The 1,153,433-nt window shown below is 39.8% G+C and overlaps 3 protein-coding genes, 2 long non-coding RNA genes and 1 other non-coding gene across 12 annotated transcripts; 3 read left to right on the forward strand and 3 right to left on the reverse strand.

The window, feature by feature from the left end:
* Positions 1-7,855: 7,855 nt before the first annotated feature.
* E2F3 (E2F transcription factor 3) lies at positions 7,856-98,891 on the forward strand. Of its 3 annotated transcripts, none has more exons than XM_031666955.1 (7): positions 7,856-8,800; positions 85,163-85,274; positions 86,523-86,742; positions 88,058-88,216; positions 91,910-92,024; positions 93,331-93,466; positions 95,332-98,891. In XM_031666955.1, the coding sequence occupies exons 1-7, from the start codon at positions 8,408-8,410 to the stop codon at positions 95,592-95,594; spliced, it is 1,398 nt and encodes a 465-aa protein (XP_031522815.1). In that variant the 5' UTR covers positions 7,856-8,407; the 3' UTR covers positions 95,595-98,891. The 3 variants fall into 3 exon arrangements, with proteins under 3 accessions (XP_031522815.1, XP_031522816.1, XP_017813112.1); XM_031666956.1 differs by having other exon boundaries at positions 86,541-86,742; XM_017957623.3 differs by lacking the exon at positions 7,856-8,800 and adding an exon at positions 9,859-10,007 and having other exon boundaries at positions 86,541-86,742.
* On the reverse strand, positions 57,853-57,958 carry LOC116275502. Its single transcript, XR_004184633.1, has one exon. It is a non-coding gene; the product is annotated as a U6 spliceosomal RNA (small nuclear RNA).
* A 40,890-nt stretch (positions 98,892-139,781) lies between the features above and the next one.
* Positions 139,782-841,733, forward strand: CDKAL1 (CDK5 regulatory subunit associated protein 1 like 1). 3 transcript variants are annotated; one of them, XM_031667632.1, is made up of 16 exons: positions 139,782-139,914; positions 140,682-140,725; positions 151,367-151,544; positions 153,625-153,737; positions 253,842-253,926; positions 346,089-346,185; positions 368,949-368,997; positions 392,321-392,441; positions 454,987-455,090; positions 563,845-564,011; positions 608,468-608,613; positions 675,105-675,285; positions 716,093-716,155; positions 807,947-808,030; positions 811,023-811,187; positions 840,209-841,733. In XM_031667632.1, exons 3-16 carry the CDS (start codon positions 151,372-151,374, stop codon positions 840,389-840,391), a joined length of 1,731 nt encoding a protein of 576 aa, XP_031523492.1. In that variant the 5' UTR covers positions 139,782-139,914; positions 140,682-140,725; positions 151,367-151,371; the 3' UTR covers positions 840,392-841,733. The 3 variants fall into 3 exon arrangements, with proteins under 3 accessions (XP_031523492.1, XP_031523493.1, XP_021792316.2); XM_031667633.1 differs by lacking the exon at positions 840,209-841,733 and adding an exon at positions 819,133-821,174; XM_021936624.2 differs by having other exon boundaries at positions 139,906-139,970.
* LOC116275437 lies at positions 299,314-307,603 on the forward strand. Its single transcript, XR_004184524.1, has 3 exons — positions 299,314-300,024; positions 302,871-302,962; positions 303,051-307,603. It is a non-coding gene; the product is annotated as an uncharacterized LOC116275437 (long non-coding RNA).
* Positions 841,734-1,076,143: 234,410 nt separating the features above from the next.
* Positions 1,076,144-1,076,823, reverse strand: LOC116275254 (60S ribosomal protein L12). Its single transcript, XM_031666957.1, has one exon. The coding sequence runs from the start codon at positions 1,076,714-1,076,716 to the stop codon at positions 1,076,219-1,076,221; it is 498 nt and encodes a 165-aa protein (XP_031522817.1). The 5' UTR covers positions 1,076,717-1,076,823; the 3' UTR covers positions 1,076,144-1,076,218.
* A 12,830-nt stretch (positions 1,076,824-1,089,653) lies between these two features.
* LOC103883517 lies at positions 1,089,654-1,112,957 on the reverse strand. Of its 3 annotated transcripts, none has more exons than XR_002521444.2 (4): positions 1,109,382-1,110,062; positions 1,097,200-1,097,290; positions 1,093,424-1,093,517; positions 1,089,654-1,090,823 (listed from the first exon to the last, which is right to left on the reverse strand). It is a non-coding gene; the product is annotated as an uncharacterized LOC103883517 (long non-coding RNA). The 3 variants fall into 3 exon arrangements; XR_004184208.1 differs by lacking the exon at positions 1,089,654-1,090,823 and adding an exon at positions 1,112,902-1,112,957 and having other exon boundaries at positions 1,093,312-1,093,517; positions 1,109,382-1,109,451; XR_002521445.2 differs by lacking the exon at positions 1,089,654-1,090,823 and having other exon boundaries at positions 1,093,312-1,093,517.
* Positions 1,112,958-1,153,433: the final 40,476 nt, after the last annotated feature.

Here is a 1,153,433-nt window from a genome sequence, read left to right on the forward strand (position 1 = left end):
CGCTGTGCGCCGGCACTCCTCAGGCCTTGGGCGGTTGATGGGGCCCGGTGCCGCAGAGCAGGGGCCGGTGCTCATGGAGGAGGCTCAGGCCGCAGGAGCCCACAGCAGGGGGGAGGCTCGGGCTTGGCGGGCTGCGGGTCCCAAGCTGTACCCCGCAGGGAGGCAGCTGAGGCCCGGTGAGAATTCAAGCGCAGTGCCGGCGGGCCGGCACTGCTAGGGGACCCGGCGCACCCTCCGCAGCTGCTGGCCGGAGTGCTAGGCCCCTCACTGTCCAGGGCGGCAGCGCCAGCCGGCCACTCCAAGTGCATGGCCCACCTAGCCTATGCCTACCCGGAACCCACGCTGGTCCGTGAGTGCCTTGCGCAGCCTGGGTTCTCGCCCATGCTGCTCCCTCCACACCTCCCCTCAAGCAGAGGGAGCCAACTCCGGCCTCCGCCAGCCCAGAGAGGGGCTCCCACAGTGCCGTGGCAGGCTGAAGGGCTCCTCAAGCACCGCCAGAGCGGATGCCGAGGCCGAGGAGGCACCGAGACCGAGGGCTGCTAGTATGTTGTCACCTCACACCAGGATTTAGTGAACATACATTGTGGGGGAATCATCATTCAACCTCCTGCCTTCATCAAGACAGATTGTAAGGTAAATATGAAAGAAATGGATGAGGAGTCATAGAGTAAAAGAGACTTAAAAGACATCAACTTTTTTTTTGCACTTTATTATTTATAATTAATTAATTTTTTTTGAGAGAGAGTCTTGCTCTGTTGCCCAGGCTGGAGTGTAGTGGCACGATCTTGGCTTACTGCAATCTCTGTCTCCTGGATTCAAGCAATTCTTCTGCCTCAGCCTCCCTAGTAGGTGGGATTACAAGCGTGTGCACCACCATGGCCCGCTAATATTTGTATTTTTACCAGAGACGGGGTTTCACCATGTTGGCCAGGCTGGTCTCAAACTCCTGACCTCAAGTGATCCACCTGCTTTGGCCTCCCAAAGTGCTGGGATTACAGGTGTGAGCCACCATGCCCAGCCTAATTTTTTTATTTTTAGAAGATATGGGGTTTCACCATATTGGCTAGGCTGGTCTCGAACTCCTGACCTCAAGTGATCCACTTGCTTTGGCCTCCCAAAGTGCTGGGATTACAGGCGTGAGCCACCGTGCCTGGCCTATTTTTAAATTTTAGACTCGGGGGTCCGCCTGCAGGTTTATTACATAGATATATTGCATCATGCTGAGGTTTGGGCTTCAGTTGCACCCGTCACAGAAACAGTGAACACAGTACCCAAGGAGCAGCTTTTCAACCCCGCCCCTCTCTCTTTCCCACCTTATGGAGTACCTAGTGTCTATTGTTCCCATCTTTAAGACTTAAATGGGCAACACTAAACTCTTATTTCCTAGAGATGCATATTTGGGTGATGACACTACAGAAACACAAGGTAGTGAAAACTAAAAATGTCAGGCTAAGGCCAGGCACAGTGGCTCATGCCTGTAATCCCAGCACTTTGGGAGGCTGAGGCAGGTGGATTGCCTGAGGTCAAGAGTTCAAGACCAGCCAGACTAAGACAGTGAAACCCCGTCTCTACTAAAAATACAAAAACCAGCCAGGCGTTGGTGGCACATGTCTATAGTCCCAGCTACTCCAGACTGAGGCAGGAGAATCGCTTGAACCCAGGAGGCAGAGGTTGCAGTGAGCTGAGATCGCACGACTGCACTCCAGCCTAGGCAACAGAGTGAAACTCCATCTCAAAAAAAAGAAAAAAAAGGCTAGTAGTTATTTTTGGTGTGGGGGTGGGGGGTTGTGCTCAGGATGGGGCATGAGAAAGGGTCCTTAGGGGTGCAGGCAAAGTTCCATTTTCAGACCTGGTTGGTGGTTATAAAGGTGTTCGACTTAATAAATCATTAAGCCAAGCATCTGTTTTGTTTGGTTATCTTTATATTTTATGTTACAATAAAAATCTGTTTCACAAAGGCAGGGAAACACAAACCTTTGAGATAATACCTTTTCCATCCTGTGTATTTTGTCTGAATCACAATACTTGTTAACTGAGCAAGAAGAGCTTTAGTAAAAGAGGCTATTTGCAACCACAGAGTACCGTCTAAATAAATGATTCTGCTAACAATGATAATCTCAGTTGCTCAAAAGATCCTATGTACAGGCCAGGCACAGTGGCTCACGCCTGTAATCCCGGCACTTTGGGAGGCCGAGGCGGGTGGATCACGAAGTCAGGAGATCGAGACCATGCTGGCTAACACGGTGAAACCCCATCTCTACTAAAAATACAAAAAATTAGCCGGGCATGGTGGCGGGCGCCTGTAGTCCCAGTTACTCGGGAGGCTGAGGCAGGAGACTGGCGTGAACCCGGGAGGCGGAGCTTGCAGTGAGCCAAGATCGTGCCACTGCACTCCAACCTGGGCGACAGAGCGAGACTCCGTATCAAAAAAAAAGATATTATGTACAAGGGAGTTTTCTATGCCATAGCTGCCAGAGAAGTCAATGGATAGGGCAGAGACTGCTAGGTCGCAGATGGCAGTATTTCTCTTAGTGTGTTCTGTGGACCACCTGCATCAAAAATATCCTGCCTATTATGCAGATTCCTGGATCCCTACTAGAGGTTCAGATTCAGAAGACATACTTGGGAACAGTGCTCTACGCCAGAAGTTCATTGTAGATTTATATTAAAACACAAGCTGTATCTAAACAGTACCTTCCTGATCAAAGAACTGAAGAGAAGACACTCTATACTAGTATCTACACTACTATCTGTAATAACTATAATGGTCAATTTTCTAGGATAAGCACTTAGAAATTCTGTTATGAGTGTTTCATGTGGTAATGGCTTAAGGACATACTCCTCCTCCTTTTAAACCAGGAAGGTAAAACAGAATGTTATTTCTTTGTGGACAACTAACTGGATTGCAATTAAAAAGCTTTAAACTCTGAAACTAGTCTTCCTCAGATCCTACAATTTAAAACTGTAGGCTCTAAATCTGATGTGGCAACCAGATTTGGCTGGACTAAATTAAAGGCCCAATTTAAACTTTGGATGTTCCAAAGACCTTTTTTGCTTATGAACAGTTTCCTTAATCTCCTTAAACAATAATTTTTCCATTCTGAATTCTCATACAACTGTTGAATAGCATTGTTTCTTGGAAGTTGTTTATGTAGATTTTATGGATGTTGGCCAAATTGTATTTCTAGATGAAAATGAAGACTTTCAGAGAAGATTGTAATGTCAAACTCTAGCTATAGATAGTTTGTATTTACATATATATGTACATGTATATATATAAACATTTGTGTGTGAATGTGTGTATGCAAAGGAATCCACAGCTCATGTTAACAGGAAGGATAAGGAGCGAGAGGGATATCAGAAATATACATCAAGGCATTTAGGCGTGAGGGGAGGGGGCATGGGTCGGAGCAATTCTAGCTGTAGCAATGGGAAGTCATAGAAGTCCAAAGGTATACACATGACTCTGGCTCTTAGTCTCCAGTGCTCAAAGGAATTTTCTGGAGGGGCTTGTGAAAAGCAAATTTTTGGGGACTGCCTTAAAGGATTCTGATTCATTCAGTTGAAGGAATCTGCATTATTATAAGCTCCTTTGGTGAGTTTGTGTCTGCTGGTCAGCAAGTCATATGTTGGAAACTCTTTGGTAGGGTCTATAGCTCAGGCTAGCAGTTAGTATCATTGATGTCCAGCAAGGAATGATACCTTGGCAGGAATAAAAACAAGATGGGGGCTGGGTGCAGTGGCTCACACCCATAATCCCAACACTTTGGGAGGCCGAGGTGGGTGGATGGCTCGAGTCCAGTAGTTCAAGACCAGCCTAGGCAACATGGCAAAACCCCATTTCTACAAAAAATACACACACACAAAAATTAGCCAGGCTTGGTGGGGTGCACCTGCAGTTGCAGCTCCTTGGGAGGTTGATGTGGGAGGATCACTTAGCCCAGGAGGTAGAGGTTGCAGTGAGCCCTGATCTCATTGCCATTGTACTCCAGCCTGGGTGACAGAGTGAGAACCTGTTTCAAGAAAACCAAGATGAGTAGGAGTTGAGAGGTTTGAAGGTTCAGGTAGGCAGGAAGACAGGCTGTGTTCATTTCGTAGGCTGCCATAAAAATTACCACAGACTAGGTGGCTTAAAACCGTAGAAATTTATTCCACTACCGTTCTGGAGGCCAGAAGTCCAAAATCAAGGTGTTGGCAGGAATCTGCTCCCTCCAGAGGCTCTAGGAGAGATTCTGTTCCTTGCCTCTCCCAGCTTCTGGTGGCTGTTGGCATTCCTTGGCTTGTAGCCACTCACTCCAGTCTCTGCCTCCACCTTCACATGGCTTTTTCCTCCTCTGTGTGTGCCTCCTCTGGGTGTCCCCTCTAAGGACCTTTGTCATTGGATGTAGGGGCCACCCTAGATAATCCAAAATGGTCTTATTCTGAGATCGTTACCTTAGTTACATCTACAAAGACCCTTTCCCCACAAATATCACAATCACAGATTCTAGAGATTAGGATATAGATACATCTTTTGGGGTGCCACCAGTCAGTCAACCACACAGGTCTATTCTGGGAAAACTAGAAGCCTTGGGGCAGTCAGAGCAAGGGAAAGAGGGGTGATAGTTGGCAAGAACATCTGGTTCTAGTTCTAGAAAAATTCATCTTCAAGGGAAGGTGAGGAGGGCTCAGACTGAGGAACCAGTCAGATGCTGGTCACCAACAGATCAGCAGGTTGGAGTGGGATAGACAGTAGAGCTGACTTTATGTTATTATCCTGAGTTTCTGAGTCAGGATTCTATAATTGCAACTAACCAGGACATGACTGCACTCCTAGTATGGGAAAAAGCTAAGCTGCCCTAGCAAGTGGACATCCGGGGGCTCTAGGAAGATTAGACGCTGAGAGTCAGGTTGGACAAAGAGATGCAAAGCAGGATCACACAAGTAAGTAGATTCATAAATAGCTGCCACTTATTGGGCATTTCCTATATGCCTGGCACTTTACATGTATTATTGCCTCTTTCCATCATACCCTAGCAATATGGGTGTCGAAACATGGGTCTCCATTTGACATATAAGAAAACAGATTTTTTTATTTTTATTTTTTGAGACAGAGTCTTGCACTGTCGCCCAGGCTGGAATGAAGTGGCAAGATCATGGCTCACTGCAACCTCCGCCTCCTGGGTCCAAGCGATTCTCCTGCCTCAGCCTCCCAAGTAGCTGGGATTACAGGCGTATGCCACCATGCCTAATTTTTGTATTTTTAGTAGAGATGGAGTTTCACTATGTTGGCCAGGCTGGTCTTGAACTCCTGACCTCAGGTGATCCGCCCGCCTCGGCTTCCTAAAGTGCTGGAATTACAAGCTTGAGCCACTATGCCTGGCCTAATTTTTGTATTTTTAGTAGAGATGGGGTTTCACCATGTTTGCCAGGCTGGTCTCAAACTCCCGACCTCAGGTGATCTGCCCTCCTTGTCCTCCCAAAGTGCCGGGATTATAGGTGTGAGTCACCACCCCTAGCTATATAACTGGTAAATGGCTGAGCCAGAATTTAAACCCAGATCACTCTGACTCCAAAGCTCATTCTTTCTGCTAAAACATTCTACCTCTTCCACAAATTAATAGCCTACCTTGGATTTTAGCATCTTATCTTCCACTATCTTCTCTCTTTGAACTCTTCTCTCCACCTACTCATCCTAGAGTTCACTAGACATAAAATGTCAAAACATCTGTTTCTCTACCAAATACCCTATATTAAAAAAACTTGGGTAAGATAGATTGATAAATATCTCAAAGCTTTCTAAAGCAGAATTGCAGGTGTGGGTCTAGAGCGTGAACACTTGCTTTCTTGTGGCTGTGTCATATTTATCTTACTGCAATCACTTGTGGGGAGCTCAAGCCAGAATTCTATGCACAGTCCCAGTCCCAGGCTGGTCTCTAATCATAAGGCGCAGGTCTATAATTACTGTGTATGTTGCACCACTCTTCCCTCACAACCCCCACTACTGCCACCAAATGCATGCTGCCAGTGATGTTCTGCAGATGGTAATATCCAAGTAGTGACAGTACTAGTTTCCTCCACAGGTATATCCATAGAGGAAAGCAACACTGATGGAACAAGAGCAGGGAAGCTGCTGGTATATTACTCATGCCCTGAGTACCACTTAATCTGCCCTAAAGATAGTATCACTTCTGGCCAGGCACAGTGGCTCACACCTGTAATCCCAGCACTTTGGGAGACCAAGGCAGGGTCAGGAGTTCAAGACCAGCCTGGCCAACATGATGGAACCCTGTCTCTACTAAAAATACAAAAATTAGCTGGGCGTGGTGGCACGCACCTGTAGTCCCAGCTACTCAGGAAGCTGAGGCAGAAGAATCACTTGAACCCGGGAGGCAGAGGTTGCAGTGAGCTGAGATCACGCCATGGCACTCCAGCCTGGGCAACAAGAGTGAGACTCTGTCTCAAAAAAAAAAAAAATAAGAAGATAGTGTCACTTCTACCAGTGTCAACAAATGTATGTTTAGGGCTATGGATCCTCAACTAGCCTGAATGTAAGACTAAAATATTCCTGAGCCTGGTGCAAGGTTTAATGGAACTTTTAACTCATCTGTTTCAGAAAAGGTAATAAGGCTAAATTATTAAGGAGTCCTAGCCTGAGCTGACACATCTTGTCAGGTGTTTCATAGCACTCTGAGTAGGAGTTTTGGGAAATTAATAATAATGAAAATCTTGTGAAAGGGCTCAAGGTGTTGCAATCCTCATCACCTATGAGCACCAATTTGCAGCTGTTTTGCACATAACTATAAATTATGACCTAGTCTCTACATATATACCTTTCCCCACATTCCTGCAGGGGTCTCTCTTCCTGCTCAGTCTCAGGAGCAAGCTTTAATTTTAAGACACTTGAATACTTGAACAAATTCAGGAGTGAGTTTGACAATCATTTTATATTTTTCTAGTTTACTTAAAACTAGATAATTTCTAGTTTACTTAAAAACAACAACAACACTATTTTAAAAATACTTTGGGATAGGTTTGAGTCGTGTTTGCTTCCAGAACTTCTTACAAAACTAAAGATACAAAGTGCTGATGCCCGGGCGTGCCAGCGTTCGTTGGGGGCACGACGTCATCGTGGGAAGCGTGTACTTTTTCGGATTACTGCTTGGCGGATTAGAAACCCGCAGATCAGTTCTAGGTTAGCCCTGATTAACTGCCCTGGGTGTTTCTGGGCCAGAGGGAATATCTGCCGGACTCAAACCAATACTCGTCGTAAGACAAAAGAGTTAATTTGTACTTTACCCCTATCCAGGCTAATAATGAAGGTACCGGGAATGATCTGGAATGTTAACTGGTGCCCGCAATCGCGTCTGCTGAACCTTCTGCCCCCACGATTCTGTCTGCCCACATGCTTCTGTCTATCAGCCCCGGCCTCGGGATCAGCTCTCGCCGCGTCATTGGTTGGATTTCAGAAAGGGAGAAGCCCACGATTTAAAGGGCTCCTTTTCCACCTGCCAGGCATCGTCCGCATGGTCCAACTTGCCTTTGGCACATATTTGGAAGAATCTCCTGCTGCTGTTCGTATATTGCACCGACTGGTCAAAGGAAAGAGAGTGTTCCCTTAGTCACCTTGACAATTTCCAAAAGCGAAACTTGCGCTCTAGACTAGATCTACACTGAGTCTGCGGGGCGCGGAGTCCCTGCCCAGGTCAGTAGCGCCGGCCCGGCGGGGGGGCGGGGACAGGGGCGGAGCCTAGGCCAGGCGTGGTCTTCCGTGGGAGAGAAGGAAAGTCTTTGCCCCACCCCCTAAAAACTGCTCTTCTCCCAGCCAATCAAGGAGACCTATGCAAATAGGGTCCCTGTCGCCCCGGTAACCATGATGCACGGCAGCCAATGGAAACCTGCAAATCGCGGCCCTGCTCCACGATTGGAACTAAAGTAAGGAGATAGAGGCCCAATGGGCTGTGGGAACGGTCCTCGGCGGGTTGAGGGGCGGGGATATGCAAATATGGTTTGAAAAGCCGGCGGGAAATCCGAGTTTCGCGGGAGGACCTTGGCGCGTAAACCGTATCCCTTCATTCATTGTCAGCAGCAGCTTCCTGGAGCCATTTTTCAGCTGCCGGCCGCAGCACCCGGGCTGCCGCCGCCGCCTCGCAATCCGTTGCATCGGCCGCCCCCGACGCCTCCATCCCCGCTTGGGGCCCGATATCCGTGCGGCCGGGACCCTCCTCTCTCCAGAGCCCCGATTATTTTTGGCCCCCGGGGCCTGTGCGGTGCGGAAAAATAAAAAGAAAAGAGAGAGAGGGGGCTCGGAAGCGCCGGGCGGGGAGGAGAGAAGGAGGAGAGACTTGGAAACTCCGACTGCAAATAATAAAGAAATTGAAAACAATACATTAATATACCATAACACTAAAAAGAGCAGGAGCGAGAGATGAGAAAGGGGATCCAGCCCGCTCTGGAGCAGTACCTGGTGACCGCCGGGGGTGGGGAGGGGGCGGCTGTCGTCGCCGCCGCCGCTGCAGCCTCCATGGACAAAAGGGCACTGCTAGCCAGCCCCGGCTTCGCCGCCGCCGCCGCCGCTGCCGCCGCCCCGGGCGCGTACATCCAGATCCTCACCACGAACACTTCCACCACCTCCTGTTCCTCCTCCCTCCAAAGCGGCGCCGTAGCCGCCGGCCCCCTCCTCCCCAGTGCCCCCGGCGCGGAGCAGACCGCCGGCAGCCTCCTCTACACCACGCCGCACGGACCCTCCAGCAGAGCCGGGCTGCTGCAGCAGCCACCAGCCCTGGGACGCGGCGGCAGCGGCGGCGGCGGCGGCCCTCCGGTAATACCCTCCCTCCCCACCGTCCCCAGCCCCGGCGGGAGGTGGGCTCGCACCGCGCGGGGTCGTGGGCGCGCTGCGGACCGCTCAGGGAGAGCAGTGGGCCGAGCATCGTGGGCCTTGGGGGCTGCCCCTCCAACGAGGGTTCATTGTTAGACCTGAGTGCTCTCCCCGGCGCCAGGAGGGTCGGGGGGCTCGGCCAGGCGCGCGGGGCGGCGGGGATTGCCTTGGCGCGAACCACATCAAACACTCCAAAACTTTTCGCGGCCCCCCCTTCTTTTCCTGCACTTTTCCCTACCCCCACTCTCCCTTCCCCTCCAACCCGAAGCTTCCTCTTTCTCGGGCGTAGGAAGGGGTCACGCCCCGGATGGAGAAGGGGGTGGGGGAGGGAGCAGTGAACTGGGGTGTGGGGGGCTCTGAAGGGTGGAAACCGGGGGACTGTTGGGGTGCTCGCCCCCAGTCTGCCTTGAAGGCTCGTTGGCGGCCGGGGGTCCCTGCGGCGTGCTCGGAGCGCAGGGGATCGGCGGGGCTGCGCTTGACACATTTTAGGATCAGTAACTCCCAGCAACAAAGGGGCTGGGGGAGGTGGAGGGGAGTCGGGCGTGGGGGAGGTGGGGCTGGAAGCCGGGTGCGGACTGGGGCGTGGGCTGTCTGGGGTGAGGGGCTTGCCGGCTGGCGCTCCGGCCTGGGCGCATCCTGGTGGTGGCAGCGGCGGCGCCCGCGTGGCCCGAGCGCCCAGGCCTTCCTCGCCGGGCCCCGGGCCTGCCCTTGACCCGCCTCTCCCCTTGCCCCTTCCTTCCCCGCCCTGTCCCCCTCTCCGCCCCCCGGCGACGGAGGGCGGGGGCAGCCGGGTTCCCGTCCCGCCGCCTGGGTCTGTCCCTCTCTCCGGGACCCGCCGGTGACGTTTCGCACACGTGCGCGCAGGACGCGCCTGTGACTGGGGAGGAGGCGGCGGCGGGAGGGGGCGCTGGAGGGGGAGAGGGGGGCACCCACTTCCTCCTGCTCGCCGGCTCCCTGGCCTGGGACGGTCCCGGCGCCCTCGCACCCGCCCCCGGCACCGCCACCCTCCCTCTCCTCTCCCCACCCCCCCACCGGCGCCCGCCCTCGCCCTGCGCCGCCGGTCTGTTCGGCCCTCCGGGCCCCCTCTCCAGCCGGCCCCCCACCTCCCCCCGGAGCCAGGCTGGTTTCGGAAATGCCCTTACAGCAGCAGGTTAGTGACCGGGACGGCTCGGGGGCCGCCGACGCCGCGGGGGCACCGGATTCTGTTGGGGGCTGAAGCGGTGAGGGTAGGCGGTTGAGCGGGGTTTTGGAGTGGGAACGGGGGGTTGGGTGCTCGAGGGAAATGAGTAAGCAAGAAAAATCTAACTAAGTAAATGCCCCGGCCTCCGGTTCTAGGAACCTCGGGGCGGGAGTGTCTGCCCCAGGGGGTGGGTATGGTGTTTACGTGGATTTTTTTTCTAGGGGGCGGATGGATGGGCGATAGAAAACCGGAGGGGGCTTCTCGCCAATGGCCGAGTTGAGCTCTGTTTTCTGTCTTCCTTCCCTTGTGCTGGAGGGGGAGGGGGGCGGGTCAGAGGGTAGGGTGTCTGTAGGATTCCCAGGCCACCCGCCACCCCCTCCCTTTGTCCCTGTAATTTATAAAGCGCCTTTGAGAGATGATTTAGGTCAGTATGCGGCTTCTCTTTTTGTTGGTACTAGAAAGAAGTGTGGCCCGGAGGTCTCCCCTTTCTCCTTTTCTCTCCTTCATTCCCTTCCTCCATGCCTCCGGGTCCTCACCTCGTGGTGAGGCTTGGCCTCCACGGGGCTAGAACCAAACCAGACTCAGATCCATGGTAGTCTGATCATACCAGGCGTGGACCTCACCTTGTCTCAGCTCCAAATGGGTTTAATTTTTGGAGAATCAAGATTTTGCGGGAGTCTTGAAGAAAGTCAGCACATAGGCAGCACTTTGGGAAATGGGATGGGTTTGGGAATAATGAGGCGTTTTTTATTTCTTTCGTGTTCCCAATTTCTCCCCGGGTTCGGTCTTAACTGCTTTCCAGCCCCAGAGATACTTGCTGGGCATGTGTGATGTAGTCTTAGTCAAAGAAGCTCATCGTTTTTTTAGTGACTAGGGTCTGCCAGCAGGGGGGAAACGGAGCACAGGACCTGCTTACACATAACAGTATCCAGTGTGTTGGGTTTTCAGTCACAAGAATATTGCATGCTTTTATTAGCTTCAGATACTCTTACTGACTTGACCTAAGCATGTTTGGACATATTTTAAGCATATTTGACCCCTGCAAAGTTCTGTTACTATTTCATAAACCTAACCTTAAACAACCAGCTAATTGACATACTTCTTGGATTAGATTCACAGATTTATGGGGGGTAGTTTTGATAATGGGAAATTTGAGACCTTCAAGTTGCTTTTTAAAAAATTTTAACAGTGCTTATTGGGCCAGGTCCCTAAGACTATTTTTCAAGCCAAGTTTATTATATATAGTTCATTGTGTTTAAGTATTTAAAATATACTAAATTACCCTCACCATCTTCCAAGTTATTTCAAAACTTTATTCTCCTTGACATGAAATTATTATTCCAGGAATAGTAATATCCTTTTGAGTTTATGTGTACACAAAAGGTTTTTCATTACAGGAATATAAATGTTACTCATATACATATTCAGAAGCTTTTTTTATATAAGATTACAATGTATGCTGAATCATTGGTTATCTACACTTTTTTTTTTTGAGACGGAGTCTTATTCTGTCGCCCAGGCTGGAGTGCAATGGCGCGATGTCGGCTCACTGCAACCTCCGCCTCCCGAGTTCAAGCATTCTCCCGCCTCAGCCTCCTGAGTAGCTGGGATTACAGGCGTGAGCCACCACGCCTGGCCAGTTATCTAAACTTTTAAGAGCTATTTCTTCTGGCCGGGCGCGGTGGCTCATGCCTGTAATCCCAGTACTTTGGGAAGCCAACGCGGGCGGACTACGAGGTCAAGAGATCCAGACCATCCTGGCCAACATGGTGAAACCCCGTCTCTACTAAAAATACAAAAATTAGCTGGGCGTGGCGGTGCGTGCCTGTAATCCCAGCTACTCAGGAGGCTGAGGCAGGAAAATCACTTGACCCTGGGAGGCGGAGGTTGCTGTGAGCTGAGATCCCGACAGTGCACTCCAGCCTGGCGGCAGAGCGAGACTCTGTCTCAAAAAAAAGAGCTATTTCTTCCGGAAGGGTGTAGGAAATTTATCTAGTCAATGCATATAGAGTTCTAAGCACTGAATATAAAGTTTGATTTATTGTTTTTCTTATCGAAATTATATTAGACTTCCATGCAAGTCTTCGAATTTTGAATTTTGTTGATACTCTTTCCCTAAGCAGGAACGACAGGATGGGGAAGGCTAAGTGACTGACTGAACAAAGACCACCTAAACACTCTGTGTCCAAGAAGAGGTTGAAAAGTCTTCAGGTGGCCAGAGTTGCAGATCTATATCTGGTTCTGATCCCCAGTTCTGTCTCAAGAATATCTAAGGACTTAACCAGAAGCAACTTCTACACCTTTTTTTCAATGGGGGGAAAAATATGAGTACTACCTTACCAGCTGTAAAGCATCCATTATTTACAAAATGTGTGTTCATTGGCAAATAACTTAATCTCAACTCAGTTTCTTCCTCTGTAACATAGGGACAATAACAGTGTCACCTTTAAGGTTCTTTTGAAGAGTTAAATGTGATAATGGATGTGAAATACTTAGCACAGTGCCTGGCAAAAAGTAGACACCCAGTACAATTCATATTTATTACACAAATGTTAATTTTTTTTCTGACTTAGTGAAATAGTGTAAGGCCAGTTGCACATTGTCCCTTTGTTTACATATATGAACACAACTGTTAAAAGTCTTTAAGTGGTAGGTAATTAATTATACCCAATTAATTTGGGCTTTTAAATATATAAAACATGGCCATCCTAGGGGTAAAACTGGGACATTTCAGTAAGACACGCCTATACAGAGATAGTGGCATTGAACTGCCAAGCATATGCCTTGAATTGTGAAAAGGCCACGTCATCCTCACTTTTTTGCCTGAGTTCCACTCCGTCCATGATTCCACAGACCTGCCAACTTTTGGATGCAGTTTATGCTTAGCGGCTTTTGTTAGACCTGAACTCTCAATCTTCACCATGTCAGAGACATGCATTAGATAAATTCCATCTTAGTTGGTGAACTGTTGGAAATGTAAGAACTACAGAGAAACCGTAGTCAGAAGTGCTACTCAATGGAGCAGACAAGGCTCCATCATTTTCTGCTGCTGCTTCTAAAAAGCAGCTGAAATTATTTTATTCTAGAAAATTTGGGATTTAATAATGCAAGAGACTATGTCCTGTCACAGTCATAGCAACCTACTGATTATACTTTGGGAAAGAGCCCTCAATGCTTGAAATTTTCATCTAAGAATGGAGGAACCATAGGTGCTATTTCAGCAGGGTCTCTTTTCCTGTTCTATTATAAAAAGAAAAGTGCCGGGTTCCTGTGGTTCTATACTCAATAATCTTGCTTCTGCTGAGATATATGGTTGATGCCAAGTTTAAGCTGGGAGACAATTTTTAGTCACTACATACCCCAAAATGGAAGTTTTAATATAATGCAGTGCCCAGACTTGGGCAGTGCAAGTAGCTCCACTGTAATCAGTACCAAGGGCGCCACTCTAATCATCCTCTGAAACAAAGCACCCTTAAATATGGCACTGGGAGCTGAAGAACTCCACCTTGTGAACAGGAAAGGATTTTTTGTTTTTCTATAAATCACCACCTTGTGTATTACTTGGAAGAGCAGATTCTGAGATTAATGTTGTACCGTGTAACGCTAACTTGAAAACAGAAAATAATACTCTAAGCCTAGACGTGCATAAATAACAATACCTGGAGATTGAAAGACAGGGTGAAAGCTTTTATTGTGGTTTCTCAGAAATATATAAAGCAGTAGTTTTCCTTTAACTCTTCTGTCTTTAGTGCTATCTGCAAAGATATATCATCCATACCTTTAAAAGTACTCATAGTTAATTTTCTGACTGGTTTTCCTAATTTAACCTGATTTTACAAATACTCCATTTGTAGGACCAGTTTACATCCACTTTCCCAAGCTAGCCAACTTCGATTCCCTTTTTAACCATTTACTTCCTGCTAACAGCTTTAACTAGGATGAGTGAAAATCAGTTGCCTATGCTCACCAGGTCGCTGATAGATTCCCATGCTGAAATGATGCAAGGTAAAGAAGGTAGATTTCAGAATTTTGTTTTTTAAAGAGGGGGATCTTCCCTGAATTCTTTGAGGTACTAAGTCTGTGGTTTAATGCGTATTTTCATTCTTGTTAGCAGTTTAAAAATATTTCAGGGACTGTATTTGCAATTGCTAAAAAGCATTTTTTCTACTAATCATTTTTCATGGGACTTACAATGGAAGATAACTGGGAAAGCAGTAAATATAGGAAACCACTAATAGTGTCTGCTTCCTACCCTGACCCTCTCTTCGGCTTCAAAAAGTGATGAGGAAAATGTATCTTTCACAAAGAAAAGTTATACCACAGAAGGTACCGAAAAGCAACAACTGCCTTTGGGGACAGGAAACTTGCAGAGTGAGGATTATTATAGAGGGATAACATATCGAGTTTTTATTTCAGTAAGAGGGAAATTGGTTTATATTCTGTTCACACTTGTTTCAAACCCTCTCCTCTAAAAACAATGTGTTTTTGGAATTCAAGGAATGTACATTACAAGAATACATTCTTTCCCCAACCTTAACTGGGGGTCAGTCTTATGGCCACCATATTTGTCTACAATATAACTTTTAAAAAATATAATTTTGCCCTCAAATACTCTCATATCCAATGCAATATAACTGAAGGAGAAGTGATAAAGGCCACTGGTTGCCAGATTGTATCACAAAGCCAGATGCGCTTTGCTTTGATGAAGAATCTGAGTGATGCAGGCCCCCACTTAGCTTTGTAAACTATGGCAGGGGTTTATGTCAGCTCGAGATAGAAAGCAGTGAGAATTGGCAGCTGATGGAATAGGAAGGGGTGAGAAGAATAAAAAATAATTGACTTCAGTCTGCTTTCCATTACTGTAGCCCAGCTCTCTGGGGCCATTTGTATGGTCTAGACAACATTCTTAGAACTTGACAGCCCATGAGAATGATAGTTTAGGTTGGCATGGGCAATAGTTGGTACTTACACTGGTCTTGGAATCATAATGTTTGAGAGGTGTAAGGCAAAAGAGTCCTCATCTGTCCAATCCCCTTCATGTTGCAGGTGAGGAAATTCAGGCCCAGCACTGTTAAATTACTTGCCCAAGGTCACAGGTCTTTGCTAGTGGCAAAGCCAAAACCGAAACTGGAGACTTTTGAATTCTTAGAAACCTCGTTCACCAAGAGGTTAACTGTGTCTCATGAACCCTATATGAGAAAATTGGGGTGTGTAGAACACATTTTAGATTTCCTTCAGGAGTGGTTACCTTTTTTAAAAACGTGCACATAAAGAGGTATCCTTTAAACAGTTGGCTGTGGGGATAATGACTTATTCCCAAAGATACAAAATAAGCAAGGCTACTTTGGATGTTAAATGAAAGGGAATTCTTTAAAAAAGGAAAGAATGACTCTTCAAAACATGATAGTATTTTTTAAAGATTTATTTAATATTCGCTAATTTGTCTTCTATGGTTATATCCTGTTGCTCAAAAAGTGACACATGCTCCATAGAGAATAGAATCTAAAAGGATTTTTGAGACTGTCTTGGGGAGAAGGACACACAGTGCCCCTCTGGTAGTAACGGGGTTTTGTCCTGGGCCACCCACATCCTGAGTGATTGTTACACTTTCAGAGGTCCCCAGCCCTTGCCCAGTAACATTGAACAAGGTGTTCTTCCTCTGTGGTTAGCTCCAAGATTTCTGGTTTAGCAAAGTGGCTAATCAGTTAACTCTTTAAGAGGAAACTGTCATTCCTTTAGCCAAAGCTAATTGCCTTAAAATGCCTTCTTTTCCTTTTTAGAACTGAGAAAGCTTAAAAATAGAATTGCTTCAAGCCCTGAGGCCTGAAAGTGAAACATAATCTAACGTGGCTGTAGTGCACTGACTCGTTAGGGGCAGCAATCTATGGCTTATCTGTAATCCACAAACCAGAAAGGTGCCCAGTGTAGATACGGTCTAACAGCCAGTGAGCATTAAGTACCAACTGATGAGAGTAGCGATCAGTGAAGCTGATTTCCTCTGGAAAGTTTTTTGGCAAGTAGAGTTTGTCTTAGAGAGTGGAGGATTTGAATGCCTCTTGACTTTGTGCTGAGGAGAGCTTCTGTCTGCTCTAGTTCTTATGATCCTGAAGGGTGGTAGCTCTGGACTCTGAGAATAATGGGCAGTGAACTCAGGGTCTATATATTTCGTTCCACTCTGCTCTTCCCCATGTCTGAAGCTTTGGGGGCTCCACTTCTGATACGTAACCAGAGCAGCATCCCTGAGGCCCACACTATCTCCTGTGTGCCTTTCTGCATCTGGCAATCCCTTGGAGAGAAGGAGGCTCATGGGTTTATAACCTGCACCCTGTCCTAAACGGCATAGTGAGGGGCAGCTCAGTATAAGGTCAGGCCACTTAGCCTGGAGCCAGAGTGCCTGTGTTGTTCTGACTCTGCTTACTGGCCCTGTGACTTTGGGCAAGAAACTTGGCCTCTATGTTTTCATTTCCTCATCCGTAAATTGGGAACAATGATATTACCTACCTTATGGGGTTAGGAAGTTGCAATGAGTTCTTATTTGTAAAGTGCTTAGACCAGTGTCTGGCACGTAAGACGGATTATGTGTTAAGTAGAAGCATGGTAGAATTGCCCTTCCTTTCCACAGCCATCTCCTGGGTGGTCCTTTTGTGATCTTTTTTCTTGGTTGGTTTTTGTTTTGAGACCAAGTCTCATTCTGTTGCCCAGGCTGGAATGTGATGGTGCATTCTTGGCTCACCGCAACCTCTGCCTCCTGGGTTCAAGCAATTCTCCTGCCTCAGCCTCCCCTGTAACTGGGATTACAGGTGCATGCCACCACACCTGGCTAATTTTTTTGTATTTTTAATAGACACAGGGTTTCACCGTGTTGGTCAGGCTGGTCTCGAACTACTGACCTCAGGAGAGCCGCCCGCCTCAGCCTCACAAAATGCTGGGATTACAGGCATGAGCCACTGTTACTGGCCTGATCTGTTTTCTTAACTAGCCCTTAGTGTTCATTTCACCCTATTGCACCTCTCTAAAAATGGTGATGATGGGAAGGAGAAGTAAACCGTGGAATGGCTCTCGCCTAATGTAGTCTTTAGGGTCTAGGGTGTTTGTATTTCTTTATAAGCTGCCCATTGACTTGAGAGAAAGAACAGAAGAATAAGCTTCTTGTAGTAGTACTATCAGTAGTGATAGTTTCATGAATAAAACCTTTATTTCTGTGATTAAATGTTTTTATAAAGTGGCACTATTAGCATGAATGACACGATTAACATAATTTCACTCCTGTGCAGTAAACCATGGCTTAAGACTGAATGGCAAGAATCAAGGTGTCTGAGCTCCTGGGCCCTGCCAGACTCGGAGCCCCTGCCAGTGTGTGTATATCGAGGCAAGATGGGGGGTTGTCTTGCTCTCCAGAGACAATGGAACCTGCCTCTGAGCCTCCCTTTTCCCTTCTCATCTCCTCACCCCTCCTTTTTTATGTTACATCTGTTCCTTCCCCTTCGCCTTGCCCTTTGACTGGCTCTTAGAAGGAAGCGGACTTGCCGCCTTCAGTGGCTGCTTCCCGGACTCACCAAATTACTTACCACCTTTTCCTGGCATCAAGGGATGGTGAAATCTTGCCTTTGCTGTCTTGCTTCCCATTCCTCTGCACCCGGCTGCTGCGACGGTGTGGTGCTGCAGGCCCTGCAGGTTTCCCTCTGGTGTGTTTGCTTGTGGCTTCTCCCTCCCACCTTACTCCTTTTGTTGCCCTCCTCCCACTGGCCCATCGAGGCCCACATCAAGGGAAGGCATAGGCACAGCCTCCCCCAGTTTCCCAGGGGCTTGGGCCTCTCCCTTCCCTTGGGTTACTGCTTCTTTCCTGTAGCACCTCGTATCCTAATCTTGCATGTTCATGACTTACTCCCCTTCTAAACCTGTAAGCTCCAAGAAATCGGTCTGGCTTGCTTTTTCGTCATGTGGTCCCTGCCGTGCTGGCTACACTATAGACTCAGCTACCTGAGAAGAGGCATTTTCATTAGATACCTTCCATGTGCTTGGCACCCCATTAGTCCTGTTGGGGATACAAAAGAAGTATGAGGTGTGATCCACCCACTCTTGAGTTTACAGTCTGTTGAGGAGACAAGCTTTAAACACAAGTTGATCTGCAAGCAAGACTAAACAGGCGGTAGGGAGAAAACAAGACTCATCTAGTCCTCAGTTGTATGGTGTTGACAGGAAGTGCCAGAGGAACAGGTGAGAGTCACCAGACTCCAGCTGGGCCGTGAGATAGGGAGGCCACGGCTGCCATGGTTGTTAATCTTGGAGCACATTAGGGCGCACATTTGAATCTCCCAGGGTGCTTTTTAAAAATACTGATACCTAGGCCCCACCCAGACTAATCAGAATATCTGGGGGTGAGATTAAGACATGGATTTTTTTTTTTTTTTTTTTTTTTTTTTTAAATGTGCTCAGTTAGAACCTCCGGGCTCAGTGGAAAGGGAAGATTGGGGAGGTCCTTCCTGGCAGGGAGACGTAAGTCAAAGGCAGGCAGGCAGAAAGATTGGCGTCAGGAGGTAGCATTTGGACTAGAGTTGTCAGTATGGGGAGATAACAGGACCGAAGGTTGGATGTGTTGGCAAAACTGATCTAGAATTGGAGTTGCCTTCCTATACAGACTGGGCAGGGAGTAAATTGGAGGTGGGAAGTTTGAGTGGCATGGGGATTGTTCACAAACAAAGAAGGAACATACTATCAAAAGGAGGCCTTGGGACCTGGTCACAGGCAGTGGCTGCCAGAGGGGATGGCAGGCCCTGTGTTTCACCAGGTCTTCAGCCTTCTCAAAATGCCAAAAATCTACCAGTTTTAAAATGTTGGCTCAATTTAAAAGGAAATTGCGCAGGCCAAACAAAATAGGTCTCTAGGCCAGATTTGGCTTAAGGGCTACCACTCAGCAGTCTCTGGTCTGTGGGATAATAATAGCTAATGTTTATCGAGTGCCCGCATGTATCGAGGGCACGAAACTAAGTGCTTTACTCGCATTAGCACATTATCCACATAACAACCTATGAAGTGGGTATTATTATCATCCTTGTTCTACACAGGGAAACAGACAGCCAGGGGTTAATGGCCTGGCTCAGGGCCCCACTAATAAGTGGGGCAACTGAAATTAAACCCAAGGAGCCTGGCTCCACAGTCTCAGCTTATTCCTAGTATTTATCCTCTGTGGTCTCTGGCATTGTATTAAGTAGTAAAAACCCAAGATACCTGTCAAAAAGAAATAATCCAGTGTTTTCCGAGTTTACCTGATTGCCTGTAGCACTTCTTTCAGATTCAGATTCCCAGGCTCCATCCCTATCCTCAGTCAGAGAAGCACTAAGATCTTCTGATGAAACATTCTGGAAGCGCTGCTAGTTGAGCACCGGGAAAAGTTATTGAATCTAGATTGGCCAGGTGAAGGCAGGAGCCTTCTGCCACATCCATTCACATTATGCTCATCTCAGCTTTTCCTCGGTGGGAAAGACCCCAGGGTCCCAAGCTTCATGCCTGTTCTTGTGGTTCCAAAACTTGTGGACTCCCAGGTTGTAACCCATGCAAAACATACAAAGATGAGTCACCCAAAACTTAAAAGATGTGAAACAAGAAGTGGCTTCTTGGATTCTCAAGCGGTTGAGAATCCAAGCTCAGGAGGTCAAAGTGGGCTCGGTGGCTACACGCCAGGCACCAGCACCAGCTGGGTACCCTTGAGTGGTTTTTCTGCCTTTACAGTAGGAAGACTTTTCATTCTGTCTTGTCTGGACCTGCCTGGAACACAAGTAACCAAGTGGACAGAGCCAGAAATGTGAATAAGAGGACCAGAGCACACCATCTAGAGTACGGCGCTATTGAGTTGATGAGTCTGGAAGCAGGATGGCAGCAATGATGGTGTGAAAAGGCGGGTGGAAGTGAAGGGCAGGTTAAGGGAAAAAAGAAATACAAGACCTTTGACTCCCAAATGTTTAACTCCAGGGGCTGGAATAATGGGTGAGGCCAAGCTTCTCCTCCGTCTGGGGTGTGCACTGTGTGGAAGGCATGATTAGTTAGAATGGATGGGGTGGTTGTGAGTGACTCCGTGGGCCATCCTGTTTTCTAAGGGGCTGAGTCTGAGCACTGGAAATGGGACTTTGGCATAGAGGTTATAGTGGAAGTGTTGATGAACAATAGCAGGCCAAGACCTGGTCTCCCTAGCTTACAAGTAAAAGAAATTTAACATGGTGCCACAAAAACCTTTCATCATTTTCACTTCTTCCTCTGTAATACGAAGACGAGACAAATTCATCAGGTTGATTTTTGGGGATCGATACCGTCAGGGCTCGCAGAGACGAGCCATCAGATGTTATTTATTACATGCTTTACCCCGTCTCCTAGCTGCTGTGAGAAAGCCCACAGTTCGCAGCCTCACAAAGCAAAGAGCCAGCTGGAAAGTACTGTGCATCCAGAAAGGTCACATAGTCATGTCCTGAACCAAGATAGCTCTTTTTGCCATGATGTCCTACACTGTCTGATTTTTCTGATTTAAAAAAAAAAATTTTTTTTTTGAATTTATTTTCTTAAGCTCTAGCATCCTAAAGTTTAAACATATGAACCTTTACTCCTGTGAAGGAAAGAGCCATGTAAATTCTAAGTATCTCTATAATTGACTTTTAATATGTTACTTGTGTTTAAACCCAATTTGCAACACCCCTTTCGTTGACTACTGTGGTCACTGTGTTGGGTAGCAGAACTTGTGACCATCACACTGATAACATAAAGTTTCCTACCTTTCATGTTGCTGTTTTCCTTGTTAGCATCTCAGACATCCCAATTCTGGGAATAGTCTCTAGGAGGCAAGGTTTTCAGCTTCGGAAACCCGTGCGTCACACAGTGGTGTGGTATGGAAGGCGTGTGGACTTGAAGATCTGGCTCCAGAAACAGGCTCTGCTAATTACCAGTGGGTGACCTTTTATAAATTACATCCATGAGCTGTAGTTACCTAAAATAGTGATCCTCTCTCCTTCCCTGGCTGGAAGGATTAAATGAGATAGTGTTTATAGGAAATGTACTTTGTGTTCCTTAGTTCCCTCCCCCCCGCCACTCCCCATGGTAGGAACTCTTGAGTACTCGTTGAATCTGAACTCTCGGCATTTTTACCTCCTTCAGGGAAAACAGACTATTGGACAGTCTCTTACTGAACACCCACTTTTGTGCAGAATGCACTTCCTGATACTCTGGGAGTTTCAGAGGCTACTACGATATCCTTCTGGCCTTCAAGGAGTTCATCTGCAGATGAGAGATGACACATTTTCTTCAATAACTAAGAAAAGAAAGGGCAGTGAAGACCATAAGGAAACAGCAGTGAAGTTTCTTAGACATCCAAACTTGATGGAGGGGACAAAGGAGGCTTTAGGAAGTTTTAAACTAGAACAGGACTTCAGCACTTTTAACATTTTGGTCAGATACTTCTTTGTGGTGATACTCTGGGCAGTTCAACAGTGGTGGAGGGCTGTCCTGTGCATTGTAGCAAGTTTAGCAGGATCCCTGGCCTCCACCCACTTAGATGCCAGTAGTACCCCCCAGTTAACAATAATCGAAATTGTCTTCACACTCTCAAATGTCCCCTGAAAGCAAAATCACCCCTAGTTGAGAACCACTGAATTAGACCTTGAAGAAAGGGTAACAGGATATCACATTTGCCTCTTCTATATATAGTACATATTTAAATTTTAAAATATGATATATATTTTAAAAGCAAATGATTTCTCATAGCTGGATTAACTTTGGCATGCCTAACTGTTCCATGGCACCCCAGAACTGGGATCCACTGCCCCCACTCTTGGTAGTGCTCTGTGCAGGCCACCTAAGCCCTGTTTTTTGTTTGTTTGTTTGTTTTTGAGATGGAGTCTCGCTCTGTCGCCCAGGCTAGAGCGCAGTGGTGCGATCTCGGCTCACTGCAAGCTTCACCTCCTGGGTTCACACCATTCTCCTGCCTCAGCCTCCCAGGTAGCTGGGACTACAGGTTCCCGCCACCACACCTGGCTAATTTTTTGTATTTTTTAGTAGAGACGGGGTTTCACCCTGTTAGCCAGGATGGTCTCTATCTCCTGACCTCATGATCCACCCACCTCAGCCTCCCAAAGTGCTGGGATTACAGACGTGAGCCACCGCACCCGGCCGCCCCGTCTTTTTTATGATCAGGCATGATATTAATTGGCTGCTAGAAGCCTCTCTAACTTGCAGAAGAAAGGATCAAAGTCTGCAATTCAGGGACGGAAGTTTTGCATTTATCACTGACTCAACTGGGTAATTAAGAGTGACTTTGTGCTCAGGATCAACTTCTCAGCATGGTTTTTAATCCCACTTCATAGTTAGATGATTTGGTCACATCACTTTCCCTCCAAACCCTGTTTCCTCGTCTGTTAAATGAGGAAAATCATGGTTCTTACTTCACAGAGTTACTCTAAGGATTGAATGCAATAATGCGTGTAAAGTGCTGGCTCCATCCCTGGCCATGTGCTAAACACTCTGACATTTGTTGTCTTCATCATGTATATTGTTACTGTGGTTGTCATCAAGTTGGGCTTCCGTTTTAGGACAGCTTAACAGTGGGCAGCCATTCCCTTGGTTGCTGGTGCTTCTGCAGCTATTTTCCTTGCTCACCTATACCCACGCTGGCCCCGGTTTCAGCCACAGGGCCAGCTGACTCATTTATTTAACAGATACGTGTTGAGCACCTAGCATATGCCAGCCACCATTCTAGGCACCAGGAATAGGAATACAGCAGTGTCAGAACAGACAAAATTCCCTGCCTCTGTGTGGCTTGTGTCATAGTTGATGAAGATTTTGCCACATCATAAGTACCCTGGTCTTGTCTGGGAGGGATTCTTTTTTTTTTTTTTTTTTTTTTTAATGGTTCTTAAGTATGTGGTGCTGGACCAGCAGCATTACTTGGGAGCTTGTTAGAAATGAAAGTTTTGTCAGAAACTCAGGAAGTGGAAGTAGGGGTGAACAGCGCTGGTGTATGGCTTAACAAGTCCCCCAGGTCATTCCAATGCACCAAGTTTGTGTGTGAGTCAGTGTTCGGGAAAAGAAAGGAGTAGGGGGAAACCCAGGCCCTAACTGGGTTGCAGTGTTATATGGTGCCATCAAGTAAGGTGTTGCTCATATGAGATTCTAATAACGTCAGAGTTTACAAAGGATAGTCTTAGGTACACTGAGACAGTTAAAACTAGCAGTACCCTTTGATCTCTTCCCTGGGCCTGGCCTCCCCTCCTTTAAATGGGAGGGCTTCGGGAGGCCTCCTGAGTCGCCACAGCACACAGGGCTCAGTACCAGAAATTCTTAGCCTTCCCTGGGCTTTTCCTTGCCTGATATACAAGGAAGTTGCTTTCCCTACTTTTCTCCAGACTTTTGGCATGTTTGACAATTATTTTTTCTTCTTTTAATTCCTTCAGTTTTTATTGTCTTCTTACCTAGCATCATTAAAAAGTTTTATAGCTGCAATCAAATTGCCAACTGGATGGACAAGGCTTATCTGAAAATGAAATGGTAGCTCTCCTTTGTATGTCTGGTAATTTGGGTATTTAAAGATACAGTGAAGAGTAAATGAAATGAGAGACCATGGGAAAGTGTCCAGTGTGGAGCTGGGCACAGGGTGACCATTTGATAAATGCTGGTACAGTTTTCTCCCCATCCTAACTCTTTACAAAAACCAATAAAGGCATTACATAGACACCACGGTTCTTTGTGTGAAAAGCTTTGGATTACATGCAGTCTGAATGACTGAATACCATAATGTAAATTGTAACCAAAATAATAGAATCCAAAATCTATAAGTAATAACTTTTAATAAAAATAAGTGTTTTAAAAGTTCATAACTTTTTAAAAAAATAAGTGTAATTAAATAAACTTTTAAACTTAAAAAGATGTTACTTGATTTTTATTTCCTGATAATGGATTTAAAAAAAAAAAAAAAAGCCCAGATCAGACTGGCAGAAATACTTTTATTTCTGCACTAGCCCAAAGCCTGGGTATGCTTATAAGTAACCTGTCCATTTAACAGCCGTCATTTAATTCACAAGCACTAATTAATTACAGCCATGTTAAAAGGAGTGTTTGGGATGGTTTGGTAGCTCCTTTTGAAGAAAACCTGTGTCTTGAAAATGCATATGAAAGATGAGCAGGTTCTGTTATATATAGTCCAGGTGGTTCTATTCTAAAAATATCTCTCTGACCATTGGTGGGCATTTCCTCTCTTTCTTTCTATCTACAGCCAAAACAAGTTCCGGTTACAGTGACAGTTTTAAGTTTGCCATTTGTGGTTGGTTCTATTATAGAGGCTGGGAGAGGAAGGCAAGCAGTCCTCACTTCTTGCTTCCTACTTCGCTCTAGAGTATAAGGATCAGCTTCTCTAATCCCTTGACTTTCAGTTCACTGCCCTATGTAGTCAGGGTAGACAAGGGGTGACCCTCAAACACCAGCCACCTCTGGAGGTCTAGCGTGACTAAACCACTGTCATCTTTTCCAAACCCAGCACTGGGGACCGAGGTGTGGGCCTCCCATCTGACTTGTGGAGTGAAAGAAATGGGAACAGAGCAGCGCTGTCCATATAGTCGAGTTTTCGTAAATATTTGTCAGATGGAACTAGAGATGCATTATCACATTTGACAGTAACAAGTGGCAAGTGTCAAGCTCTTTTGAGTCTTGATTTTCATTTCTTATAATATGCAAATAACTGTTAAAATGGCCAGCCATTTGGCTGTCTGTTTTAGCTAAGGTAGGTCTCTTGCAATTTTTGCACCCTAGGGAGATCTCAATAGGAGTAGGTCTAGCCCTACACTGCAGGATTAGGAATTCCAATTTATTGCTCTGGAGGATGACTTTGTGTTAATCAGAGTTCTAAAGGCTGACAGACTAGAGAGTGAACTTAATACTTACCCTGAGAAGTGTAACTGCCACGTGGACAGTTGCAGAAATTGGTATTGCCTGTGTTCCCGATCAGAAGGTTATTAACTGTGTCAGAGTAAAGGCATTGAATGATCCCATTAGTATCTTCCAGCTGGGGTCTCCTCTCTAGAGTGAACTTGAACGGGAGGGAGTACTGCTTTCCGCTTATGGAGCATATGGACACTGTCGTTCACTCAGGTGTCCAGTTCCATGACTCTGGTGTGAAACACTGGATTTGTTACCCTTTTTTTTTTTTTTTTTTTTTTTTTTGGTAAGAAAATACTTGTTTTTAGTACCTGCTTATTATTTTTTAAAAACCAAAAATACATAAGGAAGTGGAGTGAAAATGAAAATACTTTCTTCATTCCCTCTTAATCTTGCTTCCTTCCCAGAGATAACCACAATCACAGCTTGGCCTTTCCTTTATATAATCATTTGCAAATCTATATTTTATTTATATAAAAGTAAAAATGATTCAAAAATACAAAAGTGCACATCGTGGCTTGCACTTTTGCTTAGTACGTCTTACGTTCCAGAGACGTAATTCCCTATCTGTATATATTGATGCTCATTATTCTTTGTAATAGCTGCGCTGCCACTCATTATATAGATACGCCAGAATGTGTTTAGTTATTCCCGTTTGATGGTCATTTCTGTCATTTTTCATTTTAACTGTTGCTGTTATGAACAGTGCTACATTGGATATCTGTGTACATATGTTTTTGTGCTTGTGTGTATTTCTGTAGACTACATTTCTAAGTTGAATTTTTATATCACAGGGCATGTATATTAAAGTGCTGATAAACTAGATAGATCCAAATTACCCTCCAAAAGGCTGAACGAATTTTCCCAGCACAAGTGTAGAGAGTTGCCTGTTTTCTCATACTGTTTCCAACATTAGGTAACGTTAGTCTTTTTGCAGTTGCTGCTCATGCTAGATAGTACCGCCTTTTATTTATTTATTTAGAGACGGAGCCTTGCTCTGTCGCCTAGGCTGGAGTGCAGTGGTGTGATCTGGGCTCACTGCAACCTCTGCCTCCCGGGTGTTCAAGCAATTCTCCTGCCTCAGCCTCCCCAGTACCTGGACTACAGGCGCCCACCACCACGGCTGGCTAATTTTTTTTGTATTTTAGTAGAGATGGGGTTTCACCGTATTGCCCAGGCTGGTCTCGAACTCCTGAGCTCAGTCAGTCTGCCCACCTCGGCCTCCCAAAGTGCTGGGATTACAGGCGTAAGCTACCACACCCAGCCAATTTTTATTTATTTATTTGTCGAGACAGTCTCATTCTATTGTCCAGGCTGGAGTGCAGTGGTGCAATCTTGACTGTCTGCAACCTCTGCCTCCTGGGCTCAAGCGATCCTCCCTTCTCAGCCTCCTGAGTAGCTGGGACTACCAGCGCATGCCACCACACCTGGCTACTTTTTGTATTTTTTTTTTTTTTTTTTGAGACTGAGTCTGGCTCTGTCGCCCAGGCTGGAGTGCAGTGGCCTGATCTCAGCTCACTGCAAGCTCCGCCTCCCGGGTTTACGCCATTCTCCTGCCTCAGCCTCCGGAGTAGCTGGGACCACAGGCGCCCGCCACCTTGCCCGGCTAGTTTTTTGTATTTTTTTAGTAGAGACGGGGTTTCACCGTGTTAGCCAGGATGGTCTCGATCTCCTGACCTTGTGATCCGCCCGTCTCAGCCTCCCAAAGGGCTGGGATTACAGGCTTGAGCCACCGCGCCCGGCTTGTATTTTTTGTAGAGATGAGGTTTCACCATGTTTCCCAGGCTGCCTCCTTATTTTACTTGTATGTTTTTTAAATTATTGCTGCTGCTACCACTACCACCGCTACTATTACTGCTACTGACTGTTTATTGAGTGTTTTTATGTGTCAGGGATAGTTTTAAGCACGTTACATGAAATTACTCATTTAAACCTTAACGTCTCTATAAAGTGGGTGTGATTATTGTCCACATTTTACAGATGATGAAAAAGACAAATTAGTAAATTTAAGTATCTCTGCCCTAATTTGCATTTCTGTGAGTAACCTCTTTGAATTCTTTATCATTTTTGTGTCCAAGGCTATTTATAGTTTTCTTACTGAATTATTGGAACTTTTAATGAATTATATATAATGGGCTTTCTCTGGTGTGTGTGTGTGTGTGTGTGTGTGTGTGTAGTAAATACAGGCATACCTCAGAGATATTGCAGGTCTGATTCCAGAGCACAGCAATAAAGCAAATGTCACAATAAAGCAAGTTACATGGAGTTTTTGGTTTCCCAGTGCATATAAAGTTTACATTGTACTGTAGTCTATTCAGTGGGCAACAGCATTATATCAAAAACTAACATACATATCTTAACTTAAAAATACTATATTGCTACAAAATGCCAACGATCCTCTGAGCCTTCAGCGAGTCATCTTTTTGCTGGTAGAGGGTTTTGCCTTCACATTGAAGACTGTTGCTGTTTAGGGAAGAAGTCATAGAATGCTGGGGTGGCTGTGGCAATTTCTTCACATAAGAAAAAAATCAAGTTTTACACATTTATTGACTCTTCCTTTCATAAAAGATTTCTCTGTAGTATGTGATGCTATTTGATAGCATTTTTCCCACATTAGACCTTCTTTCAAAATTGGAGTAATCCTTCCCAAACTCTCCTGCTGCTTTCTCAACTAAATTTATGCAATATCCCAAATCCTTTGTTGTCATTTCAACATTGTTCACAGTTATCTTCCATCTCAAGAAATCGCTTTATTTGCTTATCCATAAGAATCAACTCCTCATCTATTCAAGTTTGAACATGAGATTGTAGCAATTCAATCACCTATTAATGCTCTATTTTCATTCTAGTTCTCTTGCTACTTCCACCACATTGGCAGTTTCTCCACTAAGTCTTGAGCCCCTGTCATCCATGAGGGTTGGGATCAACTTCTTCCAAACTCCTGTTAATATTGATATTTTGGCTTCCTCCCATTAATCATGAGTGTTGATATTGGCATCTAGAATGGAGAATCCTTTCCAGAAAGTTTGTAACTTACTTTATCCAGATCCTTCAGAGGAATCACTATTTATGGCAGCCATAACCTTACAAAATGTACTTCTTAAATAATAAGACCAGAAATTCAAAATTACTCCTTGATTTATGGGCTGCAGAATGGATGTTGTGTTACCAGCCTTGAAAACATTAATCTCCTTATACATCTCCATCACTTCTTGCGTGACCAGGTCCATTGTCAATGAGTAGTAATATTGTGAAAGGAATCTTTTTTTCTGAGCAGTAGTTATCAACAATGGCCTTAAAATAGTCAGTAAACCATGCTGTAAACAGATGTGCTGTCATTCAGGCTTTATTACTTCACTGATAGATCGCAGAGTAGATTTAGCATAGTTCTTTTTTTCGGACCTGGGCTGGTTCACCCCTCCTTAGGCAACCTGGTGGTCGCCGCTCCCGGGAGGTCACCATATTGATGCCGAACTTAGTGCGGACACCCAATCGGCATAGCACCCTACAGCCCAGAACTCCTGGGCTCAAGCGATCCTCCCACCTCAGCCTCCCGAGTAGCTGGGACTACAGGCACGTGTTACTGCGCCTGGCAATTTAGCATAGTTGTTAAGGGCCCTAGGGTTTTTGAAATGGTAAATCAGCATTGGCTTCAACTTAATGTCACCAGTTGCATTAGTCCGCAACAAAAGAGTCCGCCTGTCTTTTGATGCTTAGAAGCCAGATATTGACTTCTCTCTAGCTATGCAAGTACTAGATGATATGCAAGTACTAGATGGTATCATCTTCCAATAGAAAGCTGTTGCATCTACATTGAAGATCTGTTGTTTAGGGTAGCCACTTTCATGAGTGATCTTAGCTAGATCTTCTGAATAACTTGCTGCTGCTTCTATATCAGCACTTGCTGCCTCACTTTGCACTTCTTTTTTTTTTTTTTGAGACAGAGTCTCTCTGTGTCCCAGCTGGAGTGCAGTGGCACGATCTCAGCTTACTGCAAGCTCTGCCTCCCGGGTTCATGCCATCCTCCTGCCTCAGCCTCCCCAGTAGCTGGGACTACAGGCGCCCGCCACCATGCCCAGCTAATTTTTTATATTTTTAGTAGAGACGGGGTTTCACCATGTTAGCCAGGATGGTCTCGATCTGCTGACCTCATGATCTGCCCGCCTCGGCCTCCCAAAGTGCTGGGATTACAGATGTGAGCCACTGTGCCTGGCCTCACCTTGCACTTTTATGATATGGAGAAGGCTTCTTTGCTTAAAGGTCATGAACCATCCTCTGCTACCTTCCAATTTCTGCAGCTTCCTCACCTGTCAGCCTTCAAAGAGCTGATGAGATTTAGGGCCTTGCTCTGGATTAGGCTTTGGCCTAAGGGAGTGTTGTGGCTGGTTTGATCTTCTATCCAGATCACTCAGACTTTCTCCATATCGATAAGAAGACTGTTTTGCTCTCGTGTCATTTGTGTGTTCATGGAGTAGCACGTTTAATGTCCTTCAAGACCGTTCCCTTTGCATTCACAACTTGGCTAACTATTTGGCACAAGCAGCCTAGCTTTTCGCCTATTTCAGGTTTTGACATATATTCTTCACCAAGCTTAATTTCTAGCTTTTGATTTAGAGGGAGGGATGTGTGAGTCTTCCTTTCACCTGAACACTTAAGAAACCATTGTGGGATTACTAATTAGCCTAATTTCAGTATTCTTGTTTCTTAAGGAATAGGGAGTCCTGAGAAGAGGATAAGAGACAGGGAACAGCTGAAAGGTGGAGCATTCAGAACACACACAATGGCTATCGATTAAATGTTTGCCATTGTATATTGTTTAGTGACATTAGTAATTGCAATAGTGACATCAAAGATCACTGATCACAGATCACTATAACAGATATAATAGTAACGAAAAAATTTGAAATATTACGAGAATTACCAAAATTTGACAGAGATACGTAATGAGCACTGTTGGAAAAATGGTGCTGATAGACTAGCTTGATGCAGGGTTATCACACACCTTCAATTTGTAAAACACTGCAGTATCTGTGGAGCACAGTGACATGTGGTATACCTGTATTGTTTTGCCCAAGCCTATTATGTTTCTTTTGATTTTTCTATGATGTATTTCTTTCTACATATGTTTATTTAGTTTTTATAAAGTCATGTGTCACTTAACGATGGGGATATAGTCTGAGAACGTGTCATTAGGAAATTTCATCATTGTGCAGACATCATAGAGTACTTACACAAACCTCATGGTATAGCCTATTATACACCAAGGTTCTGTGGTCTAGCCTATTTCTCCTAGGCTACAAACCTGGACTGTATGTTACTGTGCTGAATACTGTAGGCAACTTAAACACAGTGGTTTGTATCCAAACATAGCAACGGTACAGTAAAAATACAGTTTTATAATCTTATGAGACCACTGGAATATATACAGTCTGCTGTTGACTGAAAGCATCATTGTTTGGCGATGACTACATGTGAAATTACAGTGCTTTCTTTTTCTGAGACACGAAGTCTTGCTCTTGTCGCCCAGGCTGGAGTGCAATGGCGCGATCTCGGCTCACAGCAACCTGTGCCTCCCGGGTTCAAGTGATTCTGCTGCCTCAGCCTCCCGAGTAGCTGGGATTACAGGCGCCCGCCACCACACCTGGCTAATTTTTGTATTTTTAGTAGAGACAGGGTTTTGTCATGTTGGCCAGGCTGGTCTCGAACTCCTCACATCGTGATCTGCCTGCCTTGACCTCCCAGAGTGCTGGGATTACAGGTGTGGGCCACCGTGCCCGGCCATTACAGCGCTTTTTTTGAGGCAGAGTTTCGCTGTTGTTGCCCAGGCTGGAGTGCAATGGCCTGATCTTGGCTCACTGCAACCTCCGCCTCCCGGGTTCAACCAATTCGCTTGCCTCGGCCTCCCGAGTAGCTGGGATTACAGGCGCCTGCCACCATGCCCGGCTAATTTTTTGTATTGTTAGTAGAGATGGGGTTTCACCATGTTGGTCAGGCTGGTCTCGAACTCCTGACCTCAGGTGAAACACCCGCCTTGGCCTCCCAAAGTGCTGGGATTACAGGTGTGAGCCACTGCGCCCAGCCGAAATTACAGCTTTGACAGTGTGAGTTTGGTGGCTTGCTTTGGGAAGGCCTTTCCTAATCTGCAAACCATAACAATATGCTATATATTTTTTCTCCTGGCTTCATAATTTTATTATTTTGGTCTTTAACCTCAGTAGAAGGGTGTGTGTGTGTGTGTGTGTGTGTGTGTGTGTGTGTGTTTGTGTTTTAAAGGTGTGACTTTATTTTTCCTAAATGGATAGCCGGTTAAACTAGTGCCATTTATTGGACAATTCAGCTTTCCCCACTTGAAATGCCCTTTTCTCATATTAAAGAGAGAGTGAGTGTGTGTGTGTGTGTGTGTGTGTGTGTGTGTACATGCGTACATGCATGTATGTGCTGTGTGCACATGTGTCTTTGTTGTTCTGTCTCTGAACTTTCTACTCTGCTCCATTGATATCTTTATCCCTTTGTAAAGAAGCAGCACACTGTTTTGAATACAGTAGCTTTGTGATATGATTTGCTAAAGATAAGGAGAATCTGCTTCCTGTTATATACTTTCTTTTTTCATTAAAATTAGTTTTTATATTCATGCTTACTTGCATTTTTACAAATTGGGCTTCTTGTCCCCCATCCATTGTGAGTTTAGGGTTAGAAGAAAGATAAAAGCTTTCTGCACTTAGTAGATAGTCTACTGCACTGGAAATAGCAGTAAGCTGTTTACATTTTTTATTTCATCTGATACAACAAACTTTAGGGGTTGGTGCCAATATCCTCATCTGTAGATGAGGAAAGTGAGGCTCAGTGATGAAGCAGTTTGTCCAGGGCTGCATTTCTGGACATTGGCAGGACCAGGGTTCCAGACCAAGTCCAGGAGATTTCAAAACCTCTCTTAACCATTATGCAACCCAGACACGTGGGGTTTTCTCACAGGATGAGGACAGGCCATTGTCTAAGGCAGGTTATCAAGTGTTTCTGCATGCCCTGCAGGGCGGTCAGTGGCATTTACAGAGTAGAGTGTTTATTGCATGAAGGGAAAACCTAGCAAGGTCTCTCTAAAGGATTTACCCATTGGGGCAACAAGAGTTGAAAATTTTGGCTTTCCTAAGGGTATTTGTTCAGACTTAGGATACAAGTCAAGGTGGGACCACAGGCTAAAGTTTAAGTGAATGGGGAGAGAAGTTATTTACCCAATGCTTTTTTTAAAAAAAATGCCAGACACTGTGTAAACCCTTCCGTGGCTCTTTTCTAGAGGTGGGTCTGTGGTTTGGAATACAAAGGTGAGGAACACATAGCCCTGGGCATTAAGGATGGGGCAGTAGGCTGGGAGGAGCTGTGAGCACAACCCTGGGAACCTTCTACCCTTTTTTTTTTTTTTTTTGAGACAAAGTCTCACTCTGTTGCCCAGGCTGGAGTGCAGTGGGGCGATCTTGGCTCACTGCAAACTCTGCCTCCCGGATTCAACCGATTCTCCTGCCTCAGCCTCCTCAGTAGCTGGGACTACAGGTGCACGCCACCATGCCCAGCTACTTTTTGTATTTCTAGTAGAGACGAGGTTTCACCATGTTGGCCAGGCTGTTCTTGAACTCCTCACCCTAGGTGATCTGTCCGCCCGCCTCAGCCTCCCAAAGTGCTGGGATTACAGGGGTGAGCCACCGCGCCCAGCCTCTTCTACCTTTTAGAAGAAAATGCAACAACGTGTCTTAGCTCTCTAGTGGCGAAACGGGTCTCAGGTGGATCCAGAAATGCTTTGCTGTAGAGGGGCGTTTAAACTGGGACATTCATGTGTCTAAATTACCTAACAGTGTGAGCCCTCCCTTCCCCTCAGGTGGTTGCCTCTTCATTTGGATTCTCTCAGGTGCCTTCTGTTGGTTCTTAGAGGTGAACATCAGGAAAGTAATTTTCTTTGGAGAAGTTTGAAGCAGCCTCCCAAACAGAAGTCCCGCCGAGCTGCCACTGGGAGTTCTGGAAAAGTAATCCTAGGTATTAGGAATAGCGTATAGATTTTGTGTGTAAAATGGACTAAGACGCTTGTGACAATGAGTCCATTTGCAATTGCAAATTTAAATATCTAATACAATAGCTGTGCGGAAATACGACGCCAGAATATAAATGATTAGCTGCTTAGTGAATTTCTCATGTGCATGTAATTAATTGGCAGTGGTGGTGGGGATCAAGTTTGTTTTCATATCCTGAGTCCTTTAATTTACCTTTTCTTCAACCATTACTGGTGTAAGTATAGGGAAATTAAATCTTAGTGGCTTTTATAAAAATATATAGTTTTGCTTTGTCATTATTTGGTTTTTGGTCTACATTATCCGATTTTGTATTACACAGTGGAAGGCACCTAATCAAAGACTTCTCGTTTTTACTGCATGACTGCACTCTTAATTTTGCGAAAGCATAGGTTTACTTCCAGACTGAAAGGTAAATGAATAATTATTTTGTGATTTATTTAGCACTTGCCGCCCCCATCTTGTTTTTCACCTCTACAGTTATGGCTGAAATATCTATTCCATTCCCAGCCTCTCTGTTGGTGGTATCTGCCTGATGTCCACCTAGTGTCATTTTGGGATCATGGCCACACATGGGCCTTCCAGGGCTGTGCTGTTGGTGACCAGTGGTGCTTGTAACCTTGAAGTGTTGGCATGGCCTCGGCTGACTGGGCTTTCCCTCATGCCCAGGGCTTAAACTTGAACTCTGCCTGCTCCGTTAGCAGTTTTTCTCTACATTTCCTTTAAAATAGACTTTCACTTCTTCCTTCCCATCCCCCCCCAATACAACTGCCCTGGCATCCTGGCTTTTTCCATTCTTGACAAATGATCTGTCCACTGTAACTGTAGCTCCGCTGTGCTGATATCTGTTGAAATTAGACCTAGAATCTAAATGTGGCTTCATGAAACTATGGGTGAGACCTTTTTTTCCTTCAAATAGTCTATGGTTTATTGGCACCCCAAACCACCTGTCCATACCTTCTCCACTGTGATGTTGGGGGAAGAAAATGGGGTAATATGTGTGTAAAAGTGACTTAGAATGAAAAGTTCTGCATATGGTACAATGTTAGCTGGGGTTTTTGCATATATAATAAAGAAGACAAATGTTCACTACCTCTCCTGCCTGCCTCCCCTGGGCATGTCGAACTGACTGCAGCCTAATAGCATTTCTTATCATGTAATGGGAATCACAAACCCTCCCTACGTCCACTCCTACAGTGCCTTCTTACCCTAATGAGGCTTTGTAACTCAAAGATTTAAACATCTCATTTATGCTCCATTGACTGAGTTAACCAAACACTTTGTATTTGGCCCTTTCCTCTTAGAAGTTCAAAACAATAATTTCGTCCTGAAACTACTCCTGCAAAATCTGCTTAGGCAAGAAGGGTAGGCCAGGGCAGGGATTACATTGGGGTTTGCGGTGTAGTCAGGCACCAGGGACCTGGCAGGTTTGGTGGGATCAATTCTTTTCACCTCTGGGCTCCAGTTTCTCATTTGTCAAATAAAAGTGATTTCTAAGGCCCCCTTCTGCTCAGACCTGTGACTGTCCACTAAGCCACAGAGACTCACTATGGCCATTGAGTTCTTGGGGACTTCAGGGAGGTTTTGCTGCGGAAGTGACTGCCCACCTTTGGACTACCATTTGAGGTGACTTGGAGAGAATGTCACTGTGGAAGTTGGCCTTCCTGACATCTGCCACACACCTTCCATGCCACGCATCTCCTCTTTTCGAAGTCCTAGGAGCTCCTTAATGATATTTACTATTTACGTTTGCATCCCTGAGAGTGCTCTTTCCAAGTGAGTTGGCAGCCGTTCATTTAAATTCTAAAGCAGATCTCTGAGTTAGGGTGTGGTTTTTCTGGCCTTTGAGATGGGTGCTGCCCAGCACAGCAGGCCTCGGTGAACAGTGGTGTTCGCCAAGGGACTTTGGTCCCTCTCCTGCAATGATTCAGTGAACTGCCTTGAAGCTCTTGCAGGGACTCTGAAGTACTGAAATGTTTATTTCTAAGTTAGAGGCGAGGAAATGAAACTAAGGTCACAGACATTTAGTGATTTTGTTTTCTCCCAAGGTGAGGGAGGTGGTTAAGGGCTTGGACTTTGGAGTTTAAAATCTCACCAACTGCGGGAACTCAGGCAGTCATTTCTGTTTTCTAGACCCAAGCTTCCTCCTTTATTTTTTATTTATTTATTTATATATATTTTTTGAGATGGAGTCTCGCTGCAGCAGCTAGGCTGGAGTGCAATGGTGTGCACTCCAACCTCCGCTTCTCGGGTTCAAGTGATTCTCCTGCCTCAGCCTCCCAAGTACCTGGGATTATAGGCACATGCCACCATGCCTGGCTAACTTTTGTATTTTTAGTAGAGATGGGATTTCACCATACTGCCCAGGCTGGTCTTGAACTCTTGACCTCAAGTGATCCACCTGCCTTGGCCTGCTAATGTGCTGGAATTACAGATGTGAGCCACCATGCCCGGCCCCCAAGCTTCCTCATCTAATATGGGATGGTTAATGACCTACTTCTCAGGGTTGACTGGGGAAGGGGCAGCTGAATGAGAACCAGTGTTGGGAATATAGACAGGGTCAGAAAGGTTAGTGCTCTGATATGTGGTGAGCAAAGAGTAGAGTTGGTGCTGAAAACAGGTCTCCTGCCTAAATCTTGGATTAGCACACAACTTCCGCATATGAAGTGTTAGAGGCATCTTTAGGTAGATAAATCTATTTTAATTTTTCTGTGAATATATTTAGAACAATTTTGGTCAGCATGGATTTGGTGCAAATTTCATTGCAGCTTTTTTTTCCCCCCTTTTGTTATTCCAAGCTGCCCTACAGTGATATTTTTAGAAATTTCTGGGAACTCAAGACTGTCATTGCCAGGGCAGAGCCAAAACACCAGTAGACCAGTGGTTCTCAACTGGGGAATGTTCTGCCCCTCAGGTGACCTTTGGCAATGTCTGGAGACATTTTTGATTTTCATAACTGGGGGTGGGAGATGCTACTGGCTTCTAGTGCGTAGAGGCCAGGGATACTGTTAAACATCCTGCAATATATTGACAGCCTCCCCACAATAAAGGATTATCCAACCCAAAATGTCACTAGTGCCAAGGTTAACAAGTCTTGCTCTCAGATAATTCTGTGCCTGTCACAGGCATTCTTTGTCCCCAGCTACAGTGTCATATAAGCCATCTCAAACAAGGGTATATTTGTTGTCCCCCTCATCCACGGTGTTGCTTTTCGTACTTTCAGTTACCTAAGGTCCAAAACTATTACATGAGAAATTACAGAAATAATTCATACATTTTAAATTGCACACTGTTCTAAGTAGCATCATTAAATCCCACCTGGGACTTGAGTCATCCCCTTTGTCCATTGTATTCACACCATATTACACTATTCCCCAACCCTCACTCCTTACTGTATAGGAAAAAACATGGCATATATAGGGTTTGATATGATCTGAGGTTTCAGGCATGCAGTAGGGGTCTAGGAATGTATCCTCTGAGGATGAGGAGAGACTACTGTATTTTTTCTGGAGTGTCTAGGACCATTTCTCAAACTAAGAGAAGGACAAGGTTGGAGAGGAAACTGTTTCTGTTCTGCATAGTTTGAGATATGTACAATTTTGAGATCCAATCAAATTTTTTTCCAACTGCTCTATTTTTTAGTTTCTTTTTTTTTTTTCAGTATCTTAACCCACATTGATGTTTTAGCTTCTGTAAGCACTAAACAGTGGCAAGTTACACAAATAAAATGTGTGTTTACTACATTTTAATTGCCTTTTTTATGCAAATAATAATACATGGTTTTTTTGTTCTTACACATTGATTCCCAGGGGAATTTTAATATTTTATTAAATATTAAATAAAATGCCCTATTTTTTGCCTTTCAAATTGAACCACCCTAGTTGTTACAATGAGCCATCAGTTCTAAAATGAATCCTCTCTGTTAAAATAGCAGCTTGTTCTACCTAATCATGCTTTGAGTATTCTGCTGTAGTTAATCAAAGTTAAAATAGGAGGTTATATTTTAAATATAAATTCTACTTTTAAATTCTAATTTTGCTATTTTTCCATTCTGGAATATTAAGATAGGGTTACCAGATAAAATACACGATGCCAAGTTCAATTTGAATTGCAGATAAACAACACATAACTTTTTTAGTATAAGTAGGTCCCATGCAATATTGGGGATATAGATATTTTTAAAATTTGTTGTTTTTTTGAAATTCTAATTTAAGTTACCTAATGATCTGTATTTTTATTTGCTCAGTCTGATAACTCTAAAGATAGGACTCAAGGTAATTGGAAAATACCAGGAAATACCATTCACGTCTGACATCTCCCCGCATAACTTTATCTTGGATGTTTTACTTTACAAAGTATTAAGTAATAAATCTCAGTTATTTGCCAAAGAAAGGGAAATAAATTCCTGAAGATAATTTAGAAAATTTGTCCCATAAGCACATTTATTGGTCTTAAAGGGTAGCTTGAATAAACTGGAGTTAGTTGTTCATGTGACATTCAGAAGTACCACATTTGACATAACACCTCAATTCCAGAGGGGAAACCTGGATGGGAGAGAAAAATCCCTTTTATGGGTTGACTTCTAGAGATTACCTAGAACTTAAGTAAGGTGATTTTATTCTCTTTTCATAAGCAGTAGGTTTCACTTCAGCGTTGAGGGCCAGTTGCAATAGAAGGACATGTTGATTAGAAAGGAATTAGGTTACCTTTGGCTAAAGCAGGCAGATCACCTGAGGTCAGGAATTCGAGACCAGCCTGGTCAACATGGCAAAACCCCATCTGTAATAAAAATACAAAAATTAGCTGGTCATGGTGGCGCGCACCTGTCATTCCAGCTACTTGGGAGGCTGAGGCAGGAGAATCACTTGAACCCAGGAGGTGGAGGGTTGCAATGGGCCAAGATTGCACCACTGCACTCCACCCTGGGCAACAAAGAGAGACTCTGTCTCAAAGAAAAGAAAAAAAAAGAATTAGATTATCTTTGGAAAACAGCAGAAAGGCCCAACCAAAATTCTCACTTAAAACACAGAATTCACAAGAGCATGCTGAAAATGAGCATACCTGAGACACGATATTCCTCAACACTTCTCACCATCTGCTGACACCTGAATCTACCTTGTGGGAGGAATGCAACTGTCCCTGGACGCCAGTATCATTACATCTCTGTGGCCTCAAAATGGGTCCATTGCAGAATCTTGCTGTCTTCAGTGACCTTAAAGATGTTTTTGCGTCTGGAGAAGGAACCAGCTGCGTCATCGATGATCTGCTGACTTCATACAGTACTCCGTCTGCGCCCACCTCACGTCCCGTGGCCCAGTGTCCCGTGAGCTGAGATTTGCCTTCTGCTGACGGTGTCCTGCCTCAGATGCCAGGAGCACTGCTTTTTGCATTTTTGTCTGTCTAGGAGCAGACTGCACATATTGCAACCTGTGAATCGGAGGGGGGTTAACGCCCCTGGGCCACCCTCTACCAGTGGGAATGGAAGCCAGTGGATAAATGGCCCTACTTCCTAGAACAGTTCCAGGGGGCATTCTGGATGCTTCTTGGCAGGCCTCAGCAGAATGAAGCCCCTGCTACCTGTGGCCATGACCTTCTAGACACACTCCTCAGTAATACAACCACCTCACTCTCCCTCCTGCTAGGATCACCTCCCAGTAAACTACCTGCGCACAAGTCCTTGTCTCAGCCTCTGCTTTTGGAAATATCTAAATTTAGACACCTATTACATTAGTCTGATAGGGCTGCCATAAGAAAGTACCACAGACTGGGTGGCTTCAACAGCAAAAATCTGGAATTTTTTGCTTCAACAGCAAAAAAAAAAAAAAAAAAAACACTGGAAGTCCAAGATGTCGTCAGGGAGGTTTCCTCTGAGGCCCCTCTCGGCTCGCATGTGGCTTCCTCTTCACCTGGGCGTCCCTCTGTCATAAGCGCACCGGGAGTCTTTTCCTTCAGATTGGATTTGGACTCACCCCAATGGCCTCCTTTTAACTTAATCCCCTCTTTAAAGGTTCATTCTCCAAATAGAGCCACATTCTGAGGCACTGGGGGCTGTGACTTCAACATAGGAATTTAACGGGGATGTGGGGGCAGGCATTTAGCCCAAGGCACCTGTGAAGGAGAAAAATCTGATTTAGAATACAAGCTACCCCAACATAATTATTTGGCCTCAAGATTGTGGCTGTTTTCAAAAAACTCTTCCATCTTGTCTAGAACTTACCTACTCTGGGGCCTTGGAGAGGGAGGTCTGTGAACACGGAAGCCATGGTGTTCACTGGGCACCTTCTTTTAGATTAACTGCGCAGCCTCTGTTCACGTATGGTACAGTACAAACCACAGACCTTTAGTTTAGGGAAAGCGTACTGCTTCAGTGGTCTGAGTTTCTTGTAACAGAAGGTGAGGTCGGATGATTACAGCTGGGGTTGAATTACATGATTTTTGGAAGAGCTTCTGCCCTGAAATTCTCTGATTGAGAGATGGATGTGGTCTGGAGTATGTGAAAATGGGATAGATGGAGGGAAGTTTACAGCAGAGGTGAACAGGACCTCTTCCAGGGTCTTGTGGAAGACCTTGTTCGACGTTTCCTCACATAGACTCTGATGAGGCTCTTCCAGGGTGTGGTATGGCCAGGTGTGTTAGATGTAGAGAGCACAAGGTAAGAAAGGCCTGCACCAAGCTTCTTGCTGCCTCAGGGCCTTTGCACTTGCTGTCCCATCTGCCAGGAATAGCCTTGCCTCACGTCTTTATGTGACTTTGGCTCCTTGTCATCTATTGACTCACCTGTCACTTCAGAAAAGCCCTTGCTACCATCTGGTCTACCAGTCACTCTTTATCCTATTTTCATGTTTTATTAAAGTTCATCACCATCTGCAGTTAGACTCTTGTGTTTGCCTGGTGCCTACAATGTTGCCCGACGCTCACTAGGTGCTCTGTGAATATTTGCTTAATGAATGAAGAACTTGAAGGAAGCTGGCAGTGGGTGGACTTGCTGAGATGAAGGGGCTTGGAAGGTTACTCAAGGCAGCCTCAGCCCGTTTCTAATGTTTTGTTTTGTTTTTAAATTCAGACTCTATTGACTCAGTTCAATTCATGCAATTGCCAAGTGCCTATCTGTGTTGTGCATTATTCTAGTTAGATACCAAGAATCTAATGAATTAGACCTGAAGGAGATCACAGACCAGTTCTGTGATTCAGATTGTTAATGTGGGCCCCTGGATAGAATTCTAAATATTGCTGAATTTTTTTGTGACTACCCTCTAACTGAAATTTAGCATTTTCTTCTAGTATGAACGTAGGCACTAAACCCCAGTAGAACTGGCAGTGTGTTTGACTGTCACCCCATAGAAATAGATATTTTCATATCACATTACACTTGTTGCAGCTGTCTTGAAATATTGTTTATGCTCATCATGACTTCAAAATTACAGTAATTTTTGACCTGCTGCTGAATCTTTTTATTTAATGCACTAACACAGAAGAACATAGATTACTGTATGATAAATTGCTTTTTAATATTTTGAATAGCTTTGTTTCAATACAAAGCATTTCCTTTGTAATTATATATATAAAACGGCATAAAAAAGCACTAGTCTGAGAAAAGGGGTCCAATAGACTTCATCAGGAGACCAAAGGAGGCATCTATGGCACGAAAACATTATGAGTTCTGGTGGAATTACGTGAAAAGAGAAGTCCTGTCACTCCTTAAAATCATGTTAATGAAGATTCCTATCAAATGTGGTCCCCAGCCCGTGCTCCAGCTTTACTGCTTCCCTGTGAACCTTCTCCCCACTTTCGTTAATTTTGGGATGGAAATTTGAGAGAGAGAGTTTTTTCATAGATCGGTTGGAAGTGGTGCTCACCTTATCAGGACTGTAAGAGGATATTGCAAGCTTTGATGATTGAGCAGAAAAATCTTTGAACAGCTGGTCAGAACAAGCTTGTCCTGCCTTGTGGGAGGGACAGAGTTTTCCAGATGATCTTTTGGTTAAGACCTTAATTAAAAACAGCCTAAATTCACTTGTGGCAAGAATTTATTAAAGGAAAATAACCATGAGCAAATCCATGTTGTGGTATAAAAAAAGGGAGTACCATCGTGGAAGTCAGAGGCTTGAATTCTGGTGAACTTAACACAAAGGAGCAAGAAAACTTTAGTTTTCTTAAGTTTGCTATCTCTATAACTGGGGGTGAATTGATCTCGAAGACCTAAGCATCTGTGGACTTAAAGACACTGATTTCTGGCATAATTCAAGGTAGTTTAGACTGGAATATCAAAGTGTCAGAAGAAAAATGTACAAGTAATACATCTCAGTTTCTTTTCTCCTACGCCACTTAAATCTTAGACCCACCGAAAGCTCTAAATGTATCAGTGGATTTTTCATTATTTCCAAAAATATTCTGCTTGCTCTTTATAAACTATAGAGAGAAACACAGGTTTCTCCTCAAATGCCTTATTAAGTTTAACTGTTATATAGTACAGCTTTGCTTCTTTGTTTAATTTAGGACCAGAAGGGGTCCAGGTAGCTGAATATCCTTTCCCTGTCCTGACACCCCCATTCACTGCAGCAAGCTTTATAATGCCTGTGGTCATCCTTGGTATGAATGAGCAGTGGAGACCCCACCATGGGCAACACTAAGCAGAATCAGGCTTCTGTTCATCAGAATGAACAAAGGCACACACACATAAAATGAGAGCATGGCAGATGGAGAGGGGTGGGGAGCCTAGAGGGTGACTGGCTGCAGGCCTCAGCAGTGAAGAGGAGGGCACAGGAGCATGGTGCCAGGGCCAACAGACTTGGCACCAGCCCTGGATGCTCTGCATAGCACCCATTTGTAAATGGGTGTGGCCCTGGACAAATGAGGTCCTACTGCCATTATTTAAGAATATTTTATGGTGAGTTGTATTTGTTCTTCCCAGCAATAGCTCTTTGAAGTAGTTTAGTGGTATATCCATTTTACAGTCAGCACTTCAGACTCAGGTTGGTGATCACATGCCCCAAGTCTCCAACTCCTGGGCTCAAGCAGTCCTCCCTCCTCAGCCTCCCAAAGTGCTGGGATTGTAGGCATGAGCCACTGCATCTGGCCCATATGCCCCAAATTATGTACAAAATTAATAGACAACACAGAATATATGGGAGGCCGACGTATTGCTGGACCTTTTTGATTTGCTAGTGAGACCAGAACACTTCACCATACTAAAAGTTATAGCTGGTTATCAAGCCAAAAGTTATAGCTGGTTATCAAGCCAACTTTTTAACTTCAAAAGAGAGGGGAAGAAAACAAGCATTATTAAAACTCATTGACTTGACCGGGTGCAGTGGCTCACGCCTGTAATCTCAGCACTTTGGGAGGCCAAGGTAGGCGGATCACAAGGTCAAGAGATCGAGACCATCCTATGCGATCTCAGCTCACTGCAACTTCTACCTCCCGGATTCAAGTGATTCTCCTGCCTCAGCCTCCTGAGTAGCTAGAATTACAGGCATGTGTCACCACGCCCAGCTAATTTTTGTATTTTTAGTAGAGACGAGGTTTCACCAGGTTGGCCAGGTTGGTCTCAAACTCCTGACCTCAAGTGATTCACCCGCCTCGGCCTCCCAAAGTGCTGGGACTACAGGCGTGAGCCACCATGCCTGGTCTAAAGAATTGTCTTTATGATAGAGGAATGTTTGACTTTAGCACATGTATGGTAAAATCAAGATTCTAGATCGGGGTGTCCAATCTTTTGGCTTCCCTGGGCCACACTGGAAGAAGACTTGTCTTGGGCCACACATAAAATACACTAACACTAACAATAGCTGATGAGCTAAAGAAACAACAACAAAAAACACACACACACGGAAAAATTTTGTAATGTTTCAAGAAAGTTCGTGTATTTCTGTTGGGCTGCATTCAAAGCTATCCTGGGCCACATGCGGCCCGTGGGCCAGGGATTGGACAAGCTTGTTCTAGACGTTCTTCCTCTGTCTCTGTATGTTAGATGCTTTCCCACATTAGCAGTCCTTTCCCCCTCCTCTCTTAAATGACCAAGCAGGACTAGGAAAGCATAAAGGCAATGAAAACACACTGCCTGGGATTTAAGCCCTTGAATTCCAATAAGGTTCTAATACGGACTTCTACTAAAGCATAATGGTTAATTCCATTTAGGGAGCGGGAACATCTTTCGTACTTTTTTAAAACATCAGGCCAGGTGCAGAGGCTCATACCTATAATCCCAGTGCTGTGGGAGGCTGAGGTGGGAGGATCATCTGAAGCCAGGAGTTTGAAACCAGCCTGGGCAGCAGAGTGAGACCCCATCTCCACGAGAATATTAAAAATTAGCCAGGTGTCATGGCATGTACCTGTAATCCCAGCTATTTGGGAGTCTGAAGCAGGGGGATCCCTTGAGCCCAGGAGTTCAAAGCTGCAGTGGTTGCAGTAAACTGTGGTTGTGCTGCTGCACTCCAGCTTGGGCGCAGAGTGAGACCCAGTCTCTTAAAAATTTAAAGTCATTATTCCCAGGTGGAATGTACTACTGAGAAATAGAAGTCCCTCAGTTGGACCTAGCTTATGTGAAACTTTAAAACAGTCATTGCCAGCTACAGGTGATGACTGGTAATTTGAGCCAAATTTGATAGCTTTTAAAAGGGCATCAATGTAAAAGAAGTAGTTTTTGTTTCTTGGTCCAGGGCAAGGCAATTATTCTGGTTTCCAATACCCTTTATCCATCTGAAGAGCATCAGAATTGGCAGGTGCCAATCAAGTTTGGAAATGGAACTGAGCAGCATAGTAACCTATATTATAATGATTCTAAAAATGTAGTGTTATATTAAAATGTAGTGAATATTATAATAATTTTAAAATGTCATGTTTATATTGTTTTCCTGCTTAAATTAGGCAGAAGTTAGTAAAAATGCATTTTAGAACCCTATTTTTGTTAAGGAGAGCAGGGAGCCACTGGTTTGGAGAAGCTTGTAATATCCAGAGGATGAAGAAAACGGACACCTGTCATTCTGAGTTCGCGGGAACAGGAGAAACTGAACCCTCTTAGGCTGATCATCAGCTTGATGTGAAGGGACTTGAGACATTCTCTAATCTATTATTTCCCTTAGCTGGTTAGGAAGCCAAGTCCAAGAGAAATCCCCTGCCCAGGGTCTGGCAGAACCGATGGAGAGCAGCCTTCGTTGCTACCACCTTCCCATAAAGTCTGTGCTCTCCAGCTGCGCTTGGCGATAAGATTTATTTAATGACACGTGTGACCCTAAGACTATTTGTGATGGCGAATACCACAGATTTGACTGGGTAATGTGATATCTGTTATTTGCTTTAAGTTAACTTTAGCCTTTAGCACAGTGCGATGGAAAGGGCACCAAACTTGTGATCCAGAAGACTTGGGTTCAAGTTTCAGATTTGACATTAGCTTTGCTTCTGCAAATCTGAGGACGCTATTTTCTTAATCCATGAAATGGGAATAATAATACCCAATTTACCTTACACAGTTGTGAGGATTCATTGTAATGGGCTTTGTAAAAATATAAAGTGCTATATAAACATAAAGGTGTTAATCTCCTGTCTTTGGTGATAGGCTAAAAAGACATACTTGTTTCAAATTTTGGAAGCTCTAATTTGCATAATCTTACACATTCTCTTTCTCTATTTTTAACTCTATTTTTTTCCCCTTCAGATTTTTTTTCTGTTAGGAGTTACAATATCTGTCTTCATCTGGACTTTGCCTCAAGGTGTATAAACTGAAAGCATTATCACCAGTGCAGTTTGTCAGTGTCTTGGCATATTTGAAATTTTTAGTACTGCATTCAGTATATGAAAGCTGCATCCTATGTAAGACCATAGAATATTTAAACAGATGTTCAAATTTCAATCATGAAAATCCTAGCACATTCCTTGCTAGAGATGAAGCACTGAGGACAGTACAATCACCACCTTAAAACAAACCACCCAAGCACAGCTTTGGCTGCACAGATTGGAAGGGAATTTGGTAATTACACTCTTTAGTTCTTCTGTGAATATAACCAATCTGGGCAATTTGGGCACCAGAGTGGATTTTTAGGCATGAATTATCTGGTTAAGTTAGCCAGATAATTGCCAGCTGTCTCCCATGCTTTCTGCTCTGGAGACCCCAGCCTGAGTAATTGTCTTTCTGTTTACTCATGCAAGCAAGTTGCTGGTTTCCATTTTCAAACAAAAACTAACTGCATGTTAGAATGGTATTTTAATTGAGCTATTTTTGTTGCTGATTCAGAGATTCCCCCACCCTTTGCCAAAGGAGTTGCCCAGATCAGAACCCATTAATTTAGTTGATTTGAGGGGGGGTTCCCTTGTTGACTTTGGGGAAGACATAAATATTATAAAAGAGATTTAGAAGTTGATGGTATGAGGTTTTCTGAAACATTCGAAACTTATCTCAAATTCTGACCAAACATTTTTCTACTGATTTTCCTAACTAAATGGAAACTCCAGCTGTATAAATAGTGATTTTTGTTTGAAAATATTTTTTCTCTTGATTTTAGGACCATCGAGGGAATTAAATTATAAATAAGTAGCAGGAAAGAACAACTTTGTCAATGTGAAACAGAATGCAAAATTACTCACATTTTGAACTGAGTTCCAGAACGTAAAGCAACACTTTAGCATGGATTGCTGAAGCGAGCTGCTCTTTAGGGAGGAGGAAGAGGCTTACTGAGACGTTTTATTTGTTTCTTTATTTTATTGATTATGTATTTGCCATTTCTCTGTTAGATCTGATTTTAATACTGCAAGTCTTTCCACTGATTACAAGTGCAGTGACATGTCCCTCTGCAACCATCATTTTCCGCCCATTTTTTCTTTCGTCTTTTTTAAAGAGACAAGGTCTCCCTCTGTCACCCAGGCTTGCATACAGCGGTGTGATCAGAGCTCACTGCCGTCTCAGTGTTGCCCAGTCTCACTGTGTTGCCCAGACTGGTGTCAGACTCCTGTGCTCAATCCTCCTGCCTCGGCCTCCCAGAGCATTGAGATTACAAGCATGAACCACTGTGCCTGGCCCTCCTCCAATTTTTTCTTAAGAAAAAAGAGAATCCATACTTCATTTACCTGACAGTCCTCATCCCATTGAAGTGTGTATAATGGAAATACGTACATTTATGACCAATATTGGTCCCTTTCTTCCGGTAGGTTTGAGTTTTGATTATAGACTTTGATAGAGAAAGCAATGGCGCCACAACCCAGCCAAGGTGCACTGCCCGTACTTCCTCATCTCTTGCAGTGAAACCCCCTTATCAAACATTACATGCTATCTCTGGCCCCCTTTGTCATACTTTCTTGCACTCCACTTATTACATATCAAGGATTTGCCATGTTGTGGCAAAATTGGTTTCATCACATGTTTTGAACTCTTATTTAACGGAGTTGTTTTTCTTATATTCTTCATTCCACAAATACTTAACCAAGGCATATTTTGCCACAGGTACATGACTTCCAAAGAAATCATAATGATAGTTATCCAAAAAAATTAAAATAATTTAGTAATGTCCACATCGTCTTACTTTAAACACTCACTCTTCCAGAATGTTCCAAAGGAACAAATGGCTGCGGTGACTTTTAACTTTAGCCCCAGCCTACTTCCAGCTAAGGCAGTTCTCACTGCAGATCTATGTATTCATTGGTCCAAAGAAAGAGAGACGAAAACTTGGCTCCTGAGTATTTCGAGTGAATGATTCACGATTCTGTACATGGGAGGCTTGGCTCCTTCTCTGTCTCTCAGGCTTCTTGGTAGGAAGTCAATGATACCAGTAGAAAAAGGCTGTTTTTTCTGACTTAGGATTTGGTCTGCTCTCTGCAACCCACTAGAAAAACTGAAGTTTTCTTTCCATAATGATCTGAAGTGTTGATAGTTACCATCTCTGTGAAAGCTCATTAAAAATGACTTATTTTCCTTTGGAAGGAGAGGTCACATGCTGGAGCTAGCAGTGGAATATCAGGACCAAGGATCATAAGCCTCCTGCTGTAACTCTGGTTTCCAGATTTATTTGAGCCTACTTCTGCCAGAAGTAAATTTAGTGGGCATCTTGAATGGGGAAATGAAGAGATGGTCAAGGAGAGGGAAAAGAGTCAGGGGTAGGGGTGGGAAGACCCCAAAATCCAGTGTGGCAGATAAGAGGAGGCCCAAAATCCAGTGTGGCAGATAAGGGGTGAGGGCATTCGAAACACACAGTTTACTATTTTAACCATTTTTAGGTGTATGATTCAGTCGCATTAGCTACATTTACAATGTTATGCAACCATCATCCATGTCTAGATTTTTTTCACCATCTCTAACAGAAAATCTACCATTGAACAATAACTCCCCTCCCATCCCTCTAGTTGCTGGTAAGTTCTATTCTACTTTCTGTCTGTGTGAACTTGACTACTCTAGATACCTCATATTAGTGGAATCATAAAATATTTATCCTTCTGTATCTGCCTTATTTCACTTAGCACAATGTCTTCAAGTTTCATTCATATTGTAGCATGTATCAGAATCTCATTCTTTTTATCTCTGAATAATACATTCCATGGTATGTATGAGGCCCCATTTTGTTTATCTTTTCATTCATCAATGGACATTTGAGTTGTTTTCGTCTCTTGGCTATAGTGAATAATGATGCAATGAAAATGGATGTATGAGAGTATCTTCTGTTTGAGTTCCCTTTAAAAATTCCTTTGGGTATATATCCAGAAGTGGAATTGCTGGTCATATGGTAATTCTGTGTTTAACTTGTGTTTTTGTTTTTGTTTTTTTGAGACAGAATCTTGCTCTGTTGCCCAGGCTGGAATGTAGTGGCATGACCTCGGCTCACTACAACCTCCACCTCCTGGGTTCAAGCGATTCTCCTGCCTCAACCTCCCAAGTAGCTGAGATCATGCCTGGGTAAATTTTTTTGTATTTTTAGTAGAGACAGAGTTTCACCATGTTGGCCAGGCTGGTCTCAAACTCCTGACCTCAAGTCATCCACCCACCTTGGCCTCCCAAAGTGCTGGGATTATAGGCGTGAGCCACCATACCCGGCCATATGTTTAACTTTTTGAGGAACTGTCAAACTGTTTTCCACAGCGGGTGTCCCATCTTACAATCCTACTAGCCATGCACAAAGGAGTTGAGGCGGATCCTTGCTTTGACCCATCTGCATGTCACCCAACTTTTTTTTTTTTTTTTGCTAACCAGCAGTTTGCTCACCAGGCCTCACCCTCATTCATCACTGGGTCTCCTTTTGCTGTTTGCTGAGTCTGCCTGCCCCTTGGTGTTGGCTTTGGCTAGGCAAAGAAGCCTATTTGTTTTGCTACTGACTTGGTTGGACATGCATGCCAGCCTGTTTATGAGGTGCTTTCTCTGGCTGAGGGAGTCAGGGGGCTGTTCGACTGTATTCTTTAGTATAAAGGTGAGCCAGCACAGCGAAGTGTGCTCGCCCTGCCTCCTCCAGAAACAATCTGCCTTTGAGTCTTTTCATTCTCTTGGTAACTGTCTTCTTAATAGCTGTGGCTTCATCTGAATGAAAAATTTATCTTGTGCTGCTTACCCAAAGGAGAGGCTCCTCACATGTCAGATATTATTTCACCGATTATCTCAGTAACTTCTGTACTTTTTATTTCTGAAAGTAAAGTTGAGAATGATGCAGGTTTCCACAACATGCAGTGTTTCATGCATTTTTATCCTTACATAGTTATAAGAAACAAAGTAAAATTTAGAATTATTTGAAGTACTTTAACACCTTCAATTTGATATGTTGTGTGTGTATTTATATCTGGACACAATTCTTTTCATTAATCAGTATAGACAAAGCATTTAGAGGACAGTTAAGTTTCTCCAATAATCATGTTTAAAGATATCTCAGGCCCAGTGAGGTGGCTCATGCCTGTAATCCCAGCACTTTGGGAGGCCGAGGTTGGTGGATCACCTAAGGTCAGGAGTTAGAGACCAGCCTGGGAAACATGGTGAAACCTCGTCTCTACTAAGAATACAAAAATTAGCCGGGCATGGTGGCAGATGCCTGTAAATCCCAGCTATGCGGGAGACTGAGGCAGGAGAATCACTTGCACCCAGGAGGCGGAGGTTGCAGTGAGCTGAGATCACGCCACTGCACTCCAGCCTGGCCGACAAGAGCAAACTGTCTCAAAGAACAAAGAAAAAAAAAAAACCTCAAATCTATTTTTTAAATTTAACCTTTGAAACATTTGTGTGACGCAGGTGGCTCATGGGCACCACCATCTTCTTTCGACAGATAAGGAAACAAGCCTGCCTGTCAACACAGAAAGTTGGGTCTGCTCCAGAATTGCTGTGGGGTGCAATGGCAGTTGCGGGGACAAGAGGGATGCAGGGGTCTTCTCAAAGTCCATGACTGCCCCTCTTGGCTCCATTCTTTGTCTCTTCGTAGAATTATTCTGTGGGGTCTGCGTGTAGTGATTCTGCACTCCAACATCTAACTTCCCTGTGCCTTCCTATTTACAAAAGACAGTTTCTTGACCTGACATCCCCAGTTTGGGATTATTAGTAACTTTTTTTGTAGCCTGTAGTGCTTCAGATACTGTCTCAGCCTGTGTGAATTCTGGTAGCATTATTGCCTTATAGAAATTATTTGACAGGCCGGATGCAGTGGCTCATACCCATAATCCCGGTGCTTTGGGAGGCTGAGGTAGGCTGATTGGTTGAGCCTAGGAGTTCGAGATCAGCCTGGGCAACACAGCCAGACCCCCATCTCTTCAAAAATATTTAACAGGGCATGGTGGCGCACGCCTGCAGTCTTGGTTACTCGGGAGAACAAGAACCCATCTCTAAAAAGAGCAATGCTAGGGGCAAGAATGTCTATCTTTTTTTTTTTTTTAAGCTGGTATTCCCATTCTGCCCCCCAATTTATCTTCACCCCTTTTGAGGTGAGTGCTTTGTGATGACCCTCACATTTATTTAGTCTAAACAAAAGAAAAATTATTAGAGAGTTAATTGTGTGTGTCTGTATTGCATATCTTCCATCAAATTAAAAGTTATTGCATTTTATTTATTTTACCTTAATTTCATATCAAGTACTCTACCTAATTTTTAGCTTTTAAAATGACAGAGGCTGGGCTCAGTGTCTCACTCCTGTAATGCTAGCACATTGAGAGTCTGAGGTGGGAGGATTACTAAAGCCCAGGAGTTCAAGACCAGTCTGGGCAACGTAGTGAAACCAGGTCTCTAAAAAAGAAATTAGCCAGGCATGGTGGTGTGCACCCACGTTCCCAGCTACTTGGAAGGCTGAGGTGGGAAGAGCAGTTGAGCCGAGGAGGCAGAGGCTGCAGTGAGCTATGTTCGTGCCTCTACACTCTAGCCTGGACAACAGAGTGAGACCTTGTCTTGAAAAATAAAAATAAAATAAAATAAAATAATAGAATGCTCTTCCCAGCAACGGTGTAAGGTTTTTATATGTTAGTGTCCCCGTGGTATATTGTATGTTGTAGGAACACACCCATATTTATTATATGTTATGGTGTTTTTAGGCAATGAGATTTTTAATATTAACTACTCATGATTCGTAACAAGTTCAGTCTTTATGAAATAAACTTCATTTAAATCCTTGAATTCCATTTTTAAGTGCAGCTACAGTTGATACCTTAGACAAATGAAAGATTTGTCTACTTCTTAGTTCATTCCTACAGAAAACAAGAACATCTAGTATCTAATATGATCCCCGTGGGCCCTCAAGAAATACTAGTCTTTTTTAGAAAGTCGAGTTGTGAGTCTGTTTGTCTTTATTGCATTGTGTCTGCCTGCCTTGTTATTGCTGTGTCTAGAAGAAAATGAAGACAATTAGCATAGCTCCTTTCCTTGCTGTTTTGTACAACTTTTGTGTCCTCACCCAGAAGTAAGATCCTTGGAAATGAAATGCTATGTCAGAAACCAGACCAAAAAAAACACAACAACAACAGAAAACACGTTTTCATAACTATTCGATTCAAGCCTTTGTTGCTAGGTCTTGGAAAATGTTGTATGTCAACCCAAAGGTCTTGGGAAGTCCCCCTGAGTCATGAATGGGTGTGGTAGGACTGGGATGTGGACCTCTGGGCTTTGCTTCTGATGATAACTTCCCCTAGGGCAGCAGTCATGCTGGGGACAGCCGTTTTGTCTATTTATCCCTATGCCTTGCACTGTCCCTGTCATATAATGGATGCTCAATACATGTCTTTTGAACTGAATTGCATTGGCCTGGCCATGGCTTGAGAGCTTGGACCAATAATACCCTGAGTGTCAAGTTCGTCCTCAGTCGGGCTGGAGAGTCGAGAGCAGGTCATGGTGAGTTGGTCTTTTTGTGTAAGAATCCCTAGTGGCAGCAGCGCCTTGTACTTAAAAATAGAATACTCCCAACGTCATCTTCCTTCCCAGGATGACAAGGCATTGAGAAAATTAGAATGTGTATATTTTCTCCCTTTTTTTTTGTTTGAGACGGAGTCTCGCTCTGTCCCCCAGGCTGGAGTGCAATGGTGCGATCTCAGCTCACTGCAACCTCTGCCTCCCGGGTTCTAGCGATTCTCCTGCCTCAGCCTCCCGAGTAGCTGGTATTACAGGCCCGTGCCACCAAGCCTAGCTAATTTTTGTATTTTTAGTAGAGATGGGGTTTCACCATGTTGGCCGGGCTGGGCTGGTCTCGAACTCCTGACCTCGTGAGCCACCACGCCCGGCCTCTCCATTTTCTAAGACATGCATTTTTTCATTTGTACATATGTATCTGAGCGTTGATCCCCCTTCTACATTTGTTTATATAAAACAATGGTACATCTTATAATCAGTAGCTTCTTAGAACTGAGGAATTCATTTTCTCATCACTCTGAAAGGCAGTTTAGCACAGTACAGTAAGTCTTCACTCCATAAGTTCTTGAAAGTTGCAATTTTAAATGAATGAGGCATAATGAAACCAATTTGACCATAGGCTAATTGATATAAATAAGACTTAAGTTCCTTCCAAAATACGTACAATATTAAACATTGAAATAAAGGTAAGCTATACATACATTTAAGAAAGATTAATTTTAAACAAGTAAGATGATGATTTAACCATATTAAGAAAATGGAAAATGAATTGTGCAATTCACCCCCTGTGTTATTTATTTATTTAGAGACAGAGTCTTGCTGTGTCACCCAGGCTGGAGCTGGAGTACAGTGGTGCAATCTTGGCTCCCTACAACCTCTGCCTTCTAGGTTCAAGCGATTCTCCTGCCTCAGCCTCCCTAGTAGCTGGGACTACCTGGCTAATTTTTGTATTTTTAGTAGAGACAGGGTTTCACCATGTTGGCCAGGCTGGTCTCAACTCCTGGGCTCCAGTGATCCACCTGCGTCGGCCTCTCAAAGTGCCAGGATTACAGGCGTGAGCCACCACACCTGGCCCTCTGTATTTTTGATGGGACGGGTGGTTCAACATTTAGAGAGAACCTAAAAAGTTAAAAGTAAAAGCAAAGAAGTCTTAATAACAAAAAGCAACTTCTTGCAATGTCACTGTTTTACTGCAACTTAATAAAGAAATGTGGCCAATTGTCTTTCTTGGATAGTATCAGGGTAGAGTGTAATAAGTTAGGTTAACATATTAGCTTGCGTCTTGTCAGGGAAAATAGGTAGATCCTCAGAACACAGAAGAAGGAGGGACCTCCACGTTATCCTGTTTAGTGTTACACTGAAGAAGAGTATGACCAGCCAGTGCTTGGCGTTCTGCGGCTTGGGACACATGTTGGGGGGAAGGGCACTGCCTTTCTTGTGAGCTTTCTTGCCCAAGGGACAAATGAGCTAAGCAGTACTACATTATTAGTGGGGTGTGTGTGTGTGAGAGAGAAAGAGAAAAGAGAACAGAGCCTGTAAGTCTTGCCATTTTGCTTTATCAGACAACCCACCCGCACCCCTCAGCCTAGGAATGCAGTCTTAACCCCAAGCCACTGCTTTTTCTGCTTGCACCTCTAAACTTGAGCGGGTCTTGGGGGCAGTTCACCAGTGCACCAGACTACACTACTCACAGCAATGTTTTTTTTTTTTTAAACAGTGATTTGCACTGATCTAGCCTCCAAGGGGTAAGGGCCGAGATGAAACAGAGAATTTATTTTTATATTGTGTCGTCTGGTGCAGAGACTGCTACATAATCAGGAGTCAGAAATCTAAAGGAATAGGCTGTGAAGTCATTTTGTCCATGAGTTGTGTTACAACACATTCATTCACTGTAAACAATCACCAACAGTCATTGCCATAATTTATTCTGGGCAGTAAACTGGGTTTTCAAGTGACAGAGTAAGCCATCAGAATTAAGCAACCAGGAGCCCCAGTTCATGTGTGCTGGAAAAGATGTTTGCGAGACTTCAGGTACCGCTACCTCATTAGAGGTGAGCAAGTGGAGGCCCAGAGAGGGCAGGTGACTTCCCCAAGGTCACACAGTGGGTTAGGGCCATATCAGGGATTAGAACATTGGTAATCCATCACATTCTGTCCTTAAGCCTTTCTGCTCCACTTCCTGTTGACACAATGGGCAGGATTTTAAACTCCAGTTTCATTCCTGGGGATTGATATGAAAGGTTTTTCACTGGTCCAATCCCATTTTCCTTGTCCAGGCAGATGACAGGTAGTAATTTCAGAAACTGAGCAAGGGATGGTGAAAGCTAGATTGTAGTGGGCTCTTTTTGGTTTGGTTGTTATGAGTGCTCTCAATGCGAAGCTTAGAAACCTCTCCAGAGAAATAATAAACAGCTCTCCAAGGAGCACTCTCGCAGACTAGCATGTTGCCTTGCTTGCTGGTGTATATCTTCCTGTAAATTCCTGGTATCCAGTGCCCATACAGGAGAAATTGGCTGACTTGCTTTCTTGCTCTTTTGTATGGCAGACAATCAGAAATGTAACTCTGGTGCCTTGTCATGTGCCCAGAGTAAGTTAAATGTGTTTGCCTTTAATATGTGTATGTATACACACACACACGCACACACACACACACCAGTTAGAACATAGATGTTTCTAAAATACGATTTTTTTAGGGAATATGTAAAAGCTGGCATCTCTTCAGATAGACATAGAGGTACTAAAAAACCTTGGTTCATATGACTTGTTTGTATACTCCATGTAGTGTATTTTACACAGTATCTAAAGGTGTTGCCTGATTTTGAATTAGTTAAAAGACAGGTTTGAGAGGTGGGAGAAGAGTAGGTTGTATTTCTTGTCTCATCTGAGGAACTCTATATTCCTAAAGTCTATAATTAGGTGCTTGTGTTGATTGTTTACTGAAACAAAGCTGAAGGTGGGGTTGAGGGGAGTGCCACATGGTGGGAAACACTATGGCAAACATCTGAGCTTTACTTAAAAGCACGGGCTGCAAAGAAATGTAAATTCATTGGCTTAATTGGAATAGAGTATTTATAGAAATTGAATGATCCAGTAAAACTAAAAGCCTGGCTTCTTTCATCTTCAGAGACCTGCCTTAGTAAATGCTGTTCTCGAAATCCCTTGCCTGCAAAGTGGACTTTGCCATCCAATTTCTGGCCTCCTGGCAGTCAGTCACTTTGACCTAACCCTATTGCTTGACTCGTATTTACTACGTACTTTTCTTTTTTGGCTTAGGGTTGTACTGAAAACATACATGGAAAGAAAAAAATGTCCATGTACGCTGAAGTTTTCTGATTTTTTTTTCTATAGCTGCATAATTTAATTTCAATATACAATTTGAAAATCTTGTTGTCCAGCCTGTTCCCATCTACCCTGCCCACCTACGCCTTTTATAGTTCACCATATCCATTAGGTTCTCGAAAATTCTTCTACTGTTTATGCAAATCTTTGAATTTTTAAATACTTTTTTATTTTCCCTCTTAGAAAAGGTGACAACTAGATACTATTCTGCACCTTGTTTTTACATGGGATCATATACCTTAATGAGCTTTTCAGGTCAGTACCTATAGAGCTGCCTCATACTTTTTGGAGCTGTGCAGTATCCCACCATATGGAGTGAATACACTCTGATTCTTTCAATCTTCTGCTATTATGAAGTTGCAGTCAATAACCTTGAATATCACTTCATACATGTGCAGGTGTATCTGTAGGGTAGTTTCCTATAAGGGGATTGGGATTTGGGCCAGCAGATATGTGCATATGTATTTGTGATCATGTGGCTAGCCCCCCTTTTTTAACTTTTATTTTAAGTTTGGGGGTACATCTACAGGTTTGTTATATAGGGAAACTCGTGTCATGAAGGTTTGTTGTTCAGATTATTTCGTCACACAGGTATTAAGCCTAGTACCCATCAGTTATTTTTCCTGGTCCTCTCCTTCCTCCCACCCTCCACCTTCTCTGGTAGACCCCAGTGTCTGTTCCTCTCTATGTGTCCATATGTTCTCATAATTTAGCTCCCACTTATAAGTGAGAACATGCAGTATATGGTTTTCTGTTCCTATGTCAATTTGCTAAGGATAATGGCCTCCAGCTGCATCCATGTCCCTGCAAAGGACACAATCTCCTTCTTTTTATGGCTGCATAGTATTCCAAGGTGTATATGTACCACATTTTCTTTACCCAGTCTATCATTGATGGGCATTTAGGTTGATTCCATGTCTTTGCTATTGTGAATAGTGCTGCAGTGAACCAACGTGTGCATGAGTCTTCATGATAGAACAAATTATGTTCCTTTGAATATATGCTCAGAAATGGGATTGCTGGGTCGAATGGTAGTTCTGGTAGTTTTTTTGGTCCTTGAGAAATCACCACACTACTTTCCTTAATGGTTGAACTAATTTATACTTCCACCAACACTGTATAAGCCTTTTTCTTGGCAACCTCACCAGCATCTATTGTTTTTTGATTGTTTAATAATAGACATTCTGTCTGGTGTGAGATGGTATCTCATTGTGGTTTTGATTTGTATTTTTCTAATGATCAGTGACATTGAGCTTTTTTTCATATGCTTATTGGCCACATACATGTATGTCTTTTGAAAAGTGTCTGCTCATGTCCTATGCCCACGTTTTAATAGGGCTGTTTGTTTTTTTCTTGTAAATTTGTTTAAGTTTCTTATTGATGCTGGATATTAGACCTTTGTCAGATGCATAGTTTGCAAAAATTTTCTCCCATTCTATATGTTGTCTGTTTACTCTGGTGAGAGTTTCTTTTGCTGTGCAGAAGCTCTTTAGTTTAATTAGATCCCATTTGTCAATTTTCGCTTTTGTTCCAATTGCTTTTGGTGTCTTCGTCATGAAATCTTTGCCCATTCCTATTTTCAGAATGGTATTGCCTCACTTGTCTTCCCAGGTTTTTATAAAAGTTTTGGATTTTACACTTAAGGCTTAAATCCATCTTCGGTTGATTTTTGTATATGGTATAAGGAAGGAGTCCACTTTCAATCTTCTGCGTATGGCTAGCCAGTTATCCCAGCACCATTTATTGAATGGATTCTTTCCCTATTGTTTAATTTTTGTCAGGTTCGTCGAAGATCATACGGCTGTAGGTGTGCGGCCTTACTTCTGGGCTCTCATTATGTTCCACTGGTCTATGTGTCTCTTTTTGTACCAGTACCATTCTGTTTTAGTTACTGTGGCCCTATAGTATAGTTTGAAGTCAGGTAGCGTAATGCCTCCAGCTTTGTTCTATTTGCTTAGGATTGCCTTGGCTATTCAGGCTCTTTTTTGGTTCCATATGAATTTTAAAATAGTTTTTTCTAGTTCTGTGGAGAAAGTTGTTGGTAGTTTGATAGGAATAACATTGAATGTGTAAATTGCTTATGTTTTCCCATTTGTTTGTGTCATCTCTGATTTCTTTGAGCAGTGTTTTTAATTCTTGCTGTAGAGATCTTTCTAGTGTATTCCTAGGTGTTTTATTCTTTTTGTGGCAATTGTGAATGGGATTATGTTCCTGATTTGGCTCTTGACTTAACTGTTGGCATATGGGAATGCTAGTGATTTTTGTATGTTGCTTTTGTATCCTGAGACTTCACTGAATTTGTGTATCAGCTTAAGGAGCTTTTGGACTGAGACTATGGGGTTTTCTAGATATAGAATCATGTTGTCTGCAAACAGGGATAGTTTGACTTCCTCTCTTTTTATCTGGATGCACTTTATTTCTTTCTCTTGACTGATTGCTCTGGCCAGGGATTCCAATACTATGTTGAATAGCAGTGGTGAGAGAAGGCATCCTTGTCTTTTGCCAGTTTTCAAGGGGAATGCTTCCAGCTTTTGCCCATTCAGTATTATGTTGCCTGTGGGTTTGTCACAGATGGCTATTATTATTTTGAGGTATGTTCCTTCGATATCTAGTTTATTGATAGTTTTTAACATGAAGCAGTGCTGAACTTTATTGAAAGCCTTTTCTGCATCTATTGAGATAATATGTGGTTTTTGTTTTTAGTAATTTATGTGATGAATAACATTTATTGCTTTGCATGTGTTGAACCAACCTTGCATCCCAGGAATAAAGCCTATTTGATCATGACGGATAAGCTTTTTGATGTGCTAGAGGATTTGGTTTGCCAGTATTTTATTGAGGATTTTTGCATAGATGTTCATCAAGGATATTGGCCTTGTTTTTTCACTGTGTCTCTGCCAGGTTTCGGTATCAGGATGATGCTTGCCTCATAGAATGAGTTAGGGAGGAATCCCTCCTCCTCAATATTTTTGGACTAGTTACAGTGGGAATGGTACCAGCTCTTTGTACGTCTGGTAGAATTTGGATTTGGCTGTAAATCTGTCTGGTCTTGGGCTTCTCTTGGTTGGTAGATTATTTATTGCTGATTCAATTTCGGAGTTCGTTATTGGTCTGTTCCGGGGTTCTGTTTTTTTCTGGTCCACTCTTGGGAGGTTGTATGTGTCCAGGAATTTATCCATTTCTTCTAGATTTTATAGTTCGTGTTGCTTGCCCTTTCAGTGGACTATTTTTGTTTTTTTAAATGGAATGCTTCACAGATTTGCCTGTCATCCTTGCACAGGGGCCATACTAATTTTCTCTGTATTTTTCCAATCTTCATGTATGTGCTGCTGAAGTGACACCCTAAGTACTGTTTGATTTCTGCACTCCTGCTAACGTAATGAGGGCTGCACCAATAGAGTGAGTTATCAAACTTTCAGATTTTTGTCAATCTCATTTGTAAAATATACTATATCGATACGGTTTAGAGTTGCATACCTTTTTAAAGAAGGAAGAGGCTAGACATCTTTTCAAGATATTTAAAGGCCATTTGTTGGCCGGGCACGGTGGATCACGCCTGTAATCCCAACACTATGGGAGGCCAAGGAGGGTGGATCACGAGGTCAGGAGATCCAGACCATCCTGGCCAACATGGTGAAACCCCGTCTCTACTAAAAATACAAAAAAAATTAGCTGGGAATGGTGGCGCACACCTGTAGCCCCAGCTACTTGCAAGGCTGAGGCAGGGAATCGCTTGAACCCAGGAGGCAGAGGTTGCAGTGAACCGAGATCGCACCACTGCACTCCAGCCCAGTGACAGAGCGAGATTCCATCTTAAAAAAAAAAAAAAAAAAAAAAAAAAAGAAGCCATTTGTTTTTCTCGTTTCCTTTTTTTTTTTTTCCTTTTTGCAAACTGTACTTACTTAATTCCTGTACGTGATTTACTCTTCTGTTGGATTCTTGCTCTTTTTCTTGTTGATTTGTGAGGGCTCTTTGTATAACAGGGAGATTAGCTCTAAGTCTGTGATATCATCTTCAAATTTTTCTTGGTTTATCATTTCCTTTAGTATTTGTGGCGTTTTTTGGTCTTAAACAGAAGTCAATTTTCCATTCTTTCTTTTATGGCTTCTGGATTTCAAGTAACAGAAAGAAAGCATTTTCCACCAATCCCTTCCACACATACATGTACAAGAATTGACCCATATTTTCTTGCAGAATTTCTATGCTATTACTTTTTTTTACATTTAAATATTTGCTTCATTTGAGGTTTATCCTGATATTCTGTTAAGTATGGATTCAAGTTTTTTTCTTTTGCTCTGTTTTTGGAAATGGGCTCTCCCTCTGTTGCCCAGACTGGAGTGCAGTGACGCAGTGATGGCTCACTGCAGCCTTGACCTCCCGTGCTCAGGCGATTCTCTTGCCTCAGCCTCCTGAGTAGCTGGGACCACAGGTGCACACCACCATGCCTGGCAAGTTTTATTATTTGTGGAGACGAGGTGTTGCTATGTTGCCCAGGCTGATCTCAAACTCTTGGGCTCAGGCGATCCTACCTCAGCCTCCCAAAGTGCTGAGATTATAGACAGGAGCAATCATGCCTGACTCAACTTTATTTTTTATAGATGGCTACCCAATTTCCCTAACCACTTAGTCAAAATGCCCACCTTTCCTCCCACTGAAGTGCCACCATTATAAAGTAAATATTTTGTGAATGAAAAATGCCCACTATTCCCTTGTAAAACAAGAAACCATGGGTCACCATTTTTTGGAAAGAATGTTTCAGTTCTCTTTTTAACTCAAGACAGCTCTTCCACTTTGTCCTCCAAGGATAATATTTACTCAAGAGTGAATGAATGAGGTTAACAACCCACCTGCTTGCTTCTCCCTAGGGGAATGTTAACATTTTGCCTCTTGGTACAATTCTCAAGATTTATCTTAAGACACTGTCTCCTTTCACTCAAAGTATTTGTCTCTTTATCACAAAGCCTGAAGAAACATTTCTTGTTACTCAAGGACCACGCCTTTTATGAGCCCTAAGAACAGGAGTTCTCAAAGCGTGGTCTTCCTCAGAGCAGCAGTCTTAGCATCAGCTGAGAACTGTCAGAAATGCAAACTGCCATCGTTGACCTACAGAATCAGAGACCCTGTGTGGACAAGCCCACAATCTGAATTTAACAAGCCTCTGGGGTGATTCTGAGCATGCTCAAGATTGAGACCCATGACCTAGAGGTAATATTTAATTTCATAATGGCAGTTTACAACCCTATAGCACTGTCTTGTGGGCAGATGGGTTTGGTCCTTATATTCTTGGCATGTAAAAATGTAGACTCACAGCAGGAAGTGACCATATCTGTTCTTTAAAGGTGATATTCTTAGAGAAGGAAACTTCTCTGAGTTTTTTCCAGGAGTCACAGAGATATCTCACTAGGACTGCTAGTGCTTTGGACGGGTACACCTTCCATCCAGAATCTTGCCACTGGGTCAGTGCTTCCCTTTGTCATATAATAAAAAACCAGCAAAACTGGTTTCTATAATATGCTAGGGAGTTTTGTAGCGTTGAAGACTTGTCTTACCCCCACAAAAGCATCCATTGTTCCTTCTCATCCCTTGCCCCTCTGCCTTTAAAATTAATTTGATACCAGAATAGAATACTTCTGATGACTATTAGCCACACCGTAATGGTACTTGTATTTGGCAAGTTAAGGCAGAGTTCCCGTACCTCTGAGCCTAATTGCCAGCCAGGGTTCAGCTCAGAGCAGTAGTTCTAAAGCTATTCTGGACATTAGATTCCACTGGATAGCTTTGTAAAATCCAGCTATCCAGGCCAAATCCATGTAACTAATTCTATATCTCAGGGGTGGAACTGAGGGATCGGGATTTTTTTTTTTATTACCCAGTTGATGACAATGTGTATCAAAGTTAGTTTAAGAACCAAGGACGTGCACATTTGTTTTAAAGTAGTTTTGGTTATGATAATAAGAATTATAAGAGGGACCAAATATCAAATGCAAGAAAATGGTCCTGAGTGCCAATATAATCAGAATAAGAAATGCATACATAGCAACTTGCTTGAAGCTGAAATCAACTCCTTTTGATTTGGATGGCTTTCTTGTCTGTTGAAGAACACATGTTGTAGTATGTGTTTCTCTCCATATCCTGTGTGCTTCATTGTAATAGTCTTGCTGATTGATTTTGTTGGCTGCAAGCAAAGTGATAAAATGCCAGTGGATGCCTGTGCCAAGGGAGGTCAGGACTGGACTTTCCCACTTGGCTCCGTTTTGATGCATTTAGCAGATTGATTCCAACCCTCTTTGGAGACTCTGACCTACAAAAGCGTCTGTTATCTTTGAGAGCTCCAGGGAAAGCTATGGACCTTTCTAGATCTTTTCCCACCTTTTGGCCCATCAGATATTGCCTTGTCCACAACAGCACTTGACAATTCGTCATAGAAGTCTATGGTTTTATTTATTGACCCTGCTGTACAATTTTCCCTGTAGCGAGTCATAGTTGGCTGAAGAGAGAGTCGAAGATTAAGTACAAAACTTTCTAAACATCCTGTTTTCCCTCAAGACAGGGCACTGTTCTTAATAAAGTGAACATTCTTTTGCACTGGCCCTGGGGCAAGGGTGTCCCGAAAGCTTTGACAGGGGTGCCATTTGGTCATAAACAGTGTGGTAATAGGGTGGAGACAGAAAGAAATTCTCTCATCCCTTTTACAACTCCAGACGATTCTAGAACCACCCCTTGGGAACCCAAGGACAGAACTCTGAAATGATACACTGGCTGAGGCTTGCCGTTGCCACACCTCAGGGTTAAGCATTGAAGGAGCTAGGCAAAGAGCATGTGTGTGTGTAGCTACAAACTAAGTCACAGATCAAGAAGCTTTTGGTATTCTTCTATTTTTGCTTAGAATTCTATGATGGTTTTTGAAATATATTGTCCTTACTTTATGTTCTTACCTGTAATCTCGTAAGTTTCTGGTGAATTTAGCTTTTGCCAGGTTCTGGTGGGTCTTACCCAAAGATGGTCAGAGTAAATGAACGAAAGAAGTAATTGATTAGAATGTGAAACTTCGGAGATGCTCATAGGCCTTCAAGCCCTAGAAAGTGGTATGCCAGTGAATTTTCTAGTCCTCTCTACACTTTGTACAGATGAAGAAACCGAGACCCAGGGAACTCAGCCAAGGTTTCTTGCCATTCCTCCAGTCTCCCAGTTAAAAAAAAAAAAAAAAAAAAATTAAGTTCTATTTTGCAAACTGACAAGGAGAATTATACAATGGAAATAACACTCATTTTAATGTATCTGTTCTTGTAGTTTCTTATTTTATTCACCTTTATAAACCATTCTGAGAACATTGTCATAAAGAGCATTCTCCTAAATTGGAATGTGATTCAAATAGTCCTGTCTCCTTTCCTCCTTGCTTTTTATGAAATGACTGCCTACACGCACTCGCGCACATATTTTAGTGAGCAATGCAATGTGCGAATACAAATAGAAATAGATTTTGTTTAAAAAAAAATTAATGTCAGTCCACTGGTTAAAAAAGTACCAGAGTCATTACAAGATTCATTAACTATGTTTAAGAAAAGTATTGAGGGCTTTTTGGGGGATTAAGTAATTTTGATTTATAAATAATGGTCTCAGATTCATAAACCTTAACTGTAGAGATTATGGAGGTTTGTATCTCATACAATTAAGTATTTGTTGCTTTTTAAATAACCAGGTACTTACTTTGCATTCGTAATGATTAATTGCAAAAAGTTGGTTATAAGAATCCCCAGATGAATTCGCAGGTAAGATCTCATGCAGAGTTCTTGGAAGTTCATCTAGGGTCATTCATCAAGAAAAGCAATGCATTTCGGGTTTATGAACTCACTTTGCCCACAGGTGAGGTTTCCAGGCTTCGAACCAGCAGGAGGAGAGGCAGTGGGAGGATCTGACGTAGGTATGGCTTCAGAGATGAAGAGAGCGTTTCTCCTCCGCACCCCCTTTGCCTACATCTGGAAATAATCTAGGGAAAAAATGTTCCCTGACTTGTCAGGTTCAGCTAGTGTAAGCTTTGAGATCCTTCGTTCTCTCTCTTTTTTTTTTTTTTTTTTTTTTTTTGAGATGAAGTCTTGCTGTGTTGCCCAGGCTGGAGTAGAGTGGCCCCATCTTGGCTCACTGCACCCTCCACACCCCAGGTTCAAGCGATTCTCCCGTCTCAGCCTCCCAAGTAGCTGGGATTACAGAAGTGCACCATCATCCCCATCTAATTTTTTTTTTGTATTTTTAGTAGAGATGGAGTTTCACCATGTTGGCCAGACTGGGCTCGAACTCCTGGCCTCAGGTGATCCGACTGCCTCAGCCTCCCAAAGTGGTGGGATTACAGGCGTCAGCCACTGCGCCTGGCCCGTTCTCTCTTTAGTCTCCCAATTAACAAACATCTATTGCAGCAGCGTCCATTACCTAGAATTATAGGAAGGTATATAGGATAGATGTAGTAAAGAGGTAAGTGGGTTAGAAAATAACACTGATGAAAAGGAGACAAACTGTCAGAGTGGTCCCCTAGCTACACCTGCCACAATTGCCTCCTGAGAAATCCTCGTTCTGCATGAGCTAAATGCTTGTTCAAATAAATTGTTGCTCTTCCTGTAATCATGGAGCTGCTGAATAGAGCCAGGGTCCTTGATAGACATCATAGTTTGTTATTGACTTTATCACTAGTAAAAGTTAATATGTCATCCCTTGCCTGCAGCAACACACTGCCATTTTTTTTTCCCAACATTAATTTAGGTAGAGAACATTTTTCTTGGTATAATTTTCATTGAATTCAGTATTATCAAGTTTGTGTATTTTTAGAGTTTTTGGATCACTATTCCAGCCCACATTTTTCATAGCAATTTGTCTAGTATTTCTTCAAGATCTTTTTATGTTCATTTGAGAAATGAACATGACTTCATATGTATTCATTAGCAATCACTGCCGTAGGCCTTTCCGTTTGATTTTTCTTCTGAACCTCAGAGATAGTATCTCATTATGAAGTAGAAAAAGGCTAACTAAGACCTTGTTCTGAACTTACAGTGGGTAAGCAGGAGGCTTCAGATCCATAATCTCTATCAAAATGTTTGCCCACATCACTGTAACAGGGAGTCGTTCAGAATGGGAGTGGAGGAATTTGACTCCTTTTAAAGAACCGTGTGTGCTTTTTCTACTTTCATGGTTGTGCTGTTTTGCTGGGGAGATTTTGAAAGAGAAGACTTGTATCTTGTCTTGCCCATACCGAGGGGTCTTTAACCCCTAATTTATAAATTAAATAGGTAGGTCAAGGAATACCTACCAGAGTTGGTTGCTCTGCCCACTGGCTCCTCTCTGCACCTCCCTCCCAGACCATTTCTCCACTTCCTCAGCCTTAGAAAAAACAGCTCACTCATAGTGGTGCTTGCTGGTGGACCTTGGAGATAAGCTTGTATTCTTGGTTGTTTTTAAGAAAATTGAATTCTCTTCTTAGAGCCAACCCATGTCTTATCAGTGTAACTTTACTCACTCTCCAAGGATTCCATTCTGTCCTTTAAACGCTAGGAGATTTCCCAAAAATAGACTTGTCAGTAAAACTCTGTTGTGACAAAGGGGCAAAAGTATTGCTTTTTTGTGTGGAGATTGCATTTTTAATATTCTGTTCCCCAGAAGTGGTTCAAGGATGCTTCGCTAGAAGTTTTGGGAAGAACAATTAGGGTAAGAGAGGTTCTTCCATTATCTGCCCCAGGCTGGGTGTCTTTGGATGACTCTGTCGCCTCGCAAGTTGTTTAATCCTCTATTTAGCTTGTCAGGGATCATATGAAATGGGGTCTACATCAGATTTGCCACAGTTGGTTTTTTCTTTAGTGATATAGCCTGGAAGGGCTGGGGGCGGTAGCTCACGCCTGTAATCCCAGCACTTTAGGAGGCCAAGGCAGGTGGATCACCTGAGGTCAGGATCACCTGAGACCAGCCTGGCCAACATGGTGAAACCTCGTCTCTACTAAAAATACAAAAGTTAGTCTGGCATGGTGGCCGACACCTGTAATCCCAGCTACTCAGGAGGCTGAGGAAGGAGAATCACTTGAACCCCAGAGACGGAGGTTGCAGTGAGCCAAGATCATGCCACTGCACTCCAGCCTGGGCGACAGAGTGAGACTCCGTCTCAAAAAAAAAAAAAATAACTACCACCTATACCATTAGATGAAGAGCCTGTTCTGAAATCTGTTACCACTATATTATGTTTAAAAAGCATATGTCTGAACAGTCAGTGTAGCTGAGAATTGATGTCACTGTTTACATCGATTTTTTTTAATACATAGAATTTTTTTTATCTTAACAAATTAAAGGTTTATTAGAGGATCCACTTTCCTTTAATTAAAATAATCAACATGGAAGTATACAGTAGGCATTGGATACATTTTTGTTTCCTTTTGAAAGTTTATGAGTTACAGCCAGGCTCTTCCTCCCAGCACTGTAGGAGGCCTAGGTGGGAAGATCACTTGAGTCCAGGAGTTCAAGACCAGCCTGGGCAATGTGGCAAAACCCTGTCTCTCCAAAAATACAAAAATTAGCCAGGCATGGTGGCGTGCACTTGTAGTCCCAGCTACTTGGGGGGGTCGAGGTGAAAGGATTGCTTGAGCTCGTGAGGTTGAAGCTACAGTGAACCGTGATTGTACCACTGCACTCCAGCCTGAGCAACAGAGCAAGACCCTGTCTCAAAAGAAAAAGAAAACTTGTGAGTTACCGACCTTTGGGGAAGTGGAGAACTGATGTTATAGAAATGGACAATAATCCTAGAATCTGGGGGCTCCCATTGCTCCCCTCTTTCCTCTCATACGCTCATTTGTTCTTTCACTAAATGCTATTCTTTGTCAGCGCTCATGGAGGCTTCCCACGCCTTATCTCCCAGAAGCCCAGCCATCTCAGAACTTCTCATGGGCTGACTGGTTCCTCCAATTTCCCTAGACTTTTTTGTTTGTTTGTTTTTAACATGTGTTTCCTCTGTTTTTATTCTGTTTTCACCAATTTTACAAATAAATTACACAGATTATGTATTCCCACACACATTCTATCAGAAGTATATAGGATGTATTCGCGTCTTCAGCCCTTCCCCTTCTCCTCACTTATGGACTTCCTTCCAGGCCTTTTTCTATGTATTTTCAACAGTGGTTGTTTTTGCTTTACATTGGAAACCGTGCCTTATCTACAGTTCTGACTTGGTTTTTTTCCTTACTTGTTAAAGGAAAGATGTACCTTGGCCATAGAATACTACAGGTACATAATGTTTTATAATATGGGTATATAAATAAAATGGTTTATTTAACCATTCCCTTATTAATGAACAGTAGTCATTTAGATGTTTAACTTACCCCTGTTGATTATAGTGCTATAATAAACATCCTTATACATGCCTTTCTGTCCGTGTTTTTTAGTATTTCTCTAAGATAAATTGGTTCCCAGAAGTATACTTGTAGAGTCAAAAAGTCATGCATGTTTTGGCCAGGCATGGTGGCACGCTCCTGTAATCCCAGCACTTTGGGAGGCCGAGGTGGGCAGATCATCTGAGGTCAGGCGTTCGAGACCAGCCTGGCCAACATAGTGAAACCCCGTCTCTACTAAAAATACAAAAATTAGCTGGGTGTGGTGGTGCATACCTGTAATCCCAGCTACATGGGAGGCTGAGGCAGGAGAATCACTTGAACCCAGGAGGTGGAAATTGCAGTGAGCCGAGATCGTGCTACTGAACTCTAGCCTGGGAGACAGAGTGAGACTCTATCTCAAAAAAAAAAAAAAAAAAAAAAAAAAGCCATGCATGTTTAAAATATTAATACTGCCAGATAATCCTCCAAAATAGCTGTACTGTCTCATGCCCATTCTTCTGCCTCACTAATTGACGCTTGTTTTTAATTTTTTTAATTTACTATAAAATATTTCAGATACAAAAGATAGAAAGAATAGCACCCATGGAATGACATTAACAATACATTTGAAGGCCGGGCGCAGTGGCTCACGCCTGTAATCCCAGCACTTTTGGGAAGCTGAGGCAAGTGGATCATAAGGTCAGGAGATCGAGACCATCCTGGCTAACATGGTGAAACCCCGTCTCTACTAAAAATACAAAAAAAATTAGCCGGGCATGGTGGTGAGCACTTGAGTCCCCGCTACTTGGGAGGCTGAGGCAGGAGAACAGTGTGAACCTGGGAGGCAGAGCTTGCAGTGAGCCGAGATTGCGCCACTGCACTCCAGCCTGGGCAACAGAGCAAGACAATTACATTTGAACAGTCTTGTTTCTCTCCACAAATGCATTGTTTTTTCCACTACATTTCCCTTCATTTCTCATACATTGCCTGTGTTGTGTATGTCTACTTTTACTATGTATTTATTAACCTAATCCTATTTAGTAATGTTTTCAATGTTTTTAAAATTTTATAAAAAGATACTGTATACATTCTGGGGGTTTTTTTATTTGTTTTCTACTCAGTGTTCTGTTTGTGTGATTGGCCTGTGTTGATGACTATAGCCTGGTGCTAATGCTGCTCTACAAATTCTCGCATGCACATCCTTTTGCATATGTGCAAGAGTTTATGGTGCATATTGAGGAGTTGGTGGTTTTCACTAAATACTGATAAAACTCTTCTCCCAAGGGGCCTCCCCGTCAACCTCTGACTTCAAGCATGGTATCTGTTTCTTGTATTTTCAGCACTTGGTATTTTTAGACTTTGTCATTTTTGCCAACCTCATAAGTGTGAGAAGGCTATTTCATTGTAATTTATATTTCCCTGACTTCATATTTTAATATTTTCAACCATTTAGTAGTCTCTTCTAGGAATCCCCTATTCCTGTCCTTTATCTAATTTTCTCTTGGGTTATATGTTCTTTTCTTACTGGCTCCTCCTAATTCTTTACCTATTCTGGATAATAATGCTGAGGTAGCTTACCTTTCCATTGTTTTACTGTGGCCTTTTGTTGACAGACAGCACGTGTCATTTGTGCTGCCCTCCTGTGCAGTCTCTTGCTTACCTCAGTAGGTCTGGAGTTGAGTTTTGTATGTAGTTTGAGGGATCCAATTTTATTTTTCCGATACACAGTTTATTAAATAGTCCATTCTTTGCAGTATCTGCAGTGTCTCATTTGCAATATATGACATCTTCATGTATGCATGGAGCTGTTTCTTGGTTTTTTATTCTATTCTTTTGGTCTATTTACCTATCGGTATGCCTGTACATATTTCACTAATTCTTTTTTTTTTTTTTTTCTGAGACAGAGTCTCACTCTTTCGCCCAGGCTGGAGTGCAGTGGCGTGATCTTGGCTCACTGCAACCTCCACCTCCCGGGTTCAAGCGATTCTCCCGCCTCAGCCTCTCAAGTAGCTGGGATTACAGGTGCCCGCCATCATATCTTGCTAATTTTTGTATTTTTAGTAGAGACAGGGTTTCACCAGGTTGGCCAGGCTGGTCTTGAACTCCTGACCTCAGGTGATCCGCCCACCTCGGCCTCCCAGAGTGCTGGGATTACAGGCGTGAGCCACCATGCCCAGGCTATTTTACTAATTCCTGTAGTTACACAATAAAAACCTGGGTATCAGGCAGGGCAGGTCTCTCTCTTGTTCTTTTTGTTTTGTCTCTTTCTTTCTCTCTCTCTCTTTTTTTTTGAGACAGGGTCTCACTGTGTCACCCAGGCTGGACTCAAACTTCTGAGCTCAAGCAATCCTTCCACCTCAGCCCCCATTCACTCTTTAGCGCAGTCATAGCTCACCGCAGCCTCAAACTCCTGGGCTCAAGTGATCCTCTCACTTTAACCTCCAAGTAGGTGGGACTACAGGTGTGCACCACCAGACTTGGCTAATTTTTTTATTTTTGTAGAGACCGAGTCTCACGGTTGCCCACACTGCTCTTGAACTCCTGGTCTCAAGTAAATCTCCTGCCTCTGCCTCTCAAAGTGCTGGGATTACATGCATGAGCCCCACTGCACCAGGCCAAATCTCTTTAAAAGATAATCAATTTTAAAAATTAGTAAATTATGGCCGAGTGCAGTGGCACACACTTATAATCCCAGTGCTTTGGGAGGCCAAGGTAGGAGGATAGCTTGAAGCCAGGAGTTCAAGACCAGCCTGGGCAACATAGTGAAGTCCCGTATCTGTAAAAACAAAGAGAGAGATTTAAATGTGGAGGAGTTTACATTTACCCACATAGTTACCATATCTGATGCTCTTATTTCCTTGGCGTAGATCTGTTTTCCATTTGGCATTGTTTTTTTCTGTTTGAGGCCCTTCCTTTAATATTTTCTCTATTCTACTGGTGAAGAATTCTTTCAGCTTCCGTATCTCTGGGAAAAAGTCTATATTTTGCCTTTGAATTTTAAAAGGTTTTCGCTGGGTATGTCTGAGAATAAAGAGGAATTTAAAAATTCAGTTTCTCCTACTGTAGTTTCACATCATGCTTCTGACACCAGATGTGCCCGGTGAGGGAGTAGTTTCCTTAGACATCAAGGAAGCAATTCATTCTGCAGTGGACACCAGCTGGGTGTCCACCAATTCAGTTCCGACACCGTCTACCCAGAGATAGCATCAGATCCCACAGGTTGAAGGCTGAGCCCCGCAAGACTGCCCCCCACTTCCAGTGCCAGTCACAAGCCCCAGATTGTTTTACCTGCTTTTCTGACTGAATAGCTATAAATTGGGGTTCCCACAACCCCCTTCTTGGGTTTGATTAATTTGCCAGAGCAGATCACAGAAATCAGGGAAACAGCATTTACTGGTTTATTATAATGGATATTACAAAGGGTACAGATAAAGGGATACATGGGGCGAGGTACGGGGGCGGGAGTGTGGAGCTTGCATGTCCTCCCCAGGTACGTCACCCTCTAGGAAGCTCCATGTGTTCAGTTACTCAGAAGCTCTCCAAACCCAGTCCTTTGGGGGCTTTTATGGAAGCTGCATTACATAGGCATGGTTGATTGCATCATTGGCCATTGGTGATCAAATGGGCTGTTATCTGTTCACCTTGAAACTGCCTTGAAGTGCATCATAAACACAGCGGCTCTTTGTCAGTTAATCAGAGAGCTGTTTATCGGGCACCAAAGAATCCATCAGCTCCTCACACAGTTCCAGAGTCAGGCCTAGGGGAGAGGTTATCTCCTCCTTGCATTCCTCAGGTAGGTAGTCTGATCCCTTATAAACCATTTCCATTTTCTGATAGGACTCTCCTGGGTACCGCCATCCGCATTACAGTGTTCCTCTGACATCACCCCCAGACAGCATGGTTATTTCAGGTGTCGGGGTCAGTCTAGGCTCCACACAGGGCTATGCTTCCAGGATGTGTCTCCAGCGTCAGTCAGCTTCTACTCTGTGCCCTGTGGGCTCGGGCAATCTTACTAGCTCCCATTTAGCACATCCAATCAGTGTTGCTCAAAGGGTGGATTTACATGCCTTCTATTTTAGAGGACTGTGTAGGGGGAGCATTTTCCACTCAGATGTAATGTCCATTGCATGATAAAGAGACACAGCTATTTCTCATGAAGTGTGTTCAAATACGCCACCTCTCTCTAAACTTTTACTTTAATTCCATCAACCCTTACTTTCCTAACCGTAGCCTTCATTAGACCTTTATCAACAGGTTTCGTTAGTACAGTTCAGTACTAGCTAGGGGAAATGTTCCCCGGACAGACATGATATCCATTCCTAAAATCATTTAGGTAAAAAGACCCAACTTCCTTATATAAAGCCTACTTAAACATCCCAGCTTTGATCATCCTAGCAATCCTTACATTTTTATGTTCTCGCAATCTAACTGTAGCCCAAGTCGGGGCTTGCCCAGAGGGTTTTGGCAGCACAGTGCCTAAGGCTCCCATATCAAGGAGTCCCGGGAATTACTCTTCACCACCCAGACGATTTTCCCACTTGCGTCCATAAGGCTGTGGTTCCCCAGCAGGGGACTGGGCCAAGACACCCTTACTTGCTGTCTGTCAGTCTTTATCTTGATTAATCTGCCTGACTATTGCCCCAGGCAATTTCAGATCAGATCCTTCATTGTAATCTCTGCCTCTGACTTTTTAAATTTCTCCACACTAGGGTAAATGTAGCAAACATTTTTGGAACCCCTTAATTTTGGGAGACCAGCAGGACTTCCCTTTGATCCAACCAGCCTTTCACAATGTTGCATTACATTTTATTTCAGTTTCTGTTTTATTCATCCTATTTTTTTTTTTTTTTTAATTTCCATAGGTTATCGGGGAACAGGTGGTATTTGGTTACCTAAGTAAGTTATTCAGTGGTGATTTGTGAGATTTTGGTGCACTCATCACTCCAGCAGTATACACTGCACCCAATTTGTAGTCTTTTATCCCTCACTCCCCTGAGTCCCCAAAGTCCATTGTGTCATTCTTATGCCTTTGCATCCTCATAGCTTAACTCCCACCTATGAATGAGAACATCCAATGTTTGGTTTTCCATCCCTGAGTTACTTCACTTAGAATAACAGTGTTCAGTCTCATCCAGGTAGCTGTGAATGCCATTAATTCATTTTTTTATGACTGAGTAGTATTCCATCGTATATACATACCACAGTTTCTTTATCCACTTGTTGATTGATGGGCATTTGGGTTGGTTCCACATTTTTGCAGTTGTGAATTGTGCTGCTATAAACATGTGTGTGCAAATATTTTTTTCGAATAAGACTTCTTTTCCTCTGGGTAGGTACCCAGTAGTGGGATTGCTGGATCAAATGGTAATTTCTACTTTTAGTTCTTTAAGGAATCCCCACACTGTTTTCCATAGTGGTTGTGCTAGTTTACATTCCCACCAGCAATGCAGAAGTGCTCCCTGTTCACATCCACGCCAACATCTTTTTTTTGGGGGGGGGAGGGGGCGGCGGGGTGCAGAGTCTTGCTCTGTCACCTAGGCTGGAGTGCAATGGCGTGATCTCGGCTCACTTCAATCTCCGCCTACCAGGTTCAAGCGATTCTCTTGCTTCAGCCTCTTAAGTAGCTGGGACTACTGGTGCACACCACCACTCCCGGCTACTTTTTGTATTTTTGGTAGAGATGGGGTTTCACCATGTTGACCAGGCTGATCTTGAACTCTTGACCTCAAGTGATCTGCCCACCTCAGCCTCCCAAAGTGCTGGCATTACAGGCGTGAGCCACCACAGCCAGCAATTATTTTTTGATGTTTTGATTATGGCCATTCTTGCAGGAGTAAGGTAGTATCGCATGGTGGTTTTGATTTGCATTTCCCTGATCATTAGTGACGTTGAGCACTTTTTCATATGTCTGTGGGCCATTTGTATACCTTCGTTTGAGAATTGTCTATTCATGTTCTTAGCCCACTTTTTGATGGGATTTTTTTGATTTTTTCTTGCTAATTTGTTTTATTCATCTCATTTCTTAATAACCACCTAAAGATTTCCACCCTACTGGGACAAGTCCCATGACTCTTCTCTTTCTTTTTCCTCTGTTTCACCCCATCAGTGTGTTCTTTTTTTTTTTTTTTTTTTTGAGACGGAGTCTCGCTCTGTCGCCCAGGCTGGAGTGCAGTGGCGTGATCTCTCACTGCAACCTCTGCCTCCTGGGTTCAAGCAGTTCTCTGCCTCAGCCTCCCAAGTAGCTGGGATTTCAGGTGCCTGCCACCACGCCCAGCTAATTTTTGTATCTTTAGTAGATATGGGGTTTCACCATCTTGTCCAGGCTGGTCTTGAACTCCTGACCTCGTGATCCACCTGCCTCAGCCTCCCAAAGTGCTGGGATTACAGGTGTGAGCAACCACACCCGGCCCAGTGTGTTCTTATTCACCTTATTTCTTAATAACCATAAAAAAATGTCCACCTTCCTGTGAGGAGTCCTGTGACTCTCCCCCCCAACCCACCCTTCATCATTCTCTTAATTAACCTAATGTTTGTATTAGCATCTGTAAGACTCATGAGGGGAAGCTGAGCCAGTACATCTCATAAGGTTTCTTGAACTATCTCTCGATTTGTGGCAACAAGGTTAAATGAGGCATCCACATTAAAGGGGTGCCCCTAATCGCATCATTTACCATGACTTGGGTAGCAAGGCATATTCAGTGGTTGAATAATTCAGTGGTCATGAACCCAGGCCCCACATGGCATGAATACAAAGCGTATCAGCTGTTTCAGCTTGACATTTATAGGTGGAATCAAGCAGTCCCCCTTCTTCCAACATTCAAAACCAAAGACACTGCTCCCGAATTAGTTACTCTCATAGTGCATTTTAGTAAAGGCTCCTCAGGAAACTGATGACACCAGTCTAAAAATTGAAACAACTCCTTCACACTATACCTTCTGCTTTCAATGGTCTCTTGATTTTGCCCTTTCCCCACACTGCCTTCTTGGTGCCCAAAGTCCTTAGGGGTGCTTTCTGATGTCGCTGCATAATTTTTCCCTTGCGGGAGCGGGGTTCTTTGAGGCTGCTGGCTGAAGCATAGACCGGCTGAAATCTGAACTTGGTCTGGCATCAAGGTTTGGCCCAGCACTCTCTTTTTACTTTCATTCTAGCTATTACAGGTAACAATAACCAAGGAGTTGCATATTTTGCTTTTTTCTTATTAGTTTGCATTTCTTCATGCATTCAGCAAACCACCTTCCAGGGAGTTAGATTGATCCACCTCTAGATTCCATTGGTAGCTTTTACCTTTAGTGACTGATGTCGGCCCAGCTGCCACTCCATACCATGGGTGACCATGTGGGCACCCAGGAATCCATGTTTTCTCACCCCCCAACCCCTTTATCCATTTTCTTCCCAAACATGAGCTACAGATGTTCTAGCAATCCCGATTCTGACACCAATTCTGAAAATGCTGAGGAATGAACAAACTCGGTTTCTCCCACTATTTTCGCATATTACAGTTGTGGTTGGGGGGTTTCCCCAGGCATCAAGAAAGCAATTCATTCTGCAGCGGACACCAGCTGGGCGTCCTCCAATTCAATTCTGACACCGTCTACCCAGAGAAGTGTCACATCACACAGATTTCAGGGTTCAGTCCCACAAGACCACCCCTAACTTTTGATGCCAGTTGCAAGCCCCAGGTTGTTTTAACTGTGCCTCTGGCCAACCTGCTGTCAGTCGGGGTTCCCACGCCCCACTCCTCATATTCGGTTAATTTGCTAGAGCAGCTTACAGAACTCAGGAAACATTGATATTTACTGGTTTATTATAAAAGATATCACAGAGGATGCAGATGAAGAGGTGCACAGGGCAAGGCACGTGGGAAGGAGCACGCAGCTTCCATGACCTCCTTGCATGCGTCACCCTCCAGGAACCTCCTTGTGTTCAGCTACCTGGAAGCTCTCCATACCCTGTCCTCTTGAGTTTTTTGGAAGCTTCATTATGTTGGCATGATTGATTAAATCACTGGCCATTGGGGATCAACTTAACCTTCAGCCCCTCTCCTCTCCCTGGGGGTTTAGAGATGGGTCTGAAAGTTCTCACTCTCTGATCCTACCTTGGTTTTTCCAGTGACCATTGTCCATCCTGGAGCTACCTAAGGGCCTTCACTCAAATCATCAGCACACAAAAAGATACTTCATCTTCTATAGTAAGCGGGCCTACCCTCCACCGAGACTGATAAAGTGAGGGGTTTTCTAAACATAGGAGAGAAAGTTCAGGTGCTGGACACTCAAATAAAATGACAGATGTTCCCCTCGGGCATCGACACAGTGTATGCAGTGAAGGAAAATTGCAGAATGACAGCCATGCAGCAGACTTGGAGAACCCCTAGCTAGTCTCAGGTCTGGATATCAGGAGGCCAGAGAGCTTCAGGCAGGAGGAAAAGTGGAGATTTGGTAGAATATCTGATGTGATGGAGAGTTGGAAAAAATTTGAGGATTTGTTGAAGGCAAATGGTACCAATGAGCTAGAAAGACAATTAGAAACTCCAAAGAAAACAAACAAGCTTTACAAGAAAGGATATATAGTCTCAGTATATTATTTGATACTGCAGTGAACACTGTTTATATAGTCATGATGTACAGCACTGGTTTTTTATTTAACCAAAACTAATGAGGTAACTATTGGGGGGAAATGCAAGAAGTGAGATGGGTATCGTATCATTGAAGGATGTCAGTACATTAGAACTAAAATGGCTAAACCAAAAATAGCTGTGTGAGCACATCACTTACAGATACAGAGGTGACCACCAGGAGAAATAGTAGAGGTGGTTCCCCCAGCAAGGTAGCCATTATAGGCTCTCTGAGCTAGTGGGTTTTGAAAAACCATGTGCATCTATTTGTTTTTTAATTGTCTTAAATTATTCTTAAGAACAAAATAAGTGTATGTAGAAAGGACCGCAGTCACCAGTTCACAAGTTAAATGGCTTTTATTCCAAAAGTTCTAAGTCAATGAGATGGCTTTTCCTTTAGAAACATTCATATATATGTGGTTAGATTCCCAAAGTAGTCCACAGATACAGGTTATAGTGAAATTAAAATATCCTAGTTTAGAAATCAAAAGAAGAGAAATGACCAGTTTTGGAGTCCATTCTGGTAATCCAAGTGAGCAAGGATGGGGATACGGTTGGAGTTTTCTGCACACCTGTTCAGTTCACCAGTTATTCTTCTCTGAGATAGTCTGGTTTGTGATTAGGCTTCTCACCGAATGACTCACAGAGGATGCTACTCTCGTTAGATCCTGCACTTACCTCTCGCTGTAAAAAGCTGGAGAAGACTTTGGAGCGCTTCATCTTAGGTAACCTCCCCAATGACAGGTTGACACTAGGAGTGCATTTAGCTTAGCACGAAAGGGACTATAAGCTGTCCCCCTTCCTCATCATTCTGTACCCAAAGCCCCTCCCTACTGACAAGCACCTCCAAACCAGGACTTTTCAAAAGATCTGCTTCTGTTATTTGGACAGCCCATTCAACTCCCCTGACTTCACTCCCTTATCTGCATCACACGGCTCAAGAGTTGTCACCTCTTAACAATCTCTCCAGACCTCTACCCACTTCTCCATGCACCCCTCTTCATGCCCTCCTGGACCCCACCCTGGGCTCACTGCAGTATTCATTCATAATACATTTCCCATTGTTTGCTTGCCTGTACACTTGTTGATAGCAGGGACTACCATGTTGCCTTTAGAATCATATGCCCATGCAGGGCTTGGTACATAGCAGGCACTCAATAAATATTTGAATGGATTCAAAAATGATCAGCGAGATAGAGTTAATACATAGTTACAGCTGAAAACTAACTTTTCTTAAAATCCTCATGCCCTGACCTACTAACCTAATGGCCGGAGTCCAAGTGAGATTCAGCTGTGGTCTGCTCTGAAGCTGGAAATTCCCTCCTTTGGGTTATTTCACTGATGTACTTAACTTGGTCTTCATTCTTTTTACTTCCATTTTATTTCACTTTCCTTCTTCCTTTGTTCAAAAGACCTGTCTCATCTTTGGCTTTGAGGCAAAAGGTATCATCTATCAAGTTCTGTCCCTTTCCTGATCTCCTATTAACTAGGGAGAAGGGAGTTTATTTTAGCATTCACAGTTTGTTAACATACAGCAGGCCATGCCTTGTGCTTGATTTAATTTTTCCTGTGGCTCAGCTGCATGGTGGATAAGAACATCCCTTCCCTCCCCACCACAGAGCTGGATGCCCTTTCTGGTGGCATATCCTATTTCTGTTTTGAACCCGTACATATTGAATGGTACATAAGACGTTCAACAGTCTAGAAAATAAACCACCAGACTTCTGTTTAACCCCAAATGGAAATGATATTGCTTTTCTTGTTATGCAAGTAACCCACGCTCACTTTAAAATGATTTTCAAATATAAAAAGCTAAAAAGAAGAAAGTAAAATCACCATAAGCCTACTATCCAAAGATTAATGCTTTTCAGCTATTTGGTGTGTGGTATGTATCCTTAGCTACTTGCTTTCTATGCATATAATTTTCTTACAAAAATAGTTTTACTATTCACACCTGCTTTTTTTAAAAAGTTACATATGTCGCTGTACATCATTATTAATTGCATAACATTTCAAGATATAAATGTACAATAACTTACTGAATTTTTCTTCTGAGGTTGGGCATTTATGTTGAATATATAGGCTGGGCACAGTGGCTCACACCTGTAATCCCAGCACTTTGGGAGGCCGAGGCAGGCGAATCACCTGAGGTCAGGAGTTGGAGACCAGCCTGGCCAACATGGTGAAACCCTGTCTCCTATTAAAAATACAAAATTAGCCGGGCGTGGTGCTGCACACCTGTAATCCTAGCTACTTGGGAGGCTGAGGCAGGAGAATCGCTTGAACCCAGGAGGCGGAGGTTGCAGTGAGCCGAGATTGCACCATTGCACTCCAGCCTGGGCAAAAAGAGCGAAACTCCACTCAAAAAAGTAAAATAAAATAAAATAAAAATATGTTGGACATATGTGGAAAAATCAAATATTCAAGAAACAGGCTGTGCTGTTTTTAATAGACAAACCCTAGAAACAACCTAAATGTTGAGGATGTACTCCAAGAAGTAGAAATGCCAGTTAGTATGGTATAATGTATATGTAGACAGATCGCTTTTTCAAATAAGATCAAAAATTGCAGAAATATAAACATGAAGTCATTGCTCGTTTAATTTGACTTCCCAGAGATAACCATCATTAACATTTGGTGTGGATCTATTTTCAGGCCTTTTCCTCTATGGATTTAGGAAAAATTTTAGTGAAGTCTGTGGTTTCATGGTTTTTTATATTACACATATCTCTGCAACTTTAATTTTTCTTCTTTATATTTCTTGAAAGTCTTTTGAAGTCATCTATAGAGATTAAACTCCAGCCTGCCCCCCTCCAACACACACACACACACACACACACATATACACACACACACACACTCACTCACATCTATCCCTTCTGCAGGTTGGTAACATTGGAGCTTTGTAATTTACCTGCTAAGGGACTTTGGGAATTTATTCCTTGGTTCATTCAAAATAAATAAGTCAATTTGACTGAGTGCATGCCATATGCAAGGCTCTGGGGAAACTAAGCTGCTTATGACCTGAGCTTAGAGTCCAGTGAGGAAACCTGGAGTGTGCATTTGTCATCATAGTAAAATCGTGCAGTGGCAGCACAGATGTTGCTATGGAAGCAGAGGAAGGACATCTCAATAAGGCCAAGGGTGTCGTGGTCACTGACAAAGTATTTGAATAGATGGAGGTTCAAATCCTGGTATCTGTGCCAAACGTGGAGGCTCACATCTGTAATCTCAACACTTTGGGAGGCTGAGGTAGGAGGGTCATTTGAGCACAGGAGTTCAAGATCGGCTTGAACAAAATAGCAAGACCTCATCTCTACCACAAAAAAAAATTAGCCACTCGTGGTGGCGCTACTCAGGAGGCTGAGGTGGGAGGCTTGCTTGAGCCGGGAGTTTGAGGCTTCAGTGAGCTGTGATCACACCATTGCCTTCCAGCTTGAGTGACAAAGGTAGACCCTGTCTCTAAAAAAATGAAAAATGAAAATTCTAGTATCTGTCCCTTGTTAACTGAGACCTCGGGTAAATCCTTAACTTCTGTCTCAGTGCAAGCTGGGTGTAGTAATTCCTACCCCACAATGCCAGCATGAATATTCATTGGGAAAATCATTATAGGAGAGGAGTATTGAATGTCCATTAGTAGATGTCTGGTTAAGTAAATAAATCATGGCATATTAATTAGTACAATATTATGCAGCTATGAGAAATGAGATCATTCCATGTGTTCTGATAGGGTCTAACTCAGACGTGTTATTAATAGAAAAGTGTGTGTTTTGCTACGATTTACGGGAAAGACGTTTTAAAGATGGGATGGTAGATAGTCTAGGTAAATACAAGTATGTATATGGCTTTCTGAAAGGATAGCCAAGTAACTTCATAGTGCTTGCCTTTGAGGAAGGGAACTGGGATCAGGAGTAGGGAGAAAGTTGGCTTTCCATTTATACTCATTTATGCTGCTTAAATTACCATACACATTTATTGTATGTAAAGAAGAGTGTGTCATTAAGGCAATGTCAATTTAATATATAGCTATTCAAATGGTTTTATATGGGACTTTTCACAATCTTTTCATTAAGTAGTTATAAGCATGGACTTGTAGGTGTGCTTACTGTCTGTAGAATCTTGGAAAAGTTAGTTAATCACGCTAAACCTCCCTTTTCTTCTATAAAATAGGAATTAATAATCACCTTATTAAGGTTGTTGTGAAAATAAGATAACAAAATTGAGTGGAAAACAGTTAACATGGTGCATAGCATATTATAAGCACTCAAATGTTCGTTGTGTAATAATTAATACTAAAAGTCTATATCAGTGGTATTAATAATAATCTAACTCAGCTGCCTTATACCAAAAAGGAATATTTGTGGGCTCACACACATGAAAGTCTGTGGCATGTGTGCCTTTGGGTATGGCTGTAGCACCTCCCTTGAAGGGATTGGGACTCAGCCTCTCTCCAGCTCTTCTGTGTTGGCTCACGTTCCAAGTAGCTCCAGGCTTGCAGCCTACTGGCCTAATAATGCCCAGTGAAAAGAACCCAGTACTTTCCCAGTGGTTCCCAAGAAAAATCCCAGGATTGACTGACTCATCCTGCATTGGTCATGGTCTCATCCTTACCCCAGACACTTGAACCTCGGGATTGAGGCCAGGATTCAGTACTCACCTCTGCAACCTTGATGGAAAGAGTCGTCCTAAAATGTTCAGCAGTCTCAAGTCTTTTCTTTTCATGCTTGGAGACTAATAGAAACTAAGAACATCCATAAAGCTCCTTCCCCAGTGGAAAAAAAATAGAGGCAACAAATATCAGGCAGGCAGACTATAGATGTTCCCCACTGACACCAGTGGTATTTCTTTTGGGGTTTTATTTGTTTTTGTTTAGAGAGAGAGATATGGGAGTCTTGCTGGGCTGCCCAGGTTGGTCTCAAACTCCTGGGCCCAAGTGATCCTCTTGCCTCAGTCTCCCAAATACCGGGGACCACAGGCGCATTAGCATTGCACCCAGCTCTAACTACATACATTTTCCTACATAGATTTTCAGAAATGCTTACCAGTACAACTGTTTCATTGCAGAGGCATGTTACTGTCCATTGGGCTAAGGTTTTAATGTTAGCACATACCTTGTCTATAGTACAAGTTACCCTTGGAAGTCCTGCCGGAAGGTGCCGTATGGAGTTCTACACAGAATCTCACAGAGCCAGGCTTTCCCACCGCTTGGGACCAAATGGCTCATCCTTCTGTTGAGCACTGGATTAGTTGGTTGTGTTACTGGTAGGGGCCATGTAATGTAAAGATCTGTGCATGAACAATGAATACCTCTCCAACCAGCGCGATGCTCCCACTGTGAACTGACAAAAATTGAGATGACCCAGAGAAGAGATTTCTGTCCACCCTGGTGCTCAGCCCAGGGCAGGGTGGTGGAGACAGAGCTCACCCTCACGATTTAAATCCTGCCATATAGTTTTTTGTCTTACCAGGCGTGTGTGCTTGAAGTTGCTAAGTTAAGCATTAAAATAATGCTGCTCCATCAAATATCAAAACTCTTAGCCCTTTTTCAAGAGATTCGAATGATTGCACCCATGTTCAGATCTGAGACCAAACAGGTAATATGTGGTCCCCACAAATCCAGTTCCGCCCTCCCTGTTCACTAAACAGGGGAGGAAAAACAACAGGATAACCCAGCAGGAACCTCCATTCTGAAAAGGGGAAATGACATAAAGTGCTCACCTCCTGCTTCTTGTCATGTCCTCAACAGGGACAGCAGTTTGTAGAGCCTGTAAGTCCACCCTGAGTTCCACCTCCTGGGAGGAATTCTGAGGCTGCCCCTTCTTCACACCTCACTTGTTTCTGGTGTGGCTTTTGGACCTAGTGATTGACTTCCTTAGAGGTTCAACATCATGGGCCTTCACTTTCTAGACTGAGAGATTCTCCAGCAATAAAAGTGCCTTTAAATTTTAGTAGCTTGTCCATCTAGCATTTAGATTTGGTCAATTTATGATTTGGTGCTTAGTAACCAGAGTTACACGTGAAGACTAGTCCTGGTCTTTCCAAGTTAGGTCTCAGTCACTTAGCAGTAGACCTCTGGAAATTTCCCTGACCTACAGTTTAATGCTTCCATAGGCCTTTGCCTCATGGCAGTCTGAAACAGTAGCCTGGGAGAGAGAGACAAAACAAATATGCCCCCAGCCTACTGGCCAGTGGTTGGTTCTTTACTGCTGAGGCACAGCCCTACGTCCCTAAGAGTTCTGGGTCCCAGACTCTTTTCCGAGTTTGTCTTCCTTCTGTTCACTTTATTTTTATTTTTTGAGACAGAGTCTTTCTCTGTCACCCAGGCTGGATTGCAGGGGCACCAACCTCCACCTCCCAGGTTCAAGCAATTCTCATGCCTCAGCCTCCCAAGTAGCTGGAACTACAGGTGCGTGCCACCACGCCAGGCTAATTTTTGTATTTTTAGTAGAGTCAGGGTTTCACCAGGCTGGTCTCAAACTCCTGACCTCAGGTATCTGCCTACCTCGGCCTCTCAAAGTGCTGGAATTACAGGCGTGAGCCACTGTGCCCAACCCATCTCTTGACTTTAATTTGGGCAGAGAATACAGCTCTATGTCTCCTTAGATTGCTTTCTGTAGAGAAGGCCTCCATAGCAAAGCTGTTTTCTTTGAGGCGGGCCAGCCTCAGATGTAGTTTCTCTCTATCTGTAGTATCTTCCTGGCGGTCACAAGAAGTGACCAGCACACTCTGCCACTCTAACAAGGCCTGCCAGCTCCCTGTCACGCCATAGCCATCTTGACTCAGCCAGTTCCACAAGCTGTCACTGGCAACAGCACAATTCTAGGTTCCCAACTCAAAACACTTTAAGCAGCCAAGTGCAGTGGCTAACGCCCATCATCCCAGCACTTTGGGAGGCCGAGGAGGGCGGATCACGAGGTCAGGAGATTGAGACCATCCTGGTTAACATGGTGAAACCCCGTCTCTACTAAAAATACAAAAAATTAGCCAGGCGTGGTGGCAGGCGCCTGTAGTCCCAGCTACTCGGGAGGCTGAGGCAGGAGAGTGGTGTGAACCCGGGAGGCAGAGCTTGCAACGAGGCAAGATCGTGCCACTGAACTACAGCCTGGGCAACAGAGTGAGATTTTGGGTCTCAAAAAAAAAAAAAAAATGCTTTAAGCAAAAAGAGTTTGTTGGCTAATGTAACTGGAAAGTCTGGGAAAGATCAACAGTTGCCCCCAGGGCATGACCAGAGCCAGAGTTTTGAGTGGTGGTCTCAGACCCCTCTCTCTCCTTCTCTCCACTGTGCTTTCCTCTGGGGAGGCCCCATTCTCAGGCAGCTTTAGGCTCCTCACTTACCAACCTTACTGGAAAGACATACCTGCTTCTCGCCAGACAGTTCCAGAAACATTCCTGGGGTTAGCCTTTGCTCCTCCAGCCTTGGTCATGAGCCATTCAACCTGTTCGCAGTGGGGGCAGAGAGGGCAGGATGGGACACAATGATTAGCCAGGCCTGGATCACCTGTGTGCACAGATGCGCTTAGACCGGGAAAGGGATGGCTCCCCAAGGAACAAACAGGGAGCTTCTGCCTGATAAAGAGGGAATGTTTGCTGGACCAACCACAGCAGGCCCACACACGGACTTGACAGAATGGCTGGGAGGGGAAGATGAAGTCCAGCAAGCAGATTGTCCTTCCGGGGCCATTAGAGTAATGTTTAACTCAGCACTGCAGTAGAACAATAAGGTGTGCCACTGAGGCAAGCCACACCGTAAAAAAATATATATAAAGAAACGTGAAATAATTTTAATGCTACATCTGACCCATTAACAACATTGGGGTTAGAGGTGCCCTGACACAGTCAAAACTTTAGATATATCTTTTGATTCCTCTAAACTTAACTAATAGCCTGCTGTTTGGGGTTTTCATTATTATTTCAGTGATGGGGGTCTTGCTATGTTGATCAGGCTGGTCTTGAACTCTTGGCCCCAAGTCATCCTCCTGAGTAGTTGGGATTAGCGGTGTGAGCCACACATCCAGCCCTAATAGCCTCCTGTTGACTGGAAGCCTTACCAATAACATAAATAGTCAATTAACACCTTTTGTATGTTATGTGTATTATATACTGTATTCTTACAATTAAGCTAGAGGGAAACTGTTATTAATAAAAGAAGGTTTGGAGTGAATGAAAGTGGAATCCACAGGCTAGATTTCCCTCATCGGCCAAGCAGACCTAGAGGTGAGGGTGTGTGAAATAGGCCGTGCTGGCCAGAGCGGGGCTTTGCCTGAGGGTCTTACTCTTTTCCCCTAAGATCTAAAGCTGGGTTTCTCCAACTTCAAGGTGTATCAGAATCACCTGGAAGACCTGTTAGATTGCTCAGCCCCTTTCCCAGAGTTTCTGATCCAATGCATCTTAGGTGTGCTCTAGAATTTGCATTTCCTAGCAGCAGAACTTGGTCCAGGGTTCAAAGTGTAGAAGACATATGGGCATATAGAACAGCTGGATGAAAAAAATAAAATAAAGAAGAGAAAATAGATTTACTGTTAATTACTGGAAGTGGATTATCATAAAATTCATCCTCGTCATCTTCACATTGAGGAAGCTGTGGTGAAAGAAAAAGAGGAGGGGTTGGTCTTTTTGTCTCAGGGATGGCAGAGGAGGAAGAAAACCCACATATAAGTGGACACACTCATGGCCGGGTGCAGTGGCTCATGCCTATAATCCCAGCACTTTGGGAGGATGAGGTGAGAGGATCGCTTGAGCCCAAGAGCTCATCACCAGCCTGGGCAACATAGGGAGGTCCCATCTCTACCAAAAAAAAATTTTTAATTAGCCAGACATCATGGTGTTCACTTGTGGTCCCATCTACTCGGTAGGCTGAGATGGGAGGATTCCTTGAGCCTGGGAGGTCAAGGTTGCAATGAACTGAGATCACACCACTGCACTCCAGCCAGGGCGACAGAGTAAGACCCTGTCTCTAAAAAAATAAAATCAGTGGACACGGACAATCCAAACCCATGTTGTTCAAGGGTCAGTTGTATTTTATTTATTTCATTTAATGTGATCACTACTAAAATTGTTGAGATAATTTTACCCTGTTTTGTACTAAGTCTTCGAAATTCAGCGTGTATTTTACACTTATACCACGTGTCAGTTTGGATGAGCTAGCAGCCAGTGGCTATTGTAGTAGACGGTGCAGGGTTAGCTGGTAACTTTCCATAGAGGGGCTGAATATCCAGCTTCCGCTGATAAGTTATTACATACATTTTCACATCATGGGGAGTTATTTTGAAATTGCAAATCTCGGCTGGGTGTGGTGGCTCACGCCTCTAATCCCAGCACTTTGGGAGACCAAGGTGGGTGGATCACCTAAGATCAGGAGTTCGAGACCAGCCTGGCCAACATGGCGAAACCCCGTCTCTACCAAAAATACAAAAATTAGCTGGGAGTGGTGGCGTGCACCTGCAGTCCCAGCTACTTGGGGAGGCTGAGGCAGGAGAATCACTTGAACTTGGAGGTGGAGGTTGCTGAGCCGAGATCACGCCACTCCACTCCAGTCTGGGCAACTGAGCAAGACTCCGTCTAAAAAAAAAAAAAAAAATGCAAATCTCATTAGAAGAATCTGCCTGAAAATGAGCCTAAATACATATTTTTGTGCTGCGTGTCTGGTTGGTGCCACTTATTTCCTAAAACACCTGTCATACCCATACAGTTGGTACTTAACAACTGCTTAACCATCTATCTTTTCTCTTGGACTTGAAGCCTCTTATCTATCTTGCTTACTAAGCCCAATGTCTAGGTACCTAGAAGACACTTTGTGGATATTTTAAAATTGAATTGGAGTTAAATTAAACACTTAGACGAGGACTTCTCATTTGCCAGGCTTGGTGAGAAAATGGAGAAAGTAATATTGGTTGAAGCCCAAAATTGCATGTTTGCAGTATTTGTTTTCCCGATGAAGGACCATTTGTAGTCTGTGACTAGTTGTGTTACTATTCAATCACCCTTTCTCTCATTGAATATACAGTATATAGAGAGAGTGATTGAAAATCTACAGAAACCCAGGCTCTGTGCCAAGCGCTGGGTATACAAAGATAAATGGGAAACAGTCCCTGCCTTAAAGGAAATGAGAAACAGATAAGTCTTGCAGTAATACCGAATAAGTGTCATGATACAAATAAACACTGAGTGTTTGGGGAGCACAAGGAAGGGGGTCCAACCCAGGTCAGAGAATAGAAGATGGGCAGGAAAGACTCACTGTGGAAAGTGAATTTAAGTCCCACGGCGCCTGTGATATTCTTAGCATCCAGCCCCATGCCAGGCACGTGATGTGTTGAATCAATGAACAAAGTGACTCCTGAACCTAATGCTGAAGGATCACTGTGTTTGTCCATCTGGGTGTGGACGGATGATCACGGCAGGTGAAGAGAGTGTGCATGACAACCCGGCCTCCAAAGCTAGAATCCTGGCTCTAGGGAATGACAAGATGCTGAGTGGGGTGGAGCAGAGGGGTGAGAGCTGGCATGAGCCTGCAGCATTTGGCAGGCCAGCCCACAAACTGCCTCCCTTCTTGTTCTTGTCCATATGACCGGTGACGAGAGATCGCACTTTCTTATTACAGGCAAAGCGAAGGCTGGAGCTAGGAGAAAGTGGTCATCAGTACCTCTCAGATGGTTTAAAAACCCCCAAGGGCAAAGGAAGAGCTGCACTACGAAGTCCAGATAGTCCAAAAAGTAAGGATCCTTTCATCTCTTTCCTTATTCTTCGTGGTGTGGAATTTCCAACTTTCAAAGCTTATGGCCGGAAGGATGCCGAGGTGTGAATAATTCTGGCGTGTTTTGTTCTTTTTCATTTCTTTCTGTGCTTATCCAAAAAAATAAATACAATGTCAGCAGACAACCGGTGAAAGGCTACAGAGTCACGCTGGTACCATAAGGGAAGGCTTCTTTTAACTGTATGCAGTTTCATTTTCCAACTCGGAATACGAGCTTTTGGCATCATTCTACATCAAATTTAATTTTAACTTCCCTTAATGGACATTGCTTCAGAGTCTGAGGCAAACTGGATGTCCACGAACTATGCCAGAGTCACTAGTGTCTGTGCCGACCTCAATCTCCAGCTCAGCATATGGTAGCGTAAGAATTGATTGAGCCCAATACATTGCAGGCTGTTTCTCTTTCTGTCAAATACTTTTACCGTTTCTTGTGGGAGAGAGAGAAACGTAGGTTAGAAATAGCCAAATAGTCCCTTTATGTATGTGTTTGCATTTAACATAAGGGCTAAATTAGACTTTGTTCTCTCTCTTCCTGTAGTTCATGCATTAGGCAATCCACAAATGGTGTGTGGCACTAAATTAAAACCTTGACTTGTGCACCTATGGGGGAACAAGTACAATATTAAATAAGGAAATTTCCTTTAAGAGAGATGGGGAGATTTGGCAGAAGACTTTTCCAGGTAATTATTTATCAAAATGAAGCATTATTTGGAAAATTGGTGAACAGGTGATACATGCACACACAGATACCAGAGCCTGAAAGGCCATTTGAGACGGGTCTGTTTAAGACCTTGTCCTGCAGTGCTAGTGAGATTCATAGCCTGGCTCCATCACCGTAGACCTCATGTGTGCTGGTCCCCTGAGGTCACAGCACTCTTTCATTCATTTGAAAGATATTTTTTAGCTCCTGCTATGTGTAAATTCTTCATTAGAGACAGGGAATCGTGTAAGCCAAGGTAGAAACTTGAGAAATTCAAGGTGAAATGCTTTCATCAAACCCTGGAATTTTTACTGTCCCTTCCTGTTCTAATAAAAAACTTTCATAGCTTTCTATGACTTGCCAACAACAACAGCAATGACAGCCTTGCTTCAGATACTAATACTTTGGCTGCAGTGGGAAAGAGAGCTTGCTTGACTGCAAAGACACCCTTCATTTCTTTACCTTTCCCCCTATCCCCCACCCGCTCGGTTTTTGTTTTTCTTTAAGCTCCAAAATCTCCCTCAGAAAAAACGCGGTATGATACGTCTCTTGGTCTGCTCACCAAGAAGTTCATTCAGCTCCTGAGCCAGTCACCCGATGGGGTCTTGGATTTGAACAAGGCAGCAGAAGTGCTAAAAGTGCAAAAGAGAAGGATTTATGATATCACCAACGTTCTGGAAGGCATCCACCTCATTAAGAAGAAGTCTAAAAACAACGTCCAATGGATGTGAGTAGGAGTCCTCCCCATGCCCTGGCTCTGAGGGGGTCGTTTCAAACTGCCTGGTTTCTTAGTTCGCGCTTTCACATCCATGCCCACAAATTCTTTTCTTTTCTCTCCTACTGTTTTCTTCTCTCTCGTTCTCTCTTCCTTCCTCGGCTTCTAAGCCAGAAGTTCAAAGTCTCTTTACAAAGAGACTTTGTTTAGATACTGTCAGAGATAAAAGGATTTATATTTGATCAGCATCAAGCAAGGGGATCCTTAAAGAGGTCCCTACAACTGGCAAATGGACTGCTATTCATCTGTTACATTGATGTCTGTGTGCACCCACATGTGTATCTGACAGATGTGTACACGTCTTCAGCTTGTTTCTAATAAGAATCTGGAGATGATGGCTTGTGGGTTATCTATGTGTATATGTACAACTGCATAGTTACAGAGTATCTTTATCCATGGTTCTAATAGCAGATTAACTCACTTTCTGAGTAAATTAAGGCAAGACTTAAATGCCTCCATTTCGTCTGTAGAGCAGGGATGGTAGCATGATACTTATACACCCACCTGTATGATTACATATGTAATATATTTTGTGATTTTTAGAGCATCTAAATAGCCACTATAAGCACAGTATTGAATTATTAAAGCATTTTAGAAGAATAATTCCGTTATAGGAGGGCTTTGAAAAAATACTAATTCAGATAGAAGATGAATAGGTACCTTTTTTGCACTTTTTGGAATTTTGTTTAAAGTTTGGTAACCCATTTTGGCCTCTGGTTTAGAGAAATATATTGGGTGCTGGTCTCGGTTCTTGCATACATCACATACATCTGTTTCCTTTACTTTCTTTTCTTTTTAGTTGTTGGTATAAGACCCTCAGTAATTACCTGGGTTTTTCATGCTTTTTTGGATGGGTTGTTTTCTTTTTTTTTTTTTTTTTTAATTTTGAACCATTCCATCTTCTCTGTCTGTCTCTTTTTATCCTTTTTCCCCTTTCTTCCCCCTATCACCTGGGAGCCATGGGGCAGGGGAGGAAGGTGGTTGCCTTCTTTTGCCCTCTGAATTTGAACCTTCTGAAGAAACAGACCTCCCCTGGGGGAAAGAATCCTGAAAATAGCAGTGCTCTTTCACTAAATTTCTATGCTGTGAAAAGTGCAGAACTGTATTTATGAAAAAAATATATATATGTATAAATGTTCTAATTTTAACACTTGGCTAACAAGCAATGTGACCTCCTGTGTCAAGAGGAGACTTTTACCCAAAGGATCATTTCTCCTTCCCCTCCCTCCCATGAGTAGCCATGAAGAGTCTGTGTTTGGGTTTCTAGGGGCTGCAGTCTGTCTGAGGATGGGGGCATGCTGGCCCAGTGTCAAGGCCTGTCAAAAGAAGTGACCGAGCTCAGTCAGGAAGAGAAGAAATTAGATGAACTGATCCAAAGCTGCACCCTGGACCTCAAACTGTTAACCGAGGATTCAGAGAATCAAAGATATCCTTTGTGCCGCCAGTTCACTGGGGGTTAGTGCTTCGTAGACTATTTCCAGAGTTGACAATCTGACTTATGCACAAGGTAGATTATTATTCTGATGTCATGCAAATGAGTACCTGTGTGCCTGCATGTGTGTGTGTGTGTGTATGCACATGTGTGTGCAAACCCAGTTAGCTTTGCCTAAAAAGTCAGTATTTATGGTAAGATGGTCACCAACTCGATCCTATTATCTATTTTGATACCAGGTGGGAACTGTTTTTTAAAGCATTTTTTCATGTGTGGTTGAGACATATGGGTACACTTCAGCGTAAGGCCACACTATTAAAAGATACATAAGGTGTCGGTATTAATATTAATGACAACACTAAGCAGATTCGTCTTTGGCTTCCCAGATTTTTGGTGGGTGTTAGCTGTCACTGTTGGGGTTCTCACATTCTATTTTCTTTTCACCAGATATTGTAGCGATTGAAATTGGTTAAATCTATCTGACTGGGCTGTAGTTGAAGGGTTTGAAAGAGTAGAGAAAAATCATACTATAACTCTTAAAGTACATTCTACTGATTCCCAATACAAAAACTGATTTCGAAAGCACCCCAAGACCTGAGAAACCCCTCTTAATTCATCTGTTCCGCTACAAACATTAGTCCTTGGAAATAAAAATACGAAAGGTCAGTTCTTGTTCTCAACTTCCTGACAATCTATTGACGATCTCAGGAAAACTTGCTCTTCATCGTCTCACCACAGACAAAATAAGAGAGCGATTGCCACATTATGTCAAACAAGACTTGCCAATATTCTCAGTTATTAGAAGAAGACATAAAACAATACTGTAAGTTATCCCATCTCTAGTTTTAGTTCCATACTTCTGAGGATGCCACATCTACCATTATTTGACAGAAAATAAAATGTGTTCTGCCCAGATTCTTCTAGTGTCTCATCTTTAATAGGCCTCCCCTTGGAGGATATGGAGATATTTATTTTCTTCCAATGTTGGCAGTTTTTCAAACCTGCAGTTGTTCATTTCCTGTTGATAGAGAATTAACCTTGTCAGCTGATAGTTAGTGAGATGGAAGAGAGAGAAGTATAGTGATTTGGGCCCCCAGTGGTGGGCAGAGTGGGTTTACAGGGGAAGAAACCAACAGTTGGGCTGTTGCAGTCATTGTTTGGTTGGCAGCCCTATTGTGGAAGATACGGTGGTTACATGTGATTGGCAGCCTTCCGGGACATGTGGGCTTATGGCATTGTCACCTATATTAGCTTTCTCTGGGGCCTTTGTTGCCAAAAATGAAAGCTTCCTTGCAGGGAACTTCGAACCCAAGGAGTAAATTCAGGAGGGAGCCACAAAGGAAGCACTTTTAAGTTTGTAAGATTAGAAAATATATTTGCACAATTTATTTCTGTTCACCATTCAGTTCCCAAATTGGTACAGCTTGTTCACAAATGTGTTGAAATTTTCCTTCCTGCAGCATGTTGAGTAATTGTAGACGAGTTTTTCTTTTACGCTTGATCTTAGCCAAAAGGCCAAGAAGCTATGAGTTTTTATTTTAATAAGTTCTTGTCATACAGCTTTCTGACAGTGGGCTGTAGTATAAGTACCTGGTTGTCAGTTTTTTCCAGTGTTCTCAGTAAAAACTCAGAACTGCCTGGCCTTCTATAAAGGCATCCATTGGCTTCTTTGATGGGTTATGTAGTGATCTAAAACCCAGAATCCTGCAAGAGCAGCCGCTGTAAGCTCAACACTGAATTAGCCATCATCTCAACTGTAAAGATTTGAAGGAGATAGTCTGTGATAGATCCCCTACATATGTTTGCAGTTTTGTGTGAATATGCTTTTTTTCTGGATTAGTAGTTCCATAGCTGCCTTCAGTTTCTAATAGGAAGCTACCACAGCCAGGAACGGTGACTCACGCCTGTAACCCCCGCACTTTTGGGAGGCTGAGGCGGGCAGATCACTCAAGGTCAGGAGTTCAAGACCAGCCTCGCCAACATGGTGAAACCTTATCTCTACTAAAAATACAAAAAAGTAGCCAGCTATGGTGGCGTGTGCCTGTGATCCCAGCTACTGGGGAGGCTGAGGCAGGAGAATCACTTGAACCTGAGAGACGGAGGTGGCAGTGAGCTGAGATCGTGGCACTGCACTCCAGCCTTGGTGACAGAGTAGAACTCCATCTCAAAAAAAAAAAAAGAAAAGAAAAGAAAGACAGAAGCTACTATTGTAAGGGACAAGACTTCGTCTAGGCTCTCTAAGCCCCCCCCTTTTTTATATTAAACATATTAGATCACAGACTCTTAGCTATTAAATACATTATACTACCTGCTGAAATGCCTTCATTGGTTTGTTACTTGGTGTTTTGTCCTAGGAATTTTTTGTGGGTTCATGTAAAAAATAATAATTGGCTAAAGACATTGTACATTAATTGTTTACTCCATGTCCCTTATATAAGAAAGCCATGCAGACTTCTCTCTTTTAGTGCCAAGTGTCAAGCTCACTTGAATAATTTTGTCCTATCGTAAGTACCGTATTCTTTCATGATAGCCTTTTAGGCTTGGCTGCCAGGACATTGAAAAGAATTGTTCGGTGCTTAGAAAAAACTGCCAAGGCCGGGCGCCGTGACTCACACCTGCAATCCCAGCACTTCTGGAGGCCGAAGGCAGGCAGATCACTTGAGTCCAGGAGTTCAAGACTAGCCTGGGCAACATGGTGAAACCCCATCTCTACTAAAAATTTTAAAAATTACCCGGGCGTGGGGGTGCACGCCTGTAGTCCCATCTGTTTGGGAGGCTGAGGCACAAGAATCATTTATCCTGGGAGACGGAGGTTGCAGTGAGCTGAGATTGCACCTCTGCACTCCAGCCTCGGTGACAGAGCAAGACTGTCCCAAAAAGAAAAAAGAAATAACTACCAAGAGTACTGAGATATTATTCTTTTCTCTTTTCCTAAATCAGTGTTTCTCAAATTCATTCAGGTCGCAGAGCACCTGGAAACTGCTTTCTTCCTCATGAACACGGAAATATTGATAGAGTTAATATAGTACCATGCAAAGGATAATTTTTCTAACAGAAGTAATGGCACTCTTTTCTGTAGGCAACACATAATCACAGCCAGCCCAGGTGCACTTAAGAAAACAAGCTGTCTGCCTGAGCAGTATTCTGAGTTCTCCCACTAATGTATTTGTTACTTATTTATTTATTCGGTGGCTGCTGACACTTGCTTATAGATAGAAGTAACTGGAGTTTCAAAAAAATTATGGCTAATAGAGATTACAGTTTTTTTTCCTGCAAATTGGAATCTGCCATCATTCAGTTTAAGTGACAGAACACTTTATTGGAGTTCATGGAATGCCTGTGCTGCAAAGGGCCCTGGCTTCAAGATGAAATGTCTGACCACTTAGTTTTTGATTTTCATATGATCATTTATTTTAACTATTCTGTTTCTATGTTTCATATTTTACATAGCCATAGTCTTTTAGAAATGGGTGGGATAAAGCTATTCATTTCTTTAGTTGTTTAGAGTGTCAACCAGAAATGCAGATTCATGGGAGACCCTAAACATTTGCAGGTCCAGAAAGGGGAGACATGTGCATACTTCTCTAAGTCATAAAATACTTTAAAATTTTCCATGCACCTATTTTGTCATTTTCGTCATACTTATATCTGAGGTAATTAGATGGAAGATTCCTTGACACTCTTTACGTTAGCTTATGTTACATATCAAGATATTCGAAAAATTAGTGGCCTTAAAGACCAAACTGTTATAGTTGTGAAAGCCCCTCCAGAAACAAGACTTGAAGTGCCTGACTCAATAGAGGTAAGGAGACAGCGTCTTTGTTCATCTGCAAAGATCTTTTTGGAATGCCTGAAATTGAAGAGTCATTGACTCATAGTTAAAGTCTGTCCCCCTCCTATGAACTTGATGGTTCTTTCCCATTTATTTTACTTAACCATACATTTTAAAACATTTCGACGGTTTGATGTTCATTGAGTATTCAAACAGCCTAACTTTGACCTCGCAGGATGTTCACTTCAAAGTGGTATATGATACCCTGTCCCTCTTGTACTTTCTCTTTTTCATAATTTGTCATCAGACGGTTTTGATCCATTGGAATCGCTTTGGAAAGCTTATATTGATTATCCTGTGTATGGTCCCCACCACAAACAGATATATAAATGTTTTAAAGTTTCTCCCTAGTTTATAACATTTTGAGAGATCAAATGGGGCTTTGGGTTAGCTGACAGACTAGAATATTGTAAGAAAGTAGGGGGCATATTTTTATGATTTTCAGATATACTTGGATAATAGAGGCCTAGACTACAACTATAACATAAAGAGCTGTAGTAAAAAGAAAACCCATAGGAGATAAAAAGAGAATAAAAGTTACACGCTTCCATCTATGGTAGACTTCTTACCCTAAAAGATAATAATAGCTCTTTGACCTAGATGAAAAAGATTTTTAACTGTTAGTACGCTGCATTCTCTTAATAGATGCAGTTCCTAGCACTTAAGAATACTATTCATCAGTATACAGTTCCACATGAAAAAGTCCTACCATAAAGAAACAATAACATGGAAATACTGTATTTGGAACACTTAAAGGACCTTGTAATAATTTGCAGAAAAAGAATATATCCAAAGAACACAATTCACCTCACCCATTGTGCTATTTTCAGACTGACTCTCCCCTCCCCCAAACCCCCCAAAAAAGTTTTCTTTCTCTAGGGCAGGACTCAGCAAACATTTTCATTGACTGTCAGGTAGGTGGTAAATATTTTTGTCTTTGCAAGCCTTACAACCTGTGTCTGGACTGTTCAACTGTGTACCTCTGCCACTGAATATGAAAACAGCCAGAGGCAATAATAAACAATGGGAATGAGTGTGACTCTCTTCCAATAAAACTGTATTTACAAAGCCACTTGGTGAACTGGATTTGGCCCTTAGGCTGTGGTTTGCTGACCCCTGCTCAAGAGGGTAACCGTCTTTGACAGAGTTGGACTAGTAGGGAAAAAGCAAGTGAACAGTGAACATTGTTCTTACTTTCCATTTTTAGATAAAAATTACTATGGCTTTTATTTCTAAAAGAACTTATGATTCGAACTTTTCCCATTTCTGTTCATAGAGCCTACAAATACATTTGGCAAGTACCCAAGGGCCCATTGAGGTTTATTTATGTCCAGAAGAGACTGAAACACACAGTCCAATGAAAACAAACAACCAAGACCACAATGGGAATATCCCTAAACCCACTTCCAAAGGTAAAAATTCCACTTTTGTCTTTTGGAAACTATGTTATAAATGAGGGTGACTAGAACCATCTGTATTGGAACCACAAGCTCTAGGCAAGAGACAAAAACTTCTGTTGTTATTAGGTAACATGTTCTAAAAGACATTCTGACTGGTTTGCAGAAGAAAATAATGATTTTGGAAAAATGGCTCCTTCACCCACTTATGGAGTCACTTCAGACTTTTGCTATTGGCAGAGAATATTTCCTCGCAGTGTTTTTGAAAACCAGCTAAAGTGAGGAGCAAAGCTGTGAACTGTCTTGGTGGATCATCAGAGACACTTGACCACACACCTTTGAATGACACTGCAGAGCTCATCAGAGAGGGAAATGAAAAAGGTTTGCCGAGAAAAGCCTTTGTTGGAGAATTTTTGTCTTATTTTCCCCCCAATGAGATGGGGAAAGGATATGGGAGGAGAACCTTAGGAAAATAAGTCTTGCCGGGCGCGGTGGCCTGTAATCCCAGCACTTTGGGAGGCCGAGGCGGGTGGACCACGAGGTCGGGAGATCAAGAGCATCCTGGCCAACATGGTGAAACCCTGTCTCTACTAAAAATACAAAAATTAGCTGGGCGTGGTGGCGTGTGCCTGTAATCCCAGCTACTCGGGAGGCTGAGGCAGGAGAATCACTTGAACCAGGGAGTCAGAGGTTGCAGTGAGCCGAGATCCACCACTGCACTCCAGCCTGGCAACAGAGCGAGACTCCGTCTCAGAAACATGAAAAGAAAAGAAGTCTAACTTCTTCCGCTTTTTTTCCATTTCCTAGCTTGAGGATATACATGCATTTTTTTTTTCTTATTGTCTCCTTACATAGCAGCAAGAATAAGGGTGATTTAAGTGAATAAGTCTGATTTAATACTGAGCAAAAGTACAGCACCTGAAATGGTAAAACAAAAGGCCATCTTTTTTCACCACAGAAATCCAAAGTGGATATATCTTAAATGTATTTTTAGAGATCTTTTTAATAAGCTAGTTGTTCAAAAAAGACTGAGTTAAAATCGGTGAATTCTGCATGTAGTCCCAGCTACAGGGAGGCTGGGGCAACAGGATCACTTGAGCCCTGGAGTTCGAGGTTAGAGTGAGCTATGCTTGCCTGTGAATAGCCACTGCACTCCAGCATAGACAACATAGCAAGATGCCTTCTCTTAAGAAAAAGTGCTTTTTTCAGTTGGTGAGTTTCTACCAGGAAGTCAACTTTTCAGTATGTATATATTGTTTTGTTTTGATTTTCTTTAAACAATGACCTAGATAGCAGAGAGAAGTTTTTGAACTTGTTATCCTCTCATCGTTGAAGCTATATGCATTCTTGTTTATTGACTAGTTATTTGAAAAATGAGTGAGTAGACTAGGGCCAAAGAAAGATGGCCAGGCGTGGTGGCTCACACCTGTAATTTCTGCACTTTCGGAGGCCAAGGAAGGCAGATCACTTGAGCCCAGGAGTTCGAGACCAGACTGGGCAACGTGGCAAAACCCTGTCTCTAAAAAAAAAAGATTAACCAGGCATGGTGGCTCACACCTGGAGTCCCAGCTACTTGGGAGGCTGAAGTGGGAGGGTCCCTTGAACCCCGGAGTTCAAGACTGCAGTGAGTCATGATCACACCACTGAACTCCAGCCAATAGAATAAGACCCCGTCTCAAAAATTAAAAGGGGAAGAGGGGTGGCAAGGAACTTTTTTGTACCTGTTAGCATAAAAGGTGATCTGCATCATAAAGTCGTCTCATTGTCATTATTAGCAGAAGGCGCATGCTTTTTTCTAGCAGCAACATACACATTCTTCCAGAAAAATTCATTTGATTTTTCTAACTTATTTTTTGTTTCCGCCCATGTTTTCCTTTCAGACTTGGCTTCAACCAACTCAGGACATAGCGATTGCTCAATTTCTATGGGAAACCTTTCTCCTCTGGCCTCCCCAGCCAACCTCTTACAGCAGACTGAGGACCAAATTCCTTCCAACCTAGAAGGACCGTTTGTGAACTTACTGCCTCCCCTGCTGCAAGAGGACTATCTCCTGAGCCTCGGGGAGGAGGAAGGCATCAGCGATCTCTTTGATGCTTACGATTTGGAAAAGCTCCCACTGGTGGAAGACTTCATGTGTAGTTGATTATGCTTCGTGTGAACTCTCCTTAAAAACCGATATTTTTTTATCATGGAACCAGAACATCTGTCATGCAGTGTTGTCCCTTCCTACCTTCTTCCTCCAAGAGAGTATCATGAAGTAAACTACAAACTTCAGAAGAAAGCTGACATTTTAATGAATTTTTTAAAAAAATTAATAAACAAATTGTCTAAACGCACAGTTGCAGGCTCCCTTGGGAAAGCCCTGCTTTGCTCCAGGCTCCAAGATCTCCTGGCTAAGTCAGCAAGTGAGAAAATGTGCAATCAGGTGTCTCTCACCCCGACTTTTCCTTCCTCCTTCCTCCCCGGATTGGCTTGCTGTGCCTGACGGATGGGCTGTAGAATGGGGTCTGGCCACCTGGCCCGCTGGGAAACAGCAATCTTCCTTAATAGCATTTCAAGCCGTGCCTTCTCTGCAGAATGCATGTCTTTGGGGTCTGCTAATATGGAATGGAACTGCAGCAAATGCAAACTTGAAGTCATGCAAAAGTATGAAATGGATTTCTTCAGCTCTTCTTAGGAATATTTAAATTACTGTCGTAATTCAGTTTAAGCTATGAACTGTGTGTCCCAGTAGGAGGTCAAGAAAACCTCCACAGCCTTCTGATTGAAGAACCTGTTTTCAAATATACTTGTTGCAGATACAGAAGACTAGCAGAGTTCTGCCACTCTAAGCTGTTGTGGATTTTCCTGTCTCCATGAACCACTCCCATTCCCCTGTCCCCAATGTGTTTGTGAGTTTCCAGTTGATTTGTAGCAAATGCCTACTTAGTTCTTTGTGGATTGTTTTAGACTTTTTATTGTTTTAGCTGCCATTTAAGCATTCCTGTGGCACCCATCACCATTTCAATTTAATTGTTTACTTTGAAGCGGTTTTTGCAAATTCACATTACTTAAGCAGAGGGAGAGAACCTCTACTGATCGAGCATCTAAACCTGTGTGATCTAAGGTTTATCAGCCTCTGCAAGGAGCTTTGTCCCATCGTGCTTCCATTCCCAGGAGGGGGAGCTTGGAGCGAGTCAGTCCTGGGGCTTGCTGACATGGGTGGCCCGTTGGAAAGGAGAACCAGGTCAGATGACGTAACAGCCCCAAGGAGCAGCAAGCATGGGTCCCTCCATCCTTGGGCTTCCCGGGCCCCTGTGACGGGGGAAAGGGCTCTCTTACACCGCACTCAGGGAGACCACTTCTCAGGATGGGGTCAGATGGAGAGACCTCTAGGGAGAAAGACATCCCCATTGTGTGAGTGGCATTTCCTTAAGCTGGCAGGAACAGGGAGCAGCCCTGTGTCGGGGGCTGGAATAGTTCTGGCCAGACCCCGTTCCCCTTCCTCTTTGAAGGAATCAGTTGGACCAAGGGAAGTCGGGGACGTAGAAAATGAAGCAAAACAATGCCAGGGCGTCTCCCGCTTTACTCTTCAGGAATGGTGTCCCAAGTTGGAGGCTTTGTGTCAGCTGCAAATCCTACCAGTTGTGTCCAAGAATGGCCTTCCCTCGGGCAGGTGGCAGTGGCCATCTCCCCCTGGGAATATGGCGTAGTATCTCCGGTCCATTCCTTGGATGCTAAGGACTGCGGGAATGAGGGAGTCAGATCAAGAACAAACCTCAAAACGAACAGTTAAATTGAAATGCTATGTGCCTGACCCAATGGTAGGCACATAGTAGGCACTCAACTCATATGTTTAATTGAATTGAAAATATCCCTTAGGAAAAAATAAAAAAAACACAAACAAAAAACCACAAGAGCCCCAGCCAGTTTACTCCAGGTAGATTTCCACAATATGCAAAGTGGTGGTGGGGTCAAGACAGATGACACCAGCACTTTAAACTCTTTGTGTGGGTATGCGTGGGTGTATGTTTGGGAAGAAAAACAAAGGTGCAGACTATCTTCCTTTTTTCTTCTTCAGCCTCCATCCCTGGCCTCCTCCCCTCACACACACTGGACTTGGTACAAAATGTCGGTGTGGTCCTAGATGAAGCATTGGGGTGGGGGAGGGAGAGGGAGCTTTGTGTCAAGTGCCTACTGGAAATGCACTGTGGGGTTTTTTCCTGTATGGGAAACCATTTATGCCAAGCTTTTCCCCATTTCCCATATTTATCTCATCTGGTTAGCTGCCTCTGCTTCCAGCTTTGTGTAATTCTCTTTGCCAGCTGCACAAAGCTGATTTTTTCCAAAGTCTAAAGACTGAGCTCACCTGGCTAGATTGTTGTGTGTTTTGTTGAAATTTTTCATAATGTAATGCCGTATTTATTGTTTTAAAAATGAAAGGAATACTAATAAGTCTTAAAAGTTCCTTCATGCATAAGATTTTTTTTCCAGTTACTGGGCTTAACTGGTGTACATTAATTAGATGTCCATACTGTATTTTGTTTGCATTAAGTACTTTTCTTTTTGACTTAGTATCCGGCACACAAAGTGGGTTAGTACTACAGTATTTGCGTTACTTTAAGTACTAAGTATGCAGGTTTCCTGGTACCATTGAGTTGCTGCTATTAAAGCTCACACACGAAATGGCTAAAAGTTACAAGTGTGCGAATTATGACTGCGTGAGCCTTAGAAAATAAAATGTATAAAGGGCAACACATGAGCTGTCAAACAGTGTTAGGTATGTGTTTATATGTACAGAGTTGTGCATAGCAATCGTTTTATTTAAGTGGATATGTAGTCTACTCACATTTTCATTATTTAGCAATTTTGTACAAAAATAGCAATTAATTTGTAAACACTGCCAGAATACTTTCTAGCTGGTTTGTGATTTTTTAAGAGTGTTACTTCATTTTGTTGTTTTTTCTGTTCTTTGTTGTGGTTCTTGTTTTCTTTTTTGTTGTATGTGTAGATCTGTAAATAAAATTGCAGTATTTAAAGCTTAAGCTTTCAGGAAAAAGAAAATAAGAATTCAGTGTGTGCATGACAACTCGTGTGTATGAGAAGGAGGGATTTGAAGGAAGATGGCTTGCAGAGTAAGTCGGGTGGCAATTGTCAGGGTGTGGGAATTTCTCTTCCTACGGGGTACGTGATTTTGTAAAAAGGAAGTATTTCTCCCAAAATTGGGAGTAGGCAAACTACGAATCAGTTTAGCTTTGTGTTGTATGCTAGTTTAAAAAAGAAAATATGTAATATAATGTAAAAAACAACCACAAAAAAAAAGCTTTTATGATGGATTTTGTAAATAGATTTGTTACAGGGTGACCTGTTCTCTAGCTGTGATCTTACCACTTCAAATGGGTGTAATTTGAATAAATTTTGTATGGTAAAGGATCAATAAAATGATTTTTTTTTAAGAGTTCAGGCTTGTGGATGGGTTTTCTTTAATATTATCTTATGCTCCTCTATTAATTTAATTTTTTTTCCTTTTTCTTTCTTTCTCTCTCTCTTTTTTTTTTTTTTTTTTTTTTTTTGTGAGGCAGAGTTGATCACTCATGCAGGCTGGAGTGGAGGGGCGCAATCTCGGTTCACTGCAACCTCCACCTCCCGGGATCAAGCAATTCACCTGCCTCATTCTCCTGAGTAGCTGGGACTACAGACACCTCCCACCACGACTGGCTAATTTTCGTATTTTGAGTAGAGACAGAGTTTCACCATGTTGGCCAGGCTGGTCTCGAACTCCTGACCTCAAGTGATCGCCTGCCTCAGCCTCCCAAAGTGCTGGGATTACAGGCATAAGCCACCGCGCCCAGCCTATTAATTGAATTTGTTTAAAACATTCTTAAACAAGTTAACAAGAAAGGCTGAACAAAAGCTTAAAACGTCGTTTGCCTTACATGGTATTTGGGACTCTGAGAACACTGAGCAAATATTTGGTGACCACTTCTGGTACGCTCTACCCTCTGTGCAGCAGAACTTACCTTGTCCCTGTGACCATGTGCAGAAACCACTCTCAGACACTGAAGAATTTTTACACTGAGAAAGTGACAAGTTTGACGCCTCATAAGAGTTATAAAGCCAGTACACTTTAATTCTGAAATCTGGTCATTACCTCCCATGTTCTAGATTGTTTATTTCTAGTAACGCCATCTAGGAGCAGATTTGAATTTTTTGACTGCCATGTGACACTGTTAACTCTGAACTTACATTTAAAAACCCCAAAGTGCTATATATTGTACACACACAAAATCAATATAGAAGGGTATGAAATTTAAAAAAAGCAGGGGGGTCATTACCTGCCCCTCTGTGCTATTCATGCCAGAGATAACCACTGTTCTCAGTTTTCTTGTATTATCCTTCCAGTCATTTTCTAGGCACATATCTGTGCATGAACGTGTGTATTTTATTTTATTTTATTTGTATTTATTTATTTATTTGAGACAGAACCTGGCTCTGTCGCCCAGGCTATAGTGCAGTGGCACAATCTCAGCTCACTGCAACCTCCACCTCCTGGTTTCAAGCGATTCTCCTGCCTCAGCCTCCCGAGTAGCTGGGATTACAGGCATGCACCATCACGCCTGGCTAATTTTGTATTTTTAGTAGAGATGGGGTTTCACCATGTTGGCCAGGCTGGCTGGTCTCAAACTCTGGACCTCAGGTGATCCACCCGCCTTGGCCTCCCAAAGTGCTGGGATTATAGGGGTGAACCACCACGCCCGACCTATTTTATTTTGTTTTTGTTTTTGTTTAGAGACAGGATCTCACTCCGTTGCCCAGGCTTGAGTACAGTGGCACCATCGTGGCTCACTGCAGCCTCAGACTCCTGGGCTCCAGTGATCCTCCCGCCTCAGTCTTCTGAGTAGGTGGGACTAGTAGGCGTGCACCATCAAGCCTGGCTAATTTTTTTTTTATTTTTCTGGAGATGGAGTCGTGTAATGTTGCCCATTCTGGCCTCAAACTCCTGTCCTTAAGCAATCCTCCCCCCTCAGCCCCCAAAAGTACTGGGATTATAGGTGAGCATGTGTGTTATAACATGACTTAACGTAAGTCATACCATATACGCTGATCTGAAGCTTTTTATCGCTGTCACATTTTTCCATGTAAGTACTTGTAGATCATGTTCATGCTCTTCAAAGGCTGCATAACATTCAGTGATTTAAAAAATAAATAAATAATTTTTTTTTTGAGATGAGTCTTGCTCTGTTGCCCAGGCTGGAGTGCAGTGGTGTGATCTCGGCTCACTGCAACCTCTGCCTCTCAGGTTCAGGCAATTCTCATGCCTCAGCCTCCCAAGTAGCTGGGATTACAGGTGCCTGCCACCAGGCCCGGCTAATTTTTGTATTTTTAGTAGAGATGGGATTTCACTGTCTTGGCCAGGTTGGTCTTGAACTCCTGACCTCAAGTGATCCACCCTCCTTGGCCTCCGAAAGTGCTGGGATTACAGACGTGAGACACCGCACCCGGCCTAAAAATGTATTTAATAATATACTTAGGTGATTGCCTGTTTGAGAGACAGTTTTGTTCATTTTGCTATAAAAAAATATGTAAAGTTTATAGAATGCTTATATGTAAGGTACTATATATTTTATGTGGTATAATTTTCGTAACAAAATTTACCATTAGTAACATTTGATAGCATTCACACTGTTGTATAGCCATGACTTTTGTCTAGTTCCAGAAGACATTTTCATCACTCCAAAAGGAAACCTGTGTCCATAAAGCAGTTTACTCCCTATCCCCGACACCTTGCAGTGCCTGCTTTCTGCTTTTTTGTCCCTATGGACTCACCTGTTCCATATGTTTCCTACAAATGGAATCATGCAACATGTGGCTTTCTGTATTTAACTTCTTTTTTTTTTTTTTTTTTTTTTGAGAGATGGAGTCTCACTCTGTCGCCCAGGCTGGAGTGCAGTGGCCTGATCTTGGCTCACTGCAACCTCCACCTCCTGGGTTCAAGCGATTCTCCTGCCTCAGCCTCCCGAGTAGCTGGGACCACAGGCGCGTGCTACCACATCCAGCTAATTTTGTATTTTTGGTGGAGATAGGATTTCGCCATGTTGGCTGGGCTGGTCTCGAACTCCTGACCCCAGGTAATGTAGACAAGATGAATTTGCATCAACCTGGTAGTGCTATATTCTTTAAAAAGTTGATACAGGCCGGGCGTGGTGGCTCACATCTTTAATCCCAGCAAATGGGAGGCCGAGGCAGATGGATCGCCTGAGGTCAGGAGACCAGCCTGGCAAACATGGCGAAACCCCGTCTCTACTAAAAATACAAAAAAAAAAAAAAAATTAGCCGAGCATGGTGGAAGCACAAGGTCAAGAGATCGAGACCATCCTAGCCAACACGCTGAAACCCCGTCTCTACTAAAAATACAAAAATTAGCTGGATGTGGTGGCGCACGCCTGTAGTCCTAGCCACTCAGGAGGCTGAGGCAGGAGAATTGCTTGAACCCAGGAGGTGGAGGTTGCAGTGATCCAAGATCATGCCACTGCACTCCAGTCTGGCGACAGAACAAGAATCTGTCTCAAAAATAAAAATAAAGTTGATATAGGACTGGGATGTGTGAATATTTTATAATTTAGAACCTTACTCAAAGTACTGTTTCAGAAATGGGTTTCGCTCTGGGGAAAATTTATAAATCAGTTTCAGCAGGGAGATCCCAAAGAAGGGAGGAAGGGAAAGGAGGGAGGGAGGGAGAGAAGAAGAAATCAAATCAGTCGTAGTAATATTGTGAGATAGAATATACAACTAATACAGAACAGTGAACTGTATTCAGTGATTCAGTGGCCATTAAGGGAAACAGGGTCAGTTACTCTTTGAATGAATATAAAGTGATTGCTGGATGCCAGGAACTGTTCTAGGTGCTGGAGCCCAAATTTAAAAAGGCCTAGGTCCTGTCAGGAAGAGAAGTTTGCAGTCGTGTTAGGGGAGAAACAAGTTTTAGCTAGGAAAAGCAAACCGGAAGGCCAGATCTCAAATGAGCTATTTTTCTGACTGAAGCCATTTTTGGAAGAATTGGAAGGACAGATGGTTACAGGCAGGAATGGAAATGGAAGACAGATGTAGCCTTGCCACTGGAAAGCTCTACAAAGCCACAGAGGTCCTGATCTAGGGTGGTTTGGAGCAATTCCCAGCCCAAGCCTGTGCATCTGAATGCAAGAGTGCTTGGAGATGACTCTCCAAGTAGGCATGATTCAAAATACACCAATGGATTCCCTTTCTAGGATCAAGGAGCTGGGGAGCCCCAATCTAGATCTAATCTATAACCATGATATGAAAGAAAATGACAAAATTAAATTGTAGGTCATACACCGGGATACTGAGAAGAATTTCTGCACTGATTACATAGACTTCATTAGCCTGGAGTCAATCAGACGTTAAGGAAGTGACGTTCATAGCAGGAAGTTACAGTGTTCCGTAGAATACAAACGGCAAGTCTTTCTCGTTGTGCCCCTAAATCTGGGACTTGAAGACTGAAAGACAAACAGAATTTATTAAATGTATTCTGAAATGTTTAGAAAAGCAGGCATTACTCTTACGCTTTTTGTGTGTGAAGAGCACTGTGAAAAAGTTCTGGAGCTCCTGATGCTGAAGTGTTTGGCAAGTGCTGTGGAAAAGAGAGAAGGGACAAAGTTGCATGTAATCAGGGACTTGCCTCAGAAGCAACATTGGAAAATCCAGTCTTGCTTCCATTATGCTGTTTTAGGACTTCGGTGTTTCTCGTACCACGAATAGAGTTAGTGCCTTGGTGAAGGACAAGCTGGCCTACATCAACTACAGTGGTTGACTTCACGCAAATACAGAGACACAGATATTAAAGCCCAGGGAATTGAGATAAACCAATAAACCAAAAACATTAACCAAGGGCTGACTTTTCAACTCTGACAAAACCATGTCAACTGGTAATGATCAGAGAATCATAGCGTCTGAGTTGGAAGGCCACCTCGCAGCCAGAAAGGAGCTGTTTTCATCAAGGGACAATTCTGTGATCCATTTTTCTTTTGTCAAGAACAGTCTTCAGATTCTTAGTCCAATGTTCTTTCTGCTGTGTCTATAAGGTCTCTTAGTTCTCTACATAGATATGCACATCGGAAACCTGCCTCTTCCCAGTCTTTTCCCTGGAACCACAGGCTGGCTATCATGATGAATTAATTATTTTGAATTAACATGAACTTCTGGGAGATCCCTGTTTGTATTCTCCACCAGCCCTGTAATTCCTTCTACTCTTCCAAACCATGCTTCATGGGTGCATGGCGGTCATTATACTCTTAGCCTATGGCACAACAGCAAATTGGGAGAGATGGAAACAACTAAGAAACAGAAGTTTGGAAGACTTCTCAGTGTTTCTTTTCTCTTTAGTAGTGGATTAAAATGGATTTGCTTATTCAAATGTAGGAAGAATCAAATTGGCAGCAGCTTCTAAACTGGGTGCTCTATTTCCCCCTGAAAGACTTCTCTTTTTGTATAGACCACTTTTCAGCTTCAGAAGCCTTTAAGATATTTTTTTCTACACAATCAAAGTCAGGGGCATTTGCCTCTGCTGAAGCCTAAATTATAGTGTATATCTTATGCCTGAATGGCCCTTAGCATTGTAGAAGGCTTTACAATTTGCAAAGTATTTTCATATGCCTATCTCTTCATCTAAAGCCATTTGTAACTGATGGCAACAGCTGCAGAAGTAACTAATCAATCTGCAAATGACGGAACAGTATGTGGGCAGCGCTGTAAATGGAGGAAGAAAAGAATTTAGCTCTGAGCCATACCCTGGAATCCCAAGGAACAAAAAAGAGTATTGCAATTCCATAGGAGAGAGAGCTGAAATAGTGATGTCAGTGAATAAAAATTTAAACATGCCAATAAAAAGAACATGTTTAAATGGGTAGGAAGAAGACTGTGTGTGTGTGTGTGTGTGTGTGTGTATGTGTGTGTGTGTGTGTTCAGAAATGGGAGGAAGCAGAAGGAGACCCAAGATGTTTAAAAAGAGACACAAGCTAAATTCTGTCCTTGGCAAGAAACCAAAGAATGAGTGTTCCTTTAGTCAAAAAGGAACTACCATCACCATTGACTGAGAGTTGGGGTATCTTTTAAGGGATAGAGTGAGTGCTATAGAACAGAGCAAGCATAGGAGTATACCAAAGGACAGGGGAAGGTACAAAGTGTAGAAGCAATTCCCACACCTGGTTCTGGGAAGGAGAAAAATCCAGCAAGTAGAGAACAAACTTAGTTGTAAGTACAGAAAAAATAATTGGATGGACTTTTGCTTCTATCAGTATGGCAGATTAGATAGCTAGGATTCAGAATGAACCATTAAAAACAAAGAAAAAAAGAAAAGAAAAGAAGGGGATAACCAAGAAATCACCTGTTACAAAACATCTAGATTCAACCGAAAACATAAGTTAGAGATTTTGGCTCACTTCAACCTCCACCTCCTGGGTTCAAGCGATTCTCCTGCCTCAGCCTCCCAAGTAGCTGGGATTACAGGCATGCGCCACCATGCCTGGCTATTTTTTGTATTTTTAGTAGAGACAGGGTTTCACTGTGTTGGCCAGGCTGGTCTTGAACTCCTGTCCTCAACTGATCCTCCTACCTCGGCCTCCTAAAGTGCTGGGATTATAGGCGTGCATACAGTGAAATATTATTCAGCCTTAAAAAAAAGAAGGAAATCTAAGCTGGTCCAAGTGCAGTGATGTTTCCACTAATTGGTCACAACCAGTTACAGATTTCTTTGTTCCTTCTCCCCTCCCAGTGCTTCACTTGACTAGCCTTAAAAAACATTTTTTAAAATCCTGCCGTATGTGACAACATAGATGAACCTTGGGGACGTAATTCTAAGTGAAATAAGCCAGTCACAGAAAGACAAGTACTGCGTAATTCTGTTTACATGAGTGTCTAAAACAATGAAACACATAGTATCTAGGTAGAGAGTAGAGTAGTGGTTTCCAAGAGCTAGGGAAGGAAGAAATGGGAAGTAACTAGGCAATAGGTCTAAAGTTTCAGTTATACAAGATTACTAAGTTCTGCATACAACACTGTGCCTATAGTTCACAACATGGTGTTGTACACTTATAAATTTGTTAAGAGGGTAGACCTCATGTTAAGTGTTCTTACCACAATAAAATTTTTAAAAAATGTAAGGGGATGGAGAAAGCTGTACTATGTGAACACCGCTAATCAAAAGAAAGCTGAAGGATCTGTATTAATTTCAGACAAAGCATACTACAGAGTAAGTAAAATTATCAGGGACAAGGAGGGGCATTACATAATGATAAAGGGGTCAATTCTCCAAGAAGACATAACAATCCTTAGTGTGTATGCACCTAAAAACAGAGTGTCAAGAGTCTGGGCGTGGTGGCTCATGCCTGTAATCCCAGCATTTTGGGAGGCCGAGGCAGGCGGATCACAAGGTCAGGAGATCAAGACCATCCTAGCTAACACAGTGAAACCCTGTCTCTACTAAAAATACAGAAAAAAATTAGCTGGGCGTGGTGGCGAGCATCTGTAGTCCCAGCTGCTTGGGAGGCTGAGGCAGGAGAATGTCATGAACCCAGGAGGCGGGGCTCGCAGTGAGCAGAGTTCCTGCCACTGCACTCCAGCCTGGGCGACAGAGCAAGACTCTGTCTCAAAAACAAAAATAAAAACATAGTGTCAAAATACATGAGGCAAAAATTTATAGAACTATAAGGAGAAACAGACAAATCCACTATTATAGTTGAAGACTTTCACACACCTCAAGTAGTAATTAACAGCAGGGCCGGGCGTGGCGGCTCATGCCTGTAATCCCAGCACTTTGGGAGGCAGAGACAGGTGGATGCATTGAGGTAAGGAGTTTGAGACCAGCCTGGTCAACATGGTGAAACCCCATCTCTATCAAAAATACAAAAAATTAGCCAGGCGTCGTGGCACGTGCCTGTGGTCCCAGCTACTTGGGAGGCTGAGGCAGGAGAATTGCTTGAACCCAGGAGGTGGAGGTTGCAGTGAGCCAAGATCATGCCACTGCACTCCAGCCTGGGTGACAGAGCAAAACTCTGTCTCCAAAAAAAAAAAAAAAGAAAGAAAGAAAGAAAGAAAGAAAGAAAGTATTAACAGGCCCATTAAGCAGAAAATCAGCGAGGACATAGTTGAACTGAATCGATCAACTAAGTCTAATTGACATCTATAGAATACTTCATACAACAGAGGAATACACATTCTTCTCAAACTAACATGGAACATTCACAAGACAAATCACTTTCTGAATCACAAAACACACCTTTAAAAATTTGAAAGAATAGAAGTCAAAAGAAGTGTGTTCTTGGGCCACAATAAAAGTAAACTAGAAAACAATGACAGAAAGATACCTGGAAAACTCCCAAAACACACTTCCAAATAATACATGGATCAGAGAATTCTCAAGAGAAATTTAAAGATATTTTGAACTAAATGAAAATGAAAATACAACTTGCCAATATTTGTGGGATGCAGTGAAAGCATTGCTTAGAGCATTGTATGCATATGTTAGAAAAGAAAAAAGATCTAAAAATCAATCATCTAAGCTTCCACCTTATGAGACTAGAAAAACAGCAAATTAAATCAAAAGTAAGCAGAAGAAAATAATGAAAATTAGAACAGAAATCAATGAAGTTGGAAACAGGAACTCAATAGAGAAAAATCAATAAAACCAAAAACTGGTTTATTGAAAAGACCAATAAAATTAATAAAACCAATAAGCAATAGACCAATGAAACTCTTAGCCAGGTTACCTAAAAAGGGGGAGAAAAAAAAATTGCTAACAGAAATGAAAGAGTGGCCATCACTACAGATCTCATGGACGTTAAAAACCTAATAAAGGCAGATTATTAACAACTCAATGGCCACAAATTTAGTAACCTAGATGAAATGGAGCAATTTCTTGATAACACAATCAACCAGATTTATACAAGGAGAAATAGATTATGTGCATAAACCTGTATCTATTAAAGATATTGAATCATTCTTTAGTAATCACCCAAAACGGAAAGCACACCATCACAAATGGATTGACTATAAAATTCTGCCAAACATTTAAGGGAGAAATTATACCAATTGTCTGTAATATTTTCCAGAAAATGAAGCAGAGTGAAAACTTTCAAATTTATTCTATGAAGCCAGCATTATCCTAACATCAAAATCAGACAAAGAAACTACAAGAATGGAAAACTACAGGCAAATATCTTTTGTGAATATAGACGCCAATATCCTCAACAAAATATTAGCTAATAAAATGCAACAATCTATAAAAAGAAGAGACACCATGACCAAGTGGAATTTAGTCCAGTTATGCAAGGCTGGTTCAACACTCAAAAACCAATTAATGTAACTGATCATATCAACAGGCCAAAGAAGGAAAATCATATAATCCTATCAATAGATGCAGAAAGAACATTTCATACAATCTAACCCTCATCCATGATAAAAACTTTCACAAACTAGAAATAGAAAGGAACTTCCTCAACTTAATAAAGAACATCTACAGAAACCCGATAGCTAACATTAGACTTAATGGTGAAAAACTAGATGCTTTCCCTTTAAAATTGGGAACATGATAACGATACTCCCTCTCACCCACTTTATTCAACAACATACTGGAAGTTCTAACTAATGCAATAGACAAGAAAGTAAATAAAATGTATATTGATTGGGAAAGAAGAAATAAAACTGTGTTTGCAGATTGATATGACTATCTATGTAGAAAATTCCAAATAATCAACAAAAAGTCTCCTGTAATTTAAGTGATTATAGCAATGATGCAGGATACAAGGTTAATAGACAACATCAATTGTATTTCTATATACCAGAAATGAACAGTTGAAATTTGAAATTTAAAACACAACACCATTTACATTACCATCAAAAAAGAGAAATACTTAGTTATAAACCTAACAAAATATGTACAAGCTCTACATGAGGAAAACTACAAACCTCTCATGAAAGAAATCCAAGATCCAGATAAATGGAGAGATAGTCCATGTTCATGGATAGAAAGATTTAATATTTTGAAGATGTCAGTTTTCCTCAAATTGATCTCTAGATTCAACTCAATCCCAATAAAAATTCCAGCAAGCTATTTTTTGCGTATCAACATGCTCTTTCTAAAATTTATGTAGAGAGACAGAGGACCCAGAATAGCTAACACATATATTGAAAGAGAAGAACAAAGTTAGAGGACTCACACTTGAAGACTTATTCTAATGCTACAGTGACTAAAACAACATGACACCAGTGAAAGAATAGACAGATACATCTGTGGACTAGACCCACAAATGTATAGTCAACTGATCTTTGATAAGGGAGCAAACACAATTCAATGGAGAGAGGATCATTTTTTGAATGAATGGTGCTGGAATAACTAGATATTCACATGCAACAAAATAAATCTAGATACAGTCTCTACATCTTTCACAAAAATTAACTCAAAATGGATCATAAGCCCAAACATAAAATGCAAATCTATAAAACTTCTAGAAGATGACATAGAAGAAAATCTAGATGACCTTGAGTTTGCTGATAACTTCTGAGATACATTACCAAAAGAATTAGCTATGAAAAAAAATTGGTTAGTTGGAAATAGTTTGACACAATGGTATTGTTGCCTTGTTCTTAAATTAAGCAGTGAATTCACAGGTATTCATTTTATTACTAAGCATCACAATTAACATTTGTTACATATACAGTTTTTGTATGTGAAATTATTACAAAACTAAAAATAATTTTTTAATGGTTGGGTCCCAAAATTTCAGAAGGATAAAGGTAGGTGACTGACAAGTTCTTTAACAACCAACTAGCCTTTAGATGGCCAAATGTGATGTTTCACTATGCAATGTATAGCTAATCTAATTATAGTTAATCTTCTAAATTAGTTATAACAGAATAACACACCATGGATTGAGTCTTTGTCTTGCTGTGCACCGCAATAAAGGGTTCTGATAAAAAGAGATAAAAATAGGCTGGGTGCCTATTTATATTATAGCCTGGGTGCCTATTAATATTATAGCCTGGGTGCCTATTAATATTATAGGTTCACGCCTATAATCCCAACACTTTGGGAGACCAAGGTGGGCGGATCACTGCATGTCAGGAGTTTGAGATCAGCCCGACCAAAATGGTGAAACCCTGTCTCTACTAAAAATACAAAAATTAGCTGGGCACAGTGGCTCACACCTGTAATCCCAACACTTTGGGAGGCCGAGGTGGGTGGATCACTGGAGGTCAAGAGCTCTAGAACAGCCTGGCCAATATGGTGAAAACCCGTCTCTACTAAAAATACAAAAATTAGCCAGCCGCAGTGGCTCACACCTGTAATCCCAGCTTTTTGGGCAGCTGAGGCAAGAGGCTTACTCAAGGTCAGGAGTTCAAGACCAGCCTGGCCAACACAGTGAAACATCATCTCTACTGAAATTACAAAACTTAGCCAGACATGATGGCACACATCTATAATCCCAGCTGCTCGGGAGGCTGAGGAAGGAGAATCGCTTGAACCCAGGAGGCAGAGATTGCAGTGAGCTGAGATCACGCCATTGCACTCCAACCTGGGCAACAGAGCAAGCCTCCATCTCAAAAAAAAAAAAAAAGAAAGAAAGAAAAAAAGAGATAAATATAGAGAATTGAGTTGAATTAAAAGAAAGGCAAAACTTTAAATTTCTTTTTAAAATCAAGAATTAAATTAAAACCTTGAAGAGAAGCAAGGAGACAGAAAAAGTTAGAGTCTTATTGTACCAGGACTATTGAGCACTTTGCTTAGCCCTTCTTTGAAGGGCTGATATGTGCAGATGGCGTCAGGAACTGCCCTTGATAAAAACTACTTTTCCTCCAGGCCCCTTGTCCAGCTGTTTTCAGTTACCTTCTCTTCAAAAGCCCCAGGCATGGCTGGCTCATAGACAGGTTCCAACAGGGAAGGCTAGTAAGAGCAGGAGGAACTGAGAAGCAAGAGATGCTACTGAGACTGTGCTATGTGTCCTGCCCCTTTCCTGATAACTTCATGAAAATAGTAGGGAAAAAACCTGGTGTTAGAAAGGCCTTCCTGAGCCATTCTTCTTGCCTCTGTCTCACCTTCAAATTTCACGATGTATTTCATATCTTCTTTGCTTTCCCTCACTTTGTTACTCTCTCAGGTTCATTTGGATATACCTGCCCAGCACCAATACTTTTACCTCCCCTGTTCCCCTGCAAGCCTAAATGCGCTCTTGCCGCCCTGTGTTCGGATTTGACATCTTAGACTTTATTATTTCAGCTCTGTCTTTCACAGCGCGCAGCTAACGGAAGAGCAGAGCAAGACAGTAATACTCTCATCGAGTATTTTCTCAAAATAGCCTCTCACCTCAGCTTAGGATCTTCTTGAGACCTCTGCCAGTTTTCCCCATTTTTTGTCCTTTGGGGGAAGATGTCACGTAATCCATACACTATTTTCATCTTTTACTTATTTCGCTCTTTCAAGAATAATTACAAAAGTATTCGTTTCATGGTGAAATTACCAATTTTTTCCCTCTCATATTTCTTCAGGTGACTATTTGTTATATCTGAAATACACAGTGCTAACCTTTTAATGAAATTATGTATCATGTTTAGAAACTTCTGTTTAGGACTACTTTTTTTTTTCTTTTTTTGAGACAGTCTCACTCTGCCGCCCAAGCTGGAGTGCAGAGGTGCGATCCTGGCTCACCGCAGCCTCCACCTCCCAGGTCCAAGAGATTCTCCTGCCTCAGCATCCGGAGTAGCTGGGACTTACAGGGTTGAGCCACTACACTGGCTAATTTTTGTATTTTTAGTAGAGATGGGGTTTCACCATGTTGGTCAGGCTGGTCTCAAACTCCTGACCTAAAGTGACCCACCTGCCTCAGCCTCCCAAAGTACTGGGATTATGGGCATGAGCTACTACACCTGGCCAGGACTACCCTTTTTTTTATTTTTTCATTTTTATTTTTATTTTTTAATCAGGGCAAGGGAGTAACATGATAACAGAAGTAAAAATGGAGATGATGCTCTGGCCTCTTCCTTTTTGGCATGTACTTTGTAAAGCTACTGTACTCAAGGACTGCTTCGGGGACACCAAATGGACAGCATGGAAAACCTCAACTCATAGTCAATATCCTATTGCTGCATTTGCCAAAAATATAGTGGTTGCAACGTAATCTCTTATATAGAGCTATTATTATTATTATTTTAAGACAGAGTTTCGCTCTTGTCACCCAGGCTGGAGTACAGTGTTATGATCTTGGCTCACTGAAACCTCCACTCCCGGGTTCAACTGATTCTCCTGCCTCAGCCTCCCAAGTAGCTAGGATCACAGGCACGTGCCACCGCACCTGGCTAATTTTTGTATTTTCAGTAGAGACGGGGTTTCACTATGTTGGCCATGCAAATCTCGAACTCCTGACCTCAGGTGATCCACCCCCTCGGCCTCCCAAAGTGTTGGGATTATGGGAGTGAGCCACTGCACCCGGCTATGCCAGTCACGTTTATTGAACAGATTCAGATGTCATCTCAAAGACCCCCTTCTCTTGGTTCTGTTTTTGCTCTCAGCTCTTTTATTTTTGCCTCGCTTTTCAGCTCTACCACCCCAGAACAAAGGCCCACTTTTAGAAGTCAACATTTTTGAAGATCTGAGGAAAAGAGCATATGTTTTAAGATGGTAAAAGAAGAGCAATTTAAGCTGGTGAAAAAAAAATGTCTGGAGGTGTTTAACAGCTCAATGTTTTGCAGCATTGAGCACTTGACTTTCACTATGCTTCGAATGGTAAGAGATTGATGATACATGCTGGGTTTCTTTTAAACCTGTAAACAGGACTGCTGAAATGGAAGGGATGTGGGAATCGTGTCATATGAGGACTTTTGAAAGACTACAAACTGCTCATTTTAGAATCATTAAAAATGAAAGACATTGGTCTTGGCTCTAGGAAAAGGAGATCAAGAATTTTGACACGCGCATTCTTTATTAACTCACACTCTTCCCATAAAGTCCTGTTAAATAAACTTAAAAACAAATTTGTAAGGCAATTAAGAAATGAAAAATGAGAATTGTTTTGAAGGTAATATGTACACAGGAATGAGGTTAGTGTACAAAATGCATCTGTAAGGTATTGCACATTTGCTAGAAAACAAACACTAATTAAAGTCCAACCTCTCTAGAACCGAAAGAGAGAAATATGATACATGATTCAGAGTTCATGGGATAAAAAACCAAGACTCAGAAGAGGCCTAACTATCCTTGGTTCTGAGATTCTGAGATCACAATTTATCTGAGGTTCTTCACAGAGCAACACTGTCTAAATGTAGTAGGCAACAAAAGTAGTTCAATTCCACAAATGTTTGAGTATCTGGATGTTTCAATGAGGGTGTTTTTGGTTGCGATTAACATTTAAATCAGTGGATTTTGAGTAAAGCAGACTTTCCTCCCTGATGTGAGGGGGTCTCACACAATCAGATGAAGGCGAGTAGAACAAAAGACTGACCTTGGAACAGAAGAGGATTCTGCCAGCAGACAGCTTTTGAACTTGAACTGCAATATCCAGTCTCCCCTGGGTCTCCAGTCTGCCAGCCCACCCTAAATATTTGCACTTGCCAGCCTCTATAATCTCAATCTCTCAATCTCTCTCTCTCTCTCTCTCTCTCTCTCTCTCTCTCTCACGCGCACATACACACATACAAACATACACATACACGCACACACGTATGCTATGGGTTCTGTTGTCTGGAGAACCCTGACTAATACAGCATCTATGCAGTAGAAACCTTCTCAGTGTCTGTTCTTCCTCTGCTATCAAACCACAGGGTGAGGCCAGGGCACAGTGGCTCATGCCTGTAATCCCAGTGCTTTAGGAGGCCAAGGCTGGAAGATTGCTTGAGGCCAGGAGTTTGAGACCAGCCTGGGCAACATAGCAAGACCCCATCTGTAAATTTTTTTAAAAAATTAGCCTGGCATGGTGGTGTGCACCTGTAGTCCCAGCAACTTGGGAGGCTGAGGCAGGAAGAGCCCTTGGGCCCAGGAGTTTGAGGATACAGTGAGCTATAAGGACACCACTGCATTCCAGCCTGGGTGACAGAGCAAGATCTTGTCTCCCCAAAAAACATTAAAAACCAAAAAAATACTCTACACGGTTATAGGTGAGACCCTGTTATTACATGACCCTCCCTTCCTAGACTCAACTGACTGAACCCAGTACCCTCCCCAGAGATTGGAATTGGGGTTAAGAGATATTAGTGTCTCTCTGAAGACACGAGATGTAACCATCAGGAGGGCTGCTCAGCTATCTTCCAAGTGAATTGAGTAGCAGAGAAAGGCCTGGCAATTAGAGAAGAAGGGAGCTCAGGAGTTGAGAGAAACAGATGAGAGAAGAGACAGCAATGGGTTCCTGGGCTTCCTGAAGCCAGCTGCATTCTGGCTCTGGAATTCTCATTACCATAAATCCTTCACTGCTTAATTGGACTTGAGTTTGTTTCTACTACTTGCAACCAGAAGATTCTAACTAATGTATCTGGGTGTGTCAGATAATTTAAAAAAATAAATAAATGTTTCCCATCCTGCCATCCTCTCAACTGCCCATTAAAAAAAAGACATGGTTCTTTCCTGTAAGAGATTTCCACTAAGTCCCTTTCTTGCAAGTCCTTCCAAGGGAGGGGTATATACGTAAGAGATAAAATTTATGCAATATGTAATAGAAAGTGAGGAGACTGTGTTGCCAGATTCAGTAAACAAAAACAGGATGCTTAGTTGAATTTGAATTTCAGATAAACAACGAGTAGTTTTTTGGTATAATAATGTCCTGAATATTTTACCTGGACCTCAGATACATATTGTATGTTAAAGAAAGGAGGCTTAACCCAAACTGAGGCATCTGAGAAATCTTTTTCATTTATTTAGTTATTTGGTTAGTTCTTTCCTGGAGAAAAGAATGCTTGGGTCAAATTTTGAAGCATAAGTAAGAATCCACAGCTGGCTGGGCACGGTGGCTCACGCCTGTAATCCTAGCACTTTGGGAGGCCGAGGCGGGCAGATCACCTGAGGTCAGGAGTTTGAGACCAGCCTGGCTAACATGGTGAAACTCCATCTCTACTAAAAATACAAAAATTAGCCAGGTGTGGTGGCGCATGCCTGTAATCCCAGCTACCCGGGAGGCTGAAGCAGGAGAATCACTGGAACCTGGGAGGCGAGTGAGCAGTGAGCAACTGCCTTCTGCAGTTGTCAGAGGACCAGGGAAAGGTTTTCACCAGGGGAATGGTTTTATTATATTTGTATTGTAGCTAGATCACTGGCTGCAGTGTGAAAAACAATTTGGGGGAACAAGATTAGAGGCAGGAAACTATTTAGGAATCTGTTTAATAGTCCAGATAGGAGTTGATAGGGACCTGAGCTAAGGCAGTGGGAGTAGGAATAAAGGAAATACTCTGAAAGTCTTTAGGAGATATAGTCATTGGAACATAATGATTGATCGGATGTGAAGAGTGAAAAGTAAAATCAGTCAAGGATAATGCCCAGGTTTCTGATGTGTTTGACTGTTGTTTTAACTGTGTGGTTGTTGTGTTAGTAATGGATTTTGAAAAACAGGAGAAGCAGATTTGGTTAAAATTAACATTAAAATATATTAAAAAAATAGTAATAAGAATAACAGCAGGCTGGGCATGGTGACTCATGCCTGTAATCTCACACTTTGGGAGGCTGAGCTAGGAGGATCACTTGTGGCCAGGAGTTTGAGACCAGATTGGGCAACATAGTGAGAACCTGTTTCAAAAAAAAAAAAAAAAAAGGCTGGATGCCGTGATGCGTGCCTATAGCCCCAGGAGGCTACTCAGGAGGCTGAGGTTGGGGGATTCCTTGAGCCCAGGATTTCAAGGCTGCAGTGAGCTGTGTGGTCAGGCCACTGCATTCCAGCCTGGGCAACAGAGTGAGACCTTATTTCAAAAACATTTTTTTTAATTAAAAAAAGAACAGCAGCTGGGCGTGGTGGCTCACGCCTATAATTCTAGCAATTTGGGAGGCTGAGGTGGGTGGATCACGAGGTCAGGAGTTTGAGACCAGCCTGGCCAACATGGTAAAACCTCATCTATATTAAAAATACAAAAATTAGCTGGATGTGGTGGCGTACACCTGTAATCCTAGCTACTCAGGAGGCTGAGGGAGGAGAATTGCTTGAACCCGGGAGGCGGAGCTTGCAGTGAGCTGAGATCACACCACTGTACTCCAGTCTGGGCAACAGAGTGAGACTCCGTCTCAGGAAAAAAAAAAGAAGAAGAAGAACAGCAAATAATAATGGATGACATTTATTGAGTTTCTATTATATGCTATCTATGATTCTATTTTATTCTTTAAAATTTCTATATCTATTATATAATTTAATGTTATAAACATTCTGAGACATGGATTCTTTTTGAGACAGAGTCTCACTTTTGTCACCTAGGTTGGAATGCAATGACTCGATCACAGCTCACTGCACCCTCGACTTCCCAAGCTCAGGTGATGCTCCCACCTCAGCCTCCTGAGTAGCTGGGACTACAGGCACATGCCAACAACACCAGGCTAGTTTTTTGTGTTTTTAGTAGAGATGGGGTTTTGCTATGTTGCTTAGGTTGGGCTTAAGAGATCCTCTGATCTTGGCTTCCCAAAGTGTTGGGATTACAGACATGAGCCACCTGACCAGGCCTTGTTAGTCCCTTTTGACAGATGAGAAAACTGAAGTATAGCGATGTTAAGTCACTTGCCCAAACTGACAGACAACACCCTTAATGAACAGTGTTATTGTTATTATAGCAAATTAGGATTCTTTTAATATCTGCTTTAATCTAGTGCTGCATAACTACATACCTCAAAACTTACTGTCTTAAAACAGAAGTAAATATTTATTTTTCCATATAGTTTCTGTAGTCAGCAATTCAGGAGCGACTTACCTGGGGTGGTTCTGGCTTGAGTATTTCATGAGGTGGCAGTCAGGGTGGCAGCCAGGGTGGTAGTTATTTGAAGGCTTGTCTAGGGACGGAGGATTTACTACAAGCTGGCTCATTCTGAAAGTTGGCAGGTTGTGCTGGTTGTTGGCAGGAGACTCAGCTCCACCCCATAGGGCTACTTGAGTGAGTGTCCTCATGACATAGCCACTGACTTCCCAGAGCAAATGATCCAAGAGAGAAAAAGGCATATGCGACAACGTCTTTTATGATGTAGCCTCAGAAATCACACAGTGTCATTTCATCAATATCCTGTTGGTGATACTAGTCTGCCATATGCAATGTGGGATGGGAATCTATAAATACAAAGGTAGGCCGAGCGCGGTGGCTCACGCCTGTAATCCCAGCACTTTGGGAGGCCGAGGCGGGTGGATCACAAGGTCAGGAGATGGAGTCATCCTGGCTAACACGGTGAAAACCCATCTCTACTAAAAATTAAAAAAAATTAGCTGGGTGTGGTGGTGGGCGCCTGTAGTCCCAGCTGCTCGGGAGGCTGAAACAGGAGAATCACTTCAACTCAGGAGGCAGAGGTTGCAGTGAGCCGAGATCGTGCCACTGCACTCCAGCATGGGTGACAGAGTGAGACTCCATCTCAAAAAAAAAAAAAAAAAGAACTATGCCATACATACAAAGGTAAGGACCATTGGGGTCATCTTGGACACAAGCATGCACTCCATACCCTTAAGGCAATCCTCTATTAATATTGTATCTGTCAACCAAGCTTTAGTCAATGTTGAGCATCAGGACAATTGACATTATAATTCCTGACAAACTCCTTGAGGGTAATAAATATCTCTTGCTGACTAAGGGTATAGCAGATCCAGTGTAGCTGATCTCTGCCTACTTCTAAACCTCATCTCATGCCGCTCTTAACTCCTTCATACATTCCGGTCTCACTGGCCTTTTGCCCCTCACAGAGCCTTTGAATTTACAGTTCCCTTTGCCTGGAATGCTTTCCCTTGCTTCCTCACACTCTTCCTCCCCTTGGCTGCTTCTTATTCAACCCTTTTGCTTAAACATCACCTCCTCAGAGAGAATGTCCCAGCTGACTTGGGACTGAAAGAGGGCAATGGCTTCTCATAATTGGGGACCCTGAGCTACATCCAGTCAAGAAGCAGGTGAAGAAGAATGTGTTCTGGCCGAGGAAAGCAACCCCAATAGCAGCCTTATGGGGAAGAAAAGGCACCATTTGTTATTTTTAAGCGAATAATACTAATAAAGACAATTATTGCTACCATTTGTGAGTACTTAGATAGCAGTTGCACCCTTGTCCTCATCTCTTTCAAGAATTCACCTGCAGGCTGGGCACTGTGGCTCACCCCTATAATCCCAGCACTTTGGGAAGTCAAGGGGGGCAGATCACTCGAAATCAGGTGTTCGAGACCAGCCTGGCCAACATGATGAAACTTTGTCTCTACCAAAAAATACAAAAATTAGCAGGGTGTGGTGGTGCAGGCCTGTAATCCCAGCTACTCAGGAGGCTGAGGCTGGAGAATCCCTTGAACCCGGGAGGCAGAGGTTGCAGTGAGCTGAGATCCTGCCACTGCACTCCAGCCTGGGCAACGGCGACAGAGCAAGACTCCATCTCAAAAAAAAAAATTTTTTAAAAAATCACCTTCATAAAAAATTCGTGAATAAGAGGGAATTTCTGAAGACATCAAGGGAGGAATGAGAAAAAAAAAATCTGGAAAAGAACCCAAAAAACCCACTTCTTCAGATAGCCCTATTTTCCAAAGCAACTTTTTTCACTGCTCAGACATAGAGGTATTTTATCTAGTGTTGTGCTGGTAAATATTTACTAGTTAGCTCTTTGGGGGTGGGAAGAGCTGATGTGCAGACTTGCCAATTTCTGTAGTATAAATAATCCTACCATAACTGATTTCACACTGCCAGCATGATGCCTCTGAACATGAAGTTGGGAAGAAATGCCAAAAACCAGCCCTTGAAAGCGCATAGCTGCCAGCTCCAGCACACCTGAGTACCCGTTCAGCACCAACGTCATTTATTCCTTTTTTTCCCCTCACAGGTTTACCCAGCTTCCAGCCCTCCCAGTGGAACTTTGCATATGCAAACCCTATTCAACTCTCAGAAAAACAAAAATACTTCAGTTAACAGGATTCATCCTCCCTAGAAGGTATTTTAATACCAGAACTTGACTCTTAAGGCCTTAGCTCCAAGAAGTACATTCAAGTATTTCTTCTAAACTCATTTCTTAGATCGTAAGAGGAGTTCAAGGAAATGTTATTTCCTCTCTTTCCTTATACATGTGTCTTCTAATTTATAATCCCCATGACTGTCATTTGGGATATAATTTTAGTTTCAGTTTTCTGATTAAGGAGCCAGAGTTCAAGCTGGACACAGTAGTGCACACCTGTAGTCCTAGCTACCCAGGATGCTGAGGTAGGAGAATTACGTGAGCCCAGATGTTTGAGACCATACTGTGCTATAATCATGCCTTGGAATAGCCACTGTACTCCAGCCTGGGCAACACAGTGACATCCCCTCTCTTAAAAAAAAAAATTAAAATATATATATATATACACAAACCGAAGTTCAGGAAGTTCAAGTGACTTGCCCAAATTTGCTGATTTTTTTTTTTTTTTTTTTTTTGAGATGGAGTTCCACTCTGTTGTCCATGCTGGAATGCAATGGTGTGATCTCTGCTCACTGCAACCTGCAACCTCTGCCTCCTGGGTTCAAGCGATTCTCCTGCCTCAGCCTCCTAAGTAGCTGAGACAACAGGCATGCACCACCACGCCTAGCTGATTTTTTTGTATTTTTAGTAGAGACAGGGTTTTACCATGTTGGCTAAGCTGGTCTCGAACTCTTGAACTCAGGTGATCCACCCACCTCAGCCTCCCAAAGTGCTGGGATTATAGGCATGAGCCACCATGCCTGGCCTAATTTACTGAATTATTATTGTTATTTATTTCACTTATTTTGTTTTTATTTTTTTGAGACGGAGTCTTGCTCTGTCGCCCAGGCTGGAGTGCAGTGGCACGATCTGGGCTCACTGCAAGCTCTGCCTCCCGGGTTCATGCGATTCTCCTGCCTCAACCTCCTGAATAGCTGGGACTACGGGCGCCCGCCACCATGCCTGGCTAATTTTTTGTATTTTTTAGTACAGACAGGGTTTCACAGTGTTAGCCCATATGGTCTCGATCTCCCAACCTCGTGATCCGCCTGCCTCGGCCTTCCAAAGTGTTGGGATTAGAGGTGTGAGCCACTGCACCTGGCCTAATTTACTGAATTATTAAGTGGTATCCGATTCCATCTGATGACCAGTCTGGGCTCTTAACCTTTACCCTACATTAAGTGAGCCTGTGAACCATGCTATGGCATAGAGATTTCATTGGGAAGCCCTAATAGAGGTATTTCTCAATCAACCATACAGCCTTCCCAGGCTATTGCTGGAGAATTAACACTACGATTGAACAAAGAAAGTGAGTTTTAAATAAGAAAATTCAGAAAACTTTTATTTTACTATACACAAACACAGAGCCAGGTACAGAAGTGAATGTAAGTCTGGGAACTAAGACTTTTTCTATTTTTGGAGACAGGCTCTCCCTCTGTTGCCCAGGCTGGAGTGCAGTGGCCTGATAATAGCTCACTGCAGCCTCAAACTCCTGGGCTCAAGCAATCCTCCTGAGTAGCCGGGATATAGGTGTGTGCCACTATGCCTGGCTAATTGTTAAATTTTTTTTTAGAGACAGAGTGTTGCCATGCTTCCCAGGCTGGTCTCAAACTCCTGGCCTCAAGTGATCCTCCCAGCTCGGTCTCCCAAAGTGATAGGATTACAGGTATGAGACACTGTGCCTGGCTGAACTAAGACTTTGCAACATTTGTAGGAAAAAAAAAATGAACATGGAGGATAACAAAATAAGAAAAGCAAAGCAATGAGTAATGTGTTTTAAACTGCACCTCACAGGGAGGCAACACAGGGAGTAATTGCTAAACTCTACAAATCCACAGTATACAGTTCCTTTCAGGTAAGACCCTTAGAAACTCAGTTTTGGAGGCCAGTATCCATTCACCCTTTCTTTCATAATATTGGTGCCCATTTTGCTCTGGGAAACCTCGCCTCCTCAACTTTCAGTCCAAGTGCTTATTTATTTATTTTTTCTGTTGAGATGGAATCTCACTCTGTCTCCCAGTCTGGAGTGCAGTGGCGCCATCTTAGCTCACTGCAACCTCTGCTCCCCAGGTTCAAGCTATTCTCCTGCCTCAGCCTCCCTAATAGCTGGGATTACAGGCATGCACTATCATACCTGACTAATTTTTGTATTTTTAGTAGAGATGGGTTTTCACTGTGTTGGCCAAGCTGGTCTCGAGCTCCTGACCTCAGGTGACGCCTCAGATTACAGGCGTGAGCCACCGCGCCCGGCCAGTCCAAGTGCTTTAGATGGTGTCACTCCAAATCCTACTTTCAAAGAGTTCATATGGGGTAGATTTTACGATATGTGAATTACATCTCAATAAAACTGTCATTTAAAGAAAAAAAAATAGTTCCTGTGACTTAGTCCAGCTAATTGGAATGTTACACTCTCCTGGCCACATGAATTTGTTCAGGAACAATTATGTAACCCAATCAAACGAATAAAAAAAATTAGACTTTTGCTGGGATTGTTGAAAGGCACACTTTCAAACTGTTTTTATTGAGTTGAATCTGGGAAGATGCTGCTGCAGGCAACCATCTTGTTTCCCTGTGGAGCCAGAGAATAACTCCGATCTTCCCGAAACAAGGAATAGAGATATTTCCTGACGATATTTTTGTTAACCTTCTTCCCAATTCAGTGAAGGGGAGAAAATGTAATTTCTTTTCTCAACCTTTATAAGTTCATAGCTGGAACATCTCTGTAGCAAAAGATAGATCAACAGGAGAAAAACAAGCATTTAAAAAAATGTTTAATGCCTGCTGTGCCCACCGTGCAGGAGAAATTCCAGTTTAAAAGTATCTCTCAAAATAGTGACTAAGAGTCCTGGCTTAGATAGCATACCTAACAAAGAGCAATACATTTAGAAGTGACAAGACAAAGGAATAAGCAGCTTCAGGCTCCCAAAAGGTGGGGAAATTATGGGAAGGTAATAAAGTCTGTTCCAAGATTCCTCTGACCGGCTGGCCCCAGTCTCCGAATTAAGTGGATGATAATCTGCATGTCTGTCTTTATGTAGAAAGGGCAGGCAGGATCCCTTCTGCATCTTTTTCACAGGAATTTTTATGGCCAACCACAGGTAAGAAGGAGCAGCTCAAACAGACCTTTTCTATAAACTCTTGCTTCCCAATTGTCTCTAGCATAAAAATATTTATGCCAGGACGGCTGTGGTGGCTCATGCCTGTAATCCCAGCACTTCGGGAGACTGAGGCAGGAGTATAGCTTGAGCCCCAGAGTTTGAAACCAGCCTCGGCAATAAAGCAAGACCTTGTCTTTACAAAAAATTCTACTGAAGCAGCCTGGATTTCTTGAGCCCAGGAGGTTGAGGCTGCAGTGAGCCATGATCATGCTACTGCATTCTAGCCTGGGTGACACAGCAAGACCCTGTCCCAAAAAATAAAATAAAATAACAACAGCAACAAATATGTATGCCAAAAGGCATATCTTGGGGATGATATATTCCGGTTTCCTTCACAGCCTTGATTGAAGCAAAATCTAGACCAAGATCATAAGATCAAGCTACATAAGCTAATAACATACATATTTTTAAATATAAGCCAATTTGGTAGTGTTTTCTGTTATTTGTAACTAAAAAGAAGTTTGAGGCTGGGCACAGTGGCGCACGCCTGTAATTCCACACTTTGCGAGGTGGAGGTGAGTGGATCACTTGAGGTCAAGAGTTTGAGACCAGCCTAGCCAACACAGTGAAACCCTGTCTTTACTAAAAAATACCAAAATTAGGCCTGGTGTTGTGGCACATACCTGTAGTTCCAGCTACTTGGGAGGCTGAGGCGGGAGGATCAGTTGAACCCAGGAAGCCGAGGTTGCAGTGAGCTGAGATTGCACTCCAGCCTGGGTGACAGAGTGAGACTCCATCTCAAAAAAAAAAAAAAAAAAGAAATGATGAGAAATTCATATCAGAATTGGGTATAAAAGACACTAAATTGTAGAATCATCTAAGTGAAAGGTAGTTTTAAGAAAAGTAGGCTGGGCACAGTAGCTCGTGCCTGTAATCTCAGCACTTTGGGAGACCAAGGCAGGCGGATCACTTGAGGTCAGGAGTTTGAGACCAGCCTGGCCAACATGGTCAAACCCCATCTCTATCAAAAATATAAAAAGTTAGCTGGGCATGGTGGTGCGTGCCTATAATCCCAGCTACTCGGGAGGCTGAGGCAGGAGAATCGGTTGAACCTGGGAGGTGAAGATTGCAGTGAGCCGAGATCGTGCCACTGCACTCCAGCCTGGGTGACAGAGTGAGACTCTGTCTCAAAAAAATAAAAGAAAAGAAAAGTAAACACCCCTCAGGACTAGGCTGAACGTTGGTAATCTTACTAACCCTTCATGTGAAGTGGAAACACTTGGTCAAATGACTATGACTATCATATATTTTATCTTGGGACATGGATCATTTCTTGACAAAGGATGGACTGTTAGAGAACATAGTACAACAATGCCAGAATTTTAGAGTGTGTTGGCTGTTTCCTATGGCATATGTCATGGTCCCCCACAAAGGAGGGTTACGTTGAAAGTAGCTCATCAGAAATCTAAGTAGCATTGACTTTTTTTTTTTTTTTTTTTGAGATGAGTTTCCTCTGCTGCCTACAGGCTGAGTGCAGTGGCGCGATCTCGTTCACCCCAACCTCCTCCTCCCAGATTCAAGTGATTCTCCTGCCTCAGCTCCTTCCCCAAATAGCTGGGATTACAGGCCACCACTTCCCAGCTAATTTTTGTAGGCTTTAGTGAGACAGCTGCCCATGTTGGTCAGGCTGGTCTCAACTCCCAACCTCAGGTGATCCACCACCTTGGTCTCCCAAAGTGCTGGGATTACAGGCTGAGCCATCATACCGGTAAAATATTTTTAAATTATTCCTGATCCCATAAGTCCCATTCCCAACTACCTCCCAGCACTTATATTGCACAAAGCAGTACCTCACAGAAATGTGGCTGGACTGCAGGCCTGGAGCCACTAGCCTCACCTAAACACCTACCCTAGAACATCTAAATTGCCTCAAGACAGACGCAGATGAATGTCATCATTAGCTAACTGTTCTAAAAAGAAGGGTGGAGCTTTAGAGTCTGCTGCTAAGAAACGGAGGCCCAGAGGTCCAGTTCTAGACTCCAACCGTTATCTGTCTTTTTGATTATTAGCTCAGAGAATTTCTATGGAAGCAAGAACTTACCAAAGTCCATCTGGCAAAAAAAAAAAGACTGGTGGATTGCTTCTACCTCAACTCCTAATGCACTCTAAGCTACACTCTTGGTGTTCAAGAGGCGAACTCCTCAGGAAAAGAAATCCTCACAAAATGTCTACCTTAAATCTACCCATTGGAAAAAAAAAAAGGGACCATTTTAGCTGATTACATGCTCACTTCAGCCGGGTGTAGCTCACTCCTCTTTTAGTCCCAGCACTTTGGGAAGCCAGGTGGATCACCTGAGGTCAGGAGTTCGAGGCTGGCCTGGCTAACATGGTGAAACCCCATCTCTACTAAAGATACAAAAAATTAGCTGGGTGTGGTGGGCATCGCCCATAATTTCAGCTACTCGGAGGCTGGAGGCAGGAGAATTGCTTGGAACCTGGGAGTACGGTGTGGCCGCAGCGAGCTTGAGATCACGCCCACTGCACTCCAGCCTGGCGACAGAGCTGAGACTCAGTCAATCAATCAATCAATGAATTAAAAAAAAAAAAATCAGCCAGCGCCGTGGCTCGCCTGACTTTGGGAGGTCCGGAGACGACGAGGTCAGGAGATCGAGACCATCCTGGCCACCACTAACACGGTGAAACCCTCGGCCTCTACTAAAGCAAAAATCTTAGCCGGGCGAGGTGGCAGGCACCTGTAGTCCCAGCTACTCGGGAGGCTGAGGCAGGAGAATGGCGTGAACCTGGGAGGCTGAGCTGCAGTGAGCTGAGATCCCACTGCACCTGTAGCCTGTGACAGGAGCTTGGCATTCCTGGCCTCAAAAAAAAAAAAAAAAAAAAAAAATCCTCACTCTCTGGCCAGCAAGGCCTGGTCACAGCTAGTCCTGGGCTGCTGGGGAGACTGGGGCAGAAGACTTGAGCCCAGGAGGTTGAGGCGGCAGTGAGCCGTGTTTGCACCCCAACCTGGGTGACAGAGTGAGATGCTGTCTCAAAAAAAAAAAAAAAAAAAAAAAGAAAAGATAAAAGAAATTCACTCTATTGGTAGTAAGTTGCAAGACTGTGTATACAGTACTACATATAGTAATTGGAGTAATTATATGTATTAGCTCTGGTAGGATGTAAAAATAACGGGTAACAGGGTTGTCTCTGGGAACTGGGTAGATCAAGGGGAGATTTACTCTTTCCTAGGTATTGTTTAGTACCATATAAATCTATTATTTATTCAAAAATAGATACATTGTATAAAATTCAATAGCATTTGATAATTTATAATTTCTCTGTTACATTGTTGTAACAATGTTAGTTGTTCAAGGATTAAACTAAACTCATTTAACTTTATATTAATATTAAATCTTTTTTTGTTTTGGTAAGATAGGCATAACTTAAATTTTACCATTTTAACTATTTTTAACTGTACAGTTCAGTGGCATTAAGTACGTTTTTTTTTTTCTTTTCTTTTGAGACAGAGTCTCACTCTGTTGCCGAGGCTGGAGTGTAGTGGCGCTGTCTCAGCTCACTGCAAGCTCTGCCTCCTGGGTTCAAGCCATTCTCCTGCCTCAGCCTCCCGAGTAGCTGGGACTACAGGTGCCCGCCACCTCGTCCGGCTAATTTTTTGTATTTTTAGTAGAGACGGGGTTTCGCCATATTGGTCAGGCTGGTCATGAACTTCTAACCTTAGGTGATCTGCCCACCTCGGCATCCCAAAGTGCTGGGATTACAGGCGTGAGCCACCATGTCCAGCCAGATAAGTCTATTTTTTAGAAGAATTAACTTTTCTTGTAAGTAGTTTTTATTTTTAAAATTAATTTATGTTTTTATCACAGCTGAGTGATTTAAATTTAAAATATAAATTTAAAATCGATACATAATATTTGTACAGGTTTTTGGGGTACATGTGATATTTTGATACCTGTTTACCTTGTGTAATGATACACAGGGTAATTGGGATATCACCGTAAACATTTATCTTTTCTTCATGTTGGAAATGTTATAATTTTTTTCTTCTAGCTATTTTGAAATATACAATGAATTATTTTAAACTATAGTTTCCCAACTGTGTTATTGAATAACATAACTGTTCCTTCTATCTAACTGTATTTTTTTTTTTTTTTGAGACAGGTCTCACTCTTTCACCCAGGCTGGAGTGCAGTGGCACAATCTCGGGTCACTGCAGCCTCTGCCTCCCAGGCTCAGGCGATTCTCCTGCCTCAGCCTCCAGAGTAGCTGGGATTACAGGTGTGCACCACTACCATCCAGCTGGCTAATTTTAGTATTTTTAGTAGAGACAGGGGTCTCACCATGCTAGCCAGGCTGGTTTCAAACTCCTGACCTCAAATGATCCACCTGCCTCGGCCTCCCAAAGTGCTGGGTTTGCAGGCGTGAGCCACTGTGCCTAACCCTAACCGTATTTTTGTGCTACCCATGGACCAGCTTCTCGTCATACCCTGCAACCTCCTTCCCTTCCCAGCCTCTGGTAATAATCATTCTACTCTCTACCTCCAAAAGATCCACTTTTTAAGCTCTCATGTATGAGTGAGAACGTTTGTCTTTCTGTACCGAGCTTATTTCACTTACCATGATGACTACCAGTTCCATCTATGTTGCTGCAAATAACAGGATTTCATTCTTTTTTTTACTGGCTAAATATTCCATTTTATATATGTACCACATTTTCTTTTATCTATCCATCCTCCGATAGAAACTTAGATTGATTTCATACCTTGGATATTGCAAAGAGTGGTACAATAAACATGGGAGTGTCAATAAATGTCAATTTGATATACTGATTTCCTTTCTTTTGGATATATACCCAACAGTGGGATTGCTGGATTATATGGTAGTTCTATATTTAGTTTTCTGAGGAATCTCCATACTGTATTCCATAATGTCTATACTACTTTATATAGCACATTTTGTATGCATTATAAATACAATACGAATCTACCTCATTTAATTTATTCTAAATATCAATTAAGTCTATATTTGAATGTCAGGATCTTTTACACAATACTTTATCCACTCAGATTCTCATTATTTACATCGAAGAATTAAAATCTCCAATATAATTTTGATTGTGTCAATAGCCTCTATTTCTAACAAACACATACCTACTGAGGTTTTGACATCTGATTCACACTCTTCTCTGCCTAACTTCTACCACTTTCCTAGGAAAATTATACATTCCATTTCTTAGCCTGAGAGTTCCCTAACCTGCATTCCAATTATTACTTTATTCCACTTTCCCAGCCACATCCTGGACCTTGTTATAATTCAGGACTCCTCCACTTTCGACACTTTACTCCCAGAACACAGCCTCCTTTCCTTCCCCTCATTCTGACTCACAAGGCAGCAGATTAATCTAACCTTCTCCTCCAGCCTCAGCCCTGTCCCTTCTTCTAGGGTTTATTCCATTTTGGGTTCTCCTTTTTTTCTTTTTTCTTTCTTTTTTTTTTTTTTGAGACAGGGTCTTGCTCTGTGTCACCCAAGCTGGAGTGCAGCGGTGCAATCATGGCTCACACTAACCTGAATGTCCCAGGCCCAAGTGATCCTCCTGCCTCAGCCTCCCAAGTAGCTGGGACTACAGGCATGTGCCACTACACTTAGCTAATTTAATTTTTAAAATTTTTTTGTAGAGTCAGGGTCCCCTGTGTTGCCCAGGTTTGTCTTTAACTCCTGGGTTCAAGTAAATCACTTGAGCCTCAGCCTCCCAAAGTGCTGGGATTACAGGCATGAGTGAGTTACCATGCCTGATTTTCTTTCTTCTCAATCCAACTTGGCCTTCATTTCTAGCCACTTCAACTGTGTTCCCACCCGTACCTTTAGTTGCCTTCCCCTCCTCTCTTTCTACTCTATCTGCCCTACAAATTTCTACCCCTGGATTAATACATTCATCTGCCTTCCCTGCTACTATCTCCAGGGAATGCAGAATTAGTAAAGACTCTTGATTGACAACGAGAATCCATCTGGAGCTAGCTTCAAAAATTAATATGAAAATTCAAATTTGTACCCTTAGGGAACCAAGGATCAAGAATGTAAGCTGGCCTTTAAAGGATCAGAATCAGTACTTCTCTCTTCAGTTTTCATCAATATTTCTCTCTGTCTGACTGCTTCTTCTCTTTTTCTCCCTCTCTAGAAAAACTTTCAGTTCTCGCACAGTGACGTGGAAGCTTCCTAACGCAACTCCTGTTAAAGCAAAGTCAAGCCGGGCGCGGTGGCTCACGCCTGTAATCTCAGCACTGGGAGGCCGAGACGGGGATTCACGAGGCCAGAGATCGACCATCCTGGCTAAAACGGTGAACCTCTGTCTCTACTAAAAAAAATAATACAAAAACTAGCCGGCTAGGTGGCGGGCTTCGTAGTCCCAGCTACTAGGGAGGCTGAGGCAGGAGAATGGCGCGGAACCTGGGAGGCATGGAGCTTGCAGTGAGCTGAGATCCGCCACTGACCTCCAGCCTGGGCGACAGAGCTGCATCACACAAAAAAAAAGCAGAAAGTCAAAAAGTGATACTCGGGAATCTCTAGCCTTAGTTTCTAACGCGGGAGAAAGAGCTATGATTTTAGTCTGATTTGGTGTGGGGATCTACTCTAGATAAATCAACTAGGGCCAGAAAGACAAGACCATATTTTATAAAAGGATAGCTGGAGACTCACAGCTGTTACCATGTACTCTTCCATGAAACCATTGCCAGGGAAGATACAATACGCTGTCCATGAGTAAATGCACAAGGTTACAGGTACTCATGAAATCTACAACTGTAGCCAGAAGAATAGCAGGCTCTGATTGAGCTAGTCTTAGTCACATGCCCAGGAGCAGAGGCTGAGATAGTCTGTGCCCATTAGCATAGGTAAGAAGAGGGTCTTCTGAATGAGAAGAAATGACTGGCACAGTTGCTAGAAGATAGATAAGGAAGCTGGGAAACTCCCTGGCGATTAATTGCCGTGTATTTATTGCCAGTTTAATATGTGCAGGGCCAGGCTATAAGCTGAATATATTTTTACTCAGTATGTTTTCATTGCTTTATTTGAAGATTTAAAAAATCTTAGAATGTTAAAAATACCCAATTCGTTGCTAAATGTAAAGCAATTTTTTTTTTCAAAATCAAATCTAAATGACTTTAGATTATTTTGGACTAACCACACCATTGTTTCCCTCCATTAGCTAAGATAATCAGCAATCAATTAAATATACTTCCATATGTCATTTATCTAATAATACATCATAATTATATGAAAACAAATCGACTTCAGGGAGTCGTTTTGCTCCAAGCAAATTCATTTTGGATATGAATTCTGCCCGTATTTATACCTAACATAATTAAATATATGCTTTGAAAAGGAATGCTGTAACAATTCTCTGAGTGCCTTTTTACTAAACTAAACATTTTTTCTGTCTCCCTACCAGTCATCACTGAGAAATTATAGAGGGCAAATATAAGAACACAACAAAGGATAAGACAAAAAGCCTTGCTTCCTTTATTCTGTTCTGGCTTGCTTTTACTTTTGATCTCTGCTTTTACTTTCCTGTTGAATAGACAACAACCCCCAAGGAGGCCTTCGAGAAATTTAGAATAATTAAACAAACCAAATGGAATACTTCCTTCGCCTTCCTCCCCTCCCAGCTGTTGCAATTTAAATCTGCCTTTTCTGTAGGTTCAGGGAAGACATTCTCATGAAACTGGCTGCTGCAGGAGTTCTGTTCTGTTCTTTGACAGTTTCTCACTAGTAAAACCCTCCTTGGCCTTTGGTATTCTCACCACTCACTCTCGTTCTCTCTCTTTTTTTTTTTTTTTTTTCAGGCAGAGTCTCACTCTGTCACCCAGGCTGGAGTGCAGTGGCACAATCTCAGCTTATGGCAACCTCTGCTACCTGGGTTTACATGATTCTCCTGCCTCAGCCTCCTGAGTAGCTGGGATTACAGGCGCCCGCCACCACGCCCAGCTAATTTTTGTATTTTTAGTAGAGACGGGGTTTCACCATGTTGGCCAGGCTGGTCTTGAACTCCCGACCTCAGGTGATCCGCCTGCCTTGGCCTCCCAAAGTGCTGGGATTACAGGCATGAGCCACTGTGCCGAGCCTCACCACTCACTCTCAAAGGGAGTTGCTCTTCGTGGAATTGCCAGTCCCTGAATTTCTTCTACAGATTTATCACTTGTAAGAAAATATTTGGAAAAAATCCAGGGAGAGATGTAGCTAACAGACAGCATGAAAGACAAAGCCCAAGTAGTATCATGTCAATGTTAATTTCTTGGTGTTGATAATTGTAATTTGGTTCTATAAAGTGTTAGCACCTGGGTCCTGGAGAGGATGTGGAGAAATAGGAATGCTTTTACACTGTTGGTGGGAGCGTAAACTAGTTCAACCATTGTGGACAGTGTGGCGATTCCTCAAGGATCTAGAACTATAAATACCATTTGACCCAGCGATCCCATTACTGGGTGTATGCCCAAAGGGTTATAAATCATGCTACTATAAAGACACATGCACACATATGTTTATTGCAGCTCTATTCACAATAGCAAAGACTTGGAACCAACCCAAATGCCCATCAAAGATAGGCTGGATTAAGAAAATGTGGCACATACACACCATGAAATACTATGCAGCCATAAAAAAGGATAAGTTCATGTCCTTTGTAGGGACAAGGATGAAGCTGGAAACCATCGTTCTGAGCAAACTATTGCAAAGACGGAAAACCAAGCACTGCATGTTCTCACTCATAGGTGGGAATTGAATAATGACAACACTTGGACACAGGGAGGGGAACACCACACACTGGGGCCTGTCGTGGGGTGGGGGGAGGGGAGAGGGATAGCATTAGGAGAAATACCTAATGTAAATGACAAGTTGATGGGTGCAGCACACCTACATGGCACATGTATACGTATGTAACAGACCTGCAGGGTGTGCACATGTACCCTAGAACTTAAATTATAATAATAATAAAAAAATTAGCACCTGGGGAAGGTGGGTGAAGGCTATACATGAATTAATTGGAATACTTTTGCCACTTAAAATCTGAAATTATTTCAAAATGAAAGGTTAAAGAAAATTTAAAAATTAAAAACACAGAACTCCTGATCGCTTCCATTTCTACTCCCAAACCGGCTCCATCTGCAATCTTTTCCATCTCCATGGATGGCAATTTCATTCTTCTTGTCCAGGCCAAAACCTTTAAAGTCATTTTTCAGTTCTTGTTTGCCCTCCTACCTCATTTCCAATCTACAAGACATTTTATGGGCTTTGTCCTTCCATACTTCCAGTATCAAACCACTTCTCATCACCTCTCTTGCTGCCTCCCAGTCTAGGACATTGTCAGTGCTTGCCTGGATTATTGCAACAGCTTTCTAATCAGCCTCCTTGATCTACTTCTCTTCTCCTAATGCTCTAGTGGTTCTCATTTTATTCAGAGTAAAAGTCAAAGCTCTGGCTATGGCCTATGAGACCCTACATGTTTCCTTCACTTTCTACATGATCTAGCTTTGATCTCCTCTCTTACTACTCACTCACTCACTTAATTCAAACCACTCTGATCTACGTTTTTAGAGACACAGTCTTGCTCTGTCACCCAGGCTGGAGTGCAGTCGTGCGATCATAGCTCACTGCAGCCTTGATTTCCCCGGGCTCAAGGGATCCTTCTGTCTCAGCCTCCTGACTAGCTGGGAATACAGGCATGTACCGCCATGCCCAGCTAATTTTTAAATTGTTTGTAGAGGTGGGGTCTTGCTGTGTTGCCCAGGCTGGTCATGTACCCTGCTATTTCTCAAATAGGTCAGGTATGCTCCTACCTGAAGGCTTTTCCACTAGCTGACCCCTTTTCCTTGAATGCTCTTCCCCCACACATTCTTTGGCTGACCCTGTCAAATTTTTTGAGCCTTTACTTAAAGGTCTTTTTCTCAATAAGCCTACTCTCACCACCATCTTCAAAAATGGCAAGCCCTGATTCTGGTTTTTCTTAATCTGCTATAATTTTGTGGCCATCTTTATCACCTTTCAGCACACAATACAATCTTCATATGATATTTCTTGTGTTTTGTCTATCTCTACCTATTAGTATATAAACTTTTTTTTTTTTTTTTTTGAGAGACAGAGTCTCACTCTGATGTCCAGGCTGGAGTGTGGTGGCACGATCTCTGCTCACTGCAACCTCTGCCTCCTGGGTTCAAGCAATTCTCTGCCTCAGCCTCCCAAGCAGCTAGGATTACACGCATGCACCACCACGCCTGGCTAATTTTTGTATTTTTAGTAGAGACGGGATTTCACCATGTTGGCCAGGCTGGTCTTGAACTCCTGACCTCGTGATCGACCTGCCTCAGCCTCCCAAAGTGCTGGAATTACAGGCATGAGCCACCATGCCTGGCCTCATATAAATTCTTAAAAGGGGAGTGATCTTGTCTGTTCTATTTTTCGAGCATTCAGAACAGTACTTGGTATACTGTATATACACAACAAATACATTATTATGTAACTCAGTAAGTTTGCAATGTATGAGTCATATATTACTGAAGGACAGAGAAAATATCACATCTCTCCTACCCACAGATACTTATAAGCAATCAGGGAGTTAGACAACAGATGCAAATTATTATTTTTAATCATTAAGAGAATATGTAACAGCAAGAAGTTTAGCCAGCGCTCTTCTGGTTGCAAGTCATAGAAATTCACTCAAATTAGTTTAAGGAAAGAAGAGAAAAGATTTACTTGTTAACATAACTGAATAGCACAAAAAGAAAGCTAGCTCCAGGCGTGCTAGGTATAGGGGCCTTACGATTGTCCTCGGAACTTACTGATTTCTCCCTTCATCTCTCAAATCTGCTTTCCTCTGAAAGAGCTTTGGTTGGCCGGGCATGGTGGCTCACGCTTGTAATCATGCCCGCACTTTGGGAGGCCGAGGCAGGTGGATCACGAGGTCAGGAGATCGAGACCATCCTGCCTAACATGGTAAAACCCTGTCTCTACTAAAAATACAATAAATTAGCCGGGCGTGCTGGTGTGTGCCTGTAGTCTCAGCTACTCGGGAGGCTGAGGCAGGAGAATTGCTTGAACCTGTGAGGCAGAGCTTGCAGTGAGCCGAGATCGCGCCACTGCACTCCAGCCTGGGCGACAGAGCAAGAGTCTGTCTCAAAAAAAAAAAAAAAAAAAAGCTTCAATCTGAGGTTGGTGCTCTCCACATGGCAGTCCTGGAAGCTTCAGCCTCAGAATTTCACAGTTGAGCGACAGCCCCGAATTCACGCTGGCCTGGTGTTGGTTACATGCCCTGTGATGTTCTCATTTCTCTGGCCTGGGCTGCAGGGCACTTGTACAACCCCCAAAACACTTGTACTGATAGTAGGAGAATGAACAGATAAAATTAATTATAGAATTGAACCAAACCTATATGTGTAAGTTGATAGAATAGAATAGAATAGATGACAGTAAGGCTGAAAGAGGTGGTTCAAGCCTGTAATCCCAAGATTTTGGGAGGCTGAGGAAGGAGAATCACTTGAGCTAGGAGTTCGAGACCAGCCTAGTAACAGCAAGACTTTGTCTCTAGCAAAAATTTTAAAAATTAGCTAGGAGTGGTGGTGTGCACACCTATAGTCCCAGCTAGTCGACAGGCTGAGGTGGGCAGACCGCTGGAGCCCGGGAGGTCGAGGCTGCAGCAAACCGTGACAGCACGCCAGCCTGGGTGACAGAGCCAGACCTTGTCTCAAAAAAAAAAAAAAAAAAAAAAAAAAAAAAGGTATTAGTAGAAGTATAGCACTCTGACCCCTAGTGGTTAAATTATGCAGAGAAAAATTCAGAACTTGCCCAAATACAACAGGAGGTTGATTTATTTCACATCGTGTTCCTATATGATCGTTTGATCAGTTTATTTCAGAGCATCAGCGTTCTTCCCTTTTATTCTCTACATTGAAGTGTCTATCCATTTGGGGCAATTTTTCCTTTCACATATATCTAGTATTTCTCTTTCCCCCTCTCTATTCTTCTGCTGTTACCATCTTTCTTCTCGGGTTCATCCAACACCTGAAAAATCTTCCTAAAAAACTGTTTAGTTGGCCAGGCACAGTGGCTCAGGCCTGTAATCCCACCACTTTGTGAGGCCGAGGCGGGTGGACTACCTGAGGTCAGCAGTTGGAGACCAGCCTGGCCAACGTGGCAAAACCTTGTCTCTACTAAAAATACAAAAATGGGCCAGGCGCAGTGGCTCAGGCCTGTAATCCCAGCACTTTGGGAGGACGAGGCCAGCGGATACCTGAGATCAGGAGTTCGAGATCAGCCTGGCCAATGTGGGGAAACCGCGTCTCTACTTAAAAAAACAAAAAACAAAACAAGCTGGGTGTAGTGGTGGGCGCCTCAGGAGGCTGAGTCAGGAGAATCGCTTGAACCTGGGAGGTGGAGGTTGTAGTGAGTCGCGATCACACCACTGCACTCCAACCTGGGTGATAGAGCAAGACTCCATCTCAAAGAAAAAAAAAATGTTGATAGTAGAAGTATAGCACTCTGACCCCTAGTGGTTAAATTATGCAGAGAAATTCAGCATTTGTCCAAAGACAATAGGTTATTTCATATCATGTTCCTATATGATCTTTTTATCAGTTTATTTAAGAACATCAGCGGCCGGGCGCGGTGGCTCAAGCTTGTAATCCCAGCACTTTGGGAGGCCGAGGCGGGTGGATCACGAGGTCAGGAGATCGAGACCATCCTGGCTAACACGGTGAAACCCCGTCTCTACTAAAAATACAAAAAATTAGCCGGGCGAGGTGGTGGGCGCCTGTAGTCCCAGCTACTCGGAGGCTGAGGCGGGAGAATGGCGTGAACCCGGGAGGCGGAGCTTGCAGTGAGCCGAGATCGCGCCACTGCACTCCAGCCTGGGCGACAGAGCGAGACTCCGTCTCAAAAAAAAAAAAAAAAAGAACATCAGCGTTCTTCCCTTTTATTCTCTACACTGAAGCATCCATCCATCTGGGGCAAATTTTCGTTTCTCATAGATCTAGTATTTCTCTTTTTGCCCCCCTCTATTCCTCTGCTGTTACAATCTTTCTTCTTGGGTTCATCCAACACCTGAAAAACCTTCCTAAAAAACTGTTTAGTTGGCCAGGCACAGTGGCTCAGGCCTGTAATCCCAGCACTTTGGGAGGCCAACGCGGGCGGATCACCTGAGGTCAGGAGTTTGAGACCAGCCTGGCCAACATGGCAAAACCCTGTCCCTACTGAAATTACAAAAATGGGCTGGGCGTGGTGGCGTGCGCCTGTAAAAAAAAAATTAAGAGCACTTAATAGTCATAGTTTTCACTTTGCTTATATACAGTGTGTGTGTGTGTATATATATATATCTTTTAACTCCCATTCTACTAAATTTACCTAATGTTCTACATAGAAAATTTCATGTATATTGTTTATCATCTTTCAAGAGTGAATTAAACACATGAATAGTTTCTCATGAAAAGGAATATTGATTGGTACAGATGTATAAGTATAATGGCTAGTTGCTCAGATCATCAACTAAACCTAAAACATGTGTTCCAGCCGGCCTGGTAGCTCATGCATGTAATCCCAGCACTTTGGGAGACTGAGGTGGAGGACTGCTTGAGGCCAGGAATTCAAGACCAGTCTGGGCAACATAGTGAAACTCTGTTGCTGCAAAAAAAATTTAAAATTAGTCGAGCATGGTGGCATGCACCTGTAATCCCAGCTACTTGGGAGGCAGAGGTGGGAAGACTGCTTGACTCAGGAGTTCAAGGTTCCAGTGAACTCTGATGGTGCCACTGTTCTCCAGCCTGGGTGGCAGAGCCAGACCCTGTCACCAAAAACATAATATTAAAAAACAGTTCTCAAATTTTAATTTTAATTTTATTTATTTATTTTTGAGAGAGGGTCTCATTCTGTTGCCTGTGCTGGAGTGCAGTGGTGTGATTTCGGCTCACTGCAAACTCGACCTTGTGAGCTCAAGTGATTCTCCCACCTCAGCCTCCTGAGTAGCTGGAACCACCATGTCTGGCTAATTTTTTGTTTGTTTTGTAGAGACAGGTGTCTGGCCATCTCTACAAGACAGACAGGTGTCTGATCTCAAACTCTTGGACTCAAGTGATACAACTGCCTCTGTCTCCCAAAGTGCTAGGATTACAGCCATGAGCCACCGTGCCTGGCCCCAGATTTCTATAATTTTCATATTTTATTCTTTATTTATTGATTAATCACTGAGAGGGTAAGAATTGTGTAACTTCTTTGTTGTCCATATTTTCTCTTCAATTTTTACTGTGAAGGCCAACATAACATATTGAAGGTGGACAGATTTTTTTTTTTTCTGAGATGGAGCCTCACTTTGTCGCCCAGGCTGGAGTGCAGTGACACGATCTTGGCTTACTGCAACCTCTGACCCTCAGGTTCAAGCGATTCTCCTGCCTCAGCCTCCTGAGTACCTGGGACTACAGATGGCTGCCACCACGCCCAGCTAATTTTTGTATTTTTAGTAGAGATGGGGTTTCACCATCTTGGCCAGGCTGGTCTTGAACTTGTGACCTCGTGATCCATCCGTCTCAGTCCCCTAAAGTTCTGGGATTACAGGCATGAGCCACTGTGCCCAGCCCAGGCAAACAGATTTTATTCCACGTTTCCTTGATCACTCTTTTGTTTTTCTCTCCTGTGTTTTTTCTCTATTTGAAATTTTGCATTATTGTTGCTTTCTTCTAAAGTTTTCACATAGAGTTGTTAAAACAACTGAAGTCAGACTGCCTAAGCTTTAGGTTTCTTCTCTGTTAAAAGAGATAACAAGATAATAATAGCATTCCTCATTTGTAGGGTTACTTATGCATAGTTGTTGGCACACATTTATAAGTGCTTGGAAAAAATCTTAGCTTTACTATTATTTTATAGATTTACCTGCATTTTCAATGTTCTTGGTATACACCAACTGGTTTGTTTACTTACTATCGAATATTTATAAAGCATTTAGTGTTATATTGTTGGCTGAAAAAACAGTAACAAAATAGGGTGGTGTATATTTATGAAGCTTAACTCTAATTTAAGAAGCAAAGCATACATTTTTTTTTTCCTTTGAGACAGAGTCTCACTCTGTTGTCCAGACTGGAGTGCAGTGGCGTGATCTCGGCTCGCTACAATCTCCACGCAGTGAGCCAGTTATGGTCTTGATCTCCTGACCTCGTGATCTGCCCGTCTCAGCCTCCCAAAGTGCTGGGATTACAGGTGTGAGCCACCGTGCCTGGCCTTTTTATTTTCTTTTTGAGATGGAGTTTCGCTCTTGTTGCCCAGGCTGGAGTGCAATGGTGCAATCTCTGCTCACTGCAACCTCCACCCCCTGGGTTCAAGCGATTTTCCTGCCTCAGCCTCCTGAGTAGCTGGGATAACAGGCATGTGCCACCATACCCGGCTAATTTTGTATTTTTAGTAGAGACAGGGTTTCACCATGTTGGTCAGGCTGGCCTTGAACTCCTGGCCTCAGGCGATCCACCCGCCTTGGCCTCCCAAAGTGTTAGGATTACAGGCGTGATACACTGTGCCCGGCCTTACCTGGTTGTTTTTCAAAAGCTGTACAGATACTATAAATATATTTAACCAATCTTCTATTGAGGAGCTGGAGAGGGTTTCCAGTCTTTTGCTGTTATAAGCAATGCTTCAAAAAATACTGAGGAACATAGGTCATTATAAGCAATGCTTCAAAAAATATTTTGGAACATAGGTCATTATGTGTATTTCTGTAAGATAAATTCCTAGAGGTAGGGTTACTGACTTCAAAGGATTTAGACTAAAGGTGCTTAAAGAGAGAGGTTTCACCTGTTTGTTAGTTGCTATAGCCAAAACTTGGAAACATTCTTTCTTCCTCTTTTTTCATACCTATCAGTCACCAAGTCTTGCTGATGTTACCTCCTCAATTTGTTACAATCTGTCTTTCCTTCCCATTCCTCACAGCCAACAACTCAATTTAGGCTTTTACTATTTCTTCATGTCTGAAACCTATTGTCCTGAGAGAATAATCTGCTCGAACACATTCATGTTGCCTACTACATACATTCAGGATTAAGTCTAATGCCTTTGAGCACAGGAGGTTCACCTTGATCTAGTCCCTGTGCTTCCCTTTCTCTGGCAGACTTCTCCCATCACCAGCTTCCCTTTCTCTGCTTTTACACTGCAGAATAATTCATCATTTCAGGCCTCCTTGCGTTTGCTCTGGCTGACTCTCCAGCCTGGAATGCCTTCATCCATTTCCCTTACTTCACCTTTGTGTTCCTGTGCATTCATCTTTCATAGTGATTGCTATTCTCTATTGAAATGAATTTCCTCAAAATAGCCTGCAATTGCAATAGGGAGTACTTTTTTTCTTTCTTTCTAGCTCTAGCATCTATCACAGTGCTTGTGGTCATGGGGTGCATACTCAGTAACATTTCCTTTACTGAACTCAACTAGATCTTCGGGTAAAAGAGGTGGAGTTATTCATTCATTCATTCATTCAACATATGTTTATTGAGAAGCTATAAACGTAAGCACAGGTTATGTGTTAGTGCGATTGCAACCAAGAAGACAATCCAGGTCCTACTTTTGGTCTAGTGAAAGAGATGGAATTAAATGGGTTTGGTGGTGTGCCCGTGTAGTCCCACAGCTACTTGGGAGGCTAAGGCATGAGAATCTCTTGAGGCTAGGAGGCGGAGGTTGCAGTGAGCTGTCATTGTAACACTGCACTCCAGTCTGGGTGACAGAAGAAGACCGTATCTAAAAAAAAAAAAAAAAAAAAAAGTAGGGCAACATAAACACACAATTTTAATTCAGGTGGGTAAAGACAATAGCGGATCCCAGGGCACTGTTTAGATTATGTTATGGATATGAATAAACAGAGAAAAGGGTGGCTTTTTTTCTTAAAAATATATTTTAGAGACAGGGTCTCACTGTGTTGCCCAGGCTGTTTTCAAACTTCTGAGCTCAAGTGATCCTCCCACATCAGCCTCTTGAGTAGATGGATGGCATTTTAATTAGATGAAATTGTACTAGCAGAAGCATTTGCAACACAAAGTAATTGCCCCAAATCACTGTGAAACCCTAAGTCAGGCATTAAACTCACGATTTCTGACCCTTGTTCACGAACTACTGCCTCCTATTGCCTTTACTTTTTTAAGTAAAGATATTCTTCTGGTAAACGCATGGTCAAATACAGTGTCTTGGGTAATGAATACTAAAGTGAGATAACATATGTGGAGCAAGCGGGTGAGAATTCGTATTCCATGAAAGTATTTTCTTTTTTTTTTTTGAGACGGAGTCTTGCTCTGTCGCCCAGGCTGGAATGCAGTGGCCGGATCTCAGCTAACTGCAAGCTCCGCCTTCCGGGTTTACGCCATTCTCCTGCCTCAGCCTCCCAAGTAGCTGGGACTACAGGCGCCCGCCACCTCGTCCGGCTAGTTTTTTTTGTATTTTTTAGTAGAGACGGGGTTTCACCGTGTTAGCCAGGATGGTCTCGATCTCCTGACCTCGTGATCCGCCCGTCTCGGCCTCCCAAAGTGCTGGGATTACAGGCTTGAGCCACCGCGCCCGGCCGAAAGTATTTTCTTTCCATAGGTGTCTGCTAAACTACCATCTAAGTTTTCCAAAACAAAAAACAAAAAAGCTTGCGTGGTGGTAAATAATGTATATTAAGCGAAACCTACCAACTGACCTTTATCTTTTCCTTCCTGTTTTTTAATATTAAAGAAGAGACCTCTTCACAAACGATTGAGGAGGCTAGTAAAATGCAGTGAAAAGAGCAAGTTCTTTGGGAGTCAGACAGCATCGGATCCAGCCCACGGGGCAGCACGACTAGTAGAGTAACTTAGATTAAGTCCTTAAACTTCCAGTGTCCGCTTTTGTAAAATGGGAATAATAACAATAAATAAATAGTGAAATAATGTTTATGCAAAGTACTTAGCACAGTGTCTAACACATAAGAGCTTAGGAGAAGTTGGCTATTAAGCGTTTCTAGGAACCCGAGGACTTGGGGTTGTTATTTTAGTTCTTGGAATCAAAGGAACTTGAAGCGTAATCATTCCTAAACTAAGTTAAACCAGAACCAGCCCTTCCAGCAATGATGTACTTTGATCTCTTCGGGCCACCGTCGCTGAGCATGCGTAAATAAACGTGGCGGGACGTATGTGTCATGGCGCTCTCCATCTAAAGTCTGTGCAGCTTCCGGAGAGTGGCGGGTTGATTCTCTCACTTTGGACTGGTTTTTACTTCCCGACTTCTGGGTAAGGGTGGCGGTTGGGTCCATGTGGGGCAGAGTGTGGCGACGGCTCCTTTTATGGCAAGCCTTATTTCTCCAGTTTCAGTCTGTCTTGGGCTGTTTGAAAAATTGTTTCGCAGTTAAAAGGGGATTTGCCAGCTGGGATGGGGGAATTGGGAGGCAGATGGGGCTTCCAGGAGCGAGGGTAGGGTCGTTGGCCTCAGGTGCCGCTCTCCAGTTAGTAATATTTTGGGCACCTCGTTCCTTATTGTCAAATTTAACTTCATTTGTTCTCCCACTTTATACCTTAGTGAATTTGTAGATGTGACAGGGCTTTCGCAGTTACATAGCTTTCCCAGATCAGTATCTTAAGAATTTAAGCAGAAGTTATTGAGAAAAGCAGATATCTTGCTTTTTCACTTTTCGTTCTTCTTTGCTCATAAAACCTTTTTCTGAATCTCGGGACGACAGTTATCTTTCGAATGGAACGTGATCTGGATGTCTGCCTATCTTACTGACTTATTCCTGTTTTGTAGTGGTTGGTTACTCGCACTATGCAGACGTGTTGTAGTGCTGAATACAACATTACTGCAGACACTGGATCACAGTCACGGCAGATGTCAGCACACCTGTTGTAATCAGTAAGAAGTTACAAGTAGTATGGAGCATCATTAATCCTGCTGTATAAAGCAGTCTTTTTTGGAGTCTGATTCCTTTTAAGTAAAGAATCCTTACAGTGGTTTTGTGAACTTCTTTGGTGCTTGCTTTTCCTAATCAATTTTTATTTTCCAGACTCATCTTTCAAGAGGACTTTAGACTAATTGCAGATAATTAAGGTACTGATTTATTTTAAATCTTTTATGTTTGAGTGCTGTACATATTTCTGCATGTTAGAAAATGCAGAGAGGTAGCTTAATTTCTTAGCTATTTGCCACTATCGTGTTATGGAACCATTGTCCTTTACATACCACTAAATTGAAGAGATATTTTCATTTATTTTACTTAACCTTTCGTTTTCATTCACCAGCATTGACCATGTCCACTTTTTTTGACATGCCCTCTTCCTTTGCCTTCCATGGCCCATGGATTTTTTTCCTTCTCTGGTGGCTGCTTCTTGGAATCCAGTATAAGCTGATTTTCCTTTATCTGAGAGTTAAATTTGGAGTCTCTCAAGTCGTGGTCTTGTACTTTCTCCTACCTCTGTTCTCTTTTTCTTTCCCTCTGGGTGATGTAATCCACATGCCTGTCAACAATTATTTGTCTTTTTGATTCTACCCATCCTAATGGGTATGAAATTGTATATTATTGTGGTTTGGATTTCCATTTCCCTGATGGCTCATTATGTTGACATCTTTTCACGTGCTTATCAGCCATTTGTATGTGTGTGTTTTTGAGACAGGGCTTCCCTGTGTCACCCAGGCCACAGTGCAATGGCTCGATTACAACTCACTGCAGCCTTGACCACCTGGTCTCAAGTGATGCCACTTCAGCCTCCCAAGTAGCTGGGACTATAGGTGCATGCCACCATGCCCGGCTAATTTTTACTGTTTTTTTTTTTTTTTTTGTAGAGATAGGGTCTGTGTTGCCTAGGCTCTGGCCCTGTACTCCTGGTCTGAAGTGATCCTCCCACCTTGACTTCCCAGTGTTGGGATTATAGGCATGAGCCACTGCACCTGGCCCATTTCTATATCTTCTTCATCTAATCTGTTTTTCCTTTTGTTGCTTGGGCTTTTGGTTTCTTAGCTAAGAAAGGAGGGCCTACTCTAACATCATAAAGATTTGTGCTTATGTTTTTTTCTAAAAGTTTCATAATGTTAGCTCCTAAATTTAGGTATTTGATCCATTTTCAGTTAATTTTTTGTATATGATGTGAAATAGAGCTCCAACTTTATTTTTTACATGTTGCTATCCAGTTGTCCCAGCATCATTTGTTGAAAAAAAACTATTCTTTCTCTGTTGAATTGTCTTGGCATCTTTGTTGAAAATCAGTTGACTAGGTTATGTATATTTGACATGCATTCTAGGTGGTTTTTATGAAAGAATAATTCTGGGACAGTGATTGTCAAACTTTAATTCAGATCAAAATCACCTAGAGGGCCTGTTAAATATTGCTAGGTTTTACTCAAAACATCTGATTCAGTATGTCTGGAGTGGGGTTCAAGAATTTTCATTTCTGGCTGGGCATGGTGGCTCATACCTGTAATCCCATACTTTGGGAGACCAAGATGGGGGGAGTTTGAGAGCAGCCTGGACAACAAAGTGAGACCTTGTTTTTACAAAAAAATTGAGAAAGAAAGAAAAAATGTTCATTTCTGACAAGTTCCCCATGATGCTACTCCAGCTGATGTGGAAATTACACTTTGAAAACTTCTGGACATTGCTTTGCAACTGTGGCTGTACACATGAGAATGACTGGAAAGTTTTAAAAAGATATTGAGGCCCAGGCTCCATTCTCAGAGATTCATTCCGCTATCTTGGGGCTTAGTGGGAATTTTCTTTTTTTTTTTTTTTTTGTTTTGAGACAGAGTCTTGCTCTTTTGCCCAGGCTGGAGTGCAGTGGCGTGATCTCGGCTCACTGCAAGCTTAGTTGGGAATTTTCAAAAGCTCTTCAGGTGAATAGAATGAGTGTTCAAGATTGAGAACCATTACTGTAGAATAGTGGTTCTTAATTAGGAATCTATAGTGGAATTACCTGGACAGTTTCTAGGTTCACGTGCTTCAGTTCTACTCTTGGAGATTCTAATTCAGAATGGAACCTGGAGATTTGCTAGGATAAAAAACTTCCCGCCGGGCGCAGTGGCTCACGCCTGTAATCCCAGCACTTTGGAAGTCGGGCGGATCACCTGAGGTCGGGAGTTCAAGACCAGCCTGACCAACATGGTGAAACCCCCATCTCTACTAAAAATACAAAATTAGATGGGCATGGTGGCAGGTGCTTGTAATCCCAGCTACTCGGGAGGCTGAGGCAGGAGAATTGCTTGAACCCAGGAGGCACAGGTTGCAGTGAGCCGAGATTGTGCCATTGCACTCCAGCCTGGGCCACAAGAGTAAAACTCTCCCATAATTAAAAAAAAAAGAAAAAGCCTCCCTAATAACTCACCTGTGTAAGTAACTGCTGCTCTAGGATATTGCATCCTCTTTCTTACCATTTTCGGTATTTTCCTTTTCACTGACTCTGTTTTTATTCCCTTTATTAAATTTGATTTCCTCTACCTTTGAGAAAAAGTTTTAGTGATCCTTTTTCTCCATTTAGCTATTACGCTGCTTTCCTTTTATTCTCAAACTTTCATTTCCATATGATTTAATTAAAAATTTCTGAAGGCTAAACAATTCCCTCTGTCAGTTTGTTCAAAGTAAAACCTTTAGCTTATTAATAGTGATGAGGGAGATTATTTAGGTACTTATGATATATAGCCAGGTTTATGCTGCATAATGCTGATATGTAGTGTTACATTTATCTTTTTTGAGTGAGTATCTCCAAGTGAAATTGCTGGCTCAAAGGATATACATATGTTTGATATATATTGTCAGGTTGCCCTCCAGAAGGGGTGTACCAGTTTTTCTATGCTTTCAGCTAACAGAGTTTTTGTCAGCTTTTTATCAGTGAGGCAGCTGAAAAATAACTTATTGTTTCAGTACTTGTTAGTGTGGTTGAGCATTCTTTCCTTTTTTTTTTTTTGGCTATCTGTATCTCTTAAGTGAACTGCCTGTTTTTACTTTGCCCATTGTTTTCCAGAATGTGGTTACTTATTAGTGTCACATTAGGTTCTTGCATTGTTTGTACTTTGCCAGTGAGGCAGAGCCATAGTGGGAGGAGCATGGTGTTGAGAGGAAGCCTAGGTTCTAATTTCTAGCTCTATCAATGTACAAATCCTTTTGCTTCAGTGGACTCCAGTTCTGTAAGATAAGAAGCTTAGCAACTTCTACTTCTCTAATGATACGGGATGTCTATTGCAGTGGATTTCTTTCATTTGTCTTTTTCCTTTCTATTTCTCTTCAGTGGATCCATGCACACTTGTATATGGGATGGCAAAATTGTGTAATTAAAAAATATGGCTTTTAATTAATGTTATTTAATTATTCATGATCTGTCAGTAGTTCTTCAGCATTCCGAAGGCACTACCTGGTCCTAGCCCCTCTCATTTAATTATTTCATAGAATAGTGGTGATAGAAGAAATCCAAGGGTTGGCATTGACTTCAGCTTCCCACCCAGTGTAGAATTTCCTGCTATGTCATAGAAAGACTAGCTAAATTCAACTTAAGCATTGTATTCATTCAGTCAGTAACTGTTGTGCACCTGCTGTGTGTTAGGCATTGTTAGAGGCGTTGCAGAGACAGTACTGAAAAAGAGATGATGCCTCTGTGCTTAAGAAGCTTACATTGTAATGAGGAAGATACAATTATATATGTGGTGTCAGGTAGGTAAGTGCAATGAAGAAACATGAAACAGAAGCAGGGTTAGAAGCAATGGAAGTGTGGGCATGCTTGGGCAGCTCGGTTATTTTAGATAAGGTAGTAGGAAAGGCCTCTCTGAGGAGGTGTTGTTTGAGTGAAGAAGTGGCTAGGAAGACATATTTATCTGGGGGCTGATATTCTGGCAGAGGAATAGCAAGTATGAAGGCTCTTGAGTCAGAAACTAATTTGGCATACTCAGAATATCTATATCCATATATTGCCTGACTGTGTAGTCTACAGTAAAAGGCTTTATTGAGAACCTGCAATGTGCTAGACATAGTTCTAGGCACCTGGGGTAAAACAGTGAATACCTCACCCAAAAACCTTTACCCTCACGGAGTATGCATTCTAGTAAGATAAACAGTTAAAACAATTATTAAAATGCTGGAAGCAGATGATTAAGTGCTGCAGTTTTAAAAAAGGCAAGAAAGGGGCATAGGAAGAGGGTATGTGGTGAGGTAGGGGTGTTGCTTGGAAAGTCCTCTCTTGTTACAGTTGAGCAAAGTCCTTAAGGGCTTGAGTGAATGAGCCATTCAGGTGTCTTGAGTAAGAGCATTCCAGGCAAGAATAAGACTATGAAATGAATGTATATCTAGTGGGTATGAAATAACAAAGCCTGCATGACTGAGGGGAGTGTGATAGGAAATGGGGCCAGAGATGCAGCAGGAGGCTGATTATATATGTCATTGCAGATCTTTGTAGTGATTTTGGCTTTTTACTCTGATATGGAATACTGCTGGAAGGATTTGATTGAGAAGCTTGAGATGAACTTAGGTTTTAAAGGGATCCCTGACTTTTGTGCTGAAAATGTTCTTGGAGAATTAAGGATAGAAGCAAGGATACTAGGGATTGCAATAATCCAGACAAGAGTTGATGTTGGTTTGGACCAAGAGTGTAACAGTGAGTATGGTCACAAATAGAGTCTGAATATATTTTGAAGGTATAGCCAACAGGATGTTATTGATAGGTTGGATTTGGGGTGTAAGAAGGGAGTGCAGGATTTTTGGCCTGAGCAGTAGAAGATTGGGATTCCTTTTTTTTTTTTTTTTTTGAGACAGAGTCTCACTCTGTTGCCTAGGCTGGAGTGCAGTGGTGAGATCTAGGCTCATTGCAACCTCCGCCTCCTGGGCTCAAGCAATACTCCTGCCTCAGCCTCCCGAGTAGCTGGGTTTACAGGCGCCCGCCACTACGCCCAGCTAATTTTTTGTATTTTTAGTAGAGATGGGGTTTCACCATGTTGGACAGGCTGGTCCCGAACTCCTGACCTCGTGATTCGCCTACCTCGGCCTCCCAAAGTGCTGGGGTTACAGGCGTGACCCACTGCGCCCAGCTAGGATTGCCTTTAAATGAAATGGGAGAAGTTGTAAGAGGATCTAGTAAGGTAGGGAGAAGATCAGGAATTCTGTTTTGACTTTGACTTTTGTTTTTTGAGATGGAGCTTTGCTCTTTGTTGCCCAGGCTGGAGTGCAGTGGTACGATCTCAGCTCACTGCAACCTCTGCCTCTCGGGTTCAAGTGATTCTCCTGTCTCAGCCTTCTGAGTAGGTGGAATTACAGGCACCCACCACCACGCCTGGCTAATTTTTGTATTTTTAGTAGAGACGGGGTGTCACCATGTTGTTCAGGCTGGCCTCGAACTCCTGACCTCAGGTTATCCACCCGCCTCAGCCTCCCAAAGTGCTGGGATTACAGGCTTGAGCCACCGCGCCCAGCCCTGTTTTAACTTTTTAAGTTTGAAGTAATTATTAGACATTCGAGCAGTGGTGTGGAATAGGCAATTGAGTGTCTGAGTCTGAAGCTCAGGGGAAGAATGGGGCTGGTTATATAAGCATATACGTAGTTGATATTTCAAGGCCATGGGACTGGATGAGGTCACCTAGGGAGTGCCTGAAACTAGAGAAGAGTTCCTGTAACAGAGCCATGGGGGCATTCTAATGGTGAGAAGTTGGAGAGATGAGCAGAGGAGACTGGAGATAGGAGACTGTGGCATCCTGGAAACTAGTGCAGTTTCTTACTGCAGTTCTTCAGTCTTTAATAACACACAGTGTGAATCGGTAAGAAAGCAGAATTTCCTAAATTTATTTGACCACAGAACCATTTTTTTTTTCCCAGATAGGTAGTAAATAATTAGAACCAATATGGGAAAGATTAACCTGGTTCATTTCACCTTACCTAGATGGCTGAGTTGGCCAGGGCTCTTTTTTGCAAGGACAGAATACCCAACTCAAACTGATTTAAGCCACAGGCTCGCATGACTGGGCAGCGCAAGGCTGCATTTGGCTTCAGGCATTTGTTGGATTCAGATGCTCAAATAATGTCAGTATGGTTCTTTATCTTTCTGGCTCTTATTAGGCTTCATTCCTTAAGTAGGCTTCCTCCCTGTGGCAGACAAGATGGCTCTGGTAGCCCCAAGTTGACATCCTCCCAACTTAGCCACTTCGGTGACAAGAGAAGCTGTCTTCTGTTAACACTAGCATGGAATCCTCGCAGTGATTCTTACTGGCTAGGCTTCTCATGACCTACCCTGAACTGGTCATTGTGGCCAGGAGGATGGGTTACCCTGGCAAGCTTGGGTCACGTGCCCCATTCCAGTGTCTATGGAAAGGGAAATCTGTGATTGACTGTCTTTTTTTTTTTTTTTTTTTTTGAGACAGAGTTTCGCTTTTGTTGCCCAGGCTGGAGTACAATGGCATGATCTCGGCTAACCACAACCTCTGTCTCCGGGGTTCAAGCAAATCTCCTGTCTCAGCCTCCTGAGTAGCTGGGATTAGAGGCATGCGCCACCACGCCTGGCTAATTTTGTATTTTCAGTAGAGACAGGGTTTCTCTATGTTGCTCAGGCTGGTCGTGAACTCTCAACCTCAGGTGATCTGCCCGCCTTGGCCTCCCAAAGTGTTGAGATTACAGGCGTGAGTCACCGTGCCCGGCGATTGACAGTCTTACCATGACCATGTGATATGTATGTTAACTCTAACCCAACCAGTCCTTGATAGGTTGATGTTTGGTTTATTTCTAATCTTTTGTTCTTACTAACAATATAAAGCTATCCGAGATTTGAACACAGATTTTTCAGATTCCCAGTGCATAATTTGTCATAGCTGAAATGAGTACATTACAGAGGAAAGGAGCCTGGCTGGCAGCCACTTTATTAATTGAATGATATGAATGGAAGGATGGGAATCCAGCAAATGAGGAGAATGAAAGTTCGTCAGAAACTTTGAGGACAACTGAAAGAATGTAAGATCCTTAACACTGCAACTCAGATAAAGGAACAGTGGTCATTCAGAACACACATACTAAGTAGGTAGTAGAGTAGTACCACACAGTGTATGGGCTTGCACTCATCTGTCATGACATCCTTGTTTAGCTTCTTTGGGCAAGTTAATTTCTCTGTGTTTCAGTTTGCTCATCTTTAAAGCAAGGATAGTAATACTATCTACCTATTACGAGTTTTTGTGAATTGTTGATGAGATGACCCTATAAAGGACTTGCCTTGTGTCTGGATATAGTATTAGTAGTAGTACTATCAGTAAGTATATACGAGTGTATTCCTCCCCTCCTCATTTTTTTCTTAATTATTTTATTCTAACATAATTACAGCTTTACCTGCAGTTATAAAACTTATGCAGAGATCCTTGTACGCTTTGCCCAGATCTCCCATTGGTAACATCTTACAAAACTACAATACAGTATCACAACCAGGATACTGACATTGATACAGTCAGGATACAAAACATTTCCATCACCACAAGGATCCCTCATGTTGCTCTTTTACAGTCATACCCATTCTCCTCTCACCTTATTCTTTCTTTAATCCCTGGCAACTACTATTCCGTTTTCCATTTCCATAATTTTCTCATTTCAAACATGTTATATAAAAGTGATCATACAGAATGTAACCTTTTGGGACTGACTTTCTTCATTCAGCATAATTCTCTGGAGAGTCATCCAGGTTAATGCATATATCATTAGTACATTTCTTTTTATTGCTGAATAGTGTTCCATGGTATGGATGTACCATACTTTGTTTAACCATTCACTTCTGAATGGCATCCAGGTGATTTCCAGATTTGGGCTATTACAAGGAAAGCTGGTGTAAACATTCATGTACAGGTTTTTGTCTGAATACAAGTCTTCATTTCTCTTGGATAATTGCCCAGGAGTACAATTGCTGGGTTGCATCATAGTTGCATGATTTGTTTAAGAAAATACCAAACTGTTTACTGGAGTGGCTATACCATTTTTCATTCCTTCCAGGACTGTATGAATGATGCAGTGTCTTTGCATCCTTGCCAGTGTTTGGTGGTTTCACTGTTGTCTGTTTTATCCATTCTGAAAGGTGTATACTGATACCTCATTGTGGTTTTAGTTTCTATTTCTGTGGTGGTTAATATTGAATCTCTTTTCATGTGCTTATTTGCCCTCTGTATATTCTCTTGAAATGTCTTTTGTCTATTTTCTTTTTACGGTTGTGTTTTGACACTAGCCCTTTGTCAGATACGTGGTTTGCAAATATTTTCTTCCACTCTGTAGTTTGACTTCTCAGCCTCTTAAAAGGGTCTTTCTTAAAGCAAAAGTTTAAAATTTTAATGACATTCAATTTTTTAATTTTTCTTTTTATGGATTGTGCTTTTGGTGTCACATCTGGGAACTTTTTACCTATCCCTAAGTCCAAAAGATTTTCTCCTGTGATTTTTTTCTAAAAGTTTTATAATTTTATGTTTTACTTTTACTTTTTTTTTTTTTTGAGACAGAGTCTCACTCTGTCACCCAGGCTGGAGTGCAGTGGTGCGATCTTGGCTCACTGCAACCTCTGCCTTGTGGGTTCAAGCAATTCTCCTGGTTCAGCCTCCCAAGTAGCTGGGATTACGGGCATACACCAACACACTCAGCTAATTTTTTGTATTTTTAGTAGATATGTGGTTTCACCATGTTGGCCAGGCTGCTCTTGAACTCCTGACCTCAAGTGATCCACCCGTCTCAGCCTCCCAGAGTGCTGGGATTACAGGTGTGAGCCACTGCGCCTGGCGTATGTTTTACATTTAAGTCTATGATCCATTTTGAATTAATTTTTGTATAAGGTGCAAGACTTAGGTCAAAGTTCAGTTTTTGCCTATAAAAGTGCACTTGCTCCAGTACGAATTGTTTAAAAAGCAATCTTCCCTTCATTTAATTGGTTTTGTGAAATATTTGTGTAGGTCTGTTTCTGGGTTTATTGTTGTGTTCCATTGATCTATATTTCTATCCCTCTGCCGATACTACTATCTCAATTATAGCTATCTAATAAGTCTTAAAATTGGGTAGACCAATTCTTCTTACTTTACTCTTTTCAAAATCGTTTTAAATATATTAGTTTCTGTACATTTCCATATAAAATTTAGGACAGTCTTGTCTATACCTACAAAAAAATCTTTCCGAGATTTTGATAGGGATTATTTTAAACTTGTGTGTCAATTTGGTCTCCACTGACACTGCAGAACTTCATCACTGGTTGGGTGGTTGGTTTGAACGTCCAGGATCCCTCCGGGGCCTTCTCGGATTCTATACTAGTGGAGTGTGTTAGGGTGCTTGATTGTAGGTGGAAGTCAGAGCTCCCCGCTTGTCCTTTGTAGTGTGCCTGGGGGTGGGATTACAGTTTTTTTGGGCTGTGTGTGTGTGTTTGTGTTTGGCTGGAGTAGAATGATCATTATCTAAAACTTTTCTGTCTTCCTAGGCTGCCCTTTGTATAGTTCTTTAATGAGAAAGCAGGCTTTTATTGGGGGGTTTTATCGTTGGCATCTCTTGCCATTTCTGATTGCTGGGATCTTCAGTTCCATGTGTGAGCTGTAGGAGGCCAAAGAAAACCCAAGGAACTCATCATCATATTCTTTGGGTCCTGAGGTTCGTAGCCAGTCTGCCTTCTTCTGTCTACCTTTCAGAGTCTTCTTATGCTTGTTTTATATATAATGTCCTGAGTTTTATTTGTATTTTGCTGGCGGGGCAGGGAAAAATGTGCTTTTCTTCTTGCAAGCTGTGTCCACATTTTCTTTTTTTAATTACAAAAATTTTGATGATTTAGAAAAATCGTATGGGATAATGAACATGAACCTACCTATTTTCTAGTTTTAAGAGTTGTAAATTCTTTTTAGTATGTCTTAATCTATTTTTTCTTTTTTTTTTTTTTTTGAGATGGAGTTTCACTCTGTTGCCCAGGCTGGAGTGCAAGGGTGCACTCTTAACTCACTGCATCCTCTGCCTCCTGGGTTCTAGCAATTCTCCTTCCTCAGCCTCCTGAGTAGCTGAAACTACAGGTGTACACCACCATGCCCACCTAAATTTTGTACTTTTAAAAGAGATGGGGTTTCACCGTGTTGGCCAGGCTGGTCTCAAACTCCTGACCTCAGGTGATACACCGGCCTTGGCCTCCCAAAGTGCTGGGATTACAGGCATAAGCCACCATGCCCAGCCAGTCTATTTTTTTCTGAGGTCCTTTTAAAGTAAATTATAGACATAATGACATTTCACTTTTAAATATTCAGTATGCATCTCTAAAAAATAAAATTTTTGAATATAAGGACAATACTTTATATCGAATGATTTATAGTAACATCTTCATATTATCTAATATCCAGCTCATATTCTGATGTCCTTAGTTTTTCCCAAAATTTCTTAGAGCTTGACAGACAAAGAAAGATACAATCAAGAACATGAATTGCCTTTAGTTGTTAGGCTTTTACGCTTCGTGTAATCTGAAACAGTTCCTCTCCTACATGACATTGATTTGTTGAAGAAATAGTTCCTGTTGAACCTTGGAATGTCCCATTGTCATTAGGGTTTTATCTGATTGTTTCCTTGTGTTTCTTTTTTCAATGTACCCAAGATAGTACTTCATCCTTGTGTTTCTTTATCTCTTGTATTTTCTATAAATTTGAAGTTAGATCCAAAGGCTTGATTGATTCAAATTTGGTGAGAATATTTCATAAATGATGCTACGCTAAGCAGATTTTCGTAAGTTGATTTTATTTATAACTTTTATGTGGTAGAGAATATGCCTTCTGCATCCTGTGATACACTACTGGGTGACATAGAAGATATTGTGTCTCATGAAGATTCAAAACCACAAGATAGGCATTTTGTAAGAAAGGATGTTGTCCCGAAGGTACGAAGGCGAAATACCCAAAAATATTTGCAAGAGGAAGAAAACAGTCCACCAAGTGACAGGTAAGCTTTTTTCCTTGAAATTATATTCATTTTCTTTTTTTTCTTTTTTGAGACAGAGTCTTGCTCTGTCGCCCAGGCTGGAGTGCAGTGGTGTAATCTCGGTTCACTGCAACCTCTGCCTCCCGGGTTCAAGCGATTCTCCTGTCTCTGCCTCCCTAGTGGCTGGGATTACAGGCACACACCACCATGCCCAGCTATTTTTTGTATTTTTAGTAGAGACAGGGTTTCACCATGTTGGCCAGGCTGGTCTTAAACTCCTGACCTCAGATGATCCGCCCATCTTGGCCTCCCAAAGTGCTGGGATTACTGGCGTGAGCCACTGAGCATGGCCGAAATTATATTCATTTTCATTTCAGGAAGAAGCTGACACTACTGGTCTGTGTGATTATATATAATGTCTCTTCATTAGACTTTTTGAACTTTTGATAGGAAATACAAGTTGAGTATCACTTATCTGAAATGCTTGAGACCAGAAGTGTTTCAGATATCACATTTTTTTTGGACTTCGGAATATTTGTATTACATACTTTCCAGTTGAGTATTCCTAATCCAAACATCTGAAATGCTCCAGTGAGCATCCTTTGAGTATCATTTTGGTGCTCAAAAAGTTTCAGATTTTAGAGCATTGTGGATTTTGAATTTTTGAATTAAAGAAACTCAACCTATATGTTGATTTTTTTTTGTTTGAATGATTTTAAATCTGGCAAGGTAATTAGTTAAAAAGAAATGCGATGTCAAATTGGATGTTCCTAGAAGATAGCTTGGGGCAATAGGAATCTCTTTGATATTACTGTAGTTGATATGTAAGTCTGTGTTACTTCCAAATAAAATTTTTACTGGAGTTTGTGATTCTTATGAGACAGTAGTATTTTGGACATTTGAATTTTCTTAGCTGATTTTCAAATACCTATGGATCAGGTAAAGGCAGTGGGCACAAATAAATTATTGCCCTATTTACACTATTATAGTAGATCTCTAGTCCGTGAAATTTTGATACAACCTAACCAGAAAGGATAATCTAATTATATGGTTTTAATAAGCCTGTATTTGTTTGTCTAGTAAACTGCTGAAATTTATAATATACTTATTTTGTTGGGAAACTAAGCTTTTAAGTTCTTTGAATTTAACATTTGCTTATATTTTAATGACTGAAGTTTATAAAATTTGTCCTAAATGTATCCTTAAGGTAATTTCTATTTGCTTATAAATTATTAGAGTAATCCAAGTTGAAAGCCCCCCCTTTTTTTTCCCTAAAAATACTACCTTTTTTTTAGAATTCTGATTTTATAGAGTGCTTTTAATAATGCCTTAGGATGACAGTTTTTAACTTTGATTAAGTTATTTATATCTATAAGTTTTAAGGAAGCTAAAGATTGCAACTAGTATATAGCAGTTTGTAAACAGACATACTTTTCTTTATTCGCCGTTGCTGCTAGAACCACTTTCTTTCCTATTGTTATTATGTACCTTTCTAGGAGTTGAACTTAGTGTTAGTAAGTTAGTGTATGAATTTAAAATACAATTCAGAGAAAAAGGAGATATTTTTTATGTAGAGTCTTCTTAGAATTCTGTGGTTATTTTATCTTGATTTTAGACTTTTGATATAACAGCAGATTTTGAGTTAAGTTAGCGCATTTAATGAATATCTCTTGAATGGATTGTAGTGAGTTTGTTTTTTGTGTAATATATCTTAAAATCATCTAGTGGTTTTTATTTTAAAAATTACTCAGTGAGGCTGGGCGTAGTGGTGGCTCACACCTGTAATTCCAGCACTTTGGGAAACAAGGTGGGAAGATCACTTGAGCCCAGGAGTTCAAGATCAGCCTGGACAGCATAGTGGGACACTGTCTCTACAAAAAATAAAAAAATTAACAGGTGTGTTGGTGCATGCCTATAGTCCCAGCTACTTAGGAGGCTGAGATGGGAGGATCCCTTAAGCCTGGGAGGTTGAGGTTGCAGTGAGCTGTGGTCACACAGCTGCACTGCAGCCTGGGCAACAGAGCAAGACCCTGGATCAAAAAAAAAAAAAAATCACTCAATGAAACTTACTTTTTTTTTTTTTTTATTGATTCCTTAACAGCACTATTCCAGGCATACAGAAAATTTGGATACGAACATGGGGTTGTTCTCATAATAATTCAGATGGAGAATATATGGCTGGACAGCTAGCTGCTTATGGCTATAAAATTACAGGTAATGAGATCTATAATATATTTTATTGATTAAATTTTTCAGAATTAAGTTTTTTAGAGATAAATATTTTAGCTTAGCAGTTAAAGGGTATTTTAGCATGACAGTGATTTTTAAGGTGAAACACTGATAGCTATTACACATTGTGTAGATAACCATGGATGTCATATTTAAAAAAACTTTTTAATTTGAAGTAAGTTTAGACTTCCAGAAAAGTAGTAAAATTACAGAGTTCACATATGCCCATCACCAAGCTTCCCCTGATACTAGCATCTTACATAGTTGTAATATCATTAATAAACCAGGAAATTAACCTTAGTGCATTTCTGTGATCTAAACTGTAGATCGCATTTGAATTTTACCAGTTTTCCCATTAACTTCCTTTTTCTGTCCCAAGATCTAATCTTGGGTCCGCCTTACATTTAGTTTCATGTCCCCTTAGTTTCCTCCAATCTGTGACAGTTTCTTAATTTTTTTCTTGTCTTCTGTGACCTTGACACTTCTGAAGAAAACATTGCCTTGATATTTCTGATGAAAATGATTATTATGTAGAATGTCCTTCAACTCGAATTTATCTTTTTCTCATGATTAGAATGAGGTTCTGGATTTTTGGCAAGGAGAGCACAGAAACAATACTATATTTTTCTCAGTGCGTCATATCAGGGTCATGATGTCAGTGTGTCTTATACTGGTACACTAACCCATGTCTGCTAGGTTTCTCTCCAATACAGTAACTGTTTTTCTCATTACAGCCAATAAATATCCTATTTCTCCTCAACCTTTGGCCTGTTAATTTTAGTACCTACTGGTGGATCTTGTCTGCAACAGTTATTACTGTGTTGTTTACTTAATGGTGATTTTCTGCTATCTTATTTTCTTTACATTTTAATTAATTAATTTATTTATTTTGAGATGAGGTCTCTCTTTTCTCCAGTCTGGAGAGCAGTGGCACAATCTCAGCTCACTGCATCCTCTGCCTCCCGGGTTCAAGCAATTCTTCTGCCTCAGCCTCCCGAGTAGCTGGAATTACAGGCATACGCCACCACGCCTGGCTAACTTTTGTATTTTTAGTAGAGACGGGGTTTCACCATGTTGGCCAGGCTGGTCTCGAACTCCTGGGCTCAAGTGATCCACTCGCCTCGGCCTCCCAAAGTGTTGGGATTACAGGCGTGAGCCACTACGCCCAGCCTCCTCTTTACATTTATTAATTGGAGTTTTTCTCTAAGGAAGAGCTGTCCATTCTTCTCCATCTTAATTAATTAATTAATTATTATTATTATTATTTTTTGAGACAGAGTCTTGCATTGTTGCCCAGGCTGGAGTGCAGTGTGGTGATCTCGGCTCACTGTAACCTCTGCCTCCCGGGTTCAAGGGATTCTCCTGACTCAGCCTCCCAAGTAGCTGGGATTATAGGCATGTGCCACCACACCAGGCTAATTTTTTGTGTTTTTTTGGAGATGGAATTTCACCATGGTAGCCAGGCTGGTCTCGACCTCCTGATCTCAGGTGATTTACCCGCCTCGGCCTCCCAAAGTCCTGGGATTACAGGCATGAGCCACCGTGCCCGCCCATCTTAGTTATTTCTATCAGTACAGACTCATGGATATTTATTTTATCCTGTGGATACAGTCTGATACTATCATTATTATGCTGCCTGTTGTTCCAATGTTGGCCATTAGGACCTTGTTCCGGCTGGCTCCTGTGTCTTTTCAGCATGCCCCCACCTTTTTTTTTGAGCACTTCTTTATTTTCTGGAACCACAAAATGTTCTAATCTCTCCTTATATTTTCCCTTCCCCAGCCTTGGAAGCAACCAGTTTTCCAAGGAGTCCTGATTTTTTTCATGAAGAGAATGGCATTTAGAAAAGGGGATCTGGGCAGTCAATATGCTTGCTCATTGCCACCGTGAGATGTCGCTGCTGTGAGGTCCTCTTGGGGGATAGAGTAGGAATTATGTATGTATAGTAACCCACACATAAGTGCACATCTGTAGCTGTTTCTGTATCTGTCTGTTATGTGTACTAAATGAGACTATAATTAGAATGCTTTGTGACTGGCACTGACCCGGTGCTTTATGTATGTTATGTTGCTTCGTCCCGGGGTAGGAGGAAATATTGGCACCCCTACTTTACAGTTGAGAAAGGAGAGGTTGTGTCTTTTTTTTTTTGAGACAAAATCTTGCTCTGTCGCCCAGGCTGGAGTGCAGTGGCGCAATCTCGGCTCACTGCAAGCTCCGCCTCACGGGTTTAAGGGATTCTCCTGGCTCAGCCTTCAGGGTAGCTGGGACTACAGGTGCCCGCCACTACGTGCGGCTAATTTTTTGTATTTTTAGTAGAGATGGGGTTTCACCGTGTTAGCCAGGATGGTCTCAATCTCCTGACCTGGTGATCCGCCTGCCTTGGCCTCCCAAAGTGCTAGGATTACAGGCGTGAGCCACTGCGTCCGGCCTAAAATATCTTATGTTACTGATTTTGTATTTTTTTATAATGTATTCTTTAGTTGGCAAAATGAGTCTTAGTATTTCTGTCCTTTAAGTTAAAAATACTCAAAATATGCTTTCAGAATTACTTCACTATATTCATTAGTAATTTTTAGTATAATTTAGCCTGGGTTTGCCTTATTGCATTTGATGGTGTAGTTTGAGTGTTGAGAAAATAGAATTTATTTATTGATTTATATTTATTTATTTTTGAGATGGTTCTCACTATGTTTGCCCAGGCTGGCCCCAAGCTCCTGGGCTCAAGTGGTCCTTCTACCTCAGCCTTCCCAGTAGCTGGGACTATAGTCGTGTGCCTGGCTAAGAAAATACCCTCAGAAAAAAAAAGTAACATAAAATTTGAAAAAGGCTGTGTGTGTTGGCTCATGCCTGCTGCAACCCCAGCACTTTGGAGGCCAAGGTGAGAGGGTGGGAGGGTCACTTGAACCCAGGAGTTTAAGACTAGTGTTGGCAACATAGTGAGACCCTGGCCCTGCAAAAATACTTAAAAAGTAGCCAGGCATGTTGGTCTTCACCTCGTAGTCCCAGCTAGTTGAGAGGATGACGTGGTAGCATCGCGTGAGCCTGAGAGGTAGAGGCTGCAGTGAGGTGTGATCGTGCACGGCACTTCAGCCTGGGCAACAGAGCATGATCCTATCTCAAAAAAAAAAAAAAAGTCCCTGAGATAATTTCCTAAAACATTCAGGAAAATCAGATATTAACTTTTTCTATGTCATATTAAATATTTAATACATTTTAATTAAATTTTAATCCATTAGCAGTTTGTGTTTGGTGTTGTAACAGTACTCGTCTATATAAAATAACAGTCCTGGTATGTTTATACAAGAATATTAGGTTTTGTTATATACACCTAATTTTGTTTCTTATTTGGGAATAGTTAAAAAGAGAAAATAAGGAAGTAATTACTTGAATGTGAAAATTCTTTTGCTAATGTAGCATAGTCTGTTACTTTTATATATTGTATTATATATATTTGTATTAATTTTATAAACTATTGATTGTTCCTACTTTAGAAATTCATAGTTGTTGATTCCAGCCTGGCTTGCATGCAGCAGACTGTGGGGAATACGTTCTTCATTAGTCTAGGTGCTATAAGCCCGGGAAATATAAACAGAATTAGCTTTGATAAGACATTTGAGAAGGAAATCTCTACAGATTTTATATTTAAAGATTTGATATGAATGACTTCTGGATTACCTATGCCAGTAGTCACTTTCATTACTGTGGAATAATGAGAATTTATAAAGTTTATTATGGCTTACTAATTGATAATGTTTTTGTTAGTCAAATGGAAACCTAAAATATTAAATGTATAATATAAAATAGGTATAAAATATAGATTATGTATAATATATGTGGAGATTATTGAAAACAGAATGCAGATACATTATATCAAAATTAGTTCTCAGTAGTCATAGATATTTTTACTATTTGGGGAAGAAAGATTATGTGGGTATATATTTGAAATTGCCGCTTTTAAATATGCAAATTCAGGATATAATTATTCTGTATTAAAACTCCATAAGGCCAGGTGTGGTGGCTCATGCCCATAATCCCAGCACTTGGGGGGGCTGAAGGGGGGCAGATAACCTGAGATCAGGAGTTTGAGATCATCCTGGCTAACGTGGCAAAACCCCATCTCTACTAAAAATACAAAAATTAGCCAGGTGTGGTGGCACATGCCTGTAATCCCAGCTACTTGGGAGGCTGAGGCAGGAGAATTGCTTGAACCCGGGAGGCAGAGGTTGCCGTGAGCTGAGATTGCCCCACTGCATTCCAGCCTGGGTGACAGAGTGAGACTCTGTCTCAAAAAACAAACAAAACAACAACTTCATACAGCGAACTGTCAGAGCAGTTCGCTGTTGTTCATTGCCTCTTTTCAAACCCTTTTTTATTTTGAAGAAAAAGGTGGCTCATAACTTTTTTGTGACGTAGTCTCACTCTGCCGCCCAGGCCGGAGGGCAGTAGCATCATCTTGGCTTACTGCAACCTCTGCCTTCTGGGTTCAAGTGATTCGCCTGCTTCAGCCTCCTGAGTAGCTGGGATCACAGCTGTGATCCCAGTGTGCGGTACCACGACTGACTAATTTTTGTATTTTTAGTATCGATGGGGTTTTGCCATGTTGGCCAGACTGGTCTCTAACTCCTGGCCTCAAGTGATCTGCCTGTTTTGGCCTCCCAAAGTGCTGGGATTACAGGCATGAGCCACTGTGTTCAGCCAGCTTTTAGATAAACTATTACAAAATTGTGCCTGCTTGTCTCTCATTCAAGGAATAAAACCTACTGAGGAGAAATGATGTTAGCCCCTAAAACTCAGAACAATTACTTGTATTGTGGGTACATGGATGTGTGATATCATTAGATTAGCATCTTGGGAAGCAATTAAACTTTCCTGTGAGCACCATGGCTTTTTAAAGAAATGAATGTGTTCTCCAAGTAGGCAGTTTTTATAGATGAAACTTTTTTTTTTCCAGTAATAATTATTGTTTTTGTATTATTTCCTTGGGAGATGTTGGTAAATTGTTTTCAGTGTCCTCATTGGTGGCAAATCTTCATATCTTGAGAATACATTTAGTATTAGAAAATGGCCACATCTAGTATTAGAAATTGGCCAAATCTGGTGAATAAGATATGTGCTATGATGTTGAACAATGCTGTTTTAGTTGAAAATAAATTTTGTTTAAGTGATTCTAAAGACAGTTCTAAAAGAGTTCTGAAAGAGTAGCTGTGATTCTTACACTTTTTGGATCTCTTCAGCACCTCACAATTCTTACACAATCTTGTTAAGGAATTCGTAACCACTCCCTAGCCCAATAGTGGAATAAAGGTATATAGGCTTCCAAGGTGACTGCTTTGGGAACAGTCCTCATTTAGATACAGCTGTGTTAGATACAGCTGTGTTATGTTTAGTTTGCAGCCACGCCTGGTGTGAATGAATATTGTATGTGCTTTTTGGTTAGCTGGAGAAAAAAGTCCATCCAAAGACCATTGACTGAGGCTGTAGCTCATAAACACTCAAGAATAATGGTGTTATGTGTATGAAATATTTGTGGACATGCTTACCTAAGTCAGAATAGAGTGTTTAGCCTGGATGCCCACATTTTCAGAACAGTTATTTAAAAATTGCTGAGCTGTTAACATTCTTGATAGTTTCTTTGTATATTTGTATATAGTTTATTCATTTGGCAAACATTCTGTGAACATGATATGTGTTACAGAGTAGAGTGTTAAAGAGGTGTGAAGATATGAAAATGAACTAGCCATGGATTCCAGCAGACAAGAAATTTATTCTTTTTTGGCAAAGGAAAGGCCTTCATATTCTATGTTAAATCATAGAAGTTGTTTTAGGAAATGCTTAGTCTCATAATGTATTCTTTCGCTTTTTGTAGTATCGAAGGTAGGACCTGCTTTATTTTTTTATTTTTATTTATTTTATTTTTGTTATTAATTAATTAATTAATTAATTAATTTTTATTATTTTCCTAGATGGAGTCTCGTTCTATTGCCCAGGCTGGAGTGCAGTGGTGCGATCTCGGCTCACTGCAACCTCCGGCTCCTGAGTTCAAGCAATTCTCCTGCCTCAACCTCCTGAGTAGCTGGGATTACAGGCATGCACTACCATGCCCAGCTAATTTTTGAATTTTTAGTAGAGACGGAGTTTCACCATGTTGGTCAGGCTGGTCTCAAACTCCTTACCTCATGATCTACCCACCTTGGCCTCCCAAAGTGCTGGGATTACAGGCATGAGCCACCATGCCCAGCCAGAGTTTTAAAATATGTAACCCTTATTAGAAGACTTTCTCCTTTTTTTCTGGAGGGAAGAAGTGGGTATATATCCCACTGCAGTCTCTACCACAGGAACATGCTCCATTTGTTAATTTCAGCGCTCAGTTGGGATTTGAAAGTAAGCTGTTTCTTGGCTGGGCGTGGTGGCTCACGCCTATAATCTCTGCACTTTAGGCGGCCTAGGCAGGTGGATCTCCTGAGGTCAGGAGTTCGAGACAGCCTGGCCAACATGGTGAAACCCTGTCTCTACTAAAAATACAAAAATTAGCCTGGTGTGATAGAGCATGCTTGTAATCCCAGCTACTAGGGAGGCTGAGGTAGAAGAAGAACCTGGGGGACAGAGGCTGCACTCCAGCTTGGGCAACAAGACCAAAACTTTATCTCAAAAAAAAAAAAAAAAAAAAGAAAGTAAGCTGTTTCTTCAGTTGTAGATAGCAGTGTCAGCAGAGTGCTACCCGGTCCATTCCTACCTCCTTAATCATGAGTATAAAGTCATTGACCCAGTGGAACCTCAATAGGATATTTTTGGAACTTCTAGTGGAATTCAATGACAGAATCATCAACTATCTTAATATAGGGCTGTTATCTTATACTTTCTACACATAAATCTTTAATCTAGCTTTCTTGCTCCTTTACCATCACCATGATTATTCACATTTATATAGTGTCTTACAGTTTGTAACATATGTTTAGATCTGCTAATTTTATATAACTTGTACCTAAAGATAAAGGAAGAACAAAATGTTAACTTAGGCCTTACAAAAATTATTTAAAAAAATCCTGACATAGGCCAGGCATGGTGGCTCACACCTGTAATCCCAGCACTTTGGGAGGCTGAGTGGGCAGATCATGAGATCAGGAGATCAAGACCATCCCGGCTAACACGGTGAAACCCCGTCTCTACTAAAACTACAAAAAAAATTAGCCGGGCCTGGTGGCGGGTGCCTGTAGTCCCAGCTACTCAGGAGGCTGAGGCAGGAGAATGGCGTGAACCAGGGAGGCAGAGCTTGCAGTGGGCCTGGTGGCAGGTGCCTGTAGTCCCAGCTACTCAGGAGGCTGAGGCAGGATAATGGCATGAACCAGGGAGGCGGAGCTTGCAGTGAGCTGAGATCGCGCCACTGTACTCCAGCCTGGGCAACAGAACAAGTCTCCATCTCAAAAAAAAAAAAAAAAAAAAAAAAAAAAATCCTGACATCAAGGTTTCTGACTTAAAATTATATGTATAAGTAATAAGTATTTACAGTGAAGTGAAGTGAAGTATATATTGAATAGAACTTTTAAAAAATGTAACCCAGGGTTTTCTTGTCAAAATTCTTTATTCTCTAGCCAAAGATGATGTCTGTTGTTAATATCTTAAGGTTCTGAAGTCCATCTGAATTGCGTTACCCCAGCGTCTGGATCATGTGCAGTATCTGTAATGCAAGGTGTGACCATCAGCTTATAGATATAGTTGAATCTTAGCATTATTCTAAGGCTTGGAAGTTAAACATAGAATTATATACAAAGAAACAAAACCTTTCGTACATTAAAATATAAACTATTTCTGCTGATCTGTAAAATGTCCTTGTGGATATTTTCAGATAATTTTCCAAGCTTTTAATATATATATATAATGTTTTATGTACTGCAGAACTGTAGTCTTAAGATCGTTATTTAAAAGTACATCCTTAACATGTCTGGGCGCGGTGGCTCATGCCTCTAATCTGAGCCCTTTGGGAGGCTGAGGTGAGAGGATCGCCTGAGGTCAGGAGTTTGAGACCAGCCTGGCCAACATGGTGAAAACCCATCTCTACTAAAAATACAAAAATTAGCCAGGTGTGGTGGTGCATGCCGGTAATTCCAGCTACTCAGGAGGCTGAGGCATGAGAATTGCTTGAACTTGGAAAGTGAGGTTGCAGTGAGCTGTGATTGCACCACTGCACTCCAGCTTGGGTAACAGAGTAAGTGAGACTCTGTCCCAAAAAAAAAAAAAAAGTACATCCTTAACTTGCCAGTAATTCACTCTCACCTTTTCTTCCTGTGGAAATGTGCTTATGTTAGGTTATTTGCATGAACTGAGATTATTAATTTCTAATATTTTTCTACTCATTTTGGCCACTATTATTTCATGTAGAAAGTTGAGAGAATTTTATTCAAAGCTGCCTTTGTGTGAGGATCTGATAGCATGTACGCAGTAGAAGTAGACATTTTTTAAGGGGTAACTCCCAACAAAATAAAAGTGAAGTACCAATTGTTGCAGGGATGACAGTGGTTATTGGATCACCGAGCTGTATTCTTTCTATCAGTTCTCTCCAAGGGACTCACCTTTCAAGGAGGGGGAGATAGAAATCTTAAACAGGTTTGGTAGCTTCCCTACCTGTTATCTGCCCAGACAACAAAAATAAAACAGTTCACAATGTTAGGATTTGGGGTGATAAATTAATTTGGAGATATCTAAATGTAAAATGGGATTTCTGGGCACATGGCAGTGTGGTCTGCATAATAAACAATTGGGGTCAAAACAGTAAATGCATGAACTAGACAGACTTTTTTTGATCTGACCTGTGTTATAGGTGAATGAAATTTGGGAGTCCTATACTTGGAATTCTGGAATGGCTAGCCTGGGCCAGGAAAAATCCCTTTGTAATCTAAGAAGGAATTGAGTTAAGATTTGTTCATCACACCACATTTCCATATTGTTGAGGGAAATAGATTGGTAATGGTGACAAGGTCAAGGATGTGTTGGTCAAAGTTGTGGAAGATGAGCAGCAATTTAAGGGTGTTAAAATACATTTTTAAGAGAGGAAATTGCATTGAAGAGTGGAAGAAAAGTCGACCTAAGAGAATTAGGGCATGTTGTTTGCTCCGTGTGTGCAAAGTATGTGTATTAATTAATGAGTGCATCCTTTGGAAGGATGTGGACAAATCGAATTGAAAAACCATTTATATACTAGGGTCTTAAAAATGCTACCATTGGAAAGGCCATTGATACATATGATTCATTGCCATATGTTGTGCGTAACTTTCTGGAAAACTATCACTGTTGCTTATGTGGCCCAGGGATAAATATATCTTTTAGAAGTGTTATGATATTATGTCACTGAAAATGGAGCCAAATATATACATTTCTTAAGTATAGCACTGTAGTGAGGATATTGTATAGATTAATTGGCATTTGTGACCAATGTTTTTTCTATACATTTTGCTTTAAAAATTTGAAACGCTTTAAGTATGCATTAGATTTACTGAGAATAACTTACCTATACCCCTAAAATTTTATAAGGAGGTTGTCTTTATTTTAAAATGAGTCCAAGGTGACTGAGAAATGGAAGAAAATGGCTTTTCATAACATATGGAATTATATTATGTTTTATATTATAAAAACTGAATAGGATTCTCTGTTCAAATTCCTACAGCTTAAGTTGTGTATGTTGAGAATTTTGTGTAAGTTTTACAGTGCTTTAGTGGAATATAACATTACAGAATGGTGTTTTATTATATTTTAAAAATACAATTTTTTGTATTTGTGGTAGAGGCAGGGTTTCACCATGTTTCCCAGACTGGTCTTGAACTCCTGAGCTCAACCAATCCACCTGCCTCGGCCTCCCAAAGTGCTGGGATTTCAGGCGAGAGCCACCGTGCCCGGCCCTTAATATATTTTAAAAGGAGGTTTAATACTCTTCATTACTGTGTTACACAATAGTTGCATGATGATTTTTCTGATCTCTACATTCTATTTCTTTTCTTTTTAAAATGAAGCACAGAAGTACTTAGTTTCTGATATTTTTCCATCTTGGCCCAGTGATTTCTTTTGTATTGTTATTTTATGAAGCACAAAACTAAATATTTTTGAACCAACAGACTACTATGTGGTATTAATTTTGATTTTGTGCTAAATTTATGTTATTTACACAAATCAAATAGTGTCAACCTTAAAAATTTTTTTAAGCAATATTTTTCTTATGTTTGAGAGTGAACTTGTATGGTTGATTAGAATCTTCACCTTCTAAAGGGATTAAGGAAAAATCTCGTTCACTGTTGTGAATTCTATAATGTTTTGGTTCCAAGTCCTAGTTTTTCTTACCCTGGTATTGTGTCCAAAATAAATTGTCCAGTAAAAGTTAGTAACTCTCATGGCAATTATTTTGATAACATTTATAAGTTCTTGTTCTCAATTTTGCTGCTGGTAAAGATGTGGGAAAAGTTAATCTTTTTGTTGTCTTTCTTGTGAACTTAAAGATCATTTTTCATCCTGTTCAACCTTTGGCCTGACCTTTTCAGGTCACTAAATGTCTGGTTTGCACTTCTTGTAGCATGTAAGAAATAATACTTCAAAATTCAAGTGTAATTGTATTAATTTTTGTGAATAAATTGCTATGGAGTGCTGAAGTGTGTTAAGATGCCTAGTCTTTTCAGAATTACTGGCATTATGGTATTGAACTTAAAATATTTTATATTTATAATATTTTAGAATTTTCATGAGACAGATAAACATATACCCAGATTTTCAGAAACTTGACATTTGCTTAATTGCTTAATAATTCCCATCACCCTTAGAGATTTGTGAAATATTTTTGGGATAATTCATTTAGAAATAGCCTGTGTTTAAATATTAATTTTCTTTTTTAAGAAAATGGGCAGATGATAAATCACCATGAAAGCTTCATTTAAAAATCTGTTTTTAGTATTGTCTTCTTTAATTTTGGGGAGAAAAAACTTCCGAGATGTTAACAATTGAACATGTAATGTTGACTCTTTTTGGCCTGCAATTTAAAATTGTCATGTGTTTTGATTAAAGACATGATGTATTTTTAGCTATTGGACAAGAGATGGCAATATTGCATTACATGATCACTGCAGTTACACTATTACATATGAAAAGTGAATTTCATGTTACAAATGTTCTTCTATTACAATTATTAGATGTCATTAAATTAGTTTACACTTTCTTTTTTCTAACTGATTTGTTAGAAAACTTTTTAGCATTATTTATGTAAAAATTGGACAAATTGACCCTTTCAGAGGCAGTATGATCTTGTGCAGATATCCGTCTACAATATGTTTGCTGGAGAACAGATGTGACATTATTTAGTCATTGGCTTACTGCTTGACACCTTCATTGCTCTGTGGCCCTGACTGTGCTTGTCCTAGAATCTGGTTGTTGTCCTCTTTGTCCATAGGAGCATATGAAGGTGGGAGTTTTTGAATTTGAGAACAAACATTTGTTACCTTTAATACTACGTTGCTTTCATACTTACTAAAAACTAACCTTTGCATAGTATGCAACTTGTATAGCTTATTAATCTTCAAGTCTATTAACATATAATATAGTTAAAGAGGCTTAATAATAAAACAGAATGTAGTAAACTACTGCATTTAAAAATTTCCCACCAATTCCTACTTTACCAACATGTGTTTGATGGTTAAGGGGGAAATGGTTTGAATGTCTCAGGATTTTCAGACACTTTGCTTTTACCTCTCTTCATTGTAGCTTGGTCATTTTCAAATTTGAGTTTCTAAGAACTTTTAAAGTGTTATGTACGCTAATCCATGTGTATATTATTTTTATGATTGATTAAGGACTTTTTTGGCAAGAGTTGTGGCTATACATGGTTTTTACCTAATGTGATCATTTTAGATTCAAACTCCTTGCATAAAATGCAGCTCTGCTTAGCACTGCTGCCATTAGCTTATTTCTGCTGGCTTAGAGTGACATCTCAGCTAGTTCCTGTGTTAAGATAATTTAACTGGTTTACATTTTCTTTTTTATGATATGTGAGTTCTTCCTGTCTTACTCATCTTTACCTTTGACATGTCAGAGACACTGTTGCTTAGTAATTGAGAACAGACTGTCGGCCGGGTGCAGTGGCTCATGCTTATAATCCCAGCACTTTGGGAGGCCGAGGTGGGCGGATCACCGGAGGTCAGGAGTTTGAGACCAGCCTGGCCAACATGGCGAAACCCAATCTCTACTAAAAATACAAAAATTAGCCGGGCTTGGTGATGCATCCCTGTAATTCCAGCTACTCGGGAGGCTGAGGCATGAGAATCGCTTGAACCTGGGAGGTGGAGGTTGCAGTGAGCTGAGATCACACCACTGCACTCCAGCCTGGGTGACAGAGCAAGACTCCATCTCAAAAAGAAAGAAAGAAAGAAAGAGAGAGAGAGAGAGAACAGACTATAGCCAGCTATTAATATTAAGGCAGACTGTAAAACCAACTACCACCATTTATTAGCTATATAACTTTGATAATATCTCTGTGTCTTAGTGTCCTTATTAAATGAGGATGACAATGGTAGTCCTTTCTGAGGATTAAATGAGTCAGTATATGTAAAGTAGTCAACTTTGTGTTTTATTATTATAATAATTATTAGATATGATACCTGGCACAAAGTAGTAATTCAGGTGTTTTTTTTTTTGGTGTGTGCATTAGTGAACAAGTAAAAACAAGTATATTTCTTGAATGTAATGTATAGAAGTAATTTTATTCTTTTTATCTTTAAGTTAGAATAAAAATCAAATTATATTCCAAAGGTTAGATAAATGTAGTGTGTGTGGGAATCCCTTGAGTTTTTCAGTAGAATTCTATTTAGGTGGCTGTCAAGTCCAGGCTGCATGGTCTTGACATGTCTTGGATAAGATCCTCATACTATCACTTTTCCTGTCATGGACACTACAAATTATATTGAATCAGAAATCTAATTTAATCCATTCTTATTCAATTGGAAGCAGTAATTGCTTTCAATTTAATGGGATTGGATTCAGTATTAGAAATTTTGATGTTCCTTCAAACTTAATAAAATATGGTTATATATATTTCCATTTATTTGTGTGTGTTCCTGTGCCCTCGCAGAGAGAAATGATCTTGGAGTATTACTTGTATTCACTTGAGTTATTTGCAACGGTTGGTAAAGAGGCATATTGTAAGGGTGGGAATGAAAGTGGCATTCTCTTTTTTTCCTTTCTACTCATGGAATAATGAAGAGAGAAATAAAAATAAGGGCCTTCAAAATGGGATTTCCATCCACTCAGAAATAAGGGAAGGAAATTTAGAGTTTCTAGAGAAGATCTGGAATGCTATTTACTCTTGAGGGTAAACAGCATCCAGCTCTACTAAAGATGAGAAAAGGAGAGCCTGGGGGTGAAATTAAATCCATCAAAAAATTCACTGTTGGTCAGGCTTGGTGGCTCATGCCTGTAATCCCAGGCTGAGGTGGGCGGATCACTTGAGGTCAGGAGTTCCAGACCAGCCTGGCCAACATGGTGAAACCTTGTCCCTACTAAAATACAAAATAATGAATTGGCTATGGTGGTGGGCGCCTGTAATCCCAGCTACTCAGGAGGCTGAGGCAGGAGAATCACTTGAACCTGGAAGGTGGAGGTTGCAGTGAGCCGAGATCACGCCACTACACTCCAGCCTGGGCAATAGAGTGAGACTCCATTTAAAAAAAAAAAAAAATTCATTGTTAGCATGTTATTTCAATCTTTCCCAGCAAATCATACTTAGAGATAGCTAAGTTTATCAATTCTCATGTCCTATAGAGTGCTTTTTCTTGAATATACGGTAGACAGGAGGCCTAATGGGTGAACCAACTACATTTCTGAGTTAGTGTCTAATTGTTTTCGGTCACCTAGTTCCATTTCACAGCAGATGTACTGCTTATGGCTCATCCCGTTGGCTCTTTCTCTGCTTTCACTCCTTCAGCAGTGTTTTCAGTAGCCTTTTTGGTGATCTTATTGACTCGTCTTTTTTCTGATGTTCTTTTTAATTGAATTGCTGTATGATTTAAGATGGAATGATTGTGTTTTAACCATGATCTTCAAGTCTGCTCTATAAAGAACTATTTAATGATTGCAGTTCGAGTAAAATTCCTAGTAGCAAGTGAATCAAAGATAAGGATAGATCATTGAGAATATTTTTTTCTCTCCATGAGAAAGTTCATTGTTAGCTAGCTTACAAAAATGAAGGAACTGTGAGAGTGTTCTGGAATAAATGTTATGGTTTAATAAAACTATTCAGAAAATCATTGAACGATACAAAAGTGGAAGACATTGAAAATGGTATATGGACACATCTAATATCAAAATTAAGCCAGAGAAGCTTTAGGGAGAGTATTTGAAGCTTATCATTTCCATTTCATTTGTAATGGCTTTTTATATTGTGGTGTAAAATCATGTGCAAGCCATAAACAAGAGCTTTTAAAAATATTTTTGTTAATTTTTTTTTAGTTTTGTAGAGATGATGTCTCACTGTGTTGCCCAGTCTGGTCTTGAACTCCTGACCTCAACTGATCATCCCATCTCGAATTCCCTAGTCATTGGGATTACAGGCATGAGCCACCACACCTAGCCAGCGATGGCTTTTTTTTTTCATTAATGTAGAGATATGAAGAATACTATATTGGATTAAAAGTTTTTGCATTTGTGAAGTGTAAGCAGCTGTGTGAATGTAGTCAATGTGCATTCTTCATTTAATAAACATAAGTATCTTTTCCTTGCCAAATATATACAAAAAATACTAAAAACAATAAAATGATTTTTACAGAATCGTACTTAATATAAAAATTTGTTCATTACTTGTAAGACAGAATAATTATATAACTTGGTTCATTATCTAAGCTTAATGAATTAATGTTGGAATTTAAAAACGAGCAATTTTAAGCCAGTGATGGCTCAATCATTTTTAACTGAGGGATTTTGGGATCAGTTATTAAAATATTCTGAGCCTCAGTGTCTTTAAAATGTAATGATGCTCTGTTAATCTCATGAAATTGAAGTGAAAACAAATGTGAGGTAATATGTTTTTGGAAATACTTAGTTTAAAAATATCCTGCTTGGCACTTGTGCCTGTAATGCTAGCTACTCGGGAGGCTGAGACAGGTGAATTACCTGAGGCCAGGAATTTGAGTCTGTCCTGTGCAACACAGCAAGACCCCATCTCCAGAAAAGCTAATATATTTATAAAGCTTAAATATTATAAAATGATAAACTGATGGTTTTTGAATTCTTTGCTCTACTCACCTTTGATCTGTTAAAGATATTTTTGTACAATTTAGCTCAGTTCCTAAATTTACCAAAAGATGGCACTGTTTACCTATGTTTAATATTTTAATTTGCTTTTTTTTGATGAAAAAGTGTGTTGAATGTTTTATCTACAAATGTTTTAAATTGAGGTTATATTTTTTACATTTAATTTTCTGTTTTGTAAATGGATCTTTAATTCACGTAAAGTTTACTAGAACCAGGTTTCATTTTTATTTTGAAATGGTTTGAAAATTCAGGTATTTAACAATCATTTTGTAGATATAAACTCCTGTGTAATCCATTGTAATTAATGATAAAACCTTGTATTAATGTGACAGCTAATGTTTTATGGAAAACCTAGTTGCTTTTGTATAACAAAAACCATTAAATTTTTTAAGCCTCTAAAAACAGTCCAGTGATTAAAACATAACAGCCATAAGTAAATTATTTATGTGACTTTTAGGTCACACTGCCCAGGTTTATTCATTTTGGAAAGTTATTTTATCTTAAAAGTACCTTTGAAAATGTAGCGAAACCTTTCATTGCTTGAATTTCCTACTTGCAGTTGTGTGATGAGAGGAGAATCTAGGTCCAGGTCCTATGAAGAGCCTCTCTAGGTGAGAAATGCAAAAATTAGATAATATGAATTTGACTTGAAGTGAGGATTATTTATATAACAGGATGTGGTGGATACACTTCCCATACAGTTAGATGGAAACCTCCTGATTGTTCATTTATAGAGTCTATTACATCCAATGTTGTTTATGACCTAGAAAGGGAATCCAAGTAGGATATTTTTTTTATCCTATCAAAGCTATCTATAGTTTTTTTTTTTTTTTTTTTAACAGCATTTGTCAATGATTTTTACAGGGGTGAAAAAGCACAAGACAGTTCCATTGCTATTATAAAATGTTTTACTTTTGTTGTGGGGGTAAGTTCAGAAGTCTAAGATACAATAATTTCAGATGTGTTTCTACTGTTTGTGCTTCTACTGTTTCCTTTACTTAAAAGTAGGGACTATTTTGAACCAATATAATGTGTATGTTTCAGTTTTTATTTCTCTCTGAAAATCACTTTTTAGGGTACCATGCCTTGGAAAGAAAGAGTTTACATTTTTTTTTTCCGTTAAAAACCCATCCTCCTAACTCTGAAATGACTGTCTCAGTTACTAAATGTATATAGCTTGGGGGAAGTGAAGACACAGTTGGCAGTTAGAGGTTTGTTTTTATGTTCATGGAGTATATGTGCTTATATTTAAATGTTCACTCTTCTAGCAGGGTTTGTTGATGTTAGTAATATGATACATATGCGATTTGTCTGAATTGTTTAAAAATGCATAATTACAGGAGGATTTGATTATTCAGCAACAGTTCCAGTAGCTAAAGACTATCATGTAGATATTTTCTTCCAGTATGTGACAGTGGTTCTGTGAGCTATGAGTAGTATAAAAAATAAAAAGAAGATACTGTGATGCTTTAATACCCCAGAGGCCGTAGTCTTAGGATATTCTTATTGTAGAGATGAAAAAATAGGGCTTTATTAACAAACTGAACTGCTATTTCACCTCTTTTAGTAGATGTATAATTCTGTGGGTTTGGTAAATAACAAAGGCTTTTTTCTGAAATGATTTAATGCCTTCAGATTTTTGTGGGAAAATCAGAAAAAGCAAAAATGCACTCAGTGATTTTTTTATTTTTAAAAAACCCCTTTGTTTCTGGACAAATGGACGAAGATAGCTAAGTGTCCCCAAAATGGTTTTAACACACTTCCCCCTCCAACCCCATACATACCTAGGCTGTCCATAATTTCAGTTTTGAGTAGGTAGTAAAATGTGATATTAGACTACGAGTATTTTCCCTCCAAATAATACTTGTGATTAAAAGAAAGGCAACCAAATAGCATTATATATTTGTTATGAAAGAAAGATCTATCATGCAGATTTTCTCTGGTTCCTTTAGATGCCTTGTAATAAGTGCTAATTTATGCTGATGATCTTACCTCATGACCCTTCTGTGTGGCCTAGATATGTTAATATGTTATAGCTTTTTAATTTCAATCATCCATGTTGGTTGAATATGCTTGTTAGTCCATAGTGCCACTCACTAGTCTGTGTCAAGAACTGAAAAAGGACAAGAAAAATATATCTCAGAATCAGTTTCTTTAAGCATGTATCAGTAATGGAGGAAATTATAAAATATACATAATTTTAATAAGACTTTATGTCTGAACATTCATTGAAAATAGTAAGTACTCCAAGTACTGTGGACTTTTAATTAGGAAAGAGAGGGGGTCATTGGTTTTATTAAGCAAGGGCTTATTAACATCTTTTGATTTTTTTTCTTGATTTTTGTTTAATATGAGTGAGAAAATATTACAAGAGTGAAAACTAGACATCATTGGCAGTTTTTACTTTATTGCATCCATTTTTCTATTCCCTAAACTTTGAGGGTTATGCATCTAAAAATTCCCATGGCAGGAAAATACTATATGTGGTTCATAAATTCAAGGCCTTAAGGTAGCAGAGACCAAGGCCTAAAACAGATGGGAGAACTCAAATGTTTAAAAAAAATTTGCCAGGCGCGGTGGCTCACGCCTGTAATCCCAGCGCTTTGGGAGGCCGAGGCGGGTGTATCACGAGGTCAGGAGATCGAGAACATCCTGGCTAACACGGTGAAACCCCGTCTCTACTAAAAATACAAAAAAAAATTAGCCGGGCGTGGTGGCAGGCGCCTGTAGTCCCAGCTACACGGGAGGCTGAGGCAGGAGAATGGCGTGAAGCCGGGGGGCGGAGCTTGCAGTGAGCGGAGATCGCGGCACTGCCCTGCAGCCTGGGGGACAGAGCGAGAGTTCATCTCAAAAAAAAAAAAAAAAAAAAGAAAAAAAAAATTAAAATTCCGTAGAAGGAAAACAATTTATGTACCTTAAATATAATTCATCTTGATTATCTTTCCTCATCTACAGAAGCTTCTCCTTATAAATTATTTGTGTTCTTTCTACAGAGAATATACTAGGAAGGGTATTTTACCTTATTTTTTAGCTCTTAATCTGAAAGTGTGATGTTCTTTTAGCTTTGTCTTGACATTATTGCCTCCCTCATCTGGATCTGAAAGACAATGACCAACTCAAATATCTGAAAAACTTGGTAACTTTCAAATTGGTATACTTGGCATAACTAAGTGTAGGTTGGTGCAAAAGTAATCGTGGTCTTTGCCATTGAAAGTAATGGAGATGAATTATTTGACCCACTGCTCTTCCGGTAGTAATGGATTTGCACTGATTTGAGCATTGAAAGTAATGGCAAAGACCATGATTACTTTTGCACCAACCTATATTTCGCAAACGTCTCTGTGCCTGTGATTACTTGTCTCTAAAATGGTTTATAGAGTTGTTGTTATGATTAATAAATGGTTGATAAGTACTAGCTATTATGGTATTAAGCATTAATAAGGAAAATTCACTATTACATGTAAATGTTTTAAGTTTGAGTCTCTGAAATTAACTGGCAACTTAATGAAATTTGATTTAAACACACATTTAGTCCATTTCAATCTATTTAAATGTGTTTCTCTCTTGCACATCTTTTTCCAATGGAGAGCGTGAGTTAGGAAACGAGCCAAAATAGGATATATAATGGATAGCCTCTTTTGGTAGCCAGTCAGACAGAATAGGGTGATGTCTTCATAGAAGGAATATGGAATTAGGAGTTGGAAGGTTTGGGGTCTTGCTCCAAAGATCACTTTGATTGTTGGTGAACTTATTTAGTCTCAGCTTTATAATTAATTAATTAATAATTTTAATTTAGAGACGAGGTTTTACTTTGTTGCTCAGGCTGGAGTGCAGTGGCATGATCATAGCTCACTGCTACCTTGAATTCCTGGGCTTAGGAGATCCTCGTGCCTCAGCCTCCTGAGTAGCTTGGACTACAGATGTGTACCACCATGCCCAGCAGTTTTTTTTTTTGAGACGGAGTCTTGCTCTGTGGCCCAGGCTGGAGCGCAGTGGCACGATCTTGGCTCACTGCAAGCTCCACCTCCCGGGTTCACACAATTCTCCCACCTCAGCCTCCCAAGTAGCTGGGACTACAGGTGCCTGCCACCACACCCAGCTAATTTTTTTTGTTTTTTTTAGTAGAGACGGGGTTTCACCGTGTTAACCAGGATGGTCTCCATCTCCTGACCTCGTGATCCGCTATTCTCGGCCTCCCAAAGTGCTGAGATCACAGGCGTGAGCCACCGCACCTGGCACCCAGCTAATTTTTAAATTTTTTTATAGAGATAGAGTCTTGCCATCTTGCACTGTCTGTTCTTCAACTCCTGGCCTCAAGGGATCCTCCCACTTCAGCCTCCTAAAGTGTTGGGATTGCATGCGTAAGCCACTGTGCCTGGCCTATTCTTAGCTTTTAAATTCTTGTCTTTGAAAGAACCCATTTGACTGTTCCAAAAGTGTGGGGGACAGGTCATCTTCTTTCACACGCATTGTATTGCTTTGTAAGGTAAATAAAGTACTATATTAAGAAACGTGAGGTGTAAAATCCTTCTTGAACATTTTTAACTTCACTCTTCCCTATGCTGGCCACTCTGCCCCCTCATCAGGCTCTTCCTTACCACACTGCTGTGACCCAGATTGTCTTTATTTCTTCTTGTAGCACTTGTTAGACTCTATTGCAATTATTTGTTTATGTATTTGTCTCTTGTTAGACTGATCTTGAGTATAGAGATGGCTCTTTCTTCTTGTATTCAAAGTAACTACCACCATATTTGTCTTATAATAAGCCTCAGTGTTTGTTGAATGAATTTATATCAATATCCATGCCATTCATGAGAAACAAGTAAAACTTATTATATAGAGCACAGAGGTGGTTTCTAATTTGTGTTGCTCTTATTTTTACTGTTAGATGTAAAACATTGAATGATTTGTTACCACTTGGCATAATTAAATTTAGCATTTTTCTTGTTTAAGTAGTTCAGTTTTTGAGACACTTTTATGAGCCTCACTATATTAATGGCCTTATTGGTGCTTTACAGATTTTGTGATTCATGGGCACTGTAAGTATAGATTTCATGCTTACAGCAATTGAGTAAAATAGGCACATTGTTCTTTGTTAGTTTCTTCAATTGGTTCTTTTAATTTTCCTGTTCTTACTGGTGATTCCTTGAGGCATCTGGCCAGTGTTGAGTATTTCTTCCTGACTCATCATCCCTTCTGCCACCTGCCAAAGGAATGCTTTTACTTTGGTCAAGAGCATTTGGAGTGAGTTAGATTTCATTATTGGTATAGGCTATGGACCACCTGATAAGTCTAATCATGTCATTACTAATTAGTATTGACTGCCAGCCACCAGAATGCTTAATTCAGGTGCTATGCTGTTTTAATTCTAAGGGTGTTGTGAAGTATGGAAAAATCCTTTACCTGAATATGAAACTAGCTACTCCATTTGGTGTTCTCTCGCTACCCCTGCACCATTTTCCTTTGTGTGAAATTTCAGTTGATTATATTAAATTTACTTTTATATAGTCTTTCAGAATCAGTAGAATTTTTTTCCTTAGATATATCTAAGTCACTCCTTTTTGAGATGATTCAGAAAAGAGGAAACTGAGGATTGGGAGTTAGAAAGGGAGAAAAATGACTGGTAGGTAACGTAGCAGTTTTAACCTTTTTCTCAGGAGAGTGATTCTTCTGGGCTTTAATACTTGTATCTGAGAGCTGGGAGGAAGCTGCGTTGGAGGGTATCTGGGACCTCGTGAGACCCTAGAAAATGAGAATCCATCATGAAGTAAGAAAGGCATTGATAGGACTTAAAAATGTTTGGCTACAGTGAAAGCTTTTTATTTATTTATTTTTATTTTTAATTAATTATTATTATTATTATTTGTTGTTGTTGTTGAGGCACAGTCTCGCTCTGTCGCCCAGGCTGGAGTGCAGTGGTGTGATCTTGGCTCACTGCAACCTCTGCCTCCTGGATTCAGGCAATTCTCCTGCCTCAGCCTCCCGAGTAGCTGGGACTACGGGCGCCCACTACCATGCCCAGCTAATTTTTGTATTTTTAGTAGAGATGGGGTTTCACCATGTTGGCCAGGATGGCCTCGATCTCTTGACCTCCTGATCGGCCCACCTTGGCCTCCCAAAGTGCCGGGATTACAGGGGTGAGCCACTGTGCCCTGCCAATTAATTTATTTTTTTGAGATGAAGTCTCACTCTGTTGCCTAAGCTGGAGTGCAGTGGTGTGATCTCAGCTCACTGCAACCTCTGCCTCCTGGGTTCAAGTGATTCTCCTGCCTTGGCCTCCCAAGTAGTAGGAACTGCAGGCTATCTGCCACCACTGCCAGCTAATTTTTGAATTTTTAGTAGAGACGGGGTTTCACTATGTTGGCCAGGCTGGTCTCGAATTCCTGATCTGAGGTGATCCAACTGCCTTGGCTTCCCAAAGTGCTGGGATTACAGGTGTGAGTCACTGCACTCGGCCAACTTTTTAGAATGCATTGTATCTGCGGCTAGTTAAAAGAAATTTACTCACCTTTGAATGAAACTGTAGAAGGAAAATCCTGAATTTTCTAGATCTCACGGGATGATTAGAGAATCCCAAAAAGTGAAGTATTGATCATTACAAACAAAAAGGGTAAAATGTCACCTTATAGTCTTTTCATTTAGTGCAATATCTTTATTGTGGCAAGTTATAAATTATTGATAGAGGCTTCTATAGTTTATTTTTCTACTTTTGGTCTCTTTATCCTAGCTTCCCACTAGATTAAAAAATTCTCCCCAAATATATTCTGCTGTGGGATTTTTCAGAAATATTAGCACCCTCATTGGAGAGGAATTACCTTCTACCTGTATTTCTGGAAGGGGAAGCTTATGTGAATCTCTAAAAAGAGAACTATACTGATGTTACGAAGTAAGTATTACAGGTGAAAGAGAGAATAAGAAAAAACTCAATGTTTAAAGGAGCACCTATTGAGTTACTCTGTGCAAGGCCGACCAACTCACCTTGTGATCTTAGTTAAGCCATGTAATCTCCCTGAGCCTCAGTTTATTCATATATAAAATAAGCAAGTTGAACTCTTCTGTTCCCCAGTTCTTTATAAAGTCATTTATTCTTAGATATTCATCATACGCCTGTTGTGCTATGTATTCAGCAGTTGAACAAGACAGATACAGTCTCATCCTTGTAAGAAGATTTCTCTTTCCTCTATCTCTGCTGACCTGTCCTTCTGTCTGTTCTCTTATCTAGTAATTGGGTGGATAATAAGGAAATGAAGCAATGTGAAATGATTAATTACAAATTTGGGGACTCTGTCTGCTTTTATGGACGAAGTGGATTGACATTTTGGGGGGGAAAAGTACCTTGTAAAAACATAGTTCATATATATTAAAAATGTTATTAAAATGAAAAAGTGATTTATCAGTTAGTGGTAAATTAATTGGGTGACTGGGGAGTGAAAACTATTTGACTTGGGAGACAAAATTACTCTCTAGCTCAGTCTAGATTTAGGTATAGCAGATATTTAGGTATAGCAGATATAAAATGGAAAGGATTTATCTTTGGTGTTGAGTAATTTAAAAAAAGGCATTTGAGCTTCTTGGGAATAGTTACCCATCTTGATGTATTTGCTGAAGATCAGGTGTAATTTTTAAAAAAAATTTTTGATAGAAAAATGTCTTTGGTATAAATCAGGCCTAATATCTTGAGCTTTATGCCTTTATTCTGGAAAATTGAATTTTTTTTATCTCATAAAAGAGGAAAATAATTTGAATGGAGTTAATAAAAATGAAAGGAGTAAAATTTCACTTAACTTAGAAACACAGTGAGGCATCCAAAATGAAGAAAAATCCCCTATTTGGCTTCTAGATCTAAAATGATATTCTAGTCTGTGTAGGTTGGTTCAAGAGCACTTCACCCCTGTTCGAGGCAGCCAGGTTAGCTTTATTGAATGTAAACCTCTGACTTCTCCCAAGATACTGATGAAAGCAACTAAATTCATTGGTTATTAGGCAGCAAGAGTAAGTTCAATTTTCTCTAGACTTGTGACAATTAGAGGTTGGTTCTAGCCTATCTAATGCTTAAGTTTCAAGGCTACCTCTATTTGAGAGCTGTTTTGGGGAGATAACCTTGTAACACATACATTTTAATGAGTACATTACTTTTACCACCTGCTGAAGTTGACTTGGAGTGACTACTGACCTGAAGTGAATGCCTATGTTCAATATTAATATGGCACGTCTGGATCTAGACAGCAATCTTTCATTTTGACGTGCACATAGTCAAAGTAAATTAATGTTTAAAACCCAAACACTCTAAGTTCAGCCAGTGTGTGCATTCCATAATAATCCTTCAGAAGCAGTTTACATAGAAATGCTGAGTGCTTTCTTATACTTTATTCATCATATGTATTGGGTCCACATTGCAGTATTTGCAACAAGATTTATCCAGTGCTGTTTTTGTTCCTTGTTTTGTGGTGGCTAAAGAAGTTAATTTATTTCAGGATTTAGTCTCTGCATGTTTTAAGCAAAATTATACTTAAAAATCTTCATGTGCCTGGCAAGATAGTAGTCTAATTTCAGTTATATTATTTTTAGATGAAAAAAAAAATCAAGCTAATTCCATACTTTATTTCTGCTCAAATGAACACCAATTTTTGAAAGTATAGTAGTAGTTAAAAAAAAGAAAAAAAACTAGGCTCAGATGTAATGTGTGTTTGTGACTACATGTAAAAGGATATTGCTGATTTTCCTTTTCTCTCATACATACCATTTTCTAGTCTTGCTTTTATTGGTTAGAAAACATTCGTGGCAGATGTAGTAATGGGGAAATTATATTAACATTTAAGTATTAAATTAGCTTGTAGCCAGAGTCTCCTTCTAATATGATGACATTTAGCAAGTTCAGGATTTTAAGGACCATGTTGCGCAACTCATTGTTACACATTTCCTGTTTGCCTTTTTTGAAAAAGTATCTGAGATCTGTTTTTTCAGATTGGAAATTTCCATTGTGGATTTCAATGTTGTTGTTGTTTTACCTTGCTGGTCAGTGTTTGTTATTTATGTATTAAGAATATGTAGTATACTGACCATAATGAGAATAGTAGGTGATTGGAGTTGTACGCAGATGACAGTTTTCATAACATTTTTGCAGTTTAATTTCAATGAAAAACCTCAAGTTATATTTATCAGCAAACATATTTCAGCTGAGGAGTTTTTTATGCTCCAAAAAGATGGCAGATGGAAATGAACCTAATATGTGTTCAAAGAAAGTATGCTGCATTTATTTTAAATTATATCTATTACATCAGCATGATGATTTATATGTTGTCTTAGAATTGAAATAGATGCCATACTTTTACTGTAAAACTCAAAATTAGATTTCTTCTATGTTTGACAGAATTTGTTTTCTGTTCGTAAATAAAGACAGTATTTGGTTTAGGATGTAGAACATCAAATAACAACTGTTAGATTATGTTTAATATATTTATCATTTTCTGAATTTTAGATGTTCTTAACATCAGAAAAATGTGTCCTTTACATATTTTTATGTACGGTGACTTTAGATTGGATTTGGAAGCGTTGTACAGAGAAGACCTATTGTTCCTATTGAATAAGGATGCCCTACAGAGATGAGCTTTTTGACCCACTGCTCTTCTGGTAGTAATGGATTTGCACTGATTTGAGCAGAGTATCCCACTTGGTCCTGTTTTTCAGTTGTCCTGTGTGATGGCCAGCTAGCAAAATCAAACATCTGCTTTTTGGCTGTGGAAGGCAGTCAAACTAGCTGGCTCATACTGGTTCCAATTTGCAACACTGATATGGTTAGTATTATGCTGTCACTACCTGAATTAACTAGTTGTGGCTAAATTGTTTATATTATATGAACATATTCGTTATTATTCTGCATGGAGAATTTTTGTCCTCATGGATTGTTTCATAAAGTGTTTTATTAGCTTGGATTAATTGGAATATAAGCTTTTTAATATGGACCTCTCCCCTAGTCAGAGACTTTGTGAATGATTTCTACAAAAATAAACTATAAAATAGATGATATAATGGGGCCTATTATTCCTGATTTGATTTTAATTTGCTTCCTTTCATAATTTTTCCATGATAAAACAGAGCCTCTCAGAAAGTAAGAGGACGTAATCCTAGCTCAGGTGGTATGGGGTCCTTACATCTTGAGCTATTATGATGGAAGGCACCCCTGTACCTCCATTGATGGAAATATGGTGGGCAGACATTTTCTTTGGTGAAAAGTAGTTCATAGTTGACTGTAATATCCACTTCTTGGATTTACTTTAGAGGACTGTTTACTGAGGGCAAAATATGTGCATGATTACATATAATCAAGGTTAATTTTTATCAAGGGTCACCATGTTTTTGCTATGGTCTGACAATCATGACCTACATTAAAAGAGCCCTGTGGGTCTGTCTGGTGTGTTTTTGCTTGATGTCTGGGTAGTTTATTTCAGATCCTTGTCAGTTTCATTATATATTTTTGTTTGGGGCTCTTGCTGGATTTTCAGGTACACCATAAAAACAGTTGTCTTTGCAGTTAGATTGTCATGAAATAGCTTCTGTTTTATGGTATGAAAACACTTTTAAATCTTGAAGGGTGAGTAATTTTGGGGACATTTTCCATTTGGTGTTGTGTTATGTTCAAATGGTAGATTATTTTGAAATAGGAGAGACTTTGCAGCTAAGATTCCAGATTTAGTTCAGTTAATTCATTCTTTAGTGAGTTTTTCTTGGGAAAATATTTTGGAATTTTCAGTTCAAATGCATCCTCCTCATTTAAGAAAAATCCAGATGAGTAGTTTATTTCACAACATAATAACTAAATAGGATTTATAAAGCAGAAATTTACAAATATTTTCTTTTGCTGGGACAAAGGCAATGGTGAAAATTAGAAAAAACAAAGTTAGGACATTTAGGTAACTCAAAGACAGAACTTAATGGCTGCTAAGATTGGAGTATTTGGTTTTGTAGTTTTTAAAACATATTTAATTTTGGCCATATCTATCTTATTTAGTAGTTTAAAGGATAAACAGTTCAAACAGCAAGAAAAAAGCAGTTTGTGTTTTGTCAGTTTTCAACTTTCGATATCAGTAAATCATTGCTGTAGCTTTCTTTATCTTTTGTTTGCACAAAAAACCTGTTAGAATTATGTCTGGGGGGACCATCTGCTGTGGTTCCCAGTCTTGTCAGTGTGATAAGGGATAAGCTGTATAAACAGGGGCACCACAAAAAAAAAAAAAAAAAAAAAAAAAAAAAAAAAAGGCAAACTGCTTTTAGAAGGGAAAAAGTATGAATTTAATTTTATAACATAGCCACAGAAATTCATATGATTTTGCTCATAATCTATCAGAATTGAAGTTGTAATATATTTTTTCAGGAACCACAGGTCCAAGTTAGTTCTATGGTTTATCTTCACATTAATATTATATCTTTTTGATTATAGGGTTTCTATTTTGGAGGTCATAGCTTTTAAAAGTTCTTTGAAAATATTTCAGTATAGCACTTGACATTGCAATATTTTTCACATTGTCTGCTTAGTTTCTGGATCTTTTTTTCCCTAGCCATTAATTTTTCTTTCAGTTGAATCCTCAGAAATCATCCTTTTCCTGTTTCATTTGCAATGAGGTCATGATGCTTCATAAGGAACAAGGCAGTCATTTCCATGGCAACACACTCTATCAAAACATCACAAATCTGTCGTGCCCCTTACCTTTAAACTCTCGAATGCTAAGAGGAGGAGGTGTGTAAGGAGCAGCATTGTTCTTACAGCATAACTATAGGATCACAAGGAGAGGGAAGTCAATTAATTAACTCAAAAGTACCTTAAGTTGACTTAGCTATAGACATATATATGTAAGGAATTTATTTTTTATGTTGTATTTAACAGTGTTTTGAGGATGGAAAAATGAACATTCCAAAACACTGATTTAAAGATCATTATTTAGTGTCTGAGAACTGTAAAAGAAGAATAAATAGCTGAGTTATGTTACACATGTAAACATGTTACACAGTTACTCCAGTCGTGAGAAGTCTACCTTTGTCTGGAGGCCCCAGCACATGTCTCTATCAGTCATTTTGGCTTAAGCTAGGATATTTGCAGCATGATAGTGACACCTGTCTTTTAAACAAGTTCCAGAATTTTGTCAATTTTCTTTTTCTTTTTAACCATTAAGAGGAGGTGTTAGCAAGATGGCGTGACTCCTGGGTATGGAATAGGAGAACAATTGGTGTTTCATCATTGCTGAAAATTTTATGCTCTTTGAAATTGGGTATGAAGTATAATAAAATTCAACAGTTTTGTGAGATTTGTGGTAAAGCAATTCTTATTTTATTAACTTCACGTCTTCTGCATTTTCAGATTTTATTCTGTAGCATTTTTACTCCCGGGTAACGCATTTATTTGTGTGACCTGTGAAGATGGTAAATGTTGCAATGCTTAGCACCTTCTGTTTCTCCGTGTTCCTCGTAGCAAACTCTATGCTAGTCCTTGTCATAGAACCTACCCATTGTACTTTAGGAGTCAGCTCACAGGACTGACACCTCCCACTTGACTGCTGCCACCTTGGAGGCAGGAGCTTGCTTTTCTCTCTGTGTGGTGTGGAGCAGGTGTTCAGTAATGTTTGTTGAGAGAACAGTGGTCAGAATGAATGGGATTAGTTGTTTGTGATAACTTTTTTTCTCTATATGGCACAGTATATATATATATTTTATTTTTTTACTGTGTATGTATAAAATGAGGTTGGAATATGTTCTCCATACCCATTTTGTATTTAAAAAAGTTTTTTGTAGTGTATTTTGAAATCTTGGTAGGCTATTTCCATTTGCCTTTTCAGGCCTCCATATACACTGCTATTACAAGGGACTTCTGTCTGTGTTCCCCATTTCCCTTCTTTGTTGGCGACCTAACCTTGGTGACCGTAAGCGATTGGTTGTGAAAGAAAGAGCTGTAAGTGGGGAAGGCTTTCAGAGTCTATAGGTACTACCTGGTGGCAGTATTAACACATTCTATTATGAAAGATTTGACAGAGAAAAGGATTAACAGAATAAGGACCAGTTATATATCACCTACCCAGATTTAGAAGTGAAACATTAATGATATAGCTGCAGCCCTCCATGTATGGGGTGGAGGTTAGGTGGGAGTATATTTTTCATTTTCACTTTGTACCTTTTTCCTCTAGAAAAGCTTCAGACTTCAGAAGAGATCTTTCCCTGCTCTGTGCTTTCATAGTACTACCCCAGGCCTAAGTGTATTATTAAACCTGCCAATGTATTATAACCATCTGTTCAGATGTCTGTCACCTCTACCAGGCTGTACTTCATCTTTGTGTTTTCAGCATCGTACATAATAGCTGGAATGGAATAGGTGCTCAGTAAGTGCTTGTTGTGTGAATGACTGAATGAATGAATAGGTACAATTCTTTTCTCAAAATACCATGTTCATATAGGATTCTGTTTAGCAAAACTATTTCCTTGTCTAGCCCACAGTTACAGGGCCTTGGTGCTCTGATTTGAACAAATTGAATTAAACATAAAATCCTGTAGAACAGATGCATTTACAAGTCTGTGCTCACACAGCTGCTGGTCTATTTAATAAAAACATTGCTGTTTTGATTGGGTATTCATAGTCTTTCTTTTTGTTAACTCTATTAGTATCATGGTGTAAGCAGACTGCAGTCTAGGGAAGATGAGTGGAAGAATGAGCCAATGATCAGAACTCAGAGAGACAATAGGAGATGGATGTCAAGAAGATGGATGGGGAAAATGTTTTAGTCTTAGGTGTAGTTACAATAAAAAGAACAAATACATGTATTTGTCTTCCCTCGACCATATCTCATAAATCTCTGACTCCATATTTCTTATGCAATTATTGTAACCTTCCTTCCCCTAAATCACCTAAGTGTGTATAACATTCCTACTCTAAGTTACAAAAAATAGATACTGATGCATTTGCCTTTTAAATTTTTAAAAATTCAGGTATAATTTACATCCAATAAAATGTATATATATTTTTTTTTTTTTTTTTTTTTTTTTGAGACGGAGTCTCGCTCTGTCGCCCAGACTGGAGTGCAGCGGCCGGATCTCAGCTCACTGCAAGCTCCGCCTCCCGGGTTTACGCTATTCTCCTGCCTCAGCCTCCCGAGTAGCTGGGACTACAGGCGCCAGCCACCTCGCCCGGCTAGTTTTTTGTACTTTTTTTTAGTAGAGACGGGGTTTCACCGTGTTAGCCAGGATGGTCTCGATCTCCTGACCTCGTGATCCGCCCGTCTCGGCCTCCCAAAGTGCTAGGATTACAGGCTTGAGCCACCGCGCCCGGCCAAAATGTATATATCTTAAGCGTTCAGTTCAGTGATTTTTTTTCCCATTTATGCACCTATGTAAACACTACCCCAAACAAGGTAGGGGATATTTCCATCACCCCAGAAAATTTTTTCCTACCTCTCTCCAGTCAACCCTCCTTTTCCTTTCCCCTCCCCTCTGCAGCAGCCACTTTCTGATTCTGATCCCACTCGTTCTTGGGAGTCATATGAATGGAATCATAGTATGTACTTTTATGTCTGGCTTCTTTTATTCAAGACACTGTTTTTGGATTTATCCATGTTGTTGCATGTATAAATTCAGTTTGCTTCTAGCAACAGAAATGTGTATACTAGAAATCAAATACAAATTTATTTTTACCTTAAAGTTGAGAGACTGAGTAGTGCCTTTTTAGGAGAATTGTTAGTAGATTTCCACAGCAGCTCACATTTATAGAGTGCCAGTCCCTGTGCTCTGTGCTTTACACACATTATCTTATTTAATTGTGTTTTGGGATTGTTTTAGTTGTTTACTTAGTTCTCTATGGCAGACATGTTTGGTGAAAGCATTGACATCCGATGAAGAAGCTGACTTGATGTTTGACAAAAGAAACTGTCTTGTCATATAAAATTCTGATTGTTTTCTCAGGACTAAGTACCAAGCACTGTTTATGGCAGACATTGATGAGCTTAAATCATGAACCAGGAGGAAAAGTATAAAAGGACAATGGAAGAGAGTTACTGGGTGGGAAAGAAAGAAGTGCAGTAGCTAGTTTAGATTCCTCATATACTATCTATGATGAAATTTTTGAGACAGAGTCTCGCTCTGTTGCCCAGGCTGGAGTGTAGCGGCGCAATATCAGCTCACTGCAACCTCCACCTCCTGGGTTCAAGCGATTCTCCTGGCTCAGCCTTCCGAGTAGCTGGGATTACGGGCCTGCACCACCATACTTGGCTACTTTTTGTATTTTTTTGTAGAGACAGGGTTTCAACATGTTGCCCAGGCTGGTCTCGAATTCCTGACCTGAAGTGATCCACCTGCTTTGGCCTCCTAAAGCACTGAGATTACAGGTGTGAGCCACTGTGCCTGGCAAAATTGCCTTTCTTCATAGAAGAAAGTTGCAAAATATACAGGAATGAAAGTATGTTGCATACAATGTGGATGCCTGAAAAAAAGCATGTATAAATTGTGCTTAGCCTCTCAAAGATGCTTGTAATCAGTGCCCTTATTTTTGTTCAGAATTATATCAGCCCAGTTTTGAGTTTTTACATATAGCTTTTGTTTTACTAGCACATATGTAATACCTGTTATAGTGCCAGTTCATTGTCCTGATTGCTTTACGTATATTAATTATCAAAACTCTGCGAAGTGGAAATTTTTTCGGTTTTTTAGTCCGTGTTTTCCACATGAGGATACTGATGCAATGCAAGGTTAAAGAACTAGGCCTGAGTCACATAGGCAGTGCAGGTGGAGCTGGCATTCTAACCTGGTCTGATTTTGGAGCCCGTGCTCTTAGTCACTACACCGTGTGCCTCAGCCTCCCCTCTCCCTACCATGCTTCTCATTCATTCTTGATCCTAGGGATGATGCTGGTTGAGTATTTCAAGGTTTGTAAAGATTGACCGTATCAAAACAGATGTAGCAATTGGGACTTTGGTAATTTCTATAATTCACAAAATAGATCTTAAAATTGCATAGTTCCGGTTTTTGCAGGGGAGGGAAGGATATGGAGGAAGGGATGATTTATAATTTGAAATCTGTGGTAGTAGTAGAGCAAGTACCTTAAGCCTCAGCAGAGCTAATTACATACCCAATTTTGTGCTTATTCAAGTCTGTATTTATAGTAGATTGGTGTTTCTTGGCTAGTTGGCTGTAGGCCCTGGGAGTGAGACCACAGGGATGGTCTGTGAATGTATGTACATTTGAATTAGGCAATGGCAATTGGAAGTATTTTATTACCACATGAGGTCCTTGTACTCAGATTGGGCACACCTGCAGTAGGTCATTGACATTTATAATCTAACATTTGGGGTTTTGATTATTTTCAAGCCCCCAGAAAGTCCATGACATTTAGTAGTTTGTTATGAAAATAATATCAGTTTCATAGAGTTGTGGGGTTCTGAGAATTAAACAAAAATAATATATGTAGGCGTTAGCTGCTGGAAGGCTGGAATACAGATCCTAGTCATTTGGTGAGTGAGTGAACCTAGCAGAGGTCCTCCCGTGTCTGCTTGTGACATTCTGCATTTGGGAGTCTTAGAGTGCATCAGAGACTGTGCTGTGGGTGCACTATTATGGCCACTTCTCGTCCTTGCTGGACTGTGAGTCTTCTCTAGACTCAGGGCTTCAGAGTTACTTCTGCCCCTTTGTCCTTCATGGAACACTTACTTTCTACTTCTGTTTAGTCTTTCAATATAAAGTTCCTTTATTTTTAATTACCAAACTTCCCTCTCCAGGTTATAAGTAAGGTTGTTTTTGGCCATCACCTTTCTTAGCTATGGGTTAAAGCATTCTGGGTACTATTTTCTCCTTTTTATCATTGTGCGATAGCCCTTGTGTCTCTCCTTTCAACTCATGGTTAGGCTAGTTTCATTGGCACTTAACTTTTTACTTTTTTTTTTTTTTTTTGAGACGGAGTTTCGCTTTTGTTGCCCAGGCTGGAGTGCGATGGCGTGATCTTGGCTCACCGCAACCTCCGCCTCCCGGGTTCAAGCGATTCTCCTGCCTCAGCCTCCTGAGTAACTGGGATTACAGGCATGCGCCCCCACGCCTGGCTAATTTTGTATTTTCAGTAGAGATGGGGTTTCTCCATGTTGGTCAGGCTGGTTTCGAACTCCCGACCTCAAGTGATCCAACAGCCTTGGCCTCCCAAAATGCTGGGATTACAGGCGTGATACTTTTTACTTTTTAAACCTTAAAATGCATTATTAATTTTTCCAAGAGAAGCCCCGATATTTTTGTAGCTTGGCCTCCAGAACTTCAGTTGTCCCTGATGTAGTAGGTCATCTCCTTGCTTCCTACTAAAGTAGAGCACTGGATGTTGTTTGTTAAGGAGTGATTTTCCCATTTACTAACTCATAAAATTTGCTGACTCTGTTTTTTGGTGAGAAGCCTTATAAGGTTTTGAATTTTACAAGAGTCATTTGCATAGAGTCCATGCAGTATACATTTACGGTGTTAAAGATACTGAGTTAGATGCTGTAGAGGTCCCAGAAATGAAGCCCTTTCATTCTTACAAAGTGTTCATCCTTTTAAGTTCCTTGTTTATGTTTGGGGCAAATTAAATATAATTTTTTTGTTAGACTTTAGGTAAATATTTGAAGAAAAATTTTATATGCTATATTAAATTTTTATTTTATCACAAGTTTCATTAACCTTCATTTTTAATGTCATTCTTTATGAAATGTCAGTGTTAAAGTGACCCCAGTAGTGTGATAGGCAAAAGGGTCAGTAATGATGGCTTCTTAAGTAGCCTTCAGAACTGAGCAGTTTGAGATTAACAGCCAGTATGAACTGCCTGCAGTAATCATTAAAATATAATCTCCAGTTTTGGTATGATTTTACATATCAATAATTTATAATAAATGTCTTGAAGTTGCATTTTTTTTCCTTTGCAATGAATCAATAAATTATCTCACAACCCTTAACCCCAAGTTTTTGCTTTAGCAATTCAGGATAATGCCAAAAACTTACTTAGCTTTTACTCTGTGCCAGGCACTGTTCTGAACACTGTACATACAATACTGTCTTGTAGACCCTGGATTTGGAAAGCCCCCAGTCCCTTTATGAAGCATATGTATAAGTTATATAGATAAGTGTATTTTCAGAAGTAAACATATAACAAATTCATAATTGATTTTTGAGGATCAAGTGTTTTCCTCATTTATGTATCTAACCCACAAATTTAATTTTTTTTACAAGACATTTTACGGAGACCTTTACATTTATATGAAGTAAAAGTGAATGTGTTCCTTAACTATTCAATATATTTGAGTATCTGTGAGATATGCTATGTGCTGAGGGATACAATTAACAAATGGAAAAGATTTGATCCTTGTCTTTATTTTTTCATTTATTTCAGGTGGCAAACACAGATGGTCACAATATAATGTGACACCTCCATTTTCCCAATGAGAATATTAAATAAATTATTTTTTCTAACTTGAATATATAAACTTTAGAGATGAAGATGAATATCCCTATATTTATTTAAGTTATACATACATATTTAAAATAGCATTATATGAGATAATTTTCAAATGTAACTCTTCTCTCCTGGCTTTTCATGAAGCAATTTTATCTAAACTTTTCAAATGCATCTTCGACATGTGAGGGTTTTTTAACTCTCTAGAACCTCTTTTTGAGTTGTCTGACACAGTTTTCTACGGTTCCATTTGACTTGTCTGAAATGCAACCTATTTTGAATCTATTTATGTTGTGGTCACTGGAAATTTTCTCTCAGGAGCCCCTCCATTCTCTTTATTAAGGATAAGTTGGTTTTCTTTTTCCTCCTGTAGAAGCATGTATGTTGATCTTTGTAGTGTAACCACTTATTGTAATACTTAAAGGCCGGGCGCAATGGCTCACGCCTGTGATCCCAGCACTTTGGGAGGCCAAGGCGGGCGGATCACGAGGTCCGGAGATCGAGACCATCCTGGCTAACACGGTGAAACCCCGTCTGTACTTAAAAAAAATGCAAAAAATTAGCCGGGCATGGTGGCAGGCACCTGTAGTCCCAGCTACTTGGGAGGCTGAGGCAGGAGAATGGTGTGAACCCGGGAGGCGGAGCTTGCAGTGAGCCGAGATCACGCCACTCACTCCAGCCTGGGAGACAGCAAGACTCCCATCTCAAAAAAAAAAAAAAAACAACAAAAAATACTTTTAAAAAGTCATTTTTGCAAGGCTTGTTTACAATGACATCCAATATTTGCCAGTGTGAGGCAATATCCCTAGGAGTTAAATCAGCATTAAATCTCATTGCAGCTTTTACTGCAATTTTTACTGATTCAGATGATTGTTTCTGGGGGACTTCTCTAAGCTTCCAGAGATCCTGTTACTTAGGGTAATGTCTTCTCCAAGTGATACTCTGTTATTCAAAGTAGGACTGGAGAGAGTAAACAGAGCTTCTGGTAATAAGAAAGACTTTCTATGGACTTTATTAATAGAAATAGAAAACAATTTCCTATTTTCTGAGGGGTTTTTTTTGGGAAAAGTAAACTTTGCCTTACACTTGGGCATTTGTTGAGTTGCCAGCTAACATCTCTTAGCGAGGAGTTGGTAGATAGGTTCTGTTTAACCCAGTTTTTTTCATGCTGTTCTATTTGCTACTGCATACTGCTTTGCCTTGCCATGAAATGTACTCTTTTTACCAGATTTGTCATTTTCATATTTCTGTTTTCATAGTATCTTGTTAGACTTTTACTTCTCGAGTCAGATGAAGAAAACTTAATCAGTATTGATGTCTTCAGTATCATAAATATCTGTAACTCTTATTTTGAATGTAAGAGTAATGTTCGGATGTACTGCTAAGATTCTACCAAATTGACTTTCAGTACATATTGATGTATTTCTGGAATGAAGGTTCCTGTGATCCTAGCTTGCAGATTAAAACGTTAATATTTGAATCAGACTGGTGCAATGTGGAAAGACAAAATACACACTTGAAATATTTGCATGATAATCTACGGAACGAAAACATTTAGTGGGAGTGGTGGTAGAATGTTTCCAGGATCAACACTTGAATGCTGTGAGAGAACTTTTTTTTTTTTTAAATGGATGGCAGGTGGCAGAGTTGAAAAACAGGTTTTTATAATGGAAATGCTAAGAGTCTTAGCTATAGGAGTATGAATGGTATTGTTACAATAGATATAATAGATGTATTGCATTATCTTATCTCATCAGACACTTTTGTTAGTAAAAGTCCCCCCCACTAGTTTCAGTCTGCTCTTGCAGAGAATCACTCCTCTCAACAATTTTTGCTACTTACAAAATTTTTGAGATTAAAGATATTTTTAATCTGTCGAGTTTCAGCAGATTTAATAAGCATAAATTTATTTTATTAAAAATATTTTAAGTCAGGAAAGTACGTTTAGGAAACAAACCAGATGTAATTCAGATTACAGGATCTAGATTTGCCCCTTTAATGAACGTCAACTACGCTGGCAACATTCTGCTGCTTTCTTTTTCTTTTCTTTTCTTTTTTTTTTTTTTTTTTAACATAACTACTCATATTTTACATTTGATTTGTTTTCAATATCCTTACTCTTAGGAAGGGGCTCAGGAAATTGAATTACATTTTATATGTTTAGTTCCTAATCTCATTCTTATTTTAATATCTGTACAAATTCTTAAGGCTTTTTGTAAATAGAGGTCTGTGGTGTCTGTAAGTCTGGGGGCCTAGCAGGGAGTCTCACACAGGAGTCCAGTTTGATCGCAGTGGACTGGACTCCTGACTTGGTTTTTGAGATCTGACTTAGGTTTTTGAAGAATCTCTGATCACTGTATGGAAAGGCTGAGGTGGGGGGATCTGATAGGTACTCTACAGTGTGCTTAAAGGCAAGGGTGCTCTAAGAAAGAGCAGCCCTGGTCAGTCTGTTCTGAGAAAGCAGGGCAGTGTCTGAGAGGTGAGTTAAAATAGGAGGGGGTAGTCACCATTTTGGGATATTAGACAGGAAGTGCTTTCTGTACATGCAGGCTGGAAATGCACACAACCCTCCTGCCCCATCCGTGAGCAGTCCAGTGTGGCGAGAGGAAGGAAGGTGGGATGTGGTTGGTGATAACTGTGATCCCTTTTCTTCTCTATAATGCTGAGTGTTCACAATTGAGAACTGACTGGTGAGTGCTTGGTGAGTTAAGGCTTAAGCTGAGGTCCCTGGGTAGTTGGGTAGTTCTAAGAATGTATTTGTTCAATAGAACATTTGAATAACTTAACTTAGCTAGCTCGTTAGTGCTGGGAACCCAAAGATGACAAACAGCCCATTCCTCTGAAAAACTGTGACTCTAGTGAGGTGCATAGCTGTTTAGACCTGCCAGATGAGAATACCACTTTTCCCCACACCAAGTCTACCTGCTGGAGTGAATTTGTTTCGTGTAGACTCTGAGGTCCCCCTATTGCTGTTGATAACGTGCTCTCATCTGAGGCCTGCTCCATTACTTGTGTACTCATCCTCTCTCCCCCACCAAGGTCATTGCTCCTACAGTTTTCTGCTTTCTTTGTTGGATCATTTTCTTTCTTTGCTGGATCATTCCTATCATAAACATTCTGTGATATATCCTACCTTAAGCTAATCTTGTTTTTTTTTTTTTTTTTTTTGAGACAGAGTCCGCTCTGTCGCCCAGGCTGGAGTGTACTGGCGTGATCTCAGCTCACTGCAAGCTCCGCCTCCCGGGTTCACACCGTTCTCCTGCCTCAGCCTCCCGAGTAGCTGGGACTACAGGCGCCTGCCACCACGTCCGGCTAATTTTTTGTATTTTTAGTAGACATGGGGTTAGCCAGGATGGTCTTGATCTCCTGACTTCATCCATCTGCCTTGGCCTCCCAAAGTGCTGGGATTACAGGCGTGAGCCATCATGCCTGGCCGATAATCTTGTTTCTTGACACTACATTCTTCCTCTCCAACTTCTTGACACCACATTCTTCCTCTCCAACTATTCCATTTTTTTTCTTTCTTTGTATAAGCAAAATTCCTTGGAAGGACTTGCTGCTTCTCTTTCAGTTTCTAGTTCACTCCACGGAGGCGCTTTTACTTGAAAGCTCTCTCATCAAGTTCACCAATGACCTCTGCTTGGCCAAATGCAAATGTCACTTCTCAGTCCTTATCTTATATAGTCTTTGTCTGTTAGCATTTGCTACAGCTTTTCACTCTTCTGGAAATACTGTGGACTCCTGGATACTACTCCCCCTTGCTTACTGGTTCTCTTCCTATTTCACTGGCTGCCCCTTCAGTCATCTTTGCTGGTTCCTTCTGGTTTTATCAGACCTAAATGTTGGAGCGTCCCCAAGGCACTTTATTTTACTTTTCTAGTTATACTCACTTATTTGGATTTTTATGGAGTCCCACAGCTTTTAGGTACTTTCTCTATGCTGATGCTTTTTTTTTTTTTTTTTTTTTTTTGGAACCCTGGGCTCTCTGCTTACATATCATCTGAATTTGGATCTTTAAAAGCCATCTCTATTTACCATGTCCAAAACTCCTAATCTCCCCCATAAATCTGCTGCTCCATGTTCTTCGTATTTCAGTTAAAGGAATCTGTGTCTTTTCAGTTGCTTGAGCCAAAGACTCTGGAGTCAAGGATAACTGCTCATTTCCACATCACACACTGAGTCTATCAGAAAATCCTGCTGGCTCTACCTTTAAGCACATCCATAATCCTATCATTTTTATCACCTCCACTTGGGCTACCACTGTGGTGTAAGCCAGCGTCATCTTGCCTGGATTATAATAGTTACCTGTTTTATCTCCTAACTTTTCCCTTAACCATCTGTTTTCCATACAGTGATCAGAAATTCTTCAAAAACCAAAGTCAGATTATTTTACTCTTCTGCTCAAAATTCACAGTGCTGCCTAGTACAACTTTCTGCAAAAATGGAAGTACTTGGCTAGGCTTGGGGTGGCTCACTCGTGTAATCCCAGCACTTTGGGAAGCCAAGGTGGGTGGATCACCTGGAGGTCAGGGAGTTCGAGAACAGCCTGGCCAATATAGTGAAACGCTATCTCTACTAAAAATACAAATATTAGCCAGGCGTGGTGGGCAACGCCTGTAATCCCAGCTACTTGAGAGGCTGAGGCAGGAGAGTCACTTGAACCCGGGAGGCAGAGGTTGCAGTGAGCCCAGATCACGCCACTGTACTCCAGCCTGGGCGACAAGAGTGAAACTGTCTCAAAACAAAAAACAAACAAAAAAGGAAGTGCTCTAATCTATGCTAATATGGTAGCCGCTGGCTATGTGTCTATTAAGTACTTCAGATCTGGCTAGTGCAACTGAGGCACTGAATTTTAAATTTTATTTTAATTGATTTAAATGTAAATATCCACATGAGTGGAAGCCAAAATTTTTATCATGTTCTGAGGTTTACAAAGGCCAGATGAACTGAACCCCTTTTCTACTTCTCTTGACTTCATCTTCTGCTACCACTGTCACCCTCATTTTCTTGCTCTTCTTTGAATATACCAAGCATGTACTTGCACTTGCTGTTCCCTCATGCCTGGAATGTTCTTCCTCCACGTGTCTTTTTTTTTTTTTGAGACGGAGTTTTGTTCTTTTTGCCCAGGCTGGAGGGCAATGTCAAGATCTTGACTCACTGCAACCTCCACCTCCTGGGTTCAAATGATTCTCTTGCCTCAGCCTCCTGAGTAGCTGAGATTACAGACGCATGCCACCATGCCCGGCCAATTTTTGTATCTTTAGTAGAGACATGGTTTTGCCATGTTGGTCAAGCTGGTCTCGAACTCCTGACCTCAGGTGATCCACCTGCCTTGGCCTCCCAAAGTGCTGGGATTATAGGCGTGAGCTACCACGCCAGCCTCCTTTTCATTTTAGGGGATGAGAGTTCCAAGCTAACTGAGATAACAAAACTCATCAATTATCTACAAACCAAGAATCTGAATTGTTGAGGTTTTCATTTTAAAAGAGAAGATCTAGTTAGATTTATATGATAATCTTGGATTGCTACAAAACAGAAGCTATGGGCTGAGCATGGTGGCTCATGCTTGTAATCCCAGCACTTTGAGAGGCTGAGGTGGGGGGATTGCTTTAGCCCAGGAGTTTGCCACCAGCCTGGACAACATAGTGAGACCCTGTCCTTACAAAAAATTAAAAAATTAGCTGGGTGTGGTGGTGACCACCTGTAGTCCCAGCTACTCTGGAGGCTGAGGTGGCAGGATTGCTTGAGCCCCAGATTTTGAGGCTGCAGTGAGCCATGATCATGCCACTGCACTCCAGCCTGGGCAACAGAGTGAGACCCTGTCTGAAAACAAAAAACAAAAAAACCTCCCAAAAAACCAACTCAAAACACCAGAACCAAAAACCAAAAAAACAAAAACAAACAAAAAAGCCCAAAAGTTGGGTAATGTGGCTCATGCTTGTAATCCCAGCACTTTGGGAGGTTAAGGTGGGCATATTGCTTGAGCTCAGGAGTTCGAGACCAGCCTGGGCAACATAGCGAAACCCTGTTTCTATGAAAAACACAAAAAATTAGCCACGCATGGTGGCATGCACCTATGGTCCCAGCTGCTCAGGAGGATGAGTGGGAGGATGACTTGAAGCCTGGGAGGTGGAAGTTGCTGTGAGGCAAGATCATGCCACTGCACTCCAGCCTGGGTGACAGAGCAAGACGCTGCCTTAAAACAAAATAAAACAAAAACACCACAAAAACCAACCAAACAAAAAATTGTGGCTGTGGGTATATTTGATGAGTTTAATACTTGTTAATATCTAGTAGAGATAATTAAGGTTGATCCTTGATTCCCTCTTCCTAGCATTTTATTGTGGTTCATTTAGGTGTTCTCGATGTTGAGTGAACTTTTCGAAAATACTCTTCCTTCTCTATAACCCAAAGAGTATATTCTTCAAAGCTACCTTCTACATGGCTCCCTCACCCAAAAATTCATCTTTGCTTCTAGCAGCCTATGCTACTTATTTCTTTGAGCCCACCTTTGAATTTAGGACTTGTGAAATTATAAACATTTATAATGTTTGATCTCTATGTCCATGGAACAGCTTTAAAAATCTTCTTTAATCTCTGAGATGAGGCAGTCAAGAATAAGGGATCTTCGATTACAGAATCTCTTTGAAGTTTTCTTTCTATTTCAGTTTTTCCCTCTAGCACTCCTACGTTTGGTAGCTCTGAATTTTTTTAATTCATTTTTTTACCTTTTGCTTAGGTATCCTTGGCAGTCTTTCAAAAGTTAAGAGGCAACATTAGTAAAATCATACTTTCGAACTCTGTTTCTCTAGTAAGTTCATGAGATACAGAGAGACCTCCTTTTAAAATAATCTCATCTATTTTACATTTTAATGCCGTTTCTGTTGCAGATATTACAGCCCTAAGAATGTGTTATTTTCTTTGAGTAGACTAGAAAGCTCAAATTAATCAATATGTCTCCAGTCTAGCTACCACCCATTTTTGTTTTATAGGATTATATACTTGTTTATTTTATAAAATGAAAAGTTTGAAATCTTACAAGATTTTCATTTGTGGTTTTATGTGAATCGAACAGTCTTGGTTCAGGTGATTTAAAAATATCACTACAAAAAGAAGATATCTTGTTTATTTTTCATTCATATAGTCCTGTGTGAAATTATTGGTGGTCTTTTTGTCTCCATGAATATCTACAGCCACACTGATAAATTTTCTTTGCCTTTTGTTATCTGATTCACGTATTATGAATGTTCAGGCTAGATAGCATTAATTAGAACCATTAAAATACTAAAGATACTAGTAAAGAAAAAGATACTAATCACCAAAAAAATACTAATCTTGCATATTAATCTTACATTTTTACTTCAGTGTTAGTAAAAACACTAGTAAAAAGAAATTAGTTACTTCCTTTTTCTTTTAGACTTGACATCACACACACATGTTCTGCACGTTCTGAGAAGAAATTCAGATTGCTTCCTATTTGAGTTTAGATGCAATCGCTACTCTTGCTGAAAGCCAATGAAATTGAAAGGCTTAGCTTTGTAAGTAGAGTTTCTGTTTCTTTGACTCTGTAGTTGATAATATTGTTTCTTAAGTTTTCTTTGGCAGGTATTCTCAGGGAACGTTCCAGGATCTTATAACACTTCTTGTTTGATTAGAAAATGATTCATTACTTGCCTTTCAGCTCTTTAGGAAAGTGGATGGCCTTCACATCAGTGGGATTGAATTCAGAAAAAGAACATACTAGTAAAAGTACTTTCCTAATTATTTTATTAGGCAGTTTTTCTCATATTTCAGTGACATGCTAAAAATGATGTCCAAATTTATGTTTAAAGTTTCACAGAGTTATACACTGACTTTAAAATTGCATTGCTTTATTTTAAGAATTAGAAAAATAGTAGTGCACGGGTTAAGAATTTGGGTGATGGCCCCAGGCTGTGTACGTCCAAGAGCCAGTTAGCTTGCTGTGAGACTTTGAGAAAGTTGTTCCATCTCTTTGTCCCCAGTTTTCTCATCTATAAAATGAGGATAATAGTGCTTATTCCATATGACAGTTATGAGTAGTAAATGAATTTAAATTAAAATATTTAAGGTACTTAAAAGTGCTTATAAAAGTAGTAGACTGCTTATTGTATTGTACTAATACTAATGAAGTATTAACAGTTGTTAATACTGTGTTTTCATTCTTGCTTTTTCATTTGATGGTCATATGACTGTCCCTAGGTTACTTTACTTTGAGCCTCGTTTTTCATCTTTAAAAACAAGATTATATTATGTTTTATCTAATAAGGTCATCATGATGATTCTAGACTAGATATGCAAATTACCTACTATGCGCAGAGTAAGGGCACCATAATTTTATTTTTTCATTTTTATTTTATTATACTTTAAGTTCTGGGATACATGTGCAGAACCTGCAGGTTTGTTACATAGGTATACCCGTACCATGGTGGTTTGCTGTACCCATCAATCCGTCATCTGCATTAGGTATTTCTCCTAATGCTATCCCTCTCCTAGTCCCCCAGCGCCCAACAGCCCCCGGTGTGTGATGTTCCCCTCCCTGTGTCCATGTGTTCTCATTGTTCAGCTCCCACTTATGAGTGAGAACATGCAGTGTTTGGTTTTCTGTTCCTGTGTTAGTTTGCTGAGAATGATGGTTTCCAGCTTCATCCATGTCCCTGAAAAGGACAGGAGCTCATCCTTTTTTATGGCTGTATAGTATTCCATAGTATGTATGCACCACATTTTCTTTATCCAGTCTATCATTGATGGGCATTTGGGTTGGTTCCTAGTTTTTGCTATTGTGAAAAGTGCTGCAGTAAACATACGTGTGCATGTGTCTTTATAGTAGAATGATTTATAATCCTTTGGGTTTATACCCAGTAATGGGGTTGCTGGGTCAAATGGTATTTCTGTTTCTAGATCCTTGAGGAATCGCCACACTGTCTTCCACAATGGTTGAACTCCCACCAACAGTGTAAAAGCATTCCTGTTTCTCCACATCCTCTCTAGCATCTGTTGTTTCCTGACTTTTTAATGATCACCATTCTAACTGGCGTGAGATGGCATCTCATTGTGGTTTTGATTTGTATTTCTCTAATGACCAGTGATGATGAGCTTTTTTTCATAAGTTTGTTGACCACATAAATATCTTCTTTTGAGAAGTGTCTGTTCATATCCTTTGCCCACTTTTTGATGGGGTTGTTTATTTTTCTCTTGTATATTTGTTTAAGTTATTTGTAGATTCTGGATATTAGCCCTTTGTCAGATGGATAGATTGCAGAAATTTTCTCCCATTCTGTAGGTTGCGTGTTCACTCTGATGATAGTTTCTTTTGCTGTGCAGAAGCTCTTCAGTTTAATTAGATCCCATTTGTTAATTTTGGCTTTTGTTGCCGTTGCTTTTGGTGTTTTAGTTATGAAGTCTTTGTCCATGCCTGTGTCCTGAATGGTATTGCCTAGGTTTTCTTCTAGGGTTTTTATGGTTTTAGGTCTAACATTTAAGTCTTTAATCCATCTTGAGTTAATTTTTGTATAAGGTGTAAGGAAGGGGTCCAGTTTCAGTTAGGGGTCCAGTTTCAGTTTTCTGCATATGACTAGTTTTCCCAACACCATTTATTAAATAGGGAATCCTTTCCCCATTGCTTGCTTTTGTAAGGTTTGTCAAAGATCAGTTGGTTGTAGATGTGTGGCATTATCTCTGAGGCCTCTGTTCCGTTCCATTGGTCTATATATCTGTTTTGGTACCAGTACCATGCTGTTTTGGTTACTGTAGCCTCGTAGTATAGTTTGAAGTCAGGTAGCGTGATGCCTCCAGCTTTGTTCTTTTTGCTTAGGATTGTCTTGGCTACATGGGCTCTTTTTTTGGTTCCATATGAAATTTAAAGTAGTTTTTTCTAGTCTGTGAAGAAAGTCAATGGTAGCTTGATGGAGATGGCATTGAATCTATAAATTATTTTGGACAGTATGGCCATTTTCATGATATTGATTCTTCCTATTCATGAACATGGAATGTTTTTGCATTTGTTTGTGTCCTCTCTTACTTCCTTGAGCAGTGGTTTGTAGTTCTCCTTGAAGAGGTTCTTCACTTCCCTTGTAAGTTGTATTCCTAGGTATTTTATTCTCCTTGTAGCAATTGTGAATGGGAGTTCACTCCTGATTTGGCTTTCTGTTTGTCTGTTATCGGTGTATAGGAATGCTTGTGGTTTTTGGGCGTTGATTTTGTATCCTGAGACTTTGCTGAAGTTTCTTATCGGCTTAAGAAGTTTTTGGGCTGAGATGATGGGATTTTCTAAATATACAATCATGTCATCTGTAAACAGAGACAATTTGACTTCCTCTCTTCCTATTCGAATATGCTTTATTTCTTTCTCTTGGCTGATTGCCCTGGCCAGAACTTCTAATACTATGTTGAATAGGAGTGGTGAGACAGGGCATCCTTGTCTTGCATTGGTTTTCAAAGGGAATGCTTCCACCTTTTTTTTTTTTTTTTGAGACAGAGTCTCGCCCTGTCGCCCAGGCTTGAGTGCAATGGTACAATCTTGGCCCACTGCAACCTCCACCTCCTGGGTTCAAGGGATTCTCCTGCCTCAGCCTTCCGAATGGCTGGGATTACAGGCATGTGCCACCATGCCTGGCTAATTTTTTGTGTCTTTAGTAGAGACTGGGGTTCACCACATTGGACGGGCTGTCTAGAACTCCTGACCTTGCGATCTGCCCGCCTTGGCCTCCCAAAGTACTGGGATCACAGGTATGAGCCACTGTGTCCGGCCTCAGCTTTTGCCCATTCAGTATGATATTGGCTATGGATTTGTCATAAATAGCTTTTATTATTTTGAGATAGATTCCATCAATACCTGGTTTATTGAGAGTTTTTAGCATGAAGGGGTGTTGAATTTTATCAAAGACCTTTTCTGCATCTATTTCTATTGAGAAAATCATGTGGTTTTTGTCACTGGTTCTGTTTATATGATGGATTACATTTATTGATTTGCATATGTTGAACCAGACTTGCGTCCCAGGGGTGAAGCCGACTTGATCCTGGTGGGTAAGGTTTTCGATATGTTGCTGATTTTGGATTGCCAGTATTTTATTGAGGATTTTTGTATCGATGTTCATCAGGGATATTGCCCTGAAATTTTCTTCTTTTGTTGTGTCTCTGCCAGGTTTAGGTATCAGGATGATGCTGGCCTCATAAAATGAGTTAGGGAGGAGTCTTTCATTTTCTGTTGTTTGGAACAGTTTCAGAAGGAATGGTAGCATCTCCTCTTTGTACCTCTAGTAGAATTTGGCTGTGAATCCATATCGTCCTGGACGTTTTTTGGTTGGTTGGCTATTAATTACTGCCTCAATTTCAGAACTTGTTATTGGATTATTCAGGGATTTGACTTCTTCCTGGTTTACTCTTGGGATGGTGTATGTGTCCCAGCATTTATCCATTTCTTCTAGAGTTTCTAGTTTATTTGCATAGAGGTATTTATAGTGTTCTCTGATGATAGTTCGTATTTCTGTGGGATCAGTGGTGATCTCCCCTTTATCATTTTTTATTGTGTCTATTTGATTCTTTTCTCTTTTCTTCTTTATTAGTCTGGCTGGTGGCCTATCTATTTTGTTAATCTTTAAAAAAAATCCAGCTCCTGGATTCATTGCTTTTTTGAAAGGTTATTTGTCTATCTCCTTCACTTCTGCTCTGATCTTAGTTATTTCTTGTCTTCTGCTAGCTTTTGAATTTGTTTGCTGTTGCTTCTCTAGTTCTTTTAATTGTGATGTTAGAGTGTTGATTTTAGATCTTTCCCACTTTCTCCTGTGGGCATCCTTTAGTGCTATTAATTTCTCTCTAAACATTGCTTTAGCTGTGTCTCAGAGATTCTGGTATGTTGTGTCTTTGTTCTTACTGGTTTCAAAGAACTTATTTATTTCTGCCTTAATTTTGTGATTTACCCACAGTCATTCAGGAGCAGGTTGTTCAGTTTCCATGTAGTTGTGTAGTTTTGAGTGAGTTTCTTAATCCTGAGTTCTAATTTGAGAGACTGTTTGTTATTATTTCCATTCTTTTGCATTTGCTGAGGAGTTTTTTACTTCCAATTATGTGGTCAATTTTAGAATAAGTGCAATGTGGTGCTGAGAAGAATGTATATTCTGTTGATTTGGGGTGGAGAGTTCTGTAGATGTCTATTAGGTCCACTTGGTCTAGAGCTGAGTTCAAGTCCTGAATATCCTTGTTGATTTTTTGTCTTGTTGATCTGTCTAATGTCCACAGTGGGGTGTTAACACACTATTATTGTGTGAGAGTCTAAGACTCTTTATAGGTCTCTAAGAACTAGTTCTGTGAATCTGGGCTCTCCGGTATTGGGTGCGTATACATTTTGGATAGTTAGCTCTTCTTGTTGTATTGATCCCTTTACCATTATGTAATGCCCTTCTTTGTCTGTTTTGATCTTTGTTGGTTTAAAGTCTGGTTCATCAGAGACTAGGATTGCAACCTCTGCTTTCTATTTGCTTGGTAAATATTCCTCCATCCCTTTATTTTGAGCCTATGTGTGTCTTTGCACGTGAGATGGGTCTCCTGAATATTGCACGCTGATGGGTCTTGACTCTTTATCCAATTTGCCAGTCCATGTCTTTTAATTGGGGCATTTAGCCCATTTACATTTAAGGTTAATATTGTTATGTGTGAATTTGATCCTGTCATTATGATGCTAGCTGATTATTTTGCCTGTTAGTTGATGCAGTTTCTTCATAGCGTTGATGGTCTTTACAATTTGGTATGTTTTTGCAGTTACTGGTACCAGTTTTTCCATTCCATATTTAGTGCTTCCTTCAGGAGCTCTTGTAAGGCAGGCCTGGTGGTGACAGAATCTCTCAGCATTTGCTTGTTTGTAAAGGACTTTATTTCTCCTTTGAGTATGAAGCTTAGTTTGGCTGGATATGAAATTCTGGGTTGAAAATTCTTTTCTTTAAGAATGTTGAATATTGGTCCCCACTCTCTGCTGACTTGTATGGTTTCTGCAAGGAGATCCATTGTTAGTCTGATGGGCTTCTCTTTGTGGGTAACCTGACCTTTCTCTCTGGCTACCCTTAACATATTTTTCTTCATTTCAACCTTGGTAAATCTGACGATTATGTGTCTTGGGGTTGCTCTTCGCAAGGAGTATCTTTATGGTGGTCTCTGTATTTCCTGAATTTGAATCTTTGCCTCTTTTGCTGGGTTGGGGAAGTTCTCCTGGATAATATCCTGAAGAATGTTTTCCAACTTGGTTCTGTTCTCCCGTCACTTTCAGGTACACCAATCAAATGTAGGTTTGGTTCTTTTCACAGAGTCCCATAGTTCTTGGAGGCCTTGATTGTTCCTTTTCATTCTTTTTTCTCTAATTTTGTCTTCATGCTTTATTTCATTAAGCTGATCTTTAGTGTCTGATATCCTCTCTTCCACTTGATCGATTCGGCCATTGATGCTTGTTTATGCTTCACGAAGTTCTTGTGCTGTGTTTTTCAGCTCCATCAGGTCATTTATGTTCTTCTCTAAACTGCTTATTCTAGTTAGCAATTCCTCTAACCTTTTTTCAGGGTTCTTAGCTTCCTTGCATTGGGTTAGAACATGCTCCTTTAGCTCAGAGGAATTTGTTATTACCCACCTTATTTTGAGCCTATGTGTGTCTTTGCACATGAGATGCAAAGTGAGAACCTACTTCTGTCAGTTCATCAAACTCATTCTCTGTCCAGTTTTGTTCCCTTGCTGGCAAGGAATTGTGAACCTTTGGAGAAGAGACGTTCTGGTTTTTTTAATTTTCAGCCTTTTTGCGCTTGTTTTTCCTCATCTTCATGAATTTATCTACCTTTGGTCTTTGATGTTGTTCACCTTCAGATGGGGTCTCTGAGTGGATGTCCTTTTTGTTGATGTTGATGCTATTCCTTTCTGTTTGTTAATTTTCCTTCTAACAGTCAGGCCCCTCTGCTGCAGGTCTGCTGGAGTTTGCTTGAGGTCCACTGCAGACCCTGTTGGCCTGGGTATCACCAGCAGAGGCTGCAGAACAGCAAAGACTGCTGCCTGTTACTTCCTCTGGAAACTTCGTCTGCCAGATGCCAGCTGGAGCTCTCCTGTATGAAGTGTCTGTCGACCCCTGCTGGGAGGTCAGATAGGAATATGTGTCTCCAAGCCAGTAGGCATGAGGATCAGGGACCCACTTGAGGAGGCATTCTGTCCCTTAGCAGAACTTAAGCACTGTGCTGGGAGATCTGCTGCTGTCTTCAGAGCTGGCAGGCAGGAACGTTTAAGTCTGCTGAAGCTGCACCCACAGCCGCCCCTTCCCCCAGCTGCTCTGTCCCAGGGAGATGGGAGTTTTACCTATAAGCCCCTGACTGGGGCTGTTGCCTTTCTTTCAGAGATGCCCTGCCCAGCAAGGAGGAATCTAGAGAGGCAGTCTGGCTACAGCGGCTTTGCTGAGCTGTGGTGGGCTCCTCCCAGTTCGAACTTCCTGGCAGCTTTGTTTACACTGTGAGGGGAAGACCGCCTACTCAAGCCTCAGTAATGGTGGACATCCCTCCCTCCACCAAGCTCGAATGTTCCCGGTCAACTTCAGACTGCTGTGCTGGCAGCAAGAATTTCAAGCAGTGAATCTTAGCTTGCTGGGTTCTGTGGGGGTGGGATCCGCTGAGCTGGACCACTTGGCTCCTTGGCTTCAGCCCCCTTTCCAGGAGAGTGAATGGTTCTGTCTTGCTTGCATTTCAGGCGTCACTAGGGTATGCAGAAAAACTCCTGCAGCTAGCTCGGTGTCTGTCCAAATGGCTGCCCTGTTTTGTGGGTGAAACCTGGGGCCCTGGTGGTATAGGCACCCGAGGGACTCTCCTGGTCTGCGGGTTGTGAAGACCACAGGAAAAGCATAGTATCTGAGCCGAAGTGCACTGTTCCTCAAGGCACAGCCCCTCACCGCTTCCCTGGGCTAGGGGAGGGAGTTCCCCAAACGCCTTGTGCTTCCCAGGTGAGGCGACGCCCCGCCCTGCTTCGGCTCACCCCTCAGTGGGCTGCCCCCGCTGTCTAACCAGTCCCAATGAGATAAGCCAGGTACCTCAGTTGGAAATGCAGAAATCACCTGCTTTCTGCATTGATCTCACTGGGAGCTGCAGACCAGAGCTGTTCCTATTTGGCCACCTTGCCAGCCACCCCTTTATTTTTATTTTTTTTTATTTTTTTGAGGCAGAGTCTCACTCTTTCACCCAGGCTGGTCTGGGTGAAAGACCAGATCATGCAGTGGCATGATTTTGGCTCGCTGCAACCTCTGCCTCATGGGTTCAAGTGATTCTTATGCCTCAGCCTCCCAAGTAGCTGAGATTATAGGTGTGCACCACCATGCCTGGCCAATTTTCGTATTTTTAGTAGAGACAGGGTTTCACTATGTTGGCCAGCCTGGTCTTGAACTCCTGGCCTCAAGCAATCCACCTGCCTCGGCTTCCTAAAGTGCTGACTTTACAGGTGTGAGCCATCACACCCAGCCCCATAATTTTATTAATAGTAGTTGTAGTTACAGTTTTTATAATTTTTTCTCCTGAAAACCCTGCCTGATAGCCATTTCCTTTTTCTTTAATCTACTGTAATATTTGACTGTATCCTGCTAAATTGATATCTAGAGAGTTTCTAAAAGGAGGAACTCTTGGGATTCAGGGCTTTAGACACTATTGAAATAAATGTCTTTCTTAATTGCAGACTGTGAGAGAAACGTGGTAATGATCATTAAGTTTCCACTGCTGAGTGTTAAAAAAGGATGTGGGTGCTGAGCCAACATTTCCTCTCTCTTTTATCTCCTATTCCCTCCTCTCTGTCCATTAGTATCTGTTGTGAGGTGGTTATGGCATCTGGAGTTATAGTGCAGACATAGTAGTGCTGTAATAGGAACTGCAGTCCTTTCATTTTAGTGTGATGGCATGGGGGCCACGGAAAGCTGTAAAGCATTGGAGAGTTACAAGAGTTCTGGAAGTACTTAAGAAACATGAAGTTGCATTTCCTTACATTCTTATATTTGTGATGGTTATAGTAACAAAAATCACTAGAATAATTTGGAGTATAGGGAAAGCTGTGGTGTGGGCTAGTTTTGTATGCATATTTGCTTTTGTTAATATTACGTACCAATTTTTGTTTTCCCTAGAAGACAAAATTGTTTCTAAATGGAAACCTTAGCTTCCTGGGCTTCACATTGATTTTGAGGACTGTGTAGTGGTGACTGAAAAATAGGTTTCAGCCATTTTGGAAGAGAGAATACACTGGACTTTTACATGAAGCATGGCTTATGACACATGTCTGACACGTCTTGCTAAAAAGCAAGTTCTTAATGATATGACCTACCTTCATGAGCATAGACACATGTTTTCAATTCATAAATGATGGCCTATTGAGAGATGTCTATTGTGTTCATTAAAATATACATATGAAACTAGGATCAAATTAAACATTTCAAGTAGCTAATTTTGTCAGCTCTTAATAATTAATTAGTTTTTAGCATTTAGAATGAAGGTAATTAAAATAGATTTACTACATGCTATAAGATTTCTGCCTCTGGAAGATGAAAGGGGACATTTATTTTTCATATGCTTAAACATTGGCATTTTTGCTTTTGTTCTGTGGGGATTTTGTATATAACAAAAGAACTTACTGAGTTGTTTTATTATGAAATTTTATTTATAAAATATCTTTAATGCTTTTTAGTCAGCCTAAATTTAATTGTAGTTTGTTGGAATGTTATAATTTCATTTTACATTTCTACAGTTAATAAAAAAGTCTTTTCTGCTACTGTGGTGTGTTGTTATATCATTTTATTTATATTTTTATAATTTGATTTTTAAAGTGGGTCATATTTTTACATAGTTTAATATGCCCAAAATATAAAGGCAAAAGTTTTGTTCCTGTCTGAATTCCTGATTTGCTTGGTTCTCTTTTAATCTCCAGGTAAAAACATTAGTTTCTTATATATCCTTCCAGAGTCTGTACAAATGCAATTAGGCATACATACATATTATAATTTTTTTCCTTTATCACATTTTAAAAAGTATAAATCCAGAGATATTAAGTAATAGATAATAAGTGTTAGATGTCAGATAGTAACTTGTAAAGAATAAAGTTACATTATTGTTATACTTGGAAATAAAGTAATTTAATTACATGTCTCTCTCCAGTTATTTCAGGTTGAGTGTACATGTTGGCTTCCTCTTCAAAGTAGACAGTTCCTGGAGAAGACCTACTGTTTCTGGAACTGTTTTTGTTTGACCCATGCTATGCAAACTTACTCATTCATGCAAACACTGGGTGCTTTATACAAAGATTACCACCTGTATTTTTTATTTGTGTTTCTCAAAGGAGTTTTGGCAAAATTTGCATAATAACTTGGCTCATTTCGCTTTGTATGTTGTTAAGAGTTCAAATGCTGTGGATATGAAAGATTACAGTGTATACCAAATAAAAAGGTGGTGTGGTAGACAATGTTCTCAGGATAAACCTGTGTTAGGTATTCAAATCTAATTTGCATGTTGGATCTAGACCTATGATTATTAACTCCATTTACAGTTGGTAAGCATTTGCATAAAATTGGTCATCTTGATAGCTTAAGTATACTGAGCAAAATGTTAACTCCCTGGGTAGCATGTGTGACTGTATGATTGTCAAGATGAAAGCTAATCTAAGCACATTTGGTATACTGATAATCATTTCTAGAAATGGGCGGTAGTATCATGTCAAAATGTCGGAAACATGTCTGACAATTTACCTTTTCATACTAGAAATGGTGGATGACATGTTTGAAGTCCTGGCAGCTGTATCAAATCCTCCCTATGTAAATATCATGCTTGGTACTGAGATACTTAGAAGCACTACTGTGGCGTGTGATTTGTTGTATAATTCTGAAAGAAAATATGCTAATTTTGTGCACTTTATATTGGCTCTTGCTTTATTGTAGCCTTTATCCATTAATCTGCTATTAATGGATAATTTCCCAATCATTTGGTCCTTTTTGTAATGGTTATGTGGAGATGGTGATTCTTTTTATTAAATATTGCATGACTGTATATGTGTTAATAATTTATTGGGGCAGTGAGCTGATATAAATCTCTTTTTTAGATGAAGTTTTTGGCTATTTACAAAGGTTGATTACTTTTTAGAACAGTGATTGCCTCAGATTTGCAAAGGCTGAGGAAAATCACACCTCTTATTTTACCTTTTTCCATTTGTGGTTAAACCTATTGTAAATATATTGGTAAGGGTTTTAGGCCCTTGAAGAGGCCTCTGTATTTGAACAGTTTGATTCTGTCAATTTCATTTAAATCATTACTGTTTGTAAGACCTCAGGATAAATACCACTTTTGAGGTAGTGACTGAACAAACATGAGTTCTTGAATAGTTTCTACTAAAATGTTTCTTTTTTTATCCTATGAGTGGTCTCTGTGCCTTTTAAAATAAGTTTTTAAATAAGATGATAATTAACTAATACTGAAGATGTGATCCTAACTTTTTTAGTAATGATTTGGTTGCCTCGATCATATTTTATGATGATTTAAAAAACCTGGATGGAGATATATATATATATACATGAATGATAGATTATTCTGTAATATTGTTTATACATTCATTGTTTCTAGCTTGCAAGCACCCTTAGTGTATTTAATGTATTTGATTTATATAATTAACTTTATGTACAATATTAGATTAGGATGGGAATTATATAAAATGAGGCATGCCACTATCAAGTCTGGCATGTTTTTGTTACCAAATTCTGAGTGCCGAATGCTGAATGAGAAGCAGTCATGTATTTACTCAGATTGATCCCGGATCCCCTGAGGGAATTGGCAGTTTCCTCTGGATGGCATTGCTAAATCTTCAGTTTTCTTTCTTCCTTGCTCCCCCTGTGGCTCATACTTAGGTCAGATTACTGAGAAAATCAGTGTTATTGACGAATGCCTTGTACATGATTATAAAAGTCTCAATACCTACCTCTGAAAAAGATCAGAAACACATAATTAAATGCAAATAGGGTAACTTGTTTAATTTTGAGTTAATTATAGCTTCATCCAATATCATTGATTACTGGGGTAGCACAACTTGGTGTCCATCTAATACAGATCATAGTGATTCTTATTTTTTCTTTTAGATAAATTAATGTTTGACTTTGAGGATAACACATTTTTAATTCAGAACTAGTGTTTAAGTTTTTTGTTGTTAAGTTTTAACAAAAGTTTTTCTTGTAGGCATGGGAATCGTAAGTGGTGATTAAAGTTTTGAGTTTAATGGATATAAGGAAGAAAAATAAACTGAGAATTGACTTAAATATCTTCTTGGAGAAGAGGGGATTCAGCACTCTCAGAGCCTCTCCTCTGTTAGTGTGCTGGTAGTTGATGAGGATGAAGATGATGAGATGAACAAGAGTCTGGAAGGACCAAGCATAGGTATACTAATTACACACAACTTTAAAAATCCGTGTGATTATTTCATTGTGTTGTAGCATTGCAGATAAGAAAAGAATCTGCAATATTTAACTCAAATTTGTTTTATAGCTAAAATAACCGAGGCCCATAGAGATTGGAAGATGTGTGCAAAGCCATTGAATGAGTTACTGGCAGCCTAGAATCCAGATTATATTTATTCAACCTAATGCCTTCTTCTGCACTATTCTCTTTCCATGTTTATTGGTTATACATACAGTAGTTATTACTGGCTTGCTAGATGGTTATGTATGATTGAGAAAGGAGGTAGGAAGATCTAATGAAAAGTTTATTTCACAATTCTGCTGAAGACCAGGGCTGCTGACAGTTAATAATAGTAGCTAGTATAATGTTGACAACTTGCTATGTAAGAGGCACTGTGCAAAGAGCTTCATGTGTACTTACATGTAATCTCGAAAGAGTTCTCTGAGGTAGATTGCAGTATTATAATGCTATTTTGTAGATGCAAAGACCAAGTCTTAAACAGATGAAGTAATTTGCTAAAGATACTTATCTACTCAGTATGGGGGCACATATTTGAACTCCTACCATATTCCATTCTGCTTCCCTTTATCAGTCAGCATATAAGGGAAGGTCTTTGAACAGATCCAAAGCCCTTGTCAGCTCTCATGTCCAGTGACTACTGGAATTTAAGTTTTTTCCCTCTTTTTCTAAGAAAATTTTTCTTTTCCCTATAATATGAAAGTCAGTTAATTGAATCTCACCCCAGATTTCAAGGGATTGTCATGTCAAGTTTATTCTGGATGGTCTCCCAGCCCTTAGACAGGGAGGAGTGGGGTTAGCTTGCTATTTTATTTGGTCCTCAGGATTTTAGGCTTTTACTTCCTGCTTAGTGGTTTATCAACCATCTTGAAAATGGCATAATTATAGTCTTTTGAGGATTGATGGTAGATGAGCAGTTTACCTGATTTACCTTTGCGTGGGAAGTTGGAACATTTGCCTACCTCTTGCCTTTCCATATTTTCTTCTTTCTCTGCGATTCTTCAGAGGTTACTTATTTACTGATTCAGCAGCCTCACTTGGTTATTCTTTCATTCCCTGGGATATCAATTTTCTGGACTAGGTTTAAAGCAGTGAGGCATACTTTATTCTTCTTACCCATTGTGGCCTCTAATTCCTTTTAACCGTATTCATTGTATGCTTTTCTCATGTGAAGAAGATGGTCACATCTGGTTTCTCAGTGTGAGGATGAAAAACTTACTGGTAATTTTTGTTTTGGGTCTCCTTATTGATTAGGACTATAGTCCTGTCATACTGATTAAATCTCAGAAGGGTATAGATGTAGGGAGTGGAATCTGCTTGTTCCCTCTGAGTTTGGAAACAAGGAGGATACTGTGAGCAAAGGTTTATTCAGTGATTTTTCTTCCTCTTCTACCTTTTTCTTTTTCTGTGTATTATTTGCTTCTGGCAAGCGCCAATAAAAGAATCACAGTGCAGACCTCTAGGATTTTAGAGCAAATCTGTGCCCTGTCTGCAGATAATGATTTTTCTTTTGAGAAACAGTTCCCGGCTTTTGACTTTGCTAGAGGCTGAACACCTAATCATGAGATGCCAGGTGACCATGTGGCTGAGTTTCCCATCATGAATTGGCTGTTGTCTGACCTATTTAGCTATAGGTTGGGAACAAGCAGCAGCTATCTGTTGTCAAGTGATAATGGTATATAAGAGAGCAAGGTTGGGCAGGTCCAGATAATATAAGTAAGTTAAGCAAGCTGGTGGCTCAGACTCCTTTGATACCAACTTCTGTTTCATTGCCTCCTCTCCTTCATTCCATGTGTATGGTCTCCTGGAATGTTCCTTATGACCATTTGAGTGAGGAAGAAAACTTGAGCTAGTTTATAGATAGATCTGGATGATACGCAAGTGTTACTCAAAAGCAGACACTGAAACACTAAAGCCCCACAGAAGACTCACCATGAAGGACAATGGTGAAGGAAGATCTTCCCAGTGGACAGAACTTCTATGCATTATATTTTGTTGCCTACTATGTCTGCAGTAGGAGATGGCCAGAGATAAAGATCTACATTGATTAATGTTTTATCTTGGTGGTCAGAGACCTGGAACAAATAGGATGTGAAGACTGGTGACAAGGAAGTCTAGGGAAGAGGTGTGTGAATAGACCTCTCTGAATGTCCACAAACTGTGAAAATTGAGCGCCATGTGAATACCTCTTAAAGGGCATCTACTGCAAAGAATACTTGCTAGTGAGCTGGACAGAACAACATGCTCTGTGCATGTCAGTCAGCCTTTTATTCAGCCACGTTAGGGCTTGCTCAGTGGACATGTGAAATGGTGGCTATATTGGCAGGGTTGGGAGCTCTTCATTGGTTCAGCAATAAGGTCTTTCCCTTTACAAGACTGACCTGGCTACTGTTATTGCTGAGTGCCTAATCAGCCAACTGCAGAGTCCAACATTGAGTCCCTGATATGGCACCATTCACTGAGGGAACCAGCCAGCCATCTGCTAGTTGTTGATTATATTGGACCTCTTCCATTATGGAGAGGGCAAAGATATATTCTCACAGGGCTAGTATCATATTCTGCATATGGATTTGCTTTCTCTACCTATAATGCTTCTGCCAGCACCACCATCTGTGGACTCACATAAAACTTTATTCACTGTTAGAGCATTCTGCATTGTATTGCTTCTGATCAAGGAATTCCTTCTCTAGCAAAGAAGGTGCAGCTGTGGGCTCATGCCCTTGGAATTAACTGGTCTTGCCCCATACCCTATGATCTGAAAGTGGCTGGCCTAATTGAAAGGTAGAATGGCTTACTGAATGCTCCTAATGCCAACTGAAAGGCAGTACCATGAAAGGATGGGGTTCTGTTTTACAAGATGTAGTATACACTTTGAATCTGTGACCATTACATGTGCTGTCTCTTCAATAGCCAGGATTCATTACTCTAGGATTCAAGGGGTAAGTGAGAGTAGCTTTGCTCATTGTTACACCTAATAACTCACTTGCAGATCTTTTATTTCCTTTCTTGGAAATACTGAGCTTTGCTGAGCTCTGGTTTGGAGACCTTGGACTTCAAGGGGATAGTGTTTCCACTAGAGGACACAAGAGTGGTTCTATGAGATTGGAAGATGGGGCTGCTTCTTGGCCATTTTGCAGTCCTTATGCTACTGAACAAATGCTCAGAAAGAGGAGCTAATTTATTCACTGGAGTAACTGATACTGATAACCAAGGGAAAATTGAGGTTTTGATACACGGAGTCAAAGAGACAATATCTGAAATTCAGGGAATTCTCTGGGCACTCCTTAATACTTCTATCCCCAACAGTAAAGGTTAATAGAAAATAATATCAGCCAAAAAAGGGCAGGATGATTAATGGCTCAGATATTTCAAGAAGGAAGGTTTGGGTCACTCCACCACGTAAAGAACTCAGAGAAGCTGAGGTTGTTTTATCTCTGGAGCTTTGATCTGGGTCTTCTCTTTACTATCCTCCAGGTCTATGCTTAACTTTTGGGTACATTAATGTGGTTATAATAACTTTTTAATGATTTATCTGTTCTAACATCTGTGCCAATTCTGAGTCAGCTCTGATTCTCCAATTTTTCTTCTCATTATGGTATTACTGTTTCTTATTTTTTACGTGCCTGGTAATTTTTGATAAGATGCTGAACATCGTAAATTTTACCATTTTGGTTGCTGGATGTTTTTGAGCTTTGTTCTGGGATACAGTTAAATTACTTGGAAACAGGTTGGTTCTGTTCAGCATGACTGGAGCCATGCTCAGTCAAGGGCTAAATATTCCTTGCTACTGAGGCAAGATCCTTCTGTGGGCTTTACTCAGTGCCCCACCAGTCATGGAAACTTCAGCGACCTAAGTCAACTACCTAAACCCTATAAACCTGAAAATCTTCTCATGACTGGCTGGTAAGAACAGGCATTATTCCCAGTCCTGAGTCAGCTCTGGGCACCGTTACTCCGTTCTTTTGAGGTCATTCTTTCCCCAGCTTTGGTTAGTTTCCTCACATACATGCACTGGTCAATGCTCAACTGGGTACCGTAATTACTCCTCTCAGGTACTCTGTCTGACAAAGTCTAGCAAGCCTTGATTTCCTCAAATTCTTAACTCTGTCTTAGTGCAGAGTCTTCTGGACTGACTGCCTTGCTCAACTGCCGCTAAGTCTGGAAACTGACAAAGCAGTAAGCTGGGACAATTGTAGGGCCCACTTCATTTGTTTCCCATCTCTCAGGGTTCACTGTTCTGCATTGTGTTATGTTCAATGTCTTGAAAAATTATTGTTTTACATATTGTGTCTGTTTTTTGGTTGTTTCATGTAGAAGCTTTTAATGTTATTTCTGAATCCCATATATTTGTATAACAGTGAATAGGATAAGATTAAACAGAAGAAACATTATTTAGAAAGTTAACGAATTTTTTCTGCATAATGAAAGCCTGTTGTTAGTTATTTAGAATCACTTCTTAATCACAGCAAGATACTTTGTTTTATTGAAGATTTATTTCCCTCTAGATTTTCTCCTTATTAAATAGTAGAACATAGAGAAGAGAGAACAGTTAAGATTGGCCGGATTGCTTCTGCAAGGTTATGTCTGTAGAGAAGCTGAATGTGTAGAATTTCAAGAAGGTAATTGAGAAGTCGGGGAGTAGAGTTTATCTCAGCACCAAAAGAATCATTTGTAAATAAATACAGGATGAGAAAAGTGAAGAATCAAAAGAGAAGCTTTTGAAGCACAATATTGCTAAGGTCTTGTTTTAAGGGTATGTTTCTGTGTTTGTTTTTTATTGATTTGAGATCGTCTTAATGTGTGTTACAAAATTTATCAGGCTGAAAGAGTTGATCCTAAAATACTGCAGAAAAGTTGGATGTGAAATGGGAAAGAAAACTAACTTTCATGAGATGCTTCATAAAATCTATTTCAGTTCAGGGTGAAAATTGCAAAACTGTCTGCCAATGCATTTTTGATGGACATTCTGGCTATTTGTGTGTGTCTCCTGCATTGAGGTTTTATTTATTTGGCTTCTTTTTGCTTGACTCTAGACCAGGTGGTTTACATATGTTATCTCATCTTGTCCTTCTGACAAATCCTGTGAGGTATGTGGTGTTAATCTCATTTTAAAGATGAAGATTTTCAGGCTTACAGGGTTTAGGTAGTTGACTTAAGGTCGCTGGTAGTAAGCAAGGATTATGGCTGGGTCTTTGACTGCTAGGCAAGTATTAACACCTCATCACACACATGGGCTGCTTTTTCTGAAGGTAGTAGATGGAGATTTCTTTACTTGAGTAAAAGGGCAAAAAAGAAAGAATGTAAAGTAGTTTTTAGAAGTAGTTTTTTCTGGTCACCAAATTAACAGGAAAAGGGAAATCTGTCTAACGTAGGTATTGTGTTTTCCCTGTTATTCTGACTACAGTAATTTCTGTTGAAATAACCACAGTGATTTTGCTGAAAGGCCATACGTGTTTCTAAATAAAATAGTTACATAATTTTAAGAGCATATGTTAATTAGTTAATTATACATTCTTTTGAATTATTCATAGACTATCATAGATTTTTATATCAGTTGGCACCTGGAGTCACAATGTTAATATTAGAAAAAAGATTCAGAGGACCCTTTTCCCAAAAAAAACATGTGACTCTAAAGAACAATTTAAATAACACAATAAAAACAGATTTATCAGGAGAGGGAGTGGTGGCTATAGATATTTACCATTTTTTCTTGGTGGGGGTTTGTAGGAATAGAATACAGTCAGTTCTTTTATTTGTTTATTTTTGTTTGTTTGTTTAAACCTGTTGCCGTTGTGTCATTAAGAATGTAAAATAGAGATAGCTTTTTTCTTTTTTTTGACCGAGTCTCACTCTTTTGCCTAGGCTGGAGTGCAGTGGTGCGATCTCAGCTCACTGCAACTTCTGCCTCCCAGGTTCAAGCGATTCTCCTGCCTCAGCCTCCTGAGTAGCTGGGACTACAGGCACATGCCACAACTCCCGACTAATTTTTGTATTTTTAGTAGAGATGGGATTTCACCGTGTTGGCCAGGCTGGTCTTGAACTCCTGACTTCAAGTGATCCACCTGCCTTGGCCTCCCAGAGTGCTGGGATTACAGGCATGAGCCACCGCACCCAGCCCAAGATAGCTCTTAATAAATACAGCAATAGCTCAGGATACTTATATCTGAGTATGTTCTGTTGTTCCTGAAATAAATTAACATATACGTAGTAAACTCTTAAGTTATCACCATTTGGATACATAGAAGTTTACTGAGGAAAGAAGTTTAGTGTGTCATATGAACAGTATTATTGTGCTTAGTAATGTCAAAAGTATACAGCCAAAGTTGAGAAAGTGTTTGAACTAATGAAAATATATTTTCATTGAATATGAGAGTGAAATTGCTACTATGTGTAATTTATATGTATATAAAGTACACAAGTTATCTATATATAGTTTGTATACTTTAGGAAATTGAAAATGTAAGAAATTGAAAATCTGCTACTACTTTTTAGTACTTTTTAGGTTTCTTTCCAGTTCTAAGTGAGTGTCACTTTGTATAACTGCATTGTAGTATGTTCTCCTCTATACAAAAATAAACAAGTAAATAAATTCCAGTGTTATATCCTTGACGAGAACACTATTTTGTTGTTGACATATGGTTAGTCATTAGTTGTATTCAGTACCATACCTTCCTCATTTAGCAGCACCATCTGTTAAAACTATGGCTGATACCAGTAGAGAGGAAGCCAATTATTTTTGAGTTTGTGAGCATGGGATAAATGAGAATATGTCTGAAGTTGCCCGCAGTCAAATCCTTTACAACTGGTGTAGTCAAACAATTGGAGGTAGCGCTACCTTGGGGAACCAGGTCAGGAAAGAACATGATAATGCTTGTTCAGCATCTTTCTGTACTCTTAGCAAGGGTGATGTGTTATAAAATTAAATAACACATAATTAAGTTATTCAAAAAGATTTGCATGATATGCTTTGTTTTTAAGGCTCTCACACTATTGGTGTTTGTGGTTTGTGACTGCAGCTGGCATAATAAGAGTTGGTAAAGGTCTTTTCACAGTGAGGCAAAACTTTTACAGGAATGATTTTCTTCATAGGCTTTTTATGGATTTGGGAGAGTATTGTATTAATAAAGTTAAGCATAAAATTAGTAGACATTTATCATTGATTTCTTTTCATGTCTGTGTCTTTATCTGTGTTATAAATGCTTTGGACTGCACATATGTGATTATAGCAGAATAACTGGCCTTGGAGGGACATTGGGTTTTTCGTAACAGACCTCTGTCTGTGTGTGTGCTGGCAACAAGTACGTGTTTTTCTATTTCCACCTGGACTCTTGAAACATCTTTTTATTTTCTTCTTCTTTCTTCCTTCTCCCTTCCTTCTTCCTCCTTCCTCCTCTTTCTCCTTCTTGTTCTCCTCCGTCTCCTCCTCCCTCCTCTCTCCCTTCTCCCTTCTTCCTCCATCCTCCCTCCTCTTCCTCTTCCTCTTCGTCTTCTTCCTCTTCCTCTTCTTCTTCTCCTCCTCCCCCTCCTCCTCCTCTTTTTTTTTTTTTTTTTTTTTTTTTTTGAGACAGAGTCTCACTCTGTCGCCCAGGCTGGCATGCGGTGACACAATCTCGACTCACTGCAACCTCTGTCTCCCAGGTTCAAGTGATTCTCCTGCCTCAGCCTCCCGAGTACCTAGGATTACAGGTGTGCACCACCACGCCCAGCTAATTTTTCTGTTTTTAGTACAGATGGGGTTTCACCATGTTGACCAGGCTGGTCTCAAATTCCTGACTTCAAGTGATCTGCCCTTTATTATTCATCTTAATGTTCTCCTTAATATTGGAACCATATTCTGCTAAATGAAGCATGATATATATGATTTTTCCTTTTTCTAGAGGTTTGTCTTTGGAAAATTTTATTTTTTTTTAACTTTTATTTTTAGTTCAGGGATACAAGTGCCGGTTTGTTACATAGGTAAACTTGTGTCATGAGGGTTTGTTGTACAGATTACTTCATCACAGGTATTAAGCGTAGTATCCATTAGTTCTTTTTCCTGATCCTCTCTCTACTCCCACCCTCTGTCCTCTCATAAGCCCCAGTGTGTGGTGTTCCCCTCTGTGTGTTCATGTGTTCTCATCATTTAGCTCCCACTTATAAGACAACATGTGGGATTTGGTTTTCTGTTCCTGTGTCAAGTTTGCTAAGGATAATGGCCTCCAGCTCCATCCATGTCCCTGCAAAGGACATGATCTCATTCTTTTTTAGGGCTGCATAATATTCCATGGTGTGTATATACCACATTTTCTTTATTCAGTCTACCATTGGTAGACATTTAGGTTGATTCCATGTCTTTGCTATTGTGAATAGTACTACGAAGAATATACACTTGCATGTGTCTTTATGATAAAACAGTTTCTATTCCTATGGATATCTACCCAGTAATGGGATTGCTGGGTTGAGTGGTATTTCTGTCTTTAGGTCTTTGAGGAATCACCATACTGTATTCCACAATGGCTCAACTAATTTACACTCCCACCAACATTGTATAAGCTTTTCCTTTTTCTCTCAAACCTTGCCAGCATCTGTTATTTTTTGACTTTTTAATAATAGTTGTTCTGACTGATGTGGAACACGTTTTTTGTTTTTTAGGTTTTTTTTTTTTTTGAAGTAGTAACAACTTTGAAATTATGTGTGGCTCTGTTTTTGCCCAGTCTTCCCTCTCCTCTTCCCTCCTGTGCAAACTTATAGGACCAGTAACCCCTATCAGTCCATACTTTCCCTTCCCTCGCTTTCCCTCCTTTTCTCTTCTTTTCCTTTCTGTAAGTAAATCTTATCCAAGTGAGGAAACAAACATTAATAAAATATAAAAGGTAGGGAGAGAATGGCAACAAAATTCTACTTTAGGCTAGAATCTAATTCTTGAGTAATTCTTTCAGAAAAGGTCTGGGTGGTAAATTCTCTGTGCTTTTGCAAAACTGAAACTGTTTCATATTGTTGGAATGAGTCTAGTTTTTGAAATTTAAAAATTTTTTTGGAGACAGGATCTTGAACTTGGGCTCATGTGATCCTCCTGTTTTAGCCTCCCAAATAGCTTTCACTACAGGTACACACCACCACGCCGGACTAGAATGGGTGTAAATGTTTAGATTCAAAGTCATTTTCCCTCACAGCTTTGAGGCATTCCTTCCTTTAGAAGTTAAGAAGTCTGGTGGCCATCTGTTTTCTTTCTCTGTAGGCATCTTTTGTTTTTCATTTCTCAAAAACTTTTAGGCCTTTATTTTTAGCCTTAGTCATCTAAATATCAGAAGGACTTTCCTGGTGTGAATGTCTGTTTAGCTACTTCATGCTTAGGGCTCTAGGGATTCCGTCAATCTGAGGTTTCGTGTCTTAGCCCTGGAAAAGTTTTAATTTTGTCCTTAATTTCCATACCTTCATTTTCTTTATGTTCTCCATTTCTGGCAATCCTGTTATATATGGCAGCTTTTGTGGACTGGTCCTTTGTGCAGTGATCCACGCGCCTCAGCCTCAAAAAGTACTGGGATTACAGATGATTTTAAAGTGATGGTGTTATTTTTCAGGAGGCTAACTCTATTATTGGTATATGATAAGATGGGAAAGATTTTACCTGTGACCCAGAATGAACATGTTTGTTATGTATTCCAGTTTAAAATTAATAATATGTGTAACAAAGACACTGGTGTTTACTATTACTATTATGCTCTTGGATAAAGCTAAGAATATTAAAACTTGAAAAAATTGATACATAATATTTTACATATTTGTGGGTACATGTAATATTTTGTTATGTGCATACAATGTGTAATGAATGAGTCAATATTTGGGGGTGTTCATTGCCATTAATATTTATCATTTCTGTTTATTGGGAACATGTCAGGTCCTCTCTTCTAGTTGTATATTTGAAATATACAATATATTGTTGCTATCTATAGTCACCCTACTCTGCTATCAAACATTAGAACCTATTCCTTCTATCTAACTGTATGTTTGTACCTATTAACCAGCCTCTCGTTATCCCTCCTAGTCCTTCACACATCCCCTTCCCACCTGAGATGTCTATTATTCTACTCTCTACCTCCATGAGGTCAATGTTTTTAGCCCCCACATGAGTGGCAACATGCAAAATTTGTCTTTCTTTGCGTGCTATATTTTACTTAACATAATGATTTCCAGTTCCATTCATGTTGTTGCAAATGATATGATTTTGTTCTTTATTTATGGCCAAATAGCGTTCTATTGTATATATGTGCCACATTTTCTTTATCCATTTTTCTGTGATAGACACTTAGGTTGATTCCATGCCTTTGTTATTGTGAATAGTGCTGCAGTGTACATGGAAGTGCAGGTATCCTTTTGATAAACTGATTTTTTTTTTCCCTTTGGATAAATACTCAGAATTGAGATTTCTGGATCGTATGGTAGTTCCATTTTTAGTTTTTTGAGAAATCTCAATACTGTTTTCCGTAATGATTGTACTAATTTACATTACCACCAACAGTGAACAAGACTTCCCTTTTCTCTGCATCCTTACTAGCATCTGTTATTTTTTGTCTTTTTTAAAACAGCCATTCTAACTGGGGTGAGATGATATCTCATTGTGGTTTTGATTTACACTTCCCTGATGATTAGTGATGTTGAGCATTTTTCCATATACCTGTTGTCCATTTGTATGTCTTGTTTTGGGAAATGTCTATTCACATCCTTTGCCTGTTTCTTAATTAGATTTTTTTTGCTGTTGAGTTGAGTCCTTATATATTCTGTTTATTAATTCTTTGTCAGAGGAATAGCTTGCTAATATTTTCTTCTTTTTTGTAGGTTGTCTTTGTTCATGGTTTTCTTGCTGTGCAGAAGCTTTTTAGCTTGATGTAAACCCATTTGTCTACTTTTGGTTTTGTTGTCTGTGCTTTTGAGGTCTTAGTGATAAAATCTTTGCCTAGAACAATGTCCTGGAATGTTTTCCCTATGTAAAATCACTTTTTTGAATGGATAATATATTCATATGGCACAAAATTCAAAGGGAACCAAAACACATACAGTAAGTAATAAGACTCCATCCATCTGCCATCTGCTCCAGCTAAGTATTTGGGAAGAAACTCATTGTTACAGTTTCTACACACACACACACACACACACACGGTATGGATTTATAAGAATAAATGTACACACACACATATATATACATACATAATGTTTTTTGCTTTCTCCTTTTGTATAAAAGTTAGCATATAATACACATGATTTTCATTTAACTATTTAGGTTGGTGCAAAAGTAATTGCGGCTAATATATGGTTTAGTTACCTTGTTTTATCAGTTCATCACAAAATTTCTTTCTTTTTCTTTTTTGAGATGGAGTCTTTCTCTGTCACCCAGGTTAGAGTGCAGTGGTGTGATCTCAGCTCACTGCAACCTCTGCCCTCCAGGTTCAAGAGATTCTTACGCCTTGGCCTCCGAAGTAGCTAGGATTACAGGCGTGCACCACCACACCTGGCTGATTTTTTGTATTTTTAGTAGAGACAGGGTTTCACCATGTTGGCCAGGCTGGTCTCAAATTCCTAGTCTCAAGTGACCTGCCCCCCTCGGCCTTCCGAAGTGCTGGGATTACGTGTGTGAGCCACCATGCCTGGCTGCGACAAAATTTCTTTTTTTATTTTTTGAAGTAGTAGTATATTCCATTTTGAAGATATAGGATATTTATATATAGTAAATATTTATATATGTATATATAATATATATATTATTTAACCATTCCCTTTATTCTAGACATTTTTGTTGTTTCTTTTCTTGGCTTTTGCTAATAACGAAACTGTTACTGTGATGTCCATGTCTTTGTATTTATGTATCATTTTGCATATGCATAAATATATTTTTAGACTGTCTGGAAGTGTAATTACTGGGTTAAAAGTTGTGTACATTTCTAATTTTGATAGATATCACCTAATTGCCTTGCATAGAGATTATATTAATTTATGCTCCCATCAACAACGTATGTGCTTGCTAGTTTCCCCAGAGCCTTGCCAGCATAGTTCTGTGTATCATGAGTTTTTTTCATCCTTGCCCATCTGATTAATGAAAAATGGTATCTCAGTGTCTTTTAGTTTGCATTTCTTACAAGAGTGATTTTTGTTTCCTTTTCTGTGACCTATCTGTATCCTTTTATCATTTTTCTGTTGGGTGACGCTTACTGATTTGTAGGCACTCTCTACTTGGGAAATTAACCTTTCATGATATAATTTCCAGACTTTCTCCCCCTTTGCTATATTTTTATGTCGTTTATGGTTGCTCTTGCCATGAATAAAAAATTATTTTTTACATAGTTCACTTTATCAGTGTTTTCTTTTACTCCAAGATGACGATGGTAATTCTCTGATTGTTTCTACTGTTACTTTAATGGTTTCCTTTTCTTACATTTAAATCTTTGAGTTACATGAAATTTATTTTGATTTATGCATCATTGATGGTTCCAGCTCTCCTTCCCGTGGATGACTAGCCATTTCTCCTGATACCATTTATTAATTTATCTTTTCTCCTCTAATTCGAATGCACCTGTCAAAAGCTAACTTACTAAATGTATTTGTATTCTTTCTCTCATATTTAAGAGTTATGTTTGTTTAGTATGAAAAAAGTTCAAACATACCTGCAAGTAGAGGGAATAGTTCAGCAAGACCCCCATACTTGTCACAGATTCAGTACTTAACATTTATCTTTTTTCTTTTATTTATGTTTTTGATGAAGAATTTTAAAGCAATCCCAGATAACATGCCATTTGCCTCTTAATAGTTCTGCGTGTAGCTTTAAAAATATGAACTTTTAAACGATAATCAAATATTTGACATTTTATGGCCAGAAGCAGTGGCTCATGCCTATAATCCCAACACTTTGGGAGGCTGAGGTGGGCAGATCACTTAGCCCAGGAGTTCGAGACCAGCCTGGGCAAATGGCAAAACCCCGTCTCTAGCCCCCCACCCTCCCAACCCCCCCACAAAATACAAAAATTGGCTGGGCATGATGGTGTGCACCTGTCGTTTTAGTTACTTTAGAGGCTTAGGCCGGAGAATCACCTGAGTGCACGAAGTTGAGGCTGCAGTGAGCTGTGATTGCACCACTGAGCTCCATCCTGGGTGAGTGAAACCCTGTCTCAAAAAAAAAAAGGCCGGGCGCGGTGGCTCAAGCCTGTAATCCCAGCACTTTGGGAGGCCGAGACGGGCGGATCACGAGATCAGGAGATCGAGACTATCGTGGCTAACACGGTGAAACCCCGTTTCTACTAAAAAATACAAAAAAAAAAAAAAAAAAACCTAGCCAGGCCAGGTGGCGGGCGCCTGTAGTCCCAGCTACTCGGGAGACTGAGGCAGGAGAATGGCGTAAACCCGGGAGGCGGAGCTTGCAGTGAGCCGAGATCCGGCCCCTGCACTCCAGCCTATGCGACAGAGCGAGACTCCGTCTTAAAAAAAAAAAAAAAAAAAAAAAAAAGACTTTTTGTTCTACATTGAAGAGAAAAACCACTGGGGGCTTAACAGTTGATGTCTGTGCTTTTACTGGTACTCAGTTGCTGAAGGTGGTATCATATTAGTCCTTTAATTGCTTAATGTTTTATTAGCGTAGAAGTGTCTAGATGATTTTCCTAGGGGGCCACTTAATGAGCAGTCTGTGTGTAAGCAGTATGAATAATAAAATTGTGAGCAGTGGTTAAGTATAGCCAAATGTATGGATGAGACCTAGGGAATAATAAAGAAGCGCTTCAAATGTAGCTTAATCTATTTTTTAAAAAAATTTTACTTTAAGTTCTAGGGTACATGTGCACAACGTGCAGGTTTGTTACATAGATATGCATGTGCCATGTTGGTTTGCTGCACCCATTAACTCGTCATTTACATTAGGTATTTCTCCTAATGTTATCCCTTCCCCTGCCCCCAACCCCAGGACAGGCCCCAGTGTGTGATGTTCCCCGCCCTGTGTCCATGTGTTCTCATTGTTCAATTTCCACCTATGAGTGAGAACGTGCGGTGTTTGGTTTTCTGTCCTTGTGGTGGTTTGCTCAGAATGATGGTTTCCAGCTTCATCCATGTCCCTGCAAAGGACATGAACCCATCCTTTTTTATGGCTGCATAGTATTCCATGGTGTATACGTGCCACATCTTCTTAATCCAGTCTATCACTGATGGACATTTGGGTTGGTTCCAAGTCTTTGCTATTGTGTCTTTATAGTTGCATGATTAATAATCCTTTGGGTATATACCCAGTAATGGGATCACTGGGTCAAACAGTATTTCTAGTTCTAGATCCTTGAGGAATCACCACACTGTCTCTCACAATGGTTGAACTAGTTTACACTCCCACCAACAGTGTAAAAGCCTTCCTATTTCTCCACATCTTCTCCAGCACCTGTTGTTTCCCGACTTTTTAATGATCACCATTCTAACTGGTGTGAGATGGTATCTCATTGTGGTTTCGATTTGCATTTCTCTGATGACCAGTGATGATGAGCATTTTTTCATGTGTCTGTTGGCTGCATAAATGTCTTCTTTTGAGAAGTGTCTGTTCATATCCTTTGCCCACTTTTTGATGGGGTTGTTTGATTTTTTTCTTGTAAATGTGTTTAAGTTATTTGTAGATTCTGGATATTAGCCCTTTGACACTTGGGTAGATTGCAAAAATTTTCTCCCATTCTGTAGGTTGCCTGTTCACTCTGATGATAGTTTCTTTTGCTGTGCAGAAGCTCTTTAATTTAATTAGATCCCATTTGTCAGTTTTGTCTTTTGTTGCCATTGCTTTTGGTGTTTTAGTCATGAAGTCTTTGCCCATGCCTATGTCCTGTGTTATTGCCTAATCTATTTTTGAAAGTGTGCCTAAGGCTTAATGCTAGAAATTGATAACATTTTGATCAAATTCATAACTACATTCTTGCATGTCCAGGCATATATGCCCTATTTGATTCTAGAATTATACACTAAAATTTGTGCTCAGTTTTCATTTTATCAGTTCCTCTTTTTTTTTTGGATACAGGGTCTTGCTCTGTCACCCAGGCTGGAGTGTAGTGGCGCAGTCTTGGCTCACTCTAGCCTCGACTTCCCAGGCTCAAGTGATCCTCCTGCCTCAGCCTCCTGAGTAGCTGGGACCACAGGCACATGCCACCACGCCCACCTAGTTTTTGTATTTTTTGTAGAGACGAGGTTTTGTCATGTTGCCTGGGCTGGTCTTGAACTCCTGAGCTCAAGCAATCCACCCTCCTCGGCCTCCCAAAGTGCTGGGATAACAGGTGTGAGCCGTTGCGCTTGGTGATTTTTTTCAGTTTCATATGAGAAAATCTACTTCTATGATATTGATAGGTACAACTATTTTACATAGCTATACATTTCAGTTTAGATTACGTTTGTCAGTTGGATTCCATGGATAGTATTTTTCCTTTCAGTTTAAACTATTTAAAGCTCAGCTACCCTCATATCACTTGTTATTGATAATTCAGATGTATCCTCAGATTTGTACTCCAAAGGCAACTTCAGAAACTTAAAACATGGTTCATATTCTTCTACATCTATAAAATTCTTTTGAAAAATAGCCAAAGGTTGCAAGGCTTTAGCTAGGAACAAATTCAGGAGATCCATTGTACAACATGGTGACAATAGTTAACAGTATTATCGTATTCTTGAAAAATGCTAAGAGAGTGGATGTAAAAGTGTTCTTATCACAAAAATTACTATGTGAGGTAATGCATACATCAATTAGCTAGATTTAGTCATTCTACAATGTATATAGGCTTCTAAACATTATGTTGTATATGATAATTACAATTTTATCTTCTAGTTAAAAAAATGAGAAATTATTTTTGCCAAATAGCCCTAATAATCACCAGGTAGTCACCAAATACCTGGCAACAATATAAAATAAATACAGATTTCGGTTATCACTTGTACCATTCATATATCCAATTTGACTGGCAATTCTTCCTTTTCTGAACAAATTGCAACCCCTTAATTTTCTCCAGTTTCATGGTGTGTCTATGCCTTGTTCCAACGTGGTGAATCTCATACGTATTTGACTGGTTAGGTCTTCCAGAGCCCTGCAGTTCCAAAAAAGATTTAATGAGGTACTTGTTTATGAATTCACTAGCCAGTCATTTGATTGAATTAAAATGAAATTTCTATGTTTTGCTTGTATATTTTAAATATTCCCCTAATTTCTATATGTATTCAACTGACTTGGAAAGGTTATAGCACCATCTCTTAATGAAGGGAAAGCTAACTCACACCTCTCTTCTTTGACTTGAATAAACTGTTGGAATCGACTTCTGTCTGTTTTGTTCAATACAGGCAAATTATCTGTGCACGTGGACTCAGGGTTAGAGAGAATTTCTCAGTTTTCTTCCTGTAGGTTCTCAGTCTTAATATTAGTTCATATGTGTTGGTTAAATGGGTAAAAGAAGGCTTGGGTTGAAAGCCTTATTTTCCACATGTACAGAGCCATAGCTTATACTGGAGAAAAAAAAAGTCACCTTAATCTTTTGGAGGGAAATGATGAAATCTGGAATAGTCATAACCAAACAATATATATTTAACAACATAGCTAAAAGACTTTCTATTTTTATAAATTTAACGGTCTTTTAGGATGATAGAACTTAGAATTATTGAAAATATTATAAATGCTTAAATAATTTAAATGTTTGTGCCATTTGTTAAGCTTCTGCAATATGCTGGATCTGCTCTTGTAGTGACTTTGCATATATCATCTTTAATCTTCACAACGAATCTACAAAATAAATATTATCCACATCAGATAGATGAAATAGGTGACGCTCCAGGGGTTAAGTATCTTGGCTAATGCCACACAGCTAATATGTGATGGAGTGAGGATTTGAAGCTGCGTTTCTGAATATAATGCTCTTTCTTACTTCTTGACATTTGATAGTATCTGTTGAATTTTTGAAAGATGAGAAGACTGGCACACTTATTTACTGGGTCTATATTTCCTGCCTGTCTAACACCTAATTTTTTTTTTTCTGGAAGAAAACTTCAGACTTCCTAATAGGTGCATTTTTTTCTATTAGTAGTTTTATTTTTTCAACACTTTTAAAGAAAAATTGAATAGGTAGTATGGAGTACTCCTATAGGTGCCTCTCTTTCCCTGCTATAGCTTCTCCTATTATTAAATTGGTATGTTTGTTACAATTAACAAACCAATATTAATACAGTATTAGTGAAGTCCATAGTTTATTCAGATTTTCTTTGTTTTTATCTAATGCCCCTTTTCTGTTCCAGGATGCAGGACACCGTATTACATTTGCTTGTCTTGTCTCCTTAGGGTCCTCTTGCTGTGACAGTTTCTCAGACTTTATTTTTTTTCTCCTAAAGCCTTTCCACTCTACCTTACTGCTGCGTCAAATTTACCATTTGCATTTAAGTACAATTGTAATTTGTTATTGATTACCTTGAGATATTTTGGTGGTTGTTTTTCAAAGAGCTTTGCTACTACATACCTTGACATTTTTAAGGAGTCCAGGTTATTATGTATTCTGGAATGCTCCTCTGTTAGAATATGTGTAGTGTTTTTCTCATGATTAGCCTGGGATATGGGTTACTGGGAGGAAGACCACGCAAGTCTGCTGCCATTTTCACCACATCCTATCCTGAGTATCTGTTGTCAAGATGATTTATGACTGTTGGCGTTAACCTGAAACCTGGCAGAATTAGTGTTTGTCAGGTTTCTCCACTGTGAAGTTACTCTTTTCTTCCCTCCCTTCTATACTGGAAGTCGTTACATGAGCTTGCACTGAAGGGGTGGGGGGTTTTGCTCCCTGTGGTGTATCTACATAATTTATTTGGAATTCTTCTACACAGGAGATTTGTCTCTTCTCCTGCATTTATTAATTTATTAAATCATTTATATCACTGTGGAGACATGGATATTTATTTTATACTTTGGGTTATAATTCAATACTACTTTATTTATTTTGTTACTTAAATTGATCTAACTTTGGCGATTAGGAGATGACCCTGTCAGTCAGTCCTGTGTCAGTTGCTCCTGTGTCCCTTTGCATACCTTAGTTTTTTTTTTTTTTTTTTTTAAACCACTTTTTGGCACTGCAAGATGCTCTCGGTTCATCTTGCATATTTCCTGCCTCAGTCCTAGAATCAGCCATTTCCCTAGAAGCCTTGATTCATTTTTTGAAGAGTAGTGTTCGAAACCAACATCTGGCTGCTGGGTGTGCTTATTACGGGGGTGTCATTTCTTTTAAACTCTCCTAGTGTCAGGGAAAAATGTGTATACTAATCTGTAGATATATACATATGTAAGAGTACTTGTATGTGTCTCTGTGAAGTTAAACATTAGTTCTTACTGATGTTTCCAATGATAATTTATTACAACTCCTCATATTTAAGTGATTTAAAAAAGACTTTTAAAGTTTATGGCAGCTTTATTCTTTACCTTTTTCTTTTGTTTAGCCTTGCTTCTATATTTAGGTGGACTCTTCACTCTCAGTTGTGTCCTATAAGGACTTCTCAATTCCTGAATTATTTTAATTCTTCCTTGGGTTGCCTAATTTTTTATACACAAGTTTCCCCTACCCCAAGGAAAAAATTCTTCGTGGTTGCTATATTTTCTAACTTCTTACTTGTATGTTTGAAAATTATATTAAAAAACCTAAGGATTGGATCCTATCAGTGAGATCTTTGAGAATGATATCTGTTCACCTTTTAATTTTCACAGTATTGCTTTCTGATTTGGGATGGATATATTAGACAAAGGGGATGGAGAGTAATGTTGGATTGGTACTGAAATGTTTTTAGTTTTGTCTACTCTGCTTCTTGATGACAGTTTTCAAAAGCTTATAGTTTAAGTTTGGGTCCCTTCGCAAGTTAACAACACTGTTGATGTTTTTCTTTGCTAATTTTATTTCTTGTGTTTAGTTCATTGCGTTCAGAGAAATACAGGCTCAGTGATTCTGGATTATTCTGCCATATTTACACTTGATCTTAGCCAAAAGGCCGAGAAGTGATATTCTGCTATCTTTTACTTTTACTTTGACCAATGTTTTCTTTCCCCCAAAGCCTTTCCAGTGTACCTTACTGCCTCCTCAAATTTACCATTTACACTTACATTTAAGTACAGTTATAGTATCTAGTTGTTATATTTGCTGTTATCTGGTACAACTCTCTCATTTTATAGATAAAGGAGCTTAATTGACTGTCATTTGCATTAGAAACTGACACACTAATTTTTTTCCCTCTAATTGTCTCAAACAAAAGGGAAACTACTTTTCTTTGCCAGGCTTTTTTCAATAAAATGTTTTTATGTCTAAGCATATTTGTGGTGACTAATTATGTTGTTTTTGTATGGATTTTTTTGGAGAAGAAAAATGTATATTAAAAGTCTTCTGTTAGTAAGGTAATGAAAGATAAATCTTTGTATTTCCAAGGCAAAGCAAGCATAACTTCTCTTCAAACAGATTGTTCTAGTCAAATTTGGTTGTTGCAGAAAGCCCATTCATTTTTTTAGTAACAACAGATAAAGAGCTTAACTAAAGTTTTGATGAAAATACATATATTTATTTGAGAAGAATGGTAATTTTTGAAAAGTCTTAAGATAATCTGTATGAAAGCTAACTTTTTAAGCAAAGAAAGTAAACTATTAAGTTTATGCAATGATTCATTTGGGATATTTGGAATAGGATGTGACATCATTATATAGCATAGTTTGTCAGCTTAGACTTATTTTTTAGCACTTAAGTGATTCAGTGTTTTAAGGGTTTTAAAATGTGATCCTTTACAATACACTTTACCAAACTCAGTGAGGAAAGGAAATTGCTATGTTATGTTCAAATCTTGTTAAAATCTTATTGCTATAGTTTACAGAAGAGGTATAGTGATTTTAAAAATATTTATGCAGTGCAAATGTTTGCTGTATATGTTTTACAAATACATGGAGGGTAGTTATTTAATAGGAGAAGATTTGTTGGTTCCTAAGTCATGGTTTCTGAAATAAAGAAAAATAGCAGTATGCAGTAGTCCTTTATTTTATTATCAATCTATTTTGATGTGCTTTTAATAGCATTGGTGATTAAGGTTGCAGAGTCTGGAGCCAGACTGCTAAGTTCAAATCAGTGTTCCACTATTTGTAATGTTTGGCCTTGGCTTACTTAAGCTCAGGTTCTTCATCTGTAAAGTGGGGCTAATCATATACTTGCCTTGTAGAATCTTACAAAGATTGAGTGAATTTATCCATGTGAATCTCTTTGATCTTGGCACAAAGAATATGCTCAATAAATGATAGCTATGGTTATATATTTTTAAAAGGAATATTGGTGTATTATTTATGTGTTTTCTTTGAATAACCTTTGACATGCAGCATGTTGTAGAGTTCTTTTCTTGGTATTAGATCTTGTGCAATTTGGGAGAGTTTACTCCTTAATTCAAGCGGTTTGTTTTCAAAAGTGATGAGTAGACATTTGGTGGTTTGGGGTGACTACAAGGATAGGAAGTATGAAAAGTGATAGGTAGTCAGCTCTTGGTGGATACCTTTTTCTTTTTTTAAAAACAGTTGGGAAATACTATTTAGAACTGACACCCATGTAGACAGCCACCACCATAGTGTTCATCATTAGCCATACCATTCCTCGTCATTAGTTAAGGAAATGCATTCGATTTTTAAGTTTTTTCCCCCCTCTTTTTGCTAAGTCTTTTTTTCTCTCCTGAGGCTGCTTCTTGTATCTTTGCTTCTGACTTGGGGGCAGGCCAGGCAGATAATAGGTGGATGGCTGCCGCACCATTTTATATACATGTGAAGGTCCCGCTTTTGATGTACTTGGGTCTCTGCTTCTCTTCACCTTAATGTTCTTAACAACTTGCTACCACCACGACCCCCACAAACTCATATGACTCAGTGTGATCTCACTCATTAGATCTGATGGTAGAATTAATTTAAAACCACCCATTTTTACAATTGATGAGAATAGTGGGAAAAAAAACCAGACACGAACACTGAGAAGCATTTCAAATTCCATGAAGATGGCATGCTACTCAATTTTTTACATAAGCTTCTGTATTTAATTTTGTATAGCAACAAATGCCTGCAGAGTATATAGAGGCCAAATTTCTGTTTGTTTGAGTTTACTGTATTCACATCAACAACTGGAATTAGGGTAGGCTATAGAATGGAAATATCCTCTTGGTAATAATGCAACATAATTCTGTCTCTAAGTCTTTTATGCTTTTTGGCACAGGTCATATGATTGTGGTTTAGGAAATATACTCACCTCCTCTCTTAATCTGTTTTCTGAGTCATAATGTGATTTCCCAGAATACCTAGCACGTGTAATTCAAAAAGACAATATTTGTCTTTGCTCTGGTTGCAGTAAGATAAAACTCTGAAGCATTCTGGATTAAGATATTACAGAAAGTTAATTTCCAGGAAAAATTACTCTACTGGAGAAGGTATAGCTCTCTCTAAGAGTATTCCATAGATGAGACTGGTATCTGTTTTTGTAACTCTATTCTTACATATTCTATTCCACTTCAGCAAACTTCTTTTGAGTATATTATGAAACTCTTAAATTTTTTTTACCTGGGTGCTCTTATCTATCAAATATAAAAAAGCTGCTAGAGAAAAATGTATTGGTGAAGTCAAATAGTTTAGTTAATATGCATCCGTTTTGCATTTTTGGCGTTGGTTAGTCGAAGAGGAATTTTAATGGTGTATGTTAGTCTTGCGCAGCTCTCATAGTTATCGCCTGGGTAGTATGTGGAATTCACTGAATTAATTGAAAAGTTCTGAATATCTCTTGAACTTATGACAAATCTCTGAAAATCAGTGCTTTCTGATGAGTCAAGCTATATAGGTAGTATATAAAAAGCCAACATATGTTATACAGGATAGTTTAATAAGCATTAAGAGTATTTGGCTCAAATGCGTTTTGTGTACTTTAATCCTCTTCCGTGATTTGTAACATTTAGATCTATTTTTCCTGTTGGGTTAGGTGGAGTTAAGGCATTGACAGTCAATGAATTGCTTCTGGGTAGAGCTCAACATAAAACAGATTTTGCTGTAGTAAAGATTATAGAATATCATCTTAGAAGAAAATATAGACTGTTATGTAAAAAAAAAGGTCAGATTCTATGAAATTGTAACTGGGAAACTCTGCACCCCTTTGACCAATTTTAACTTATTACTCTTTCTTACTGGCTTAGGCTTAAAACAATAATGATGTCTGCAAGATCGGCCTTTCTTGTGATCTCCCCATCCCCAGCCATTAAATTCTAACTAGGATCTATGTTTTCTTCTCTCGAGTTACTTTGGGTGGGTAGTGGAGGGGCCCACAAATATGAATACGTTTACTTTCCCCTACTTCTTTTGTAATTATTTTACTTCTAACTTCACTTTTGTTACTTTTTTTTCTTCCTTGATTCACTGAGTTAGAGTTAGTCTCATTGTTCAGAAGCCCTCTTCCTTTATAGCTTCTTTTTTTCCAATGCCTCTGTTGTATGCAGAACTTACCTTCATTGACTCATAAATACTGGTGTTAAGAGACATCATCCCTCATCTGTCTCATTTTGCAAATAAACTTCCTGTTGGAAAGTTGGCTAGATGGAAGCAGAGACCTTCACTAAAACTTTGATCCTCCTCTGTTTTCCCAGCACATAGTAGGCGCTCAAAAATACATCTTCAATGAGAGAAAGGAAATGAGATCCAGAGAGGCTAAGTGAAGTAATACGTGGGAATATATAACATGCAATATCATGAATATATGTTATGAAAGTACTAAAAGGCTCTAGAAATGTTAATTATTTGTTGTTAGTAGTATTAGTGTAATAGTAAGTCACCATTAGTAATATTTTAAAACTTATTACTAGATGATATACAGATACTTTTCGTTGTATGTAACAGAACACCCAATCAATAGTGACTTAAACTAATGAGGATTTATTTTTACATTTTGAGGGTAGATATCTGCCAACATTGACTTAGCCGCTCTGTAATGGCAGGGCTATTGTTCTGTAGTTTTCTTGGCCTTTCCTTCCTTGTTGCAAGAATGGCTGCTCCTGCTATAGGCATCACCTTTCTGTTTGAAGCACCAGGAAAGGGCATGGATCAACAACAGCATCTCTGTTTTACCAGGAAACCAAAAGCCTTCCTGGAAGCTGTGAAGTACAACAGACATCCCCTTAAGCTTTATGGCCAGACTGTTTCACATGGCCACCTCCATCTGGAAGGAGGGCTGTGAAAGGGAGTTAGCTTTTCTAGCCTCTAATGTTGATGGGGAAGGGAGAAGGAGTTTGGAAATACATTCTGGGTTTGCTGCAAAATTTACCTCTTTGGCTAGCCAATATCCGAATTTATCCTTCTTATGAATACATTTTATAGAGAATTCAATCACCATCTCTCTCAGGGAGATGTTATTATACATAACTGCATCTACTTCAAAGTCCAGAATGTCTGCTTGATACATAGTTTTCTCCATCAGGTCTGGTTGTAGCTTGTCATCTGGTGACCTAGAGCTAAGAAGACAAATATATACTTCTAGCACATCAAAAACTATTAGATAAAGGAATGAGATAACTCAAATCTTTTCCCTTAGAAAACAGGAGAATTAGAAACTCAAAATAGTCATTGGTCCACAAACATACCGTACTCTGTAGAATGTGAATATTGAAGATTTCCTATTCTGGCAGTGGGCAAAATTCTGTAAACAATCTGCTGTACTTATTTATGATCTCTGGGAGGATCTCCCTTGGTTACATCTGACCACACAGTATTGATTGGTATAGCTATATAAGTCAGGTAGACCAGTTCCTTCCATATAATTCTTTTCTGAATTGTTTTGGCTATTTTAAGGACTTCCCCTTTACATATAAATTTTAGAATAAGTTTGTTGATGCCTACCAAGAACCTTGCTAGGATTTTTGATAGGAATTACGCTAAAGGTACAGATCAGTTTGAGAAAAGTTGGTATCTTTACTATGCTGAGTCTTCCAATCCATGAATTTGGTAAGTTCCTCTGATAATCTGGAGAGACTTTAATTTTTTTTAACACAATTTTATAATTTTCAGCATGTAGATCCTGTGTATATTTTGTTAGCTGTATACCTAAATATTTCATTTTCTTTGGAGCAAAGAAGTATAATTGGAATGGCATTTGCCTTTTAAATTTTGTTTCATTTGTTGTTAGTATACAAAGGTCATGGTTTTTGTTTGTCAGTCTTATATTCTGTGGCCTTGCAGAAGTCACTTTATTCTAGTTTTTTATTTTTTTTTGTAAATTCCTTGGGATTTTCTAGACAGACACGCGTATTATGTGTGAAAAGAGACAGTTTTATTTCTTCGTTTTTAATTTATATGCATTTTATTTCCTTTTCTTGCTTCATTTTCCTGGCTATAATTTCTTGTACTGTGTTGAGTATGAGTGGTGAGGGTGGACATCCCTACCTTGTTCCTAATCTTAGGGAGAAAGAATTTGTCTTTCAATGAGTAAGTGTGATGTTACCTCTAGGACTTTTTGGTAGATGCTCTTTATGTGTTTGAGGTAAATCTTGTCTAATTCTAGTTTTTTTGAGTGTTTTTATCATGAATGGGTGTTGGAGACTTTGTAGATATTAAAGATACTATGAAGGGAGACTGCATTATTCTGTTTTAGCTGGAAATAGAGTAATATGTGAACTAGAATGATAACATCTGAATGTTATCTCGGACATACAATACTTAAGGCACCAAAGACATTACTTGGCCCTGAATCAGCTTCATACATTTCTCTATTTAGGGAAAGATTTATTAACATAATTACATGTGACTGTTCTTTCTTATTTTGGCTTTTAAAATAAATGCTCCTTTAACATAAACATTTTTAAAAAGCATACTTTGTCAGTGTCTTTGTTGGTCCTGCTACTGATATTGTTCCCATAAAACTGACCCTTATTTTACTATCAGGGAAAAAAAGTACTTCATGTGGTTAAAGAGTCATGTTGTATGTTTTATAGTACCTTCCATGCTCTTGCAATTTTCCAGTGACAGCTATATATTCTTATATTTCAGAGCAGCCTGCCTCTTTAGTCTTTATTTCAAAATAAAACTCAAAAGAAGAAAAAAATTACGGAAATGTTGTAAGAATAGTACAAAACCCTTTTTTTGTTTTTTGCCTTCTGAGCCATTTGATAGTGAGCTGTTTACTTGATGCCCCATCATCCCCAAATACTTTTTTGTGTGTTTCCTATAAAGTTATTCTCCTACACAACTACGACAAAGCCATCAGAAACAGGGAATTAACATTTAGGCATTACGACCACCTAATCCTCAGACTTCATTCATCTTATTCCCTTAATGTCCTTTATGGCAAAAGAAAGGATTCCCTTTGAAATGTCTCTTTAAGATTTCTTTAATCTGGACTAGTTTCTCTCTCTTTACTTGCCTTTATATCTTTGACATTTTTGAAGAGTACAGGCCAGTTACTTGAGTGATTGTCCCTTGATTTGGCTTTCTCTGATGTTTTCTCATGAGTAGGTTCAAGTTATACATCTTTGGCAGGAAGATCTTCAGAAGTGATGCTTTGTTTCTCTCTCAGTGCATCTTATCAAATGACACCTGACTTTGATATGTCCTATCATTGGTGATGTTAACTTTGATCAGTTGATTAAGGTGGTGTCTGCCAGGTTTCTCCAGTGTAAGGTTATTTTCTTCCTCTTTGCAGTTAAATGTATTTTGTGAGGAGGTTCTTTGAGGCTATGTAAATATCTTCTTCCTCTTCAAACTTTTACCCCTCTTGAATTCCTGTGCTCTGCACCTTGCTGTCCCTCTATAGGAATTTCCTTTTCACCGTTTCTGGTTCTAACACCCAGTGGAGAGGCTCTTCTGAACCTGCATAGGCCATCCTCCTGCCTGGACAGGATACCTCCCTCACTCCATTTCTGCTCTCCTGCCCAATATGGATGCCCTTTTCACTTCCTGGTCTTTGACACCCCAGGCCAGGCTGCCTTCTCATACAGACGCCCATCCCATTGTGCCCCAGCTCTGACACGCTGTGCTGGTTGCCCCCTGCAGAGATGCCCCATGTTCTTCTTGGGTTCTGAGACCCTGTGCTGGGCTGCCTGTCTTGGTGGGTGCTCTCATCCTGCTTATACTTTTTTTTTTTTTTTGAGATGGAGTCTTGCCCTGTTGCCAGGCTGGAGTGCAGTGGCATGATCTTGGCTCACTGCAGCCTCTGACTCCTGGGTTCAAGCGATTCTCTTCTCTCAGTCAGTCTCCTTAGTAGCTGGGACTATAGGTGCCCACTACCACACCTGGCTAATTTTTGTATTTTTAGGTAGAGATTTGTATTTTTAAGTAGAGTTTCACCATGTTGGCCATGCTGGTCTCACCAGCATGATGAGTGATTCACCCACCTCAGCCTCCCAAAGTGCTGGAATTACAGGCGTGAGCCGCTGTGCTGGGTCCCTGCTCAGACTTTGATACCTCATGCCAAACTGCCCCTCTTTGTGGTCAGCCCAGCCCACCTAGTGTCTCTGGCATTGATAGGCCATATTGAGTCACCCTCCCATACAGAGGCCTTCCTCATCCTGTGTGTGCCCTGACACCCTCTTCCCCTTGGATGGACTCTGATCGTGTTTCCTAAGGGTGCTCTCTGCCTTCCCCCAGCTCAACCGTCTGCGTTTATCAGTCCCACTTATTGTCTTTATGCTGAATTTGTCTAGAAGGTTAGGGAGGTAAAAGGAACTGCAGTCCCTCTTGATATTCTTAATCAACCCCTTGTTGTTTGCTTTTTCACCTCTTTTTTTTCTACCTTTGCATGAAGAGTAGTTAGAGATAATTTATAACATTTGAAATGTAAAATTTATTTTTCTTAGAAAAAACCAGATGACTATAAACTGTTGAATAAATGTGCAAAACCTGATTGTTTTGGATATTTTGAAAGAAATAATCCCTGAATATGGGAGTGAAAACATCCCATATCACAGTACCTAATGGCAGATGGCAAACGCTAGTATAGACTCAACTTGCTTCAGTTCAGCCTGTAGAGCCAAAGATCCATCCTGGCTCTGCCTCCTGGTTTCCAGCTTAAGACACCTCTTTGCAAGTCACAACATCTCTTTCTATTTCTGTTTCCTCATCCATAAGATGAGGGTTATAAATACTTACGTCATGGGGTTGTTGGAGAGCTCAGATGAGATAATGCATTTGAAAATGCTTTGCAAGTGGGAAAATGCTATGCAAATGTGGTTATTTAGTTCTAATTTATTACCTAGTCAAAATTGAAATGTATAGGAAATTAAGTCAAGCATTTTAATTGCACTTGTGATTTGTAGGCAAATTCCCTCTGATTCATAAGGCAGATAAGAGGTTGGCATAGTTTTGTTTTTTGCTGCTACTTTAAGTCCATTGTGCTGTCGCTATTACTCAACCAGGCAAACACTCCTCTTCTGAAGTTCTGCCCACCTGTTATGCCTCTGTGACATACTGCCACCTTCTAGATGATTTTTACCTCTGGTTTACAACTGTCCTCCCCACCCCAGTGCCTGTTGTCTGTCATCTTTGGTGACATCAGCATCATTGGCCTTAACATGAATTCTTTCATGCGTCTACAATTGCTTGTTGCACAGTTCTGCTTGCATATATCACTGGATGGGGATCTCAAAGTGAACATGTCTAATGCTGAAGTTATACTCTTCTCCCCTGACCTGCTCCTCCCTAGGGCTTCCATTTATGTTACTGGTGTCACTCTTTGTATTGTCCTTGTAGGTTGGAAACATTTAACCCTTCCCTCTGCCATCTCCCACGTCTAGTCAGTCAGTAAGTTCTTTTATTTTTGCAACCGTCTCTTCCCCACTTGAGCCTCTATTTCCCCATAATTAATGGTGTATTTCTGGCCCTTTAAATCGAATCTCGGAACTCTTAAAATAGCCTTCTTCAAGGCAAATGTTAGAACCTCAGCTTGCCAGGTCCCAGACTGGTCCTCTGCTGAATAATTGGATGAAAAAGACCATGGAGCCTAAGTCAGTTCTCTGAGTCAGCCTTTCCAGATGAGGCAGTCAATTGTTACAGAACATGTCTCCAGAGACCTGTAAAAACCTCTAGATGGTAGTGTTCAGGCTTGGGGAAGAGGACCTACCATGTTAGGCCCAGACTCATGCCTGGAAGCATCTAGAAACTGAAAAGACCTGTTCTGTATAGCATGAATTCCAGTATCTAAATATAGTAACTGTTAACGTTTTGGTGTATTTTTTTTTGTTTTTTCTTTTGCATGTCTATAATTATCCTATATGTATTCATTCATCACATCTGCTAAATAACATTTTAATGATATTTTAGTAAGTGCATTTTAAAAATTGGTGCATAACACGGATGCCCCTTGACTCCGGATGGGGTTACATCCTGGCAAAGTGAAAATACGTATGTTGGATTAAAGTATAATAATAATAAATAAATTAAAAAAAAAAAAAAAAAAGAAAATACGTATGTTGGAAATGTGCGTAATACACCCAACCTACTGAACATCATAGCTTAGCCGAGCCTCTCTTAAATGTGCTTGGACACTTAAATTAGCATACAATTGGGCAAAATCATCTGGCAAAACAGTCCGCTCTAGATTATTAGTTGTTTGCCTTCTTGATCGCGTGGCTGACTGGGAGCAGTGGTTCATAGCCCAGCAGCTCCAGAGAGCATTGTAGTGCATATCACCAGCCCGAGAAAAGATCAAAATTAAAAATTTGACACATGGACTCTACTGAATGTATATCACTTTTGCACCCTTGTAAGGTTGAAAAATTGTAAATCGGCCGGGCGCAGTGGCTCAAGCCTGTAATCCCAGCACTTTGGGAGGCCGAGATGGGCGGATCACGAGGTCAGGAGATCGAGACCATCCTGGCTAACACGGTGAAACCCCGTCTCTACTAAGAAATACAAAAAATAGCCGGGCTAGGTGGCAGCGCCTGTAGTCCCAGCTACTCGGGAGGCTGAGGCCGGAGAATGGCGTGAACCCGGGAGGCGGAGCTTGCAGTGAGCTGAGATCCGGCCACTGCACTCCAGCCTGGGCGACAGCGCAAGACTCCGTCTCAAAAAAAAAAAAAAAAAAAGAAAAATTGTAAATCAAACCATTGTAAGTTGGAGACCATCTTTGCTTCATAGAATGAAAGGTTGCTATCCTTGTTTCTGTTAGAACAAGAAGGTCCCCTCCAAGAAATACCAGACTCTCTGTCAGAGCTTAACCCCAGCTTCTGCTGAGAGTGTTTGTTTAGTGTTCAGTTTTGATTGCTGACAACTAGTCTGTTTTCCTCCTACCTTGGTCATGATGCCTGCTCATTAAGTTACCTTTCTACTTTCTTGGTCTCGCTTGTTTGTTCATTCATGTACGTATTCTTTTATTATTCAGTCTCCAATAATAATAGCATAGCCTCTTCTATCTCCTGAGTTTGGCTCTGAAGACTTAAAGATTGCTTAGTTCATCGAGGGACTATTCATTTTTGTATTGTTGCCAGGATATACCACGAGCTCATCTGTGGGCACATGGGAAGCCGTGCCTTCCTTTCTGAAGAGAGTAGAGAAAGCTTCCTGGGGGAGGTGGTGTGTAAACTGCTCTGTGAAAGATGAGTAGGAGGAGTTGGTTAGGGCAGACAAGTAGAAGAGACATTTAGGCAGTGGGCATAGAAATGAGAACAGTGGTGACAATGTGGCTCCAGCTTGCCTTTAGGTTTTTTTTTTTTTTAAGACGGAGTCTTGCTCTGTCGCCCAGGCTGGAGTGCAGTGGCGCAATCTCGGCTCACTGCAAGCTCCGGCTCCCGGGTTCATGCCATTCTCCTGTCTCAGTCTCCTGAGTAGCTGGGACTACAGGTGCCCACCACCACACCCAGCTAATTTTTTGTATTTTTAGTAGAGACGGGGTTTCACCGTGTTAGCCAGGACGGTCTCGAACTCCTGACCTCGTGATCCACCTGCCTCGGCCTCCCAAAGTGCTGGGACTACAGGCGTGAGCCACCGTGCCCGGCCTTGTTTTTGTTTTTTAACAGCTTTATTGAGATAATAATTCCTATGTTATGAAATTCACTCATTTGAAATATACAGTTTTCACAGAGTGAATTTAAAACATTTTCAATACCACACAAAGACACTCCACATCCTTTAGCTGAGCCTCCTCAGTCCTCCTGTCCCTCCCAGCCCTAGGCAATCTCCAGTCTACTTTCTGTGCTATGGATTTGTCTCTTCTGGACATATCACTGAGGTAGAATCAGACAACATATGTTCTTTTGTGCCTGACCTCTTTCACTTACATAATGTTTTCAAGATTCACTTACGTCATGTGTATCAGCACTTCATTTCTTTTTATTGCTGAATAATATTACATTGCATAAATATACCACATTTTATTTATCCATTTATCACTTGATGAGCATTGGGTTGTTTCTGCTTTTTGGCTATTAGGAATAATGCTGCTATAAACATTGATGTACAAGTTTTCATGTGAACACATTTTCATTTTTCTGGTGTATATACTTAGGAGAGGAATTGCTAGATTATACGTTAACTCTCTGTTTAGTAATTTGAGGAACTGCCAGATTATTTTTCAAAGCAGCCAAACCATTTTACATTTTGATTGGGAGTGTATGAGGGTTCCAGTTCACATTCTTGCCAACACTTAATACCTTTAAAAAAAAGTATAGCCATCCTAGTAGATGTGAAGTGGTATCTCATCGTGGTTTTAATTTGTATTTCCCCGATGGCTAGTGATATTGAGCCTCTTTTCATGTGATTATTGGCTATTTATATGTCTTTGGAGAGATGTCTATTCAGATCTCTTGCCCATTTTCAAATTGGATTATTTGTCTTTTTATTATTGAGTTGTGATAGTATTTTCTTTTTAATTGTGAAATTGGTAGTTGTTTTGACCAAGTAAGTTTGCTAGGTCAAAATCTAAAAGTGGTTCTTATATTGGAGATAATATTCTGCAGATAATCTAAAGATCTCTTTTAAGATGTCTCTTTAAAATCCTATACTCTAGGCCGGGTGTGGTGGCTCACGCCTGTAATCCCAGCACTTTGGGAGGCTGAGGCGGGTGGATCACGAGGTCAGGAGATCGAGTCCATCCTGGCTGACATGGTGAAACCCCATCTCTACTAAAAATACAAAAAAACTAGCCGGGCATGGTAGCGGGTGCCTGTAGTCCCAGCTACTCAGGAGGATGAGGCAGAAAATTGGCGTGAACCCGGGAGGCGGAGCTTGCAGTGAGCCAAGATCGCACCACTGCACTCCAGCCTAGGCGACAGAGCTAGACTCTGTCTCAAACAAAACAACAACAACAACAACAACAACAACAACAAATCCTATACTCTAGAATTGGTGCCGATCCTGGAAATGTACCCATTCAGAGCAGATGACTTGTGTTACTGATTTGTGCCAAACAGCTAAGGGTTGTGTATAATCTGAATGGAAACCAGATGTTTTGGCAGTTTGCTAGTGAGTGGTTGTCTCTTGGTTAGGGCCTGCTCCTTTACTAAATAGGACTATTTTCAGTGTATCACTTTTCAAATATTTGAATAAGGAAAATTTTTTGGGGACATACAAATTTATGAATACAATTGTATTTTTTGAACAACTTTATTTTTTTATGTGTAGTAAATTCTCAATAACGACTTATTTTCTCTTTCATCAAAATAAGTGTTCAACTCACTGCAAATAGTGTGTATCTTATTGACCCAGTTTTCAATTATGCATATGTACAGATTATCCATGACTATTAAAACAAACTCTTGCTTTCCTTTAGTTTGTTGCTAGTTCCCTGAGTTGCCTTAGTGAAAACTATAGGGAGAAAAGAGATTATAGCAATGGTCTAGGTGTGACATGATGGCTTATACAAGAGTGATGGTGGTAGTGATAAGTAGCAGATGTATTTCACATTATTTTGGAGATAAAATACATTGGGAATTGTTGGATTTGCCATGGAAGATGGTGAGGGGAAAGGAATGATTAAAGATGATTCCAGCCATATGTGGTGACTCACGCCTGTAATCCCAGCACTTTGGGAGGCTGAGGCAGGAGGATCAGCTGAGGTCAGGACTGAGTTCGAGACCAGCCTGACCAACATCGTGAAACCCCGTCTCTACTAAAAATACAAAATTAGCCAGGTGTGGTGACTCCTGCCTGTAATCCCAGCTACTTCGGAGGCTGAGGCAGGAGAATTGCTTAAATCTGGGAGGCGGCGGTTGCAGTGAGCTGAGATTGCACCGTTGTACTCCAGCCTGGGAAACAAGAGCAAAACTTCCATTAAAAAAAAAAAAAAAAAAGATGATTCCTAGGGTTCTGGTTTCACCATTTGTGAGATGTGCCATTTATGGAACTGTAGAACACTGGAAGAAGTGAGGTTTAGTCATTTGCCTATTGGGCTTCAAATCCAATTCTCTGACCCTCCCAGACCCTCTCAGTCCTGTTTGGTATTGCATTTCATAGGTGCCTTACCATTCGGCTTTTGTAAATAGATCAGGACGATTGGAGGCACTGATGGAAGACTGGAGGGTAGGAGTAGGGAGAGGGTAGGGTATTTTTCTCCCTCACTTTGATTGATTGATTGATTGATTGAGATGGAGTCTCGCTCTGTCACCCAGGCTGGAGTGCAGTGGCGTGATCTTGGCTCACTGCAAGCTCTGCCTCCTGGGTTCAGGCGGCTCAGCCTCTCGAGTAACTGGGACTACAGGCGCCTGCCACCAGGCCCGGCTAATTTTCTGGTTTTTTTTTTTTTTTTTTTTTTTTTTTTTTGCTAGAGATGGGGTTTCACTGTGTTAGCCAGGATGGTCTTGATTTCCTGACCTCGTGATCCACCTGCCTCGGCCTCCCAAAGTGCTGGGATTACAGGCGTGAGCCACCGCGCCTGGCTTCTTTTCTCCTCCACTTTTTACTCCTGGTGGTATCCCAGGAAGTGGCAGTTTCATTCCTGTGGCTTTAGCTATCAGGGAGTTCCTTCCTTCCGTTGTAGTCCCTGGTCCCAAAGGGCAACTCCTGCTATTCTAGCTCCTGTCAAATAATATCAACTATTCGACTCTTGTAATACAAGTTGAGTATTTTTTATTCAAATGCTTAGGACCAGAAGTGTTTTTGATTTTGGATTTTCTTTCCAGATTTTGGAATATTTCCATTATACACTTACTTGTTGAGCATCCCTAATCCGAAGATCCAAAATGTTGAATTTCCTTTGAGCATCCTGTGGTTACTCAAAAAGTTTCAGATTTTGGAGCATTTTAGATTCAGAGTTTTGGGTTAGGGATACTCAACCTGTACCACCTCTTCTAGTGGGTCTCCCCAGCCCTTAGACTGGTAGTAGCTTCCTGCTGGGAAAAGGGAGGAAAGATTTTCCTCCATCCTCTTAGGGTCTCTGGCTGGGTCTGAAAATCAAATTGCCAAAGACAGATTAACAGAAGAAAAACACTCAAATTTATTTCAGTTTTATGTGACATGGGAACTGTCACAAGTAAATGAAGACCCAAAGAAACAGTTAAACTTTAGTATTTTTTATAGTAGGTTTGAAGAAGAGTAGAGAGCCATGGAGAAATACGGTAGGGTAAAAGAGTGTGATCTAATGATAATAAACTGGGGGAAATGTAGTAGGGCCTGATTTTGCCAGATTCTTCTGTGTCCCCTCATCTTCAGAGATAAGGATGTTCCTTTCCTCTGGGTATAGGGAGGGCATGCCTCAAATGAGGGTCTTATAACCTGTTTCAGGGGAAGGTCAGAAATTTTCTTCTAGGTGTTATGGCTTGTTTCAGGGGGGACAAGAGGGACAAGGACAGAGAGACTTTCCTGCTTCTGCTATTTTTCAGATCTCTGTAGTTTAAAATACTCACTGTGTCGAGGTGGTATATTTTGGGGTCGTGTGCTCTGAGCCCCATCACTGCTGTTGTTCATTTTGGGGTTCCTTCTCATTCCCTGTTTGGGGTCTTGGATCTTCTATTGCCCATGTAACCACATTTCTCTGTTAATTTTTATCTGTTTTAATGCTTAGAGTGGTTTCTTTTTTCCTAACTAGAACCTGATGAATACAGGGTGAAAATTTGAGAGTTCAATTTTGGAAATTATTTGTGTCAAGTTTAGTATTTCTGTGATGCATTCTAGTGGAGATGTTCTTAGGTGAGTTGAATAGTGAGCTCAGATTTGTATGTGAACTAGAAGTATAAATTTGACTATCATCTCAGCCAAATGGTAGTATTTCAAACTCTGGGAGGGATAGATGGGATCATCTAGTAAATAGAAGAGAAGGGAATCCAAATTTAGGTTCACTGAAATTGTAACACTGCTTGCAAGATGGGCTTGGTGAGCAGTGGTTTTGGATTGAGTCCTGAGAGGTGGGATGGGGGAGGGAGATGGATAAAGTAGAAAGGCCAGGGAGAGCGATGCTGTTGATAACAAAGAAAATCCGGATTGTTGGCAGGGCACGGTGGCTCATGCCTGTAATCCCAGCACTTTGGGAGGCCGAGGTGGGTGGGTCATCTGAGGTCAGGAGTTCGAGACCAGCCTGGCCAACATGGTGAAACCCCGTCTCTACTAAAAATACAAAAATCAGCCAGGTATGGTGGTGCATGCCTGTAATCCCAGCTACTCGGGAGGCTGAGACTGGGGAATTGCTTGAACCCAGGAAGTGAATGTTGCAGTGAGCGGAGATCATACCACTGCACTCCAGCCTGGGTGACAGAGTGAGACTCTGTCTCAAAAATACAAAAACAAAAGCAAAATAACAAAAAAGAAGAAAGGACCATTTCACTGCTTTGTGCATTCTGCCAAATGTTTGTGGTGTCAGTTACCTTGATAAAAGCAGTTTTAGGGACATGGTGGGTAGTTGAGGGTCTTCACCAAAATTGAGTGGTAGAAGACTGAATGTGAGGTGACAGAGTATAGCTGGTGCATAGAGAGGGTTCCTTCGAGATGTTTGATAATGAAGGGGGCGTAAACAAATGAGGAAGGCCGGGCACAGTGGCTCATGCCTATAATCTGAGCACTCTAGGAAGCCGAGGCGGGAGGATCACTTGAGCTCAGGAGTTCAAGACTAGCATGGCCAACATGGTGAAACCCCATCTCAACTAAAAATACAAAAATTAGCAGGGCATGGTGGCGGGTGCCTGTAGTACCAGCTACTTGGGAGGCTGAGGCAGGAGAATCGCTTGAACCCGGGAAGCAGAGGTTGCAGTGAGCCAAGATTGTGTCACTGCACTCAAGCCTGGGCAACAGAGCGAAACTCTGTCTCAACAACAACAAAAAAGAAATGAGGAGATAGCAGAAAGATGTATTAAGAAAAGCTACAGAGCCGGGCCCGGTGGCTCACGCCTGTAATCCCAGCACTTTGGGAGGCCGAGGTGGGCGGATCACAAGGTCAGGAGATCGAGACCACGGTGAAACCCCGTCTCTACTAAAAATACAAAAAATTAGCCGGGCGCGGTGGCAGGTGCCTGTGGTCCCAGCTACTTGGGAGGCTGAGGCAGGAGAATGGCAGGAACCCGGGAGGTGGAGCTTGCAGTGAGCCGAGATCGCGCCACTGCACTCCAGCCAGGGGGACAGAGCGAGACTCCGTCTCAAAAAAAAAAAAAAAAAAAAGAAAAGCTACAGTTTTTATGATTGCCTTTTACTTTAAAAATATTTAATTTTTAGAATAGTTTCTAAATGAAAATAGAAGTCATACAAGGAAAAGTTTTCCTCGTTTCCCGTCGACTCTTTTTTACTCCCTTCTCCCAGCCCCAGCATATAGCCACTGCTATGTGTTTCTGGTATACATCCAAAAAAATTTTATGCAAATACTAGCAAATGTGTTTATGTATTCTAGATTCTCTCCTTGTTATCCCTAGGGGTGGCCTACTTTATTAATTTTTATTGTCTTATTTTTTTCTCTGCATAATATGACCTGGAGATCTTTTTACACTGGAACTTAGAGGTTATTCATTTGTTTATTGGCGTCTTTGTTCTGAAGGTACTAAAATATTTGTAACCAGTCATTTTTTACTATTACAAATAATACCTTTATGTTTACAGTAGGCTAACTTCTTAAAAGGGGATCTGCTAGGTCTGAGAATGTGTACCTGCCATTTCAGTAGATACTGTCATATTACCTCCTTTAGTGGAGATCTGGTTTCTATGCCCACCAGCAAAGCTTGAAGAGTACCTATTTTCTCACAGTTACATCGATATAGTGTGCTATCAAACTTTTGGATTTTTGACAGTCTAGTAAGTGAAAAATAGTATTTAAAAAAAAAACTTAGTGCAGTTTTAGTTTTCATTTATTAAGAATGAAGTTGAACATCTCTTTGTTCAAGAACCATATGTGTTTCATTTTTTCATGAACTCTCAGTTCATGTTTGTTGCTCTTTTTTTCTATTAGCTTTGGTCTTTTAAGTTTTTGAGTTTTGTATGTTAGGCCTAAGGGCCTAACAGCACACTGTTGCTGTAACATTGCTTGCAAGATGGGCCTGGTGAGCAGTGGTTTTGGATTGAGGCATGGTGGCTGGATCCTGAAGGGCCCTGTAAAGTCCATTTAGTGTTTATATAGGCTCTTGGTTTATAAAACTTTTTTTTAACATACAGAAATATATATCTTATTAGAGATCTTTTTTTTTTCCTTTTTTTTTTGAGACAGAGTCTCGTTCTGTCACCAAGCTGGAGTGCAGTGGCACCATCCCAGCTCACTGCAAGCTCCGACTCCCTGGTTCAAGCAATTCTTCTCCCAAGTAGCTGAGATTACAAGCACGCGCCACCACGCCCAGCTGATTTTTGTATTTTTAGTAGAGACGGGGTTTCACCATGTTGGTCATGATGGTCTCGATCTCCTGATGTCATGATCCGCCTGCCTTGGCCTCCCAAAGTGCTAGATTATAGGCGTGAGCCACCCACCGCGCTTAGCCTAGGGATTCTCTAGATGCAGTAACTTCTGAAATAATTATATGTTAAAATCAATAGAGCCATTTAATTTGGAATGAGGATGGGGAATATTAATAATGTTGTTTTCTACATGGTAACTACAACGTCTGTCTTGTACCTGATTTCGACTATGACTAGGCCTACTTAGTTATGGAGTAATAGCTATAATTAATTTTCAATAGTTAGTGGTAGAGCTTTGCCAGCTATAATTTTTCATTTAAAAGAAAAAAATCGTCTTTCATATAACGAACAGACTTCAAGCTGACTCTTGGTTTCCTCATCTTATTTTTATGAAGCACTCAGTGGGACTATGTTAAGAGAACAAACTCATTATATAAGTAATCTCTGAGAATACCTGCTTCTTCCTAGTAGCTTCTATTTCCTTTAGTCGGAGACTCACTCTACAGACACCAGACACCACCACTATATAAAGGACCAGTTCATACTCTTGAGAATTTCAGAATGGGAGCATAGGTACTCTTTGTCAGTGTCTTCCTTTCATTTCTCCTCTACTCTTTCCTCCTTTTCCCCACTTTTTCTCCCTTTTTCTGCTCGTTCTCCCAGTGCTCCAACCCTAGCTGGCTAAAGGAGAATACTTTATCATGAATCACTTTCATGGCTTTTAGAAAACAGATTTTGAAAACATGGTTACTCCATGCTGAGCATTGTGTAAGTCCAAATAAAGAAAAAGAAATGAACTGTAAAGAAAAAAATTAATCTATTGACCAGAATTTTTATTTTGTTTTCTTTTTCTTTTTTTCTTTTTTTTTTTTGAGTTGGAGTCTTGCTCTGCCGCTCAGGCTAGAGTGCCGTGGCATGATCTCGGCTCACTGCAACCTCTGCCTCCTGTGTTCAAGTGATTATTGTGCCTTAGCCTCCTGAGTAGCTGGGATTACAGGTGTGCACCACCACGCCCAGCTAATTTTTGTATTTTTAGTAGAGACGGGGTTTCATCCTGTTGGTCAGGCTGGTCTTGAACTCCAGACCTTGTGATCCGCCCGCCTCGGCCTCCCAGAGTGCTGGGATTACAGGCATGAGCCACCGTGCCCGACAATTTTCATTGGTTTTAAGAAGTTATTTTTCAAGTTGTACCTTAAGGGTGCTTTCGAATTCTGTTATTAAAGCATACTCTATTCTCAGTTTTTAGTAGGCACTCAATGGTTTGTATTATGTAAATAAACCCTCTGGGTATGGGTAAACGTACTGCACACTTTAAATATTTGGACTTGACTTGTCTTCCAGAGTTCTGTGGTAAAGAAACTCTCAAAACTTGCTTTTGGGTTCAAGACAATCAAACTCTTTTCTCTCTTTGTTTTGTTCTTACTGAATTTTTATTTGTATCAACCTCCATACCCTCCTTACTTAAATCCATGAATAGACTCCTTTTGTTGTTTTGTGTTATTTCTTGGGTTGATTTTCAAATGGAACAGTTGTGTAAGATAAATGTTTGTTGTCATGAGTAATGTTGATGTGAACCATGCTGTCTCTTCTATAATGCCACCATTATGCAGAGGCCTGCAAGAGGAAGGGTAGATTGGTGGTTCTGAGAGTCCGCCTGTGCTTTAGGTAATAATCCTGCATTCATTATTAATCTCCCTTTGCTTCCATGTCTCCCGCTCATTACCAAAGGCCAAGATATGACATGTTCAAGATCTTAGACATTTTGAAAATAGCAGAAGGGCTGCTTTTGAAGCCCGATTATTAGTCTTAGAAATATCATGAGACAACTGCAAGGCCATGTAATATTACTTATTTTAGTTTTTAGATATTGTCTACATTGTTTTTTGATCAATAGGCGAAGAGCTACTAATGAGCCATTATAATTTCCTTAAATTCACAGTCTCTGGAGTCAGTTTGTCTGGGTTGGTAATCCCTGCCCACTCTCACTGTATGATTCTAGGCAAGTTACTTTTCTTTTCTAGACCTTAGATTCCTCCTCTATAAAATTGGAATAAAAATGAAGGTCAACATGGGAGGATTACATAAAAAAATGAATGTGATAGGCCAAGTTTATTGCTGGATATATAATATGTACTCAATAATGTTAGCTGTTATCGTTATTACTAATCAGATTTTTATTACCCTGGATTTAAAAATAATTTTTCTGTATATAAAGAAACAGTTGGGAAAGTAAAACTGTTTCGATTAAAACAATAGTTTATTTCTCTTGTTGGTAACTATTATTTTCTTGGTTCAGTGAGTCCAAAAGCTTTTAGCAGGCAAGGGAAAAGTCCTTTGGAAAATGTGTATCAGGTCACTGTTTTTCTAATGGATCACAGCAGGAAAATAGTTTATGTTCTCACCTTAAAATAAAAGGAAGCTATTGATTCCAAGCTGTATGGAAAGGGAAACTTAAAAACATTTAAAAAGGCTTGATAAGTTTTTTAAGGGAAAAAAGGGCAATGCATGCTTTTAACAATTCAAACAGTACAGATAGATATAAATTAAATATTCATGTGTCCCTTCTCAGGATTAAGCATTAAAAAATTATAAAAGTAGTATTCATGCAAGTTTAAAAAAAAAGAGAAAGAATATAAAAGATGCACATGAATACAATATTGGAGCCCACTGAACAAAGCTTTATCTTATTTTCAAGGCCAAACCAGTTTTCATATATTCTCCTATACATTTTCTTCGCTTAGAACAGAATTTTCCTTTTTTCTTTTTCCTTTGTAAAACACAAGGTAGATTCTAGCCATATTCTTCTATTCCTTGCTTTGTTTCACCTGATAATATCACAGAGATTATTACAAATTGGCACTTAGAGATGTATGTTACTTTCTAAACAGGCATGATATTTCAGCTGCAGTCCCATAATTTATTTAACCAGTCTCCTTATAATGGATAAGTAGGCTTTTTATGTTTTTTGCCTTGTCTATAATCTTCAATGAGAATTACTTATTTATATATGTGTGTGTGTGTGTGTGTGTACATATGCGTATGGGTTTGTGATGTAAGTATCCTACAAGCATATGTAGGAGAAATTCTGACATGCACATATACGTTTGATAGTTTTTTCTACCTTGCATTCCAAAGAGTTTCATCAGCATAGCCTGCCATCAGAAGAGGGAGAGGTTGCCAGTTTTCCCATTCTTTTGCTTGCACTGGGTAGTATTGCACTTCTTAATATTTTCTATTTTGATATGAGAATATAGGATCTCATTTCATTTTGCATTTTAAAATTATGCGAGATCAATGTATATCAGGATAAATTCCTAACAGATCTGAGATATAAATGCAAAACCATATGTGTATTAGAAGAAAACATGGGTGAATTACTTGGTAATTTGAGAATAGAGAAAATGTTCTAATAATGACTCAAAATCCATCAGCAATAACAGAAAAAGGTGACACATTTGATATTTTAGAAATAAAAAAGTTTGAAGAAACTGTAAAAAAGTAAAATGACAAAATAGAAAATGTTGTGAACTTCTATTATAGATATGGATAGAATTGATATCCTAGAAAAAATACTGTGACTTCTATTATAGATATAGATAGAATTGATATCCTCTGTGGTGTATGTGTATGAGTAAATTAAAATATGAGATGAAAATGACTATTAGCCTGATAGAAAAATGGGCAAAAAATATTTGCAGATGGAAAGATGAAAAACAGAAAGAAGAAGAAGAAAAAAAAAAAAAACTGCGAGGGGCCCTTATACGTGAAAAGATGCCCAGCTCACTCATAATAAGAAAAATGCATGTTACACCCTCACTGTTGTTTTTCACCAGACTGGCAGAAGTCCACAGGTTTGCTAGTCGACTCCAGGGTCAAGGCTGCAGGTAAAGGGCACTCACATGCCTTGCCCATGGGAGTGCAAAGTGGTACACCTTTGTGGAGAAGAATTTTACAGTACGTAATGGAATTTCATGAGAATTTATCCTCTGACCCCACATTCCCACCTTTTTGGACTTGATTCCAAAAGTAATCTGGGAAACATAAAAATGACGTGCGTACAGTGCTACTCATTGCAGTACTGTTTGTAATAAAGAAAGACTGTATGCCACTGCCCTCTAGCCTGGGCGACACAGTGAGACTTTGTCTCAAACAACAACAACAACAACGACAGCAACAGACTGTAAATAATAACATATTGAAATCTAGATTCCATCTGGCTAACCTGAAGTTTGCAGCCTTCCAAAGTAGATCTGATATCCCAACTTTGGCATTGGCAGTATTTGGCTCTTGTGCAGATGGTTTTCAGCTGCACGTCAGAGGTTACGAGCACTCTGAGGGGTTCTAACACTCAAATCTCAAAGTAGGTGGAGTTCTTTTTTGGGCACTCTCTTAAGTTGGTGCCTTCTTCCTACCTTTCCCTTCCCTGGTCCATTCTTGCCTATCTGCCTGGCCCTTTCTTCCCTCAGTGCTCTTCTCTAGTCTTGCTTCTCCTTCTAAGGCACTGGAGGACCTGGCACGAATGTTCTAAGGCAAGATCAGAAGGTGTTAACCTCTTAGCAGATATTTGCTTTGATAACCAAATCGTCTAAAAGTGGTAGTGTGTTTGTACATTTATTTTATTATTTATTCCACCTCCACTTGTCCAAATTAATGTATGATATTGAGATGTATCTTAAAATTGATAAGAACTTGCATATAACTTCTGCCCCTCTGGAAGAGTTTTTACAAAGTTGATGGTGTTTCTTATAGTTGGTGGCATCTTAGAAGCCCAGAAATGTGTTCATAATGGGGTAAGCCACGTGGAATCATCATTATTTGTTGGCAAATAGCCATAGATGGTTTTCCTTCTCACTTTTCATTTTTAGTGAGTTTGTTTTCTCTGTTACTTCATAAATAAGGCCTCTGCTGGGTGATCGTGGGTTGGCTCAGAGCTAGCAAATACTCTCAATTGGGAAAGGAAAAGTATAGAGCATTATCTTTTTGTTAACATTATTAACATTTATACAGATATCTGTCTTGAATTCTTAGCATTTGACATAATTAATTATTCCCTCTTTTTTTCCCTTCTTTTTTTGAGATAGATTCTTGCTGTGTTGCCCAGGTTGGAGTGCAGTGGTGCGATCTCCGTTCACTGCAACCTCTGCCTCCTGGGATCAAGCAATTCTCCTGCCTCAGCCTCTTGAGTAGCTGGGACTATAGGCGCCTGCCACCATGACCGGCTAATTTTTGTATTTTTAGAAAATACAAAAGGATTTTGCCATGTTGGCCAGGCTGGTCTCGAACTCTCGACCTCAAGTGATTTGCCCACCTCCGCCTCCTAGAGTGCTAGAATTACAGGTATGAGCCACCGTGCCCTGCCTACTTTTTTTTTTTTTTTTTTTTTTAAATTTTAAAAATCAGATCGACTCTTTAAGACTGTGAACTCCCTGAGGGTAGAGGTTCTATTCACAGTCGTATCCCCAGTACCCAGAGTAGAGCCTGGCACATAGTGAATTCTGATTGCCTGTTGGTTGTTGATTGACAGATTTATGCTTCTAAGTAGAATTATCTTTTGATAATATTAAATAAGATGTGCTAACGCAAAACTGATAGAGTTTAGAAATAATTAAGAATCTCCTGGCTGGGTGCGGTGGCTCAAGCCTGTAATCCCAACACTTTAGGAGGCTGAGGTGGGTGGATCACGAGGTCAGGAGATCGAGACCATCCTGGCTAATAGGGTGAAATCCCATCTCTACTAAAAATACAAAAAGTTAGCCAGGCATGGTGGCGGGCGCCTGTAGTCCCAGCTACTCGGGAGGCTGAGGCAGGAGAATGGTGGGAACCCGGGAGGCAGAGCTTGCAGTGAACTGAGATTGTGCCACTGCATTCCAGCCTGGGCGACAGAGTGAGACTCATCTCAAAAACAAAACAAAACAAAACAAAACCAAAAACGAAAAAAGAATCTCCTGTGTTCATTGGGAAAGGAATATTTGTTGGATGGGGAGTTTCCTAAAAGATTATGTAATTTTTTGGCATTTTGACATATTCACAGAATTCCTGCTGATTGAGGTTACTGCATCAAGAATAGTACAGTCACGTGTTGCTTCAGGATGGGAATTTGTTCTGAGAAATATGTCAGGCTATTTCGTTATCATGTGAAATCATCAGATGTACCCACACAAACCTAGATTGTACAGCCTATGACATATATAGGCCATTATATGGTATAGCTTATTGCTCCCAGGCTACACACCTGTACAGCATATTGCTGTATTGAATACTGTAGTCACTACAGAGCATCTAAACATAGAAAAGGTACAGTAAAAATATGGTATGAAAACTTTAAAATGGTGCACCTAAGACACTTACTGTGAATGGAGCTTGCAAGACTGGAAGTTGCTCTGGGTGAGTCAGTGAGTGGGTGGTGAGTGAATGTGAAGGCCTAGGACATACCCTGCACCCTACTGTAGACTTCATAAACACTGTACACTTAGGCTACACTAAATTTATGCAAAATATTTTTCTTTCATAATAATAAATTAACCTTAGCTTACTGTAATGTTTTTACTTTATAAACCTTTTAATTTTTGAAAACGTTTTCACACTCTTATAATAACACTTAAAACACAAGCATTTTGTACAGCTGAACAGGAATATTTCCTTATTGTTTAAGCTTTTAGAATTAAATTTTATTTACTTATGACCAGGCGTGGTGGCTCACGCCTGTAATCCCAGCACTTTGGGAGGCTGAAGCGGGTGGATCACAAGGTCAAGAGATTGAGACCATCCTGGCCAACATGGTGAAACCCCATCTGTACTAAAAATACAAAAAATTAGCAGGGCGTGGTGGCAGGTGCCTGTGGTCCCAGCTACTTGAGAGGCTGAGGCAGGAGAATTACTTGGGTCCGAGTGGCGGAGGTTGCAGTGAGCCGAGACTGCGCCACTGTACTCTAGCCTGGCGACAGAGCGAGACTCCATCTCAGATAAATAAATAAATAAAAATACATTTTACTAATTTATTTATTTATTTTTACTGTTTCAGTGTTTTTTGTTAAAAGCTAAGACACAAACACACACATGAGCCTAGGCCTGCAAAGGGTTGGGATCATCAATATCACTGTCTTCCATCAGCACATCTTGTCCCACTGGAAGATCTTCAGGGGCAATAACATGCATGGAGCTGTCATCTCCTATGATAACAATGCCTTTCCTTCTTCTGGAATACCTGCCTCCGGGAGGACCTTCCTGAGGTTATTTTACAGTTAATTTTTTTTTTTTTTTTTTTTTTTTTTGTGTGAGACAGAGTCTCACTGTGTCACCCAGTCTGGAGTGCAGTGGTGCAGTCTTGGATCACTGCAACCTCTGTGCCCCGGGTTCAAGTGATGCTTCTGCCTCAGCCTCCTGAGTAGCTGGGTTTACAGGCACCTGCCACCGCGCCCGGCTAATTTTTGTATTTTTAGTAGAGATGGGATTTCACCATCTTGGTCAGGCTGGTCTCAAACTCCTGACCTCGTGATCCACCCACCTCGGCCTCCCAAAGTGCTGGGATTACAAGTGTGAGCCACTGCGCCCAGCCAACTTTTTTTTTTTTTTAAATAAGTTGAAGGAGTACATTAAAATCGTGATGAAAAGTGTTCTATAGTAAATACCAAGTGATAGGAATTTTTAAGCTTCACTATAATCTTGTGTATCAACTGTCATATATGTGGTCCATTGTTGACTGAAATGTCATTATGCAGCACATGTTTTCCCTTTATTTTGAAAGCCAACATTGGCAAAATTCCAAAGTACAATAATTTGCATTATTTATTCATTGCCATACTTCTCCTTGAGAGGTCCTATGGTAAGAGTTGTGTAATGACTTGAAAATGACTGGGTAAAAGAATGTGCCGGGATACAAAGCTGGCATCTGGTACAGATAATTCTGTCATTGGGATTATTTATTTATTTTGAGACAGAGTTTTGCTCTCGTTGCCCAGGCTGGAGTGCAGTGGCATGATCTCGGCTCACTGCAACTTCCACCTCCTGAGTTCAAGAGATTCTCGCCTTAGCCTCCTGAGTAGCTGGGATTACAGGTGCCCGCCCCCATGCCAGACTAATTTTTTGTATTTTTAGTAGAGACAGGGTTTCATCATGTTGGCCAGGCTGGTCTCGAACGCCTGACCTCAGGTGATCCACCTGCCTCGGCCTCCCAAAGTGCCGGGATTACAGGCGTGAGCACCCGCACCCAGCCCTTATGTATTTGTTTTGAAATAAACTAACAATTGCTAGATTTTTTTTATCGTTAGCTCCAGACATCTGTGACATTTTCTTATCTGCATAATACGGTTCTTAGAGTATTGCTTTGTCATTTGAAATTCAACATTCATTCAGTTAATATTTAAGGAGTATCTCCCATGTAGCAGGCACTGTAATAAGTGCTGGGGATATAGTTACGAGTAAGGTGTGAGTCTCAGTCCTAAATCTTCGTTAAATACAACAGTGAAGCTTATTTCTTGAAGCTTATTTCTAAAGATCAATATGGCCTTCCAAGCTTTAGGAGATTGGAGAAGCGCCATATGCATGTGGTTCCACACATTGCCCCTCTGTCATCCTCCCCTCACCCTTTACCTACCTGCATATTGTTTAGTGCTCTATGACAGTCTGAATGTCTACTCTGTGCCCATCACTCTGTTGGGATTTGAACGTTCAAGGAGCAGCAGATAAAAATGTTGTATTCAGTATCTCTTAAATAGTAATAAAGACAGACCAAAAAAATGAATGATTTTCAGTGTACAAGAATTGTCTACACACTCTCTGTTATGAGAGTTCAGAGAAGAAAGAGTACTAGGATCAGATTGATAGTAGAGGAATATCACTCAGGTGGCACTGGGAATAATTTGGAGGTTACTAACAGGAGGTAGGTGAATAATCATTTCTGAGTTGAGTAGGGAAGTGACATAATTGATTTGTGTTTTATATACTGCACTCTGGTTGCTGGGTGGGAAATTAGACTATGGTCTGGAGGTAGAAGAAATGAATGCAAGAAATGAGTCAAGTTAGCAAGGATCATAGTATTCAGCTGATAAATAATATAAGGAGTTTCCATGCCTTTCATTGTTTCAATATATTTTTTTTTTAGGTGGGCATGGTGGCGGGCGCCTGTAATCCCCGCTACTCAGGAGGCTGAGGCAGAGAATTGCTTGAACCCAGGAGGCAGAAGTTGCAGTGAGCAGAGATCATGCCACTGCACTCCAGCCTGGGTGACAGAGCAAGACTCTGTCTCAAAAAAAAAAAAAAATTTTTTTTTTTTTTGCAATGTTTATAATAAATACTGGGATAATTTTTTGTGTGTGTGTGCCAAGTTACCAGAAACTCTGATGTGCTTACCAGTCCTCCTACCTAGTGCTGTTATTTGAATCTTCCTTCCTAGGTGGAGAATCTACACTTAGACATCTGTATGTTCTCTTAGTTCTTCATGTCATTTGATCTTAGCTTCTGTTCTTATATAGATACTGTTGAAGGTGCTGCAGGTTTCAATTTTGGTTTTCCTTTCTTTATGGTAATCCTATTTTAATGTATAAGATCCTTTCAGGCAACTGAAGTATGCAAGAGGCAGGTGGAATAGTAGCAACTTTAGGTATTTAAAAATTCATGTAATAAATATGATGGTTTTGGATTATTTGTTGCATTGCCAGTGAGTTTATTATAGTATATAACAATATTTAATCAAAATGGTCATAGGACTAAAAGGTCCACTTTGAGGTAAATCATTAATTTTTAAGGCAGACAAGTTATGTTTTTAAGAATTTCTCAAGCCTGAAGAATATTCAGTGTGTGCTCTGTGCCTGAAAAAGCTTAACACAGAATCCACAAAGGTGAAATTAATTTGATACTCAGAGGTAAAATTAGGGCAAATTCTACTTCAGTTTATGTAAATTATTAAATAGTACTGTCAAGCATTGAAAATAAAGGAAGAGAATGCTTATCATCATTACATTTTAAGTGAAAAGATATATATTATACATTTTTATATTTATTGTTCACAAATATTTCCATGTTGTAGCAATTTTCTACTATGTTGTAATTGCCTGTTCATTTAACCTCACTGTTTTTTTTCTCCCCTACCACAGCAATCCCAGTGCCATTGGATATTTTTGAATGATTAAATGTGCTACTTACTTCGTTTTTGTGTTCATTTTTTTAAATAGAAAATGCATCTGATGCAGATTTATGGCTCCTGAACAGTTGCACTGTAAAAAACCCAGCTGAAGACCACTTTAGAAACTCAATTAAGTAAGTCAAAATTGATTTTTTTCCTATTTTGTATAATCAAAGTAAGAATTGATACCAAAAGTTTAGCTTTTTAAAAATGTCAAAATAGATATTTAGTTTATATTAAAAAAGTATGAGTTGGAGTGTTTTGAATTTGTCTGATAAAGAATGATACTTTTTTTTTTTTTTAAATTAAATTAAATTTAAGTTCTGGTTACATGTACAGGATGTGCAAGTGTGTTACATAGGCAAACATGTGCCATGGTGGTTTGCTGTACCTATCAACCCATCGCCTAGGTATTAAGCGCTATATGCATTAGCTATTTATCCTGATGCTTTCCCTCCCCCCGCCCTCTACCAAGCCCGACTGTGTGTTGTTCCCCTCCCTGTGTCCGTGTGTTCTCATTGTTCAACTCCCACTTACAAGTGAGAACTTGCAGGATTTGGTTTTCTGTTCCTGTGTTAGTTTGATGAGGCTGACGGCTTCCAGCTCCATCTGTGTCCTTACAAAGGACATGATCTCATTTCTTTTTTATTTTATTTATTTATTTATTTATTTATTTATTTATTTGAGATGGAGTCTCGCTCTGTTGCCCAGGCTGGAGTGCAGTGGCACGATCTCCGCTCACTGCAAGCTCCGCCTCCCAGGTTCACGCCATTCTCCTGCCTCAGCCTCCGGAGTAGCTGGAAGTACAGGCACCCACCACCATGCCCGGCTAATTTTTTGTATTTTTAGTAGAGTCGAGGTTTCACCATGTTAGCCAGGATGGTCTCGATCTCCTGACCTGGTGATCCACCCGCCTCGGCCTCCCAAAGTGCTGGGATTACGGGCGTGAGCCACCCCACCCAGTCGATCTCATTTCTTTTTATGGCTGCATAGTATTCCATGTGTATATGCACCACAATTTTTTTACCAGTCTGTCCTTGATGGGCATTTGTGTTGATTCCATGTCTTTGCTATTGTGAATAGTGCTGCAGTGAGCGTATGTGTGCATGTATCTTTTTAATAGAATGATTTATATTCCTTTGGGGGTATACCCAGTAATGGGATTGCTGCATCAAATGGCATTTCTCGTTCTAGGTCTTTGAGAAATCGCCACACTGTCTTACACAATGGTTTAATTAATTTACATTCCCACCAACAGTGGAAAAGTGTTCTTATTTCTCCACAGCCCCTCCAGCGTCTGTTGTTTGTTGACTTTTAATAATCGCCATTCCAACTGGTGTGAGATGGTTTTGGCTTGCATTTCTCTAATGATCAGTGATGTTGAATTTTTTTTCATATGTTTTTTGGCGGCATAAATGTCTTTTGAAAAGGGTCCATGTGCTTTGCCCACTTTTTGATGGGGTTGTTTGTTTTTTTTCTTATAAATCTGTTTAAATTCTTTATAGATTCTGGATATTACACCTTTGTCATGTGGATAGATTGTAACAAATTTCTCCCACTCTATAGGTTGTCTGTTCACTCTGATGATAGTTTCTTTTGCTGTGCAGAAGCTCTTTAGTTTAATTAGATTCCATTTGTCAAATTTTGCTTTTGTTGAAATTGCTTTTGATGTTTTCATCATGAAATCTTTGCCTGTGCCTATGTCCTGAATGGTATTGCCTAGGTTTTCTTCTAGGGTTTTTGAAGTTTTGGGCTTTACATTTAAGTCTTTAATCCATCTTGAGTTAATTTTTGTATAAGGGGTAAGGAAGGTGCCCAATTTCAATTTTCTGCATATGGCTAGCCAGTTTTCCCAGCACCATTTATCATGTAGGGAATCCTCTACCCATCGCTTGTTTTTGTCAGGTTTGTTGAAGATCAGATGGTTGTAGATGTGCCATCTTATTTCTGAGTTCTCTATTCTGTTTCCTTGGTCTATGTGTCTGTCTTTACACCAGTCCTACGAAGCTTTGGTTACTGTAACCTTGTAGTATAGTTTGAAGTTGGGTAGCGTGATGCCTACAGTTTTGTTCTTTTTGCTTAGGATTGTCTTGGCTATACGGGCTCTTTTTGGTTCCATATGAATTTTAAAGGAGTTTTTTTTTTTTTTTTTTTCCTAATTCTATAAAGAATGTCAATGGTAGTTTAATGGGAATAGTATTGGATCTGTAAATTACTTTGGACAGTATGGCCATTTTCATGATATTGATTCTTCCTATCCATGAGCATGGAATGTTTTACCATTTGTTTGTTTCCGCTCTTATTTCCTTGAGCAATGGTTTGTAGTTCTCTTCAAAGAGGTCCTTCACTTCCCTTGTTAGCTGTTTTCCTAGGTATTTTATTCTTTTTGTGGCAATTGTAAATGGGAGTTCATTCATGATTTGGCTGGCAGTTTGTCTATTCTTGGTGTATAGGAATGCTTGTGATTTTTGCACATTGATTTTGTATCCTGAGAGTTTGCTGAAGTTGCTTATTCGGTTAAGGAGTTTTTGGGCTGAGACGATGGGGTTTTCTAGAAATAGGATCATGTCATGTGCAAACAGAGACAGTTTGACTTCCTCTCTTTCTATTTAAATATGCTTTATTTTTTTCTTTTGCCTGATTGCCCTGGCCAGAACTTCCAATACTATGTTGAATAGGAGTGGTGAGAGAGGGCATCCTTGTCTTGTGCCCGTTTTTAAGGGGAATGCTTCCAGCTTTTGCCCATTCAGTATGATATTGGCTGTGGGTTTGTCATAAATGGCCCTTATTATTTTGAGGTCTGTTCCATCAATACTTATTGAGAGTTTTTAACATGAAGGGATGTTGAATTTTATTGAAGACCTTTTCTGCATGTATTGAGAAAATCATGTGGTTTTTATCTTTAGTTCTGTTTGTGTGATGAATCATATTTATGGATTTGCATATACTGAACCAGCCTTGCATCCGGGGATGAAGCCCACTTGATCATGGTGGATGAGCTTTTTGATGTGCTGCTGGATTTGGTTTGCTAGTATTTTATTGAGGAGTTTTGCATTGATATTCATCATGGATATTGACCTGAAATTTTCTTTTTTTGTTGTATCTCTGCCAGGTTTGGGTATCAGGATGATGCTGGCCTCATAAAATGAATCAGGAAGAAGTCGCTTCTTTTCAGTTGTTTGAAATAGTTTCAGAAGAATGGCTTTTTGAAGGTTTTTGTGTGTGTCTATCTCCTTAAGAATGACACTTTAATGGGAACTTTTCTAATAAGTGATTTCAGTGTTTGTGAAGTTATCTAATAGGTGATTTTTGAGGATTTGTTAAGTATTAACTATGTGTTCTTCTCAGAGAATCGGTGCATACTTTGTGAAGTTGCCTGACACAGTCCTTGCCTCTTTTCCCTGTCCATTAGCACTGTTCTAAGTGCTACAGTACCTGGTTTTCAATAGAATTGCAGTTTGTTGAAGGGAGGTGGGTATATTAAGTCCTTGCTTCTTGCTTTGTTCCTTCAAGCTAACGTGGAAGAAGTATCCTTTTTTCACATTTTCTCTGAATCTTATCCCCATGCGTCTTCTTAGAAACCTTATTCTAGAAATTATTTCCTCATTCCATATTTCCAATCTCTCCAACTACCCTGGAACCTTTTCACTGGTATTTAAACATAGCTGGGTCTAATCAGCCCCCTGTACCCCTGTTAGCTATTGTCCTACATTTTTTCTTGCCTTCCCAGCCAGACTTTCAAAAGTTCTTCTCTTCTTAATTTCATTCTTATACTCATTCATTTTCCCCTTTATTGGTTTTGTTGTGAAATACATTAAACATATAATAGCATTTATAAAACACATACAGTTTAAGTAATAATAAACACTTAAACATCTGCTACCCAGTGTAAGAAATATAACAGTGTCAAGACCATAGAAACTGCCGTGTTTTCAATCATAACTCCCAAGAAGTAACCTTTATCTTGACTTTTGTGAGTCATTTTCTTGCTTTTATTAATGTATCATCTATTAAGTATGTCTCTAAACAGTGTGTTGTCTTGTTTAGCTCTATTTTGAACTTTTATCTGTTGAACTTATACCGTTTGTGTTCTTCTGAGATTTACATCTTTTTCTCAGCATTACGCTTTGAGATTTATTCATGCTAATGGGTGTAAATAACTCTGGTCATTCATAGAATTTGCTTCAGTTTATTCATTTTATTACTAATTGAGTTTTGAATTTTTCCCAATGTTTTTGCTTTCATGAACATTCCTGCTGTGAATATCTTAAACATGTTTTCTGGTGCACATGTGTAAGAATTATTCTATAATATGAACCTGGGAGTTGAATTACTGGGTAACATATCTGTGTACATTCAGACTTTATTAGGTAACGCCATTTTCTTTTCACAAATGGATGTAGTAGTGTGCATTCTCACCAGTAATGGATGTGTGTATTTGTTGGTTTCCATTCTTGCCAGTACTTGATATGGCCAGACTTAAGTTTTTGCAAGTCTGTTGGTGATGATGGTATTTTGTTTTGGTTTTAATATGCATTTCTTTTTTTTTTTTTTTTTCTTGAGACAGGCTCTCACTCTGTCGCCCAGGCTAGAGTGCAGTGGCAGGATCTCGGCTCACTGCAACCTCTGCATCTCGTGTTCAAAGGATTCTCCTGTCTCAGCCTCCTGGGTACCTGGGATCATAGACATGTGCCACCACGCCCGGCTAATTTTTTTTTTTTTTTTTGAGAGAGAGAGTCTCACTCTGTCATCAGGCTTAAGTGCAGTGGCGCAATCTTGGCTCACTACAACCTCCGACTCCTGGGTTCAAGTGATTCTCCTGCCTCAGCCTCTTGAGTAGCTGGTATTACTACTAGCTGGCACCACCACGCCTGGCTAATTTTTCTATTTTTATTGGAGATGGAGTTTCAACATGTTGACCAGGATGATCTCAATCTCCTGACCTTGTGATCTGCCTGCCTCGGCCTCCCAAAGTGCTGGGATTATAGGCATGAGCCACCACATCTAGGCAATTTTTTGTATTTGTAGTTGAGATGTGGTTTCACCGTGTTGGCCAGACTGGTCTCGAACTTCTGACCTCAAGTGATCCACCCGCCTCGGCCTCCGAAAGTGCTGGGATTACAGGCGTGAGCCACTGTGCCCGGCCTTAGTTGCATTTCTATGATCATGAATGAGGTTGAGCTTTTTAAAATAGATCTATTGGCTATTTAGATTTTACTTTTTTTGTAAAATGGCTTCTCAGGTCATTTGTCTATTTTTTTTTTTTCATTTTAATCATTTATTTGTGGCCATATATTATGTGTCTTACAGATCCTAATCCTTAGATATTATACATGTTGCAATATCTTCTCCCAATTGTGGCTTATCTTTTCATTTTCTTTTGTGGTATCCTTTGGTGAAGATAAATTCTGGTTTAAAATTTATTAATCCATTCTTTTTGGTCTGTGTTCTTATTGTTTAAGAAGTCTTTTCTTACTCTGAAGCTTTTAAGATATTCTCCTATATTTTCGTTTAAAAGTTTCATGGTTTTTACCTTTTACATTTAGGTCTATAATTCATCTGGAGTTGATTGTTATTATTTTTTGTTATGGTACCAGAAGGGGTCCAATTTTATTTTATGTTTTTCTCTGTAGATAAACAATTGTTTTCAGTATCATTTATTTATTTATTTTAAGTTCTGTTCTTTCTCCTTTTATCTGTGCATTACCCACCCTCTCATATGTTGAGCGTCCATAGATGTTTGAGTCTGTTCTTGGTCCTCTGTTACATTCCTTTGATATATTTCTTTATTCTGGTTCTTGTTCTGTACAGTCAGAAGTAGTATAGAGTTATATCAAGGCTACCTATCTGATAGTGCTAGTACCTTTCTGTTCTTCTTTAAGAGTGTATCCGTTTTTAAGTTCAACAAAGAATACTGTTGTGCGTTTGTGATTACATATTTTTAATCTTTAGATGATTTTGGGGAGAAATGAATCTTCACAATTTTGAGTTATCCAACTCAGTTCTATCCTGATTTTTAAGGATTGATTCTTTTCTTTCTGTAGCTCTTGTGCATCTTTTAGACTTTTTTCTCCCAATGCAGATATTCAATTATTCCAGTGCCATTAACAAAATAAACTTACTCTTTCTTCTTTTGCCTGCACAGTATGTACTTTATATTTTTATACTACTGTAAATGGTAAACTTAAAAAATTTTTCATGTTCTGTGTTTGCTGCCTTGGTCAGGGAGTTAATTGTAGTAGCAGTGTGAAGGATGGTTGTGTGTAAGGAAGAGTATAGATCAGGAGTCCAGTGAGGTTGTAGTTGTAGTGGTTGTAGAGTGATTGTAGTCCAGGTACAGAGGATCTCATCTAAAGTGGAGGTGTTCAGAATTGGAAGGATGCATTGCCTTGAGAAGGCAGAATTCTTTATATCAGGGGTCTCCAACCCCTGGGCTGTGGACCTGTACTCGTCTGTGGCCTGTTAGGAACCGGCTGCAGAGCAGGAAGTGAGTGGTAGGCGAGCAAGCGTTACTGCCTGAGCTCTGTCTCCTATTAGATCAGCAGCAGCGTTAGATTCTTACAGGGGCACAAACCCTATTGTGAACTGTGCATGTGAGGGATCTAAGTTGCACTCCTTATGAGAATCTAATGCTTGATGACCCGAGGTGGAACAGTTTCACCCCAAAACCATACCTCCCACCCCTGGTCTGTGGAAAAATTGTCTTCCATGAAGCCAGTTCCTGGTGCCAAAAAGGTTGAGGGGACCGTTGCTTTACACATTCCATATTGTCCGAGATGGCTCTGAGGACTCTGGCTAGAAAGAAGTGAGGAATTCTAGGAAGGGAGTTATTAAGAGATGACATGTTTTGGTTTTGAACATGCTGTATTTGAAGTTACAGATAAATATTTTAATAAGATGATGAATATACTTGAACTTTATTGAGTGTCTTCTATGTGACAGGCAGTGTTCTAAGTGCTTTAGATGAATTAGATATTATCTAGCTTAATTCTTGCAACCTATCAATGAGTTGTAGATTACATTTATATTCCTGTTTTATAGGGGAAGCAGCATCTGTTTTACAGATGAAGGTCTCTAAGGCTGTTCGGTTCATAAATGGTAGAGGAGGGATTTTAACCGAGGCAGTCTGACTAGAGTCTGTGCATTTAGCCATTTTATTACTGTGCTTCCTAGATAAAGATGTCAAGTAAGCGGTTGCAGAATTGAGGCAGATATCAAAGAGGTCAACACTAGAAATAGATTTAATATTGTTTGCATAGAGTTGATAGTTGAATGTGATGGCATCTTTAATTCAAAATGGTGGAGGGAGCAGAGGAGTTCTTACCTGAGTGATGGCAAGAGGTAAGGGAAGGGAGGATGGAAGAGGGGAATTAGGGTCACATTTAGGAGCAGAAGAAGGATGAATTAAACTAAGGCAGAGAATGTTATTCACCAGATGCTGTTCATTTTCAGAGAATGCTTTTTTTTTTTTTTTTTTAAATGAGAAGCCTGTGATTATCCCAAATTACCTATTTTTTCTCTATAGAAAAGTAAACAAGATACAAAGATACTTTAGTGCTACTGATACCCCGTATGTACTGAACCCAGAGAATATAGTTTCTGTGATTATCAACTTTATAATGTAATTAATGGACATAGTTCTAGAGTGTTTCTAAAAGTTTAAAAACTCAACTATAACTTGTGTCAGTGGGTTTTGTTATATATGTGTTATGAATATGGTTCAAAGTAATGATATGCTGTTTGAATTATTAAGTAGAAATGACACAAGAAAAGTTTACCATTTAAACACTACAAAGCTAGTGGTAGCAAGCACTGGTTACTTTAATATACTATTCTGCTTGATTGAAAGAAAATTTAAAAAGATATTATATATGATTAAGTATTTTTAATGGCCCTGAAGACTTTTGATCATCACAACTAATTCTTATTAAGATAACACTTAAACTAACATTTGATTTCCTTCCATAATAAATACAATCCTGTAAGAGGTACAATAACAATTAACATTGGGAAAACATCAGATTGAGGTGACATTTATACATATGAAATCTTTCCGTGATGGATTACTCTTGTCAAGCATTTTGCTTTATTTAGAGATTTTCCCAGTTGTGGTCACCATTGCCTAACAGAAAACAACAAAGATGAGTAGTGTAACATTGTTAAATGTTAAGCTGTGCTACACATGTGCCTTTTCTCATCCTCCAGCTCCATCCTTTCCCTTTGCTATCTCTTGCATGCATTTTAGTTTTCCATGAGAGTAAGGTAAAGCTTAGATTCAAAGACTGCCTGATAAGATATTGCTTCTCCTTCTGTTGCTCCCAATCCTTTATACCCAAATGTAAAGATTTACAGCAGTGGGGTGGGACCTGTCTTTTTCTAACCTGGGCGCTTTACCCATGATTGCTTCACTTTGCTACTCATTCCTGTGTGTCATCATCTCTCCACCATCTGCTTTGGTTTTCCTTCAGTACTTCTTGGTGTTAAATAGTTGTTTTAAATTATGCATCACATCATTTTGTTTCTCTTGAACCACCACACAAAAGATCACCTTGTTTTGACAGGAATAAAGAAAGATGACTCTAAGGGATTTACTGTCTTTCATGTGATTAATACAGTCTCATTGATTAAGATCCAGAAATTGTGAATTTGTGACATGACAGTTATGGACTGAATTATTTTGTTGTTTGTTTTGGGGCTTTACTTTTTTCAAGGTTTTACAGTGTTTGTATTATTGATATTCAGATTGATAAAAGAGTAAGAATTTTAAGTAGCAAAAATAGAGATAAGAGTGACTTATTGGTTGCCTTTTCACCTTAGAAATCTGAAATGTTATTGCCCTTTGTAATTTAGAAAGAATCACTAGTAAGCCCCCTGTGTTATGATGGCAGTCTACTGGATGCACACTATTTCCTCTTGAGCATTTGTCAGTTACCCTGGCTTTGTTTTATCCATTAGACCATTTTGATTTAGACAATATAGCCTTTAACTTGGGGGGTTCTTGAGTAAATGAAAAAGATCAAAAGTTTCAAAAAATAAAATTTGCTCTTAATGATAATAGCACATCAGAAAACTCCTTTGGTTAATGCTTTATAAAAGTGTGGGATCTTTTCCATGCCACCTACAGGAGGTCATTCAGAGGCTGGTGAAAATAAACACATCTTGTGTGTCCTATATAAATGATGGAAAGAATAGCCAGCTTGCTTTGATCATGGACTGTCAACCTCTATTTGACCTTGTGCATTATTAACCCAAATGGGCACTGTGGTTTAGCCATACTGATAGTGGATAGACAGGAGACACTTGTTTTTAACTGCCTTTGCCTGTAGAAATAAATGGTAATGTTGAAGGGATGGCTTAGGTATCTGAGTGTAATTACTTGAAACAATAATTGAAAATAAAGGCAGAACTGGATAAAGACAAAAAATGTGTGTTTGAGACAGAGGATACTTACTTTGTATAACATCTTTTCACTATAGGAAAGCGCCTTACATGCTATTCTGTTGAGCACAACATAAATTATTGGATTGTCATTCCTATTATGAAAATATTCTTTGTTTTACGTAGATTTATTTTTTGAGTTCTTTTTCTTCAAAAATTGAAGTTGCGGGAGGTACCAGAATATTATTTCAACTTGAACTTGTAAAGTAAATTGCTTTCAAGAAAGCTGACTTCATAAGAACAGAGAAGTGGTTGCCCTTTCAGTTAGTAATTATCCAGTTTAAAGGAATTAAAGAAAAACCCCTTTCCAGTTCTCTTGTTAACCACATTCACTAGTAATTTTTTTTTTTTTTTTTGTTAACTAAACTTCTAAAAGTTACTTTTATTTATTTTTTGAGACCGGGTCTTGTTCTGTTGCCCAGGCTGGAGTGCAGTAGCATGATCATGGCTTACTGTAGCCTCATCCTCCCAGGCCAAAGCAATTCTACCACCTCAGCCTCCTGAGTAGCTGGGACTACAGGCACACGCCACCACACCTAGCCAATCTGTTATTATTATTATTATTGTTTTTAGTAGAGATGAGGTCTTGCTATGTTGCTCAGGCTGCTCTTGAACTCCTGACCTCAATCAAGTGATCCTCCTGTCTTGGCCTCCCAAAGTGTTGGGGATTACAGGCATGAGCCACCTTGCCTGACTTCCAAAATTAATTTTTAATTAAAAAAATTTGGCATTAGAAGGTAAAAATCACAGGGTTTTGGTTTGGCCTTTTGTGAGAAATAAGTTAGATAATGCAAGTTATTTGAGTTATACTTTAAATAATACTATAGTTTGTTGATTTTTTGTTAAACTTAGATATTTTAATTTTAACTCTTCTAATTATATGAAATGGCTATAGTTCAAAATCAGTTTCATCGTCTAATTTAAAATGTCAGTGCCAGATTCAGTGAATCATTGTGTGCTTTTCCCGGTCAGAATCTCATTTTTTTCAGCTATCCTTGCCCTCCAAAAAGTATCCTTTTACATGGAAAGTTAGTTCAAAATATTAGACTGTTTGAATTAATTAGTATTATTGGTTAGGTATTATCTACTAAGATTTTTTTTTCTCCCAACAGTGCTATGCTTAATATGGATTTACATTTTCCTACCATTTCTCATCTGCTTCCACTGTTAGATATTGTCTGTATGCTGATTTCTCCCAGATCTTTGTCTTTGATCTTTATGTCTCCTTACAGGCTCCAGCCTTGTGTGTCCCACTGCTTCCTTAACTTCGCCATTTGGATGACCTTGACCGTGGATGCCTCAAATCATCATGTCAGGGCCTCCTCCTTATCTACCTCACCTTTTCTCCAGCTGGCATTTCCATTAGTAGTGCCCTTCTTCTTTGATTGTGGTCATCAGGAATTGCACATCATTTCTTAGTGTAACAAGGGGTTTTAAAAAGATGTGTTCAATGCCTCCCTCTCCTACCTCGTTTCTTGCCACTGGGTTATAGAATTTTACTTCCTCCCCGACATTAGACAATTTCCCAAGCACATAATGTATTTGCATATGTTCTTCCCTTCCTTGGACTATCCTTTCCCTTTTCTCCAAATGCATGCCCTCAACCTCCACCCGTTCCACATTAATCCCACCTTGCTAAATAGTTGATCTTTGGAACTCATGTCAGAGATAACACCTGTGGGGTCATCTCCCTTCTAAGCCTCACCTCACCTCTTAGCTCCAAGGTCTGTTCCATGCTAGTTCTTTATCTCATATTAACATCTATTGTTGCACAGTATATTTTATTATTTGTTTACATATTTGGCTTGCTACTAGATTGTGAGTTTTGAGGTTAGGATATTGACCTCAGAAAAATTCTTTTTATAAAGCCTTTGACCTTCTGACTCTACTATGTAATGATTTTCCTTGTCCTGGGAAACAGATACCATTAATAGACAAAGACCATTTGTCAACGGTTGTAAGAATGTTCTCCCAAGGTTGTAGTGAGTCCCTTGACAGATGCAGGCTGTGTATTTGTAAAAAGGGGAAAGAACATTCTAACTTCCTAATTTCTAATTTCTAATATTGTATTTCTGAGGCAAGTAGTAGAAGGAGTAAGAATACTCCCTACTTGGAGTAGTCACCTGGTCATGCTGGCGGGATTTGTGCTCCTCACTATCCTGAATGAGCTCCGGGCCAGCTTTAGGACTGTGGCCATTAGATTAGTTAAAGCATCCCGTCTTGAGTGAGAGAGTAGGAAAGGTGGATAAAAACCTGGTTAGTGTTTGGCCTTGAGTTTGGCACACAATTATAATTACTCAATACATGTTTATATAATTAGGTTGAACTGATTTTTCCTCTTTTTGGGAAAAGGTTTAGTATCATTCTGCTGTCATTGCATCAAGTCATCGTTAATATATTTAAGTGCGTTATAAGTTGTATAAGTAATGTAACTGCATTAATATCAGAACACTTGTCTTACATTTGAGTATCAAATTGTCCAGATTTGAGAGTGAACAGGATACACCAGATATACCACTAAAATTGAAAAAAAAAAAAAAAAAATCAACCGGTTGTTGTTGGGGAAGAAGTAGTAGTGTTGGAAAGGTTAGCTTGATAGAGGATTTTGTAAGATGAGTGAAAAAGATCTAAAAGGACAGTGATGTTGTCTCTGTTATTGACTGAGGTATCCTTGGTCTCTAGAACAGTGCCTGATGACCAGCATTGAGTTATTTATTCATTGAATTGAATTGAAAGATTTGATGAAGGCCAAGTTTCTCTAAATAAATTCTTGTTCATGGATTAGGCCTTATTATCTATCATATGTGAATTCATTTTATTCAAGTCTTATGTCACGGTTTTGTTTAGTCTGTTTCCTGTTGTTGCTAGGATGTTGTAATTTTTTCCCCCGTGAGCTTGTTTGGAGCTGACAATAGTATTTGAGGAGCAAGCTTTCTAGAAACAGGTGAAGAGTTTTTTGTAAAGTAGGGGGTGAGAGTTATGTATGTTCAGAGCAGCTTCTGACCATTTCCTGTTAGAGGCTTCAAGTTGTCTTCTAACTCTGGAAAAACATGGAGATGAGTGAGAGGAAAGGCAGGATATTATCATGTGATGTATGCCAGTGAGCAATTTTATTGGAAATACAAAAGAAAGTCTATTTTAGTGTTTAATTCCTGGTTTATGTTAAAAAAAAAACACCAACAAAATGAAACTGTAAACTTACAGTTAAAAGATTAGTAACTTAATTTGCAAATCAGCAACAGAAAAAGCAGTTCAGAGGTGGTAGGCCGTTTTAAAATGCAAAACTGAGTTTCGAGATATCCAAAATCTTTTTGAAGAATAGTATTTTGCATATTTTATGATTAATGTTACATCAACAGTTGCTTTGTTTTTGCCATTTTAAGCAAGAGAGTGAGTGAAAGAGGGCAGTGTATTATGTGCTGGCAACAGCTGGCTGATAGCATTGAAATACTTACGTAATTAATATATGTGTTGGCTGTTGTCCTAACAACTCTGTAGGTGGAGGCTCCAGAAAGCATGCAGAAACTTGCTTTAGCAGGATTAAAGAAGAAATCAACATGATCTAAGTCTGTTCTTTCAGCCAAGAGTGATTTCCTATTGTTTTGGTTTGAAAGACATTCTACTTATTCTTGGTGTGTGTGTTTATACAACAGCAGAGAAAAAAAGACTCTTGTTTTTTTCTTCCCTTATTGTTTGCTCTAAGAGTGACAAATGTAATCTTTCGTAATTTTTAGTTAGTAGTATTGTTTAATAACTGATAATAAGTGAAATAAAAAACACATTTTCTTTAAACCCATAGGACTACCAAAGTATTAAATATTAACCCTTTTTATTTCTTACTTATGATTACACTTAGGTGTTGTTCTCTGGGCCACATTAATGAAGTTATGTAGATTGTGGACTATATTAAGGGATAGATTGCTATGATCCTGGAAAACTGGATAGGAGTGGCAGGTAATATGCAACTTACTTTTACCTAACAGCTGTGGATCTAAATCTTACTCAAAGTACCCTGTGTTTACATATTTTACTGTTTTTGTAGCTCTAAGGCTGAGGCTGGTCCCTACTGTACCTTTGAAGAAAGGATGGCACTTTTGTGGGTGTCAGAAAGAGTGCATAGACACAGTGCAGCACCACTGTGTGGCTGTCCCATATTAATAACACTGTCTTTTCTTTATCTGTCTGCACGCATTTTCAGAGTTCCTTAGGGGCAGCCACTGTATCTTTTATCTGTATCCCAGCATCTTATACAGTGATTGACAGTAATAGTTGAACAAATGAATGAACCAACTCATATGTATGCTTCCTTTGTATGTTTATCTTTCCCATCCCGTCCACCTTCTGCATCTGTCAGATCTCATGTCTTCCTCTGGATTTTCATGGAACTTCTTCTGTGTCTCTTTCTTATTAGATTTGAGGACTTTGAACTTGAGGTCATCTGCATGTCATGGAAAACCTAAAAAGCAGAGGCTTCCATGACTTAGGGGATTTGTTTTTTGTACATATTGCAAAGTCCACAGTTAGGAAATTGCTGGCTTTGGTTTACCAATTTAAGGGTGTGAGGAGTGAAGTCGGTTGTTTTAAAGGTCTTTCCCTGTTGGTGTCAAATGGTTATTGCTCTCTGGCCATCACATGCCCTTTCCCCCACAAAAAAGGTGGAAGTACCAAACTGGATGTGCCAACTGAGTCTGTCCCTTCTTTAAAGGAGCTTTATAGGAAGTCCCACTCAAAACCTATGCTTGCATCTCATTGTGTGGAGTCATATCACAGGACTACCTCTGTTTATAAGAGAGACTGGGAAATGTAGTGTTTTTTCTTTCTTTTGTTTTTATACTTCTCACATTGTTGCTCCCAACAGAATTGGGGTTCTGTTAGTAAGGAAGATGGGGAGACGGGGATAATGTTCCTTGGCTTGATATCTGTGCTTTAGGGTATAAACTTTGGGACAAGATATACATTTTATTTATCTTTCTATCATTTATCAGGGCCATTGTATTGGAGGAGGTCCTCAACATACTTGTTAACAAATTATACTTCTTTCTCCTGTAATGTGTATTCAGAACATTTAAGAAATAACATAGGTGACATTTAAGAACTTTTGCTCTTTTTGCTTACTCCGAGTGGTCTCTGATGAAGGAATAACAGAATACACAGGAGCAGTTCATGGCTTAGTTGTTGGACACATATATTTTTTTTAAAATGGGACTTGCATATATTTTCTGCTCTTAAGACCTGCAATGACCATATTTGAAATGGAATCTATAAGGAAAATATATTTTTCATTGTTCTGAGATTCATTTCTGTGATATAATAATAATAAGCCTGGTTTAAAACCTAGATACTTTAATTTAGACATGAAACAAAAGTGGAGTTTATAATGATTACCATAGAGGGTCTTAACCAGTTGGAACACAGGTTGAATGACAGTTAAATTCATTTTATAATTAGATGTTTAGAAAATAATATTTTGTTTAATTCTAAAAAACTTTAGGTACAGCTGAAAAATACCACCTCTCACTAAGATGGAAATTTAATGTTTTAGATTTCACTTGAAAAAAAAAATGGAGAATTTGATGTAACAAGTGAAAATCTAGCCAATGGAAAGAGTCTTACAAAACTTGCTGGAGATTTTTTGTAGGTTGGTGCCATTGGATATTATCAGAGGGAAGTTAAGCCTGTCAAATTCTCATTTCAGGATACAACCTACACATTCTGCAGTAGTGTCTTTTTTATGTTTCTGTACACAGAAACTGTCGGAACTACCCAGATATAACTAGGTTCTGCTGACCCATTCTTTACTTTTTCTTTGTGTGTGTGTGTGTGCTTGCATGCTCAATGTAGATGCATTAAGAAAGAAACTGACAGAATCACGTGATAGAAACTGTTTTGGGAAAAATACAAATTAAAATGGATGTCAAGGATCGCTTTAACAGTATGTTTTAGAAGTCAACAGCTCATCCTTTGTGCCAACCAACAATTTGCTTTCCAGCTCATAAATTTTCTTTCCATTACAAGAGGAATCAGATAAGCAAGTTTATGGCAAAACTAAAAAGTTTAATTTGGTGCTTTCCTTAAGTACCTGTCAATATTTTATGATAGTTACTGAAGGAAAAGACTTGTTTTACTTCAAATGAGAAAATGGTTTGAGTCAACGTATTTTGTAGTACTTCAGTCATCCATGGTTGAAACATTGGTGAACTGTTTTGATGTTTTTACCATTTTAATTTAATAACAAAGGATTTGATGTCATTGGTCAAGTAAATTTTTTAAAAGGTAATTTTAAAAAGTAGAGAATAGAACTGGAATGTATTAATTGAGCAAATTTAAGAAATTTAAAAAAATTATCTTTTATCTAGGCTGCAAGCTTTTTCTTATTTGTCATTTCAGATACCTGTATATCAAGAAATTTGTAATATACCAACTTGGTAATCAGTAATGGGTGGCTTGAGGGGTATACAGCATAATTAGAACTTAAAACTCAGAGTGATCCAGGGCAAATAGTGGCCTGAGTATGTATTTTCGATCCCCTCATTGTCACACTGCCTAAATAACTTTGAACAACTGTGAGAGCCTTTGTACCTGGTGTTAGAGGGGAGCACGTATGCAACTGAGATGCTAGGTCTTGGGCAGAAGTTGTGATGTATAGATGGAGTTGGGGGAGTGATCTTATCTATGTTCCTTATGGTGATGGAGAGCAGAGTCCAGTACCTAGAATCTGGAGAGTCTTAGCTCTCCCATAGACCTGAGGGCAGTGTCTTTAAAACTTATCAGACCCAGTAATCCTCTTATATAAAAAGTGTTTTGCAACATATCCTTTATTATACTGAAGTGAAAATGTTGAATAATATAATCTATGCACACACATAATTAACAAATCAATTAGCATAGTGGTCTGAATATAATTAATATAAGGAAAAAAAGAAAAAATTGTTAATGTGATATGTATTTCAAAATACAAATGCTTAGGCACAGATATACTAGAAGACCTAAGGAAATGGCCTGTATACAGAATTACAGTGACAGTGAGAGTAATGAATGCAGCTGATATGTGTGTAGCCTTAACAGCTTAAATGCCAGGAACAGCATTGGTGATCTAGTGATGCACATCTTTCCGGAATGGATGGTGACTCTTGCAAAGGACTTAATAAAACAAAGTGTGTTCTTCCTTCCATTTTCACAGCAGTTGGATTCCTGAAACTGTACAAGAAATACAATAAGTCCTCACTTAATGTCAATGATAAGTTCTTGGAAACTATAACTTTAATTGAAATGATGTGTAGAGAGATGAGGTTTTTTTTTTTTTTTTTCCTTACCAATGTTATAAAGAAACGGTTGAATGAAACAAGGTTTTTCCAGGAGCTACTGTATGTAAAATGGAGATAGGTTCTAAGGAGATATTATAAATATATTTTTTACATATATGCATGTTAAGTGGGGCTTTCAGAACACACGCAGGTCATATGGAATTCTCTATACAGCATAGATCTGTGTAGCGGAAGACTTCTAGCAACTCTGACTTCTGCCCACTTAATGGCAGTTGTACCCTCCAGGTAGTATTATATCCAAAAAGATTTGGATTTAACCACTTACTGATTAAAATTTCTGTATGGCCTGAAGCACACAAAACAAGATGAAAGAAAAACAGGAGAATATGGATGTGAAGGTATATATGACATTATGTTTATAAGTTTAAATAAATACTATTAAAGAGCTCCTTACATTAGACAACATAATTAGAAAATATCCAGAGGGCATAAACAGGCAATTTATGGAAGAGGATGTGCAAATAAAAAGGGAAAGATTTTCATTCTTACCAGTGCCCAGGGAAATACAGACTAAGTGAGATATTGGTTTTTGCCCACTAGATTTATTTATTTTTTTCCCCAATAGGCCCAGTGCTCCTGAGAATATGGGGAACTGTTGTTTACTCTGGTACATTTCTGGTAGAAGTTTGAATTGCTATAATCTTCTGTGGAAGTTGTTTTTTGATAGGTATAAAAATTAAAAATTTAGCATTGATTTAGCAATCCTGTGTTTTATGACCCTCTCCTACAGACATTAAATATCTGTTTGCTAGGTTGGGAACATACAGTTATTTATTGCATGATTATTTATGATACAAAAAGTGTTATAACAAATCTTATGCCATCTTAGGTATTCTTCTTTGTGGGCACGTATTAATACATTTTACGGCAGCTGATCCTGGAATCTGCTTACATAGATTTGCCCAGCTGAGAAGCAACTTGAGGGCTGGTCTACCCCTGCATTCCAAAGAATACTTTTTTTTTTTTGACTTATTAGTGATTATGATGACATTACCTTTTATTGAACTGTTTCAAACTACATGAAAGCATGCTCTGATGACATTTTTGAAGTGTCTGGATTCTGTTTGCCACTGTTTAAAGATTTAACTAGTTCTTTCTTTAATTAATACTCAGCTCTTCGAGTATCATCTTACCACTGGAATAGCATGTACCATTTGCCTCATCTTTCCATTTCAGGGCTGGTCAAAAGAGACACATTTCAGACATTAACTAACTGAACATTCTTTACTATAATAGATTTGGAACTTTCATCTAAAACAAATGTTTATGTTCTCTGGCCACTGTGTTAAATATGTATGGTATGTCTCTTCCATTTGGCAGCAAATATCCATTGCATTTGATTCAGTTTTCACTGCCCTTGAAATAAATATACTTGTCCTGAATGGCAGTCTTAAGGCTTTTCCAAAGTAAATGATGTTTGCACCACATCTGGCCTGCCATTTTTATGTGATATATTAAAGAGAGTCAGTGTTCATTAATTTGACAAATATTTCTTGAACGCCTACTACGTGTTACAGGCTTTGGCAATTCAAAGATTAATGACGCAGTCACTGCTCTTAGGAGATGACAGGTTAGCAAAAAGGGCAGAGTCTTAGCCAGATAATTATAATACAGTGAGGGAAGTGTGGTAATGCTTCTTTGTTGACAGTGATACCTGAATGGGTACGAATGTACTTCAGTTTTTAAAATCCTGGGTCTTTTTCCAGTCTCTACCCATCTTATTTTACATCCCCTTCCCTCAACAATAAGCAAACTTTGCTATCTGAGGTAACAAGAAATCTTGAGGAAGGGCAGCTCCGACTTTATTAATTCAGTTGCACAAAGATATTATCAAAGACCCTAGGCACTAAGTACTTTGTATTTTTTCCTCATTTGTTCTCTTCTGCCATGTTCCATGTGATGGCTTGGTCTTCAGTGAAGTTAAAAAGTTACTTTCATAAGGTGGCTGCCTGGGTTTTGGACGCCCCGTGTAGAGGAACAATTTCTTTCCTCTATGTAGTTTTTGGGATAAATTTTTAATCATTTTAGACTAATAGCAAAATTGTAAACATAGTACACTGAGTTTTTGTATACTCATTACCTAGATTCGACAAATGCTAATATTTTACCATATTATTTTACTTTTTTGGTGTATGTGATTTTCATGGCTAAAATTTTAAAACAAAAGGGCGTGCAATGGAAACTTCATTACAGCTCTGATGTATTAGCCACCTATGCCCTTTACCATAGTATGTACAAGTGACTATGTAAATATCTTTCCTCCCTTTCTCCTTTGTCTCTCTTTCACTTCTTTTCTCTCCTCCCTTTGTATTTTTCCCTCCCTCTCTCTGTCTTCCCTCCCTGCCTCCCTTCCTTCCTCCAATTGTGTATCCTAGAATAATTCCATATGGATATATAAAAAGGTTCTTCATTCTTTGTAGATTCATAAAATATTTGTTTGTTCTCTTATTTATGGATTTTTAGTGTTCCAGTTTATGTGCATGAAATTTTATTAACCAGTCACCTCTTGATTTTTTTGGTAGTAACTGACATTATAAATACTGCTTAGAAGAATTTTTAAAGTGTTTATTTATATTTTTGAAGATAGAGTCTCGCTACGTTGTCCAGGCTGGAGTGCAGTGTTTATTTACAGGTTCAGCCATAGCATACTGCAGCCTTGAAATCCTGGGCTAAAGCCATCTTCCTGCCTCAGCCTCCTGAGTAGCTGGGATTACAGGCATGTGCTGCTGCGCCAGCTTATAAACATGTTTTGACTGGAAACTTTAGTTGTTGACTATGTAGAGTATGTAAACAGTTTTTAACTTGCATCTTGAAATAATAACATAATTACTGAAAAGTTACAAAAATGGTGCAAAGACTTCCCATGGACCTTTCACCCAGCTTCCTTTAATGTTTAAATATTTTACATAGCCATAAAGCAGTGATCAAACTGGAGAATTAATATTGATACAGACTTAATTCACATTTTGTCTTTTTTCTGGTTCAGGATCCTATTTAGGATTCTCCATTGCATTTAGTTGTCATTCACTGTCACCTCCAATCTGGGACAGATCCTCATTTTTTCTTCTTCTTTTATGACCTTGACACTGTTTAAGAATAGTTGTCAGTTGTGTTATAGAACACTGCTCAGTTTGCATTTGCCTGATATTTCCTCATGGTTAGATTCAGATGCTATGCATTTTATCAAGAATATAGGAATGGTGGATATTGCACTTGAGATTGATAAATACCAGTGTGTCATACCAAGAAGATTCAGGATGTTGATATACCTCTGTACCTTAACATCTAGTAACCAGGTGTAAACTTTATTTAAGGTGGTAGCTGTCAGTTTTCTCCACTGTAAAGTTACTGTCTTCTCCTTTGGAATTAATAGATATTTTGGGATTCTTTGGTACTGTGCACATATCCTATTTCTCATCATGCTCTCACCATTATAATTTTGGCATCCCTTGGTTATTCTTATCTGTAACAATCAATACAATTGTATTATTAAGTGGTGATTTTTCTGTTTCCATCATGTCTTCTCCACTTATTAATTTGAATTTTTGAGTGTAAAGAAGAGCTACAGAATGAGTCTCTTTTCTCTATTTATGTATTCAATTATTTATTATTATTATTTTTTTGAGACGGAGTCTCGCTCTTTCACCCAGGCTGGAGTGCAGTGGCGCCATCTCAGCTCACTGCAAGCTCCGCTTCCTGGGTTCACGCCATTCTCCTGCCTCAGCCTCCTGAGCAGCTGGGACTACAGGCACCCACCACCACGCCCGGCTAAGTTTTTGTATTTTTAGTAGAGATGGGATTTCACCTTGTTAGTCAGGATGGTCTCGATCTCCTGACCTCATGATCCGCCCGTCTCGGCCTCCCAAAGTGCTGGGATTACAGGCATGAGCCATCATGCCCGGCCATATTCAATTATTTATATCAGTGTAGCCTCATGGTTCTTTATTTTTTGAGACATAATCCATAACTATCATTATCACCCATATTGTTCTGGACTTGGCAAATGGAAGTGTCTTCAGGTTGGCTCCTTTATCTTTGTTGTTGTTGTTGTTGTTGTTTGTTTTCGTATTGAGTGAGGATTTCAATGACAAGCTATGGAACTCAGCTCACACTAATGAGAATGCTACAAGGCTTGACTTTCCCTCCGCCCATCTTAACCATTTTTAAGTGCAGAGTTCAACAGTATTAACTCCATTCACACTGTTACCCAATGCTCCTGTATCCTTTTAATATGCTTCTGTTTTGAGCACTTCCTTATTTCCTGGCACCATAAGATAGTTCAGGCTCATCTTGTACTTTCCTTGCCTCAAGTCCTGGTTTGAGTCATTTCTTCTAGAAGCCCTGGTTCCTTTCATTGGTGAATGGTGTGAAGAAACCACAATCTGGGCACTAGATATGCTCATTGCTACTAGGATGTCATTGCTTCCAGGCACTCTTAGTAGACTTATGTCTACTAAGACTTAGGGAATGTATATATTTACACAAACATCTATAACTATTTCTACTCATCTGTATATGTATTAAAAAAACACAAGGCCATACTATTCCCTTTGATTCTACTTCAACTGCATAGGATTTCATTCTAGCATCTCCCTTTTCTTATACGTTAACTCTGCTCTTTAACAGGAAAAAACAGAAAGTCTCATAGTCTACAACATATTTACATTATTTGTTCAATCCTATTAATCATATACAGTGGTTTCAAAATTACTAACCCCATCTCTGTGAAAAAGAAATTTTGCTAACACAAATATAATATTTATGTTTAGTCCTTTTTATCAAGTTTACTTGGGTTAATTCTTTACTTTGCCACTCAAATCAAATTCTGTTATTGATTTGTAATACAAGTAGATTAATTTGTTACCACTTGTATTCCATTGTGGATTCTCCCCACTTCCTGGATGGTTTTAATTTTTTGAGTTTGTGAAATATGAGCATGGCCCTCAAAGTAAGAACGATATTAAATCGTTTACTCAGAGAATGATTACTGCCCACTCGTCCTTTTTGCCATTCCCATTACTTCATTCTTTCCATCTTGAGCCCACCTGTCTCCCATTAGCTTCTGACTTCTCCTTCCATTTGTTTATTTTTTGTATAAACAGGCAGAAATCAGTGGTGAGTTTTGTATTTTGATAATGCCTTCTACATTTGTTAATTGGAATTTCACTGTAAGGAAGAGTGGTCTCTTATTCCCCATTTATTTATTCAATTATTTATGTCAGTGTAGACTCATGGTTATTTATTCTGTAGGTCATAATGTCATAGAATAAATATACAGAATTCTCTGTATGAAATCCATGGAAATTTTTAAATTTCCTCTTGATTTTTACTTAAATGATAGCATACTATAGATATTATTTTACTTTTTGTAATGTAACCTGGGAACTCTGCATCGGTTGATAGAAATCTTCGTCATTTATGGCTGCATAGTATTCCATGGAGTGAGTGTATAGTGGTTTATTCAACTACTTTACCACGTGTGGGTGTTGAGGTTGTCTGATATTTCGCAGTTCCAAACTGTGTGGCAGTGAGTGAACTTTTGCTTATGGATTTTTATATTATTGGAGGTATATCTTTATGATGAATTTCTAGAGTTCAGACTGCTGGATTGAAAGGTAGGTACAATTACAACATTGCCTAGTTACCCTCCAAAAGGGTTGTAACACTTTATATCCTTACCACCAAGTGTGAAAATTGCATGTTTCCCTGCAGCCCCTCAAATGGAATTTTATTGTTGTCATTCTTTATAATTTTCACCATTCAATAGGGAAGAAATGGTATTTCAGGGTTTTCATTTTTCATTTCTGTAATTGTGAGTGGGTTTGACCATCTTTTATAGTTTGGCCATTTAGATATACTTTTGTCAATTATTCATGTCTCTTATTGTTTATCTATTGTCTTTCAATTTGTGTCAGTTTTTATATTGGTCTGTGACATATGTCACAGGCATATTTTCCCCTTTTGTCAGCTGTCATTTTACTTTGTTATACAGAATATTTTATTCTTTTGCCATTAAATTTATGAATCTTTTTCAAGTTCTTTTGGATTTTGAGTCATGGCTAAGTTATCACCTTTCTGTAAAATGAGGCTAACGAGACGTTTACTTTTTTTCTGGTACTTGTCACTTACATAGTGACATTTATGTCTCCAATCCTTTTGTAGTTTATTCTTATCTATGGTGTGAAGTATGAGTCTACTTTTTCCTTTGTGTAACCTAATTGTTCTAGAGCTCTTTTTATCTCTAGAAATGTTCTAGTGCTTTTTTTTTTTTTTTTTTTTTAATCTCTAAACATTTTTTTAGTGATGAGGTCTTGTTATATTGCTCAAGCTGGATTGCAGTGGCTGTTCACAGGTGCAATAATGGCTTACTACAGCCTTGAGATCATGGACCAACGTGATTCTCCTGCCTTTGCCTCCCTAGTAGCTGGGACTCTAGGCACACACCACCACACCTGGTGCTTGTACTAGCACTCTTAACTAAAAATTTAGTCTTTACACCAGTGTTTTTGGATGCCATTTTTGTCATATCGAATTTCCAAATTTACATAGGTCTATTTTGGGCTTTCTGTTCTGCTCCACAGTTCTGTTTATTTATATTCCATCTACCCTGTTTGTAAAGGAAGTTTTATTTATATTATAATTTGACATCTGCTAGGGCTAGTCCGTCCGTCCTTTCTTCCTTCCTTCCTCCTTTCCTTTCCTTTCCCTTTCCCTTTCCCTTTCCCTTTCCTTTCCTTTCCCTCCCTTCTCTTTTCTTTTCTTTTCTTTTCTTTTCCTTTCTTTTCCTTTCTTCCTTTCTTTCTTTCTTCCTTTCTTCCTTCCTTCCTTCCTTTCTTTCTTTCTCTTTCTTTCTTTCTTTCTTTCTTTCTTTCTTTCTTTCTTTCTTTCTTTCTTTCTTTCTTTCTTTCTTTTTCTTTCTTTCTCTCTCTCTCTTTCTCTCTTTCTCTCTCTCTCTCTCTCTTTCTTTCTTTCTTTCTTTCTTTCTTTCTTTCTTTCTTTCTTTCTTTCTTTCTTTCTTTCTTTCTTTCTTTCTTTCTTTCTTATTCTTTCTCTCTTTCTCTCTTTCTTACTTTTTTTTGTTTCTTTCGGAATCTTACTCTGTCACCCAGGCTGTAGTGCAGTGGTGCGATCTTGACTCACTGCAACCTCCACCTCCTAGGTTCAAGTGATTCATGTGCCTCAGCCTCTCGAGTAGCTGGGATTACTATTAGCCACCATGCCTGGCTAATTTTTGTATTTTTAGTAGAGACAGGATTTCACCATATTGGCCGGGCTGCTCTCGAACTCATGGCCTCAAGTGATCTGCCCGCCTGGGCCTCCCACAGTGCTGGGATTACAGGCGTGAGCTACCGTGTCTGGCCTAGTTTTTCTTTCTAAAGTGTTTTTCTGGCTATTCTTTTGTGCGAATTTTTTCAAATGAACTTTAATATCATCTGTGTAACTCCATGAAAAATCAGCTTAGTATTTGTATTGGTAAATTAGAAATGAATTTTTTTTTTTTGAGACAGAGTTTCACTCTGTTACCCAGGCTGGACTGCAGTGGCACAATCTTGGCTCACTGCGGCCTCTGCCCCCCGCGTTCAAGTGATTCTCCTGCCTCAGCCTCCTGAGTAGCTGGGATTACAGGCACGTGCTACCATGCCAGCTAATTTTTGTGTTTTTAGTGGAGATGGGGTTTCACCATGTTGGCCAGGCTGGTCTTGAACTCCTGACCTCAAGTGATCCACCTGCCTTGGCCTCCCAGAGTGCTGGAATTACAGGCACCTGGCTGGAAATTAATTTTTTAATAAATTAATTTAGGGAGAACTGAGAGTTTTATGGGGTCAAGTCCTTCTGTGTAAGAATAGATGAGGGCTTTACATTTATTCAGCTCTACTTTTGTGTCTTTTAGCAGTGTCTTAATGTTTTCCCAGTATAGACTTTGGATATACAGATGTCATTCCAGATCTGTGGGGGATTGGTTCCAGGATTCCCCGAAGATACCAAAATCTGACGTTGCTCAAGTGCCTGGTATTAAATGGTGTAGTACTTGCATGTAACCTATGCATATTCTCCTGTATACTTTAAATAATCTCTGGATTACTTGTAATCCCTAATAGTATAAACGCTAGACAATACTTGTTTTAGTGTATTATTTAGGGAATAATGAAAATTAAAAAAAAATCTGTACATGTTTAGTACGGACACAGTTTTTTTCCCCTGAGTATTTTTGATCTACGGTTGGTTGAATCCATGGATACAGAACACATGTGATATGGTCTGGCTCTGTGTCCCCACCCACATCTGATTGTGTAACTCCCATAATTCCCATGTGTTGCGGGAGGAACCCAATGGGAGATGATTGAGTCATGGGGGTGGGTCTTTCCCCTGCTGTTCTCATGCTAGTGCATGGGTCTCTTGAGATCTGACGGTTTTAAAAAACGGAAGTTGCCCTACACAAGCTCTCTTTTTTCCTGCTGCCATCCATTTAAGGTGTGACTTACTCCTTACCTTCCACCATGATTGTGAGGTCTCCCCAGCCACATGGAACTGTAAGTCCAATAAACTTCTTTCTTTTGTAAATTGCCCAGTCTTGGGTATGTCTTTATCAGCAGCGTGAAAACAGACTAATACACAATGGATACAGATGTCTTCTTATAATCATTCCTTTATGTTTTATGTTCTTTGTTGCCTTTGTAAATGTTTTTTTTCCTGCCTTTCATAGAGGTTTTGTCTCTCATTTTGATCTCTAACTGGTTATTGCTTGTTTATTTAAAGGTTATTATTTCTATATGTTCATTTTATATTGTCTTACTGAACTTTTTTATAGTTTGAGTTAATTTTTATCATTCTTTTTTTCTAGAATTTTCTATGGTACTCTCATTTCATCTGGAAATAAGAGTTTTCTTCATTTTCAAATTCTTATTCTGTTATTTCTTTTGTCTAATAGCAGTTTCTTTTGTCCAGTTTGTCTTTTGTCTAATTACAGTGTTAGGCAGTAGTGGAGATAGTGGATAATCTTGCCTTGTTCCTTGTCTTAGTGGAATTGACTTTAGTACATCTCCCATTAAGTAAGATACCGACTTTTGCACTACATCTATTTTGTCATGTTAAGAAACTATCCATGCGTTTCTGTTTTCTTAGAGGTTTTTCTTTTTTAAAAATGGATACACAATATCCATACATATTTATGGAGTACATATAGATATTTTAGTACATGCATACAATATGTAATGATCAAATCAGGGTAATTAGTATATTCATCACCTCAAACATTTATCATTTCTTTGTGTTGGAAATATTAAAAATCCTCTCTACTAGCTATTTTTAAATATACAATAGATTAGTGTTAGCTATGGTCACCCTACTGTGCTGTAGAACACTAGAACTTATTCCTCCTGTCTAACTCTACAGCCCCTTTCTATCTTCTTTTCCCCTGCTCCTTCCTAGCCTCTGGTAACCATGATTCTACTCTTCTTCCATTAGATAACTTATTTAGCTCTCACACATGAGTGAGAAGATGCAGCATTTGTCTTTCTGTGCCTGGATTATTTCACTTAACATGATGTTCTCCAGACTCATCCATGTTGCCACAAATGACAGGATTTCATTTTTTAAGTGACTGAATAAGTTTCCTTTGTGAATATATACCACAGTTTAAAAATCCATTTATTTGTTGATGAATACTTCAGTTAATTCCATATCTTGGTTATAGAAAACAATGCTGAAGTGAACATGGGAGTACAGATAATACTTCAACATCTGATTTCCTTTCCTTGGAATATGGACCCCAGAGTGGAATTGCTGTACCATATCATATTTCTATTTTTAGCCTTTTTTTTTAAATCTTCTATACTGTCTGTACTATTTTACGTTCCACCAACAGTGTGGAAGAATTTCCCTTTCTCTGCATCTGCACTGACATCTTTTTTTTAAATCTTTTTTTATGATAGCTATTTTAACTGGGATGCGATGATATCTCATTGTGGCTTTGATTTATAGTTCCCTGATAACTGGTGATGCTGAACTTTTTTTATATATCTGTTGGCCACTTGTATTCTTTTCAGGAGTGTCTATTCATTTGCCCATATTTTAATCAGATTTTTCTTTTTTTTTTTTTTTTTTTGCTGTTGAATTGTTTGAGCGTCCCCCACCCTAACACCCGGTTGTTTTTTTGAGACGGAGTCTCACTCTGTTGCCCAGGCGGGAGTGCAGTGGCACAGTCTTGGCTCACTGGAACCTCTGACTCCCGAGTTCAAGTGATTCTCCTGCCTCAGCTTCGCGAGTAGCTGGGATTACAGGTGTGCGCCACTATGCCCAGTTTATTTTTGTATTTTTAGTAGAGACAGGGTTTCATCATGTTGGCCATGCTGGTCTCAAACTCCTGACCTCAAGTGATCTGCCCACCTCGGCCTCCCAAACTGCTGGGATTATAGGCGTGAGCCACTGTGCCTGACCAATTTGTTTCAGTTCCTTATATATTTTGAATTTTAATTTCTTGTTGAATTCTGTAGGTTGTCGCTTTACTCTGTTGATTGTTTCCTTTTCTGTGCAGAAGCCTTCTAGTTTGGTGTAATCTCATTTGTCTGTTCTTGCTTTTGTTGCCAGTCCTTTTGAGATCTTACCCAAGAAATCTTTGCCCAGACTAATGTCTGAGACATTTCCCCTGTGTTTTCTTCTAGTATTTTCATAGTTTCTGTTGTTACATCTAAATTTTTAACCCATTTTTGAATTGATTTTTATATGATGAAAGATGGGACTCTAGTTATTCTTCTGAATATAGATACCTTGTTTTCCCAGCACCATTTATTGAAGAAACTCCCCTTTCTCCAATATATGTTCTTGGCAGCTTTGTTGAAATCAGTTGGCTATAACTGAATGGATTTATTTCTGGGTTCTGTATTCTGTTTCATTGGTTTACGTCTGTTTTTGTTACTATAGCTTTGTAGTATATTTTGAAGTCAGGTAGCATGATGCCCTTAGCTTTATTCTTTTTGCTGAGGATTACTTTGGCTACTTGGGCCTTTTGTGGTTCCATACAAATTTTACGTTTTTTTTTTTTTTTTTATTTCTGTGAGGAATGTCATTGGTATTTTGATAGGGATTGCCTTGAATCTGTAGATCATTTCAGGTAGTAATGACATTTAAAGAACATTAATTATTCCAATCCATGAGCATGCAGTATTTTTCCTGTGTGTGTGTGTGTGTGTGTGTGTGTGTGTGTGTGTCCTCTTCAATTTCTTTCATTAGAGTTTTATAGCTTTCATTGTAGAGATCTTTCATCTCTTTGGTTAAGTTTATTCCTGGGTATTTTATATTTTTTTAGCTATTATAAATGTTACTGCTTTCTTGATTTTTTTTTATTAGATTATTTTCAATTGGTTTATAGAAAAGCACCGATTTTTATATGTTGATTTTGTCTCCTACAACTTTACTTAATTTGTTTATCAGTTCTAACAGTTTATTGGTGGGGTCTTTAGGTTTTTCTAAATGTAAGATCATGTCATCTGCAAACACGGACAGGACAGTTCGACTTCCTCCTTTCCAATCTGGTTTCTCTTTATTTCTTACTATTGCCTAATTGCTCTGATTAGGACTTCCTCTTAGAGTTTTATCAGGTGTGGGTGGGGAGTTTTGTTGAAAGCATTTCAGAAGATTGATGGAATGATTATTTTTCCTCTTAGATCTATTAATATGACATATAGTGTTAGTAGATTTGCTGATATTGAATTTACCTTGTGTTTCTGGAGTAAATTTCATATGGTATGTTTTTTAAAAAATGTATTCTTGGCAAAAAATACTCAATAAAATATTATCATTGAGGTCCATTTCTGATATTTGTCTGTAGTTATATTTTTTGAACTGTCTTTTTCTACTTTGGGCATCAGTGTTATACTTGCTTCATATAAAGAATTAGAATATTTTTATTCATTTTCAGCACTCTGGAACAATTTACAGATAATTGGAACTATCTGGTTTTTGAAGACTTAGAATTTCCCTGAGAACACATCTGGTCCGTTTGCTTTTTTTGTGCAATGGTTCCTATATAAATTTCTGTATATGTTCTTTAGAAATTGGTCTGTTTAAGCTTTCTATCTCTAATTGGGGCAATTTTGGTAATCTGTATTTCTGTATGAAATTATCCATATCATCTTGGTTTTAAATTTACAGTCATGCGTTGCATTTTCAGTCCGTGATGGACTGCATATGTGATGGTGGTTTCATAAGATTATAATGGAGCCGAAAAATTTTTATCACCTGGTTATATCATATCAATTGTAATGTTGTCACACAATGCATTACTCAAGTGTTTCTGGTGATGCTGGTGTAAACAAACCTACTGTGCTGCCAGTTGTATAAAAGTATAGCACGTACAATCGTGACATACCAATGACATTGGTATAGCACGTGATAATAAATGACTATTTTACTGGTTTATGCACTTAATATGCTAAACTTTTATTATTTAGAGTGAACTGTTTCTACTGATTTAAAAAAAAAGAAAGTTCACTGTAAAACAGCCTCAGGCAGGTCCTTCAGGAGGGATTCCAGAGGAAGTCATTGTTATCACAGGAAATCACAGCTCCAAGTGTGTTATTGCCCCTGAAGGTCTTCTAGTAGAGCAAGATGTGGAGGTGGAAGACAGGGATAGTGATGATCCCCACCCTCTGCAGACTGAGGCTAATGTGTGTGTTTGTGTCTTCATTCTTAAGAAAAATGTTCAAAAGGTAAATTAAACGTTTTTTAAATAAAAAAAGGTTATGGAGTAAAGATATAATGAAAACATTTTTGTCAGCTGAACAATTTGTGTTTTAAGGTAATTGCTATTATAAGAGTCAAAACATTAAAACGAAAAAGTTTATAAAGTAAAAAAGTTATAGTAAGCTAAGGTTAGTTTATTATTGAAATATAAAATTTTTAATAATTTTAGTGTAGTCTAAAATGTACAGTGTTTATTAAGTCTACAGTCTTGTCAGTCATGTCCTAGGCCTTCACATTCCCTCACCACCACTCACCCACTGACGTACGCAGAGCAACTTTCAGTCCTGCAAACTCCATTCATGGTAAGTGCCCTAGACAGGTGTACCATTTTTAAAAAGTCGGTCGGTCACGGTGGCTCACGCCTGTAATCCCAGCACTTTGGGAGGCCGAGGTGGGTGGATCACGAGGTCAGGAGATCGAGACCATCCTGGCTAACACATTGAAACCCTGTTTCTACTAAAAATATAAAAAATTAGCCGGGTGTGCTGGCGGGCGCCTGCGGTCCCAGCTGCTCGGGAGGCTGAGGCAGGAGAATGGCGCGAACCCAGGAAGCGGAGCTTGCAGTGAGTGGAGATTGTGCCACTGCACTCTAGCCTGGGGAACAGAGCGAAACTCCGTCTCAAAATAAAATAAAATAAAATAAAATATAAAATAAAATAAAATAGTCTTTTATGCTGTATTTTTATCGCACCTTTTTTATGTTTGGATACACAAATACTATTGTGTTACAATTATCCACAGCATCTAGTGTAGTAACATGCTGTCTGGGTTTGTAGCCTAGGAGCAATTGTCTGCAATATATAAGGGCCTAGGTATATAGTAGGTTATACCATCTAGGTTTGTGTAAGTACACTTGAGGAATGATGAAATTGCCTAATGACGTATTTCTTGGAAGGTATCTCCATCATTAAGTGACACATGACTATATTTGCATAGAAGTCTGCAAAGGTGACCTCTTATGACTTTAAAACAATTTCTTCTGTTTTTATGATTATTTATGCCTTGTTTTTTATTGATAATTTTGTGTGTGAGATAGAGTCTTGCTCTGTCGCCCAAGCTGGAGTGTAGTGGCATGATTTCGGCTCACTGCAACCTCTGCCTCCCAGGTTCAAGCAATTGTCCTGCCTCAGCCTCCCTAGTAGCTGGGATTACAGGCATCTGCCGCCATGCCTGGGTAATTTTTGTATTTTTGGTAGAGATGGGGTTTCACCATGTTGACGTGGGTGGTCTTGAACTCCCAGCCTCAGGTGATCCACCTGCCTCAGCCTCCCAAAGTGCTGGGATTACAGGCGTGAGCCATCGTGCCTGGCTAAATTTGTTTTGTTTTGTTTGTTTACTTTGCTTATTTCATTTTCCAACGAAGTCTTTATTTTTTTTGAGATAGAGTTTTATTCTTGTCACCCAGGCTGGAGTGCAATGGCGAAATCTTGCCTCACTGCTACCTCCACCTCCCAGATTCAAGCGATTCTCCTGCCTCAGCCTCCCTGGTAGCTGGGATTACAGGCACATGCCACACCTGGGTAATTTTTGTATTTTTAGTAGAGACGGAGTTTCCCCATGTTGGCCAGGCTGGTCTCAAACTCCTGACATCAGGTGATCCGCCCACCTTGGCCTCCCAAAGTGCTGGGATTACAGGTGCGAGCCCCTGTGCATGGCCAGAGCTAAGGGTTAATTTATCTTTTATTCTTGCACTTTTGCTGCTAAGTTTTTAGTAATATGAATTTTTCTCTCTTTACTGTTTTAAATCCTAGAGATTTGTGATTTATCATTTTGCGAATGTTCAATGGGTGCTTGAAAAGAAGGTGTATTCTCTTCTGTTATTAGGAAGTAACACTGAATCTAGATACATAAGATCTGTTTTTTTTTTTTTTTTGACTCTATTTAAATCTTCTTTCTACTGTAATTACTTGAGTCTTGTGTGGAGAATGTATAGGTCTGTTATTGTTAGTGCATTTCTTCTTGCAGCCTCAACTTGGTTTTGTGTTATTCCGTGCATAGGTATCTATAGATGTTATAATTTTTTTGTCAATTGTGTCTCTACAGTGTTCTTGGGCTGGGCATGGAAAAAACCAAACTGCTTTTCTTTTCACGTTTAATCAATTTTGGCTTGAATTATTCTTTGTATGTTACTCTTTTGTCTCTTTTTAATTTTAATCATGCTGAGTTATTTAGCTTTAGGCATGTTTCTGGTATATGGAATAGAATTGGGTCTTGCTTTGTGAACCACATTTAAAATCTTTTTCTTTTAATAGGTGAGTTAAGCTTCTTTACAGTAAGTCTTCACTTAATGTCCTGAATAGATTCTTGGAAACACAGTTTTAACTGAAATGAATTACTGTATGTATGTTGTAGGAACTTAACTCTTGCTCATATCAATTAACCTATGGTAAAATTGTTTCTTTATATTACAGTTGTTTCACTTAAACTTGTGGTTTCCAAGAACCTATTGATGGCATTAAGTGAGGACTTACTGTTTGATGTGACTACATTGTTTGGTCTCTGCTCTGTTGTGATGTTTTAAAATTGTATATATTATTTTTTATTTACTATGTTTCTCTGTGACGTGTGTTTTTTTCTTTAAATTAATAAAGTGTTATTTAGGAAGTTGCATATTTTGAGTGGTTAACTTTTATTTATGACTTCTAAATGCCTATAGTTTCATTGCCTATGTTTTTGTTTTTGTTTTTGAGACAGGGTCTTCCTCATACCCAGTCTGTAGTGCAGTGTCATGAGGCATGGTTGTAGTTCATTGTAACCTGTAACTCCTGGGCTCATGGGATCTTCCCACCTCAGCCTCCCTAGTATCTATGACTACGGGAGTGTGTCACCACACATGGCTAGATTGATTGATTGATTGATTGTAAAGACAGGGTCTCACTATGTTGCCAAGGCCAGTCTCAAACTCCTGGCCTCAAGCAACCCTTCTCCTGCCCTGGCCTCCCAAAGTGTTGAGATTATAGGCATGAGCCACTGTACCCAGTTTCCATTGCCTGTTTAAGCATTTACCATCTGCTTTGTCAGTGTTCAAGAGTATCCTTTTATTCCTGACTTTTGCAAATCAAAGAATCTATTTTACTTTTCATTTTCTCACCCTACACATTTTTCTGCATTATTTCTATTTATTATAACATTTGTACATTGACCTACTTTTTTCCTACTTTTGTTTTGTGCATTGCTACAATGCATAGCATTTGTACATTAATTCCCCCCTTTATTTTAGTTTTGGATCTACGGTTATGTAGGAATGAGCTCATTATCAGTCCTTTTGCTGAAATTTCCCCAGACCCCTCTTGGTTGCATGAAGCTCATCCTGTTTATTTAGATTTTTCAAGAAGGGATTATGGATTCTTGTGTGTTAAAAACTTTTTACATAGCCTTGAAACTTGAAGGATACCTTGGTTGTTTTTAAAGTTCATTATTCGTACTTTCTTATTGAATTTCTAAAAAAATGCTTTTCCATTGTTGCATTATATTTTACTTTAGACAGCTCTGAGACCAGTTGAATTTATTTGCCTTCATTCATTATTTTATCTTTTATGCCTAGTGGCCTTGGACACTTTTTCTTTGTTTTTGAAGTCTAAGAATTTACTAGGATGTGTCTTGCAGTTGACTTCTAGGTAAATTCTCCCAGGTATTGGTTGACCCTTTTAATATGCAGATGCAAGTTTTGTTAAATATTGTTTCTATTTCTTTTTATTTCTTTTTAAAATTTTTTTGCTGGGACTCTAGTTTTATCAGTGTTATTTTTTCTTTTTCGCTTTCTAATTCCATCACTTTCTCTTTGACTTTTAATTTTTTTAATTTTTATTTTTTTCTGAGACAGGCTCTTGCTCTGTTGCCCAGGTTGGAGTGTAGTGGCGTAATCTTGGCTTACTACAACCTCCACCTCCCAGGACAAGTGTTTCTTGTGCCTCAGCCTCCTGAGTAGCTGGGATTACAGGTGCCCACCACCATGCCTGGCTAATTTTTGTGCTTTTAGTGGAGATGGGATTTCGCCATGTTGGCCAGGCTGGTCTCGAACTCCTGGCCTCACGTGATCTGCATGCTTCAGCCTCCGAAAGTGCTCGGATTACAGGCATGAGCCACCATGCCCAGCCTAATTTTGTTGAGTTTTAAAATAATTTTTATTTGGAATTTTATATAGGTGTTTTTAAACATATGACATTATATTTGAAATTTCTTACACATAGTTAGTAAAGGAAGGAAAACTAAAGAAGAATTTCCTGACAATAGAGCACTGTTAGCAATGTTTGATTCCTTACATTTGGTTCTCAAACCATTGCTATTCTAGGACTGATCCTTTTTAAGGATGGTTGAAACTAGGACAGATTGTCACTTGTCTGGAATTGTTCTTTCTATAAGCAAGACTTTATTAATTCTGAATGTTATCTCCCTCTGTCTCTATCTGTGATTCTCTTGAAAGTGCTTCATTCTGACTGAAGGAAAACTTTTGCTTTCTGCATGTAGCTTTATATAGAAACCTGGCACGACAGGGCACTTTCGGGTCATACTTTGAGTCTTAAGAAGTATTGAAAAATATAATCTAACAATGATGCTTCTGTTCAGCAAGGCAAGGAATTTGTAACAGGGCAAAACTTAAACCTGTTTCTTGTTTGCTAGCCCATAAGGAGGCAGCTTGTTTTTATCATCAAAGTTTCCTGACATCAGGATGTGACTTCAAGAAGAGGAAAATAACACTTATTGGCACCAAAGATACTAAGGTATTTAATGCCTTAAATGAATAATCAGTATATGTGAACAATGAAAAAACAGATGGGGAAGGATACCCAGTTTCAGTTTCATCTGTTGTATCATGTTACTTGGAGGTATTTAGCTTAAGCCTCTTCCCTGTTGGCCCACTTTATCCTAGTTGTTTCACTGTTGCGAATGCATTTACAATTATTTTAAAAGATGGCCTCATTCTGTAGGTGATTCCCTATAAAGAACGTTGTAGAAGGTTATTATAACAACTCCTAAGCATAAACTGGAGTCTAAAATGTTTCTAGGCAGCAAGAGTCATATGTGTGCTTGACCTTTGGGAAATCTGGTTCTTTCCTGTTGCTTGTTTTTATCCTGGCACTGTCACCCACTTGTGCCCAGGCTAGCTTCAACCACTGTCTTGCCTGAGTCTACATTTTGTGTTTTTTCCATTTTAGCGTGTTTCACAAATTTATTGAATTATTACTTTGTACCAGGCATTGTGTTAGGGGGCAGGTATAAAAGCAGAGTTCTCATCTGTTATTTGATAGGAAAGACAGTGTGACAGTTATCAGTTTACTTATTCTTAGCCCCCAATCCAGCCTTGTTTGCCTTGCCTTGGGTGACATAACTAGACTCTGTAATAGCTGTCCTTTATCAGCTGCTATAATGTTAGTAGATGGTCTTGGAGGGGAATTGCAAAGTGATGGCAGCAGGAAAGCGCTTGTCTTCTGGGTTCCAGTTTTCCTCCATTTTCAGTTCACTCCAGGAGGGAGAGATGGGCGCATGGAAAGCCTGGTGGAGCTCATGATAGTATCGATCCTGCCTCCTTTCTCATGACATTACAGACTGTCTTAGTTTGCTCAGCTGCTGGTACAAAATACCATAGAGCGGGTGGATTATAAACAACAGAAATTTATTTCTTACAGTGCTGGAGGCTGGGAATTCCAAGAATAAGACACCAGCAGATTTGATGTCTAGTGAGAACTCACTTGATGGTTCATAGATGGCACGTTTTAGCTGTATCCTCACACAGTGGAAGGGGCAAGGCAGTTAGCTTTATGTGGTCTCATTTATAAGGCCACTATCTCATTCATGAGGGTCCCACCCTCATGACCTAATCACCTCGCAGGGGCTCCGTGTCCTAATACCACATTGGTGATTATATTTCAGCATATGAATTTTGGGGGGACACAAACATTCAGACAATAACACAGGCCATCTCCCTCAAGAAACCCTGGTTCTAGCTGTAAGAGTCTGTACTTACCTGATCTGCTGTTCCTTCTCTGCCTAGATGACATTTATTTAAATATCTTTTATTATCTAACAGCACTTCCCTCTTGCAGTCTTCCCTAAACACCAGCCTGTATTAGTCTGTTCTCACACTGCTATAAATACATACCCGAGTCTGGGTAACTTATGGTGGAACGAGGTTTAATTGACCCACGGTTCCACAGCTCTTACAGGAAGCAAGGCTGGGGAGGCCTCAGGAAACTTACAGTGATGGCAGAAGGTGAAGGGGAAGCAGGCATAATCTTCACATGGCAGAGCAGGAGGAGGTGGGAGTTGCTACACACTTTTAAACAGTGAGATCTTGTGAGAACTCTATCAGGAGAACAGCCAGGGGGATGTCTGCCCCCCATGATTTGAACACCTCCCGCCAGGCCCCTCCTCCAACAATGGGAATTACAATTTGCCATGAGATTTTGGTGGGGACACAGAGTCAAATCATATCACAGCCTAAGTTAGATTTCCCAACTTGAATTCCTTTAAAGCATCTGAGATTTACCATAGATGTGTTATTCTATTAGACTGCATTATAATTTTTAGTTGGCTTGTGTTTTCCCTCCTGAAAACCGTGAGCTCTTTAATTTCAGTATGACTAGTGCTTAGTAACATAACCTCTCAGATGCTTACTGAATTGATTTAAATCTGCTATATACTGTTTACTTTTTCCTTCCACTTAAAATAGTAACTTTTTTTTTTTTTTTTAGAGACAGGGTCTTGCTATGTTGCCTAGGTAGGAGTGCAGTGACTTTCACAGGTGCAAGCATAGCACACTGTAGCCTTCAACTCCTGGGCTCAAGAAGTCCTCCAGCCTCAGCCTTCTGAGTAGCTGGAACTACAGGTGCACACACTGTGCCTGTCTTATCTTTTACTGAGTAATGTGTTAGGCACTTTTATATACTTTGTGTAGTTTAATCCCATTGGAACTTAGGAAACAAATTTAGAGGAGTTAAGTATCTTGCTCCCATGTTTATATAGCTAGGAAGTTACACAGTTCATTTTAAAACCTGGATCATTCCTGCTCCTATTCATCTTCTTAAATATTCAGATGATGTTAAAAAGTAACCAAGTTTTTGGAATATAGCTATTTTGTTTCTTATCCTTATTATTTTTATTTTTTATTTTTTGAGACGGAGTCTCGCTCTGTCGCCCAGGCTGGAGCGCAGTGGCCTGATCTCAGCTCACTACAAGCTCCGCCTCCCGGGTTTACGCCATTCTCCTGCCTCAGCCTCCTGAGTAGCTGGTACTACAGGCGCCCGCCACCTCGCCCAGCTAGTTTTTTGTATTTTTTAGTAGAGACGGGGTTTCACCATCTTAGCCAGGATGGTCTCGATCTCCTGACCTCGTGATCCGCCCGTCTCGGCCTCCCAAAGTGTTGGGATTACAGCCTTGAGCCACCGCGCCCGGCCTTCTTATCCTTATTTTTATTGTGTTAATATAGAACCATTAGAGTACCAGAGTAATTCAGCATTTGGTTTAAAAGTCCTGGCTTTACTTATACTGAGAGATTCATTAGCAGAAAATTGCTTATTGATAGTGTCTTATCCTCTTCAAAATCAGAATTAATAAAATGATTCTTTTATTTCTCTCACAGTGATTTTATAAATAGATTTTATTTTTTAGAGCAGGTTTAGGTTCACAGCAAAATTGAGAGGAAGGTACAGAGATGTCCCGTGTATCCCCCGCCCCCACATATCTGCAGCCTGTCCCGTTATCAGTATTCCCCATTAGAATGGTACATTTGTTACAATTGATGGACCTACGTTGACACATCATTATCACCCAGAGAATGTAGTTTACATTAAAGTTCACTTTTCGTATGGTATTTTCTATGGATTTTGACAAATGAACAATGACATGTATCTACCATTATTGTATCATACAGAGTAATTTCACTGCCCTTAAAATCTTTGCCCTGCTTATTCATTCCAAACTCTTAGCAACCACTGATGTTTTGATTGTCTCCACTGTTTTATATTTCCCCAGATACCAGATAGTGGGAGTCATATAATTTGTAGCTTTTTTGGATGGGTTCCTTTCACTTAGTAATATGCACTGAAGTTTCCTCCATATCTTTTTGTGTCTTGATAGCCCATTTTTTAGTGCTGAATAATATTTCGTTGTCAGGATATACCACAGTTTATCCATTCACTTACTGAAGGACATCTTGGTTGTTTCTAGGTTTTGGCAATTATGAATAAAGCTGCTTTAGGCCAGGTGTGGTGGCTCATGCCTGTAATCCCAGTACTTTTGGAAGCCAGGGTGGGTGGATCACTTGAGGTCAAGAGTTTGAGACCAGCCTGGCCAACATGGCAAAACCCTGTGTCTACTAAAAATACAAAAATTAGCTGGGCGTGGTGGCACGTGCCTGTATTCCCAGCTACTTAGGAGGCTGAGGCATGAGAATCACTTGGGTCCAGGAGATGGAGGTTGCAGTGAGCCGAGATCACTCCACTGCACTCCAGCCTTGGTGACAGAGTGAGTCTCTGTCTCAAACAAACAAAAAAATGAATAAAGTTGCTATAAACATTGTGTGCAGTTTTTATATGGACATAAGGTTTCAGCTCTTCTGGGAGGGCAAAAGGAAGGTAATCGCTAGATCTTTTGGTAAGATATGTTTAGTTTCAGAGTATGTTCAGATTCTGTCAAACTGTCTTCCAAGTGACTGTATCATTTTGCATTTATACCTACAATGAATGAGAGTTCCTGTTGCTCTGCATCCTTGCCAACATTTGGTGTTAGCAGTGTTCTGGATTTGGCCATTGTAAGAGGTGCGTAGTGGTATCTCATTGCTTCAATATGCATTTTCCTGATGACATGTGATGTGGAGCATATTTTTATATGCTTATTTACCATTTGCATGTCTTCTTTGGAGAGGTGTCTGTCAAGGGCTTTAGCCCATTTTTTAATCAGATTGTTTTCTTATTGTTGAGTTTTAATATTTCTTTGTATATTTTGGATTACAGTTCTTTATCAGACATATCTTTTGCAAGTATTTTCCTTATTGCTTTTTATTTTCTTGACAATGTCTTTTGCAGAGCAAAATTTTATAATTTTAATGAACTCCAGTTTATTGACTCTTGTGTTCATGGAGCATGCCTTTTGTGTAATATCTAAAAAGTCATTGTCAAACCTAAGGGCATCTAGATTTTCTCCTACGTTATCTCCCAGGAGTTCTATAGTTTTGTGTTTTACATTGAGGTCTGAGCCATTTTGATCTAATTTTTGTCAAGAATGTAAGGTCTGTGTTTAGATTTGTTTTTTTAGCATGTGGATGTCCAGTTGATCCACCACCATTTTTTGAAAAGACGGTCTTTGTACCATCATATTGGTTTCGCTCCTTTGTCAAAGATCAGTTGATTGTATTTTTGTGGGTCTATTTCTGGGCTCTTTGTTCTGTTCCATTGATCTGTTTGTCTGTTCTTTCATCAGTAGTACATTGTCTTGATTATTGTTCCTTTGCAGAAAGCCTTAAAGTTGAGTAGCGTCATCCTTTTGACTTTATTCTTCTCTTTCAATGTTATGTTGGCTATTGTAGGTCTTTGCCCTTGCCATATAAGCTTTCTAATCACTTTGTTGATATCCACAAAATAACTTGCAGGGATTTTGATAGGGATTGCATTGAATCTATAGATCAAGTTGGAAAGAACTGACATTTTTACAATATTGAGACTTCCTATCCTAAATATGGGATATCTCTTCATTTATTTAGTTCTTTGGTTTCATTCATTAGAGCTTTTTTAGTTTTTTTTTTAAAATTGTATTTTATTTTTGCTGGAACCACAGGCACACACCATCACACCCTGCTAGTTCTTAAGATGTTTTTGTAGAGATGGGATCTCCCTATATTGCTCAGTCTGCTCTTGAACTTCTGGGTTCAAGTGATCCTCTTGTGTTGGTCTCCCAAAGTTCTAGGATTATAGGCGTGAGCCATCATGCCTGGCTCTTGTGGTTTATTTTCTATAGATTGTGTACCTATTTTGTTAAGCTTACCCCTTCATTTTGGGAGGTGCTAATGTAAATGGTATTGTTATAAATTTCAAATTTCTCTTGTTCATTGCTGGTATTTGGAAAAGCAGTTGACTTTTATATATTAATTATGTATCCTGAAACCTTGCTAAAATAGCTTGTTTTAAGAAGGTTTTTTTTGCCAATAGTCTTGAGTGTTTTATGCAGTTATTTTATCTGCGAACAAAGACAGTTTTATTTTTTCCTTCCCAATCAGTATACCTACTATTTCTTTTTCTTGTATTAACTAGGACAGGGGTCCCCAACCCCTGGGCCATGAACTGGTACTGGTCCGTGGCCTGTTAGGAACCAGGTTGCACAGCAGGAGGTGAGCGGTGGGTGAGTTAAGGAAGCTTTATCTGTGTTTACAGCCGCTCCCCCTTGCTTGCATTACCACCTGAGCTCTGCCTCCTGTCAGATCAGCGGCAGCATTAGAATCTCACAGGAGCATGAACCCTGTTGTGAACTGTGCATGCGAGGGATCCAGGTTGCCTACCCTGTTGAGAACTGTGCATGCGGGGGATCCAGGTTGCCTGATGATCTGTCACTGTCTCCCATCACCCCCAGATGGGACCTTGTAGTTGCAAGAAAACAAGCTGAGGGCGCGCACTGATTTTATATTATGTTGAGTTGTGTAATTATTTCATTCTCTATTACAATGTAATAATAGAAATAAAGTGCACAATAAATGTAATGCGCTTGAATCACCCTGAAACCATCTCTCACCCAATCTGTGGAAAAATTATCTTCCCGGAAACTGGTCTCTGGTGCCAAAAAGGTTGGGGGCCACTCAACTAGGACATCCAGTATGATACTGAAAAGGAGCAGTGAGGGGACATTTTTGCCTTTGTTCCTGATTTTAGTGGGAAAGCTTTGAGTTTCTCACCATTAAGTATGATGTTAGCTATAGGTTTTTGTAGTTTTTTATCTAGGTGAGGAAGTTAACTCTATATCTAGTTCACCGAGACTTTTTATCATGAATGGGTTTTGGATTTTGTCAAGTGTGTCTATCAATAGATGCAGAAAGATCTATTGATATGATTATGTGATTCTTCTTCTTTAGCCTGTTGATGTGATGAATTACATTAACTGATTTTCAAATGTTGAACCAGCCTTGCGTGTCAGAGGTAAATCCCACTTAGTCATGGTGTATAATTCTTTTTGTACATTGTTATATTTGATTTTCTAATTTTTTTTGATGATTTTATGTCTATGTTCATGGTAAATATTGTTCAGTAGTTTTCTTGTGTTGTCTTTGTGTCTTTTTGGTATTAGAATAATGCTGACCTCTGAATGAGTTAGGAAGTATTTCCTCTTAATTCTAATTTCTGAAAAAGTTATGGAAAATTGGCATAATTTAAAAAAATATGGTAACATTCACCAGTGAACCAATCTGGGCCTGGTGCTTTCTGTTTTAGAATGTTGCTAATTCAATTTATTTCATAGATATAGGCCTATTCACATTGTCTTTTTCTTCTTACATGAGTTTTGTAGATTGTTTTTCAAGATTTGGTTCGTTTCATCTGGGTTATGAAATTTTTGATTTGTTAGATCGATCAGGGATAAGAAAATTAAAAAAAAATTTTACTTTTAGTCTTTTATCAATTTTTTTTTCTTTTCTTTGTTTTTTATATTTTATTTTATTTTGTTTTTTGAGGTGAGATCTCACTCTGTCACTCAGGCTGGAATGCATGGTGTGATCACAGCTCACTGCAGCCTCGACCTCCTGGGCATGGGTGATCTTCCTAAGTAACTGGGACTGTAGGCACTCACCACCACATGCAGCTAATTTTTGCATTTTTGGTAGAGAGGGGATTTTGCCATGTTGCCCAGGCTGGTCTTGAACTCCTGGGCTCTAGTGATCTGTCCACCTCTGCCTACCATAGTGCTAGGATTACAGGCATGAACCACCTTGCCCTGCTTCTTTATCTAGATTGAAATTTCTGACCTACATCATTTTTATCCCGTGTAAAGGATTTTTTTTTTTTTTTTTTTATTTTTTTTAAATTTCGTGCAAGGTAGATCTACTGGCAACAAAATCTCTCAATTTTTGTTTTTTTGAGAAAGTATTTTTCCTTCACTTTTGAAGAAGATTTTGCTGGTTACAGAATTCTATGCTGGTTTTTCTTTTTTTCTATCAACACTTTATTTTACTTTACCACTTGCTTGCATGGTTTCTAGCAGAAGTCAAATGTAATTCTTATATTTGCTTCTGTCTAGCTAAGGGTTATTTCCACCACCACCCCCCCTGCCCCACCACCTCTGGCTTCTTTCAGGATTTTTATTTTTATCTTTGACTTTCTGTAGTTTGAGTATGTCATGCATAGGTATAGTTTTCTTAGTTTTTATCCTGCTTGGCATTCACAGTCTCCTGAATCTTTTGATTGGTATGTGGCATAAAGTTAGGGAAATTTTCAGTGATTACTGTTCTGTGTATTTCTGCTGTTCCTTTATCTTCTTCTTCCCCTTCTAGTATTCCTGTCACGTGTATGTTACAGCTTTTGTAATCATCTTATTATTCTTGGATATGCTGTTTAGAGTTTTTTTTTGTTTTTAGTCTTTGTGCTTTTCAGTTGTGTACATTTCTATTGTGATATCTTCAAGCTCAGAGAGAGTCTTTGCTCAGCCATGTCTAGTCTACCAATAAGCTTGTCTAAGTCATTCTTCATTTCCGTTAGTGTTTTTGATTTCTCTTGTTTTTCGTTCTGTTTTAGAATTGCTTTTTGTCTGCTTACATTGCCCTTCTTTTCTTACATGCTGTCCATTTTTCCCATTGGCACCCATAGCATGTTAATCATTGTTGTTTTAAATTCCCTGTCTGATAATTCCAGCATTCTGCCATATACGAGTCTGGTTCTGATGCTTGCTGTCTCTTCAAATTGTCTTTGATGCTTTTAGTATACCTTGTACTTTTTTCTTGATATACAGACACAGAGTACTGAGAAACAGGAACTGGTATAAATAGGCCTTCAGTGATGTGGTAGTAAGGTGTGGGGGAAGGGGTAGTGTTCTGTAATCCACTGATTAGGTCTCAGTCCTTTAGTAAGCCTGTGATTACTGTGACCCTCACAAGTGCTTCTTAGTCCTCTCCCCTTCAGGAGGGACTGGAAGGCTAGACTTGACTGGAGCTGGGCATTTGTTTTCACACAGGTCATTTAGGCTCTGGTGAAACCCCAGCAGGTTAGGCTGTAATTAACTAGTTTTTCCTGAGAGCAGATTTTAAGAACAGAGTACTCTGGTGAGTTTCCATATAGTTTCTTTTACCTTTCCTCTACTGGAAGCATGAGGGAATTTTTCTCCAGTATTCACTTGTGAGAACCAGGTCAAGCTCCTGGAGGTAAAAATTCACACAAGAATGGGGCCCCAGTGACTGAGTCATCCTGGAGTTTTTAACTTTACTCTAAAAGTTGTCCACACTGAGCCTCCAGCAATACATAAATTACCGTTTAGATTTTCCTACCCTAACATTCGTTCCCATGGAGGTTTGTTTGTGGTTTTCTGCTCAGGCAAATTGTGATTTTTGGTATCTGCCTGTTGTGGTCTCCAATATTAGGGGCAGTGATTTGCCTGGTGACCTCAATTCTCTTACGTATCTAAGAAGAGTTGATTTGTTAGTTTGTTTAGTTTTTTTACTTGTTGGTAGGATGGAATAGCAACTTCCAAGCTTCTCAGATGCTGAACTGGAAACCTGAAGTCCCCACAATCATTTTTAGGGGCAAAACTATAATGTTCATTTCATGAGTATTATATATAATTTCCACTTAGAGGTAAATGGCGTTTTTGTTATTACTGGTTGTTACTTGTTAAAGGTTTATGTTGTAATGATGATTTTCAAAGAAATTTCATGTATCTGTGCTTTAATTTTCTTTATGGAAAAATGGACCAAAAAAATAGAGAGGTATTTAATTGCAATGAATGGGTGCCATTTACCCCTCTCCCCAAAAAGAACATTTCAGAATCATTCAGAATTGAATGATAAGAAATTCTATTTTTATTGTATAAGGTCTTAGTATTAGAGAATAGCTAACTTTTTGAAATTTCATGGTTTGTTAATCCATGGACTTTTAAAATCATTTTTCCTCCCAATTATGAAAAATAACTTTCACATCGTAGAACATTTGGAAAATACAATTTCAAAGTCACCTGTATCTCCTTATGTAATGGTTACCATAGTTAACATGCTGGCGTATGACTTTCCAATCTTTTTTCTGTATTGGATTCTCTTTTACATCGATGAAATAATATTTTACATATTTTTGTATCCTACTTTTTAAAAAACACATATGTATTCAATGATATAATTTTTTAAATGGCTATGTAACATTTCATTTTATGGATATACTATAGGTTGTGTATATTTTTTGGCTGAGTACTTAGATTTTATCCAATTTTTTCTCACTGGTATAAATGTATTATAACTGTCAAATAAATGAACATCTTTGGGCATAAGTCTTTACCTTCTTTTTTGGTATTGCATTTTGAAAAATGTAGATCTAGTTCGTGAAGGTGGAATTTTGGGTCACAGAATGAGCATTTTATGAACTCCAGACATATTTTGCAACATTGTTCTCTAGAAAAGAGATATCCATCGGCCTTACTACCAGCAGTGTGTGAGAATGAGGGAGACACACCCCTGCCTCTTGTGCTTTTAGTATTTCTAATTTTAGTTTTGCTAATTTAATGGAGATTGGGATGATAGCTCATGGTTTTAATATATATTCTTTGATTATAAACAAAATAGAATGTTTTTTTGATTATTTACTATTTGTATTGTCTTTATTATAGACTTCATGTTTTTCAGGTATACTTACATGAGTTTCTTGTATATTAAGAATTTGCTATAAGGGAACTGTGGAAGTTAAGACTGCTTTACCATGTTCATAAAAACTGATAAAAAATGAATATAACTTTCAGATCTTGAGAGTGGATTTTACAGATGTCATGTGAGTTCATTGAGTAATATTCTTATGTACCACTACTGACTGCTTAGGACTTTATTACTGTAAAAATGAAAAACAAAAATTAAGATTCTGATATGCTAATTATTTTGCTCATACATGGTGGTGAATATACTTTTGAAATGAAACATGTACTGCATGCAACAATACTATTTTGGTAGATTTTCAGAAAAGCAGGTATTATCCCAGCTAATAGGCAATAATGACTTTGAAGGTCTTAGGGACCACGACCCCACCCAACACCCTGCAGGAGATGATGTGGCTGCCATTTGTAAACTGCCATTCATTGTCCTGTCTCTTGCCTTTGGCTCTTTCCAGCTTTTCTTCCCAAATCTTTGGACTAGTTCCTGCAGAAAATATGAATTCACAGTGGTGCCCTCTGGGCCTGGGCATCTCTAGGCCGGCAGACCCTGAGCAGCCACTGCTGCTGAGAGCAGGTGTGTGTACAGATGGCATGATGGGGCCAGCCTGCCTTCTGCTTGGTGATGTTGGAGAGGGTGATTGATAATAGAGCTTACGCCGAGTAATGGTCTGAGGTAAGGCGAGCATGAGTGCCTGGCTAGGTGAAAGTCATCACTGGCAGAGTGGATATGTATACTTAATTTAGTCTGTAGTTTTATTAAACTTCCTTATTAGAGGAGGTCTCATTTTCTTATTAACCAGAGGTCTCCATGCTTGCTGTTTCATCTTGTTGCCTCCTCTCTTACCGTGTATCCTCTCAGGGAGGTGAGGATAATTGAGAAAGGGCTAAAAACAGCTCTCCCGAGTTTGAGAAGGTTTTCAGTTGTCAATGCTTACATAATTTAGACAGGACTCCAAAGCATTGTGAAAGCTCATTATGCGCCTCAGTCTGCTTTCTTATCTTTTCTTGTAGTTGTCTCCATAGTGGGACGTACATATCCTTAGGCTAGATTTGGAGTTGGGTGAGAAGAAAATATTAGAAACTTCATTTTTATCTCATTCTTTTTTATTTCCCATTCTTTTTCATTTATATTTTGTATATGTTATATAATATACACAACCAATTTTTCTACAGTGAAATATGTATATAATTTTTAAGCAAATATACATAAATTTGGCGGTATGCACAAAAGTTTTTAATTTTTTAAAACAAAAGTTTTAAGTTTTCACAGTGTGCAGTTTAAAAATTTTGTAGAGCTTTGTCTTATAGGATTTGTTGTATAGGCATGGCAGCTTTTGCTTACCCTGAATACTAAGACATTTTAACATTTACATAAGATTACTATCCACCAATTGGAGTGTTTTTTTCACCCCTCTGAGTAAATCAGGCTTAATAGAGTACATATGAAGAGCATAAAGTCAAGGGCAATTCTCACTGTTTCTTTGCCAGGATTTTAAACTGAAGTTAAACATGTCAAAATGACTAAAGATTTAGAAATGATTGTATAGAAGTGTTCTCAGTTTGTTACTTAACCTACAAGTTAATGTGGAGCTTTATAACTGTTTTAATCAGCTTTCTGTTGGGAGCTCCAATAGTCAAAAAATCTTGTGAATTCTGCCTACTACTAATCAATTAATGAAATGATAGTAATGATCTCTGGTTTTCTTCATTTTTATATGCTTTGACTGTGATGTTTGAAACCATTCTGAGCTTTTGATTTGGGATTCCACAGAATTTTCTTTTGGGTCACAGAGGGGGTTTATTATTTCTAGAACTCTGAAATTATGAGATTCTTGTGGTTCAAAATCACAAAAACCAAAGTGAAATCATGGTAGAAAGCTTGATGGTGGGGAATATCAGCTATGGAAATTAACAGTAATTATCGGTTTTGTACTTTTTTTCCGGGATATATTATCTTTTAAGGCTTCATTTAATATTTTTCTTTAGCAGCTCAGAACACTAAAAAAAACCTAAGCTACTGGAAAAATTTGGTAACCCAGTGTTTTGAGTGGTCACAATGTGGAAAAAATGAGCATTGTCATGTAGTAAAGTTAAAAGACAGTTGGGGCCGGGCGCGGTGACTCACGCCTTTAATCCCAGCACTTTGGGAGGCTGAGGCAGGTAGATCAGGGGGTCAGGAGATCGAGACCATCCTGGCTAACATGGTGAAACCCCGTCTCTACTAAAAATACAAAAAATTAGCCAGGCATGGTGGCGGGCGCCTGTAGTCCCAGCTACTCAGGAGGCTGAGGCAGGAGAATGGCTTGAACCCGGGAGGCGGAGCTTGCAGTGAGCCGAGACCGCGCCACTGCCCTCCAGCCTGGCGACAGAGCGAGACTCCATCTCAAAAAAAAAAAAAAAAAAAAAAAAAAAAAAAAGAAAGAAAGAAAGAAAAAAAGACAGTTGGGGAGTTGGGGCTTGCACATGAGTAAGGGACAGGAGCTCAGCTCTGTCTGTGGTGGGTGGTCCTTCACAGTCTAAGAAGGCCTCTCACTTTTCTTCCATCTTTGTTTCCTTTTCAAATATTTAATGTGTAGAAATATTTATTGCATTTTCTGCTTGGTCAGAAATACTAACCATTATTCAAACTTGTAACCATTTCTGGTAATTTGCCCAGTTGAAATAAGATAATTCTTTTTATTCAATTCCAGGTCTCTGAAATCCTTCTGAGACCAAACTTACAGAACTGCCAGTTGTCTGAACTTTTTGTGTGCATTTTATCAAGAGGAAGAAGAATAGTTACTTTCTCCCTTCCCCCAAAACAGGACAAATGACAGAAGTATATTTCCAGATAGATATGTTTCTTTCAGGGGCAAATGTCCTATATTTAGTTCTTTTTAGTTAATGCACTTTATGTTAGCCAGTGCCTAGCACTGCACACTGTAGCTGCCTTACTTTCTCGCCTATGGACCACAGAAATACTTTTGCCTTTCCTTGTCATGTCTTACCGACTTAATAAGAATGACTGAAGTAATACTAAAAGCTTTCATAAGACCTGGTTAAACTTGACCTTGAGATTGCTTAACCCAGAAAAGTTCTTAGTTTAATTAACAAGTAACTGATAGGAGTCATGCTTGGCATGGGTCTTCTTGAAAACTTGCCAGCTACTTTTTTTTTTTTTTTTTTTTTTAAAGACAAGATCTTTCTGTGTCACCCAAGCTGGAGTGCAGTGACGTGATCATGGTTCACTGCAGCCTCGATCTCCCAGGCTCAAGGGATCCTCCCACTTCAGCCTCCCGAGGAGCTGGGACCACTGGCGCAGACTAAGACACCCAGCTAACTTCATGTGTGTGTGTGTGTGTATCTATATAAATACAGATATAGATAGATGGTTGGTATAGAAGTGTTCTCAGTTTGTTACTTAATCTCCAAGTTTATGTGGAGTTTTATAACTATCTTTATAAATAAACAAACAAACAAACATTTTTTGTAGAGACAGGATTTCACTATGTTGCCCAGGCTGGATCTCAAACTCCTGGGCTCAAGCAATCCTACTGCCTCGACCTCCCAAAGTGCTGAGATTGCAGGCGTGAGCCACTGTGCCTGGCCCCTGCCAGCTACTTTTATTAGAGTCAGTGTTTTACTCTGGATCTAGGGAGACCCCCTTTGGTTCCACACAAGGAGAAGAATGGGAATCTCTACCTGTGCGTGAGGATGTCATTTTTTTGAGTTGCATGGAGAAGGTTCTACTCCCACAGCTTGCATATTGTGCATGTCTGTATTAATCTTGTTATGAGGCATCAACTCAGCACAGGTAACAGTAGTTGCATTAATGCCAGGGCTAAAGGAGTCCCCCCCCATTTTTCTCACCAAATAGCCCATGAAAGTAATGAGACATAGCATGACCCCATGTATACCATAAACACCAGAATGAAGGCCTTCGTCACTGCTTTCCACCTCAGTGAAAAAGTAGGAAATGTTTTTAAGTCCCTGCTATAGTTTGAATATTTGATTCTCCAAACTTCATGTTGAAATTCGGTTCCTAATGTTGGAGGAGGGGCCGAATGGAGGTGTTTGGGTCATGGTCAATAGCTCCCTACAGTCCTCACAGTAATGAGTGGGTTCTTGCTGTCTTGGTTCTGGAGAGAGCTAGTGGTTAAAAAGAGCCTGGTACCCCCAAATCTCTCTTGCCATGTGATCCCTGCACACACTGGCTCCCCTTCCCGTTCCACCATGAGTGGAAGCAGCTTGAGGTTCTCACTGGATGCAGATTCTGGTGCCCTGGGCCTTGTCCAGCCTGTAGAACTATGAACCACATAAACCTCTTTTTTTTATAAATTACCCACCTTCAGCTATTCGTTTATAGTGACACAGACTGACTGAGACAGTCCCTATTTAATGCAGTGCTGCTGCTTTTCCAGCCAGCAATTCTGGAAGATGTAGGTCTAGCATACGTATTTTAAGACTGTGTTTTTCTGGGAAAAAAAATCAAGTTGTCTATGGCCTTATGAACTGGATTTTCTCATGCTTCTAAACAAACTTTGGCACTGATGGGAGTATCCAGAATTATTTCCTAAAAAATATCTAGGGCTTTTGGCCCAGAGCCACTGATAATTTATTATTTGTTGGATGTCTCCCATATTTAGCCTCTCTTTTTGTTACACTCAGGGGAAGGTCTCACCATCGAAACCATTCTGTAGATTCTGTAGGACTGCTTAGGTTAGAGATCCATCTAGATGCTTTGGATGGACATCATTTTCTTATATCATTTTATCTTTTAGGAAAATACACATCATTTTCTCCAGATATCAAGTTATAACAGGAAGAAGTGATATTTATACGTTACTAGAGAGCTTCTGCTTGTTCATGTCTGGTAATTCATTTGCACCACCTAGTTTCTTCATATCTGTTCCTGCTATTTCCATCATTCTTTTGTTTTATTCCTTTTTTTCTCTGGCCAGGCAGATATACTCAGGATTGTCAGCCATTCTGCAGAATGTTGAAGGCAGCCATTCTGGTTTCCACTGATTTTTTTTTTAATTGTAGTAAAATATACATAATATAAAATTTAACATTTTATCAATTTGTACCATTTAATCATTATTTAAGCATATAGTTCAGTATCAGTAAGTATATTCACATTGTTATGTGATCATTACCATAATTCATCTGCAGAGTTTTTTCATTATCCAAACTAAAACTCTATACCCATGAAACAGTAACTCCCCATTCCTCCTTTCTTCCAATCCCTGATAACTACGATTCTACTTTGTCTCTCTGAATTTGGCCGTTCTAGGTTCCTTTATATCAGTGGACTTTATATTTCACTGATATTTAAAAAATAGATTTGTAAAAGCCACTGCCGCATTTCTTGAATGCATGGTTTAAGTTACCAGTTAAATTTGCATTTATTCTCTTAGCTGTTGTTCCAAAGGCATTCCACATTGGTCTGCTAGGCATAGGAGAGGAAAACATGGGGAGACCCCAGAAATATGGGCCCTCATCCTTTTAATAAAGGCTGATTTTAAGAAGTCATCTAAAAACCAAATCAACTTTCCCACCATATTTTTATATTGCTCAGTGGCAGTTACCAAATAGAATTTCGTGTTACCTAGGCACTCCTTAGGTTCCAGGACTCCAGAGATTTTAGGGTTAGACTGTGAACTTTTGAAGAAATCAGGTAGCTAAAAGCATCTGAAAATATTTAGTGAAGGAAATGAAATCCATCCTTTAGAAAAAAATTAGAAGTTAATCTAACAGTTAGCAAAAACAATTTCCTTTGATTGTGTAAAGCTAGAATACAGACTTCTGTTTTGAATTTCTTTTTATCTCTGTCCATGGATTTATGCTTGGATTAGAAACAAACAACAAAAAAATACTGTTTGTATTTTTAATAGTTTTTAAAAAGTATTTTAACATAAAAATTATTTAAAATTTGACCAGGTATTACTAAAATTAATTCTTTGTAAGCTGTGTTAAATTGGAAGGTAGTATCATAGAATAAGAATCACAATGTATAATTATATAGTATTTGAAGCAAAGCTGAGTAAATCTTTTTTTGCAAGTAGCCTATGACCCTGCTTGCTGCTCATTTCTTTCCAGCTTTCCCCAGTTAGGACTTGATGCAAACAGTATGTGTTGAAGAATGTTTTGTATGACATGTTCGGTAGTCATTTTTCATCATGTTCACTTGTAATGAATTTCAGCATTTTCCATGTTTACTCACGAAGATTAAAAAAAAAAATCCTATATGTTGCTTTACCACATACTTGACTACTGAGATGATAATCTGACCTTTAGGAGCATTACTGGTCATTATATAGAATGATATTTCCTTTTACTAGAGTTCATTCAAAATGAAAAAAATCATTAGAGAGACGCAAAAGGAAGAAAATTGGCTGTTCTTCTCTAGGGCTAGATGTACTGGAAACTACAAGATGTTGTGCAAAAACTGGTGTGAAGATCCTGTGAAACATGACTGAAATAAACTGATTTTTTAAAACAAACTTTATTGAGATGAGCAAACCATTAGTATTTCTAGGTAAAATGGTTTGAAATTTAAAAAATGCCTAGAGCATCATTGTTGGAAAATAATGGCTTCTTAAAAAGTTTTGATTTCTGCTTTTGGTGAGATGTTTGAAATGTCAAGGAATTGTATCTCCTACTAGTTAAGATTTTATCTATTTTTGAAAGATGATGTGATAATTTAGATCAAAAGAGAAGGCCACATTTTTGGGGGGAAATATGCGTTGTATAATCTAAGCAAAAACTTAGTTGAGAAAAAAATCGTTGGTGGACTTGATTTTTTCAGGACTCTGGTTCTTGATTATTTTGAGGCACAGACCATTTTAATAATCTGATAAAAGCGATATACATCCTGTCTACCAAAAGGAAACACATTCATAGAAAGTTTTCATATAGTTTCAGTTGGATTTCTGGAAGGCCACTCATAGATGCAAAATTAGAAAATCTTTCTGTAGGGACTGTCATGAAATGACATAGGTAAATTTTGTCATTAATAATGGTTAGTTTCTGCCAAACAAGTTTCAAGCGAGTGAGCTACTTTTCTACAAGACTCGGGCCCCATTCTGCTACACAAAGATGCCTACTAATCATTGCTATCTGTTGGTATGGTTTTCTGATGAGAGTGTCCTGGGCTTTGTCTTTTTGACTGAAGTAATTGATTGCCCCTGGATTTGAGGTTTGAGTTACATGTGTCTCATTCTTTATGCACAAGTACTTTAAAGTAACTATAGACATTGTAACAGGAGATAATTTATATGCTTTATATCAGTGAGGCACCTTGTTTTGTAATCAAATCCTTTTAATTATATTCCTACCAATGGTGGGTTTTAGTCGGTTTTGTGATGTTCCAATGTATTCACCTTGACTTTGTCTTAGGGTAAGGTTTCCTGTGCATTGCATTGTGTCTGTCTGTAACATAGTGACTAGTCAATGAATTTTGGTTGAATGAACGTTCAAAATACCCACCAAACAAAATTTTAGACAACCTTTTGAGTTTAGAATAATCTTTGACTTACAGAAAAGTCGCAAAGATAGAGAATTCCTACATACCCCCTACCTAGTTTCTCACTGTTAATAAATAACATCCTACATTATTATGTTACATTTCTCACAACCAAGAAATTAACATCAGTACATTCCTATTAACTCAATGCACATTTTTTTTCAGATTTTACTAGTTTTCCCCTAAAGTCCTTTTTCTGTTCCAGGATGTCCTGTCTTCTCATGTCTTCTTAGTCTTCCCTAGTCTGTGACAGTTTCTCAGATTATCTTCGTTTTTGATCCTTGGCAGTTTTGGGCTGGTCAGCTGTTTTGTAGAATGTCCCTCAGTTTGGGTTTCTTTGATGATTTTCTCATGTTGAGAGTTATGGACTTTTGGGGGAAGGCCACAGTGGTGAAGTGCCATTCTCATCACAGCATATCAGGGATACTTGCTAAACAACTTTATTTTTAGTATTTCAGTACCACGATGGAGAGATGGGAAGAGTAAGGAGGTAAAATTGAAAGCAGTCAGTCTTGTCGTGGTAAAAAATTGTGGTAAAGATAAGGTGAGGGAACTGAATCTAAAATAATCATTTGTATTTATCTGGGGGAATTCAGTCCTTGGTGTTCCTGTCAGTGACTCACTTTGGGTGTTTAAGAGTTGGTAGAATTTATTCTGTTTAAATGATACAAATCAGACCAATGAAAAGGTCAGTGGTTTATAGATACACATCAAGGCAGAATTTACCATGATAAGTTTTAAAAAGTCTCTTGTATAACCATTTTTTTAAAGTCAGAAAATTCTTAATTGTATTTTTCCTCTTTTCCTCTGTTTCTATATATTTTTCTTTACCTGTGTTCTTTTGCATTAGGATTTATGTTTTTCCAAGTCCAGTTAAGGATATTGAGCAATAGTTCAAAACATTTGTCACCTGAGTGGTTTATCCCTTAATAAATGGCGAAGTGGTTTTGCAGACAGGTGATACACACTTTAATGTATTACAGAGACAGACTTGTTAGTTATTGATTAGTGATGAATAAATTACTGCCATTCTAATCATAAGAAAATTTCTTTTGGGGATAATTTATCAGATTCATGTGCTTCTTAAGCAGTGTAGCATTATCATCTTTTTTAGTTACAAGAATGAACTTGTCTGCCTCTGCCCTTGGTAAATGTACGGCAGAGGCAGACAGGTTTCTAGGTTTGTATTTTGATCTTTACTTTTATTAAGCAGATGAGAAGTATACTCGCTTAAAAATTACTTCAAACTGCCTTTCCTGTTGAGTAGGTTTTGAACTACCTGCTTGACAGATGGTGTTAGAAGTAATTACCGAAATCATGTGTTTACCTGCTCATGGACATGTGTTCACCAGATGCACCCTGTTTACCCAGGGCTGCCGATTTCTTAAAGAAATATGCACCTTCTGGATAGAGTTGCATAACTTAGGAGAATAAAAGCTCGTCAAGCCGGAGCTCTCAATCGCTGTATGGCAGAATCAGCTGTAGTGAGAAGACCATTTACATTTCTTAATGAGTGGTCAATTTAGCTCACAGCACCACGTACAGCATTATTTACCTTTCTTCTTTTGATTTACTTAGTACTTTAATTTTACCTGTCTACTGAGTTATTTAACAGATAGCCTCCCAAATTGTTGACTAAATTGTAGCAGTAGTGACTAATCAATCTTTTAAGATGATAGTGTTTTGGTTTATTATGTTGTTGATTATTTTTGAAAACATGTTGTTCAGAACACATATTAAAAATGTACCTATCCCTTCCCATTTCTAAATTCTGATTGTGAAGGTCCGGCTTTTGGATTAGGCATTTTTTTTTTTTTTTTAAACAACTCATGAGTAGTTCTTATGTTTGTGAAGATGAAGAATAATTACTTTAGTATTTTACTTACTAACCATCAAAACTGAATTTATTTTTTCCACCTTGTTTCTATTTTATTCTGTTTTTTAAAAAGTTAAACTGATTAGCCAGGCATGGTGGCACATGCCTGTAATCCCAGCTACTCAGGAGGCTGAGGCAGGAGAATCGCTTGAACCTGGGAGCCGGAGGTTGCGGTGAGCCAAGATCGTGCCATTGCACTCCAGCCTGGGCAACAAGAGTGAAACTCCATCTCAAGAAAAAAAAGAAGTTAGACTAAATGATGATGACTCCCCTAACATGTGTGCCTTAAGTGTTCAATTTTGAAAAGGAGTGCATTTAACTCTCCATAAACCTACAGAAACAAGGAAAGTCATTGTTTCAGGATATTGACAGGTGCAAAACTGTAAATAATTACAGGCCTGGGCAGAAACTAGAACAGAAGTTGCACAGCAGCTGGCAGGCCTGACCTGTGACAGGTCTGACCTGAGTTAAGTAGCCTAAATTTCATGGCAAGCTCAGATTTGTTTTATAGTATGAAATTCACCTTCTGCTACAGAAAGATTCTACTGATTGAGGCTAGATATTTGCCAAAAAGGGAGTAACATACAGAATATTGAGAAAGAAAACTGCCCACTGAGTCACCTCTTGTATGACTTCAGGACCAGATGGAACTGGTGTAGATGCATTTTAAAATCAATTTACATTTGGACTGAAATAAATCACTCAACACCAAATGGTATACAGTGGTTATAGCTGAGGAGGGTGGTCTGGAGGTTTTTGAATTTTTTTTTTTACACTTTTTATGTAATCTGTTTCTAAAACATTTTAATTTTTAGACTTATGAGCATATCTGACTTTTGTGAAGAGGAAAGCAGTTTTAATTTAATATCTTGGAAATACCGGAATTATATTTTTCAAGGTTTTTGTAGAGAATAATACAAATTTTTGATGAGATTTTATCACCTTCAGGTTCTATTAAACAGTTCTCCACCTTAGGACACCAGATTTGTTCCTGGTTCATAAAGAAGCCGGCTAGCAGCTTCCATGTTGTGACCCTGGAAAGCTGCAGTTTAGAAAGGACAGGGTTCTGATGAGTTATGGGCTCAATCTCACCTATACATGAAATTTTGTTCTTTTTTTTTTTTTTTTTTTTGGCTTGCCCAATGTCCTAAAAATTTGCCAATTTCACATTTTAAAAAATCAATGTTTCTAGCTTTCTTGGAAAAACCGATGAATGGCAATGCTGGGCCTGCACTGCACTATTGCTGGAACCAAGCAGCAGCTCTTCACTTTTAGACTCTGTGATTTGCTCCAGTCCTTATCATTCCCTGTTGTACTTTCATGTCTGTTACCTTCCTGTAGATACATGAGTTAATGAGCCCTCGAGGAGAGGATATGTGCCTCAGAAGTGGAGACATGCAGGAAAAAGACAGCTTTCAGGAGGACACTTGTGGAGCCTTCATACAGTTAGGCTTGTTGTGCCCAAGTCCTCTGCCCCCTCCCACTGCCTCTAAGGTTTTCCCCTTTTTTTCGACATAATGCCTCAATTTTCTCCTTCACCGTTAGGAAAATTATACCTACCAGAACTTTGAGTCATGTTCCTCCAGCCACCCTTGGTAAATATCCTATGTACCTGGTGTGTAGGCGTTTTGTGAATGTTTACTAGACCTTTAATCTACCCATTTGTATGTGTAGCTTAATCATCTAGTTTTTCTTCTTGTTTTTAGTAGAAATCAGCTTTCTTGAAGGATAAGAGATTGATTAGAAAAGGAATGGAGACATTTTTAAAGCTCTGGGCAGATTGAGAGGGCAGATCCTGCTGTGATGCCTTAGTGGGAGAGGCTGACAGCAATGGGATCCTTTCTAGCATGGACAGGAAGAAGTGGAAAGATGCCAGGGATTAAATTTTCTCAGAAAAGGAGAAGAAATGATCCTCTTCTTCCTTCTGTTCTTCCCTACTCCTGTGCTATTTGGTGTTTCAACTCTTAGCACTCAGTGAAACAGGAAAGGTTCCCTTGTCCCCCTCGCAGGGTGTGTGATGTGTGTGTGGCTCGCTTCTTCAGTGTCCCACTGCTCTAACCTCTAGGGGAGCATACAGATGGGCGGGTCGTGGGGCTCTGACCCCACCCATGGCAGTGTCTAGGGGTGGGCACTTACAGCTCCTGAAGCCCCAGTGGGCATGTGTTACAGGGTGCTCTTTTAGTTTTTCCCTCTATGGGCTTGTGTTAACCAGCTGAATTAGACCCTCTCCCTTGTCACAAGGACAGAGGGCTTTCTGTGTCCCCGGTTCTTGCCTTGGTGTACCGGAAGAATCAGATCACACTTGGGCTTGGGGAATGAGTTCAAGGTTTAATTGAGTGGAAGTAGCTTTCAGCAGATGGGGCAGCCAGAAGGGAGATGGTTTTCCTGTGGATTCGGGCCTTCCAACTGCTCAGGCCAAACTCCTTGTTGTTCCGCCAGTTGATGGCCGGCTGGTCTGCTGGTGTCTGTCCCGTGCTCCTCTCGACGTCCTCTCGACATCCAGCCACTTGTGTGTTCTTTGCTGATGTGTTCCTCATGATGTCCAGCCACTTGTGTGTCTACCTGCTAGGGTCTCGGCGGTTTTTATAGGCACACAATGGGGTGTGGTGGGCCAGGGTGGTCTTGGGAAATGTAACATTTGGGTGTGAAGGCAGAAGTGCCTGTCCTCACCTAGGTCCGTGGGGGTGGAGCCCTAGCCAGGGGCCATGCCCTTCTCTACCCAGCACTTCCTTGCCCCGCTGCACTCCCGTATCACCAGGGTCTGTGGCAGAAATAAGATTTCTCTTTGCTTCTAATTGGATATAGAGAGAAGTGAAGAACTGAGTTTCATTTGTCTAAGAATCTCACAACTTACTGTAATATGGTTTCCATTAGAATATGTGTTGCAAATATAGTAAAAGTTAAAAACAAAACCTCCATTGTAAGTTGACTTTTGACCCATAGCTTCCTCATAGCTTGGGTTGTTCTGGGCTTTGTTAAATAAAGTTACTATAAAGCAAGTAGTGTAAACTGGGGCTTGGCAAACAGTGGCCCTCAGGACAAATGTAGCCTGTTGCCAGTTTTTATAAATAAAGTTTTATTGGAACAGAGTTGCACTAGTTAATTAAGGTACTGTTTGTGACTGCATTCACACTATTAGTGTAGAGTTGAGTAGCTATGATAGAGACTATATGGCTCACAAAATCTAAAGTATTTATTATCTGGCACTTAACATAAAAAATTTTGCTGACCTTTTGTGTAGATGGTTAATATCCAAAAAAGAAAAAGGAAAAAATAAACAACTCTTTTATGTGCTCTAAAGCATTTGCTGTTGAAAACAAAGGGAATTTGTGATTCATTTAAAAAATATATACGGCTATTTGATGATTTTGAAGACATTTTATAGTTATTGTTCCATTTGAATGAAGTTAAAATGTTATGTGTTAGAGTACAATTGAGCTATAATTTTAGTATGCCAATGACTACAGCTTTTTTCTAGGGAAGGTTATAATAGTTAACAGGAAAACATGACAATATAAATAGTAAAAACATGATATAATATTAGTAAAAATCAGTAAAAAATTTTTGTTTTGGGCTGTCACTTTTTTTGGAGGGGAGACTGTAGCAAGTGTAAAAACACGATGTTATATAATTAGTTTTACACATTATATTTTCAGGAATATTTTTAATACGCAGTTGTGTGGATATAGTCTATTTTGGTGTGAATTTAAACTTTGAAAACTGCTAAAAATTTTAGTTACTTGAGAAATCGTGAATTTTTATTTAATGATCAAATTAAACACTAATAAAATTATGTCTTTATTGTTGTTTTCAATTTTGAGAGCATTTGAAAAGTGCAGGCCTGTGTTGTGGATTTCATTCAACACAATTATTGATTGGTTCAGGTATTAAGTACTGTTTGAGGCTCTGGGATTTCAGTACTGAATAAAACAAAATACTTAATGAGCTTATATGGGTAGGGAGAGAAACAAATAAACATTCCTTGACTCAATTTTTTATCGAATTACACCAAGTGCTTTTTTAAGACCTGGGGATAGATAATAGCAGTGAAGGAAGCAAAATTTCTGCTGTCATGTAGCTTAGAGAAAGGTAACATGTAAGTCTGGTAGCAAGTGTTAGGAAGAAAATGAAAGCAAGGCATAGAGAGAGAACGGGGTGTAATTTTGTATAGCATAGTCAAGGAAGACTTCTCTGGTTAAATGATTTTAGCAGGGACCTGAATGAAATAAGGTAATGAGTAATGGGAATATTCGAGAAAAGAACATTCTAGATAGAGGAAACAGCAATAAAAACACACTGGGGGAGGAGTGTGCTTGGTATGTTCAAGAAACAGCAAGGAGAGGCAAGTGTGGCTGGAATAGAAAGTGCCAGAGGGAGAATGGTAGGAGATGAGTTTATTTTCTACTTAATGAATAGCTTTGAATATATATCAGAGGCAAAGCCACATGAGACCAAGCTAAATTCTATATGAGGTGACGACAGTATCAAACCAGAAAACAAGAATCTATGGAAAAAGTCCCTAGACCAGAAGTGAGGAAATAATAGTTCATTTGCTCATTGTTTCTCAAATTAAATCTCACTTCTGTGAATCTCTTTGTGATTTACTCTTTCAAAATGGAATTCTAGATGGTATAGTCCAGTACCCTGAGGCCTGTGTAAATTGTTGAATTTATGGTGTGCCAATACCGTTATAGGGTGGTCATCTGGTTAATTTGCAACAAAGAATATGAGGTTTGGAATAAATGGGTCAGAAAGCCTGACTAAAATGAGAATAACAATTCACATTCAATTAAAAATGTGAGTAGCCTGCAATAATTTCTTATTGTACTTGGGTAAAGGGGAGAATAGAAGTAGGATGATAATTAATAGTTGTAAATTTAAAAGTCAGCGTTTTTCCAAGTGTTAATTTTTCCTGGAAGTGTTGTACAAAATGATCAAGTTCCTGTAATTGCAGAAACACTGATCATGGTATTTATAATTGCAAGGCATGCTAGGTAGCTGACCTCAGGTGTACGCTAATTAATGTAGGATTTGTGTAATATGCTTTAGCAAAAATAGATATTTAAAAATAACTGAATTTTGTTTTCATTTTACAAATGACAATATTTATGGTGTTTTAATTTTTTTAATATTACTAAGCACAATTTTCACTACGATTTTTTCCATTTTAAAGCAAGTATCAATAAATGAAATTTTGTTTCTGGCATAATAAGATTATTAAGCTTGTTCACAAAATATTTTATAAAGAACAGCATCAATCACAACTATTATTTAGCTACAGTTTGTGGAACAGTACAGGCTTTTGACACTCAGCAGTTAGTAATAATTATTTAAATACCATGTAAAGACAAGACAAATGAAACGTATACCATTCAGACATTCAGAGATCTCACCAGGAAGGACCCCCATGTATAAACAACTGGGCTTAAGAAGCTCTTTTGCAAAGAGTTGGTGGAATTCAGAACACATTTTTACTCAGGAGAACTATATAAGGGTATTCACTTCACGGGCAAAAGCAAAATGTATCAGCAATCTGTATACATTTCATGGATTTTAGAGGAGTCTAGTACTAGTTTTTAGCAGATCTAATTTTATAGAAAAGCTTATAGCTTTCCTTGGTGTATATATTTCACTAGCACAGCTCTTCTCGAGTCTGTTTAGGATTACTCTTCTGTTTGCTGCCTGTGTCAGTTGTCCTGTGTGGTGGGTCTGGTAGTGTGTGTTCACAGCAGGGTTGCTTTATGAGTTAGGTCCACCAGTGAGGCAGTTATTGACATTACATTCACTCTTCCAAGGACAGCAGCAGACTGTCTTCCATGGGTGCCTGTGCTCATGATTTTCAGCCACAGAAAGCCAAAGTGATGATGATGACCGTCCTTGACCACGCATTTGGTCCACACTTCACAGGACAGTAGGAGAGGTGGGGAAGGCCAGGCACAGCAGACTGGGACAGGCAGGTCCTCTCTATTGAAAATCCTATGGTGCTACCTGTGAAGATTCCTTTGCCTTAATTCTGCCACTGTATCCAGAGATACCCATGCCTCTCACTAGCCTTGCCTGGTGTGGGGAGGCAAACCTGTTTGGGGCTGGACCTTCGCTGTAGGGTTGTGTGGTGGGTGGAAATAGAAGAAGGGGAAGTAAAAATCTCTCAGTCTAACTTCTTTTACTTTACTTTAGGCTTCCCCCCAACCTTTTGGTGAATTTAAAAGTAGTGATCAGATGCTCATACACTGATTCAACTAGCCTAGTTTCCACTCGTACATTTTGAGTAAAATATCCTACAATCCAGTATTTAATGGCACTGGACATACCTCTCTCCTAACTACCATTTCAGATTTATAACATTTTACTTTTATTTACTCAAACCAAAATACTCATTTAAAATAGTCCTCTAATTTTACAACTAGGGAGATGGAATACCATCAAATATATAACTACACTTAAATATATCTGTGTATATCTGTATTTATGTGTATCATTTATATATCTGTTATACAAGGTCATAAATAATCCAGGAGTACAGCATCTGTTTCACCTGCTGCTCTCTTTATGATGTGAAGTGATGAGTCACATGAGTAATTGTATTACTTGTATAAAGTACTTGGAAGACAGTTTAACTTGCATAAGTCCTGTGCTGTGTGTCATAAAGATGAAAAGTTTGAGCCATCTGTTACTTAAAAAAAAAAAAATCACCCTAGTGTACCACCTGGTGTTTAACTAGGCCTGGGGATTTGTTCCAGATACAGCACTGCTTCATTGAACAAATATTGGGGGTGAGGGTGGGTGGGGTTTGGTGATTACTTCTGGGACCTGGGAGGGACCCTTTTCACTGAGTCCTGAACAACGTTATTTAGATCATTGTTATTTCCTATTGTGGTTTGTCTGTCATTAAAAACAATTTTGTCTTAATTTTGAAAATTGGATATGAGGAGTTACGTTACACAAAACAACATTATACAATGATGGAGATAATGTTCTGTGCAGCATGATTTAATTTGGAGCAGTGGATAGCCACCTGCTAGGCCTTTGTTCTTGTGGCAGTCTGGCAAGTGGCCCCAGTGTTTTGGTTCTTTCCTTGGTCACGTGGCTGTTGAGATCTGCCTGGGTTAGTTGCAAACCATTAATCCAGTAGCACAGAATGATGAAATATTTGACTACTGGGTGTTTGAAGTAAGAAAACAAATCCTTTTAAAAGTTATTATTCAGCAATCACAGAATGCTTTTATCGTGTTGATATAACATCTGAGTCTTTACATTTTATCTAAGGGTAGCCTATTCTTATCTACAACATAAAAAAGAAATCTAGGTAATATTTGGCATTATGGTAACTAGCTACCATATAGCACCTGTCTGCTTACCCACTGTGGTGGGGTAACCATATAATTCAGTGATTAAACTGGGATACTTTTGACAGTGACAGAGAGCTAGAATGAAAGGTGTAGATAAGGATATGTAGTCATTTTACTTACAAGGCATAGCCATTTTTTGCCATCCTCCATGATCAAGAATAACTGACTATTTCTCATGTGTGTAAGTGTAATTCTTATATTTAGATTTTATTAATTGTGCTGGTAGTGCCTCATATAAAGTAGGCACTCAATAAATATTTGTAAATTGAATAAATGTTTATACTTAAAGAAATCTTATTTATTTATTTATTTATTTATTTATTTTTTGAGACGGAGTCTCGCTCTGTTGCCCACGCTGGAGTGCAGTGGCGGGATCTCGGCTCACTGCAAGCTCCGCCTCCCGGGGTCACGCCATTCTCCTGCCTCAGCCTCCCGAGTAGCTGGGACTACAGGCGCCCGCCACCATGCCCGGCTAGTTTTTTGTATTTTTTAGTAGAGATGGGGTTTCACCGTGTTAGCCAGGATGGTCTCGATCTCCTGACCTCGTGATCTGCCCGTCTTGGCCTCCCAAAGTGCTGGGATTACAGGCTTGCACCACTGCGCCCGCCCTGTTTATACTTAAAGAAATCTTAAAGCTTCCTGCCAAAATCTCTAAAAATGTACGTTTTAGAAGAGCTTTGAGTTAAACATCCTCTATATTTTCTCGATGTTAAGACCGAGTGTCAGGAATCCCCACAGTGGCATTACCCATGGACTTGTGATCTAAACCCTGAAACCATTTTAATATGTAGTATAAGAGTAGGAAAAGCACTTAATTGCAATTACGTATTGTTCTGTCTAAAATAATTTAACTGCGTGCTAGAAGAGTGAGCCGTTTAGTCAAGTGCTTGTGACTTATCCTGGTAACTTATTTACTTTACCTTTTTACTTGAAGTTATTAAACAATTCAGTGGCTACTTAACATTTCCTTAAATTTCCTCTGAGAGAAAATAAGGAACACAAGTCATTTAATTTACTTGCTTGTTGGTACCTTGTCAGAGACTTTAATAGTACGGAAAGAAATTTTGGATAATTTTTTTCACGAATTTTCAATTTTTGTGTTTATCGCTTTAGAAATTTTCTTTCATTTAAAGTTTCCTCTCTCCTTGCAAGGCCTACTTTACTATATATGACGTAGAAAAGGGTGTAGGAATTTCTATCCTTTTCTATGTGGTGTTTCTTGCCTGCCTGGCCAGCTTATGAGACAGATTGGATTTAGCTCAACCCTGGAATGTGTGTTACAGTGTGGTGGGTTTTGGCAAGTCACTTGTGGTTTAGAGGGACTCTGTGACGTGGGCTGGGAACTTTGGTCTTTTCTTTTGGTTTGAAATAGGTTTTTTAAAAAAGGTGTTAGACAATTTCAGGTTCGAGACCTTGTTAATAGGTTTAACATCCCATCTGTCCTCGTCACTCTGATTCTAATATGACAGAATTGAAACAGATCTATTTAAATCTCCATTTCTTTATTTTATTTTAGTTTTTTGTATGTGTGCATGTGTCTGATGATCTTGTAGTCTTGTTCTTTCTGTATCTTTCCCTTTGACTTTTCTACAATTTCTTTATTTTTCAGCCTTTTTCTTCTTGTCCTTATGTTTTTTCTTTTTGACTTTTTTCACTTGAGTGAAGAGTTTACCAAGTCTTAATTAAGTTGTTTATATCTACCCTGATTTATCATAATATTCAGACACACTGGTCATGATAGAACATGCTTCTCTACTTCATGATTTTTATACAGTAGAACTAAATCCATGAGGAAGATATTTATTTATTTGTTAATTACCTTCCCATTGTAAGCTCCAAGGGCAGGAGTTCTGTTGTTTTTTTTTTTTTTTTTTTTTAAACAAATGTATCCAGCCTGGAAATGTGCTGAGTGTCTAACAGCTGTTTAAAAAAATGAATAGAAATGCTTTAGTTTTCAGAGAGTTTCCCAAATTAGATATTATTTAGGGAGAGTCTTGAAGTTCTTTGCTCTACAGAACACCCGTGAACCTTGGCTGGTATTTGAACCATCTAATGAAGAACAAAGTACTTTTGAGAGATTCTGTTTGTAATACTGTAAGATTTTTTTTTTTTTTTTTTTTTAACAGATTCAGCATCTCTAATCCAAAGATCCAAAATCTGAAATGCTCTCAAATTCAAAACATTTTGAGCACCAATGTGATGCTCAAAGGAAATACTCATTGGAGCATTTCCAATTTTGGAGTTTCCAATTAGGGATGCAAAAAAAATTTCAAGTCTGAACACTTCCACTTCCAAGCATTTCAGATAAGGGATCCTCAACCTGTAGTCTCTTCCCTTTCTAGTGCTCGTCATCCCTAGACTGGATTTTACTACTTTATCAGTTAAGATGCTTGTTGGTTTCATTAATAGAAGTCTCACCTGAAACTCTCTTAACAATAAGGACATGGATTATGTTGCACAACAGGAAGTACAAGAAGGCTTCACAGTGGGTTAATTGAACTCATTGTTGTCATAAGAGACCTAGGTTAGGTCTTTTTATGTTTTTCTTTCTTTTGCCTTCTTGGCTTATCCTTCAAGCTGTTGTGTTCTGTGATTATGAGGACAGGGGCAGCAATTAGATCCACATTTTCCTTGTTTATATGTAGTGGGAAAGAGGCTGGCCTTTCTTTCCTTGAAGACCTGAGCAAGAATTTCTTTATGTTTTATTGGGCCAAATTGGTCTCAGATTATTCTCTCCCGAATATTGGCAAAGGCAATGGAGTTACAGCAGTTAGCTTGGAGTAATCATCGAGAGTGAAATGGATGTTGGAATCAACTACAACACTTACAAAAAATCCCATATAAATTAACTTTTACAAATAAATTTCTAAAGACTTGATTTCCTGAGCTTCAAGTTAAAACTTCCCCAAGTAATTAGGCTTATAACCAAGAGGATGCAGGGTGAAGTCAACGTTATGATAATTACTTCATTAGGGAAATCGTGGCATTTAAATAAAAAATATAACAAGTTCCGTCTTCCTAAATTTAGTAAATATTACATGCAACATTGTTTGTAGAAAGTAGGTACAATCATATGTCCCATGGTCCCATGACATTTCAGCCATTGAGAGTCACATAAATATCTAGATATGTTTAGAAACACAAATACTCAGCTTCGTGTTACAGTTGCCCACAGTGTTTACTACAGTAACATGCTGTATAGATGGGTAGCCTAGGAGCAATAGGCTACACTATATAGTCTTGGTGTGCAGTAGGCTGTGCCATCTAGGTTTGTGTATGTACACTCTATGATATTCACACAGTGATGAAATTGCCTAATGACGCATTTCTTAGAATGTGTCTCCATCATTAAGTGATGCATGAATGTATGTAAAAATCAGTTAGAACTGACTTCCCTTTAAGTCTGTTTAAACTGATAACAATTTATAAGTTTGAATTATTTAAATAAAATGAAATTTGTGGACTAGAAAAGTGGAAGAGATAACAAGGACATAGTGAAGCTTACATTAAAAAATATAGAGTCAATATAAAAGGTAGTGTGCATCTGTTACCTTAATTTACTGAAAGGTTTTTGATTTACTTGAATATGCAGTAATGGATTATTTTTGTTTGGCCAAGTATTTTCAGTAAATATTTAATAGGCATTTGGAAGCATTATGATATTATGGAGAAAATACTGAATCAGGAATTGGAATCCAAATTTCTGGTTCTGGTCCTACCTATTGACATGATTTCCAGTAAAACATTCAACCTCGGTAAGCCCTCATTTCTTTGTAAAATGCTTCCTTTTTAATTTTCTAAAAATGTCTATTTGTCTTCATTGATTGTAACCACTGCTTTCCTGGGAATTGGGTGACATATGTCCTTCCTCTAGAGGTGTGGCTTTTTAGTAGAATTAAGATTATATGTTATTAAGTTTATTAGAGCAAGAAGGAACAGGTAAAAAGCAAATAAAAGTTTTGAGATAGATATCAGTTCTGTCCTTGGTGTATACAGTGATTGTAGAAAAGAGTATTTCTGTTTTGAAATATACATGTTAATTCATTAGAAAGGAAGTATTTTGTAGGTATAAACACATTACATTTTCCCAATATTTCGAGTACCTCATTAGCCAAATATGAGCTTCTAATGATGTCTGACATTTGGAATAGTGTCAGACTACTACGTGTGTAAATAAAAGGCAGAAGCATAGATTCCCTAATCACCTGTAATATAGTAAAAAGAGTTTTGGACTTAGAGTCAGAAGACCAAGTTGGAATCCTGGCTCAGCTAGTTTAGAAAAAACCTTGGTGGCATGGTGAAATGATAATATGGATGCTGGAGTCAAACAGAGGCAGGAATGAGTCAGATTTCACCACTTACGTTAATACATTTTGATGAAAGGAAGTTTGGATACCTCTGGCCTGTATGTTGCAGAAAACAACCAAAAGTACCACGAATCATAAGTGTGTTACCTCATATAACAGGAGGTCTGGAGACTGGTATTTCTATGTTAATTCCATGGCTTAATGATACCTTCTGCAACACAGGAGTATTTAAACTTTTGGTTCTGCCATTCTTAGTTTGTTTGTGGTATCTTTGTTTGAGTGGTGATATTGCTGTAGTAGCAATAGTTTAAGATATTATATGCAGTCGTGATGACAGCTAGTAAAGAGAGGAATTCCTCCCATGTATCTCTTTTTACTAGGTAGGAAACCATTCTCAAAACCTGTAGTGCACACCATTGATTCAAACTGTGTCGCAAACTCAGACATAAAAGCTATTCACTAGCAAGGATAATGAAGATGCCATGACTGACTTAGATTTTTTTTTTTAACCCCACCTTTGGATTTGGGGGCGGGGAGGCTCTTTCCTGAGCTCAGTCCCTCATAGGGTAAACAACAAACCAAATCGGATCTCTGCCAGGAAGCAAATGGGGTGTGTTGGGAGGAGAACCTGAGTTGGCAAATAAAAGTGATGAGCTCATCATCTTGCATAGAGGCCAGTAGGAGATGCACAGAAACCAAGAGAGAGTGGTAACAGAATGCAGCAGTCTGCGCTCGGGGCAGTATACAGGGTGCTACAGGAGCATGTATGAGAAAACCTGAATCCAAAGTTGCAATGGTCAGGAAAGACTTTTCTGGAGGAAATGACATCTTAGTTGTCACCTAAGGAATAGGTGGAAACCAGGCAGGAATTAGTCATGGAGCTGCACACCCTTCTTCTGTATTGATAAGAGCACAAAACTTAGCCATGATGGTGTTTCAGGACTATTTTAAGAAAAGTTTTAGGACAAATGTTGGCTTCAGTACCTAATCAGTGTGCTTGATGTGTTAGAAAAAAAAGAAGTGAAATGAAAAGGAAATAAAATTTAAAAAAGGAAAAGACAAAAATACCTAATCAGAGGTAAGCACTATTATCTATATGTGTAACAACTAACGTTCAAAATGATTGTTGTTTTTCGAGAAAAAGTTGTACAACTTTTTTTTAGATGGAGTCTCGCTGTGTTGTCCAGGCTGGAGTGCAATGGCACAATCTCAGCTCACTGCAACCTCTACCTCCTGGGTTCAAGCCATTCCCCTGCCTCAGCCTCCCAAGTAGCTGGGATTACAGGCACCTGCCACCACGCCTGGCTAATTTTTTTGTTTTTGGTAGAGACGGGGTTTCACTATGTTGGCCAGGCTGGTCTTGAACTCCTGACCTTGTGATCCGCCCCCCCTTGGCCTCCCCAAGTGCTGGGATTACAGGCGTAAGCCATCGTGCCTGGCCTATATAACTTTACAAATTCTGTATATTACAGTATGAAACACTCTCTTTTAATCTTTGTAAGATTCTAAGATTCAAAGGACTTGTGATTGTGTAGTTCTTCTGTAAAAAGCAATCATTACTTACTTGATGCCTGTAATGAGAAGTGTTTATTAGAACAAAAACTAGGATGACTTTATTTCAAGAAGCACAGGTAAGAGAATTTACCCTCTGATGTTAATGCAAAGCATATACCTGGAATTGACATTCTGCCATATCTTTATTTGCATCCTTTAAAGCTGTTTTTTGATTGAAGTAATTAATTTAGAAAAGTGCTTACACTAACAAGGGTTTTTTTTTCTTCTAATGATCCAGGAGTGAGTTTGTATTTTTTGCTCTCTACTGCCATTTTTATATGTTTTGTTTCTTTTTAAATAATACTTGTATCTTAATTATTTAAAAATGATATCACATCCTAAGAGTACATGATGTGAATCATTCTTGGTTCCTAATACTTACTCTCTACTCTCCAAAGACATAGACATCGTATTAGGAGACTGATATTCTTTTTTCATATTACTTGGATAATTCACTGCCCAGTATATTCACGGAGAATAATTGCAAGGCAAACCAACAGATATTTCAGGTAACCCAGAAAAAGGGTATGGAAGCACATTTACAAAGAGATACTTGATGAACTAGAATTTATACACTGTACAATGAAAATTAAGACTTTTATAATTGATTTTGACTTTTAAAATTTTTCCTTTTTTCTTGTAAAAAACAAAGCAAAACCTAAGCTCAGGAAATATAATACTTACAATTGAAATAGAAGTCAGGCATATTCTTTATTTATAGAGGTTTCTAAATACCGTATCACAAATTACAAGATGAATGTGTATGAAAAATTAGAGCCACCTACTTGTTTTGGTTTGTGTAAAAATCAAATGTGAGACATATACTTTATTCACTCTATTAGTAGACTACTTAAAAACACATCAGTGTTGCTAACTGTGATCATATTTGGACTTTTAAACAAACTTTCTTATCTTTAAAAAAGAAAACATAAATGCAAGCAAAATGATTTCATGTGATACTTTTTAAAAATGAAAGGTGCTTTTGTCAAGATAGACTTAAGAAATAAAGAAAAAGCAGGATATGTCGACCCGGATGAAAGATGTTTTTTATCATAACATGAAAGGTAAATCACCACCAGCTTATGGGCAAGAAGTAAATATAAACAAAGTGCTATGATACAAAAATTTCTCATAATGTTTGGTTGATCCAGAAGATAATAGCATAAGACTATTAGCTATGCTAGTCTCTTATTTTTAATATTAAAATAATTTTTATTAAATTTTTTGCATATTGTTTGTCATAATCAATGATGTCCCAAATTCAATGCTTTTGTCAATATTAATGATATTGTTGTTTGTTCTTTTTTTTTTTTTGAGACAGAGTGTCACTCTGTCTGTCACCCAGACTGGAGTGCCAGACTGGAGTGCAGTGGTATAATCATAGTTCACTGCAGCCTTGATTTCCCAGGCTCAAGTGATCCTCCCACTTCAGCCTCCCAAGTAGCTGAGACTACAGGTGCGCACCCACCATGCCTGGCTAAATTTTTTATTATTTGTAGACTGGGTCTTCCAATGTTGTCCAAGCTGTATTATTGTCTATTCTTGTTCACTAGCATGAACCACTCACCTGATGTGGGTGACATTTTTTCTTCTTTCACTGAAATGAAAATTGGCAGACTTTTGCTGCTGCTTTATTACCGAATGTTAACTAATGTTTTCCAGTCTAGAATTTTAACTTAACTAATATTTTCAACTCGTACATTAAAATAAAACGCTTGGCATTCATAAGAGTTTATAGAGTGTAAACTCTACATAGAGTATATATCCCTAATTCTGAAGAATTAGGGATACTTTTGAAGGTGAGGAAATCACTTTGCATCATGTTATGAATTTGTTAAACTGTTTTTATTTTGTGACCTAGCAGCCTTCTTTTCTTTAAAAAATAAATTTTATTGTATAAATCTAAGATATATGTGATCAGACACATGTATAGTAAAAATATTGTAGTGTAACAAATTAACATGAAACAAATTATAGTGGAACAAATAAACATAGTCATCTTACAATTACTCATTTTTCCCTTCCTGTAGCAAGAGCAGTTATAATCTACTCATTTAGCAAGAATTCTGAATATAATACAACATTATTAACTATAGTCCTTATGTTATAATTGCATCTTTCAACTTGTTCATCCTGTTGTGTTTGCTGCTTTGTATCCTTTGACCTACATCTCCCTATTTTCTCTCCCTTCTGCCAGAATCACTGTTTTATCCTTTATGTATTATATTTGGCAACCCCCTGCCCTTTTTTTTTTTTTTTTTTTTTTTAAAGATTCCAGATTTAAGTGAGATTATGCAATATTTTTCTTTCTGTGTCTGGCTTATTTTGCTTAGCCTAATGTCCTTCAGGCCCATCCGTGGCAGGATCTTCTCCTTCTTAAAGACTGAATAATATCCTGTTGTATATATTTACCATATTTACTTTATCCATTTGTCTGGAAACAACAACTTAAGTTGTTTCCATCTCTTGGCTATTGTGAATAATGCTGCAGTGAACATGGAAGTGCAGAGATCTTTTTGAAGTGGTGATTTCATCTTTTTTGGGTATATGCCCAGAAGGTAGATTGCTAGGTCATATGGTAGTTCTGTTTTTAATTTCTGTGGGCACCTCCATACGGTTTTCCATAATGGCTGTACCAATCTACACGCCTTCCAACAGTGCACCAAGGTTCTCTTTCCACCACACTTGCATCAGTGATTGTTATCTTTTGTCTTTTGATAACAGCTATGTAGGATATTCTCTAAGTATATTTAAAATATTCTTATTTTTCCTAGTCAGTATTTCCTGACTTTTCTCCTCTAGGTTGCATGTATTGCTTTAGTAATAAACAAAAGCATTAACGAAAACTTCATATTGAAAAAATTGGATCTGTTATAGAATTTACCATTTTGTTGTGGATTTATTTTCTGATATGGATTCATTTTACTATTTCACTTGTCATTTTAGTTTTTCTCAACTTAGGTAAGAAGACGAATGAGAAGGTGAGAGACAGTGTGTACTCATGCGATATGACATTTGAAGGGAAAAGGATTTGATAGAATCTCAGGCATTTGATAAAGAGTTATTTGGCACTTGCAGTAAGCTAAGCACTGTTCTGGTTTTGTGCACACTGTGATGAATAAGAGTTTCTCAGCCTTATGGGGAGTGGGGAGATAGGAAGTAACTAAATATTTTCAAAATAAAAACAGGATTTCAGGTTTGATAGGCTTCATGATAAGCATGCAGGCATAACGTAAAAGAGAGTGATGAGGTCAAATGGGGCCTATTTTATATAATATGGTCAGGGAAACCTTTTGAAAGAGGTGATATTTGAACAGAGACTTGAATGCTGTGACACAGCAAAAGTTTGTGAAGATCTGGGAAATGACATTTTTTAAAATTGTCATGCTGATGGACAGACAGTACAGCAAGAGATGGTGTGGCTTGGATCAGTGTGGTGCCAATGGAGATGAGAAGAAGGGCTTGGATTTGAATTCTGTTTTGAAGGTAGACTTTGGAGGTAGATTGCACAAATGAAAAGAAGAGAGCAATCAGGGGTAACTGCGTGTTTCATTTGGTTTTGGTTTGGCTGGGTCTGGGTTGAGTATTGGGCATATGTTGGTACCATTTAACTGAGATGAGAAAGAACAGAAGAGGAGTTTTTCTTTTTGTTTTGTGTAGAGTGGGATGGGTGTGGGAATGAGAAATCAAGAATAATTTGTTGGTTTATATTTGATTTGAGGAATTTACTAGATTCCTGAGATGATATGTTATATGTATGAGGCTGGACTTTGGCATATAAATTTGGGAATCATTGTACTATAGATGGCATATAAATCCATGGGACTGCAGAAGATCACCCAGGGAATGTGGGTAGGCAGAGAAGAGAGAACCAAGGACTAAGAGTGTGCTCAGGAGGTTGAGGAGCACTGATTAGTAGAGGTGGAAGAAGTCAGGGGAAGTGTTTTAGCAAAGCACGTTTCCAGAAGGAGGAGTGATCAGCTGTGTAAGTGTTGCTGAGAAACTGAGTTAGATGAAGACTGAAGATTGACTTACTGGATTTCTCAATAGGGAACTGATGGTTGTTCTGATGAGCAGTTTCAGTGGAGAGGTGGACACAGAAGACTGATTTGAGTGGGTTTTAAACAGAATGAGAGCCAAGGAAGTGAGATAGAGTACTTACTGCGTTTTAGGGGAGGTTTGATATACAGGGAAGCAGAAATGGAGCTAGAGCTGGGCGGGGGTTGGGAAGACGTAGAATCAAGGGAGAGTTTGTATTTTGTATTTTTAATACAAAATATGTGTATATATGTATGCTATTGAGTCTGATCCATTATAGAGGAAAAAAACGTTGTAGAAGGGAAAAGGATAATTTACAGGACCAAAGTATGACAGAAAGGCTAGGATCTAGCACACAAGCAGAAGCATCAGGCTTACTTGGGAGTGAAGACAGCTGATCTGTTGTAACAGGTGGGAAAACTAACATGTTGATACAGAACAGGTAGTTTGAGAGATATGATGGTGTAAAGAAACAGTAGTTCCTTCTTCTTGTTTCTATTTTCTCAGTGAAGTCAGAAGCCACGTAATTTGCTGAGACCCTTAATGGGGAAGGCCTTGTTACAGCAATATAAAATATTTTATTTTACAAATGCTACTTTAGAAATGTATTCTTCACTTAGCTGTTGCTTGTGGTTAGCAATATATGTCTAAATATGTTTTATTTAAACGGGGAGAGTTGAGTTTCCCTGGGCCACATATGGCGTAAATCAGGAGCCCTCACCACCTTTTTTGTGTATGGGGAATTTGAAATCTAGAAACCTTGTGTTTTTTGCCTTCTCCCTCTTCTGGTTCTCTAATTTTTCATCAGGCACAGTAAAGAAGGAGAAAGGATGGTTTCATTTAGTTCAGTGTACTCATTCAGCTGTTCTGCGGCCTCCAGGTCTTAAGAGTTGTTGAGCATAATCCCTTGCACAGCGAACTGTCCCAGCCTTGTGAAATCCTAGTGGCCTGCCACTCTAACACAGACGACTGAGTTGAGATGTTCTTTTTGTTCAGGTTGTAAAGTGAAGTGCCACCCTTCTGCAGGTAGAGATTATATACATTATTCTGTTTTCTTTGAGGACTCCAAGTGCCCGTTTTAGCTGTAAGTAGTAGAGACCAACGTTAATTCATCTCTCAATCTTATATTCCATTTTCCAGTTCATTTCCCTGAACCACATTTTCCTCATCTGTGGAGTAATAATTCCCCACTCATGGGTTCTTCATCAGGCAGCTTATGATGCATGTGAAAATTGTTCTGGAAAAGCCTAACCGGTATAAAAAGAGAAATCCTATTGTCGTGGTGGTAATTTTGTTATTCTCTAGAAGACATTGACAGTTCCCTAGGACCACCCCTTAAACTCTTGTTTTTCATCTTGCAGAGGCATCCATTTCTTGTTTTATTTCTTCTGTTAGGGGCTTAGTATAGTGACTTGAGTATTGTTTAGGATTTTGATATATGGGGTTCAAATTTGCATACTCCAAACTGGGGATGAAAGAAAAGAAGCTGAATATATTGTCTGTTTTCAAATAGTTTATTATTCTTCTAACTTTTTAAAACCACAAGCTTCCCTCTTATCACATTTTCACAAATGGATATATGAAAGCTGGTAGAAAAAGCTTGAATTTAAGACAATAAAATGAACTTTTTTTCTTATGTTTTTCTTTGCTAATTTTCAAATCTGCTAGAGATTAGCATCTTCTATTAGCAAGGTGTAAAAATTGAATGCAGATTGCAGCTTTTGGGAGAGTGTTCAAAAATTTTTTTTACTTTTTTATAATTAAAACTTACTATTTGGAAAAGAAAAAAATGTCTAATGATGTAATCTACTACTGTGGTATTTCTTCTTAATCCTACTTCTCGGGGCAAATATTTCCCATCACAATAATAGAGTTTTAGTCCTGAAAGAAGCCTTAGGGTTCATCTTTTTAAACCATTTTCATTTAACATGTGAGAAAATGAAGACTCAGAGAAGAAGATTTGTCTTTCTGTCAGTTCATGGCAGAGTCCGGATTCAAGGTGAGGTCTCTGGACAGTCAGTGTGTAGGGTTTTCCTTCCTAAACCATCCTGCCTTTTCAAGTTTACAGTTGTGTTCTCAGAAAGAGAACAGTGAAGTTACCCAGACACAGTAGAGGAGGGGGATAGGCAGATGAGTTCTGTGTCCCTTTTGTGCATTTAATTTGCCTCAGTCTTCTCAATGGTTTTAACTCATTACTACAAAATATAGAAAACAAACAGGTTCTTTGAGCTGTGCTCTCTTTGAAAACTCTTTAATAATAATTTTGCATTATTTGGTCTTTTTAGTGTCATCCTAGTTACTTCTGATAAGGATGGTCAGAGGACAAAATACCATTTTGTTTCCACTAATACAAGTATACGTAGGAATTCTTCCAGTTAACTGTGACATCGTATTTATATGCCATGGGTTAAAACCACTTTCATGTGGGTTCTGAGATACATAGGAAGGTTGAAAAGACTTTAGAGACAGCTACCACGGTTTTATTTCTCTTCTCCTTTTTGAGGGCTGGGAAATCTCAGGTTATTTAATTTTAGAGTATTTTTAATTTAAATATTTTATGTTTAACCTCTGTTGTAAAATACAATAAAAAATTTAAAAACCACACAGAAATGTATAGTTTAGCGAATTAAGTCAGATAACCTGTAGCTCTTACCACCAGCTCACGAAATGAAACATTGCCAGCCACTCTGGAAAACCCTTTTATGTTCCCCGTGAAAATCACAGATCTCTCTCTACCTCAACAAGTAACCGCTCTCCTGGCTTTTATAATGCCCACTTCTTTATGTTTCCTTATGGCTTTTTCCCCTGCTTGTCCTTAGATAATAAAGTGAAATCTTGCTCATTTTAAAAAGCCTGGTACATATTTTAAATATTTCTTAATCTACAGGCGCCCCTCCATTTCTTTCTGTTCCTTACAATTTACTTTTTGAAGAACCTTTTGACCTGTAGCCTTTCCATAGTCTGGATTTTGGTGATTGAATATTCAAAGGTGACAAGATCATGGTTCTCTGAGGATTGCCTTCCTCAGGCGATTGGCTTCCTTATGGCGTAGGGAAGCTACTGGTCTTCTTGATGCGGTTTTGGGCCCTGTGGTGGCTTTAAGTCATTTGGTGGCACTGTTCTGCTTTCCTGGTTGTGATGCTAATGGTTACAGGCCCATATATAGGCATTTTTTGTTTGTCTACCTTTTCCTTTAAAAACAATTTGTACAAATGTGTGAGGTACATGTGAAATTTAGTTACATGTGTGTAATGCATAATAAACAACTCAGAGCGTTTAGGGTGTCCACCACCCACGTACAGCACATGTTTGTTAACTGTAGTCATCCTACTCTGCTATCAAATATTGAATTTATTCCTTCTAACTCTGTGTTCATACCATTTAACCCACCTTTCTTCATCGTTCCTTCTCCCCAGTCACCCTTCCCAGCCTCTGTTATCTGGCTTTCTTTACTCTCTACTTCTTTTTTGTTTTTTTGAGAGAGAGTCTCACACTGTAGCCCAGGTTGGAGTGCAGTGGCGCAGTCTCGGCTCACTGCAACTTCCACCTCCTGGGATCAAGTGATTCTCCTGCCTCAGCCTTCCGAATAGCTGGGATTACAGGCATACACCGCCAGGCCTGGCTAATTTTTGTATTTTTAGTAGAGACAGGATTTCACCATGTTGGCCAGGCTGGTCTCGAACTCCTGATCTCAAGTGATTTGCCCACCTCTGCCTCCCAAAGTGCCGGGATTACAGGTGTGAGCCACCATGCCTGGCCAAATTTTGTTACTTTATGTAGAACTACTTTTATATTGAGAGCCATACTTGTAGCCTCAACTTACTTGCAGGTTACTCTGGAAGCCAACTCCTGCGAAGGCAGGGGACTCAAATTATCATTTGTCCATCTTAATTATGAAGGCCAGCTTTCATTTGCTGTGAAAACAACATGGATAATTTGGGAGACCATAATACATTGTGAAATAGTTAATTCAAGTAGAGTATGTTAAAAATGAGGGTTTTTTTCCCCCCTGAATGTACCCTCAAGATTTTATTGTCTTCATCATAAAGGGTGATGCTTAGAACTAGTTAATTTTGCTCTTTCTCTTCTTTTCTCCTCCCAGTTCAAAATGCTTGCATCTCTTAACAGCCAGCATTCTCTTATATTTGCAACTGGGCTCAAAGCACTGAAGCCTCGGCACAATCTTCTTTTTAGATGTAGCATTTTCCCAGAATTCCAGAAAATGGGTTTAGTATTCCCACCATAGCCACTCTGCTTCCTGTCATAATGCTGCTTACCCTGGGCATATATAGAATCCTTGTAATAGAGGCAGGAGGCAGAGAAATTCTAGACAGACAGGGGCCGGTCCCTGGTGAAACCTCACCATCAAAAACCAAAATGAAAAAACAGCCTGAAACCCGCAGCCCAAAGTGAGAACTTCTGTTCCTGTTTGCCCACTCTCTTCTGGTTGGTTCTTTCTGATTAATGCCTTTTTACCAATTGATTGCTGCCTTTTCCAGAACTACCTATGACCTGCCCTGCCCTGTTCCTGTGCCTATAAAGACCCCAGACTCAGTTGGGGGAGAGGGTGAGGGAGAGGGAGCGGGAGCCTGACTTCAGGGAAGATAACCTGCACTTCCCGTCCGCTCTCCACCTCCTCTTTCTGCTGAGAGCTGTTTTCATTGTTCAGTAAAATTCTCTGCCTTCACCATCCTTCAACTATCCATGTGACCTCATTCTTCTTGGATGCTGGACAAGAGGTTGGGACCCATCAACTGTGGGTACCCAGAAAGGCTGCTACACCAGTCCTTTGCCCTTTCCAGTGGAGGGCAGCTGCCCCATGCAATGAGGCAAGGGGCCAACTGAGCTGTTAACACACCGCTGTCCATGGACAGTGGAACTAAAGGAGCACTGTAACACCCGCTCTGGGGCTTCAGGGTCGTGGGCACCCTCACCTGGAAGCCACTTCAAGGGCCAACTGAGCTGCTAATACACCGCTCCCTGTGGATGGCAGAACTAAAGGAGCACTGTATCACCCCCTCTGGGGCTTCGGGGTCATGGGCATCCTCACCTGGGTGCAGCTGTGTTCCCCTTGAGGCGACATGCCTGGTCTGGCCGTGGGCCCCGCATGGAGCTTGCTTCTGTGTTGGCGTCTGGAGCCGCTGGCCAGGTCCAGCACTTGCTTGCTCATGTGTTCCCTCCACAAGGTGTTGAGTGTGGTGGCCGAGTAGAGGGGGCACTCCTGCTGGGAGTCCAGCGAAGGGGCTGAGAAAAATCCTGCATCACTTGCTCTTCTTGTACTGTGTCATTTTGTAGGGTTGGTGCTTGCCACACTTGTTACGGAAAGTTTGATGGTTTTTAGGAATGTTCACCATGTTTATAGGAGTGCTATGGGAACCGGAAGAAAAATGAGTTTTTTTAAGTGTCCTAAAATACTGTTAGTCTCTGCCTCTTGCCCCTTTAGTGGAACTTTTTGATTATGCAGAATTACAACTTGCTGAAGCCCAGTTGAGGTAGCTTTGAAGGAAGTTTATTTCTTCTTTTGCCTCTATTCAGAGAGTGGGGAATTTTGTGACTATGTAAATTTGCTAAGGAGACACCATTTCAGATTCTTATCTTTCCCAGGACTCAAGTGGCTCTTGTTTTGCCACTTTTGTTGTTGTTGTTTTTGAGACAGGGTCTTACTCTCATTCAGGCTGGAGTGCAGTGGTGTGATCTTGGCTCACTGTAACCTCCGCCTACCAGGTTCAAGTGATTTTCCCACATCAGCCTCCCGAGTAGCTGGGAGTACAGGCATGCGTCACCACGCCTGACTAATTTTTTTTTTTGTATTTTTTGGTAGAGATGGTGTTTCACCATGTTGTCCAGGCTGGTCTTGAACTCCTGACCTCAAGTGATCTGCCCACTTTGGCCTCCCAAAGTGCCGGGATTACAGGCGTGAGCCATCACCTCCAGCCAATTTTGTATTATTTTGAATAACAAAGGGCATTTTTGTTACTCCCTGCAAGGAAGTAGCTTTTACATTAATACCTTTTCTTTTTGAAAAGTGACTTTGATAAAGATGTAGAAAAACTTTGTAAAATTTTGTTTGATAACCTTTTATGAATTAAAAACAAATTTTAATTCAGATTATATGGCCAGTTCTTAATATGAGACCAGGTACAGTGGCGTACACCTGTAATCCCAGCACTTTGGGAGGCCAAGGGGGGCAGATGGCTTGAGTTTAGGAGATCCAGACCAATGTAGGCAACAAGGTGAAACCTCATCTCTACTTAAAAAAGAAAAAAAAAAAAAACAGCTGAGAGTGGAGGCTTGTGCCTATAGTCCCAGCTACTCGAGAGGCTGAGCCTGGCGGGCAGAGGTTGCAATGAGCCAAGATCATGACCCTGCATTCCAGCCTGTCTGACAGCGGGGGACCCTGCCTCAAACAAACAAACAAACAAACAAATAAATTCGTTTGGCTGTGTCTTCCACCTGAAACCAGATTGGGATCTCTTAGTACTACAGCTCACATAGCATTCAGGTAGATGGAGCTAGAAATAAGCCCAGGTATGCATTTTCCTTCAGGACTTTTTAACACTAAGCTAGAAAATATAAGTATCTCATAAACCTTATCCTTTTAAGTAAATCTTTAGTAGGAACCAGAATTGTAAATTTCTTCCTTCTCTACCCCAAAATATAGATGCATGTCCTCATTTAATTTTAGTCATTCTTGGTGAATGTGATAATTAGGGTAAAGTACAATGAGATGTGCAAATTGGATGGTGAATTCAGTAAATGTAACAGCTGATCAGGGCTTCTCTTCTCAGTGTCACTTTATGAAGGTGTTCTGATATACTGATATATTCTTGAGTTTCCTCCCCGCCTCCACTTTTTTCTTTTCTCTCTTTCTGCTCTTGTTGAAAGGTATTAACTTCTACAGTGTTGCTGTGAGTAGAGTATCAGGATATTGATCTTAGGGGAGGTGAACTAATTATAGATTGTTTTTTTCATTTTATGAGGATATTCTTCATAATAGGAATATAGAATACATGTCATATACTTGAGATTACTTTTGTTAATCCCTTTAAGAATGGAGCGCTTTACTTTACCTTGCTTAACAAGAAGGAAATAATTGATTCAGATGCTGCATGCCGTGCAAGGTGAGTTTTGAATGCAGTGAGGCGTATATGCCGTGGTCTGACTTCCGTAAGCCTCACTCAACTGACTTTCCTTTGGTTCTTAAAGTTTCGCTGAGGACTAGCTGGGCACGGTGGCTCATGCCTGTAATCCCAGCATTGTGGGAGGCTGAGGCAGGTGGATCACCTGAGGTCGGGAGTTCAAGACCAGCCTGACCAACATGGAGAAACCCTGTCTCTACTAGAAACACAAAATTAGTCGGGCGTGTTGGCACATGCCTGTAATCCCAGCTATGCGGGAGGCTGAAGCAGGAGAATCGCTTGAACCTGGGAGACCAAAGTTGCGGTCAGCTGAGATCATGCCATTGTGCTCCAGCCTGGGCAACAAGAGTGACACTCCGTCTCAAAAAAAAAAAAAAAAAAAAAGTTACACTGAGGACTAAACTCTAACCTTTTTTCTCTCTTGCCCAAATTCTTATGTAAGGGATCTAGGGAGTCACACCCTACAAACCCTGTAAATTTCGTCAGATGGGTTTTATTTAACCCTATGTAATATGCCTTACTTTTCAGCCTGACTCTGGCATAATATCACATGACAGGTAAGAAAAATCAAAATATTTTACCCTAAAATACCTTTTTTTTTTTTTTTTGCCGTATCTTAAAATGGCCCTGCAAAGTCATCTTTTATGGGGGGAATATTTGCATCTGAGAGTCTATCACCTTTTGAAGGTCTAGATAGGAAACATTTGCCATTTATTTGTCTCTAAGGGTGGCCACCTATAAGACCTCGTCTACAGAATAACCTTGGTCTCCACAACCCCCCAGACAGTTCTGTTGATTCCAGGTCTTAGATAATAACTCTTTTGAACAATTGTCAATCAGAAAATCTTGGAAACCATCTATGACCTGTGTGACCCCCCACCCCCCCCCACCTACTCTCCAATTATCCTACTTTGCTGCACCAATCCAATATATACCTCACATGTACTGACTGATGTCTTATATTTCCCTAAAACATATACAATCAAACTGTAACCCAGCAACCCTGGGCAGGTGTTCTCAGGACCTCGTGAGACTGTGCCTGAAGCCATGGTCACTCATATTTAGCACATAATAAACTTCTTTAAATATTTTGGAGTTTGACTCTTTGTTGACAACACAAAAATACCATTGAACCTTACATTTCATGGTATAGGGAAGTGTCATCCCAAAGAGTCTCAAGGTGGCTAAATAGTACAAAGGAGAACTTTTATTGGTGATACTGGTATGTAAGCTGAGAAGAGGAAGTCTCCAGCATAGACTGAAGGTGCTCTCTCTCTTTAGAGGAAAAGGACAGACTGTATTTTATGCCTTACCAGTTCTGTATTACACAATGGAGTCATACATATTCAGCAGGTTTGGGGGAAAAGCTATACATATTTATGAGGGGAGCCGAATACATGCATAATGAATAAACATATATGTAACATATATCCCATATTCGCTTTGTGGTGGGGTTTTAGCGTTAAAATGAGGTGGAATTTCACTATTTATGTCAAAAGGTGAACAATGGCACACAAAGACTTTGTGCAGCCTCTATAAGCTAGCTGAAACTGGTTTCTGGTCTCTGGTAGCTTATCAGAAAAGAATGTTTATGAGGCCCATCATCTGTCCAATCAAGCGGCCTGGGCTGTAAATCAGTTCTGATAATTTGCCTGATAGCTCCTATTGTTAAGGAGTTAAACAAGAGGGTGGTTATTCTTGTAGCTGTAGGAATTTAGAAAAATGCCATGCCAGCCAGGCCCTGAACCCTTGACCCACAGGTAACTGTTTCCTTAACCTTAGGGTTTGTCTTAGTTGATTAAGGGGCATCATTTTGATCTTGCAGGTCACAGGAGGAAAAAAAGCTCTTCCACTACCCTCTTAGGCTCAGTAGCTGAGGACTGTGAATCAAAATGATAAAGGACAGATTAACAGGAATAAAAAAATACATATAATTACATATGGATATACAGGATTTAACAAATAAATGTGACAACGACACAGTTAGAATTTGGGGCTTATATACCATCTTAACAAAGGGAATGAAATATAGAGTCTTGTTAGACAAATAAGAAAAGGTTTGGGGCTTCTTGGTGGGGTAAGTTGTGGGAAAGGGACTAAAAAGAATACAGTAAATAAGGGTCATTTGTAAGGTTTTTTAAAATGCAAACTAGAATCTTTTCAGGTGCCAAGAGTTGTCTTCAGAGTAGTTCTCTTCCTGATACTGGAGAGGGAGACACCTTTACAAATGGAACTTTATGTCCTGTTTTTAGTAAGATGGGGAAGGACAGGGAGCTTTTTTTCTGTGTCTCCTTTTTCTTGCATGCTTTCAGCTCAAAATAGTCCTTATGCTATAGTGGCATATTTTTGGATGGTATATTCTTGTCCCCTTCCATGAGTAAATGAGTTTCGAGGTAACTGATAATATTACAATAGACTTTGTAAGGGCCATATTTGGACCTACAGTGAGTTCTGTCGTATTTGAACTCAGAACAGTAATTTTTCTTTTGCTGTTTTTCACTTAAAAAGATACTAATTTCAAAGTATGTTTTATAATGTGTGCAATATAGTACTGTAGTACTGCATATATATGATTTATATGTAACTGCATGTATTTGGGGTACATGAGGGCTTTTCTGTTCTTTACTTTTGTTTTTACTGGTGAGTGTCTAGTGGCCACTGGTCTGTGAACTTATTTGTATTTATTAATGTACAAATAATGTTCAAACCTTTTATTTAAGTGTTAATGTGTATTTCTGTATAATTTTTATATTTCAGTGGAGGGTGGTCTTTCCAACTTCATGTGTATTCTTTGAAGCAAAAATTCCTCTTGGTATCTGACAGGCATCTAAGCTTATATTGTATGCATGATAGGCACAAAATAAATATTCATTAATGAATTTAAAAATCATATATAAAAGGAAATTGTTGATTTTCATCATTTACTCCAGAAATTTTTATGGATTCATTACATAGCAGTTAGAAATGGTGATAGTACATTGAGTGGGTGAGTTAGAAATTGACATATTGCAAAGTAATAGGTGACCCTTACAAAAGAAACAGAAGAATGAATAGGTATGGCTTACTGAGATTATTTATTATGGGGCCACACAGCTTGATGGAGCTTGGTAACCCCTAGCTTAGGGCATTATTATTTTGAAGCAAAGGGCAGTGATAGATGATATCCAGTAATGACCCTGTCTTTATTTTGACCTTGGACAAGCCATTTAATTTTTCTTATCCTCAGTTTCCTCTTTTATAAAACGAAATGACAGGGCTAGAAAGCTTTTGATGTCCTCTAAAAATTTGAAATTCTACATGTACTCTTGATTATCTGAGGCAATCACCTTACAAAGTCACTTAGATTCGCTATATTCTGTGTAATAAGAAAGATAAGCATGTCATGGAAACATTTTCATTAGAATGATTACTTTTTTTTCTTTTCTTTCTTTCTTTTTTTTTCTTTTTTTGACGAAAAATGATTTGGGATGTGGTTCAGTTTTTTGAGATTAAAAGGGCAAATTTGGATGAATAGGTGAAAGCTATATGAATTAAAGTTTTATAATAATAACATATGGCATTTGTGATATGGAAATTTTAAAGTAATGAACTCCCTGCATCTGATGAAATAAAGCAGAAGCCACGTGACCACTTATCAGGGATATTGTAGAAAATATTGACCAGTTGGGTAAAATCCATTCAAACAGGCAACCTTCCTATCCAAGAGAAACTCCCCTAATGTTGGGGAACTCTTTGAGGTTACATAAAGCAAGTTAGGCAGGTAGATAGGGAGGTACTGTTTATGGCATCTGTGTCCTCTTGGGTTAGTCTTAATCTTGGGATGATGCCTTCCAAGGAGCTTGTCAGGATGCAGCCTTACCACTGCTGCTGGGGAACTCTTTCCTCTTGCTCTGTTTTGGTGTCAGGCTTTGAGAGTTTCTTCTTTTTGTTCTTAATGTCTTATCCAACAAAGGTAGTTATTTACAATTTGGAGTATTTTCTTTCACAGTGTACCTTTTCTATGCATGTATCTTTCAAAATCTACAATTTTCTATGCATGTACCTTCTTTATGAAAATTGGACCTAGTTTACGTCCTGTTCGATAACTTGCTACTTTCGTGTAACCATATATTGTGGACACATTTCCTTGTCAGCACTTGTAGATCTCTATAATTCTCTGTTTATAAAGTACTTACTGCATGGGAGCAGTTTTAAAGTGCTTTTCACATATTAACAACATTTAACCCTCATGACAACCTCATGAGGTAGGAACTTCTATTACAGGTGAAGAAGCGGAAGCACAGAGAGGTTAAGTAATTCCCCTACAGTTATATAGTTAGTAAATAGCAGAGCCAGTGTTGGAACCCAGGCAGCCTGGCTTAAGTCTGGGGGCTAACCATTTTACTACCCTGCTTCTCAAATGACTATAAGGTTCCTTTATGTGCCTATGCCATGATTCATATTAGCTACTCCTCGTGGTTGTACTTTGAGTTCTCTCCTGTTTCCTTTTTGCTACTACAATGTGCCAGGCATATTCGAAGTCTGGTAACATCCTTGTGGACTGAAATACACAAAAATCCCCATCTTTATGACATTCATGCTCTGGAGGAAGGAGGTGGTTGGAGACAGACTATTAAAAGGTTAAATAAGAAAATTACATTGACTTGGCACAGTGGCTTATGCCTGTAATCCCAGCACTTTGGGAGGCCGAGATGGGCAGATCACTTGAGCTCAGGAGTTTGAGACCAGGCTGAGCAAAACCCTGTGTCTAAAAAACAAAAAACAAAAATCAAAAAGTATCTGGGTAATAGTGGCATGTGCCTGTAGTCCCAGCTACTTGGGAGGCTGAGGCAGGAGGATCACTTCAGCCTGGGAGGTGGAGGTTTCACTGAGCTGAGATGGAGCCACACCCTGAAAAAAAAAAAAGAGGAAAGAAAGAGAAAGGAAGGAAGGAAGGAAAGAAAGAGAGGGAGAAGGGAAAGAAAGGAAAGGAAAGAAAGAAAGAAGACAGACAGACAGAAAGAAAGAAAGAAAGAAGGAAACAAAGAAAGAAAGAGAGAAAGAAAGAGAGAAAAGAAAGAAGCCAGACCCGAAAAGAAAGAAAGGAAGAAAGAAAGGAGCCAGACCTGAAAAAAGAAAGAGAAAGAAAGATACATAGAGCCAGACCCAAAAATAGAAAAAGGAAGAAAGAAAGGAAGAGAAAGAAAGAAAAGAGAGAAAGAAAGGGAAGGAAGGAAGGAAAGAAAGAAAGAAAGAAAGAAAAAGAAAGAAAGAAAGAAAAATTACATGGTAGAGGAGCAGATGAGAAGTACTATGAAAAAGAAATAGGCCAGGCGTGGTGACTCATGCCTGTAATCCCAACACTTTGGGAGGCTGAGGCGGGCAGATCACTCGATGTCAGGAGTTCGAGACCAGCCTGGTCAACATGGTGAAACCTTGTCTCTACTAAAAATACAAAAATTAGCTGGGCGTGGTGGAACGTGCCTGTAATCCCAGTTACTTGGGAGGCTGAGGCAGGATAATTGCTTGAACCCAGGAGGCGGAGGTTGCAGTGAGCTGAGATCACACCACTGCACTCCAGCCTGGGCTAAGAAGCAAGACTCCGTCTAAAAAAAAAAAAAGGAGAAGAAATAAAGCATGGAAGCAGCCAGTGGTGTTGCTGTGGGGTATAAGAGTTTTAAGCAGGTAAGAGAGTGATGTGAGCAAAGTTGAGGCAGATGAAGGAAAGTGAACCATGTGGACATCTGGGCTAAGAACGTATCAGTGGAGAAACGGCAAGTGCCAGGGCTTAATGTCAAGTGCATGCATGACTTTTTTTCAGGAACACTCAAAAGGCCTCTATGGCTGGAACAGAGTGAATGAGGAAAGAGTAGGAGAAGATAAGGGAAGGAACACAGAAGGGAGGGATGCCCAGGTAGTTAGAGCTTTGTAGGCGATTCTTATGAACTGTTAGTTCTTATGAGATGATGATATATGAAACGATTTTGAGGAGAGGAGTACCATGTTCTGGCTTCTGTTTTAAAATGACCACTGCTGTGTTGAGACCAAAGTCTAAGGGAATGAAGATGGAAGGCAGCAGGGAAAAAGTGTTACTGGCTTAGACCACGGTGGTAGCTGTGGGGGTGGTGATAAGTGGTTTAAACCTGGACTTATTTCTGAGGTATGTTGAAACGTGGTATATTTCTGGGTGGGACTTGCTGATGGATTGAGTGTGAGAGAAGTTAAAAGTAATTCTAAGAGTTACGGGAAGAACTGGAAGGATGGACTTGCTGTTAACTGATTGGGATCACTTGCACAAATGACTTGACATTGAATTTTTAAATCAAAGAACAAACTTACGGCCTTTAGTGCTTTAGATACAGCTTTTAAGTCACTAGCCTGAGAAGCTAGGTAGTATATATGCTTCATTATCTTGAAGGATTGTAGTTTCAGTTGTAGAGAAGTGGAAACGTGTGTCATAGAGACAAGCTGTCTATCAGGTGACATAAATAGGTGTTGACAGTAATTTTCAGGGTATGAAAGGTTCAGTTTGGCAGGTTCAGGAATTTGATTTTTTAGGTTTACCTAGAGTTAAATGGGCCCAGGCACAGAACTCATAAGTAACCAGTCTCATCCATTCATTTTGTCATGGAGCCCCATCAGACCATAGCCAACAGCAGCCAGCCTCCCAGGATGACAAGGAGCTCTCCCCTTACCTTGCTGCCAGGGCATCTGGGGAAAGATTTCCAGGGAGGATGACCTGTAGCAGCCAGCCTGGTAGGACTCAGAAGCATCTTCTTCTCTCTCTTTTTAAAAATATTAATTTTTAATTAAAAAAATTTTTTTTTGAGATGGAGTCTTGCTCTGTTCCCCTGGCTGGAGTGTAGTGGCACAGTCCAAGCTCACTGCAACCTGGACCTTTTAGGCTCAAACTCTCCCTGCACCTCAGCCTCCTGAGTAGCTGGGACTACAGGTGTGTACCATCTTGCCTGGCTATGAGAACCATCTCCTTCTCCTTTTCTTTTTTTTTGAGACAGAATCTCGCTGTGTCACCCAGGCTGGAGTGCAGTGGCACCATCTCGCTCAATGCAACCTCTGCCTCCCAGGTTCAAGCGATTTTCCTGCCTCAGCCTCCTGAGTAGCTGGGAATGCAGCTGTGCACCATGACACCCGGCTAATTTTTTTTTTTTTTTTGTATTTTTAGTGGAGATCGGGTTTGGTCATGTTGGCCAAGCTGGTCTCAAATTCCTGACCACGCACAACTGCCTCTGCTTCCCAAAGTGCTAGGATTACAGGTGTGAGCCACTGCGTCTGGCTGACAAGCATCTTCTTATAAGCCTAAGGAATCATTCCTATTGTCTGCACCTTGTTCACTTTGGAGCCATAAGGCTAGTTAAGCCCCTCTGGTGCTTATTTTATTTTTACTGTACTTCTCATCCGTTACTCATTGTGCAAGCACCACAGTCACCATTTTCTAATTTCTGCAGGTACCACCTTTTGACTTTTTTCCATCGTTTACTTTTCCCCCCATCATTTTCCCCCTGTAGTTTCTTTTTTAAACTGTGTGTGTGTGTGTCATTGAATTTCTCTTTCTATAGTGAACCAGCTTTTTAAACACCCTCAGCCTCTTCACAGAAGTCTGTATCTGTATCCTCATTTCTTCCCCTTAAAATCCACAAAACCTTCAAATTAATCTTTCACAGACCCTTGTTGCCCTTGTAAAGCAGATGGAAACACAGTAACAGGTTGCAGTGTAGGTTGGGAGGACTCTAGTCTCAGCTGCTCAGCTGCCCCAGTGCCCCTGACCTTGTCCCTCAGGGACCTCAGTGGGAGTCAGGGTGATGAAGTCATGCTTGAAGGGAAAACCACTTTTCCTGCATTACATTGATAGCCTTGGGTCTCTTGACAAGGGTGCATGATGACTGTCCCACAGCTACTTGCAGCTGTTCTTGCCACCTGCACATCTCTGTTCTTCCATTCTTCCCTTTTACGTGAAAAATTGGCTTCTAAAGCATATTTCTTCCTTCTTGCTCCAAACTGTGAACTTTAGATCAATGACTATCTTTGTATCTTTATTTTTCCTTGTGTCTGGCATGTGATACATGAACAAATTGTAGAATGAAAACATGAAATGCTTGTGAACAAAAATTTTCTGAAAAAGAGATTTGGAGGAAACAGATTTTATTCCAGTGAACAATTTGCAGCCTTTAGTGTAAAACAAAGGTGCGTTCTAGAGAATGAAGAGGCTTGCGTTTTGTAACAAAAGTTCCCACCCAGGTTTCCAATCAGGTCCATTTGTGCAAATGAAGGATTGAAACTTGCTTAGTTCCGATTGGCCAACACAGCCGAGTTCTGATTGTTGAATGCAATTGGGTTTTTGAAATGTGATATTCACGGAACCTGGAGATCTTGGGTGCTTATGCCAGCTCCAGCACTAACTACGGAAACTGTGGGAATTTAGGCCTCAATCATTGCATCTTCTTAAATCTTAATCTTCTCATCTGTGAAATAAGGGAATGATATTTTGTCATCTTTATGTATTTTTTATTACACTATGAATGTTAAGATTATGTACAGGCCGGGCACGGTGGCTCATGCCTGAAATCCCAGCACTTTGGGAGGTTGAGGTGGGTGGATCACTCGAGGTCAGGAATTCGAGACCAGGCTGGCCAACATGGTGAAACCCCATCTCTACTAAAAATACAAAGATTAGCCGTGTGTGGTGGCCCACACCTGTAGTGCCAGCTTCTCAGGAGGCTGAGGCAGGAGAATCAATTGAACCTGGGAGACGGAGGTTGCAGTGAGCTGAGATCGTGCCACTGCACTCCAACCTGGGCATCAGAGCAAGACTCTGTCTCAAAAAAAAAAAAAAAAAAAAAAAAGAAAGAAAAGAAAAAGAAAAAGATTTTGCACAAATTGTTTCTTCCATTTGGTTTTTGGAAGACAAGAGGGAAAATCTTCTTTATGTTTTCTATATTACTCAAGTTAATGCTCTAGACAAGAGTACATATCTTTATTTAGAAATATGTTTCAAGAAAAAATGACCCGTTATATTAAATTTATATTCAGTTTTTATATTAGCATTTCAAGACTATCTGAAGACATGGAAATTAATACTATTTTAAATATTCTTAAGGTATTATTCTTATCACCATTCATATTTTGCAGGATAAAAGGTTTTAAAAATATGTCTGTGATGGGTACATTTTTAAAGGAAAATTTTTAAAGACTTTTATTAACTTGAACAAAGCTAACTAGACAAAAAGAACAAGCTATAAGAAGGGACTGTTGAGAACAAAAATACTCTGTGAATTTGCATTAAAACTTTGCTACTTTATTTGGTGACTTGTAAAGTATAGCGTTAATATTCCATGACGGCTATGATTTTGGCTTAGATTATAGTTCTGGTCTGCCTTAGAATTTTAAAGCCAAATTTTAAGAAATAATGAAATTTTTTTTTTTTCCCCAAAGCCAATGTAATTCCACATCATTGCCCAGGCTGGTCTCAAACGCCTTCCTGGACTCAAGCTATACACCTGCCTAGGCCTCTCAAAGAGCTGGGATTAAAGGGGAAAGCTGCTGCACCTCTTCTCTTTTTTTTTTTTTTTTTTTTTTTTGAGATGGAGTCTCACTCTGTCACCCAAGATGGAGTACAGTGGTGCGATCTTGGCTCACTGCAACCTCTGCCTGCCTGGTTCAAGCAATTCCCTGCCTCAGCCTCCCGAGTGACTGGGATTACGGGTGCATGCCACCACGCCTGGCTAATTTTTTTGTATTTTTAGTAGAGACGGGTTCCATCATGTTGGCCAGACTGGTCTCAAACTCCTGACCTTAGGCAACCCACCCGCCTTGGCCTCCCAAAGTGCTGGGATTATAGGCGTGAACCATTGCACCCGGCCTTCCCTTTTTTTAAAAACCAATTTCAACTTTTATTTTAGATTCAGTGGGTGCATGTGCAGGTTTGTTACATGGGTGTATTAGTTCATTCTCACACTGCAAATAAAGACATACCTGAAACTGGGTAATTTATAAAGAAAAGAGGTTTCATTGACTCAGTTCTGCATGGCTGGGGAAGCCTCAGGAAACTTATAATCATGGCAGAAAGCACGTCTTTACAGGGGAGCAGGAGACAGAATGAGAGCTGAGCAAATGAGGAAGCCCCTTATAAACCATCAGATCTCATGAGAACTTATTATCATGAGAATAGCATGGGGGAAACGACCCCCATGATTCAATTACCTACCACCAGATTCCTCCCACGATATGTGGATATTATGGGAACTACAGTTCAAGATGAGCTTTGGGTGGGGACACAGCCTAACCATATCAATGGCTATCTTGTGTGAATTACTTAATAATGCACCTCAATTTTTCTTTTAATTTTTTGGTGTTCTTATTCCCTTAAAATAAGCCTTCACCTGTTTCATGTCATGAGAACATTGTCCCTGAGTTGTTATATATTGGCTGTACTGTTTTCAAGTATTCTGCATAACTAATTACATAATGGTTATTACCCTGATTAAGTGCTATGTAAGTGCTAACCACAGTTTTTATTGTCATAGTATCATTGGTTTTTTGTTTTCACACTATTATTTTTGATCCTATGGAAATGTTTGTACACCTCCATAAAACTGTAACGTTTTATATTCAATTAGATTCTCTCACACTTTGACACTGCTGCATCCACTGTCATCAACTATCACTTTGAAATCTATCCTTATTTATTCTCAGCCAGCCAACTTGCATTTCAGAGATTTGATGGGCATTGCTAGAATCTCAGATTCAGTGTGTCCTACGTGAATTTATTACCTTCTATCCCAATACTCAGTCAGCTCTGACAACCAGTGGAACAACTGTTTCTTTGTTTTTTTTTTTTTCCTCTCTCTCTGTTTTCTTAAGCTGTGGATTAGCAAACTATGGCCTGCTGCCTGTTTTTGTAAATAAAGTTTTATTAATATTAGATGCCCATTCATGTAACTATTGTCTATGGCTGCTTTTGCACTAAGGTGGCAGAGTTAAGAAGTTGCAACAGAGACCTTATGACTGGCAAAGCTGAAAGTATTTACTTTCGGGCCCTTTATAGAGAAGTTTGCTGACCCCGCCAGGTGTGGTGACTCACGCTCGTAATCCTAACACTTTGGGAAGCTGAGGCGGGCGGATCATGAGGTCAGGAGATCGAGACCATCCTGGCTAACACAGTGAAACCCCGTCTCTATTAAAAATACAAAAATTAGCTGGCGTGGTGGCGGGCGCCTGTAATCCCAGCTACTCGGGAGGCTGAGGCAGGAGAATGGCATGAACCCAGGAGGTGGAGCTTGCAGTGAGCCGAGATCGCGCCACTGCACTCCAGCCTGGACAACAGAGTGAAACTCCATTTCAAAAATAAATAAATAAATAAGAAAAGTTTGCTGACCCCTACTTTAGACTAAAATTTTGGCATTACCTTTGATTCCTCTGGTATTTTTCAAGTATATTCTAGCAAGAGAACTAATCTCCGTTTCTTTAATCATCATCATCTTTTAAAAAATCTTCCACATGCATTCTGGTTCTCTGATCCTTTTGCCTAGGGTATTAAATTAATTTCCTCACCTCCTGGCTTCTTTTCCCCTTCTATTTAGGGCAAACAGAAGGTGAATGTCAATGTCAAATCTATTGACATTTTACACTCTGTCACCAGTGTTATGTTCTCAGAGTTCCACTCTGCCACCAAAACTTAAGAGATTTCCATACGGCCCACGAAATAAGAGACTCTCTAGCCTCTTAAGATTCTTTCTACAGTATAAGCCTTTCATTCTCCCATATACAGAAATTATTTCTATGAATATAATGAAGTGCTTTCCTCCTCCTTGTCTTTGTTCATGCTCTAACAACTGCCCTAAGCTTTCTCTGCCTCCATCTCCATTTTTCTTACTCCTGTCTTGCCAATAAAATCCTCCTAGATTTCTTCATGAAGCTTTTTCCTGTGTTTTCCTTTCTGCATATTCTTTTTCTCTTTGTAGTGTGTTAGCTATCCATCTCTCTGTCACCAAGGGCACCTTACTTGATGCTGTGTTTTTAATGTTCTTTTATATTTCAAATATTGTAAACCATAAGCTCATTGAGTGCAAGGCACTTGTCTTCTTCATTACCGTGTTCTCTTACACACTCAGTGTAATAATGTCTTAGAGATGCTTAATAAGTAATTGAATAGCATTATAGGAAGTAAGCTTTTAAAATTTGGATTTAATTATTAGTCATCTCAACATCTCTCTTGGATGTTTGGCAGCGATTCTAGGTGTTATAATGAAAGTTGTTAAAGCAACTTGATGTTAACTTCTTTGTATACATGGCTAATGAAAATGGAAAGATTTTCTTTGTTTGATAAGGTATTTCACATTTAATACAAGAAAAGTATCTATGTGCAATGATGTGCTTGGTACTGATAAAAAGTAAAACAAGGTGGCAGAGCCAGGCCATAATTCTCTTGGTTGTATTATGCAATCTACCAAAGTCAGATTTGTTTTTATTTCGTTAACAAGCTTTTTCAGGATTCCAAGAAGAAAAATTATATCAAAGTGTTCTAAGAAACTATTGAAATGAAATGCAGGTGCTGTTAAAATAGTATTTTGTACTCTATTCATTTATTTAATCATTCTCTGTACTTCCCAGAAAATTTTGATGTGGCTGTTTATCACAAAGAGCCCAATTTTTTGTTGGCATCTAGTTTTGAATTTGTACTCTTGAAAAAGTTGACAAAGACAAAAAGGTGTGCCAGGTTTAGAGACCATTCACTTTGTAGTAGTAGAGTTTAATGTCACACCTACCAAAACTGGGCTGCTAATACCCTTATCTTTCTCAGTTGGTTTCAGAAACCTAGAGGTTGCTTGTAGTGGTGGGAGGAGCGACCCAATTTGGTATATAATACGCAGTGCCCAAAGACTCAGCAATAAAGGTGAACAAAGCATCAAAACACACTCCAAAACCCATACACAGGCAAAAGAATTAAAGACTTGAAAATTTAATTTTAAGGTGGGCAAAAGATTTGAGTAATTTCTAGGAAAGGATATAAGTTCTGCTTTGTTCACTACTGTCTTCTAGCACAAAATAAATGTTGGCTATATATACACATACCCAAATGAATAATGTCACATCAAACATATTGCTGGAACTCTCTTGAGTAAAGAAAGGCTTTAAAAAAGCCATATATGTATAGTTTTGAACCAGCATTTCTACTTCTTAGTTTTGTTTTTTTTTTTTTTTTGAGACACGGCCTTGCTCTGTTGCCCAGGCTACAGTACAGTGGTGCTGTCATCATCAGTGGTGCTCACCACATCCTTGACTCCTGGGGCTTCAGTGCTCCTCCTGGCTCAGCCTCCAGAGTAGCTGGGACTACAGACGTGCCCCACCATGCATTGCTAATTTGTTTATTTTTAGTAGAGACATGGTCTCACAATGGTGCCCAGGCTGGTTTCAAACTCCTGGGCTCAAGTGATCCTTCCGCCTTGGCCTCCCAAATTGCTGGGATTACAGACGTGAACCACTCCACCCAGTTAGTTAGAATTTATACTAAGGAAATAATTACACAACTGAGTGTGGATTTCACATCTAGGTTTCTGTAATCCAGAAATACTTTCTCAAACATTCAAATATGTTTGTATGTACAAAGCACCAGTTTACTTTCCCATATATGCTTGCATATGTGAGGGATAGTCCGGTGTCTGGACGTAAGCATATGCAATCAACTGTAGCATGTCTCTAGGGAGCAGGACTGAGGAGACGTGCGAATTACTAGCACATAGGACATTATACCTTTTATTCACTCTTCTCTGGTTCAGTTTCTTTAAGTATATTTTGCTTTTATGTTGGTCAAAAGACTAGGAAATAGTCTATTAAGTTTTAGGCATACTTTCATTAACATTTAACATAAGTAACCTACTTGAAGAGTTAGCTTGCCTGTCTGGAAAATGCGGTTTTCAAGAGTGATTCATATCCTTGGGAATAAAAGAAAAAATAATGAATTTTTTTTTGTTTTGTAATGAGACGGATGAATGGCATTATCTGGTTGGACTGCTGTTGTGTTCTTTAATGCTATGATAAATAGACATATTGTACAGAAGTTTTATTATGTGGTCTTTAACCAGTGGTAAGAAAATCCTGTTTCATGTGAGATAGGCCTATTTTTATTTGGAGAACTAATATGCACTAACAACAGTTTCCAAGAGTATCCCCATGAGCAAAGGAATTCACACTGTTTTCTCTTCAATGTTTTAGGAAAGCTCAAGAGGAGAACAAGAAAATCGTACTGGCTGGATGCGTTCCTCAAGCCCAGCCTCGCCAGGACTACCTTAAGGGACTAAGTATCATTGGGGTAAGCTTGTACCTGATGCAAAAAGAGAAAATCTTATATTATTAACACCTATAATAGCTCCACATTTTATTTTCTATTTGTAGGTTATTTATAAGCTGTGTTACACTTATGGCTGTCCTAAACATATTTTCCTTATCGTCCCTGAAACTGTCATTTCTGTGTAACTTTTTCACCTTAGCATAAAAACATGTGTTAGTTTCTCTCATTAAGAAAGAGCAGCACAATAAAAAGCCATAGTGTGGAATTTACATCCTTTAATAACCCGGTCTTTAGCTGTCTATTACCATAGCTTTCCACGTCATTACAGTTTTTCCACCTCACTCAGCTACTTGCTTTTCGCCCCCGAGTACATCAATGCCTTTTTTCAAATGCCCCACCTCCCTTATACCTACCACCACAAGTCTTGGCTCCAACATGACGACCTTCCGTAAAGCCTTCTCTTCCTACTTTGTGTAGTCCTCCATAATTCTTTTCTCTAGTTTCTCTTTGCTTACTGTGCACTTACCTGTCATATAATTCTTTGAATAAAGCCCACCTGTCTATTTAAATTGTTAGCCTCATGAGAATAGTTTTTCAATCTTTTTTTAAAACTCTCACCATGTTTCTCTAGCGTTTCCCATGATACCTGGCACATAGTAGGCACTCAATAAGTGTTTGTTGATTGCCTGAAAAAAATCTTCCCATTGTATTTCTGTTGTTGACATACTTTTTTAGGGGGAGGCAGTCAGCTCTGTGAAGTAAGGAGATTACTGTCTCCTCTCTCTCTTGTTGTTTGTAGCCAATTACTCTTTGCCAAATGCCCTCGGGTAGCTGATATTCAGTCAATATTGGTTGATCAAATGATGGTGCTTTTTCCTTCCCAACATTCTACTGAAGCTGTAGGTGATAAACTCAGAAATATTGTTTGTTTAAAAAGGCTACATTAATTTAAAAAAAGTATAAAAACATCATATGCTCATAGAAGAAGTTTGCATGATTAATTGGCATCTGCTTTGAACTTTATAATAGATTTTTCCTTATTTGATACACTACTGACAGGTTCTTGTATCATGTTCTCAGTGTAATGAACTTGTTTTCTGCTGTGAAGTCCTTACCCCACTAGCAAATTTAATAATCTTCGAACAAACATTCTCACTTTCAACAAACAGAACCTGAATGTTTGGTAACTTTAGTTTGTTTTCACCATTTGTCTGTTTACATTTTGATTTCTCTTGGTTTAAGGAATGAAATGAATATGGGACTCCCGAGTTCTCTTTTCATGTCAGACTAACTTTCTCTATAAACATAATCCTGCTATGGTAGGGAAATAGGAAACTAGTTGGAAGTGTTTTTTAGAGATGGAATGTGGTAAAAACTTGGAGTTGATCTTAGATTTCATCTCAAGGAATAAAGTTAGAGAACAGCAGACTTTCTTTAATGTGGCAAAAGCCTCTTCTCTGCATACATTATGGCAACATATTTTAAAACTCCATTGTGTGCAGGGAAAAGCGTATGTTAGGATGTGCAGGAGATTCTCCAGATACAGTGTAAGGGAGGACACTCAGGGCTATTAATGTGAGTTTATTCGCCAAAGTCACAACTTTGTGTCAGTCAGTCCAATTTTCAGGGCCGACACAAAGCTGTGACACTGGCAGATAAACATTTTGTTTTTATTTAATCAGCACCTTTGTTGTTCTGTGGTTGACATTCTTTTTCTGTAAACTTCTATTTTAAGTTCAGTGTTACATGCACAGGTTTGTTATATAGGTTAAACACGTGACTGTTGTACAGATTATTTTGTCACCCAGGTACTAAGCCTTGTAGTCATTAGTTATTTTTCCTGATCCTCTCCCTCTTCCCACTCACTACCCTCCAACGGCCCCCAGTGTGTGGTGTTACCCCCGATGTGTCCATGTGTTCTCATTGTATAGCTCCCACTTAAAAGTGAGAAAGTATGGCATTTGGTTTTCTGCTCCTGCGTTAGTTTGCTAAGGATAATGGCCTGCAGCTCCATCCATAGTCCTACAAAAGACATGCTGTTGGTTTTTTTTTTTTTTTATGGCTGCATAGTATTCCGTAGTGTATATTGTGTACCACATTTTCTTTATCCGATGTGTCATTGTAGGTTGATTCCATGTCTTTGCTATTGTGAATAGTGCTGCAGTGAACATTTGCATGCATTTGTTTTTATGGTAGAATGATTTATATTACTCTGGGTATATACTCAGTAATGAGATTGCTGGGTCAAATGGTAGTTTTGCTTTTAGCTCTCTGAGGAGTTGCCACATTGCTTTCCATACTGGTTGAACTAATTTACACTTCCACCAAAAGTGTGTAAGTGTTCCCTTTTCTCTATAGTCTTGCCAACATCTGTTATTTTTTGACATTTTGGTAATAGCCATTCTTACTGGCATGAGGTAGTATCTCATTGAGGTTTTGATTTTCATTTCTTTAACAATCAGTGACACTGAGCTTTTTTTTCATATGCTTGTTAGCCACATGTATGTCTTCTTTTGAAAAGTGTCTGTTCATGTCCTTTGCCCACTTTTTAATAGGGCTGTTTGTTTTTCTCTTGTAAATTTGGTTACGTTCCTTATAGATGCTGGTTATTAGACCTTTGTCAGATGCATGGTTTACAAACATTTTCTGCCATTCTGTAGGTTGTTTGTTTACTCTGTTGAGAGTTTCTTTTACTGTTTTGTTCTGTCACATAGTCCCATTTTGTTACCACTAGTAGTCTTTAGGTTTATTTTATTTTGTTCATTTACAATTGGAGAAATAACTTAAGAACACATTTTGAAAAGTGAATAGAAATAAAATCTATATTTCTATTGCCATAATGCAATTATAATTTTGCTTATCTCCTTCAGACTTAACCTTTGCATCTTTTACTTAATTGTAATCTCAAAACTATTTTGTATTCTTATTTTTCTAGGTTATTTCATGAGCTTTGTAACCATTTTAAGTCTGGCATTAGTGTTCTATTGAAGGATATCACATAATTTACCTATTTCTTAATTATTGGATTTAAGAATTTTCTAGTTTGTAGGAAATATACATAATACATTAATGCTCTCACTGGTCTTTTATTTTTAATTTAAAATTAGTGTATTTAAAAAAGTTTCTGGAAGTGGGATCACACTATCATTAACATTTCAGAAGTGTAATTTAATTATATCTTTACCAGCATTAAGTATTATTAAAGTATAAGATTATTATTTGTTAATATCATTTTTGGAGCATTTTTTTCTGTGACAGGTATATGACATTTTATTTATCATCACTGACTTTTTACATATGAAAATTATGTCCACATAAATGAAAATTTTGAAAACAAATTACAAATTAGGAAACAAAATTATCTAAATTTTATCTTTAGAGAGACCTACTTTTGAATAGAATTGTTCTGTAGAATTGCTATAAAACTAGAAACCTGCTGAAATATAGTGAGTTACAGTGAAATAAAGAAATATATTTTATACAAAGAGAAAGCAATTCTGAAGTGCAAAAAGAATAGATGTTTAAATTCAGTGACTTGGGAAACGATTTTTAGCAGGAAGGTTAGAATTGTATTGTGTGATTGAGTAAAGAATGTTATTCCTTCACAAAATTTCTATGATGGGAGGATGTTAATAGAATTGGAAGGAAGAACAACTGTAACTGCATTCTTTGCTTTTACCTTCTGCTAGCCTTTATCTGTGTCACCTTACAGTACAGGAAGAATGTGTCAATTCTATTGACCCAGGTGAGTAAAATCAAAAGCTTCCATGAGGCGGGGATCACTGGGTGAGCAAGGTACTTATTGCATATCTGAGTTAAAGGATTTTTATTGTACTTACCCATGTTTGAAAGTGCTCATAGAATAGGCATTTAAGAAGATATTAATAAAGAAAGAAATTACTACCATCATAACATTTGCATTTCCATCAATATCAGCCTGTAGGAATGGGGCATTTATTTTAGTAAGCAGAGTAAGACTGTGTGGTGAGAATACATGGTAAGCAGTTATTTGACCTCTGGGCCTTTTATTATCACCTGTCCCACTCTCCCCTGAAATCACTTAGTTGTGATTAATGTTATTCGTGTGATGGTGCGTAAAAGAAAATAACAAAACATCGAAACCAGAAATAGAGCTTGTCATCCTCTGGGTCCAGATGCACTGGCTTTGGTGGTCGTAACCTCTGTACTTCTCCCATCTTGGGGCAAAAATCTGTGCACAAACCTGTCTAATTTCTTCACAATGGAAGAGAAGAAAGAACAGATTTGAAAACATAAATGTCTTGAATAAAAAGTTTTAGCCAAAACCTTTTTCTTAGCATGAAGTGAAGTTTAAATTTTATATCTAGATGATTTACATTTATCAGTGACCAGTATAGAATCAAGATCTTTTTGTCTTTTTTCAGGCTCTTGAAACATTTCACCTTACAGTTAAAAATTCCCTTTGTCTTTTAACAAATAGTTAGGGTTAATCATCTACCTTAGAGTTTTCATGCAAGGCCATTTTTATTACTGCTATTTGTTTATGTCATTTATGTTAGCTGTTGATAGTTTCATATCTTGTGAATATACCTGTTTGAATGCTTCTGTTTTTCTTTTAGGCTACTTTGTTGGCAGAAAGTTTCTTTTAGATTAACCAGAAAATAGGATGTTCTCTTAACATTTGCAGTAAAAAAAGAGTAGTAGACTTTAGGCATCAGAAAGCCTGGCTTCAAATCCTAGACCTGCCATAACATTATTTCTTTGGTTCATCAGGTACTTACTGAGTGTCTACTATGTGCTTGGTGTACTTTTCTAAGCACAGTACTATGTAGGAGCTGGGAATGCAGCGGTATATAAAATTGTCCCAGATCCCTGTCCCACTGAGCTTACATTCTGGTTCTTAGGGAGAGACATCTGGTTTGAGTCCAGAACTTCTCCAGCTTTCTAGAGAATCTAGTCAGATGGGTCCCTAGACCATAGTGAGATCAATTAGTTGGGAATTTCTCTTTAAGGCTCAGATGGAAATACGCTTTGTGTCTGCTGGTTGTGAGTTGTTAGGGAGAGATGAGTGAAACAATATTTGTTTGCTGAGTTCTTCTTCCTAAGGTAGTGTTATTTATCTGTTATTACAGTATCCATTATTAACAGGAACAGCATTTATTTGGAAGTTAGGCTCTCACTCTTTTACTAGAAGGTGTGTTTATGAAATTGTGTGCTTTGTGTAGTTTTTCTGTGTTAATAACAAGGACCACATTTGAAGTTGGTCTTGGTGTGAATTCATTGGACTGATCATTATAACTAATTATAGCTCTAGAAATTCTAAGTAAACTACAAATTAATAGATAGATGGTAAAATGTTAAAACATGCAGTTCACAATGGAATATACAATTTGATATTGAAAATTTGTAATTGACAAGGCTTCCTCATGTACCAGCTGTGAGCCTTGCAGGCAGGTGAACATTTTCTTTGGAGAGCTGAACAGAAATGTGGTTTAACACAGGTGTCCACTTATCTCAGGGACTATTACTAGGTTGATTTGCAGTGGTTAAACATCTTTTCAGGCAGGCTGCTGTAATCTTGAAAAGTGAAACAGGATTGACTTTTGACTATTTCAAATGTGAGCACTTTAATTTTGAAAATTATGTGTACAGTTAAAGCTGCATTTGAACGGCTACATTTGAGAATATTTCTATCGTATACCATGTTGCAAAAGGTAAACGAATTCACAAAGTGGAGCAGTGTCACAGTAATGGTGGGATCAGTATTGAGGGCAAGGCTTGAGGAACTCTCTCCTTCTCCTGTTTGCCCCTACTTTGAACATTTCTTCTTGCCATGTTCTATTTTTTGACCTTCTGTTGTCTAAAAGGCAGTATTGTGAGAGAATGACATGTAAATTTAAACACCCATTTATGTTTTTCCCTTCCTTGACTTGTTGGTTTCACTTTTTTTGGCATCATCTATCTCACCTGTATTCATACATGTTTCACCTATTGAATGATTAAAGTGTAGTATATCATAGATTTGGGAACTAGATTGCATGGATTCATATCCCTACTGCACTATTTCTTAGCAGTGTGACCTTGTACAAGTTACTTAACCTCTGTGTACCTCAGTTTCTTCCATCGTTAAATGGTGATAATAATAGAACCTGACTCTGAGTTTTTTAAGGGTTAAATCAATTAATATGGCTGGGCGCGGTGGCTCACGCCTCTAATCCCAGCACTTTGGGAGGCCGAGGCGGGTGGATCACTTTAGGTCAAGAGTTTGAGACCAGCCTGGCCAACATGGTGAAACCCTGTCTCTACCTAAAAAAAAAAAAAAAGAAAAAATCAATTAATACATGTAACTGTGCTTAGCATGGAACCTGGCACATAGTGCTCTGTATTTGCTATTTTTTAAAAAATTAACTAATTTACTTAGTAGTAGAGTCAACATCGAGCACAACTGTGTGCCTGGAACTAAACCATTTACTGGAGATACTGAGCTGAATACAACATATATTCTCCCTAAAGACCATGAAATCTGATGAGAGGTGCAAATCCTTGTGATTAATCTGCATAGGGAGAAGGGCTGTGGGCAGACACAGGATGCAGCCATGCTTTACATAGGCCTCTGATATTAAGTAGTGGTTTAATGAGTGGAGAAGGGAAAAAGGACTTTCAATCAGAAACAACAATGTAAGAGTTAGGCACCTGTGTGTAAGATGCCTGGAGGGGAAAAGGAAAAGGAGTGAGTGGAATGGGGAGTGTTAAGCGTAGTGTGGAGTTGTGCAGATGAGTGATGAGTACAATAGTGAGGGTGAGAGAAGGAAGGAGGTTGCGCTCAGTGAACCACAGGACAGGGTGAAACACTGTGTTGGGGCAGCGGGGAAAGACAGCATGAACAGGTAAAGGCGAGAAGCAGTATAATGTACTGGTTGTCTCTTCATGCCCTTTGTTCATTATCTGTCCTTTATTTTCTTGTATATTCATGATATCAGTCTTTTCTTATTTTAGGTCACATTTATTGAGGTATAGTTAACAGTTAAATTCACTTTTAATGAATTTGGACAGTCACCACATAATTTCTATTGTGCTTAAAAGTTATCTTGTGCCCTCTCGTATTCAAACATGCCTACTCTTCCCATGCCCCCAGTCCTTGGCAACCATTGATGCGATCTCTGTTCCTATAGTTTTGTCTTTTTGAGAATGTCATATAAATGAATATATTACTTGTGTCTTTTTTCTTTTCCTTAGCACAGCGCCTTCAGTATTCATCTATGTTGTTTCATTTATCAGTAGTTGTTACTTTTTAGTGCCTAGAATTATTTCATTGTGCTAGTGGACCACAGTTTGTCTCTTCACCAATTGATGGATATGTGTGTTCTTTTCAGCTAAAGGCTATTATGAATAAAGCTTCCCTAAACATTCATCCACAGGTCTCTGTGTAGATACATAGTTTTATTTTTCTGGGATAAATAAATACCTGGGATTGCCAGGCCATATGGTAAGCATCTCTTTTGCCTTTTAGGAAGCTGCCAGTGTTTTCCAAAGTGGCTATTTCATTTTGCATTTCTATCACCAGTCCCAGCTGCTTCACATCTTCATCGGTACTTAGTATTGTCAATTTTTTAAAAATTTTGACAATTCTACTAGGTGTGTTAGTGATGTCTCATTGTAGTTTTAATTTGCTTTTCTCTGTTGATTAATGATGTTGAGCATATTTTCATGTGCTTCTTTGCCATCTATATATCTTTGGTAAGGTATTCAAATCTTTTACCAACTTTCCTCCTGTTTTTGTGATCTTGAGTTAGGAAACTACTACTTAGGACACAAAAAGCACAACCCAGGAAAGAAAAGAAATTGATAAAATTTACTTAATCACAATAAACACTTTCACTTCTCAAAAGATACTGTTAAGAAAATGAAAAGAAAAATGCCATGACTGAGAAAAAAATTTGCAAAATATACATCTCCTACAGGACCTATGTCCAGGAGATCTAATGACTCCAACTCAGTAGTAAGAAATCAACCTGTTTTAACATGGGGAAAATATTTGTCTGTCTTTTTTTTTCTTTCTTAATTTTTAAAATTTATTTTAAAAGAGATGAGATCTCACTTTGTTGCCCATGCTGATCTCAAACTGTTGGGCTCAGCTCCTCCTGGCTTGGCCTCCCAGAATGCTGAGATTATAGGCAATCATTTAAAAAAAAATCGCCCTCTCATATTCAACCATTATATCTCTTTTATATATATTTTTAAAAATAAATTTTGTTGTACATATTTGCAGTTTGTAACATGATGTTTGGGACACACATATAGTGAAGCAGATTTATATATCAATCATCTCAGAGTTACTATTTTTGTGTCAAGAGCAGCCAAAATCTACTTATTAAGCACAATCCCTAACCCATTTCCAGCTCTCCCTCCCTTGCCTCTGGTAACCACTGTTTTTAAAATTATTTCTGTGTATTTGAGCTTTTTTTTTTTTTTTTCAAAGGATCCCACACATATGTAAGATCATGCATTATGTTTCTTTCTGTGTTTGGCTTATTTCAGTTAGCATAATGTCCTCCATGTCTTTCCATGTTGTTGGAAGTGGCAGGATTTCCTCCTTTTTAAAGGCTGAATAATATTCCATTGTATATATACACCACAGGGCACTTAGGTTATTTTCAATCTGGGTGTTGTGAATAATGCTGCAATGAATACTGGAGTACAAATATCTTTATGAGGTAGGGATTTCATCTCCTTTCGGTATATACACAGAAGAGGGATTGCTGGCTCATATTTGTCATTTTTTATTGTGTTTTAAGATTTTGATATAGTTAGAAACATGGAGTTTTGGAGGGTGGGTGGGTAATTTGTAATGTGGTTTCAACACTTGAAAGCTATGTTCTCCAAGGGAACATGTCTGATAAAGTATCTAATGTTTTCTCTCTCTCTCTCACCTGTTTTTAAAATATGAAGAGGACTTATCCAACTGCCAATCCATTTGCATGTTACTGTGATGGACAGTTACTGATAGGCTCTATAGAGCCAGAGATTTTATTATTATTTTACATATTTATATATACTGTACATTTATCTTCTCTGCCTAGTACAGTGTCTGGCTCAATAAATATTTTTTGAGTGACTATTAAATTATAAGATATGGATTTAACTTTAATTTTTTCATATTGTTCCTAGTTATTCGAGCAGCATTTGTTTAAACATTTTTCCTTTATCCTTTTATGATGCTAACTCTATAATATGTTTATGTGTTCCTTCCTCTCCCCTCCCCTTCCTTTCTTTCCCCTCTCCTTCCTTCCTTTCCCCTCTCCTCTCTTTTCTTTCCTTCCTTCTCTTTCTTTCAAGGCAAGGTCTTACTCTGTCCCTGAGGATGGAGTGTGATGGTGCACTCATAGCTTATTGTAGCCTTGACCTTCTGGGCTCAAGGGATCCTCCCACCTCAGCCTCCCAGGTAGCTGAAACTATAAGCACATGCCACCATGCTGGGCTCATTTTTAAATCTTTTTGTAGAGACAGGGTTTTGCCGTGCTGCCTAGACTTGTCTTGAACTCCTCGGCTCAAGGGATCCTCCTGACTCAGCCTCTCAAAGTGCTGGGATTACAGGCATGAACCACTGTGCCCAGCCCATGTTTATTTCTTAATTAGTATATTAGTTTTCTTTGCTGCTCTAACAGAGTATCACAAATGTAGTTTATTTTTATTTATTTATCTTTCTTTTCTTTTTTTAATTAAATAGGGACAGGTTCTCCCTATGTTGCCCTCCACCCACTCTGCCCCAGGTGGAAAAGGTTCTCAGGTTCTTTTGACACTCATGTGGTTACATTGGGCCCACCTGGATAATCCATGTTACTCTTATCTCAGGTCCCTAATCTTGATCACATCCAGAAAGTTGTATTTGCCATGTAAAGTAACATATTCACAGGTTCAAGGATTAGGACTTGGATGTCTTTGGGAGATCATTATTCTGCCTATTATGTATAATAGGAGTTATCTTTTGGCTTCCCTGGGCTGTACTGGAAGAAGAAGAATTGTCTGAGGCCACACCTAGCATACACTAACACTAACAATAGCTGATGAGCTAAAAAAAAAAAATCTAATAATGTTTTAAGAAAGTTTACAAGTTTGTGTTGGGCCACATTCAAAGCCGTCCTGGGCGACATGGGGCCCAGAGGCCGTGGGTTGGACAAGCTTGATGTATAAAATTGTTGGTATTTTACATCTCTAATGTGTGTGTGTTTTAGTTATAATATTACTCTGTGTTTAACTTTAGTATCACTTTTTAAATTATCTTTTAATTTGTAGTATGTTCTGTTACTTAATAGGAGTATTCTGATGTCCCAAAGACTGTTTCTATGTGTGATTGAGCTTAGCCTGTTGAATTTTGTTTTTATTGCTGAAGGGGTTTTTTGCCTCCTTTATCCCTTACCCCTACCGAAAGTTTAATAGGTATTTTAGTTGCATTTAAGAGGAAGAGAGGTTCCTGGTACTGATTCTCATTTTACTAGCACCCTTTTAGCCTGGCCTCATCTTTCAATTAGTAATTTTTATCTCTAACTCAGTATTAGTCACTCACTGGTACCATTCAGGTGAAATATGCCTTCAGTGGTATGAGGAATGTGCTGTCACATAACTTTTGTTGAAAGGACTATTTCTACCTTTGGGGAAGAATCTTTTGAATGAAGAGATTAAAGATGAAAATATACTGGGAGATGAGTATTAAAGTTAAATCACACATAACATCAAATGCTCTTTTGTGTTACACAGCAAACTTGCTCACGGGCTTGTGAGTTCAAGAAAAGTCTTCTCAGCGTTGAAACACATTAAGCTAGCTTAGTGACTGCTGTCAGCTTCTCCACATGTAAGGGATTTGGAAATTGGGCCCTTCCCCATTACTATGTAAGGTAGGGACTTGGCTTAATAGAGAAGTTAATATTGAACTTTGACTTGTCAGATGCTGATTATTCAATCAAACTTCGTTATGGTAAAGGGGAAACACCTGAACATACATTTGATGGCAAAGACTTTATATGTATAGTTCTTAATGGAGATGGAAAGAAGGGCTTTTCTTTCGTTTTTTATTGTATATATTTAAGGTGTACAATGTTTTTATGTATACATAGTGAAATGATTACTAGAGTCAAACAAAATAACTTATCCATCTCCTTCTGTAGTTACTTTTTATGTTTGTGTGTAGTAAGAGTACCTAATATCTACTCTTAGTAGATTTTCAGTATACAATATTAACTATAGCCCTGATGATGTAATTAGATCCCTAGAGTTATCCTATATAATTGCAACTTTGTACCCTTTGATCTACTTCACATTTTCTGCCCCTCCCCACCCCTGGCAATCCCCACACTACTCTCTGTTTCTCTGTATTTGACTGCTTTTAAGTAAAGATTTTACGCACAATTGAAATCATGCGGTTTTTTTCCCCCTGTGTCTGGCTTAGTTTACTTAGCGTAATGTCCTCCAGGTTCATCAATGTTGTCACAAATGACTGGATGTCCTTTTAAAAATGTTGAATAATATGCCATTACTTAAATATACCACAGTTATTTTATTCATTCATCCGTTGATGGATACTTAGGTTGTTTTCATGTCTTGGTTATTGTATATAATGCTGCATTGGACTTGAGAGCACAGATCTTTCTACAGAGTGCAGATTTCATTTCTTTTGGATATGTAAGAATTGCTGGATCATAGGGTAGTTCTATTTTTAAGTCTTTGAGGCATCTTTATACTGTTTTCCATAATGGTTGTACCAGTTTACTTTCCTACCAACAGTGCATAAGGGTTCTGTCTTCTCTAGTTCCTTACTGACACTGGTTATTTATTGTCTCTTTGGCATGGCCATCCTCAATGAGGTGATAGCTCATTGTGGTTTTGATTTGCCTTTCCCTAATGATTAGTGATGTTGAGCACCTTTTTATATCCATTTTCATTGGCCATTTGTATATTTCCTTTGGAAAAATGTCTATTCAGGTCCTTTGCCCATTTTTAAATAAGGTTACTTAATTTTTTGCCATTGAGTTGTATGAATTCCTTGTATATTTTGCATGTGAATCCCTTATCAGGTATATGGTTTGCAAATATTTTCTCCCAATCCATAGGCTGCCTTTTCATTCAGTTGATGGCTTCCCTTGCTGTGCAGAAGCATTTTAGCCTGATGTAGTCCTATTTGTTTATTTTTGCTTTTTGTTGCCTGAGCTTTTGGTGTGATATCCAAAAAATCAGTGCCAAGGCCAGTGTCAAAGATCTTTTTCCCTATGTTTAAGGAGGGAGAGTTTCCTCCCAGGAATTTTGCAGTGTCAGGTCTTATATTTAGGCCTATAATCTGTTTGGAGCTGATTTTTGTGTATGGTATAGTATACAGATTCAATGCAGTTTCTATCAAAATTCCAATGACATTGTTTGCAAATATAGAAAAACAGTTCTAAAATTTGTATGGAACCACAGGAGACTCTGAATAGCCAAAACAGTCTTGAAAAAGAAAAAGTTGGCGACATCACACTTTCTGATTTAAAATTACAATATAAAGTTATTGTGGCTAGCGGTGGTTTATGCCTATAATAGCAGCAACTCAAGAGGCTGAAGTGAGAAGACTCTTGAGGCTGAGAATTTGAGATCAACCTGGGCAATATACTGAAACCTTGTCTCTAAAATAATAATAATAATAATAACAACAACAACAACAACAGCAACAACAACAACAACAGCAACAACAACAACAATTAGCCTGGCATGATGGCACACTCTTGTGGTTCCAGCTACTTGGGAGGCTGAGGCAGGAGGGTTGCTTGAGCCAAGGAGTTCCAGGCTGTGGTGAGTTGTTGTGATTGTGACACAGCACTCCAGCTCCAGCTTGGGAAAGAGAGCAAGACTCTGTTTCTTTAAAAAAAAAAAAAAAAAAAAAAAACCTATAGTAATCAAAACAGTATGGCACTGGCATAAAAACAGCAGACACATAGACTAATGGGAACAGAACAGAGAGCCTAGAGATAAATCCAAGCATACCAAGCATATGCACTCAACTAATTTTCAACAAGCCCACCAAGAAGACACACTGGGGAAAGGATAGTATCTTTATGGTGTTGGGAAAACTGGAGAGCCACATGCAAAAGAATGAAACTGGACCCTGATATCATTTTTTCCTTTTATAGACGAGTGGAGTTTTCAGGTAGTTTTAAAGTTTTGATTGTGATATTTTTTAATTGGAATGAAAATGACATTGTCTTTTTATTTATTTATGTACAATCAAAATTAAGACAGCTAATAAGAAAGTACTTTGCATGTATGTTTTTATATCTATATCTATAATGTATTAATTTCTTTTACTCCTGAAAAGATTTGAGGTATCTTGGGATAAAATCAAGAGATAATAAAACCCCAGCCAGATTCATGCAGGCTTAATAAGAGTCATACCAACTAATAGAGAAATATGGACAAAGAGCAGTTTTTCACATTTTTAATATAATTAACCTGAGCAATGTTGTTAATATTATTCTATTAACCCTCCAATGGCTTTTGTTTGCAAATAGAATAAAATCTAAACCACAAAGCATGAACTGCAAGGTCTCACATACTCTTTCTACCATCATTATGTGACCTCATCTCTTACCACTGTGTCCCTAATTGCTGGTCTTCTTTTGACCACACAACCCATTTATGTTATTTCAGCCTCTCAGTCCTTGTACTTACTCTTCTGCCGGAGGTTCACATTGATGCCTGTGTCAGTGGTTCAGGTCCCAGGATTAATGCTACCTATTCAGTAAGTTTAATTGGACCACTGTAGAAAAATTGTGCTCTCTGCCTCCTACCACTAATCTCAGATTTTCTTTTTCTTTTCCATTTTTTTTTTTTTAAATATGGGGTCTTGCTGTGTTACCCAGGGTGGGTTCAAACTCCTAGGCTCAAACAATCTTCCCACCTCAGTCTCCCAAAGTGCCGTGATTATAGGCGTGAACCACCACATCTGGCCCCAGATTTTAATTTCTTCATAGTGTCTGTCATTGTAGCAAATGAAGGTTTTCCATTATTTGCATGTTTCTTTCCCTTAATTAGAATATAAGGTCCATGAAGCAGGGATGTTGTATTTTTTGTTTGTTTAAGACAGGGTTTCACCCTGTCACTCAGGCTGGAGTGCAATGATGTGATCATGTCACACTGCAGCCTTGACTTCTTGGGCTCAAGTGATCCTCCCAGCTCAGCCTCCTGAGTAGCTGGGACTACAGGCACATGCCACCACACATGGCTACTTTTTCATTTTTGTAAAGATGGTGTCTGTAGTTTTCCAGGCTGGTCTCAAACTCCTGGGCTCAAGTGATTCTCCAGCCTTGCCCTCCCAAAGTAGAGACATTGTATTTTTCACTATTATGTCCCCAGTTACTATAACTTTGTAGTTCATGGTTAGTGTTTAACAAATATTTTTAAAATGAATGTATTTATACCAATGGTGATTTGTGGGGGAGAGTTTGGGGAAAATAGTTGTTGTCTGAGTCTCTTGAAAGTTCAGGTTCAGTTGAATGGCATTTTATGATCATTTAATAATAACCTCCATGTGCATAGGAAAAGGGAGATTCATCAAGAGGACCACCTATCTGCCATTCCTGGACAAGATCTACTAGGAATCACTGGCAAAACTCTAGCTTGATATCCTTGTGCCTCAATTCTCTCAGCCTCAGAAATAACAGTACTATTGGCCAGGCATGGTGGCTCACACCTGTAATCCTAGCACTTTGAGAGGCTGAGGCGGGCAGATCACTTGAAGTTAGGAGTTCGAGATCAACCTGGCCAACATGGTGAAACTCCATCTCTACTAAAAATACAAAAATTAGCTTGATGTGGTGGTGTGCGCCTGTAATCCCAGCTACCTGGGAGGCTGGGGCAGGAGAATCACTTGAACCTGGGGAGTGGAGGTTGCAGTGAGCCGAGATTACACCACTGCGCTCTAGCCTGAGCAACAGAGTGAGACTCTGTCTCAAAAAAAAAAAAAAGAAAAGAAAGAAAAGAAAAGAAGAAATAACAGTACTATCTCCTCCTGCCTAGTAGTATTTGAGGATTAAGTGTGATAATGCACATGAAGTGTCAGTGTAGAGCATGAAACAGAGTAATTGTTCAAGAAATGTTAGCTGTCACGGTGTTATTCCTAGTCATTAACTTATCTAGCTGCTGGTTTTTCAGGAAAAAAAAATCCTTCAAGTGCATACTAAAGCAGAGCCTTCCACTGCAGAGCAGTATCAGCTTGTTCTCTGACAGCTTCAAATGAGTGGACTTTTTTTTTTTTTTTTTTTTTTTTTTTTTTTTGAGACGGAGTCTCGCTGTGCTCCCAGGCTGGAGTGCAGTGGCGTGATCTCGGCTCACTGCAAGCTCCGTCTCCCGGGTTCACGCCATTCTCCCGCCTCAGCCTCCCAAGTAGCTGAGACTACAGGCGCCTGCCACCACGCCCGGCTAGTTTTTTGTATTTTTAGTAGAGACGGGGTTTCACCATGTTAGCCAGGATAGTCTCGATCTCCTGACCTCGTGATCCACCCACCTCGGCCTCCCAAAGTGCTGGGATTACAGGCTTGAGCCACTGCTCCCGGCCTTTTTTTTAAGCCTAGTTGGCAAAATTGTGTTTGAGATGTATGTTCATTTCCTAAGGCTGCCATAACAAATTACTGTTTTAAACTGGGTAGCTCCCTTAGCCATTCCCTACAGCTGCACTTTTCAGTGTGGCTGCAGTAGCCACATTTGACTATTTAAATATGAATTAAGTTCCTCAGTAACAGTAGCCACATTTCAAGTCTGTAATAACCACATGTGGCTAGTGACTATCATAGTGGATGGCACAGCATATAAACATTTCCATCACTGGAGAAGGTCCTGCAGACAGCACTGCTCTGAGTGATTAAGATACTTTAGAATAGCGTTTTTATTTGCTTTGCATGCCATTGTATAGGCTTGTTTCTTCAATACATGTCTAGTTATAAATTTGGCATAGTTGATAATAGCTGAATAAAATATTTTTGTGGATTTCTTTTTAAAGTTCTGCAGTAGAATGACTCATTAATGTTATTTATGAATTGTTTATACACCGACTCCTTTCTTCATTGTTGAGAACATATGGAGTCAGTAATAGAACATACTGCATGTCTTTTTTGTGTGTATATTTATAACTAAGTGCCTGAAGGACACAAGATACTGTTTTATTTATTTTATTTGAATTGCATGCTCTTGTGTATTCAGGGCCTCAATTTATAGTATTAATTAATAACAACTTTCCTTTTCTCCCAGAATGAATTCAATATATTCTTCATTACTGTATGTGAATTTTGAGTTTGTTTTCTTGCTCTCGATTGTTTTTTCTTCTTTCTGTGCCTCCCACCCTTCATTTTTTTTTCTCCTGACTTCTCCCTCTTCCATGTAACTCCCCCTCCCCTGACTCTTCTCTCCCTTTCCTCTTGGTCTCCCCTTTTTTCCCTTTTCCCCACTGCTTCCTCCATTGTCTTCCTTACTGGAAACCAAAACGGACATAATATTTTCTTTAAATCATTTAATAAACTTCTCTTCTGTTTGTAATCACGCACTTAAATTTTTATTTTTTATTTTTTATTTTTTATGTTACAGTTTTGGCAGACCTTTCTTTTAAGGTCCTGGGGTTCCCACACACCATCCAGTGATTTAAATTATTATGTGTTGGCAGTATCCTACTTCCTGCCTTAAAAGCAAATGTAATCAGTACTATTTTAAGTTGGGGGATATATTTTCAGCTATATACATTCAAGCAAATTCTATGTGATCATGATGGTCGCCATCTTCATCAGGGCCATCTTTGTTTCTTCTACGTGCATGCACACATGTACACACACACACTCTCTCTCTCTCTCTCTCTCTCTCTCTCAGACTTTTCATTTTGGCATAATATCACTCAGAAATGTTGTAAAAATAGAGTTCCTATATGCTCTTTACCCAGATTCCCCAAATATTAACATTTTAACACATTTTCTCATTCTCTTTATGTGTACACATTTTCCCCTCATCCCGATCCTTGTGAAACTGAGTTGCAAACATGATGCCCTTTACTTCTAAATGCCCGTATATTTCAAAAGCTAGGACACACTCTTAAATCACTATAGTACAATTATCAGTATTAATACAATACTATAAGCTAATGTATTAGCTTTATTCAGTTATTGCCAATTGTTTCAATATTGTACTTTATAGGAAATGAAAAATCTCAGATTCATAGTAGCATTCAGGTCAGGTCGCTTCAGTCTCCTTTAATCTGTAACATTTCCTTGGTTTTTCCTTGACTTTCATGGCCTTTATGTTAGAACCTTTGACCACTCTCAACTTTTTTTTTCTTTTTGGTAATAACAACTTTACTGAGATATAATTCATACACCATGCAATTCACCCATTTAAAGTGTACAATTCAGTGCATTTTAGTTTATTCATAGAATTGTATGACCATTGCCACAATCAATTTAGAACATTTTCATCATTTCAAAAAAAAAAAAACCCAGGTACTTGTTAGCACTGCCTTTCATTCTTCCTCTGCCCATCCAAAGACAATCACTAACTGACATTATCTCTGTAGATTTTCTTATTTTGGACATTTCCTATTGTGACCTTTTTGTCTGGTTTGTTTCACTTTGCATTTGTAGCATGTAACCATACTTCATTCCCTTTTATGGATTAGCAGTATGATCAGGCACCGCATAACAACTTTAATCAACGATGTATTGTATATAAGTCAGTGGTCTCTTTAGATTATAATACAGTATTTTTACTGTACCTTTTATGTATTTAGATTCTTACCATTGTGTAGCAGCTGCCTGCAGTATTCAGTACAGTAGCAGGCTGTACAGGTTTGTAGCCTAGGAGCAGTAAGCTGTACCATATAGCCTAGCTGAGTAGCAGGCTGTACCGTCTGGGTTTGTGTAAGTACGGTCTGAAGTTCACACAATGAAGCGATGGCCTAATAACACATTTCTCAGAGCATATTCTGTCTTAGTGATGCATTGCTGTATTTCATTGTATGCATATGCCACATGTTGTTAATCTGTTCACCAGTGGATACTTGCGTTCTCACTTTTTGCCTGTTATGAATAATGCTATTATGAACATTTGTGTACAAGTTTTTGTATGGACATGTTTTCATTTTTCTTGGAGTTATAACTAGGATTGACATTGCTAGATTATATGGTAATTCTATGTTTAATCATTTGAGGAACAGGCAGCTTATTTTCCAAAGTGCTGCATCATTTTACTACATTCCCATCAGCAATGTATGAAGGTTCCCATTTCTCCACATTTTCACCAACACTCGTTATTATCTGTATGTGTGCGTGTGTATTTTAGGAGACAGGGTCTCACTCTGTCACCTACACTGGAGTGCAGTGGTGTGATCATAGGTCACTGTAATTTTGAACTCCTGGGCTCAAGCGGTCTTTCCGCCTTAGCCTCTCAAGTAGTTGGGACTACAGATGAGCACCACTGTGCCCAGCTAATTTTTAAAATTTTTTTTGTAGAGACAGGATCTTACTGTGTTGCCCAAGCTGGGCTCAAACTCCTGGCCTTAAAGTGATCTTCCCATATTGGCCTCCCAAAGTGCTGGGATTACAGGTGTGAGCAACTGCACCTGGCCTGCCTGTCTTTTTGATGATAGCCCTCCTACTGGGTGTGAAGTAGTATCTCATTGTGTTTTTTTCAATACTGGTAAACAATGCATAAAATAAAATTGACCACTGTAACCATTTTTAACTGGCACAGAGTACATTTACACTGTTGTGTGTCATCACCACTATCCATCTCTAGAATGTTTCCGTTTTCTCATACTGAAACTCTATACCCATTAAGCAATAGCTCCCTATTCTTCCGTTATGGTTCTGATTTGCATTTCCTGGTTGGCTAATGATGTTGAGCATCTTTTCATATGTTTATTGGCCATAAGTATATTTTGCTTGGAAAAGTGTCTGTTCAGATTATTTTCCCATTTTTAATTGGGTTGTCTTTTTATTATTGAGTTGTAGAAGTTCTTTATAAATTCTAGATATAAGTTCCTTACCAGATATGTGATTTATAAAAGTTTTCTCTCATTTTCTGTGTTGTCATGTTACTTTGTTGATGTTGTCCTTTGAAGTATGAAATGGTTTGAATTTTGATGATATCCAATTTATTTTTTCTTTTGTTGTTTTTGTTGTTTGTGCTTTGGCGTTACATCTAAGAAATCAGCGTCTAATCTAAGGTTCATGTAGATTTATGGCTGTGTTTTCTTCTAAGAGTTTTATAGTTTTAGCTTACCCTCAACTTTTTAACAGATTGCTTCCTCTGCATATTCTGAATAGAAATATGGCTTCTTATTCAGTCCATGTGCTATAAGAATAGATGCAGTGCTTTTGAGCTTTTATATTTTTAACTGCATAGGAAAATATTTTTCTTTCTGGTTTCATCATTGAATTATCTTATATTTTATTCATTTTATTGTCTGTCTTCTATCCTTAATTGATATCTTGGTTATTCACTCACATCCAGTAGGAAATTTGACTAACTCTTTCTTATCCTATTCATGTCTGTATTATCTTTGGCAATCTGAGTTTCTGGATATAATGTCTTGGCAACATTGTCACCTCTCACTTCATCATACATCAGTTCCAGTGGTCATCACCTACATCTTGTTTCAGCAACCTATTCCCATTGCCAGATATTGGACTTTACTATTCTTCAGAAATACTAAATGCCTGTGTCTGTACTCTGGTTATAACTTTCTGTCCTTTTTCTTTTCTCCTTCCTTTTTTTTCATTTTTCTTTTTCTCCAACACCCAGCCACTTCATTTCTTCTTTTCTGGCTCTACTTCTTTCCCTGTCTAACCTATTTGCCAAACTTCCTCTCATCTAAAATACATAGTCAACTTTCCTTGTTCCATTTTCTTTCTAGTCCATTCCACAAATCTCTTAGTGTTGTTTCATCAGTCTTCAACTATTCTGGTATAATTTAGATGGTTAATAATTGATGAGTGAATAAATGGTGGTATTAACAAACCTTGGGTCAATCTGTTTGTCTCTTTGGCTCCTACTGTAGAACTGCTGGGACTTGGAGTTATTGTTGTAAATTCATGGTCTCTCAGATTTCAACTGGTATCCCAATACTGTCTGGTGAATTTTATGTGTTCCTAGTCATCACTGTCTCTTGTTGTCTGTAATAGGTATTTGTAAACATTCATTCTGTTATTATTTTACGACATGCTTTCTACCTCTTAGCAGATGAACTTCCTGCTTACTTCACTGAGAAAAATTGAGGGCAACAGGTGGAAATTTGCTTAGCTCCTCCCTGACCTCTGCAAGAGTACTAGCATCTTTTCCCATGCTTTACCCCTAACCTCTTCTTTCAGGAGACGAAGACTTGGCCCTTTTCTCACTCTGACTTATCCTCTATTCATGTTTTAGATTTTGCTCGGTCTACTTCCTGATCTCTACTTCCTGAAGATCATTGCTCCATTACTTGTTTTTCAGTCTACAACTCCTTTGCCTACTGCCTTTCTCCGCTCAAACTGCAAAAAAAAGAAATAGTTACTTGTACTAACCTAATCCAAAACATAATATATTCAATATTCTCTATTAAGAGTCTTTCTTCTCCTTCCCTTTCTACCCAGCTTTTTACTAAGAGTAGTCAAATTAACTCTATTTTCTTACGTATAATTCTTTACTACTGAACTTACTGCTTTCCCTAAGTTTGATTCCCGTATTGTTAAATCAAACATATTCATTTTAGTCTGTATACTTATGTCTCTGTAGTGTTTGACACTGTTGGTGACTTCCTCCTCTTTGAAATCTTTATTCTGCTGACTTCTTCAATCACATTCTCTATGGAAGCCAACTGGGCTCTCATAATAAAACCAGGGCCTAATGGTTCCATTGTTTCCTGGTAGATGCATCTCCAGTTTGGTAGGTTTGTTGGGCGCTGAAAACTTAATGTTGTCTGAGATTTACGTGCCTTTGGCAGTTTCTCAGTAATTATTGTTGCTGCTGCCATCATGTTGGGCTAATTGGTCAGAGGTAGAATGGAGTTCAGGTCTGCTCTCACAAGCCTTTCCTCATTTTCTGTAAGATACTGAGACCAAAGGAATATTTTTGACTCCCCTCCCCTCCCCTCCCCTCCCCTCCCCTCTGTCTTCTCTTGTCTTGTCTTTCTTCTTTTTTTTTTCCCACTGTGTTGCCCAGGCTTGAGTGCAGTGGCGTGATCTCAGCTCACTACAACTTCCACCTCCCGTGTTCAAGTCATTCTCATGCCTCAGCCTCCTGAGTAACTGGGAGTAAGGCATGCACCACTACACCTGGCTAATTTTTGTATTTTTAATAGAGATAGGGTTTCACCATGTTGGCAAGGCTGGTCTCGAACTCCTGACCTCAAGTGATCTGCCCCCCCGCCCAGGCCTCCCAAAGTGCTGGAATTATAGGCATGAACCACTGTGGCCAGCCAGCCATTACATTTTTAATAAAGTTTTTAAAACAGGTTCCTCTTGTCTCAGTTGAGTTCATTGCAGCATTGTACAATCATGAAAGAATAGAAATTCTTTCATCAATAGATGTATGGATGCATTCATCACATCATGGTTCAACCATTCAGAGAGATAGTAGGCAGCTAGTAAAGGGAATGAAATAGACCTATAGACTGACAATATATAGAAAAAACATCAAGGCAGAGGTGTATTTTATACATATGTATAGCCCCCACCAAAGACCTTGGGACCTTACTGTGTTGCCCCAGCTGGTCTTGGTCTATTTTGTATATCTATTTTATATATTTGTTTACACACACCCACACACCCACACCCACTATCATTTGTAAAAAAAAAAAAGGATAAAACTATAGAACAGACCTGTACGTAAATGTTTGATGCCAGAAAATTTCATGGTATCTGCTCATCACACTATTATTAGTGGTTTCATCAGAGGAGTGGAAATACAGGATGAAAGATGTTATGATTTCCTTTAACTAACTTCCATGTTATATTCTATTTTGTTTGACTTTTTTTGTGATATTTCTTCTGTAATAAAACAATGGTAATTTAAGGACTTTTAAAGAAGAATCAACTTTGACTTATTCTTTTTTTAGCTTTGTGAATCATAATATTACTTTTCTTTTTTCATTTTCCTTTTAAACTCTAGCCGTGCTCTCTCATTCTCAGTGGGCTTCTCCAATCATAATCCTGTTTAATCATAACCCCAGGAGTCACCCTTGGTTCTCTAGGAAGCATTCCTGGATCACTTGGTCTGATTTTATTACCTTTCCTCTGTTTTCCCATGGGAAATCTTCCTTAGTCTCTGGTGTATAGAACAGAAGCTGTATTATTTGACTTTGCATTTCATGGACCTGAGTACAGTACCCAGCACATTGTAGAAATTCATTAAAAGGGTTTTGAGTATTAAAATAATAAAGATAGAATCTGGGACAGATCTCCTTAATACTAGCCTGCTCTTTCTGTGTAGGTTGTTATTTTACGCCATTTTTTTCTTGAAGCTTTGTGTGAGAAGACATGTGTTAATTAAACTTAAGTTTCTGTCTCAGGATGTGTTGAGTATGTGTCGATGGGCTATCCGCAATGTGATTTCTTCAGTTATCATTGGAGGACAGGAGGGTGATAATTTCATACTTCATTGTAACACAAAATATTAATATAAAATATTTTTTATGTCTCCAAATACATTAAAGGAAACCTGCATCGATGTGCTCAGAAAATGTGTAATATTGACTCAACCATAAGGATAAACACAAATTTTGCTTCTCTGTGTAAATTACTTGTCTAATCATTTGTTTTTTTTTCTTCTAGGTTCAACAGATAGACCGTGTGGTAGAAGTTGTGGAGGAAACAATTAAAGGTAATCGTTGAAAGTGAGATAAACAGATGTATATATTTTCTGAACTACATAATAGAAACACCACTCAGTTAACTCTTGCCAGGCATCTTTATAAAAGTTATTGCTTTAGATATAAAATCATAAATGTTATCCTTGGCTTCATGAATTTGCCAATCTAATATTGGAGGCAGGCACTCTACTGTGTATTTGTTTGGCTTATAAATGAATCAGGCCAAGAGCAATGGCTCACTCCTATAACCCCAGCAATGGGGGCTGGGGCTGAGGCTGGAGGATTCCTGAGGCCAGGAGTTTACCATCAGCCTGGGCAAGAGAGTGAGATCCTGGGATCTCTGGGGGAGAAAGTCAGCTGGATGCTGTGGTGTACAGCTGTAGTCCCAGCTACTTACGAGGTTGAAGCAGGAGGATCACTTGGGCCCAGGAGTTCAAGTCTGCAGTGAGCTATAATTGTGTAACTGCACTCCAACCTGAGCAACACAGTGACATCCTGACTTTAAAGAATAAATGAATCAGGTAATAGTTTTTTTTTTTTTTAATGTTATTTTATTTTTGTGTAAAATGAATTTAGTTTGAATTTCAGATTGTAAGAATTTAAACAATTTTAAGATAAAGAAATTGGCTGGTCACAGTGGCTCATGGCTGTAATCCCAGCACTTTGGGACACTGGGGTGGCCGGATTGCTTGAGCCCAGGAGTTCGAGACCAGCTTGGGCAACATGGCGAAACCTCATCTCTATAAAAAATAGAAAAATTAGCTGGGTGTGGTGGGGTGCTCATGTAGACCCATCTACTCAGGGGACTCAGGTGGGAGGATTGCTTGAGCCTGGGAGGTTGAGGGTACAGTGATCAGTGATTGTACCACTGCATTCCAGCCCAGTTGACAGAGTGAGACCCTGTCTCGAAATAAATAAATAAATAATTAGGAATTTTTTTATTTGTACATTTTCATATCATATAATTAATTGTTTTATACTTTTAACAGTAATAATTTTGATACTTCTTCAAGGTGTAATTTTTTATAGTTACACTAAAAATTATGCAAAGAAAGTAGAATTAAGTTTTGGTTATTTTGTTAGCTGACACTCACTGACATAGATTCTTATTGAAGTCACTGTGAAATAAACCATCTTTTACTCTGTGATATAATTTTAAAAATTTTAAAGCTTTTTCCTATGTTAGATTAGCACAAATGAAAACCAATAATATGATACTGAAATATTAAGTGAATTGAAAGTCTCACTTAAATACTGTTTTGTTATAAATGAGAAATTTATATATTTTAAAAAACCAGATAGTCTCCACCTGCTGAACTGGAAATTTTAATGCTGCACTTTTCTTTCTGGGTGGTGTCTACTACTTTCCATGTGCTTCTCTTCATTAATTTTGAATCATTGCTTTATCAGAGATTATCACAATCAATTTCTAATAAATGAGATTATGAGAATATGAGAATGAGAGTATACCTTAATATTTTTTATTATTTTTAAATTTTAAAAAATTATTTATTTTATAAATAGAGATGACATTTTGCCATGTTGCTTAGGCTGGTCTCGAACTCCTGGGCTCAAACAATCCACCCACCTTGGCCTCCAAAAGTGCAGGAATTACAGGCATGAGCTGCCATGCTTAGCCCTTAGTCTTCTTTTGAAGTTCCAAAATAAAATGAAATATCAGGATTAAAAAATTTATAGCAATGATAACTTGAATGTTTTTATAAACTACTTCAGCTCCATCTTGGAGAATCCAGAAGTACTAGCATTTATTGTGTACTTACAGTGTGACAGCTGCTGTGTTAAACACTTACCATGGGTTAAGTTGTTTAACCTTCATAATAGTACTGTGAAGTGAAGTGGGCATAAATATTTCCCTCATTTTACAGAGGACAAAGTTGAGACATAAGTGCATACAGCTCGTCAGTGGCAGCATTGGGATTTGAGTCCAGACAGTCTAGCTCCAAAGCCTGTATGTTCTACTGTGATTTACACGATACTGTTATTTCTCTGCTCTCTCTCAGTTGAGATTCACTACCTTAAAGGTTATTTGATTGAGCGTCTTAAGCAGTGATTTAAGATACTTGAGGGCACTGTTGCCTTATTCATCCTTTGTCTTAAGTACCAGGTAAAAAAATTAATGATGATGAAGAACATAGGAGAAAATCTAGGTGATCTTGGCATGGCATGATTTTTTAGATACAACATCAAAAGTATGATTTATGGAAGAAATAATTGCCAAGTTGGATGTCATTAAGTTGAAAAATTTTTGCTCTATAAAAGACACTGTCAAGAGGATGGGAAGATAAGTCACAGAGTGGGAGAAAATATCTGTAAAATACACATCTGATAAAGGACTATTATCCAAAATATATGAAGACCTCTTAAAACTCAATAATAAGAAAAGGAACAACCCAGTTAAAAAATGGGCAAAAGACTTGAACAGACAATTTACCAAAGAAGATATGCAAATGTCAAATTAGTGTATAAAAAGATGTTCAGCATCATATGTCTGTCATTAGTGAATTACAAATTGAAGCAGCAATGCAATATAGTAGTATGTTAAAACTATATATCTGGTGCAATGGTCAAAATCCAAAACATTGACAACACCAAATTCTGGCAAGGATGTGGAGCAACAGGAAGTCTCATTTATTACTGATGGTAATGCAAAATCGTACAGGTACTTTGAAAGACAGTTTGGCAGTTTCTTAAGACTAAACACAGTCTTACATCCAGCAGGTGTGCTACTTGATATTTATCCAAATGAGTTGAAAACTTACGTCTATACAAAAACCTGTACACAGTGTTTATAGTAGCTTTATTCATAATTGCTAAAACTTAGAAGCAAAAAAATGGCCCTTTAGTAAGTGAATAAAGAAACTGGTACATGCAGATAATGGAATATTATTTGACACTAAAAGAAATGAGCAAAAAAGCCATGAAAAGATATAGAGGGACTTTAAATGCATACTATGATGTGAAGGACATCCATCTGTAAGGCTACATACTTTATGAGTCCAACTAATTGGACATTGTGGAAAAGGTGAAATATGGAAGGAGTAAAAGGATCAGTTGGTGCCAGTGATTAGAGAGTAGGGAGGGATGTGTAGGCAGAAAATAGAAGATATTTATGACAGTAATTCTATTGTGTATGATGCTGTAATGGTGGACAATTGTCATTATACTTTTGTTCACATCCTTAGAATGAACAACACCAAGAGTGAACCCTAATGTAAACTGTGGACTCTTGATGAAAATGATGTGTCAGTGTAGGTTCATTGATTGTAACAAACGTACCACTCTGGTGTGGGCTGTTGATAGTTGGAGAGGCTGTGTGTGGAGTGGGGGCAGTGATGTATGAAAACTCTGTACTTATGCTGAGTTTTTTTTTTGAATCTAAAACTACTCTAAAAAAATAAGATCTATTTTAGGAAATTAATGGTAGTTAACAGTGTGCTTAGGAGTTTGCCAAATGGCTTGGAGAGATATAATTTCTATAGGAAATCATACAAGACCTGTTACTCCCAGGCTGAGTTAATCAGGGATAGCTTCTTACTGATGAGTGTGAACTTGAGTGGATTTACTGGAGAGATTGTGTTTGCATTTAGCTATGAGAGTGACTCAAAGATGAAGTTGAAGGGGATATTCATTGGCAGGTTTGTTTAGAGGATGGGAAGTTTGATAATTAAGTCTTTGTAATGCAACAGGAAAATTTTTTAGATGGAAGGAATAATTTTGATAGCTTTCCTTAGTTTGCAGATCAGGAAGCTGAGCTGTGAAGGAGTTACATGATTTTTTTTTTTTTTTTGGTATCTCTTAGTTAATAGAGAACTAGGCTTATCAGTCAACTTCTGTTCATTGCTTTTTATTTCTACTGCCAGTACTTAATTCAGACAGCATATGCCACTGAAATAATGTGTTTTTTACAGCAGTTAGCCAGTTGTTGGTTGTCTTTTAGCAAGTTATTTTTCTGAGGCTTAGTTTTCTCAGCTTAAAATCAGCAGGATTAAATGGATAAGACTTTTGAGGTACACAGAACATATTAGGGCATTAGTTCATGTTAATGCTTACCTCTTACTTCCTCCTTAATATAAGAACTGCTGGAATAATCTAACTGATCTTTGCCATCAGTGACACTCCTTTCAATCTGACTGCATATCCTGCTACCATTAACCTGGGATTATTTTACTTTCCTCTATGTATATTCTCACTGGTGCCTCTTACTCACCAAATTAATTTGGGGACTTTCTACCATTTTCACGTCTTTTGTCCATGAATGCTACACATTATACCCTTTGCTCCAGCCAACTGTGCTGCTTGATGTTTCTTATATATATTTTCACTGTGCTTTACATTTACTTTATGGTCCTCCACAGAAGTGGATATCTTCTGTTTGTCCTTCCAGATCCATTCTCCATCTTGATGTGTGTCCGTGGAGCCTGACCTGTATGGAATGAATCAGTAAGATTCTTGCCATCTTATGTCCAGTTGGATTTAGCCAATTGGAGGATGTGACAAGAGAGCGAGCTGAGAGTATCCATTCCTGTCTCTCCCTCCCTCCCTGCCTGTTTTGAGTTGGTTGCTTTCTTACCCCAAGGTCACAGCTCATTGGAGGATGTGACGAGAGAGCGAGCTGAGAGTATCCACTCCCATCTCTCCCTCCCTCCCTGCCTGTTTTGGGTTGGTTTCTTTCCTTACCCCAAGGTCACAGTTCTCCTCCGTCCCTGTTTATCTCTTTCTCCAGGTTTCTGCAGCTCTTCTCTTCCTTGCCTCTGGGATGGAAACAGCACCCCATTGTTGCTAGCCTCAGAGTACCACATTGTCTATTGGTTTTCCTGGCCCTGCCCAGATTTTAGTAAATCGTTCCTTTATGAAAATCTTCTTAGTTATGCAGTGAGCCATCTGCTTTGCTGGTACCCTGATTGATAAGAAGTTAGCTGTAGAGAAGCAAGGCTCTGCCCAGAAGGGCCAGATGGAATACCGCCTGACAAGAGGATTTTGCTATAACCCTCTTGTTTCCACATTTGATCCCTGTTGGACTCTCTTCATATCTCATCTTTGAAGTGGATTTAGACATACAGCCTCTGTCACAGCCTGTTTGCATTCTTCTTATTGCTGCTTATGTTACACCAAGTAGTATTTTAAAACTAATAAGGTACATTGATAATAAAAGCATTTAACTCTATTGTAATTAACATAAAACCATAAAAGCTTGTTTTCATTTATCTGTCTTGATTGTATCAAAATAGGAAATTCTTGCTAAATTATTCTGAATGGATCTTCATCATGTTAATAGTGACAAGAAAACTCCATTTGTGGTTTTGACTTCAGGATATATGTAATTATAATGAATTTAGGATTTTTTCCTGTATCACTTTGGTAATTTTATAAGGTGTGGAACTGAATGTAAGGAAAGAAATACAGTGTCTAGTGGATTCACATTCATTTCTGTCTCTTAAAAATATTCATACATACCTTAGTCTTGGCTCGTATGGTCATTAAAAACTTTTTTTTGTATGAAAACTATGAAAGGAATATAAATCTGCGTTTCTTCCAGAAAGAGCATGTGAAATCTTCTAAACAAAAAATCATTAAAAAAATCTTATATTTGTAGAAAGATAGTCTAATTGGATATCTTATGACAAATTATTGCAAATAAATTGTACCTATTGAAATTAGAAAAATGTTTTTACCATTAAGTCATACTTCTTCACCAGTTAACCTCTGTTGAGATCCCTATTATAATTAATATGTTTGCTGGTGTTTCATCAGTCAGTTTCCAAATGCCTCAAGTTGTGGTAATTTAGGGTTTTCCCAATGTGGTATATAATTTGCAAGTTTCACTGATTTTGTTTTTTCCTAACTTCTCAGTAATTGATGCCATCTTGCACTGGACTAACCTAAATTCTCAGACTACGTCACCAAGCACCTTTCTTATTTAAGACATTGCTATTAATCTTCACTCTGTAAGGGTTTTTACTTTTGCATGTGGTACTTATTTAAAGCATAGACTGTTCATAAGTTGAGACTGGGAAGCAGGACTGTATCAAGTGTGGTTTGATCAGTGTGAGTGACTGAATAACCACCTTACAGAGCTCAATGCAGACTTACTTGAGGATATTTTCCAAACTCAATGAGTAAGTGATTGAGCTTAGGTATGTAGCGTGGTATATATGGGGAGTATTGGACCACAAAGGCACATCTGCTTTTTCAATAGTTGCATTTCAATAAACTAATTTTTATTGATTTTTAATATATGCTTTGAAAGAACACTTGTATGCATTCTCTCATTATATGTAATCTCTGACACAGTTAGTGTAGTCTGAATGTAGTGGGAAAAAGTTTGTGGATTGCCTTACATATTAGGAATACTTTCCAGTCTCATTGGTATAAGTAAATACATGGTAACTTCTACCTTCTAGTAAGTAAAGGAGCCAGGGATTTATTACTTTATTTAGTTTTTTTCAATGAGCCTGTTTGTTTTAAGTTTATGAATATAGTAAAGTTAACTTTACTATATGATTACAGTTTAGTAACTTGCATTTCCAATTGCAAAGTCTGCGGTTACATTCTTAAATGCAGTCAGTTTATTTGCTTTGCTATTCTCTTTTCTTTACATCTCCTTCTTTAGTTTCCGCACATTAACAAAAGGATTCTAGCTTTACTCATTTGTATTCTGTACGTCTACATACATTATTTCTAGGATGAACTCCTTGTTATTCATTCTGTCTCTTAGCATTTTTCGAACCATAATATTTTCTTAAAAATAAGAGTAGGCTAATTTCTTTATGGCCCCAGACAAAAACATTCTATGATAAGACTTTTAGTTGATTTTTTACATTACTTCATTCTATACCTTGGTTTGGAATAATAACAGAAAGGACTTTGTAAGAGAAACCAGCATGTGTTGTCTTGTCTGTATTTCTGTAACTCTTTAACTGTATTGGCCAAATCATCAGTCCTCTTTTTAGCTACACACATACTAAGCAGCAGCAGTGTTTATCTACTACAAAATATGTAATAGATGCTCTAGAAAAAGTATTCTTTAAACATTGGAAATGCTCAAGTTCACTGGCTTTTTTTAAATGAAGATGGTATCTTTACATTTATCAAATATTTTTAGTCATTAAGGCTGTTAGAACACAAATGAATGCCTAAATGAATCCCCCAAGTGCATTCTGCTGTTTTATGGTGGCTTCAGAATGGTCTTATATGCTTTTTGTTCATCTTAAATTTAATTATACAGCTTTAGTGTATTTATCGCTTATATTTCCTTTTCTGCTCAAAGATGCATTTTTTAAATTATTATTTGAAACCACCTTTCATCATTAATGGAGTTTATTGATATGAGGACTTGCGTATTTCTCTAACTTTTGATTTCTGAATTCTGGGGTTTTGGTGGGGTGAGCTGGTGCATAGTGTTGAATAGTTCAGGTTGCTAATCATATTGTAGTTTTCACATAGTACACTCTTATAGTAGTTTACTAAATTTGATTGCCGTAAGCAAGGAAAGGAAATTACTTTAGGCTTGAACCTCTCAGGCTTCCCATGACCCGACCATTCCGCTAGTAGTCCCACTGACCTGTCCAGTATAGTATCCCCATCTTTCCGTGTTTAACTATTAATGAGGACTTGCTTACTCTTAAATTACACTTACACATTAACTCTTGTGAATCCTGGTAGTGTTTTGGCAGATTTCATGAAGGTGAGACTACAAGTATTGTTCAATCCCTAAAAATGTATTATCATTTAGACTTTTGTGAAACTGTTAGCATGAGCAAATATATGGTTGAACATCCTTGCTTTTATATCTGTATTTTAATCATTTTTATTTCTGGTACATAATATTTTCAGATATGGCAATTTCTGATTCCCAGAGTTCTTGTTTCTCAACCATATTAATTTTTCTTAACAAATAAATAATATAAAGCATCAATCCCAGAAAGAATTTGCATTATACCTATTTACTACAGTAGGAGTCATTTAGTTAAAAAAATATATATACCAAGTAGATCAATTAATCATATTTTGAGGCTTCCATACAAAATGTTCACTTAATGTTTATATTTTAAGAGTTTTAATATACTTTAAAAGAAAAGATGAAAATAACGTTTTTTCATCATATATTCTTCCTTTATTATAACTAACTTTTAAGATAATTGACAGTTGCTATACTGCTTTTATACATTGCATACGTATCACGTGCTTTATTTCGTGCTTTATTTCGAGAGATTTTATTCTTCATTAGAGAATGCACTATTTTTGGTTGGTAAAATATAGTGAGAATAGATGAGACTGTAAAGTTAGAGAAAAAAAATAAATACTAGCAACTTCATTGCATTTTTCAAATGTAGGGTAAAGTTGTAGGTTAATTGTGGTATTTTCTGTTTTGCTTTGATTATTCTCAGCAATTGTAAATTGTAAATTGTATTGGATTGGTAATTCTTTAGTACTTTATAGCTGATTTCCCTCAAAATAGAAATATAAAGTAGAAACCAGGTCATGTTAGAAATGCAGTATCTAAAGCTTTGATAGGACATAGAAATTATCATCTTCAATTTTTTTTTAAAAAAAAGATTTTATTGTTAGGGAAATAATTTGTTATGTCACAGTCAAGTGAAAACTGGCACCACAAAGTAATCTGATGGCTCAGATGTAGTTAGAGAAGAAATTTAAATCTGACTTTCTCTTTTTCTTGAAAAATTGTATTTGATAATTGGAATAATTAATTAGGTGTAGGATAAACTTTAGTGATGTTATGGATCTTTTCTTAGAAAACCTAATATTGATAATAATGGGTACAGGAATTATTACAAGAATGTTTTATCGATTTGAACATTTATTTCCAATATTTGGTGATTTGTACATTTTTTCTTTTAGAAGTTCATTCTGTAACACATTACAAAGTATACAGCAGGTATGTAGCAATTACTTTGGCTACCGAGAGACTAAATACCAATTTCGCTTATTAATTTGAGGGAGAGAAAGCTCACTTGGAGAATCTTCAATTAGGATATCAACTCTGGATATCCTCTGGATATCTGGATATATTAAAGAAGTTTATCTCAGTACTACCATTTTATAACAAAGTATGCATTGTATTGAGTAATAAAGAAATAGTAATTAAAATGTCCTTATAAAGCATGCTTTCTAACATTAAATCTTTATTGTATGTCTGAAAATTAAAGTGCACCGTTTCTTGAAGCTGCGCTGAAAAGTCAGCTGATGTGTTGGGTGCTGTTGGGTGCTGCTGTGATAGGTGAGAGTCCTTGATTGAGACTATGAAGAGCTGTGTGCAAATGCTTGTTTGTACTACTAACAATGCCATCTTTAACAGCCCATACGACCTCATTGGTTCTCAGTTTCCTGAGTTGCAAATTGTATCATGTGGAAGGTCACTTTTACTCTGAAATTCTTGAAGTGCATGTGTCTGTAATTTAAAATCGAGTTTCAGAGTCTGTCATTAGAATAGATTTTGGCATTTTAGATAGTGATCTCTAGCAGAAGTTATTAGAATGTGACTAGCCTTTATCTTATCTCACACCCTGATTTCTTTTTTTTTTTTAAATTATACTTTAAGTTCTAGGGTACATGTGCATAACGTGCAGGTTTGTTACATATGTATACTTGTGCCATGTTGGTGTGCTGCACCCATCAATTCGGCAGCACCCATCAACTCGTCATTTACATCAGGTATAACTCCCAATGCAATCCCTCCCCCTCTCCCCTCCCCATGATAGGCCCCGGTGTGTGATGTTCCCCTTCCCGAGTCCAGGTGATCTCATTGTTCAGTTCCCACCTATGAGTGAGAACATGCGGTGTTTGGTTTTCTGTTCTTGCGATAGTTTGCTGAGAATGATGGTTTCCAGCTGCATCCATGTCCCTACAAAGGACACAAACTCATCCTTTTTTATGGCTGTATAGTATTCCATGGTCACACCCTGATTTCTATATGCCAGATTTTACTTTTTCTTTCCCTGTGCCGCCCTTCTCACAAAATGAAATTGAAGACGTTTGTGGCAGAGGTACCATGTATTTTTGTTTGATATACCTCTATATTTTCTAGTGAAGAGGGTCTTGAGGAAAGCCCAGTTCTTGAACCCTTTTGCCCTTACTCCATTCAGTTGTGATGGAGTTCTGGGCAGTGATAGGGAGTGTGCTTCCCAGTGTTGCTCAAAAACATTGTGCCTCTTTGAAGCAGCTACCCAGGAGCATGTTTATTTTCAGGACTTCGAGAGAGGTAGTTTTACTCTTGGTAACTTGGTTTGCTGAGGGAAAAGTGATTTGAGGGGATTTAATATAGGTAACATTACCTACGGCAGTGATTCTCAAGAATGTTTCCTGGGAGAGGGATGGTGGCTGAGAGGACCCATGACCTGAGAGGGGAGATGGCAGACTGGTTAACCCAGATTATGGGGAAACTGGGAGCTGGGGAGTCGGCCCTGCAGCCACTCACCTAGATTCATTGCCATGGTTAGCTACCGTTCTAGACAGGTAAGGATCCTATCATTCAAAGGTATCCTGAGGTGGAAAAACAACTTTGGCTGTCTACCATGGTTCCTGAACACACACGCTTACACTTACCCAGGACCGTGTGCAGTTCCAGGTTCATTACCTGTGCGTGCCTTGTTCCCCTAACTCGTACCCAGGAAAGTACATCACAGTGCAAGTGAGTGATTTCATAGGGGTGACCTTCAGTCTACTTTAATTTGTATATTTAACATGTCGTTCACAAACTTGTGGTCATCCTTTTTTCTTGTTTTTTAAGACGGAGTCTTGCTCTGTTGCCCAGGCTGGAGTGCAGTGGTGCGATCTTGGCTTACTGCAGCCTCCACCTCCCAGGTTCAAGTGATTCTTGTGCTTCAGCCCCCCAAGTAGCTGGGATTATAGACATGCATCACTACACTTGGCTAATCTTTGTATTTTTAGTAGAGAAGGAGTTTCACCGCGTTGGCCAGGTTGGTCTCGAACTCCTCGCCTCATGTGATCTCCTCCGCTTTGTCCCAAAGTGCTGGGATGACAGGTGTGATCATCATTATCAATGCAATTATTTGTGACCTATTTCCTAGCCCTCCAGAGCTTTTAAAAGAAATGGGATCTGACTTTAACTTTTAGTGTTTGAAAGTTTTGAAAACTCCCTTGCCATCTTGCTTTTGAGAAACGTCATTAGCACTGTATGTTTTGATAGGAGTACAGTTGTTTAATTATGGTAGTAACTGTAATTAACTTCTGTCTAGCTCTTTGTGGCTTACCCTTTTCATATACATTAATTCATTTCTACTCCACGGGAAGCCTGGCATTACTGATTATGCAGCCAGACAGCAGTGTACTATAATTTGAAACCTAGTCCCCTTGTTGCACATACCCTCCTTTCTATTCTGTAAAGCTGTTGATATTGAACAGACGGAAATGAGAAAGTGAGGCCCATCTATTATTTTCTTTTCTGATGCCTGTTGTTTAAGATCACTGCTCACTTTTTCTGCAGTTCCCTTTAGATCCTCTCTTATATATTTTGTTACTTCATGTGTCTTGTTTCCTCTTTGATCTTTTCTCACTCTTTTTCTTTTCTGTTTTATTTTGTGCCAACATAAAACATTCTTTTGTAAGGAGTTCATAAAGATAGCTTAATTTTTTTAAAGAAAATTCTGTGTAGACTGTTTTATTCATACCATGCTGTAAAGGTGCTTAAACTGGGATATGAGTGAGTGAACATATTCCCTAACTGTAAGCAACTGATAAAAAAGCCAACCAATAAAAAGCAAATGAAAAGATTATATAGAGAAAATTCTTGGGTGTTGTAAGAATAAGTTTTGAAAGTTTTAATATAAAACATATTTTGTATATAGAGTTTTTACTGTCAAATAGGTCAAAAAAAAAAAAAAAAAAAAAAAAAAGAAAAAGCAAAGCAAAACAAAACAAAACCCTGGGATTTTTTTAAGGATATGCCTTAAATCTTGTATTCTCACAAGTTTTGCAGCTGTAATCAGAGGTATTTTAATGTTCATGACTTTCAGTCTTTAACAGTCCATGCCCAACAGTGTTGTTTTTTAAAATTAAATTTTAAGACAATGTTTGATTAGTCTTTTGACTAGAACTAAGAATCTCAAGGCCGCATAATTTCTACTTCATAAATTATTTTTAGGAGCATTTTCATTTTTGAAGGCGTGGTCTTTCACCATAGGGCCCCTTCCTGCCAAGTCTTAATAAATCTTTTCAGTGAAATCCAGTTAAAATGATAGGCTTTTAACTAGATTGGTTTTAAGAAGTGGAAAAATCAAAAACAGGAATTCTAGCAAAAGGTACTGTGAAATAGATACAATCATGTATATAATTTGTATCCTGCTTGCTCTGCCTCCCAGACTTCAGTGTGACCTCTCCCTGAAGTCTTTCCTGATTTTCCCTGGGAGAGTTGACCACTCTCTTGTTGTGGTGTCTCTCTGTACTTAGAAACATCTGTCAGATCACCTCTGACACGTCCTTCCTCTTATTTGTTCAACAGTCTGCCTTCCTCGACACCTTAAGTCCCTTTAAGGCAGAAGTCAAAGTAGTGACTTAAGATAGAGAAGATTGTTTTGTTTTGTTTTGGTAAGGGGTGTATTTTGGGGGTTTTTATGTTGTATTTTTTTTTTTAGAAGTTCTTTATTTGGGGATAATTTACACAGAGTAAAATGCACATATTTTAAACATAATGTTGATGGATTTTGATAAATTTCCACTCTCAAGTAACCAGCAACTGCAATCAAAATATAGAAAGTCTCCATCACAGCCAAATGTCCCCTAGTGCCCCATTCCAATCCCACCAACCCTGGAGCAAACAATAATCTGCTTTCTGTGGCCATAGATTTGTCTTTCCCAGAGGTTCAGTTAAATAAAACATTACAGTACCTATTCTTTTATGTCTAGCTTCTTTCATTCAGTATAATGTTCTTAAGCGTCATCTACATCATTACATCCATCAGTAGTTCATTCCTTTTTATCGCTGAGTAGTACCCTATCATGTGGATACACCATACTGTCTATTCATTTATCTGTGCATGGACATTTGGATTGATGCCAGTTTTTAACTATTATGAATAAAGCTGCTATGAACTTTCATGCATACCTTTTAGGATAAACTGAGGCAAGAGAATCACTTGAACCTGGGAGGCGGAGGTTGTAGTGAGCCAAGATTGTGCCACTGCACTCCAGCCTGGGTGACAGAGAGACTCCATCTCAAAAAAAACAAAAAACAAACAAACAAACTATCTAAACATTGGAGAGGATATGGAGCAACTGGAATTCTCATACCTTGTTGGTGAGAATGTACAATGATATGACCACTTTGTAAAACAGTTGGGCAGTTTCTTATAAAGTTAAAAATACACATCAATTTCACTTCTAGGTAGTTACCTAAGTGAAATGAACACATGTTTATCCTAAAAGGTATGCATGAAAGTTCATAAAAGTAATATTTCATACTTGCTTCGTTTTCTAAGCTCATCTATGGTATTAATGGAACTTTTGTTTCAGTTATGCGTGTACATTAATACAGTGACTTACAATATAAAATGTACATCCTCTTTGTTTTAACCACATTTTTAAACTTACTTCGCTCTTGCCATTTCTATAGAAAGGCAGTGATAACACTTATCTCAAGGGGTTGAGGGCTAAGAGAGTAAATTTAAAGCAAAGTGAGCTCCAGGGGCCTCCTCTCATTTAGATTGTCTTTATGCTGCCCACAGTATAAGATTATTCAGTTCTTGATTGGAAGTGAAATGAAGGTGAACAAGGTCAGACAGGCATTTTTTAAAATACATAGACAGGAAAATTCCCCGGCCTTTACTGCTCCCCATCTCTTCTGTCACACTTTATGGTGGCTTGCGTTGAATTAGCAGGAGGAGACTTGACATTTTCATTTGTGATTGAAAGTGAGTGCAACATCGTTTGGATGTTTGTCCCTTCTAAATCTCATTTTGAATTGTGATCCTTGCTGTTGGAACTGGAGCCTGGTGGGAGGTGTTTGAGTCATGGGGGCGGCTCCCTCGCGAATGGCTTGTTGCTGTACTGGCCCATAGGGGATTCTCATGTGAGGTGGTTGTTTACAAGTGTGTGTTATCTCTCCCCTTCGCATCTTTTCTTGTTCCTACTCTCCCTGACAGGTGGGCACCCCCTTTGCCTTCTGCCATGATTGGAGGCTTCCTGAGGCCTCACTAGAAGCTGAGCAGATTGCTGTTACCATGCTTCTGGTACAGCCTGCAGAACTGTGAGCCAATTAAACCTCTTTTCTTTATAAATTACGCAGCCTCAGGTATTATAGCAATGCATACAATGGTCTAATTCAGTAGGACTCTGAGCTTCAATTTTAAAAGTTAACTGTGGCTTACAAGTTCCTTATGTCTTGTACATTTTATTGTTCTCATTTTCCAGCAGCTTTTGTAAGGTCTGCTTTGCTTTCATCACTGGCTACAGTATCCTTGGGAATGCAGGTTTGAGCATGAGAAATCATTATGTTCTGTATTGTTGCTGTGGATGCTTTACATACAGAAACAGAAGTGCTCATAGCTTTATTGCTGTAAATATCAAAGACTTGGAGCCATTTAATAAATTTAGAATTCAGGAGAGTCTGTTGTAGCAAGACAGCTAATGATCTAAGGAGTTCTACTAAGGGTCAATATTAACGTTGAGTTATTGACATGGGACTGCTTTGACTTTTAACTGTTTTGATGTACATTTGATTTAGATTCTGAAAAAATGAATTGACACCATGTAAATCTATTCCCACTGTCATAAAAGACATCTGCTTGCAAAAGATATAGTAATTAAAACATAAAATTAAATACTTATTGTAATTTCCCCAGAAGGTATCTCCATTAGAGTAAAAGGACATTTTGCTTATGCAGATTACTTTGTTATACGTATCCTTTGTTTAGTGTAACTTATTTATTATACCATTGATAATATGCAAATGGAATAAAAATATTTCCTAAGAACATTCCATTCCAATAATGTTCTTTCCATGTTCTCTTCCATAATTCTTGTTCATAAATAAATTTTATATTATTAAGATTATAGAGTAGGTACTTTTTTAAAAACAGGAGTTTTGATATTAAACAATTCTCAGATTTCCAGGGATTTAAACTGTGTACTGTGATCTTACCTTAGCGTCCTCCCCAGTCCACCAGGTAAGGTGTTGGAATCTTCATGCTTTGTTAAACTCTGGAAATGCACCTTCGTAACATCAATATCTCCGTGGGCTCTCTTTACATATACTCTGATTTATACTTTTAGTTTTATCTTTTAGGACAATCTCTTCTTATTCTTTTCTCATTTTAATATCTTTTTCTAGGTGTCATTGCTCTCATTAACAAACTCTTCATACTTGCTGAAAAAGGGAATTATTTAATCTCAGTAGCAAAGAATTAGAGCTTGAGTTGTAACGATTCTGTGTTTTTTAGTTAATTCTACCATTTTATGTAAAGTTTTCCAATCTAGACTTGTGACAAAGGTGCTTCTTCCATTTAACCCAATTTCTGTGTTTTATATTCTTTTCTTCTTTTAAGATGAAGTGTTTCAAAGGAGTGTCACACTTTAACATGAATACCTACCTTTTTTTCTTCTAAGAAGTACCTATATATGAGGAATGATATTGAATGGAGTGGAGAAAAACTTAGACTACACTTTTGTTGTTCTTTGTAATTGAGTAGTTAAAATGCCTATTAAGGACACTTTAAATGGTAACTATGAACATTTTGTAGAAAAACAGATTAAATTGGGCACTTTTATCTAATATTCTTAAATAAAATTCAAATTGATGTGATCAAATTTAAGTGAGAATTTATATATATAATACACTTCTTCTTTTTTTTTTTTTTTAAACGGAGTCTCGCTCTGTCACCCGGGCTGGAGTGCAGTGGCACGATCTTGGCTCACTGCAAGCTCCACCTCCCAGGTTCACACCATTCTCCTGCCTCAGCCTCCTGAGTAGCTGGAACTACAGGTGCCCGCCACCACGCCCGGCTAATTTTTTGTATTTTTAGTAGAGACAGGATTTCACCCTGTTAGCCAGGATGGTGTCGTTCTCCTGACCTCCTGATCCTCCTGCCTCACCCTCCCAAAATGCTGGGATTACAGGTGTGAGCTGCTGCACCCAGCCTGTTTATTCATATTTTAAAAAACTTTTTTGCTTGAACGTTCTGCCAGCCTTCTGCTGTCTGTCCCCATCATCGTGTTGGATTGCTTCACTAGGAATATTTCCAGCAGGCCAACCCAGAGCTAGGGTTCAGACAAGTCTTTTCTGTGTGTACTTAATAGAACCAAATTTGTCCGAGGTGAGACCAGTCATCAAGAGATAAAAAAAAAAAACCAACAAGCCTTGGCATGAGTTCTCTCTGGTGGTAGTGGAGGTGGGTAGTCATATATTAAGAAAACAGTGAATGGCCTTTAAAATTAGATGGAGTGAGTGAAATGTTGACGAGAAGTCAGGCTGTTTATAGAGCCTTTAGAAAAAAACAAAGGGAAAAAATAAACAATAGGCGTCCAAGTTGCCAGATCATTGGTATTTCTGTGATATGAATGATATTCTAAAGCTAGTATGCACAACCCACTTTAGAACATGAGAACCAAACAGAGAAGATTGGTTTGTATGTAGGAGCATAATTTAGTTAATAGGTATATTTTGTAGCTAGTTATGTTTATATCACTCAATTAATATATGTCTTTATGTTTGGGGAGTTGGTTCTTTTCTATTTGTAAATGACCATTATGATTGACTTCCTGATATGCTGACAGGCCGGGCTTTCTAGTATACATGGGTGGGATGTTTTCCCTCGGTTCTAACACCATTCAATGCAGGTAGCACCATGAGATTTAGAAAACATTTTTGTTCTTGAAGATCGATAGACAGCGTTGAACATTGATTCAACTAGTGTAGCAATTACTGTACAAATAATATACAATGCCTTGGTTTCTCTTCTCATAAATATTTCACTATTGTGAATCAGAAATGTGTATACAACAGTGAATTGTATCAAAAGCTAGCTTTTTGGTTCGAATTTTTACAACGTATAATAATTTTAGTTGGTAAAATGGTTTAGTAACATTCTTTAATGGATTAGATCAAACGTAAAAACCAGCATGGAATCAGATTTTGTAGCTGATTTATGAATAACTGCTGAAAACCTCAGGGCTTAAAATTGAATTTGGTTTTAACAGGATTGAATTGTGTCTGACACTTGTAAGTAACAACTCAGAGAGATGTTTATTAAAGAGGGTTAATAAACCCACCAAGACATATTTGACCATTATTTAGAGGAGGTGAAATGTGAACTTACATTTAAAATGGAAAAGATAAAAGATCTCAGAAATATAATATGTCTCATTCTAAATATATGCCAGTCTTCCTTTCTCATCTTTTTATTAAAGTTGCATATCTCTTTTAGTCACTTTACATATTTATCACCATCTCCTCAGTGGCCTCATGTCATTGTCAGTTGATCTTGTCACACTGAGCGTCATCTCCCCATCTGTTCCTATTAATATTTCCCCCTTTAATTTCTTATTACATGGGATTGAAACGATGTAAAAACTCACTCCCTTTTTCTTTTCTATACTGGTTTGCCTTCTTTCTTTTCTCTTCCCCTTCATTCAAGCCAAAAGGCTGATTCACAGTCATCACAAAATAAACCAGTGCTCAGTGAGCAGCCATTCTTTTTCTGTCACAGTGCTAGGCCTCAGTGGCTAATGAGAAAGGATCAAATAAAGAAGGAATGTGTGAATGTGTAATTGTGGTCTTTGCCTCATGGTCCTTTCATAAGTATAGCGTGCTGATTTTCAGAACAAATTTGCTCCAAAAATTTGCCTTTTACCTTTCACATCTCAAATCTTTCAGCATGTTTCTCTGATCCTGAGTCCTTGTTCTCTCTCCTTTTCTTTCCAAAGACTTGCTTTTTCAGTTTTATTCTTTATTTTGGCAAGTTTTAGTTTGTTTTAGATGGCAACAGTATTGATAACTGCACATAAAATAGGTAAGGATTCACAGTATTTATATTTACTATATGGTTAATGGATTTAAGGAATTAATTTGAAACAGCAGTTCTGTTTGAAAGAGGATTTCTAAATGAAAGGGTGTATTACAAATAAAAGTTTTGTTCTGCTACTCCATTTTTAAACAAAGAATTGTTTTATGGTTGAAATTCCCTCCTTTCATCTTTGGCCAGATATAACAAGTGACTGTTATGTTATTTCCTACTTTGTCTTTGGTGTGCTATAGTTTTCAATTTTAAAAAACCAGACTATTGTTAGGTCTGCTGCTCTTTAATGAATCATTGGATTGGAAAATAACTCATTATATCATCAGGCAGAGATACTTTCCTTTATTTGCATGTAGATAGTGAAGATGAATAATTTATCAAATGTTATTAGTACAGGCTGCATATTACTGGAATCTCAGCAGGATATAATGAAATTTGTCTCATGCAAGTATGAAAATAGCATGGCTTTGCATAGTCGTTATCGAACTCTTGGCATCTCTTGGAGAACTATTATGTTAGCATGCCAGTCTTGCACACCTCTTCATTAACTGGGCTTTTGATTGGAGAGTTTAACTTACCTTGAAAAATCTGTGGAATCCAACATGCCAAATGCTTGCTTGACTTTAGCCTGTTTCTATGTTGCAGCATAAATTTTCAGAACGAGTAAAGTACTAAATGTTTCTTATTAAGGTGAGTAGTGCAAAAAGGCTATGACTGATGGTTTTATTACTTTTGGTTGTGAAAAGTTGTACCGAAGATATTTAAGCAATAAAGCTTTCTTAAATGACAGGTGATGAAACATGTATGTAAGTACTTAGAATCTTAGAGCTGTACTAATTATGTATTTGAAGTTATTTTAATGATTGCTTCTTAAAAGTTGCATTTGATATGCTTCTGTCATGATGGCATGAGGAGGTCAACAAACCTTCTTCTCAAAAGCAATGCTAAAGTTGCACAAGCAGTCGAAAGCAAATCATGTCAGTACTCTGGAAATCAACTAAAAGCATTCAACAAACTGAGAAGTGTTTATTCATGAAAAAACTGAACTTCGGATAAAAACAGTGTAAGTCTTGGTATTTATGCTGGGGCGGCTCCATTTTCCCTCCCCTGCTCAGTGGGCAAGGTTGCAACTAGGGCAAAACAGGCCATGAAAGCCAGCAGCTTCCTGGCTGCTCCTGAGACAGCTCAGTGGATTTGGAGAACTGTCAGGTACGGTGGAGATTTTGATGGCAAGCAGTAGGGAAGGTCTGCAGCTCTACTGGACTGAAGTTACTGACCTGTTTGGTGCAAGCAATGGGCAGACGGACTAGCCGGGGTTTTAGCAGGGAATTCTGGGAGCTGAGCTAGCGCTATGAGGCTTGTGAAACTCTCCACATACCTTAAGTTAACCAGAAGTTGTTTCTTCTGCACATGCAGCAGAAACTGGAATGGACTTTGTAAGAAATATTGAAAGTTTGTCAGGCAGAAAAGAAGAGGCACTGAATAATAACTTGGATTCCAAGGAGCAGTGAAACATGCTAGAAATGGTATTTATATGAGTAAACATACTTTTCACATTTTCATTATTAAAAAAAAAATAGGCCAGGTGCTGTGACTCATACTTTTAATTCTAGTACTTTGGGAGGCCAAGGTGGGAGTATCACCTAATACCAGGAGTTTGAGACCAGCTTGGACAACATGGCAAGACCTCATCTCTATTAAAACAATTTAAAAAGTGATGGACGTCGTGGTGCACACCTGTAGTCTCAGCTCCTCAGGAGGCTGAGATGGAAGGATCGCTTGAGCCCAGGAAGTCGAGGCTGCAGTGAGCCATGATCGTGCCACTGCACTCTGGCCTGGGTGACAGAGTGAGACCCTGTCTCATAGAAAACAAAACGGAAAAAAACACATAATTATGTAACAAACAATAATTATAGCACCATATTTTTAGCTTTACATGAGTCTTCCCTTAACCATGAGAGATACATTCCAAGATCCCCAGTGGATGCCTGAAACTATGGAAAGTACCAAACCCTGTGTATCCCGTGTTTTTTCCTATACATACATCCATACCTATGATAAAGTTTCATTCACAAACTAGGCACAGTAAGAGATTGACAACAATAGTAAGAAAATAGAATAATTATTACAGTACACTATAATAAAAGTTATGCGAATGTGGGGTCTCTCTCTCCCTATCTCAAAATATCTTCTTATACTGTACTGTGGGTAACTAAATCCGTGGAAAGCAAAGCCACAGATAAGTGGTGCTACTGTATACCACTATATATGTTAATATGTGTGCCAATAGCACAGAAGAGGAAGAAGGAAAAGAAATAGCATCAGGACAACTGAATATCCATATAAAAAAAAGAGTTTAGGCCTTCACTGTACATAAAAATAAACAAAGTGAATTGTAGATATAAATATAAGACAGAAACAATAAAACATGTAGAAGAAAACACATGATAAATCTCTGTGCCCTTAATATAGCGAAAGAGTTCTTAGATGTGACACCAAAAGCATGAGCCATAAAAGAAAAAATTGGATATATTGAACTTCATTAAATGGAAAAAAATTTACTTTTCAAGACACACCATCATGAATGTGAAAATATAAGCCACAGACTGAGAGAAAATATTTATAAATCATATATCTGATAAAGGTCTTGTAACCATAATGTGTAAATAATTCTTACAACTCAGTAAGACAAATACTGTAATTAAAATACTGGCAAAATACTGGAGTAGACATTTGTATTAGTTGGGACCAATGGGTGTATATATAGAAAGAGATGTAGTGTAAGGAATTGGCACATGCAACTGTGAAGGTTGAGAAGTTCCAAGATCTGCATTCAGCAAGCTGGAAACCTCAGAGAGCTGTTGTGTATGTAGTTGCTGTCTGAGTTCAAAGGCCTAAGAAACAGGAGAGCCAATGGTGTTAAGTTACAGTCCACAGGCTGGCACACTTGAGACCCAAGACGAGACAGTATTTCAGTGTGAGTCTAAAGGCCAAAATGGACCTGTGTTCTAGCTCATACAGTCAATCAGGAGGAGCTCACTCTTAGCCTTTTTTTTTTTTTAATTGAGACCTTTATTTAATTGGATGAGGCTCATCCACACTGGGAAGGCAATTTGCTTTACCTAGTCTGCCAATTCAAATGGTATCTTATCTAGAAACACCCTCACAGAGACATTCAGAATAATATCAAAATATCTGGGTACCCTGTGGCACAGTCAAGTTGACATATAAAATTGATCATCATAACACTCTACTGAATAAGAAATACATTTGGCTGATAATCACATGAAAAGGTACTCAACATCATTCCTCACTATGGAAATGCATATTCAAACCACAATCACATACCACTACACACCCATTAGAATGGCTGTTATCAAAAGAAGTTGTAGTACTAAGTATTAGCAAGGATATGAAGAAACTCAAAACCTCATACATTGCTGGTGGGAATATAAAATGGTATGACTGCTTTCATAAGCTGTTGTTTCTTAAAATGTTAAATATAAATTTACCACATGATCCAGCAGTTCTACTCCTAGGAATATATCCAAGGGAAATAGAACATATGTCCATATAAAAACTTGCATGTGAATGTTCACAGAAGCATTTTTATGGTAGCTGTTAATTGGAAACAATTCAAATGTCAATCAGCTGGTCAGTGGATTAACAAAATTCCCTCTATTTGGTATGGGAATAGAGATAGACTCTAATAAGCTCAATTTTAGAACATTTACATCATATTTCTAAAATTGAGTTATTGTGATGATTATAAAACTTTTTTCTTTGAGATGGAGTCTCACTCTGTCGCCCAGGCTGGAGTGCAGTGGCGGGATCTTGGCTCATTGCAACCTCTGTCACCCAGGTTCAAGTGATTCTCTTGCCTCACTCCTGAGTAGCTGGGCTTACAGATGCATGTCACCACACCCAGCTAATTTTGGTATTTTTAGTAGAGATGAGGTTTCACCATGTTGGCTGGGCTGGTCTGCCTGCCTTGGCCTCACAGAGTGCCAGGATTACAGGTGTGAGCCACCACGCCTGGCCAAAACTTTACAAATGTATTGACAGTTATTGACTCTTACTCTCATAGTGTGTGAATTTTATAGGCTATAGGATATACCTCAGTAAAGTTATAAAAATAATAGGTCTAGGCCGGGTGCAGTGGCTCATGCTTGTAATTGTAGCACTTTGGGAGGCTGAGACAGGAGGACTGCTTAAGCCCAGGAGTTTGAAATCAGCCTAGGCAATATAGCGAGACCCTGTCTCTTAAAACAAACAAAACAAAACTAAAAAAACCCCCCAAAAACAAAAAAAAACCCCCAAAATACCCCAAAATACAATGTGTCCATATAGAAAGAACAAATGACAAATAAATGTGGTAAAATAATAATTGAATCTGAAGGGTATGGGATTTTTTTGTATTTTGTGTTCTTCCACTTTTTCTACAAGTGTGAAATTATATCAAAATTTAAAAATTACAGACGTTTTAATGGCTCTTAGTAGTGATCTGATTTCCTTTTGTGACATTGTGTAAAAATAAAATGTTTGTTTGTTTAAAAAATCCAGCCCTAAAGTGCAATTTTATCTCAGCTTTTCGATTATTTACTTCTTTGATTTGTTGTTTGCTTTGAGCAGTTACTTGGGATTGCTTTTGTATTGTTATTATTATTACTCATTTCTTCTGTGATGTAGTGGCAGGCAGGCCCAGTGCCCAAGCCACCCCTTCCTGCTACATGTACGTATTTGGCCTATGCTAGAGAGTATAAACCTGTAGAAATGATATTTTGAGGGTATTCTGTTTCTCATCTGTTCCAATATAAGCAAAGCAAATAGGCCTTGAATACAGCTGTTTTTCTGTTTTTTGTTTTGTTTTTTTGAGACGGAGTCTCACTCTGTAACCTAGGCTGGAGTGCAGTGGTGCCGTCTCGGCTCACTGCAAACTCCACCTCCTGGGCTCAAGCTATTCTCATGCCTCAGCCTCCCAAGTAGCTGGGATTACAGGCACCCGCCACCACACCCGGCTAATTTTTGTATTTTTAGTAGAGATGGAGTTTCACCATGTTGGTCAGGCTGGTCTCAAACTCCTGACTTCAGGTGATCCACCCACTTTGGCCTCCCAAAGTGCTGGGATTACAGGTGTGAGCCACTGCACCCGGCCGCTGTTTTCCCTTTTGACAGTATTTCTTAAGTTTAAATGATCACGCTTTACCCCTTTATGTTGTTTCCCCTGCTCCCAAAAAGAAGTTAAATGAACACGTTTGTTGAAAGCATTAAGTTACAGTGAAGTGTGTGACTCTTGCTAATGTATATTTATGTGCTTGGTTTGAAGGTCACTCTGTGAGACTGCTGGGTCAGAAAAAGGATAATGGAAGGCGGCTGGGGGGAGCACGATTGGATTTGCCGAAGATTAGGAAGAATCCATTGATAGAAATCATTTCCATCAATACTGGGTAAGCATCTCTCGAACTTACTCATAAAATATTCAGTGTATTTCATGAATTTAATTTTTTTTTCTTGGACATGTGACATAGAAAAGTAGCCGAACATTTTCTTGGGAAAGAAAAATTACAAAATGTGCTCAAATGCAGTTTTTTCTGAAATGTTTCCTGTATGAAAACTGCACTTATATTTGCAGCAGGGTTTTATAACTTTAATATTCTTTCCATTTTTGGTAATAAACATGGATTTCATTTCCCAGCTATGGCCTTATTTAAAATCTTTGAGAAAAATTAGCACTTTATTTTGTGGAGTGATTAAGACACTTGTCATATTCGACTGTTTTTTTTAGTAAAGGTATAGTAAATGTTGCCCAAGATACTAACCACACTTTGATTATTCACTATTTGAGATGCATATTTTAAAATGTTATTCTTCTGAGCTTTAAACTTAAAAGAAGCATCATGACAGAGTATTAAGTACTCTTTTAATTTCCACACCTTGATTTAAAGTCCTCGATTATACCTGTTGGTATACTCATTTGTTTCATAAGCATTTATTGAATTTTTGCATTCTTTAAATCATGAGTCCATCAGAAAAAGAAACATTTTCTGAAAATTTGATGAGATGAAGGCCTCTGTTTCTTAAATCACAGGGAGCAGCTAATTACCCATACAACCACATCTCATTCCCCACAGATTTAAGCTGTTCTGCCCCTTTCTACTTCATCCTCCTTCCCTTTTATTTGAAATTGTTTTCCTTCCGTTCTGTTCTTTCTTCATGCTCCTTCTCATTGAGAACCGGTGAACAGCTTCCTTGTCCACCATCTGCCTATTTCTCTGAATCCAATGCCTTTACTTCCTCCAGAACAGTGGCAGTTGTGTTGCCACTAGCCCTCTTTTCTGTAGTCTCACCAGTTTCTGGTTTATCCTCCACACTGCTGTCAAAGACTAGAAAAGGTTGACCAAAGTCATTTAGTTTTTCCCAAAAAGCCCCATGGAGTGGCATTCAGTGACTTGGTGAATTTGTGGTGGACCAGCATCTGGCCTTCAGCGTTGAAGATTCAGAAACCCAAACTTATCAAGCTCAGAAACTAGTAATTAAAGCAGAATTCAACAGTGAGAAGTATAGTTGTCAGTTGATTGAGTACCTCATATACTCATTCTGTCTGTCCAGTCTGAGCCGAATTATAAATGCAAGGCTGTTTGCTTTCCCCTGCTTCAGTTCTTCTTTCCCCTTCATTCAAACATTGTAATACTTTCCCACAACTCCTGATTATCCTATTTAAAATCTCAAACATTCTAACATTCCTTCTCTTTTTTTTAGTTGCCTTGTTTTCCTCTGTAACTTTAATTGTCATTGAAATATATAAATGGTCATTTATTTGTATTTTAATTGTCTCTCCTCACTGGCATATACACTCCATGAGAGCAGGGCCTTTTTGATTTTGTTGTTTACCACTCTGTCCCCAGTAAGTAGAAAATTGTACACAGTAGGGATTTAATGCATATTTATTTACTGAATGAATGAATGAATAAGTTACATAATTTGACAGTTTAGTGGGACTATGCTAAACTATCATCATGGTACAGATTGCTTTGCACATTGGACAATAATATTTGGAGTTTGCTGGCTAATCATGCTTTCTCCTGAAAAATGCAGTGTTTTTTTTTGTTTTTTGTTTTTTTGAGATGGAGTCTCCCTCTGTTACCTAGGCTGGAGTGCAATGGCGTGATCTCGGCTCACTGCAACCTCCGCCTCTGGGTTCAAGCGATTCTCCTGTCTCAGCCTCCCGAGTAGCTGGGATTACAGGTGCATGCCGCCATGCCCGGATAATTTTTTCTACTTTAGTAGAGGCAGAGTTACAGCGCGTTGCCCAGGCTAGTCTCGAACTCCTGAACTCAGGCAATCCACTTGCCTCGGCCTTCCAGAGTGTTGGGAATACAGGCGTGAGCCACTGCGCCTGGCTGAAAAATGCTGGTTTTGTGTGTGTGTTTATGCGGGGCTTTTGGCTAGACACATTCCTTTAAAACATTAGTATTTCAGGGTCTGTCAAACTCTGTTAGATTAGGATTCATTAGGTCTCTGCACAGTAACTTTCCAGGTACGTATTTGGCCTATTGAGTGTCTGTTTTTAACTGTTTATTTTTCTAGTCCCTATGTTCTTCATTTTGTCACTTCCCACTTCACACTCCAGTATTCAGTCTTCCTGAACTACTTGAAATTCGCAAAACTCCAGATTCTTCTCTGTCTTGACTGCAGGCCTCCCTGTAGGCTGAAGGGTTTTCCTGGCGTGTCTGTTCTTCCCCATTCACCTCATGGGTGAGCCTCCTGCACTCAGCTATGTGCTCCTTTCTTGGGATGTCTGCTTGTTTCTCCCTCCACAACCAGGCTGCATCTATCCCTCCCTCTAATTTGTGTCCACAGCATTCCCTATGTATCCTGATTATGGCACTTTACAGACTGTGTCATTTGGATCTTCCACTACATTGTAAGCTCCTTGGGTGCTGAATGTGTTTCATTTGTCATTACATTATTATCTTCGAGTTCAGTGTTTAGTACAAAGTGAGTACAGTTGTCCCTCGGTATCTGCAGGGGATTAGTTCCAGGACCTCCTCAGATACAAAAATCTATGCACACTTAAGTACCTCATATAAAATGGTGTAGTATTGGCCGGGTGTGGTGGCTCCCGCCTGTAATCCCAGCACTTTGGGAGGCCTAGATGGGCGGATCATGAGGTCAGTAGATTGAGACCATCCTGGCCAACAAGGTGAAACCCCGTCTCTACTAAAAATACAAAAATTAGCTGGGTGTGGCGGCGTGTGCCTGTAATCCCAGCTACTCAGGAGGCTGAGGCAGGGGAATCACTTGAACCTGGGAGGTAGAGGTTACAGTCAGCCGAGATCGCACCACTAAACTCCAGCCTGGAGACAGAGCTAGACTCCGTCTCAAAAAAAAAAAAAAGGTGTTGTATTTTCATATAACCCACTGACTTTTTCCAATATACTTTAAATCATCTCCAGATTACTAATAATACCTAATACAATATAAATGCTACATAAATAGTTGTTATACTATATTTTTAAAATTTAGTTTCTTTTAATTGTTGCATTATTTTTAACTGTTTTTTTCTTCCAAATATTTTCTTTTTTTTTTCTTTTTTCTTTTTTCTTTTTTTTTTCTGATGTAGAGTCTCAGTCTGTTGCCCAGGCTGGAGCACAGTGGTGCGATCTTGGCTCACTGCAACCTCCGCCTCCTGGGTTCAAGCGATTCTCCTGCCTCAGCCTCCTGAGTAGCTGGGACTACAGGTACCCGCCACCATGCCAGGCTTATTTTTTGTATTTTCAGTGGAGACGGGGTTTCACCCTGTTAACCAGGATGGTCTCGATCTCCTGACCTCGTGATCCGCCCGCCTTGGCCTCCCAAAGTGCTGGGATTACTGGTGAGCCACCACACCCGGCCGTGACTCCCTTATTTTTTCTGGCAGTGGGAATAGAGTATGGAGACAGGGTAGGGGCTAGTGTAGGGGACAAAAGTAAAAAATTGGAAATTGTGGCATAAAGGACATCTGTGCTTTATTTTACCTTCTCTGTCCCTATGAAAGTCATCCTTTTTGACAGTCCCTTGGCAATTTTTATCTTCCAAAGCCAAGAGTTAGATGCTGCTTCGCAGTTCTTATATAAATTATATCATTTTTAAGATACTGCTATCAGATTATCCTTAGCTCGAAGGTTTGAAATCCTCCCTCAGGCTAAACACATCTTAGAAAATCCTGTCTGACCCTGTGATATTTTACTGATACTTTCTCTTTTAAAATTTATCTTGTCTTTCTTGTTATTTGCCATCAGTCAGACATATGGTGGTAACTGAGAACCTTTAAGGGGAATCTAATTTTCTTTGAGATTATATTCTTGAATTTGTTATCATTTTTAAAAGTAATTTCTTTCCCCCCCTGCAACACTCTGGCTTTGGGAAAACTAACTCAGATTTTTACACTTTATGTCTGTAATGTGCAGAATTTATCAGTTTCTATTCCAGTCCTGGATACGTAGGCTATCCACAAATATTTGAATGGATATTTCAAACTCATTATTTCATTATAACCTGACAACTCTGCTGTCAGGTTCTAATGAAAACAAGTCCTAGTCCACAGTCTCCAGGAAGAATTTATTAAACAAGCTGGCACAGTCCAGCCATTCTTGTAATGTTGGTGGAGTCCTCGTTCTCTCTCTTTTTGGGTGGTGAAATCAAACCTTGTAAGAAAGGTCCGCTTGAGCCAGAAGAAGCAATATAGTGTCTCACTACAGATAATATATCCTCAGGCAACCAGAATTCCTTTCCTAGTGTCTGAAGTGAGAGTGGGGCGGGGACAAGCCAGAATCACATCTTTCATGGTCTAGGCCAGTGCTAACCAAAGTGTGTTCTGTGGACCAGTTAACTGCAGATTGCTCGTCTGTGATGAGTCCACAAATTGAGGGCAAGCACTTTAGAGACTTTTAAGGCAGTTTAAGGTCACAGCAGTGAGTTATAATTCATTTTCACTGTATTTTACACAGATACCGGTTTATAAGAGGTTGGAAGTAAAAATCCTGCTCTGTCATTATACATAGTTTGAGAAACACTGATTTAGGCAAGTGTGTGTTGCAAGATTCTTTACTCTGTCTTGGAAAATATTTTAGCCAATCTACTTATCTCGAGTGTCCCTTCTTTAACTGAGACTCTATTTCGACTGTCTTTTATGCTATTAATTACTTGCAATTAGTAGTTGACCAGTACTTTCAAAAATGGAAACTTATTATTTAGTATGCTAATTAGCAAAGCCTCTAGTGTTGACTAAAGATAAAAGATAGCTTAAACATACACAGCAATCTCCTCTGGAAGGTGGCCTTTCTGATTAAATACTAGCTCAGGGTGTGACTGTGCCTAACAGTTGTAGCTTACATCAAGTCACACAATTTATATGATGTTCGCTACATTATATTCTTTCAAAAGTAAATTTATAGTTTTCCTAACATGGCTCTCTCGTGAAACTTAAAATCTGGGTATTATAACTGTTTTATTTGCACACCCTAAGATGAGTACAGAGCTGTGGTTATTATTCGTGTTCTTCTGTAAGCTTTATGGCAACAGGGACCTTAATCTTTGTCATGAGCCTAGAATATGACACCAGCCTATTCTGGAGAAGGTAGTAGAATCTATGATACATTGGAAAGAGCTCTGCACTTGGAGTTTGGAGTCATAGACACTGTATTTTCTGGCAGCATGACTTGAATAAATTAGATGAGATCTTAGAGATGATGTCTTTTCTGGCATGGGTATAGTGCTACCTACTGAATGTATAGCTTAGCAGATTAATACATATTTTCTTTCAAATCTTGATGCTGCTGTATCTTCTACTCTACCGTCATTCTCTGAGACCCGTTCTACCCTTGATTTCTTTTTATTCTTTCTATTATTTAGGCAAGAAATTTGCTGGGACCAGAATGTGAGGTTACGACTTTATGCTATTCAACGTTGGTTCTTCAATTTCCTATTTCACCTGTTCAGTTTTAAGTGATTGTTTGACACACACACACACACACAAAATCATCTTAGTCTCTCCTGTAGCTTTCAGCACAGTGTCTTTTTCACAGTATTCACTCCATAAATGTTTGTTAAGTATTTCAGTTGACAGCAGTGTTTCTTAAATGCAGAAAAAATATTTCTGGCTAACCTGGAATATAGTTCTAATTGCTTCTCTTACTATAGATGATTGTTTTGTAGAAAAAAAGAATATGATAGTTTGGACTATGAATGAAGTGAAAGTTATATGAAACAATTAAATGTGTGAAATTGAGGCATTTATGGCAATTCTGAACTGCATTTTTACTCTTTTATCCACAAACCAGTTGTCCTGAAATTTGCAGTCTTTTTTATGTCTTCAATGGAATCCCAAAATATCTTATTTCACTAAAATATTGTACAAATGAAATTTTAAAGTAACGCTTATTTCTAGTGCAATGTAAGACTGTACTTGGGAAAGATCATTCATAGGAACAGTGGATGGCACTATTGGCTCATACCTGCAAAGTAATTATCCTTAAGTTGCAGAACTTTCAAATGCTGGCTTAGTGAATGCTTTTAAAGAGAGCAGCTCAGTTAAAAAGCTTGGACAATATTAGGAGTTAATGTTATATTTTGTAAACTTTTTAATCATTATTTTGTATAAACTTTGAAATGAATATATATATATATATATATATAGAGAGAGAGAGTTTTCTTAGTTACTAGCATAGAGAAATGACTGATTTAAAAAAATCATTTCAAATTCTAGCATGTTGTAGGATTCTCTTGCCCTTTCTGAAAAGTACCTCTTGCTTATCAGATTTCTAACAAAACTATTTAATTTGAAGAAGGCAGAATGAATTTGGATAAAAAGCAAAAATTTAAAGGTACTCAAATTTAGGCACATCATTAAAGCAAATTTAGTTTAAAGTTAATTGAGTAGAATGGTCAACACTTTCTTCAGGTTAGTTCATGGAGTGGATAAGCATTGATAGAACAATTTAGAGATGCTTTTACAGTTGAGAACGTTCATTATATTTGTTATCTTTAAAAATAATTTTATTTATTTCATATGTTTGTTCTTTAAGAAGACCAAAGAGCCCTACAACTGGACATTAATTTGTTTTTTTGTTTGTTTAATTTTTTTGTAGAGACAGGATCTCAGTTTGTTTTGTTGCCCAGGTTGGTCCTGAACTCCTGGCTTCAAGCAATCCTTCTGCCTTTTCCTCCCAAAGCTCTGGGATTACAGGTGTGAGCCACCACACCCAGCCGGGACTTTGATTTGTTAAACAAATGTAGTTGAACATAAAAAGATGAGTTCATGTGGTATCTGCCCTTGAGAATCCCACAGAACAGAGTTAAACAACACAAAACAATTAAGTTATAAGCTCACATTGTATGATGGATTGTTTGGGTGAGTTGGAGAGTGCTTCCATGGAAAGTAATATTTAGGCTGTGTCTTAAAATATCTTCTAGGTGGATTTAAAGGCAATTTAAGCAGTAGTGGGGTGGGGAGAACCAAAACAAAACCCATAAGCAGTGGTTATTGTATTGTGAAACACCATGTCTTGCACAGAGAATGATAAGTCACTGTGGTGGTGTTTTGAATAAGGAAATGGTCGGAGAAAGGTAGCTTGAGAATGCTTGGGCTCAGATCTTGGTGACGCTGGATTTTTCTGGGCCACTTTGCCAACCAGGGACCTCCACAGCCAATGATGCCCCCCAACCCAGGCCTCACTCAGCCCTGGGCCTACCACTGGAGGCACCCTGCCCACTCAGTTCACCCGTACTATAGCTTGTACCTGCATTCGGTGGTTCCCAAGGTCTTGTCCCACATCCAAGAAGAATGAGCTTACACTGACAATTAGAAGGGTTAGGATAGGCAGAGAACAATTTTCTTGAGTGGTGGAACAGCTCTCAGTGGACAGGGGATGCAGGGGGTGGTCCCCCACCCCTGTAGTCGGGTGGATTCTCTCTCTCGCTCTGTGTGTCTGGGTCTGGGACTTTGTATGGACTCAGAATGGGAAGTGCATGCTGATTGGTTTGTGAGTATGCACAAAAGGTTAAAATGAAGGCACCACTCAAAGGTGGGCACCATGGTGTAGAAAACCAGTAAGGAAAGGGTAGGTTAAAGTAAAATTGGTGGAGGGTGGGGATCAATCAGAGGAAAGTATGCCAAATGGGAAGACAGGTTCTCAATCTGGTCTGTGGATTTGACTTGTAGCTTGGCTTTCAGGGTTTAAACTGTCTTTGGTTTGAAAGTGGGGTTTCACTGGGGACCTGACACTCTCTGCCTAGGCATTTATCTGCCTCCTGCTGCTATCATTGGCATAAGTTATTCAGCCTCTCTATAGGTTTCAATTTCCTCATTTATAAAATGATGATAATAATAATAGTGTTGTGAGAATGAAAAGAGGTCATAGGTTTAATCAGCACTATGCTTGGCACATAGTATCTGTTCAATATATAGTATTGTTAACTTTATTGCTATGACAACTATAAGAAGGCAAACCTCAGGCTTAAGTAGACTGCTATTCGCTTAAGACCACAGAGCTAGTAAGTGGCAGAATTATGACTTGAACCGCATCATCTGACCAGTTTTTTCAATAAACCATAACGTCAGTGGCCTCTAGCCCCATTTTCTGCTCCGGGGTCTATACTGTAGTTGTTTAGTTAATTGAAAGGAAAGCCAGTTAGAAGTAAAGTTTGAGACTCATCTAGAAGATAGCCTATTAAATCTGAGAAACATGCTGTAGGCAGCAGAGTTTTACTGAGAGAATGGGGAACATGGGCCTTATGTAGTGAGTCTGTCAAATGGAGGTAGGCTAGGAGAATTCCTGCTGTATATCTATCTTGTATTGTCAGATGACTCCTAAGATGCATCCATTTTGTCCAATGGAATGGAATTTGAAATTCCTATTATGATTATTTTAAAGGAGGGGACTGCTAAATCATATAGAGATATATGACCATTGTACCTTCCTTTCTTGTCTTTTTTTTTTTTTCCCCCAACTTCTACTGGAGCTAAGGTGCATGAAAGTGAGTTGCACTTGGAAGGGCACAGTAGGAGCAGATCATTGGATTGTATCCAAAGAGACACCATCTGTCAGCTTTTCTGTTGCTTTAAGAGAACTTGTTTTCTAGCCTTATCAAGAGAGAGAGAAAAAAAAAACCCTGAAACTTGCGTAGCCCAACTTTAATTAAGTATAATTGAATACACATGTGATTGTGGATGAGGGCCTGTCAGTTTTTTCCAATACAAGAATAATATATATCCCATATTTATTTTTGAAACCACTTTGCTTTTATTTTACTGCATCTCAGCATGGTAGCACTGGTTGTTTTATTTTTTTTCTAACCCTGACAAAGCAGAATGTTTTGTTTGGCTTTTTAAAAAGGCAATAGTGCATGTAGTTAAGACCTCATTTACTTTATCTGATGAAACAGTCTCTGAGGAGTGTCTATTTTTGATAAATCCACTAAGAAAACTGGGTTTAAGACAAGGTCATTTTAAAAAATACTGGTTTCAATTTTTAAACAATGTATATACCTTTGTGAATTGTAATGTATATTTTTGTGGTTCTTTTTAGGTTAACCTTAAAGTATTAATTGTGAGATCATATAGGTTTACAAAATTCTTTCTCCCTTGTGAAATATATTTTATGTACTGTTCTGTTACTACTCTTGCAAAAAACATAAACTTTCTGAAATGGAATTTTTAGTCTGTTCTCCTCCCCCACTTTCTCCCATCTCTGTTATTTTTTTTCTCCCATACATCTATATAAGTTTATGAGAACAAGATATGCAAGGATGGATTTATTTATTTAGGACCAGGAGTCCCTTGCAACTGGAAGATATCCTCTATCAAGATTGGTGGTCTGTTTTATTCATTGGTTTGTTTTATTCTCTACTCATTCACTCGTTTACTCAACAGACATTTGCAGAACATCTCTATATATCTGAAAATGTACTAAGTGCAATAAAAGAAACAAGACCTAGTAATGTGTCACTGCTCTTGGGAGCCTTATAGTCTAGTGTAGTTTAGTTAACTGGGAAATAATTTTGTTTTAGTCTACACGGAATATAATAGTAGTTTTATATGTGTAGGACTTAGAGTTGTATACCTAGAAGTTTACCACAAATATGGAGAATGTATCGGACTTGTTTCAAATATGATAGCTGAAAATAGGCTCATACAATAATAGTGTACAACATGTGTGTCATGTGAACCAGCAGCACACTCTTTGGTAGTTTGCCACTGTTGAGAATTCTGTCACTAGCATCACATATTGTTCTCACTCTGGAATTCAGGCAACCCAGGATCCTTTGAGTATAGATTTTTGTACTTACCTCTAAAATTAACACCTCTAGTTTCACTTCCAAAATGAATTGCAATTGTTAAAGCCCATTTCTGTCTACTTCAACTTTCTCATTTTTATTTCTACTATTAGGCTTATTTTTAAAATTTTCCTACCTTAATTCTCAGTTATATGCAAAGGAAGAGACAAAGCAACACAAATAATGACAAGGTGTCAGTAGTGGCATTGATGTTGACACATTGCACACATCTTGGAAAAAGAGGTGTCAAATGCCCATAAGGATGGAGTATGGTTGAGATTCTGCTACTGCTGAAGACAAATTTTCCTGTTGTTTCCCTGATACCTAATAATGGCAACATGGTGGTTGGCATAATGAGAGTCTTCTGTGTAAGTGAATTGACTTGCACTTAAATATTTTGCAGTTATTTGTCAGTTATTTACCAAATGATTATTTATCAAATAATTATTTTTCTTAATTTTATTGGAGATTTGTCATCCAAATATTCTATTTGGAATATAATATACTTTAATACTCTGTTAAGTTTTGATTTGTATGGTAGATATTCCAGGATGAATGATGGAAGAAAGAATAATGTAGACATTTCAGGGATTTTTTAAATTTTAAATTTAATTCTTTTATATATTTTATATATATATGTGTGTGTGTATGTGTGTGTGTATATATATATATTCAAAATCCAACTGTGACCAAGAGTCATGCATGAATATTTTCTGATGTACTTTACAAATGTTTATTTAAACAGCATCAGTATGGTTTGCCTAATTTCTTAGTTTCTGTTGTTTATCCCAATACTGCTTTGCTTATACATATATATCTTAAAGGTTTCTAAACTTAGAGACCTGTAGATCCTAAACAACTTTTAATTGACTGATCTTTTAATGTCTGTATTTTCTGTTCCCTTATCTTGTAGTTTTTAAAAAATCTTCTTTGAAGTATTGTTTTGTTTTCTTCCTATTTTTTCATTTTCTGTATCTGCTTTTTCTTTTGAGCCCTCACTTTTGACTTTTTTGTAAGAATGGTGTTTTATTTTTTTTTTTGTTTTTTTTGTTTTTTTTGTTTTTTTTTTTTTTTGAGACGGAGTCTTGCTCTGTAGCCCGGGCTGGAGTGCAGTGGCCGGATCTCTGCTCACTGCAAGCTCCGCCTCCCGGGTTTACGCCATTCTCCTGCCTCAGCCTCCGGAGTAGCTGGGACTACAGGCGCCCGCCACCTCGCCCGGCTAGTTTTTTGTATTTTTAGTAGAGACGGGGTTTCACCGTGTTAGCCAGGATGGTCTCGATCTCCTGACCTCGTGATCCGCCCGTCTCGGCCTCCCAAAGTGCTGGGATTACAGGCTTGAGCCACCGCGCCCGGCCAAGAATGGTGTTTTATTAAAAGCCTCCTTTTTTGGTATAGTAGATGAGAAAGAAGTAGTTTAATTTTAATATATCTACTGTAAATATATGGATTTGTCTTTTGTAACACTGCCTTGCCAAGTGTTTGGATAGATAGAGTAGCATGACAGTTCGCACAGTGAGCAATAGTTTGATTTAAGCTATTTATGGGCTACCCTGCTTAAGATCTCTTGCCAGCTAATGAGAATGGTCTGAGGCCTTTTTTTATAAGGAATGGGAAAAACTTTTAATTAGGGATAGACTTTGTAAAATATTTAATAAGTTTCTTTGTAGCCCCATGGCCAAATACCTACTGCCCACACGCTTTCTTAATACAAAACTATTCATAGATAATTAAAAATCTTTTTGGCAGATTCACATATTCATAGACTATTAGAACTAGAAAGGATTTTAGAGATTTAAAATCTTTTCATAGATGATAAAACAGGTCTCAAGGACTAACATCTGAAAGTTTGGTGGCCCACAGATTGCACTCACTTTTAGGAGAGTAAGGTTCATGACAAATAGAGGTTACTCTGACAGGTGATACACCTTCATCTTTAGGATTTTAGGGGTTGGTGAAAGGATTAGAAAGCAGATTAGATTTTGTTTGTGGTCTGCAAGACATCATAAAAATGATATTTGATGTTAACTTGTATTGAAATATATATAGGTCAAAATACCAGAAACTGGTATCACTGTGACCAATACTGTTTGGTGGATCAGAGGAGAACAGTGAGATTATCTGTCAAGTGAATTTGATTACATGGGATAAAGAGGCTATTGAGACTTCTGTTTTGGTGTGAGGGCATCTTTGGAAAAGTTCTGGACTTCATATCACCTCGTTTTCCTCTTTTATTCACTCATTATTTACCTTTCCCATCCACATTTCTGGTTCTATCATTTACCTTCCTTTAATTCCTATAGGTTTGTATGTTTGTATTTCTAGTACCTTATAGTGACTAGCTCATGGGAGCTCTCAATAAAAATGTTTTTATGACTCAGTTTCTAAATGCTAATGGTATGTTTTCACGCTGAAGTCTCTTCTGCTGTTTCTTGAGTCTTGAATCTCTATTCCAGCCTTTCTCGGTTCTTGTTTTCTGAGAGAATTAAGCCTGAACATATGTGATTGAATGTCCTAAGGCATTCATTATATAGTGAATTAACCCTTCTCCTAAGCATCTAGAATGGTATTAGCTGCATACTATCCTTGAGTGAATTAAAAAGCAGTCACTCAGATTATTTTCTTAAGTGCATAATTCTCTTGGAATAGTGGTTGAGAAAGGCTGACTTACTCACTTCATCAGATATTCCAAATAACCATCTTAAAGCTTACTTTTCTAAGAAGCACCATCATTGACTGACTTCATTTTAATTGTTCTTTTACTTCACATTTTCTTAATACATAGACTTAGTTTTTACTAAGGGCTGTTGCTAAGTTGGTGTTATGCTGAATGGGTTATAGTAAATTTGGTTTTATCTTTAAAAAGAAACATAAACAAAAAGTATATAATAGATTTCTCATGTTGCTATTTTTTCTCTTGAAAAGCATATACTACCTGAATGTCAAACTAGCCAGTGCTTGGGTGACTTCTATGTAGGACTTGTTAGGTCTGTGACAACACAAATCCCAAGGGCAAAGGAAGGAGACTGGAACTAGTAGACTGAGCATGTTTAATGATGATTTGGCCACTGTAAGTGATCCTTGAGAGTTAGCCCTCTATTTAGGCATGGCATCTAAGGTTCATAACTACCTAGGTTCTTATTTCCAAAGGAGTCAATGTTAGATATATCAGGGCCCAGTTTTACGAAAATACAGAAAGAAAACTGTGCCTATTCACAGATGACATGACTGTCTACATAGAAAATCTCAAGGAGTCCATAATAAAACTAGAACTCATTAGTGAATTTAGTAAGGATACAACATAAATCCATAAAAATAAATCATCTTTCTGTATACCAGCAATGTATAATTGGAAAGGGAAATACAAAAATTATTTATGTTATGCAGCAGCTCTAAGAAAAATGCTTAGGTAAAAATCTAACAAATTCTGTATAGGATATGTATGTGGAAATTTATAAAACAAGAAATCAAAGAAGATCTAAATAAATAAATCATGCAATGTTCAGGAATTGGAAGATTCAGTATAGTAAATGACAATTCTCAAATTGATACATAGATTTAAAGTAATTTAAATACAAATTCCAGTAAGATTTTTCTTGTAGAAGTGGAGAAACTGATGCTAAATTTTATATGGAAAAGCAAGGGAAGTAGAGTTATCTAAAACAGTTTTGAATAAGAATAAGGTTGGAGGAATCACATCATCCTATTTTAAGACTTATTATAAAGTAGCAATCAAGAGGTGTGGTAGTGGTGAATGGACAGATGCATTAAATCACTGGAAGGAGACTAACAAGTCCAGCAATGTCAGACCCATTCAAATATGGGCAGTTGATTTTGACAAAGTTGCAAAGTTCATCCAAGGGATAAAGCAGTGTTTTCATCAAATTGTACTGGAGCAATTGAGTATCCATATGGAAAAAGAACAAAACTTTGACCCAAATGTTAGATGTATACAAAAGTTAACCCAAAAGGGATCCAAGTTCAAAATGTAAAATGTAAAACCTTTTTTCTTCTTCAATTTATGAAAATAAAAAATAAAAGGTAAAACTTTAAAAATTGTAGACTAAAACATAGGAGAAGGTTTCTGTTTTTATGGTTAGGCAAAGAGTTCTTAGACCTGATACCCAAAATCACGATCTATAAAAGGACAAAAGATGGACCTAATCAAAATTAACAACTTTTCCTCTGTGAATGAAACAATTAAGAGAATAAAAAGCAATCTGCAGGCTGGGAGAACATATTTGCAGATCACATACGCAGCATAGGACTTCTATCCAGAATATATAAGGAACTTTCAAAACTCACTAGGAAAACAACCGGATTAAAATATGGGTGAAATACTTAACAGAGACATCACAAAAGAGGATATGCAAATGGAAACTAAGCACATGTAAAGTTTTTCGACATCATTAACATCAGGGATCCTATAACTCACCTATTAGACCAAGTAAGATAAAAAGTATTGGTAATACCAGGTACTGGAGAGGATGCAGAGCAATTAGAGCTCTCATACATTGTTGGAGATGCTAAATGGTACAGCCATTTGGAGAATGGATTAGCAGTTTCTCTAAAAAGTTAAGCATATACTTATGATAAGACAAACATCCTACTTTTAGGTATGAGAAATAAAAACCTAAGTTCACCCAAAAACCTGTGCATGTATGTTTATGGCAGCTTCCTTCCTAATTAGCCCAAACTGAAAACAACTCCTGTATCCTTCAGTGAATGAATGGAAAAATCATCTGTGTTGCATTCACTTAATTGAATACCGCCAAACAAAAAAGGAATGAATGATTGACATCCCCAACATCTTGGATGGATGTAAAAAGACTTACGCCAAGTGAAAGAAGCCAGTCACTAAAAGGCTGTATATATGATTTATTGCTGTATTGTATTGTGTTGTGTTGTGTTGTGGTGTATTGTATTGTATTGTATTTTTTCTTGGAGACAGGGTCTAGCTCTATTGCCCAAGCTGGAGTATAGTGGCACAACCACGGTTCACTGCAGTCTCCATCCCTTAGGGTCAAGCAATCTTCCCACCTCAGCCCCCTGAGTAGCTGGGACTACAGGCATGTGCCACCATGCTTGGCCTTTTTTTTTTTTTTTTTGTAGAGATGAGGTTTCACCGTGTTGCCCAGGCTGGTCTTGAACTCCTGGGCTCAAGTGATCTTCCCACCTCAGCCTCCGAAAGTGCTGGGATTACAGGTGTAAGCCACCTCACCTGCCCTATATTATTTATTTATGTGACATTTTCAAAAAGAAAAAACTATGGTGATGGAGAAGAGATCAAGGATTTTTAGTGGTTAGAAATTGGGAGGTAAGGATGGCAGAGAGTGTTTGGGTAAGGGGATAGCACAAGGGAATGTTCTGGGGTAACGGAACTCTTCTGTATTCTTTGGTGATGGTTACATATACCAATACATAGGCTAAATTCATAGAACTGTACACCTTCCAGAAAACAAAATTTATGACAGTTTTTAAAAAAATTATTCTGCAAAGAAAATAATATTTATTAAGAAATATTTAGGTAGAGAACCAGGGTAGATGGAAAATTGTGTTAAAAGGTTTGCATCTCATTTAAATTGGAAGCAAAGTCATCTGGACTGAAAGGAAAATGGGCCTGGGGCCCAATATTTGAGAAGAACTGAGGTTTTTTTTTTTTGAGATGGAGTTTTGCTCTTGTTGCCCAGACTGGAGTGCAATGGCGCAAACTTGACTCACCGCAACCTCTGGCTCCCGGGTTCAAGTGATTCTCCTGCCTCAGCCTCCCAAGTAGCTAGGATTGCAGGCATGCGCCACCACACCTGGCTAATGTTGTATTTTTAGTAGAGATGGGGTTTTGCCTAAACCCTGTTGGTCAGGTTGGTCTTGAACTCCCGACCTCAGGTCATCTACCTGCCTCGGCCTCCCAGTGTGTTGAGATTACAGGCATGAGCCACCGTGCCCGGCCTAGAACTGAGCTTTTGAACTATTGCTAAGAATAAATGAGGTATCACTGAACTTACCCTCAGTAACGAATGGAATATGTCACCTGTGGGTAATATGAGACGATTAATAAGACAGTTACCACACCTAAAATAATAAATAAAGAATTTTTAAAAAGACAGTTATGTAGCAGGATTATGTCATGATTTGACTCATTATATAAAAAATTTTAATGTATGATTTTCCATTAGAGGAAATACTCTTTTGTTTTGGCAATTCCTGCCAGTCTTCATTTGTTGATCAGAAGACAACTTTCAGAAGTATTCTGTTGCTACTGGAGGTAGGATTGGGCCAGGGTGGAATCTGGTTAGAACAAAAATACCACACAAGAAAATCATTTGGCTTACCAGTAAGCTGATGTGTGCATCCTCCCTTTACCTTTATGCACGTGTATACACCAGCCTTGCAATTTGTCTTGCTACTTTTTGAGTAGAGAAAGAAATAATTGTTGCTTTGGAACTTGTGCCTGTAAAAACTACAAATCTAAAAGTACTTGGTCCCTTGTACTCATGATGATTTGTTTAGATTTACCCTTTTGCAGCTTAGTAGGTACTGTGAAATCTTAATCAGGGCCTCATATTTACCATTTAATCATCTTAGCCATATATTTGGAAGAACTGCAAATCCCCCCTTTGCAGGGCCACCTATGAAAATCTATACAATGGAAAAGCAACAGCATGGTTTCCCTACAGTATCTCAGAGCACCCAGCCCTGCTGGAGCTGCTGGACCAGCATACGGATGCCCAGCTGCTTTTTTTCAATTTTCTTTTCTTTTTTTAAAGCAAATCCTCATAGCAGCTTTATTTGTAATAGCCAAAAACGAGAAAAAACCCACAGTGTGAGATAGGGGTACAATAGAATATTCCCCAGCAACATAAAGAAACTAACTCTGGGTACATGCAAAAGCATGGATGAAACTCAATTATGCAGAGTAAAAGAACCCAGACAAATTGATGACACACTACATTATTCCAACTAAACTGTAGAAAATGCAAACAAATCTCTAGTTCAGGAAAGCAAATGAGTGAATCCCTGAGGCAAATTGGTCTGGGAGTGGGGAAGGGAGGCATTGTAAAGGTACACAAAGAAACTTTGTAGGGTTACATATATGTCCATTATCTCTATTACGATGATGTTTTCGTATATATGTATGAAACACTTCTAAACTCTCATGCCCAGCTTTTAAAATTATTTTGATACTTACTAGGGATTTTAAACTAATTTGATATCCTTCTTTTTTGAGGGGGGTTGGGGCTAGAGTCCTGCTGTGTTGCCTGTGTTAGAGTGCAGTGATGTGATCATGGCTCACGGCAGCCTCGACCTCCCATGCTCAAATAATCCTCCCACCTCAGTCTCCTGAGTAGCTGGAACAACAGGCATGTGTCACCTTGCCTGGCTAATTTTTAAAAAAATTTTTTATACAGATGGATCTTGCTATGTTGCCCAGGTTGGCCTTGAACTCCTGGGCTCAAGAGATCCTCCTGCCTTGGCCTCCAAAAGTGCTGGGATTATAGGCCTGAGCCACCACACTCCACCAGCTCTTTGTTTCTTTTTTTTGGGGAAACAGGTCTTGCTCTGTCATCCAGGCTGGAGCACGATGGTGCTTTCAAGGCTCACTGCGGGCTTAACTTCCCAGGCTCAAGCAATCCTCCTACCTGAGCCTACCAAGTATCTGGGACTATGGGCATATGCCATCACACCTGGCTAATTATTTTTACTTTTGTCAAGACAGGGCCTTATTATGTTGCACAGGCTGATCTCAGACTCCTGAACTCAAGTGATCCTCCTACCTTGGCCTCTCAAAGTGCTGGGATTACAGGCATGAGCCACTGTGCCTGGCCCGTTATCATTCTTTCATCTTAGGTTTTACCCTAAAGAAATTTCTATCCTCGTCCACCACCGTAGGCTTGCTAACAAGGCTCTGCAGATGAAACCGTAGCAGGCTTTTTTACAATTTTTCCCAAAATTTTATTATGAAAAATTTCAAATGGACAGCAAAGTTGAAAAAATTTTACAGTGCACACCTGTCTACCCACCATGAAGATTCTGTCATTAACATTTTACCGTCCTTACTATGTCATATCTTTCTTCATCCATTTCTATTCATCCATCAGTCCAACTTATTTTTTTCAACATGTTTCAAACCAAATTGCAGACATCAGAACACTTCCTCTAAATACTTCATCAGACACGACATTCTAGAGATCAGTATTCCTAGGATTTTATGTAAAATTTTGAAACCATGGAATATATACATCTTAAGAGCACATGGCTGAGTTGTGACAAATGCATATGCCTGTGTAACTCCCATCTCTATTTTTAAAAAATCTGTGGACCAGATAGTATTTACATAATATTCGCAGTGGAAATATAGTAACACCCCTGATTTATAAGGATATATTGGTAAATAGTCTGTCTGCATTTTCTTTGTTGAGAACAAAGCTGTAATCCCCTCCCCTCCTCCCTGTAATGATGGAAATAATATATTATTTTAGCCCATTGTGTAACATCCTTCTTAAATGTGTTAAGAATTTTAAGTGTGCTATTATGCAACAACTTGATAAAATATTTTCTTAAAATATATGTTTTTAACCACATGCAATATTTGCTGTTAACCTTTAAAAAATATGAATGAGGGCTGGATGCGGTGGTGGCGAACGCCTATAATCCCAGCACTTTGGGAGGCCGAGGCAGGCGATCATGAGGTTAAGAGATCGAGATTGGCCGGGCACGGCAGCTCACGCCTGTAATCCCAGCACTTTGGGAGGCCGAGGCGGGCGGATCACGAGGTCAGGAGATCGAGACCATTCTGGCTAACACAGTGAAACCCTGTCTCTACTAAAAATATAAAAAATTAGCTGGGCATGGTGGTGAGTGCCTGTAGTCCCAGCTACTCGGGAGGCTGAGGCAGGAGAATGGCGTGAACCCGGGAGGCAGAGCTTGCAGTGAGCCGAGATCGCTCCACTGCACTCCAGCCTGGGCGACAGAGTGAGACTCCGTCTCAAAAAAAAAAAAGATCGAGACCATCCTGGCCAATATAGTGAAACCCCATCTCTACTAAAAATACAAAAATTAGCTGGGCATGTTGGTGCAGGCCTGTAGTCCCAGCTACTCGGGAGGTTGAAGCAGGAGACTCTGTCTCAAAAATAATAATAATAATATGAATGAGTTATTTTTCTTTAGCAAATAATTTTCTTCATATTACTTTCTAAAATACTGAAAGTATATGCATGTCCTCACCCTATAATCTCAAAAAGAAAGAAAAACATAATTCCTACTGCAATATTCTCAACCTTTGTATCTATTGTTTGATTAGGCAAATATATATATTTTGGAGATATATATGTGAAACATATACATACACATATACATACATTCTTATATATATATAAGAATATATATATGTTCTTAAACATAAGCATTCTTTCCAGTTGGATGATTGCAAAGAGGGTACCACAAAACAGGCCTTACACTGATTTAAATATGCTTTGAGTCCCAGGCATTTACAGGTAGTTCAGTAGAAAATTTTGATGTTCGTTTCAAAAATGCAGTGCATTTCTCAGAGCACAGAAAGATGATTGTGAAGAAATCTGACCCTGAAGGCCAGTGTGTGGGTGGGGCTTAGACATCTTAAATGTCTTAGATTACTGGGTGTCTGCGGACAGTTTTTTTAATTGGATAGCAGGAAGCAGAAGAGTACTGCTGAAATTAAGAGGAAAGAACATGCATTTTTAAAATGCCGAGGAGACATCCTAACATGTTGTCTTGACAGATGTCAGGATTATTTGGGGACAGTAATGGACTTGACCTACAGAGAACTGACAGAATGTCTAAACTTAATCTGGAATTATATTAAATACCCTGAAGCCACATTTGTTGCCATCTCTCAAGTGTATAGGATTGAAATGGTGAAAACTTTTTTACTTAATATTTGCTTGTGTATGGGTATGCATTTGTGATAGGGTTCCAGACATTTTGCAAACAAGGTAGAGGAACAGCATTATTAGGAAGACTACCAACTCCTTAGGGTGGTATAAGAGTCCCGTGGCTTCTTCCAACCTTTTCTCTCCTTTCACTGTTACAACTAATACTCATCAATGCCAGCCTGCCTGTCTCAACATACTATTCTGTAACATGTGTTAATGCCCTTGTGTATGCCATTACTTCTGCTAGGCCTGCTATTGTCTGCTTAGCCAACTATAGTCATCTTTCAAAACTTTGTCAGATATCACCTTTTCCATGTCAAGTGTCACCATCCTTCTCAAGAAAGAGTTGTTAATCACGTTTGTACAGGTTTTACCATAATATATTCTCAGAAGATGCAGAGAGGAGAATAATTGAGAACTAAAATGAAGCCATTGGAGTTGATATTAAAGCATTGATAACCTGACAGCAATTCCAGGGGAGTTGTTTAGGTGAAATGCAGATTGAAGTAGGCGGAAGAGTGGACAGGAGATGAGGCATAGGGGCAAGATAGTATCTTTGAAGAAGTTTGTTGCCAGTGGGAAGAGTAGAGATGGGGCTCTGGTTGGGGAGAATCGGGAGCTGACGTTATTCTTGCGGTTTTAGGAATGGCAGAAATAGAAAATAATTTTATGTTTAAAAGAAATAGCTACTGGGAAAAGAGAGAGACCAAATAAGAAGTGAGACTATTTGGTAGAGTAAGTTTCCGGAGCATATGGTATCGAGAATGTAGGTGGAAGTGCTTAGGATAATATAACACTTCTACCTTCAATGCAGGAAGATACTCGACAAGGATGGATGAATTTTCATTAAATTTTATCCTGTTTGGGGAAAAGGAAAATGAAATGTGATATTTATATCACTGGTCAACAATTTTCCAATATTGTATATTTAATTATTTTCTCTTCTACTGACATTTATGGTACTCTGTTAAATCTTTGAATACAACTACACTATAACATTTTACAATGACTGTACCAATTTGAAAAATAACTTGAATGGTTTAAGAATTACTATTAAGTCATTCAGTAAAAATGACTTAATTGGGTGCATACTGTTGTGCCAGCTATGATGTTAGGTGTACAGATATAATGATGAAATACAGAAGCACTTGTGAATTAGTTGTAAAAATTCAGAAAAGAAACAATGGCAGTATGAACTCAGGGAGAGAAAATAGAATGAGAGAGGCAAGAATAACTGGGACTAAGAATATAGGTGATCGGTTAATTCAAGGATTAACAAACTACAGCCTGTGGGCCAGAGCTAGTCAGTTGCTTTTGTTAGAACAGCTTGTGATCTAAAAATGGTTTTTATATTTTTTAAACAGCTGGGGAAAATAAAAAGAAATGTAATAATTTGTGATACATGAAGATTACATGAAATTTAAGTTTCAATATCCATTACTATTTATGGATTTTTAATTTTATCGGGAAACAGCCACATTCACTCATTTCAAAATTGTTTTTGACTGGTTTCATGCTGCAGTGGCAGAATTGAGCAGCTGTAGCAGACAATGTCAATGATGTTGTACAGGAAAGAGTTAATAGAGCAGGTCTGGGCTGCTAGCCTTAGAAGGATCTGCTTGGGACTGGGGCCATGGGGGTGAGGTTAACCATTGAATAGTATCTGGGAGCCTGACTCCTAGAATTTTCCCTAAGCTCATAAAAGCATTTTACCTGCCTGGAGTACAGACGCCTGCTTTCCTTCTGGATAGTTGTGACTAGTCATCATAACTCTGTGACCAGCCCAGAATAAAAGTCCTGTTGTTTGAGCCCAGGTGTTTGAGGTTGCAGTGAGCTTTGCTCATGCCACTTCACTCCAGCCTGGGTGAGAGAGTGAGACCCTGCATCTAAAAGACAAAGAAAGAAAAATTAAAACCTGGGATTCTGAGTCTCTAAAGGGCTGCTCTAGGTAGAAAGTTCATGTATGTGTGTTACTACATTTCACTGCTGGAGGGAGTGTGTTCTGTATGGCTTCTCCTGAGAGGCAAAGCACAGGAAGCCTGTGCATAGATTCCTCCAGATTTTACCTGATGTGTCTTTTTCTCTTACTAATTGCTGTAATAAACTATAGCCATTAATGCAACTGTCTCCTGAGTCTGTGAGTCCTTCTAGTGAATCACCAAATTATGTGTGTTATCTACGGACCCCTGAAACTGGAGCTTTTGTTATTTGTGTTGCTGGTCAGCACACTATAAATTGCAGTTACAACTAACTCCACAGTGTTTTGAGTGGAAGTATATCACTGTTTTTATTTTACTTTATTTTTTATTAGCAGGGCGTACCCATCATGCCAAAAGAAAAGTGTACTTTGAATATCTCATTTTTAAGGCACAGTGGAGTCAGGATTACTTTGTTATCAAATTAGATGGCAAAGCGTTGTGTTTATTATGCGGTAAGTCTATCACTGTGGCAAAATAATACAATATGCTTTAACATTAGCAGACTAAGCATTCATCACAGTATTCCCAATTCACAGGAAGGCAACAGTCAGAAAAAATTAAACAACTTAAAATGGAAAATCTATTCTCACAGAATTTTTTTGTAAGTATAAAAAAATGAAAATGAGACTATAACCACTATAAGTTTCTAATTGGCACATTTGTTACCCAAGCAAGGAGGTCCATTTATCAGTAGTGATTTTATTAAATCATGTTTGATTGTAGCCACTGAAGAAGTATGTGCACAGAAAATAAACTTAAGACTGTTTAATGGCGAGACCAGTTGCTCAAAGAGTTGAGGATATGGGGAGATATAGCAATATTTAATTTAAAAGCAAGGCAAATGATTTCAAATGTTTTTTGGGGTCTTATTTCTTTTTTTTTAATTTTCAACTTTTAGGTTCAGCAATGTATGTAATATGTACAGGTTTTTATATAGGTAAATTGCATGTTACAGGTTTTTGCTGTACAGATTATTTCATCACCCAGGTAATAAGTGTAGTACCTGTTAGGTAGTTTTTGGATCCTCACGCTTCTTACATCCTCTACCCTCAAGTAGCCCCCAGTATCTGTTGTTTCTTTCTTTGTGTCCATATGTACTTGATGTTTAGCTCCCTCTTATTAGTGAAAACCTGTGGTATTTGGTTTTCTGTTTCTGCATTAGTTCGCTTAGGATAATGGCCTGCAGCTCCATCCATGTTGCTGAAAAGGACATACATGAACTTGTTCTTTTTATGGCTGTGTAGTATTCCACGTACCCCACATTTTCTTTATTCAGTGTACCATTGATGGGCATTTGGATTGAGTCCATGTCTTTTCCATTGTGAGTAGTGCTATGCTGAACATACATGTTTCTTTATAGTAAAACAATTTATATTCCTTTTGGTATATGCACAATAATGAGATTTCTGGGTCGAATGGTAGTTCTGTTTTAAGTTCTTTGAGAAATTGCCAAACTGCTTTCCACAATGAGTGAGCTGATTTACATTCCCACTAGCATGTTTAAGTGTTCTCTTTTCTCCACAATCTCACTAGTATTTGTTACTTTTAGACATTTTAGTAATAGCCATTCTGACTGGTCTAAGATGGTATCTCATTGTGGTTGTGAGTCAACAGATTTTTCTCGTACTGTTCAATCGTTGTTTATTAGAGGAGGCAATGATGAGTTTGAAGCGAATGAAGAATTAGCTTATCTGAATATCTTGTGTAGAACAACTACAAGCGAGGATATTTACAAGAAAATTAATAAAGCATTACTTAGTACAAGCTGAAGTGGAATCTGCTAAGATGTGTTACAACTGATATGGCAAAAATATGTTTGAAGCAGAATAAGTCTTAGATTTACAAATCTGTGAAAATATAAAGTGTTTAAAACATATATTCATTGTATTATTCATCAATAGATACTGATGAAAGTATTTGTATCTGTCGTGTACTGAACTGATAGTGTCATTGGTGAACTTCATTTCATTTACTCATGAAGACTTAGCCTTTGTCAGTTCTGGGAATTATTGTCAGAAACTGAAGCTGAATATTTTGACCTGCTCTACCACACACAGCAGTTTGGTGGTTTAGTAATGGCAAAGTTTTACTGTTATTTATTTATTTATTTATTTATTTTTGAGATCGGGGCAAAACTGATTTTTTTCTTTTTTGAGATGGAGTCTCACTGTGTTGCCCCAGGCTGGAGTGCGGTGGCACGATCTTGGCTCACTGCAAGCTCTGCCTCCTGGTTCAAGTGATTCACCTGTCTCCACCTCCTGAGTAGCTGAGACTACAGGCGCATGCCACCACGCTCAGCTAATTTTTGTATTTTCAGTAGAGACGGGATTTTGCCATATTGGCCAGGCTGGTCTCAAACTCCTGACCTTGTGATCTGCCCACCCCGGCCTCCCAAAGAGCTGGGACTACAGGTGTGAGCCACTGCACCTGGCCTGAAATTTTTCTGAATGAAAAGAGCCGCCCTTCTCTACTGTTTCTGAGCACTAAATGGTTTTGGAAATTAGGTTTTACTGGAGACTTGATAATATTTCCTAATAAAATTAATCCAAAGTTAAAAGCAAAATGGCACTTATATGTAAAACATATTACTGTAAAGTCATTTTGGTAGCAATGAATGTTCACGTCAAGCTGCTTTCTACACTTCATGTGCTATGAAAAGTTAAATGAAGAAGCAAGCTCCTTATTCCCTTCCAAATATGCAGCAGGTAAATATTCTGAGCTCAACCTACAGTAACAGTTTTTTTGGACTTCAATAAAGAGCAAAGTAAATTTCTGTACTTCAAAATCCATTTAAGGGTGCAGTGAGGAACTCACACCTAATCTTCATTGGAAGTGATTAATCTGTATTGTAAATTACATGCTGAAAGGTAAATATGAAGAATAGGATTCTATAAATACCTTCCAAGTGATGAATTTGCTCAATTAAAATCACGTTTGTTGATTGCTATCAGTATTTGCCATTACTTATCTGTGTGAAAGACATTTTAAAAAATGAAATAAGTAAAATCTCTTCATGAATCAATATTAACAGATTAACCTATGTAATTAATTTTGTTGATGGGGCATTTTACCTTTGAACCCAAATTAAATATTATTCTCCCACAGAGAAGAAAAAATCTATTCTTCTGACCTTAAGAGACTTGTATTACAAAAAATTGCATTTATTATTTTTATTATTTTATTTTGGATATTGTCAATGAAAAGCTTATGGTAATTGTTTTCACTCTTATTATGTAAGTACCTACATAATAATCTTGACATTGACTTTTGGCTTAGGAAGTCTGGTGATGGAAAATATTTACTATTTGTTTCTTTAAAGAAAAAAAATCGCCATCTCTTTGTTAGTTGATTGGATGTGGAAAGGGGGCTGATGGAAACAGGGAGAAATGATGCCCACAGTTTCTGGCTGGAGCATTATAGCACTGTTCTTGCAGACAAGGAGTTCAGAGGGAAGAATAATTTTGGTAGTGGGACAAATATAAGTTAGTTGAATTTTGGACCAGTTTTTGAGATGCCTGTGGGAGATTTTCAACAGTTGGTTGAAACCAACTGTTGAAAATTTGGTTCTGGGTTTCAGGAGAGAGGCTGGGATTGGATGTATGTATCATTAATATGAGATAGTAATAGAAAATATGGATGCTATTTTAATGCATCCTGTACATTATATTTATTTCGTTCACAAAATAAGTATATTTTTCTACTGTGTTTTCTATTTTGAAACAAGGCTGATTTTTCACTGGGCTCCTGAAATAGACTCTGGTCACTAAGTAACTGCTGTCTTTGATTTTGTGTTGAGGGAGCTGTTTCAGATTCTCTTCTTGACTACATGGCATAATTCTCTTTTACTACATCAAACTTTAATTTTTAGCTATAACACTTGAAGTAAATCTTTTTTGAAGGCAAAGACCATACATGCATTTTGGCTCCATTAATATTGCTTGCAGAAACCACAGTGTTTTTATCAGAGGGAAAGCAAAAACTTGTTTACAGTGGAAAGCATAACAAAATCTGTGATCTTTTTGCCTGAGGACTCTTTCCAAAACAACTTACTGTAACAGACATCTAAGGTCAGTATTTCCTAATTAAGAATTTTCAGCTACAGCTCCCAACCCCAGTCATCACTTACAGGGCCATTCCTTCCTTAATGCAGTGTGTATTTCAAGTTATTAGCACCCAGGGGCCACGCCTTTCTTCTCTTAAAATAATATGTTGAAGAATTTTGTTCTACTTCATATCACTAATGATTTTTAACTTTTTTGGGTGTCTTTTTCTAAAATCAAATTTAGAAGTACAACAGGCTGATTAGGTATCACGTTTTGTAGCCATCTGAGAGCAGAGATAACATTTTTTGTAGCCATCTGAGAGCAGAGAATTTAATGTATTGTATTTTACTATACTCAGAATGATTTTGGGATCTGGAGTAGTTGGGAATGAAACCCTTTCTGCCTGGCCTCTGAGGAGGCAACATACTTTTCTCCTTTTTTTTCTGTTCTCATATGCTTTCCTCAGAATGCATCATTCTAGTGAATACTAGTAAATATTTCTTCCATTGAATTGAATAAAATGAGCAAAATAGAAGGCTAACAGTTGAAGAATAAGTAAAGGTAGAAAGGAAGAATTCACAGATAAGTTGCTCTTGAAGAGTATATCAAGTAAGAGAAAGTCAGAGATTGATTGGCGTGTCCTGACTTTTTATTGTATTCTTAGCTGATTTTTGTCTCTTTTAAGACATGTAACTTCTTACAGATATTTTTACTTTTGAGATCTTATGAATAGAAATTATTCAGAAGTATTCACTATATTTAGTATTCAAATTTTAACAAATACAAAATGGAAAAAGAAGCATCAAGTTGGTTTAAAGACAGATGCAGACATTTCTAAGGATGCTGAATCACATCTAATCTTTTAGATGGACAGCCCTGCAGACTGATAGTGATCCTTCAATTGTGTCCTATTTTTCTACCCTCTGCTCTTCCACATTTTTAACCCTTTTAAAATATTGTAGAACATTTCAAATGTATAGAAAGAGAAGATGGTATATTGAAACTTCAAGTACTTACCTAGCTGCAACAACTATTAACTCATGGGCAGTCCAAATTATTTTATCTGTCTTCCACCACCCCTGCCCCTTCTCTTGCCCCAGAACAACTAAGTTGTTTTGAAGCAAATTCCAGGAGTTGTATCAGTTAATTAGTTAATATACCAGTTACGTGTTTGAGACCAGCCTGGGTAACATAGTGAGAGTCTGTCTCTCTCTCTGTCTCTCTCCGACACACACATACACACACACACACACACACACACACACACACGGTGTCCTGGTGTCATGCACCTGTTGCCTGTGGTCTTAGCTACTCGTGAGACTGAGGTGGGAGGATCGCTTGAGCCCGGGGGTTCCAGGCTGTAGTGAGCTATGATCATTCTACTGCAGTCTAACCTGGCTGACAGAGTGAGACACTGTCTTTAAAAAAAAGATTATGTGTGTATGTATGGGTGTGTGTTTGTGTGTATGTTATATATTACTGAAAAAAAAAAAAGTATTTGTTCATTCTCTCTCCTCTCTCTGGAAAACAAAACAACCCAATACCGTTGTCACACCTAAAATAAAATTAATTAGGTTTCCTTAATATCATTAAACACCTAGTTAGTCTCCAAGCTTTCACAATTGGTGCTCTTGTTCATTCGCCGTCTTCCTCTCCTTTTCTCATCCACCCTACCCCCGGTTTTTACAGCTGGTTGTTTTGAATTAGGACCCAAACAAGATCCCTGCAATGCTTTGAGTCTGCACCACCATAGCTCTGGTTGTTTGTCCAACTTGTCCTTCAGACTCGTAAGACTGAAATGGCTTTAATACTAACTTTATTTAGATTCGTGTGAGGAATATGAGCAGGAGACATAGCAAGTACAACATCTTCATCTCAGGAAACCTAGCAGTTACCCTAATATGCAGCTCTTTTCTCATCTAAATAGAATATTTTGACTGCCATGGACAAGTGCCAAGATGTGTGGATGCTACCTTATCAAGCAAAGACCCAGCCTTGATTTTTCACTAATTTTTTTATGTCATTTTAGTTAAGTAGGCCCATGGCCTGTGTACCACTTCCTCGTTTTCTCCATCCGGGGCAATTCCATACAGCAGATGAAGCCGACTTAACATTCTGCATTTATCTTAATTCTGTTGTTACCAAGGAAATAAATGTTGGGAAGAGGGACACTGAAGTCATTCCCAGGGAAGTCTGACTCAGCCCTGGCGAATGTTAACCATTACTCACCTTATGTCTTAAATATCTTTTGATCTGTTGTTTCATTTTTTTCTTCTTTTTTTGCAGTTTATTTAAGGAAACCATTTCATTTGTGCTGTAGTTTTCCACATTCTGGATTTTGCTAATTGCATCATCATGGTGTTATTTAATGTGTGTCTTTATCCCCAGGTTGTGTTGTGAACTGGAAATCGAATCTAGACACTTGATCAGAATTTAGCATTTTGGCAAGAATGTGTCATAGCTGGTGCTGTACACTGCATATTACGTCATAACAGGGGCTCATGTCTACTCGTCTTCCTTTTGCTAATCTGTGGGTTATGCATTGTTAACTTGATCCAGCCTTTATAAGATTTTTTCAATTTTTTACCTAGTGGTAAAAAAAAGACTGGACGATTGGCTCAATTAGGGACGACAAACATATTCTGTAATGGGTCAGATAATAAATATTTTAGGCTTTGCAAGCCACATAAATATCTATCAAATAATTTCGTTTCTTTTTATATCCCTTTACAAATATAAAAGCCATCCTTAGCTCCCTGGTCATACATAATCAGGGTATAGGCCAGATTTGGCAAGCTGGCTATAGTTGGTCGACCTCTGGCTTGGATCCATTGTTTTATTAAGGATTGCAAAATTTTGATATTTTAATTTTATTGCTTCTTCATGTTTTAGTTGGAATTCCTCTGATAAGAATTTTTTTTTTTTTTAAATTTGGTTACCCTGCTTTATAGTTTCTATAGAAAAGGTAGGATGAATGCCTAATTGCTTCCATTTTATTTAAGATATTAAAAAATGAATTGGTTCTCCAACATTCTGCAAAGGTAATTGTTTTTTGGTTTGTTTTTGTTTTAATTTTTAACCATTATTCATTATACACTTGGGGGATTTTCTTTAGAAAAGCACTTCTGGTGTACTTCAAACCATTGCTTATTGGCTAGTGGAGGCTCTTTCAAGTTGGCTCTTATTAATGGATTATTTTGGCATGGTCTCAGTAGTCTTTCTAGAGCATCATTTGAAGAGTTTGACTTATGTATACATCCATGAAACCATCACCATAATCATGATAATGAAGATTTTCATCACTTCCAAATTTTTCTTGTGCTTTTTTATAACTCATTCTTCTTTGCATCCCCATCTGCAGAGAACTGATCTGCCTTCTGTCAGTATAGATTAGCTTGCAGTTTCTAGAGTTTTATATAAATAAAACCATCCAGTATGTTCCCCTATTTTTCTGGTTTCTTTAATATAGCCTAACAGCCTAGATTGTTAGATTCATTTGTATCATTGTATATATGATAACTGATTTCTTTTTATTGCTGAGTAGCATTTCATGGTAGGGCTGTACCAAAATTTGTTTATTCATTTACCTCTTGATAGATACCTGGTTTGATTGTGTTTTCTGATTTACAAATACAATTTTTAAAAAAATTTATTTGTGAATCTTTCTGTGGACATATGCTCTCATTTTTCTAGGGTGTGATGTGGCTGAATTGGTTGTACCATTTTATATTTACACTAGCAGTTTTTGAGAGGTCTATTTGCTTTACCTTGGCACCAACACCCAATATGGTTTGTCAGTATTGGCCATTGTAGTGAGTATATAGTTACTATATCTCAGTGCAATTTTAATTTGGATTTCTTTAATGACTAATGATGTTGAACATCCTTTCTCTCTCTCTCTGTCTCTCTCTCTCTGTCTGTCTCTGTCTCTCTAGAGAATCTTGCTTTATTGGCTAGCTTGGTCTCAAACTGTTGGCCTCATGTGATCTGCCCCCTTAGGCCTCTCAAATCGCTAGATTACACAGCCATGGGCCATGGTGCCTGGCCTCAGGTATATTTTCAGGTTGAGTGCCTACTCAAATCTTTTGTCTTTTTTTATTGATTTGTTTGGCATGCTATTTAGTGCTAGGATTTCTTTTATATGCTGGATGCAAGTTCTTTATTGGATGTATGTTGAAAACATTTTTCTCTCATTAGGTTACCTGTGTTTGCATTTACTTAACATTGTTTTTTGAAAAATCAACAGTTTTATATTTTGATACAGTCCAGTTTATGATATTTTCAAGTGTAATTTGTACTTTTTGTGTTTTACATCCAACCTAAGGCCACTAACCCTTTCTCCTGTTTGTTTTTTCGCCCTAGAAATTCTGTAATGTTAGCTCTTATATTTAGGTCTGTTATTTGATTTCAGCTAATTTTTCCATGTTGTATGAAATAAGAGTTGATGTGCTTTCTTTTACATATGGATATGGAATTGTTCCAACACCATTTGTTGAAAGATAATCCTTTCCCTTTGTCTTAGAACTTTGTCCGTACTCAATTGACCATGTATATATGGGTCTATTTCTGAACTCTGTTCTGTTCCATTGTTCTGTGTATCTCCCTTTACACCAGTTTCACACTGAGTTGATCAGTGTTGTTTGAAGTCATAATATAAGTCTTCTAACTTCATTCTGTTTTCAAAAAATTAATTATAATATTATAAATTATTTACATTTCTGTATATTCTCAGTTTTTACAAAAAATGCCTCTTTTATTATTGTCATTTGGATTACACTGAATTTATAGATCACTTGGGGGAGAATTGGCATCTTTACAATATTGAGTTTTTTCATCTATGAGCGTGATATATCTCTATTTCATTTAAGTCTTCTTTAAATTCAACAGTGTTTTGTAGTTTTTGTCAATAGGCCTTGCACATCTTTTGTCAAATTTACTCTTAAGTGTTTCATATTTTGTCATGTTATTATGAGTGATATTTTAAGAAATTTTAGTTTCCAAGGTTTTATTACTATTATATAAAAATTAAATTGATTTTTGTTTAACATTGTATTCTACCACCTTCCTAAACTTATTATGTGCAGTTGTTTTATAGATTTATTAGAATTTTTTGATAGTCATGTTGTCTATGAATAAAGACAGTTTTACTTCATTCTTTTTGACTTTTATGCCTCTAGTGATCCGCTTCTGGGACTATAGGCACTTGCCACCATACCCAGCTAACATTTGTAATTTTAGTAAAGATGGAGTTTCACCATGTTGGCCAGCCTGGTCTCTAACTCTTGGCTTCAGGTGATCCGCCTGCATCTGCCTCCCAAAGTGCCAGGATTAAAGGCGTGAGCCAACATGCCTGACCTTTTTCTCGGATTGCTTTTGATGTTGTTATGCAGCTATCGAACAGCTTTTAGTTTACAGTTCATTTTTGCTTCACTACTAAGTCAAAAGTCTTTTGCTTACTCTGCTCAATGCCCTATGTGTTAAGAAATCTTTTCCCCTCTGGCTAGGAAGGAATTGTTTTGCCTGTTTCTTTCCAGCCCTTCTTTCCCTGGCCCCTGTAGTTTCTGTACATGTACAGTTTGGTCAGTATTCTAGGGAGCCTTTCTGTCATTCTCCAGAGTTCTTTAAAACTTGCTCATCTTTCATACTCTGTCCTACAAATTTTCACTGACTTAGTGTTATTGATAGCTGAACTCTTTTTACATTGCTAAGGCTGCCATGCTTTGTTGGGGTTCTCCATCTATATGTTGAGATCTGGAAACTGTTCAGGCAGCATTTTGGAGAATCTATGAGCTCATCTTGTTTATTTTCCTCCTCTCAGTTATTATTGTTTTGCACTGCCATTTGTCTAATATCTGAACATATTTTTCATACGTTTTGTCACATTTTTAAATTCTTTAATGTAGGAAGGTAAATCCAGTCCCTGTCACTTTATTTTGGCCAGAAGCAAAAGTCTTCTGCCAGTTTCCTTTAACATTTTTGCATCGGTATTCTTGAGAATGGTTACAGGCTTTTGAAAAATTTTTTGTCAGATTTCAGAATTACTATGTTTATTTCCTAAGAAAAGTATCAGATACTTTGTTTGTTTCTCTGTTTTTAGTAGTTTATATAGTACTCGTATGATCTAGTCTTAAAGGGTTGAGTAGAAGAAGTACTTTAGATTCTTTGTTTCTCCTGTGCTAATTAAACTTCTTAGACTTTTCTGGAATCAGTTTTGGTAAATTGTATTTTTCTACAAAATTATCCAGTTTAGCTGGGTTTTCAAAATCACTTACAGAAGTTTGTATAATCTCTCTTTCTCCTTTTTTTTTAAATAAACTTTCTCTTTTTTGATGGTTATCTGTTTTTTGCCCTTTCTAATCTTTCATGGTTTTTACTTTATGCTTTGCTTCCTGATTAGTTTAACTGACTACACTTTAAAAAAATTAGTCATCTTTATTGAATTTTGTTCTGATTGTGAAAGTAAACATGTTCATTAAAAAAAGGTTTAGAAATTTTGAAAAAAGCACAAATAGTTGGATAAAAATCAACTAGTCTACCACCCAGAGATAACCATTGTTAACAGTTTGGTAACTTCTGATGTGTTGGTATGCATATAATTGCATGTTAATTTTAACACAACTGAGATCAGTTTTCTGTGCACATTCTTGTATTGATTTCCTAGGGCTGTCATAATAAAATATCACAACCTGGGTGGTTTAAAATAACAGAAATTTATTCTCTGGCAGTTCCAAAGGCCAGAAACCCAAAATCAAGGTGTAGGCAGTACCATGTTCTCTCCAAAGCTTTGCAGAGAATCCTTTCTTCCTGCTTCTATCTTCTGCTCATTGCTAGCAATCCTTGGTGATCTTTGGCTTTGGCAGCATGACTCCATTCTCTGTGTCCATACTGATATCTGGACACATGGCCTTAATATGTCCCCTAGGTTTTTTTAAGGACAACAGTCATTGGATTAGGATCTCACCCTATTCTCATCTGACTTCATCTTAACCTAATTATGTCGACAAAGACCCTGTTTTCAAATAAAGTCACATTCACAAATTCCTGGCAGATGTGAATTCTGCGGGGATACTATTCAACCCAATGCAGCATTCTATTGTTACTTTCCTTTCTGTTGATTTCAAAGCTTTCTTTGTACTTTTATTTCTATCAGTGAATTTTAGCGTCCTCTGCTAGGCAAAATTGGTACTAGAGTGTATCAGCATTGTAATGTGCTAGCATTTAGTTATACCTACAGTTTACCCATAAACACAGATTTCCATCATAACCTGACAGTGCTTCATCATAGGAAAGCAAATCAGAGCTCATTAAATTTTCTTAGAGCTTATATCCTGGTTAATTTTAGAAAATTGAGGATGCTCTTTCTTACAATGTTCTTGAACATAATTTAATTGTATTATATCTCTAAGTGAATAGAATGAATGGATGTGATATTTTTCAGACCCAAATTGTGAATCATAAAAAACTGAATAATTAACCTAATTGGATCAGAACACTGAAAAAAAAATGATGGCGTGAGTGTTTTTGTTTGGTGTGGTATATAACAAGACATTACTGGCCCTTTTTCCTGGTACTCATCCTGGTCCTTACATAAACTACAACATATCTTTAGACATTTTTCTCATTTGTTGAACAAATATTTACCACCTCCAGTTCTATTTTTGTTATCTCAAGAGTCAGTAGCTATTCTGTATAATAATGGTGAATTAAGTATTATTGTGGCTGTGTTTAACACTTTGGATTTTAACTAATCTAAACAGAGGATTGTGGAGGGCAGGGTTTGGAAAAACACCCAAAATTCTTTGAGGACACTGTGTGTTATGCACTGTGCTATGTTGCATATGCTGTTTTTCTTTAACCCCTGCAATGCTATGAAAGGTAGGCATTAAACTCATGTTAAATATTAGAAAAATGAAAACAAAGTCATGTTACTAGTTATCGGTATAATTGAAACTAGAGCTCAGGCCTTAATTTCCTGAGATTTTTGCTTGTAGCGCTAGTTCTTTTATTAATATATGTACCTGCAGGCTCCAGTGTAAAAACAGGAAATATGTATGAACATCCTTTATGAAGTTTTCTATATGGCAGCCCATTTTAAAAAGTTGAAGTGGAATTTTTCTTAGTTGTTTTCTTTTGTTTAAATTCTTATTAATGCACTGTCTCTTCGTAGTAAATTATAGGCTAATAAAAGTTCTTTATTTGTTAGAAGGTCAGAGAAAGTAGATTTTATGTTTTTTTCTAATTAAATAATCTCATTGGGAAAAAGGAAACACTTTGAACATGAAAGCATAAAGACTATTATTCAGTCAGTTTAGTAGATCATGTGCCATGAACACAATGTGCAGGGTGGCCCTGGCAGACTGTACACAACCTGCAGGAAGATGTCATGCCTTTATGCTACTAATTTTTTTACATTATTACGTTAAATGACATGGAGAATTTTAGGTGTTTAAAAAATTATCTAAGAAGAGTTGACTAATTATTGTTGTTTGAAGCAACAGTGATATGGTGTCTTCTACCTCCGGCAAGCATACAGACACCGTTTGTCTAAATAGCTCTGTGTGATCCAAGATATACTATTATTTACTTAGGGTTTTTATGGTTTACGTCAGTAAGGAACTTTTGTCATAGGGTGTTTGTGAAAAAAGAACTGCTTGATCTCAAGGAATGCTTTATGATAATAATGACAGGCTGTATTAGCATGATTGTAGCCTGAAGCCTCCTGTTCCTGAAGAAGGGGCCACTACTATTTCTTGAGCCTTCTCTTTCCACTCTGACCCCCATCAGTCCTCTCTACCAAGTACTCATTTACACTATAGTTCATGGTGTGGTGTCAGCTGTTCCCAAAAGTGCTCTCCTCAAGTGAGTGAGTCATTTCTAGGATAATGGCTTGTTTCAGAACTTACACAATGTCTTTTTTGGTCTTGGGAGATCAAATGACAAACTATCACAATCAAGGGCTAGATTATGGTTTTTGCTAACATGTCTCAAACTAGGGTTAGCAATTTGTTCACTTGAGGTCTATTTCTGGATTGAATTCTATAAACTGTTCCGCAGTAGTAATGTCACATGACTCACATTTTTGCTTCTGTTACTCACATACTATGCAGCAATAAACTCAAATTATTATGCATTATCAGATTGTATTATAAATAGCAATCCAGTATCAATAATTTTCTCTTTTGAGTGTTTTATCTTGAAGAAAAGTGCTAAGATTCTTATTAAAATCAAACTAACGTAGCTTTTCTATCTCCTATAATTGAAATCAATTACTTTAAAAAATATAGTTCTATGTTATGACCTAAAATATATAGTTCTATATTATGACCATTGAAAATAATGAAGTGTGGTTTTATAGTTGCCCAGTTGGGACATAACATTTACAAGGCATCATTCATAAGGAAAGAGTAGGTTTTGTTAGAACAGATACATTAATCTTAAGTAAACATTTAAGAATTTATAAAATTATTATAAATATATTTGTATAACTATATATAGTTAGATACTTAATAACTATATATATACTAATGTGTATATGTACATATATTTAAAGTGTCTCTGTTGTCATGGAGTCACAGTGAGATAATGTAATACCCTAGGGAGTAGTGAGAGCGGTTCATTGTTCACCCTCTTATGGTACCTTTTGATTATTGCATTATGTTTAGAATTTAGGTTGTACAGAATGTTTTAAAAAGCTCTGTGTGTTATTAACTGGCATAGGAGTGTATTTTAGTTAATGGATAATACAAGTGCTTGGTTGATTTACTCTTTAAAACAATCATTTTGTTGAACTAGAGTTATTTTGCTTCACAAGGTACTCACTTGATCTGGTTGTAAAGAACAACTTCTGAGAGTGTCATTTTCACATGGTATTTTTGGTTTATTTTCCCTTCCACGTAGTTAGCATACACAATTGCAAAACTTTGATTTAATGTCTGCTGCTTTATTTTCCCATGCTTTGCAAGTTTAAATGCTTATTTATAGTATTTTTTTTTTGACCTGCATTAATGGATAGTTTTGGCCAAGATGACAGTCTTCAGGGGTGTCCTGATCATTTTTAGCTGAGTTTTACACAACCATCTCTCTTACTTTGACAGGCAAAAATAATTAGAGTGTATTTTTTGAGAATCTCTGCTAAGGGTGCCTTAAAGGTTTGTTCTAACTCCAGGCCTCTATGAATGTGATGATTTTCCATTTTTAAAAGATGTGGCAGTATATTCTTATTGGCAAAATGTGTTTTTGCTTGTATTCATTTAGAGCTCTGTCTCCTGTTTTTCTGATGATCAAACGCATTTCTGAACTTTACATCACACCTTTAGTGACAGAATAAAATTAACCAACTAGATGTTATCCTGAGATGACCAAGTATCTAGGGATGAAGTATTCCGAAAATCATGTCACACATTTATCTTGTGCTATATTGAAAGCTTTGATCATTAAACAAATGGGGCACTTTTCTATACTTCAAAATAAATGTAAAGTGTGAAAATATTTTAAAATGTGTATGAGTTTCTTTGTGTTATTCTACTTTACAAATGGATTTTTATTATAGAGATCAGAAGATAGCAGTAAATACAGTGTCAAAATTTTTTGTTAAATATTTATTATTATTTATTAGTTTCATTAAATATTTAAGAAAATACATTGTGGGCCACACCCTCAGCTAGAAGCTTCACATAGCAGTGCCAACCCCTTTCCGTGATGCCTCGCACAGATATGGAGGCTGCATAGTAACCGTAGCAGCACCACATAGGAGAGGCTTTCTCTATCTAGAACTCCTATGGGCTTAGGAAACCCCTTTGCATGGCTGAAGTCTCATGTGTAACCTACCATGGGGGCCAGTAGATTCCCTCCAAGAGTTCTTGCTTCTTGGTGCTCCCCAGAATTCTCTAAAGTAAGTGGAGGGTCATAGGCCTCAAAGTGTGTAGGCTGCATTGTCACCCACAGTTCCTCCCACACAAGGTGCTAGCGGAAGAGGGTGTAGGCTTTTGACTCCAATCAGAGTCACCTATGGTTATGTCCATACATTCAGTCTGGTTGGAGTCAAGTTTTCCTGCCTGGAAGCCATTCTGCTCTAATAATAATAATAACACTTAATGAGTACCTATACTGTTTGAGGCCTTTTCTGAGTAATTTACAGACATTAGCTTGTTTCTTCTTCCCACCCACCCGGTGAGGTTAAGGACTTATATTATTCTGAATTTATAGGTGAGGCAAATAACTATTAAGTAATTTATTTGCTTAAGGTCAAAAAGCTAGTAAAATACCAGGTTGGCATTCTTATCCACCAGGCTAACTTGCTCGTGATGCGATTTACCCTGTCCATGTGTATATGAATGACTTCTCTATTTCCAGTTCCATGAGGATTTGCTCCAAGAGGTTGTTGATGAGGAGTGTTGGCCCCAGTGTCCTACATTCTTAAGTTCAAGTCCTGGCTGGGCTACTCTTTCACTGTGTGACCTTGGGAAAGCCTTGATTCCTCTTTTATAAGATAGTACTACTTTCCTTCATATATTCAAAAATGTTTATTGAGGGCCTACTATGTACTAGGCATTGTTTGAGGTGTGAGGGATATTGTGCTAGGGATAAAGTTCCTGTCTTCATGGAGCTTCAATTCTAGTGGTGGAGACAGAGAGGTAAACGGCAGACTAGATTAAAATGTCAGATAGTGAACAGTGTAATGAGGAACAATAAAGCAGGAGATGTAGAGCTATTTTGGACAGAGAACTTTTAGGGGTGGCCTTCGAGATAGTGATGTTTGGTCTGAGATATGCAGGAAGTGGGGGAGTGAGCCAGGAGGATGCCTAGAGAAGAGTGTCTCGGGGAAGCAAAAGGCCTTGGGGTGGAAAAACAAAGAAGCCACAATGAGTAGAGTGTTGAGAGGGAGAGCTGTAGGAAATGAGACTGGGACACAATCAGGAACCAGGGCAGACTTTGCATTTTATTCATCATGTAATGGGAATTGTCATGAGCAGGGGATTGGCATGACCTGATGGAGTTTTCAGTCTTGTGTGGCCGCTGTATGGAGGATATCCTGTTGTGGAGTCAGAATGGAAGAAGAGAGAATGGGTTGCTCCTGTGATAGTCTAGGTGAGAAATGGTGGAAACCCGCATCCTAGGGTGAGCCCCTCCTCTGGAGGCTTGTAGTCCAGAACACTCTTCTGCCAGCTGCCCGGGTCCAATCTGGTCACACTATTTAACCTTACCACTCCCTTCCTTCCCTAGCATGCCCAAGTCTGGTTACTCTTCTGTATTTCTTTCCTCCATAGCACTTATCGCTCTCTAATGTGTGGTATCATTTGCTTATCTATTAGGTTTATTGTTTATTGACTTTTATCACTTGCCAGAGCTTAAGCTGCTCAAGGGCAGGGATTTTTCTATTTTGCTATGGAATGTGTCCCAGATGCTTTGACCAGAGCGTAGCACAGAGTGTGTGCTTGGCAGGTATTTGCTGAATGTATGGCTTGAGTGCTGATGGAGGAGGTGAGAAGAGATTTAATTTGAAGACAAAGCCAACAGGATTTTCTTCTAGACATTCTTGTCCATTTCTGGAAGTTATTCTAGTAGACCGGAGGTAATAAACGTAACTTGGTACCTGACATAAAATACAACCTCAATAAACCGTTAATATATCATTATAAGGCCAATGTGCAGTAAAGGGCTGCATTTTACTCTTCTATGGGAAAATAAATTAATAGAAGAAAGTATAGATTAGAGGTCAGCAAACTCTGGCGCATGGGCCAAAATAGCCCATTGCCTGCTTTTGTAAATAAAGTTTAATTGCAACAGAACCATGCTCTTATGTTTACATATTGTCTATGACTACTTTTGCTCTCTGACAATAAAGTTGGGAAGTTGTAACAGAGACCTATGGTCCTCAGAACCTGAAATACTTACTGTCTGCCTCTTCCCAGGAAAAATGTGCCAGCCCCTGATACAGAGAGCATTATATTGAGTATATGGTATTATATATTTTGCAGTATAGATCATAATGCTATTTGACAACATTATAATGAAGTAATGTTGATGAAAGCAAATATTGAGTAACAGGAAAGTAGTTGGTTATGAATCAATATAGACTTATCTTCACCAAATCAGTTCATTTATAAAATATCAAAAGACAGAATTTTAAAGTCCTACAATTAATCAAGTTGAAGTATCACTGAATATTTTAGGTCATCATTCACTCCCATACTCGATAATCATAACATGCCACAACATAAGTCCAGATCTAGTGATACTTCTCAGATAACAGTTCTTGAATCACAGCACCAGGCCAGAGTGGCAAAAAGCATCATTTTCTTTGGCTCAGTGATAGGGTTAGGCTTTGTGTCCTCACCCAAATCTCATCCAAATCTCATCTTGAATTGTAATTCCCCTAATCCCCATAATCCCCATGTGTCACGGTAGAGTCCAGGTGGAGGTAACTGAATAATGGGGATGGTTCCCCCATGTTGTTCTCATGATAGTGAGTGACTTCTCATGAGATCTGATGGTTTTATATGGAGCTCTTTCCCCCTTCACTCAGCACTTCTCCTTCCTGCCGCCTTCTGAAGAAAGTGCCTTGCTTTGCCTTCACCTTTCACCATGATTTAAGTTTCCAAGCCTCCCCAGCCATGCTGAACTGTGAGTCAATTAAACCTCTTCCTTTATAAATTACCCAGTCTCTGGCAGTTCTTTATAGCCATGTGAAAATGTACTAATACACTCAGTATGTTTAAAATTTTTCTGTGAATCTCGGATAAATTAAATACAAACTTCTCAGCCTGGTGTTCACTTGCCGCTCCAGCCAGACTCTGTCTTAATAACTCCTACTCTCTAATAAGCACACATACACATTCTCATTTTCTTTCTCTCTCTGTCTGTCTCACACACACATATATGACAGTTTATGTCTGTCCCTTTCTGAAGAGAGAGTGTCGTTTCTTTCCCTACCCTTGGTATCCATTTGTGAAATTCTGCTTTCTTCCTCAAGGCCTGTCTAAAATGCTCTCTCCTTTATGAAGGCTTTTCTGGTTCCAGTTATGGTTGTTACCTTCCTTGATTTGGCCGTTCCTATGGTTCTTGTCATGTTTCCTTACAGTTACCTGTGCATTCATATTATTCTACCTATTAGATTCTAACAGATGACATAGTGTTTTGCATAGAATGCATCTTCAGTAAGTATAGAATTGAATTGAATTGATATAAATGTTTGTGTGTGATGCATTTTAATATTTTCTCATCTAAACAATAAAAAGCAAATTGCTGATAACAACTCATAATTTCGAAAACTGCTTTTCCTGTTTTGAAAAAAAAAGTGCAGCTCGCTGCCAGTGCTCATTTAATTTTATATAAACATGCTCTATGAGGCTGAAGCAAATCTGACTGATTTTCAGTGTGAAAATAAAATATAAAAAATGTTCCTGGAGTTATTTCTAAACAGAACTAACATCAGAACTGTCTGAATTATCAGAATCGTCTATTTCAGAAAAATTGGATTTATCAAATAACTCTTTGGTGAACAATTATTTGAGAACAATGTTAACATTATGCATAGGAATGCTGCGTTTTCTAGGATTTGACATTTTCAGCCATTGAGAATTACTACATTTTGTAAATGGAAATACTACTACTAAAAACAGAATGTCATAAATAGAATGATGTCTTTTGCTTCCAAAGTCGAGATACTAGAGTGATGTGAAAATAATAATAAAAGCAAAATATTTCGTGGCAAAGTTATCTCAGGGTAAATGTTCCAGCCACAAGCACCAGTGGTGGGTATTCTTGGGGCAAATGGGACAAAAGTTAAGGTATTTTTGTGGTTGGCCAAGATGGATTGTTATTATTATGAGTTTTGGGATTCTCTTAGAGTCTGCTTTCAAGTGGATTCAAGCATGGATACAACAACCGAAAGTGTTGTGTCTTGCTGCCACTGCTGCTTCTACTCTTACTACTGCTTTAGGCTGTCTAGTCTGTAGTGCAGTTAAAAGAATATGAAGCCTCTTGAACCTCTGAAGAGGACCATGTTCTTTTGAGCCAGAGGTAATCATGTAAGTAGACTGGCTTGACAAGTCTAAAGACCCTGAATTGGTTATCTATGGGTGTATAACAGTGTCACTGCAAACATTGCTGCTTGAAACAGCACACATTTATTATCGTCTGTGAGTCAAGAGCTTGGGCGCAATGTAGGGTCCTCTGCCAGGCTGCAGTCAATGTGTCTGCAAGAACTAGAGTCTTACCTGAAGGCTTGACTGGGGAAGTAGATTCTTCCAAGCTCACATGGTTGTTGGGAGCATTTAGTTCTTTACAGGCTATTGGATTGTGGGCCTCAGTCTCTTGTTGGCTGTCAAATCAGAGGCCACCCTTAGTTTCTTGCCATGTGACCTGCTGCATAGGGCAGCCTACAACATGGCAGCTTCTTCAAAGCCAGCAAAAGAGAGAGTTTCCTAGCTAGATGGATGTTATGATGTTATATAATGTAATGATCCAAGTGACATCTATCACTTTTACCGTACTTAACTGTCAGAAGCAAGTTACAGATCCTACCTACACTTAGGGGGAAGGGATTCCATAAGGGGGTAATTCCAGGAGTCAGGATTATGGAGGCCATATTCCAGTCTGTTGTTAAGAGGCTTATATAAGTATAACATTTTTATTAGAGCTATCCATATAGAAGTGCTATGATTTTCTTATTTCTATTTAAAAAATTATTGACTGTTAAAATGGCATGTTTGTGATAATTAGGAAAAAGAAGCAAGATATATTAGCTCTTATAGCAGATAAGCTGTAGTTAATTGGTAGTTCATGTTAAAGTTTTATTTATATTTCTGCTTTTTCCTACCATTTCTTCTCATGAGTAGGCTGGAGAGAGCATGAGCCAAATCCCAACTGCTTGGTATTATCTGAAATGATTGATTACTTCTGCCATCTTTAACTCTTTCCCTTACATTCCAGATAGCTCCTCTTCTGGTTCTTCCTTTTTCCTTTTTCTTTGTTCCTTTCCATTCTCCCCTTTTGGATCATTTTCTTTTTTACTCTGCAGTTTAATGACTTCTATATTCCCCATACATATTTTATATGCTCTGTAATTGTGTGTTGAAAGTATGGTTTAAATGACATAATAATTTTGAATTTGCCTTAGTAACCCTAAGGTTTTTACAGTGGGTTCTGTTGAGACTGCAGGGTTCTTAGGGGTTAGAAGTGAGAAGATAGGCAGATGAGCTGTAAATCAGTTCTGCTCAGAATGTGGACTGCGCTGGCTTGTGGAAGATTATTATGGGTCAAAGATAAGATATAAACAGAAGTACAAGGTAAGTGTTTAGAAACTTTTGTAGAGTTTGGTGAGGTTTTTTGTACTTTATTTGTTAAGTATTAATAATAACATTATGTTGCACACTGTGCTTTTACAACAGCTCTCATGAACTTTTAAAGTATGGTTTGATTCTTCCTGGTAGTGCTTGTGGCATCAAAGCATACCGTGAGTGACAGGCCGTATTTACTGTAAATACTTTAAAAAATTGTTGCTAACAATATAAGTGTAATTAATGAATTTTAAATGGTCTCAGTTTATTGATATTAACCCAAGTTGATTATTTGTTGCAACTTAATAAATTATTGCCAGATTCTAAATATGGATATGCTACTTAGAGAGGTCCCCAAGACCCCTGTAGTCTTATTAAGGCATTTCTTTGTTGGATTTGTATCTCCTCTCCATCCTATTTCTTACTCTATCATTTTGGGGGGATTACTTTATTACATTACATATTTGGGAGGTTAGCTACTTTCTCTTTACTCACAAATATGACCTGTATTTGGTCCCATCAATGTTTCTGCTACATATGATTATATCATGTCCTTTTCAAACAGAACCATGCTTAAATAGAGGTAGCAATCTTTAGTCCAAGTACAGCTTTTCTCCTTCATAGTGGAAACTGGAGTTTGGAGGAACAGTTTATCTAAGCAGAAGCCAGTTTTCCACTCTCATGGGCTAAACCTAGGTGTCTTAAGATAATGGTTGGCTTCATTGGGTTCTTGTTAATACAGGGAGGAGAGGAGACCATTTAAAAGTACAGTCAGTCGTCACAAAAATCTTTTTGTTTTTTTCCTCCCTAAATATAGTCCTTTCTTATTGTAATAGTTTTATCCTCTGACTTTTAAAGCATCTTTTTAGTTTCTCTTGCTTGCTTTTCTTGTGAAACTTGCTATTTTCAGGTGTTTTGAATTGTTTTGGAAGTTATAAATGAAATTGTGTACTTCAGAGAAGGTCAAGTTTAGAAGTCATCATGTGTCATGTGCCTATCTCCCTTCTTTATTTTTAAACGGCACACGAGTGTCTGACTCGCACGTGGTATTTCTTGCTTTGTAGGCTGGTGCCAGACTCAGTGTCTTTTGTTTTTAATAGATAAACGTCTGGTGGTTTGTGTTTTGCTGTGAGATGCGTGTGAGTCATACTAAGCATGAACTCTGTCCTTCCTCCAACCTCTGATTATTTTTGGGCAATTTACCTATACCTCAACATCTTGAAGCTTATATGTTGAAAATCTCAACTGTATATGTTTATAAATATTCTGATTAATCACCTGTACTTTTCATTTCCTTATAGACTTCTGTATTTATTTTTTTGGTGAGCAAACTACCAGTCTTGTTGGCTTTGTTTTTATACTTGTATATTGTTCACAAAATTAGCAAAAGACTTAAGACAGTTGGCCATTAATCTTTGTGACTTACTTTCTCCTTGGTCATGGACATTACCAAAAATCTTAATTTCATTAGTACATCTAATTCTGTGAATTATACTCTTCTAGCACGGTGGCTCATAGTTAAAAACAAACGAAACCAATACTATGATCAAAAAGACAATGATATGTTTTATGTTATTATTAAAGAGCTTGTTCAGCATTATCAAAATTGTCTTTATTTCCCCAATATGTTATGACAGGTAGTATGTGTAATGGTTAAGAGCATCGATGTTGGAGCCAGACTGTCTGGACTCTACCACTTAACCAGCTGTGTGATGTTTTTGATATTTGGCAAATCACTTTACCTCTCCATTCATGGCTTCATCTCTGTAACATGAGGAATAGTAGTACCTACCACGTGGGGCAGTTTTCAGGATTAGCTAAATAAATGTAAAATGCTTATAACAGTACCTGGCACTGCCCTATAAATGCTGTATATGTTTTTAGCTGTCATTGTTTGTCTTTATGACGGTCTCTATTTGTGTTACAATTTTTTTTAACAATAGCAAAGAAACCTTTACTTATGAGATATTAAAAGTATGTACTAAGATTTAAGTTTTTTAGGCTAAAAATTTCTAGTAAAGCTAGTTTCTATAACTCTTAAGAGATGAACATTGAAGCTAAACACTTCATTATCAAGGGCTATTACAAAGTGATGTTTTAAACATTAAAAAAAGGTTTATGGAGTGGCATGGAAGACTAAGTTATGTGGTTCTGTGTTTTTTAGCATTCTGGCTTTCTGTGTTCGTTTAACATTTGCAAAGTTCCAAATTGAAGACATAAAGATAGGTGATTTGTCAGTGAGGTAGAATAAAGTCCTACATGTCTTATATCAAGAACTGAGGTTTTCATTGAATTACCACTTACATTTTCTTAAGACTGTTGATATACTTCTATGTTATTGTTTTAAATAGTCTTTTTTTTAATTGGGAACATTTCCTTGAACATTCACTTAGAGTATCAAAAGAAGTTTTTGTTTGTGGTTGGAAAAAATGTCTTTAACCTGCCAACAGAATTTAAAATTGCATAAGAAAATGGGTGTTGATGCTGAGAAATGGTGTGTAGGCAGGAGATCTCTTGTTCTGTCTGAAAACAGTGATGAAATACAAACAACAAATGTGGAATTACTGTTGCTCTATTTTAGTGTGGGAAACATAACTTCAGAGTAGGGAGAACAATTTCTGCTGTTTTAATAAACTTTTATTATATTTAGGCATGGGATTTAGTTGGCAATCATTACAGGGATAACACAAACTAATTTCTATAAATAGGACTATGATGCCTGTTTCATTATCATGATTATTATTTTGAGACAGAGTCTTGCTCTGTCACCCAGGCTGGTGTCCAGTGGCACAATCTCGGCTCACTGCCACCTCCACCTCCTGGGATCAAGCAATTCCTGTGCCTCAGCCTCCCAGGTAGCTGGGATTACAGGTGTGCACCAGGATGAGTGGCTGATTTTTGTATTTTTAGTAGATACAGGGTTTTGCCATGTTGGCCAGGCTGGTCTCCTCACCTCAAGTGATCCCCCCACCTCAGCCTCCCAAAGTGCTGGGATTACAGACATGAGCCACTGTGCTTGGCTCTGTTTAATTATATTTATGTTGAAAATTAACAGGTATTTATAACTTGGGTTTCCTTGATTATCTTTAGGTCATTGGTGAACTCTTGGAATTGTCCATAGAATTTTATTTTCCTCTTGCAACTTTTATGATACATTAGCATTAACCAGTCTTTTGTTGTTGTTGTTGTTGTAAACTAAACATTACATAAAGCTGGCCTTTTTAACTATTTTTAAGTGGATAGTTAAATGGCATTAAGTACATTCATGTTGTTGTACAACCATCACCACTGTCCATCTCCAGAACTTTTCCCTCTTCCCAACCTAAAACTCTGTACTCATTAAACAATAACTCCCCATTCCCTGTAGCTCCACCATGAACTTGACTACCCTAGGTGTCTCTATGAACTTGACTACCTTAGGTACCTCATATAAGTAGAATCGTATAGTATTTGTCATTTTGTGACTGGCTGTTTTCACCTTGCATAATGTTCTCAAGATTTATCCATTGTGTAACATGTCACATTTCATTTTTTAAGGCTGAATAAGATTCCATTGTACATATATAGTACAATTTGTTTATGCATACATCTGTTGATTGACGTTTGGTTTGCTTCCACATTTTGGCTATCGAGAATAATGTTTGCTGTGATCATTACTATAGAAATATCTGTTTAAGTCTCTGGTTTCAATTCTTTTGTGTATTTCACTAGAAATTGAGGGATTTAACCAGAGATGGCTAGATCATATGGTAATTTACTTTTTATTTTGTTTTAGTAGCTGCCACACTGTTTTCCTCAGCAGCTACACACCATTTTACTTTCTCACTGTCTGTGGAATTTTGTGTTGTTTATATTTTTCTTGAGAATCAGTCTTTAGATTTCATTAAACCTCAAAGTGATCTACTGTTCTAGTATTTAGTTTCTAACAGATTCATTTTGATTCCTATATACTCAATATAGTAAGTATTACAGATATTAGTTATATTAGGCCTATTTACTTGCTTCCTCATATGACAAAAACTTTCTTGGGTAGATGCAATGCGAAGTACCACCCTTCATCTTAGTCATATGGGTTAAACAAAATAGGTAACTCCAGAATTAGGTAAAACCTTGTGTGCAGGAATCTTGAAAAACTGTATTATTTTTCAAGCTCTCCAAAAGATTGAGTTGACAAAAGAAAAAGTAGCATCAAATGTTTTATTTTATGTCCTTCTGTACTGCAAGTACAGAAGTAGACCAATGTTAATAATTTTGATTTCTCAGATTAATGGAAGAGATGTGGGTCTACAAACTCTTTAGGTACTTTGATAAACTATTCTCAATGTGAATATGATATTGAATTCATTTATGCAAATGATTTTTACAGTAGGTTTGCTGTTATTTACTTTTATTATTATTATTATTTTTTGAGATGGAGTCTCACTCTCTTGCCCAGGCTGGAGTGTGGTGACACAATTTCAGCTCACTGTAACCTCCGCCTCCCGGGTTCAGGCTATTCTTGTGCCTCAGCCTCCTGAGTAGCTAGGATTACAGGCATGTGCCAGAACAGCTGGCTAATTTTTGTATTTTTAGTAGAGATGAGGTTTCATCATGTTGTCCAGACTGGTCTTGAACTCTCGGCCTCAAGTGATCTACCTGCCTCGCCCTCCCAAAGTGCTCGGATTACAGGTGTGAGCCACCATGCCTGGCCTGTTATTTACTTTAACATGGGTTATTTTCTACCAGTTACATGATCATAGCTGAACCTTTTATGAACCAAAACTTTAGAATAACTATCAAAACAAAATAAATGATAGTAGACATATGACTCTCTTTTCCCTTTCTTCAATAAATTAACTAAATTAAAAACAGAAATGCAATGATATGTTTTGCCCTATATCTTTATAGCACTTTACAGTGATTGTATGAAGTCGAGAACAGTAATATGAGATACCATTCAAGATAATTCACTGTACTCTGTTTCCTCAGGTAAAGAATTTGTATGATCTGTTTCAGAAAGATATTTTTTAATAAATAAATTTTAGAATTACATATTTTGGGGCCAGATTTAAAAATATAGTACAAGCTAGCGATAAGTTACATCTAACATCTAAAGTAATAAGACCACAGTAAATAATCTCCCCCAATAGCATGGGTGATGTTCTACCACTGCATCCTCCTAGTCCTCCTTCCCTTTTCTTTGTCCCTTCTCCCCTCCCCTGTGTCCTTGCACCTCTCCTTCCCTGCCCCCACCCTGTCCCTCCTTTTCTCCTCTCCTATTAAGAATTACTGCTGTTCACAGGACTGGGGCATATCTCAGTGTTGTCTTTGTCCAGGAGAAATAGTTGAGAACTATTGGTGTGGAATTATTAAACCGCATTTCAGAAAATGTGGGTTTTGCTTCTTCAAACTAATTAGCTGAATCACTTGGTCTTCATATCTTACATGCAAAATGAAAGGTTGAACTAGACAAATGTATGTTTTTAGATATATTTTTCCAACTTTGATTTTTTTTTTCTTATGATTCTTGAGTCTTAGCAAAACCCAGAATTTGGAAGCCTAACAGATTCTCTGCATAATCTATTTTATATAGTCTCTATATTATGTCCACCCTGTAATATTAGGTTGGTGTACAAGTAATTGTGGTTTCAGATCATGAATTTTAAATCATTATAACTAGGCTCAAACATTCCTTTATTAATCAAAATAGGAACCATTACAATCAATACATTTTTGCCAACAAGAAGTTAAGTGTGTTTATTCCTATAGTGTAAAAATCTGTGCTTCAGGATTTGATGAACTCTTGGAAAACATTTTCTGCATCCTGCTGGTGGTGGAAGCAATTTCACTGCAAACGGTTGTCAAGATACGTAAAGAAGTGGCAGTTGGTTGGCAAGAGGTCAGGTGAATGTGGCGGAGGAGGTACAACTTCATAGCCCAATTCATTCAACTTTTGAAGCATTGGTTGTGCGATGCACGGTTGAGTGTTGTCATTGAGAAGAATTGGGCCGTTTCTGCTGACCAGTGCCAGCTGCAGGCCTTGCAGTTTTCAGTGCACTTCATTGATTTGCTGAGCAGACTTCTCAGATGTAGTGGTTTCACCAGGATTCAGAAGGCTGTAGTGGATCACACCAGCAACAAATCACCAGACAGTGACCATGACCTTTTTTTGGTGCAAGTTTGGCTTTGGGAAGTGCTTTGCAGCTTCTCCTCAGTCCAAACACTGAGCTGCTCGTCATCAGTTGTTGTATACAATTCACTTTTTATCGCACATCACAATCTGATCAAGAAATGGTTTGTTGTTGTTGCATAGAATAAGAGAAGATGACATTTCAAACGATTTTTTTGATTTCTGGTCAGCTCATGAGGCACTCACTTATCAAACTTTTTCACCTTTCCAATTTGCTTCAAATGCTGACCAATCGTAGAATCGTCGACATTGAGTTCTTTGGCATCTTCTCATGTAGTTGTAAAAGGATGAGCGTCAATGATTGCTCTCAATCTGTCATTGTCAACTTCTGATGGCCGGCCACTACACTCCTCATCTTCAAGGCTCTCTTCTTCTTTGCAAAACTTATTGAACCACCACTGCACTGTCTGTTTCATTAGCAGTTCCTGGGCCAAATGTGTTGTTGATGTTCTGAGTTGTCTCTGCTGCTTTAAGACCCATTTTGAACTCAAATAAGAAGATTGCTCAAATTTACTTTATGTCTAACATCATTTCCATAGTCTAAGATAAACATAAAACAAACAGCAAGTAATAAGTCATTAGCAAAAAAATATAAAGTGAGAAATGCCCATTAAAATGATTTATAACATGACCACATTTATGTCAGAATGTATTCCAATATCAAATGGCAGATTCCAACAATGCAAAAATTGCAATTACTTTTGCACTTTTCTAATTTGAAGGCAGGGACTATCTGTTTATCTTGTAAATCTCAAATGATCTGATGAAAAGCATTTCACAAAGTTGACACCTAGAAAGATTGCAAATACAAAGCAATTTGTTAGCCTGGATAACATAGTGAGACCCTGCCCCTACTAAAAAAAAAATAAACATGAAAATAAATTAGCCAGGTGTGGTGGTGCAAGCCTGTATTCCCAGATACTTGGGACACTGAGGCAGGAGGTTAGCTTGAGCCCAAGAGTTCGAGGGTGCCTTGAGCTGTGATCACGCCACTGTGTTCCAGCCTGGGTGACAGAGACCCTGTCTCTAAAAAAAGGAAATTGTTCAGACTAAGGAGGATATAAAATTATTTTGGCGAACACCATTTATTTGGTTCTTTGAAGTTCTTATTGCTTTTAGTAGGTACAGTTGTTATTTAGATGTATAAATTTCAATGGCATATCAAAAATAACTTAATGATAATGATATATAATGGCATAAGTTGAAGTTAAGAAGTGTACCTTAATCCACTGGCTTTACCACATTTTCCTGTGGTTTTTCTTGGTTATATCTCCTCTGACTTTTAGTCTGAGGATTAAATGGTCCTAAGTGCAATTTTGTCTCAATCTCTAAAAGAAAAGGTCAGTATTTTAAAAGCAAAGCAGTATTTTCCCCAGAATGCCCAGCACATTTCATTAATACGAATTTTATCTCAGGCACATTCCTGAATGAATCCCACTTTCCATGAGAATGCTACATTCTGATTGGCTTAGGTCTGAGTTCCTGATGTATTTATTGGAATACATTTATTGAAGCATTTATTGGAACATGAAAAGGTATTTCCCTTTGATTAGCCATGCTCTATTCTAGAACTGGTTCTAGCATTAGTTTTTCGTGAGCTTTACTGACTGCATGAGAGAAGAGTTGATTCCTGAACAAAATCAGTATTCTTTTGGAAAGGGAGTGGGGATAAGTCCTGGGTAGCAACATGTACTATAGTTCACACGTTTTACTCCCTAACATTCATACACATCCTTCTTCCTATACGTGTTCTTAACTAAAACTTGCTCTTAAACAAAACATCACCACTTCCCTGAAGAGGGATACTCAAAGTCTCTTTCAATTCCAAGACCAGGATCTTCGATGATACATCGACTATGTATCTGCGTGGTATATACTCCTCTCTGTGGGATCTAGTGTAGTTCTTTATGGTCTTGCAACCTGTAACTAAAAAGTAACTCACCTATGTCTATTCATAATACTGGAGGAAGAACCGGATGATTGCAATGAAAAGTCTCATCTTAAAAGGAAAATAATAGAAAACAACACATATTGGTCATTCTTTCATAATCCAGGAATGCTGAACACTCCCTGTACTTGGTAGGAAGTTAATTTCTTAGCATATTTGATAGCAAGTGATTTTTAGCTCTAAGGATCTCTCCCCTTTCCTTGTTTTTTAATACCACCTCTGGGGCTGCTTTTGGGAAGGACCATTCATTTCCAGCAGCTCTCTCTCTCTCAGTTAATGCAAGGTTGGGTAGGAGAAATCTCAGGTTGCCTTGGAACAGTGGTTCTCAGCATGGTCAGGGGACCAGAGCAATAGCATCATTTGAATGGCAAATTTTTGGGTGTCACCACAGACTTTCTGAATGAGAACAGGAAATCCAGTGATCTTTGCTTTGATAAGAACTCCCAGAGCATCTGATGCATTCTCTTAAGAATCATTGACATAGACCTTCAGCAGGTTTTTGTGGTTTCTTTGGAAAATCAGCTCCCTTAAGTGGACTAAGTGGAATATTAGTCTGTTTGTTATGCTCAGTTCCATCTGCAGTAACAACAGCCAGAGACCTTGCCTGGTGATCCTTTCTGCACTTGAGAATTTCTCTATTATAGCGGGAAGCCTCTACCTAAACTCCAGGACCTTAATTGAAAGGCCAATACCCTGTTTTGGCCTCAGCTTGTCCCTTGCCTTTAGGCTACATCTCAGCTGCGTTTTCACAATGAGCTGTTTTGTCTTTGTTAGGCAAGAGGATGCTTGGCTGTGCTTGGGAAAGGACAACTGTGGGGGTGGGAGTTAGATGTCCTCTGGGTTCCAATCTCATCTCCTACGGAATTTCTAACATACCAGCTTCTGTTTTCACGAGCCTAAGTTTGGCTTCTGGGATTTGACCTTTTGTTTGGTGGTCTATTTTTGTCTTAACCCTATTGGAGTCCACATTACCAGACTTTTAGCGTCTGGGGGTTATAAAGGCAAAGAGGGCCTCTCGTGTCAATGGTGTATTTTCTTCCTTCTCTTCTTTCAGACTAAGCTTATCTTTATCTAGACTAGAAGAAATAGGCAACACATTTCATCATTGTTAATTTTTCTACCATTTAAGGTTCTTTTAGTTGAAGCAACTATAATATAATGTTTAGAGTAGTCATGAAATTTAAAGAATTAGCTCATTGTTTGAGAGTTCTGATGTTACCTTCTCCCACATCAGAGTTAGAAATTGGCATTTTGGATGAGGACAGGAAGCAAAATAGAAAAGGCAAGTCCATTCTCTCTTGTCTAGGCTGTCTCCCTCTATCATCCCATACTGCCATAACTTCACAGGAAACAGCTAGCAAAGCACAAATCCAGAGTAGTGCTAAGCAATGTGCTATTGACACACTGTGTTGTCTGGATGAAAAAAGCCAGACAAAAAGAGTACATACTCTATGATTCCATTTATATAAAATTATTGAAAACCAATTTATCCTGCATACTAATTTATAGTGAAAGAAAGAACAATAATTTCCTGGGCACTTGGGTAGAGGGTTTGGAGGGAGAGGTGACAAAGAGACACAAGGAGACCTTTAGGGACAATGGCTATGTTCATTATCATGATTGTGGCGATGTTTCACAGATGTATTCATATGTCAACACTTAAAAATTGTACTTTTTAAATATGAAGAGTTTATTTTGTGTCAGTTTACCTCACTAAAGCTGAGTATTAAAATAATTATTTATTAAAGTAATACATATTAAACACTAAACAGGTACCTCCTTCCCCACAAAAGGAGCCTTTTGAGTCTTCCTAGAGTAGGAAGAGGTAGGTGCAGACATGAAATCTGGCAGTTAATTAGCTCAAGTGACTGAACCTTTCTTTGGTTTGCTTTGTCTTGTCTTGTCTTGTCTTGTCTTGTCTTGTCTTGTCTTTGTCTTTTTTCTTTTTTTTGAGGTAGAGTTTAATTCTTGTCACCCAGGCTGGAGTGCAGTGACATGATCTCAGTTCGCTGCAACCTGTGCCTCCTGAATTCAAGTGATTCTCCTGCCTCACCTTCTCCAGCAGCTGGGATTACAGTCATGCACCACCAGGCCCAGCAAATTTTTTTGTATTTTTAGTAGAGCCAGGGTTTTGCTGTGTTGGCCCAGCTGATCCTAAACTACTGACCTCAAGTGATCTGCCTGCCTCGGTCTCCCAAAGTCCTGGGATTATTGGCATGAGTCACTGCGCCTGGCCTGGAATCCCTTTTCAACTTCAGTTTTCTTATCTGAAAAATGGAGCTTCTATTACTGGCACCCAAGAATCTGCTGGTTGTGCTTATCAAAATGAGATGTGTATGAGGGAGCCCTGCTTTGTGTACTTTATATGAGCAACTACCTTTTCTCTTCTCCTTCCTTCTCCTGGCTGTTGTAAAAGGTACCCATGGATTTCTGCTCCCTCAGGCCTCCTTTTTACTCCCTGCTACGTAGATGAAAAAGGAAAGCAAGAGTGTACCTCCTATGAATAGCCCACACCTGCACTTTTGATAGTGAATTGGTAGAGTAACTGTTTGATTCACTTGGACATGACCTTAAGATTTAGCAGTGGGAAAAGAAAAGCATCGAAGTAAATCAAACTGATGATTATGTTACAAAGGCTATCTGATTTGCTGAGTTCCAGTCATCATATTACCAAAAATATAATGTTTGCATATTATACAAACATTTTCTTTTTTATAAAAGCAGCACCATCACTAAGCTAGTTATATTTAAAAATTCAGTGTAAGTTGCAGTTATTCTGTAGCAAATTCAGTGGCATTACGGTTGAAAAGAATAGAATCCGGGAAGCTAGGGCTTTCTTATGATTCACTTTCGTCTCTGTCGTAGGTTGGCTTTTTAGGGTTATACTCCATGAATATCACCACCTCTTGGGATGGAAGTTCTCAGCTGGCATATTGCTTGCTCATCTCTGAAATACTGTTCTTTAGTGTTCATGTTTAAATTCTTAAATTGACCTATTTCCTCCATTGAGATGCATTTTTTCCCTTTTCCATGCGACAGTTTCTGAAAACAGCACAGTTCTTTATAAAGGAATATACATTCCTTTAAATACATGTTGTATTTAATGGGGATAGTTTTTATCACTCCCTTCTCCTGTTCCAATGAAGAAAGAAAAGATCTCTCACTGAATTGTAGGAATTCTTACCATCAGTTAAGGAAAAGAGGTGTAATGTGTATGTAGGAGATGAGACACTAAACCGCTGTGCAGCTGAGGTCCGAGTGGGAAAGCTTGCTTCTCACCAGTATTTGGGTGGTCGCCTGGACAGCCAGTGGACTGTGTGCTAAGGGCCTGCCAGTTCCCTCATTCTCTCTCTCTGGTAAATGCTACTTTGTCCTGCCCCTGCGTTAGGTAGTAATCTCCAAGTCAAAGATGGGCAGTTGAATTTTACTGAAATTATTACAATGTTAATTAAAATTGTTAGCTTTTGAATTTGACGGATTTGTTGAAGTTAAAATGGTGAGTAATTACATAAATGCTTAGGTGTACTACTTTTTCATTTCACTTTAAAACACCTCATCTCTCTTTCTTATGCAATTACTGACACCATTATTTGACCCAAACAATTTAAGTTTTTTCCCACACAGGTTAGAAATTTAAGTTTTATCTGAATTTAGCTTTCTAGTTTCAATGCCCTTGAAATATAAGATTTTCTTTTCTTTTCACAGGATGTTTTGACCCACGTTAGAACAATACCTTTTATCCCAGGCGCCAAAATATGGTACCTGTTACATGTTATAGAATTAGCCTCAACCACTGTTTCCTGTGAGATTTCACCTCAGGAGACGTCAGCCTCCACAACCACTGAGAGAACAAAAACAATAGCTTTGCTCACTAATACTCCTTTGCTTTTAGAGTATATTTTATGGTTCATTATTCAGGTTTTTTGGTTGGTATATTTAACCTGTGGCTTAGTCACATCTTCAGATTAACCCTTAGGTAAGTCTTTGCTAGGGATCATTTTCCCATATGTTGACCTGTAGAATATTTGAAAGTACAGATTGAGTTTTGCTTAGTTTAACAGCAGATGAGTGTTCACTATTAATCTGCAGAAATAAATAGTTCTAATACTAGCATAAATTTGGCTTCACTTCAACATATAATAATAATACTTTTTATAAATATATATATATGCCTTATTTTCATACCTGCAAATTCCAATTCAGTAAATCTGATAAGGGGGCCAGGTATGTGTACCTAAAAAGAAAAAAACCAAAGACAACCTACAACCCAAAAACCAAACAAACCAGACAGAGAGAACAGTTAGGGGTGGAGCTGGGAAGAAATTGTGTGTGTGTGTGTGTATGTGTGTGTGTATACTTGTATGTGTATGATTTATATATATGTATACATCTACTTGATTATATTACATAATTTTAAAAGAGTATTTGTTACTGCTTTTTAAACTTTATGGTACAATAGAAATATGTCTTACATGGCAGAATTATATTCTTAAAGGATAAATTATATGTCTATTTATATGTATAATTTATACATATATTATATAAATAAAATCTCCTCCTATGGTAGGAATGTGTAGTTGTGTTCATAGTTCCTGTTTCGTTTTCAGCTTGGACATTGGTAAGTTAACTCAAATCTGTAGCACAGTGTCACTTTGTACGGGCCTCAGCTTGGATGGCCAACCAGGTGTCTACGTCACAAACATTATTTGGCAATTACAGCTGTCTCCACTGCTGTCTTTGGAAGGTATAGATAATATCTTAGCCTTAATTTTTGTCTGCTGTCATTGCTTTATAAAACTAAAAATAACAATGAAGGTGGAACAAAAGAAAATTTTTGTCAACTTTATGGTTGACAGAATTTCATTATCTTTCACCATGCTATTTTAGTAAACACATTTAGAAAATAGCTGTTGCTATTAAGGGTGCGGGACTCTGTCTCCCAGGGAGTAAGCCACTAGCTACAAATAGAACACATTGAAAATCCAACTGGAGAGGCCATGCACGGTGGCTCACACCTATAATCTCAGCCCTTTGGGAGGCTGAGGTGGGCGGATCATGAGGTCAGGAGATTGAGACTATCCTGGCTAACACAGTGAAACCCTCCATCTCTACTAAAAATACAAAAAAATTAGCCAGGTGTGGTGGCGGGTGCCTGTAGTCCTAGCTACTCAGGAGGCTGAGGCAGGAGAATGGCATGAACCCGGGAGGCGGAGCTTGCAGTCAGCCCAGATCATGCCACTGCACTCCAGCCTGGGTGACAGAGCAAGACTCCATCCTCCCCCTAAAAAAGAAAATCCAACTGGAATGATCACTGCTACTTATTAGTTATGTTTATTCTACATACTGTATGTCAATTGACATATTAGCTAATTCAAACCAATATCCAGTTAAAAGAGGCCGTTTTCTAGCTTTTTTCCCCCTATACATCTTTAATTCTAAAGATCGTTATAGAAATGTAAGGAAAACTTAGGAAGATGTTAAAGAATCATCTACAGCAACAGTTTCTGTAGAACTTGATGGATTTTTTTTGCTGGCCTGTTATAAAATGAATATAAGGAAAATATAATGAGTTTTTTATGAAGCTACATTTGTGAGACTTCATTATGACATTCCTCCTGTTTTATTGTTTAAAATATGCTATTTTTTGTAAAATAGTAATGATAGTACAAGATAGTTTAACTTTTTTTGGTCCTCCCTTGGCAAAATAACAAATTGGTAGTCTATTTGATGTCCAGTTATGTGTGTGTGCATTTTAAGTGTGTTGCTCTGTGACATCCCAGCATCAGAAACTACTGATAGAAATTGGAAAAATAGTTAATATTGAAAATGGATGGTCTTTAATAGACTCTCAGGCCCTTTATTTCTCTTTTTGCATAGTCTGCTTGGAATGGTGTACAGATTGTAGTATGCTTATACCCTGTGTAGGGTCCCTTGTCTTACAGCTCTCATCTCCAAGCTTTACTTTCCTGTTCCCAGCTTCCTGACCTCTAAGACAAGATTGTTGATCCTTTGGCAAGATCTGCATTACTGCTGTGTACCTTCTCCATTCCCGACTTCCATTTCCCTGCTTCATTGTATTTTACTCGATACCTTTCTGCTTAGTACTCCTCCTAGCTGTGTAGCCAAGTATTGGCTTGTCAACTGGTCTGTTCATTATGAAATCACCAAGAGATCTATGTATTTATTGTTATTCGAATAGTATACAAGTCACTGTGTTAAATGCTATAGCAGATAGTAAATAAGGAAGATAATACGTGTTCCTTAAGAATATTGAGATAAGCATACAACTAATCATGTATTCTTACACAGAATAAGTCAATGTTTCTTAAGAGAAGTACGGCGTACAATTGGTGATAAAGGAACTTCAGATGCAATTGGAAGGATCTTTGACTTGGCTGTCTGTATAACTTTGAGCAAGTTTCTTAATCTTTTTGAGCCTCAGTTTCCTCAACGGAAGAATAATAATGCTTCTATCAAGATTGCTGTGAGGGTAAATGAAACAATTAATATAAAATGCATAACTGAGTTTCTGACAAGGATTTGGCAGCTATGTTTTACTATCATTGGCCACTTCTTCCCCCAAACTATTTTAAAGGTTGTGATGATTTTTACAGGGATTGAGAGGTGATAAGTATAATTCTTTCAAGTAAAGTGACTGACAAACAAAGGTACAGAGTTAAAATATGCTGGAACAACATTTTGGAGCAAAGTATGTAGCTGATGGGAATAGAGTAAGAGAAAATACAGCTGCAGTTATGTTTCAATTTAGCACACGTACTTTAATGCAGAGGAAACTAACTCCGAAAGTTCACAATTGAAGATACAGGAGAGAAGATTGAGTCAGTCACCCAAGTGGAGGGATTCATTTTAGGCCAAGAGGAATTTTGGGCACAGGAAGCTTAAAGAATGTAGGGTTTTGGAAGTATATTCAGCTAATTTTTCAAGTATGTCATTTTTCCATTGTTTGTTGAGAATTTTGATCTTGACAAACAGGTATCATATTATCATTTGAAGATCTTATCAGATTCTGTTGGTATGAGTATCTCCTGTATTTGAAACATCAAAAAGTAATTTTCCTGGAAAAACGGTTAAACCAAGATGAGGACTCACAATAGGCTATATTTAACAATCAAGTCTGGCAGGGCCTACATTGTGTGAACTTTTGGTTTCTTGGGTTTTTGTTGTTTCTTCGCTTGATGGTGTTTCAGTTTGGAAGAATGTGGCTAGACCACAGTGTGGCTTTTCCAAGATTTAGTTCTTATTAAAGGCTTATTATTTTGTAACGTTTGTTTTTTGTTTTTGTAGAGACAAGGTCTCACTATGTTGCTCAGGCTGGTCTTGAATTCCTGAGCTCAAGCAGCCCTCCTGCCTCAGCCTCCCAAAGTGCTCGCATTACAGGCGTGAGCCACCACACCTGGCCATTTTGTAACATTTGAAGCTTTGAGAAAGATCATACTCTATCAGTTTATGAAAAACAAATAATGATTAAATCATGCGAGTGGAATGGAAAGTGGAGGTTGTAAGTGTTAGTGCTTGAGTCCAAAAGGTTTTTGCGTATTCAGGTTATCTTTGACCTGAAGCAGAGCAAACCAGAAGGCTGTGTCACATTAGTCACCTTTTTTCCCCCCATTAAAAAAAGATACCAGTACGAGTGACTTTTTAAGAGTATAACTCTGATTTTTAAATTATTTCAGAATTTGTAATATCTTAAGATGCTCTTTACAAAAAAAAGAATAGGTATGTTCAAACTTTTAGTTTTCACTTGCTTTATGTGGTTCGGATATTAAGTTGACCGTTATGTGTTTAAACCCTTTGAAGTATTTTAATTTGTGAAAACTCATTGTTATTTCATTTGTTCAGTTTATGTAATTTAAAAACATGCTACCACAGACGTTTCTTAAGACTTCAGGGTTGAACTGGGTGCAATGGCTCACACCTGTCATCCTAACCCTTTGGGAGGCCGAGAAAGGAGGATAACTTGAGCCCGGGACCAGCCTGGGTAACATAGTGACACCTTGTCTTTACAAAAAAACCTTTTAAAAAAAATAAAAATAATAAAAAAGCTCTCTTGGGTTAGACTGCCAAATTAAATACTTAAACTCTCTCTGCTTTGGAGGGTTTTAGTCATTCTTGGTCTCTGGCCATGTAACAACCTGTGCAAAGATTAGTAGGTATTGTGTGCTAGCTTTATCCTTCCGTCAGCACAGTCTAGGCCTATTTGGATTTTGCATCTTCCTTGTAGTTCAACAGCCATCTCATTTGGGTTTTGGCTTTCTGCAGTCAGCCTTCAAAGATCTTTTGTTTTCTGACAGTTGAAGAAACTGGCTCAGTATTCTTTCTCCTAGACAATTATTTAATTGTTTACAGATAACTGAAACTATCTTCTAAAGGTTTCTATTGAGAATTTCTTTATTTTATGGGAAGCTTCTTATGTTGAAATGATTGGTCGACATAATTCTTGGTGATTAGAAAAACTGTTTTTCAACCAAATAGCATCAAAATGCTTGTTCTTTCTTTTCTGATTTTACACTGCATGTTTTTCTTCTGTGTATTATAACAAATCTCTTCTTTTTAAAGCTTTTAAAAGACAATAGCAAATTTAATGCTTGCATTGGTACTGTTATAGCAAGTTTAAAGAAGTGTACTCTTGTACCCTATAAATATATACACCTACTATGTACCCACAAAAATTAAAAATAAACATACAAGCAGCCAAAAAATGTGCTCTTAATAAATTTTTACTTTCTTGAGATTATATACAGTATTATTTTGATAACTGTGGATAAGGATGAACCCATCTTATACAATAAAGAGTTTGGAACTTCAAAACTATCACTGGCTGGGTGTGGTGGCTCATGCCTGTAATCCCAGCACTTTGGGAGGCCAAGGCGGGTGGATCACTTGAGGCCAGGAGTTCAAGACTAGCCTGACCAACGTGGAGAAACCCTGTCTCTACTAAAAATACAAAATTAGCCAGGCGTGGTGGTGGGTACCTATAGTCACAGCTACTAGGGAGTCTGAGGCAGGAGAATAGCTTGAACCCAGGAGGCAGAGGTTGCAGTGAGCTGAGATCACGACATTGCACTTCAGCCTGGGCAACAGGAATGAAACTCCATCTCAAAAACAAACAAACAAAAAACCAAAAAACTATCATGTCAACAACTATAATTAACCTCAAGGCAACAGTTTAACACAGAGCTTTTTGAATTCTGCATGTAATATTCTTACTTGCTTAAGTATTATAAATGTTTCAGAATATCACTTTGTTTTATTTAAATTTTTTGGTACAGTTTCATTAGTGCTTTTCCACGGGGAATACATTTCCATCTTTATTAAGTGAGACAGTAGGAAAATGTGATTTGGTTTCCACAGTTCACTTTTAAGCTAACCTGTCAGCAACACATCTGTTCCATAAAGTTAAGTACACCTGGGATATGATAATGCATAATTATTTCCTCACAGAATTGTTTAATAAGAGTCACATTAAACTACCAGTGGCCAACACTTACTGATCGCTTACTAGATACAGACACCATTCTGAGTATTTTACATGTATCAATTCATTTATGTTATACATTTTAAAATAAGTTTCTTTTGTCTTTTTCTTCCTGTTATTCTTCCCTGCCCTTTCCCCCTACTAGTGTTCCTTAAGACAGTTACTTTTCAGAAACAGCCAAAGTCAGAAATATTAGCACAGGATGACTATCCCTTATCTGAAATGCCTGGAACCAGAAGCGTTTTGAATTTTTTTTTTTTTCCAGATTTTGGAATATTTGCAGGTAGATAGATAGATAGATATCCTGGGGATGAGACCCAAGTCCAAACACAAAATTCATTTATGTTTCATGTACACCTTATACACATAGCCAGAAGGGAATTTACATAATATTTTAAAAATAATTTTGCGCATGAAGCAAAGTTTTGACTGTATTTTGATTGCAACCCATCACATGAGGTCAGGTGTGGAATTTTCTTCTTGTAGTGTCAGGTCGTTGCTCAAAAAGTTTCCGATTTGGGAGGATTTCAGATTTTCAGATTAGGAATGCTCGACCAATAGCTTCCATTAAGATTGTTCACTTAATTTATGGAGCTTTCCATTGGTAATAGGACAAATAAGGGAAAGGGATCACAATAAATGAGGTAGTATTAGAAGGAGAGATGACAGGTTCCTTGGAAGGATGCTGATTTAACTTAGGTGAATGCCAGTCATACGTGGGAATCACAGCTTCATGACAGGGCCTGCTGCATTGACTGGGCCATGAAGACACTCGAGGAAAAAGCAGAGAACCTTGGTCTTCCAGTGTACCAGTAAACAGCTTTGAGAACCTGAGCTATGGAATTTTAAATGATGTGGCAAGTCCGACGAAGTGACACATTTTCACACAGTACCAGCAGGAGGATGAAAACCAGAACTTGTAAACAAGGGTGAAAGTGACAGGTTTAGGACAGTGGATGGACAAGAGGCCTGACCTTAGATTTCCAAAGAATAAAGGAGAGAACACATATTTTAATTAAATAGCTTCATATTTAGCTTCAAGAAGATAAGTACTGGCCATATACTTGAATGTATATGCTATATTAGTTTATATCTCATGTCAGATGATTTGCAGGTCTTGTTATTTGCATGTTTGTGCAGCTGAGATGTTTGGCGCTCAGTTCTTGTGGGAGAGAGCAGCTTGGTATGGAAACATCTTGGAGTTTGAAATCTCAGCTGTTACATGGCCCTGAGCAAGCTACTTACCTGATTTTTTGAGGTGGATTCTTGTCTCTAAGATGGAGATGGGAAAACCCAACTCTGAAAGGGTTAAATGAGAAAAGGCATATAAAATATCAGTAACAGGCTCGCTGGCTCACGCCTGTAATCCCAGCACTTTGGGAGGCCAAGACGGGAGGGTCACTTGAACCCAGGAGTTCGAGACCAACCTGGGCAACATAGCAAGACCCTGTTTCTATTAACAAAACAAAACAACAGAGAAAGGCAAAAAGAAAAGAAAATACCGGTAACAGTGTCTGATGCTCAGTAAGGGCTAAACAAAATTGAATTACTCTCCCAAGGAAACAACAATAGAATGGTTTTCTCCTTCCCCTTGTTATAGAAAGGGCAGAAAATGTAAAGAGAAGACATATAACAACTGGGAGACTAGAACCTTTATTTGGAAGAGAGGCCACAATTTGTGTTTATTTTAAAAATGTAAATTGCTTAGGAGGAAAAGAGTGTTAGCAGTTCAAGATTATGTGGTCGGTTAAATAGTAAAACACATTTTAAAATGTATGTTACTTTACTTAAGGATCCCATGTGAAAATTCTCAGAAATTAAGCATTGCATATTTGACTGCTGAGTACAGTGATTCATATGTATCTTAAAGTCATATATTAATAAAATTACCCATGGGTCAGATTCAATTGTTAAAAGTACGATTTTTCTCGATATGAAATTTTAAAGCATTTGTGTACTGATGGTCTTTTTAAAGCCTTGCTACTCATTATAGCAATCGAATCACTGAAGAGATGTTCCTTTCTCTTTGGTTCAGTGTTATTGAGCCTTATCTTTTGGATATAGAACTATGTTTTATTTTGTAACTGTGTCTTTTATTTTGTAATAATTTTGTTTAAGGTATATTTTAATATTATAAGAGTAGAACCAATATTTTAGTTTTAAAAAAGACAATTCTATATCATGTCTAAATACTATTGGGAAATATGCCAATTTTTTAATTTTTTAAAGCTAATATTGCCATTCTACTTTTTTTACTTTGATTAATGTAGTCTAAGAGAATTATTCATTGAACGTGCTTTAATATTTTTTCCTGATTTCAAGGAGTGAAAAAAGATTATCTAAAAATTTCTAAGAGTGTATTTTCTTATGAGAATGCTGTATTATCTACTTATTTATTCTTATATCATTAGTTAAAAGTTAGATGAGTATGTGTCCTTTCTGAGTAATATAGTATATATAGGGGATACCGGAACTTTGTAGTTATGTTGGCCAAAGTAATGTCACTAGTTTATGAAAAGTAATGTAGGTCTTGAATTTCTTTTGATTAGTCATTGTAAGCATTTTTAAACTTTCTTCCTCATAGATATGTGCACTTTTAGATAATATGTGATTTGTACAGCCATTCTTGAGCAGTTGAAATTTTTTTCAACTACTCACAAAAATTACACATTTTTGTGCCTAGTAGAGATAAAATAACTCTGAGACATGGTAGATACTTGGTTTTTGAATCTCTTGTATAAACTATGCAAATGTTTCTGAAAGAGCACTTTTGTATATGTTTTGAGGTACCCCCATGTTAAGTATATGCTATCTTTAGAAATTTGAGTCTGATTTATTGTTATCACTTGAACAGGTGTCTCAATGCTTGTACCTACTGCAAAACTAAACACGCCAGAGGAAATTTGGCCAGTTATCCAATTGATGAACTAGTAGATAGAGCCAAACAATCTTTTCAAGGTAAGAGTTTCTAGAATTACATGTGAAATTAGTCTTCTTAAGAAATTGTTAGTCTTGTAAGTAATACTTCAGTTTAGAGACCGACTTCATTTGTTTTATGAAGAGTTTTACAAATATATCAGCTTAACTAATAAAAGATGTGACCAGATTTAATCACTTAGTTTATTTTTACATTAATTACTCTTCTTTTACTACGCTTCCATTCTCTTATCACTCTAAGGTAAATGGCGTATTTTGAACTTTATCATCCACCTCTAGACTCCATGGAAAAGACAAAATTAAGATAAAATGAAATCCATGAGCCTCTGATGTCTGTTAAGATTTTTGTGGACAAGTGAAATACTCAGATTTTTCATCTCTTTCTTTGACTTTTTTGGACCATTTAGAAAATGGAGCTAATTAGGGTTTGTAGACTTCTTTGAAGAAGGTAGGTTTTCATACCAGCCAATAAAGGAGGCTACCATTTTAACAGAACTGTCAGACCAGTAAAGAGTGGTACTGGGGGAGAGGCCTAATGAGAATGATTTGTGTAGGGTGGCCAACTACTTCTGAATCATCACTTGCTGGGAAATGTGATTATCTAGGTCTCTCTCAGCATATAATAAGACTTATCTTTAACATGAGTCACAGTTGTGTGGACATACAACTGCTCAAACCATAAACTTCCTTTTTTGTCTTTGTTTATAGTATGTGCCTGTAACAGTGGTGTGTTTTTACTCCCAACATGAGATAATCTATTGTCTCATAATCCTGCAGGTTAATAGTTATTGGCAATGTGCTTTTCTTTTTGGCAAGTAACTTGGAGCGCTAATTTCAATACTTCCTACTCTGGGCCTCAGAAAGTATGAGTTCCAAATTCATTTTTTTGTTTAGTCTATAGAAAACTTTTAGAAACATGAATTTGGAATGTTTCTTTTAATAGAGAAAAATATCCCCTTGCTTGATTTATTGATGCCTCCCAACAGTTTTTCTCCACTTGTATATTCTTAGCTCAGTCCCCTCCTCCTTTCACATTCAACTAGTATTGAGAGAGAAATAAAGGAAATTTACTGACTCTTGCCAGTGTTCTCCTTTTAGAGCCAGATTATTGTCTAATCTAAGAAAAAGCCTGGGTGGTTGTCTTTACTACAGCATAACCAGTACTTCCAAGGATTTTTTAAAAGGGGCAAAAATTTTCCCAGAAACCAAATCTATTTGAAAAAATATTTACTGGCATTCTTAATTAGTGTTTGTTTTTTCATATATCTGTCAGATAATGGGGATATTAAACATCTGTCTACCAAACACTGCAACTTAGAAGGCATGCAAATTAGTACTTTTTTTTTAACATCATGCATTTCTAAGTGCAACTGCATATAATTTTTTGAAAAGTATTTTATTTTACTTGAAAATTTATTTGAAAAATGTAAAGCTGTAAAATCACCATGTAGAAAGTGAAAATCTCCTCTTCACTTGCTTACATCTATTCTCACCTGTAACTTACACCAACATTCGGATATGATTGCTTCGTGGCTTTATATGGACACATTTATGAATTATACATGACTTGAGAAAAAAAGAAGACAGAACAGAAGTATTACCTGTGGATGGTGTCCAGGTTCTTTGCGTTTTAAACAAACAACTGGACAAAACGTACAAACAAAGCAAGGAAAGAATTAAGCAACAAAAGCAGAGATTTATTGAGAATGAAAGTACACTCCACAGTGTGGGAGCAAGTCTGAGCAGCGCTCAAGGGCCCGGATACAGAATCTTCTGGGATCCAGCTACCCCCTAGAGGTTTCCCATTGGCCACTTGGTGTTCACCCCATGTAAATGAAATGGTGGCCCCACGGTCAGTCTGATTGGTTGTGGAAAGCAACCAATCAGAGGCTGATGTGCAGTTACAAAGGTCACACTCGTATGCAAACATCTGATTGGTTGTGGAAAGCTGAAGTGAACTTACAAAGTTGCATGCTTATACAGATCTCTGACTGGTTGCAGAAAGCAACAATCAGAGGTACTTTCAATTTCCCATCTGCGCTGCAGAAAATATGGGGGTTTGCAAAGGGAGTAACCTCTGGTCCTTTTTTTACTTAGGCTGGAAAGTTTTTTTTTTTTTTTTTTTCGATTTAGTTCTAGGAAGTCAGGGTGAATTGGCATTAGGTTCCCTGCCTCCAGGCCCTGTTCTCCTGCCTCAGAAACATAGTTTGTATAAACTGATTATGACTTTTTCTAACAATATCCACCTTAGCTCTGTGATTTATCTTTAGAGATGTCCTCTGAGCAACCAAGTTACATTGTATTGCTTCTGTAGATCTTTAGTTAGTTAACATTGTCATATACAAGTGGGTTGGACTAGTTAAGGTGAGTGATTGAAATAATATATCAGAGGTTAGCAGTAATGTAGTAGCTATTTTTAGAGAAAGTATTAGAAGATTGCTCTTACCAACATCAGTAAGATAAGTATCTTTTTATTCCCAACCATGGAATGTTTGCAACATCAGTTTTTTCTGTTGCGTTATTATCTGTGTATTAGAATTGAAACTAAAAACTAGTTTTTGAAGTGGTGAGCTAACTTGTGAGATAACCCAGTGTGTTCAGGAAATGTAGTTGTTTTTTTCTTTTTCTTTCTTTCTTTTTTTTTTTTTTTTTTTGGTAACAGGGTCTCACACTGTATTAACCAGGCTGGAGTGTCGTGGTACAGTCAGAGCTCACTGCAGCTTCAAACTGTTGGGCTCAAGCTATCCTCCTGCCTCAGCCTCCCCAGTAGTTGCAACTATAGGCATACACTACCGAGTCTGGCTAATTTTTAAATTTTTTAGAGAGACAGGGTCTCCCTGTGTTGGCCAGGCTGGTCTCGAACTCCTGGTCTCAAGCCACCTTGACCTCCCAAAGTGCTGGGATTACGGGTGTGAGCCACTGCGCCCAGCCAGAAAAATTTTAAGTCCTCAAGTATTTGTTGCTTTTTGCTATAAGCAGTTTAGATTTGAAATACTGCACTGTTGCTTACCAGCCACATGATGTGAACACGGTATCTCACCTCTCCAAGCTTATGGCTTTCTCATCACTATAACGTTTAATGTTTTTGTTTTAAGAATTTGAGATAATGTGTATGAAGTAATTGGCTGTGTCAATATTATGAAGAAGAAATATTACTTAAACTAAAATCCGAAGCCAGGAAGAGAAGTCTGATTTTGGGTAAGAGTGTTGTAACATCCAAAAACATTAATGACTGAAATCAAATGACAGATTTTTTCTTTTGAGTCTAAATTATGTTTTATGAAAAATTTCTCCGTAGATAGATATCTAGTATGACAGTTACCTTTCATTTTCTAAATTTGAGAAGTGCAAATTCATGCTAAGGGTGGCCTTATAATCCCTTTCAAAAATAGGAAGTATCAATCTATAAGCTAATATTTTTAAGATATTTAGTAGCATTATCTTTTTTCTGCAAAAGAAATTGAGATTTTAATGCTGTTATAGAAATCCTAAGTTTGAGCTTTAAAATTGCAAATAATAATTATGAAAGTAAACATAATAGAAGAAATGACTCATTTTCTTATTACTATGACTTTTGCACATTTAGTTATTTAATCATTCAGGTGATAGGAATATTCTTTGGACCAGAAACTCTTAAGTTCTGCATTCTACCATGATTAGATTGCCTGTCTTATAATGAATAACAAACATGGTTTTGCGAAAAGTTACTCTATAATGAAAAACCTAAATATGCCACCAATAAAGGTTTAAAGCCACTCTGTGGATGGGAGTTAAATTTCCCATCCTTAAAGTGACATTTTCTTTCTTTTAATTTTCTTAATGGCTCCTGTATGTCATAATTACAAATTTATTTTTTTAAATTCTGAATCAACTGTGGAGTGAGGATTGGAACCCAGTTTTCGAGTCATATGATACAATATACAATAGGATCAAAATTTTATTCTGAATAGCATGTTTATCATTTTATTTATTTATTTATTTTTTTGAGGTGAGATCTCACTGGAGTGCAGTGGCATGATCTCGGCTCACTGCAGCCTCCTCCTCCTGGGCTCAAGCAGTCCTACCACCTCAGCCTCCTAAGTAGCTGGGACTACAGGTATGCACTACCACACCTGGCTAATTTTTCTATTTTTGATAGAGACAGGGTTTTGCCATGTTGCCCAGGCTGGTCTTGAACTCCTGGCCTCAGGTGATCTGCCCACCTTTGCCTCCCAAAGTTCTGGGATTACAGGTGTGATTATGAGCATTTTATATTCATAAAAATGTATTTCTTGTTAGTCTCATGTATTAGGAGACTAAAGGCTAACCCAAAGGCAAGGAAGCATTCAGAAGTGATTCTGAAATAATCATGAAGTCATTCTGAATATAAAATGGCTTCCCACAATACTAAAAATGTGCTGACTATGCATTCAGCTGCCAAAAAATGAGAGAGCTCATCAACTTTTGAATGGACAGCACTAAAGTAAATATTTCTGTGTTTAAGTACAAATGTAATTTCTTTTCTATATAAATTACATCTGTTTAACTGGTTTTCTGGCATTTTTTTTTTCTCTCTCTCAACCTCCATAATTGACTGTTTTTACCTTCTCAGTGTGTGTTTTATTTTTGAGTTTAAGGTTTACCAGGTAACTTCTGAGTATCATCTGGTTGTTCTCACAGACCGTTGCAAAACCTTCCTTCTCACTTCCTCCCTTCTGATGAGATTGAGGTTTTAAAAATGCCTAGGATTAACAGTGTTTGGGGGCTGAGTTTGCTGGGTTTGACACGGTTGCATTTTAGGTATCTAGACAAACATGTCAAGTGGTGACCAGGACTTTGTTGGGGCCAGAATGAATTTACAAGCTAGTGTTTTCTAGGATATTTGTATTGATTTTTCTCTAGCAGCTAATCAATCAGTTTCAGTTGTGTAAGTGATGGAGCAAACCTTTTTAAACGTGCGGGGTGAGTGGTGTGGAAACAACACCTTTCACCGCGCTGTCTCTGGAATCAAAATGTAGAGATGATGGATGAGCTGTTTTTATAGCTATCGTGTGCTTTTCTAGATCTCATTTGTGTGTTACTACTTTTTGGCTCCCTCATAAATCTGAAAATCCCCTGCAAGATAAGTGGCATCAACTGGTTATGGAAAGGTAAAATAAATTAGGATGAAATACTCAGAACAGGAAGAAAGTTTCTTGATGCCTAGTGATTTCGATATTATTGTTGGAATTTAAAAAATGGATTCTGTATTTCAAGACTTGCAAAGATACTACCTAGTAGGTGTAAGATTAATTATGAAATGCAGCTGTAGTACATTGCTTCCTACTTTTTTAGATAGGAAAGAATATGAACAATATTTGATTTTCTATGTATAAGCTTAAAATTGTTCAGTTGTACACTTTACATCAAGTCCCATTTGACTGTAATGATGATTAGTATACATTGATTTCGACCCAAGATTAAAACGGGGCCAATAATTGCATTCTGTTTATATGGCAGTTAAATTAAATGTCTCTTTAATTCCTTTATCTTTTCATATGTACTGTATTCAATTGAGAAATGCATGTTATCTGTACGATTAATGATGCAATTTACATGTTTGTTGTAACAATTGTCAACTTCCAAAAAGTATTTTAGGCAGCTTACATTAAATGATTGTATGTAAAAGACCATGGAAATAAGAGCCATGTTAAATGCTGTATTGTGTTTTGAAAGAGGGAAGATGATTTTACAACTGATGAGTCCTGGCTCCTCAGAAGAATAGTGAAATAGAGTGATTTATATAATCTGATAGGAGTATGTAAAAGAAAGTATATACTTTACCAAGAGAAGTCTACATGTTTCTAGGCACTAAACACTACGAATTATTTTCATGCATTCTTTCCTAGGAGACACTGAATGATATAGTAGAAATGTTTTTGACTAAAGATAGATAGAAATTGAAGATACATTCTCTACCTAGCTTTTTCTTCTGTTGATTCTTGCAAAACCCAAAAACATAATATTAAAATGTAACCTTTAAAAGACATTTTTTGGGAGAACTAAATAAATGTAATGTATTTACATTTGATCATGACTTGATCGTGAACACAGTGCCTAAATAGCTATTTATCAGACACTCAGTTTAAATAAGCTAAGATTAATTGCTGTGACTTCAGGGACTGTTAGCTAAGACTCTCAGTGGCAAAAACAGAGTATAATTTATGTGACCTTTGCCTATTCAGGTCTCTGAGTTTCTGTCAGTGGTGGTTAAACTTTTCTTAGCAACAAAGGGAACCCTTTTTACAAAGGAAACTTGAAAAAGTAGAGGCAGACCACCGTGGTTGAAGTAGAAGTGGGGCCCTGTTTAATGAGGCCTTTCCTCAGAACTTTGAGGATTCAGCCAGAATCTTCTGGTTTAGATTAGTGTTTCTAATTTTTAAAGGTATTGCTGAACACTGCAATCCAGGAGTGGTGAAGGTTTCCTTCAAGGACAAATAGTAAATATTTTAGGCTTTGTGAGCCATGAGGTCTCTGTTGCAACTATTTAGTTCTGTCCTTGTAGCATGAAAGCAGCCACAGAAAATATGCAAATGAATGGATATGGCTGTGCTCCATTAAAACTGTATGATAGGCCAGTCGTGGCTCATGCCTGTAATCCCAGCACTTTGAGAGGATCTTGGCAGGCAGATCACTTGAGTTCAGGAGTTCGAGACCAGGCTGCCAAACAAGATGAAACCCCTTCTCTATTAAAAATACAAAAATTAGCTAAGCGTGGTGGCCAACGCCTGTAACCCCAGCTACTTGGGAGGCTGAGGCAGAAGAATCACTTGAACCCAGAGGGTGGAGGTTGCAGTGAGCCAAGATCGTGCCACTGCACTCCAGCCTGGGTGACAGAGGGGACTTTGTCTCAAAAAAATAAATAAATAAAAAACCCTGTATGATAGGGGTTATTGATGAAGGGATTTCATGGTCAATTTTGGGGGAAGTTAATTTAAACAAATTAATCAAGATTCATCGTGGTAGAACTTCTGGTTCTTTGTCTAATATGTTAATACATATTGTCAATCCATAAAAGAAGGATTTAGCCTTTAAGAACTAATATAGATGTAGACTAGATTAGTGTTCTCAATCTGGCTGTTTAACTCACTTCGCAGTCTTATAAAACCAAAACCAAATGTGTCTGCATCATAACCCTAACAATTGCGTCACAATTTCCATGGATGAGGGCTTTGCGTTTTCTAAAACACAGGTGACTCCAGTGATAGTCAGAGGTGAGAACTACAATTAAGAACCACTATTCTAGAAAATTTTTTGGTTGAAGCTGTAAAATGAGCTGTCCCTCTCAATTCTAGTGAGAAGGATTCCGAGGAGAAACCCTGGTTGATTAGTAAATAATGGCCAAATAGGGAAGGTGGAGGGGCAACACAATTCTTGTTAATTTGCTAATACGCCGTAGATAGTGAATGGGTGGTTTCAAAGTCCAAAGGTACTTATTTAAGTTAAAAGGCTCAGCTGTTTCTGTTATCAACCAAGGCATCACAAAAGGGTGACTGACATTTATGGAGCACTTACTGTGCATATGTAGGAATTACGATGAAAACCACATGGTCCCTGTCTTTAAGGATCCCCTCCTAGTCTAAGAGAGAGTAGCTTGTTGGACTAATGAAAATTGAAGTATGCAAAAACAGACATCACATTTGGGATAACAGAAGTCATTCTTACAAATCAACCAGGTTTCTTCCTCAGAATCCCTCTCACTAAGTTCTTGTTAGCCACTGCCATTGATTATGCTGAGTATTCGGGATGAAATCTACTTGCTGTTCTGAATCCCGAGGTTTCTGTGATGCCGAAGTCTCTGAAAGAAAGAAACCAAATGGTGACTCTTTAACTAAGGTAACTATTGGAACTATGTAGCTGTTGTTTTTCCATTCATTCAACAAATATTTATTGAGCATTCATTAGAAGCACTTCTTATTTCTGCTAATAGGCACATGCTTTAGAAAAGGTATGATAACAGTGCATTATTACAATCAATAGTTGATTACTTCTGCCAATGAGGAGGACAGAAGGAGAGGTTTGCTGATAATGGAGCAAACAGCTTATCCTTGCCATGGGAAACAAGGATGCGATCCCAAGGTTGTTACACTTTTTTCATAATTCCGAGTTTTCGTAGTTCAGAGTATATATAATCCAAAGTACAGAAAATCTGCTGCTTCTGGAAATACCTTTTTAAATCTATCCTTATGGAAATCGTAGTGCTGTCATCCCTCACTGCTATTGGTGAGTTTTATTTACTTTTTACTCTTTTGTGCTCTATAAAACAATTTACAAATATACAGTTAAGTATAAAAGTTATTTAAAATAATGAGATTCTGGGAAAACAGATAAGAATAGAAAGTTTGGAACTTGGTGGAAAATTGGAACACAGGAAAGTTGGCCATAATCACACATATGGTATTTCAAATCAAGCAACAGTTTTGACTCTTAGCTTCTTGAACACTTACTGTCTTTAAAGAAAAGTAATACCAGCTTGGCATTAGGTTCAAAAGAGTTTTCACATAGGGAGGGGTGAGGGATAGAGTAGATCCCAGCAGCGTCCCTTTAACACTCACTCACATACTATGTTTCTGAAAATTACGTATTTTGGTGTTTCTTGTTAGAACTTGCAGACATGCCGGCCGGGCGTGTGACTCATGCCTGTAATCCCCAGCACTTTGGGAGGCCGAGGCGGGTGGGTCACCTGGGGTCAGGAGTTCTAAACCAGCCTCACCAACATGGCGAAAACCCATCTCTACTAAAAATACAAAAATATAACCAGGCATGGTGGTGCACGCCTGTTATCCCAGCTACTTGGGAGGCTGAGGCAGGAGAATCGCTTGAATCCAGGAGGTGGAGGTTGCAGGGAGCCAAGACAGCACCACTGCACTCCAGCCTGGGCAACAGAGCGAGACTCCGTCTCAAAAAAAAAGAACTTGCACACGTCTTGAAAAGCATAACACCCTGAAGGGATTTCTTGGGTGCTAAGACAGTACAAAGTATGCTGCTCACTGATAATCCGGTCCACTTGCAGATTCCACAGCCATTGGGTGCTGTAAAAGACTCCTGTTATAGAGGCTAATAGCTTAGGGGTTTGTACACCGTAGGTCATTTTGTGAGGTGGTATAGCTAGGTCCAGGAGGAAACATTAGAATTTGTATTTATTTGTGTTTTCTCATTCTTTAAATTTTTCTTTTTTTGTGTGTATGTTTCATATTGTATTTGTTAGTACAGTAGTACATGAATATAATTAATAAGTATACATCTATGGGAATACTTTTAAAAACTTTTTAGCTGATTCAGAAAGTGATATGTGGAGACCACTGACTTAAAGGAACAAATAGCCTGCCCATTTTCCACTGTAAACATAATTCTTTCTGCCAGACGATTGGTTTGAATAGGGCAACAGACTTCTGTGTTCTCTATCAAGATCCTGAGGTGCCCATATTCTGCTTTGATTGAGTGCAAATCCACCTGCTTTTGAGATCAAATAAGCAAATAATGAAGTTTATGCCCTTTGGAGGAAAACTGCTGTATTTAATGAAGACTCTTGCCTGCATCTGGTGACAGCCATGCGTCTCTGTTCAGAGGTGGAGAGAAACGCTGCTTACTCAGGAGCACGTGTTTCCCATTTCTTCATCTGTGTTTTAGGACACGGGAAGACTGAACCAAGAGGGGATTGGGGTCAGGCGCATGTGGCAGTGTGAATATGGGTTTAGTAGGTGCGCAATAAATGTTGAATGAGTGGTTAATCTAGAATTGATTATGCCTGATGAAATTCCATGTATGACTTGAAACCCATAATGAAAAAGTATGGAAAAACCATATTTTTTAAGTGGGCAAGAGATATTGCTTAGTTTCAGCTGCTCTTCCAGCACAATTGAACGCTGTGTCTTATGACATGGGCTTGATTTTATAACACCAGATATTTAGAGTTGGTGGCTGTCCAAGATTTACAACAGAGAAATAACTTACTTTGCGAAATCATCTGATAGTTAACGGGTATGTAACATTTTACCAAAAGGGTATGTCCACCTAGTTCCACACTTAGAGTTATAAGTAATATATATTTGCTTTGATACCTTTACTAAACAGAATTCTACAAATGATTCTTGTGACCAGGAACAAGAGTTAACCAAGTGTTTGCTTTTACCATTTGAACTGAGGCTGATCTGTCTCTGGGATGATGTTGGAGAACTTTAAAGGCTGCAAGTTGGTTTTGGAAGATTGTTTAATGGAATTTTAATAGCCCTGGAAAGATGTGAAAGTGATACTGCTACCTGGTGGTTTGTAAACCCGACCTTTGTGAGATGTTTTCTGGGCAAAAGTACTACTTTGTGATGCCAGCAGCCTTTATTGATTCCGCAGAGTCTGCAGTTTTCTAACACTGGCTGTCAATTCATTCCAGTTGAAAAATTATTACATTCCTTCTCCTGCTTGTGTGGATATTAAACTGCAGTAAACATACTTGCACAGTATCAGGTAGGGCGAGCAAAATTTTCTGTCTGGAAAAATAATGTTTGTTAGTGGGACCTTGGCTGTTCTGTAGAGGTTATAAATTTCTGTATTTCTTTTTATCTGTTGTTCTCAGTCATGCTTTTTATTTCTCTTGGTGAGTTCCAACACATTTCTTGTTATTTGTAATATAAAAAAGAGAAGTTTGATTTAGATTGCTGACTTTTAAAAACATATCCTCTTAGTAAATCATTTCTGGTGGTGTGCACAAGAGTGAACCCTGGGTGGTAAGAGTTTTTAACCTGTGACAATATAATTGGGTAAGAATGAGAAAGAATCGATGAAACAATGAATGGATAAGGAATGAATGGTTATGTGATCATACACTCCACGTAGGTCTTTCTGAGTTGTTGAATTTTAGTTCAGGAAGAGGAACGATGATGAGATAGTCATCATTTATAAAAGTAGATTTTAAACACCTCCATCTTTGAGAATAACCTCTGGACCTGGCAGTTATTGAGGTCATTGGCAATTATTGAGGTATATGTTTGAAATGCAACTATCTGGCCACATTCCCAATTCAGTAGCCTTGCCATAGGCCCAGGAATTTGCGTTTTTCAAAACAACCATTCCAAATGTTTGGGAGGCAGATGATACAAAGACCACTTCTAGAAACGTTTGTCTAGAGAACTTTCTTGATTACATATACCAAGACATTTGATCAAAATATTAAAGAGGATTGGGGAAGAAATGTACCATTTATGTGAGCTAATAAAAATCTGGGCCAGTTTTCTCTCTGTGATAGATATAGGGACCAACTCCATTCCTCTCACACCAGACCTTCTTCACATTCTTTTTGGGGAATTTCTTTTTTGAGGTGAAATCTCGCTCTGTTGCCCAGGCTGGAGTGCAGTGGCGTGATCTTGGCTCACTACAACCTCTTCCTCCCGGGTTCAAGTGATTCTCCTGCCTCAGCTTCTCGAATAACTAGGATTACAGGCACATGCCACCACACTGGCTAATTTGTATATTTTTAGTAGAGATAGGGTTTTACTCTGTTGGCCAGGCTGGTCTCGAATTCCTGACCCCACGTGATCCGCCCACATCGGCCTCCCAAAGTGCTGGGATTACAGGCATGAGCCACTGTGCCCAGCCTCTTCTGGGGAATTTCAAAATACAGATTTCCAGGCTCTACCTCAAAAGATTCTGATACTGAACTAGGCTTACAAGCCTGGGAATGTTTACTTTTAAAGCTCTATAAGTTTGGGAGTAACTAGCCTAGATTTTTTTCTGGGATTTAGCTCTTTTTATTCTTTTTTAACTTTTTTTTTTTCTGTTTACATATCAGTATTTTGGTATGGGTATTTGATATTTGAGTTGAGCCTTTCAAAGCAAAATATCACACTGTATATAATTAGAAAAAAGGGACCTTGAATTTCCTTATCCATGTCTTAATAAAAGTGATACTGCTGTATTGTGAAAATAATTCTTCATTTTTTATCAGCATGAATGAAGTAATTAGCTTATTTTTTTATAGATATGTAGGAATAATATGTAAATTTGTGTAGTTTTGGAAGATAACTTTATTTCCTTGAGATAAGGTATATCTTTGTTTATTTCTGTTTATTTGAGAAGAAGTGCTAAATCTGAATTGTAGTAGAAATCTGCAGTTCTTCCAGTATGGAAAGTGCTTCATTTTGATACATTTATATGATGGAGTGTTATAAAATTGCATGTAATAATGTTTACAAAGTTTATAATAACCCAGAAAATGTCTTATAATGTTGATTTTTTAAATGCTGTAATATCATATGTACTATATGATCACAATTACTTTTAAAAGGAAATAAAAATAAAAAAGAATTAAAAACAGATAAAAATGAGAAATTAAGCCAAAATGTTACTTTTCTTGGGGACAAAGAGTATATTAAACATTTTTGCTACTTTAATATTTTCTATATTTTCCATAAGTACATATCACTGTGGTTAGACTACATAAACAAAATAAAATTTATTTTTAAGGAATCGCATATTATCCATTTTTTAGTATTGAAAATTAAATCATATATGTATCTTTTTTTAACGAGTCACTTTTTGTTACTTGACTAAGATATAGAAATAGAAATTTGACTATTTGAAACATTTGATAAACTAAAATTTGTTTGTAGATTAACTTTGAAGCTCGTGGATTCTCTTTGATCATGTGATAGCCTAATATTCCGAAAATTTTCTTTTAACAAATAAATGGTGTTCACTGCACTCCAGCCTGGGTGACAAAGTGAGATCCTGTCTCAGAAAAAATAAAAAACTTAAAAAACAAAAAAACAAAATAAAAAACAAGAAAAAATTGGTATTATGAGGATCTGCTTCAGTAGAAATCTGGAAGCCACCTGGCTTTCCGTCTTCCATTTCCTGCCTGACTCTATGGTCTTAACTACAAATCTATGAATAAGTACAAGAACTGCAGAATAGGAGGAAGGCTTTGCAGTTCCCTTGCCCTTCATTTCCAGCTGAGGAACACGAAGCCTACAAAGAGGTGACTCCCAAGCTGCTGTCACCCAATGCCAGTCTGTCACCACTACACTGTGGCTTCTTCAGCTCTAATAGCTCTAACAGTGATAGCATTGATAACATCTTTTTGGAAAGACAATTCAGAGAATATGGGAGGAAAAAAATGATGGTGAGTATGAGAGTTTACAGAAAGAGAAGTTTTGGGCTAGAAGATTAAGCCGTGGCTTCTTAGAAGAGACAGAACTTGAGTAGGGCCAGGAGAAGTGTTCTGCCTTTGAAGAGGAATCCAGTTCAACTTTTCGTCAAGGTCCATGAGATCCCATGTGATCTGGCTGCACTTTCCATTCCAAATTCATCCTGTTGCATTTTCTCTAACTTGCTATCATCCAACTGTTGTTTCTTAGTTCCTTGAATATAGCAATTTCCTTTTCCTTGAGTGGTTTTTTCCTGTGGTCTTTGCATGGCTGTCTTTTTCACATTAAGGTGTTCACTTAAATATCACCTCCTCATAAGGCCCTTCTTTGACCACCTTTTTGAAGGGAACATTTTTTTCTCTTATTCTCTATCATATCACTCTGTTTATTTGTTCCGAAGCACTTATCATAATTTTTTTTTCTTTTCTTTTCTTTTGAGATGGAGTCTCACTTTGTTGCCCAGGCTGGAGTGCAGTGGCGTGATCTCAGCTCACTGCAACCTCCGCCTCTCGGGTTCAAGCTATTCTCCTGTCTCAGCCTCCCGAGTAGCTGGGATTACAGGTGGCTGCCACCACGCCTGGCTAATTTTTGGAATTTTTTTTTTTTTTTTTTGAGACGGAGTCTTGCTCTGTCACCCAGGCTGGAGTGCAGTGGCCAGTTCTCGGCTCACTGCAAGCTCTGCCTCCCGGGTTTACGCCATTCTTCTGCCTCAGCCTCCCGAGTAGCTGGGACTACAGGCGCCCACCACCTCGACCGGCTAGTTTTTTGTATTTTTTAGTAGAGACGGGGTTTCACTGTGTTAGCCAGGATGGTCTCGATCTCCTGACCTCGTGATCCACCCGTCTCAACCTCCCAAAGTGCTGGGATTACAGGCTTGAGCCACCGCGCCCGGCCAATTTTTGTAGTTTTAGTAGTGATGGGGTTTCACCATGTTGGCCAGGCTGGTCTAAAACTCCTGACCTCAGGTGATCCGCCTGTCTCAGCCTCCCAAAGTGCTAGGATTACAGGCGTGAGCCACTTCGCTCAGCCAAAGCACTTATCATAATCTGTACTTTGTATTCATTTATCTTTCTATTCATTTATTTATTGTCTATTATGAGAAGTAAGTGAGAATACCTTTTTTATTCATGATTGCATTCCTAGAGCTTGGCATGGCATAGTGCATAGAGTAGGCCCATAATAAGTACTTGCTGGGCTGGGCGCAGTGACTCACGCCTGTAATCCCAGCACTTTGGGAGGCCAAGTGGGGCAGATCACGAGGTCAAGAGATCAAGACCATCGTGGCCAACATGGTAAAACCCCTTCTCTACTAAAAATACAAAAATTAACTGGGTGTGGTGGCGTGCATCTGTCATCCCAGCTATTTGGGAGGCTGAGGCAGGAGAATCGCTCGAACCCGGGAGGCGGAGGATATGGGGAGCCGAGACTGCACCACTGCTCTCCAGCCTGACAACAGAGCGAGACTCCATCTTAAAAAAAAAAAACAAAAAGCTTGATGAATGAATACATCAATAAAAATAATTTAAAAATAGAATCCTATGGAATTTAGATCTGTTTAGGAACATTCTGCTTAGTATGGTCTTTTTTTTTTTTTTTTTTTTTTTTAGAGAAAAGCATAAATGTAAATTATGTAAATGGTTCTCTACATCCTCATCTTATTAGGAGGGTAAGAACTTTCCCTAAATACATTTGCCAGTAGTGAAGTGACAGGCTTCAATGGTGGAGGTAGGAATAGTAGCCATGTTTCATGAATTAGGCCTGATAGAGGATTTGCACATGGGCCTGTGCACCTGATATGTCGAATAATTAGACCTCAGAAATAACAGTGGATCCCAAAGTCCCAAACCAGAAGGGTAGCCCAGAATGTCATGAAAACAAAGAGATCTGATTCAGAAATCAGGGCCAGAATATGAAACCATAAACGTAAGCATACGTAAACCTAAGCATGTGAAGATTAAATGAGAGAAGGTCCCGTCTGATTAACTGAATGGGTTCTGTTATCTGCCACTTGGAGTGCTGGACTTGGCTCAGGGTTTAGAGGCCATGTGTGCCATGAGCAAAGCCCACTTTTGGCATAAAAATTATTTAAATATTTAATTTTAGTTGATTTGGTATGTTGCATTATTGCTTTTATATTTCATAAATCTATTTTAAAATAATCTAAGATTTAACAAATCTGGAAAAGCAACAATTCCTGTTTTCTCCTCTCTCTATAAAAAGTGGATAAACTTCAAAAATCCTTGGTAGACTATTACTTGGTACCTCCCAGGATTCATGTTCTATGTAGACAGAACTTTCCCATGACAGCTGGCTTGCGCATGTGTCTTGCTTTGGCCAGAAGTACATGAGAAAGCGTGATGCGGGCAGAGGTTTGATAAGCACTTGTGTGCTGGGGCTTGTTCTTGTGGGATGTTGCTGGAGCCCTGAGCCACCATTGTAAGGAGATCTGTCTACCTTATTGGCAATATTATGTAGACAGAGAGGTGCTTAGCCAGCCCACAGAAATTTTAGCTTCCCAGCTGTGACTCCAGACATGTGATTGGAGAAGTCATATTGAATGTTCCAGCCACCACATTGATCAGATGACCTGCCCACCTGGTCCTGTCCCAGACTGCAGAAGAATTATTTTAAGCCAGTAATTTTTTGTATGGTGTGTTATGCAGCAAGACATATTTTGTTACTTTTTGACATGTATTTTAATAGTAAAATATCATAATACCTTTATTACATTTAACTCATGAGATTAGTTAGATAAATTGAGCTATGTTTTCCATGAAACTCAATATGTAGTAATATCAGGATTATAGTTTTAACAATTACTGGCATACCACCAGGAACTGTTAAGCACAGAGAAAGCTAAAAATCACACAGCAAGTGGCCAAGTGGCTTAGAGTTTACAGCCTAGCATGTAAGTCTTTATATCATGGAGTAATAAGAGCAGTGATTCAGTTAAGCTTGTGATACTATGACATTTTGATTAAAAACAGAATATGTTCAATTCTGTTTCCATAGTTTCTAGCTCTGTGACCTTAAGAAAGTTACTTACTCTTACCCAACCTCAGTTTTCCCATTGTAAAAATAAGGATAAAGCATACTTACTAAATATCTGAAAATTAAAATAAGATAATACTAAGTCTGCAATACTTGGAAAATGCTTAATAAATGAATTCTTATTATTACTGTTCTTAATGATTAACAAGAGAGCAAGAAGGGGAAAGGAGGAACAGGAGAAAATAAGTCACCACCTAAGAAATGACTGTTGACATTCTTTCTGCCTTGTCTTCTTTCCAGCTTTTGTGTGTGTGTGTGTGCATAGACCCACACACTTCTCACATAGCTATGCCTGGGCTTCATTTAAGAAGAAACACTGAGGCTAGGCTCACATAGCTATGCCTGGGCTTCATTTAAGAAGAAACACTGAGGCTAGGCGAGGTGGCTCATGCCTGTAATCCCAGCACTTTGGGAGGCTGAGGTGGGTGGATCACCTGAGGCCAGGAGTTCGAGACCAACCTGACCAACATGGAGAAACCCCATCTCTACTAAAAATACAAAAATTAGCTGAGCATGGTGGCAGGTGCCTGTAATCCCTCAGGAGGCTGAGGCAGGAGAATCGCTTGAACCCGGGAGGTGGAGGTTGCAGTGAGCTGAGATCGCGCCATTGCACTCCAGCCTGGGCAACAAGAGCAAAACTCTGTTTCAAAAAAAAAAAAAAAAAAAACACTGGACTATATGCATGTTTATAAAGTGTGTACAGATCGCCTAGGAATTTTGTTAACATGCAAATTTTATTTGGTAGGTCCCGTATGGGGCCTGAGCGTCTGCATTTTTAAGCTACCAGGTAATGCTGGTACTGCTAGTGTGTGGGTCCCACTTAGTAGAATTGGCCTGTAGGATGACATGATGCTTGTGGCCCTTTGTATTTTGGTCTCAATTCTCTTCAGCTATCATCTCTCTTCATTCCGTACCACATAATTGGTTCTCCAATTACCATGTAATTTTTTCTTCATACATCATCAATAGCGCTGACTAAATTTAAACGAAGTGATTTGTTTAGATGTTTATATACTCTACCTCCTCTTCAATAAAGACCCCTTGGGTCATACTTATCTTTATATCACTATTAATGTTCAATAAATGTTTTTTTGAATGAATGTATGCATGCATCCCTCTATGATTCTCAGAACTCTAAAATGGAAACTTCATCCTTTGCCTTACTGATTGGAAGCAGCGTACATTCTCAGAATGCGTGTTGTATATGTCTGGCTCTGGATCCTTGATTTTAAAGGAATACCCAACTAGCACCCATAATTGGTAATGAGAAAAATGGGTTGTTCACAGATGTGAGGTAATTTAAGGAGGATAATATGGATTGGGCACAGTTGAGACTATATATTTTTATGAATATTAATATATACTCATACTGTAATATGTAAGCAAATAATGCCAAACTAGGTAATATTTGAAACGAAGGGAATCATTTATATACAAAATGTTGAAGAAAACGAGTTAAAAAGAAAATACATTTCCTTTGAAAATTGGATTTTTTTACATTTATATTTGTTCACTCTGGTTACATCTGTGCTTTTTCAGACTTGAAATAACTTATATGCAGTGGTCTGATCGTCATTTATAGTCGTACTGACTTGGAGATGTAATTCACTTATGTAATTTGTTTTAGTAAAAGAAGGGGAGAGGTTAGGAGAAACTTGGCACTGTGTTAACTGGAGAATAAATTGAATAAAGATTTTAAAATAATTTCACTTACTGTATTAGCCCAGCATTTGAATGTTTTCAGCAATAATGTATCTGTAACTAAATTAATTCATAAGTATTGCAGTCACATGAAAAATATCACTGTCCTCATGAATTTTGAAAATCTGTAATGTTTTTACTACATCAACTGACATTTTGCATTTTATTGTGTTTCTAGACTTAAAATGGTGACATTTAAAATAGCTTACTTTGAGTTAATACAAGCAAATTATTGAGTTTTTTTCAAGCACATTATCCAAGGTTAGTGTGCATGTTAATCCTAATTGTTATTACTATTATTTGTTTATTTAACAAACATTCGTCAAGTGCCTATTAAGTGGAGAGTTTCTGATCGTGAAATGATGTTTACATTTTACATTTTCTATTATGAATTCTGGAACATTAGAAGAAGCAATTTGTGATTTCTAACTGTGACTGATAGCAGGTTACGAAACACATATATTTTTCTCTTCATAAAATATAAAATTGCTAAAAAATAAAGTGCTACTTAATGATGGCTGGCTTGTTCAGAATAAATAAAGAGCAAACTAAATGGAAACTTGGACCAATGTATTTTAGGTAAAATGGTATTTCTCAAATTGAGTATCAGCTATTTCTTGACATTTTATGATATAGTCAACCATTCTATCGCTAAGTATTCTTAAACATTGATTTCAAAAATCAAAACTATCGTCCCTCAATAAGTAAAAATGTATTGTACATGCTGCATGATATTTATTATATCCTACCATCAATAAACATAAAATAGCGCATGGCTGATTTTATCTCTTACTTTATTTTTATTCTTTTCTTATTTAGGATGATTGTTTTCTATGAGCACAGGTGTGATTATAAATACAATTCAGGCATTATGCTGTTTTATGATCCTTATATAAATAAAATTATCTAAGAAGTATGTATCAAATAATTTTCCTTGCACTTTTACATCTAGCTTTTCATTTCATCTTTATATTCACCTTGTGAATTATTGCTGCTGGTGCTTGTTATCTCTGTTTTGCTGAAGCACAGAGAGGTTACACTTAGAGTCTGAGGAAGAGTATTAAAATTGAGATTTCCTGATTGATTGGCCTCTGCACTTTGCACTGTAGCATGCTGTTCCTCAGGGAAAATGTTGGGCTCAAATAGTTGGTATTGCAAATGCATTTGTTGCTATAGTGCAATTTAGTTTATTATGATAACTGGGGTTATTTCATCAGTTGGGATCATTTTGAGAGAAGCCCTTAGTGGAATTGCAATCATAATGCTCTTGAATGGTGGCCCTGATAATATTTCCCCAGACCTCAGTTTCGTTGTCCATAGCTGTTGCAAAAAGATTAAATACCTGTTAAATACAACAGAACACTGAAAATCAGAGCCAAGCAAAACTTCTAGTCTCTAGGAACCTTAATATACTAAGAGAAAAGTGTTTTACTATTTGTATCAGTAAACGAGACTGTATTTAAGTACATTCACTAAGTAGTTCTGTAAGGTACATTTAAAACTAACTCTGCTGAAATTATAAAAAAAAAAACCTGTTCTTATCAAATTTTGAGATTGAAAATATTTAAAATAAAAGAAAAATCTGCATTTCATATTTTAGAAATGTGCATAAAATGGATATAGTAATGATAATGATGCAGAAAGGTTAGTTCTGCCACATATACTTCTATTAATTTGAGGCTTGGGATCCATGAAGATACTTTAGGTCTCCAGCGTACCCATCACAGTAACTTGATTGCCTAAAATCTATGTCCCCCTCACGCCACAGGCTTGCATTAAATGAACTGTGAATTTTAATTTGAAACCTATTTGCAAACCAATTTCTATAAAAATGGATTTATAGCTGGAAACTGAGTACTTCAGAAGTGCCGAGTAAATGTAGTTGTGTGCCTGTTTTTAATTTTAGGCAATTGTATTTGTGATCTGCTCTTATTTTGCTTTACGTTTTGAGAACTAGTGCTGCAAAGAAAGAAAAAATAAATCTACTTTTGTTTCTAGTTTATTTGCAAACCAGGTCAGACGCCCTTGATTAGCTCTCAGTTGGAGGATAATTTGAACCTTGACAGATTGAACCCAAACAGCAGGGTTTCTCTAGTCTGGCCAACACATAGAAAACATAAAGTAAAAGCTAATGCCAGTTCACAAGCTGTACAACAGGACTGAATAAATGTGCAACTGTTAATGAGTAGCTATTTCAAATATTTACAAAAGACCCAAGAAAAAAGAAAAGATTAGCATCTTAGGCAGCTGTTCTAAGGGAAACCTATTAAAAATAAACATGATAAACGATGCTCAAGAACTAATATATCTGTCAAATATCAAATACACTCAGAAAAAAAAACTGTTTCAGACACAAAAACTATTAAGACCCATTTGGGCATAAGAGCCATCTTGCTTTGTGGTTTACACCGGAAATTTATTCTTATTCTTTTTAAAATGTATCTTTTCTAACTCCTCAAATATTCACACGGAGATTATTTTATAGATTTTAAGGCCATGGGTTAGTGGATAGAATCATTAGAATTGTGTCCATTGTGATTAAATCGGTTAGAAATTTAAAAATTCACCCATGTGTCTTTGGATGAAGATATACCATCAATTGTTATTTTATGGGATTCCTGATTACATGATGGTTTGACTGTGACAGTAACACCATTTTAGCATCAAGACAATTTTGCTAGGAAATGCTACATAAAAATGGAAATTATTACTGAAGCAATGAGGGATTGGTTCCCAATGCAGATTACAGGTACAGTTACTATTGCCTAAACATGCTTGGACATGTTTCTACAAACCCATCCTTGTCTTTTTATATAAAATATTCTTTTTTGCACTAAGGTAAAATTAAAGCAAACTGTACGTGACATTTATTAGTGACTTATACAGTAGACCCTTAACATTCAAGACCAACCATTCTGTTTTTAACTATTTCTTCATACCGTGAAAATCTGTGGAGAGAAGCAATTTGAATTTCCTGAGGCTTGAATTTGTGTTTGAATAGCTTGTACTCTTAGGCTCAAATGGAGGATCAAGTCATTTATTTGATGAAGGAGCTTAGCTAGCATCTCAGCATTTATATCTCAGTGTAATATAGAGTAAGTCTCTGACAATTTTTTAGTTGTAAATTACTAAATCTTTGTATTTGTGTGGAAGATGTCACCGAAAGGGGAGACAATTATTAGTGGTATGACCTTTGTGAATTTGGAGATTTATAGACAATAAGGATCTACTGTGTTAATATTTGAACATTTGTCAAATAACTTAGTTATTTTGATTTTTGGTCATTTTCTAACATGTAAAAGTGTGATTCACACCAGCATGGGTCATTTTGTGAATGTTCAAAAAACACGATTTATGTTTGAAGTGTATCTTGTTCAATTTAGATGACTAAACTGCTTTATTCTTGCAGCCCAGACATCACTAATCTAACAGATCTCAGAAGACTGTCAGATTAGGTGTATTGTATTATTAGAGTCACAGTATGTTTTCAGGCCAATTTCAGAACCAATGTAGGAGTGTGGTCATTCTCAGCCCCTTCTGAGAGGATAAGTATTGACACAGAAACCATGGTGAAGACTGACACAGAATCGTGGGACTTCATGGTCTGGTCCTAACCTATTTCTCTGACTTTACATTTCATTCCTCTCCAGGTATGCACTTATTTCAGTAGTATCTTTGTTGAATAATTTTCCCTATCCCTAACCCAAACTAGCACTATCAAAAGCTTCATAATTACCTGTCACCTGGAATCGCCTTTAATCACCATTAATTCATTTTTGCTCAGTAATGTAGAGGTTAGGAAATGGGAAGGAAATGGCCAAAGTATGTAATCCATATATAGTGCATCTGTATGGATGTATAGAGGTGGCATGAATAGGTATTAAGGGAATGAGGAAGAAAGCTAGGCAAATTGATCCTTTCTTTTGAGCTATGTATTACTTCTCTATAATAAATCTTATATTGTTAATTAGTTCAGAGACACACATAGGCATACACTCATACAGGAGGAGAATTATAATTTGTATATATAAGAAGGGAAGTATCAACACTGTTGATATTTTTAATGATGACTTTCCTATTTCTGCCGTGTAGAAAGGGTAGTAAATATCACCCCCATTCTAAAAGTAGTTTTGGTGAAATCTGAAAGGGTCTGCTCCTTTATTAGTTGATCTAGACTCCATTGATAACACTAAATTTTCATGCTGTTCTGCAGTTATAGACCCTTAAACTTAGACTCTCTTTGTCCTTCATCATTGTAATTTACACACTGGGTTGGTACATTCTCTTCAAGACAGTTTGCCTTGCGCTTCCAGCTGCTCCCCAATAGCCATTGTGCTGAATAAGCACTTATTTCAGTATGTCCTTGATACAATTAATGCAGGCATCTGCAGAAGCGGCCGTGGCAGCAGCAGCTGCAGTGCCTTATGGAAGCCAACTTCTGCTTAGCATTGTGATAAAAGAAATAGTTTTGAGCTGGAAGCTAATGTTGGCTTATTTTTAGCATAAAAAGAGTTGCACCTGCCAGGGCTAGCGGAGGACTGAGGTTTGTTGATTACACGTTCTTGTTAGTGCCATTGTTATTGGCAAAATGGGCATGATGTCATCCTTATCAAACTGAATTGGCACCCTGCAGAGTGACAAATAATTTACCCTCTGCGGTTTTATCAGCATGGGCCGTGTGTTAGAAGTGACTAGAGTGCTGAGTTTTCACAGTTGAATGCTATGGAACTGCAGAGGTGTATGAAAATGAAAGGGATTGATACTTGTAATCAGTGCACATAGTAATGGCCAAGGTGTAATGAAACATAAGTGCACATTTAGGGTAATTATGCTGCTACCAGGTGGGGCCCTGGGGCTTTGCATGTATAGAAGCTGCTTGAGGTGGCGGATGTGCAGCGAGGAATACTGCAGCACCATCTGGTAGATTCTCATTTTCTCATTAATTCTTCTGTCCCCTAAGTCTGGGCTACACTGACTTTGAACAGCACTTCATCTGTTCAGTATCTCATCTCATTTTAGTTGGGAGTTGCTTTCAACAGTGGTATTGATATGATGTAATTCACAATCTCGGCCATGTGAGATATATTAAAACAAATCATCTAGTTGACTTTCTTTTTGAGTAAAGCTAACTCTCTGTAGTAACATTCACATGACCGTCTGATTCTAAACTATTTACCACTCTTGTAGTTATTTAAAAAATAAAATAGAGTATCTGTTTGATTTAAATTAGCCAAATGAACTTTGCTCTTCAAAATAATTTATAAATAAAAGTATAATGTAAAGAGTAAATAGTAAACCGCATTGCATTTTCCTTGGTCATTTTTTAACGTGTGAGTTTTATTTCTAGAGGCCGATGTAGCTTTTGTCTCAAATATAACAAAAATTCATTTTTTAGTCAAGCTTCAGAATAAGAAAATACAGTGATGGTTCCCCCGCAGTATAAACATACTAAACACCACTAAAGAAGGCACACTTAAGAATGGGTAAAATGGCTAAAAACAAAAAAAAGTATTTGAGGTTGTATATTGTGTAGGGAAGTAAAATTCTTAAAACTTGCCAAATTAATTTTATATGAATACTTTCACATAATATTAAAAATAAGATTTCTAGCATAATAGTAGTAGGTAGTCCATGTATGGTTGATTTCCTTGTCAATATGAATATTAATATCATGAAACATTTTTAAAGATCCGTAGTATATATTCATATAACACAAATGGTCACAATGAAGTAGCATCTGATGGCTGATTTTTAATGATGTATAACTTATAACAGTGCAGTGTATCAAAATAATTTGGACCATCTAGCATCTGTGATTGCAGGTAACTGACATTAGTGATTTCACGATTTCTTTAATAAGTACAAATATAACATTTATATGGTCTGAGTGCTTGAACAGCTTTCTATAAATAATAGAAATGTCCTCGTTACAATGTTCCACTGAGAGAATCCCCATGCATTTTGTCATTTCATTTCCATGAATGTTCCAAAAATGGAAAATGAGAGAAAAACCTATTTGCTTCTTCCAAACACTACATAAATGCTCCCTGTAATGCCCTTGAGGTCAGTATTTGTCAGTGTAGTGCCTCGAAGGTGTGGAGAGCTGTTCTGTCAGTGATGCTGCTGCCATCTGAATGTCCTATCACTCATTTCCAACCTATTGTCCAGATACCTCAGGCTTCATGAGAGGATAGAGTTATAAGTTACTTTAGTACTTTAAAATGCCCAACTAACTTTTTTCCCCATTTACTTTGAATAAGCCTACTATAAAAGGTTAACAAAATGTAGCTTATTTTTCCCCGATTATATTTCTAGAAACTCATTAGGGCAGCAACGAGAGTTGGTTGAAAACTCCTTTTAAGTTACATCTTGGGAACTTACTTGATTATTACTTAATATATACTATGGCGTTAGAAAGCATACCAGCAGTATTTTCTTTCTTTCCTGAAGTTTACTTGTTTGTTTTCAAAGCATTAAAATATCAGCGTTTTCCCCCTCATGATTCAGTAGACATTTGCTCTGTCATCTATTTATTTACAGCCTGTGAGTATAGGAAGAGCCAGGGTAGTGAAATTACACTGTTGAATCCTGGCTTGGCCACTAGCCAGGTGTGTGACTTTGGGCAAATAGTTTAACCTTTCCAGGTGTCAGTTGTTTCAACATGTAAATAATAATTCTTTACCTTGCATAAATTGTGAGAAATCATCATAATGATTGGGCATAAGCACTCAGTAGATGCTGAATGTTTACCAACAAAAGATCCATGGCATAAAAATGATCGAGAACCCAGAACCTCATATTTAAATTATCTTCAAAGAAATCATTACACAGGAAAAATCTGAGAGTAAGTTGAAGGGTGTGGCCTTCTACCCACACAATTCCAAGGTACTTATTGCACACAAGTAATGCCAACTGACTGAGTGGCATTAACCAATTAGGAGGAGTACCTGTGGATTCCTTCTCATGATGATATTTTTAAATGTGTAAAATAAAATTCATAGGATTAAAAGAAAACAAATTATATTGAAATAGCATTATCAGCACATGAACATTTTCATAATATATGTGCTTCTTTATCAATAAGCTGAATAATAAGATGCAGCTGTATGTCTTAATAATTACCATAATTTCAAAGTAGTATATATTTCAAGATACCTGGAATAATTGTAATATGATATGCAAATTTTTATAATTTCTCATGGGTGAAATCACAGCCACTACAAATAGCTGTAACTTGTTGCCTACATTCACAATTGTAGAACTGGTAAATTTTGGCAAGAAATAAATGAAAATGCGGTTATTTTTTATTTTTATTTTTTGCACCCAAGTTCAGGCTCTTCCCACTCTCTTGGTCTGTTCAGTACCTTCAGAGTTTCTGGACCCAAGAACCCCTGGTGATGTATAGGTAATTCTCAGATAGCTTTCTTAATGAAAATATAAACGACAACAATGGCAAAAATTAATAAAAGTGCTTAGCAACACCAAGAAAATAATCCAAAAATGATTAGGCCAGAAGGTTTCTGCTGTCTTGGCCCTTGACCAAGACCTCTAGTTGATAAATACTTCAAGGTTACCTCTGTCAGCCCCCTTCTAGAAGATTAGCCATGTCTTAGAAATTGGTACTGAATAGTTCTTTCTTATTTGGTGATGGTTTTAAATGCACTTACTATTTTGTCTGAACTAGAATCCAAATTTTCCATGAAATTAACACCATTCCCTGTTGAATCTAGGTGTCATAGCTCTATAACATTCAATTAGTTTGCAAACAATGTATGTGTCCCCTTACCTGTGAACAAGGAATGCGTAAGGACACAACAGGCTTTTTTTGCAACTAATTTGGCCCAATCTTGAGTAGATGGCCAAACTAAAATCTTGAAATTATTTTGCCCAAACATAGAACAACAGAAAAGACTCAAGCAAGTTCCTTAGAGATTGTAGCTGCATAGTTCTAGATATCTTTAATATAGAAGGGAATAGCCACACAAAAAAATCATGTTTAAAAACATAACCAACAACTTGTATTATTGAACATATTTTCATTTAAAAGTGTGTATTTTAGAACAGCAATATGAATAAATGAAAACGTGTGAAAATAATTCATTACGCTGAATAAGCCCACTTTTCCTAATTATCCCTAAAAAGTTTATTTTTCAATTTCCTGATTATCTCTTTTAAAGGTTAATTTATTCTTATAGCTTTGATTATCAAAATTATGCTCAGAACTAAGTAAACAACATCCTAGCAAGGGACATCAGTGTGTAGAGAAAGATTAATTTTGGCTTTCAAGATAGTACAGGATTATGGAGGAGGTGACCTTAAGTTGGGTGTCAAATAACACATTGGGTTTAGAAGATGGTAGAGTTATATGGAAAAAGACATTTCCATTCTAGGCTGGAGAAATAAATATGAGCAAATGCTGAAAGAAATGGGCATGCATATTTCAGTCAGAGAACATTCTGCAGTCTGAATAGCTGGGTGGATGCAATTCTGTAGGGGCGAAATTCTTGAAGCCTTGCGTCCTATTCTTTTTCCTTTTAATCAGAGAGAACTTATTAATCAGTCTACATGGTAGGAAGATAATTCAGGTTATAATATAAAGGATGGTGTGAAAAGGGGAGACATTGGAGACAAAAGATTATTAAGGGCTACTAAAATGTTCCAGGTGGGAGACTTAAACCTTGGCAGTGGTTATTGGAAAGGATGGGTTAGAACCAAAGGATATTTTAGAATACAGATTTTGAAAAACTAGAGAATCAGGAAGAAAACGCAGTCACAAATGACCAAGGTTTGTAGCCTGAGTGGTTGCAAAGGTTGTGTCAGTAATGGAGCTAGAGATCAAAAAAGGAGCAGCATATCTTATAGGGAAGGGTAATTTTAATCTTGTGCTCAGTGTAGTGTTGTCTTTATTTATAGAAAAATACAGCTGCCCATTCCAAATTCTTATCTGTGGCTCTGTTTAAAAATTCAAGTTCATATGAAGTTTTGAGAGTCAAAAATTGGAGTAAAAGCTGAAGAGGGGGCATGAGGGGCAAGAGATGATGAGTAGGACGATGTTTAAGAGATCATTGATGTGGCAGTTAGAGAACTTAAGAGAACAATTAAATAGATTAGTTGTTCTCAGTCTTTAATGTGATAAGAATTACCTAGGAAGCTTATCAAAAATGTAGATTTGGGAACTCTTTGCCATAGGTCTCTACGACTAGGGCAGGACCTGGAAGTATGCATTTAGAAACTCTCAGGTGATGCAGATGATAAATAATGATTATGGTAGCTGATATATATTGAGGACTTCTTACTTGCCAGACATTGTGATTATATTTATAATCACGATCATGTAAGAACCTTACTGAGTATGTATGTAATTTTCCTATTTTACAAATGAGAAACAGAATCACAAAGAAGTTAAATAATTTCCTCAAATTTACATAGCCAGGAAGCGGTGGTTCTGTGGCCCATGATCTTGATCACTCTGCTATTCCCAATAAGTGCTGATAATCAGTATTTAGAGTAGGGACCATTAGAGATACTAGCAGGAGGGCCATTGTCCTAACCTCACATCCACCAAGGCCCCCAGACATTGTATTTATTTCCATGGGTATTTTAAAAGGCAGTGCTTTGTTTCATGTTACAATTCTTGTAACACTGTTTGACCTTGCTTAATTTTTAATATTCTTTGAGCCTTAAGAAATCTAAGTGACCAGGTTTCTCTTAACTTCCAAGAGGTCCTAGTGAGTGATTACAGAAAAAAATTGGATTGCAGTGCATGGAGTTGCTAAGGGGAGGTGAAGGAATCGAGGTAGCTAACATTTGGAGGTTAAGGAGTAGTAGGGCAGGTCCGGAATTCTGTGTGGAAGGTGCTTAAGGGTGGCAGTCCCAGATGGGGGAGCTGTGGCTTTAAAACAAGCAGCCTGATTTTACTTAGAATTATGTTTGTTTGTACAGGCTTGAAGGACATTGGGCCTGGAATAGAGAAGTAAATAACTGAGGTTAGAGGTAGAGTCAGGGGGAGATGGTGAAAGCCCCATAAAAGCTACCCTTTGGTGCCCCCAACCATGGAAAGAATGGAAATGGTATGGTAGGTGATGAAATTGTATGGAAGAAATGGCATTTATACATCAGGGGCTATTTATCCATGTTTCTAGATGAAAAGGAACAAGGAAATAGAACGCAAGGTTTTTTTTGTTTTGTTTTGTTTTGTTTTTTGAGATGGAGTCTCGCTGTGTCGTCCAGGCTGGAGTGCAGTGGTGTGATCTCAGCCCACTGCAATCTCTGCCTCCTGGGTTCAGGCGATTCTCCTGCTTCAGCCTTCCAAGTAGATGTGATTCCAGGTGCCCACCACCACGCCTGGCTAATTTTTTTTTAATATTTGTATTTTTATTTATTTGTTTGTTTTTTTGTTTACTTGTTTTTTAACTTTTTTTGAGATGGAGTCCCGCTCTGTAACCCAGGCTGGAGTGCAGTGGTGCGATCTCAGCTCACTGCAACCTCCGCCTCCAAGTTCAAGTGATTCTCCTGCCATAGCCTCCCGAGGAGCTGGAATTATAGGTGCCCGCCACCATACCCAGCTGATTTTCTGTATTTTTAGTGGAGATGGGGTTTCACTATGTTGGCCAGGCTGTTCTCAAACCCCTGGCCTCAAGTGATCCACCCACGTTGGCCTCCCAAAGTGCTGGGATTACAGACATGAGCCACTGCACCAGGCCACAATATTTTAATATTCCTGAAGAGAGGCATCGTAATAGATGAGAGGGCGACTTCAGAAGAGATGGGAAAGGAAGATCATGTTAGACAAACAAGAGATTAGGGGCATTTCTTACTCTGACACAAGAAGGAGCAAAGAGAGGTTGTGTCAAAAAACTTGAGATATTTTGAACTGATAGGAGGATGGTTAAGGAGTTTCATAATAAATAATCTCTAGCCCTTTGGATAAGTAGGTGGCAAGACATGCTTCCAAGTAAGCAGTGAGCATTTGAAGAGATGGTTGTATATGACTTGATCATTCTGTATCTTTGTAGACCTTTGAATTGATAAAAGAAAAAAAATAGAAGTGCTTCCAACTCTTATAAAATGTTTTAGTATTTACAGTTATAATATTTCATGTTCACCATTGTCTCTGAGATGTGGGGAGGGGGTTGGAAGACTGATTCCAGGAGAGGGCAGCAGCGCTGTAAGCATTTAAGTTGGGTATATCCTTTCTCTGTTCACTTGGCTTTTAAAAATTAAGTAATAATGTGTTCTCTGTCTCTATTACCTTCACTAATGAAAAAAAATAGGGTCTGTAAAGCTATTTAATAATCTTACAATTTATTAATGTATTAGTTTCTCATTACTAAACATGGCAATTGTGGAAAATACAAAGCTACTGAAAATTGTCCTCATATATAATGGATCTATTTGAAACATTTTGGTATGATTTAGGCCCAATTTTTTCCTGACTCTGTGTGTGATTTGTATAAAAAGAAATTGAAAAAAGACTTACCAGCTTAAATAGCTTTAAAAATATAAACTGTGGGAACATAGGACTAATTGGGCTTGTTGAAAGAATTTTTAACAGATAAACATTAATTTTTATCGAGCACGGACCGAATTGAAAAAGGCTAAACTTACATGTTAAAATAATTTGGCAATCTAACTGCAGATTCAAAATTTCTGAAAATGTAAATAAATTAAAATGTAGGCAGTGTTTTACCATCTGTAATGAATTAGCATTCCATTTTTACCAGCTGCTGCTGGGGTGTTTGAAGCTGACTCAGGATCTGAACACCCTGGTGGGTTTCTGCTGATAAATATAAGAACCTGTAGTTTAAAACTGGCAGAGCTAGACTGGGGATCAGAAAAGTCGCTGCAATTTTAAGCAGCAGATTCTTCCACTTGGGGCAGGATGTAAGGGTGTACTTTCTATAAAGATGCTGTCGGTACAAATGTGGAGGATAGGCTACTGTTGCTTGCTGCTAACGTGACAGGACATTCAGGGTGCCGGTACTGTTCAGTGTGGAGTCAGTCTTGGAGGAAAAAAATCCCCAAAACCTTCTTTAGCAATTGTCTCTTACGTTGTGGACATATTTTAGGCAAAATGACAGTATTTGTGCATTGATGGGATTAATCCTTCATTCTAAGGATTAAATTCATTAATAGTTTTTCTTTGTGTACTTTTTTATTCCTAAAACTTTTATTTTGAGCATACAGGAGACAGGGATTTCTTGGAAAGAATATGAATTTTGAAGTCAGGCAGACCTAGATATGAATGCAAATTCTGTTACTTCTTAGCCACTTGTAACAGGCAGACCTAGAATTCAGTGTGTGATCATTAAACATTTTATTTTCTTTCCTCACATTGATGAGGACAGTTTTCTTTTGAGTATTTGCTTTAGCGTCTTTAATTAATGAAAAACAACTAGTTAAAAGGTTGGCTAATTCCTTTATGATATACACACACACGTACACACAGAGCTACCTATCTCCTCTCTTACCCTTTTATTACCAGTCTTTTTATTACATATTAGACTTCTAGATATTATAAATTTAAATGCTAACTAGAACCAGCTAAAAAGTCAATACACTTATTCAATCAACACTTTTATTTAACATATAGTATGTGCTGTGTATTGGAAGGTCTGGTGGTGATGGTTCCAATTCTGGCCTCCTGAAAGCTTACATTCTATATGGAGGATGCCGTAGACTGCTGTGAATACAGTAGAATCAATAAGCATTTACATTGTGATTAGTCCTGTGATGGGAAAGACTTTCGTGGTTAGGGAAGTATTCCTGCAGGCAGTGATGTAAAATGTGGAGCACTTTACAAGAAATATGTTCATAACAGCAATTAAAACTGAGGGATATGAAAACGCCTCAACTGTTAAATAAGCATGGTGATTCTGACCTGGACAGATTTGTGAATGTCATCTACAAGTCTTTGCAATCTAAACTGTGATGAGATTTAAGGAATTTTTAGTCTAATATCTTGAAAATATCCTTGGAGTTTTCAGATCCTCACTTTGTCCAAACTTACTGTCTTGTTCCTGTTGTCACAGAAACTTCAGGTGTCCTCACGGGCTGAGTAGGACCGAGGTGTACCTGTCTGACCATTATGCGGGCCAGTCTGAGGTCACTGCCCTGGGGATAAGACCTGTGTCACTGATTTACTAGTGACTCACTGTGTATTACCGCAGCTGGCCCTTGACTCTGCTTCCTCAGCTGTAGTTCAGTATGAACTCAGAAAACTTGTTTGTGACCCGAAATTAGTTCTGTGTTCATTTCTTACTCTTACTCATCCACACATGACTCATGACTTGGTCCTTGTTTTAAACTTGTGCATTAGTGTAGCTCTGAATTATGTCTTCCTTCTCTAGAAGCAGAACCTCTTATCCTGTTTTGACTTGGCCCTTGACTGCTTAAAATGTCTGTAGTTGGCTTTGTATGGTTATAATCCTAGCTCCTTAGGCTGGGAATTTTGGCCATTTGTGGTCTCTATTTCTAGCCTTAGCCCTAACCACCCCACTTCCTGCTGGTCCTGTCAGATGCACTTACTTATACTTTTCCGTATGTGTCTCAAGCTTTCCTACAACGATGATGGGTCTTTGCTGACCCTATTTCTTTCCTTCAGGATGAGCTCAAAATTACCATATCAGTTTTGAAACTTGCTCTAATTTCTCCTACCAGGAAGAATTTCTTCCTTCTTGGCAATATTGTGGTATTTAATGGTATTTTACAGATTTACATTTTGTGTTATACTTATTTGCATTATGTTTTCTCACCCCTACTAGACTGTAAGATGATTTTATCTGTATCCCATTAAGTGTCTTATACATATAGATTCTCAGTAAAATTTTCATAGTGGAAGGGAGTGGAGACCCAGACTTTAAATAGTAACTGGGAACACAAGATTGAATTTCTTATCTGTTCTTATCTAATAAGCTCCTCTCTCCCCTCGCCCATAGGCTTTGCTTACCTATCTCAGAACCTACCCTGCCCTTTTCCCTACATGCAGTATTATTGTCCCGGACTCCTTCAAGTGTTCAATAAATCAGTAAATCTTTAAAGCTAGCCTTAGCGGCTGCGTGCAATAGCTCACACCTGTAATCCGAGCACTTTGAGGGGCGGAGGCGGGTGGATCACTTGAGGTCAGGAGTTCAAGACCAGCCTTGCCAACACGGTGAAACCGTGTCTCTACCAAAAATATAAAAAATTAGCCAGGTGTGATGATGTAAGCCTGTAATCCCAGCTATTTGGGAGGCCGAGGCAGGAGAATTGCTTGAACTTGGGGGGCGGGTGGAGGTTGCAGTAGACTGAGATCATGTCACTGCCCTCCAGCCTGGGTGACAGAGCGAGACTCTGTCTCAAAAATAAATAAATAAATAAAATAAATAAATAAATAAATAAATCACTATAGCAACTCTATCAGATTTTAAACTAATATCCCCATTCGGCAGGGCGTGGTGGCTTATGCCTGTAATCCCAGCACTTTGCGAGGCCAAGGTGGGCAGATCACCTGAGGTCAGGAGTTCGTGACCAGCCTGGTCAACATGGTGAAACTCTGTCTATACTAAAAGTACAAAAATTAGTCAGGCATAGTGGCAGGCACCTGTAATCCCAGCTACTCGAGAGGCTGAGGCAGGAGAATCGCTTGAACCTGGGAGGCAGAGGCTGCAGTGAGCCGAGATCGCACCATTGTACTCCAGCCTGGGTGACAGAGCAAGATTCTGTCTCATAAATAAATAAATAAATAAATAAATAAAATAAATATTCCCCATTGGTGATTGTACCAAGAGGATATAGAAATACCTCCCTAATCCCTAGGACTGAGGTACAGGTGGACTCTTTGCATTTCTGTAGAGGACCCACAAAACCAAAGTGAGGAAGAGGCAGTAAGAGTCTCCAGTTAGTTTTAAAGTCTTGGTCCTCCCTGGTCAGGAGGAGTAGAGTATACCTGCTGGATTCAGCATTGCTCTCAGATGGTTAAAAACCACTCTCAGTAAATATCTCCTGCCTGTTATGTAATAGTCACTTCAACAGTTTTTATGCTGTTTAACTTTTCAGTACAACCTTTTTGGATTATCATTCTTTCCACTTTTGTAGATGAAGAACTGGAGATTCAGAGATTCATTCAGGAAGCAAAAATGTGTATCCTAGGGTCAGGCTGACTGTTGTCTCTGCCTGCTAGTCTGGAATTTAAACCTCGTTCTCCTTTGACACTTGATATCGGCAATTTCTTTCCCATCCATGCTGGATGTCCTGCATTTCTCACTTGTACCCTCCTCTGACTTTTCTGACCTCTTTGGTTCTAAAAATTATCCCTGATTCCCACACTTCTGGTTCCTATTCTGTGTGGTGACCCCTGCTGTTTGCTGCCCACACCTCGGAGTGATGCTGAGTGAGGGAATCCAGCCTCCCAAACAGGAAGCCTACCAAGTTTTTGAAAGCAGAACCTTTTCTTCCAGTCAATTAAAGGTTCGCTCTGACTATCCATTTTTAAACTATGGTATGAATTTTGTCTGTCATTTTCTTGCCCTTGTCTTCTGTGAGAAGACTATGTTTTATTTATCAAGATAGTAGTTTTAATTCTCTTAGAGGTTAGGGCTTTAATAATTGAGTGATTTTTAAAAATCTTTTTATAAACAAATTCTGTGTCTTCCGTATCACACCTAGAGAAGCAGTGAGGGATGTATTTTACTCTTTAGAATTTTGTAAGTAATTTCCTCATGCATCAATACAAAGAAATTAGCTACAGGCTTCAGAATGCTTAGAGTGGGAATACGAGGTAATGGTAAGTAAGCTCTACATAACTGGTGTTACTTTTTTTTACTCCATCAAAGAAACTACATTTTTTTTTTTTGAGATGGAGTCTCTCTCTGTTGCCAGGCTGGAGTGCAGTGGCACAGTCTCGGCACACTGAAACCTCTGCTTCCCGGGTTCAAGAGCTTCCCCTGCCTCGGCCTCCCGAATAGGTGGGATTATAGGCACGTACCACCATGCCCAGCTACTTTTTGTATTTTTAGTAGAGACAAGGTTTCACCACGTTGGCCAGGATATTCTCAATCTTCTGACCTCATGATCTGCCCGCCTCGGCCTCCCTAAGTGCTGAGATTACAGGCGTGAGTCACCGCGCCTGGCCAAGAAACTACGTTCTTTAAGTTATTATAATATTTAAATACATAAGTAAAATGCTACAATATATCATAATACTGCTCTTCTTTGTGGTTTATAAATTTCCCTCTATGACCTGTATCTTATACTGTATACGCAAAACCTCCTGAATTCATATATAATGTGGGGTCTGAGAACATATTTGACAGTTGATTATCTAAAAGTCAGATAATTGACATGTTATAAAGGGGTGGGGAGGGTTGCTAAATGAGTTTCCATAAAGCTAAGAAAAGATTATAGGCCGGGCGCGGTGGCTCAAGCCTGTAATCCCAGCACTTTGGGAGGCCGAGGCGGGTGGATCACGAGGTCAGGAGATCGAGACCATCCTGGCTAACATGGTGAAACCCCGTCTCTACTAAAAATACAAAAAACTAGCCGGGCGAGGTGGCGGGCGCCTGTAGTCCCAGCTACTCGGAGGCTGAGGCTGGAGAATGGCGTGAACCCGGGAGGCGGAGCTTGCAGTGAGCCGAGATCGCGCCACCGCACTCCAGCCTGGGCGACACAGCGAGACTCCGTCTCCAAAAAAAAAAAAAAAAAAGAAAAGATTATAAAATGTATTACTATTGGTTGATGCACAGTTAGCAACTCAGCAGGTGAAGGAAAATTTACAGATGACTTGAATGCGTTGGTTTTTTTTTTTAATTTTTATTTTTCAGCAAGGGACCATCAGCTCTGAGGATAAGGCAAGTCATCCAGGCATCTTCCTTTCCCACAGACCCATCAACTCTGTTACCTGGAGCTTAATACATACATGATCTAATACAGTGTCCTTCCATGTGACTAAGCTTTTCTCCCATTACTGTTCATTAAACAGACTAATGGTGTCTCTTAAGTGTGATCCCCAAACCAACAGCATTGGCATCTTGGTTCTCAAACATTAAGGAACATCACAGTCGCTTGGCTGGCTTATTATAAACAAAGATTGCTGGACCCCATCCTCAGAGTCTGCGATTCAGTGGGTCTGGAGTAGAGCTTGAGAATTTGCATTTCTGTCGGGTTCCAAGATAATATGATGTTGCTGGTCTGGGACTACACTCCAAGAAACACTGAAAACAGGCTTTGCTTTCACCTTTGATTTATGAATCCCTCTTTGCCATACATAATCGTAGCATATCTTTTGTATATGTGACATATAAATTGATAAACTTTCATTTTTCATTCTGAATTCTGTATGCTTTTTATTGAGAATTGATTTTCATCTAACTCTTCTGTGAATGGACTCCTTCTGTTTTCTAACTTGATCTCTTTTACATGGGCAAGCTATTGATTTGGCTATATTTAACTAGGCATTTGATTGAATTTTTCTATTAATTATTAATCTTGTAGCTTTTTAGTTGATTCTTTGGGCTTTCTAGGTAAGCACCCATATTATTTCTATTTTTCCTCTTTGAGCTATTCCTAAAATGGCTGTCTGTGAAACGTCTTTCATATTTGTTAACGTGTTGCCTTTCTTTCTCTTCCCTTTTTTATTGTGGTTGTGTGTCTTATGTCTATACTCTTTAATTTGTTTTTATGCAGTCTCAAATATCCTCTTTGTATCTCCAAAGTAGTTAATAATTTTTTATTCATGTACTTTAAAATGCAGTCTTTTTGGAAATTGTAACCACTACCACAATCAAGATACAGAACAGTTAACACCACATACCCACATTTTCTCCTTATCCCTTTCTAGTCAAACTCTCTTCTCACTGCAAGTGCTGGCAACCACCAATTTGTTTCCTTTTCCTTTGGTTTTGCCCTTTCCAGATGTCATATAAATGGAATCATGCAGTGTGTAGCCTGATGGGATTCAGAACACACCACCCCAAAATATGGCACCTTGCATACTGAATATTTTAAGCTGAAGGAATTTGAGAAATGGGAGGTAAGGAAGGACTCTCTGGCCTTCCTCTGAAGAAAGTCATAAGACTTGTCACATGAGAGGTGCCCTCCCTGCACCTGGAGAGGGAAGGGGCATGCCTGTCTCCAAAGGCAGAGGAACACTGAGGATTCCAAATGAACACCACAGGCCTTGCTAAGTTTCCCCCAGTTTACTCACTCCCGTTAGCTCATACCCTTTGTCCTGTCACATTTTTTTCACAACCTCCCACTCTGTATCAAACCTAGCATAAAAACACCCAGGTTTAACTGTTTCTTTCCATCTGCATTTCCTTATGAAGACTCCCATATCATATAACACTTCTATTAAACAGATGTGTTTGCTTTTCTCTTTTAAATCTTTTGATAGTCTAATTTACAGGGCCCAGCCGGAGAACTTGGGAGGGTAAGCGAAAAGGATATTTTTTTCTTCCCCTACAAGCTCTTTCAGTCTGGCTTTTTTCATTGAGCAATATTTTTGGGTTCATCCATATCGTTGCACGTTCATTCCTTTTTATTGCTGTGTGCTGTTCATTGTATGGATGTACCGCAGTGTTTTTAATCTGTTAATCACTTGAAGCATCCTAGGTTGCTTGCAGTTTGGGGCAGTTATGAATAAAGCCACTATAAACATTCTCATACAGATTCTTATGAGAACATGTCCAGTGTCGTTTCTGATTTTCCTACTAGGTTTTTCACTTTCATGTAGTCTTTACTGATTGTGATGTATTCTTTTCTCATAATGGCTTCCTCTAATTCCTAGAGTCAGTGTCCTTTTGTGTGTTGTTAAGAACAAGGTTCAAAACTGAAAAAAAGTCTTTTATTTTTTGATTTACATTTCATACTGACAAGAAATAGTCTTTCTTCAGCACTTTGATTTTTTTTCTCTTTTGCTGCTGAAACTTTTGTATGCTCTGAGATAATTTTTCTTTGCTCATCCATTATGAGAGAGAAACCTACAGTCACTTTTGAGGTATAGATAAAATTAGGTACTTTAAGTACTGCTATGAGTTCTGACAGATTGGTACAGGGGCCCACCTGTAATTCTGCCAAGTGGACCTTCCCAGATCTGTATCGAAGCAAGTAACAAAATTCACCTCTCAATAGGTGGCTGGATAGGAAATGGAGCAGTGGGGAATTTGAGCTCCGTGCTGGTCACCTTCTCTCATACATTGTTTTCCCAGTTGTTGCATTTTAGTTGACAAGTGTAACTAGTTCCAGGAAGATGTCCCTTCCCCACATACGGTAGGCAAAACCTAAAAATGGTTCCCAAGGTTCTTACCCTCTGCTGTACCTACCTTGTGTTGTTCCCTCCCCCTGAATGTGGGTGGAACCTGTGGATATAATAATGGGCTATTCCTCCGGTATTATATAGCCACTCGTGGCTGTTGAACATTTAAATATGTCTAGAATGACTGAGCAACCGAACGTTTCATTTATTTAATTAATTTAAAACTAAATAGCCCCATGTGACTAGTGGCAGCTGTGGTTAATAATGTGCTTGCTGAAGTATTTAGGGTGAAGTGTCTTGATATATGCATCTTTCTTTGAAATGCATAAGAAAGTACAATGGATAGTTGTATGGTAAAGCAAATGTAGTACAGTATTTATCATAGAATCTAGGTGGTGCCTATATGGAGTTCACTGTAAAATTATTTCAACTTTTTCTGTATATTTAATATGTTTTATAACAACATGACAGGAGGAAACCTTTTGATGGACTTTACTGAAAAAAATATTTATACCCTGTAAAGAAAAATCTAGGACCAGATGGCATCACTGGTGAATTCTAGCAAACATTTAAAGAATTAACACCAGGCCTTCTGAAATTCATCTAAAAAATAGAAGAGGAGAGAACGCTTTCTAACTCATTCTCTGAGGTCAGCATACCAAAGCTAGATAAAGATATCAGAAGAAAAGAAAATTATAGACTGATAGCCCTTATGAATATAGATGCAAAAATATTAACAAATCAAATTCAACAGCATATTAAAAGGATTTTACACCCATCATCAAGTGGGATTTATCCAAGGGATATGAGGTGCTTCCACATAACAAAAACCAGTCAATATAAAATACCACATTAATGTAACAAAAGCAAAAACAGAATGATCTCAACGAATGCAGAAAAGGCATTTGCCAAAATCCAACACTTCATCTCAGGAATGATGAGGTTGATGGAAAAACAAAACAAAACAAAACAAAACACACACACACAAAAAAAAACACTAATAAAACCCTGTAAGTAGAAGGGAACATTCTCAACATGTAAAAGGACATTTCTGAGAAACTAACGATTAGCATCATGCTCATTGGTGAAAGACAATAAAAGCTTTCCCCCTAAGATCAGGAGCAAGACAAGGTGCCTGCTTTCACCACTGCTATTCAACGTTGTACTCGAATTCCCAATCACAGCAGTGAAATAGGAAAACGAAGTAAAATGCATTCAAATTGGAAAAGAAGTAAAACAATTTATCTTCACAGATAATATGATCCTAAATATAGAAGATCCCAAAGAATCTACAGGAATACTACTAGAACTAAGAAATGAATGTAGCAAAGTTGTAGGTTATAAGATCAACATGCAAAAATCAGTTGTGTTTCTCTTCACCAGCAATGAACAATCCGAATCAATCTGAAAAAGAAATTAAGAAAGTGATTCTGTTTACAATAGCATCTGAAAGAATAAAATACCTAGAAATAAATTTAACCAAGGAGGTGAAAAATTTGTACACTAAAACATATGAAACAAGTTGTGTGCTGTGACACATGTATGTAGTCCTAGCTACTCAGGAGGCTGAGGTGGGAGAATCACTTGAGCCTGAAAGTTTGAGACCACCCTGAGCAACACAGCAAGGCCCCATCTCTTAAAAAAGAAAAAGAAAGTGATAAAGTATGAAACGCTACTGAAAGAAATGAAAGAAGACCTAAATAAAGGTAAAGACATACATGTTCAGGGATAGGAAGGCTTAATATTGTTAAGATGTCAGTACTACCCAAAGTAATCTGCAGATTGAACACAATCCCTAGCAAAATTCCAATAGCAGCCCCCTTTTTTTGCAGTTCTAGAAAAGCTAATCCCCAAATTCATGTGCAATTGCAAGGGTCCTGAGTAACCAAAGCAATCTTTAAATGGGACACAATTAGAGGACTCACTCATTTTAGTTGACAAGTGTAACTAGTTCCAGGAAGATGTCCCTTCCCCACATACGGTAGGCAAAACCTAAAAATGGTTCCCAAGGTTCTTACCCTCTGCTGTACCTACCTTGTGTTGTTCCCTCCCCCTAAATGTGGGTGGAACCTATGGATATAATGGGCTATTCCTCCGGTATTATATAGCCACTTTTGGCTGTTGAACATTTAAATATGTCTAGAATGACTGAGCAACCGAACGTTTCATTTATTTAATTAATTTAAAACTAAATAGCCCCATGTGACTAGTAGCAGCTGTGGTTAATAATGTGCTTGCTGAAGTATTTGGGGTGAAGTGTCACCATTGCTTTGTCACACTCCCCAATTTCAAAACCTACTACAGAGTTACGGTAATCAAAACACCATAGTACTTGCATAGGAATAGACATATAGATCAATGGAATGGGACTGGATCCAGAAGTAAACCCATACAACTGTAGCTAAATGATTTTTGACCAGGGAACCACATTTATTCAGTGGGGAAAGATAATTTCTTCACCAAATGGTGCTAGATTTCTGCATACAAAAGAACAAAGTTAGACCCCTACCTTACACAATATACAAAAATCAACTCAAAATTGAAAAACAACCTAAATATAAGAGTTAAAATAATAAAACTCTTAGAAGAAAACACAGGGGTAAATCTTTATGACCTTGGATTTAACAGTGAATTCTTAGATATGTCACCAAAAGCACAAGCAGCAAAAGAAAAAAATAGATAAATTTAACTTCATCAGACTTAAAACTGTCGTGTATCAAAGGATATTATCAAGAAACTGAAAAGACAGTCTACAGACTGGGAGACAATATTTACAAATTATAAATTTGATATAGGTTTAATTTCTAGAATACGTAAAGAACTAAAACTCAGCCTGATGCTATGGCTCACACTTGTAATCCTAGCATTTTGAGAGGCCGAGGTGTGCGGATCACTTGAGGTCAGAAGTTGGAGACCAGCTTGGCCAATCTGGTGAAACCCCATCTCTATTAAACATACAAAAATTACCCAGAAATCTCTTGAACTGGGAGGGAGAGGTTGCAGTGAGCCAAGTTTATGCCACTGCACTCCAGCCTGAGCAACAGAGTGAGACGCCATCCCCGCCCCCCACAAAAAAGAACTACAACTCAACAAGAAAACAACCCAGTTAGAAAATGGAAAAAGGATTTGAATCGGTATTTCTCAAAAGAAGATAGGCACATGAAAAGATGCTCAAAACATTCTTAGTCTTTAGTGTGATGCAAATCAAAACCCTTCAGACTTGCTAGGATGGCTTTAATTAAAGACAAAATAGAAACTAAGTGTTTGTGAGGATGTGGAGAAATTGGTCCTTAAACATTGCTGTGAATAGTAGCAATGTAAAATGGTGCAGCTACTGTGGAAAACAATTTGACTGTTTCTTAAAAAGTTAAACAATTAATATATGACCCAGCAATTTCTCTCCCAGGTATATGCTCCAAAGAATTAAAAACGGACTCAACCTGATATCCATACCCAAATGTTCATTGCAGCGATATTTGCAATACCCTAACTTGGGTTGGAAACAACCCAAGTGTCCATTAACACATGAATGGATAAACAAAATATCGCATGTAAGCAGAATTTAATATTATTCAACCATAAAACGGAATGCAGTTCGGATATATGCTACGGCATGATGAATCCTGAAAGCATTATGCTAAATAAAATAAGCCAGACGCAAAAGGACAAATACTGTATGATCCCGCTTATGTGAAATATCTAGGGTGGGCAAATTCATGGAGACAGGAAGTAGATTAGAAGTTATCAGGGACAGGGTGAAGGGAGGAATGGGGAGTTATTGCTTAATGGATACAGAGTTTCTGTTTCAGGTGATGAAAAAGCTTTGGAAATGGTGGTGATAGTTACACAACATTGTGAATGTAATAAATGTCCCAGAAACGTAAAACAAAAATTAAAGAGCTCTGTTAAAATGAATATTCAAGACATTGACTGGGAGAAAATATTCACATTTATTTGGTGAAGGATTGATATCCAGCATATAAATATTTTTTACAGCTCAATAATTGAAGACAAACAACTGAATTTTAAACTGGGCAAAATATTTGAACAGATTCTTCAAAAAAGAAGATATGAATGACCAAAGTGTACATTAAAAGTGTTCAACATCATGAGTCATAAGGGAAATGCAAATGTGAATTACAATAAGATACTCCTGTACATTAAGTACAACCACCAGAATTTAAAAGATTAACAGCACTAAATGTTGGCAAGGATGTTGAACAACTGGAATTCTCATACATTGTTGCTGGGAATGGGGGTTTCCACCCACTTTGGAAAAATGTCTGAGAGTTTCTTATTGAAGTCAACATGCACTTATTCTGTAATCTAGCAATCCTACTCATTTACTAAGAGAAATTTATCAAAATTAGTCACAAAAAAGCTTGTATAAGCATGTTTATAGCTATTTTAGTCATAATCGCCAAAAATTAGAAACAGCCCATGTTTTTATCTGTAGAAGAATGGACAAAGTGAAATTTATCCACAAAATGGACTATTATTTAATGACTAAAAGGAACGAACTACCAATTTAAGCAATAACAGGAATTAATTTTAACAATATTATGCTGAGTAAAAGAAGCATTACACAAAAAAAGTGCAAAATATGATTTCATTTACATGAATCTCTGGAAATAATCTGTAGTAGGAAAAAAATCAGAATACTTGTTGCAGGCACGAGAGTAGGGAGAGACGGTCTGATGAGGTGCATGGGATTACTTTCTAGAGGAAAGTATTTTATATCTTTAGAGTAGTTTGGGCTACACAATAGACAATTGTCAGAACTCACTCGCTTAAGATCTGTGCATATTTCTTTTTTTTTGTAGTTGTTGTTTGAAGAGACAAGGTCTGTTTCTGTCACACAGGCCAGAGTAGAATGGTATGATCATAGCTCACTGCAGCCTTGGGCTCAAGTGATCCTCCTGCCTTAGTCTCCCAAATAGCTAGCACTACAGTTGTGGACCACCATGCCTGGCTAATCTTTAATTTTTTTTTTTTTTTGGTGGAACATAATTTCTTTTTTTTTTTTAAATTATACTTTAAGTTCTAGGGTACATGTGTGCAACATGCAGGTTTGTTACATATGTATACATGTGCCGTGTTGATTTGTTGCACCCATTAACTTGTCATTTACATTAGGTATTTCTCCTAATGCTATCCTTCCCCCATTACCCCCATCCGACAACAGGCCCCGGTGTGTGATGTTCCCCACCCTGTGTCCAAGTGTTCTCATTGTTCATTTCCCACCTATGAGTGAGAACGTGTGGTGTTTGGTTTTCTGTCCTTGCAATAGTTTTTTCAGAATGATGGTTTCTACAAAGGACATGAACTCATCCTTTTTTATGGCTGCATAGTATTCCATGGTGTATATGTGCCACATTTTCTTAATCCAGTCTATCATTGATGGACATATGGGTTGGTTCCAAGTCTTTGCTATTGTGAATAGTGCTGCAATAAACATACGTGTGCATGTGTCTTTATAGTAGCATGATTTATAATCCTTTGGGTAAATACCCAATAATGGGATCCCTGGGTCACATGGTGTTTCTAGTCCTAGATCTTTGAGGAATAGCCAGACTGTCTTCCACAATGGTTGAATCAATTTACACTCCTACCAACAGGGTAAAAGCATTCCTGTTTCTCCACATCCTCTCCAGCGCCTGTTGTTTCCTGATTTTTTAATGATCGCCATTCTAACTGGTGTGAGATGGTATCTCATTGTGGTTTTGATTTGCATTTCTCTGATGTCCAGTGATGATGAGCATTTTTTCATGTGTCTGTTGGCTGCATAAATGTATGCTTTTGAAAAATGTTTGTTCATATCCTTTGCCCACTTTTTGCTATGGTTGTTTGATTTTTTTCTTGTAAATTTGTTTAGGTTCTTTGTAGATTCTGGATATTAGCCCTTTGTCAAATGGGTAGATTGCAAAAATTTTCTCCCATTCTGCAGATTGCCTGTTCACTCTGGTGGTAGTTTATTTTGCTGTGCAGAAGCTCTTTAGCTTAATTAGATCCCATTTGTCAATTTTGGCTTTTGTTGCCATTGCTTTTGGTGTTTTAGTCATGAAGTCTTTGCCCATGCCTATGTCCTGAATGGTCTTGCCTAGGTTTTCTTTTAGGGTTTTTATGGTTTTAGGTCTAACATTTAAGTCTTTAATCCATCTTAAATTAATTTTTGTATAAGGTGTAAGGAAGGGATCCAGTTTCAGCTTTCTACATATGGCTAGCCAATTTCCCCAGCACCATTTATTAAATAGGGAATCTTTTCCCCATTTCTTGTTTTTGTCGGGTTTGTCAAAGATCAAATGGTTGTAGATGTGTGGTGTTATTTCTGAGGCCTCTGTTCTGTTCCATTGGTCTATATGTCTGTTTTGGTACCAGTCCCATGCGGTTTGGTTATTGTAGCCTTGTAGTATAGTTTGAAGTCAGGTAGCTTGATGCTTACAGCTTTGTTCTTTTTTGCTTAGGATTGTCTTGGTGATGCAGGCTTTTTTTTGATTCCGTATGAACTTTAAAGTAGTTTTTTCCAATTCTATGAAGAAAGTCATTGGTAGCTTGATGAGTAAAAAAAAAAAAAAAAATGTTTAGAGATAAGGTCTTGCTTTGTTGACCAGGCTGGTCTCAAACTCCTGGACTCCAGTGATCCTCCTGCCTTGGCCTCCCAAAGTGCTGAGATCACATGCGTGAGCTACTGTGCCCGGGCTGCATTTCCCTTTATGTAGATTTTCCATCAAATAAAAACTTCTAGTTAATGATATGAAAGAAAAAAATAATCCTGAGTTTTGAAGATGATAGTCACGCAGTGACAAAACACCTGTATATTTATGGGATTGTTAGCACTCGCCTTGGGCAGTTACTGCCTGATGTTTTACAATGTACACACTATGTTTGTTAATCACTAGTGCTGTAAGCTACATCTTGATGTTTCTTATTGCTTATTATCAATTTGTAGCCTCTAAGCAAGATGCACAAGTAGTGCTTATGGAGTTTTCCTTCTCAAGAACTTCCTCTCTAGTGATAAAATCGTTAGTGCCTGGATTGGAACACTGTACATGTTCATGAGGAAAAAAGTACTCTGCAATAGATGTGGAAAAATCAGTGAGCAATGGATAATTCCATGTATTTTCAGAAAAGTAAAAACGTTTATAAAATCACATTTTTCTATTGATGGCTATTGTAATTTTATACAATCTGATGGAAAATAAATGTAGTGGTTATCAGAACCTTCTGGTGACATTCCAGGTTTTTCTCTCCTGAGCTCTCTACTGTTTCTTTGACGTTCGTGGAGGTTGGCTTAAAATTTGTTTTCTACACTCTTACCCTGGGGAGATTCTGCCTCAGCAGTTCTGAGATGCTGTCATACCATTAGTCTTTTTAATTAGTGCATCAGGCGATTTGCATCAAATTGTTTGGGAAACGTTGCATTTAGATGATAAGTAAAGGCATCAGACAAGAAGTCATCTTGTAATTCTTATTGGTGACCAATAATAGCTTAAAAATTCAATATAATAATAAAAACAATAGTAACTTAAGATAATACTATTGAATATTTATGAAGCAATTACCATATTTTAGTTCCTCATCTAAATGCTTTTTTTCCATTAACTCGTTTAATCCTCACAAAAGATGGAGGTGCTGTAATTATCTCCTTTCACAGATGAGAAAACAGGTGAAAGGATAAATAATTTGCGCCTCCCCTTTCCCTCGCTACCCTAGGCACAAAAGTAGTAGATGACAGAGTCAGGCTTTAAACCCAGACATTCTGGCCTCAGAGCTCTTGGCTTAACCAGTAATTTACATGGCTACTGCATGAGTTACAGGCAGTATGGTGTGTTCATTTTGAGGGTTGGAAGGAATTTTTCTACAAGACAGTAATGAGGTGTAATCATGACCCAGTGTCTCAGTCCTTTTCTTATCTCCTCACCACTCTCTAGCACTAGTGATCTTGAACTGAGTAAGAGTTGGAAGGGTCTGGCTTGAGCTCTGACATGATCATTTGTTAGCGGCAGGAAGGTGGGCATGCTGCTGCAGCCTGTCCTTACTGTGAGTTAATATCACTCCCCTTGGAGTGCAGATCATGGGAGCTGATACCTGTGAAAGTACCCGACAGACACCGGGTGGCCTGTCAGTCGTCCTCTGCTTCTTATTCCATCTCACTCTTTGTTGCCCATCCTGCTTATTTCTTTTTTCTTTTCTGTTTTTTCAGATGGAGTCTTGCTCCGTTGCCCAGGCTGGAGTGTAGTGGTGCAATCTCGGCTCACTGCAACCTCCACCTCCCAGGCTCAAGCAATTCTCCTGCCTCAGCCTCCCGAGTAGCTGGGACTGCAGGCATGTACTACCACACTCGGCTAATTTTTGTATTTTTCATAGAGACAGGGTTTCACCATGTTGGCCAGGATGGTCTTCATCTCTTGACCTCGTAATCTGCCCTCCTTGGCCTCCCAAAATGCTGGGATTACAGGTATGAGCCACCGCGCCCAGCCCATCCTGCTTATTTCTTACATGCATAAGGGACTCTTCTGCTTTTCTCATGGTCATCTGTTTTTCTTTTTTAATTTTAGTCTTGTCTACAGAGTTGTTTTTTTCTCAACTCTACTTTCAATTACTGCAGCATCCTTAGAGTTGCTGTTTTTTCATGTCTTCCCTCTTCTGCTGCTGCACTTGTGTGACTTGTTCTTGTTGCATATGTGTCTGTATTAAAAATAAATGTTTGCACCGTCTCCCCGACAGAGAAATCTTACCGAAAAGTTGAACTTAAATTTGTTTAAGGTAACGAAGAGACCTGGGGACATTCCCGTTCTTCAAGGATGCAGTCAGTAAAATCCAGACTGTGAAACTCTTTACTGAACCTAAGACACAGTTCTTCAACTAAGAAAGAGGTGGGGAGCAGTAGGGAGGGAGAGGGAGAGAGACAGAAGTGGGGACTCCTTCACAGATGAAAAGAGACTTAAAAGAGAATTGCAATATGTGGACTGTATATGGATCCTCCTTCAAACAAACTATTTAAAAGTTGACAATTATAAGACAAGTACAAAATTGAATACCGATAAAATATAAAAATTATTTTAAAACTTTTTAAGGTATGGTAATCATGAAATATTTATAGGTAAAATGACAAATCAGAGATTTGCCTCAAAACCCTTGGTGAGAGCATGTGGCTAGGTGACCAAGGGATGATACTTGTTGAAGCTGACTGATAAGAGCATGAGGATTAATTATACCATACTATATATTTATATATATGTTTGAGGTTTCCTGTCATAAAAATTACACAAAACATGTACTCATAACTTTTCTCCATCTACACAATCATCCAGATTTAACAAAGCAGTTCTCACTTTAAAATTGATTCTAAGGAGGTTTTATTTACCTCATATTAACTATCCACTTCCAGCTTGGCCTGGAAAGATTTTGTTCCAGTATTTTCTGATAGCGTTTTCCTAGATAAGCCAACTTTTTTTGGAAGCAGTTGCCTTAAGCATCTGTCAATAGAATCTGATCAGATTGGTTAAATTGAATGAATTAAACTCAGGCAAAGTCAAGTGGATGAAAACCTCCTGGTCTTTCACTAAACATCTGCTCCTAGTGACAGGTTCACAAAGGTCACTTTTACTGATTTACCTGAGTTGAATTTGAGGGAGCAGGTGCAGAGACGTTGGCTTCTTTTGTCCTGCACCTGCCTTACCTTAGGTAAGTAGAAACAGCTGTTGAAAGCACACTAGCATTACCCTGTAGGTGGGTCTGGAATGATCCCAAAAACGCAGCTCTTAGTGCCGCCTCATTTTTAATAGCTGGTATTTTTGACTTGGCATCACAAAAGAAGCACATTAGGACATCTTAATAATGTACTAATTCTTTGGGGTTTTGACTGGAGTCAGTTAGATAATCATGATTCATTCAAGTTGCTGCACTGAATGCAGTTTACAGCCTAGTGCCATGAGGTGTTCGCTGGCCTTTTGCTTCCCTCAAAGCAAAAGAACAATAGCATTCAACGTGCTTGCTCCCCCACTGCATAACTGAATGGTTCAATTTATATTTCATTCCTGTAGCAACTGCTTTTCAATAATCACAATAAAGAGTACGGGATATATGTGTAGGGATATATGACTGGATTGTTCAGGTGGGGAGGACCTGACCGTGGGGGAAGGATAATGTAAATTTCACAATGTAAATATGTCATTGCATAATTTTTTGTTCTGGGCATAGCTACACTTATTTATATTGTTTCTAAGGCTTTCTATCTGATAGTATGTAGAATATGCCGTGGTTACATACTTCTGTAGTCAGATGAAGCAACTATTCTCCTATTTGCTAAATCTGTGTGCCTTGAGATGATATATTTAGTATCTCCATCCTCGATTGCCTAATCTGCAAAATGAGGATAATAACAGAACTAACTTCATAGAGTTGCGATAGGGATAAAAATGAAGAAATGTATGCAGAGAGCTAAGCACAGTTCTGGCATGAAGTAAGTGCGCAAGAACTCACGATGATGATGATGATGATCATAAGTAATTGTGTAGTAGTATGTGAACAAAAAGATTGAGTTGTTTCTTACTGGAGCAGAAGTTAACATTATTTTATGTTAATAATGCAGTCCTTGTCGAAGCATTCAAATGGTGTGATTATAAATGGAATTATAAATACATAGAAAAGAAATATGTTTCATATTTTTGACATGTAATTGTGTGCTGAGTACATTTTAATCAAAGAGAGAATGGAATTACTGTCAAGGATATTGGTAGTTCATTAGCTTATTGACTGCACACTAAGTATCTAAAGTGTTATTTTAGTGACAGGCTGATGCATTAATTTCTAGGTCAGCATATTATTGACCTCAACTATTTGATTCTTTTAAAAATTACCTTAACTATTTTTTGGTCAGGTATTGTTTTATAAAATCAGTATATTTTCTCCTTACCATACCATTCAGATGGTCTTCCTAAATTAACAGTGGTAAATTTACCAGTAGTAGAACTTGGAAGAATTAACCTTTTAGCCTACAATTATTATTGTTGTTATTATTATTATTATTATTTTGCTGTGTTTTAAACATATAATGGATATCTCTTTATGTGTCATCAGGGAGAAACTTTTTAATACTTCAAATTTTTTTTACAGGTTTTAAATGTAAGCTGCTCTGGTTTTATAAAAGAAGTTTTAGTGATGCTTTTCTTTTTAAAGGCTACTCTTCTCAATCAGATATTTTCCATTTGGGAAGTTTGAAGAAGTTCTTTCACTTCACGTTTGAGTGTTACAGGTTTAACAACTGGCCCCATTATAGAGATAATGGTTAATTTAATTTCTACTCTAAGTTATACACTTCTAAACTTTAGTTTTTGACAAATAAAAATAACACATAAAATACAAAATGTAGGCTGGGTACGGTGGCTCACACCTGCAATCTCAGCACTTTGGGAGGCCAAGGCAGGAGGATCTTTTGAGCCATGAGTTCAAGACCAGCGTGGGCATCATAGTGAGACCCTGTGTTTTAAAATATATATACAATAGGTAAGATAACTGACACTGGTAAATTTTCCTCAGAGAATAAACAATCTTAGTTTTGTCATGTGCTCTTTAGATTCTTTTTGTTTTTTTAATGAAATAATATGTTACAGATAAAGTTGAAGTTCCCTATCACCTCCTACCAGGTTCTCTTCCCCTGCTTCTCTACCAGAAGTCACTGCTGCATGAATCTGTTGTGTATCTTTTTTCTCTATGTGTATGTTTTGTAAGTTTATAATATTAAATACTGGTTTTATACTCTCAAATATTTTTCAGCTTTGCTCTTTTCACTCACTGTTTTCTTTTATGGACCTATCCATATTTGTCCATATATCTGTTTTACTTATTTTAATAGCTCTATAGTATTCCATAATGTGAATTTACAACTTATTCATTCATCTGGTGATGGACATTTGGGTTGTTTCCAATTACAAACAATGCAATTGTAATGAACATTTGCACTTATTTCCTTTTATACGCATGTGAGAGTTACTTCAGGATACCTTACCTGTAAGTGAAATTGTAGGTTAATGAATATGCTTATTCTCCACGTTGCTGGATATTACCTAAATGCACTCCTGTACTTCTCTCAGTAGCATGTGTTTCCATTTCCCCATACCGTTGCTTGGCTATTCATTTTTAGAATTCAGAATCTAAAGTGTCTGTCGGAACAATGAACTCAAATGCCTTACATCTTTGTAAGATGAATAGAGATGAATAGAGAATAGACATGAATAGAGATGCATTCATTCAGTATGTTCTTATCATCATCATGTTGATGATTTCCAGAGGAGATTTCAGAATTTGCAAGTAACATCTAACATCGGCAGTCGTGAGAAGTCTGCCATGTCTCCATCTCTTTAGCATGGTTAAACTGCCACTGTTTATAATCATTCCTGGAAAGAAAGGGAATGGCTTCCTATAACGACCCTTCTGCAAGCACTAGCATACCCAAAAACATACCCGGTTGCATGATTACTATGGAAATATGCATATTTCAATAGTCACTCCCGAAAGTTTTGTTCCTCAACTTTTTTTTATCCAGTGGCCCTTTTGATAAATATCTTACTTCTCTCTCCACTGTAGCCTCTGATATGCCACCACTTACATCTGGTCTCCAGCATTTAATGGGAACATGTAAAACAAACAAAAATAGCATTCTGAGCAATGACTGAAAGGGAACACTGACAGATAAAATTGAAGGGATTGGAAATGGCTTCTTTTTTTCTTTCTTTTTTTTGGGAGGATGGAGTCTCGCTCTGTTGCCAGGCTGGAGTGCAATGGTATGATCTCGGCTCACTGCAACCTCTGCCTCCCGGGTTCAAGTGATTATCCTGCCTCAGCCACCCGAGTAGCTGAGACTACAGGCTCCTGCCACCACGCCCAGCTAATTTTTGTATTTTTAGTAGAGACGGAGTTTCACCATGTTGGCCAGGATGGTCTCAATCTCTTGACCTCATGATCCACCCACCTTGGCTTCCCAAAGTGCTGGGATTACAGGTGTGAGCCACCACACTTCGCTTCTTTTTTTCTTTTGAAGTCATTTTATGCAATTTAAAAATGGGGTAGGAAGAACAGATAAGAAATCTTTACCAAATCAAATTAGTAAGTCCAAGAGTTGAATACATTCATTTGGTATAAAATGCATATTTTTGTAATTGCTTAAATGAGTAGTTTCTAATCTAAGTAAAATAAAGAATACTTATTTTAAATCAATAATGAAAACCATGGTTTGAGTTTTTTGGCTTAGAAATAAATATATATAGTCACGTTTGATTTGTAAACTCATCAAATTAATGTGGTTCATTCATTTTTCAGTTAACATTCCAGTTTAGGATTCTGTGTACCACTGCTGGAAACTGAGACTTACCAGATATTACCAAGTTGGGGATGGAAGGTAGGAGGGATCACCGAGATGAAAACTCCCTCCCTCCCCACTCCCTACCTTTCTCAAAGTAAATATGTCTTCTCAAAGAGAGCTGTGACCTTGGAACTCTGTTATGTACAATTCAATCAGATGAAAGTGTTCTTGGGTTCGGAGGATGGTTTCAGAAATTATTTTCTACTTGGACCTGTGCCTTACTCTACTTGGACTGCTATTACAAATGCCTTAGAATGAGTATAAACAGCATGGATTTACTACTCACAGTTCTGGAGGCTGGGAAATCTAAGATCATGGTGCCAGCAGATTCAGTATCTTGTGAAGGCATGCTCTTGCCTTCAAAAATGGTGCCTTCTAGCTGTTTATTCACATGACAGAAGGAGTGAACAAGCTTTCTCGGGCTTCTTTTATAAGGGCAGTAATCCCATTCCTGATGGAATAGCTGCCATGACCTAATCACCACCCAAGGGCCCTTTAAAGTTGATTCACTTGTAGACATTTGTTCAGAAATGAGTAAGTCAAATGGGACACCACAAGAAAAGAGACTGTATTTCCTGACCCCTAGTAGGAGTGAATTGGGCATGAGTGGAGGTGGAAAGATGCAGGCTCAGAAGAAGAAGTGATTAGTATGACAAGCCCCTTAAAGCAGAGGCCTCCCAATCCTGCCACAAGCCAGGCTGAGAATGAGGCCACATGTCCTGGCCTCTTCTGACCTTGGGAATCTAGTGGGCACCCAGATGCCTCAGATAACATACATGTATAATATAGCAAAAACAAGCATCAGGGAGGTCTTCCTAGAAATAGCTCTTACTTTGTGTCTTTTTTCCACCAATCTTCAGTTATATATTCAGATAAGTCTACCTTTTTAGTAAGGGACTACAATATTGTCCTAATTACATAGGAAAAAGTCTTCATGTATGTGTAGAAAAAAGACTGAATTGAAATAAAATAATCTAAGTGATTATTCTCTCTCAGTGGTGGGATTAAGTTATTTTCATTTTATATTCGATGGAATATTTACAGCAAGTGTTCATTATGTTTACTTCCTACAATGAGCATGAATTACCTTTCTTTTCCTAATTATAAAATAATTAAAAGTACATTTATTTCATTATTAATTAAAATACATTTGAAAAGTAATTAAAATACAATAAAAGTCTATTTAAGATTGGATTATATGAATGACTTAGTCAAAGGTCTGATGAATCGATAAAATCAAGTTTCCGATTCTTTGGAGAAAACCATGAAAATGTTGCTACACTTTGGGGTTCAGTCTTGTTAATCAACAGACCTTTACTCATTTACTTCTGGGTGTGGAAGGATGGCCCAGCTCCTCTTGGGTGTATAATTAGTTTGTGACAGCTGCATTCTGTAATGGGGGACTTCTTGGGCTCTTTTTACTGTTTTTACTGAATTTTGTTTTGTTTGCTTCTGTTTACCTCCCTGTCTCTTGTTGGTTTGTATATGTGTGCTCCTGTTCTGCTTGTCCTTATCCCTCTAGATACTCTCTTGTTCCTTAGTTATAGAGTACATTCCATTCTGTCTGCTCATTCACGTCCCTCACCTCCAACCATGCCTCCTATGACATTTGGTATTCTCGTTCTTGATTGTGTAGCCATCTCCAGTTGGGATACTCTGAATGAGATATGTAGGCACGCTAGATCATGAGTGGAGCGGCTTTTCTAAATGTGACTGCCATTGCGACAGTGACCTCCTGCTTAGGCCTTCCCCGGGTTCTTGTCAAGAATGAGCTCATTTTTATAAGGGGTATTATAATTCTGAAGTAGCCTGACTATTGATAACTGTTTTTCTTGGCATCTGAAGTCAGAGATGGAAACCCGGTCCCTCCTAAATTCTATGGATTCAGTAGGATTAGGAATACTTACTGAGAGTACTGATAAATCAAACATTACTTAAATCTCATTGTGAAAATTATTGAGTAAAATAATGTTTTGTGAAGTCAATCATATATAAACTTTTTTATTTTTACATATAAAATTCCCTATTTAAAATAATTTTATGATTAAAGCTTTTATAAAATAATTTTCTTCTGATTTGTGTTGCTCAAAGGAGCTTATGCTAAGATTCAAGGGCTCCCAGGGTTTTCCCTATACAGAATATTAGTTCCAAGAGGTATCTTGAAGATCACCTTACTAAATGCTGCATTTTATTTGTATAGCAATGGAGAATCAAGGGGCTGCGTGACTTGCTCATGTTATATAACTAACACTAGTAACTAACTCTAGTGAACACAGCCCAATCAAGACACAGTTTCCTAGGATCCTTTTTCTTCTAATTCTTTTTTTTTTTTTTTTGACAGAGTCTCACTCTGTTGACAGGCTGGAGTGTGGTGGTGCAATCTCGGCTCACTGCAACCTCCACCTCCCGGGTTCAAGTGATTCTCCTGCCTCAGCCTCCGGAGTAGCTGGGACTACAGGCACCCGCCACCACACCTGGCTAATTTTCGTATTTTTAATAGAGATGGGGTTTCACCATATTGGCCAGGATGGTCTCAATCTCTTGACCTCACGATCCACCCGCCTCAGCCTCCCAAAGTGCTAGGATTACAGACTTGAGCCACTGCTCCCGGCCCTCTAATTCTTTAGCCACCACACCATAGTGCATCTTATTAATGAGGTGTTATTTTCAGGGCATAATTTGTCTTGTTCTTGCTGCAGTGGATCTTGTGAACAGAATGATGCTGCTTTTTAATACCACTTACTGGTGAAATAATATTTACCTGGTACAATGCTAAGCAGTTTCTATGTCAATAATTTTATTTTTATTCTCTGGTTGGGTGCGGTGGCTCATGCTTGTAATCCCAGAACTTTGGGAGCCCGAGGCAGGCGGATCACCAAGGTAAGGAGTTGGAGACCAGCCCGGCCAACATGGTAAAAAAACCATTTCTACTGAAAAATGCAAAATTAGCTGGGCATGGTGGCCCATGCCTATAATCCCAGCTACTTGGGAGACTGAGGCAGGAGAATCACTTGAACCCAGGAGGCAGAGGTTGCAGTGAGTCAAGATCCTGCCACTGTACTCCAACCTGGGCGACAGAGTGAAACTCTGTCTCAAAAAAAATTTTTTTTTAATTTTTATTCTCATAACTCTATGAAGTTGTTACTATTATCCTCATTTTGCTGATAAGGAAACAGTTAAAGAGGACCTAAGCGATCTGACCAAGGTAACATAAATATTTACTTTTATGACCATACTGTGTCTGCTTTAAGCATTGATAAAACGCTCAATGATTAGAGATGCTAGCACCCTCTGTTCTTACTATTGTAGAGAACCATTACAATTCTGCTTTACCTTCTCAGTATTCTAGTCTTCAACATTTTGCCCGTAATAACTTTTATTGAGAGGGTTTAAAATTAAATAGCCTGTGTCCTTTCAATTGATACGATGTAGAATTTGGCACATAGATGCTACCTTAGACATTGTGTGTTTGGCCCAATCCTTACAAAAAAAAAAAAAAAAAAAAAGTGGCAAAAAACCATAAAATTATTCTAAAGCCAATTTCTAAGGCCAATATGTAAAGTGATGGAATGAAACCCATTTTTTGATGGCTCCTACCATTTAAAAGATAGTCTTCCAACTGCTGTAGTGAAATATGCCAGTGCTAATGATTCTGCTGCTTTAGTAAGCTGTGAGAAGCACAAGGCTTTTCTCCTGATCAGTACTGTCACATGGCCGTGTTCTGATGCTGTATGCAAATAACAGCACCAGCACCGTAAGTAGATATTGCTAGTGGCACATCATATATGGGCTACTTGAGTGAAAAAGGCTGCTGTTAAATTTAATGATGAGGCTGAGTGTCATTAACTGTGTGCTTATTCAAAGAGTTTTCCCTGAAACATCTGTTCCCCTGTCAGGTATGTCACTTTTAAGCAACACCTGTATAGTAGTCATTTCCAAGTTTCTCTTCATGCAGTCACCTTGTTTTTTGCTAATAGACTTCTTGGTAAAGGAGGAAAATACAAACTTTCTTTTTCAACATCTTACTGTAGTATCCCTGCCTAAGTTATGTGCTGTAGAAGTTAAGAAAATGAATAACGTTTCTTAAGGGAATGTTTTATAAACACATGATAGAATATTTTATCATGTGTGTAAATTTGTGTCCTGAAAGTTAAATACTAAAATGGAAAATCATTATCCTCTAGGTATTGCATAATTTGTAATAGTTTCAGTAGCAAACATATACTGAAAATCAGTGAGACATGTCCTCTTTCATATTCATGACAAGGTAATGTCCATTGGAGCTCATGTATTATTATATGAACGTTGGGGTTTTCTTTGAAGTCTAGAGATGATTGTCTCACTGGTGCTTGCTCTGTGTGGGTGAGAGAGAGAGAGGCCAGGAGAGGATAGGAGAACAGGCATGTGGGCAGAGACTGGTCTGAGAGACAGATACATATTAAGTAGCCCTTTTGGTGATGTACATATATGAAGATAGTATTTCTGCGACTATTGCCTCCATTTGCGGAGACTGTTTTTTTCCTTTTGGATTTTTATTTAATATTTTTATTCAACTATAACATATATACAAGAAAATGAACAAATCTTCAGTGTATAGTTTAGTGATTTTTAACAATTGGACATAACTGTGTCACCAGCACTCAGATTAAGAAACAGAGCTTTTCTAGCAACTCAGAAACTGGGTTCTTCTCTTTTCTTTCCTAGTTGTTTTGTTGTTTTTTGGTTTTTTGTTTTGTTTTGTTTTGTTTTGTTTATTTGTTTGTTTTGAGACAGAGTCTCTCTCTGTCATCCAGGCCGGAGTACCGTGGCACAATCTCAGCTCACTGCAACCTCTGCCTCCGGGGCTCAAGCAATTTTCATGCGTCAGCCTCCCAAGTAGCTGGGACCACAGGTATGTGCCATCAGGCCCAGCTAATTTTGTATTTTTAATCAAGATGGGGTTTTGCCATGTTGGCCAGGATGGTCTCAAACTTCTGGTCTCAAGTGATCTGCCTGCCTCAGCCAGAAACTAGGTTCTTGTCTTTCAGGTGTTCATCTACAGTAACCATTGTCCCCCTGACTTCTAACATTGTGGATTATTACTGTCTTTATAAATGGACAAGTTAGAAATGTTGAACTTTATCTCAAGGTTTTAGCAGTGAAATGACATCATCTGATTTGCTGATGTGCATTTCCAAAGGATTAGTAGGTGCTGTGTGGAGAACAGATTATAGAGGTTCGGAATTTAAGTGGTGGGACCAGAGAAGAGGCTACTTAAAGAAATCACGTGGTGGCTACACACACACACACACACACACACACACACACACACACACGTGTACATACACAATGTATTTATTGGGCCATTAATAAACTGAGTTTAGCTATGAGGTGTGAGTAAGAGAGAGAGACATTAATAGTTCCCAGGTTTATAGATAAGGTACAATGGACTGAATGTGGAAGACTGGAAGAGGCAACTATTTGAGAAAGAAGTTCTGGAGTTCCGGTTTAAGCATGTTATTTTGAAATGCCTGTGAGATATCAAAGGGGAATTCCCAAGCAGGCAGTTGAATATATGGCTATATCTGGAGTTTGAAAAAGGAATCTGGAATGGAGACGTAAAATTGACCATTATTTATATATAGATTCTATATGAAACCATAATATTGGTGAAATCGCTTAAAGACAGAGTGTAGAGTAAAAACAAATGATAATATGGGTATGGCATACAAAAAGGGAGAGATAGAAAAGAGGGAGCTTTCCAAAAGGCAGTAACAGAAGAATGATTATTGGCAAGGGGGTGATGGCAGGTCATTTGGGTGGTCTAAATGGGTGATGGATGAAGAGTATACTGGAACAGAACCCCTCCAGGAGAGCAGCCATATGCTTAGTGGTGGTCATAGTGCTTTTTCCATAAGTAGTAAGTCATTTTTTGTCTTCTACCTTGGCTGTCACTGTATTCTATAGAATGAATGACATTCATTGTAATAGGAAGTTACCAGTTTTTTGAGGGAGGATGTGCAAGTTTGAATATGTGACTTCAGGGTGGAAAAATCAAATTATTTTTAACATATCTACTTGCCAGGCCTGTTCACCAAAAATCGATGCCAAATGTCTATATTTGAACAGCCAAATCAAAAACACCTCCCCTGTCATTCTCTCTCTCACTCTTGCTCTCTCTAAAACACATACACACACACACACACACGAACAACTTTAATGGTGAATAACTTAATTTCTATTTCAAAGCTTTCCTGAGGATGTTAGTCTTTGAAACAGTCTCTCCTTTAATCTTCCCAAGCATCATTATTTGGAGATGTGTTCTTGAATAAAGTGCTGCTGGAATTGGTAAATACATGTTCATTACTTTACTCAGCCTTAGTTCCTTTGAGATTTTATAATTGAATATTAGTAATAAATATCATTTTAGAAGTGTTCAGAGATTGATCTTGATGTTCCCCTTTTAGCTTTGCTGCTTTCACAGTGCTTCTTATATATTTACTGAAGAAGGTGAGATGATTTTCTGCTCCTATATGCTTTAGTTTGATTTCTCAATCATGATTGCATTTTCTATATACTTGAACACAGCATCTGAGAACAGGAGAAAATTCTGGTAACAAAGATTCTGCTTCTAAATAGAAAATGAGTTTTATTCAGAAGTGCTTATAACCCTCCCTATGAAACAAATGAAACTGAAGTCCATGTGCATTTATATCCTGGACCAGAGTTGAGCTTGCTTTGTTTTTTCATAATAAACATAAGTCCTTCTGGGATTAGAAATTATAGTCTGAAAAGTGACTATGCAGAAGAGGATTCTGGCAAGATGGCAGAGTAGAAAGCACCAACTAGACAACAAATGCAGTGACAGAACCTGTTTGATGTAACTGCTTTGGAACTCTGAATCTCCTAACGGTGTACAGTTTCCAGGGGAAGGCTAGGATGCTGAATTGTGGTTATGTTTGGTCCTTAGCATGGTAGCAGCTACACACCCCTATCCCTCAGCCTTGGGGTAGGCAGCCATGCACTTGGTCTAAGAGAAGCTTGCAGGCAGCTTGCAGGATGCAGGGTGTGCAATAAGGATCCAGATATTGGAGATATGGGTGCTGATTGCTGCTTTTGATCAAGAGCTGCAGACAAAGTGGTGGGCAACCATTGTTTTTGTGCCCTCCCTGCATTGTTGCAAGCCCCTCCTCCTTCACCTGATGTGAGTTTCGGGGAATTTAAAGTTCTAGTCCAGGACTGGGCATGGTGGCTCATACCTATAATCCCAACACTTTGAGAGGCCAAGGTGGGAGGATTGCTTGAGCTCAGAACTTCAAGACCAGCTTGGGCAATATAGCGAGACCCCATCTCGTAAAGAAAAAAATAAAGATTCAGTCCTTTTTTCGCCCCTTCATTTTTTTCTGTTTCCATTTTGGGAGCCAGATTCTGGAAAGTAGGGTATTCCAAAGCAACCGGACATGTATGAGGGAAGTAAGGAATACACTACATGTGGGCTAGGCACGGTGGCTCATGCCTGTAATCCCAGCACTTTGGGAGGCTGAGGCAGGCGGATCACCTGAGGTCAGGAGTTCAAGACCAGCCTGACCAGCGTGGAGAAACCCCGTCTCTACTAAAAATACAAAATTAGCCGGGTGTGGTGATGCATGCCTATAATCCCAGCTACTCGGGAGGCTGAGGCAGGAGAATTGCTTGTACCCGGGAGGCAGAGGTTGCAGTGAGCCGAGATTGCGGCATTGCACTCCAGCCTGGGCAACAGGAATGAAACTCCATTTCAAGAAAAGAAAAAGAAAAAGAAAAAAGAAAGTCACTATACGTGGCCAGGAAGAGACAGAGACTCAGAAAAGATCTGAGGGGACCTTAAGTTTACACCTCAGGCAGATCATTGACTTAGAGACTGCCTATATCAATCACATCAAATCAAAACAAAACCAAAAACTGCAGCAAACCCTTGGGAAGGAAGAAAATTTGGTTTCCAGATCACTGCATTATTCAAATGTCCAGTTTTCAGCCAAAAATCACAAGGCATACAAAGAAACAAGAAAATGTCCCATTGAAAGGAAAAACTAAAACCAACAAACTTCCTGACAAAAATCTGATGGCCTATATTTTAGACAAAGACTTTAAGATAACTGTCGTAAAGATGTTCATGAACTAAAGGAAGACTTGGGGAAGTCAAGAAAACAATGTATAAACAAAATAGAAATATTAAGAAAGAAGTAGACAACCTATAAAGAAGCCAAAAATAAATTTTAAAGCTGAAAAATACCATAACTGAAATGAAAAATTCACTAGAGAGATTCAAAGACAAATGTGAGTAGTCAGAAGAAAGAATTTGAATTTGAAAATAGGATGATCAAAATTATCAAGTCTGGGGAACAGAAAGAAAAAAGAATGAGGAAACGTGAATGGAGTATAAGGGACCTGTGGAACCTTACACCATCAAACAGATCAACATGTGCATTGTGGAAATTCCAGAAGAGAGAAAGGGGCAGTGAGAATATTTGAAGAGGTAATGGTGGAAAACTTCCCACATTTCATGAAAGACATGAATGTAAACATCCCAGAAGCCCAGTGAACTCTGAGTAGGATGATCTCAGAGACCCACGTTGAGACACATTATAATCAAAATGTCAAAAGAAAAAAAGAGTATCTTGAAAGCAGCAAGAGAGAAGCAACTCTTCACATGCGAAGGAGCCACAACGAGATTCTCCACAGATTTCTCCTCAGACACTTTGGAGCCCAGAAGCCAGTGGGCCAACATAGAAGGAAAAAGAATAAACAAAACAAAACAAAACAAAAAACGGAAAGCCAAAGAACCTACATCTAACAAAACAACTGTTCTTCAAAAGTGAGATAGAAAATAAGACATTGTCAGGTAAACAAAAGCTGAGGGAGTTTGTTACCACCAGACTTACCCTGTAAGAAATACCAAAGAGAGTCCTGCAGGTTGGCGTGAAAGGACACTAGACAATAACCTGAAACCCTTTGAAGAAATACACATCTCGGTAAAGATAAAGGCATGGGAAATTATTAAAGCTAGTAGTATTGTAACAACAGATTGTAACTCCACTTTTTGTTTTCTACATGGTTTTAGAGAGTAACGACTAACATTCTTTTAAAAGGCAATTGTTAGTCTAAAAGCTAGTGTTGTTATAACTTTGGTTTGTAACTCCATGTTTTGTTTTCTATATAATTTAAGAGACTAATGCATTTAAGTTTGTTTTTTTGTTTTTTTGTTTTTTTTAGTTCATGTTTTGGAACACACAATATATAAAGGTATAATTTTGCAATATAAGCAGCTGAAAGGAGTGAGGACAGATTTAGAGGAGAGCAGAGTTTTTGTATGTTGTTATAATTAAGCTGGTATAAATCCAAATTAGAGTGCTGTAAGTTCAGGATTCAATATAATTTCCAATGCAACCACAAAGAAAATACATATAAAATACGCAGATGTTCCTCAACTTATGATGGGGCTACTTCCCAATAAACCCATTGTAAGTTGAAAATATCTAAGCTGAAAATGCATTTAATACCCCGATAAAACCCATCATAAAGTCAAAAAATTGTAAGTTGAACCGTTGTCCTTACACTCCTCAACTTATGATGGGGTTATGCCCAAATAAACCCACCATAAAGTTAAAAATTATAAGTTGAACATTAAAAGTCTGGGACCATTTATATACAAAAGGAAATGAGAAAGGAATGTAGACATTATTTCACCACACACAAAAAAAAACATCTAAACACAAAAGAAGGTAGTGATATGGAAAATGAGGGACAAAAATAACAAAGTGGAAGAAGTAAGTACCTTCTTATCAGTCAGAGTCTGATATACACTAGAACACAGAAGGAAGTTCTAACAAATGCTGCACCATAAATAAACCTTGAGGATATTAATATTAAGAAAAAAGAGCCAGTCACAAAAAGACAGATTATAACAGATGCATAACACATTATGTAATTATAACTCATATGAAATTATACATACATATTATAACACATATATGAGTACTTACAGTAGTCAAAATAATAGAAACAGAAAGTAAAATAGTGATTCCCAGGCATTGAGAGTAGATGCAATTGGGGTGTTATTGTGTAATGGGTATAGAGTTTCAATTTGGCAAGATGAAAAAGTTCTAGAGATTGATGGTTGGTGATGGTTGCACAACAATATGAATCATTCAATATGTCTTAACTGTATACTTAAAAAATGGTTAAGATGATCAGCCCAGGCAACATGGCGAAACCCTGTCTCCATAAAAATATAAAATTTGTCCAGGGCATGGTGGCATGTGCTTATAGTCTCAGCTACTTGGGAGGCTGAGGCAGGAGAATCACTTGAGCCCAGGAGGTAGAGGCTGCAGTGAGCCAAGATCGTGCCACTGCACTCCGGTTTGGATGACAGAGTGAGACCTTGTCTCAAAACAAAAACAAAATTAGTTAAGATGATACATTTTATGTTATATGGAACATAACATTAAAAAAATTTTAAAAAGTGACTATGAAGAAAAAAATAGTAATAAAAACTTCCAAAAGACAAAACAAAAAATACTCCTAGGTAGTCATCCGACAATTGTGGACTAGGAGGTATGTGCAGCAGTTAAGAGTTAATCAAGGGAAGCCAAACCATTGGGAGCCATAGGACTAGGGGGTTATTACAGGAATGAGAGCTCCCCCGTGTGTGAGGAGCTGGGTGGTGGTGGGGAGGGGCAGTGGGGAGTGGGGGCATCAGAGGGGTCAGCAGCCAGGGAGTCCGAAGCTGAGCATAGCCCACCACCCGAGGTGGATGGGAATGGGAAGGTCCCAGAGGGCCTTGGGGAACATGCCTCTGTGTAGCAGCTGCTTCTGTGGGTTTGCTGCCAAGTAGTTGCTTGTGGGCGCCATGCCACTGTTGGTCAGCAGGGTCCATTGGGGCAGAAGAGCTGGACACAGAATGGAGAAGAGTAAGGATGAGCTGGGAATGCTGGCATCCATGGCTCTGCCACCACTTCTCCCCATGATGACCTTCATTCAGAGAGTACTGGCTGCAGCTTCATTTCTGCTCCAAAACTTGTGCAGATTTCTTCTAGGGCCAATATTAACCCAGAACCTTACCAGTGAAGGGCCTTCTGGGGACTCCAGCATAACCATTGGGCACAGAACAAACTACCACTATATGAAATCTAAATAAATCATGTAGGCTTCTGAAAGTTGATTTTTTTTTCTCTACCACTTCAAATACCAGAATTATTGAATGGAGACAAAAGAAAGGTTAATGTATTTTTCACTAGAAGGTAAATGACAGTCTTGAATATGCAGATCACCATAATAAGAATTGAATTCTGTCTGTATTTATCACATTTGGATGGGCCTAAATGTAATTACTTGAAAATATTTAGCATTGGTTAAAAATGTCACATTTTGTTTAAGATAGGAATTATAAATACGAATTTAATCAAACAATTAAAACGAACTCCTTGCTGAATCTTGACTGGTTGGCAAATGAAAAGGTACAGTGGTCTAGACATCACTTGATCTAGTTTTAAAAGCAGCTATGTCATAAACCAACTGTGTGACTTGGCAGAAATATTTAGTTTTTTTATCCTTAGATTATTTACAAAAAATAAAAATATATGTGGAAACAATGAAGCATTATAAAACCTTCCAATATCACAGTGTCTTTAGGGAAAAAGTTTTCCTCCAGTTAACAAGAAGTTGACTTATACAATAAATATTTTAATCCTAAGTAATAATCTTCAAACGAATAGACTGCATTACATATTAAATCAAATTCCATTGTCTGTCTCAAAGTGATTGCAATGTGACAGTTCTTTTTATTAAAATTTAAATACTAAAAAAAAAAATAAATACTCTTATTTCTTGGTTATTTTTCTAAGAGGAATTTTCATTTGTATTTTCCGTGAAAGTAGTGGTTTTGCTTCAGTCATGAGAATATGATTCATATTGAACCCTAGAAGTTGCATCCTTGGGTGTTATGCTACACTGTGATTGAATGAGTACCAGACGTTAGATCTGTTTCAATGAATTTTCAAACGTTCTGGCTGTTCCCCCTTAGTTGTTGCTACATCCTTTTCTAATAAACAAACTATATGAAATAAAAATGCAAACACCATAAATTAAAACCCTAAAGCTAAAATAATCTGTAATATAATGAATGTGTGTATGTGTGATTTGTGTTATGAAATTGTATGTATATGTATCTATGTGTGTGTGTGTGTGTGTGTGTGTATTACTCTTGTTGAATTTAAGCCCCTATGGGACAGAGTTCAAATTACACAGAGCTCAGAAATCCTTCTAAACATCTAGTACAAGAAGAAAATTGGGATTAGGAAATCAGAATTGATGATGGGACCAAAAATGGGTCAGACCGTCCAGCCTTCAGCATCTTTTCGAATTAATCCAATGAGTCTTTACTTACCCGCTGTAATTTAGTTTTGTAAACCAATGTTGTTTTGCTTTAAAAGGCCACTAGTTACATCTAAGCTATTACTGCTTATGCAGTCAGTGAGATTTATTTAAATGCTTTAGGTGCTTTATTTGAGATCAACATAAAACACAGATTTTATTTTAGTGTGGTTTTTGCCTTGGTTTTGCTTGTTATTTTTTCAGTGTTGGAAACATATTTCAGTGCTTTGAGCTACAGCTAGACCACCCACAAACTAGGCACAGTTCTGCCCTCAGAGCCTATACTTGTAGGGAGGAAGATTATTTCCCTGTGCCAGGGAGGTTGAGAATGCAGAGGCAGAGGGAGCACCTTCCTAGGTAGGCCCCAGGTAGTGTTGAAGGCATAGTGCCAGGAGGGACTGAGCAGAAGGTCTTATTTCCTTGAAGAGGGTGGCCTTGGTCATAGTGTACTCTGAGTTTAGCAGGTTTACACTTGGCATTGGAATAAGCCCACAGGAAAATAGTCTTACTAATACAATGATTACATCCACTTCCACCTCCCCAGAAGATAAGCATTTTTGTAGTTATCTAGTCATTTCTCCTACATCCTCATATTCTGAATTAGAAAAGCATTTGTTAATCCCACCAGTTTATGTTTTGATTTTGTTTTCACTTTATCATTCTCCCTTTTACTTCTTATACTAATAACTCTTAACTGTTTCTTGTCCTCATCTAATCCATTGCTTCCCAGATGTCTTTGAAAAGAATGACTTGAGCTACTGGCTAAATGTAGCTTTCCAGACATCTTCAATGGTGAACATGATTCTGTGGATCTGGGATGGAGCCTGGAAATTTGTATTCATAACAAGTACCTCAGGTTGTTCTTATGGGAGACATTTAAGTAATGCTGCCTGACCTTGAGAGCTCAGCATGGCAATGCAGCCCACCTGTGGATAGAGGGCCAGCTTAGGAAATAAAAATACAGGAGGCTCATGGGATATGCCAGGGCTGAAAAATTGTCCATTGTTTATTGGAAATTTAAATTTAACTGGGTGTCCTATCTGGCAACCTTTCCTGTGGAGAAAATAGATGCGTGGTGCAGAAGTAGCTGTTCAAATTTGTTACCTGGGACCAGATAGAGTCTGTCTGGCCAGGAGTTGGATTAGAGTTCTCTTGGACTTAAATGCAGGTGTTGCCCCAGACCCCCTCTGTGTGCCCTGATTTGCTGGCTTTTTTGATGGAGCATGGTGTTGTGGGTTAAATTGTGTCACCCCAAAATACGTATTTTGAAGTTCTAACCCTGAATACCTCAGAGCGTGAGTTTATTTGGAGACAGGGATTTTTACAGAAGTACAAGTTAAAAACAAAGTCATTTAGGGTAGCTCTAATCCAATCTGATTGATGTCCTATAAAAAGCAGTAATTTGGAGATAGACACATGCAGGAAGGGAGAAGAGCATCATGTGAACATGAAGGCAGTGATCAAGGTGATGTTCTACTGGTTAAGGAACCCCAAAGATTGCTGGTAACCCACCTGAAGCTAGGGGAGAGGCCTGGAAGAGATTGTCCCTTACGTGCTATAGAATGAAACACCCGTGGGCTTGCACCTCTAGTCTTCAACAGGAATTTCTGTTGTTAAAGCCACCCTGTTCATAGAACTTTGTTAGGGCAACCCCAGCAAACTAATGCATGTGGCAGTACAGAAATTGGGCTGATGAGCTCCCACTCTCGATAGTGTGGAAAATCTATGGATTGTAGACTGGACAGGTAGCATAATCTGTATTTTACGAATGTGGAAGCTCAGAGTGGTTAGATGACTTACCTGAGCCAACAGTACTGCAAGCCATTGATTAAGGAGTTCATATTTACCAACATTTATTAATGTATAAATATGGAATATATGTTTTTTATAATAGCCTTTGTAGAGTAGTGGTCATGTGCCAGATACTTTACATGGAGTATCTAATTTGATATTTATGATAACAAGTAAGTTAGACACTATTCATTAACTCCATTTCATGAATGAAAACTAAAGCTCAGTAAGAGAACATGTTGTGGTATAGTCAAATAGTAGCTACCCACTAAGTAGTGGAACCAAGAATCAAGTCCAGGTCCTTCAGTTCCAAGCACTGTTTTCTATAGTTCTAGACAAGAAAGATGCCCACCAGTGTATAACATTGCAAAAGGCTGAACGAGGAAAAGGAGGCTCTCTGTTGAGTTAGATTAGATTGTCTTCTTTACCCTAGAATTCTACATTTTGTTTCACATGGTAATTTTGCATGTGTGCACATGAATTAGTAATCTCTTATGTGGGCAGGGTCACCCCAAAATGCCTTTGTTCATGAATTTTACCAAGAATTAAAGGAATTTGCTACTTTACAAGTAAGGTTTTCACATTATTACAGATACTCTTATTTACGCTCTTTTAGTTTTGCCCCTAGACCAGAATAAACATGGTTACATTTAAATCCTGAGTTTTATGTTCTTAGTTCCTGACAGTTTCCCTAAAAGATTGCTGGCAACAATACCTTTCTGATGCAGGGAATAATACAGATTTTAGCTCTTCCTTTCTCTTGTATCTTCCCCAACCTCTGAGATTTGCGACACAGACTTTTATTCCTTTGGGTTTTCACTGTGATATTTCTAGTCCAGCGTTCTAACAGTTAATGTTTGCTTCATGCGTTGGAAAGGAAGGTTTCTCACCAGAGGTGATTTCTGGCCTGCAGAGTGTGTGGCTTATGAGATTTATTATTTTTATTGGGTGGAGGAGTTTCTCCAGGCAATTTCTGTGAATGAGAGATCAAAGTCAGATGGATCTGACAACTTTCCTCTGAGAAGGACCACCCAATAGTTTGCTAGTTCTTGTGTTTTTCCACCACATGGTGGTTGATGTACCCAGGATCCACTGCCATTTTGTTTTGAATGAGAGTGCATGAAGAAGTCCCTATTTCTGCTGTTGGTTTTTTGTTGTTTTTTTTTTTTAACCAATTTTATTATTGTTTCTTTCAAATTCATAAAAATTTCTGGTGTTCTTCCCCCTCAAACCCCCTCGTCAGCTTTCTTTTTAGCTAATATTTGTTTATTACTCCTTCATCTGAACTGGAGTTAAACCTATTTGACTTTTGCTGCTTCGGTGGGGAAGTAGCAGTGTTCCCTGGTCTGGGTCCTGGGTTAAGGAGCCAAGCCTCTCTTGAGATGAAGTTGGTCTCCTAGTTTTAGCAAATGAGTACCTTTATGAGGGAAGTGTGATGTGTTGGTCAGGCCTTCAGTTCCTAAGCAAGGGTTGGGCATGGAAGAGTCTAGACACATATGGGGTGGAGGTGATGCCCTGATTCTGGAACAGCTGAATAAGGCAAGTAATCAAGAATGAAATCAAAGGCACCTTATAAGAGCCAGATAGTCCAGTAAGTGAGAGACCAGGGTTGGATGCCCAAGTGTTCAAATAGTGGAACCTGAGGATCAACCTTACTAGACAGATTTGTTTTTTAACTTTTTCAGTGTTAATCTTTTAACAGAATCAGTGAGAAGATAATTTAGCTATCTATTGCTATGTAACAAATTACCACAAATGTAGAAGCTTAAAACAACCATATTTTTTATCTCACAGTGTCTCCGGGAGTCTGGCATAACTTACCTCTATTCAGGGTCTCTCAGAAGTTAGTCAATGCTGAAGTCTCATCCAAAGACTCACATGGGGCAGGATCTGCTTCCAAAATTGCTTATGTGGTTGTTGGTAGGATTCAGCTCCTTGTGAACTGTAGGATTGAGGGCTTCAGCTCCTCACTGGCTGTTGGATGGAAGCTTCCCTCAGTTCCTTGCCATGTGGGCCTCTCCAATATGGCAGCTCACAACATGGAAACTTCATCAAAACCAGCAAGAGAGAGGATCTACTGCGAGAAACACAACCAAGATCCCGCCCCAGCTCTGTGAAAAACACACCCACTTCTGCAGCCAACACAGCAGACAGGTTTCTGGCCTTGCCTGAGCACACCACATGGGTGGGAGCAGTGCGACTCCACACGGCCCAACTGATTGACATTTCTGAGGTTCTCTCTTTCCATCCATCTTTTTCCAGGAGGTCACCCCAGATTTAGAGTTTGTGTTGGTGGTGGCTCATGCCTGTAATCTCAGTACTTTGGGAGGCTGAGGTAGAAGGATTGATTGTGGTCAGGAGTTCGAGACCAGTCCAGACAACATAGTGAGATCCCACCTCTAAAAAATAGTACTAATAAATAAAAAATTAATTAACTGTGGGTGGTGGCACACCACGTAGTCCCAACTACTCAGGAGGCTGAGGTAGGAAGGATTGCTTGAGCCCAGGAGTTTGAGATTACAGTGAGCTGTGATTGTGCCACTACCCTCCAGCCTGGGTGACAAAGCAAGACTGTGTCTCTTAAAAGGAAAACAACAGGCTGAGCACAGTGGCTCACACCTGTAATCCCAGCACTTTGGGAGGCCAAGGCAGGCGAATCACGAGGTCAGAAGATCAAGACCATCCTGGCTAACCCAGTGAAATCCCGTCTCCACTAAAAATACAAAAAAAAATTAGCCAGACGTGGTGGCAGGTGCCTGTAGTCCCAGCTACTCGGGAGGCTGAGGCAGGAGAATGGCATGAACCCAGGAGATAAAGCTGGCAGTGAGCCAAGACCGCACCACTGTACTCCAGCCTGGGTGACAGAGTGAGACTCTGTCTCAAAAAAAAGAAAGAAAAAAAGAAAAACAACAAATGTTTGTGTTATACCTGCATGCCACTTTCTCAGAAAGGTCTTGCCTATCCACTCTCTCTAAAATAGCACCCACCATCACCCACACTTCCATCTTTTACTCTCTTACCAAGCTTGATATTTTTTTCATGAGAATTTATCATGATCTGACTTTATTGTGTTTCTCATTTTTTCCTTCTACCCTACCCTAGCTAAGTGTAGAGTCCATGAGAATCTGGACTGGATGTATTTTTATTGCTATAACCCCAGAGCCTAGAACAGTACTCTGTACACTAAGATGGTCAGTAGAAATTTGTTTTTGAAGTTTCGAATGTCTTTATGGCAGAGGTATTAACACGACCTGGATATTTCTGAACTGTCTTCTAAAATGTTACTATTTAAAGTAAGTTTTTAAATTTTTTTGCTTCTACTGCATAGAACGTAATAGTTTTCTATAGCTGCACATAGCCTCCCCTAAAAAGCTCTTTAGGAGACATTTGAAATTTTCCTGCCTTTTTAATGTGTAGATTTTTTCATAGCTCCGGTGTCACTTTGACAAAATTTGAATATCAGTTGTATCATTAAGGTATTGCTCACCTCCAAATTCACATAATATGCCTGAACATATTTTTTACTTAGTTTACTGTGGTGGGTATAAGATTGAATATATGGTAGTTTGTTTTTACTCCCTCTTACAGAATTTACTTTCTGAAATACTAGCAGACTTTAAAATAAGACATTCTTACATCATGCTTACTGATTCTCCATTAAACTCTTAGTACTTAGCTATCCAATATGTAGGTATCTAAAAGAAATATATAAATTTATTGTAAATTGGTTTATATGTTAAAATCACAAATTATTTATATAATGGCAAAAAAAAAAAAGAAAAAAGGAAAACAGAAGTGTTGAGAGCAGATATCCCTGCCTATTTCCCAGTCTTAGGAGATGTATCAGTCAGGGATCTCCAGAGAAATAGCACCATTGAACCACAGTTGTTTACACACACGCACGTGCGTGCGCGCACACACACACACACGGATTTTAAGAAACGGAGGAACTTGCTCACACAACTGTGGGAACCAGCAAGTCTGAAATTTTCCCGGCAGGCTTGGGCAGCCTGGAAATTTCAGCAGGAGTCATCGTTGAAGTCTTGAGTCTGAAGGCAGAATTCCTTCGTCTTCTCTGAACTTTAGTCTTTTGTCTTAGATCCTTCAGCTGATTGAAAGAGGCCCACCCACATTTTGGGGGATCATCTGCTTTACTCAAACTCTACAGATTTAGATATTAATAACATATAAAAAAATCTTTATGATATCTGGACTGGTGTTTGACCAAATAACTGGGTACCATAGCCTAGCCAACTTGAATTAATCACATAAAAATTAATTACCCCAGGTACTGTATGACCCAGCAGTCTTACTCCTGGATATTTACACTAGAGAAATGAAAACTTTGTTCACACAGAGACATACACATGAATGTTCATAGCAGCTTTATTTGTAATAGCCCCAAACTGGAAATAACCCATATGTCTTTTAACAAGTGAATGGATAAACAACCTGTGGTATATCCATACAGTGGAGTACTACTCAGTGGTAAAAAGGAGCAGTTCTTGAGATATGCAGCAACCTAATTGGATCTCAAGATCCAATTATGTTGAGTTAAAAAAATCAGCTAATCTCAAATGATTACATATTTCTGAGGTGACAAAACTATAGAGATAGAGAACAGATTAATGACTGCTGTAGTTTAGAGTTGGGGAGTATAAAAGCTATAAAAGGATAGCCTGAGGCAGTTTCGGTGTAGTGATGGAGCAGTTCTATGTGCCGACTATAGTAGTAGTTACATGAATCTATAATGCAATAAAATTTATAGAACCACAGTCCCTTTCTCCCTCTAAAAGAGTGAGTTCATGATGGAAAAACTGGTAGAATCCAAGTAAGGCCTGTAAGTTAACAGAATTTTAACAATGCCAATTTTCTGTTTTTGATAATTGATACCATGGTTATACAAGATGACATCATTCGGGGAACCTGGGCGAAGAATGGAAGAAAACTTCCTATTTTTGCAACTTCTCTGTGAGTCACACTAATTCAAAATTTTGAGTTTTTTGGAAGGATAGAGGAAGAATTGAAAAATCTACAGATGTTAGAGAAGTCACTGATAAATGGCAAATAGGTGGGCAGGCGGCAGAAGGAATAACAAGAGTATAGCACTGACGCGGGAGTAAACACTGGGGGTGCAGGTCAGCAAGGGAAATGGCTTATTGAAGGTCCATGTGTTGAGAAGCAGTGGGCAGGAAGATTGGAAGCAGAGGATAGCACCCTCTTAAATACCTCAGTTGCTTGCTGAAGGCATTTGAAAACTTACCTTCAGTGGAGAAAATTGGGAGTGTTCATGGGATTCTTCACTAATTGAGGATCCATCACAGTTTAAAAAGACATTTATATTTTAGATCTGAAAAATGCAAAGCACCAAGAAGCTTGAAAGGCTGTTCTTAATAATGTTGTTACTGAAGTATTCTAAAAGCATTAGTTCATTTGTCTTTTTGTTTGTTAGTTTTTGTTTTTGTTTTTGTTTTGAGATGGAGTTTCACTCTTGTTGCCCAGGCTGGAGTGCAATGGCGTGGTCTCGGCTCACTGCAAACTCTGCCTCCTGGGTTCAAGCGATTCTCCTGTCTCAGCCTCCCGAGTAGTTGGGATTACAGGCACACATCACCACACCCAGCTAATTTTTGTATTTGTAGTAGAGACGTGGTTTCACCATGTTGGCCAGGCTGATCTTGAACTTCTGACCTCAGGTGATCTTCCCGCTTCGGCCTCCCAAAGTGCTGGGATTATAGACATGAGCTACTGTGCCCAACCTTGTCTTTTTTTGTTATTGTTTTGGTATACTTTAGTCCTAAGGTAGTTTTATACACAGTGAGACCTTTCTTTTTTTTTTTTTTTTCTTGAGACGGAGTCTTGCTTTATCGCCCAGGATGGAGTGCAGTGGTGCAATCTCGGCTCACTGCAAACTCCGCCTCCCGGGTTCACGCCATTCTCCTGCCTCAGCCTCCTGAGTAGCTGGGACTACAGGCGCCCACCACTGCACCCGGCTAATTTTTTTGTGTTTTTAGTAGAGACGGGGTTTCACCATGTTAGCCAGGATGGTCTCGATCTCCTGCCCTCATGATCTGCCCGCCTTGGCCTCCCAAAGTGCTGGGATTACAGGTGTGAGCCACCGCGCCTGGCCGAGACCTTTCTTTTAAGGAAGAACTGGTAATAATTGATAGAAAGGAAATGGTAGAAGCAATACAATCAAACGCTTAGTGATAGGCTTTTTGGATTCATTTATTAAACTAACAAGTAGAAGTGTATAATGCAAAGTATACTTGTTCTATGATTGCTTATGGTCATATTTATATCACACATTTTTCTTTTTTATTTCAGTAGGTTTCTGGGGAACAGATGGTTTTTGGTTACATGAATAAGCTCTTTGGTGGTGATTTCTGAGATTTTGGTGCACCTGTACACTATACCCCATGTGTACTTTTTTTTTTCCCTCACTCCCATCCTACCCTTTCCCCTGAGTCCCCAAAGTCCATGGTATCATTCGTAAGCCTTTGCATTCTCATAGCTTAGCTCCCATATGGGATTGAGAACATACGGTGTCACACGTATTTTTGAAATATTAAATATACTTCCTATTTTCTGAATGTTTGTGCCCCTCGAAAATTCATACATTGAAACCTAATTGCTAAGATGATAGCATTAAGGAATGGAGGAGCCTTTGTAGGGTGATTAGGTCATGAGAGCAGAATCCTCATGAGTGGGATTAGAGACCCTAGGAAAGGGGCCTAAGAATCTACTAAAAATACAAAAGAATTGGCTGGGCATGGAGGCACATGGCTGAGGTCCTAGCTACTCAGGTGGTTGAGGCATGAGAATTGTTTTAGCCAGGGAGGTGGAGGTTGCAGTGAGCTGAGATCGCGCCACTGCACTCCAGCCAGGGCGACAGCGTGAGACTGTGTCTCAGAGAAAAAAGAGGCCAAGAGAGCTACCTAGCCCTTATTGTCCTTCTGCCATGTGAGGACACAGAGAAGGCTCCATCTATGAGGAACAGGTGCTCACCAGACACCAAATCTGCTGGCACATTGATCTTTGACTTCCAAGCTAACAGAATTGTGAGCCATAAATTTATATTACTTCTAAATTACCCAGTCTAAGGTTTTTTAATATAGCAGCTCAAATGGTCTACAGCAATACCATTCAACTATCACAAGCTTTACCTGTTTTAAGACGTAGTTGCAAAATGGTTATTTTAAAAAAGAAAATGAGAATCATAATAATCTTGAATTTCGTTAGAAGATATTTTTATGAGTTTGTGGTATTTGGGGGACTATATTCCAGTAAACAAGTCTGCCTCCTTCTTTCTGATTGGAAACTGTAACACATGCTCATTCTTGTACATCACGAAAAGCATGAAGAAGAATAAAACATACACATTCTATGATTCTACCTAGAGATAAGCACTGTGCAATTTTGTGTGTTCTTCTAATCATTTTTAAGGCATATAAATGCATGTTGTTTGGTTTTGACTTTAGGCTGGAGGTGATAATTCTCTTACTTCTGCTTCTCAGTTTCTTTACCTACTCATATTCCTATGCCTAAATTTGATATGCACATGGGAGGCTATGTAAAATGATGCTTCCTGATGGGGCATTAAGAAGCACTGATCATTCATCTTCCTTGTGTTTGTCCCTGTAAGATGCTGAGGTGAGCAAGAATGCCTGCATTTAGTGTTCATGGGCACTTCCACCCTCCAGTATTGGCCAACAGCAATATTGTGCATATTGTATCCTGGAATTCCTCACTTCTTCAGTCAGAACAAAGTGTTCTCATTACAGAGGAGGTTCTAATTAAATATGCGTGCTTAATGATGGAAGCGGTTTTCCATGAGAACTCAGCAAAAACGAATATGTCAGGAGTCATGTGGGTTACTGCAGGGAAACGGAAACGGAGTATTAAAGGGGACAGAATTAGCCACGATGTGACTCAAGTCAGAATGGGGTCTACAGCATCGGTAGCTGCTATCCATTTTGAAAAGGGGAAGGATAACTGATAGGTATTAGAACTGATCACTAAGCACTGCAGAACACTGTAGACTTTTCTTTATTATTCACAGTAGATTTAAATCACGATCAGAGACATTGCTATATCCACACCATATTTGTTTGCTATATTTGTGATTTAATTATTTGCACATCTCTTTTCTGGGATGAAGGAATTAAGACTTCATTTTGTTTCTTTTTTTTTTTTAATACTTTAAGTTCTGGGGTACATGTGCAGAACGTGCAGGTTTGTTACATAGGTATATATGTGCCATGGTGGTTTGCTGCACCCATTAACCTGTCACCTACATTAGGAATTTCTCCTAATACTATCCCTCCCTTAGCCCCCCACTCCCTGATAGGCCCCAGTGTGTGATGTTCCCCTCCCTGTGTCCATGTGTTCTCATTGTTCAACTCCCACTTATGAGTGAGAACATGCGGTGTTTGGTTTTCTGTTCTTGTGACAATTTGCTGAGAATGATGGTTTCCAGCTACATCCATGTCCCTGCAAAGGACATGAACTCATTTTGTGTCTTCTGTGGGTATTTATTTGGTATTAGCAATTTATAATCCTGTACAGTGGGCGTGATTGATTTTTTTTGGCTTCCCAGCACCTTTTGAACACTCTTGCTATAATCTGGGGGAATTTCCAACCTTAGGAGAAGAACCGTTCTCCCACAATAGAACTCGGAGAACTAATCTGCTTTGCACCTAGGGCACGAGAATGTAACCTAGGTTCCATCAACAAACCTAAGTTCTGAAATGAGCAATTTGAGGAGAGAGGCTCTGCTTAGAGTCCAGGTTTGCTAGCCAGAGTGGCAGTAGTGGCATCCGGCTCTTAGGGGTGGTGGTGTTTACAGTGATGAATTCTTGGTGCAGCTGAAAACAGTGACAGTTTTCTCATTAAGCCTGTTTTGTGCTGGGTTGGGGATTGCTCCTAGAAGCTTAGTATTGAGCCTTAGTATGAGGCTCCTTTCCTGTATGATTACTCAGAACCAGCTGCTGTTGCTTATCACTAAGTAGTTGAAAGATCAGTTCTCAGTTAGCACTGTGAAGCATCTCATTTGGTCTGACTGTTTTGGATAAGGCCAGAGGACAGGGTCTGAGCTGAAAATTTGAATAATGTCATTTCTAGAATGAGACCTGAAAATGTAGGCCTATAAGTAAGAAGTGCAGACTGAGTTAAAAATAAAGGTTTTATGACAAATAAGAGCCCACCATAGGAAAAACTAACTCCAAGATGAGGTGAGGATAGGGATCAAAGTCAGTGAAGTGAATAGAATAATCAGACTCATGCTCGACTGACAAGTTGAAATCCATGTGACTTTTGTCTTGGCATTAGAAAATTTTATATTTCAATACCATTCTTTGATTCCTACTTCCCTTTGTCATATTTCCAAGATTGCGAATCTTAAAATAGTTTCAAAGAATCAGATTCTTTGTTCACTGTATACAGAATTAAGTAAATCAAAATTGTGTTTATTGTTTTTAGGATTATGTACTGCCATCCACAATTCTATTTAGTTAGTATTAAAATAATAATGCTAATTTTCTAACTGTGGTCTGTATGCCCAAGAAAGCACTTACAATGAAAAAAATTCTTCCAGGAATTGTGAACCTAAGAAATCATTATTCAAATGCTCTTAGTTTAGTAGACTGATTGGCATATTGAAAGATTCACTTACCCTTTGTGTAGAGAGAGACTGGCCCAGTCATTTTGGAATATGGCAGTCAGGAAGCGGTGTTACTTTAATATGGCCCTGACTGCTAAGTGTGCATGTCTTTCTTGAGATTCAGATGGTTCCGATGGCTAAAGCCCCTCTCCTAGATATGTAACTGAAAGGTTCTTCTTTAAATTCTTATATTAGATAACAAAACTTCCATTTATGAAGGGTGAACTGGGTGCAGTCATTGTGTTGGATGCTTTACATAATTCATCTTTGAGCCATACACACCCCAGCCAGCCAGGTTGTTACTCCTGTCTTTAAAAAAATAAATAAACTGGCCTGGCACGGTGGCTCATGCCTGTAATCCCAGCATTTTGGGAGGCCGAGGTGGGCAGATCACGAGGTCAAGAGATCGAGACCAAATTGGCCAACATGGTGAAACTCCATCTTTACTAAAAATATAAAAATTAGCCAGGTGTGGTGGTATGCGCCTGTAGCCCCAGCTACTTGGGAGGCTGAGGCAGGAGAGTCGCTTGAACCCAGGGTACAGAGGTTGCAGTGAGCCAAGATTGCACCACTGCACTCCACCCTGGGAGGCTGAGCGAGACTCCGTCTCAAAATAAATAAATAAATAAACAAACAAACGAACAAAGGCTCGAGAGGTTACATGACTTGCTCCTGGCTATCCAGGTTTAAGTTGATGTTTCAGAGCAATTTTGGAACCTAAGCTACTTTTGTTAGGAATTTTAATAGTTACCTATTCTCAGCCTCATCTCAGAGTCTAAGTAGAATGGTCCTGTGGTGCATCCTAGTTTCTGCCAATCCTCAGCCTCTGGCCCAGCTCTGTGGCTTGATTTCACAGGCTTTTAGCAACTGGCAGTAACTACCAAGAATCACTTCATTTCATTGCCTATTGGTGATGTAATTTCTCAGATTTGGGCTTTACTTTCTGTAGTTCTTATTCTTCATATTTGGCCAAAACAGCAAATGAGTAAGAGAATGTTATGTGGAAAATTTAAACCCTCTCTCTGTAGTTTCTCAACAATTGCAGTTATCTCTACTATTTTCTTTTAGGAAGGAGGAATAAGTTAAACTTTTCTTCTCAGATTGAGGGATGCCAGGCCTGATTTGCAGTTACTTTAGAGGCCTTAATTTATTTGTATACTGTAACTGTCAGTGAAGTACTTCAGATGGTCCTGGGCTGTGTTCTTAAAGGTGCGGAATGATTTGAACGAAGTGTAACAGGATACGCGAACAAAATTCAAACTGGTTTTGTGATAAAGGCATACGTTCTGAGCCAATGCCAGAGAAAAGAACCATCTCAAACTTATTTGGACCCCATGGTACTATTCCTGGAACAAATCTTGTGTTTGAATAAATCACTGTCCCACCGGCATTCAGAGGCTCTACTGCGCTTCCATAATGAATCACATATTCAAAGTCAGACAAAAAAGGAATCATTGTAAAGAGTTTTTGACATTTTAGGCTACAAAGAAATCCTGGTTTTGAAATTTTTCTTTCTTCACCCTCTTACAGTATTCCTGATTGCTGGGAAGTTTGGAAGGGGTAGGAGAGGAACATGAGAAAATGAACTCACCTAAGACATAGAGGAGCCATAAAGAGGGGACGGTATCTAAATTAAGATTTTAAGCCATTGTACATCTAGTAGGATAGATACGTGTATGGGTGTGTGTACTATTCTGTGACAAATAACAGGCAAGCTGCTCCTGTTATGGTGAATGAATAGGGAAGGTAAACTGAGGGATGCTTACTTTCCCTATGCATTGCTTTAATCGAATCAAACAACTCATATGTTTCACCCAGAACAACAATCTTCAGTTTATAAGATCTGACTTAGAACTGGGATGAGAACAGAGAAATAGAAGTTTGTATTTGTAGTTTGTATTAGTTAAGCAGTAACCCATCACTTGGGAAGCTTTTGTTCATTTCAAAAAGTTTGTTTTAATGAGTCCATATAATGCACAGAAATTTCCATATTTTACCAAACGATTTATAATTTAAGCTGCATCTGTATATCCTTTGGGATGATCTATTAAAATGAATGAATAGCTTAAGTTATGCTTAAGGCATAGGTCTTAAGTTTATTTAAGAATCAGGCATAATTAGGAGGGATGGTATTTGACTCAGAAATACTTTATTATGGCAACCTAGAAGTCATAGAAAAAAGATAAAGTGATTTGAAAAGGTATTTGGGGCAAAAAAGCATCTATGTATAGTCTTTTCTCTCTCTCTTTTTTTTCATTTGGTGGAAACAGGGTCTTGCCATGTTGCCCAGGCTGGTCTCTAACTCCTGGCTCAAGCAATCCTTCAGCCTCCGTCTCCCAAAGTACAGGGGTTACAGGCACGAGCCACCATGCCCAGCCTACATATAACTCTTTGAGTACAGGCATACCTCCTTTTATTGCACTTTGCTTTATTTTCCTTTGTAGATACTGTAAGTTTTTTCATAAATTGAAGGTTTGTGTCAACTGTGCTTCAAGCAATTCTCTCAGCACCGTTTTTTCCAACATCTTGTGCTTACTTTGTGTCTCTGTGTCACATTTTGGTATGTCTCACAATATTTCACATGTTTTTCTTTTTTTTTCTTTGAGACGGAGTCTCACTCTGTCACCCAGGCTGGAGTGCAGTGGCGCAATTTCAGCTCACTGCATGCTCCACCTCCCGAGTTCACGCCATTCTCCTGCCTCAGCCTCCCGAGTAGCTGGGACTACAGGCGCCCGCCACCACGCCCAGCTAATTTTTTTGTATTTTTTTTTAGTAGAGATGGGGTTTCACTGTGTTAGCCAGGATGGTCTCGATCTCCTGACCTCATGATCTGCCCACCTCAGCCTCCCAAAGTGCTGGGATTACAGGCGTGGGCCACCGCGCCCAGCCCACATGTTTTCACTGTTATATTTATTATGGTGATCTGTGATCAATGATCTTTGAGGTTACTATTATAATCGTTTTGAGATGCCACAAACCATGCCCATATGGGATGATGAACTTAATTGATAAATGGTATGTGTTCTGACTGTTCCCCCACCAGCAATTCCTCTCCCTCTCTCTGTCTGTCTTTCTTCCGGCCTCCCTATTGCCTCACTCGTAAGAATATTGACATTAGGCCAACAAATAACCCTACAAAGGCCTCTAAGTGTTCAAGTGAAAGGAAGAGCTGCATGTCTCTCACTTTTTGTCAAAAGCTAGAAATGGGCAGGCATGGCGGCACATGCCCGTAATCTAGCACTTTGAGAGGCCGAGGTGGGTGGGCCTCAGGAGTTAAAGACTAGCCTGGGCAACATGGTGAAATCGTACCTCTACAAAAATATAAAAGATTAGCCAGGTGTAGTGGTGCGTACCCATAGACCTAGCTACTAGGGAAGCTGAAGTGGGAGGATTGCTTGAGCCCAGGGGACGGAGGTTGCGGCGAGCTGAGATCATAGTACTGCACTCTAGCCTGGGCGACAGAGTAAGACCCTGTCTCTAGACATGATTAAGCTTAGTAAAAGGCATGTCAAAAGGCAAGACAACCTGAAAGCTAGGTCTCTTGTACCGTTGGTCATGTTGTGAATGCAATAGAGAAGATATTGAGGGAAATTAGAAGTGCTACTCCAGTGAACACACAAATGATAAGAAAGTGAAACAGCCTTATTGCTGATAGAAGAAAGTTTGAGTGGTCTGGATAGAAGATCAAATGAACCATAACATTCTCTTAAGCTAAAGTCTAATCCAGGGCAAAGCCCTAACTCTCTTCAATTCTGTGAAGGCTGAAAGAGATGAGGAAGCTGCAGAAGAAAAGTCTGAAGCTAGTAGAGGTTGATTCATGAGGTTTAAGGAAAGAAGCCATCTCCATAACATAAAAGTGCAGGGTGAAGCAGCAAATGCTGATGAAGAAATTGCAGCAAGTTATCCAGAAGATCTAACTAAGACCATGAATGAAGGTGCCTATGCTAAACAACAGATTTTCAATACAGATGAAACAGTCTTCTATTGAGAGAAGATGCCATCTCGGACTTTTGTTTAAATGACAACAAAGGATTTTGAATATTACATAAACTTAGTTGCTAAGGCAGCAGCAGGGTTTGAGAGGATTGACTCCAATTTGAAAAGCAGTTCTTTTGTGGGTAAAATGCTCGTGCTACAGAGAATCTTTTGTGAAAGGAAGAATCAACCAATATAGCAAACTTTATTGATGCCTTCCTTGAAGAAACTGCAACAGGCAACCCAACCTTCACCAACCACCACCTTGATCATGCAGCAACCATCAACGTTGGAGTCAAGACCCTTCACCAGCAAAAGAAAATTATGACTGCCTGAAGTCTCAGATGATCATTAGCATTTGTAGCAATAAGGTATTTTAAAATCAAGGTATGTGCACTTTTTCAGACATGATACTATTGCATACTTAATATACCACAGCATAAAAATAACTTTAAAATGCACTGGGAAGCTAGACGATTTGTGTGACTCATTTTATTGTACGATTTGCTTTATTGCACTTTTTCCTTTATTGCAGTAGCCTGGAGCTGAACCTGCAATATCTTCGAGGTATATATAGCCTATATTTAAGATGTTCAGAATTCTACTAGAATATCAATATAGTAAGAGACTGACTTTTTCATGTGAAATAATTAACTCTGTGGCTTACATTATAAGTACTATGTTTGTGATGTTTAGGAATGTACTTACTATAGAATTTACTGTTATAAGAGCAGAAAAATAACAATACCTTGTTTAATAAAATATTAAGGTGCACTTATTTTACATTTTTACTGCTAAGTGAAAATACATCTGATAATTTAGGGAATTTAGTGATTATGTAAAAACATTTTATTGTTTTTTCCTTAGTAGTGCCTTTTTTAAAAAGACATACTTTACATTCTTGTTATCTTGGATTCCAGAAAATATAGTAATCTTCTTTTAAATAGACTTACCTGTAAATGGTACTAATGATAACAAATGGGAAGATACTAGAACCTCTATCAATAGTAAAAATATCAAGCCAAAGATATTAGTTACAGAGTACTGTGACATTCTCAACACTATTGTCAATTTTGTTCATCTCTTTTATGATTGAGTGATACTCCATCTAAAAATGGGGGAAGAAATTAATCTTTATTATCTAGACTTAAATGAAAATCTTGACAAGTTCCAACGTATTTTTTCTATAAGATTTTTAGAAAAATAAATTGCTACATTTTGCAGGCTATTACACAGAGCTCTGTTAATAACCTGAGGATGGTTTTCTGAAGATGATATTATTAGCTTGGAACAATATTGCCTTTTATTTAGTAAACAGAATGAAAAACATACAAAGGATATTGACACATGACATCAGTATGGGAGAAATTGATGGCATCAAGAAAATAAAAGAATCTATGGAAATTAGCTGAAGGGTTGGTCAACATATGGTCAACACCAACATATGGTATGTTGAGCTCTATAGTTGTTTACATAAAGAATTTGGACTTGGCACTGAGCCAGCAGGAAAAAATAATCTGGTCAGTACACTTATCTTATGTCAAGGGTATGTTGATCTTGTAAGAGTTAACATTACTTTGGAGGCATATAAATATTGAGAAATAATTCTAATATTACACTGTGGAGAAATTCAGTGAAAATTGTTAGAAAAAGAGACCTCAAAAAAATTAAAAGAAGTTGAAATTGATTTGGACAGAAGAATCAAAAGATTAAGAGTTATAAGGAGAAGAGGCACAGCTGTTCTCTATTTCTGTGAAAACAGAGTAAGAATAAATGCATATTCATGAGAACGGAAAATATGCAGGTTGGTTATTGGAACAGTACGAGAAAGAAGGAGCATCTTACCTTGGAAATTTTGAATGCAATATATAATTGCATCTAATAAAAACTGTATGTACTCATTCAATACGTATGCATTGAATATCTTCCATAGAAAAGCCTAATATTAAGTGTTGATTCCTGTTTGAATATAAGAAACTAAACCAGGGACTTGATAGAAGGTGTCCATCATAGTTCTGTGACTTTTGTGAACATAGTGGGCTAAGTGAGACTTCTTGAGAAATGGAAAATCGATTTCATACCCTTTCAGTAGGTAATATACCAAGATGTTTATATATATTTATATATAGAGAGAGACATGAATAGAATGGCTCTATAGAGTTAGTCAGCTTTTGGTATCAATTAAGCTGACCATATCTAAATGTCTTTTGAACATTCCTTAAGAAATGTCAAGAGAAATAAGAGAAAGTTAGTAATGCTGCTCATATTTTCTTTGTCATTATTTACAGTGTATTATGTATACAGTGTAATCCGTCAGCCAACTTTAATTTCATAAGCTATTCATTGTGTTTAAACAGCGCCTTTCTTATATTAAATATTTATGGCAGTCTTTGGGAAGAATACATTAAAATAGCAGATGAGGGTCGTTTTAAACATTTCCTTGATTGAAGGCAGGGGACCCCCTTGTGAATTTATAGTCTGCTTTCAAAGAAAGTTCACAGTGTCTGATAATAACCCAAGGAGGCAAGAATTCCACCAATTCCCAGCACTGTGATTTCAAAAAGCAATGGCTGCAAACAGTCTTCATGCTTCAGCACCTCCTATTTTGAAACTGTTAGCAAGAGCAGTGAAGAACGGTGAACAAAACCGTTTACAGTTGTATTGCCTATTAATAATGCAATAGGAGTACACCTCTTTTGCATTAATATTACTTTTTAATAGATTTTTAAGCATAGTAGCAAAACTAAGTGGAAAGTCAAATCTTTGACCTGTGGTGGACGGGAAGATGTATCCTAGACTCTGGAATTCGGATTCTGGAATTTAAAAGATATTTGGGGAATTATATCCTAGGAAACGTTTCCTAAAACAGGAATGTGCTTTTTTGCTTTATATTTTCTATTTGCCTTGGTAACTAAGAAGTCCGAATCCAGGAATAATGTTTTTTCCCCCCAAAGGAGTGTTTTCTCCTGATTTCAACTTATAAACACTATACATCTTTAATTATATTATTTTCTTTAATAGTTATCTTGACCTTTTGGAATGTTACTGAGTGCAAAAATTATTCTATCAGTTTTTATTAAAATCTTAGAAGATTATTAGACTGTATAATTTGACTTCATTATCATTTGATAATTGAGATGTTTCTTTCTTAAACAGTCTTACTCTGTTTTTTCTAAGCAGACAGCTTGCGTGTGATGCAAAAGGGAAATGTTTTGTCTCTGAAAATCTTATGTAGCTTTAGCCAGCTATTTCATTAATGTTTGGTGAGAGCTCTGATAGTTTCAGGACAGGGAAATTATGACTCTTATAGTACTTAAGACACTTGCCAATTAATAGTAACCATCCTCAGCTGACGGAGTGATCATTTTACAATCACATACAATATAAAGCTGTCATGGGGGGAAGGTGCCATGGACAGGCTGGTAACATCAGAGTCTCTTTAAACCTATATTTTGCAAATAATTGTTCAATAGTTCCTTAGGGGATGTTAAGAAACTAATTTTCTAGTGGTAAAAATTGTATACCTTTATTTTAAAAAATGTTTTATTATGTGCAGTGATTGTAGTATCACATTTAAACATAGCCCAGGAGTTTTTCACAGATGTGCTTTCCAGGATCTGTGAATCACCTGAAATAATCAAACCAACTGTTGTATGTGGCATGTTTTTGGAAGGGTATCCTTAGCTTCTGTCAGTATCAAAGGGGATCTCTAATTCCAAAACCTTAAGCTGGTCTGATCTAAGCTCTTTATTTTCCAGATGAAGAATCTGAGATCTGACAAAATCAAGCGACTAAAGTGAGGCAGTACTGAAAAAACTACAGTTAAAATAGTTTCTTCTACTGTAGGTTGTCCGTGAGGTTTGCAATATTCTTTTTTTTTTTTTTTTCCCTCACTTTTGTGAGAGACAGGAGCTTGCTATGTTGCCCAGGCTGGCCTTGAACTCTTAGCCTCAAACCATCCTCCCACCTTAGCCTCCTGAGTTGCTGGGATTACAGACATGAGCCACTGTGCCCAGCTCTCCAGTATTCTTTTATAAGTTAGATGTTAATACTCTAGAATTGAAAAAATTATGAAGCCTTTTTCATACACAAATCTATTCAACTCAAAATACTTATGAAGTTGAGTCCTGGATTCATAATCTCTCGGCATACTGTTTTGAGTTCCATCTGAGCTTGAGGATGATGTCTATAAAGCCAGCCAATATTCATTACATCTTCAAGTGAAAGTACACTGCTCGCCTCCCTGCAGTTTTAACCCTTTACAGTGGAAGTGTAGCCTTTCCTTCTTCCAGGAATTGTTAGAATAAATCCTGACGGTTCCAGACAGAATGGAAGGATCCCAGTAGATAGGAAAAAGATCCCAACCCAAAGGTCCAAGCTTAGTGGGATAACTTTCTGGGCAGATGGTGCCAAGAGACGACTTAAATGTCTACAACCACTTGTCAGCTGTGGTTTTTTTCTGGGACTACTCCAGGTCTTCCCTGGGGAAGGGACATATATTCTTCCTGGTAATAAAGATTAACCTTGGGGACAAGGATAGCATTTTCTTGTGCAGCATGACGTAGAAGTAAATGGAAGGGAAAACCCAGGAAAGCAGAGGTGTTCCCCCACAGAGGCAGTGGTAGAAAAAGCAAGGTGGAAAAAAGCAGTAAGACAGGGATGTTTGGAGAAGGCACTCATTCCTAAGGAAGGAATGATAGCAGATTGGGTGTTTTTTGTTTATGCCTTATCTGTTTGACGTTACTACCAGTGATTTTTGCCTTACATCTGACCTCTTTTAACATTCAAAAGTGTCAAAATAGATTTTGTTGTTGTTGCAGTTTTGTAACGGGCAGGTGTATTGTTATCAGGATGGAGGCTGATTTATTCTTTTAATTTTATTTTTTTTGCTGGCTGACACCTGAAGATCTACCAGCTCTCTGCCTCTGGGGTCAAAGTGTGCTCTTCCCCACTGGCAGTTAGGCTGCTGATGGCTCCTTTTAATTCCCATCAGCTGAGGGCTGACTCAGAGTCAACATCTTCTCCCTATCCTGGACCCCAAAGAGTACAAGGAAAAAAGGCTCAGAGACTTAGCACATTATTTTTGTTTTAAGATGTCAGCACCTGATTTACGATTTTCGTGCTTGTTTAAATACTCTGAAACTGTGTTTTCTTTTTTCTTTTAATTTAAATTTGTCTTCATAAAGTTGGCTTACAAGAACATTTCTTTATCAAGTTTATCTGGATTTTCTGGGTCAAAAGTATAAGTGATTTCTGGACTTTTCTTGACAAAAAGTACCAAGAAAAGCTGCTTTAAAACAACAAATCTAATTTTAAAAACACTTAGTGAGCTAAAAAACAGACTCAAACCAAACTAATGAAAGCTGTTTAAGAGAAGTCAGTTGAAGTGGTTTCCAGCATTTATTTCATTGTTTTTTCAACTCTTTGTTAACACCATGAACGTGAATTAAAAAAAAAAAAAAAAATTAACTTGTTTTTGAACTCTATAAAAAGTTTTTTTTTTTTCTTTTAATTAACTCTATTGTTTTTTAAAGCCCTGTCAAGCTCTATTTCTGTGCTTGGGTAGTTCCCATTTGCAAATAGGGCAATTTCTGCATATAGGTCTGAACAGGCTATGCCACAATTATCCTTTTTATTGTAACTTTACTGTCAAAGAAGTAGTTTTCGTCTCCAAATAGCAATTCCAGAGTAATTCAGATGCCTTAGTAAACATATTGTCATTTCCAATTTCCAAAGGCAATGGCTGCTGGTCCAGTAAACAAAACCCATGTTGAAACTTGGAGTGGACCCACATCCCCTCATTGTTACTGTAGTATCTTTCATAATAGTGACAGTTGCTAGGATTTGTTTTTTACTAAGTGCCAGGAACAGTGGGAAGTGTTTACATGGATTTTCTCATTTAATCTTTACATTAACTTTATGAGGTGTAGGTATTATGTGTGTCTTTTTTTTTTTTTTTTTTTTTTTTTTTTTTTTTTTTTGAGACAGAGTCTCATTCTGTTGCCCAGGCTGGAGTACAGTGGCACGATCTCAGCTCACTGCAGCTTCCACCTCCCGGGTTCAAGCAATTCTGCTGCCTCAGCCTCCCAAGTAGCTGGGACTACGGGCTCCTGCTACCACGCCTGGCTAATTTTTGTATTTTTAGTAGAGACAGGGTTTCACCATGTTGGCCAAGATGGCCTCGATTTCCTGACCTCATGATCCGCCCGCCTCGGCCTCCCAAAGTGCTGGGATTACAGGCTGAGCCACCGCGCCCGGCCATGTGTCTTAATCTCACAGACCAGGAAACCTAAGCTCAGAGACCAGTAATTAAGGCTGCCTTGGCTACCTAGCTAGTACACAGTAGAACCAGAATTCTAACCCATACTGACTAAAGCTTAGCCTAACTGCATCACTGTTTTATACTGACATATGGGATGTACACTTAATGATATATATGCAATCGTTTTCTAGTTATAATTCATCTTTGAAGTCATTTGAGCTTGGAAAAGTTGCTACATATCATAATTGGCCTCGTTGCCAGACACTAGGCCCTGTGCTATGTTCTCTACTGATAAATTTGCTGCCATTGAATGGTAAGAATCCGGTGTCACCATACAGCTTTACAAATAAGACATAGGCGATATTAATGGCCTCATCGTCATTGCCTGGTAAGAGGCAGATTCAGGGGAGTTTCGCTACTGACAAAACTATTCTCCTGGTGCTGAATAAGAACTACTTGAACAAGCTACACAAAAGGATTAAAGCGCAATTAAGTTATTTCCAAAAATTGTGGTGGTATTTGTCTCCATGGCATGTGATTATCTTTAGAACACATTCTAAAAATGATTTCCAGCTCACAATAATATTGGGAAAAAAAAATTTGAAAACATTTGCCCTTCCTAAAAGATGAAACATTTGAGGTATTTTCCTTGCTGCCTCATCCCTTTCCTTCCTTTAGCAAACATTAATTGAGAACTTACTTTGTGCTGTTTGTACCTAAATGAATAAAACACAGCTCCTTACCCGAAAGAAGCTGAAAATATTTTTCGAGCAACTGTCATTTAGTGCTTGCTTTGAAGTTTATGAATTAAGGAGTAGAAATTCAGAAAGTCTTCAGTCGATTAATTTTACAGTATAGGTTAGCTTCATATATTTAATACACATCTCAAATGTCAAGTTCTTTCTCTCTGCATTAGTGCCCACACATAACCATAAAATCTTGCCTTTGTATCATATACTTATCTCTCCCAGTTCTTTATTTCTTTCAACCGTAGTGTTAAACCTATATATCATGGTGACACATCAATCATTTCCAAGCTATTTTTAAGAAACTGGAGTCTGTATTCCTTTTTGGGATCAATAATTGGGACAAATGAAATAATAATATGAGAACTAAATTTAAGGAGGGGATTTTAAAAGTTTTTCTGAAAGTCTAAAATTATTTTCTTTCTTTTTTTAAGGATTTTGATAACTAAAATATTTGAGTTGTTGTTGTGTTCTCTTATGAACCCACTGAGTGTTTCTCAAAGTTGGAGTGTCAGGATCACTGGGGCACACAGTTTTGGACACCACACTGGACCTACCTAATTAGAATTGTGTCCACCCACGTTCCCGTTTGAAGTTGTAACATGCTTTATTGACAATTCCGAAGCACAGTAGCACTTCAGACCCATTTTTCCTATCGATTTTATTTATATATAAGCATAAACAGAAGAAACTTTGGTGTGGGCAAGAAACTACAGAAGGATTCCTGCTGACTCCTGAGCCCTAAGCCTCTTTAGATTTCTGTTAATTGAGTTGAGACAATGCCCTCTTTCCCAAAAGCTGTTTTCTTTAACAGAAGGGAATTTCTACAGTGGTTCTAAACTAGAATGGGGCCAGAGTCCACTAACACCAAATTCCAGAGTCGTAAAAACTTTCCGTTTTTAGAGAATGTGATTTCCCCACCAACCCCAAAAATGTTTCACTAAAGAAAAATGACACACCAACACGGCACAAGTATACATATGTAACAAACCTGCACGTTATGCACATGTACCCTAGAACTTAAAGTATAAAAATTAATAATAAAAAAATAAAAAAATAAAAAAAATAAAAAAATAAAGAAAAATGAGGGAGAGGGTATTATCTACCTAGTTCCAAAGAGAACTCTTTTTCTGATGAAATCATATAATCCTCATAGAACCCTCCTAGGGGAACCCAGCAAACAATATTAGCTTTTATTATATGCTTGCTATGGAGCCAAGGCCCGGTACTGGATGTTTTTTGTGTTAATGAATCTGATTGTGTTATTGTATTTAGTAGCCTAATGAGATAGTTATTATTTATCCTCAGGTCAATTAAGTAACTTGTCCAGACATTGAGTTAATCAATGAAGGAGCCAGAAATCAAACCCTGGTTGGCAGAATTTCAAAACTGTCTTCCCAAGGAGAGAAAAAATGCAGTATAGTGCTTCTCACTCTGAATCACAAACATTCCATCTCAGGAAGCCACCATTAGCAGTGCAGCACGAAGGAAAAGGACTTTCTTCAGCCAGCCTAAAGAAAGAGCATCATCTCCTTTCTGAATTTAAGTATTTACCTTCCCCACGAGAAAACAATACCCTTTGCTTCAGGGCAATAAGATAATTGTTTTGGTTTCAAAGGTCTTTCCTTCTGGCTCCTACAGGATTAAAATAAACAAAGGTGATGTTTATGTCAACAATGTTATTTAGCCAAATAGGTGGTACTGTCAGTGTGAAAGCTAGATGGTAGTTGACTCTAAGAAAGGGATGAGATCCTTTATTAACTAAAAAGAGAGACTGAAAATTAAGAATGCCTCTGCAACTGTAACTTTAGCACATTTGCCTGAATGTTATAATGTATTCACTGTAAAGTCTAGAAACCTTATAAATATATGACTGGCAGTTGCCTCAGGCAGAAATCTTTTACTGATGCAATGAGATAAAAGTAATTAAGCTACATGTAGACTGATGGGTAATTAAATCCATGTGAAGCATTTTGTAACTAATTGCTATGTTCTAATCACAGATTGCTTTCTATTTGTCAAGGTAAGTGTATATAATTACACCATCCTTATTTTCTTTAATCTGAAATCATCCCAGTTGGGTGAATGTTTTTAAGCACTCTGAATCTTAGAATATTTGGTACATTTCTTGCATAAAGGTAATTTGCATATTTTGTAATTTAAGGACCTTTTATAGTTAAATAGCTTTTAGTTCACTAACAATTCTGTGGTCAATAGAGATTTCTAGTCTAGACTCATTGTTCATTGTTTAATCTTTTTCTTTTCTTTTTTAAATAGTAAAAGGTTATGTTATTTACTAATGCCAGTAACATTCAAGGCATTATATGAATGTGGTCCTTATCATAGTAGTTAGAAGAGACCAAGGATCAGTAAAGGGATTAAAAATAGATTTCTATTGACACAGGTTATAAAACAAATAAACAGCTTTGAGGGCTGGAGAGTCTCAGGTTGAGAGAGCATTATAATTGAAGGCATGGCTGGATCTCCTTGACAGATTATAGCTGGTAAGACAAGGGCATTTCCAGAATCAGGGGACTAGAGTGGATTTCATCCACTTTAAGTAGAAGTAGAAATGTGGATGTAGAGATCCATTTAAGTTTTTAAATACAAGTCGCCCTTGCTGCTTCGTGACACTAGACAGTGCTAGACGGATGTCTTATTCATCTTTGTGCTTTTAGCGTGGTGTCCAGCACCTGGCGCTCACTCAGGTAATATTTGTGTTATTGCCATGAGTAACATGTAGACCAATAGTGAATCAACAAATCATTTTCTGCAGATTATCTTCATTTGTGGCCTTCTCTTTCTCAATTTCTTAGTTGTGTAGTCTGTTTTCTGACCTTCAGGGCATATTATAAAGTCACTGTATTAATAAAAAGAAGTCCTAGGTAGGCATGGTGGTTCATGCCTATAATCCCAGCACTTTGAGAGGCTGAGACAGAAGGAACACTTGAGCCCAGGAGTTTAAGACCAGACATGGCAACGTAGTGACACCTCATCTCTAGAAAAACTGAAAAAAAATTAGCTGGACATCGTGATATGCCACTGTAGTCCCAGCTACTCAGGAGGCTGAGGCAGGAGGATACTTGAGCCTGGGAGGTCAAGGCTCTGCAATGAGCTATGATCACGCCACTGTACTCTGGCCTGCGTAAGAGAGAGAGACCTTGTCTCAAAGAAAACAAAACAAAACAAAACAATTGTGTATTTAATTACTTAATTCCGCCTTATACATACTTTTTGGCTTTTTTAGAGATGAAGTCTCTGTCACCTAGGCTGGAGTATAATGGCGCGGTCTTGGCTCACTGCAACCGCTGCCTACTGGGTTCAAGCGATTCTCCTGCCTCAGCCTCCTGAGTATCTGAGACTACAGGCATGTGCCACCACACCCAGCTAATTTTTGTATTTTTAGTAGAGACGGGGTTACACCATGTTGACCAGGCTGGTCTTGAACTCCTGACCTCAAGATCCGCCTGCCTCGGCCTCCCAAAGTGTTGGGATTACAGGCATGAGCCACTGCGCCTGACCTATACGTACTTTTTATTACATCAAATGTTTCACATCATTTTTTATTGCTAATGACTTTTAATAGCATTGTAATTTATAATGAACTTTTAAGTTTAGTCTTCTCTAAGTGGAAATTATTATGACAGGCATAGTTTACTAAGGCTGAATTGTAATATATTTGTTTGGAAGCCAGATCCTTACCCCCTCATTCTTCTCATTTTTGTTGAGCAACTAAAGTTGCCCTGTGTGGTGTGGAAAATTAGACATTTTTTTTGGAGACATAGTTTCACTCTGTTGCCCAGGCTGGAGTGCTGTGGTGCAGTCTTGGCTCACTGTAACCTCTGCCTTCTGGGTTCAAGAGATTCTTGTGCCTCAAGCCTCCTGAATAGCTGGGCTTATAGGCATGCACCTCCACACCTGGCTAATTTTTGTACTCTTAGTAGAGACAGGGTTTTGCCATGTTGGCCAGGCTGGTCTCGAACTGCTGATCTCGAGTGATCCACCTGCCTCGGCCTCCCGAAGTGTTGGGATTACAGGTATGAGCCACCATGCCTGACCAAAATTAGACTTTTTTAAAAAATAGAAACAGGATCTCGCTACATTGCCCAGGCTGGTCTACAACTCCTGGGCTCAAGCGATCCTCCCCCATTGGCCTCCCAAAGAGCTAGGATTACGGGCATATGGATTCCTCTTCTGCTCACTGCACACCAGATGTGCTTCACCACACTCTTGGTGTAAGAGTGCTAGCCTGCCAGCCACCAGATTTTTTCTTTTCCTCAGATACAAATGTTATGTTGATTTCTTCATACCACTGCACCTTGTCCCATAGCTTCTCCTTTGTATTACTGTAGATATAAAATAATGAATAGAGATGTAATGCATTTTATCTTTACTGTAGCTAAGTTTAACACCTCAAAAACATAGAATAATTATTCTTTCCTAATGCCTGCTGACAATATTGTCTTCACATCTTTCTGTTTGTGGTTATACTGACCTATCTTATAAATTTATTTAACTTAAAACTTTTCTGTACATTTTTTTAAAAAAAATCTGTGTCACAGCTGTCTCATCATTTTTTTTTATATATATATATCCCTTGGGAAACTTCACAGGGGCTTGGTGGCGACTGCTTGAGAAATACCACTTGCTGATGACAACGGCAGCACCAGGACATGTTCCAGGATGTGGTCTTTGAGTTTCTAATTGCAAATACAGGATAAAAAATTACCTTTTTTATGTAGTGTGTCAGGCTTCTTATTTAAAGAAAAATGTGTTCATTTGATGGTTTTTTTAAAAATAGGTGATAATTTTAGAAGCATCCTAACAGAAGCCACTTTAAATCAGGAAACTTAGACTCAGTTCTGAGGAAATAGGTTCTTGATTTACATTAGACAAAGAGTATGTTAGTCCTGCCTTACTTAAATTTCACCTGAAGCTCCAGGAGTCTGTTGGTTACCAGAGGTTTCACATATTCTGAGTCCTTTGCCCTAATAAGCCATACTCTTGCCGTCATTTTCTTCCTTGTTTGCTTTTATTGTATAAAAATCCCAGACTTATAGAAATGTTGCAAAAACAGTACATTTACCCTTCTTCAAGTCTTTCTTTCTCTTTCTCTTCCTTCCTTCCTTTCTTCCTTCCTTCCTTCCTTTCTTTCTTTTTCTTTCTTTCTTTCATTCTCTTTCTTTCTTTCTCTTTCTTTCTTTCTTTTCTTTCTTTTTCTTTCTTTCTTTTCTTTCTCTTTCTTTCTTTCTTTCTTTCTTTCTTTCTTTCTTTCTTTCTTTCTTTCTCTTTCTTTCTTTCTCTCTCTCTCTCTCTCTCTTTCTTTCTTTCTTTCGTTCTTTGCCTTCTTTCTTTTCTTTTCCTTTTCTTTTTTTCGAGACAGTGTTTCACTCTGTCCCCCCGGTGGGAGTGTAGTAGCACAATCACAGCTCACTGCAGCCTTGAACTCCCTCACTCAAGCCATCCTCCTACCTCAGCTTCCTGGGCTGGGGCTACAGGTGTGCACCACCACACCCAGCTAACTTTTTTTGTAATTTTTGTAGAGACGGGGTTTCGCCATATTGCCCAGGCTGGTCTCGAACCAACTGGGATCAAGTGATCATCCCTCCTTGGCCTCCCAAAGTGCTGGAATTACAGGCCTGAGCCACCACACCTGGCCTTAAATGTTTCTATTTTAACGTGACCATTATCTAATTATCAATACCAGAAACTTAATGTTGGTAAAATACTACTATGTAATCTACAGACCCTATCCAAATTTCACCCATTGTTTCACTAACATTCTTTTTCTGGTCCCAGGTCTATCTAGGATCCCACATTACATGTAGTTACCATGTCTCCTTAGTCTCCTCACTTCCAATCTGGGCCAGGTCTCCTGTCTTTGTCTTTTAGAACCTTAATATTTTTGAAATGTGCTGGTCAATTATTTTATGGCACCTCTCTCAATTTGAGTTTGTCTGATATTTCCATGTGATTAAATTCAGGTTATGCATTTTTGGCAAGAGTATCACCGAAGTAATTGATATTTTTTAGAACATCAAGGTACATGATGTTAAGAAGTCTCATTACTGGTGGGTTTCATTTTTATTACATAGTTAAGGTGATGCCAAGTTTCTCCACTGTGAGGTGTTTTTTTTTTTTTTTTTTTTTTTCATTTTAATTAATGTCTTATGGGGAAATGCTTAAAAACTATAAATATCTTCCTTCTGCCCACTAACTTTAACATCCATGGATGATCCTTGCCTCTGACAATTATTACTTGTGGTGTTTGTCAGATGTTGATTTTCGTATCTTACCTTTTACATTCAGTAATTAAAATTATATTATATGGAAGACCTCTGCTTTTTCCTCCATTTATTTTTTGAATTACCTTTTCTGTTTTGGACTCATGGATATTTATTTTGTTCTATACTTTAAATTCCACTACCGTCATTATTTATTTTGTTGATCAAATTGTCCCAGATTGGCCATTGAGAGCTTCTTCAGTTTGACTCCTTTGTTCTCTTGATTTGCCCTCATAATTTTTTTAGTACTTTCTTACTGTCTGGCACCAGAAAGTGTTTTAGGCTTACCTTGTACTTTCCCTAACTAAAATCCTGGAATCACCCATTTCTCTAAGCAATTCTTATACTTTATGTTGAGAGAAAGGGTTTTGAAACTGAGATATGATCGCTAGTTGTCTTCATTGCTTCCGGGATATCATCTTCTAACTTGATGTTTTAAATTTCAAATTTGTGGAGTTCTCTTGGAACTGATAGATAGCCAGTGCACTTCTGTGTAGACTATTGGTCTTCAAATGATTCCGTAGTAAAACTCTCCTTTTTTTCCTATTAAAATGACATAATGTTATTTTTTTCTCATTTTAAAGGGAAAATGGATTAAGTTAATGGATAGAAGCATCTCAATTTTCTGTATTTCTCAGGAAACCTTTTCTTCCCATTTTGGTGGCTATTCTCCATTTGTGTGGATATATAAAAGATGATAAATTGGTGCGTAAGTAGGAAACATTAACAGAAACTCAATTTGTTATTTTTACAATCTGGTTTTTTTTTTCTGTTGAATACATATAGGTATCTTCTGATTGTGTACTTTCTACTCCACTGAGAATGAGCATTCATGCTTTGTTTTCTGTTTGAAACACTGTGAAAACTTGAATACTTTCTTATGTTCTTTTCTTTGTAAGCAAATCCGAGAACTGCACCTATAGGCTCCTTCTTCCTTTCATGTTGTCATCTCAATGTCCCTCCTCCTTTTCCTCCTTCCCCAACCCTTCATGCTTCCCTTTCTTCCTGTCTTCTTATTAATTTATTCATTCAGTCAATAAATAAATATTCATCGGATGCTTAATATGTCCTCAGTCACTGTCCTATTACAAGAGTTAGTTCGGTGAACAAAACAGATGAGAATCTCAGTCTTATTGTAGCTTTCCTTCTATTTGGGGGTGGGGCGGAGAGACAATACACAATGAACATAATTAGAAGTAAATTATATAGTATGTTAGAGATACTTCTCTCCACTTTTTTCTGTCTGTTCCTTCCTCCTGCTGCATTTACTGAGTAATTTCTCTCCATTGGTCACTGTTGGAGATCTTTGAAATAAATGATGAATGAAAGACACCCTTTCTAGGACCTCAGCTTAATCCTTAACCAGCTGAAGCCACAGGAAATAACAAAAAAGAACTGGGGAGTTAGAGAATACAGAATGCAAATGTATTTCGCAAGAGTTTTGTAGAATATTTAAGTGAACTCAAGTTTGAAATATCAGAACAGTTTTTCCTAGAAGAGATTTGGCAGACTTAATAGAGGTAATAAAGCATTTTTAAAACTTAACCAGCACACTTATAAAAGATAACAAAATGATTTTGCTGTATTTGGCTAAGCTTGGACCAGTGCAATTACTATAAGTACTCGATTTCTTTTTAAATCCTCGTAAGTAAATGCCACAGTAATATATTGGCTGCAGAGGAGACAAAGGTGGAGAGTTTCTCTGTAAAGGTTTTATGGAGGGGGATTGAGAGATGGAGATGGTGTTTTTATCAAGTTAACAGGAGTACTTTGGTAATGACATTCATTTTTTCCTAAACAAGAAAAGTTGTATAAATCACACCTGGAAATGAGGAGCTTTTTAAAAGATTTCTATCCCACTCATGTATTGGTTAATAATTGGCAAATTACATATCTTACCTATTTTCTGTGTTTCTTCATTTATGACTTATAAATAATGGTTTACAGTTGGAAGCAATTTGTAGATAGAAATGCTATTTGCAGTAAGAACTACTAAACATCTATTTTAATAGTTAGAATTAAGGACTCAACTTTGAAGTATAGTTTTAAATACAATAGTCTCTTTCTATTTTGTAAACACTGTGAAGTGTATAAAATGTGTATGTCCAAGATGACTTAAAGATAATACACAAATGATTGTTGTACAGTTGCATTTCTGAATGCCACTTTTTAATTTATTAACCAGTATGTTTTGAATTTTAATAAAATATGTCAATACAATCAAGAAATATACATAGATGAAGTACAAAATCTTTATCAATCATTTCACTTCACTGATGAATTTTCAGTTTCTGTTGATTAATTAGGAGAAAGTATAATTTATTAATATATTATGTGAATTAAAATTCATGTTAATTATTTTCATTTTTCATTGTAGGCAGTTTTATACCTTATAACAGTGCTGCCCAGTAGAAATATATGAGCCATGTGTATAATTTAAAATGTTCTAGTAGCCACATTAAAAAAGGAAAAATATACAGGTTAAGTTTATTTTAATCAGATACTTTAACTCATCATATCCAAAATGCTAATTTCAATTTGTAATCAATTTCTTTTGATGAGGAGTGGGAGATGGAGCCTCTCTCTGTTGCCCAGGCTGGAGTGCAAAATGGCTCAGTCATAGCTCACAGCAGCCTTGAACTCCTGGGCTCAGACTGTCCTCCTGCCTCAACCACGCAAGTAGCTAGGACTGCAGGCATGTACCACTGTGCCCAGCTCAGTTTTAAAAATTATTTTAAAATCTTAATAAGATAGTTTACATTCTTTTTTCATACTAAGTAGTTGAAATCAGATGTGTACCTTGGCACTTAAAGTATATCTTAGGACTGGGCATGGTGGCTCATGCCTGTAATTCCAGCACTTTGGGAGGCCGAGGCAGATGGATCACGAGGTCAGGAGATCGAGACCATCCTGGCTAACACGATGAAACTCCATCTCTATTAAAAATACAAAAAATTAGCCGGGCGTGGTACTGGGTTCCTGTAGTCCCAGCTACTCGGGAGGCTGAGGCAAGAGAATGGCAGGAACCCAGGACGCAGAGGTTGCAGTGAGCCGAGATCACGCCACTGCACTCTAGCCTGGGTGACAGAGCGAGACTCCGTCTCAAAAAAAAAAAAAAAAAAAAAAAGCACATCTTAGTTCAAACCAACTACATTTCAAGTGTTCAGCAGCCACATATGACTTGTGGTTATATTGGATAGCACAGGTTTATTACTCTTAACGCATCTCATGTTATTTACACATTGTTTTGGTTTTCTTCAATCATTTCTTATTTCTAATGCTACTAAAGCTGGCTTTTGAGATTTTTGGTTGGTACTACTCATATCATAATTATAGTTAGCATTTTATAGGTCTTCTCCTTGAGTCACTAAGTTGGCATTAAAAAGAATTATGTTGGAGTTCCTTGTTGGAAATTAAGAGATTAATTCTAATCCATGCTGTGCTGCTGCTTATTGTATCACTTTGGGCAAGTCTGTTGACCTTTCTGTCACAGTCTGTATTTATAAAATGAAGTGGATAAAGAGTTTTGGCATTTCAAGCTGGATAATTCTTATTTTTAAAAATTGTCTGTGTTTGTTATTCAAATACATTGATTGATTACACTCATGCATTGTGTTACCCATAGTGCCCAAAGCAGCTTATCTAATGGGATCTATTTTTAGTGAACCATGGTGATAAGCCATGAAGAGCGAGAGAAGTATCCTTAACTGACTTTCAAGCATAGAATTATTAAAATCTTACATCGTATCTAGGTACAAATTGGAGAGCCCTGAATTGGCGCTTTGGGGCAAAGAAAAGGTGAGATCAACAAAGTTGTTGGTTTGTTGTTTTCCTCAGTGCCAGCAACTAAGTATGTTTTACCTTTCTGTGAAAAGTTGAATTATTGGCGATGAGAAATTATCACTTTTTTTCCATGAGGTAGTTATTTCAAAATGACATTCGGTTTTTCCCCTTCGGCAAGAGGATAACTAACATACTGTTTTAAAATACTGAATATTAGCTCTCTAGATTAGCCTCACATAGCAGAATTTAATAATGATCATTGTACTTAATTAGCTTATAAGACAACTTACGTTTAACACACGTAGACTTCATTTGTTGATTTAGCTCCTTTTAAGTGTTTTATAAAATAGAAAAAAGATGGGCTTACCAAAATTACCACCTTGATTGATTGATGGTTGCTCTCAGGTTTAAATATATACCCTTAACTTATCACAATCTACATTCAAATAATATTTTACTACATTATTTATAGTGTAAGAACCTTACAATTGTATATTTCCATTTCATCTTTCTTCTTGTCCTTTGTGCTATTGTCAGTCTTTTGCATCAGGTGTAAACCCCATAATATGTTATTATTTTTGCTTTAAACAATTTTATGTATGTGTATATATATATATATATATATATATATATATAGTTTTGTTTTGTTTTGTTTTTTTGAAACGGAGTCTTGCTATTTTTACCCAGGCTGGAGGGCAATGGCGTGATCTCAGCTCACTGCAACCTTCCCCTCTCAGATTCAAGTGATTCTTCAGCCTCGGCCTTCCAAGTATCTGGGGTTACAGGTGGGTGCCATCATACTCAGCTGATTTTGTATTTTTAGTAGAGATGGGGTTTCTCCATCTTGGTCAGGCTGGTCTCAAACTCCCAACCTCAGGTGATCCGCCTGCCTTGGCCTCCCAAAGTGCTGGTATTACAGGCGTGAGCCACCATGCCCAGCTGAGCAATTACATTTTAATGGTGGCTCACGCCTGTAATCCCAGCACTTTGGGAGGCCAAGGCAGGCAGATCACAAGGTCAGAAGATAGAGACCATCTTGGCCAACATGGTGAAACCCTGTGTCTACTAAAAATACAAAAAATTGGCTGGGCGTGGCGGCATGTGCCTGTAATCCCAGCTACTTGGGAGGCTGAGGCAGGAGAATTGCTTGAACCAGGGAGTCAGAGGTTGCAGTGAGTGGAAATCACGCCACTGCACTCCAGCCTGGCGACAGAGCGAGACTCTGTTTCAAAAAAAAAAAAAAAAAAGATTAAAAATTATATTTTATATATACCCACACATTTGCATTTCTGGTCCAATTCTTTTCTTTGTGTATCATCTGGTACTGTGCTTTTTATCTAGTATTATTTCTCTCCTGTTTAAAGATCTTTCTTTATTAGTCTTTGGAGTAGAGGTCTGCTGGTATTGAGTTCACTGAGCTTTGTCTGAAAAGTCAAGAAAAATCTAGGTTGAGAGTTTTTCCATCTTTTGAGGTTATGTCTCCATTACACTCTGGCTTGCATCGTTTCTGACAAGAAGTCGTCTGTCACTCTTTTCTTTGTTCTTATATACAATATTACTTCCAACCCCCAGTTGCTTTTAAGATTTTCTCCTCATTACCTTGTTTATTCTAAAAAAAAAAAAAAAAAAGTAATTTGTTTGTGTACTTTGGTGTGGCTTCTTTGGCTTATTCTGATGAAGGCTGATTAAATTTATTGAATCTGTGGTTTATAGTTTTTGCTAAATTTGGGGAAAATTTAGCCATATTTTAGGGACTCTACTTATGTGTTAGTGTGCTTGGTGTGGTTCTGTTCTGTTCATTTTTATTACGAATGTTTTATTTCTCTTCATTTCATTTTGGGTAGTTTCTGTTACTAGGTCTTCAAGTTCATCTCTAGAAGTTCCACTAGGATCTTTTCAAATATCTTCTTTTGTTTTCTTATCATGCTCATATTTTTTTAAATGCATAGACCACATGTACAATAGCTGTTTTTATGTCCTTGTCTGCTCATTCCATCATCTTTGTCATTTCTGACTGTGTTCCTATTGATTGATTTTTTTTCCCCCTCCTGATTGTAACCACACTGAGCCAGACTCAATGATGCATGCCTGTTGTCCCAGTACTCAGAAGGCTTAAGGCAGGAGGATTGAGAGAGTGAGCCCAGCCTGGACAAAATAGTGAGATTCTGTCTCCAAATAAATAAATAGCCATAGTCAATAGTTTAGCCCACATCAGTACTCAGCCAGAGACTTGAAGGGAGCCCTCTTCTGATTTTTGGAGCTCTGCCTCCATATGCAGCCCTCTCCTCTATGATACTTAATCCTATCAATTGTAACCTTCTAAACTCCAACCTCTGTCTTTTCAAATCAGAAAGATCATTTGTTTTCCTACCTGTCTGTATCGTGGCCTGGAAAATGCCTCCAAATAGTAATATGGGAACTCATATTGCTCATCTCCTTTGTTTCTCTCAAGAATCACATTCCTTCACTATGTTGTTCCTTGTCCAATTATTGTTGTCTCATATATTGTGTCAATTTTTCTAGTTGTTTACAGCAGTAGGGTAGTTTCTATAACAGTTAATCCTTCATGTATAGAAGTGGAAGCCCTCACAATATGTCTTTTTTAAGACAGAGTCTCACTCTGTCGCACAGGCTGGAGGGCAGTGGTGTGATCCCAGCTCACTGCAACCTCCACCTCCTGGTTCAAGTGATTCTCCTGCCTCAGCCTTCCAAGTAGCTAGGATTCCGGGGGTGCACCACCATGCTGTGTTAATTTTTATATTTTTAGTAGAGACAGGGTTTCCATGTTGGCCAGGCTGGTCTCAAACCCCTGACCTCAAGTGATCCACCCACCACAACCTCCCAAAGTGCTGGGATTATAGGTATGGCCGCTGTGCCTGACCTGTTTTTTTAATTAATGTTTGCTATCATCAGTATGGTCAGAGTCAACAGTTTGTACTGGATATTACATATTCCTCTGTAGAAGCAAATATGTTGGTAGTTATCATTTTGATTGGCATAGTTTTGGTCAAGTTGTAGAACTGGTTATTGATATATATGTTATTCTATTATAATAGTATTAAAATTACCTTTTGTTAATATTACCTGCAAATGTTTGTAGTGTTTTGTTCTTAGAAATTTTAAATTGAAGAAGTAACTGATTATTAAATTCTTGCTAACTGGGATATCTATCAGACCTTCCTATTCTGACTATTCTTCCTTTCCTCAGGGCTGAATCACTAGCTGCTTCTTAAAACTTTTAAACAATATTTATTTGTCCTAGAATTGCACTTTATTCTTTCATTATGTAGAAACAGTGCATATGTGCACACACGCGTGCACACACACACACACAAAACCTTTTTACTTTTTATTTACTAGAGAACATAACTATCTTCTCATCTCCTACATCCAACCTGTAAAAGGCACATAAGGCTATTTTAACTAACCCCCTTTGAGTATCCTTAATCCAAAAATCCAAAATCCAAAATGTTCTAAAATCTGAAACTTTTTGAGTGCCAACATGACACTCAAAGGAAATGCTCATTGGAGCGCTTTGGATTTTGGATTTTCAGATTGAGGATGTTTAGCTCATACGTATGATGCAGATTTTCCAGAATTTGAAAAGAATCTGAAATCCAAAACCCCTCTGGTCCTAAGCATTTTGGATTAAGGATATTTACCTGTAGTTCAAAAGAATAAAGTGATCCAAATTATTGTATTTATAATTAAAGTTTCCAGGTTGTGGGGTAGTAGGTTCTTGAGGGTGAGCCTATTTTTCTATTCCTTTTCCTGCCTCATAGAGAAGGTTCTATTTTACATATTCTTATTTGTCCTATCTTCTGAAGCCAAAGCGGTGGTTCAAACTTTAAGACTCTGAGTTTTTGGCAAGTATTGGTTTGTTTGCTGGATTTCAACTTAAATAATGCTAAGTGAGAAGCAGGGGCCCAGTAGTAGTATTTAGGCTCTGTTGGATGGAAAGAAATAAGAAAAGAGAATAGATAAAAGACAAGCACCACTTCCTTTTCCTCTAGGTGATACCAACTAAAAAGCGTACATTGTTACTGGTCTGGGTTCCTTCTATTTATTTCTATTTACATTTGTGAGTGTTGTTTAGTATATTTTGGTCAATTATAATAATACATTTCCCCTCCAAATAAAGAGTGAATGAAATTAATTTTGTTCAGAAAGACTGGACAGTTACATTATCTGTTATTTTTTTCCTGCCCCTTCTTATACAACATATCTAGTGGTTTGAGAATTTTGAAACTGCATTCAGTTTTCATGAGCATAAGTATGAGAATATCTTAAAGTGAAATTATTGAGAGCTTTCACTGGCAACTATAATATATATATTGCATATTTATTGGCTATGACAGCGCATAGCTTATCAACATGTCATCTTTGCTCTCTTAGTCCTGCCCTGTGAGCTTGAGCCCCTTATAACAACTTCTGTTAACACTGGCTCCCCTTGTACAATTCTTTCTCACCACAAACCCCTCACTCACTTCATTCTAACCACACTGACCTCTTTGTGGTGCCTTGGGAACGCAGGCATACTCATATTGTGTCTTTGCACTTACACTCCCTCTGCTTCAAGGGCTCTTCCTTTAGATAGCTAATCTACATGGCTTACTACCTTGATTCATTCAGGTTTTGTGTCATTGTGAGTCTTCCTCAACTATTCCCTATCAAAGATAAGTGTCTTTTCCCAATTACTTCATCATCCTGGACTCAAAAAATCCACCCTCCTTGGCCTCCCAAAATGCTGGGATTACAGGTGTGAGCCAAATGTGGCTGGCCTTTACATGCATTTTCAACTCATATTTTCAACTCACATTTTCAACGTACAGTGGGTTTACCGGGATGTAATCCAGTACCATCATCCATACCTTTTTTTTTTTTTTTTTTTTGAGATGGAGTTTCACTCTTGTTGCCCAGGCTGGAGTGCAATGGTGCAATCTCGGCTCACTGCAACCTCTGCCTCCCAGGTTCAAGTGATTCTCCTGCCTCAGCCTCCCGAGTAGCTGGGATTGCAGGCATATGCCACCACGCCTGACTAATTTTCTATTTTTAGTAGAGATGGGGTTTCTCCATGTTGGTCAGGCTGGTCTCAAACTCCCGCCCTCAGGTGATCCGCCCACCTCAGCCTCCCAGAGTGCTGGCATTACAGGCGTGAGCCACTGCACCTGACCTCATCATCCATGCCTTTTATCTTGCTTTTAAATTTTTTATTAGCACTTATTTTTACTTGACAATATGTTCTTTATGTCTTAGTTTATTGTCTGTTTTACTTGAATAGGTTTCATGTGGGCAGAGACCTTATCTCTAAGGTTTAGAACAGTGTCTGGTACATAATAGGTGTTCAACAATTACTTGCTAGAAGGAGTCAATGAATGAATGAGTGAGTGAATGAATGAATGATGTTTTATTTGTATGAGGACACCTAAACCATATACCTGATATACCTTCAAACTGAACATATAATAATATAATAGAAAATAGAAAACTCTCTTTGCTGTTTAAGTACGGATGCTCCTCAACTTACGATGGGGTCACAGCCCAGTAAACCCATTATAAGTTGAAAATATAAGTTGAAATGCATTTAAAGGCCAGGTGCATTGGCTCACACCTATAATCCCAGCATTTTGGGAGGCGAAGGAGAACAGATTTTTTGACTCCAGGAATTTGAGAACAGCCTGGACAACATGGTGAAACCCTGTCTGTACAAAAAATACAAAAATTTGCCAGATGTGGTGCTACATACCTGTAGTCCCAGCTACCTGGGAGGCTGAGGTGTCAGGATCGCTTGAGTCCAGGAGGTCAAGGCCACAGTGACCCATGGTCACACCACTGCATTGCAGCCTTGGTGACAGAGTAAGACCCTGTCTTGAAAACAAAACAAAACAAAACAAAAAAGAAAGAAAAGAAAAGAAGAAGCATTTAATACACCCAACCTACTGATCATCATAGCTTAGCCTTGCCTACCTTAAACATGCTCAGAACAATTTTATTAGCCTATAGTTGGGCAAAGTCATCTAATACAAAGTCTACTTTATAATATAGTGTTGAATATCTCATGCAATGTGATGAATACTGTATTGAAAACGAAAAACAGAATGGTTGTATGTTTACTGAAAGTATGGTTTCTACTGAACGCATATCGCTTTCACGCTGTCATAAAGTTGAAAAATCCTAAGTCGAGCCATTGTAAGTCGGGCACCATCTGTACTTGTATAAATTTTAAAGACAAAATTTTCTAATTTTAACTGGAGAATTTCAGTTCTGTTTGACTGTACCTTGAGTGAAGGTCACTTAAAAAAAAAAAAAAGAAACAAGGTCTTACTCTGTTGCTCTGGCTCTAGTGCCGTAGTGCAGTGGTGCAATCATAGCTCACTGTAACCTCGGCTCCTGGGCTCTAGTGATCCTCCTGCCTCAGCCTCCCAAATAGGTAGGACTACAGGGGCACACTACCATGCCCGACTAACTTTTTTAGTTTTTGTAGAGATAGGGTCTCACTGTGTTGCTCTGGCTGGTCTTAAACTCCTTGCCTCAGGGATTCCTTCCTGCCTTGGCCTCCCAAAGAGCACGGATTACAGGAATGAGCTACTATGGCTACTATGCCTAACCCAAAGGGAGAGAACTTTAGGACCAAAACATTAGTCATAAAAATTCTGTCCTTTAAAAATCTGAACTTTTATTTGTTCTTCCTTCCATAATTGAGCTCAGTGGCTGAAATAATGAAAAATCTTTTGCTTTTTTACTTTTCTTTACCCTCTAAACTATTCTGTAGCTCTTTGTTAGTCTTGAAATCTAGATAAGTTTTTATCACCATTATCAACTGATTATTATTATTTTCTGAGAACAATGTACTGCACTGCAGGCATCTAATGATTTTCTTCTTTCCTCTTCCTCCTCCTTTGTGTATCCATAGTGTTTGGACTGCTAGCGGTTGAGCCCGTTGTGATTTTTAAAGATAGAATTACACCTCTCTCCACATCCTACTGAAACACAAGAGGACCTGTTCATAGACACTGCTATCTATATTCTCTTTAGGGGTATTAAAAATGCCCGTATATGGAGCATAACATACTATAGTATTAAGAGGATAAACTTAATCTGCTTCATTGAGGCTTATTACAGATTTTGGAGACTAGGGAGTCAGATGCCTTGTTTTCAGAAACTGTATCATCCTTTTATGGTATTTAGTTTGTTTTGAACTTTCCATTATTTCCAAATTCCTGCAGAAGTATGGAAATAAACAATATTCTTTGAAAGAAATAAACAAGTTGTTTTTGTTTAGCAACAGCATTATCAACTTATGCCAACAAATTTTTTTTCTGTAACCAGTATAATTACAGATATCAGTAAGGTCTGGAAATACCATCCCTTTGTTAACTCTTGTTATTAAGACAATAAAAATAGTGATAAAGTTTGTTTTCTGGGTATTGATCTGTCTGAACTTCTTTGTAACTAAAAAGAAAATCATACCTGTAAGTGAAAAGCTGGTTGTATTCAGTTGCTGTGCTGGCCAGCTGTTGTTGTCGGGTAATAGGGAACCCTAAGCAAGACTGTTAACCTTGTATAGAAGTTAAGACACTATGCAAGAAACTTTGCAACATTCAAGCTGCATTTCCATATTGTCCAAATAATATTCATTTTGGTATTTCCTCATTGCCTAATACATAACCTCCTTCACTTTTGTGCATACTCTCTGTATGTGTGTGTGTGTTTGTGTGTGTCTGTTTATATGTATGTGTGTATATTTATGTGTCTGTATAGGAAGAGGTGCTTTTCAGATGTTAGCTGAAATATACTTAATCTGTGCATCTCTTTTTTTTTTTTTTTTTACTGAAAGCGATCCCATCAAATATGTTGATTGATGGAACCAAAATTTATTGAGGCCTTGCTGTTTGCTAGCATCATCATAGGTCCTAGGCGTGTGTGTTTTAGATTTTTGCAGCTCTGCCTGGGAAATGCTTCTTTTCTCTCAGGGAAGACAAACCAATAATTATAACACATTGTATTAACAGAATGATGTACAAGAGTGTTGAAAGCACAGGAGAAGAGCATGTAAATTATTCTCAGTGGTCATGAAAGTTTTCTGAAGAAGTATTTCTTTTTTTTTTTTTTTGAAACCGAGTCTCATGCTGTCTCCCAGGCTGGAGTGGAGTGGTGCCATCTTAGTTTACTGCATCCCCTGCCTCCCAGGTTCAAGAAATTCGCCTGCCTCAGCCTCCCAAGGAGCTGGGACTATAGGCATGCCCCACTGTGCCTGGCTTTTTTGTATTTTTAGTAGCAGTGAGGTTTCACCATGTTGGCTAGGCTGGTCTTGAACTCCTGACCTCAAGTGATCCACCTGCGTCGGCCTCCCATAGTGCTGGGATGACAGGCACAAGTGCCCGGCCTCAAAGAGGTATTTCTCACGCAAAGAAGACTAGAGGTCATTTTAGGTAGAGGAAACAGCATGGGTGTAAATATAGTGACTTGCTCAGGGAACTACAGGTAATTCAACCTCTGCCTCCCGGGTTCAAGTGATTCTCCTGCCTCAGCCTCCTGAGTAGCTGGGATTACAGGCATGCACCACCACACTCGGCTAGTTTTGTATTTTTAGTAGAGATGGGGTGTCTCCATGTTGATCAAGCTGGTCTCGAACTCCTGACCTCAGGTGGTTTGCTCGCCTTGGCCTCCCAAAGTGGTGGGATTACAGGCGTGAGCCACCTCACCCAGCCTAATTTCTGAATTTTCTAAGATTATTTTTTAAGAAGGAAGAAGCCCTAAAAATATAATGCACTGTGACCCTTAAAAGAAAGCAGCAGGAAGTAAAAGCAGACAATTTAATGCATATTAAATAAATATAACAAATAATATATGTTTCATGTATTTTCCTTAGTGGGAGAATAAAGGCTGGAACCAGATGGTGGAGAAAGACTCAAGGATAAAATTGAGAGGAAAAAACAAAGGATAGGAATGGAGAACAAAAGACAAGGGGAGGGGCCAGGTGCGGTGGCTCATGCCTGTAATCCCAGCACTTTGGGAGGCTAAGGCGGGTGGATCACCTGAGGTCAGGAGTTGGAGACTAGCCTGGCCAACATGGTGAAACCCCGTCTCTACTAAAGATACAAAACTTAGCTGGGCATGGTTGTGTGCACCTGTAATCCCAGCTACTTAGGAGGCTAAGGTAGGAGAATCACTTGAACCTCGGAGGCGGAGGTTACAGTGAGCCGAGATCGTGCCATTGCACTCCAGCCTGGGTGACAGAGTGAAACAGTCTCAGAAAAAACAAACAAAAAAAAAGATGGGGAGGGGAGAGCACACACCGGGTTGTGGGAGGTAGAGTTAGCAGATTTTCCAAGGATTTTTAAATGATATGTCCTTGATGTAGGTTTCCCTGCCATCCAGTGCTCTTTAGCTAGTGATCCCTGTAATCATTATTTACAGGTTTTGGATGTTTGTAGTTATTTTTAGAGACTATTCATGAATAATTGAAACAACTTATCATGGAAATTTTCCTCATAGATAAAGCAGGAACTACTAGAGAAATGCTACTTCTTGACCAGATAAAATCAGTCTTCACCCATATTTTAATTTATTACTATGAAGCTCATATATAAAGTTATAGTGAGTCATAATCTTTTGAAATTGAATTTTGGCCAAGTTTGATTTTTCAAAGAGAATTTTCTTTGTGGTGAGACTTTGATTGAAGATATTACTCTCCTTTTATTATCAAACTTTTAGGTCTTCTACTTCCATCTCTTGTCATCTCAAATTGCTATGGAGCAGAGATGGGAATCTAGCTGTTGGGGTTGCTGTTTATTCAGGGAAAAAATGGCTTGTGTTTCAACTACAGGCTGGTCTATAATTGCTTGGGTAAGATGATCATGGAATCTAATAACTAAACTTATGGCTTTTTTCCTGTATAGTACATTTCATTCTTCCCAGTATTTGCCTTTCCTTTTACCAAAATTAATGCATCAAAAGGATGGTGGATGATCTGATGAACATAATGTTCATTTAAAAAGTTGGGTTGACTGAACAATTTTTGGGAAAACGAACAAAAGTAAGGTAGATGAGCAATTTTAGAAAAAAGTAAAATCTTCCCTTGGATGCTTAAAAAATCCCCAATTTCTGTCTCCCACTTTCCTACCCTACCACTTTCTTTTTTTGCATGTATTTATTTTTACAGGCATGGGAGTTTTTAATGGGCATTCACTTCTCCTATCTTAGTTCTTCCTGCTTGCATCTCTTTTTCATTTTCATGTGTTTATTTTCCTGACATATACTAATCAAATTCCAAGTTCTAGTGCAGACTGAGACTATCTTACTGAGGCGGACATTGTGTCCATTTTAAGCCAGCCCAGCAGACCCTTCATTTTGGTCTAAGGCTGTGTTCTTGAAGGCTGTCCCATTGTATCCCCACTGGCAATAGGGATGGATGCGAAGGGTCGCTGAGGTTAGTAAGTGTTAGTAAGTGTCCCCTGCCAGCTCTTAGCTAATAGCCATTTAATGGTGAATCCATATCTGTTGTGAGCTGGAAGAGCTGCAGGGCACACGGTAAGGGCCAAATAAATGTTTGGATGAATTGAGAACTGAATGTGCAAAGAAATAAAGCTCATAACTGAAGTCATTAAGAAATGAAGCTGTTTAGGCAAGCACTTCTGTTCATAAGTCTAGCCAGTTAAGTGTGTGGATACAAGCTTGTGTCCCAATGTGTGTCCATTAGTGACTACTGAAGCCCTCAGGTGCTCTGGTGACTTCATATGCAAGCGTGGCCTGGCACGGACTGCCTGTGCTATGACTAATCAGGAGACTTTCCAGGGAAAAGGATGTCAGGCATGGGGATTCCACATTTAGCGTCACTTTTAGTATGTAATGACTTCCATATCCTAACTGTTTGAGGGATCCATTCTCATTAGGATTCATGCTTGAAATACACCCTTACAAAAGCTGAACTTTCTCACATTGACTAAGAACAAGATCATCTTTGACAGATTTTTGAATTGAATTGGCAAAGCAAAATACTCCTCAAGTCCAAGGGTTTCACTTGGCGCATGCTCTTTCGTTCCATTGTGTTTTAAACCAGGTTGCTATTATGTAGAGTATTTTAGCAGCCTTGATCTTGGAGACATCAAGACCATTATTCCTGTTGTTGCTGATTTAGTGTTACAGCTGCTTCCTCTTTATGTGATTTAATTTGAAGTTTCAGCCCACCAGGGGGCTATTGGTCCCCACCTATGCAGCTTGAAGAGCTGGCTGCTGTTTCTCCATGGATGTTATTTCCATTCCTATTCATAGCGATTTTTCCCCTTCTATATTCATCTAGCAACAGCAAGGCACTGTTCCAGGAACCCGCGCTCTCTACATAAGGCATAACATGGAACCATTTGGATGGAAAAATTATAAATTAAAATTATTCTGTTCATTTTAAAATATTCATATTGTGTTGCTCAAATGCCAGTAACTGGAAAATCATGGATAATGTCCTGTTTTTATAACCTCTTTCAGAATGTTTTAAAATCTGTTTATGTTGTTACTTAGCCATCTCTTTTCCTGGAGTGGATTTTCTGATAAGATTTTGTTAAAAAAAAAAGATTGTATGAGTCCAGTGTGTAATGGCAGATATAATATTAAAGATGATACCACTAATTTCAGTCCACTTTTTAAATAGAAAAAGATTTATTTCATCTACAGAGAATATTTATAAAATTATACGCCTCTAAAAATAGCCTGTGGACATGCCAGACTATTTCTTTGGAGGATAAAGCTTTTTATGAAATGATTAAGATTAAGCAAAGGTTTATTATTTCTGGAACTAGGTATTTAATTTAAACTATGAAAACCCATATATCCATAATACTACTAATTTTCAGATGCTAAAAATATCTTCAGCTTTTTAAATGTATTGAGCTTTTTATTTTTTAAAAAGCTTTTTAAGTGATCTTTTTTCTATGTATTCTGTTCTCAATGCTAAGTTATTGATTCTTTAATTTGGGGAAACTAAAATCTTATTTCTATCCTTGTATTTTCCATGTTGTGTGGGTGTGAGTGAGGATGTGTATGTCTTAGAAAGATAGGCAGGAAAAAGTGAAAATGTTTTTATATGGTTTAGTTTTTTGCTAAAGTAATTGTATTTCTTATGCTAAAGGAAATAATAGTGATTGGAAATCTTTATGCTGTTTTTTTTTTTTTTCTACCTCTTGGAACATATTAAGAGGAGCGAAGATCTTTATTTTATACTTTTTTATTCTGTAAGTTTTAAGTCCATACTCACATAAAAGCCATGTGTTTTATTTGTTGTTTCTCTTGGCTAGGAATATTTAAATGTATTTTTGAAACTCTTCTGTTCTGTCAACTAAAGATAATTTAAAATTATAATTTGAAGACACTTTCTAGAAACTTATACTTTAGTTCAGGCTAAAGTCTTCAGTTTGTGTGCCTATGTGTGTGTTGAGGTTCTGCAGAAGCAACAAACCACTTGAGCGAGAACGAATTTCACAGGCTCACTTCATTGTTTGTTTTAGCCTTGTTAATCATTTGGCCTTTTAAAATAGGCTGATCATTTCACTGAATATGGGTTCAGAAAAGTTCTGTGTGCCATGAAAGCCTAAATGGCTCTTGCTAACTCTGTTTTATTCATTTTAAATAACATGAGGGGCATCCCAAAGTATTTCCTCTGGACATTTGAAGCAGTATCATTGCAGGGTATGATATGTGAAGTCAGGATTCTTTATAACAATAATAACCACAAAATATATATATATACATTTTCCTAAAGTCTGATTTATGGAAAATAGAAAGCAAGCTGTCAGTAAACAGGTTTTCCAACACTCAGTTTAGGCAGCAACCAACTTTTTTGAATGCAGCAATAAAATGAATACTATTTTTGATTGAATAACGAAGACAGACTAGAATGGTTGCTATGAGAAAAATAGGTACCTAATAATTAATAATATGTGAGCTAAACCTTAACTACAGTTGGCATTTTTCCTTAGGTTGGTGCCATACTGATTAATGAGTTAACTGCTGATAGTACCTGTTCTGTGAAGTGACTTTCAGTTCCAGGGCTTAGAGTATTCAATAAAATAGGTATTCTCTGAGGTGGGACTGAGGCTTTAGTCTTGATCAAAGTGCTTTGGAGGAAGCACAGTTGAACTGATTGGCTGTGAATGTTAATCACTTCACAGGACACACTGATAATTTACAGCATTGTTGTAACTCTCTGGTGTTCGTAAAATGAACTTAATAACCCACTGGCACCATGGGATAAGCTGCTTTTTCTTTGCAATTGAATACCCAGACTGCCTGAATAATAGTGTTGAGAAATACTGCATTATAAAGAGTGAGCAGCTGTATGATGAAGGAAACAGCTCTGCCACAGATTTGTTAATTATCTCCTTTGATTCACAGAGGGTGTTTGTGAGATATGGTTGACCAGTGAAGACACGGGGGCTTACGGCAGAGATATTGGCACCAATCTCCCCACACTCCTGTGGAAACTGGTTGAAGTGATTCCTGAGGGAGCAATGCTGAGGCTTGGCATGACAAATCCGCCCTATATTTTAGAGCATCTGGAGGTAAGGAAAAGCACCCCATTTGCATGCTGACATAGACACTAACCAATCCAGACAGTGTGGCAGCCTCAGTATCATGGCATCAGCTTCATTTAAAACTCTTTCACAATTTTATTTATTTATTTATTTTTGTAGTCCCGCATTTCCAAGAACGAATTAAGACTTTCAGATCCCTTCTTTGGCAACCAACACTTTTTGCTTCCTCTTCATTAATTGACATTGCCCCATTTTTCAATACTTGCCACCTTGCCACAGTTCTTTGTTTCTTATTTGTAGTCCTTCTGTCTTCCAGCACATAAATTTGCCTCAGTTCCTCCATTTTGACCCCTTGTCTGATTCAGAACTGCTGATATGTTGCATTAATTTTGCAACCCACAGTCACTATTGTGTTACCCAAACTACTGTTCGCCATATCAGAAAGGGTACTGTACTTGAAGCTTGAGGATGAATTTTCAATTTCCTCCCTTCATCTGGAGATACATAGAGGTGAAGTTGAATCAGAGGGACACAGAACAAGAGACTCTTCCATTTGATTCGCTCATGCGGCATCTGTATTTCCATTGTAATGCCCATTCCTGAATACATGACATTTTCTTTCAGAGAGTTTCCTTCTTTATTTTTGATTTATCGACATAATGGTAATCACTGTGAACAAAGGTGGTTCTGTGATCCCTGACTTTTTTTTATACTCTTCCACAGATTGGGATGCTTACCCTTAAGTAGCTGTGTCAAACTAGGCAAATGGGCATATGTCCAGGTAACTGTGGTACCTGATGGCAAATGACACAGTAAATAGGAGCAAAGAATATGGACAGGGGATCCATGACTACTATTTGAGAAATAAAATAATTACTTTATACCCATAGTTATGGACATAAAATCTGATTAGTGCTATTGGAAAGTCATGTGTAAAGTATGAAAACAAATAACTTTTATTTTTTATCAAGTGTGTTCTTTGCAGTATGTTTGTGCAGAAAAATAACATCCCAAAAAGCTAAAACAGCCACTGTTGCTGAAATTTAATGCAAATGCTAATGGATAGCTAGCTAAACATTTAAAAGATTATTTCACTGATTTGATTTTAAGACTATACTTGTTGAGGTTTTTGTTGAACAACTTCCTTAATATCAACAACCTATTTCAGAAATTCTGAAAACAGAGTTAATAATTTGACTGCTAATTATAAATACATAATGAGGAAGTTTAGCAATTTTAATTTTTTTATTTACATTTTTCTAGCTAGCTCTTTCTAGTAAGGGTATATGATTTATATGTTAAGTTTAGTACTTTAGACAGTGTGGGATGATTATGATTTGCTAGTTAAAAATAAGTCGCAGGCATGTCAACTTTTACGTAACACTGACTCAACACTTGATAAAGCAAAGTGATTCTCTGTAAAAAATATATATATATGCTAAGAGCTGAGACAGTCTTGCTGTGTTTGCAGTAAATGTGAGGCGTACATCGTGAAGACCAGGAGATGCACTAGATGTGTAGTGGGTAGGAGGGGAAACAGGCTCCATCAATATAAGCTTTATGATAACAGCCACTTTTTTTGGATTGGAAAAGATCTGATCAGGGATCCAGGGACCCACAATAGATAGAGTCGGATAAGTTCAAGTAGGAATAAGCACAAGGATAAAAAATCCTGTGTTGGCTCCGAGGTAACTAACCAAATACTCCTTGGAATAAATTCAGCATTTTAATTGATTGTAAGATTGCCGCAGCCAATACTGTGTGTGTAGCAAATCCTAGTGCTCAGCACCTGAAGTAGTGCCAGACTTGTTGACCTCTGAATAGATGCTCCAGAAGAGCTTCTAAAAATCAACAAAAGATCTGAAATATAACTTTGTACTTTCCCTGGAAAACACCAGATGTTTAGTTCATAGATCGCAGTTGGAGTGATAACAGGTTCTGATTGTCATGACATTATATTTTTAAAATCCTTTGAAGTATGTATCATGTTGGCCTTTCCTCCTACATTGTCATCTTGAGGCAATGCTCTTGTTATATCTGTCTGTGGATCTATCCCACCCAGTGATGGCTCAATACATGAGTGAATACGAGAATGAATACAGGAAGAGCTGGCCAGGCTCAGTGGGTCACACCTGTAATCCTAGCACTTTGGGAGGCCAAGGCAGGCGGATCACTTGAGATCAGGAGTTTAGACCAGCCTAGCCAACATGGTAAAACCCCATCTCTACTAAAAACACAAAAATTAGCCAGCGGGGTGATGGGTACCTGTAATCCTAGCTACTCTGGAGGCTGAGGCAGGAGAATCACTTGAGCCCAGGAGGCAGAGTTTACAGGGAGCCAAGATTGTGCCACTGTACTCCAGCCAGGGTGACAAAGCGAGATTATCTCAAAAAAAAAAAAAAAAAAAAAAAAGAAGAGCCTTCTTCATAAAATATAGAGTCCCACACTGTAGTCTTGAACTTTGAAATCCTAACCTCTGGCCAGAAGAGGCAGCAAAAGATGATGAAGTAAATGAGCTTCAAGGGTGAGAATTGTTCCCCATAGAAAGCCACCCACTACTATGCACTTTATGTGCAGGAGGTAATCCAGGCTACGATACCACACCCAGGGAGAAAGCCATCCAAAAGAAATAGAACAAAAGGAAACAAAGATATGCAAGAATCAAAGGTCTACACCATCTCAGAGTAAGAGCTTTTAAACTCTTCCTTTGTTTCCTGGACCAGACCTTCACACCTTGCTGTTTCTTCTCATCCTCCTCTCCATGACAGAGCCCACAACACTCAGGATTCCACAAACACATTGTTATGTAACAGAAAAGGTGACTGAGTCCCAGAAGGTTTACATGGCTTCCCAGTGTCAAAAAGGGCAGTAGGGAAGGGTGCCCAAATCTGGTGTTCCTCAGTCCTGTGCACAGCAAAACCTTGTAAATGTCCATATTCCTCTCACTAGGCTTAGACCACTCTACAGAAATTACATGACTTATCTCAAGGGTGCCGAACAGAGTTCACCAGTAAGAAAAAAACAGAAGATGAAAACAGAAAAAATAACAGCAAATGAAGGTGGTGATTTTTTAAACTATAGGGATTGAAGGAATCTACTCTTCAAATAACTACCCTGATGCTTCAAATAACTACCCTGATACCCTTCAGGGCAGGGATTTCTTGAGAATTTTATTGGTAAGACTCAGCCTTCTTGTGTTTTTGGAAGATGCTTCACACAACAGACTTTAATTAGAGAGCACTTGGCTGGTCTGTTTTCCCTCCTCTTCATTCTGTTCACTTCTTATTCACCTGACTGTCAGATTTTTTAAAAACCTTTTTTAACCAACTTAAAAAAAAAAAAAGAACAGTTTAAAGGGAAAGTTATATAAAGGAAAGCATCAAAGTTTTTATCATTATTTAAAAGTATGCTGTGGAAAGATACATCTGTTGAGAACACATTTTATTCAGTCTGCATAGAAATAGAGGATGCATATTACACTTAACACAGGATCACTTTGAAGGTTTCTTCAAGAGTCTAGCATTGTGTGTGGCACTTTATATAGTAAATATTGAATACATGTGTACTGAATAAAAGGAAGGGAAGGAGAACTTTTTATCACTAATAGGCAGACACGTAGTGAAGTATGTGTTTGGGACATCTGCCAACCTTATTTTTAGTATCACTGCCCTTAAAAAACAATATAGGATTCATTTAAATTATGATATAACTGACAAAAGATATCTCAAACATATATATTGTGACAAAGACACCCTGGAATTGAAGAAATATACCTATGAGGTTATACAATGCTATAGTAAACTTGCATATGATAATAGAATCAATAGTTAAAACAATCAACATGCTTTATGTCACCTTAAAGTCCCTATTGCCTAAAGGATAAGAATAAGTCCTTTAGGACATTCAGAGTACTACTTTTTTTCTATTACATTCTTATTCTTTTATCCCTTGAGGAGTACTCTAATGATACCTCCTATATATCTTTTTTTTTCTTTTTTTACCATTTCATACTTCTGAAATTTTTACATTACCGTTTTCTCATGCTATACTTACCATATGATGACAGTTGGTAGTGATGTGTTAATCAGACATACTAATATTTGCTACTACATGTGCTGGCTTATATATTGCCCCTGTAGTGGCAAATAAGATGTATTTTCCCTGTGTTTGCTTTCCTATTGATACTGCTAATGTAATAACCTTTGCATTCCTCTTTAATGATCTCTGACCTTATAGAAAGTGAAGTGGTTTATGAATTTGATTACTCTTAAAACTACATTTCTTAGTTTTGTCCTCCTAGTGATAGGTAGCCTCCAGCTAAAGTATTAACTCAGACTAAAAATAATACATGTGAACCCAACAAGTTGCCATGAGACCAGTAATAGTGGTACAATGGCTGCTGCTAATGAGGCACCTGAAATCACTCCTAACTGATAAAATCAGTACAATTTATCAAGTGCTTCTTGTTTGCAGGAAACTGAGTGTTTTACATGTGTGATCTCTTTTTCTTCTTACAACAGGCTAGCTCTATAGATATTATTATCCTCAATTTTCTTTTGCCCACTTTTTTGAGATGGGATTTCACTTTCACCACTGTGCCTGGCTATTATTTTTGTTTCGTTAATTGAGAAGCCATGGGTTAGAAAGGTTAAATAACTGGCTAAACAACATAGCCAGTTAGCCGCTGAACTGGTTTCTAATGTATTCTAATTTGCAAATGCTTTCTACTCTATTCTTCTTCAAGGAAGCCTTCCCAAACTCTTCCCACATAATTTCTGTGCTTCATAGTACCTCTGTTCAACAGATCTCTGTCTCTTTGGGCACTCATCATGGTGCATCATGATTACTTATTTATGTACAAATCCAACATGACTTTTATCGTAAGGGAGATGTTGTCTTGTCCATCTTTGTATATCAGTGCCTGTGATAACACACACTTCATACACTTGATAAATATATATTGAATGATATGATCTTCAAAGCTTGGCTTATTAACTGTTCCTTGGCTTCATGCCTCATGTATTGAAGTACCGTCATATCTGCTGAATATCCAGTTTCAGAAGAGTTTGGGAATGGTTGTCATATGTGTTTCTCATGAGTCACGCGTCTGTGAAGATGTACTGGACAGTTAGGGATTCATCTAAGGGATGTGTTGTGTTTTATTTGCCCAGCTAAAATGCCATAGTGATAGATAGTATCTTTAGGACTGTCTAGAACAAATGAGCTTATTGTATGATTATTGAATTTGTAGATAATCTAGGCTCTTCTTTCTTCTCTTCCTGCCTCTTAACTTTCACTGCTTTTTAAAATCACTAGAGAGGAGAAATTAAAATCAGACAGTTTGTCTTGGTTTTAGTTTCATGGATTGGCTGACAGGGAAAAGATGTTAAAGCTCTTAGGCAGTAAGGAAAATAGGAAGTATCTGGATTTTATGTATTTAAGACATATGCATATGTATGTTCATTGCAGCACTATGCACCATAGCAAAGACATGGAATCAACTTAAATGCCCATCCACAGTAGACTGGATAAAGAAAGTGTGGCACATAAACACCATGGAATACTATGCAGCCATAAAAAAGAACAAGATCATGTCCTTTGCAGGAACATAGATGGAACTAGAGGCCATTATCCTTAGCAAACTAATGCAGGAACAGAAAACCAAACACCACATGTTCTCACTTACAACTGGGAGCTAAACAATGAGAACACATTGACAGATAGAGGGGAACAACAGGCACTGGACCTACTTGACGGATGTCGGGGGGAAGTGGCAGAGGTTCAGAAAAAAAAAAAATGTCAGGTACTAGGCTTAGTACCTGGATGACTAAATAATCTGTATGCCAAATCCCCAAGTCACAAGTTTACCTATATAACAAACCTGCACATGTACCACTGCACCTAAAATAAAAGTTGAAATGTTTACTTTAAAAAATTATCCTGGTCCTCCCTCTGTCATGAATAGTTTAAAGTAACTTATCTCCCTTTAAGAGACTTGCGTGTCTCAAAATTGTATGAAAATTTTAGTGCATTGCTTACAGCCTGCACCAGAGAGGGCAAACTGATTAATCTAGGTTGCAAGTGCTTCTTAATAAGGACTATTTCTATATTCAAATTACAATAAAACAAATTATATATTTTTAAACATATTATTTTGTAAAATATTGCCAAAAAACATTGACACTAACATTCACGTTGATATTGTGCTACCTTTTATTTAGCTTGAATTAAAATATGTAGTATTGCTCAAGATTTACATTTAGTATATTTATGGTACATGTCATCATAAGGTTAATTGCAAATAGTGATATTTTAAATATCCCATCTGTTTTTGGTTTGGAAATCTTTTAATCACTGTAACAAATCAGCTTCCTGCTACCTTGGATTTTTGTATGTTTACTTCTACTTCAGTGACCTTATATTCTAACCTAATTCTGTATTTAGTGAAATAAATTCATCTGGTGAAAGACAGTAGATACCTGTCAAGGACTTTTGTTGCATGATAATTTATGAACATTAATAATATGTTTGCCTTTGCCGAGTTTTAGAAAATACCTCATAGTTTCAAAATAATAGCAAACTCAGTACATGCTGCGCTTATGTTTCATCAAAGCAATACAGATTTTCCAGACTGAATTCAGCACTTCAGGCTGTGTCTTTAAACATTTCTTTTCCTTAGGGTTTATACTTTCTGGAATAATAGAATAATATGTAAATATATTCTCTACTGTTGTATACAAAATATTTTTTCCCTTTTGATGAATAAAAAGACATGCTAGATTACTTGTTTTCAGCAAGGAAATGGAAAGGAAAGATCTTTTATTTCAACCATCCACCTATAGCTTTTGAGACATGTCAGTATGTGGTTTGATCTAACTGTTGGCAACGGTTGGCACTGTTTTTTGCCATCTATAATCATCAGTGCTCCGTTTGATTCTTATCCTGGCACTTGCGAATAAATTTTAAGAGGTCAGTGGAACATCTAAAACTAAAACAGAAGTTTATGTCTTTCCGAATATTAAAGAGAGAAAACTTTTATCAGATATTAAAAGGGCTCATACACATTTTTTTAAGTTTATCAGGCTTCATTGGGAGCCTAATTCTGAGAGCAGGGAACAGCCTCTCTGAAAGGGAAGAGGTGGATGAAAGGAACGTCCTTTCTTACCTGCCATCTAATACTGATAAAAGATGAAATTGAAATGCTACTTCCTGTCAGCAAGATTATAGGCTCTACCCAACATTCTAACTCTTCAACTTCTCTGAGTAATCTGGGTTTGAGCATCAGGAAGCTTTAGTCAGGCCTTTCCACTTAAAACAAACACCAAACAAACAAAAACCAACTGGCATCTCTGCCCATACCTGAGTCTCAGCTTCTTTGTTCTGTGATACTACTCACTTGTTCCCTTGTCCAGGCCTCAGCCCCTAATTCCAGCCCTGCCCAAGAGGCCAAAGCTTTTCTTGATCTCAGCTACTCCTGAGAAAAATTTACCAAGCTTGTTGCTTCCTACTACTGAGTCTTTGTTTGTAATGTTAAATCTGGGTGAGTAAGGCTCATGATTGTATATAGACTGAAGGACCCCAAAATAAATGAACTTGTAAATAGACTTTGTTTCAGAACAGATTGCACTTTGTTGCTGCTGAATGTTATTTTATCCTTATTGTGCCAGGTATATTTTCTAGGGAAAATGAGCTATTTTGTGGGTAAATGTTTCTTATGTTGAAAATATTGGGTACCTCTGTCTTCCTGAGGAACACAAGAACATGCCTGGATCATACTTAAAAATTCTGCTTATATGGCCATCAATAATTTATACAGAGATCTATCTTATGTGCTTCTCTGTTATTCTCAGTTCCAGTGTCTATATTATGAGAAAGCAGGCATGAGAGAATAAACCTAGTGTGAGAATATAAACAGCCAAATCCTTTATGTTTGTCTTGAAATGCTTTAATCCACATTGTGGTATAATCCCCCTTCTGAATTCCCAAACTTAGACAAATTTACAAGAATAAAACAACCCGTTAAAAACTGGGCAAAAAACATGAACAGAAACTTTTCAAAAGATGACATACTTGTGGCCAACAATCATATGAAAAAAAAAAAAACAAAACTCAACATCACTGATCATTAGAGAAATGCAAATCAAAACCACAACGAAATGCCATCTCACACCAGTCAGAATGACTGTTATTAAAAAGTCAAAAAATAACAGATGGTGGTGAGGGTATGGATAAAAAGGAATGCTTATACACTGTGGATAGGAGTGTAAATTAGTTCAACCATTGTGGAAGACTTTGTGGAGATTTCTCAAAGATCTAAAGACAGAAATACCATTCGTCCTAGCAATCCCATTACTGGGCACATACCCAAAGGAATAGAAATCATTCTGTTATAAAGTCACATGCATGGGTATGTTCATAGGAGCACTATTCACAATAGCAGAGAGATGGAATCAACCTAAATGCCCATCAATGATAGACTAGATCAAGAAATGTGGTACATAGACTATGCAACCATGAAACAAAAAAAAAAACCAAAGTCATGTCCGTTGCAGGGACATGGATGGAGCTGGAAGCCATTATCCTCAGCCAACTAACACAGGAACAGAAGACCAAATATCACATGTTTTTGCTTATAAGTGGGAGCTGAATGATGAGAACACGTGGACACATGGCGGGGAACAACACACCCTGGGGCCTGTCACTGGGGGCATGGCAGGGTGGGTGGGAGGAGGGAGAGCATCAGGAAGAATAGCTAATGCATGCTGGGTAATGAAATAATCTGTACAACAAGCCCTCATGATACAAGTTTACCTATGTCTCAGGGGTACACGTGTACCCCTGAACTTAAACAGAAGTTAAAAACAAAACAACCAAGCTTCTGAACTTCTCAGCCACTGTCATCATTTTTTACCCTCTTGTCATTGATCCAAATTATTGAATATTGTTTATAAAATGCAGTGACTCATAGATATTCGTTCCCGAAAGAGACGATTAATTTTCCTGAGAGGAAAAGAACATAGAGATACAATGGTTGTCAAGATGATGAGTGAAAAGGCCTTAGCAAATCCTTTATGAAGAAACTGATGTTTGGCCAGGTGCAGTGCCTCACACCTATAATCCCAGCTATTTGGGAGGCCAAGACAGGAGGATTGCTTGAGGTTAGGAGTTTGAGACCAGCCTGTGCAATACAGTGAGATCCATCTCTACAAAAAGTGTTTTTAAATTAGCTGGGTATGGTGGCACACGTCTGTAGTCCCAGCTACTCAGGAGGCTGAGGCAGGATCATCACTCGGACCCAGGAGTTCAAGACAGTGGTGAGCTATGATCATACAACTGCACCATGGCCTGAGCATTGAGACCCTGTATCAAGAGAAGCGAAGAGGAGGGCAGGGGAGGGGAGCTGTAGTGAGCTATGATTGGAGAGGAGAGGAGAGGAGAGGAGAAGAGCTATAGTGAGCTATGATCATATAACTGCACTCTGGTCTGAGCATTGAGACCCTGTATCTAGAGAAGGGAGACGGAGAGGGACAGAGGGAGGGGGAGGGAGAGGGAGGTATTATAATCATAGTTGAATATCTGTCCTGGGTCATGTCTCTTTGTGTGTATATTTTTTGAGGAAAAATACTCTTTTAAAATAAATACAAAGATCTCTCTCACTCTAACATACTTGAAAAACATAAAAATTTACATATTTCAACTATGACACACATCTATTCCTACTTCATCTTTTAGTATTCTAGTGTACACTTCTGTTTATATAGGAGAGCATTAGATATGTATATGGTTTAATTTACATCTTAAAAGGCATTTCACATTGCCAGTCCCCTGAATCCTTAATTTCACCCAGAGTAGCTGAGAAGGCTTTCATGTCACCTGTCAAAATTAGTGTAGTTCAAACTCCATAATACACCAGCTGTGGGCTTTATCTTCCTCATTAATTTAGGAAGTCAGTTATGCTCAAAGCATTGAGAAAAGCTGCCTTTGACATTCCTTCACAAGCACAGAGAATGGCTAGCACATAAGGCAATCCACGTAGTTTCCTTTACACTTTTCTATTCTACGATCCTCTCTGTATTGACTTCTTTGCTCTAATAGCCTATGAAAGGCTTCCTTAGGCACTTGCTAATTCAGCACTTAGTAAAATGAAATCGTCATATTTTATATCAGGTAGCTAATGGAATTTTCAGGTGATTCATGATCTAGAACAGAAAGGTGCGTAATGAAGTTAATGGTTCATAGAATAGTTGAGGGACATTCTGCATATTTGTCAGAAAGCAAAGTCCATCTCCTTCATCTGCTTCTGTTTATTTCTGAGATACTAAATTGTTGCTTTTAGGTCTGATATATATATATATATCTGTTCTCTGCATCTTCCTGACCCTACCACAGAAACGCTCCACTTGAAAATGTTAAGCTTTCAAAATTTAAGTTCAGAAATTCTTTACTCTCATTTAACAGTAAATAATGATTATGTTCTAAGTTGTAAACATAAGGGTTATTATTATTATACACTGCTGCTCAGAACTCCTTTATTTGCATGTGTTGTATCAGAACTATTGAATATTAAACATGGGCACAATCCATGTTTAATAAATCACTTTTAGGATCAGAGGATGCTGCATGTAGGCCAGAGAAAATCAAACTGATTATTTAGCATAATCCTGAAAGATCCCCAATTGTTCATTAGTTTGAGGGGGGAAAATGGTTTCTTTTTATAGCATGTATTATTGTGTGTTTTTAAAAACTGCTACAGAAAGTTTACTGTCACTATAACATTGACTAGAGAAAATACTGCCATTAAGTCTGTTTCTAATATATGGTCATAAAGAAGTGGTCTTCATAGTTTAATGTTAAAATATTTTCAAAAGCATACCCTGTATCAGCTTTTATTTTGCAATGTCATATGGCATATCAGCCTACCTTCTGATTGGCTGAAATTTCAGATATTAAGCTTTTAGTTAAGTGGCTCCTACATTTTCAGCCTTTATTTTTCCTACCTCAACAGACTCTTGTTATTTTTTGTTGTTGTTTCTGTGTTCTTCCATTATTGCCTTTGTATTGGTTTAGCTGTTGTAACAAAGTAGCACAAACTGAGTATTTTGGGAACTCTGAGAGAGAATCTGTTCTGTTCTTGTCCCCCGGCTTCTAGTGGTTAGTTTCTCTGTCTCTGTTTCCAAATGTCCTTCTCTTATACACCAGTCACTGAATTAGGGTTCACCTTAATTCATTATGACCTTAACTTGATTATATCTATTAAGACCCTATTTCCAAGTAGTGTCACATTCACACCTGTGGGGCGTTAGGACTTACATTTACATCTTTGTAGGGGACACAGTTCAACTCATAACAGCCTCCTTTTGTAGTAAATAGAAATTCTTTTTTTTTTTTTTTTTTTTTTTGAGACGGAGTCTTGCTCTGTCGCCCAGGCTGGAGTACAGTGGCGCGATCTCGGCTTGCTGCAAGCTCTGCCTCCTGGGTTCATGCCATTCTCCTGCCTCAGCCTCCTGAGTAGCTGGGACTACGGGCGCCCGCCACCATGCCCGGCTAATTTTTTTTTTTTTTTTGTATTTTTAGTAAAGATGGGGTTTCACCACGTTAGCCAGGATGGTCTCAATCTCCTGACCTCATGATCCACCCGTCTCTCAAAGTGCTGGGATTACAGGCGTGAGCCACCGCACCCGGCCAGAAATTTTTTAGTATGACATTTTAATTCCTTTGTTGTTTCTTTTACTATATATTTTTAAGTCATTATTATAGTGGTTACCATAAGGATTGCAATTAATATTCTAATTTATAACAATCGAATTTAGATCAATATTAACTTAATTATAATAACATACGAAAACTTTGCTCCTATGTAGTTCCCTTCCCTCCCTACTTCTTTTTGTTGTTACTGTCATAAACATTACATATTTATACAATGTATGCTCAGTAGCACAGATTTATAATTAGCACTTTGTGCAGTTGTCTTTTAAATCAAATAATATAAAAACAAGAGTTACAAACAAAAACCACAATTATACTGTCTTTTATGTTTACATATGCAGTTACATTTACTGCTACTGTTTATTTCTTCCTGTGGATTGGAGAGTCCTTTCATTTCAGCCTGAAGGGTTCCATTTAGCATTTCTTGAAAGGCAGATTTGCTAACAACTAATTCCTCTTGGTTTTCTTTTATCTGGGAATGACTTAATTTCTTCTTCATTTTTGAAGAGCAGCTTCTCTGGATATAGAATTCCTGGTTGGCAGTCTTTTCTTTCAGCGTTTTATATCATCTCACTTCCCTCTCTTCCATACGGTTTCTTTGGAGAAACCCAATGTTAATCTTACTGAGGATCTGTTATCTATAAGTTGCTGATCTCTTGCTGCTGTCAGGATTCTTTTTTTCTCTTTGACTTTCAACTGTTTGATTATGATGTGTCTAAGTGTAGATCTCTTTGAGTCTATCCTACTTGAAGTTTGTAGAGTTTTTAGGATGTGTTGATTAATGTTCTTTTTTGTTCTGGTGTTTTTTGGGTTTCTTTGACAGGGTCTCACTCTGTCACTCAGGCTAGAGTGCAGTGGGCAGTCACGGCTCACTGCAGCCTTGACTTCCTGGGCTTAAGCACTTCTCTCATGTCAGCATCACAAGCAGCTGGGGCTACAGGCCTGTGCCACAATACCCAGCTAGTTTTTGTATTTTTTATAGAGACAGAGTCTCACTATGTTTTCCAGGTTGGTCTTGAACACCTGGGCTCAAGTGATCCTCCCGCCTTGGCCTCCCAAAGTGCTGGGATTACAGGTGTGAGCCACTGCACCCAGCCAATTAGTGCTATTTTTCAAATTAGAGAGGTTTTGGCCACTATTTGTTCAAATATTCTTTCTGCTCCTTTCTTTCCTCTCCTAGAACTCCCATTATGTGTTTTTTGCTGTCTTGATGGTATCTAAGACTCTATTAATTTTTTCTTTCTGTTCCCCAGATCGAGTCATCTAAATTGACCTGTCTTCAAGTTTGCTGATTGTTTCTTCTGCTTGTTCAGATCTCTTGCAGAGCCCTTCTAGTAATTTTTAAATTTTAGTTCTTATACATTCTATATCAGAATTTCTATATGGTTCTTTTTTTATTATTTCTGTCTCATTATTGGTACTCAATTTGGTGAAACATCATTCTGTTGATTTTCCTTAATTCTTGAGACATGGTTTTCTTTAGTTTTTTGATCGTATTTAAAATGCTGATTTAAAGTCTTTGTCCAGTAAAGTCTAATATCTGGGCTTTCTCAGGGACAGTTTCTCTTGTCTCCTTTTTTCCTGTGCACAAACCATATTTTCTTGTTTGGAGAGTTTTCTTATGATTTATAATTTTTGTTGTTGAAAACTGGACATTTGAAATAATACAATGTGGCAGCTCTGGAAATCAGATTCTTCTCACTCCCTACAGTTTATTGTTGTTATTTGGTGACTTTACTGAAGTATAGTTCAGACCTTTGAACAATGCAGGGCTTAGGGGTACCCCCTCAGTGCAGTCAGAAATCCATGTATGACTTTTGACTCCTCCAAAACTTAACTACTAATAGCCTACTGTTGACTGGAAGCTTTACCAATAATAACATAAACAATCAATTAATACACATTTTATGTGTTATATGTATTATATACTATATTCTTACAGCCAAGTAAGCTAGAGAAAAGAAAATGTTATTAAGAAAATAATAAGACAAGAAAATATATTTACTATTCATTAAGTGGAAGTGGATCATCATAAAGGTCATCATCCTCATCATCTTCACGTTGAATAGGCTGAGGAGGAGGAAGAATAGGAGCTGCTGATTTTGCTGTCTCAGGAATGGTAAAGACAAAAGAACACCTATGTATAAGTGAACTCACGCAGTACAAACCAGTGTTTTTAAGGGTCCACTGTAATTCTGTAAAATCTATATTCTTTGTCATGAATGACCAGTGAAATCTCTACCCACTTAGCTTAATAGTCAGCTAATGATTGGACAGAGATTTCCTTAAATGCCTGGAACCAGTAAGTCTCTCAGTTTTTGCAGGGAGGCCTGATTGTATATGTTGGAGCTTGCTTGGGATGCTCCATCAGGTAGCTTATAATTTCACCTTTGCCTTTGCTTCCTGTTTCTGCCAAGTATCAGGTTTAGCCAGAGGTGAGAGGTTAGCACGTTCTCAGGTATTTGGTGAGCATGTGCATAACCTAAACACACACACAGCCCTGTGCACACATGGAACCTTCTATATTCTAGGAAATATGTCAGTTTTTTAGGCTTATTATGGATATCACATTCCCTGCCTTTTTTTTGTTTTTTTTTTAAGCTTTTTGATTTGCTTATTGTTTGTCCCAGCTGTTTTCACAGCCTGAGGCAGCCCTGATGTTAAACAATTGCAGCTGATTATTTTTGACAAATACCCTTGGGCAAAAGACTGTTCTCACTGGGTTAGTGCCAGGTCAGGTTAAGTAAGCAAGCTGTGTGAGTGAAGCCTTCCTTGGAACCACTAGTGAGGTCAAATAATGATAGTTTTTCTGGGAATGGGGCTTTGAAGAAGTTACAACTCTATTATGCCCCCTCAAGTGGCTTCCAGGCTGCTGGTTTTCACCATGATTGAAGGCTGTTGGTTTTCAAGGCTACCGTGGAGCTAGAAAGTGGGAGGTAAGATTAGGATAGGCCAGACATACCACATAGCTCCGTGTTCTTTTTTTTTTTTTTGAGACAGAGTCTCGCTCTGTCGCCCAGGCTGGAGTGCAGTGGCCGGATCTCAGCTCACTGCAAGCTCCGCCTCCCGGGTTCACGCCATTCTCCTGCCTCAGCCTCCCGAGTAGCTGGGACTATAGGCGCCCGCCACCTCGCCCGGCTAATTTTTTGTATTTTTTTAGTAGAGATGGGGTTTCACCGTGTTAGCCAGGATGGTCTCAATCTCCTGACCTCGTGATCCGCCCGTTTCGGCCTCCCAAAGTGCTGGGATTACAGGCTTGAGCCACCGCGCCCGGCCCCCAGCTCCGTGTTCTTACCAAGATTTATTTATTTATTTTTTAATGAACACCACCCAGATTGCTGCAAACCTTTAGTTAATTTCCAGAGTTCTGAAAAAGTTGACTGACAATTTTTGTCAGCGTTCTCATTGTTTTTATTAAGGAGACGATTTTCAGAGTCTTTACTCCACCATTCCTGCTAAGGTCAATAAAAATTTATGCCTGAGAAGGGGCTGCCTTGTGTCTATCAGAACATCAATATGTGAAGTTGAATCACTTTTCTTGCTTAATTTTTGTGCTCCATGTCAAAGGTGCATCAATCACTTATGGTAGTGTCTTCCTGGTAAAGCTTTTGAGGAAGAACTCATGTCATTAGCTGGTTATTGACAGCAAAAGATCACTGAGTCACCATTATAGAAAGCATGGAGACTTAAAGACTAAAATGTATACTTCTTTAGATACTTCTGGCTTTGAATACCACACAAGAAATAATATGGCATAGATAGCATGAATCTTGACTATGATGGTTAATTGTTTCTCTCTGTTTTTTGTTTTGTTTTGTTTTTTTGAGACGGAGTCTTGCTCTGTCGCCCAAGCTGGAGTGCAATGGCGTGATCTCGGCTCACTGCAACCTCCGCCTCCCAGGTTCAAATGTTTCTCCTGCCTTAGCCTCCTGAGTAGCTGGGATTTCAGGCAGGAGCCACCACACCCGGCTAATTTTTGCATTTTTAGTAGAGACGGGGTTTCACTGTGTTGGCCAGGCTGGTCTCTAACTCCTGACCTCATGATCTGCCTGCCTCGGCCTCCCAAAGTGCTGAGATTACAGGCATGAGCCCACCGTGCACAGCCTCTCTCCCTTTAGAAAATCGATACTTTTAAGAACCAAATCAAATATTATGTTGTTATTTCTATTCTAATAAATAATTGAGTTCCACAATTACTGTCTTTCATGATGTCAAAGCTGCTGTTGGTCTAGATTCACTAAAGAAGCTTTGTTTTCTGGATAGATGATGTCCCCGTCACTATGCCATGTCACGCCATCTGCATAGTCTTCCAAAAGCTGTGCACATCAGGTGATTGGACATTTGTTAATCGGAAAGATATTTGCTTTTGATGCTGCATTGCTAAATTAAAAAGATAATCAAACGTAAAATTAATAGATATAAATGCTAGAATTTGCAGCAGATCACTAGAAAAATATTGATATTTCAGGGATAATCAGTTTCAAACTTAAAGAGTCGTTTTGAAATCTGCAGAACATTGTTTTACTGTCACAGAAGTAACAGATTTTAGAATAGATCAATTTTATTGCTAACATATTTGTTATATCTTTATTATTTTATTCTAGTATCCTTCAAACCAAATGGACCATTATTGTATTGAAGTGTTTACAGAAGTAGAAGATTTAAATCTGAATCAGTTTTATCATTAATCTGGCAAATTAGTTGAATCGTGATCATTCCATTCACATCTGAGTTTTCTGAAAGGAAGCACCATTTTGACGAATTTAAGCTGAATGATGTAGATTTTAAATTTTCCACTTGCCCTCTAATTCCAGGCCTTCCAAAATCTTTTTAAAATCATTTAGTTGATGTGACCTAGAATAAAAAAAAAATAGCATGTCAAAAAACTGTTTTTCCATTTTATTATCTGATATTTGGTGTGAAATAATCATCTCACCACTTGCTTTGACGGTGGCATATCGTTTCTATAACCCTGAGTCAGAGAGGCCTGAGACACCAAGGGCTTCTGTTTCTGTAGTAAGCCTAGAGACTCACTTGAATTGAGTCCTCCATTCAATACCTGAGAAAGAAACATTCTTTTGGATAGTATGGCCTTCCTCACTTGCAAGTGCTTTCCATGCTGTAAATAATACAGTGTAAAGTGAAATTTACAGAAAATCATATCACAGGATCTCTCTATTGCTAAGGATGGATTGTTCTGCATACTCTTCTTGTTCCACACTGGTGGCCCTGTAGAAGGACTGGAGCTCATTTTGGTGGCTGAGTTCATGAGACCTCAGACACAGCCCCCCTGGCGGTCACTTCTTATCACCCAGGCTTGAGACACGCTTAGCTTGTCCTTAGCCTTTATTTAAGTTTCTCAAGGCACCAGCTATTCTTCTTTTGGATGCCTAGTTTTATCCATGGAAGCCTATCAGTTTCTTTTTATGTTTCATCTTCCCAAGTCCTTCAGATTTTTTGAAGAAAGTTTGAAACAGAAAGCAGGATAAACAACTTATTTTTATTTTTCTTTTGCTCTTCCACCAGCCTAACCTGCATTCCTAAGGGAATGAGCAGCCCGTCTCTGTTTATTCCCTCAGTTTCAGGCACATTTCCTGTTTGGAACGTGGGTCATCAGTGAATTAATCCATAGCCCTTGGAATTGTGTAGCTTATGGACCTCCCTTCTCTTAGGAAAGCACGCTTGATTTTAGAACTCAGAGACCATGAAAGGTAAACTGAGTATTGTTGATTGTTTGCTGTCAGGGCCAGTCTTTGACCTGGGCCTGGATGTTCTGCTGATTTTTGTGGAGCACTGGACAGATTTTCACATTTCTATGGGTTTTGACGTTTTCATACATCAACTGGTCATATTAGCAGTTACGCTATACAAAGAATATTAGATAATATATCAATAGTGCTTTCTGGGATGCTATATAAATTTAAGACTTTAGACCGAGGCAGGAGAATTGCTTGAACCTGGGAGGCAGAGGTTGCAGTGAGCCGAGATCACACCGTTGCACTCCAGCCTGGGCAATAAGAGCGAAACTCTGTCTCAAAAAAAAAAGATTTTAAATAATGGAGTATCATTTTTTAGCTTATAATAGAGTAACACTGGTGGAACAATGAACTGATATATGTAGAATGCTTAGAATAGTGTCTGGCACATAAAAGTGTTCAAGAGTTATCAGCTATCATTATTAACATTGTTATTATATTGAGATTTTGGAATTTTACCTTAAAAGCAATGTATCACATCTGAAAATATAAAGGTATCTTTTCTATGTAAAGGTATATTTTGGGTCACATATTCCTAATTTTTATTTTCTCATGATTGATGGGGTAAGCCGAAGTCAAAAGCACCTGTAGGGAAGGAGAAAGCTAGCCAGTGAGGGGGTAGTGGAGTAGGACCCATGGGGAAACGTGAGACTTCCCAAAGGCTGTGGAGGGAAAGGTGGCTCAGTGCCAGTCACTGTGAACAGCAGTAGAGGCGTGCCAGTGTTCACCTGGGTCTCCACTTCAGCTGCTGCCATCCTGCCAGGTGATCCAACATAGGATCATAAGCAACGTGGGTCATCTTTTGTTTGTTTGTTTGAGACAGGGTCTTGCTCTGTCACCCAGGCTGGGGTGCAGTGGTGTGATCTCAGCTCACTGCAACCTCTGCCTCCCGGGTTCAAGCGACCCTCCCACCTCAGCCTCCCAAGTAGCTGGGATTACAGGCATGCACCACCACGCCCTGCTAATTTTTGTGTTTTTAGGAGAGTCAGGGTCTCCCGATGATGCCCAGGCTAGTCTCGAACTCCTGGGCTCAAGTGATCTGCTCACCTCAGCCCCAAAGTGCTGGGATTATAGGCGTGAGCCACCCTACCTGGCTTGGGTCATCATTTCTAACTAGCAATGACTATAAACAATTTTTAAGAAATTATTGTTGTAGACGATATATAATTGTGAAGTATTATATAGAAAACGCTTACATTTAAGTCTTTTATTAGTAAAACGTCTGTATTAGGGAAAAACAGGAAAACGATAAAACAAAGAGGCCTGAAAATATGGTGGCTTATAGAAGTTTACTTCTCTCTTTCACAGTCCACAGATGGGTGGTCCAAGATTCTCTAGAGGATTTGCTGTCTTCAGTGTGTGTCTTCCCTCTCTAGGTCTAAGATGGCTTTTCTTTATCCTGCCGTCATGTTTGCATCCCAGGCTGCAGAAGCGGAAAAGATAGTGGAAAGACATGGCATGCATTTCTTCTACTAGCCTGACCCCAAAGTAGCAGATCTCTTCTAGTCATATGAAATCCAAGCTTTTGACTTTGCCCAAACTTTGTTATTTGGCCATATGAGCAATTAATCTCCAGCTTGGTGGTCAGAGGTGTAGTTAAAATTTGGGAATTTTGTTACTGAAGCAAGAGGAGAGAAGGGATGTTAGGGCAACCAGCAATCTTTGCCACAAGTTCACATTGGATAGGGAAAATGAAAAGAACATTGTGTTTCTTTTGTCTCATGATAATGATTAATATTTAGTTATTCTTTATTCTCAGACTCACTTTAATATTTGAGAAATCAGAGTTAGGCTCTACAAATAATATATTACATTGATATCGTATAAGGTTTCTATTTTTCTGGATTTTGTTTTCTCCTTGAAAGGCTGTTATCGAGTTGATGGTGTGGTTTACCGTCGGTTGCATCTTAGAATTAAAATATTTGGGCCAGGTGCAGTGATTCGTGCCTATAATCCCAGCATTTTGGGGGTCCGAGACTGACAGATTGCTTGAGCTCAGGAGTTCAAAACCAGACTGGGCAACATAGCAAGACCCAGTCTCTGCAAAAAATACCAAAAAAAAAAAAAAAAAAAGAAAAATTAGCTGGGCATGGTTGTATGCTCCTGTGGTCCCCACTACTTGAGAGTCTGAGGTGGGAGAATCACTTGAGCCCAGGAAGCAGAGGTTGCAGTCAGCTGAGATCTCAACACTGCACTCCAGCCTGGGTGACAGAGACAGACCCTGTCTCAAAAAAAAAAAAAAAAAAAAAGCAAAAGAAAGAAATATGATATTTGGACCATGGCTCCAAAACAAGAAGACTGCTTTCAGCAATGCTTTAATATAGATATTTATCTTATGTCCCTGTGTCTACCTCAGAATTTCCATTTGTTTGTAATTGGAGCTAATTGGGAGGAAAAATTACCAAATTAGAGCCAGATCTTTTGGCCATCCAGCTAACCACGAACCCACTGACTGACCAGTTAATCTCTGTCGTCTCCAGGTGATAGATATCCCTGCCTTGTAGATATCAATGCTCCGATTACTCAGATTCATTTTATGTTCCAAATTGACTGATTTCACATCTAGACTGTGCTTTTCTTGTGCTTTCATTTTCGAACAAGTTTGCTTTGTATTTAGTAGTCCCTTTTTTTTGAAACCGTGTCTGTGATATCCCCTGATACGTAATTGATGTTGCTAATAATTCTATTTGATTCTACTACATTAGGCAACTGCATACATAATACATATGCTTCATGTATATGCTTATTATATATTTCATTCACTGTCTTTGCATACATAACATCTATTCAGTAACATCAGGGCATTTTTTCTCTAAGGTGTGTGAATATGAAGTGATATTTAAGCAACACATATTATTTTCAAAGTAAAAATAGTCTCTTTGACTTAGTTATTTCATAAAATGAGCACTGATTCTACAGATATTCAATCATACATTTGAAAAAAATGGCTAAGCATGGACAAAGTGAATGCTTCCCATGGATGTTAATAGTTTTAAGATACAAATCTTTCAAAGAATATTTGACTGAAACCCAAAATATCTAAGAGAATTTAATTTACTTCTTGATTTTTTCCCTAAAGGGCCACGATTCTTGGCGTTGCTGTACTTTATGGCACTCTTACTAGGTTATTATCACTCCAAGCCTGTTGTTTTCATTAAGGTTCACCTTTGACGTAATATATTCTTTGGGTTTTGACAAATGTATAATGACACGTACCCACCATTATAGTAGCATACTGAATAGTTTCACTGCTCTAAAACCCTACCTTGTTCCACCTATTACCCCTCCCTTCTCTCTAGCCCCAGACAACTACTGCTCTTTTTACTGTCTTCATAGTTTCGCCTTTTCCAGAATGTCATATAATTGGAATAATACCCTTTTCAAATTAGCTTTCTCTTAGTAATGTCATTTAAGGTTCTTCTATGTCTTTTTCTGGCCTTACACCTCATTTCTTTTAGTGCTGAATAATACTCCATTGTCTGAATGTATCACAGCTTATCACTGTAGTAGAATTCTCATTTTGAAGACATTTATGATTAAATATTATTGAAATGTACTCTTTGTTAAGTAAAGTGATGTTTACAAAAGGGGTAAATACTGTAAAACAAGAAAAATTTCCTGAAATTGAAATCGGTCACTGAAATTAGAATAAATGAATCCGTTTGTTCCTTCATTTATGATGACTGGACCGTAGCTCCTTGACTTTCATCTAGATCTTAAGCTTTGCCAACCACTACCTCCTCCGCAATTTTTAAAAAACTTTTTATTGTGGTATAACATAAACACGCTAAAGTGCAATGATCTTAAGCGCACAATGAGCCTTTACAAATGTACACTTGGATGTGACTATCACCTGATAAAGAAATAGAGCATTTCTAGAATCTCATGTGATTTTCTCATGTTCCTTCCCAGTTCACACATCCAAGAGACCTCTATTCTGAATTGGAAAATTTTGTCACTGTTAATTTTGCTTGTTCTTGAATTTCATGTAAATGGATTCATACGGTATGTACTGTTTTGAATGTGATTTATTTTGCCCAATGGAATGTCCATGAGCGTCATCGATGTTGTTGTATGTTTCAATAATCTGTTTTTATTTTATTACTGTGAAGTGTTGTTTTATAAATATATCACAGTTTGCCCATTCTCCTGTTAAATATTAGGTTAATTTCCAGATTTCAACTATTATGAGTAAAGCTTCTGAGAACATTCTGTACATATCTTTTGGTAGACATGTACACTCATTTCTCTAGAATATTCCTGAGTGGAATTGCTGGGTCACAGAGTGGGCATATGTTTGGCTTTAATAACATTGCCCATCATGTATAAAAGTTGCTACTATTCTATTAAATAGATTTTGGATGGGAAGTAGTAAAGACCCTTAAACAAATGACCTAATGTAATTAATATCCTTCTTGAAAAGGGGAAATATTTGGGATTTGTTTGGGGTTTTTTTTTCCCATGGGTAGTGAACATAAAGCTTATTCAAGAGCATGAAGTAATTCAGAATATAGAGATTTTATTTATGTTAGATATATGATGGCAGATTAAATAATTGGGCCACATATTCTATTAGAATACACTTTGGTACAGTTTAGTTAAATTGGTAATGAAAGGCACAAATTGTATATAAGGAGAACATTGTTCTGAAAATCTGAAGACCTTGGTTCTAACTCTAATTTTAGTACTATATAACCATGTGAACGTAGGCAAATTGTATAACCCATTTAGATCTTTGTCTTTGGAAGTAGAAGTGATGAGAGAAGAGTTTGGTCTATATTATCTCCTAGGTTCCTTCCAGTTTCTTCATTCTGTGATTTTTTAAAAATACTTTTTATAGGCTGGGCATGGTGCCTCATGCCTATAATCCTAGCAATTTGGGAGGCCAAGGTGGGTGGATTGCTTGAGCTCAGGAGTTTGAGACCAGCCTGAGCAACAGAGCAAAATCCCATCTCTACAAAAAATACAAAGATTAGCCAGACGTGGTGATGCACACATGTAGTCCCAGCTATTCTGAAGACTGAGGCAGGAGGATCACTTGAACCCAGGAGGTGGAGGCAGCAGTGAGCCAGAATTGCTCCACTGCACTCCAGCCTGAGCAACAGAGTGGGACTCTGTCTCAAAATAATAATGATCATAATAATCATTATTTATGTAAAGTTGATGTTTTGTTTTGTTGATATCTAATTAATGAATTAATCTAATTTATTAAATTTCACTGACTTAAGAGAAAATAGGCAATTATAGACTCAGAGTCATGGGACTAAATCTAAAATTTGATACTGCTCAAATTTTGATATAGAGATTACTAAGCTAAAATTGTATGCCTTTTAAAATAAAATATTAAAAACTTTGCTGGCAACTTCTTTGGTTTTGTAATGTATCACAGATGTGCCTACCCAGCTACTATGCAGTCAGAATCCTAAAGGACATTCCACATAAAATGTTCCAGGGTTCCGCTTTGGAGGGTTGTGTAAAGTCAGCTTGAAACTGATTTAACCAGTGAGTAGCTCTTCAGATCCTGCACTGATTCAGAGCTTCACATGTGGCGAGTGTTTTTCTTAAAGTTATTAGTAAGTGCCACAGTGCAGGAAAAAGGGCAATCAGCTGTTTCTGTTATGATTAAAGGTAGATGTTTCCTTTCACAGTCTTTCTATTTCAAAAGTTAGTTCTTTTATTACATCCAGATGAGACTGAAGGAGGCTATTTGATACTTCTGCTTACTGCAGAAATATATAATTATGTCTAATAATGCAAAATACTATGTGAAAAATATAAACAGGAAACAGATGTTAGGTGAGACATACAGATGCTGTAAAGTTGAGCTGTATTTGAGATGCTATAAACATGAGCTATATTTGAGACTAACGGATTTTCATACTTTCTTTGGACTATAAGCTAATAATTTTATTACTGAGTGATGAAATACAGTATGTTTTCTTTGAAGTGGCCTGTAGGAATTTCTCATGTTGCACATTTTAATTTTTCACTGAATTAAAATTTTCAGTGAAAAATTAAAATGAAATTAATCATCATCCTATAAATGGTAACATGAGTGGTAGAATGACTATAAAATGACTAGTGATTGTGGAATTGTTTTGTTGTTGTTGAGAATATAGAGTTTTTTTTTGTTGGGGCACTAGCATAGTATTAGTATACTATCCTCCACTCTCCCACTGATTTGCCTCATTATGTGACCTCCTTGCATCTTATTTATCTTAAAAAGGATTTTAATTTTAGGCTCCTCTAATTCAGTCATATTCATAATTAGTCTTTCATAATTGCAAATGATGAAAAATTATTTTTGGTTAACTGATCATTAAAAAATTCTCCTATATAAAAAGTAAGAGTATAATCTTCAAGTTTAAAATGCAGAAATGTAAGTATAAACAATCTAGAGTTGAGTTTTCCCTAGCGGCATATACCAGGTCATTGAAAAAGTCAAAATGAAAAATTGTGTGTCTGTGTATATTGAATCTATGGCTTGTTTCAGTTGAGGACATTGACTCTTGGTAAAATTAGCTGTTATTCAACTCAATTAAACAAAAAGTTATCAAACATTTTTCATATATGAGGTGGGAGGGAGATTATAGGGAAGGATGCTAAACAACTAATCATGTACAATGTGGTAATTGCCTGATAGAGACACAAAACACTCTTTAAGTGAGAACAAGAAATAAATGGTTACTACTTTCGGTACATTGGGAAACAGGAGGAAGTGATAACTGAAGCATGGATGGGATTTTAGTGGGCAGGGTTCGCTTAGAGTTGAGCAATTGCATTCTAGGGTGAGGGTAACACTTGAATAAGGGTAAAAAGCTAGGAGCATGTTCTGGGAAAAGCAGTAGGTCTGTTTTTGATAGGAACATGTGTCCCAGGGGTTGGTGCGTGTTCGAGGGTGAGAAGGGGCATTGTGACCTGAAGCCACCGACAGGAGATAGGAATGGAAAGAGTGAGTCTGGGAACGGAGTGTGGCCAATGAAGTCCAGACTGCGTTTCGTACTGAGTGATATTGACACTTTTGTTTGCTGTTACCCCAAAATAATTTTTTTAAATGATTTACATTGACATTAAAATTTTTTCAGTTTCTTTTTTTTTTTTTTTCTTTTTTTTGAGACAGTCTTGCTCTGTACACCCAGGCTGGAGTGCAATGGTGCAATCTCAGCTCACTGCAACCTCCGCCCCCCAGGTTCAAATGATTCTCCTGCTTCAGCCTCCCAAGTAGCCGGGACTACAGGTGCCCGTCACCATGCCCAGCTAATTTTTTGTATTTTTAGTAGAGATAGGTTTTCGCCATGTGGACCAGACTGGTTTCGAACTCCTGGCCTCCAGTGATCCACCCACCTGGACATCCCAAAGTGCTGGGGTTAGAGGCATGAGCCACCATGCCTGGCCTCATACTTTCAAGAGGTATAATCTCTGGCATATTTTAAATAAGAAATTTTATGCCTAGTCTCATACTTTCAAGAGGTGTAATCTCTGGCATATTTTAAATAAGAAATTTTATAATAAAATCATTACATCACTCTTTTAAACATATTCAGTAAAGCATTTAAAAATATGGAAATTTACACTATCCTTTTTTTTCCCCGGAACTCAAATTTCCATTCTACTTCCTGTATAGAATTTATATACACACACACACACACACACACACATATATTTATTTATTTTTTATTTTATTTATTTATTTTTTTTGAGACAGCATCTCACTTCATCACCTGGGCTGGGGTGCAGGGCTATAATCCCAGCTCACTGCAACCTCCGCCTCCTGGGTTCAAGCAATTCTCCTGCCTCAGCCTCCTAAGTAGCAGGGATTACAGGCGTGCACCACCACACCTGGCTCATTTTTGTATTTTAGTAGAGATGGGGTTTCATTATGTTGGCTGGGCTGGTCTCATAAACTCCTGACCTCAGGTGATCTGCCCTCCTCAGCCTCCAAAGCACTGGGATTACAGGTGTGAGCCACCACGCCCGGCCAATTCAATACATTTTTAAGCTTGAAAGTCTTCTATTGATCATTGTATCATCCTTCTCTGTATCAAAAAATATATATATAATAAAATGCAAACATTATTCTGATTAGAAGCCTCCAAATATTTTTAAGAGAAACATTTCTTTTGGATTGTTGTTAAATTATTACTAGTATACATGTCACCAAAACAGCATAAATATTACAATTGTTTAAAATGCAGTCTTTAACGGCATGGATGTTGGGGGTGAATAGGCATGAGAACTCTTTATGTTGCTTAAAAAAGGCAACTTCACATGTTCTGTGTTTGGTGACCTAATGCCATTCAGTAAAGGGGAGAGGGAGGTGTGACAGGATACACAGCATTAAGCCTTCACCACAGACAATCCAAGTTTAAGAAAGACTACAAAGGAAGTTGAAGACCTGGAAATGGGCCTAATTAAAAAATACTCTTACAACCACTTTGTTTTCTCCAGGGCTACCTATCCTTTGCCCATTTGAAGACTCAGACTTACGTTATGGTTTGTAAGAAGAAATTGTGAGACATGGATAGTGCAAAGTTACGCTCGAGAGATGGACGTAGCAAAATAAGAGACTTCTGAGGGTTGGGTAGCACCAGAAATACATGTTAATCGGTGGGGTATAGTGGATGAGGGCAAGAAATTCAGAGGTTTTGAAACTGGGTAACTGAGCAGGAGGAGGCTGTCATGCTCTGACAAGGAAATATTGCATTCATTTTTGAACTTCTTTTATATAATCAGTGATTATGATAAATCAAGTTTATTTAGGAGAAAATAAAATCAAACACCCAGATGGGAGTATTCCATTTGTTTTTAGTTTTAATGAGTCATTTTGAATGTGCAATCATTAAACTTGTAAGGGATTGAATTTCCCTTTCTTCATTTCACTCAGCTGAAGATGTTTCAAAATGTTAATTTTACTCAGAGTAGCTTCATACTTGGTATATGTTATTTCATCTAGAATGCATTCTTGCACTTTTTGACACTAAGTCTTAGATACCCCTTGCAAAATAATTCCCAGTTTTTCCTCTGATGAATTGTGCCCATTAGTGAATTCTGTGGAGAGATGATCCCATGAAGATAGGGCAATAGCAATCATCTAAACATTATACAGAAAATTTTTGATGGGGCCAGGCACAGTGGCTCATGCCTGTAATCCCAGCACTTTGGGAGGCCAAGGCGGAGGTATTACGAGGTCATGACTTTGAGACCAGCCTGGCCAACATGGTGAAACCCTGTCTGTACTGAAAATACAAAAAATTAGCTGGGCGTGGTGGCGGGTGCCTGTAATCCCAGCTACTTGGGAGGCTGAGGCAGGAGAATTGCTTGAACCCAGGAGATGGAGGTTGCAGTGAGCCAAGATCGCGCCCCTGTACTCCAGCCTGGGCAACACTGTGAGTCTGTCTCAAAAAAAAAAAAGACAGAAAAGAAAATTCTTGATGGTCCCCATTACTGTCCTTCCTAGTTCACTTCAGCATATTACACATTCTGTTAGACTCGTCTTTGAAATATCTTGTTCCCTAGCTGTCTTCTATATTTTCAGTTTCTAAGTTTGAAACATTAAAAAGTCAGAGTACTTGATGTGGAAATCACTTTTTCTCACCTAAGATAGAAGGAAATTCTTATTTATTTATTTATTTTTGAGACAGGGTTTGACTCTCTTCCCTAGGCTGGAGTGCAGTGGTGCCATCTTGGTTCATTGCAACCTCTACTACCCGGGCTCAAGCAATCCTGCCACCTCAGCCTCCTGGATCCCTGAGATTATAGGGGTACACCACCACACCTGGCTTATCTTAGTAGTATTTATGGAGATGGAATTTCACCATGTTGCCCAGGCTGGTCTCAAACTCGTGGGTTCAAGCAATCTGCCTGCATGAGCCACTGTGCTTGTTCTGAAGGAAATTCTTAGCATGTAATAAAGTGTACTGGATTTCCTTAATCATTGTTATTTAGGCGTATGCTTACCTAGTTCTTTAGCCAGGTTAACATAAGGTATTAATGATGTAATTTACAACACATTTGCTCATTGGAAACAAAGAGCACTGCAAAGCCTGCTTTTAAAAAACAGAAAAATCAACTTTAAAAATAAAAAACAACAAAAAACCCCAAAAGAACAAAATACAAAAAAAGAAAAAAAAATCAACTGTAATCTTACAAAAATTCCAAAATTTAACATTTCAAAATGCTTATGTATCAAATGATTTCTTCTGTTAACATGGGCAAAACCTTGCAAAAAAGGTTAAGTTAGATTTTTTTATTTGTAGAGACCATAGACTGCCGGAAAGGGGGAATTTAAAATCACAATTCCCCCTCTAATAAATTTAAATTTAAATTCCCCCTCTAATATAAATAAATCTATATTTTTTAAATGCATATGATTGTAACTTCTATTTCATTTTTAAAAACAACATTTTTTTTTGAAAACTCAAGTCTTAAAAGTAAATTTGGCTTCCCAAATGGAACTTTGTCCTGATCTTTCTTTACTTGCTAAGGAGCTGTCTGATCCTATAGCTTTGGAGCTCATGTGTTTAAAAAAGCAGGTTAAAATCTCAAGATATTCTGACAAGGTGTCCTTAGACAAGCCAGCTTACCATGTCGTAACTAGAAGTGCTTTCATTTACATTCCAATTAAAGAACTGACATGTGAAGACAATTTTACCAAGTGAAAACAATTTAAGTAGAAGAGGGATGGAATATGTCCCTTGTGGCCTTATAAAAAATATACGTCTGTTTATTAGTTTGTACTTAAAATCCATATTGATCAGTAGCAAAAGACTACAAAGATCCCATTAATTTATTATTTAATTTTAAGTAATGTCATAAGAGCTACTTTACTTAGTTTAAACACATGAGACTTTTTTTTAAAAACCCACCCATTTCTGACATAACCAAACTAAGGAAAATTTTGCAAATTGTGAAAATTAAAAATTATCTTTGACATATATAATGTTACATATATTTTATATATCAGAAACCACATAATATAGGCCAGGTGTAGTGGCCTACACCTGTGGTCCCAGCACTTTGGGAGGCCGAGGTGGGCGGATGACCTGAGGTCAGGAGTTCAAGACCAGCCTGGCCAACATGGTGAAAACGTATCTCTACCAAAAATGCTAAAATTAGCCAGGCATTGTGGCACAAACCTGTAATCCCAGCTACTCGGGAGGCTGAGGCAGGAGAATCGCTTGAACCCAGGAGGCAGAGCTGAGATCATGCCACTGCACTCCAGCCTGGACAACAGAGCTAGATGTTGTCTCAAAAATAACCCAAAAAACTACCTAATATATATCAAAGACTATGTATAATACACATAATATGTATATATTCTATGCCTTGTTTTAGAAAGATTACTTTCTACTGTTTTCTTCCTCTTCCACTCCCAGAAATGATTTATTGTTAGTTAACACCTTCATGCAAATGAGTTTGTGCTATTCCTCAAGAATTAGTATATGTATAGAGAGGATTACAGGTAGATCAATCCATAGGAATGATGCTCCTGTGAAAGACACTTGATTGAGCAATGTCAAGGGCACTGTGTTTATATTCCATTGCCACCATTGTGCCGTGGTCATGGTATTTAATTTCTCTAAATCTAAGATCGAGTGAAATAAAACTACTACTTTTTTCTGAGGTTTAAATGAGTCAATGAGTGTGACTCAGTACATTGTCTAGCACATACAGATGCAAACTGCTATCATTACTGTTACTATTTATGCTACTACTACTGAAGCAGGATTATTTCCCTGATCCCTTTGTGGGCGGGAACTGGAGTGCACAGGCACTAGAACTAGCCAGCTGCTTCAATGTCAGCAGGGGCAGTCTCTACTTGCTTGGTCCTGCTGTGTTCCACACCTTATGGGTGGGGGAGTGCAGGTAAGTAGGTGCAGGAGCTGGGGCAAGTGGGTGCCGGCAGGCAAAAATCTCCATGCAGGCCCTGTGGCAGTTTCTAGGGAGGTGCCCGAGACCCCTGAAGCCCCAGAAGGAATGTTACAGTGCCCTTTTAGCTTTGCCATTCATGGACGGCTTAAGTGTTAACAGTGGAGGGTGCACTCACACTCATGGCACCCAAGTTCTTGTCCAGCTTCTAGGAGCAATGAGGTTGCATGAACGAATTAGAGATGGTAAATGCAGAGGATTTTATTACTGATGAAGGTGGCTCTCAGTGGGAAGGGGAGCTGAAAAGGGAATGGATTGGGAAGGTAATCTTCTCCTCTCTGAAGCTATGCCTTCAGGCTGTCCCTTTGAAGTCAAGCTGCTTCTCACTGACGTCCAACTATAATCTCCAGTGTCCAGCTGTTTCTCCTCTCTCTGCTGGCTGAGCCTGGGGTTTTTATGGGCACAGGATGTGGGATGGGGAAGGCTATGGGTGGTTTTGAAAGGGACAACATTTGAGCAGGAAAACAGGGATGTAAGTTCTCATTTTGGGCTGCAATTCCAGGCTTGAGAATGGAGTCCTCACCAGTGACCTGCCCTTTTCTACCCAGAATTTCCCTGCCTCCTCTGCCTATCACTACTACTGTATCACTAATAGTACCATAATTTGGAATGGGCTGGGGAGCCTTTTTTGTTCTCTGTAATCATTCCAATTAAATGGCTTCTTATGGCCCATTTTTCAAATACTTTTTTTTAGGTCAATGACTTGTAATTGTACATATTTATAGGGTACAATTTGATATTTCCATTCATACGTATGTTGCATAATGATCAAACAGGGTATTTAGCTTGAACATCACCTTACGCGTTCATCATTGCTTTGGGTGTGGACATTCAAAAGCCTCTCTTCTAGCTATTTTGTAATTATGTTCCATGTTGGTTGTTTTTTTTTTTTTTTTTTTTTTTTTGAGATGGAGTTTCACTCTTGCTGCCCAGGCTAGAGTGCAATGGCGTGATCTTGGCTCACTGCAGCCTCTGCCTCCCAGGTTCAAGAGATTCCCCTTCCTCAGCCTCCCAAGTAGCTGGGATTACAGCTACCTGCCACCACTCAAAGATAATTTTTTGTATTAATAGAGATGGGGTTTCACTATGTTGGCCAGGCTGGTCTTGAACTCCTGACCTCAGGTGATCCACCCACCTCTGCCTCCCAAAGTGCTGGGATTACAGGCATGAGCCACTGCACCCAGCCCTGTTCCATGTTCTTAAGACCTAAAGTCTTAAAATGACTTCTAAGCTAGGCATGGTGGCTCACACCTGTAATCCCAGCATTTTGGAAGGCTGAGGCAGGAGGATCCCTTGAGCTCAGGAGTTCACTTGAACTTAGGAGGTGGACTCTGCAGTGAGCTGTGATCACGCCACTGCATTCCAACCTGGGTGATGGAGTGAGACCCTGTTTCAAAACAACAACAACAACAAAAAACAACTTTTAAGACTTCCCTTTCTGTACAATACATTTAAGAGGTGGAGGAGAGAATTGTCTATCCCTGTTTTCTTCTTTTATCTTCCTTCTCATTTTTATAGCTTTTCAAATAAAGAAATTTTTTCTTTTTATATCTATTTATTTTTTCCATTCTCTCATCATAGCTCCAGGGACAACATTGTTCTAATGGTAATAACTTGTTCAGGAATGAGTCTAAGATGTTTTGCTGATTCTTATCGCTGATTTTCCTTTGTTTGTTGTTTTCATATTCAGATTTCTCTCTCCTGTTATGCTAATGTAGAAGTATTATGAGCCCCTTGAGTCTAAGTGCTTGGGTGATTTGGACCCTGCTTAAAAGAAAGGTTTTTTTTTTCCTTCGTTTTTGAAGAAATTGAGCTCAGACCTAATGATCTATTGTCAAGAAATACTGTTAGCTTTATGTTAGTCTTTGAAAATCATTTCATTTTTCTCAAACTCACTAGATAGTACCACATATAATTTTATAATTTAGTTGTTTCAAGATGATAGCAGGAGTAATGAATCTTTGTTTTAATAATGGTTGTTTTCAGCAATGATTAGTTTTTTATTCTATTTTTCTCAGTTTTTCAAAATTTAAAGAAATATGCATTGCTTTTAATAGAGAAAAGAATGTGTATTTTTAAAGAACAATGGAGATTTTTTCATTCCTTTATGTGCACTACTTATTTTATGCGTCTTTTGTCTAAGAGAATGGGACAGGTTCAGCCTTATAAGATGCTATAAGCCCAACCCTCAAATGTACAATTCTGTCTTTAGGACTTTAACAAAATGTGTAGTAACTGGTATATTTAATAAAAAAAGTAAATAGATAGAGAATCATTAATTGATCTCCAAGTATACTTATTTTTCTAAATATACTTTTAAAGATATATCAGTGGTATTATTAGACTTAGAAAAGCCAGAAGAACTGATATGGCAGGTCACTAGGTTATTTTATAAAATACACAGCCTTGTATTTTAAGACACTAGGTATATTATGTGTGTCAAAATCAGATCAAGTTAGAATTTTGAGAGTTTACTATGCATGCAAAAGAAAAGTTTATGAACCAGAAAGACCTCAAACTGGAAAATGGCACGAAGTCTCAATTTTACAGCCACTACGGCACGGTTCATAGACTGTAAAATAGGAAGTATTTTGACCTTTCCCATGACTGGCTGTCCTATATTCTTCTTTAAGGCAAACAAAGATGTGTACGCTGATTTGTCTGTAGCTGATTGGTTTAACTTCACTGACTCAAAAGGACAAAAAGTCTATGTTTGTGTTTGGGGTTATTGTTCTGGGGAAATCAAGATGCCTCAAGTTTTGGTTACCTATGGACAGTGGCCTTGTGTATCTAAACTGTGGCCACCATTTTTATTTATTAAACATATGTTATCTTTGCAGTTTGTCTGGAAACTTTTTTTTTTTTTGGGACAGAGTCTCATTCACTCTGTCACCCAGGCTGGAGTGCAGTGGCACAATCTCAGCTCACTGCAACCTCTACCTCCTGAGTTTAAGTGATTGTCCTCAGCCTCCTGAGTAGCTGGGACTACAGGTGTGCACCATCACGCCCAGCTAATTTTTGTATTTTTAGTAGCGATGGGGTTTTACCATGTTGGCCAGGCTGGTCTTTAGTTCCTGACCTCAAGTGATCGCCCACCTCAGCCTCCCAAAGTGCTGGGGTTATAAGCATGAGACACCGTGCCTGGCTAGGAAACATTTTTATCTTTCAAAATTGAGCTCTACTTGGGGTAAAACCTTTTGTTGCTTCTTCCTCCCCTGTTGTAACCTTCATAGTTGATAGACACTTCCGTCCTAATATTTATTGAAAATTAGTTAAGAAAAAAGACGCTGTGCTATGACAAGATTAGGTTCTAAATCCAGTTATTCCACTTACTGCTCTTGACTGTAGACACATCATTTGATTTTATTTTTTGGGACAGGGTTTTACTCTGTCGCCCAGACTGGAGTGTAGAGGCCCAGTCATGACTCACGGCAGCCTTGACTTCCTGGGCTCACGTGATCCTTCTTCCTTAGCCTCCCACGTAGTTGGAACTCCGGGCACACATTACCATCCCCAACTTTTTTTTTTTTCTCACTTGTAGACATGGGGTCCCACTAGTTGCCCAGGTCTGACTTGGACTCCTGCATTCAAGCTATCCTCCTATCCTGGCCTCCCAAAGTGTTGGGATTACAGGTGTGAGTCACTGCATCTGGCCAGGCATATCATTTTCAACATCTCTAAACTTTGGTGTTTTTATCCATAACATGAGAATGCATCACTGGATTAATCAAAGTCCTTCAAAGAAACATAATGGGGGTATGTGTGGCGGGGGGGTGTGAAGTGAGGGAGAATTCATCCTCGGTCTGTCATTTTGTTTAATTTGAGCCCTCAAAGGATTGGATGCTACCGACCGTTGATAAGGATGGATCTTCTTTTACTTGAAATGCTAATCTGTTCTGGAAATACCCTCACAGACACCCAGAAATAATGTTTTATCAGCTATCTGTGCATTCAGTAGCCCTGTCAACACATAACATTATCACAGTAAGGATAAACTAAGTTATGTTGTATAGTAAAATCGCCTCCAAAATCTCAGTGGCTTATAGAAACAAAAATTTACTTCTTTATGTTACACACCCATCATGTACTGGCTGAAGCTCTGTTCGAGTTTTCTCCACTTGAGAATTTAGACCATGGAATTACGGGGGAAAAGAGACTGAGAGAATCACTGGTTTTTTGTGTCTATTTTTATTTATTTATTTATTTATTTAGACACTGAGTATTGCTCTGTCGCCAGGCTGGAGTGCAGTGGCACGATCTCAGCTCACTGAAACCTCCACCTCCCGGGTTCAAGTGATTCTCCTGCCTCAGCCTCCCGAGTAGCTGGGATTACAGGCACGCACCACCACTCCAAGTTAATTTTAATCAGGTCATAGATAAATGACTTAAATATTTTAAGATAAATCTTTAACATCTGCCTTTCCATTGGATTCCTCAATTATGTATGTCATATTTAAGAGAAGCCAATAAAACTCTCTGAGCTGAAGGTACAGCCTGAACTGCCCTTTCCTCATTAAATTGATCAGCTATTGATTCATTCTGTTAGTGTGTAGTAGTCTTTTCTTAAATGGAGCAAAGGCAATTGTGTGTGGATTTTAAAGCTTTTTATAGCATATACCTGTTCATATAGTGTTTGAATCATCAAAGATTTCACTGTTAGTTTTAGTTTTTCTCTTTGTTATTTTATTTTAAAACTAATACAGCAAAATTGAGTTTTTTGTATGTGTCCCGTTCTGTGCATTTTAATATATACATATAGATCTATATAACCACCACCATCATCATGAGACAAAAACTCTATTTTGATTTCTTGTCCTTAACAGAGCAGAAGAATAATTTAAAAACAAATTAGGCTGGGCGTGGTGACTCACACCTGTAATCCTAGCACTTTGGGAGGCTGAGGCAGGCAGATCACCTGAGGTCAGAAATTCCAGACCAGTCTGGCCAACATGGTAAAACCCTGTCTCTACTAAAAATACAAAAATTAGCCGGGCACGGTGGCACATGCCTGTAGTCCCTGCTACTCGGGAGGCTGAGGGAGGAGAATGGCATGAACCTGGGAGGTGGAGGTTGCAGTGAGCAAAGATTGCACCACTGCACTCCAGCATGGACGATAGAGCAAGACTCTGTCTCAAAAATAAAAAAGAAAAAGAAATGAAAAAAAAATAAAACACTGATAATATTAGTTGAAAATAAATGTGTTTGTGTGTGTAATTGTAACTGTTAGCATTTTATCATTGGTTTCAAGATGTATATTTCCATCTTCATAATGTAAAGCCTGGTGATTGACTGTGACACTAAGATGAAGTGGTAATGGTAAGGGAACATTGAAGTCCTTTTGCATTTCTGTAAACACTAATTACAACAGATGTTTTGTCTCAACCTGTTTTAGCACAAATACTGAAAATGTTAACTCTTTGCAGTTTAGAAGAGAATTTCCTGTTATAATTAAGTTGTAGGTCAAATGTAAATTAGAATCTGTTCACAATATCTTATCTTTGTCATTTGGGTCATAAGAATTGGAAATTTTCCTTTCTTGTGCTCCCTCATTCACTTTCTGATGCTATTAATGACAATTTATTATTAATTGCTAGAGTAAACGTAGGTATTGGTAATTCACTTAGCAGCTGTTACAGTGCCGTTAATGAAGTAATGGATGAAATATGTTTCTGGTCTTACTCTATCTTATATGACTTGGTAAGTGTTGAAGGTGAATCCAGAAATAGGATTTCCTAGAACACTGGCATTGGTCTTTTGACCATTACCTAGAAGTCTTTGTGGGACTTATGCCAAAATAACCATATCAATTAATTGGGACATTCAGTCATTTATACATTCAACTACAATGTAAGTATTTGGGGCCAGGAATTGAGCAAGGGAATAGGGAAATGAACATAAACAAGATATACCCATGGGATATGAGGACGTATGGTTTAATTGCAGGATAGGGAAGTAAGAGCTAATACAAATTTATGCAGTGTGCTTTGGCATTGAGAGTAGAGCTATCAACTGTCTGGAAAAAGATATAAAAAACATAATATTGCTACAGTAGGGACAAAAGCATTATGCTAAGTGAAATAAGCCAGATACAAAGGAACAAATATTATATGATTTCAATTGCAATGGTTCAATTCATAGAGACAGTAGAATTGTGGTTATGAGAGGCTTGGGGAGCAGTTATGGGAGTGTTGTTTAATGGGTACAGAGTTTCAGTCTGGGAAGATCAAAAGGTTCTGGAGATGGACAGTGGGTGATGGTTGTCCAACATTGACTGGACTTAATATCACTGAACTGTATACCTAAAAATGGTTCAAAATCAACCAGGCAAGCCTAGGCATGGTGGCTCATGCCTGTAATCCCAGCACTTTGGGAGGCAGAGGTGGGTGGGTCACTTGAAGTCACGAGTTCAAGACCAGCCTGGCCAACACGGTGAAACCCCATTTCTACTAAAATACAAAAAGTAGTCCCAGCTACTCAAGAGGCTGAGGCAGGAGAATCACTTGAACCCGGGAGGCAGAAGTTGTAGTGAGCGGAGATTGTGCCACTGCATTCCAGCCTGGGTGACAGAGGGAGACTCCCTCTCAAAAAAAAAAAAAAAAAAAAAAAAATCAACCAGGCTCAGTGTCATGCATCTGTTGTCCCAGCTACTTGGGAAGCTGAGGTGCATAGATGGCTCAAGTTCAGGGGTTTGAGTCCAACCTGGGCAACATAGCGAGACCCTGTCTCTTTAAAAAAAAAAAAATTAAATGGTAAGTTGTATGTCTATTTTACCTCAACAAAACAATAAAAGTAAGAATTTCATTCTTTTGATAATGATAAGTATCAATAAATGATAAGATAATATCATTATCATTAATTGGCATGTTCTGCTCATTTTAAGAGATTCTTAATTTTTCTAAGGAATTTTTATACTTTTCCCCCATCTTTTTTTTTTCTTTTTTTTCTTTTTTTTTTTTTTTTTTGAGATACTCTATCACCCAGGCTGGAATGCAGTGGCACAATCTCACCTCACTGCAACCTCCGAGTCTTGGGCTCAAGCAATTCTCATGCCTCAGCCTCCTGAGTAGCTGGGATTATAGGCACGCACGACCATACTCAGTGAATACATATATTGTATTATTAGTAGAGATGAGGTTTCACCATGTTGGCCAAGCTGGTCTCAAACTCCTGACCTCAAGTGATGTGATGTGCCTGCCTCAACCTCCCAAAGTGCTGGGATTACTGGTGTGAGCCACTTCATCCAGCCCACCTTTCTCCTGTTTTTTTTGTCTCTGTTATAATTTTTCTAATAAGATCTTATATGTACCAGCTAATCTCTAGCAAGGCTATGCCATTAGAATATTTGTGTTAGAGCCAGGAAATATAGGTGAAACTTGCTTTACCACCTTAGTCAAGCTAATATAATTCAGAACATCTGAAATAGTTTTGCATTAAATGATATATTTAATAAATTCTAAATTCCCATGTTTTATTATTTAATTGAAATAAAGCTAGGCATGGTGGGCATGGTTGCTGATACCTGTAATACCAGCAGTTTAGGAGGCTGAGGCAGGAGAATCACTTGAGCCCAGGAGTTCAAGATCAGTGAGCCTGAGCAACATAGTGGGACCCCGTCTCTAGAAAAAATGTAAAAATTAGCCTGGCGTGGTAGCATGTGCTTGTCATCCCAGCTACTCAAGAGGCTGAGGTGGGAGGATCACTTGAGGCTAGGAGGTCAAAGCTGCAGTGAGCCATGATTGCACTTTGGCACTCCGGCCTGGGCAACAGAGTGAGACTCTGTCTCAAAGAAAAAACAAAGAAAAAAAAAAGAAATAAATCCTTAGATGTTACAATATGGTTAACCCCTGAAACCAATAAGTGAAAGAAGCCAGTCATGAAAGAAGTCACATATTATATGAGTCTATTTATGTAAAACGTCCAGAATAGGCAAATCTGTAGAGTTAGCAAGTAGACTAGTGGTTGTTTTAGAGCTAGAAGGGTCATGAAATGAGGGAAAATGGGAGTGGCAGCTAATGGGTACAGGGTTTGTTTTGGGGGAAGGAAAATGTTCTAAAATTAGATTGTGGTAATGGTTTTACAATCCCGTGAATATACTAAAAAATGTTAATTGTATACTTTGAATGGATAAATTGTATGGTATATGAATTATATCTCAAGCTATTTTGAAAATGTTTAAAGGGAATGGGATAGTTTATCTTTTTTTGAAGGCTTTTTTTTTTCCTTTAGCATATCACTTATATGAGCTGAAAACAACAGAGCGGTGTAAAGTTTAGAATTTTGAATATGCATGTACTTCATAACAAAGCTGTCCTCTGAGAGGGCTTTCTGTTTGATCACTACCCGTGTGGACGTAAACGCATCTCAATGCAAGTGTTAACATCTTCTGTAAACCTTCACATACTGAGTAATTGCACAGGGGCCATGCTGCTGAGGCGAGCACATACTGAGGGATTTTGTTAAGCCAGTAGTACATATATTCAAAACTAAGTAGAATGTAATGATGAGTTTGATGACTGTAGGGCAATAAAAATGAAATTTAGCAGTTCTTTTAAAAATGTAACCATACATAGAACTGCTTTCTAAAATTAAGTCTGTTTTCATTCAATTTATTTTTTTCTTTATATTTTAAGTTCAGAGAAAAATAACAAACACTGAGATGATTATCACTTTGTAAGATGAGGACTCCATGGAATAGTACCAGATAGAAACACTGTTTTTTAAATCTGGCTAGCCATTCTGCAGTTCCTGCTTGTAAATGGTTAATATCTATATTTTAAGCAGCCTTGAAACATCAGCCCTTCCATTGTAAATGACCTAATATTAAAACACATACTTTTTCCATGCTAACTGCTACCAGAGCTCCTCAGCTGCTCCCCCTCCCATGTGAGCACATACATGCCCACCAAATCGGCCCTTCAGCTCAGACTCACCCAGCTCAGAGCACCGAGCTGCTTGTGACTGCCTTTCTTTCATCAGCCACAATTTGAGCTAAATTCTTCTATTTCCCTTGTCAAACCTGAGACCCTTCCCTTCACTTGTAAATTACTTTCATAAGAAAATGCATTATGGGCTGGGAGCAGTGGCTCATGCCTGTAATCCCAGCACTTTGGGAGTCCAAGGCGGGGGGATCCTGAGGTCAGGAGTTCGAGACCAGCCTGGCCAATATGGTGAAACCCAGTCTCTACTAAAAATACCAAAATTAGCCAGGTATGGTGGTGGGCACCTGTAATCCCAGCTACTCAGGAGGCTGAAGCAGGAGAATCGCTTGAACCCAGGAGGTGGAGGCTGCAGTGAGCCCAGATTGCGCCTCTGTACTCCAGCCTGGGTGACAGAGCGAGATGAAAAGAAAAAAGAAAAGAAAAGAGAAAATGCATTGTGATTTCAATCTCAAGCTTCAGCATACCTTTAGAAATATAATCCGTGATGGGGCTACCTTTATTTAAAGTGTCTTGTTTTTTATAGGCATACCTCAGAGATACTGCAGGTTTGGTTCCAGACCTCTGCAAAATAGCAAATATCACCATAAAGCAAGTTACATGATTTTTTTGGTTTCCTAGTGTATATAAAAGTTATGTTTATACTATATTGTAGTCTAGTAAGTATAAAATAGCATTATGTGTGAAAAATACACATATCTTAATTTTAAAATACTTTACTGCTAAAAAAGGAGCCTTCAGCAAGTTACTATCTTTTTGCTTGTGATGGATCTTGCCGTGATGTTGATGGCTGTGGACTCATCAGAGTGGTGATTGCTAAAGGTTAAGAACGTAGCCGTGGCAGTGCAGCTTCTCTCAGAATTGGAGTCAACTCCCTCAAACGCTGCTTTATCAACTACATTTATGTAATGTCATAAATCCTTCGTTGTCATTTCAACAATGTTCACAGCATCTTCAACAGGAATACATTCCATCTTGAAACCCCTTTCTTTGTTCATCCATAAGAAACAACTCATCAGCTGTTCAAGTTTGATGATGAGACTGCAGCAATTCCATCACATCTTCAGGCTGCACTTGTAATTCTACTTGTTTTCCTGTGTCCACCATATCTGCAGTTACTTCCTCCATTGAAGTCTTGAACCCCTCAAAGTGATCCATGAGGGCTGAAATCAATGTCTTCCAGACTCCTATTTATATTGATATTTTGTTCTTCTCCCATGAATCACGAAGGTTCTTAATGGCATGTAGAATGACGAGTCCTTTCCGGAAGGCTTTTAAGTTACTTTACTTAGATGCATCAGAGTAATCACTATGGCAGTTATAGCCTTACAAAAATGTATTTCTTATATAATGAACTTGAAAGTTGAAATTACTCCTTGGTCCCTGTACTGCAGAATGGATGTTGTGTTTCCCAGCATAAAAACAACATTAATCTCCTTGTACATCCCCATCAGAGCTCTTAGATGACCAGGTGCATTGTCCATAAGCAGTAATATTTTGAAAGGAATCTTTTTTTTCCTGAGCAGTAGGTCTCGATAGTGGGCTTAAAATATCCAGTAAACCATGCTGTTAACACATGTGCTCTCACTAGGCTTTGTTGTTCCATTTATAGAGGAAAGACAAAGTCAATTTATCACAATTCTTGAGGACCCTAGAATTTTCAGAATGGCAAATGAGAACTGGTGTCAACTTACAGTCACCAGTTGCATTATCCCCTAACAAAAGTGTCAGTCTTTCTGTCCTCTGAAGCTTTGAAGCAAGGCTTCAAAGCCTTTTGTATTGACTTATCTAGCTATAGAAGTCCTTGATGCCGCCATTTTTTAATAGAAGGCTGTTTTGTCTGCACTGAAAATCTTCAGTGTGTTGTAGCCATCTTCATCAGTGATCTTAGCTAAGTCTTCTGGATAATTTGCTACTGCTTCTACTTCAGCACTTGCTTATTCACTTTGCGCTTTCATGTTATGGAAACTGTTCCTTAAACCTCATGAACCAATCTCTTCTAGCTTCAAACATCTTCTGCAGTCTCCTCACTTCAGTCAGCCTTTATAGAATTGAAGAGAGTTAGGGCCTTGCTCTGGATTAGGTTTGTGCTTAAGGGAACGTTGTGGCTGGTTTGATCATCTATCCAGACCACTGAAACTTTCTCCATATCAGCAGTAAGGCTGTTTGACTTTCTTATCGTTCGTGAGTTCACTGGAGTAGCACTTTTAATTTCCTTCAAGAACTTTTCCTTTGCATTCATAACTTGGCTGACTGGTGCAAGAGGCCTAGCTTTTAACCTGTCTCAGCTTTTGATATGCCTTCGCCACTAAGGTTAATGCCTTCTAGTTTTTGATTTACAGTGAGAAATGTGGGACTTTTCCATCCACTTGAATATGTAAAGGCCTTTGTCGGGTTATTAATTGGCCTAATTTCAATCTTGTTGTATCTCAGAGGATAGGGAGGCCCAAGACGGGAAGAGCCAACTGGAAGAGCAGTCAGAACACAACATGTATTGATTAAATTTGCCATCTTATATGGGCACAGTTTGTGGCACCCCAAAATAATTACAAGAGTAACGTCAAAGATCACTGATCACAGATCATCACAGCAGATATAATAATAATTTTAAAAGTCTGAAATATTGCAAGAACCACCAAAATGTGACACAGAGAGACAAAGTGAGCACATGCTGTTGAAGAAATTTGCCAGTGCATGTGCTTGACACAGGGTTGCCTCAAACCTTCAATCTGTAAGAAACATAATATTTGGGAAGTACAATAAAATGAGGTATGCCTGTACTTATGTATATACCTATAGATTTACATATAATTATTCATTTGTTCCAGAAATTAAGGCAGGCTGATTAAATGCCTGTTTACCTCCTTGAATATATGTTTGTTTACCTGGTTGAGCCCAACCGAAATATTACTAAATGAAAGTTTGTCTTCCTATTGAAATTACAGTTTATACCTCTTTTCGTGTATATTGATGTAGTTGTATTTAAATGTTTCTGTATTTAAATGTTTAGTGGTGTGCTTAGCACAGTATAATCTATTGTAGAGATCCAGAGGGAAGAGTAAAATATAATTCCTGGCCTTGTAGCGTTCAGTTCTGGAGATTCATTATTGTATTGCCAGGAAGAGCTAAGTAAACACTTTGGTAACACCCAGAACAGGTTGCTGAGAAGTCATAAAGGAAGAAGTTTTTGAAAAGTGAAGAGAACACAAGTTGTCCTAAACTAAGAGTGCTGAGCAAGAAGAGGAATGGAAGAAAAAGCAAAACAAAAAAATACGTGTTTTGTCTCCTTGGGTACATTAATCTGTGTTAAGTCATGATTCTCTTAATGGCAGAAACATAGACTTTAATTAAGGGGCAAGTGTAATTTTATTTTGTGTTCTAGCAGTATGAAGTTGCAAGGCCTGTAGTATGAAACTAAAGATAATTACTAGTGGGAAGGTTTATTTTGAGAACCATGGGGGTGGTGGGGGGGAGGGGGAAACCACCACTTTTATCCTACTTGTTTGCTATTAACATTTTAATTTGTAAATTGGCATACTGTAGCAGGGCAAAGTTTCATCTAGCGCAGTATCCTGTTTATAGTAGGAGGCCACCCTGAGTGTTTCCAAGAGAAACTGCACCACCCTCTCTGGCCCGGGGTCATGTTTGCTGGTAAACCCCTTTCAAATTTATGTCATGCAAATCAGTACCAGTTACTTCTCCTTCACCTGCTAGTTCAGGAACTAGCTTATCAGAAAGCTGTTTTATTTATTGATTCATAGGTTCCCTGTAATCCACATAAAATTGTGTTACCGGGAACTTAAAATACTTGCCAAAAGAAAAAAATTTAAAAATTAGATGATTTACATATGGAGTACTTATTCTATTAGTATATACTGGGTTATCTTAATTTATTTTCACAATAGCCCAGTAGCCCTATGAGATGAATATTATCCCTCTCTCCATTTTATAGATGAGAAAAAGGCGCACAGCCCGAGTGTGAAGTTTCATCTCACAAAGTGTATTACGTGTCAAAATGTCATTTCTCACCACAATAGATATGTCTAGAGCTGTGAGTGCTGCCACTTTAGAAAACAAAGATCTTTGTACAATTATGTTTCTTAAATTTGGCGGTGGGATTTTGATGTTCAAGTGTGAAGAACCTGAAAGGCAGAGGATCCTAGCATAAGGCCAGCATATTTACTGCAGGATGGGTAATGTGAGTGTGGCTCCGCCTCGCCCAGCTCTAGGTGTGCAGTATGGCTACAAAGAGCCTGCTGAGGCTAGGCACCATGACTCACTCTTGTAATCTCAGCACTTTGAGAGGCCGAGGCAGGTGGATCACTTGAGGTCAGGAGTTCAAGACCAGCCTGGCCAACATGGTGAAACCCCATCTCTACTAAAACCACAAAAATTAGCCGGGTGTGGTGGCACACGCCTGGAATCCCAGCTACTTGGGAGGCTGAGGCAGGAGAATTGCTTGAACCCGGGAGGCGGAGGTTGCAGTGAGTTGAGATTGTGCCACTGCACTCCAGCCTGGGTGACAGAGCAAAACTCCATCTCAAAAAAAAGAAAGAAAAAAAAAAAAAAGAGCCTACTGAATACCCAACCCAGAAGTTTAACAGTTTCATAAAAGTGTATCCAGCTGTTTTTCTACTAAATAAGAAATTCTTCAACTCCAATTCCAATTTAGTAGTCTATATGTAACAAGGTTAGTAAGGTATATATACCTATTAATTCCTGATAGAGAAAGTGTGGATAAAGGATATCTATGAGTAATTTTATTTTGTAGTCTGAACTTCTTAGTAAAAGGAGTATTTTAAACAACTGCTACTAAGAAGGTGACTGATTTGAGTTCATCTCTGGGCTTCCACTTTGGCTAAAATGCTAATGTTCACAGTCAATGAAAAGAAAATGGAGAAACACAGGGCATGGTTGATCCATATGCATGACTGACTCTTGAAGAGCTAAGAGGTAACTGGACGGAATTAGCTGGCTCTTTGATTCCATAAGATCCTTCAAAATATTTTCTGAAGGATGAAATTAGGTAACAGATGTGAAAGTGCAATACCTTGAAAATTAAGAATCACTGGCACATGCAAGTTATTAATGAGCCGCTCCCTTTATGACGTTTTTATTCACTACTGGACTCTGAAAGGCTGTATGCGCCTGCTGTCTCTTTCTTTTCATTTTTCTTTTTCTTTTTTTCTTTCTGTTTCTTTTCTTTTTTCTTTTTCTCTTTCTCTCCTTCCTTTCCTCCCTCTCTTTCAAATCGATGACCCGACAGCATGCAGCAGTGGAGAGGGACCACATTAGTCAACTTACCTAATGCTTGCATGAATGGTGACATTACACAAGTTCACCTCTGTCTTTCTATTCGACCGCTTTGTGTCCTTGGAGTAATTTTTAAACACTCTCTGAGTTTTTTAATGTGTTTCACTTAAATGTATTCTCTTTCACTTGGCAAGATACGTTCTTCTTTCTCTTCCTCTCTTCTTTCACTTCTTTTTATGCATCTTAAGTATGAATGTCAGTAGGTGCCCATTGGTGAAGTGGCTGGCCTTACTGTCTGATCATGTGCCTTTTGCATAATAGATACTCAAAAAATATGTGAATGAAATTTAAAAAAAAAGAAACAGGTGAGTTGCAGAGTTTTTTTCCCTCAATTTTTTTTTTTTTTTTTTAACAAATATGTCATTTGTCCTGGCAATAATATTTGTATTAAAAAATGTGTTAACCTAAATTTGGAAATTTTCTCTATTCAAGTATAGGGGATTATGGGATCTCAGGTGTTTGCCTTAAATATTGATGTTTTTCCTACAAATGTAACAAGGCAGAATGTAAAACTCCTTTGAAGTGAAGTAGGAATGGTGTTTGTTTTGGAGTACTGAAAAATCTTTTTACTCTTTAGGCATTATATGAGTTTATCTCTGTTTTGTCACCTAAGAGAAACAGAAAGCATGAGGAAATAATTCTTCTGTGGAATCTTCTGAAAGTGATATTGAATTCCCAAATCTCATCATAGAATATTGCCAATTGATGTTCACTTTAAGAGGCTTGATGATTGGTCTGTTTTCAACTAGTATGTTTATTTGCTTGTGCTTGTGATGTTGATGTGAGGAAAACCATTCCACAATTTGTTAAAATGATTAATGTTTTCTCCTTCCATTTTTTTAAGGAAATGGCAAAAATCCTTAATCACCCCAGAGTCTACGCTTTTCTGCACATACCAGTCCAGTCTGCCTCCGACAGCGTACTCATGGAAATGAAAAGAGAATACTGTGTGGCTGACTTCAAAAGAGTAGTGGATTTTCTGAAAGAGAAGTAAGTCTGTTAGTACTTAAGAAAATAACCATTTCTTTTTTCTTTCAAGAGCTTGTGGCAAAAATGCACTTATTGCAGCCTTACAATTAAAGGTACAAGAGAGAAGGCGAGACTTTCGAAGCTTTCAAAGCCTTTAAGTCTTCTTGGCACCTTTGATGTGGTTTTTTCTTTCTCCTCAGTTTATATCCACCTTCCATCTGTACATGACACACCATTAATTTGTGTAAGATTGCCAGTCGTTTTAAGGTAATGTGAATTGTGATTATTTTTATACCTGACCTGATGGATGAAAACTGCTTTAGCTTTTGCTCTGTGTAAATCTCCTTTAATGTGGCTTTTTGAAGTCATGAACTGGTTTTGACATAGACGGAGGCCAAATCGTATCACTACAAAAATAGATAATTTTCTACTAAACAACATTTTTTAAAGAGTATCTGGAATGTCTGTGCTTTTACACACAAAGCCCTGTAGTTTGCTTAAAGAATTGTGATTTACAAGAAGGTTTGAGGATTCTAATTTTTAAGGTTCAAATTGCTATTGACCAAAATTAAGGCATATTTACACAATGTCAGACATGAATGATAAGTTTGTTTCCACAGAAAATACTTTCAGCCCTTAATTATGTTCTTCAGAACCCTGCACCTCATCATCACCAAACATTGACTGCCTTCTGTGATTATGCCAGGCAGGAAATGGAAGTACTGGCCAGGGTCACACAGAACCTTCTCAAGTCTGTGACGCTGTTCTCCCCTCTGGGGATATGTCATTTGTCTTGGCATATTTGTGGCCTGGGTCTTCCTACGTTTCATAAATTTTTTCCATAGCCTTTTCCTCTGCTGTTTTGCTTAATTAAGATACAACTTTTTATTTCCATCGTCTTGTTTATAATTATGTACCTTTGTACTATGTCAGAGTACTGCATGGATACGATTGCTGTATACAAATTGTAAGAAATTATTTTTTTCCACCTTTAATTAGTCATTTATCCTAACTGCATATGATCATTTTAAAATCATTTTCTTTCTTTTTCTTTTTTCTATTCTTCCATACCTTTCCTTTACATATCTTTCTAAGTTTTTTTTAACCTCTAGGCTTTCTTGATTATCCTAACCACCAAGAATAAAGCTACTTAATGTACATTCAAACAAATACAGCTAATTGTCCAAATATTCAAATCAGTGCATAGAAGGTGTATTTATTAAGTACTACAACCTTCAAAGTCAAAAATGGAAAATAGATCTCTACCCTTGTTAATACTTTCAAATCTTGAACCGAACTGTGTTAGGCTAAAGAATATAGATTTTTATGTGAAATGTCTGCCGTTGGCCTATAGCGCTTTCTTGCCTTTCTTCTATTATTGCAGGCAAATTTGTCTCACATAAGAGAGTTCTTTTGGGCACGCTGGCACTGGCAAATGGAATATTTTCAAAATTTCAAGTCAGTTGTTGCACTTGTGAAATTTCTTCCTTCTTTGCCTATTATAGCAGTAGCGAATAAAAACTTGATACTTGTTACACAATATTTTCCCAAGTATAGACATGCATCCCCTGTGCAGAATAGACTAGAACACTTTCCAGATAGTTTGTTGCATTCATGTGATTAAATGAGGTTAGGGAATCAGCACCTCTCTTTTATCTTTATTTGGTTGAGAGCTGACTCAGTTGTTGGAGGAATTACTGTGGCTACTTAACTGGGCAACAGTTTCACAAGTTATGTTGTTCTGAAGGTCTATTAAGTCTGTTCCATCTTGAACAGTTCCAGCAGCCTCCATGAGCTATATAGAGGTAAAGAGATGATCATATCAGGTATTAAGAAATACTCTCTTGGATTTCTTTGGATCTGGGTCCTTTCTTTGGATTCTGAGTTATTGTGAGGCATCTATGTAGTTTTTCTAGAAGTATTCGACCAACTGGAGGATCCTAGAACCAACTGTGTTTCCCAGGTATCTCTAGTATGTCTAGCAATGAAAATATTAGACATACCTGGAGAAGATATTGGAGATGCCTGGAGATCACACTCCATCCCATACCCACCCATATATAATTTCAGTTTCAAGTGCCATGAGTCAGTTGGATTGTAGAGTATGAGTCTAGTCAGTTAGCATCTCCGAGAGATTTTTACATTAACTCTGTATTGTGTATATGCAGCAAGGGCAGAAGCAACCCTGGTATATAATTTCACATTTAGATTAAAAGTAAGATATATTGGAAAACTGTAGTAGGCAGCCAATATGACATACCTGCTTATGTATAGCAGATGACTGAGAAAACTTCAGGTAACCTATTTTTTTAAAAAAAGAAATCAGATAATCACTGCTAATAAAGTGATCCTAGGCCCGGCACAGTGGCTCACGCCTGGAATCCCAGTACATTGGGAGGCTGAGGTGGGTGGATCTCCTGAGCTCAGGAGTTCAAGATCAGCTTGGGCAACATGGTGAAACCCTGTCTCTATCAAAAATACAAATTAGCTGGGCATGTTGGCTCACACCTGTGGTCCCAACTACTTAGGAGACTGAGGTGGGAGAACCAACTGAGCCTGGGAGATGAGGTTGCAGTGAGCCAAGATTACACCACTGCACTCCAGCCTGGGCGACAGAGTGAGACCCATCTCAAAAAATGAAATAAAAAAGTGATCCTTGCATAGTTTTAGACAGTTCATCAGAACCATAAAATTGTGTATTTTATCTAGTCCATCTGTTACTTGCGAAGAATAGTATAGACTTACTCCCATGAGGACAGTATAATCAGCTTTGCCATTTAGCGAAAAAGAGTTTTCCTATCCTCTTGGGGAAGTCCATCTACCTAGTGAATAATTTCCAACTATTATGGACATTTAGAAATAAATGAAATGTTTTAGACTAGGCACGGTGGCTCATACCTGTAATCCCAGCATTTTGGGAGGCCGAGGTGGGTGGATCACCTGAGGTCAGGAGTTCAAGACCAGCCTGGCCAACATGGTGAAACCCCATCTCTACTAAAAAATAATAATAATAATGTATGTATATTTATATATATACACACACACACACACAAATTAGCCAGGCATGGGCATGCACCTGTAATCCCAGCTACTCAGGAGGCTGAGGCAGGAGAATCACTTGAACTTGGGAGGCAGAAGTTACAGTAAGCTGAGATCATACCACTGCACTCCAGCCTGGGCGACAGAGTGAGACTCCATCTCAAAAAAAAAAAGGGCCAGGCGCGGTGGCTCACGCCTGTAATCCCAGCACTTTGGAAGACCAAGGCGGGTGGATCACAAAGTCAGGAGATCGAGACCATCCTATCTAACACAGTGAAACCTCATCTTTACTAAAAATACAAAAAAATTAGCCAGGCGTGGTGGCGGACACCTGTAGTCCCAGCTACTTGGGAGGCTGAGGCAGGAGAATGGCGTGAACCTGGGAGGCGGAGCTTGCAGTGAGCCGAGATCACGCCACTGCACTCCAGCCTGGGTGACAGAGCGAGACTCCATCTCAAAACAAAACAAAAAAAACAAAGAAAGAAAAAAGAAATAAGTGAAATATTGAAATATTTTAAATAGTTGTTATGTTTGACCTACTTTCCCCTATAAAAACTAGTATTGCTTTATGCCAAACAGATGAGTGCTTATTTTGGAAACACCAAAGTTTCAGGGCTTTCTTTAGAGTCACTAGTCTGGATAACTGATCCAGCACAAAATTGTCTTGTCCAGCCTTTATTAAAATTCAATACAGTATTTTCACTCTTGGAGGGCCTAACACTATCATGTTGTCCTGATTTGTGCATAACACTCATTCATAAAATGATCCTGACTTAAAGTGGTATGTTTGGTGCTTTCTTTTTCTGTTTTCTTTTTAAAAATCCTTCCTAAATGGTGGCCCATTTCATTTACATCTCTTATTTCCCCAGAAATTTTTGTAATGTGCCTTTAACAAATAAACGTCTGTCTTTCTTCTCCAGCAGTGTGAGGCTTCTCAAATATTAGTGTGATGAGTTATGGACAAGGCATTTCCTGATCCGTTTCCTTAAAAAATCCATTTTATAAGACAACCTACAGCATTTAAGATTGAAATCCAAACTATGGGGGTTTACCTGAAGCTGCAGGCTTTTAAACCACTAATTCTGTGATATTGGTAGAGTTGTGATTCTCAAACAGTGAAAGTGAAATATTTTTAATTAATTTTCTTTACAGTTGAAAATGGCCCATGTTTCAGCTGGGAGCAATGTAAGTTTACATATGAGCCAACTAAGCTGGTTCATTATTCTCTTCAGTTGTTTGAAAGTTGGCAGCCATCATCACAACAGCAGCTGGATACAAGATAACCTAGCAGTGTTGGCACATGTTGAGGCATATGGGAATTTATTAAATCATGCAACCTTTGCAAAGAAGAGTGTCTAAATGACTTAATATACTAATTCAAACAACTGGCCATGAGCAATCATGTGACTTAAATTATTCTATTCAGATTTATTAATCCAATTGAACATTAACTGAGTAATTTGATGTTTTTATCTAAATGGATAAGATGATTTTTTGAAATGTAAAATGGGGTTTGTAGGGTTATGGGAAGAAAGTGTATAGAGCAAAGCAAGAGGTACAATTCTGGTTTTAAAAATAATCTGTGATTGGCTGGGTGCAGTGGCTCACACCTGTAATCCCAACACTTTGGGAGGCTGAGGTAGGAGGATCACTTGAGCCCAGGAGTTCCAGACCAGCCTGTGAGACCCTATCTCTACAAAAAAATAAAAATAAAAAAATTAGCTGAGCATGCTGGTGTGCACCTGTAGTCTCAACTACTAGGGAGGCTGAGGCAGGAGGATAACTTGAGCCCAGAAGTTGGAAGTTACAGTGAGCTATGATCATGCTGCTGCACTCCAGTCTGCATGACAGAGCAAGATCCTGTCTTTCCAAAAAAAAAAAAAAAATTTGTGTTTTTATATTTTAAAATATGTATCTTATATATTTTATTATCATTCATTGTCACATAACTGATGTCTCTGTTATCTTTTTAACTTATTACTGAGTTTTTTTAAAGTATAAAACATGAATGATTCTTTTTTTTTTTTTTATTTTTCCTGTATTTTTGAGAGAGTTACTTCCCAATTCAATGATTTTGTACTGCGTTATGTTGGGAATGATATAATTAGGGTTCCCAGGGCCTTAAGGCATTAGACAAGAACTTTAATTGGGCCTCTATCATTTGAGCAGCAGTGAATTTATAGTCATTCCCCAACATAAACCATACATTAACATATATTCAAAAAAATGACAACATGCAGAGTTCTTAAGCATATGTTTTAATGCTAAGTAAAGCAATCTTTAAGTCCTCAAGTTCACACATTAAAATGTGAAAGAAACATGTAAGACTATCCTCTGGATAGATACTTAAGAAATGAATCAGTTTATATATTAAAAGACCTAACTGTTTAGATAGACTATTTTGTTAGAAGTCCAGTAGCTTTTTGGTTTATGTTAACTAGACCTTAACTAGTCACCATCTCTATCTTTCTCACTTGGTAAATACAATTCGAATGAATTAATAAACAGTTTTGTTTTTACCCGCAAGTTGCATGGATCTAATGTTAAGTTGCGTCTTACTGTGGCATCTCTGTGTTGATTTTTAATCCCATGATATCATTCATTTTAGAATTTGCCATTATCATTTCTTAAGGTACTGTGTACTTCAGGGTTAATTTCCCTTGTTGCTTATAGAATATTAACCATTTTAGCACTGTGATATTTATTATTATTCCCCTAAGTTCACTATACCCAGAGACTGCCCAGTGAAATGCCACAGCTAATAAGCAATGAACACTCACAGGTAAAGGGGAATCTTTTGCAGGGCGAGGAGAGAACAAACTAGAGGGAAAGTAGCAGACTTGCAGAGGAAGTTTCATTCTCTGATCTCTCCACTGTATACTCATTCAGTGGAAGGGGCACAAGGGCATAAAGCCAGTATTACTTTGGCAGGATGATGACTGTAAGTGAGTCATTGAGCTAACATATATCGTCCAGCCCATCCTATGACCTACTTTTCCAGCCTATCTGCAAAAAGGATGCTAAATTATTAACATCCTGAGTAATTTTTCTTTCCTGTCATTAGTCCTGGTCATCCATGTGTGCTTATTGGAACACAATCTGATAAGAGCTGTGTTATGTTAAATTAGTGTTTTATTCTGCCTTATTCATCTAGTTTTAGTCCTAGTGGCTTGGATATAAGTAGAAGAGAAGAAAAGAAATGCAAAAGAAAAAAAAAAGAATGATTCAGCAAGGATTAGATAATTATGTTTTCTTCCAGATGCATTCCCAGATGTGTTTCTGTTCACTAAGTAACCACCTTCAAAATAATTTAGGCAGAATACTTCCCTGAAAAATGTTTTCTGGCTTTATGTCATCATATCTAGTATCTTTAGCTAAGTTGTTATTTTGGATAGCACTAAGGTCTTGTTCACTGTTTTTATCTTTTGCCAAATTTCTTTCTGAGGTAGTGAAGTTCTTTTCCCTTCTCTCCGTTGCTACTTTTAGAACTTTTCAAATGAATAAATACATATCATTAGATCAGTTATTTAGTAGAAAAACATAGTTACTTTTTTTCGCTTCTCCAGTGTGTTGTTATATTTAGAAGATTATATGCTAAATAGATTATGGCATGATGTGCTAAATACCATATCATTTTGGGACTACCCCAAATTCGATTCACTGGTTTGGAGGCAACTGTTATTTTATGTTGACTTGCTTTCCATTTCCTTGTAGCCTGGTAAAGAAAGGAACCTCATTTTTCCTAAACTTTCATTCACTTGGTATCCTTCCTTTACAATATGATTATGTTATTCCTTTCATAAATCATCTTCTCTTAATCTCCTGTGCATTTTTCCTGCCTCAGTGGTATATCATAAATATAAGGGTCAAATCACATATACACGAAGTGGTAGAATAATAGCATTTTTCTTTTTTTGACAGAGTGTTTTCATATTCCACAGAGTTTGCATATTAACTCATTATGTTACAAAAACTTAGCAAAGTAGGTAGGGTTAGTATTTTTAATTTGCATTTTATAAAGCAAATGTCAGGGTTCAGAATGGTTAGAAAGATTTGTTGAGGACAGGTGTGGTGGCTCATGCCTGTAATCCCAGCACTTTCAGAGGCTGAGACAGGCAGATCGCTTGAGTCCAGGAGTTCAAGAACTGCCTGGACAACATAGCAAAACCCCATCTCTACAAAAAATACAAAAAAATTAGCCAGGCATGGTAGCACTCGCCTGTAGTCCCAGCTACTTTGGAGGCTGAGGTGGGAGGATCAGTTGAGCCTGGGAGGCAGAGGCTGCCATGAGCCGAGATCACACCACTGCATTCCAGCCTGGGCAACAGAGCAAGACCCTGTCTCAAAAAAAATAAATAAATAAAAGAAGCCCACAATGAATTAATGCATACTGTAACTATATACCCTCAGTTTCTACTGTGGTTCTTTTTACCAGTTCCAATAACATACATTAATTAAATGATTTATATTTTTATCAGTTGTGTGTCCAGACTAGTAATAAATGCAATGGTAAGAATACCAATAATACGTAACATGATAATCATAATAAAACAATTATCTAATATTTTTGGGTGTTTACTTTTGTGCCAAGCACTACTGTTAAAGCATTGTATGCTTTAGGTTGCTTAATCCTCAGGGCCCAAAGATGTTAAGTAATTTGCCCAAAGTCACGCAGTTAGTGATAGAACCTTGATAAAATCCAGGCCAGGTGGTTACCCGGCCAGTACTCTTATCCATAGTGTTGTACTGCTGGTCTAATCTAAGGTATTTTCCTCTAGCATTGGAGACAATAAAGTGGACTCAGCAAATACTGAGGAGAAGAAATTTACAATGTAGACTTAGAAGAGAAGATGAGGAAGGCATGCATGGGGGTCAAAAGTAACTCCTTGGTATCTTGAGTAAGGCATAGTAGAAAATGATGTAGTTAATCCAGATAGGGAAATGAGAAGGAGGAGGAGTTTGGGTAGGAAAGATGAGTTTGATGTTGGACATGCTGAATTTGAAGTGACTATCTGGAAAATCTGGGAGAGAGCCCCCCTTAGGCTGTAGAAAACGGGTCAGGAGCCAAGAAGAAAGATGAGGGTCTAGAGATAAATGCTTGGGAGTAATCAGCATTTGAGTAGTAGATGAAGTTATAGGTAATGAGATCATCCAGAAGGAATAATGGAAGGGTAAGAACAGAAGTCTAGGGAACACCAATATTTCAGTAATAATGGGAAAGGAAAAAGGATTCTGTGGCAGGTTAAAAAGGCAGGGTCAGGCCTGTGGAGGTGGAGACCCAGGAGGAAATAATACCATGGAAGCCAAGAGACAATACAGCTGTAGGAAAAGGAAGGGAATAAGGGCCAAATGTTATTGAGAGTTGCTTCTTATAAGCAAGCACTGGGCTGGGGGCTCTGGGGAGTATGAAAAAAACAAAAGATATTATTAGATTGCTTTCTTTTCCAAATATCATGAGTATTCAAAAGTTATTGAGATGTACTAACGTCTAAAGTCAGAAATCTTCATGGTCCTTTTTGACTTCAGCATCCCAGTTCCTAGCCCAGTGCTCAGTTTGTCCTCGTTGACACCCCCACAACTCTGCACCGTATACATGGCAGGAATGGACTCGAGTAAGAAGCAGGGATAATACATGTCTGTTGAATGAATGGCACTTAACTCTGGAACTAATAAGAGAAAGGCTTAGAGCAGTATTTCTTGGTCTGTTTTAATTAAAGTTCTCTTTTCATAAACAAGAAAATCCTCTTTGCAGAAAAAGTGATACATTCCCTTTAATAGTACATAATACTTTGCCTTCTTAGAGATTCTGTGTTCTGTGGACCCCTGCTGGCTAATAGCTAACAATAATTATTAGGCAATATTTATTGAGCCTATAATATGTTGAAACCAGTGTGGTTTACATGGTACTAAGTGGTTTACATGAGTTAACTCCTTTAATTCTCACAATGGCACATATTACATACAAAATCTTATTATCCCCATTTTAGGGTGAAGAAATTTAGGTACATAGAAGTTAAATAACTTGCCTGAAATCACAGTGCTAATAATTGCCGCAGTTCAGATCCAAGCTCTACCTTGTGGATCTCCAAACTTTATTCATTGCTATTATAATTTCCAAGTAGGATCATTTTTGGAAACAATAGGGATGATAATTTTCCAATTAAAAATTGTACTGCGCTATTAAATAGAAAAAGTTATATTATACACGCCATCTCCTGGAAATTTAATACAACATTCTATAGTCAATATCTCCTCCTTTTTACCTTCACTCTCCATCCAGTCACTGGGTGAAGGGATCGATAAAGAAGCTGTGTTTGTTAAAACAGAACAACTATATGCTCCAGCAGTCCCACTACTAGTTGTTTATCCAAAGGAAAGGAAATCAGTAACAAAGAGATACCTGTTCCCCCATGTTTATTGCAGCCCTATGCCCAATAGCCAAGATAAGGAATCAGCCTAAGTGTCCATCATCAGATGAATGGATAAAGATATAGCACACACCAGAATACTATTCAACCATAAAAAAAATGAAATTTTGTCATGGCAGCAACATGGATGGAACCAAAGGTCATTATGTTAACTGAAATAAACCAGGCACAGAAAGACAAATACTGCGTGTTCTCACTCATATGCTGAAGCTAAAAAAGTTGATCTCGTGGAGATAGAACATAGAATGATGCTTACCAGAGAGTGGAAAGGGAGGCAGGTGGTGATGAAGAGAGATTCGTTAAGGGGTACAAACATATAGCTAGATAGAAGGAATAAGTTCTAGTGTTTGGTAGCACAGTAGAGTGACTATAATTAACAACAATTTAGTGTATATTTCCAAATAGCTAGAAGAGAAGATTTGAAATGTTCCCAACGCAGGAAATGATACATTTTGAGGAATAGATATCTTAAATACTCTAATTTGATCATTACGCATTGTGCACATATATGAAAATGTCACATATACCTTCCATAAATATGCATAATATTATGTATCCATTTTTTATGTGACATTTTTAGAAAATGAAGCTATGTTTGAATGTGAACATGAGAAAAACTACAAATAAAAGTAATGAGTGTTTTATCTGTAATAACATCTTTAATTATAAAACTGCAGAGTTTCCTAATGAAGTATGTGTACATGTTTTAAAATAAAATGCTAATGCCAGTGGTTGTTACATGTTGCGAAGCTATTATCCATTCTAAACTACATTTCAAAAACTGTAAGTCCTCATGTCTTCCTCCTACTTATCTTCCTTTCTTAAAGCCAAGTATATTACATCTCTAGCTTAAACTCCTGCCCATAAGCACCCTGTATTCCTAACCACACATCCATTTCATCACTTGCTGCAGGCACAGGGAGAGTCAATGGAGGGTCACTGTTGCCTCCTTGTACTCCTCGTTATCATCATTCTCATGTTCACTGAGTCCTCATTATGTGAATGGTCTACTTGAGGACCTTATATTCCTATTGAAAATCAGGAAGAAATCAAGGGGGCATGTACAGTATGTGTACTTTTGAATACTGGACTTTGCAGTAATACGAAAAGGTGCCCTAATTAAGTCCTCAGAAAACAATGAGAAAAAGAAGACTGGGTGATGTAACCCACGATTTTTTTAAAATGCTGAATCTCAGATTATTAAGATCTAACCATGGCTGGGTGCGGTGGCTCACGCCTGTAATCCCAGCATTTTGGGAGGCTGAGGTGGGCAGATCACAAGGTCAGGAGATCGAGACCATCCTGGCTAATACGGTGAACTCCGTCTCTACTAAAAATACAAAAAATTAGCCGGGTGTGGTGGCGGGCGCCTGTAGTCCCAGCTACTCGGGAGGCTGAGGCAGGAGAATGGAGTGAACCCGGGAGGTGGAGCTTGCAGTGAGCCAAGATTGTACCACTGCACTCCAGCCTGGGCGACAGAGCGAGACTCCATCTCAAAAAAAAAAATAAGATCTGACCAATTTGAATTCTGGAAATAGGATCAAAATGTCCCTGTGAATTAACATTAATTTCAAAAGAGACTAAATTTTGCATTTATTCTATTAGTATTTATTTGTTACAGACCGTGTGTCCAGCACTTGTTAGGTATAGAATATTAAGAAATTAGTAAAACTTGATAACTGTCTTTTAGGGACTGATATTCTTAAGTTGTAGTTAATATTAGGTAGATGTTTATAAGCCAGAATGTTTGGTAAGTATGGTAAAACCCCGGTGTTAAATCCAGTATACAAGGAACGTAAATGTTTATTATATTTACTATAGGTTTTGTATGGATGAGAAAGAAATACTGAATTTAGAGGTCTTAGATGAAAATCCATCCCCTTTCTTCACATAATTATACTTTATAAGTTTCATTTTATTTGTGATATAATTAAATCTACCAGTGTAGAGAAAGATTTTAACTAGGTTACATATGCACACACACACGTTTGCATGCATATATATTTATGTATATAAAAGTTGTAGTTTGATTCATCTGTAAGCGACAGAAAAAATACGGCGTAAAAAATAAAAGTTTATTTCTCAGTCATGTAAATGAAGTCCAGAGCCAAAAGGTGGAACTCTGTAAGGCTCCAGCATGTCAGAGATGTAGGATTGAACTTTCATCTCACGGTCAAAGATGGCTACTTAATCTCCAGCCATCACATCTGCATTCCAGACAGTAGAAAGGCAAGGGGCAAACAAGAGTGCATGTTTCTTCCCTTCTAATACTTTCTGAAAGTCATACCCATCACTTTTGATTATGTCAGATTGTCAGAACTTAGTCATATGACCACACTTACCTGCAAGAGAGGCTAAGAAAATTTAGTGTTTAGTTTGAGTTTTTTTGTCTCCCTTTAAAGAGCCTCTTGGAAAGAAGGGGAGATGAAATGGTGGGGAGCAATTAGCAGCCTTTGCCACAGTCACCATTTGTCCACTGTGCTTGCCACACACAGAACTTACTCTAAGAGAGAGAACCCCAGTCCCATCTAGTTACCCTGTCATTTTATAAGTGCGTGATCTCTGGGTGATGCTCTGTGCTTTTCAGGAAGTCTAGGTGTGGCTTTCCATGGGCTGATGGGTATAAGCTAAAAAGCAACCTAACATTCCCAATATAAAATAGAATGGAAATAAGAAAATATTTAAAGCTCCCATTTGAAAACTGGGAGAATAAGAAACACATGAGTTTTCAGTAGGAATTATTAAACCTTGCTTGGTGGAAATCCTGGAGCCTTTCTGTGCAAGCACTGCAGGACAGTCTTTAGTACCCTGTCTGATGGCCCCTGGCTTTCCTCTGTGACAGATACGCCTTAGTCCTTTGTCCTCTGTTGCTCCTGTCTTCTGTGTCCATATCTGAGATGGTATTAGGGTGAATGCTCTTCTGAGTGGGTTCTAACACTTCTTTCTGGTACCAGCATGAGCCCTGGCAATTGTGTTAGGGGTTGTACAGTAGCGGGCTGTGCAGACCATCCTGCATTTTTGGCAGTCCAAGTCCCTCACAAACTTAGTAGCCTTCTAGTCTGTTTCTTGTCAGTTCCATGAACAACTATAGGCAAAGGTGTTAACTGGACATAGTTTTCAACCTAAAGATTCTGTCTTTTATTTACTGGCCTCTGTCCTTCTTCCCTACTCTGAACTTACTGATGACTCCTTTGAGGTCATCTGAAGCACTCTTAATCACGTCTCTGCCAAGAAACTCAGCTCATGTATGATAGGCCACCAGTCTTCTGAGGTGACTATGATACTGTAGCCAATGCTTGTAATTGCTTTGCTTGGCTTTTTCAGACCTCCAAACATCAAAATCACAGGACCCTCAGTCAAATTTAATTCTAATTCACAAGGAGAGTGGTTTTCTAAGCAAAGCTGTTTCCTTTCTCTATCTTCTTTGTTTTCTTTTCTTTTCTTTCTTTCTTTCTTCTTTCTCTTTTCTTTTCAGGTATAAGTCCATCTTATTTCTTTTTCTAAATTTTTTACTTTTAAGTAAATTTATATGGGTACATAGTAAATATATATATTTATGGGCACATGAGATACTTTAGGCATACACTGCGTAATAATCACAGAGTAAATGAGGTATCTGTCACCTCAAGTAATTTTTCATTTCAGCAAAGCTGCTTTCTTACTCAGCTTGCAACCAGCCAGCCATAGTCTGAGTTCCTTGTTACTAAGAGCAATAAGAAGGAGCCAGCTATATTCAACATTCTGAATTTTTTGTAATATCTCTACAGCTGTAGACTGAGTTAACATTTGGACTGTCTTCCAAGGTTCAGCAGGGGACAATGTGACCAGATATTTTGCTGACATAACATTAATTACTTTTCCAGCCTGCAGTGTGAAGCCTTGCTGCCCAAAATGTGACAAACGAGTATCACACTTTTAGGTTCTGTCACATATAGTATCCCACTTTGATTGGATTGGTTTGGGCTGTCAGTGACCAAAAACATAAAACAGTGTCTCAAACAAGATAGATAGATATCACTTTCTCACATTAAAAAAAAAAAAAAAAAAAAAAACTTAAGATATAGCAATCTTGTGCTGGTGGACAGTCCACAGCATCAATGACTCAGGATTCTGTCCTGTTGCTCAGCTATCCTCTGTCTCATGGTCCATGATGACTGCTGAAAATTCAACCACCACATCTGCATTCCAGCCAGGAAGAAGGAGAAATAGTTAAAGAAGTATGTGCCCCACCCTGCTTTGAAGGTTACTGTCTTAGAAATTGTACATGACACTTCCACTTATATCTCATTGATTAGAACATAACTTTCCCTAGCTGCAAGGGAAACTAGAAAATAACACATTTCTTCTGGGCATCCATGTATGTAGCTCAGAATCCATTTATATGGAAAATGAAAGAAATGGATATGGAGGGACCTCTGAAAATCTCTACCACAATAGGTACTTCTAAAAAGTTCTCAGGCCAGGTGCGGTGGCTCACGCCTATAATCCCAGCACTTTGGGAGGCCAAGACGGGCAGATCACGAGGTCAGGAGATCGAGACCATCCTGGCCAACACAGTGAGCCCCGTCTCTACTAAAAATACAAACAAACAAACAAAAATTAGCTAGGCGTGGCGGCGGGCACCTGTAGTCCCAGCTACTCGGGAGGCTGAGGCTGGAGAATGACATGAACCCAGGAGGCGGAGCTTGCAGTGAGCTGAGATTGTGCCTCTGAACTCCAGCCTGGGTGACAGAGCGGGACTCCATCTCAAAAAAAAAAAAAAAAAAAAGAAAAGAAAAGTTCTCATGTTGTAGGGTAATAACTTCCCCCAAAAAGAACTGAATTTTTTTTATCATATCTCTAAGTACTAATTATGTTCTCTTGAGTGTCAATACCGAATTTTGCACATGACTCAATATTTGGTTTTTGTTCTCTTATGATGACAAAGTCTTCATTTTTAAAAAATGCTATCTCCTAATTTAATCTCACAAATTAAACAATATCTTGAGGATTATCAGCTGTCTATGTTGAGTGACTATCAGAAAATTTCATTTGATATAAGACTTAAAAGAAATTTAACTGCTAGAGGTTTTTTTCTAATATCAGACAGGAATTGGTGTTATTTCCGTTTTTTTATGTTCTAGATTTCCTTATTGTAGTACGTACGCAGCAATTGCCTCAGCCTCGTGGTGAGTCCCTTTTGCGGTTCTAGAAACCATCTAGGGCATGTGTTTCTCCCACTGCTTCTATTAACAATTCCAGGCATCCAGTACAGGTGTCCAGTACATTGGAGTCAGCCTGCTGCCGGAATTGCTGAATAATTTCTATCAGAACAAAAGAGATGGAGAGGAGAAAATCCAATTTTTCTATTTTCTTTGTTTTCAACCCAGTGTTTCCTCTAATTTGTATGGGGTTACTTATGTGATCTGCTTTAGTTGATTTTGATCAATGAAATCAGTGTGTTTTTTTGTTAGCAGTCTTTAAAGAAGTAAACAGATTTCTTTTTCCTCAACTTTTATTTAGAGCAAATTGCTTTTAGTCTAACCATGTAAATAAGACCAAGCATCGACTTTCTTATAGAAAATCCTATTTTAATTCAACTGTCCCACAGTGATTCTTTTTCCTGTACTTTCTCCTAATTTACTATGATTCAATCTTTTAATTGCACATTTGGAAAATACATTATTCTTTTTGAGTTTTTTTCTTGAAAAAAATTGTTTCATTGTCCAGTTTGTTTTGACTCTTATCAACAATTCTGCTAATTGGGTTTCTTTCTTTTTCCCCTTTTAAATAATTTGTACTTTAAAGAATCATGGGCCGGGCGCGGTGGCTCAAGCCTGTAATCCCTGCACTTTGGGAGGCTGAGACGGGCGGATCACGAGGTCAGGAGATCGAGACCATCCTGGCTAACACGGTGAAACCCCGTCTCTACTAAAAAATACAAAAAACTAGCCGGGTGAGGTGGCGGGCGCCTGTAGTCCCAGCTACTCGGGAGGCTGAGGCAGGAGAATGGCGTGAACCCGGGAGGCGGAGCTTGCAGTGAGCTGAGATCCGGCCACAGCACTCCAGCCTGCGTGACAGAGCGAGACTCTGTCTCAAAAAAAGAGAAATAAATAAAGAATTGTGATAGCTGGGTGCAGTGGCTCACACCTGTAATCCCAGCACTTTGGGATGCCAAGGCGGGTGGATCACTTGAGGTCAGGAGTTCGAGACCAGCATGGCCACCATGACGAAACCTCATCTCTACTAAAAATACAAAAATTAGCCAGGCGTGGTGGTGTGCGCCTATAATCCCAGCTACTCAGGAGGCTGAGGCATGAGAATCGCTTGGACCCGGGAGACGGAGGCTGCAGTGAGCTGACATTGTGCCACTGAACTCCAGCCTGGGTGACAAAGTGAGACTCTGACTCAAAAAAATAAATAAATAAATAAAGAATCATGATACAATTCAGTTTTTGGAGAGTGTTTTTCTACTTATAAAAAATATCAGATTCCATCTTAACTTTTATAGTGTAATCCCCCACATTAATATGTTCACTGCCTTCAAATAATTCTATAATTACTAATATTTATTGAGCACTTAAAATGTATGAGTCACATATATATATATGACCTCATTTAATTATTACAACGATTCTATGAAACAGAATCCCGGTGAACCTCATGGATGTCTATCTTTTATACATGAGGAAAGTGAAGCACAGAGAGCTTGAAGTTACACAGATAGTAGGTAGAAGAGAGTTTGAACCCAGGTTGCCTAGTTCCAGAGCTGGTGCTTTTTACCTGTTGCACTTCACTCTTCCTCCTTGCCCACCCCTCTGAAGAGTGACCTACCTCCCCACACCGCTTGCTGTCTCCACCTTCCCTACCTTCCATCAACTCCTTGATCCTCTGAAATCTGGTTTCTGTTAACTCTGTGTTATTTTATCTGCTCTTGTTAAATTCCTAATTGTGGACTCTGGCAGGCAGTCTTTCATCCTTATTTTGTTCACTTTCTTATGTTGGCCACCCCCTCCTCCTTGAATCAATTCATTTCAGTCAACCAATTCTCTCCCTGCACCTTCCATTCACCCATCCATCCATCCATCCATCCATCCATCCATCCATCCATCCATCCTTCCATCCATCCATCTATCCATCCATCCATCTTACTTACTTCAGTGTTCCTCAGGCACACATCCAAACAACCACATCAGAAACTTCTTTTGGACTTCCTTCTTACCTTCTCCCACCCAGTCTACTCTGGCACCAGGTCCCCTCAATGTGTCTTCTGAATGACTCATGTCTAATTTCTTCATGCCCACCATCACTGCCTCTTCGAGAAAGTATAGGTGGGACATGCTCTTGAATTGTGTTGTCTCCCAAATCTCTTTCATAACTCCAGCCTCACTCCTTCCAATCCACCCTTCACTGTATTGCCAGAAATTTTCTTTCTAAAATAGAAACCTTGTATTTCTTTGATCAAAATTCTTTCATAGCTCCCCATTGCCTACAGTACAAGGAACAGTAACAACGGCAGTTATACCATTACCACTCACTGATTTGTTCTACATGCCAGCAATTATGCAAAGTATTTTACATAATCTCCATATAGATTATCTCTTCATTATGGCACATACCACATTGCTGTTTGATTGTATGCATGTGTCCTCTCCTACAGACTCCCCCATATAATGTCAGGAGTATTTTTGTGTGTATGTTTTCAGTGCCTGAAACAAATCCATTAAATCTTTATTGAATGAAGGGTTTATTTTGTTGGAGTTATAAGCAATTAACTTATGTTTGTAGGATGTGGAGACTTCAGAATCTTGTAGTAGAAGGAAATAGAATCCCTAAGGAAGGTGTAGCAAGGGCTTTGCTGGCTTGGGCAGAATGTTAGTTCTGGGTCAAAGGAAGCAGTTACCCAGAACAGCCGCCTCTTCTAAGTCTTTGTAACCGCATCCTCACCTCATTGTAGCAGAATTTGGGGAATGGGTGAAGATGATGACTATCTCTGGGGTTTGGTTCAGTACATACAACCTGCTACTGGAAGTTTCACACCTTTATGCACCCTATAGTTTAAGGCAAAATAACTGTATTGTGTAGTAAACAGACTCAGAATGTATATTGCTTTCCCAGCTCTGGTTTATCTAATTCTTTACTGCTGTAAATGACAGTGATTTCATTGTTATTATTGTTATAAAGTGACTTATTCTTCCAAGCTATTTTATATTTCTTAAATGATTAACCTTTACACAGCATTGTTATCCCAGGTTTAGTAATAAAAATTGTGAATTTTCTTTCTTGGGTTTAATTTAATTTCTTATAAATTAAAATATATAAAATTTAATTGAATTCCTCCATTTCTGAGATGTTGTAAAGGGTGTTAGATGAGGTTACCAACACTTTTAGGTCATGTTACCAATAGGAATTTGACATTTATATGAATAAAAATAATATCAAGTGTTACAAAAACTAATATAGAATCGCAAGGGCTATCAACCTCTATGCTTGAGGCCATAAATTGATTGCCAGCAGGGGTCAAACAGGAGGCTCCGCATTCTCTGTACAGTCTCCCTGGGGTAAACCATTGCAGTATTTGGTGTACCAGCAGAAAGGGCAGTGTGAATTTACACCTTCCTCAAAACAAATTGCTGAAATATTCACCTCTTATCAGAGGTGTGGACTCATAGCACTTCTTATTTAATACCTAATGATAGAGTCCAGGGTTATTTTTCCAAAAATAATATCAAGCCACGGAAAATAAATGTAATAATTTTGTCAAATGTATGCAGTCAGGCTTTGTTTGGTCCACTCTGGTATGCTTAGAGAGAGGGTCTTATTTCTGTTTTTTGTGCAGGAGCTCCTGTGAAAATGATCTAATTGGGTGCTAATTTACGTAAGACAGAGTGCTAATACCAAAGTTGATTTTTAAAGTACGAATGTGTATATGTTGCTGTTTTCACTGATGTCTATTTATTTCATGTCACCTTATTGGAAAGTATTCTTATTAAAATAAAATTCATTTAAGTTTGGAATAAGCTTCTGCCAGAGTAATGGAAATTATAATGAGATATAAAATTGAAGCATTGCTTACCCTGTTGCAAATATTATAACGTTGGGTACTGTTGATAAAATTAACTCTTTTAGATCAGAACAAACCTTTATTGGTCTAAAATTGAATAACACAAGTTTTTACGTTATTATTTGTTTTCAGTCATTACTTTTATGATTTGTCGTAGTGTTTTTCTGTGTGAAGGTAGGTTGTGACTCTTTTTGTTCTCTACTTCCTCACAGGCTATTTAAATGAAGTTGTAGCCTATAAAGTAGGGTTTTCTCCTCTTGGTAAAAGGGAGGATATACATGCCCCACCTTGTTTTACCTCCTTTGCTTTGTCATCTGTCATACTCCTCATTTGTTATTTATTTATTTATTTATTTATTTAGAGACAGAGTCTCTCTGTGTCGCCTAGGCTGGAATGTAATGGTGAGATGCGTCTCACTGCAGCCTCCACCTCCCATGTTCAAGCAATTCTCCTGCCCCAACCTCTCTAATAGCTGGGATTACAGGCACCCACCACCATGCCCGGCTAATTCTTATATTTTTAGAGATGGCATTTCACCGTGTTGGCCAGGCTGATCTCAAAATCCCAACCTCAAGTGATCTGCCTGCCTTGGCCTCCCAAAGTGCTGGGATTACAGGTGTGAGCCACTGGGGCTGGCTCCTCCTCATTTGTTGTTAGGTGGTGGTGGGTTTTTTGTTTGTTAAGCTAGCTGATTTATTTTGTCCTCACCTGGAGTTACTCCTTTTCTCTCTTTCTTGCTGTCTTCTTTTTTAAGAGAAATCATTTCTACAGTTGCCCATTTGTTACAACACTGCAAATGTATCACTTTTTTTTTTCTAATTAAGATCCTGTATGGTATTCTTTCTACTGCTGTGTCAGGTGCTGTGTATAGAATTAGAGTTCCTAGAGGAATTTTGTCTTGCATTAAAAAATAGACTTGAGGCTATATAACACAAATATTAGTGGTGTAGTCTGTGATTAGATATATGAAATTTCAATAATACCTTTGCCAGAGGCCTGAGGGGTTCATGCAGTTGTAGCAGTAGCCTGTGGTTCCACTGTTGTAAATGATTACTGTCTTGTATGGTGTGCATTACAGTGATTTTCGAAATTTTTTTCTTAATTAATTGGATATATATAGGAGTCATCATCCATACAGCAATAGGCAAAATAGAACCACTGAAATTTATGCTTCAAAATGTTTCATATGCTCACAAGCCACTAGGAGATGCTAAATAACAGTATGGCTATTTAGTTTACTTTTTTCAACTAGCATTGAGGAAAGAACCCTAGAAGTTGCTTCCAGCTTAATTTTTACCTTTTTTTTTTAATGCAGTAGCCACTGTCTCTTTCATTTCTTTGTTATCCGATAAGTATTTTATGTCCAAAGTAAAAATGCTTTTCTAACACCAGTGTTCTAAATGATACAGTTTAAAAGCCCTAGAAGCTGTGGTGCTAACCCAATTAGAAACACATTTTTCTCTCTTCCCTTTTTCTTTCACACTTTCCTCCAAAAAAAGTAAAAATTAAGGGATAAGATAGTTTTTGCCAATTTAATTAACATGCTTATGAGCGTGTGGAATTAGACTGCAACTTAGAAGTCATAGTCTAGCTTCCTTCATTTTCATTTTTTTGGAGAAGTTATTTCTTCTCCCTTTCACATGTATTTAGTGGCGAGGGCAGTGTCTAGTTTTCCATGGCACCACCTGGCTGCCATAAAAGGCTCGTTCACTCACAGTGTTAGACAGAAATACATGTTGGTTATGTTAGAAATAGTGCCATCTCTTCAACTACTTTTAGCTGTTTTTGACAGAAAGGAACTCTTAACAGAGTTCACAGGTTCAAAGGTACTATTATGTACTTCTGTCTTTTTTATTTTTATATTTATTTATTTTTTTATGAGACAGTTTTGCTCTTGTTGCCGAGGCTGGAGTGCAATGGCACAATCTTGGCTCACCACAACCTCTGCCTCTCGAGTTCAAGCAATTCTCCTCCCTCAGCCTCCCGAGTAGCTGGGATTACAGGCATGTGCACCACCACACCTAGCTAATTTTGTATTTTTAGTAGAGACAGGGTTTCTCCATGTTGGTCGCTGGTCTCAAACTCCCAACCTCAGGTGATCTGCCCGCCTTGGCCTCCCAAAGTGCTGGGATTACAAGCGTGAGCCACCGTGCCCAGCCTTTTTCCTTTCTTTCTTTCTTTTTTTTTCTTTTTCTTTTTTTTTTAAGAGATAGGGTCTTAGGGTCTCACTATGTTTCTTAGATTTATCTTGAACTCCTGGGCTCAAGCGATCCTTTTGTCTCAGCCTCCCAAGTAGCTGGGATTACAGATGTGTGTGTGTGTGTGCACGCGCGCATGTATGTGTGTGTGCGCACGCCACGGTACCCAACATAGGTACTATTGTGTAAGTAAGAATGAAAAGCCAAAGAAACAATGCTTAAGCAAGTATCTTATGAACCCAGCCGCTTAGTTACAGAGATACTGAAGTGAGGTACTGTCAGGATTTTCTTCCAAGCAAGAACTTCTCTATGGGAGTAATCAAAATCACAATACTGATGATAGAAAATTTAATGTAGCCCAGTCATTGAGAGCACAGGCATAGGGCCAGATAAACTGATATACAGATTAGATAGATAGATTAAATCCTATCTTTGTGGTATGTGGACAAAGTTACTTAACCTCTGTTACCTTGATTTGCTTTTCTGTAAAATGAGGATAATTACACCCTTTCTTTAAGGTGTTTTTTTGAGAATTGAGATATGATGTGTTAAGATGGGCTTAATACAGTCCCTAGTAAGCACTCCTTAAATGATTGCTGCTACTTTTTTATGTAGTCATAGCAATATTAATAACAAAACAACCACAACACAGAACACAGTCAATAAATGATACCTAAAAAATAAAGACAAAAATTTGTTGCAGATTAGGTGGAAAACAGCCCATTTAATCTAAAATGCACACAAAAATATGGAGGAAAAAAAACACATTGAAAATATTTTGATTTTATTTTCTTTCTACAAGTTTTTTCATAAAATGCCCCTAAGTTGAAAGTGTAGTTTAGTGGGCAGAACTCACCCAAAAGATTGAGAAAGCAGGGTAAATATGTAACAGTTACATATCAGTTGATATCCACTAATGTCTCTAAGAATGATACCATCATTTGGGGTTGTCAGAGTTGAAATTAAAGATACATTTTTTCAAAACCAGAGTTTTCATCACCATTTCTACACCTTTCTTTGTTTACCTCATCTAGGGTAGCACCCCACACATCAGTTCAACCCCCATGTGCCATCCTTCCAGACATTTCAGTTGTCCCTCTTATAAATGTCTACTTTCCTGGGACACCTTAGAGTCCTTGTCGCTGGTGGTTAGTTTTGGATGAAGTCATTGTCTTTGAAGTGTTGTTGGTTGAGAATGCATTGGAACTTATCTTTCTTAAATATAATTTACCTTTGGCTGGGGTATTTAATGTCGTAAAGCAAAAGAAGAAACAACAGAATAGGTCAGGAACTCTGAAGGGCCAGTGTTCGAGATCTTGTTTTGGAAGAAATTTCAGCAACGGTGACTGAGCAGAAGGCTACCCCACCAACGTATCTTAGCAAAGCTACGAGGATTTGGAATGATAGTGGCCCCCAGCATGGCCTCCTCCTTTCCAGGTCCCGAGGTATGAAATTAAGTTGCATTTAAAATTCAGAATTAGTTCTCTAATCTTCAGTTAGTGTTAAACCTTAACTCATTCCACTGTTTGGTTATAAATAAATAAAAATAACATTTGTCCCAAGTTGTTCTACAGGTTCACGCCTAGCCATAGAGTTAATTTTGAGCATTATTTGCAGTGCAGGGGGTAAATTATCTTCAAAACGCTCATGGATTGGCTGCTGCCCAGAGTCCTGAGAGATGTAATCAGTTTCAGTTAATTCTAAACAATAGATTGTGGCAGGAACTCAGCTAAGTGGCGGGTTGACTGCACCCAAACTGTTGATTTAAGTTGTCAAGAGGGCTTGACTCATGCTTAGACTTGACAACAGTTTGGGTCAGCTGGCTTGGCTGTAAACCATTACCAGTAAACTCTGCTCCTTTTGTGTGTAAGGAGGCAAGGGGGATGGCCCTTCTGGTCACGGTCTCCCTCCGCGAGCTCACTGCAGACTCCACGGCCTGGCTGGGAGGCTCTTTGTGACTTTTACTGTGCTCAGATTTCAGTCTCTTCATCCCTCTAATGCACATCAGTGGGTTTCTAGCCACAGGCCTGAGGAACTGCCAATACAGTATGTGCTTTGCGTACTTTCTGTTCATTTCTAACTTTTGTTGGCGATGTTTAACAGGAAATGCGTTACTATTCACTGTACTGTAATCCATATCTGTACAGCACTTAATGCTGTTCACAGAGATCTCATATTGTCCAATATATTTTAGACTAGGGCAGGGCAGGAATTACATTGCATCAGCATTAATCATCCTTGTTACCTTTTGATGAGATCATTCAGGTTAAATACTGGTTGGAAGAGTGATCTAAAGTTGAAGGCATGAGGATAAATGTAGGAAAAACATTAGCAGTTTGCTTAATGTAAGTTTTTTTTTTTTTTTAAAGTTTGAAGATAAATGTTTCTCAATTCATATTTTTTTTTTACCATTAGCCTTTGAACATTGGTAGTAGCAATTTATTTTTTTTGTAAAGTTTGTCCACACATGCACATGGAAACATGTTACCCCTTAGATACTAGCTTAAATTTATTTACTCCAAGGTGATTTAAAGCCCATATAATGGTATGCTTGTTTCAGTAGGTCAGATTTAAGGATACCCTAATTTAGTGATGAGGTACTGTGAAGGTCTGAACCTGGGAAGGTGATCCAAGGTGACCATAACCTTACACTTTCCTGTTAGTACCTGGCTCAGAGTCTCAGGAGACTTTGAGGGCAGTGTTTTGATATGAATTGCCTTTGTGTTCTTTCTGTAAATTAGTTTTTGGTATGGAAAGCCAGAAAGCTCAAGTCCTTTAAGTACATAAGTCAAGTGGCTTTCTTTTTCCATACCCCTATCAAACATTGTACACTTATCGCTTTCCTTTTATAATTTTGAAAGTCTCCAAATCATTTAAATGATATGCTTCTCAGTTGTGGATGGTTCCATTTTCTAATGACTATTTTGTTTTCTAGAGAATGTCTGCTAAAATTCTTCCTGATTTTTATTTTACTTTCCAATGTGGTTTTCGTTTATCTTAGAGCAGTGTGCAAACTTTCACTGAGAATAGAAACAATAAACAGAATGGCACAATGTATTTTTATTTACTATAGATCATATCCATGTAGCTTTTTCATGGCTCTTTCATCATTTTCTATTGTGCCATTCACTTTAGTGGGTACGTTAGTTACTCACATGGTGTGATGTGGGAAAGGAACATTACGGTTGTTTTTCTTTGGTTTACATAATGTCATCAAATGAGGGGAAACTGTCCTTGGTTGAAGAAAGTTTCATGAATTTTAATGTGTACATTTCCTTTGTTATTAATTTGCAAATAAATATATGATAGAGTAAAATATGAAAGATTTTGGCAGTTATATTTTAGCCAAGAAAATAATGAGAAATACCTATTTTCTTGCATCTCACATGTTAATATCTGTTAGGTTACACTTTACTATTATGAGATGAGGATTCACTTTAGAGATGAGTCAATAGTATAAATGGCCAGGCGCGGTGGCTCACGCCTGTAATCCCAGCACTTTGGGAGGCTGAGGCGGGTGGATCATGAGGTCAGGAGATTGAGACCATCCTGGCTAACATGGTGAAACCCCATCTCTACTAAAAATACAAAAAAATTAGCCAGGTGTGGTTACAGGCACCTGTAGTCCCAGCTACTCAGGCAGCTGAGGCAGGAGAATGGCGTGAACCTGGGAGGTAAAGCTTGCAGTGAGCCGAGATCGCGCCACTGTACTCCAGCTTGGGTGACAGAGTGAGACTCCGTCTCAAAAAAAAAAAAAAAAAGTATAAATATAAGAAGCAATTTTCTAGGACAAAGTATAGAATGGTTTTATAGGTGACATGAACCTGTGCAATGTTGATATATTAATAGAATTTATTTATTTGTACCCATGCACAGGAATGGAAGCATTTCACAGAGAGACATGTAAGAGGTTAAGATTTTTTTAAATGCAGCTGAAGAGGCCAGGCATGGTGGCTCATGCCTGTATTCCCAGCACTTTGGGAGGCTGAGGCGGGCAGATTGCTTGAGCCCAGGAACTCAAGACCAGCCTGGGCAATGTAGTGAAACACCATCTCTTAAAAAAAAAAAAAAAAAAAAAATTGGTTGAAGAAATCAAGAGAAAGGGCACAATTAATGTGGGAAAAATGAGATGATTACACTGATAAGATTACCATCAAAAATACATGTCCTCCAGCCTCATACACTTATTAGACTTCATATTTGATCACAGATTTTTAGAAGCCAATTCAAAAAGGGAAATATTATCAGTAACATGCTTTACACAGCCTGTAAGATAGAGGTGTGGGAGACTGGGAACACAGCTGTTCCTGCTCCTGAGACTGGAATGGAAAATCTGCCTGTGCCTGTCTTGTGATACTTCATGTCCTCATCTCTGGGCACATGGGAACTGCTTTCCTTTCTTCCTGACTGTAAGTGAGAGTGCCAGATCACAGTTCAAAAAAAGTCCAAGTACAAAGTCTTTTCCCAGCGTGGCTTAATTCAACAACAAATTTAGACCAGGTGGAGGAATTAACTGATGGACCCCCCATCTTTCAGCCAGTTATCCGCTACTTCTCATGGCTATGTTTTCGATAAAATATTGGGTAGCAGAAAACTTGGTATTGCATTATCCAAACAATATTTAGACTAAAAATGTATTTTGTTGCCCACTAAGGACAGATCCACAGGCTTTAAAAATCCACTTGTCTGATATAACTTTAATTAGTTCTTACAAAGTTGATGTGAAAGAAATCGTTTTACATTTTGCTGTGGTTAAGTGTGGCTTGTACAATCAGTCACCTCTTCTCCACCCTTTCTCCTCCCCAAAATTCTCTTTGTTTTTTGGACTATAAAAATGGGCTAAGATAATCTTTTATCAGTGTCATTCATAGTCAAACATACTGTTTTTCTTATTAAGTATACCCTTCTCTATATGCTTTGCTGTATGTTTCAGTTCAGTTTTTCTTAAACACATGGCTGCTCTAGTTTTGTTGTTTTGTTTTGGTTTAGTTTGTTTATTTGTATTATATACTTAATCAAATTTTTAAAAAATGCAAAAGTAGATGAATATTCCTGTTTTTCTTCTTTTAGAACCTTCAGGCTGCCCCATCTGACTTGTCTTTCTATTTGGAGGCATGTAGATTTTGGGTCTTTTGTTTGGGGATAAGAATGTAATGATTAGTGAAATGAAGGGGAACAAAAAGAATTTAAACTATTATTTTCTGCAGGCCCTGGAAACTGAGGTTCTTAGGGCACTCTGAGTGTTTAGGTGCTCTAATTATTCTCTTTGAAATAAATAGTAGAGTGGTTTTATAAACCCCTGCTACTATTTCTAGCTGTAAAGAAGTTTATCGAGAGAAAGAAAGCTTCATTCCAAACTTCTCTGACAGCTTGCTAATTCATCTGCTTGCTTCTTATTGGTTTATATTACCGACATGGTACAACTTTATAGGAAAAAAAAAATACAATCCATATTAAATTTTAACTACTTAAACTGTTCTCTAAATTCACAACTGAACACCTATTAATTTATATTCCATTTCTCCCATCATTGTTTTGAATGAAAATTTCTATGATTCAGTCTGGTCCACATAATTTATCATTTTTTAGAAGTTACATAACATTTGATTGACATTCTTTTTTTTTTTTTTTTTTTTTTGCTTAGTCATTTCTCATTGTTAAACATTTGGATTGTTTTCAGTTTCTGACTATCATGCGAGGAGGGTGGCTATTAGTTCTTTTTCCTTTATTTGAGGTGGAGATCATAGAAGCAAGTTAAATAAATATATGTAACATTGATGCAGCTAATATATTAACGTTAGATAATACAAAACTGATAGAGTCCAGTTGTATTTTTCTGTTCTGTGTGTTCACTCTAAGCACACTGTATATCTTTATATATTCAAATTATTCTATAATTTTGCTCATTTTGTGGAATTCTTTTGAAACAGGCTGTGAAAAACATTTGATTTGGGGTCAAGAAATAAGTTTCTTGTTGTGGTCAGTTGGAAACATGGATTTCATCTCTCTAACTTCACTTTGAGTCTCATCTTTTGAATGAAAGGACTAGATTAAAGAACCTCTGAGGTTCACCTTTGCTCTAAAATTTCATCATTTTAATAACTTGCTACATAGTTTTGCAATTTTAAATGATTATACAGGTTTATTATTGCATTTTTGCTTTTATGGTGTTTTCGCGGCCTTATCTGTAATTTAATACTGAGTCACAGTCAGGAGGGCAACAATCAGTGTTTTTATTATTACTATGAAAAAAGACAGACATTTATGATACATTTTCCAGGAATTCATTGTACAGCATAATGGAGACTGCTTGTGTATGAAACCAGACACAATTGCAGTCTTAACTATGATGTTATCCGAGAAAATTGTTTCCCTTCCAGACACTTCAGGTTGTTTGGTTGTCTTTATCTGTTATTGGACATGACTTTATGAATTATTTTGTCTATTTACAATAATGACTAACTGCCAAGCATGCTCAGAAACCTCTCAATGAGCCTAAGCCTTCCTTGTATTCTCTCTTCTTCTTCATCCTTGTCATAAATTCCCATCACTTGACCTCTTCTCATTCTCTAATCTTTTGGCTTCTACCTGGCCTGGACTTCATGGTCCTCCCTTCTAGGGATGCCTTTCTTAATAGCTTTGGCATTCCTTTACTTCTAAACCCACTCATCTCCCAGCCATGGCCCTACCACCAGCACCGACGGCCACCCCCGCCCCACCTCCAGATTCCTACAAATCCTGGCTGAAGGGGTGGTAGTGTTTAATCTCCACAGAGCCCTCTTTGCTGTTCATTAGTCTATTTTCCTTTTCAGTACATTCTTCCATATTCACATTAGCCATATCAAATCTTCATCTACTTCAAGTATACTACTCCAGCTTTACCTAACTTATTCTCAGGAACAGGATTGGACCTCACAAGTACCACCTCAGGTCTCCTCCTTATCAGCCCCAAAATGCAGTTATATACTGGCCATTGTCTTCATTCTTCCTGCCTAAGAAGTTGTTTCTCCCGTCTTCAGTGGGTTGAAGTAGGTTCTAATGGACAGTGCTATGGTTTAAATGTTCCCGCCAAAATTCATGTTGAAATTTAATTGCCATTTTGATGACATTAAGGAGGGAATTAGGTAATCACCTCTTAAAGCCCTCATGAATGGATTACTGCTGTTATCACCGGAATGGGTTAGTTATCATCGGAGCTTAGCTCCCTTTTCCTGTCTCAAGTGCTCACTTGCCCTTCTGCCCTCTGCCATGGGGTGATACAGCATGAAAGCCCTCACAGATGCAAACGCCATGTTTTGGACTTCCCAGTCACCAGAACTAAGAGCCAAATAAACTTCTGTTGTTTATAAATTCCCCAGTCTGTGGTAATCTGTTACAGCAGCAGGAAACAGGCTAATATAAGTGGAGAGGGTAAGACCAGTGGGAGTAACAGATCTGGAGAAGTAAGTGTAGATCATGTTCTGGAAAACAGAATCATTTGGGATAAGAGCCTGTGCAGAGTCAGCCAAAAGCTTTGGCCCAGCAATCTGAGCTGGAGCTCACTTGGCCCATGGTGCTAAGGAGAATCAGAGAGGAAGACATAAGGTGGACTAAACACAGGAACTGAGGAGGAGTCAGAGAATCCAAGAACAAGGTAGGTAGGCCCAGGTAGTAGAGAATCTGAAGAAACCCGGTATGTTAGGGTCATTTGGGCTGAATGGAGTCACAATGATGAATGGAAGTCCGGGGAGTCTGTCAATACTTTATCTGGAATGTTGAAAGAAATTCCTAATTGGTCATTTTTTTCTAACTCTGGCTCACCTCCTGCATTTTTAACAATAATAATACTTAACACTTAAGGGTTTGCTCTGTGCCAAGCAGTATCTTAAAACAGTATAGACATTATCTCATTTGATCTTGACAACATTCAGCTAGTGTATTTATTAGTCTGCTCACGCTACCATAACAAAATGCCATAGTCTGAGTGGCTTAAACAATAGGAATGTATTTTCTCACCATTTTAGAGGCTGAAAGTCCCAGATCAAGGTGCCAGTAGATTCTGTTTCTGGTCAGGTCTCTGTTCCTGGTTTGCAGATGGCTTCCTTCTTCCCGTGTCCTCCACTGGGCCTTTCCTCTGTGTGTGACATGGGAGAGAGAGGTCTGGTGTCTCTTCCTTTCCCTATGAGGACACCAATTCCATCAGGTCAGGGCTCCACCCTTAAGACCTAATTTAACCTTAGTTACCTAAAGGTGCTATCTCCAAACACAGTCACACTGGGGTATTAGGGCTTCAACATATCAATCTTAGGGGGACACAATCCATTCATAACACCTACTTAGGTATTCTCCTTAATTTGTAAATTAAAAAATAGAGACTTAAAGTTACTCAAGGGCACGTAACTAGTTGCCAAGTGCTGCTAGACCTTTTAACCTGAATGTTCAATTGGTACGTCAAATTCAGATCGTCTAAGATGGAAATCATATTCCCTTCTCCAAGCAAACATCACATCTTTGAGACCTTTTTGTTTCTCTTCATTGTACTTATGCTTTCAAAGTCACCAGGAGTTAAAATTTGAAGATACTGTGCTTCGGGCTATTTTCCTTCCTTCCCCTTACATCAAACATCTAACTAGATGTTATTAACTTCTTTCTTTTCTTTTCTTTTCTTTCTTACATTTTTGACAGAGTCTCACTCTGTCAAATGCAGTGGCACAATCATGGCTCACTGTAACCTTGACATTCCCAACCTCAAGTTATCCCCTCACCTCAGCCTCCTGAGTAGCTGGGACTACAGACATGTGCCACCACATCTGGCTAATTTTTTATTTTATTTTATTTTTGTAGAGACAGGGTTTCTCCATGTTGCCTAGCCTGGTCTCAAACTCCTCCTGGGCTCAAGTGATCTTTCCACCTCAGCCTCCCAAAGTGCTGGGATTACAAGCATGAGCCACCATGCTGGCCAGCTCCTTCTTTTTGTAATGTTGGTCAATCCCAGAATGAAAGAGAGGAAAGGGAAACAAGATGAAAGTAAAAGTAGAGAGTGAGCCTTGGGAGTCAGAGTAATAAAGGTGGTTATGGCAAATGGGATCTAATTAAACTAAAGGGCTTCTGCACAGCAAAAGAAACTGTCATCAGAGTGAACAGGCAACCTACAGAATGGGAGAAAATTTTTGCAATCTACTTATCTGGCCAAGGTGTAATATCCAAAATCTACAAGGAATTTAAACAAATTTACAAGAAAAAAAAAAAACCATCAGAAAGTGGGTGAAGGATATGAACAGACACTTCTCAAAAGAAGACATGTATGCGGCCAACAAACACATGAAAAAAAAAAAACTCAGCATCACTGATCATTAGAGAAATGCAAATCAAAACCACAGTGACATACCATCTCACACCAGTCAAAATGGCAATTATTAAAAAGTCAAGAAACAATATATGCTGGCGAGGCTGTGGAGAAGTAGGAATGCTTTTACACTGTTGGTGGGAATGGAAATTAGTTCAACCATTGTGGAAGACAATGTGGCAATTCCTCAAGGATCTAGAATCTTGGATCTTTGACCCAGCAATCTCATTACTGGGTATATACCCAAAGGAATATAAATCATTCTACTGTAAGACAAATGGCCACATATGTTTATTACAGCACTCTTTACAATAGCAAAGACATGGAACCAACCCAAATGCCCATCAATAATAGACTGGATAAATAAAGAAATGTGGTACATATACACCATGGAATACTGTGCAGCCATAAAAAGGAATGAGGCCATGTTCTTTGCAGGGACATAGATGAGGTTGGAAACCATCATCCTCAGCAAACTAACACAGGAACAGAAAACCAAACACTGCATGTTCTCATAAGTGGGAGTTGAACAATAAGAACACACGGACACAAGGAGGGAAGCAGCATTCACCAGGGCCAGTGGTGGTGAAGTTGGTGAGGGGAGGGAGAGCATTAGGACAAATAGCTAATGCATGCGGGGCTTAAAACCTAGATGATGGGTTGATAGGTACAGCAGACGACCACGGCACACGTATACCTATGTAACAAACCTACACGTTCTGAGCTTGTATCCCAGAACTTAAAATTTAAAAAATAAAAAAGAGAGATGTTCTTGGAAAAGCATTGTTTTCTTAGAGATTTTCTCCAATCTCTGTTTTAGGGTTTGCCCTTTATGATAAGTAATATATGATATATGGGTTAATTTCCCTAACTTCAAGGTTGTGTGACAGTATCAGCATCAATTTTCCATCAAATCTTTTTCGATGCTTTCTTGGACTCACCAGATTCTATGTCATGAATTTTATTTGTATTTCTTTATTTTGCATTAGGGAATGCATGCATATGGGGGGAATGTTCAAAAAGTTTAAAGGGATACATTGAAAAGTCAGTCTCTCATGCCAACTGCTCTCTCTGGGGGATTTTAAGAGGGGGCGAGAGTTGATTCATTCAATCTTCTGGCCCATTCTCTCTTCATTGAAGCTGACTGGGGTGCTGGTGCATGTCCATTTCCCTCATTTCAAACTCTGTATTTGTTTTCTTTTGCCATGTAACAAAAGCGCCACAAATTTAGCGGCTTTAAGTAACACAAATGTATTATCCCACAGTTTCTGTGGACAGAAGTTTGGCACTACATGGGTCAAACTTCTCAGAGTCTCACTGGGCTGAAGTCAAGGTATTGGTCAGGGCTGTGCTGTCATCTTGGGCTCAGGGTCCTCTCCCAAGCTCACTGGTTGTTGGAAAAGATCATTTCCTTGCAGTGTTTCACTGAAGTTCCCATATTCCTGCTAGCTGCTGGCTGGGACCATTCTCAGCTCCTAGCAGCCCATTCCCGTGTGACCCCCACAGATCGTTTACAACATGGGTGTCTGCTTTCTTCGAAGCCAGCCAGAGCGTGTCTCTCTGACTTTGCCTTCTGCTTGCAATGGGGAAAAAACACTCTGCTTTTCTTAAAGAGTTCACCTGAAAAGGTCAGGCCCATCAGGAAAATCTTATCTTAATGTCCACTAATTTGGGACCTTAAGTGCATCTGTAAGATCCCTTCACAGCAACACCTACATTCGGGTTTGGTTGAATAACTGAGGCAAGATGTCTGCATACCAGGAACTGGGAGTTTGGGGACCATCTTAGAATTCTGCCGACCACACACTCGTTTACGGTTTATCTTGAGCTCTGAGGGCCAGGCCTGGCTTGGATATAATGGAAAACAACATCTTGGAAGGTAGAAGTCAGGATTGGGAGGGAGTAGAACTCGATGTACTTGTTTGTTTCCATGATGTAATTGACTTGTAAGTCTGCCCCGTGCTTTAGAGGTACACAACCCTTTTATCTCCTGTGCTTTTAGCCCCGTAACAAACCCAGTCTTTTTCAGTGTGTTATTTGCGTGACTTTTGGACTTCATTTGGAAAATACTTCAGTACCCCAAAGTTTCCTGAAGATGTGGAGTCATCTAACCCTTTATTCCCCCATTACCTATTCTTTGTTTTTGTTTGCTGAGGACCAACCTGGTTTATGCCTGTTTTCCTGGCATATTTATTAATGGTACCTCACTTTCACTCAACAGTGTCTGCATTTGGAGGATAAGTGATATGGACACAGTATCCATGCCATTTAGACTCCTGCGTGTCCTATCTTTCTCAGCCCCTCTTCCTACCATCTTAATGCTATTTATATACTGACAACCAACCCATGGATCTTTGACTCACTACAACCAGATTTCTGACTCACCCCCTCCCGGCCCATTTTGTCCCTAAGTAGCAAGTGTGGCTATTTTGGTTTCTCTGTATGTTGGGATTGTGCCCCATGGTGTCTGCGAGCGTTGTATTTGTATTGGACGTTGAAGAGAGCTAAAGGCAAGAAAACTTTTTTTGTAGAGATGGGGTTTCACCATGTTGACCAGGCTGGTCTCAAACTCCTAGGCTCAAGAGATTTGCCTCCCAAAGTGCTGGGATTACAGACATGACTCACTGAGCCTGGCTATTTCCCCTTCATTTCTTTACTCCAGAAATGTTCAAAACAGGGGAGCTCCATCCATTTTTGTTTAAAGTTACTTAATCATTCTCCCTTCCCTAATCTCCCAAATAAAGCTGATTATAATACGTATTCTCACCAGTTTGTTATAAAAATTGAGTAACTTTTTATATAATGTGCTGTATCACAATATTTCAGTCAATGACAGACTGCATATATGTTGGTGGTCTCATAAGATTATAATACTCTATTTTTACTGTACCTTTTCTGTGTTTAGATATGTTTAGATACACAGATACTTACCATTGCATTTCAGTTGCCTGCAGTGTTCAGTATAGTAACATACTGCACCCATTTGTAGCCTAGGAACCATAATAGCCTGTACCATATAGCCTAGGTGTATAGTAGGTTTATGTAAGTACACTCTGTGATGTTCGCACAACAGCAAAATCACCTAATGACACCTGTCTCACAATGTAGCCCCATTTAAGTGATGCATGACTATATTTCAAATAGATAAATAATTCCTGGCCCATAGTAGTCAATTTTAAAATGTTTGTAAATATTTGTTATTAAGGAGTATCACTTTAGAGTTACAATGTACATTTTATATTTGGCTAGGTAGGAGAGAAAGGTACAGTCCAAGTGAGGGGATCCCCAACATCTACTGCAGAGAGACCAACAAAGCGCCTTCGTTTGCCAGTTGGTAAACTGATTTGGTTTCAGAAGAAAGTGCAGTTGGGAAGTTGTGAAAGAACAGCCCAGATAATTAGGATGAATTCAGATTTTTGAGGGACTTAAAAGTTATGCCTGTTTGTTTATACTTGGGGTAGCAAATAAATAAGCTGTTGCAATATTTTCCCAATAGGATGAGGTGATGAGAACAATGTGGTAGTGACTATTGATGAGATCAGCACTGGCAATGGAAATAAAGAGAAAGGGCAAGCATAGGAGACCTGCTGAGATATTTCTTGTTTAACTAGTGCTTGACTAGTGATAAAGCATGGAACAGATGAGTTAACGTTTACTGAAAGCTTTTTTTAACCTGAATGACCAAAAAACCATTGATATCATAGAAGAAAAGATACACAAAACCTTAGAAGGGAGAGAGTAGGGACGGGTGGACATGGAGGATAGGCTTTAAAGGGACCTGGAGAGGAAAATGGGAAGGTTAAGAGAATCTAAGGAGGGAAACATATGGAATAGTTTCCAAATCAGTATAAAACCCAAGCTACGGAAAAAGTGTTGCAAGAGAAGGCCTTGGCCTACTGTCATTTACTTGGAATGCCTTCCCTGCCTGCCCAGCTGGCTACGATCTCTGCTGTATCTGTCCCAGTACTCACTTCACTATAGACGATGCGCTCTGTGAAAGTAGTAGCCATAGCCCCGGAACCTGGCATGTCACAGGTGCACAGTATATATTTCTCAAATGGACAGTTAAGAAAAGGATGGTTAATAATGGCCAATACAGTAAGTAGGTCAAGTTGAATTAGGATAGAAAATAATGTTAGTGGATTTGCCAGTGATGAAATCATAATTTCATCAGCATGCTGGGGCAGGAGCCAGGTTACAGAGAGTTTACCAGGAAGCTAATAGTGAGGAAGCAGCAGCAGCAGCAACTGTGTTCTGCTCCTCCAAAGGTCTGGAAAGGAAAATATCTGGAACAAGCTAGGGAAAGAGGATGGTGGAGTTAGGTAAGATAAGTTAGGTTGATTTGTTCCTTAATAAAGGTGAGTGAATTACAAGGGAAGAGTGAGACAATGCTATAGAAAGAAGCAGGGACAAAAACAAAGCCCATCATGAGTTCTAGAAGAATAGATCTAGCTATAAAGAAAACAGCAAGATTCCATTTCCTCAGAATCTGGAAGGAAGATACAGAAAATGAAACCAAACTACATTGAGATACATAGATGAAGACAAAATTCTGCTGTTGCCAGATGATCTCCATCTTCTCAGTTAAGGAGCAGTGTTATCGTCTGTATCCACTTGTTGGCTCTGTAACTTTTATGAGTTCCAGCTTTACCTTTGTGCCATGATTGTCTTATCACTGGAGAATCTAGCAACCTTTAACGATTTTTAATAAGAAATATTTATGAAATAAAAATTAATGTTTGGAATTACACCTGTTTTGTTTCAAATAAGTGGCCAATTAAAGCAGCTTCATAGATCAGGTGGACTGATAGGTTTTTATTTTACCAGAGATAAATACAGTTTTCTAAAGCACACATGCAACTTGATAATAAGAGTGATCTGTACCTAATAAAGCTAGCCAGAGCACTAAGGAAAACATTTTTTCTGTTAAATCAGGGCAACACAAACTGCCTACAAGTTGAACACAATGAAAGACTTGTTCGTGTGAATATAGGGTTAGTTTAGTACAGCTATTTGTTCATCCAAGCAAGAAATGGATAATCTAATCTCAGCAAATTATTTTTGTTGCTGTTTTACAAAAAAAAACAATCTTGCTTTGGCTTGATAAATACAAAGAAATCAAATATGAACAATTCACATATGACATTTTCCCTTTCTAAACAAAAGGCACAAGGGTGTAAAATTCATTTTAGGAATCTTGTTTGTGAATTGTAAACGCAATTACTTTTGAAATCTTTTAATCTATAAAGTTTACACTGTAGTAGATTGTCTACATGTCACATGTGAAGAGAGAATTTTTTTCCTGGGGTCCATTTAATGAAATAGAGCAAAATGGAGATACCATATTAAGAGCTCTTGCTTTGGAAATATTTATTAATTTTTGTGCACGTTGTGCTTGAGATTCAATATGGATTTTATTTTATCATATTCTCTATCAACAGTGATCTTAGCCAATCACAGGAATGTATCATCAAATATTGCTTCAAGAATAAATTCCTCAGTAAATAAGATTCTGAAACCAATGACTGGAGACTGGGCCAGTTTAAAACCCCCTCAAATTGTCTTTATAGGATTATTCAAAATAAAACACGGGCAATCCCTGAGACAAGGCACATCTAGTCTCTTACCCTGCTGGGGATCTCCTACACACTTTTACTTTTTACCATTTGAAACATTATTTAGCACCCATAGGTTTTGTTCAAGTGTAGCTCATATTTGAGAGAAAAATTTTCCTTGTACATGTATTTTAAACTATTCAGGATCATTAGAAAACATCTAAGGGTCAGCAAGCTTGTGTGTGTATATGTGTGTTTATCAAGAAAGAAAACACATTTCTTTTCTTTTTTTTTTTTTTGAGACGGAGTCTCGCTCTGTCGCCCAGGCTGGAGTGCAGTGGCCGGATCTCAGCTCACTGCAAGCTCCGCCTCCCTAGTTTACGCCATTCTCCTGCCTCAGCCTCCCGAGTAGCTGGGACTACAGGCGCCCGCCACCTCGCCCGGCTAGTTTTTTGTATTTTTTAGTAGAGATGGGGTTTCACCGTGTTAGCCAGGATGGTCTCGATCTCCTGATCTCGTGATCCGCCCATCTCAGCCTCCCAAAGTGCTGGGATTACAGGCTTGAGCCACCGCGCCCGGCCAAGAAAACACACTTCTACAGATTTTTTTATTGATGAACTGTAAAATATATTAATACAGTACAATTTTAAAAATATAAGTCTATTACTAAGAAGAATGAAATGATTTTATTTGGGATAACAGTTCACTTACTGATGTTCAAAGTTCAGTATGCCCTGTCATCAAAATCAGTTGTCTATATTGATTTGTCAGTGCTGATGGGTAATGAGATTTTACATATTTCATCTTTGAAACTGTATTTTCACACAGATTCTTGCTGCCAAACACTGATACCAATTCATGATATCAGCATTACATGGTTTTAACTGAGCATTTAGCGCTTGGAAGGCATTTACAGAATTCTATTAGATTCTACTTTCTCTATTTGTCTTTTATCAGATCAATCACTTGCAATTGATGGTTAGATGGAAGCTCCACTCAATTGCACAGTTAAATGGATTTTTAAATATTAACATTTCCTTTGCGCTTGCATCAAAATCTGAAAAATGCTGTTGGATATGTGGTTTGATCTCAGAAAATATATCTGCTCCAAATTTGTTTTGGAGTGTAGAGCATGCTTAATGCTTTAACTTTGACAGAATGGTAACTGTATAAAGCAGCTTGACATTACTTGGGATTTAAACATTAGTTGTTGTTACAAATGATTTATTGCAGTATTCATTTTGCATAAAAGCAAAATTTTTCCATGTAACTTCAGGTTGAACACATTAAGAAACATTAAGTCTGTCACAGAAGCTAGTTTAGAAGTGCTCGATAGTAGTGGTTGAAGGCAGGTCTTCCTACTGAGGAAAAATTTCAGTCTCAGCCATAAGCCCAGTAAATCACAATAAAACTCTACCACTATTAACCATCAAAGTATGTTGTGGCAGAGCAAGTCAAGGTGTTAACCTTCTGTTTCTGACAAAAATTTGTAGAAGTGATGGAAGTTAAGTCTTTGAGAATGAAACCCACTGTTGATACTACTGACTTAAGGACATATGAGATTCAGATATTTTCCTACTGATGAATAACACCATCAGCTTACATTTTCACAAGCTTTTGTAAATTAATTTACTTAAGCCTTTTTGTATTTCACACGTTTTTAGCCACCATCAGTTGTAACACATCATAGCAGATTCCACTTCAGGTTGTGATGAATTAGCGTTTTCTCAACCTCTTTGAAAATATTCTTGCCTGTAGTTAATCTGTGCAAACTATTCATGAAGGCTAATTTTCATTCACTTTAATTTTGATATTCACATCACTAATAAACAACAACTTAGCAGCATTGGTGACATCTGTCAATTCATCAAAGCCAAGGAAAAATACAAAATCATTTGCTTTGTTTTCTGGCTGACTGTTGGTGTTTGTCCTGATGTCTTCAACTAAGTATGTATGTAACATTGAGAAGAGAAAGGTAGTGGGAGGAGATTAGACAAGAGGACTTGGATTATCATGGGCCTTATTTGCTTATCATTGATAAAGTTTGGAGATGTATCTTCTAGAACGTTGATTTTTTCGGACTTTTTTTGTTCATTTGCTTGTTCTCACTCATGATGTTTTAATGGGAGAAAAAATCGAAAGGGGAAACCCAATATGTGACAGTTAATCTAACACTATTTTGATGGAAAAGTCAGGAAATAGAAGGCCTAGAACCCTACAAGCTCTTTCCCTTTCCCACAGAAGTTTGAAAACCATTGTTTTTAGCACAGAGTGAAAAATAGCAGTTTTACAGCAGGGGAATATGTGATAAGATGTGCTTGGAGCAGAATGCCTTTGCATTTCAGGAGAAAGGGGAAGAATGCTTGTTCGATCACCAGTTATGTATTAAACACTGAACTATTTTAAAACACCATTTTATTTAATCTTCATGGGAACATAATCAATATGTATTATCACCATTTTATAAAATGAAGAAAGTACAATTCAAATACATCGTTATGGGTTGGTTTATTTTTTAAGTTCTATCAGTTATAGGATCTCAGCTCTCTGGAACAGTGCTGCCCAATAGAGCTTTCGGCAGTGATGGAAATATTCTATGTCTGTGCTGTGGAACTGGTGGTGCCTAGCCGTATGTCATGTCAAATACTTAAAATGTGGCTAGTGCAATTGAGGAACTGAATCTTTCATTTTATTTGCTTTTAATTCATTTTAATTTAACTAGCCATGTGTAGCTACCCCCTACTGTATTGGATAGTTCAGCTCTAGATTACACTGTTGTTCAAACTGATTCATTTTCCAGTGATTCTGCCATACTTTGCCACTAACGATTATGCGATTTACATTTACTTAATTTTGTTAAATGTGTCACATAAATATTTAATTTCACCTATTACATATTAAAAGTTGACAATGAGATCTCAATAAATATTATTTTTGGAATTTGGGTTTCCTTTCTTAGAAAGGGGGCTAGTAACTCTTCCATTGACTCATTGATGTGTATTAAGTGCCTACTTTGTGTCAGGCACCTGAGCTCTGGACCCTGGGAATATAGTAGAATGAAAGATAAGGGTGATTACTGTCCACAAGGAACTTAATTGCCCTAGTGGAGAAGACTTAGAAAGACACGCAGTTATAATGGAACATTAAAATATACAAGGGAGTTTGGCAGCTTGGAAAGGCCACCGAAAATACTCTAACTTCAAGGAAGCTTTCCCAGAGGAAAAAATCTTTAAGTAGAGGCCTGAACAGAGGAGAGTTTAGCTCTATCAAATAGATTTAGAGGAGCAGTAAGACAAATATTCTATGTGTGGAGACCAGTAGGCTAGAAGGCATGGGGATTTAGGAAGGGAATTGAAGCTCAATGGTGCTGAACTGTAATGTGTGGGATACGGAGCCCCTGTGATAGATTCTGTAGGGGTCAGACTTCTGAGCACACAGGAGGGCTGGGGACAGAAGGGAACAGAATAATCAGCACACACTATAAACCTAGAAGATATTTAGAATTTTAACAGAAAGCAAACATTTTTTACAAAGGTATTCAGAGATCTCTTTTTTGTACCAATCTGAAATTACTTTTAAAATGGTCATTCCTTTTTTCTTAAACTGCTCTAACTTACCATAGCAAGCTTGTCCAACCCACAGTCTAGGACAGCTTTGAATGCAGCCCAAAACAAATTTGTAAACTTTCTTAAAATGTTATAAGTTTTTTTGTAGTTTTTTTTTTTTTTTTTAGCTCATCAGCTGTCATTAGTGTTAATGTGTTTTATGTATGGCCCAAGACAGTTCTTCTTCCAGTGTGGCCCAGGGAAGCCAAAATATTGGACACCCCTTCTATACAGATTAATTTGAAAGATGGCCAGTGTATAAGGCTTTTTTCAGTTGTCCATTTATTTAATTTTTACTTTTCTCATCTGTGAATGAAGAAAATATTATCCAGTATATCTAACGCTGGTTTCAGTAATAGCATTACCTACCTAGGTGTGAATATTCAAGAGCCAGTATTATATATTTATTCTCACATTCAGCTTCTTCATTGAGAGCTGAATCTTCAAAAGCTGCCTGCACATATATTGTGTGAGTCAGGAGTCCCCAAGCCCCAGGACACAGCCTGATACCAGTCCATGGCCTGTTAGGAACTGGACCACTCAGCAGGAGGTGAGCAAGCATTACTGCCCAAGCTCTGCCTCCCCTCAGATCAGCTATGTTATTACATTCTTACAGGAGCATGAACCCTATTGTGAACTGCGCATGTGAGGGATCTAGGTTCCATGTTCCTTATGAGAATCTAACACCTGATGATCTGAGGCAGAACAATTTCATCCTGAAACCATCTCCCCAAACCCCCAAGTCCATGGAAACAGTGTCTTCCAGGAGACCGATTCCTGGAGCTAAAAAGTTTGGGGACTGCTGGTATAAGTAGTATAAACTTAATACACCATGACATTGATATTAATATTAGGAATTTCACTCAGCAATTAGTTTTCTTGTTTCTGTACTGTTAACCTAATGGAGAATGGGCAAGCCATCATTACCATTACCTTTAACAGCTTAACAGTAAGCTTTATTGATAGTGAGAGCCAGCATAAAAATTATCACCTTGTGGAAAATGGAGAACATTTACATGTCAGTACCTTTGCACCTGTATTTTTGAATGTTTAGTTCCTCACTAAACATTGAAGAACTTCAGAGTTCTAAAAGGCTTTGATTAATTTTAACTTTTGGAAGCATTTCTATAAAATATGGAATCAGAACAGTATCGTGCCTGTAAGAATCACTCAAATTTTTTTTTAGAGAAATGCAAAGTATGATTGAAACATGGGGGGACTGAGCCATATGAACTAATGTCAGTCACTAGACATGCCATATAATTTTTTCTATTTTGTTGTCTACTATTCCATTTTTTCTGTCCATGCATGACAGTTTTAATGTTGTACATGGAGGAGTTGTGAAAAATTAGTGTAGTTTCAGTGGCTGATTTTGTGCAGTAAACATTAAGTCAGTTCCCATGAACAGCCCCCTGGTGCAACCCTTAATAAATGCAAACTTTATTTTTAGTACTGACCTTTTGTAATGTGAGCCTTGATCCGTTGAGATGCTGTTCACTTTTGATGCATCTCCAAATCCCTTTTTTTATGCATTTTAAATCAACACACACTTGCTCTGAATTTATGCATGTGGATAGACGGAGATGTAATTTAAACACATCTGTTCAAATATGCATTTCAGATCAACTTGATGCCGATTCTCATAATACGATGGAGTTTTTGACGGGTATTAGATCCCTAAAGTACACAACAGATGGTATTTATTAGAGACTGAATAGAAATGAAGTTTAAGGATGTTGAGCTTTTTGTCTTAAGTCACTCATTTTTTAGTCATAAAACAATAATGGGCTGAAGTCTTGTGTCCCTATGATAAAGCTTTGTGTGAGACTGTTTTCTTTGAGATGAATGTCTCTCAGTCGAGTTGAGAGTAAATAGATATTTTTGTTGAGTAGACACTATCACCAGGAAAAATTAGATCAGAAAGGGGTAAATACTCGGTTATTACGATTTAGATACTAGCTACAATTAATACTCAAGTCATGTAAAATTATGGATTTAAATAGATTGAATAGCTTCACTAAAAATTCTTATTCAATTTAGGCACATGTCAATGAGTAACTTAAAATTTATTAAAATATTATTATACTTCAGGGTCATTATTTCAGTGCCTAAAACAATATTTTAAAAGTAATCTTCAGAGCTAACTTTTTCTCCCCAAATACTTATACTAAGAATAAATGACATAATATACCTATGATATACTGGCCTAAAATTAGTATACAGAAATTCATTGCATTGAATAATACATAGACATGCATTGTTCTTTCCCTAATTCCTCATATCACTCTTTTTCAAGCATTGTGCCCACATCTGCCTTTTTGCCCACACCTGAAGATGAGAAACTGATAAGACTGCAGTTGCGCGTGGATGATAAGCCCTCCAGGAGGCACCAATAATTGTTGCAGGGTTTTCAGAGCTGTAAGAACTAGCTCTTAACACTTATTTTTGTCTCCAGAGCTTATAACATTGGGAACCAGTTCCAAAGATCTGGATCAAGGATAAGAAACAAAATCTATATATGCATGCCTTTTTCTTGCATTTGATAGGAAGCTGTGTTCTCACATCTGCAATCAGATGCAAGTAAACCAGACTGAGATTACTTGCAATCTTTTATTGACTTCTATACACAACACCACAAATAAATCTTTTTCTCATAGATTTAGAGAGAGTGCAAAAGGAAACAGGTGATTTGTGAGGTAACCTGCCGTTATGTTAGGCAGTAATAGAAAACATTTTAAAATATTTGAAATAATATAATTGCTTTGCACTGGGAACACGCACATGAATAAAAGATGTTAGCAGGTGTCCTGCTAGTATGGAATCTCATGCTGTTGTATTTATTGGAAATATGCACACCATCAGCAGATTTAATTTTGTAAAAAGTAATCGAAACAGAAGGATTGAATAAAAAAAACTCAGGCTTAAATCATGTAATTCCTTTAAACCAAATTTTCAATGTAATAAAATACAGTTTTTGTATCAAATTACCTTCTATCTTAGATTTTTTTTTTCGATGTTACTCTGAAAATCTTGTGTGTGTGTGTGTGTGTGTGTGTGTGTGTTCTGGATTATTTTCTTTAAAATACTTTCTCACACAACATATAATACTTGCCTATCATATTTGGTACTGGATAATTTGATAAAGGTTTTTGTATAGCATTTAAAATTTTTGATAAATAGGTACTTAATGTTTAGTATATCTTTGGACTATAATTTATGTGGTTGCTAGCATACAGTCTGGTAAAATCACGTAACACCAAATCAAAGTCCAAAGAAACATTTCCTTCATGTTTCATGTGCACCAGTAAAATTGCTTTTGATAAAATAAGTTACATGGATAACACAGGTTTAGCTATCTAGAGATTTTCTTTTCAAATCTTTGATGTGGGACTTAATTTTGAGGGACCCAATTCTAAGGGTAGAAGATATTTGGTATGCATTTTGAATTTGGTAAATAAAAAATAGTCATCTAGAATGCAGTTTGTTTCTTGGTGAAAGTGGTTTTCTTCATTTTTTTTTGTACTATTTTTATCCCTTTAAATGGTTTTTTTTTTTTTTTTTTTTTTTTGGAGACGAAGTCTCGCGCTGTGTCACCTAGGCTGGAGTGCAGTGGCGCGATTTCGGCTTACTGCAAGCTCCGCCTCCCAGGTTCACGCCATTCTCCTGCCTCAGCCTCCGAGTAGCTGGGACTACAGGCGCCCGCCACCACGCCCGGCTAGTTTTTTGTATTTTTAGTAGAAACGGGGTTTCACCATGTTAGCCCGGATGGTCTCGATCTCCTGACCTCGTGATCCACCCGCCTCGGCCTCCCAAAGTGCTGGGATTACAGGCTTGAGCCACCGCGCCCTGCCCCCTTTAAATGTTTTAACTACCAGGGAAAATTTCTAGTTGAGGCACTCAAGTCTTAATCCATTTTGAGTCTGCTGCAGCTCCTTCCCAATGTCTCTTACAAATTAATTACATAAATCTCATGTATTGGTCGTCTATCTAATATTTTAACTGTACATCCCCATTTCCCACCCACCCTACTCCACCACCATACCACCATTTGCCCCTGTCTCTGCTTCTCTACTAACAAACACTGTTTTAGAACCTCACTGCGCATGAAGCACCAGGGAGGTAAAAGCTGAATGTAATGTGGTCCCTGCCCTACCTGCATCTATAGTTCATTCCTTGCACAACTAACACCTCTCTAGTGGCACTGGGTACTCTGGTAGGTGTCTTGGTTAATGGCCTCTCCTTCCAGTCATGTCCAAGCTTAAAATCCTAGAATCATGTTCAGTCCCTTTTTACTGTCTCCACTTCCTTCTACCACCACCTGCCTCCACTCAAGGCAGTCACCTAATCAGCCACCACTTCCAATGATTACACCTCTTCTTACACTCCTTCCCCTACCCGCCCCACTGTCACTATCCTATTTGAGGCCAGTACTATCTTGTATTCTATCATGTCTGTTTCATCGATCTCATTCTTAAGGTATTTCCAGAATCATCTTACTGATGTACAACTTCAAACGTTTTCCTCCCCACAAAAGCCTTTGATAGCTGCTTTTCCCCAAACTTCTATATGCTGGTCCTACCCTCCTTGTTAGCTGTATTACGATCCTCCCATTCATAGGCCCTGCATCCTGTGGTGTTTGTTGTTGGTTTCTTTTTACCTGAATGCCTCTGCTCTGGCTTTTCTTTCTGTTGAGAGTATATAAAAAATAGAGATAGAGATAGAAATAGTACCTATCTTATGGGAGTGCTTAGGAAGATCTCGTGAGTTAATATATGGAAAGCACTTGAACTTCACACAAAATGCATCATATATGTTTCTCATAACTGATTATCACTACCACAACTACCACTTCTACTACTACTGCTGGTATACACCTAACTTAGCTGTGAGTGAGGTCTTTCAGGGAAGGTACAGTATCTTGTTGTTTTTAGCACATAGCACAGTTATAGAGCGTAGAATGTCTTCCTTCCATGATATTGGTTAAATTATCTGTCAGTTTAATTGATGGTATTGATTAATTGAATTTTCCTCAGGATCAAAACCTAAAGTAAGTCTTCTGCCCACATCATATGTATGTATGTATGTATGTATAAATGATTCAGTAGAAGGGGGATCTACATATATATGTATGTATGTATATGTATAAATGATTCAGTAGAAGGGGGATCTACATATATATGTATGTATGTATAAATGATTCAGTAGAAGGGGAATCTACATGAACATTTCAGGTTCTTTCAGACTCCAAAAATCTACGTGACACAGTTTCTTCATTTCCATTTTACTCTACTTACAGATATTTTGTAGGCAACACTTGTAAGGATACTTCCAAGACTACTCTTCTCTCCTTTTGCAAAAAGCATGCTAGGCTCACTTAAGAAAAAACTCGTATCTTCATGCTTTCATCATTTGTCTCTGCATTTTTATGGGCTCTGAAAATTATTCATCATCCCTATTTTAGTGGCAATACATACCTTCGCATTTTGCTATCTCAGAGTCATTTCCTTGTGACTTTCTGTTGTATTCAGTTTATTTATGTTAACATCTTTTAAAAGTATCATCATGGAATTAAAAGCAATTCTTATTCAAGGCCACTTGGAGAATGTGACTTTGTGTTTAGGAGGAAATCACTTTGTACAGGAAGCATATTGTCACAGTATATACAGCATTGTGCCTTGGACCTTTAGCTGTGATGAGATATAGTCATTAGTTGTGTTTTGCCACCCCAGGTTTCTTCATTTGCTTTTCTGATCAGAAATTGATTTTGTTAAAGCTGTTTGCTAAGGGAAATGTTTGCTGTAATTGAAGCTACATACATAGATTGAAGTGGAATATAAATTCTATTGATGTTACCTTTGTTTCAGTTAATTGAAGCACATTCTACATTAGGAGGGCAATCTGTGATCCTGTTATACCCTGTTGTACCAAAAAACCTCTGTAGTTTTTCCTTTTATCTTTTCTTTTTCCTCCCTGTGTTATTCTTTGATTTTATCTTCTCTAAAACTCATAATTCTCTTTACTCCTCGACATCTCCTCATCCCACCCTTCTCTCTTGTATTGAGCCTGGCACGGTTGATCACATTACTGTTTACCTCCACTGGTGGCTAGAAATGCTGTTTAGTCCTCTATTACACTCGATTCTGTTTTCTTGCCCCTTACTTGTAAGTATTCACTTATCATTGATGGAATTGAATCAAATTGTCTTTAACTCAAGCCTTCATTCTAATAGACTTTACCACTCCGATTCCTGACTGGCTGATAGCATCACACACATTTATACACTTGCTTCTTACATTGGTGGTCACAGACAAAACTTTCTCCTTTACCAGATTCTCTAAGTTCATAGCCCAAAACGCTTTCACACATGCCAAAATTATTGTTAATAATGACATTATTGTTAATTTTTATAAATGCTAACTTTATGTTGACATAGTATAATCATTAGTATTTATAGTTAATAGATTATTAATGATTCTTCTAAATATTCAGTTGAGCTGGTTTGAAAGGCAATAGTTTTCAAGTCCTGGTTTCTCTGTGAAAACATTTCACTTTTCTAAACCTCTGTAAGCTGGATATGTCCCCATTCCTTCTCAGAAGGTTGTTTTGATGTCTCCGTGTCTTAATCTATTTGTGCTGCTGTAACAAAGTGCCTGAGACTGGGTAATTTATAAACAATAGAAATTTATTTTGCACAGTTCTAGAGGCTGGGAAGTCTATGATCAAGGCACCAGCAGGTTCAGTGTCAGGAGAAGGCTCGTTCCTCGAAGATGGCACTGCCCGGCTTCTTCAAATGGCAGAAGGGAGTGAGGGGCAAGAGAGTGCTCCCTTCAGCCTTGCCCTTTTATAAGGCTCTGCCCTCATGATGTCATCACTTCCCAAAGACCACACCTCTATTAATAGTATAGCATTGCGGATTCCGTTTCAACATAGATTTTGAATGGGACACCATCATTCAAACCATAGCACTTGGCAAAATAGCATAGAAAAAGGACTATAGCATGTGACCTTCTTTGGGTTTTTATGGTCATTAGCTGGATCGGACTGATACGGCAGGCAGGCAGGAATACTTTGGTTTGTGTGCCTGGCAGTGACTGTTCAGGACTTGGTATCGAGTACTGCTATAGTTATCTAAATAATCCCAGATTCTTTTGCCAAAAAATGATGTAATCAGTGCTACTTTCTAGACCTTGCATGGTTTGGGACATGAACATGAGGTAAAGTGTTAAAAATTAACAAGATGTGTTTGTTTTCTCCCTGACTCTGAGTCAGGGGCTAGTTGTACCTATTAACATTTCTACTCCCGTGGGCTCCTCTCTCCCTTTCCCTTATTTAGAGGCATCACTGAAAATGTGCATGATGAAATCTGAACTTGCACGAATATCTCTTTGTTGGCTGCTACCACAGATGTGTTATCTGGTGAGGATTTTTTCGAGATTTCTTTCCCTTGGCTAAAACAGTAAATGCATAAGTGAAACACTAGGAGTCAGAGATCCTAATTCCAGGCCTTCTCTACTGTAAACTAGCTCTGTGTCCATGGACAAGTGACCTTATCCTCAGTGCCCTTGTTTTTTAATATGAGAATAACAATCTAATAATGGAGGGGTGCTGAGAAAATAACCTTATGTGGGTATTTTTATGTAGTAGTTGTGTGGGTCATCAGATGGCATCTCAAGTCACTGTTCAATGACACCTGATAGTCATTGTTTCTGAGAAAAGGGGCCTTTTGGAACAAATACATCTGGCACTATTCAACATTCACTGCCCTCCATCAGTGGGAGGCAGCTTATTATTTCAGATCACAGACAGGAAGGATTCAGATCCTGACTCCGCTGCTTATTGCTGTGTGACATTGGGCAGCTTACATAACCTTTCTGTGTGTCTATTGCCACATCTGTCAACTGAGGAAAATATTGCATATCTCACTGATGACTCTGAGGATTAAATGAGTTGATATATGAAAAGCACTTAAAAGAGTGTCCTCCATATTCTTGGTTCAGAGAGGCTGGTGTTAGAAGATGCCACACTATTAACCTGATAATTAGCTAATGCACATGTGACTAATGTTATTTCCTTCCCTCCATTTGGGGATGGTTGCAGTGTCCTGATGTTTTGTAATATAGTGGCTTTGTTCTTGAGGTTTTAAAGTGTTTCTTGGTGTAGGGTCAGCTACCACCAGCATTCATGCCATGCCCAGCATTCCAGCACTGCCGCCTGGGTATGTAAGAAGACGGGGGCAGTGGGTAGTGGGCTCCCTTGGAGCCGCTGTTGTGGCAAGAAAGGACTTCGGTCACTCACAGTCAGGAAGAGCCTAGGAGTGCTTTGCGGGTCAGTGAAGCCTGTCCCAGGCAGTGTTCATGGCTGTGGGGAGCTGCGAAGCAGCTGCAGCTGACAGGCCAGCAAGGCGTGGTATGAGACAGAACGGAGCTGCTCCTTTTGAGGCAGACATTTGGGCCAAATGGGGAACCAAGAGGCAGTGTCATAAAAAGTGACAGGGCCTTCACATAAAAGCTACAACGCCTAACAAACAGACACATTTCATGTGAGTTTCGTGGGGAAAGTGCTCTTGGCCACCTGCCACCTCCCTGCCACAGCAGCCCCCATAGATGCTGACCGTTGAGAACCTTGTCGAGAACGTATCATCCAGTTAACAAATGAGTTTAGAATGACAAGACTTACACCCTTCAAAAATAGAAGCAAGCAACTGTAACCTAGAATTAGAATGAAATCTCCACTTCATCTCCTCCTCATAAACCTTGCTTCAACCTTAAAGACTCCATCTTGTACCCCTTTCCCCAAAATTTTAACTGAAAGTTGCAAATAAATTGAAGTTGTTCAAAATAAGCATTGACCAAATGTTCTGATTAATTCTAAAAATAGAAATTGAAGGTGAAACAATTCTTAATTAACTGATTCTTTTTTTTAAGAGATGGAGTCTCACCATGTTGCCCAGGTTAGTCTTGAACTCCTAGGCTCAAGTGATCCTTCCGTCTGAGCCTATTGAGTAGCTAGGACTACAAGTGTGTGCCACTGAGCCAGGGAAACAGAAAGTGGAAATTCAAAGGGCTTTGTAGATGACAGCTTCTCTTTGCAGAAAGGCTAGGCAGATGCTGCTGAGAAACCAGGCGCTGGAGCCAACTTGTACTGCTCACAATGATAGTATCCCCTTTTCCTAAAGAGAAGCCATCATTTACAAAGCCTTGTGAATCTCCACTTTATCCTTCCCCACCAGAGCTAACTTCTGGTACTTAAAGTAAAATATTGAAATTGGTATTAGCCAAAACAGGGATTAATCATTGATCTTTTGGTGAATAAAGCCTATTGCTTTATTAAATTCATGTATTCATCTTACTGTCTGTTTTTCCAAGTTCTCCCAAACATTTCACCTTTAAGTCAGTGGGTACTTTTATTGAGCCTCAACTGTCTATGTGGCTGTTGCCTCATTACTACAGAGTGTAGGAATGTGAATATGACTCCATCCTTGTCCACCAGGTGCTTACAGTTTATTAGGAGGCATAAAGCAAGAAAACAGATGTAAAAAAATGTCAGGAAGATCATAACAGGGACATCATAGAGGTACAAAGGAGGGACTGTGAATGAATCAAGATGCTGAGATAAAATCAAGAAAAATTTTGTCAGAGAGGTGGCCCAGGGAATATCAGGAGTATGGATAGGCGATTGTACAGTAGGATTGCTCAGAGAGGAAGTCTTCTGATTTCAGTGAGTAGTGTGGATAGGGGATTGCTCAGAGAGGAAGTATTCTGATTTGAATCATATCGGAATTGGGTGATGATGGAAAGGTTGATGAGGGCTACATTCGGGAGAGCATTATATATACCCACTGGCCCTCAATTCACCCTGGAGTGTTCCTAGGAGTTCTTATCAAAAATCAGAGTCGTGGGCCTGGTTGGTTAGAATCTCAGCAGATGGTAAATAATTTTGGTTTTGCAGACCATGCAGTTTCTGTTGCAACTGTCACAACTATTCAATTCTGCTTTGTAGTGAAAGCAGCCATAAACAGTATGAAATGAATGAGTGTAGCTGTGTTCCAATAAAACTTTATTTACAAAAACAGACAACAGCTGGATTTGGCACATGGGCTGTAGTTTGCCAACCTCTGACCTTTAAAACAATAAAACACAATAAGAAAATATGCTCAACTCATAAGAAATAAAGTGATTATAAATCTGTGTTTTGATTTAAAGGATTTTATAATTTCTATTCCATAAATATAGCTTCCCATCTTCTTTCTCACTTGCTTGCTCTGTGTGTGTATGTGTGTGTGTGTATATTATATATTTTTTTCCAATTTGTATATATCCCTATTCAGTATTATTTATGATGATGCTATACCAATTGCACTTTAGGATGACATAAGACTTGAAATGTAATGTTTCTGAGTGCTATTTTTTGATAACAACACTTCCATTAAAAGTAATCATTTGCCTAATTTCTTAATAGTGGACTGGATATTAGAGGCAACTGCATTTTGACTGTATCATTTTATAAATTATTCTTCCCGAGACCTGATGTTTAGTTACCTTCCAGTTATGTTTTCCCGTTAAAGAATGCCACGATCTGGGTTTCAGTCTCTAAGTGGTTTTTTTCAAAGTTTAATTTTAAAAGATTTAAGAAACTTGCCTAACTTTGTAGATTTTGCCCTGTCCTGATATTCGTTTAATTGGTTCTGCTAATGTGAAAGCCCTTTCAAATATGAAAAAATAAAGCAAGAGAGAAAAGTTGATTATTTCTGTAATTGGATTTTTTCTTGAATAAAATGATTTCACCCACTTTATCTTTTTGACTTAGGGGTGGGGGTGGAGGATGAGCTTTCTTTTATATTGTAGTCAGAAGCAGACAGAAGAAGGTATAGTCTGTTCCAAGGTATCAGAATGGCGGATGGGTTTGGGTTGTAATTAATTACTGATGCTGAATATACTCTGGCCCCTACTTTCATTCTCAAATCTAAATTTCCACTGTGTGCAAAATAATTCCATCCAGGAAGAATTCTAATTACTTTAGTAATTATCATCTTATCTCTAAATGGAATTCAGACATTTGCCGCAGTTTATGAATGTTAGAAATGTTTCATTTCCTTTTCACCTTGAATAACAGAAAAATACACATTACTGAATTCAGCTTCATTGAACCTTATAATTCATGTTACCATAGAAACAGAAAAACTCATATAAGAATTGTGTTAGCAGTACCATAGATAGTAAATACCTTCACTTTAACCAGCAATATCATAAAATGATTTTAATAACAGATGTGTAAAAATTCTGTGAAATTTAATATGGTTTCTTTTAAATACTATAACAATATTATCCAGTATGCTTACTTTTAATTTTTAAGGCAATATCTTTGGTCTTATGTAAGGCTTTGTGCTTATTCCAAAATATTTGCTATGGAATGCAAGCATAGTGTTACAGGATAAAAAACTTATTTAACATGGTATTTGTTTGATTTTTAGTTAGCAGTGATGATTCATTTGATTTGTGCTTGAAGCCAAATGATATATTGTGGATTTATACCAGGCTTAGAAATGTAATGGATGACATTAAATTCTCTGGTGTCATCTCATCCAGTTGTCTCTCATCCTTTTTTTTTTTAGCCTATTTGACAGCCGCTTTTCTAAGTGTCAGAAACAATTTTTCCATACACTTGATCATTTTTTACCACAAATATTTAATAGTTGGAGTTTGTTGCATTTTAAATTCTGATCTCTCAGAATATTCAGAAATTTGCAGAGCTTGAGCAAACCATTTGCCATTTATTCATATATTTCTTCCTTTACTTATGTCATACATTTACCTAATTTACTTTAAAAAGGTAAAATTGTACCAAATTTAAACTGAATAACCCATCTAGATTTTTATTTTTGCTTATTAAAAGTTTTATTACTTTCAAAGAGAAGGAATCATTAAAAAATTAACTGCTACTAAATTTTTTTAGGGAGATACCTTGAAAGGCTATCTTTGATTATAAATATTATGCATAATTAATATGTTAATTGTATATTAGCATATCAATTTTGCCTAATATTGATTGTAGGCATTATTTTCTCGGTTGCTTTGCAAACCGGGGACCTCTGGCTGACAACGCCTTGCCTGGGCCCCATTCAGCCACACTGGCGTGCCCCAGCTTGCCTCTGTTACAGCTTGTACCTGTGTTTGGCAGTTCCTGAGCTCTTGTACTGGGCCCAAGAAGGAAGATACACTGGACATTGAAGAGTGAGGAGGGCGGAGAGAAGTTTATTGAGCAGTGAAACAGCTTTCAGCCGAGAGGGGACATGGGGATGGCCACCTACCCAAAGGCAGAAAGTTCCTTCCTTGTGGCTGAGTCTGGGGCCTTTTATGGACTTAGAATGGGGAGTGTGTGCTGATTGGTTTTTAAAAAAGGTTAAAGCGAAGATACCACTCAAAGGTGGGCATGACAGTGTAGAAAACCAATTAGGAAAGGGAATGTGACCTGTGTCAATGTGGTCTCATTAAAGTAGCAGAATGTAAACACTGGCTGGATCACTTGAGCTCAGGAATTCAAGACAAACTAGAGCAATGTCGTGAGATCTCATCTCAACCAAAAATAAACAAAATCAGCCAGGTGTGGTGGTGCACACCTGTAATCTCATCTACTTTGTAGTCCCAGCTACTTGGGAGACTGAGGCAGGAGGATCATTTGCACCCAAGAGATAGAGGCTGCACTAAGCCAAGATCACACCACTGCGCTCCAGCCTAGGTGACAGAGTGAGACCATGTCTCACCAAAATAGTAATAATAAGTTTTGTTTTCGTGAACTTACGATCAACCAGTGCTTATGGTACATCAGTGCTATGAGCACATCAGTGACATGGGTAAGAGATAAGGACTACCTTGGGTAGTGATTAGAAGCTTCAGATCAGATGCTTCCTTTACTATTTATTGATTCTGTGATTATGGGCAATTTACTGTACCTCTTTCCCTAATGGCATTTTCCCCCTTTCTCATGAAAACTGGATTAGAATCTATATTATGAGAAAGTTATATTAAACAAGATGAAGTTGTTAACAGATTGCCTGGCACTTAGTGTTACATAATAAATGACAGGTGTTACCATCTCTCTGACAAGGTTACAATAATAAAGCTAATACATAATAAGCACTATATGGGAAGCACCATCCTGAGCAATTAGTACATCTGTTACCTGATTAACCTAATCTATGAATACTTTTACTATATCCATTTTATGAAAGAAGAAATGGAAGCATCTAAGGCTGAATAGTTTGTCCAAGATCATGCAGCTAGTTAGTGGTAGAACATCTTAGTTATGCAAGGAAGGTGTTTCTCCCAGACAGTCATATTAAAAGAATAAGAACAAACGCCCAGGTCACACTACACTTTCTTTGTCTTAGTCACTCATTATGGCTTTTCAGGCTTCATCTAAATGTTTTAGTGTTTTTTCTTTTTTAGAGCAGGTAATTTAAGAAATTTTTAATAAAATTATGAGAATAAATTTAGAGATGCTGAAAAAAATCTGAAATTTATTTGAAGATGTTGAATTGTTTCTTCCTAAATTTTCTCTTTCAATATAAATAGAATGATTCCTTATTGTTATATGATGTTTTACTTGGGCAATAGATCCACACTTTCCTTCTTCAAGTCCTTCATGATTTCATGCTCTGAACATAATTCCTTTATTCCTTGCCTTTTATTTTGCCATTTGTCCCGATTTGTCTATTTTTTCTTGTAAGAGGTGGAGTCTAGCCCTGTCGCCCAGGCTGTAGTGCAGTGGCACGATCATAGCTCACTGAAGCCTCAAACTTCTGGGCTCAAGTGATTCTCCCACCTCAGTTTCCCGAATAGCTGAGACTATAGGCACAAACCACCACACCTGGCTGATTTAAATTTTTTTAATTTTTAATTTTTTTTTTTTTTTTGTAAAGACAGGGTCTTGCTTTATTGCTCAGGTTGGCCATGAACTCCTGGCTTCAAGTGATCCTCTTTCCTTGGCCTCTGAAAGCACTGGGATGACAAGCATGAGCCACCACACCTGCTCCTTTGTCCACATTTAATTCTTTGACTACGCCCTGTCATAGTTCAACTATTAAGACTTCTTGGCCGGGTGCAGTTGGCTCACACCTGTGATCCCAGGACTTTTGGAGGCTGAGGCGGGAGTATCATTTGAGGCTCCAAGTTTGAGACCAGCTTGGACCACAAAGCAAGACTCCATCTCTACAAAAATAAATAAGAGAATGTGATTGAGTCTCACATAGTAAGTGCTCAATAAAACTTATTAGAAGAGTATGTTATGGAAGATTCATGCTATCTTTCTGTCTTCAGAAAGTTGTTTTTTTTTTTTTTTTTTAACATCGTTAAGTCTGCAGGATAATTTAGAGAACACCGAATATTCATTCCATGTAAGCGTTTTGAAGATTTTTAGTAAATTAATGCAGTTGTGCAACTATCATCACAATTCAGTTTTAGAACGCTTTCATTCTGTCAGAAATTTTCCTTACGTCCAATTGCAGCCAGTCCCTGCTTCTACTCACAGTTCCAGGCAAGCCTGATTTGTTTTCTGTCTATTCTAAGTCGTCTTCTAGATATTTCTTATAATGGAATCACAATAAGCAATCCTTCGTCTTTCATTTACTTAAGAATGTTTTTCAGATTCATTCATGTTAATGTATGTATCAGTAGTTGGCTCTTTTTTATTTGCAAGTAATTTCCACATGTGGATATGCCACATTTTGTTATTCATTCAACAACTGATAGACACTTGGACTGTTACCAGTTTGGGGCAGTTATGAAGATTGCTACTGTGAAAATCCAAGTACAGGTCTTCGTGTGAGCTTACATTTTCATTTCCCTTGGGTAGATACCTACAGTAGAATTGCTGGGTCACAGTAAGTGTATGTTTAACTATTTAAGAAACTGTCGGACTGTTTTCCAAAGTGACTGCACCATTTAAAATTCCCACCTTCAATGTATAAGTGCTTCAGTTTCTCTATATGCGTACTAATATCTGTTTTTTTTTTTTTTTTTCAGTCTTTTTGGTACAGCCATTCTACTGGATATGTGGCATTTTACATGGTTTTAACTTTCATTTTTCTGACTAGTGACAATGTTAAGCAAATTTTAATGTACTTATTAGCTACTCCTATATCTTCTTTAGTGAAGTGTTGGTTAAATCTTTTGCCCATTGTGCCATTGTGTTGTCTTCCTGTTAGTGAATCATAGAGTTCTCAATAGAGTTTGGATACAAATCTTTTTTTGGATATATGATTTGCAAATATTTTATTCTACTCTGTGGCTTCTCTTTTCATTTTTTAAGGGTATCTTTTGAGTAAGTTTGATTTGTCAGTTTATCAAATTTTACTTTTACAGATTGCGCTTTTGGTATTGGCACTATCGCTAAGAAATCTTTGCGTAACCCAAGGTCACAAAGATTTCCTCCCATATTTTCTTCTAGATGTTTAATAATTCTATATCTGACATTCAGACTATGATGCACATTGAAATATTTTTGCGTATAATGTTAGGTGGAAGGTTTAGTAATTTGTGGGGTTTTTTTGCATATGTGTTTGATTGTTTCAGTACCATTTATTGAAAACGCTTTGTTTCCCGCCCTCGTTGAATTGCCTTGGTAATTTTGTTGAAAACTAATTAACCATATATGATGAATTGGTATATATTTGGACTCTATATTTTTCCATTGACGTATCCTTACACTGATACCACACTGCGTTGATTATTGGAGTTTTTTTGTTTGTTTGTTTGTTTGTTTTTTGAGACGGAGTCTCGCTCTGTCACCCAGGCTGGAGTGCAGTGGCCGGATCTCAGCTCACTGCAAGCTCCTCCTCTCGGGTTCACGCCATTCTCCTGCCTCAGCCTCCCAAGTAGCTGGGACTACAGGCACCTGCCACTTCGCCCGGCTAGTTTTTTGTATTTTTTAGTAGAGACGGGGTTTCACCGTATTAGCCAGGATGGTCTCGATCTCCTGACCTCATGATCCGCCCGTCTCGGCCTCCCAAAGTGCTGGGATTACAGGCTTGAGCCACCGCGCCCGGCTGATTATTGGAGTTTTATAGTCTTTAAAACAGGTTCATTTATTCCACCAGCTTTTTTTTCCTTCAAAACTGTTCTGGCTATTTCAGGTCATTTGTATTTCCGCATAAATTTTAGGCACAGCTTGTCATTTTCAGCAGAAATACTTGCTGTTATTTTGATAGAGTTGCATTGACTCTATAAATCAATTTGGAGAGGCTTGCCATTTTAACAATGCAGAATTTTCTAATCCATGAAAATTATATATTTTCCCATTTATTTAGATCTTCTTTAATTTCCCTCATCAAGTTTTAAGACAATTTCTTTAAATTCTCCCAGTTTTTGGCATACAACTTCTACCTTTCTTTCTCAAAGATATTCTCAAGTAGTTTTTTTGCTATTGTGAATGGAGTTGGATTCTTTATTTCATTTTCAGGTTGTTCCTTACTAGTATAAAAAATGCAATTGATTTTTATATATTGATCTTGTATCCTACAGTTTTGCTAAACTGACTTATTGTAGTAGGCTCATTAGATTCTTTAGATTTTCTACAGACAAGGTCATGTCACCTGCCAAAAAAAAAAAAAGTTCTTTCTTTTAAACATATATGCCTTTAATTTCTATTCCTTGCTTTTTGGACTGACTAGAACCTCTAGTAATACGTTGAATTGAAGAAGTGAGAGCAGAAGTCTTTGCTTTATTATCAATCCTAATGGAAAAACTTTTTTTTTTTTTTTTGAGACGGAGTCTCACTCTGTCGCCCAGGCTGGAGTGCAGTGGCCAGATCTCAGCTCACTGCAAGCTCCGCCTCCCGGGTTTACGCCATTCTCCTGCCTCAGCCTCCCGAGTAGCTGGGACTACAGGTGCCTGCCACCTCGCCCAGCTAGTTTTTTGTATTTTTTAGTAGAGAAGGAGTTTCACCAGTTTAGCCAGGATGGTCTTGAACTCCTGACCTCGTGATTCTCCCGTCTCGGCCTCCCAAAGTGCTGGGATTACAGGCTTGAGCCACTGCACCCGGCCAGGAAAAGCATTTTTTAAAATCATGAATGGGTGTTGGATTTGTCAAAAGTTTTCTGAATCTGTTAAGATCATTATGTGGTTTTTATTTTGTCCTTTATTCCTTTTATAGGGTACATTACATTAATTGATACTCATATATCAAATCAACCTTACCTTTCTTGGATTTAAAAAGTGGTCATGATATATAGTCATTTTTTTAATTTTGCAGGGTTCAGTTTGCCATTGTTTTGTTAAGAATTTTTGTTTTGGCCGGGTGCGGTGGCTCAAGCCTGTAATCCCAGCACTTTGGGAGGCCGAGATGGGCGGATCACGAGGTCAGGAGATCGAGACCATCCTGGCTAACACGGTGAAACCCTGTCTCTACTAAGAAATACAAAAAATAGCCGGGCGTGTTGGCGAGCGCCTGTAGTCCCAGCTACTCGGGAGGCTGAGGCAGGAGAATGGCGTGAACCCGGGAGGCGGAGCTTGCAGTGAGCTGAGATCCGGCCACTGCACTCCAGCCTGGGCTACAGAGCGAGACTCCATCTCAAAAAAAAAAAAAAAAAAAGAATTTTTGTTTCTTTGTTTATGAGGGATATTGGTCTATAGTTTAATTCTAATCTCTTCCTCTGGTTTTCTTTAAAAGTGTTTTTGTTCTTGTTTTTTTGTTTTTGTTTTTGTTTTTCTTTTTTTTACTTTTTTTTAAGTTCTGAGGTACATGTGCAGGATGTGCAGGTTTGTTACCTAGGTAAATGTGTGCTGTGGTGATTTATTGCACCTATCAACCCATCACCTAAGTATTAAGCTCAGCATGCATTAGCTATTTTCCCTGGTACTCTTGCCCACCTCAACAGGCTTCAGTGTGTGTTCCCCTCCCCATGTCTATGTGTTCACATTGTTCAGCTCGCACTTATAAGTGAGAACATGTGGTGTTTAGTTTTCTGTTCCTGTGTTAGTTTGCTGAGGATAATGGCTTCTGACAACATCCATGTCCCTGCAAAGGACATGATCTCTTTCATTTTTATGGCTGTATAGTATTCTGTGGTGTATATGTACCACATTTTCTTTATCCAATCTATCATTGATGGGCATTTGGGTTGATTCCTTGTCTTTGCTATGGTGAATAGTGCTGCAATGAACATACGTGTGTATGTATCTTTATAAAAGGATCGTTTATATTCCTTTGGGTATTTACCAAGAAATAGGATTGCTAGGTCAAATGGTATTTCTGGTTCTAGGTCTTTGAGGAATCACCACACTGTCTTCCACAATGCTTGAACTAATTTACATCCCCACCAGCAGTGTAAAAGCATTCCTATTTCTCCACAGCCTCACCAACATCTGTTGTTTCTTGGCTTTTTAATAATCGCCATTCTGACTGGTGTGAGATAGTATGCCATTGTGGTTTTGATTTGCATTTCTCTAATAATCCGTGATGTTGAGCTTTTTTTCATATGTTTGTTGGCCGAATGGAATGTTTTTCCATTTGTTTGTGTCCTCTCTTATTTCCTTGAACAGTGGTTTGTAGTTCTCCTTGAAGAGGTCCTTCACTTTCCTCGATAGCTGTATTCCTAGGTATTTTATTCTCTTTGTAGCAATTGTGAATGGGTGTTCATTCATGATTTGGCTCTCTGCTTGTCTATTGTTGGTATATAGGAATGCTTGTGATTTTTGCACATTGATTTTGTATCCTGAGACTTTGCTGAAATTGCTTATTGAGTTAAGAGGTTTTTGCGCTGAGACGATGGGGTTTTCTAGATACGTGATCGTGTCATCTGCAAATAGAGACAGTTTGACTTCTTCTCTTCCTATTTAAATATGCTTTGTTTTTTTCTCTTGCCTGATTTTCCTGGCCAGAACTTCCAATACTATGTTGAATAGGAGTGGTGAGAGAGGGCATCTTTGTCTTGTGTCCATTTTCAAGGGAAATGCTTCCAGTTTTTTCCCATTCAGTATGATATTGGCTGTGGGCTTGTCATAAATGACCCTTATTATTTGAGGTCTGTTCCATCAATACCTAGTTTATGGAAAGGTTTTAACATGAAGGAGTTTTGAATTTTATCAAAGGCCTTTTCTGCATCTATTGAGAAAATTACGTGGTTTTTGTCTTTATTTCTGTTTATGTGATGAATCACATTTATTGTTTTGCATATGTTGAACCAGCCTTGCATCCAGGGATGAAACTGACTTGATCATGGTGGATAAGCTTTTTGATGTGCTGCTGGATTCGGTTTGCCAGTATTTTATTGAGGATTTTTACATCGATGTTCATCAAGGATAATGGCCTGAAATTTTCTTTTTTTATTGTTTCTTTGCCAGATTTTGGTATCAAGATGATGCTGGCCTCATAAAATGAGTTAGGAAGGAGTCCCTGCTTTTCAGTTGTTTGGAATAGTTTCAGAAGGAATGTACCAGTTCCTCTTTGTACCTCTGGTAGAATTCAGTTGTAAATCCATCTGGTCCTGTACTTTTTTTGGTTGCTAGGCTATTTATTACTGCCTCAATTTCAGAACTCATTATTGGTCTATTCAGGTATTCAACTTCTTCCTGGTTCACTCTTGGGAGGGTGTATGTGTCCAGGAATTTATCCATTTCTTCTAGATTTTCTAGTTCATTTGCATAGAGGTGTTTATAGTATTCTCTGATGGTTGGTTTAATTTTTTGCAGTCAGTGGTGATATCTGCTTTATCATTTTTTATTGTGTCTATTTGATTCTCCTCTCTTTTCTTCTTTATTAGTCTAGCTAGTAGTCTATTTTATTTTTACAAAAAACCAGCTCCTGGATTTGTTGATTTTTTTTTTAAGGGTTTTTTGTGTCTCTTTCTCCTTCAGTTCCGCTCTGAGCTTGGTTATTTCTTGTCTTCTGCTGGCTTTGGGGTTTGCCTGCTCTTGGTTCTCTAGTTCTTTTAGTTGTGATGTTAAGAGGTTGTTTTGAGATCTTTCAAGCTTTTTCATGTGGGCATTTAGTGCTATAAATTTTCCTCTTAACACCGTGTTAGCTCATAGATTCTGGCATGCTGTCTCTTTGTTCTCATTAGTTTCAAAGAACTTTTAAATTTCTACTTTAATTTCTTTATTTGCCCAGGAGTCATTCAGGAGCAGGTTGTTCAATTTCCATTTAGTTGTGTGGTTTTAAGGGAGTTTCTTAATCCTGGGTTCTAATTTGATTATGCTGTGGTCTAAGAGACTGTTTGTTATGATTTCAATTCTTTTGCGTTTGCTGAGGAGTGTTTTACTTCCAATTATGTGATAAATTTTAGAGTAAGTGCCATGTGGTGCCAAGAAGAATGTGTATTCTGTTGTTTTTGTGTGGAGAGTTCTGTAGATATCCTTCAGGTCCACCTGATCCAGAGCTGAGTTTAAATCCTGAATATCTTTCTTAATTTTCTGTCTCATTGATCTAATATTGAAACTGGGGTTTTAAAGTGTCCCGCTATTACTGGGTGGGAGTCTAAGACTCTTTGTAGGTCTCTAAGAACTTGTTTTATGAATCTGGGTGCTCCCCTATTGGGTGCATACATATTTAGGACAGTTAGCTTTTCTTGTTGAATTGAACCCTTTACCATTATGTAATACCCTTCTTTGTCTTTTTTTATCTTTGTTGGTTTAAAGTCTGTTTTGTCAGAAACTAGGATTGCAGTCCTTGCTTTTTGCTGCTTTCCATTTGGCTTGGTAAATTTTCCTTCGTCCCTTTATTTTGAGCCCATGTGTGTCTTTGCACGTGAGATGGGTCTCTTGAATACAGCACACTGATGGGTCTTGACTCTTTACCCAGCTTGCCATTCTGTGTCCTTTAATTGGGGCCTTTAGCCCATTTACATTTACAGCTAATATTGTGTTTGAATTTGATCCTGTCATCATGACTCTTAACTAGTTATTTTGTGGATTTGTTTATGTGGTTGTTTCATAATGTCATTGGTCTTTGTACTTCAGTGTGTTTTTGTAGGGGCTGATAGTGGTTTTTCCTTTCCATATTTAGTGCTTCCTTCAGGAGCTGTTGCAAGGCAGGCCTGGTGGTGACAAATTCCCTCACCTGGAGGTGTCACCAGTTGGGGCTGCAGAACAGCAAAGATGGCTGCCTGTTCCTTCATCTGGGACCTCTTTTCCATAGTGGCAGTGACCTGATGCCGGGGGCACGCTCCTGTATAAGGTGTCTGGTGACTCCTGTTCTGGGGGTCTCACCTAGTCAGGAGGCACAGGATCAGGGACCTGCTTAATGAAGCACTCTGGCTGCCCCTTAGTGGAGCGGGTTTGCTGCACTGAGGGGGATCCCCATCATCTGGAGTGCCCGGCCTCTTCATAGCCAGCAGGCAGGAAAGACTAAGTCTGCTGAACCATGGAGACTGCAGCTGCCCCTCCCTTCAGGGGCTCTGTCCCAGGGAGATCAGAGTTCTCTCTGTAAACTACTGGCTGGAGTTGGTAAAATTCCCACAGGGAGGCCCCACTCAGTGAGGAGGAATGGATCTGGGTCCCACCTAAAGAAGCAGTCTGGCCACAATCTGCTACAACCACTGTGCCACATTGTGGGGAGTTCCTCCTGGTCCAGACTGCCTAGTCTTCCTAGCACCAGCAGAAGAAAACAGCAGACTGAGGCTGCAGTGATGGCAACCACCCTCACCCCTAGGAACTTGGTCGTCTTAGGCAGTCTCCAGCCTGCTGCTGCTGGCTGCAGCCTGAGTGTCTGCTGAGCATCTGCAAAGCTCCGTGCTTGGGACCCAAGACCCTGGTGGCATGGGCTCACAGGGGGATCTACTGATCCATGGGTTGCACAGATTCATGGAAAAAGCATGGTTTCCTGGGTGGGGTAGCACAATCACTCACCACCTCCCTTGGCTGTGGGTGAGAGCTCCCCTTGCCACATGCAGCTCCCAAGTGAGCCATCGCTCCACCCTGCTTTTCCTCGCTCTCCGTGGGTTGTGCCAACCTCCTAGTCAGTCCCAGTTAGAGAACCTGGATACCTTAGCTGAAGGTGCAGGATTCACTTACCCTTTTCATTCTTCTCAGTGGGAGCCACTGATGGCAGCTGCTTCTAGTTGGCCATCTTGGCCCCTCCTCGGCTTTTACAAATATTTTTAAGTACCTTTTAGGGTACAAGTGGTTTCTGGTTACATGGATGATCTATATAGGGTGAAGTCTGAGATTTTAGTGTACCCTTCACCCAAGTAGTGAACACTGTACCTGATATGTATTTTTTTTATCCCTCACTCCTGTCCCACCCTCCCCCTTCTGAGTCTTCACAGTTCATTGTTCTATTCTGTCTGTCTTTGTGTACCCATAGCTTAGCTTCTACTTATTTATAAGTGAGAACATGCAGTATTTGCCTTCCTCTGGTTTTCATAACAGGGTAATACTGGACTCTTAAATGAGTTTCTTTCTCATCTATCTTTGAAATAGTTTCCATAGAATTGATTTTATCATTCTTTAAATGTTTGGTAGAATTCACCATGAAACCATTTAGTCTTCAGTGGTTTTGTTTTGTGTAGTTTTGTTTGGGTGGCAAGGTATTAAATTACAAGTTTTTGTAATAGATAAAAGAATATTCAGGTTTTTGGTTTCTTCTTGAGTCCATTTTCGTAATTTATGTCTTTCAAAGAATTTGCCCATTTTATCTAAGTTGTGAGTTTATTGGCATAAGGTTCATAATATTCTCTTAATATCCTTTTACTGTTGGTAGCATCTGTAGTGATGTCCCATCCTTCATGCCTAAAGCTGGACATCTGTATCTTCTTTTCTTTTCTCAGCCTAACTAGTACATTACTAATTGTATTGACTTTTTTCAAAGATGCACTTTTTACTTTTATTGATTTTTCTGTATTTTCTATTTCATTGATTTCTTATTTTACCTTTATTATTTTGTCTTTTGATTTGATTTTTTCTCTTTGTTAGCTTCTTGTAGTGGAAGCTTAGATTTTTATATCTAACACAGAAATTAATATCTATAGATTTTTCTTTAAGCACTGCTTTAGTTGCATACCATATATTTAGATGTATTATGATTTCATTTTCATTCAGTTCAAGATATTTTTCTCCCCTACCTACCTCATTTTTTTCCCCAAAAGTATTGAATATTTGTCCTAGAATAAACCACCACAGGATAAAAATTGTTTGTTTTAATCATGTGTTTTGTTTATGTCTACTAATTTTGATGGGTCTAGTCCTTTGCTGATCATTTTTCTCTTTGTCTTTTGAGATAATTAGTATGTGTATTAGTCCTACTTTATTCACATGTAGAATTTGAAGCTCATAATTTATTGATCTAAAGAATAAAGTAGAATTATTCTTTTCCATATTTTTGCTAGTGAAACACCAAATGGCAAATAAAAATCTTGAGATAAATGTTTAAATTGTGGGGTATGTGTATGTTTGTATTTTTATTCAAGGTGAAATAATTAACTTTTAAAATATTTATGGCTTTCTTAAATTCCAGGCTACAGCCAACAAATAGTTTGCCTGTTCCTTACATGTCCCTGATATATCTTTACAAGTAATCATAGCACTGCTTCTGACAAGGTCAGATACATAATTGGAATCTTTCTTACTCCATTCCCAAGCTCTTTAATAAACCCATTTTGCCAGTAAATATAGGACAGAAAAAATAACAGGCCAAAATTTTCCTGTTGTTTAAGCTAAATGAACATTTTCATTTTCATCTTCCTTTCAGAATTATTTTCTAATACTAGTATGAAAACATACATAAAGTTCCTAAAATTGAATAACATATTACTTAGTATTTACATACATTACACTTACACCTTAAAAAGTTTGTGGAAATGATTATTTTAAAATTTTTAGTATTTTGAAAATTCGTGTCATCTCAAAAATAGCTTTTACCCAGAATTAGCATCTTAAATATTTGAATTAATATTCTGTTTTACACCCCTTATAATTTCCTCCTAGCCATTTAAATCATATACTAGTAATTTAGAATTTGTTCCACTTCAGACTTCTTTGATTTTCTCATACTGAAGAGAATTGTTTACTAGGGAAATCAACAGTGTAAATGAGATTTCAGTTGGTTCACCTAAAGAGTCAAATTAATTTCAAGAATGTAAGTAGGATAATTTGCATATATAAAATTAATGTATAGATCAGCCTCATCTAACATTAAAGTGCAATCTCTACTTTTAAAACATTTTATAAGCAATCAGTTCACATTCTTATATACTTTGCAACCATTAAACTGCTTTTACTTTTCAATATTGGCTCGTATACGTTACTATTCACAGTGGCCTGCCTCCTCCCTTGCTATCAGGCAACTTTTTGTTTACCTTGCCAAATATATCCATGCATTGAAAATCCCTTTCCCTAACATGTACTATGACTTCTCTAAAGGTTTCTTTTTTGTCACTATGGCCCTTAAGGCCAAAGTAAGCAGGTGTTGCATAACACTGGGTTCCACCATAATGTATCAAGGAGGATAGAGGAAAAATCAGTAAGGTACTTTCCTGTGGGAATACCCCATAATCCAGTGCCAAACTTACTCTAATTCATAGCTGAGGACAATAACCTTTGTTTTTACAGTATTTCCCATGCAGTTTCTACGATTTATTTTTAAAAATTTTCTAGGAGAGATGGACTATTCTCTGTTATGATCTGCTGTGATCCATTAATTTTTAGTTGTAGACCTTTTGATCAGAATTATTGAATAGGCAAGTATAAAACTAGCTAGCCAAAAAGCTATTCTACGTGTTTTACTCTACAAAAATGGTCTTTTTATCTATAGCTTACATGTAAAATCATACGATATTTGTGATTTTTCAAATGTAATTTTGATAATTACCTTTAAAGAAGAAAAAATGTTTATATCACAATAAAAATTTAAATTTTTATTCAAATATACTGTTTTATTCTTCTGCGTGAATATTGTCTCTTTTTCTATTTATCATCATGGAGAAAAGTTCCAGTCCTTGGAATTTATCTTATTAACTGAAGTTCAACCCAGTAAATAGCTAGGTGAGACCAATAATAAATTAGGAACAAAATATTTTACAAAATAGATTTGTCATGCTTCTTTCACACTAGGTGCTAAGTAGTGTGTGAAGAAAATATGGAAAGCTGTTGTTTTTATGAAACTATATTAGGAATATAATAATTTTACTATCCTCATTGGTATATCCCTTGTTCCCTCTTATGCCCCCAAATATCTCGTATATCTTAATTTGATAAACTGTTTTCATTCTTTCATGTAGAACTGGGTTTTTTTGTTTGTTTTTTGAGACAAAGTCTTGTTCTGTCACCCAGGCTGGAGTGCAATGGCATGATTTCGGCTCACTGCAAACTCCACCTCCCGGGTTCGAGCGATTCTCCTGCCTCAGCCTCCCAAATAGCTGGGATTGCAGGCACTTGCCACCATACCCAGCTAATTTTTGTATTTTTAGTAGAGACAGGGTTTCACCATGTTGGCCAGGCTGGTCTCAAACTCCTAACCTCAGGTGATCCAACCACCATGGCTTCCCAGAGTTCTGGCATTACAGGCGTGATCCACTGCATCCGGCCTGTTTAAATGATAGGAAAGTTGATATTCTATGATTTGACGTTTGGAGCCATTTTCCCTATTGTTTATGGACTCGGAGTAATACTGGATTTTTAGATAAGTTAATGTAATTCTGTTATTGTTATACTATTAAAATAGAACAATGTCTGTGCCATATTTATGGAGGCATTAAATGGCCACAAAGAAATGACTTCCAAGATGCCAACATTTGGGCCTATCAGAAATAAAGGCAGCTTGCTACCTAATCACTCAATGACAAAAAGATTTTAGTGCTTTGCTCTTAAATGTGAAAGGACAGCAAGAATTGTTCTTTATTGGTAGAAAGTCTCAACCATGAATGAGAGAAACCAAAAGACAACTCGCAGTGAACAGAAGAAAAATTATAAAAACCTTTAATTGACATCCTCAGATAAATAAGAAAAGATACTGCATCCCTAAACAGGATGCTGTGAAAAGGAAAATTAGAGAAAGAGCTCTGAGAAATGTAAATAGTAATATTGAATTAATTTTTTTTTGCAATAAAATAGTTGGAAGGTATGCTGAAGTAAATTTTCCAGAAAATAGAAGGGCAGAGATGAAAGGAGAAAAAGCTAAGAGATCAACCCAGTGGTTTCAACATTAAAAAGAGAGGATTCCCTGAGAGAAAAATTATTAAAGAAATAATATCAGAAAACTTCCTCAACCTAAAGCCCATGAGTCTCCAGACTATACCTTGTACAAAGATTTAAAGACCCAATCCAAGGCATATTATCACATTGAGAATAAGTTAATAAAAACTTCTAAAAAGAGAATGGTGCGGGCACATTTAAAGAAGTGTGCATCCAAGTTAATCTGGACATCCCATTAGCAATTTTTTCAGCTTAAAAAAAGAGGAACAATGCAAAATTTTTATGGATAATACTTTTTGACTTGGAGTGCTACACACAACCAAATGTTGGTCAGTTGTATGGCCTAAGACCACGCATGCAAAGACAACAACAAAATTTCCCTGGTATCTTTCTGATGAAGCTTCTGAAAGAAAGCACACCACTGCAGAATGAGGGAATTGATCAAGAATTAAGAAGACATAGGATCTGGGAAAAAAAGATTATTGAAAAAAGGATACCAAGAAGCAACATTCAAGGATGTTAGCCAGTTCACTATAAAAGCAACACACACCTGAAAGGAATGGCATTTCCATACAATATATAGAAGGTTTAGAAAACAGTATTGGGTTTTGATAGGCCTAATGGAGTCTGGAAAACATCAGCATAGGTATTTAAAACATTAAGCTAATGTTTTAAAAAAGAGAAGCAATTATTAACTCTAGGAAAAATTACACATTGTGGAAAAACAAAACTGAATAGTATACTAGTTGGCTCTATAGTGAAAGTTATCTTTGCAGTTGTACCAATGGAAGTACTGTGTTACTGATTTAACTAGGGGTTGTTCATTGATTTATTTGGGAGGTTAGGGATAGAGTAGTTCAAGAGTTAAAGCCTCATTTACCATAATAGAGAAATTAGTAACTTATTGCCTAAAAATCAGTAAATCTAGAAATGGCAGAATTGGCATCTGTTTTTAAATATAAAGGAAAGAACAAAGAATCATTTAAAAGAATTTAAGATGGATTTCCCTGGGAATGGCAGGCAGCCACTGTTTTTCATTTTAAACTTTTGGCATTTAGGACTCTTTAAAACTATTTGCACGTGTGCTTTTTATAAAAGTAAATTTTAATTACCACAAAAACTGTATTTAAAATATCAGGGAAATAGAATAATTATGGCTTATAGTCAAGTTTTTACATTTTTGTCTTGTTATTTTCTAGAGTTCCTGGACTAACTATTGCTACAGATATTATCTGTGGTTTTCCTGGAGAAACAGATCAGGATTTTCAAGAAACAGTGAAACTTGTTGAAGAGTACAAATTCCCAAGCCTCTTTATTAATCAGTTTTACCCAAGACCAGGAACTCCTGCTGCAAAAATGGAACAAGTTCCAGCACAAGTGGTAAGATCTTTTTCTTATAAGGTATTGTTTTTTGCCAGTAGCTATAAAAATGCAGCTGCGTTGCCTACCTTCACCCAACTTGCTCATGTTATAAACCTTAAATTACAAAATATGAAGAGATTTCCAAGTTGGGGTCAGGGGCCAGGGGGCCATGGATGAGGTAAATGACCTTAGGCAACTAAAATATAATCACTTTTTTCTTCTTTTGAACAGTAAAATTCAGATGACTTGGGGAGACAGGAATTTTTTTTTCTAGTATCATAAATTTCTTTTTTTAAAATTATTATTATTATACTTTAAGTTCTAGGGTACATGTGCATAACGTGCAGGTTTGTTACATATGTATACTTGTGCCATGTTGGTGTGCTGCACCCATCAACTCATCAGCCCCCCCTCAACTCGTCATTTACATCAGGTATAACTCCCAATGCAATCCCTCCCCCCTCCCCCCTCCCCGTGATAGGCCCTGGAGTGTGATGTTCCCCTTCCCGAGTCCAAGTGATCTCATTGTTCAGTTCCCACCTATGAGTGAGAACATGCGGTGTTTTGTTTTCTGTTCTTGTGATAGTTTGCTAAGAATGATGGTTTCCAGCTGCATCCATGTCCCTCCAAAGGACACAAACTCATCCTTTTTTATGGCTGCATAGTATTCCATGGTGTATATGTGCCACATTTTCTTAATCCAGTCTGTCACTGATGGACATTTGGGTTGATTCCAAGTCTTTGCTATTGTGAATAGTGCCGCAATAAACATACGTGTGCATGTGTCTTTATAGCAGCATGATTTATAATCCTTTGGGTATATACCCAGTAATGGGATGGCTGGGTCATATGGTACATCTAGTTCTAGATCCTTGAGGAATCGCCATACTGTTTTCCATAATGGTTGAACTAGTTTACAATCCCACCAACAGTGTAAAAGTGTTCCTATTTCTCCACATCCTCTCCAGCACCTGTTGTTTCCTGACTTTTTAATGATTGCCATTCTAACTGGTGTGAGATGGTATCTCATTGTGGTTTTGATTTGCATTTCTCTGATGGCCAGTGATGATGAGCATTTTTTCATGTGTTTGTTGGCTGTATGAATGTCTTCTTTTGAGAAATGTCTATTCATATCCTTTGCCCACTTTTTGATGGGGTTGTTTGTTTTTTTCTTGTAAATTTGTTTGAGTTCTTTGTAGGTTCTGGATATTAGCCCTTTGTCAGATGAGTAGATTGCAAAAATTTTCTCCCATTCTGTAGGTTGCCTGTTCACTCTGATGGTAGTTTCTTTTGCTGTGCAGAAGCTCTTTAGTTTAATGAGATCCCATTTGTCAATTTTGGCTTTTGCTGCCGTTGCTTTTGGTGTTTTAGACATGAAGTCTTTGCCCATGCCTATGTCCTGAATGGTACTACCTAGGTTTTCCTCTAGGATTTTTATGGTATTAGGTCTAACATTTAAGTCTCTAATCCATCTTGAATTAATTTTCGTATAAGGAGTAAGGAAAGGATCCAGTTTCAGCTTTCTACTTATGGCTAGCCAATTTTCCCAGCACCATTTATTAAATAGGGAATCCTTTCCCCATTTCTTGTTTCTCTCAGGTTTGTCAAAGATCAGATGGCTGTAGATGTGTGGTATTATTTCTGAGGACTCTGTTCTGTTCCATTGGTCTATATCTCTGTTTTGGTACCAGTACCATGCTGTTTTGGTTACTGTAGCCTTGTAGTATAGTTTGAAGTCAGGTAGCGTGATGCCTCCAGCTTTGTTCTTTTGACTTAGGATTGTCTTGGAGATGCGGGCTCTTTTTTGGTTCCATATGAACTTTAAAGCAGTTTTTTCCAATTCTGTGAAGAAACTCATTGGTAGCTTGATGGGGATGGCATTGAATCTATAAATTACCTTGGGCAGTATGGCCATTTTCACGATATTGATTCTTCCTATCCATGAGCATGGTATGTTCTTCCATTTGTTTGTGTCCTCTTTTATTTCACTGAGCAGTGGTTTGTAGTTCTCCTTGAAGAGGTCATTTACATCCCTTGTAAGTTGGATTCTTTGGTATTTTATTCTCTTTGAAGCAGTTGTGAATGGAAGTTCATTCATGATTTGGCTCTCTGTTTGTCTGTTACTGGTGTATAAGAATGCTTGTGATTTTTGCACATTAATTTTGTATCCTGAGACTTTGCTGAAGTTGCTTATCAACTTACAGAGATTTGGGCTGAGACAATGGAGTTTTCTGAATATACAATCATGTCATCTGCAAACAGGGACAATTTGACTTCTTCTTTTCCTAACTGAATACCCTTTATTTCTTTCTCTTGCCTGATTGCCCTAGCCAGAACTTCCAACACTATGTTGAATAGGAGTGGTGAGAGAGGGGATCCCTGTCTTGTGCCAGTTTTCAAAGGGAATACTTCCAGTTTTTGCCCATTCAGTATGATATTGGCTGTGGGTTTGTCATAAATGGCTCTTATTATTTTGAGATACGTTCCATCAATACCGAATTTATTGAGAGTTTTTAGCACTTACATTTTTCTGGAAGTGTTTGTAAAGAAGTAAATTATTTCTGTTTAAAATATTTGAAAGAATTGCCCAATGTGATAAGCAGAATTCTAAGTTGGTCCCCCAGATTTTCTTTTCTTCTTTTTTCTTTTTTTTTTTTTGAGATGGAGTCTTGCTTTGTCCCCCAGGCTGGAGTGCTGCAGTGGCGCCATCTCAGCTCACTGCAAGCTCCGCCTCTCGGGTTCATGCAGTTCTCCTGCCTCAGCCTCTCAAGTAGCTGGGACTACAGGCACCCGCCACCACGCGCAGCTAATTTTTTTGTATTTTTAGTACAGTCGAGGTTTCATCATGTTAGCCAGGATGGTCTCAATCTCCTGACCTTGTGATCCGCCTGCCTCAGCCTCCCAAAGTGCTGGGATTACAGGCATGAGCCAGGTCCCCCAGATTTTCTCATCCTCCTCACCCCCAGGTTATATACCCTTTCTAATCTCTGGGACTGTGAATTTGATATTTGCTGTAGTCTCTGATCGTTTGATTCCACTCTGTGTAGTTATCTTTCCCTTTTCTTGAAAGATAGCACATGTGTACAGCTGAATAATTTTCTCGACCTGATCCTGCCATGAGAATGTTAAGAATCCTACAGCCTCTATTTATTTTGTACTGTCTCTGTCCCTTTTAGTCTACATCGGCAGTGCAAATTTTTTGTTTGTTTATTTGATTTTGGTTTGTTTGGGTTTTTTTCTTTTTGTTTCTTTCTGTCTCTCTCTCTCTCCCTCTCTTTTTTTTTTTTTTTTTTTTGGCTCAAACAATTTTCTCAGAAATTATATGGGTCTTCCCTGGATTTCACTGGAACTGACTCCATTAAACAAATGCTACATCCACAGATCTTTATGAGATCATCCCTGCTCTACCTTCGCCTCTTGCTGAGGGTACTTTTGCTTGTATTTATCCTGCTTGGGGATTCTTGGTGGTTTTTTTTGCCCTGTGTCCCCATTTCTTTCAGAAGGTTTGGAAACCTTAGCCATTCTTTCTTCAGATATATGTTCTACTCTATTCTCCCTTCCTCTGTGATTTCAGTTATGTGTGCTAGATATTTCCTTTTGTTCCCCAATATCTGATATATTCTTTGCTATACTTTTTGCACTTTGTTCTGTGTGTCTGTCTGGATATTTCCTCTTTATCTGTTTCCTAGTTCCTTGGTATTCGTAATTGTCCCTGGGCCAACAACCACAGAAGTTGTAGTCCCTAAACAGCAGTGTTGGCATCTGCTGTGAGGCTGCTGGAAATGCAGACTCTCAGGCCCCACCCTAGACCTGTTCAGTCACTGTCTGCATCTCCAGGTGATTTGTGTATCCATTAAAATTTGTGAAGCACTGATCTCACTCCCTAATCCTTTCTTGATTTGTTTTTAATCTGCTGTCAAACCCATCTACAGGATTTCTAATTTTAGTTAATGTGTTTTTTAATTCTAGAATTACAGTTTGAATTTTCATAGATTTCCATGTTCTAATTCAATTATTCATATTTTCCTTTATAGTTTTTAAACATTTATGTGGTTTGGCTTTGTGTCCCCACCCAAATCTCATCTTGAACTGTAATCCCCTCAAGTCAAGGGAGAGACCTGGTGGGAGGTGACTGGATTATGGGGGCAGATTCCCCCAGGCTGTTTTCATGATAGTGAGTGAGTTCTCACAAGATCTGATGGTTTTATAAGGGGCTCTTCCGTCTTGACTCTCCTCTCTCCTGCCGCCTTGTGAAGAGGGTGCCTGCTGCCCCTTCCACTGTGATTGTAAATTTCCTAAGGCCTCCCCAGCCATGCGGAACTGTGAGCCAATTAAACCTCTTTTCTTTATAATTTACCCAGTCTCAGGAATTTCTTTATAGCAGTGTGAAAACGGACTAATATAGACATATTATTTAGTTATCTTAAAGTCCATTACAAAATCTCCAGTATTTGGAGCTGATACTGGTTCGTTTCTGCTTTTTAGTTTTGTTTTTTCTTGATTCTGGTCATTTGTCTTTTTCTCCATGTACCTAGTATTTTTTTCTTTTTTTGAATGGTGGCCATTGTTTATTTTTTAAAAACCTGTAGATTCTAGGCTATCATGTATCTTCCTCCAGGGAGGATTTTATTTTGCTTCTGCCAGGTGCTAAGGTAAGAACTGATTATTTTAATCTGACTGAGATGGAGTTTTTAGACTGCTTTTCACTCTTTCTGATGACTGCTTTATTTCTAACTGCTCTTACTTTTGAATGCAGCCAATCGTGTGCTAGTGTTTAACAAGTGACTCTCGGGAGAAAGAGTTCTGATCTGTAGCATTTGCCAATTTCCATAGTGTGAATACTTCCACTGTTGCCAATTTCAGATTACCAATGTTACATCACTGAACATGGCATTGGGAAGCGATACACACAGCCAGCTTTTGTGAACTGGTACATGCCACACTAACGTACCACCTAGTGTGGTTCTTCTAGTACCCAGCTGAAATTCTATGGTGTTTTTACCAGGACTCTTTCTTTGTGGCAGATCTTCAACTCTCATTTTTGTATCTCGCGCTCATTAGAATGCATCAGGTTCTGCGTATTTATTCTGCCTCTTAGCTTTTGTTTGGCTGCTCAGCCCCTCAGGCACTACTTAACATTGATAAATGTCTAGAAGGAAAAAGTGACTCCAAATATTGAGCTGTCCTCTATGGGCTTGTCTTCTTTCTGGGAGCTTGACCTCTTACTTCCTTGATAGCTTTTTCATGTTTAAATAGTACAGATTGTACATTTTATTCACCTTTTTAATTGTTCTTGGCAAGAACATTGGTCTGATACAAGCTAGTTAGCCAGAAGCAGAACTCATTGCATAAAATCAGCTTTTAAAAGCCTTTTTCGTCTTGTCTTTTATCTTCTAAACATAACCTCTTACCATCTTCCTCACGTTTTTAGACTTCGGTCACCCAGGCCTGGCATAGAGTATCTTTTTGTTTTTGCCTTATTTTTTAAAGCACTTTTAGGTTCACAGCAACATTAAGCACAAAATAACACATAGAGTTGCTATATGTTTCCTGTCCCTAAACATGCACAGCCATCCCCACTGTCAACATCCCCCACACTGAGTGGTACATTTGTTACAATCAAAGAACCTACACTACATATCATTTTCACCCACAGTCCATGGTTTACATTAGGATTCATCCTAGATTAGATGGTATACATTATGTGAAATGACAAGCATCCACCACTGTAGTATCATCAGAATAATTCCGTTTCTCTAAAATCCTGTGTTCTCTGCTTGTTCATCCCTGTCTTCCCCAAACCCCTGGCAACCACTGATCTTTCTATTGCCTCTAATTTTGCCTTTTCCAGAATGTCATATATTTGGAAACATACAGCATGTAGACTTTTCAGATTGGCTTTTTTCACTTAGTAATATACATTTAAGATTCCTTTGAACCTTTTTGTGGCCTGATAGCTCATTTTATTTTAGCACTGAACAATATTTCATTGTGTGGATGTAACACAATTTATCCATTTACCTACTGAAGGACATGTTGGTTGCTTCCAAGTTTTGACAATTGTGAATAAAGCTGCTATAAACATCCATTTGCAGGTTTTTGTGTGGACATAAGTGTTCAGCTCATTTGGATAAATACCAAAGAGGAGCATAATTGCTGGATTGTGTGGTAAGAGTATGTTTGTAAAAGTATGTTTATAAAAAATTGCCACACTATCTTCCAAAGCCACTGTGCCATTTTGCATTCTTACCAGCAATGAATGAGAGTTCCTTTTACTCCATATCCTTGCCAACATCCTTGTCAACATTTGGTATTGTCAGCATTTTGGATTTTGGCCATTGTAACAGGTGTGTAATGGTATCTCACTATAGTTTTAATTTGCAATTCACTAATGACATATGGTGTTGACTGTCTTTTCATAGATTTATTTGCCATATGTATGTTTTCTTTGGAGAGGTGTCTGTTCAGGTCTGTTGCCCATTTTTAATCATGGAGTTTGTTTCCTTATTGTTGAGTTATAAGAGTTCTTTGTATATTTTGGGTAACAATTCATTATTAGATATGTGCTTTACAAATATATTTTTCCAGTCTATGGCCTGTTTTCTCATTCTTTTGAAACAGAATAATTTATGTTTATTTATTTTGTTTATTATTTTGTTTAGCACTTGGAAATTTTTGAACTTTCCACTGCACTGCAATCTGAAACAGTAAACTTAGGTTCAGAGTGTCCTAAGCCAACTTGTGAAGCTGTTTCCTTTTATTATTCTGTTATACTGTTCTGTTCACAAGAGCCAATATTTTGGGATTCTGCACCGTTGTTCTTCTCATGCAGCTCTTTATTAAACCTCTTTGTATGAATGTCCCAAAGCTGCTATAACAAAGTACCACAAACTAGGGGGCTTCAAACAACAGAAATGCATTGTCTTACGGTTCTAGAGGCTACAAGTACAAAGAAAAGCCTCTTCTCTCTCAGAATCATGTAGCAGAATCCTTCCTGGCCTCTCCCAGCTTCTGGTGGTTTCCTGGTGGCTTTTGGTGTTTCTTGGCCTGCAGCTGTGTAGCTCTAGTCTCTGACTTTATTGTCACAAGGTGCCCCTGTATGTCTCTTGTCTTTACATGGCTGTCTTCTTATAAGGACTATTAGTCATATTGGATTAGGGGTCCACCCTGCTCTTCATCTTTCTAGTTATGTCTGAAACAAGCCTATTTCCACATAAGGTCACATTCTGAAGTACTGGGGATTAGGACTTCAATATGACTTTTTGGGGCAATACAATTCAATCCACAAGACTCTTCTACATTCCTGTAATTATGCTCTAGGTAAAAATCGTTGCCTGGAAGAGTTTCATCTTTATAAAATTCAGAAACTTAGAAAAAGAAGCAAAAACGATGAAACTTGAGAGATCTGCAGTCAAAGAGAAGATATATGATGTGCACTGAGTCTTCTTCGTTCTCTTAAATTTACCAAAATTTAATAATTGTCTACTCTCCCTGTCTTAGGGAGTTTATGAAACTCCATATGCAACTAGAATTCACTAAAATATAATACTGTTGCAAAATGGGCAATGATTTTTTGGTTTTTTCTTTCTTAAAAATTTTATTTATTTTTTATTTCAATAGCTTTAGGGGAGTATGCATGGTTTTTGGTTATATGGATGGACTGTATAGTGGTGAAGTCTGAGGTTCTAGTGCACCCATCATGTGAGTAGTGTACATTGTACTCAAAATGTAGTGTGTTTTTTTTTAATCCCTCACCCACTTCTACCTCCCCACTTCTGAGTCTCCAAAGCCTATTTCCTTGCCAAAAAAAAAAATCAACAGTGAACATATGTACAATTATTGTGTGCCAATTGTAAATTTTTTAAAAATCACTAATGAAAGTAGATGCTAACCCATTATTAGAAGAAGAGTACAATACCAGTTGCTTTCAAATAATATCTTTTTGTTTTGGCTTTAGAATGCCTCTTAGTTGAAGATACACTATTTTCTTAGATACATTTTATTTCTGCTAACAAGTCCCAAAAAATGTTCTTCCCCTGTAAATGACATAAAGATAAGTATACTCTCCCCTTCATATTTACTTTTACATAAATACTAGCATTAATATAAATACATTTCAGTGTTCTAATGTGTTATGGTAGAGCTCTAATAAATGAACTGAATTATTTGTATTCTTAATTATCTAAATCCCAAATGAATAAGACACCCTTTAGTTGAATTTTGCATTTGTATAGGGGGAGAGATGAATTCTTTGCCTTGCTTGCCTACTGAAAAAAAAAAAGAGTATAATCCTCCTAAGTTTATAATGAAAATAAATTACACAATATATTTTCAAGAGCAGGATAAACTAAATTTATTTTTTTTAGCTTTTACAAGACTATGATGTATAAGAGAGTTAATAATGAAATCACCTAAGCCAAATGAGAGTGACTAGATTTTTAGATGAAAGGTCAGATTTGCAAGTTTATATTTTCTGTTCCATTAAGTCTTCCTTCATTAGTCTTCATTCATTTTAAGTAATTCCAATAGTATTTTTAAATTGTAGCTGAGATTCTTGGTCTGCCTAGGAAAGGTCACCTAAGTTTAAAAAGTCTTTTGATCCTCAGCAGTCAATTCCAGACTTTGCTTTTTAGAAAATATTGATGACGAATAATGAAATTATTGTGAAATCTTTATATTAGGAGTCTTATGACTTGAAAAAAAATTAGATGGCAAGAGTGGCTGTTAGAATGTGTATATAGCTTTAAGATGTTAAATTGTGATATATCTACCTGCTTGCTTGTCTTACATCTTAGAACCAGAGAGTAAAGGCAATATATTCAAATATATGTCCTCATAAAAGAATCATAGTTCACTTACCTGCAGTTTCTGGAACTTTTACCCTTAAGAAAGAATGTGAGGGAGTGTTTCTAAGAGGGCTGGAGGGACATTCTTGTGGGGGATAGAGACAGCTTTGCCAAAACTGTCTCTGGTAGATTTTCCTTGTGAGGAATTACATTGTTGCTGTGGGTGTTCATACCAAGACAGGGTGATCACTTGAAACAGATGTTGAATAAAGAATATTCTTAAATCATATATAGAAGCTAACTCATATGAAGCTAACTCAATGACATACAGTGACTCTCCCAAATCTAGCTGCCAATGGGTCAAGGAATATTTTATTCTTCACACGCACTGACACATGAGTGTGCACATATATGTCTGAGAAACGTAGCATATAAAAGAGCTTTGTCACTTTCTTTAAATGCTTTTAAAACTTTTTGTTTCTGAGTGTAATCCTTAAGTTTAACAACTCAGTGTTTTAAAGAATATCAGGTTGCCTTAATGGAAGGAATCCTGATGCTTTTAGCTTACTCAATAACAGAATTGCATTATTTACTTTGTATCAGATTTTCAAATTAAAGTTGTTTTCTTGGAAGAGAAAAAATATTTTGAAGAATTTTTATACTCTGGATTGTTAAGTATATTTTATTCTAAATTGATTCCCAAACATACCCATAGGGAAAACCCTTTTCTCAAGAACTTTTTCATTTTAACTTCTCTTTTTTAGAAAGACTATCTTGACATTCTTATTCTTATGCAACTTAATTGTACTTGATCCCTTCCAGTTGATCTTTCAATCTCCTTTCTTCTGGACACATCATTTTTCTTACTTCCTTTTACAATGGAGTTTTTAGCCTGCCCATAATTTTGATGTATCTGGATTTCAGCAGATCATTTAACAGAGCTTTTTGTAATGACTCTATACTAGAGGGAAGTATGAGCCAGATTATAATAGAAAGATAGTTGGGAGCCACCTTCTTTGTCTGGGTTTTCATACAGAGGATATTTATTTAACATATGGGAAATTGAATTTAGTGATCTCAAAGACTTCTTGAAATGCCTAATAATCTTTGATTTTTCTATTAGACAGTTTTAAGGCCACTTTTCAACCTATATATATATAGAAAGGTTTAGGTGCTTTCTTTTTCTAGATGATTGGTGTAAATATGTTATCTCCATTTCCCATTCTTTCACTTCTATTTTATTATGAATCTAATAACTTTTCATTTGTACAATTAGTTGAACAAATTTTCTTGAATTCAAATAGGAATACTAAAATATAATTATTAAATTAGTTGTTATAGGGGCTCAAATGGCAGTGATGAGACCAAATATGGTAGGCAGAGTAATGGGTCCTCAAAGATATCCATGTCCTAATCCCGAAACTTGTGAATATGTTACCTTGCATGGTGTATTAGTTCACTCTTGCACTGCTATAAAGAACTACCTGAGACTGGATAGTTTATAAAGAAAAAAAGCTTAATTATGCTTACATTTACGTTTCTGCAGGCTGTAAAGGCTTCCGCTTTTGGGGTGGCCTCAGGAAACTTACAATCACTGCAGAAGGCAAGAGGAAGCAGGCACATCTTCACATGGCCAGCAGGAAAGGGGCAGAGGGAAGTGCTATACACTTTTACAACAACCAGATCTTGTGAGAACTCACGCACTATCATGAGAACAGCAAGGGGGAAGTCTGCCCCCATGACCCAGTCACCTCTCACCAGGTCCCTTCTTCAACACAGTAATTACAATTTGACATGAGATTTGAGTGGGGACATAGAGCCAAACTATATCACATGGTGAAAAGAACTTTGAAGATGCGATTAAGTTCAAGCTCTTGAGTTGGGGAGGTTTTCATTGATTACCTGGGTGGGGTCAATGTAATCACAAGGATTCTAATAAAGGGGAGCAAGAAGGTCCCAGTTAGAGGAGAAGATGTGAGGGCAGAAACAAAGGTCAGAGTGATAAGCTCTGAAGGTCAAGGAAGGGACCGTGAGCAAGAAATGCAGGTAGCCTTTAGAAGTTGGAAAAGGCAAGAGCAGATTCTCCCCTAGAGCTTCCTGAAGGAACACAGCCCTGCCAAAACCCTTGATTTTAGAAGACTTATTTCAGATTTCTCACCTCCAGAACTGTAATATAACAAATTTGTGTTTTGTGGTAATTTGTTACTCCAACTGTCTGAAACTTGTACACTAACTATGGGATATTTTGATCTGAGAACATTGGCTTTTCGAGACAGCTAAATTAATTGATCTTTCAGGGCTTTATGTTACCCAGGGTTTGCTGTGTCACTAGGTGACACATGCTCATTCCTAGGTCTGTGAACAGTTAGCTAGATACTACCCTAGAGTCACAATAATCTTTGGGCCTAATCATAATAATGATATAACAAAAATAAGAGTAAGCGTTAACATTTAGCCATGATTATATGTCAGATGTTGTTCTGAGCACTTTAATGTATTTCATTCTCACAGCTCTCTGCAGTTAGAACTGTGATTATTGTCATTCTGCACATCAGGAAACTGTGGCTATGAGTAATTAATTAACTTGCCCAAGATCATACACAGGAGCTCCTGCCTGCTTCTCCACTCCTCAATCTTGCCATTCCTTCCAAGTCATTCTCTGCTTCCTCATCTTACTGCTTGTAGTTCCCAACATACTTTTATATTCATCTCCCCTTCCTCAAATTCCTTCCTTGTCCTCTCACACAGCAGGGTACCAGGTGGGGAGGAGAAGCTGGATCATCTGCACTTAGCATGTAAGCCTCTCTTCAGCCTTCCCTGATCATCCCTGGCTGGCATGATCACCCTGTTCTCCTCCCTACCTCTTCCATGTTCCCATAAATTTCGGTGCTTATTTATACCCTGTCACTTATCATGATGTATAACTGGTTATGAGAAATGTGGGGGCTAATCTTTCTATCGTGTGCACCTAGCACAATACCTGGCGTAGAGCAGGAACTCAGTATGTGTTGGATTGACAAATGCTGTAAAATTGAATTCTGAAAGTTGAGATGCCATCAGCTGTGAGAAGTGGGGGGTACCTGTATGAGAGAGGAAGAATGGCTGTTACAGGGAGCAGCATGGGATGGAACCTGGGCACAGACAAAACAGGGAACATTAATGAAAATAAAATTCATTCCCATTGGGGCAGTAAGATGTATTATTTTTATTTGTTTGTTTTTGATGGAGTGGAGAACAATAGCAGGAATAGGTTAGTGTCAACAAATGAGTCAGGTACTATAGGCAAGGCTTAGATTAAGATGGCCATATAAGCCATGTTAAATAGCTTTAAACTACCCTGTGGGCAGTAGGGAGCTACTGAATAGTAGTGATCTTGTGTTTGTTTTGGAAAGCTCTGTCTAGGTGGCAGGGGAACAAAGGAATCAGAAAGCCCATTGAGAAGATACTGCAAGAGATAGATTTGAAAACTAGTAAGTGGATTTAAAGAATCTCTGCGACTTATTCCTGAGACTTTAGATATGCCTTCTTCTTTTGAACTAAATAATTCCAAGTCCCAGACTTAGTTGCATGTCAGCAAATTATTCTGTGTTCTATGGAAAACATTAACTCATGCCACAGACGTTCACTAATTGGGTTTTCCTTGACTGTAGACTTAACAGATCAAATATTGGTAGGCAAGAACATTTTGCAAGGACCCTTGAACATTGCTTAAAATTTAAGGCAATATAAATTGATTTTGCCTTTTGCTTCAGCTGGTGCTGATGACATTATCTTTTCTAATGGTCATGAGATTACTCCCTGGACCAGGCCCAACCTCTTCTACTCTGAAGTATAAACACCAACCCCTCCAGCCTTCTTTCCTTGTCTACTCCCTATCTTTTCCCCCACTTGATTTTATCTTTTCCCAAGCTACTTCTACTCGCCAGTTACAGGATTGGCTTTTTTCTTGTGGCCTTTTTATCTTTCTTTTTGTTTTTGTTGTTCTGAGCACCATAAGATAAGCTTATTGAGTGTGTGTGTGTGTGTGTGTGTGTGTGTGTGTGTGTGTGTGTGTGAACCATGTAAAAACTCTCGATTTGGGAACATTTGAAGAAGCTGGAGCCCTGATTGGATCATTCTTTTTTTTTTCCTTTGAATCCTTCTTAAATTGAGCACTTCCCTTGTATCTATTCTCACACTAACAAAACTAAAGGGAAAGAGGGTGATAACATTTGGAACTTTGAAACATGTGAAAATAACAAAAATTGTTGTTAAGCCTCAGCTGTATAGAGGGAAGTTTGCCAATGATACTGTTGCGTTGTCTACCATCTTGAACCTATAATAGAGAATCTAACAAACATGGCTAATCTGGAGTAAATGGAAGCAGACATTGTCAAGATCTCATGAAAGAAAAGACTGTTTCTAAGATGGAAATGCTCTCCAGCAGCGTAAACAGTGTGCATGGGTGTGGGCTGATGCAGTACTTCTCCTCCCAGGGACCTGCACAAGGGGACCAGGGAGATACCACAGCAGGGATGTCACCCGTAAGAACTCTATTAGTTTTTACTGCCACAGGTAATATCTTTTTTAATCTTGTGATCCTGATTCCTCTCAATCAGAATCATCCTTTCAGGATCCCAACCTTTTCCCTCTGTACTATCACTGTTCCCCTAATTTTCTACCCTCTGAACCTCACCTCTTGCCTACTTGTCACAGAGCACTAGCCCAACTTTTTATTTAGCCCCAATGTGACAATGATGAACTAAATTCCATTACCATGTAAATCAACTTTGTGTAGTCAGACCAACAGGACCAGATGTGTATGGTACAAGTGTAGACTAACTTCGGGATGGAGCCATGTTTTTGTGGGATTGGTTTTTACCTAAGATGGTAAAGGTAAGAAGAAAACCCACAGATTGTTACCGTTACTAAAAGCTCTTTCATATGACTCTTCTGTTAATTATAAGCCATTTCTAGAAAAAGTCAGGAATGGCTGTACTTGGGAATGTATAATTGGTCTTGGGAATCTTAGCATTTCAAGTTTTCTAAAATAACCCAACTTTTAGAATAATGAAGAATCATATATGCTTTGAAGAGCCTTGACTTCACTGATAGCAATTTTAATTTGTGCTTTGTAGTGATAGAAAATCATTAAAAAAAAAAAAAAAGGCCTGTCAAAGAAATAAACTCAACCTGTTTCTTATGATTGTTTAATTTTTTGCTTTCCTTTTGGCATTCATTTTTATCCTGCTTCTTTTATGAATTTGTAATTACCAAAAGAGGGAGAAGATATGTGGTTATAAGTTTTCTCTCACATGCTGAATGGTGGTAGGTATTAGAGTTGAGAAAGACTGAATGAATTTATATTAAATAAGGAGAATATAAATTTTATCCTTTGAAAAGTCATCTTTATTATATTTCAGTCTAACTTTTTCTCCAGTGGTGATTACATACCTTGTTTTATACAAGTTTCAGAAAAACTGCAAGGATCTATATAATAATTCTTTTATGCCTTTTATATGAACTTGATTTATTAAAATTGTAATATTCAATTTGAATTCATTTTTATTACCTTAATAACAACTTTCCAAGTGAGTAGACTCTTGGAGTAACTTCTAAAGATAAAGAACCTTATAATGATATATCTTTTTTTTGAGACAGGGTCTCACTGTGTCGCCCAAACTAGAGTGCAGTGGTGCAATCTCGTCTCACTGCAACGTCCACCTCCTAGGTTCAAGTGATTCTCCTGCCTCAGCCTCCCAAGTAGCTGGGACTACAGGTGCTCACCACCATGCCTGGCTAATTTTTGTGTTTTTTTTTGTTTTTTTTTTTTAGTAGAGATGGGGTTTTGCCATGTTGGCCAGGCTGGTCTCAAACTCTTGACCTCAGGTGATCCACCCACCTCAGCCTCCCAAAGTGCTGGGATTACAGGCGTGAGCCACCGTGCCCAGCCAATATACCTTATTTTTTAGCCTTATTTTTGTTCTGTGAGGAGTGTGGTTCATTAATAACTCCATATATTTATAACGTTCCAAAGGACTTATACATGTAGAACCAAGTATAAGAGTATAATGTTAACTGTGTATTCAGGTCAATGGAATAGATTTGGTAATCTAACATGAAACTCTTTTAAAACTCTTGCCCCTTGCAACCACATTTATTTCATAATTAAGGACAATATAATCAAATATGAGCAAATAACAAAATGGACGAAAATGTACTTACGTTCCATCTGGGATCTTGTAATCTAAGATGAATGTCCTGGTGCTTTATTTTGCTACTCTTAATGACATGCCTTCAGAGAAGTGTGGATAAGATAAGAAGTTAGAAGGGCAGGGGAAGAAACCTTCCATTGTTTGGATGTTAATATGTGCCAGAAACAAACAAACATAGTCTGTGCTTTTCATGTACTTTGTCTCCTGTTATTCTTTCAACAGTCCTTTTAGGTGTCTTTTATGACTTTTACTTTGCGCATGAGTTAGTTAGCTCTGCTCAGAGAAGTTAAGTTCATTTGTCTTAGGTTACATAACTATTAAGTAAAAAGCTTGAGACATAGACTTCATTCTTTCTTATTGTTTCTTGCTCTTATAAACAGTAAAATAAGTACTCATCCCATAAATTCAAAGTAATTTTAGAACATTTTGACCAAACAAGTGTCAGTTTTTAAAGTTGTTTTCCTATTATGACAGTGAGTTTATAGGCCTTAGAAAAATTTTAAACTTCTTAAAAATGATTTTGTCTTTTATAGAACAGTTGTAAGAATAATACAAAGACCTCCAGTACAAGTTGAGTATCCTTTATCTAAAATGCTTGAGACCAGAAGTTTTCCAGATTTCTGATTTTTCTCAGATCTTGGAATAATTGCATATATATAATGTGATATCTTGGGGATGAGAACTAAGTCAAAACGTGAAATTCATTTATTTTTCTTTTTTTTTTTTTTTTTTGAGACAGGGTCTCACTCTGTTGCCCAAGCTGGAGTTCAGTGGCACAGTCATGGCTCACTGCAACCTCGACCTCCTGGGCTCATACAATCCTCCCGCCTCAGCCTCCCAAGTAGCTGGGACTACAGGCATGCACCACCACACCTGGCTAATTTTTTGTAGAGACAGGATCTTGCCATGTTGCCTGAGGTGGTCGCAAACTCCTGGGCTCAAGTGATCCACTTGCTTCAGCCTCCCAAAATGCTAGGATTAGAGGTGTGAGCCACCATGCCTGGTCTCATTTATGTTTTATATATACCTTATACACATAGCCTAGCATTAATTTTATGCAATGTTTTTAATACTTTTGTGCAAGAAACAAAGGTTTGAATGCATTATTTAACTGCAGCTCCTCACATGAGGTCAAATGCGGAATTCTATGGAGTCATGTTGGTGTTCCAAAGTTTCAGATTTTGGAGCATTTTGGATTTTTGAATTAGGGATGCTCAACCTGTATACACCTTAGTGAGATGATCAGATTTTAACATTTTGCTGCATTGGCTTTTGCTTTCTCTGAAGAGAAAGACAACAGATACAGATGTAGTCATAGATATTTTGCTCCTAAACAATTTCAGAATGGGTTACAGACATCATGTCCCTTTACCCCCTTAATATTTAGTGTATATTTCCTAAGAATGAGTTTCTTATATGATCACAGTACTGTTATCTAAATCAGGAAATTTAACACTGACACAGTGCTTTAATCTACAGTTTATATTCTAATTGTGTCAAGCACCCGACAATATGTATAGCAATTGTTTTTCCAATAGAGGAGTCAGTCTGGGATCATGACTTGCATTTAGTTGTTATATTTCTGTAGTCTCCTTGAATCTTTACAGTTCCTAAGCCTTTTTTATCTTTCATGATATTGACATTTTTAAGAATACTGGCCAGTTATTTAATGGAATGTCCGTCAATTTGAGTTTGAGTTTTCCTCATGATTAGATTCAGGTTATATGCTTTGTCCTCTTAAGCTAAATGAAAATAATGTCGTATCCTTCTCAGAAGATCTGAGAAGGTATATGATGTGCTTTTGCCCTTTATTGATGACGTTAAATTTGATCACTTGGTTCAGGTGTTAGCTGGTTTGTCTGGTTTCTTCACTACATAGTTATCTGTTTTTGGGTAAGAACTTTTAATCCCAAGTATTGAATAGGATTGTAGAAGAAAGGAAAGGGAGGCCTTGAAAACTCAAAATTCTCAGTGGTTTAGTTTACATTTGCAATTTTACGATGACTTGAACTGTCACCTTATGTAGTCCAAAAGATTTTTCACTTCTAATAGATTAATTTTAATCTACTGTAAATCTTTGGATGATTTCTAACAGTTTTTAATCCTTAGACTATATTTTTAAAATAAAATATTTTTAATTGGATATACAGTGACGGAGGAGCAACTAAAGTTGGAAAGGCAGAAATTTATTTCATTGAAGTGCCTGTTTATTTACTTGGCAGATAATACATGTAAATCTTTCATCCTCAGAAACTGTGCAGATCAAAACCTATGTGGGTGAAGAGAAGCTAGGTAAATTCAGTTGATGAATTTTTAGTTTTTAGGGGGAATTCATAGGTAATAAGTGAATTTTTCCTGAAGTACTATAATACTGACTCACCAAATCTACCTGGGTATGACTTAGTGTCAAAGGCATACTCTTGGAGTAAAAAATATTTTCCATGTACCTTATGTTCCTTTACTGCCACTCCTCTCAATGTTTATTATCAGTGAAATCACAAAGTATTCCCTCTAACTATTTTCTGGGTGCTTTGAACTTGTTATTTTAGGATAAACAAATACAAAGAGGTGGAAGAAAAATTTCCCCTGTAAATTCCAGTTGGTTTTGGAATCAAGCACAAAAATATATGATTGATACCCCTGGGGCCGTTACAAAGTTATATGATGCAGTAGTTGATGGATTCCTTTCCAACTAACTTGACATTAAGGCTTGGCAGAGAGCCCTTGGAGCCCCACAATCCCCAGGGAGCAGCCTTCTTCATTCTTCTGTCTAGGTTAACCCAGAACTAGTCAAATGCTATTAAACTGAAAATCAGTGTCTTCTCTAAGGGTTGAAAAGGTTGTTCACACTGATAATTTGCCAGGTACCTGAAATTCTATCCCATTAGCAAACCTAAAGACTACTGTGAAAGAGTTGAATTTGATTTTATCTTACATTAACAGCCAGAGTTATCCAGGGGAAGATTGGAAGAAGGCTGTCTGCTGGTGCATCTCACTAGTGTGTAGTAACTACAGCAATCTTTTTTCCTGTAATCACCCAAAACATGGCTTTCGGGAGTCATGTAAGTCTCTTGATCACTTTGGCCATCAGAACTGCATTTCTTTTAGAAATTATAGTCAAAACTGTAGTTAGAATAAAAATTGTTAATTTGCCTAGTATTGAGTAAGCTTCTACTACATGCAAGGAACTGTGCTGGGTGGGACACTACATCTCAAGATGACCCCTGGGTGCTCCTTACACAAGTGGCATGTAATCCAGAAAGGAAGAGGAAATATGGTGCTGACAGTACCACAGGACCTTGTGTTTCCACTGCTGTAAGAGTGATACAAAGGGCTGTTAAAACTTGGGGGCTTGTGAGTGGGATGATCAAGGTCACTGTTAGCAAAAAAGTAACTTTTAAGCTGAGCTTTTCACTACATGAAAGATATTGGGAGTGAGGTATGAGATGTTTTTAGAAAGTGATCGCAGTATAGTTCTAAAATCCAGGGTTTCTAGTGAACAATGAGAAAGACTTTTTACCAGGTGCTTTGGGCCCTGTCAAGAGAATTTAACTGCATAATCCCCCTATCCCCCTGGATCTACAACTGCTTTGTCCCTTGGGAATTTTCTTAGATAATACGCTGAGCCATCAGAAGTATGACATCTGTACTCAGTAGGCAAGGAGTGACGCAATCTAAGTAGTGCTGTAGAAAGATGAAATTAGTAAAAATATGCTAATTGCATCAGAGTGGAGAAAGGCTGCAGGCAGGAATTAAGAGGGTAATGAAACAGTGTTGTTATGAAGTCTGAGAGTCTGTGCCTTCATGAGACTATGAGGCTAGTCAGAAAGGCAAAAGAATTTAAAGGAAGAATCTCTATGACTTATAAACTGGAAAATACTGGTAACTTACATGGACCTTGTGTGGTGCTTGCCGCCATGCACTGTTTTGGTGTTCTATGTATGTTGTTTCATTTAATCTTCACACCAACCCTATGGGTAATGATTGCTTTTATCCCCACTTTACATAAGAGGAAGCTGAGGTACAAAGCGTATAACTTGCTGAAAGTCACACAACTAATGGTGGACTTAGGATTCAAAACCAAGAATTCTGCCTCCATACTCTGCTTCTTAAATATTCTATCGTAATAAATTATAGTGGCAAGGGGGAAAGAAAATTAGTGCCTAAAATAAAGTTCTGAGAAACTTAATTAAAATATAGACTCCTCAATTTCTATTTTAAATCTATAGGATTTTAGAGCCAAAATTTTACTCATTTAAAGACAAAATTCTTTTAACTGGTGCTGCAACTTAAAGACAAATTCCGTGTTCACAGAGGTTTGAGGAGATAAAATGACTTACCAAATGCCTGATCCGTGCCAGCACCTAGGTGGTTGAACTAGTGGGAGCCATAGGCCAACACTGATGTCCTGGCTGTAAAAGGGGCATCTGTAGATGTTTAGGGTCAGAGTCTGGCACTGAGTCTTCTCTCTGCTTGCTCCCAGTAGCCCCTTTACCTTCCTAACAGTTCCCAGAGACCTTTTCTTTTTTAAACTCTATCCACCTGCCATGTTCCCCCCAACTGCCCAGGACCAGCTTTAAGTATGATTTAGGGCCCAAGCTCCTTGTTGCTTTGCCCAGACTGCTTTTTCACTTTGACTTTTTTTGCTATTCTCTGTAGAAGACAGGAGAAAAACAGAATGAAAACTTTGAGGAAATTTACAAAGGTTAGAAAATATCATAGTCCCTCATTTTTAATTCTTATCTGTCTCACTAGATCTAAATGTCATTGTCCTAAAATATTTTTCTGGGAACATTTGTGTATCAAGCATTGGTTAGAATGGCAGCCCAAACCTCTGTAGCCCAATAACTCTCTTGTTTATTAATTAGTATGAAGTTCCTTAACTTCACCATATGTATCCACCCTTCCATTAGTTTAGTGAACTCTTTTCTTTCTGCATCCAGGCCTAAGACAACAATGCATAAACTGCCTGAAATTGTGAGCAAGCTTTTTGCCCCATACTCTATCCAAAGACCGAGGCAGGGATGCCAGACGTCATTGGAAATAGAGTAAGATGGAAAAAACTTTAAAATCACAGCTGCTCTAAAGGAGGATTCTATATCGGTTGTAACTAATTCTTTGAGAAACATCTGTGCTCCTTGTAACAGCCTTCTAAGGAGCGGGCGCCTAGTTAACTTCAAGTCTTTGTTTTTGTGGAGATGGCATCTAGTTCTGTCTCCCAGGCTGGGGTGCAGTGGCACAAACACAGCTCCCTGCAGCCTCGAACTTGGGCTCAAACGATCCTCCTGCCTCAGCTTCCTGAAGTGCTGGGATTACAGACATAAGCCACTGCTCCTGGCCAACTTCAGGTCTTTTTATTTGCCGAGTGGGGTGTACAAGCTAGGACATCACTGCTGATGTGATTATCTTCTACTCCCTTCCTATAGTCCTCAGTTGATCCTCCAAAAACATCAGATATTTAAAAAATATTGGCTTTCATGGACACCAAATGACTAGTTTCTCAAAGGCTCCTGGGAGAGCACTTTAACCGTAACTCTTGGTCAATGGTTCTTAACATTTTTTGAGAATAATTTCATATATGTGTGTTTATATAAATGTATATTTAATATACAGATATACATGCATGCATGCGCACACACACACACATTTCCTAGAACAAAGAAACAAATTTGTCCAAAAATCTCCAGCCAGATTCTTCTCCCAAGTTACGCCATCAAGCTGTGGCTCTGAAATGAAGCTGCTTCTCTCTAAAGTCCAACCGTAGTCCTGTCTACTGGCTGAATCTGGGGTTTTTATAGGTACAGGATGGGGCGGGACAGGGCCATGGGTTGTTTAGGAAAAGGCAATTTTCGGGCGGGAAAACAGGGATATAAGTTCTCACTTGGGGCCATGGTTTCAGGCTTTTCGGCTTGAGGGTGGGATTATGCCAGGGACCCACATTTTTCTGCCTAGAATTTCTCTGTCCCTTGTCCCTATCAATGGAAACAACATAGTTGAACATCTGGCTAGTGACTACACTTTATATAAACCTATCAGAGAAAAACAGGTTCAAAAACAAAGATAGTGCTTCCAGGATCTGGGTCAACAGAGGTCTGGGAAAGAAAGGTAAGAGACCACTGCACAATTAGTTCAATTAACCTGAAACTGGAGAAGACTTCATTTCCCCATAGAAAGAGTTCATAAACAGTAGTTAAGTATAATTGAAAACCAACCATAATCTACAGATATGTAGTTAAATAATTGGTTTTCGGTTGTCATTTTGGGTTTTTTGGGAGTGGAGGTTCTACCAAACTGTATTTATTTATAATGGGAAAAGATGCAGTCTTAATTCAACCAGCCAAATAAAGAACAAAGTTATGGAGCATAGCTAGTTCAAAAGTTAGGAAATGTCCTTATTATTTCCTGTTGCTTTTATTAATTAATACTTGGCTTCACAACACTATTTTTGTTTTGGAATTGACACTGTTTTTCTACAAGTCTTTAAAATTAATATGATAGGACAGGCATGGTGACTCACGCCTGTAATCCCAGCACTTTGGGAGGCTGAGGCGGGTGGATCACTTGAGGTCAGGAGTTCGAGACCAGCCTGGCCAACACAGTGAAACCCCATCTCTACTGAAAATACAAAAATTAGCCAGGCGTTATGACAGGCGCCTGTAATCCCAGCTACTCAAGAGTCTGAGGCGGAAGAATCGCTTGAAACTGGGAGGCAGAGGTTGCACTGAACCGAGATCATGCCACTGCACTCTAGTCTAGGCAACAGAGCAAGACTCCATCTCAAAAAATAAATAAAATAAAATTAGTATGATATAGACAATGTTAAATGATTCTCCCCCATTATCTATGGATACCGGGCCGTGCATTATGCAAATTTACAGTATATTATGCTTATGAAAATTAAAATCATAGCATTTACTTCCCTTGACTTTTGAAGCAATAAAACAAAAAAGATTAATTGACATTCTTTTCAACGTCAGTTGATGGTGAGATGAATGTTCTTAAATTCCAATGCCTTAAAAAATTTGCAGATAGGCCAGGTATGGTGGCTGATGTCCACAATCCCAGCACTTTGGGGGCTGTGGTGGGAGGATCTCTTGAGCCCAGAAGTTTGAGACCAGCCTGGGCAACATAGTGAGATCACTGTCTCTACAAAAAATAAAAAAATTAGCCAGGTGTTGTGGTGCACACCTGTAGTCCCAGCTACTCAGGAGGCTGAGGCAGGAGGATCACTGGAGCCTAGGAGGCAGAGGCTGCAGTAAGCTGTGATCCTGCCACCACATTCTAGCCTGGGCAACAGAACAAGACCCTATCTCTAGAAAAAAACAAAAGTGCAAATAGCAAATTAAAATAGACATACATAATAAATATGTGACTGTGTAGATCCTTTGGTTTGGCCAGCAAAGGCCTCTCTGAGGAGGTGACATCTAAGTTAAATGTGAGTAAGGAATAGCCTTGTGAAGATACTAGGAAAGAGGAGTTGAGGCTGAGGAAACCGCTCACACAAACACCTTCAAAAGAAAATGAGCTTGGAGAAACAAAAAGGAAGGCCCTACAGCTTGAAGCGTCATAGGTGAGAAGACTTGTAGGAAATGAAGTAGGCCAGGTGGTCAAGATCATGGCAAGCTTTATAAGCCAGGATAAGGTCTATAGAGCAAGGTAAGCCATAAATATTAATTCCTATATAGTGAGATTTGAGGATATTGGATTCTTGTTTGCCTCTGAAATATTGCGAATGCATAGCTACAACCAATTAAAACAGGAAGTGACATATGAGCTGAGGTCATGGTGAGAAGAGAGTAGCTTATTCTTGTTTTTTTATTGCTATATAGCATGCCAGTGTGAGGGTTATCATCATTCTTTGAATTTATGGAGAGACATCATCTAGTCATTAATGAAGAAAGTTTTTACAAGGGTGATATCTTTGTAGCTATAAGTAAATAAACATCCGTTACCTTTCAGCTCATAAGATAATGAATACAAGTGATATTATTGAACACCACAGTCATGTTCATTGGAAAACTAGTTAAGAACCTTGTATATTGATAATAGGAATTAACATTTATTGAGTGATTACTATATGCAGACACTGTCCCAAGCATTTTATTGACATTTCATCTCATCTTCATGGCATTCCTACAGTAGACGGTGTGCATATCAAGGCTATAAGTGAAGCCTGTATTTAAGAGCCAACTGGGCCAAAAGGGTAAGCACAACTTCAGCACATCTGATTGCTTTCCATACCTAGCGTACAGTTTCTTCTGTCTTTGAACACGGTTTTCATAAAATCCAAAATCCATTGTGCTTAGTAAAACAAAACCTGAGTTGTAACATTCTACTTTCATAATTCCCTTTGCTGATAGAGACTGATTTATGGATTACGGAGTTATATATTTTTCTACAGCCTCTGGAAGAAAGGAATGCCACTCGTATATATATTAAAGTATACATAAAACAGAATTTCTAGCCTTATCTCAAACTTGTTCACTTTTTATTTATTCAGGGAATGCTAATATTAGATTATTATTTACCTTGTTCTATATATCAATTATTTCAAAAGAGAAATTCATGAATGTCATATGTGTATGTGTGAACTAAGAATATATTTATAAGTACACTAACAATTTTTTTTTTTTTTCTCTGAGACAGAGTCTCACTCTGTCACCCATGTTGGAACGCAGTGTTGCGATAGTGGCTCACTGCAGCCTCACCCTCCTGGGTCATGCGATCCTCTTGTCTCAGCCTCCTAAGTAGTTGGGACTCCAGGCGAGCACCACAATGCCTAGCTAATTTGTTGTAGAGACAGGGTCTTACGCTGTTGCTCCAGCTGGTCTTAAACTCCCAGGCTCAAGCGGTCTTCCTGCCTCTGCCTCCCAAAGTGCTGTGACTACAGGCCATGAGTGTACTAACAATTCTTCCAAGAGTAAGTCTGATTTCAGATTTAGAAGGAAAGATTAAGACAGGTCTAGTTTCATTGTCTCTCAAATCCTGCCAAAGTACATCATAGAGCTTTTTAGGACAGGAATTAGTAACCCATAAATATAAAGAGGACAGGCTAGGAGGGGAAACCCCACTACAAAATTGTGACAGCTGGGGAGTAGCTGGAAATTGGCAGCTCACCTCACCAACCTGAAGAAACCTAAGTGCCAGCCTAGCAGTGGGGAAAAACCAAAACCCAAGCTATGAACCAACTTCATATATACCAGAGAATCCTCAAACGGTCAAGGAATTGGCTGGCACTTTTGAAAGGGAGAATGAAGTAGGAAATGAGGGCTGTAAAATAAGGATTGTTTAAAACTACTTAAGAAGCAGCAGCTGGATTGCCCCATTCCCTCCCCAGCTCAGGCTTACAAGTAGCATCTCCTCATTCACACCAACAGAAGACTGCAGGCTCATTATTTGAGGGGAAAATGAAAAGTCTCTGGACCGAAGAACCTGCGGTACAGTTGAGGGCAAGGGGAATTCAGTGCCTATATGGATATCGAATGCCCGCTTTGTTCATTTAGCAGCTAGAATGCTGGCAATCTTGCACACCTTTCCTTGTTGGCAACAGTTTAGAAGAGTTTCTTTGGGAAACCTGTTCAGTTCAATACTTAGAGATGTTGACATCAGAGGTTCCATAATTAAACAGTTCAGCCAGATCATCCTGTATTGAGACTCATAATTGACAAACGCAGCTACAGGCTCAGAACTTTCAATCAGCTTTTATTTTCTGGGTTGGGGGGATGGGGTTTAGATTAAATGATTCTTTTTTTTTTTTTAATTTTATTTTACTTTAAGTTCCAGGATACATGTGCAGAACGTGCACGTTTGTTATATAGGTACACATGTGCCATGGTGGTTTGCTGCACCTATCAACCCATCATCTAGGTTTTAAGCCCCACATGCATTAGCTATTTGTCCTAATGCTCTCCCTCGTTTTGCTCCCCACTCACCCTGACAGGCCCTGGTGTGTGTTGGTCCTCTCCCTATGTCCATGTATTCTCATTGTTCAGCTCTGACTTGTGAGTGAGAACATCCGGTGTTTGGTTTTCTGTTCCTGTTTTAATTTGCTGAGGATGATCAGTCAACTTTTTAAGCCTCTTACTCTTAAACATAAGTAGCAATCAAGGATTACCAAATACCCGAGGAAAGCCCTAACTAACACAAAGAACAGGACCAAAGCAAACAGATAGGAATGGAGTGATAGAGAAAATAAAAAATAAGAAAGAAATAGGACTGGGCAGGAAGAAGAAAACTTAAAAAAAGTTACTGATATTCTCACATAAATGAGAGAAGATGTTTTATTCATGAAATAACATTGAGACATCTTCAAAAAAGTGATTGGGAGAGCAAAAAAGAATTCTTAGAAATTAAAAACATGCGCCGGGCGCGGTGGCTCAAGCCTGTAATCCCAGCACTTTGGGAGGCCGAGACGGGCGGATCACGAGGTCAGGAGATCAAGACCATCCTGGCTAACACGGTGAAACCCCGTCTCTACTAAAAAATACAAAAAATTAACCAGGCGAGGTGCCGGGCGACTGTAGTCCCAGCTACTCGGGAGGCTGAGGCGGGAGAATGGCGTAAACCCGGGAGGCGGAGCTTGCAGTGAGCTGAGATCAGGCCACAGCACTCCAGCCTGGGTGACAGAGCGAGACTCCGTCTCAAAAAAAAAAAAAAAAAAAAAGAAATTAAAAACATGGTAGCAAAGGTAAACATTCAATAGAATTAGAAAGTTAAAGTAGAGAAAATCTCTACTTTAGAGTAGAGAAAGTAGAACCAAAAAAAAAAAAAACAAGATGAAAAATAGTAGGAAAAATATAGAAAAATCAAAGAACCAATCCGGGAAGAGTCCAACATTCAAATAATAGTAATTCCAAAACAGAGTAAACAAAGAAAGGAAGAAATTGGCAATACATAATTCAAGGACATTTCTAATGACTGAAGGACATGAATCAACAGACTGAAAGCGATCACCACGGACCCAGCATTATGGATGAAATGTACACCCATGCCAAGACAAGAGAGAAAAGCCAGGTCACATTCAAAGGACCAGGACTCAAATTTCAAATTGACTTCAAACTTATCAACAGCACCCAGAGAAGAAATGAGTGATTCCTTCCCTATTTTGAAGAGAAATGCTTTTCATCCTAGAATTTTGTACCCACCAAAGTATTCATCAGATTTCAGGATACTCCTTTCTCAGGAAGCCTTTAGAGAATTTTGGACATCATGAACACAAGAGAGTAAGCTAAGAAAGAAGATACAAATATGTGGGATAAAGGAAACAGCAGACTCAGCACAGATGAGAGGTGAGCGAAATCTCCAGGATGGTAGTAAATGGGACAGCCATGTATCAGAGCTTGAGAATAGACAGATTAAACCAGAATGTGCCAGAAAGGTCCAGAGGAAACTTCTTCAAGAAGATGAAAAGGATAGAATGCTTATTGTGAATGTACTTCTTGAGAGGTGATTTAGATAAGTAGAAGAGAACTTGGATTGAATTGGTCATAAAGACATAGATAACTAACTGAGCTGCTTCTTTTTTTTGAGACAGGGCCTGTCTGTGTTCCAGACTGCAGTGCAGTGGCATGATCATGGTCATGGTTCACTGCAGCCTTGAACTTCCGGTCTCAAGTAATCCTCCCACCTCCCACCTTAGCCTCCTGAGTAGCTGGGTAGGACTGTAGGTGCACCACCACACTTGGCTTTTTTTTGTTTTTTTGTTTTTTTTTTTTGTAGAGACAGGGTCTTACTATCTTGTCCAGGCTGGTCTCAAACTCCTGTCCTCAAGCTATCCTCCCACCTTGGCCTACCAAAGTGCTGAGACTACAGGCATAAGTCACTGCACTTGTCCATCAAGCATATTGTTTAAATGACTCTTCAGAGAAAATAAAATATACAGACAAGAAAATATAATTAGATATGACATGGGTAAAATCTGAATGGCATGTGTATGATCATGGGAAGTGGAGGTAAGAAATATATACATAGAGTGGGCAGGGGAGGGAATGCAAGCTCATCTTCCCTAGAGGGAAGTTAGGAGGTAGTATCTAGTAGTAAAAAATTACCATTAGCAAAAATGACATGTTACTTGGCAATGTGGAGGTAAATACCAAAATTTGGTATTTACTTCTAAGGAAGCAGAAATGGTAGTTACTTCTAAGGAAGCAGAAATGGGAAAGGGAAGCTGGGAAGCTATGTGGAGCTGGTTGGTTCTTAGATCATATACATGGATAACTGATTTTGAAAAAAACTGAAAAAATAAGCAAATGCTTTAGGGGGTTAAGATTAACAGAGTTGCTAAAACAAACAACATACACAAAAATAGGCAAACTCTCCAAAATAGAATCTTATTTAGGTGTACATGAAAATAAAGAGCTAAAAAGATGCTAGAGCTGAAAAAGAAACAAAAAGAACATGTAGCTTCCTCTACAATAAATAGAATGATAAAGAACTTCTAAATTGCCCAGGAATTTAAAACGTAAAAATGAAGATGTTTATGGTCTTGGCTGTCAGTGATAGAAGAAGCTGATAGATCCAGACAATGGGTAAAGAGATGGGGTTTAATTTACTAATAAAATACACAGAGGAGATACTCAAATCTTTAAAATTAATAAATGCTTATTAACATATAGTTATTATAGTTTGAAAATATAAAGCACTATCTGTGTCAAAAGAATGTTTGGACTTTGACACTGATTAAACTTACTTTAAGCATAACTCCTTTAAAATCATCACAATCAGATAGTTCATTGAGCTCTTCTAAGATACTCCTGTCATTTTACATTCTAAGCATGTTGTGTGTTTTACATTCTAAACATGTTGTGTGTTAAACCAACTGACTTTCTTAAAAAACACCTTAGGATCCTCTTCCAATGAGAAAACAGAAAGCATACAGTATATGCAATAAGTGGATGGTTAGGACCTCTTGCTTCTTCGTTATGTCTCTCTGAAGAGTTAAGGAAAAGAGAGAAAGGTGGAGATGAGGTTGGCAGGGATGGGAGAGCAGTATCCCAAGGCTGAGTGGCGAGGCCTAGGCTAAGCCCCTGAAAGTATGGAGAGGATGAATGAAGAATAGTAGGACTTTAACCTTCAGGAGGTCTGTGATGGTGGACCTGAAGCATCACTTTCTGCCTGGTTGCTTGTTACTTAAAATGGCCAGGCCTGTCATTTGATACAGAAACCTACACTGTTTGGGCATCCTTTTCCTGCTTGTGTGAACATGGGTTGATTTCTGAAAGAGTGATTATATAACACAAATTATATATAACTGGAGTTGTTTTAGGTATTAGAATGGGTGCAGGGGGAAACTCAGCTACTTTATTTTTATCTTGCTTTGCTCTTCTGTAATTTCCTAGCCTCTTGGCCCGCCTTTACCCCCACCCCCCTCTTCCCCCTACACACACAGATACCGGTACCCCTCCTGCTGATGGCTGACAATGTTGCTTGGCAAAGAGCCAACTTCAGAAATTTTCATCCACTGGCTATCTCTGTAGTATCTTTTGCTCTACAACATAAAAAAGAATCGACTGATTTCTGAAGTGACATAAAGACGAGAGAATGGAGAAGATTGAGCTGTATATTAAATTGCTTTGTGGTTATCAAATAAAGACTCCTTTGTCATAAAGGCCAAAGATAAAAAAGAAAATGTGTATGTTTAATATATGGAACAAAAATAAGTTTATTTTTGACACAGTACTTGAGGAGAAAATAGGTCAAAAAGCCCAGCCACCCCTGAAATGAATTTTAGACTCTTATTATTGGTTTGATGGGGCAGAGAGAGATATCAGTGATGGTTGCATTGCTGATAGAAATGATTTTTTACAGTACGTGCTAAATTAGATGTAGAAAGGAGAGTTATCAAACCTACATTGTCATGTCTGACCTTCCAGGTCCCAGTCGAGGAATCATCATAAAAACGAGTTGTGGGCTTATCTAGAGATGCAGCAATAACTGGCAGAGAACAATTTTCGAGCTTCTCTTCAAATGGGGTGACACCAGGGGTTATTCGGGGTCATGAGGGAGATGCATTGGCTTTGATCAGTTTTTAGAACTGTATAGCAGCTTATCTGTGGGTCAGAGAAATTTCGTTTTCTCCATTCTTTTCTCATCACTTTTTCCCTTGGGTGCGATGTGGATTAGCATCTGGAAGCTGATATGAGGCTCTGAGCATTAATAGAGTTTGCGCAGATCCAGACTCTGTTTTCACAATACTGGGCTCAGGCTCAGACTCACTGAATGTTAGATTCAGTAAAGGCACGTTACCATCTCTCCATAAATAAAAGGAAGAGAAATACTTAATGACAATATAGAAATACATAGAACTCCAGGATACTAATTAGCAAAACTCACACTGCATTTATTTTATCCAGTTGCACAGTGTTACTCTCTCATAGTTACATCTCTAACATAACTTCCTTTTTTAACTTTGTGTTTAATTATATTGTCTGTCTTTACCAAAATAATTTATTGGTATCAGGCATTATTATTATTAAGCAAATGGTAAAAAAAATTAAATAAATAAAACCACTTGTTGTCACCCTTCCTAATTTGAACTTTGAAAACGAAATTAAAAACAGTGTAGTACATAGATAGCAGTGAATTTGTTGCCCCACACTATCTGCTGGGTTTTGAGGATGGGACAGACTTTGAGAGTTTTAGCACTGTAACTGCTAATTCTTCTAAAATAGCAGTGCGAGAATAGTTATCTTGTCATGTGTTAAAGGAACATTTTAAATTTTAGAAATAACTGAAACTTCTTCATGCATTGGTAATATTTATATCAAGAATGTATCCAGAAATACTAAAATTATTGGAAAGTAAAATTCAACAAGACTTGGATTAAGCCCTATTTGCTTTGCTTTATCAAACAGTTTAGATTCGGGATATTCAAAGGGGCGAGGACATTGATGGGGACACAGTATTTATTCTTGTAGTCTCAGTTATTTGGGTATGTTATAAAACCTAGTGTCTTCAGCCCAGCGTGGTGGTTCACACCTGTAATCCTAGCACTTTGGGAGGCTGAGGCAGTTGGATCACCTGAGGTCAGGAGTTTAAGACCAGCCTGACCAACATGGTGAAACCCTGTCTCTACTAAAAATACAAAAAGAAGGGGGCGTGGTGGCAGGCATCTGTAGTCCCAGCTACTTGGGAGGCTGAGACAGGAGAATGGCTTGAACCTGGGAGGCAGAGGTTGCAGTGAGCTAGAGTGTGCCACTGCTCTCCAGCCTGGGTGACAGAGCAAGACTCTGTCTCATAAAAAAAAAAAAAACAAATACAAAAAAAAACTAGTGCCTAATATATGTATATGTGGACAGCAAATCAGTTGTCTGGCGACATTCTGGACTGCAATTGATTGTTTATTTACTTACTTTTTTAAGGTAAGGGTTAACCATGCTATATAGCTGTTGATTTTTTCCTTTCCTAATATTTTTCTCTCAACAAAAGATACTAAATGCTGTCATTCCCCTGTTCTCTGTGGAACTTGTCATTGGAGAAAGGAGCAATCTTTATGAGAGTGCAAACATCGTAAGAAGAAATTCATGCCTTGAATATAAATGGACTCAAAGCAAAATCCCTGGGAAACATGTTTCAAATTCTGGAATTTTTACAATTATTGTCTTGAAGTACTATTTATAGTTATAAAAGTAATAATTCCATCCAGCACAAAAATTTGCATTAGACTTAGTAATCTGGTGAGCACTGTTAATACCAAATGTCAATATTCAGAACTTTTGGAATTAATCCAACAAACATTTATGCACTTATTGTGGGCCTGCTTGCTTGGTTAAGTATAGTAATTATTTCTTCCCACTGGTTTGAAAGCTCTATTGAGTCCAGTGGCCTCATCCAGCTTTCTTTCTGTCTCACTAGTATGATGCCTGCACAATGGGCACACAGTAAATATGTCGAATGAATATGTCATTCAATTAATCACCTAAGCTTTAGAGCTTGGCGAATGGATTTTAGATATAAAGGATGAGAATGGAGACAGAAACTGGTTGGGAGGCTCTTATGAGGAATAGAAACAGCAATTGAATATCTACTCACAGAGGAATGACCAAGTAGTGCTGAGGTGGCCTAAGTGGCCAAGTGCTCAGGGATTGAGTGATTTAACTATATAAGGTGGGAGTGGGAGATTGTAGGGGAAATGAAGGACAAAGCAATGTGGAAGCTCAGGTTACTGACAAGAAATAGATTGAAGTGTTGTGTCTGAATTTAGAACCTGGAGGGAAAAGGTGACCTGAATGGATAGTTTGAAGAACTAGAAGTTTCAATGAAGGTAAAACTGAAATGTTGTGAACTTAAAGGGGTACACGGCCTTTTTTTTTTTTTTTGCCATCTCCCATATGCAAGGCACTTGAATAAAGTGTTACTGAAGGAAGGGATGCTATCCAGATGACCGACACGTAGTTTCTTTCTTCGAGGTGGAGTTAACTCACGACGAAAGTGGTAAAGAGATCTCTGGAAGCACATAGGTGGGTTCTTTCTGTTTGGGAGGATCCTGCATGGAAGAAGTGATCTTTGAATTGGGCCCTTTGGAAGAATTTAATACATGGAGATGGTGGCAGGGGCATTCCAGGCAGAGGGAGTAGCATTAGCAAGATGTGGAGTCAGAAAAATACAGGGTCTCTAAGGAACAAGACATTGCCTTTGGTGTTAGCTGGAAAAGTGGGACAAGCTTGAATGCAGAAGTTGAAATTTGATTCTCTGAGCAGTAGGGAGTCCTAAACGGAAGAGTGCCTTAGTTGACCATGCATTGTAAAGCTTACTCTGGCCTCAGTAAAGGGGGATTAAACAAAGGTTCTAAACTCTGGCTTCACATTCGCATCACCTGGAGAAAGTTTTAAAACCCGACTCCTGGGCTGCACCCTGTATCAATTAGGATATCCGGCACTGGGACCCACACCTCAGTATTATTTAAAGCCCCAGGTGATTCCAATTTGCAGCCAGGGTTGCAAACCAATGGTTTAGAGCAAGGGTTAGCAAACTCTAAAAAAGGGCCACATAGTAAATATTTTCAGCTTTATAGGCTGTACATTTTCTATTGCGACCATTCAACTCTGCCATGATAGCAGTAAAGCAACCATGGACAATGTTAATAAAGGAATGAGCATGACTGTGTTCCAATAAAACTTTATGTATATAAATTTGAATTTCATACAATTTTTATGTGTCACAAATATTCTTGTGCTTTTTATTTTTTTTTTCAGCCATTTTTAAATGTACAGACAAATTACAGACTATACAAAAGGCAGCCAGTAGTATTTGGCCCACAGGTCATATTTTGCCAACCATTGATTTAGAGGGTGAAGATTGGACACAGGTAGTCCAGGAAAGAAAACAATACTATAATAATCCAGATAAGACATACAGTTAACAATTGTGGTCAGTTAGAAGGGCAGAGTGAAGGTTAGTGATATTGAATTGAGATTTATAGCAACTCATGTTCTTGTGGGCTACTTTTGAGCACCCAGAAGTTGTCAGACAAAAGACGTTTGAATGAACTATTGTGGTGTACTTACTGCCCTTTGACTTTGTCTTTTTATTTTGCAGGGATTTGACCTATGTTTTAAGGCTGTTTCTGGCCTAACTGCTAGTAAAGGCTAATCATTTTGGCAACACTTAGTACTATAAATTAGTTAAGCCTCTTGCTTTCCTCATGTGCTAGCCTTGCCTTTGTTACCAAATAATGACCTTTCCTTGCAAAGAAATGTTCTCTTTAGAAAATAAAATGGGGTTGATAGGAGAAGGTATGGCAACCTACATTTTATCACACATCACTGAATTAACACAGAATTCTCTATTTGCATTTTCTTCAGCATTTGTTGCCTAGTTAAATACCTGCCAGGATAAATGGTGCCTGCTCCTCTCCCACCCCCACTCCCTGTCCCCTGTGAAAATGAGAGGCTGATGGTTGCAACTTCCTTCCTCTAAGGTTATTTTAGAAACCGTAAGGCTGAGAAAAAAAAAAAAGTATTTCCCACTGATATCTACTGTGATTTAAAATCAGCTATACATTTGCACATTTGCTTGGTTATTTTATTTGAATATCATTACAGTTGGGTGAACAAATTCACTTACCTATTTTCTAACGTCCACTCTTAGAGAAGTCTACTGTTTTGGTGTCCTCTAAGAAATGCTTACTCTATGCCCCCACCACTTGGATATGGGAGAAACTGAAGACCCTGATAACTTTCCTTGAATCTGCTGTAAATGGATGGAGAGAAAGAAATTCAAGACAGCAGTCAAAAGCATTTATGGTCATCTTAGTTATTTTGCAGACCTACCTAGAGAGTAAGGGGTAAAAAAAATATATGGCATAGAGCCACAGCCTCCTTGTTCTTTGTTTTCCCTGCCACCCTCACAGTAATTTCTCATAAAAGAATAAGGAAGTATTATATGTGCCTTATGAAGGAAAAGCAGATGAGATTTTGAAGAGTTTGCCTGTTTCCTTGTGTATTTTGGGATTTTTTTTTTTTATCACTAACTGTATTTTACATCATTGATGTTATAATTGATTTCTAAAATTTGAGGTTCATGGTTTAAATCCCAGGGACTTTTTTTCCCCTTCTTCTCATTGATCTTAAATGAGTATTATCATCTTAGGGACACTATCAAAATATGTATAATATAAAAGTGAGATTGTGATTGAGCGCTGATATTTTCAAGTACTTTTAATTAAGCTTCTGATGCTTTACACATTGATAACACAATAAAAAGTCCAGTGTATTAAATTAGCTTTCCATTTATTTTTCAGAAGCACTTACCAGCTAGGGAACTAAATATACAGTAGCAGGTTGTACTGCAGCCACAGCCTTACTGTGCCCCAGAGGAATTCTTACATAGAGAGTCCATTCTTTTATGGAAAGGAAGAGGTCAAGAAATAAGGCAAAGCTGCAGGCATAATACAGAGATTAAAATGACTGATAGAATTCAGAGCACAGAGTGGCAGTCGCTGAAAGACAGTGGGGAACCGATCCAGAATCATAGAGGCTAACAGTTGGAAGAGACCTTTGGGATCATCTTGACTAGTGTTTCTCATCTTTGGCCACACTTTGGAAATACCCGAGAGCTTTTAAATAATACACTTTTGTCCAGGCCCCAGAAGACCAATTAAGTCAGAGTCACTGGGGATTAGGATTGAAGCTTTGGTACATTTTAAAGATTCGCTAATAGTTCTAACCTGCAACAAGGATTGAGAAGCAGTGGCCAAATCTAGCGTCTTCATTTTATATAGGAAGTACAGAGCAGATACCTGGCCCAAGACCAAACAGCTATTGTTCGCTAGGATTTTAACCTCAATCTTCTTATCTTCTTGCCTCCATCGCTCTACATTCTCCCTGTGTGATCCCATCCCTGTCCTGCTTTAAATTACGCCAATATGCTCATGACTCCCAAGTCCTTTATATCTAACTTCCTTCTTATTTTCTCTCCAAATGTCTTACAGCCTCCTCAAATGCCCTATATTCAGAACTGAATTATCTTTTTTTTCCCCCAGTCTCCAAACCCGTCTCAGTCTAGATTCTTCTGTCAATGAAGGGTACTTCTCCTGTTTGGTTATCTGTGCCAGTAGCCTGGGAGTCCTCTTCTGCTCATCCCTCTCTGTACTCCTATCTAATCAGTTACCAAGAGCTGTCCCTCCTGCTTCCCAGCTGTTAATCAGATCTGTCCCGCCTTCTCCCCTTGCCCCTAGCTTAATTTAAGGTGTTATTTTTTTTCTGAGTGATTTTGCAACAGCCTCTCCTACTGTCTTCAGCTACTTGCTTTTGTCCCACTTGGGCTTTATCTTTAACACCATTAGGAAGCTCTTTCTGAAGCACAAATTGGATCATTTGTCACTGTATTTTTTGCATTATGTGTTCTAATCATTTAGCCATTTCTTCAGCCCAACTAGGTACTCCCTTTTCTCTCTGTCTCCATGTACCTATATTCAGTCTTCTTCCTTATAGTCTATAAAAGCATAATCTATCTATGGACTCAGTTCTTTTATGCCTGCTTTTATCAAACACTGAACTCTCCCATCAGAAATAACATTTTCCTTCTTCAACCAAATGCTGTCACATTGCTGACTGAATGTAATGGGCCCAGCATTGCCCACACCCTTAATTTGGAACCCACCCCCGCAGGAAGTTCCCAAGGTAAACATCAGACCTGCCTTAGCGTCAGTCCACATCCTTGGTAGTTAACACCTTCACTGCACTCAGTGTTTACTGGCTTCTTCATTTCCTATCCCTGACTTCAGTGTCTCTTATTGCATCTTAGTAAGCCCTTGTTCTCTGCGTGACTCTCCCAGTTCCTGACTAGTTCTTCACCAAGGACCCCTTGACCCTCAGTCACTTGTTGTTTTCATCTTGCACCTCTTGGCTCTTTCAGCCCTTTTGCCTTAGGATGTAGTTTTCTAACTTCTACTGTCTGTTTCTGTCACGTAGTAACTCACCAGTCCTGGAGCCCTAGCATGTATTACTTGGAATTGCACTCCAGTCTCTTTTGGAATTTTTTTCGGGCATAACTCTTGGTCCCCATTAGACCACCATTGCCTTTTTGCCTCAGGCACTCCTGTGTGACTCTATTCCGAACCTGATTGTCCAGTTCGTGAGTTGCCTTAGTTCCTTATCTTTTCCTCCTGCCTTTCTGCTACCTGCCAGTTGACAGGCTAACTACCTAGGCTCTCTACCAGAAAGGGAGCAGGAAAAATGCAGCATGCTGAAACTCAACCCTGCTCCTTTGGCTTCTTACCACAAAGTATGATGAAGGCTTGCAGAACATTTAAATTGTATTGTAATATACCTTAAACATATCAAACCCTTTGAAAACTTGTAGGCTTTATCGTTTTTATGACTCTGTATGTAGAAATGAAGTCCATAGTCTTATTATAGCTTTTCCTTATAATAACACCGTTTTATTTGGGAAAACGTTAATCAACAACTAGAGAATGGATACAGAAAGCATTGAATTGGTTTGGGGAACCAAAAGAAGTTAAGTTCGTGGATACTGCTAAAATTTGATTGGTTGTATAACCTCACATTCAGAATACAAGCTGTTATAACATGTGAAGCCTCTTTCAGAACTGAGCTCTGTTATGTATCTTTGATAAAAATTGAAATGATTACATTGTCTGGAAACCTGAACTGTTAAAAATACTCTCTTGGGGTCTTTAGTTTTGTTTGGTTTTGTCTGTAAAGGAGTTTAAACATGAGTATAAGGGGAAAAAAAAAAGGTCATCAGTGTTTTCTGTCCTTGGAGAGTGGAATATGAAAGCAATTTATGAAGTGCCTGTAAGATGAAGATTACAGAGGTTCAGCTTCTCGGGAATCTAGAAGTTTTACCAAACATGCATACTGCCTCATTTTTTAAACCCGCGGCAGCCCACATAGAATGCAGGACGCAGCATGTAATTACTTTTAAATATCCTCTCATCTCTGTGGCCTGTACCTTGGGATTAATGATGAAGGTAACTTCAAGGTACCTTGTACAATTTGGGGAAAAATGTTTGCCATACTCACAGTACTCTGGCCACCCTTGTTACAAGTCCATCACGCAACTTAACATGTTTACTTTTTAAACGTTTGGAGAACTAACAGGTGGTTACATGACTGAGATGTTTGTTTTAACAGGCTAAAAACTGGGAGGTAATTTAGGCATACGCTATGATGCAATAGGAAAATACCTAATTATTCCATTTTTGGCTCAGCTTTTCGTTTCAGTTAAAACTGCTGATAGCAAGGCTCGACAGGTTTTGTAGAGTAGTTCTCTTAACATTGCCTACATAGGAGAAACTGGCTCACTAGTAATAATGGCCGTGTTTTAGTTACTTGTGTATGAAACTTACTTGGCTTTAGTGCTAGAACTTAGTAAAGGATTTCTTCTCAGAGCTTCTGTCATCAGCAGTTACAGTGTGAATACAGACAGCTCTGAAAGCCGCATATCTATTTCAGCATGCTCTAGAAAGCCACTTGGAGTGTTTTTTGCCTGTACATCGAAGCACTGAGGAAATATCCTGAAAACAAGACAGCTAATTGTTATTATGCTTGGTACATTCATCCCAGTGTTTCAGTATATAGGTTACGATTGGCTCTTGGAACTGTCCATTGAGCAAATAGAAGGAGCCAGGAATTTTGCAGGGTAGCTAGTTGTTCATGGAGTTTGGAGTTAAGGGACGACTTCCAGAAGCAGACATGGTCAGGGATAGAGATTCTAGATCAGGGGTGGTTAACTTTCTCTATAAAGGGCCATATAGTAAGGACTTTAGGATTTGTGGCTGCATTTCAATAAAACTTTTTAAAAAAAATAAAAACAGGCAGCAGGTCGGATTGGCTACGGGTCCATAGTTTGCCAACCCCTGTTCTGGATTCCAGAAGATACTCCACTGTTGTGTGACTGATCTCAGAGGAAGAATAGCAGTGGTTTTCAGTTAACTGGGTGGATGCCTATAACCTTCAATATGCCAAGACTTCACAGTATTTGTATATAATAAATTTGTTGTCAGAAAAGGCATTGTTTCTTTACTGGGTCTTTGAGGCTAATATGCATAGTGTTATTTAGTATCCTCCATTTATTTCCCAAAATTGAGGTACTTAGGATAAAAAGCATGTATAAGTGTTAGCCATCAAAGTAAAATCAAAACCTACATTAGGTCACACGAAACAACTTCTGAATATTCCTTTTCCACCTGCCAATGCAAGCTGGTCACTCAGCCATTTCCGATAAGCCTCAGTTCTTGGGGCACCTCCTAAGTTTAATACTGATATGCTACCTATTTTATTTTATCTAGCATAATTTCCTTTCTGAAAATATTTTCCCCAGTGTTTTATATCAAGTCTCTTAACAAAGGAAGTGTTAGTCTCCATCATTTTTCTTCTGATTGAAGTATAAGCCAAGAACTGTTTCACCGAATAAGTGGGCATATGCGAAGAAAAGAAAAAATTATAAGCTTATGAAATTTTGATGGGCAAATGACCTGTTCAAAGCAGATTCCAAGGCTCACAGAACTAACATTTCATTAGCCACAGGAACTGTTTCCAATCATCTTACTGATATTTTTTGCTCTCCAGGGGAAAGGAGTGTTAAATTACTTTAGAATTTGGTGGTCAGAAGCACTGCTCAGAGGTGGAGAGAGAAGGCAGGAATTTTGACTGAGCTGCAGGAGAGATGACTTTTCAGTGGGTGTCAGATGGTAGCAACAAGGCCAGGTGATTTGAAGGACTGCCACTGGAATTGCGACTTCAAAGACAGCTCTGAAATAGGGAAACTGATCTACAAGGAAACTCATACTATGAGTATGCACAAATGATTTTAGTTACAAGGTGCTTATTAATATCGAGTCCAACTGCTTAACTAAGGAGATGCAGAAGATTATGTAGAGCTAGGCAGGGGTCTGCGGCACTGGGGAGGTACGATAGCTGTGTCCTTGAGGACACTAGAGGAGGTAGAAGATACTTCCCTAGAACACAGGATAGCAGTCTAGGATTCATTCACAAGTGATGACAGAAGCAGTCTCCTGGCAGTTGGAATAACATCAGAGTAGAAACAGAAGCAAGACAGGGGCCATGTTAAGGACCAACAGACCATCTGTGTGACAGAATTTCAAGATGTGGTTGTGGGCTAACCTATGATGGACAAGAAATAAATTCTGTTATTGCCAGCTAGGAAAATGTTCAATATCTGTTCTAAAAACATTGATTGCCTCTGTAAATTTAGAAACATTCTAACCTTTAAATGGAAGAGAGAAATTCTTGAGAATTACCAACTTAAGCTGAGATCCCTTCTCTCATTCACTGTTGCTGAGGGGGACAAATTGGTGCAATGTTTGTGGGGAGGAAGCAATTTGACTTTACCTGTTAAGGTAATACATGTGTGTATTGTCTGATCCTGAAACTGGATTTCCATAATTTATTATTTTTAAATACACTCAGGCTGGCAAAGATGTTTGTGCAAAGATTATGATTATATTAAAAAACTGAAATGAATTACAGAAAAGTTTGCATTTGTAAAGTTTTTGGATGTCAAAAACTTTGAAAAACTCCCTTTAGAGAATTGCTGATCTGTACGTACAACCAAGGAAGTTTTGCCAGGACAAATTGTGTAGTGAAAAAAGTAAATTTCAGAACAATGTATAGTCTTCCTTCCATAACTGCAAGTTCCACATCTGTGGATTCAACAAACAGGGCATCAAAAATATTTAGAAAAATTAAAAAGAACAGCCAGACTTGGTGTGTCGTGCCTGTGATCCCAGGTAGAGGCTGAGGCAAAAGGAGCACTTGAGCCCAGGAGCTCAAGGCTGCAGTGAGCGATGATCGTACCGCTGTACTGCAGCCTGGCCCACAGCGTGAGATCCTGTCTCTAAATAATAACAATAATAAGAGTACAATTTAAAATAATACACATAAAATACAGTGTAACAACTATTTACATAGTATTTACATTGTATGAGATATTCTAAGCAATCTAGAGATGACTTAAAGCGTACGAGAGGATGTGTATAGGTTACATGCAAATTCTGCACTATTTGATATAAGGGGCTTGAGCATCAGTGGATTTTGGTATCTACGGGGAGTACTAAGGGATAGCTGTACATAGAATAATCTCTTTTCTTTGAAAGCAGTGGTAATCTGTGTGTGTGTGTGTGTGTGTGTGTGCGCGCGCGCGCGCATGTGTGTATGCATAGAAGATTCAGACCCGTACACAAATTGCTCATGGTGGTTATGGGGCAGGGATCACAGTGGATGAGGAAAAAGCCGCTTTTATATTAACTAATTGGCTGTAGTAAGAAAACGTCTTACTTCTTGCTTGCCACAGACACACCCAGGAGCAGGGGATGGAGAGGGGACTCATGTAATGCCTGGGTTCAGCTTAAGAAGAGCATGTCATTAGAAGTGAAAAGAGCCTTCTCTTTTTTTGGGGGTTGGGGGATGGAGTCTCCCTCTGTCACCTGGGCTGGAGTGCCGTGATACAATATTGGCTCACTGCAACCTCTGCCTCCCAAGTTCAAGTGATTCTCCTGCCTCAGCCTCCTGAGTAATTTGGATTACAGACGTCCACCACCACACCTGGCTAATTTTTTTGGTAATTTTAGTAGAGACTGGGTTTCTCCATGTTGGCCAGGCTGATCTCGAACTCCTGGCCTCAAGCAATCCACCCGCTTCGGCCTCCCAAAGTGCTAGGATTACAAGCATGAGGCACCATGCTTGGCCAAAAGAACCTTCTCTTCATAACTAATCTATGAGGCTTATGTGTCATCATTACAGATATTAAGAGTTATATGCCTGTATAACTCATACATTCTTTTATTCGTTAACTTAGCCAATATTTATTGAGTACCTACTGTGTGTAAAACACCATGCAAGGTACCTAGGCTATATAGCAGTGACACAATAAAGGTATCCTCACAGCTGCAAGCTCAAGCAGACAGACCCAAGCCGTAACCAGGAAGCCTGAAGGAGGCGTATCGTTTAAATGAATGAATGTCTGTGCCCAGTTCTGAGTAACAGCAGTTGGTATTACAATGAAAATAGAAGTGCCTGTGTATTAAATTTTCTTTCTTTTTCAGTTTTTTCTTCATTTTAGTCTTAGATCTATCTATTTTATGTATTTTCAAATACAGTTTTTGATGATGATTAGTGTTTTAATTATGAAATCTTCTAGGAAGAGGTCACCTGGTTGTTCTGTGACAATGACCCACATAACCGTAAAGTGACTTTGGTTTTTAATTGCATCCCTGTGTCTCCTCAGCCTCCACAAAAGAAGAATCTCTAAAAAAATAAACAATATCTTTATATATGTAGATAGAGATATATACACACGTATATTTTTTATCTGCTGTCAACTGAATTGTTTGTATGTTGTTTTTGTTTTTTCTTTTCACAGAAAAAGCAAAGGACAAAAGATCTTTCTCGGGTATTTCATTCTTACAGTCCATATAATCACAAGGTAAGAGAAGCATGTTAATAGCATATTAAGTATTAAAGTCTTTTCGAATGTATAGTACAATTTTCACCAAGATATGGTGATTATGAAATACACTTGCCAATTACATTTATATTTCAATTTAAATTTTTTAGCTCTTTATCCCTTTTAAAGAAAACAGAAATGTTATATTTCTGAACTATAATAATTATATTTTATTCACATTGAAATCTAGTTATATATTGGCACTGAAATCTCAAAGACAGTGAAAAGATACATTTTGGGATACATTTTGTTTGGTTAGTTTTTGTGTTTTCTCTCTGAACGCTGTACTGGAGGAACTTAGGTTTCGGATTGGTAAAGATAATTGAAATGCTGACTGCAAAACTTGATTCTTCATTGCTCCTGATAGAAAGTTATTTTTCTAAATAAAAATCCTAATAAAAATTAGTACCTAGCATTATATCTGAAATATCTACTGCCTAGAGCTTTGCTACACAGAAAATGACCAAATAACATAACGACCCCCATGTACCCCTCCCACAGCTTCATAGATTCATAGTCAGTCTTGTTTCATTTATACCCTACATTCTCCATCCCTCATATTTGAAGAATTCCTAGACATCTTTTCACTTGTAAGTATTTTACAATATATTTGTAAAAGATAAGGACTCTTTTAAAAAGAAAAAATATGTAGCCATTTTTAAGAAAATGCTTAACACCACATCTTCATGGGGAAATAGATTACAAGGTTTCTGAGACTTGCGCAAAACTTCTAAACCATGTAAGATTCCAGTAAATCTGTTAATTCGAGGTGATTTCAGAAGCAAACAAAAAATGTGCACAGTTGAAATGCTAATATAAACTTAAATCTTTATCTATGAATTTACAGGGAGACATGTGGTAGGGATTTTTTAACTAGCCAAAATAAGTAGTGTGAAAACTACTTTCCTCGGTTGAAAATACAGAGATGTCTGGATTCAGGAGGGAAAAATTGTGCCAGTTCATAGAAGTTGAAAGAATTTGAAACACTAGCTTCTAGTGTTTCTATAGTGACCAATTGACTTAAGCACCAAAAACTTGTAAAAGAGATGTTTATGCTTCATGTGACCATGGTGATATGTAATACTAAAAATTATCTCATTCCAAGTTACATTTTTCAAGCTAAATCAATCACATTGCAGAATGCAGCAATTTGTTTGAAAGAGATTGAGAGAGCCAATAGTGTCTGACAATGCACACAGAAGGAGCAGGCTGATAAGTAATACAACAGCAAAAGGAATGAGATTGGCCAGATTTCTGAAGGTAACATTGCATTTTTTTTTTTTTTTAGATGAAGCCACTTAATGAACATAAGTGCAGCAGTGGCTAAAGTTAACATTTAACAACAACAAAAAAAAGGCAATGGCAAATCACAGGTTTTGCCTGGCTTGTCTAGATTTCGCCCACTTCTAACATTTTTAAATTCGCAGTTAAGGGAAATTCCATTCTTTTATTAGAACTCTTAATGGAACCTAGCCATTTGCAGCTTCTACCAGCTTCCTCTTCATATCCTTTGTGGCATTGTATCAAAGTCACCTCAGATTATTTTGGCTTCCCTTCATTCCTCTACAACTTAGTCATCAGGCAGTGAGGAATTGAATCTAAATGCTTGATGGAGTTCCTTTTGATCTTTAAGATTGGTAATAAATTATTGTAAATAGCTAGACTGCTTGATGAGTGCCTTTTGAAGCTCCTAAGTTTTGGCCTGTTGGCATTCTGTTTTATTCTGGATGTACAGTAGTGAAGGAAAATGGAAAAGTTTTATTCCAGGCAGCTCCTGGCCCCCTTAGTAGCCTCTACCTACTCTTCTAAGCTCCATCCAGGCAAATCTAACCATGTTACTTTTAATCTTGTCTCTCATTGGTTGGAATGTCCACAAAGACTAGAACCATAGGGATAAAGTAACATGCACTATTTTCCCAATCTGAGAATGTTGCTATTTTTCCTCCCATAAATTAATAGAGGGTTGTGTTTAAACTTATTTTGTCATTTTAATTACCCACTTATATTCAAGCAAATTGGTTTTCTAGGCAGATAGGTTTTAGTGTAAAATGTTTTACAAGATGTGGTTAAAGTTGGTTTAGACATCTCATGCTCACTGAGATTTCTGTAGTGATCTTTATGAACATATATACATATATTGTCAGTGGAAGCTTTTATGAAATACAACATCAGTTGTCTGGGATTTGCTTTAATGCAGGCTGGTGCATTGGCTTATGCCAGTAATCCCAGCACTCTGGGAGTCTGAAGCTGAAGGATCGCTTGAGCCCAGAAGTTTGAGACCAGCCTGAGCAACATTGTGAAAGTCTGTCTCTATTTAAAAAAAAAAAAATTAAAAATTAGCCAGGCATGGTGTTGCACACCTGTAGTCCTAGCCACCAGGGTAGGTTTAGGCAGGAGAATCACTTGAGCCCTGGATTTCGAGTTACAGTGAGCTATGACTGCACCACTTTACTCCAGCCTGGGCAACAGAGCAAGACCCCCTCTCTAAAAGAATATATATATATATATATATATATTTTAATAATTTTGAAGAGCAGAGTGGATAGGGCACAATAAAATAAGATTGGCCACGTATTGGTGATTATCAAAACTAAATGATGTTGGGGGGGGTGTTCATTATTTTATTCTGCATTTTTCTATATGATTGAAATGTTCCATAAGAAAAAGATCCAGAAAGTAAAATAAACTATGGTCTGCTCCTGGAAGTGAATGCTGTGATAGTTTGTCTCTCTAGCTATATTCATTTTAATGTTCATTTTCCCCTTGACATAAGTTTCTGCCAAAAAAAGGACAGTCAGCATTTTAGTGGATTCATCATGCTGAGTAAACTCAGAAATGCAACTCCTATTCCAAAGTTGGCATAATTTCCTGGGGTTTCATCCCAAATTACAGTGGGTCACTGAAATGATAGCCTTGCCTACTAGAAACTGTTAAAACAGTTGTAATTACAAAGGGTAGTTAGTGCAACCATTTTGTTCTCAGTGAGTCAGTTGTATTTGCTTTTCTTTCCTGCCCCCAACCAAGATTGCTCCTGCCTGACCCCAGACACAGGAAAGTCACCAGGTTAAACAAACGTGTTGTTTGAGTGAGCCCAGGTGCATTTCTTAATCATACCCCAAAGCCATTGTTTAGGTTGTAAATGGTGAGTTGGTTTTCTCTTAAATGCTGTTGCAAAAAGCAAATAAAGCTCAGAGCAAAATGTGTACCCAGAATAAGGCTTAGAAAATACTTTATTTCTTGCACTAAGAAATGTTACCTGAGACTAGAAGAATTTCATTTTTGTTTGTTGTCTCTGGTTCCATGTCCATTTCTTAAGTCGTTTTCAGGAATTCTTATAATAAATAAAGACTCATACAAAAGGGCTTGACAAAAGTTAATTCCCATTTATCTGTCCTTCTAAAAGAGAACATTAGTAAAGGTAATCCAAACTAGCGGATAATCTGGTTATATTTTATGCATTATATTATTTCCTTTGTCATTTTAATAAGCAGGTAATAAACATAACGTGTATTACAGTTTCTGAAAACACACCATACTAAGTACGAAGGAGGGTTACAGGGCCAGAGAGCTTCCAGGTCACAAAAAGTCCAACCTGGAGTTGATTTTTTTTTCTTTTGATGAATCACAGGTATGTTAGAGTAGGCTATAATTAGAACACTTTTTTTAAAACCATGCAAATTAGCATGGGCTATGTGACCTTGGCCTGAAGAAGACATTTCTCTGCACATAAAAAAAATGTCTTCCTGTTTCTTTATCTCTTTCTTTTTTGTTAGACTTTATCAGAATTATGTGTTTAGGGGGAAATCTAGGTTTATTAGCCAAACACACGTTTATAATCTGCTAAAGTGAAAAGTTATTCTAAAAAATTGAAATGCTTAGAAGGAAAATGTTCTTATTTACATCTACAGTGGTTTTTAACATCTGCAAAGTTAGTTTCTAAACACAGTTAATCTGCATGAATTAATGCGTACTCCACCACTAAAAGTGAGTCTTTAACAGGTAGTCACTCTTTTTCTGTATTTTGTGAAGTGGGCTTCTTGTTTTCTTTTAGTGGCTTGTTATATTAACAGTTTTTGTGCATATACATATCAGTGGACACACTTGAGAAGAAACATTGTTGTCTAGCTCCTGTGTTGGTGAAGTGGGCTTTTCTTTTTTTTTTTTTTTTTTTTTGATAACTCTCATTATTTAATTACTTTTCTACGTATGTACGCATGTATCAACTGAACTAGAAGCAAATTCATATGTCATTAAATATGTATGTGTTTATGTGCTTGATAAGTTAGCCTGTGAGTAGAAAGAAAACTAACTTTAGCACTTTTCTCCTCCAGAGCATCTTTTGTGCAGCAATCTCACCTTTTTAAAACAGCTCAGAACCTCTACAAAAGCCTATCTGGGCCCAGATGGTTAAAATTATTGTGTAATTCTCCTCACCCACCTCATTACTTCTTCAGTCCCTCATCCACAAACAGTTCAATTTTTTTTAAAACAAATCAGTTCAAACTGATGCCTGGTTTCCCAAAACACAGTCAACACTAATAGCAGGTAAAATGAGGGTGGTTATTGCTTCAAGAATTCAGAGCTCTAGTAAGAAGTGACAGGATCCTAAATGAGAGCAAGGACAGGCCATAAAAACCGTAAGTCATTAACAGAGGAACTCCAAAAGTACAGCTGCCCAAGACCACTTAATTTAGACCCAGATACCCCTATATATTTCAGTAGTCTTAGGGTAAACTAATTGGGATCAGTTTACGTTTAGAAACAGATGTTTTGTTTAAAAATAGAATTTTTAGAAACATTAGTATTTTAGGAATAACTTTTACTTACCTTGAAAAGTCTCAGGAACGGCTGCTTCTTAATGAGGTAGGGTAAATGAAGTATTACTACAGAGAGTGGTTGAATAAAAGAAATAATAGGCTAAACATGGTGGCTCATGCCTATAATCTCAGCACTTTAGGAGGCCGAGGCAGTAGGACCACTTGAGGCCAGGAGTTTGAGACCAGTCTGGGCAATAGCAAGACCCCATCTCCACAAAAAATGTGGTTTTTTTTGTTTTTGTTCTGTTTTGTTCTGTTTTGTTTTGTTTTAGATGGAGTTTCACTCTTGTCATCCAGGCTACAGTGTGGTGGCATGATATCAGCTCACTGCAACCTCTGCCTCCCGGGTTCAAGCAATTCTCCTGCCTCAGCCTACCCGGCTAACTTTTTGTATTTTTAGTAGAGATGGGATTTCACCATGTTAGCCAGGCTGGTCTCGAACTCCTGACCTCAGGTGATCCACCCGCTTCGGCCTCCCAAAGCACTGGGATTACAGGCATGAGCCACTGTGCGGCCAAAAAATGTTTTAAAAAGAAAATTAGCCACGTGTGGTAGTGTGTGCCTTGTAGTCCCAGGTACTTGGGAGGCTGAGACAGGAGGATCTCTTGAGCCCAGGCAGTACAGACTGCAGTGAACCATGATTGCACCACTGCACTCCAGCGTGGGCAACAGAGCAAGAGCCCATATATAAAAGAAAAAGAAAAAAAAAAAAGCAGTGAAAGAGTGGTTGAGTAAGTGTTGATGGCTGAGTAAGGGACAAAAAAAAAGTGTTTGAGATAAAAGATGAGGAAAGTAGAATCATTATCACCCCAAATTATTTACTTAAATAATTAGATGCTATAAAATATTAGTCTTTGAGATTTTTATTATATTTTTTTTTTTTTTTTTTTTTTTTTTGAGACGGAGTCTCGCTCTGCCGCCCAGGCTGGAGTACAGTGGCCGGATCTCAGCTCACTGCAAGCTCCGCCTCCCGGGTTCACACCATTCTCCTGCCTCAGCCTCCCAAGTAGCTGGGACTACAGGCGCCCGCCACCTCGCCCGGCTAGTTTTTTTGTATTTTTTAGTAGAGACGGGGTTTCACCGTGTTAGCCAGGATGGTCTCGATCTCCTGACCTCGTGATCCACCCGTCTCGGCCTCCCAAAGTGCTGGGATTACAGGCTTGAGCCACCGCGCCCGGCCGATTTTTATTATATTTTTATCTTAAAGAAAGACTGGGTATGGTGGCTCATCCCTGTAATCCCAGTACTTTGGGAGGCTGTGGTGGGAGATTCATTTGAACCTAGGAGTTTGAGACCAGCCTGGACGACATAAGGAGACACCTGTCTCTACAACAAATTTAAAAAGTAGCCAGGTGTGGTGGCATGTGCCTGTGTTTCCAGCTACTCAGGAGGCTAAAGTGAGAGGATCAGATGGCTTGAGCCCAGGATTTCGAGACTGCAGTGAGTTGTGATCGCACCACTGCACTCCAGCCTCAATGACAGAGCAAGACATTGTCTCTAAAAAAGAAAAAAGAAAAGATAAAAGACTGCTCTAGGCATAACTTGAGTGGGATAATTTTAAGTAGTGTATCAGTACAATGAATTTTTAATGGTAGTATTAAATATATAAAATATATTTCAATAATCACACTTCCTATGACTACCTTAAGAACTGTTGTTAATTCGTATCTGCTAGTGTACAGGGAATTCACATCTACTAGAGTACAGTAAACTATTATATAATAAAAATGTAAAATATTTTCTACAGCTTTGGGCAGAGGCATATAGCAAAAATTTATATCAAAAGCCTTGGGTTATACTACCATCCCTTCTTCCCTGAAAGACTAGGAGTCTCTGTGGCATCAAGCTTCTTAAATGTGTAAAAGGGACAGTTTCATTTCAGATGTCACTTATTGATTTACATTTCTCTGTTAATCAGATTTATCTAGTGATTTAAGATTACAAAAGTCACTTCACCCAGCTCTTTTTGTTTGAAGAATAATGGCCATTTGACTCCATCCTGAGAGCCACGGTATTGTCAAGCCTTCATTATCTCCTGTGCTTTGAATAACATAATGTAGCAACAGTGCTTTGAGTTGTTTTTCTAGAGAGAGAGATGTGGGTTTGGATTATTGCCTGCTGGCCCTGTTGAGCTTTGAGCTATCTGCTGTCTGGAAATAGCAAATTCAGTTTTTAATGGATCCGGCACTCTATGATAGCCAGGTTTTCATGGCACATGCAGATAAAGAAACAAGTTATTGATTTGGCATGTTTATGCCATGCTTAAAACAGTTCTCTGCAGCAGATTGTCCAAAGCCATTTGTGCACTTAACTCTATTTCTCATCTTTGGCAAAAACAAAAAAGTGTTTAAAAAGTAATTTTAGGGATGTTGTTAAATATCAGGAACAATTGAATAAATGTCTAGTTGATGAGATTCCCTATTGTTTTCTTGATATGTGTCCTTATACGAAAACCATGCTCAGGGTATGGCCTTGAAACACAGGGAAGTCAGTACCTCAATAAGTGTTAAATCCATTTCCTCATCCTCACTCTAAAGCCAAATGAATGACCCAGCCTTGAAATACGGACATACTGGAGCGCTCTTTAGGTGTAAAATCTGTGCTTTTGTTTATTAAAGTATCTTCCCTCTCAAGCTGACCATAGAGTTGTTGCCAAAGATGCAGACATAGCTGAGCTGTTTCCTGCTTCAGCAGAGGGTAACCCTAGCCCTTCCTTGCATCCTCATCAATGCCAACCTAATCTGAAGGCATTTTTCTCATTTTTAACCCTCATCAGCTTGTGATTTGAGTAGCAGATTATGTTTAACAATTATACCTATACATTTTTAGCCTAATTTTGATATCATACCTGTATATGTTTCCCTTTGCCTTTTTAACTTGGCATTATTCTAACAATTAAGCATTATTTTTTACATATGAGTTTAATTTGTTTTCTTACTGTAATTGCAGAGATGGGTAGAATGGAGGTATTTACAAATGGCAGGAATTTGGTGCTCTTAAGATGATATATCCAGAGACCCATCGATGCCAGAATTTTGCTCAGCTGATTACCCTGAGGATTGACAAAAAGATTGAAATCTGAGTAGACTTTTATTATGATGATTAATTTGTAATAAAGCAACCATTTAAAGCACACCATGTAACCAGCAGTATTCTCACAGCTTTACCTATGCATATAATTCATTTATCTTTATACCAACACTCTAAGGTGAATATGCTGGTAAATTACAGAGCAGTCTAGCTCTGGAGTCCATGCTCATCACTTCTAGGCTTCAAGTAGCTGAAAATCGTGTCAAATGCTCTAATGAACAATGGATTGACAATCACAACTTAAGCTCAAAGTCAAAGTGAGACTTCCTCCACTGCCTTTCTTTCCCTTACCCCAAAGCTAAACCTAAGTAGGTAAACTATCTAGAAATAAAGGTGTGGCTGGGCATGGTGTTGCAAGCCTGTAGTCCCTGCTACTAGGTAGGCTGAGGCGGGAGGATCTCTTGAGCCCAGGAGTTCGAGACTGTAATGCTCAATGATCGTGCCTGTGAATAGCCAGTGCAGTCCAGCCGGGGAAACATAGAAAGATCCTATCTCTCTCTCTAAAAAAAAAAAAAAAATAAGAAAAAGAAATGAAAAAACAGAAATAGAGGTGTGAGAAGGAATAAGGAGAGACAGAAGATAGACCTAGGCAGGAGGAAAGCATTGAGGACTCCATTAAATGATTGCCCAGTAAAGTAGACAATAAAGCAGTCAAGTTTATCCTAAAAATGCCACCCACCCTCACCTCCACTCTTCCCCAGCCTGATTAATTCAGCATCAGCATTGGGGCAAAGGAAACATGATTTAAGCCGGGCCTTAGGGCTCATACCACACAAGGACTAGCAGGTGGCTGGTAGGCCCTGTTGGGCACTGGGTTTCTAATAGAATCCTGTCCAGCTTGCTTTTCTCCCTGACACCCCTCCCATGAGGGGTGGAGCTGAGGCAGTTTGGCAGCACAGTGGTCCCAGCCAAATGATTGAAGTTTTTTAGGACCAACACTACAAGGGATATTCCAAGCCAGAGAAATAGGCTTAGCCAGAGGCTAAAAACCTAAAACAGAAAAATTGAAAAGAAAATCAGCTAAAGTGATGATACATGGAGATGGGAAAATGGCAGCAGGGCAAGAGAGAAGAGACAGGATGCCATCCTGTTCAGTTGATCTGGACACTAGCCAGCATTTGTGACTGCCTTTTATGGACAGGTGGGGTCACGGTACAGAGATTGGAAAATTTCCCAGGTCATCATTTAAGAATACCCTGCTTAGAAGCATATTCTCTCCCCTGCACCTCCCTATCCAAGAACTCCCGGGAATATCAGTAATAGGGAAAAGGCAACATTTCATGATGAAATCCTTTGCTAACATTCAGTATAAAAGTATTAATGAATTCATCAATAGGTCTACATAGATATGGCAGTTACTGTATTTTCAGATTGTTTACCATACCTAAAAGTATCTGTGTTTCAACTGTCATTGGTTATATACTTCCTCTATGAAATTCACTAGCATAAGGAAGAAACTAGCAAAGGGACAAAGAGGAACGTCACTGTGCCAAGAGCCAGAGTACTTCCCATCCATCCCGGGGCTGCTCACCTCCTGTTCTGCCACCAGTTGCCCTGGGTGTGTCCTTGGTTATCAGTCTTTGCACCCAGTTAAGATGTATCCCCATTCTCTTTCTCTCTTGACAATGTCAGGGTCTTGATACATACCCTGCCCCATCAACTCTTTCTGGTTTTTTTCCTGTATCTCCCCACCAGTGTGCGCTTACTAACCTTTCTTATCCCCATCCAGAGGACAAACTTGGCTAGCACACCATCTACTTGATATATAAGACCTGTTACATGCCAGAGTTAGCAAATAAAAACAAAGGACACCCCCTTAAATTCAAATTTCAGTAAATTGTGTGTGTTTGTTTTTTTTAGAATATGCCATGCAATATGTAGGACATATTTATCCTAAAAATTCATTCATTGCAGAGCGCAGTTGGCTCTCGCCTATAATCCCAGGACTTTGGGAGGCCAAGGTGGGCAAATCTGTTGAACCCAGAAGTTTGAGACCATCTTGGGCAACATGGCAAAATCCCATCTCTACCAAAAAAAAAAGCTACAAAATCAGCTGGATGTGGTGGTGGGTGCCTGTAGCTCCTTGGGAGGCTAAGGTGGGAGGATGGCTTAACCCCAAGAGCTGGTGGTTGTAGTGAGCTGCGACTGCACCACTGCACTCCAGCCTGGGCAACAGAGAGAGACCGCTGTCTCAAAAAAATTTATTCATTATTTATCTGAAATTTATATGCAGCTGTGTGCCCTATTTTTAGCTGGAAACCCTAGTTGCATGAGCATTATACATTCCACTTGGGCAAATTGAGGCTCGAAAGACAAACAGCACCCACAACGGAATGAAACACAAAATGATGGTAAAACTTCCCCTTCGTTTACTACAAAGGACCTGAGGAAGTTTTTTCCTATTCCTAATCCTATCCTTGTATATAATGCACCTGGTCTCCCCATCAAAGGCTAACACATGTGTCAGATACAGTTTTTCAAACTTTTATTAGTTCATTTAGGAAGAAAAAGGTTTCATTTGACTTTGGTTCTCTCAAATATGTTGACAAAGTTTTAACCTGGGGAACCTGTTTGGAAAATTGTTCAGAAGGCACAATGAAAAATTAAATTTAAAAGTGTCCATACTATATTTTCCAGGAAGAAGAATTTTCCAATTTCTCCCTACCCCCAGGAGGTACACTTTGTTTCTCTGTGACACATTTTATCATAAAATATAATTAATAACTTATTTGTAGCTGAGGTTATTTATGTTGAGACGTACTGAGAAACATTAATGCTGCTGAGGCTTCAAACAAGGAACATAGGCATCCACTAGAGAAGTGAGGAGGCTATTACTGCTTTTTCCTCCTTTTGCTTCGCTGCTCATGTTTGAAGACTGTCGAGGGTCCTGTGATTGGTAGTTTGGACTGATGCTGTTTGCCGACTGGGCTCCCCAGGCCTGCCTTTGTCTTCCTCAGCAATATTTTTAACAGCAGCTGAAAGGCCACTCTCAGATGATTACCAGCCTTCAACACAGATTCAGGGTTGCACAAAACCATTTCCAGATTTCTGTTTACAAAGAATAGTGAGATGAAAGTATTTCCATGGGCCAATAATTTATTCTCACTGGGGTTTTAGAAGATTAAGAAGACATGATTACAGTTAGCATTTATTGCACTTTTAAACGTATACATTAACACTCTTGAAATTGGGAAACTAGAGAATTTTAGCATCTGGAAAGAAAGTAAGTTAACCAGCTTCTCCTAATGATTGTTAATATTTTCCATTATTCAACACTCTGCCTTTGGGTGCCTTTAAGAACTCCAGGGGCATTTTAAATGCACATGTGTCAAATAAAAATAAAGGAATTTTAAAGACTCAACTTTGTTTGAATTTAGCTATCGTTATGTGGTAGACACATGGGTAAGAAAGGAGACTATTCCACTTTTAATTACATTAAAGTGTAACAACAATCCAGCTACAATGCTTAAAACAGAAATCTCTAATTCATTTAGGCTTTGTGGGTGGCGGTGGGGGGGTGTCTTTTTAAAGCTGCTTATTTATATCTTTATTATTTACTTTTTATTTCTTATGGACACTTTCATTTCTAACTTAAAAGTTTCATTGGATGTAGCTGATGTTTTTAGGATTTGCCTCGCTCCCTCTCCCACTCCTCCCGACCATCTTCCCCTCCTCTGCTCCTTTCCTCCTCTCTCTTCCTCTTTCTTCCTGTTGAGAACTCCATTTCCCTGGTTTACTTTCTGTTAGAAAGTATGAGTCAATGAAATTTGCTAATACTTGCCTTAGAGGGTTGTCATAAGGATTCAGTGGAAAGTATCTAGAATAGCATCTAGCACACAGTAAGTGCTCAATAAATGACTATGATTCTTATAGTAAAATTATACTTTCTAAAATATCAGCTCTGCCACTAGTACTCATCACATGGTATATGTTCAATAAATAACTGGTTATTTTAATGTGAAGTTACAATTACTAGAACTTAAGTAGGGATTTTGTCTATTTTGTTCACTGTTTCCTCAACACCCAAAGCAGTTCTTGACATGTAGGAAGTGCTCTGTAAATACCTGTCGATTGGAGGAATTAATATGTTTTCTCTTCTGAAACTTCAGCAGAGTGTGTGTAGAAATCTTCATTCTTCCTGACGGTTACAGTGGCCATGGGTTTTGTTGCTTTCAGTTTCTCCTTCCGTATTTGTTGATGATTTTCTTATACCATTCTTTATACTTACATTTTCTTAGTATCCCACCTACTTTTGCATTTCCCCACATAATTTCTTAGGGATTCTTGCTTTTTTCCCTCTGTTGTGAGCTTGGGCTCTTCAACATGGTGCATTTGGGTACTTCTTTCTCTTCTATTGGAGACAGTCATGTGAAAACTCAATACTAGGTTCAATCCTAGGTTTATCCATTCTCCCTGGTAAGAGTCTTACACTATAGAGCTGGGAAGGCCCCTAGAGCTCATGGAGTCCCACTGCCCTCCTCCATCCCTCCTCTGTTGTTCAGGGAAGAAAGGCTTTTTTGTCCTGTTGATTTAATACTCATCCTTCAAGACCCAGTTTAATTTCACCTTCTTTGCCTCTTTTCTGATACATACAGAGGATTGCTCTCACCTCTTGCTGCCACTCTGACTTGTATATACCTTTATTATTTGACTTTGTGAGCTCATAGAATTCAGTTCCATTTAACAAACATTTGAGGTTTTTCCTGGGAGGCAGGCAGAATAACTAGAGTAAGATGCTTACAATCCATTGGGGCGGGGGCCCCATCTCCCCACTGCCAAGGGAAGACCTCGAATTATGGACTGGAATTGAATGTGTTATATGTATGAAGTATATTTTACTATTCTTTGAAGCTGGGTACTATAACTATACAAGGCACTTACCCATCATCCCACAGCAAATACGGGGCTAAAATCCAGTCTTTTAATTCCCAGTTTTGTGCTCTGTCTTTGCAAAAATTAATACAGTTGGAATGTCCCAGTAGTAATAACCACAGCTGTGGGAGAATGACCTAAGTAAGCTTACTCTTGGTTTTAATTATAAATTAAGTAATGCATGCACTTAATACCCTATTCGAAGAAATTCTCCCTTTGTAACCTTATCCGAGAGACCCCCGTTTTCTTCTCCAGAGGCAGCCACTGTAGCTGGTTTTGTATATATGCTTCTAGAGTTATTTTATGCATACACAAATACATACCTTCATGTAAATATCAGTATGTGTTTTTATATAGATACATGCTTTTTAAAAATTTAAATATTAACATACTAGAAAGTCTTCTGTTTCTTTTTTCAGTTTACAGTGTATCTTGGAGATAATTTCAAACAGTACACAAAGAGCTGCTTCATTCTTTGTTTAAAAAAAGCTGTATATATTATATACCAGTTATTCACCATATTTATTTAACTAGACTCTTACTGGTGGATCTTTGAGTGGCATCTGATGTTTTTGATCTTACAGTGCTGTGCAGTGTATAATCTTACAAACATGTCATCTCATCCATGTATAACTGTTACCTGTAGGATAAATTCCTAGAAGTGAATATCTAGATATTAGGTGTGTACATATTAAATCATGATAGATATTGGCCGAGACCCACTCAGCAAGACGTTCCAGTGTACGCGCCCATCAACAAGGTAAGAGAGCGCTTGTTTCCCCACACCTCCACTATACACCGTGTCAACTAACTTTTAAAATCTTTCCCTAGTAGGAAAACAAAGATAACTTCTTGTAGTTTTAATTTGTATTTCTCTCATGAATGGTGTCACTCGGTTATTAGAAATAGCCACAAAAACAGAGTGATTTGGTCTTTGATTTTAAACTTTTAAAATCCACATTTCAAAATTTCTGACTCTTCCACGTGCAAGCTAGATGATGTTGGCAAGATACTTAAGTTCTCTTTGCCTTGGTTTTCTCCTCCGTAAAATGAGAATACTTCATTCCATAGACTCTAAGCCATTATTAAGTCTTACTAATTGTAAGACTCGCCATTAATTTTACATAACACTAAGAAAAAAATGCCCATTACAACAGTGTCTTAAATTGAGAAATGCTAAAATATAAAATAATGTGCATCTTAGAATCGATGAAATTTGCTAATACTTGCCTTAGAAGGTCGTCATAGGGATTAAATGGAAAGCGCACACAGTAAGTACTCAATAAATGACTATTCTTGCAGTAAAGTTATAGTTTCTAGAATGTCAGCTCTACCACTAGTACTCACCACATGGTATATGTTCAATAAACAACTGATTATTTTAATGTGAAATTATAGTTATTAGAATGTAAGTAGGAATTTTGTCTATTTTGTTCAATGTTGTTTTTTTCTCCAACGCCAAAGCAGTTCTTGACATGTGGGAGGTGCTCTGTAAATATCTGCTGATTGAAAGAATTAATATGTTTCCTCTTCTAAAACTTCAGCAGAGTGTGTGTAGAGATCTTCATTCTTCCTGACAGCTGCAGTGGTCGTGGGTTTTGGGGTTATGTGGTCTTTACCTCTGCCACCCTGTCCCCCATACACATCAAAACCTCTAGACCTTATCACAAACCACCTGATTTTATTTTAAAAATAACTAAGCCCTGTGGAGCTCAGTGTAAACATTTAAAAACTTTTATTAATAAAACCAAAAACTTTGAATTGAAAGAGTTCTTCAGAATATTGTTGATATTTTATCCAAACAAGAGTCAAAATGTTTTTACATAATCCGTACAGGATCCTAATAAGAATTTGGCAAGATTTGTGGAAGTCCTGCATTTTAGAATTTGCATTTTTAAAATATATTGCACTGTCTGTACAAATCATGTGGTCTTGGACTATTGTTATTCAGTATATATTTCCACTACAGAAAGTATAAAGAAATAAAGCCTTCTTTTTGAAGTACCACATTTTATTTTGTTTTTTAATGGAATATGAGCTCATAGGAGTTTTTTCCTTTATCTCAACTATAAGAGTATGGGCTTTAAGAAAGTCTTTATTACTTCATAGAGTCTATATCCTTTTTGCTTTTCTCTTTGAATTTCAGACTTTTCTCACATTAGACTACTTGGTTTTATAGACTTTGGTTAGTTTGGTCGTAGATAGCTGAATATTTCCATATTGCATAAATCTCTCTGTTTTCGACCTTTGAGAATGTAGGATGTAATACTGATTTGTTTCTGTATTTTATTTATTTATTCATTTAGAGAGAAGATCATACACTGTTGTCCAGGCTAGAGTACAGTGCCACAATGATATAGCTCACTGCAGCCTCGAACTCCTGGGTTTAAGCAGTCCCCCCACATCAGCCTTCCTAGTAGCTGGGATACAGGCACACACTACCATCCCCAGTTAGAGTTAGGTTTTCTTTGTTCTTTTGTTTGTTTGTTTGTTTTTTGGTAGGAGGAGGGTCTTAGTATGTTGCTGAGGCTGGTCTCGAACTACTGGCCTTGAGTGATCCTCCCACCTTGACCCTTCAAAATTAAAAGGATTACAGGCATGAGCCACCTCTCCCAGCTATATTTAATTGCTTTAAAAAGAGGAGATAGGAAATACATGATGTGTTTTTATGAATATTTGTATGTGTATATATATGTGTGTGTGTATAGATAGATGTGCATGCTGTGTAAAATATGAACTCTGGCTGGTTTCAAGACTAGCTGGGATGACTTAATTCTCCACAGATAGCCCAGGTTTTCTGGCTAATATTATTTTCCCCACCTTATAAATGTCTTTAAAACTCTGAACGGTGGCTGGGCACAGCGTTGGCATACCTGTAATTCCAGCACTTTGAGAGGCTGAGGCAGGTGGATCACTTGAGGCCAGGAGTTGGAGACCAGCTTGGCCAACATGGTAAAACCCCATCTCTACAAAAAATAGAAAAATTAGCCAGGTGTGGTGGTGCACGCCTGTATTCCCAGCTACTCAGAAAGCTAAGGTAGAAGGATCACTTGAGCCTGGGAGGTGGAGTTTACAGTGAGCCAAGAATGCAACACTGCACTTCAGCCTGGGCAACAGAGCGAAACTCCATCCCAAAACAGTAAAAAAAAAAAAAACCGGAAAACTCTGAAGGACTTTGAGTATACTCCAAATTAAGTGTGGATATTGATACCTCAAGTTTAGCTGATAGGGCTTGAGTCAGAGTCTTGTTAAAAACTCAGCCTGTCTTTTACAGTACAACCTGGTCCTGCTCCGAGGCCCTGTGTCCAGGAACTGAACCTGTACTTGCGTGAGCATCTCCACGTGGGTGAAGTTCACTCCCACATGTTATAACAAGTCCACTTTTATCACAGACCTGTTTTTGATGTGTTTATATGATTTTACAGTCACTAACCTTTCACTTACTTGAAAAAGATAAGGTCCAAACCTGAAAGTTTGCTCTGAAAATTTGAGGCAAACCTATTATCTCCTGAAATACTATCACAGTCTGCACTAGGGCTTAAAACAACAGATTTAAATTGCTACCCAGCTATCACTAAATTAGTGCCCCGAAGGTCAGTAGCTGCGAACACTTCCCACACTTCCCGTCTTACGAATACCTTTCTAGGACTGATTAGTGATTCAGCTTTCTCTTTTTGTACTTGGTAGCTTTAAACATTCACTAGTTCTCACTTCAGTTGTAACATGCACATGTTCTCATTTTAAACAAAGCCAAATGGGTTTTAAATCTATAATCATTTTCAAATCGAGTATTCATGATAAATTTTGAATATGTAATAGATATGTACTTAAAACTTCACTCAAGAATTGCAAAATACTTATCTAAACATAGGTGTGTGCGTGTGTTTTGTAATTTTCAGGGAATAGGTTGATAATGGAGTAGTGCTTGTTAGCATATGTCTCTCACAGGGTTTCTTCTGGCCTCTCTGGCTTCCTCCTTCACATTTCTTTTCATTTGTCTCTCTCTGATGTTGCTGCTGCCCATTCACAATAGTGGTCTGTTCCTTGGTAGGCCATGGCTGCTCAGATGCTTCCCAGACATACATGCAACAGACTCGGGGCATTTCCTTTTGAATGGTACCCCAGCCCCACTATATCCAGGACTGAATTCATCACTGTATTTATTACCTTGATGAGTATTACATCTCTCCAGCTACTGAGCCAAAACCAGAATGTCATCCTAGACTCTTCCCACTCCCTTTACCCACTACTTTTGATTGCTGTCATTTTCCCAGATCTACACCTGTAATTTATCCAGATTTGACCTCTTTCTCTTTGTGGCAATGGCAATGGCCACAAAGAGAATAAGGTCAAATCTATATAAATTATAGGTTCACTTGGTGGCAGTTTTCTCCTGAATTTCCTCATCTCTCCCAAACTGATTTTCCTATTTCCATTCTCACTGACTTCTCCCAAAACCCAATCCATTCTCTCACTGCTTTGACGGGGATACTTATAAAATGCCATCCAGACTGTTGATCCCCTGTGTAAAATTCTTTTGTAGCCTTCAGTCAGTTGCAGGATACAGCCCCAGCATGATCCATAAGGCCCTTCCTGGCTAGTAGCTCCTTACCTTTTAGCTCATTTTCCATGCTTTCCCCAGTACGCTACACTCTCTCTGGTTTCGGTGTCTACGCATAAGTTGTTTTTTGTTTCTAGAAGCCACTGTTACTTCATTCATCTGTTTCATCTTTCCCAATATGATATAGTTTGGCTGTGTCCCCATCCAAAATCCCATCTTGAATTGTAATCCAATAATCCCCACGTGTCAAGGGAGAAGCCAGGTGGAGGTGATTGAATCATGGGGGCAATTTCCCCCATCCTGTTCTCATGATAGTGAGTTCTCATGAGATCTGATGGTTTTATAAGTGTTTGGTAGTTCCTCTTGCATTCATTCTCCTTCCTAGCGGCATGTGAAGAAGGTGCCTTGCTTCTTCTTGCTTCTTCCCCTTTGTCTTCTGCCATGATTGTAAGTTCCCTGAGGCCTCCCCAGCCATGAGGAACTGTGAGTCAATTAAGCTTATTTCCTTGGCCAGGCGCAGTGGCTCACGTCTGTAATCCCAGCACTTTGGGAGGCCGAGGCAGGCAGATCCCCTGAGGTTGGGAGTTCCAGACCAGCCTGACCAACATGGAGAAACCCTGTCTCTACTAATAATACAAAATTATCCAGGCATGGTGGTGCTTGCCTGTAATCCCAGCTACTCGGGAGGCTGAGGCAGGAGAATCACTTGAACCCGGGGGGCAGAGGTTGCAGTGAGCCAAGATTGCACCATTGCACCCCAGGCTGGGCAACAAGAGCGAAACTCCATCTCAAAAAAAACCACAAAAAACAAACCAAAAAAACCCCTCTTTCCTTTATAAATTGCCCAGCCTCAGGCAGTTCTTTATTGCAGTGTAAGAATAGACTAATACACCATTAGAATTCAGAGCTGGTGCTTCCTTCTAGGAGCTCTCCTGTCTTCCTCTACTCTCAGCTGCTTTGGGGAGTTAGGTGTCCCTTTCATGTGCTCCCACAATCTCTGTGCTTCCCCGACCTCATTGTGTGTCTCCCCTAGATAACTGAAGTTTTTGAGGGCAGGGCTTGTGTTAACTAAAGTCTATATGCAGCTCTGGAGGACTAGTACAGTGGCTGACACATAACAGATGTTCAATAAAAGTTCATTTAGAGAAAGAGCATGATGTTTTCCAAGGTCAGAGTTTCTCATACACACAGGAAATTAAAAAGCATGTGTGGACAGCAGTGTTTCCACAGTATTTCCATATTTCATATTTAAAATCAATCTTTCTATTCCTAATTATGTTACATTTAAGTGAAATTAAGGGGAATGATTTACTAGCAGTCTGTTCTTTCCTCGTTAGTTATATAAAGAGAGTAAAGCTCTTTATAATGGAGCAATTCCCCCTCCATTCCAGAGATTCTCAAACTTGATGGCACATTAGAATCAGCGGGGGTGCTTTAAGATATACTATGCTTGGGTCCTACACACATACACAATGTGTGTGTTGTGTTGCTTCCAAATGTTCTACAGAATAAGTTATGCTCATTGGCTTTGTTATCATTACCCATTCCCATCTCAGCTGAGCACTCAACCTTGCTCCTTTTATGCATCTGCAGTCAGCTCATTTTCCCGCTTCTGGCTCCTCTGTAAACTTCACCACTTGCGTAAGTCCTCTTCCCTTTCCTTGGCTTGTACTGCAGCTCCTGCCCCTCATGAATCAGTTTCTATTTGTACTGATCAAATCGCAGACATGAGCTTGCCATTTTGAATTTCTAGTTTTACCTATATTTTGCTTAATCTGATAACCTGACACTTCCCTAAGGATATTAAGTAGCTTATTAGATATTTTATTTAGGACTATGTTATGAAGAACCCAACTCATGCTGGTTTCAACAAAGAGATCATTTATATTTATAATTTATTGGCTTCCTTAATTGAACTGTCAAGGTAGTTTTTGCATTAAGCAAGGCTTGATTCAGGACTCAAATGGTATCACCAGCCGCCCTTTCTTGGCAGTCTTTGATATATTGACTATTTTCAGGCTAACCTCCTTAGAGGTAGCAAAGTGGCTGCCCCAGCTCCACACCACACTCTTCGTACTTTCAAATACGAAGAAGAGAGATGGCATCTTTCCTGGAATAGCCAACCAAAGTTTCATCAAACCTGGTCGATTTGGATTATGTACATTTCTCAGAATTGGGCCAGGATGTTAATGTGTTGATTGACTTAAGCCAATCAAGATTTTTACCCCAGGAGCTAAGGGTGCAACTAACCCAAGCATTGACTGAGATGTGAAGGATGAAGCAGTGGCGAATTCCCCTAGGAGTAAAGAATGAATATAGCAAGGGCAAATAGCAAATATTCACTGTATTTTATCTGTCAAAAATATTATCTATCAAAAAGTGTTCCATCAACATTTGAGTAGTACATATTTAATTCAAAATGTCATACATGTCGATATAGAAGAATTGTTTGATTGAACCATGTTGGACCATGTTGAATTTCTAGTTAAGTGAATGCCAGAAAAAGGTATAATATGTTTTATTTTTATAAACAATGTAAGAAGGCCAGGCACAGTGGCTCACGCCTGTAATCCCAAATTGGGAGGCCGAGGTCAGCAGATCATTTGAGGTCAGGAGTTCAAGACCAGCCTGGCCAACGTGTTGAAACCCTGTCTCTACTAAAAATACAAAAATTAGCTGAGTTTGGTGGTGGGTGCCTGTAATCTCAGCTACTTGGGAGGCTGAGACAGGAGAATTGCTTGAACCCGGAAGGTAGAGGTTGCAGTGAGCCTAGACTGCACCACTGTACTCCAGCCTCGACGATAGAGTAAGAATCCATCTCAGGAAAAAAAGGAAGGGAGGGAGGGAGGGAGGAAAGAACTTGTGTCATTGAATTTATGAATTTAAGCTTTTTTGCAAATATTAAAACTTACTTTACTAAATATTAGAATGGTACAGTAGAGTCTGAAGACTGACTTCAAATTGATGCTTTGCCATTTAACTACCTGGATGACCCCGAATAAGTTATTTGTTTTCTTTGATCACTGGTTTTGTTTTCTGCTAGATGCAGATGTAACTAATACATCTCAAAGTTTGTGAGTATCAAATGAGATAATGTGTTAAAGCATAAACAGATGGTCCCTGTCTTACAGTGGTCCAACTTACAAGCTTTCTTTTGACTTTACGATTGTGGGAAAGCAATACATGTTCAGTGGAAACTGTACTTGGAGTGTTAATACGACCATTCTGTTTTTACCTTCAGTATACAATTCAATAAATTACATGAGATATTTAACACTTTACTGTAGTATAGGCTTTGTGTTAGATGGTTTTGCCCAACTGGGCTAACAAAAGTGTTCTGAGCATGTTTAAGGTAGGCTAGACTAGACTACAGTGTTCAGTAGGTTAGGTATATTAAATGCATTTTCGACTTAAAATATTTCAGCTTACGAATGGGTTTGTCAGGATGTAACCACATCACAAGTTGAGAAGCATCTGTAATGAAAAGTCAGAGTTAATTGTTATATTCAATTTTCCTACCTCATTGGATTGACTTTACCTGGCCAAAGAAAATATCGTCGTAATTTAAATATAATTCTATTTTCTTTTTCTTTTTTTTTTTTTTGAGACGGAGTCTCGCTGTGTCGCCCAGGCTGGAGTGCAGTGGCCGGATTTCAGCTCACTGCAAGCTCCGCCTCCCGGGTTTTTACGCCATTCTCCTGCCTCAGCCTCCCGAGTAGCCGGGACTACAGGCACCTGCCACCTCGCCCGGCTAGTTTTTCGTATTTTTTTAGTAGAGACGGGGTTTCACCGTGTTAGCCAGGATGGTCTCGAACTCCTGACCTCGTGATCCGCCCGTCTCGGCCTCCCAAAGTGCTGGGATTACAGGCTTGAGCCACCGCGCCCGGCCCCTAAATATAATTCTATTTTACTAGCACACTGCCTTTATTACTTAAAACCTCTTTTGTTTTCATGTTTTATTTTGGCTAAAGAAGCCTCAGAGTGTCCTATATTAGAAATATGTAACAAGATATTTTAGGATAAAATAAGAAGAGGTATGCTGTTCACTCACAAAATCCGAGTCACTGCCACAATTAAGAATAAAAGCTTGGGCTTCTGGGAAGCAAAGGCAAAAAGACAAACACAGCTAAATGCACAGCTCTCATTTTGTAATAGCAGAAAGTATATCATTCAAGAGGAATGACAACTTTGCTTAGGGCAAATCTCTAAATAGAATATATTCCATCAATCTTTCTGTTAAGGGGTGTTGAACAGCATAATGGACCATTGTACCATAAAACTTAAAGGACCCAATAAGATTTGAAACTATTTTGGACAGTTTTCAATGGAGGTGCAGTCTATCCTGGATTTGAATCTGCCGTTCATTCATTGTACAACACTGGTAATTTATTTAGCTTCTCTGAGGCTCAGCCTTTTTGTCTCTAAAATGGGAATAAAAAAAAATAGTACCTTCCCAATGGGGTTTTTATAAGGATTAAACAAGAGAATGTAGTTGAAGAGATTGGCACAGTGCTCTGAATGCACTAAGTACTTAATAAATGTTGGTTGTTGAATAAGAATTATAAATTCTATCCATAAATATTTATTACTGTAACTAGATATCTGAAAAAAAATATTAGCAGTGAGATAATTTTATTGTGATTAAAGAAAGCATGTGATTGAATACTGAAAAATATGGTCCTTCAACTAGATAAAAAGAAAACTAACCAGCTGGAAATCTAAAGGAGAAAAATGAAAATATTGTTCTGGTTCTCTCTATGAGCCAATTAAAATTTTCTGTTATTTTTTAAAACAAGTCCATTTTGGACTAGAACTGAAAGTCTCCAACCTACTGTGAGTAGAAAAAGAGCCTATGGTAAGAAGGCTCAAAAAGCTAACTGACATATGTGAATCCAGGACAGACCTCATAACTTACAGTTTCCCAACAGTTCCTGCACCTTAGAATTCTGCTTCGATGTGTGTAGACTCAATAACATGTTGTAGGCAAGTTGATGTGTTCCAGCTATCCACTTATATAAACACTGTTGTCTTATAGGAGACTATACATTCTGACTCCAGTTTACCAAAAAAAAAGAAAGAAAGAAAGAAAGAAAGAAAGAAAGAAAGAAAGAAAGAAAGAAAGAAAGAAAGAAAGAAAGAAAGAAAGAAAGAAAGAAACGGAGTAATTGTACTAACTCTAGATATAATGCAAAATAAGAATACCTAGAGTATTTCACATACTAATATATTGATGGTAGATAGCTTTTTAAGTTGGTCCCTTAAATAATCCAAGTAACAGAATATTTGGAATTATTAAATGTTAGCACTGAAAGGAGTTAGGAATTTGTAAGGGTCAGCTTAATACAGTCCCCCCCCCTTTTTTTTTTATTTTCTTTTTAATTTAGGTATGGAAACGAAGGCCCACATGCAATTGGCTAGTTAATAATAAAATGAAACCTTGAAATTATATTTGCTTACTCCTAGTCTGATACGTCTTTCACCTCACCACAGGGTGTTTGTTTTTTGTTGTTGTTCGTTTTGGGGTTTTTTTTTGTCATTATTTGTTTTTGTTTCTAGCTATTGTTGACTTTTAATATTTGCATTTCACAGGACAAGAACACCCTTTTTTTCCAAGTATTCTGTGATTCAGAACTCTAGTACACTCTATCTTTTAGCAAATTGGAACTAACTTTTTTCTTTTTTTTTTTTTTTGAGATGTAGTTTTGCTCATGTTGCCCAGGCTAGAATGCAATGGCGCAATCTCAGTTCACTGCAACCTCTGCCTCCTGGGTTCGAGCGATTCTCCTGCTTCAGCCTCCCGAGTAGCTGGGATAATAGGCACCCGCCACCACGCCCAGCTAATTTTTGTATTTTTAGTAGGGACGGGGTTTCACCATGTTGGCCAGGCTGGTCTCGAACTCCTGACCTCAGGTGATCCACTTGCCTTGGCCTCCCAAAGTGCTGGGATTACAGGCGTGAGCCACCGAGCCCGGCCTGGACCTAACATTTTTATAAACCCCTGATTTGCTCAACTAAATGTGAACTTCCAGGTTAGTTGGCTTTGATTGGAGACCCCCATACAGATGGCCGGGGAAGTTATAGTGGTACAATATCACACAACTACTCACCTGGAGTTCTGTAGACCTACTTGAGTTTGTATAAAAGACAGCTTCTGTGGCTTGACCTTTTTACTTGTCTACTGGTGGAAAGCCACCGTAGACACGGTCTCAAAGAACTGCCACCACCCTGGTCCCAAGGCCGACCTCTCCACAGCCATCGCTCAAAGCGTACAGTGGCTAGGGTTGAGGCAGCAAGGTGGTGAGAAGAGGGTATGGCAGAAATTACCAATGCCCGGACTAAAAGGACCTGCCAGCTAGTGGTGAATTTGGATTTCCTCTTTCGTCAGCAATACTGTAAGTCCTCTTATCCCCCAGTTTTCTTTCTGCACCAGCTCCCAGGATGCAATTAAAAGGAAAGTGTTCCCAAAAGCTGCTTCCAGGACAGGGCTTATGATATACCAAAGTTCAAAAAATAATTACAAAACAGATTCAGTGTAAATGGCAATATTGTGTATATATCTGCACTTCTGAATTGTCTACCTTTTATATAGCATGATTTGCATAATAAGACATAAAAGGAGTAAGTGCTACTTTTTTTCAAAAAGGCTATGACTGGGCCAGAGAAAATTTGGATGACTGCATTGTTCAAAATCTGGTTGGCTCTGATAGATATAGTTGTAGATATAGATATAAATATATTTTTTAACCATGTCTTCTGGTTTAAATATAAACACTGAATTTTAGAAATCCCGGTTTATGATAGGTACTGCCTTTTAGGGTGTTTGTCTCCATTACATCTAGTTCTAAAAAGATACGTAGTTCTCTATCAGTTTAATTTCAGTTTTCTTGTTAGGCCATTTTGGCGATCATCCCCTACATAGTGTAATGACAACTACTTTTATATCATGTGTCTTCATTACTTTGGTGTGGTCTGTATTGTTATGTATATAACAGAAAAGTCACCATAAACAAGTTAAAAGCAATTTGATGCAAACTGCCTATTATCCAAGTTTTGCTAGCAGTGAAACAGAGATACATTTCATGAGAGAGGATTACTGAGAAGACAGCTGTCATTTAACATTCCTAACACTGGAAAGAACCATAAAGCTAGATGGCTACTCTAAAATGTTATTGATCAGTTCAGAGCGTTCAGTTAATTATGTTAAGTTTTCATTGATTTGAAGTAGTTTCAGGGGAGACCTCTGCATTAGTGAAATGTTTCCATTTTAAAAATATTTTTTAAAGGAATATAGTTTATTTCTTTCAAGTAATCACACAAATTTAGTATTCCAAAGAACCTACTTTGTGATTATTTAAATGAATAGATAAGAAATATTTTCTAAGGCATCAATAAGACTTTAAAATGAAAACATCATTGTTTAACCATAGAAAAAAATTGTAACCTATCTGGTAATTAAAGCAATACAAATTTAAATTTCAATAAAGTGTTATTTTCACCTATAAAATGACTAAAATGTTTGAATGGAGAATACTGAGAGCTGGATAAGCGTGTGAATTTTAGAAAGAGGCTAACAGTTCATGTCATTTAGCTCAGCAAATCAGCTTCTGGAAATGTATTTTGAGGAAATAATCTCAAAGACAGAAAGATCTCTTTGCACAAAAATGTTCACTGCATTATTATCAATAATAGAAGAAAAAACTTAAGTATCCATCATTAAGGAAATTAATTATATAAGTAAATCACAGTGTACATGTGCAGTAGATTAATACCCAGCTGATAAATGTGATTTACGCAGAATTTATAACAGTGTGGAAAACACTGCTTATTAGGAGGAAAAAAATAGTAACAATTTTGTATAAGTTAGGAAGTCAGCCCTATTTTGGAACTACATATTAATGAAGATGGAAGGAGATGCTGAAATTTTAAAAATCTCTTAAGCTCAGCCATTTTACTTAAGGTCTTATTTATGCTAATATGTAGTCATTCCTTTTTATTATTATTGCTTATACAAAAGTAAAAGTAAGCTGTTCTCTTTCCAGATTATCTCACATGCCAAGTTATGAGGGTGATAATAACATTTTTATCTTAAAGCAGAAATATCTTTAGATAACACATTTAAGTTTTCCAAATAATTTCACTTCATTATCCTTTTTTATTTGTGTTTTTCAATGTATTATTTATGTATCTCATGATTTAGCTGCATTACTCTTCTGGAAGAAATTGTATTTCCTGGTAATTTCTCCTTGCTTGCACATCTGTCTACCCCCCACAAAACTCCACAAAACTGGAATTCTGAGATGGTATTTAGTAGCTGTTAGGAAGTCGAACCTATATATTTGTTTTAATTTTTTTTTTCAGAGGTTCTACAGAGCATGGGGATTATTTAACATTTTTTAAGCACACATGATCCATTTACAAAGACAAAGCACCTTGTGTTTCTGTAGTTATTTTTATGTAAAGCTATTAAAGGAACAGGAAACATCTTTCGGCAGCCTTTCTCCCTACAACTGCCCCCAAAAATAGTCATTAGTATTAAACATAACAGAGACTAAAATTGTTTTCCATAGATCCTTGGAGAAAGGCTGCAAAGTAACACTAAAGCATTTGGGGTTATTTATAATAAAGCCTGTGCAAAAGAAACAAGATGCCAATTCACGTGTCAGGCAGACAGTGGCAGCTGCTTTGTTACTATGTGGCACTGTCCCATCCTAAATCAAATGGGAAATGGGTACTGTTTGACAGATACTGTCATCAGTACAAACATTATTAAAGTAATTAAAAAGCTTCTTCTTCTTTTTTCTAATCTTAGGGACAGGCTGTTGGTTTGTTCGGGCTTTCCCAGCCCTGGTGCTCAGGACTCCATGCATATTCCTACACCAGATTTTTGATCTAGCCAAGCCTGAGCTATGGTTTTTTTTATCCCAGTGGGACAGTGTAGCTATGTTCTTGGCGTTTTCTGCCTATTACCAGTTAGGGTCTGTGAACAGAATCTCCATTTGTGAGAACCTCATTGTGGATAGCACGCAGTGGTCTTTTCATTTTGATTGATGGTTCTGGTTCTGCACCATCTGGCTTCTGATAGGCTGCATTAATCATATCCTGAACTAAGAAAGTGTAGACATGTCTGCTTAATATGTACCCATACATAATGTAGCATTAGTTATTCATTCAGCTTGCAAAACAGTCATAATGTATGCAAGGTCTTTATATAGTAAAACATAAATATTAATATGCGACCCATTAATGCTGTTTTTACTTGTACTAACCTCCCACTAGTACATTTGTTTATGAAGATTGAATAATTAAGAGAAAGAAGGCCATGTGCACATTTACATGAACACATATAGTTTTGCTGATGTCTCCTATAAATTTAGAGTGATGTATGTCTGAAATACTTATTTGGTCATATTTACTTTATATATATATATCTTTAATTGCCTCTTGAAATACAGGTTAAGTGCAAGCTGCAATACAGATTAATTTTTTCTCATGTGAACTGCTTGCATCAAATGTAGGTCATCCATTTGCCGGGGTCATGGGGGCGTATGTGGCCGTGCTCTTTTGTGCTGCCTCTGGCTGGGCCCACTCTGTCCCCTGCTGTGTGATAATGTCAAGAAAAAAAGAGGGGCCAGCAGAGGCCAGATAGGAATTCAGAAGTCAAAGAAAGTTTGCTCCAGATTTAGGACTATCATACTTATCGGTAGCTCAAATTCCGTTTTAGAAATTTGCTAGGACCTTTTCCATTTAAGAGAGATTTAGTGTGCATTAATCATAATCCTTTCAGTACCTAGAGAAGGGAGGGGAAGGGGATTTAAATTCTCCTGGGAAGTTACCTTGTACAAAATTGCTGGAGCATATTTCTTGAGATAGCAAATTAAAACCATAACTTCATAAAACACATTTTATGTTTTATTAATTATGTTTTGTCATAACAACACTGTATTCCTATGTGGTTACATCTTCTTGTATGTGCCCCAAATTCAAAGCATGTGTTTTAATGAATTATACTATTGCAGAATAAGTGAAGATTAATGCTCGCCTGCTGCAGAATACAAAACACAATCCATGCTGTAACAGTAATCAGTCATCGAATAATGCATGGGAAACAAGGCAAATCATCATAGTTTTTGTTGAGAAATAAGTAAACTACAGCTTCTGCTTAAAAGGTGATTGCAGTGAGGTTTAGTCACATAAGCTCTATGAGCAATACCAACAGAAATTGTATAAAATGTAATGCAGGGATCCAAAATGACATCTTAAGAGTTTCAAATACTAAGGTAACACCATGTAGAAAGCTGGAAAAAATCATTTCAGAAAATTAGTACTTCAATGTCCAGCTCCCCCCTCTCTTATTTTAAAACTACTTTTAACTGTTTTTTCCAATAATTTAGATCCTGTTACTGCTTAACTTCTTCTATTAAGTGCTTTTTAAAAATAGGCCCACCCCTAAGAACACTGCATTGACAAACCAAACTAGAGGGTAGGAAATGTTATATATAAATAGTCTATGACCATGAGCTACTGATGTAGTTCTAGGAATTTGCGAAGAGTGCTAATTTTGCTCGGAGAAGGCAGAGTTTGTATCTTGACTTTGCCTCCAAACTAGCTGAATGATCTTAAAAACAGGTTTATACTGACTGGCCTATTTCCAGATTAACCCTCATTTTAAGATATAATAGCTGAGTGAGCTTTTTGTCTTAAAAAAAATAATGTTTAATAACCTCAAGCCTGGTTTCTTATCTTGAAATGGAAGATCATCCCTGCCCTTAGTTTTAGTTGTTTGTGAGGGCCACATGAGATAATGCATGTGTTATAAACTTTTAAGTACTATAAAAATATATGTACTGTCATTTTTATTGATTAAACTTTCCTGGATTTCATCTGCTGCATTCATGAGAGTATGCACGATGATACATTCTCCTCCCATGTCACAGTAAATTTTAAGAACCAATAAAATGATGAATACATGTGTTTCCTGGTGCCTGAATTTCTCTTCTGTAAGTTCCCTCTAGAGTTTACAGGAGAGGTTAAAAACTGCTTTTCCCCTGTAAGGGACCATATGCTAGTTCACTACATAATTACAGCATAATTTAATTTTCTTCTTCCAGCAACATAGAAACTATTGAACTGTGCTTCTTTAAAATTAAGGGCTTTCATCCGGAAGCTGGGACAGGACTGAAAGGGAAGGTATTTTAAACCAAACCATTTCATTCGCTCAGGAAGGCAGTGCCAGAAAGACAGCTTTCATGAGGCCAGTGCTCCGCTCCTCCATTGGAGAACGGGTGCCGTCCAGGAGCGGGGCATGAACAGATGGATAAGTTAGAGAACCTGACAGCTTTCCTCTCCCTCCACGAGTCGTCAGTAGACTTTGATTCGAAATGTAATAAACTCCCAGAATGCCAAATAAACCTCTTACAAGTATATAAATACCAAAACACAAGTGATTTTCTTATGTGTAACATTTTAATGAATCTTAATTTTTTTGCATTATCATGAGTATATCAGTGTTTACATTGGTATTGCCTCTTCTTCATATTACCAGCTTGTCTGAAGGACAACCAGATATATGTATAGTTCTCCAACTCAGGGAAATCACTATAGGCCATGTTTTCTGTTTGCTTAGACTTTAAGTGAAGTTAGGTGTCCTCTGTATGCTTGTACCTAGTGTCATAGCACAGGATTTATATGCATGTAAACAATGTGTTTGTAATAGGACTCAATAGTCTTTATATATAGTTTTTTAAAACATTCATTTATTGTCACTATATGCAAGACATTGAAAATACAAACAATAAGATTCTGTGTGGTCCCATGTGTTGACACACTCTCAGGCTGGTGGGGAGGATGGAGATGAACAGCTAATTTTAATTCTAAGATTCATATGTAATGCCATTACTACCACTAGTAGTAATTACTGTATTATTAGTAGTAGTGTTAACAGCAAAGCATAAATGTGTTTTAAAGGAACCTTGTAATAAAAGTTTAACTGAAGGTCATTCGAAACTTTGAAAGCACAAATTATTCACTGCTAGATTCATGCTTGAAAGTGGTTGTGGGGACCATGACTCATTAATTATTTCATTCAAATAAATCTATTGCTCTTTCCCCTAAGAACTAAAAATGTGTACTTCTTTTTTTCTAAGATCAATATTTAGGAGTTTCTCTAAACTGTTGTGGTTCTTGTGTCAACTTCCCAAGAACACGATGGTCCCAAGGTACCTTTTTGAGTTTCATATTTGCCTTAAATTGTAACCAAGAAAACCAAGTGGATACCCATCCAAATAACTGTCCAGTGCTTTTTCCTTCATAGCACTGAACTCGTATGTGTCATTTCTTTGGATGCCTTCTCAAATCATAAAGGTAACACGGAGGAATTACTTCCTAGCTGTCTCTCCTATACTGCAATAATTATTGCCCTCTGCTCTTCCCAAAGGCCTCCAAGGTTACTGACAGCCCTGACCAATGTCTACCATTGCCATCCCCTCACCCCCACCCCTTACTAAAGTGTCCCACCCCATACCCTTGAATACAGATTAGAATCAAAGCAGTAACTATTGGGAGGAGAAGGGGGTTGGGATGGTCATGCATTATGCAGAGTTTGTCAGCATTAATGTGAACAAAAGGTCACCAAGACTCATCAGATTCACAATGGAGAAAGAACATCATTCTCTGCTTTTAGAAATTCCTTATTTTATAGTTTACCTAGTATGCTGCAATTATTTAATTTTGAGTTAAAGATACTGTTCTTGGTGAAAAACCTATTTATTTTTAATCGTAGTTGATTAACCTGTATATTCCTAGTTGTGAGTTATTTCAGTTATTTACAGTTTGTACTTGACCGTCACCGCCAAATGCAGATTTATCATATAAAGGAAGGAACTATTCTCCTTAATTTGTTTTCTTTTTCACAGCCTGTTATGGTTTTTAAAAGGAGTTAAGGCATGAAAAAGCCCTGAAACAATGGGCTAAAGTCATCCTCTGAATATGTGAGATATTTTATCGTTTCAGAGAATCTTTATAATTTAGGGATGTTTTAAGAAATAAAACACATATAGAATGGAAATTTTTTTCTTTTTTAAAACAATCATTTCATTCGGTTTCTTTATTAAAGAGCCTATTCACAGGGTAAAATGACAACATGATAGCTGTTTAAGCTCATTGTTTTCAAATGGCAGAAACACAGACTAATAAAAGGAAAAGCCTCTAATATAGTTAATATAACCAAATGTTAGAGGAGGTAGGAAGATGCTTGTCAGAATCAAATAACTTATAAGCCACGGTGTCCATATTTTTCCCAGGAGTGAAAAGCCTTAATATCACAGCTATTCAATTTTCCATTCCACAAACATCCACTGTTTATAAACATTTCTAAACCAACTCTCTGTGTAGCATACACATATGCCTTGTGCTCAAAGACAGTTTCCCCTTGTTCCTTTTAGTCTCTTTTCAGCTGTATTCTTGCTGTTTTATTCATCTTCCCCCTTTTCCCTTTCACATTAACAAAGTAATTCACTTTCATATGTATTCCTAGAGTTGTATTTTTGTTTCAAATGATGATTGCATCCCTCAACCCCAAAATGTCTGGGTAAATAGTTTATGGCCATCTGTATTCTGTCATGCAAAAGAAGATGGTTCTTCCAAATAAATTCAGTGACTCAGCCATAATCACCAACGTATGTGTGTGTGTGTGTGTGTGTGTGTGTGTGTGTGTGTGTGTGTGTGCTGGGAGGAACTATCATTTTATAATTTCAACTTCAGACAACCACAACCCAGACTTTTTAAATGCCCATCCTTTCACAAACATAATTTTATTTCTAACATTTTTGTAATCCAAATGTGCTAAAACATCTAGGCAGTATGCTGTGTATCAGAAAGAGTGCGTGCTTTGCAGCCAAGTGAACCTGGCTTGGAAAATGCTTTCTCTCATTGACTAGCTGTGAAACTTTGGGCACGTTTCCTAATCTATCTGACCCTCACATTTGTCATCTGTGAAACAGGGAAAATAGTATCTACTCTGTGAGAAATAAAACTCTGAAAACAACTGATTCATAGTCAGTACTCATCAAATCTCTCGCCTATTTCCTTTCCCTTTCTTCTAAATAATTTCTTGGATAATATGTTCAGTAGTCTAGACACTTGGAAATGCTGAATTATTAAATATTTTCGTGTTTCGTTTCTCACATCTTTCAGTGGCAACTGAAAAAAAAAAACATTACCATAAGACACAAGCACCTGGACACTTATAAGCATGGATTAACTCAGTCAAGCCCATTTGTATACATGGGGTCAAAGTCAGGTCCCACCCCGGAGAACATTGTGAAGTCAAGTTTGCCTCCTCCGGCAGTGAGCTTCTCCTTTCCCCCTTTGTGTGCCCTTCTTGCTGCTTATGGACTCGGCGACCTCGCACTGTCTCCAGTCGTCCAGTCAAGCCTGCTTTCAAGAGAGAATGTGAGAAGCACGTCCATTACGAGATATACATTATTGAAAAGGGTCAATAGGAGAATCTCCCTGGCTATTTTCATTTTAACAGAAGAGATGGGATTTAAGCCAAAGTATTAGCTACTAATTGTTGATTCTCATGTGTTAGTGAACCTTTCTGTTTTCCAACAGACTTTCTGGAACATGTCAATTATGGGGTCCCTGAAAATTGCTTTTAATTGGCTCTTTCGCCTTAAGTGGCTACTTTTGATGACTTCTGACCCACCAAAGAGATCCACAAATCACTGGAAACTGTTCCCTTCTGGCAGAGGCCCATTTCACTTGTGACCAAGTCGCCCAGTAAAATGCAGAATGTCATCAAGGAAGGGAATTGGAAACAGAACAGAGGATGTTACTTACAGCAGAACTACTAGCTATGGTTATTCCTGGTCATCAACATGTCCCAAGAAAGACTTAAAGAGCAAGAAAAGGTGGAGAAAAATAACTTCTACCTTTAGTGCAAAATCAGTTTTACTGTGCCTTTCCTTTCCTTTTTTTTTTCCTTGAAACAGGGTCTTGCTCTCTCACTCAGGCTAGAGTGCAGTAGTGTGAACATGGCTCAGTGCAGCCTCAACCTCCCAGGTTCAAACAATCCTCCCACCTCAGCCTTTCGAGTAGCTAGGACTACAGGCACGCAACACCATGTAACTAATTTTTAATTTTTTGTAGAGATGGGGTCTCACTCTGTTGCCCAGGCTTGTCTCAAACTCCTGGGCTCAAGCGATCCTCCTACCTCAGTCCCCCAAAGTGCTGGGATTACAAATGTAAACCACTGCTCCCACCCTACTGTGCCTTTCTTTAAAGTCTTTACTTTTAGAAAATATCTGAAAGCAAATGAAAATCTTGTTAATAATGAAGACAATGTATTACAAGCAAAGATATCTTTTTTCCACTCGGGTAAATTACAAGGGTATTTTCTTCACAACCCCTAATAAGGGAAAGACTGCAAAAACGCACAGATAATTGTTGATAATCTCAGCTTTCTGCTGACTTTTTGCTTCTTTCTTTGTTGTACTGTTCTGATAGAGGATTTGGGTAGATACGGAAGATCAAGGAGAAGTAATATAGAGGAATTCACTTAATTGCTAAATGCTCCCATGAAACATATGAATGATACACTGTCCAACACTGGATTATATACTGCCTTGTGTGCTCACTTAATTATATCTTAGCAACTATACTGTACATTTCTCAGGGGAAAGGACGATGTCTTATGTCTTTGAACATCCTTAAAGGAACCTAGGCTAGTAGTTGACATTGAATAGTTTCTAAGTAAATTCTTGCCAACTGGAATTGTATTTATGGTAAAGCTACTTGCAAATTACTTGCATTGAGACCAAATGCAAACACTAGAGGAGCCAGACGTGGTTTTCTTTGGACACACCTTGGATGTGGCTGATGTCCTCCCCACCTGCCTTGGGCATACCTTTATGATAAAACTTTAATTCAGTCAAACTAGTATCACTGCACGTTTTTAAGAGACTTGTCCACTTTCTGACCAAATTATCTATCTACCAGAGGTTCTCAGTCAGGGTTGGTGTCACTCTATCAAGGGGGTATATGGAAATAGGGAGGGGTTGGTTGTTGCTAGTGGTACTACTGGCATTACGCTCCTAGGGGCCGGAGATGCTAAACATCCTAAATGTTGCACAGCACAGTCTGTCACAGCAAAGCATTGTTGTGCTCACAGTATCACTAGCACTCAGCATTAAAATACACTGGATTCCTTAAAAACTTGTCCTGGTTACTAAATGTATTAGTCTGTTTTCATGCTGCTGATAAAGACGTACCTGAGACTGGGAAGAAAAAGAGGTTTAATTGGACTTACAGTTCCACATGGCTGGGGAGGCCTCCGAATCATGGCGGGAGGCAAAAGGCACTTCTTACATGGCAGCGCCCGGAGAAAATGAGGAGAGAAGCAAAAGCGGAAACCCCTGATAAACCCATCAGATCTCATGAGACTTATTCACTATCTCGAGAATAGCATGGGAAAGACCAGCACAGGACCCATTACCTCCCCCTGGGTCCCTCCCACAACACATGGGAATTCTGGGAGTTACAGTTCAAGTTGAGATTTGAATGGGGACACAGCCAAACCATATCACTACACAAGCCTTATATTTTACCACTCCCCCCTTGCACGCTATATTTAATCCTTACTGAGCTACTTCGTTCTGGATCATGCCAAGCTCTGTCTACTTCTACATCTTTGCAGATTTTATTTCTTAGGCTCCTGACCTACTTTCTCTTCTAGCAAATGTTTTTTCATCCTTCAGGACTTAGCCCAGGCACCTCCACGAAAACTTTGCTTCTCACAAACCCAGCCTGGCATATGTGGCGTCTTCACATGCCTTCAAAGCACTCTGTGCTTCCCTCTGCCGTGACATTTGTCCCAGTGAATTGTGGTTATTTATTTTCATGTCCTCCCACTAGACTAAAAGCTACTTAAGAATAAGGTGTATGTCCTAGCAATTCACTCAGTGCCTGACACATAGTGGGTACTTAATAATTTTTGAATGGATAACTCAATCAGTGACATTGTCAGACAGGAATTAGTTCATTTGACAGACATTCACTGTGTATTCCTCATAACTTTATGCCAAGGAAGAGTCTTGGCATGAAGCAACACTGGCATTATGGATGGGGAAGAAACCTTAGGAGTGAGGTAGGAAGAAGGGGTAGAGAAATTATCCACATAAGAGGGTTAGCTCAGGCTTTATTCGCTCCGTAGCCCTTAAGACTGTGAGTGGGATATGGTAGTAGGAGGGACCCAGCCAACACTGTTCAAAGTTTGGAGCTTGGACCCAGCCAGTCCACAAACATATTGACCCAAAATGAGGTAACTACGGAAGTTGGAGTAAGCATTTAGAAATTTGACAGAATAATTTTGTGTCTCTTAAATCTTATACTGAAAACTTTGGTGCTTGTCTTTAATGCCATTTTTTCTAGTCATTAATCTTTATCATATCTTATAAATCAGTTGGTTCCTGGTGGATCTGAAATTCTTCTTTCCAAAAAAAAGAAGGAAGGAAAAACATTTAAATAGCTGGTCCTCAGTACTGTGCACCAGACTGGTCTAGGTGTTCCCAGCAGTGACTCTGTTTTGTACCAGATTCCAAGTTAGATGCCAAAGAATCAGAAACTTGCTGCTAGTTCTTTCCTTGCTTTTCTCCCCTCCTGGCAAGAGGATGGCTTACTTGAGATAGAAGCAAGCAAGTAGGACAGGGTCCTCTCTGAGTGACTAGCATTCTAGGTAAGGCAATAATACTTAGCCAGAGCTGCCATATGAAGAAAAAAAAAAAATCTGCTCATCTGGATCAAGCCAGTCTGGCAGGAGACTGGGACACCATAGAATCTGGGGTGCCCAGTTTTTACCCAAACAGCAGAATTTATGGTAGCATAACTAAGTCTAGCACCTACCTCCTGGTGGACTGGTGACCGCCAGTGTACCCTCCATTCCGATGATGACGAGCTCAAGAACTAAATGAGACTGGCTGGATTCATAGGCTAAGGACCCTCATTGGCAGCAACTCAGCAGGTTATGGGAGGCAGTGGCCGACGTGTCTAGAATAAGAGGAGCATAGTGCCAGGTATTATGAAGATTCAGACATGAGCAGTGTTGTTGACAATTTGAACCAAAAGCGTGGACCAAAGTACAAATAGAATGCTTTAGGAGAAAAAGAGAAATACAAAATGTAATACTGCAACCTTAAAGAGTAAATATGAACTAGTTTGTGTGCCAATTCAGGCAAGGCAACATTACTTTTACAATTATTGGAAGAAGTTGAAGATGGTAATGGTAGTGGTACATTTATTGACTGTTAAGTAAGAAACAGTATGACCCTCATAAAGATTGTTTATGTGTAGCAGGGTTGAAGTGCCATGTGATAAAACTCATAAGCTTTACTTACAAGAGTTCTAACTAGTGTAGAAAAAAATCCTGCCAGACAGCGTGTCTGCTTTGTTTGGAATAGAAGCATAAATATCTAATTTGCCTTGTTACAGAGAAGAATGCATGATCTATGCAGCATGTAGCCAAATAATCATTCTATCAGGCTCAAAATGTAGGGAACATAGTTAATTTGCTGCTTTGCCCTAATCCTTATTCTCAGATGGTGAAACAAAAATCTCTACCTTTGTACTTCATTTAGTCATATTTCACCTCTTAGAAGCTAAAAACACAATTTTGCCAGAAGATCAAAAATAAAAGCAGCCAATAGCATAAATCAGGATACCTTAAATTAGGAAAGTTAGAAACACACACAGTAACAAATCTCTAAAAGTTTGTTTTTCTCTGAGCATTTCTCTAGTCTGTAGGTTTTTTTCTTTTCCATTTAAGTGTTGTGTCATGAAAGCAAGTGTGTCTGTATTGATGAACCTGTCTCAGGAGTGTAGGGCAGGACCCTATAAACCTTTAATACTAGCATTTCACCACAAAAGTTCCTTTGTTAATTTTTCTGTTGAAGAAAAATGGGGGTGACCAGCAGCCTTAGACAAAAGCTTAGATTTTGTTTTCAAGCAAAATTGACTTGATGTGGTGTAGGTTAGAAACTGATATTTTATTTTTTTAATTTGTCAGGCTTTTCTTTTTTAGGTGGTGCCTTGCCCATATTCGATGTTTCAGTTTCCTAGTGTATTTGTAACACCCAAAAGCAAATGAATTTTTATGAAACCATAAAAATGATCAACTATACACTCTTATATAGAATGTTCATGTGCAGCATAATTGTTTAATGCTGTTTTCTTTCCACATTAAGTCAGCCTGAAAGATTATTGATTGTCGCCAACACTGTTTCTTAATGCCAGAATTCTCCAGACCTGTGTCTCAAGGGACCCTAGTCAGGAGGGTAATTGTGTATGTTGCTGCTCTCTGTTGAATGCCCGGTGACAGCCTGTCTGGATCGACTCAGGTTGTAGAATGGTGCATTTCACGACGCTGAGTAGCCTGCCATTCTGGTGTAAAGTGGGAGTAGCCCCTCATTTATGGCTAAGGGAAGAGAGAGTTGGATGGTGAAAAACAGCACAATTTTAGTAGGTACGTTATATTCAGAAAAGACTTGAGATACTATTCCATGTGAAGTTTTAAATTTTGCCTTAATTTATAGATATGTGCCCAAATCATCATGTTAGTTACTTTCATTTGTGTAGTACTTTCTACAAAGCACTTTACCTATGAATCATCTCACCACCTAGCCAAATAACTCTCAAACAAGTTATTTGACTTATTTGATCCTCAGTTTTCTGATCTGTGAAAGTGACATAAAATTACACAGCGTCCTATTAGCCAGCCTCACAGAATTGTGAAGGTCAAATGCAATAGAGCTTAGAGATGCAACTGTTGTTTTCCCTGCAACAGAGTAAAGTCACATAAGTGAACAACTGTTCTTAAAACAACTATTGAATGCTAAGTACTGTGCTGTGGTCAGCGGAGTCCAGTTTCATATACTGGGAATGGATTCTGGCATTCCTGTGACATTTTATACTGAATCACCTGTTTGTTCTTAAAAAATGAAGATGAGGCCAGGCATGGTGGCTCACGCATGTAATCCTAGCACTTTGGAGGCCAAAGTGGGCAGATTGCTTGAGACCAGGAGTTAGAGATCAGCCTAGGCAACATGGTGAAACCCCATCTCTACAAAAAAATACCAAAAAAAAAATTAGCTGGGTGTGGTGGCATGTACTTATAGTCCCAGCTACCTGGGAGACTCAGGTAGGAAGATCACCTGAGCCCAGGAGGTTGAGGCTGCAGTGAGCCATGATCATCATGCCATTGCCCTCCAGCCTGGGTGACACAGTGAGACTGAGCTTGTCTCCAAAAAGAAAACACAAACAAACAAACAAACCAAAAACGAAAAAGATGAGACCAGGCAAATTGAGTGTGGGGTGAGGAGGGAGATAAGGGATGTGCCCTAGCTTTACATCTTTTCTAAGATTTTCTATTTGAAGTATTCTTATTTGCTTTAAATCTGAGATTTACACAAAGTGATTTCAACCTCATGACGTGTCCAAAATAAGTTCTCGCTTGCTAGGCTTGAGCCCTAGGTGGTCATGTCCCGCTAGGCTGCCTAGAGCCTTCAGGATTATAATGTCTTACACATGTTTCCAGGAGGGCTGCAGAGCTGGGTGGCATGGAGCTCATTTGCATGCATTTGATTCACAGCCTCTATTTCCAGGCAGTCACATTTTCCTTCTCAGAACAATGTCCTAACTGTTGGAAGTGTGCAAATTTTCATGTTTGTTCTCAATGATGAAGAGCAGAAAGTCTATAAAAATGTTAAATTATGGTAATAAAGTAAATGTCTTCATTTACTGAACTGATCTTTCCACATTTAGAATAAATATCTCCTTTGTAGTAACTGCTTAGAAAAATTCCAAAAGCTTTGTGACATTGTTATGAGAGAAGATTTTTTCCCCTCCTCTTGTGAAACTGGTTAGCAACATCTCAGAAAACTAGAATTCTCTAGTAACCCCTAGGTCAAGTGCCCATCTTCACACACATCTCTTTTATTCCACCTCACTTATGAAGGAGCAGCTTATTCTTAATTCCTGGCTGCTTTTAGGGGACCAAGTTAATCTCAACAAAGAATGGTAAATCAGATTTGCAATCTGTGATGTTAGGGAATAGAGTGATATCAAGTAATTAGAAAGAATCATACAGATCACCTTAACCACTTGACAGCCCAAAGAAGCAAAGTCTCTGTCTAAAATTACATGGCTGCCAATCTGGATAATGTAGCAGGATCCCATCTCTACAAAATATCAAAAATTCACTGGACCTGGTGGCACTTGTAGTCCCAGCTACTCAGGAGGCAGACATGGCAGTATCACTTGAACCCAAGAGTTCAAGGCTGCAGCAAACTATGATCACACCACGGCATTCAGCCTGGGCTACAGAGTGAGACCCTGCCACAAAATAAAATAAAATTTACAGCCGGGCGCGGTGGCTCATGCCTGTAATCCCAGCACTTTGGGAGGCCAAGACAGGTGGATCACGAGGTCAGGAGATCGAGACCATCCTGGCTAACACAGTGAAACCCCATCTCTACTAAAAATATAAAAAATTAGCCGGGTGTGGTGATGGACAGCTGGAGTCCCAGCTACTCAGGAGGCTGAGGCAGGAGAATGGCGTGAACCCGGGAGGCGGAGCTTGCAGTGAGCCGAGATAGTGCCACTGCACTCCAGCCTGGGCAACAGAGCAAGACTCCGCCTAAAACAATAAAAAATAAAAAAATAAATAAAATTACATGGCTGGTTTATTGCTGATTCTATAGTTCAGTACTGTTGACACTAGGCAGCACAAATAGTGGTATATCCTAAAGGTTCTAGTGGATTAGAATGTAACATTTTTTAATAAAATAAATGCGTGTGAAAACTGGCTTGGAGATTGTACCCTTCTAAACTGCTAATATCCAATGTTACATCCTTCTTCTCTCCTTAGTGGGTCTGGACTGCATGCACTACAGTTACCCGGTAAAATAAAACATCATCAAATACTGCATTGAGTATCAGGGACCAGGCATTTGTCTGAGCTCCAACACATGCTTTCTGGGTCTTGGATTTTTCCCTGCTCTTAAATTGGAATGATTAATTTAATCATTAAATTAGATGGCTGACATGAACGACTAATGTCTTCTTGGAGTACCATTCTTCCATAAAAATTGCCCCAAAAAAATCACAGTCCATGTCCCAGAGCCCAGGAGGAAAGGGTGTTTTTGATTTCTGACCCTAACCTTTCCAATCTGTCCTTCAAATTCAGATAGGTTCGGCTCAGAATAAAGGTGAAAAGACCCAATTGGACCTTAAGGTTACATTAGAGAGAGGAGAAAAACATGTAGAATCATTTTGACAGCCTCTAGTGTTATTTGTGGATAGACTGGTCCCTCTAAGATACTCTTGAATTTACCTTTCTATCCAGTATTTCTTCGGTTCTGTAATCAAAGTAAACCTTCTGCTTTCCCCTACAGTTTTTCTGTCTGATTCAGAGCCAAGTCTACATTTTCGGAAGCCTGCACATGTCCATGGTCCATCAGCAATAATGTTTATGGATTCCATGACCAAAGGCTTCTTCAGCAAGCACAGGCAGGGGATTGATTGGTTGGGTGGAAGTCAATACCTAGAACCTACAGTCCAACAGGTAGTCACTTGCTGTGCAAACATCACCAAATCCAGGCAAGGACCAATTCAAGTTTTTAACACATAAGGTCATTTTTTTCCCCAGTGTTTCTGGATAAATAGAAAGATAGTATAAAGAATGCTCAACCAGATAAAAACCTGGAAAGCTTGAGTCCACAATTTTATTAGTATGTTGCTTTTTCTTTTAATAAATGGTTTTAATATTTGATCACCCAAAACGTAACACCCGAGTAACTAACTTCCTTATGAGATTGGCAAATAGAGTATGATAGGGGTAATGGGGCCATTCTGGACTCCATAGGAGATCAGACCATTACACAAAGACTTAGAGGTGGAAATAATAAGAATAACAAACGCTAACTTGTAGCTCTGTGTCCATTGTCCATTGTTAATTCACAAGAGCCTTGATCATGATTGAAGCTGAGCTTCCTGGTTAGTGCCCTGCAACCAAGACCACCCTCTCTTTTTGAGTCCTGTGGGATCCTGACTTGACTTTGACTTGAGAAGAAGCTAATTATGGGTTGATTTCTGGAAAGAATGATTAATAATCACTTCCATTTGGCAAAATAAAATCTGTGGAAGCAACATTGGTGTTTTTACTACCTTATGAAGCAACATGAGGAAGAAGGAAAAAATCATGTATAATCTTTTGCAACAAGCTATAAAATGATGTATTTTGTCTTTAATTAAACAAAAGCATTTTTATTCACAGAATGTTATAATCATATTGCTAATACAGCTTAATACTTACTTTTTAACTAATTCATTTTCTCATTTGTGGCAATCTAGAAAGGTTTATTAAATCTAATGACTGTTTTAGGATTAAGTAGGGGGAAAGCATGTTCTAATTACGGGGATGGATAAAAGCAAACTAATTAACCAAAAACATGTATTTCCTTCCTCATAGATGTCTGGTCAGCCATGTCTGAGATGAACTTGAGTTACCTAGCTCCTGAGTTTTTTAATCATGTTTTTAGATTGCATTTTTTACACCATCTGTACCATTAACATGACTGTAATTTCTGTCACAGTTGGAAGCTTCAGTTAATAAATGTTTTGTTTCAGAGGGGGATGGGAAGGCAGACAGGAAGGTGGGAGTGTTTGTGAATGAACCAAAAGGGAAGAGATTGTGTCTTAACTGAGGAGCCATGAAGTAAAAATCCTGGACTTCTAGAACCGTGAATTTGGGGTTGTCCTTTTCTGCCACACCTTATAAATATTCTTAATTAATCCCGCTAAAAAATCCAACCTAGTAGAAAGTATTAATCACCAGCTAGTCAAAAAATCTAAATAACCTAATTCATAGACAACAGAATATATACAGAAGAATGTGTGGTTGTTTTACGAAATTCAGAAGGATTTGTTTCTTAGTGTTGTGCATATCCTGAACAAAGCACAGAATCACAGTATTATAGTTGAGAGTTCCAAATAAATAGATATTTTTTCCTATTTTTTGAATTACAGGTTTTTCTGAATATATTTTTCTTTTTATACTAGTAACTACTGCTGCAGACTTTTAAAAACCACTGATTATGTTTTCAAAGTTGAAGAAAATGATTAGTTTTAAATCATCTGTAATTTCAAAGAGTGATAGTATGTTGATTAAAAAGTCCATAGAAATAAATAATAAAATTTTGTTGCAGGGGAGAGGTAATAGGCAAGACACAAGGCAAACTATAGACTAATTCACCAAAAATAAGTACACATACTTTTCAATTTTAAAAGATTACCATTCATGACTAAAAAAGAATAAACTATATGAAGTGAAGACTGAATTTTTAGTTAAAAGTCTTATTATCCTAGGATGAAGTTTTGCATCTTGTAGCATAAGGGACATTAGATTTAGTATTATAAAGGAGATATCAGGATATATTGTGTGCCTGCTGAGTGCTTAGGGATACAAATCGTTAAGATAGGGGCCTACCTCAAGGAGCTTACTGTCAGTAAACATTTGGAGGACAAGGAGTTACAGTAGAATAGGAAATGTAATTTACTTAAGAAAAAAAAAAAAGCTTTTTTTGAGACAGTGTCTCACTCTGTTGCCCAGGCTGAAGTGCAGTGGCACAATCTTGGCTCACCACAACCTCCGCCTCCTGGGTTCAAGCTGTTCTCCTGCCTCAGCCTCCCAAGCAGCTGGGATTACAGGCACACCCCACCACCATGCCCAGCTAATTTTTTTGTATGTTTTAGTAGAGATGGGGTTTCGTCATGTTGGCCAGGCTGGTGTCAAACTCCTGACCTCAAGTAATTCGCCCGCCTCGGCCTCCCAAAGTGCTGGGATTACAGGTATGAACCACCACACGTGGCCCCAAAAAATATTTTTAAATGATAATTTATATAATAATATTACTTCAGTGATAGACAATGGAAATAGCACTTTACCTATCTGGTTGCAATAATTTGTAAGTAGTGGTCTTGCAACATTTGCTAGTGATACATCCTAAAGCCTCACGAATCCTCACATTCCCAAAAAAGCCTTGGAATGGATAATTGCATCCCTAAGTTATGCTAATAAAAGTAATTGAACATTTAGAGTGATGCCGGCAGGCCTTTCTGAAAGTGACTGCGTACACTGACAGACAGTAAAGAAGCCACACATAGATGCAAACACTGGGAAGTTGGCCAAGGTGACTCATTAAGTGAGTCCATCGTATCTATCAATCTTGAGTAATTCGGGAATTCCAAAATGTGCAGCAGCCAAATAACAAATGAATGTCCTGAACATTTCTTTTATTTTTTATTTATTTATTTATTTTGAGACAGAGGCTCGCTGTGTCGTCCAGGCTGGAGTGCAGTGGCGCAGTCTCGGCTCACTGCAAGCTCGGCCTCCCAGGTTCATGCCATTCTCCTGCCTCAGCCTCCGGAGCAGCTGGGACTACAGGCGCCCGCCACCACGCCTGGCTAATTTTTTGTATTTTTTTAGTAGATATGGGGTTTCACCGTGTTAGTCAGGATGGTCTCAATCTCCTGACCGCGTGATCCGCCCGACTCGGCCTCCCAAAGTGCTGGGATTACAGGCGTGAGCTGCTGCGCCCGGCCTGTCCTGGATGTTTCCATTCCAACTAGTGATGGTGAGGATCTGTAGATTTCCCACATAAACTGCAGCAGTTACCAAACAGCACACTTCCGGGAGCAAGAAAAGAATGGATGTTGGGTATTTATGAATACCCAGCAAGGTATTCAGGTATTCACAGAAATACCCAGGTATTTCCTTACTGGCCTCGCCAAAAACCAAAACTCCTGATGCCTCCTTAGCACGTGTACAAGCTTGCTTCCATGGCCATTTCCTTTAGTCCCCGGCTGTGTTCTCTAAAGGGAACAGTGTAGTTATGAAGTTTGCTGTAATGAAATTTTCCCTGTGTGACCAAATCTTCACCTTAAAACCAAACCTAGTTGGGGCAATGAAGGCAAATACAGCCAAAGCCTCCGTAAAGCTTGCTTTAAACTTGGCTTTTAGTGTGTGTCAGTTAGCCAAACAGTCTTATCAATTAAACCAGTGACCTTGGGATTGATCAGAGGAAGCAGTCAAGTCCACTTGATATTTAAAATGGCTTCAGATAACTCCCATGAAGTCCTGTGAAATACAACAGCCCAAGTTCAGGTTTTGTCCTGTCAACTTCGTCCTGACAGACTTTCTATATTCCATCACTGGCTTTCTAACTTACTCTTCCCCAGACTGAAATCAGAGTAATGAAAACAGTCAAACTGCTCATAAAATGTCACATTACTATGAGCGCATGCATTCTTTCTACAGATATTTTCTATCAGTCACTAGATCACTACTCAAATGACAGCAGTGCCTGCCTGAAACATGCTTTAAAAATGACAGCCCCATACTGCAAAGACTACTTCAGCAGTAAAATTTACTGATTTGTCCCTCTGATCTCAGCCTACAAAAGATACCAAATGTTACTCAGGAATAAATAAAACATTTATAGAAAAGGAGAGAAAAGGTTATATGCTTCATTTTGCTTATCAATGTCATTTCCAAGCCAACAATTTTATTAGGGGTAGGGGTATGGTGACATGCTATTTTTAGGTTGTGGGGGAGAAATGTGACATTTAGCACAAATGTCATAGCATTTCTTCAATAAAAATCCATGCTGTCAGCTCCCTAGCTCTAGAGAATTATAGAAAAGCTGTACTGAACTAAAGGAGAGGCAACAATAACTTGATTTTTAGTTTAACCCTCTCAGACCCAGCCTCAGTGTGGCTGGACAGTAGTAACAGTTTTTGTGTGTTGCCCAGCTCTGGAAAGCAGTCGTGCATTCACACAAAGGGTATTTGTTTAAAAGAATCTATTCTGTCTACCTAAGAAATGACTCTGTGTTCAGCCAAAGCCCTGTGACCTGTTTTGTTCACTGAACCTTGAGGAGAAGCAATTTTTTCATAAACAAAAGAACTCAAATATCTACTAAAATAACTACTCCAATATGAAAGCCAGAAAATGACTTTTATTGCCTGTAAACAAAAAAAACAGTAGAGGACTTTAATTATTAGACTTTAATAGAAAAATAAATATGTAATAAATAAAGTTCTCATTATGGAACATTTGCCCTTATCTCATTTCCCCCTTTTTTGGCATATATTCACATTCTATCATGTAATATCTCTGGGTTGTTATTTAACTTTTCAGGACAAGAGCCATATCTTACATTTCTCTAAATCCTCCGCAGTGCCTAGTACAGTTTTTGATAAAAGTATTGAACAATTGAAACATTAGTTTGAAAACTACGGTTCATATCTACAGTTGTTTTTTAACTTTCTAGCTCTCACTAGCACGCCACCTCCACCCTCAGCACACACAATGATTATTTTCAGACTTTGCCATTTTCAAGGCTTAGATTCTACTTGCTCCATCCTTACTCCTATTGAGTAGTAATGATAGTCTTCACTGACGGTGACCTATGCACTTTAAAAATACATATTATCATCTCCACTAAGTAGGAAGATGGAGACATCTGTGCCTTTTTTGCTCTTCTCTCCTTTGCCTTTGCAAATAATTCTGTGCTTCACTCATGATCTTTTTTATTTCTTTCCTGTCTCAGAAGAGGGTCCTCTCTTTCTTCACCAAGCTCTTTCTTCCCCTAAACTCTCAATCAGATCCCGTCAGTCTGTCCTGGAATCCCACCAGTTGTTCCCCAGCAGTCTCTGTCTTCCTTTTTCTGACTCCTCCCCTTTGCTTTCAGATGGGCATAGTAGTAGTCTCCAATTTAACCTGCTGTCTTCTCTAATTACCGTTAATTTGCTAAACGTGAATTGAGCACGCAATAGGTACAGGCATTCAGCCAAGTAATAAGGGTATACTCTTGAGTAAGATGAAGTTCTTTCTCTTAAGCAGCTCACAACTGCCACACCGATTCAACCAGCAGCCTGTCATATGAACCCCACAAACATTCACTCAGCCAACATTCATCCAGTCAATTCCGGTGACGCAATGACTGCTCATGACAGCTGCTGCCCTCAAGGAGCTCGTAGTCTATGCTACTCCTGGAGCCTATGCTAGCTATACCTCTCATTTTGAACTTTTACTTATTTACTGCAAATAATGATTATCTATGGTTTATATGTAACTGTAATATCCTTAATGCAGCTTTTCTTCTATTACTGTGAGGACAAAGACTGGTTTTCAAAAACGGAATTACTTTTTATCTTTTATGGTCCTTGTTTAACAGAGCACCTAAACACAGATCCCCATTATTCAGCCACTCCAGCCATGTACTACGCAGATCCAAGGAAGGAGTACCAAACACATCTCAGTTTAGGCGGCCTTGCACATCAGTGTTCAAGAAATATTTCCATTCGACTCTTAGAGTACCAGCAATTTTTGAAACACTGTTCCGTTTTCTAAATTTTTTTGAGTCTTTTATCTCTCGTATTCTGTTTAATCACCCTACTATATAAAGCCATGTGAATAATTCATGTTCACTGGTTCAGAAGTAGGTGATGTTTTGAAAATTCATTTTTATATGAATTAGATATATATGATTTAGTAATTTGTATATGTCCCCAATTATATTCTTAACCTGTTTTTTCTAATAGTGTTTTGACATGACTTTTTAACACTTGTCATCTATATTGACAACCTCATTGGCAGGGTAGAGGTATGTGATTTCTTTTTTTTTTTTTAATCGTTAAGCATTTAACCATGAATTCTCAAATACAAAGAAAAGAATTGCCTCTGTGTGGATTTATTTAGGACTATAATGAATTAACCTAATGCCATTTGAATTTAGATTGCTTCTGCCTCTATTCTGATAAGTTAGCAAACATAATGTCACGTTCATTCAATTATAGCAACTGTTTAATCATCAATAGTAATATTTTATATTAATCATAACGTAGGCTGTATCGCCTCTAGATTTGTGTGCCCATATGAGTAGAAAGGTATCATTCTCTTAGCTAGCAAGAGGATTCCTCTTAGGAAAGGAGCTGGCTTTGCTTAGGAAACTATCTTGATAAACAGTTCAATGGACAAAGTTAGAACCTGAGGACATGAGTCACAAGGAAACAAGGCTAGGAAAGATAGAACGAACTGCTCAGCAGTAGAAAAAAAAAAGAGGGATTTTTTTCTCTCAGCGTAAATGAGAAAAAGGGTAATAAAAGAGAGGGAAGAAGTGGGGAATAACTAATATTCAGTTGTAAATGGTTTGCATTTTTACCTGTGTGGACAGAACTAAGCCAGAAAACAAAAAAATTGGGAGCTAGATAAGACCTTGAGAATGCAGGTCCTCTGGATGTTTAAAGTTGTTTGATTCACACAGGGCAAGGATGGGGAAATTAGAGCCAATCTAACTAAATCCAAAGGGGCGGGGAGACTCCAAATGACATCTGGGTTTCATAGATATTCTTGCCTGCCTTTGATTCCCAGCCCTGCCTTTTACTATCTGTGTATCTTTGGGAAAGATACTTAATTGCCCTATGCCTCAGTTTCCTCATCCATAGCATGGGAATCTCAAAAGTGCATTTTTAACAGGTTGTCATGGTGATTAAATTAATGCATGTGGAAGAGGTTGGAAAAATGTTTTGCGTGTAAGTACTGGATAAATGCCACACACATCATCCATACGCATGGGAACACACATAGGATAGAAGATTTGGGTTTGCTTTTTATGTGTATGCTTTAAACTTAACTACAAAGAAGTAATACATCAAAAACCCATTCTAAGGAAAAAAATTGGCCCACTATCCCTACTTTCTAGCGACTTCATTTCTCCCTTAAATGGAAAATATTTTGTGCCCTAAACAAATTAACTAATGAGTAACTTACTATCTATAAAACAATGTTTAACTCCATATGTCATCATGTATTTTCAAAGACCAAAATTTTATCAATATCTGGATATATTAAACAATCCTTAGACATTTGCTCCTTGAGAAAAATATATTGCTTAGTTTCTGAAGCAATGGTGTAACTAGGTCTTTCGATATAATGTTAAATATTTTAATCATTTGGCTCTTGTCTACATGAAATAGAAATGTAAATTGCTTTGTAAAAGTTGTTAAGCTTCAATGGTGACTAAATACTCTATGATGTAAAATATTAAAATACAATAGTGGGCCGGGCGCAGTGGCAGCTGACACCTATAATCCCAGCACTTTGGGAGGCCGAGGAGGGCAGATCCCGAGGTCAAGAAGTCAAGACCATCCTGGCCAACATGGTGAAACTCTGCCTCTACTAAAAATACAAAAAAAAAAAAAAAAAAATGAGCTGGGCATGGTGGCGCGTGCCTGTAATCCCAGCTGCTCGGGAGGCTGAGGCAGGGGGATCACTTGAAACTGGGAGGCGGAGGTTTCAGTGAGCCCATCATGCCACTGCACTCCAGCCTGGTGACACAGCAAGACCCCATCCCCCCCGCCAAAAAAAATACAAGAGTGATGACATTAAGAATGTAATTGCTGTCTATTTTGATTGCTTTTATTTAAAACACTTACTGCTGACCTATTGGTAGCCATTTAGAATATTTGCCACATTTGTTACAATATATCTAGAAACTCAGTTGTGAAAAATTTTATAATTCGAATCCGCAACATCTTTCAGAAAACTTTTAGATTTAGATTTTAAAATGTTTACAACACATTTTTCCCTAAGCAATTGTTTTATCTAGTTTGTTTTGGGTTTTTTTTTTCCAGAATTATGCTATGTGTCATCAGTGTGTGTGAGGATGGGGAGGACAGCTTTAAGAAGCTGCTGCATTTAGTAGCAATTCCTTCTACAATTGGGAGGGGACTTTTGAAATAAAATATTCTATTTCCCCAGCTCAAGCTAGACATGGAAATCAGAAACACAGAGGGAGAAGGGGCATAGCCATAACAGGAAGAGGGAGGAATTTGATTTGAAGAGCGCCTGGAGAAGCCTATTCTCACCCAGGACATCACCTCCCACGGTAGCACCTTTCCTCGTCTGTTGCTATCACTTACTACATTTTCTGTCTTGAGACAGTGAAAGCTCTATAAGAGCAGGAACCATGTCTCCTTGCTGTATTTCAGTGCCTAGCACGTATAGAAGGTTAATGCGTATTTGTTGAATGAATTAGTTGATTCACTTATAAGTCACTTTGCAATTTGGTGATTATTCATTATGTTCAAGAGACCCGTTTCCCATGCATTAGTAATTAGTCCTGCTGGGAATGAAATTTCATAAAATCCGTGAGAAGGGCAGCCTGACAGTGTGTGTCCAGGCCTTCCAAATGTGCTCCAGAATATATTATAAAGGGACAGGGACGGATCTGAGTAAACATAAATCTGTGAGGATGTTCATTGCAGAACTGTTTATAGTAATAAAATATAAAGAACAACCTAAATATCCCTTAGTAGGTGATGAGTTAAATAAATGTTGCATTCATATGGCATAATGGCAGTCACTAAAATCATGTTATAGGAGAATATTTAATGATAGGGAGGGGAGTGTTCACTGATATTTCAAAAACTGGAAAAGTATTGCAAGATAACGTGTATGTGATCCTAATTTCATAAAAATGATTGTTATACATTTGCTTAGGAAAAATAAGACTGAGCCGGGCATGGTGGCTTAAACCTGTAATCCTAGTACTTTGGGAGGCCAAGGCAGGTGGATCACTTGAGCTCACGAATTTGAGACCAGCCTGGGCAACATGGTGAAACTCTGTCTCTACAAAAAAATCTAAAAAAATTTTCGCTGGGCATGGTGGCTTGTGCCTGTAGTCCCAGCTACTGGCAAGGCTAAGATGGGAGGATCGCTTGAGCCCAGGAGGCGGAGGTTGCAGTGAGCCGAGATCACATCACTGTACTCCAGCCTGGGCAACAGAGCGAGACCGTGTCTCCAAAAAAAAAAAAGGAAAAATAAGATGAGTAAAATATACACTACAGCGTTAACACTAGTTATCTTTAGCACAATCCATTTTTTTCCTTTTTGTGCTTTTTCTATGTTTTTGAAAATTTCTAAAATGAACATTTATTCCTTTTGGAAAGAAAGGAAAATTTTGTGGAGTGATGGGACAAGTTTGTCTGAAAGGAGTTGAAGCGGGAATGGGAGGTTTAGAAGGGAGAACGATGGATGTAAGGAAGATAGTGAGACATGGGTCAACTCTGAGCTGCAGCCGCTGGAGAATTTGTGTGGTGGGATTACTAGAATTCAAGCAGCTGGAGAGGTGCAGAGAGATCCCTAGGAGCAAGACTGGTGTGCATGCTGTTGTGGTTGCTTTGGCATGGAATCCTTCTAAGAGTATCAAGCCATATAAAATAGGTAGGGAACAGAACCTTGTATACCTGGTAAGCTTTGCCAAGGAGAACGGGCTACTGTCTGCCTGGGTTGGTTTTTCAGCATATGATTTAAGCATATTTTCCTTTGGCTCTTCATATGTGTTTATTGATTTCTTTTTCTGCGCCATATTCTTTGTTTCTACTGTGATACTTAGAGAGATGGTAGGTAGGGTGGACAGAGATAGGCTTTGAACTTGGCAGAATTCAGCAGACGTACATTTGATCCCTGCTCTATCACTTATGAGCTCTATGACCTTGGAAAACATTGCTCCGATGCTCCTAGCCAGCAGTGTTAAAATGATGCTAATAACAATCACCTTGCAAGGTTTTAAACAAGATACATTTATGTGAAGTCACCAAGTCAGTTCCTTTCATGATAATAGACAGCCAGTAAATGTTACTTGTTGTTCTCAAGATTGTCTTTTCTCAGCCAAGCGCTGTAGTATATATGCCTGTAATCCCAGCTACTCAGGAGGTTAAAGTGGGAGGATAGCCTGGAGTTAGAGACCAGCCTGGGCAACACAGTGAGATCCTGTCTCAAAGAAACAAACAAAAAAATGAAAGATTGTCTTTTCTCATTGTTCTTTCTTGATTACACAAACATAGTATATCTTATCATTGCAAAGCCATATGCTTGTGTTGATACCTTGTTTTTTGTTTTTGTAGCTTTTTTAAAGAAAATAGCTAAGTGAAAATCTTCACCAATGAAATCAAACTCTTTGTTTGTTCCTCATCATCCTAACCAAAATCAGTAGTTTGATAGTACTTCTGTTTCATTATGACATACATCTACCAGTCACCTAACCTGGCCTTACTGAAACAAAACAGTCTTTGAGAAATGTAAGCACATCACTCAGCCTTGTTATGGAAAACTGGCAGAGCACCTGGATGTACCCAGAGGGACGTGATTTCACTTCGCACTCCATAAGCAACATCCTTCTGTTGTGAATTAAATCTTCACAGTCAAAATCTGTGTCTGCATGTGCTTGTTTATTTGGAAAAGAAATGTTATTCAGAGAGGCATTTTATTTGTAATACTTGTGGAGCAATATAATATTAAGTGAGCTTAATATTGGTGGAGTGCTCTTTTCATTGTAAAGATTCTTCACATGCATTTGTTTTTCTTTCTGGCTTTCCTATCGGTTATTAGGCCAACAGGCAAGTTGTATTTTACACTTATGTGTAAGTGTGATGCTTTACACATGTTTATAACATATATGAATATGGTATGTACTCTTCTATTTGTGAATTGCTGTGCATATCTGAGGATACGCATGTGAGTGAACTGGTTTCAGTTTACACAAGGAGGGTTCTTTTTTCTGTTTTCACCCAACCTTTATTGAGGACAGTAAATACTGCCTCTTATCTCCCATCCCAAGCTGAGTTCAGCATCTGGAGAAGCTTAAGTTCCCAATGCATCAAATTATCTTGCTCAAACTGTTGTTTATTACAGTCAATTTTGTCCTGTCACTCCAGTGGCAGAATGTTAAAGCTTTTCTTTGCATTGCCTTCAGCTTTCAGCCTCTGCAGGGATCTGATACGCTGCTCCTGCTTTGCCAGGGGGTGGGTTGGAGGGGACTCAAAGGGTCATGATGAAGCTGCAGGCCAGATAACTGCAGCACTGGTTAACCTCCTTGCTAAAGCTGGGAAGGGTTTATGCCCCACCATTTCACTCCCTGGACCACAAACATGCACTTCAGTTTATGAATATCTGTTAATTTCTCATGTTTCCATTTCTTTTCTTTTGAGACCTGTGTAACCACAAGCAAAGCATGTATGATAGTATTCATAGAAGAATTGACAGTGTAAGTCTAGAAACTTAATGTGAATTTTGTCACTGACAAATATGTATTCTCTAATCTGAACAGTTTGATTTAGATAGAGTTTATCTTTTAAAACTCTGACTAGAATAAACATTCATGTGAATTTCCCATTTAATTGTTTAAAACTTCAACTTCTAACCTTTATTTCAGTTAGAAACATATATGTACCTAATTATTTCTTTTCAGTTTTATATAATTGTATCATGTATATAATTATACATGATTTACCTTTCTGGGATGAAATTTTGTTGTGACAAAAAGTGCTTTCCAAATACGTTTCTGTTTTGACCATTGTCAACATAGTTAATAATCTGTAGACGTTTGCCTAATGCCTTCCTCTGGGGCTTCTTGACCTTGTTTTCTGAAACCTCTTTTTTTTTTTCAATTTTTTTAATGACCCCTGTAATGTCTCATCAAAAAAAGCAGTTTCTATAGTATTCTTGAAAAATGAGTGTAATAGAGTTGGAGATGATAAATTTATTTCCAGGGTGGAATACAACATATTTAGGTAAGAGAATATCTGCCAATAATGAAACATTTCACACTGATTATAAGCTAGGAAATATTCCTGTGTTTCTACTTAAAATCAGCTTTAGCCCAAGCAACCCTCTTCTTTTGCCTGGACTGTAGAAGTTGCCTTCTGACTGGTCCCTCCATACCCATTCTTGTTCCCCTCTTGAAACTGTTCTTCCAAGGGAAACTAGAATGATCTTTTGTACAAGCTGTCATAGCAACCTGTGACACTACTCTTAATATACATCACAGTTGCCATTTTATATGTGTGTGATTATTTGATCGCTGTCCATCTCCCTTACTAGATTGTAAGTTCCAGAAGGGCAGAGGCCATGCCTGGCCTATGGTAGATGCTCAGTGAAGAGTTATGGGATACTTAAAAGAAGACAGTCAGATCGGTACAAAGTTTTGTGTTGTGAAAGTATGTCCTCAGTTGCCCTGGTTTACACGGTTCTCACAGATAATCCACTCTGAACAGCGACACCTAATTCACTTCACCACCACTTGGTTGAGATCTTACCTCCTGTTCTGAGTCTGCACCATAGGCTAGCCTTTTAAAAATTAAACTCCTGCTTCAGGCAGAGTTTGAGATTCAGAAATTTCTCTGTAGTTCCACCCAACCCAGATTGGGTTTGAGAATATGCTTATATAACAGACAAGAGTGGGAGATTATTGACTTCCTAGCTGCTCTTGAAAAAGATCTTTGCAATGAGGCCTGATTATTTTCATATCATGTATTTCCAGAACAAGCAATGTGCAAAAACCCTCTGTGACACCAAATGTATAGGATTTGTTCTTGTGATTTTGGGCTACTTTTCACATGTCTCAGTTTTCAACAGTTCTCTGAGGAAGCACTTTGCTTATTTGGCAAAATATAGCATATTCGTGGTCCACATTGCAGACCCACTTTAAGTCATCTGTCTCCAGGTTTGAAAGTTTCAGTGAAAGAATCAATAAGTTGCTTTTGGCTTTAAAACGGCTCCTGAGCAGTCACCTTTTTGTTTTCATCCCATCTGTTGTTTTCGAATGGGAAATAAAGATTTTCTTTTTTTTTTTTTTGAGACGGAGTCTCGCTCTGTCACCCAGGCTGGGGTACAGTGGCGCAATCTCGGCTCACTGCAACCTCTGCCTCCCGGGTTCAAGCGATTCTTCTGCCTCAGCCGCCTTAGTAGCTGGGATTACAGGCCACCATGCCCAGCTAATTTTTGCCTTTTTAGTAGAGACAGGGTTTCACTATGTTGGTCAGGCTGGTCTCGAACTCCTGACCTTGTGATCCACCCTCCTTGGCTTCCCAAAGTGCTGGGATTACAAGTGTGAGCCACCATGCCCAGCCAATATTTTTTATTAATTCACTGTAATTTTTGGACACACACACACACACACACACACATCTATATATATATTTTTTTTTAACTTTAATTTCTGGTATACAGGTACGGAACATGCAGGTTTTTTATGTAGGTACACATGTGCCATGGTGGTTGGCTGCACCTGTCAACCCGTCATCTAGGTTTTAAGCCCCGCATGCAAGTATTTGTCCTAATGTTCTCCCTCCTCTTGCCCCCCACTCCCCGATGGGCTCCGGTGTGTGATATTCCCCTCCCTGTGGACACATATATATTTTCATTTAAACAGTGGCTAATCCAGTCAAGAGACTAGATCCTGGAAGATTAGAAAATGCAAATTAAGAAAAAATAAGAATCAATGATAATACAGGAAGCCCGTTTTGTTGGCTGGTGGGGTGCAGTGAAGGTAGTGTCAAGGAACAGGGAAGACAACCTCTTGGTGACACCCAGCCTGACCTTTGGTGTCAGTTCATAGTAATCACCTTGCTCTCCTGAGTTAAAAGCCATCATGAAAACCTTATGTTGAATGGGCCCATCTTCCTTATGTACTTGACAAGGCTACATTTTTTCCCTCCCCTCCAACGATATCATGAGAGATTGACATTATCAGAATAAAAATATTATTGATTGCTATGTTTTTCAATACAGCAGCAGATCAGCAAACACCATCTTATAAGTAACAATGACTTTCTGCTTCATTAAAAAATTATTTATGCTATAGAAAAACAATATGGAATGGTAGTTCCTTTGTAGAAGCTACAGCTTGTGCATGCTGTAGCTTTCTTTTCAATCAGTGTAAGAAATAAATTGTTAGCCATAATAGAGAGATGTTCATTGAACTGAATATGCTGTTTTTAAGATAAAGAACTTTTTGGTGGTTTTAATCATTTATTTGCCTTTCTAGAGAATGTATCCACTTAATATATTTATAGGGGTGATCTATGTTTCAGATTTATAAAGTTTCTGAATATATATTTTTAACTATACACATAAAAATTAAATTTAGAGAAAAGAGTCTCAAAATTCACTCTTCTGTAAAGCTAACATATACACTCTGCTTCTACATGGCTTCTTTTATGGGCTTGGAGTAATTAAGCAGACATAATATAACACATAAAGGAATTTATTAGGCTTTTATTAAGGCTTGATAATTTGAGTTTCAGATTTTAAATCTCAAAGGGCTCATAATTGTTGTCATTTTCTACTAAAAGCTGCATTTAGAAAGAAGTTAAACTGTGGTGCAAAGGAAAGGCACGTTTCAATGGAAAATTCAAAATGCCGTTTTCATTAATTCAGCACTTGAATGCAAGTGCCTATTGTGCCTAGTGGGAGGCTTTTGATAAGTCATACAGATGCTGCTTACATGAGTTAATTTATGCCGATATTTTCTTGAAGCTGTGTTAGTCGCAGGAAGTAGAGGTTTGAGGTTGAGATATGTCCTGGTAGAGAGGGAAGACATTGTTTCAAACTCCAGAAAGGTGAGTGAATTCTAATTTGCCAAGCCAATTTAAGTCTTAGAAGTAAGGTTTTTAGTTTCACTATTGACTCAAGAAATCACTGGGACCATTCCAGGTATCTGCAGGATGAATTGTGGAATTGTTTGCAACATTGAACTGCCATCTGATTAAACATCTTCTCTCCTTGTTAACTCCTAATTCCCCATAAAATAATCTAGTTGGGGTCATGGAAATCTTCCCCAACAAAGGCAATACTTTAAAATTTAAGAAACCTAGAACTGGAAGCTGAACCTCTGATGGAAAACAGGTAACTCGGGCATTGAACTGTGAGGCCCATTCCACGGTTTTGCCCAGAACCAGCTCTGGCTTTGAGATTTGAGTTCGTAGAATTCCAGTTAACTGAAATTTGCTCTAGGATTGAAAATAAAAACAAAAGCCACCTCACTCAATCAGGCTCAGCATCACGTATGTAACTTCCCTGACACTTGTTATCTTTGAAGGACCTAGAAAAAGCCTGGCCTAGCTGGGCACAGTAGCTGATGCCTATACTCCTAGCTACTCAGGAGGCTGAGGTGGGAGGATCACTGGAGCCCAGGAGTTTGAGATCAGCCTGGGTAACATAGCAAGACCTTGTCTCTAAAAAACAGGTTTTTTTTAATTAGTTGGGTGTGGTGATGTGTCCAGAATTGGTGGGTTCTTGGTCTCACTGACTTCAAGAATGTAAGCCACGGACCCTCGCAGTGAGTGTTACAGTTCTTAAAGATGATGTGTCCAGAGTTTGTTAAGGTTCTTAAAGATGATGTGTCCGGAGTTTGTGCCCTCAGACGTTCAAATGTGTCTGGAGATTCTTCCTTCTGGTGGGTTCATGGCCTTGCTGTCAGGAGTGAAGTTGCAAACCTTCCTGTTGAGTGTTACAGCTCATAAAGGCAGCGTGGACTCAAAGAGTGAGCAGCAGCAAGTTATTGCAAAGAGCAAAAGAACAAAGCTTCCACAGTGTGGAAGAGAACCGGAGCAGGTTGCTGCTGGCTGGCTTGGGCAGCCTGCTTTTATTCCCTTATCTGGCCCCACCCACATCCTGCTGATTGGTCCATTTTACAGAGTGCTGATTGGTGCATTTACAATCCTTGAGTTAGACACAGAGTCACAGAGTGCTAGTTAGCTAGATACAGAGTTAGCTAGATACAGAGTACCAGTTGGTGTATTTACAAACTTTGAGCTAGACACAGAGTGCTGATTGGTGTGTTTACAAACCCTGAGCTAGACACAGAGTGCTGATTGGTGCATTTAGGATCCTTGAGCTAGACACAGAGTCACAGAGTGCCAGTCTTCCAAGTCTCCACTAGGTTAGCTAGATACAGAGTACCAATTGGTGTATTCACAAACCCTGAGCTAGACACAGAGTGCTAACTGGTGCACATACAATCCTCTGGCTAGATATAAAAGTTCTCCAAGTCCCCATCCGGTTCAGGAGCCCAGCTGGCTTCACCCAGTGGATCCTGCACCCGGGCTGCAGGCGGAGCGCCTGCTCTCCTCAGCCCTTGGGCTGTTGATGGGACCAGGGGCCACGGAGCAGGGGCTGGCACCGGTCCGGAGGCTCAGGCCCTGCGGGAGCCCACCGCAGGGCGAGGAGCTCAGACATGGCGGGCTGCAGGTCCCAAGCCCTGCCCAGGCAGCTAAGGCCCAGTGAGAATTTGAGTGCGGCGCCCGCGGGCACTGCTGGGGGACCCGGTGCGACCTCCGCATCTGCTGGCCCGGGTGCTGAGCCCCTCACTGCCTGGGCTGGCGGTGCCTGCGGGCAGCTCCGTGTGCGGGGCCCGCGGAGCCCGCACACCGCCCCGAACTCACACTGGCCCGCCAGCGCCACCCACAGCCCCAGTTCCCGCCCGCGCCTCTCCCTCCACACCTCCCTGCAAGCCGAGGGAGGTGGCTCTGGCCTCAGAGGCCAAGGAGACGCTGAGAGTGAGGGCTGCTAGCACATTGTCACCTCTCAGTGGCATGTGTCTGTAGTCCCAGCTGCTCAGGAGGCTGAGGTAGGAGGATTGCTTGAGCCCAGGAGTTTGAGGCTGTAGTGTGCAATGATCACACCTATGTATAGCCACTGCAGTCCAGCCTGGGCAGCATAGCAAGAACTCATCTTGATGGAAGAAAGGAAGCAAGGAAAGGACAAGAGGGAAAGAGGGAGGGAGGAAGAGAGAGAGGGCCTGGTTTGAATAGCTTAACTAATGCCACAGCTGAACCCTTCTATGGTAATCACAGTGAGGCCACCTGGGACAGAACAATATTAGGAATCAACTCCCTACACAAAAATCTGCCTTTAAATTTATGCCTGTTGTATAACACTAGCAAATGCCCGTTTTGCCTCCTCCTCACCCCTAGTACAATCTTGCCTTGTGCAAAAGTCACTTCTCTTGAGATTACTGCAGATATGGTAGTTGTTCCTGAGTTCTCATTCAGGAGCCACCTTCCTAGGGTCGGTTTTATAACCTCCTCCACTTCACTCTCTCAGTGATGCGGAGGCCTCCCATACATCACCAGCTTCTTTAGACTGGATCCTGACCTGTTAATCTTCACAGTAACCCAAAACAAATACCCACTTGGGGCCACCGGCGGAACCCACTGTGGTCTGGGAATACAGTATCCTTTAGTGTCTTGATTTCAAGTCACCATCTTTTTCACTTTCCTCATCTGTTTCTTTTTCATCCTGGTCATGTTCACTCTCCCTCAAAAGTTCTTTAACCGATCATCCAAAATCCTTACTCTGTGGAGGCCTCTAAACCACAGGCATTTGTCAGATGAAAATCACAAAAAGGCATGTGGTGTTGAGTCATAATCTTAAACTTTGTACTCTTGAAATAATGCCGTTATTTGGCCGGGCACAGTGGCTCACGCCTGTAATCCCAGCACTCCAGGAGGCCGAGACGGGTGGATCACCTGAGGTCAGGAGTTTGAGACCAGCCTGGTGAACATGGCAAAACCCCTTCTTTACTAAAAATACCAAAATCAGCCAGGCACGGTGGTGCATCCTGTAGTCTCCACTACTTGGGAGGCTGAGGCAGGAGAATTGCTTGAACCCGGGTGACGGAGGCTGCAGTGAGCCAACATCACACCATTGCACTCCAGCCTGGGCAAGAAGAGCGAAATTCTATCTCAAAAACAAAAAGAAAAACAAAACAAAAAAAAAAGAAAGGAAAAAGAAATAATGTATTTCTTTTAGTTATTAATTAGGCTCCCTGTCCCTAGCATTGCCCCTCTACCTAGCCCCAGAATGACCTATTCCAGTGCTCCTAATTGTTGGTCTACTAAATGCCGGTCCAGGATGACATTTTCACCAAACTGCAGAAGAGATAAGAAAAACAAAGACAGTACAACTTATAGCTTAAATTGATTATTTAAAAGATTTAAAATCTCTTCCTATTTTGCAATGATTGTGATCACAGATTTGAAATTTTAAAAAATTATCTACCTGCTTGTTGAATGAAAAGTACACAACCTTATAAACAAGCTGGGTTTCTAAAAAAAATTTCGACTCATTTTACTAGCATTTAGAATCTCAAAAACTGGGACCTAGATTTAGCCAGAACCCAGAAAACTGGGACCTAGGATCTAGCCAGAACCCAGATTTAACCTCACTGCCATGCCTCATACCCTATAGCAGCCATTGTAACCTACAAAAGCAAGTCCAGATGCTTCAACCATAACACACACAGACCCGGGCTGGCCCTTTACCACTATCCATCATTGTCTCCCAGCATTCCCTGTCGTGGAACTAAATTGGCTTGATGCCATTTATGCGTAATATTGCTAGCCAGGTAAAATCCATCCATGATGGTCAAGGGTACACTTAGAAGCTTGTATTCATAAACACAGACTCAAAAATTCTCAGCATCAAAGATGAGGTCAGAATGCCCCCTCATCTTCCCGGACCACTTTCTGCCTGAAACAGCCGTCCCACCTTTATACACTAGATCCACTTTACTCATCCTCCTTGAAGCTTGACTTGACCAGCTTTGCGCCAGCCTTTAAGCCACCATTATAGCTTGCCTCTTCAACAACAGCATGTACACATAATATTGGAAAGAATCTTTTTAAAAGAATGTCTTTCCTATCACTAAGCTGTAAAGCTCCACCAGAGGAATCCAATTCATCTTCATGGTATAGCACACACTATATCTCTTTAAATTTATATCTCTTTAAATTGAAATGAACAAATAGACAGCTAAGATGTGGCTAATCAATGTGAATGCAAAAACCCTCTCTTTCCTCCTTCCCTAAGTGTCTCTTCAAAGGAATAAACTTCCTTCCTGGCTAAAACCTTGTGGCAAAGTAACTGACCGCAGCTTTGACAGCAACAAAGATGACATCTTCACATCCACTTCCTTAGCCCTTTCCTTCCACTTTCTGTTTCAGAAAAGGAAGGACCATTTTGTTGTTATTGAAATGACTATGCTATTCTAAGAATTTCTGACTGATTACTCCAACTCCTGCCATCAGCTTCTTCTTTACGGCCCAACTCTCCTAAAATGTGGTGCTGAATTTGTTGTGTTGTACAGTAAAAATAATATTGTTATTGTGAATTCTAAGGTCAAAATTTATTAAAGAGTCAGAAAAATAGCTGATAGCTAACGGATTCTTTTTATTTACTCCGAACAGTTCTAAAAGGAGATAACAAATATGTTAATAGCCTCTTTTTACATTTGGGAGTTTTTACATTTGGGATAATTATTAAACATCTTTATAATTATCCATCTCCTTCATTTTGCTTTACAGAGAAGGAAATATTGAATTTAAATGCTCTGATTTGAGAGCTCGTAGAAGAAACAACATTAGTAAATTACTGTGTTGACGTATAGTTCTCATTTTCATAGTATTTTGCGTTTCATTCAACCAAAGGCATTTCTTTAGCACTGACCATGTCATGTGGAAGCTGCTGAGGACAGCGGATGAGTAGGACACTTCTCGCTGCCCAAGTCAAGGAGGCTACTAGGAGAGTCTGTAGTCTGTGATGACAGCACAGTGTGTGGCGTGCTATGAGTGTGCTGACTTAAAAGAAAGAGCTTTACTCACCTGTGGGCAGGAGTCCACTGAGGGGAAGTTTCACAGAGGAAGCAACACTTGAACTTAAAGCCTAGTTCTGTGATTAGGAGGTGATTCTGGAAGTAGACTGCCTGGATTCATATCCTGGCTCTTCCACTGACTACCTGTGTGACCTTCGGAAAGTAACCATTCTGTGCTGTAGGTCCCGAATCATCAGATGGGGAATAAAATAGTGTTTACCTCATAGAGCTGCTGTGAGCATTACACATGTTACATGGTACAAGTACTCAGAACAGAGCCAAGTACAGAAGTAGCATTCATATTATTAGGAATTGACCTGATGAGTAAATTGGGAAGAAACAGGGGGTAGTCGCAGGGGTACAGATGTGTGAGAGAGCCTGCCATGTGCAGATAACTTCACATAGTTTTTCACTATTGCCAGAAAATTATGTATGACGTGAAAGAGTGCAGAGAGGTGGGAACTGTGAAAGCAGACTTTATTCTGTAGGTAATGAGGGACCGTTAAAATGTTTCAGGTGATTAGATTTGGACTTTGTAAAGAAAATTCCCCTTCCAGTTTTAAGGCTGGAAGAGGGAAAGGTAGGGTGAGATTGAGGATAGCATGAAGTAGATCATACATAACATACCAGGCACGAAATGGTGTAGACCTGCAGGAGTGACGGAGGAAAAGATGCTACAGCTTCTCCTGCAGCAGCTTCATTAAAGGCTAATTGCTTTAATAACTTCTTGATAGGCCAGGTCCTTTGACACGCTAGCCATCAACCAAATCCAATCTCCTCATCTGGAATTTCACTATTGAAAAAACTTAAGTGGACAAAGGTTTAGCTTTCAATAGACTAATCAAAGAGAGCATAGTAGAACATTTTGATTGAAAAGGAAAATGTTTTACCTACTAAAAAATATTTAGATTTTTAAATTTGGGATTAAAAAAAACAGAGAGATAATCAAGTAGCTGTGATGCAGAAGCTGCTAATCTCTTTGTACCCCACTGTGACTGTCTGTCTCATGAGATGATGTTCCTATTCATATCCGCATCAGTGCTGGTCTCTTAGGGGGGCAAGTGTGAAAGTGGAAAGAAAACAACCCGTGGAGACAGAACACCCAGACTGACATCTGGTTCCACCACATACCACCTGGGTGACCTTGAGTATGTCACTTAACCTCTGGGAGCCTGAGTTTCCTTATCTGTGTCCTAGAGATAATGATACTTCAAATAGTTGTCATGAGGAACAAATGAGATAATGTAGGTGAAAGCAATGTGATATGAGAAAAGCAAAACAGGCACTGTGGCTTGCCAAGCTGTACATCGATTATGGGCTACGGTTAGCTTATGGCATATCCTGTAGTTCTAACAAATGTGCGCTTAGTTTCGGTGGTGTTTTTGAGCCCGCGAGAAAGTTTGAGTAGTAGTGCCATCAGATTTTAAGTTTAGAGTTGCTTTTCTAAAATATTTCTGCCAAAGGTACTGTCAAAGCTGACAAGTGACTGACTTAATCATTTCTAATTAATGTGCCACCAAAAGTAACCATGACTGATTCATATGAACTATGGCAGGACTGTTTTATAAATATTAGAAAACATTTAATGAGCCTGGAACCAAAGGTGGCAATTAGTTTATAATAGATATGAAAACCCTATCCAACAATAGCCACTTAACTTTAAATCATTTAGCCCATGTCACCAGAATTATTCTTTTAGGACCCACCATGGTCAAGAATACACACTCTGTCGTTCACATCAAATTGATGGAAACTCCAAGATTCTCAGTATTCTATTCTTTGACCTTCCTTTGACACATTAAGAATGCCCACTCTCAGATGGCTACTGCAAAGCTTATAAACTGATTAAGTGACCAAAATCTTAAGTGTATTATTAATGGATGACCATGTAACAGTACGTTGTCTAACACATTCTTCACCAGTGAAATAAATCGGGAGATTCCATTTTATTTAATAAATTAAATTCATGGCTTCATAAGCCTTACTCAAGGAGACACAAGGCCCTGCCAGCTGATGTCATAATCTATGTCTGAGCTTCTAAGGCCCTCTGTCATCTCATTCCACAGATGTCTTCAGAAGCCCTTGAAACTATTGCAAGCTGATAAGTAGATGTGCACACCCAAGAAAGTATACTAAATTATAAACAGCTTTGCAGAACTGGCAAAGCATTATCGTTGTGCAGTAAACCTGAGGAATGGTGAAGTTATGTTCCAAGCTGCATTTGAGATATCCTGCATGTAGCCAAAGACTGCAGTTGACCATTGGAAGCATGCTGACCAATGGCTTGAGCATAAAAGCAGAAAATGCAATTAAGTAGATCAAGATAATCAAGTTGAAATCAATGTAAATCAAGTCAACCCTTCTTTCTGAGGGCAGTTGAGAACCTCAAACACCATTGTGCCCAGTCTTCTCCTCCTCCTCCTCCTGAGAACCAGATCCAACGCAGATAACATCCAGGTGCTCCATCTCTTTCATCAGTGTTGCTCAGGAAGGGCATTTGAGATTCAGTCAAGATGGGATCATTTTCAGGGTCCTAAAATGTCAAGCAGCCTAGAAAGACAACTCATTTGAGCAGATGCTGTACAGGTAACATATGGAAGCTACAGAGAGATTAATTTTGATTCACTAGTGGGAAGACCCTTTAATATTTAACTGACACAGCTACACATGAGAAAAATTTCTTTTTTGTACAATTGCACATTTCCTTGGACTCAAAGCTATTGTCTTACAAATCAGAAAGTAATACACCACAATTGGGAAAAGTGGAAGGGTAATTTCAAAATAAAATCATACCATCTGTTTCTAAGGGCTAAAGGGAATATTCTAAAAATCAGTGTAGTTTCAAAGAGCTACAAAAACAATTTGTAATGTACTGTCATACCCATAGCCCACATAAATATCAGGCTTTTGCCAGTTTTCTTTTAGGTAATGTATTTGCTAACCAACAGAGCTTTGATCAGCAGAGCTTTGATATTTTTCTATATCTTTGTCTTACTTTTAATTCCCATCTATCTCAGTTTCTGTCTCTCCCTCATATACCCTTTCTCCTCTCCTCTTCTTTATAAATATCCTCCTTCACCAAAACATAAATATGTAAGTGTATTCTTTTCTGACCAAGACAGGAGCTAATTTAATGTAGATACACTTCCTGGGCTGCAAGACGAAGTTCCAGATTGGTCAAGACTTGTGAGAAATTCATGTGAGGGGGAAAGGAGAGATTATTTATGTGGAGAAAGTGGGAACCTACATAGGAAGATTTTTATCCAGATGAAAGAAATACAGGCAGAAGCAAACTAAAATGGTCTACAAATTGGTCATTAAAAAAAATACAACTGGAATATTTTACAAAGTCTGCCCCATGGTGATAAATACAGATGAGCAGATATTACAAATGCCATGTACCTGTGTCCCCACCAAAAACCTGTGTGATTTAAAAAGTGATGATAATTTGGTGTAACCCTTGGTGAGTTCATCTGTTTTCTGACAAGATGAAAAAGTGATAGAAAAGTCATCAGATCTCTGACTGGCGCAATGGCTCATGCTTGTAATCCCAGCACTTTGGGAGGCTGAGGCAGGCGGATCACTTGAGGCCAGGAGTTCAGGACAAGCCTGGCCAACATGGCGAAACCCTGTCTCTACCAAAACATACAAAAATTAGCCAGGCTTAGTGGTGCACACCTGTAATCCCAGCTACTTGGGAGGCTGAGGCAGGGGAATCGCTTGAACCCAGGAGGCAGAGGTTGCAGTGAGCTGAGATTGCACCACTACACCCCAGCCTTGGGTGACGAGCAAGACTCTGTCTCAGAAAAAAAGTCATCAAATTTCTGATGAATGTAGATATATTCGTCTGTTCTCATGCTGCTGATAAAGACATTCCCAAGACCAGGTAATTTATAAAGGAAAGAGGTTTAATTGACTTACAATTCCACATGGCTGGGGAGGCCTCATAATCATGGCGGAAGGTAAGAAGGAGCAAAGTCACATCTGGCATGGTAGCAGGCAAGAGAGGGTTTGCAGAAGAACTCCCCTTTGTAAAGCTGTCAGATCTCGTGAGACTTACTCTCTCACCAGAACAGCATGGGAAAGACCCGCCCCCATGATTCAGTTACCTCCCACTGGGTCCCTCCCATGACGTGGGAATTATGGGAGCTACAATTCAAGATGAGATTTGGGCGGGGACACAGCCAAACCATATGAATAGACAAATTCGTACCTATCACTGAGAGAAGCAAAGCAATAACGAAGACAGCTAATGTTCTGTGGACCACACAAGTGAAGTTTAATGTCTGCTGTCTCCAGCCTTGTCTGATAAAATGCTGGAAGCATGCTACCTGAGATGCCACCCCTGAGATGGTCACCAGGACCATATTTTACTGTCTGCAGAGGCACTGGTGGGATAAATCACCTCCAGTAATACAGGGGTTAGGAAGAAAAATAACAAAAGTAGTTTTATTAGTTTTCTTATTTCAAATACATTATCCACTTACGAGTTTTGTTTGTTTGCTTGTTTGTTTTTGAGACAGAGTCTCACTCTGTCCCCCAGGCTGGAGTGCCATGGCGTGATCTTGGCTCACTACAACCTCCACCCCCCAGGTTCAAGCAATTCTCCTGCCTCAGCCTCCCGAGTAGCTGGGATTACAGGCATCTGCCACTGCACCTGGCTAATCTTTGTATTTTTAGTAGAGATAGGGTTTCACCATGTTGACCAAGCTGGTCTTGAACTCCTGACCTCGTGATCCACCGCTTTGGCCACCCAAAGTGCTGGGATTACAGGCGTGAGCCACCGCGCCCGACCCTACTTACGGGTTTTTAAAGGTTTTCTTTCTTACTGAGTTTGGCATTAAAAAAGCCATGACACTATTTCTAAAATGTTTCTGATGCAATGAATTTTTTTTACTGATATTTTTGTGTTGAAGGTAGGGAAAGCTTTGTGTAATTTACAGAGGCTGAGGAAGACAATAAGTACCCTAACCTCCCCAGACAGATTCCACTGCTTTTAGTTGACACTGTTAGGCTATTTAGAAGACTTATCAATGATAATCTGTTTACAGCCCTGTCATTAATCAGCAGTATTTTTAAATTATCTTAATACTAAATAAAAAGTTGAAGTAATATTGTCACCATTACCATGCAGGGAACAATAGCTCTGATCACCTAATTACCCACTTTTATTAGTAAGATATTTTTAAATGGCTTTGATTTGATTGTTTAAAAAATACCTACTATATAGAAAATCTGAAAAGTAAAGAGAAGAAAAAAGAAAAAAATAATCACTATAGTCCAGCACCCAGGTTTCACCATTACGATCAGTTTGGAGTATTTGCTTCCTTTAGACCTTGGGTATTTATTTTATTTTACAATGCTGTCATTATACTGCATACAAGTTACTTCTAAAAATCATATTATGAGTGCTATTTTGTGTCATTGAAGTTCTCAGAAACCTTTCCTGTAATGGCTACATAATACTATGCCATTGAATGGATACATCACTTTATTAACTGTTCCACTATTGTTGAACATTCAGGTTGTCTTCAACATTTTATTAGAATAAATTACTTCATAATAAATCCCTCATACTATAGATGTATTCCTAGAAGCACAATTAATAGGTTAAAGGGCCCAGGTACTATTAGGTTAAAGGAGTTTTGGTAGAAACTGCCAAATTGCTTTCTAGAAAAGCTGTCCACACTCTCACCCCAGGGCCTTCAGTTCCAATGATTAATCTTTTTTTGTTATTGGTGAAGGATTTGTATAATGTGCCATTGTATTTATTTTGCTTATATTTCATCCAGACTTTTGTTTTGCATCTATGTTCAGAAGTAAGAATCCTGTGTAGCAACGGATCTGAACATTTTGTGGGCTGTGACTCGTTCGAGAATCTCATGGAAACCGTGAACCTTCCTCTCAGAAAAATGAACATACTGATACATATGCAGATTTTCACATATTTTAAGGGGACATGAACAGTCCTCTCCCTAAGGCCAGTCAATATTTTGTTGCTCACCTGATACGAAGTGCTTTATATGGGGGTTATTTCATTGAACCCTCACAATCGGGAGTATCAGAGGAAAGTGACTAGGTCAAAGTGGCATCACTACGAAATGGTCAAGCTGGGACTAACCCTCCAGAGCCTCCTCTCTTCGTGATGTTCATACCCCAAGGCAAAGGATCCCGTTTTATTATTCCCCTTCCATGCACTGTGGTCAGGGTTTTCCAGTCATAGTCATGTTGCCTTCCTAAAATCTAGTGGGATCATTTGCTGTATTTTTTCCTGTGCTCTGGATCTCTTTCTGTAGCATGGAGATTGCGTTTCTTGAAAGTTTGAAAGCTTTCTTGGCTGGGCGAGGTGGCTCACACCTGTAATCCCAACACTTAGGGAGGTCGAGGCAGGCAGATCGCTTGAGCCCAGGAGTTCGAGAACAGCTTGGGCAAAGCAACATAGAGAAACTTCTTCTCTACAAAAAAAAAGATTTTAAAATTAGCCAGGCATGGTGGTATGCACCTATAGTCCCAGCTACTCAGAAGGCTGAGAGGGGAGGATCGCTTAAGCCCAGGATTTGAGGCTGCAGTGAGCTAGGATCATGCCACTGCACTCCAGCCTGGTGACACAGCAAGACCCTGTCTCTAAAAAAAATTAAAAATAAAAATTAAAGCTTTCTTCCCCGGAGTCTTTTAGCAGGAAATTATTTAACGACATTTTCAGTTGTTTGTGTGTACATTGGCTTCCTTTTTTTAAAATTTTTGAATCAATTTTTATAATTCTTTTCTCCAATAACTACCCATTTCATTTATATTCTTTTTCACATTTATTAGCATAGAGTTGTATATAATATTCTCCTGGTTCTCAGCATTTCCTTTTCATTCCTCATTTTGTCTTTTATCTTTTTTTTCTTTTCTTGATTGGCTTTGCCAGTGTTTTGTCTGCTTCAGTATTAATTTTTTGTAAATTTCGTTTTGGTTTTGTGAGGTTTTTCCTCCTTCACCTCCCTGCAACACCCTCCTTTCTTCCTCCATCCCCCCACTCCCAAAAATACTCTTGGATGAGTAAATGTGCCTATTTTTATATTTTCTATTTTCTATTTTTGTAATATTTTATATTACTTCTTCATTTCTTAGGGTGTGGATGTTGTTGGAGTTGTTCTTATTTTTCTAAATGCTAAAGTTGAATATTGTGTCTGTTTGTTTTTTAATTCTTCCGTGCATAATGTTCTGATCTTTTCTATTTTTCAGTCGACTTATTTGGACTTTAATTCAGTGCTTATTTAGGAAAGTGTTTTAAATTTTCATAGGTGCTATTTTTGTAAGTTAATCATTAAGTTTTGGATAGTAGAATCCTAGGTTCATTTGTTCAAGAAATTTGACCATTATAGAGAGAAATGAACATGCATTGACACCCATTGATGAGAAGAGAAGCTTGACAGTCCACATTTTCTATTTTATTTAGATCAAAAACTACTTACTGATTACCTACTGTGCTCGAGGACCTGTGCTAGGTAGTGGGACTATAACTGAAAGGCAGAAGTAGTTTCCTTTCTCATGGAAATTTTGGCCTACCAGAGAATACAGACAAATACACAAACAATTACAGAAACTGCAGGAAAATCAACTGAAAAACTAATAAGACCACTGAGTTTGAGCTAACTGGCAAGATACCATCAAAAATAAAAGTAAGGTCAGACGCAATGACTCACACCTATCATCCCAACACTTTGGGAGGCTGAGGCAGGAGGAATCCTTGAGGGCAGGAGTTCGAGTCCAGCCTGGGGCAACATAGTGAGACCCCGTCTCTATGAGAAATATTTAAAAATTAGCAAGGTGTGGTGGCACAGAACTGTAGTTCCAGCTTCAGAAGGCTGAGGCAGGAGAATTGCTTCAGCTCAGGAGTTTGAGGCAGCAGTAAACTGTGATTGCACACACCACTGCACCCCAGTCTGAGTGACAGGAAAAAAAAGAGATCCTGTCTCAGTTAAAAAAAGAAAGAAAGAAAAAATTAACAGAAAGGGACAAATTAAACAAACACAATAGAAAAAGATCTCATTCACTCAAGGAACTAAGCAAATATACCTGGAAATAAATCTAACAAAAAATACATGTTGTAAGACCTTTATGATGAAAAGGGATATTTTTCTGAAGACTATAACAGATCATGTATTCTTGTGTAGGACAGTGTAACATGATGATGATATATCAACTGTCCCTGTATTATTCAATAGAGTCAGCATAATCTTAGTCAAAAGTCCAACAGGGTTTTTGATAAATTTTAGTACAAATTAGTAAAAAACTTACATATAATGATTGATGATAAACAAAGTTTAAATAAGGAAAAATAGTCTCAATAATTGTATTTCAGTTATTATAACTCAACAGAAAAATGGACAAAGAGATTCAATAAACATAGGAAAAGAGTTCCCTCTCAATAGCAATTAAGAAAACAAAAACTACAACAAAAACACTTAAAAAATGTTATATACAGTATTGTTGGGTGTAGGTAAGAAAACCCTCATAAACTATGTGGAGAGAGGCTGTGGTCACAGTGCTAAATGATGCCAAGAAAAAAAGACACATTGATAAGGCCATTTTGGAGGGCAATTTAGCTATATATATATATATATGAGAAAATCAAAAGTGTAACTATTCTTCCTTCAACCTAGTAATTCCACTTCTAGAAAAATGCTCACCCCTGTATCCAAAGAGATATGTGTTATTGTTGGTAATAGCTAAAAATTGGAAACAAGCCAAATGTCTATTAATAGGAAAGTGGTTAAATAAATTATGGCATCTTCATTATATGGCCTCCTGTGCACTCATTTGAAAAATAAAGTCGGAGGCCGGGCGCGGTGGCTCAAGCCTGTAATCCCAGCACTTTGGGAGGCCGAGAGGGGCGGATCACGAGGTCAGGAGATCGAGACCATCCTGGCTAATGCGATGAAACCCTGTCTCTACTAAAAAAAAAATACAAAAAAACTAGCCGGGCGAGGTGGCAGGCGCCTGTAGTCCCAGCTACTCGGGAGGCTGAGGCAGGAGAATGGCGCAAACCCATGAGGCGGAGCTTGCAGTGAGCTGAGATCCGGCCACTGCACTCCAGCCTGGGTGACAGAGCGAGACTCCGTCTCAAAAAAAAAAAAAAAAAAAAAAAGAAAAATAAAGTCGGGCTTTATGTGGCAATATAAGGCGTTGGGCTTTCTCCTGAGAGCAGTGGGGAACCATTGTAGGGTTTTAAGTGGAGGGACGACATGACCAGACTTGAGGTTTTAAAATATCTCTCTGGATGGATTATGGATTATGAGAAATGGATCAGAGAGACATAAAATAGAGTCAAGAATCCCATTAGGAGGCCATTAATCCAACTGGGCATTAATGGTGGCTCCAAGGTATCACAGAGCTGAAACTGCAGTTACACAGCCAAAAGATACTTAGGTATGGCAATACATTGTGGTATTTTATTTTGACGTATTTTGGGCAGCTTCGACTTGCAAAGCACTTACCTAGACAGGGATGATAAAATAGGTTTTCTGACTATAAAATCTGTTTACTAAATTGGTTAGAATTACAAGTCTATTCGTTTTATTAAATTTGCTTTCCAAATAAAGCTGCTCACCCCTCTTTGTTGAAACAACAAAGCTCATCTGGGTGACCATGCCTGTTTTTTTGCCTTGACTCTCAGGAAGCTCAGAGACAAATTTAGCACTCAATATAGTGACCTAAACTTAGGTTTAGATTATAATTAGCTTCTACTTTTTCTTCCACAGATTTAGTCTTTTATTTTTAGTTTCAAAGGCTGCATGGTTATGTGTGTCATTTATTGTACACTGACTTCTCCATTTTTAAAAACCAGACAGGTTTAAAATTACTAATAAATAAATGAATGTTAAAGTTACCATCTTAGCTGCATAGTCTCTTTGATCCCTTGGTGACTTGAAAGGTGTCATTTGACTTTTGTCTCCTAAAGTTGTGAATTTTTCATATTGGTTTAGCAAAAGTCTTCTAATAAAGAAGGGACCATTTTAACTTCACAGCAGGCTTCATGGTAGTAATCTGCTCCCCAAGATTAATTAAGCATTTGTAACATTACTTTATAACTATCACTTTTCTGTAAAATTGAAGAGGTTGCGTAGCATGGTAGTTTAGAGCTTGGCCTTTGGAGCCAGACTCCAGAGTTTGAATGTGGGCTGTGCCCGTCACCTACCAGCTGTGGGACTGTGGGCAAGAGGCTTAATGCCTCTGAGTCTCAGGCTCCTCATGAAGAGATCTCTACTGCATGGGGTGTTTTGAGTATTGAACTGGCTGATATTTGTAAATTGCTTACCATAGTTATTTGTTAAGTGATAAAATGGAATGGAGACTTTTTTCCTAGCGTACATCCTTAGGTGGAACAGATGTTAATGACTTCATTTAAGACTATGTGATAAGAGGAGCATTAAAGGTTTAACCCTTGATTCTTATTTTTGTATGCATGTAAGTACAGTTCTAAAAGAAATCATTTTTCTATACATTAATTAATTTAAAATCATAGATTGTTTATGGTGTTTAATGCTGATGAATTTGGTGTTGCTGTTGCAAGACCAGTGAGTCACAAAGAAGTGAACACAGACTGGCATTTGAAACGATGCACAGGCAAGACAAGTGAGTCGCTAAATATGTAACTCATCTCCTCAATGGTGAAATTTTAGATCTGCTTGGTTTCTTTTGTAAATTATACTCTAAAGGAGACAAAAATGTTGCTTTGAATTTATTTGTGTAGCAAGCCGCCTGCACATGAAGGATAGTACATGTGTGCTAGAATGTGAAATCTCATAAAGCACAAGGCAGCTTAGGCAAAGGGTCTTCCTGTCCCGTAGTCTGAGAATGTCTTCGTGGGATGGATGTTGGTTTTTAAAAAGCAATCCTCACAGCCCCCTAACTATTAGATAAGAATTATGATTTTTAAAATCCACAACTCTACTATTCATTTGAATTATTTACATAAGCAAGGCCTCTCCTTTTTAAATTGGAATCATACTGAAATATGCTTTTTGAGGCTTTTGGGTATTCTCAGTTAATTTAAATAGACTTGAGTAGAATGAAAATTGATCGAATATTGTATTATTTTTAAAGTATCTTGCTTTTCACTTGAGAGATTTTTTCCCCTCCACTTTAATACATTGGCTCATTTCCATTTTTATGCTATTTCTTAGATATCACGATAATTATTGTTTTGATAAATTCCTACTCCCCATCCCCCCTTACACATACACACTTAATTTTGTTAGAGAATGTATCTGTTATCAAATACAGTAAGAACTACTTCTGCATTGTAATGATTATGAATTTTTCAGAGATTTGATTTAACTGCCTAATTATGTTTAGAAGCTTCAATTTATGTGGTTTTTTTTCAGTGTCCTTTCATTAACTACTAAAAATGAATACATTAGGAAAGTAGGTGTTTTCAACAAAGCCAGAACATTTGATTTATAAAACCAAAGCTTGATTTAAAGAGTATGATATGTCTTCAACCTGGTTGGGTATTATTTAAACTTTTCCTCTGATCTTTTTTTTTTTTTCTGTAGCAAAAAGATATATTATCTCCAAAATGGCTAATGGATCTATCCAAACATTGGTTTTATAAGGAAATTGAAGAATCATTATTTACGAATATATTTGACAATTTTCCAAAAAGATAATGAGAGCAGACATGTGGTGTAAATAGTATGTTTTTGATAAAAATGTTCTCTTAGCCTAGCAACTAAATCAGAATGTTGAACAAACAAAATGAGAAGTAAAATTTTTAAATGCATTCTGTAGTATTTTAGTTAATAATTTTATATATGCTTCTTTAAGCTTTTCCCACTTTATAGATGTCAAAACTAAACAGCTTGTCCAAACAAAAGTCAGAATCTCACTTGAACCCAACCTATTTTATCACCCACTGATACTTTCTTAGTCTATCAACTATGTAATGAAATATGTCATGAAATATTATTATTAAAGGCTAATTCTAGCTAATGTTGCAAGCATAAGGCAGAGAAGATGATGAGAGATGAAGATTTAAGGGACAATCATACAGTATCCAAGGAAAAAGCCATATAATGGGGAAAGAATAAGATGATAGAGAAAAGGAAACAGTCAAGAAATTAACATTTCTGATCGTCGTTCTAAGCTATATGACAGGGGTTACATGTTTAGGGATCTTTTATAATATAAAATTCCTGTACAAAGCCAGTACCTGTATTTTCTTTGTAAATCCATTACCATTTATATTTTAATTCTAATGATATTGGAGAAAATATGAATTATGAGTATGCTGTTAATATGATGTGCCCTGTGTAATTTTGAACTCAAATAGTGAAGAGGAAGCCATGTTTATTTAAAATGTGGGAGCATCGTTTTTCTTAACATTTGTTTTTAGTGTTAATTTTATCTTGCATGTAAGACCTTACTTGGAAAAAGGAGACGATCACATGGTGAAAGATGATCTTGTTAAAAGTCATTGCAGAATGGGTTAATTTGATTGAAAATGATCCCCCCACAAAAGTTTCCAGATTGTAACTTACTCTCTTGTGCCATCATGGACCTTTCTAGTTATAATGGTGATATTAACATCCCAGCCCTACATTCATATAGCAATTTTCAGTTTCCTGAGGGATAGCACCTGCTCTCATTTGTTAAATGAACTGGTTATACTTGCTTCTAAGTGAGAATCCAAGAGGACTTACCTAAGCACAGGAGGGCTTGAAGCTGATCTCCAACCTCCGCAGGTTTCATGGTCTTTCTACAGCACTCTGATAGCTCACAGCAGACTACACAGCTCAGGAAATAATTACAGTCTGCCACAATTTTTCTTAATTTTTAACCGAACAACAAAATTTCAACTCTAAAATTTGACGGACAGTGAGGTTAGTTTGAGAAGTTTAGAAACTCTTATTTTCCATTATCCCTGTTATCTTTTCACCTAGGACACAGCAAGTGACGTGCTCATTGCATGGGAAGAGATTTTCCCACTCCTGGCATGGCACTGCTTTTATGCTGTCACCTCTTTTCAGGGTGAGGAAGGGCCACAATAACTTTGCAAAGAAAATCCCGTATTTTCAAAGAGAGCCGAGAGTGTGGGGTGCCTACATGGAGTGGAGGTGGGAGAGAATGAGACCTTAGTAGAAACACTACCTGAAATAGGCATATAAAACAAATTACCCCAAATCAACAACTCATTATCATTACAAGGTTTACTTATTCGTAGATGTTTCCTTCATTTATTAAGGCCTTAAATATTTCCTTCACTTATTTAAGGCCTTAAATAAGTCTAGGGCCTTATTTAACCTCAAGACTAATACTCAACAAAGCCACACACTGATCATGAGGACGCCTATACAGGGGCAAGTAGTTCCTCAAGGGGCATTTATTTCCGTGTATTTTCTAGGAAATGCTATTGGGAGGGTGTATTTTAATAATTAGCATTAAATTTGTTTCATATTTTTGTCTGGTAGCTTTCTCGCAAGCTAAAGAATTTGGAAAGAATTGTGTATTCATTATTTATTTGTACAAAAATCAGAAATAAAGTTTTGGGGACTGAATATTTTAAGCTGTTACTACATTTCTAAAACAGCATTTTTATTTGCTGCACTAGTCTTTTTCCACATGTACTTCAAGTAATAGAACACTATCACTTTGAATTTTAAAATGTTATGCAAAACAAAAAAAAGAGACTGGTCCTGGTGGCTCACACTTGTGATCTCAGCACTTTGGGAGGCTGAGGCAGGCAGATCGCTTGAGTCCAGGAGTTCAGGATCAGCCTGGGCAACATGGCAAAACACTGTCTCTACAAAACAATACAAAAGTTAGCTGGGCGTGGTAGCATGTTCCTGTAGTCCCAGGTACTTGTGGGGCTGAGGTGGGAGGATTGCTCAAGCCCGGGAAGTCAAGGCTTCTGTACACTGAACTCATGCTACTGCACTCCAGCCTGGGTTACAAAGCGAGACCCTGTCTCAAAAAGAAAGAAAAATCACCAGCTTCACCATTTTGAACTATGCGATTCTAGGTAACACCACCTCAACCAAAAGGGTGTTGGTTTCTTGATGTGTAGAATGAGAATAATGTCTACTCACCCTGTAGGGTGTTTGGTGACAAAATAAGGCAAACCATTTCATCACCAGAACAAAAGTAATGGTATGGTAACGCCTGTGTTTGTAGTCATCATGGTGGTTAGTAGAAGAATCAAATTTTCTCCATCTGATGCTCAAACTTTCTTATGAATCCTTCTTACCCACCACCACCTTCATTTAAAACAGTGAGTCTAAGACCTTTCCGTTTCATACCACACCTGCCAGTCCTTGTGATACCGAATAATACGTCAACTGGAACACACCAGCAGGCTTGGTTTAACTCAGCTATTTACAGCTGCTAGTGTTTTCAGAAGCAAGCAGAAGTTAACTGTCTGGTCCCAGTGGTAACTATCTGATCTTTCACTGGTTTCTAGACAGCCTCAGAGGAACACCACCTGAATCAATCAGAAATAACTAGTAAGGAAATTGAATTAACATTTTGAATTTAAAAACTTCTTTCCAGGTACCTTTTTGACTAGGTATGAGTCACCCTTAAGGCTACTAATTTTGCTTCATTAATTTTTATTCATCTTGTATGCTGACTAAACAAGAAACAGCAATTACATCTTTTGAAAGACCTTTTGTAGTTTTTATCTTCTGTTTGTGATCTGGTTAAGAAAAGAATTGTTTATATCTGAGTTTCATTTTCCCGAAATCTCTGCATTGGTTTGGATGTATCTCTAAATGTTATGTGTTAGAAACTTGTCTTAGTCTTTTTTTTTCTGCTGCTGTAACTGAATACCACAGACTGGGTCATTTATAAAGAAAATTAATTTATTTCTCACAGTTCTAGAGGCCATGAAGTCCAAGTGCCTTGCAGCAGCATCTGGCCAGGCGCTTACTGCTGGCAGAGAGATCATGTGGTGAGAGAGCACAGGAGACAAAGACAGACACAGACAGAAACAATGCATGCAAGTGCAAGAGGGTAGGAGTAAGAGAGAGCTGAGAGAGTCACACTCACCTTTATAAAAACTCACTGTCGAGATAGCTAACCAACTCCGGAGATAGCAGCTTTAATCCTTCACAGGGTGGAGCCCTTATGACTGAATCACCTCTTAAAGATTCTACATCTCAACACTCTTACAATGGCACTTAAATTTCAGCATGAGTTTTGGAGGAGACATTTAGATCATACTAAAACTTGATTCCCAGTGGGGTGGTATTGGGTGTTGGAACCTTCAAGAGGTTATCAGGCCATGAAGGCCCCCATGAGTGAATTAATGTTGTTATCATGGGAGTGGTTTCTTATAAAAAGACAAGTTCAACCCACTCTTGCTCTCCTTCCTCTATTGCCTTCTCTTTGCCCTTCTACCTTCTGCCATTGGATGATGCAGCAAGAAGGCCCTCATGAGATGCTGGCACCTTGATCTTTGACTTCCCGGCCTTTAGAACCATGAGAAAATAAATACATTTTCTTTTTCTTTCTTTTTTTTTTTTTTTTTTTTTTGAGATGAAGTCTCGCTGTGTTGCCCAGACTGGAGTGCAGTGGCGCGATCTCGGCTCCCTGCAAGCTCCACCTCCTGGGTTCACGCCATTCTCCCGCCTCAGCCTCCCGAGTATCTGGGACTACAGGTGCCCGCCACCACACCTGGCGAATTTTTTGTATTTTTAGTAGAGATGAGGTTTCACCGTGTTAGCCAGGATGGTCTCCATCTCCTGACCTCGTCATCCGCCCGCCTTGGCCTCCCAAAGTGCTGGGATTACAGGTACGAGCCACCACGCCTGGCCAAAATAAATACATTTTCTTTATAAATTACCCAGTCTCAGGTATTCCGTTATAGCAGCACAAAACAGACTAAGGCAGAGATCTAATCACAAATCTTACATGTTGATGTTAAAGATCGTTTTCTGAGTCAGTATTTTGATATCAACAGCTCTGTATTTTATATGTTGTGACCTACTACAAAGCAGAGAATTTTTATATGGCCATTTTGAGAAAATAGTTTAATTATTTCTCTTCCTTCTCTACTGACAAGTGAATGGTAATAATGAAAATTTCTCTCTCATTTGCCGTTTCTTTCTGCTTTACTGTATTGATAGACTACCTGTTATTAATGGTCATTACAGTACCTCTTATTTTCTCTTAAAGAACTTGTTTTATGTTTTCTTCAAGACGCATGATAAGTAGCAAAGAGATGGTCCAGCATTGTTTACTGCAGAAAACAGTGCACTAGGAAGTTTGGCACCTAGGACCTATCTAACTTACACCGTATCCTGAACCAAGTTACTTAAATTCTCTGTGCTTCTATAAGTTGGCAACAATAAAAGTATATGTGAAAATGAAAAGTAAGAAACTAGATGAAATATGGTTATTATAGCTGCCCTTTGTTACGCAGTTGATAACAAAAAATACAGCTATTCTAAGGCCTTCAGAATAAATTACAGAATTAAATGTTTGAGAAAAATACTATTGATTTATTTCAGTTTAGCAATTTTTCAGAAGGTTTCAGTGCTTGACAGTAGAACTGTAAGAATATCACGATTTATTAAAAGAGCTGGTTCATTCATTTACATTTATTGAGAACCTATAATGAGTCAGGCATTGTTTTAGGCACTAGGGATAAAGTTGCAAATAAACAAAATCTCTACTCCTGGAATTTAGAATCTTGTGAGCGTTCTTCTAGGTTATTTCACCTAAAATTTAAGGTAACTAATTTTCTCAAATTAAAAGGAGTATTTTACCCTGCTGTAGTGCTATATGTGTGTGTGGTTCTTAAACTTCATGCTGTCCCGTGTACTGTTTAGTAACAGAATTGTTTATTATTATGGTTCTGGTATGTTAATGAAGGGGTACTCATTTGCAAATAACTGTTTAATCTGATTAAAATCTGGCAGCTCTCTTAAAAATAAAGACAGTTAAAATGCATAGTCACTGGCCTGCTGTATTGAATATGCAATTGAAAAACATTAAGAAAGGCATATCCTATTTATCACTTTTAATGAATCTTTCACCCTGGTCCCACTGTAAGCCCTTGATGGTATTCCTGTCATCCCATCCATATGCTCCTAAAAGCATTAACTATTCTTGGCTCTGTGCATGCCTTAGTATAAAATCAAAATCTCTAGGTTTTGATCACATATAAGCAAGCTTAAAAAAATCATTATCATTACCATATCCTCATTAAGATGATGGGGCCCTGACCATCTCTTCATGTTTGCCTTGCAATCTAAAATTCATGTATGCAAAGGGAATTTTTCTTATCCTTTTGAAAGAAGAATGATAAATATTTATACAGCCTTAACTCTTTCAAGCAGGCATAGGATCATGTTTTAGAAATGACAGGAAGCTGCTCTGGGTTGTTTTTTTTTTCCCCCCAGCATAATTCATCTTTCCAATAGCCACTGAAAAAAAATGGAATTGCAGATTTATCAATATTGGAGAATTTTCCTACCCTCTTCCCATTAAATATGTTTTGTCTTACGTTTCTGCAACCCTTTTGAGCCATGGCTTCGAAAAGCAAAGAGGTCCCTCTGCTTTTCAGACAGGGTTGCCCCAGAGAAATGGCAGTATGCCTACCAGGAATGCTGACCTGTGCTCAAGACCAAGATCCTAATTCCTCCTACAGCCTTTTCCTTTTTTTTTTTTAGCATATTTAGCAATAATCTGGACTCCACGTAACTAGTCACATATCCATACACTGTTGCTTTCTAAAAGTTACTCCTCTCTGAAGCAGCAGTTAGAGCCCCAAGACAGTTTTCTACTTGAAATTAAAATTCCCTCATGACTACTTGAATAAACATGTCCAGTAGTAGTGTTGAAGTTATGAATGTGTTTCAGCTCACAGAGCTGTCTTCTTATAATAAATGGAAGATGTGTGTGAAGTTGGAATTTAGTTAAATATAGACCATCCTGGAGATAGTAGAAGTGCTATGGGTTATGTTACCAATAATAATCTAACTTGTCCTGCACCTGCTGTTGGACCTCCTCCATATTATTACTTCTGCCAGTGACTCCCAAAAGCCAGGTTATTAATCTGAAGACAACTCAAGACTAAAACTACATCATTACTGTTATAAACCAGAAATAAAATTCTAAGCCCTCCACCCAACTGAATGGACCCATCCTCTTGGCCAGGGGCATTCAAAGTTAACCTGAAAAACTGTGATGCTTTAGGCCATGAGAGGAAGCAGGGATGGGGGGTTGGGGGAGGGTTAGGTTGGACATGCCTCATTATGCTCTCCTCTGTTTGGAATTCAAGTACAGCTGATCAGCAGTAACATTAAAACAGAGAACTTAAGACTGACAAAACAGACTTTTTGTAACAATAAGATACCAGATTCCAACCTGATTCTGGCACAGCATCACATGACAGATAACAGGCCCTAAAAGAAATAAAAATATTTTACCCCCAAATACATTTCTTTGACTTTTTTTTTTTTTTTTTTGAGACGGAGTCTTGCTCCGTCTCCCAGGCTGGAGTGCAATGACACAACCTCAGCTTACTGCAATGTCACCTCCCAGATTCAAGCGATTCTCCTGCCTCAGCCTCCTGAGTAGCTGGGATTATAGATGCCCACCACCGTGCCCAGCTAATTTTTGTATTTTTAGTAGAGATGGAATTTCACCATGTTGGCCAGGCTGGTCTCTAATTCCTGGCTTCAAGTGATCCACCCGCCTTGGCCTGCCCGAAGTGCTGGGATTACAGGCGTGAGCCACCATGCAGAAACCGGCTGTTAAATGCTGAGTAGTTCACCACATAGAGAAAGGCCTTTTAGAATTCAAGTGATCGTCTAAGGTTTATTTTAGCTGTATACTATCATGTGCAAAGTATTATAGCATTAAAATATCTCACCTTAGGCCTCTAGCCAATGCTTTTATTTAATTAATTTATTTATTTGAGACAGGGTCTCACTCTGTTCCCAGGCTGGAGTGCAGTGGCACGCTCATAGCTCACTGGTGCCTTGACCTTCTGGGCTCAAGTGATCCTCCCACCTCAGCCTCTGGAGTAGCTAGGACCACAGGTGTACACTACCATGTGCAGCTAATTTTTTTTTCTTTTTTTTTTTTTTCTGTAGAGATGGGGTTTCACTATGTTGCCCAGGCTGGTCTCAAACTCCTGGGCTCAAGTGATCCACCCACCTCAACCTCCCAAAGTGCTAGGATTACAGAGTGAGCCACAGTACCCAGCCTATGATTTTAATGACTTGAATATTCTCAAGGTCTCTTAGTTCCTACAATGCAGTAATTTTGTAGCAGTTTGAAAATCCAGACATACTAAATAGGCTTTCCCAGCTACTCCTTGAGTTGGCTCTGTTTCTGCTATTTAGTCTCAGGAACCATTGCAGTGGCTTCTATCTACATCTGTGATAAACAGCTTTTCCTAGAACAACTTGCAGACATGGCAATGTTCAGGTTTAAGTAGAGGATGTACTATTGTGTTTGGCAGGAGAGGCCATTTAAAAAAAAAAAGCAGCCCTCATACTAAATTTCTTTTGAAAGGTGTTACTGATCAAAAAATATAGCTCAGAATTGAAAATTGTTTGGACTAAATAACTGTGTCCTTTCTCTCACCTTCTCATTCAATCCTTCCCCCAAAGTAGACTGATACGAAAAAGTACATAGGATTGCTTAAAGCTTTTATCTTTCTTGGTAATCACCCTGGAAGAATTTTTAAATTATTGATTTAAGTGAAGTCTTTTATTCTTGGTTTAAATGTATACAAAAACTACTCACATGCTCACCTGCAATCTTGATTTTCTTTGAATTTCCTCTGTTTTCTTGCTTGTCTACATCAAGGGGAAAGAGGGAGAGAGGATAGGTCTGAACCAAAGTACTCTCACTTAAATGGCATGATGTGTATATGTATCTATGTGTATGTGCATGCCTGTGTGTGCACACAGCAAATTACTGGTTGCAGTAAAATTTGTTAGAATTTCCATTTAGCTTCATTTAGAATAGGTGAAGAGAAATAAATACTAGATCAATTTTCTTTCAAGAAAGATGTTTTAGAAGAAGTGGTATTCATTTTTTAGGTCATCATTGACATTTCTCAATGTTATATCCCTATAAACTGCATATTAGGACTTGTACATGCTTGAAGAAGCTACATTTTCACCGCAGGAGAGGAAATCAGAATAAAGCATTGAGATGCAGGTGCACAGTAATACAAGTGGGCTCTTTCCCGTGAAGCCTGAATGCCTGGCCAATAATGCAGAAGCTCTTGGAGCGGGGCTCTCAGGGTCTCCCGGAGCTAAGCCAAGAAGTATGGGGGTGGGGCGGGGGGGGGGGTCAGGAGAGAATAATTGTTATTCAGTCTTCTTTAATGAGATGTATTGCCCACTGCTGAAAGATTGTGGCAGTGCCTTTTGTTATGCTAATTAGACACCATTAGAGCTTGGCTCTCTTTGATTTCTGCTTAATCTTTTCTGCTTCCTCAGCCTCAATCCTGACTGGCAAATGGTTGAAAGATGGTGGGGTGTACTGCACGTGTTATTTATTGCTCACATCTATGCTGAGTTCTTTGGGGAATGGGGGGTAATGTAAGATTCATCTTACCAAAGGCAGTACATGTTTTGGACATTCATTTTTGGCTTATTTTTTTTTTAAATGAATTTTTTGATAATGATTACTTTCTGCCTTTTAAGTCCAAATGCCACTGTTTTTTATATGGTTGTTTTTGCAGCCATACTGAATGGAAAATGACAGATTGGAAAATGTAGATGGCCTCTCCTTGGTTGCCTGGATTTCCCTAAAAACAGTGAGCAAGTTGATCATGCCATAAGGTTTTAGGGAGGCTGTGGTCAACCAGAAAAATGGAAGCAAGAATAATTTAATGGTCAAAAAGAGCAATTTTGCTATTCAGAATTTCTGCCTTTACAGTTTATAGACGTGTATACATTCCTTCCTAAAACTAAAACATTACGTTTGCACGATTACCACAATTAAGAGTGTGGTGAGTTTTTTTTTTAATTTTTTTGAAAAATGACTAATATCGTTTCTAAAACAGTGAAATGGTAGATTTCCACTAAATTTTTAAAAACAACATCATCATATTTTAGAGCAGCCCTCTCCAATAAAAGTATGGTATCAACCACAGATGTTACTTTAAATTTTTTGATAGCCACATTAACAAAGTAAAAAGAAGCAGGTGAAATGTGTTTGAATAATGTATTTTATTTACTCCAGTATATCAAAAGTATTATCATTTCAGCATGTATTCAGTATAGAAATTAATGAGATGTCTTACATTCTTTTATTCATGTTAAATTTTTGAAATCCAGTGTGTACTTTGCACTGGTGTGTGTTTTGTAACACATCTCAATTTAGATTTGCCACATTTTAAGTGCCCAGTGGCCACATATGACTGGGGCTACTGTATACACAGTGCAGTTTTAAAGTCATTGAGTAATTCACCCCTTGCCTAAAACAACTGTCAGGATAGAATCCATTTTTAACATTATAGATTAAATATTATGAGGTACGTGAGCTTGACCAAGTCACTTAATCTCTAAGGGGCCTGTATTCTCATCTGTAATATGAAGAGTTTGTCCTAAATGATCTCTGAAGTCCTCTCTTCTATCCAATCCAGCTCTGAATTCATGATTTTAAAACTTCTCATTTAGAAGTTGGGTAGGCTAGAGTTTATCCATCCTTTCTCATAATTTAGTATTTGAAAAGAAGCTTTCTTATGCCATAAAGATAATTAGAAAGTGTCCTGCATACCACGCCCACACCTTTTTTTCTTGCAAATGTCTGAATCTTTCTCTGAATTATTCTGAGTTTTATACCATTGGTAATGCCTGGTAGTGTAGCTCACTGAGGTGCCTGACGCCCTGTGCTTTTGGAATGAGGACTTGGAGCAATGAAGATGTGAGGGGAGTTGGCAAGTGGTTGCTGCAGATTACTAGATTACATAAACAATCTCTCTCTCCAATGCTTTTGCTTTTGCTTTGCTTTGCTTTTTTTTTTTTTTTATTTGGCTTACTTTTTGTATTGTCAGTGAAACAAAGCTTCTACAAGCACCTTCCAAGAAAGTGAGCTATTAAATGTTATCACTGGTTACTTGTCTGCCTTTTGGAGATGGGGAATGTATGAAAAAAATGTTTTCCCAGAAGCACAGCACAGTATTCATACATATTTTTGCCCATTTGTGAAAAAAAGGACATTTCCTTATTTTAGTGTTTCTTTGTTGAAAATGAAGCGAAACTTTTTTCACATATGTACTGTATGTAGGTAATTTAGATTTTTGGTTTTGAATTGCTTTTTTAGCAGTTTATTTTTCTGTTGGGAGCATTTATTGTTTTCTGACTGGTTTGTAAAGGCTCTTTATATATACCATGTAACATATAACATGTCATTAATATATATATCATGCTTGCAATTTTTTCTATTTGCTTTTTGACTTTATGACAATCTTAATATACTTTTTTTAAATGAGTGGTTAAAAACTTCTCATTTATGGCAACATGGCATTATGTTAAAAATGTTTCATCAACATGTTACGTGTCTAATAATTTATATTTCCTCCAAGTATTTTGTGGCTTCTTCTTTTTCATCTTTTCAACTGACAAATAAAATCATATCTCTTTAAGGTGTACAACCTACTTTTATGAGTAGGTCCCTTTTTGAGAATCTGCTCTCAAAGAAGACTGGCTTAGACTTGCCAAGTAATGGCTGAGAGAGACCAATGGGAATAGATCAGGAGGGTGGAAGTGAATGGAAATTCTGTTCAATTTTTAGGTTTGGGCTTTTCATAAAAAAGTTCTACACTTATATCCAGTGTTGGTTCCACTGGCCCTTTCCATGAATCAGATCTCATGGACAGATCTTACTGGCAGTATCTAGCCATAGGACTTCAGTTTTCAATGCTGAGCACTTTCCCAGGCTGCCTGGGCATGACAGAGCTTGCCCAGTGTGGGGAAAAACAGACCTGATGTACTTTGCGCCGGCTCCGTGATAGGAGGGTCAACTTGTTTGGGTTTGTTGAGAGGGTAGATTTCATGTTATATGTTCTTACCACAATTTTTTTTTAATTCCGCAAAAAGCATTATAGGCAATACCTTTGAATGCTCTAGAATACTCAGAATGTACAGGCAGGTGGTTAAAATGCAGCTGCTTTTTGAACTGGCAGTTTAGTTAGCACTAGATATGGATCCCTGATGCCAGGCAGGAAGGCATCAGCGTGTCATTTCCTGTGTAACTATTTACTCTTACTATTGGCTTTCGATCAGCAGATGAAAATAGCTTTGTTACTAAGAATGGGATTTTGCCCCCAGCAGGGAAGAGACTACCTTGGATTGTCTTCCTCTTACTAGGGTAGACACGGCTAGAAGAAAACCAACCAGCGTGAAGAAAAGCACAAGGGGATTCTTGTTAGAAGAAACTTCATGGTCTGATTTGATTCAGTAGAACTGCCTCGGGTCTGGTCTTTGTATCTTGTATCACTGCACAAAGAAGGGAAGAAGAACCTTTGAAAAGCCAAATTGTTTTGCAATTTTTCTTCTTTACTTAGGTTATTTCTGAAATGCACAGAAGGAAGAAATAAGGTTACTAAGATACTCATGGCAATTAATAGATAAGCATATATACTTAAAAGTGTGGCTATTCCACTTCAAAGGAACATTCTTCCCCTTTTGAGTACATTTATATCTATTAATAAGTGTATCTAAAGAATTTTTTTTTCCACAGAGGACAATGTTTTCAAATAATCTAACGAATGCCTTTTTTTGTCATTGTTTAAGAATCAGTTACCAGTTCTAGCGCTTTGAGAATAAACTGTCCAACATCTTCTCTTAAGAACGCTTAAGTAGACCAATAAACTGATGGCTAGCATTTTGAATACGATGGACTTAAAGGCTCATTACTTGTTGTCTATGCTATCATCATTTTTGACACACATTCCTGTGTCGTGGCCCTATTTCATTATAGAATGGCATTGTGGGGTAAGGATGATATTAAATTTTAATGTTATTTCTATTATTACTGTTGACCGTTTTTAGCATAAGTATGCCTGGTTCTTTAATTCCAGCTTCTGCAGGGCCAGAAAATAGAAGTGTGCATAAACAGTCAGGAAAATTACTGTATACCCAGGAGACCCAGCATCGCATGCTCTGCCTGTTGTGAATGATGAATCAAAATGGAAAGGTTATCATTTTCATTAGCTAGGAAAGAACAAGACCATACTTTTCTCCAAGTGTAATTACAGCGGTTCACTGGCAACATTACACTGCAGTAATTAGTCTAAAGGTGTATGTGAGGGCAGGCTTTTGCACAGACACTAGAAATATTATTTCAGAGTTTAAGGTCACAGCCTTGTGTTTAACATGTTCCAGGCAGCTTGCGGGGGGGGGGGGGGGGGGGGGGGGGGGGGGTGGGGGGGGGGGGGGGGGGGGGAACCTAATTTGACTGGAGCTAAGGAAAGAAAGACATTTGACATTTCCCAGAGTCATGCATTCAGAAACCAGTCAGGTCGAAAAATTGTATTTTATTATCTACAATAAAAGAAAAAACTTAGCTACAGAAGTAGCATGTCAGAATATTCTGTAGGATAAACACAGATAAAATTCAAGTTTATTAGGACCATGATGTAAATGATTACAGGAACTTTTGCTATGTGTGTTTTAATCTCCATTCTTTTCCTAAGGCAAAGAATGGACAGAAAAAATAATTGTCAGCAGTTCTTCAAGGGAAACAAAATAGTTTCTTTCTCCTTAACATTGTTTTCAATAAATAAATGTCTATCTTGCACAGGTCCATATATCTATGTCCTTTGTGAATGTTTTGGTACTCTAAATAGCAATATTGAAATCTTTTTGTAACTCAGGATCTCAGAATACAAATTGATTGACATTATTTTCCAAAGCCACGTCAGGCTTTCTGTTCACGTAAAGCAAAAATAAGAAGAAAAAAAAAGTTATAAAGAGAAAAGCAAACTTTACAGTTTATGTTTAAAGCCATATATGAGTTTAAGAGAAACCTTTTCTTTTCCTAGTCCAAAGAATACTTTTGCAAGCAACATTTTTTACTGGGTTAAAAGTATTAGCCCAAATACCCTGATGTCTTTGTTTAATTTGAGTAATGTCTGCCTTTCTTCAAACAATTCTGTTTCTCTCTTTATATCCTTATATAGCCTTGTAGAATATTGTTTGTTTCAGGACAAATGATGACTTAGAGTGTACTTGAGGAGCATTCATTCAGCAACCAAGTTCTGTTGGAAACCACAGCTTTTTAAATGCAAGTGTGTGTTTTATCTGCATTCTCTGCTGGCCATATGGTTAGAACTGATGTTTTTCACAACTTCAGGCACTTGGGAAATTTAAGCATAGATGTGACACAAATGACACAGCTAGCTGATTATGTAACTTACTGAAAAATCTACCCCAAAATTGAATTTAAAAACATTGCTATTTGTTTGTCACAGATGTTTCTCTACTCAAGGAAAAGTCATACACTGCAGAATTAGATCCGTGATGTTGTAAGTTTTCCACAGCTAGCAATTAAATAGGAGGCATTGAGTAGTGGGAAGAGTTCAAAGACTTCCCTTTCTTCTGCCACTGCCACTGAGCAAATCACCCATCTTGCCAGACCTTAGTTCTCTCCCTGTGGAATCAGAGAGATTGCTAAGCCGCCTCCAAGGTCTTACTTTCTTTGTCTGTCTAGGGGAATACTGCTTTTATTTTCTGCCTTTGTGGTTTTCATTAAAAAAAAAAAGTATAAGAGCTTTTCTCATATCTTTTCAACAAGGCCTAGAAAATTGTAGCACACTCTTTCTTTCACAGCTGGGGTCGTATTTCCCAGCAGCCCTGCGAGGTTGGCAGTAATGCAGGGTCTTGTAGAGATGTTTCCTGCGCCCTCCTTCACTTTAGTGACCCAGTCAGAGAAAGCAAGGGATGGTTTTACAGGAATATTTTTATAATTCATTTTTCATAAAATGTCTTTAAATAACGTTCAAATGATGAAATGAAATTCTGTACATCCTAGGAAAAAATTACTTTCTCTACTTACGTTTGATGAATACATTATAAAGTATGCCTAGGTTGTTAAAGCAGGTGCCAGAACCAACAGCCACTTTCAAAAGTCCATAGAGTTGAATTAAGTAAAAGAATAAGCTCTGAAGGTAAGAATTGTCCCTTACTTCAGATAGCTACAATCAAGTTACTTTCCTGACAGATCTCTTAAAAGGCAAAGCTTTGTAAATGGAAACTGAGTTTCCCCTGGAAATACTGTAGCATTTGTATTCTCAACAGAAGCTTTTAACCTCTAGCATGTTACAGAAATTAAATAAACATCATTTTATTTAACCAGCCATAAACTATATGCCTACAAACAAATCAGAAGGAAAAGGACATCTTTCTTAGGATTATAAGAAAATACTTTGGGGCCGGGCGTGGGGGCTCACGCCTGTAATCCTAACACTTTGAGAGGCCAAGGCAGGCGGATCACGAGGTCAGGAGATTGAGACCATCCTGGCTAACACAGTGAAACCCTATCTCTACTAAAAATTAAAAAAAAAAAAAAATTAGCCAGATGCGGTGGCGGGTGCCTGTAGTCCCAGCTACTCGGAAGGCTGAAATAGGAGAATGAGGTGAACCTGGGAGGCGGAGCTTGCAGTGAGCCGAGATCGCACCACTGTACTCTGGTCTGAGCAACAGAGCAAGACTCCATCTCAAAAAAAAAAAAAAGAAACAAAATATTTTATTGAGATTTCCTTTTTTTTTTTTTTTTTTTTTTTTTCAGAGATAGGATATCTCTCTGTCACCCAGTCTAGAATGCAGTGGTGCAATCATAGCTCACTGCAACCTTGAACTCCTGGACTCAAACAATCCTCCTGCCTTAGCGTTCCAAGTAGCTGGGACTACAGATATGCGCCACCACACCCTGCTAATTTTTTAAATTTTTTTGTAGAAACAAGGTCATGCTATGTGGCCCAGGCTAGTCTCTAACTCCTGGCCTCACATGATTCTCCCCGCCTTGGCCTCCCGGAATGCTGGGATTACAGGTGTGTGCCACCCACCACACCCACCCAAGCTTTGTTGAGATTTTGGCAGACTTCTCTAAGGAAACTTCAAGTCACTCAATAGCCTCTTGAGACACCTTGTAATTGTTTCCTGGCAGGTACTGTATTGAAAATCAAGTTGTTGGTTTAAGTACAGCAAGAAGGTAGCTGTAATTTGCAGAGGGCTCTAAGCATATATTACTGTTTAAAAAAAGAAAGAGAGAGAGAGAGAAAGAGAGAGAACGAGAGAGACAGGCTTGATTTAGTGTACATACTTTCCTTCAGCTGATTCTCATGAAACCTTTGGATGTCCTGATCCCCTACCTACGGATCTAGCTTCAAGAATGACTTAAACTTCATAATTGAAAGATCCTTTAAATATTGTAATCCACCTCCCCTTCAGCAGCCCTACTCTCTTCTCCCTACTTCCGTCCCACTTCTACCAGCCTCTCATTTTTAGATGAGGAAAGTGAAGGCCCAAAACATAGGTCTCTTTTATCTCAAAAATAATCTACTCAGACCCTGTGTCTTTGTCCCCTACTGACCAATCCATATATGTGGCATCTGTTGATTTCAAAGAACCCTCTTCAGACTCTTTTCCCTTGGGTTCTTCTAGAACTGTGTGCTTCTGCTTCTGACCTTTCATTGTCCATCCATCACTTTCCGCTTTCTTCCTAACCTTGAATGTTACAATTCTCTTTACGCCACCCATTAGACCATTCTTTGGACTTAGAATTTCAGTTGTATCTTAATCATTTTTGCTGAACAATTATATTGTGCTCTGACTTAGTTCATTTTCTCTTGCTATAACAGAATACCCAAGACTGGATAATTTATAAGGAAAATAAGTTTATTTGGCTCATGATTCTGGAGGCTGAGAAGTCCAAGATCAGGCAACTCATTTAGTGAGAACTTCAACTCAGCAGAAAGCAGAAGGGTTTTCAAAGAGACCAAACACGAAAGGCAGCCTCACATTATAACAACTGGCTCTCATGTGAACTTATCCATTCTCTCAAGAACTGACTCAGTCCCTCGAGAAAGACGTTAACTGATCTTAATGGCCTAATCACTTCTTAAAGACACCACCTCCCAACACTGTGACACTGGCAATTAAATTTCAACATGAGTTTTGTCAGGGACAAACCATAGCAGGCTGCCAGTCACACATTTTATGAGAACCATGGTTTTCAACCTCTTCCTTACTTGCAGGATTTTGTCCATTTTTCACAATGATGTAACCTTTTCCTGTTGGTAGTTTTGGCTGTTAGGCAAGGATCTGTCAGCGATGGTGAGGCAGCCATAGAAGTTTGCTTCTCAGATGAGTGTAGAGTCTCCTTAAGACAAACTCTGATCCCTTCTAGTGGACTACCTCTGCCATTAGCATAATAGATACCTGGGTGGTGTGGTCCTGGAGTCCTGAAGATAACTGTAGCCTTGCCACTTTTCTCCAGATGCCCTGCCTTAGTTCTGTGACTAGAACTTCCTTACTCGGATAGCAGAGGCACTCTTTGGTTATGGCAAGCCAGGATGATTACTCTCAATTTTGTTATATGAGGGTCTTTAACCACACAGGGCTACCATATGGGGTGGGAGAGACAGCAGCTGGAAAGTGTAGGGGAAGTGGCTCATTTTAAAAAGAAAGTTGAGGCTTGTATATCTTTGCTTAGCCCACAAGTTCCTTTGCAACCAAGGTGAAGTTCCGTCTTCCCGAATGTCATCTGAACTCATTCTTCCATAACTTCAGTGTTGACTTTAATATTATTTGGAATAGTTGATTCTCTTAAAGGTTATATTTGATATTCACTTCAATGTGACTTCATTCATTAAAAAATATTGAGGGAAGCATTTATTATTTTTTGTTTGTTCATTTGTTGTGATAGGTTCTCACTCTGTTGCCCAGACTGGAGTGCAGTGGCATGATCAAAGCTTACTGCAGCCTCCAAGTCCCGGGCTCTGGCAAGTCATATATATTTATAATATATATGTATACATATATTTATTTTAAGGGGTGAGGACGGATTGCAGCAGCTTTTGATCAAAGCCCTAGCCTTCCTAGGCTCATTTTTGCTCAATATGCTCTGGAGATTTTGTTTTGTTTTGTTCTGTTTTGAGACAGAGTCTCACTCTGTCACCCAGCCTGGAGTGCAGGGGTACAATCTCATCTCACTGCAACATCTGCCTCCCGGGTTCAAGCAATCCTCCCACTTCAGCCTTCCAAGTAGCTGGGACTACAGGCACATGCCACCACACCTGGCTAATTTTTGTATTTTTAGTAGAAACAGAGTTTCACCATGTTGGCCAGGCTGGTCTTGAACTCCTGGCTTCAAGCGATCCACCCACCCTGGCCTCCCAAGGTGCTGGGATTACAGGCGTGAGCCATTGTGCCTGGCCTCTGGAGATGTTTTATTTATTTATGTACTTATTTTTCTGAGACAGGATCTTATTCAATCACCCATACTGGAATGCAGTAGAATGATCACAACTCACTGCACCCTCAACCTGCCAGGCCCAAGCGATCCTCCCACCTCAGCCTCTCGGGTAGCTGGGACTAAAGGCACACACCACCACACTCGGCTAATTTCTGTATTTTTCATAGAGGTGGGGTTTTGCCATGTTACCCAGGCGGGTCTCAAACTCCTGGACTCAAATCTGCCCACCTCTGCCTCCCAAAGTGCTGGGATTACAGGCATGAGCCACCGGGCCTTGCCAGTGACACTGGGGACACAAATAGGATGACTCCTCAGTTGAGGACACAAATAGGACGACTGAAAAAGTGTTTGCCACTATGCATTAGTGCACATTGCGGTTCTCCTGAGTCTCTTTGGCAAATAATAGTTAAATACTCACCTACAAATAGTTCTCTTATGTTTGATTAAAAGCCCAGCTTTCTACCATATAAACAGAGCAAGTCTTTTTAACTCTGTATATATTACTGTCATTGTTATCATCTCCAGATGAAATAGAGCAGCCCAGACATGATGGCCCTTACTCTCCACATTGATTCTAAGAAGAAGAAAGAAGCAGATAGTTTTCAGTGGATCTACAATTTCACATTGTTGTTAATTTCCTGAAAACTTGATGTTAAATGAAGCGTAATTGCAGATTTCCTTAAGAACCATTGACAGATACTTATCCTAAGTCATAAGCAACTCACACTGTGAAATGTGTGCAAACATTCTAAGTTTTCTCCTAGAAGAATATACTTCAGTGAGACCCAATATTCCCCAGCCCTTTTCGACAAAGAGAGCCAGTGAAGCTCAACATAGAAGTTGGGGGAAATTTCTTTTTTGCCACTTGATTTTTTTAAGGGGATTAATGTTGCCAGAACTTCCATTGTTTTTCAGAGAATGAAAAGAGTCTTTAATAAGTGTCATCTCAGAGACCTTACAACTTTTGGCTAAGAGAGCTACACTTTGAATGCGATAGTAAACTAGATAGTAAATTATGGTGTATTTAGGTACTGGCATTGTATGATGGAGAGGGGAGTTTGAGTTTTTTTAATTGTTAGGTGGTCTATTTAGTGCAGCTGTGTTTATGTTTCCTTCATGGTAACCGCCTGAACATGGTGACAAGTCCCTACAAATGAGAATAGGCATTTTAAAAAATTATCTTGCCAATGGGCTTTAATTTGGGGGGTCATAATTATTAAGTAGCAATGGTAAAAATAATCCCCAGCACAGTCATTTAATATAGTTGGTTGGCTGTATCAGACATTTTGACAACCTTGTAAAAAGAGTAATTGAGGCTAGGCATGGTGGCTCACACCTGTAATCCCAGCATTTTGGGAGGCCAAGGTGAGTGGATCACCTGAGGTCAGGAGTTCGAGACTAGCCTGGCCAACATGACGAAACCCCATCTCTACTAAAAATATAAAAATTAGCTGGGCATAGTGGCACATGCCCATAATCCCAGCTACTCGGGAGGCTGAGGCAGAAGAATCGTTTGAACCCAGGAGGCGGAATTTGCAGTGAGCCAACATCACACCACTGAACTGTAGCCTGGGTGACAGAGCGAGACTCTGTCTCAAAAAAAAAGAAAAAAAGAGTAATTGATACCTTAAATGCTGCATTTCACAGTAGAATAAACTTGGAAATTGTAAATTTCCTGAGAATAGTCACACTTCTTTACCCATTGTTTTGGCTGATTTACTTCTTTGCTATTAAAAATGGGTGCTTAGATCATAATGTACATCAATCCTGTAGAAAATTAGCAGTTCCATATTTTTGCTGTCTTTCTCTTTAAAAAATAATAAATGAACATGGGGCCATGACTGCAGCATAGAGACAGTTGACTGTGACAGAGAAAATATATATAATAAGTAAATAGCTCTGTGAATTACTTAGTACTTTCAGAATTATGTGCAAGATATGAAATGTGGAGGTGCAAGGTCCTAATGACTGGTTTCCAGAGGCATTTTCTTTAGTGTTACATCCCTTATAACTCAAATTAATGTTTATTACTATTCTTTTATATTGCCAAAATATTTTCATGAGTTTGGATTAGAAGCAGCTTGTTCTGGCTTGTTTTGCAACTTTGTTTCAGGAAACAAAGTGATATTTAGAAGATTTTTGTATGTCATAGAAGCTTTAATTATCTTACTTATGTTGAAGGAGATTAAGTTCTGTTTCAGAGTTATGTAAGAAAATAAGAGTTTATACTATGCTAATTTTATGTTGCCAGATAATTAATGTCTTTCAAAAAATTTGAATCCGTGATTTGAGCAGTGTTCGCTGTTAAATAACCAGCAATGTAGAGTCTACTTTAAATTCAAGAAGATGCTACTTGGTCCAGACCAACTTGGGCTGGCCTTTATTTTAATTTTATTTTTGGATTCACAGGTGTTTACCCGTTTTTTCCCTCCCCTTCTCTCCACAGATTGGTGAAAGACAGCAAGTGTTAGTAACAGAAGAGTCTTTTGATTCCAAGTTTTATGTTGCACACAATCGATTCTATGAGCAGGTAAGAGGCACTTCAGTATTCCTGAGTTTTCTCCAAAATGAGAAAGAGTTCTGAAAGTTTAAGCACAGGGCATTTAAAGGGGAGAGTGTTGAATCTTGTCACAACAAGGCTGTTTTATAGCCTCAAGCCAGCCAGGCTAACATGGGCTCTATCTTTGTGACTTACTCTACAATATGTTCTGTACAAAGGAATAGGTGTATTTAGTCCATTTTAGTTCACATTAATCTTTGACAGGACCAGCCTTAGGCTTTTGGGCGTTTGGAACTAGGCAGTTAGCACTGCCAGAATTCCCACACCCTGGCAAAGCAGGGGGAAAGTCCTGCTCAGACGACAGGAAGGATGTCTGCATGGGCGACAGCAGCGTGAAAGGGCAGGGATTTCCTCTCACCGGCACATCACCCGGACAGTTTTTTTAGTTGGTCAGTTGGTTGGTTGGTTTTTTAGTTTTGTTTGGTTTTAGTATTTGTTTTTGTTTGTTTATTTGTTTGTTTGTTTTTTAACTTCTACCTTGATAAAAATGCTAGGAGCAGAGGAAAAAGAGTCTATTCCTTGGACTCAACTCAAATTGTATGAACGACTGTGCAGAACAGTGTAAGGATCAAACCAGCTTCACTGTGAGAGCTTTGGAGGCCATCCCTAGGGGCGCCCCCGCTTACTAGCCCTCCTTCCCTGCCCATCTAAGCTGGCCTGCATTTGCCCACCGAGGAGCCTGACTTCTGTTTCAGCAGTTTCTACTCCTCCAGGTGGGAGAGCAATTCAAAAGTGACTGAGGAAAACAGAGTGCCTCTTTCGGGGCATTGACCCTGTCAAGGGCCAAGGCCAGGGAAGAGATGGGATACGCCCTCCTCTCCCATCTCATGATAGCCTGTGTGGGAGACTCTCATGGGCATATGGAGATCTTCATTGATCATTCTGGATTGTATTAAAATCAAATGGAGCTTCCTGCTTTTTTGCTTCTTTCTCATCAGATAAGAGGTGAAAATGTTTGCTGTGGGTCATGGCTGAAATTAGGGCTTGAGAAGACGCTGAAGGCCAATGTGAACAAGTCGGATGAGGGATGGGCAGAGGAAGCAGGCTGCCTCTGTCAGAAGGCAGGAAAGCAGGAGCTGAAGAGGCCCCCAGCATTGACATTCCCCAGGGAATCATCTCAGACTGGGCAGTGGGTCCCCAGGAAACAGGGGAGTTTTCAAAGCCCAGACTAGACATGCTCTGTTCAGTACCAGTGGAGACTGCAGTTGAGGAAGGGCTCCCAGCACTCTGTGTCTGGACTGCGTCGCTTCCCCATTTCCCATCTCATTAATATACTCCAGAGGGCCATTTTCCTATTCAGGCCAACCTTCTGCTTAGCCCTGGGGAGGAGCTTGATTGCATTTTGGTTGCCTCTTCTCTCTCCTTTCTCTTGCCATCTGGGTTTTGCCTCAGCAGGGAACTTTTTTCCCTTCATTTTAAAGGCAGTGGCATGCCTCGTTAGCTGCTTCCTCCAATTTAAAGCAGTCGGGCTTTTTCCAATTATTAAAACTGGAGGAGGGGAAAACACTGAGCCCTTCATTCAGATCAAGGCAGCAGATCAAGGAGGGTTATTTTTCCCCAGAGTAGTACCAAATCTCCCAGGGTTAGTTTGGTCTAGAGATTTTCTTATTTTATAAAAACTGATTTAAAAGGGCTTTTTATATCCTAACACTAAAGCTCTTTTAGTTCGTTTTGCCTGCCATAAGTAATTCACCACCCAGGTGACCTTTTTCTTATACTTTGATGAAGCAGTGTACTCAGTGGTCATAAAAATCAAACTCAGACCAAGATTCAATTTTGCCTCTCAGAGAGATTGGCTGTGGAACTCCTGGCTCTCATCTGACTTTTCTGTCTCTACAACTAAGCATATCAAAGATTTTCTAGGAATTATTTTTCTAAATAAGATGAGTTCCAGAGGTGAAGATTATATCTAGAGATCCAAGCATTACTGGATTAGAATTGGTCTATTTATTTTGGATTCTAACTTGAAAAGCCTGGCAGGTCGCTCCAGTGCTGAAATAGAAGTGTGAGGAAGACATCATGCACGCAAGCTACCTGCAGGTCCCAAAAGAAGGGAAACGTTTGCTCGAGGTAAACAAGCACTTTTATCAGGAATCTCTAGTGGAAAGAGACGACCTGACAGTTTCCTGTGAACAAGCCAAAGTACCCTTCAGAGGACTGGTTCTAGATGGAGGTAGATCCCCAGGACTGACAAACACATGCTTTTTCTAACAGAGCCAGGGAAAGGAATGGCAGCCGTTCGTTTCAGGAGTCCTTTAGCTCCAAACAGTGGTGTTCGGTGCTATTGGAAGGTTCTTCTAAATGTTTCTCCTTCTCCCTCCGAACACAGCACACCCACGTGCGCGAACACAGACACACAGGCCTGTGTTTGAAGTGTCTTTTCAAACCGTTACTCTGACAGCTCACTTGGAAAGTATTAAAAGTATAAGGCTTTCATCAGTATTGTCTCGGTTTTCCTCATTGCATGGAATAGCCAAGAGCAACATATCAAAGGCCTGTCCAGAAGTGACTGACTGATTGCTGGGGGATTTCCCAGGTCTGCCTTCCACGTGCCTCGGGACATTAGGCGCATCCTGCACTGGAAAAGCACTGCCTAGGGGCCCGGGGTCCCCTCCCAGAAGTGCCTTTCCTTCCTGCAGGCTCCCCAGACCCTTGAGCAGCTAGAAGATAGAGCCCACTTTGGAGGGGGTCCCAGAATAGAAAAATGACACTGAGGGACAATGAGGAAACCTGGATAATTAAGTATGCCTTCGGTTAATAGTATTAATAATATATCAATTTGGATTCATTAATTGTGGCAAATGTACTATGCTAATGTAAGATGGTAAATAATAAGGAAACTGGGAGTTGGGTATACAGGCGCTCTCCATACTATCTTTGCAATAATTCTATAAATCTGATACTGTTCTAAAGTAAAATGTTTATTTTTAAAAATTAAGCCTCTGAAACAAATGTGCTTAAGGTTTTAGTGCCAAAGAACCCTGCGTTCATGGGGAAAATGGTTGAAGTGGACATCTGTGAATCAGGCAAACATTTTATGAAAGGGCAGCCGGTATCTGATGCCAAAGTGTACACACCCTCCATCAGCAAACCGCTAGCAAAGGGAGAAGTCTCAGGCTTGACAAAGGTAAGTAAAAGATGCTCTCCTCTCTACACTGCTAGTAAAACAGCAGCTGTGGAAGCACAGTGATTCCAGACCATGTTTCTGTTATCATTTATAGTTCCCTTTTTATGTATGCATGAGGCTTTAATCCTTTCTGACAGATTGAAATCTGAATTAGAAAGATGTGTTTTTGCTGATGCTGATAGCTTTGCTTCTCTGGCTGTAAAGGGAATAAGCTGTTTCTGCTTCCAGTTTAGAAGCAGGGGGTAAAAGCCATTATTTGCAGGCGAAAATGTTGACACCAAAAGATGATCTGATCCAGTATGTTTCTATGTCAGTAGATCCTGAGTGGAAGGGGATAAGGAAAGGGGTGTTTTCTTGCTTTACAAAGCTGTTTATACTGTAGTAAAAACCTACAGCTGAACAGGCACTAAACCGTATCATATATGCAGTTACGGTGCCTTTCAGAAGGGTGTTAGCTGGATATCTACTTTAGTCATGTGGAGTGAAAATTAAACATTTTTTTTTCTTTCTGTAAAAAAGTAACCTGACCCCTATTTTATACCTTGGTAAATATGGCCGTTTGCCAAGCTCTCTCTTACATTTCATTGAGCTACAGTTGTAAAAGCTGATGGAGTGTGAAATGAAAATGTGTATCACATTTCTAAGCATCATTTGATGTCCTTTCTCCAACACAATTGTTAAGCCCTTAAAAAAAAAAAAAAAAAAAAAAAAGCATATAGCAATGATTTAACATATGGAAAAAAACCCTGATATTTATCTGGCCATGTAATTCCAAAATTGTTTTAATCTGTGTATAATCTTGTTCCTCAAAATAAATTGCAAGGACATGTTCGTTAAAATAAAGCAAATACAGCTTGACTCTGGCGATAGCAACAAAGACAATACTATTGTCTGTGTTCTCACTGATTGTGTGGATTCTTGTGCTTGACAAGTGCCCACGAAGGATCTGCATGCATGGCCGTCTAACCCATAGTGGAATGGTATAGACCAGCTTTTGTCAAAATTCTACCAAATGTATCAGCCTGCACAATCAGGAGCTAACTCTAAAACTTGATAAGCATAACCATTCATTTTTGCTGTTTATTAAAAAAAAAAAAAATCATACTTGGGGGATAGGATGGGGGGCCAGGAAGGAGCAGTGTAACCTGGCATTTAAATTATATTGCTAGAGATTTGGCTTTTGATATGTTAGCCAATACTTTGAAAAATTTTTTAAGAAGTCAGCTTATTTTTTGTTTTGTTTTGTTTTTCCACATAGTGTATTTTACAAGGTTAATTTTAGATTGCCACAGTGAAAAGGGTTTCTCAGCAAGTAACAGTAGTGGGGAAATTATTATTTCAAAGACTCTGCCTGGTTTAATTCCTTCATGTTTGCCTCTTGGAAAGGGTAGTATTCTAAACATCACCATTGATAATACATAAATAAGGAAATGTAGTGTCCCTCTATTTGTTCCTTAACTATAGTGTTACTATCTAAAAGGGCAGTTCCATTTGAATTCTCTGGGGCACCCTTTCTACTCTCCCATCCTTTCCTCTAGTCCAGACAATGGTATCATCGGTTCTACCAGCAGCCCAACTCTAAACCAGAATGGCCCAAAAGTCCCAGATAAGATGAGGAAGCCAGTGGGTTGCTGGTCTGCCAGAGCATGAGGCCACTGGGGTAGGAATATTGATTTGGGTATTTACATTAAGAAAAACAGTAAGGCTTTTGTTTGTTTTGAGAGAGGGTCTCCCTCTGTCACCCAGGCTGGAATGCAATGGTGTGATCACAGCTCATTGCAACCTCTGCCTCCTGGGCGCAAGCGATCTTCCCACATCAGCCTCCTGAGTAGCTGGCGCTATCGGCACTCACCACCATCCTGGCTAATTTTTTTTTTTTTTTTTTTTTGACAGAGTCTCACTCTGTCACCCAGGCTGGAGTGCAGTGGCATGCAATCTCAGCTCACTGCAGCCTCCACCTCCCTGCAGCATCCACCTCCCAAGTTCAAGCAATTCTCATGCCTCAGTCTCCTGAGTAGCTGGAATTACAGGCACGTGCCACTATGCCCAGCTGATTTTTTATTTTTAGTAGAGACAGGGTTTCACCATGTTGGCCAGGCTGGTCTTGAACTCCTGACCTCAGGTGATCCGCCCACCTCGGCTTCCCAAAGTGCTGGAATTACAGGCATGAGCCACTGTGCTCAGCCCCGGCTGATATTGTTTATTTTTTGTAGCGACAGGGTCTCTCTTTGTTGCCCAAGTTCGTCTTGAACTCCTGGCCTCAAGTGGTCTTCCCACCTTGGTCTCCCTGGCATCTAAAGCAAAATGCTATGCTTTGGACTTATTTTGTCTCACTTGACCTCTTTTTTTTTTTTTTTTTTGAAATGGGATTTTGCTCGTCACCCAGGCTGGAGTGCAGTGACACAATCTCACTGCAACCTCCGCCTTCCAGGTTCAAGCGATTCTCCTGCCTCAGCCTTCCAAGTAGCTGGGATTACAGGCGTGTGCCACCACACCCAGCTAATCACTTGACCTCTTTTGATGAAACTGATGAGAAGTACAACAGACTAGAAGGGTATTATCGAAATGATGGTGGGAATGGGTGAAAGTTATGTGTGCATTTTTAATGAAAGGAACAGAAGAATAGGAAACTTGAGAAAAACACAGTTTTAAGATGCTAAGAACATCGATATTTTCATCTTGTGCTCACATGCAGCCTAATTTTGTGGTAACCTGCTTATTGTGATGATCTTTTTATACAATTAAGACTTCTGTGGAAAAATTGCTATGCTGTTCAGTTACTCTACCTGAAGAAAACGTGTGGATAGACAGGACCTAGGGTCAGTGATACCAAATCCATGACCATGTACTAGTTTGAAAAATTATCTGAAAGCCATCATCAAAGATTGGGATCAAGGATTTTTTTGTTTTAACTCCGTTAAGGAACTCTTATTTATGGAAATTTTATTAACATTTTCAAGCATATACAAAAGTAGAGAGAATAGTATAATAATCCCACATACCTATTACCCACCCTTAGCCGTCATCAAATCACCAGCCAATCTTATGTCATCTGTGCTCATATCTATCCCCCATTCCCCCAACCCTGATTATTTTGAAGAAAATCCCGTTTACATTTTATATTATCTAGAAATATACTAGTAAATACCTCTAAAAGATAAAGATTCCTTTTACAAACATAATCAAATATACTATCAAATTTTAAAATCATTACCCATAATTGTCATTGGCTAAATATTCCATGCCTACTGCTGGGACCCAAAGTCAGCATTTATGGCGCGCTTATCATGGCCAAATACCGTGCTAAATATGTTACGTGTGTTCACTCATATCATCCTCATAACCCTGAGAGGTAGGCACTATTATTATCCCCATTTCACAGATAAGGAATCTGAGCATCCGTCACTCAATAAATAGCTTATCTGGAGTCACAACGTTTGAAGGTAGAAGAGGGAAGCCAGGATTTATGTCCCCACTTTCAAGCCTTTGTTTTTGTTTTTGTGTTTTACTTGTGGTAAAATATACATAACATAAAATGTACTGTCTTACTCATTTGTAAGTGTATAGTTAGTGGTGTTAAGTACATTCTCATTGTTGTACAACCAATCTCCAGAACTTTTCATCTTGCAAAACTGAAACCCTGTACTCATTAAGCAGTAACTCCTCATTTCCCCCTTCCCTCAGCCTTCTAATCTACTTTCTGCCTCTATGAATTTGATTACTTTTGGTACCTCGTATCAGCGGAGTTGTACGCTCACCAGTGTTTGTCTTTTTGTGACTTGCTTATTTCACTTAGCATAATATCCCCGGGGTTCATCCATGTTGTAGCATGTGTCAGAATTTTTCTCCTTTTCAGGGCTAAATACTATTCCATTGGATATGGATGCCATGTTTCATTTATTCATTCATCCTTTGATGGACATTTAGGTTGCTTCTACCATTTGGCTATTATGAATAATGTTTGCTATGAACATGGGTGCACAGATATCTCTTCAAATCCCTGCTCTCAATTATTTGGGGTATTTGTCCAGACATAGGATTGCTAGATTATATGGTATCTCTATTTTTAATCTTTTGAGGAACTGCCATCCTGTTTTCCATGGCAGCTGTACCATTTTACATTTCTACCAATAGTGCACAAGGGTTCCAGTCTCTCCACATTCACATCAACACTTATTTTCTCTCTCTCTCTCTTTTTTTTTGTTTTGTTTTGTTTTGATAGTAACCATCCTAATCGGCATGAGTTAAGCCTGTATTTTTAAGCCCAGGTCCAGACTGCCTTACCCATTTTAATTGCAGGAGTCTTATTTGAGAACTTCTGGACACTAGTTTCTTTTTGTATACCAAAGTAAGCTTACACTGGATACAAAAAAAATAATAAGTAAGAGAAAGAGGGAAAAACGAGAAAATGGACAGTCTTAATTATCTTCTCTGTGGGTTCAGTTAAAAATGGCATTAGAGATCTGTCTCTCTTAGGAATATGCGAGAATGTGAACATTACTGCTGTCTGTTTTAATAAAGGCTAACTAGTTTTACTACTAATGTTCTTTCTTCTTGTCTGGCCTATGTTATAAAAAATCACTTGAATCTTACCATTTCTTTGATTCTTAAGAAGTCAGAACTATTCTTTGCCTAGTACAAGATAGAAAAGAACATTTTCCCTTCTAATTTTAAACTTATGAATAGTTTGATTGCAAAGTTTTTTCTTATTGAATTCATTCTTAATAGTAAAAATTGCTTTAAAGAAAGAAGAAGTAGAGTAGCATCATGAAAGTTCTAAATGACCTGGACTCTGTCAGGTTTGGGTTCACATTACAGTGACAGTTCCTATGATGAAGTACAACTTTCTTGACTCACGGTGTCTTCATTTGTATAATGGAGCTAACAACTGATTTGCAGAGGATTAAGTTAAATCATGTGGACAAAGTGCACAATGCATACTCAGTGTGTTAAATATTTTAAAGAAAGAATTCAATAAGTATAGCTTTAAAAAGCAGTGGTTTCCTGGCTTTTATTTTTATTTCTTTTACTTTAATTTTTTTTTTTTTTTTTTAAAGATAGAGTCTCACTCTGTCACCCAGGCTGCAGTTCAGTGGCACGATCTCGGCTCACTGCCACCTTCGCCTCCTGGGTTCAAGTGATTCTCATACCTCAGCCTCCGGAGTAGCTGGAACTACATGCATAAGCCACCACGCCCAGCTAATTTTTGTATGTAGAGATGCGGTTTCACCGTGTTGGCCAGGCTGATCTCGAACTCCTGGCCTCAAGGGATCCACCTGCCTCAGCCTTCCAAAGTACAGGGATTAGAGGCGTGAGGCACCACGCCCGGCCTACTTTAATTTTTTTTTGTTAGCACTTTTTTTTTAAGTACTTTGCAGCCTGATGCAGTGGTTCACGCCTATAATCTCAGCACTTCAGGAGGCCAAGGCAGGAGGAATGCTTGACCCCAAGAGTTTAAGAACAGCCTAGCACCACTGGGAGACTTCATCTCTATAAAAATTTTAAAAATTAGCCAGGTGTGATGGTGCATACCTGTAGTCTCAGCTACATGGGAGGCCGAGGTGGGAGGACCGCTTGGCCCCAGAGGGTCGAGGCTTCAGGGAGCCGCTACAGCCCAGCCTGGGTGAAAGAATGAAACCTTATCTAAAAAAAAAAAACAAGTACTTTGCATTTGTGGATTTCACTGTACATTATAGTATAGCAATTAAGAACATGAATTCTGGATTCTGATTATGCAAGTTTGAATCTTGATTCTACTATTACAAAAAATATGATCTTGGGCAAGTTACTCAATGTCCCTCCACCTCAGTTCTCCCTCTGTAAATGGGTGATAGTAGTACCTGCTTCATAGGATATACGTGGAAATGGCTTAGCAGTCAATAAATATTGGCTACTATTTTCATTATTAATTTGTGATGCAAGCCAAGGCATTATTTTACTTTAATTTGTGAAGTAAAAGTTGCCCAATATTTCATCATTTCAAATGTTGTATTCATCAGCCATAGATTTCTGACAATGGCAGATGAAACCAGACCAACTGCTGAAATGCCTCCATGAGAATGACAAATTAACAGAAAGAGATTCCAGTAATACTCCTACAGCGTTGGCCATTCTTACTGACAGGCATTTCTTCCTCTTACTCTTTATGTCTTCTTTTTTTTAAAAAAAAGGAGAATATTCTAGAATGGAGGCCTGGACTTACCATTCTCTTTCTTACAAGTTAAGAGAAGGCTGCCCCAGGGTGCCTAAGTGCCACCTGTTTCTCATCTATTGAAACTTTGATCCTAAGAATGGATTCACTTGAGTAGTTAGATAGCTCAGCACCGACACAGCCGACCGTGTTTGGAAAGGAAGCAGAAGTTTTAAAGGGTGGCATGGTTTGCTTCATTACCAGACAAAGGCCAGCAGGATATTCAGGTGTACTGAGTTTTATGTACAAACTATACTATATTTTCAGAGCTTTGACCCTTGGAAAAACACAGTTAAAATGCTTTCCTCTCCCATCTGACATTCATTTCCAGAACCACTGAAGTGAAAGGGTCTATTAGTTCAAGGCCAGATTTGAAAGCACATGAAAACTACATTCATGAGGTTAAGAAATGGCTTAATAATTAACTTAAAACACTTGAAAGTAGGTCTAATTTCAGACAGACCAGCTAACCATGCTCGAAGCAAATGAGGGCGTGTTTCTTCCTATTTTTCCTTCCACCCCCAAGATACCGGCCTCAACCCCAAGCAGTTTTTTCAGTTCCTTTTTTTTTTCTTATTAAACTTTATGTAAGACTAAATTCTTCATCGCTGCTAAGTTCATGTCACAAACAATTAAAATCATAGTACATTTAATATTTTATGCATTTTTCTTTCATTTTGTATCTTGTTAGTTTCTTTTACAGACTGGTTAGGATGTATTTGAGTTTCACAGTCTAGATACATAGCTTTTATTCTGTACTGCTGAGCTATATTGTATTGGCCATTGCAGCTGAACTAGTGTGACTGTCAGTTCAAACTGTGTTTAGTGTGTTTACAATACCTTCCGTGTACCAATTTGAGTACCATCCAAAGTATCATCAGAGCAAGCTGATGCTAAACAATTAGCTTTCATTTCACTTGCATCACTAATTGTGCAATCACTGATGATAATTCTCTTCCTCCTGAGGGTTGTAGCTGGAGCATCATGAGGGAAATTGCATGCATCAGGGAACTAATTGTGCCTTGATAATAGTAATAGCTACCATCTAGTGAACCTCTACTATGTACTTGGTATTGAGGCTCTTTACTCGTATTACTTCAGTTTATTATTCTAGCCTGGCCTAGGGTAGCTAGAACACAATGAAGTTCTTTACAAAGCTGTACACACCCACATAGAGGCATCACAGGATGGGACTGAGCAGGTGTTTTCCCCACCTCTCCATCCTTTGCCCACATTCAAGATAGGAGGCAGAAGGAGCAGTGAGCCTGGGACAAAGATGTGGACCGACTTCCCTAGCTGAGCGCTAAGGAAAAGAACCAGGCCCCCGAGCCTGAATTAACTCACATATACAACATACAGGTAGCACCTGGCCTCTTATAATATGCTTCAGTGTTTATTATCCAGGAACTGAATGAAATCTTAGAGATAGAAATAATGAATATGGGCTTGATCTTTGAGAAGTTTTTGGTCTGACTGTTCTTCTGGTATTACTGCCAATCAGTTGTGACCCTGGTAGGGAGGGATTGGCGTGAGGGAAGTGGTCTTGTATAGGTATGCTAGCTCCAACATAATTACTCCTGTGGTTAAAGTTTTATGGATGATTTTCCCAAATCTAAAAGGAATCTCTGAAGAGTAAAAGGGATTCTTTATCATGAAACCATCAAATGGAAAAAGCTTCCTTAGGAGAACCAAAGCTGTATTTCAGCAGCAGCAGAACCTGAGAGGTCATCTAAGCCCAACCATCTATCCCTGCAGGATGGGACTAGGAAGGCTTCAGAAGACCACGATCTCCTGTGATGATTTGAACCCAGGTATCGGGAACCACTCTTCCGCACTCACATTTTCACTGCACTATTTCCCCTTCACTTATCTTTACCTTTTTACTAAGTCAACAATTATCAATGACGAGTATGACACACTACGCATCAAAGAACTAATTGTGCCTTGATAATAATATCTGTCTGTGTTAGGACTGTCTGTGTCAGTCCTGGTTTATACCTGTTTTAATAGTATTAATAATAGGCCCTTGTTCCACTCCTCAAAGTGTTCCAGTTTGGATGGTAAATTATATGGTCATCCTATAAATTCCAAAAGTTGACCCAGCGCTGTGTCAAGCACTGCTTGGGATACAGAAGTCTGAGATATCATCCTGCCCTCAAGGAGATAAAGTCTAGTTGGGAAGAGAAGATGTGTGCTGCTGTGGTGTGAATGTTGGTGACTTCCCAAAGTTCAATGTTAAAACCTAATCACTGATGTGATGGTGTTAGGAGGTGGAGCCTTTGGAAGGTTCTTAGCTTATGAGGGCAGAGCCTTCATGATGAGGATAAGTACCTTTATACCACACTAATGAAGGCTCCAGAGAGCTGCCTTGACCCCTCCGTTGTGTGAGGACACAGCAAGAAGACTCCGTCTATAAACTAGAAATCTGGCTCCCACCAGACACCAAATCTACTGGCACCTTGATCTTAGATTTCCCAGCTTCTAAAACAGTGAGAAATAAATCTCTGTTGTTTAAAAGCTACCCAGTTTATGGCATTTTGTTACAGTCACCCAAACGAACTAAGACAGTATGTGCTTGTGAAACAAAATCTATAATATGTCAAATGTTAAATTGGTTGGCATTAGATCATAAGAAGTTAGAAGATAGGAGATCTCTGAAGACTTGAGGTTTTAGGAAATGTATGGATCAGGATTCCTTGCAGACAATAGAAAGCAGTTTAGTTGAAAGGAAGGAACATATAAAAGGATGCTAGATGGCCCACAGAATTGTTAGAAGGGCCAGGGACCAGAATCTTTGCTGAGTTTTCCAGAAACAACACCCAAAACCACACAGGAGCTTCTGGTAAGAGGTGTCGCCTCTGCTCCACCTGCCCTATCTAGGCAGAGGCCCCATGCCCTGTCTGCTTCCTCATGAAGCTTCCCAATCAATGTCTCACATATATTACATCTGATTGTGGAACCCAGGTCTCACGTTTACACCCTGGGGACAAAGGAGGTTAGAAAATCATTTTTGGCATCTGTATTCTTGGGGAACTGTCAATGTGGAGAGGGTTTTCAGACCATTTCTACTACAGAGAGTTTCATGGATATGGTAGGATTGGAACGGGACTCTGAAGGTGAGAAGAACTTAATCAGGCAAGTAAAGAAGGAAATTTTTCTCACTGTGGAAAGAACCAAAGCGAAGTGACAGAATGCACAGACTTAGATATCCATAAGCAGTTGTGTGCAGTTGGAAGGCACAGGGAAATAACCTTTAGTATAAAGACTGGGACCTCTGGGTTTTGAAGTCAAACATGATTTATACCAACACATTAGACAAGCACGTGTATTCATCCAAGACAGGTTAGGCTATGCTTTGGTAACAAATTAACCCTGAAATCTCAGGGCTAACATAACAAAGGTTTATTTCCTGCTTACACTGAGCATCTAAGATGTACCATTTAGTGTGTAGTTTAGAGTCAGGTAGTTGTCTGCTCCACACAGTCACTCAGGGACCCAAGTTGACTGCATATCTCCATGGCAAAAGGAAAAACGATTGCTGGTGAACCAGGCTTTTTACTGCCTCAGCACAGGAGTGGCACATGGTGCTTCTATTCATATTCATTGACCAGAACTATTCACATGGCCCTATCTAACTACAAGAGTCTAGAAAATACCTACTTTTGTTTTAACAAGGAGAAGATATGGGTGAATACTAGAAGTTTCTATCATGCATGTGGGAATATTTTGTTTTGCTTTGTTTTTGAGTCCGAATCTCATTCTGTCACCCCGGCTCTGGAGTGCAGTGGTGCAATCTTGGCTCACTTGTAGCCTTTACTTCCTGGGCTCAAGTGATCCTCCCACCTCAGCCACCCGAGTAGTTGGGACTACAGACTTGCCCCACCGTGCCTGGCTAATTTTTTTTACTTTTTGTAGAGATGAGGTCTCATTATGTTGTCTAGGCTGGTCTCAAACACCTGGGCTCAAGCAATCCTCCAGCCTCAGCCTCTTAGAGTGCTGGGATTACAGGTGTGAGCCTCTGTGCCTGGCTACATGTGGGAAAGTTTTTGAGCATGAGCATAGTATAGTAAAAGTTTCTATATGAGGGAAAGCCCATGAAAGCAGGCCCCGCCTGGCTGGTCTGCCCACCACTGGCTCCAGGCCCCAGTGCAGTGCCTGTTTCACAGTTATTGAACGAACTTGGCTCTCGGTGATATGCAGGGTGAAATGGATGGGTTCTCCACCAGAGGCAGGGAACCTACATGATAGGTTGAAATCCTCTGTTACTCCAACTGATGAGGACATTAATATATTCTTCAATGGCTAAATAAAAAAATCACAGTCAAGCCACTCAACCTGCTTTTGAAGTCATTTGACATCTTGATAAGCAGATTGCAGAGGCCCCTTTTTAAACTGATAGTAATCTTGCAAATTGAAATTCTTTTCATGGGAACTATGAGGATGAGTACTTTAGAGCAAGACTTTCTTCTAACCATAAATTGTAGTCTCCTAGTTTCCCTTCTCCCTTTCTAATGATGAAAGTGACAGCCTGTTTCTCCTATGAGACTCCGAGTATGGATGTTGCGTTGTACCTAAAATAATAGAACATTATTTTTAAATAAATAAAATAGGATATGTTCAAAGAAATGGAGTATGTTTGTTTTCTGACATAGTTTACAATGTTTAAAATTTTTTTCATTATTTTAAAACTTTTATGTGTTTAGGGGGTACAAGTGTAGATTGCTTATATGCATGCAAGCAGTGTATTAAATTTAAAGGGCTTTGGAGAAACAAGTTTTCTCCTATCCCTGTATCTCCTGAATGCAACTCTATAAAACTATTGAGAAACAGAAATATTCAATATGTCAAATCAGTTATCTAGGGCGGTTTTCTGATAGGAAGCCAACCTAAAAAATTAAGATGTAGCACCTTGCAAATTTACCAACCCCTGAGAAGGAAAGTCAAAAGGCAATAAAGGCAAAGAATCATTGGCAGACTTTATGAAGATCAGCGTTTTCCCTTCCACAGGCCCCTGGCTCCCAGGGCTTCCTTCTTGCAAACGTCCATGTTAAAGGAATAGAGCAGCCCTTAGGCACGTCAGGTCAGACTGTGGGTTTGGCATTTTGGCTCTGGTGCTTACTAATTGTGATCATTGTCTGGTCACTTACCCTCTCTACGTGTCTTTCCTCATCTGTAAATTGGGAAGAATAGAGTCCATTTGATAGGATGGTTTTGACATTGAAGAGAGATAAAGCTTGGGAAGCACTGAACGCTGCCTGACACGTAGAAGTGATCCGTGAATATGTGATGTGGAGTGGGGGGCGTGGTGATAGTGAAGATTTACTTGGGGCCTGGTTGATCAAGATGCTAATAGTATCTCTTTCATGAACATGGATGATGTTTTGCCCTAATCACCTGTATGCCATGAGACGAGGAATTGGTCGTTGGTCTTTTAAAACATAACAGTCTTTATAAGCAGCAATAGCATTTGTAAAGGATAGCTGCCTGAAATAAATTCTTTGTGTTTTTCAGTTCCCCCTTTTCACTGACTCTGAGTAGCTATTTCTTTTGTTATCCTTCATGTGAGCACAGTTCCTCTGAACAATCACAAAGCATCTATGGTATAAGATAGTGGCATTCACTACAGGTCTTTTTCTCTTAAATATTCTTGTGGGAAGTGATTTTCCCTACCGTGTACTATATTATCTGAAAATAAAACAATCTGCCTAACCGATCTCCCTGTTTCTACCCTGAATATAAATCAGATTGTGTCTCTCTCCTCCTCAAAACCATCTAGTGCTCCATATGACTCAGACATTCCATATATATATCCAATAGAATGGAAACTAGGGACTCAGGTACTTATATCCCAATATTCGTACCAGCATTATTCATAAATAACCCAAAGGTGGAAACAACAAAAGTATCTATCAGAAGATGAATGGACAAACAAAATGTGGTATGTGGCAGAATGGAATTTTATTCAGCCATAGAAAGACATGAAGTTCTGACATGCGCTACAGCATAGGCAAACCTGGAGATCATCATGTGAAGCAAAATAAGCCACACCAAAAAGGGCAAATATTCCATGATTCCACTTATGTGAAATACTGAGAATAGGCAAATTCATAGAGACAAAGTAGGTTAGAACTTACCAGGGGCTTGGGGTGGAGATAGGGAGTTTCTTCTTAAGGTTTGCAGAGTTTCTGCTTAAGGTGGTAACGTTTTGGAAATAGTGGTAATGGTTGCACAACATGGTAAATATAGTTAATGCCACAAAATTGTGTACTTAAAAATTGTTCAAATGTTATCGATAACCATATAAACTTTTTTTAATGAAAATCATCTAAGGTTTCCCAACATGTTCAGAATGAAAGCCAGAGAAAGTACAACAGCCTCAAGGTCCTGTGCCTTGACCTCTCTGCCCTCGAGAACACTGGCCTCCATGCTGCTCCTTGAACATGAACGCACGAGGTCTGCTCCCTCAGGAGGGCCTTTTCACCTGCCGGTCCCTCTGCTTGGAATACCCATCTCTTAGATATCCATGGAACGTACTTCATTCAGGTCTCTGCTGAAGCATCAGCTTATCAGTGAGGTCACCCTGGGCAGTCCTCCATAAAATCCCAAGCCCTCACCATCCAACGCAACCTAGTACTTCCTAGTCTTACTCTGCTCCATTTTCTCCATGGCACGTTTTATCACCAGACATATTACATATTTACAGGTTTCTTTTGTCTCTAGTTACTAAAATTGAAGCCCCGTGAATGCTGGGACTTCGCTTCATTCACCTTTGTGTCCTTCATGACTAGGACAGGGCCTGGCAGGAAGCAAATGCTCAGTAAACGTCTGTTGGATGGATGGATGGATGGATGGATGGATGGATGGATGGATGGATGGATGGATGGATGGATAGTGAATGAATTTGTTCCGGAGATATATGTATACCCCTTACTGAAAAGGACTGCAGGACCAAAAAGCTGGTTATCCTAGATATGGGTTATCTTTTGCCACGATGAATGCCCTATGACCACCAACCACAGAACTGCAGTGGGGCTCAGCTGGTCTCAGCCTGGCTCACTCACACATCTGCAGTGCACTGTGGGGTAACTCAGCAGCTCTTCTAACCTTAGTGGGGCTTCCTAACACGTATGGAGGTTCAGCAGGCATTTGATGCATCTAGATGGCCTCAACTGGGACTCTGCGGGTGAATCAGCTCTGCTCCGCATGCCTCATCCTTCAACCGGCTGACCTGCGCACGTTCCCGTGGTAAAGGCAGAGAAATAGCCAACAGACACGCACAAGTGCTTTTCAAGCCTCTGCACGCATGATGTTTGATAGCATCCTGTTGGCCAAGTAAATCACAGAGCCAAGACCAGGAACACACTACAAAGTTAACATCACAAGAAGATACAGCTACAAGGAGGCATAAGGAATTGGAAACATTAATGTATTCGGTCTGCCACACCCTGCGAAGTCTTGGTGGTTTTGCCTGTGATCTTTGCAACCTTCCTCCTTCTTTTCTACATCCCCAGAAGAAATCACATTCAGTTTCAACCTGAGATCCAATCGTTTCAGCTCTACAACTCAGTGTCTTGTTTTTAGATAGTGAGTTTAGAGCTGGAAAGATTGAATCTGGTAAAAAGAACCTGAAATCTAAATGTTAATTGAAGCTAAGGGACCTTGTCATAGTCTTTTCTATGAGGAAATGTCAAGTGCTCTAGATATCCAGTGTTTTTCTCTGAGATACAGATGTACCCAGCAACTCCACATTATCACCCTGGGGACCTGTGGTAGGCAGAATAATGCCCCCCACTTCACCCCACAAAGGTGATCATGTCCTAATCCCTGGAACCTGTGAATATGTTAGATTACATGAAAGAGAGAATTAGGGTTGCCTGTAGAATTAAATTTGCTCATCAGCTGCCCTTAAAATAAGGAGGGTATACTTGATTATCCAGATGGGCCCAGTGTAATCACAGTGGTCCTTAAAAGCAAAAGAGGAAGGCAGAAGCATCAGAGGTCAGAGTGATGGGAATGCTGACTTCGAAGATGAAAGGGGGCCGTGAGCCCAGGGATGCAAGCTAGAAAAGGCAAGGAAATGGATTCTCCTCTACAGCCCTAGAAGGAGTCCACACCACACTTGATTTTCATCCATTGAGACACATCTGACTTCTGAGTTCCAGAACTAAAAAATGATAAATTTGTATTGTTTTAAGCCATGCAGTTTGTGGTAATTTGTTACAGCAGCAATTGGAAACTAATTGGGAACTTATCAGACTGATTTTATCCCATAGAATCCATGTAAAAAATGAGAAGGTGTATATTGGCAGGCTGGGCATAGTGGCTCACTCCTGTATTCCCAGCATTTTGTGAGGCCAAGATGGGAGGATCACTTGAGCCAAGGAGTTCAAGGCTGCAAGTGAGCTATAATTGCACCACTGCACTATAGCCTGTACCACAGGGAAAGACCCCATCTCCAGAAAAACGATAATAATAAGTGCGTATTAGCAACCAAGTGGCTGTTTATGTCCTGTCTATTTTCCACATTGACCAATCATTGTAAGAAAGGTGGGGTGGATGGGTGGGGAACACCTTAGGCACTGAGAGGTGGTAAAGGAAACGTGCTAATGGAGAAGAGGGAGGTTAGTGACTGGGGCCCATCTAAGAAAAGAAGGAGGTTCTCAGGGAGACTGCTTGGAGAGCTGATGTTTGCAGGAAGCCCACCCACAGGTCTTGAACCCCCATCCTGGGCCACTTTTTTGTCCTTTGACCACCCCTTCCCCAACCCTCATCTCCAGCCCAAATCTTGCTAGAGCTTCTAACTTACATCACATCAGCTGTGATGAGGACTTGGGATGGCCACTTATCTGCAATCATTTCTCTAGTCTGGGTGCCATACCTAGGAGTGGTATTGCTGGGCTGGCCAGAGTGCGCAGCTCCCACCTTACCGGGTAATGTCCTACTGTCTCCCAAAGTGGCTATGTTAATTTCTGCCATTACCAGCAGCAGTGGCATAGTGTTCTGGATCCTCCACATTCTCACCCATACTTGATGTTGTTCGTTTTTTAACTTTTTCCAACCTGATATATGTAAGCTGGTATTTTTGTATTTTTAACTTGTATTTCTCTGATTACAAATGAGGTTGAGCATTTTTTAAAAATATGTTTATGGGTTATATATATATATATACACACATATATATACACACATATATTCAGATTTTCTCTTCAGCAAAGAGTCCGTATAAGTCTTTTGCCCATTTTCTTCTATTGGAGGATACTTTTTCATTGATGTTTAGGATTTCTTTTTCTTTTTTTCTTTTGAGTCAGGGTCTTGCACTGTTGCCCAGGCTGGAGTGCAATGGCGTGATCATTAGCTCACTGCAGCCTTGAAATCCTGGCCTTAGGTGATCCTCCCACCTCAGCCTCCCAAGTAGCTGGGACTACAGGCATGCACCACCATGCCCAGCTAGGTTTTGTTTTATTTATTTATTTATTTATTTATTTATTTATTTATTTATTTTGAGATGGAGGATCACTCTGTCCCCCAGGCTGGAGTACAATGGGACGATCTCGGCTCACTGCAACCTCTGCCTCCCAGGTTCAAGCAATTCTCCTGCCTCAGCCTCCCAAGTAGCTGGGATTACAGGCATGCACTAGCATGCCTGGCTAATTTTTGTATTTTTAGTAGAGACGGGGTTTCGCCATGTTGGCCAGGCTGGTCTCGAACTCCTGACCTTAAGTGATCCACCCGCCTCAGCCTCCCAAAGTGCTGGGATTACAGGTGTGAGCCACCACATCTAGCTATTTTTACAGAGGTGGGAACTCACTGTGTTGCCCAGGTTGGTCTCAAACTGCTTGCCTCCAGCAGTTCTCCTACTTTGGCCTCCCGAGGTACTGGGACCACAGGCAGGAGGCACTGTGCCCAGCTGGGATTTATGTAGTCTAGAGTCAATTACATGTGAAGCAAGTGTCTCTTCCCAGTTTGCAGCTTGTTAACCTCTCTGGTTAGAACTTTTGTTCTCTTGTTTAGAACTTTGTATATTTTGTGATTTGTTTAAGAAGTATGTCCTCCCTGCCTTGTGGTTAGAAAGGTTTTCCTCCCATATTGTCCTAAAGTTTTTCAAGTTTTTCCTTTGCCAGTTAAATATTTAATATACCTAAAATTGATTTTTAAACATGGTAGGTAGGGGTTAAATTTCATTGGTTTATCTGTGTATAACCAACTGTTCCAGAAAACTTTATTGAAAGTCCATCTTTCCTGTTGGTCTTCAATGCCTCTGTTATGAGTCAGATTTCTAAATGTGTGTGAATTGGTATCCAGCCCTCTACTTGACAACTTTTTGTATTAGTTATCTGTTGCTGTGTAACAAATTACTTTAAAACTTAGCGACTTAAAACAACAAACATTTATTACTTCACAGTTTCTGTGGGTCAGAAATCTAGGTGCAGCTTCTCTGGGTGCCGTTGGCACAGTACTGCTCCTTTGGCTGCAGTCAGGCTGGCACCCGGGGATGTGGCCTTAACTGAAGGCCCAACTGGGGAGGATCTGCTTCTGAGCTCACTTATGTGGTGATGGCAGGATTCAGTTTCTCATGGGTTGTTGCATTAAGGTCTTAGTCTTTGGCTGGCTATTGGTCAGAGGCCTCCCTCCATTCCTTCTCCTGTGGACTTCTCCATACGGCAGCTCACAGCATGGCAGCTGGCTTCCCTCAGAGCAAGCAAGCAGAGAGAGAGAGATGGAAGCTGTAGTACTTTGTAACCTAATTTTAGAAGTGACATCCATCATTTATGTTGAGCAGTAGAAGCAAGTGAGTACATTCAGACCATAGCAAAGGGGAAGGGATTACATACGGGTGTGAATACCAGGAAGCGAGGATCACTGGGGATCATCTTCAGGGCTGCCTACCATACTTTTATAGTAACATAAGTAATTAAGTCTTTTACTATTAATCTAATTTTAAGTGGCTTTCCATAGGATCATTATTTTTTACTTTTAAAAAACTATATTCAAAATAGAAAGGAGAATGGGCATGTCTTGGAACAGATTTTTGGAAGAAGGCATAATAGAACTTTGGGAGTGATAGGAAAATATGTAGAGATGTGATCTTTCTTCAGATGGTTGGGTTCAATTTAGTGTAATTATAGTAAGTACAGTCCTCTCTCAGTATCTGTGGGGGATTGGTTCCAGGACCCCCCATGGATACCAAAATTCATGGATGGTGAAGTTCCTTATATAAAATGACATTGTTTTGCATGTAAACTACACACATTTTCCCATATATTATCTCTAGATGACTTTTGATGTCTAATACAATGCCTACACATCCCTTGAGATTCATGGATTCAACGTAGTATTCAGTGTGTGACAAATTCAAGTTTTGCTTGTTGGAATTTTGTGGCATTTTTCCCCCCGAGTGTTTTCTATTCGTGGTCAGTTGAACTTATGGATGTGGAACCCACAGATACGGAGGACCAACTGTATAAACTATGTAATTTTTCCTAACTAGTTTATCTGCATTTTCCAAACTGCAAAACTATCATGGTGATACATAGGAAACATTTTACGTATTAGCTTATCATTTATAAGATTCTTAGAGATAGAGAAAAGCACCTGCCATCTCCTTTATTTGTTTTATGTAGTTCATAGAGCTCAGTGATGCTAAAACCACATTTCCAGTGTCATTGAAAATGATACTTAGAACAAGATGAGAGGGTTGTATTGTAATAACAGCTAACGTCACACATGGCTTCTTTTTCATTTAAAATACAAACCAAACATCTGCCAACACACTTTCATGGTTACCTAGTTGGAAGGAAACCCTTAGGAACAGTTATTTTGAGTTGAATTGATTACTTAAAGATGAAGTTTAATACACCCAATTGTTATGTTTGTCAACATCCTAGCTCAGTGCTTCCTGTGTGCACTCCATGGAATGAGAATGGTTTTGGGTGTGGTTTGAGAGACTATTGAAAAGACTTCATCATCAGTAAAGCATCTTGACCCAATTCAATTTTTATGTCTTCAACTTTGCCACACCTGTGGGCCAGCTTTCGTTTATACTGATGCTTATCTCCAGCCACTAATGAGGAATAGATGAGTTCAGGTTTCTACTGCTATCATGAATGCTGGGATTACAGGCTTCATGGTTGTGAGTGTGCCTCTTGGTTCCTTTTTTATGTCAGAGCTCGTGTGTGTGTGTGTGTGTGTGTGTGTTTGCAAGCACATGTGTACTCGTCCGTGTATCTTAGGCTGATATTTAGTTAGCAAAAGAGACTTACATGACAAGTTCTAGAGTAATTTCCAAATTTCCAAACTTTGACCCAGTAAATAACTAACTTGTGTTTTCCTTACGTGTAGTTACTAAGAGAACCTTCTCTACTTACCTCTCTTTGGAGAAAAACATTTAAACAACAATGAGGAAGCAGTACAGATAAATGTGTCTCCAGCTAAGATGCCAGACCTCTGATCGCATACCTTCTTGGCAGGGCTTACTTTGTGGAATTGGAGAAGTTATGTATAAACAAATGCCAGCGCACCACTGTTGGCAAAGGTTTCTATACTGTATTATTAATTCTAGATCTAGTTCTTCTGCCCTATACCCTCCCCTTATTTTGGTAAATGTAACAAGCCAAAAATTAGGAAACTATTATAAGCTCATTTGAATAAATATTTGGTACTAAGCTAAAGATTAAGAAAGCTAAAGATGAAGGTATTCAGATAGAAGCCCACAGCTGGAGTGTCGTGAAGGCATTACAAAGCCTGAGGGGCCACCTTCGCTCGTTCCTTCTTATGAAGGGCTGATGCAGCAGTTCCTGTTAGGGATGCTTACCTTGGGAGGTGCTTCTGAAGTTTATACTGGAGAGATTAAAATAGAATTGTAGGCCAGGCACAGTGGCTCAAGCCTGTAATCCCAGCACTTTGGGAGGCTGAGGTGGGCGTATCACATGAGGCCAGGAGTTCAAGACCAGCCTGGGCAACATGGTGAAACCCCATTTCTACTAAAAATACAAAAATTAGCTGGGCGTGGTGGCACATGCCTGTAATTCCAGCTATTTTGGAGGCTGAGGCAAGAGAGTCACTTGAACCCAGGAGGCGGAGGTTGCAGTGAGCCAAGATCACGCCACTGCACTCCAGCCTGGGCGACAGAGGGAGACTCCATCTCAAAAAATAAAAATAAAATGTAATTGTGATAGAGATAGCTTATACTTTTGTATCCAAAACCAGAATTTTTTTTGTAGGGGAGACAAGGTCTTTCTCTCTCACCCAGTCTGGAGTGCAGTGTTGCCATCACAGCTCACTGCAGCCTCCACCTCCTGGGCTCAAGTGATCCTCCTACCTCAGCCTCCTGAGTAGTTGGGACTACAGGCACACCCTACAACACCCAGCTAATTTTTGTATTTTTTTGTAGAGGGGGGTTTCGCCATGTTGCCCAGGTTAGTGTAGAAGTCCTGGGCTCCAGCAATCCACCCACCTTGGCCTCCTAGAATGCTGGGATTACAGGTGTGAGCCACCATGCCCAGCCAATTTCAAGATTCTTTTCTATAGTATACTGTACTGCGTAATGTATGTTGTAAGATTATTTCTAATGTATGTTTGAAGATCGTTTCCTTGCATTGGTCACATATTTGGTTTCAGTAGGTTTTCTGCAGAGCCCATATGTTCAGACTTGGTGGGGGGAAAAAGCCTGTTCTAAACTCTAATTTATCCTGAGATCTGAGCTATCAAACAATTTTTTCTTCATCCCTGTTAGATTGCATTTCAAGCTCTAACAGTGCCTCTGAGCCATGAGAAAAATTTACACATAAGAAATGTTTTGAAGCCATTAAAATAAGTTCAGAGCTTAAGAGCTGCTTTCCTATCTCTTGAGTCAGATGAAATGTGGGCTTATAGAGAGTAATAATTAGGTGATGGGCAGATGCCAAGCTTTGTTTTTTGATATGATTATCTCTGTCTTTCATTTGGCACCGTTCAAGTCTGCGGGTTGGGCACTCTGAAAGAGAGGGATCGCTGAGACCACGCAGGGGCACATCAGATCTGTTCCTTTGGTGGACGTCAAGGCAGAATTACTCAGAATATAATCTGAAATGCATTTGATCATACAGTAGATAGTTCAATAATTTATGTTCAGCCTTATGAGCAAAGCCTTGTGTTTACTCTGCTACCACCAAAATAAGATAAAAAACCCATCCATTATATTAAGAGTAGAGAGTTTGTGTGTGTTTGTATGTGTGGGTTCAAGTTTAAAATTTTTGTTCGTAATTGTAATGACCTGATAGCAATTACACATTTGGGGCCAAAGGGGTAAGGGAAAAATTTCACAAGAACGATGTCTGATGTAGAATTTCTCATTCCCAGAATTGAAACAGAAAGGTTGACAGTATTGTGCTCTAATTGTGTGACTGTGTGACAGAGGTCTTATAATGGAAATGTCCTTCCAAAAGAAATGGAAAGGAGCAATTAATTCCAACTTCAATTTGTAGATCCTGTTACATTCCAGTGTACCTATAATGCTGATGGACTATGCATATCACATTGTTTTAACTGACTTCAAGATAAAATCCTAGCATTTTTGGTTTGGAGATAATTGGGTATACCTACTTATATGATATTAAAGAGCTCCCAATTTGGGGAATGTCTAGAAGAATAAGGGAGAAAGATAGCTTGGCACCCTTAATCCCCTGTACGTCCTGGTATCTGGTAATAACATGAAGCCCAGGGACAGGGTTGTCTTGTCAATTTGAGGAAGGAAGCTGGCATGTGGAATGTGATTGCAGGGCCCTGGCAACACCTGCAGGTGTCAGGGACAGAAGAACTCATTTAGAAGCTGTACCGCAAGATGGGAAGACAGGTGGCAACTCTCTTACAGGGATATCTTTTATTTGAGCAGAACCAGACCAACTGTTCCTCATTAAATCACATTTTGCAACGTGTTCTCATGTGAGCGCATCAAGTGTGTGTGTATGCGTGTGTTCAGAGCATACTCAGCGATGTGCCATCTACAGGTCACAATTACAAAGTCGCAACGTGGCTCAGAACTGCAAGACAGGTAGCGTGAAATGTCTCTGCATCGCTTGCAACTGACTTTTCTGGAATGGCCTCTATAGGGAAACTCAACATAACACCATTACCTCTGTGAGGTGCAGTGGCAAGTAAAATGGATAAAATCTATCTGGTGGGACTGTTGGTCTTGATAGTCATTTTAATAACTATGCAGTGCCTTGCTTTTTTTCTCACTTATTTCTATGGAATTATCAATGTATCTCAGAAGCGTTGCTGTGGGGCTGTACTTAGTATGACTAAAGCCAGGCCACTCATCTACTTCACCATTTATACTATCAGAAATTTGGGCAAGTGACTTAACGAGAGGGTTAACTCCTATTAGCTACTTCATTGAGTAGTTTGAAGGATTCGAGAGCACTTAGAGTCCTGCTAGGCACACTGTGAATGTTCTCTAAATATTCCTTCTACTTAGTATTTTCACATAGAGCCTATCCTCTGCCTTTCTCACTGAATCCTTGTGCTTCTGGTTCTCCAGCCAGGTACCATATTACAACGTATCAATATTTTGTATGAGAAGGAAGAGGACTTGGAAGAAAGGCCTCTAAACGACATGACTTCCTTCCATTGGAAGCCCAAGCCCATCCAGCCCCCAAGAAAAGAATACTTGCAACTAGGTGAAGAAATGATGATAGGAGGCAAACAAATAAGTAGAAATGCAAATGCCAATTCAGAAAACATTAATTGATCATCTCTTGGGTGCCCTTTCCCTCAGCGTCTTGTCTCTTGGGGTCGAAAGACCTGTGAGTAGGACACATCGGAAGGCCCTGGTGGCCTGTTTCCTCCCCATTTTCTTTTTTTTTTTTTTTGAGGCAGAGTCTCACTTTGTCGCGCCCAGGCTGGAGTGCAGTGGCCCGATCTCAGCTCACTGCAAGCTCCACCTCCCGGGTTCATGCCATTCTCCTACCTCAGCCTCCCAAATAGCTGGGACTACAGGCACCCACCACCGTGCCAGGCTAATGTTTTGTATTTTCAGTAGAGACGGGGTTTCACCGTGTTGGCCAGGATGGTCTCGATCTCCTGACCTCGTGATTCGCCCACCTCAGTCTCCCAAAGTGCAGGGATTACAGGCGTGAGCCACCGCGCCCGGCCCCTCCCCATTTTCTTAGCAAGCAGCTAGCTCAGCCAGTCTGTTAGCTCAGCAGAAGGAAAAGGCCTTAGCAGAGGCTGAGACTTGGAGGTTTGCTGTCCTCTTCCCCCAGGAAACTTCATGGTCACCCAGCCACACAGTCGCCTAGAGGCACCTGTCCCTCTTTCCTGGTAAACATGTAAAGCATCACACTTCTGTCAGAGTGTGTTCTCTTGGGCAGCTATTTCAGCTCTACCTACACTGAGCACATTTTCTGGTGGGATGCAAGCTTGGGGGCTCACATATGTCAGGAGTGGTAGGCACGGTCATATCCCCCACCCAAAGATGTCCGTATCCTAATCACCTGAACCTCCAACGATGTTACCTTACATGGCAAAAGGAACTTTGCAGATATGATTAAGATAAGGATCTTGAAATGAGAGGATTATTCTGGATTATCTAAGTAGGTTCAATGTAAATCACAAGGGTCCTTGTAAAAATAACCCTACGATCACCTGAGGTCAAGAGTTTGAGACCAGCCCAACCAATATAGTGAAACCCCATCTCTACTAAAAATGCCAAAATTAGCCAGGCATGGTGACGTGCACCTGTAGTCCCAGCTACTTGGGAGGCTGAGACAGGAGAACTGCCTGAACCCAGGAGGTGGAGGTTGCAGTGAGCTGAGATTGCGCCACTGCACTCCAGCCTGGGCAACAGAGTGAGATTGTCTCAAAATAACAATAAATAATAATAATAATAGTAACCCTATGCTACTGGCTTTGCAAATGGAAAAAAGGGCCACAGGCCAAGAGATATAGGCAAATTGTAGAAGCTGGAAAGGGCAAGGAATCAGATTCTTTCCTGGGGCCTCCAGAAGAATGCTGGCCAGCCAACACCTTGACATAGAACTTCTGACCTCTAGAATTGAGAGGGAATGAATGCATATTGCTTAATACCCTAGGTTTGTGGTGATTTGTTAAAGTAGCAACAGAGAACTCATATAACATGCTGTTTCTGTGCTGGTAAGGTTTTTCCCTAGTAACCCTATTTCAGATTTATACTATGTAGTGTTGGTGATGTATGACTCTTTGTCCCATTTACTTGCCAGTCTAATAGGAAATACAAGAATAGGTAAATGGCAGTTCATATGGAAAGGATATTAGCTCCTGTATAAAATGTGAATATATGGTAGTAAGTAACAGGTAGCAATGGCAGTATGCATTCAGCTAACACTGGCTCCTCCTAGGTGCCAGGCCCTGGGCATCCGTTGGAGAGAAAGGCCACCCCTGCTCACAAGGAGCACACCTAGGGTGGTGCAAGAGCCAGAGCCAGCAGGGCGCTCACCACCGTTGACACGCACCCTGAGGAGGGCTGGCTGACAAGGCGAGCAGTCCCGCACTGGGTGGCCAGTGGTTGAGAGAGATTTTCCTAAAGCACGTCCTGTCTCAGTTGAGGCCTGAGCAAGCAGTAACTAGAGGAGCAGGAGCAGGTGATGGTTTTAGTTCGGAGCTTTCCAGAAGGCACACTCCACAGGCTTTACCATCTCAGAGCCCAGGGAGTAAGAGGTGCTGACTTCACAACCAACATAGCTTCTTCCTCATGGGTTAGTGCTTGTGAGGATATTCAAGACAGGACATTGTCATGTCAGTATTGGTAGTAAGTGCTGTAGGAGGCTCTGGCCTTCTGTTTTCCAAGCTGCACTCCTGTGATGTCGCCATAACAGCAGCCTTTGTTGTGAATCTTCTGTATTCCAGGCACTCTGCCGGGCTGTGGGCACGTTACTTCTATTCCTTCTGATAACATCCTAAGGTAGATGGCTTTCCTCCTTCACAGAAGGAGTAGCCAGGCTTAGAGAGTTTAAACCACCTGCCTAAGATCACATGGCTGTCTGAACCTGGGTTCAGTTTGGTCTGCCAGAATTCAAAACCCATGCTCATTCATTATAGTGTGTGCCTCTTGATGGTATACATAAGGAACAAAAATAGCACAGGTCAATTCTATTTGAGAAGCAAATAAAATAATGACTTTGTAATTTACAAAAAGAATTTCTGAGGACATTTGCATTTTTCATTAGAACCACAAAATACCAAGGAATAAGTTAATCTGAATTGACATTTAAATGTTCAGGACACTTAATCTATATATATCTAATTTAATCCTCATAAAAACCCTATGATGCACAAATACTAGCAGTATCTCCATTCTACAGGTGAGGAAATGGAGGAAAAAGGAGGATAAAATTTGCCTGAGAATCCTCAGATGGAGCTGGGATTAGAGCCCAGAGCTCGAGGACTTACTGCTCCTAGAACCGGTTCCATCTGTGCCTCGTGGCATGAAACATGCTCAAGTTAAAAGCATCTCTTTCCTTTCCCCAACAATACATGCAAAATTGCTAGGGATGAAGGAAATAGTTAGAGATGGATTGTTGTTATCATCCCAACTGTCTGTATTTATTGTTAACTGATTGAAATCTGATCCCTAAAGTTTCTGAATATGAAAGTTTTTTTTTTTTTTTTGAAATTTTGGTATACATACTTGGTTCTGGTTTAACAGATTTATTACTTTGATAGGATTTGATAGGCTACACTTTTGAAAATTAGTAGATTATTTTTAAGAGTTAGCAAGTAAGTAGGTTTAGAAATTAATCAAGGGAGCAGTGAGATTTACAAGGGAAGACAAACCCATGTTAATCAAAGTTAACACAGAATGCACTATGGGAATTTCAGTGTGTCCCTTAGTCTATTATAACAGGATAAATACATAGCTCCTTTTGAGTGAACAAAGGTCATACTCTGCCTTGTTTCAAATTTCTGTTCTTAAAAAAGCATTTCTGAGTGGAATTTGAGTTCTTAAAAATTGAGTTGATGTTCCAGTTTGTTTTAATAAGCAGTAACATTTTTCAAATTTGGTGTATTATACTTTGAGAGATGCAGATATGTATTGAATTTCAGTAATTGACAATCTTGATAAGGTTTTAAAGGTTTAGGGAAGGTCTGATCCTCTGTTTACTTTCTAGAACGATGCTTGTCGTGTGTGTGTCGACTTTTTTCTTTCTATCGGCTGTTTATAATCACTTCGCCTATAAGCACTTTTTATTACATTATTTTCTATTCATGATGCTTGCTTTCAACTGCTATAGTTGCACATTTACATGTTTGAGCATCTTGGACTTTATGAGAAAGATCTCGTATTTCCCATATTTCTAAATTACTTTTTCTCAAGTATCTCAGTGGTAGTGACAATTGAAATGTACAAAGCTAGCTGGCTACTGATTATTACTCTGTCATCTGAGAAACTTTTTAAATATTATATTTAAAAATAGTATCATCAAAATCCTCTTATCAAGATCTTGATTTGGTAAAAGGTGAAATAATAAAAGGGCACAGTACAATAGAGACAGGATGCATTTACCCTCTCCTGCTCCGCCGTCACACTCCTGCCTTGATCCTCAAGAGAGTGGCAAATCTGTGGGTGTCTTGTGGCTGCATATGCATGCTTCTGCTTCTCTGCAGGATGCAGGGTGCAGGCTTGTCCAGCAGGCACAGGAGGAAAGCTCAGCACCAAAATACCTTTTATGAATCAGTTATGTTCAAATGTGGTAAACGTTTGAGGGGTGGAGAGAAAAAAGGATGCCCAAGGAAGAATGACTGAACTTAACATGACAAATAATCCACTCCAGCAGTTTAATAGGTAACTTTATTTTGAACAAAGTTTTATGACAGATGAGTTGAAAGGAGAAGAACTGTTCTGAAATTGTCATCAAAAGTCGAAGAGTTGTTGCTTTTATTTTAACCCAGGCCAAGAAGGCACAGTACCTGCACTGCTTCATGAAACAAAAAACAAAATGTATTATAAACCCAATTAAATGCTTAAGACTTTAAGACTCACCTAGTCCTTCCCCAGGTCAGCCTGACACCTGGCCTGGCACCACTAATCATGACACAGGTGCAAAACCAAGGTCAAGCATTCTGAACTGGGGATAGGGAAAAGGGTGGATTTTCCCTGAAGCTCGTTTAGGCAGTTTCAGGGTCTCTCAATTTGAAGGGCCCCTTCCAAGACCCTGTACCTAATTTTGTATTCATTATTTTTGTCTCAAAGAGAAGGCTGCAGGAGCCACAAAATCTGGGTCCACTCCTAGGTGAGGGTATCTGTGAACCTCCTGAAGACAGAATGTGAGCGTGGCTGTGTGGATATGTAAATATGCTTCCATATTTTTCTGGAAGGGTCTGTAGTCTTCTCAAAGCCATCTCTATGACTTACAGAGGTTGAAGAACTCAGGCCTCGGAGAAATTAATCAACCTTTTAATTCTGGTCTTATAAAACCACACTTATTAAGTAATGGTTTAATTGCTAGAGGCAACAAGTTGTGACTCAAGTAGAACAGCTTCCTGAATATATCACAGGACACACTGATCACCAGAGACATAGATGAGAATGTTCTTGATGGTTGCTCATCTCACTGGAATACACACTCTCATATTATTCATTCAATCAGTCACTCATTCATTCATTCCTAAACACTTACTGAGTACCTGCTCTGTGCCTGCAGCCTGCTAGGTTCCAGTATTTCAGAGATGAATTAGGCAGACTCGCCGCTTTTGAGGAACTCACATAGTTCCTATCAATTCAGCTGAAGGACTCTGCATTCTTTCTCCAGGTTCCCACATATGTGTGAGCGCTGTCCTTGAGATCTTGAGGCTATTTTAAATTGAAATGGAAGCTGTTCAGCATAGATCTCACTCCAAAATATTACACAAAAAGCCAACCTCATAAGAGAGCTGTCTCCTGGGGGCGGGGACAGGTCTGGGTGCACCACTGAGCTCCGGCTCTTGCCTCCCGCTGCCATGGGAAGGACGGCCCCATTCTGTCCAGCTGTGTGCCTCCTTATGAAGGACTCAGAGTGCAGGGACACCAGCAGGGTATCGGCCCAGATACCTGAGGAGTGCAGCAGTAAATAATGCTTCAACTGTCACCGGGGTTGAGAGACTTTTCCTTGTGGCTAACAGCTTTCTTAATTCTGCTGTTAGCCTCCTAGAGACAGAGCAAGAATTCTTCCCATACAATCGCATGTGAATAGGAGCCTGTGGAAACTGGGCTGTAGAATTTGTTTTCATTTCCCCATTCCTATTCTTTGTGTCTTTGCATTACTCACTCCTTTGAACTCAAATCCTATTGATTCTACATCAAAAGTCTGTTGTTCCCTCTGCTGTCATCCTGATAGAGGTCCTCATTATCTACCATTTCATCTGTTGCTCCAACTTAACACTGGGTTTTCTACCCCATTCTCCTGCCTCCCTTCAGTCCACCCCACACATTCCCTGTTCGTGTTACCTTCTGCAAAGCACCATTCCAGTGTCTCTCCTGTGCGTGGTGGGATGCAGCTTCCCAAACAGAAGCCAAAGAGGTACCAGGAGAGCTTGGAAGGGAAGACCGAGCAAAGTACCATGGTTGTTCCGAGACACTTTGTGCTTCTGTGGATTTCCTGTCCTGTCCTGCACAGCCTCTGGGCTGACCCTCTGCCCTCTCATTTTTCCTTCCATCAAGTATTTCTTATCTGCCCCTTCCACACCCCTCCTTCCATCTCTCAAAATGTTATTCAGTTTTCAACAGGGGAGTCCTGTGTTATTGGGGGAGGCAGCGATTCTGAAGCAGGTGCACAAGGTGAAAATCTCATCAATTGCGCTTCAAAACTAGAGCCACCCTGAGAATAGCCATGTGCTCCTCTCTCTACTTCCCTGGACACCAGCTAAGAAGCCCGTGAACAGAAACCACTGAGAAAAGCAGCACGGTCAGGTCCCCAGCTTCTCAAGCTCTGCCCAAGCAGGTTTTCCCAACCTGTTCTGTGTCTGGCATGAAGAGAAAATGATAGTACTTGTATGGCACACAAGGTACTTTGAGGGGACTGAGTGTGGGGGTCCTGTGGGGTGGGTCACTCTTGGCACAGCCCTCCTGTGGCAGCAGACCAGCTGCGAATCTTTGTCCTAGGGATGTGTTTGCTGAATCAAGTGGCTTCCATGGTTGTTTGTTTGTTTGGTTGTTTGTTTGTTTGTTTGTTTTTGAGACAGGGTCTCACTCTGTCGCCCAGGCTGGAATGCAGCAGCACGATCTTGGCTCACTATAGCCTTCACCTTCCAGGTTCCAGCAATTCTCCTGCCTCCAGAGTAGCTGGGACTACAGGCACCTGCCACCACACCCGGCTAATTTTTGTATTTTTAGTAGAGATGGGGTTTCACCATGTTGACCAGGCTGATCTCAAACCTCTGACCTCAAGTGATCAGCCCACCCTGGCTTCCCAAAGTGCTGGGATTACAGGCGTGAGCCACCACACCTGGCCAATGGTGTTTCTTTGTCATTCTTCCATTGCTGAGAAGATATGGTTACATCTCTCTAAGAGTTAAATATGTCTGTGGTATGACTCCACTTTACACAGATTCTACCCTTCATGAATTCTGCCTTGATTTTCTATAAACACAGCCCGTCTTTCTCATACGGTTTATGGGTAGTCTGGAGAGTCATGAACTTGGCCTGGCCCCTTCAAGCAAAGGAACTGACTCATTCCTACCTACCTTGGGGCCACCTGGCTCATGGTGGCTGTTCAAATGTGTCTCTGTTGAAGGAGTACATAAAAGGCAGCACCTTCTGGAATCCGTTACTTGATTGATATCACAACAGGGCTTTCTCTGCATCTAAAAATAAATTTTTCCTCTGTTTCTCTCTTTATAGGACTTCAGAAATGGGCTTGGGAGTTCAGGATCCCACACCTCTGCTGCATCTCAGTGTGACTCAGCAAGTTCTAGAATGGTGCTGCCCATGCCAAGGCTACATCAAGACTGCGCACTGAGGATGTCCGTGGGCTTGGCTCTGCTGGCTCTTCTTTTTGCGTTTTTTGTCAAGGTCTATAATTAGAATACAACTAAATGAAACATCTGTAAAGAAGAAAACATTTCTAATTAAAATCTTCAATGAACAGGAAAGCGACACCTCCGTTCTCAAAGGGCAATAATTTGTACTGGTCATACTGCCTCCTCTTCAGCCACTCTTCTCAGTGAGGCTCCCCTGTCTCACATTGAGTTGGGCCCATTGGTTATTTGACCTAAAACCTAATCACGGCTACCATAGCACATCCTTCAAATTAAACTGCTTTTGGTTTACTTTTAGCAAGAAATGCAAGCGGTCGAATTTTTTTTGTTTGTTTCAATCTCCAATCTTTAAGTCAGAACCTAACTGTACAGTGGCTCTGGCCATCTTTTCATCATGTGGAAGGATTTTCTATCTTTAATAAACATTTTTTGTTTTTTCAGATGGAGTTTCACTCTTGTCACCCAGGCTGGAGTGCAGTGGTGCAATCTCAGGTCACTGCAACCTCTGCCTACTGGGTTCAAACGATTCTCCTGCCTCAGCCTCTCACTGGGATTACAGGCATGCGCCACCAAGCCCAGCTAATTTTTTGTGTTTTTAGTAGAGACGGAGTTTTACCATGTTGGCCAGGCTAGTCTTGAACTCCTGACCTCAACTGATCCACCCGCCTCGGCCTCCCAAAGTGCTGGGATTACAGGCATGAGCCACTGCCCCCAGCCTCTTTAATAAACACTTTTAAGTGCATCTTCCCCTTCAGGCTTTGTTTGGAGTCCCAGTGCTACAAACATTGTATTTTTCACAGCAGATATGTTCCTGAAAAGTGTATAGAAACCTGTTCTGGGAACTTGAATGCTTTTGGAATGCACGGGGAGAGTCTGCCAGCTAAAGGACTCCTGGCAACATTCTGTGAAATATGAAACTGAAAAACTGGATTTGTCGAAAACAAATTGTGCCCATTTTCTCACATTTTTGATCCATTCGTGTTTTTTGTTTTTGTTTTTGTTTTTGTTTTTGTTTGAGTCAAGGTCTCACTGTCACTCACGCTGGAGTGCAATGGCAGTATCTTGGCTCACTGCAGCCTCGAACTCCTGGGCTGAAGCAGTCCTCCTACCTCAGCCTCCCTAATAGCCAGGACTACAGACACATACCACCATGCCCAACTAATTGTTTAATTTTTTGTAGAGATGAGTGTCACTATGTTCCCCAGGCTTGTCTGGAACTCCTAGCCTCAAGCAGTGTTCTAGCTTCAGCCTCCCAAAGTGCTGGGATTATAGGCATGAGCCACTCCACCCAGCCCAGATTAAATGTTTTTATTTCTACATGCCATCATTGGTCTTTACTAAGTGAAGTGACTTCTTTAACAATAAATGGAATTGGTATACGAAGCAAATCCTATGTTTTTCAGAATTTATTTGGATTGCATAGGTACAGGAAAACCAGGTATCTTGTGGTTACCATAGGATATTTTCCATCTTGAAACCCATACCCCTCTTCAGCTCCCATTTAACTCAAAATGTTTTGTGTTTTGTGTGTCTTATAAGGAACCCAAATTAAAATTCAGTCATGTCCTAGTTGGTAAATTATAAAATATATATGCTTTTAGTGTTAGGACATTTCTCCCAGAACTGGTATGTGCTTCTAAAAGGTGCTCACATTTAGAATGCAAAAATCCTCCTGTGCTCCTTCTAGTTCTACAGCGAAACATCCACTTGGGAGCACCCCTCACTTCTTAGCAGGAATGGGGAGAAGAGGACAAGAACCTGCCATGTGCTTCCCTTCCTGAGCTCCATGCAGTCATTTCTTTGTTAATAAACAGTGGGTTCCAGTGTGGTGCTCATTTAACGAAAACCTAGCAGAGATAAAAATGCCATCCAAAGCCTAGAGTTGAACTAGATCAGACATAGAGAAAGCTTTACACTTGTAACTGATTGGAGACAAAAAGGATTTTTTCTACCTCCCTTTTCTGACTCTTTCCCTACTCTTTTCCTCTAACTCCCTCATCTGTTTATTTCCTCCCTTCTAGCTCTATGCTATCCTCTCCTTTTTTTAATTTTTTTCTTCCTATAAGAGAATCATACACCCAGTCATCCAAATCCCCCCCCTGCTGCCCTCACCTACCATGGCATGGATCCTCAAGGATCGTTTCAGCTGTACAGGATTCTCCCTACTTCCTGCCGTGACCATTATTTACCCTCAATTTGGCTGCAGCTTCACTCTGCTGTTTGACCCAGAAAGGGACCAAGGCCACTGCCTGCAGCAGACGCTGGACCTTCATGATATCAGTCTCCATACTGGTGACCAATTGGTGAAAGGGGTAGCAGTGTTCTGGAAATCCAGGGTTTTTCTTCCCCCTCTGACCTCCATCTACAGGGAGGGGGAGGGAGGGAGCAGAGAAGGATGTGGTGTGAGTCAAAAACAGTTCCCTTAAGCACTGGACTCTGAATGGGGCTGAGTCTGGGAACCACGGGAGCAAGTGTGATCATCAGTAGAGCTTTTACTTTTCCAGCCCATCTCCTTCCTGCCCACAGTGCAACTGCACTTCTCCCGCCCCGTTGAAGTTAGGCTTGCCCACGTGGCTTGTTTTAGCAGGTGAAATGTGAGTGGAAGGGTCATGTCCTTCTTTGGGGCAGCCACGTTCAGAGCTGCTGTATGCTTTACCGTGTGCTCTTCCCACTGCTGTAGTGATCCTGGACCCATATGTCAGAATGACGCCTCCCCGACCCTGGGTCCCTGAGTTAGTACAATGAGTAGGGCTCCTGGCCAGCATGTGCTAGACAGGCCTCAGGAGCCAGAAATAGATTTTAGTTGTGTTAAGCCACCAGCATCTGGGGGTCGTAGCCATAGCATACATAATCTGATTTAACAAAGTGTTAGCTGTGATAGGATGCTTGACTCACAGGTTGTAAATGTAATTGTTATGTTTTCTTTGTATGCTTTTGTATGCTTTGCATTAGTATCAAGGGGTATGTGTGTGTGTGTGTGTGTGTATACTTCTCTGCTGAGAAAGAAACCTATGAAGTGATCTTTTCAATGCTTTGGCCAATTTTTTTCTTAAACTCTTTATTAGAATAAAACATACATATGAAATGCACATAAACCATAGGGATACAGGGATTTTTAAAAACTGAGCACACATTGTAGCCAGCACCAGGAGGCTCCCCATGCACCCTCCTAGCCATTAACTCTGCCCCCCAAGGAGTAACCAATATCCTTATTTCTAACATTACAGATGGATTTGCCTGTTTCTAAACTTTCTATAAGTAGAATCATGTAGTATGCACTATTTCATGTCTACCTTCTTTTGTTCTACAGTGATTGTGAGATACATCCAGATTATTGTTTGTAGCAGTAATTACTTCACATTCATTGCTGAATAGTATTTCAGTGTATGAGTACACTACATTGTCTTTGTTCATTCTACATTTGAGTTCTTTCCAATTTTTTGTCTATTATGAATAATGCTGCTACAAGCATGTTTTGGTAAGCGTTTATGTGATGATGTGAGGAGTACATGTCTAGGAGCGGAATTGCTGGGTCATAGTATTTGCATATGTTCAGCTTAGATGCTGCTAAACGGTTTTCTGAAGTAGTTGTACCAATTTACATCCCCACTAGCAGTTCACAGGAACTCTGCCATTCTCCCACTATTTTTTCTCTTTGGACCTTAGATATTCTTCAGCAGACCTCGTCTCTGCTGTCTCCCTTCCACGAGTCATTCCTATTTTAATAGTAATGATAATATTGACAAGCATTAACTGTCTAGTCCTTAAATGAAATGTACTGGGTGTTATAATTTGCGCTTAACAGGTATTAATCAGTCCTGAAGAAAAAATTTTGAGATAGGTATTGTTATTCCCATCATACTGAGAAGAAAAGCTAAAACTCAAAAGACTAAGTAACTTGTGCAAGAGGCACAGAGCTATTAAGTTTAGAGGCAGGACTGGTACACAGCCTGACTCCAAAGCATATACTCCTCTCCTGTAAACTCCTCCTGCTCCTCTGTCCCATCTTTGACTTAAACTTGACCTGTGCCAACAGATACGCATTTAGGATCAATCATATGGATGCCTGAGGTTGGGGGGCTTCAGCCCCTCAGTCTGTGTTGTCCTGCTCCAAGAATGTGCATGGTATTTCATCTACTTTTTAAATAAAGATTTACTAATCAAGCTTTTTTTCTTTGTCCTGCCCCCCTTCCTTCCTTCTTTCCTTCCTTTCTATCGTCCCTGCTTCATCTTACCATCCCTGCTTCCTTTCTTATCATCCCGGCATGAGATAGTCAATTTGACAATGTAAAGAATTCTTGGATTAAAACTTTGCTTTGTTGCTGGGAAAATGTGTCTAAACATCAGATTTCCATATGTCATTCAGTCAAAACATACACTACTTCTACTGACTTCACTCCAGGTTGAAAATTTCAGTGTATATTGTAAGATGTCATGGAGGGAGAATTAATTAGAGTTACAAATCAAGCTTCAAGAGGGTTTGTCATCATAAAACAAAGATAGGAAAAAAATGAAGGAAGGGAGACGGGGGGAAGGGAAGAAAGGAGGGGAGAGAAAAGGAAGAAAAAGAAAGGGAGAAAAGATTTTTAAGGCTTGCAGCAACAACAAAAAAGGTAACTGTGAGATGATGGCTATGGTAATTTGCTTGACTGTAGTAACCATTTCGCTGTGTATGTGTATGAATACATGTTCACCTCAAATACGATAAAAAATGAATACGTACATTTTCTAAAAGGCTTGCTGGTCCCCCAAGGCACCCCAGGATGCTGCAGCACATTCACAGGAGCACCCTGGGATTCCTTAAATTTTTGAGGAAACACAGCAACATCTGTCATTTACCAGGCCAACTACCAGCTCAAAATAGTTCACAGTTTTCAACATCAGATTTCACAATTTTTTGATGACACCATGTCTTTATAAAACTGGATTTTCAGCAATTGCTGTGATAAAAAGCAAGTATCAAGTGAAAATCAATGTGGAACAAGAAATGAAAATTGTGATCATAGTCCAAGGTTTGAGAAGTGGTGCTGTAGCCAACAGATGCACAGCTGCCAATAATAAGTAATATTAAAATGAATAAAATCATAGTTTTCTTTAAGTTACATGTATTATTTTTTCAAACAGTTCTTATAAGATAGTAGGATAGAAATGCTTATTCCGTTGTCAGGATTACCTATTTAAACAGAAAGTTAGCTGTTTCTTTTGGCCTAGGGGTACCACGAATCAAGAAAGTTTGAAAACCTCTGCTCTATGATACAACCTAATTTAAAGGATCCATGTCAAACTTATAATCTGGAGCCCTAATCGCTTCTCAAAATACTTTCCCCTTACTTTAAAGTTAAATTATCCATAGCATGTGTTTGATACATTTACATTTGGCTTACCATTGAGTTTGATTTTACGATGTTGAAACTGTAAAGGAGTTAACAATCAGAATCACCTGGATTCAGATCTCAGCTGTTTCCGATACAAATTTGACGCAGAAAATATAAGGAAAGAGCATGAAATGTTTGACATCAGCAGAACTTTAAATTCCAGCCGGGCCACTTTTTCTTTTTGGGCCACATCTGTAAAATAGGAACAAGATTCCATTGTGGGTCATTGAAAGATAAGTGAAATCATGCATATAAAATACTGTGTTCTTGACACATGTCATTTCCTCCTTTTTTATGATTACTGTAGCCACTTAAAGGTGAAAAATACCTTTATAAATAAAGTTAGATGTTTTAAATTCTGATATCAACACATGACCACCCAAAAGATTTATATATGGAATAAAAAGATTCCGACCTTGAGAGACATAGAGTCTGATTCTAACAAATGCAGCAGAGGAAGAAAAATTCAAAGGAAATGGACTGCAGCTGTATTTGAGGAGATCAAATTAATGAATAGTGTGGAGCACAGATTCGGGTGGCCAATCTAAGATCAAGAAGGAGATTTTCCGTGGCCAAAGATGAAAAGAGCAACCAGATTAATAGGGAGGCCTAGAAGTCATGCCCTCCCCCATCCTGCTTTGAGAGTAAAAGGAAATGCAGACTCTATTATTCTTCATTAGTTTTCTGTCAATTATTTTCTCCCAGTACTTTTTCCTAGAGTTCTACAACCAAAATATCTCAACGGTGTAGAAGTTGAAGCAAAGGATTTCGCTTGGTGTCTCGTGATCTTCCTAGTTTCTGGGTATCTGAATACATTTATGAGTATTAATGAGGCAAGTTCACAGGAAAAAAAAAGTGGGGGAGATGGAGGAGAACAACCTTGGGTCAAGGTAAAGGAAAACTTGGAGTTCAGAAAAACCTAAAGAAGTATGAATTTTTAATGCCTAGGTTTATCTAATCTGCTTTTAATATGCCCAGTTAATCACAAAACAATAGATGTTATACCAGACTGTCTGATTCCAAAGCCCAATGCCTGCTTTCACCAGCGCTATTTACATTGTACTGGGAGTTCTAGTGAGAAGTATTAGACAACAAAAAGCAGTAAAGGGCATCAGAACGGAGGAGGTAACGCTATCTCTATTTGCAGATTACATGATCATATGTATAAAGCATCCCAAAGAAACCACAGGAAAGCTACTAGACCTAATAAATGAATTTAGCAAAGTTATAAACTATAAGACCAATGCAAAAAAAGAAATTCAGTTGTGTTTTTTTACACTAGCAACGAACAATCCAAAAAGGAAATTGAGAAAGCAGTTCCATCTACAATAGCAGCTAAACAAATTAAATACTTAGGAATACATCTAACCAAGGAGGTAAAAGATTTGTATGCTGAAAACTGAAAACCATTGCTGAAAGAAATTTATGAATATCTGAAAAATGGAAAGGTATCCTATGTTCATTAATAGGAAAACTTAGCATTAAGATGTTAATACTACCCAAAGTGAGCTACAGATTCAACACGCTCTCTATCAAAATTCTAACAGCATTTTTTTTACCAAAATGGAAAAGCCAACCCTCAAACTTGTATGGAATTACAGGGGACCCCAAATAGCTAAACCAGTCTCTAAAAAGTAGAATAAAACTGGAGGACTAAAGTTTTGCAAGTTCAAAACTTCCAACAAAGCTACAGTAAGTAAAACTGTGATACTGGCATAAGGACAGACATACAGACCAAAGGAATAGAGTAGAAAGGCCAGAAATAAATTCTCACATATGTAATCAATTGATTTTCAACAAGGGTGCCAACACCATTAAATAGAGAAAGGACAGTATTTTCAACAAATGCTGTTGGGAAAACTGGATATCCATGTGCAAAAAAATAAAGTTGGACTTCGCCTTATGCCATGTACAAAAATTACCTCAAAATGGATCAAATACTTAAATTTGAGTTAAAATTATAAAACTCATAGAAGAAAACATTGGGGAAAATCTTCCTGATATTGGATTTGGCAATGATGTCATAAATATGACACCAAAAGTACAGGCAACAAAAAAAAAAAAAATGGACTTCATCAAAATTAATAACTTTTGTGCATCAAAAAACACTATGAAGAAGGCAAAAGACAACCTACAGAATGGGAGAAAATGTTTGCAAATCATATATCTGAGAAGGGATTAACATCCAAGAGAATTCCTACAACTAAACAACTACAACAAATCACAAACACCCTAATTCAAAAATAAGTAGAGGATTTGAATAGACATTTTTCCAAAGAAGATATACAAATGGCTAATAAACACACAAAAAGATGCTCAACATCATTAGTCACTGGGGAATTGCAAATTAAAATTATGAGATATTATCTCACCCATTAGGATGGCTGCTATTAAAAAATTAGAAAATGGCAGCTCTGTTTAAGTTCTTGGAGGAACCTCCAAACTGCTTTCCACAATGACTGAACTAATTTACATTCCCACCAACCAGAGTATAAGTTTTCCCTATGTTCTTTGCAGTCTTACCAGCATCTGTTGTTTTTTTGGTTTTTTAATAACACCTATTCTGACTGGTATGAGATGGTATCTCACTGTGGTTTTGATTTGCATTTCTCTGACAGTGATGATGAGCATTTTTTCATGTGTTTGTTGGCCTCTTGTGTGTCTTTTTTTGAGAAGTGTCTGTTCATGTAATTTGCCCATTTTTTAACAGTTTTTGGGTTTTGCCTGTTGATTAAAGTTCCTTATAGATTCTGAATATTAGACCTTTGTCAGAAATATAGTTTGCAAATATTTTTCTCCCATTCTGTAGGTTGTCTGTTTACTCTGTTGATAGTTTTCTTTTGCTGTGCAGAAGCTCTTTAGTTTAATTAGGTCTCACTTGTCAATTTTTGTTTTTGTTGCAATTGCTTTTGAGGAACTTAGCTAAAAATCCTTTGTCAAGGCCAATGTGAAGAAAAGTATTTCCTAGGTTTTCTTCTAAGCTTTTTGTAATTTGAGGCCTTACATTAAAATCTTTAATCTATTTTGAGTTAATTTTTGTGTATGGTGAACGAGAGGGGTCCAGTTTCATTCTTCTGCATATGGCTAGCCAGTTATCCCAGCCCCATTTATTTAAGAGACTCATTTCCCCAATGTTTGTTTTTGTCTGCTTTGTCAAAGATCAGATGGTTGTAAGTGTGTGGCTTTATTTCTGAGTTTTCTCTTCTGTTCCATTGGTCTATGTGTCTATTTTTGAACTAGTACCATGTTGTTTTGATTACTGTAGCCTTATAGTATAGTTTGAAGTCAGGTAGTGTGATGCTTCCAGCTTTGTTCTTTTCACCTAGGATTGCTTTGGCTATTTGGGCTCCTTTCTGTTTTCATATGAATTTGGGTATATACCCAAAGGAAAATAAATCATTCTACCAAAAAGACACATGCACTTGCATGTTCACCACGCTATTCACGATAGCAAAGACATGAAATCAACCTAGGTGCACATCAATGGTGAACTGGATAAAGAGCATGTGGTACATATACACCATGGAATACTACACAGCCATAAAAAGAAATGAAATCATATCCTTTGCAGCAACATAGATTGCAACTGGAGGCCACAATCCTAAATGAATTAATGCAGGAACAGAAAACTAAATACCACATGTTCTCACTTATAATTGGGAGCTTAACATTGAGCACACATGGACATAAACATGGGAAGACTAAGCACTTCAGACTACTACGGGAGAAGGGAGGGAAGGGTCTTGAGTTGAAAAATTACCTACTGGGTACTAGGCTCACTACCTGGGTAACAGGATCCATACTCCAAACCTCAGCATCATGCAATATACCCATGTTAAAACTGGCACATATACCCCCTATATCTAAAATAAAATTTGAATTGAAAAAAAAAAAAACAGAAAATAACAAATGCTAGTGAAGATGTCGAGAAGTTGAAACCCTTAAACATTTTCTGTGGAAACGTAAAATGATGCAACCACTGTGGAAAATAGTGGTGCCTCAAAATTTAAATCTAGAACTACCATATGACCCAGATATTCCACTCCTAACTATATATCCAAAGGAATTAAAAGCTGTAACTCAAACCGATGTCTGTTTACCAATGTTTATAGCAACATTATTCACAATAGCCAAAAGGTGGGAACAACCCAACAGTCCATTGACAAATGAATGCATAAACAAAATGTAGTATATTCATACAATGGAATATTATTCAGCCTTAAAAAGGAGTGAAATGTTACAACACAGATGAACCTTGAAAACATTAGAGTAAGTGAAATAAACCAGACACAGGACAAATATTGTACGACTCCAGTTACATGGGGTACCAGAATAGGCAAATTCATAGAGACACAAAGTAGAATAGAGGTTATCAGGAACTGAGGGGAGTGGGAAGAAGGAGATTTATTGCTTAATGGATACAGAGTTTATGTTGGGTATGACTAAAAAGTTTTAACTGTAGTAATATACAAGGGAAGTGTCTAGTAGACTAAGAAATAAGTTCAGGTCATGTTGTGAAAGGTTTTGATGCCCTGCCAAGGAATCTAGACTTTATTCAGTAGTCAAGGGAGAGCCACTACAGGCTTCCAAACAGGCTTGTAAACATTGCAGGCCATGAAGAGATTCATGTTTGGAAAGATAACCAGCCACAATATGGAGGTTAGCTGGCTCTCCTATTGATAACCCTGCTCAATGGGTGCCCTTACCATACCCTATATTGACACTTTTGGAAACGTGCAACATAGGAGTCACTTTCTCATGCTTGGGAAAAGTGAAATTTCTACTGCTGAGCTTCCAAATATGTCCATTTCCAGGAGAGCTAGTAGTCAGCCTCAACTTAGCCAGTTGGTGGTGGCTTTTGTTCTTGTCGTTACTATTACTGATCCTAGATCTTATCTTACTGCTGCCGATAATGGAGTTTTGTTTTGCAATAGTCGCTGTAATACATAGCTGGAAAGGATGTGCAGATCCCTTTGTTATCTTAATTAAGAAAGTGCCTCAGTAAGAGGCAAGCTCCTGTCTTTGTAGTTCAGCATCTTTGATCCCCACTTAATCTTTGCTTGGACACTTCCACACTGAATAGCTTCTGGAAACCTAGCAACCCTCTATCCCTCCAGCACCCGCTACCCTCTCTCCTTATCTACTGCAATTTAAATAATTGACTCCAGCTTTCTGGTTTTGATTTTCTGTGTCTCAAATTCTCTTACTACATCTGTTCAGTTAACAATTCATGTGCTCTATTCTTAATAAATGGATGCGAATGCTTTACAAAAAAAGCCACTTGTGATAACTATCTCAGGCTGTGATCTTGGAAGGCAGATGCTTCTGGTTTTTTGTTTCTGTTTTTTGTTTTTTCAACCCATGTGATTTCTGCAATCTTACCTGGTATCATTTGAGATGTAAGGGGAGAGCTTCTGCTACCATAGACTCTACTTCATGGTTCACAGCGCTTAATTCCGAACTTCACGGGAAAACTCTAAATTTCTGATCATTGGCCCATTAAAGTGTTAAAACTTGGTGTCCACAAGACCAGAAAAACTAGACTATAATTTGGTCTCAACCCTGTGTTTTGGGCCTGAGTAAGGAAACCTGATCATAGCACAGTCTCTCACCCGGGAAACAATGGTGAATAGTCAGTATCACGTCTCATTTGGTTCCATATTCAAGAGTAAAATCAGAAGTCAAACAGAAAATGAACCAGGAGATGGAGCTTATAGAGTCTGGGTCCCAACCACAGGAAGTAAAGAATCTCTTAAATTCCACTTAAAATATAAAATATAAATGTTTTATGTGGAGAAACATTCAAGATGGGTTGGGGTTTGTGTCTTTTGAACAGAATGATCTGCAGACTCTCAAAGAAAGGTCTGGAATGGCTGTTGCCCTTGACTACTTCCATATTTCCCTGATGTTATCTTTTCATCTCAATTCTCTGATAGTTTTCCTTCTCATACATTCCTCCTAACCCCATATGTGCCTTAAACTGGGATCCCTCTTCTCTTCTTCCCTCTTAACCCAAAATCCTTCAACATTTTTGAAGGCAGGAAGGTTGAAAATTTCAAAGCAATCTTTAGAAAAACAGAAGTTGGTTGGATACCAGTCTAAAAATTTTAATCTCATCAAACCAGATTGCCTTGTGCCATCAGAATTATAAAAAGCTACAAGAAAATTCAGTAGCTAAAAATGTTGCAGTTTAGTTAGAAGAATATTTTTAATGACTCTAGACATATTAGTCAAAAAGAAAGTGGGGGGAAAAAGGCAATTTAACACCAGCTTTCCCTCACGCTCCATGGCAAAGTCAAGCTGTGTATCTAAGGAGCAGCAGTAGCTCCAATTAATATTAAATGAAAAAGCTGTGGCAACCTAACATCGAAGTCACAAATTTAAAGCCCCAGAAAGTCACCACCGGTTGCCATCTGGTCATCAATCCTAAACAACCTCTGTTCCTCTGTCATGTGTCAGGGAATTTAAATTTTCTTATAGTAATATTTAAAATTTGAGTTAAGATTTGAGTAGGTTTTACAGAAAGACTGCTCTTTCTCGGTGCTCGATGAAAGGGAATTGTGTCTGTTTCATCTGGAGCCTGGTCTTTCTTGAAGAGGCAGGAGTGGTAAACCCTGCACGCCAACCTCGAGTAAGAGCAAGAGGCGCTCATAGAGCATGGAGTTGGACTCCTTTATTTTACAGACGGAGAGACTGAGGTTAGGAGAGTTTAGTGACTTGTCCGAGGCCACCCTTCTAGTTTAGGACATTTCTGAATAAGAATCCCTAACATTCTCTTTGGTGTTGAGATGCTTTGGGGCAGGACTCTGGACTTACCTGTCCAGTTGTATTTAGTGTATTCACCATTAGGTCACTTGGTTTATCCATGCCAGAGTGGAGACTCAGCAAACGAATAAATAAATGAAAAATGGGAATGAGATCCCACCATATCTAAATGCCAGATTGCCAAAAAGTAGGAGCTGAATTGCCTGAGTTTTCAAAGGTTCACTGAGAAATGGGGAAGAGCTTGGCATGGCCTTTGAATCTAATCGGAGTGTCTCTTCTTCACACCAAATATCTAGGCAGACCCTAGGAATTTGACTACAGTGTATCTGCACACATATTATGCAAAGGAACCACTTGGCCTTTCACTGTGAAACAAACAAAATCCAGCATACCTCAGCTGATTTGTCAAACAATATCATTTTTTATGTATTCTGGGGGCCCATTCTAATGACCCAGAGAAACCTCTCACAAACAAATTGGGTTTTTATAAGATTACACTGGGGATGGGAACAGGAAAACAGGATTGAAAAAAAAAAAAATGGCCAGGCACGGTGGCTCACGACTGTAATCCCAGCACTTTGGGAGGCTGAGGTGGGCAGATCACAAGGTCAAGAGATCGAGACCATCCTGGCCAACATGGTGAAACCCTGTCTCTACTAAAAATACAAAAATTAGCTGGGCATGATGGCGCATGTCTGTAATCCCAGCTACTCGGGAGGCTGAGGCAGGAGAACCACTTGAACCAGGGAGTCGGAGGTTGCAGTGAACCGAGACGGCACCACTGCACTCCACCACTGCACTGCAGCCTGGTGACAGAGCAAGACAACAAACAAACCATCAAACAAACAAAAACCTTCCTGGCCTGAAGATATAGTGCACACCTGTAACCCCAGCACTCTGGGAGGCCAAGGCAGGCAGATCACTTGAGGCCAGGAGTTCAAGACCAGCCTGGGCAACATGGCAAAACCCCATTTCTATAAAAAACACAAAAATTAGCTGGGTGTGGTGGTGGGTGCCTGTAATCCCAGCTACTTGGGAGGCTAAGGTGGGAGAATCACTTGAACCCAGGAGGCAGAGGTTGCAGTGGGCCAAGAACATACCACTGCACTCTAGCCTGGGCAACAGAGTGAGACTCTGTCTCAAAAAAAAAAAAAAACAGACAAAAAACAAGCCCTCTCCCTCCATCTCCCTAAAACAACAAAGAGATTTTGTTCATTTGGAGGAAAAACAAAACAAAACAAACACTTCTTGGCAGCCAAAGGAACTCGGAGGAACACAAAACTTTACTCGGCACAGGAAAGTAACACACCATCAGATTTTCAATTACTTAGTCAACCTTAGTTTACAACAATTGACATTAAGATAGCACTCAGAAATAACGATGACGAAAACCAACTCAAACACTTACCACCTCCTCTTACAGAAAGACAGCAAGGGGTGGGCGGTGGGTACCAGTCAGTACCTTCCAAGGGAACATTTCCTTTACCTGGAAAAGGAATTCTAATAGATGAAATTTGCTCTAAAAATTATCAGATGAGGAAAAGTAAGGCCTGCATGTGAATTTTCTCTAATGTCTACAGCAAAAAAGCAATGTCCCAGACTGGTAATATTTTTCTAAGAAATTATATTTAGCCCTTTTTCTTTCCTTTTTGACCTTCAGGAGAGGGAAAACAAATAATTTCAGAACCCACTTAATACTGGTCAGAACTTCCTCTGTTTTCAGACAGTGACAGGTACCAGGTCCTCCCCTCTGCTGATAATCTTTCCTGTCTCTAAATGTTTTGTAATCAGATGTGGTAGTTCCAGATTCTCTTTATTCCAAACAGAGCCAGGAAGTAATTTCTCAGACAGTTTAACTTTGATAGCAGGTAATTTTAATCTATCGCAAACATCAGCCTGACATGGACTTGTTATCTTCATTATTTTAATTACTCTTTTGGGCCACTTTTTTGCCTCATTCCTTCCAGGAATGAGTGAATAGAAATTGGCAACTTTAATCTTATCGTTCCATGGACCAGATTTTTTTTTTTTTTCTTACTAATGACATCATTTAGCCATGTACCTCATGTACCTTAAGTAATGAAATTTGTTTGTGAAACTCTTTATCTTAACGAAAAAAGGGAAAAAGTTACCTTTTCTGATGGGAAGTCACCCACCTCTGTCATACTGCTGTCTGTGCTGTTCTGAACAGCTGACAGTTTCTGTTAATTTACTTTCACTCCCCAGTTCAACTTTCCCATATGGAAAGCTGGAGTGATTTCTGAATAACAACAAGTAATATCTAATGTGGCAGCAACTGGCAGCTCTGACATTGAGCTTGGCTGTGGCCATTACCCAGGATTCCCCGCTTCTCCTTGAGAAGCAATTACAATTTCACAGGCTGGAATTAAAATTCCCTGTGGTATGCAATAGAGCAACTGACACTGTCAGAGTGATTTCAAGCTGCTAATCTCTCGCTGGAGTATGAGTGAAAATAGAGTTCCTCTTCATGGAAACCGAGGCCTGACAACTTTAAAACTCAGAATCTTTGATATATTTTAATTCGCACCAAGGTCAGCCGGCACTGACCCAACAAAATTTGTTATACCACTAGGTGCTGGAATACAGGGGCATTTTCACTGAAGTAGGGTTGGGAGGAGGAAGAAGCAACGTTTGGACTGAGAATGAAAATAACAAAAAGTGAGCCCAGCTCTCGTATGAACCATGTGACAAGAGAAGGAAATAGGCAACAACTTCTGAGATCTAATCTGGGGAAGGACACAGAGGGTAAATGCCTTCGGGCCAGATTCTCCACCATCCTTGGCAAGATCCTCTTCTCACAAATCAGAGGGTGCAGCCCCCACTGTGCCGGGAAGAGCACCGAGGCAGTGTGCTGCATCAGAAGGCTCAGAGCTGTGGCCATTACACCTAGATTCACATCCTTCTCCACCCACTCACTGTGTGATCTTTTTTTTTTTTTTTTTTTTTGCACTGTGTGATCTTTTACGATGAAATAGAAACTCAGCTTCCCCATAGGTAGGATGAGCTCACATATACCCATCTTGCAGAGTTGTGATGGATCAGGTATGAAAAGTGCTCTTCCCAGCGGCCCATGCATCACAGATGCTGATTAAATATTAGCTGTTGTTAACAAACAGAAAGGCCTTGTCTAATCATGAGGTTCCCCAAACCTCATAACTTTTGTCATAGTCAATGACCATCGACAGAATTGTTTACTTAATGGTTTGTTTTCAGTGACTCACTTTGGAAACTTTATTTTAAAGGAACACTTCATATCATGAATGGGAAACCTATATCTCTTGCCATACATAATTACCATTTAAAACAATGCAAAATAAGAAACATTAATAAATTCTACTTAGCATTGCTTGAAGAAGGCTATGGTATTCAGTTAACAAAAAAAAAACAACAAAAAAGAAGAAACAGAACTGGTAGAAAGATCGGAACCAAACTAAGCTGAGGTCTCAATCCTTATCAACCTCTACCAATTGCTCACCTGTGCCTACCTTTGGGGGCTTGGTCCATTTTTATTAGCCTACTTGTTTCATTTCCTGTAGCCTCATTTTCTTCTTACATTTGAAAATAGTGAAGGATGTATACCTAGCAGAGAAGCAAGTCAACCCCTCTGAGTTTTTCTGTTACTTGACTTCCTGGACGCTGATTTGAGTTTACAAGTGTAAACATGGGTAACACTGATTTTCTTTCTTCCTCATGAACAAAGAGGCAGCCCCTACGAATGAGCATTGGTAGGAATCCAGCAATACTCCTCACTCCTGAGTGTCATGATGGTCAGGGGCACCGATGGAGCAGAGCCAGTTGCTGTCCTGCCCAGCCCCTGACCTCTTTCGTTCCTTCTGAGTGCCCAGCCCTGTGATGCAAGTGTGAGCTCAGGAGCCTCTGATTAATTTTCATGTTGTTCCATGATGCCCTGGGTTATGTTTGCTCTGACCAGTTTTTCAGAGGAAAATTACGAAGCAGGTCTTTTTTCTACAGCTACCCAACCACATTGTGTGACTTTATCCTTTTCTTTTTCAACTTAATATTTTTCTTTTGTTAAGAGTTTTTCTTTCTTTTCTTTTTTTTCTTTTTTTTTGAGACAGAGTCTCACTTTGTCGCCCAGGCTGGAGTGCAGTGGCGCGATTTCAGCTCACTGCAAGCTCCGCCTCCCAGGTTCACGCTATTCTCCTGCCTCAGCCTCCCGAGTAGCTGGGACTACAGGCATGCGTCACCACGCCCGGCTAATTTTTTGTATTTTTAGTAGAGACGAGGTTTCATTGTGTTAACCAGGATGGTCTCGATCTCTGACTTTGTGATCCGCCTGCCTCAGCCTCCCAAAGTGCTGGGATTACAGGTGTGAGCCACCGCACCTGGCCTCGTTAAGAGTTTTTCTAAAGTCTTCAAGCTAAGCCCGTGTCCATTCTTAGAATGACGGGTGTTTCCACTACATTTTTAAAACTGCACTTAATGGAAAGATCATCTATAGGTAAAAGTCCAGGGCAAGCCTTAGAGCTGGTACATCGATAGTCCTGGAATAAATGAGTTTTTAGAAGATGAGAAATCTCCATTTCTCCAGTAGCCTTTCTTTCTTTTTCTTTTTTTTTTTTTTTGAGATGGAGTTTCACTCTATTGCCCGGGCTGGAGTGCAATGGCGCGATCTCGGCTCACTGCAACCTCCACCTCCTAGGTTCAAGCAATTCTCCTGCCTCAGCCTCCTGAGTAGCTGGGATTACAGATGCGCACCACCACACCCAGCTAATTTTTGTATTTTCAGCAGAGACAGGGTTTCACCATGTTGGTCAGGCTGGTCTCAAACTCCTGACATCGTGATCAACCCTCCTTGGCCTTCCAAAGTGCTGGGACTACAGGCATGAGCCACCACACCCAGACTTCTGCAGCCTTTCTATCTGGTTTTGTAGTTACTTCTTGGTGTGTTCCAACAGCACATTCTCCCCAGGTTACCCACAAAGGCTCAATCCCTTGGGAAGCATCACCTACCCTTTCTCGATTGTATGTCAACAATCTGATCCCAAAGTCAATCTAGGGAGAAATAATTATGCAAAAGAATGGAAGTATTTATGACATTGAATAAAATTAGGTTTAAGAAGGAAAAGAAAGAGATTACTGAAACTCGGTAATAGATGGAATGCAATTGGATTCATCTTTTACATAGAACTGCCACTTAATATTAGGCAGTGTCTTGGGCTAGTGATTCTGATGTGTACAGGGGTAAGACAACCTCTATTCTTCAAACATTTTCTTGGCTGACTTTATATCATCACATTTCCACACACTGGACTTTGCAGAGAGCTTATTTATGGAGAAGGCATTTATACCCTTTCCCACGATCTAAGAGATATATTTGTTAAGTGGAATAATGTTGTTAATTATAATCTATAATGTGTTAAAATTTAGTCTGATTCTGTGGATTTAATGTAATTCAACTTCCACCTGAGTTTTTCCTGACTAAGGACTCTACACCTAAGTTAATACAATCACATAAAACATTTCTGTCCAAGAAATCAAAGAAGCTAATTGTGGGTAAAATGCTGTGAAAGCTTATAAAATACAGTGTCCTATAAATGTGAGGGGTCATTGGTTGCATTTGTTTCCTGTTCATACATGATTTTTATTGGTCATGGAGACAAGGGCTAAGAGCAGATCTGCACCTCACCTTGTAGGTGAGAGACCTCACACAGTCCCCCTCCCAAATGCTTCCTCCTAATGGCTAGAATTCTACCTTTTATCTTTAAATTTAGATGAAATTCATATAACATAAACAACCATTTTAAAGTGAACATTTCAGCAGCATTCAGTATATCCACAATGCTGTGCAACCAATACCTCTATCTAGTTCCAAAACTTTTTTTTTTTTTTTTAAGACAGGGTCTTGTTCTATCTCCCAGGCTGGAGTACAATGGCGCAATCTCTGCTCACTGCAACCTCCACCTCCCTGCTTCAAGCAATTCTCCTAACTCCACCCCCCGAGTAGCTGGGACCACAGGCACCTGCCACCACGCCCAGCTAATTTTTGTCTTTTTAGTAGAGACACGGTTTCACCACATTGGCCAGGCTGGTCTCGAACTCCTGACCTCAGGTGATCCACCTGCCTTAGCCTCCCAAAGTGCTGAGATTACAGGAGTGAGCCACCACGCCTGGCCCTAGTTCCAAAACTTTTTTTATCACCTGAGGCAGGAATTCGGTACCCATTAAACAATAACTGTATTCTCCCAATCCCATCCTCTGGTAACCCACCTTCTGTATCTATGAATTTGCTCGTTCTGGATAGCCCATAGAAGTGGATTCATATAATGTATGTCCTTTTGTGTCTGGCTTATTTCATTCAGTATAATGTTTTCAAGATTCATTCATGTTGTAGCCCATATCAGAACTTTATAATTTTTATGACTGAATAATAGTCTATTGTATGTATATACCACCTTTTGTTTATCTATTTACCTGCTGATGCCATTTGGGCTGTTTCTACCTTTTGGCTACTGGGAATGCCGTTGATAAGAAGAAGATGTATGTTGTCTGTGTTTGTTTGAGTAGCTGCTTTCAGTTCTCTGGGATGTATAAGTAGGAGTGGAATTCCTGGGGCACGTGGCAGTTTTATGTTTAACTTTCTGAGGCAACACCAAACCGTTTTCCTAGAAGTTCACCTTTGACGACTCATTCTGTTGGACTATGCATCTCCATTTCCTTAGATCCTCTTAAAAATTAGTTATAAAAATTTTCAAACATATCCAAAAGTTGAGACTACCACAAGCCCCATGCACCCACCACTCATCTTCAGTAGCCATCAGCTTTCTACCATACCTGTTTCATCTATATCCCTTATCCACTGCCCCACTTTTTAATTTTTGCTGAAGAATTTCAAAGCAAATACCAGATATCCTATAATTTCTCCCCCCAAAACTTAAGTGTACAACTAAAATGGGGAGCAGCATCTTCTTACATAATTGCCTTAATAAAATTAACACTAATTATTAACACTAATTAACTTTTTTTTTTTTGAGATGGAGTCTTACTCTTGTTCTGCAGGCTGGAGTGCAGTGGTAAGACCTTGGCTCACCACAACCTCCGTCTCCTGGGTTCAAGTGATTCTCCTGCCTCAGGCTCCCGAGTAGCTGGGACTACAGGCACCCACCATCATGACCAGCTAATTTTTTGTATTTTTAGTAGAGACAGGGTTTCACCATGTTGGCCAGACTGGTCTCAAACTCCTGACCTCAGGTGATCCACCCACCTCAGCCTCCCAAAGTGCTAAGATTATAGGCATGAGCCACCGTCCCTGGCCCTAATTAACTTCTTAATATTAGTCAATGCACAGTCTATATTTACATTTCCCTACTAGTCTTAAAATAAAAATACTGTCTTGCCTTTGATTTGTTTGAATCAGGATCCAAACCAGGTCCATTGTGTTTGATTAATTTATCTCTGGAGTGTCCTTTAAGTTGGTTTTAATCTCTTTCTTCTTTATCTATGCTACTGACTTATGAAAGAAACCAGGTCAGGGGTCTTACAGAAAGTCTCCCGTTCTGAAACTGGCTAATGTCTTTCTTGTGGTGTTGTTTATATACTCTTTTAAAGTAAACATTTTGTTTCTGCAATAGTAATATAGTCAGTTCCTGTGGCTGCCACTCTCAAGCTTTAATCCCAACTGTAATAATCACCAGAGACACTTCTTTAAAAATTCAGATTCCTGGCCCTTGTGCCCCTCGCTCTCCAGGCTCCCCTCCCCACCCCAGAGAGTTTGGGAAGTTTTACATTGTAGCCCAGAAATCTGCATCTTTAGCAAGCTTTTCAGGCAATTTAAATGCAGCTGGTCCCTAATTACAGGGTAGAAGGACCAAATCTTCTGGCAATGGAGTTTTATCAGATCACCTTTGCTCTATGACTAGAAAAAACAGCTCTGTTCTGCTGATGGAATCCCAAAGGTGTCACAGGGGCCTAGTAGAGAAGACAAAACAGGTTTCACCCTCTTCACAATTTGGCCAAATTTGACCACCTTGGCCCGGGACCTTCCTTATGACAGATGAAGCAATCAGGGGCCCACCAGCTCTGGGATGAAGACCCCCTTTGGGAGGAAGTCACTATGTGCAGCCCACTCTTAAGAAGTAAGGAGTCCTGTCCCACCTGCCTGAGAGTGGATATACAAGCGGACCTCAAAAAGTTCATGGAAAAATTGAATTAAGATACAAATTAAAAATATACACTTGATGTAAGCTCCATCAGGTTCAACACACTTTTGTAAGCAGCAATACCAGTCATTTAGTTCACTTACTCAATGCAGTCATTTTTACATGATAAACTGAAGAGAAATGGGTGCCCTTTAATGATGTTTTAAAGATTAGGAAACAAAAAGAAGTCAGAAGGAGCCACATCAGGACTATAAGGTGACTAATGATTTCCTAATGATTTCCCATAGAAACTCTCGCAGAATTGCCTTTGTTAATGAGAGATGCGAGCAGGAGCATTGTCAGCGTGAGGAAGGGCTCTCCAGCCAAGCTTTCCTGGATGTCTTTCTGCTAAAGCTTTGGCTAACTTTCTCAAAACCCTCTCATAATAAGCGATGTTATCTTTCGTTGGCCCTCCAGAAATGCAACAAGCAAAATGCCTTGAACATCAAAAACACTGTTGCATGACCTTTGCTCTTGAACGGTCTGGCTTTGCTGTGACTGGACCACTTCCACCTCTTGGTAGCCATTGCTTTGATTGTGCTTTGTCTTCAGGATCATACTGGGAAAGCCATGTTTCATCTCTTGTCAGAATTCGTTAAAGGAATGCTTCAGGATCTTGATCCTACCCATTTAAATTTTCCATTGAAAGCTCTGCTCTTGCCTGAAGCTGATCTGGGTGCAACAGTTTTGGCACCAATCAAGTGACAAGTTTCCTCAACTTTGATTCTGCAGTCAGAATTGTGTAAGCTGTACCAGTTGAGATTATCTGTGGTGTTGGCTATTGTTTGTGCTGTTAACTGTTGGTCCTGTTCAATTAGGGTATGAACAAGGTGGACTTTTTCCTCACAAATTGATGTGGATGGTCGGCTGCTGTTGGTGTCATCTTCAACATAGTCTCATTCCTTCTTAAAATGAGTTATTCATTTGTCAATTGCTAATTCTGGGGATGTATTGTCCCCATAAACTTTTCATAAAACATCAATAATTTCACCATTCTGCCACCCAAGCTTCACTATAAATCTGATGTTTGTTCTTGTTTAAATTTTAGCAGAATTTATGCTCTGATCAGGGATCTTTTCAAACTAATATCTTATCCTTAGCGCCTCAAAATAGATTCTGTTTGGACATGTTATAACAAATTATATGAGTTTATTTTAGTGCAAAAAATTTTTGAAATCCATATATAGTTTTTTTCATAATATTCATTTTCCATGGATTTTTGAAACCCGTTGTATATATGAATTTTTTGAAATTCTTTGGCATAGGAGATTAGTCTTTTCTCCCCATGTCATTTATTTATTTAATCATTTATTTATATCAGTATGAACTCATGGATACTTATTTTATACTTTGGGTTATAATCTAATACTACTTCATTTTGCTGCTCAAATTATTGCAGCTTTGGCCATTGGGAGATCTTTCAGGTAATTGTGTTTCTTTAATATATACCATCAATGTCGTAATGTTTTGGTTTTGATCCCTTTACTTTCTGGCACAAGATACTCCAGGCACATCCTGTATATTTCCTGCCCCCATCCTAGGATCAGCCATTTCTCCAAGGAACCCTGGTTATTTTTATTAGACAATGCTATTAGAAACCAATATCTGGGTGCCAAGTATGCTTGTTGCTATTAAGGTGTCATTGTTTTTAGACCCTCTCAGCTGACAGAGCAAGGAAATGTATGTGTGTATACTAAATTGTATATATACACATTTCTGTAAACATTTCTATATGTAACCATCTCTATCTGTATTAAGCTAAACGTGAGTTTATATTGATGGCTCCAACTCTAAGCTATTACCATTTGTATCCTTCTAGCCGCCTCCTCTGTAAATCCCCACTCTAACACTGAGAAACCTGACTCCCACCATCTGCTAGTCATTTACTTAATTGTTCAGTTACATATGTACGTATAGTAGTGTCAGAATTGTTAACCTGTAACGCTGTGGAAAGCAACTTTATTGATTAGAGTACAGTTCTTCTGTACAGTTCCTTTTGCCTTTAGTCTTAGAGACGCCGCTCATTTCCAAAGTTAGGTTAGCACCTTATTCTGCCATGCCCTTCAGTAAAGTTGTTTTATACATTTGGATTCTTTTGTCACATTTTGCATTCCATCCTGACCTCCAAAATGATTTTTAAACTTTGCATACATTAAGGTTTATTCTTTGTGTTGTATGTTTTTATGAGTTTTAACAGATGTTCAATGTCTTATAGTCACCATTACAATATCATGCAGAATAGTTTCACTGCCCTGAGGAGGAAAAAACAAAAACAAAACAAAAAACAAAACAAAAAAAAACCTGTTCTTCATCTATTCAGCTCTCTTGCCCATTTCCTGGATCCCTGGGATCCATGGATCTATTTCTCATGTCTCTGGTTTTGTCTTTTCTAGACTGTCATGTAGTTGGAATCATGTAATCTGTAGCCTTTTAGGACTGGCTTATTGCACTTAGCAAGGTGCATTTAAGATTCATCCACACCTTGTGGTAGCTTGATAGCTCATTTTTTTTTCATCATTGAATAACATTCCATTGTATGGATGTACCACAGTTTGTTTACTCAGTTGGCTATTAAAGAACATTTGGTTGCTTCTAGATTTTGGTATATATGTATAATAATGCTATAAACATTTGTGTACAGGTTTTGCATGGATTTAAATTTCCAACTAATTTGATTAAGTACCAAATAACAATAAGTATGACTGTGGGATCATACAGTAAGAGTCTGTTTAGTTTTGTAAGAAACTGCCGACTGTCTTCTAAAGGGGCTGTGCCATTTTGTATTCCCACAAACAATAAAAGAGTTACTATTCTACAGCCTCCCCAGCAGTTGGTGTTATTAGTTTTTTTGGATTTTATCCCTTCTTATAGTGGTACATTGGTATCTCATTATTATTTTAATACATTTTCTTTTAAAGGGAAACAACACAGAATTGTCTTCTATTTCTCAGAGTACACAGTAGTGTATGAGCTCTGGAAACTGAATCAATATGAATTTGACCAGCTGGATGTGGTGACTCACACCTGTAACCTCAGCACTTTGGGAGGCCAAGACGGGTGGATCACCTGAGGTCAGGAGTTCAAGACCAGCCTGGTCACCGTAGTGACACCTCATCTCTACTAAAAATACAAAAATTAGCCAGGTGGTGGTGTGCACCTGTAATCCCCGCTACTCAGGAGGCTGAAGTGGGAGAATCACTTGAACCTGGGAGGTGAAGGTTGCAGTAAGCCAGGATTGCACCAATGCACTCCAGCATGGGTGACAGAAACTCCGTCTCACAAAACAAACAAACAAATATGAATGTGACACCCACCCCCACCACCACCACCTCCCTCACATCTCACACCCTCAAGTAGCACAAAGAGAGGAGGGCTCTTATAGCTAAGGAAAACTTATTATTGAAATGGTCTGGGATGTGGCACACATTTAATATAAAAATGTCTGAAGACATTTTATTCACAATAATTAGAGTAACCAATGGTAGAAAAACAATCATATATCTCACAGTTCACACCAGACTCACAAAAGCCCCCCAGTGGCTCCTTCAGCCTGTCTAGATAGCAATTTCCACTACAAGTGTCTTATGCTGTGACAAATAACGAATCATGAGGATAGATATTGAAAAACACTGAACCGCTCTCCAGACAGGTTTCTCCAGAATGTGTGCACTTTGAGAAAGTACGGTACAAATCATTCTATCACCTGCACACTGAGTGAAAAATGCAAAAATCAAAAAAGAAGGAAACAGGACACAAAATCTAAAAGCAATAAACACTATCTATCAAAATCCACATATTCAAACAAAGAAGTTTGTAGAAGTTCCTTTAGCAAGCCACCAGTTACTTAGCTAACAACACTGACTCACTCTCCTTCCCTTTAAGTCATGTACCAACTGAGGACCAGAAAATAACTCTGGAAACTTCTACTCAATGCCCGCACTTCTGCTCCCAACTGATGGGTCAGTTGTTTGTCCCCCAAATGACATTTTACTTATAACTATGCAATTTATTTAAATCATATTATGGAAGTGAAATGTGAAGTTAGAAAGAAGTAGACTTATGGTCATGGTTTCAATGAAAACTAAATAGAATTCTTTGTAGAAACATGATAAAGGTGAGTTGCTAACAAAAATGGTGAGTAAGATAACTATCAAAGAGGAAAATGCTGTGCAAGTGTAGAAGAGTCTTGCACCCAGATTTCTTCACAAGTGACCAAATTCTCATTCATCCTTAGAGAAACAGAAACTGGGAGGTTATATTAGTCCATTCTCACACTGCTGATAAAGACATACACAAGACTGGGTAATTTATAAAGGAAAAGAGGTTTAATGAACTCACAGTTCCACATGGCTTAGGAAGCCTCACAATCATGGTGGAAGGTGAAGGAGGAGCAAAGTCATGTCTTACATGGCAGCAGACAAGAGAGCTTGTGCAGGGGAACTGCTCTTGATGAAACCATCAGATCTTGTGAAATTTATTCACTATCATGAGAACAGCACAGGAAAAACTGACCCCCATGATTCAATTACCTCCCACTGGGTACCTCCCATAATACATGGGGATTATGGGAGCTACAATTCAAGATGAGATTTGGGTGGGGACACAGCCAAACCATATCAGAAATGAAGATGTTGCTTATGGTTATGGTTGATACAAAAAATATGACCTGGCCAATTCCAGTCAGTACACCCACACTCAAAGAAAATTCTCGCGTGTGACAGGAAAAGATTGCCAAATGAATAGACATTTATATATTTTAGAGTCATTTGTTCTTTCTCAACTTTAACCATATTATTATTTCAGTTATCCAACCAACTTGACCAAGTATGAGAAAGATATTGCTAATGTAATGCTACCTTAGATAAACCAAAAAATAAACACCCACCATCCCCTGCTCTGATTTAACCATACTTGAAGTTGCCCACAATTTCATTGTCCAATAAAATGACTAAACTCAGGCTCCCACCTGGGCCTACCAAAATGTTGATTTCCTCAGCCATGGGAAATGCAGGGGAGTCCTGGGGTAGGTGACCTGCCTTCTCAGTGTACCTCAGTATGCTGTACTGATATTGCTATTTTGTCTGTTTTTGTCATTGTTGCATATGTTGATGTGAAATTTGTCAGAAAGCACTGGAAAGGGTGCTAAGTCAACATCTGACAGATGAAGCTAGCTAACTAATTTTCACTGTCATTCCATATTAAAACAAATACAAGGCAATAAATAGGTTATGTCAATAATGAGGACATCAAATGCCTTATTTTGGACACTGATGCATTGTCAGCTTCTTTTCTGAGTATTTGGAACTAGCAACCGTAAATATTCAGTGGTTTTCAGGTATTGTACATTTTTATCTGTATGTCCTAAACATGGAAATTGGCATTGTATAGTTGTGCAACAGATTATTTGGAGTACCTTAACTAAACTACATTTATTATAAAACTATAGTGTTTATTGTCTAGCAACTATTATTCCTTTCTTAATTTGTTAAATCATTGCCCCATTCAAAATTACTCAAATAATTTCACTAAAACATATGAATATTATCTTTAATTTTCTGTGAATGAATGCAACATTTGAGTTTTAAAATAGCTTTGGAGATACATTTCAAATTACTAATGGAGATTTGCTTTGAATTGCCTGATTCCGTTTTCTGGGTGACCATTTATTTTGATAAATTCTTAAAATTAATGATACTCTTTAAAATACATTTTCTTAAACATCAGTATTTAAATTTTATAGTTATCAAAGAATAATACCTATGTTGACATTTGCCATTAGTGTGCAACTACAGACTTCTGAAAAGAGAATGATCTATGAGGTCATGATATTCATTTAATTCTCCTACCTACTTCTAAAAGGATCTGAGTTTCTTGACTCATTGTGTCTTCCCATAATTACCATCTCTGGCATTTACAAAATAATGAATTTACTTTCTCTATTCATCATTAGCTTTTCCTAAGAAGTTTCAATGCTTCTCTAGAAATTACTTATGTCATAAGCCACAAAAAATTAAGAAAAAAAGGGGCCAGATGTTCACTTCCCATTCACATGAGGAAAGCACCCAGGGAAGGAGACGAAGTCTCACCATCCTTCATGAAGACATACTGGAGCTGTTGTCCTCCCGGCTATCAGCCACTTCCTAGCTCCCTGTGCTATGACTTATTATCAACAGTCATCCTATTGTCAGAAAGGATTCGAGAAAAAGAAAGAACTAACATGGTCAGGCATGGTGGCTCATGCCTGTAATCCCAGAATTTTGGGAGGCCGAGGTGGGCTGATCACTTGAGATCAGGAGTTTGAGACCAGCCTGGCCAATGTAGTGAAACCCTGTCTCTACTAAAAATACAAAAATTAGCTGGGCATGGTGGTGCACACCTGTAGTCCTAGCTACTTGGGAGGCTGAGGCAGGAGAATCACTTGAACCTGGAAGGTGGCCCCAGCCTGGGTGACAGAGTGAAACTCCATCTTAAAAAAACAAACAAAAAAACTAATGAAAAAGAGGAGAAAAATGGAACTATCATAAAGCTGGAAAAATTTTCAATTTGCTATTTAATTTCAACAATTATTCTTGAGAATTTTTCAAAGAATTCGAAATATCACACGGTAGAACTAGAAGAATCATATCTCAATAAGACTAAGTCCTTGCCACTAACTAGAACCAATGCACTACCACTTCTAGAAGACATGTATTAATACAAATACACGGAAAGAAAAGCATATCTGCTTTTTCATTTTGCCAGGCACAATAGTAGGTACTTTACAGGAGAGATCTTACTGAACACAAAGACATGAGAAATCTTACTGAACAGGAGAAATCTTACTGAACACAAAGACAATAATAGTCTTTAGAGTTATCAAAATTTGGAAATAGTTCATTAATCCATATAGTATTGAGACCAGACCTGCTAATAATTAGACAAAGACAAAATTAAAGATGGTTGTATTTTCTTTAAGAAAATCCCAGGTATGGCTGTCAAAACTCAGAGAAGAAGCCTAGAAGCAGAGAGAAACTGAACTCATAATGAAACAACACTATTTACAAAGACTCAACTTTTAAAACTTGCCATACATGATCATTTCACATCCTTTCTGAACACAGCTGCTTTAAACCAACTCCATCACCCCACTGGCCAGCACAGAAAGTTGTTTAAAAACTGTTTCCTGGCCAGGTGCAGTGGTTGACACCTATAATCTCAGCATTTTGGGGGCTGAGGTGGAAGGTTTGCTTGAGCCCAGGAGTTTGAAACCAGCCTGAGCAACAGAGTGAGACTCCATACCTATTAAAAGAAAAAAATATATATATATAGCATATATAATATACATACATATAACTACTAAAAAGAAAGTTCCCCATTAAAATTTTCCTTCCTCTAAGGAAAGGTTCTTGCCCAACTCCTGACATATTCATCCTTCTGCTTTCTTTTCTTCCAAGCATTTAAGGATATCTATTATGTGCTAAGATCTCTTAAGTATTGGGGATATGGAAGTGAAAGAGGCAGACACACCCACAAGAAGCTAACAGTGTTTAATAGGAAAGAAAGCCATGTGAACAATATCATTTTTGGGGTTAAAGAATATGTTCTGTGCTGCAAAATGCTAGAAAAACAATGATTTCATCTGATTTGCATGATTTTCATTTGTATATGTTTGTTGGAAATAAATGACACAGCCCATAAGTCTAGAGTCGTGAAGATTGAGAAGTAGCTAGACTCGAGAAAACTTCAAAAGGAGTCATGAAACGAATACATGACAAACCAAGAGAGGAAAAAAGAAAAGAAATACTAACATTATCAAAGTAGGTTATCCTTAAAATATAAAAGTTCTCTGCCACAATATTTCTTTCTCTTCCCACATTGTTTTTGTTTTGTTTGAGACAGAGTCTGCTTCTGTCACCGAGGCTGGAGTGCAGTGGCACAATCTCAGCTCACTGCAACCTCTGCCTCCTGGGTTCAAGTGATTCATGTGCCTCAGCCTCCTGAGTAGCTGGGATTACAGGCATGCACCACTATGCCCGGCTAATTTTTGTGTTTTTTATAGAAACAGGGTTTCACCACGTTGGCCAGGCTGGTCTTGATCTCCTGGCCTCAAGTGATCCTCCAGCCTTAGCCTCCCAAAGTGTTGGGATTACAGGTGTGAGCCACAGTCCCTGGCCCCCATGCTGTTTTTAATTCACACTTTCTGTCTTGACTTCCTTGTTACTTATTCTGTGGATACTTTCTTTCTCTTATTAGCTTTATCTTGTCCCTTTCTTCTTTGGATGACATAGCTTCCAATATAGAAAAAAAATATTTTTAAAAGTGTAAACAAATTATGGGGAAAATCACTCACATACAACCTGCAGATAGGCAGGTATGGGGGCTCCCTGATGATGCTGGGATCTCAAATTCTTCCTAGCTTTCTGCACCAACATTCTTAGAGTGTGATGGTTGTGTCCTCTTCATATAACAGGGCTGTCTTATCTTCAGCCTCATATTTGTTTTCAGGCAGGAATAAGGACAAAGGTGAAAAGCACTTCTAGCTGAGTTGGCTTTTTTTAAATTAAAGGTCTTCCCAGAATTTCTGCCCTGTGACTTTCACTGGCTAGGGACATACCACATGTGCAACCATTGTTGCAAGGCAGGCTGGGAAATGTAGTGGTTTGGAGGCAGGTGCTTTACCACCAGAACAAAATTAGCGTTCAGTGAAGGATAAAGGGGAAAATGGAGGGGACTAGCAGTGAATGCCAAGACTGTGTCCATCTCACTCAGGCCATCCAGACAGTTCTCTCCTTTCTACAGTATTCCTTCACGTGGATATGTCCTTGTTGATCTTCACTATGTCCTTGTTTTATCCCATGGCTCAAAGAAGCCCTGCCTAGGAGAGTGTCTTAGGAAGCTTTAAAAATCCCACTGCCAGATCACACCCCAGACCATTCCTATCAGACTCTCTAACACACCGGTTTTCAAACTTGGTTGCACATTGGAACCACCTGAGAAGTTTTAAGAACGACTGATACCTGGGTGCCACAGAAAACAATGTGATTGGTCTGGGGTACAGCCTGGGCATTGGGAGTTTTGAAACCTCCAGAGTGGCCGGGTGCGGTGGCTCATGTCTGTAATCCCAGCACTTTGGGAGGCCGAGGTGGGCAGATCACCAGGTCAGGAGATTGAGACCATCCTGGCCAACAAAAATTAGCTGGGCGTGGTGGCAGGTGCCTGTAGTCCCAGCTACTCGGGAGGCTGAGGCAGGAGAACGGTGTGAACCCAGGAGGCGGAGCTTGCAGTGAGTCGAGATCACTTCCCTGCACTCCAGCCTGGGTGAAAGTGTGAGACTCTGTCTCAAAAAAAAAGAAAAAAGAAAAAAGACAACAAACAAACAAAAACCTCCGGAGTGATTCTAATATGTAGCAAAGTTTGAAAACCATTGTGCTAGGTTCCAGACACCAATAGTTGTTAATGCTCCCCAGGTGATTCCAATATTCATCCAAGACTGGGAACCACCGTATTAAGGCATCTCCCTCCTTAGCAGAAAGCTCATTGGTGCGAGTTGGGAGTAGATGGGGGCACCCTGCCTGTTTTTAACAGCTGCGATTAGAGTCCACACCACTTGCGCCTATAGACACACCACAGAGAGGAAGCTATTCAAGGACAGACATTAAGAAAAGGGAGTAACTTAATCTCTACAGGCTTGGTAAGACACTAGCAATCAGCATTTAGATTTGTGAAGATCTTTGTAGAGGATTTCTCATCCTTCCACATTTTTACATCTGCCATGTCTTCCCTATGTGTGAGCCTTCTTAACAGCTGGGTCAGATTTTCACCTTTTAATTGTGGGGAGTAGAGGCTGAGAGTGCTGTGGGCAGGGCGAGAGGGACATCTTCCCCATTTAAGGCTTTTCTTCCTGGGTAAGGCCTGTTAATTTTTCACTTTTACTGCGAATTTCATTTTCCATGAATTCTTTTCTGTGGTCATACTACTCTGTTAATTCTGGATGGGTGAGAGAAAGTGTTGTGTTCACAATCTGCCTGTTTTGAGTTGAAAAAGAGGTCAGAACAAATATGAGATTATTTTTTCCACTCATTATAATTAATAGCAATTAATTCAATGTTATTGCCTAATCACTTATGTTTGAGCTGGATGATTTCACCTACAGCAGAATATATCATTTCAGAGGACTTAGTGATTAAAAAATATGCTTTTAAAGCATTTCCAGAGCTTGACTATTGGCCCAAACAAAACAAAAAAGCTTGTTGTAGGGACAGGCTAAGCTAAGACCATTTTGCAGAAATAGTCTAGTGAAAAGAGATAAGACTGCAGACTCACTCAGAATTATGATAAAAGAAAAATTATGTTTGGGGTTTTTTTTTTTTTTTTTGGACAGGATCTTACTCTGTCACCAAGGCTGGAGTGCAGTGGCACGATCTCAGTTCAATGCCACCTCAACCTCCCACACTCAAGCGGTCCTCCTACCTCAGCCTCCCAAGTAGCTGGGACTACAGGTATGCACCACCACACCTGGCTAATTTTTAAAAAAATTTTATAGAGACAGGGTTTTGCCATGTTGCCCAGGCTGGTCTCAACTTCCTGGACTCAAGCAATCTACCCACCGCAGCCTCCCGAAGTGCTAGGATTACAGGTGTGAGCCACCACACCTGGCCGAAAGAAGATTTTGAAATTGGGAACATAGATTTGGCTGTCAGAATCCAAGTGACACCAAATATAAGGTGGGAGTTTCCTGGACAATTCTCCAAAATGTCACCCTAATACACTTTACAACGGTATCAAAAAGAGTTTGTTATAATAATAGGCACCATGTATTAAGGATTGACTTTGCACCAGCTGCTATTCTAGGCCCTTTCTGCACATTATCTTATTTAATCCTTACAAGCCTATTTTACAGAAAAGCAACTAAGACTAAGAGGAGGAAAATGACTCCCATAGCTAGAAAGTGACAGAGCTGGAATTTGAAACCAAGTCTCACCTTAAGTGGTTCCTTTAATTATATTAGTTAAAGAAGGAGGAGGAGGAGGAAGGAGAAGTAGGAGGAAGATGAAAGAAGTTTGAGAAAGTGTTACAGAAATGCTCAACCATCTGTACCTATTTCTCAAAATATTTTAATCTGATGACTTCACCTCCACATTTATTTCTAGACACAGGATAATAATTTCATCAGCCATGGTAAGATGGGGTAATGATGACAGGTGCTCACTAAGTATGAAGTGAATGAATGAATGAATGTGGTTTATGCCCCATTTCCTCAGCTATAAGGTGAGAGCAAGTTGTATCATGGTTGATATGGTTTGGATTTGTGTCACTGCCCAAATCTCATGTCAAATTTTAATCTCTTGTGTTGGAGGAGGGACCCAGTGGGAAGTGACTAATCATGGGGGTGGATTTCCCCCTTGCTGTTCTCGTGATAGTGAGTGAGTTCTCATGAGATCTGGTTATTTAAAAGCATGTTGTGGCTCCCCCTTCTCTCTCTTCTTCCTTCACCAGCCATGTAAGGTGTGCCTGCTTCCCGTTCTGCCATGATGGTAAGTTTCCTGAGGCCTCCCCAGCCATGCTTACTATGGAACTATAAGTCAATAATTAAACCTCTTTTCTTTATAAATTACCCAGTCTCAGGTAGTTCTTTTTAGCAATGTGAGAATGGACTAATACAATGGTCAACCCTGCAGAGCAGTAGGGAGGCACAGTGCCAAATAATATATGCACAGTTTTCACAGCAACAGCTAAGATACTGACAGCACCTGTAAGCACAGAGTTGTTCTTTTTGATAAAATTGAGTTCTATTTGTAGCATTGCAGAGCCTCTAGTCTTTAGTAGAATGAGCAATGGCAGCTAAGATTTAGAAAAGTGATAAATATGGCCTCATCATCTCTCCATGATTCCTCTTTTCTGACTTTCCTTGAACTCCTACTCAGTAGGATTTATTTATTGTCTTCTGTGTGTCCAGCATTATCCTGGGCATTGTGCACAATCTAAACACAATATCCACGCCAGAAATGTATTCCAAGTTTATTTCTATTTTAAAAAATCTTCTATGATCATGCCACTGCACTCCAGCCTGGGTCACAAAGCCCTATCTCAAAAAAAAAAAAAAAAAAAAAAAACCACCACCACCACCAACAAACCATCCTGAAAGCTAAAGGTGACTTTATAAACTTCTATTGGGTACTGGTTGCTGACCATATAACATCTAAACTCTTAAGCATATAAGCATAGTGTAAAAAGTTGTCCCTCTGTGCTGACAACCTGCCCTGCCAAACTAATGCTTGCTAGTCATCTCCATTGCGACTCATTGCAGCTCTTCTGAGATTTCCATTATTTTCTGGGCCTTGCTTGGTCAACTGATGACTCTGTGCCTTTGCATGTACAATGTGTTCTGCTTGGAATACCTTTCCCTCTTATCTATGTAGTGTACTCATATTCATCCTTCAAAACCCTGCTCACACATCCTCTGTAAGGCCTCACCGACTCTTTCTCAGGGTGGAGTTGTTCTTCTGTATTCACACCTCTGTTCACACCTCTGGGACAATATTTCCCATTGGAACTTTTCCCATAACAGAATTTGAAATCCTCAAGGGCTTGGATGTGTTATCCTTGTCTCTCTCACACCTGCCCATTGTAAGTGTTTAATAGAGGTTTTGCTGAGTAATTAATAAAATTATGCAAAATTGAAACTGTCAGCTAACCCAGGGTAGGAGGGTACTAGATGTAAGGAGTATTTGTAAGGGGAAGGAAAGGTGTTGAAAAATATCTCATTCATAACTATCTACATTTTAACATATTTAGAGATGGTGAACATGAAGAAATAACCAGGGGATTTAAACGTGTTTAAAATTAATACATCGCATAGCACTTATAAGTATAATGAAATTCGAGGTGTGATCTCTGTTGACTTGAATCATTTCTGGAGGCCTCATTAAAGAGTTTAATTTGGAACCTGTGCTCCAGAGATGAGAAGGAAGGATCTCTTTAGTCCATGGAAAAACGGGCCTAGAGAGCACCTTCCAATGAGGAAAAAGAACATGAATCTGAAAGTCTGGATAAGCTGAGTACTTGGTACCTGGCAGGTCCTTAAGAGTGTCTGGAGTATCCACCTCGCACCCCTCAACTACTCCAATGTTTAACTAGGTGAAACAAACACAAGATGCCAAACGAGGCACAGCCTCATTACCCAAAGCGCACCTTTTCTGAGAAACTGTGGAGGATGTGGCTTCCACATCCCAAATGCAAACCTAAAACCTAAGTTTCAGTGGACTTGCTCCTCCCTAAGTCTCAAAGATGGAGGCTGGTTCTCGCCTCCTGGAGAGCTGGGGCTGCAACAAAGGTTCTGAGCCAGCTCAGAGTCTCAGTTGCCCCAGCCTGTGGAGGTGGGAGTTGGAGGGCTCCTAAGGCTGCTTTTAAAAGACAGACCCCGTGCCCTGCACCAAGCGAGAAGTATGTGGTGTGGAAGCAGAGGTATGCACACTGCCATCCTCACCAGACTGGGGAGGCCTTGGGAGCTAGCTTCCTGGCCAGGCCGGAACCAAAATGGCCCCACCCACTAGTGCCATAGTCTCCTACGGCCAGAAAAATGGCTGCTCTTGTGTTCTGGAGGGGTGAGTAGGGTGTCCAAAGAGGGGCCACCAGTGTTTCCTCCATACTGCTGCCTCCTTGGCAACGGGGGTAATTCCTTTTTCGCTCCAGAAACCTGGGCAGATGTGGTTCGCAAGGTGGGCTTCGGGGCGTGACAAAGGCTGCTCCAGGAAGGAAGATGAAGAGGCGGGAGGTGTGCAAGGGTCGTGGGAGCTGAGGGTGGCCTGGGCAGAAAAGTCCTCAAAGGAGGCAGGGCCTGTCTGGGGTTGGAATGAGTCAGCATCATCCGTAAAGGCCAGTTGCATCATGTCTAAAAGTAGTCAGCAAGTGTTGGGGCCAGCTCCCCACTTTGAATTTGTGAAAGACTTTGTAATCCCACATCACCTAGCCACAGGCACTCCAGTATTAGAATCACAATATGTGAGAGCCAAAAGGGACATGAAAATCAACTGTTCCAACCCTCTTATTTTACAGATGAGAAAAAAGAGAGACCAAGAGGGATTTGATGTCAGGCTTACAGTTTGATTACACCCTCCAAAAACATCATAAATTTCTGCTGTTGTTCTGTGGTGACACTCAAAAGACTATCCTTGTCATTTTCAAAAGGTGTCAGGTTTCCTACGTGGGAGAAACCTCTAATTTACAAGCCAGCCTCTTCACAATGCAGCCTCTTTCGGTTCATTTTAGGTTCATCGTTGGCCACTGAAAATTTAAGATCCCTGCAGTGTGAAGGAAGTGTTAAACTATACCATTAATGGAAGTAGGTTGTGCTAAATTGGATATCTGCAAGCAGCTTTATGAGCCATAAAAGTCAACATCTTTCTTTCATTACCTTTAAAGGCTGTTTACAGAAAAGATAAGGCAGGCCCAGGTCAGGGTACCCATTGAGACTTAGTGGGAGGATCTGCCAGGAAGGAATAACAGGAAAGGATTCAGAATCGATGACCAGGCAGTGGAGACAAGTGGCCTACGGACACAAGGACTAGCATGTCATTTATTTCTTCAGGAGCCTGCTTGTCACACTGATGTGGGACCAGGCTCCTGATGAAGGACCCAGTCAGAAAGGTTATCATAGCTGGCTTCATTCTTCCTAACCCATAGCTGGTTTCATGAGCAGCCTTCCCACCTCAGGGTGGCATTCATTTCACAGATCTCATCAACACTCAGTAAAATCTTAAAAAAGCAGCCTCTTCTTATGCAGTACATTCTTTCAGGGTCTCCATAAGTCCTCAGTGTTTTCAGTCTGGTTCCTACCTCTCAACCAAAGCTGGCATGATGCGGGTTGCACATTTACTTACAGAGAAATTACAGGTCCTCCTTTATTTTCCTGTTCAATGATTTGCATTTCCCTAGAAGACTCCCACCTCATTGGGTTACTAGGGGGAAGGAGAGGGAGTCAGAGAGGAAGGAATACAAAAATGGCTCTAATCCATTCCAAAGTAGTGATCTGTTCATAATGATGTAAGAGCTAGCAGAGAGCTAAGTATGTGCAAGGTACTCTTAAGCATTTAAAAATGTCAGTTCATTAAACAATCATAACACAATTTTATGGGTACAACAATGAACCTCTTAGGACAGATCAGGAAGCTGTGGCACAGCAAGGTTTTATGACAAGCCACAGTGAGTAATTGGTGGAGTGGGAGCCTCTTTGATGACACATAAGTGATCAGCCTTTGAGAGTTCCCATCAACCCCCTTGCTCTTTTTTAACGTAACATCTAGGAAGACCCAGGGTAGGACTGTAGTGAAAGAGAAGAGGACTGGTCCTTAGATTCACATGGTGGCCTCTGCGTCCTCCCTGGTCTCTGTAGTAGAGTGGTTGACCTCAAGGGCTACCTGGCCTGGGACCACCTGCCTGGCATTAAAAATGGGCATTAGCCCTTCAACAGAAATGGACCATCTTTAGAAATCAACACAATGTGTAAGCATTGAGCTTATGCTGATGAGATTAGCAGAACGCGTTTGAAGACATGAACAGACACTTCTCACAAGACATACAAGTGGCCAAGAAACATATGAAAAAATGCTCATCATCATTAATCATCAGGGAAATGCAAATCAAAACCACAATGAGATACCATCTCATACCAGTCAGAATGGCTGTTACTAAAAAGTAAACAACAGATGTTGGTAAGGCTACAGAGAAAAGGGAACACTTACCTACTGTTGGTGGAAATCTAAATGAGTTCAACCACTGTGGAAAACAATTTGGAGATATCTCAAAGAACTTAAAACACTACCATTTGACCCAACCATCCCATTACCTGGTATACACCCAAAGGAAATTAATGGTTCCACCAAAAAGACACATGCACTTGTATGTTCATCACAGCACTGTTCACAAAGTGCAAAGATATGGAGTCAACCTAGGTGCCCATCAACAGTGAATTACATAAAGAAAATGTGGTACATATACACCACAGAATACTGTGCAGCCATAAAAAAGGATGAAATCGTGTCCTTGGCAGCAACAGGGATGCAGCCAGAGGCCATTATCTTAAGTGAATTAACACAGGAACAGAAAATCAAATACGACATGTTCTCACTTACAAGTGGGAGCTAAACATTGGGTACACATGGACATAAAGATGCGAACAGTAGACTCTGGGGACTACTAGAGAAGGGTGGGAGGAAGAGGGGCAAGGGTTCAAAAACTAACTGTTGGGATACTACGCTTGTTACTGGGGTGAAGGGATCATTCATACCCCAACCTCAGCATCATGAAATAAACCCAGGTAACAAACCTGCACATGTACCTACTGAATCTTAGTAAAGGTTGAAAAAGTAAATAAATTATTTTTTTAAAAAAAGAACATGTTTTGGGGAAATGTGGGTCCTCAAATCTCTATTTCAGGTGAGGCTGAGGTAGTAGAGGAACCCGTGGGAATTCAAGGATGAGGAGTATAGCTTTCCTCTTACCGAAGTCCATTCAGAATTCACTAGGATGACCCAAGGAGTCAAAAGTTCCAGGAAACGATGTCTTAAATTACTTAGAAATACTGTAATATTTGCGACAGTAGTTATAAGTGTGTGTAAGTAGAAGACAGAAATCAATTCCATTTCAGATGTGTGAATAAGAGCAACCTTTGGCAAAGAGGCAGAGGCCACATGTATTCTTCATGATCAAACAAGAATACAACTGCTAGAAATTGTTTGTCAATGTGCAGTGGGTCCTTCGAGAGAATCTTTGGCTGAAAGGGACCCCACGAGAAGAACCCCATGATTTAAACCTCCAGGAATCTCTTCAAGATTATTGCTAACTAACAATTAGATGGTATATTTTGATTCTGAATATGCAAAGAGAGGTACAAGGAGAATTTTACCCACTAAAGAAAAATTAAACATTTAACTGATCGTTTGTACATCCATGTTTACAGCAACATTATTCACAATAGCCAAAAGGTGGCAACAACCCACATGTCCAAGGGATAAACAGGTAAACAAAATGTGGCATATACATAAATGGGGTATTATTGAGCCTTGAAAGGGAAGGGAATGAATAATAAGGAATGAAGAAATAATAATAAGGAAGGAAGGAAATTGGGACACATACTACAACATGCATGAAACTTGAAGACATTATATGAAGTGAAATAAGTCCATCACAAGACTAATATGGTATGATTTCACTTATATAAGATATCCAGAGTAGTCGAATTCATAGATACAGAAGTGGAATTAGAGTTGCCAGAAGCTGAGGGGAGAGGGGAATAGGGAGCTATTGTTTAAATGGATGTAGAGTTTCAGTTTTGCAAGATGAGAAAGTTCTGGGGATTGGCTATACAGCAATGTGAATGTACTTAACCCTACTGAATCATGCACTTAAACATGGTTACTTCGCTGGTAACCATTAAACCACTAAAATGGTACTGAACTCTGTAGTTTGAAATGGTTACTTAACACTACTAAATTGTACACTTAACAATGGTAAATTTTTGCAGTGAGCTGTGATTGTGCCACTGCACTGCAGCCTGGGCAGTAGAGCAAGACCCTGTCTCAAAAACAAAAGGTAAACTTTATGTGTGTTTGACCACAGTTAAAAATAAAAACTAAAAACATTTATCTCATCAAAACTGAAATGTGCAGTTAAGATGGTAATTATTTGTTCTATGGTCAGGGAAAATGCCTCCAAGAGTATTTCTCTAGCTCCCTATTCTTTTTTTTTTTTTTTTTTTTTTTGAGACAGTCTCACTCTGTCGCTCAGGCTGGAGTGCAGTGGCACAATCTCAACTCACTGCAACCTCCCAGGCTGGAGTGCAGTGGCATGATATTGGCTCACTGCAACCTCTGCTTCCCAGGTTCAAGAGATTCTCCTGCCTCAGCTTCTCGAGTAGCTGGTATTACAGGTGCGCACCACCACATTCAGCTAAGTTTTTATTTTTAGTAGAGATGGGGTTTCACCCTGTTGGTCAGGCTGGTCTCAAACTCCTGACCTCAAGTGATCTGCCTGCCTTGGCCTCCCTAAGTGCTGGGATTACAGGAGTGTCTAGCTCCCTATTCTTAAACCAGTACATTGTGAAGCATAGTTGATTGCTCTCAATATTCTTTCCCAGGAACTTAAAAAAGGAAGCTCTACCTGAATTCAGTTATATGTAGAAAGTTCTCTTGGTCCTAGCATACTGAGGTAGGGGAATTCAGTATTGAAGGCCTAGTGGATATTTTAAATCGGTGATCACCTCAGCTTCCTTGCCAAATGCAAGCAGCTATATTTCGCACTGCAGCCTCTCTCCTTGGTTGCTGGTCAAACTGTGAACTTCAGGATATGCTAGAGCCTCACCACGTCTCTGCTTCCTGCCACTTTTCTGCCATTGCTTTTGTAAATTGCATCCTGTGTCACAAGGGCATCTGAGTGAGAGTGTGGGGTGGTGAGCGCCAATCAGGCAGAGCCAAACATCGGAGCTCAGAAAACTTTTGTTCTATTCTTGAATCAAAGGATGAATGAGGCCTGAGGGTGTATCTTGCACCCATGTAGAAGATGGTCCGTGTCCCCGGCCTGTGCAGAGACTGACAGCATCCTTTTGGAGGCACCATGGCGGGTAGTCTTGCTCTATACCAGAGTGTACATGGGCCTGTGCTAGCTGAGGACCACCCTCTTGAATGAAGACATGCTTACACCAACAATGACCTCATGCTAGCAACTCCCTATTGATCTTTACTGTCCTGCCAGCCTATTTCCTGCCTTCCAACAGGAAGTGGTGGTGGAAAAGCTGTCTCCTCCCAGCACCAGCACTGAGCAGCATCAAGCACGTCTGCCACTTCAGCGTTTGTCTGAGTTGAGCTCAAGTGGCGAGATGGCTTCTTTCTGGGAACACCCCAGTGTTCAGTACGTTTAGAGAGAGATGTTCCTGCTTCATGTTTAAATTGGGGATTGAAGCTGGTTTAAATGAATGTTTTTAAAACCCCATGGGGAAGGTGGAAGTATTTTTAAAAAGATGCTGGTCTGTCCCCTAGTAGTTTCCTAGGGCTGCTGTACACATCACCCCCAACTGTGGGGCTTAAACAACAAAACAATTGAGTCATCTCAGTTCTAGAGGCCAGAAGTCTGAAATCAAGGTGTTGGCAGAGCTGTGCCATCTGAAGTCTCTAGGGGGAGAATCTTCCATGCTTCTCCCAGCGTCTGGTGACTGCAGGCATTTTTTTGGCCTGGGGCTGCAGCACTGCAGTTTTGGCCTCTGTCTTCATATCACTTTCCTCTCTGTGTGTCTGAGTCTCTCCAATCTCCCTCTGCCTTTCTTTTATAAGGGCACCTGTCATTGGATTTAGGGCACACTGACCATCTGAAAAAATCCTTTTTCCAAATAAGATCGTATTCACAAGTTCTGGTGGTCAGGACTTGGACGTATGCTTTTGGGGGCAGCTAGTCAACCCGCCACTACTTATGGTCGTGTTTCAACCAACATGGTGAAAACGGGCTAAAACCTTTTTGGAGTAGTATTGGTTCTGTTCTACATTTCTGTGTCCTCCAGGCCCCGGACCTGTCACAGCCAAGGCCCAGAAACCCAGGCACCAAGTCTCATCCCTCCCTTTCTCTCCTCCCCAATCTCTCACTGCCCCCCAACTCTCCCTCCCAAAGCTGAAAGCACCCTTTTAAGCACATGAACCCAGAGAAGTTAAGCATTTTGTGCAAGGTTATCCAAGTGAGCAGAGGCAGGGCTGGAGCTGGAGTTCCTGATCCCTAATCCAGTGTCCTCTCTGCAAGAGTTATTCTAGAGTCGAATCTCTGAGTTAGAAAGCATGGAGAGAAGAGCTTTTGAATTAGAACATGAAGCTTCCTGCTCTCCTGGCAGCATTTACAGGCTGTTTCCAAAGAAACCTATCAACCTGTCAGCGTTCCCACCAGCCCCTCGTACCTTCCCCGTGTCACAGGCAGGTGACACCACAACATGCAGACAAATGCACTTCTCACAACCTCCTCAGCCAATAGCTATCCAGGCAGTGTTTCATGTCTCCTGTCCAAAGCGTATGATGGCAGCGACTTCCAGGCAGCTGCGCCACGGCACTGGCTCTGTGAACTATGCTGTCAATTTTTATTTTAATCCTCCTTTATTCACAGTTTGATTTCATTTAGGACTGGCCTCACTTCCTGTTCAAATCCCAGGCCTGGGGCCCCACTCTCACTGGCAGAACTACCTAGTCGTCACTACAAAGAGAGAACTCTGCCCTAGACTCTCGTAGAGGAGTTGGCTTTTGTGTTAACTCAGTCTCCCTGGGCAGCTCACAGTCCTAAAGCAGAAGTCAAGAGACAGCGACAAGGAATTCCATCTTTACTTTCTGTGTCTTGGAGCTACGCTGATTTGGCAATTGTTCATTTATTTTTTTCTCTCCCATATCTGGTTCACTTTCTCATGTACGTGAGGAGTAGGAATAAATGCACCACGAGCAGATCTCTGAAATGATCACCTCCTTGAAAATATTTGAAAAGGGAGATTCATAAAGCATTCTTTGGCTGCCCTTTGGCTGCTTATCAAGTCAGAAAATGCATTTTTTGGTAAAGGACGCCCCTCAGGTCGAATGTGAAGGCTGGAAGTTGATCTTGTCAGCAAACACAATATGGAAATCTAGTATAGAAAACAGAGTGGGGCAAGAGAAGCCCACTGGCCTTCATTTGCAGCATGGCATCCCAGGGTGACCAGCGGGAGGAGGTCAGCCTCAGCAGGGAAGGGCCATGAGTGGCTTTCTGTCTGGCTGCCTCGAGGGAACACCCCTGAGATCTGTGGCTGTTGCACTTACATTCTCTGCTTTATTTGATTTCAACCCACCCTAAATGTCTGCCTCTTTGCAAAGCTCATTTGCAGTTGTTTGTTTGTTTGTTGAGATAGGGTTTCACTCTATCACCCAGGCTGGAGCGCAGTGGTGTGAACATGGCTCACTGCAGCCTTGACCTCCCAGGCTCGGGTGATCCTCCTGCCTCAGCTTCCTGAGATTCATGGCATGCACCACCACACCCAGCTAGTTTTTCTATTTTTTGTAGAGACAGGGTCTCGCTGTGTGGCCCAGGTTGGTCTTGAACTCATGGACTCAAGCCATCTGCCTGTCTTGGCCTCCCAAAGTGCTAGGATTATAGGCGTGAGCCACTGTGCTGGGCCTTGTTTTGTTTTTTAAGCCAGAGAGATTAAAGCCCCTTAAAAAGCAGATGCAGACCTGAGGATAAATGTGTGATGATTTCAAGCCCAGAGTTCAGGAATAGCCAGGAGATAACGTGAGTTATATATGCATCAAGTAGCACAGGCCATGAAAGATAGCAGAGGTTAGAACTAACCAAGTAGGAAACGTAGCCAGGAGCAAGGGGCAAAAGTAAAAATGGTGTTCCCATCTTCCTGGCTTTTCAATGGGGCTGGAAGTCACAGTGTGCTCCATCTAAGCATATACTAGAATTTATATCAGATAGACTCTAAGACAATGACATGCAGACTTTTGAAGTTTCCCACACTTTTCAAGATCAAATACTATCTTTTCCTATACTTTTCCAGGTTTTCCTCACCGTTGGCTCCAAATCAGCAGCTCCTTCATTTTGTACACCCATGAACAGGACTTTGTCCCTCTTTTGAGGCACACAGAAATGATGAAATTGAAACAAATTAGACATTTTTGAAAGTTCAGACACCTAGTATGATTCAAAGCCAGTAATCCAAACTAGAGATTCTGACACCATGGCCAGTGTTCTCTCTCTGTTGGGGGGAAGATAAACAAGTATTTTAAGTACATAGAGTTTGAATTGCCAACATGACACCCATTTGGGGATCTGCAGTGGGAGGGGAACAGTGAGTCAAGAAGTAGAGAAAACTGTAGGCTAGAAATGTTCATTCAGGAGTCATCTGGCTGAAAGTCGTGAGACTGATGAGAATGTTCAGGGAGAGAGTATCAAGGGAAGCACAGAAACCTGATGATAAACCTGAAGGAATTTCGCAATTTGGGTATCGAAGGATAAAATGTAAGCAAATAGAAGGGGTAGTCAGACAGGTGGGAAGAGAACCAGAAGAGACTAGTGCCATAGAAACCAAGAAAGTTATAAGTAAGAGGCAGTAGTCAAGAGGATTTAATTGGAATTACTGGTTTGCAGGGGATCAGATGCAAAGAAGTTTTTTTTTTTTTTTTTTTTTTTAAGTTAAATAAGCAATTGACCTTAGAGATTTTCAGTCTAGGCCCTATTCTGAGTTTCTGAGTGCTACATTTGTATATCAGTGTGCTTACTTGACATCCCAAAGGTACCTTAAATCATATATTGTTTCTTTCTCTCTCTTTTTTTTTGGGCACCAAAACAGCCAGCAAACCAAATCGTATATTCTAATGACCTGAACTTACATCTTCCTCTCTTTATTCCACCCCCCAAATGTAGTGCTCCTCTATAGCCGCTATTTCAGTCAATGTTTCTACCATCTATTCTGTTATCCAAGAGTAGCCCTTTACCACACCCTCTTCCTTGCCTACTGTATACAATTCAACATCTTCCTAGCTGCAAGGGAGGCTGGGAAAATGGCTGGCATTGGCTTGGACTGGGACTTGGCAAGTATTTTCTGTAAAGGACCAAACAGTAAATATTGTAGGCTTTGCAGGCCATATGGTTTCTGTCACAACTACTAAAATATGCCCTTGGAGTGCAAAAGCAGCCATAGAAAATGAGTAAATGAATGGGCACATCTGTGTTCCAATAAAACTTTGTTTATAATACCAGGAGGTGGGCTGGATTTGACCCAGGGGTAATTTGCTAACTCATGCCAACCAAACATGGCCTGTTCTGAAGACCTGGGCACATCATAGCTCCAAACAAAGTCATGATTCTGTAAACTAAAAGCCAGAGGGTACTGGCTATTGGTGGGTATTCACAGTGTCTGCCACCCTGGTCAGTAGGATTTACTTCTCTGGGATGGAAACTGCCCCTCCCTCCCTGTAACAACTATTTATCAACTATTGGAGGTTTTTGTTGAATTATGGAAACTCTACTTTTGTGTGTGTGTATGCACACGTGCACATGCACACATGTGTGTTTATGTGTTTAAGACAGGGTCTAGCTCTGTCTAGGCTGGAGTGAAGTGGCACAATCATGGCTCACCATAGCTTTGACCTCCTGGGCTCAAGCAATCCTCCCACCTCAGCCTCTTGAGTAGCTAGGACCAGAGGCACACACAACCATGCCTGTCTAATTTTGGGGGGGTTTTAGTAGAGCTAGTAGAGACAAGGTCTTGCTATGTTGCCCAGACTGGTCTTAAACTCCTGAGCTCAAAGCAGTTGTCCTGCCTCAGCCTCCTAAAGTGCTGGGATTACACGCATGAGCCATTGTGCCTGGCCTACTTTTTTTTTGGTTTTGTTTTTTTGGTTTTTTTTTTGGAGATAGAATCTCGCTCTGTTGCCAAGGCTGGAGTACAGTGGCATGATCTTGGCTCACTGCAACCTCCACCTCCCAGATTCAAGTGATTCTCCTGCCTCAGCCTCCCAAGTAGCTGGGATTACAGGCATGCGCCTCCACACCCAGTTAATTTTTGTATTTTTAGTAGAGACAGGGTTTCACCATGTTGCCCAGGCTGGTCTCAAACTCCTGACCTCAGGTGATCCTCCCGCCTCGGTCTCCCAAAGTGCTGGGATTACAGGCATGAGCCATCGTGCCCAGCCTACTTTTTAATAAAGGGTACAGTTGAATGTTTTTTTCTTCTTCTAGCTATTGCTGATGTAAGACTTAGTCGTTCTGACCAGTGACTTCGGCAAAGGGCCCCACTAATGCTACCAGTCACTAAATTATCCAATTTCTAAACTGATGCTCTGGCTCTAGAAGCTTGATGGAAGGAAAAGTAAGACTGAAATAGCTGGAGGGAGCTGTGAGGCCAGAGCACCTGCGCTGGGGTGTATGTTAATTTGTTTGGAAATATTTATCTATGCATACATAGATGGTGCACTTGATGAGTAACTATATTTGTGCTGCACTTACATGCTTTTTCTCCGCCGTTAATGCAATCAGTGCACATTATAGAGGCATGAATATGCAAATGTTGAATAAAGCTTGAATTTTTAAATTAAAAAAGCTAAATCAGGGGAATTATAAGCACCCAATTTAACATTTTAAATATGAAATGAAATGTTCTCCTTCATTCCCATTCATTGCCAACAAAAATTCAGGGATTGTGTTGATATTCAGCAAGGAACTTGATTATTTTATCCCGATCTGTTTTTAAAGGAGTTGGCTTGGGTTTTGGTGAGATCAAGAGAAGTGGAGGATGGGGGAGAAGTTTAAGTCTGGAGGAAAATGTCTAAAGAATGACTTTTTTTCCTGTCCTATTTGATGTCGTTGCTGCTTGAAGCAGCGTATTGCTTGTGTACTTGCAAAGGGTATCAGCATATACTCAGTTGGGAATTAAATTTCCGAAAAGAAGCATTTTCCCCACTCAATTTCTCTTAATTCAGAAAAATTACTTTTAAATTGATGTAGCACAGCAGCTTATCACAGTTACATTTTTCTCCCCCAGGAATAAATATAGGCTTCTCTCTGCTCCCTTTTCAACCTGGTAAACAAACCCTCTCTTTTCAGGCTTGACTTTCCAAAGAGGAAAACAAGCCTCTGTACTGGTTTGGGATTAAAGAGTCTGCACTGCAATCGGTTGATTATTTATTAAACATTTCCTCATGTGGAAATCAGTACTGTCCATAATTAAATTACAAAGACCCATGCCAGGCCCTTTGGAGTTTAGAATCTTCCATGGTCTAAGCAGCTGGGTGAACTTGGCCTAGTGGCTGATCATGATATCAATAGTAATTGTATCTTATAATTATGAGGCACTTTATTCAAAGTACTTCTGCCTGTGTGTCCTGGTTTAGTTTGAAACCTACCTCTGGGCCTCAGGGAAGAATGGATTAGGCCACCTCTAAGTCCCCTATGGAGCTACTGCTGTGAGTTCCTTTTTTTTTTTTTTTTTTGAGATGGAGTCATGCCCAGGCTGCAGTGCAGTGGTGTGATCTTGATCTTGGCTCACTGCAACCTCCGCCTCCCAGGTTCAAGCAATTCTCCTGCCTCAGCCTCTGAGTAGCTGGGGCTACAGGTGCACACCGCCACACCCAGCTAATTTTTTTTTTTTTTTTGTATTTTAGTAGAGATGGGTTTCATCATGTTGCCCAGGCTGGTTACGAACTCCTGAGCTCAGGCAATCCGCCCACCTTGGCCTCCCAAAGTGCTGGGATTACAGGCATGAGCCACCGCGCCCAACCTGCTGTGAGTTCTATAAGGTATTTAAGTGGAGAAAAAGGGAGAGGGCTACACTAATGATAATGACATCAGATTTAAGTTTAATTTATATACTAGTGTGAACAAGTAGTAGGAAATGCTGTGTGCAATGACAAAACAATGCTTGATCCCTGCTTCTCAATAAGCTTTAGTATTTATAAAGCTTTGCACTTTGGCTTCCTGGACTGGTCATTTTATAAAGGAAATTCCTCCTACAGTTTATCTTATCCTCAGTATTTTACACCAAGTATTACTCTCAAAGCTCAAAGCAGGCAATCTGAAATTCTTTGGAGAACTTCTTCCATTGAAGTAGGAAGTCTGAAGTCCTTCCTGCTACAATGGAAGAAGAAAGAAGTGCTCAAGAAGTGACTGAATCACCTAAATTAGCATTAAATTCATAGCTACAGAAAAACCATGTCTCTTTATTCTCTTGTCTTCTCTGAGATGGAGGGCTGGCAAAATGTTATTTTATAATACCCAGTTTCAACTAAATGTTGCTTTTATTTAAACCCAAGTGAGAAAAAAAGTATTATTATTATTATTTTTTTTTTTGAGATGGAGTCTCACTCTGTCGCCCAGGCTGGAGTGCAATGGTGTGATCTCAGCTCACTGCAACCTCCACCTCCAGGGTTCGAGCGATTCTCCTGTGTCAGCCTCCCGAGTAGTTGGGGTTACAGGTGCCCACCACCACGCCCAGCTAATTTTTGTATTTTTAGTAAAGATGGGGTTTCGCCATGATGGTCAGGCTGGTCTAGAATTCCTGCCCTCAGTTGATCCGCCCACCTTGGACTCCCAAAGTCCTGGGATTACAGGTGTGAGCCACTGTGCCCGGCTAAAAAAATTTTTAATATTTTATTTTGAAATAATTTTAGATTGCAGAAAATTTCAAAAATAATACAGTTTCCTTATATCCTAGTTTCTACTGATATTAACATCTTACATTACCACAGGACATTTGTCAAATCTAAGAAATTAAAATTGGCTAAAGTCCAGACTATATTCAGATTTCATCAGTTTTAGGAGAATAGTTTTAAGTCCTAAATATCTGAGTGTATGTAGCGAGGTCAGCTCAGCTGTTTCAAATTCTATGAAACTGAGCTTATGGGATGAATCATATTATTGAATCACAGAATGGTATCTAAGGAAAGAATTTTAGAGCCCATATAGTTAGTGCTACTTTTAAAAGAAATCCTCAGTTTTATAAAGGAGGTGAATAAGTCCTTTGAAGAACCTGAAATTATTCAGGGCCAACATAACTTTAGTATTCTCTGCCCAAATAACTCTGAATAGTGCTGGCTTTGTTCTTGGCTGCCCTTTTCTTGTTGAGAAAGAATCCTTGTATGCACAAACATATTCATCCAGCATTGAAATGAAAACATCTCTTACATTGTCATGTGCAGAAACATCCCAACACTCACAGTCCTTTTAACCTACAAAAGGAGGAATTCTGCAGCATTAGCTGCTGCAGAACAGAAAGGTGGAGTTTGTGAAGAGGGCGTGATAAGGTCTATTTCCAACTTTAAACACGACAACAGTGAAATGAGTCATGCTAAAACTCTTTGGGTTTCCTGGGAGAGGCATTTCATTAGGGCCGTCTGTGTGAATACGGGTTAATCCCAGGTACTTGTAAGGTGGTGTGATTCTGCATATCAACACAGCAAGGAGCACAGGAGACACTCTGTCAACATGCATAACCATTAGTCCATCTACAGCTGATGCATTTGAGTCATCTTATTGAGAATCAGGGCAACCCGAATAAATTTCTCCCTAGCAGTACAGATGGATACCAGGAAACCAAGCAGATGCATTGTAGCTAATCAGGCAGAGGCACAGCAGGGTAACTAGAAGCTAAGATTCACATGCCTTCATGAACCTTAATTAAAGAGCTCAGTGCCTCCTTTTGTTTTATCTGTTGCCAGTGTTTGGTCTCCTATTGTGACAGTTTTTTTGTTTTGTTTTTTGTTTTTTTCAAGTAACCATCAATTTGCTGTGATAATCTAATGAGGAGACAGAACAGTCCGATGTATGTGAAAGAGCAGGGACGGTTATGGCTGCCCAAGAGTTAAAGAGCCACTGCTCCTGCAGCTGCAAACCAACCTTACAAGAGCCAACCAGAAGAGAGGCAGGAGAGAGGGCGGGAGGAATCCAGGATACCGCAGGGCTCATCTCACATTGTCTTCTGCAATCACCAATAAAAACCCAAAACCAAATGTCTTTAAGGGAGTGAGAGCTAAATTATTGAGCAGGCTCTTAACAGCAGGCAAGTAGAAAAGGCATCTGCAGATTTGTGCTTCACGCCCCAGTAATAAATACAGTGTTGAGAGAAGAAATCTGTCCAAGCAAACTCACAGGGATCGGGACAGACTCTGCTATCAGTCTCCTCTGACGCGCAAAGATTTGAGGCAAAGGCTGTTGGCTGGGCCCGATGCTCTTCCATGTGAGCTGGGAGGGGTGACCGGGGTGAGGAGATACCAAAGTCCATAAATAACTAGACTTCCTGTAGTTGAGGGATTAACCCCACAGCAGTTCAAGAGAAGCCAAGGAAAAATTGGTCCCTGCGGAGAATTATAAACATATCTCCATGCAGAATTTCAGTTTTGCAAGATGAAAAGAGTTTTATGGATGGATGGTGGTGATGGTTGTACAACAATGTGAACACATGTAATGCCACTTAACTGTACACTTGAAAATTGGTGAAGGTGGTCAATTCTATGTTTAACATGTATTTTGCCACAATTTAAAAAAAGTATCTCCATGCGGTGTCTGGATTAAAGGAGTAAATGTGTCGCTCCTCAGAGCAAGTTCCTTGAGGGCAGGAATAACCATTTATTTGCCTTTCTCTCTCTAGTTCTTGGAATAGTCCTTGGCACATGGTACTTTGCTCAATAAAAGAGCATAGTTTTCTGCTCTGTTTCTTGGACTTAGTTTTGTGGATACTTCTAAATGACACAGTCTCACATGTGTGACTGGAAGGCAATGGAAAGAGGCATTGCATCCTAACAATTTGCATGCCAAGGTAGTTGGGTAGTCTTGGAAAGAGCACTGAATTATAAATCAGAAACCCTGAGTTCTATTTGTAGTCCATGTTTTAAATTCAAAAGTTCGGCCGGGCGCGGTGGCTCACGCCTGTAATCCCAGCACTTTGGGAGGCCGAGACGGGTGGATCACGAGGTCAGGAGATCGAGACCATCCTGGCTAACAAGGTGAAACCCCGTCTCTACTAAAAAATACAAAAAACTAGCCGGGCGAGGTGGCGGGCACCTGTAGTCCCAGCTACTCGGGAGGCTGAGGCAGGAGAATGGCGTGAACCCGGGAGGCGGAGGTTGCAGTGAGCTGAGATCCGGCCACTGCACTCTAGCCTGGGTGACAGAGCGAGACTCCGTCTCAAAAAAAAAAAAAAAATTCAAAAGTTCATTGGCCAAGACATTTAAATTCAAAAGTTCATCGGCCAACTCTCTGTCCCAGTTTCTCAGGACCATCCTGTTTTTTGGTGTGCTCATGGGCTAGACAAGCTGCTGTAGGCTATGTTGCCCCTTTATACCTTCATCATACTTAAATCTAGATAAATTCATATTTTTAGATGACAGCCTCATGCCTCTCCCTCTCTCATCCCCCAAAGCAGTGAACTCCAATTGTAGAGATTAAAGAGACCAGAGGTGTCCAGAAATGAAGATACCTAGTTTGGGCAGTGGGCCTAGGTGTGAGATCAGCCCTATTTTAAAATCCAATAATTCAGTGCCCCAACTGTGGCTGTTCAGAAGAGCTGTGCTCACTCACACATCACTAAGAGTGTGCAATCACAGTGGTCCAGGCTCAGTGACCTTATTCACTCATCCTGCAGGGTCTGCTTGACTTGCAGCTCTCTGCTCCTTTCCCCCGGCTCTCGGGCCATCTGGCTTCATATTTTGGATCGTGATATTGATCTCAGGTCCGCCATGTTTTGGTGACCCATTGGACTCTTCCCTGCATGCTTCTCTGTAGAACACAATAGATCCAAAATGGTGACAAAAATGAGTCTTGACATGTGTGAGTTGATGCCTGGTGTTTAGTCAATTACAATTAGTAAGTTATTAAGTCAGGCCAGAAATAGAAGCATGGATTGGTTTTATTGTAATCTCAAATCTCACAAAAGACCAGCAGACAAACTATGAGGAGGATTTCTGCAGCCCACACTTGGAGAAGCTCACCATGCATTTTCTTCTAAAAGTGATGAGATATCACTTTTGAGATTTTGCAGAGTGTCAGTTCTGATGACAAGAGACTGGGGAAGAAGCCATTCCATGGCTTCCTTCTCTTCATTTGCTAGTAGGTTTTTCTTTAAAGTATACATCTTTCAAAAGGACAAAATGCTTTTTTATCAGTGGCTTAGTTCCTTGTGAACCAGGGTATGGGACTCAAAAGAAATGATATCATATATGAATGAAGATTGACTCCATTTTAAATCAAATGGAGTTGAAGGCACCTTGATTTCCTTGAAAGTACATCTTGAAACATATCATTCCCCATTCTTGACTTTTTGATCTATATTGCAGATCTGAAATACTGAGTGGAAAGCATGAGTGTAGATTGGTCATTTTGACTGGAGATATCAGTTGGCTGGCCTGGAGACCCCTTAGGTTCTGGAAACCTTTGTCCTACAGCTCATGTGTTAATTTAGGTTTGTCATGCAAATATTCCTGTACTCCCAGACTACATCAGATTTGCCAAAGTGCACTCTGGGTGTCTGAGTACAGCGTTGTTATACCCTGTACACACTATCACGTACGTATCTCTAAAGAGCTGATGGTTTGCTTACTGGTTCTCAGTAGAACACCTTGGAGAAATACACCCCTATATATTCTCATCAGTCCTCCACTGGTGTTGATAATATTGGTTGGGATTTGTGTTCATCATCTACCAGTGACTCAGCATTTGAGGCTAAATGAGAGTATGCTGAATTTGCTCCAAGGACATGTTAGAAAAGTGCTGGAGTTTAAGGAGCTGGTGTATAGCCCTTGCATTTTTGGTTTCTTATCCTCATGATTCAGCCAAAGACAAAAATTGAAATTTCACTGGTTGGGTGCTAACCATCACCCTGGAAGCTCAGGAAAACTGCCCAGAAAGAGGAGGTCATGGTTCATTTCTGAGAATATAATTGTAAATGGCAGAGAAGGAAGTTAATAGGTGAGTGACAGAAACAAGTGAACACATCCACAATCAACGATCTTCCCATTGTATGACTTAGCGATCACCTTTAAATGAGCCGGGTACCCCTGCTACAGTTTTCCATTTGAAACCCATGCCTATTTGAATCAATTGTTTTTCTAATTCATCAGATGAAGTTGGTTAGTTTAGTCAGACTTTAGCCACACATACTCCAAGCTAGTGAATGATTTTACTGTTCACTCTTTTAGGCCTCAGGATGCAGTTTACAGAAGTTTAGAAAACCCAGAGGTGACGGAGTGAGGAACAAGCTGATGATATGTGTCACATGACTCCTCCCTCTCCACCCCATCCGCATCTCCCACATGTACTCTGCCCTTCAGAAGTGTGTGGTGTGACAAGGAATATTAATGTGACCACTGAAATGGAATGAATAGAATCTGGGTGGAGCACAGGCCTCTGGCCCCTCTGGCCCTTCCCGCTGCCTATCTCCACCCCACTTTCATGCTTATCTAACCCCTCCCAATCAGTCACAACCCAGTCTCTTGGGAAATCAAGACCTTGGAAGCTTATTATGTGACTGTGTCCTCAGGGTTCTGGTCCTTTGGCTCTTCTCTTCCCTGATTGATTGGAAGGCCTTTCTCCACTTATCACCAGAGCTGTGTCACTGCTCCCTCCCCCTTTTACAGAAGCTCTGGGATGCATCAGAACCCAACTGTCCTCGTCAGCCTTCCTTTGAACCTTTGTAAGGACAGCGCAGACCAGAGTCGTTTTAAGAATTTCCTGTATGCACCGCAGAAGGAGTTTGGGAAACCCAGGATGGGGCTGATTAGGGGGATGGGCGTGGTACTTGCCTTCCCCTTACATACGTGGCCTGTGATATTTGTGATGTTGATATTGCCTTAGGTGATTGTATGAGAACTTCTCTTTGCAATAACTATGTTCTGTTTCTCTTCCTGGACCTCATCTCATAAGCAAAATGCCCATTTCTAAACATCTCCTTTATAAATATCCTGAACTCAATGGTCTCTTAAGAGTTTCTGTATATTTAACAGAATCTCAAGGGGCCAGACAGTGGGTTAACTATTAGAACTACTTAAGTAGTTAAGGTTCTGAAATGGAATGAACTGGATGCCTCAAGAGGCAGTGAGTCTCCCCATGGCAGGAGAAGTGAAAGCAGAAACTGGTGAGGATGCTGTGGAGAAGACAGAAGTGTCTACTGGGCACAAGTGGCACAGGTGGTAGGCAGCTTCTGAGACGGCACCTAATGACCCCACTTCCTAGTATTCATGTCCTTATGAGATCCTTTCCTCTTAAGTGTGGGTTGCATCTAATGACCTTCTCCAAGTGAATAGACAGTGATGGGATATGACGTCTGAGCCTAATTTGCATATGAGTGTAACTTCTGTTTTGCTCTCATTCTCTCTCTTGTCCTTTCCTTTGCTTACTTGATGACGCTGTCAGAAGTGTTCAAACCAGAGTAACTCCATTTTGAGTGAGGGCTAGGAAAATGAGGCTGGGACTTGCTGGGCTGCATTCCCAGAAAGTCAGGCATTTGGAGCCTCTAGATGTTTACAGTTCAGGGAACAGATTGATAATGTTCACTAAACAGACCCAGACTTGGGAGTGTCCTAATATCCTGATATCTTGAGAACGAAGGCATTCTAATTTTGCTTTAAAGATAATAATATGAATTCTTGCAAAATGAGTAATTAAGAAAATTAATCCTTTATCACAAATTCTTGTAGCAGAGCACATCTCCTCATTATCTTTTTTCATCCTATATACATGAACGTTGTACCTAGGGTGGAGGCATTCCTCCTCTTACTTTTGGGAACACCTACTCTGTTTATGGAATAGCTGTTCTTTCAATATTTATTTTATTTTATTTTATTTTATTTTGAGATGGAGTCTTGCTCTGTCACCCAGGCTGGAGTGCAGTGGCATGATCTCAGCTCACTGCAACCTCTGTCTCACGGGTTCAAGAGATTCTCCTGCCTCAGCCTCCCAAGTAACTGAGATTACAAGTGCCTGCCACCACGCCTGGCTAATTATTTATTTATTTTATTTTTAGTAGAGACAGGGTTTCACCATATTGGCTAGGCTGGTTTTAAACTCCTGATCTCAAGTGATCTACCTACCTCGGCCTTCCAAAGTGCTAGGATTACAGGTGTGTGCCACCATGCCCAGCCACTACTTTACTTTCTTTTTTTTTTTTTTTTTTTTTTGAGACAGAGTCTTGCCTTGTAGCCCAGGCTGGAGTGCAGTGGCGCAATCTCAGCTCACTGCAAGCTCTGCCTCCCGGGTTAATGTCATTCTCCTGCCTCAGCCTCCCGAGTAGCTGGGACTACAGGTGCCCACCACCATGCCCAGCTAATTTTTTGTATTTTTAGTAGAGACGGGGTTTCACTGTGTTAGGCAGGATGGTCTCAATCTCCCAACCTTGTGATCCGCCCACCTCGGCCTCCCAAAGTGCTGGGATTACAGGCATGAGCCACCACGCCCGGCCCTACTTTACTTTCTTAATAACTTGCTTTTGCTTTGCACTGCAGACTTGCCCTGAATTCTTTCTTGTGTGAGATCCAAGAACCCTCTCTTGGGGTATAGATCAGGACCCCTTTTCTGTAACAAAGCCAGCCACCATATTACAAGCTGCCATTTGGAGAGGCTCTTATGACAAGGAATAGAGGGAGGTCTCTGGCCATCAACTCATGAGGAACTGAGACCCTCAATCCAACAGCCTAGGAGGATCTGACTCCTGTCAATAATCTCTTGAGTGAGCTGGGGAGCAGATTCTTCCCCAGTCAAGCCTTCAGATAACTGCAGCCCCTGTGATCTCACCAAGATTACAGCCTGTGAGAGACCTTAAAGCAGTGGACCCAGCTAAGCCCCACCCAGATTCCTGACCTACAGAAACTGTGAGATGATAAATGCTGTTTCAAGCCACAAAGTATTGGGGTAATTTGTTATGTAGCAATAGATAATTAATCCAGCATGTTGAATAGTTGACCTCTGGTATCCCTCCCAGATTTAGGATTTTATGAGTTGTCAGGAATTAAAAATGATATTGGAAGGTATTGACTCTCTTGATGTCCAAACCATTCTTTCTTTTTATTTCTCTTTTCTTCTAAGTTCAATAAATAGTTGTGCTTATCTGTTAGGATTCATTTTTCTTTGTTTTCAGGCATGTCAGCTAGCTGAAGCCTTATTGTGCTGGCTAGAGAAAGTGAACTAATTCAGGCAAGGAGATTTGAAAACCTAGGAAGTCCACCAAGGAAAAGGAAGATACCTTCTGGTTGCTAATGCAGTGTGCTTTGCATGTGAAATAAGAGCAATCACAGCTCAAATAAACAATTTGAGATGTCATTGATTGCTCTGGGTCTGAGCAGTTTTTTCTAATCTACCCTATTATTTTCACCTTTAGCACAGGGCCCATCAGTGCTGGTTCTGAACGGTTCCTTCAGTCATTAATTTGAGGAGCTGCCACAGTTGCTTTCTGCATGGATATATTTGTGACTTAAATGCTCTTGGTTCAATAAAAGAATTATAGTACTTTATTGTGACTTGAGGAAGCCCAGGCAGGCTTTGCCACTGCAGTTCCGAAGATCTATTACTCTGCCAGACCGGCCCACTGAGTTAATGTTTCGTATTAAGATTTCTAGTCTTCATTCTGAGAAACAGAGAGGCAAGTGACTTGCTAATGCTTGATGTTGCTGGAAGAAATAAAAGATGTAGCCTGAAATCTAAACGATTTAAATAAAAGAAAAATTTCTGCATGGTGAACCAAATTGCCCTTCTTTCGCCACCAGGCACACAGGCCCACTTCACAATGCTTGAGCTACGGTGTATTTTAAACCAATGAAATGGTCTAGAAGACAGGCCCTAAGGAGTTCAACCGTGTGAAAAAATTGTCCTGTGCTCTCAGCATATCAAGTACCTAGAATACATTAGGGACAAGCACAACTGCCTGTTTCTGTCTCTAAATAGTATTCCAATTGTAAATTGTGGCTAGCAATTTATCTTAGGAGCTACTTTGGCAGTGGGGGTGAAGAGAGAACGAGAAAATTGACGGGATTGTGTGATCCGTGGCGGGAGTGCAGCTGCCACCTTTAATATCTTGTCCCAGTGTCCTGGTGTCCTGGGTGGTTTCGGTCACTGAGTGTGTGCTTAGCACAGTGGTTCTTCTGTTCCACTTACATACACATTTCCATCTGCAAAGATTGTCATAAAGTAGTTTATTATATATTTCCTGTAATATATCAGAGAAGATAGATTCAAGAATGTAGTTGAGGAAACAGACACCCGGAGGTTAGATCCTTCCTTCAAAAAATTGTGGTAAAATGCATATAACATAAAGTTTACCATGTTAATCATCTTAAGGTGTGCGATTTCGTGATATTAAATATGTTTACAATGTTGTACAACAATTGCCACTATCTAGTTTCAGAACTTTTCATTATCCCGAAAGGAAACGTACATCCATTAAGCAGCCACTCTCCTTTCCTTCTATCCCCAGCCCCTGGCAACCACTAATCTGCTTTGTGTCTCTGAATTTGCCTAATTTGGATATTTCATAGATATAGAGTCATGTAATATATGTTCCTTTGCATCTGGCTTCTTTCACTTAGCATAATATTTTCAAGGTATCCATGTAGATACTGTTTTAATGTATCAGTACTTTATTCCTTTTGGTGGTTTAATAATAGTCCATTGTATGGATATACTTCACTGTGTTTATCCATTGTCAGTTGATGGATGCAAGTTAAATGCTTTTAACATTAATTAATGGCAATATTAATTAAAAGTACGTTAAGTGTCCACAACCAATCAATAGATGGTTGCATTAATGATAATTATCATTGAGGACTAAACTTCAAACATGGAGTCCTTCTCTTAGCCAGTTTATCACAAGAATGGAGTCCTTTTGCTGAAAGCAAGAGTTAGGACTCATCATTATCTTCTAAAGTGCTGAGACAGACAGCAAGATATGTGAAAGATGTGACTCTCCTGAGAAAATGGATCCACTGAATGCTGTCAGAGATTTTTACTGGTTCTGGCATTGGCAGGTTGGAGTTACTATGGGGAAAAGTTCGTCCCAGTAGCATGCCTGTGGAGAGCTTTTGAAGAGGTTCCAGGAGAGAAATCTGGAAGGTTTCTCTTAGGTTGCATGTGTCTGGCCAGTCTGGCTAGTGTTTTGTCAATGTTCATGAGTAGTTCTGTTTTGGGCATTCACAGGGTCATCTTCCATCAGAGACATTCCATGGGGGTGGGGTTTCTGGGACTCCAGTTTCTCACCATCTCCCCCAGTATTACTGCTGCACCATGATGGTACTGAGTTTGGAGCATGGGGTGGACTATGCAATGGAAGAGCCCATTGGCTGTAAGTCAGAGATGGGAAGACTGGATTTGTGTGGACACAGGAGTCTCACTCCTAGGATAACACGAGGTACTCTGGCACATAGTCAGAAATATTATGTTTAAAAATGAGCTGACTTGGGAACTTTTGAGGGTAGGTGGGTGTCCTATGACAGGAGGAATGGGGGCACCTCAGACCCATTTTGTTCTGAAGTTTACACAATTCATGGCCAGTTTTAACTGACTACATCTTGTATTTAGAGACTCTGAGATCAGAGTTGTCTTTTACACTTCTTAGAATCTGCCACTTATATCAGAGGAGATAATAACATGCCAGCTTCTTAAACTCGGAAGGTGGGAACATCGGTGCTAGCTATAGCACGATTCTTTATACCTTCTACAAATTGTATTTAAAAATCACACAGATTCCAATTTTGTAATACACTCTTAAGATGTCCTAACACAAGCCAAGCAGTTACAATTCAAATGGATAATAATTGCATTTCCTTTTGGAAAAATAGCCCATGCCCCTAATTGGATCACTGTGCATTCAGCACCCCATCTGTTGGCATGGCACTTGCTGGGAAGTCTGAATGAGAGATATTGAATAATCATACCCTGCGTCTCCCACCGCTGCAGGTCCCCAGATGTGGTCTGCCACTTCCACTCCAGTACTCCAGTTTCTGGTATTGGAACTTCTCCCTGGCCCACTGCTGCAGTGATTAGGACAAAGATCCCAGATTGGCTAGTGTCTGCAAGTGAGCATCGTATGGGTTGAAGCGATTCACAAACCATGAACATGATTTATCTCCCTAGGAAAGATGGTCTTCATAGCAAAGTTGCACTGTTTTTCTAGAAGGTTGTTATCATAGTCCCTTACTCATGTAGTGCAGCACATCAGGAAGTAAATGTACATGATTAAATTTAACTCGATTAAATTTAACATGATTAAATTTAACTGCACACACACACACACATACACAAAAACCACCCTAACATATAATCTGGAACATAGTAGCTGCTCAATACATCATCCTTAATTTTGAAAGTGTTGGCAAAAGTCTATGTCTGGGGGCCTAGAATGTTTTCCAGGTAGAAAGGATATAAACGAGCAAGGCATATGCCAGCTTTTTAGGCATAATTTACCAAACACTCGTATTTTTCTTCAAAACATGGCCAAAATGACTTAGGCTGAATCCAGGTGGATTCTGCACACCCCTCACAAGGGAGCTTCTGGGCTGAGACATAGACTTGGTGAGACCTCCTCCAGGTGTTTCTAGAAGCCAGCTCTTCATATAGAAAGCTTACATTCATTCCAGCCTTTCTGCTAAGTGAACATCGTCTATGTTTGAACATTTTCACCAGCAGGAATCTCACTACCCTCATATCTGGAAATGAAACATTTGCCTCATTTGTACTTTATGCACGAGAAACTTGCCGACTGCTGTGATTCCTCATAATTCTCAACCAGATGGATTGTATGATGGGATTGATGGCATTGACTACAATGTTGGAGCAAGGGTTCCCATACGTTTCCTAGGGCTGCCACAATACAAACCAGGTGGCTTAAAACAAGAGAAATCTATTCTCTCACAGTTCTGGAATCTAGAAGTCTGAAATTAAGGTGTCAGCAGGGCCCTGCTCTCTTTCCGAAGGCTCTAGGGGAGGATTCTTTGTTGGCTTCTGGTAGACCCTGATCTTCCTTGGCTTGGAGATACATCTCTTCAGCCTCTGCCTCTGATGTCATGTGGCATTCTCCCCTCATGTGTCTATGTGTCTGCGTTCCTTCTCCTCTTTGGTCTTGTTAGATTAAGGATCCATGATACTCCGGTATGACCTCATCCTAATTTAAATAACATACCTGCAATGACACTGTTTTCTTTCTTTCTTTCTTTTTTTCTTTTTTCTTTTTTTTTTTTTTTTTTTTTTTGAGACAGGGTCTCTCGCTGTTATCCAGGCTGGAGTGCAGTGGCGCGATGTTGGCTGACCACAACCTTTGCCCCCTGGGTTCAAGAGATTCTCCTGCCTCAGCCTCCTGAGTAACTGGGATTATAAGCATGTGCTATCACGACCGGCTAATTTTTGTCTTTTTAGTAGAGACAGGGTTTTGCCATGTTGGTCAGGCTGGTCTTGAACTCCTGACCTCAAGTGATCTGCCTGCCTTAGCCTCCCAAACTGCTAGGATTACAGGCATGAGCCACCACGCCAGGCCTGACCCTATTTTCATTGAGTTACTGAGGGTTAGGACTTCAACATATCTTTTGGGCCAGGCATAGTTTAATCCATAAAAACCATTTGATCTATTTTTACCATGCTCAAAAACTTAAACCCAGCCCTGCTGAATCACTGGAGAGAAGATGTCTCAAGAATTCTTAAGAACTAGGGAGTTGTGAGGTTGTCACCTCATGTTGTTATACCCAGTGATATTTTAGGAGGTTTTGCATGAAGATGCAGCATTGCTGATGAAATGATTGCTTGCTGAGTGGAGAAGGCTGCAGTTCACTGTTTTGATTTATTCCCTATGAGTTCTTTTTAGATTTTCTTTCATTCAGTTTGAGTTGCAATGCTGCTGTGCTTCTTGACCCAACTTTATTCTCTGCGTAGCCCCATCAGACAAGCTGATTTCATTGGACTTACTTTTTTTAGTTTTTGTTAATAAAGATTTGATCAATTCAATGTGCTTTGGCCAACTGCACATGTCTGGTCCCTGTCTTCTGATGCCTTCTTCTGAGAGGGGGTACCCTCCTCCTCTCCCCCTTGAGAATCACTGCAGTAATATATGCTGCTGGAACTTAGGGTGGTGTGAGTTCAGAGATCTTGTTGAAGAATCCCCCATATCCCTTTTACTGCCGTGTGACAGGTATTCCATCCCACGCCTGAGGACAGGTGCTCTGTTACAAGTTTAGTTAAGGTTATTGCTTTGGAAGGGGTTGATTGAGGGTGGGAGAGGAAGACGGAGAGTTGAGGAGAAAATGGTGGGGGGAGAGGGAAGACCACCTTGGTCATCTGGGTTATCTGAATGACTCCTGGAGGTACCTAAGGTGAAGGACACTGACCGTTTCCACATCTGGATTGCCTGAACTATTTGCCAGGCAGTTCCATTGTGGGGTTCCTGGTCTTTGGGTGGAGTGGAAAGAGAAAATCTCAGATGGAAGTGGAAGGGAGGTACCGGTAAGTAAGAGGGTCTAGAAACAGACATTACTCATTTGATGTTTTATGCAGAAGCTTTAGGGTAACACTGATGATAGCACCTCCCTTCTTATTGGTGTGATAAACACACCACTTCCTGCTGACTGCAGGCTTATCAGTTGTTGTCTACAACTGTAAATACCATCCTTTCTTTATGAGGCTAAATGGTTCACATTTTTATAGCAATTTTGTAAATTAATGAGTCAAATCTGTGGTTACTCATGTAATTTCAGTTACCACTGGCAAGAAAAATTTTAAAACAAATAGATTATTACTACTACAGTTCCACATTTTTGCCAACTCCTGGGCACGTCTGCTTCCTTGAAGAGGGCTCTCTCTGCTCACACAACTCTTGGCTCTAGACTTTGAGGCAGTTTACCTGCTCCTTGGAGAACGGGCTGTCTCCCTCTTTCAGTGCAGTGAGTCCTTTGCTATAAGAAAGAAGAAAGAGAGTGGGAGAGTGAGACTGGACGGCTGGGAGAGCTGCGGTGGCACGTGGATACTTTCTCTTCTCCTTTGGGAATTCCACTTAACGCCTGAGGAGGAGGCATTGCCCAAACCCCTGAGGGTTCCTGGAAAAACAGAGGAAGTTTCCACCAGAGGAATTTGCTATATTCTTAAAGCAATGCACAGCAGGGTGGGTAGCATGGGTGCCCCAGTATGGCAGAGCCTGCAAAGTCCCCAGATAGATTTAGACCCTTTCCATTGCACTGCTTGTGTCAGCAAGATTCAGAGCCCAGCCGGGCATGGTGGCTCATGCCTGTAATCCCAGCCCTTTGGGAGGCTGAGGTGAGCGGATCATGAGGTCAAGAGATTGAGACCATCCTGGCCAACATGGTGAAACCCTATCTCTACTAAAAATACAAAAATTACCTGGGCATGGTGGCATGCACCTGTAATCCCAGCTACTTGGGAGGCTGAGGCAGGAGAACCTGTGGGGCAGAGGTTGCAGTGAGCCAAGTTTGCACCACTGCACTCTAGCCTGGCGACAGAGCAAGACTCCATCTCAAAAAAAAAAAAAAAAAAAAAAAGATTTAGAACCCATTGGCCTTTCTCATCTACTGGAAGAAAAGAGTGTGCTAGCTAGAGCTGTGAAATTGGCATTTGTCTGCTGCATTAAAATAGAGGAACTAAACTTGTTTAATTCTCTGATAATTAATGAAAACAAAATTATCCCAATCTGATCTCCAGAGAAAAACATATACACATATATATTATAAAATATGAAATGTTTATTTTTGAATATATAGAAAGTGGTGAAATGCTCCCCAAAGGAATGAAAACTACATTTTTTTTTTTCTTTCTGAGACAGAGTCTCGCTCTATTGCCCAGGCTGGAGTGCAGTGGCATGATCTTGGCTTACTGCAGCCTCCGTCTCCTGGGTTCAAACAATTCTCTGCCTCAGCCTCCCGAGTACCTGGGATTACAGGTGCCCACCACCACGCCCAGCTAATTTGTTTTGTATTTTTAGTAGAGATGGGGTTTCACCATCTTGGCTAGTTGATCTTGAACTTCTGACCCCGCGATCCACCTGCTTTGGCCTCCCAAAGTGCTGGGAATATAGGTGTGAGCCACTGTGCCCGGCCAAACTACTTTTAATCTGACCTGCTAGTGATAACTCTTGGCATTTTGACATATTTCATTCGTAGACACACTTGCATTCCCAATTTAGATTGCATTGCTCATGGTGTTTTGTAACATTTTCTCCTTAACAATATTGTTAATTTCTTTTTTTGAGATGGAGTCTCGCTCTGTCTCAGGCTGGAGTGCCGTGGCGGGATCTCGGCTCACTGCAACCTCCACCTCCCGTGTTCAAGCTATTCTCCTCCCTCAGCCTCCCAAGTAGCTGGGATTACAGGTGCATGCCACTACCCCTGGCTAATTTTTGTATTTTTTTTTTTTTTTTTTTTTTTTTTTTTTTTGAGACGGAGTCTCGCTCTGTCGCCCAGGCTGGAGTGCAGTGGCGCGATCTCGGCTCACTGCAAGCTCCACCTCCCGGGCTCACGCCATTCTCCCGCCTCAGCCTCCCAAGTAGCTGTAATTTTTGTATTTTTAGTAGAGATGGGGTTTCACCATCTTGGCCAGGTTGGTCTCGAACTGCTGACCTCATGATCCTCCCGCCTCAGCCTCCCAAAGTGCTGGGATTACAGGCATAAGCCACCACACCCAGCCAATATTTTCTTAAGGTGTCAATTATTCCTTTAAAACTGATTTTAAATGACTGCATAATATTTTATTTAAATACCTGCCTAATATTTCACTGTATGGCTGTGACATAATTTATCTAACTAACCTTCTAATTATTGGACATTTAGCTTGTTTCCAGTTTTTCACTATGATAAAAATGCTATAATAAGCATCCTCATATGAAACTATTAGTGCACATCCTTATCAGATAATTGGTTTGTTGTGGTATTTTCCCTATTTTTGCTATTTTCTTGATATAGATGCATTCACTTAACAGTAGCAATTTTAAGTTGTACTTATGTACTATATTAAGGGAGTTCTTGTTTAATTTACTCCCATCCATGAAGCAAATCTATTTTCTATTTTAAAAACACTCCTTAAATTTAAATAATTAGAAAGAACTTGAAATCATTATATTTAGCTACAAAACACACTGGAGCATTAGACTGTATATTAGTCAGCTTGGGGCTGCCGTAACAAAATATCACAGACTCGGTGGCTGAAATAACAGACATTTTATTTCCTCGCTGTTCTGGAGGCCAGAAGTCCAAGATCAAGGTTCTGGATGATTGGTTTCTGGTGAGGGCTCTCCTTCTGGCTTGCAGATGGCCACCCTCTCCATATGTGCTCATATGACCCGTCTTTCTTTGTTTTCTGTTGCTTGTAACAGAATACTTGAAACTGGGTAATCTGCAGAGAAACAAAATATATTTCTTACAGTTCTGGAGGCTGGGCAGTCTAAGGTCAAAGGACCCATCTGATAAACGCCTTCATACTAGTGGAGACTCTGCAGAGCCCTGAGGTGGTGGAGGGCATCACAGGACGAGGGGGCTGAGTGTGCTAGCTCAGGCCTCTCTTCCTCTTATGAAGCCACCAGTCCCACTCCCATGATAACCCATTCATCCATTAACCCATTAATCCATGAATGGATTAATCCATTCATGAGAACGCAGCCTCGTAATGAGAACACAGCCCTTGTGATCCAATCACTTCTTAAGGGCCCCACCATTCAATACTGCCACGATGGGGATTAAGTTTTAACATGAGTTTCCGAGAGGACAAACATTCAGACAATAGCATGGCCTTTCCTTGGTGAATGTGTTTAGAGACAGAGCAAGAATGAGCTCCTGGTGTGAATTCTTATAAGGACGCTAATGCTATTAAATCAGGGCCCCACCCATATGACCTCAGTTAAGATTAATTACTTCTAAGTGGTCCCATCTCCAAATACAGTCACACTGGGGGTTAAGGCTTCAGCATATGAATTCTGGGGGACACAAACATTCAGTCCATAAGAGGCTGAGATTTTAAAACTTAATTACGAGGCCCTATCTTTGTATAGAACGTTTTATTTTTTAAGCATTTTTACATGTATTATCCCATTTCATCTGAAACAAGTTGGATCATCTTTAAATCTTCCTCAGGTTACCTTCTGGAAAAGTTCATTTTTTTTCAAAATTGTACATGGATATAGTTTACAAAGTCAAATAATATTATAATAACAAATGCCTTATAACAACCACAACTAAAATAGTCCTATGGCCCCTGTGTTCTTGCTTGCTGGGGGTGTGGACTGCTCTCAGCTCTTCAAGGCCACCTGATGTTCCTTGCCTGGTGGCTCTGTCACAGGCAGTTGATTTCTTCAAGGCCAGCAGCAAATCTTTCAAAGTGTTCACCTGATTGAGCCAGGCCCACCAAAGATACTCCATTTGGTTTACCTTAAAATCCACTAATTTGGAAACTTAATTGGATCTACTAAATCCTTTCACAGGTAGAAGCAGGTCGCAGGTGCCGCCCGAACTTAAAGGGAGGGCAGTACACAAGGGCATGGCACATCAGGGGTCACCTTAGATCATATCTGCTATAACCTATAAAGCTAGGTGATAACTATTCGATTTTATATTACTAAGTTCCTATTTTGATACGTATGCACTTTATTACACCTTCCTTCCCCTCCCCTATCTTTCCCTCCCAACTTAGTTATAGCACTTTTTAAAAACTTAAATCCATGTATTATGTTACATTCTGTTTTATTACTATGTTATTTATATAAATTTGTGGTTGATATTTATCACATTTTGTAGCTGCATAGTCTTTTTGGAACATGTTGCTGCGTTTGAGGAATTATCCACCTAATGGTTCCCACCTGCATGTATCTGCAATCTTCTAGCTTCCAATGTTGCTGGGGAGATACCCAGTGCTATTCTGATCCCAGCTCCTTTGCATGTAGCCTAGTTTTCCTTTCTAGAAGTGTTCAGGGTCTGTTCTTTGTTTCAAATGTTCTGAAATAAGATAACGTGTCTTGTCCATTTTCCTTTTAGGATTCACTCAATGGACATTTTAAATTTGGCACTTCAGCTTTATTTACTTCAGTTCTAGAATTTTTTCTTTTATTACTATTATAATGTTTTTAATGTTTTCTATTTTTTTTTTGCAACTCCTATTATTTGGACGTTGGACATTCTTATATAGCCCTTCATTTTCTTGCCTTTTGACTCCGATTGTCCTCTGTAATATATATTTTTTAAAATTCTGCATTATCTTCCAATTGCTTTATTGAATTTGTAAGTTTGAGTCTCATAATTTTAACTTTCAGAAGCTCTTGACTGCTGAGCAGTCTTATTATTTTAAAGTAGCATTGATACAGCAGTTAAGGAGAAATCACTTAGGCAGATAGCAAGGGCATGGGAGTCCTCAGTAAGGCTTTTCTTTTTAATAAAAAGCAGCCCCAAATCATTTTCTAACAAAGAGCAGCCTGCAAGCTGCGAGCTCACAGGGGTGAATGCCTGCAGGAACTAGGGACTAGACATGTTCAAGATGGCGGCTCCATCTTCCCTTCCGGGCTGGCCACGTGTACAGGAAGAAGCAGACAAGATGGGGCTGATCAACTGGAAAGTCTATTTGCATAAGCCAGGCGCCGTGGCTCACGCCTGTAATCCCAGCACTTTGGGAGACCGAGGCGGGTGGATCACAAAGTCAGGAGATCGAGACCATCCTGGCTAACACGGTGAAACCCCGTCTCTACTAAAAATACAGAAAAAAATTAGCTGGGCGTGGTGGCGGGCGTCTGTAGGCCCAGCTACTCAGGAGGCTGAGGCAGGAGAATGGCCTGAACCCGGGAGGTGGAGCTTGCAGTGAGCCGAGATCGCGCCACTGCACTCCATCCAGCCTGGGCGACAGAGCGAGACTCCATCTCAAAAATAAATAAGTAAATAAATAAAATAAAAAAGTTTATTTGCATAAGAAGATTAGAGTGGGGCAATCCGCCTTCCTTAGCGCTATGTAAATGTCATACCTGATCGAATCAATCTGTGAGCCCTGTGTAAATCAGACACCACCTCCTCAAACTGGACTATAAAATGTGATGCACTCGCCACCAGGTCCTTTCTGCTAGGAGACCCCTTCATCTATAAAGGAAGCTGTTTCTGTTTCTCTTCTAACTATTAAACGTCCACTCCTAAACTCCTGGTGTGTGTCCATGTCCTAAATTTTCCTGGTACACAACGACAAACCCCAGGGTATATACCCCAGCCAATGTAGCCACTTCAGCATCTCATTTTTATTTCATAAATGTAATATCTTGAGGTTTTCTTTTTCTCTTTGCATTGTTTTTATTTCCTCTGAGTTTTTTTGAGGCAGTGGGGGGGGGGGGGGGGGGGGGGTGCTGCTAGTGGAAGGGGGAAGTTATTTGTTAACAGTTTTCTCCATTTTGGAGATTTTCCTCAGTAAGTGTAGAGGAGGAGAGCAGGGCCAGCTTGTTTTCCATACAGAATTCTAAACAATTTCCGCATGCTTATCTCCTGTCTCACATGTACCTTCATTGTGCTGCAATGGATGCCACCAATACCTGTGCCTTTCTGAATTTCTGAGGCAGCAACCCAGCTTATTTTTCAGCAGCATCATCCCTACCAAGACTTAAGTTTGAGCCCTCCCTCCTCTGTGAAGCGTTTACCATTCTTCCCTTTGCTTTCTATCTACATACATTGTTGGTGCAGTTACTGATATCTTCTGGCTTCATCAAAGATCGGCTTTGTGTTTCCATATCTTTGCTATCTTTCCATATTTAGGCGTGTTGGAAAGATTATTTTCAAAAGAAAGAGCTATAAAAACATGTTTACTCTGCTTTCTTAAACCTCAAAGCACCAAAGGTCTCTTTCCAATGACTTTCTACTTCCCTGGTGCTAGGGCAGGCATAAGGATTCCTTTGTGAAGACAATGGGATTTAAAGCTAGAAGAGGGACTTTGTATGTCACACAATGGATCCGTGGATGCAGAAGAAAACGGGAAAAACTCAAATCCCATTGAGGTTTTTGAAATGCAGAAAATGGACACATGGCCTATTCGAATTACGGAATTCCTGTTTGATAATGCCCATTGCTTGTAACTAGTTGGTCAAAATTAGATTTCACAGAAACATCATGTCTTGATTACAATATTAGAATGCTACAGCAAGACATACAATGTGATTTGAAGTCCACAAACTCCCTGACTGTCAGACTGAATTTCTGTAAGCCATACTTATTTAGCTTTTAGAAAAACAGAAAACTTGGCAGAACTCTTCTGGCTGGGATGAAGCAGAGTGGGAATAACCATATCAGATTTAAACTGGAGATGGTAGAATGCTGCCACTTTTTTCAAACCAATCAAGGTGAAAGGCCAACATACACCAGTGACTAACAGGAAGGATTTGGGACGTGGCTTTGGGTTCCTCCAGCGTTCAACATGGTGTTCTGATTCCTGCTCTCAAGATTGGTGAAGAAACGATATTTTTTAAAAAGCCTTCGTCATTTTATGTTTGCTGTTTACTGAACTCAAAACCGTATGGTTTGCATTAGCGGGGCTTCTACAAATTGTGTGGAAGGGATTTAAAAATAATTCCGTAGCCTGTATGAAAAATGAGCCTGTGATTCCTGACTCCTCAGAGTTCCTTGTAGGAGTCCTGGTGTAAAGTGATCTTTTACATGCCTGGTTGGAACTGTGAGCCAAGCAACATCTGCATTTTTAAAAATAAACATTTTGCATGTAGAAACTGAAGTTTGCTTCTTTTTTTGCTAAGGAAATTGATTCGTCATAAATACACACTGGTACTTAGAGAGGAGTCGTGAACAGATTTAAAGTACATATTTGGGGAGATTCTGTGGTGATGACTGAGTAACCATTTTGAAGTCAAGATTGTCTACCTTCTTTCCAAACATTGTTTTGTGTTCCAGGAAAATTCCCAGTAGTTCAGTTTCTGGTTACGTATAGATAAAGAGGCTTTTCTCCTCCATCTCTCCAAATTGTTTATTGACAATATTACCCCCTGACAAAGCCTTTTATTCCACTACTAGAGATATATTCTACAGTTTTAGCACCTTTGGGAGAGGTAACTCATTGATTTAAATTTCCAAATGCACAAATATCCCAGATCTGATTGTGAGATCTGCTTCTCAGCATGGAAGTGACAGAGAGGAGGGGCTGGAGATGTCAGTAACGTGGGAGGAAAGGGCTGGGTGAAAAGGAAGATTTCGAATGAGATGGGCAACATGATTTGAAAACCACAAGCTTCTTGGCTGTCAGACTTAATTTTTAGATGGCCAAAGCCAGAAGATAGCAGAGACTAACGAAGGCAAACTTTTCCTACATGACAGTTTTGCTGAGGGGTAGCCCCGCAAATGAACTAGGAACAGAAAACCATCCTGTCATACATTACATCATGAAGAGGTGAAGAGGAAGTAGCAAACCAGAGCCTGGGTGTGATTTCCCAAATCATCAGATGGATCTTCAGTTAGGGAGACTAATGCTCCTTCCTGCCCTGCCTTCCCTGCTCAGAATAAGTTCTGTAGCACAACTGGGCCTAGGAACAGGATTCCTCATCGTGAAAGTATGACTCCAGTCGGGAAAGGTGTGAGTTATGTTCCTAGAGATATTTGATCACAATGGGTTTCTTACACTTAGTAAGGTAATATTTATTTCTTTGAGATGGTAAAAGCAATAGAAAAAAATCTTAATTTCTTTAAAAGTAAGTAAGGATAGTTGTTAAAAGTAATAATTTAGAATTTACAACTTCTTTGTAATCCAAGAGAAAAGATTCTGGGGTCATGACATTCTCCCCCTTAAAAATGTTTTTAGGCCAGGCGTGGTGGGTCACACCTGTAATCCCAGCACTTTGGGAGGCCAAAGCAGGTGGATCACCTGAGGTCAGGAGTTTGAGACCAGCCTGGCAAACATGGCAAAACCTCATCTCTACTAAAAATACAAAAAAATTAGCCGGGCGTAGTGGCACATGCCTGTAGTCCCAGCTACTCAGGAGGCTGAGGCAGGCGAAACACTTAAGCCCGGGAGGCAGAGGTTGCAGTGAGCCAATATAGCAACATTGCACTCCAACCTAGGTGACAGAGCAAGACTCTGTCTCAAAAAAAAAAAAAAAAAAAAAAAAAAAGGTTTTTAACTCTTCCTTACCTACAACAGTGGTATGAGAATTTTTTTTAAAAACTTCTTCTCAGGAATATGTGTGTTTGGAAACTCATTCTCTCTCTCTCTCTCTCTCTTTACTTATAATTTCAGATCCTTAAACATTTTCACATGAAAAATCTTGACCTAAAGGAAAAACTCAAATTCCATCAGGTTGCATTCAGGTCTTCCGTAATTTGACTCTGAGGTACTTCCTCATTAAGAAGTCATTTCTTTGAGATGCGAGAGTACCTGCGGAGTATGTGCAGATCTGAGCTAAATCCATGTGTCACCGTGGAAACTCCAGGTATCGGTAAAGGAAGATGTCACAGGATAGTGTGAAAAGCATGGAAGTGAGCATTAAGTTTTGTAACTTAGCTAGTTTTGAAACCCTTAATGGTGTAACTTTGGTAGAGAAATATCACTTAGTCTTTTGGGGACTCAATTTCCTTTCTGTGTATAACTAAAGGGAGTGAAATGATCTCTTTGATTGCTCTTAGCCCTGAGTTTCTAGACTTTATGATTCCAGGCTGAGGACAACCACCCCTTTAGAGGGCATCTCTCCTCCTGACCATAACTGAAAGGGAATAAGAAGTGGCTTCCAGAGAAAAAGAGAGAATTTGGAGGTGAGGGTAAAAGAGGATGAGAAATAGGACTCTGGGGTGTTTGAATTTGCATTCACCTATTATTTCCACTGTTCCAATTTTAGCTTTAGAGAACGTCTCTTGACCTACATCCAAGCACCCTGCTGAACACATAACTTTCATACTGAAACATCTTCTATGTTGAAAGTGGAGGTTTTCTAGGAAAATGTTGGACTTCATTTTGAAACAAATGGAGTGGGGACATGGCAGCAGTAATTGAAATAGAAATTCTTAAATTATCCTCCTCCAGATTCGATAGACCTCATTTTCCCTCAAAGGATATCACATACAAATTTCATACATCCTCTGGCGATATTCTGGCCGGAGACAAGTGTCTGTCCTGGGCGACAAGAATGTAATCTCTAAATGATTCCATTCTGGGCCTCAACAGAGCAGAGTCTTTCCATGTGGTAGCCTTTCCGATGGACCAGATGAGCGGAGACCACCAAGCACAAATTTAAGAAGGATATTAGATTCCACTAGGGCCAGGAGCTCAGAAGTGAGTTATTAGAGTTTTGTTTACTATGCCCTCTGGATATGGCCCTAATTAGGTGGAACTGATAAGCTTGACAAATTTTGAACTATTGCTTTCTGTTTGCCAATAACAAAATATTACTGTGTAGGATGTTAGCTATTTTCCGCATCAAGCCCTTTCTATTTTCCTGAAGATATCATTAGTTTCCATTTCAATGGGCCTTTTGTTTAGAGGGAGAAGAATGTCCTTTTTACCTTTTTTAATTAAAGCACCTTGGTGACTAATATACAATTTCTTTAGACTTTCCTCTGAACCCCATCGTCTATACTTCCTTCACTTCCGGGCTCTGTTTTTTCACTTTCTCAGGTAGTAATTAGATCAAGCAGAGGTTGCAGGCACAGGATATATCTTCCCAAGTCTCATTAGCATTTCTTAGCTAATATTCTCTCCCTTCCTTCCTTCTTCCCTTTCCCTTTTCCTTCCTTCCTTCCTTCCTCCCTTCCCTCCCTCCCTTCCCTTCTTTCCTCCTTCACCCTTCCTTCTTCTCTTCCCTCTCCCTCTCCTTCCTTCCCTCCCTTCCTTCCCTCCTTTCCTCCTTCACCCTTCCTCCTTCCCTTCCCTTCCCTTCCCCTTTCTCCCTCCCTTCCTCCTTCCCTCCCTCCCTCCCTCCTTCCTTCCTTCTTTTTTTCTTTCCCTCTCTTCTTTCTTTCTAACTGTGAATTATGCAGACCCTACTGTCAAGGATGTACCTATAAACATTAGATTCCTATTTTTAACTAGTGGGAAGCTGTATGGAGAGTATTTTTAGAAACTCCAAACAACTAGCAGTAATTAGCAACAACTGAAAAACATAGAAAGCACACATGTTTTTATGTTGGTAAAGCAATTACATACATGGGTTTATATACGTGCTTAAACAGCTATGACATGTTGGAATATTTTCTTAGTGATGTCCTGAAACCATAATTAATATCTTAATGAAATATTTAGTCAAGTTTTATCAGGCCCAGGAATAATTATTTTACAATTCTTTTTGGAATGCAAACTTAGAAGTCTAAGAGTTAAAGTAATTATCCCAGAGTTGAAACAATTTGAATGCAGAAGGATGTTTTCCAGGGTAGTTTTTATAATAGATTTAAGTCTGGTTTAGTCGACGTACTCCAGAAAGATATCCTTCTGCTAACTCCCTCATTCAAAAATATCTAGGAAGAATATTCTAACTAATCAGATCTAGGAACTGAACCAGCTCACTGAGAGGTAAAGGGAAACACCTGCATGTTAGAAACGCACAGCAAATGAGGCTGCCAAGAATATATGCTGGAAGAAGGAAAACAGCAACTACTCAAGCGTGTTACCCACGAAACAAAAAGATGTGAATGATAGGCTGCAGTGCTCTTTAATTTTATGCAGGAAAATCATTTCTAGGAAGTGGCTATTTTGAAAGGTGTACTTGAAACATTTTTGAGAGACTTTCTTCCTTTTGGAATTCATACCAGAAATCTGACTTCTCAATAGCCTTTACTGTCAGGATGTTTTCTGTGGTTGTCACTGCATCTTCCTGCAGCTGGTCCACTTTGAGGGAAGTAGAAGAGAAGGTTGAGGTAGAGAATACATAGTGAGAAAATAAAACTAAGGGTTAGAAATAGCAAATATGTGGGTAAGTATAAGACAGTATAAATTTATTTTTCTCATTTCTTCTCTTAAGTTCTTTAAAAGATATTTAAAATTGCGTAAATAATTATAACATTGCATTATTGGGTTTATTATGTATATATGTAATATGTGACAATTATAGCATAAAAGAGGAGGGAGAAAATTGAGCTATACTGAAGCAAAGTTTGTATGTTTTACCAGAATTAAGTTAGAGTTAACCTAAAATAGATTATTATAAGTTAACATGCATATAATAATTTCTAAAACATCATTAAGAAAATAACTTTAAAAAATTGAATTAAGAAGTAAAAAAGGAATTAAAATGGCACACCAGAAAATATTTATTTAACACAAATGAAAGTAGTAAAGGAGGATCAAAAGAACAAAAAATACTGGAGATCTATTGAAAACAAATAGCAAAATGGCCAATGTAAATCCACCCAAGTCAAAAATTATATTAAATGAAACGGACTAAATACTTCAATCAAAAGGCAGAAGCTATCAAAAAAAACATACTTTCAGTAGAAATCATTACTAGAGACCCAGCAATTCTACTTGTAAGTATATATCCAAAGGAATTAAAATCAATATGCCAAAGAGATTCTCATACTAATTGCAGCATTATTCAGAATAGCTAATATATGGAAGCAACCTTGGTGTCCATCATCAGATAAATAGATTTTTAAAAGGTAATATGTATACAAATTGAATATATTCAGCCCTAAAGAAGAAGAAAATTCAGTCATTTGCAACAATGTGGGTGAACCTGGAGGATATTATGCTAAGTTAAATAAACAAGGCACACAAAGGCAAATACTATATGATCTCACATGTAGAATCTAAAAAAAGGTGAACTCATAGAAGTAAAGAGTAGAATGGTGGTTACTACAAGTTAGGGGAGGGGAGTGAATGGGGAAAGAGGAGATGTTGGTCAAAGGGTGCAATGTCTCAGTTAGACAGGAGGAATAAGCTTTAGTGATCTATTGCACAGAATGGTGACTATAACAAAAAATAATGCATCATAGCTGGGTGCGGTGGCTCACGCCTGTAATCCCAGCACTTAGGGAGGCCGAGGGGGCAGATCACCTGAGATCGGGAGTTTGAGACCAGCCTGACCAACATGGAGAAACCTCGTCTCTACTAAAAATACAAAATTGGCCAGGTGTGGTGGTGCATGTCTGTAATCCCAGCTACTCCGAAGGCTGAGGCAGGAGAATTGCTTGAACCCGGGAGGTGGAGGTTGTGGTGAACCAAGATCGCGCAATTGCACTCCAGCCTGGGCAACAAGAGCAAAAACTCTGTCTCAAAAACAAAATAAAACAAACAAACAAACAAAAAATGTGTCAATATTTCAAAATTACTAAAAGAGTAGATTTTAAATGTTTTCGCCTAAAAAAAGTATGTGATGTGACGAATATGTTAATTAGCTTGATTTAATCACAATGTAAACATATATCAAAACATTACATTGCACGCCCAAAGTATATACCATTATTATTTGTCAATTAAAAATGAAACTTAAAAAAATATTGCTAGAGATAAAGAGCAGTACTTAGAGATAAATTTATAGCTTTAAACACCTATATTATAAGAGACCTCAAATCAATCATCTAAACTTTCACTATAAACGACATAAAGAAGAGGAAATTAAGCCCAAAGCAAGCAGAAAGAAGGAAATAAGAAAGATACGGTAAGAAATCATGAAATAGGAAGTAAAAACCCAGTAGAAAAGGCCAATGAAACCAAAGCTAGTTATTTGAATAAATCAAGAAAATTAATAAACTTTTAGCTGAACTGGCTAAGATAAAAATAGAAAAGACACAAATCATCAAAACCAGGAATGAAAGCAGATATATTACTACTTACCTTGCAGAAAAGAAAAGACTTATAAGGGGATGTGCTATAATTTTATGCCAATAAATTAGACAACTTAGATGAGAAGGACAAACTATTATAGAGGCATTAATTTCCAAAATTAACCCAAATAAAAATAGGACATTTGAATAGAAGTATAACAAGCAAAAAGATTGAAATACAGGTTGAGTATTCCTTATTCAAAATACTTGGAACCAGAAGTGTTTCAGAATTGGGTTTTTTTTTTAATTTTGGAATATTTGCACATACATAATGAGATATCCTGGGAATGGGACCCAAGTCCAAACATGAAATTCATCATGTTTCATATACACCTTATACACATAGCTTGGAGGTAATTTTTTTTTTTTTTTTGAGACGGAGTCTCGCTCTGTCACCCAGGCTGGAGTGCAGTGGCCGGATCTCCGCTCACTGCAAGCTCCGCCTCCCGGGTTTACGCCATTCTCCTGCCTCAGCCTCCTGAGTAGCTGGGACTACAGGCGCCCGCCACCTCGCCCGGCTAGTTTTTTTTTTGTATTTTTAGTAGAGACGGGGTTTCACCGTGTTAGCCAGGATGGTCTCGATCTCCTGACCTCGTGATCCGCCCGTCTCGGCCTCCCAAAGTGCTGGGATTACAGGCTTGAGCCACCGCGCCCAGCCTCTTGGAGGTAATTTTATACAGTATTTTAAATAATATATGTGACTCATCACACGAGTTCAGGCATGAAATTTTCCACTGGTGACATCATGTTGGTGCTCAAGATGTTTCCGATTTTGGAGCATTTCAGATTTTGGATTTTCAGATTAGGATTGCTCAACCTGTAGTAGCTAAAAACCTTTCTGCAAAGAAAATCCCAATCCCAAATGTATTTACTGGTGAATTCCCAAATGATTTAAACAAGAAATAATACAAATTTTAGACAAAGTCTTCCAGAAAATAGAGGAGAAGAACACTTCCTAACTCATTCTGAAGCTGGTATTACCCTGATACCAAAGCTAAGTAAGACATCACAAGAAAAGAAAACAACAGGCCAATATTCTTCGTGAATATATATGCAAAAGTCTTTCAAAAATTTAGCAAACTGAACTTAGCTGAATCTATAAAGAAATGGAATTTATAAAGAAACATAATACATCATGACCAAATGGGATTTATTACAGGAAAGCAAGGTTGGTTTAACATCCAAAAATAAATTAATGTAACACAACATATTTATAATAAAGGCCGAACCTACATGCTTAATTAATGATAATCTTATGAAATGCAGAAAGAAAAAAAAAATTTGACAAAATCCAACGCCCATTCATTATAAAAGCTCACAGTAAACAAGGAATAAAAAGGGGATTCTTCAACTCGATAAAGGGCATATATGAAAAATCTGGAACTAATATAATGCTTAATAGTGAACTGAATGCTTTCACCATTCCTAGACTACATCACACTGGAATTTTAGCTAGTTAAATAAAGTAAAAAGAAATTAAAGACATCTAGATTGGAAAGTAAGCAGTATACTTTTCTTTACTTAAGAAATATACTTATACTTACGCTGTCTGCCTTTGTTTGCAGACAACATAATCCTACATGTAGAAAACTCTACTAAAGAATCTACCAGAAAGAATCTCTGGTAAAGAGCTACCAGAACTAATAATGTTTAGCAATGTTCCTAGATAAAATATCACTATACACAAATCAATTGTTTTTCTATAATAGCAACAAAAATCCAAAAATGAAACTGGGAAGCAATTCTATTCATAGTAGTTTCCAAAAGAAGAGGTTACTTAGAAAAAAATTAACAAAAAAAGCATGTCTTTTACACTGAAAATTAAAAATATTATTGACAGAAATTTAAGATCTAAATAAATGGAGACACATTCCATGTTCATTTATGGGAACACTCAATTTTTAAGATGACAATGCTCCCTAAATTGATCTGTAGATTCAACACCCTCCTGTCAAAGTCTCATCAGGCTTTTTTTTTTCTTTTGGTAGGAATTGGCAAACGGATCTTAAAGTGTATATGAAAATACAAAGGACGTAAAATTGTCAAAACAATGTTTTAAAAGAAGAGTCAAGTTGAATAACTTACACTACCCAATTTTCTTTTTTACTATAAAGGCACAACAGCTAAGACTGTAGGATTGGCATAGGATAAATGTATAGATTAATGGAACAAAACTTAGAGTACAGAAATAAATTCTTACTTTTATGATCTACTGATTTTTGATCAAAGTGCAAAGCCAGTTCAGTGAGAGAAAGAACAATCTTTTCAACAAATGGTGCTGGAACAATTGTCAATTTCCTTCATAGGAAAAAAACAACTAGAAACCTCCACCTAAACCTTACACCATATACAAAAATCAACTCCAAATGGATCATAGACTTAAATGCAAGAGCTAACATTCTAAAATATTGAAACAAAAATAAAAAAGAAAATGTTTGTGACCTTGGGTTAGCCAATGGTTTCTTAAAGGGACACCAAAGTCACAATCAATTTAAAAAAATAATAATTTGGGCTTCATCAAAATTAAAAACCTTTGCTCTTCAAAAGACTCAATTAAGAAAATAAAAAGACAAACCACAGAATGAGAAAATATTTGCAAATCTGATTTGATAATTTACACTCAGTCTCTCTCTCTCACTGCAAATCCTATATTTGCATATATTTGTATATCTGATAGAGGGCTTTTATCTACAATATATTTTTTAAAACTCTCTTACAAGACAATAAGAAGACAACAACCCTAGAAAGTTGGCAGACAATTTAAACGACCGTTTCACTAAAGAAGATATACTAATAGCTAACAAGTACTTGGAAAGGTATTCAACACCAGTACTTGCATTTCCCTTTGGGAAACGCAAATTAAAGCCACAGTAAGTTACCACTATGCACCCACTAGAATGGCTATAATTAGAAAGTTTGACAAAACCAAGTGTCGGTGAGGATGCATAGACACTGGAACCTTGATACAGTGGCGGGTATGTAAAATGGTACAGCCACTTGAGAAAATAATTTGACATTTTCTTTAAAGATTAAACATAGGCTTGACATGCAACTCAGTGATTCACCCTAGTGTATTTATTTACCCAAGAGAAATGAAAACATATGTTCACACAAAGACTTGAATGTGAATGTTCATAACATCATTATTTATAATAACTCCAAACTGAAAACATCCCAAATGTCCATCAGCTGGGACAGATAAAATGGATGGCTAGACAAAATGTAATATATCCATACAATGAAATCTTATTTGGCAATTTACAAATTTTTTAATTCATATTTTTTAATTCAGCAATTTATTTTATTTTTATTTTATTTTATTTTAATTTTTTGAGTTGGGGTCTCGTTCTGTCACCCAGGCTGGAGTGCGGTGGCACGATCTCGGCTCACTGCAAGCTCCACCTCCCAGGTTGATGCCATTCTCCTGCTTCAGCCTCCTGAGTAGCTGTAAATTCAGCAATTTAAAAAATGAACTATTGATACACATTACATGAACTTTGAAAACATTACGCTATGTAAAAAAAGGCAATCAGGAAAGACATGATTCAATTTATGTGAGATGTCCAGAAAAAGCAATTCCATAGAGATAGAAAACATGCCAGTGTTTGCCTGCAACTGGGATAGGGAATGAAGACTGACTGCAGCTAGGCACTGCAAAACTTCTTGGAAATGTTCTAGAATTGGGTCATGGTGGTGGTGTAATAATTACACAACTACATAAATTTACCAAAAATTATTGAATTCTCACTTATCCTGGATGAATTTTGTGTACATTATACTTCAATAAAGCTATGTTTTATTATTATTTTTTTAATATATATATTTATTTATTTATTTATTGAGACAGAGTCTTGCTCTGTTGCTCAGGCTGGAATGCAGTGGCACAATCTCAGATCACTGCAACCTCCGCCTCCTGGGTTCCAGTGATTCTAATGTCTCAGCCTCCCAAGTAGCTGGGATTGCAGGTATGCATCACCACACCAGTTAATTTTTTTGTGTTTTTAGTAGAGATAGGGTTTTGCCATGTTGACCAGGCTGGTCTCGAACTCCTGGGCTCAAGTGATCCACCAGCCTCGACCTCCCAAAGTACTGGGATTAGGTGTGAGCTATTGTGCCTGACCTCAATAAAGGTATTTTTTAAAAATGCCTTCAGGTTAGATATTCATGGAGGAGAATCAAGACATTTTCTATTCCTCTTTGTCTCTTGGTTGGTTTTTTCAATGCTGGACATAGCTGAACTTTATTCTGGTGTCAGCACAGCCCTCACACTGCAGTAAGTGGTATTACTGGCCAACAGTGTTTCAAAGTGTATTGTGTAATTGGGTAATTGGTACTGATGCTGATGCAATGTATTTAATTCTAACAGTAAGTTTTCTTGCAGAATATTTATCACCAACTCCCAATATTTTATGTTTTACTGTTGGCTTTTATAAACCACCTTTTGCAATTTGTAGAATATATTTAGTGAACCATAGGAGACTCAGCAGTATAGACTGGAACTATTATCTTGCTTTTTTTCTGATGTGGTTGAAGCCATTATGGGCTAGCTAGGAAAAGATGTGTTGTCAGAAACAAAAGTAATTGGTCTTTCTCTATGACTTTTTAATGAGATCTTGCATTAATATATATTAATGTATCCAAATTGGTGTCATTTTTTAAGCAGCAGAAGTTTAGAAAACGAACCAAAGGAATACTATCACTTTCTTTATGTTTTATAAAAGTGAAACCAAACAGAGTGGTTGGTTATATTGTGGCTAGTTTGCATGTATTATAATTACATTTTGTTTGACTGATAACCTCAAGAATAATGAGATTCTAGGAGCATTGCGTTAGAATTTTGACAATGTCTCCAGTTCATGAAATATATACATATAATCTCTGCCTTGCTCCGCCATCATCCAATGCACCACGAGTCTGATTTTTTTAAAATATGCATGTTAGAAATTATATCCCAAGAAGCTCTGCCACCTCATCATTTTCTGAGACTATAATCTTATTAAAACAACGTTGCTCAAATGTTTCTGTAGCTTAAGCCAGTTTTGACTGTTTTTTTAAAATGCTGTCAGAACTTGTCTGTTTTTTTTTTCTTTTTGAGACGGAGTCTCACACTGTCACCTGGGCTGGAGTGCAGTGGTGTGATCTCAGCTCACTGCAACCCCCACCTCCCGGGTTCAAGTGATTCTCCTGCCTCAGCTTCCTGAGTAGCTGGGCTTATAGGTGTGTGCCACCACACCTAGCTATTTTTTTTTTTTTTTTTTTTTAGTGGAGATGGAGTTTCACTGTGTTGGCCAGGCTGGTCTCGAACTCCTTACCTCGTGATCTCCCTGCCTCAGTCTCCCAAAGTAGTGGGATTACAGCATGATCAGATTTTTTTTAATAGTAAAACTGACAAATCTTTGTCCTTGAAAGTTAACTTGATGTTTGGAAACAACTGAGATTCTTTCAGGGCCAAATTGATGATTAAAAGAGTTTATCTGGCTGGAGAGTATAATTTTAAATTGTAAACAGAATATCCCTTTTAAGTATTGAGACGTTTACCTGTAAGATTTTATACTATTTACAATCTGTTATTTTATTTTTTTGAGATAGAGTTTGGCTTTGTCACCCAGGCTAGAGTGCAATGGTGCAATCATGGCTCACCGCAGCCTCGAACTCCTGGGTTTAAGCCATCCTCCTACCTCAGCCTCCCAAGTAGCTGGGACCACAGGCATGTGCCATAATGCCCAGATAATTTTTTTTTTTTTTTTGGTACAGACAAGGTCTTGCTATGTCACCCAGGCTGGTCTTGAATTCCTGAACTCAAACAATCCTCTTGCCTCGGCCTCTCTAATTGCTGGAATTACAGGCATGAACCACAGTGCTCAGCCTACAAACTGTTTTAAGGAATGGCAGTATTTACAGATAATCAGAGCATTGATTTTTCTTCTTTTTGAAATGGAGATGGATTTTCTATTGATGTTAAATGGAGGAAATCTTTTAGTTTAGTAGTTAATTACCACATAAGCCTTGGCGATCGTAAAAATCATATAGTCAAACTGAATTGGAATTCACACAATGTGATGATTTTTCAGAATTCTTGGGGAGTTGGAGAGGATCAGAGCTCCCCATCCACATGGGGATGAAGTTCTGGCTTCTCCCCCTTTAGGTCTATCTTCTATTTCTCCTCAAGGATGATATAGACATATATTTAATTACATGGATTTATATATATATAATTTCTTCAACTTTGATTTTAGGTTCAGGGGATACATACACAGGTTTGTTACATGGGTATGTTGTGTGACCTGGAGGTTTGGGGTATGAATGATCCCGTCACCCAGGTAGTGGGCATAATACCCAGTGGGTAGTTTTTCAGCCCTTGTCCCCTACCTCTGTCCCCAACTAGGAGTCCCCAGCATCGATTGTTCTCATCTTTGTGTCCATCTGTACCCGTTGTTTAGCTCCCACTTATACGTGAGAACATGCAGTCTGTGGCTTTCTGTTTTGGGGTTTGCTTGGGATAATGGTCTCCAGCAGCATTCATGTTGCTACAAAGGACATGAGCTACCACTCGACCCAGAAATCTCATTATTGCATATATACCAAAAGGAATATAAACTGTTCTACCAAAAAGACACATGCACTCGTTTGTTATCTCAGCACGATTCACAGTAGCAAAGACACAGAATCCACCTACGTGTGCCTGTCAATGATGAGTTTGACAAAAAAAAAAAAAAAAATGTGGTGCATACACCGTTCACCTCTTTTCAGTGTTGACTGTGGCTATGCCTTTTAAGGTTTGGTGTTGTCAGTTCAGAGGCGTGTTTATCTAAGACAGTAACATCTGGGGGGTCCGAATGAGTAGGACAAACTGGGATTACTGCCACATCTTAGATTCCAGATGCTTTAAAAGTTTCTGAAGTCCCCATGTGGGCTGTATTGATTTAGCAAGATTTCCAAACATTTTCTCAACCTTATTGGGATTTTGCAAGTACATTACTTTCATTTGTTTTCACAAATACAACATGCAACATAAAAAATGCTCTTGTGACTTCTCTTCAAATAGTGCCTCTCTTAACTTCCTCTGGGTTATTTATTGCAATGCTAAATGACTGCAGCTTTCTGCAGACAGTAGAGACCCGAAGAAGAGCGAGCTTTTCTCTTGGCCCACACAGATTTTATGCAGGGAACGTGCAGATGTATGCACCAACATGCAGACACACTACTACTTGGCGGCTGAGCTATAGGATGCTGAGAGCAAGGCTCCAAACCAAAGAATCCGTCCTCAGTTACCAGAGAGCAAATGAAAAGCTATCAAAAGCACTTCTGACGTATACCAGGATGTACAAAAGCCCCTCCATGGGGGTCTCTCTTCTCTGTGCTTTCTCCTTCTCCCCACTCCCCTTTCCACACTGCCTTTTGTCCTTATAGTCCCTCCTCATCTTTTCTTTTCATTTTTTTTTATTTTTTCAGACAGAGTCTCACTCTGTCACCCAGACTGGAGTGTGGTGGCGCGATCTTGGCTCACTGCAACCTCTGCCTCCCGGGTTCAAGCAATTCTCATGCCTCAGCCTCCCAAGTAGCTGGGATTATAGGCGCCCGCCACCATGCCTGGCTAATTGTCTATTTTTAGTAGAGACAGAGTTTCACCACGTTGGCCAGACTGGTCTTGAACTCCTGACTTCAAGTGATCCACCTGCCTCAGCCTCCCAAAGTGCTGGGATAACAGGCGTGAGCCACGGTGCCCGGCCTATCTCCTCACCTTTTCTCACCTCTTCTTTCTCTGCTCCCTTGCTGTCTCTCATCTGTCCCTGTTGGGGAAAAACCTGAGGACGTAATTACTATACATGTAATGTATCATCTATATGGTACCTACTGTTTGCTGTTTGGGCATACATGAGAATTGTATATATCGTTTGATTGTGTGGTGTAAAGCTTCCTAGTTCTTGTTTTCGATTTTTAAATAGGTGAGTTAAATATTTTCTATTTCCTACTCTCTCAAAACCTGTTTCCCCCTTTTGCTTTGATTTTCATTTGTATGCAAGTCTTCCTATTTTGTTTCTTTCTAAGAATGCCCCTGCCCCCTCCCTGCTGCCTTTCAGCTTCCAGGCTGAGTGGGAGGAGGGGAGAGCATTGAGATGAATGTGCAGAGGGTGCGGCTGGGGATCAGGGAAACTGGGTCACAAAGAGCGGGGTCCTTTCACCTTTGCACTTTTCCCAGCTTGGGCTTTGGACCAAAAGCTTTATTTAAAACAGAAGCTGCATTTTTCCCCAACAAATTTCGAAAGCCATCTTTCCGCTTTACAGAGGTGCTTTGCTGTCAGCCACAGTCATTTTTCAGGGGCAGCCTGAGTTGCCAGCTCAGAGCACAGTGCCGGGGAGCCTTCCCTGAGCTGCACTCAGTCTCTCTTGTCACTGCAAATGAACCAGAAAATTCTCTGAAGCGACGGGACCCAGCAGATAGAGGCTTGATTTCTTTTGTGTGCACATGTGTGCTATGCATAAGAAATCATTATCTTTCCTTAGACTGAGGTCATTTTCTACCCTCTTTTACTGCAGAGCTATCAATTTAATTATTTGGTCACTGCTGCTTTAATTAAAAAGTCTTTACTTATCTTTAGAGGTTTCCTCTTTAAATTTCTAGAGATTAGGATTATCCACAGCATGTCATCTCTTTTTATGTCCATATACTATATGGTTTCTATAATAATATAAAAATGAATTACCAAGATACTGGAAGCTAATCATATTCTTCATTTCTCTCCTAATAATCCCAGATTACATTAATCATAAATGTCAGCAGCGTCTCTAGATGACTTCTTGACTTTTGACAAAAAGCCTTCATTTTGGCCCTTTACATTCCAAGGTCAAGGAGAATGTAACATTCAGAATAATTATTAGCATTATTTTACCTTGACATTTCATCCCTGCTTCCAGTTTAACATTCCACCCAGGCAATGAAGACGAATGTCATCTTTCGTTCAAATCACTGGAGGGACTTGCCCCAATTAAACCTGACTTAGAGGCTATTGGAAACGCTGTATTAATTTGCTGTTCTTCTTTAAAATAGAAAATATTTCATGAAGGAGAAGAATTTTCATTAAAAGCATTAAGGATTTACCATGACATGAACAAGCAATTTTTGAATTGACTTTTTTTCTCCCTGGGCTAGAATAATAATCAGCCGTCTGCCTCGGCTGGGCCATGGTCTCGCTGTCGGTGGGCCTTCCATCGGAACGAGCCTCCTTATTTTCCTTTTAGCTCAAAGGTCATTGTTACACTTTTGTCACATCAAAAATGATTAGAAGTGTCTTTTAGAAATCTTGGCCTTTCCATGTCGCAAGGCCTCCTGCAGGTACAACCTTTTGATTACACCTTCTTCCCCTGCAATCGCCACACACACTTTTTTTTTTTTTTTTTTTAAAGACAGGGCCTTACTCTGTCACCCAGGCTGGAGTGCAGTGACGTGATCACTTCTCACTGCAGCCTCAAACTCCTGGGCTCAAGCCATCCTCCCACCTTGCCTCCTGAAGTAGCTGGGATTACAGGCACGTGCCACCATGCCTGGGTAACTTTTGTTATTTTTTACAGAGTTAGGGTTTCGCTATGTTACCAGGCTGGTCTTGAACCCCTGGGTTCAAGCAAGCCTCCTGCCTCGGCCTCCCAAAGTACTTGGATTACAGGCATGGGCCACCATGCCTGGCCCCCACACACACTTTTTAAAAAAAGTGTCAAGCTAAGCTTAAGGGAGTATGTTCTAAAAATCCTCTATTCCTACATTTGCTACAGTATTTAGGATGGGAATGGTGAGCTGCTTCCTAGAACACACGAAGATGGAGACCTTATCACACTTGTTCAATGTTGTGTCTCTGGCCCCTGAAACAGAAGCAGGTTGACACTCAATATATGTATTTCTGCATTGTTTAAGGTGTGATCAACAAATACTTTCTATGTGAATGTAAAGGGACCATAAAACACAGGGACTGAGATTGTGGGGCCTGGAATCAAACAGTCTGAGATTTGATCTCGGTTTTGCCATCTACGGGCTTTGTGTTATTGGCAAGTTATCTTACCTTTTTCCACCTGTTTCTTTATCTTTAACATGGGGGTTATAGTACTGATGTCACTGGGTTGTTGCAAGGACCAGATGAGATAATGCATGTAAGTAAAGTGTTTCATTCTGGGCCTGGCAACTGTTAAGGCCTCTCCAACTAGGCAGAGATGACTCAGGACTAATCCCACCTCCCTGCTCCCCCTCTGCCTTCTCCAGGTAGTTGCCCTTGGCTGCAGGGAAAACTGTGAACACCCAGGGCCCAGTTGGTTTGGGACCTCTGCTAAATTACAGTCATTCATTTTCCAAGTATCCGTTGTGAAGTTGTAGGAATTCAACCTCCTCCCTAGAATTCTAAGGCAAAATTCCTAACCCAGTCCTGCTTGACAGAATGGAATTCCTCTTCTGGCAACTACTCTTGGCTTATTCCTGGAGCAAGTTTGAACCTTGGATGCCTGTCTATTTGGACTGCATTTCCAGACCTAGCTCACCTGGGTCTCACCTACATCACGCCTGCCTTTCCGCTGACCTTGGCAGCATCCCCTTCTTTCACAACATTGTTGTCCTCTTTGCCTGTATTAGCCTGCCTGATTTCCCAATTCCTGTGACTGGTGGCCTGACGAGGGACACATCCATCCCCCCGGCAGTCTGGCCTGGCTCTTGGTTTCAACCCTTTGTAGTGGTCCTTTCTTACTGCCACCTGCCTCTTGGCACTCTTTGATGTCTTTACCTGAACAAAATTAATGTCACCTTGTGTTTGAGCATGTCCTAATGTGGAGTGTTTATTACAGCAAGGAGCATTTCTTCCCTAGTGCTATTTTCTCAGATAAATAAACAAACTGAAAAAAGCAGAGAATAAAATAGTACCCACCACGGGCACCTAACAAATGTTGACATTTAGCTGTATTTGCTTCGTATTGTAAAAGAACTGAATGTAAAAAATACGGTTGAATCTCCTTTCCAGATCTCTTCTTGATACCATTTCCCTCCTTTTCTCCCTCCTTGGAAGGAAACTGTATGCTAAAGTTGGTCTTTTTCTTCCCATTCACGTTTTTGTACTTTCACTATGCATTTATATGTCTTAAGAATTTGTACATAATTTGAAATTTTACCTATGATACTGTATGTATCTTTTATGGGTTGAATTGTATCATTCTCTCCCCCAACCACAAATTCATATGTTGGACCCATATGTTCACAAATTCATATGTTGAAATCCTAACCCCCGGGGCCTCAAAATATAAGCTTATTTGGAAAAAGAACCGTTGCAAATGTAATCAGGTAGGTTATGATGTGGTCATACTGGAGTGGGGGGGGGTCCCTATGACTGGTATCCTTATAGAAAGAATGCCCCATAAAGAGACAGAGATGTACAGAGGGAAGATGATGTGGAGACACAGGGAGAAGACAGCCTTTGATGAGCCAAGGAATGCCTGCGAAGTTGCTTTCTTTTTCTCACAGTTATGCTTTCTAGATTTAGCCATGTTGGGCGTAGCAGCCCACCACCCTCATTTGAAATAGCAAATGTAGGGTGAGAAGGTTTTTTTTTAGCGTGCACCTCAACAACACACACAGCCCTACTTTATGCTTTCATTCAGGAAAAATGCACTGGGCGCCGGCAATGTGCCAGGCCCTGGGGAGAGAGCAGAGAGGGCCAGTGAGCCAAGGGGAAAGGCTAGCTGGGAATTAGGAAGGTGACCAGGGGATTTGAACATCATGCCAGTGGGGAAGGGGAGGGGATAGTGTGCTTGATGGCATGAGCATCTAAGCTGGTGGCTTCCCGGGGGGAGGGAGGAACTATCATTTGGAGGTGTCAGGATCTGCAGTTGCTGGGAAGTGAATTCCTTTATTGCAATGCTTCTCACATTTCTGCAGCCATCACCATCGCCTGGAGGACCTCTTAAAACACAAGCCCCACTGGTTTTCACTTCCAGGGTTTGTGATTCAGGAGGTCTGGGACAGGGCCTGAGAATGTGCATTTTTAGCAATTGCCCAGATGATGCTGATTGCTGGTCCAGGGAACACACTTTGAAAACCATCAGTCTATTGCATTCGATGACTCTATTGTCTTTTTTTTTTTTTTTTGAGATGGGATGACTCTAAATCTGTTTAAATCTCTTCTAGAGACAATTGTAGTGCGGTGGTGTGATCATAGCTCACTGCAGTCTTGAACTCCTGGGCTCAAGTGCTACTCTCACCTTGGCCTCAAAAGTAGCTAGGATTACAGGTGCTCACCACCATGCTTGGCTAATTCTTTTTCTAGAAACAGGGTCTCACTATGTTGCCCAGGCTGCTCTTGAACTCCTGAGCTCAAGCCATCTGCCCGCCTCAGCTTCCCAAAGTGCTAGGATTATAGAAGTGAGCCACTGTGCCTGGCCATCCCACCTAACACTTGATAAGTGGTAAGATTTCTTATGCTTTGGTGCTGCCTCTCTAGGCCTATGTTTAGGGTTTTTGTTGGCCTCTGATGTGGATTGAATTGTATCCTCACCAAAATTTGTATGTGGGAGCCCTAACCCTGATGACCTCAGAATGTGTGGCTGTATTTGGAAATAGGGAATAAAGGCAGGCCCTGATTCAATATGACTGATGTCCTTAACGGAAGAAAAAGAGCCTCCAGGGTTGTGCACGTGCACAGGAAAGGCTGTGTTTTGTGAGGACACCTAGAGGAGGTGGATATGTTGCAAGGACTAGATGAGAATGCGTGTAAGTAAAGTGCTTCATTCTGGGCCTGGCAACTGTTAAGACCACTGTTCCTGTGGCAAGCCAAGGACTGAGGCCGCAGGAGAAACCAAACCAGCCCAGACATTGATCTTGGACTTTCAGCCTCCCAAACTGTGAGAAAATAAATTTCTGTCATCTGAGCCACCCAGTCTGTGGTATTTTTTTATGGCAGCCCTCGCAAACCAATACAGCTCCTTTTCGGAACTGCACCCTTCCATCACCTTCCATAGGCAAAGGCTTGGCCTCTACGAGCACTAGAAACTCATTGCTTTGCATCTAAGAACTCTGGAAACCCAGTGAAAACCCAAGGGGCGGCTTCTCCACTCGCTTCTGCTCACTCTTCTGGCTTTGGTTTCTTTCATTTCTGGCACCTGTGGTTTCCCTTATTTTCTTTCAAACTGAGCTCTCCCTCTATATTTTTAAATGTTATATTTTATCCCCTAGGTGGGTGTCTTTGGAACTGGAAGAAGCCAGCCCACATCAGGTTCATTTGCCATGTTGCTGGAAGTTCCACACTACATTCTTAAATCCATCAAGTACTTTCTTGCATCCAGTTTGATTCACGTTCCTTCTGATGATTTTTAAAAGACAGTATGACCTTCCTCTTGTTACAGATGGAAAACGAAAGCTCGGAGTGTTCAAGTGATTTGCCCAGTGTTGCATAGCTAATAAATAATGAAACTTTCCTGGAACCTAACACCAGTTCTTCCTCCACTCCACCATGGCACCTATTACAACCCAAGTACAACGGCAATATAAGAAAGAGGCCGGGCATGGTGGTTCATACCTGTAATCCCAGCACTTTGGGAGGCTGAGATGGGTGGATCACTTGAGCCCAGGAGTTCAAGACCAGCCTGGGCAACATGGCAAAATCCCTGCCTCTACCAAAAATAAAAATAAAAATTAGCCAGGCGTGCTGGTGCGTGCCTGTAGTCCCAGATACTCAGGAGGCTGAGGTGGGAGGATCACTTGAACGCAAGAGGCAGAGGTTGCAGTGAGCCAAGATCATGCCACTGCACTCCAGCCTAGGCAAAGGAGTGAGACCCTGCCTAAAAAAAGGAAAAATATTTTTTAAAAAAGATCTGAGAAAGAATAATATTCTAGCTCTATAGGATATAGCTTTATAAAAATGCCATAGAATATGCTTGAAAACTCTCCAAATTTCAGGAAACACTGCTAAAATTCTTCCAAGTAAAGCTGTGAGATGCTGTCAGGAACATCCACATTTCACTGTTTCTCTTCCATGGATCTAAAAGCATCTTATGAGAACCCATGAAAAGTTTCTCTTCCACACCATCCATGCCATCAATCCTAAGAGACAGATTTTCATCTCTGTTTATGCCTGAATGTAGCAGACATTATCTCTATTTTCTTCTAGTAGATTCTAGTGCCAGCATCCAAAGGATTTTCCTCCTTAGAATATAATCTTGGAGCCTTAAAGTACCATGTGTATTATGGAATGAAGACTATGGAAATATAACTTATCCTTTTGGATGTAGATTTCAGGCACTTAACTTAGAGATAGATTTGAAGGTGAGTTTGTTTCTTCTTCTCACTAGCTTAGATATCAGGAAAGTTCTTTCTGGAGATGAACTGTGCCTCCTTGATCCATCATTCTCTGATGACCTACCTCCAATTTAGAATCAGAGTTTTAGAATCAAGAGTGACTTGCTGCTGTAGAATCTATCATTAACATCTTTTGTCTTGTCTTCATCCCTGCCCCCCAACCTGGGTCAAGGAAGTTGCATACACTCTTTCCATCTGTGAGTTCTAGAAAGGCACTCTAATTTCCCTTAGACTCCTGTCCTGAGTCCATACCATTCCCATTCACCCCCAGCTCTTTTTGTCTTAATCCAGGTGTGCTCACTTCTTGCCAACACCCTTCAGTCACTGCCTTTCCTGAAACTCACTTTTCTCTTGGTCTCCAGAGAGCAGTAGCCAATTCACTTTTGACCCTCTGTAGTTGCTTGTCTTTCTCCCTTCACATCAGCTGTCAGAGGGCCTTCAGGGAAATGTGTGGCCCAGCTCTTGCAATGTACTGGACCTTACCATGTGTGTTTTATGTACTAAAGTCACAGACTTTATTCTATTGTTGACTATGGGCCTTTTTTGTTCTGTCCAAACCAATTGTCAAATCGCTAGTAATTGTCAGATTGACTTGAAAAATTTTCCAATTCAAAAGCCTTCTTTAAAGAATAGCTAAGGTCATTACATTTTGCTTAATTTTTTAAAGTACTTTTTAATTTTCATTGAGTAATACACAAACTTATTTTAAGAAGCAACTGGTTACCTGTAATCCCAGCACTTTGGGAGGCTGAGGTGAGCAGACCACTTGAGGCCAGGAGTTCGAGACCAGCCTGGCCAATATGATGAAACCTTATCTCTATTAAAAATACAAAAAATAAAATAAAATAAAATAGCTGGGCATGGTTGCAGATGCCTGTAGTCTCAGCTACTCAGGAGGCGAGGCATGAGAATCGTTTGATCCCAGGAGGCGGAGGTTGAGATGAATCAAGATCATGCTACTGCATTCCAGCCTGGGCAACAGATGAATACTCTGTCTCAAAACAACAACAACAACAAAACTTGTTAATGGAGGGTCATTTCATGGGCATAGTTTTTACTCTGCAAGATGAAAAAGTTGTAGAGATTGTTTGCACAATAGTGTGAAGATACTTGATAGTATTGAGCTGTACACTTAAGAATGGTTAAGGTCGTACATTTTATGTTATGTGTATTTTATCACAATTTTAAAAACAGACGTGCTTAAAATTTTATATATTTGTGAGAGCTGTCCAACTAATTTCTGAAAGCAGTCTACTTAAAAAACTTTATATATACGTGTGTGTGTGTGTGTGTGTATGTATATGGTGCCTACATTTCCACCATTTCATTGTGTCCTTCGGATATTGGCATAGAAAGCGCACCTTTGCTTCTAGATGCAGAAATAGTTTTTGTGGACACAAAAGATACAATTACAGTGTGTTTTCCAGACAGAAGAGTTCTTACTGTCACCCATTTGAGCACTGCTTCATAGTTGACCTTTCAGTGACCCTAAGTTACCTGTCCAGACAGACGTCTGTGCTCCGAGCCGCACGGCTCCTGGGTACACAGATGATCACGTTACAGTAGTAACCCCCTGTCCATGTTCTCAGGGATGTTATACCGTAGATAATCATGGAAAAGAAAGTTTATTTCTTTGGAGTATCCTCCAGCTCTGTTTTCTTGTAATTTATTAACTGTGAGAAAACAAGGTTGGGGTCAAAGCCCACGTGGTCTTGTCAGCACAAAAGGCATTTTTCAACAAAACTGTGCTGGAAGCATCATTCTGACAAGAAGTCGTGGGGATATTATCAAAGCAACTTCGAGATGCGGTCTCTTCTAGGGGGCAAAAAGATATACTTTCTCCTGTCGAGCTCTCTCCGAACACTACCTCTGGCTTCACTGTGTTGCTTATAGGCTACCCAGACACACAGATGGCCTCAGCGATGCCAGGAATCTGTTTAATTGTCTAACACGGTTTAAAGCTTCTCGGGAGATTCAGGTGATTATTTCAAACAGCAGGAATTACTTTTAAAATGGTTGGGGGTTTAAAAAAAAAAAAGTCAGAAACATAACAACACTTGGATCATTTTTGAAGTGCATCTATTTTTGTTTTCTGTCTGAGACCAAAATGCTCCTGGCACAGTCTGTCCCTGAAACGATAAATATCTTAAGTCACGGAGTCCAAAAGGAGGCAGGGGGCCCAGTGCACTAGGAACCAAAGCTGGAAACAGAAAGCCCAATTAGAATATTTGCCTGGGACGACTTCAGAAAATGAAGCCTTGGACAAAAGAGAACTTTTTTTCATATGGGAAAAACCTGGGTATTTACGATTTCCCTTTCTTCCCAGTAATGTTTGGCTCTGACAGTAGCTTTGCAGCTTTGAGAAGCTATGAGCTTTCTGCATCTGCACATGAATGTTCTCAGAGTTTTGTCTAAAAACAGCAAAAACATCCGAATAATTGCTCTGAAGGACTTCAGCTTCTCAAATGGATTTCAAAGGTCTATCAGGGTTGGGCGCAGTGGCTCGCGCCTGTAAACCTAGCACTTTGGGAGGCTGAGGCGAGTGGATCACTTGAGGTCAGGAGTTCAAGACCTGCCTGGCCAACATGGTGAAACCCCATCTCTACAGAAAATACAAAAATTAGCTGGGCGTGGTGGTGCGTGCCTGTAATCCCAGGTACTCAGGAGGCTGAGGCAGAATTGCTTGGAGGCAGAGGTTTCGGAGAACCAAGATCGCACCACTGCATTCCATCCTGGATGACAGAGTGAGACTCCATGAAAAATAAATAAATAAATAAATGGTCTATCAGGTAACTAGGATTTCTTGTGTTTCCATCCTTATTTACGTGCATTGGGGCAGAATCAGCAGATGAGGCCGCTATACCCAAGATGCGTTTTTAAATTTACCTCTTCTCTCAACCTGATTTCTTGTACACCTATTTGGTGAATCCTTGTTTTTGTGTTTCTGCTCATTTTTGTGGCTCAATTAGAAAGGTTCTAGCAGCTAAATGTCTTCAGTTTGCCACATCCATCTGAAGCTACTTTATTAAGCATACAGGGTCTTGGGGTTTGGTTTTGTTTTTTAAAAACCAGTGCTTCTCAGACATCTTCAAGGAGAACTACAAACCACTGCTCAAGGAAATAAGAGAGGACACAAACAAATGGAAACAAATTCCATGCTCATGGACAGGAAGAATCAATATCGTGAAAATGGCCATACTGACCAAAGTAATGTATAGATTTAATGCTATTCCCATCGAGCTACCACTGACTTTCTTCACAGAATTGGAAAAAAACTACTTTAAACTTGATATGGAAGAAAAAAGAGCCCACATAGCCAAGACAATCCTGGGCAAGAAGAACAAAGCTGGAGGCATCACACTACCTGACTTCAAACTACACAACAAGGCCACAGTAACCAAGGCAGCATGGTACTGGTACCAAAACAGATATATAGACAAATGGAACAGAATGGAGGCCTCAGAAATAACACCACATAGCTACAACCATCTGATCTTTGACAAACCTGACACACACAAGGAATGGGAAAAGATTCCTTATTTAATAAATGGTGTTAGGAAAACTGGCTAGCCTTTTGCCAAAAATTGAAACTGGACCCTTTCCTTAAACCTTTTACAAAAATCAACTCAAGATGGATCAAAGACTTAAATGTAAGACCTAGGACCATAAAAATCCTAGAAGAAAACCTGGGCAATACCATTCAGGACATAAGCATAGGCAAAGACTTCATGTCTAAAAGACCAAAAACAAAAGCCAAAATTGACAAACGGGATCTAATTAAACTAAAGAGCTTCTGCACAGCAAAAGAAACCATCATCAGAGTGAACTGGCAACCTACAGAATGGGAGAAAATTTTTGCAATCTATCCATCTGACAAAGGGCTAATATCCAGCATCTACAAAGAACTTAAACAAATTTACAAGAAAAAAAAAAACATCAAAAAATGGGCAAAGGATATGAACAGACACTTCTCAAAAGAAGACATTTATGCAGCCAACAGACACATGAAAAAATGCCCATCATCACTGGTCATTAGAGAAATGCAAATCAAAACCACAATGAGATACCATCTCATGCCAGTTAGAATGGCTATCATTAAAAAGTCAGGAAACAACAGATGCTGGAGAGGTTGTGAAAAAATAGGAATGCTTTTACACTGTTGGTGGGAATGTAAATTAGTTCAACCATTGTGGAAGACAGAGTGGTGATTCCTCAAGGATCTAGAACTGAAAATACCATTTGATACAGCAATCCCATTACAGGGCATATACCCAAAGGATTATAAATCATTCTAAGATAAAGACACATGCACATGTATGTTTATTGTGGCACTATTCACAATAGCAAAGACTTGGAACTAACCCAAATGTCCATCAATGATAGACTGGATTAAGAAAATGTGGCACATATATACCATGGAATACTATGCAGCCATAAAAAAGAATGAGTTCATGTCCTTTGCAGGGACATGGATGAAGCTGGAAACCATCATTCTCAGCAAACTATCACAAGATCAGAAAACCAAACACTACATGTTCTCACTCATAAGTGGGATTTGAACAATGAGAACACATGGACACAGGCAGGGGAACATCACATACTGGGGCCTGCTGGGTGGTGGGGGTCTAGGGGAGGGATAACATTAGGAGAAATACCTAATGTAGGTGATGGGTTGTCTTCCTGGTTCCATCACTGACTCTTGTGTCACTTCTCCTTTGTGGTGGGGATGGATCTTTTGTGTTTTTGCAACACCGTGCCAGGGGAATCAGGAGGGACCCACTCTCAGGTCCGGTGGAGGACAGGTGGCAATGATGAGGTTCAGAATATGCTACCCCAAAATAGGACCCCTTGGCGTTTGAGAAAGCAGCAGAATCAGGAAGGGCTCTCTGACCGTCTCCTGCCCCCCTCCCCTGAAGCAGGCCACAAAAGAATTCTCTGACCTTCGCCTGAAGTGGGTCAGAAGACTCTCATGTAAGAGGTACCCTTCCTATACCCAGAGGAAAGGAGTGTCCTTATCTCCGAAGACACAAAACCACAGAGCAGAAACTGAACAAACAGGGCTTGCTAGGTTCACCCCAGTTGATTTCCATTAGATTGTACCTCCTTTTTGTCCAATCTCACTTCTACACAATTGTCCGTTCTTCATCAAACATAAAAATGCACAGGTTTCTCCGTTTCTTCGAGTTTCCATTTCTGAAGGCTCCTGTGTCATGTAAAATGTATACTATCGATTAAATTTGGTTATGCTTTTATCTTAGTAATCTGTCTTTTGCTTTAGGGATCTTAGCCATGAACCTAGAAAGAAGAAATGTTTTCTCCCCTACAACAGCTTGCTTTGGCAAATAAACAAACACAAGAAAATGGATGGGATATTTTTATTTTCATTTTATTTATTTATTTATTTATTTTTGAGACAGAGTCTCACTCTGTTACCCAGGCTGCAGTGCAGTGGCATGATCTCAGCTCACTGCAACCTCCGCCTCCCGGGTTCAAGTGATTCTCCTGCATCAGTCTCCCAAGTAGCTGGGATTACAGACGTACACCACCGCGCCCAGCTAATTTTTGTATTTCAGTAGAGATAGGTTTCACCATGTTGACCAGGCTGGTCTTGAACTCCTGGCTTCAAGTGATCCACCTGCCTCGGCCTCGCAAAGTGTTGGGATTACACGTGTTAGCCACTGCGCCCGGCCAATGGTCTTTTTGAAGGAAGGATGAGCAGAAGGGCTGCACTGATAAAAAGAGGAAGCAATTGAGAACAAATGAGGACCTAGCACCTGCCAAGGGAGGTACACACAGTTATGGCAAACCGAATTCCCATACCTAGGTCTCTTGAGAAAGGGAAATTTAAGTTTAGCACTATTAATAGCAAACAGTATATATACTCCCAAGGCCAAACCCATTCTCATTGCTTCCTGAACTTGGCTCACAGCAGGGGCCTGGTGGTGCCCTGGCACTGGGCTGCCAAAAAGGAGCAGAGCAGGCAGGGGCGCTGGGCTCCCTCTACCAAGGGTCCAGGGCCTTTTCCATACTTACACTCAGGCTTCTAGGTTGATTCTCTGGGGATTGATCTCGTGGCATTCACACTGTGCCTCAATACAGCATCCCTCAAGTTCCTGGCCTGGCCGTGGATTTTGCTTGATGTCCACGAGTGCCTTACAAAGAGATTAAATCAATGCCAATGAAATCAGCCCACGAGTTTTCTGAGGAGTGGGAGGGAGGCGACTTGCTTGTGACCACTTCTGTTGAGGTTGCTGTCACACAGAAAGAGAATGTGGGGTAAAACATAGGAGAACCACAGTAGGATGTGTGGATTTTATTTTACTTTATTTTATTTTATTTTATTTTATCATATCTTATTTTATTTTATTTTATTTTATTTTATTTTATTTTATTTTATTTTGAGAGGGAGACTCATTCTGTCGCCCAGGTTGGAGTACAATGGCGTGATCTCAGCTCACTGCAACCTCTGCCTCCTGTATACAAGCGATTCTCCTGCCTCAGCCTCCCGAGTAGCTGGGACTACAGGCACCCGCCACAATATCAGGCTAATTTTTGTATTTTTAGTAGAGACGGGGTTTCACCATGTTGGCCAGGCTGGTCTCATCCCCCTGACCTCAGTTGATCCACCCGCCTCAGCCTCCCAAAGTGCTGGGATTACAGGCGTGAGCCACTGCGCCCAGCCGGATGTATGGATTTTAAATTTCAGTTTTTGTTTTTGTGATTTAGGTGGTTTTTCTGGCGGGGTGGGGTTGCTGCAAAGGGGAAGTCTCCTGCGCTCTGGCCTCCTCAGCTGCTCCTGTGTTTGCTTGTGAAACTGCTCAAGGTCCTCCCTTCAATTCCGCTCTCCGGATTCCAGCGTTTTTTCAGTTTCGATTTCCTCGGAGAAAAAAAACTCATTCCGTGTCATATTACATTAGGGGCAAGAACTGCTTTGGGGGTGTGAGGGGTTCTGAGGCGCAGGCCGGTGAGGCGGGAAATGGCGCTCTCCATTCCAAGACAGAGTCTGCGCTGCTTCCAGCCAGGTGGACAGCACCTTCATCATCGCCACCGTGGCAGGCCCACGCGCTACACTTTCCCCTGTTTCCTGAGGGTTCTCTCCGGGCTCCAGACAGAATGATTAATGGCCCGTTGGGCCAACTCTAAAAGACTGAGGAGACAAATATACCTCATTCATGGGGAAACAAGCCCCAGGTCATATATTATCTAGGAAAAATGAGGTGGCCAATGAGCTATTGCATTGGATATTACCAGCTTTATTGCAGAACTTTATTTGGTTGAAAAAAAAAAAGTATGAGTATATTCACATATACACACACATATATACACACGTATCTATATATGGGGACAGGGAAACAGAGGTCTCTAAATGTGTACTTATAGATTCTAGATTCTTTTTTTTTTTTTTTTTTTTTTTTTTGAGACGGAGTTTCGCTCTTGTTGCCCAGGCTGGAGGGCAATGGCACGATCTCGGCTCACCACAACCTCCGCCTCCCGGGGTGGAGTGATTCTCCTGCCTCAGCCTCCCAAGTAGCTGAGATTACAGGCATACGCCACCATGCCCAGCTAATTTTGTATTTTTAGTAGAGACGGGGTTTCTTCATGTTGGTCAGGCTGGTCTCAAACTCCCGACCTCAGGTGATCCGCCCGTCTCAGCCTCCCAAAGTGCTGGGATTACAGGCATTGGCCACCGCACCCAGCCTTACATATAGATTCTTATATATATGTAATATATGTACATCTTTATTAAAAACAACAGGAAGCAACCACAAGATGTGAGGATATTATTAAGGGATAGCGTTTCTTAGGTTCTTTTTCTTTTCTTTTCTTTTTAAGATGGAGTCTTGCTCTGTTGCTCAGACTGGAGTGCAATGGCACAATCTTGGTTCACTGCAACCTCCTCCTCCCGGGTTCAAGCAGTTCTCATGCCTCAGCCTCCTGAGTAGCTGGGATCACAGGCACATGCCCCCACACCCAGCTAATTTTTGTATTTTCAGTAGAGATGGGGTTTCACCATGTTAGCCAGGCTGGTCTCAAACTCCTGACCTCAAGTGATCCACCCACCTCGGCCTCCCAAAGTACTGGGATTATAGGTGTGAGCCACCTCGCCTGCCTCTTTTTCGTATTACAAAATGTGGAGAAGACTTAATACAAGTAGGTATAAGCAAAAAATAAAATAAAAATGATCTGTGCTTTTTTATTCACACAAATAAACCACCACGGACAATTTGGTGTGTATCTTTCCAGTTATTTAGGCTTCTCGAAGCGTTTCTTGAAGTGATTAGGATTATATTGTGCATACAGTGTTATAATTGCTTTTTAAAACTTAATATATCATGAGGATCAAATAAGAAAAATGTATTAAAAACGTTTAACACACTCCCTAAAAGTATCCATGAAATTAAAGTTAGCCATTACAGTCATTATTATTAATTTCGTTCTGCATCAAATATCATTATTTTATTTGATAACTTCATTTATTAAAACTTCTAGTGTGTTTCTAGTTACAATGTTATAACGAACATTCTTGTGAATAAATTCTTGCACACAATCATTATTATTTCTTTAATATACAGCCATGTATCACTTAATGACAGGGATACCTTCTGAGAAAGGCATCATTAGGCAATTTCATCACTGTGTAAACATCATAGAATGTACTTACACAAACCTCTGGCAGAGCGTACCACACACCTAGGCTGTATGGTACAGTCTATTGCTCCAAGGCTACAGGCCTGCACAGCATGTTACCGTACTGAAAATTCCAAGCAACTGTAACACATAGGAAGTATTTGTATAGCTAAACATAGGAAAAGTACAGCAAAAATATGGTATAAAAGATAAAAAATGGTACACCTGCCCAGGGCACTTACCGTGAACGGAGCTTGCAGGACGGGAAGTTGCTCTGGGTGAGTTGGTGAATGATGAGTGACTGTGAAGTCCTAGGATATTACGGTACACTACTGTAGACTTTAGAAACACTGTAACTTAGGCTACACAAAATTTGTAAAAACAAGACATTTCTTTCTCTCTCGCTCTCTCTTTATTTTTCTTTCTTTACTTTTGAGATGGAATCTCACTCTGTCACCCAGGCTGGAGTGCAATGGCGCCATCTCAGTTCACTGCCACCTCCGCCGCCCAGGTTCAAGCGATTCTCCTACCTCAGCCTCCAGAGTAGCTGGGATTACAGGCGCAAGCCACCACGCCTGGCTAATTTTTTTGTAATTTTAGTAGAGATGGAGTTTCACCTTGTTGGCCAGGCTGGTATCGAACTCTTGACCTCAGGTGATCCGCCTACCTTGGCCTCCCAAAGTGCTGGGATTATAGGTGTGAGCCACCATGCCCGGCCTTCTTTCTTTAATAATAGGTTAACCTTAGCTTATTATAACATTTTTAGTTTATAATCTTTTTAATTTTTTAAACTTTTTGACTCTTTTGTAGTAACACTTAGCTTAAAACACAAACACAGTATAAGAAACATATTTTCTTTCTGTATAACCTGATTCTAAAAGCATTTTTCTATTTTTAAAATTTTTTATTTTTATTTTTTTTACTTTTTAGTCTTGTTTGTTAAAAACGAAGACATATACACATGAGCCTAGTCCTAGACAGAGTCAGGACCATCAATATCACTGTCTTCCTCCTCCACATCTTGTCCACCTGGAATGTCTTCAGGGGCAATAACACACAGGGAGCTGTCATTTGCTATAATAACAAGGACTTCTTCTAGAACACCTCCTAAAGGACGTGCCTAAGGCTGTTTTACAGTAAATTTTTTTTTTTTTTTTTTTTTTGAGACGGAGTCTTGCCCTGTCGCCAGGCTAGGGCACAGTGGCACAATCTCAGCTTACTGCAACCTCTGCCTTCCGGGTTCAAGCGATTCCTCTGCCTTACCCTCCTGAGTAGCTGGGACTACTGTTACGTGCCACCATGCTCAGCTAATTTTTTGTGTTTTAGTAGAGACAGGATTTCACCATGTTGGCCAGGATGGTCTCGATCCACTGGCCTCGGCCTCCCAAAGTGCTGGGATTACAGACGTGAGCCACTGCACCCGGCCAACTTTTTTTTTTTTTATAAGTAGGAGTACTCGCTAAAACAATAATAAAAAGTATAGTAAATACATAAACCGCAACATAATCATTTATTCTCATTGTCAATTATGCACTGTGCATAATTGTATGTGCTATACTTTTACATGACTGGTGGCACAGTAGGCTTGTTTACATCAGCATCACCACAAACATGTGAGTTATGTCTGTGCTGTGATGTTATGATGGCTACAATGTCACTAGGTGGCAGGGATTTTTCAGTTGCATTATAATCTTATGGGACCACGGTAGTACATACGTTCCATTGTTGACTGAAGTGTTACGTGGAGCATGGCTGTAGCTCCTTGGAGGAGAATTGCTGTGTTGAAGGATATTCATTCATTTGTTCAAAAACTTTTATTGAGCATTTACTATTTGCTGCCAACTATCTTAGGAACCAGAAATAACAACCAGAATAGTAAGACACACTTGGTACCTGCTCTGGTGAGCTTATATTCCAGGGAGAGAGAAAAGCAAGCAATTGCAGGGAATTCAACATAAAGCAACTTAAAATGGTAAAGAAACATAAAAAGTTGTTCAACCACTCCAGTAGTGAAGGAAATGCAATTAAAATAACAATGAGGTGCCGCTTTACACCCAGTAGACAGACTAAACAAAGAAGCAACAAATACCAAATGCCAGCCACAGTGTGGACGAGAAGGGTGCTCAGGTATCCATCTCCCCGGCTGAAACGTGAGGTGTTGTTACAGCCTTTCAGGAAAGTAATTTGGTCATGTCCATAAAAAATAAAATGCACATACACTTTAACTCAGCACTTCAGGGAATTTATCCCATAGAAACGGTATTTAAGGACATGTATTCAACAGTGTTTATTGCAGCTTTGTTCACAGTGGCAAAAAACTGGAAACAAAGAGATCAAAAGATGAATTAGGATACAGCCACATCATGGGAATGTTTATGCATTCAGCATTTCTTGTATGATATTATCCCATATATGTGATGAGAAAAGGAAAATAGCTCAAAGCAGTCTAAGCTATGTGAGGTATGCAGGCCCAGAGAAACCTGACTATGGGATTTCAGTCAAGCCCCCCACCCCATACCTGGGGGCAGTTGTTTAAAGTCAATTTGTTCATGACTAGCTACCTCATCATTATCTTAACGTTTCTGGAATCTGTGGTACAAAGAACGATGCATAGCCCATCAACAGCTTATGTGATTTTAATGTAAAGTTTTGGTGAATGTCTTAGGAACTGCCTCTTCTTTCCCTTTATGGCTTTTTTTTTTTTTAGACTGAGTTTAGCTCTATCGCCCAGGCTAGAGTGCAGTGGCGCGATATCAGCTCACTACAACCTCCACCTCCCAGGTTCAAGTGATTCTTGTGCCTCAGCCTCCTGAGTAGCTGGGATTACAGGCGCCTGCCACCACGCCCAAGTTTTTGTATTTTTAGTAGAGACAGGGTTTCACCATGTTGGCCAGGCTGGCCTCAAACTCCTAACCTGAAGTGATCCGTCTGCCTTAGCCTCCCAAAGTGCTGGGATTTCAGGTGTGAGCCACCGTGTCAGCCATCTTCTTTCCCTTTAAAAACTCACTTTTGGAGGCCAGGCGCAGTGGTTCACACCTGTAATCCCAGCACTTTAGGAGGGCGAGCTGGGTGGATCACCTGAGGTCAGGAGGCCTGACCAACATGGAGAAATCCCATCTCTACTAAGAATACAAAACTAGCCAGGCATGGTGACACTTGCCTGTAATCCCAGCTACTCGGAAGGCTGAGGCAGGAGAATCGCTTGAACCCGGAAGGCAGAGGTTGCAGTGAGCCGAGATTGCTCGATTGCATTCCAGCCTGGGCAATAAGAGGGAAACTCTGTCAAAAAAACACAAACAAATAAACAAACAAAAACTCTATTTTGGGCTGGGCGCAGTGGTTCACACCTGTAATCCCAGCACTTCGGGAGGCCAAGGTGGGCAGATCACCTGAGGTCAGTAATTCGAGACTAGCCTGGTCAACATGGTGACACCCCCCTTCTCTACTAAAAATACCAAAATTAGCCGGGCTTAGTGGCAGGCACCTGTGACCCACCTTCCTCGGCTTCCCAAAGTGCTAGAATTACAGGTGTGAGCCACGGCACCCGGCCTAGTCATTATTTTTAAACTGCGAGATATTATTCACATCTTGCAGTACTCTGTTGGGCTCAGTCTAGTCAATTAAATAATTATAATTTGGCCGGGCAAGGGGCTCACACCTATAATCCCAGCAGTTTGGGGGGCTGAGGCGAGCGGATCACAAGGTCAAGAGATTGAGACCATCCTGCCCAACATGGTGAAACCCTGTCTCTATTAAAAATATAAAAATTAGCTAGGCATGGTAGCGGGCGCCTGTAGTCCCAGCTACTCGGGAGGCTGAGGCAGGAGAATCGCTTGAATCTGGGAGGCGTAGGCTGCAGTGAGCTGAGATCACGCCATTGCACTCCAGCCTGGGCGACAGAGAGAGATGCCATCTCAAAATAATAATAATAAGTATAATAATAATAACTGGAGCACAGAATTTAACATAGGTTATATGAACTCCAGAAAAAGGTCAACTTTGAAACTCTGGAACATTCCGCTCTCTGATCTTCAAGTTTTTCATCTGTATGGTGGATACCTTCCCATAATCCACTCATAGAACAGTCAGTAGGATCACATGAGATAAAATCTAGGAAAATGCCTAGCACAAAATTGGCACAAGGCAAACATTTAAAACATAAACAGCAAAGTGAGGCCAGGTATGAGGGCGCTTTGGGAAGTGAGGGGCAGGATACCAAAGCGAGGCCTTACAAAAGTCAGTGCCAGTGTTAGAACCCTCAGGACTTGGCATCCTCATCAGTTCCTGGGTGTGCTTTGTGCATACTAATACTGCAAAAAGTTTAACCCAGTTCAAGAAAATGGTATTCGTCAGATGGCCAGGAGAATGAGGAACTGGAGAAGTGAAGCGCTCGCTCCAAAGGAATGTCTGGCACAGAGTCCTTGTTTCCAGAACTTTCCAGTGCTGGCGGGTGTGAGATTGTGCAGTCACTGAGCACTTTGCCAAGGAGATTCGGTGCTAACTGCTGAACATGAAGGGGAAAGTCCCTTGGTGGGCCGTGTGTGCTGTTAAAGGCAAGTCGCAGAAGAGAGTACAATAAATACCAGTTCCAAAAACACTTTGCAGGCTTTGAGTCTTGGCCAATTACAGAGGCGGAGTGTTTTGGCCCGCTTCAGAGTGTGGGAGAAAAGAGTGAGGAGACAAAGCTCATCTCCTAGCATTCCTTTTATAACATTCTGTGTGCACCAGGGGTCTCATAGCACAAGGTGAAAATATTTGAAAAGAAACGAAAAGAAAAAAAAAAAAAAGGACTGGCTTATATTCATGAAGCTGAAGCCTTTGAATATCATCTTTTCCTCCCTGTACCCCACCTTAAACACAGTGAGGGTTCCAGCCTTCTTCGGAGTCCACCTTTAAGTATGCTGCGCAATTATTTTTGTTGTATGCTTTGACCTTGAGTTAGAGATCTGCTTCCAAACAACTTCCAGTCTCAATTCTTCCTAGTGACAAAAAGGAGCTACTGCGGTGGATGATGAATGCACTCACAGGTACCCCACTTACGGAAGGGGAACAAGACAGGGGTGCCCTTGGGTCTGCAGGTCGGCCAAGGCGAAGCACAAAGATATGACTGTGACCAAGCAAATGTAGGCATTTTGTTCTGAGTTTTGTTTTTCCTGGTCAGCCTCTTTTCTTACCCCTCTTTAATCTGCCCCAATGCTTGATGGCATAATTATCTCAAGGTAAGTAATGATGGAAAGCCCAGTAAACAACTGACCTCAAACAAAATCCCCTCCTGTTCTTACATCCTGTGGTCAGCAGAGGTAGCAAGAGATAGTCATTAATTAAACTCTTAATGCTTGCTGTTTCTGTTGGCCACAAACCCACAAAGGCTTTGGTGTAAAAACAGTGGCCACTAATCACAGCTCTCTGTTTCCCTGGGTTTAAGTGAATAAATAGGAAAATTGAAAGTACTGCGTATTAAATAGCTTTAAAAAAACAAGCCACGAAATCACTGTAGATAGAAAATCGGCTCTTTGGGGGAACTCTGGGCCTGGGTTCTGCTGCTGCTGCTGAGGGCGAGAGTTTCACCTCTCCACGCCTCCTTTTTCTCATACATAAAATGAGGAGGATGAGTTCAATTTCTATCATTCCTTTTTTTAAAAAAGGAAAGGCCAGGTGTGGTGGCTCATGCCTGCAATCTCAGCAGTTTAGGAGGCTGAGGCAGGTGGATCTCCTGAGGTCAGGAGTTCGAGAGCAGCCTGGTCAACATGGCGAAATCCTGTCTCTACTAAAAATACAAAAAAATTAGCTGGGCATGGTGCCATGTGCCTGTTGTCCCAGCTACTCAGGAGGCTGAGGCAGGAGAATCACTTGAACCGGGGAGGCAGAGGTTGCAGTGAGCCTAGGTCATGCCACTGCACTCCGGCCTGGGCAATAGAGTGAGACTCCATCTCAAAAAAAGGAAGGAAGGAAGGAAGGAAGGAAGGAAGGAAGGAAGGAAGGAAGGAAGGAAGGGAGGGAGGGAGGGAGGGAGGGAGGGAGGGGAGAGAGAGATAGAGAAAGAAAGAGAGGAAAGAAAAGAAGAAAGAAAGAGAAAGAGAAAGAAAGAAAGAAAAGAAATAAAGAAAAGAAAGAAGAAAGAAAGAAAGAAAAGAAAGAAAGAGAAATCTATGATTCTATGATTCCTCTGCCTCAGGCAAAAGTTTAGGATGACTAGATTTAGTAATATTTGGGACATACTTATTCTAAAAATTGATTCATCATTTATTTGAAATTCAAATTTAACTGGGTGTTCTGTACTGTATCAGGCAAGCCTACAACAGTTAAAATATAGTTGAGAGGGCCAGGCGTGGTGGCTCATGCCTGTAATCCCAGCACTTTGGGAGGCCGAGGCAGCTGGATACCTGAGGTCAGGAGTTCAAGACCAGCCATGGACAATGTGGCAAAACCCCGTCTCTACTAAAAATACAAAAAGTAGCTGGGCGTGGTAGCCCACGCCTGTAATCCCAGCTATTTGAGATGCTGAGACAGAAGAATCACTTGAATCCGGGAGGTGGAGGTTGCAGTGAGCCGAGATCGTGCCACTGCACTCCAGCCTGGTGACAGAGGGAGACTCCATCTCAAAAAAAAAAAAAAAAGAAAGTTGAGAGGAGATTAGCTACGCTTGGCTCTGTCCCTTAGTCAAGGAGCAAGCAGGGACAAGGAGAATGGGGCTTCTGCACCCCAGGATCTCTCTGTGTCCTCCCGCAGCGGAGCAGCAAAAGACTCCACCATCCCAGCTTCTCTCTCCCGTTGTTAGATACAGCAAACTAAATCCTCTCCAGCTCTTTCTAGGCAGAAAAGCTCACATTTATATCTGATTTGGCCTCATTTTCCATTAGCGTTTTTTTTAACTCCCTTTCACTACAGAGAGACAGTTCTTTTTCTTTCCCTGTAGAATTAAGTTCTAACATATGACCAAGGAGGTAGATCTCTCCTCAACAGAAAGTCTGAGCGTTGTATACATTGGAATAAAATTAGCTCTGTGAGGGTGACGTATCCAGCACCTCAGTGAAAATAAGAACACTCTGAATCAAAAACCAGGATTGGCCTGAAAAAGGAAAAGGAAGAAAATCACATCTATAAAGCATTTGATAGCTTATACAATTTTTTAAGTGAAAAATTTGGGGGTTTTCTTTGGTTTGGCTTAAGTTTTACAAACAGTCCATCGAAGGAGGTATTATATGAGTTTCATTTTACAGGTAAGGAACTTGGCTTAGAAATATTAAGTGATTTACCCCACTCTCACAGCTAATAAATAGTGACTTACACCACCCACCTAACTAGTAAATAGTGGCTTATCCAACTCACTCAGCTAGTAAATAGTGACTTACCCAACTCACCCAGCTGGTCAATGGAAGAACCAGGACTGGAATCCAAGCCCTTAACCAAACTTAGCTTGTTCTTTTCAGCTGTTTAAGTGCTTTTCTTCCAGGAGGAAGTCACATATATACAGGGTCTCTGTGGGCTTTGATGCTTTCAGCAGAATGGGAGCATGCCTGTCTCCTCTACTCAGACAGTTGACTTTGTGCATTCTTATTATTTTAGGGCTCTCCAGAAAGCCACAACCCAGAGGTATATGGAACTTGCTGGTAAAAATCAACCAGCGTGATTAGTGTTATTTCAACAGTTGAGGAGACTGCCCTTCCGATTGTCAAAGCTAGAGTCCAGACATTCAGGGAAGCCACTGCTTGAATCCTCTCTCACCAGCGATTAGGCTGTGCTCAGCCCAGGCAGCTCAGGAAATAGTATGAGAAAAACTTAAACTCAGAATACATAGTGACTGTGGGGAAAACAGCGCATGCTGTTCTTTCCCTCTTCTGTTGCTGATATGGGGACACACTCTACGAGTGTTTGATCAGTGACTAGTAATAACTCGATGGCCACAGGTCAATTCAGCCCTGTGGTCTCTAGCTAGATAGCCTAGGCTGGCTTACAGGGGTTGTTGGTGCCAGAAGCTAGAAAACTGACCAGGACTCACATTATGTATGTTTCACCATAATGCTCTGAAAATGATCAACCAGTGTGAAGAATCTGACTACTGAATAGCATTGTTGTCTTTTACATGGATAGCCTAAAATGGTTTTCATTTGCATTCAAAAGTATGTGATACTGATTTTTATCTTAGTTTAATTAATTTTTTTTGTTTTATTTTTTGTTTTGTTTTGTTTTGTTTTTTAGACAGGGTCTCACTCTGTCACTCAGGCTGGAGCTCAGTGGCACACTCACGGCTCACTGTAGCCTCCACCTCCTGGGCTCAAGCAATCCTCCCACCTCAGCCTCCCTAGTAGCTGGAACCACAGGTGTGCGCCACCACACCCAGCTAATTTTTGTATTTTTAGTAGAGATGGGGTATCGCCACATTAGTTTAATTTTTACGTATTTATTTAGCACCTATGAAATAAATTACTCTCATTCCCTGTATCCTGTGTGTCTAATATTGGTATGTGTTCATTTATATTGGTTTATATATGTATACACATTTGGATCACTTGTGGGGAAGAAGAATGCAAACTACTGAATCTACATTGGACAAATGAGAAAATATGTACTAGCTGAGATTGTGGGTGATTTTGTTTCTTTCACTCTCGCAAATACCAAATCCATTTAAAAAAATGAAAGAAAAAAAAATCTTTATTGCCCAAATATCCATGTCAAAACAAATCTCCCCAACTGCCTCACAATCTCTTGCTGGCTGTTGACAAACAATGTACATTAATATAATCGAGATAATTAAGGGCGGTACCAGGTACTGTTACCCTGCAGTCTTCTGCAGTTCAGAGACTTCCAATTTCCTCTCTGTCCTAACAGCCTGAAGCTTGGAGATTAACACCTACAAAGTGTGGTGGCGTGAATAGAGATGAGGGGAGAGAGACAGGCTGCTTCCTTTGATTAAAATATTAGAAGAATAATTATTACAGTAGTGAAATGACCTAAGCTGTCTGTTAAGTTTTTTTTTTCTCCTCCAGTTCACTACATTATCTCTGAAACTTTTTTTATTCTTCCATATGGCAAATTACTGTCATTGGAAATCTTATATACTTCAAGTTGAGAACATTTTGTATGGATTGAGTTAGTGGTCCCCAAGACAGGGTAATTTTCATTGTTGCTGAGGAGAGGAGAATATTACTTCTGGAGACCCGGCAGGCATTTTATTAAACAATTGTACCAGCTGGAAACAAATTATTGCTTTTATTCCAAGCTACCATTTAGGAGTTGGATGCTTTCCTTTCAGTGGGAAGTAAGTGTTCGGACAGCTAGGGTTCGTCAACAGCTAGAGCTCATCTGTTAGTGGATTTCTTAGCAGGCCAACCTAGACCTAGTCAGGACCAGCTTTGAGGCCATTGGCTGCTGTTTTTACACCAAGGCTGTGATTACATTTAACTTAGAAACTGATTTCACTGTGTCTCCTTTCCCTGTCTAAGGCTCTAAAATATTTATGAAGTCACAGAGGGAGGGAGACACACATATTGGGCAAGATTCAAACACAATATTAATGCACGCCTACTTCAGCTGTGGTTTCTACAAAACTATTACATATATAGACTAGTGCTATAGCCTCTGGGGCCCACCTCTGGTATGAGGTAAGAGAAGAAGCAGATACTACATTTTTGCGAAGGACAAAGAAATGCTGGTCATTATTCCAAAGGCTTTGTGATCCAATACTTGGTTCTGTTCAAAAGCATGCATCAGCCAAAAGTAGCATAGACAGTGTTATCAGCTAATATCTTCATTCTGTATTTTAGTAGGAAAATAAAGAACATCGGGACAGTGTAATTTGGAAGGGTGGAGATAGCCACATAATTTCCAGGGCAGGGAAAAGAGTGCTCTTTGGTGCATTTTTGGTGGAACTGATCTGTTCTGGCAGTGACTTCTAGCTTCCTTTTTTTTTTTTTTTTTTTAAATAGAAAAATACAGCCCAAGACCCTGAAAGTTGAGAATGACTAATGGAAACACTGCCTATTGCTTTCTTATTAGAATTTACTTACTGCTAGCTTCTTGCTGGATACCTGCTTATTAGAAAAATTAAATGCTGGCCAGGCGCGGTGGCTCACGCCTATAATCCCAGCACTTTGGGAGGCTGAGGCAGGCGGATCCACGGATCATGAGGTCAGGAGATGGAGACCATCCTGGTTAATACAGTGAAACCCCGTCTCTACTAAAAATACAAAAAAATTAGCTGGGCATGGTGGTGGGCATCTGTGGTCCCAGCTACTGGGGAGGCTGAGGCAGGAGAATGGGGTGAACCCGGGAGGCAGAGCTTGTAGTGAGCCGAGATCGCGCCACTGCATTCCAGCCTGGGCGACAGACCGGACTGAGGCTCCATCTCAAAAAAAAAAAAAAAAAAAAAAATCTGGGGGCAGAGAGGGTCTTTTGGTCGTTTCATTTCTCCAAAATCTGCTGTGCCTTTGACCTGATTAATTAAATTTAAAAAACCCTCTGTGCAATTGTGTGTCAGGAACCCAGATAATTTTCTCAACCAAATCATCCTCCTCTATCCTCTCCTAGGTCCACCCTTGCCTTGTAGCTTCTCAAGGGAGACAGAAGTCAATTCTCGGTAAACCAGCAGCTTTTTCTAAGATGATAAAACCGAGACAAAACTAAAACTTTGGACTAGATTAAGTGGGAAGGGAGAATAGGAGAACCTTGCACTTTAGATTACAGTTTCAGGAAATTAGCCAGATAGAATCCCCTTCTAGAAGCTCAGAAGCTAGCTACCAGTAGAGGTGTTCCCACTGTTTTGAGCATAGTGGAAGGATGGAGCTGAGTTTGGTGGCAGTCCCTTAATTCTTTCTCTGTGAAACACAAGCCAAGTCCCTGGTGACAGATTGTGACCACCTCTGCTATGGTTTGAATGTGTCACTGAAATTTTATGGGTGGAAAAACTTCAATCCCAAATTTATATATTGGTGATATTCAGAGGTGGAACTTTGGGAAAGTTATAAGAGTTCAATAAGATCATCATGATGGGGGACCCATGATGAGACTGATGGCTGTATAAGAAGAAGAGAGAACTGAGCTGGCATGCATGCTCTTGCCCTTGCACCACATGATGCCCTTTACCATCTGCATTATGATTCAGCTGAAGGCTCTCTTCAGATGCCAGTGCCATGCTTTTGGATTTCCCAGCCTCCAGAACGGCAAGAAATAAACTAGAAGGAAACTTATTTTTTCTTTCCTCTTATTCTTCTTCCTCTTCCTCCTTCTCCTTATCTTCTTCTTCTTCCTCGTCTCTTTCCTCTTCTCCTTCCTTTTCTCCGCCTTCTTGTTTTCCTCCTCCTCCTCTTCCTCCTCCTCCTCTTCCTCCTCCTTTGCTTCCTTCTCCTCCTCCTCCTCTTCTTCTCCTTCTTTTTCCTCTTCTATTTCCTATTCTCCTTCCTCTCCTTTTCCTTCTTCTTTTCCTCTTTCTCTTCCCTCTTCTCCTTCCTCCACTATTATTTCTCCTTCTCCTCCTCCTTCTTCCTCCTCTTCCTCTTTCTCCTCCTCTTCTTTTTCCTCTTCTTCTTGATCATCATTGTCATCATCATCATCGTTGTCATTGTCATCCTCCCCTTCTTCTTCTTTTTCCAAGACAGTGTCTTACTGTGTCACCCAGGCTGGAGTGCAATCATGGCTCACTGTAGCCTTGAACTTCTGGGCTCAGGAAATCCTCCTGCCTCAGCCTCCTGAGTAGCTGAGATCACAGGTGTGTGCCACTGTCCCCAGCTTATTTTTTAAGTTTTTTGTAGGGATGGGGTCTTGCTATGTTGCCCAGGCTGGTTTCAAACTCCTGAGATCAACTGATCTTCCCACCTTAGCCTCCCAAGCTATTGGGATTACAGGTGTGGCCAATACATTTATTTTCTTTATAAATTACCCAGTCTCAGGTATTCAGCTATAGCAATGGCAAACATAATAAAATAACCTCCTGCTCTATTTAATTTGGCTGATTTATTGGTCCCATGAGGACATTCCCTTCCTCTCTGCCTGCAGTCCCTCCTCCTAAGCAAACAACACTTCCTCAGGAAACCAAGAGAGATGCTTCTTGCCTTTTACAGAAACAAAAGAGGAGTTGACATCAGGTCTGTGTGATAGGGCCGGTGAGATCTTGGTATGTGGAGGAACAGAATTGCAGAAGCTCAATACAAGTGAGCATCTGTATGTGTGGCGGTGTTTGAAATTTAATAAAAAATCCATTTCAACAACTGATTACCTGTGTTTGTTTCATGTGGCTGCTGTAACTGATGACCACTAACTGGTGGCTTAAAACAACAGAAACTTATTCTCACAGCTCTGGAGCTAGAAGATTAAAATCAAAGTGTCAACAGAGGTGTGAAGGCTCCAGGGAAGAATCTGTGCTTGGCTCTTCCAGTTTTTGGTGAATGTTGACATTCTCTGGCTTGTAGCTGTATCACCCCAGTCTCTGCCTCTATCTTTCTATCACCTTTTTCTCTTTGTGTCTCTATTAAGGATACCTGTCATTGAATTTAGGGCACATCTGGATAATCCAGAACAATCTCCTCCTCTCAAGGTCCTTAACTTAATTGTACATGCAAAGACCCTTTACCCAAATAGGTAACATTCACAGGTTCTGGAGATTAAAACGTGGACATATCTTTTTTGGGGCCACTATTCAGCTCACTACAGTACCCCCACACTGATGTTTGCTCATATAAGAAAGTACTTGGAAGAGATGTACTATTATAAATTGGTTGGTTGATCTGCATAAATGTATTTCTTTACTTATATGTTTCAATTTGTTCCAGAAAGGTTTTTTAAAAATGTTTTTTAATTTTTAAAATTATTTCGATAATTTTGGAGGAACAGGTGGTTTTCAGTTACATGGATAAGTTCTTTAGTGGTGATTTCTGAGATTTTGGTGCACTCATCACCTGACCCATGTACACCGTACCCAATGTGTAGTCTTTTATTCCTCACCCTTCTCCCACCCTTTCCCTCAAGTCCCCAGAGTCCATTATATCATTCTTATGCCTTTGCATCCTCATCGCTTAGCTTCTACTTAGAAGTGAAAACATGGAATATTTGATTTTCAATTATTGAGTTGCTGCAAATGCCGTTATTTTGTTCCTTGCTATAGCTGAGTAGTATTCCATGGTGGATACATACCACATTTTCCCTATTTACTCATTGGTTGATGGGCATTTAGGTTGGTTCCATATTTTTGCAATTGCAAATTGTGCTGCTATAAACGTGCATGTGCAAGTGTCTTTTTTATATAATTACTTATTTTCCTTTGGCTAGATACCCCATAGTGGGATTGCTGGATCAAACGCTAATTCTATTTTCAGTTCTTTAAGAAATCTCCACATTGTTTTCATACTGGTTGTACTAGTTTTCGTTTCCACCAGCAGTATAAAGTGTTCCCTTTTCACCACATTCAGACCAATATCTTTTTTTTTTTTATTATTATCGCCATTCTTGAAGGAGTAAGGTGGTATCTCATTGTGGTTTTAATTTGCATTTCCCTGATAATTAGTGATGTTGAGAATTTTTTTCATGTGTTTCTTGGCCATTTGTATATCTTCTTTTGATAATTGTTTATTAATATCCTTTGCCCACTTTTTGATGAGATTGTTGGTTTTTTTTTTCCTTGCTGATTTGTTTGAGTTCATTGTAGATTCTGGATATTAGTCTTTTGTTGGATGAAAAAGGCTTTAAGATAAATACACAGAACATACATCGCTTATGAAGAGAAATGATTTGTCATCTAGTTTAGTATTATTCTTGCAGATACACTGTATGCTTTTTTGGGAATTGTAAGCCCTTATGGGGCTCTCCAAGCACAAAGAGCATCCATTCACAAAAGGAGGGAAACGATATTTCTGCTATTGTCTTGTCCATATTCTACCAAGAACCTCATCATTTCACTTGTGCCGCATCTCCTGATAAGATTCTCCCACAAGCCCTTTCAAAGACAATGATTCTTTACCGTCTTGCAATTGTAGATACGTGTTTACTGTTTTTTGACTTGTGTTATTTAAAGGCGGTTAAGGGGAGAAAAGTCCTCAATATCCCAGAATACTCACTGGCATGATGGCCACAGATGAAGAGACAGAGGGCCTTAATTGACTATCATACACTACTTTGTCTTACAACAGACAGTGCAGCCAACAAGTTCAAATGGCCATAGTGACGAGGCCTTACAATGAAAGCCATGTCCCCTCTTCCATGTGCTTCTTCTTCTCCCTGTTCCCTGACGGTCACAAGCCATTCCTGCCTTGTACATCTTCTTCTACTCTGCATGGCACTATTAGTAAACTGAGTCAGGATCCCTCGCAGGGCCCAGCCATATGTTAAATGCAAGCTCCCACAAACATGTGAAGTGTGCCAGTCCTGATTCTTGGGTTTAGTGATAAAGGGTAAGTGGAGTCCTCACTTAGACCTGGAGCCTCCAATCCTGGTTTCATCAGAGAAGCCAGCATTGGGAGTTTCAGAATACTTCTGCCATTATTAAGAATTTGATAATTTTGGCCAGGCGCGGTGGCTCAAGCCTGTAATTCCAGCACGGGCTGAGACAGGCTGATCACAAGGTCAGGAGATTGAGACCATCCTGGCTAAACCAGTGAAACCCCGTCTCTACTAAAAATACAAAACAAAAACTAAAACAAAAACAAAACTAGCCTGGTGAGGTGGCGGGCGCCTATAGTCCCAGCTACTTGGGAGGCTGAGGCAGGAGAATGGCGTAAACCCGGGAGGCGGAGCTTGCAGTGAGCTGAGATTCGGCTACTGCCCTCCAGCCTGGGCGACAGAGCGAGACTCCGTCTCAAAAAAAAAAAAAAAAAAAAAAGATAATTTTGATTCTTAACCTGGCATTGTTCTTTGAGTATCACTTCCTCCAGAATCCTTTTGGAAGATGGGGTGTTTGCAGTAAGAGTTCAGATGTTCCTGGGTTCCCAGTCACAATGCCTTCCAAACACCATCAAAACCTCTCTCAGGAGATACTCGTTTCTTTGATTGGCTCAATGAAATATTTTACTAATTTTATGTGACATCTTGCATCATAAAAAGGAGTGCTTCTTGAGAAACTGTGAATGCTAAACCAAGCCCTGTGCTGCATCTTCGCCAGGGCCTGTGCCAAGTACTTGAGAGATTGCAAGGGGAAAGAGGTCCAATTATCAACTTGGACTGTGACCAATCACATCAGCAATTCCTCCTAGGAAGGCAAAAAAAAAAAAAAAAAAAAGCAAAGGCAATTATGTTCTGGAATAAGCAAAAAACATTTCCCATTTCCCTCCGTACTTCTTTCGGTTCTTTCGGTTACCTTGGTCAGATTGAACTTGGGTGTGGGTGTGACGGTCCCTATCTCATTCTGATATAACTCTGGTGGGTCAAGGTGTGATCAAAATCTGTGGTCTGACTTAGGTGGGCTGCCTAAGTACGATAACTTTGGTGGCTTAAAACAGTTGTTCTGGAGACTAAAAGTCTGAAATCAAGATGTTGGTAAAGCAGAGTTGGCAAAGCTCAAAGAGCTAAAAGCAGAACTACCATTCAACCCAGCAATCCCATTACTGGGTATGCATGGGGACCTTAACCTGCCTAGGATCTTGTCTGACATTCTTTCCTGAAGTGTCATTTTCTCTGTAGCTTGTGTTTATGCTTGGTGAAGGGTTTCCCTGTACTGATCCAAAAAGCACCAGTCCTAAGAGCTTCTTTGACAAGAAGAAGAAAGAGTCTCTAGCATCTCACACGTTTGAAAACTCAGAATACTTAATCCTCCCTTGGAGAGTCATAACAAGAATAAAAAGCTTCCTTAACCTTGCTTAATGTGGGTTCCCCAAACTTATTTATAGGAAGAGTCACATTCTGTGAAATATTGGAAAGGTAGAAGACATATTGGACTTTGAAACAAAAGGCCTATGTCTGGTCTCTACTCTGTGACTTTCTGACCGTTTGCACCAGATAAGTTATTAGGGAGCCTCAGTTTCCTTATATACAAAATGGGTATACAAAACACTGGCCCTACCTGCATATCATGGTTCTGAGAAACAAAAATGTCTATGAAACCATTTATAAAAATAATAATAGGCTATTCAAAAATATTCTTACGTATATGTACATCTATAACAGAAGTTGGCCTAACTATAGCCCACAGACTAAATTTGGTTCATTGCCTGATTTTATAAATAAAGTTTTATTGGAACACTGCCATGCTCATTTGTTTACTCATCATCTATGGCTGATGATGAGCTACAATGGCAGAATAGAGTAGCTGGAACAGAGACCATATGGCTCACAAAGTCCAAAATATTTGCTATTTGGTGTTTCACAGAAAAAAGTGCTGACCCTGATCTATAATAAGAAATGATTTCTATTCAAGGACGCATTGTGTCTGTAGGAGGAGAAATGACATAGATACGGTCAGCTCCACCTGAGGGCAAGCCATGAAGTGGGAACAGGGCCTAGGTTCTTGTCTCAGGAAGCACAGGTGGCTCTGTATCCCCCACCAGGTAGAGCAGGTGGTAAGGTCTCAAAGCCTAGCAGGACGGTGCTGAAATGTCACGCACAGACTTTCTCCAGATAATAACTTGGGTGACGAACATGCCCGGACACTTACAGAAAATCCTGGAAGGTTGCCCAGGCCACCCCGAGTGGAAGGAGGAGCTCAAGAGTACAGCTCTAGGCCTTTGGAAGGGGGGAGTGACAGTTTGTCACAAATATATTATTGCAAGTTGCAGCTCAAAGCATAACATTTCTATGAGTTTCTACAAACCTTGGGGACCAGAGACAGGTGTTCACTCTCAAAAGACTAATACAACATTGAAACGTCGTGATGACACTTGCAAACATTTCATCCTTAGGTCCCCCCTGGTGTGGCGGCTGACGTTTATGACCACTGGGTACCCACTTTCAGGGTGGTTCTGCATTCTGAAAATTCATCTCAACAACTTTCTAGAGCTCGGCACCCTAAACTCAGCGGCCTCATGTTCACAGACGAAGAAGCAAAGAACAAAGCACAGAAACAAGAGATTTCTTCCTGGAAAGAAGAATGTTCCCCACTTAGTAGATGGATGAATAGTGGGATAAGAGCCCTAACTCCAGGAGACAGATTATGGTGTATCTCACTAAGGTCTGTGTTTCAGTCGCTCCACTCATGAGCTGCTAACAGCATCTGGCGTCCATAACCCTTAGTAGAGGAATGTTTGCCAGGCTATTTGTGGAGCATATCTCTGAGTGTGCACTTAAGACACCTCATACATTTCTAGCCTCCCTCCCCACCCAGCCTGGGAGTGGAGGCTGTGATTATGTTCATGACCAGGAACGATGAAATGTTCCGGAGAGTCACCATGACATTTCAATGCTCTGTTAATCTTTTGAGAATTGCTCTTACAAGTGAATACTTAGCTCTGGTCCCTAGGGATTTTAGAAACCCATAGAAACAGAATCTAAATCACAGCTTGGGGCTCAGACCGGCTAATTCTCATTCTGCCTGTCCCACCCTGCACATCAGTCAACTTCTCTCAGTAATTTAGAGGCAAAGGGACTTTCCTCCTGCTTGATTTTGAGGTTCCTCTGCAGTCTGGAAGCAGTTTTATTCCCTGGGACTCTCCAGCTTTCACCTGCAGGCAGGTGTCCTTTACTGTCCTATACACAATAGTCCAGCCTCAAACCCTGGTTGTCACTTTACTCCCAGAATTCCCTTCATCTCCCACCTCAACCCCCATCTTCATGAACTGTTCCTGACGTCTCTGAACCCTTTTCTTGAAACTTGCTCCAAATCTAAGCTCCATTCTGCATTTCAGCATTTGATTGCATACTGTTATTCACAGTGCCCTTTAAAAATTCATATTTCACTGTGTTCTCTCAAGCAAGAACATCAGCTCCTTGAAGGCAGAGACCACGTCTTTCATTTGAAGCCTCACACCAATCTAAAGTAGTCGTTAGCGTGTAGTAGTTTGTTAGTAAATGTTGTTGAAATGAGACTTTTGAAGGTAGGTATTTAGGGGGCTTCTTTCTGCCTGTAACATTTTAAAAATTATGTGTTTCACAGCAATATAGTGGAAGTTCCAGGTTAAGTGTGTTGGCCATGTTCATTCTAGGACTCAGACATAACTGGTAGGGGCAGGCCTACCAAAATCTGTTAGCATTTGACCCCCACAGTAGCCTTTGGGGGAAGAAAAAGGAAAGGGATGTGATACTGGGATAAGGCTCATGAACCAGTGAGAAATGGAAGGGATATATTGCTTTTTCAGGGCTAAAATAACAAAGTACCATAACTTTGGTGGCTTAAAACAGTTGTTCTGGAGACTAAAAGTCTGAAATCAAGATATCGGTAAAGCAGAGTTGGCAAAGCTCTAAGAGCTAAAAGCAGAACTACCATTCAACCCAGCAATCCCATTACTGGGTATGTACCCAGAGAAATATAAAGTATTCTGCCATAAAGACACATGCACGTGAATGTTCACTGAAGTGCTATTCACCACAGCAAAGACATGGAATCAGCCTAAATGCTCATCAATGACAGACTGGATAAAGAAAATGTGGTACATATACACCATGGAATATTATGCAGCCATAACAAAGAACAAGATCACATCTTTTGTGGGAACATGGATGGAGCCGGAGGTTATCATCCTTAGTAAACTAACGCAGGAGCAGAAAGCCAAATATCACATGCTCTTACTTTTAAGTGGGAGCTAAATGTATACATGATAAGAACTTATAAACTCAAAGAAGGGAACAGCAGACACTGGGGTCTACTTGAAGGGGGAGGCTGGGGAAAGGGAGAGGATCAGAAAAAATAACTATGGGGTACTGAGCTTAATACCTGGATGATGTAATAATACGTACAACAGCCCCCTGTGACACATGTTTATCTGTGTAACAACCCCTCACATGCACCCCCAAACCTAAAATAAAAATTAAAAACAACAAAAAAAGAAAAGCACATTTCTATTTAAAGGAAAACATGTGATTTCATAATGAAATTCAAAAAGACAAATTATTTCATCTCTTTGATTGAAAGATGACTATAGAATGATCTTCACAAATTAGCATGAGCAGATCAGTTACATACAATTTTGCACTTTTAAACTTGAGTCTCTCATGGTGGGTAACTTTCAATTTTTGGCTATAAATTTCCCAAAAGTAGAATCTTTGTCTCCTTTTTAAAAGTAATAATAAATATGTTTAGCATTGATGCTATCCTCATCAAGCTACCACTGACTTTCTTCACAGAATTGAAAAAAACTACTTTAAATTTCATGTGGAACCTAAAAAGAGCCCGCATGGCCAAGGCAATCCTAAGCAAAAAGAGCAAAGCTGGAGGCATCATGCTACCTGACTTCAAACTATACTACAACAAGGCCACAGTAACCAAAACAGCATGGTACTGGTACCAAAACAGATATATAGACCAATGGAACAGAACAGAGGCCTGAGAAGTAACACCACACATCTACAACCACCTGATCTTTGACAAACCTGACAAAAACAAGAAATGGGGAAAGGATTCCCTATTTAATAAATGGTGTTGGGAAAACTGGCTAGCCATATGTAGAAAGCTGAAACTGGATCCCTTCCTTACAACTTATACAAAAATTAACTCAAGATGGATTAAAGACTTAAATGTAAGACCTAAAACCATAAAAGACCTTAGAAGAAAATCTAGGCAATACCATTCAGGACATAGGCATAGGCAAAGACTTTATGACTAAAACACCAAAAGCAATGGCAACAAAAGCCAAAATTGACAAATGGGATCTAATTAAACTAAAGAGCTTCTGCACAGCAAAAGAAACTATCACCAGAATGAACAGGCAACCTACAGAATGGGAGACAATTTTTGCAATCTATCCATCTGACAAACGGCTAATATCCAGCATCTACAAAGAACTTAAACAAGTTTACAAGAAAAAAACAAATAGCCCCATCAAAAAGTAGGCAAAGGGTATGAACAGACACTTCTCAAAAGAAGACATTTATGCGGGCAACAGACATGAAAAAAAGCTCATCATCACTGGTCATTAGAGAAATGCAAATCAAAAACACAATGAGATACCATCTCACACCAGTTAGAATGGTGATCATTAAAAAGTCAGGAAAAAACAGATGCTGGAGAGGATGTGGAGAAATAGGAATGCTTTTACACTGTTGGTGGGAGTGTAAATTAGTTCAACCATTGTGGGAGACAGTGTGTCAATTCCTCAAGGATCTAGAACTAGAAACACCATTGGACCCAGCAATCCCATTACTGGGTATATACCCAAAGGATTATAAATCATGCTACTATAAAGACACATGCACTCGTATGTTTATTGTAGCATTATTCACAATAGCAAAGTCTTGGAACCAACCCAAGTGTCCATCAACGATAGACTGGATTAAGAAAGTGTGGCACATATACACTTTATGGAATACTATGCAGCCATAAAAAAGGACGAGTTTATGTCCTTTTCAAAGACATGGCTAAAGCTGGAAACCATCATTCTCAGCAAAATATCACAAGGACAGAAAACCAAACACCACATGTTCTCACTCATAAGTGGGAGTTGAACAATGAGAACACATGGACACAGGGAGGGGAACATCATACACTGGGGCCTGTTAAGGGGTGGGAGGCTCCGGGAGGGATAGCGTTAGGAGAAATACCTAATGTAAATGATGAGTTGATGGGTGCAGCAAACCAACATGGCACATGTATACCTATGTAACAAACCTGCACGTTGTGCACACATACCCTAGAACTTAAAGTATAATAAAAAAAAGCTTATGATATAATGAATTGCTAATATGATTCATGACATTCAGTAAATAGTTGAGTTAATGAATTGTTCAAAAATAGTTATTTAACTAATAGTTGTGTCTGGTATATTTTTAAAATAATATTTGTTAAAAAAAAAAGGGGGGGCATGGCTGGGCGCGATGGCTCACGCCTGCAATCCCAGCACTTTGGGAAGCTGAGGCGGACAGATCCCCAGGTCAGAGGTTCGAGATCAGCCTGGCCAACATGGTGAAACCCCGTCTGTACTAAAAATACAAAAAATTAGCCAGGCGTGGTGGTGCACGCCTGTAATTCCAGCTACTCGGGAGGCTGAGGCAGGATAATCGCTTGAACCCGGGAGGCGGAGCTTGCGGTGAGCCGAGATCACGCCACTGCACTCCAGCCTGGGCGAAAGAGTGAAACTCCGTCTCAAAAAAACAAAAAAGAAAGAAAGATGTTGGCAGAGATATGTTCCCCCCAAATCCTCTAGAGGAGGATCTTTTTTTTTTTGCCTTTTCTAGCTTCTGGTAGCCCCAGGTATTCCTTGGCTTCTGGCAGGGCGATTCCAATCTCCACTTCCGTCTCTACGTGGCCATCTGCCCTCTGTGTGTCTGCGTCTTCACATGGTATTTTCTCCTATAACGATACCGTTATATTGGATTATCCCTATTGACCTTAATTTGATTGTAGATGCAAAGATCTTATTTCCAAATAAGGTCACATTCACAGATATTGGGAGTTAGGATTTCTATGTATCTTTTTAGGGAGCATAATTTAACCAATAATGAAAAGCATCTTCAATGAGAGAGTTACATGGTATTCTTTAATAACATTCTTAACCAGACTTCAAGGACTGAGCTAAAACTCTTCACAAGTCAGTACAAATGGAAGACCTTTAGAAAACATAGGTTTGGTATACTTTCATTATACAGTTATAGGCTTATAACACTGTCTTGGGGCTGTGAGGGAAGTACAAGCTATGTTAGAGGGCATTTTCTCTCCTACGGACTGGAACCTGGTGGAACCTGACTGCAGGGCGGGTTCTCAGCAGTGAACCAGGCCCCCCTGCCCTTGCCTGGAGCAGGAAGACAGCAGGAAACTAGGCTTTGAGAGGAGAGAAGGAGGCCAAGAGGACTGTCCCTAGGTATCTTGGAGGTAAGTCAGTCCACACCAAAGACTGTGAGGAACATTCCCTTTCCACCTGCTTCAAAACTTCTCTCCCACAAATCCCTATTTCATTTCTGCTGTAGTGTCTTTCTTATTTCCTCACCTTTCTCAGTCCCATGCTGTCTGCACTCCACTTCCTGCCCTTTCTTCCCCATCCCAAGAGCTGATCAAGACATTTTATTTAAGATGAAAATAGAAATGATTTTCTCGGCTGGGAGCAGTGGCTCATGCGTGTAATCCCAGCACTTTGGGAGGCCAAGGCGGGTGGATCACCTGAGGTCAGGAGTTCAAGACCAGCCTGGCCAACGTGGTGACACCTCCGTCTCTACTAAAAATACAAAAATTAGCTGTGTGTGGTGGTGCGTGCCTGTAATCCCAGCTACTCAGGAGACTGAGGCAGGAGAATCACTTGAATCCAGGAGGCAGAGGCTGCAGTGAGGTGAGATTGTGCCATTGCACTACACCTGGGTGACAAGAGCGAAACTCCATCTCAAAAAAAGAAACAAATTTTAAAGATAGGTAGATAGATAGATAGATGATAGATAGATAGATAGACAGACAGACAGACAGACAGATAGATAGATAGATAGATAATTTTACTCCTTGTATTTTGATAGCTCTGTTGACTCTGTCTTTCACTGTGTACCTCTCAAGGAGGGTATCCTTGTGTCTAAAAATGAACAACTATCTCTTTTGCTTAGGAACAGAATCACTTCCACGATGCTGTGGTCTCTGCGACTCTGTATTTAGAGGATTTTCTTCTCTGCCCTGCCCAGTGCCATCGAAGGGGTACATACCCTGGTGGAGCTTCAGGCAGAGAAGTCCAATTCTGGAGTAAGTACAGACAGCCCCTCCCTGCCCTCTCTCTTTCCCTCTCCCGACTACCGGGCAGAGGGTGGAGATTCTCAGATGCTTCTAGGTACCATAAATGCCCTCTGGCTGTAGCAGCTCTGAACCCCTGTCCAGAATTGTATAGATTAGGGCTATGTGCACTTGCCCTTGACTGAGCTGACTTTTAAATATCCCAGCGAGCTCCCTCGTCTCTCTTTTAATTTGGTTATAAGCATCGTCTTATCTGACACAAAATTGAAAATAGAGCATTATCTGCCTCTCGGTTTTGATGGCCTAATTTGGGGTCCTGAGGCCCTACTTTGAGGTCTTGGGGTAAAACCTGGCGTGGAAAGCCGATCCCTGGCATGTGCCAGAAGGTGCTTCTGGAGAAGGCTGCAAAGGCAAGGTTGCATCTGCAGAAACCACAGCCCTGGTGGATTCTGCAGAGCCAGGCCTCTGGGGATCTTGTGACTGGAAACCCGAGCTTCTGCTGGTCTCACAGGCCTTCTCATAAGGGGCGGAGGGAGCAGGGAAGGAATGAGCTCACCCTTCCTCTCCCTGGGCTGTCTTGGCCCTGCCTGTGCCCTCACTCACCTCCTTGTCACCCAGGCCCTTGGCAGGCTGGTGCTGTCAGGGTAGGAGGGTGCTGCAGTCACAAGCCTGCCAGATCCTACTTGTTGCTTTTGCAGAGTGTATAATCAGGGCATCGGGGGAACTAGACAAACAGAAAGAACAAAGAAAGTCCTGAGATTTGGGCTAGTTTCTAGGAATTGAAAAATCTTTGCTAACGTGAGGGTGTCTATGGATGATATGTTCTTGCATATGTTTGTGCTGATGTATTTACTTATAGAGGCTTAACCATTAAATCATTTTACCCCCTGAGGATGCTCTCAGAGGCAGCAAATCTCTTGGCATGAAATATATCATGGCAATAAAAACTACTCATGACAGGCAGGATGCTGCTGGAGTGTGTAAAATAAATTTTAAAAACTGGGTTAAAACAGTAGGAGGCATGATAGTCTAGCAGAAATAAAAATGACAGTTGGAGACTGTCAAATCTAGATCCTTTTTTCCTGAACAATCAACGAACTATTTTTAGCCTTCATTTTTCTAGTGGGTAAAAATGATGATAACCATGCCCTGTCTCCCAGTTCTTGCCCAGAGCTTCCTCATATTCCTCAAGTCTGGAATCAATAGTGTTAAAAAGAAAGAAGAGGTCATTAGTTGAGAATTGATAAATTGATTCAACAAACTGGGCTAAGAAGAAATGATAGGGCCAGGGGAGGGAGAAGGAGGAAATTTTAGGGAAATAGAGTGTAATTTTGTGGTCTTAAAGTTTCTTGTCATACGAAATTGACTCTGATTTTTAGCCTGATATCAGTTAGTCAAGATTAATAATAATATTGACAATTTGAGTGGCCTGTAATGTACCTGGCAGCATGCTGGAGGCTCTTTCTCATTAACTACTCAGTGATCACACCATCTCCCCAAGGAAGGTGTAACACTCCTTGTATTATAGATGATGGAATGGAGACTCAAAAGACCAGATAACTGCCTCAAAGTCCCATGCTAGTGTGTATTGGAGGTTGGCCAGTGTACCATGCAATGGGTTAGTGGAAATATTGGGTATCTTCAATGTTGATGTTCAAGCCTAGGTGTTCTGTGGGCTGTTCAGCTAGTTTCTTTCTTTCTTTCTTTTAGAGACAAGGTCTTGCTCTGCCACCTAGACTGGAGTGCAGTGGTGCAATAATAGCGCATTGCAACCTCAACTTCCTGAGCTCAAGGGATCCTCCTGCCTCAGCCTCTTAAGTAGCTATGACTATAGGTATGCACCACCATGCCCAGTTATTTAAAAACAAATTATTTTTTTAGAGATGGGGATCTTACTGTGTTGCCCGGCTGGTCTTGAACTGTTGGCCTTAAACAGTCCACCTGCCTTGGCCTCCCCAAGCACTGGGATTATAGGTGTGAGCCACTGTGCCCAGCCAGCTCAGCTATTTTCTATCATCTATCCCCTTTTCGTCTCCCAAAAAACCCTCCCATGTGCCTTCTATGCTTTCAAATCCTTAGCTACTTACCTAAGTCCATTGACATAGACTCAGAACAGAGACTTGTTGTATGGGCAAATCTGGAGACCAGGAGACTAGGTAAGTGAGGTAGCTGGGCCCAATCTGTGGACTTGAGGGCCTTCTGGCTCCTGGATCTTCCTTCCCATACAGAGACAGGCCCCAAAGGGGACGGGAGGGAGGCTGCTCCAGAGGGCAGATCCTGGGGAGTGTGTGTGACCAGGATGGCACGACCTTGGCTTAGTTCTAGGGCCTTACGTTCTCACCAGGGACAGCCTGTGAGGTATACATATGTTAGTTTTAATCTCTCCTGTGAAGTGGTTAGTTTGTGACCTGATCAGAAACACCCTCTACCCCAACCCTGGATTATTGGTTTGCATTTGCAGTCCTCTGGTCGACAGTCCAGACTGAGCTCCTTCAAGGCATCATCTCCTGGCTATCTCCATCAGCAGTACAGGCTTTGTGCTTTAGCGTAAAAGGTGTTAAAAAAATACTTTTCGTTGTTGAGATGAATGGTGTTCAAGATGTGTGGGCTGGCTAGGAATAGTCTACAAGCCCCTCTGCCCTAGCACAAGCAGGCTGTAGGAATGCAGCGATCCTAGTAGCTTACACTCTTTGGAATCTCATTTTGTTTGGCCCTGATTCTGTTACCTGAAACCCACAGGAAAGTAAACTGAATCCTACTGCTAGGATTCGGGGATATATGCTTTAAGTGAGTCTTTTCCAGAAATCTCTTGTTGAGCTGCCTAAAAGGGCAGAGATCTAGGACTTTATCCACCTTCCAGACAACCTGATGTGACTGTGCATGTGGCTGTTTACTAATAAATATTTGCAGAATCAGTTCATGATTTACTTTCATTGTAACATATCCCTAGTGATGAGTGTGTGTGTCCATGTGTATGCGTGCAGATACGTGTGTATGTGTGTGTAAGAGGTGACTACGCACATTTCTTCTCAACTCTGCGCTCAGTGACATCATGAGTTAGCTTGAAATAGACAAATGCTACAAATCAGAGCTTTTTCTTTGTTTTCCCCCTAGGAAACTTGTCATTAAACATTTACCTGTGCACTGCTGCCTCAAGCCTCTGGAGACTAATTGTGAGTGGACAAATTGTTTTAGGACAGTTTGTAGTATCATTAAAATAAATCAACCTGCTTGTCCCTATCTTTAGTCCATAAGGAGGTTCAAAACCGTTTTCAATTTGTCTTATAAGAACCCTAGGGTTTTTCAATATATATGTATTAATATTTGCAAACAAGATGTAAAAATGATAAAAGGAGGCCGGGCATGGTGTCTCACGCTTGTAATCCCAGCACTTGGGGAGGCCGAGGTGAGAGGATCACCTGAGGCCAGGAATTTGAGGCCAGCCTGACCAACATGGTGAAACCCTGTCTCTACCAAAACATACGAAAATTAGCTGGATGTGGTGGTGCACGCCTGTAGTACTAGCTACTAGGGAGGCTGGGGTGGGAGAATCTCTTGAACCCAGGAGGCAGAGGTTGCAGTGAGCCGAGATTGCGCCATTGCACTCCAGCCTGGGCAACTGAGTGAGACACTGTCTCAAAAACAAACAAACAAAAAAGGTAAAAGCACCACACACCTATTATAGACTACTTAGATACTAGAGAGAAGTGAAAATGCCTAAATATATCACCCTTAGTTCTACCAGCCAAAGATAATAATTTTTAAAATAGTATTTTACAAAGTTAAGTTGTATGACCAAGCTTTATTTTTAAGAAAGAAAGCAAAAATAAGGAAGCACTCTCCTTAACTGTGTTGAAATGAGCTTTATGCGTTGTGGAAAACCAAGTGGAAAGAATAATTTTCAGTCTTTCGATCACTTAAGTTAGCCATGATTCCAAAAAGAAAACCTGCTTTTCCACAAACTGAAAACAAGTGCCAGTTGCCTCCTTCTTGTCTTGGATTTCGATGTCCCCAAAAGCAGTATTTTCTGTCTTCAGCGTGTTAGCAAGAGTGTCAGGGGTTATGAAATAATAAGCTGAACTGTTCCCCAGATTCTCACAGTTTACTACACATGAGCTTCCTGAGAAAGTCAACTAAAGTGAGTTCAGTCTTTGGAGTCATTTAAATACAAACGGCTCTTCCAACTGCACAGTGACAAACTCGACAATAACTATTGTCTTCAAGTGTCCACAGAGCTCAGCTGTCAAGGCCTGGTTGATTAAGAAGCACAACTCAGGGCACATTAACTGGAGTGTGTTTGCTTTGGAACTAAGACTATTTTAGAAATAAATTGAGGATCCAGATGTAATGAAAGAAGCAGGGACAAGACTCTCTTTTTTGTGAACAGCACTTGTAACTTGTTCCCCTGCATTTCGACGCTATCACAATGCAGTTTGAGTTGAACGGCCTGCATCTGGTATTGCTTAAGTAATATCAGTGTTTCCCACTGGCTGGCCTTGTAGGGCAAGACAATCCCTCTTCTGAAAGCTCACCCACATAATGTCATGAAAACAGCCCCTGATGACTTATTTAAAGTCATGTCGGCCAGGTGCGGGGGCTCAGGCCTATAATTTCAGCACTTTGGGAGGCTGAGGCAGGCGGATCATGAGGTCAAGAGATCGAGACCATCCTGGCTAACACAGTGAAACCCCGTCTCTAGTAAAAACACAAAAATTAGCCAGGCATGGTGGCATGTGCCTGTAGTCCCAGTTACTTGGAAGGCTGAGGCAGGAGAATCGCTTGAACCCGGGAGGCGAAGGTTGCAGTGAGCCGAGATTGTGCCACTGCACTCCAGCCTGGCGACAGAGTGAGACTCTGTCTCAAATAAATAAATAAATAAATAAATAAATATAATGAGTCACGTCAGCAGAGGAGTTTGTACATTCCCGAACTTCAGGATAAGTGCATCGCAGTGTCTATGCAGAATACTGAAGGCCGTTGGAAGTATAACGAATTTGTACTTGAGGCCTTTACCTTTGTGTTGTCTGTTCTCTGATAGGGGAAGGAAGGCGAGCATCAATTCATAAGCTATGGCAGAGCCCACATCACAGGGGTCACAAAATACTTTGCTAAAAATGCTTCCATTCACCAAGAGAGAAATCTCATGTAAACTATGGACTTTCGGTGACGGTGATGTGTCAGTGTAGGCTCATCAATTGCAATGAATGTACCAGTTTAGAGGGGATGCAGATAATGACAGAGTCTGTGCATGAGTGGGGGTAGGCACAGAGGGTCTATGAGAAGTCTCTGTACCTTCCTCTCGATTTTAACTTTGAACTTTAAACTGCTCTAAAGTACAAAGTCTATTTTTTATTTTTATTTTTTTTTTGAGATGAAGTCTCGCTCTGTCACTCAGGCTGGAATGCAGTGGCGTGATCTCGGCTCACTGCAACTTCCACCTCCTGGGTTCAAGTGATTCTCCTGCCTCAGCCTCCCAAGTTGCTGGGACTACAGGCGCCTGCCACCACGCCCGGCTAATTATTTGTATTTTTAGTAGAGATGGGGTTTCACTGTGTTAGCCAGGATAGTCTCGAAATCCTGACCTCGTGATCCGCCCACTTTGGTCTCCCAGAGTGCTGGGATTACAGGTGTGAGCCACGGCGACTAGTCATAAAGTCTATTTTAAAAAACACAATAGTCTTTATTTTTCGGAGAAACCATTCCTACTTTGGGCCCATCCCATGCAAGCAGAGCCTGAGTGTGTTTGGGTCTGCTCTGGACATTGAGTCATTAAAGAGTGGAGTTTTCTTTAAAAAGATCAGAAATAAAAAATAAAGAAAGAGATTCAATTGAAAGCCTTTTTTTCTTTTCTTTTCTTTTTCTTTTTTTTTTTTTTTTTTTTTTTTGACAGAGTCTTGCTCTGTCACCCAGGCTGGAGTGCAGTTGCACAATCTTGGCTCACTGCAACCTCGACCTCCTGGGTTCAAGTGATTCTCCTGCCTCAACCTTCCAAATAGCTGGGATTACAGGTGCCCGCCACCACACCTGGCTAGGTTTTTTGGTTTTTGTTTTTTGTTTTTTTGTATTTTTAGTAGAGACAGGCTTTCGCCATGTTGGCCACGTTAGTCTTGAACTCCTGACCTCTGGTGATCCGCCCACCTTGGCCTTGCAAAATGCTGGGATTACAGGTGTGAGCCACCACACCTGGCCTGAAAGTCTTTGTTTTCATTAAGCATGGGAACCATTGATTTGTGAAGGTTTCCAGTTAAAAGCGACATGAGAGAAATGAGGCATTTTCGTGATGGTTCCTTTGAGAACATTATTTTCTGAAGATTTAATTCATTCTTTTCAATGTGGTACATACGGGTGGGGATAAAAAGGAGAAAGGAATATAGTTGAAGGCTGTGTGATCTGCCGTGTGACTCCTTCTTGCAAACCACAAATCTCCAGTAAAATCTGTGAAGAAAAAACAAACTGGTCAGATGTCTGCCTCAAGTAGATTTATTAAAGGAATTGGAGAAGGGGCTAAATTTTGTGTTCTGCGTGTCTCTGGGTGTAACAGGGACAACCCCTGAGGGTTTATAAGAGTGAAGGCAGAAGAGAGCTTGAAAGAGAATATGACTGCCAGAGGGAAAATAATTCTATTCATGCTGACTTTCTTAACTGCAATGGTCAATTTTGGGAATATTGTTACAGCCAGGAGGATCCCTCTGCTAGATACATTATACCTCTGACCTAGAAATGGCTACATCAACACTAAAAATAGATGGGGGTTTCTTAAACGGGTTTAGTAATAGAATTTGGTTATCACAGAACTTCCACCACCAGACCAGTTTAATCCAAAGTGAGGCCCAGAAGTGGAACAGTGACTAGCAGGATCGCTCCAGTCATGTGGGCAAGTACTCACAATATATTCATCCTAGGAGATTTTGACAGAAACAGAGAGATCACCTGGGGTCTGATTGTGTTTACTGTGAGAAAAGAAATGGAGCCCTACGGGGAGGAAGTCATGGGATCTGCTCAGGACTTTGAACTTGGCCAGAAAATCCTGTTTTTCTCTTGGCGACTGACTTCTCCAAGATGACTTTGAAAGGACACACTACTTTTCAACATATTCATAATCACATGAGGAAGAAGGCAAGACTCTAGTACTTTTGGGTGCTCAAAGACACTTTTGGGAGAAACATTTATATTAACTTTCTCTTCTGGTAGAGAGAAAGATATGGAACAGATCTGAAGATCATCTTTATGTTGGATCCATGGAAACTGGGGGGATAATGGGGTTCTGTGTTCGACCCCCGCTGACTTCAGTAAGGGTGGATCATGTTCAACAAACTGGAGACCCGGAGCCAGCAAACAAGACATGGGGTGTACTGAGGGAACTTACATGCAGCGCTGTCCAGTGGCGACGGGCTGGACAGGAGAACTTCAGCCTCTTGTAAAAAACATGCAGTTTGCCAGGCGCGGTGGCTCAAGCCTGTAATCCCAGCACTTTGGGAGGCGAGACGGGCAGATCACAAGGTCAGGAGATCGAGACCATCCTGGCTAACACAGCGAATCCCCATCTCTACTAAAAAAATACAAAAAACTAGCCAGGCAAGGTGGCGGGCGCCTGTAGTCCCAGCTACTCGGGAGGCTGAGGCAGGAGAATGGTGTAAACCCGGGAGGCGGAGCTTGCAGTGAGCTGAGATCTGGCCACTGTACTCCAGCCTGGGCGACAGAGTGAGACTCCGTCTCAAACAAAAAAAAAACATGCAGTTTGTATAGCATTTTCACTTAGCATCCTCCACCTGGTAACCTTCACTTAACCCAAAACAAAGGGCCTCAATCCCATCTATGGCCCATGTTCCACAGGATGGGCCAGGGGTTCAGATGTTCCTCATAGATAGGGAAAAAAATTTCTGGGTTGACCACTCCCAGGTTGATTCCTTAGCTCATAATTTCGAACACACATTCTTCTTAGACCACAGGGTCACTCTCAAGTTATGCTTAAGTTACATTATTGCTGTCAGGCCACTTGAGGGTATGCTACATCCCAGCATGCCCCTGAGTGGCCCTCACATTCTTATCACACCATTCTTCCACAAGTTCCCTGGGGCCAGGTGTGCAGAGGATCACTGCAGCCAGACACTGCAGCAGCAATACGAACTACAACAACAACAAAGAATAATGACTATAGTAGCAATCATACCATATAGAAAGTTTTTCCAAGCACTTGAGAGTTGATTGAACCACATAGTTATAGGGTTGGATGACAGGGATTCTGTAGTGGAAATATCAGTATTTAGGACTTGTGTAGTATGGGTTACATTGTGAGAGTAATTAGTGATAACATTCACGTTTGTTTGTTTGTTTGTTTTTGAGACAGGGTCTCACTTTGTCACCCAGGTTGGAGTGCAGTGGCACAATCTCGCCTCAATGCAGCTTTGACTTCCTAGGCTCAAGCGATCCTCACCTCAGCCCCCCAAGCAGCCGGGACTACAGGCACATGCCACCATGTCCAGCTAATTTTTTGTAATTTTTGTGGAGATGGGGTTTCGCCATGTTGGCAGGCTGGTCATGAACTCCTGAGCTCAGGTGATCCACCCATCTCAGCCTCCCAAAGTGCTAGGATTACAGGCGTGAGCCACCGTGCCCAGCCCAACATTCAATTTTAATTAATGCATAGGTTCTGCCCTGAGCAGCAGTTAAGATGTCCAGGGCCATGTGATTTTGCAAAGAAGGGTATGTGACCCCCTCCTGTATCTGCACTACCATTGTCTACCCTAGCCCATCGTATACAGTGTACCCCCCAGTGGGGTAACCTTAACTGGCTCCCATACTAGGCAGAAAATATGTCATCTCGTCTCATTGATGGTGGGAAACTCGCTGCATGAGATGCTGTTGTTGCTAAAGGGAAATGGGTGAAGGTCATTACACCAAGTACAGAAGTGGCTCCGGGGACTCAGATGAGCTGCTTGGATGCATCATGGCAGGCCTGCAGTGGAGGAGAGAGGGGCAGCTTTCTGCAGACCCAGCAGACCCCAACAGTCTGTTTTGTTCTGGAGAGAGATTACTATCTGTACCCAGTCGGCAAAGAGGTTTGCTGTGCACCATCTATGGGCAAAAGGTGAGATGTTTAGATGTTTAGTGGGTACAAGAAAGGGCAAGTCGTTTAACAAGACACAGGAAGTTGTGTTATTCTGAGACAGCGCCACCCCTGGCCGTGGCCGGGTGCCTGGTTTGTGATACCAAATGGATTGCCCCGCTCTGCCACATGTTGTGGGAGGTCAGAGTAAGACACGGGGGTATCATAATGTTCCGTAATGAGAGGATCATCCCCTTGCACAAAGGGAGGACCAGGATTCATTATTTTAGAAGCATGAGGGCTGGGCACGGTTGCTCACGTCTGTAATCCCAGCAGTTTGGGAGGCCGAGGCGGGTGGATCACCTGAGGTCAGGAGTTTAAGACCAGCCTGGACAACATGGTGAAACCCTGTCTCTACTAAAAATACAAAAAATTAGCCAGGCAATAGTGGTGCGTGCTTATAATCCCAGCTACTTGGGAGGCTGAGGCAGGAGAATCACTAGAACACGAGAGGCAGAGGTTGCAGTGAGCCGAGATTGCTCCACTGCACTCCAGCCTGGGCAACAAAAGTGAAACTCTGTCTCAAAAAATAAATAAACAAACAAATAAATAAATAAATAAATAAAAGCATGAGGAAGAGTAGGGTGTAAAGTAGGTATGACCTGTATATCCTGTTTCAGGCCCTTCCCCCATGGAGCAGAAAAACCAAACCATCAGGGGCCTGGTTTGCCATTTCCAGGGCCATGTAAAGATGTGCTCACTGGTACACAGGACCTTTGGCAAGGGCAATAGCAGGTTACCTTGAATCCCAGGTTGGGACAAAAGTATACTGTCCCTTAGCCTGTCTCTCTGGATCATGACGGGGGGATCAGGTCCTTGATTCAGAATAGTGTACAACCTGGAGTGATGAGAACATGCACGCTCACAGAGCCAGGAAGTGCGCCACCTGCCAAAGCTGTTACTTCAACAGTCCATTCATCTGTTCAATCAGCCACGTTGCCATAGGGCGATCTGTAAGTGGAAATGCTATAAGTGGAAATGCTGGTGGCTATCCAGGGCCTCCACCCATTTCTGTACTGTATGTCTGATCATTACAAGCCCTGATCGCTGTCGGTATTGGTGGGGACACTGTAGGCTGCACACAGCTGCTATAGTCTTTTCAAGGTGGGTAGCATGCTTGCTAGGATATGCCTTCAGTTGCCCTGTGCAGGTCACTGCACAAGTCAAGGCACAGTGGCAGCCATCAGATAGAAGCAAAGGTCCTATGTAGTCACTTGCCACTGTTACACTAGGCTCCAGCCCCCGACCATCTTTCAGGTATCAGGCAGCCAGGGCCTGGGGCATTCAGGCCAGGTAGGACGTTGCTGACAGACATGTACTATGTCTTTATATCACAGTGGCAGGCCCCAGTTCTTCACTATGGCTCAAAGAGTGCATTGTCCCTGATACCTTGTTTTCTCAGGTAGCCAGTGGGCTACATCTTGTGTGGGGACTTCCTCAAGGAGACAAATGCAGGCAAGCCCATCCACCTGTGGGTTTCCAGGTGGTATAGGTGGAGTGTGGGCATCCACGTGGTAGGCCGCTATGTGCATCCCAAGATGCAATGGAGAATGTCCTTCCACATGTCAGCACCCCAAAGGGGATGGCCCGTACTGTCCACATCCTGGGCTTCCCACTGTAGTAGCCACATGGTGAGTCCCTTAAAGATGGCCCGACTAGGGGCCGGGCGTGGTGTCTTACGCCTGTAATCCCAGCACTTTGGGAGGCCGAGGCGGATGGATCACGAGGTCAGGAGATCGAGACCATCCCAGCTAACACGGTGAAACCCCGTCTCTACTAAAAATAAAAAAAAAATTAGCTGGGCGAGGTGGCGGGCACCTGTAGTCCCAGCTACTCGGGAGTCTGAGGCAGGAGAACGGCGTGAATCTGGGAGGCACAGCTAGTAGTGAGCTGAGATTGCGTCACTGCACTCCAGCCTGGGTGACAGAGTGAGACTGTCTCAAAACAAAAAACAACAAACAAGCAAACAAATAAAAAAGATGACCCAACTGGACTGAGTGCAGTGGCTCATGCCTGTAATCCCAGCACTTTGGGAGGGTGAGGCAGACAGATCACAAGGTCAGGAGTTCAAGACCAGCCTGGCCAATATGGTGAAACCCCATCTCTACTAAAAATCCAAAAATTAGCCAGGCATGGTGGCGGGCACGTGTAGTCCCGGCTACTTGGGAGGCTGAGGCAGGAGAATCGTTTGAACTGGGGAGGTGGAGCTTGCAGTGAGCTGAGATAGTGCCACTGCACTCCAGCCTGGGTGACAGAGTGAGACTCTGTCTCAGAAAAAAAAAAAAAAGATGGCCCAGCTATGGGTGCATAGGGCTATTGGATCCGGCTCATGGCGGGGGACTGTCCAGGCAGCGGGCAGCTCAGGCCATTGATTACTATGTCCTTTGCCTATACCAAGCCAGATACTCTCAGTGGACAGCTGGATGGCCACAGCTGTCCAAGTGCAAGGATTCCCTCGTGATGAGCTGTTTGTGTACCAGGCCTGGAAGGAGTTGGGCCATTTTCTTCCTGTACGAGGGAGGGAATCTCTATAGGTTCCGCGGCCTCTATCAAAGACTGCCCTTCAGTTGTCACGTAGATGACAGGGCCAAGCACCAAATGGAACTCTGCACTCAAAACGGACTAACTCTGTTAGTCAATGTGCTCCTCTGTTAAAGGCATGCATGCCATTTGGCCATAGGCTATGTCTGGCCATTCCCAGACTTGGGTTTCTGGAAGGTATCCTTCAGCCAACCTGCTATGGGGCACCGGGTGTGTACTAGCACAGGGACGCCCTTTAACATCCTGCACTCGTTGTCAGCCATAGAGTATGCAGCACAGAGTTATGGATCCAGATGCTATACCTAATTTCAGCCCCCTGCCACAGTTGGGACCAGAATCCTAAAGGCACATGTTTACGTCTCTGCCTTTGCCCCAGGCCCCACCCAAACCCCTCAGGGTAACTGGCTACAAATTCACGAGGGTGTCCCTGCACTAGAACTACCAAGGCTATTCGTTTTACGGCAAATATGTCTTGTTTCTAGGCCTCATCCTCCCCTCGTGGACCAGTCCCCATGGTCCCTCTTCTTAATTAAGCAGTCTGGGGGCTAAGGATTTGGGCCAAATGGGGAATAAAAGGACACCCATGCCCTGGAAGGCCTGAGAAGGTTTGCAGCTGCTTTGGTAGGGTAGGACGTAGGTAGACCTGCACCTTATCCATAACAGCAGAGGGAACAACTGTAGTCTTAACCGACCAGAGGACACCCAAGTATTTTTGACTGACAAGCCGGGACCCTGGAGTTTGTCTCTGTGGACTGCTCATCCTGTTTGCCAAGTGAGACAGCAAGGTGGTGGCTACAGTTTGCAAGCTGGAAAAAGACTCAGAAGTTAGCATGAAATCACCAATGTAATTGTAAACATGTACCCCCTCCTGGGCAGTTCATCTACCAAGATCCTCAGCCACTAGACAGGGACAGAGAGTGGGGCTAGGCAAATATTCCTGGGGCGGACAGTAAAAGTCCATTTTTCTCCTTTCCAGGTGAATGCAAATTGGTCTTGACTCTCTGGGGCAATGGGAATGCTGAAGAAAGTGTTGGCTACATCGATAACAAAATGGTATGTGTCCAGCATCTCTCCTACCCTTATCAGAAGAGAGGCGATATTGGGAACAGCTGCACACATTCAGGGACCACCTTATTTAATTCTCAGTAATCTACTGTCATTCTCCATGTACCATCAGGTTTCTGTATGGGCCATACAGGGCTGTTGCATGGACTGTGTGCTGGCCTTGTGATGCCTTGCTGGGCTAACTCCCCTGTGGTCCTCGTGGTTTCATCCTGCCTCTCTCCCCGCCAGCAGGCGGTATTGCTCTGGTGCTACTACTCACTGCTTTTGCATTCCCCTCCCCGCCCATCACATGCTTCACCACCCTAACTCTCCTTTGGAATTCCCCAGCAGTTGTTTGGAGGGTCAAGCCTGATAAGATATCCATTCCCAAGATATATTCTGGGATGGGAGCTATGTATATCAACAAAGTTTGGTGGCAGTCTCCCAACTTGTAAAACTAGTTCAACCTGTCTGACTTCCAAGGCCTCTCTCCATCACCATCTATTGCTGTCATAGGCCCTTGGAACCAATGGGAGTTGCCATATATGAGGCTGTATCCAGCTCCAGTATCCACTAGGGCACGCAATCTGTTCAATTAAGTGACCAATATATAATTAGTTCTACTTGTGGCCTCTGGTCCCCCAGACACCCTGGTCACCATTGCTCTTATTGGGATTTCAGGACCTTGGCCTTCATCCTAATCTAAAGGGGCTGGCACTTGCCATTGCTCTGTGGAAGGAAGGGGTAGTGGGCTGAACCTGAGACTCCTCAGTAAAGTGCTGTTCTGGCTTGAGCTTCTGCTGCAGTCCAACCAGAGCAGCAGTAGGCTGTGTATCTGTTTTCACATTAGGTGTCCCTGCCGCTACCAGCTCACCGTGCATTTGTCAGCAGGTCACCCAGATAGGCCCCTTGGCTGTCTCCTTTCCTTTTATTTATTTATTTGTTTGTTTATTTATTTATTTATTTATTTATTTATTTTTTGAGACAGAGTCTTGCTCTGTTGCCCAGGCTGGAGTGCAGTGGCGTGATCTCCAGCTCATTGCAAGCTCCGCCTCCTGGGTTCACGCCATTCTCCTGCCTCAGCCTCCTGAGTAGCTGGGACTATAGGTGCCCGCCACCACCCCTGGCTATTTTTTTTTTTTTTTTTTTAGTAGAGACGGGGTTTCACCGTTTTAGTCTGGATGGTCTTGATCTCCTGACCTCGTGATCCGCCTGCCTCGGCCTCTCAAAGTTCTGGGATTACAGGGGTGAGCCACCGCACCTGGCCTCCTTTCCTTTTATGACCAGGTTGGTTACAGCTGTCCAAGTGTCTATATCAAATTCTAACTTGATCTGCCTCCTTTCGCTCCCCTTTTAGCCAGGTGACCCATTCCCTGTCCTTCCCTAGGGTATCATTCTCACTACCCATGATAGTAGGCAACTACGTGACCCAGCTGGAAATAGTGAAGAACATCTTTAGCTCAATGCTTCTCAACACTGACTTCAAAGTAGAGTTAAATTAGTTTTTCAATGTAGAGTCCCATGCCCCACCGCCACCCCCAAATTTGAACTTGACTGGTATGGAGAAGGGTTGTGTATTGAATTTGGATGAAAGCATAGCCCAGGTGATTCTAATGTACAGCCAGGGCTGAGAACCACTGCTTAGCTGAATCTGCGTCTGGGTTCTGTGAAAGGTTTATCTTATGCTTCTATTGTATTGACTTCTATTGAGCTGACCCTGAATTGACTCTCTTATTTGCCTGGGCTCTGACCTTTGAAAAATTGTCTTCTCTACAGGGACTCCCAACCTACTGCTAACTTAGTCTGCATTCCCCTAGTCTTCCTGAATATGATTTTTCCTGGAGAAAACTCCTGTCAAGTCAAGAAGTGTTTCAGTAGAACCTTTGCTTCTCGTGACTAGGGCTTAATCTTCTGGTTCTTTCTTTAGTCTCTGGCTTTGAGACACTAAACAAAGAGAACGCATGGCCGTGAAAGCATCTGGGATCACAGCCCCAAGACCATAACAACATGTCTTTGGGGTTCATGCCATTGCCATGACTCCTTGAGCTGGTCCAAGAGGGGGCTGGAAGGCGAGTGTGGCTTGGAAGGCCCTCCAGCTCAGCCAGTGCTCTGATTAGAGAACTTTGTACACTTTTGCACACTTTGTACACCTTTGTGTACCTTGTACAAACAAGTATACAGACAGGGTGTGCAGAGTTCACGCTTTGCCTTAGTGAAATGCACTGTGACATGGGGCACATTTTTACTCTGGAATGTTTAGTCTCTAACATGGGACTCCTGGGGGTTGCCTACACTTGTTCATCATTTCATGATTAAGGAAACAAGGACAGTGTGTAGCTTCCAGAATCTAGAAACAAGGTAGAGCTCCCACAAGCTTTCCTGGGAGCTCACTTTCCCTACTTTGTGTCTGTTACCCTGAGGCATGGGCTGTTCACTGTCACAGTCAAAACAACAACAACAACAAAACAAAGCGAGAACTTTCCACTTCTCAACAGCTTTGGTTAAAATCCCCAGGAGTCCTGATCTCTTGCAAGTGAGAGAGTAAAGAAAAAGTTTAGAAGTTGCGAACTCTTCCTTTGAAATTCTCATTTGCCTTTCAATGTACTCTTTTGCCTTAAAGAGGAAATCCACCTATATTGCTCAAAGCCAGGGCTGAGGGGGAAAGATTTTCAGGTCTGCAAAGCTAAGTTGGTGTTTTCAGATGATTTTCTCTTCCTTCTTAAATGTTTTTGTGATGTAGAACGATGGCTGTCTAGAGCTCAGATTCTGTGATTTGATGTATTACCCCTGGATTACAACCTGAAATATAGCTTTAAAAACCTAGATACACGTGGCAGTATATGGAAAACACAAACAAAAACCATACAAAATCAACCAATCCACAAACAAAAAGCCAACTCACAAATAGACTTATAAGTGAAGTTGTCCTCAAAAGTTATTGGATTGAATATTTGCTAAGTTAGCTAGAACTATTATTTAAAGTCGTTTTATTCATTAAATGGCACTTTGTTGATTATGCAAAGGACCCATAGAATTTAACAACAGTTTTCCGGCCCCTTTGTGGTACTGGCAGTGGTGCTAATTTTTCAAGAAACTGGAAAAGGGATTTAAAGTGAAATGTGGATCTCGGCTGCCTAGTGAAATTCAATGAAATCAATAGGAAGCTCCTGTATTTGCATTCTTAGGACTGGAAGTAGGAGGTGTCGATGCACATTTCCCAGTAATGCAACTTCAAAACGGGCTTCTTAATGGGAGATAATCAACTGCAATGCAACTTTAATGAACTCTGATGTTGGAATGCAAACCCAATCCAGTATCCCATGGAAAATTAATCCAATCAATAGTCTAATTCAAAGCTTTAAGCTTGTAAACAATTACTACACTGACCAAGTCTGCCTTTTCAGATGTTCACCCATGGAGGTGGCCATCCTTCTCAGGGTTACCGCCTCTCGCGGCATGGCATAGTGTTGGCTAACTGCTTCCGCTGTCATCCTTAACAAGAATGCTATTGAGCTTATTAGAAAACTCATCTGAGTTCATGTAAAAGAATAAGAGGGGGAAAGTCCTTCTCAGCCAACCTCAACTCCAGTTTTATTAGGCATTCATCTCTCCATGGAACAGCTCCCTCAGTCCTTCATTCAAGCCTTGGGCAGCCTTTCTTACTTTCCTCGAACCCTAATGAATCTCCCTTGGCCCCTCTGCCTCGGAAAATGGGGCTATTTGCTCTGCATCTACCGTTTCAAGTGGGACTCCCTTCCACGGTTCCGTGGCCTCTTATGCTTCCTTCAGAGGTCCCTGGAGAAAGGGGCCAGCTTCAGAGCACTCTTCCTTATGGTATAAAGCTACTTCCTGCATTCACTTCCCACCACGCCTTTTTAGGCATGTTCTGCCATCAGTGGGTCTCAGATATCTTTCTGGCTCTTTTCTTGATGAAGTTCCTTGGTGCTCAAGTAAAGCAGGCAGTTGAATACGTAGGTCTGGACCTCAGGAGAGACCTCACAGCTGGAGACGTGGGTTTTGATCATCCCCATGGGAGTCACTAATTGACATCATAGCTGAGAGTGAGATTGTCAGCTAAAGAGATGGAAAATTAGGAATAAATTTCCACTAGACTCTAAATCCTCTGGAAGGTGTGGACAAGCTTCATGAAGCCTGGTCTGCATGTGGGAGAGAGAGAAGAGAGACAGGGAGAGAGACAGAGAGAGACAGAAAGAAAGAGAGAAAGTATAGCAATTGAGAATCCACACGATGCAGAGAATGCTTAGAAAAAGCACAGGAAAAGAATGTGGTACAGCTTTTCCTTCACTAATGAAGAATACAGGTTATGACGCCTTCTGAAGGGTGTTTTGGAAGCAAACAAGGCCTTCTGTAGCAGTTAATTTATAAAGTTTTATAGACTTCATATTGAACAACTGTATTTAGCATAAATGCATAGAGAGATGAAGACTAGGCAATACCGGCCTTATAACAATAAGGGGTCATTGCAGCTCCGTTGGTGCAGTTTGTGGTTCACAAGCCACATATGATGTGTACTCTAGGATCCAGACTTGAGATGAAGAGAGACCTTCCCAAGCCACACTAGTTAATGGTTAGCCCCTCCCGACTCCCAGTTCCTTAGAGAAAAAGAATTGGAGGTATGTGTCAAAACCCACCATGTAGACTTTATAGTTCATTTTGTGTAAGTAATCACAGTATGCATAGTAAATTGAATCTGGGTTGCCAGACCTAACAAATAAAAATATAAAATGCCCAGTGAAATTTGAATTTCAGATAAACGATGAATAATTATTTTAGATGTAAGTACATCCCATGCAATATCCATCTTGTATTTTATCGACAGTCTCAAACTGAATCTATTCTCATTAGAGGGTTATATTCGAGGTATTTTTATCCTCATAAGGGCCCAAGGTAAAGACCCTCTATTTTCGTTTGAATTAACTAAATGTCCTCAATAGCTACACCACAGATTATTTCTCCAATTTCTGTATACAAAACTCTATACCCCTGTATACCTATGGCTTAAAGGAACACTCTAGATTTTTACCTCCGAAGTCTGCTAGATGCTTCATGTGCTTTTCTTTCTTTTTGTTTTTTTTCTCTTCTCTCCCCCAGTCTCCTACTGCCTTTCAGACAGTCCCTTGCTTCCCAAGGCGAGCCTCCTTTCATCAGATTTCCTGTTTCACACCCACAGCTGGGAGCCAGCCTTGCCACTTCCAAGTTGTAGGTGACTTCAAGGATCATGGCCAAGATAGTGCCCTGAACCCCACTTACCCGGTGAGCAGGACAGATATGATAGATCCTCCCTAACTATTCAAGTCCATATTTCATGCCCACAGCAGTCGAGGTCAGGAGAGAAGCTGCTGTTCCAGAACGCTGTCTCATGAGGGCTGAGTGCTACAAGATTTTTCACAGTGAAGGAGGCTCAGACTCTGCCTGGTGGGTCGTGAAGAGCTAGTGCTTAGTGATCTTGTGGTTAAAGCGGAGGCCTGCACCGCTTGGTGAAACCATTTTACACTATTTTATTTTATAAATACTAGAAAGGAGGGGGTTGCACATTTTTCTCAGGAGCTCTAGACTGAAGCTCCAAGCCTAATTCCAAAGAACCTTTTCGTATTTATTCACCCTGAAATAAGAGATTTTAATTTGAGCTGACAATCTGACATTTCATCAGAATTAAAATCATGTAAAATCAATTCATGTTACCAGGATTGTTTATTACAGAGAAGGAATAAAAAAACAAAACAAAACAAAATAGCCCAACAGTGGCAGATCTCACTAGTGGTTATATAGAGAAGACACCTTTCTTTGCTACTGAGGTAACAAATCCACCTGGTACCTCTGAAACCTCTCTCCTTGGTCATCTCTATGATGTTATCGCCACATTTATTGTGACCTGGAACCCTTTGAGTACTGTTCCTGGTCCTTAGAGGCACTTTTACCCCTGCCCAGGCTGGCAGTGATAGATGTCATGTCTTATTCAACCAGAGGTTATTTCAACCAGAGTTCTGCTAAACTATTCTACCAGTTTGGTACCTGGGTATAGTTTCTGCAGTGGCTCAGGATGGGTTAGATCCAGGCAGGATTAGGGCGAGCTCCAGGAACCACTCCCAGCTAGTTAAAACATTATTTCCATGTGAGCTAATGCCATTCCTACAGCTTTTCATGGAAACAGCTCAGCATTCTCTAGGAACATCTGGAGTGACTCCCCCTGCACCCCACCAAGTGTGAACACTGTGGGAGATTTTACTTCTGGTGACTCTTTGCCCTGTAGATGTGAAGATCGTTGTGACTGCATTTATCCATGTGGACAAATGAGTTCGTACATGTAAAAATCTTTGAGGCTGAGGCCAAACAAGGCCCCTTTCAGAAACGCAGACTTTTCCCACCCTTCATTCCTTGTAGCTCACAGCTATTTTTACAGCAGCGCTAGAGTCTGAAGTTTTGGGAAGAAGCCAAATGTTTTGGGTGTGTCTGTACAAACTCAAAGATCTTTGGAAAAAAGCAGCAAAACAACTTTCTTTCCCCTGGCTTCTAAGCATTTCTGTTAATCTGTATAATCTATGTGAGTCTAACATGAAATTGTTTTACATTTTGGGGGATAGGCCATGTTTTAATATTCTCTGTAATCTTGCTTTTCCATCACTCTTGAGCCTTTTATTCTACTGCCAAATCATTGACCTGTCTAACCTTTGCTGCAGGAGTAAACTCTGACCTTCACGGAAATTCTACCACCTCAGTAAAGGAAAACTTTAGCTCCAGCTAAGCCTAGAATCCTGCAATGAAGGGAAGCTGAAATGAGATTTTTATTGGAATAAGGTACACTCTAATGGTTTACTCAAAATCAACATCTAAAATAATTTCTTTTGTTAAAAAAAAGTCTCTAGGGTTATTATATTGAAATATGTATCATTAGATAATGTCTGGAATTAGACTATAAAAAGAGTAAAAAAAAATAGTCTGGGCGAGGTGGCTCACATGTGTAATATCAGCACTTTGCGAGGCCGAGGCAGGCGGATCACCTGAGGTCAGGAGTTTGAGACCAGCCTGGCCAACATGGTGAAACCCCATCTCTACTGAAAATACAAAAAATTAGCCAGGTGTGGTCGTGCACACCACCTGGGCGGGACTCCCTGTAGTCCCAGCTACTCGGGAGGCTGAGGCAGGAGAATTGCTTGAACCCAGGAGGCGGAGGCTGCAGTGAGCCGAGATTGAGCCACTGCACTCCAGCTAGGCAACAGAGCAAGACTCTGTCTCAAAATAATAATAATAATAATAATAATAATAAACAACTCAATGTTTTCTCATAGTGCACAGATCCTAATTTCAAATCTCACAATCTTATAATAATGACTATTATTCTTAATATCACTAATATGAAAAAGCTACTTCATGAATTAGTCTTTCTCTTCCCTACCTACCCAATTCACTAAATATGTAGTGATAATGCTTTTACAAACGTTTAATTTCATGAGCTATGGAGGCTTTATTAAGATGGGCATGATTCCAAGTACCATAGAAAAAGGTTTTCTTTTATGGACAGTATCAAGTCCTACTATTATACATATTTGCCAAAGTGTTATTTGATTTGCAGGGAAGGCTTTACATATCAACTTGATGTCAAAGAGTCATTAGCCGATACGAAAGGTGAAACAGAGTCTCCAGTAGTTAAGTTCCGATTCTGGATCAAGTTCTTGGCTACTGTTAACAGGGTTGCTGGAGCTGTCCCATGGAAGAGCAGAGTGAGGCCATCTTTCCAGCCCCATCGTCTGAGATCTCTGGAATGTGGAGTAGCAATCATTAGCAGCTGGCTGATAAAATGAATTCAGTGTCAACAGGTAAAATACTATTAGTGTGAGCCCCTTCACCCACACATTCTCTTACTGGTGTTTCAGGACCTCTCTTCTCTCCATCAAAAGCAGGAGAAGGTTGGGCACAGGGGCTCATGCCTGTAATCCCAGCACTTTGGGAGACTGAGGCTGGCAGATTGCTTGACCTCAGGAGTTTGAGACCAGTCTGGCCCACATGGCGAAACTCTGTATCTACTACAAACACAAGAAATAGCCTGGCGTGGTGGTTGTATGCCTGTAGTACCAGCTACTCAGGAGGCTGAGGCACGAGAGTCATTTGAACCTGAGAGGCGGAGGTTGCAGTGAGCCGAGATCCTGCCAATGCACTCCGGCCTGGGTGACAAAGTGAGACTCTGCCTCAAAAAAAAAAAAAAAAAAAAGTCTGTTGAGAACCTACTATATGCCGTGAGATATTTCAAAAAGAGGAAGACTGGGTCTGCCTTGCCTTGCTGCCCAGTCTTTCCAGAGAGCTAACACTTTGACACAAACTCCGAGACTGGTCAGAACATGTCTACCTGCTGACGAGTAGTTCATGATATTTATGCTCTAGGATAGGGCATCATGATGATCACAGTCCCTTGGGGAGTTTGTTAAAAATGCAGACCACTTGTACGTCAGCCCCTGGAAGTTCTGATTTAGTGAGTGTGGCACAGGGCTCGGGAATCTGCATTTTTCACGAGTGCTTGTGGTTTCCGGATGCTACGGATCAAAGCTGTAGCATTTACATTAGCTTTCATCTGTTAAGAAAATATTAGGCCAGAGAGACTGGTCCCAGCTAATAAGATTTGCTCAGGCGGCTGGGCGCGGTGGCTCAAGCCTGTAATCCCAGCACTTCCTTGGGAGGCCGAGATGGGCGGATCACGAGGTCAGGAGATCGAGACCATCCTGGCTAACACGGTGAAACCCCATCTCTACTAAGAAATACAAAAAATAGCTGGGCGAGGTGGCAGCGCCTGTAGTCCCAGCTACTCGGGAGGCTGAGGCCGGAGAATGGCATGAACCCGGGAGGCGGAGCTTGCAGTGAGCTGAGATCCGGCCACTGTACTCCAGCCTGGGCTACAGAGCGAGACTCCGTCTCAAAAAAAAAAAAAAAAGAAGATTTGCTCAGAATCCATACACTGTAAGATAGCCCTGAGGATTAATGGACTTTAAAAAATGCATACATACACCCATCTGTATAGACAAATTAAGATACCTGCATGGATAGTCACCAGTTTGATTTCAGTTTGGAAAATAGTAATACCCTTTGGTAAATGTCCCATATGATAATTACTTTATTATTTTATTTTATTTTATTTTATTTTATTTTTGAGACAGAGTCTCACTCTTTTGCCAAGGCTGGAGTACAGTGGTGCCATCTCAGCTCACTGCAACCTCCGCCTCCCAAGTTCAAGTGATTCTCCTGCCTCAGCCTCCTGAGTAGCTGGGATTACAGGCACACACCACCACATCTGGCTAATTTTTGTGTTTTTAGTAGAGATGGTGTTTCAACATGTTGGTGAGGCTGGTCTCGAACTCCTGACCTCGTAATCCGCCCGCCTTGGCCTCCCAAAGTGCTGGGATTACAGGCGTGAGTCACTGCGCCTGGCCATATGATAATTATTTTAAGAGGAAAAAAACAGCAGGAAGCTGTTCTCAAACTCTTTCACCTGGATTCTAAAAATCACTCAAGTGTATTGTGAAGACCTGTGACAGAAAGTCTCCATGTTACATATCCATAAGGAGGTTGTATGCGTTTAAGGAAGGGGAGAATAAGAAGAGCTCTGAAGAGTTTAAATTCGGTCATTTGCTTCTTCAACAGTGCGTGAAGTGCAATTGTTCTCGCTGAGTGTGGGAGGGTGTTCAGACCCCCGAAAGAGCGGGTAGCATATTCTTGACACTAACATTTCATTTCCAATGTTTGGCAGTGCTATTTTCAGAGTTTCTAAACTGGCGTAGGTTTGAGTTGGCTCCTAGTTAGTGAAGGTGGAATATGTTAATAGATTCAGGTGGTGTGACCTAAAGGCAGGTGACTCTTATATTATAGATAAAACCTCTGACTTTCAAAATGTCTCCACCCTCCCCCCCAGCCTTCCACACTCCCTGTAAATTGGCCATAATTTCTTAAGTTCCTATAAGAGAGAACAGTGCCTTCCTCTAAAACTCCCTGAGCTGCATCGGCACATGGACCGAAATGCATGCTGGGCGCAGGAAACAGACCTCAGACCTTACCTTAATATTCTTATTCAGTGGTGCTGGATAAAGCCAGGAATTTGCATTTTAACAAGTGCCCAGGAAGTTTCTGATGAGGGTGATGCTTGGACTACGTTTTGACACATTCTACATAAAGATATGCATGCCTGAGGTTGGATCCTTTCTTCAGAAGAAGAGGGAACCCTGGGCCCATAAATCATGGTGAAGGCAGAGATATGGAAGCTCAGGGTATAATACCACCTCCTTTGCTGTTTTTCTCAAGATTAGCCTTTGATAATCCTCTATATTAGACAGCTGTTTAAAATACAGAACCAGATGACAAAGAATAGGAAAAGAGCTTCACCTTCTTCTACTCAGTATGGATGAGATCATAGGATGGGACGGCTTTTTATCAGAGGAGCAGGGTTCAAAGGCTTTATGTTTGTAACTCAGGGAATAAACATTAGCTGCGGTTGGTCTGGAGCATGAAGCACCAGCCACCGGCCAAGCCTCCCAGCTCAGCTGGGGGAATCCACTCTTCTGCCTTCTTTCTTCATCGAGAACATGCGCTTTTGGAGTTCTGAGATCCCAAGTGCTTTGCCATGAGAAAGATGGGGACTGGGCTTGTGACCTTTGACAAGGAAAATGCTTGGCAGGAAATTTACTTTCCATCAGGCTTTCCAGGAGCAGCAAGGGCCTCTGAAGGCCTGAGGGAGTGGAAATGGACTGGTCCTGAGTTAGAAGGGACAGGCCTTCCTGGTCAGGATTGAGGCGCCCAGGAAGAGCTGAAGCTGGATGACCTCAAGAGACGAGCCATCCAGGAGAAGATGCTGGAGCCCTTCCATGCAAAGCTGAGAGGTGAGTTCAAGGCAGAGTGGGGGCACAATTGGAGCCCACAGCAGGAGGGCCGTGGGCCCTGATACAGGAAGCTTCTCTGTTCTCTCTGGTATCTACGACGGGTCACGGGCTAATACTCGTAAGAGTCGCTAGTTATGTAGTAAGTCCTCAAGTCAAGCAAAATGAGATATCCCCTGACTCCCAACACTTAACCCCAATGATTTCTATGATACATGGACTATATTTGTGCCAATAAGGCTACAGTAACTTAGTTTGCAGGTAAAAATCCCTATTTGTGTACACATAACTTATTTTAGAGCATTCATTTGATTATAAGTTTGAAATCAGGGTTAGGGGCCAACTATGAGAAATGGAAAAAATAAACTTTTATTTTTTCAGACAGACTCTCACTCTGTCACCCAGGCTGGAGTGTAGTGGTGCGATCATAGCTCATGGCAGCCTTGACCTCCTGGGCTCAAGCAATCCTCCTATGTAGCTAGGACTACAGGTACACACCACCATACCTTGCTAATTTTGAAATTTTTTTTGTAGAGGTGGGAGTCTTGCTGTATTGCCAGGCTGGTCTTGAACTCCTGGTCTCAAGCAATCCTCTTGCCTTGGTCTCCTAAAGTGCTGGGATTATAGGCATGAGCCACCATGCCTGGCTTTCTTTTCTTTCTTGATAAAGGCTATTGTGGCTTGGAGTTAACTTTGTTGGTTTAAGAAATAAACAATATGATAGGTGAAAAGAGCTAACTTGTTCTGTAAATAGTAGGCATTGTCTCAGGTGTTGGGAGAAACGGGAATTAAAAGGTGGTAACTTAGAAGATTTAAGAGATCTTCCTAATCTAAATCATTAGTTTCATAGATGAAGATGTGATATTCTAGTGTGGTCAAGTGATTTGCTCAGGTAGAGCAGTCTGTGGAACCCAAGCCTTCAACTGTGGTCCACTGTTTTACTACTGTTTATATTCCAGGCCATATTGGGCACAGAGTAAATTGTGTCTACACACGAGGACTTCTGCTGCCAAAGCCGCAGACTCAGAAATGGTAGATGAGGAGACACAGGAGAGGTCATCAAGGCCTCCGGTCATGCTTTTACAGAGAAGGCAAAGCGGTTTGGAGAAGGGAGGGAAGCGGAAGAAACTACCATCAGGTAGAGCAACTAAGAACAGAACTAGTGTCAACAGGAAGTTGCAACAAAGTGCTGTAGGAAGGAATCACATTCGGGAATTGCAGGAGGTTTTAGGAAGAATAGCATCACTTGAAAGGACCCTGAAGAAAGAAAGGGATAAAAAAGTCAGATGGGGAAGCAAGGGAAAGGACAAGAGCTCAGAATGCTGTAGAAACGCTTGAGATGTTTGTGGCCTGGTTCGTTGTCACAGATAAAGCTGAAAGACTGCCTGGGGCCAGGGCATGGGGCTGTTGTATGTCAGGCTCCAGGTGTGTCACAGTGTGTCACTGATGTGATTGGACAGGTGAGTGCTATGATCAAGCCCATGTTTTAGGAGGATTCATCTAGAAGCAACAGATAGGATGGATACACGCAGGGCAAGAATGGAGTTTGATTCTTGCTGTAATAAAGGGAAGTGTGAATGAGGACCTGAACTGGGGCAGTGGCAGTGATGATCTTTGGGACACACAAGCTGGAAGTGAAGCTGCGTCCAGTCAGGGGACATGATGAGTTTGGTTTTGGACCTAGTGCATTTGAGATGCTGACAGGCCGTCCCCATGGGAATGTCCAGCTGGCAGCGGGGAAAATGAGCCTCATGCTAGGAGCACTGGATTAGAGAACAGATCCTAAGGAGCTCCTGTGTTTAAGGCCAGGGGAAGGAGAGGGATGAGGGAAGGAGACAGAAAAGGACACATCCCATGTGTGAGGGAGCACTGAAATACAGCATCACAGAAGCTAAGGGATCAAAGAATTTCAAGGAGGAGGAGGAGGAGGCAGTGTCACCTACTACAGCAAGACCAGGGCTCATGATCCCTGGGGCTGGGGACATTGTTGGTGTCAGCCATACAGGCAGTGTGTGCAGAACAACTCAGACCCTAGGCATTGAAGCAAAGGAGAAATTTAAGCTTAGGCCAAGGGAGTAGTATAGTTGAGGGAAGGATTTTAAATACACACACACACACACACACACACACACACATATATATATTCTTTTTCTTTTCTTTTTTTTTTTTCGAGTTGGAGACTAACTCTTGTCACCCAGGCTGGAGTACAGTGGTGCAATCTCGGCCCACTGGAATGTCCACTTCCCAGGTTTAAGCAATTTTCCTGTCTCAACCTCCCAAGTAGCTGAGATTACAGGCATGCACCAACACGCCCACTTAGTTTTTTGGTATTTTTTGTAGAGATAGGGTTTTGCCATGTTGGCCAGGCTGGTCTCGAACTCCTGACCTCATGTGATCCACCTGCCTCGGCCTCCCAAAGTGCTGGGATTACAGGCGTGAGCCACTGCACCTGGCCTTTTAAATATACGTTCATTCATTTATTCATAGACATTAGTGATGGAAAGACATAGCCTGTCTGTCAGTGAGGGATAAGGAGAGAGTGCAGAAACTGAAGATATGAGCTGGCTGTGTCTGTGGAAGTGGTTCAAGAACGGTCGGAGAAGGTGGAATAAAGAAAAAACCTTGGCTCAGGAGAGGCCCACTTTTCCTTCAGAGACAAGATGGAAGCTGCTGGTAAAGCTACAGAGGAAGTTAGAAGAAATAAGATGTTGGCCAGGTGCGGTAATCCCAGCCTGTAATCCCAGCACTTTGGGAGGCTGAGGTGCGCAGATCGCTTGAGTCCAGGAGTTCGAGACCAGCCTGGGTGACATGGCAAAACCCAGTTATACAAATATTAGCCAGGCACGGTGGTGTGCGTCTTATGAGTCCCAGCTACTGGGGAGACTGAGGGTGAGTTTGGAGGCAGAGGCTGCAGTGAGCCGAGAGTGTGCCACTGCACTCAGGCCTGGGTAACAGAGTGAGACCCTGTCTCAATAAAAATAAAATAAAAAAGAAAAAGGTGTTGTTTCGTGGGTGCAGAATTTCAGTTTGAAATGATGAGAAGTGGCCAGGCGCTGTGGCTCATGCCTGTAATCCCAGCACTTTGGGAGGCTGCAGTGGGTAGATCACCTGAGGTCAAGAGTTCGAGACCAGCCTGGCCAATGTGGTGAAACCCCGTCTCTACTAAAAATACAAAAATTAGCCGAGCATGGTGGCGGGCGCCTGTAGTCCCAGCTACTCAGGAGGCTGAGGCAGGAGAATTGCTTGAACCTGGGAGGTGGAGGTTGCAGTAAGCTGAGATCATGCCATTGCACTCCAGCCTGGGTGACTAGAGCAAAACTCTGTCTTAAAAAATAAAAAGAAAAAAATGATGAAAAGTTCTGGAAACGGACAGTGGTGGTGGTTATATACCATGTAAATGTCCTCGAGGACATTGAAAGGTACACTTAAAATGGTTCAAATGGCAAATGTTATGATATGTATATTTTAGCACAATAAAAAGAGAGAGAGAGAGAGGATGGCCTTAAGTTTTCAGTTAAGTAGAGGGTGAGGGTGAGGGCTGAGAGGTGGGCCCTTTGTGCATGAAGATTCAGTGAGAAGAGCTTTTGAGCACCCGTATCAGGGAATCCATAGCAAGCCCAGGAGAACTGGGGGCCAGAATGGGCCAGTCGCAGGGTGGAGATAAGTGAGCCTCCTTGCTTGGTAAATCCTAATCCTATCATGACCCTTATTTACTTAAATCTCATCAATGACTTCTCATTTTTCTGAGGATAAAATTCTAGCTTCTTACCAAGACCTCTCGGGCCAGGCATAAGCGGAGCCCTGCCCTGCCCTCCCACCCTGTCCCATACCACTGTTCCCTGAAAGTCCTTGCTTCAGCCACATGGGCCTCTGTGGGCCTTCAAACGTGTCAGGCGCGTTCCCTCCCCAGGGCTTTTGCAAATGATGCTCCCTCTCATCCTTCTGGCTTCAGCGTGAACGCCCCTCCTGAGCAGTGCCTCCTCAGCCCACTGCTGTTGGAATGGACTCCCTCTTTCCATCCTCCTTCATCCCAGCATTGGTCCACGTCCTTCACAGCCCTGGTCACATTGTGCAATGGTGTATGTATCTGTGTCATCTGTTCAGTGGCTGTCCCTCTACTAGTCTGTAAATGTGATGGATGTAAGGACCTCTGGGTCTGTCCTGACTCGATCTCCAGTGCCCAATAAAGCTTTACAAAACTTAGTAAACATTGGTTGAATGAATGAATGAATGAATGGACCAATCATCTTGACTTTTCATAACCATGTCCAGCAGCCCAGGCATGGGAGAAAAGAAAGCAAATGGTGGTGATAACACCAGACCAGGACTGAGAGTGGGGAGGGTAAGGAATTACCGCTGTAAGGAAGAACCCTGCCAATGAATGACCCATTCTGAAGCCCAGGTTGGCAAGGGCAGTAATTGCAGCCAAGAAGAGGGAGGTGGGCTGGATGACAGAGGTCATCTCAACAAGTGAAGGAATAGACATTCGTCATGCCCAGGTTTGTAATGAAGTGTTTCAGTATGCGTGAATGTGCATGAGAAGTTGTCGGGGGGACTCTCTGGATTCAAATGAAATGGATATATGAACCCACTAAGACCTTGAATAGACTGACTGAGACGAAAGTACCCAATCAAAGAAGAGATGCAAATATGCATGTTTATTTCATATTTATGCTCTGCACAGCAAATTGAGAGTTGTCAGGCCAAGGAGCCCGTTAGATTCCTGCTCCAATTTACTCTGTGCCCAATATGGCCTGGAACATAAACAGTAGTAAAGGCAACTATTGAGCACTTGCTCTGAATCAGCGCTCACACTTCACACATTAGCTCATTTAATCCTCACAATAGCCCTCCAGGGTAAGTAATTTTCTGAAGATCAGAAAACCAGCAAAGTGGTGGAGCCCCCATTAAACCCAGACCTCTCTGCCTGCAGACACTGGGCTTTTCCCATTCAGCTAGATTGTTACCAAGCATATGAGCCTTCACATTCATAGTCGCTGCTATTAAGGAGATAACAATCCTAAAGCAATTGCAGAGGGGATTGAAATTGAAGGTAAACTCTTAGGAGGTTTACAGAACACACATCTTCTATGTGTTCATGTGAGACAAATAGTTGACCCAGCACACAACATTTATTACCAAATTACTTGAATTTGAGCCTAAAATCTTTTCTTTTGCTAAGGAGTCTTTAAAAATATCTTGCCTCGAAATGGATCTTAGAGTAATTCCTTGATTACTTGATTGGAAAACCTGCATGAAAGTACCACGCATGGAGTCCCATTTACAGCCATTCTTTCTCCCCTTTTTGAGCACCAAATGCTATCTTTGGCATTCTGCAGATTGAACATAAGGTGTTGCCTTCGGGGCCATAAAATGAGAGTGACAATTTTCTGCTCCACTTAATGCTATACCCAATTTTAGTTTTCTGTTTGCAAAAAAAAAAAAAAAAATTATTAGGACCTGTAGTATAGGGAGAAGCCTTTGGGTGGGGTTTTGTTGAAATTTCTGCTTGGTAGCTTGGAAGGAAAAAGGCAGATCAAAGAGAAGTAATGTGAGGAAATGTAAATATGAGGGTTGGTGGTGGTGGTGACCCTGGGGGAAGTGGCTTGGAGAGGATGATGAAATGCCATTCCATCTGACAGCAGATTTCCAAAGAGAAGTATATTTTCACCACTGGCTCACATGTACATAGTTAATGGAATGGATTATTTTTGCAAAAATGAGTTCAGAAAATCTACTTTGATAATTTTCATTCAATCTGCTTTGCTTTCCTGTTGATGTCAATATTTTCCAGCATAGGCAAGTGCTTATAAGACACACAGAGGGTGCAGTCCTAGACAGGAAGCCTTCAAAATCAGTCTCCTTTGTGCAAGGCAGAGACACTTCCATTTGGGATCTGCTAGAATAGTTTTGAATCCTGGCAATAACAATCATGGCCCCAAAAGAAATCAACTTGAACTTCAAGAGATGTCTGTCCCCTTTCCCAAATCTTGCTGAACTGGTTCGTAAATGATCTTATAAGCAATAAAGATATTAATATGGTTAAGGGTTGAATGGAGAATTGCCATTGCATGGCAGGAGTGTTGATGTTATGGCTCCCTGCTTTATTTTTTCTTATGTTCATTTACATCTGTACTGCTCTTGAAGTGACAGCAACATACATTCAATAGATTAGTGTTAAGAATACAAGGCCGGGCACGGTGGCTCATAACTGTAATCCCAGCACTTGGGGAGGCCGGGGCAGGTGGATTGCTTGAGCTCACGAGTTCAAGACCAGCCTGGGCAACATGGCAAAACCCAGTATCTGTGAAAAAACACACAAAAAAAGAGCCGGGCATGGTGATGCATACCTGTGGTCCCAGTTGCTCAAGAGGCTGAGGTGGGAGTATCACCTGAGCCCAGAAGGCGGAGGCTACAAGGAGCTGAGATTGTGCCACTGCATGAATAGAAAATAATACAGTAGACTGGCTTTGCAAGACTCATGGGTTTAAATAATCCCTCTCGTCTTCATCACACCATAGCTGTGTGGGAAGGAAATTAAGCTATTAATAACACAAGATTAGGACAAGACTTACCCAGACAGGAGTGACTGAAAAATAAGACCTTTTGTTTTGCTTTTGCTTTTAGTCATAAATAATGAAGATTTCTATGTGTTACTATGAGACTCTCACACCTCCCTCTAAGCATAAAGCTGACCGTGAACAACCTGTGGGAAGCCGCTTGTGGTTTCAGTGGATACCCACATTCTTCTATCCGTGATTTTAAAATACAAAGATATATTAGTTTGCTAAAGCTGCTGTCATAAAATACCACAAACTGGGTGGCTTCGACAACAGAAATGTATTGTCTCACAGTACTGGAGGCTGGAAGTCTGAGATCAAAGTGTTATGGGATCTGTTCCTTTCAGGGCCGGTGAGGGCGACTGTGTTCCAGGCCTCTGCCCTGGCTTCTGGTGGTTTCTGCCAATTGTGGGTGTTCCTTGGCTGGTAGAGGCATCACCTGGATCCCTGCCTTCATCCTCACAAGATGATCTCCCTGTGTGCCTGAGACTGTATCCAAATTTCCCCTTTGTATAAGGACAGCAGTCAGATTCGCGTAGTGCCTTCCCTAATGACCTCATTCTAACTTGATTTTACCTCCACACCAACTCTGTCTCCAAATAAAGTCACAATTGGGGTGGGGGACACAATTCAAACCACAACAAAAGAGTTGGCCTCTTGATTTAGGAGCTGATGAGCTAGTTTATTGTATAGGCTCTTGATTTCTCCTTTGTATTTTTTTTTTTTTTTCCTGCATAGTTTTGTGTAAGAAAAGTTAGATTAAGAAAAGGGGAATGATGAAGTTGAAGCCACAGTCTCTCACACTGTTGCACTGAGCTTTGGTATCAAGCCAGGGGGTCAAAATGGGGCTTTTAGTTCATGGTGTGTGCGGATGGCTTCTTGTCACAGTCGTAGACACAGAGTGGTGGCTGCATGAAGTCTAGAATGCCAGACCTAATTACAAATGACAGTGATGAGGTCAGGATTGTAATCCAATTTAAAATGAGGACCCACAACATACAATATATCCTAGTGATGCTCACTGCTGTGCGATTCAATCATTTGACAGCTCCATCCAGTGTGCGGCCATGGTTGGTATTGCTTTAGGCTGTAAGGGTGTGAAGGTGGAGACCTCAGGGGGCCCCCACTCCATGGGGCAAAGCTGGGGCATCCCTGCCCGGAGGCGCAGGGCCCAGCACAGTGCTGACGTACTGTCTGTGCTTGCTATAGATTGTGGCACATTGAGCACATGGGGACAGAGCTGACTGGCTTCCTGTTAACCAACATTCTTGCTCACGGGTCAGAAGGTGATGTGGCTCTTATAGAAACTCACCCCAGACATCCCCACACCATTATTCCTTCTCACCCATTCTCAAGACCTCACCCGTGTGAGACATGTCTACTTTGCTTCATCTTCCCATCTCAGTAACTTATTTTAAGATAAATCATTTTAGCAGCTTTCTCCTAGGGAAATTATTCTGAAATTTTGAGCAACAGCATTTTTCCAGAACATTCTAAGACTCAGCAGTAACTTTTTAAGGGGGAAGACGTTTAAAAAAGAAATTTCATTTTACTAACTGCCACACTGCATAGCTTTTCTAGGGTTGTGGTTAGGATTACGGGAGAGAGGCACCAGAGTGGATTACAACACAGGGCTGACCTTTTACCACCCGGCTGAAGCTCGAAAAACAAAACCAAATCCCATCTTACTAACCATACCTGCGTCTTTTCTGGGAAATACCCCAGAATACAAGAATACAAGTTTGTTTGTTTTTTAAAATGGTTTTCCTTCCCTGGGAGAACAATCCTGAAACTTAAGTCAATAAAGTTCTCATGCTACATAAGCATTTTGCCTTCTCGGGTCAGACTTGAGGCCTTTTTCCCCGCTTCTTCTCAAACATACATCAAGTGCCTTAGATCATGGTGCATCCTAGGCAGGTTACACAATTTTAATCTCTTAAATATGAAAATAAAAGACATAATCAGAGCAAAAACAGGGCATTTTATTTTTAAACCGAAGGAAGCCAAAACAGCAACAGAGAAGAAAGGAAATTAATTAGGACCATCTCTGGGGCCAAGGTGCATTTGCCCTAGTTCTTTCTTTACTTTTCCCACTGTTTTTCTTCCTCCCCATTCCACAGCACTCAGCATCTTCTATCTTGTCTCCCTTGGTGTAGCTCTAGCGTTCTAATTCTATCCCATCTTCTTCCACTGAAATAATGAAATTTTAAAGACAAAATTAAGTGAATGTCTTTGTAGCAATGTACTTCCCCCTCTGGAGAATAAAAGGGGGCTTTGGAGATACGGCAATGCTTAACTCAGTGAACGAATTGCTTGCTGATGGGGTTGGGTCACGTGGGGCCAAGGTGGCAGAGGTGACTTTGCCTACTGATACTGGCCGTGTTAAGAATAATAGCTAATATATACTCAACATCTATTACCTGGCTTATATGTTAGCTTGTTTCTATTTTATAACAGCCCTGAAATGTAAAATGGTTTTATTTTACAAGAGAGGAACTTGAGGGTAAAACGGAATTAAGTTCGTTGGCAACCTTGTTAGAGTTGGAAAGGGAACCCAGGTCTTTTTGACTGAGACATTCATCATCACCCTATAGCTAGTAATGATGGGAGGAGAACCAAGAGAACAGGGAGGCAGATATCACTTAGTGCACTTGAAACAGAGTTACTTAAGATTCAGAATGTGAACGTGTCAGGGAAAGTCATTATGTTCTAGTGTTTTCCATTCTCCTTTAGCCATGGGTGAGGGTGAATTTAGACATGATTACAGACGAGGCCTGGGGAAAGGTGAAAACCTCAAATCTATCCATGCAATGGAATACCATTCAGCCTTCAAAAAGAAGATCTTGCCGTATGTAATAATGAGTGAATCTGGAGGGTATTATGCTCAGTGAAATAAACTAGTTACAGAAAGATAAACACTGTGGTCAGGCGCATTGGCTCACACCTGAAATCCTAGCACTCTGGGAGGCCAAGGCGGGTGGATCCCAAGGTCAGGAGTTTGAGACCAGCCTGACCAACATGGTAAAGCCCCGTCTCTAACAAAAATACAAAAAATTAACTGGTTGTGGTGGCGGGCGCCTGTAATCCCAGCTACTAAGGAGGTTGAGGCAGGAGAATTGCTTGAACCCAGGAGGCGGAGGTTGCAGTGAGCCGAGATCACACCACTGCACTCCAGCCTGGGCAACAGAGCGAGACTCCATTTTAAAAAACAAACGAAAAAAAAAAGAAAAGATAAAAGGAAGATAAACACTGTGTATTCCACCTCTATGAGGTACCTAAAATAGACATACTCATAGAAGCAGAGAGTAGAATGGTGGTTGGGGGGAAGATCGAGATAGGGAGTTGTGAACCAATGTGTATAAAGTTTCAGTTATGCAAAATTAGTAAGTTCTGGAGGTCTACAGTACAACATAGCACCTATAGTTAACAATCCTGTCTTGTACACTTGAAAGTCTGTTAAGAGAGTAGATCTCATCTTAAGTATTCTTACCACAATAATAACACAAAACAAACCCTCAAATGTGCATGAATGTTCCCCAGCAATGAGATGGGATTTAGGAGGCAGGCAGTGGTGGAGAAAGTCAATGATTAGTTGGAGTCGGAGTGAGAGATTAGTGGGCAGAGTGTCAGAGAAGGGCACAGGACATGGAGGGGATTGGAGAGAGAGAGTAGCCACAGGGATCTAGGGTTCCGTGCAGGGAGACGACAGAAAACAAGGGCAGTGATGAAGTAACTTGTCTTCTTGTGACTCTCAGCCTCTCCTTCTTGCTGGTTGCTTCCCGCTGACAGCATGTCTTGTACCTCCGCCTGTCATGCCTGATTCCAAGAAAGATAAAGGAAGGTGCCAGCTATGTTTGTCCCCTTCTATCAGGCAAACACTATCAGTGACACCCCTAGCATACTTGTGCTTAGGTCTTATTGGCCAGAACTATGACTCATGGCCACCCAAGGCTAAAAAGGAGGCTAGGAAAACAAGTCAATCAACTGGGATTATACCTACAAGGAAGGAGAACCTGGTGAGCCAGCAGCTATGTCTGCTGCTGCTGTTGTCCTTATTCACATCTTTGTGTCAACAACTCACTAGATTGCTTTTTACCTGAGACCATCAATGCTATAAGAAAGGAATTTATGGGCTGGGCGAGGTGGCTCACCCCATAATCCCAGCACTTTGGGAGGCCAAGGCAGGTAGATCACGAGGTCAGGAGCTCAAGACTATCTTGGCTAACACGGTGAAACCCCATCTCTACTAAAGATACAAAAAAGTAGCGGGGCGTGGTGCCACGCACCTGTGGTCCCAGCTGCTCGGGAGGCTGAGGCAGGAGAATGGCTTCAATCTGGGAGGTGGAGGTTGCAGTGAGCCCAGATTGTGCCACTGCACTCCAGCCTGGGCAACAGAGTGAGACTCCATCTCAAAACAAAACAAAACAAACAACAACAACAAAAAAAAAACAAAGAAAGAAATTTATACAGGATGAAGACAGACCCAGTGTGAGCAATGGGAAGGATACTTTTGATGTATGGTGTACTTTAAGTAAACAGGTTTACGAAGAGTTCCAAGTACAGATTGTTGTGTAGACAGAAAATAGCCAAGCCATTGGTAGGCCCAAGTTGGACGTAGGAGCAGGTGAAGAAAGCAGGATGTAATGGCAGTAATGACGAACCAGTTTATTGTGTAATTTTCCCAGGATCAACAACTTCTTTCCTGCACTAGTTGCTAAAAATCTCCAATGCCTTTTTTTTGCCATGCAAACTGAACTTCACAGATGCTTACTGTAAAAAAGTACACCCAATGACCTTTTGCAAGAGGATAAGAAAGATGCTAACAACTCGCAGCACTGCTGAGGCCACAGGTGAAGGATCTAGGGTGCAGGTCACTGATTCTTCTTGGAATCAGCCTGGCCATACCCTGAGCTGTTTGGCCTCAGAGGGGTGGGCCATGGTGACACCCTAGAAGCTGCCTGAACTGGGCTGTAGGCTATTAGTGCCAATCTTGAATTCTTTACCAAGAGCAAGGCCAATCATGAATTAGTTCAGCAGAAGAGCCAAAAGGAGGAAGATCACGAATTATTCCATTTAAATTTTTCTATCTCACTTTTTCCTGGTTAATTTTCCTTTAATTTTATTTCGGAAGTTCCTTTGGCTGTGAAAGCTTGGGTTTTCCCTGCTGTGAGGTCAGGGCCCTAGGCTTTGGAAGGATCATTTACGTTCCTAGTCTCTTGATGGACAGAGCTGTTGTCTGCTCATAAAGGCAGACAATGACTCTTTGTGGATGCCGCAGTGGGCGACAGCTCTTTCTGTGACTTGCCAAAGGTCATTGATGGAGCTAGGAAGGAGCCACCATCGTTGGGAATTCAGTGGACCTTGTAGTCACAGGAGGCCCAGAGAAGGGTTTTTTTCCCTTCAGTCTAACTTCTGTCACTTCCAGTCAAATATTTGGCATCGAATCACTGGAAGATGATTTTTAAAACTTGCCTTATTTAAAGAGATTCAGTTGATTTGTCATGTTAATGCTGTAACTCAAATTCCCAACATGCAAATAAGATTTATGAAAACACTATCTTCTAAAATTACAACTCCTGAAGATGGGTATATTTTTCTTCTGTGGTGTCAAATCACTCCAAATGAGCTCTGATTGCATGAACCATACATTACCCACTGAAAGGCAATCTCTTCAAGGCTAGGTTTCTGCACTTGATAGTTAGATATTTACACTCTCACCCTTTCTTACTACACCTAAAAGCATTTCTTTAAAAATCAAGTAAAATATTCGTGTTTATAAGTCAGATAATGGAAATTGTTCTACTTATTTTAGAATTTTGATATTCTAGTGAGACTAATATGTTAAAACCATTTAGTTTTTTTAAAGGCCAAAATATATTTATCAGGTGCCTATGCTAGAGTACTATATTAGGCATTATACAAAACAAAACAAAACAAAACAAAAACAAAAACAAAAAATCCCATGATTTTCTTGGAAGTAGTTTTCAATTTAGGGAATAAATTAATATTTTTTTTCAAGTCCATAAAATTCATTTCAAAGTGATTTGAAAATTAATTGGCCGGTACGGTGGCTCATGCCTGTAACCCCAGTACTTTGGGAGGCCGAGGTGGGCAGATCACGTAAGGTCAGGAGTTCAAGACCAGCCTGGCCCACATGGTGAAACTCCGTCTCTACTAAAAATACAAAAATTAGCCAGGCGTGGTGGTGGGCACCTGTAATCCCAGCTACTCAGGAGGCTGAGGCAGGAGAATCGCTTGAACCCAGGAGGCAGTTTGTAGTGAGCCGAGATCATGCCATTGCACTCCAGCCCGGGCAACGGGAGCGAAACTTTGTCTCAAGAAAAAAAAAAAAAAAAAAGAGAGAGAAAATAAAATAAAATTAATTGTATCATTGACTGTTTTTAGGTTCATCTTTCCCTCCTCTGTCGTCTCACAGATATTAGTAAGAACTGCTGTTACACTGTGTGCCACACTGAATTTCAACTATCCCTCTATCTGCTTTGTCTTCTCTCCCAGGCAGTAAGCTGCTAAATTATTTTGGATGAATAAATAAACATCTAGGAATGGGAAAGAGAGCAAAATTGAACAAAGAGTAATGAGTTAGAGTAATCCTTTAAAAGGTGGAAATTATTGGAATAGATATGCAGTTTAAATAAGTTGCAGACTAAGATAGCAGCATAAAACATACAGGAATATTTGCATCTTATTCCCCCAAACTTAGTTAGGTTGCTTTTATTGGTGGAGGGTAACAAGAGTGGACATAAATGTTTCATTTTTGGATCATCAGAATTTTTTTTTCCATTCAACTCTGAGAGATCCCACTCTCATTCACACCAGTATCATCTCTAGTGGGTCCTATTGTCATAGCCTCATGGTGGGATATTGCTGACTGCTATGGTCTAAATGTTTGCGACCTCCAAAATTCATATGTTGAAACCCTAGCCCCCAAGGTGATGGTCTTAGGAGATGAGTGTTTTATGAGGTGATTAGATCATGAAAGTAGAGACATCGTGAATAAGATTAGTGCCCTTATAAAAGGGACCCCTGAGAGCCCTCTCACCCCTTCCACCAAGGGAGGACACGGCAAGAAGCTGCTGTCTATGGGCCGGAAAGCGGGCCCTCAGCAGACACTGAATCTGCCTTAATGTTGGACTTCCCAGCCTCCAGAAGTGTGAGAGGCACATTTCTGTTTGTAAGCTACCCAGTCTGTGGTATCCTGCTATAGTGGCCCTAGCCGACTAAAACACCCACCCCTCCACTCAATCACTTTCCAGATTATAGGCCTTATTAATGCCACCCTTCACTGAAGACTACCCAATGCCTTATCATCATTGTAAAAGAAAAGAAAACCAAGCATCTCAGTATAACCCCCCTGCCAGGCTCCCGGACACTAACTGCCTGTCTGTCACCAAGTCAACCATGTAAGCTTCTTGCAGCCCTTGAGCTTGCCCTATTGTCTCATCCCTCCATGTGGACTATCCTTTCCTCTTTGTAACCCCATCCCCAGCCTTCCAAACTCAGCTCAAAGGGTAAGTCCCTGAAGAATCTTCCCTTCCTTTTCTCTCTTCCTTTCTGGATGACTTTATCTGCTTCTATTATAACCTCTCCTACTCCACTGGTGTTATTTTGCTTACATGATTGTCCCCAGAGCACTGGCCGGAACTGGGTCCAGTTCATCTCTGTGTTTCTGAGGATCCAGATGGTGTGTGTTACACTGTCCATGCTTACTTCATATCTATGGGGATGAGTGAGTAAAGGAATAAATGTAGACTTCGATGGAGAAAGAGGATTGCAGGACATTTTTGAATGGTGGGGATGAGAGGTGTGGAATGGTCTTGAATTCCAAAGTGTACGTGAACCTAAGTTCCAAATACTGTCATTATTTTTAGTGAAGCCCCCTTTCTGGTTCTGGAGCAGTGGTTCACTAAGTGGTGTATAGGTCAGTTTTCACACTGCTGATAAAGACCTACCTGACACTGGGTAATTTATAAAGAAAAAGAGGTTTAATGGACTCCCCACATGGCTGGGGAGGCCTCACAATCACAGCAGAAGGCAAAAGGTACGTCTTACATGGCTGCAGGCAAGAGAGAGAATGAGAACCAAGCAAAAGGGGTTTCCCCTTATAAAATCATTACATCTCATGAGACTTATTCACTACCAAGAGAACAGTGTAGGGGAACCTGCCCCCATGATTCAATTATCACCCACCGGGTCCCTCCCACAACACATGGGAATTATGGGAGCTACAATTCAAGATGAGATTTGGGTGAGAAAACAGCCAAACCATATCAGTGAACTCCCCAGACCAACAGTGTCAGCATCATCTGGGAATTTATCAGAAATGCAGATTCTCAGGTCCCACTGTAAACCCACTGAGGCAGAAACACTAGGGGTGGAGGAGGAATCTGTGTTTGAACAAGCCCTCCAGGTGATTCCAAGGCAGCTCCAATCTGAGAACCATGGCCTTCAGAAGTAAGAAAGTCAGGCGGGGCATGATGGCTCACACCTGTAATCCCAGCATTTTGGGAGGCTGAGGCAGGTGGATCACCTGAGGTCAGGAGTTCGAGACCAACCTGACCAACATGGTGAAACCCCGTCTCTACTAAAAATACAAAATTAGCTGAGTGTGGTGGTGCATGACTGCAATCCCAGCTACTCAGGAGGCTGATGAAGGAGAATTGCTTGAACACAGGAGGTGGACGTTGCAGTGAACTGAGATCGTGCCATTGCACTCCAGCCTGGGCAACAAGAGCGAAACCCTGTCTCAAGTAGAAAAAAAAAAAAAAGAAATAAGAAAGTCAGGATTTCATAATATGCTGGTGTCCTGGCTTGAATTCAGTGCAGATTAATGAGTTTCCACTGGTTCACCTGCATGAGGAAAACTGCTAGTGACTACCTTTCATGTACTAAGTTCCTAAGACCCCCCCCATTCAGGTCTACTCTCCTGGGTTTCCCACACCCCTCTGCTTCAAATGGCAGAACAGAGAGTTCTAGAGGATAAGATCTAGAGCTTTGATTAATGTGAAAAGAGATAGCTGGAATGAAAAAAAAAATGCCTGTTTATGTTGGAACAAGTCTACTAGCCTCTGGGTTTGTCCTGCTTTGTGGAGGAGAAGGAAGGAGACAGCAGCAGGTAACTGACAGATCACAGCCTCGATGGTAGAGATGCTTGTGTTAGAATCCTACCTCTAGTGCTTAGAAGCTGGCGGACTCCTTACCTTTCCTGGGCCCTACTTCGCCAAATGTGGAAAGGGAATAATACTAACCACCCATGGGGGTATCGTGAGGATCAAATGGACACTCCCTTATGTGGGAGCTCAACAAACGCTGACCCCTTCCCTTCCCCCACCACTTGGTAAAAGGCCTGGACTGGGCCAGATTCCCAAGGGGATTTAAGGGCAGAGCTGAATCAGTCTTTTTTGTGACACCCTGAGGCTGGATTCAGCAAATTTTGGTGATAGAAGGACCCTGAGAGGGTTGCAAGACAAAATACGGGGCATCCAGTTAAGTTTAAATTTCAGATAAACAATGAATAATGTTGTAGTATAAGTGTGTCCTGTGCAATATTTGGGACATACTTATGCAAAAATATTATTCCTTGTTTATCTGAATTTCAAAGTCAACCGGGTGTCCTGTGTTTTTATTTGCTAAATCTGGCAACCTTGGGGTAAAAGCAAGTTCCATGGCACGACTTTTCTTCCCCCTCCCTAATATTTTAATAAAGACCATTTCTGACGGGGTGCGGTGGCTCATGCCTGTAATACCAACACTTTGGGAAGCCAAGGCAGGTGGATCACCTGAGGTCAGGAGTTCAAGACCAGCCTGCCTAACATGGTGAAACCCCGTTTCTACTAAAATTACAAAAAATTAGCTGGGCATGGTGGTGCGCCCCTGTAATCCCAGCTACTCGGGAGGCTGAGGCAGGAGAATCGGTTGAACCTGGGAGGTGGAGGTTGTGGTGAGCCAAGATCGCACCTGCATTGAGCCAAGATCGCACCTGAGACAGAGAGAAACTCCATCTCAAAAAAAAAAAAAAAATTCTGAGCAGAACATGCTGGTCACACCTCATGGGAAAACCTAGCACCAAAGGACACTGGGTGATGTGGAGTTGGAGGAGAGTCCCATCAAATTGTCTTGGAAATGTGAGAGGAGAAAAGGAAGGCGGACTGAGAGCTGATGATGATGGTTCCTGTCTCAGACTCTCGCCCCCACCAGCAGAAGGACAGGAAGCCACCTCTTTCCCTAGCTGCCCACCCCAGGCACCTCTGGAGCTACCATTACGGTCATCTCCCTCCCATTCCTGTGGACTTGCAGCACAACTCAAAGTCAAATAACGTATTTAAAGCAATGAGCATTCTTTTTAGGATTTCATGGCGCTATTTTTATTTCCCAAAGTGGTATCATTCTGGTACAGAGACTTCACTAAATCTAGCAATTGAGTTGGAACTTAAAATATTTGCTTATTTTCACTCCTTTGAAAATGATGAGCAGTTGAATTATTTAAACTAGAAAGAGATGAGGGAGTTAGAAGGGAGGGCTGCCTGCCCCAGGCACAGCCAGGGGAGAGTGCTAAATGTGGTTATCAAGAGATCAAAGAAGCAAGGAGAGACTCCTTTGATCTGATGCTTGTCAGAATTGCAATTAGATCTTTGAGACGCTGCACTTGGCCTCCCCTCCCTTCTTCAGTATTTCTTCTTTCTTTATGGACACCTGGGAGTGCTAGACCAAGGCAAGGCCCCAGAAAAAGCTAGTGTAGCTATGGGAGATCCAAGTGTGCCCTAGGACATAGGAGGCATAATCTTTCTTGGAGAAAATCCCTTTCATAAACGCCTTTGCTTTTTTTTTTTTTTTTTTTTTTTTTTTTAGATGAAGTCTCTCTTTTGTCGCCCAGCCTGGTGTGCAAGGGTGCAATCTCAGCTCACTGCAACCTCTGCCTCCTGGGTGCAAGCGATTCTCCTGCCTCAGCCTCCGAGTAGCTGGGATTACAGGTGCGTGCCACCACGCCCGGCTAATGTTTTGTAGTTTTGTAGAGGGGGATTTTGCCATGTTGGCCAGGCTGATCTTGAACTCCTGACCGCAGGTGATCTGCCCCCTTCAGCCTCCCAAAGTGCTGGGATTACAGGCGTCCTCCACCACGCCCGGCTAACTTTTGTATTTTTAATAGAGACGGGGTTTCACCATGTTGGCCAGGCTGGTCTTGAACTCCTGGCCTCGGTGATCCACCCACTTTGGCCTCCTAAAGTGCTAGGATTACAGGCAGGAGACACTGTGCCCCACCACAGTTGCTTATTTTTAAGGTGAGGGAGAAAGGTGAATGGAGCCCCTTACCCCCTCACCGGTTCTACCTGCAAATGCCTGTTCCAGTGTGGGAGCTGATATGAATCGCACTGTGCTTCCAATGCTTTCCCTTTGATACAAACAGGAAAGGTATCCAATTGGCTGGGACTAACTTTGGGGTTGTCTGGATTTTCCAAAGGTTTGAGAGTGGGAAACCCAAGAGAGGTCTGTCAAATCTAAGCAAAGTCGGCTTCACATCCAAGCCAAATTCTACCCCTTCTGATTTCTGTGACTTTTTTTGCTAAACAATGTAAGACAACACAATCAAACCTAGAGGTCTTCTCTGCCTTCCTGTTACCCTGAAAAGAGGCTCATGGGGGCCTTTAAGATGTTATTTATGGCAATCCTCTAAGCAGCCTCAGTCTTATTCTGATGATTGTTTTTACACGATTTATACCTAGTCCAAAGAATTCAAGAATAATGGGTATATTTCTGCAGCTGAGCCAGACATTTCTTCTCTATCAGTCTGTGCATTACACAGAATGTCTTGTGGTTTTAATATTTGTTTCCCTAACGGACAAGATTTGATATATGTGTTTCCTAATCCCGAGTTATTGAAATATTGATTCTCATCCTGACCTGGCCTCCTGGGAACAAAGCCAGCATATCTGCTTCTCTGGGCTCTGAATTTAGGCTATTGCCCTGCTGGCCTAGCCTGTGAACACAAGGATGAGATTAGATTTGCTTGGGGGTGGGAACTGTAAATCCCAGTGAAATAGCTGTCTGACCTCATTTCTATTTGACAGAATAGGACAGCCTTTCCCCACATTTTTGGCCAGTGTTATCATGTGTTTACCTTGATATCCTTCTTGCTTTTTTCTTCCTATTTGAATTTAATGTATACAGGCTGTCCAGTGAAAATAAGAAAAGAAATCCTAGCTAAAGATTCATTTGAACTTCTGAATAGGATTGTCTGAAGGATGCAAAATATTTTACAAGGAATTCCAGAAAGATGAATAACTCAGACCATGCCGAAAATGTTACCTGACATGAAAAAATATTAGAGGCCTTTCCTTTACTTTTGTGACCTTTGAATGGAAATGAAAGATAGTTTGGACCCGTGCTATCACAACCTGATGCTGGACATAGTATCTGATAGGCTGTAATTCCATCGCCATTTGAAGATGAGGGGTGGGGAATACGTGTGACTGTTTATCATACGTCCATTCAGCCTCTTCAGACCATGACAATATTCAGGAAAAAGAACACAGGTGAACCCCGAGGAGATGAATACACCTTTTTATAACATGCTTAATATTCCTTAGAATATTTAGAAGATTGCGTTTCTTCATCCCATTTCTTCCATCCCATTTCCCTAGTTTGGGCTACCACATAGTCCCCTGGATCAGGATGACAACCTCCTAACTGGCCTTTGCCCCATATTTATCCTCCATCCTGTGACCAGACTGAGGTCTTGAAAGCACCTATCTGCGTACACTCCCCTAGCGTTCCCTATCAACCTCAGTCCCAAGTTTCTTATCTAACATATGTGGTCATCCACGATCTGACCCCCGGCCCTTTGCAGACTTGATTTCCTTCCAATCCCATCTTGAACTTCACCTTCTAGAAACACTGAAATGCTGTTTTCCATGTTTGCCTTTGCTCATGAAGTTCATTTTTCTTGGAGGTCCATTTCTTTCTCTTTTCCTTGACTCTCCTTGTCTGTGACTGGATATCTCCTCCAGGAGTCCTTCCACAATGGCCTCCTTTCCTGACATTAATGGCCTTTCTTTTGCACTTTCTTAGCAGTATCTGTGTTGGGTTCCATCACTGCCTTAACCACAATTACTGATCCCTCAGCCCATCTATCTCCTTGATGACATTGTAAATTCATTGAGAGGACACACATGACTTTTCCACATTTGTAACCATAGTGACTGTGACTCACTCAGTGCATAATGCAGAGTATTTTGAACTAAATTCAGGAGAAGATTCTGCAAGTAGAAACGAATAATAAAGTCAAAAAGAAATGGGCATTGTTAACATTCTGATTTTGGTAACAACCCTTTAAGGAAAAATTATCATCTCCATTGTATCAATGAGGAAACTCAGAATCACAGTGATTAAGAGTTTGGCCAGGAGTCACAGAAAGCAAATGGAAGAACCCCAACTTGACTGTGAGCACCTCCAGGAAAGGATCAATAAGGATCAATCAATATTTGTTGAATTGAACCAGTTACTAGAATATCTGCAAGCTTTGCTCTGAGTGGGTTCATCATCAAATCACATGTAGAAAGAGGCTCTCTAAAACCCATCTAAATTGTCCTCTTCTTTGTGTAGGGTTATCTTAACAGTACAAGTTGGACATAGTAAAAATTAGTTAATAGTCTCTTGGATTTAAAAAAGTTATTTATTAGTCCACTCAGCACTCAGCAAGTATTTATTGAATACTTATTATATACCAGGCACTGTGCACAGAAGAATGTGATTTAAAGCAAGAAAGCTAGGGCCGGGAGCGGTGGCTCACTCCTGTAATCCCAGGACTTTGGTAGGCCGAGGCGGGCATATCACGAGGTCAGGAGATCGAGACCATCCTCACTAACACGGTAAAACCCCATCTCCACTAAAAATACAAATGGCAAATAATCTGCCTAGAAAAATTCCTCTAATAATGTAGAATGTACTAACCATTGACTCACCAGTGAATGAGATATTTTATCACCTGGACTCATGTAAATCATGCACACTGGTGGTACAAATAGCTAAAGCCAGAAGCATTTATGAACTACCAAAGAGTTCCTGGATCTTTTGGGTTTGTTAGTTGCAACAGAAAGGACTGTAAGCATAAAAGGAAATTATTGAAACTATATTAGTTGACTCAGAGAACCACTAGGACAGCTGGAGGAGCAGGCTTGGGAATTGGGCAGAAACAAAGGGATACAATGCCTCCGATCCTTGGCTGACATTCATCTGGAGAATAGGCAGTGAGGACACTGCTGTGCCATTGGTTCCCACCAGTCAATGTGTTCTGCCGGCTGCCGGTGCTGGACTCAGATATTGCTAGTACCACTGCCACCACCAAGAATTACTCTCTCTTCTCACATCTGAATGTCACCAGCCCCTGCTCCTTATGGGTACATGTAATTGGTGAGTGCTGTGCATACAGGCGGCTGTGCCCTGGCTGTATGGGATGCTGGGAATACGGGTACCCCACTCTGTAGCCACTATAGAGGATGAGGGCCCTGCCTCTCCAGAAGACTTATACGTAGGGGAATTCGGCATCTGGACAGCCAGAAGCATGGCCAATGTTCATTATAGTCACAACAGATTTTTTTTTTTTTAGTCTTAAGATTGAGCTATCTTGGCTGGGTGCAGTGGCTCACACCTGTAATCCCAGCACTTTGAGAGGCCGAGGTGGGCGGATCACAAGGTCAGGAGACTGAGACCATCCTGGCCAACATGGTGAAACCCCGTCTCTACTAAAAACACAAAAATTAACCAGGCATGGTGACGCATGCCTGTAGACCCAGCTACTCAGGAGGCTGAGGCAGGAGAATCACTTGAACCGGGGAGGCGGAGGTTGCAGTGAGCTGAGATTGCACCACTGCACTCCAGCCTAGGTGACAGAGTGAGACTCTGTCACGAAAAAAAAAAAAAAATTGAGATATCTTACCAGTGGCCACATCATACAATATGAGAACAAAATAATATTTACCTTTTTCTAATAATACTAATTGAATATCTGAACTGCCTTTGGTTGTTAGGTTCACTTCGTTTTACAGAAAGAGTTTCTATAGAACACGTTTTATAGAAATTGTGATCAAAGTTTAACCACATGCCTTTCTTTCTGGAAGTAATAAAAAATGAAAAAAAAATGGAACTATAATGCATTATGACAATATATGTTTTCCTCCCTCCCTCTGTCCCTTCCCCTCCCTCCCTCCCTCCCTCCCTTCCTTCCTTCCTTCCATAAATGCTTACCAAGTGCCTACCATATGCCAGGCCCTGTGTTTGGTATTAGAAAATCAAACATAAATAAGACATGCTCTTTACCATCATGCTGTCCTCAATATCATAAGGGAAGACAGACATGGAAGAAATAATTGCCCTGAAATGTTAGCAGTGTCGGGATAGAAACAGGGTTCCATTGGAAAACAAAAATTAGAGTGTTTCTTTTCACCTTGTGGAAACGAAAGGTTAGATAAAGCTTCGTGGAGGAGATGACATTTGAATTGAGCCTTCAAAGCCATAAGGTGTCACCAGGCTGAAAGCAGAAGGACGTTTCCAGGGCAGGCAACTCATAATGACAGAGGCATTTGAACCAGAGAAACTTTGTCTTGAATAGGGGCTGAGTAAAATAAGGCTGAGACCTACTGGGCTGCAGTCCCAGGAGCTTAGGCATTCTAAGTCACATGATGAGATCGGAGGTCGGCACAAGATACAAGTCACGAAGACCTTGCTGATAAAACAGCGTGAGGTAAAGAGGCAGCCTAAAACCTACCAAAACCGAGACGGCCATGAAAGTGACCTCTGGTCGTCCTCACTGCTCATTATTTGTTAATTGTAATACATTAGCATGCTAAAAGACACTCCCACCAGTGCCCTGACAGTTTACAAATGCTGTAACAACATCGAGAAGTTACCCTATATGGTCTAACGCAGGGAGGACCCCTCAGGTTCAGGAATTGCCCACCACTTTCCCGGAAAAGTCATGAATAATCCACCCCTCGTTTAGCATATAATCAAGAAATAACTATAAGTATAATTAGTCGAGCAGACCACACCGCTGCTCTGCCTATGGAATAGGCATTCTTCTGTTTCTTTACTTTTCTAATAACATTGTTTTCACTTTACCCCGTGGACTCACCCGGAGTCTTTCTTGCGTGACGTCCCCGCCTCTCTTGGGGTCTGGGTAGGGACCCCTTTCTGGTAAAAATAATGACAGAATAGGGGCCTAAAAAAGAGGTGATCAGTGAAAGGGTCTCTAAGGGCTTGTGGTGGCTGGGTCATAGAGTCTAGGGAGGACGGTAGAGGAGGGGGCTGGTGAACCCTGAGAAACAAAACCTAACTGAGAGAAGAGAAGACATTGCACTTCAAACTCTAAGAGGTATGGAGCTTATCTGGACAGCAAAGAGAGCTGTAGAAGGCAGTAACATGATCAGATTTAGGTTTTCAAAAGATCACGGTGGCAGTGAGGAAAAAGATTTGGAAGGGGATCAAAAGCCAGTGGACCACCTAGGTGACAATGCAGTCCAGGCAGAAGATGAGAAAATCCTAAAATACTGCAGGAGCAATGGGAATGGAGAAGAGGAGATAAAATAATTTTTTAGGGTCAGGCATGGTGGTTCATGCCCGTAATCCCAACACTTCGGAAGGCCCAAGGAGGGCAGATCACCTGAGGTCAGGAGTTCAAGGCCAGCCTGGCCAATGTGGCAAAACCCCGTCTCTCCCAAAAATACAAAAATTAGCTGGGCAAGGTGGCAGGTGCCTGTAGTCCCAGCTACTCAGGAGACTGAGGCAGGAGAATCACTTGAACCCGGGAGGCAGAGGTTGCAGTGAGCCAAGATCACACCACTCTACTCCAGCCTGATGACAGAGGGAAGCTCTAACTCAATGATAATAATAATAATAATTTTTTAGGAGCTGGAATTCTGTAGGTCTCTGTATGGCTGAGAAGAGAGGCTGGTGGTGCCATTCCCCAGAGAAGCCTGGAGGAGTAACAGGATCTTGTCTGGGAAGAGGAGGCTGGTTGGGTAGAGACAAACTAACACACTAGGTTTTGACCGTGTTGATTTTGAAGGGCCTGTGGATCTCCAGTAGATATGTAGCATTGGTAAAGGAGCAGAGTTCAGGAGAAAGGTCCAGGCTTAGGGTCAAAAATAGAGATTCAGGTCTATAGTTATCTCACCAAGAAACCTCTAGGCTCTCCCAGAAGTGGAGACTAGAAGAAACCTAGTAACATATGTCTCTAAGGGTGAAACTGGAAATTCAGGCTTAGTCTCTAAATTCCAAAGCAGGAGCTAAATCTCAGACAATTGAAATCTCCTAAATCTCAGACAATTTAAAATTAAAAAAAAAAAAAAAGCAAAAAAAAGCATTGCATTTAGGAGGAGTTACAAGTTTGGACAATAGAAAAGACACTAGGTTTGCAGTCCTGTCTGTGTCCTTCCATATGAATTCAACCCACCACTTGCTTTGTGATGGGAGATTAATCTGGACTTGATTAGTTTTTCTTTGCAAAATAAGAACTAAATGAATTCTGTGGTCTCTTGTGGGGTCCCACCCTGGCTGCAAATAAAGCCACATCCTTTCGTTTTTCAAATTAAACCTGACTTGAACTTCTAGAGATTGTCAGGGTATCAAATCCCTCCCTCTAAATTGCCCAAATTACTCAGTTCTGGTAATAAACACCTTTTGGAGAGAAAATCAATCTGCTAGGTGGATATCTATGACTAGTCTGCTAGGTAGGAGCTGCTTTCACTCTTGTAACAGCCTCACTGCAGACCCACATGGTGACAGTTCGGTGCAGCCTCCTCTCCTGTGATGATGCCACTGCCGGCTTGGATCTTTGCACTGAGTGGTTCTTCAGGGGAGGATGTGATTGGCTCTGAAGGCCCACAGCCCTTGGGTTGCATTTCTTTGCTGGGCCATTTCCCCCAACAACTTGTCAATGCCTGGGCCTAGAGGAATTTGCAGGCCCAGTCACACCCTGCACCCAAACCACCTCTGTGCCACTCGGCTGTTGTAGAGTTGGATTACACTTCTTCATACCCTCCTTGACATCATGGTGAGTTCCCCTTTCAGGACACTTCGGGTCTTTTCCTGCCAACAGAACCTAGTCAGTCCACTCCAATCCATCAGTGGAGTAGTTTGTGGACTTACTCATTTACTTTACATTAAAATGATTCTTCCCAGAGCAAGGGACACCTCCAGGAAGACTTGCTATCTGTAGGATAGAGAAGTGGTTGGCACATTTTAAATGGTGACCTTCTTTCATTTTAAAACAAAAGTTAAACAATTCTGATTATTAACAGTAAGAGAAAGTGTCAGAGGCCTTTGAACCACAGCAACTCCATCTTGAATAGGAGCTGGGTGAAATGAGGCTGAGACCTACATACTGGGCTGCATTCGAGATGGGTAAGGCATTCTAAGTCACAGGATAAAATATGAGGTTGGCACAAGATACAGGTCATAAAGACCTTGCTGATAAAATAGATTGCGGTAAAGAAGCTGGCCAAATCCCACCAAAATCAGGAGGGCAACGAGAGTGACTTCTGGCTGTCCTCACTGCGACACTCCCACCAGCGCCATGACAGTTTACAAATGCCATGGCATCGACAGGAAGTCACCCTATGTGGTCTAAAAACGGGACGTGTGAATAATCCACTCCTTATTTAGTGTTTCATCAAGAAATAGCCATAAAAATGGGCAATCAGCAGCCCTTGGGGCTGTTCTGTCTATGGAGTAGCCATCCTTTTATTCCTTTACTTTCTTAATGAACTTGCTTTCACTTTACTCTATGGACTTGCCCTGAATTCTTTCTTGCATGAGATCCAAGAACCCTCTCTTGGGGTCTGGATCCAGACTCCTTTCCTATAACAAAAGGAGGAGACAAAAGGAAGGATGAGGAAATCTCACTCTGAGAAGCAAAACTTGTGTCAGTCAGCATCCCATTAAGCAGAGGGAGTGACTGGTTGGAAATCATCTGCCAGAGTCCAAGTTTTCAGCTGAGTCTGTGGGAAACTGGTGCAGTATGTGGGTAGGGGGAGTCCATCTTCATGACAGAAAGGATGGATGCTGGTCACCACCACCCACCCAGCAACCACCTGGCCACATATGGTGGCCACATGCTGTGAAGGCCTTTCCTGCTTTCTCTCCTCTTGGATATGAAAGTGAGGGCAAACCACGGGCTGCCCAGAGGCCTGGGGGTGAGAGTGTCCATCCTGAGGCATCACAAAAGTATGGGTGGAGGCTGAGTGATTTTCAAAAAAGAGAAAGGGCAGCTTTGCAAGGCAGTGTGGGGAGAGCAGACTGGGCTGATGCATGAGGCTGCAAAACAACTCAGAAAAACATGTCCATGGCTTGCACAATCGTCCTCTGAATATGTGTCATCAAACACGAGACCATGTTCACCTGGCAATAATGCAGCTGAAATCAGTCATTTAAGGAGTTTCTCACTGTTACTGAGCCCAACATGGTCTTTAACTGTTGTCTACCCCATAAAAAAAAATAAAATAACATAGGAGCCTGAAGTGCAGGAAAATTTTATTTTCTTCTTAATCAGATGAAATGTTGTGAGTACAGAGCCAGAGAATAGGCCTGAATTGGATGTTTTTTGATGCCTTAAATTTAAACAGCTGGGTTTTTTTTTTCTCTCTTTTTCTTTTCTTTTTTACAGTAACTGCACTATCCCATTTAACTTTTGAAATGAAGGATTTGGGTTTTCCTGTTTTTGGGAACCTACATTTCATCTTAAAGCTGGAACGCAGCATCTTTAACTTTTCTCTAAAGATGAGTTCTCTGAGGATCAGGATCCTGTTTTTGCTTCTTGTTCATCTTGTATGTCCGGCAAATCACAGAGACGGAACCCAGCCTACTGACTTCAGCCACACAAACTGGTTTAAGGAGCACAGAATATATACCTGGTAGTTCCAGGACCCTGCATCCCATCGGATGCAAACCTAAGAAAGTGACTTGCTGATCCCTGGTTTTGTAATTAGAGAACAAGCCAAGAGAAAAGGTACACTTTTATAACTAGTGGTTGCTATAATTAAAGTTATTAGTTAAGGAAGAGCTGTTACTCGGGGCAAAACAATCAGAAGGAAATTTTAGCAATTAAGTCAAATTCACTGCGGTGGTGAGTTTTTTTCCCGTTCTTTCTGGAAAACAAAACAACCTCGGGCAAGTGTTCTCAAAGAGCATCCTGACTCTGCAGTGGCTGGAGAGCAAACAGTGAACAGTGAACTGTGCTGTTGACTCTATCAGTAGGTTAATTAAGAAAGCTGTTAGTGATGATAAAAAAGCCAGCACATTTTCAGTTCATATTGACAAAATCCATGACATCAGCAGAACTGATGTTTGTTCAATACTAAGAAGACATGCTAGAGGCATTTAGGGGAAAAGGAGGACAAAGTAAGCTTATAGTTCAGTACGAGATGTCCCATATCAGTGTTAGCAGAGTTGTTCATTTGAAATTCCATGTGTTGTTTCCTCTGCTCTAAATTACGTAAGCAAGGCCAGGCACGGTGTCTCACGCCTTTAATCCCAGCACTTTGGGAGGCCAAGGCAGGCGGATCACGAGGTCAGGAGATCGAGACCATCCTGGCTAACACGGTGAAACCTCGTCTCTACTAAGAATATGGAAAAAAAAAAAAAAAAATTAGCCAGGCATGGTGGTGGGCACCTGTAGTCCCAGCTACTCGGGAGGCTGAGGCAGGAGAATGGCGTGAACCCTGGAGGCAGAGGTTGTGGTGAGCCGAGATCGTGCCACTGCACTCCAGCCTGGGCAACAGAGCGAGACTCTGTCTCAAAAACAATAAAATAAAATTATGTAGGCAGAGGTGTTTAGGGCCTCAGATTCCATCAGAAAACAAACGAACAAACCTAGTTCTCTCATAATGGGGTAATCACAAAGGAGCACGGATTTAGGAGTTGAGAGACTGGATTCTGGTTCTAGATCTGCATCTAACATGCTGTGTGGTTGGGGACAGCGGATTTGATTCTGTGGGTTTCCATTTCTAGACTCTATGTATCTTTTAAGTACAGTCCAGTCTCAGAAACACAACAAACCTACCTTTCCTATGTAGCATCTTCCTTTGGGGGAAAATACTTCCAAAACTTCAATATGGGATGATAGGAACCTATTGCCCAAGGGGCATTACCAGTCCACCTGATCCACCTAATGGGCTCAGCGAGAGGGAGTCCCCCTGTTCCAGCTGCTGCTGGGGTCTGGGCAAAGACTGATGAGGAGTCTGAGAGGAGACAGTGTTGGGGGTCATCCTACATGAGCGAATCCTGAAGGCAGACCTTGTCCAGGACAAGGCTTCTAGTTCCCAGAGAAGCTTTATTTCATCCGCTTGGGGTTTAGTGTTCTGTTTCTCTCTTGTTCCCCACTCCCCTAGTTTGTCCCCTTGGAGCAACCAAGCACACAGTACTTGTGCAATTGCTTAGGGGAAATGGAGAGGAGTGAAGAGTGTTCCTTCTAGACTCTGGGGTGGAACTCCACTTCCTTCTCTTTTTCCTTTTTCTTTTTTTTTTTTTTTTTTTGAGATGGAGTCTTGCTCTATCACCCAGGCTGGAGTGCAGTGGCGCGATCTCGGCTCACTGCAAGCTCCGCCTCCCGGGTTCACGCCATTCTCCTGCCTCAGCCTGCTGAGTAGCTGGGACTACAGGTGCCCACCACCAGGCCCGACTAATTTTTGTGTTTTTAGTAGAGGCGGGGTTTCACCATATTGGCCAGGCTGGTCTCGAACTCCTGACCTCAAGTGATCTGCCCACCTTGGCCTCCCAAAGTGTTGGGATTACAGGCGTGAGCCACTGCCCCTGGCCCTCTTTTTCTTTCTTAGGAGGCTACCACTGGTGCACTCCTACTTGGGATCAGCCCAGGGCAGGAGCCACTAGAGAAAAGAGGAAGTGAGGCAGAAGGCACCTCTCACAGGTTGCCTAGGAGGGAAGGGAGATGTAATCAATGCACTCATAATATTTTAACACAATTACTTCTCACCTCATAGATGAGGAAAAATATTGACTCTCAAAGTTGAGAGATTAGATTAAGAAATAAAATACATTTAGATAATCCTACTTCCTCTGATGTATAGGAGTAAGGGTATTGTATGCCTGGACGAAGTAGTGACACGGCATACTGAAAAAGCCCAAAGAAAAGAGAGAGACCCTGTAAGTTACATGAAGGGGCCCCAGGACATCCTTGGGAAAGTCTTTTTTTTTTTTTTTTTTTGAGACGGAATCTCGCTCTATCACCCAGGCTGGAGTGCTGTGGAGGGATCTTGGCTCACTGAAACCTCCGCCTCCCAGGTTCAAGTGATTCTTCTGCCTCAGCCTCCCAAGTAGCTGGGACTACAGGCATGTGCCACCACACCTGGCTAATTTTTTGTATTTTTAGTAGAGATGGGATTTCACCGTGTTAGCCAGGATGGTCTCAATCTCCTGACCTCATGATCTGCCCACTTTGGTCTCCCAGAGTGCTGGGATTACAGGCGTGAGCCACCGCACCTGGCTGGGAAAGTCTTAATAGCAAGAGAAAATAAGTGGATGGTTATGAACTGGGATGACCAGAGTTGCAGAAATTGGGCTCAGAGAGTGTAGAGAGAAATGGAAGCTTACCTTGGGGGAACTAAATACACCAGGAAGTCCATAAAAGCACAATTCCAGACCTCACCTCTAAGCCAGAGGCACAGAAAGGGACTCTTGCCTTTACACAGTGCCAATCCGAGCAGCATGAGACTCTATTGGTTATTTACCTCTAGTCCATCCAGTCACACCTTAGATTTGCTCCACATGCTGTCAAGCTTAGTCAAATTGACCAAAAGCAGGGAAAAGGATGGCAGAAAAGAAGTGCTACCAGAAACAAAGAGAAGGGAAAGCTAGTGAAAATTTGACAACTTATTTTTGACAAGAAGTCATACTACTTTCGGGGACATGTACAATCTTTCCATTTCCATGAGTTCTTTCTCCAAGGCCTCTAGATACTCTGATTACTGTCATTAGACTCCTCAAAATCCTGTATTCTCTTCATGTCTATGGAATAAAGTGCAGACATCTCAGTCTGGCCCTTGCAAAGGTTCCTACTTACCTACATCCACATATGTGTTAGACAAACTCAGAAACAGAGCAAGCCTTTGCCTGTGTGTAGAAGGCACGTGATGACTATTGGCCTCCATAGTGGATATTACTGGTTGCTTATCCAGCACTCATCTAGTTTACTTGTTCCTTTCACCTATAAGAATGCTTGTTCAACTACATGCTGAACAAAGGAATTGTTCCTTTAACCTTTAATTGTTCTACATGCACTTATCCTACATGCAGAAATGCATCTTGTTGGGGAAGGGAGGACTCAATTGGTGTAAGAATAATCTAGAACCACTCATCAGTGATTGGTTCAGGCAAGTTCTACAATTCAGCTCTGGCTGATGAAATGTGAGATGTGCTTCTGCAAAAATTTCCTTGCTCTGGAAAGTCACAGGGAGAGGCCAAATCTGTCATTGGATGTTCCATGTTCAGCTGTGAATCCTGGAAGTAAGCCAACCCCAAGGATGGATGAGCAGAGAGATGGGAAAAGCTTGTGTCCTTCATGGCATTTCCAGCTGCTGAAGCAACTAACTCAAACCCAGCCTACCTCTGTAGATCCTATTAGAGAATGTCATCAAGTTCCTTGTTTTAAAACAGTTATGTCAGCATTTCAACAACTTTCAGCCAAAAGCATTTCACACAATTCCACGCCACCCTTACTTTCTGTTTTAGCCTATTTCCAGCCTGGATCTTCACATTTCCAGGTCCCCAGCCAACACACCTATGCTTCTCTATAAATGCCTTGATATCTCCCTCCCTCTGACTGGCTATTAAAACCGTGACTATTAAAAACCTCACTAGGGCTGGGCGTGGTGGCTCATGCATGTAATCCCAGCACTTTGGGAGGCTGAAGCAGGGGGATTGCTTGAGTTCAGGAGTTTGAGGCCAGACTGAGCAACATTGCAAAACCCTGTCTCTACAAAACAAAAAAACTAGCCAGGTGTGGTGGTAGCTATGATCCTAGCTACCAGGGAGGCTGAGGTGGGAGGATCACCAGAGCCTGGGAGGTCAAGGCTGCAGTAAGCCATAATCATGCCATTGCACTTCAGCCTGGGCAACAGAGTGAGACCCTGTCTCAAAAAAAAAAAAAAAAAAAAAGCCTCACTAAAACACCACTACCCCTGATATGGTTTGGGTGTTGTCCTCTCTGGATTTCCTGTTGAATTGTAATCCTCAATGTTGGAGGTGGGGCCTGGTGGGAAGTGCTTGGGTCATGAGGGTGGATCCCTCATGGCTTGGTGCTGTCCTTGCAATGGTGTGTAAGTTCTTGAATGATCTGGTTGTTTGAAAGTGTGTGGTGCCTTCCCCACCTTTTTTTTTTTTTTTTTTTTTTTTTGAGACAGAGTTTTGCTCTTGTCATCCAGGCTGGAGTGCAATGGCATGATCTCAGCTCACTGCAACCTCCACCTCCCAGGTTCAAGTGATTCTCCTGCCTCAGCCTCCCGCCACCAAAATTAGCATGTGCCACCACGCCCAGCTAATTTTGTATTTTTAATAGAGATGGGGTTTCACCATGTTGGTCAGGCTGGTCTCGAACTCCCCATCTCAGGTGATCCGCCCACCTCGGTCTCCCAAAGTGCTGGGATTACAGGCGTGAGCCACGGTGCCCAGCCCCTTCCCCACTTCTTGCTCCTGCTCTGGCCTTGCGACGTGCCTGCTCCCCCTTTACCTTCCACCATCAGCAAAACTCCCCAGGCCTCCCCAGAAGCCGAGAGGATGCTGGCGCCATGCTTCCCGTACAGCCTGCAGAACCACAAGCCAATTAGATCTCTTTTCTTCATAAATTACCCAGCTTCAGGCATTTATTTATAGCAACACAAGAATGGCCTAACACAACCACTAAGAATTTTTTCCTGATAACCTACTCTCAGCATTCAGCTGCCAGAAAGTTCTCCCATTTTTGAATTCCACAAGCCCTTGACTTGTGTATCTCTTTGGCATTTTAAATATTCTAGTTTGCATCGGTTATTTGTGCGAATGCCATCTCTCTTTTCTAACTGGAAAACATGGGTCATATCATATATATCTTTGTAGTCACTCCTTCCTAGAAGAGAGCCCTGTGTTTAACGCAAAGCACTAGAAATTTGTTGAAGGAAAGCAGATATTACCTGACAGATTTACCCCCCGCAGCCTCTGAGAACTCATTGGTGTAATCATGAAAGTAAGAATACTGATTATGTAGTTGATTCTTAAAATGTCACCTCCACATGAGAAATGTACGAAAGTGAAATTTTAACAATATGGTCCCTCTGGTAGGTTTGATTGAATAAAATGTAATGATAACGATTGAATTACATTGTAAACAATAATATCGGTTGCCTGGTAAAACTCTTTGCATTTAAAATATAAGAGCAAATAATTTAGAGATCCTGGCTGTGGCATTCACTGGAATAAAACAGTCAGATGCCCAAATTCAAAAACAAATTCACAGCAAAATGGGAACAAAAGATAGTGCAGAAATTATGCTCTCAACTCATTTGATGAAATATTGACTGATAGGATTTATAATACTGTGATAAACCTAATGAATTTGGGAATTGCCATTTTGGTATGAGATGAAGTTTATATTTTACACTGTGAAGTGGCATTAGAATTACGACTCTTTACTCTCGAAAATCACAGGTCATGACACTTGCAATTCTCTTTTATGGAGTCTTTTAAACAATGACTTTATTCACTAATCTCTCACCGATGTTTCACTGTAAGGATACAGCCAAAGTTGGAGAGACACTAACTGCATCACATTTTATTTTGACTTAAAAGATGTTTATTTTGTTTTGTTTTGCTTTTTTGTTTGAGACTGAGTCTCGTTCTGTCACCCAGGCTGGAGTGCAGTGGCGCAATCTCGGCTCACTGCAACCTCTGCCTCCTGGGCTCAAGCGATTCTCCTGCCTCAGCCTCCCGAGTAGCTGGGATTACAGGCATGCGCCACCACACCCAGCTAATTTTTGTATTTTTAGTAGAGACGAGGCTTCACCATTTTGCCCAGGCTGGCCTCGAGCTCCTGACCTCAGGTGATTCACTTGCTTTGGCCTCCCAAAGTGCTGGGATTACAGGCATGAGCCACCACACCCGGCCTTGACTTAAAAGATTTTACACATGCAGAAAATCACAGAGGATAATGTTATGGATACTCCATATACCCAGAATCCTGATTCAACATGATAATATTTTGCCACAGTTGTGTTCCATTTTTCTAACAAGATAAAACATTACAGATAAAATCAGTACGTCTCCCTCATCCAGCTCCCTTTTCTTCCCTCCCAGAAGCAAGCACTATGCTGAAGTTGACAGATTTCCTGTTCACGTTTCCCTACTTTTGCTACATAAGATGAATCCGCCAAGAACACGTAGCATTGTTTTGAGTGGCATCACTCATTGTTTTGAGTATGGTAATACAGTCTGAACTAGTCTACCTGGATTCCCATTCCAGGCCTGTCACTTATTAGATGACCTGGGGCAAATTATCTAACCTCTCCACACTTCAGTGCTCTTGTTTGTAAAATGCTGATAATTATATTTTACTTCACAGAGTTTTTGTGATGATTAAATGAGATAAAATGGAGATGCTGCTTAACACCATGCCTGGTACATAGAAAGAACTATGTGTTTGCTCTGACGATGATGTTGACGATAATGATGATAACTTCAATTTACACAGATGTCATCATAGCATAATATTCTTTTACAAGTTGCTCTTACGAGATTTATCAGTAGAGCTTCTGTAGATCTAATTCTTTTATTTAATTATCCTCGGTGCACTATTATTTGAATAAGCCAGGCTTTATACACTCCATTCTGCTATTGATTCCCTATGTTGTTTCTGAATTTTAGCTATTAAAAAAAAAGACACATGCACACATATGTTTATTGCAGCACTATTTACAATAGCAAAGACTTGGAACCAACCCAAATGCCCATCAATGATACACTGGATAAAGAAAATGTGGCACATATATACCATGGAATACTATGCAGCCATAAAAAAGAATGAGTTCATATCCTTTGCAAGGACATGAATGAAGTTGGAAACCATCATCCTCAGTAAACTAACACAGGAACAGAAAACTACACACTGCATGTTCTCACTCATAAGTAGGAGTTGAACAATGGGAACACATGGACACAGGGAGGCAAACATCACACACCAGGGCCCATTGGGGAGTGAGGGGCAAGGGGAAGGTGAGCATTAGGACAAATACCGAATGCATGTGGGGCTTAAAACCTAGATGACGGGTTGATAGGTGCAGCAAACCACCACGGTACATGTATACCTATGTAACAAACCTGCATGTTCTGCACATGTATCCCAGAACTTACATAAAAAAAGAAAAAAAAAGTGGGAAATTTTTCATCAGGCAAGAAAAAAAAAAAACCTTCAATGGCTATCTTTGTGCACATTTTTATTGTTTTTACCCACACACTTGAAAAATAATTTAGCTGGGTATAGAATTCTTGACTCCAAGTTATTTTCTTTCATAACTTTAAAGTGAACCTGATTCCTGTTTTTTGTAGGTTTATATGCTTCTTTCTTGAAGATTTCAGGATTTTCTTTGAAGTTTTGCCACAGCATATCTGGTAAGAGGTTATACTGAAAAAAAAAGGTATTTCCCTGTTTATCATTCTATACACGCTTTCAGACTGAGAACTAATGTTTTCCTTCAAAATTGAGAAAAAAAATGTCAATTATTTTCTGAAATATTGACTCTCATTTAATTTTTTTATTCAGTTAATTTAGAAATTCTATGAAAAGGATTTTGTTACTTCTGGATACATTATTTATCCCAATATTTATTTCATATTTTGTCTCTCTATCCCTTCCTGTGATATTCAGAACACATTTTTATTCAAGCTCAAAATCCACTACTTTGTGATTTGGTTATGTTCATTCTGATTTTCTCATGTTTTATTTTTAATTTAGGCAAAATTTATGTAGAATAAAATGTGCAGGCCGGGTGCGGTGACTCACGCCTGTAATTCCAGCACTTTGGGAGGCCGGGGCGGGTGGATTGCCTGAGCTCAGAAGTTTGAGAGAAGCCTGGGCAACACAGTGAAACAACATCTCTACTAAAAATACAAAAAATTAGCCAGGTGTGGTGCCGTGTGCCTGTAATCCCAGCTACTTGGGAGGCTGAGACCAGAGAATCGCTTCAGCCTGGGAGGTGGAGGTTGCAGTGAGTCGAGATCACGCTACTGCACTCCAGCCACGGTGACAAGGCGAAACTCTTGTCTCAGAAAAAAAAAAGTACAACTATTAAGTGTAAATCCAATGACTTTTGATAGACATAAACAATACCCGAATCAAAAGTTACATTTTCGGCTGGGTGCAGTGGCTCATGCCTGTAATCCCAGAAATTTGGGAGGCGAGGTGGGCAGATCACTTGAGGTCAGGAGTTCGAGATCAGCCTGACCAACTTGGCGAAACCCGTTTCTACCGAAAGTACAAAACTTAACCCGGCATGGTGGTGGGCACTTGTAATCCCAGCTATTCAGGAGGCTGAGGCGGGAGAATCACCTGAACCCAGGAGACGGAGGTTGCAGTGAGCTGCGCTAAGATCGGGCCACTGCACTCCAGCCTGGGTGACAGAGTCTTAGGGTCTGGCCCTGACTCTAGAACATGGGGCTTACTCATAAGGCAGGGCTTTTCCAGGGTCTCAATCTAATATCTTATGTTTTTAGCAAGGGTTCTCCACTCTGGATGGGCCATAATCCCAATGCCTCCAAACTCTGCATGATCTCTAATATCTCTGTCCAGCTTTCAGTCTCCCAGCAGCAGGCTTCACACAATCAGGCCCTGTACATGTGCTTCCCAGTTCTTGGCCCAGGATCTGAGGGCCGTCTCCATGAAGATTTCTTGGGGCTCAGCTCTGCAAGGCTCCCCGCCTTTCTGGTGCCATGCCTCCACCAATTCTAGCTGCTTCCAAAATGCTTTTCCAGTAATAGGTGATGATATTGGGCAGCTCCATCTTCTTTCTGATTTTAATAGGAATTTCTTTCGTATTTCATTATTTGTTGGTTTCTGATGAATACTTCATCTTGTTTAGAAATTTCCTTCTAGTCTTTTACTTAGAGATTTTACCACAAACACTTACCTAATTATATTAATTGCTCCTTTGTCATATATTGGTATAATCCTATATTTTTCTTCTTAATTTGTTAATGGGATAGATTATGTTGATAAACTTCCTAATGAACAGTTATTCTTCAATTCCTATAATCCTTATTTTATACACCATTAGGTATGCTTTAAAATTTTTCAGGTCCTTAACATTTAAATTACTGAAACAGAATGATAATAAACTTTAAAGTATAAGGGCCTTTTTTTAAGAAAAGAAGGAAAAATATTTACACTAAGCCTACAAAGACAAGTTGATTAATCATAGTGAAAATAAGTTAATTCTGCCTTTGTCTACTTGTATCTCTGAGACCATTGCAATATTAACCCATTTATGCCAGAGGTTGCACATTTGTTTTGTGAAAAATCAGACCTTGGGGATGACCTTGAGCAGCAGGATATAAATAACTCTCACAAGCTTATGTTCCAATAATGGAACACTAGGTTAAAGACTAAGTTGATACGATGAAGAGTGAAAAGAACTTGGAATCCTAGCTATGCCGCTTATGAATGAGTGATCTTGTTTAAGTCACTTACCTTCTCTGAGGTTCAGTTACCATCTCTCTGTAAAATGGGCGTGAACATCACCCATAATCTGCAAGGTAAATGCGAGCATCAAATGTGGTGATGAGTGTTTTGTAAATGGTAGGTTACTGGCCAATGTTAGTGGCTATTCTTTATTACAAGCGGTCCCCAAGGACTACACAGCTGACATGGGATGTTACCTGTTTAGGAATGGGCTGTGGGAAGATTCTCCTTTGATTCTTGTTGTCACTCCTACCACTGGGTTCACTTGTCCTGGCTGCTGGGGAGCGATCCCTGAGGGTCAGATTTTTGTTTGGAGAGCCATGAAAGGAAAGAAGTAATCCACGCTCATTTCCAAGAAGAGAGGGGAAAAAAGGAAAAGGGAAGCAAAAAATTATCTGCTTCTGAGTGGGAAAGGAGGACAGAAATGTAAAGGAAAGTCACAGCTAGAGACAGAGACTGCAGCAAAGGCAGTTTATACCTTGCTAGGTGTACTCTTGCTAGGAAGATTTTACAGTTTTTCCTAAAGAAACAATGGGAAATTTTATTAATACTCCAATTCAACTGCCTTCAAACTTGCATACATTTTCACAGGCAGGCCTGGAAGTGAATGCATTTTGGATTAGAAAAAATTGGCAAAAGATTTTGTAACAAAACTCACCACTCTGTTTCTACCCAGATCCTTTAAATACATCACCAGCTAAGGCTTGAAATGCCTAGACCTATGACAGTAATACTTATTAAGGGTTCTACGTGGGAAGGGAGCTGAAGAATGGTCATGAAGCCCCAGGAGACACAGCTGAGGAAAGCAGCTATCTCGTTTCGGAAAGCCATGCAAATGCTTCAGAATGGTCTTTGATGAACAGTCACCAAAGCATCCAGTTGATAGACTCAGGGTTGCTCGGATATTAGGCAATATGGATAATGGAGAGTTCCAGGCAATTTCAGAGTTGAAAGTGTCTTAAAGAAAATCCAAGGAAGCTTATTCCTGGCTAGGTAGCCCAAGATTTATAGGTACCCAGACATGGTAATTCAACAAATGCGCATATTTTCCCCTCAACCTGAGGCTCTGAGCAATACAACTACTAAGTATAATGTTAGGAAGGAAGCACATTCACTTGAACTAATTGAACTTATGTTTCAGATAATGGGTCAGCGAAGTTCCCAGAAAAGTTCAGCTTTTCTTCTCATTCCTCTTTCCTCTGAATTTAAATCCTTAGTTTTCCTAGGCGTTTCAGTATTCTGGGAGATCTGATTTGCCTAAACTGGAGGCAAAGAAAGACCCTCTGCATTTATAACAAGAGCAGAGCATGTTTAATGGTTCAGTTCGAAAACACTCAAGACAGCTAAAGGGGAGGTTGGGGTGATAGGCAGCTATGTGTTGGCAGCGTGATACACTTAGGACATGTTCTACTTTTTATTTGTAATGTTATATGTTTCATTGGTAGCCTGGTTTGTTGTTTTTCAGGAGAATCACTGCAAAGATAAAAATATGCTTTAATGTTGCTATTCTTTTCACATTTACAATCCAGGGAAGAGGTCTGTCTGCTTTTCCATGTGTCTCCCTTGGGAGACACAAAATTGATTTATGAAGTTGGATTAGCTTGGGTTGATGCAAACAGGTCAGATACTATTCAAAAATAGTGATGGATAAAGGATTAAAAAAAGAAAACAAGATGCCAGGAGAAAAAAAATAAGGGAAAAGTGAAAATAATGATTAATGTTAATGATGCTGTTGTAACTGAGACTTTTAAAGGCTGCAAAACATTGAGAAATCAAACTAATGACCTGGAAAATAAATTCAGATGAAGAAATATCAGGTTGGAGGATAATCTTGATGGGGTGGAAGTAAGAGAAACAGTGACCTTCCTTTTTCCCCCAACATACAACGTTGCCAAAACTGCTTTGGATGAATAATTTTTAATCCCTTCCACAAGCCATATCTTCATTTCCCCACAACTTGAGGCAGGAACAGCAATTCTTATTTTGTGTGTGGGATGAGAAATTCTTGGAGGGAAATGGCAAATATAATATCTTAATTTCCTCTAGTTCTGATGGCTTTTTGCTTCTGTGGAGAAGCTGACCAAGCCGCCCACTTTGATTGTTTTCTAAAATGTAGGGTTTCAAACAAAGTTATTAAGAGTCTAAAGACTGGCCGGGCACAGTGGCTCAGGCCTGTAATCCCAGCACTCTGGGAGGCCAAGGTGGGTGGATCACCTGAGGTAAGGTCCTGGTGAAACCCTGTCTCTACTAAAAATACAAAAATTAGCCAGGTGTGGTGGCACACAGCTGTGATCCCAGCTACTCGGAGGCTGAGGCAGGAGAATCGCCTGAACCTGGGAGACAGAAGTTGCAGTGAGCTAAGATCATACCGTTGCACTCCAACCTCAGCAACAGAGTGAGACTTCATCTCAAAAAAAAAAAAAAAAAAAGAAAGAAAAGAAAAATAGTCTAAAGATTATGAGACAAATACTTATCTGGTTGACTGCAATTATCATATTTAAAACATAAAGTCCCTTGGACTGTTAATAAGTCTTTTCTAGATTGTGCTGAATCAAAGTAATTTTTGAATAGTAAAGAGGAAAGTGTTTGAGAAAGGAAGTGAGACTAAAAAAACATTTTCTTTTCTTCCTGATCCTGCCTGGAAATTTCCAGGATCTGTTCTGTAGTCACAGTCAGTAGTCTGCCCTAATAATAGATAACAGCAATTGAGCATTTACCCTATGCCAGACACTGTTCTAAGTATAAATTCAGTTAGTCTTCAATACAGTTGAAGGAGGTAGATATTATTATTGCCTCCATTTCAAAGAGGAGAAAGGCGTGCTGCAGAAGGGTTAAGTCATTGCCTGAGGTCACACAGCTATTACAAGAGAGGCAGGATTCATATCCGAGCTATTCTGGCTCCAGAATCCACACTTTCAACCACAATACTGTGGTTCTGTGTTATATAAAGACACTGAGATTTAAAAAAGAATCTATTTCTGGCCATTTTTGAAAAAATATATTTATTGAACCCAAGAATAGTTATTTTAGCAATAGGAAATCTCTTTTTTGTTACCCATTCATTTCATAAAATGAGTTTAAACACAAAACAGGCCAGAGTCTTTGCACTGCCAAAAAAAACAGTACAATAAGGTGTGGAGAGAGAGGGAGAAGCCAATGTTTAGGAAGGACTTTGTCCTACCTCCGTGGCTTGAATAGGACTGACTCTGATATATTCCTTTTAAAAAAATATAAAGAGTTCAAGACCAGCCTGACCAACATGGAGAAACCCCATCTCTATTAAAAATACAAAATTAGCTGGGCGTGGTGGCACATGCCTGTAATCCCAGCTGCTTGGGAGGCTGAAGCAGGAGAATCGCTTGAGCTTGGAGGTTGCAGTGAGCTGAGATCGCACCATTGCACTCCAGCCTGGGCAACAAGAGTGAAACTCCGTCTCAAAAAAAAAAAAAAATTATATACATATATATATACACACAAAATGAAAATAACTGACTTTAAAAATCAATGTAAATGCATTTCCTTTGACATAATGGCTGGTTTAAATTACTCAGCAATAGTGATTAATGCAACAAATGTTTTAACTAGGAGTATGGAAGAAAGGATATCTTCTCAACCACGTAAGTCAGAAGGTGTGAGAAGCTCCTGAGTTACCAGGGACAGAGACATTCTTAGAAGAGAAGAATGGCTGGCTAATCCACCCATCAGAGCCACTGGACGTGTGGTATCTCTTGACATGATGGGCATCTCAGCACCACAGGGATAGAAACAGAATGTGTCTCTGCCACCCAAAGAATAATTTAAGCAGCCTCTCAAAATGGTCAAAGTGGCTATAAATCAGCTAATGTTCCTTGAAGAGTGGTGAGTTCAGTGTTCAGCAAAATAGGTCAAAGTAGAAAAGATTAGCCCACAAAATATAGCAGAGTATCGTACAGAATCAGGAACTCAGAAAAGAGACAAAAGGACAGCCACTTCCTGTCCCAGCTACTTTTACACCTAATGCTGTTTTCTTCCTGCTTCTCAAGGTACAGTGTTGGCCACAAAAGTGGAAGAAACGGTGACTCACACCTGTAATCCCAACACTTTAGGAGGCTGAGGTGGGTGGATCACCTGAGGTCAGGAGTTCAAGACCAGCCTGACCAACATGGTAAAATCCCATCTCCACTAAAAATACAAAATTAGCTGGGTGTGGTGGCAGGAACCTGTAATCCCAGCTACTTGGGAGGCTAAGGCAGGAAAATCGCTTGAATCCGGGAGGCAGAGGTTGCAGTGAGCAGAGATTGCACAGTTGCACTCCTGCCTGGGCGACAAGAGTAAAACTCCATCTCCAAAAAAAAAAGAGATGGAAAAAAGAGTCCTTGTGATTTGACAGCTCTGTCGGTGAGGGGAGAGTCACCTCAAGTAATAGGCATAAGGATTCAGAAGAAATAAAAATTAAAAACCATGGCATTCCATAAGAACTCAGCAGCAATAGCTGTATATCTCATACGTCATCGCTTAGAGTCAAAAGAAGACATCAGTTTAGACCTATACTTTCCACATTGATATTAAGGAAAAGTAATTTTTTATAGTTTTTAAATAATTTTCTGGCTGTGTGAAAGAAAATTCCTCAAAATTTTGCATGAGAAGATGTGGGTAAAATAACTTCAGAAGTTATCTCTTTTGCAAGGAGACAGTGCCCTTGCAATTTTATTAATTATTTATTATAATATGAGTTAAAACCACGTTTGATGAAAATGCAGCCATAGCAGTGATTATTCCAGTGGATAAAGAGTCCAGATTTTGTGCTTGGAGACACAGGCAACGTAGGTATAAAAATCTCCTGGCAGATATTTCTATCTGTGAAATGCGGACAACACTTTTAGGGATTTGCAATAGTGGAGGTTAATGAGATGGAGGCGTTCAACATTCATTCTGCACCTACACAATGCCAGCCTTGACAGCCTGTGAGTAGACATTTCAGACCCGTAGGTGCTGCCATGTGCAAGGCATTACTCTCAGTTGTGATTTTTAAATTATGGATTTATGTTGAGCAGTTTTTATTGCAGGCTGCACGTGAAGCCTCCTAGAGGCATTTTACCTCATGCTTTATGGTGTGGCAAAAATGACCATCAACATTATGCAAATCCAAAGAACGATGGAGGTTTGGTTAGGTTTCATGTGAGACACAAGATTTCAGGATGATCCACATTTCTAATTTGGTCAATAAAATGCCAATTTACAACTGGGATGAAGAATTTAAATTCTACTAAAGATTGGTGTCCTTGTAAGGTATATTCTGTTTATATTTTCCAAAGTCACACACCTTATCACTTTATCATGAAATTAATCAGGGATCATCAGAGAAACAGACCAATGGGACATACGCACAGAGAGAGAGAGAGAAGAGGAAAAATTTATTATGATGAGTTGGCTCACATGATTACGGAGGGTAAAAAGTCCCATGACTTGCGGTTTGTAAACTGGAGACCAAGGGAAGCAGTGGTGTAATTCCAGTCCAGGTCTGAAGACCTGGGAACCAGCGGAACCTAATGTGTGAGCCCTAAGGGCAAGAGAAGGCCAATCTCCCAGCTCAGGCAGGCAGCAAGTAAGAAGGGAATGAATATAACCTTCCTCCACTTGTAGTTCTTTTTTTTTTCTTTTCTTTTCTTTTCTTTTTTTTTTCTTTTCTTTTTTTTTTTTTTTTTTTTTTTTTTTTTTTGAGACAGTCTTGCTATGTTGCCCAGGCTGGAGTACAGTGGCGAGATCTCGGCTCACTAAAATTTCCGCCTTCTGGGTTCAAGCAATTCTCCTGCCTCAGCCTCCCCAGTGGCTGGGATTACAGGCATGTGCCACCATACCTGGCTAATTTTTGTATTTTTAGTATCGAAAGGGTTTCACCATGTTGTTCAGGCTGGTCTCAAACTCCTGACCCCAAGTGATTCGCCCACCTTGGCCTCCCAAAGTGCTAAGATTACAAGCATGAGCCACCGCACCCAGCCAACCTCCACTTGCTGTTCTCTTCAAGCCTTCAGTGGGCTGGATGATGCCAACCCACACTGGGGAGGGCCATCTACTTTCCTGAGTCCGCTGATTCAAATGCTGACCTCCTCAGTAAATATCCTCACAGAGACACCCAGAAATAATGTTTAATGTGGGCACTCTATGGTCAAGTCAACACATAAAATTAACCATCACAACACCCCTTCATTAAAAGTTAGAACAGAAATCTTTATAAATATCTCATAAAGAGCCAAGTACCTTGACCAATTCCACAGGTAGTGAGAGGTGGAAGCCAAGTTACAGACCCAAAGAACTCTGATCTCAAAGCCACTGCTCTTGGCACAATATCACAATTTAAAGGTTAGCTAATTTAATGTTTTGCCTTTTTTACTTAATATTGTCCCAAAGCACACTAAATGCTGAACTTTCTTCAGGGGAAGTATACTGTTTTATCAAATACCCCAGCCAACAGTATTTTTAAACATTAAAAAATACATATCTTGGCCGGGCGCAGTGGCTCATGCCTCCCAAAGTAATTCCAGCACTTTGGGAGGCCGAGGCGGGCGGATCATGAGGTCAAGAGATCGAAGCCATCCTGGCCACCATGGTGAAACCCCATTTCTACTGAAAATACAAGAATTAGCTGGGCATGGTGGTGTGCGCCTGTAATCCCAGCTATTCGGGAGGCTGAGGTGGGAGAACTGCTTGAACCCGGAAGGTGGAGGTTGCAGTGAGCCAAGATTGCATCATTGCACTCCAGCCTGATGATAGAGTGAGACTTCATCTCCAAAAAAACAAAAAACAAAAAACAAACAAACAAAAACATATCTTGTGGAATGCCAGTGTTGGGGGTGAAGGTCGGGGATACTGGGATGTTTGCCCTATGGCTTCTGGACTCTGTTGGAAGCACATATGTTGGATGCTCTGCATCCGGCTCTCCTGGAGCCTGGTTGGGGTTTTACATAGTTAATGGGAGGGGGCAATGACCACTCCTTTCTTTAGTTCTAGAGAGTCAGAGAACGGTTACATTTTAGTTGGAAGGGAGACAGAATTCCCGGGAGGAATACTTAAGTAACAAGATAAGAGAAAGAGATAGAAATTTATTTCCCGGAGATGGCTGAGGAAAGAAAGAGTAATATCGAATCCAGCCAGCATGTTTCAAACGTGTCTTTGCACTAAGATGGGTATATGTGGGTGTATATTGGCTGTTTCTAAGCTTTAGATCTGTAGGGAATGAAAAAACGTAAAATGACCTCTCTTCCCCCACAAAAGAGTAATTCAACATAATATGATTCAAAGCAGGGTTGAATAATACTAGCACCCAGGTTGTTCTGTGACATGGATTTTATAATTACAGGATTGGAAATCTTCCGTTTTCCCCTAAATGTCCACCCAACCTCCTCTGAGACCTTCCTTTACTGGTGCTCCGTTCTTTCCCAGAAAGCAGATTGGCTGTTTTATTTTTCAAATGCTGTGTTTTCTGTACTCCCTAATTTCTTTCTAGGAATCCATTTCACCCCCCGCCAACAAAGATACAAATGTTCCTTGTCATGCACACACCTCACATGTAGATTTACTCCACAGTTACTGAAACATCAGATTCACTGAACAGTTTTTAAATTAATTTCAAATTCAGTCTCAACCTCTCTGGCAAAGCGAGACCTGCAACTTGGATCACGTGTCTCGAGTAGCCCCCACCTCCCCGCCCAGCAATAAGATCTATTTTCACTGCAGAAGCACATGCATTGCCCCATGCTGACAGTCACTTGTTTTAGCATTGGCTAATCACCAATATGTTCTGTTAAGTGAGATTCATAGATGCTGATTGCATTTATTGCATAAATTACTTCATTATTAAAATCAGGTCATTTGAGCCCCCAAACCATTAACATGAAGACTATTAACATAATTTCATAAGCTGATAAATCAAGCACAGGAAAAGAATTAAAGGGTTCTTAGTGATAAGTGTTTCTTCAGAGATTAAGGAACACAATTTTCTTATGCATATATTAACATTTTATGAGTGGATTCATGCAAGAGCAGTTTTTTCTCTGCATACATGACTCACTTCATCTTCTCCACACTTGGCCTCTGAAGCCGGTTTTCAAAATTAAGGGTTTTTTTTTCCCCCTTTCAAATAACTGTAATGCAATTTTTGATTGAACTCATTAGCTTTCTGTGATATGTACTACCTATGAAATTCCTATCTTTTCACATTTCTTAGGCTGCAAAAGCTTTAGGGTGAGGAGAGCAGGGAAGGTAAAGTTGGAAGAAAGAATACCTTAGATTTGTTTTAGATAGTGCAATTTTCATTCTAGGTGAATTTCAAATGTATTCCTAGTCTTAAGAGGTTCTGGTGAAGTTCTAATTATCTCTCTAATTACAACACATACTGAGGTTAAGTGTTCTTATCAAATGGTGCATTAAAAATGGGTTTTATTCCCAGGCTAGATGTAATAGGCTGTGATACTGGCCTGAACACACAGAAATTGGTTCCCTCGTTCATTTCACGTACCAGATTGTGAAAGATTCTGGAGGTCGGAGCCATCATTATCCAGTGCAATGATGTTGCCTAGAAACGAAGATAAGTTCCAATGTAAATTAGACTATAACAACTTTATCCTTTGTGCAATTTGTGTAATGTTTTAGCAAATAGCAAATGATGAATCATAATTGAAGTATGCAGAATGCCATTAGCAGGCATCGTGTTTGATTTTATAGGTGAATTTGGGCGACTGGTGGAGCCGATGGTTCTTTCTAGGAACAAGTGTAGTGACCAAATCAAACTTCGACATTTTCTAGTGACTACGAAGAGTCCCCTGAATAAAGTTCAAACTACCCTGGACTCTCTCATGTGTGCCTGTTTACAACCCTTTGACAGCTTCTTATTGCTCTTAGAATTCAAAACAAAACAAAACGAAATTTCTCAACACAGCTTCCAACCCCCACAATGGTCTAGCCTGACCTTCATGGTCCAGCTTCATCTCACAGCTTTCTTTACTATGCTGCTTGCTTTCAGTTCTTTGTTAATGCCAGTTTCCTTCCCATCACAGGGCTTTCACACAGGCTTCCTTCTCGGATTCTTCAAGTTCTGGGCTACATGTGCAGAATGTGCAGGTTTGTTACGTAGGTATATACGTGCCATGGTGGTTTGCTGCACGCATCAGCCTGTCATCTACATCAGGAATTTCTCCTACTGCTATCCCTCCCCTAGCCCCTCACCCACCGACAGGCCCCGGTGTGTGATGTTCCTCTCCCTGTGTCCATGTGTTTTCATTGTTCAACTCCCACTTATGAATGAGAACATGTGGTGTTTGGTTTTCTGTTCCTATGTTAGTTTGCTAAGAATGAGGGCTTCCAGCTTCATCCATATTCCTGCAAAGGACATGAACTCATTCTTTTTTATGGCTGCATAGTATTCCATGGTGTATATGTGCTACATTTTCTTTATCCAGTCTATCATTCCTTCTCGGATTCTAATGCTCTTCTCTGCACTTTGAACCCATTAGCTTCTATTTATTCTCCAGATCTCAGCTCAAGAGCCACTTCCTTAAGGAAGCTTTTTCTGATCTCTTTGATTGAGTCAAATCTATCTTTCTTGGCTGTGATAAGATATCTATATCTATATACCTGTATATAGTTGCAATTGCAAATTTTTAGTGTGGTTATTTTAAAAATTATTAACCAGTTCACAAGGTGAAAAAATCAAAACGAAATAGAAAGATATGCTAAGCCATCTAGCTCTGATTCCTTTTCTTTTACTCCATTACTTCTCCATTTGGAGGTAAACATTATTAGTTTCTTATTTACCTTTATTTCTTATTTTGCAAGGACAAATGCAAATATTTATATTCTTGTTTTCCTCTTTTTAACACAAAAGATAACATACATAATGCATATTCCATATCAGGCTTTTTTCCTTTTACAATATACTCTGGAGTCTGTTCTATGTCAAGACATAGAGAACCTCTTCCTTCCTTTTTACGGTGGCATGGTATTCTGCTGTGTAACTGTTCTATTCCATAGAACCCATTCCTTAAAGTGACTGTGTTTTCAATCTTTTCCTATTACAAATACTGCTGTGATAATGGCCTCATGTGAGCATTATTTCATACAAGTGCAGATTATATATAGAGTAAATAATGTGCAGGATTGGTTTGCTGGGTGAAAGGATAAAAACACCAGTAATTTTGGTAGGTATTGCTGTTACATGTCAATTTTCTTCCCAGAAACCTCTGTGGCCAGTAGTATCTTTGCCTGAGTTCTTGTCCTGCATCCAAGAAGAATGAGGTATGCAGACAAGTGAAGGATGAACAAAATGAAGAGAGCATTATTTAGTGTTTGAACAGCTCAGAGGAGACCCACAGTGGGTAGCTCAGGCAGCTCCTCTCTGTAGGAAGGTCGTCTTGTGGAGTGTTCAGCTCTCAGCAGAGAGGAGGCCCTGGAGAGGGTGGCTTCTCTCCACAGGCAGGTCGTTCAGGCATCTGGGCAGGTCTCCGAAGCTCTCAGCAGAGATGGTAGCTCCTCTCTGCAGCTTGTCATCCTTTCACATCTTTAGCCTCTGGAGCCCTCTGGCGCTGCTTCGGCTGAGCCCAGCAGCATTTATGGACCTCAGAGGGGAGGAAGTATGTGCTGATTGGTCCATGGGCGGGCCTGGAGGAGGTACCAAAAGTCCCCACTCCTTTGGCAGGACTGGCAGCCCAGCCCCTAGCCTTACCAGGGACCTGCTCCCTTCCGCCCAGGAATCAATCTACCTCACGCTGCCATTCACGGTTCTGGAGCTTGGCCCCAACCCCCTCCCAGATTGGAGCAGGTGCTGGGAAGGGAGAGAAGCCAAGTAGCTGGAGCGGACACCCACAAGCCTGCAAGGAATGGGCGGGCGGGGGGGTGCCCTTCCTGGGCCCCTGAGTGTGCAGGCTGCAGAGATACCCTGGTCCTGTACCTGGGAGAGCGGCAGCAGCTACACCGGAGGAGCTCCTGCCCTAACTGGGAAGGGGCGGAGCTCCCTCTTGTCCCCGGCTCCTGCCTGCTCCGTGGAGGAAGAGACCCAGGTCTGCAGCCATGGGTCGGGCAGCTGCAGCTGCATCCAGGAGGGCAGATCCTGCCTGCTCCCTGACCCCCTCCATGAACACGGGGAGGCTCAGATCCACAGCCTTAGAGCAGGAGGCCCAGGTCTGGAGCCAGGTTGGGTGGGCTGCAGTGGCACCCGGGGCATTCCTGCCCCAACTCAGAAGAGGTGGGGCTCCCACCGGCTCCACGGAGTGTGCAGCCCCAGCCGTGCCTTTCTGCTGCAGCTGGCATATGGTAGCGGCTGCTGCCATCATTGCATATTACCCGTCCTGTGGGCTATATCATTTTACATTTCATCAACGAAATAATGTCTGTTTCTCCACAGCCTCACCAGTAATGTCTCACTTTTAGTTGGGAGTTAAGAGATGGTAATGTTGTTTCAATGTGCGTCTTTCTGATTTTGAGTAAGGTTGAATATCTTTTCATGTGTTTAAGGACCATTTTTTTTTTCCTAAATGAACTGTCTGTTCATGTTCCGTGTCCATTTTCCATGGGATGCCTAATCTTCTTCCTGTTATCTATGTGCATTTTATTAGGGAGATTAGCCATATTTATCTGTGCTATATGTTGCAAGTATTTCCCTAAATTTGTTATTTGTCTTCTGACTTTCCACACAGTGTTCTTGGATACTTCATATCTTTTTCCCTGCTAAGACACTAGTATCAGAGGGGGCAGGTCCCACATCTCTTTTGCTGCCATTATGCCCCCAAAGCCATTACGGTTCTCCATCTACAAAAAAAGAAAAAGTGACACTTGTCACGGTTGGTGTCTAAAGCCCTCTTCAGCTCTGAAAATCTATGATGCTGCTTCCCATTCTTATGTTTGGTTTACTCAGGTTTTCTGCCTTCCCCTCCCTCTGTTGCTGAGCTTGGGCATGGGGGTGGTGCTTACACATGGGGCTATGTGGTGGCTACATGAGAAGTGCCCAGAAGGGCTCTCTCCCCTGAGTACCCCACCTCATTGTCATTTGGCGTGTCACTATTAGGGATGCATTCTCTCTTCTCGACCCGCCTTGCCTTTATTTAGGTCTTCTCTGCCTCTTGTCTGGATTTGGGCCAGACTCCAAGTTTGTCTTCCTGGGTCCTGTATATTCAACTCCCAGATGACATTTCTTATAGACTAGCCCCACTCAAGATATTTTTCCCATCTCAGTTTCTCGTATTGCCTATTGCCTTTATTACTAAAGTGCTAGTGCCGTCCATAATAAGTCTCAAACTATACCTTCAAGGAGTGTCCCATTACTCTCCTGGTTAGCCTCTGCCCCATCACACAGACTACTCATCATCATCCACCTCTATCCTCAGCTGGTTCTTCTGTCATGCCCATCTTCTATCCAGGTGTATTAGATCATTTTCACATTGCTGATAAAGACATACCTGAGACTGGGAAGAAAAAGAGGTTTAATGGACTTACAGTTCCACATGGCCGGGGAGGCCTCACAATCATGGCGGAAGGCAAGGAGGAGCAGGTCACATCTTACATGGATGGTGGCAGGCAAAGAGAGAGCTTGTGCCGGAAAACTCCTCCTTACATAACCATCAGGTCTTGTTAAACTTATTCTCTATCATGAGAACAGCACAGGAAAGACCTGCTTCCAGAATTCAATCACCTCCCACTGGGGCTCCTCCCACAACACATGAGAAATGTGGGAGTTACCATTCAAGATGAGATTTGGGTGGGGGCACAGCCAAACTATATCACCAGGCCCAATTCTACCTGAAAAATATTGTCCATTGCTCCCATCTTCCTCCCAAACTGGGATAAGACTCTGCTTTCCAAGGGCCCTTAATCGTTTGAATAAGAGATCATATTGTGTATTTTTTCTTGGAAGATGCATGGCTCCCTATCTACAAGAGTAGAGTTTCTTTGATGGAAAAAATGTATTATTTGTAATCTTTATAAGGTTCTGCAAGAAATCCTCCCTGAGGCATTTATTGACTAGAATGAAAGTGACACTCACTCCTGGGAAATTAAATTTTAATTTAATTTGCCCAGTACTCCTGGGACGAGTAGCAAGTTAAGTCTTAAGCAGATAGGAGTTAATTAGTTGAGTGATTCATTTTTTTCTTACGTGAGTGTACACTCCTGTGTAGGTGTGAAAACATTAGTGTACACCACTGCATAGGGGTGTGTGTGTAAACAAATGTGCATGCACTATCACATTCTGGTGGAAGGGGAACAATGTCAAAAAAAAAAAAAGAGAAAATGTGTAGCAGTTAGCTACAAAGGCACTGAAGGAGTGTTTTTACTTTATGGTTTCACCAAAGATTAATTCTGCTCATTCTTGAAATAGCCTACCCCATTATTCTATCAAATTATATATTTTCTGTCTGTTTACTTTTCGATAAAATTTATCCATGAAAACTTTTTTAGTTAACCCATAACCCTCAGCTACTTTATATCACCCTGATAGGTTAACACAGCTCTGCACAGATGTGTTAAGACATGAATGAAGTAGTTCAATATGATTTGTCTCCTGTTCAGATTGTCCCTCCTGGGATAGTACTTCCTAATTTAATGTTGAAGTTTTTCTATAAAAATTGTTCATAAATATTTGAAAGTGAAAGAATTCTCCCAGATATTTGATCTGGGACAGATCCCAGTGATCTCCCACAAGACTCTCATTTAGCTCTGCCCATGACTACCTGGAATGAAGGTTACATTTTTCAAGCTTCCCTTGCAGCTAGAAATGTCCAGTGACTAAATTCTGGTCAATGAAATGTAAACAGAAGTGTCACATATAAGTTCCAGAAATTGTCTTTAAAGCAAGAGGGCACCGTGTTTTGGACTCTTTCCTGTTGAGAGGGATGCTGACATAACAGATGAAGCTCCAGCAGCAATCTTAGCCCATGAGGTAGAAATCTGGCAAGGTAGAATGGGCCTGAGTTGATGATGACTTTCTGAACATGCCTTCTAGACTTCCTACCTCAAGTTTTCTTTTGCAGGAAAGAGAAATAAGACTTCTATCTTACTTAGGCCTTTGTTGTTTATGGTTTCTTTATTCACAGTTTAACTAAATCCTAATTGAATATAGCTATAGAGAGGGCAGGGCTTGGAGAACTGCAGACAGCCCTCAAATGAGACCCTAAATGATGCTTTGTCTAGAATTTTTAAAAATCCTTAAAAAGGAGAGGAAGAAGATCAAAACTGTATGCTACAAGGCATGTTCCCTGCTCCTTGGTGAGAGCAGGAATGTCAATGCCTTATGTGCTGGAAACGTCACATTCAGCACTGATGGGCCCCTCAGGCCAGTGTCCGTAAGATACTGGATGGACAGGAAGTACCGGAGGACAACAGCGTGAGCAAGGAAGCCACGAAGTGATAAAGAGGCTGGAATGTAATGAATGCTGGCATTTTAGGCTGTCACTAGCTGGGCTTAAAACATGCGAGACATGGGATGTGGTGGCATGGTGTCTTCATTTCTCAACCATGGAATTAATTTTCATTTATGATAATAAGCATATTAAAATAACTTGGTAGTAATTCCATCCCTTCTTACTTAAGCTATTCCCAGTCTGGCATCATTCCACAAAGCAAACTACTCGAGGAAGTTCTTGCCAGGAATGCAGCAACAAGGGCATTACACAAAGGTAGAGAAACCAAGGTCCAGAAAGGAAAGTGATTTGGCCTAAACCGCCCAGCTAGTTAGTTACTATCAGAGCTGGGTGTGAACTCTGGTTTCTTGAGGCTCCTGGGCCAGCCTGTCTTTCCCCAGAATCCCCTTTTATCTGCCCGTAGAATCCACTGTCAATCAGGAAAATTGGTTGTGCTCTGGAAAACTGGGCTGAACTGAAATGAAACATTCATCTTTACCATAAGTTCAAGGGTAATCAAACTCAGAGCTTTCATCTCAAGAAAAAAATTTAGCTTTCAAGATGTTTGCAAAGACAATTCAAGTTGTGTCTTTCTGACAGTAAAAAACAAGGTCTTGCATGAGATAATTTGTGATAAAGCATTTGTGTGCAGAGAAGTGCGGTGCCCACGCAAGAAAATACTCTAGTGTCTTTTTCATGGGGTTCGAAATCAATGGGTGGGCCAATCACAATGTCAGTTACAAAATGGATAATAAAATGAAAAAATAAGTTTGATTAACATTTTCTTTGGTACTAGATGAGTTTCCCAAAGCACAGAGCTCTGCAAACAATAGTATTGCTATTATTTATTATTTATTTATTTATTTTTGAGATTATTCTCACCCTGTCAGCCAGGCTGGAGTGCAATGGCGTGATCTCGACTCACTGCACCTTCCACCTCCCAGGTTCAAGCGATTCTCCTGCCTCAGCCTCCCAAGTAGTTGGGATTACAGGCGCATGTCACCACTCCTGGCTAATTTTTTGTATGTTTGGTAGAGACGGGGTTTCACCATGTTGACCAGACTGGTCTCAAACACCTGACCTCAGATGATCCACCTGCCTCAACCTCCCAAAGTGCTGGGATTACAGGTGTGAGCCACCACGCCCGGACAGTATTGCTTTTTTTTTTTTTTTTGAAACAGAGTCTCCCCCTGTCACCCATGCTGGAGTGCAGTGGCACCATCTTGGCTCACTGCCACCTCCACCTCCTGGGTTCAGGTGATTCTCCTGCCTCAGCCTCCCAAGTAGCTGGGACTACAGGCACCCACCACCACAGTCAGCAAATTTTTGTATTTTTAGTAGAGATGAGGGTTTCACCATATTGGCCAGGCTGGTCTCAAACTCCTGACTTTGTGATCCGCCTACCTCAGCCTCCCAAAGTGCTAGGATTACAGGCGTGAGCCACCACGCCCAGCCCACTATTGCTATTTTTAAAAAGCCCTCAATACGTTATTTCTTTCTGTTAAATCTTTCAGTATATTGCTTACTCGTTGCAAATTTCTAACACCTATATTTGTATAAAAGTGCTGAATGTAAGCTGGAGATAATGATAAATCCTTACATAATGGGAGATGTGCCTTTTCACAGGCTGTCTTCCCCCACTGCTTTGTGCAAATCACCTATCTTGGAATCTCAAGGTTTTTAACATTGAAAGAAACCTCTTACTTCAATATATAAATAATCCAATCCCCTCATTTACAAATGAGAAAAAATGAGGTCCCAAGAAAGATTGTGCCCAAGGTCACAAAGCTAACAAGTATCTCTTCATTTCCCTTCATGTCTTAATGGTTGTCTCTTCAGTTCCCTTCATGTCTTTGCAGAACAGATCAAAAAGATTTTTCTTCCCCTCTGTTTTCTCACCCACCAAGCAGTCCAGAGGAGGTCCCAAACTTGGAGAGATAAATACCATACAATCAAGTAGTACCATATACAATGTATCAAAGAACTTCTTTTTTTTCACTCTGAAGGAACAAAGTGTATCATAAACATTCGTTCTGAACGGTTTTGTTGTCCACTTTTTTTTTTTTTTTTCAATTTAATTTTTGTTTATTTCAACAGTTTTTGGGGGGATACAGGATTTTGGGTTACATGGATGAGTCCTTTAGTGGTGAGTTCTGAAATTTTAGTGCACCCCTCACCTGAGAAGTGTACACTGTACACAATACATAATGTTTTAATCCTTACCCCCTCCTAACCACCCCCTAGCAAGTCCCCAAAGTCCATTGTATAACTCTATATGCTTTTGCATCCTCATAGCGTAGCTTAGCTTCCACTTATCAGAGGAAAAATACTGTATTTGGTTTTTTTTCATTTCTGAATTACTTAGAATAATGGCCTCCAGCTTCATCTAAGTTTCTGCAAAAGACATTGTTTTGTTCCTTTTATAGCTGAGTAGTATTCCATGTTGCATATATACCACATTTTTTCATCCACTCGTTGGTCAATGGGCACTAAGTTTGGTTCCATATATTTATAATTACAAATTGTGCTGCTGTAAACCTACCTGTGCATGAGTCTTTTTCTTTTTTTTTTTTTTTTTAATTTATTATTATTATACTTTAAGTTGTAGGGTACATGTGCATAACGTGCAGGTTTGTTACATATGTATACTTGTGCCATGTTGGTGTGCTGCACCCATCAACTCGTCATTTACATCAGGTATAACTCCCAATGCAATCCTTCCCCCCTCCCCCCTCCCCATGATAGGCCCCGGTGTGTGATGTTCCCCTTCCTGAGTCCAAGTGATCGTCCACTTTTTATGCATGGGCTGACTGGCTGTTCTTTGCACCGAGATGTGTATGTGAAAATGTCACGTTAACAGTTTATTGGTAGCATTTGGGAGTAGAAGTGGGCCTTGCTAACACAACCAAGCTTCTGTGCACCCTGGGGTGGATGCAGCTGCTGTTCCCAGGTGTCAGCGAAGCCCAAAGCAATTGGAGACATTGGTCTAAGGCTGGAAGAAGGTTTCTGAGAGGAGCCAGCCAACATCCTAATTTAAGGTCTGCTGAGTATCTGTGCTGGCTGTTGGTCTGAGCAAACTGCTGCATGCCTGCAGGCCCCTGATAAACTCAGTATTAGTTCCAACATCTCTTACAGATACCACACAGGACAACCCCAAAAGGACAGCAAATACTTACCAAAAAAAAAAAAGCCATGGTTCTAAGAAAAAGAGACTGAAATTATAGCTACCATGCTACCGCTAACTGGGTAATATTCCCCCCATTCACCTGTATTTTCATTTTATTTTTCTTTTCTTTTTTTTTTTTTTTTTTCTGAAACGGAGTCTCGCTTGGCCGCCCAGGCTGGAGTGCAGTGGCGCAATCTCGGCTCACTGCAATCTCCGCCTCCGGGGTTCACGCCATTCTCCTGCCTCAGCCTCCTGAGTAGCTGGGACTACAGGCACCCGCCACCACGCCTGGCTAATTTTTTGTATTTTTAGTAGAGAAAGGGTTTCACTGTGTTAGCCAGGGTGGTCTCAATCTCCTGACCTCGTGATCTGCCTGCCTCGACCTCCCAAAGTGCTGGGATTACAGGCGTGAGCCACCGCGTCTGGCCCCTGCTTTTTTTTTTTTTTTGCGATGGAGATTACTCTTGTTGCCCAGGCTGGAATGCAATGGCGCGATCTCGGCTCAGGGCAACCTTTGCTTTCCAGGTTCAAGAGATTCTCCTGCCTCAGCCTCCCAAGTAGCTGGGATTACAGGCATGCATGACCACACCTGGCTAATTTTGTATTTTTAGTAGAGACGGGGTTTCACCATGTTGGTCAGGCTGGTCTCAAATTCCTGACCTCAGGTGATTGATTCACCCACCTCGACCTCTCAAAATGCTGAGATTAGAGGCGTGAGCCACTGCACCCAGTCCCACCTGTATTTTCAAAATAATATTTGGCCAAATTTTTATTCCTTGAATGGAGTTATCAGGAAAAAGTAAAACAATTAATGAAATAGCATGCTTTGTGGGGAGGGAGAAAGATAATCACTTATTAATATAATGAGGAGGTGATAAAATCCACATCTTCTATGCATAATTTATCTGACCTACTATCGACAGCATAACTAGTATATAAAATATCAAAGCTTTTTTTGATGCTTTCCTGGGAATTCACTGTTTTACCTTCGTTGAAACTGATTAGAATATAGTACCTTTTACTGTCCTTTTAGGACATGTAGAATGAGAAGTGGGCTTGCTTTCCTAGTTTCAATTCAGAAAACTACAAGAAGTGTTTATGTAGCACCAGCTCAGTATGCATGACTCTGTGCTTAGAGATGTTGGGATTAAAGCTTGGACTTCCATGGTTCTTGGAGTACATTTTAGGCATCATGTAATTCATAAAAGTGCCCTGGGGAGCACCTACTCAGAACCTGGCAAAGTAGGCTATTTTTACATTACTATTTTGAGATTGCCACTTGGTAACTGTCACCTTTACTTCCTTCATAGAAAATTTAAAAAACAAAAAACTGAACTCTTGTCACTAGTGTTTAATGAAAACTAACAGAAACTGATTTTCATGCAGAACAAAGAATCTAATTGGTTCCACAGTTACATAGTGCTCCTTAGAAACAAACCGTAGGGACTTCTAGCTAAACATGGCAAATTAAAAATATCTGTATCAGCCGGGCGTGGTGGCTCACACCTGTAATCCCAGCACTTTGGGAGGCCCAGGTGGGCAGATCACGAGGTCAGGAGATGGAGACCATCCTGGCTAATACAGTGAAACCCCGTCTCTCCTAAAAATACAAAAAAAAAAAAAAATTAGCCGGGCGAGGTGGTGGGTGCCTGTAGTCCCAGCTACTCGGGAGGCCGAGGCAGGAGAGTGGCATGAACCCAGGAGGCCAAGCTTGCAGTGAGCCGAGATTGCGCCACTGCACTGCAGCCTGGGCTACAGAGCGAGACTCTGTCTGGGGGGGAACAAAATCTGTCTCTATATCTATATGTATATTTCCAATCCCTCTCAAAGTCCCCCTAAGATGACAGTCAGTGGTATAGTTTGGATACTTGTCCCCCCAAATCTCATGTTAAAATGCAATCCCCAATTCTGAAGGTGGGGCCTGGTGTTTGGGTCATGGGGATGGATCCCTCATGGCTGGGTGTAGTCCTTACAATACTGAGTGAGTTCTTGTGAGATCTGGTGGTTTATAAGTATGTGGCACCTCCCCCCTACTCTCTCTGTTGCTCCTGCTCTTTTTTTTTTTTTTTTGAGACGGAGTCTTGCTCTGTAGCCCGGGCTAGAGTGCAGTGGCCGGATCTCAGCTCACTGCAAGCTCCGCCTCCCGGGTTTACGCCATTCTCCTGTCTCAGCCTCCGGAGTAGCTGGGACTACAGGCGCCCGCCACCTCGCCCGGCTAGTTTTTTGTATTTTTAGTAGAGACGGGGTTTCACCGCGTTAGCCAGGATGGTCTCGATCTCCCGACCTCGTGATCCGCCCGTCTCGGCCTCCCAAAGTGCTGGGATTACAGGCTTGAGCCACCGCGCCCGGCGCTCCTGCTCTTGCTGTGTGATATACAGCTCCCCTTTGCTTTCCATCATGATTGTAAGTTTCCTGAGGCTTTCCCAGAAGCTGAGTAGATGACAGCACCATACTTCCTGTAAAACCTGCAGAACCGTGAACCAATCGAATCTCCTTTCTTTATACATTACTAGTCTCAGGTATATCTTTATAGCAATGAGAGAACAGCCTAACACAATTAGAGAATGTGAAAATACACTCAACCGGGACTCTAGGAATAAAAGAGGAAATACCAATATTTCAAAAGCTAACTTGCAGCAGGACGGGCAATAACTGACTTGCTAGACAGGAGAAGTAAAGCCAAACATCAGCCTGAACAGAGCCATAGTACCCTGGAGAGTGTCAGCAATAGAGGCACCAGCTGCCTCCGAACCAGTAGAGCCATAGTACCCTGGAGAGTGTCAGCAATAGAGGCACCAGCTGCCTCCGAACCAGTGTGGGCAAGATTGAAAATAGGAGGAGTAGGCGGGGCGCAGTGGCTTAAAATGCCTATAATCCCAGCACTTTGGGAGGCCAAAGCAGGCAGATCACTTGAAGTTAGGAGTTCGAGACCAGGCTGGCCAGGATGGTGAAACCCCGTCTCTACTAAAAATACAAAAATTAACCGGGTGTGGTGGCAGGCACCCGTAATCCCAGCTACTTGGGAGGCTGAGGCAGGAGAATCACTTGAACCTAGGAGGTGAAGTTTGCCATAAGCTGAGATAGCACCACTACACTTCAGCCTGGGCGACAGAGTGAGACTCTGCCTCAAAAGAAGAAAAGAGGAAGGGAGGAGAAGGGAGGGGAAGGGAGGGGAGGTTAAGAGTCTGTTGACCCTTATATTCTCTATGATATCCTGCATTGCCAGCTACTATCCCTTCTGCAGTTACCCCAGGACTGGGGAGGTTTATTCTCAAAAGAGGTTGATTGAGAATGTTCTGGACTGGGGAACACTGGGCACAGCTGAGGGCACTGGTGTCACCTGGAAACTAGAGAGACTAAAGGGGCAACTCCAAACCAAATAGTGGCATCACCGGCACCAAATTCCTCTTGCCCCACCGGGAGGTGGAGGTTGCAGTGAGCTGAAATTGCACTGCTGCACTCCAGCCTGGGCAACGAGAGCAAAACTCTGTCCCCCCCAAAAAAAAAAAAAAAAAAATAGGTCAAGTCATGGAATATGGGTGGCTTCTTCAGGCTGGAAGAAGGAAGGAAATGGATTCTCCCCTAGAGGCTCCAGAAAGGAATGCAGCCCAGTAAACATCCTAATTTTAGCCCAGCAAGTCTATATCAGACTTCTGATCTCCACCACAGTTGGATAATAAGCTTGTGTTTTAAGCCACCGGGTTTGTGGTGATTTGCTACTGCTGCAAAGGAAAACTAATACAGACACTGGGGGGGACTCTACAAAATACTTGATCACCCTACCACAAATCTCAGCACTTGCAAATCCCACTTTTTATTCTGGACTACCACAGCTTTTTGGGACAGGCATTCAAAGTGGACAACCAAAGAGCAACAGATATTTGAGGGAAATCTCTAACACAAAAGGTAAAATCCAAAATCAGTAGCCATATCAGAGAGAACAAACCATACAGGGAGCAGGGGAAAAAATGTAAACAACAACAACCCACAAAAACCTTTCAGGGAGGCCGTGTGCGGTGGCTCATGCCTGTAATGCCAGCACTTTGGAGGCTGAGGCGGGTGGCTCACTTGAGGTCAGGAGTTCGAGACCAGCCTGGCCAACATGGTGAAACCCAGTCTCTACTAAAAATACAAAAATTAGCCGGGTGTGGTGGTGCACACCTGTAATCCCAGCTACTTGGTAGGCTGAGGCAGGAGAATCGCTTGAACCTGGGAGGTGGACGTTGCAGTGAGCAGAGATGGCACCACTGCACTCCAGCCTGGGCAACAGAGTGAGACCCTGCCTCAAAAAAAACAAAAAAAACAAGAAGCATAAACAAACAAACAAAAACCCCCAAACAAACGAAAAAAAAACCCGTAGAGAGATAAAAGGTATTGCATCTGTTAAGCAAGAACAGATTGCTCTTAAAAAGAAATATTTAGAAGACTTAAAGAGCTCTTGGCCAGGTGTGGTGGCTCACACCTACAAGCCCAGCACTTTGGGAAGCTGAGGCGGACAGATTGCTCGAGTCCAGGAGTTCGAGACCAGCCTGGGCAACATAGCAAGACTCTCGCCTCTACAAAAAGTACCAAAAATGTCAAAAGTGAGGTGGCGCCTGCCTGTAGTCCTAGCCACTCAGGAGGCTGAGGCGGGAGGATCACCTGAGCCCAGGAAGATCGAGGTTGCAGTGAGTCATGATGGCACCACTGCAGTCCAGCCTCGGTGATAGAGTGAGACCCTGTCTCAAACAAAGAGAGCTCTTATAATTTAAAAATGTAACAGAATAATTAAATATTAAATAGAAAGGTAGAGGAAAACGTTTTAAAAATTCCCCCAAAGTAAAACAAAACAAAATAAATAGTTTTATAATATGAAAAAAAAGACAATAAAATTAGGGTATTCGTAAAGCATATTTAATAGAAATCCCATTTTGAGACCAGCTTGTCTAACATAGTGAAGCCCTGTCTCTACCAAAAATACAAAGTCAGGCCCAGTGGCTCACACCTGTAATCCCAGTATTTTGGGAGGCTGAAGTGGGCAGATCACTTGAGGTCAGGAGTTTTGAGACCAGCCTGGCCAACATGGTGAAACCCCATCTCTACTAATAATACAAAAATTAGCCAGGCGTGGTGGCAGATGCCTGTAATCCCAGCTGCTCAGGAAGCTGAAGCAGGAGAATCACTTGAGCCCAGGAGATGGAGGTTGCAGTGAGCTGAGATCGCACCACTGCACTCCAGCCTGGTTGACAGAGTGAGACTCTATCTAAAGAAAACAGAAAAAAGGAGTCCCAGAATAAAGTAGAAAAATTATCAGATTGAGTCAGTGTCCCTACAATATGAATGAATACAAAACCCCTATTGAGACACACCAGCCAGCGTCTTTTTTCAGAAGTCCAATAATAAAGAGATGAAGGGCCGGGCGCGGTGGCTCAAGCCTGTAATCCCAGCACTTTGGGAGGCCGAGAAGGGTGGATCACGAGGTCAGGAGATCGAGACCATCCTGGCTAACACGGTGAAACCCCGTCTCTACTAAAAATACAAAAAACTAGCCGGGCGAGGTGGCGGGCGCCTGTAGTCCCAGCTACTCCGGAGGCTGAGGCAGGAGAATGGCGGGAACCCGGGAGGCGGAGCTTGCAGTGAGCTGAGATCCGGCCACTGCACTCCAGCCCGGGCTACAGAGCAAAACTCCGTCTCAAAAAAAAAAAAAAAAAAAAAAAAAAAAAGAGATGAAGGATCAGCCCTCAGAGGTCTCAAAAAGAATATTGGAAGGTAGAAGAGCAATGCCTTAAGAACTTTGAAGAAAGTAATTTCCACCGTGGAACCCCCACGCAGGCTGTCAAACAAGTCTGCAAGTGAGAGAAGCATTTTCAGACATTCAAGGTCTCAAAATATTGCCTACTACGCATCTTTCCCAGGAATCTGTTAATACTAGAAGATTCGCTCCTCCAAGATGAGAAAATTCAGAAAGAAGTTGCTATGAGCCGAGAAACAGGGCATTCTCAGAGTGATTACTACGTAGCAGGCCCGAAGAACACCCCGTCCGCATTCAGAGGGCCCCAGAAGGCAGGTATCCAAGAGGGTGACGGTACAAAGAAACTGATAATTCATTTGTTGTCCTTGTTCTTAGGAAATGAATACTTACTGCAGAGTGTGGAGCTGAATTAGTGGTAAGTACCTAACAAAAATTAAGCAAACAACTCAAAACAAGGCAACTATTTGCTCTGAAGATCGCAGCAGAAATCCCTATATAAGAATAAATAATAATCCTAGTTCACTTATGAGGCTTAGTTATAAATAAAGGCCTATCATTTTAATAGGGTAAGTAGGAAATATTGATTTAACTCGAATTGGTGATTCTGATGTTGTAGCTATATAAAGAGAATGGCAGTTATGGGATATGCAGATGAATGTATCTATTATTTGTGTGATGTGGTAGTTTGCAAAAATGGCCACAATTCTTCTCTTCTCCCTGTATACTTTGTAATGTGACTTTATAGAATCTCCTCCCAAGAGGTAGAGTCTATTCCTTCTCCTGTCAAATGGGACTGGCCTTGGAAGTGAATGCAGTGGATGTACCAGGAAGCCAGTTTGGAGCTTGGCCTTCAAACAGCTTCCCATGCTTCCTCTCAGTCTGTTGCAGCCCCACCATACTCTATGTGAACAAGGTGGCCTGTCCTGCAAGAGGATAAAAGAGCAGGAGGAGTGTGGGAGAGCCATCCCAGCTGAGGCCACTTAAGTCAGCCAGCCCCAGCCAACCCAGTAAGGGACCACAGCTGCATGAACGAGCTTAGCCAAGACCAGAAGGATGGGCCAGCCAAGACCAGAAGGGATGGGCCAGGCCAGCCAAGTTAAAATTGCTGGTTCACAGAGTTTTGAGTAAATAAACGGTTGCTTTCAGCCAGTAAGTTTTGGGGTGATTTGTTACACAGCAAAAACTAATGGATGGTGTGTGCATGTGTATGTGTGTGTAGAAAAGGTGATAATGCAATAAAGCTAAGTTTTTGTGTTTTGCAATGGAAAATCAATACTTTTTCTTTTTCTTTTTTTTGAGACAGAGTGTCACTCTGTTGCCTAGGCTGAGTGCAATGGCGCTATCTCAGCTTACTGCAACCTCCGCCTCCTGGGTTCAAGCAATTCTCCTGCCTCAGCCTCCCGAGTAGCTAGGATTACAGGCACATGGCTAATTTTTGTATTTTTAGTAGAGACAGGGTTTCACCATGTTGGCCAGGCTGGTCTCAAACTCCTGACGTCAGGTGATCCACCCGCCTTGGCTTCCCAAAGTGCTGGAATTACAGGAATTAGCCACTGCACCTGGCCTACTGTATCTATTTATATCTAAAAAATGATGCCACACAGTAGACACATGTTAGTTAGACACATGGAAACAAAAACAGTGGTGAGATTTTTAAGTAGATAATCCAAGGAGTAGAAACCAAGGGTTAGGAGGGAGTACAGCAGTGGGCTGTAATTTTTCATTATAGGGCTTGTAGAATTGTTTGATTTTTAAAAATTATGTACACATTTCATTTTGATAAAATAGCAAATTAAGTGGAAACCAAATAAATAAATAAATAAACTTTCAAGTGACTCGTAGGCAGCTGGTGCACAGCATCTGCCACCACCAGCAAGAGTCATGTGTTCAACACATGCCCTGGTGGCAAGAGGAATTTCCAGCTGAGACATTGCCATAACCAACTCAGTTTTCCCTTTTGATTAGTATTCAGCCTTCATGCCTGCATGCTTGTGGTTAGCACACGCACTGAAAAAAAGTGCATGGAAAAGTTGGATCCAGAGTCTCAGACACTGCAGGTGTTCTCCGAGTTGTTAGTCTCCATTCTAATAGAGTCCAATAAGGACCACAAACATCAAACATCATGGAGAACTGCCTGCAACCAAAGCCAGGGCATGGAAAGATTGCTCATTAAAAATTATTCTGTTGTTACAGTTTTGAATTGGCGTGGATAAAAAGTGGAGCAGAGGCCGGGCTCAGTGGCTCATGCCTGTAATCCCAGCACTTTGGGAGGCCGAGGCAGGCAGATCACGAGGTCAAGAGATTGAGACCACCCTGGCCAACATGGTGAAACCAGGTCTCTACTAAAAATATAAAAATTAGCTGGGCATGGTGGTGCGCCTGTAATCCCAGCTACTCGGGAGGCTGAGGCAGGGGAATCGCTTGAACCTGGGAGGCAGAGGTTGCAGTGAGCCAAAATCGTGCCACTGCACTCCAGCCTGGTGACAGAGCAAGACTCTGTCCCCCCACAAAAAAAAGTGGAGCAGATGGTCATATTCAACATGGTGAAAGGCTCTGTGAAAGCAAAACAGAAACCGCACACCCGCAATGGCCACCAAAACGGCTGTTGACATACGATCACTGTCTTCTTGATGCTGCTCTCTGTGCTTAAATGTATTTTCTCTTCAAAATGATGACTTTCAAGTGTGTTTATTAAATTCTGTCTCCCATGTTAGGTTGGCAGGAAGTATGCAGTATTTGGGAAAAGGCACAGGAGGCAAAAATAAGATACTAGATATTAAGGGATGTATTGGATTACTTGGGACAGGCTAGGATATGCCACAATAAAGAAAAACCCCAAACCTCTGTGACTTAACGTTTCCCACTGCATATACAAAGAGGGTCTGCAGAGGGCCTCTGATGATCTAAGTACCTCAAAATTCTAGGCTGGTGCATGTTGCCATGATCAGTTCCTCTCAGAGTGATTGCCTCACTTCTGCTCATATTTCACTAGTCAAAGCCATTCATATGGTCATGTCTAAATTCAAAAAGGAGAAAGAAGGCGATGTTACCATGGACCCAGAAAGAGAGCTGGAATACTTGTGAACTCTGGAATACTTGTGGAAGAGTTCAATCCAGTATTCCCTCTGCTCTAAAACATAGCTATATAGCACATAGACTATAAATTAGTTATGTTCATTTTTATCCAAAGTATACTTTTCCTAGATATGTCTTACTCCAGAAAATTATTATGCTTTAAAGGCAGATGATGAATCTGGCTAGAGGAGGAGGGCCTGGAAGGTTATATGAGGTACTAAAGTTATGTAAAGTGATGTGGTTTCCTTTTTTTCTTCCTGTGGTTGAATGATGTAGCACACTATTTGCAGACCAATCCTGGTCTTCCTTAAGTGGTTTCTATAACAAGATAATTTTCTTTCACCGATCACTAACTAATTTATTTTTGCTTCCAAGTGGAGCCTTATTTGTGCCTGAATTTTGGAGATTGTGAGTTTAAAAGAACACCACCTTCTGCCTGTTTAAGAAATAACCCAAGGTGCCCTGGAAATAAAAATGCAAATGCATGAATGGGAAAGCTTTATTTAGCTAAATCTCAAAGCAACAGTTGTGCTTTGAGAAGGAGAGGTTAAGGGAAAAGGAGTGGCAGAACTGGACATTCAAGGAAGGATAATTTTCAGAATGAGACAGTGTGGAGTGAAGGAAGACTAGAGTAGATTTCCATTCCTGGGCACAAAATAAGGAAATGGACTTTTCTGCAGTTATTTGTGAAGAACTTCAGTGATAAGCACTGTGCTTCTCCTTAAAGACTGAAACAGAGAAGTAGCAGTTCCAAATACTTAGCCAAAGTTCCCCAAACCTTTGATCCAACAATTCTAAATACTTGGTGCATCAAATCCAACTATGGTCACAACTCTGTGCTAAAACTCAAGCAACCAGAAAGCTGAAATAATCAGAACTCTTTATTACCTTGGAATAAGAAAAAGCACATGGCAAATAAACCAGTTGAAATCGGGCACACCTTCAAAAGAAAAGCAATTCCCAGGGTGTTACAGGGTTAGGACTGCCTTTGGCCAGTTTCTCAACTTTTTTAAAACACATGGTATGCTCAGTCAGAAGTAAACTTTATTGAGAAGAACTACTGTCTTAACTTTGTTCATTTTGAACTTCAACATCGTTATGATGGAAGGCACCAACTAATCTGAATGATAAATACAAGGCCCTTAACATAGAACTTAATGAGATTTGTTGTGTATATTTGACATGACTCCTCAAACTCAGAAATATGTGCCACAAGGTACAAGCCACTGATTAAGTGTCTGAGAGCACCTCAGTTCTTCCTCACTGACATGCTGGTGACACATCATCACCGTTAGAGTCCGAAGAAGTGGCTTGAGCTGGTCTGCTCCGAATTCTCTTCTCTTCTTCCATGTTCTTTGTTTCATGCCCCATGCCTGGGATGCTTCTGGCCCCAGGACCTTTATATTGCAAATAGCAATGTATTGATTATAGATTACTAGATTATATATATTCCTTTATAGAGATATAGACTTGTAATTATTCACTTATTCAAATTAAGGTCTTTTGAAAATTGTATTAATCAATTTCTCTAGACCAGGGTTTCTCAACATCGGTACTATTGACATTTTCGGTACACAATTCTTTGTTATGGGAGGAAGGCTGTCCTGTACATTATAAGATGTTTAGTAACATCCCAGGCTTCTACCAACTAGATGCCAATAAACCTCTTCCCTCACTTGTGACTACCAAATGTCCCCTTGGGGGCTAAATTGCCCCCATTTCAGAACAACTAGGCTATCATCGCTGTCCAATGGAAATATAATGCAAGACACAAATTCAAGCCACAGAAGTAATTTTAAATTTTCTAGTGGTTACATTAAACAAAAGTAAAAATAAACTAGCAAGATAAAATTTCATGATATTTTTATTTAACCCAATATCCAAAGTATTATCACTGCAACCAACATATCAACAATATAAGAAATTATTAATGAGATATTTTCCATTCTTTTTTGAATATTAAATCTTCAAAATATGGTGTGTATTTTATACTCACAGCTTGTTTCACTTTGGATGAGCTTCACTTCAAAGGCACATGTGGCTATGGCTATTTGTTGGATAGCACAGGTCTGATGGATGTTTTGGATTGCATGTCTCTGCCCCCAGAATCCATATGTTGAAACCCTAATCCCCAGTGGATGACTGGGGCCTCTGGGAGGTAATTAGTTGAGAGGAAGTTTTGAGGGTAGAGCCTCCATGATGAAGTTAGTGTCCTTACAAAAAGAGAGAGACTAGAGCTTGCTCTTTCTGCCATGAGAGGACACAACCATAAGACCACCATCTGCAAACCAGGAAGTGGGCCCTCGTCAGACTCTGGATCATCCTGTACCTTGTTCTTGGACTTCCCAGCCTCCAGAATTGTGAGAAATAAATGTCTGTCGTTGAAGCCACCCAGTCTATGGCATTCTGTTATAGCAACCTAAACTGACAAAGACAGTGGCTTTGCTTTTCCTCAACATCCCCTGCAAAATTTGCCTGCTCCGCTCATTGAATTTGGATGCTGAGGTTCTCTGTCTTCTCAGCTAGAGTTCTGGAATGTAAGTTCTAGAAATGCAGGGACCATACCTATCACATTCACAGCTGTAAACGTGCCTCGTACTGTGCCTTACACAGTCAGTGCCCATTGTCAAATGAATATAAGTGCACGCAAGCAGGCATGCATGATGCATTCTCTCTGTCGATAGTTCCCTCCTGCTTACTGTGGTGCTGAAAAGGGCAGATACAGTATAAGTGTTTCTGTTTAGTCACTTCCTGTCAATTATGTGGGAGTATATTTGCACCTAAAGAATTGCACAATGAGAACTAAAGACATGGCTGACCGTGTACCATGTTCTTTGATTTATCAATACAATTATAGTCAGGATTGTTTACTAAATACATTATATAAATGGTTATGAGATATTGTAAAATATATATTTGTTCTTCAACCCCTTCTGTGGCATACAACTCCTAAAGTCCTTAGATTCTCCAAAGTGGTGTTTTTTTGCATGCTAATGGCGACTGATAGCTGGCAGCCCCTCTTAGCTTCAGGATGGGGGCTGGTCATCAGAAAGACCAAGGCAGGAATTGAGGGTTCGGACTTTCAGTCCCATCTCCTAACCTGTGGGAGGGGAGAGGGGCTGAAGGTCAAGTTGATCACTAGTGATCAAGGATCTAATCAGCCATGCCTGCATAATGAAGCTTCCATAAAAACTCAGAACAACTGGGTTTGGAGGGCTTCCCAGAGAACCGAACACACTGAAGCACCGCAACCCTCCCCATTCCTCTTCATCCATATAAACTGGTAAATGTGTTTCCCTGAGTTCTGTGAGCTGCTGTAGCAAATGAATCCAATCCAAGGAGGAAGTCGTAGGAACCCCAACTTAAAGCCGGTTGGTCAAAAGTTCTGGAAGCCCAAACCTGTGACAGGTGTCTGAAAGGGGGGACAATCTAAAGGGATTGAGCCCTCAACCTGTGAGATCTGGCACTATCTCTGGGTAGATAGTGTTAGAATTAAATTAGACGACACCCAGCTGGTGTCCACTGCAGACTCGCTTGATTGCTGGTATGTGGTGAGAACTCTCCCACGCATTTGATCACGAAGTCTTCTTTGTTGATTGCTGTGGTGTGAGAGCAGGGAAAAGGTAGTTTGTGTTTTTTCCACTCACAGGTAAACACCCTAATTATTAATTTATCACAAAGTTGGGTTAATTAAAACATTCTACCAAGCATTCTGAAGAAATCCTTTGTTGTTTTATCGTTTTGTTTCATTTTGTTACATTTTTGGATGAATCCTATTATAACACTAGTTACTAGAATTGTGCACAACGAAGAGGATTTTAAAACCTCAGCAATGGTCATTCTTCTCCATAAAAGCTTTTTTTTTTTTTTTTCCATCCAAGGCTGCCATTTAAAGAATTAACAGAATAACACAGAATATGAACTCATGTACCTGGGCCTGTTTCTTCCTTAGTAAGAATTATCACTTCTTCTTTGTGTCTATTCTCCTTTGTGTTGGGTAATTTGTGAATCTTCTTGCCCCGACAGCCACCTCCCGGAATGCCAACAAGCTGATGAGTAAGATACCCCTGGACCAAATTACTTCTCTTTCCTTCTTTCATTCTAAAATACAGTGTTTTGAAATCTTCTAATATCATCTGCTTTACAAACCTGCATACTCATCAAAATCTTCCGGGCAGGGGCTTTTTGAGACTAAAACGACAGAAAATATAGCAAATGAAAAAAAAGCAAATGAAGAGGATTACGAGAAGCAGGACACTTCAAACAGGAACTAAAAAGCAATATGGAAGTGTGTCAGGTAGTTAATTAGTAAACATATTATGGGAGGGTTTGTTTGTTCATTTTGAAAAATAAGTCTAACAGGACTCTACCTCCAGAGATTATATTTTATTAGTGTTGGTGTGAGATCCAATTAGCTCCAAATGACCACTGCTTTGTAGCAGCTGATCTTAAATATATTTAACCATGGAGTCTCTTGAAGATGCACTGTGTGATGCAGAAATAGCAGAAACGATCTGTGCAGTGGGTTTTAAGATGAGTGTGAGATAGGAGAGATGGGAAGAAGGTGTCCTGTAGACAAGATTGGCAGGGACAGGGAAGCCCTCATGGGTGATTTTGATGACCAACCACATTGGGAACCAGTGGTTTAACTTCCTGTATGAATTAAAAGATGGAATGTGTGATGGGAAGACCTCCTAAGATCCTTTGTTTTTCTCTTGTGAGCCCTTCTCTGGTCTAAATAAAATCTTGTCCAGTGGCAGTGACATCCTGGACACAAATGAGATTTAGCAGAAAGAACTTTGAGCTGAAAGTCAACACAGCTAGATTTGATTGTATCTGTTATTGGCAATCTGTCTTCAGACAAGTCATTTATTCTTGCAATCAGTTTTTCTACCTGGAAAATGGATTTTGTAAGCAATATCTCTTCCTTTATGTCTGTTGCAAAATGTGATTTGAAATGTATTTAGGCTGCAGAGGATACATTAATTAAAACTATTATGATTATTTCCTGGCACATGAAACAAAAGAGCAGACTTTTCTTCTCAATATTTTCCGCCAAACATTTTTTTTTTTTTTTGCAGACTTATTGTTCCCATAAGAAATTATCCAAAGTCTTGGTTTGATGGAGACACAGACAAACCATACTACCACAGAGATAGGCTAGAGACAGACACAAACACACATGGTTTCTCTGTTCTCAAGTACACTCTCAAATCAACATAAAACTAGTTACATAAAATTATTTCTTATTGTTTCTTAGTGTATTTTCAAATACCCTTTTTTTATTTGAATGATAATCTTTCCAATTTAATGCATAGAAATGTAAAGCATTTAAGGCATTCTTTGAATATTTTCTAAATGATAGGGCCAATTGCAATGAGATATAAAACAAAACTGTGGTTAATCACTAAGTGTGAAAACATGGCCAGTTTGAATTAATCTACATATGTAAATATAATGTGTATTTTATTCAAATTAACTTGCATAAAATTTGATAGGTATTTATTTTATAGTGTGTTTTCATTCTGTTAAAACTCTAACACTTTATGGCTATCAAAATGGCTTCAAACAGTTATTCTTCTGAAGTAATCAGGGTGGTATAACGATAGCTCATGTGGTGAATTTAGTTTCAGGGATAGCCATTCTTATATAACCCATCAAGTGTATTTAGGGTTTGTCTTCAAAGATAAAGAAAAAACACATACTTAACTTTCCGTGGAAAGTCTTGATAATCTAGAAAGGCAGAAGGTAGGATCAGCCAACCCTGGAGTGTTTTGCTGAGAGGATACTTCTCGATTGGTTTCTTATCTAGCCTGTAAGTGGTGCATATGTGGAAACCATCTCAGATGGGAGCTGGCACCATATGCCTCTTATAAAATACCACCCTCTGAGGCTGTGGAGAACAGTTCTTTATCCCCACTCTCCACCCCATCTCCTGCAACTTCTGTGAAGTCACAGAACTTGGGGAAATAGTGACACTTCCTGGCCTAGATTTATCACCATCTGGGAAGCAGAATGAGATGCTTGGCGCTGCCACCGCCACTTTCATCTGCCACATTCTCAGGAATTCATCACCCACAGGGTGATTCTAGCCAATGCAAGTCACCTCATCCATTGGAAAGAGGAAGAGAAAGAATGGGGAATGAGTTCTGCCCGAGAGCCTCCGGGCTGCTTCTGTTGGCTAGCACAGGCCACGTTAATGCCTTGGGCTGACTTCCAAGGCCATCTGTAATTTGGCCCCACTCTGCCCATTTCTCTCCCTGGCCAAACTGGCCTCACCAATGCCTGAACAGACTCATCTCTGACTGTGACTTCACCGAGATTGTTGCTCTTTCCCGTTATCTATCAAGGGGCAGCCCAAGTTTCAAATCTCACAGAAGTCTTTCCTGATTCCTCCAGCTTGTGTCTTCTGACCTCACAGTTTTGTCTGTGACAAGTAATTTAAAAGCAATGTATGTGCTGGGATGTATTGTCCCTTGATTATCTCCTGTGTTAAGTTTAGTTCCCCAATTACATTGTAAGTTCCTTAAAGATAGTGTTTGTTACTAATGTCTATTTGTTAAACTCTCCTCACTTTCCCTCTTCTCCAGTGCTAGGCCCTTAATAAGTGTTCCAAAATTCAGAGAATCGTAGAATTGGAATTTTTTAATCCAGCTATTAGCAAAAAAACACTACTGTATTAGAGAGAGAACCACTTCCATGGCTTCTTTCTCTCCCCTTCCTTCCTTCCTTCTTTCCTTCCTTCCTTCTTCCGTTCCTTCCTCTCCCCTCCCTCTGTCCCTCCCTTCCCCCTTCCTTCCCTCCTTTCTTCCCCCTTCCTTCCTCATTCCTTCTACATTTATACAGAAATGAAATCTCTCCACCTGTAACTTTTATTAATGTATTCTAGGCTCAGGGGATTTAAAGGTGACTACGGCTTAGCTCAGTCTTTTGAGAAAAACAAACCAACAAACACAACACACCATGAAAAGAATTATGCTGGAGGAAGGTTTAAAAGGGCTGAGAGCACCCAACTGCCCCGAGGGTCTCAGCGTTGCAGTCCTGTGAGCTCAAAGCAGATCCTTACTAAGGTTTAACTAGTATTGATTCAATCGACATTATCTGCTACAGATTCTTAGGAGGGAAATGACGAAAGTTGACCTAAAATCCCTCGGTAAGTTTGCAAATTATGTACCGGTTGTGTCCTAATAGTTCATTGTTTAGCATATTCCTTGGGCTTTGGAACATCTTTTTCTAATTCAAACAAAGTTTTGCATAGTGATTATATGTCCTTGGTCTAGCACATAAAAGTCTGTTATAATCTCCACGAGGTACCTAAAGTTGAGCATAGTATAATATTAATACTATGGACTCTAACCATATGTAAACGGATTTGTTCAGGAAGCCATAGGGTTCCAACCTTGCACACTGGAACTATGGCACCCTGCACCATCTGACCTATTTTCCTGTGCTCCCCTCCCCTTGCGATTACAGAGGAAGAAGGGACATGTTTTTTCCCCATTTCTTCCACATGAATGACATCAGAATAGGAGGTTACTTGCCCTTTCTCTCAGGGTACCAAAGTTTCAAAGAGAAGCCAGGAGAAAATGAGAGAAGACTAAGAGAGCTCTGCATATCACAACCACATTTTCCCATTTGAAAATGAGGATAAGGTATGGAACAAAAAACTTTTGGAGCATTTTCTTGGTGGAAGAGGCAATCTGGTAGATGTCCTTTTGTCACTGACTTCTGGAATTACTAAGACATTTCATCCCTTCCTGGGTTGTTGTGGGGATACTGCATGTAAAGTATCTACCTGTGCAGTGATGACAATGATGAGTAAAATAAGTTTAGTGTTTATTGAGGATTTACTATTACTATTGCATATTAGAATAGATGGATACTATTCTAAGCTATGTATTACATTATCTTTTTTTTTCTTTTTTGAGACGGAGTCTCCCTCTGTCACCAGGCTGGAGTGCAGTGGCACAATCTCCACTCACTGCAACCTCCACCTCCCGGGTTCAAGTGATTCTCCTGTCTCAGCCTCTCGAGTAGCTAGGATTACAGGTATGTGCCACCATGCCCAGCTAATTTTTGTATTTTTAGTAGAAACAGGGTTTTGCCATGTTGGCCAGGCTAGTCTCAATCTCTTGACCTCGTGATCTGCCCACCTCAGCCTCCGAAAGTGCTGGGATTACAGGCGCGTGCGCCTGGCCTACATTATCATTTTTAATTTTCACAACAACTCAATGTACTATCATGGCCAATTTACAGATGAGTATTATGGCCAGTTTACAGATAAGAAATTGAAACTTAGAAGGTTGAGGAAGGTCCCCCAGTAAATAAGCAGCAATATTTAGATTCAAAATTGGGCAGTCTGATGCCAGAGCCCAGTACTCTGGTTTTTGCTATAACTGTTTGTAGGGCCAAAAATAACAAAGCATTTAAAATAAGGTAACTCGTTTTCTTTTCTACCCCACTGGCCTAATAACAACCTTCCAGTCTTTAATGGCGTGGGCTTTAGAAACCAGGACTCCCTTCTTCCTTGATCTCACAGCCCTCTCCTGTTTTGTCATCCTCACAGCAAACACATGGCGATTTGGAGCTTTCGCTCCTGCTCTTCTTTCAAGTTCAATTTCTTTTCTTTTCTTTTCTTTTTTTTTTTCCTGGAGACCGAGCTTTGCTCTGTTGCCCAGGCTAGAGTGCAGTGGCGCAATCTCGGCTCACTGCAACCACTGCCTCCCGGGTTCAAGCGATTCTCCTGCCTCAGCCTCCTGAGTAGCTGGGATTACAGGCACACACCACCATGCCCAGCTAATTTTGTATTTTTAGTAGAGACGGGAGTTTCACCATGTTGGCTAGGCTGGTCTCAAACTCCTGATGTCAGGTAATCTGCCCACCTCTGCCTTCCAAAGTGCTGGGATTACCGGCATGAGCCACCACACCCAGCCTCAAGTTCAATGGTGGATTCATTAGATTATAAAAACTAACCATGGCTATTCCCAAACACTGTCCTCTAAAGTAAAAATTACTCTCCATTGTAGTAAATATCAGCCTCAGGGTACCACCGAAGACTGGTTTCCGGAACAGAGGTAAAGAAGCATCAGGGGCCTTTAGAAAAGGGGCTGAGAGGTGGGTGTTGGTGAAGGTGGGAAGGGAGGCTGCTCTGGGTGGGATGGGAGAGAAAGGAATGTCTGGTTTTTCTCCCGCCCTCTCCCGATGACCTGCGCTTTTATCTGTTCTGAGGTCACAGATGAAGCTCTTGCTAAGCCCAGGGTGTGATAAACGGTCTTGCCTGACTGCAGCAACTGGTGGGAGGAGAGAGCAAGGAGCTAGGGTAGTTGCTCTGGGTCTGATTAAGTCCAGGAAAGATATTACCTGACCCAGTGAATTGTATGTGCCTGCACTGTCTTCCCCTTCACCAAACAAAATGCAAAAGACCAGTTCAACTTAAAAAAAAAAAAAGAGAGAGAGAGAGAGACAGAATCACTGTAGAAAAATCAGGATGACTGTTAATCTAGATAATACTTTTTCTAATCAATTTTTATCCCATCCAAATAATGGAATCTGTAGTCATCTCAGCTGTCCACTCATCACTTGTGGTTTTTTGTGTTAACTTCAGATTTGAGAGATAATCTTAGATTTAGATTGCCCTAGGTTCATGAATATAAAGTACTTCAGTAAGTCCTTTACGTCTGCTCCAGGCCCAAAACAGAAGGTAGAATAAAACTGGTAAAAAATAAAAATAACAAGGCAGACACACTTTAAGAAGCAGCATTTTAATTCTTCCAGTTGAATATATTTCTTCCCCTTCCTCCCTCCCTCCTTTCCTTCTCTCCCTCCCTCTCTCCCTCCCTCCTTGCTTTTTTTCTCCCTTTCTTTCCCCCTACCCCTTACCTTTCTTGGGAGAGTTAGCAATGAGTTTGCCAACTTGTAAAGAAATGAGTTGCCTCAGAACCATCAAACATTATAGCTGATAACTGAGAGATGAACGGGGAATTTTATACAGCTAAAAAAGAATTCCATTGAGGGCAAGACAATATTAGAGTGGGAATCCTGAAATGGTCATGGGAATTATGTTCAGGTGACCTCAAACTCACAGAGAACATCTTGCAAAGAAAAAGTGAAGTTGGTGACAGCCTTTTATGTGGCGAGAAAGAGAAAAGGACATTAACCTACTGTAGAAAATCACTCATTCTGGCCAGGTGTGGTAGCTCACACCTATAATCCTAGCACTTTGGGAGGCTGAGGTGGGCAGATCACGAGGTCAGGACTTCAAGACTAGCCCGACCAACATGGTGAAACCCCGTCTCTACTAAAAATATGAAAATTAGCTGGGGGTGGTGGTGTGCACCTGTTATCCCAGCTACTCAGGAGACTGAGGCAGGAGAATCGCTTGAACCCAGGAGGCAGAGGTTGCAGTGAGCCAAGATCGTGCCATTGCATTCCAGCCTGGGTGACGGAGCAAGACTCTGTCTCAAAAAAGAAAAGAAAAAAGAAAATCACTAATTCCCTAGCTGGCCACCAGGCAGAGTTTTAGGGGACAGGACAACTCAGGAATTATGTTTGGGAATTCCACATCGCATATATACAGGATGGGGTGAGAGTTTGATGAGGATCTTGGTAAGTGAGAACTAAAGCTATTTTTCCTCTCCCCTAGAAAGGTATGTGAGTGTCAGAGCCAGCCTGATTCCCTTATTCCTGCTTAGAAGCCCTCGTGACTGTGGTGCAGAGCAATCGGAGGTGGTCTAGATTCCCTCATACAAATAGAGCTTATTACTTAGGACCTCAAAAGCCATATCCAAACTGAAAGAGTGAAACCTCTATAATCTCTGGAATGAACACATACATTTTGTTCAGCTTACATTTACTGGCTATTATATGCAATGCATCGTGCTGGGTGCAGAGGCAAATGAAAACTGAGGCTTGTCTTCCTCTTAAGGAAATGCCTCTACAAAGTGTCTCCTGGTTCTTGGCTTGCAAAGTAAATGTGTAGAGCCGCGCTCTGTGAATATGACGGCAGGAGGCAAATCAACAAGGAGGTCAACGCTAAGCCCAAAGGAAATGATCTTCCTATAGGTAAATACCGTGTTTGTAATATGCACAGAATCAAGCACAAGCTGGTGCTTTGCTTCTTAACAAATGACAGGTAACCTTTAAAAAAAGAAAAGAAAAAAGACAAGTAATGGAGGCAGAATAATAGAAAATTTACAATCACAGGGACCACTTTAAAGGAAATTTCCTCCCCAAGTGCCTTGATTTGTGTATTCCACAGCTGCTTTTTCATTGCCCAAAAGGTAATTAAGAGGTGATAATGATATGTATCCTCTCTTATCAAAGTCATTAACACATTATTATTGTTGTGAAGCGGCTAGCTATTGCTTTGTTGTGCTGATGCTGCTTTGGGTGAAAAGTGTATTGGTCTACCAGGGATTTCTGCTGTGATGAAGAAATTGCAGTTTGGGGATGAATTAGCAGGTTCCATTCTCATGACCCTGGAGTGTCTTATTCCCCTTGCAGGTTTCTGAGAACCCCCAGGGCCATTCTGACTCTCAATTTGGCCTACGACTTTCCTCCTTTCCAAACCATTCTCTGTGAATTAGAGATGGACCAGTCTCCTCCGACCCATCAAATTGCATATCTATTGTGTCTGAAGACGTGGCACAAACCCCATATATCTGTGGTACCTTCCCTGTTCGAATTTATTTTTAAGACACGGGGACATGCTCTCTTGCCCAGGCTGGAGTGTATTGGTGCAATCATAGCGCATTGCAGCCTTGAACTCCTGGCCTCAAGCAATCCTCCCACCTCAGCCTCCCAAGTAGCTAGGACTATAGGCACATGCCCAGCTAATTTTTTTATTTTTTCTTTTAGAGACAGTGTCTCACTATGTTGTCCAAGCTGGTCTCAAACTCCTGAACTCAAGCGACCCTCCTGCCTTGGCCTCCCAAAGCCTTGGGATTATAGATATGAACCACCAGGCCCGGCCCTGTTTGTATGTAGACTCAGATAAAGGCACTACAAATTCTCCCGCCACCAGTTGGTTTCCCTGCTTTGGTTAACAAGTGTTACCACATACAAATATTCACCCACACTGTGATAAACGTTTTGTAATTAATCTCTTCAACATCTTGGGAAAACACGGGAGTATCTACTGAGGAAACATCTTCACACTTTAAATATTTCTACAAATTGGAGAGAAGAAGAGGCAAATGCATACAGATTGGTTCTGAAATCTACGCTTTGTTATATTAGGAAACGGTCCATTTTTTTGGGGGGGGGGTGGAATTTGTGTTTAAATTGCACGATCCTTGAGGGCAGAAATGTATCTAATTTGTTAATCATAAGCCTCTTTACTAATCCGTTATGGCAGCTTAATGTTTTTAAATAAGTGTAAATTTATCCAAATAAATGTACACATTTTTAAAAGTCAAATCTTACTAAAGGGCTTTAAGAAGTAAAGCAAAACAAAACCAAAACAGAGCAATTCTCCTGGCCCACTCTCTTTACCACCAGTCCTTCTCCCTGGAGGCAGCTACTTTAAATTAATTTTAGCTGTTTCCTCTGGTATTTACCTCCATATTTCTGGGTAATATATACGTCCTCCTAGACCATTATTTAGTGATTATTACAGTTGGTGAGGATTTACGTCTCCACAACACTGTTCCCTCTTGTTCCCCTTTTTGGTTAAATCAATATTCAGGGTTAATATTATTATAACTATGTAAATAATGTTCTCTACTGAGCTAACACGACACTATAATTACCTTTCCTTTCTTGTACAGTTTTTTGTTTTTCTTGGAGTTAATGATCACCTTGTTTTTTTTCACCAGCTTTTCTTTGTATATAACTATCCCTAAGTCCTGCCACAACTTCCAAGTTTCCCAAAACATTCCACATAGTAATACGTAACAGATAATCTACCAGTATCTCAAGTCCTCCTTCCTGGGGCCCTTTTCTTTCTTTTTCCAACTTTTGCTGGTTTTTCTTTTGGGCCCCTATACTACTGTCGTCCCAAAGACCTTCTTCTGCCATCATCCTGGCAATTCTCTTCACCTCTCTTGTATTGCAGTCTCTCCTTCCTGGTTTCCGTGTTTTCTTCTTTCTTGCTTTATTCTCTCCTTTTGGTGATACACCCTTCCTGAGAAAGGGTGCATGTGAGGTAAATGTACTGAGAACTTTCCTGCCTGAAAATATCTTTATTCTACCCTTGCATTTGTTTGGCAGTTTGGCTAAGAATTGAATTGTAGGTTAAAAATAATTCTCATTCTGAATTTAAAAGCATGGAACTATTGTCTTCTAGCTTTCAATGTTTCTGTGTACAAGTCCAATAGCACTCTAATTCTCTGTCATTTTTATGTAACCATTGTGTTTTCCCTGGAGTGCTGAAATTTCAAAATGATGTGTCTTGGTTGGGTCTTTTCTTACTTATTTTTTTGGGCACTCAAATGATCATTTTAATCTAAAGATTCAGACTTTTGATAATGGCCCCAATTACTGCCTTCTGTACCTTGGGTGTTGGTCTTGAAGCCTGTTTTGGAGAGAATAAACCACCTGTCTTGGAGGTGGGAGGTGATGATGATGGATGAACCTAAGGAGATAACTGTATTGACTTTCAATCCACCCTTGACTGCATGCCTTCACCTTCTGCAGGCCCCAGGCCTCCAATTCCTGAAAATTCCCAGAGTTCTGAAGAAAGACTGGCTTGTTTTTTGTTGAGTCGCCTCTATAGGCTCACAGAATCCAGCCTTTTCTGTTCTGCTTAAATCATCACTTCTTCAATAGCTTTCTATCCAGCAGGTATTTGTGGATATTTTTTTCCACTGTTGTCTTTTCTGCCATTCCATTTTTCTTGTGGATTTAAACTTTTATATTATTTTACTGACACTTAAGTGGGTTTCTAAGGAGTGGAGATTAAACATGTGAATGTGTGTGTGTGTGTGTGTGTGTGTGTGTGTGTGTGTGCAATGTCCTGCATCTAAGGGGCTATAAATTTTGTAATTTGATTGATAATTACTTCTGAGTTATAGCTTATTTCTTAAGGAATATTGATCCTTAACATACTGATAGGTAAAGTCAGTGTGGGAATTTATAGGCCATGTTTTCATAGCATTTATTTCAGTGTTGGTAACTCAAAAACTGGGTTTTCCTTTGTAAGTTAAACCAATAATATGTGAGAGTTAGATGTGCTAACCAGGGTCAGGGTTGGTCTTATTCAGTTTTCTGTTGACCATTCTTCTAGGACTTGGTGCAGACCTTTGCAAATAAACTTAAAACAAAAACCCCAAAACCCACAATGGGTTAATAGAGTTAGAGTTTTCTTCTTGTCCTCAGTAAATATTTTAATGATCACTTACGATGTGCAATGAACTGCTATATGAGCTGAATATATCATGGTGAACGGAACGGAGTTCCTAGTGTGGAGAGCTTCACAGTTTAGTGAGGGAGATTGACAAGAAAACAGGTAAGGTAGCCGGGCACAGAGGCTCATGCCTGTAATCCAAGCACTATGGAAGGCCAAGGCAGGTGGAGTGCTTGAGTCCAGGAGTTCGAGACCAGCCTGGGCAACATGGCGAAACCCCATATCTACAAAAAATACAAATATTAGCTGGGCATAGTGGCTTGCACCTGTAATCCCAGCTACTCAGGAGGCTAAGGTGGGAGGATTGCTTGAGCCTGGGAGGTTGACGCTGCAGTGAGCCCTGATTGTGCCACTGCATTCCAGCCTCAGTGACAGAGTGAGACCTTGTCTCAAAAAAAATAAAAATAAAAAAGGAAAACAGGTAAGGACCATGAGACGTAATTAGTTTTAGTGTAGAAATATGCACCCAAAACAATGGAAGCACTATTCCCCTTTAGGGGAATAAAAATGCCTGCGTCATTTTTCTTGATGCTCTTCATGTAGGAAGCGATGGAATCCCAGGCTCTGGGATATGGGTCCATATAGCTGTGTCTTAGCAGACCCTATACCTTACAGAAGACATCATTAGAGAGGGCAAGAAGCACAAAACACACATTTTCTCCTCAGAAGACTCCCCAGTGTTTGCCCTTCAGAATATATGCAGTGTCGGCTGGGCGTAATGTCTCACGCCTGCAATCCCAGCACTTTGGGAGGCTGAGGCAGGTGGATCATGAGGTCAGGAGATCAAGACCACCCTGGCTAACACAGTGAAGCCCCATCTCTACTAAAAAAATTTACAAATCTAGCCGGGCGTGGTGGCAGGTGCCTGTAGTCCCAGCTACTCAGGAGACTGAGGTAGGAGAATCGCTTGAACCCAGGAGGCAGAGGTTGCAGTGAGCTGAGATCGCACCACTGCACTCAAGCCTGGGTGACAGAGTGAGACACCGTCTAAAAAAAAAAAAAAGAAAAGAAACAGAGTATATGCAGTGTCATAGGTGGGTTCCAAAGTCGTCTTCAGTGCTGAGAAGAGACCTGAGTAAGCCTTGGAAGTGGTGTTATTATTAAAGCAATCATATTGTTATTATTTGTAAACTTGTCTGTGTAATCTTTGAGGGCAGATTGAAGGTTGCATTCATTTCAGGGAGGCCTCAAGGTGCAGTAAAAAGAGCATGGTCTTTGAGGCCAGGGCAACTGGGTTTGCATTCCCATATTAGCTGTGAGACTTTGGTTAGGTTACTTGATTTTGGGACATCTCAGTGTTCTATTATGTCAGCCTCACTCATAGACTCATTATGTATTGAACGAGCAAAAATAAATAAAGGACCCCAGGACAGTTCTTGATGGGACATAGGTGCAAAATAAACAGTAGATAATTATTTTTTCTTCCTTCAATGGCCAGACCTTGAACCTCTCAAGTGCAGAGACCACACGCTATTTTTCTGTGCAACCCCACCCTTAGTGCAATGTTGGGTATAAAGTTGGCACTTCATGCATATTTATTGAATGAATGAATGAATAAAGGAATGTTTGAATTCTAAGGGTTGAGATATTTTCCTGCTATATGAATCATTGTTGGCCACTTTCTTCCTTCAGACTGCACTTCCTTAATTATTTGCTGGTACTAATAAACCACCACTCTTTTCTAAGCTCCTGGATTACTAGTGCTGCAAATAGAGCTAAAAAAACACTAACACTTTATTTAAAACACTCAAATAGCACTTAAGATCCAGCCATGCTTAGGTACACTGTGGTAAGAATATAAAAAAGGTGACTCTGAAGGGAAAGAGGCATTATGTCTAAAGCATCAGGTTGTCGCCATTCTGAGTTTAAAAGCCCATTTGGCAATCACTTCCCTTAGCAGCTCCACAGGCGATAAGAGAGGATTTGGCTGTGAGTTCCTGCAAGGAAAATAAAAAGACCAGAGAAGACAGTGAGTTGAAGAGTTCGTGTGATTTTTCATGTGTTTGTAGCTTCCGCCCACAGAGCTGGAGTGCAGTAATTTCCGGTTGCATCTTCCATTCACTAATACATTTGCGAATGGAGGAGCAATGTTTGTTTAAACTACCTTTCATCGTTATCTGTCTTAAGCAATGATGCTACATCAGTGCTATTTAAAAAAAAAAAAAAAATCCAGCCTCAATGCTGTTCTTACTGCAGCAATCTGAACCGTATCTGCCTCTGCACCCTGTGGGGTCAAAGTCACGTTGGTAGCCAGCACCGCTGACCATCAGAGAATGCCCCAGCCAGCATCATTGGCATCACACAATTTAGAATTTAACACTACATTTTAATACCGTTCTTTCGATCAGGTTTGTCCTCCCAACTATGTTGGAAGTCCTTCGTGTGCTGAGGCCATGCCTCCCTCTTCCCTTGTTTACTCCTGACTGTACTTGGCACAGACCTTGCTCCAAAGGAACCCACAACCAATGACCTCTTCTCTGTTGGTGTTTCCTGAGCTCTCTGCAATACACCTTTTAAATACCTTTTTTTCATTAAACTCTTTTACGAGGACTTCTTTGAGTTTACGTTTTTACGATTCTCCTCTACCTTCAATATTGCTGCTAATCATGTCTTTCTGTTCTTTTTTCCCCCTTAGGGTATCTCATCTACTCTGAGGGCTCCAGTTACTGCTTCTATGCTAATGATGACTAATCTGCACACTCATTTCTGTCTCTTAGGAAATTCAAAATTGATATACCTAAAACGCAAACTTACCTTTTTCACATAAATCATTGTTACTCTCTTTTGGAATTGATCTTATTCTACCTTGCATTTACTTAGTTATTTTAGCATGTTTCTCTTTATTTTAACTCTAAACTGATCTCTCTCTTTAATAATATATAGCTAATTAAACTTATATATGTTAAAAGTTATATATGTATATATATAAAATATATGTATATATTATATATTTTATATAATATAATTTTATATTATATATTTTTATATAATATATCAATATTATATAAATAAAATTATATAATATATAATATATTTTATTATATTACATAATTATATTATATATTTTATATATTATATTAATGATTATAATATATATTATAAAAATATATATTTTATATATAATATATAATATGTAATTTGTATATATTATATATTTTACAATGTATATAAATATAATATTATATATAAAATATATAATATATTATCTTATATATAACATATATCTTATATGTCATGTATAATATATTACCTTTACATATTAACTTTTATAATATATAGTTTAATATATAAACATATATGTTTAACTTACGTTTAATATAGATTAACATATATGTTCAACTTATATATGTTTACATATAATATATTACCTTTATATATAAACTTTTATAGTATATACATTTAATATGTATTAACATATATGTTTATATAATATATATTTATATATGTTTATATATTATATTTATATATTTATATATGTTTATATAATATATATTTATATATGTTTATATAATATATTAAATAACATATATAAGTTAAATATATATGTTTATATATTAAATGTGTATATATAAACTTATATATATATGTTTAATTATCCCTGTAACCCTTTTACCACTTGGCCCATGTAGATGCCTAATGAATGTTTGATGATTTCTGTTGATTCACTGTTACTGACTTTAAATAAGGTCAGCTCTGAAGCAGTGCTTTGAGATGAAGATCCTTCCAATCCCATAGGAAAAATAAAAGAGGTGCAGTGTGTGTTTTCCAAAGAAGATTACAAGGCTTCAGACAAAAGAGATTTAAAATAAAAATTTTAAGTACATAAACACGCAGCATTTTGAAGTTGTTTTTATAAGGGAAGTCATCACACCATTATAATAGCACATAAGCTTACTTGGGGCATCTAAATTAGCTTAAGGTTGGATTCTTAGGCATCTAGTGCTGAAATTAGAAAAATATTCGAGAATACAAATCCCTGTTATTTCCAAGAGATTCAGATGGTGATTGGTAAAACACAAGGATAGGAAAAGAGGCTGTTGGCCGGGCACAGTGGCTCACGCCTGTAATTCTAGCACTTTGAGAGGCCGAGGTGGGCAGAGGCGGGTGGATCACCTGAGGTCGGGAGTTCGAGAGGAGACTGACCAACATGGAGAAGCCGTCTCTACTAAAAATACACAATTAGCCGGGCATGGGGGCACATGGCTATAATCCCAGCTACTCGAAAGGCTAAGGCAGGAGAATCACTTGAACCCGGGAGGCAGAAGTTGCGGTGAGCTGAGATCAAGCCATTGCACTCCAGCCTGGTCAACAAGAGCCAAGAGCCAAACTCTGTCTCCAAAAAAAAAGAAAGAAAGAAAGAAAGAAAAGAAAGGAAAAGAAAAGAAAAAGAGGTTGTCCTCTAAACCAAGAGTTTTAAGCACATGGTGGACAAGATGCTGGAACAAGTCACTGTTGCAGGACTTTTCCTTAGTTCAGCTAAAGATGGGGTTCTCTGTCCCATGGCCACAAAAATTCAGGCTCCCAGACAATGTGAATGGTGAATAAGATGGTTTTATTGGGTGAAACAGTAAGAAAAGGGGAAAACAGGGACTCTCCCTAGACCAGAATCACCGCTAGAGCGCTTTGCATCCAGCTGTTGGAATCCCAGTTTCCACACAGGAAGAGGAGGGGCCAGGCTCCTCCCTGGTGCAAAGGGCACGAATTTCCTGAGGCTCCACCCTAGTGGGCAGATCAGCTAGAGTTTCTCCAGGGATCACCTCCCACCTGGCTGTCTCATCACCTCCACTAGGTGCGGGTAGTGCCCAGCCTACATTAGACCGAGGAAACCCACTGAGTTTGCCAGGCCGAAGGCAGGGTTGACTTCTGACGTCATTTACTATTGCACCTGCCCAGGAAATCTCTCGTCTTGCCTGCAGTCATTTACTGTGGTGCTTCAGATTCACCCGTGTTTTGTATGCCCATGCATGCCACCCATGCAAAGACTTGCAAGTGAGGGAAACAGAATCCACCACTTCAACTCAAAGGAGTCTCTCTGGAGCCTTGGCTCTGGTCTCTGTTTACACTGAACCTTAAAATGCTAAATGTGGTGCCTTTGCTCCACTAGACACTTGGGAAGGGGGCTGTGACATTTGCAGTGCAATTCATGTCATGGCAAGAATATTTTAAAACAGTGGTTTACAGTGTTTAAGAAAGCCAGTTAGTCAGCTGGGACTCTGCTGAAGGTCCTCAGGGAGTAGAGTTAAGAAGAGCTGGCTGCATGTCTGCGTTTTGGGTTTTGAAATACTTTGGTTTCTTGAGCCACACTATCACAGAATTCACTGCATTTTCAAACAACACAGGTAATAAATGACTTCTCCAAGAGTCACTGAAAAGCTTACCTGGATCTCCCTCTCCCTGTTTTGCACGTGGTAATCTGTTGCTTACATTTGAAAGTCTTCTGGAGACTGTTTTTTCATCTAGCTCACTAGAAAAGAGCAGTTTTTTCATGAGTAATTGGGTTGTTGAAGTGCTTATAACTTTTCTTTCAAAAATCTTGGCACCCGGAGTCAATTTACAAATGTATACATTTGACTAGGTTACCTTAGCTTGCACTGTTTATGATGTTGGGCTTTGGTTGAATTCTCAGGCCTATGGCCTGGCGCAGTGGCTCATGCCTGTAGTCCCAGCACTTTGGGAGGCCGAGGTGGACAGATTGCTTGAGGCCAGGTGTTTGAGACCAGCCTGGCCAACATGGTGAAACCCTTTCTCAACTGAAAATATAAAATTTAGCCGGGCATGGTGGCAGGCGCCTGTAATCCCAGCTACTCAGGAGGCTGAGGCAGGAGAATCACTTGAACCCGGGAGGCGGAGATTGCAGTGAGCCAAGATTGCACCACTGCACTCCAACCTGATTGACAGAGTAAGACTCTGGGGAAAAAAAAAAAAAAAGAATTCTCAGGCCTATACACAAATATTTGCGTGCCTCAAGTCTTTTTATTAAACTGGACCTTCATATCTGCAAAATCCCCAGTTAGATCCTATAGTATTTCGTTTTAGTTGGAGAAATTAGAACCAATGAAACTTTACATGCAACCTTGAATAGAAGTATGTTAATGAGAGGATCCGAGTCATCTATTAGGCAGTATTTCTGAAAGCAGTACTCCCTGACAGCAATAATGCCAGATGGCTAAGTAAAAAGGCTGATGGACTTATAGATTTTTTTGAGTTGAGTTAGCACAGGGTGCAGCTCTCTGCTTCTTTGAGACTCACACTGTCTGTAACCAGACATAATTAAAAGATTAAAGAGACATTTAGAAATGTGAAGTTGTTCACTTTTTAATCAGGGAGATTGATTTTCCAATCCCGATGCGAAGGTGGAATTTTAAATAATTTATAGGGTAGAAATCAGTGGCTTGTCACAACTTGGCTAAAAGAATAAAAACTAAGGGAAAAAAAGGAACTTTTTTTAACGTTTATTTTTCTTTTCCCTAAGTGCCTTATAGAAAGAAGCATAAAAAGGAGAGAGCCGTGATTCGGCTGTTATATATGAGATGTTTTCCAGCCTCCGTATCTCTTCTGGAAGAATGAAGATTAGTTCAGTTCCCTCCCATCCTCCTTCCTTTTCTGCCTCTGACTGGAGGTCTGGACATATTCTCTTCACTACTCAGCAACATTTCTCTTTTATCCTACAGATACCAGTCAGGTCCCAATCAGGTTAAAACCAGGGTCTCCGTAACAGGGATCGTGACTACAGCGATGCTTCCATTAGCCAAGAGGGTGCATTCCACAGGCACATGTTATCAGAACCTTCATAATCAGAGTCAGAAATAATATAGGACAGTGAAAGGAGAGTTCTGTGATGCTAGATCAGGGCACTTCTGGTACTAAAAAGACGTCTTCCAATGTTAAAGTAGGGTCCAGTAGATATTTGTGAGAAAATATAAAATATGCATTTTACATGTGTATATGTATGTCTAGGTGTTCTAGTCCTAAGGGGAAGAATTGATGAATGGATAGATCAGTTGACTGATTGACAATCAGAAGCCAGAAGAAAGCCTGCAGGGAGAGGATTGTCAGCTAAGGCTATTTTTTAAGGGTAGTGTGGGTTTGGGTTGAGAAAGGACTGAAAACGTTTCTTCCACTCCCAGCTCAGGTTTCCAGTGATTCAGCCAAGTTGGCGGATTGTCCCTAAGTCAGGGAGTGCCTAGGTAAGGACAGCCAACTATGCGGGGTCCCTTCCGAGCATGCACCTATTATCACACCTCTCTCCTTTTCCAAATGAGTTTTCAAAACTAAAGCAGACTTACCTTCAGACAAAGTAATAGGCTGAGTGACATTTCAGGACATGGTCTACCCTCACCCAGGATCTCTCTGCAGCTTTTTAAGTCTAGAGTGGCTTTGCTCAAGTGAAGGGAGGAATAGAGAAACCCTTTTATTCCACAAGCCCCTTATGCGGTTATTGTTGAGTGTGGAGAGTTGTCATTAAAAGTGCATCAATTAGCCAGCCACGGTGGCTCACGCCTGTAATCCCAGCACTCTGGGAGGGCAAGGTGAGTGGATCACTTAAAGTGAGAAGCTTGACACCAGCTTGGCCAATGTGGTGAAACCCCATCTCTACTAAAAAAATAAAATAAAAATACAAAAGAAATTAGTGTGGTGGTGGGTACCTGTAATCCCAGCTACTTGGGAGGCTAAGGCAGGAGAATCGCTTGAACCCAGGAGGCGGAGGTTGTGGTGAGCCGAGGTTGTGCCACTGTACCCCAGCCTGGGAGACTCCATCTCAAAAGAAAAAAAAATGCATCAGTCAGTCAACTGAAGTAACTGGCAACCGATGGGAGGTCCTTCTTTACCAGCTGTTAGTCACCTGCTCTTGCTCATGGGGAAGGAGGGAGTGTGATGGAGAAGTAAAGGTGAAGGCTCAGGAACCCACACTGTGGTAGAGGTAAGGTCAGAGGGGATTACCACTCAGCAGAGGGAAGAGAAATATGGAAGGTGCCCGGTTAGAAGAAGGCCTCACATGGCATCTGTCTGCTGTTAATTTGGCTGGGATAATGAGAAGCTGGGAACTAAGACATTTTTGCTCCTCATCAAGACCCATCAATTGAACAGTTTATTTACAGGAGATTTTCTCACAAAGAACATACTGATTAGGAGTGTCACTTGAACAGGGGCCCAGAGCCTCTTCCTATGAATTGGCTAAGATTCCTAGCTGCTCCTTCTGGCTACTGAGGTGGTAGTGAATAGATCAAATGGGGGGCCCGGAAACCAACTCTCCAAGTAGCAAACTGTGGGGCTGGACATCGTCATGGATTTCTGAAGACGAATAACAAACAGAGGCTACATTTCATGTTCATGGTTTATATGCGTGCATTTGTGTTCCAGTGCAAAGCATAAGAGGAAATTATTACATCACACTTCTATCATTTTTGCAAGCCTGGCGACTTGCCTATAACCCTAAAGCAGGGTTTCTCAACTGTGGCACAATTGACTTTGGGGATGGACAATTGGGAAGAGGCTGTCCTGAGCATTATGGGATGTTTAGCAGCATCTCTGACTTCTACACATTAGATGCCAGTAGAACTTCTTCCCTACCCCCACACTTGTGACAATCAAAAAATGTCTCCAGATATTGCCAATAACCTCTGGGAGAGTGGGGTGAAATTGCCTACAGTTGAAAATCACTGTCTTAAAGGAACCTATAATTTGTACTGAGTTAGTAGGCTGATTACAAATCAGGTTGAATCTGTACTTATTTATTAAGCTTTCACATAAATAAATAATAAGACCACATTAGGCATGTGTGTGTGGGTTTAAGCCACGCTGGAATCATTCTCTCATAATTGTTACCCACTCTGGTTGCACCAGTGTTGCAATACAGCCTTTAATAGGACTGTCAGCACACAAAGTCTTGTGTTACCACCTTTATTTCAACTCTCTTCCTCTTTTTCTCTTTCTATAGTGCCCCCTTCCCACCCTCTTGGCCACCAAACTGACTTAAATATGGTGCCCCTTTGAAGACTGTTTTCCAGGAGATAATCCTTAATGTAAAGAAATGATTTAATAATGGTAGAGTTTCAGGCAACAGGGCTCTGGCAGTCTGGGAGATATTTCTGCATAGAGACATCTCCACTGTCCTTAAATCATACCAGGGAGAGGCCACCAAATCTTTCTACCTGTGTGGTTGGCTCTGTCAGAGTAGATCCTGTTGTTCATGCCCATTAACAACTGGGAATAACAGTCAGAGTTTTTGTTGGTTTTGCTGGGAAACAGGTCTGGCTCTGAAGAGAAGGATCTTGTCTTATAGGAAGTGGAAGCATTTTGCCTCAGGAAAGGAATAAAAGCAATCAATGCTTCTTACAGAGCTTTCTGCTCAAGTAATTTTGGTCAGGTTAAGTGTGTCAGTAAATTGAACAAAATGTTACCATCACAGATTATGAAATGCAGAGTCTAATTTTAATAAGGTTACCAGTAAATGTAGGAGTTCTCGGTCAACAATGAGGAGTCTGGGTGAGTGAGAGCCAAGGAAAAATTAGTAAGACAAACAAACCATAACCTGTAGGGCAACCATAAAGAACTATTTATTTGAAAAATTTATGAGAACAGGCAGCAAAATTTCTCATCTGCATTAGCATAGTGTTGCAAATGTATGTTTGATAGTTAACTACATGTTAAAGCAGACCCATGTCCTAAGGAGCTACTAGTACTTCCACCAGCTAGAGGAGGAAATGGAAATTTAGGGCCACTGGTCCCTAGTTTTATCCCAACGTCGAGTTCTATAAAACAATCAGTCCTTTGGGAGGCCGAGGCGCGTGGGTCACAAGGTCAGCAGATGGAGACCATCCCGGCTAACACGGTGAAACCCCGTCTCTACTAAAAATACAAAAAATTAGCCGTGCGTGGTGGCAGGCACCTGTAATCCTAGCTACTCGGGAGGCTGAGGCAGGAGAATTGCTTGAACCCAGGAGGCAGAGGATGCAGTGAGCCAAGATCACTCCACTGCACTCCTGCCCTGGGGGACCAGAGTGAAACCCGATTAAAAAAAAAAAAAAAAATCAGTCCTTTCAGTAGCAAAAGTTGCTCTATCCCTTACTATTCTGCTGATTGAAAAGAGTGAGAAAGAAACCATCTTGTTGGTTAAAAATTCTTATGCTGTTGATGCTGAAAAGATTCTTCAGTTGTCTTACTAAAAATTACAAGTGCCCATTGAAAATAATAAAACAAAAGGAAACAGGGTGGGATAAATTCATAGGCACTCTCTTCTGTGCTTCTAGCTTTCTTGAGCTAGAATATTGTTATTAAGTCCCCAGTTTCCCTGGAATCTACAAGGCAGATGAGGCCATGTAACAAGCAAGCTGTGATCAATAACTGTTCCCCTCTCCCTTCTAAATCAGCTCCTATCTATCTTTGGAGGCTCGCTGTCTTTCCTGTCTGTACATATGCGTTGACTTTCTTGAACCATTTTGAGATGTCTGGTAAAAATTGGATCTGGCATATAAATGTGTGCTGAGCTTCCAAGCTCTGTTATGACTTCTTCCCTCCCCACAAAAATGATCTGCTTAGCCTAAGACTTGGGGCTGGCTGTCTGGTTTTTAGTTGACTTTCAAACATGGGGTAACTCACACCTAGGTGATCTCATTCTGTTTTATGGCTTAAATACCATCTGTTTCTGATGCCTCCCAAATTTAGTTCTCCAGTCCAGACTTCTACCTGAACTCCGCCTTCTCACCACTGGAATGTCTCCTAGGCATCTCAAACCTAACAGGTTCCAAACCTGAATTTCTGAATCCCAACCAGCAAACCTGTTTTTCCTGCAGTATTCCTCATCTTAGCAAATGACAACTCCAAAACCCTTGGTATCATCATCCCATCTCTCATTACCCACATCCAATCCATCAGCAAAGCTGTTGGTTCCACTTTCAAAGATCATCTCTCCAGAATCTAGCCATCTCTTACTGTTTCCATGTCTATACTGGCCGAAAGCACTCTTGTCTCTGAAATGCAACAGCATCTTAACTCACTTTCCTGCCTCCTTATCCATGCCCCTACAGTCAGTTTTCTCAGCACAGAGGCTAGAGGGGTCCCTTTAAAATCACCGCCCTGGGCCAGGCGCGGTGGCTCATGCCTGTAATCCCAGCACTTCGGGAGGCCAAGGAGGTCAGGAATTTGAGACCAGCCTGACCAACATGGTGAAACCCCGTTTCTACTAAAAATACAAAAATTAGTTGGGCCTGGTGGTGCATGCCTGTAGACCCAGCTACTCGGGAGGCTGAGGCAGGAGAATCGCTTGAACCCAGGAGGCAGAGGTTGCAGTGAGCCAAGATCACACCACTGCACTTCAGCCTGGGTGACAAAGCAAGACTCCGTCACAAAAATAAATAAATAAATAAAATCACTGCTCTGCACAAAACGTCTAGTCTTCACACCTCAGTCAGGTGACAAGTCCACATGCAGTCCCCGCAGTTGCATTTCCTTCCTTTCTCTCTCTTTCTCTTTCTCTCTTTCTTTTACTCTCCCTCTCTCTTTCTCCCTCATGGTATTCCAGGTACACCATTCTCCCTGTTATTCCTTGAGCCCACCAAGAATGTTTCTGTGTCTGGGTCTTTGCAGCTACTATCTTTTCCTGGACTGCTGTTTCTCCAGGCAGCAACTTGGCTGCCTTCCCCACTAACTTTGAGTTTTGGCTCAAATATCAGTTTATTGGTGAGGGAATCCTTGACCCAACTGTATGAGGCTGCACTTGCACCCTTCCTTCCTCACCACAACTCTCTACCCTCCCTCCACAACTCTCTACTGGCCATCCCTATATTATTTTTCTCCATGGCATTTATCAGTTGTACACCTTTTTTTTTCTTTTTTTTTTTTTTTTGAGAGAGTCTTGCTCTGTTGCCCAGGCTGGAGTGCAGTGGCGCGATCTCCGCTGCAACCTCTGCCTCCTAGGTACAAGCGATTTTCATGTCTCAGCCTCCCGAGTAGCTGGGATTACAGGCGCCCACCACCATGCCTAATTTTTGTATTTTTAGTAGAGACAGGGTTTCACCACGTTGGCCAGGCTGGTCTCAAACTTCTGATCTCAAGTGATCCGCCCACCTCAGCCTCCCAAAGTGCTGGGATTACAAGTGTGAGTCACCACGCTGGGCCATGTATACTCTTTTTTTCTTTTTTTTTTTTTTTGGAGACTGAGTCTCACTCTGTCACCAAGGCTGGAGTGCAGTGGCACCATCTCAGCTCACTGCAACCTCCGCCTCTCAGGTTCAAGCAATTCTCCTGTCTCAGTCTCGCGAGTAGCTGGGACTACAGGCACCTGACACCACACCCGGTTAATTTTTTGTACTTTTAGTAGAGACAGGGTTTCACCTTGTTGGTCAGGCTGGTCTGGAACTCCTGACCTCAGGTGATCCACCTGCCTCGGCTTCCCAAAGTGCTGGGATTACAGGCGTGAGCCACCATGCATGGCCTACTTATACTCTTATATTTACTTGTTTACCTTGTTTGTCTCTTAATAAAGTGATGTAAAGTTTATGAAGGCAGGACTTTGTTTTGTTCCCTGCTGTATCCCTAGGGCCTGTATCAATGACTACTACATTCTAGGTTCTTAGTACACTTTTGCGGAATGAGTGGCATCTTTAAATTCCATTTCAATGTTACTTTTTGTAGAAAACCTTCCATGATTCTCTAAGTCTGGGTTAAACCCCCTCCCACAGCTGTCTGTGCTTCCCCAGTTGTAAGGTTTCTCACACTGTGATAGTGGCAGGAGGCAGCCAAATGTCTAGGCAGATGGGGCAGGTCCCCAGTGAAACCCACCTCCAAGCAGAAGACAGTTTAAAGCCGGAAAGCCAAGCTACAAGTTAAATTCTTGGACCAGATTGAGAACTCGTCTTCCTGTTTGGTGCACTTCCTTTAATTGATCCCCACCCTTCATCTATTTTACATGTACTTACACTTTCCTAATTGGTTTTCTTTTTTCTTTTCTTTCTTTCTTTTCTTTTTCTTCTTTTTTTTTTTTTGTTTTTGTTGTTGTTGTTGTTTGTTTGTTTTTGTTTGTTTTTGTTTTAAGCAGAGTCTCACTCTGTCACTCAGGCTGGAGTGCAGTGGCACAATCTTGGCTCACTGCAACCTCTGCTTCCCAGATTCAAGTGATTCTCCTGCCTCAGGCTTCCAAGTAGCTGGGACTACAGGTGCCCACCACCATACCCAGCTAATTGTTGCATTTTTAGTAGACACAGGGATTCACCATGTTTGCCAGGCTGGTCTTGAACTCCTGACCTCGTGATCTACCTACCTTGGCCTCCCAAAGTGCTGGGATTATAGACATGAGCCACTGCTCCCGGCTTCCTAATTGGTTTTCTACACTGTTGTGCCCACCTTTGAGTGGTATCTTCACTTTAAACTTTTTTGCATACTCACAAACCAATCAACAAGCACTCCCTATCCTGTGCCTATAAGGACCCCAGACTCAGTCGGTAGAGGAGGAGACAGCCTGACTTCAGGGAAGAGACAACCTAACTTTGGGAAAGACAACCTGCTCTTCCCATCCCCTCTCCAGCTCCCCTCTCTGCTGAGGGCTGTTTTCACCGCTCAGTACAATTCTCCACTTTCACCATCCTTCAACTGTCTGTGTGACCTCACTCTTCCTGGACGTTGAATAAGAGCTCAGGATCCACTGAGTGCAGATATCCAGAAAGGCTGTCGCACCAGCCCTTTGCCCTCACTGGCAGAGGGCAACTGCCACATGCAACAAGGCAAGGGGCCAGCTGAGCTGCTAACACACTGCCATCCCTGCCATCCACGGATAGCAGAACTTAAAGGACACCATAACACTTCCTCTGTGGCTTCGGGGTCCCGGGCACCCTCCCCAAGGCACCGCTGCATTCCCCTCAAGGTGACACACCTGGTCTGGCGGCAGGCCCTGCATAGAGCTTGCTCCTGTGTGAGTACCTGGAGTGGCCAGCGGGGTCCTGCACTCACTCGCTCACGTGCTCCCTCCTGCAAGGAGCTGAGCAAAGTGGGCCAAGTAGAGGGGACATCCCTGCTGCAAGTCTGGCAAAGGGGCCAGATCCTGCATCAATTGCATGATGATTTCATGGGTAATTTGTGAAAACTCTATAAGGCTGGAGTAAGTTTATCTTTTTCATTGATGAAGTTCCAATAGTTGCAAAGTGGCTGGCATGTTGTTGATACTCAAATATTTGTTAAATTGGATATATGTTATATTCAATTCTATATATATGCATAATATATATAATGCAACTGGGTTATAATTTGTAAATTTTCATGTGCATTGTAAAAATCAAGTTCCTTTACAATGAACACTTAAGTCCAAATTCTTATTCTGTAAGGGTTTTTTTTCTTTACATTTTAAAAATTCAGTTAAAATTCACTTAACATAAAATTAATCATATTAAATCCAATGATATTTAGTACATTCACAATGTGGTGCAGTTGTCACCTCTGTCTAGTTTTAAAATACCCCAAAAGAAAACCCCAAACTCATTAAGTAGCCACCCCCATTCTCTCTCACCCCAGCCCCCGGCAGCCACTAATCTGTTTTCAGTCTCTATAGATTTGCCTATTCTGGACATTTCACATAAATGGACTTATAGAGTAGGTGACCTTTTTGTCAATGAGATTTTAATATATGTAACTTAGAAAGTATTATTACAAGATTTTGTTTTTAATCCTATTGGCATGGGTAGTAATGGGATTGAGCCTGTATCGCTTTCTCTCAAGTACACATCACTTGAAAAGGCCAAATAAACTAATGTGAAGAACTTTCTTCCAAGTTATCACTGGTATTTTACCAGAAGCCTTTTCTTATGCAATGACCACTCCTTCAAGCCTTCCCTCAACTCCCCCACCAAGTGTCTTTCATCCCGTCTCCCCACCTCATAGTTCACCATCTCCTCTCACACCTGTTTCTTGATGCTTGCTGGGATCAAAGTATTGGTGATAAAAGACTAAAGCTGAGGGGGCTGATGAAAGTCCATAAAGTCATGAAAGGTAGGGAAAATCTGTGTAAGAACTTGCTCCCCAAATCTCAGAATCTTTTTGAAGCTTAAAGGAGCTAGTTTAAGGGAAAAATAAAAAGAAGTTCTGTTTTATGTAGTAGACTGGATACATACAGAACTTGTTACCCTGGTGAAAAGATAAATAGCTTTAGGGTTTAGACAAATATGCAGACAATAAATCAATAACAGCCTGTTGAGAAAGCTACAGAGAGGAGTTAATATCCCCCAGCAATTACCAGCCTTGCACACAAAATGCCCCTGCTGGAGCAGGGCACTGGGCTGACCAGGCCAAGGGTGGGCCCCAGGGTGATGTTAACAGCAGTCTCCTTAATTGATCTGCTAGACTGTCTCTTCCTCAGCAATCTTCCTGGAATTGCAATCAGCTTCAGCTTTTCAGAGGCTTAATTTTACAACTATAAATGAATTTGCCCTTGGGTTGGGCATTAACGTTTTTCCTGACTCTTAGCTATTTCAGAACTTGGGAGGGTGACAGAGGGAGAGCCATCGAAACCAGTAAGTTATTTTTCTTTGTTGCCAACAATAGATCCAAATTTTATCTTGGAGGAGGCAACAGTCAACCTTTTGCATTACTTTAGGCTTTAGTTAATTGCCAGGGAGCATCTGAGAATTAGCTGGACAGTTTTAAAACATTATATTTGATTAAACACCTTATGGCAGAAACTCTTTCATTTTATGCTTTGACCTTAGCTTACGTTTTTACTTTTAGATTTTACAGTAATTTATAACTCGGAGAGAAGCATGCACACGATACTAGCTTGATCCTGCGGTGCTTAATTCAATCTACTGTAATAGCTCAATGCTACTGTCTGAAACTGATTTAACCCAAAAATATTGCATTGTTTACTGGACTAATGCTAACACATATGGTTTAAACTAAGATACAACAAAGCTCCTCTGAAACAAATAAGTGAACAACAAGCAAATATTGTCTCCTTTTGCCAGTGAAAGCAGATGGCTAGATGGATGGTCCAAAGGTAACACTAATGTGCCGAGTCACAAGTAGAGATCTCTGAAATAGAGAATTAGAAAATCTTACAGGAGGTTTACTTTTGAAATTCAGGGTGTACTGGGTTTCTTTATTTGTTTTTAATTTGGTGAAATTTAGCGTAAAAGTGAAAATAACGTCAAGGTTTCAGGCACCATGGAGAGACTAATCTGGACACAAAAGGCATATTGGCTGGTTAAAATAATAATTGTATTTAGCTTTTATTTTTATTTTATTTTATTTTTGAGATGGAATTTCACTCTTGTTGACCAGGCTGGAGTGCAATGGCATGATCTTGGCTCACCGCAGCCTTCCCCTCCCGGGTTCCAGCAATTCTCCTGCCTCAGCCTCCCACATAGCTGGGATTACAGGCATGCGGCGCCACACCCCGCTAATTTTGTATTTTTAGTAGAGACAGAGTTTCTCCATGTTGGTCAGGCTGGTCTTGAACTCCTAACCTCAGGTGATCCACCCGCTTCGGCCTCCCAAAGTGCTGGGATTATAGGCCTGAGCCACTGTGCCCTGCTTAAAATAATAATTTTATAACAAGGGCTACAACTTGCCTAGCAATGACTGAAACCCAATCAGGTCTTTCCAACTGGAGTAGTTGTTCATCTTCTAGATGATGCGGTTTGGCATAATTCAGAATGAGTAAACTTTCTTAGATGGGGAAAACGTAATCAAAAGAAAATGATGTGCTAGACTAGCCTGCCCTTAGCCAGTATTAATGAACGGGAAAGGTGCATTTACAAGTCAGAAGAGAACACGTTAAGGCCTAGAGATAAGACAGTCACTTGTTTTTTCTTTGTGTGTCTTGTTTCGGGTATGCAATAACTAATCAATTGACATGTATTTATTTAGAATCTACTTCCCATTTAGCCCTGCCCTAGGTATTGTTAGGTCTGCAGGAACTTTTCTGATTTAGGGTCCTTACATCAGTCATCATCAACACAGCTAACATCTAATAAATACCTACTACCTGTCAGGCATTTTAAATTTATTTCACTGAATATTGACAAATCCCTTGCAAAGGAAATATGATTTTGTCCATTTTGTACATAGGAAAATTCATGTTTAGAGAAATTAAGAAACATGGCCAAAGTCTTTTTTTTTTTTTTTTTTTTTTTTTTTTTTCACCAGTTGTCAAATGATCCTTTATTGAAATACTTTCCTTTGTGCTTAACTGGCTGGGCATTCCACAGCACCACTGTTGATGTCATCTATGATGTCATGAGGGTGGCGGCCATCAACATTACAGCCCACAGACTGGGCAGTCCCCAGGATCTCTTTAATGGTTCCAGAGAGTTCTCTGGCTAAGGATCGGTGCCGCATCTGTCGAGCAATGTTGATGATCTCATCAAAAGTGATGTTCCCACTGTGTTTAATGTTTTTCTGTTTCTTTCTGTCTCTTGGTGGTTCCTTGAGGGCTTTGATGATCAGGGCAGAGGCAGAAGGCACCACCTCAATCTGGGCCTGTCTGTTCTGAATGGTCAGTTTCACTGTAATCCTCAGGCCCTTCCAGTCACCCGTTGCCTTGGCAATGTCATCACCAACCTTTTTCGGAGACAGACCCAGGGGGCCGATCTTGGGGGCCAGCGCAGAAGTGGCACCGACTTCACCTCCGGTGCACCTCAGGTATACGACTTTGATCTCGTTGGGGTCGAACTTCGGCGGCATGGTGGAGGCGGCTGGTGTCGGATGAACCCGGATTCGGGACGACCGAAGAAAGTTGCACCTTCGCCCCCTCCGAGCCGAAAGCCGAGAGCGGCCAAAGTCTTTTATCAATAGTAGAGTCAAGATGAAAGTTCAGATGCGACAAAACCCTATCATAGGGTACACTATGCTCAGTGTCTGTGTCTAAGCATATATGTTTATATGAAACATGGGTTGATGAACTCTGGGGCAATTATAGGGATTTCTGTGCCATTTGTCTTAGTAGTCTTCCCTAACTGGAATAAAGACCAAGATGGTAGATCTTCACCATTACATTTGCATCACATTGTTCAGTTAAAGGAAATTCAAATTGGGTGGTCAGAAATTAAACAATCCTCATGGCTCAAACAGTTAATACAACCAACTTTCTCACAATTAAAACCAAACATTCTGCATTGCCAATATCTATCCATCTTATTAGAATTTACTGACTTTAAAAATGTATGTTAATTTTAGGTTGGCTTTGAATTCATCAGCTAATCACGCAAGATTCCATTTTTTGCTTAAATAAACATATGTACCTAGTGACCCATGTTCTTAAAAAAATTTGTTCAGATACTAATTAAATTCCTTCCTTTTGCACTTAACTATGCTCCTGCCTCGGTGTGCAGACCTGCTTCTGTCTAGGTGTGCAGACCTGACTTCTTGACTGCAGGTCTCCAAAAACCAGAATTGGGTGCTCTGAACGTGCTTAAGAGAAAGTCAAATTTGAAACCCATTGTGTTAAAACCGGTTGTAAGAAAAAAAAAAAAAAAAAAAAAAAACCTACAAAGAACTGTATTTTGGCATTGTAATTACAGAGATGTAGAAAAAATGTGTTTTCTAAAAGAAGCAAAAATAAATAAATAAATAAATAACAAAAATGTATGTTACATCTTGTGATTTTCAGTTCCCAATTATTTTGAGGAAGTTTTAGTTTAAAGCAAAGTGAAATTGCCTTTTTCCATAAAACAACTTAGAGATATTCTCCATCTACTATTCCAACATACTCATATTATCAGTGTATATGACAAGTTATTTTTATTTATTTATTTATTTATTTATTTATTTATTTATTTTGAGATGAAGTCATGCTCTTGTTGCCCAGGCTGGAGTGCAGTGGCGTGATCTCAGCTCACTGCAACCTCCACCTCCAGGGTTCAAGCAATTCTCCTGCCTCAGCCTCCCGAGTAACTGGGATTACAGGTGCCCGTCACCATGCCAAGCTACTTTTTTTGTATTTTTTCAAGTAGAGATGGGGTTTCACCATATTGGCCAGGCTGGTCTCGAACTCCTGACTTCAGGTGATCCACCTGCCTTGGCCTCCCAAAGTGTTGGGATTACAGGCATGAGCTACCACGCCTGGCGTGTGGCAAGTATTTTTAGTCATTTTGAGAGTCATCTTTGGAGCATTAAAGTGATTGTTAATGCTCACATATATTAATGGCAAGGGACAAACCTTTTGTTCCTCTAAAGGCACATCCTAATACATTAAGTATTTTCCATTTTGTTTTAATCTTGGCTAACATTTAGTTGAGGAACCTCAATATTTTTAGAAGGATAAAATTCATATACTACATAATTCACTCTCTTAAAGTGTACATTTCAGTGGCTTTTAGTATATTCATAAGGCTGCACAGCAATCACCATTATCTAATTTCACATTTTCATCATCCTAAAAAGAAATTCCAAACCCAGTAATGATCACTCCATATTTCCTCTCCCCTCAGCCCCTGGTAACCACAATCTACTTACTGTCTCTATAAATTTGACTATTATGGACATTTCATTTAAGTTGAATCAAATAATATATAAAATTTTGCCTGCTTTTTTTCATGTAACATAATGTTTCCACAGTTCATCCATGGTATAACATGTATTAGTAATTAATTCCTTTGTATGACTGCGTAATATTCCATTGCATGAATATACTATGTTTGGTTTATATAGTTATCAGTTGATGGACATTTGGTTTGTTTCTACTTTCTGGCTAGTATGAATCATACTGCTATGAACACTTATATATAAGTTTTTGTTCCTGAATGTGAAAAATATGTTTCTAGTCTCTTGAATATATACCTAGGAGTGAAATTCCTGGGTCATATGGTAACACTATGTTTAACTTTTTGAAGAACTACCAAACTGTTTCCTACAGTGGCTGCACCATTTTACATTCCCACCAGTAAGGTATGAGCTTTTAATTTCTCCACATCCTCTCTAACATTTGTTATTATCCCTTTTTATTGTGAAGTGGTATCTCATCATGGTTTTGACTTGCATTTCCCTAATCATATACTATTGACCATCTTTATACATGCTTGTTGGCCATTGTATATCTCCTTTGGAGAAGTACCTATTCAGGTCCTATGACAATTTTGAAAATTAGGTTGTTTACCTTTTTGTTGTTGAGTGTTAAGAGTTTTTAATATATTCTGGCTACTAGACCCTGACTAGTCACATATATGATTTGCAAATGTGTTCTCCTATTCTGCAGATTGTCTTTTCACTTTCTTGGTAGTATCCTTTGAAGCACAAAAGTTTTTGATTTTGATAAAGTCCAACTCATTTTCTTTTGTTTTTATTTTGTGCTTTTTGTACTATATCTGAGGAACCATTGCTTAATCCTAGGCCAAAAAGATTCACATCTTTGTTTTCTTCTCCAAGTTTTATAGTTTGCTTCTATGTTTAGGTCTTCAATCCATTTTGAGTTAATTTTTGTATATGGTGTGAGGTAGAGTTCCAAATTCATTTTTTCTATTGCTAAAATTAAATATGTTGGTAGAAGAGTACAGTGATTAAAAGATCAAGGTCTAGATCCTCACTGCTGGAGTTTAAAATCCTTCCTCTTCAGTTACTAGTTGTGTGATATTAAGGAAGTGCCTTGATTTCCCTATGACTCACCTTTCTCATCTGTAAAAGGGGATATAGTAGTACCTACCTCATTAGTAGCACATTAAAATTCAAATCATGGATTTGTCATAAGAACTGAGTCTGTGCATACAAAATGCTGATACATGGTAAGCATTTGTTATTATTTAGCTTTATCTCGGGCTCCATGAACTCCCTTCACATTTAGGATTAGCTCATTGTCTTGTCCAAATACATGTTTTTAGTGGTGGGCTGAGTTACTTACCTCCATGTATTATCAAGAATAGGACTTAACAGAATTTAGTATACCTTAAATGTTCCAGAAGAGTTGGATATGAGCTGAGTTTACGGTTGTAGCTTACCACAAAAAGCAGCAAAGTATCTGGAGAAAGGCATTTCCAATCTTTTATAGAGCTTCACACAAATAAAGAGATTAAAGGAAGGCAAATATATTGGTTTACTAGGGCTGCCATGACTAAGTACCACAAACGAAGTGGTTTAATTGATAGAAAATTATTTTCTTATAATTCTAGAGGCTTGAAGTCCAAAATCAAGGTGTCAGAAGGATTGGCTCCCTCTGAGGGCTGTGAGGGGCTCTGGTTTAGTCCTCTCTTCTTGGTTTGTAGATGGCCATCTTCTCCCTGTGTCTCTTTACATCTTTAATGAACCGAATTGTTGCTCTCCAAAATTCATATGTGGAAGCCCTAACCTTCAATGTGATGGTATTTGGAGATAAGGCCTTTGGGAGATGATTAGGTTTACATGAGGTCATGAAGGTGGGACCCTCATGATGGGATTAAGACCCTTGTGATGGGATTGACACCTGAGAGCTTACTTTCTATCTGTGCTACTGAAGACATGGTAAGAAGGCGGCTGCCTGCAAGCCAGGAAGAGAGCCCTCATCAATAAAGGAATCTGCAGGTACCTTGGTATGGCTTTCCCAGCCTCCAAAACTATGGGAAAAATAGTTTCTGTTGTTTAAGCCACCCAGACTGTGGTCTTTTGTTACAGGGGTCCAATCTGACTAATACAACATTATCATCCCTTTATGTGTATCTGTTTCTGTGTCCAAATTTCCCCTTTGTATACGGACACCAGTCAGATTGGATTAGGCTCACCCTAATGACCTCATTACAACCTGATTACCTCTGTAAAGATTCTGTCTCCAAATAAGGCCATGTCCTGAGATACTGAGGGATAGGACATAGTATGTCAATATATCTTTTTTCAGGAGGAAGGGGGCAATTCAACCCATAACAGCTAACAAAACAAGCCAAATGTGCATAGCACCCTTGAGAGATACTGAGAGAGTAACAAAGGCATTGAGAGCGAAAGGGAGCAAGTGGAAGATAGTAAAGACCAAGAAGTGAAGGATGGAAGGAATCAGTGATTTAAGGGAGAAGGTGACATGTTATTTACTCAATAAGATGTTTTAACATGCTTAGGTGAAAGATGGGAGTTTTCCATCTATATAAGAAAAAGACTGTCGTTCACATGGCACATTGTGGTACCAGGGCCAGCTTCATGGGTATGTTACCCGTGTGGTGACACAGGGACTCTTGAGAGTCTTAATAATTTCGTCTTTGAACTTATGTTTTGTAAGTGAAGTCTGATGGGACAGTGGAGCATCGTGTGAGTAGAGAAGATATGAGCAATATGGGTGTCCTTAGCCATTCCTCACCATTCACATAAACTGCTTACCATACCCCATGGGCACAAAATTACAGTAGACCCACATGTATGGGAATTTGGCGAGACTCAGCATGAGTAAAAGGTAAACATGTTATGGCTACGACTCAGTCATCACGGGCTCTGAAAGCCCCTACGGACCATCTTTTCCCTTCAAACCAGAACCTGCTTCAAACACAGAACGAAGGCAATGGTGTTCAAAGAAGCATGGATGACCATGAAATCCCATTCTATCCTACCATTTTTACTCATGTTTCGCCCCTGTATTAGCCAACCACATAAGCTGAAAATGACAACATGAAAGGAAAGAGAAAGATAGGCCACCCATAGTTCCCTTCACTCTCAGACCTTCCTTACTCCTCAGTGAGATAAAGACAGAGAGTGTGAGTGTCAAGAAGTGAAATTTAAACAGGTGTGATCATTTGGGGCAGTGTTTCCACTGTTCTGGCAAGAATAAAATACTTATGCATGTACAAGCTATAAAATACTAATTGTGTAATTTCGGTGATTTCACACACAAGTTAAATGCCACTTAAAGTGGTCATTGCGACCAGGCACAGTGGCTCACACCTGTAATCCCAGCACTTTGGGAGGCTGAGGTGGGAGGACCACTTGAGCTCAGGTGGTCAAGACCAGCCTGGGCAACATGGTGGAACCCGACTCAAAAAAATACAAAAAATTAGCCTGGTGTGGTGGGGAATGCTTGTAGTTTCAACTACTCAGGAGGCTGAAGTGGAAGGATCCCCTGAGCCCAGTAGCTGGAGGCTGCAGTGAGCTGTGATAGCACCACTGCACTCCAGCCTGGGTGACAGAGTGAGACCCTGTCTCAAAACCAAACACACCCACAGAGTCATTGCCTCATATAAAGATGAATGGTAAAATTCATGCTAGTCTTTTAAAATAAGTTTCCTTTACTTGACATTAAATTGAAAATTATAAAAAATATCATGACAATTCAAGACCACAGAAGAAAAGGAAAGCCTTTATTACACTTCAGTGCCTTTAATGACACTTTTTTCTAGCTTTTTGAACAAAGGGTACCACGTTTTCATTTTGTACTGGGCCTTATATATTATTCAGTAAGACTCACCGGTTAGTTCTTCAACGGTATTACATTTTGATGCAAAAGTGAAAGCAATGCTTAACGCTAAAATTGATGTCTTTGTTATGAAATCTAGACGAGTGAAGGCAATGCTCTGGAGAGGGACACATTCTTGTTACCTCTGCATTTCATGTAGGCAAATAACTGCCTTCATAGAGAGTCATTCCTACTGAGATGAAAGGTCCTTAATTTGGGTACCTTGTAAAAAATATGTAGCAGGAAACTTTCAGTGTGCCTAACAAGAGACTTCCAGGTAATTTAGACTTAACTTGCCTTCTAACGCACACTTAGTGTGCTTAAGAAGAAAGGGCAAGTGTTAGTGCTTCCTGAGATTAGGCTTCAACTAATTAATACACGGTCGCTAACTTCAACTAGGGGAGTAGGCAGGGGGTAAAAGCTGTCGCCTTAGGGAGATGTTTGTCAAATGGAAAATTCAGAAAAAGTCATTCCTTTTGAGCTTGGAGTCATTAACTCCTGTAGTAACCAACTGTGAGAGTACTGTTTGAGCTTGTCTTGAAAATTACTTTAAGAAAGGAAGGACAAGGAGGCTGATGACTAGGTGCTGGTTTATTCACACATCTTCAGCAAGAGGCAGCATATGCGTGTTTCCAACCTGCTTAGAATTCTACTGGTGCTGTCTTCTCACAGAAGAGTTCTCTCTATGTGAGAATCTGCACCTGCTGCAGTGTGGCACGGGCTCCAAAGTTGTGACAACATCTAAAGTAACTCATTCCTTTTATATTTTTGACCCAGAATAAGTAATATTCAAATATTAGTTCTTATACCCACAATCATTTGAGCAGGACAACTCGAAGGAAACTTTCAGGGCAGGTTCACCATCTAGTACTTTGTTCAAAAGGCGGCAGTTCATCAAAGCACTGTCGGTTCTGGGGGCTCTTATTCATGCTGAAGAACACAGGAAGGGAGAGGGAATTCCAACGATCAAAGTATTGGAGGTGGGTATTAGTTTGCTAAGGCTGCCTTAACAAAGTACTACAAACTGGGTGGCTTAAAAAACAGAAAGATATTGTTCCACATTTCTGGAGGCTAGATGTCCAAATCAAGGCATGAGCACGGCCTTTTTTTTTTTTTTTTTTTTTTGAGACAGAGTCTTGCTCTGTTGCTGAGGCTGGAGTGCAGTGGCATAATCTCGGCTCACTGCAATCTCCACCTCCCAGGTTCGGGCGATTCTGCCGCCTCCACCTCCCAAATGGTTGGGATTACAGGCGCCTGTCACTACGCTCAGCTAATTTTTGTATTTTTAGTAGAGACAGGGTTTTACCATGTTGGCCAGTCGGGTCTCGAACTCTTGACCTCAAGTGATCCACCAGCCTTGGCGTTTCGAAGGGATGGTTCCTTCTGAAGGCTTATATGCATGTCTCTGTGTCCAGATTTCTCCCTTTGAAAGGACACCAGTCAGACTGCATTAGGGTTCACCCTAATGAACTCATTTTAACTTGATTACCTCTGTAAGGAACCTATCTCCAAATAAGGTCACATTCTAAGATATTAGGTAGTAGGACTTCAACATGTGACTGTGGTGGGGGAGGGGGTGTGTGGAATTCATCCTTTAATGGTGGGAGGGGGTGGCATTTAGCAAAAATCCATGTAAAAACCACACACTGACCTGTGGTGGCCTTGCTGATATACTCAGTACAATAACAAATACTTCCAGTGTCTCAAAAACAAGCCTTCTAGAAACAGTCAGATTAGGTTCTGACACTAGTCAGAAGGGTATGGAGGCAGAGGAATCTATGAGTAAGATTGGACATTCACAGAGTATTGAATCTTTCAATCACCCACAAGTAAATGAATACATGAGTGAGTGAAGACCATGACCTTTAAGAAATGATTCATCTATTGGTAGAAATTCAGAAAACTGTCCCCAGTCACTCTTGTTGGTTTCACCATTCTTTAATATAATTTATCACTTGCCTAATGCTCAATTTTCCTTCCTAATACACGTATTCTCTTGGTCTTGCTTTGGTTCTCTTGGTTATCTGGTCACTGGGTTTCATATCCACGTAACTAATCTCTCTAACTATATCCCATACAGTGTATACAATGATATCTATTGCTTTCTCGATACTTCTGGCTACTTCCAATCACTTGTAGTCCAATTGTGGAGTCATTGCTTAACAGAGAAGTTCACTCTGTTAAGCAGACAGCTCCAGGTCATCTAGAACCTTCCTCCAAAACAGTTTTCCAGCCTCATTTACCATCATTCCATACAAAAAAACCCTCCAACCAGGGCAAATAAGTGACTGTTTTCCAAGTTTCCATTTTCCATGTTATGTTGTCTCCCTGGAATAACGCTGTTTATCTCCATCTCTTCTTCAGCCTCCCCTCCCCATCTCCCACCCAATGCATAAACACAAAACTGGAGTTTCCAAGTTCCAGCTCAAAACACACTGCCCCTGACCTTCCAAAAAGAAACAATTCCACTGGTTTCTTCGGACGGCATTACACATCTCATCTGACCATATTTTCCATTGTGTTCTTAATTATCTGCATGGTAAGACTGTAGTTCTCCTCTCCCCAGAGCCTAACTCGCTGCCTGAAATAGAGGGGAGTGCTCAATTCAGCGTTTAATGAAGGGGTAAATGAATGAATGGAAGTGAATAATGATAGGAAATATCCAAAACATCAGATAATCCAAAAATAATCTATATGTGACTTTGGAATGTATTTTATACACACTTTCAAAGAACATCAAACACAAAACTTCAAACAAAGTAATGAAGCCAGCCTGTGCAGATCCCAGTTGGGTGGGGTGTCCTGGAAAAAGGGTGGGAATCCTAACAGGAAAGGAGGAACCTCTCATCAGCCAACTACCCTTCCCCAGCCTCCTGGCTTATCTAGAAATCAGAATGAATCCAAATGGCTTAGAGCTCAAGGGTACAGGGTTGGGTAATTCATACGTGATTGTAATGCCTTTAGAAATATAAGTGCTACATAAATGCTAAACTATAATAACACAAAAATAACCACTTTCTATTATCTTCTTTAGATATGTAAATGCCATACTGTTTTAAATCTAAAGTGGATTCAAGAAACAGCAATAAGTTTAACACAAATGCACCAAATGATCATGGAAACCCATCCAGTGTTCTAAATGCAATTATTGTGCTGACCATCAACCCAGAAAACAAATTACAGTAGCTAATGACAGGGAACAGTAATCAGAATGTCTTTAGAAAATTACTTGGAAACAACTTTGTCAACAAAGACCACTCAAATATAGCTGTAAACAGCTTAAATAACAGAATAACACAGTGACCTATGCCCCAAGTGACATGAAGAAGATGTAAAACAAATTCTGGGTCCCAAATCGCTGTTTTCTAAGTGACTATGTATGCTGTTTTTAACCTCAGTCTTTCTGGGTCATTCTAAATGTGGGAGAGATTCAACTGCCCTTGAACATTCTGCTGTTTAGTAAGTCTTATCCTGGTTCACTCCTATACTTGGGATAAGTCTCCCTTTCTCCTCTCCTTTGCATTTTTTGTTATCTTTGGCATTCGTTTTTGAAAAACATGCGCCTCACTTGGAGCAAATCCATTAAAGCAAACAACCTGAAAACTTTCCAAACAGCCGGGACTGTTGTGATACGCTGGCATCTCTCAGGGCTTGCAGTGCTCCGAGATCCAGGCGGAAGAGTTTCTTGTTAGCTATAATAGCAACTGACATTTACATATCTCCATTTTAATTCCCTGGAGACTGGTATAGCTCAAGCATGCGATAAGCGAGTGGGGGACACTGGGTGTAGAAGGAAAACCAGCGTGGGTGGAGGAGGGTCTGCAAAACGAGGCCAAAGGACACGCTGCAAGCTTTGAGACTGAAATATTGTTCTCACAGTGCTTTATTAGCAACAGAGTAAAATGAGGAATATGTGAGAAGATTGCTTGTATAAATTGCCACTTTTTCCAGAAAAGCTCAAGTATAACTCTTGCATTGCCTGTAATGGAGGAGTGAGCAATCCCTTGTAGTCTGTGGTTTCTTTTTGTTTGTTTGCTTATGTGTCTGTTTTAAGGCAAAACAAGTACCAAAAATACATTTTGAAAAGAAACCGGATTAAGTGAAATTCTTTCTAAAATGTGTATTCCACATGTTTCTCTGACTAGACAGTGACCCAACTAGGTTAAGTCTTGCCATTGAGGCATCTGATGTCATTATTAGAGCCAACTGCCATGGAAAATGCTGGAATATAATTATGCCTGGAATCCAATATTAACTGATATTCAAAATGTTTTGGTCCACTTGGGGTGGTTTTCCCTACCTCTGGACTTCACTGAGAGACTGGCAAATGTCACTTTTTTTTTTTCTTTTTGTTTTTGTTTTTGAGACGGAGTCTCTCTCTGTTGCCCAGGCTGGAGTGCAGTGGTGCGATCTCAGCTCACTGCAACTTCCACCTCCCAGGTTCAAGCGATGCTCCTGCCTCAGGCTCCTGAGTAGCTGAGACTACAAGCATGCGCCACCATGCCCAGCTAATTTTTGTATTTTTAGTAGAGACGGGGTTTCACCATGTTGGCCAGGATGGTCTCGATCTCTTGACCTCACGATCCGCCTTCCTTGGCCTCTCAAAGTGCTGGGATTACAGGAGTGAGCCAGCATGCCCGGCTGCAAATGTCACTTTTTGCAACCCCATCCAATTTTTCAATTTCCTGCTTCTCACATGCTGTAGCCTAGAAATTCTAGCTTAGAATTGTGGCAAGAATGAGCCTCACTGGCTTTTAGTAAGAGGCTGTGAGTAAAGTGTGTAGGCTTTCACATTTATTTTGCTTGCTAGAATCCTTTTACTTTTTACTTTTACCAGTTTTTTTACCACATTCCAGAGAGATCTGCTGACCAACAAGTAGAATAACACTGAAATTAATAAAAGGTGAATTTTATGGTACAGAAAAATAGAAAGAATGAATAAGACCTAGTATTTGCTAGCACAACAGGGTGACTACAGTAAAAAATAATTTAATGTATATTTTAAAATAACTGAAAGAGTACAACTGGATTGTTTGTAACACAAAGGATAAATACTTGAGGTGATGGATACCCCATTTACCCTAATGTGATTATTATGAATTGCTTACCTGAATCAAAATATCTCATGTAACCCATAAATGTATACACCCATTATGTACCCACATAAATTAAAAGTTAAAAAAATAGAAGGTGAATTTGTCACATAGAATTTAGACATCTCATAGAGATTTATATGAAATGCTAGGCTTACACATAACTTTATCTCAATTATTTGACTTAAAATTTATATTTTTCAGGATGATCCCAAATGCTAAAATTATATTTATTTTAAAAATTAGGCCAGGTGTGGTGGCTTACACCTGTAATCCCAGCACTTTGGGAGGCCGAGGTGGGCAGATCACTTGAAGTCCGGAGTTCAAGACCAGCCTGGGCAATATGGCGAAATCACATCTTTACTAAAAATACCAAAAAAAATTAGGCTCGGCACACACATGCCTGTAATCCCAGCTACTCGGGAGGCTGAAGTGTGAGAATCGTTTGAACCTCAGAGGCGGAGGTTGCAGTGAGCCGAGATCGTACCATTGCACTCCAGCCTGGGAGACAGAGCAAGACTCCATCTCAAAAAATAATAAGTATTAACTTAATTTCTACATTTACACCTAATAGAATGAATATAATTTTATTTTGGAGAATTTGCTATAAAGAGAAAAACAAAAAATCGTAGTCCTTATTACTCTGACACTACCACCCTTTGTACTTTCCTACACTTCTTTCCAAATGCTTCCTAAACATGCATTTGGAAACATGGATTGCTACCATCATCTATATAAGTTTACATCCTGTTTTTGAAATGTACTATATCATAGTTATTCTCCTTATTGCTTTACGTCTTTTTGACTATCCTTCTAATGACTATAGAATATAGCACTGAGTAGCTATAGAATCATTTGCTTAACCATTACTGTACTTCCAGGTTGTTTTCAAATTTTTACTATTATAATAACTCTGCAATGAATATCTTCCTGAACATAGCTTTTATTTATTTGATTGTCTTGGGATTATTTCTTTAGGAGTTCCCCAGGAAAATTCACATAGAAAAAGACTGTAATAATTTAGAACCAAGTCTTAAAAAAGGATAATTCTGGATGGATATGTATATATTTATGGTCCATAAGTGTATTTCTTGTTTAGTGGGAAGGAAACAAAGTGGTTATTTTAAACACACACAAAAAATGCTGCTCTGAATTAACAAGCAGGGGAGAGGGGACCACTGGGCAAGGCATGGGATACTATTTTGTTAGGAAAACATCTGGCTTCTCTGATCCCTATGGAACAAAGAAGTCCTAATAAAAATAACTAAATTATTTCATATAACAAACTAGCAGAACATTTTAGTCTTCTCCAGTGGGTGAGGAAGTCAAGGAGCCTTGGAATGGAAAGAAGAGAGGTCAGTAGGAGGAGGATTCTCTGGGTCAAAGAAAGAGGAGACTTGTCAACCTGCCAAAGAGAGGGAAACCAGGAAGAAATGCCTGGAGGGTTACAGATAGGCTAGGCACTTTTGCATAGAGATGTCTTCATTTGTTTTCAAGTTGCTGCCTATTCTATACCATGATGTGACCGCTTTGGTCCCAAGACTTCAGGGAAAGGTAACTATTCACGAGTGCTTGTGTTAGTGCAACCTGGGGAATAAAGCCTAGAGACTGGTCCTTGGAAGTGGGGGATGGAGAAGAGAGCAGCTTCAGGGAGCAGGAGGCAGAGTTTACTGGACACAGAAGTCAGGGTGAGAGATGACAAAGAACAGCAGGAGGTTCCTGAGAATCCTTACAGATGCTGGGGAAATGTTAAACCTACCCCATTACAGTATGTGGTAGGGGGGCTCAGATTTATACAGATATTGAATGAAATAAGAACTCAAAGGGTCAGTTCGCCTGGATCCCCAGAAAGAAGACTCTGTAGTTAAAATTACATGATTAGCTAAGGCCTAGATGTCCTGAACCCACAAATTATAGACTCTCGGATTGAAAGTAAAATGTGAGGGTCGGGCGCGGTGGCTCACGCCTGTAATCCCAGCACTTTGGGAGGCTGAGGCAGGTGGATCACGAGGTCAGGAGTTCAAGACCAGCCTGGCCAAGATGGTGAAACCCTGTCTCTACTAAAAAAAAAAAAAAAAAATTAGCCGGACGTGGTGGCATGCACCTGTAATACCAGGTACTTAGGAGGCTGAGGCAGAGGATTGCTTAAACCCAGGAGGCAGAGGTTGCAGTGAGCTGAGATCGCATCACTGCACTCCAGCCTGGGTGACAGAGCGACACTTCATCTAAAAAAAAAAAGAAAAAACAGAAAAAGAAAGTGAAACGTTAACCAGCTATCCCATAAACCCTGGAACTGATATTTCTAAAGCTAAGTCGGTATGTTGTTTTTTCCACTGCAGGCCTGAATTCGAATTCTGCATAGCCGATGTATTTACTTTTTAAAAATCTGTATTTTTGTTTTTATAAAAGGCACGCAGACCTTGCTTCCGTGAGTCATCTACCTGTAACTAGTGGACAGAGCTGGCTGTCATGCTCATGGAAAGGCTGCTCCTGCTCTCGAGGAAGCTTGGTGAGCAGATGTCAAGTAAATGAGAAGTGGCGTCTACTCTCAGAGTTGACGGCCCAAGTTGAGGATTTGATGTGTAAAAGGATTGTTGTGAGTCCTCAACTATGTGTCTTTGCAAGCCAACAGAATGCTCTGTCACAGGGGGAACATCAGGAAGTCCTGTGACATTAGTCAAGATCATAGACAGCGACTGAGAGCAACTCCTAAAGCAGTTGGCATGCATTCCCAAGAGGAGAAGTGTTGTGCTGGGGAGATGTGTATTATGGCTCTGCTACCATATACTTCTCAAGGGCATGTACTGTTTTACAGTGGTAAGAAAGGCTTTGCAATGTGTTAAGCAAGACACCATGAAATGTGTATGTGAATCATTGTTAATATATGGCAGATACAGGGGGAAGTCCATATCGTGGTCCCAAAGGTAGAGGTTGCCTAACGGTCAGTAACAAAGGGAAAGAGAATATTTATGTAGTTTAGACCCGCTGAGGCATATGAGAGGGTAGTAGTCACTTGAACAAAATTGAGACTCTGCCAGAAAAAAAAATGGGAGATCCTGTGCCAGTAAATTACAAATTTGAACTCAATTCTCCCTGAATCCAAAGCTCATGCTTTTTCTATTACATTAATTTTCAACCTTTTTGGGTCATTGGCCCCTTTGAGAGTTTGATAAAAGCCATTGGAAAAAAATGCATGTTACCATAAAAATGCAAATGTGCACACAGATATAAAACTTATATAGAATTTCAGGGTGGTCACAGACCTCCCTGGGGCCTCGTTTATTAATCCTCTATTACACATACCACGATGCCAAGGAAGGTTGATCGCATTATCCAAGTGTTCTTACAGGTCTTGCAGCCAGATCTGTGTGGAGAAGTGTTTTCTTTAATTAAACCATTAAGTTCCCAGGTCTACCAAACTCACTTCTTAAAAGAAAGTCTTTTTCACTTGATTAAAAAGAACCCTGTTTTCATTCCTTGCATTCAATAGAAGACTTTTTTTTTTGAGATGGAGTCTAGCTATGTCGCCCAGGCTGGAGTGCAGTGGCACGATCTCAGCTCACTGTAACCTCCACCTCCTGGGTTCAAATGATGCTCCTGCCTCAGCTTCCTGAGTAGCTGGGATTATAGGCACCCACCACCACACCCAGCCAATTTTTATATTTTTAGTAGAGACGGGGTTTCACCATGTTGGCCAGGCTAGTCTCGAACCCCTGACCTTGTGATCCGCCTGCCTCAGCCTCCCAAAGTGCTGGGATTACAGGCATGAGCCACCACACCTGGTCCAACAGAAGACTTTTTAGGCGGGCTTATGCTGTCCACAGAGGCACTCAGCAACGGTTTTCCTTACAGGGAATATCACATGTTTGGATCGGGGTTTACTTGAATCTTAATCTTGTCCAGACAGACACACCTCCCAACTTAAGATCTTCCTTTTTGCCTCCCATCAGCTCTACCTTGGTTCTTTTATTTTACAAGCTCCTCTGCAACTACCCTCTACCTCTCTTTGTGCCTCAAAGACAAAATGTATTGAAAATCTAGATAAGTGGAACTCTTTTATAAAGCATTTGATTTAAAATGCAATATGCAATTTTTCTTTTTCTTTCTCTCTTTTTTTTTTTTTTTTTTTTTTTGAGACTGAGTCCCACTCTGTTGCCCAGGCTGGAGTATAATGGCGTGATCTCTGCTCACTGCAACCTCTGCCTCCTGGAGTCAAACAGTTTTCCTGCCTCAGCCTCCCGAGTAGCTGGGATTACAGACACCCACCACCATGCCTGGCTCATTTTTTGTATTTTTAGTAGAGACAGGGTTTCACCATGTTGGCTAGGCGCTGACCTCAGGCGATCCACCCGCCTCGGCCTCCCAAAGTGCTGGGATTACAGACGGGAGCCACCGTGTCCAGCCTCAAATGCAATTTTCTTACGTGAAACCAAAATATATTAAAAACTGTGTTACACCGGGCGCAGTGGCTCATGTCTGTAATCCCAGCACTTTGGGAGACTGAGGTGGGCAGATCACCGAAAGTCAGGAGTTCGAGACCAGCCTGGCCAACTTGGTCAAACTCCTGTAATCCAGCTACTGGGGAGGCTGAGGCAGGGAGAATTGCTTGAACCAGGGAGGCAGAGGTTGCTGTGAGCCAAGATCACGCCACTGCACTCCAGCCTGGGGGACAAAGCGAGATTCCGTCTAAAAAAAAAAATTGTGTTACAATTAAAATGCAGCATAGAACTTAGAAATAATATATAGTTTTCTTTTAGATGCCAGTGACTCCAAAAGGTATTTTTTAAATTTCTATTTGAAATCTTACAATATAAGAATCTAGGTAAATGATTTATAACTGTTGGTACGCATACTGTTGTTAAACAACAAAAATCTGGCCATTATAGAATGCTCCAGAAATTACAAACATACACAAAGAGGAAAACAAAAATAATCTTCATCCCACCACCCTGAAATAATCTGTGTAACTTTTGTGAATAGGATATTCATTGCTCTTCTCCCTGTGTGTGTGCGTGTGCATGCACACAAAATTGAAATGATTTTAACATGGTGGGCATTTGCATACATTTTCAAAACAAACTCTGTCTTCATATTTATTGACTTTTTCTTTAAGATACAGATAGGCCGGGCGCGGTGGCTCAAGCCTGTAATCCCAGCACTTTGGGAGGCCGAGACGGGCGGATCACGAGGTCAGGAGATCGAGACCATCCTGGCTAACACAGTGAAACCTCGTCTCTACTAAAAAATACGAAAACTTAGCCGGGCGAGGTGGCGGGCGCCTGTAGTCCCAGCTACTCGGGAGGCTGAGGCAGGAGAATGGCGTGAACCCGGGAGGCGGAGCTTGCAGTGAGCTGAGATCCGGCCACTGCACTCCAGCCTGGGTGACAGAGCGAGACTCCGTCTCAAAAAAAAAAAAAGATACAGATAAAACTGTAATAACGCTAAAAATGCTAAATAATACTACTAAAAATAACTATAGTATTAGATTAGATAAGATACTAATGATGGTAGTAGACCTGGATAGAAAGGCTTTTCTTTTTATTATTATTATTATTATACTTTAAGTTCTAGGATACGTGTGCACAATGTGCAGGTTTGTTACATATGCATACATGTGCCATGTTGGTGTGCTGCACCCATTAACTCGTCATTTACATTAGGTATATTTCCTAATGCTATCCCTGCCCCTCTCCCCACAATAGGCCCTGGTCCCCACAATAGGTCCCGGTGTGTGATGTTCCCCTTAGAAAGGCTTTTTCTTTAATTAAAACAATGTAAAAGTGATAACTCCTCCGATACTGTTTGGACAATGTTTTTCTCTATTTAAATCATGTGACCACACACCCTGGGGGTTTGGAAGAAAACATAAATTTTACGAGAGTCAGGTCACAACGAAAACAAACAAAGAATTCAAGAATAATCTGTCGAGTTTCACACTGTCATGCTCACAACTTCACAGCAAACCTTTGGGATTAAATTGTGACACATCCAGGCTGAGGATCCAGAGTTCCAAACCTTCACTAACGTTTGAAGAATGTTGGTGGTCTTGTAAGAGAACCTGAAGAGAGAGAGGAAATGGTCAATATTAGAGAATAATCTACAGAAAGTAAAACATGATTTCCTTTCTTCTACCGGGAAGTATAGCTGTTCAGCCAAGATTAGGTTTTCTTTGTGCAAGGCTGTTTCCTGGGGTGCAAAAAGAAAATATTAAAACTCTTCCTTAAAAAAATTATAGCTTCTATATATGTATAGTTCTACATACTTTACAATATATGTTAATATAGTAGGGCATATACATATTGTATAAACTAATAGGTATATGTATATGGGGAGTTAACTGAACTCATATTCATGTATATTTGGGGATGTGTATACTCAAAAGCCTTTTCAGGAGCGGAGTGCATTATCCAAACAGATCACCGCTTATCTTCCCTCAAAATCCTTTCTTTATTGGAGTCTTGCAAGGGATTTTATTACATGGTGGAGAATCACATCCTCACTGGAAAATGCACTGAAATTGCTTTTTATATGTGTCTTTTTGACAACTGAACTAATTATCGAATGGAGTCTGATAGAGGAAGAGGGCCTGTGTCCCCAGCTCTTTCTCCAGGCTAAGTGAGAACAGATTCCTTCATTTGTTCAGCATTTATCAAGGCCATTCTACATGAGCACCATTGAGTACTGTGAGGGAAACAGAGATGATTAAGTCATGGTTCTGATGATCATCAAGAATTGAAGGAAAAGTGAAACTCTATACTGGAAATATGGGCTGGGTGCTGGGAAAGTGCTGAGGAGGGAGGACTTAGTTCACACTGGAATTGTCAGGGAGGTTTCCAAACAGGAGATTTCCGTGGGCAGTCCTGAGAGCTGGCAGTGCTGGATAAGGAACCAAATAGAGCTATGGAGGTGTGGAAAGTATTCAGTCTGTTGCAAAAAGCAAAGTGTTCAAATAGGTGGGATTCCAGGCTATTTAGAGTGATAGAAAGAGCCATAGATGGGACTGGAAAGGAGATTATGGAGGTTCTTGAACATTGTGCTAAAGAGTCCAGATAGTAGCACTGTAAGATGGTTAGCATCATCCTCATTTAAAAAAAAAAAAAGTTTTTTTTAGACAAGGTTGCACTCTCTTGCCTACGCGGGAGTGCAGTGATGCAATCATGGCTTCCTGAAGCCTCAAACTCTTGGACTCAAGGCATCCTCCTGCCTCAGCCTCCCGAGTAGCTGGGACTAGAGGTGAATGCCACCATGCCTGCCTAGCATCCCCATTTTTATACATGAAAAAAACTGAGGCTCAGAGAAGCTCAAAGTTGCAATGCAGGTATACTGCAGGGCTGGCCTCGAATCCAACATTCTTTCCACTTTTAATTTATAACAGAAGTATAAAAAACAAAGATGCAATATAAAATGCTTTTGTGCATTATTGGTTAATTGTCATGTGCATTTAGAAGAGGTAAGCTGAACCAACTGATAAGACTTTACAGCTGTATTATTAGTCCTTTTAAATTAATATGTTTGAAAACCTACTATAGTGCCCACAATTGCAGCTGTTAAAGAGTTAGTGACAGACACTGAAACCGGCGTGGCCTTCACGTCCCCGGTGTCTGAAGCAGTGCCCGAACCACGGCAGGTGCTCCATAAATGCAAAGGAAATAAAACCGATTCCATTTTTATTTTAAAGTCTATTAAATTTGAATTCAATCAAGAAAGTTGATTAGAAGTTGATTACAAGATGCATGCACACAAATACATTTGAAATGAATTTATGTCTCTTAATTATGGATTTGAGATTTTATTTATGAAAACTAGGGTCTCTGAATTTCCATTTGATAGCTACCTAATTTTTGTATTATTGAGAGAGTCCATTGGTGGAAAGCACCCAGGGTTAGGAGCTAGATTTAGGTTTGAATCTTTTTATTTGAGACAGAATCTCACCCTGTTTCCCAGGTTGGTAAGCAGTGGCGTGATCTTGGCTCACTGCAACCTCTGTCTCCCTAGTTCAAGCAATTCTCCTACCTCAGTCTTCCAAGTAGCTGGAATTACAAGAGTGCACCACCACACATGGCTAATTTTTGTATTTTTAGTAGAGGCGAGGTTTCACTATGTTGGCCAGGGTGGTCTCAAACTCCTGACCTCAAGGGATCTGCCTGCCTCGGCCTCCCAAAGTGAGCCACCACGCCCAGCCAAATTCAGGTTTGAATCTTAACTCTACACTTTTTTAAACCTTGGATAAATCTTGATTTAATCTTGGATAACTTCCCTGAGTTTCCATTTCCTCATCTGTAACATGGGAATAGTAACACTACTCCTTTGCAGGATCATTGGAAGTATTAGAAATAAACTCCACATTAAGTCCATATATATAAAGATATGTAAAGATACACAGGTATGCTACATACAAAGTCACGTAGTAGGTACACAATGCATTGTGGTCATCATTGTTATTTTCTATTTTAATTTTTTAAAACTCCGTTACACTTCTGACAGATAGTCATTTCGTTGGCTAGCCTTTCTAGCTCATGAAACCCGTGACTATGTTCTATAGCCATATAATTTTCTCAAGCTTTGAACATTAAAATTAAATACAGAATAATCCTGCAGATATGGATAACTTCAGCTCAGCTATTTCCTATCTGTGAAAATATCACAGTTTATTTAATAACTGATGTCAGAATAGGTTTCAAGCAACCTATAGAATAGTAATGAAGCTGGGTTTAAACAAATGTGTCTGTTTATATTTAATTCCCTCCACTTTCTGATAGAATGAACAGTTTTATTAGAAAATAATCAGTGTGTGGATCTCTTTTCTACACATTGTTTCCACCTTAACTACCTAGACCCTCTTAATCTCAATGATTCTCACTGAGTTGGGTTCTTAACAGATAACAATGAATTTTAAGCACAGTGGGTACCGCATTCTTCATTCTGTGGGGAAATTGATTTGATGGAACAATAGATTTTGAGTTCCAATCTGGGGCGGAGTGCAGAATTTACAGAATAAAATAGATAAGTCAGCAAAGTAAACAATATCTTTCGAGGACTTATCATTCCCTCTCCAGAAAGGGCTGGCAGAGTCATTCTTTTGCTATGTATCTTATTTTGTTAGAGATATAAATCTCAGTTATAAAATCAGTTGAGGTCAGGCACAGTGGCTCACACCTGTAATCCCAGCACTTTGGGAGGCCAAGGCAGGCGGATCACTAGGTCAAGAGATACAGACCATCCTGGCCAACATGGTGAAACCCCCATCTCTACTAAAAATACAAAAATTAGCTGGGTGTGGTGGCGGGTGCCTGTAGTCCCAGCTACTTGGAAGGCTGAGGCAGGAGAATCGCTTGAACCTGGGAGGCGGAGCTTACAGTGAGCCAAGATTGCACCACTGCACTCCAGCCTGGGCAACAGAGCGAGACACCATCTCAAAAAAAAAAACAACAAAAAATCAGTTGAGGACTGTGCTATGCAACTTTATAAACCACATGCTTGAGAGCTTCACAAAGTTTCCCTAAACTTGGAGCATCCTACTCATCCCCTTTCACTCAGGAATTTTTCATTAGAGGCTTGAGACATGTGAGTTAATAGGGTTCATGATCCTCATTCTGTTTTTCCTCTAAGCAGGTCTCCTAAGAGCATTAATTTGCGCATTCTATTTCAATAGAGACTTTAACACAAAAAAAGGTCAAATTATTACCCACATAATTTTTGTCACTTATTAGAGAAGTCTCAGTTGTCAAGTCCCTTTTCACCTGAGAAGTTCATGTGGGATGAGTTCCAACTTCTTTGCAGTGATCCGTGCTGATATTCAACATTCTGGAAATACTGCATGCAAATCTCAACCTGTAGGTGAAAGTTACCTTTTAACCTTCAACTCCCGCTTCAATAAAGACAAGTTTCAACCTTTTTGGTAACAGACATTAGTTAAATTCTAACAGTCTAATTTTTTTGTTGTTTGTTTTTGTATCAGCCATACAACATCCCCAAATGGTTTACTTTTCTAACAAAAATGATTTTTTTTTCTTGGCTGGTTTTTTTTTTTTTCCTCTCTCTCTCTTTTCTATGTTGCTCAGGCTGGTCATGAACTCCTGGCCTCAAGTAATTCCCCTGCCTTCCAAAGGGCCGGGATTACAGGCATGAGCCACCACACCCAGCCTTAAAAAAGAAATTTTTGAAATGGAAATATTCCGTACTGTCATGGGCTTCTATTTGAGGGTAAGAATCCAAAGGTCTTTACAGAGGGTCTCCTGCAGTTTGCTGGACCGCAGCCAGTCACTATGGAGGAAGAATAGGGTGGGAGGACTCAGGGTATCCCCACAGGCACCTTTTTCCCCCCCAATGGAGCTGATAATCCTAGGTCAAACTGTGGGTCCCGCAAAATTCTACATAAAACCCTGATTAGGGGAGGGATTGCATTGGGAGTTATACCTGATGTAAATGACGAGTTGATGGGTGCTGACGAGTTGATGGGTGCAGCACAGCAACATGGCACAAGTATACATATGTAACAAACCTGCACGTTATGCACATGTACCCTAGAACTTAAAGTATAATAATAATAAAAAACAAAAAAATAAAAAAAACCCTGATTAGAGGCCTAGAGAATAAATCCATTGATTTACAAGAGGCTGTCCCTGACCTCACGGGGTGATTCAGAGAGGGCCCAGAGATGTCATTCACATTTAAAGGAAAAACGCAACTTGAGTCTTGCAGCTTGAGTCTCAGGCTGGACTGCACTTATTCAAGTGCCCTCTTGTTCCTTCTCATCATAGTCTCCTCAGATGCCAGGTGTGGGCCTGCAGCCATTTGGTCCAATATTTGCAAGAGTGATCATCTATATCCTCTTAGTGGTGCCTTCTGCGCCACTCGGGTCTGAAGTTGGAAGGGTGATATTGAGGCAAAACCCCAGAGCAGCTTGTCGACTTTGTTTCCACTGGCTTCTCCTCGTGTTTTGGTTGACCTGGTCAACATGACTCCTCCCAGCATTCAGGACTCCAAATAGAGTACCACTCAAAACGTGTACGTCTTCAGGGGACTTTCATTGCAGGTGATTTTCTACTGAGGGAGAAGGTAGGAGAAGTGTTCAGATGCTCTAAAAATTCAAGTTCCCCAAATGCAAAGGATCTTGCCACATCATGACTTCTTCCTAATGAGCCTCTCTTTGCAGGGGAAAGAATAGTTCCGATTTGAATGGCAAAATCTCTCCCTTCCAAGAAGGAAGGCTCCTCAGATGAGATCATTTTACTTCTCTGCTCGACACCTTCTCATCCTTTCACATCTTAGTAAAAACCAGTGATTAAAATGGTGCCATCTCTACATGATAGGGTCTTTTGGCAACTCTCAATCCTCATGCCTCCTCCTTCTTTCTGACCCCATTCCAGCCTCAGTGGCCTCCTCACGGTCCCTCCAGCATGGTCCGCATGTCCCTGCCTTTGGTCTTTGCACATGCTCTGCCCTCTGCCTGAAATGCTGTTCTGTACATCTCTGCAGAGCTCTTTCCATGGCCTCTTCTAGTCTTCACTCAAATACCACCCTTCCAAGTGACACCTTCCCTGACCGTCCCGTCTAAAATTATACATATAACTCCCATCCTCCCATAACACTCTTCCCATCCTCCTTCTGTGCTTTAGATTTATTCTTAGAACTCACAACTGTCTAATGTGCTATCGTTCAAGCAAAATAAACAGGAGACCATTCGCTGGAGGCTATCTTTGTACTTTGTGTTCCTACGTAACAACCTCCCCACCCCCAAATAACTTAGTATATAAACAAGCTGAAACATAAGTGAACAGTGTATATATATATATAGAGAGAGAGAGTAACAAATAGCCAAGTTTCAGCCAATCACAAGCAACCAACTCATCACACCATGACGAAATAAGGCAAACACCTAGCTGTAGCCAACCAGGTGACTGCTCTGCTTTGCTTCTGAGTTCAGCTCCTGTTGCTGGGCGGCGCTGTCTGAACTTCTGGTTCTGAGGGCTGCCCAACTTAGGAATCCTTCTTTGCTCAAATAAACTCTTAAATTTATTTGAGAGACAAACTCTGTCTAAAAGTTCTTCTTTAACACTATGTAGTTTGAAAGTGTATCTCATTATCTGTTGGCTTTTTTTTTTTTTTTTGAGATGGAGTCTCACTCTGTCACCCAGGCTGGAGTACAGCGGTGCGATATCGGCTCACTACAACCTCTGCCTCCCAGGTTCAAGCAATTCTCCTGCCTCAGCCTCCCAAGTAGCTGAGATTACAGGTGCCCGCCACCACGCTCAGCTAATTTTTGTATTTTTAGTAGAGACGAGGTTTCACCATGTTGGCCAGGCTGGTCTCGAACTCTTGACCTCAGGTGATCCGCCCGCCTCAGCTTCCCAAAGTGCTGTGATTACACGCATGAGCCACTGCACCCAGCTTATCTGTTGGCCTTTAAAAATGAAAGCACCACAAGGGCAGGGATTGACATCCTATTTGTTCATTCCTGTATCTGCAGCACTTAGAATGGTGTGTGGCTGGCACGTAGTAGGTGCTCAATGAACATGGATTGAACAATGAATGCGTGAACAAAGAATAAAGTTAGGACCATTTATGGCCTCTGTGTGTGTGTGTGTGTGTGTGTCTGTGTGTGTGTGTGATGGAGTCTCACTCTGTTGCCCAGGCTGGAGCACAGTGGCACAATCTCAGCTCACTGCAACCTCTGCCTCCCAGGTTCAAGTAATTCTCCCACCTCAGCCTCCTGAGTAGCTAGGACTACAGTTGCCACCACCACGCCCAGCTAATTTTTGTATTTTTAGTAGAGACAGGTTTTTACCATGTTGCCCCATCTGGTCTCAAACTTTTGACCTCCAGTGATCTGCCTACCTTGGCCTCCCAAAGTGCTGGGATTCTAGGCATGAGCTACCACGCCCGGCCTATGGCCATTCTTGACTATCCTCAGCCAAGGGCACCCAGCTCATGCTTTCCCAAAGGCCACATGGTTTTCACAGCACCCTGCAGAAGATCAGAGGTGCTGCCCAGACTCTGGTTGTGCTCCTGAGAAACTGAATTTTCTGCATCCTCTTATCATTGGCCACTGACCTGGCTGAGATGCAATCTGTGTTCCTTGGTTTTTCGTATGCATAAACTGAATGTTTGAAGCCTCACCTTCCTTTGGATACAGATGAAATCATATTTAATGAAATATAAATCATAATGACTCTCAGCCCCCCTCCACCCCGCATAATTGCAGGAACTCTAGGCATCCCCCTGCCCCAGTTGATTTCTGTTCATGTTCTTCCCTGCCAAACTCCCTAAGGCCCTTGTCAGTGCCCCTTGAGAAAGGTCCCCACTATGCCTAGCCCCTGAACCACTGGGAGTCTCCTCTGCCCAGCACCAGAGCTCCTTCATGGGCTCTAAAGGCGCGAGGGGGAGGAAAGCAGCCAGCTGCTTCTGCTAGTGATATGCTAGCGAGCGGGGCTGGGAAATGCTGGGTAGAGAAAGGCGGGGTCCCTGGCTAGGGCTCCACCCTCAGGCCTATACCCACGGACCTATGTGAGAACAGGCATTTCTGTTTTACCGCCCAAATATTGCATTTTCCAACACCACCCTGGCCCGCCACACCCCCCATCCTGTGCCTGTAAAAACCCGGAAACCCTAGAGGGCACAAACACAAGCAGCTGGACATTAACAGGAACACACCAGCAGAGGAAGACACCGGCAGAAGAACACACTGACAGACACCAGCAGACACCAGCATGTCATCGCCCGCAAAGTTCAGCCCAGGGCAGTCAGAGGAGAGCCCGGCCACTGGGCGGCCCAACTCCAAGGGAAAACCACCTTCTCACTCCACACCCCTTCTGGCTCCCCCATCCATCTGCAGAGAGCTACTTCCACTGCTCAGTAAAACCTTGCTCTCAGCCTGGCGCAGTGGCTCACGCCTGTAATCCCAGCACTTTGGGAGGCCGAGGCGGGCGCGCCACAAGGTCAAGAAATCGAGACCATCCTGGCCAACATGGCAAAACCCCGTCTCTACTAAAAATACACAAATTAGCTGGGCGTGGTGACGCATGCTTGTAGACCCAGCTACTCAGGAGGCTGAGGCAGGAGAATCGCTTGAACATGGGAGGCGAAGGTCGCAGTGAGCCGAGATCGCACCACTGCACTCCAGCCTGGGCGACAGAGCGAGACACTCCGTCTCAAAAAACAAACAAACAAACAAACAAAAACCTTGCACTTACTCTCCAAACTCACGTGTGATCCGATTTTTCTGGTACACCAAGGCAAGAATCCAGGGATACAGAAAACCCTATTTCCTTGCTGTAAGGCAGAAGGTGTAATTGAGCTGATTAACACAAGCCGCCTACAGACGGCAAATTTAAAAGGGCACCCTGTAACACACACCCACTGGAGCTTCAAAAGCTGTAAACATTCACCCCTAGACACTGCCATGGGGTCAGAGCCCACGATCCCCACGACCTGCCTGTCTGCCTGCTCCCCTAGGGGTTTTGAGCAGTCGAGCACCTGAGCCACAGCCCCATCACACCCCCGAGATGGGGACAAGGGAACTTTTCTCGTTTCACTTAGACTCACAAAGTCTTTAGGTGACCACAACTGCTTTTGGGTCTGGGCCCGCACTTTACAATTACACAGTTTATAGGCAAACCCTCGGGCTGGTGGGAGAGTAGAGAACTTGCATTCTCTTATTGCTCCCCTCTTCCCCTTCTCCTTCCAGGTGTCATGCAAAATAATAGCCTTTGACTCCAGGACCCAACACAGATATTTCTGGAGTTGTCACCCATGTGCCAGAAGTTCCTAGTCTCTGACCTTATAGGACACCTTGCAATTCATTCTCATTCTATTTAGAGGATCCCTTAGAGTGCTAGTCCATTCTTGGTTTCTGGCTCCTAAGTTCACTCACCATTTATCAGGAGGCAATTCTTATTCACCCCTTACTAACTCCTTGGGAGAGTAAGAATTGCCTTCTGGGAATACAACACCAATTCTCTCAGGGCTTTCTAGGAAAATCTGCTATAGATTTCTGTGTATAAACCCACTTCTTTCTTTCTTTATACATAAGCTCACTGATGGAGCATACACCAGCACACCCCTACTGGATTTAAGGTCACTTCCCTCTTGGAAAATCAATATTTTTCTTGTATATCACAAATCAAGAATTTCCTGGTAGAGAAAAACATTATCCTAAAGTCATCCTTCTTTGCTTTTTTTTTTTTTTTTTTTTTTTTTTTTTTTTGAGATGGAGTCTCACTCTGTTGCCTAGGCTTGAGTGCAGTGATGCGATCTTAGCTCACTACAACCTCTGCCTCCTGGGTTCAAGCAATTCTCCTGCCTCCGCTTCCGAAGTAGCTGGGACTACAGGTGTGCACCACCACACCCAGCAAATTTTTGTCTGTTTTTAGTAGAGACGAGGTTTCACTATATATTGGCTAGGCTGGTCTTGAACTCCTGACTTCAGGTGACCTGCTCACCTTGGCCTCCCAAAGTGCTGGGATTATAGGCATGAGCCACCACACCCCACCCTGCTTTACTCTTAAGATTCCAAATTATGACCTTCCCATATTCCTTCCATCCATTTTAGTCCCCTCCCTACACCCTCATAAACCCTCCATTTGTGACGCTCTCGGATTGGAAAAACATGAATCTTAACAAAATAATGCCCCACCTTCCAAAGCAAATGTGTTGTGTTCAGCATCCTTTAATGATTTGATTGTAGCTTGAAGATGCCTATTAGATGTAAGCAATAGAAGTAGGAGATACTGTTGCGGGAAGTGACCAATGTTTGGTGCCCACCTTAGAATCACGAGAGAGTAGTTCCTGCTCTAATTCCTGAGCAGTGAGCTACACGTAGCTGTCTGTAAGGGTAAGAGGTCTTGAGGCCGCTCCTCCCTGCAACCTGCTTCACTGGGCACCCTGCATGCTGGTCCTTTGCACATTGCTTTGCACACTTATCCTGCCTTGCTGTAGCTTTAGGACAAACAAGTTTGCTGAAGCTTCCACAGTGTGCTTCTCTTTGAAAATGGCTCAAAGCTGAGAAAACATTAAGGATCAACTGTTCTCAGAGGAAAAAAAAGAAAAATATGCAGGGTTTGTCACTGCCAGGAAAAGTGATCCTAAACTTTCACCCAGAATTATATACTGTGCTTTCATAAAGGCTGTTTCTAAACAGCTCTGGCTGGTTCTCACACAGTAACAAGACAGCCTGTCATTGAGACTGCAGACCAGTTCTAAACCCCTTCTCCAGGAACCTGCAGGCTGCAGGCCAGTTCCAGTTTAAGCCCTTGGCTAGGTAGTGGCCTGGTCTGCAGCTTCCAGGTTCAATTCAAAGTCCACAGCTTTTAGAAATAAATGTTTCTTGTGTAAAGATTTGGTGTCATAAGGTTGCTGCTTCCAGAATCTGTTTTTACTGAAAATGTGAACTGCTTCTATTATCAAATATCTTTAAAGCCTTGTGACCTGAAACAAAGTATCACAAAGGTTTGAATGTTATAAACTGAAACACAGAAAACTGGCATACTTCAGCATTTTAACACATGAAAATGTCAATCTGTAGTTAAGGCTCAAATTTTCAATAGCTTCAGTGGCTGACACAGATTCTACTTGGAATCGCTGCTGATTTATTCATCCTGGAATAAATGCAATGCCATTATATCTTGGTGACAACAGAAACAAGCTTTGGCCAGGTCTGTGCATAGTTTAGGGATGAAGAAAATAAGTTTTGAAAGGCAATGGGCATTGCTGATTATAGATTTTTATTAGGAACAGATGTGGGGCTCTGGTTTTTAGTGGTAGACAAACTGTTATTGAAAAAAGTCAGCTGACTAAAAACCATAGTATCTTCTTTTTTAGGAAAGAAAAATATTAACAAATTTAATTCATAATCTTGTTTGTTTGGTTGGTTGGTTTTTTGTTTGAGACAGAGTTTCTTTCTTGTCGCCCAGGCTGGAATGCAATGGCGCGATCTTGGCTCACCGCAAACTCCGCTTCCTGGGTTCAAGCGATTCTCCTGCCTCAGCCTCCTGAGTAGCTGGGATTACAGGCACCCGCCACCAGGCCTAACAAATTTTTGTGTTTTTAGTAGAGACGGGTTTCACCATGTTGGCCAGGTTGGTCTCGAACTCCTGACTTCAGGTGATCCACCAGCCTCGGCCTCCCAAAGTGCTGGAATTACAAGCATAAGCCACCATGCATGGCCCATAATCTTTTTCTTTAAGAGATCACCCAATAAGCAAAAAAATCAGAAAAAAGTTCTGAGATATTTGTTAATGTATATGTGGAATAGTGCATAAACAGCACTATTTTTGTTAACATATCTCCAGGCTAAAGCGGAGTTTTAGGAAGTAATTATAACAACTTCTTTTACCACCGCACTTAAGCTTCAGATCTCTCCACTTTACATTTGTTTATGGCTGTCCCCGTTGAACAGTTTTCTCCTCTTAGGATGTATTGATTCTAATGCCAAGTTATACACTGTGTGATCATTTTATGTATTCCAGGGCTGTCATTTTTCTTTCTTCAAGGAAAGCGTAAACATTTTGGGTCACTTGCTGCCCTATTTTGGGATGGGTCAGCTAAAGGGGAGATTTTAGACATTGTGGATCATTTCTATCTCTCTCTGACACCCCCCTTTGTTTCCAGCCATTTACTGAGATCCCTCCATTCAAGGATACTCCTTGGAAATTTCAAATGACACTTCTAATCATAGATCATTGGCCACAACTTATTCACATGCCCACACCTAGCTTCAAAGAAGGCTGGGAATTGGAGTTATTCCAATCCAGAATGGTGCTCATATCAAGCAGCCACGTGGCCAGTTAAAGAATCAGGGCTTCACTTTCTAGAAGAAGGGAAAATAGGCAGTGAGAACAATTGGTGGTCTGTATCACAGGCTTGTACCAAATTACTCTCCTATCAACAGAATACAGCAGCTCCTTCTCCTCCATGTTTTCACTTAAATTTGATGTTGTCAGACACTTTGATTTTTGTCAATCTGATGGACACTCATTCTTTTTTTTTTTTTCAAAAAAAGGTATATATCCATATCCTGCTTTCATTCCCTTTGCCTCACAGATAATCATTCTAATATATTTTAATATATCTTTGTGAATATTGTGCATACTACATTTTTTTGGTATGCATCCACTGTTTAATTAATTCATAACATGATTGATTCTATATCTTTTTTCAATAAGCACTGTGTTTTTAGCTTCCATCCATGTTGCTATTTGTGCTTCTACACTTTTGTGGCCGATCACTGCCTAACACTCTGTGGCATTCATCCATGCATTTTACTCTCCCAGTGATGGATGCTCAGGTTGCCTCACTCCCTGACATCCCTTATACCTTACAGCAAACCCGTGTGATAAGTCTTATCATTCCAATTGTACAAATGAGAAAACTGAGGTTTGGAGGGGTTAAAGAATTTGCCCCAGGTTCCATTGTTAGGAAGAGAGAGAGAGAGCCAGAAGAAATCCCCTCGTTAGTTGTCGAAGAGGTGATGCGTCTCTGGTATGATATCAGAAGTTCTGGGTAAGCTCCTCTGTCCTGCGTGTCTTCTCCATTTGACTCCAATGATGCCTCCAAGTTAAAAGCAGAAATTATTTTCTTTGACTTAATGATTCCTCTCTGATCAGAATCCAAATAGATTGTAAGCCTCATTGCGTATTTATGCCTTGTGGTTAAATGAGTTTTCAGCCCTTTTCTGGGGGTGTATAGCTCTTGAGGGTTTAGAGGGCAGTGTATCGTTTGAGACAGAATTCCACTGTGAGTGTATGAAAACCCAAGTAACAGTGGCTTCAACAAGTGGCTATTCGGTTATGCAAGTGGTTCTCAAAGTGTGATCTCCAACCAGTGGCAGCAGCATCCTCTGGAAATTTGTTAGGAATACAAGGCTCAGGACCCCACCTCAGACCTTTGGAATCAGACACTCTCAAGAAGGGCCCATGAATCTGTGGTTTTATGAGACCCCCAGGTGATTCATGTGCCCACTCCAGTTTGAGAGCTACAGGGTTATCCTCCATAGCAAAAGATCTGGGGTTAGGCAGTCAGGGCTGGCACCATAGTACCAGCAATGCCAATGAGCATCCAGGCTCTTTCTGCTTCCCTGCTTTGCCATCTTGAGCATATGGCTTTCATCTCTGGAAGCAACATGTATTTTATTTTATTTTATTTTATTTATTTATTTTTTTTTTTTTAAGAAGGAGTCTCACTGTGTCACCCAGGCTGGCATGCAGTGGCCTGATCTCAGCTCACTGCAACCTCTGTCTCCCGGGTTCAAGTGATTCTCCTGCCTCAGCCTCCTGAGTAGCTGGGATTGCAGGAGCATACCACCATGCCCGGCTAATTTTTGCATTTTTAGTAGAGACGGGGTTTCACCATGTTAGCCAGGATGGTCTCGAACCCCCTACCTCAGGTGATCCGCCCATCTCGGCCTCCCAAAGTGCTGGGATTACAGGCGTGAGCCACCATGGTCAGCTGGAAGATGTATTTTAGATACCTCATCTGCATTCCAGATAGAAAAAAAGGGAAAATTCAGGGTGGTGCCTATATCAAGAAATCTTTCCCAGAATCCTCTGCTTACGTCTCCCTGAGAGTAAAAGTCACATAGCCATGTCCAGATGCATAGAGTCTGGATAGGTGAGGATGTGTTAACTGTGCACATTGTCATTGTTCTCTTGCCCCCAGACTGGGACTCTGTTAGTGGAAAGAACGGGGGGATTGATGCCACATGTAAGCAAATCAGCAGGTTCTACTATTTGTACTTAAAAGCAGAGATGGGAGAAGCCACATTAGAGCAGTAAGTAGTCAAGAATGGCTTTAACCTGCTTCATAATTTTTCTGGTGGTTGGCCTTAGTATGAAGATAAGAGATCTGGACCCTTTTCCAGCCTGTACACTTGAAGGAGACTGCTGTTCCACCTGCATGAACAACAGTTGTTTGGATTTGTGGCCAGCAGTTTTCTTTTGTCCTTAGAGATCAAGCGAAGTTCCATAATTCACGCCCACTAAATCTGTAACACTAGCCTCAGCACTGAGACTAGATTCTGTCTTGCAAAAACCACAGAAGTGATTAGCAGAGGGACAGAAACAGATTAAGAAGGGCTTGTTATGCTGAGTTTGTTTACACGAGCTCTCCACCCACAGCCCAGGAGAAGGGATCATCTTTTATTTTTGCCTCTTGGCCTTGAGCCTGTTTTTTTGTTTTTTCTCTGAGTATCTCTGCCTGTTGACTTACTCTCCAACTCAGGGTTTTGTTTTTGTCTTTCACTTATTTTCCAGGTATACTTGGGAATAGGCCTCTGAATGGAAAGATAATATGTATTTTTGTCTCAGTCCCCCAAGGACTGTCTTGTGAAAAAGAATAACCAGCCCTGCCCTGTCTTAAGCATTGCAAAGTGCAGGGAGCTGGTTGCCCAGTAGCCCGTGGGCATGCTTGGGCCCTCCAGCCTTCCCTTGAAGGGGCGGGGCCCCTGCAGCTAACAGAAGACCTTTCATGTTTCCTTGCTCCTAGGAGTGGGTTGTGCCCATCAACACTACAGGTGGGTCCTAGGCAAGTGCCAAACAAGCAGCTGCACAGCCAGGGACTTTGAGCTGGTTGCAGCTCCCCTCTCTTTGTGCCCCTGCCAACTCACACACACCTGGGATTTCACCAGCTGCCTGCCCACTGAGCCCCCTTCCCACCATGTGACCTAATCCTCATTACACCTGCTCCTCTGCAGGGCAGCCAGCCCGTCCCCACCTTGCCTAAATAAGGCCTGGGGAGGTTTGAACAAGAACTATGCTATTCATGCCTGAAACAGCCAACTCCCTCCAGTTTCATGGCAAATTACGAGGGATTGAGGTTTACTGTGAAGAAAGGCTAGACCTGATGATTAATCAGCCTGGTCATATGGGGATCAAATTAAATTGGACCTGAGGCCTCAGCTCCAAAATGGAATCAAATTTTCTCTCTTGGCAGGATACGTGCATTGGACTGAGACTACAAACACAGCCTGTCCATCTTCCTTCTTTGCATACAGATATTGGTTTGTAATTTTAAAACACAGCAAAGAGGTGAGACAAACACTACAGTTTAAAGTGAATGCAGGGCTTCTATTCAATTCAGCAAAGATTTATTTTGTCCTTTTCCCTAAGAAGTCTCCCAGTTAGGTGTTAGGGGTAAGAAGGCTGCATAATACCAGATCTGCTTCTTCAGGGAGGTCAAAATCCAGTAAGGAAGATAGACATGCTATTAATATAAATTTGACTATTAAGCACAAGAACATACACAAAGCTATAGAAACCATTAATTGTTGTTGGGGATTAGCAATAACTTTTACAGAGAAGGTAACTTGTGAGCAGTTTTGAAAGATGTGTGGCAGCTTTGTGCTCTCTCTCTCTTTGGGCAGACACTGTGAAGTGTCCTGCAGTTGCGATATTTTCTTTAATGGTGTCTGACATTGTTTTGCACCATTACTGCCTCTCATATTCTGTGCATGAGTATAGTCCAAGGCTAAAAGCAGTAATCACCTTTGGAAACTGCCAACAAACATGAATAACTCTTCTGGGGCCAACTTTTCTCAAGGAAGTAATAAAAGTACTCTTGTGGCTAATGGCAGTAAGCATGAAAGTCTCTTTCTGGCTCTCTCACTGCCTTGTGACTTTGGACATGAAATACAATGTATCAGTCGGTTGCCTTTACAAATGCGAGCTCTTTGTGATGGCGTTAATCAACCAGCAAATGAGTTGTAAGCACTTACCTATGTGCTTGGTGCAATTCATTGTCACTTTTCTGAGTCACAGAAGTGCAGAAAAGATGAAAACTGGGATAGAAAGGATACCAGTTGCAATGTATAAGCAGCAACTTTGTAATTTTAAAACAGAGTATCAGTTTCAGAAATAACTGGAGTGGCCACTAAAGTATTTATGCAGCTTGAGAATTTTAGAATTCTAATAACTTTTAGTCCTTGCCTCACCTTCTTCACTAGAGATCACCTACTGTGGTAGTCCAGGAGCCTTCAATGCTGTTTGTCGATATTTCCAGTTCTGTTTTTGGAAACACAAGGGATTACATTTCGTCAGCTCCCTGAGTTTAGGCCCAGCCATATGTTTTGCTTTTACCAGTGAAATGTGAGTGGAAATGGCATTTCATATCTGAGTCAAAGCACCTAATTGCAGTGCTCAGTTACACAACCCTCTCTTCTGCCTCAGCATCATGGAAGTCTTTTTTGATAAAGAAGCGCTTTGCTGAACCATCCTAAGGAGGCGAGCTTCCTTAAAAAGTCACATGGGGCTGTCTTTGCTTAACTAAAAAATGGTAATAACAGTGAATTTTTTGTTTGTTTCTTGGAAAGCCACTGAGATTTAGGGGCTGCTTTTTACTGCAGTATAACCTAGCTTGCCCTGACTAATGCAGCAACTGAATAACCATTATTAACTATATTAACATGTAAGAAAATGGAGTAATTCAGAACACACCCACCTTAGGTAGACTGACACACAGAAGTCATCTTAAGTTATTTCTGTGCATAGTAAGGCCCTTTATACACAAACCTGCAGCACTAATTCAAATTACCTTTTTTTTTTTTTTGAGATAGACTCTCACTCTGTAGACCAGGCTGGAGTACAGTAGCACAATCTCGGCTCACTGTAACGTCCGCCTCCTGAGTTCAAGCGATTCTCCTGCCTCAGCCTTTCGAGTAGCTGGGATTACAGGCACCTGCCACCACACCTACCTAATTTTCGCACTTTTAGTGGAGACTGGGTTTCGCCATGTTGGCCAGGCTGGTCTCGAACCCCTGACCCCAAGTGATCCACCTGCCTTGGCCTCCCAAAGTGCTGAGATTACAGGTGTGAGCCACCGTGCCCGGCCTCTCATTTTAATTCTCATATCAACACTATATGATAGGTAGTACTACCCACATTTCACAGGTAAGATTCACAGAGTTCAACTAACTTGCCCAAGACCACATGTAATTGGCCAGTGTGATGGCAAATCCTAGGTTCTCTCCCTTAAACTTGCTGCCTCCCAGGACTGATATGGATGATTCCCTCCTGGTTCTATTAGTCTGTACATATTCACATGAAGCCAAACCCCACATGGGCCAGGTAATTCGCTTCCCTTTCTTCCTATGTTCTCTAACCTCAGTCTCACTTGAATTCTGTCTGAATCAAGTGTCTGATAGACATTTCCCTTCAGGGTCAAGGAAACCAAATGGAAGAACATGGATGGAATGGGGAAAATCCACCCCGATTTCTGGAGAAAACAAACCACATAATTGGTCAACAAAAGTGATCATTATGTGAAGCACATGCAACATTTTTATGTCGCACGTACGTTTAACAACAACAACAAAACAGAATTTCAAAAGCTCTCAAAAGGCTATCCACTCTGGTCTTCTAGAAAAGATAGGCCAAGTGCGTTGGCTCACACCTGTAATCCCAACACTTTGGGAAGCCGAGACAGGCGGATCACGAGCTCAGGAGATCGAGACCAGCCTGGCCAACATGATGAAACCCCATCTCTACTAAAATACAAAAAAAGTTAGCTGGGCATGGTGGCACACGCCTGTAATCCCAGCTAGTCAGGAGGCTGAGGCAGGAGAATCACTTGAACCTGGGAGGCAGAGGTTGAAGTGAGCCGAGATCACACCACTGTACTCCAGCCGGGCAACAGAGCAAGACTTCGTCAAAAAAAAAAAAAAAAAAAAAAAAAAAGAGAGAAAAGAAAAAGAAAATAAAGGAAAAGAAAATAAAAGATGGTTGTAACCCACCCAGGGCAAGTGTTTATCAGTATTAACTTCCATGGTCTTCAATAAAATTTTCACTATTTCACGCCATAATTTGTTTGGGGGAAACTCCCAAGTTTCCCCATATTTGCATATGGTCTCGCAGTCCAACATCAAGGTTATTATATGCAGGACAGAGGGACGCTCTTTCAGGGTTGGGACCCTGGCAATCTTATCAATTGATGGATCTCAGTGCCTCGTTTAATGCCAGGCAGTAAGCCCTTAGAGACATTTATTAAACAAATACATAAAGTTAAAGAACTTATGACCACTGACATAGAGTACAAAATAAACACATAAATAAGAATGTGGTTTTACCAAAATGAAAGGAAGACTCACTTTAGCCAATCACATGAATGATTGTCCCTTAAGATCTGGGTTATGCAACCATAAGTAAGTCACATACACGTCTTGTTAAAGTCTAAACTCAAAAATGAAAAATGATTTCTTCCTGCACATTTAAGCTGAAAACCTCCTTAGGGGTTTCTGTTTTATGCACACTAATTTAATATTAATAAGAATTATATTGCTACGCCTAATATACGACTTTGGTGAGGGAAGAAATGTACATTGGGGCTTTTGGACATCTTTGGGGATCTGCTAGTATCTGGACTTGGCTTTCACAAGTGTAAACAAAAGCTCAGTTGAATGAGCAATGGACATGCCTTGCCGAGTTGCTGATTAGCAAAACGCTATTTGAGGAAACCCACATTCTTCTTTGAAGTGTAATTCACCTTGCTCAATAGCACATGGGACAACTGAAATTTTTGAAGTGACCATTGCTATTAAACTGTTCTGGCTGGGTGTGGTGGCTCACGTCTGTTATCCTAGCAGTTTGGGAGACCGAGGTGGGTGGATCACTTGAGACCAGGAGTTCGAGACCAGCTTGGTCAACATGGTGAAATTTCCTCTCTCCTAAAAACACAAAAATTAGCTGGGCATGATGGCGCACATCTGTGGTTGCAGCTACCTGGGAGGCTGAGGTAGGAGAATTGCTTGAACTCGGGAGGTGAAGGTTGCAGTGAGCCAAGATCAGAGCACCGCACTCCAGCCTGGGCAACAGAGTGAGACCCTGTCTCAAAAAAATAGAATAAAATAAACAGTTCCTAATTCCAATGTACGTGTCATCATTCCACAGTGAAGGTAAGAGATAAGTCACCAGAAGGATTTTATAAAATCTCTCTACACACACACCCACCCCAAAAGATATATGAAGGTGTAAAATATATCAAGCATATACAGATGTATAGCACGGTTCTACAAATCTACAATTTGCTATGAACTTCTCTGCTGTCCTTTTAACTATTAGGCCAATTCTGAATCCCGAGTCAATTTCCTTTCCTTCCTGTCGTTGGTTTGTTTCAGGGCAAAATTTAAACAAACGCTTTGTCCACTAAAATTGTGTCTGGAATTGGTGGGTTCTGGGTCTCGCTGACTTCAAGAAGGAAGCCACAAACCCTAGCAGTGATTGTTACGATTCTTAGAGATGGTGTGTCTACAGTCTGCTAATGTGTTTGGACTTTCTTCCTTTTGGGGCGTTCATGGTCTCTCACTGGCTTCAGCAGTAAACCTACAGACCTTCCCGGTGAGTGCTACAACTCATAAAAGCAGCATGGACCCAAAAAATAAACAGCCAACAGATTTATTACAAGACTCTTTATTTAACACCCCCCCCACCCCACACACCTCCCACACAACGGAAGCTCACCTGACCACGTTGTTGCTGGCTTGTTCGGGCAGGCTGCTTTTATTGCCTTATCTGGCCCCACCCAGATCCTGCTGATTGGTCCATTTTACAGAGAGCTGATTGGTCCATTTTACAGAGAGTTGATTGGTCCATTTCAACAGAGTTCTGATTGGTGCGTTTACAATCCCTGTGCTAGACACAGAGTGCTAGACAGAAAAGTTCTCCAAGTCTCCACCAGGTTAGCTAGATACAGAGTACTGATTGGTGTATTTACAAACCCTGAGCTAGACACAGAGTGCTGATTGGTGCGCTTAAGATCCCTTAGCTAGACATAAAGGTTCTCCGCCGTCCTCACTATACTCAGGAGTCCAGCTGGTTTCACCTAGTGGATGTGGTACTTGGGGCTGCAGGCGGAGCTGCCAGCCAGTCCCAAGCCGCGCCTGCACTCAGCCCGCACTCAGCCCTTGGGCGGTGGATAGAACTGGGCGCCATGGAGCACTGGGCAGCGCCCGTCGGGGCGGCTCAGGAGCCCACGGCGGAGGAGAGTGCTCTGAGATGGCGGGCTGCAGATCCTGAGCCCTGCCCCGCGGGGAGGTGGCTAAGGCCCAGCAAGAATTCGAGCATGGTGCATGCGGGCCGGCAGTGCTGGGGTACCTGGCGCAACCTCCGCAGCTGCTGGCCCGGGTGCTAAGCCCCTCACTGCCCTGGGCCAGGTACGCCAGCCGGCCGCTCAGAGTGAGGGCCCCCACTACTGAGCCTGAGCGCCCCCACTACTGAGCCTGAGCGCCCCCACTACTGAGCCCGCGCCCGCGCCCGCGCCCGCGCCCATACCCACCCGGAACTCGTGCTGGCCTGTGAGCACCACGCGCAGTCCCGGTTCCCGTCTGCGCCTCTCCCTCCACACCTCCCCACAAGCAGAGGGAGCGGGCTCCGGCCTCATCCAACCCAGAGACGGGCTCCCACACTGCAGTGGCGGGCTGAAGGGCTCCTCAAGCACCGCCAGAGTGGACGCGGAGGCCGAGGAGGTGCTGAGAGTGAGGGCTGCTAGCATATTGTCACCTCTTAGAATCACATGGAGGGATTATGGTCGAGGTCATGCATAGGTAACCAGGTTGTGAGCTCTTTGCAGTTACCCAGGCTGTTGTGCAGCGGCATGATCATAGCTTACTACAGCCTCGGACTCTTGGCCTCAGCCTCCCAAAGTGCTGGGATTATAGGCCTGAGCCACTGTACCCGGCCATGACTCATTTTTAAAAAATCCTTTTCGTACCTTGTCTTGCTCTAACTAGGTGTCTAGTAAGTGTCTGTCAAGTAGGCTAAGTCAATACTTGTATCCGGTAACAAAGCTGAGATTATACTTGTACAAACTCTACAACCAATATTTTGCTGTCAGCTTTTTGAGAATGGGAAAATGTTGGTTTTGCTTTTAGGATTTATTGGGTTTAGTTTCAGACTCATTATAAACAATGCTTCATCTTTAACTTTCCAAGTAATGAGCTACAGTACAAAGCACTTTTCTGAACCGTTTGAGGATACGTTGGCGACCCAATATCCCATCACCCAGAATACTTTAGTGTAGATTTTTCCTACTATGAAGGAACATTCTCCTATTAGACCACAATACAACCATCCAAGTCAGGACATTAACATTGACAGTGTTACCCTCGAATCCTCAGAGCCTATTCAAGTTTCTCCGGTTGTCTTAATAACGTGCCCTATAGCAAAAGGATGCAGTCGAGAATTACACAATGCATTTAGCGAACACGGCTCTTCACTTCTCTTTTGTTAGAAACTGTTCCTCAACCTTTTCTTGGCTTCCATGAGCCTGGCACACTTTTCAAGTGTACCAGAGGCTGACTTGATAGAATGCCTCTCCAATGTGCCCCCTTACAGGTGGTGTTCAGTTCAACTGCTTAAGATAATGTGTGCCAGGCTTCCCCAGTGCCAACGTACTGGTTTTTTCCCTTTCTTTTCTTTCTTTCTTTTCTTTTCTTTTCTTTTTTTTTCTTTTTTCTTTTGTTAGAAACAGAGTCTTGCCCTGCCACCCAGGCTGGGTTGCAGTGGTGCCATCATAGCTCACTGCAGCCTTCAACTCCTGGGTTCAAGTGGTCCTCCCACCTAAGCCTCCCATGTAACTGGGACTACATGTGTGCACCACCACGCTAGGCTAATTTTTAAATTTTTTGAAGATACAGTGTTTCGCCATGTTGCTCAGGCTGGTCTCAAACTCCTGGACTCAAGCAATCTGCCCACCTCGGCTTCTCAAAGTGCTAGGATTACAGGTGTGAGCCACCACATGCAGCCCACTTGCTCATTTGGAGAGATGTGCTTTCATCAAGCAGAAGTCTGAAATACTCATTACAATAAATTTGAAGCTAGAAGGTACCTTAAAGATAATCCAATTCAATGATTTTATTTAGGAACTATTTAATTTCTGGGAATAATTTTCCTTATTCGAAATAAATATATGTTGAGTCTTATTTTTTAAAAAAATTTTTGTTGGCCAGGCACAGTGGCTCACACCTGTAATCCCAACACCTTGGGAGGCTGAGGTGGGAAGGCTCCTTGAGTTCAGGAGTTTGAGACCGGCCTGGGCAACATAGTGGGGCCCCATCTCTACAAAACTTCAAGAAATTAGCTGGGCATTTCGACCAGGAAGTCGAGGCTGCAGTGAGCCGTGATCATGCCATTGCACTCCAGCCTGGGTGACAGAGTGAGATCCTGTCTCAAAAACAAACACACACACACACACACAACCCACAAAACTTCTGTGATTATAAAGAAGTTTCTGGAGTCAGAGACTCTGTCTCAAAAAAAAGAATGGAGCAGACTTAGGAATGGGAGGCTGAGAGGAAGCTGACTACGGATAAATGGAGAAAGCAACAAAGCAACCAATCCCTTCATGAGCCTGATTTGATTGGGGCTAAGAGGAATTTGTAAACGTACAGTGAGAGAACATAGCCTGCCTTGGGAAGTTGAGTGGATTTATGTCTCTCCAGCCACATGAAATCTTTAGGTGATATACTTCAGATGTGATCGAGGTCAACTGCAAAGAATAGAAAACCAGCAGATAGTGGCCTAAAGGAATAAGGGTAGATTTTTCTTAGAAGGTTGGAGGTTACTGGTTGCTGGCAGTGGTTCAGTAGCTGAAAGATGAAGGCCAATGTATCTGATTCCCTTGGCCTTTCTCTCATGATTCCAAGATGTTGCCGTAGCTTCAGGTGCCACATCTGCATTTGAGACAGGAGGAAAGGAAGAGCAGCATTGCCAGACATATTGGTCCTGTTTCATCAGGAAAACAAAAGGCTTATTCAGAGTCCTTCCTCGCTACCCCTCCCAGTAGGTAGTCATCCACTGAACGTCAGTCTGAGGTCTCACATCATCACTTCCTGCTACACTGGAGCCTGGGAAAGTGAGGACTTCACTTTCCCAGTTTCTATAGTAGAAGCAGGAAAGAAAAAAAGCAATTAGGAATGGATGTTGGGCCCATCAGTCTATTTGTCTGCTACAAGAAGATGGATCAGTTATTTTTCATATCTCATTTGGAAGACAAGAGAAGTTTCAGTTGGACACAAGAAAAAAATTCTTAACCCTGAGGTCAGCCTACTATGGCAGACAGTGTAGACAGTGATGCCTCTATCTTTGAAGAGCTTCCAGTTGTGAAAGATCCGTTATTATGGGTTTTAGAAGATTTAGACATTCAGTTTCCTGGATCCTGAAGACTGACCAGACGATTTCATTAGATCTATAATCATTTGATTCACTACTTCAAAGCGATATGTTCCCGACCTCTCAAAGCACTGTGAAATACCAAAAAATACAAGATGGCCGTGCCTCCATCCTTCAGCCCCTCTCCCCCTCTATCCACTTCATTGGAAAACTTCCAAAGGCACTTTGGTTTAGTGGTTCTAAGCATAATGCTGTTTCTCTTATTCAAAATCGGTTTCAAGTATGTCATGAAAAAATAAAGTACTCGAAAAATGAGGTTTAAGTAAAACATCAGGAAATCAAGATTTGTTTAGTTTATTGAAATGCATTTGGATAAAGCCAAACATTGATCAATTACTTGACTATGATGGGAGCATTTTACAGGAGAGTCACAAAACTTCCCTAGCCATAATATCATAAAAGGTTGTGTGTTCTGCTTTTTTTTTTAAGTAAATACCCTTGCAAATCACTTGGCAAACCTGTTGAGAGCCCATGGTTTCTTTCTGCTTCACCTCGGTTTTGGCTACACCAGGTTCCCTAATGGCAACAGCTAACCTTTTCCAGACAATCCTTCATGCCTCAGGGGAGGAAAGACAATGCCGCATTGTGAACTCACACGAGGTTTGCAAATGTGGTGCAATTTTGGTATACTAGTGGCCTGAACTTTACAAACCCACCAGAGTCCAGCCAGCCTGGACTTGTTAGCCAGAAAGCAAGAGAAAGACTTTTCTTCACCACATTTAAAGAAGACCTAAAAGAGACTTTCTTACCTTTTAGACTTTTTAGCAACTAGAATGAGAACTGAGATTGGTTTCACAATAGCCAAACAAATGATCTCTTTCATACATACTTTTTTTTTTTTTTTTTTTTTGAGATGGAGTCTCGGGGTTTCACCCTGTTGGCCAGGCTAATCTCGAACTCCTGACCTCATGATCCGCCCGCCTTGGCCTCCCAAAGTGCTGGGATTACAGGTGTGAGCCACCATGCCTGGCCCTCACACATACTTATTTTTATTACATTCCCACACTCGTTTAGGGAACTCTATTAGCATCTATTGCCTCTGTAGAGTTTTGATAAGTAAAAGCTCTTGTTTTCACCATGCACCAGGCTCTATGTGAAGTGCACCATAAGTGATCCCTAATTAATTTCCTCTATTCAACAGATTTTTTTTTTCTTTTTTTTTTTTAGGCAGCCTGTGTCACCCAGGCTGGAGTGTAGTGGTGTAATCATAGCTCACTGTAACTGTAAACTCTTGGGTTGAAGCGATCCTCCCATCTCAGCCTCCCGAGTAGCTGAAACTACAGGTACCTGCCACGAAGCCCGGCTATTTTTCTTTCAAATTTTTTAGAGATGGGCTCTTACCATGTTCCCTAGGCTGGTCTCAAACACCTGGCCTCAAGCAAGTCTTCTTCCTTGGCCTCCCAAAGTATTGGGATGACAGGTATGAGACACCACACCCAGTTCCATTCAACAGATTTTTATTGAGCATCTACTTATGAGCTGGTGTTCTGTGTTGAAAATACATGCTATTGCTAACCCTCACCATATTACAAGGGAGTTGTGATTAGCTACATTTAAAAAATTTTTTAAATGAAGCTCCAGGGAGAATAAACAACTTCTCCAGGGCACACAGCGAGTCTGTGGCAAAGCTGGGAGCTGACTGTCGGCTCTGTTCCACTCCATATTCCATGCGCCTTACCCGGTGTCTCACTGCTGGCTTCTTCCTGTCAACCGACTTTATCACAAAGGCCCAGCATTTTGAGACTACAATTCACAAACTTTTTTTTTTCTTTTGAGACAGAGTCTCACTCTATCGCCGAGGCTGGAGTGCAGAGCCTCCATCTCAGCTTATTGCAACCTCTGCCTCCCAGGTTCAAGCAATTGTCTTGTCTCAGCCTCCCAAGTAGCTGGGATTACAGGCATACACCACCATGCCTGGCTAATTTTTTTTTTTATTTTTTATTTTTTATTTTTTATTTTTAGTAGAGACGGGGTTTCACTCTGTTGGCCGGGCTGGTCTGAAACTCCTGATCTCAGGTGATCCGCCCGCCTCAGCCTCCCAAAGTGCTGGGATTACAGGCAAGAGCCACTACGCCAGGCCCCTTTCACAAACATTTAAGGTTATTCTGCCAAAACAGGTGACACTCCTGGTACAAAAATTCAAAGGAGGACCTTGCCTTTCAGTGAGGCTGGTATAAAATTTCATTCACTCAGTCCCTCTCCTTCCTCAACTGCTCATCTTGAAAATATGATTTCAGAAGACTTTAGTTCTAGGGATAGCTAATCCATGCTTCTGTTAATCATCTCGGTGGACTAGCCTCAGGTTGGGAATTCAACACATCCTGGCAGGAATATCCTCACAGAAGGGAGGATAAACACCCATCTGCAGTCAGGAGTCCCTGCTCACCATCAGGACAGCTTTCAGTGGTTTAGCTCTGTATGGTCCAAGTTCAGGGTTGTGAGAAACAAATGAGATAACACACGTCACAGCAGCTTGACAATTGGAAAGTAATATAGGCCGGGCGCGGTGGCTCAAGCCTGTAATCCCAGCACTTTGGGAGGCCGAGACGGGCGGATCACGAGGTCAGGAGATCGAGACCATCCTGGCAAACACGGTGAAACCCCGTCTCTACTAAAAAATACAAAAAAACTAGCCGGGCGAGATGGCGGGCGCCTGTAGTCCCAGCTACTCGGGAGGCTGAGGCAGGAGAATGGCATAAACCCGGAGTTGAGAAGCGCCTGGCGGTTTTAGATCCCGTCACCGCATCTGGCAGCCCGGGCGGTTGCAGACTCCATCTCAAAAAAAAGTTAGGTGACATATTTGAGTATGCCTGCTTTTCAGTGATCGAGTGAAGCGTCACAGATTGATGACCATCTTAGTTAACATCGGTAAACATCTGATTCTGTAATTTAAAATAGCCATGGGCGGTTAGTGCTCAGAAGTTCAGAAGGCCGAGGGCAGGAGAATGAATTGGAGAGCTGTATCGCGATCGAAATACGCATTCCAAAGTTTCAAAGGCCATTGGGAGCGATTCTGACCTTTACAAAACACGAATATCCAGTCGGTAAATGCAGAAGGGACTGAACATTCAAGGTAGAGTTGGAGAACCCTTCAGCTCAACTTTACAAAACTTTTCTTTTTTTTTTCTAGAGTTAGGGTCTTGCTCTGTCACCCAGGCTGGAGTGCAGTCGTGTGATCTCAGCTCACTGCAACCTCTGCCTCCCAAGTTTGAACAATTCTCCTGCCTCAGCCTCCCGAGTAGCTGGGATTACAGGAGCTCACCACCATGCCCGGCTAATTTTTGTATTTTTAGTAGAGATGGGGTTTCACCATGTTGGCCAGGCTGGTCTCAAACTCCTGACCTCAGGTGATCCTCCTGCCTCGGCCTCCCAAAGTGCTGGCATTACAGGCGTGAGCCACCACACCTGGCCTTACAAAATTTTTAATAAAAGGTTATTCAATTATGAGTCTCCAAGGAAGGATAATGAAATGAAGCATCTTCTGTCACCGCCCCTTTCTCACTGGTATCTGGGGCATGAAATTCTGAAGAGCATTCATTCTTCTTGAACGTAAACACAACTGTGGTCAACAGTGGGCCCTCTCTATTCCACCAATCTTCTAAAAACGAAATATGATGATTTAGCAAAGAAAGATGTCTAGTGGAATATCCATCACAGCTTCTTCGTTTTTAGACATGGGATCTCACCCCATTGCCCAAGCTGGTCTCAATCTCCTGAGCTCAAGTGATCCTCCTCCCTCGACCTCCCAAGTAGCTGGGGCTACACACTTGACTCCATCACAGGTTCTGAAAGGAAGGTTTATAGTGTATCAGAGCCTCATGAAGGCAGGCAGCTACTTCCCTTGTGGTTGGTGAACCTCAAATTGCCTCTGTATGGCCATAAGCAAAAATCACAGAGACGGATTTTGATGTGTCTAAAGAGGCAGGCACAGCTGGGCACAGTAGCTCAAGCATATAGTCCCAGCACTTTGGGAGGCCAAGGCAGGCAGATCACTTGGGCTCAGGAGTTCGAGACCAGCCTGGCCAACATGGTGAAGCTCCATCTCTACACACAAAAAAATACAACGAGCCAGGTGTGGTGGCATGTACCTATAGTCCCAGCTACTTTAGAGGCTGAGGTAGGAGGATTTTTTGAGCTCGAGAGGTCAAGGCTGCAGTGAGTTGAGATCACACCACTGCACTCCAGGCTGGGCAACTGAACAAGATCTTGTCTCAAAAATAAATAAAGACACAGGTACAAAGGAAAGAAAATGAGGAATACTTCTGCTGGTCTAAAGCCCTCTGTAAAAAAGGGTGGTGCATCTCCCATGTACTGAATCCCAGGGGAAAGGCTCATCACTGGAAGCCCATTTTCTGCCTCCTCAGATAACTTCTCCAAAGCCCTGGTCTCCTTTCCTCCTTTCTCTCACCAGCCTACTGCCCGTTTCCAACCAGCTCCTTTGTTTCCAGGTTTTACACTGCCATCTCTAACTTTGTAACTCCTACTTGGAGAGATAAGCCCTTTGTCAAAAGCCGCATAGTGTCTTCCAAAGACTGGTTTACAAAGACGGAGCTGGGTAATGCAAAAAAAAAAAAAAAAAGTACTCCCTGCCAGGAGGGGTGTCAAGGCTTCAGTCTCACCTCTGCCTCTTGCATGTTACAGCATCTTGGGCAAAGCCTTTCACTTCCCTGAGCCACAGTTTCCACATCTGGAAAACTGGTAACAATCTCTGCTTTTGTGTTCCATATAATCAAGTGAGATGTGGCTAGAAATGCTTGGAAATACTCTCTATAAATCTGAAAGGTCCTGTTTCCCCCTTAATTATCCTATGACAAATATAGTCATTCAGTAAATGATTATTGAGTACCTCTGATGGGCCACACTGGGCTGAGCCCTGGGGATACAGCAATAAATATGGCATGTTCCCTGACCTCAGGGAGCTCACCTGGGGGTGGGGGACAGCAGTGTAATGGGCAATTAAAATAAACTCAGCTAAATCTCATAAGTGAACCCAGGAGTGGTGCCCAGCTTGGACCAAAGGGTTTTGCAGGGAGAGGGCTAACAACACAACATTCTCTGGTCAGAGAATAGGAGAATTTGCCAAGAAGAGAAGGTGGTAAAGGTCATTCTAATCAGAAAAGTAGCATGTACTGGTGGGCGCGGTGGCTCACGCCTGTAATCCCAGCACTTTGGGAGGCTGAGGCGGGCAGATCACCTGAAGTCAGGAGTTCGAGACCAGCCTGGCCAACATGGTGAAACCTCGTCTCTATTGAAAATAAATAAATAAATAAAATAAAATAAAATAAAATAAAATAAAAACATTAACCAGGCATGGTGGCAGGCACCTGTAATCCCAGCTACTTGGGAGACTGAGGCACAAGAATCACTTGAACCCAGGAGATGGGGGTTCCAGTGAGCCTAGATTGCACCACTTCACTCCAGCCTAGGTAACAGAGAGAGACTCTGACTGAAAGAAAGAAAGAAAGAAAGAAAGAAAGAAAGAAAGAAAGAAAGAAAAAGAAAGAAAAGCAGCATGTACAAAGGCAGGAAAAAATGGGAGTATGGGAAGTTTAAAGTATGGCAAGTATTTATTTCATTCTAGTGCGGCATAAGCTAAGGAGGCCAGGGAGGTGTGACACTGGAGAGTCAGGAGGGAGGCACGTGTTGGGTGCCATGCTGCGTGCTCATGATTTGCATATAGTGCAAGGGGTACCAGGTATTGTTCTAGTACATTCCATGTATTAACTCCCTTAATTCTCCCAGCAGCCCCATGAAGTGTGTCCTATTATTGCTGCTGACAGAAGAGGAAATGGAAGCACAGAGAAGTCCAGTAACTTACCCAAGGTCACACAGCTAGAAAGTTTGCCAAGGAGTTGGGTTTTGCCCTAAAACTATTGAGAAGCAACTAAAAGATGTTAAGCAAGTTTAGAGAAGCCTGATCAGACTGACTTCTTCTTCTTCTGGTGCTCTCTGTTTCTAGGCTTTTAGATAATTTCTTGGCAGCCTGCATTAACTAATAAAGTATATGTCACTTTCTCATGTGGAAATTTATATTGTTTGTTTAAATACTTAGTGATTATCTCCTGGGCTTATCAATGAAGCAATCCAGTAATTGAAGTCTTCGGGAATGGGGTAGATTATAGATGGAAATTTGTACTTAATGGTTGATTATATTTAATGATCAATTAGCTTGGCTAATTTTGCTTTCCTCTTTTCTGTAATAACCTTTTGTCAGGGATAAATAGAACAATCAGTGGATTTGAAAAATACAAAAGCTTATAAATAAGACGCAATATATACCAAAAAGCCTTAAACTATTCAGACTCTTTTTTAGTTCACTTTAGTTCCAGGAATTAAAATAAACTCACCTTAAGTAAACAATCAGGTACACTAAGTTACCCATTCAAGAAGAGTGTTATTTAGGTAACAGACATGAATTCCTCCTGATGCTTGGATACCATATAACCTTTCTAAACAAATCAATTCTGGTTTATCACCATCAGCCAGCACTGGTGGGAAGCTCAATCTTTTGTTGTTGTTGTTTTTTTTAAGTTTTAGTTTTCCTCTTTTATCCATCCTTTGGAATTGTGGAGAATCCTTGGGCATGTACAATACTGGAATTTAGGAGAGGTGGTTCCTAGTTTCCCTAATGAGGCTTCCACGCATATGGTGATGGCCAACACCACTACTGATGACGTCATGACCCTTAGGTAGAAGTCAGCCACAAAGGCTGGGTGCTAGAGCTCATGCCTGTAATCCCAGAAATTTGGGAGGCTGAAATGGGAGGATAGCTTGAGGCCAGAAGTTTGAGGCCAGCCTGGGCAACAAAAATTTTAAAAATTAGCCAGGTGTGGTGGTGCATGCCTGTAATTCCAGCTACTGAAGAAGCTGAGGGAAGAGGCTGGCTTGTGCCCAGGAGTTCGAGACTGTAGTGGGCTATGATGGTACCACTGCACTCCTGCCTGGGCAAGAGAGAGACCCTGTCTATTTAAAAAAAAGAAGAAAGAGAGAGAGAGAAAGAAAAAAGAAAAGAAAAAAGAAAAGAAAAGAAGAGGGGAGGGGAGGGGAGGGGAGAGGAGGGGAGAGGAGAGGAGAATCAACCACAGGGACGCAGGGTAGTTCCCACCATCTCCACAGTTGCTCTTCCAGGGTTCTGCTAGCTTCAGGATGCCACCACCAGCCTTTTAGGAATCCAGTCTTCTTTGCGGTCTTGAAATACTGTGCCCTTTACTTCTAGAAGTTCAAAGCCCCCAGCCCTTTCCTGTCTAGGTAGGACCCCCCAGTATATTGGACTTCCAGTGGACTCACCTTCTTGAGCACACTTTTGAAAACAAGGAACTGTTAACTTGCCCCTAGGACTAAGAGAAACCCAGATTGCTGTAACCCAAAGCCCCACCACATGGGCTCTAGGGAAGGAAAGAAAGACTTCCGTTGTTTCGGGCCGGGCGCGGTGGCTCAAGCCTGTAATCCCAGCACTTTGGGAGGCCGAGATGGGCGGATCACGAGGTCAGGAGATCGAGACCATCCTGGCTAACACGGTGAAACCCCGTCTCTACTAAGAAATACAAAAAATAGCCGGGCGAGGTGGCAGCGCCTGTAGTCCCAGCTACTCGGGAGGCTGAGGCCGGAGAATGGCGTGAACCCGGGAGGCGGAGCTTGCAGTGAGCTGAGATCCGGCCACTGCACTCCAGCCTGGGAGACAGCGCGAGACTCCGTCTCAAAAAAAAAAAAAAAAAAAAAAGACTTCCGTTGTTTTACAGTGAACCTACAGCCTAGAAAGCAGGCACAGTTTATTCTCAATGTATTCTGCTGCATTCAATGTTTAATATATCTTTTGATTACATTCATGATAAATCTAGAAAAACCTTAAATATCCTATTGAGAAGATATACACTGGAATAATATACAGCAACTAAAGGGCTCAATTTAAAAAAAAAATTTAGTGATTTGAAAACAGGATCTTGATATTCTCGTGTTTTAAAAGTAGGTTGCAAAGCAGGGTATGCAATTTAAGACTAATCTCGGAATTTATTTACACATACACACAATATTGTGTCATAGACAATCAGTGCTTGTCTCAAGAGTAGGGGGACTATGATTGAGGTTTATTTTCCTTTTTAGGCCTCCGTGCACTTTTCCAATTTTCCTGATTTCTTCATATACTTGAATTACTTTTGTAATAATACTCCCTGGCACAGTAAGTACAATGGTGCTTGTGTGTGTGTGCACGTGTGCATGTGTGTGTGTGTGTGGCACTGGTCCTTTTCTTGGAGTAGTTACCTCATGTAAATGAAGTACTGACCTGTCTCAACAGACTTTGGTTGGGAATAAGAAATTAACTTGAAAAGAGAATAAAATAACAACGTGGAAAGAAAAATACAAAATACAGAAGGTATAAGACAAAAACTTAAATATTTATCAGGATAACAGTACTGTCGTATTTTTAAAATACTTTTTGTTTCTCCTTTAGAGATATAATCAATGATACAAATATGTATTTTGTTTTGGCCAAAATTAGCTCTTGAGCAATGTGTAATTTTCAGTAATAGGCTTAATGTTTGAAGCCTATTACTGTGTTGAATCGTGGATCTTTTTTTTTTTTCTGAGACAGAGTCTCACTGTGTCACCCCGGCTGGAGTGCAGTGGCGTGATCTCGGCTCACTGCAACTTCTGCCTCCTGGGTTCAAGCAATCCTCCCTGCTCAGCCTCCTGAGTAGCTGGGATTACAGGCACACGCCACCACACCCAGCTAATTTTTTTGTATTTTTTAATAGAGACGGGGTTTCGCCATGTTGGCCAAGCTGGTCTTGAACTCCTGACCTCAGGTAGTCCGCCCACCTTGGCCTTCCAAACTTCTGGGATTACAGGCCTCAGCCACTGAGCCCCGCCTGAATGGTGGATCTTTTACTAATTTGCTGTGTGACTGAGAACAAATTGATAACCTCTCTGGATTACTTTACTCAAGTAATCTTTACTCAAAGATTACTTTGTCTATCTTTCATTTTTACTTTGTTATTTAACAAATGCTTCCATAGCACCACTATGTGCCAGACACTCTTCTAGGTGTTTTGTAGATATTAATTAAGTTAATCCTCAGTACTACCCTATGGGAAAGGTATCATTCATTATCCTTACTTTATATGTATAAGAAAACTGAGAAACAAAGAAGGGTCAAAAAATCGTCCAAGGTCACACAGATACTAAGCAACAAAATCAGGATTAGAATATTGACTGTCTGGCTTCAGATTCCATCATATTGACCTCTGTATTATGTTATGCTGGACTAAATGACATTTACACGTCAATAATTTATTGTGTGTAAAACACCTGGACAGTCCCAGCCATACTACTTCCCTGTACTTCCAAAATCTCTTTAACTTTTTGTCCCCTGAGTTTTCATTTGGAAATCTAATTGAGAAAATTATCAAATGTAGTCACTCATTGGGCCCCACAATTAGTTGAAAGCTAGGGATATTTTCAGACCTTGAAAAACGTGAACTTTAATGGGAGGTCCATTAGGATAAGCAAATTTGGACATAGAAAGAGAGAGTAGTCTGCTAGGATCTATGAGATGACCCTAATTGACGGAGAGCCAACTGAGCTCTGGGATGAGGGCACCTTCTGTTGAGATGATGATGACGATGATGATGATTATTATAATGACACTAACACATAACAAGTACCAATCAGGTGCTAGAAACTGTGATATATATAGATATAGATATACTTGTTATGTATTAGTGTGCTGTATATATACATATATATACACACACATATACAAACACACAAAATAGTGCACTTTTCCAAAACTTGGCCATATACTCATATATATATGTGTGTGTGTGTGTGTGTGTGTGTGTGTCGTCTAATACTCACAACAACCTTCTGAAGAAGTGAAGCTTAAAATTTGATTCCATGACTTGCCTGGATAATGCTACTAGTTAAGTTGCAAAACTGAGACTACAATTCAGGTTTGTCTTACTACAGAGCCTAAACTCTTAACCAGTCTGTCATATCCAATTACTACTTAATCAAAATAGGCAAATTGGTAGAATTCCAGCTAAGGTTAGACCCATTGTTACCTATCCAATGAAAACTTTAGGCATGATGAACTGAATAAAGAAAAATGGCCTGAGAGAGGAGCCACCTGGAAGGTGACTGCCTTGTGTAAGTGGACCAAAACCTAGGGAAGAAGGCTTTGGAAACGTCTGCACCCTGGGGGCCAAGGACCAAGGGCATAAGGCCTTGTGATGGTCCTGAATGGAAGTGCCATGGACCATGGCTAATGACAGGAAGCTGCAGTCTATGAAATTTAGCAGATTTTGGAAGCATAGCAAATGTCCCCATTCTTCAGAGCTAAACAAACTCAAATCTTAGAGAAGCTTGGTATAGGGTTCAGTTAAAAGATGAATGAGTAGGGCCAGGTGCGGAGGCTCACGCCTGTAATCCCAACACTTTGAGAGGCCGAGGCGGGCAGATCACGAAGTCAAGAGATCGAGACCATCCTGGCCAACATGGTGAAACCCTGTCTCTACTAAAAATACAGAAACTAGCTGGGCGTGGTGGTGTGTGCCTGTAGTCTCAAGTACTTGGGAGGCTGAGGCAGGAGGATTACCTGAACCCAGAAGGCAGAGGTTGCAGTGGGCCGAGATTGCGCCATTGCACTCCAGCCTGGCGGCAGAGTGAGACTCTATCTCAAAAAAAAAAAAAAAAAAAAAAGATGAATGAGTAAATCTCATTCACATGACTGGATCCAAGAGATGAATTACTGAAGCGGTCTTGAGAGGACAATTCTCAACTCATTTATATTTTAATTAAGACCAAGAGAAACTAATCCTTTTAAGAGTTCTTGTGATTATTTAAATCCCTCATCTTTGCATCCATGAAATTGAGTGCAGGAGAATGACTTGAAAAATGAAGAGATTTGTTCCTTTGTTTCTGAGAAGAAAAGGTAGGAGTAGGGAGAAAGTGGAAAAGAGAAAGCTAAGTGGGAAGAGTTGGGGAGGAAAGAAAAGAGGCAGAGAAGAATCCAAGTAGAAGGAAAGCTGGTGATTAGTCAAGAGGCCAATGGGTTACTTCTCATGCACCTGCAGGAGAGAGAAAGGAAAGGTGGTCCAAAAACAAAAATAGACTCTGGGAATTACTTTTGTATGCCTGACACCTCCTCCATCCCAAAATTGATGGTGACTTACCAGTGGTCCCTGGGCATGGTGGGTGAAGGCTGAGATGGGGGACACATAGCAACTGAAGATGGGGAAGGCCCACTTACATCTACCATAGTGGTTTCCCTTTGTCATAAATGAGGACTTGTGACAAATCCTCAAATTTACCTTCCAAGTTAAAATATAGAATCATGAGAGTTTACATCCAGCTATTCATTATGTTAAAGAGATAGTTTATGTCATATAAAATACAACAGTGCATTTTTCCAAAATCAGGTCATCAACATACACATAGAAATCTTACGTAAAGGTAAGCACTGTAAACAAATGTTGAATTCTAGTGAAACACTTCAGCAGGCACATCCTGAGGAGTGAAGTGTACTGATGTCTGCAACTTACTTATTAGTGCATCAAAACAATAAGATGGAGTGATGGGTGAATAGAGGGGTGGGTAGTTTGATAGATATGTGACAAAACAAGCACAGTACACTGTTATTCATAGAGTCGAGGTGGTTTGTGTATGGGTGCTCACAATTTTTTAGCTTTTTTGTATGTTCACAAAAATGTATAATAAAATGTTGGGAAAAAATCTTACTAGAGAGAAGAGGTTCTTTTAAAAGACGGCACCCAGACACAACATAACCAATCTTTTTTGATTACGCCATTAAAAATAAAAAGCCTCACTGAATACAGAGTGCTTTCTTTTATCTTAACCTATTTCTTTTGTCTTGCCTGCCTTTTTCTCTTTGGCAGACTAGTATAACACAAATATTGGTACTTGGTAAAGGCGTGTTTTATTACTACGCTTAAAACTTAGGAGAAAATATACTATGCTATTGTTCTTGCGGAATATGTTAATGAGAGAAATCCAACTGTGATTGTCAACTAGGAATATCCCATTTGGTTATATGTAAAAATGCATTTTTTCACTATAGCATTTGTTAACTAGTTAATAAATAGCCAAGAAATGTTAATATATTATCTATGAAGAATTTTAGTTTAGTTTAGATTTTTGTTCCCTGCTAGCAATGAGGTAAAATAGAAAATACACTAATAGCCAGAAGTGACTGCAATTGTTAGGTGGCACTGTTACTCATTCTATCTTAAAGCATAACACATTTGTGTGGACTCTATGCATGCGTTCCTGTGTGTTTAAATTTTAAATCACTCTTTGTAACTGCAGCTGATGTTCTCGAGCAATTGAGAGTTTTCAGAAGTCAAGAGGAGGAGATAATTTTTTGCCTATGTGTCTCATTCCCACCAAAAACAAAACAAAACAAAACAAAAAACCTTGCAAAATACTGTTAACCCATGATTGTCTAAGATTTCACCTAAATTAACTCATGCTGATATACTTTCATAGTTGATTCTTTATTTTCAAATTACCTGCAAATGTAAAGTGATTCTATGTCTTTTTCACCTATGTTATGCTTATCCAGAGCATTATAAGTAAGATATATCCATAAATAGCAAAAACATTGCCAGTAGTGGATTAAAACTTACCTGATGAATGTATTTTAAAGTGTTATGTTTATTTATGTTCAATTACTTAAAGTTGAAAAGAAAAATTGATTTTTCAAAGAAACAATGGAGTTAGGATTTTTAAAGTTAGCAGCTCTATATAATGGATCTTATCTTTTTTATGGCAAAACAAGCGAATTTCAATATCAGGCACTAACATGCAATAGTAAACTCTTGCTTGTATGTTATGTAAAAGACTAATAGTCTGGCACTTGCATTCCTAAAGAAACAAGACATTTTCCAAGACTATAAAGTATAAATACCTGAATGATCAAACAATGAGCTTCAAATTACCCATTTTTATCAAGTGAATATAATTAGTTTCTAATGAGACCCAAGAAAGTGACAAAAGTCTGATCTGAAAGTATTCTTAGATGATCTTAGGATTCCTGTATCAAACATCAGACATGTAAACCGATCTGCTCAAACAATGATGACTCTGTTCAAACTTCAACTACTGAACAGCTTTAAAATACTAGAAATTAAAAACCTTTGCAGAATTTCCAGACTATGTTTTAATAATAATAATAATAAAAACACATTAGCACGTAGGCAGTGTGGGCTTTTGAAAAGTCCTTTGTCACTAAGTCAAGCCTCTTTCTTGAAAGATAAGAATAATGGGTTCAGTATTAGAAATGTGAGCTATCTAAAGAAAACAATATAGCAACATACTTGATATCTACTGAATTGCTTGCTATTTTTAAACAAATTATTCACTAAGTAAAACTGTTTTCCCCTTCTTTTTGAAAAGCATTAAAACCTTGAGTGTATTTAGTTAGATAAAGGGAACAAAAACTATATTTAAATCACTTTTAAAAATACCACGTTTTCATTTGTACTTAGAAAAACACAAGGGGAAAAAGTTGTGAGTTATCTCAAGGGTAGTGAGAATAACAATAAGCATAAAGTAACAATAAGCAGAAAGAAAAGATAACATAAAAAAGCATGTTCTTGCTGAAAGCCCACAATGAAAAACATATTCAATTATACAAATGATGAGAAACACAACTTACCTGCTCTGATAACGGTATTTGTTGGGTCACAGGATAAGGGAAGGGGTAAAGCTGTGATAATGGATTGAGGAATGTATCAGAGTTAAGGATCTCATGCAAAAACCCCAGAACGTTAGAAAGGTGTGTTTCAAACCTACCCTCCTCCCAGATGGTTGTCATACCTCCGAAGCCCTACCTTAGATAACCACACTTAAATCACTTGACTAGCAGAAACCCACATACTACCTTCATACTATTGAAAGTAAAATTCCAGAAGCCATTGTGCCTATTAATGATTACAGTCTGTTCTCCAGGGAGGATTTCTGATCCATGCCACCTTCTCAGGATGGCACAATTACCCTGAGATGAACCGTGCAGCCTGTCCCAAAAAGTTCTCTTTAGTACAGACTTTTACTCCAGAGTGAGCAGGCATAAACATAGCCAAAGTTGTACCGAAGCTTCATTTAATCACTGAATTGAACATGCATGCTTTTAATAAAAGCTGTATAGAGTTATTACTGATTGTCTCTCCCGAGCTTCTTTGCAATCTGAGAGGCTTCTGACACATCACACCAGGACTAAAGTTCCCGGAAAGGATTTCTAACCTGAAAGAGACAGACAGGCGTTTCAAGGAAGAAACAAACACATATGCTACATCTCGGCTGCATTTTAAAACTACTCTCCCAGAACAGCATCCTACCTCCCTTTTAGTAAACACATGCTTGTAGACATTAAAATAAAGTGGGTATATAAATTAACAAATCAATGCTCTTCTGTATCAAAAAACAGTCATCCATGACAGGCTCTCCATTTCCCCAAACACGTTTGGGGTAGAGGCATTGGAAAAAAGCAAAAATGTGAACCAAAGGAAAGAAATATGGTAACCTAGGAGAATATTCTTTGCCAGGCTTTCACAGTTAAGGTAGCAGGATGTGCATGCACACACACACACACACACACACACGATGCCACTTTTGTTCCAGCGCGAGATAGCTTCACGGGTGCCGGGCATGGTGACATACAATGGATATCAAAACCACACAGTCAGTCTTAGCAAATTAGGTAAATTAGAGATCATTTGATGGTATTCTATTGTTGCTATTGTAATCACAGTAATTTTCCCTGGTAATGGTGCTTCGTGATGAAGTGCTGTTCTCATAGGATAATTGTGAAAGATACCGAAAGATGCAGGGATGCAGCATCTGGTTTTAAAAGCTCTTCAGATTCAAATTGGCATTTTACTTTATCTTGAAAATTTATTAGAGATTCAGATCATGTCGGTTTAAATGGAAAGGTGAAAGCAGGGTAATTTCAATCTATGAATTATTCAATCTCAGCCTGGCGAAATTGCCATCCATGAACTGATGCTCTGACAGTCCCTTCGCAGAGCCTCCATTACGCTTGTCATTTTTATTTCTTTATCTACGATCTCTTCCTCAGTTACCGAGCTTGTCCCTTAGGGCTCAGCTTCACAAACCAAGTATTTCAAATTGGCAATAACCTAAATGTGCCGCTGTTTCGAATCGCTGTCTCCACAGGCTGTCTTTTTTTTGCTTTTTCCAAATCATTAAAAACCACGTCCATGATGATGTTTGCTAGGCTCTTCGATTAGATGAATTAAAACACGCATACACACACACACACACACACACACAGAGGAGGGCATCACTGCGAAGAAGAGTTATGTTCCGCTAACATCACAAGAGAAGAGAAAGTGATGCTTTCTGCTTCCTTCTTTGTTGTCAGCGTGACCCATCCTAGCTGCATAGCATCACGCAGAAAGAAGCCAGAGCTAAAGGCGGCTTGCCTGGCACCCTGATTTCCAGCCAGAGTTGATGAGGACTGCATGGCAGGCAGGCTAATCCAGACAACTGTATACTTAGCGAGCACGATTATTTAGGAAAATCAGAAAAAGCCATTGGATGACCGAAATTAGACTGTCATTCTCCCGGGCTCCACCTGCACACAGACTGCAGTCGCAAGGATTCTCCACTTGATGGCTGGTTGTGTCACTGCTAGTCGACAGCTGTCCCGCATCCAGAGAGGACTGGGAAAGATTTAGATCAGGGAGTCTGGTTTCTCCTTTAAACCGTGCTCTAACTGAGGAGTGGGGATCTGCGCCAGCCCCGTGACCAGCCTTAAATGTGAGCTGGGGAGTCACACAGCATCAGTGCGGTGAGTCGCTCGCACAGGCCCCAGCCAGACAAACCATGGCAAGCATCCTCTCCTTTGTCCTAGCCTTTATTCCTGCAGGTAGAGCAGCGTGGCATAAGAAGCCCCCAGACTATTCACACACATGGTGGGAAAACAGCCGTGCTCCATCAGAAGCAGTTTGGTTACAAGTCTCCGAGCAGTACCTGCTCAGCTGAAAATTCGCGCTGCCAAGTTAGAAGCCATCGTGTACATTCAGGCTGCATCTCTGCTCCTGGCTAAACAAAGGTAAATACTCCTCATGCAAGACATGCTAAGTAGTAGCAGGAGAAGAAAACTTTAAAACTCTGTTGCTTTGTGCCTAGTTGTCTGCCTCTGCTTTGCTGCATTGCGACTGGGAAACTGCAGGAGCTGGAGCTGGCAGTTGCGATAATGCAGAAAGCAGCAGCTCTGACACAGCAGTCAGCTGACTTGCGGGGTGTTATCATTCAATGTCCTCTGCAGAATCAGACCAGTTTCTAAGGTGGCACCAGACAGATGACCTTCAGTGGAAAGAGAGGCTTAAGGAGTGCAGTCTTTCTTTCTCCATCCACACCTGGCAGGGACATCTTACGTTGCTTTTCTCTCAGACAGAGTTTTTAACTCACAGCCTTTAGGACTTAACTGTTTCTGGCCTGCTTGCTAAGATGGCAGGTAATTCTTAGGGTGACCACCCCCATGCGAGCACAGGTTAAAGCCATCACTGTCCCTCTCGCTTTGGCTGGTTTCAACGTTGCGAGAATGATGTGGGAGAATTCCTGCCCACATTTTGGTTTGAAAAGCACACTTCTTTTTTAACAGGTAGAAATGGCCTTAAGCTACTTGTATGCTGTAATGAACTAGTCAATTGTACCTAACGGAATGGCAAGAGCAATAGGGAAAACTGGAAGGTAAATTAGTTCAGCACTAGGCTTAAATCATGGTCCGGTTGCTGTAAGGCAGTGTGCACGCTCTATCGTGAAACGCAGGTTGTACAACCCAATTAATCTGACAATGGAGCAAAAGTCTTGTGTGGTATTACCCCAGTGGTCTGAGGAATTGCTAAAATAAGAAGGCAGTCATTACCAGGCATTTGTTTAATGACTGTAATCATACCGAATTAATTTAACTTGCTGCAATGTTTAACAGAAAGTCAATTATATATTTGTGCTAAAAGAATAACAATACTAGTCTTTGCATAGCACCTTCCTCTGAGGAGACATCTTCTGAAGATTACCTCATAGCCTCAACACTTACAGAGCACTCAGAATGTGCTAAGTGCTCTGCAGAACCATCCCTGACCAGCCTCTCTGAGGACAGGTGCTTATGTTTCTAAGCGAGAATGATACAAAACATCTTGTATGAAAGCGTACAAGGAACGCCACCCTGACCTGTGCTACTCGCTTTTTGAGGAATTTCCATGATTTTTCCCACTTCTGCCATATAAATTGTATTTTTCTGTTTGTATCTCATTTGGTTCTTTTGATATGAATGAACAATGTGAACTTTTGACATGAAAAAGTTTCTAGACAGCAGAGAGTTCAAAACTAGAAGAAAGAGCATCGTCCCTATAATGATAGCATTACAAAGAGCATTAAGTGATTTTAAAATAAGGGACCAACTCCACTTTTAGAGTGAGCTGCAGACCCATGCTCAGAAGTGCCAAATACAGGCTTCTATTCTTGCACCTTTTCCAACGCTCATTAGGAGAATCCAATAGTCTCATAAACTTACCTTGCTCACCCCTTTCAAAACCTGCTATGAGGAGATGAGCCCCAAATGATACAAATCACCAGTAAATTTTATTGTAACTCCTTAGAGACACTTCTATTTTTGAAGAAACTAAAGCTTCTGGGAAAGGTGTGGCCATCTAACTGTGAAATTTCAATTATCAATTCTCAAGGTAGGAAATCATTTCTGAGGGGTGAGGAGCTTTTCTAGGGAGGTCACTTCTGCTTCATCATCTGGCAGGTTCAGTGCCTATTCTCCCAATGCTAATAGGGAGCATTCGGCCTGGAAGCCCCTATAGCCAATTTGTGCCATGAACGTTGGTGATCAGTCTGGGTCCTTGGGGCAGGAGAGACTCTGACAGCGTCTCACCCTCCTAGAAGGCATCCCATTTTTGCTCGAGAGTTTTTTAAGGTCCTTGCTCACCAAGAAGTAGCTCAAGCTTTGGTACTTTTTGAAAACTCTCCCAGGTGCCATATTCTACCATATACCCAAAATAAAGAATCACCGATGAGGCTGGGCATGGTGGCTCACACCTGTAATCCCAGCACTTTGGGAGGCTGAGGCAGGTAGATCACGAGGTCAGGAGATTGAGACCATCCTGGCTAACACAGTGAAACCCATCTCTACTAAAAACAGAAAAAATTAGCCAGGCGTGGTGATGGGCGCCTGTAGTCCCAGCTACTCGGGAGGCTGAGGCAGGAGAATGGCATGAACCCAGGAGGTGGAGCTTGCAGTGAGCCGAGATCACGCCACTGCACTCCAACCTGGGTGACAGAGTGAGACTCCGTCTCAAAAAAAGAAAGAAAAGAAAGAACTACTGATGAAATAATGCCACGTGTTATTTTTTTGCACCTGTGAATTTGTGCTTGGAAGTTCAAATACACTGTATGTTATAGCATGAGGATGAAGAAACGAAAATGAGCCCTTAAATTTATCTATTCTTATCTTTACCATTAAAATTCTTTACTAATCAATGGTCCAGCATGGTGGCTCACACCTGTCATCCCAGCACTTTGTGAGGCCAAGTTTGGTGGATCACCTGAGGTCAGGAGTTCAAGACCAGCCTGGCTAACATGGTGAAACCTCTTCTCCACCAAAAATACAAAAATTAGCCAGGCCTGGTGGCAGGCGCCTGTAATCCCAACTACCTGGGAGACTGAGGCTTGAGAATCGCTTGATCCAGGGAGGTAGAGGTTGCCGTGAGCCGAGATCATGCCATTACACTTCAGCCTGGGTGACAAGAGTGAAACTCTGTCTCAAAAAATAATAAAATAAAATTCTGTACTAATCAATAAAAAGAAAATAATTTTAATAGAGAAAACCCATGTAGCTCTGATCGACCCATATGTGGGGACAGTCTAGCCACATGTAGTAGGTACACCCTCCCACAGCCCCTTCTTGTCTTACAGCACTCACTGCCCGCCTGTGTCATAACGTTTTGTTCACCTCGTGTCCTCCTCTGTGAATCTGGGAACTCTTTGAGGATAGGGGCATGACACATTTATCTCACTGGCCCCAGTGCCTTTAGCCTGCCTGGCAAATGGCAGGTCTCCACAGTATTCATTACAGGAATGAGGTGATGTAAAGTCGTCTTCCTGCCGGGCGCGGTGTCTCATGCCTGTAATCCCAGCACTTTGGGAGGCCGAGGCAGGCAGATCACCTGAGGTCGGGAGTGTGAGACCAGCCTGACCAACATGGAGAAAACCTGTCTCTACTAAAGTCATCTTCCTGTTAGACAAGAAAGTTTAGAGACATCCAACTGTCCAACATGAGAACATAAAGTTTTTCTTTCATTGTAGATTATCTTGAAATCACATGCTTCCCCATAACGGAAAGAATGTTATTTTTCAACTATAAACATTGACCTAAAGACTATACAGCAAATAATTTAAAAAAAAAAAAAAAAAAAAAGAGAGAGGTGGAAAAATGGATAACATGCTTTGTGAAACAAAGTCAATCAAAACTCTATATGCCTAATAAATTTCAGTTAATTTTAGATATTTATTCAGAAGAATAAGGTATACATTTTCTTTTCCTTATGTACTTCGAGAAAGAGTCCAGTGAGGAGGGTGGCTCTTAATTCCTTTGCTAGAAATCTCCCCTCTTCAGCACCAAGGAAGGAAAACATTCTCTTCCTAAACCCTCTACTCTGTTTTTTTTTTTTTTTTTTTTTTTTTGCCATACACTCTCTAGCACTCTTGAGAATTCTGTGGATTACTTTTCAATAATACTTCTATATGCATATGCAATACAATAAATAGGATTACACAGGAAACTAATTATATCAAATATCCTCACCTTTGCCTTAGAAAATCAAAATACTTCCAAAGTGAAATCGCAAAGTGACTTTGATTTTCTCTCTTCCAACTATTACCCAATAAGGAAGCAAGTTAAAGAAAAACCTAGACAAGATTAGGGGGTGGGAAGGGGAATAGATAACTATATGTATTGAATTTCATTAAATTTAAGATTAAATGTTTCTTCTTAAAAGTGATCTTTTTAGTTACTAGCAGATTCCCATCTTCACATTTAAAAAGAAATACTATGGGCCCAGCATGGTGGCTTACACCTGTAATCCCAGCACTTTGGGAGGCCAAGGTGGGTGGATCATTTGAGATCAGGAGTTCATGACCAGCCTGGCCAACATGGTAAAATGCTGTCTCTACTAAAAATACAAAAATTAGCCAGGCATGGTGGCTCGCGCCTATAATTCCAGCTACTTGGGAGGCAGAGGCTGGAGAATCACTTGAACCTGGGAGGTGGAGGTTGCAGTGAGCCGAGATCATGCCACTTACACTGCAGCCTGGGCGACAGAGTCTCCACCTCAAAAAGAAAAAAAAAAAAAAAAAAAAAAACTATGTTGGCTTTCCCTGATTAATTCACAGGACATAAACCCTTCCTCAGGTGCCTTGAAAAAAAATTAAGTAAAAGAAAGTGATTCCTTCACTTTCTTGTTTTGCAATTGAGGAAGGAAATCAAAGCTCAAAATAGTTGAGTCATGCTACAGCATCATGTAAGTAAAGATGCAGGAGAGCCCAAGGCCATATGTCCTAAACCTACATCAGACTCTCTCCATTACATATTAACAGATAGGGGTGTGCTGGAGTCAGGTGGTGAGAGAGACAATTTTTAAATATTCAGGAATTTTGCAACCTGGGTACTAAACCATTAGCAGCTTGAAATCAACCATAGAGGGAGTATTTGCACCACAAAAATTGGCAAACATTACAATTCAAGATTGTTGCTTTTTAAAACAGCTGGGCCATAGTGTTATGGAAAGCGAGACCACTACCCCAGGGAGAGGGAAGTGAAACAGCTGAGGAGAGGTGATGCAGAAGCCCCCTAACTTCCACCCAGCCCAGCCCAGCCAAGCCACAAAAGCACAAAAAGGGAATAACATTATCACCATGGTATCCAAGGTTCAAATATAGTCCTCTGTAAAAGAGAATACAGAGTAAAGTCAGAAACAGTTATTATAGACCCAGAGTTCCTGGTAATAAGTTCTGTAAGTTCAAAGAAAGGGAAGAGCAGGCTGCTCTCCTTGCCCCGTCTCCTTCTGCAGTGTGGGCCTCCTGGCCCAGCCACTTCGGGCTTGCTCATTTTCAGAACTAAAGGTCTACTTCCAAAAATGGCATCAGGCATGACAAATGGCTGGGCTATGGCCCGGGAGACATCAGCCTTCCAGCTCCTGCAGAAAATGTGTTTGAATCCAAATATTAATTCTGTATAATAGCAGAACTGCAAGAAGAAGAACAGAAACAATTACAATTTGCTGAGTGTCTACAACGCCCTAGGTACATGTAGTATCTTAATCTTCCCAATCATATCAATACATTCAACTATAAGTACATGCATAGGACTTTCTCCTTTTTCCCAAAGTTTTTAAGAAACGATTGACAAATAAAACTTTTGTATATTTAAGGTGTATGACATGATGTTTTGGTTTGGTTTTTTGAGATGGAGTTTCACTCTTGTCATCCAGGCTGGAGTACAATGGTGCAATCTTGGATCGACGCAACCTCCACCTCCTGGGTTCAAGCGATTCTCCTGCCTCTGCCTCCACGTAGCTGGGATTACAGGTGCCCGCCACCACGCTCAGCTAAGTTTTGTATTTTTAGTAGAGATGGGGTTTCACCATGTTGGCCAGGCTGGTCTTGAATTCCTGATCTCGGGTGATCCATCCACCTCAACCTCCAAAGTGCTAGGATTACAGGCATGAGCCACTGTGCCCGGTCCATGAAGTTTTTATATACATATACATTGTAAAATGATTGTCACAATCAATCTAATTAACATGTGTATCACATCACATACTTACCATTCATATAGCTTTCTGTAGCCAGAGTTCCAAGTGCTTTACAATTAATAACTCATCTAATCCCTACAACAACCCTGTAAGGGAAATATTACTATTATTCCCACAAGAACTCCAGTAGGTAGTTATTATCATGCTCTTTTCAGAAAAAAAAAAAACAAAAGCATGTGGAGTGCATAATGTTTAAATCACACATCCGGTGAATGCAGGCTGCTGGGTTCAAACCCGGATGTGTCTAATCTAGATTCGAATTCAAATCTTGTCCTCTTAACCGTTAATATTCAAATATGGGCATCTTTCAAATTAGTGTTTAGTTGTGATAGGCTCCAAGGGGATTGGAAGAGCCTAAAGAAAGAAGGAAAAAATACAAATTAGACTCGGAGTCACTCAGGGGAAAGTTTAAAGTCTAAGAGTTGGTGAGTAGAGAGACTCTGTCCCATAAGAATTATCAGAAAATTGGGCTTTTTCATTAAAGTGTTCCTTAATAATATTTGAACTCATTGGTGTGCTGGTAAATTGGCTCTCTGGGGTGGGGGTTGGAGGGAGACCTGGCTTGTAGTGTTTGCCAATTTCTGTGGTGTAAACACTGCCATCATGGCTGATTTCAAGATTGCAACAGCTTAACAACCTGTTTGCAAAATTGCTGGGTATTTAACAATTAGCTCTCATAAGCCAGTAGGAGCTGGCTTCAAGACACCACAATTTGGACTCAAGTAGCAAATTATTCTGCCCCGCTCTAGAAGCTGTATCCTTTTATAATACCTATACATTCAAGGCAGATTAAAGGCGGAGTCTTCTGATGTTTAAAGATTTGAGGTAGTCCTCTGTGTGCTTCCTGCTGTCCCTCCCAAACTGGGTGCTTTTACTTCTTGTATTTAATGGCAATATTTTTAGTTTGTTGTTCTTGATTTTAAAAGGAAGTTCAGATGTTTATGTTTCTCTCCCCATGACCATCAAATAAATCTAACACATGTGGGTAGCTTTGTAAGTGGAGTGGCCTTTGATTAATTGGGTAAAAGGTTTCCTCACCCTTGTGAAGTGGACCACTCTTTAGCAGACCTAAGTTACCTGCAGGTGTATGTTTATGTGTGCACGTGTATACACATGCATGCATCCAACAATATTTACTGCTATCCCTGTATAAGCCAGGGGTGTGTATGAACACATAGCACTCATCATTTTGGATTTGCACCTGTTCCGAAGTGCTTTCCCACAATATTTTGAGACCCCAACATCCATGGAAGTCCCTCGGTAAGTACATGATTACCATGAGGTCATGATGTAAATTCAGACCTAACAAATTAAATGGCAAATTAAATACTTTGAGAAACCATGCAACTCTAAGAATAATCACCATTTTCTGTGTAATTTTTTTTTTTTTTTTTTTAGCTCTTTGGGGCTGCGAATTTGTAAAGCACATACAACTAAATGAATAATTATACAGCAAGGGGCTGAAAGGTAACTGCAAAATAATTGCATGCTATATGATCCCTCCATAAAAACATGTTTAATAGAATATTCCCCTAAAGTGGTTCTTTTACCTACGGCACACTTTAAAGTTGTTCTTTTAAAAAAAAAAAAAATCTGTTTAATACTAAGCTATAACTCCTTTGAAGAATATTTGGTAAAATACACAAAAGTGTAGGCTCTAAGTGTACATTAAAAAGCTAAGTATGAAGCTTGAGTTTTTTTCTACATTATGTAAACATTATTAGCTTTTCAAAGTTGATCATCAAATGCGTCTATTTTTGCAAAAATACTTTTTGTTTGATTAACATAGGGCTCTTTCTAGCATCTGGATGTGCTTCCAAAGTGTTTTCCAAGTCCAAGTGTTGCTAACCTCTTATTCCATTTTATTTTATTTATTTGTTTTTATGTTTTTATTTTTTATTTTTTTGAGACAGAGCCTCACTCTGTTCCCCAGGCTGGAGTACAGTGGCATGATCTCGGCTCACTGCAACCTCCGCCTCCTGGGTTCAAGCGATTCTCCTGCCTCAGCCTCCCAAGCAGCTGGGATTACAGGCATGAACCACCACTTCCAGTTAATTTTTGTATTTTCAGTAGAGACGGGGTTTCGCCATGTTGGCCAGGCTGGTCTCAAACTCCTGACCTCCAGTGGTTCACCCACCTCGGCCTCCTAACGTGCTGAGATTACAGGTGTGAGTCACCGTGTCCGGCCTATTCCATTTAATTTTAATAGCAAGTTCAATTGCATGTCTTTCTTTTTCTCTCGCCCATTCTTGCTCTCTCTCTCTCTCTTCTCACTTCAGGAATTAGAAAATAATGTAGGTCAGAGATAAAACTAAGTAAGTGTGTGTGTGTGTGGCATGGGGAAGAGATCTTTGCGCTAGGAAGTAGTAGACACTGGGCAAAGCGGTTACCTTTCCTATCTTACAAGTTTTAAGCTGGGAATGTAAACATTTTGTGAGTACTGCACACAAAAGCATAATGCATGTGAATGTGCTTTTAAAAGTTTGAAGTGCTGTTTAAAAATACACCTACAAATGTAATTGAATTTTCTAACATTTGGAGTAATTCTATTAATCTAAAATGATGTAGTTGCATACCGCTACTCACTCTCCATCCCCACTGCTCCTGGACCCCACCTCTCATACCATTCATCTCCTCTCTTTAGTGATTTTTTATTCTCACCATGTTCTGTAAATGGTCAAGAGCCAAAAGCTGCAAAAAGTCAAATAAGTATCTGGTGAAGAAATTATCCTTTGTGCCATAACATGAAACTAAATTAATTACTGTTTCGCTTCTACCTTTAAGAAATCTGAGGATTTTTCCTTGAAGAACATTGCTTGCTTCAATGACTGCATACAGAAGCGGCCTAAGAGTTAAAATTACCAAGTATCAGAACTTTCCAACACCACCAGTGTTCTTAATATCTCCTAGATGGTGAAGTTTAGAAATATAATTATATTACATTTGCAGTAGATGCTTAAGGCTTTCCATGCCCTTGTGAAATTACCTGCTTCTAAAGTGTTTTACCAAGCGATTCAGATTTTTTTTCCCGTTCTCAGAGGATGTAGTGCTGGAGAATGACAATCCCAGGACAGATGCAGACTGCCAGTGGATTTTCTTCCTTGGATCCTTCCTGTCACTAATGCTTATTATGCTGATAATTTTTTTTTCCCTTTAAGCTCTGTTGGACTTAAATATGCTGATAATTCAAAATGGAACCAGTCACCTTTCATTCACTTTATCACTCAACACACCACTGTTTCCATGATAAGTTAAATACTGTTATAGCCACCAAAATTATTTCCTAAGTATAAAAAAGCAGAAGCAGTCAGCTTTCTTCTGTTAAGAATAATGTAATGAGAAAACCAGTAGAAAGCCAATAAAACTATACAGAGTTTAGGTTCGCAGTGTCATTGGGAATTAAAAGTTATCTTGATTTAGTAGTAGGAGAGCACATTTGTGAAAACTAGACTTCACAGATTTATGAATGCTTTCTAGATCCACGTCAGATAAATGAGCAGCCCTTAAAATACAATAATACAATCTGTAAACTTCTTTGACTTTTAAAGATAGCTGCCACTGAGGAGGGGCTTGTATTTTGCAGATGCTGGGAAATACAGGAGGTCAGGAGTTCGTGAACAGCTGGCCAACACAGTGAAACCCCATCTCTATTAAAAATACAAAAATTAGCTGGGCGTGGTGGCGCACGCCTATATCCCACCTATTCGGGAAGCTGAGGCAGGAGAGTCACATGAACCTGGGAGGCAGAGGTTGCAGTGAGCCGAGATTGCACCATTCTACTCCAGCCTGGGCAACAGAGTGAGGATTTGTCTCAAAAAAAAAAAAAAAAAAACACACTATGTAAGCTTTCCCTGATTAATTCACATAACATAAACCCTTCCTCAGGTGCCTTGAAAAAAAAAAAAGTAAATGAAAACAATTGATTCTTTCAACTTTCTTGTTTTGCAGCTGAGGAAGGAAATTGAAGCTCAAAATGGTTGAGTCATGCAACAGCATCATGTAGGTAAAGAGGCAGGAGAGCCCAAGGCCACGTGTCTTGGAAGCTACAGATGTGGATGGGAAGTAAGGAGGTGGAGACAGCCTAGGTTAAATATTCTTTTAAGAAGTGTGATTAACAAGGATTCATTAGAAGCAGTAGTTTACAAAGTGCACATTTCCACAAATGAAGTTTTGTGGGGGTTATTTATTGGGGTGGAAACTTTCTGAATAAATTTAATTACTGGCTGGGCGCGGTGGCTCACGCCTGTAATCCCAACACTTTGGGAGGCCGAGGCAGGCGGATCACCAGGTCAGGAGATCGAGACCATCCTGGCTAACACGGTGAAACCCCGTCTCTACTAAAAACAGAAAAAATTAGCTGGGCGTGGTGGCAGGCACCTGTAGTCCCAGCTATTCGGAAGGCTGAGGCAGGAGAATGGCGTGAACCCGGGAGGTTGCAGTGAGCCGAGATCACACCACTGCACTCCAGCCTGGGCGCCAGAGCAAAACTCTGTCTCAAAAAAAAAAAAAAGAAAAAAAAAATTTAATTGCTGAGGAGAAAAGAATAGGCAGAATGTGATAAATTGAAGATATGGGAGTTTGAAGGGTCAGTTGATGGAGTTCCAGAGGAGACATGAGATGGGGCCAAGAGCAGGGTGAGAGAGTTGGCTTTGAGTGTCCTTACCCTCTGAGACTAGGGCAAAGGAGGTATGGATGTAGGAAGGGGACAGTGGTTCCTGTTTGAGTGTGGACTCCAGAGTAAAGAGCAATGTTGCACAGATGTTCCGACCAGAAAAGAGAGACTACCACTTTCTGGACATTGATGTCATAATACTATTAGTGCATCCAAGATTTACTTAGCTTTTTTAGACAATAGATCACCTTTCCTTGGGGAACAATACAATATAGAGGTAAATAGCAAGGACTCTGCCATTAAGTTCAAACCGCTTTCTAGCTGGAGGACTTTGATCAAGCTACTTAAAATTTTCAGTTTTCTAAAAAAATGGGGATAATAATAATGTATCTACCTCAGAGAATTACTGGGAGAATTACATGAAATAACTAACAGTAAACATTCAGGATATTTTTTTTTTTTTTTTGAGACAGAGTCTCACTGTGTTGCCCAGGCTAAAGTGCTGTGGCACAATCTCGGCTCACTGCAACCTCTGCCTCCTGGGTTCAAGCAATTCTCCCACCTCAGCCTCCCAAGTAACTGGGACTACAGGCAGGTGCCACCATGCCCAGCTAATTTTTGTATTTTTAGTAGGGATGGGATTTCACTATGTTGGCCAAGCTGGTCTCAAACTCCTAACCTCAAGTGATCCACACTCCTCGGCTTCCCAGAGTGCTGGGATCACAGGTGTGAGCCACCACGCCTGGCAAGAAATGTTAAATATTACTTTGTTGATATTACTCTTCTGGTAAATTAAAATGAATAAGTATTTTTATAGGGTGCTCTTGAGGAACATTTCCCCCATTCTGTGTGTGTCCAGTTACCATTTTAGACTTGGGATAAGACTTTAATTTAACCCTATTGAATTCTGCATGTTAAATTCATTTTATTATTTCACTCTCCTAAGATCCTTTAGAGTGGTGACTCTATCATTCCATGTACTTATTGTCCTCACCAGCCTGTGTAATCTGTGAATCTCTTAAGAGCCCTGTGACAGACACTGCTAACCACATATCTGATACCCATTTTCACTTTCTTCCTTACTTACACATCCCTGACTTAGTTTGACTGTAGCAATGGACCCAATTTAGGTGCTTTAACTCCCAGCATCGCTTGCAGCTAGTGGTGGTCATGTGATACAGTTCTGGCCAATGAGATGAAAGCAGAGTCACTGGGTAGGCTTCCAGATCAGTTTATTGAAGAGGCCAGACCCATGAGAATGAAAACCAAATTAGAAGAATGATGGAGAGGGAAAAGAAAAGTAGTCCAGGACACAATGCCACTGTGGGGCTGTAGCATCCACCCTGTGTTGTGCACCTCCAGTCATATAACTCCTGGAGATGTGACAACAACAACTCCTATTTGATGAAGCCTCTGTCACTAGGTTTCTGTCACATTTAGCTAATGCAATTACCAGCTGTTGCAGATGCCATCTATCTATCAAAATATATGGCGCGGTGGGGGTGAGGGATGAAATACTATCTACGAGGTACAGTGCACACTATTCAGATGACAGATATACTAAAAGCCTAGTCTTCACCACTACATAATTTAACCATGGGCTCACACCTGTAATCCCGGCACTTTGAGAGGCCGAGATGGGTGGATCACCTGATGTCAGGAGTTCAAGGCCAGCCTGGCCAACACGGCAAAACCCCATCTGTACTAAAAATAGAAAAATTAGCCAGGCATGATGGTGCACGCCTATAGTCCCAGCTACCTGGGAGGCTGAGGCAGAAGAATTGCTTGAACCTGGGAGGTGGAGGTTGCAGTGAGGTGAGATTGCACCACTGTACTCCAGCCTGGGTGACAGTGACAGAGGGAGACTCTGTCTCAGAAAAAAAAAAAAGGGGTCCTAGAACTGGGGCTCACCCTCATATTCTCACAGCCAGTGTTAATTGTAGTACTCCACATCATTAGAAATAACTCATACAAACCTCCCTTTTGTATTATACCTTCTCTTCAAGATCTCATTTTACTTTACCCAAATGATATTATTAACCTTTCAAATATCCTTGGGCATTAATAGGAATTAAAGAAAGTTTTTTGTTTCTCAGGTGAATCCACTTTGGCTTTCAGTATCTGAGTGCCCTGCTCATAATCAAAGAACCAGAAGGAGTAAAGAAAACACACTTAAAAGCTTTTGCAACTATAGGGACAACAGACTGGTAAAGGGTCCTAAATTTTCCTCTGGACTCAGACGGGTCACTCTGCCCTCAACCCCATTGTTGGGATCTCACTAAGAATAACTTTTTCCCTGTTAACATTTGTCACTCTTTCTAAACAGAAAACAGTTTGTACATTTCACTTACCACCCAGAAGTAGACAGTCCTGGCACAAACATTTCCTTGATATTTAATAACTCCCCAACTCCCTCCAACTGCTGCAGCTGCTGCACGGCAGACGCAGGGAAAGATTAGATATGGCATTTGCACCTGGCCAGTCATAAACGGCTCCTTGGTTACATGCAAGGTTAACAGGCCCAATTCCCTTCTCTTCTTCCACCCAGAATGCTGCAACATGAAAGAGAGCTGTAATTATTTATAAACAATAAAAACTCCTATGGCGCATATAAAATGAATGGGTTTATTTCCCTACTCAGAGTGTAAGTAGACATTTTCCTGGTTGTTGACATCTTTGGGGCCATGATTAGAAATGCCTCCTCTACCCCTTGTGTTTGAATGTGAGACTCTAGGTCTTTGTATCGGAGTGATAGGGGCGGACTCTTCATATCTATTGTGTGCTGTCTGCTACTTAGCCATTCTAACCTTTGCAAACGAAGACTCCTTCTCTTCGTAACTTTGCCTCGGTACCTTGTGGTACGTCTGCCACTAGCTGGCCTCTCTTCCCCTTGCTCCTGTTTTTCTGACCCAGCAATGATCTGAAGCGGGAGAAACGTAGCTCAGCTCTGGAAATGGGGCGGAGTTGGGGGCATTTTATTGAGTCCTCTCCTTAATCATGATTCAGTGGGTCCTGGTTGGCTCACCAGGTTGGCTCAACACAAGATGAAAATGAGTTTATAGACCTCTACGGTCAGCTGTCATCTGCTTAGCTCCAATGTGGTGATTTGAGAGCAAAGTAGAAAAAAATGCAAAAACTCAAAGACTCCATGTTAGCAGATGACTTGAATGTGCTCCCTTTTTCCACCAACCCTAAAGCTCTACACTTTTGCTACCAGTATGTTACATAAGCATGAGTCACTCTTGGAATTGAATGGCTCCTTTGACCACTTGGAATTCAGAGGCACACAAGGCACTGTAGTTGAAACGGAAAGCTTGTCACATTGGTGGCACTTTCTACTCTCAGTTTCTAGGAGTTTCCAAGCTTTTCAAGTAGGAGAGTCTGTTTTTTTACCCAAAAGTAGTAGTTTTGTTTTAATCTCTGTTGATTGAGAACACCAAAAGTTACCATGAAAGCCGCACATTCTGGATTTATTCATCATTACAAAGCTACTTACACATGAAAAAGAGTAGTACAAATACTGCAATACATTATTCTGTCCTTGATAATCCTTGGTATGGAGATTCCAGGACCCCTTAATGTAACCCAGAGGGTTCCCAGGGATTCAAGGCCCAAATGACAGTCACCCTTTCAAACAAAAAAATGACTCTTGCAGAAAGGATTTAAAGGGAGAGCTGTTAAAATCTTACAAAACTTGCAGATAAGATCCTTTGATACACCATGTTCCAAAGGACAAATGAGAAATCTAGGGAGATAGCTTTTAAATTTCTAGCAATAATTTTAGCATTTAGGCATCTGCTGTTTAGCCAACCTATGAATACTGTATTTTTTAATGGACCAATGTAATTGGATAAAATTCCTAATCAGCTCAAAATTTTTATCTTAAGTGAGTAACCCTTAGTATAATCACTGCATTAGCAATAGTGAACTACACTTGAAAATCTCTATTTAGTGAAACTACATTAAGTAAAATGCAAAAAAAATGATGAGCAATCTAATTTAATTTCTACATTATTAACACATATTGCACTATCATCTATAATTTTAAAATCAAGTTCTCTCTATCTAGACCTGTAAAATCATATTCTTATAATTGGATGTATATTCAAAGTTATTTCTAGCTTTATTTTCCCTTTTGAATTTGGGCAAGCAATAGTTCCTAAAAAAATCTCCAGTTCACATCTTAAAAACACAATGTAAAATTCTAGGGTAAATTACAGTCTAAATTACAGTCCTTTCTTCTCTAAAAAAATTGGGGGAAAAAATATACTGTATCTCATTTCCAGTAATCCTCAACTGTTGGTCCTTGACGGCTTGTATTTTCTTGTTGGAGTCTACTCTTGCCATGGGATTATATTTGGTTTGTAATGTTTTCACTGGGTGAGAAGAAATGAGAGGATCAGCCTCACACCTAAGCCAAACTACTCCCTGGATAATCCTCTCCAGATAGCAAACACCAGGAAAGCAAAGATAAACTTCACATTGGCAACTCCAAGGCTACACATCCCTAGCAGGAATACTTAAAGGCCTCCCTGGGTGCCTACTAACAAAAATGATGTGGTCCACAAGCAGAAAAGATACACATTCCCAAGCAGAGTTTAAAGAAGTTAAATAGTGACCCCCACCAAGCAGGCAGGGGACCTGATAACCTCTCCTAGTCAGGCTGCCCAGAGAGATCTGTGAAAGCCAAAGACCAGACTACTGACATAAATTCGACTGCCCTGACAATATGCAGTTGACCTGCCGACATCTAATGGCTACGCACCTAGGCAGACCTTCCAGAAGGGCAAAAATCAATGCTTCACTCTCACTCCTGTTCTGAGCACAGAGTTGCAGTCTTCACATAGTGTAATACCTCCTTCGTTCACCCCAAAGACTCCAACTCCCTCTTCCCACCCCTAAGCCCACTCTTCCTGGATTTGCATCCAGGTGCAAATTCATACATGTGGTGGGAATCCTTCATCCAAATGCAAATCATTTTGCAGGATCAGAATTCTTTTGCTATGGGACTGGAGGGGCCAGCCTCTAGGAAAATTTGCATTTTGACTGCTTATGATAGGCACCACCATGGGTTACAGAAATGAAGGGACAAAGAGATCATTACAAAATCAAATTAACAAACAAATGAGAAACAAATATGCTCTATTAACTGTCTACATTTTGTTTGAACCCGGAAGAGACTAAAATTTAGAATGCTGAAATGCATCCAACTGAAAAGGGGCAAAAAGAATTTTAATGAATTACAACACAACTTGAGATGCAGACTGTATAATTAGAGTCTGAGATTGTAACTCAGTGGAAAGCTGGCTTGATTTAGTCCCCTTCAGATGACTTGTGAGAGAAATTGACTGTATTTCAAAGTAAGAGTTCCATAAACATTATACTTTAAGACAGCGTAGGCTGGGTGCAATGGCTCATGCCTATAATCTCAGCACTTTGGGAGGCCAAGGCGGGTGGATCACGAGGTTAGGAGTTCGAGACCAGCCTGACCAACATGATGAAACCCCCGTCTCTACTAAAAATACAAAAATTAGCTGGGCGTGGTGGTGCACACCTGTAATCCCAGCTACTTGGGAAGTTGAGAAAGGAGAATGGCGTGAACCTGGGAGGCAGAAGTTGCAGTGAGCCAAGATCACGCCATTGCACTCCAGCCTGGGTGACAGAGTGAAACTCCATCTCAACAACAACAAAAAATATAATATAGTTATACAGAATATTCAAGCTAATATTAGAACATTTTAAAAACATTTTCAACCAAATATTTTTAAATGACTTGCTAATATAAGATGTTTCTATGTTATAAACAATGAAACCAGAAATGTTCCCCCAAATTTAGTTCCAAATATTTTTCTTCAAAAATCCCATATTACTTTGTTCTTTAAATCATCCTCCTTAATTCAAATATATTGATACTGAAAAACCAAGATATCTAGAGCCAGTGATGTAGATAAATGTGAGAGCAATGAAAAAGACTGACAGGAAAAATATCACAGCAATTTGTGAGATGCATTTGCAAGTACTTTGACTGTTGAGAACACAAACTTGAGCAGTGAGAACAGAAACTTGGACAATGACCAATGTCATCTACCCTTGATCCTTGAAGTTGATTTGGGTACCTTTTCCTCCACCTACCTCCAAACAGGCATGCAGATTCATATCTTCAAGAGCTTTAGGATTATACATTGACCCTGTGCAGACCTGGGCCACCTCTTTGCACAGGCTAGAAATGGTTCAAAGCTTACCTGGAGATGTATTTCCTGAGTCAGGATTTGCAGAATACAATGTAATTATCCTTAGAAACCATGGAGGGCCGGGCATGGTGGCTCATGCCTGTAATCCCAACACTTTGAGAGGCTGAAGTGGGTGGATCACCTGAGGTCAGGAGTTTAAGACCAGCCTGACCAACATGGTGAAACCCTGTGTCTACAGAAAATACAAAAATTAGCTGAGTGTGATGGTGCACGCCTGTAATCCCAGCTACTCATGAGACTGAGGCAGGAGAATCGCTTGAACCCGGGAAGCAGAGGTGGCAGTGAGCGGAGATTGTGCCACTACACTCCAGCCTGGGCAACAGAGTGAGACTCCACCTCAAAAAAAAAAAAAAAAGAAAGAAAGAAAAAGAAAAAGAAAAAAAAACCATGTAGGATGAATGACACCAAATCTATTTTACTTGTTTTTAGGCCTTCCTGAGTATGACTGCAATTGCTCGTAGACAATGTTAGAATTGCTAATGTAGTGTGCCATAATGTAACTGCCTGACAGGTCCTCCTTGCCCACTACCTAGACAGAGTCAAGTTATCAAGACAGAGGAATTGCAATAAAGAAAGAGTTATTCACACAGAGCCGACTTTGTGGGAGACTGGAGTTTTATTATTACTCAAATTGGTCTCCCTGAGCATTTGAGCATTTGGGGATCAGGGTTTAATTGAATTCGGGGATCAGGGTATAATTTGGTGGGGCAGGGGTGGGAGGGAGGCAGTGAGTTGGGAGTGCTGATTGGTCAGGTCAGAGATGAACCCACAGGGAGTCGAAGCTGTCCCCTTGCCCTGAGTCAGTTCCTGGGTGGGGGCCACAAGATCAGATGAGCCAGTTTATCCATCTCAGTAGTGCCAGCTGATCCATCAAGCGCAAGGTCTGCAAAATATCCCAAGCACTGCTCTTAGGTTTTACTGTAGTGATGTTATATCCAGGAGCAATTTGGGGAGGGTCAGAACCTTGTAGCCTCCAGATGCATGACTCTTAGACCATAATTTCTAATCTTTTGGCTAATTTGTTAGTCCTACAAAGGCAGTCTAGTCCCCAGGCAAGGGGGAAGGGGGTTTGTTTTGGGAAAGGGCTATTATTGTCTTTGTTTTAAACTATAAACTACAAACTAAGTTCCTCCCAAAGTTGGTTCTACCTACAACCAGGAATGAACAAGGACAGCTTAGAGGTTAGAGGCAAGATGGAGTTGGTTACGTCAGATCTCTTTCACTGTCTCAGCTATAATTTTGCGATGGGGGTTTCAATAAATTCTGTCTTGTCTCTCTAAGTAGACTGTACGTTTCTTTTTTATTTTATTTTATTTTAAGTTCTGGGATACATATGCAGAATGTGCAGGTTTGTTACATATGTATACATGTGCCATGGTGGTTTGCTGCACCTATCAACCCATCGTCTAGGTTTTAAGCCCCGCATGTATTAGGTATTTATCCTAATGCTCTCCCTCCTCTTGCTTCCCACCCCTTGACAGGCCCTGGAGTGTGATATTCCCCTCCCTGTGTCAATGTGTTCTCACTGTTCAATTCCCACTGAGGAGTGAGAACATGCAGTGTTTGGTTTTCTGTTCCTGTGTTAGTTTGCTGAGAATGATGGTTTCCAGCTTCATCCATATCCCTGAAAAGGACATGAACTCATTCCTTTTTATAGCTGCATAGTATTCCATGGTATATATGTGCCATATTTTCTTTATCCAGCCTATCATTGATGAGCATTTGGGTTGGTTCCAAGTCTTTGCTACTGTAAATAGTGCTGCAATAAATATACATGTGCATGTGTCTTTATAGTAGAATGACATAATCCTTTGAATGTATACTCAGTAATGGATTGCTGGGTCAAATGGTATTTCTGGTTCTAGATCCTTGAGGAATTGCCACACTGTCTTCCATAATGGTTGAACTAATTTACACTCCTACCAACAGTGTAAAAGCGTTTCTATTTCTCCACAGCCTCACCAGCATCTGTTCTTTCCTGACTTTTTTTTTTTTTTTTTTTTTTTTTGAGATAGAGTCTTGCTCTGTTGCCAGGCTGGAGTGCAGTGGCGTGATCTCAGCTCACTGCAACCTCCACCTCCTAGGTTCAATCAAATCCCCTGCCTCAGCCTCCTGAGTAGCTGGGATTACAGGTGCATGCCACCACACCCAGCTAATTTTTTGTATTTTAGTAGAGACAGGGTTTCACCATGTTGGCAGGATGGTCTCGATCTCCTGACCTCGTGATCTGCCCACCTCGGCCTCTCAAAGTGCTGGGATTACAGGCGTGAGTCACTGCCTGTAAATTTCATGGCCGACAGTAAGTTTCTTCAGGGAGGAAAAGTCTTCCTGCCAGCCCCCTCCCCCAACCAAGTGCCAGGCATCTGACCTTTGAACCATTGACCATAGTTGGAGCTCTAGGCTAGATAGCCTAAGAGACCCTATTTGGAATAATTTAGTGTGATTACTGGCACATAGTGGTCTCTTTCTCTCTCTTTCCTGCCTTCCTTTCCAATTTTTCTGAAACCAAAGCAGAAGTGTTCGTGTGCACACTTGAGTGAATCTCCTCCTGCTCGCACTGGACTGTAATTGTAGAACTCTTTCTTATCACCAAAGACTTGAAAGGCCTATCTTTATAAAAAGAAAGGCCCACCCCTAATTGCTTAACCCTTCTCCATTCTAACAGTAAAACTTCCACTGGTTGATGTCCAAAGAGACAGCAGTTACATTTTTACCAACCGTGGTTTAAATAATGCCTGTCTTGGAGAACATTACATTTTACTTTTTCCCGTTCAGTCCTTCCCATTTTTCCCATTCGATATTCAGGGTCAATATTGAACTCAAAATTCAATTATATACCAAGGTCTACTGGCACTATTTTATGTTGTGGTCTGTTGAGAAAGTACCAAACTCAGTGTCAGGCATGTAGTAAGTATTCAATGAAAGTTCTTTACTTTTTCACCCCTTAACCTTAAAGCTACCTGAAGGTTGGAGTAGTGTATACCTTGCGTTATCTACTCCACTGAGAAAGCTCAAAGCATTTACACACCATTTTATAACCACCCAACAGGTTCCTCTTGCCCGCTGCCTAGACAGAGTTGATTTATCAAGACAGGGGAATTGCAATAGAGAAAGAACTTAATTCACACAGAGCTGGCTGTATGGGAGACCGGAGTTTTTTTATTATTCAGATCAGTCTCCCTGAGAATTCCAGGATTGGAGCTTTTAAAGATAATTTGATGGGTAGGGGCCAGTGAGTCAGGCGTGCTGACTGGTTGGCTCAGGGATGAAATCATAGGGAGTCAAAGCTGTTCTCTTATGCTGAGTCAGTTCCTGGGTGGGGGCCACAGGACTGGTTGGCAGGTCCAGTTGGGTCCATCCAGTTGTCAGAAATGCAAAAACCTCCCTGGCACAGTGGCTCACTCCTGTAATCCCAGCACTTTGAGACGGAGAGATCACCTGAGGTCAGGAGTTCAAGATCAGCCTGGGCAACATGGTGAAACCCCAACTCTACTCAAAATACAAAAATTAGTGGGGCATGGTGGCGGGCACCTGTAATCCCAGCTACTCGGGAAGCTGAAGCAGGAGAATCACTTGAACCTGGGAGGTGGAGGTTGCAGTGAGCCAAGATCGCGCCACTGCACTCCAGCCTGGGTGACAAGGGCAAGACTCTGCCTCAAAAAAAAAAAAAGGAAATAAAAGAAATGTAAAAACCTGAAAAGACATGTCAAGAGGCCCATCTTAGGTTCTACAATAGTGATGTGATCTTCAAGAGTAATTGTGGAAGTTTCAAATCTTATGAGCTCTAGAATAATGGCTGGTAATTATTTAGAATTCAAGCCCCTCTCATCCTAAATTGGTGGCCTTTCACTAGTTTTACAAGAATAGCTTGGTTTTGGGGAAGGGCTATTATTTAAAGTATAAACTAAATTTCTCCCAAAGTGAGCTTGGCCCATGCCCAGGAATGAGCAAAGACAGCCAGCCTGTGAGGCTAGAGACAAAATGGAGTCAGCTACGTCACATTCCTCTGTCTGAATTTCTTCGGTTATAATTTTTGCAAAATCAGTTTCAACTTGATTGCTGAGCCTCTGTATTTTTTGAATGATATTAAACCCTATTCAT

The sequence above is a fragment of the Papio anubis genome, chromosome 6, assembly GCF_008728515.1.
Source record: "Papio anubis isolate 15944 chromosome 6, Panubis1.0, whole genome shotgun sequence".
NCBI lineage: Eukaryota > Metazoa > Chordata > Mammalia > Primates > Cercopithecidae > Papio > Papio anubis.

What these genes read in the sequence shown, in the direction of transcription:
- E2F3 (XM_031666955.1), top strand. Translation starts at nt 8,408, where the DNA reads ATGAGAAAGGGGATCCAGCCCGCTCTGGAGCAGTACCTGGTGACCGCC. An exon ending in GCGGCGGCGGCGGCCCTCCG is followed by an intron (nt 8,801 to 85,162) that starts GTAATACCCTCC and finishes TTCTTATTACAG; the next exon opens with GCAAAGCGAAGGCTGGAGCT. An exon ending in GAGGATTCAGAGAATCAAAG is followed by an intron (nt 88,217 to 91,909) that starts ATATCCTTTGTG and finishes GACACTCTTTAC; the next exon opens with GTTAGCTTATGTTACATATC.
- CDKAL1 (XM_031667632.1), top strand. Translation starts at nt 151,372, where the DNA reads ATGCCTTCTGCATCCTGTGATACACTACTGGGTGACATAGAAGATATT. An exon ending in GTGGATTTTCTGAAAGAGAA is followed by an intron (nt 608,614 to 675,104) that starts GTAAGTCTGTTA and finishes GTTATTTTCTAG; the next exon opens with AGTTCCTGGACTAACTATTG. An exon ending in ACAGTCCATATAATCACAAG is followed by an intron (nt 716,156 to 807,946) that starts GTAAGAGAAGCA and finishes TTCTCTCCACAG; the next exon opens with ATTGGTGAAAGACAGCAAGT.
- LOC116275254 (XM_031666957.1), bottom strand. Translation starts at nt 1,076,716, where the DNA reads ATGCCGCCGAAGTTCGACCCCAACGAGATCAAAGTCGTATACCTGAGG.